General features: G+C 36.9%; 2 protein-coding genes and 1 long non-coding RNA gene across 3 annotated transcripts; 1 reads left to right on the top strand and 2 right to left on the bottom strand.

The window, feature by feature from the left end:
* The first annotated feature begins 215976 nt into the window (after positions 1–215976).
* EYS (eyes shut homolog) lies at positions 215977–1090018 on the top strand. Its single transcript, XM_037392524.1, is given in 50 exon segments — positions 215977–216828; positions 218932–219045; positions 280324–280517; positions 282894–283021; positions 288709–288823; positions 301890–302049; positions 318453–318557; positions 319400–319539; positions 326789–326955; positions 336399–336583; positions 336586–336638; positions 336640–336652; positions 348015–348119; positions 445242–445355; positions 447246–447368; positions 460801–460905; positions 483393–483515; positions 485339–485452; positions 486617–486730; positions 487178–487291; positions 505691–505888; positions 508291–508412; positions 537971–538092; positions 564459–564718; positions 576979–577075; positions 577982–578089; positions 578763–578908; positions 604510–604681; positions 605208–605286; positions 619309–619508; positions 686218–686342; positions 690619–690743; positions 697682–697934; positions 782035–782225; positions 783959–784050; positions 800638–800788; positions 832269–832381; positions 856383–856612; positions 903205–903369; positions 918174–918327; positions 958017–958125; positions 961639–961859; positions 1021821–1021993; positions 1036136–1036318; positions 1043637–1043803; positions 1043985–1044129; positions 1051752–1051926; positions 1059139–1059311; positions 1075820–1075981; positions 1085770–1090018. Coding segments are annotated over 50 exon segments (8850 nt in total). The 5' UTR covers positions 215977–216074; the 3' UTR covers positions 1086969–1090018.
* On the bottom strand, positions 1076397–1085759 carry LOC119150197. Its single transcript, XR_005104960.1, has 2 exons — positions 1082201–1085759; positions 1076397–1081901 (listed from the first exon to the last, which is right to left on the bottom strand). It is a non-coding gene; the product is annotated as an uncharacterized LOC119150197 (long non-coding RNA).
* Positions 1090019–1090072: 54 nt separating the features above from the next.
* Positions 1090073–1143724, bottom strand: PHF3 (PHD finger protein 3). Its single transcript, XM_037392965.1, is given in 20 exon segments — positions 1090073–1092315; positions 1092317–1093215; positions 1094437–1094508; positions 1094511–1094631; positions 1095862–1095951; positions 1096035–1096056; positions 1097336–1097366; positions 1097369–1097463; positions 1099088–1099283; positions 1099787–1099919; positions 1100789–1100920; positions 1103147–1103263; positions 1104297–1104453; positions 1104577–1104727; positions 1107217–1107394; positions 1108404–1108725; positions 1119429–1121244; positions 1122512–1122673; positions 1133416–1133684; positions 1143513–1143724. Coding segments are annotated over 19 exon segments (6222 nt in total). The 5' UTR covers positions 1133660–1133684; positions 1143513–1143724; the 3' UTR covers positions 1090073–1091031.
* Between the last annotated feature and the right edge of the window lie 9709 nt (positions 1143725–1153433).

The raw sequence follows: 1153433 nt of genomic DNA, 5'->3' as shown, positions 1-1153433 counted from the left end.
GCCAGCTCTTGAGCTGTGCATATAGAGAACCTAATACACATTGCATAAAGTCCAGGAAAAATAAAACCACAACCAGACAAACAAGTAAATTCAGAGACCAGACCTTTGTCAGTACATTAAAGATTTACACATGGCATGTCAAACCATTTCACAAGGGACAGGCAATGGCAAAATTTTGAAAATTAGAGAAAAAAATCCTTCCTTTCTCCGAGCCCAGCATTCTCATAAGAGACATTCTCTTGCTCTCAGTTTTGGTAGTAAATGTACTGAGCTGCCCACATCTGCCTGACAACCAACAACTTGTTCTAAAATCTTCATGTTTCTAAAAGTCATCATACAGATAGTGTAAACTAGTTGTCCAGTCACTTTCTGTAGTCAATACAGAAATAACTTAATCTTAACTTTATTAGATGCTTATTCTGTGTAGAAGTGCCTCTCTTTCTTTACTGTTTAAATTAACTTAAATTACCTATCTAAATTTCAGATTGATCGTTTACTGCAGCAAAACCTCCTTACCTACCCAATGTAGCTGTAGCAGTACACCTCCCATCTCCCCAATTATAAACAAGAAAAAAAATATTACAGAAGTTCCTAAAATGCCATTGTAAAATACAGAGAAAATCTGGATGACTCACAGAAGAATATTGATCAATTTTGACTGTGGTTTCATGTTGTTGTTTTTGTTGGGGTTTTTTTAACTCTCATAATGGAATTTTTCAAATTTAATTGAATTCAATATTTGTTTCAGTTGTTTGTTTAAAAAAATACATTGCACGGGGCTTTATGAAATTGCCTCAGTGCCTATACAGTGTGTATGTTGAAGTGTGACTACGAGGCACAAGTTAAAGGCGACTGCGAGGGGATCTGATCAATGTCTACAAATATCTTAAAAGTGAGTGCCAAAAGGATGGGGCCAGGCTCTTTTTAGTATTGCCCAGTGACAGGACAAGAGGCGACAGGCACAAACTGCAGCACCAGAAGTTCCATCTGCATTTGAGGAAAAACTTCTTTACTTTGAGGGTGACAGAGCACTGGAACAGGCTGACCAGAGAGGCTGTGGAGTCTCCTTCCCTGGGGATACTCAAAACCAACCTGGATGTGTTCCTGGGCAACCTGGTCTAGGAGAACCTGCTTTATCAGGGGATTGGACTAGATGATCTCCAGAGGTCCCTTCCAACCCTGACCATTCTGTGATTCTGTGATACTGTCAGTTAGAAAGCTTAAAAATTCCTGGGTAAAGAAGATACAAAATACTTATCAATGTACACATCTCTGTTTTCTTATAAGACGGTTGCAAAATTGATGTGAATGTAACATCCTTTATTATTGCTGTTCCCATAAATCAGTTGTGGTCAACAGGTCTCAGTCTTAAAGCCATTGTGGCATTGGCATTCTCTGTGAATAAGAATGACAATAATTACTATTTGAGATAAAACAATTGGTTTCTTGTAGAATATAATCAACAATTTTAGGCTGGATTTTTAATTTTTCTCATAAAATATTCCTTGAAATACTCAGTGTGGTGGTGCTACTCTTGTACTGTTGTATATGATCTTGTTCATTCCCTCAGGCTGCTGTGTTTTGTTAGACTAAGATTTAAAATGTTAAATTATCTCACTCATGGCAAGTAAAAACATTCATCTATACACCTCAGTTTCATTTCTCTATTGGCATGCATTGCCACTTCATGAACAAATTCTTACATCTGGGGTTTATCTGTATTCTGAAGTTGATAATAAAAATTCCTATTGTATATTTTATTGCTAACATTATGCTCAGAATTTAGAAATAAATTATCATCAAGGGTAATAGAACATTTTTAAGATGCCACGCTGTTTAAAAAGTGGTAGCATCATTTCACTCCTGTACTTTCTGGAAATTGTCTGTCATCTAGAAAGCACCAGATTGTAAGTGAAATCTGTATAGGGAGCTGTATTAGAGAGCTGCATCTAGTTACAGAGCTAGTCCCAGGACTGCTTGCCTTCGTGCTTTTGTGAGACATTTTGTGCCAGTAAAGAGCAAAGCATATTACAGGAGGTATAACTTTTATGGTTCTTATTATGCTGGACTTGGGGAGGAAGCATGGCTATTCCACCCTAGCAAATAGGTTCCTCCAACATAGCAGCAGCCAGGGATGTAATATTTATGGATAACACTTTAGGGAACATAACCTACATCTCTGACAATCAGCTGACATTTTCAAGACTATGTCCCCAACAAAGAGGGTTGGTAACATTGTCTGGTTCAAAATGTGTGAAAGGTGAGATTAGCATTGACATTTAGAAAGCTTGCTGAGTCAATGGGAAAGTTATGACCCTAGTTTTATGGACCCTAAAATTTAACTTTGCTTGCTAGTGGTCTTGTTTTGTATTTCCAGACAAAATTCAGGTTCTAAATTTTGTTATATTATTAATTAAAAAAAATAAATCTTAAGATAATATATTTACTTTTGGTTGTTTGGGCTCAAAATATTCTTCTTTTAAAGGGAAAAATAATTATACCCATTCTTGTCTTTTCTACTTTTATCACTGTGTAAAAAAGAGGAAGTAATGAATCAGAAAGTCAGTAAATAAAGTATTCCTTGGAAATGATGGGAACAAATGATAATAGAACTTTTATATATTTATTGAAATAAAACACTATTGCCCTTAATTTTGTGAAAGAATCACATGTATTCTGTTTTTACTTTAGCAACAAGCAGGCTGCACCTCCAAGATTAAAGTCATCACATTTAAGGACTATACTACGCGTTTATCTCTCTGTTGTGGTTTAAGCCCAGCCAGCAACTAAGTATCATGTATCCACTTGCTCACTCAACCCCCACCTCAGAGGGCTGGGAAGGAGAATAGGGAGAAAGGTGAATCTTGAGGGTTGAAATAAGAACAATTTGATATTTGAAATAATAAAAAAAAATAATAACAAAACCAACAGTAATAGTAATGAGAACGGGAGAGAGGAATAAAATCCAAAAGGGAAAAAAACCCAAGTGATGCACAATACAATTGGTCACCACCTGGTGACCTATGCCCAGCCTCTCCCTGAACAGCGATTGGTGGGCCTCAGCCAACTCCCCCCGTTTTATATACTGAGCATGATGTTCTATGGTATAGAATATCCCTTTGGCTAGTTTTGGTCAGCTGTCCTGGCTGTGTCCCCTCCCACTTTCTTGTGCCACTCCAGCTCTCTCACTGGCAGTGCCTGAGACACTGACAAGTCCTTGACTTTGTGTAAACATAACCTAGCAACAACTATTATTCTCATACTAAGTCCAAAACACAGCATTGTACCGGCTACTGAGAAGAAAATAAAGAACTTTATCTCAGCTGAAACCAGGACATTCATTCAGTTTTCTAATAGTTTAAATAGATGTTTCCTTTGTTTTCAGTAAAGATCTCTCTGAAGATATTTCAGAGGGTGTTTTATCTGTCATCTTTACTTATGGCCCTATTCAAGTCATTTTTAGTTTTCAAGTAATTTTCAACAATTTGCTACAATTTTTCCTGTGACCCCTTGTTTCTCCTTTCTTATCCTATCAAGCATCAAATTCTGTAGCAGACATAGTCTCATTCCTTTATTGATGATGCCATAATTCACATGCTCTGTGGTTGAATGAAATATAGGTAAACCCCTGTAACATGCATCAGTTCCATTTTTGCTGAACCATGTGTGTTCTATATGCCTAGATTCTTGAATGCCTGATAAGGAAAGAGGTGAATGCACTCAATATCTTCTTAGAAGATACTCTTATTGTGGCACATAATATTCCTGACCATCTGCAGGAAATACAATATTTTCCCTTCCGCAATAAAAAAGTATGATGTCTGTTCAACCCTGCTGCTTGATGCTTCCAAGAGGCAAATTCAAATATCTTCAGTTTATTTTAAAATTTAATTACCATTACCAGACAATTCCCAAAAATATTTTTTCATGGGTACTTATCATAAACATTCCTGTAAACATCAAATCAGTATATAAAACACTTCACTAAGAAGGAAAGGAAACATTAAACCATGGAAATCAATAACAAACCAACAGAATATTTATAAAAATTCCGAACAAAACTAGTATTTCTAGAGCATCTTTGTTATATCAGCCTCTTCATTAGTTAACACTGGACAAATTTTCAGACTACAGCAGAAGCATGGAGAAACAGAAAACAGAAGAACAGGAAAGAAGTAATTTTAGACCATTCATATAGGTTTGAGTTGAATATAAATGATAAAATTATTTTCCTGTGTCCAGCCCAGAAAAAATTACTAAATGAAAGAAAACCAAGAAAAAAAAACAAAACCAAAACACCAAAACCACCACCAGCAAGTATTTAGTTGGAAAAACAAGAAGTCATTGATGATAAATTACCAGAAGAAAAAAATAAAAATAGAAAAAAGAAAAAAGCCTTTAAACAAAATTATTATGTAATTTAAAAGGAATTAAGGAATAAAATGTTGTGAGAAACTGTGGACAGCTACTCTAAGCAAAAATGGATGATGAAGATATTGTCAGGAATTGTAAACCCTTATTTGTCTCAAACATAGGTAGGAATTTAGCTTTAGAATGTAAAATTATTTTATGTCAGTGTGAAATGCTACTGAACTAAGTAAGATAAATGTGATGTATTAAAGACAAGAAAAGAGAAAACCAGAACTGTTTAAAAACCTCAGGTTTAAAGGGCATCAGTGGCCCTTTTCAAGCTCTTACCAGTTCTTTATTAGGTACTTAGGTTTTGAAACACTTAAGAAGGTAACTAAAGTGCTCAAAGGCAAGGTGGTTTCACCAAAGCCCATTACTTCTCAGAGACCTTATCCAAAATGTGGGAGACTCAGGAAGCCAAGTCCCAGGTCTCAGAAGAGTAATAACTTCACTGGCTTACCCTGTCCAGTTTAAGGAAGAATCTTTAAGTGGCTCCTACAAGAGCTGATCTGTTTCTTAAAAGTAATTGATTGCTTCCTGGATCCAAACCCAGAATTTAAATTTACCTCATGAAAGAACACAGGAGAATGAAAGAGATGGCACTGTTAAACAGTGTAATTATCGTGTCTTCAGCACCAGTTCTTTTATTTTACTGATTTGCTGCTACTGACCTGAACTTCTTGTTATTGCAAATGTAACCAGTATCGGGAATTTGTTGTTAGCAGTTGATTCTGTGCCTCAATGCTGTTTGCTGGCATAGATGTAGTGTGAAAAATTAATTACCCTTTCTCACAGCAGGACCAGTAAAAAAGACTGGGGAAAACCCAGCAGAGAATATCACAGTGCCAAATATCAGGATGCATCCTGTTAGTATTCCCCACTTTCAAGCAAGCAAAAAGAGAGATTAAAGCAGAGCTCCCACATTGATATACAGTTTCTAAGCTGGAACATGCTCCTCTGCCATCCTTTTAGAAGTCAGGGAAGAACACATGCAATGTGCCTACTGAAGGTATGTGAGGCAGAAAGGAAACTGAACATTCAGTTTATCCACAAAACATGACAAATTCTGCATATGCTCAATAGCAAAAATTGAGGTGTTCACTTTGTTTTAGAAATCTGTACAAAAAATAAAACACAGGATTCTCTAGGGCTGGAAATGAGGTTTGAGGATTTAGGCAGCTAAATTGTTGTTGCATGCCAGAGGTGGTCCTGTGTTAATCAAAGTCTTCATTTGCAATGTTGTTAAATGCTGAATACACTCAGAAATATTCTTTGAAAACAGCTACCTCCATAGACCTAGAAAAGACACATAATAGTTCTTTTTGGTCTAAAAATATTTGTACTTAAATGATTCATACGATTGTTTCAATTACATTTTAAAAAATTTATGAAGATTGTATCACAGAGATAGTGTTAGCTTGTCTTGCTACCAGGGAACATATTCTAATGAGGGATAAAATGTTTTAGAAGCAAAGTTTCAGGTCATGACTGGAGATGAGCTTAGCCTATCAATAAGTCAAGCAAATTATAAATTGACTTTAAGAGCTGAATTTTTATGTTGTTAACTAAGAATAGTTGTATTATGGGAAAAGAACAAGGCTCAGTACAGCTATGTATGTGTTACCAGTTAGGGAGCGTAACCTTCAATGCAAATTGCTTCAGATTAATATTTGTCAATGGGACAACTTCATTCAATTCATTAAGACAAGTATAACTTCCTTTGGCTTTCTGAAAGCATGAAAGACCTAAGAAAAAAATACATTCATCTTAAGCATCTTCATTTCTTCGACCAAAACTATAAATGAGGAATTCAGATACCAAGAAGTGATACTCCTACTGTGATTTTTCCTTCTAAGACAAAAGTTGTGTCTTAAAAATTAGTAAGATTCCAGGCACTACTGAATTATCTTTGCTTAAATTTGCATAAATATAATGGGGTCAGTGCTATTCTCATTTATTTCCCATGAAATTCTATTATAGTAAATGGATTGATACTGAATAAGATCTTGCAGAATTAAGCTCATTGATAGAGAACTAAAGGTCTAAATGACAGTATTCTTCCTTTGTATGGTAGATTATATCAGATTCTTTCTACATTTCATGAGTGAAACAGATTACTGTATTTTTTAATATCTGTATAAAACAATATAAATTGTGTATGCCTGAGGTAAAGAAACAATGCCAAAAGAAAATTAACTCCTTTGCAAGTATAGAAGAAAATTTCTTACTTATTATCTAACTGTAATCTATAACCTAACACTCAATAATAAGAATGGCAGCCCAGTCATAGCCCACGAGAAGGAAATAAGTGTTAGATATTCTTTGTGCTTATGACTGTTGCACAGAGCAGTCTAAAAATTTTAATCTCTAAAGGACAGTCATTGTGTCACCATCTCAAAATATCCATGTCTCCTTCCACTTTAGATGCCTAGTTTTAAATCTCTCCTGAAGTTAAGCAGCTATAATGTTATTATTTTTAAGGACCTCAAATGGCAATCATTACTTCTGAAACAAAACAGAAGAATTGGCCTCCCCTCCTGCTCTACGGTGTTCAACAGTTCTGTAGTTAAGGCATTCACTCATGATGTGAAACAGGCAGTTTTAATTGCCCTTCCAGCATGACTGGGCTCAAATTCACACACATCACATCTTTATGTGTTTATTATTGTTTATTATTCAGTGGTTGCTTACTGTATGCACCTTACAGTAAACAGCCTTGTAGGAGAAGGATTTATACATCACCCTCATTCATGTGCCCTCATGCCCAGATTAGCTAAATTCAGCAGATTTGGCTAAAGTATTTGTTTGGAAGAGAGAACATAAGACTTTAAGTCTTCCCCAGACACAAGGATTTAAAGCAAATTCATCTATTCTTGAGTCATTTAATCTTCAGTAGTAAAGTAAACACTACAGGTTTCCTTAGTTGACATCTTAAATTTTTAAGTCTTGCCAACATATTTGGCTTCCACCATTTGACATCCTATTAAAAATGCAATAGTACAATCTCCTTTGGTAAAAGAATGCCTTGATTCCAAAGCACCGTTAAACTTTCAATATTGCCAAGAACAGGAGCCTTTGATCATAAACAGAAGCTGAATGTTATATATCTGGAGAAATTACTTGTGGAAAATGAGGCATCTTAAATGTTTAGGCATTTCTTCTAAGAACTTTTGAGGAGTGGGGTCAAAGTTGAAATTTCTAAGCTTCACTTTGGGTTCCTAAAGTATGTTTTTATAGATGGTCCTTCAAAAGTTTCAGTGCTTACAATTCAATGAAAACAACATTTTCATTATCTTGCAGGGTTTCTTGAGGAATCACATATTGTGCAAGCAAGTGACCAAATTTTAATTATGTGCCAACTGAGATCAGTCTAGCAAGTGGTTCATTAAGTAATGCTTTAGCCTATGAAGCACTCCACTGAAATAAATAAAGACCCACTTAGGAGAAGAGAGTACTTCTACTGGCCAATATGCAAGTTTAGGAACTTTGTGTGGCAATTCAAATTTATATTACATTAAGTAATGAGACCAGAAAACCTGATTTATTTACATTAAAGTCAGAAAAAATGACAGAACTGAGTCATGTGGAATTATTTTGGATAAACTGGGTAGGATTCAGACTGCAATATAATCCCTGAAAGCCAGAGGCATACCACATCCATCTCTGAGAGAAGAAAATTATATTAAGGAACAGCCAGCAAGATTGCACAGATAAGTGTATATGTGAAGGAGATTAAAAACCAAGATTTGGAGACTTAAGAAGACTATCACAAATGGAAATGTCACGAACATCTGGTGAGAGGTCATTACAGCATTTCTAGCTGTTAATCATTCAGCAGTACCTTATTTTGGATATGAAACAGAAAATAGTGTTTTCTTCAGCTAAAAATAGGAAAATTACATTAAAGAAAGACAAGATTGTTTTTCGTTTAGAGAATTAAGGAAACAACATTACTAGTTTTAAATTATTGTCAGTACCAAAAGCAGAAACATCAAAGCACATACGTTATTCTGAATAGCTGACTACAGAGTGAGTGATGCAAGACATTTAGAAGGTTGCAATTTTGCCAGTGTCGCTGGCCTTCAGTAAGTGAAGTTCAAATTGAGTTAGAAACAAGCAGTAATTGAGAAGAAAATGCTGACATGTTCTATCATTTGATTTAAACAGTAGCCCATGGATAGATTGTTTTTTCTTTACTTCTCTATCAGTACTGACTTTCCTAATGAGTCACATATTTATGAACAGTCTAAAACATTTGACCAAAACAGACACAATTAGGCCAGCCACAACCCTTCATGGTAGGTTAGACTGTAGTGTCATGGATAATTGGAGAAGACAGTATATGTATTAGAGTTATGAACACATACAATTTTTTGATTCAGCTGTTAAACTGAAAAAATCCCCCCAAACCCAAACAAAACCAAAACAAAAAACACCACCAAAAGGAAACCCCAGCAACAACCCAGAAACCAGCAGGGTTTTTTAGGGGTTGTTTTCCCCTTTTGCTCATCAAAATGAAAACCAAAATATGTTTCTACTTCAGCACGAAACTAAATTTGACCCAGAAATACATTGTTCCTTTTTGGATAATTTGCAAGAAAAATTAAAAGTATGATTTTAGGCGTGCCTGTCTCTTTTTCTACTGTAAATGCTTGTCATAGTAATCCAGATTCTATGCCCTCATCTATCTGAAATTACTGAAATACATTTCTTATGTGCCTGTGAAAGCTGAAAGTAGTATGATATTACTCTTTCTTGTTGATATTGTTCTGTTTTGTGTAACCAGTTAAATATTCAGCAGCAAAAGAACAAGAATCTACATGTCTTGCCTGCTAGTCAAAAGTCCTAATCACAGTCAGCAAACTCTTTTTCTCTCAATGTTCTGTTAAATATTTTAGGAATGAAATATTTCTAATCTAGGGATTTGAGGATTTTTTTTCTTTAATCCCCTGTATCTGACTACAGGGAAGAGAAGACCCAAATCTAAATCTCTACAACTATCCTAAGGGAAATTTGAACCACCTTTCACAAATGAGTATCATAAGATTTAGAACATGCATAGGAGTGTGCAAATACCTCTCTTTGCCCCTAGAAAAGCTGTTTTAGTTTGTATATAATATTATCAAAAGTCATTGTCAAAAATATCAAGAGGATGATTCACTAGACTATGTGTTCAGTCACTCACCTTCTGTGACATCAGACAGTTCACTGAATATCTGTGTATATATTTAAAGTAAATAGTCTCAATAAGACTGATAGAGAGTTCCCTTATGTAGTAATTTGGTGTTTTGTCCACACTCCTGGGAGGAATAAATTCTAAGTTTGATTCCTAAACAAGCAGAGAAACCCAAATCTTCCAGTTATAGGTGAGTATTCCAATATTTGAATTTCTGGGTAGATGTTTATCATTTTTTATGTTTTCTATGAAAAGAACAGCAGGGTCAAAAGATTTTCTAGATATATATCTCTCTCTTCTACAACCATATTCAGACTGTGGAAGAACTGATATATCTGCTTATGCTACAGGTTTTGATCCTTTAAAGTATGTACTATATATTTACGTATCATTAGGAAATTAACTAAATCATGGTCATGCCTTTATGTGACTACTGCATTAAAGAATGCTCAATGTTGGAATTCCCAATCCACCTCATCACTTTCCCTTCTTTTTCCTCATGGTAATAGTAGCTCAGGCATTACAACTGTTTTCAGTGAAAAAAAAAAAACCAATATGAAAATCAGTATGCTGTAATTTCTAGAACTGCAGTGCACTGAAGTTACAAAGAGGGCAGATCAGCAACATCCATCAGCTACAATCTCATAATATGGACAACTGGCATTGGCTTGGCAACTTCATCTGGTACTGCAGCTGTCACACCTGCCTGGGATTATCAAAGACAGCTGGCAGATGCTCAAAACAGCCCTAATGTTGAAGGGGATCATGAAGTGAATGTCTTTGTCACTGTGCTGGATCCGGCTGGGATGAAGTTTACTTTCTTCATAGCAGCCTGTATGCTGCTGTGTTCCGGATTTGTGATTAAAACAGATTTGTTAACACATTGATATTTTGGCTGTTGCTGAAGACTGCTTGCTCAGCATCAAGGATTTATCTTTTTCTCCTTTGCCTCCCACCACCCCCACCCAAAGAGTACACTGGAGGTGTGCGAGAAGCTGGGAGGGGACGCAACTGGGACAGTTGACCCCAAATGGCCAAAGGGATATCACATACCAGATGTCTTCACACGACATTTGTCTTCCAAGGTAGCCAATTCTTGCAGAATGCTGGGCATTAGTTCTGCCTGTGGGAAGTGGTGGGTAACTGCCTTTGCATCACTTTCTTGTTCCACTGCTTCACGTACTAAACTGTTGTTGTCTCAGCCTACGAGTCTTTTTGCTTTTGTTCTTCCTACTCTTTCCCCTGTCTAACCGGGAGTGTGAGTGAGCAAATGGCTATGTGGCTGCTTAGCTGCTGGCCAGGACTAACACACAGTAGGTACATAAGACCAACCACAGTGTTTCAAACAATTAATTCATCTATCACAGTTTTCTGCCTTCATCAGTGACCATAAGCAGGCTGCAGGGAAACAAAGAGCAGGTTGATGTGGTGTGGTGTGGTGTGGTGCGGTGCAGTGCAGATGTCCCTCCTAAGACTCTATCAGACTTCTTTTAGTGAATTTTCTGAGGGAGATGAGATTTTCCTGTGAAGTGAGACCTGATGGGACTTACCTCATCCCCCAGTCCCGTCTGCCCTCAGACTTACATAAACTCCTTGGATGCACAACCTACACCTGGAAGAAGTTTTGCAGTTATATTACCTATAACATCAAGACTCATCTTTTGCTCTATCTAGACCCAGCTGTTACCAGATTTATTTTATGCTCTTCATCTACAAGGAGGACAATAATTCCAGGACATCTCTTTATCCTGTCATGATTTTGCTGACTTCTGCACCAGGATCCACCACCACACCGCAACTTGTTTCTTTTCCACAAACTTTCCTTATTACTTAATAATTAACTAATTTTTTAATAATAATAATAATAATAACTTAATAATTAACTAATCATACATAATAATTAATAACACTCCATAGAGTCATAGAATTATAGAAAAACCCTGCTTGAAAGAGACTTCAAAACATAACCCAGTCCAAGTTGTCATGGGAAGGGAGCCTAGGTGAGATTGTCTAACACCCTGTCCAATCACATTTTGAAAGCTTCCAGCAGCAATGGGGACTCTACCTGTGCCCCTCGGGAGACTGTTCCTACAAATGATTGTTCTCACAGTATAAACTAACTTTCTTAAATTGAGATTAAGCCTTTCCCAGTGAAACTTGTACCCATTTTCCCTTGTCTTTTCCATGTGGCTTCTTGTGAAGAAAGAGCCTCTCGTCCTCTTTGTAGCTGCCCTTTAAGTACTAGCATAAAGTGTGGAGGTCCCTCCGTGAGCTTTCTCTTCTTCAGAAAAAATAAGATCTAACTCCTTCAGTCTTTGTTCACAGGGCAGGTTCTCCATTGCTTTCATTGTCTTCATGGCCCTCCTTTGAGCCTTCTCCAGTCCGTTCATGTCTTTCTTGAATTTTGGGGAACGGAACTGGGCACAATATCCCAGGTGCAGCCTGACTAGCACAGAGTAGAGTGGGATGATCACGACTCTCACCTCTGCTAGTGATGCCCCTGTGGATGCAGCCTAGGATCTGATTTACCTTTGTTGCTGCAGCACTGCACTGATGACTCATGATTAGTTTGTTGTCCACCAGGACCCTCATGTCCCTTTCAGCAAGGCTGCTCCCCAGCCACGCAGATTCTAGCCTGTGCTGGCATCTTTGTTACGTCATCTCACGCACAAGACTTTGCACTTGTCTGTCTTAAACATCATACAGCTCTTACTAGCTCACTTTTCCAGGCTGATCAGGTCTCTCTGTAACAGCTTTCCTTTCTGTCCATCTTATCAACCCAGTTTAGTGTCATCAGCAAATGTGGTGAGGGGGCTTTCAATCCCATCATCCAGATCATTTACGAAGATGGTGAACAACATGGGACCCAGTATCAATCCCCGGGGTACCACACTTGTGACAGGCTGCCAGCCTGAGTAAAAACCATTGGTTACCACCCTCTCATGCTCATTGCGTAGACCACCCAACCAGTCTGTATCTTGCTAGCTTGTCCAGGAGGAAGCTATGGAAAACAGTGTTGAATGCTTTGCTGAAGTCCAGGTAAACAACATCCACCACTATCCATGTCAACAGAAGATACTATTCTGTTGTAGAGGGTAATCAGGTTAGTCTGGCATGATTTGTCTTTGGTAAATCCATGTTGACTTTTCCCAGTCACCTGGGAAATTTAGTTAATAGTGATTTCTAGGAAGACTTGTTCCATTACTTTTTCCAGGGACTGAAGTAAGACTAATGGGCCAGTAGTTTCCTGCATCCTTTTTTGGGCCCTTCTTGTAGGTGGGTATGACATTTACCCTCTTCCCATCATCAGGATTATGTGCTGATCTTCACAACCTTTTAAAGATTATAGACAGTGGCCTAGAAACAATGTCAATCACTTAAAACCCTGGGGTGGATGTCGCAGCACTCTCTAAACTAGCTGGCTGCAACAAGGTCTTTTACCATCACATACCAACACACTCTTCATGCCAGTCCCTCTTCCGCCTTCTCCTTCTCTCCTCATCTCAGGGCACACATGCTCTCTCTTCTCTCTGCTTCTTCCTCTTCTCTCTGCTTCTTCCTCCTCTCTCTTCCTCTGCTGCTCCCTCTTCCTTGCCTGCCCAACCCCTTAACAGAACCAGCCACAGCTGCACCTTATCTACACCAGCCAACCCACCGCCCCTGAAGCCAGCCCACAGCTGTATGTTATCAATGCTAATTAACCCAGCTTCATTCCTCTACAGGTGGATAGCATCCAGAACCATAGATACATGTTGCCTGAGCCCTTGCATAGGGCCACAGACCAGCCTTCCCTCTACTGCTGGGGGGGGTGACCCGTGCATTGTTATAGATACTTAATCCTGTGATCTGGGGTCTAGGTACTCTGGTAAAGACAGAGGCAAAGTGAGTATTGGGAACCTTTGCTTTGTCAGTATTATTAATAACTAATTTCCCTGTCATGTTTAGCAACTGATCTATATCTTCCCTCTCATTACTGCTTACGTATCTGAAGAACCTTTTCTTGTTGTTTTTGACATCTTTGGCCAATTTTGTTTCTAAATGAGCTTTATCCTTCCCAACTACAACTCTCATGCCTTAGCAAGGTTATTGTAGCCTTTGATGGGTATCTGGCTGCCTTTTTGTAACCAGCATGGTGCTTTTTTGTTTTTAAGGACACCCAACAGCCCATTGTTAAGCCAGAGTGATGTCTTGTTCTGCCATCTTCCTTTCCCTTTGTAAGGGTTGGGCTGTTCTTGTGCTTCCAGGAAGCTGTTCTTGAACAAGTACCAGCACTCACAAGCTCCTTTGCCCTTCATGGATGCGCCCCATGGAATCCCTCACAGATGGACTCAGCTTTTCAAAGTTAGCTGTTCTAAAATCATAGAATTACAGAATCATAGAATGGTTTAGGCCAGAAGAGACTTTTAAAGATCTAGTCCAACACCTCACCACCCTGCCATGAGCATGGCCATTTTTCTCTAGATCAGGTTGTTCAAAGTCCCATCCAACCTGATCCTGAACACTTCCAGTGCTGGGACATCCAACAATAGCATATCAACCGCACCACTTAATCCACAAAATTGCTCATGGTGCACTCAATCCCACTATGTCATTAATGAAGATATTAAATAGTATTGGTCCCAGAATGGACCCTTAAGGGACACCACTTGCTATTGATTTCCACTTGGACATTAAGCTATTGACTGTAACACTCTGGATGCAGCTAACCAGCCAGTTTCCTTATCCATCTAACAGCGGATCCACCAAATCTACATCTCTTCAATATATGGACAGAATATTGTGTGGAACTGTATCAAAGGTCTTACAGAAGTCTAGATAGATGACATCCGTAGCTCTTCACTTGTCCATTGATGCAATTACTCCATTGTGGAAAGCCACTAGATTAGTCAGGCCAAAGATCCAGGGTCTTTGTTCTACTACTGGTCTTCAGCGTGCTTAGACCTTAAACTCCACAATGTTATCATCTCTGTATCCAAGGCTACCACTGGTATGTTGTCAAGTAATTCTTCTCAGTTTGTGAGCAGTAATCTAGCAACACACAGTTCCTAGACAGCATGTCTAGCATCTGCAGCAGGAATCAGTCCTCAATGCAGTCCATAAACCTTATGGATGGCTTGTGTACCACTGTGTTGTTTCACCACCAAATGTCTGGATAATTGCAGTCACCCATGAGGATCAGGGCTTAACTTGTTATTTCGACTGGCACCAAGCACTAAGATTGATGTTTTCAAGGATGTATCATAAACTAAAGTTTCACTCAGAATTATAATGGTCAGTCAGAGGCGCTCACTTTATATGTGAAACAAGAGGTTTATTTTGTCATCTAAATTACTATTTTTATTATTTATAATATTAAAATTTTATTTAAATTATTTAAATTTAATTATTTTTCATTTCATCTACTGGTTTGGGGTTTCTTGGTTGGTTTTGTTGTTGTTGGGTTTTGTTGTTAGTTTCTTCACTTAATAACTAATTTTTTAAATTTTTTTTCTGTTCTTTTCAGCATGTCCTTGGACATACTTTTTAAAATAAGTTTGTACCAGTAGCAGACTGTGTCCCTGTTTACTCCCTTCCCCAGATCATTTATAAATAATGTAAATAGAAAAAGTTCCAAGATGGAAAACTGCAGAACCCAAATGACAATTTCCCTTTTTGCCATAACTGAATCATTATTTAAAATATTGTTAAAGCTTTCTATTCATCCTGCTGAATAAGAAAAAGATACGTGCATGTGTTTACTTGGAGAACCTTTTCTTGATAACAAAAAATGTGTTACAGAGAATGAAAGGGAGAATATTCATTTCATGTAAATCATGCCACAAGAAACCAAACAAGTTGTGATTTACCAAGCTTACAAAAACTCATGTTATTATAGTTTTATTACAATAAACCCAATCTTACTCTAATTAGATGAAGTCCATATGAAGAACATCTAACTGCATTAGTCAAACTTTAAATGAATCAGCTATATTTCATACTCAGTGTTGCTCCTCTTCTATTTTTTTCACTATGAAGGATGGTATTAATTTTCCAACTAATTAGGATGCATCATAATTCTGTAGTCTAGCATCAAATTTTATTTTCTTTCTACAATTTTTAATTAAACAAGCATCTCAAAGCAGATTACAGATTTGTGCAGAAAAGCATTAAAAAGGGGTTGGAATAAATTCTCACACAATGTGCTTACCAAAGAATTCTGAATGCCTTAAGTCATAATGAATCGGAAAAACATCAAGTATTTTCATCTTAGAAGTATTCACATAATGAGGAAAATATATTAAAAAAAGAACATATTCAATGATTGATAGGAAAAAACACCCCTAACATTATTTATGAATAGTTTTAGTGAGCTCTATTCCTAATGCAATTCAGGATATTTAGCAGATGCATTATCTGCTTAAACTCTACAGAACTTTTGCAAAAGTAATCATGAAAACATCCTTACAATGTTACTGCCACTGAAGTAACAATGCCTTGGTCTCCATTGCACAGACTATTACTTTGGTAGAACAGAAATTGAATGCTTTCCTTAATGTAGACTTCTGTTAGAACAATTATTTTCAAGTAAGTAAAACTTATTCCCTCCCTGATTTTAAGCATCCCATTTAGATGCCCAAGTCAAAATGTTAGGTATCGTACACTCCATGCTGCCAGTGAAAACAGACCGGGGGGGTGGTGGGAAGAGGAGGACGACTGGAGAGAGGCATTTACATGTGATTTAGAAACCCTAAGCTCAATGCCTAAAATAGAGAATGTGAATTTTGTCAAAGTTTTGCTCTTTTCTTCAAAAGAAATATCACTGTAGTGAGATCAGTTGTAGGTCTCTACGAATAGAGTGGAACCAAAAGCTATCTTTGTTATAAAATAAAAGTTATCTTAATTTCAGCCAGAGTTCTCCCAAGTTATATGGGGATCTGTTTTGCCCCAGAAATACCCCCACCAACAGAAGCATATGAAAGGCTATGAAATGGAAAACAACATCTGACATTTCAGAAACTATGAAGTTATTTGCTTTTTTTAACTGTTTAAAGGATAAAGAACAATGCTGTCCTGGTTTTTGCTGAGATAGAGTTAACTTCTTAGAAGCTGGTGCAGTGCTGTGTTTTGGCTATGATTTGAGAACAATGTTGATAGTGCACAGATGTTCTTAGTTGTTGCTTGGGAATATTTATCTTAAGTCAAGGACTTACAAGTTTCTTGGACCTTGCCAACAAGGGGGCTAGAGAGGCACAGGAAATTGGGAGGGAACACACCCAGGACAAACGATCAGATCTAGCCAAGGAGGTATTGCATACCACATGACATCATGCTGAGTATATAAACTGGAGGAAGAAGGAGGAAGGTGGGGTCATCTGGCATTATGGCGTTTGTCTTCCCAAGTAACTGTTAACGTGTGATGGAGCCCTGCTTTCCTGGGGATGGCCAAACACCTGCCTGCCCGTGGGAAGTGGTGAATGAATTCCTTGCTTTGCTTGTGTGTGTGGCTTTTGCTTTACCTATTAAATTGTTCTTACCTCAACCCTTGAGTTTTACATTCCTTTCTGATCCTCCTTCCCCTGCCTCTGGGTGAGGGGCAGTGAGCAAGAAGCTGTGTGGCACTTGGTTGCCAGCTGGGGTTAAACCACAATAAATGCTATTGCTGAAAATAAAATAGAATACAGAGAATAAGGGAAGCTGTCTATTCCATCATTTCTTTGCTAACTGCATTACAAAAATAAACTATGATACTCCCTATTCACAATTTGTTGTGATCTTGATAAGAGCCACTATTCAGTAAGCACTAAGTGGAATAACTACTAATGAACATTTATGTATGTTTATGTTGGGAAGAATGCACCAGTCTTAATAAATGCTATAATCTGTCTAAATTATGTAACTCTTTAAATGACAGGCTGGAAAACACAATGCAAGTGAGAAAATGAAACTGTGTTACCCACAGAGATGAAACTCTGTTACCCACAGAGATGAAACTGAAACTGGAAAAGCTAGACATTAGGGGCTTAAAGTTTAGTAGGCAAAGGTTTTTAAATGTGGATTTTTCACATTCAGTACAGGACTATATTCCTCTTTCATACATGAAAGGATAAGTTAAGGGCATTGAGCTCAATGATTTTGTTTTAATCTATGCCTTTCATTTTACCGAAAGAGATACTTAAACTTCGTTTTAAAATATGTATTAAAACACCTCACACAAGCACTACTATGAATAAGCATTGCAAGAATATATATGAATCACAAGAAATGGGACCTGCAATAATTCAGGCATAACATTTTGCCCTAGTCTGAAACTGCCTGGGCAAGACCTAAATGCAAATGCTTGACACAAGTATAGTGAGCTATTATTATAGTCAATGTTTTCATCTTCTGAAGTGCATGTACCTGTGTACACACCATGCTAAGACAGTCTTAGATACGCGTGCAGAAGTCTAACACAAGGTAATTTACACTTTACATTTTTTTTTCTTTATAGGTAAATGTAAATAAATCTTAAGAGAGGGGAAAAAAAGTCTATCAGACTCAGTGGATTAGTTCCAATATTGTAGGAGTCCTTTCGATTGCAGAAGCAGTGTTACAGTCTCGTTTATTGCAAAACTTCAAATTTTCCACTATAACCTGAGACTTCCCATCCAGCAGGGCCAATTTTACTGGATTTTTTTTACATTAGCACTAGTAAGATAATGAATACTAAATAGTACTACTACTATACTGACACAAAAATTACTGTTTGTATAGCATTACATTTTTTATGGCACTTTTTCTTGTTGCCAAAGGAGAATTTCCTATGTGTTCATACAGATGAGAAATAATTGAGTTGTAAGTCTTCTAATCAAATATCTCTCGCAGTTGCATACTTTCTGTGAGGTCAGTTTTTATTTAGAAACCTTGATCAAACATCAAGTCTGGTGTGTATATATATAACACATCATCAACTCCACTGAGAAGTAATATTTTCTGAGGGTCTTTTACAATGTAGATCTTACAGCAATCATATTTGTTGTCCATTCTTTGTTTACTGCTCTTTTATGTTGATAATTATATTATTAAAAACCTGAAGATAGATTTAACTTTTGGGTGAAGCAGGTTATGGGCTTTCCCTCATCTCCCAGTAGTTTTTTTTCTATTTCTCCAAGTCACATGTTCTCTGACATATATTTGCCTCCTGTCCAGAAGACACCAGGGTACACCTTAAATACACAGGGTACACCTTAAATACACAGGGTACACCGTTTGATCATTTTGTTTTAAGCTTGAATATCTACATTAAATTTGTTGTGTGCATTACAATATCAGTCACTCCTTTATCATATATTTTAGATTTATTTACATTTTAATAAAGGTACATGCATTAAACTCACAGGAATTAACTCTTTTGAAAGCCTTGTGCTGTCTTTTGACTTTTCTCCTGTGTTCCACCATTTGACATGACATATGCCTTTTGGGTTTTTATCATTCAGAAGAAAGCTATTTTGTCTTTGGCACCAGGCTGCCACCATATGTCACAGCCCACTCAGTGATCTCAAAGCACAAAGAATCAAGGCGACCACGCCAAGGGGTTATGCTTTGATCAAACAGCGCAACTTTATTGTTTGCCTGTAAAGTGGCATGTGATAGATAGTGACAGCAAGGGAAGAAAAGGTAAAGTAAAAAGAAAAGGAAAGAGGATTATAGCTACCACCACAGGTCCAAGGCGTCCCTATGTTCCCAGGTCCAGGCAGCAGCCCGCAGGTCCTTCCAATCGACGTGATCCTTGGTGGGGAAGATCTCCAAAGTTCGGTTGCTAAGGCCCCATCTTTTATGCCAAGCAACACACCTTGCTCCTCCTCTGGCCCATGGATTGTTGCCAGTCTCTGCCTTCTTGAGCAAGGTTACCACGCATGTCCAAAGAGGAGTGCCTGAGGCATGGTTTCCCTTAGAGGCGGGTAGCTTCAGACCAGGAGGTGTGTTTTTGTATTATAAAGATATTATAATGAAGAAAAGTTCACCTGAAGTTCAAGTTTTCTGGTTCGTTGTTACGACAGTGGTTGTGATCCATCTTCTGGACAGTGGTTATGCAGCTTTATTGTAGTTGTTCCTTTCAATCCCAGGGAGCAGCACAGTACTCCTCATACCATGCAGTTCTCTTTCCCAGGGTCTTGGTGTCCATGAGGACTGCATTCCATCTCCATTGTCTCTGTTGGCAATGTTGAAACAATATTGTTCTCTTTGGACCAACTCTTATACCATATAGTGCCATATATATATGTATGTATATGTATCTCATTTTGGTTAACACCAGCCATTTCAGAAAAGATTAAGAAAACCATTGCACGCAATAGATTCTGTGCTTGCCATTTGTCATACGGACTGCAAAAATAACCCTTTGTCAATTCCATTTCTGAACTTATTAACAAATAGCAGTCAACAATTTCAGTGTATATGGCTTGTTTAAAATCTAATCCTCCTCTTACTGTCTTCAGAAGGTCCAGGCTGAGTTTTATAATACATGTTTTCTATTATCAATAAAATTGTGCTTTTCTTACTAGTATAGTAATTATTGAGGAAATACAATTGAGTCTGTTCAAACTTCATAGTTTAAACCTCATTTACAAAAAAGTGTTCAGCTCACCAGTTATAAATTAGGGTTAAATAGTTCCATTATAAAAGACATCGACCAAAAATGCTATTTAAAAGGACTATTTTTACAGGTGATCTATGATTTCTTTTATTTTGTTATTATTATTTGAAAAATTCTATAATAGGGAAGTCTTGTTCTGGAACAGCCTGCCATTTCATTTTTCAGAGGTGTATTGATAAAATCAGCAGCAATATTTGTTTCTAGAAGGAGAGACCTCACTTCATGACCCAGTAGCATCCTATCAATTTTCTCTGAAGGTTACATAGATGCAAAGAGGAAAACAGTGTGTAAATGATAGCATAAACCAAGAAAATTATATAGGTCTAGAAAAGACTGTTAGTGGTTATCTGGTCCATTCCCACACTAAGAGCAGGATCAGGTTAGATCAGACTGCTCAGGACTTTGTCCAGCTGTGTTTTGAAGCATGCCTCTGAAGGATTTATCTAAAGCATTTTCCTTCTGGTGTACATACCTAATTTAAAAGTTACAGATTTATCTATGAGACTCGATCTTTGCCCAGTTTTCTTTCAAAATTCCTAATTTCTTTATAGCTTGAACATGGCAACAGACTTCAATTAATTTCACATCTTCAACAGGATTTCATGGCAATCTATGAAATTATTTTTTTACAGTGTTGTAAACCTAGCATTCCTTATTTTCATATGTGGTGATTAATATAGCTTTCTGAGGAGGGACTTGAATAATAACAGAACTATGAAGCCAATAGAAATTGTTTCCTGTATGTATTGCTTCCACATTAAAAGCGGATTTCCTTAGAGTGGACGTAGTTTTTCCTGTGTAAAGCAACCATCCCATAACAAACATTGATACTTATATCAGTGTTGAAGCCACACCATTCATAGAGATATTTTTATAGATATAATCAACCTCTTACATTTACACTACAAGGTATCATCAGGCTGTCCTCCCCACTCCTCAATCTGCACCGACCTTCCTTTCCCTGACATCAGATCCCACATCCAAGTGAAGCAAAGGCAGAGCAGGCTAGGGTAGAGAGTTTGTTACACTCAGTACCTAGTTACAGGCAAAAGATAACAGCTGTTTGTTGGTCCTGTCAGCATTTTCACAGCTGAAGAGTTCCAAACATCTAACACAGGAAAACCTCAGTAACAAAAGGTGAGGAACTGTCGCACAGAACAGCTGCTACATCCTGAGGCCTTTCTCAGGGGCATGAGGTGTTGGTGGTGGGGGTCTCCCCCAGTCTACAGTCCACCTGTCACAGCACTCTCAAAACTATCAAGCTGCAACAAGGTCTTTCATCATCTCATACCAAGATAATCTTTATGCCAGTCCCTCTGCCGCCTTCTCCTAATCTCTACTCATCCAGGGCTCAGGCTCTCCCTCCATCCCATTCTTACTGGTATTTCTTCATTGGCTGCTCCCTCTTCATTGGCTGCCCAACCCCCTAACAGAACCAGCCACAGCTGCACCTTAACTACACCAGCCAACCCACCGCCCCTGAAGCCAGCCCACAGCCGCATGTTATCAATGTTAATTAACCCAGCTTCACTCCTCTACATCCATCCACCTCTGTATTTGCACATTTCCCTGTCACAGTGCCCTTCCTTCTCTCCGGCTGCCAGCTGCAGCCTGGCCATGGCCTTTAGCCCTCCCAGCCCCCCCACCTCCCAATGGCTACGGTTCACCAGGCAGTGACTGCGTGGGGGGCTGTGATCCCCTCCCCAGCCAGACCACCCCCAGACCTGGAGCAGGGGAGCAGCAGTCACTGGCCCTGGCACAGGGGTTAAACCAGTGACACCCAGCTCAGACCATGGAGGGGTCAGTACATGGCCAGGGCATCCCTCTGCTAAGGGCAGACATCATATTTGCAGGGCTACAGCCTCCACTAGCTGTCCTGCCCTGTCAGAGGTCATTGAAAGTGGAGAGACAGATTTCTGTTGGCTGCACGTTTTAGAGTAAGATAGCAGTCCAGGGATGAAAGTCTTGACCGTAGAATGAGGGGACTGAATATTACTTACTTCAGCATTCATCTTTCATCAGCCTCCACTTTTCCCTTCACCTTGCCATAATCTTTAAGAAGGAGGCAAGTTGTAAGAAGCCAGTAAGAAAGCATTAAGAGGGTTTTACCATGTCTCCACTGAATATGGCTTGAAGAAGGTGCCTTTAGCAGTCACCTAGCAAGGGCTTTGTGAAAAAGGCATCCTAAATTATTTCTCCTATTCAGACAAGGATCCTGAGAGGTCAAACTTACCTACAGTTATATCCACAAAGTTTTTTCATCAACAACAGTATTTATCCTACTTTGCTCTACAGTTGTTGACATCCACTCAGTAAAGGTTATAAAATGATATCTTCACTATTTCATAGTCTTTTACCCTCCTTGGAAGGATGTGATTACACTAAATGAGAAGTCATTGAGAAGGTACCACAGGTATTCTGCTGAGTAACATCAAAATTGCTCTGCACCTTTTCCACAGCGTACACTTCACAGTGCGCTAGCATGTATATCAGTATATATAATAAAACTTTATGCAGCACGTAAAAAGGCAGAAGATACCTGACACTGGAAGTGTTTGAATAAGGAATGAAGGGAGCAATTAGAGAGGATGGTAAAATAGAAGAGGAGTTAAATTAATTTTTTGCATCTGTCTTTACTATCAAGGTCTAAAGGGAAGTCACTCTTCCAAGGACATTTTCCATGGGAAATTATACTATGCCCTTAACAAAATGATAGCCTCCAAGGAGGAAGTTATAGAGCAACTTAAAAAACTTAAGTGTAGTAAATCACTAAAGCTGAATAATATTCATCTGAGGGTTGTGAAAGAAATTAAGTGTGAAATAGAGAAGTTATTGGCAAAGATAGGCAGTGTATCATTTAAAAAAAAGAACTAATCCACAGGCTAAAAAGTTGCTATGATGGTTCTTGGCTTTGTAAAAACCTACACTTTGTAGAGTTTTTACATCATAATGCCTAGGGGGAATGCCTGAGTAGCATAAGTACTTGGGACTGAGAATAGTCTTCTACTAAAGCAGTTCTTTACCACATGCTGTACACCGCATTCAACTTAATCAAGTTCATGCTGTAGATACTGAAAATATAACCCTAAAATCAGAAAGTCATCCAATAAAAAAATCTTTTGAAGGCTTCTGACTGTGTAACACTTAGTATTGGAATACACCAAATTTTGAAAAATTACACCGTCATCTTTATATCATATTAATAAAAATATCATGTATCTATCAGTATAAAAGAGAAGTAATAATAAAACAAAACAAAAAGCTTGTTTAAAATAAGTCACTAGTTAAAAAATCAAAAGTACTTATCCACAGTTGAAGATGAATAGCAATGAGACATCTTTTGGAAAAACAAGCAGTTTACTGGAAAAGGAATTTCCATAGTCTTTGAAATATTCAAAAGTTCAGTCTGTATCTCCTGTATGGTTATAGCACATACATGTTTGCTTTTTCTTTGGGTTTTTTTTTTTCTTAGTCTCCAAATCCAGTAGAATTAGCCCTTTAATCTAATAATTTAAGAAACTGGATAATTTTCCAGGGCTTGGAAAGAGATTTAGGTTTCCTCTTTTGCCACCCACTTCTGTGGATTCAGCACTGTCATGGTTTAACCCCAGCCAGCAACTAAGTATGACTCAGCTGCTTACTCCTGCCCTGCTCCAACCTCCAGTGGGATAAAAAGGAGAACCAGAAAAAATGTAAAACCCAAAGAGTGAGACAAGAACATTTTAATAACTGAAATAAAGTAAATAATAAATACACCAACAGTGATAATTGTAATGAAGAAGAGAGGGATAGAGAGGAATAAAACCCAAGGCCAAAACCAGGACAAAATCCCACCTTTGACCAAGGTTTTCCTATGAAATCACCAACATGGTATTTTAGCATGGATCTTCCACAGTCTGAGAACTATTGTTGTGCTTTCTATATACTAGTTCTGTTTTCATACCCTAAACACAGATATTATGGACATATTCTGTCCCCTTTTTGGTCTCATGGAGCATTAAAAAATTTCCTAAACTTTAGTGTATTCACACAAATTATTTTAAGTCTTATTAATATATTATACTGTAGTAGCTAAACCACTGTCCTGGCAAGTCCTACTTCACGTTCCTTCAACCAGAAAAGGGATTTGAGGACAAAAGCAGGTTTCAGTTTGAGATTAAGTCATTTTTATATGGTTGACTAAAAGTGTATGTTTTATAGTCCTCTTAAAGGCAGTACAGACCAAAGACAAAGACAGTAAAATTAAGACTGAATTGCCTAAACAGTGTCACCAGGTGCCCTTTGAACTTGACTGGGGGCCCCACATGATTTCCATCCCTTTGTCTACCACATTCTTTTTTTCTTACAGAGAGATGGGCCTGTAAGAACCTCATGAAGTTCAATAAGGCTAAATGCAAGGTTCTTCACAGGCGTCAGGGCAGTTTCAAGCACAAATACAGGCTGGGAGGAGAATGATTTGGGAGTAGCCCTGTCAAGAAGGACTTGGGGGTGTTGGTTGATGGGAAGCTCAGCACGACCCAGCAATGTGCATTTGTAGCCCAGAAAGCCAGCCATATCCTGAGCTGCATCAAAAGAAGCATTGTCAGCAGGCTGAGGGAGGTGGTTCTCCCACTCAACTCTCATGAGACTACACTTGGAGTACTGCAATCAGCTTGGAAGTCCTCGATACAGGAATGACATGGATCTGTTGGATAGAGTCCAGAGGAGTGCCACAAAAATGATCAGAGGGATGGAACACCTTTCCTATGAAGAAAGGCTGAGAAAGCTGGGGTTGTTCGTGTTGCCTCTTCCCTGCGTGCAGGTTCAATACATAGTGAAGATGCACACATGTCCCAGAGGCACACACACACAGAGACACACACAGAGGGTACTGACATGGCTGGTTACACAGATTGTCACAAACTAGGTACTTCACCTACATACATAAACTCAGACAGCCAAGTGCCCTCCTCATGGAATGGTCACACAACACTCCAGGTTTGCAAGCACATACACATTCATGGATCCCTTGAGCACCTATGTCTACCTGGCACCCCTGCCTAGCCCCCACCCCAACCCCTTTTACCTGGCCCACACATCCCCCTACTTACTGACCAGTCCATCTCAGTGCTTGCTAGCAAACACAGCATTCAAGTCTCCCTGAGCAAACCAGCATGAACCCTTGCCTGTTACCACAGCTTGACCAGAGTCAAAGTTGATCTTCCTGGAGGTGACACCTTTAGTTTCTTGGTAGCCCATTAATTAGTGTAACTGGCAAGGTTTACTTCCTGTCTTTGTTTCCATGTTTGTTTTGTCAAGCCTGTGTCTGTATATCTTGTTTCTGTTTTCCTCCTTTTTCCCTTAGTTCCCCAACCAACAGGAACCCTGATCAGATAACCTATGTGGTTATTCTCTGTCTCTCTTTCAGACACCCACATCAATCAGTCTGGTTCTCATTACCACCTCCCTTTCCACTTGTTGGTCAGGCTTGTGTCTGTATGTTCCTGTCTATGGGTTTGCGTCTTTCATATTTTCCCTTTGTACATGGAAAAAGGTCCTTGACCAGATAGCCTTAAAAGAGTAGACACTCCTCTTCCACATACCCTTAGAAACAACAAAACCAAACCATAAACTCCAGAATGCTTAGTGGCTGGCCATTAGGCAGGCCAACACAGGCAAACATATCAAAGCAGGGACCATGCAGGATTGTTAGCAGGCCTAATAAAGATTCAAAGCTGTACAGGTTTTGAATAGGAGAATTATTTTGCTTCATAGGAGTTTGTATCATGCTGTGTTTTGGAATTGTGATGAAAAGGGTGTTGATAACACAGGCATGTTTTAGCTGTTGCTGAGCAATGCTTAGACAGCATCAAGGCATTTTCTGCTTCTCACACTGCCCCACCAGTGAGCAGATGGACAAAAGTCTGGGAGGGGACACAGCTGGGACAGCTGACCCCAGCCAGAGAAATATCCCATACTATATGACAATGTGTTCAGCAATAAAAGCTCAGGGAAAGAAGGAGAAAGGGTGGACAACATTTGGAGTTACGGTGTTTTCTTCCTGTCACCATTATACATGACGAAGCTTTCTTGGAAATGGCTAGATGTCTACATGCTGATGGGCAGTAGTGAATTCCTTATTTTGCTTTGTTTGCATGTGCAGCTTTTGTTTTCCCTATTAAACTGTCTTTACCTCAACTCACAAGTTTTCTCACTTTTACCCTTCTGATACTCCCCCCCATCCCTCTGGAGAAGAGAGAAAGACCAGCTGTGTGCTTAGCTGTGAGCTGGGGTTAAACCTTGACACGGACCTAGCAGGAATATGTTGAGAACATAAGGCTATTTCAGAACACAGTAATTTTATTCTTGACAGTATTGCTAACTTAGCCAGAGAAAATTCCAGACCAAGACTTTTTTTTTTTTTTTTTTTTTTTTTTGGTGGATAAATGGTGCAATGGTCTCAGGTTGAACTGTCAAGAGAAGAGGTTTTAGGACAAATGACTATGACAAACAGTAATAAGTCAGTCAGTTGGTACATATGATATACATTCAGGAGTAGCAAAGAAACTCAGTTATAAAATTGCTAAAATATTAACTATGGTTTATAACTTGTGGCCTAAATCAGTCTTGTGCTGAAAGAATGTAAGCTGACAATGTAAATTAACATCAGTTTTTAGAAAGACCTCTAGCAATGATTCTAGGAAGTGCAGGTGGATAAATGTAACTCTACTACAAGGCACCATAGTAGATGCTATAATAAAGAATAGTATCAGTAGATGCATGAATAAACATGATATAATGTGAAGATCAATACAGCTTTGGTGAAGGAAAGTCATGTTTCACAAATCTATTAATGTTCTTAAAGAAGTAAATTATAGTATTGATCAATCAATATTGAATAAATAAATTTTTAAAATTGCTTCATTAAAGGGGATTACCAGCAATAAACAATTATTATTGAGTAGATTCATAGTTGAATTCCTATTAGATTCCATAGTAGATTCCTCATAAGAGGAATACTAGAGGGCTGAATAGACCGATAGTTGCACAATGGTGAGAAGTTACCGTTCACTCATGAATGATTTGAAAATCATGTAAAGGATGTAAAGTTTGAAACCGTTACTTCAGTATAGAAAACCTAAAGGTACCTATGAAGAGCTGTAGAATGATCCCATGACACCTCAGTAACTGTGTTATAAAATGTCTGATGGCATTTGGAGTTGGCATAAAGTCATTTATATGAGGATAAACCAATTCCCGTTATACATACATGATGAACTGAAAATGAGCTAAAGGACTTAGTAACATTCAGACATGAAGTTTTCTATCTGCAATGCATAGATCTCTTAGGGTCAAAATTCACAAGTAATCCAAAAAGCAGGCAGAAGTTTAGAAATTACTGCAAAGGGAATGGGAATAAAAACTTAGCATGTCATTATATCACTGGGTAGTTTGATGCTGTGGTAGTCCACATCTTTGGTACGGGGTATAATTTATGTTACAACCTCTCAGAAAGGATGTAATAGAAACAGAAGAGGTAAGGAGAAAAACACAAGGATGGTGAAAAAAGAAAAAGCTCCTATATGACAAAATAGACTATAGCCCAGTTAAATATGGTTTCTACTCTTAGCAGGGAGAGACCTGGCTGTGCATTGACCCAGCAGTACAGGGGCTCAGACTCGCTGTGATCTGAGTTAGTTGTTGCTGGTTTAACCCCTGCACCAAGGGCCAGTAACTGCTGCCTCCCCTGCTCAAGCTTCAGCTCTGGGGATGGCCCCTCTGGGGAGGGGGTGACACCCCCCATCATAGTCAATGCCTGACAAACCATAGCCCCTTTGAGGGGGGAGGCGGGGCTGGGGGGGGGTGCGGGGTGGGAGCCACTGCCAGACCACAGCTGGGAGAATGAAGGAGGCTGTCCCCTTGGTCTTCTTGTTGAGATATGGTGAGTGTTGTGGATGGAGTGTCATACTTCACTGGTAAAAGAGAAGCAGCAATATGTTTTTTGTTATAAAAACAGTGATTTAACAAAGTTTGATAGTAAGCGGGACAATGGTTTAACAAGGTTCGATGGCAGGGTACACTTGGTTACTTATTACACAGAGGACAGGGTCAGAAAAAATTGACAGGGAACCCCATTGAGTCATGAGGTTCAGAAAGGACTCCCTTGCATTCTAAACTCCTTCTCAGAAGGAAGTTTAACTGCAGCTGGATCCAGACTTAGTCTCAGAGTTGGTCAACAATTAATATCCAAAGGATTCTATGCTCACTATCGATCCCTTATACCACTTAGCTGTTCTCAAACTTTAGCATGCTATTAATCACTGAGAATCTGTTGGGACAAGGAATCTCTCTACCTCGAAGAATAACCTTGAGAGGCATCCTTGCTCAAGGGAAGATCTTGTCTTGCAGCCCCCTGCCCTGCAGGAAAGCTCAATGGGCTTTGGCCTGTCCACTATTCATGGAGTAAGATGACTCAGTCATATTTGCAATAGCAACCACAGGAGATAGTTTCTTTCAAACTTGGCTTGAGTCACTAGCACTGTTAAGTGGGCACTTGGCTATCATGTCATTATAAGGTTCTCCCAAATCCAGTTTGAGTGGGAAAGAGCCATAAGAATTAGATCCATCAATTACAACTGCCATTGGTGGTTATCACTTGAGCATTATTATGGAAATAAAGGTCAGGACTAGCAGGGGTGGGGGTGGGGATGGGCACACAGCCACAGTGGGTTGATTTTGGTTGCCTGCCAGACTTCCACCCAGGCACTCCCTTGCTTTTGCTCCTTAAGGGGACACTTTAAGAAGATAAGATGGAAAAGCTCCTGGGTCAAGATGAAGGCAGGGAGATCACTTACCAGCGACCATCACAGACAAACCTGACTTAACTTCGGGAAATTGATTTAATTTGTGACCTATTAACCGTATGTGTGTAAGATGTTAGGTCACATTCTTCTGAAACTAAAACTGAGTTATATGAAAATATTTTAGAAGGAAGTTTCATCCAGAGAAGCAAAAAGTTACTTTCAGTTGGATGCAGATTCAGTGGTTAGTCAGTGATTACCAGAAAGGCAGGTGGTCCCACAATCTTCCATAAAAGGAAACCCCACTATTTTTTAACAAAACTATATATATGGAAATAATGTTTTGTCTAACAGGAAAGAGCATGCATCATCAGTCCTGTGAATTACATATGTTAGGTTCCAATTAAAAAAAAATAAATATATAAATTACTATTAACTTATAAGAATAGAAGTCCTGACAGATTTTTATGGACTACAAAATTACATTCTGGTGTCTTGTTAACATGTCTTCCAACATTAAGTAGTTACAAAAAATTAGGTTTGGGGAGAAAACAAGATAATATAAAAGTCCCTAACTTTATGGTATGTCACACATTCCAGATCTCTATCCAATTTACCTTCAAAATTAACATAGAATTGTTTTCCTGTTTAAAGCTCATTTCTAAGAATGAAAATATGTACTGTGTATTACCCACAGTCATATTTCATAGAATCAGATTCATGTTAATATATACAAAACTAGGTGGTACATTTTATGTCTTGCCTTGAAATTTGCTTCCACTTGCATATACCATGTCATAGCCTCCTGTTTATACATATAGATGAGATATCTTGTTGCCATTCTCTCTATATTATATAATCCCTTGCTGGGATTCCTCTGACCTCTATAAGGTAGGTCTCTAAGACAGGTTGAATGAATTGGCCCTTAGAGATATCTATTTCTTTGTAAGGGGTACATAGAAATACTTGCTCTATGTAAATGGCTACACTGTAGAAATCAAAGCTATGGTGTTATGAAAGAGTGTACGAGTCCTGTCACGTGTACCATAATGGCAATGGCTATACAGGGCTAGGAAGAAGACTTACTGTTGCTACAAAAAGATGGACTCTCATCTCGTTTTAAATGCCATCAGGAATGTTTTATATTCCTCAGTGAACAATGAGAAGCTTCCATCCACTTTTCTTTTTAGGTAGTTTTTTTGTTTCTTTGGGTTTTTTTTACAGCAGTGTAAAAATATTGAAAGGATGGCTAGATTCCATTTGTTGCTTGTTGTTTAACTGAGAAAATAAAGCTTTAAATTGGTATGTAAGAGGGAAACAGACCTGGACTTATGCCTATACACAAACCATATGTGTGTGTCATGAACTAAGTGTCTTTGTTATAACCACTTTATTGAGATTCAGGCTAGATATGGCAAATTCATTTAACCTGGGAAAGAAACGGTTTTGATGGTATCAGGAAGACAGTCAGAATCTTCACAGTGGTACCTGATAGGAAGATGGCAGACAATGGGCATAAATCAAAAAGAGGGGTTCAGACTGTTTTTTCCCTATGAAGACAGCTCAGCAGTGGAGCAGGTTGCCCATAGAGGATGTACAGTCCCTGGTTTTCAAGACTCAACGGTATAAAGCCTTGAGCAACCTGGTCTGACCCCATAGTTGACCCTGTTTTAAACAGGAGATTGGAGTAGATACCCATCCATCCTGAAATATTCTGTGATCCAATCCTATGATTATACTTAAAGGTAACATTACTTTCTGTGTATTTAATTTGTTTAGCTTTAATTGAAATGGCTGGAGATGGAGCTTTAGATGCAAAAGGTTCTAGACCAAATGTCTAAATATAGTTTTGCTTCTACAAACGCATTTTTCCCCACATGTATATCTTCATGTGCCTGCCAAGATTATATACAGATAGGTGTTCACATTAACTGTAGTTGTTAACGAGCCTCTTCTGATAAATCTTACTAATAAAATGAGAAAACAATTCGCCTGTCCCACCTGGAAATGATGTTGAAACAGAAGTGGAAAGTTGTTGGAAGATCAGTGATATTTAATGTAAATGGTACAGCTGCTCAGAATTCTTATATTACTTTCAAGTATGTAATGTGTAGGTAAATAAAAAATAATAATAAATTTAAAAATTATTTCTGATGTGTGTGAATTTTTAAAATAATTCTCAGCTCAATTCATTATGATTATTAACTCTGAGCTACGTTTTATCATGTTTTTCTGTTAAATTATTTTCCTTTATTTATTTCAAAAGGTATTAATTGCATTTTTAATTATTTGTGAAAGCATAAAAACCCATAATGTTGTCTGGCTATTTTTTTCTGTTATTGTTTTAGATAAGTTCTCTTCAACAAATGGAAAATTTTGGTGTTTTTCAATGAACACATCTTGGCATTCATATGAATCCATTGATTCATAAGATATGTTAAAAGCTGTCAAAGTGAAATTTGAAAAGTCATATTTTTCATTGGATAATTCCAGTCATACCAACCATTCTACATGATTTTGCAAATACATGCCCTCAAAAATCAATGCTGTTGTATAAAAGTCTTGGTGTAGTAGTATAAGAAGATACCAGAAAATAACCTAGGCATTTAGAACTAAAATCTGTATTTCATAATGTTATTTTTCTTTGCATTTTTTGTATACTTTGTAATTCTCTCTTTAACAACCCCATTGTGTACACTCATGTCTAAATAGATTTCCCACTTATTTTATACACACATATGTATTTGGTGTTCTACTGATTTATCTCCTATATCTTTTGCATTTAATAGAAACCAGTGCTTACCATTTTCCTGAATGCTATATATTTTATATTCTTGCATTAAATGTATTACACTTTTAGAAAGTTCCAAAGAGTGTGTGTGAGATAGGAGAACTGAAAGTGATGTTATAATTCCACAATTTTGAGCTGAATTGTCTATTGCTTGATAATTCCTTCATAAAAGCACAAAAAAACGATAAGCCCATCCCCTCCAAAGAAAAAAATGTTTTAGGAACTGTACAAAACACAGGAAATTGAGGACATGAATTTCTGTTTCCTCCATTTTATAAAGGCATTTCCATAGGCTCAAAGTAAAAGTGAAAGACTGCCAAAATCAGTACAGTAGTATTTTCTATTTACTTATCCCTTCTTTGAGATGTTCAGACATGCAGTAGACTAGAGAATCAGACCAAAAGTCCCTAACCTGTAAAGTTAATAGTTTAATGTGGCAGTTTTACAAAGAATTAAAGATCCATGAAAAGCTACATTTTTTTTTTTTTTTTTTTTACTTTGGAATTAGTTTTTGGAGTGCTAACAGGCATTTTTACACTGTAATTTCTTTAAACAAGAATTTTCGTGCAACATGGACATAAATTGAACAGGTCAATATTATATTCCTCATACCCAACCAAATAAACACTACAGAAATGATCCGTAGCTGGTGGTGATCTATACTTTATAGAGATTTGTCCCATAGTGTCAGCTGTCATACTGTAAGTCCTGTTTCAAAGATATCCAGGGAATATAAGCTGTGTCCCAGGGAAAGGGGCTGAAGAGTTTTTTTCTGCTTCTTTGATTTGTCGGCTGAGAGATTTCATTCATTAAATTTGCATCAGTACTTTTTATTGCTGGTTGACTATCATTTGCAAATTAAGAGATCACTGTTGAAAGTATTAGGGAGACCAGAGCTTTTTGAAAGGGATTTTGAAATTAAATAATACCTAAAAATATGTAAATGGAAATGTTTCATATTTCCTTCTCTCATACTATTCTTTCCTTTCTGGTGTACCTCACAATGCAACAGATGTTTTGCATAATCGTGCTACGCAGAATAAATACATGAAAAAAAAAACCAAAACCAAAACCCCAGCTTTGCTATGTTTTTCCCCAGAAGGCATTCTAATTGCTTTCATGAGGCACTAATTAAAAATGAGCCTTTTTCCAGCATCGCTTATGTGGGTTTTGTTGATATTCTTAACTCAGTAATGGATAGCTATGCTTTTCTAAGGCCCGTTTCAGCTGACATTTAAAGTAGAGGCAATTCCTGTTTATGTCAACTAACATTGCCAACCATGTGGGAATAAATGAGAGACACTTGTTATTAGGCAGAATGAGTATGCTTTTGCTAATACTTGTAAGCTGCAGTGCAGAAGACTGTTAGCCTCAGTGAATGCAGAAAGCAATTTCTTGTCAGCATTTAATATAGCACCATAGGAAAGAAGGTATTATGGGAAGTAGCTGCATTGAGTTTCAATGCTAAAGACAGCTGAGTCCATTGGCTTTGGGGATACCAGTAAAGTAGTCACTAAGATACTTATGATGTTTTAAAATATTTCTCATCTTCAGGCATTTATATTAATGAATTGTGGAGAGTATCTGTTTAGTTTGTACATCATGCATAGCAATGATACAGTATAGCGACCTAAAATACAGATGGTTTTGAACCCTAGAATATTGATGAGATAAAGAGGGGTTTATCTAATTAGAAAATCAGAAAAGAGTTATAATTATCTTTTTTTTTTCTTTTTTTTTTGTAGATCAGTCAAACAAGAGTGGAGCCATGCATTGACTTGTAAGAAAGGGCTAGTCTTTTCTGTACAAAGGAGTAAGAATTTTCAGGGGTTTTTTTTGCTATTATCTTTCATGTCTAGGTCCAGTAACAATGTAGAGGTAACTAGCACTCACTTTCACCACACTAATGTAAAGCCTTTTTCATAAACCACAATAAGCATTAACAGGTTGAATGCCAATGACCTATGTTTAATGGGGGTGATCCCATACAGCTTACACAAGCTATTGGTGCCATGAGCAGCACCGGAAGAGAAGGTGACATATGTCCTGTCCTAACTGTCAGAACTGGGCAAAGCTGATTTATTCCCAAAGTTTTTCATGAGATCTGCAACCTGTAAAAAAGCAGGTCACACCAAAAAGACCTTATGGCTTCTCCACAACCTCTGTTTCTGGCTGTGTGAGCCGGGATCCATGCACAATGCTTAGTGGCCGTACAGCCTTCTCCAGTTTTCCACTATCTCCTGTGGGTCCCGTCCCACAGGAAATGAAACCTGGAAAGAAATTTGTGTGAAAAGCTTTCCTAGGAACATTATGAGAACATGGCAGGTGTTTTTTTTTAAAAAACTCACCTTTTTTCCTACTTGCTTTTAACTAGAGCTAGAGAAAATCATGAACAAGAATACACAAATTGTCACTAGATAATTATCAAATTAATTCAACTAGTAAAAGTTACAGTTTATCATGTTTATTTTATGCCTGCGTGATGGGTATGTTTACAGATTAATGTATTGATAGACAGATAATGTATCACCGACTGATGGAGAGTTGGCAGAAAGCAAGACTAGGAGAAAATGAAATCGCAATTGTATTAAGTATTAGAGGTACTGATTTTATTTTGCAGAAGGGAGGCAGATTAATGTTACTATTGAAATCAGATAAGAGTTTATTGCCTTCATTTCATATTTCATAACAAAACAATGCAGTACTTTTTTTTTTTTTTTTTTTTTTTCCCCCAAGTAAATACGATTTTGCTGTTAGGAGGCCCTCAGCTGACTGTTGACCCACAGAGCACGGGGTCAGCCTTGCCATGGCCTGAGCTGGGTGTTGCTGGTTTAACCTCCCTGTGCTGCAGCCAGTGACTGCTGCTCCCCTGCTCCAGCTCCAGCTCTGGGGGTAACAGAGGCGTCAAACCTCCTCCCACTGCAGTCACTGTGTGACATGTTGTAGCCCACTGTGTGCATGAAGCTGAGGGGGCTGAGGGGTTTAATCTCTGTGAAAATTAGTAGGTGCTAGGAATAGATTTTTTTTGTTTGGTTTGGTCTGGTTTTGGTGTAACAGTTTTAACCCTTGTATTCTTGAGACTTGTTTGCACTAATTTTGACCATGAGTGTTATCGTTACTAAACAGACCAGCAATATTCATTTACTGTACTTTGATGACACTACTAAAACATTAATTAGATTAATAAAAAATTCTTTGCTCTCTCTATATGTATGATTTGTTCCCTTTTTTCCATAGCAAGTTTCTGAGTGTGATACTTCCAAATAATACTGAAAGCTATGAAAGAAAAAAGGAACTATTAAGAAATGCATTTTGCCCATTATTATGTTGTTGGTATCATTCTAGCTATTGTCAATATATGTTTAGAGGAAATAAGAAACTTCAGGGTAGAACTGTTAAAATTCTTCATAGTTGCAATATTCCCCAGATGAAGTTTGTTAGCATGAGGTTAATGCTGGAGTGCAAATTATCCTTCATCTATCTAGTATATAATATTTACTTATGGTCAGATCAAATGTTTAATCCAACATGGGCTTCGTATTTATACCTTGTATATAAATCAATTCTTGTTTTCCTTCTGCCTGAGGATCTTCACACTTTTTCCACTTTCAGTGAAACAAAAAACAACTGAAAGCAGCCAGCATCTGCAAATACACGATGGTATTGCCTAGTATGGGCAGGAGGCTTTAAGCAGTGGGACATCACCTGTATTAGTAAGAGCTGACACAAACTACTGACTCTCACTCATTTTATAGTCCCTGCTGAAAGGCTCTTATGTAACTTCCTACATCAGCAGCTCTCAATAAATCATAAAAAATATATTTAGCTTCCTATGACAACTATAACTACAAGGACCGTGGCAACTTTTTTATTTAAAAAATTTTGTAGGTCTGTCTTAAAATAAATGTAGACTGTTTTTCATTAACATTCTGTAGCCTGGATCTCTTGAAGCATCCCTTTTGCAGGTTACAGTATGCCTTATAGAAGATGAAAAATTATAATAAACAGAAAAACATAAGAAAATATGCTTTACTTCTGATTCAGCAAAATAGATGAAGAAACTACACTGATATTACTGGATACTGCTTGGAAAATACATTGTGCAAAGACATTAGAATCTGACCAGGGTCTTAGTCATCATGTTCACATTGCATGTGTGTTCTAGTTCAGATCGAAGTTTTACAAAGGAGGCGGTCATTTATGCACTAAATTATACCCAATTGTGTAACAGTGGCATACTCAATTCTGAGATGAAGGAGTATGGTGCATACTGCTACTGGAATTGAAACAAACATCTGTTTAATGACCGTTTGTTTTGCAGCACCTGTTTCTGAATCATCAAAGTAAATGGAAAAATGGGACTAATGATTTTGTTTATCAGCCACTTTCCAGTTGTTTCTGTCTATTCTGAAGATAATAAACTTCTAAGGGACTGATAGGACTGTAAGCATGATAGCACAGCTACAAAGCATGTATTTAAAAAAATAAGGGGGAAAGTGTCTCGTTTTGAGATTTCTTTTGGTTTAGATCACCTCCCACATTAAGTATTTTACTTGAAAATTATTCACCTTTTCAGAATTAATATACTTTGATAGAAGATAATAGTTGTTTGCAAATAACTCCACCAAATACACTACCATATATTAGGTACAACAACAACAATAAAGTAATTACTGGCTTTGTTTTAAAGCATCAAAAGCAGTTTGAAACTTTCTCCCAGGTTATATAATCCTATTTTGCCTGTTAAAGAACACATGATGTCCCTCAGCTACCCCAATTCACACTGTAAAGCCATAATAATAATTTTACCCAGACATGTTTTGGAGTCTTCTTCTCTGGAGACATTCAAAACTTGCCTGGATGTGACTTCGTGTAACCTGATGTAAGTGAACCTGCTTTAGCAGGGGGTTGGACTAGATGATCTCCAGAGGTCCTTTCCAACCCTGACCAGTCTGTGATTCTGTAATAAAGTAGCTAATGAAAAATAACTTTGCAGCAAGATCACAACAGTCTGAGTGTGGATCTCATTTACTTCTGCCTGTGAACAAGCAGAGTCACTGCAGGTCTGCAAAAGTGGATCTAATAAATCATCCAGCAGTCACCTGACTCTGACATGTTTGTAAGCAGATCAGAGACATTGCTGTCTTCTCGGCTGGAGTGAAGGAAGGTCAATGCTACCTCTTCTGCATGTCATAATGATCCTGCCAAAAGTCTTTTCCACTAAAGTGCTTCTCTTCCAGACATGAACTTTGTGGAAAGATCCAATAAATGTCACAAATCCAGAAATATAGGCAGATATGTACAATTATTTTACTTTTTTTCATTCCCTAATGTGGAAAAGCTGTTGAGATTAAAAAACCCATGTCAACTGTTCCAGTTTCATTAATCCGGAGAGCAATTGTTCAACTCCCAGTAAGTTTACTTTTAGTAGAATATAACCTGTGTTGGGAGCATCACATATTATGTAGACTGTTTCCTTGATTAACACCAGTGTTTTTCTAAGGAAGCATTGCAATTATTGCTGTTTGTTTGCTTTTATTGTATATCTTTTATGCCTAGAGTGCAAATACAAAGTTGATGCAACTAGTGCAAACTGTGTGTGACCTGCTTTAAAGAAGCATTGATGTCCAGGAATTTTCCATTTTCCATTACCTTGAATCAGGCCCCAAGTGGACAGAGAATAAGATTTCAGGTGTTGACTATTTGCTACTGTCATAACTATTTTCCCTTTAACCTTGACAGTCTCATAGCATTTAGCTTGATATGAATATACGTGGGTCAAAAATCTCAGTCTATAATTACTCATTTTGAACTCTTAAATAGTTTTGAAAACATTTCACAATTATTAAAATTGCTTTAAAATTTATGGTCTTTCAAATTCCTGTTCTCGCAGCAGATATGTCTGATTCCTTTTATAATTTCAAAGAATATAGTAGCAAGAATTAATTTCTGCACAAAACTATCTGACTTAATGATGGGTGACTCATATCTAATCCAGAATAACATAATAAATGTAGATAAGAGTTAATGTTTCTTTGAGATCCTGCAGGTAGTTACAGATTATCCACTGATGAATTTATAAATAAATCAAAACTAATTTTTTTTCCCTTTTGAATCAGATGTTATATAATAATCTGGGATTCAAGAATATACACATATGCTGATTTTCAGCACAATTAGGAATATTAGCATGAGAGGTATTCCTCAGGGGTCCATTCTCGAGGTATTCCTCAGGGGCCCATTCTTGAACCACTGCTGTTCAACATCTTTGTTGGGACATGGACAGTGGGATTGAGAGCACCCTCAGCAAGTTTGTCAATGACATCAAGCTGTGTGGTGTGGTTGACACACTGGAGGGAAGGGTTGCCATCCAGAGGGGCCTTGACAGGCTTGAGAGGGGGCCTGTGTTATCTTCATGAAGTTCAACAAAGCCAAGTGCAAGGTCCTGCAGCTGGGTTGGGGCAGTCCCAAGCACAAATACAGGCTGGGTGAAGAATGAATTGGGATCAGTTGTGAGGAGAAGGACTTGGGAGTGTTGGTGGACAGGAAGCTCAATATGACCTGGAAATGGGTGCTTGCATCCCAGAAAACTAGCTGTATCCTGGGCTGCATCAAAGAAACATAGCCAGCAGGTCAAGGGGGGTGGTACTGCCCCTCTACACTGCTCTCATGAGACCCCACCTGGAGTACTGCATTCAGCTTTGGAGCCCCCAACATAAGAAGGACATGAACCTCTTGGAGAGAGTCCAGAGGAGGGCCATGAAGATGATCAGAGGGCTGGAGCACCTCTCTGATGAAGACAGGCTGAGAGAGTTGGCGTTGTTCAGCCTGCAGAAGAGAAGGCTCCAGGGACAACCCACAGCAGCCTTCCAGTACCTCAAGGGGGCCTACAAGGAAGTTGGAGAGGGACTTTTTACAAGGACATGCAGTGCTGGGACAAGGAGGAATAGCTTTAAACTGAAAGAGGGTAGATTTAGGTTAAATAGTATGAAAAAGCTCTTTACTATGAGGATGGTAAGACACTGGAATAGAGAAATTGTGGATGCTCCATCCCTGGAAGTGTTCAAGACCAGGTTGGAAATGGCATTGAGCAACCTGGTCTAGTGTAAGGTGTCCCTGCCCATGGCAAGGGGATTGGAACTAGATGGTCTTTAAGGTCCCTTCCAACTCAAACTATTTGGTTATTATATGATTAGATGATTATTTGCAGTTTATTTACTGAAACAGTCTTACTATAAGTATGTTAAGTTATTGAGCTTTTCTGTTTAAATGGAATCATTCACTATAGGGCTGTTAGGGGAAAAAAAAGAAAAAATAAATAACCATTTAAAAAGGAAAATAGCAAACAAAAAAATTATAGAATTTGCCTGTTTTCTATCCTATATTCCTATTATACTTCAATTTTTTAATTTTTTTTCATAGAAGATCATAAGACTTTATAAAAAATATAAGAAAATCTAAAAATATCACTTTAAAAAATTATGTTAGTTTACATTTCCATTTGCTAACTTCCTGTTAATTTTTTTCCTGTTCTTTTTCTCTTGAATCTCTGACATCTTCTGGAAAAGTAATTAAAAGTTATCATGCAGCTTAATTTAGAATCTTTCATGTTTACACTCTTAATAAAGAAAAAGCAGCACAATTGAGACAAATATTTTCCATGAAAAATTATGTTTAAAAGATATATGAAATCATAAGAACCTGTGCATTATTTACCATTTGAGTGACATAACTCAGGAAGTATAGTGCCTATACTATACTACAGCATAGTTGCAGAATAGTAAACTCTATATACAAAATATGCGACTAAGAAAACTATATTTACAGTTTCTTTCTCTTTTATAATTTTCTTCTTGCTATTTACATGTATTTTTTGGTGTATAACACAGCATTATAATAAACCAAAGGACAAACCAGCTGTAAAAATGCAGGTGAACATAAGTGTAGACCAACTATCCTTTTTTTATCACTGGAATGCCAGTAGGTTTTTGAAAAAAATATTCTTCCAGTGTAAAACTTTAATCGGTACATTTAGAACATGGTGGTGGTGGTGGTGGTATGGAGCTGGGGCTGCAGGAAGCATTTCTATCAGGGTCCTCTTGAAATAATATATTTTTCCAATAACAAGTTGCTGTTCAATAACCTCTCTCTAAGGGAAAAACAGTCTTCACAGTGTTCTGGGAATGTCATCCTATGCAGTTCTGATTGATTGACCTTTTCCCTCCTTGGTGAGTTCAAAAGTTTGATAACATTAATTATTTATAACTCTGAAGTCCTCAGTGAACTATTACCATCCTTTGCCGTTATATTAAACGTACAGAATGAATGACAGTGCAAGTAATTGGAAAATCTGAGGCTCAGAAAGGTTAAGTGACTTTCCTGAGGTCACAATGAAGATTTTTTTGGCCTCTTGACTTGAAGAACCATATTTAGTTCCTTCTCTAGTTTAATCCAATTAATAACTTGATCATCAGTTCAGCCCAAAGAAGAATTATTATCAGCAATCTGTTTTTATCATGTAATAGTTGAACATGCCTTATATGTTCTGTGGGAGAAGGACATGAGGTTAGATGCATGTTTCCTTTTGCGTGGCCCAGAATTTAAGAGAATGATAGTGCATCCCCTCAGAAGAATGAAGGAAGCTGATGCACTTGTGTTTTACTGTGCTCATCCTAGGCAAGTGTGTCAGCTTCTATATGATCTTTAGAAAGAATCCTGAGTACCTGGATAATTTTTCTCTTCTGCCTCAGCAGCTATAGCTGTGGACATTAAAATAAACTGCTTTGTGTTGGCCCTAAAATAAACGTGCTGTAGCAGTTGGCAGATCCTTGCCTTAAATATACATTCACGAAAGCTAGTCAGAATGTGGTGCTTCAATCAATATTCATTAAATCCAACAATAAAGTGGGTAGTTCTAGGAATACATTTACTCCACGATTCAGCATATTGCCTACTGAGATTTTTTTGCGTTTTCCAAACCCTATCAAGAGATTAAAATTGGGCTGGTACAGGGAAACTTTGCTGTTAGTAAGGATCGCAGTACTACTTTGTTGCACTACTGTTTTCAGTTTATATTCAAGTCATACTTCTGTCTCCAGTCCCGAGTTTATTAAAAACATTTCATCAGTAACACAGTTTTCTTTCTGACTGAGGATACTGCAATATTGGAGTATCATAAGGAAGAAGAAAAAGAACGTGAAAAAGTATTGAGCTGAGCTCACCAAGGAGAAAAACTGCTTTTGAAGATGAACCTAACCATTGAAAGAAAGAATTATATGGCCGTATGAAAATTCCTGGGGAAATATGCAGGTATTAGAGAGTCCTTAATATCCAAAGCATGTTAAAATCCTAGAATCATGAATGGTTTGAATTGGACGGGACCTTTAAGGATCATCTGGTCCAGCCTCCCTGCTGTGGGCAGGGACATTGTTCCTTTTTTAAATCACCTTTATTAATTGTTGGTAATTTGCATGTTCACAATGCAAGCAAGGAATTTTCAAGTCTCAGAGCAAGAGAAAATGGGACATACTAAAAACATAGCATTCCTGGCTATGGATTCAGTAACAGCTGGAACATGGCCAACCACCATCTGAAGAAAGTAACTGAATGGTGCTGTTGTGTGCAACTGCAGTCAGTTGCTAGATGGCTAACACAACACTATGGCATCGGAGGGCAGCAATTAGTATGTGCCTTTGCAAAGCAAAATTGCATTGTAATATCCATTTTCCCCAATGTTTCTCAACGTAAAACCTAGCAGTTCTATGAGTTTGATGTTTGTCTGCAGTCACTTGTAATTGCTGAAGTTAGTTTTAAGTAAAAAAGATACACTACTGACTGATCATTAGTAATTTCACTTAGGCTGCTTAATCAACGGCTTCATCTATCTTATGGGCAAAAATTTCTTTTAAAAGCATAGCTTAATGAACATCCAAACACTTGAGCAATTTTGTTTTGTTATTCAATAAACATGGATTATTACATAGGGGAGAGGAAAGCATGATAAAATAACATGACAAGTAATGAACAATTAATATCAGTGAAAGTCAGCATTGTCTTGTCACTGCATAAAATGCTCCAGATTTTTTCCATTTTCTTTATGTCACATGGCACTCCAAATGATCTGATACTGTGCTAGTGTGACTTCAGGATGATTACAGTGTAGGGGAATGGCTTGAAATACATACACTGGCTGAGATATCAGTCCCTCTGCAGTTGGATCTTTGTCTTGATTTCCAGGCACAAAGAGATTTCTCCCGAAATTTTGAAATGACTGCCTGCTTCCTGGCTGCTAAGGTCATTGCAAGCCAGATTAAAATAAGTATATTATGTTATAGTTTAGACTGCAACCAGTGCAACAAACAAGGCTGAAAGAAGAAACTTCCCACACCCATACCGCAAATGTCCAAAAAATTTTACACTGTTTCAGAAAAACTTCTTGTACATCAAGAGCAACATTACTACTAAAACACACTGAGGTATTACATGTTCTACTTCAGTTAAGCAAGATCCAACAGTACAAATAATTCACTGTATTCCAAGTACAACTTTTATTCCTTCCATAAATAAATTATTAGAACTATCACTTCATGAGAAAAAATATTTTGCACTATGCCTAGTTCCAAAGCCTGAAGGAAGAAATCTTTTTGTAAAATCCTTTTCCACATATGTTTCAAAATTAGATAGTATTTAAAAATTTACTATCCTAATTACTGAGAAAAAGCTCAATAGTTTTATTTTAGAATTTGTCTGGCCTCTTTCATCACATCATGTATGAACTATTCGATACTGAAAAGCTAATAACATTTGCAATGAGGGGAAAATTCAAAAACTGGAGCTGGCATATTTATTAGGCTTTGTGTATGTATTCTGAAATAGAATACCTGTGAGACATGCTTTAAAGTAATAGTACCTAATCAATGCTTGGAATCACACATATAAACATTAAGACCTCACCAAACTAATAATTTAATACATTGGTTGAAATTTGCATTTCACCTCACAGTGATAAATGTTTTAGTATTTTACCTTGTAAAAGTCATATATAGTTCGACATTTACAACTTCCATTAGACAGATTTGTAAAGACTGTCAAATAATAACCATAAAATACAGTTAATATGTTAGTAGATTTTTCTTCAGTTAAATAGCTATTTTTTATCACTGCAATTGCACAAAAAATTATACAAAGGACTGAAAAGGTGACAGATTATGTGGATGTATGTAGCAATATATAGGGGACAATTTCTTTTTTTTCATTAAGTTTATATTGATGGATTTCACCTTTCTAGGAAAAGTAATGAACATTAAAGAACCATTGCTGTTATTGGCTTTGCAACAATACATTGACTATATAGTGCAAGCCTGGAATGAACATCACTGTTAGAAAATGCATCCTAACAATAATGAGCTCAATTGCTGCCAAAGGCAAGCACTTCAAATAAATTTAAACATACAATTGTATGTGTTTGTGAGTGTCTGTTTTCATTCATCTGGTAGTCTGCATTAAGTGTATGTGCTGTACAGAGCAACTTTGTAGATTTTATTTGGCACCGCTTGATTAAAAGCAAAGGACAAGTGTATTGCGACCAATGGAACCGAATAATCTTCCTATTTAAGATTTTATTATTAATATCTTCACAGATACGTTGTTTCTATTAGATACCTAAGGGTCAGCTATCAGATCTAAAATTGGAAAATTATATAGGTCAAACTCACCTAAATTTCAAGGATTCCACACATCTACATATAAGTTGTGGTTTAATGTGCAATTTCTAATTGTTATTCTTACCTAACCAATATCTTTCTATCTGTATAGCTTTCCATTTTGTATCTTTTCATAAACTTTTTTTCATTCATCAGGTGATTAGATATACTAAACAATCCTTAAATAATCTTCACTTAAACAGATTAGCAAAATAATATACAATTATTTTATAATAAATACCAGATTGTTTATGATTGTATCCCTAGCAGTAGACCTCAAAAGATGGCCCATAGTGTTATGTTCAAACTTTTGTGTATGGGCAAAGAGGAAGCACACCTTATATATATATATATAAAAAGAAAATAATTTATCCTTAGTATAACTGAAATTTTAGTACTAATCTAATCATTATTAATCTAGATCTAACTATTACAAAAAAGAAAGGTTAGCAATGCAGTTAAAACTGTTATACACATACTTCTTATTTTCTACCCCTTTCCTGGTGTTATTTTCACCCTTCCCTTTCATCTCCTACCCTAAAGTTGTTGCTTTCATCCTGGTGTTGTCAGCAGGGGTGTTACAGTGAGTTTTCAGCATCTGGAATCATTCACTGTGGGGAATATGATGTTCAGGCTGATGGTGTTATCTTCTTTGCTCTAGGGTCTACTTGTGGTCATTTTCATATGTTTACTATCATTATGCATGATTGTACCATACAAAGGTAACAAAAGTAAAATAAATTAGCGGAAGATACCTGGCCAGTTAGAAAAATTGCTTACAGCTAAAACAAGTATAATAAAACTGCAGACAGACCAAGAAAAGTTCAGACAGAACAAGCCTGATGAACCTCAGTCCTGATGTAAATTCAGTTTAAAGCTTATGGCCTGTTTCTGGGAATGGAAATGCTATTTGACAGAACTACATGATTACAATAGCTTCCTATAGTAGATGCCAAGGCTTAATAAAAGGAATTAGGGGGAAAAAAAAACCCGGAAAAACAAAACACACAACTAAAATCATGAAACTTGGAAAAAAAATTATTATGTCATTTTGTGAAAATCGAAAGTAATTTACAAAATAAATTTGTTATTTTGAATAGCTGTTGAAAATTAAGTTCCAGAAAATGCATTAAATAATTTGTGAGAACTTACTTTCATCTAAAGTTATTTGTAGCTGGAAAGTTTAGATTTGCCTAATCAGGTAATGGCATTCGGATTCACGGAAACTGTTTCATAATTAGTGTACTTTGTCATTTTCAAAAGAAATGTTCAGTATTAGAGAGACTATGTTAGTGAATATATTAGTGTATATCATTGTCAAGGTCCAACAAGCTCTGTTTTGGATACAGTTCTTTTTCAGGGGTGTGGTTTGTTTGGTTGGTTGGTTTGGTTTGGTTTCCCTTGCAAAATCTGGAAAGTTCCTCAGATTAATCAGATTACTTTCCCAGTGTATAATATACCTATTTTTTTAAACTCCATTCCATACTGTCTGTCTTTGTTACGGTCACTGATAAACTATATTTGAAGTTAAAAAAAATAAAAACAAAAAAGGAGAAATAATGCATTAAATATTACCAGAATACATAGAAATATTTGGGTAATGTCACAGAGTTTTACAGGAGTTTAATTTAAAATATTTTTTAATACCTTTTTGAAAATCCTTAACTTGATTTTGATTTTTTTGTGCCATAGTTTGTCCAGTAAAATATTGTCATGCATACAAGATGTTTTTCCAAAACTGATCTTTAAAACTACATTCCTGTTTTTGGTAAGCTTTCTTAGAATACTGTTTTTGCAGTCTGGATAGCTTCTATGCATGTCAAATTATTAGAGGTGACTGTATAAAATGAAATGGATTATATACATTTCATTCTTGCTCTGGCAGTGGTACATGGTTTGCTTGTGTCAATGCCTGTTTAAAAAGTAAATTGCTAGCTAAAGTCTCCTCAACATGTGAAGATTAATAAAACTAGGTAAGAGTATATACAGTTCAATAATAGTATTCAGTTTATTGCACCATAGATTGTATTCACTGGAGGAAGAAACATATATATTTAACACATGCCTTCAGGTAGAAATGTTCATCTGAGAACTGGCAGGTTTAAAAGTTTTGAGTATAGAAGTATTTACCACTACATAAATCATAATGTGTTTGTTGCATACACATAGCTTTCATGGCTGTTATAATCCAAGATGAAAGTATACTTCTGATGTATATGTCATACATTTCCTCCCTATTAATCGCCCAAATATTTTTTTTTTTTTATTTTAAGCAATATTATTCCTACAGCCATTATTCATGATTGACTCCAGCTTCCATGAGATTATTTTACATGCTGCTTATCCTTTCCTTGTTTTGGAAGAAGTTTAGTGCTACTCTGTGCAAAACTTCTAAATCTAAGGTATTGTTCTTTCATATTTATCCTTTCACCGGCTGCATCAAAATACAGAGGTTTTCTCAAACTAAAGCATCAAGCCCTATTAAATACACTCTTTGACTAGATTATGTCATTTTCTCTACCAAGTCTCTGACACCATGTACCTGATCCTGCCACCCTCTTACCCTGAGAAAAGGAGAATGAAAGTAAAGAGGAATCTCTTTCAGCAAACTCCATTCCCTCATGGTGTGGAGTACCAAGTGTGAATACCCACTCCCCCATAAAACTCCATCAAGAATAAACATGAACATCTTTTCCCATTGTGTTTTCCCACAGAACTATATCTAACATCTGAGAGAGGTTGTAAATTGCATTTAATGAGTAACTGAAGAGAAAAAAACAAGGTGAGAAGAGAAAGTAAAAAAAACCCACAATAACAACAACAAAAAAGCAACCACAAAACCAATAACCAAAGAAAAGATCCAAACACTGAATCTTTAAAGTTTTCAATTTAAACATACCAAAGTGTGTACATGTGTTTAAGAACATGGAGGTAGGCATAGCTTTTTCTTTTTGAGGCTGTCTGCTGGTTGCCTCATACACTATAAGTGCCTGATTCTCTTTCTTGTCCATTCATCATAGTACGCTGCTGAAAAGGATAGCTAAATGTTCACTTTCAAAAGCATCTCTTTTTTTTCTTTTTCTTTCTATTTTATATATATATATATATATAAAATCTTTTAGAAATATTTTCTTCTTAAGCCACTTGGTATCTCTTCTGATGAAGAAAGTACCTTCAGGCAAATAATACACAAACTCTGAGATGCTAACCTCCCCCAGAGCCTTGTGCTTCGATTTTGACATCAGCAGACATGGTTTGTATACAAGACCTTTGAGCTGTCTGTGGCCTTAAAGAAAACAAAGCACACTTTCTTCTTGCACACCTTCTTTCTTACCTTTCACTAAACACAAAATGTAGAATCTTGTCCCTCTCATTCTGTACTTATCAATAATTTACCAGAGAAAAACTATGAAGGCAATAACAACTGTAGTGGTACTGAATGTATCAGGAGCAGGTAGTGGGTGGGCCCAGGTGATGAAGAGCAATGGTGATTTGAAAGGGAGGGAATGGTTGGGAAAAATTTTGAGATCATGTTTACTGTTATTTCTAGAGCTCTGTTTTCTTACTAGAAATGAAAAAAGGAGGTGCGATGATTTTGCACAATTTTTTTTTTTATTTTTTTGTGATTTACACACATATCAGAGCGACTTTTCTAGCATGCCACCTCTCTCACCATACTCATTCTCTCTCAAAAAATGTTACATGGGATGGAAAATAATATCAGTTTAAATGCCTTCCTGCCCATGCAAGACATCAGCTCTGGGTGCATCAGTCAACATCAAGCATCCAGTCAAAAGGCATCCTGGCAGATCATAATAAAGCAGTTCAGAATAAGGGGACATAAAAGTGCAGGACACAAAGAGTCCATGCCCATCCTTCCACTACTGGTAGATACACCAAAGCTTTAATGGGTTTCTATGATCTACTAGAGCAAAATCCTAAACATATGCCAGCAGAAGTGTGTTCTGTCCCTTCAAGGAATGATGCCAGAGGAAGAAATCCTAGGTTTTAGTATTCAGGATAAAAGTTCCTCCAAAAGTACCAAGTAGCCCTTTAAAATCCTTGGATGTGTTAACAGTACCATCAGATTCAGTGGGACTACTAATATATGATAGGTGTTCTGAACATTTACTAACATTTAAGTAAAGAGCAATTCCATTTTTTAAGGGAGGTAAAGGTTAGTCTTTATGGTTGTTGTTATAGGTTAGGCTATTTTCTGTCAGCAAAACATATCCTGCAAAATAATTTAATGACTTGTGACACCAATGTTTTGTATTGTCTACAAAAAATCATGAATGAAACACAACTATCAATGTGCTAAATCATTGATAGCCTGATTTTATTGTTATTAGAGAGTAAGAAAGTAAAAATATATTTTGCTATTAGTCAAAAAGATTAGAACCCCAGAAAGATGCTGAATTGGTCTTGTTAAGATGCTTTAATGGGAAGTTCAGAAACTTCCAAGATGTTTTTTATTAGGTTTTGAAAAACTTCAAAAACCTGAACATTTTGAAAAGAGAAGTATATAATTTACCCTCACAGGTGGAGAAAGGGTGAGAATATTAGAGAAATGGAAAGTGTGAAGCTAATAAAAAGAATTAATTTAGCTAATTAAGACTATAGCACAGTACTATGTTATTTGCTTCAAAGATGGCACTGGAACTTAAATACTTTAACTTCTGGCCATTCTTCATTTATCATTACATGTTTTATCCAAGAAATTCATGTTGACACCTTTCTAAGAGCCATAGAGACTGCTAAGCAAATCTAATTTCTAATGAAGTGGAAAAGTACGATTTATAAGCGAAGTGGTATATAGTGTTCAATAAAATGTAATTAAACCTTTTCTGTGTAATGTGACAAAGCTTTGCTGGTGAATAATTATTATTTTACAAAAGTATGTCTTGGAGGTGTAGGTCCTGTTATCTCAAAATACATTGTGCATATATGGTTTACTGTAAAATGTTTGAAACAACAATAATGCTGTTCTGGATTTCACGTTAGTTCTATGGGCTTGCTCTACTGCTATACATTGTATCAGATTATTGATACGTATATATTTGTAGATATCGCTTATCCTTCCTAAGGGATCTTTAAACATGGGAGTTGCTGCTTTTTCTGAGGGTATAGTGCTTAGTACTAGGATTTCTAATTTCTACCACACTGCAAATTATGATGTCGACATTAAGTATAGAAAAAAAGTTATTCAAAATTGTTCCAGAATAATTTTTATTTCATTCCTTCTAAAACTAATTGAAATTGTATTGCTCCAGACTGTTCATTTATACCCAGAATGCAGTCTGGAACTCTCGCCAAAAACTTGCGTGTCTACTTTTCCACATTGCATTTATGTCCTCTTAGATCTAAGACACCATGAAAAGACTAGATAAACCGTGTTATTGCTGATATGGTATTTCTGACTCAGGGGATAAAAGACTTAAACACAGTGACCTCACACCTAGCCACACCAGAATTATAACTGTAGGCATAATATATGTATGCTTAGATGTGTTAATATCTTGGGTGGAGAAACTGGTTTGTCTAAAGATCCAAGCAGTTTCTACTGAACTGACCTAGATGAGCACAGGTAATACACTTGGAAATACTCAATAGAAACCACTGCTGCAGACACAGAAATGGTCACATAGCTCAGACTTTTTTTTCAGTTGAGATGTTTTGCATATAATTTTAAGACAATCAGTAACGATGGATCATGTATATTGCAGACAGTCAAATGGGACCACAGGCCAGTTGGGTATGGGAATTCATACTCTCTCCTGGATCAGCTGGAGGTGATGCAAACATCCAGACTCCTGTCATCATCCAAACAGGGACTGACCATCCTGTTCTAAAGATTTGATTCCACATGTGAACATCCCTGTGCAAAGAATCACAAAAAAATGTATTTTTTAAGGACTGTTTCAGTGAGTATCTAAGCAACCCAGTACTAAAAGGCTTAGATTGCTCCAGGGCTAATGATGCAAAATTGGTTTTCTTTGCTGATGGTCAAAATTTATGCAATACATTGTATCTTGCATTATCCATGTAGCACTGTTTAGGAAATTTATCACTGTGTGTAAGCTTTATACACCTTTTTCCTTTTTCTTTACGAAGTTTCGCCACAGCTTTTCCCATTACATTTTCTTGGCTCATACATGATATTGCTGCTTCTGATGCTTTAACCGTGTTTAGATGTATTGTTTTACAAAATGCTTGGTATTGTTTCTGTAGCTGTTGAGTGTTCTCCTGTTATGTTTTTATGTCCTATTGAAATTATATCCCTCAAACTTCAAACTGTATGATCTTAAGAATAAAAAACTTCTTTGGCTCCAAGGGACCAAAGGCTTGTCTAACTAAGCATGAACCTAAATCTGTGTCTTCAGTAATAATCTCATCTTCTTACAGTCAGCAGATATGTGATGCAATCAAACTAATATCTCCGGGTTTTATTCTAAGTATTCTTTCATCACTGTTGATAAGTTATTAGATTTGTGTGTTCAGTAATCACTCTGGGCATAAGGTAAATGAGACAGATGATGCAGTGAGCAACTATTTTAGTTTAATAAAATCACAAGCATTTGCAGATACTTTGCAGACTTCCTGTATTCATAGCTATCACAATAATAAGGTACAGTTAAAGGTATAGCTCTGAATAATTCAGGCTGCAACTTTCTAACGGTTTCTGCTTTCCCTTCTTTTTATTTTGTCTCTGCATCATCTCATGACTACTCTATTTTTTCTCCTTTTCCCATTATCTTTCTCTTCTTCCCTATGATTACTTTCATTCCTGTTGCTCTCCCTCACTGCCTCAGACTATTGAAAAAAGTGGGCATATTTTAATATATTTTTAAATTCACTGTGGTTTTACATACTCAATATTTATCATGCAAAACAGGATATAGACCTAACATTTTTTTTGCAGTACCAAAAGCTCATGCTGTATAAGTGTTGTTAAGATTTGACTATCATTTCTCAACTAGCCTTCCCTAGTTCTAAACGGATTTATTTATTTATTTATTTATTTATGTACTATTCTTCTTTAATCTTCTCTGTTTCTTTTAGAGTCATAATCATGGACAGATACTTGAGACGTTTCTCTGTTCTTTTCATCATTTATCAATAGTCCTGGCAAACTGACACCCATTTACAAGAAGGGCAGAAAGGGAGCTTTGGGAGTAGATCTGTCAGACTGAACTTAATGCCGACGAACGTTATGGAGCAGATCATTTTAACTGCCACCACGTGGCAGGTGCAGAACACAACACAGGGATCAGGCCCAACCAGCGTGGGTTTATGAAAGGCAGGTCTTGCTTGACTAACCTGATCTCCTTCTACAGCAACATGACCCACTAGTGGATGAGGGAAAGGCTGTGGATGTTGTCTACCTGGACCTTAGGAAAGTGTTCGACACTGTTTCCCCCAGCAGACTCCTGGAGAAACTTGCTGCTCATGGATTGGATGGGTGTACTTTATGCTGGATAAATATCTGCCTGGGTGGCTGAGCCCAAAGAGTGGTAGTAAATGAAGTTCCTTCCAGCTGGCAGCCAGTCACAAGTGGTGTTTCCCAAGGCTCAGTACTGGGGCCAGTTCTGTTCAATATCTTTATCAATGATCTGGAAGAGGAGAATGAGTGCACTCTCACTAAGTCTGCAGATGGTACCAAGCTGGGCATTGCTCGAGGGTATGTAGGCTCTGCAGAGGGATCTGGACAGGCTGGACTGATGGGCTAATTTTATGAAGTTCAACAAAGAGCAGTGATGGGTCCTGCACTTGGATTGCAACAACCCCATGCAGTGCTACAGGCTTGGGGAAGAGTGTCAGGAAAGGTGCCTGTTGGAAAAGGACTGAGGGTGCAGGCTGATGGTTGGCTGAACATGAGCCAGCAGCGTGCCCAGGTGGCCAGGAAGGCCAGTAGGGCTTGTATCAGAAACAGTGTGGCCAGCAGGACAAGGGAAATTATTGTCCCCATGTACTCAGCACTGGTGAGGCTACACCTCAAATCCTGTGTTCAGTTTTGGGCTCCTCACTACAAGAAAGACATTGAGGTGCTGGAGTGTGTCCAAAGAAAGGTGAAAAAGCTGGTGAAGGGTCTAGAGCACAAGGCTTATGAGGTGTGGCTGAGATAACTGGGGTTGTTTAATCTGGAGAAGAAAAGACTTAGAGGGAACGTTATTGCTCTCTACAGCTACCTGAAAGGAGGTTGTAGACAGGTGGGGTAGGTCTCTTCTCCCAGATAACAAGTGACAGGACAAAAGGAAACAGCCTCAAGTTGCACCAGGGGAGGTTCAGATTAGATATTAGGGAAAATTCTTCACTGAAAGCGTGGTCAATCATTGGAGCAGGCTGCCTAGGGAGGTGGTGGAATCACCATCTCTGGAGGTATTTAAAAACCATGTAGATGCGGTATTTAGAGACATAGTTTAGTGGTGGACTTGGTAGTCCTGGGTTAATGGTTGGACTTGATCTCAGAGGTCTTTTCCAACATAAATGGTTCTACGATTCTATGAAAAGTAAATAATAAACTCTACTTAACAAGCTTGTCATGAATAAGTGGTTTAGGTCAAGTTGCTTAAAGAATCGCTGTTAAAAGTATGAGTGAAATAGTTTTAACAGGAATCCGTGACAGTGTGACTTCACAAAGTTTGATGGCAATGTTTACACAGAGACTAAAGATGTAAAAAGGTAAGGGAGACCCTCCTGTTGAGTCACAAGGTTCAGAGTGGACTCCTTTGCTTTCTGAACTCTTAATACAGCTTCAGCGAGACTAGATCCAGTCCTACTCTCAGTCTTCAACGGTTTATGTCTAAAGGATACAAAGAATATTCACAGATCAAGACTGATCATAGCATTTTAGCAACACTTAATCATTTAAAAAGTGAATCAAACATGATTTTCTTAATTTATAAAAGTGGTTTAATTATGGATACAAAATACTACACTTATTATGAGGTACCTATATCAATTCACACGCACGTGCAGCCAGACATAAAGGAATACGTTTACAGGTATATATGTTCAAATATATACCTGTTAAAATCTCCCCTCAAGTTCAGTGAAACACTCATGTTGAATGCCTTTGCATTTCTCAGCAGGTGAAGGGCTGAGTCCCAAGAAACAGGAAAATCAGCCCAGGCCCTGTCATCAGCTTTTAGTGACAGTCCTCTTAGCATTGCAAACTTGGGTGTCTGTGAGCTCTGAGAAGCATCCTCCTGAGAGGGACATGCTGTTCACAGCCTGCTGCTATCCAGAAGAGCTCAAAGGGCTTCACTTAGGACCCCTGTTTATAGGTTTGGAGGTGATTGGCTTTTAGTCATCAGTAATTTTCCATCCTGGCTTCAATCCCAATCCATAGTTAAAGGATTTGTGTCCAGCTAAACAGCAAGTTTATCTGGACACAAAATAAGCAAAAGAAAAAAAAACTTTCTGCAGAAAAAAAAAATCTAACTCTTCTTTTAAGTGTTGTGGAATCTCAGACATTCAATGGAAATCTCACTGTCAGTTTATATTTGATAAAAAACCCTTTGAGCATCTACATTTGGCATTTTCATTTAGAAAAAAGTTAATGTCTTGTATGTTAAAGCTTGACAGTGTTACTAAAAATTGCTTTTTATTAATATTCTTTTCAATCTTCAGTAACTTAGAGACACTTGTGACTTGGAAGTGGTGTCTACTTTCTATTACATATCTTGTACTACCACTTTTAGATTCTGCCCTTGCAGATATTCAGTCAGTTTCTCTAGCTCTCTTAGAACTTTATCAAGACTTCAGGTCTGAAAAATGGAAACATCCAAACTAGAACTGGTAGAATTGCATAGCAAAATATAACTGCCTTCAAAACTTATCAGCACAACCTTTACTATAGGATTATCAATTTATTCTCTACTGGAAATAAAATGAGAGAAGAAAGGAATGTTTCTCATCAAATTCCTCAAGTTTCCACTGATAACACTGTAGGAGTAAAATGCTATGAAAATATCATCATGAATGTTGTGATAAACATGCTTTTTTATAGATAACAGTTTGACAGAAAATAACTGCATTCTTCATTATACTGCACACCCTAGCCTACACCACAGCTGTATATGAAAAGACATACAAAAAGAAAGCAAATGTTTAGTATTACAGTGTAAAATTTTTCTCTAAGCGACTAGTCTTTCAACTGAGTAAACACACAGCTTTACTAAACTATTAAATTAATGCACAAACAAACCAGTATGAGCTTTTCATTATTTTAGTCATTTCAAAGACTGAAATTATTACCACAGAGACAGAAAGATTATAATAGAAAGTTATGGCTATTTCTATACATTCCAGATATATCTTCCGTGGGATTTTCATACTTCATTCATTCTTCTATCTTTAATGATCATTCCTAGTCTGTGCAATGGACAAGTAGAAGACTAACATGGATGAGTAGTTCGTACTTCTTTCAAGTGGATTTAATAACAGCCTATAAATACTTGATATGCAAATCACAGACCTTAAATCTCATATTGATGTAATTAATGAACATAATTGTACTGCAATCGTGACTGTGTTTCTAGGGAAATGGTTTGCCAGAAAGATAAATCAGACTCACACAGCTACCACCCCCCATGACTCTGAACCCATCTGATAGCATAAAACAGTAGGTTGTCATTTGTCTTTACCTTTTTTAGACTTGCTCTTTTTAGTGTCTGCAGTATTAGAGCTAACTTATGCTTTGCTTGTAACTGAGGGATAAAATGGATAAATTCAGTTCTAACTGACCACAATTCAGCTAGTTCAGTTAGATTTTTGAGATGTCTGACCGGATTTTCCATTTTACCTTACTTGGTTGTCAAAACTTTTCTTGCTCCACTTGGCTAAAAAAAATTAAAAATGCCTATTGCCCTAGCATAGCCAAGGATTTTGTTATATTGGTAAACTGTGTTCCATTTCTGGTGAAACTTTTTCCACCTGACACAAAACAAAGCAGAGAGATACAATCATTTAAAGATAAAGAATATACTCTGTCTCAGCTCTGAGTCACCCGGCTTATACATGTAACCATTTCAAGTTTATGAAGGGATTGAAGTCAGACTATCAAATGCAGTGTCACCACTGATGTCATTTTACACACTGGCTGTAGACCTTTCATTCTCAGCAAGAAAAAGTCACACTCATGAGTGTATGCCACTTCTCACCCTGAAAGCTGCTAGACCAAAAAAGTGCAGAGATGCCTCTACTTTTGCGGAATGTAGAAGTGGCCTCAAAATTCATTTCTCAAAGTATCTAAGCAAATGCTTAACTTTAAGTCTGTAACAAGCCCCAGTAACTTGTACAGTATACTTACAGTATATATATATACTATTAAACTACTTAAAAGATTGACTAATCTTAATGAGCTCATGAATCAGGCCTGTAAATTGTATGAAGGGCTTATGGTACTCACAAAATAATTACAAAAATGTGGCATCATTTTATTGCTGAAAAATAAGTAAATTTGAAACTGCTTTGGTCGGTGTAGGAGGGGGTTTTTTGGTTGTTTTTTTGGTTGTTTTTTTCTTTGTTTGGTTTTTTAGGTAAGAGAGTTTGTAGCCAAAAGAAAGGCCTATGAATTATAAATACAGGATATAATTGAATATAAGCAGAGTGAAGCTTTATAAAGGAGTGTAAACAGCAATAGTATATAAGAATTCTGTAACACTTATGGCATAGCTAAAGACAATGTATGAACATTTTCCATAAGTATCTGATCTGTGTGACTACCAAAAGGGCAAAGAAAGTCATGTAGTTGCATATACAAAGCATTCAAGCAACAAAAGTTAGTGTAAGGACCTAAGATTTCAAATAGGCAAGGCATTCATACAGAAGAAATATAACTGGCAAAATCAAAACCAGTGAAAGTGGTATCAGGAGCAGATAAGACCCCCTCACAGTCCCTTTGTGAGGGCCACAGCACTACAGAAACATCAGATATAAGCAAGGAAAATCAGAGAAGGAAGAGGACAGGCTCACTTCAGTTCTGACTTCTTTCAGCAATGAGCTCCCTAGACTGATCTCCTGGGCCTCAGCAACTAAAAGTCACCAAAGACTATAGATACCAATGATAAATAAACAGCTTCAGCTGCACGGTGTTGTATGTTCAGAGCTAATTTAAGTTATAGGCACTAAAGACAAAGTTTTGAAAATGCAGTAATAATTTTTAACATTGTGTAAAAACTAGCCAATATTGTGTTGTTACAGATATAAGTTAAATTTAAGTAAATATTAATTTTTTTAAGTTTGAAACTTCTCATCACAGTCCTGTCAAGACACCTGACATTCATATATACTCATATACATATGCATAAAAGCTTATAAAGTTGCAACAATGCTTACTACTTCACCAAACAGAATATACATTACGTACTAGTTGTACAACTGCTGCTGCTGACCTATTCAGCTAACTTTAAAAATACATAAAAATAGGAGGGAAGGCAAAGACAAAAAAGTTATAATTAATTTAAATCTGATAGGTTTCAAAGGGCTTGTTCAAGGTAACAAAGCATTACTAAAAATGATAATGAGAACAAAACTGGAAACAAAAAGGCTAACACAGCATATTTGAATAATGTCTACTCTACCTTCTCATGAGAATTACCATTATCTGTAATTTGAAGCTCTCACAATTTTATTCCTACTTCAGATTTAATCACTACTGTTTAAATTGCTCTACTAGAATTTTTTAAAGTTTGGTTTTGTTTTTCTTCAGGTGTGCAACATCACAAAAGAAAGTACTTAATAATTATGACTAGTTAGGCTGTTACTCCTTTATTTTACAGTAACAATGAAATGTTCCATACATTATGTTAAGACCTATTTAAATAATACATTTTTTCAGGATGTCATGTGCTATCACTAAAAATGCTATTCACAGAGATCAATGAAAAAATACTTCTATTTAACACAGAGCTAAGTACACTGTCAAACCATTGTGAGTTTTCCCACAGATAGACATATACTTTCTTTACTAGAATATGGAGCAGCAACTTATATCGAGCTTTTTATCAAAGGTAGAAAATAAATGTACCTTGTCAGGATTTTACAGCATAAATACATATCTTCTTATGAATGCCACAAATGTAATTAAAGACATTAGTCTTGACTGCTATTGATGACTGCTGTTTACCTGGAATTTACCACTCCCACAGTAAAGGCAACAAGAAAACATTTTAGTATTCCTAATCCATTTCAGTGCAGCATCAAATCATTTTGTGTTAGAGTAGTGCTGGAGATGGTTCATGGCAACCTGGCTGACTTTGTCTAAAATGGATTCTATCCCAAGTATTCTATAACTGCTGCTGAACCGTTGAGATACAGTAGTATCTCAGACAGTTCTCTTTTCCAGTGTGACGATATTGTTATGTTATCATTCTTTCGGTACTTTCTAGCAGCTGCAATTTGACTCCCCAGTCTTTCCAAAACTCTCCTTTTCTTTTTTTTTTCTGGTTGTTACTGGAAACAAAAAAGATAACTGCACAATGTGGACTAACTACATTTACAGTAGCATTACTACTAGAGAAGGGGTTACTAAAAGAGATTTAGTTAGCAATATTTTGAATGTAATTAAAGTTGTATCCTGCTCTTCTGTATTTCTTAAACTTAGAAGCACTTAATTCTGTCCACTGTTAGACATAATCTTAGAAAGATTGTGTTAAATACCTCTTCTGTAGACTGTAAAAAAAAATATTGATTTTAGCTTTAGGTTCAGCAGCTGGAAAATACGCTTTTCTGAATCAAAGATCAGTGAACTAATCTTTGCTATAGGGCAAATGTTCATAACATCACTAATCTCAGTTTCAGATTCCCATGGCTAGAGTTTTCTTTCAAAATTTAAAAATATAGACTACCTTTATAGTCATGGAGAGAAATAAGCAATTTTGGAATGTGTTTCATCTTACCCTAAGCAGGTCTCTGAAACAGATGAACTGAATCCAAATAGTGCATGTTTATATCTAAAATAAAGGAAGCCTTGAATATGTAGAATGGTTGTAGACATCTACATTAATTTTCTGTTGTTCTGACATTGTATTCTAAGTTGGACATTTGTCATAGGGACCAATATGGGTTTCTTAATTACTTTTTTTTTTTAAATCTATAAACATCTGTGTAAAAATCTGCACTATGATCCAGATGTCTTAAAAATCAACTATTTAAATTATCATAACATGGAATAAATTACCTATAGATGCTGTCATACTAATTTCATGTAATTTTGTCTTTGGAGTCCATTTAATGTCATATATCCTACACACACACCCCCCTTCCCCCCATATGTCTGCTTTTTCTCTTACAAACAATAACTACCAATTGTTAACCAAATATGGCAATGTTTAAGAGAGAATTAATGTATATAAAGTGGAAAATAAGAAGGAATATTGTTACATTTAAAATTTCTAAGCCATTGACATGAATCTATTCTTTAAACAAACATTTCTAAATTGAAAAGGAGAAAAATGCTGTAAAGGTTACAAATTCAGTCATTTAGGAGTCAGAATGTATTAAATTCTTGTCCAGTTGTCCGTACACTATCAGTTCATAATTTTTTGTGTTTATTTCTTTCAATTCAGGAGTTACTAATTCAATACTTTGGGATTTTATCTCTTCGTTACTCAGGCCTCTCCCCAGTCAACAGTGTTCATGTGTTCATCTCTCCACATTTAATAGCTCTATTGACTTCAAAATCTGAATACCTATGTTAAGATCAGTATCTCAAGCCAGAAAATGTTTACAGAATGAGGTAAACTCTCAGTATTGTTTTTTGCCTGCACAGTTCAGCATGACATCTCTACTTATCTGTTGTACTTTGTTCAGGTATTGCACTGTGTAGAAAATCTTATGTTTTACTGAAAACATTTTACTGAAAACTGTTTACAATTTCAGTCATCACCCACTTATCCTTACAAAGCATTCATAGTCATACTATTGTTTTGTCAGATAAGGAAGATATTATCATCTCTATTTTACAAATGAGATCAAAAGGATAAGGAAATTAAAGATTTGCTGATAGAATCACTTATTAAAAACATTGTTACTTTTATGAATTCATGGAACCTGTGCCAGTGAAACAAAGATGTATTTTCTGAGATAGCATACTACTAACAAAATGGTCATTTAAAAGCTCATAAATAACTACAATGGTCTCTATTTTACAAATTGAATTATAACTTTTAAAGTAAAATGCTTTTCTGAGCTGCAGCCATTCAAATCCAGAGTGGCTTCAGGTTTGTGTTGTTAGTATTTTATGCAAACAGCTTTCGTTTATTTGCAAACTGGAGGAAGGATTTCAGAATGCACCCTAGAGTTTTATTAAATTTGGTTAGTGGAATATTATTCCAGAGGTCTTTTATTAAAGAGCACACATTACAGTATTTTAGGAAAGAGCAATAACAGTTATCAGAAGTCTTCAATTTTTATTAAAAAAGCAAAAAGACTCAACATTCAAAATTAATGTAGGAAATTATTTTGCTACTGAGGTTACTTCCTGAAAACACTTTGGAAACTCAATATCTAACTTTCTTTTGGGTTTTTTTTTGGTTGGTTCGTTGTTCTCAGGGTTTTTGTTTGTTTGGGTTTCTGTCTCCTTTCTTATGTACTGGTAATGGATTTTAACCAAGTCTGAATTCTGTTCACTTTGTGCAGGTACCTACATCAGTTCTGTATGATGGAAATTTGAAAATATTTATCTCATTATTTACTGTAATTACAAGAAAAGAAGAAGATATGCTCAAAAATGTGTAAAAGCAATGTGAATAATACAGATATGTAAATACAAGCACATTTATCAAGTGTTAGCCATATGGTCAGTCTTAGAAAGGACTTTACGGACTTTCACTTTAAGGAAGAAGAGAAAAACTCTCTGTGTACAAAGTTCTTTAATGTCTACCCTTACCGACCAAGAACTCAGGTCCCACACTGTCTGAGTGTTGCTTTTTATCTGTCCTACACTTTAAATAGAACTGATTTCCAAGTAGGACATTACACTTCAAGAATTTAAACCAAAAAATTACTTGTTCTAAAAGGCCCTCTCTGAAATACTACCCTTCCCAAAGCAGACTTCCCTAGTTATCCATGAAGTAGGTAATGCTTCTTCTTTTTAAGATGACCATCATCTTAAACTCTAGGCATATTAAAACTCTAGGCATATTTTAATTTAACAGTGCTCTTCAGAGATGTGAGATCTAGAAACAAAAAGTCTTACGACTTTTACTCCCATCCAAATTTATACTGCTGTTTCTTTGGACAATAATTGACTTTGCTTAGTTGCAAAATGCACTGAAAGTGTTTTATGGGTACAGATGCTCAACAGTATTAGGTATCTTGGGTAATCTTTTTAATGCCTAATTTCAAATTGCTACATTACCTTTTCAGAAATTAAAATAATTTTAAATGAAAAATTATCCTAGTATCAATACAGTGGATTTAAACAGGTCCAAAATTATTTCTAAATTGTTTGAAGTTCAGCTGTAGTAATTTAAGCTTGTATACACCTGAACTATAAAATAACAAAGATGTCTAAAGGACTCAAAATGCTTTTCCCTTCAGGCACTTCCAGGAACACCAAATGTTAAAAAACCTCTACTTCCAGACAGAATGTTGTGAATGGCACTGTTTAAAGCCACTTAAGTTCTGATTCTCTGCCACTGCTTACCTATATGTATCTTAAGTATTTCCTTTTTCATCCTCCAAAATGAAATCAAATGTCTGCTCACAGCTAGCAAGAAACAATGGATAGTTTTAGTGAATATTCTTGAGAAGGGGCCCTCAAACTATGGCCCGCGGGCTAGATGCGGCCCCCCAGGTCCTCAATCTGCCCCCCGGTATTTACAGACACACCCCCACCCCCACCCCACCCCGCCGGGGGTTGGGGGGGGAAACCAAGCAGCCGCAGATGACTGCCTGCCACTTCATCTGTGCACCGTCCCCCTGTTTAAAAAGTTTGAGGATCCCTGTCATGAGAGTCTCAGTGCCCAAACCTCTGCATTAAGGTCAGTTGGTAATGTAAATTGGGTGTCATATTCAGCTTCAGAAAATTATTCAGTTTTTATTCTTCATACAAGCATTTGGCCCAGAGGCCACTTTACTATTCTGGATTTATAGAAATAACTGCTAGTGGTAAGAAAAGTGACAGTACTTGAGATGTTACTTTTAGCTCATTTAGACAAAAAAGATTGTACATATAGTCAGACTCACTGTCACTTCCAATCTATTCCTATATTCATCTTCCAGCTGTCATTCCCATACTTGTTGAGCATCACTGCCACACAATACCTTGCTCACAGCCACTAAGGGCCGAATATCCCCTTTCCATACACAAAAGGATTCCTACTGACTTTAGTGACAGTTGTACTTACGTAAGGAACAGTTTAGTTCACTGTCTCTTATATTCAGCAGTGCCATTGAAGAAAGTTTAGGTTCTTTTGTTCATTTTTTTCACATACAGAAACCCAGTACTATCAAGAAAAAGCACTGTATTTCTCCTTTTATTTATGCTTGTTGCATTTAACAAAACTTAACACATACTCTGCTACAATTCTTTTTTCTTCAGTGATCAGAAACATCTGATATTAACTGTTTGAAATATGAAATCTGAAATATTTCTGTAAGCAATATTTATAAGTACTGAGTTATTTGTGTCTTCACAAGAAGTTGGGTATTTTTCAAAAATTCTGACCTTCTTATTTTTAAAAATGTTACTGGATTGAAAGCCATATAAGCTTTGTCACACTTACCTAAAAAGTCAATGGTCAAGTTGTCAGTGTTGGTAGGAAATGGTTAAATCATATGAGTGTGAAATTAAATAAGAATGGATTATATTTTATTAGATCAAATTTTTGTAAAGATACGATTTTATCATAATTTTGTAAACTTGGTAATAATTTTATCCTTTTCATGATGAAACTAGGTAAAATCAGAAGAAAAAGGACTGTGAAAGACATAGGTAAAATATTTCAACAATGAATTCTGAAACATCTTAGAGAAAAAAAGAAATATAATGTCTATGGATTATACCAAGACTTTCTTCTGGGAGCTTTTCACAACAGATGACAGTGGAGCAGTCTCTAAAATATCCTACTTTTTGCTAGAATTATAGTTAGAATAAGGGAAAGTAATTATGCAGAACTAGATACCTACTTAAGAGTCCAATTACTATTCTGCAGTCACTGTAACCTGAAGAGAATAGAAAAGCAGACCCAATACTATTATTGCTTACAAATGTGAACTAAACAAAATAATTCTATGAAAAACATTAATAGATTAAGATTAAATTTTGATTGAAATATCCATAGTTCTGGTTTTGTATTCTTTGCAAATCATATAAATTAGTGAAGAAGCTCTATATTGTAAACCAATATAAATTTGGACTATAAAATATTGGAAGTTTTTTCCCTGTTATTTTAGTATGGTTTTCCCCCACATTTTCAGGCTTCCTAAATTAAGGTGGGCGACATCTTAAGCACTTTAAAGAAAGCCCAGAAAATTTAAAAAAATCTTTGACTACTTCGGCTAATTATTTCAAGGTTAATTGTCTTGGAGCAATAGGGCCACATTTGTGGAACTCTGCATGCTTAGATCTTGGATACCTGTACAGTAGAAAGTTTTGTTCAGGCACCTGTAGAAGCACGTCTCAGTAAAGTTTCTTTTTTCTTTTAACATTTTTTTTTCTTTCCTTGGGATTAATTTGTGTTCATCCTTGTTGAGAAGATGTTCTAAACATCCTTTTCTTAGCCTTTCTTTCTGGCTTTCATGTATTTGCATAAAGGCCTTCTCTTTTCTTTATACTGAGATAATATTAGTTGTGCCCGTTTTGTCTCTTCAAATTGTTTTCACTATAACTTGCAAGAAACAGCACTTTCAGAAAGTATTTTAAGATTTGGGATGATGTGAAGCACCACAGAGGAGTCTATTTTTCTACATTGACTTTGTACAGATCCTTAGGCATGTAAGTTCTTAACTTTGTACATTATTTATGCACCCAAAATTAGATAGGATGAATATGGGCTTCCCTATTCATTTTCATTATCTTTCCTGTCTTGCACTACTTATCTATGTCAATTGTTTGGCTGGAAACTTTAAAATAAATTATAATTCTTCAGTGATTTTTTTTTTCCAGGTGTGATTCTTATCATCCTCCCCCCCCCCCCTCAATTCATCAAATACAGCATTAAACTTTATTCAATGTGAAAGTGTGTATTTACTTTGCTCTTAAAAGCAATTGTTTCTTGGCTTTGTCAGCTATCTTTTGGACTTTATTTGCTCTGTTTTCTTGAAAAAATGTTTAGGACAGATCAACTGAAAAAAAAAAATGTGTTTTTTTTAAATCAAAATCCAGCTATTTAATAAATGTCATATACAATTCAATGTTTTGAAAAGAGTGACGCATTAGTCCCTTAATTTTTTAACTTGCTGTTATTGCTTAATTTGAATTGAACCTTGACTGAAACTCTGACCAAAACCAAAGCTTTCTTTTTTAGGTTTTCTACACAGACAGCTTGAAATACAGAGAATTCCTAGTAGGAAAACCACACTTCAGATGGTTTATTCCATGTCACTGAAACATAACTATGATCCAGTGCAGAACCATGCTGTTTTAGACCTAGAAAAGTACAAGCTATTCTTCCATTTAGTTTTATTTCCTTCTAATGAGAGAGATCAAGCATAATAGTAAGAACTGATGAGCTCTTTTCTTATTTTATACATTTCTGTTAAGGTGTAGCAAAATAAATAGCAAAACAGACTTATTTGAAGTTAAGTTATTTTTCTTCCTCTAAACGTTTTGAACAATAACATTTAGAATTTTGTTCTGAAGTAAATATTGTTTGTTATTTGCTGTTTTTTATTATTCTCATTTTAAAGGAAAAGTGTATGGTAGGGAAATTTCCCTTCCCTTCAGCCTATTTTCCCATTTTGTTTCCCCATTAAGCTTAGCTTGTTTCTTCTGTATTTCTCTTTATAGCACTGTCTCCTTTATACCTTGAAGTTATTGTAAAGCTCTTCAATCCATTTTTCAGCAAGTTTACTGTTTGGAAAGACCTAGGCTTTCATTCATGGCATGGAGGCTTTATATCACAAAGGAAATGAAACTGTTTGATAGCACCTGTTCTATCTATTTTATATATCAAATAAACTCTACCTCAGTGCTGAAGTATTTGAAAAGCATCTGAAAGTTACTGTTGTTTAGGTCCTAACTTCTGCTTAGACTGTTATAACCATGAGCTAGGAAAGATTTATATGTATTTGCAGATTGGGCCAAATCCTCAAAGGCATAAAGCAAAAGGGAAATGCAGTTGTCTAGCACTTTTCTATGGAAAAATAAAGAATCTTTCAAATTCAGATGTGATACCGTGTTTTTAAAAATTATGGGAATGTAAAAACATGAAACATCTAACAAAGAAATAAGTATTTTATCACTACTTCCTTCGCTAATGGAAGTGGTCTTTTCAAATTGGTTTTATTCTGCTGTAGCTCCTGAAGGTACAGGTTTTTTCTTATTTTATCATCATATGCATAGTGTATAAATATAAACATACTTACATTTCAAAACAGATTCAAACAAGTCACCAAGAGTTTGCACTAGCAGAAATGCAACAATTTGATAATGAAATGTGAACCGTAACATATAGTATATGTCAATACATCTGCTAGGGTTAGTTTTTCCCCTTCTGGCTGTCTCAAATATATTTAGGCAAACTTCTGTTCTTTTGTGTAGGTTTCTATATGGCTCACACAGAATGACAGAGGACTGGAATTTCACCTAGTCAGCCTTCCAGATCTAAGGCAATAATTTGCTCTGGCTATGAATCTCCCAATAGATGTTTACTCAACCTCTTTTTAGACATCCAGTCTCCCCATAATAAATCATTCCAGCTGGATTATTGTTACCATCAGAAAGCTATTTTTATAGTGTAGCCTGAATCTCCCTTGCTCTGATTGAAACTCTCTTAATATGGACACAAAGAACAGATTATTCCCTTCCCCCTAGCAGCAGCCTTTGATGAATTTGGAGAGCATTAACATTTCTGTACTCAGTCTTAAGTTTTAGAAATGAAATAAGTCCCTTTCTAAACCTGCCCTCATGCTTTCTGTTTTCTGTACAACTGCTAATTTACATTACTCTCCTTTTGATCTATGAGCTGAACTTTTTCAGTAAGTGTGATGCCAGACCTGGATGTCATCCACAAAATTTTTCCAACATCATCCCTTCCCATGGGCTGCAGTTCTTCAGTAATTGCTCCAGTATGGGTCCTTTCCACAGGATGCAGTCTTTCAAGAAGAGACTGCTCCTGCATGGGTCCCCCCCAGGGACAGCAAACCTGTTGCAGTGTGGGCTCCTCTCTCCACAGATTCACAGGTCCAAACAGAAGCCTGCTCTAGTGTAGGCTTCCCATGGGCTCACAGCCTCCTTCAGACATCTAGTACTTTGGTGTAGGGTCCTCCACAGGCTGCAAGTGGGTATCTGCTCCACTGTTAACCTCCATGGACTGCAAGGGAACAGCCTGCCTCATCATAGTCTTCTCCATGGTGCCTGTAGCACCTCTTCCTCCTCCTTCTTCACTGGCCTTGGTGTGTGCAGAGTTGTTGCTTTCACATATTCTCACTCCACTCTCTGGCTACAGTTGCCCTTGCACAGCTTTTTTGTCCCCTTCTTAAATATGTTATCACAGCGGCAATACCGAGCTTGGCCCTGGCCAGCAGTGGGTCTGACTTGGAGCCAGGTGGCATGGGCTGTATCAGACATGGGGGAAGCTTGTGACATCTTCTCACAGAAGCCACCCATGTAGCGCCCCGCTACCAAAATCTTGCCATACAAACCCAATACAACAGGCCTTTTAGGAATCTTGCTGGTACTTCATTTTAATAATGATTCTTTAAAAGTTAACAGATAACTTCAATAGCTAAAATCATTAACTATGATTTTCACACATACCTTGTAGCAGTCTCCTGAAAATATGATTTCTAACACTACTGACATAAATCACTGTATTAAAAGAAAATCACAGGCAAGAAAAACAAATTGCCACATTTGTTAGAACAATTCAGCCTTACGTCATTTTACCACACCTTTACATCTCTATAATATCTACTATCTGAATACAAAGCTGATCAAAATAATTTATATGCAAACAAAGATGAACTCCAAAGAAGAAACACTCAAGTAGCTTGAAGTAGTGAGATATTCTGGAAATCCTGTAGCAGTCATCTTTCTGAAATATCAAGCATAAATATATGTGAAGAGTAGAATTAAGATTGCAGAATTAAGTTAATCATACAGACAGTTATTGTTTATATCAGAATTTAAAACAATCTGCAATTCACGTGATCAATATGTTTCTTTATTCAGACATTCAGAAAAGTAATTTATTTTAAAATGATAAAACCAATTTACCTTTCAGATATTCAACCCAGGTCACTGCCCTGTTATTGCAAACTGGAAAAAAAGCAAAATCCTTATCAACAACTGTATCTCCTTCAAGACATTTAGTACAGATGTCTGCTGTTTCAGCCCCAAATCTCTGCCAGGCATGCATACTAGGGAAGTGGGGTTTCAGCTGTTCTTCAGTAAAGACTTTAAAAAATAACTTTCTATTTTATATTTTAAAGTGTTGATATTTTTCAGTCATATACTAGTATTAAAAAGCAAGTTATTATCCCTCCTGAAAACTTACTGCAAATGGAGCAAACTTGTTTTCTAAGATCAAAACTTATTACCAATGTAAATCAACAGCACTGTGTGTATGATTTTTTTTTCCCAGAGGGTTTTTTCAAGGTTATTTCTCAGAGTTACTGCTTTAACAGCAAGAGCTGGAAAAGAGGAAAATATAAACACATAAGCCCATGTGGATCTGACCTTCCAGCATCATCCACCTTAAGTCTTGTCAATCATTGATCCATGAAGTTGGTTGAGAATTTAATCATTTATAAAGTAAACACCCCTCTACTACATTCTTCTTTTTGTTCATAAGATAGAGACTGACTCAATATGATCTACATAAAATAAGAAAAGGTGCTGAGCCCCAGGAATCGCTGATGTCAGTTGCAAAGCTGCACATTTTATTGCACAAATGAGTGACTAGAGTTCGTCTTTACAGAGTTCAGATCAGGATCAAAGTCACAGTTATGCAACTAATCACAACTACTTGTGCACCAGTCTCCCAGCTAATCACTGTATCTGTTTATCTCTGAGTGACAAAGACATAGGTGGAATTATTTCTTCTTGGTTACATCAGTCACCGTTTTGACTCCTGTTCTAATAAGATATGACATTCTTCTGATCAGAAGAAATTTTCTACCTTGTTTGTGATCAGATGAAACAGATTTAATTCAGGTAGGAAGGCAACAGAAAATAGTAAAAGTAAATCAGAATGAGGAAACAAGAACTCTGTGTGCAAGAATCAGAACGGTTTAATTCTTACATGACCACCAGGAAAGGGATGTCACAAAATCACAGGAACTGCAAGCTAATCAAGGGAATATTTCTGTTTATTGAAAACACTTGCATCATATTCTGTGCAATAATTAATTAAAACAAACCAGATTTAATAATTGCCACCAAAGTAATCTTTAGAATTGATATCCAACAAGTGATCTTGGTGAGAAAAGTATGTGCATAGCAACTGGGCCTGAATAAAGGATTCACACAGTACTAATTTAACCTTCATTTCCTCCTCCACTAATGTGTTTCTCTTTTGACTAAAATTAAGAGAGCTTTATTTTGAAAATAGAAAATGGGTATATTTAATTTTTGGGATATAACATTCTGCTAAGGATCATTCATACTGTATGTATTTTCCTATTAAGATTCATTCTCTAACTTTCTTTTCAGGGGTTTGATGACTTTAGTATTATTTTCTTCTGTCAGCTGTGAGCTGATGGCTATGAGTTACACTGAGAACCCAGTTATACCGAATACCTTGCTAAAAAGTGTTACTGATTTATTTTGTATTGTACTGCAGTATGTTCTTTTAGAATAAATGTCTGATCTTTATAGATACTAGTTTAATACTAGTTTAATAGTGGTTGAATATATTTTAAACTTTATACCTTTCTATTTTTAAGTAAAAAGTTAAAATATTCATCAATTACTATATCATATAAGATTAATGAGGTTCTTTGTGTATTGCTTTGTACTACAAGTAAGGTTGTTATTAAAGAAATTTAATCAGAATATCAATACTTTTCAGTATTAAAAGCCAAATAATCATCTGCTATATTTTATTTTCTTATTTTATTTTGGTTTGTAATCCACTAAAGTAAAATCTAAGACAATTTCATAACACCATAATAGTATGGAAAATGAATTTACTAGTGGAAGTATTAAAGGCTTAATGGCTGGCAGGTATATTGATCAAGAGCATACTGCATTAATTCAGTTCTTTGTTTGGCTTTTAGCTACTTTTAAGGGGTACATCAATGGGCACTGTTTTTGTTAATCACCATGAAAGTTCAATAGTATTCTGACCTTGTAAATTCTGTTAATGTCCTGAAAGTGTTTCACAATATTCACATCCTTCAGGAAATGATACCACAAACTGAATCTGGTGTATGGTGTGAATTCATCCAGTACTTCTAAGAGACTTATATAAGTAACTTAAAAGATCTCTAAACTTAAGATTCATGGAAAAAATGCAGAACTCCTAAAACTCACACAGGAATCTATTTGAAATGGCAGTTACAATTATAATCTCTAGTATTTAAGATGGTGGGCATTTAAATGCTTAGCTTATAAAACAATGAAGTACAATTAAATTTACTATGTTTCTTATGCACATATAGTACCATATAGTCAAATCCCCTTGGGATTCATGCTTTAAATTTGCTGTGTAGAGGAAAAGAAAGAAAAGATGTAGAAGATTTTCAACTTTTTCCTGTTTTTCAAACGAAAGTAATCAATTAATTATATTTTAATTTGTATTTTTAAAGGTTATGCTCAAGTACTTGTTAGTTGTTTCTCCCTAGAAAATATTTGCCTTATGTTAATAACAAAGACAGAGATTCTCAAGTGATTTAAATAAGCTTACTAACCTGAAATCAGCAAAGCCAGTGTACAACTAAGTTGTACTAGTGACAGCAAAGACTGTAAGAACAAAACCGATTTGTATAAAACAGCTGCTGCATAAGCAATGTCAATGGAGGAGACATAATGGTCCATAGATAAGGCTATCAAGATTAAGTGATGGAGTGACAGCTCCAGTGGGGAGAAGTACAGATGAAAAATTATCTTAAGAAAGGCTTTAGGTGATAACTGATTAACATTTGTTAATGCTGGAATGTATCAAAAATAGGCATTCAGGAACATATGAGAACAAGGGCACCCACGGAAGATGCACTGTGAGATAAAGAGCTTCCAAAAGCTAAAATGGGATTGAGAGACCAGGAATGTCTTTAGTTAGTAGACTGATATTTCCCCCTTTCTATTCAGATTCTAATCATTTTGGGTAAAAGATCAGGCATTTGCAAAGTGTCCTGCTCAATATAATCTCAATCTTGTCAGCGTGCTATTTTATTTCCACTAATTGTACTATTTATTACAGTTCAGTTGGTTCACAGCTGACAACATAAAGAAATCCTCCAGTAACGGGCATGTTGAATAGTTCCCCATGCTTCCTTTACTGCCTATATCAGACATTAATAGAGAAACACTACTACTAAGATGTGCTGACATCGTTGATTAGGCTTTTGAATACACTAGAAAGTAAACAGAAACATTAATTTTAATTTTAAACTCCATTAGGAATTGGAGAGTAAAACAAAACTGATGCCTGCAGAATACAAGTGGAGCTTTCTTAATAGAGCAGCTGAAACAGAACAAGGTCTTTAAAAAAAAAAAGATTAGTCAAGTTGAGTTTGGTACAATGCTCTGGGTGATGCTCTGTTTGTGTTGAGAAAGGAGTGTACTCTGAATAATTAGAAAAGATCAGGCGGGCACCTGAAGGAGATAAGGAGACTATCAAGTCAGGAAATCGTTGAACAAAGAAAACCGAAAGGTCTCCTCCACCTAGATCCCACCTATTATGAACGGAATGATTGGCTGTCAAAATCAAATCAGTATGTATGTAAAGATGTTGTAACCTCTCAGGAGAACTGTATAAATTACCTAAATTTTCACTGAAAACTTTGGAGCTAGTTTGTCTGGTGCAAATCGGCTAGCTCCCCAGCATTGCACGAATACCTTTGCTGCTTAAAGACAAAATTGGTCTCTGAGCAGTTACTCTGTGCCGTTTTGGCATCACAGCAGCCATTTATTTTGTGGTTTCTAAGTTAAACTTCCAGAACAGATAGTAAAAGCATTTTAATTTTCCCAAAAAATTGCCTATGTAATTCAAAGAGACTTACTTTTTATTTGCTACAAATTATAGGAAAGGAGAGAGAAAAAATATCCTTACTGTAATCCATTATTGTAAGGTGTCATTGACAGGTATTGTTATGTCACACTATAGTTATTTTTATACACAGAAATAATGTTGATAAGGCAAACTTTAAGAACTGTGATGACACCCCTGGCTCTGTTAAAATCAGTGACAGTTTTGCTATTTTCTGAAAACAAGAAAAGTTTCTCCATCTTACAGTATTCACCTGTGCTGGTTATATGCCAGCTGTAAAATGTTCAGGTCCAGATCCTTGGATAATGTATGTCTCAGCATAACTGAGCTGAAATCAATGAAGTCAAAGAAAGAGGAAAGAAATACAGAACATGCAATAAAAATAAAATAGTGGATGTGGACAAATTCTTCTGTGGCTTGTCTAGCAGGGCTTTTTTAAGGTTTAAAATTTCTGCAGCATCAGGAGGTTCCTTGGTTATAGATATTGACAATGCCCAATATTGATGCAATTCTGTTGTTTGTGGGGTTCTGATAATGATCTTGCACACTGCTTTGTCCAAGGAGTTCTGCTGGATATGTCTTTTGTCATGTAATGTGGTTATGGCAATGTCTCTCCATTTTACAGTATGTTCTGGTTTTTCTCTTATACTGTTTTCAATCCATGTTAACTGATTAATTTTTGAATTTGACAATACAAGTCATATTTGGAACAAGCTTCTTCTCTTTTTCTCATTTTCTCATTTTTGTTTACATTGTCCTTAATTCCTCTTTTCGCCTTTTGTTTATTTCTATCACTGCCCACCCCCACCTGCAGCTTATGATTCCTTCTGTTATACAAGGATCAATTTGCAGAAATATTTTGATTTCCTCTCCTCCTCTAAAGCTTCTAAAACTGCTCACCTTTTTTTTCCCCTCAGTGTTGTAGAAATTACATGAAGTAAAGGTAATCACATAGGATATTTTAGATCTTCACATACTACATATTCTAATTCTCTATTCCAGCTACTCTGTGTATTTTCAGATACATATGGCATTCTGGCTAGAGTTCCAAATAATTTATTAATTTCATTAATCTCAGTTAATTAGCCAAAAAAGATAAAGGGGGTTTCACACCTGTAAAGAAACAGATGATGTGGCAATTGAGAACAATAATGAAATTTGTGTTATAACGTGTGTCTTTATACAAAGCAGCAATATGAAACTAACAATTTGGCAGGAAATGAGATTGTGGACAATTATGATATGCCATAAAGATAATCTATACTGATGCCTTTTTCATTTAAAATATTTTTGCATTTTAGTCTAGACTGTCAGATTTTGATTCTCTTTTGAGGAGCAGGACTAAGAGATCAGAGATTGAATGCTTGAAAGTGACTGTAATTTACTTTTTCTGCCATTTTTGACATAGTTTTTTTCTGAGAAATCATTGAGAATAACTAGGAACTGTAGTGAATAGAATGTATTGAATGCTGGAATTATGATCTACTAATTGTTATGTATGACACTTATTTTGGCAGCCACGGGAGATGTGAATGTAGGTAGCCTTCTAGCTTTATGTGAATGGTATGATCTCATGACTACCAGTCTCATTCTTCTCTCCTGTTCATCTCCGAAATGTAAGTTTTGTCATAATGAATGTGCTTTGTATATTTTCTCAGGTTGTCTTTGTATGTTCTCTTTGGAGTACTTACTACATTAGGGGTATTTGACAGACATAGCATAGTATGTTTTATCATACTAGGACTAGAAGGCATTACTCATAGGGTGGGATTGAGGATACAAATTTGTTCAACTTTGAGAAAAAAAGACTGAGGGGTGAAGATTAATGCCGACAATTTAGGCATGAGGGGGAGCGGAGAGGGAGGTACTTATTTCTTCTCTCTGATGTCAGGTGAAAGGAAGTAAGGGAATGGCTTAAAGCTGCATCAGAGGAAGTTCAGATTGGATATCAGAAAAAAGCTCTTAACTGAGAGGGTGGGTAAACACTGGAACAAGCTCCTCAGGGAAGTGGTAACAGCCCCAAACCTGTCAGTGTTCAAGAAGTGTTCAGACAACACTCTTAGATATATTGTTTAACTTTTAGGTTGCCCTATGTGGAGTCTGGAGGTGGCCTCTATGATCCTTGTGCAACTCTTTTAACTCTGGATAATCTGATTTTGTGATAGCTGTAGAGAAACCTTGCTTGAACCTGAAAAATTACCACTTCACAAAACTAGGTACTCTAAGAGTATTTTCTCCTACCCCATCTTAAAGTAAATGTTTATGCTGAAATATTGTCTGACATTTCATGAAGCTGTAGTACAGGGCTGTATATCTCTGATTAACTGATAATGTCAGAGAGTCCATTGCTCAGATAAAAAAAAGTGAATTGTTCATTAGGATTCAGAAGAACTCTGATGGTTCAAAACAAGTTTCATGACTTAGGCAATGAAAAGCAAAATATTAGAATTCCAGTTATATCTCTGGACCTTAAAGCTGCATGGTACATAAATGCTGTCAGTGAACTTAATGCTTATGTCAAAGTATACACTACTTTCTTAAAGAAATATGCCACCTTCTCACAGAAGCCACCCCTGTAGCCTCCCTGCTAACAAAACCTTGCCATGCAAACCCATTACACTGGAACGTGATCGTGGTGAACAGCTAGCGCTTTGCCTGTGTGGATAAAGGGCATTAGCTCTTTCTGCTAGTTTATTAACTCTGTAAAGGGAAAAAGAAAGCAGAATTATTTCCTTAAATAAGTGATTAAATGTATATTAATATAAAAGTTCTATTGGATAGGAAAAAAGAACTAGTGCAATCCCTCAATGAACTCTTTTTCTCCAAGATGGCAGTAGGAAGGGATTCCATTTGAGTATATTTAGAAAACTGAAGCATTTTTCAGCAGACATTATCTTTATAGGTCATGTACTGCCACAGTTGATTTAAAAGTAGGTGAAGATTAAACTATTTTTACTTATCAAAGAGCTTGCATATTTCTTGTGACTTAATTCCCATTTCATGAAAACTGAATTAGTCAGAAGGAGAGTCAAACCCATTACTGTGCTGGCCTGTTAGGGTAATTTCCCACCTCCTCCTCTTGGCACTTATGTAGCTTGTCTCATAATAATTAGCATTGTTGGTTGGTTTGTTTGTTTTTAGTTTTGTTTTTGTCTTTTTAAAGAAAAAGCTCACAAAGCTAGACTCAACTGCTAGACGTAGACAAGAATCACTACTGAGTAATAATTGAAAGCTGAGAAAGATAGTCTGTAAGATCCTTGACTGTGAAGATAAGTCTATTTATATGCTGCTGTCAGAGAGGCAGCCAATAGAACAGTGCAGAAGGGTTTTAAACTTGAAGTGACAGACTAGGAAAAAAGCTTTGCATTAACTTTTTGGCTGCCTATCAGAAAGGCATGATTGCATGTCATGAAGGTAAGTAGAAAGCATGTTTCAGATAATCATGATGAGAAATGATGCACAGGGTTACTAGTGATGTGGACCCATACAAAAGAAATCTTTGAGCTGTTATGCAAAAGAATCTGCTGAACTTTGAATAGCCTGGATATGAGAATCTAGAGAAGAGCCCAAGCCTGAACTGATACTCAGTTAAAAACTTACAATAATGCTGTGTAAAATGATTAATTAAAAAAGCAAGCAGCTTTTAGGGTGATATCTGGTTAAAAAAAAAAAAAAAAGATGAACAAAAACATTCATGATAAAACTGATTTCAAAATGAAGTGCATGGAAGAGAGCAGGAAATTTAATTGAAAAAAAAAATGGAAGTCTTTACTTACTGTTGTATTAATTTCTTCATAGCTTCTTTACAGAATGTGATTAGTAACATCTGTAGTATTTTGGAAGACTTCTTTTTCCTTTAATACACAGCAGTTTCCTCTAGTAATGGATTTTTTGTTGTTGTTCAGTTAATAAGAAATAATTAAGAAATATTATAATTACATTCTAGAATTTAAACCTTGTCTAGTCAAAAAGTGTTTGTGTTCTGCAGAATACTTGTTTCCATCATGTGCGTATCCTTATGACAATAAATGCAATGAAATAATGTCAAGTTCTCATTTGCTTTTACAACCACTTCAAAGTATCTTTTTTTTTTGCTTTACTAGCACCTATGATTACAGCTAGAGCTGTGCCAAACTTTGGACTTAAGTACATCCACAGTCAACATAAATTCAATTTAAATTGAACAAGTGATAACTTTTCTGAATTTGTTCATCATAGTAAATATTGGCTCAGGAATAAAAGATATCATCTTTCTAGTAGGAAAGAAGCAAACATTTGAATTATCCAAACTGAAGTAATATTTGCTAAGAAGATATCACACAAGTGAGGTGATATTTCTCATGTGGACTTTAATGCCATGAACCTAGACTAACTAATCTACACTATCTCTAAAAAACTTTAAAAATAATATTTATCTTGTTTCTTAGATACAACACTTGTGTTTTCCTCTATTGGTTCTAATAAAACTTAAATATATTATTCCTGTTTGTAGTAGTATTTGTAAAACCGTTCTGCTGATTTACGGCACATAGCCTGGGTCTAACATTCTGATTTTTCCTTAACTATATATAGAGCATGTATAAATACATATAGATATATATAAATATTTACACTCAAATTAGTTTATTTCCTTGGCCTTGCTACATGTCTGCACTATACACAGATGCTGAGTTTGCACTTGTGGTGGATAAACCTTGACTAACAGCCAAACTCCCAACCAGCTGCTTGTTTACTCCCCCTCTTCAATGAGATGAGGGAGAAAACAGGAAAAACAGGGATGAGACAGCTTGTGGCTTGAGATAAAAACAGTGAATAAAGACAGGAGACAAGTACCGGCTACTGTCATGAACAAAACAGACTTGACTTGGGGAAATTGGCTTCATTTATTATTTAATATTCAATTAATATAAATGTTTAATTACTGGTTCAGGTATTGGTAAAGAAATAAACATTCCACACTTAGGGAGAGTACCTTTCCTCCCACTTTCCCAGGCTCTTCATCACTCCAGATACCTTTTTCCGATATTGTTCTATCTATATGTTATATCTACAACGTTCTATATCACTGAAAGTTACACTTGGACCTTTCATGAGGCGTCCAGTGGCACAAGGGTGTTGTGGTCAGGAGGCAGCAGTTTCTCTCTGCATCTCCGTCCTTCTCCCTCCCTCTGCTGCAGCACACTTCAGCACTGAGTTGTTGTTCCTCTTCCTCCTTTCATCACCTTGGCGTTCACTCTTTTCTCTCTTTTTTGCTCCTTGTCCAACCCTAATCTCTCCCTGTGGCATTTTCTGTCCTTTCTTACACACCATCCCCCGAGGCCCCATCACCCGGGCCGCTGGCCAGCTGTGCCCTGCAGGGCTGGGGTGGATAATAAAGATTCTCAGCCATTTGTGAATGACATCTCATGTGCATAACTTGTGCCCCTTTTGCCTCCATCTGCTCTGACGGACCCTTCTGCAGGACATTGAGGTCACTGCAGTACAATGCAATTCTACTAAACAAAAAAGGCAGAGTTCACCTGACTTAATATTTCCAAACTTTGTGGCCCACATACCTTTGCCTGGTTCCAATAAACCTATGGGTGAAACAGAAGCTGAATTAGCTTAAAAGTTGTAAAATCACTGTGTAAATCTGGCATGTTTTTCATTATGTTCTGTACTCCTGTGTTTGTTTGGCTTCTGCCAGTCTTCAAGCACTAGATTAAAACAATTTATTTCCTATACTATAGGACAAAATAAAGGTTTTGAGTAGTTGCACCACAATTTATGTGACAAGACAGATTTTTTCTAAGGGCAGCACTTCAGACCAAGACATACATGGAAAAGGAAGTGGGTCCTTTCCTAGCACATCTTCCACTCAGCTGCCAACCTTGTGCAGGTTAAGAATGAAATAAAACAAAGGTGAAATTCCAAGTTAGGAACACAGGCTCAGCAGTTAAGCTCTTCAAACAGAAGTAAATTTGATAGGGATGCCATTGAGGGTAAGCCAGTGTGAAGTACCACATAGTGTTTTCACAGTTCCCTGTCTGATTACAATCACACCTTGATGATTTCTGTCCCTGATTGATGTACCATGCTCACTGATGTATGCATTAACTCTGGAAAAAGCACAATAAATAAATGCTTGGCATGTGTTATTTTCTCACTTCTTACTGGATATTGGCACCAGGAGTACATATATACCCTTGTATATATTTCCCTGATGACCATGATGTGGTACTCCTTCCTGTCCTCACTGACTTATAACCATCAATTCCCCCGACTATAGAAAAATTAAGCCTCTTGGGAGAAGCAAACATCTTTTGCTTAGATCTTGGTTTAGAGAAAGGCCCAATAATATTACATTATCCTGTGGTTTTCATCCTACTATTTCCCCTTCTCTAGAACAGAGGCTTTTAAGCTTGCCATAGTGCCATGGGATTCATATGCAGAATTCTTTTGAATTGCAGTTTCTTAACACCTACCTCACACATAGCTTTTCTTTGTTAGGATAGGGAGCCCTTACAGCCTGTGACTCAAATGAAGGTGCAGCAGCAGCAGAGGCAGATTTTATGGATGAAAAGCCCTGAGGTCAAACTCGGATGTGATTAAGCAAGGAGAAACTTGTGTGTCCTTAGCAGAAGTTCATCTGTTTAGAAGGTCCATCATTTTTATCTCAGAAACACTCATTGTTTCTACATTCATAGCTAGTCACTGAGTTACTTGTCAGGAAACACTGAAGTTCTGCTAAATAGACAAAAAGATAAATAAACTGGAAAAGGACAATTTAAATACCACCAGCTGTAGTTCAACCATGCTTTCTGCTGCACACAATAAGCCCAAGAATACTCCCACCATGATGATCTTTTATGGTCTTTGAGCTATTTTTTCTACTATATAATAAGATTAAAGGCTTTTTCTCATTAGTGTTTTGTCTGTATCTTTTTCAATAATGACACCTACTAAACTTTCTAATGACCATTCAACAAAGGTAAGAATTACTAAAGTAATGAGACCTTACTTTGATTGATTTTTAGTGAGTGTTTTTTCTTGAATAAGACCTACATGATCAACTCCGTATGGAAATTCTCAAAGACAGTAGTGAGAAGAAAGAAATAGAAAGGAAAAAATGATTAAAATACAGTGAATATCATAGAGGTTTTACATTTACAAGGTAAAAGCACAATTTCAGGGATAGAAAAAAAGAGTTTTATGTGATATATTAATGACATGGTGAGTGTACCAATCCTTGTTTTTTGTAATTTTAGGAAGAGAAAACATAATCAAATTAAATCATTCTCTGTCAGGTTATTAAAACACAACTTTGTCTATGTTATCAATGCTACTTCTAGCTACATTGTGTTCTTTATTTTTCATTATAATTGAGAAAAAAAAATATTATGACTCTTCTACCTCACTTTAGATATGGTTAGCTGGTTGTTTTTATTAATTTACTTGGGATGTTACATTTTCCTTTATTTTTTTGGATCAAGGTTACTGTCTTAGCTTTTCTGATATGATTTTAGTAAGATTTGAAAGTTTTTGCTTGAATATTTTTTTTCTATGTTCAGGGATATACAGAATAAGGAAGTAAACAATATTGCAAATACACATTATTTCAAAGCTAAGATAAAACAAATTTTGAGAACTGTTTTCTGAATTGTTTTCTGAAGAGCCAGTTAATATTTTTATTTTTACTTTTTAAAATATTCTAAACATTTAAAGATATTCCTTATAAACAGAGAATGATTTTTACTCAGGTGAATTGTTTTTAGAAACAGAATGTTCGTGATCATATATTTTAGTGTATCAAATCTTGCATACTGCTGGCTACAGATGAGCTAACTGGGATCCTATTCCTTTTCACAGAATGTATTCATTTAATTATTCTAGAATATTTTCATTTCACTGTCCTGGAAAATTGAAACCTACCTCTATATGTGTTCTAAGAATTATTCCTTTCTTAAATATTTTTATTTTTATTATATTCTTTCTTTCTACATGTCTTACTACATTAACATTCATAGATTCCCTTATATGAAATACTACTAATAATGCAACTATAATAAAATAACCCAATATATCCTTTTATCACCCCAGATTAGCTTAATCTGATAGATTTCTACAGAGAGGATGGACTTCCTATAATATATTCAGTATTTTAGCAAAACAACTTGATCTGCCTTGACATATACATGTAATGTATGTACATGATTTTTGATCTCCTAACCCTTTATACCAAGAAACTATGCAGTCAAGCACAGTGAATCCATAGCAAATTTACTTCTTACTCCAAAATACCTTCACCAATTGCTCAACAATTTACTTCTGAATGCGGCCCATAGCTCTGTCTTTTTATATCACTTCTGTGTTCAGGAAAATTTAAAGACCATGAGACAAAATAACAGCCTTCCCATAAATAAGAAGCAATTGGAAAGAGGAAGACAATTAAGTGTACTTTATTCCATTGGTCCAAAAGTAATGGGATTAATTTGCAAGAAGGGATATTTAAATTATATGTAAAAAAAGGTAAGGATCTATCTATGGGTAAGGGTACTTAAGCTTTGTACCACATTGTCCGGGGAGCTTTTAGAATCCATATCATTGACATTTTTTAAAAAATAGGAAAAGCAAATGTGTTAGGAATACCTCAACTGCAGCAGATTCTGATCTAGAGCAGAAAATTCGATTATATGATACCGCAAGTTCCTATCTAGGTCTATGTTCTGTGTTTTGTAACACTCCAAATACTGAGGTAATCATATCCACTTTTTCAAAACAATACTGGAAAACAATTGGAAGGGATCGATGTACAGTAGGACACATAACAGTATCAATTACAGTGTCTGGCCTTCAGTTTCGTACATGCTAACATGGATTTCTGAAGAGGCTTGGCCTTCTCATTAACCTGTTACAACCCTGCTGTGTGACAGAGCCATGTGGCTGTGGGTCTGAGACAATACCAATAACAACAACCAGAGAAAAGATAAGACTTTTAGCTGTTTGTTGTAATTTGAGGGAGCTTTAGCAAAAAAATAATCATTATAAAGTTCCTGTCTTTTGTTAATTGTGCCAACCATGCCATTATTCGGTCAGTCTCCCTGAGAAGCAAAGCAGGTTTGGGTTGTTTGGGCTTTTTGTCCAGCCCAAGCACATACGTGGTTAATCAGACAAAGTTTCTAATATTACAGCCTAAATGCTATGAATCCTGGACAGTTTGAGAGTTCATCATTACTTAAGCTGGACTTGAAGCTACTTTGACAAAAATTATGTCTGCATAAGACCCACTTTTAATGAGTTATACTACCATAAATCTTCATATTCTACCACATTTCAGATATCATCAGGGGACTCCAGTTTGAAGCAGTAAATGTGGTTTCAAAATACTCCAAAATCAAGTGAAAAGAGCATTTCAGAATGCTCTTTCAAGGGTCTCACGAACATCTAGCCTATATAACAAAATAAAACTCATTGTAGGATTTTATTGACATTGTAGTAGCCTACACCAGAGAAAAACTGTTAGCATTGCTAACAATATTTCCAGAAGTAATTCTTCATAGATAAAATTTTTCATATATAGTAACCTTAACAATCAAAACTTTTGGTTGTAGTTACGCAAATCTACACCAACTAACTCAAGGATGCTGCTAAATGTTGCATATTGTTTAACTAGCATAATTATTCACGTATTAAAAAAATACTTCTCTCAGAGTTTCAGTGGGATAACATACGCTCAACTGCTGACTGACAGGGATGCTTCCACATAGTTTTAATTAAGAAATTTGAGTTTGCAAGGGAGTATCACTTCCAATTTATTTTTCAGTCTACACATACTTTGAGCTCTTTTAGTAAAAAATCTGAGTGCTTAGTCTTAAGGAAGAAGTGGATATAGCATCAGATATCCAAAATTCTTTGAGTAGGGATGTCCTTATAGTTTTCTTATAATTCATGCCATATGAGATAACTTCCCCACAGAAAACACTACACTCAAGATGCTACAGTATCTTTGTAACAAAATCAATAGTTCAGAAGAGTCTTTATACCCTTCCTTTTCCTCACTGGGGAGCAAAGATCCTCCACATTAAGAATTTTTGGCATAATTTTAAAATAAAAAGAACAAGTTGTTGAAAGGGATGGTTTCTAAATATACATGCAATTCTACATCTAAATCTACATACCTGTTACCTGTGTACTACTCACATTGATTTGGTCATACCTTAACTGATCTGGACTGTAGTATTACAAAGTTGTTCAAACTGGCTTTTCATGAATAATGGCATACAAATGTATAAGCTTCTTGGCATCAGTAGGGCAATTCATGAGAAAGGTAGTTGGTGGAGGTTTTTTTGACATTAACAGGCAATACTCGTATTTGATTCCTCCTTTTTACTGTATTATACATGCCTCTGAGATACACTTTGACTACAGACCCTTTTTTACACAGGCACAAGCAAAATCCACACTAGCACTGGGGGTATAGTTTGCCTTTTTTCTTCAGAAAGGGGAATGATTGTTGGATAGGTCACTGAATAGCTGCTGGTTCCAGCAGTGTATACCATCCATACTTCATCTACGCAGAAAGTTGCATTTCCTAACATATTTCTCAGGCTTTCAAGTCCCAGTTGCGGTCCTCAGAATAGCCATGCACCTGATCTATCCCTTTCCTGCAGGCTGATGAGGCAGCTGTTCAACTAGCTGACTTTTGGACTTTGCTTCTTAGCCCTTGACAGCACCCACCCCACCCCATCAGAGAGAGGTGAAAGATCCAGTGTCAAATTTTGCTGCAAGGAAATGGATGAAGAACAGAGCAGCTCCCCATATAAAAAGTACATCAAAGCTCAATGAGAGATCAGAGTGTGTGTGTGTGTGTGTCTCAAAATTAAAAATCTGACATTTGTAATTGCTCTATTTACCACAGTCTAATATTTGTGGTCACCACAAAGGCTATTTAGTGTAGGCTTGTAAAATTCCTTTTGCTTCAGATAAGACTAAAAAGAATGACCCAAGGTCTCTATGAGAAAATATTTACATTTTAGTTTCCACAGAAAGATTTTTCCCCTTGGGTTTGCCATACATAGTGACAAAAAAATACAACAGCTTTGCTATTAGAAGTATTTTTCTCTTTATAGCAACCTATGCATAGATTTTTTTATGTCTGTATCTTTTGGTTATGGAATTTTTGAATTTGTAACAAATGCTTCAGTGAATCACCCAAAGTTCCAGCCTGCTATTGTTTTACAATGCTGTAATAATGATTCATTGCCTGTGATGCAGCAATCCCCTGGAGTATCTTCCTGACCTTCTGTCACTCTTATTATCATTTTCTTTTTGTAAAGAGAGTGATCAAAGCTCAACAATTTGAAAACCCAGTCCAACATTTAGCTTTGTAATTGGTAGCATTCTCACCATGCCCACAGGTTTCCAGAACATTTTGCTTAGAAATATGTTAATTGATTTCTTAGTTTCTGGTGCATAGTTCAACTGCATGCCATAAACATAATATTCATAATTCACTTTAAGGTATGCTGAAAAAGTTATTTACGTATACTACTCTATTTTAAGAGTCATCCTGGAATGCATCTCTTCTGATATGGCCATCCATGGTATGAATAATAGACTAGAAAGATAAAATATAAATTAATTGGGCAAATAATTTTGGAAAATGTGAGTATTAAACTATTAATGACCTTATTCACAAGGTAAGACAAGTTATTTTCCTAAATGTTTGAACTAAATTAAATTCAATTCCAATTCATTTTTCTGAAGTACAGATGAAAAGAAAATGCTCTAAATGATAAATGTTTCCCACTGCTAAATTAAACACATTGATAATTCTTTTTAAAGAGAGTTTTAAATTGTGGCAAAGTTTGTTTCTCATCAAAAGATATTTATCTACTCATATTTTCAAGCGTATGTTTTAACAGGTACATAAACCACATTTTAAAACAGCCAGGATTTAAAAAAAAAAAAAAAAAAAGAGGAAGAAAAAAAAGCACTTAAGAGAATTACATCATTTGAATATGCAATGAAAAAAAAATACTAAGGTCAAAGTACAAGACATTCAAAATACAGTCATTTTGAGCACATCAACAGTAATAAAAACAGTATAAAATGTACACAAAGTACTTAAGTTATATTTGAGTACCTCATTGTTCTTTCAAATAATTTCTAGTTAATTCTACAGTTATGTTAAATACCTACTTATATTCTACTCTGCTATTTTTGCTTACTTGGAACTCTTTCAAACTTCACTATGAAAATTTCTAAGTTTTCAGAACTGAAGCTGATCTAACTTGGCATAATCTTATTTAAATTCATAAGCTACACTCCTCTAGCTTCATAAACTGGCTTTTGTATCCAGGTCCATACTGGAGATGCTCCTGCCCCATTTTGGTTTCTGTAGTCTAGGCTACATGTACAAAAGCTTCTAAGAAAATTATGGTTTATGTGTAAGCAAAGAGTTCCTCTAAGTGCAAAAAATTAGGCAGCATAACCATACACTGCAACAAAATGGTAGGAAACTTTTTTGCTTGACTTCTGTGATAATGTTTGTCAGAAACTGAATGGACCCTTCTATTGAATTTCACTTGTTGGAAGGTCTTTAATTCCACTTTGTCAGTGGAATATTCTTTAAAAGAGGACATTACATCAAACAACAGATTTAAATATGGGGGACGTTACATCAAACAATAGATTTAAATATGGGGAACACTTGCCTTGTGTTGTATAGAAGAAATAAAAAAGTTGCACCCATGTTTATGCTTGGCATAAACTTTATTGATTAATATGAACATTTTTGATTAATAGCTCCTCAATTTAATTTTTAGAAATTATGACTTCATTTTCATAGTTCATAAAATAAGCCTTTCTTTTTTATATTATTTTTTTACTGTTAGCTTTACAGATTTAATAATAATATTTAATACATTATTTAATAATAATAAATTACTGAATTTTGACAATCATTAATTTTAGTTAACCTCTGCAGCTGATCACAAGTAGTCCTGTATGTTCATATTTCGAACTTTAAGTGCTTGTATGTACACAGCCTGGTTGTCTGATGTGGACTTTTTTGCCCAGTATAGGTGAACTAAGAGACTGCAGAATGAAAATAAATAAGAAATGAAAAGCACCTGGAATTATTTATCATTTTACAGGTATGCACTACTCCATGATACTAAATTATTTAATCTTGCTTTGCATTTTAATACATCAGGTCTATTTGGTACTAATAGCAGCTGTAATAATAATAGTAATAACAATATTCTTAGTAGTAGTAGTTATACTAAAATGCTTAATAGCATGTGGCTCAGAATACAGCTGGGCTTGTACGAATGTACCTCAAGTCAAACACACAGAGAATCCATTTTCCAGCATCATATTTCTCGAGCATATGGTGAAAGGAGTGGGGTAAACTGCACCATCATGTGAAACAGATTAAACAAGGCACTAACCATGCGATATTTGCTGCAGGCATTCTGCCTGCAGGATGCTGATGCAGAGAGAATGCCTTCAGGAGTATTAGACAAGTGTGGTCAGGAACAACTAATACTTTACACTTTTAAATGGAAGCAGCATTTACACAGGCTTCACAGTATAAAAAGGGCAAAAGAGAAGCTGTGCACCAGTTAACTATTTAAAACCACAAAACATCTGTGAAAATGTTTCCTAATGACTATGGTTAAAGATTATTGTTAATCAAAATAAAATTCAAATTAGCTTAGAGGTTACTTCAAGCTTAATAATGTAGCTCTGTGAGATACTCCAAAAATAATTCACAAAACCAATTCCTATATGGGGCAAGTAAGAAGGCTTGAAGTACACTAATACCTATTTTACATGAAAAAATGCAAAACTGTGTTTCATTTGCAAGACACCAAAATGTTCCTAGAACTACTTCACTGCTAAGACCTCTCCTTCCCTGTCACCTGCCTCCCCCTATACCAGAATATTAGGAAGTTCAAAATGCATAAGAATTTATCTTTAACTGGTCATAGAATTTATAATGTAGCTGGGATTAAGTCCCATCAGTGTCCTGTGTAGGCAGCCAGTGAGCAGGAATCTCCAAGAATCAGTTCACTAAACAGCCAGGGTCATAAATCTGGAAATGGAGGTCCAAGTTTTGGGACTTGAAGACATCCAAGAAGGCAAGAATTTCAGAGGTGCCAAAGGGAGAGACAGGGATGGAACCAGTTCCTTAGCCCAGTTAAGCACACAGTTTACAAACTAGAAATGCTTCATCATTGTCAAAGAGTTTCCCTGAAAATGCTATTTTTCATAATTCTCTGAAATTCTAGCTTACTGTCACTTCACCCTGAAAACAAGCAAAGATGATCTGTATAAATTTCTGAAAGTATCTACACCTTACTTAAACTATTTTTATCAAAGTCCTCTTAGTGAAATTTATAGCTGAATTTTTATACAATTGGTAGTCTAGATTTATGCTTTTCTGAGTGAATGAAATGCCATGATTTGAAGACTTTTGACATGGTGAAATGCATTTGGGAAGAAATTTTGTAAATCATACAAACTTTCATGTTCTTGCCCAATATTATAAAGCTGCTACAGAAGATGTGACCATGGGTCATACTGTAAAGCATTTCTTATCTCTGCAGTGGACTGTGTCCTAAGTAATAAAGCCTAGGATTTAGAAAGTATTTTATATATTCAAAGCTCTGTACAAACAGTAATTATTCACAGAATTTAAGAAGTTCCTTTGTTGCATCAACACAAGCTTGGACAAAGTCAGATTTGTTTTGTTAACATTGCAGAAGTTATAAAACACCCCTGAATAATTAGCACAGGTAAATACTTTCAGTATTGAGAATAAAACTGTTTACAGAAAAAAAAATTATAACCCCCCGTATGTGTAGACTTTGGCCTTTTTTTCCCCTAAAGGCTTTTTGTTTGGAAAATTTCAACCCAGAGTTGAGTAACTAATACCCAGAACTCAAATAACTAAGCAGCTTGTCTTAAGAGATGCAGTGAGAGAAGAGATTAAGCCCTTATTCTAGTTCAAAATAAACAGGAAGCTGAGTGCCAGTCTCTGGGATGAGAAAGCAGTGAGCTCCTCTGCAAGCTACTAGCTGTTCTATGATGTAAGCACTCATTTTCTATGAGTAAAATGATGAAGTATCTTTATTATACTATGAAAGAGGGATATTGTTGAAGTCCAGAGAAGTTATACATAGGAAAAAAAATAGCCTAATGTTATTTAAAATTAATGAAAGAACTTTTGAAGAACAGTTTAGTGCACTCTACTTGCAGTTGCTTAAGATTCGCATGTTTCTTTAGCACTCATCTGCATGAATCTAATAATAAAATCAGTAAAAAGTTATGTCATACAATTCTTGCTATCCAGAGGGTACCAACATGCATTCCAAATCGATCTATGAAACCTCCACTGCATCTTGTACAGATCACTTCATACATCCTTGAAATGCAGCCACTTTAGGTAAAATTCAGCACCTGTTTAACAATGCAAAGCAAACCTCACATAATGTTTTACTAGAAGAAAAAGAAACGCAGTGTCCAAATAAAATGCAGGGGGATTTACTGGCACAGTATAATTACTTGTGTTGGAATTTGTCCAGGACACTGGGGTTAATGCTTCTACTGTTACGGAAAATCCCACTAGTTATTTAATGGCTTCAAATGGCAAAGGCTGGAGCAGATTTGATGTCTGATATAAAGTAGGTGATGAGAATCTTTCAGGGGTCTTTGTGTTTGAGTCTGATCTCACTCTACTTTGAATGAAGCATAGTACTTACTGTTCTGTGTAGTTACCAATGATCTATACTAGCAAGAGAGAAGATATGTCTGGTCACAAGAATTTGTGATCCACTGAAGTCTGTATTTTTTCTTTGATATTAGATATGCATAATATTGCAAATACAGGCTATTAAAGGTCATGACTCAAAGAACCACTATCAGCATAAGATGTAAAATCATCAGAAAGTAAGCAAGTTATTCAGGGCTATATTTCTAAAATAGTCACAGCTCCTGCATTATTCTGAGCTGAAGTGATAGCTCTCTAAATAGGATCTCTCTACTTAAAATACAATCCTAAGATCTTATTAGGGAAGAACCACATTATATACTGGAAAGAAAAGCTGGTAAGCAACATATGAAAAATATATCAATCTGCAGTGAGAACCTTTCCTCTATCTGTGAGAGAACTCACAAGTACTTAGGTCCAGAAAAAAATATATCCCAAACTCTGACAATTCTGCTGCAGTAGTTTAGAAAATGACTATATTAATGTACATTTTTTTTTAGAAATTAATCTGCTTTATATATTGAAAATTGGTTGTAAGTTAGTATTGTTGTATCATGGAATATAATTTATATAAAGGCTGCTTCCACTGAATGGAGGAACTGGCAGTACAAAAGCTCATATGCCAATATACAGGTATGTTTTACCAGGTGTTGAACAGAAGTAGCCATAAGACTTCCATGTGTATGTGTGTGCATGAGTTTTTTTATGGGATTTGAAAGGATTATTCATTTTTTTGCAAGGCCTGTGAATGTCACAACACATTCTACTCTGTTACTGTTAAAAAACCCACATAATTTGACAGACCGTAATAACGTTGAAAATAAATTCTTATTGAATTTTTCATATAAATCCTTCATTGTTCTTAAAAAAATAATTTTAAAGTTACTTTTTTCCTCTATTTTATAGTTTATGTTATATGCAAGTCAGAATGAGAAACAAAAGCCTGGCATATAGCCTTTGTTTTAAATGATTCCTACCTAGCTCAGCATTGCCTCTATCTTGGCTGTTTCAAGGCTTCTAATCTAATTGTTACTATTTTCAAAGTAAAGAAATGGACATAAATTCCATAATTTATATTCAAGATAAATAGGTGTAACTGCCCTCTCTTTTCTATTGACTAAGGAAAGAGCCAGACAGCTAGTTTAGGAGAGACAAAATGTTTCAAAAATGTGGATCTTACAATCTCCACATTGCAACAAATAAGTGTCACTGGAAATTAAAGCGTCCTTGAAAATCTATCTTAAAAACTCATTGAATGGTAATGATATTTGTACTTTTAAGAAATGTGCTTTTAAATTTATATTCTAAACTGTGCCTTTAAAATACACTTAAAATATGTCATGACAACACTTTTGGAAATGGAAACGTACTCCTAATTCAGTCTCATCCTTTTCTAAGTTTTACCCTGTATTCTTGGCTATAGGGTGAACAAAAATTGCAGCTCTAGCACTTCAGCTATTACAAGACTGAGTTTTAAACATTATGTATATCTTTATAACCCAAGGTTCTTTTCTTCCTTTGGTTAATGATAGGAAAGATAAGAGACAGAACTCACAAGTCTTTGTTGCAATTTGATGTTATTGTTTTCCTTCATCTTTTTTTTTTTTTTATAGCATTAGAATCAATTCTACACAATTGCTCTTCTCTGACAAGCACTTCATTTTATAGAAGTCAATCACTTCGACCAAATAACTTATAATCCAGTTTCATAACAGTTCTCAAATTATTATAAATAACAGCTGTAAATGTAAAAGAGCTTTAAGACTATATGTAGCTTCCTGATTAAAACATTTTTTAAGTTTAAACCCCACAGTTAGGCACAATAAAACACTACACTATAGAAAAAGACTCTTCACAGTTGCTTGAAAAAGAAGTCAGAAGTTGACTTTTTTATATTTTCTTCTTCTAAAGAATGAAATGTAACTAGTTGTTATCTAAATATCTGGAAAATCTTTTACTACATTCACGGTGATGAGGTATATGGGGAGAAAGGTAGTGCAGTCATTAAAAAATAAAGAATAAGTCAAAACGAATGTTGCAGGCATTGTTTCCTATAGGTTTATGAAAAAGAAGAGAAAGATTCAGTCACAGGCTTGTATTTTTCTTTCTAAGAAAAAATCAAGTGTTATTACATTGATTTTAAAGAGTTATTAAACTTCTTGCTGGGAACATGTCTATGTACAGTTTACAAATTATGTGTCATACTGAGGACTCATTAATTGTGTCATAGTGACAAATTCTACTTGTAGACCTGTCTCTTCCACTTGCAGTTTAAATTTAAATTCCACCACTCTATAAAGCAGGAATTAATGTAAGCAAAGTTCTTGAGATATTATAGTTCTTTATTTTAATTGAAATATTTTGTAGGAAAATGCTGCTTTATTTTTCTTTCCCACCTTTCCCCCAAGTCTGAATGACCAAAGTGACATTCTTCTCTGTCTACCTAACACATTCGCTCACTATGTTTTTCTTTTTTTAAGTGATTCTCCCAAGATGATAACAATCTTTTGTCGGTGCCTTATGCTCAGCCCATCACAATCCCTTTAGTGAGGTGATGGGCAGCACGGGAGGTTGGAGTCTGTGCCTTGTGGTATCATTCTACTGTTCAGTCCTTACGTATTTTCCTCCTGTCATGGGTTAACCCTGGCTGGATGCCAGGTGCCCACCAAAGACGCTCTATCACTCCCCCTCCTCAACCAGACAGGAGGGAGAAAATATAATGAAATGCTTATGGTTTGAGATAAGAACAGGGAGAGATCACTCACCAATTACTGTCTTGGGCAAAACAGACTTGACTTGGGGAAATCAATTTTATTGCCAATCACATTAAAGTAGCTTAATAAGAAAAGAAAAACTAAGTCTTGAACCACCTTTCTGTCACCCCTCCCTTCTTCCCAGGCTTAACTTCACTCCCAGCTTTCCCTGCTTCCTCCCCGTGAGCAGCACAGGGGTATGGAGAATGGGAGTTGCAGCCAGTTCATCACACAGGTTCCTCCTCAGAGGGAGGATTCCTCACTCTTCCCCTGCTCCAGCGTGGGGTCCATCCCACAGAAGACAGTCCATAAACTTCTCCAGTGTGAATCCTTCCCATGGGCTGCAGTTCTTCATGAACTGCTCCAGCATAGGTCTTTTCCATGGAGTGCAGTCCTTCAGGCACAGACTGCTTCAGCATGGGTCCCTCACAAAATCAGAAGTCCTGCCAGCAAACCTGCTCCAGCGCGGGCTCCTGTCTCCACAGATTCACAGGTCCTGCCAGGAGCTCCACTGTGGGCTTCCCACAGGGTCACAGCCTCCTTTGGGTGCATCCACCTGCTCCAGCGTTCTCCTCCATGGGCTGCAGGTGGAGATCTGCTCCACTGTTAACCTCCAAGGGCTGCAGGGGCACATCCTGCCTCACCATGGTCTTCACCATGGGCTGCAGGGGAATCTCTGCTCTGGCACCTGGAGCAAGGCCTCCCCTCCTTCACTGACCTTGGTGTCTGCATAGTGGTTTCTCACATACTCTCACTCCTTTCTCCACTGCTGTGGTTTGCACCGCAGATTTTTTTTCTCCCTTCTTAATATGCTATCACAGCAGTGCTAACACTGTCACTGATAAACACAGCCTTGGCCAGTCTTGGAGCCAGCTGGCATTTGTACTGTTTGAATTAGGGGAACCATCTAGCAGCTTCTCACAGAAACCATCCCTGTAGCCCCGCCAGCTACTAAAAACTTGCTACGCAAACCCACTATCACCTCTACTGTTTCTTGCTTTCTACTGCTTTTCTGTGCTGACATGGGTTCCTCTATGGCCTGCAGTCCCCTCAGAGGTGTCCCTGCTCTGGCATGGATAATCCATGGCTGCAGATGATCGGGGGTGTCTCTGTTGCAGCACAGGTCACCCCATGACTGCAGTCCTCTTAGAAGCATTAGCCCTTATGGTATGGAGCTGCTTCTTCCTTGAGTGTGACTCCAGCTGTGTCCCCAACAATGTTCTTTTCCACATGTCTCCTGCTTCCTCCTCCATTTTCTCCAAACCGTGCCTCTTCACACAGCTCTCCTCTGGTGTCCGCTTTTGTGTGTCTGCCCATGCCTCCTCTCACGTAACTTTTTCTTGTACCTCCTCACTTCTTTCCTTTTGTGGAGACACAGATCTCCTCAGGTGTTCCCACACATCCTGCTCCTTGCAGCTTCCACACTTTCTTAACTATGTCTGAGTAGTGGTGCTGTGTGTTCTTCTCACCAGCTCCAGCTTTGGGACACAGTGGCATGCTTTCAACCACTGCTGAGCCAAGAGCTTGTGGCCTTCTCCCACACAGGTGTAGTTTGAGGGGCAAGAGCAGAGAGATCTCATGGTCTCCTTTCTGAAAAGGGCTGACAGGCAGAAAGGTGACAGGAATGAGCGGTGGTCCTGTCCAGGAAGCACAGGAGTACAGAGACCTAAAATGCTGAGATCTAAAAACAGTGATGCGTGAGAGCACAGGCTGAGCTTCACCAGAGCTGCCTGACATCTTCCAATTATTATTGCTTATGAGAAAAAACAGATACAGATAAACATATAGTACTTGATGTAATTTTTAGGAAAGGAAGAGTATGAAAATAGATGCCATTAAGATCATAAATCACATTATGAAGCAGACACACATAAAGAAGTTATACACACTGTAATGAAACCCATTTGTTAAGGCGTGAAATACTTGTATTTTACAGAGAAACCACAACACATACATTTTAGAATGCATGCTAAAATACATCTCTTTACAATATAACAGATCCACCAAGTGGACAATTCTCAGATAAAATATGACATTAGGCTCCAAGCATATTCTATTAAAATTAATAGAGATATGCCAATTTCAATATTTTTCACATAAAAATGGTCAATACCAGAAATTAGGAAGTTTATTTGATTTTATTGCTTAGGCTTGCACTTCTTACATCGTAACCTCAGCTTACAGGTCAGCAATACTTGTTTTGTCACAGGTGTTAGTGCAGAGCTGTGTTTGATCCTGACTTGCTAACAACAGCACACTATTAATTCTTCGGATACATCTAAGCTACAAGATGCACTCCAGGTTGTGCTGAAAGATAGCTTGCATTTTGGAGGGAAGAAGTTCAACAGATATGTGGAAAATATAAATTAGGAAGGAAATTATATAAAGTGAATATATAAAGTTACATAAAGCCCTATCGTTATTTAACTACTGAAGGGGAAAAAGGGAAATTACACTTCTTATGTTTGTTACATGCAAATGTGTTTTTGAAACAGAGTTTTCACGTATGTTATCTCCTCAACTGTGTCTCAGCATTGTCTGGGATACTGTTATTTGGCCTGAGGCAAAGCCACACCCAGAGCTGTGTTAACAAAAGAAATGGACACCCCTTGAGCAAGAGCTCAACCTCATGCCCCGGTTTATTAACTAGTATAAATGTCGCAATAAACTTTATGGCCAAAAAACCTGTTATGATAATTCACTCTGTCATTTTGCTTAATGCTGGTCTTTAGGTAACAAGCAATTAATTCACTACTCTCTGTTTGTGCTAGTAGATTGTTTTTTTCCTAGATTAATTCTGCATATCTTGTATCTTGCTATTGCTTATATATTCTACACTGTGAAGCCCTCTTTCAGGTGCATTCTCCTTTTTACATATTTTTAGATAGATTATGACTCTTTCATCTTCTCTCCTAAATGACCAAGCAGACTGTAGGTGAAATCCAGCCCTAGACTCACACATTTGCATTTAACTATCTGTAACACAGGTATCTACATGTAAACTAGTTAGATATCTAAGCTTTCATCACAGTCCACGGAGATCTAATCAACATAGTTAAAGGCTCATAGCAAAGTCTTCAGGTGCAGGTGCATGTGTCTGCTTTAGAATGAGCTAAACGTGTCCCTGCATGCCATCAATTATATTGATCAAAGTCACAGTCCAGTTGCACAATTGTAAGTACTTTGTGCCATTATAGGCACCCTAGAGCATCTGAGATATCTAGGCTGCACTGGTAAATGTGACACAGGACAAGCAGGAGAGACATGACCACCTAGAGTGATACCTAGAGGACAAACATCTCAAATTCACAAGACACCTAGCTAATTTAGTCAGGCCTAAGATATATACTGAATATAAAGGAGGTTAATCATTTAGGGCACTTGTACATATCTACACTACAGATACATCAATGTACATGTCTGTATTCAACATAGCCCAGCTTGCATGGGCTAAATCCAAAGTTTTGTGAAACTCACAGTTCTTGTACCACTTTTGCAAATCATCCCCAAACACAATATTCCAGCTGGGATCTTATCATTGCTGAGTATACATGTAATGCCTCCTTTTTGTTTCTGCTTAACAATTTTCTGTTCACACTTGTATGGATGGCTTTAGCCCTTTTTTGCTGATGCACCACGTTTTGTGTAGTTGGTCTTTCATGATGATCCCCTAAATCCTTTTTCAGAATTATGTCTTTTCACAGTCTATTTTGGCTATATTGAAATGAAAAGTGGTTGCAGAAGTTAAACTTGATTATTTTGTTTTTACCAAAGTTTTGTGACACACTTCTTCACATATCAAGAGGAAGAGTCTCCAATAAACTAAGAATTAAAAGTGGTCTAATGTTTAGAATCTAAACCTTCTGCTTCCAAGATCTTTACTAACTGGGATAACCTGCAGTAGAAATTACTCTAACACATAAGATTTTTCAAATTCTTAATACTTTTAGAATTTTTCTTCAAAGCATGTTACCACTAGAGATTTTTACATCAAAAATGAACCAACAAGAAACCTAGCAGAACTTCACAGGGCCAAAGGAAGCAGAGACAGAGGTTTTGTTGGATAGATTTAAATGAACGTGTATATTCTAACAGTATTTTAAATCCTCCAGGCAACAATTCTACCACACAAGAGCATGCTAGCAGATTTTGCTCTTTTGAGCTTAAGGGTAAACCTCACTGTTTCAGTAGACTTCAAGAGACGGCCAAGTTATTTATATGAGGAAAAAGACAGTCAATAAAACACAGTTGTAAAGCATCTTGTAAGAATGGAAGATAATTTAAAAATCAATGAATTGTTCAGCTTCCAATGAATAGAAACAAAATGCTCTCTTTTCATTGGTGCCTTTGTGGGACTCTCTTGCCATTTTATAAATGTAACATGCAAGCAACCCTTTCTTCAAATCTGTCTTTGCCTTTTGTTGCAACCATTATACATCACAGTACTGCAGTCAGCCTAGAAGGACCATAAGACTATCAGCTGCCTTGATGGCTGGAGATGTATGTCCCTACTAGAACATGAAATTAAACATTTCAGCTACCATTACTGTTCTTTAATCTGGGTTGAGCAAAACTTGATGGCTTCAGATTTTCTGTTTGCGATTTAAAAATATTATAGCTGACGGGGGGTGGGGGGTGGGGGGGTGGGGGGTGTGTGGGGAGGGGGGCGGGAAGGGAAAGGAGGCTAATGTGTTGCAGCCTACAACTGCAAAGCAAATGTATGCTTCTCAGAAAACAAAGATGAGAAACATGTCAGTAATGATGTGATACTTCTGGTCGTTTGCCAGACTTTGAGCACTAGAGTTCTTGAATGTGCCAAAATATTTTTCAATAAAAGTTTTTTTAAAAAATATTATGTTCCAGTATCATTATTTTTTTTTGGGTGGGGAAAAAAAAAAAAAAAAAAAAAGATGATAGAGTACTTAAATCGCTGATTCATTAGATGTTAGCCTTTAATTTCAGAGGTTGTAAATCACCTCTTTTCAGACAGTGCCAGCAAGGTTTTATGTATCACGTAATCCCATTTAAAATCTGCAATAGGAAGCTAATTGAGACTTAAGTGATGTGTCATCCCTGCGCAGGCCATCTGCACAAGCTGAATTGCATTCAGAGGCAGCCTATGAGAAACTACAGAGTACCTAGTTGCTGCTTGCTGGAAAAATAAAGTACAAATTTATCTCTGCCTCAAATAATGTGGTAAAATGAATTACAGGCAGTTATAAAATAGTCCAGACCTGTATTTCTACATTGGTTCATCAAGTTCAAATCAGAACCTGTTTTCACCATCTGCAAAAAAGCTCTAATCTGACCGATTTTGGCTTTGTATTTCCTGGCACTGTAAGAAACTCAGCAACTGGACCAGTGTTCTTGTCCTCAGTGTTTTGCATATGCAGGAACAAATAAAACAATGTTCCTTAGGTTTTTCAATATATTGCATAGAGAAGCCTCATCTCCCAGTCTGCTGCCCCCGCCACAAATCTATTTTTCTAAAGCTGTCATAGTCAAAGTGAAAGTGACAGTGGCAAAGGAGAGGGAAAGTAGAATTATAAAGCACTGTAAACTTAAGGTCAGATTAATGGAATTTTCAGGTAACAGGGCCATTATAGTTTCTGGGCAACAAAATTAATATAATTTCTTTTCAAATCTGTAGGATTCTTTCTTTGATACATACATCTATATTTTTATAATATTTTTCTTTTGCCCATCTAAAGGCATATAAATTATGTCTTAAGTAAATAAGCATTCAGTCCAGTCTGTATTTTGGACAGTAAATGATACTTCTGATCTCAGTCTCTTTCTCTTCCATTTCCTAACTGTGCTGGAATGCATAAAAAGAGGCAAAATAGCCTGTGGGTGGCCTCTTATCTTGACTTGGAATATTAAAGTAAGCAACTTGCTCTGGTGGTCACAGTCATGACTAAGTATGCAAGTATTGCTGCAAACAGACTACTTGGATAAGCATTGTATATTTGCATAGAGACTGAGTAATAAAATTAGTAATTATCAAGTGAGAGAAATCTTTTCTAAAAGGGGGTGTATATGAAATTTTAACCAATGGCATTGTACTTTTTCTCATTAGAGATATATATATCTATGTATTTACAGAATGGGATGGACAAAGAACATGGTCAAATAAACAAGCAACAAAACATGACAACAGTAGAGTTGCATTGACTGATAACAGACTGTGGGTGTGTAAACAAATGCCTGCAGCACACCCAGGGCATTTATTAATCACATCTACTATACATTCTGCTTTGCAGGGCTATGATTTTAAAATATGCCTGGAAAAGTAAACCTATTGAAGGTGAAAGTGATTTTAAACACTTGATTGTGGCAGATGAGATTCCTATGGAGTATATTCGTGTTTTTATTATTAGAGACAACTTCTTACCTTTGCATTTTTTCAAATCATTTGCAAGTTGACGAATTTCAACAAACCTCCCTTCCCTACCTGAAAGTGGAAGCAGCTGTCAAACTGAATGAGAGATGGCCAGGTCCTAGGATGACGAGTAAGAGCTAGTATACAAAACTCCATGTATTTGTGCTAAACTCCCCTTGTACCTACTATAATTTTATCCTTTAAGGTAAAGGCAGGCATGTACATGGAGCTCAGAAAGGGCTTCTGGTTTAGGAACTTTAATTGACTCTTTCAAAATTGTTTAAATCTATTCCTTCCCCTCACAGGAAAAGTGCAAGAGGATCAAATATGGGCTGAATTCTGGGAGGTTGTATAGGAGTAACAAAGCCTAAATTGTTAGCTATGTCAGTTGGGGATATTTCATCTCACACTAAGCTAAATATTTATATGGTAAAAGGGAATGAGAGATGGAGAAGCAGTCCTTGTTAAGCAAATGCACAGTTAACTAGCTTCATCTTTAACTATATTTGCTATTGGGCCTATTAAAGGAGTAGATTATTGAGCCCTCCAAGTAGTCTGTAGGTTGTTTCCTTTCAGGTAACAATGCCTCTTGAAATAGCAGGGGTGGGGAGTGGGGGGAGGAGGAAGGATGACAGCTAATGATAAATTCACACAACACCATTTTTTTTCCAGCTGAACATATTGCACCTTTCATAGCTTCATAAAAGGGTGATTTCTTTTGACTTACACGGGCAGTGAATCAGATGATGTTAAATAGCAACTCTCAAAACACTTCCATCAACAAAATCTGTACACAAATAGGGTTTAAATAGGTTTTTCATGGTGGGAAAGAATTACAAAATGTGTGGAGGAAAGCTGCAATAGATTTCTCTACCAAAACAAAAAAAAACTTTCTGAAAAATGAAACTTCTCTGTCTTAAATCAAGTTGGTAATAATATAATAGCTAGGCTGGAGAACTTCATCCATGGAGGAGAATGACAATCTGAGGCACAGAATTTAGAATTCTGCTGTGGTAGGACAGCAATACTACCAAATGGAGATATCTAAGGATTGCATAAAAAAAGATTTCATTCTCAGGTTTCATTTCAATTATTCCTGAAATAATTCTTTCTTCTTTTATGAAATATTTTATCAAAACAGACTTCTAACAAAAAAACAATTCTGAAGGAACATTTTTCAAAATGTTCCATTCTTTTTCCATGTCAAAATTGTCTCTGTGGTAACATGCATGGAAGCAGATCCTGAGATTTTGAGATCTTGAGGTTCAACATGATTCAGTATTCACAGAGGAATATCTCTGTGAGTTGTTACTTACTACTTCAGATATACACACAGGGAAAACTTGAAGGATATTTTCTGATATCATGTAGTATCTACTCAGCTGATGCTTCTAAAAAAATTGAGAGATATAGCAATGATAACAAACTAGGCACTTACATTCCGTTCTTTCACAGTGATCAAAACCAGATATGAGGATTAAGAGGAACTGGCTCCAGAAAATGTTTACAAGAACATGACCAAGCTTGCATATTTAGATTTTTTCTGTCATAGGCAGTTTTCCTTCATCTGTCACTAAAACTATGACAACTTTCCAAGTTTTCTTTAGTTATGTATCAATGTTCAATACCAAATTTAAGAACTACAACAAATATAATAATTTAGGGGCTTTTCTGGTAGAATTTCTAAATCAACTGAAAACCAGACTCCCTTTCCAGGAGCTGTGTGTGCATGTATGAGAACCAGCAGGCAGAAGAACAGAAAGGAAGTAGCTCCCACTAGCTAGCAAAGACCTTGGAAAATAATTTCAGTCTCCTGACACTTATATGGATGTCTCAAACCCATGCTATAGCATGAGTTAACTTACATTTCAGATCAATAAGTCATGAACCAGACATTTGTACGCTCTGAATTTACAGAAATGTATTCTAGAGAAAGAAATAAAAGATTTAACTTATTCTCTGCTTGTTGCATGGATGCATTTACTATTAATGTTAATGGGACCAATGTGGACATATAAAGAGACTCTTCATTTACAGGATCTGATATGAAAGCAGAATAATTATGAGGTATTGGGAAAGGGATTGAAGTCAAGTTAAAAGAGATATAAATCTCATATGCCTATTGCATTTAAATATAGTAAGACTAATCAGAGGACAATTAAAACTGCAACATGAGAGAATATCTTATGAACCTGAACTTTCAAAATCACAGATCATGGTTTTTACAAGTGCTTTTTTTATAGTAAAAATTAAAGTATGGACAGAAGTAATGTCAGGAAAATTTTAAAATAATGTATTTTGTACAAGCGGTTATATCAGAAAGCACATATAAAAGTTTTTTATTACTTTATTTTTTAGTGTTCTACTAGCAGATTTGGAGGTTACTTTATAAAAAAGCCCTAGAGTCTGATATTGTGGTCTACAGTAACCTAATATATCTTTATAAATAAATGTCCTTAGGGTGAAATACTCTCCCCTGGGTTAAAAGCTAAATTGAAAACTGTAACTATTTGTATCAGTGCATGAATTGTATCTTTTGGTTTTGAAGCTTTAAATATGCCTGAATTTTCTGACATTTTGTTACATTTCACCATTCTTGGCATGTAGCTCAAGACCAGTGGCCAGAGTAATGGTTCTAAGCGGTAAAGATGAGAAAGAGAAAATGAGGTAGAGATATACCTGTCCTTCCAAAACAATAGGGAACTGTTCAAGGTTGAATCATTAATGGCAGTCACTCAAGTCCCCTCACAGTGGCAATAGGATCCAGAGGTTTGATTTGAAAAGAGAAAATAACCTCCTAGACATCAGGATGTTCCTGGACTCTTTTTAAGTGCTATATGAAACATTGTCTTATGTTGTTACCCTCATAATTTCAAGTTGTTACTCAAGCATATATTGCCTTAAATTATATTGCTAATATTGTACTTGAATAATGGCAATGGTCAAATTCCAGAATTTATTTGATTTCACATCTTTCTTTTATCCAACAAATACAGCATTTGCATTTCTTCTTTTATTCTATGCAAAGTCATAAATTAACTCTTTATAAAGTCATAAATAAACTAGCAATAAAAAAAAAAAAAGTTTCTTTCTTAATATGAAAGCTTAACACACAAAATATAACTCTAAGCAGAGGAAGTTCCATTATATGGCTATATTTTATATTGTAGAACTACAGAAAGAGCAAAGCAATAAAGAAGCCACTTAGAAAATAACATTTTCTCTTCTAGTGTTTTTTACTGTTTTGAAATTACTGTGGCTGAAGAAATAATCATCTGAATTCATCCCAAGTGAAGCTGAGCTTAGATGAAAGATAGTGGCACTGGAATGTAAATTTGAAGTTCAGCCAAGTTCAGTTGAACAGCCTGAAACCTGCATGAATTCTGCTGTGGACCACTAGCCCACTAGCACTGGATAAAATGCAAACCTACATCTGTACGATTACCCCACTCCAGAGGAGACTACCAACCTCTTCTCTGTGCTAAGCCATATAGAATAAGCTGAGTTTATCCATCACCTAGAACAGATAAACACTTGTTCTTTCTCAAAAAGAAAGAGGAGCAGTTCCTATGCACAACATTGCTACATGAGAAGAGCATTCAAGATATTTGAGGAGACCATTCTCAAGCCTCTTAAAAATCTTGTTGAAGTATACATTTGAACCTCTGCTCTTTGCAGACGAACAGTCTATGTACAGCACATTCTAAAGTGCTAGGTGACTATGATGGGAAAGTAAAAAAGGGAATAGCATTTTTTCTGTTGGTATCATGCTATAATTTTATAATAGTCAAATGATCACTAAGCAACAGAACAAATGATAATGATAACTTCAGTATTTCATACTGAATAGAAGTTGTCAGCAAGAGTTTTTTTGTATCAGAATAGTCCAAATTTCAGTGAAACATTTGGAAGATGGAGGAGCCAAAATCAACTAGTTCCACATTGTGGAGCTGAATTCTTGGCTACTGAATGAGAGGAGACACAATTGATAGAAGTGTTTGTTGTGTTTTGAATGAGAGAATACATATTCTAAGCATACTCATCAGACAGAATCATGTAGGTGGAATAAGTAGGGCAATTTTAGTTTTGTAAATTATGTTGGATCTTATGTGTAGTAAAGGCACAAACTGGTGATTGGTGTTTTTGACATAGCTGGTTTTGACCTTCTAACAGAAGAGATGAAAGAGGCACAGAGAACAAAAACATAAGTCCTCAGGGTTAAACTGGTGGTATTCACACTTTTTGGTGTGTCTGTTATGTTCTGTGCCACACCTTAAAAACATTCTGAATCTATGTGAAGACAAGAGCCAGATATGCATCATCTCTCTATACAACCTTGTTTCCTTGGAAAGGCGGAAATCATAATGTGGTTCAAAAGGTCTATTCTGGAGAACAAGGGTGCTTGAGATTCACTATCCTGCAGTTCCAACCTAGCATATAATATGCCCAGGAGTCTAGGCCTAGGTGGTTTTGGGGTTTCTTTTTTTTGTTTTGTTTGGTGGGGTTTTTAATTTTATTTTATTTTCTGTGCTGTTATTTAGAAAACGTTCACTGGCATCCCACAGAGGAAAAGAAACTATCCTGAGGTCTTATAGATGAAATAAGGGAAGAGATAATGCATAGTCCCTTTCATTATGACAATAGATTTTTTTTTTAATATTGAAACACACCAAACAAAAAAATATAAATCTGTGACAGCATTTAGCATAAGAATCTATTTCCTAAAAGGCATGTGAAACTGCGAAGAAAATAAATCTGACAACATAAATTCATGACAGGAATGTAAATGATGTTCATTTACTTTTCCAACATCATGCAAGGACTTTTGGAGAGTCACATTAGTATCTCTCTAAATACCTTGACATAACATAATTGATACCTTAATATCAAAGACTTAACTGCTTATTATTCAGTAGAAAGAATCCAAAATGAACAAATTTATCTATGTTGTGGATAATGGTTCACATATTTTATTAAAAAAATATAAAATTAAAACTACATTCATGTTTTTACAACAAGCTGATAAAGATTATTCATTAATAGCTATAGTACTCCACTTCCCAGAAAGCTACAAGATGGCTTCAGAGAGATCTACTTTCCTTTGAGTGACATATAAGGTTTCTTCCCTATTAGTTAGCTGAACAATGGCAGATCCTGTTCTCTGGTCCTGAGGTCACACATCCAGGCATGATGTGGCCACACCTGTAATACTGAAATATGTCACCCTATAAAAACAAAATCCAGACTATATAATGGAAAAGGTAAATATGACAATGATATAAGGAGGTAAATGTAGATGGAACACATGCTTTGGTGAAAATCTATAAACCTCACCAGTTTAGTGACAATATTTCATACCCAATTTCTCTAGCTTTTGCTCGTGTAGCCAAGTAGAGGTGTAAGAAATAGCAACAATAAACCAGTTCTGTGTGATGCTGCATGTTCAAATAAGAATAATTCTCTTATTTTTCATGCTTATCCTCAGTCCTACAAACTGAGATTGCAACAAAAAGCCCTACGCTTTCATTAGTTTTCTACTCTGTATCTGGAAGTCAGTAATACATTCCCTATTTCCTTACACATCACTGTCATGGTGTATTCTTCTCTTTCCCATTCTCCTGCTCACTGCTTTAGCCAGGATTCCAATCTAATCTCATGACATCTTGTTTTATACTTCTTGTATGAAACTATATGCCGCCTTGTCATTGTTCCATGGATTCAGGGCCAGGGTGCAGTTGAGGGAACCGATCAGGTTCCTGAAGGACATTGTGGGAATGTAGATCAGAAAATCTGGACCTTCTGCCTAAACCAATATTTGCTACTCATTCTAGGAATGTAGGTCAGAAAATCTGGACCTGCTTCTTCACAAACCAATATTTGCCACTGATCTGCACATCAGCTTTAACTATTTGGATAGTGTGACATGGTTAAGGCACATATTTAGGTAGTTCCTTTCAAATAATAGCCGTTGAAGTTGAAATACTTGGATAAAAGCTATGATAAAAAACGTCAGGAAATGGAAAATAAATGTATAATTTAAATGATAGTAAATGTGTTCTTGTAAAAATCTAATAGAAACTGTAGTCCAGTAATGAAACAGCCTGTCCAGTGACAAAATATTTTTGCTCTTTACATAAAAAGTACAACTCTGTTTACTGTAAAATGACTAAACTAATACCTAATTATCAGATGTTCAGATTCATAACAAATAGAGTACAAAAATGCTAATCACTATGCCATATATATGAAATATTCTATCACTAGGATATGTATATATTATACAATGTCTGAGTTATAGGTATGACAATATGGAATATAACAACATGAACCACAGTGCTTTGAAGTGCTTATTTTATTTATTAGGTTTCATATATATGTATATATACTGAAGGGATGAGATGAAGTAATATCTATATAGATACAGAGCTGTATGCTCTAAGCTGCTACCAAACATAAATCTATAGGTAGTTCACTGATGGCTGTTCCTACTTTGCTTCCAATAATGTTTCCTTGAAATCTTGCCAGATTTAGGTTCTGGTAAGAGAGAGTTCTGAATTACTTTATATTGTTCATTACTTAACATTTTTATGTAGCTTCAAATGTATGTGTTTAATAGTGAAGTGACAAAATATATGGTCTTTGCCCAAAAAAGAATAGCTCTCACAAGGGAACAGAAAGAAATGATGCACACAGATAAAGTGAGACTAGAATTACTTACAGGTAATTTCCTATGTAGTCTATTTGTGTGTGGGGGGGTTGAGCAGTTAGAAAGTTTAAAGGGAGAGGGGAGTATGGGCAAAGGAATTAATCTCTTGCAAACCACAGGACTGGCAACATGGACTGCAATATTGGTGGGCAGGGAGAACTTTCAATTTTTCTTGACATGATATCTACATTGATATGCCTCTCCACATTGATGTGCTATTAAATCTGAGCCCAGAACAAAAAAAATTGCTGTTCCCTTAATAAATACTTGCATTAAACATAAATTTTTGAATTATAGTAATTCATGAAGTGATACACCTTAGAATTAATAGTCAAGCAATTTACTAAGAGGACATGGTAGGATCCCCATACAGCTTGAAATGCTAACTATCTTGGTAAATTGAGCTACCTGTAAAGATAATTTGTTACAACTCTGGTTTTCCAAGATATGATTTTGATATTTCACATATATTTTCCTTCATATTGTATTTGGGTAGTGCATTTTCACATAGTATTATATAATACTTTTAAGAGAGAATAATTCTGTCATACAGATATGTAAACAAGTGGCTTAAATTCATTAAAGTATTATTCATTGCTGGTAAATTACCTGAATATAAGGATTTTCATTTCATCTAACAGTCACTTCAGGTTCCTTCAGGCTTCGCTAACCATTTTGAACTGCTAAAATAAATTTTAGAATAAAAGAGGATTAAAAAGCGTATCATCAACATGTTTCCAAGGTACATGTCATCTCCATTGCCTGATTAAATTCATCCTACACATTGTTAGGAAAAAGTGAGTAGCTGCCAATGCCATCAGGCCTGGAAGGATCACCAGAATTGTGATACCAGGATGCTGGATCCACCTGTCTAGATCAAGCTGGCCAGCCAGGGAAATCATCCTTCTTCGAATCCCACCTAGATCCTTTTGATAATGAACTTGTACGGTCAGAAGGTCAGAACAATGTGTCAGGTTTATTGTCCTGCTCCAGCTGTAGTGATCAAGTGGCCTAGTCATTTGCTAGCTGCCCTAACACAGTCTTCTAAAGAAAGCATTTTATCAGAATGAAATTATTTTATACTTACCTGAAGAAAACACATACTATTATCATTATATCTTATGTCTAATATGTTGCAATGTAATTCTTTATCTCCTCACTGTTGCTAGCATTCTGGAGGTGTTCAAGACTGAAAAGCCTTTGTTTAACTCACAACACGGATGTGTTTCTTTTTCCTTTAGGAGTTCCATAAAAAAAAATATAAAATAAAATATTGTTTTTCAGATAAAAAGAGCAAAACATTATTGAAAAGCCACTGATACAGTGAAGATTTTGAATAAGAAACAAACTCAGAATAAATAGCACAAAGAGAATAGAAATTAATTTATAAGCAGCTCTGCCCCTTCTTATGCCTGTCATCACTGGGAGTTCCTCTCCCACACTCCCAAACTTGGTTTCAGCTGCTCAGTGACTTTTTGTGTTATAATAGCAACTCCATGATCTTCTTTTGGCCCACTTATGGCCTATGAAAGCCTTAGTGCTTCTCAATCTTCTTAGCAGTCTGTCAGTCTCTGCATAGAATTCAGACTTCCACTTTTCACTGTCATTCTCTTAGTTCATGTTCTTTTTGCAAAATCCTGTAGCTTTTGGGACTTTGTCCAAGTATGGCCAGTTCCTTCTCAGGAGTGAGGGCTTTCTCCCTTTTCAGAGATGATAAAGTCATTCTTAACAACTTTTTATAACACACACACTCTGCAAATCAGAAGGCGGGGGGGGGGATTGGGGGTGGGGGGGTGGGGGTGGGAAGAGAGAGACCATACGTCACAGTGATTAAAAACAGAAATTCATCTAAAATATTTTCAGCTTCTGTGTGAGTTGTATTTTGCACATGATGCACTGAAGTAGGTTTCAAAAATAAAATTTTTACTTTTAATGAATTTACTCTAAAATTATTATATTTAGATTTTAACATAGTCTTAATTACTGTCATGTCAATTTTTTTCCCCATTTTTTTGGCCAGGTAACCTCCATTAATAATTTACCTTAATTCAAAAAACTTTGGAATAATTTTTCCCTTATGTTTCCCTAAAAGCCATTGTTGGAGCCTCTTCAAGGCTCTCATTTCTAACTCTAAGATAAGAAAGATGAATGCACATGCAATGCTTTCTGTTCAAATATTGTCTATTATTTTTCATATTGTATTCTGTAGTGGTACATTTTGGAAATGCTCCTTCTAGGAGGTTGTCAAAGCTATTGCACAACATATACTGTGTGGGTTTTTTATTGGTTTTGACAAGTATTACATTTGCCCAAAGAGAAACTGGGGACAAGTTGTCCAGAACAAGAAATTCAGAGTGAAACTGGTGAGCAGCTTGGGCTAAAATATGAGGAAATTTTACACAAAGTTAGAATATAGTAAATTTGTCAATTGCTAACACATTTTGACTATTCAAAAAGAAGCTCTTTTCTATTCAAAACAATCTTAATTTGAATATAAATCTAAATTTTTCTGAAGATACCGTTAACTAAATCAAAGGGTAACAGAATATTTAACCCAAGATTACCTATACCGACTCTAAAGTAGTATTATTTTGTTGTTGCTGTTGTTGCTGAAGAAAAACCTACTCTTTATCTTAAACCTCCTAACTCTTACTCAGAATTAAATAGGGAAAATTTATTGTTCAAACTGAACCATTTTTTCATGAAGTTTTACTCTTACTACGGAGCAACAATGAATAGTATTATTTAAGATCCAAAGAACAAATATTATAGGGAACTTCTAGTGCTTGCCGCTGCTTTTTGTTGTTTGTTTTCCTTTTCTTCTTTTTTTCTTTTCTCTTTAAGGACAGTAGGCAAGTTATTGCTTGGACCTACCGCTGACATAATCAGAAATTCCCTTTGATGCTAATGGTGAGGTCTATTGATGGTGTTATCTTCAGGTTTAAAACACTGAAGTATCGTGAAGGTACAGACTTAAATCCCAGCATGCCTAAATCAATCTTTAACCTTCAAAGGCAGATAGAACAATTGCTCTTGTGTGATGTTTGGTTTCAACCTTTGAAATGGCAGACCTTTCTGCTCTGTTCTGGAGAGTGAAGTTGCAGGGGCCTTCTTCTTGAAGGAAGGGAGTTGTTTTTGTGAATACAGTCAACAGGCTTCCCAGAATTATGTAGTGGGCGAGGACACATGTTTGTAAAATACCTTGGAATGAAAGACTCAATCAAATAAAAAATGTGATTTCTGCATATTACTATAAATGTCATAATTATCTAACATCCTGGAGCTCAGATATAAAAAAAAAAAAGAGATATTTGATATTTAAATCATGGCTTTATTTCCAGAAAATATTGTTATGAAATTTATACATTTGATAGCAATCAAGTAATCAGCAGAGGGAAATGAAACTCCAATGATTTGTGAAGTAGAAAAAGACTTTATTAAAGAAAGACACATATCAGCCTAGGTTCTGACAGATGATATTTTGCAGTTCATGCAAGCTGTGTTCAGAAATACTATTATTTTAATTATAATAGTACTTTAAACTTCATGTCACAATAAAAATATTTACAAATTTAAATTAATGAGTATGAAATAAATCCCTGAGTTTAGTAGTTTCAGGCTTTTATGAATCTGAAATTTGTTGGAAATTTCCCCACTCTGGATCCTTTTCTCGCAATAATTAATTAACTTAAAAGCAAAAACATAAAAGAATTTTCCTTTTTATAAGTTGCCAGTTTAAAAAGTTTTGAGGAAGCAAAATATATCTTCTTCAGACTAAGAACTTGAAATACAGTATTAATTTTATACACCTTATGTATTGACTAAACATTTTAAGAAGATTGGTTAGCTGTCTAGAGAGCTTCCAGACAGATTGTGTTTCACTGGTATACGTTTTTCTAACATAAAAATAAATTCTTTTTCTCTATTATCAAATTAATTTATTTGAGGCAACGGAAGAATTCTTCTGGTAAAGCAAATTGAAAGCATTTGGAATTCATTCTTAATTCTTATCAGCAGGATTGCTGTCTAGTCCCTCAAGCAGACAATCTCCAGTACAATACCATCTGATGCTGTCATTAAATCCGGAGCGTCAGGTTTCCGTAGCAACAGAAGAGCTCTCCCCGCTTCACAGTCTGCATCTGAAATCTGGAACAAAACCGGTTAATCTTATGCTGGTTTTCTACATTTTTTTAAGCAGATTTAATCTGAGACCTTCTGTATCTGGAAAGAAGTGGTAAGTAGCAGTTAAAGTTTGTGATTATTGAATTGTAGGGGCTGTATTTTGGTTGTTGGTGTACACGCACACCAGATGGTGGCCTGCTGTATTCATCACCAGATTAGAAAGATAAAGTCTGCTATATGTAGGCCTACACATGCGCTTATGAATTTACTTTGTAAAGCATAAGATGTTACAAGGCTTTTAGTGCTTATTTAGATAACTTTTGAAAAGCTTTACTTTTGATTATCATTTGGTGGGATGAACATATTCCAAAGTTGTTTAAAGGTAGTTTTGATGTTACTGTGTTCACACTGTTTTCCCTCTCAAAGCTGACAAAATGCCAGTATGCAAGTTATGCAGTACCTGGTTTGGGAGTTATTGTGCACAGAATAGACTATATTTGACTCAAAATATATAATAATAAATAAAAACTGTGACCAGAACTCATGTATAATTTTCATACAGAAAAAACTACAAAACATTTTTTTAATATGATTTAAAGACTGACTGTTTGTACTTACTAACATATTCTAAATAAAAGCTTTTCTACTAAAAACAAAGAAACCATTTCTGAAATTAGCTTTTCTCATTCCTAAGGCAGGCAATTTTTCCCAAAGCCAGTAGAAAGCTCACCTAGCTAGCATGGACAGCTCCCAGATCCGTGGAGTTTTGAGTTTCATTTTCTTAACTATCAATTCTTTCTCATTATATTTTTTACCTTATTTTGGTGTGGCGGTTGATAACATGCATTATGTTTTTAAGGGATTTTACTTGGATACAGTAGTTGATTTTGCAAGCAATATTTATACAAAATGTGGTTGATACAGTTTTAAAAACATCTTCAGAAATAAGTCTGAATTACTGTCATTTCTGGGTGTAGAAAATTTGGGTTAGTTAATCATGAAAGCTATGATACATGTTGAACAAAACAGTTGTGACTATGGCTTTATTACTCAAATTAAACCAAGATATTGTCGCTTTTTACTTATGAAGATTTGAAGAAAACCCATTTTTATATAATAAACATTTTTGTTTATATATTTTTGAGAATAAGTTTTGTTATTTTTTAATCAGATAGGACATCACTAGGAGGAAGATACACTGCAGCAAGTATCAAGAACTTTCACTGAATCAGTATTTTTGCATTTTTGTGAGGCAACTCCAGAGATCATTTTGAGATATATTTGTTTTGTACTAAAATCATGCCATTGTGTGCTGTACTAATCTTTATATCACTGTAAAAGTTATTTGAATTATAACTATAATTTCATGTTACATTTGTAAGTAATTTGCTAAATAAATCTAGTGATTAGTATGACATCTTTAAGCAATTTCATTAAAATACAATGGTCATCTAATTAAAGGTTAAACCTCTTTGGTGAAGTAGCCAGGACAATGACAGTCATTGTCCAAGGGCTGTTTCCAAGTAACATCAGTGGTTGCTGGCCTTTGCTAATGAATGATGTGATATGAGAAAGAGAGAGCATAATCATGTGAAAGACATGTAAATATTTACTGAAAATATGTTACAATGATAGAATATCATTTTAACATGTAAATTAAAATGTTTTAAACATAAGACGACGTATATACCTTCTTTACAAATAGCGTTTTAAGTTCATAACATTTCACAACAAAAATGGCACTTGTTAAGAGGAGTTAAATGAACCCACCAGAAGAGTTTGTGCATTTAAGGTATCTAATTAGTACATTTTCCAACAAGACAGGAAGTAAAACATCAGCAGAATTTTGACTACACAGTATTATGCTAGCAGCAGCATTGGACTGGTATAAGGATGAACAGGGAATGAAAAAAACCCACACTTGCCAGACCTTTGGCACAGATCTTTCTCTCACAAGGATATGAATATAGTAATGGGAGAGTAGCAAAAAACCCCACACATCCTGCCACACATAGGTCTTTACTAATGGCTTACAGTGTACCTCAACTTAGTAAAGAATCCTGTATGTCGTCACCGTGCAGGGCAGCACTCTAGACTCACCAGTCTAAGCAGAACCAGCTGTAGAACTCAGGACACACTTGTACTGATTTTCAGCAAGTTTCTTAATCAAAGCTTGCTTATTAAATAAATTTTTCTTTCCTCAAAATGAAGTTGTTAGTTTTTTACTATACCAGTGATATTTCAATAAAATAATCCATATTTTGATAATAACATTTTGAGATATTTTGATAATATGATTACTGGAGCTGTAAAAGTGCCTAGCCAGACCTTGGATTATTTTACTGTAAACACAAAGCAACCCATCCTGTTCAGAGAAGTATTTCTGGAGAAACAGTTTTGCTCATGGGAACATAGTTGGGTCTTTAAGCTACATGGAGGCAAAATTTATTAATTTACTTATTAGCAAACTGCTTGGCCTGGAGAACAAAAAAAAAAAAAAAAAAAAGGTTTATCTGTATCTTAGTGTTCGCTCTCGTTGATATTCACACTAATTTAACTGTCATAATCTTTTCTTTAGATTATAGAAAAGTAATACATCTCAAAAAATTGTGAGCAAATTTTAACAAATCATAAACACATTCGTCAAATTTGGGATACATTTTTTACTTTTTGTATTCACTTCTGTTGCAGAAATTCTGTGGATGTTGACACACAGGTTCATTCATGTTTTCCTCCAGTTCTTATTATTTATACACATTCTCAATATTACCAGTGAGTTTTTACATGAATAGTGAAAAAATATGTAGGTTTTAATATTTATGTGTTTGGGTTTTTTAAAGACTCTCCCACCATGAAAATTTATGTAATGAATATTAAATATTAGATAATATGATATTTGGCAAAAATAAACCTAGCCTATTTGTGTTCCCAAAACCTTTTGGGAGAGTTTATTTTCTTTCTGGTGTCATGTCTTGATTTTTGTTTTCTGATTTTTTATTTTGTTTTTCATAAATACTTGGTAGATAGAGAGAAGGAGATTTATAAGAAAATAAGATTTAGTATAGAGTGTACATGCTGACAGGAACTGACTGTGATAGATGCAGGCACATGATGATTTCATGTCCATAATGACACATTTTGTTACTGTCTCCCCATTCTGTCAGTCTAGCATCCATACTTTTGTGCCATTATCTGAGCTCCAAAGTCCTGAGACTTAATTAGTTATGGATAGTTGATAACGTTATTGGTTTCACCAATCAAAACCATTTCTCTGAAAAATACGCTTACTATGAAGTAAGATATAAAACCTCTGCATTTTCTATACTAAATTGCAAGCCTTTATTAATTTTTTTAGAAAAAACAACTTTTTTATAAAGTTAACAAATAAGATGGACAGATGATCAGTGTCAAATCTACTGAAAAACTGCCTGTGCAAATGGAATGCCAGATTAGATCATAATCTGTCATTCAAAGTGCTGATGACCATGTGTCTATTGCTACGTATGCCTTGGACAAGAGTTGTAGTAAAAGTCACCTTCATCCTAAAATGCATTTAATGTAAATTTCATATTGAAATGTGAAAGATACTTAAGGTTAATAAGGATTTCCAAGGTATATGATGAAAAATCTGTTACTAGCTATTAATATATCTTGAACATTGACTTTCTGGATCAGTCCAATTATTGCAGCAATTATAAATCATAATAATTATTTATTATTACATCAAAATAGATTAAGACTCATTTTTCTATTAAAAAGTGTTAATTGTTTAAGGCTGTAAAATATCTTTGTGTGCTTTACATTGTCAAGCTGCTGCTGTGTCTGTAGGTGTCTTCTGATCCCCCAATTTTTTACTAGCTTTTCTAACCCTGTATGACTCCCAGGCAGTGTGTTCCTTTGGAAATCTTCCTTTTGAAGACATTAGTTGCCATTGTTCCATGCATCAATACTGCAAAACTTAAATAGGGTAAATATGCTATGCATCAGGGAAGGAGTGGTTAGGTAAAGCTGCTCGCATAAGTGGTTGTAAGGTAGGCACTCTATGGCCTCTTTTTTTCATTAGATGCTCATAGACTTTGTTCTCTTTTTATCTGCAAGGACCTACAATTGTTGAACACCAGCTGTTTCACAGATGGAGTGAATGCTTCTTGCGTGGCTAATAACATATACATAGGTCATTGATGGGGTATACGCATTAAAATTTCCTAGGCAGGGGAATGAGTTACACACAGGTCTTTCCCTTCTTGGGTCTGTGCACAGAGCACTCACTGTTCAATAAAAAACAAGAAAGAAATTAGGTGGGAAATAAGAGTTATGAAGCTCACCCTTCATAGGAAGAGGGAATTTAAGGTGCCTGGAAGATTTTAATGTGACAAAAGGAAGGAGATTAGGTTCCTCCAGGATAGGTGACAACTTTGAAATAGGTAACAATTTTGAAAACGTGGAGTTGTTTATCTTCTATAGTGAAGAGATTACCATGGATTTCCCTGGGAGTCTCCTGCTTCTTGCAAGATTTAAGCTACTTCTTGCATTTTCTTGAGGAGGCCTTAGCCTGTAATTTATCTACTTATACTTTTCTCTGCTTGCTCACTGAATTGTTAGGTATTTTATACAATTTGGGTTAGCTTCAGTGAGATACTGAGGAAAACTCAAATACTGGTATTTAAAGAACTTTACAAGGATGCAGAACATTTAGAAAAATACAGGAGCTACTTAGACTAGAAGGTTGTTTTTCTTCCTAAATGCCAGCTTTTGAAATAGCATCTACCTTGCAACTGTTGAAGTAGAAATTATATGTTCAGTCTTAAGATGGGCACAATTTGGGAGTTGTCTTGGGAAGAAAAAAAAGGATTTCTTTTTGCATTCATATAAATGAATAAAGCCAAATAAATTGTCAGTGATTTATTTTCTTTTGATCTATGCAAAATGATTTCTCCACTTCCTCCACTCTTATGTTAAGCTATTGAACCAAATGTCTAGTGCTCCTCCAGTCCTATTTAACTACATATGTTACCAAGGAATTTTAATTCTTCATTAATACAATGTTTGTGAAATGCTTAAATCTCTGAGTAATTTTACTTTTGCAGACTGTCAGTGAAATTGGTGTTGATGTTTATACATCTATATGTGCAACGTTCTATTGCCATATAATACTGAACAAAAGTGCAAACATAACATCAATGTTAGTATTATCAAAATATTGTATATTTCATTTTGATATTTTTTCACATAGTCCAACTTTGTAAGTGCTTTTGATTGTTTTACAATATGTTAAAATAAATATATGTGATCATCAATTAAATGTTATATAAAATTGAGAAATTTAAAAAGATATATTTTCAAAAGCAAATAACATTTATTCTAAAAAAACCTTTCCAACGTGCAATTTAAATAGAAGCAGATTAACTCCATAATTAACAATAAAATAAAATAGATTAAAGGGATGATTAAGCTCCCACATATGCTTGTGGTGAGACCAGTGATGTAACATCATTTATGCTGAAAATTGGAAACAGATTTGCAAAAGACTTAGTGCTGTTGAACATAACTTCTTATGATAGAATTCAAGAATGTAACTTCTCAAATTAAACACTGAAAGGTTCCCTTAAAATATCTTAACAGGGACATTTCATATTAGTGAAATGTTTTTTCAAATAATATAAGCATAACTTAGAAACTGGTATATAGAAACTAAACCTAGAAGATTGAAACTGGGAAAAAATAAATTTAAGCAATGGAGTTTCCGCTACCTGATATCCACCACAAGACTGAATGTTTATCTATAAAGTGTGACTGTCAAATCTAAGTACACAGTGAAATGTAAGGGCAAGTAACATTTAGGAGTTCAGATATGAAAATGTATCCCCGAAAAAAAAATATTACAGAAAACATGAATTATTTCTGTGGGTAGGAAAGGAACAAATCAATGTAATTTTTAATATATTCTGAATTTTTGTATATTTGGAGTCTTTTTGAATATGAAAGTATTATTTTAGCCCACTATGAGTTCCCCAAGTAAGGTCAACTTTACGTTAAAAGAGGAAATAAAAGTACTGATCAGGCACAAAAAGAAGGAGCATTTGTAGAAGTGCCACTGATAAAGCTTGCCTGAAGTAGACAGATGAGTGTAGATACCCAAATTCTGTCTGGTTTTCCTCATAGCTCTTAAATAGGAAACATATGTGGTTACAGTGAATATTTATTTCTCAGATTACAACACAGCAGTTGTTCAAAGGAAATCTGGAAGAGTACTGGACATGGTGTGCAAAATCCCAGACATTATGCCTTTTTGTGTCTCTGGTAGCATTGGCCAACAAGCTTCAGTCCAACACAGCAAGTAGCATGGCCCAGTTGGAGTGGATCTTGATAGCAAAACCATTCATGCATGAGGCTTGGTATCCACATTATGCATTTCAGAACCTTTATTTTGGATTATCTTTGGTTTCTACCTGGGGACTTGAATGCCTGTTAGCAGCTGGATTTATTAGTTACACATCAGGAGTGCATGTTCTAGTTTAATTTCTTTTGAAAGGAATCTTATTCATGTGCTATGTGATGTTATCTGAAGCGCTGTACATGGGGACAATCAGGATATTCACATAAAAATGCATTCCTGATCCAGATGAAAATGTTATGTAGCACAGCTCCTCCTTCAGCTATAGATTTAGCCCTGTACTTTCCCATTTCTTTATGCACTACTGTATGTTTGAAGTAAAGTGTTTAGAAAACCAAAATAAAGAGCTGAGCAGCCTTTTCTACTGACTAGTGTGTCCTCCTGTTTAATCTATGTTCCTTTTCTTGTGAAATTCCATTTGCAGAGCTGCAGGTAGATGGAGACGTTCTGGAGCCTATTAGTTGTTCTGCTGCTTCCCTTATTCTTGAGCTTCTTAACCCCACTGCCATGAACTTGTGACCAGGTAACAGCTGCAGGCAGCAGGAGTCACATATTTGTCCTTATTTGGTACATCACTCTTACCCTGTATTTGTTGTAGCTTTGTCCATAGGGATAAAGGTTTGGGAAAACTGTAAAAACTGAGATAAATGAAAACTAGGAAGAGTAGATATATTACCACACCTTTGCAATTTCCTTCTTTTGGCAACTCATCCTTTGCTGTTCAGTTGCATTTTATGCAATACAGCATCCCTGGGAAAGGGTATGAAACCTGTGGAGTCAAGTGCCTGCACATCTTTGCAAATTTTGAGGACAAAATTTCCTAGAAAAATATTTATTGTAAAAGGAATGTACCTTGTCATTGTGTAAGGACATCAACTTTACCTTCTATAATGCTCTCAGTATTGGTCAGACTAATCTCAGTATATTATTTGTTGTCCATGGGAGGGGAATTAAACTCAGTGCAAAGGTAGTTTTTGATGAGAGAAACTGCTCTTATTAACTTTCTCTCTGTGGTGAGCAGTGCTACCCTATGTTCACTTTAGGTAAAAACCTAACTGGACAGTTTCCTGACATTTTGCAAGTCATACAGTAGCTCAGATGTAATGATGTTATTGATCAGAATTTCCATCCTGTTGCTGCTGCCTTCAGTACATGTTTGCCCTCTTACAGATAGATGATTCATTGCTGAAAGCACAGTAGATAGTTATAATCACATACATGTAAAAAAGACACCTTCAGGACATTTCATCATTAAAAAGTGTATGTTCTTATCATTGTACAACTACATGGATGAATCAATTTCTGTTACAATGTCTCCATATTTTCCCCACTTGTTACCTAGGAAATAATTTACTTTCATTCATTGTCAGACGTTGCATCTGTACAGGCTGGATCTATGTAGTGAAAATTAAATGGTGATTTATAACATAAAGGGAAGAAGTATTAGGACATTATGACCTTGACACAGTCAGTCTTGAATTGTTCTCTTGTTTTTAAAATAGATGATATTACTTTTTATCCTAAGAGACAGTTGATACTTCTGGGGCAAGACCTTGAAACACTGAGGTGCTTATCATGCTTCATTTGTGTTTAATACCCTTAAAGTAAACAAAATGCGATAAAACTCTATCTTCTTATTTTGCTCTTGAATGTTATCTCCCCTTTTATAACCACAAGTGCACATAACAACATCTCACAATCTTGAATGTATTGATTTTTCAGATTATCTTAGCTGAAGTATTATGAACTCTGTTTAAAAAACATAGTTATATGTAAAGATGAAGAACTTACATGCTGCTTACACAAAGGTTGTAATGTAATGAAGCATTGATCTAGCTTTCCTTAGTCCTGGGGGATGTGCATTTGTCTAAACAGGAAAAAATGGATTTTCAGATTCAATTTTTCAAGCAATACTTTGATGATCCTATATATATGGAGATATTTATCTCCCCTTCTCCCTAAAATAATGGTGTATTTTGTCTTCTTCTTCAGTTCTGCATTACATTTGCTTTACTGCAAGCTAATGTTAGGCTATCTCAGTTGCGAACCACTGCCAACAAGTTCTGTAAATTTAGCCCATTGTTGTTAATGCATCCCAAATAGCATAGCAACTGGACTAAACTAGTTAACAGTTTAGTTAACAGTTATGGCCATTAATGAATATTACACATTCTAAAAGCCCATGACTACAACATAAAGGATGCTTGATATGCCAATTAGTTTGTCTAAATTGCAGAACTTTTATCTTCCAGGTTGACAAAAGACTATGGTACATTATTCACATAATCTCTGTAACAGGAATAATTTAAGATATTCTTTATTTTTATTATTTTTATTTTTATTTTTAGGAAATACCAATGTCTATTACTCTAATTGACAAAACATCTAGTTAAACAAAAATTATTTTCGGGCTCACTTTGTTACATAGTACAGGTAGCAACCTTAATAACAAGTGAGAGAAGAGGGTGAAAAACGGCGATGTAGAAAAAAATAAAGCTTTTTCAAAAATGAGACTGGTAGAATGGACTGATTCTTTTGATCTATTACACTAATTTTCATCTCTACATGAAAAAAGAGGAATTTTGCCAAACGTCAATTTGGCCAAGCTCTGCCTTTCATCCTTACGCCCCTTCTTGTTTAGCTAAATTAAAAGACTTGATTTCTCTCCTGGTTATTAATTTGCATAAGTAGCAGCCTTTATCACTTACAATACAGTCTCTGCATGATGATTCACTGTGTTGAAGGAAGCACAGACCTGCCTTCTATTTTTGTGACTGTGACTGATAATGTCCAAGCAGTCACCTCCCTTATGGCATTTGAAGGGGACAGCAGATGAGAGTTTCAAGATTATTGAAAGGATAGGTTTAATTTCGTACCCTGTCAAATCCTGGCAATAATCTTTATCACAAGGAGAGATTCATGTTGTAAAATTTCCTTTGCTCATTAAAATCATTGTTGGAAGAATGAGAATCAGTATGCAATTGACCAGAGTAGTTATGCAACGTAAAGGATTGCCAAACCACTGTATACTTAAGAGCATTATTTGCTGAAACCTGCCATTAATCCACCCCTTTCTAGGAGCAGAGGTTGTGACTGACTAGCAGACCAAGCTGCACACCATTGAAAGGGTTGAGATAACACTTTTGGCTATTTCCCACCACAACCCCCCAAAGTCATAATGTACAATTGAAAGTGTTATGTGTTCTTAGCTTCCTGCCAAGAACAAATCAGTTTGACCAAGTGCTGGCCCGCAGCTGGAGGGCTGCCTGAAGTAAAAAAACAATCATGCTATACTAAAGTGCCTCACACAGTAAGTCAGACACAGTGTGATGTGAAGATTGCACATTAAATATTTCTTATTAAAAACAAAGACACAAGAAAGTCCTGTAATCAAGGCAGGACACTGAATCGCATACTTAATCTTTTATAGGATTTTCATTTGTGTAGAAAGTCCTTTTACACTATGTTTTAGTGGCATATTTATATGGCACATTAGCGGCAGGATCTCACATTAACGTGAAAGTTGAAAAAAATGTGTCGATGGCAATCCGTTCCTATATCGGGTGCAAATTCTTCACTGTGAATCAGAGATGTTCCTGCTGTCCACACATGCCACTTGGTGTAGTCTTCATTTCGTATCTCCCCACTTTTATGAAATCAACTTGTTGCTGTGTGCATCTTTTATAAGACTGATTCAAAGATCTGTGTGCTTCTGGCCCTCTAAGTATAGTAGTACTTGAGCTCAAGGTCTAAACTGTTTATACCTGGCTTATCTGCAGAATGGCAATCATTTTCTATACCTGCACAAACCATATTCTTATACAGACACTACTTTAGACACTGTATTGTACTAGAAACTGCAAAGCAATGCTGCTTTTTATCATCAGAAGGTCTGTTTTCTTTCTAACACTACTACAGCTAAACGTAAAACGATTGTGAGATCCAGAAACAAAAACCAGAGATCTCCAAGATATTATTACCAGTGAAACAGGACATCATTTGCCTGCTATTTTTACAAACTGCATTTTTAGTAGTTGTTAAACAGACACAAAATTTAGTTTTTTTCCTGTGGCAGACAGACTCTGAAACAATAACCTACCATATCCCAAATTGAAAGAATTACCCTAATTGCGCTGTAGGAAAGACACATGCGTTACTATTCTTCCTGTTACTATGGAATATTGTTTTACCCTTTCAGGAAGGACATATTGCAACACTATTATGTAGACAGACTTTGGCAGAGGACTTTCTGAAATTTATATGTATCTGTATGTATATATACACACACATATAAACTCATAGACAATTCAAGAAACTTACAGATGTATCAAAATGGTCAAGTGTATGTGCAGGTCACTATCACCTCAGTTTCCTTGGAATCCAGAAATGTTTACACTGTTTGGAAATTCAAGATTCAAGCACAGAAACTGCTCTGGCTTCCCTTTGAGCAATATCTTCTTTTTTTTTTTTTTTTTTTTTTACCGTGACCAGTTTCCATCGCTTTTAGCAAGAATTAAAATGAAAAGTATTGCTTTTGCTCAAAAAGCAGCAAGTCCTTTTTTCCTCTGTTCTTGTATTTTTGATGTGCCTTTTTACATGTGTTTAATGTTAACTCACAGCTACTCCCTTCTCATTGCTGCAGACCAGTGGCTTTGCCTGTGTTGTACTTGCTGCATTGTTCCACTGAGGCAAAGTTTATTCAGTCTGATTCAGTCAGATACAAAACTAGCAGTTCTTCTCTTTCTAATAGAAAAATATATAATCTAAGAAAACATGGATGACCAAAGTACAGGAAAACAATACAGAGAACTCATTACACAGAGAGCATTAATCACATGCACACATGCACAGATTAATTCCCCAAATTGTCAAAAGAAATGTGTGATGTACAAATTATTTTTTAATATCTACTAAGGAAAAAACGTTGCTGTGAGAGGCAATTAATGTACTTTGTAATTTTGTTTCAATGAAGCATAGTACCTTGTCTTTCATATTCTGTACAGAATATTGTTTTCCTAATTAGGATTAAGAGAGTTGTGCTCCTGAAGTTAATCCAGTTTCTAGGGTGTTTTTTTTCAATCTTGTATATATTTTTATATATGATTTGTTCTTTTTTTTTTTTTTTTTGAAGGATCAGAACTCAATCCATCTATTGCTAAATACCTTACATTTTTAAATACCTTAGCTATTTTTAATTTTCTCTTCCAATCATACCATCACAGGACTTGTAAGCCTGTATTTTTTTCCTGGTGAATTCTTTAGCCAGGAGCCATCGTGTCTCCTGGCTACCAGCTGAGTGCTAAAATGCACAGTGAGCATAGAAGAATGGTACTTTGTCAAGTAGTTGACACAGCAACCTTGTGAAGGGCACTACAACTTAATATAACATCTGTCCTTAGAAAAATCATTGAACCAACACAAAGAAGTTCAGACAGACAATCTGGGTGTTCAGGACCAATTTTCAGATGGTCCAGACCACTCAGCTTTTGCTTGGTTCAAGTAGTTCTATTTTAACTATACTGAGATTTAAGTGCTGTGATTCCCTGCTGTCTACACTGGCACAGCTCTCTTCAAAAACTGCCCTAGATATGACATTCAAGAAACTATATATGTACTTTTATAACACTAACTCTTCATAAGAGCTTGGATCACCTTGAAGACAGCGTCTGATGTCACTGCCTGGAGAGATCGTTTTGTTCATTAGGAGAACTGTATCAGCTAGCTCCTATGAGGCAGCATCCTGACATCATTAAGCAGATAGATAGCTAGACATGGCACAAAGACTCCGTGGGTAAGAAAAGAGAGACAAAAGCCAACTTAGCTAATATTTCAAAGGTTTTTTTGAATAAAAGTTTGAAATGGGCTTTATATAATCTACATAGAATTTTAGTCTTGCCTGATAAAGTCACTGCAATTGAATGTGTAAACTACTTTTCAAGTGAAGACGGAGCAACTTAACTTTCTGTTAAAAAATAGATAATTGCTCAGATGATATAAAGCACTGAGAAGAGTTGTTGCTTAATACCATTCTGAATCAATATACTTTATCTGCTTTCTTTTACTTCAAAACTGTAGTGGGGAAAAACTATGTGGGTGACTATGCTTTGCAGATAACAGGTCAGTTCTGAATGTTATTAGGATTCCAGGACCAAAGACAGATTTAGTGTTGTAGGATAAGGCATACAGGACAAGGGAATACTGTAAGATTGATTCAAAATTGCACTATGTTAATCTTTCTAAAATTTTTTACCCTTATTATATATCTCAGAAATTAGTAGATTAACGACCTAGGTTTTATTATCCTTAAATTCTTTGTCATGAGAATTCTGAAGAATTGTATAACCCACAAATTATGTGAAATCAGGTTGAGTTCTGTGTTTCTCCTGTTTTTCCATATATTTTTTGATGCAAATGTATCACTGCTTCCAACTGCAGGAGAAAGCAAAAAGCAATCAAGTTAAAAAAAATCTGAGTGATACATTGATCTATAACCCTCAGAAATTATAATAAACTAAATAAATTCAGATACATGAAAAGACATGGATATACAATGCAACAAATTATACTGTTGTTACTTTTTAAGAATGTGAATTCCATACAGTATTTTTTATAAAATGGAAACAGACATTAAGAAAAGCTTATGGATCCAGACTGCAACTACCCAAGTAAATATCTTTTTCATAGAATAAATTTTATTCTAAAGCTTTAAGGTGTGTTTTTAGGAACTTAGCAATGGAAAGCTTATGATCAAAAATCTTCCACGTGGGTCTTTGGCTGAATTGTACTGTCCTGCTTTTTAAGTCAATTTTTCTGTTGGTCAGTTTGCAGTCAGCAGGCCATACAGAACAAAGGTGCTGGCCAGCTTCTGTAGATGTCCACATTGCAACAGCACTGCCTCATCTTTGTGTCTCCTGGTCTCATGAAGGAATGTGATACACCAGAATAGCAGGAAGTTCTTGTTATCACTATCAAGAGGTTTTAGGCCACCAAATTTCTTGATGTTATGGTCAGAATTGTGGAAAGAGAGTATCATAAGTCTCTACCCTGTGTTTGCATGGCATTTAGTGTAATTTAGTCATAATCGCAAACAAGACTTTTATTTGTTGAGGTAGTTTGATAGTCAGCACTTTGTCCTCTCTGTTTACAAAATGTCAGAGAAAGAATTTGAAAATCCTGGATTTATCATTTACAAAGATTGCCTTGCAGTAATCTTATTAAGAAGGTAGGCAGAAGGGGAATTCTTAGAGATCATGGACAAAAAGGAAGCCCATGCAAAAAGCTAATGTGGAAGTTCCTGCTGGAATACTCAAATTAATAGTGCATTTGTTAGGCTCCTCAGTTATTCATGTTGAAACACTGAGCTGCATTTAGGGAGTATGGGTAAAGTGGTGCATCAGGATTTGTGGTGCTTGGGAAATAAAAGCACAGGGAGTTGTTTAAGATTTGCAAAATGCAAGCATGGGACTGTAGAGCTAAAAATATGTTACGTGTAAGTATATTAAAGTGGGGCATACATGCAAATTAATAATTAACTTTTGTTGAAATTGTTCCTTTAAAAATAATGATTACATGGTTATTGCAATTATATTCTAAAATCAAATGCTGCCATAAGTTTAAAACTATTCATACAACCAAAGCAATCTCACTATAGGAACCAAGGCGGTGAAAAAAATAGTTAATATATATTATAGTTAAAATAAGGATGTGATTCTTTAGAAACTTATTTTGAGTGGTTTTTTTTAGATATTAAGCTGAAAATATTTAAAATTGCTCCGTGTTAACACATAAACATTTAGCCTTGAGTTTATTTTTAGCAGTCGTATATTGACTTATTTCTTCCTAATCCACACCAAGAAAGATAAGTATTAAAGTAATGAGAAGAAATGTCTATGCTTAGTCAGAAAAAAAATGCAAAAATAATTCCATGTAATAAAATTGGAAATTTGACAGTGAGAAACTCATCTTTTAACTTATATCACAGTTCTTTTAAATGTGGTAGAATTTCTACTGTTACTAAAAATGTCAACCATTTGAGTATCTTAAAACACTTGCAATACAAAAAATGCATTTCATTTCAGTAGAATATTTTTAGGACTTCTTTTAAACTGAAAATATTTTTTTTAACTGAAAATAAATTTGATCTGGGCACTTACTGGTTTATACTACGCTTCTATGTTTTTACATAACTTTATTACAAACATGAGGGGTTCTGCATTTTCACTAATCAGGTCATTCAATGCCATTTTTTTCAGAGCTCCATGGCTTTGCTTTCTATCGACCACTTTTAAGGATCATTAATAAATATGCTGTCAAGTTTAGATACCAGGAACCAATTTAAAAGCTTTTTAAAACAAGAATTCAGTGTATAGCATGAAATGATGTATAATGATGAGATGCTCATCAAAGGCATTAAAAATGTGGCTAAAATATAATCTCTTCATTCAGCACACCATGAGAGCTACAAGATTGCAAACATAACAGAGAAATGAAAATGGATTTAGCTGATGCCATTTCTCATTTTCATTACCATCATTTTCATGAGAATAGGTTAATATTGTGCTATTTTGTATTTTCATGGCTTTTTTTGTCATAAAAGGGATTCATGCCAAGCCATCTTCCATTCCTGTTAATCTCTGTCAAGAGGGCAGGACACCAGATCTTTCACAAACCATTGAGTTCACAGGAATATGTAAAACTTTCAAAGCCCTGCAGACTTCAAACTTTTTTGGTGGTTTTCATAGTCTAACCCTTTGTGATCACTGAAGCAATACCAGTAGAGAACAAAAAGCACAAGAAACAAGAAAATATATTAAGATATTTTTTTCTTAGTATCATTTGTAGAAAGAATAGTAGAAAGTACATAGTATCAGTGGAGACTACTGAATAGGTTATAAGTCACTTAGGTAACTATTTTGGAAATGTAGGGATATATAGCCAAAAAAAAAATAAAATAATAGCATAGATAAGTGTTAAACACTTAAATTATGACAGTAAGTCAGAAGGTATTGATTATAAACAGAATTAATATCCAGCATGTTTTCAATATAGTGAAATATATAGGGTGGAATTTTTTTTTTTTAAAAAAAAACTAACAGAGAACTACTTAAAGGAATACAATATTGAGAAAGACTGAATGTGATAGTTAAATAGGCTGATATACTGGGTGTCCATAGCAAGGTGGTGAACCCACCTTAGCTGAAATCTTTACACCAAAACCCAAATCTGTAAAAAAAGTCCATTGAGTTCCATAGAAGTTTAGTGTAGAGGAATGAAGGCAGTGCATTGATTAGCTAGCATTGATAACATGCAGCTGTGGCCTTGCCTGGATGGGAGTGGGTTGATTGACATGGACGATGTGAGCTGTAGCTCATTCTGCTAAGTGGTTAAATAGCACTGGAGTATGGGAGAAGAGTCTGGCTGGAGGAGGAGGAGTAGTGTGGCCTGGCCTTCTGGTAGGGAGAAACAGCATGGACAGTAGAATCTGTCTGAAAGTAAAAGCTGTGTTGCAGCTTGCTAGTTTTGTTTGTGCTATGACAATTGGTGCCTTGTGTGAGGAAAAGTGATTTAGACTCAAATTGTGACAGTTTAGCAGCCAGGTTGTTTTGAGGGACATAGCAGGCATGTTTTAGAAATGTAAGTACCCTTAAAAATCTGTTGAATCCTTTATCCTTGCCCCCCACCTTTGTCCCTACTTCAGTCTCCTTTGTTTGAGCTGCATTTAAAAACTGGTATCACAAACAGTAATCAGAAAAAGGAATTTTCCTTTTATTGGGAGCCTTTTTCAAGTTGTGTCTGATCAGCAGATGAACTAAGGAAGTTTTAAGCCGTATAGGATGGAGTGTAACAAAGCCATATTTAATATAATTCAATAGAAATTTTTAAATGAAAACTGAAATAGTTGTGGTATCAATATTATCTTTATTTAATGATAATCAGCTTGTAAGAACACTTTTGAGCCCTCTACTTTATTTAGATCTTTCCACTTCATAGTACCTTATCTCTTTGCATCTATCTGTTAAATGAAAGATAGGTAACTGAGAGAGTGTCTTCTTACTACTGCCTGAAGCAAAACAGCATATCATCTTTGGATGGGAACTCAGTAGTTTCTTATTGTCTGAAATGATGGGCTAAAATGATCTCTTATTTCTAGAAGTGACCTTTTTTTCCCATCAAACTGAAAAAAAAAAATAAAAAATTCTAACACTAATGTTAAAGGCAAATCCTTATTATTCAATGAAAGTATCTAAGCATTTAGAAAGGAAAATTTTTAAGATTTTCAAATTCTTACTGTGTAATCCTCTTCTGAATGCTTTTCAAGATTAAGAAACCCCAAGCTCTTTTCAAAGATGCTGAACAAAAAGTGGCATGTATACTTTAATTACCCTGACTACATACCTTGGAGAATCTGCTTGCCTTGTGCTTGGCTGTTTTGAGGGTATTTGGAGTCTTTTTAGGCTAGTTTTCAGCGTGCAAACCTTCCACCAGAATGTCTGAAATATTCCTCGGATATTTTCCTATACATGGCCTTCTAGATGTTACTTTTTTCTCTGTGTTCTAGTTTGTGAGTATTATATTACATAATTCCCAAGGAACTGGGTAGCTTTCAGTTGACTACTGCTGGGCCTCTGTTTTTTAATGTAAGATTGATATTACAGTATGGGCTTCCCTTTGTTACATGGCATAGATTTCAGCTGTTTATTTTGCATATAAAGAATTTAAAAAGAAGAAATACTGCTTGCGCAATATCAAAGAAGCGGGAAATAAACAGTCTTGGATCTTTTACCTTGCTGATAAATCTTTCTGAGTATAGCTGCTTGTATATATGCTTTTTAATTAATAGGAGCAAGATTTTATTCAGAATATCTGCTTATATTGGCATCTTTCATTGTTTTCAGACTTAGCTGCAAAAATGTTACTATTAAATATCTATAGCTCCTTGGATGCTGGACTGTTTCACGATCACTATTTGAGTATTTTAATAAGACTACTTTGACGATTAGTCTTTCCTTTTCATGGGAATAGTTTGTAGACCAATGATTTCAGAATTTGGCTTCAAAACCCTACAGCTCCTTTTCTTCGTCTCTAGGACATGAGGCTGATATATTTTGATAGATTTTTAAAGGAAAAGGAACCAACACTTTAATTATAAAGTACCATCTTGTAAACTCATTGTCTACTTGTGCTCTTTGTTTGAAATTACTTACCTGGTAATAGGTATTCACCACTCTTACAAAATTTGAAAAATGTTCCCGATTGATTAGATCTGTAGTCAATACCTTCAGGTTCATTTTTTGGCCAAAAATGTCACATAGAAAACAATGCTACATTCAGAATGAAAAAAAAAAGGGGGTATTAAGATAATATTAAATTTCTTCTCTATTATCCCCAGAGCTGATGATTAAGCAGTTTCAATTTAAAAGCCAGATTTGCAGATGAAACAGAAGTTCTTGCTCAAGGGACTGTTTATTAATTGGGCATCAGACATAAAATTCATATAATAGGTTTGAGAGCAAGAACCAGAACTTGGAGCTGCTTTGCTGACTTTACAGGGCCCCACTTTCACAAAGGAGAAAATCAAATTTCCCATCTTCACAGTAGCCATCATCTACTTACGCAAAGTAATCCCTAGGAACATATATATTTGAATGCCCTTAAAAACTGGAAGGTACTGAACCTTGTTCTCACACTTGTTGCATGAATACTTTAGTAAGAAGACTCTTACATCATGAGTGGATGAAAGCATTGTTCCTTAACATCGCATGACTCATGTGAGACATGGTTTTTTGAAGTCTCCACTGGCCTCGGTGTTCCTGTTTTCCTACCTATCACCTCACTAAGGCAATCTACTTCGATGCAGGTGCATTCCTATGGAGGAATCAGGGATCATGGCAGACAGCAGGTGTTCTTGAGCCAAGGAAAACCCAGGGGAGCACAGAGCCACCAGGATCTGGCATCTCACCATCCGCAACCTCCCACAAAGGGCATCCCTAAGGGGGAACTGCTGCCAGGAGCACTGTGACCATGGTGGGTAGCCAGGGCATGGTGTGGCTCTTCAGGTGATACTGTGTGCAGAAGGGCATGCAAGGAGGGAGCTTTTTCAAAGGAGGTGTATTCCACTGACTGAGTGGGGGGGGGGGGGTGAGGCTTAAGTCCACATAACCTGGCATCCAGGCATTGTTGTGTGACCTTCAGGGCAGAATGATGGGCACTCATCTGAGAGCAAAGGCTGCAGCTCCTGCTGGGGAGTCTGCACCATCTATCCCAGGGGTGGCCAATGACTCCACCCAGGGGGAACTGCTGAAGGAAGAGGCTGCAGTGCAGACTTCAGACTGCAGGAATCACCCAGACCTTTCTTCTGGGGCAGGGACAGGCAGCAGACCTGCCTGCAAAAGGTATGCTCAGGTGGAGGACCACCTGTAGCAGATGGCTGAGCTGCAGGAGGCAGTGAGAAGGCTGCATAACATGAGGGAGGCTGAGAAGGCCTTAGACTGCTGGTTCCAAGAGGTCTGCAGTGGACCCACAACCAAACAGCTGAAAATTCCATCACTGGCACACATAGAAGGGAGAAGGGTCAACAATACAGAAGAATGGGAGCTTGCAACAGCAAGGGCCTTCAGGAGGAAAAGACTTCCGCTGAAGCCTGAGGTGCCCTTGTAGGACTGCTTTGCCACTCTGCAGACTAAAGAGAGGAAAGACCCACCACATCAGGGGAGATGCTAGAGATGAATAAGGCAACCCATGTAACAACCAGCACAACTAAGAAAAGGCTACAGGCCATAGCAGTAGGCAACTCTCTTCCGAGAGGTACCAAGGCACCCATTTGCTGACCTGATGCACTCTCTACAGGTATGATGCTTAGCAGGGGCTTATACCAGGGATGTCACAGAGAGACTACCAAGACTTGTATGGTCCACTGTTATCTGCTGCTGTTTTTTTTCACGTAGGCATCAGTGATAAAGCCATGAGGAGTCTGAGAAGTATTGAGAAGGATTACAGAGCCCTGGGATTGGTGGTAAAGGATTCTAAGGTGCAGGCAGTGTTTTCATCAATTCTCCCAGTCAAACAGAAGCATTTGAAAGGGCCAGCTGAATCTGGCAAATCAATAAATGGTTACAGGACTGGTGCCACAGCCATGGGTTTGGTTACTGAAAGGGACTCAACCCTGGTCTACTGGGGGCTGATGTGTTCCATTTGTCAGAAAAGGGCAAGAACATGTTTTGTCATAGGCTTGCCAAGCTGGTGAAGAGAGCTTTAAACTATTGTTTCCAGCACAGAGGAACCTCAGTTCGTCCCATTGCTACTGGTTTGATGCCCGTGCCAGCAACAGATGCCCAGAGCCTGAAGAAAGATCACAGGTCAGTAGGAGAGCACCTGAAGAGGAACACAAAGGAATTCCAGCTGCTGCAGCCAGTAAGTCAGCCTCACTGGGGGCCCGGCTTAAATGCCCCAATGCAAACATGCAGCATGGGCAATAAACAAGTTAGACACACATGCAGCCTGCAGGGCTGTTAACATTGGCATCACTGAGATGTGGTGGGATGGCTGCTATGACTGTAGTGCTGGAATGGAAGGATACAGCCTTTTTGGGAAGGACAGGCAGGGTAGACAAGGAGGGGATGTCACCCTCTATGTCAATGACCAGCTGTAGTGCATGGAACTCTGTTTGGGGATGGCTGAGGAGCTAACCATGAGTTTATGGATCAGGATCAAAGGGAGTTCAGGGACATGTGACATTATAGTGGGGGTCTGCTAAAGGCTGCCCAACCACAAAGGCTGAGGGGATGAGGACCTCTATAGGCAGATAGGAGGTGAGTCGCATTCACAAGCCCTAGTCTTCACTGGGGACTTCAAACACCCCAATATCTGCTGGACTGAGAACACAGCAGGGCATAAGCAATCCAGGAGGTTCCTGGAATATATAGATTATAACTTTCTTCTTCAAGTGATAGCAAAGCCAATGAGGAGAGGTGCTATAAAGTGAGCTCAAGGACAGCCTTAGCTGTGGTGATCATGAATGAAGTGGTGGAGTTCAAAATCTTTAGGCCAGCAAGGAGGGTGCACAGCAAGCTTGCTATCCTGGCCTTCACAAGAGCAGACTCTGGCCTCTTCAGGGATCTTCTTGGTAGAGTACCATGGGACAAAGCCCTGGAGGGAAGAGGGAGACAAGAAAGCTGGTTAATATTCAAGGATCACCTCCTTCAAGCTCAAGAGCAATGCATTCTAAAAAAGAAGTCAAACAAAAACACCAGGAGGCCTGCATGGATAAATAAGGAGCTCCTGAACAAACTCAAAACACAGAAAGGAAGCTTAAAGAGGGTGGAAACAAGGACAAGTAGCCTGGGAGGAACAGAGAAATTGTCCAGGCAGCCAGGGATCAAGTCATGAGAGCTAAATCAATCATAGAATTCATAGATATCATAGATATCAATCATAGAATCAAAACTGGCTAGGGATGTCAAGGGTAACAAAGAAAGCTTCTATAGGCATGTCAGTGATAAAAGAAAGACTAGGGAAAACGTAGACCTCCTCTGGAAGGAAATGGGATATCTGGTTATCTGGGACATGGAAAAGGCTGAGATACTCAATGACTTTTTGGTCTCAGTCTTCACTGGCAAGTGTTCCAGCTACACTGCCCAAGTTGCAGAATGCAAAGTCAGGGACTGGGAGAATGAAGAACCACACACTGCAGGAAATCAGGTTCAAGACCAACTAAGGAACCTGAAGATGCACAAATCCTTGGGACCTGATGAAATAAATCCATGGGTCCTGAGGGAACTGGAGGATGAAGTGGCGAAGCCACGATCCATCATATTTGAGCAGTTGTGGCGTTCTGGTGAAGACCCTACTGACTGGAAGAAGGGAAACGTAACCCCTATTTTTAAAAAGGGGGAAGAGGAAGATTCAGGGAACTACAGGCTGGTCAGTTTGTCCTCTGTGACTGGCAAGACCATGGAGCATATCATCCTGGAAACTATGCGGAGCCATATAGAAAATAAGGATGTGATTGGTGACAGCCAACACAGCTTCATTAAGGGCAAAACATGCCTGACAAATTTGGTGGCTTTCTATGACTAGTTTACAGAATTTGCGGATCAGGGAAGACCAATGATTCATCTACCTGGACATGTGCAAAGCATTTGACGCTGTCCTGCACAACATCTTTTTCTCTAAATTGGAGAGGCATGGATTTGAAAAATCAACCACACAATGGATAAGAAATTAGCTGGATGGTTGCACTCAAAGAGTTGTGGTCAAGGATTTGTTGTCCAAGTGGAGACCAGTGATGGGTGGCATTCCTCGGGGGTCAGTATTTGGACCCGTGTCGTTCAACACCTTTGTCACTGACAGAGACAGTAAGATTGAGTGCATCCACACAAGTTTGTCGATGATATCAAGCTGTGTGGTGTGGTTAACACACTGGAGGGAAGGGATGCCATCCAGAGGGGCCTTGAGAGGTGGGCCCATGTTATCCTCGTGAAGTTCAACAAAGCCAAGTGCCAGGTCCTGCAGCTGGTTTGGGGCAATCCCAAGCACAAATACAGGCTGGGTGAAGAATGGATTTGGAACAGTTGTGAGGAGAGGAACTTGGGAGTGTTGGTGGACAGGAAGCTCAACATGTTCTGGGAATAGGGGCTTGCATCCCAGAAAGCAAGCTGAAACCTGGTCTGTATCAAAAGAAGCATTGCCAGCAGGTCAAGGGAAATGATACTGCCCCTCTACTCCACTTTCATGAGACCCCACCTAGAGCTGAATGCAGTACTCCGGGGCCCCCAGCATAAGAAGGAGATGGACCTGTTGGTATGGGTCAGGAGGAGAACCAAAACAGTGATCAGAGGGTTGGAGCACCTCTCTGATGAAGACAGGCTGAGAGGAGTTGGTGTTGTTCAGCCTGCAGAAGAGAAGGCTCCAGGAAGACTTCACAGCAGCCTCCCAGTACCTCAAGGGGGCCTACAAGGAAGTTGGAGAAGGACTTTTCACAAGGCCATATAGTGCTAGGACAAGGGGGAATGGCTTTAGTCTGAAAAATTGATAGATTTAGATTAGACATTGGGGGAAAATGTTTTACTTTGAGGGTGGTGAGACACTGGAACAGGTGGCCTAGAGGAGCTGTGGATGTCCCATCTCTGGAAGTGTTGAAGGCCAGGTTGGATGGGGCTTTGAGCAACCTGGTCTAGTGGAAGGTTTCCTTTCTCATGGCAGGGGCATTGGAACTAGATTCTTTTCAAGGTCCCTTCCAAATCAAGCCATTCTATGATAATGATTCTATTATATTCTTTCCCTAATAATATGTAGTACTACTGAGAATTATAATCTTGTATAACATTAAGACAATTTTGAAAATATTTTTTTCCTTTTGGAATACATAAAGCTTACATGTTTGTTTCTATGTTAATAAACAATTTCATCAGGTTTAGAGATATTTTTTTTGCAATATCATTTAATATAGTCTTATGGTACAGGTCTACTTATGACTTTTGATTAACATTGACTGGTTACTTAAGTGATAAACCCTGTAATGTTAAGACATCTAAAATGTTGCATAAAAATACTGCAAAAAAAGCTAAAAAGCTTCCAAACCCACTAATGAGATAAGGTGTTGTCACACAGGCAAGTAAATAAGACACAGATAGTGTAATCACTGTATATTTGAGAGTGATATCAACATTTTAATAACTAGGTTTATTTCTTTCTCTCAGTCTTGTGGCTTTCTTCTTTCAAATATTACAGAGAAAATGAATGTCAAAGCTTCATTTACAAGAGTTATGTGAATTGAGGCATTTATGTACAGAATATTTATTTGTACATTAGATACTTCATCAAGAAGAAAGATTTCACTTGCGTGTAGATGAGGTTTAATTAGGTAACATTTGTAAAGCAGATGGAGGTGTTAAGATCGGAGCTATTGAATAACAGTGCATTGTTTTATATATCTTAAAACGTAAGCTATTACAATGGTACATTAATATATCATTACTTTAAAAATCAAACAATTAGTAACTCAGGTGACAATGAACTACACAACCCACTTTTAAGAGTTGTGTTGATTAAATAGAATTAGAATGTCTAGCATGGACTTTAGGAGTCAGTATCTGTAGTTGTTACTCTCCACCTTTGCCTCATCGGAGCTCTTGCACAGTTGCAGCTTTCTTGATGTTCTTACTTTCTTGCCTAGCTCTTCCACCTTGACTTCATACCCCAAGATATCATAGATCAACATGTCACATCTGTAAAAGTGTGAAAAAATTCCCCTTTTCTGGAATTTGTGAAGCACAGTTCAGCAGGAGAGATCCAACTTCAAAACCCACTGAAAAATTTCCTCTCTGCAGCATGCACAGATTTCCTCTTTGCTGTGTTGTCAGACTCCTTTTCAGTTCTCTTCATGAGAAGTGTTAATGGGTTTCAGTCTGAGAAAAAATTCAAAGGTAGTAGAAGTGGAAAGTTACGGTAGTTTTATAGTAATCAACAAAGACATTAATGTCATTGTGAATATCAGAAAAAAATATTTGAAAATTAGAAGTTTGTGCTAATTATTTGTATAAGTAATAACTTTTAACAAAATTCTAGGTCTAATTAGTGTACTAAATTACAGATTGACCAATGTGTTATGTTTTGTTGTGAAGATCCTCTTTAACAAATCACAGTACTATTTCAAAGTTTCATTGGGAGGTGAGAAAGCAGAAAGGGACATAGTTAAATGAAATGAATGAAATGTGTGCTTCCTTTTTCTTTTTTAATGCTAGGAAGAAGTGGTTTGAAGAAGCATAGGAACATCATTAATCTTGCATGCATTATAAACTGAAAGATGAGAAAAAAAACCACCCTCAGATTAAGGACCTTATCAGTGTGATTTCTATGTATCAGAGCTTGTGCAGTGAAATTCAAATCTATTATTTATGATATTTTGAGGTTGACAATACAAGTAGTTCTTCATAAAGCATCTGAAAGTACCTCATAGGTGTCATTCAATGCAGAATTAGGAAGGATGGAGTGGTACCTTCCCATGTCTTTATTATTAGCGTTAATTATAGTGGTATAATAAGTGCAATAGGACACTGTGATATCCCTTTCCTTATCACTGGTTGATATGGACCTGAAAGGAATCTTCCCAATTGTTTTTTATTTTGTTTTGGGTTTTTTTGCTTGCCTTTTAAATGAGTAATCATAAAGCTGAAATTAGTGGTCCTCAAGTTAGGCCTTTTTTTCATCTTTGTGACTTCTCCAAATGTTCACTTGGTAACTTTGTAGAAAGGCCTATCTGTTTTTTGGTTTTCTTTTCATTTCATCTAGTATGATGGAACCTTGGTTAATGACTGGAAGCTTCAAGGCACTATTGTGATGTAAACACAAAGCAATATTTTTCCTGTGAATTGTGACTTCCTGCATGAGACTGGATCACTGAGAGAACTCAACATAAACAGGCAGACTCTTGACTGTGTGACTACCATTGCTTAAGAATTGAACTAATAGCTCGGAACACAACAATTATTTCTGGTGCCATGTCTGTAGACTGGAATAAGAATAGAGACATTTCATGCTCAGTTATGCAAGGAGTGGCTGCCTCATTGTCTTATAATCTGTCTGGGATGAGGCTGATTTGAAAAGGAAGTTCAATGGTTGCTTCTATTGCATTGAGGATGTTCTTCTTCCAAGGACTATAGAGGTGCACCTGCTCCCAAGATAAATCATTGTATGGAAAGGGCCATTCTATTTCTATCTCAGACGGTAGAATTTAGTTTTAATATGAAACAAATTCATTCTCTAGAAACTACATCTGTTGAATATATTGTATTCACAATGTCTGTTAATTAAAAAGCATTCCATACACATAAAAATAGAAATGGAGAAGTATTCTAATGACTTTTCATTTAGGGTAAAAGATAGCTTCATAAAATGTTTTCTTTTTTCTGTTGCAATTGGAGTACTATTGTCAGTAGTAATTACATTTTTTCCCATTTTTTCAAACCCTCTGGTTTCTTAATATAAAATAATATTTTCATAACAAATACTTAGACTTTCAGGCATGTTCCTTAAGTGTTAACTGGCATAGTGCAAAAGGAAACTGATGCCAACTTTTCCTTTATTAATGTTCCCAGGTTTTGATTTATATAGTGACTAAATGATATGTTTCTTGACTACAGTGGCTTTCATTTTCACAAAGATCTAACTTCTAAACAGGTAAGAATGACTCTGATATAACATGCAACAATATGATTTCACTGTAAATAATTATTTCAAAGTAGATTTGATCACTTCTTTGAAATTGGCCTTAGATGTTATAGTAACCTCTCATGTTTCTAAATTTAAACTCCCTGGAGTCTAGAATTATAGATGTTGTGCTAATTAATAGTATATTGTCACTATTAATGTCACTATTGTTTGTGGAATATTAAACTCACAGCTGTCAAATAAGGGTGTTGGCATTACAACTATGACTATTTAATCTGACATACATGCATATTCAGACCATAATATAAGGGATAATGTGTTTTTGTAATGTAGGTGGTCTATATTAAAAAAATCAAGAAACAGCTTCACTATCTGAGGCAGTCTTGAAGAAAATGTTCTATATTATTCATATTTTGATACTATACCATGAAAACCTGTGAAACAAACACAAAATGAAGGGCTTTCTCCTTTTGTTACCTTCGTTAACATTGTCATGCTTTCCAGAAAACAGTGCTACCATACAAGACGAGAGAATGGAAATTATTATAATTTCTGATCATCTGAAAAAGAAGAGTTTTACTAATTTTAAAGAAATAAAATGGGAGTGGCTCATGCAATTTTGTTTCCAACCTATTTCTAGATATACCGTATTATTTTGCTAGAAACAGTACAATATACACAGGTATGTTATATTACTAATACAACACATCCACTGTTGTTGAGACCTGAGTTTTCAAAGAGCTTTTAAAAAGGTTGTCATCATTATTTCTTTTCTACAAATAATGATGAAACTTGGAAACTATTCATTTTTATAATAGTGAAATAATATGATTCAAGGACTTAAAAGCAGATAAGACAAGATGAAACTAGACAACAAACAATATAAATCCAATGCCTTCAGCTTATTAGAAGTGACAGGGAAATTTTACAGTCACTTATAAATAAATAATCTAAGGACCGGTTAGAAAAGTTTAGCACATAAAATTATATTTTCTACTACTGCATTGGTAAACAGTTGTATTTACATTTATCTAAAGCACTCTGAAGAACAACATCCAAAGCTTTAAGTGTTTCAGAAAAATTCTAGTTTCTTACATTTAACCAAGGTGGAGAATATTGCATGTGAAATTCCAAATCACTTCTAATATCTATGCACATTTGTATTATCTGGTATGAATATAGTGTTCATAAGCTTTCAGCGTTTGTGTTAAATAACCAAAGATCAATGCATCATTTAATTACTTATGTTGTATGTTTAAGATGTCAACAAAGAAGTTGGACAGTTCAATATTTGTAGATGAACAGGTATACATATAGTAACATGTTTGGCCGGGTGTCATTTTTTTGTGTACACTTTTAATTTTTTTTCTTTTTTCCCCTTAGAATTTAATTTCTATTAAAAAAAATAGATATACTGGAAAATAATAATTGAGGGAAAAAAAGTGAATTATGGAGGATGGCATTTTGTGAAATAAAATCAATTTGTTTCAACTTTTCTATATAATCAAACCATACAAAAAATTTTGCCTAATCAATATTAATCATGATTACAGAATTTACTTTAGGTTATTGAAAGTAATTACATAAGTGCATGAATTATTGTACTCATTTTTATTGCCAATTTTATTCCTCATAAAACATGTAATCCAATAAAACTACTAAAAATCATGGGACATACACAGGAAGCATTGCAATGTAATATCTGATTAAGGTCTCGTAAGCAAAGAACTTTGACATAAGTGAAGTGTACTCTGTAATTATACATGGTTATGTTTATTTTCTTTGCACTTACTAAAGGCATAAATTTTCCATCCTTCCTATAAATTGGAACCATCCTGTATTAATGCCAAATATAAAATACTATTATCAGAAAACACAGCATGCTATTGAAAGTAGTGTTCATTTAAGTATAAAAAGTTTTAATCTTTCAGTATCTTCAAATAGTGAAATTTCTTCCGTATCACAGTTCTTAATGTTCCATTCATAAACATAAAATTTTTAACGAGGTCTATGGCCCAGATGAAGTTATCTGTACTCATAAATGAGATAAAGATCTTATTCAATTTTTTTTCTTCTGCAAGATGAGGCCTCTTTGTGGGTCTTCACTGTAGTTCCTAGCTTGACTTAAAATAGTTTAAGGTGTGTGGAAACAATGCGGAAGCAAAAATTCTAAAACTATCTATCTCCCCACAAAGAACTGTCTCATTATCCTTCAATGTTGTTAATAATTTTCTCCTGTTTTGAGAGCATTGCTAGGATTCTTAATAACCAAATATACATTAAAGTCTGGAAGGAGCATACAAAGTGGGGAAATTGTGATGGAAAACATTATTTTTTAGACTGTCTAAACAAATGTGTTATTTTAAGCAACTGGTGTTTTTTTAATATAAAAGGTATACATTCTTTATAATATTGCTTAAGGTAAGCATTAACTCCTTTTTCTCCTTTAACCACTGTGTGTTTGTGTTTTGTATACCTTTTTAATAATAAAAAGAAAGATAACTCAGTAATGTTAAATATTCCCAAGGTTGCCTATTTATATAAGATTAACATTAAATATTACTGGAATCACTGAGTTGAATAGTTTTATGTCTTAGTAATTGCCTTGTAAAAAATCTACTTGATAACTTTTACTAAAGGATTGAATATGCTGCATAACTTAAAGGACACTGTTAGTTACCTGGTGTGTACTATATTACTATGACAGAAAATATTTTGTAGTTCCAAAACAAAAATTCAAAAAGTTTAAAGTTGCTAAACAATTAGCAAAATTCATTCTGTTAGCCTTTTAAGTCTTGTTCAAAAATATTAGAGTTTGCAGCAGGCTTTTGATATTTTTCAGGAAAGAGGCTTTTAAGCCAAACTGGTGTCTACTTATTCTCACAGAACTCCATTTTTTTGCTGAGCTAGAAAATTGCCATTCCTTTTTTAGGATATAGTAGAATAGAATGGTTCAGTTGGAAAGGACTTGCAACAATCATCTAGTCCAGCAGCCTGGCTACTTCAGGGCTGACCAAATTTAAAGCATGTTTTAAGGCCGTTGTCCAAATACCTCTTAAATACTGAGGCTTGGGGCATTGACCGCATCTTTAAGAAGCCTGTTCCAGTATTTGACCACCCTTTTGGTAAAGAAATCTTTCCTAATGTCCAGTCTGAACCTCCTCTCCACTTCTTCTCTTCAGGAAGCTGCAGAGAGCAACCTGCAGAGTCCCTCATCCTCCTTTTCTCTAAACTAGACAAATCCAGGGTCCTTAGCTGTTTCTCACGAGACATCCCTCCAAGCCTTTCACCGCTTTTGTTGTCTTCCTCAGGAGACATTTGCATACCTGAACATCCTTAAGTTGTGGGGCCCAGAACTGCACACAGTGCTCAAGGTGGGGCCGCACCCAGGCTGAACACAGCAGGATGGTCACCTCTGCTGACCAGCTGGTTATACTGGCTTTGATGCACCCCAGGTTGTGGTTTGCCCTCTTGGCTGCCTGGGCACACTGCTGACTCACGTGGAGCCTGCTGTCAGCCAGCAGCCCCAGGTCCTGTTCTGTAGGGCTGCTCTCCAGCCACTTGTCTCCCAGTTCATACCTGTGCCCAGCATTACTCCATCCTAAGTGCAGAATTTGGCATCTGATCTTGTTAAATGTTATCCCATTAATCACTTCCTAGTGCCTCAATCTATCTACATTCCTCTGCAAGGCCTTCTGTCCCTAAAGACAGTCAACAGCTCCTCCAAGTCTGGTGTCATCAGCAAGCTTGTTAATGGTACTCATTCAACTCCTGCATCTAGATCACCAATAAATATCTTGAACAGAACTGGCCCTAGAATTGAACCCTGAGAAACACTGCTGATGACTGGTCACAAGCCAGATTAGCGCCATTCACTACAACACTTTGAGCTCTGCCGTTCAGCCCGTTCTTCATGCAGAGCACTGTGAACTCATCCCACAGTTGAACACCTTGTCCAGAAGGAAGCTGTGAGGGACAGCATAAAAAGCCTTACTAAAATCCAGAAAAACTACATCCACTGCCTTCCCTTCATCCACTAGGTGGTGATCTTATCATAGAGAGGTTATCAATTAGTTAAATAGAACTTTCTCTTTGTGAACCCATGTTGACTGTGCCTGATGATTGCATTGTTCTTTAAATGCCTTTCAATAGTACCCGGTATAATCTTGTCCAAGATTTTTCAAAGAACTGAGGTTAGGCTGACAGGTCTGTAGTTTTTCTGGGTCTTCCTTCACATCCTTTTTGTGGATTGAAATAACATTGGTTAGCTCCTAGTCAGCAGGAATCTCCTCAGACTCCCAAGACCTTTGGTAGGTGATCAAGAAGGTCCTGCCATAATATCCACTAGCTCCTTCAGTACCCTGGGATGAATCCAATCAGGCCCCATGGACTTGTGAACATTCATCTGATCCAAGTGGTCCTTACAATTTCAGTGTCCGCAAATGGAAAGTCACTGTTCCCAGACTTCTGGTAGTCCAAGGTCTGATTGAGGCAAAAAAGCATTGAATGCCTCTGCTTCTTCTTCATCCCTATTAGTCAGATGACCATCTTCAACAAGTAGCAGTCTAATGTTTTCTTTATCTTCCTCTTGCTATAGCATACTTAAAAAAGTATTTCTTGTTGTCTAACACAACACAAGCCAGTTTCAATTCTAACTGAGCTTTGGCCTTTTGTGTCTTCTCCCTGCATATGCAAACCACAGATCTGTAATCTTACTGTAAAGCCTCACCTTCTGTCCAGAGATCATACTGTTACTTCAAATGTTTTGCTGAAAATACTTTTTTTGTGTAAATCAATTAAATTATTTCCTAATTTTTAAGTGTTTTAAAGTCTTAAAAAAACTTCAACATTAGTAGTGAATACAGACAATATTTTTTAATTAAAATTTTCTCCTAAAGTGGAAGCAAAGTAGTATAAAATATGCTAAACTGGTAAAATTTTCTCTAGCAAGGGGTAAGGAAGAGGGAGAAACTTACCTATCATTCTCAATACATATGTTCTCTAGAAAGCTATATGAGGCAAGATAAAAGACAGAAAGACATGTTTTTCTTTGCTAGTCTTCATATATGCAAATTAGTTAGACCAGATGGTGCTGAATGAGTGCCTTTATCTAATATGCCTGCAGAATTTGATTTACTCCTCATTCATCACTTTGGTCTGCATCATCCATGTTCTGTGCCCTTCTGCTTCAGGACCAGTGCTTTTGGACCCAGTTCTAGAGATAGCATAGAAAGCCTTCCTGTGTTTTGAGATTCAATGTGTCCAAAAGCTCAGTGCTATCTCATAGTTGTATGCCAGCTATTGCATCTTTCCAGGGCCTCTAGTTTATTCAATTGCCTAACAGACTGTCAGCTGTATGGAAGAAAAAACAATCACAATCTGTTTTAATACATCCATCTAAGGCAGGCTAGACATTAATGGAGGTTCTTGTCTTTCCAGGTGTACAAGTGTTCTATTACAGATCATTACATGACCTCAAAATAGGATGTTTCTGTATAATCTTCCCACTTTCTAGATGCAAAGAGTATTACACAGTCACCACTGTATATACTTGACTAACTCTATGAATCACAGTATATTTTTTTCCCTCTTCTCTTTACCAAATTGCTTTTACAGCCAAGGGAGTTATGCAATTTTTCAGTTGTCAACATGTAGACTTTTGGTGTCCTTTGAGATGTCCTAGGGTTGCCTGGATGGCCTCTAGCTCTCAGTCCAGAAGGGTTAATAGGTCTGTGACCTACCCATGAATACTCTATAGACATCTCTGATATAACAGGTTTTTTCAAAGGGCACTAATGCCTACATGTGGGCACCTGAATTCAGCCCTTGATCTCCTCAGTTCTTGTGAATCAGAAGCAAACCTCAGATATGCTCAATATTCTGCAGACTTTTATTTTGCAGAATGTTTTATAACATTATAAAATTAGTTATAGCTAATTTGAAGCAAAGGACAGCTTAGAGAATGTCATATTCCACTATTATATGCAATGTTTTAAATTGTAAAATTTAATTTAATGGCATTTCATATTTTTAATACTAATGGCTTATGTTTTTGTAAAAGGTATCTAGTTTTATTTATACTAATATATGAACAGTGAATCAAAACAGATACATAAATGCTGTAATTGCAGTTGCTTGTATCAAAAATACTATGGTTGATGAAGTTGGTATAAGATGTGCTTGAACATTGAGTCTAACAGTTGGACTTGATAGGCTTAAAGGTCTTTTCCAACCTAAATGGTTCTATGATTCTATGATCTATTGATCAGAAGGTAAATCTGCAGTCAAAATATTACTTTGGGCTTAATTTCTTTAAAGAAATGAAACACTGAGATTTATCCACTGTTATACTAACTAAATTTAGGAACCCAAAGAGTTTTTAAAATATGTTCCTGTTTCTTAAATGTTAAAAATGGAAGCCTGTTTTGTCTGTATCTACTTCGTTGTTTTCATAATCTTACTTGTCTATAGAAGTTATAATAAACCTGCTATGGAACACGTATTTTCTATGTGAGACTTTAAAAGTAGTTGAACTGTAGTAGCATTAAACGTTTCAAATAAGGTTATTGTATCAAAATTCATTTTATTTTTATACTGCATCCTAATTCTTTATAAGAACCATGTAATGTATTCCAAATAACAATAACTAGAAAAAACAAGTATCTGAAAAATAAGCTATTATTAGTTCAAGTGCCCTAGATGTTAGAATTTGTCATAGAAGAGACATATACTTGTCAGTAAACATTCTATAAAGCTTATGTACTTTGACATACATGATACAAGGAGGTACATATAAACTTATGGAAAACAAATACAGGGTATGAAGTATCTACTTTTAAAAATAATGTGTGGAAGTCATTGTTAACTATTGTAGTAGAAAATATCACAGCGAACAGTTCTGTCCAAAGAAATCATGTGGTAGCTTTAAAGAAACAAACATTTTAGATTCAGTTCTTGAAGTTGTGAGACATATATTTCCTTTGAGGAAATGAGAAATAACACGCTGTATTAATAAAGAAGAGCTTGGCCCTCCAATAATCTGCTTCACATTATAAGAAGAACTAGGGTACTTGTGCTTCTGCTGCAGTTTATATCATGTAAGTGCTTCAGACATCCTTTCTTCCTTCTGAAGAACTCTTACTTCTATATTTTTAGACATATTCAGCTTCTCTTCATCATCTTTAAGCCCTAGTTTCCCACTACCTGCCATATGGGTCCTGACACTCTTCATCTGAATTTTCTAGAAGTATTAAGTAGTTTGCCATAAGAAGGCCACCTTCGTTTATATGTAAAGTATGGTTTTTGCTCTTCATTAGCATTTCTCATGTTCAAAGTACTTTAGATGTACTTCCTGTATGATTATTTCTCCCATTAGCTGAAAATGCCACTTTGTTTCCAAAAAGAGAGAGAAGCTGAGCGTCTTCCCTGGAGACCAAAAAACTTTTGTAAAAACAGATGTTTGACAACCAATCCATCTTTTCCATCCCATACATACCACCATGGGAATACATTCCTTGACCATTTTCAGTATGTAAGAATTAGAATGTGACTTAACATGAAAAATAATTGTACAAGTTCTAGACAAAATTCCAAATGTGATTGTCTTTTTTTTGTTTTTTTAATGGATGAGTTTGCAAAAGTGAAGAGTTTGCTAGACTTGCTTTTATTTATATGAGCTATTACAGTGAATACATAAAATACCATAATGTTTTAGGCTTATTAAAAAGATTTACATGAAGAAATGTTATTATATGACATAAATGACTAACCTCTTCCTGAGGAAGCACAAGGAAACTTTTTTTTTCCAGTCTAGCTATATTTCAAATAAACTGATTTTTTTAATCTGTTTAACATATTTAATGCCTTTTAAAAGAAGCCAAGTATTAAATGGTTTTTAGCATTGCTCAAAAGTAAATGAGTTGTTTGAAAATGTTGATTATTACCTTATTTATTTATAAACCAGGTACTACATCTACAATGAATAGACAAATCAATTACATTATGTCCTTGCTTAATAAATTATTATGCTGATTCTACCACAAACTGGACATAATATAATTTCAAATAATACATTATCTTAATGTTTATAGATTTTTCATTATTGTATTGACTGCCTATGTAGTGCTATATCATGAACGCCACATTGTCAAAAACAACATTGTTATTTTTCCTACTGGATAATGAACACTAAATTACTTTTGTATACTCACACTACTGAGGAAAAGACCAGTAGAAACCTGAGTATAATTTTGATTCTTCACTTTTCACTGGCCATTGTAAAATAAAGACTATTTCGTGTTAATAAAATAGAGGTACCCTATGTTCCTTTTTGTGCACACTATTTTTTTTAATTGTGTATCATTAATAAACAAAACTTTCAGATTTTTTTCTTACCTACATGTTCAAGTAATAGATTAGTATATTAAGCTGTCCTTTCACAAAGATAATATTTATTGGCTAGGACAGTTATGGCTTTGATTTGTACCTAGATTTCCTAAAGAACTTTATGCACAAGAATGGTACCATGGAATCAATGTCAACATCTTTCCCATTTTTTTCTTTGACTGCTGCAATTAAATATGTGGATTGAATACTTCTGTATCATGCCTCTAAGTAGAGACAAAATAACCTAGACTTTTCTAAATGCAAAAGCTTTACTGTTTTCCAAAGTCCGTCCACTAATGTCAGTTTTGTTGTTTTCTTTAAAATCAGAATAGATATTTGCAAATTTTAAAGAAATTTCATTCTAAAGAATGAGATTCTTATAATGTTCTAAAGATGCCAGTCACCATCCACAAAAAAAAAAAAAAAACCAAACAAAACAGCCCCCTCAACAACAGCAAAAAACAAAGCACAAACCCCAAACCAACCCATATCCAAATGGAAGAGAAAGTAATCTTCATGAGAAAGGTAACAGGTAACAGTATTTATAGATAAAACTAAAAATATTTTGGAATTCCCTAAATTAAATGCAGTTAATGACTATGGTATCTAAACAAATAACAGCAAGTGGGTTTTGACTGAAAAATCTTCTATTTATCTGCAACATAGTTCTTGGGTTTGTGTTCATATTTAAGGCAAGAACTGTGAGTACCGAGTAGCTTTCTACTGTTTACTTTTGCTCAAGTGTATTTTCTTTAACTTTCAAAATTATATCCAGATGATGAAAAATAAGCCAGAATAAAACAATTTCTGTTTTAATGATTTCCATATTAACCCTACTGCTGTTATTTTTGGTATTAAAACAGATAGACATTTTATATGTGAATCTCAGAGGTTTCATACATAAAATGTACCCAAGTAAATCTTTATGTTAGTACTTTACTGTGTAATGACTGATTTTGTAAATAAAGGTTTTAAGATAGTTTGTAAGTTGCAGCAAGAGCTTTAACTAGGTTTGCTTTCATAATTAAAAAGGCTACCTATTCATGACAAGAATCTTTTAACTATTCCTAAGGTAATTCAGAAAGCCCTGTAATCTAAGAAATAATATGGAGTTTAATAGAGACAATACCAGTTGACTGAGGCACTAGATTCCTTAGCAGGTTGATGACCAAGGCTTTTAGTTATAAGGCTAAGTTTTAATCTTGTGCTACTTGTGTCTGTATAAACTAATGCAGTATAGAAATGATTTATTTTCATAGGGCATTTGTGACTTATCAGCCAAAATAATTGTCAAGCAACAACTATCTGAAAAAGAGAAAAAGAAAAAAGAAACCACCAAAACCCACCTGAACTTGCAATCAAAATCTTTGTATTATATCATTTGGTTTAGGATCATGTCCCATTCTCCAATATCATAAAATCAGGCTTCAAAAACTCATTTGCAACCTCACATTCAGTATGGAAACGTAACTATAATCATGTCAGCCTGCTTATACAAGAATAGATAGATTCAATAATGACTTTCAAGTGAAATTCCTCTCAACTTCTGTGTCAAAGCACACTTAAAGTATTTCAGATTTGTGAGGGAAAAGTATAAGTGATAGCTTCCAGTCTTAGTCTACAGCCTTTTCAGTTTGTCTTTCTTCTGAGAATAAATAAAAAAATATTCTAAAACACCAACTCACATATAATACTGCCACAAATAAATATTTATATAAGAAATGTTAACATCAGGTTTCTGTATAAACTAAGCCAATTAGTGTGTCTTCAGTATAATGGAAAAGAAGACAAAGCTTGAAAGAGTGCTTAAAGCTGCCTAACAGACAGTGGCCCATTTCAGAGGAGAATGATTCTCATTTTTCCCTGACTCTCAGAAATTCTATGTAACACAGTTCATCTTAATTCTGAAAAGGAAAGCTTAGAAAGCTCAGAAATGACACCAGTCCTGAGCCCTTATCTTTGCTTGGCTTGACCACCTTGCACTAAAAAATAGCCTGACAATAAGAATAAAAATGCTTTCAATTACCCAGACAAACCTAAAAGGACCATTTTCAAATAATTCTGTCACAAAAGTATTTTAGTGCTCACAATGAAACACCCTTGGTTTCTGAAATTTTTTACTGCAGGTTTTCCTACAGTAGCTGCATAGGTTTAACCTGTCAGCAGACTCTTATTTAGAAATTATTATTTAGAAATAGTATCATTTGAGTGACCACTAAATATCCAGGGCTACATAATTTATTCCAATCCAAAATATGAAATGGAATTTTAGATGCATATATATACATTTGCAAAGTTAATTAATCAGTGTAATAATGGATTGACATTTGTGAGTGTTTATATATATGCACATTTTATTTATACATGTGAACAAGCTGGGGAGAATACATGGTTTACAGCACACTGACTTCTACAATTTTTCTGTTAGCTTTTCAGTTATCGTATAAACTACAGTGAAATATTTTCTTATGCCTTCAAAGCCCCTTAAAAATTTTCCTTAAATAACAGTGTTCATAAGGGTAAGACTGATCTATTCCTTGTCCTTAAATTACTGCTACCATTCTTTGTTCTTACTTTATAATGCAAGCTCTGGGCCCCCCAGCATAACAAGGACATGGACCTGTTGAAATGGGTCAGGAGGAGAACCAGAACAGTGATCAGAGGGATGGAGCACCTCTCTGATGAAGACAGGCTGAGAGAGTTGGCGTTGTTCAGCCTGCAGAAGAGAAGGCTCCAGGGAGACTTCACAGCAGCCTCCCAGTACCTCAAGGGGGCCTACAAGGAAGTTGGAGAGGGATCTTTTACAAGGTCATATAGTGCTAGGACAAGGGGGAATGGCTTTAATTTGAAAAAAAGATAGATTTAGATTAGACATTGGGGGAAAATGCTTCACTTTGAGGGTGGTGAGACACTGGAACAGGTGGCCTAGAGGAGCTGTGGATGCCCCATCTCTGAAAGTGTTGAAGGCCAGGTTGGATGGGGCTTTGAGCAACCTGGTTTAGTGGAAGGTGTCCCTTCCCATGGCAGGGGTTTTGGAATTTACTGATCTTTAAGCCATTCTATGATTCTTTGAGAAGCAAGCAGATGCCAGAATCCTACGCCTCAGACACAGAAATGAATGGGTTTATACCTAGGGTCCCAACAAGGACAAAGTATTGAATGCAGGTGATTTTACAAGGTATTGCCCACCAGCTGAGCTTTTGCAAATATGCATATGCATTCTATTAGCATGGCCCATATAGCTGAAACCCCTGCCACTGGGGTTAGTTTTGGTGAATAGTTAGTTCTGTAAATTTTATAGGAAAGGTCCAAGAATATAGAAAAAGACCACTATTGCCAATGAAGAGACAAAAAATGAGACTGTTTTAGTCAGCATAACTTGCAGCACTCATAATTTAGAAGCTTGTCAAGTATTTTTAGATGACCCAGAGAAAATGGCTCTTCTTCAGAATAATAAAGTAGATAACAATATAAAATATAATTTGTTTTATCATTGCAGTTCCTTTTTTAAGGAGTAAGTCAAGGTATTTTTCTCCAGAAACTTGTTAACTAATAAAAGTATTGTTGTGGGTTACACTGTACAACTGGATGAATAACCTGTGAAATGAATAAATCCACCAGATTAAGGATATATGGTCTACCAAAGCTGTGACAGGAACTAGAGATACCTTCCTCAATTTGTTGTCAATAGTTAAAGCTACTGAATTTTGCATATTTTTTTCCCAAGAGACATTTTTCTGGTAAGGTACTTCTCTGCCAGAATTACAAGCTCATACAATAGTGCAATTATTTATTATCAAAGCATAAAAACCACTAATGGTTTGCTTTAAAAAATAGATTCTTTTGAAATTACTGTAATATCCTACTCTTGTTTCTGTTGTTTTCCTGTGAAACGTTGGGCAAAAGTGTGATATCAGAAAAAAGAACTCAATTCCAAATATGAAGTATTTTATAGCCTATTCTTTTGCATTTTAAACTAAAATAAATAGGTTTATAAATATTGCTACCATCCAAAAAATAGTGGCTCTAAATGTTTCAGTCAGTTCATAAAGATAATGTATTTAAACATTTTCTTTATTCTCAAAGGGAGAATAAGTCAGAGAAATCCTCACATACAGTATAAAGGAAAGTATATATGCATATTAAATATTAATTGTTACCCTTTTACTCATAAATTGCTCTGTATTAAATGAGATATTCTAAGACAGTTTTTGCTGAGATTTTCAAAGAAGGAAAGAATTAGTCATACTATGTATAGTTAATTCAGCAGCTATAACTTGTTCAGCACCATATTTTCTTATTTTTACGGAAGATTTTATTCATGCTTTGAAATAATTTTTAATTAGAAAACGAAACAACCTGAACCCCACAAGAACCCCACAAGTTTGTTTAGATTTTCTTCAGTACTTTCTTTTGCTCTGGCTATTTTCAGGGGGTCTCTTGCTGTGTATTAATTTATAAATATTTACAGCTTTACTGTAACAGCACAAATATCTGAAACCAGGAAGTACTTACATTTCTGCTTTTATAGTATATTTAAAAAAATCTTTGTTAGTCATCTGTATAGCTCATAGGAATTCACAAGAAATTATAAAAGGATAATAGTAACTTATAAATAAGTTTCTTCCTGTCTAATTCTTTTTTTTTTTTTTCCAAAAGAAAATAGAACATAGGACTATGGATAGAAAAAAAAAAATTTGCATTTGTTTCAGACAGAGTACAACACTTGTCTCATCAAAACGTCTTTTACATCAATGTGACTAGAATTGCAACCATCTGCATACCATTTTGTTGTTATTCTTATTTGTTACTCATATATTTTGTTTGCCTTTACAGAATTGTAGCAAATTATTCCATCTATATATAAATCAATGATAATTCCAGCACATTTCCATTATGAATCTGCTACTTGCTTTCTGTAACATCACAACTATATCACTTTACTGTCTTCCACTATAAAGTATTGACACATATTTTTAGAATGTAAATCTTAACTTCAGCATGAATTGGGTAGGGTAAAAATGGTGGTCAATAGACAGCAAAGGCAGATTTTTCAAACATGTTATTTGCCAGTACAAGACACTGCACTGCAGTCTGTCACATGAAGATGAATAACTGGTTATTTACAGGTGCTACGTTCATGTAGCACGTGAATGAATGGCAGAGAATTCAACCACCAAATGGGCACAAGGCAGGAATTAATTGCATGTGTCTTGTGTCCAGGGCTTCACAAGTGTACATAAATTGAAAAGTAAGATAAATTTTTTAGGCCTCTGTTTCTCAATTCCTTGATGACTATATTGTGATTAGCACTAATGCATTAGTTGAATTTCTTTTCCAAGCACACTTTCAGCTAACTTTGAATTGTCATGTTAATTCTTTGCATTCAGTACTTGAAACTGAAAAGTCTGTTGTTGGCTTTGATGTTTCAATGATCAGGAGATCCAAATGACTGCATATTTTAAAGTAGGAGAAAATAAATTTATATTTTGGAATGGGCTCCTCCATATTCCACTATTGTATTAAAACTCTTAAAAATTAACAACACTTTGTAATATTAAATAAAAAATTTGTAAAATCATTCACTTACATTACCATGGCGTTCATTCTTCTGTATTGCCAATGAATTAGAAAAGTGAGTAGGATTCTCTGGCTACAAAAACCCAAAAATTTACCCCAAATTGCCATGAAAACAAACTTTTTTTGCATTACTTGCACCTCAGGAGTACAAATACCTGTGCTAAAGCCTCTTCCAAACTACTTGGCAGCAAGGGATGGAAATGATAAGTACTTCAAGTCACATAGAAACAAAAGGTGTCTTGAGGAACTAGCTGAAAGACAGTTTTCTTCTGTCTTGAATAAGCCTTATATAATTAGGAAATACAGACTAAAATTCATACTCGAATTTTGACTTTGAAACCAACATTTTAAATACAAAGGGAAGGGGGGGTGGGGGTGGGGGGGCGAACTGAGGAATAAAAACAGCTGATAAAAATCTTTGAAATGCTTCCACACCCTTGAGTAAGCCACTCTTACCAGGGAATTGGCATCATCATTTTCAAAACTAATTGTAGTTGTGGACCTCTCAAAACTACCAGCTCATTGAACATTTGCCAGAACTCTCAAATCATTGCACATGCAAACTCACAGAGCCAATACTTCCTCTTGCAGCGCATGACAACAGGCAGTCCTGAAGACAGCAAAGCTTTTCCAGCTGCTTGGACTCAGCTTCATGGTAAAAAAAAGATGCCTTAACAAATTACAGCTATAATACTTGGTTTTGTTGATTTATTTTCATGTTCTGGGTTAAAGAAAATGGGACTTCTAAAATAGCAATGTTATTTTAATTAGTCACAGAAAAATGTCCTTTTTGAAAAAAAGCAACACAATATTTTATCAATAGGTGATACTTCACGGGGGCGAAAGAAAAAAGAATGGTATGACGATGGATTTTAGCAGCTTTACCTACTAAAAGCTAAAGAAAAAAAGCTCACAAAAGATGCCAAACAAACCCTTCAAAAATATGTTGTTGGAATAACAGTAGTTTCTGGCAAAAGGGTGAACATATCAATGCATACAAACAGACTAAAAAAAAATAAAATTGGGGTGACTGCAAACTTGCCTGGCTTTCTAAAGAACACAATGTATTTTGCAATAGGAAGTAACTGCTAAAATGAAACCAGATGTTTCATTTAGGCTTTTATGCACAGCTGTCCAATAGATATGGGAGATGCAAAGTCCATAAACGATTTTGAAGAACAGAAGGAAAAATGTCCTAGATCATTATGTATTAATGTCGCAAGCAAAAGTCTGCTAATCCTTTAGGCAAGGAATTCTGCCTTGGCCAAATGATGGATTTAATCTTTGTCTGATAATGTTGCTGATATTTGCCCAGAAAGACCTACTAAACATATAAATAACTAATAAAACATTTCTAAATAAAGTGAGCTATTACTTTTTGTAATGGTTTGGTTGGAAGTACTCAAAAATTACTTTGTATGTTATCTCAGCTTTGGTCATGGAGTCACTAAGAAATGATGCTACAGTGAACTGTCTATTAAGGCAGAGTAAAGCCCCTGGTATAAGCTTATATTCGCTGCAGTGTTGAACTCTTAGTATGGATTTGTATCACTATCCTTGTTCATGTTACTTAGCCCTTATTGTCATCATGGTATAGAGATCTTTTTAGTCTAGCCTTTAAACAGCTAGACTGACGTCAATACATATAGTTAGTATAGGTTTGTCTATTTCATAGTATTTTCCTTAGATTCTTGAAAAGTGATCTCACACCAGGTCTTTTCATTTTCCTAACACTGTTCCCACTCATTACCTTTTGACAAAAGCTTTTTTCTGAACTTCAGCCATATACTTCTGCTTTGGCCTTGCTCCGGCCAGTGAGTTGAACTAAATGACTTCCTGAGGTTGGCCTTCATCATAAATTATTCTGTGATTCTATGGGATTTTCAAATAGCTAATCAAGCAGGAAGCAGAATATCTCTGAGAAGTTCTGAATATTTTATTTAATGTGCACATAGTACTTATCAAGTAATAGAACATTAGTATCTTGGCTAGACCAAGACCAAGAAAAGTAATTTGTCAAAGGTTTACAGCAGCGCACAATTAATAGCCATTAAAAAAGCCCAAACATTAGCCATAAAAAAACAAACAAAAAAACCCACCCACCCCCAAAGAAACACTAACCAGTTAAATAAATGTGCTTTTTTGAATTGTACATAGCAATACAAGACTTTGCTGCAGAACGCTTACTGAGCAACACAGATACAAACCCTATGTGTTCTCCTAAAACAAACAGAGGGAGCTGATCTGATCTGAAGATCTGAAGATCTGAAGATCAGATGTGAAGATCCTTGCAAGAGAGATCTTATCTGAATGCCTTTTTGGCACCACTGATCCCCTTGGATCCTGGGACTCTCAGATTCAGGCAGGGAACAGGACTCATTAATACAAACAGGAACCCTTCAGGAGTTCCTGGTCTTTAGAAACCCATGAGTGAACCTTGAAATGCCAGCATAGCATAGGCAATGCTTTTTGTTCTTCAGCAGGCTAGTGAGAATACTACAAAACAAATTATCTGAAATTCTAAAAGATCACTCACTCAATATGAAATATTTCATTATGATAGCACGAAAAGCCACTTTTCCATCAAAAAGTTCGGGACTAGCTCAAATCTGCCGTTCAGGGTGACTTAGATATGACAGGCACACAGGAAAGTCTTAGGTACCACTTACATAACATTTCTACAGCATTGACCATGGGTCAGATCTTACTAAACAAATGTAAGCCCCTCTGAGCAAGTTCAGCTTTGAACTCAGTCGTTTCTTTCTAGCAATATAATATACCTGCGGCATAGGGCAAAATGATGAAGAATCTGTGCCACTCTTTAAATGCAGACAATGGAAATATTTTAAAGTTTTAAACCAGTTTTGTTGCCTTTTCTCCTACATCTGTACAGTATTTAGCTGTAAAAAGTTGTTTTGTAGAACTCAGAGAGGAAAAAAGATTATCAAGAGAAAATCACTTGCACTACCTAAAACATATCTCTTGGGGCTTACTTAGCTATTATTCTCTCATTTCCTTACAGATTAATGCTTATGAGGGTAAGTTATGTTGCTTTTCTTTTTCAAAATCTACTGGTTAGCATCTCCTTTGCCAAAAAAGGTGTTATCTCCTAAGTAATTCTTGTATATCATCAGAAAAGTTTGAATTTCACTGCCTGAAAGGTATCCCTAACTACCAGTATATCAGTAGTTAGTAACTATTCTGCTGACGCAAACTGAAACGTTAAGGTCGTAATTATTTTTTGTTTTAAAAAACTGTTTTAAAACATGCACTCAAAATATTAGGCAGTCATTATAGTCCATAGAATATAGTATATGGAAAACATGGAAAGTGTTGTCCTGAAGTTTGTTTTGTTTTGTTTTGTTTTAATGGACTGAGTACTTTGAAATATCATCTTAGTAGAGTTGAGTTTACATCACAGTATGAAAAAAATCCAAAAAACTGTTTTAGGAAAAGTTATTTCAGAAGTTTCTTTTACCTGAAAGGGATTATTAGCAAAATTGGTAACTGACAGACTGAAATCCTAACAGACCTGGATGTTCTGGGCTGTAGCTCCCAAAAGCACTTCAGCAGGTAAAGCTACACTCTGTTGTGTCCCTTGAATTCCTACCTTTAAGTGGCCAAAAAGTTATTAAATGTAACAAGTTTTCAACTTAATGTTTCAGAATCAAGCAATTAGCATTTTTTAATAGCACACCATTTTCAAGAAATTTTCTGACTAGCTCTATACATAGACAGCTCTGGGTTCAAACATAATTATTTACATAGGTAACATGCTTGACTTGTACCACGGTTATAACAGTTTTATTTTGTTTTTTAAATAACTGATGAAAAGACTTTGCTTACATTTTATTCTTCATTTGAATAAATATTTCAGCTATTTGTTTAGGTACCAGTTTAATAGATTTTTTCATTTCAGAGATATTTTGGACCCATTTGTCTCCTGTGTGATTTTTCTTATATAGTGAAATTTTTTTTGTGTATTAATAAACACATCATTCCAAAGCCCTCTTGTTCACTCTTGCATCCAAATATGTGAGTTCCTATTCTGCGTGTACATGTATTTAGATTAATCATTTTATCCTTTCATTGACTATTATAGTAAGCAATTGATCAAGAAAACTGAAGATTTGGTCAACAATAAAATTACAAAAAAGAAAGGGCTTTTATTATTATATTTGCACACTCTTTCACTTTGAGTAGGTTTTTTAAGTTATATTTTAGTAATATTTGAATTATTCAGATACTATTTTAATGTGGAGAATAACATATATCTACTACACTTGAAAGCTTTTCTGGTTTTCCAGTCATTTGGTAGCATCTGCTAAAGGTTACTACCACTTTCTACAAAGCTTGGCTTGTGTTCGTTAACATTGGGTGGTTTTGCTGACAAATGTAAGTACAACTGCTAAACAAAACAGGACTGATCAAGTAAACAATGACTATCCTAATGATGTGTATTCTGGTGGATATAAGCTAAAGTTATATGAGGAACCTTTTTCTACTTTTTAACTTTCTAATGACTAATGTTAGAACATTGTCAGTTTCTAATGTAACTAGGTTTGGGGTTTGCATTGGGGTTTGTCTGGGGCTTTTTCCACGTAAAACAGACTGAAACTGAAACCATACAAACATAACAACTTTTCTTAACTTCTGATTCAAAAAGGATTGTTGTTATGAAACCAGTCAAAGAAAATGAATCAGTTAGGAGTTGTAGTATGGGGACAATATTAAAGACTGTTAAAATTACCACTGTTGTATTTTTATAAGACTTTGCTTTTTGAGAAATTTAAATATGGAAAAAATAAGAGATCCATGGACAACAGATGAAGCTCAATAATCTTATTTCATCTTGTTCAGCTATCTCACATCTCATTCTTCTGTAAAATGCCTATGCATAAAGATAACTTTCTTACTTGTGACTACAAGGATAAAGTTATAATTAAAATATATTTTTTTTAAGTTACTTGGCATGAATGACAAAACTTGATAATTAAGAAATGACAATATAAGGCACTATTTAACTCATAGCTCCAACTGTTTGCAGAAAAACCCTCAACCCTCTTGCTGCACTGTCTTATCAACCTGTTTGTGCACTAAGAATGTTGACTTAAAGCAGCTGGAAATGTGTGGCACAGCTTTTGTTAATAGGACTATTTAATTTTTACTGTCAACGATAAACTGTTCTTTTTTTTTTTTTTTTTTTTTTTTTTTTTTTCCCCTCCATATATATTTGACATGTTAAAGATTGCTACTAATATGATTCAGGAATCATTTACATCATGCCATCAAAGTCAAAGAATAGCATTTCTAGTATAACTGGAAAACAACTTGATTTTTTTTTTCTGAAACCAACAGAGGCCCTGATACAACAAGATAGTGTTTTCAGCAAGTGTTTAGAAACATAACTCTGAAAGGGAGCTCTCAGGTGTCGAACTAAAGCCTATGTGATGGCAGTGATCATAAGTCAAAATCTCTGCATTTTGAAATAGTCGGATTTCCTTTACATTGATTTAATTTTTATGCTTCTTTCTTCTTCTTGCCAGCTCTATTTCTATTAGAGCACTGCTTAAGACACATTTAGTAACTATTAGATATTTTTCTGATTTTTGGTTTAAATGTTTCCACAGCAAACGTATATCTATCCACCACTATGCTAGTACTGACTTCTAACTTTAATAGTTTTTTTTTCTTTGCTTGATATTTATATCCTTGATGTGTTTGTAAAAAGGTATCATACTCCTCTGTTTTACTTTTGCTAGATTAAATCTGATACAGAGAATTTCACTGCCTAGTTTCTAGCAAAATAATACTTATTTGGCTAATGTAACCATTTATGGCAAGCTCAAATATTTCACATCTATAGTGAGCTGTTTCTTACACTGCAGTTCTAAATCCTAGCAGTATATTAGAAATACTATGCTAGACTGAACAAGCCATGTATTTTCCATTTCCTCTCCTAAGATCAGCTCCCTACTCACTTTATCATTGTCATTGCTCTTGTCAGCATCTTTTGTAGTTTGATGCTATCAGTCTTGAACATGAGGAAAAAGAATCTTATTCAGCATTTCAGAATATATTGAAAGCTGTTTCCCTGTTTTTTACAGAGAAAGTTTTAGCTGAAGTACCTTGGAATTTATTTTGATTCCACTGATCCATACTGATAGCTCATAATCATTCCATGATCAGCCTGTATGTTCAGGCTTTTCTCTTCCTCAGCTGCTTTCAGTCAGCAAGCTTGTGGAAAAGTTGTCTAGCCAGAAGACATCTCCGGAGAGCAACTCATTCTAATGTAAATATCCAAGACAGAAATTAAGCATCTTCTTGAGGTATATCTTTCTTTCTTTCTTTTTTTCCCATTAATGAGAAAGACCCAGCAGGACTAGCTTCACCTGGAGAGCTAATTTTAAGATGGTTTAAGTGAAATGTAGTGCAGGATCTTGCTCTTGTACTTTCCTTAAATTAAACATGCAACTAATAGAGAATTTTATAATAAATTACTTCTATGCTACAGTTGGAGACATGTTTTTAGATCAATTACATTAGTTGTCTTACTGGACAGTATGTCCATTTAGGACTCTGATAATTTTGTAAATAAAATTTGTATTTCCCAAATAAATAATAAAAAACCCCAGTTTCACATCCTGTATCTGGGTTATTTAAGAAAATTTTCCTTTTCTTTTCTCAGTCATACAGTCATTATTTGAAACTCTCTTGCATTCTACTAAATTTCCGCGAACATCTTGGAATAGAAACATTGAAAAAGTAGTATTTTACTTGCGCTCGCGATCTCAAGAATGGATACTAATAGAAGTGGTAAAGCTAACTGACAAGTTGAAATCACTATATTACAGGTAAAATGCTTAGTTTTCATTTTAGTTATTTGGTGCATTAACCAGAATAAATTTAAATTTCTCACAAAACCATAGATCAATATAAACACTACATAAAACTTTATTAACATAGCCCATCAGTATTTTTAAATTAGTTATATCACTATACAAGTGTTTTGCTGATAAAACGTCATTGGCACTTAATGTAGAAAGGAAGTGTTGAGGTCCAGTGTGTGAGCGTTTATTTTGAATATGACAGTCTGCTGATTATTAGCACATTATCAAGAAACAGCTGGAACCCTTACAACTTTGATAATCTCTCCAGATGTTCCTAAAATTGTTAAATCAGAACTGTGACACAGGATAATCTAATGATTAGAATTTGTTCAATCAGAATTCAGAGAAACCATGCTAATATTTTAGATCTGAGATGGGTTCTCAGAGATCAGTTGAGTTCTTGTTGCTTGCTTCTCTCTGTTTAAAACAGAGACAAGAGTGGTTCAATGTCCAGTATTGATGTGAAAGTAGACACAAAAGTTAAGAGTGTTCTTGTAATACAAATAGGAGGACAAATAATTATCATCTTTCAGTTAGGAGTTTGACAAATAAGCCCCATTCAAATTAATGAAATTTCCAGACCCAGTGCATTCTTTCAGGCTCTTCGGAAATCAGCCATTAAGGTTTTGCCCATAGAGTGTCATCTATTTATCTCTTTCTCACAGTTTTGGTATCCACCAGTTTCAGTTCTTTGACAGCATTTACCTTTCAGTCTATGATGCTGATGTTGACTTTGCAGCTTTCCTCCCAAAATATCCTGATAATGTTATCTCTTAATGGATCTTACAAACGCTCAGTTATTTATCCACTATTTTAATCCACCTTGTTCAATTAATTTAATTTATACATGATCAGTAGATCCTCACAACTAGGATTCTAACTTATATCGCCAGCCTTCATGATCTATTTTCTAGTCTATACTAAATTACTACTTTTCAAACACCTGTCATATTAAACTTAATGAAGTGTTCTGTGGCAGGTGGATACTCTACAGCAGGAATCGGCATGATCATTTTACACAAAGGTGTGTATTGACTTTGTCCTATAATACTATTAAAAAGGGACCACAGAAATACAAAAGAAAGAAAAGCAAAACTTTTGTTACAACTTTTTAAGAGAAATGCCAAAGCAATGAGAAATGCCAAAGCAATGATGTAACAAGAGAATTGCTTGACATGCAAGACAATGTAGCTCAAGGCTCACATCTCTCTGTGCAAAGTATCACCTGAGGCATCTCTGTTTTGTTGTGTTGCATTCTGTTTTACTCTACTTGATAGAGAATAGATAGCTTGACACGTACATATTGTCACTTTCATTATTTCAAATTCCATTCTCCAAAACCAATTATTCAGGGAGATGTATTATTTTAATTATATGGACACACAGAGACTAAGACAACCTCAAGAAAAAATCTAACTTGTGAACTAATGAGGATCTGAATTAAGCTCCAGGGACAAAAGAAATATTTCTGGCATCCCATATTATTCTGTATGTTGGATAGCAGTATCCCATAAGTAACAAGTTGTTATGTGACCCATGTGATATTTGCAATATTGACTATAATATATATCCAAAACCTGAAAATATGAGAGTTCAAGTTTCAAGTTGTTGGAAAATTATTAATGTGCTAAATGGATTTAACAATCACAATTAAAATATAAATGCTCCTACAGATCAATGATATAATTTTGAGGTTGTCACTGTTATTAACTACATCATCCTTATCACCTACTAGATTCATTATTCCATTTCTTTTTTTCTGCAGCATCTCTTGACAGTGACACCAATAGCACAGTAGCATAACACTGTCATTCATAGGTGCAAATGTTTCAGAGCAGGAGGTCATGTCATAGTGATAAACAAAGTCAAACATATAAAGTCAAGCATATAAGTGGGTTTTTTTGTTTTTGGGTTGTTTTTTTTTTTTTTTTTTTTTTTTTTAAATAGCAAACTAAGTTAATAGATCTCCTTATATAATTTTATCCTTACTGAAAAGTTCAAATTACCTTCTAGCTTCTGGAAAGAAAAAAGGCTTTTCCAAGGACTAAAAGTGATACAATTTATTTCTTCACATTTTTCTTTTTCCCCTTGAGACTGCTTCCTTGTTTATTTAATGCTGTAAAATCCTTAGTCAGACAGCACCTAAAAAGCAGAAACGTGTCACAAGGAGCAAGAGACACTGGAATACAAGTCTCTTTCTTTGTAATAGATTTTTCAGATTTTGTGTTTTCTATAATCCAGTGTCATTTATTCTGACTTTATTGCTTTTTGATCATATATTACATTCAAATATGGCAGGAAACCTGTTAAGTCATTTTATATTGCTTTTATGTCAATAGCATATTTTGATAGTAGAATGAGTGACTGCATATTAAGATTATTCCCCATTAAAAGCTGACTTATTTGATATCAGAAGTTTCAACCAAATACAAAATTCTTTCTTTCTTGCCTTTGACCATTGTCTAATGCTGTCTGAGCACTGCAAAAACTTTTGTTGTCAGTGACTGAGATCATTCATGTTCATGGCAGGACTGGCTCATTCACTGGATATTTTTCAAGAATGTGTATGTCAGATATAGTATTATCAGTTATTAGTTCTTTTCATGTTTATCTATCTTATGCATTATGTTATCAATGAAACTTATCTTCTGATACTTTGAGGCAACAGTTGTCTAAAATGCTTTCATTTCATTTGAGGTTTTGATATTATACCTCCAAATCTGGCAACCATGTATTATCTGCTTTCTCTTATCATTCGCATTTTACTGGAGAAGTCAGAATAATATAAGCATATGGAATGACAGACAATTAAATTGCAAAAATATACTTGTGATCTTGACAAGGTCATAATGGTCTTTGCATCTGTTATGTATTACAAAGTGAGCGTAATAACTGATTTTCTACTGACTTTATGCAAAATTTACTGTAGTTGGAAAAAATTCTCTCTCTCAACATTATATGCTTGACTGATAGATTTAACTTGGCAAAGTGCTGTTATCTTTATCATAAAACATTACAGTTATGAAGAAATTAGAACTCTTTGACAGATACAGACCAGAAGCAATTAGAGAATAATTTCAGGAGTGCTTTTTAAAAGGGAATTATAGTCTTGAAAGACAGATTACTGCTTTAGCTTTATTTATTTATTTACCACATCAGTACAGATATCATACCATAGATTTTTAGATTAGAATAGTAATTAGAAGATCAAGCCTGATGATTTTGTCTGAAAATCTGCCTTACTGTGTAAGATTATATTCACATAATACCCACCTTTTTTTTTTTTTCCTTTTTTTTTTTTTTTTTTTTTTTTTTTTTACTGGAGCAAATGTATTTCCAGTAATGCTTATAATTTTGATTAAGACCAAAAGTGCATAGAATTTATCTCCTTGTTTCTAAAGGGTCAGTTACCTATTAGACATATGTTTCCTTCAATAAATTTGTCTAAATTTCGTTCTAATAATTCGTTCTTATTGTGTCTTTCAGTACACTAAAAAGTCCTTTAGAATTTGCTTGGGTTTATTTTCTTTTCCTAGTGAAAGGAATTAAAAAACTGTGATCAGTTGGAAATGTTTTCTTACTGAAATAGACTACTCATTTAAGTCTTTTGGATCTATGTTTTCTTCAGTGTTTTTTATATCAGTTATGTGTTTTTATTTGCACTCTTCCCTGTATTTTTATCTGAACGTGTAGTCATAATAATTCAAGTAGAACATCTACAAATGGAAAATCACTTCTATTCTCTGTCCCACACTATGTTTATAAATCATTCTGAATTACTTCTCTATTCTGACTTAAAGACTACCCAAAGTCACGACATTTATGATGCAATTATGTCGATACGGTTTTCATTTCTTGCTCCAAACCCTATTTATTTACTTTGGTCTTCTGTTTGATTGGCCCCAGCTATTCAGAATTTATGGACACTTAAAGATTGACCTATCTTTCCAATTCCTAAACATTCTGATAGTCTTTGTATGATCTATTTATTTTATCCACAGTGATTAATTAAATACACTTAAATTGCATAGTATAAGCTCACTGTTTGTAGTGTTATTTACCTGTTACACTAGCTTACTAGATGACCCTCTTATATTACATAATTACAATTTGTGAGGAAATAAAACACATTTTCTTGCTCCAAATGTAACTGAAATCCATCTGGGAGAAAAACAAAGGTGAAAAACAGAAAAACCTTTAGTCTCCATAGACAGAAGTCAGTTGTTCCATGAGTTTCTTCAGGTTCTTTTGAGCAGTGGAGAATACAGTGGAATAAATTTGCATAAGGCACAGTGATACACTATTAAAAACTTCCCAAATAAATCAATATCTTTATTGCTGCATATTATTATTTAGTTTATCAGCAACTTCATCTTCCACATGGTTCATGTTACCATTTAATGTATATTAGCAGAATTCTCCATTGCATTTTAGGTCAATTTATGTAATGTTACCATTTGAAATATTTGTGTGGATACATTTTTAGTTAATGGACTCTGTGGAGAGTAATCTACATTTACTCCTTACAGACTAAAACCTGGCTTCATCTTTAAACATACACATACCAGCAGAATTGGAAGCTTCCCCATGATGCTGTACAAACGTATGCTTAACCTCACCTGGAAGGCAAATTGGGTGTCACTGCAATGACTAAAGCTGAGCAGGTAGACAGAGGCAGATAACACTGTTTCCCTTTTGATGAGCAAATAAAACACTGTCATGGTGAAACAATGTTTTTAGCTTTGGGGGGGAAATAATGTATAATGTTGCACCAATAAGTGTGTAGTCTCGGTGATTGTTGTATCCATCTGTAATGGGTTTTGGAAAAGTTGGAAAAAAGCTATTTTGTTTTGGAAATAGAGTGCAGAGGCCACGGTTTCCTCTTCATGGCCAAGGTATATCAGTCCTGATAGTGTGACAGTGGGTCACGATAAGGAGCTAATAGTGTATTGATTTTGCATTGTACAAATTCTATCTGTTTTCTCAGATGTTTAAGGGGACATGTATAGGTCACTGGTACGAGCAGAAGCTGATGTTGCTCTTGTATAGAACTGTCTGGCTGAGACTTGTGTTTATGTGACTTTATTAGTATTTTTTTTAAACTATGTTTAAAGTATGTTGCGGCACCTCAAACATTGGAACTGTCATTTTGTAGTGGAAATACAATTAAGAAGGCAAATATCCAAGGAATTATCTGAGGCTTTAAAGTCAATTAAAACCTATTGGATCTGTAATGTATCTACATTTGATTTGTTCAGAAATTTGGTTGATATGGTTTCAGACTGTTAAGGATATCGTGCCTTATTCTATTGCATTGCAATAAGTTTGTGCTAGTAATAAATATGCTTTTCTTTCAATATATTATCGAAGATGTTTTGATTCTTACTTAATTGTACTCATAGACTAAAAAAAGTTAAAATACTCCCCCCCAAAATACTAGTGATTTAAGCAAATATATAGAGCTAATACCATCTTGTCAATCCAGTACAAAAAATATTCATATGTCTATGTCATTTCCAGTGACAGGGTAAAAGCTTGATGTTCTCCAGACTGCTTCTGTTTGCAGTAAATCTGGTTTTCATAAATATAGTGTTCCTGAAAACTTCTTCAGCAATGACATTCTCTTATTTTATTTTCTTGTTTATAATGAAATGAAACAGTACTTCATTGCCACATATTGTGATTAATGACATGCATAATTAAAAAAGTTAAAATAACATTGATCTCCAAACTAAAAAATATGTTATTGGTATTTGAGTATTTAACTGAATATATAGACAGATATTTTCAAGTCTGGCATGTTAGATATAAATTTTCAGAAAGACTATTAATAGTTTCATTTATTTATTTGTAAATTTGATACTTGTTATCCATTTATTTTCACATTGGTATGTTTTGTTACAATTCATCTTAAGTAGTCATCACAATTGTAGAAACCAATATTCAAATGTAAAAAAAAATCTCCTTTTTTCCGAGGAGTTGCCTATCTGATCTAAATCAAGAATCAAGAACATTTTATCAAAATCTACTACCTTGCTGTTTTAGTGCTGATCAAACTTTTATTCAAGCTTCCAATCTTTTATGTGTGTACCTGTAATTCAAGGATTCTGTAGAATTCAGTAAGGATTACTTAATGAAAAGAAATCCAGTTTTTTTCAAAGAAAAAATAAAGGTATTTATCATCTTCTTTTTGCAAGAAATAAGTAACTAATTTTTGGTCACTCTCTAGCTACTCCATATTAACCATATAATCTGGATCACTAATGTTCTCCACGTGCTTTAGAAAACCAGCTAGTATGTTTTGTTTAAATGTGTTAATGATCTAAAACTTGTAGAAGACACAAGCTGAATTTTACAGTGTAAACAATACAGTAGTGTGTTGGCAGGGATTAGGAGACAAACATTCAGGAAATTTTTATGTGGAAATCCTCATTCACTTATCTATATATACTATGGATTCTGTTTTCCAAACAGAAAAAAACAATATATCCTTATTTAGCAAGGTGTGGTGAAAGGTTAAAATTATCATAAAATATTATACATATGTGCATAGTTATGGTTATATAGTCTAAATTTACAGTTAAGTATGCCTATATGTAACTATGGCATATAGTTGCTTATGACAAAAAACTCATTTAAATAACAGATCTAAGGCACAAAAATAACATGACAATATGGGCCTGAAAAGTATGGCAGAGCACCACACACTTTTAAAATAACTTCTATTGACACAAAAAATTAAAGCATTTTATTATTTCTCATATCCTGTTCTATGTGCATAAGCTTTAATTACATCATTCATTGAGATTTCAATTTAAAATCATTTAACAGTCTTCCTTTAAAAGTATCGCAGCAATCCAAAACAATTATTCGTGCAGAACTCCATATAATTCTGTTGTGTTGTGTTATCTTATTGTCATAAGCCTCATCAACAGATATTTTTATGCACAAGTATTGAAATATTAATTCCTTCCTATATAGCCTATAATTCAAAGTAATTTGTCTGACAAATAGGATCTAATATTTCAGTGAGAGGGATGAAAAAAAACCTTTCTTTTCCAAGAAACATATTATATACAAAACATTCCCTCTTTTATACAACACTACCGTTTTCTCCTTTTGAAATATAAACTGGACACAGTGAAGAAAATATTCTCTTTCTTCTTTAAAGTGATGTTTTACAGTGATCAAATACAAAGCACTTTTACTATTTCTTGTCTAGCCATCCTCCTCTGTTATCCCCCTAAGAGATGAGCAGCTCTGGTGCCAGCACTGTCGTCAGCGGAGTGTTCTAGCATGGTGCACAGGGGGCTTCCTGAACCAGAGGAACCTCAAGGAGACCTGAGAGACTGGCCAGGAGCCCGCAGCTTGGGAGACGGTGGCTGAGAAGGACCTGGGTGGGCTCAAGAGCATCCACCTCCCATATGTAAAAGAAGCCCTTAGGGAGCGCGAGCAGCCAGGAGGGCTGCCAACAGGGCGGGCAAACAGGGGGTGGCATGTCAGCAAGGGTGTGGTGTGGCATATTGCACAGCAGTTTATGGAGAAGGCCATGCAGGAAGGACACTGAAGCCCTGCCAGCTCAGCCATGGAGCAATGGTGCCTACCCAGCAGAAAACCGCAGCCTCTTTGAGCTCTGCACCCACCATGACTGATGCAGCTGCCCAGGCAGGGCCCTGGTGGGAACACGCTGCTGGCTGTGCCCTGCTCTTATGCCAGCAGGGGATGGCAGCTGTGAGTGCTCCTGCGGGAGTGCGCCCGGGGAAAGGAGCTCCTCTGCTCTGACAGAGCTCCGGGAGGGGGTGAGTAGGTGAAGGAGTAACAGGGAGAGCAAGAGAGAGACAGACTGCAGGAATCACACCCTACCTTCCTTGAGACAGGCCCGACAGGCAGACAGGACGCATGATATGGAGGATTCACTATCCTCTCTCCACCTGGCTGAACACAGTGACTTGAGGGACAGGGGGCAATGAGGACAAGTTCTTGCCCAGCGCAGCAGACATGTCTCTTCTGTAACTACCTCACCTTCTCAGGTGCCCTTACATAATAGGTGTGAGGCGCAGCAAGTGCAACCAAACAATAACGAGGACAATGATTCATTTAGCTTGGTAGTGTTGCCCAGTTTAAGGCAGCCTACGTCCTACATCAAAACTGTTTCCATAAAGAAAAAAAGATGGATCACTGTCATAGGAGACTCCCCCCTGAAGGAAACATAAGGCTCACTGTGCAGAACGGCACCCCTTCTTAGGGAAGTCTGCTGCCTCTCTGAGGCCTGGGTTAACGATATGAAGAGAAAGCTTCCTACCCTGGTACAGCCCTCAGATCATTATCCATTATTTATTTTTCATGTAGGCAGTGATTAAGTTGCAACAGAAACTCTAAGAGAGAGTTCAGGGCCTTGGGAAAACTGGTTAAGGGACCAGGAGCACAAGTAGTGTTCTCTTCTGTCTTTCCATTCACAGGGAATGATGAGAGATGAAACAGGAAGAGACAGTATATCAATACCTGACTCTGAGCCTGGTGTCATGGGCAGAATGTTGGGTTTTTTGATCATGGGCCTGTCTACAAGATACCAGGCCTGCTGGTAACAGAAGGGAGGCACAGCTGCCTCAAAGAGGGGAAAAAAGATCTTTGCACAGGAGTTACCAGGGCTCATTGAAAGAGCTTTGAACTAGATTTGAAAGGGGAAAAGGAGAAAACCAGGCTCACTAGGTATAAACCTGGGAGCAGCATGCCAATGTTTGAGACACAATGTTCTAGCAAGGTCCTTCATACAGCACATACAGGACAACCAGGAGATCAGGCCCAGTCAGCATGGCTTTATAAATGACAAGTTCTGCTTGACTAACCAGTTATCATTCTATGAAAAAGTGACCCAACTAGTGGATGAAGGAAAGACTGTGGGTCTTGTCTAAGCTAGATGCCGCTAAAGCCTTTGACAACATTTCCCACAGCATTCTCCTGGAGAAACTGGCTACTCATGGCTTGAACAGATGTACCAGATAAAAAAACCTGGCTGGATGGCCAAGCCCAAAGAGTGGTGGTGAATGGAGTTAAATCCAGTTGGAAGCCAGTCACAAGTGGTGTTACCCAGAGCTAAGTATTGGGGCCAATTCTGTTTAATCATCGACGATCTGGATGAGTAGATTGAGTGCACTCTCAGTAATTGCAGCTGACACTAAGCTGGTGGAAACTGTTCATCTGCTTGAGGGCAGGCAGGCTCTGCAGAGGGATCTGGACAGGCTGGATTGATGGGCTGAGGCCAATTGTAGGATGTTGAACAAGAACGTTCAACAAGTGTTGGGTCCCACACTTGGGTCACAACAACCCCAAGCAACGCTTGGGGAGGAGTGGCTGGAAAGCTGCTGGCAGAAAAGGACTTAGGGGTGTTGGTCAGCAGCTGTCTGAATATGTGGCCAAGAAGGCCAACAGCACTGTGGCTTATATCAGAAGCAGTGTGGCAAACAGGACAAGGGAAGCTATTGTGCCCCTGTACTCAGCACTGGTAAGACTGCACCTCTAATACTGTGTTCAGTTTGGGGCCTCTGTACAAGAAAGACTTTGAGGGTGCTGAAACAGGTCTAAAGAAGGGCAATGAAGCTGGTGAAGGGTCTAGAGAAGAAGTCATATGCAGAGTGGCTGAGGGAACAGAGGTCGGTTAGCCTGAAGAAGGGGATGCTCAGGAGGAATCTCATTGCTCTCTACATCTACCTGAAAGGAAGTTGTAGGCAGGTGGGTGTCGGTCTCTTCTCCCAAGTAACAAGCAATAGGACAAGAGGAAACGGCCTCAAGTTGTGTCAGTGCAGGTTTAGATGGATATTAGGAAAAACCTCTTAATCAAAAGGGTTGTCAAGCATTGGAACAAGCCACCCATGGAAGTGATTGAGTCACCGTCCCTGGAGGTAATTAAAAGATGTGTAGATGTGGTGCTTGGGGACATAGTTTAGTGGTAAACTTGGCAGTGTTAGGTTCATCGTTGGACCTGATGATCTTAAAGCCCTTTTCAAGCCTAAACAATTCTGTGATTCTAAGAAGCATTTTTGCTTGATAAAATTAATCGGATATCAGAATTACTGAGGGTACCAGACTTCCGATAGCTTGTAATTCATGCATTTTCCTAGCACCATGTACTGGTTTTGAAGCACCTTCAGCCTGACTCGAAGAGGTCAGTCCAAACATATATCAGTCTCTGAATTATGTAATTTTAAAATACTTCATTCACCTTATTTTCAGTAATATGATCAGTCCCTAAATATTCTAAAAATATGTCATACTTTTTTTATTTGTCAGTCTACCTAGTTATGTTTCATATTTACTTTGAACAATAAATTAAAAAATCATAGGATATTCAAACATCTTTAACCCTAGAAGTTACAGGCATCTTCAATTTACTACCTACAGCTTTTCTTCTTATTCCTTATATTATCTACAACATGAAATACAAATATCTTTTAGTTTAGAAGTATGTACCTGCTATGTAACCTGATTGAGTAATAGTTATCAATAGTCTAAGGCTGACTGTAATGGTCCTTTCCATTGGTATAACATCTGCCTACTGCCATAGTTTCACCCCAGTAGGCTTTCTCAGCCCCACACAGCCACTTGCTCATTGGTTCACAGGGTGATGGGGGAGAGATTTGGAAGGATAAAAGTGAGAAAACTTATGGGTTGAGATAAACACAGTTTAATAGGGAAAGGGAAAGCTGTGCATGCAAATAAAGCAAATTAAGGAATTCTTTCACTGCTTCCTATGAACAGGCAGGTATTTAGAGCCATTTCCAGGAAAGGGGGGCTTCATCATGCATAACAGCAACTTGGGAAGACAAACACCATAACTCCAAATGTGTCCCCTTCATGATCCTTCCTCTCAACTTTTATAGCTGAGCATGACATCATATGGTCTGGGATATCCCTTTGGTCAGTCAGGGTCAGCTATCCCAGCCACGTCCCAAGTTCTTGTGCACTCCTAGTCTGCTGGCTGGTGGGAGAGAGTGATATGCAGGAAAGGCCTTAACTTTGTGCAAGTACTGGTCAGCCATAACTAAACCATTTCCATGCTATCAACACTGCTTTCATCACAAATCCAATACATAGTGCCCTATAAGCTACCATGAAGAAAATTACCTCTATCCCAGCCAGCCAAAACCAGTACAAATGGACAATATACAGTCTTAACAGTCCAAGTATTCATTATGTCTTAGATAAATCTTCACGTATTTTATTGTTTTACAGTGCTTTTTTTCCTCCCTAATTATGCATGGTAGATCATGCCTGAAAACTATTTCATTTGCAAAGAGAAATAAGGAAAGTTTGCTTTAAGATTCAATGTCATTTTAAAGAGAAACTAAAAATTTTGGCCAACAACTGTCAATTGAAGGACAATGATTTAAAGATGAAAGGAGAGCTAAATTTTGATCATGAATGCTTAGAATATATTTAAATGAAGAGATAGTTTTAATAGCTTGTGCTTCAGAAACAAGACTTTTTCTAGCACAAAAGATTCTCACATAGTGCCTCAAGGAAGTAATCTATTCTGTTTATTTTCATGCTATTTCTGTTCTTTCAGAAACTTGGCACATGTCTTAAGATAAAAGAGCTAATGTGAACACCAGACTGGAGATAGAGGCTTTCACCATATACCTGGCATTTACGTTTTAAATAATTAATCATTCTAAATTGCAATGAATTAAAATTTACAGTTAGATATAGGAAGAAGATCCCAACTTCTTGGAGATAAAAAGGGTCTACCGAATCAAGAGGCTGTATTGGACCTGTGACAGGATTTTTAATTCAGGGATGGTCAAAACTTACTTTGCTTCTCTGAAAGATTGTTATAGCTTAGGGCTATTGCACCCTCATCGACCTTCTTTCTGGTTACAAAAATTCTCCTCCCAGCAGCTGGACTCATTTTCCTGAGTATTTAAATACTACATTATTGATTGGCTTAGCATGGAGACAGTTTAAAACATTGCAATTAATGTGAAATGAGGTCTTTTCTTAGTATTGGCTGCAATGCAGTCCTCCATGGACGTAGCTTTTCCTTTTTCAGACTTCCCCTCTTCATCCTCGGATTAATCTCTATTAAAACAGTCATTTTTGTTTAATCGTGTTTTTGGTATTGTGCATAGGTTCAAAGTTGATAGACAATATCAAACACAGAAAAGATTCACCTTTAATAATAGATTTTGAAATAGATTTTTTGATAAATATATAGACATATTTTTGAAAGAAAAAAATGGGGGCAATCAGTACATACAGAAAACTGGCGAATTTTCCCTGTGTTTTTAGAATCTAATCTAAAGCTTTAATGTTGTTGAAATAATAAGAAATCTTTCCCTTTGTCTGTGATGGAGTGCCATCTTTCTCAATGAATACTTAGCAAACTCTATAGGGTCTTGAATTTACAGGAAATTCAATTCAAACTGTCAGATACAAAAGACTAGATAAGATTCCTTCAAAACGTTTTAATAAAGATGATGTATTATTGACTCATTCTGAATATTTTAAAGTTTTTTTATTTTCAAAAAGAATTGTACACAAAGTGACCTAAAAGGCTATAGTGGGACCACTCTTTACACATCAGAAACTAAGGATCAAAGACGCCATCATCATGTTTCCACTTATACCTCTGACACAGCTCCAATGTTAATGAATAGTTGTATAAAAGATGTAATGCACGAGTCCTAATGCACCTGGAAAATGTAATAACAATACTGAAAAGCATAAAACTAGGAGAAACCTGGTCCAGATTTGTGCTGTTTTATGCATCTTTTAATCTAATGAATCCATCTAATGAGCTCCATCATACAGCTATTGAGTTTTCTACTACTGTGCTGCTAAGGTTGTCCCCTATTATTAGTTATATTTTTTTTTTAAATTGCTCTAGTATTTTCATGGTGCTTGTATACCCTTTTCCAACATTAGCTTTTTCCTATCTAATATTTACCTTATGTACCTAATGTATTATAAACATCCATCATACCCCTTTCAGTGTTTATTTTCCTAAGTTAAACAAGCTAGCACAAGCTAACCTCTATTTCCCAGCCATAGTTCAATTTTCAGTTTCCTTGATCACAGCTGTGAATTCTACATTAACTTTTCCTGTCTTATTTCTTCATTATTGAGGATATATGCCAGCTGAGGCTGTGCACAATGGCATCATTTTGTACCCATTACTTCTGGAGATGCTACTCTGCACATCCGAAAACTAGACTTTTTTTTTTTTTTTTTTTTTTCCCCAGTCACATTGCATAGTTGGCTCTTAAACAACCTATGAGACACTAATCTACCTATATTGTCGTCTCCTTCTGACAGTTCATTTTTAAGAACCCCTGGTTTATAATAGAAATTCATAGTAATAAATTTTCTAAGTTAATTACACTTAACATCCCATCCAAGGTAGAAGCTCAGTCATTAAATGTAGAAAAGATAGATAGAAGGGGTGATTTTGCTCACTTTTAGAAGTGCTTCTCTCTGTTAACGCTAGAAAGGTTCTAGGCAGACCAAGGTCCCAGCTGTCTTCACATAAGTAGCTGAAGTGTGTACTGATTCTAGACCACTTCTGCATGGATTGTACATGGCAACTGAATTAATTGTCCCAGAAATAAACTGTTGGGGTCCAGGTCAACAAAAGCTTTAAAAAAAATGATGAGGCAAGTGTATCATATATGCTAGTGTATTGTCTAAGTTGTACATTTAGAAGCAATGGCTCCAGGAGACAGCTGTAGAATAGAGGAGCTCCCTACCGAACAGTGACTTTTGTGGAAAAAAAAAATAATTACAGAAATTACCTCCCCAAAAACTACTGCTGCACAGAAAAAATGCAAAATTATTAGGTCTTTTGATTTCAGAAGCCATAAAACTAATCCCAGAATACTTCTTATCACTTTCATACCTGTTATTGCAGAAAAAGCATGATAAAAAGCTGAAAAAGTGAAAAGCTACAGGCTACAGGCACTTCCCTGCCAATGGGAAGAAACAAAAGAATCAATTATTTTGCTTTGCTTGTATGGACAACTTTAGCTTTACCTGTTAAATATCAGCCCATTAGTTTTTGCATTTTTACCCTTCCATTTCTCTTCCCCATCACAACCAGGGGGACTGAGTGAGTGGCTGCATGAGGTTTAGCTGCCTGCTGGGATTAAACCATGATACTACTTTGAAGTTTTTGTATTTCAGTTTGGTGATCAGCGAAATTGATTTGCCATACTAGTGTAATGGTCACAGAATATTTTCAACATTTTTATCACCTGATAAATATAGTCATTTACTTACTTTATAATACTTCCTATTTATTGGTCAACATTTGAAAATGAAGTCTGCAAGTTGGTTATACATGTATTTACCCTTGCTGAGTGACTACAATACTGCCAACTACAGTTGGGTCCTAGTAGATCCTGAGGTAGAATACTAATGCTTAGTGCAAAATGATGTATCAAATGTTAAGAGACTTAGTCTAGAACTGAGGAAAGGACATCTATACTTTACTTACACGACAAAATAAAACTTTACAATATTATTTGCTGATAATTTTCTTATCTTCTGGGTTTTGTTTATATATATATATATATATATATATATTCTATTCTCTTTTCATCATTCCAAGCTTTTGGAAAACCTTGATATTAAAGAAAAATGGTTGCATCTGTAGTTTAGCTACTGAGACACCTAGTGGCAAAGGGTAAATGACCATCACAGGGTTTGTAAAAAAAAATAAAAATAATTGCATCATTATTTGGAATACAGAAACTGCTTCAGGGATAAGGAAGATCACAAGAAGGGAACTGGGTAATGCTGTGATTGTAACCGATTTTCTAGTCTCGATAAAAGATATTGGATTGGAATAATGTTTCACAGAAATCAAACTTAATCCCTTTAAATATAGAAACCAAGGCTTAAAAGTGTGAAGATATGGACTGCAAAACTAAAAACTGAGGTCACTAAGCCACAAACCTAAGCAAAATTGAACAATACACAGTTCATCATGACAAAATCCTGACTAAAACCTCCACAATTGGAAGGCACTAACAGCCTTGAGGATTATGAACTTTCCAACAAATATTTCAGATGGTGGATTATCCTGTTTGCCCATAGCTTAAGTGGCTTTTTCTCAGATATTGGTCCTTTTTTTTTTTTTTGTATCTATTCCTACAATCTGTAACAGTGGCAAAATGTAATCTTTAGGGTAAAGTAAGTTTTTCACCCTTGGATCAATAATGAACATATTGACCTGGCTACATTAAGGAATAATGAGAAATATTGGGTCAGGGAAACTTTTGCACCTGTGATAAGCTAGAAATATAGTTAGCACTGCTATTGGAGGCCTGATATACTGCAGTTTAAAGTGTAATATAGGGGAAAATTAACCTGACTTTGAGATTTGACTTACTCTGGCATAAGAAAGCTTAATCTGGTTCCTGGTGGGTCTTATTTTAATTTTTTATTCAGGAGTCTTAATAACTGATCTGAATGACGTTGTTGCCATTTCATTTGCTTTAGCATTAGCATTAGAATCACTGACAATGATGACTTGTGTAGCTCATCTGCTCTGTCAGTTTCTTCTCTTGGACTCTACAGGTTGACACTTTTTATTATTTTCAGTTCTGTCCACATTTTAAGTAGAGGTCAGTAAAAAGCTTCTTATATGAGCCTAAAGGAAAAAAGTAGAATTGGAACATTTGAGACAGGGTTTTTTTCACTCCGTACTGGCTGACCTATGAGGAAAGGAGAAATTTTATGAAGCTCAGAGGACAAAGCTGAGAGGTTTTTGAAGATGAAAAGATGAAATTTTGTGTTTCTGCTTCAAGAACAGTTACTGTTGTCTACAATGTACACATTTATTACCGTATCTCTAGGGAAGTAATAATTTTAGGCTTTGCTGACATCAGACATTTGAATTGCTGTACATTCTTTACAATTCATATTACCTGTGCTAAAGTAACAAGTGTTATTTCCCTCACTAAATCATACAATATAGAATCACCTTAAGAGACTTGTGCAGGAGTTGAAAAGACTACTAAGAGACGTTACAAGAGTCTCCCTTATATCCACTCAACCATATCTACTTAGCTGAAGGCTCCTATTGTTTTCTACCTTTTATGTCTCTCCTTTGCTCCAGCCTCTAATTCCCTCCCATCTTTTTTCATCCAGGAAATATAATGGTTTATCAGTAACTTGTCAAGAATACGTAAGTTGTTATGATTAAAGGTGAGGAAGCTGTTACTACATGCTAGCTACCCTCCTAATTTCATCTCCAGGACAGTAAAGGAAGTAGGGAAGCAATTGGTGGGTTATTGTTAAAAAAAATGCCTACTATTTTAAAGTATGGCATCTATCAAGCTAACAGTGCATAACTGTGGCTGATTGCCATGGTGCAAAAACATGGCTTAAAAAACATATTGAGTATTTTTAATATCTAAACAATACATAAATGCACATAGCATTCTAGAGTGGGAGATAGTGAGCCGTGCAAGCAGATGCAGACAAAGAAAGAGGGAAAGGGGAATGGAGGAGCTTTTTCCTGTTACGAAGATTTCATGTCTTTTTTCTTCATCTTCCCATAGTTTCAGTGTAAAGAATTAATAGCCTTAAATATAAGGGGGAACATGTTTCACAAGAAGCCTCATACTTTCAGACTTTTTTTGCCCAACCTTTCTCTGTACTTTTATGTTTCTAGCCCACTCTTTCTTCCTCAGCCAGATAACATTTCCTAGAAATATTTCAGATGGAAGCATGTCAGAAACTGGAAGCATATAAGAATGCAAATATCTGTATCAATGCAAATTTCCTTCCTTTTGAAGCTACAGCTTTCCACTGTCATCCAAAAGCCTTGTTTGCTTTTACTCATCGATCTCATAATCTGAATGCATTAAAAAAAAAAAAAAAAAAGAGGAACTAACCACATGATATCTTCTACTAGCAATGACAGTGGAATTGCTAATACTGTTTTGTGGGTAACAAGAAGACACTTAAGTGCTCTAGTTAAATGCAGAAGACATTTTTCAGTGTTATGAGTTTCAAAGATTTTACTTAACTATGTCATTTTGTCTCTGAACAACAGCACTGCCTCTACCACTTACCTATTTTTTACATTGTGCATTCAAATGCACAATTCACATTTCATAGGAAATAGCTTTTGAGGTTTTCATAAACTCCCTTTGCAGTAATATTCTGCATCTTTCACATCAAGAATTAGATAAGCTCAGCCTGTTGCATAATAGCTTGAGATAAGATAAAAGATAAGGTAAGGTAAGATAAAGGTTGTAAAGATGAAAGGCTGAGTTTTGGCAAGGCTATAGTCATAATAAAATCTTATAACACTGTAACTTTAAAAAGTAACAGAAAAAGAATAAATCTCAACCACTCCACATTTCATGTTGAAAAAGTAAACAGACAGTCTTATTGAAATCAAGTATTCTTAAATTCTGCATGTTTAAATAGTGACTGATATGGAGGTTCCGTTACACCTCTTTTAAACTGCTTCACAGGTAAAGCTGAGCCTCAAAGCGATACTCCCTCTAAAGGTATGCAGCACTGTGTACATAGAAGCCATGCAGGAGGTTTAGGTCAGCCTTCTTGCTGAAGAAGTGTTGATGTCAGTCTCAGAATAAAAGATTCACAGGAGTGAATTAATTATCAGTTCCCAAGCTGGTTAGCAATAAGCAACCATGTTATTTCCCACCTTCCCCCAAAAACATATAAAATCTAAAATGTAGCAACTGATTGGTGTTGAAAGGTTAACTATGAACTATAAAGATTTGGAGTGCTGACAGCGATTTATTGATTCAAAACGTTCAACCGCAGCCAAAGAAATTATAAATCATCTCCTTTGGTGTAACTGAAGCTTGTTCTAATTTGCATGTCTCTTATGGTTCCAATTAAGAAGAATTGTTAAGATACATATGACTATATTATGAAATTTAACCTCTCTCATAATTACCTACATCAAGTGTATGGACTGAAATAATATTGTAAAATTTATGCATAATAATAAAACCATGGTAACTAATAAACTTCTGCATCTTCTATCATGGTAAAAAGATTTAAAATTTATAAAAAGGTATTAAGGATAGTTAGCATATATGATTCAAATAAAAAAGAAGACAAGATTAAGGACACCATAAGATAATAAAAGAAAAAACAAGCTGGGTAGGATGGATGTAGAAATATATCTTGTTGATCTAAGAATAATTTTTTTAGGAACAGTAAGTTGTTTCACTAATTTGAAGGAGACGTGCAACATTTTTAAAGGACAAAATTACAGTGATTTTTAGCACAGTAGGTGATGAAATTATTCATCAGATTCACTTATCTTATGCGCACAAATCAAGAGATTCCTTTGTATGCATCTTTTCTAAAAACACAGTGAGGGGAGCTGTATGACCTAAGAATGTGAGTGAATATTCGACCCTGTCACTTCTTTCCCTTCACCTTTGTAATAGTGAGCCTTATCATGTGTAAACAATTTGTGGCTAACAAGAATTAGATTTAATTTGGGGAACTTTTGGATGGTCACAGGGCTTTAAATTGTGGTGTTACACAATTTGAAAATCCCCAAATTAACCTAATTTCTTTCTTGGATTCCAAAGTTTGGCAAATCCATTTAAAATTATCTTAATAAAATGAACTATAAATCTTGGAATGCAAGATGGATTCAGGAAATTTAAATATTCTTTTTGTAAAACAATTTGGTTCCTGCTTCTAGCTCTACAAAATGGACAAAATTTGAAGCTGAAGTTGGGACAATGGTAATTATTAAAGGATGTAATGTTCATTTGAAGCAAAATCTGTCACAATTTTTCATGTTCAGAAAAGAATTACCTCTCAGCTGTAATGGGACTATTTGTAAATAGCACTGGACAGCACAAGTAGTAGTACTAAAATTGTACACTCCTGTAAAGTCAAGGACAATTTCTCTAATTATATTTACATCATTTCCTAGCCAGTAATATATCTGAACAACTTCTACTTGCTTTTCTGATAGTTGCACTAAGTGAGTAACTATTTACATCACAGTTTCAAGTATAGATCAGTGCCTTCATGAATAAGATTTTTTAAAATACTAAAAAATAGATACATTCTATATCAAATACTTCCAGAACCTTGTAAAAGAACAATAAGTACAATTTCACATAACTTCTACACAAGCCTCACTAATCTGTTGGTCAGTCTAACAGAATCACTCTCTGGAAGGGACAGTTTTGTTCCACTGACTGTAGAGTATAGTTCAGAAATTGAGGATTGTAATTTAGACACTTCAGGCAAGTAATTTCAATTACCTGGGCTGAAACAAGGCTTTAATAACCAATTACAAAATTCCTTTGAATGTTAAAAATGGGGAAGAATAAACAATCAAGCCCACTACAGTGTACTTCTAGTATAACAGAAACACTGAAAAAAAAAAATCTGCTATAGATTATATGCAGATGAGAGATTCAGTGAAGATCTTGCCATTTGGTATTCAAATAGTGGCATACAGATTACTTCACTGAAGTAAACTGGGACCTTTTCATAGATTATATTATTATACCATATATTACATAGTATAGTATTGGGCCCTAAAAATATAACAAACATAATTTCTCCAACATTCTCCATCTAGTGGCAGGATTAATAATGATATCCAGTTTCAGAAAAGGTGTATGGTGGTTACAACAAGAAGGCACACAGAACAACTCAATGAGAGTTTGAAAAATATCTGCAAATGCAACACTGAGAAGTGATCTTGAGAAAGATTCCTCATTTCAATAAAATAAGGTTTACTGGATGTGGGGAAAAAAATCCATTACCTTTTGAAATGCGGCAGAACAATGTGCCATACTGCCTCTTAGCCATAACAAATACCTACCTTGATAAAGTAGAGCTACCCTATCTATTTAGATAGATGCCATGAAATTCTAATATAATCCCCCTTTCTCAGTTAACCAGAAGGAATGTTCATCAGTGCAATTCAGTTACTTGGAACTGAGTTTTTCACTATGCTCCCTTGGTTTCACTTTGATTACTCAATACAAACTCTATCAAAATGGATTAACTTTTAGAACCATGGAAGAAGGATACATTTTTTTTTAAAAAAAGAAAAGTTAAACGAAATTAATTTTTCAGACTCCAGTTTATGCAACCACTACACTCCTAGTCTTTAGGCACAAATAAGTTAGACTAAGAAGCACAGAGTACCAGTAAATACATGAAAATATCACCTACTTCCTTAGCCTTACCTACCACATCTGCTGTAAAAAATAAAAAAATTATTACGCTAAGTGGTCAATAACAACCAGAAAGAGATTCAAAGTACAAAGTAGTAATATATAAATGACATTTACTTCAAAGGCACGTGGGCTTTGTTTCACCTGTCTAAGAAAAAAACACAAACAAACAAAAATCTAAAAACAAACTCTAAAAGATAGAAAAAGTCTCTAAGGTCTTAGCAATACACTTTTTTTTTTTGGCTATTCTAAAATGAAAAAAAAATATTTTAACTGATCAGATTTCTAATAAGAGTCTTTTTACCTTAAAATATACATAACTAGTGATTTACAGTACAATTGATCCCTTTGCTCCCAAAAAATTAGACAACATGAAAATAGGTACTGAAGTGAGTAGCAAGGCATCCTTGCATGACAATAGGAGACACTACCACTAGGCAAACTTAAAACACTTACTGTGAAACTTTATGTCTTATTATTATGAGAAACAGGAAAATGTATGTTTATGTACAGAGAGCTCAGGTATGACCTCTTCCTGAGTGCATGGGGATAGCTTCTAAGACAGCAGGTGCAAAAAATTCATTAAAATATAAAATAGAGACAGTATAAGCCAACTGTTGCTAGCTTTTGAGGCTATATCACAGGTTTGGTGGGGTTTGGGTTTTTTTTACCTTAAAGACTTCAGCTACAAGAAACAAGTTATTCCAGAGAATCCCTTCTTTCTAAGTGTGTGGTTTAATCCATCTGTTCACAGAGGAAAAAAACAGAATTGTTAATATTTGGGAAAAAATAAAAAACTGTCATTGTATTCCACACACCCCCCACCCCCCCACCCCCAATCTTCTTTCTAATGTTTCCATTTGGCAGGACTTGTCTTACTTATGTAATTTTTGTATAATTAATATTTTGTTAATTCACTATTAATTAGGGTTTAGGTTTATATTAATTAATTTAATTCTTGCAAGTGTGCTATGCAGACTTCATGCAACAATTTTCACAATTTAATATTACTGCTAGTCTGATCATTCTTGACTGGCCTGCATTTATTTATTACTAACATTTTATCATACCTGAATTTCAGTCCTTGTTATAAAACATGACCCGTATGGGTAAACTCAATACACAACAAAATACAAACTTCTAAGTATTTGTATCTCCATGAAAATCCAGCCATCCTAAATCAAATCACAAAACTGAGGTCTTAGTTAACTTTTTTTCTAGGTGGTAGATGTTGGACAGTGAATTCTTGATCTTAACAAGAATTCTGAGTTTACAAATCCTGGAAATTATTATAAAACAACCTTTTAAATTATATTGCTATATAGAAGACCCTGATAAAATATTTAGTTTGTTGTTTGTTGCTTTTTTTCTGAAGCCTATTCATTTTCATATTTCACTTTGTATGTTTCTGACTTGTGCATAGGATTTTTGTGGGGTTTTTTTCCCCACTGTAATTTATATAGTTTTCTATGATCACAGGAAGCATTGAAAATATACTTAGAGACTTTTTTTAGGCTTATAAGACTATTTGGTTAGGTTTCGATTGTATTTTTAAAAGTCAAACCTTTCGTACAAATCTGCACCATCGTAGACAAAGCAGAAAATATTCAAGAAGAAACATACATACTGGTACCAAAATATACGTATTAATAATTCAGTCTGTAACTAAAAGTCATATCTAAAGAGGCTGAGAAACCCCAACTCATGCAGTAAATAATTTGAGTCAGGTTTTCTGAAATTTTATTTATTACTGCAGGTTTGAGATTGCTTCAGGATTCCTGACCTCTTGAAATACATTTGTAGCTAAAATTGCTCTGACAGTGAAAGGGCAAAATCCTTGGATGAATACAATAAAGGTTTTACTAATGGTAGACATAACTGAACTCTACAGCTCTTCTCAAAAAATCCTGGGTCAATGCCATGCATCTTTATAACTGCTCTGCTTCAGTAAAGTTTATTGCAGTTTTCACATAGGCAAAAATTCTTGCAAGCTTATTTAGAAAAAAAATCAAGTGTAACTATAAATCAGCTATAAACAGATGCACCTTGATAGGAGGGAGCACTAGACTTTCTTGAAAAGAAAGTTCTTGGGAAGATATCTAGATCAAGGATTTTCAATATAACTTCTTAAAGATACATCTCATAATTTAGCATATATCAAGCTTAATCTACTTCCACTGTTTCTCCAAGAAACTATGTTTTTCTACTTTATTAGTCAGAGATATTTTGTTTTTTCCTTATATTGCTCTGTTCCATAATTCACAGTTCAAGGATGAGAAGGTAGTAGTTGTCTATGATATATGTTGGTATGCAGTCTTGTAAAAAAAATGTATGTCATGTTTGAATTCTATCTTTTTTCATTAAAAAGCAAAAATTTATCAGAAAAGGTTAAAAATAACACAAAACAATAAAAGAAATTTTGAGTGTGAGAGGTCTTGTATTAGTTCAGTATGGTAAAGAACCTGGTACAGATTACCTTATAGTTCTACTTTAATTCTGTTCAAATAGAAAAGAAAGACCAGTTGCAAGTTCTAATTCTATGAGGAAATTAAGTTTTGTACAGAATGAACTGAGCTTTACAATGTATGCAAAGAATATATCCAGATAAGAAGAATTTTCCAAGTTCTTTGCAGATAATTTGTTTTTACTGCCATATTTGGGTTTTTTCTGAAGTAAAAGGACTGAGGGTTTAATATTTGTGAAATAAAATCTGAAATTCCAAAATGTAATTAAGATTATTTTTTTCACTTTAAAGCCTAGATCAATTCTCAGTGCAAAGCACTTTTTACAACCTGGAGTGCACCACAGTGGGGACATAAAAAACAGAGAGCAGATAACTTCCAACTAATACTTCTCTCAATCTGTGAATCAGTAACTAGTTATTTGAAATCTCTTCCAATTTATAATAGATAAGAATCTGGCCCTTATATAGGACGACTAATAGAACAGATAAAGATAAAATATGACCCAAAATCAAGCTTTATATTCTTTTCTCTCCTTATGATGGTAAGGCCATAATCTGGATTATTAAACAGAGTTATAGAGAATAAATACCAATGTACAAGGATGGAAACTGATCTTCATTGTACAAATTTTAATGGAATATTTACAATCAGTGTTGAAGTCATTACAAAGACATTTTCATTAAATTTTTTAAACTGAGTGGGAATGAAGAATCTGAAGCAACAGCAAACCTTTGGAAAGTTCTCTATGTAGCTGAGAAAGATACTGACATCCACTACACCTACTGGAAGAGTGGCTTTGATTCAGGAGTGTTTAATAACTCTGTTTTGATATCTTTTTTTGCATAATTTAATACATTTTTTAAATTTTGAATGTAGGATTCAAGCTATGTATCTTCAGTCAAAGACAATTGAAGTTGTATGACAGAAACCTAAACCATGCTCAAAAATGTAAAGAATAAAATGTTGCTTTTTCTTATTAGTTATATAGAAGCATCAATATTACAACCCAGAAAATATAAATTGGGGGTTTTATTTATTTTTAATTTTTGGTCATAAAAGAGCAGCACTTGTTCTTTCTTCTTCTTCTTTCCTTTTAAAAAATATATTATTAAATTGAAACTTTTCAAGTTTTAATCCTACGCCAATGCTAGAAGCCAAAAAACGTACAAACCGAAACACTCTTGTGCCTCACTTACCACTGAAATCTTTTGAACAGAGGTTTTCTGAAACCTCTGTCCTGTGTGGGTGGTTCATTTAGGATACACTCAGGCAAAATATGGCTGCTATTTATTAAGTTTGATGGGGCATCACTGATCTGCATCATCCTCAACCACCACTGCTGCTTTAATTGCTTTGGCAGGACTGTTAAGCCAATTAACATCGTCTACAAAATTAGTCTTCTGACTCTATTCCATATATTTACTGTTAGATCCATATCAAAATTTATGGTTTACTGCTACCAAATGAAAAAAATTCAGATTGAAGATGAATAATGAAATTTACTATTATTATTCAATGTTCTTCTCTCTTAGTTATATTCAGCTAGTTAATAACATAATTTTAATATGGATTATTATGCACTTTTAACATACATTCGTTAGTGAGCATGTTTTAGGAAGCCAAGATTAGCTGCATATTTTAAGAGTGAGGGCTATCATGCATCCTACAGAGAATGCTAAGAGAAAATTACAGCCTAGCTATTAATTTGTATTGTTGACAAATGTGGGGGAAAGCCAGCTGAGAACTTTCATGTTCACCTGAACTAATGAAAATACTATATGCTTTTATTAGATGCTTGCTTAATATGTTTGGCTGTCATTGGAATGTTGGGTTTTTTGTGAAGGCCTGTCTCAGGTTCTTTAGGTGATACCATGCATCAGTCACCATGTGTTTAGTCACCATACAGAGTGAAAAGTGGGTAATAATTTATGAAGAAACTTTGGCTTTTGAATTTTAAAACATTTTCCTTTCATGAAAAGTTAGTTTAGATGTATAACAAATTATACTGAGAGTTAGAAACTACATTTTACCAATATTTTGTATTTTTAGAGTCATTTATATTGTTAGGGTCAAAAGCTGTTCCTTAATATTAACATTAAATTCAACTGAATCGTTGGATCAAAAAAGTAAAAAGGCTTCTGTTCCTTTTGTTTTCCACACTATTTTTGACCACAGTTCTGGCACGTGTCATTTTTATTGCAGCATTTACTTCATGCTCCAGCTATGCTTTCTGTCCTTGATAATTCCTCACAGAAGCAGTAAGTTTATAAGCAGTATTTTGGTTTTGTTTTCAGTAATTGTTGGTGCTTTTCTCTTTTCACATTACATCTCCCTCATCATGATCAGGTAAATAATAGAGGTTGATACTTCAGAACCTAGGAAATTAACCCACTCCAGAATGAACATCCCGTAAAAATTAAACAAAGCCCCTTCAAGTTCACTACAAGAATAATTTACATCTCCAACATCTTGTTTTTCCTTCCTATAGTAACAAATGCACTGTACAGTCTATAATTGGATAGGTGAGGCAACAGGTTTTGTCTGGATGTTCAATTCATAGAATATTTCTATAGGACAAGTAAGATCTTCAGCTCTTACTTGTCTTCACTGAACATCACTTGCCATCTGCTGGCTGAATCACAGTTCAAGTGCTTTTGGATACAATTTCATTATTCTTTTATCTGTCTAACTTCACTGTAATTAATTTAAAGAATCTGCATATCTTACCAGTATCTATTTCTGAATTTTGCTTTCATTTATATCCTAACCAACCATCAGGACTTTGACTACTAATTTCATAGTCACTGAAGAGGCAAACATTTCACACATTCCAGATATTATCAAGCTGAGTCGTGCTTCACTGTCTCTGATATGAAGGAAGAAATTGTCATAAATTAGAAGTCATAAATTAGACAAAACAGTCTTCAAGGAAAAAGGAACAACAACAACAAAAAAAGCTGAAATGAGAAAATGGGCTGAAATTAAATATCTGTATAAACTGCAGAGGAAAACAGTTTATCAAGGTGTAGTGGATACAATTAGTGTAAAATTTGATTACAGTAACACAAAAAATTGGAAAGTAAATTCAAACCTTATGGAAAAGTAAACATTGACAAAGAACATGTAAGGAAATGTACATTAATTGTCAGGGTAAAGAAAATTCAAATGGGAACCATTAAATAGAACAGTAGGCTGGGTTATTTCATGTATTTATGAAATGGTGGGTTCCACCTTGTTCTTTGACTAAACCTTGCCCTATCAACTATGCAGGTACTTTACCATCTGTAACTGATTTGTAACATAGCTCCCCTTAAAAACTGGACTTTATTTTGCAGAACAGAAGTGATTCGCTGGTCATTTACAGAAGAGCAATCTCCTTGTCCACATGTCTTTTCTAAACTCCTTCTTACTGATGTCAACAGGCTAAATTCAAACTGTAATCAAGGTGACTCAAGAATATGCAAATTAAGTAGACTCAGTCTATAAGAGAGATCCGACACATTTAAACTGGATCTCAGGAAAGGAAAGATAGTTAATGATGAATTGACCAGTGAGAGATACTATGTCTGAAATATTGGTAAATACAAAATTTTGTCCAATATAAACATTAGAAAAATAAGTACAGCACTATGTATGTTAGTATATACATATTGGTATCTTTGGCACAAGATCATTAACAACATGTTACTGATGCAGATATGCCCAGTAATAGTAATCAATCTAATGAAGAACTTGTTCTTCTTTAACCCATTCTTATACTTTGAAAATTAGTTATTACTTGAAAGTCAAGACACTGACAAATGATAACAAGACAGACCTAAATGGTATACTTAGAAAAGCAGAATACAGATTTTAAGGTTACATTCATACATTTTAAGAAATAGCAATGAGGTAAAGCAGTACACTTATTTATAACAGTCAATATGACTGCTGTTTCATAGGGTACATAAAAAGCTTCAACAACAACAAAAGACTAGATTCAGGAATGTATTGGTGATTCATCTGCCATTCAGTTATAATATCTAAAGTACTCAGCAGAAAGTTTGGCAGGTTTTTTTTTTTTTTGCTTTTTTTTTTTTTTTTTTTTATCTGAGATTTTTAAGTCACCTTCCTTCTCAAGAGTATTTTACACCCATTTTGGATTACCTGGGGGGTAAAGGCTGGTGGCTTTAATTGCGTATAAACATATGCATATATATGCATATATGACATACAAGTCATTCAAAACCCTGATTTTTTTTCTAGTTCAGTGGTTATTTAAAAATTACCTGTATAACTGAATACTCAATCAGCACCCCCAACAAATGCATGAACCACACACACACTAAATGTAAGTTTAGTAGTTTATAAGCTATATATAATCTTAATAGTCAAATAATATTGGACTACTGAGCTGCACACAATTCTCAAGCAGTTCAAACACAACTCGTGCTGGGGCAACATGTAATCAGCACTGAAGCTTCTTTTGGCTTGTTTGAGTACTCTAGTTGTGGAAAAGAGAAAATTAACAGGGACTGTTGAGGCTGATACAGCTTTGTTGCAGTAGGGCTGAGCTGTGTATCCACTTTGGCTGATGTTTTATTGTCTGAAAACTATTCTTGTTTTCTTTATTCTTAATTCTCCAATGCTAGTTTCAGCTAGGTAGAGATTTATACCTAATGTACAGAGAAAGGTTAGGCATGTCAGATAACATCAAAAACTATGTTCTCCTTTCCTGGAAAATTTTCTTATGTGTATCTTTTGCCTATCATGGCTGTATATCTAATGCCTAGTTAACAGTAACACATGAATTTGATGAATGTTGATAATATGGGAAAACACAGTGACAATGCTATTTCAGATTTTTATTTTAAAATTTTGAAATTAATGGGCAATTACACTATTATAAAATGAGATCTGTACCTTGTCAGTCTTCCGTTTAACTTTGAGTTCTCCTAGGCTTTCCTAAGTAGACATTTCCTGTAGTATATGTAAAAAAATATATTTTAAAAAAAGTATATTTTCAGTGCTTTCGTCTGAGTAGCTGAAGTTTGCAGTCTTTGATACAGAGCAGTGGTCAAACTTTCAAACAACATAACATTTATGTATATGATTAAACACCTTAAAAATAGACGCTGGTCATCTCAGAATGAGAAAACTAGTGATTTATGATGTCATAAAACAGTGAGATGGCATGTCAAGTTGTTGGGCCCTTATTTTTTGCATATATATCTCTGGTTTGACTAAAAGAATGAGGTTGTTTCTGTCAACAGGTAGTAGTGATTGACTCCTAATACCTGTAAAGGTATTTACTAACTATGTTTGGACATGAAGATTCCCCTGATTACTGTTTGAAATAAGAGGAGCAAGTGATCCAAATTCCTAACACCATTTTTACACATCTGAAGCATTTAGAAGGGAAGTACTTCCATTTCACCTCCTTGGAATGATGAAGATTATCATGGAGGTATATATATAAGTATATCACTAGGAAAGAAAATCAGCCCTGTTCAAATACATTTATCTTGAAATTCTAGAAATGGGAAATCATAAGAAATATATTAGCTAAAACACTTTCATGAAATTACAAAAGAGAATTCCCCTCAATTCTTAATAAAATAAATGTGAAAACCATTCTGAGTCTTATGGGTTAAGTTTGCCTGGTTCTGGAAGGACTTGAATGTTTCTCCATGTCACTGAACCCAATCCCCTGATAATGTAAGCAACCATTTGGTAAATTGATTCATCTTTCTAAACAACTAGCAAGATATTTTTCCCCCACATTCCACGGCTTACTACTCCACAACACATGTAGTTTGAAGGTTAGAAATATCTGGGTTTTCTCCTAAATTTACTTCTGGTACCTTGTATATTATTTGTTCTTGTGCAACATTGCACTTCAGTTGTATGATGTATTTTATGAGAAATTATAGAACCATAGAATTGTTTAGGTTGGAAAAGGGCTGTAAGATCATTAAGTCTAGCGTTGACCTAGCACTGCCAAGTTCACCACTAAACCATATGAACATAACTAGGTGGTGCTAACAAACTAATGACATTTATTTTTAGAATATTTAGGGACGATCATATTACTGAAAATAAGGGAATGAGTATTTACAATTACATCATTCAGAGACGGAATATGTTGGACTGACCTCTTCGAGTCAGGCTGAAGGTGCTTCAAAACCAGTACTGGTGCTAGGAAAATGCATGAATTACAAGCTATCGAAGGTCTGGTACCCTCAGTAATTCTGATATCCGATTAATTTTATCAAGCAAAAATGCTTCTTAGAATCACAGAATTGTTTAGGCTGAAAAGGGCTTAAGATCATCAGGTCCAAACGATGAACCTACACTGCCAAGTTTACCACTAAACTATGTCCCCAAGCACCACATCTACACATCTTTTAATTACCTCCAGGGACGGTGACTCAATCACTTCCATAGGTGGCTGTTCCAATGCTTGACAACCCTTTTTGATAAGAGGTTTTCCTAATATCCATCTAAACCTGCACTGACACAACTTGAGGCCGTTTCCTCTTGTCCTATTGCTTGGTATTGGGAGAAGAGACCGACACCCACCTGCCTACAACTCCTTTCAGTAGATGTAGAGAGCAATGAGATTCCTCCTGAGCATCCCCTTCTTCAGGCTAACCGACCTCTGTTCCTCAGCCACTCTGCATATGACTTCTTCTCTAGACCCTTCACCAGCTTCATTGCCCTTCTTTAGACCTGTTTCAGCACCTCAAAGTCTTTCTTGTACAGAGGACCCCAAACTGAACACAGTATTAGAGGTGCAGTCTCACCATGCTGGTGAGCAGCACCAGGGGCACAATCACTTCCTTTCATTTCACTAGGATAAGTAATTAATCTGGTTTAGTACTTTTGTCTAATCAGTCTAATGATCATTCTTTTTCTTCATCTGAATAAAGCTATTAGAAAACAACGACCTGTAGTGTATTCAACAAAGATTTGCCCATATAACTTTTCTGTGGAATTCTATACAGATTCCTCTTATGACCAAACTGTAAAGCAGGCCATTCAGAATGATAATTCAGAATATTGTCACTTATTCTGAACTTATTTATTTCTATTAATTGCATAGATAGCCTTTTCTTTAAAGTGAAGATGTGGCTGTTCAGACCTGAGGAGAGAAGGCTCCTGGAAGACTTTTTGGAGCCTTCCAGTACCTAAAGCGGACCTACAAGAAAACTGGAGAGGGACTTGTTACAAGGGCAATGTAATGGTAGCACAAGGTGGTAATGACCCATCGTTGGAAGTGTTCAAGGCCAGGCTGGATGGCACTTTGAGCAATGTGATCTAATGGGAAGGTGTCCCTGCATATGGTGGGGGCAGTGCAACTAGATGATCTTTAAAGTCCTTTCCAAGCCAAACCATTCTAACAATTCTGTAATTCACTTATAAACCCAAATTAGGTCATATCAATTCTTCTCAATGAAGAATTCTAAATGAAATCTCCCACATGTTTTGCACATTGGCCCAACCCCTTACATACTGCAAGTACATGGTCTGATCAGCCCTAAAAAACTCATTAACTTTTTCATGTCTCCATTACACTGCCAGTTGATGAATTAATACAGACAGAATTTTAGTCCTCTTTTGCCCTTTCTAGCTCAGAATCTCCATGCATACAGAGTTCAATTATTAGCAGCCATGCACTTTATACTAATATTTTCCATTTCCATTTCTGTTCCCACAGACTTCAGTTCATCCTGTTCTGATCCTCTTTATCAGTGATGCTTTCCATATCTTTGGGTTAGACAAATGTTATTAACACTTTGTTACCTTTTTGTTCTTATTACTGAAATTGATAGGATAAAAATTTGCTTTTCAGCCTGGTGGTTTCCCTTTGAATACTATTATTCTCAATCTGCACTAAAACCCTTATAACTGCAGACCTCATTCTTCAATTCATAATATTCCCTGTGTGGTTCTGCAATTAAATACTTGGCATCACATCTCCACAGTTTAAGAAAAAATAGACCAGTGCATTACAACTTTTGTCAGAAAAGCAACATTAGAGAACTAAGCAGTACATTCAGAAGCAGGGTGAGCACATAATTGATCAGAATGTTATGGGTCATGTATGTGAATTAGCTCCACAAATTACTTCTGATATATATATGCATGTTTATTCTTTGACTTGGGGTTTTTTTTGTGAACATGAATTAAAATATCATGTCCCATATAGTACTTTCTTCATATCAATTTCACATAAATAGCATTAGTTAAATGTAATTCTTGATTAAACATGATTTGTTGAAAAATCAGTGCAGACACAAAGAATTTTTCAGGTTTCACTACAGAATATCTCCCAAATATAGAGTAACTAAATTGTGCTAGGTACTGTTTTTGCATTTGAGATAGATTATCCATGAAAATGTTCATACAAATATTACACTAGAGCCCATTCATCACTTTTATGACCTGATCCACACTAATCTCACTGCAGAACAGTTAATCCATTTACTTGCCTTTGAGGATTTTAAAATGCCAGAGCTGGTTACTTATTACTTAATTTAGGACATGATAAAGGTTCTCCTCCATATGATAAAAGCTACTTTTATATTATTGACTCAGAGAATATTGTGTAATTGCAAAGAGGCTTGAAAAAACAACCTCTCAGTTGTGCAACAGTGCCAGTTTCACTGAGCTGCATATAGTGTTCAAGGTAACAGCCTGTTATCTGAAGTAATCTATGAGTGACAGTTCTACAACAAATGTAGGTCAAATTATTTTTCAAAAAGAAAAAAGAAAATTTTACTTTTTTCTGTGCTGTCCTGCTATTTCTAACTCCTTTAATAAATGTTCTGATATCTTTATTTACAGTTTTAGTTTGAATATATATGCTTTATTTCAAATATTTTTACTTTACTTCTACCTTTTTTAATAATAAAATATTATTTTTTTAAGATATATTAAAAATTAGATGTTATAAACATTGGTTTTATTTATTATTTTTTAATTGGGAGGAAAAAAACCAATTTTTACCTCCTAAAGTCTCATTCCCAACACACACTCTGTTGTCCTATTATCAGAAAACGTAAGCTATTTTTTTTTCATAAATGCACAGCAAGTATACTTTTGGTATGACATCTAACAATGTGATGTAATTTAGCAGAGGTAGCAAAACCATCACAGAGAACTGATTTTACATGCTCTTTATCATAGACACCTCTTTTTTGCTTCTGTAGCTACAGATATTTTTCATGGAGAGAAAGAGCCAAACATGTAACCATTAGCTACAATGTTGCTTTCATGCAAACACTGAGAATAATATGAATCTCAATGAGAAAGTAACAGTGAAGAAATAAAGTGTTTTAAAGATCTGAAGATCAGACTTCTAAAGATTTGAGAATGTATTTGTTCTATTCTTGATAATACTAAATCTCAGGTTTATTTTGTAATATTCCTGACACCCTCTGTCAGAGTATCCTGAACAAAAATTTGTAAAATAGTTCTGTAGACAATTTATTATTGTTTGTTATTACATTTGCAATCCTGCACAGACCTGAGACCTCACTTTTGAGGTTATAAGTACTAATTGATTATGATACAAATGCATAGTATAGAAACATAAGTAATCCCCTTAGAGATGTTTTTGAGTTAGCAATACTGGGTGCTTTTTTCCCTCTTCCTGTTTATATCTATCGTCCTTTTGATGTTTCTATGGTACACATACCTCTGATTTTATTTACTTCCAGAAAACAGATCTAATCCTCTGAAGTTATGTTTACATTTTGTTCTTGGCTTGAACTGTGATTTAGCTTGGTGAATCTCTTGTCCTGATTTTTTGAAGTGCAAATTGGTATCATTATGTTCAGTATCTCCCTCTTCAAGGACCAGATGAAGCCCACTGTAGTTATGGAAGGGAGATGTCCCTCGAGCACGTGCAGAGTAAATGTGAGGATTTGGAAGAGGATTACACTAGTAAGTAATCCTATATAATCCTAAGTAAATCTGCTCCAAAATCTTCATTCTAGTGCAGAACCTACATCAGCAGCTGGGCCATGCCTTGAACCTTAGCTGTTAGTACATCCAGCTGAGATAGTGGCTAATTGAGACTGGATTCTGGGTGTCATGATGTTTCTTACAATCTTTAAACATATTGCAACAAGCTTCTGATTTCTAAGATCAATACATGGGGAAAAAGTGGCACTTTAAATAGTGAAGTACTCAGATCTATGGATGAAATGGATTAAATACAGTTCTGAAAATAAATTTCCTCTTAACCAGACTGACCTTCCAGCCTTTCCCCGGTCTTGCTTTCCAGACAGTACTTTAGTGGTTTAGAGGATCTACATGTTAAAACTGCATGGTTATGGATCCTCATGAAGGCTGCCTTCTTTTCACCGTTTTTGAGGCTTAGCTTTGAACTTGTTTCCAGTTGTAAATGTGCCCTCATCCTTCCTACTCTAGGCTCTCCCCTTAACCCTGTTCCATTCATAGAAGGTTTTCCAAAACTGAGTACACGCCTGAGATCAGTCTACTCTCTGGAAGGTTTTCATGCAGGATGTGAAGGCCAGGGGCAGAGGGATGGACAGCCTTCTTTCCTGTCTTCACACTTTCTTTAGCTGAAGATTATACCTAGTAGTGGCATACGGCATTGATTAATTAAATAGTTATGCCACTGTCAACAGTGCCCAGTTAATTTTGATGTGAATTCAGTCAAGTCTAAAATGCAGCAGATGTTACATATTTGATTTTGAACTGGGACAGTCTAACTGTACTTGTGCACTTATTTATAGGGGAGAAATTTATCTGGTTGGTTGGTGTATGGACTGTGTATGTACCAAGATTACTCTGTAACCTGGTTGTCAAGGCATTATCCTTTGAAATGGAAGAGATGGAATTTAAATCCTGAATAGTTAAGGTGGAAACTAAAATTATACATTTAATTTCTTGACTAGGTACCTGAAATAAATAGTTACTTAAGCAAAAGATTATTTTTACCAAAGGCATTATATAATCCAAAATGTATAATCTCAAAAAAGGGACAAATAGTGTGTTTAAAATCATATAAGAATAGAGAACTCTTAGCCACTACATTCTACAATTCATAACTAATGGAGTTAAAACAAACAAAATAACCTACTATTTAACAGTTGTGGGATACTTTGCCACAGCATATTTCTGGAAGTAGAAAAAGAATGAGATTAATCTAATGACAGATCAATCTGTAACCACTACTGTAATCAATAATCAGTACTGTATAGCGTGACTAAACGCAATTTACTCACACTTGCTCCATTTCTTACTCTCTTTTCCTAAATGTCTATTACTGGCTACTGTTAGAGACAGAATATCACAAAATGCAGCTGCTCCTGTTGAAATATAAGCTAGGGAGGCTTTTGTTTATGAGCCCTCATGTAAATGCGGGAACATTAGCTGATACTTAAGTACAGTAGATGGTAAAGTTTCTGATACAGACCTTTTCTCAGTATTTTGTATTAGTAAGTTAACATCCTTCTCACCTACTTACTCATTTTGTCTGTTGTGCACTCGATTTCTAGATTTAAATTTAAAATTAATTTCTTTTCCAGAACAGAAACTTATATGCTTAGTTATTTAGTTACATGTTTGAAATGCAGTGTATAAAGCCTGTAGATGACATAGAAGAAAACAAAACATTTATGTCCTGTCATTTCTTCAGAAAATACTCTTTCTTTAAATCAGGCTTATGAATCTTGTAACTGGAACTGGGCATCTAAAATGTGTGGTGTTTCTGAGTGTGTTTGTGCCTTTCTGCTTCGGTAAAAAGACACAATATTAAGTCGTTTTTCACAGCTCTTTATATTGGAATGAAATTGTTCTGAACCCAAAAAACTACTATTTGATTTACACATTGATAGACTTCTTTCTGATGTTTTCCTGAGATGTTTGGTATAGAAACAGTTATATTTGAATCTGCAAAATAATAGCCTAGGAGTATTAGTAAAAATATAGATTCATGTATATACAAATCTGCCTATCTTTTTAGGAAGAACTTGAAAACGATAAAAATTATTTTCATGAAACAAGATATCCATTGAAAGCTGTGAAATACGAAGTTTATCACCATAAAGAACACTCAGGATTTTCCTTGGCTGCATGTCTCTGAAAGCTGGAATAACAAAAAGAACCCTATATCTGGGCTTTTTCCTAAATACTTACAATTGGCCACTGCAAGAGACAAGTTATACAGTTATTTGTTATACCCAAGGGCATCTCATTGCTATACTCTTAAGTGAAGAGAATAATCATATAGCCATGTGGTATGGTAAAAATGAAGTTATTATTGGTGATCCAGCAATGATTTCCTTTGTTTATCACAATTAGCTTGTGATAGGTATCACCTTTGTTCGTCTTCACTTATTCCAAGATTTAAATCATCAGGTTGGCATTGTTAGCATATATTCATCTTTATATCCAGTCCACTACCCACACAGAAGCCATAACACCTTGCTGACAAGATGACACAAGCCAAAGCTCTCATTTGCATGATAACTTTATCAAGAGTCAGTTAATAGCTGGGCACTAATATGAAAAGTGCAATAGTCTTAGCCATGTTATCGACTATGAGGAAATTTTATTTTGTCATTTCAAAGACTGGTAGTAGATGTCTCAGAGTAATAATTACAACCCAGTTCATCAACTCTTTTCTGTACACTGTGGAAAAAGGAAAATAGCCTGTACATTTAGTGGACTTTCCCATCCACCATCTCCAGTGAGTATGGAGTGAATGTATCTGCCCGCTATGAAATTGTCTCCTAAACTACATGAAAACCTAATGCAGAAGGTTCATGGCCAACAAACACTGAACTTGTATAACTTCCCAGCACTTGCTTGCTGCATCACTTTTATGAATTAACATAGAATAGTTCTATAGTTCTGAAAAGTCAAGTTCAGAACCAGAACACAGCTGGAGTATTTTCAAGGAAAAAGTTCAAATCAACAGATGTGTTTCATGAAGGCAATCAAATAAAATTAAACTTCAAACATAACATGTGCCTCAAAGCAGATCTAGTTAAATACAGTTCACATCTATTGTGTAACTATGACTTTCAGGTCATGAAGTATATTTAAGATATTGTTTTTCTGATTAAAAATAGACATATTTAAACTATTATGACTGTAGCCTTAATCCTGAGTTGCCACTGTTTGTAGGGAGATTATTAGCAATAGAACAAAGCAAAATGAATGGTATTGTTACTTCAATAACACTGATCAAATGCTGCAAGCTAGGCTTTCCACAGACATCCAGATAATGGTAAGTTTGATTTGTTTCTCTTAATACTTGAATTAACATAAATCTTTGGTGTAGACAGATGTATATTTATTTTACAGTGAACTGCTGGATCTGGACAAGGGAAAGAGGTTATGTTTTGCTTAACTGTTAACATTAAGGGAGTAATGTAACAATGCACAGAATTTCATATTCATTTTTTGCCGCCTTTGTTGATCACAATTCAGTGAATGTTTTGGTCATATAGGGTCACATGTCTTTCCTTAATCAAATTTCTCCTAGGGAAACTACTATCCTTGAGCATCTGCTGTACCTGCCCGATGGAGTAGAGAGAATGTCTATTCTGAGGTGCAGAAGCAGCTGAGTTTCCTTAGCAGGGGCTAAAGGCAATCTCAGTCAATACCAAATGAGTTACACCAAGTTCTGGTCCCTTGTGTCATTATTATTTAATCAACCCCTTTTTCAATCATAGTCTTTGTCAAAATGAGCACTATTAACACACTAATTTTCAAATATTTCATCTGGTTTATCTATCTGTGTGGAAAAGCTGTGACAGTAATTCTCACTGCTCACTTGGGGATTGTTCTCTAAGGACTTTTCATATTCATCTAGCTACAAATAAAACAGATCAGCACACTTCCTCTAAAATTAAAAAAAAAGAAAAGGAATGGAGGGAAGCTATAGAGCAAACCAAATAAACTTACCTGCAAAGCAGCAGCAAGGAAAATTATCCTAACATTAAAATGCACGGGTTTATTATTTACCTTTTTTGTTGAAAAAAATGTAATACCATTTTCCATTCCTATGTGATAGAGATAAATTACCAATAATTCTAAATATATATATATATAAATTATCAATTTTAAAATAAAATCATGGAATCATTGAATTATTTATGTTGAAAAAGACCTATAAGATCATAAATTCCAACCATAAACATAACACTTGCAAGTCTACCACTAAACCATGTCCCTACACACTACATCTACTCTTCTAAATACCTCCAGGGACGGTGACTCAACCACTGCCCTGGGGAGCCTGTTCCAGTGCTTGATAACCCTTTTAGTGAATATTTTTTTCTTAATATCCAATGTAAACCTTTCCTGGCCCATCTTAAGGCCCTGTTGTCTTGCCCTATCACCTCTTATTTGGGAAAAGATACTGACAAACACAGTGTAATCAACATCAGTTAACTGATGAATTTATGTTCCTCAGCAGACATGTGACAAAATTAGAAATTCTCTATGCTATATAAAACAGGTCTTCTGATCTCCCTTCATACACCCCTTCATCCCAAGTCACAGTAAGCTGTGTGACCTATACCTCTTTTTGACTGGAAAGCCTTTATATTAGGAAGAACACCATGCAATGTATTTTCACTTTCAGTCTCCAAGAGATTCAGAATTTGAGCTTAAAACTTTTTTTTAGGGGTCAGTAGGATTGCAGAAAATTCAGGAAGAACATTGTCTTATTTTTTTTCCTGTATTTGCTACATATATAAAAGACTTGATTTCCGCAAAGACTATATATATATTTATATAATAAAAGCATCTTATTTCAATGAGTACTGAATTATCTACCAATTTCAAAAGAGAAAAAGTTCTACCCTAGAATAAATATTTATATCTAAGGTAAAATCAGGAGGCAATAGTGAAAATACTTGGGTTTATTTGACATTTATGGTAGGTTGGCCCTGGCTAGCAGCCAAGAACCCACACAGCTAATGATGGGGAAGCCTTGGTGGGATAGAGGAAAAAAATAGAAAGAAAAAGAATGAGGAAACTCATCAGCTGAAATAAAGACAAAAATATCACTCACCACTTACTGTCAGGCAAAACAGACTTTACTTGGGGAATTTAACAATATATTGTTAATTAACAGAACCTAAATATTTAATTATTGTATGAAATATAGGGAAATAAAGAAACCTAACAGCTAAACACTTAGGAAAATACCCTCCCTTTCCCTTTCCTAGTCTCAGCTTCACTCTGGACACCTCTCTTCTCCCCCTTCTGGTGTCAACTCCCCTTGTTATTACCACAGGTTTCATGCATTCCCTTTGGTGAGGGTGGCACAGGAGCATGATCAGGTTAACAGTTTCTGTCTGCTGTTTTTTCCTTCCCACTTGTCTCTTCTTCTCCAGCGTAGGTTCCCCAGGAGCTGCAGTTCTTTCAAGGTGTTCCTATGCCAGCATGAGCTTGTCCATGGCCCTCAATCCCTTCAGGGATGTTACCAGCTCTGCCATGGACCACTTTGTACTACCCCGACTTTGTTTCCTTGTTCACTTTGTTCTTTTCCTGTCCTCCCTCCTTCTTGATGTTTGCTCATCTTTCCTAAATGTGTTTTCAGTGATGAGGCACCAGCTTGGTAGATGGCTCAGATGTGTCCTGTAGTGGGTCTGCTGTGGAGGCAACTGGAACAAGCTGTGCCTAGCATCGGGGCAGACTCAACATCCTCCTACAAAAGCCACCCTTGTAGCCCCTCTCCTCTGCCCTTGCTACCAAAAACTTGCCATTTATGTCAATTAGCACTTACATTGATTTTTTTTTTTTAGGAAACTGTCAGTAGTTTAACCCAGTATCTTGTGTGAAAATCACAATTTTTATCTTGAATGGCTGGTCCTTCATTATAGTTTATTTCAGCCAAGTTAGAAAAAAGTGATGTGGCTGCTGGGTGTGTCTATTTTTAGATCAATCAAATAAAACAAGCAGTTCAGTATGATTTGGTTCAGGCATATCAATGTAAGACACAAGTGGTTTTTTTTACTGTTCCTCCAGTGGCTGAGAGACAGCTCATATGAGATAGCTAGCCTTCTGCAAATCAGATGCTTAATTTATTTCTGTAGGCAGAAATACAGAGCTTAAGAGACTAGAACAGTAAAAAGAGATAACTTTTGTTATAAATTAATTCATTACTGTATGCCTTTAAACTGTGCACCCTCCAGCCAAGTACTGTAAAAACATGAAGAAGCAGATTCTACCTCGAGAGACTTCAGCAGGTCCTTTTGGAATGAAATCCACAAACCACCTAAAATCTGTAATGTACCATTACCCGATAATGACTTCTTATTCTTACCTTTGGCTAGAATTCAGTACAGGCAAATTAAGATAACAAGATTATAAAATATTTAATATATAAGCTATCCTGATGGTGCTGCAGTTCTATGTCAACATGGACAGGGAGTCTAGTCAAATAGTTATATGATAAAATAACTTTTAAAATTAAAATTATATATTAGAAAAAGGGAATCTCAAAATGACAGTATGTGCCAAGTCTGTACATATGAGGCTTACCTGTCAAATTAATAAGATGATATGAGGATGTGAATATGAATTTTCAAGCCTTGGCACTTAGACCCGAACACTAAACCAAATCTGTTTCAATCTTGCAAAAAATAACTAATTCAAATTTTCATCTCAATATTGAAAGCAGAGTCTCTGATTGCAGGTTTATTTTCAAATGTGTAATATATGCTTAAATTGTGACAGATGCTTATCGAATGGCATGCTTTATTTTAAATCCTGTGGCTTCCTTCTCACAGGTATATAAAAAACCCAATAAAATTAGTATAGAGAAGTATTAGCAAGTCAGATAAACAATGTTGCTATTGATAAAATAACACAATTTCCTACCGCTTTCCAGTTCCAGTGGGTAAAAGCTGTGAAAAAGAAAAATACACTTACATCCCTCATATTTTTTCCCAGTTTATTTAATTATATATTTTCTCATAGCGGTATTATTTATGAAAAACAGGTATAAAAACTTTTAGACCTTGTCGGTTTATTTACTGTTGTTTCATAGCAAAGTTTATTCTTGTTCAGCCACCTGTAAAGAGTTCTCACCTTCAGTTCTAAGATTTCCACCCTTGACTGCCTGTTTGTCAGTTTCTCACGGGATTGCCCCATGCCTGCACTCACATGGCTCCTTATGTGTTGCATCTGATCCTGCAGCTTCTATGCAAGGCTCCTACTCTGATCATATTTCAGGCCCTCTAAGGACTGCTTCTTTGATTCCATAAGCTTGTAGACGTTATATTTCTTTCTAATCCCATTTTTTCTTTGTGTCTTTTCTTTTTTTAATTTTTTCCCCTTCATTTCTCCTTCTCCATTCTTAGAATGTACATGCCTTCATGACAGGGACCATCTTACAAGTGCAAAGATATCTTGCATACTGAGAATACAACTGTAAGAAATGTTATTGATACATAATAGAACATGTGTATGAATTGAATATGCAACATTTTGAGGATGCTGCAGCTTCTCATTTTGGAGCAAACTATAATTACTTTAGGTTACCTGGCATCCTGTAAAAGTGAGTAATTTAGAAATAGGGAAAAAAATAGAAGTATTTTCTGGACAACACATAATTAAAATACATCCAATGTTAATCAGGCACTCCAGCTCAGCATAATAGGAAAAGGGAATTTGACCAGTAAATGAGGAAATCAGTAACTTCTGGATTCTAAACGACATGGAACAAAAGATACCACATCTCTCAAGCTCCTTTGAGCTGCTTTGTATATTAAGCAAGCCTAGAATAGGATTGTTCGTTGCCACGTTGCTTAGATTAAGTGAGCCATTTTCCTTTCCATACATGGACTCAAAGAACTCTTCTTTGGCAGACAATCTCTTCGGCATCTGCACACAGCTGCCTTGCTCCTTACCTCAGCTTTGTCAAATAAAGTCTTGAGCACATCCTCAGGTTCTGGCTTTCCTTTTGCAGCAGTTTGCCAATTAAACTCTCTGAAGCAGTTACGTAGGAGGTGATGGTAGATAGTTCTTTGCTATCGTTCTTTTAATATAGATATTTTCTTTCGTGGTTGAGCCACATCTTCATGGAAGTCATCCTAGGAGAGACAGGAATGTAGGCCTCTACAGAGTGTTGAGGCAGCAGAGGCTACTCTGTGAAGAGCTGCATTTTATTTTACAGGAATGATGCTGATATGCCTTTGAAGCATGGTATTTCTTCTATAAATGGAAAAGACTGTGTAGTGCTGCCATCTGTTAGTTATTTGATGACATAGATTTTTTCCATATTCCTTAATTTGATTATATCTTAAATTACTGGTGACAAAGCAATTCCTAAAAATGCTGAGTATACATTTTTGTTTCAAATTTGAACAGTCATTGATGAAATCAAGATAGGGTTTTAATTTTTTTTTCTTTTACCTTTTCATAAACTTTTAATTAGTGTGGGTTTTTTTGTTCTTCTTGCAAGCTTCATTCCTCTTTGCATATTAAACAAATTATTTTAAAATATTCAGACTCTGCGGATCTTGCACCATCTGCATAAGACCCGGACACTAGCTCTAATTTACCAAGCTGAATATAGCTTTCTGAAGTTAGAACTTGTCACTATATACAGGATTAACTGCAGCAAATTATATGCATGCTTTGTAATGGACTTACTCCAGTGAAGATTTCCATGTTTTTTGCTTTTGAGGTTTGGAGCAGAAGGGCAGAGAGTTATGCATGAATGCTGTAGAACAATTTGCTTTATAGTTACCATATCTTGCATTCCTATTTTCAACATTAGATTTCAACATTAGCTGCATAGTTATAGAGGTCAGGAAGCGTGTGACTGAAGAGTAATAAAGTGTTTGTTGAAGAGACTCTTTATTTAATTTAAGTCCATAAATGTAGACTACAAATGAGCAGAATTATTTTAAATCTGAATTAACTGTAAGTAATCAAAAGGATGTGAGAACATGTTGAAGTACTCTCAGTGATTTTGGAATGAAGCTCTTCCTTTTTAATGAAATATTGTTCTCTTCAAACTAATATATATACACCTCTTAGTTGCATTATTAAAAAGCAAAAATTATTTTAGACAAAAACACTTTCCAAAAGAGCTTTGGAAATGATGTTGCCAAATAATATGTGAATAATTTGATTTCAGTTTTGGGACACTGCATTTACTTTTGTCAGGTTACTATATTTGTGGCTAACTATCCTTTTATAACAAATGAAAAAAAATTAAACACTTGCAATGCAAGTGCATTTGCTTTATCCTTTTCAAGTATATCATACCAAATTTGTAGATAAAGGATAATTGAGATTAAAGCCTCTATAACAAATATAAAACTGAAATAATTGTGCATCAGGGTGCTGCCTCTTACCAATGGTAGTGTTTCTAACACTTCCCAATTTTTCTATTCTCTGAGAATCCAGAGAAAATCAAGTTCAGTGGATTTTAATTTTTTTCCAGTGATGTCTACTCTACTTGTGCTATTTTATGCAAGATACAGATGGTGCTGTAAACTGACTAAAATGTTGGATATTGTATGTTATGGCTTACCTGGACTGTTACTTTCAACAACACACTTGTTCTGAACTTGACATTATATAGATTATTTTTTCTGGAGTACATTATTTTTATTTTTTAAAATGAGAATTTGATGCCTAACAGGATTCTGATAAAGGGTTATTTTGAATTCCTGTTAAAATTTGTGACATTTTTGGACAGTCACAAAAGTCTTCAAAAAAAACCTGAGAGTTCAGCATTGTTCCTGAAATCACAATACTTTGAAATCTGTGTTCTATTAACAGAAATAATTAACCTCCTGCAATGATTGTTTGCTTGGATGGGAAAGGTTGAAGGGCATTATTTTTCAGACTAGAAAATCTAAAACGTACATATTGGGGTTTATTTTGTTTGTTTGTTTGTTTGTTTTAATTTAAGTAATAGATTTTTTTTTGTATTTATGATACAGCTTATAATACAGATATAAATACAGATATAATAACACTTCTGATAATTAGTTCAATTGATTCTCCTTTTGCTATATCTTAACACAATTACTTCTGCATATATGTAATATCACATTTCAGCCACTAGGAAATTGTCTCAGGATAGCTGACAACTGTTTTCAAGTTCATTAACTGTTCTCATGATCATCACCTGAAATGGTTGAATGATCTAATATCATTTTCCTAAAGCCTATAACTTACCTCTATAAACTCACCCTTTACAGTGATCTCCTATATGTATGAAGCATCATTAGAACTCCTTCATACATTTGTATGAAAGTGACTTCTACCCTAAAGACTCAGTTTTCTACCACAGGAGAGGTCATTTAGTTAAAGGCTGGAATAGACAGTCTTGAAAAAGAGCATAAATCTTTCTCTCTCTTTTTTTCCAGTTACGTGCTCTGGACTTAAGTGATACTGTAGGGAAGACAGATATACACTGGTGGTACTAGATTTGTAAATGGGATACATGAGCACTAAATACATAGTCCTAAATACTATACACTACAAAATGTATTAGGCTGAGCAAGATTTTTCTTTAAGTTAAAAGATGTTCTTTCTTCCTGCTACACAGCTCTCCTCCACACACCAAAATCTCCTGTATTGCAAATCTCCATGTTTACTTTGAGAGAGTTTAATTCACATAAGGTTCATTTGCTGCCCTCTTTAGCAAATGAAGGAAAATCTAGCACACAACTGATACATTTCTCCAGAAGGTTAGTTACTAGACATACATGAAGTTTCTAACTTGTCATTTCGTTTTAAGCTCAAGTACAGGGGCAACAGGGATTCTAAATGCTAGCAAAACCCTCTTAGTAGCTATTGTGATTGTGTTTATGCAGTGCCTGCTCCATGCTATAAGGAAATAAATGAGAATTTTAAAATAGGTCATAAGTTTATGTTTGACTATTTCAGTCATAAAGGCAATCTGTCAGTTATAAGATAATATCCTGGCCTGCTCTGTAAGAACAATTACTGTCAATTAGTTGAACAGCTGTTAAGCCTAACTACTTTATGAGGAAATATGACCATTTTAAAACATTTTAGTCTGAGGATTAGCTAGCAGCGCATTTGTATACAGTTGCCTTCCTCTTTTTTCTGTTATATTTTCAAATGATCCATTGATCACCAATTACAATTCTAAAACTATTTATACATTCGTTAGAGATAAATAGAAATTTCTGGGGTTTTTTTTCCCCTAGTAACATTGAAGAGTGTGTTGTCTATATTACTTAAAAAGCATATTCTTTTTAGAAAAAAAAAATAGAATTTTAATAATCAGAAAAACCAAAATTGTATACATTTGTATTGTCAAAATGGGAACTGCTACAAACATAACCCAGTTCTATACTGTTATGACTCAAATCTTCTGCCTAGTATGACAGTATAGTATTACATCTGTTCAGTAATCTCAAATGAAAAGGTTACAGGCCTATCTGAGTGCATTAAACATTCAGTATGAAATAACTAGCATCAGTTTAAGATTATTTCCAAATGTAACATATGCCTACATATAATAGTACAACAAAGATTTATTTTAGAGAAGCTGTGTAGTTTAGCTAACGTGCTTCATAGATATCAAGCTCTATGTCACATCTTGGCATGATACTTCAAAGAAAAATTGAAAAACAATTGAATATAAGAAGAGCAGTATGACTTGTACTCAATTAATGACTTGACTTTATAGATACGTGTGGGTTTGCTTATGGTAAGTAGGTTTGAAAACAAAGACCAGTGTTTGAAGGTATCAATTGGGGCTGCTTTTATGCAGTCTTACAGATCTGTTTACTCATTCAGATTACAAAAGATGAATAAGTAAAACTATCTAGTAAAGAAAAAAGTCAGTTTGAGGAATTTGTTGTACCCCTTCATAAGACTTTTCAAAAGTATGTGTTTATTGCTAAAATGGAGGAAAGAAAAAATAACAGGGAGAGGGAGAATCCACTAATTACTAGAGAAGTCATGAAGATATTTATGATCTAGGAGATTTAGGAGATCTGGGGTCTATTTACTATACAGTAAATTGAATTATTTCAGGGGACTGTTGGGTTTGTTAGGGTTTTTTTGTTTGTTTGTTTGTTTGTTTGTTTTTGGGGAGGGGGTTGCTTGGTTTGGTTTGGTTTGGGATTCTTTTTGTCATTTGAATATTATATTACCTTACATCTATTTCAAAGTAAGGATGGCTTATTTACTTCTGGAACAGATAGCTGTTCTTTAATGTACAGAGACAGCATATTGTGCCAAGGCAAAGTATAGTAAACTCTTTGGCAAAAAGGAAATGGGAAGCCATATGAATTGCTTTTATAGCCATATATAAAGAAAGCAGAAAAATGAATAAGCATTTGTAGATAACAAAACAATGTAAAAAAATTGCAACACAAAAGCTTTTGCAAAAATGTCACATGACACAAAGAAAAATGTAGAAATACAGCACTTCTCAGTTAATTTGGATTCACATTGGTTCTGTGGAGGTAAGGTGACGACTAAAACCCAATGACAAATGTGAGAATGCACTAGTAAAAAAGAGAAGTATGTAGGGTACTAGCAGAAGTATTTAATAATTTGAAATTTTTAAAAAGGGAGTTGTTTGGGTGGGGGGGTTTATTTGATGAATAGATGAAAATAAAATATATATAATTTTCAAAATTTTTGGGTGTTTTTTCAGATACTTTCCTGCTTTCTCTCCTTTTAAACCAACAAGAGGAGAAAGAGACAAAGAAATAATGAAAAAAATATTTGAAAATGGAAAATAGTGGTGGATTTATGATTTTTTTACACTTTTTATGAAAGGTTTCCTTTACTATGCAAAAAACTAATATATTATCAACATTTATTAAAGAAGATTCTTCCCCAAGTGTCTTAAAATAATCAAAACAAGTTACCGTTTGATCAGCCCAGCTTATAAATCAGGGGAAAGTATATTACTAACCATAACTTACAAAAAATTATTAGAATTTTTTCTCTAAGTCACCTACCTATTTCCATTTCATTCTAGACACTGCCGGTTTGCTGCTTTAAGTATTCTATACTGCAGTCAACCTATGATAAATAACTTGAGGTAGCTCTGCAGTACATATTCAGGTGGTTTCTCTTGCCTCTCCTTTCCTGTGTCTGTCTGCATAATTTCACTATAAATTTGAAAGAATTGAATTTAATGTACTGCTTAAAGGATTATAATAATTTTCTATTTGAACTACAAGTATGATCATGGAAAAGGGAACTAGTTAAGAGGATTACTTGTGAGACTGGATTTATATTGAGGCCAATGTCAGGTCAGAGTTTCAGCATTAATTCTGACAGGTCTTGGTTTCATGGCTTAGAGAAGTCAAACCTTTGACAGTTTTAAATGTATCCTTTTGTAATGATACAGTATATCCATAAAATAAATTTGAAAGTTGTATTCACAAGGCAAGGCCTGGGAACAGAGTAATAGCAAATGTACAACTTAAAAAAAATCCCACTCAGAAAGGCTATTACAGCTATAAATAAGGGAAATGAGTAAGATATAGTAAGGAAATTAAAAGAGACTTTCAACCACTATATGGTGAGAATACAAAAATCTTTTGAGAAGTAAGATGTGCCAAATGGAATAGTATAAAGGAATGAAGTTCTGCAGATAAATGCATTTCTAATGACTTTTCTAGAAAAAGTCAGTACCATTCTGACCCTACAATAAACTTTTTCTCTAACATTTTGTAATTTGCAGACAGTCTGTGAAGATACATGGAACCAGGGTGGATTTTTTGGTGGTTTTTGTTGGGGTTTTTTTTTGGAGGGGTGGGGGGGTGGATTTCTTTTTTTTAAAAAAAACCCAACTTTTCTGCAAGCCAACAAGGTAGAATCTTGGTATATGATTAGCTATAAGAATAATATTTATCACAATCAGAGTACTGATTAGTACTGGTAATGACACCAAGAAGACACATACTAAGTCATAATAAAATAAACATGTAAGAATGAAAAGACAACACTGTATGATAGTTTTATTGCAAGTATTTTGCTGTCCTAAATTAAAATCCTAATTTAGTTATTTAAAAACATTTTAGTGAAATCCATAGCATGCTTTCAAATGACAGAACAAAATGAGAAGTCTGTATTTAAATCATATCGAATGATATCGATGAGTAGTTCCTCATGGAAGTCACTGTCAGAGTCCAGTACTCCCTGACCAGGTTCTTTTAGGTAGCCCACACATGGAAAGTATGAAGTTTGATACCAAATTTATTTATTTGAAGATAGTTGGTGTTACATGGGAGTTTTGATTTGGCAGTTATACAAAATATACTGTATAACACTGTCGTGATTTAATCCTAGCTGGCAACTAAAGCACCACACAACCGTTCACTCACTCCCCACTGGTGGGATGGGGAAGAGAACTGGAATGGTAAATGTGAAAAAATTTATGAATCAAGATAAAGACAGTTTAATAAGTAAAGCAAAAGCCTCACATGCAAGCAAAGCAAAACAAGGAAATAATTCACTACTTCCCATCAGCAGGCAGGTGTTCAGCCATCCCTAGGAGAGCAGGACTCCATCATGTGTAACAGTTAGTTTGGGAAGACAAAAGCCATAACTTTGGATGTTGCCTCTCTTCCTTCTTCTTCCCCCAGTTTTATATACTGAGCATGACATCATATGGTATGAAAGATCCCTTTGGTCAGTTGGGGTCAGCTCTTCAGCTATGTCCCCTCCCAACTTCTTGTACGTCATCAGCCTACTCTCTGGTGGGGTACAGTGATGAGCAGAAAAGGCCTTGGCTCTGTGCAAGCACTGCTCCACAACGACTAAAACATCCCTGTGTTGCCAACACTGTTTTCAGCACAAATCCAGAATGTAGCCCCATGCTAACTACTATGAAGAAAACTAACTTTATTCCAGCCCAAATCAGCACAACATAATACAAATGTAAGTTAGGCTTAGGGAAATATAGCAAAAATTGCAATATGCCATTCAATCAGTACCAGTATGATCCCTGTTACTGGTCTCTGTAATATGCTCACTGCCACAATGCTGGGTGACCCCAGTCACCACAAAGGAAATTGTGGGTTGAAACTGCGTCAAGCCCCTTGCTCTCTTCAAAATTATTTTGCTAGTTTTCTGGGGTTTATACTCTCTGTTAGGTTTAGCCATGTATTCAAACCCCCCATGCTGATCTGGCTGACCCAGAGAGAGCTTTCATACTTCTAGTGAACTCAGAGAGAAACATTTACACCACCAGTTGTTCCACTCAGTTGTTGATAACTGTTCATCTAAACCAAAGGCCATCGTCTGGTTCCCTTTGTGTTGAGATAAAGTCAGCTTTGTATCAGATATGGTCAGTCACTTCCCACATTATTCACTGACCTTTATGGGCACATCACCTTTTTTCATCTCCTCTGAGCCTTCTCCCATTGTATGTGTTTATTGATCAGTCACAGTCACCCTCATATGAAAACATTTCTTATGATTAGTATTGTCTTCTTTTTAGATTTTTTTTTGGGGGGGTGGGGAAGGGGGTTGGAGGGAGGGTATTAGATATAAATCCAATCATCATGAAATGTACAGTTTATGAGAAAAAAACACTATGAACAAATTACCATACTTTTTGAAGGTTTTTTTACAGTTATACATAAATACTAAGAATTTATATAACTGTCAATATACTATTACTCTTTCTTGAGGCTGTTAACTAGCTTGTTTATATCCACAGCTGACAATTGTCCATGACTTTTCTGGTAGCTATTCATTTAACATTTGATGACACTCACTGAAACCTGAAAACTTTTAGGAAATGTATCAAGATTTGTATAAGGTATTTATAAGCTGGAAAGAGTTGTGTGTAACTTTTCTGGCCAAATATTTTCAACCCTGCATCCTCTTAACATTCTATCTAGATATCAGAAATCAGATTTGAGGAATTGAACTTTCTTTGTTTATGGCCTAGGCTGGCCAGTCATAAACTACTTCATACTTGAAAGCTACATAAGCAAGTTTGACAGACCCACCAGCTTTAGCACAGAAGATGATGAAGTTAATATACAGCTCTTGGTTCAGATTCTGTTAGAACATTGCCAGATCTTGCCCAAATCTTAACTTTAAGAAAGCTTGTTGTGTCAACTTTTGCTGTGGGGATCAATTGTTCAGAGAAAAAAAATTCCTAATTTTAGATAAGTGAGTAAAAACCATGGCAGCTAAGACAGCTCAGAGCTTCTGTCCACTGCTTTTGAATATTCTAAGTGTTGTAACCCTAGCTGTAAGGAGTTGCAGTTTCAAATCTTACCAAGGATATCATGAGAGCAGCAGCAAGAGTAATTTATGATTTATTAAGTTGGACGGCTTTTAGAATCTGAAATAAACACCTAGGACTAGCATATTGCTGCTTTAACAGTTATGCTTTAAATGTGAGCAGTGTCTGTTAACATATCTGTTTGCCACTCTTACTGAACTAGAATAAAGCTACATCAGGGGGAGTTCAGATTGGACATTAGGAAAAGTTTCTTCACTGAGAGGGTGTTTGGTCACTGGAACAGGCTGCCCAGGGAAATGGTCATGGTACCAAGCCTGTCAGAGTTCAAGGAGTGTCTGGATGATGCTGTGAGTTGTATGGTTTAGTTTTAAGTAGTCCTGAAAGGAGCAGGGAGTTGGACTCTGATCCTTATGGGCCCCTTCCAACTTGACATACTCTATGATTCTAAACCCATGAAGAAAAAGAATTTTAAAAGATCACAGAGATCCAGAGGAACTTTTTGACAAACCAATATCCTCTTACCCGTTGTTCCAATTGGGATCAAAAATAGAATTTGTGAAGAAATAATTCTTAGTGGAAGCACGGTATGAATTTTGAAATGTTTGGGTCACAGCCATGCAGCTAATCTTCACTTTCTTCACTCCCTTCTGGTAAGTTTGTACCATTTTTGTACTTTTTTGCAGGAGGTTTGAACAAGATGACATCCAGAGTCTACTTCCAACCATTCTGTGATTCTGTGAAAGTCAAAGATAAAACTAAATTCAAATGTCACTTCTATATGTAGAACTGGGTATTCTATTGGCAATAACCTACAACTGTAGATTGACATTAATATCACATCCTTGACTGTAATAGTTTAGCTTTGATCTCTGATCCCTTATTTCAGATATCATTCTTATAGATTTTTTTTACACAAGAGACAAGACCCAGTGTTACAGATCCTGATTTCCAATGAAATAATTTGTCTCTTCTAACATTCCAGTCTTCCAGGTGACCTAAAAGCCAATAAAAATTCAGCTATCATTCCACAAAAAAAAAAAAAAAAGTAAATATTATATGAGGTTATGTCATAATTAAAAATCTAAGGTTACTTCAGAATTTTTTATTCTTTATTTCTACATGACACAATACACTAGACTATGTAAAGAATGATTAATAAAAATAATAAGCAACTTCTAGACTAGGAGTACTGAAATGTCACACTTTATAGATTATAGAAATGTATCTGCATTATTTGTGTAATGCAGAAAAACAACTTTATTTTGCACAAAAAACCTTGTGAAATTAATGCATTTTCTAGAGAACAGATTAGAAACATTGTTCAGATGTGCAGATTTTAAGTGCCAGTGGTGCTTAATTCTGATAAAGGACCCTAGGAAGTAAAACCAATTTGTGACAATTGAATTTCACAGATGGAAAAGTGGAGTAATACTATTGCAAAATGCAAGATCATGAATTAAATCATACTTCAAATAAAAGTAATTGCAAATGTCTCAAACGGATATTGAAATCCCCAAGTATAGCTCATGTATTGCAATGTGTTAAGGAAGTCAACAGATGAAACGTTCTAAAATGCTACTGCTTTTGAATAAGAATGCTTATGTACAAAATAAGCTGACAAAATGCTAGAAAATTTACAAGGCCCAAAAGTGAGAATAAAGCCTAATTGGTTTGTAAATCTCAATTATGTTAAATGAATTGTCTGATAAGTAAGTCAATATATTTAAAACAAATTCTTTTTTCTTTTAATACTTTTTTTTGGGGGTGGGAGGGGGGTGTGTGTGTGGGGAGAAACTCAACAAAATATCCTGTGAACAGCTAAGTAGGATTTTCTAAAATTAAATGGCTGCATTTTTATCAACATATGTACATTCCTTCAGAAAAGAAATTGCTTACAAACTAAAAATATTTTTTAGCTTCTACAATGTTGATACAGCTTTCAGAAAAGCTTCAGAAACCATTTTACAAACAGTAAAAATTTCAAGTTTGAAATTCAAACAGAATAAGTCTCCTTAATATTGAAGACTTTTTTCTTGTGACTGATGCTACTTGTATCCCAGGCTAAAAAAATCTATAATTTAGATAAAAATGTCCAGTGTCTTAATATCAAATGTTGCATAACATTTATAATGCCAAAATAAGAATAATGAAACTCGGCAACCCAGAAACTCATTCCTTAATTCTTAAATAATCAAGTTTTTGCATTTCAGTTCAGGATTTTGCTTTGTCTGATTGCAGCTAAGTCAGCTTTTGAGGAAGCTCTTGCAATGCAGGTGGTGAGCAAGAACTTCAGTGAGCAAGGCCTTTCAAACATGAACAGGGCCAGAGAGATCTTGGAAAGCAGGGAGGAGGCTTCAGAAACTGCAGGCAATACAGAGGTTTTTTTTACCTTCATAGTCAGAACAGTATAGTTCTTTCAATCCAACAGACTTCTGAAAATTGCTGAACCACAGGAAATGTTATACAATTACACAATGGGTATTGGTAATGCTATCTAAAAAATCCTCTTCTTGTCTGATCACTCTAACTTATAAGTATCTTGTTCTAATAAGCCTAGAAATCTAAAACAAATTTCATTCCTGAAAAAAATAAAATGAAAAGGGGGGTATCTATTTCAAAGCTGTAGGTCAGCAGCTATCAATCTGTTTCTAGGTTTAGAAGTTCTGGAGAGATTTCACTATTTTTTACTATTCTTTTAATCTTTGTCAGATGTTCTAAGGGTTTTGGTTTGCTTGGGTTGGGGTTTTTATTTGTTTTTCTGTTTGTTTTAAATTCCGCTCCAGCCAACCCCACCCACCCCCCCACTGCCCCAAACTCTGCTGAGTTTTGCCAAAACCTACTGGGAAAAATGAAGTGCTCTCAGCAGGAAGCATTGAACCAGTTTCTGCTGTGCTCTGACAATTAGTCTGCATGCTTCCCTCAGAGATGAAAGCTACTCTGGCACATGCACCTCTTTCATGAATGATCAGGAGAACAGCAAGGAATCTCTTACAATTGTGTGAGAAATTAATTTCCTAAGATCATTATGAGAGTCTGAGTAAAACTTACGCATTTTACCCATCCAAAATCTACCATTAGAGCAATGTTGTTTTACGGAAAGAAAACCAAAGTTCAGATACCAATGTAAATTAATTTTGAAGCACCAATAACCTTTTTCCTCTGAGCCAAGAAGTGTTGCTGCTTTGACTAGTAACACAAGTATAGTTGAATGAAATTTGAATAAAAGCAGCATGAGGTCCAAACCAGATCTTTTCGGGAAATTAAATAAAAGCACAATCTTAGCAGAGTTTTACAAACCTTTCTGTCCTATAGTGTGTTTCTGCAATTGAAACAGGTGACAAGATACCTGCTTCCTCACAAGTAGAGTTTGAATACTGTTCTGGGAACCCTAAGACCATTATGTCAGCAAAAGGTAACTCATTGTGATCATTATTTGTGATGAGAATCTGGAGAATAATGTTGATACACTTCTTTTTTTTTTTGCTATCCACAGGGTTTTTTTCCCATCATCAGCTAAAATCTGCTTTTGAGGATTATTTGTAGAGTCTTGATTAATCCCTGAGTGTCCATTTCAGCTGAGGTTTTAGGAGAACTGCAAATTCCTTTCTAACATTATACTTCTTAGCTCTTCATATAATTTTGACATCAAGACTGAAATTCTTTTGTATAATCCACATGATACCTTCTTCAAAATTTAGATTAAGATTTTATTTGTCTCATCTTGACTAGTGGAAATGTTGGCTTTTGAAACTATCTTATTTTTCCGTGCTATATGTGAAAAAGATTTTCCCTGTGCACCTTCTGCAGCTTAACTCAGATAGATAGAACTCAGGTTATGTACAGTGACTTGTAAAGGCTTGGCTGATATTCAGAGTGTTAATAGTGATTTATAAAGACCTAGGAGGATTTAATCATCTGCCTATTTACTAGGTTTTTTTCAAAATAAATATGGTGAGAATCATAAGCTTTCTCATTTTTCATTCTTATCCCTAAAATATACATACCCTATATTCTTCATTCTATGAATTCATATAAGAATTATGATGGAAGCAACAAAAACATAGACAATGGTACATAACTGTCATAGGTGGCATTAATTACTTTTTTTTTTATTCTTCAAATTATTCAACAATACAGCTAACAAGCTAGATAAAAAGCCTAAACTAAATTCCCCATGATTAGAAACAAGATCTTCAAGTAAGTCTAGATGACAGTGTAGCTGGACAAGCAGTAGGAAGGTGGTTTCATTCTTGTTGTCTTCATAAAGGAGCAATTTTCAAATTCTAGCAAAGATAAACCTGTTATTCAATTTCTCTGGTTGGCTAGATATACCATTGTACACTTGGTATTGAATATATTAAATCCTAATATTTTAAGTAGAATAACCCTGTTACTTCTATCATTAAACAGAAGGTTTTGTCACATCTATTAGGAATTTTCAAATAAGGCCTATCAGGAATATACATTATAAACATTATTACTTATAGTGACTATGCATTCCTTGAGTGTATGCACTTCCCCCCAAGGGAAGTGGTTGAGTCACCATCCCCAAAGGTATTTAAAAGATATACAGACAATGTGCTTAGGGACACAGTTTAGTGGTGTACTTGGCAGTGTTAGGTTTACCGTTGGACTTGATCTTAGTCTTTTGCATAGAATCCATCAGATTCCATGATTCTACAGTTCTATTTACACTATTTACACCTTAAGAATGAGATATCATTACTACGTTAACCTAAATGTTTATATGTGATTACATATTGCATATGCTGTTAGTGCATGTTTGGCAGCTATGGAATATTAAAAAAAAAAAAAAAAAAAAAAAAAAAAAAGTAGTTGTTGAATCTGAGTTCATAATGCCTAGGATTAACTAAAACATAACTACTGAACTAATAATTATCACTCAGGCCCTTTAATAATGTAAGTCATCATATTTAATTTATTGTCATTATTCACAAGTCCAATTATGTTGCTTTTATTTATAATACATTTCAAATACTAGTAAAACAGCAGCCATATATTCTGGACATGCATTCTGGGTCATATATTTTTGGAAATTATTTTTGCAGGTAGACATAGACATTGTCTTTTGCTTTGTGTTTCCCAACTCCTTGAAACAGTGTAATCATATTCTACATTACAAGCCTGAATACCTTCTTCTAGTAATTGAATATTTCTAGAGCTTGTTGTCTGGTTTTGATGCTTAATGGATTTGTCTGACCTATCCAAACTATCATTTTTATCTAGCCTCCAGAACATGTGTCTGCAGTCTGACTGCCTGTTCAGAATGATCCTTGGCCTGACATCACACAAATTGTGCTTGAGAGCTAACTGCTAAAGTATGAGTTGGTAATGGCCACAATTGTTCCAAAACCCAACCTAACAGTTTAATGGTATAGAGGATCAATGTCTTTCTCCCACTTCCAGAACTGATAAAATAAACTGATACTTGATCATTACTATAGACATAGCTATTGTATCTTACATTTTTTACTTGCTACCATATTACTGTATTTTAGTGTTTAACAAGCTCCTAAATAACGCTGATTAATTCTTAAATATTGATAACTCCAGGTTCTTTACAAAAGTGAAACCATAGTCTTGTGATACTTTCTGAATACTTTTATACAAATTCAAAAGAGAACTGAACATTCATTTAACATCTGGCTTGCTCCCATGCTGATTCATTTTTCAGTTAAGTAGGATACTTAGGTGTCACCAGCAATCTTGACTGCAATATCAAGCAATCCTTGACTAATATGGTTCGTTAGGAATGAACAAATCAGGCTAAAACTTTCTCTAACATATCATTGAGGCCAATTCACTGGACCTAAATTAGCTGGAGTTTACAAAAATTAGTTTTCTTTTCAAGATTTATGCTAGTTTTCAGGCAGATTGGACTTAAGTCCTTTGCTTTAATTAGGGAGCAATTCTGTTGAATGCAACAGAGTTTAACTCCTTGAATAGTTTAGGAAATCAGTTCTATTTTAGTTCACATTTAGTTCACAGGTATGTCTGTTTTCAAGCAATGTGGAGCAATAAGAAAGGATGTTTAAAGCGAAGCAGTGGAGCTACCTGATACCGCTACCTGATATTCATTCTATCCTTCTTTCGGGGTTTTTACTGCAGACTAGCCCTACACATGGATCAGCCATCCATTAGTTGCTGGAGTGCACCAAGTACAGCGCACATTCTTGCAGTGTTCATTTCAGGTTTGTTTCATGTGAAGGTTCAGTTGTTCTGAGATTGCTACATTATGGGAACTAAAGTATGGTACGTGGTGATGATGTGGAGTTGGCTTCAGAAATATCTTTCTGATCTTAATGAAAAGATTACTGTAAATGCACCTATAAAATATCTGCTATCGGAACTTGATAAATGCCAAAGAAATAGAAACAAGGTGATAATCAACTTAAAATTGATTTGTGGATCTGGGTGTCTACTGCAATAAAGATCAATTTGCTCTGCACCAGAGACTTATGTTCTTAATATGGTTCTCGATTTTGAATACTAAAAGTGTAAAACATATAGAAGAATGAGATTCTCAAGAATACACCCACATGGTATTTAATATAAAGTTGATATAATTTAGTGTAAGTTGTCTTAGTGACTACTTTCTAAATTTAGAAATATGCCACTTCTCCTAGTAGAAAAAAAAAAAAAAGAAAGAAAAATCCTAGAAACAGGATCAAAAGAGAGAATTTTTGGTGAAATCTCTTATTATTTTTTATCTGTAAGAAACTCTATGTCTGAAACTGAACTTTTCCAAGTCTAGCAATTTCAATATCTATTAATTTGTGTTGTAACATATTCATTAAAGTTTTAGGCTTTTAAAGACAAGCTATAATCAACTATCCAACTGGATCTAAATATTCCAGTCAGATTTTAATTAGAGTTGAAGAATGAAAAACATACCGAAAATATTTAGTCATAATAGAACATTTGTTTAACTTTGAAAATGAGTTCATTGCAATATATAAACCAAAAAGCTAAAAATACACGAAGAGTCAGATTAAGTGTAAAATCAGGCATTACTGGACACATATACGTAGTTTTACATATGGAATTTTTCATGGTATAGTAATCTATTCAATTGAGAAACACTAACATTCAAGGTCTAACTGTACTTATGGTAGAGCGCTCATTACTGCACAACCTATTAACTTTTTCTTTTTTTGTATAGTTTTAGCTATCATTCACAGAGGTCTCAATTCAAATTCAATGAAACTAGTCTAAATATTCCAGTCAACTGATTGTTAGGTACTTCACATATGTTGTGATTTGTTATATTATAAAATGGGTTGATATCACCATAAGTGATTTAATTACTTTAGTAGTACTTTTATCTGAAAATATTTCATTGTTCATCCTTTTACAGAAAAAGAGTGCTGTTTTCCTAAGGAAAATCAGGTAAATTTTCTAAAAAGCAACATTAGCATATAATATTCAATTATTTTGGATAAGCAACTTCTTCAATTGAAGGAAAAGAAATTAAGAACTATCAGCTGACCTCACCTCTCTGATGAGGATTTACAAATTATATTCTAATATTTGTATTTTTTTTATATGAAGAAACAGTAATAAAAAAAAAATCTCTAAAGTCCATGTCTGATATTTCAAAGCAGTAATACCTCATTCATGAATCAAAATGTATTAACATTAAACACATCAAACAATGTTTTAGAACAGTTCAGTATTCAACATGAAAGAAGTAATAGGGAACACAGAAGGTAAACCTAGTGTGCTTTCCTAAGTACTGTTTAATACAACAAACTGCATTGAATGATAAAATCAGCAACACAAATGATACTATCTGGATAGCAGTGGAAATTATTAACATAGGAACTGCAGAGAAGCAGAAACCACAAGGCAAATCCAGGAGTAAACACAGTAGTAGTACAATTACCTAAATATGACTTAAGTAAATTAGTATGTAGATTAAGGAATATTAGAAAGGAATTTTATCACAAGAACACATTGTGTTCCTTAGAATTTCCATTGTTAATATTTATAGCAATGTTTTTTTCCATCAGGCACCGTAAGCATCATCAGTGATTGCAACAAACCTGTGAAATTCAGCAGAATGAAGTTAGTGGAACTAGAGGGAATACCATTTTCAGTAGCTTCTGAAATCATGTTCAGGTTTGGCTGAGATATAAACTTCTGAATATTTCCTCTTCTCCTCTAGTTTGTATTGTGACCACAGATTTCACCAAATGTGAATATGATCCATGGTGCCACAGCACCAGTACCACAACAGTGTGTAGATCCTGGGACAATGCAAGTTCAGAGAATATAAGAAAAGGTGCTGTTTAGACCTTATTGACACACAAGCCTATGGACATACCCTCCATCAACTGGAGAAGGAGATTTAGTTTTTACAGGCATGCTTTGCATAGACCACCTATTCAAGCAAGCTCCCCCAAAGTTTTTAAGCTAAGAAATTTTAATGCATACAGCATGATTGATTATAAGCTTTTTAACAGAGAAAATCAAGGAAGGCAGAACATAACCAGAAAGGCTTTATTAACAGCTCTTACCTATTGCACTATTCAAATCACTGATTCCAGTCATCTCAATGACTTTCTGGGTTGCCTCAGACTCTATGTGCTTCAGTCCTTAGAAATTATTGTCATCACTTTGGAGACTTATGACTATTCATTAAGAGCTGCAAGCAGCCAGATCCCTATTGTCCCTGCCTCACCAGTGTCTTGAACCTTCTTCCCTAAACATGAAGCTTTCCTTCATCCTTCTATTATGTCCTTCCATCACTAATGAGAAGATAAACTAGATTCACAGAAATCCACTTTTCAACCCTCCTCCAAAAGATGTAATAAAACAAGTGTAAACATGAAGTAACACAAGTTTCACTGGGGATTAAGAAAGAGAGTAGTAGGGCACTCAAATGGGAGTAATGTTTTTTTTATTCTTCTGTAGATGGTTCTTGCATTTATATTACATAAAATACTTTAATTTCTTCTTACCCTGGAGCAAGTATACTCTAACAAAGACACAGTCCCAAAAATTTTAGAGTGATTTTGTAATATTGTGTTTATGAAGAATCATCACAGAAGTCTAACAAGTCTCTTGAGGCCTGACTTTGCTTTAGAGAAGTCATATTAACTCTTCCTCAATGTTTCATACCAAGGTAGTTTTAAGAGGTTATACACAAAAATAACATAATCTATTTAATTCTTGAGCTGCCGTAAAACTAGGTATTCCATGGTTCTCTGCTGCAGTAGACCCTGTTTACTTTGTTTTAGACACCTTCTATCAACACTTCAAACCCTAACAAATCCTTTGTACTAGCCTCATCAAACTCTTTCATAGTTACTATAAAGACATGTAATTTAGTTTTTCTAAATATCTCCCTGGATATTTCTTTTGTACCCAGAATGTCTGTTGGTCATTGAGGTTCTGTTAGGCTTTCTATTACTTCCGTGTTTCTAGAGATTTGTTGTTGGTTTTGATACTGTTACTTGCTTTTTGAATTCTTTTCTTCCCTCTAGTGTTTTTATATGGATCTGTGTTTCCACATTCAACATACCAGAGTCTGTGATATTTTCATTTCATTTATTTATAGGCAATTGCAGCTTGTAAGGTCTACTTCTTGCTTTCCTTCCCACAGCCTCTAGTTTAGCCATGCCAGCTCCCTTTTATCTATTTTCAAGCCCTGATTAATGGCACACATTATTTCTGTCTCAAATACAGTATTTTTATATAGCCTCCACTTTTTCTATGAGAATTTAACACCATTAACCTCTTCTAAGCCTTCTTTTAACCAATTAAATGGATTAATATTTTCTTTTTTACAAACTGAGGACAACTGTGGACATTTTTTAACTTTTGTTCCTTATGAAAGCATTTTAAATCTAAGTACATGATGGCTGCTGTTAGATACTCTTCAATTCTGAATCAGGACATATAACTAGAATCATGGCAAAGGTTGTTTTGCCTTTTGTGTTTTTTAACTTACTGCTCCATGTAACAGTCACTGATCCTATGTAAAAAATTAATCTTTAACTATGCTGTACTGAGGTATTTGCCCAACGTACATGGTAGCTGTAATCTCCTATTAGTCTTTAGTGTCCTGTACTCACAGCCCCTCTGACCTCAGCAGGTCACAGCCATGGTCACATTACAATCAGGGGCTTCATCATGATCTTTAGAAAGAGAACTACAATAAAGAAAACAACTGAAACATTTTTTTTTATTATTATTATTTAGGTGAAACCATGGCATTTGAGACAAAACACACTTTTTCTAGCATCTTTTTCACTCCTGTGACTCTTTGGACTACCTTTTCGGCACATTTCTAGTCCTTACACTGGTATGTGTTCATGTTGAGCACACAAAACTGTGAGTGAAGTAAATGAGAGCTGTATAGGATTTAATAGGCACACAAGACTGGGTTTCAGTAGCAGGGCTGTAGTGTGATCAGCACATGAGCCACCTTCTGTTCCTCATGGATGGCTCCTGAGAGCTCTGGAACCAACCTAAAGAGTGGTGGGAAAACCTACCTTTACGAAAATCAAGACATCAAGCCAGAGGAGCTCATGACACTGCTCAGGTATATGTACAAGAGGCACTGGTAACTGCTTGGGGGTGGAGACGTGTTGCGGGGGGCATGCCATGCCACAGGAGTATATCCTCATAGGGCATATTGTGACATAGGGCATATCCTCAGAGACTGTGGCCATTGGCAACCCATATCAGGGCCGTAACATCAAGGAACTGAGCATCAGGAATTCATTAAGCACAGAGCAGCAGAAAAAATTGTGCTACATACAACACCCCAACCCCCTACAACCACCCTGAAAGAATTGGGACAGACTTCAAACAGACATTTGGGTGTGGAAGTAATAGGTGTTTATGTACATTTGTTTCATCATTTGTGTGATTCCTTTTCTCAATAACATCACTGAACAGAATTTTATGTTGACTGGTGTACTGCTTTTGTCTGGGATAGAGTTAGTTTTCTTCATAGTAGCTAGTATGGGGTTATGTTTTGGATTTGTGCTGGAAACAGTGTTGATATTGCAGGGATGTTTTAGTCACTGCTGAGCAGTGCTTACATACAGTCAGGCCTTTTCCACTTCTCACAACACGCCACCACCAAGTAGACTGGAGTGGTGCAAAAAGTTGGGAGGGGACACATCCAGGAAAGCTGACCCCAACCGACCAAAAGAATCTTCCATACCATATAATGTCATGATGAGCAATAAAAAGCTGGGGGAAGAAGAAGGAGACAGGGGGATGTTCAGAGTTATGGTGTTTGTCTTCCTGAGTAACCACTGCACATGATGAAGCCCTGCTTTCCTGGAGATGGCTGAACATCTGCCTTCCAGTGGAAGCAGTGAATTAATTCCTTATTTTGCTTGCGTGCATGGCTTTTGCTTTTCCTATTAAACTGTCTTTATCTTGGCCCGTGAGTTTTCCACATTTGCCCTTCCAGTTCTCACCTCCGTCCCACCAGGGCAGAGTAAGCAAGAAGCTGTGTGGGTCAGTTGTCAGCCAGGGTTATACCATGACAGCTAGCAATAAATTAGTCATGTAAAATTCCCTGGCTTGATACCGTTATGCCTACAAAGATACATTATGGATTGGTAAGTAAAGTACTAGCGATCAGAAAGCCCTGATAACTTCAGCTCTGGCTGTGTCACCACACTTCCTGTCTATAGATTATAGTATAACTATAAGGTATAAATAAGGATTCTGTATTTTGAGGTGCAGATAAATTCGCTGGCTAGCATGTTCAAAATTCCAGACAATCATATTAGCAAATTAAGAATTCAAAAATCTCTATGTTTTGAATAGTGTATTGTAAATAAGGAAAGGATTGTTTGCAAAGAATAAGGATTTGCCTAAATAATGCATCATTTCCGAAGAACTATGAATTTTGTGATGAAAAATGTAAAGGTACAAAAGACAACTTTGTATGTCAACAAGACAATTAGTGCATACTGTAAAACACACAGAGGGTGGAAGTCAAATTGCACAAGACTGATTTGTAGCATTTCCTATACTATGTGTACATGTTAAGTAATACTTAAATATGATGGGTTTAAATATGCATTCAAAAATAAAGTGAGCATGATATCACAATCCCAGGGAGCAGCAAGTGTCAACTGTCCTGCAAGGGAGAGGTGCTGAGAGCAGGGAGTGATAGTGACCTCGGTGCCAAGGGACACCACCCTACAGCACCCATACAAGAAGCATAGGGTGGGTCTGGGGATGGCACTCAGACCCAGCCAACAGTCCAGTCCCCAGGCAGGTCCACAGTGAGGAGACAGGTCCTGGGATCAGGCCAGTAAGTCAAATATTTGGGTCATGGTTGAGGCCCAGGTAAACAAGTTATAAGGTCAGGCACCAGCCTACTTACAGCACAGCCCAGGTGAGGACCAAGGACGAGAGCCTGAGCCTAAATTCAGCTCCTGAGCAAGGTGGGGAACCCCCAGAACACCACACTCCACCCACCCACCCCCATCTCCCTCAGCACTTTTCACGGCAGTTAGAACCAAGGTCTCAGCCTCATCGTACCAGGCCTGGCCTTTACATACAGGCAGGCAGACCACAAAATGTGCACGTAACGTGTGGGGACATGGCAGCAGGAGGTTCATTCCTGGCCCCAACATGGTGACATGATGTTCTTAAACATCTACTGGTTTATTATCTTCTTTGGTAGATACTTTTTCTTCTAAGAGGTTTTTAAAGTCTGATATCTTTTGTGGAGATGTACTTTATTTTTGTCATTAGTATTTAATAACTCTTATTAATGAAAAGAAAATAATCTTTAAGATACTGGACTAGAATGCAAATAACTTGGGATTCATTTTTGCTTTTAAGACAGTATTAACTGTTATAATGTTACTGATTACTTATTTTAAAATACAAATATTGTGAAAGAACACATTTTACCAGTGAAACCGAAGCCTGTATATGATACCAGAACTATGCACAACCACATGAATGAAGGGAAAAATATATTACAAGTGGGCAAGAATTCTTCTGCATTAGACATGCAATAGCTTTCTTTGTGAAGTGTCTAAAAAGAAAAATAACATTTTATAAATATCTGTTTTAGTAACCCCTGAGAAAATCTCATTATGAAAAGGTGTGTCAAGAGGTTGCTGAATGTAGGGTTTCTAAATATACAGTAATACAGAGCGTAGACTTCCACTCCTGAAAATAGTGACAGGTGTAACGGTACCTATAATGGATATAAGAGTTTGACACTGATAACTTAAAAGAAAAAATGCTAAACGATCCAAAACTGCACATTTGATGGCATATTATTTGCCGAGTATCATCAAACATCATGAGATTCTGAAGATAATGGAATGGTATCAAAATTCAGAGACTATAAGTATTCTTTAAGAAGGCTAGTAGTTTTCTTGCAGATCCATGTTCTTGCTTTTTTTTCTATGGGGAATTAGCTCCTGGGGTGGAAATACAAAGACAGAGGAATTAAAAATTAGTATATGTGCCTGGATGGGGCATTAGGTGGTTAGAGTACTTCAACTGTTTGAAGGCAAAATCAGGATTCAGTAATTAAATTAAAGTAAAAATTATTCTGCGTGGAGGATCAGAATGTAGTTTTTACACTTTCTGAGTTTAATAATTTAAGCCTCAAGTTTGTTACTCTTACTACTATTTAGTCGTACTCCACACCTTTCTGGTGTCTTCAGAGGCTTAAACAGTGCTGGTCACTCTGCTGCACAAAGGTCATTGGGACAGGTTCATATGCAGAGTGATTTACTAATCTAAACTTTAGATGTTTCCATCCCAATTTAGGTGACAATAGGAGAGACTGAATTAAACCCTTTGATATTATTCTATAATTTTCAACAGTTCACTGAGTCATTTAATATTCTCCAGCTCATGGTTTCCAACAACAGTACCTTTCTTGTCCTACTTTGATCTTTCAGCATAGCCCAAAATATGCCTCAAAATATTTTTGAAGTACACGGGGGAAGAGGAGGACATTGAAAGAAATGATGTAATTAAAGCAGTATCATAATCCATGTGCACTTTAGAGACAGACCAGGTATATGTAGGTATAGAAATATACACATCCACATCATTCCATATGCTGTGTAAAAATGAAAACAATGTAAATAAACCTCAAAATATAAATGCTATTGTTTATTTTTAGTAAATGGCTTCCTTTGTAAGATACTGTTTACTCTTTACAATAATTTTCTCATCTGTAAATGTCAGATTAGAGGCCACTATTTTAAAGTGTAAGGGAAATATAGTGACAAAAAAAAAAAAATATAGAAGTGAGAAAAAACATTGTATTTAAGGCAAGTTAAACTGTCACTAACAAATCTACTGACAATTTCTAAGGTATTAAACATCATGTTATATTTTCATCATTTTCAGTGTGACTCCAAGAATAAGCTTCATAATCTTATTTTGTTATTCCTTCTATTCTGTAATCACATATCTCCATGCAATTAAAAATTGCCTTATATACTGATAGGTCAAAAGAGGCTTTTCTATAAAATAAATAGTCCTGTAGGACTCTGTATTTTGCTGGCTTTGACTGTGACACATCAAAACCTCCAAGCACATGATTAAGGACCTTTGGTTTTCAGCTATATATTTTGAAAACTAAGGTTTTAATTAAGTGTTTTGCTGACTGCATGGGAACATAAAAGAGGTGATGACGCATCTGTACGTTTTCTTCATTGAAGCCATAATTCATATGCTTACATCTTCAGAATATCTACTTTTATCATAAATTAATGATAATTCAGTATCAGGAAAACATCTACGGAAGAGCTTAGGACTAGAGCTTAGATGTTCTGGTTTATTTCTCAGTTTTGTCATAGGTGTTGTACCTTAACTTGGTTATTATTCATTTTTGTGAACAGAGGGAGGGAATATGGAAACTCTGCTTTTAAGCTTGTTTTCTTTCATAAGCAAGTACAATGAAATGTACTAAATGAAAATAAAATCTTTAGCAGGAATGGAAATAGGAAAAATCTGACTTCAGTTACAGTGGTGTAGTTCTGATCAGTTAATTGGACTTATTCTAGTTTCACATAGTGTAATTAGATGTAGACCTTGCTTTGTTGTATATTTTCTAGTTTTGTAATGAGGCTTTACTATGAAACTGTATTTGATGTGAAAACAGACATAATTTTCTTTCTTTGAATTCCTAGGCTTTCATGGAAAATACAGATGAACCTTGAGAAACAAGTGTTCCGAAGCTATCCTCAGTACTAAAGCAGATGTGAAACACAACTCCTATTTGCCAGGTGAAACAATGACTACAAAATCAGCAGTTTGCATGTTAGCATGCTTTCTTCAACTATGCACCGTAAATGCGCAGGTAATATGTGAGAGGCAAATGACTGCTGAATGGCGAGTTGAACCAAAACCTAGTGTAATAAAATGGACACCAAGGGAAAACTTCTGCTCAGACTTTTACACTGAATGCTGGAATATGAATAAAAGTATTACTGGGAAAATCTCAGAAGAACAAGAGCTCAGTATCCCTCAGATATGCCCCTTACAGCTTCAATTAGGTGACAGTCTTTTCATCTCCTCTGAGCCATCCTTTCAGTCCTATGGAATGAATTTGGTAAATGTTTCCAAGGAAGAATTTATTAAGTGCCCGAAAGCTGATTTTCTTCAAGAGCAGTTGATTTTTGTTTGTCAAGTAAGAGGACTGCACCAAGTTGACCCTAAATGGCTTGGTGTTGGAACTCATTACTTTGCAGAGCTTCCTAAGAGAGGTCCGCTATTGTGCAACATAGGCCTTCGTCTGAATGTAACTGTGAAGCAGCAGTTTTGCCAACAGTCTCCAAACGCACCATTATGCTCTGGGCATGGAAAATGTCTAAGCCATGTTTGGGAAAAAGCATATAATTGCCATTGTTTCTCACAGTATTCTGGAAGATTCTGCCAGAAGTTTGATATGTGTTCCAGTAAACCTTGCCACAACAATGCCTCCTGCAGTGAGAAATCAGAACTTTCTGGAGAGTCTTACCAATGCACATGTCCTCCAAAATTTTCAGGTATTTCTTTTCCCCTCTAGGAATCAATGTTACATAGATAATACATTTTCTTTAATGGATAATGATACAGTGAGTACATTGTTAACAAGTTTTTTGTATAATTTGATTGTCCATTGTCACTACCACACCTGCACTGAGTCTTTTTTACATGTAGTCATTTATAGGAGACCATACAGTCATTTCAAGACAGTTTGTACGTGCTTACATCCATGTATGTATTGTGAGGAAAAATAGAACAAGTTCTTATCATGCTTCTTTCCCACTTAAGCATGAGCCATAGCTAAGTACTTGTGAACTCACAAAAGTAACTGATGTTTTTGTTTGTTCAGCATTTCAAGTTCTTACACCAAATAACATGTCATTTGGAGTAAGGTCCCCCGAAATAGCTAAACAAACTGCTGAAAAACAACAAAGGGTTTGGTTGAAATTAACATTTCATTCAACCAGCCACAAAATCTTTCATTTCAGTTTAAAGAACTTTTAAATTACATAAGAGAATTTTTTTATCAAAATTTGTTTCTAATTGAAAAGTCAAACATTTAATTAGAAGAGCAAGCAAAACAAAATATTCTTTTCTTCCAGATTGTTTTGTACTGTAAAGGAGTTTGCTAAACACACCGTTATCATCAAATTAAATATTTTCCAAATGAGAAAAAAATCACCTAATTCTGTCTAGAAAATATTGCAGTCCTTACCCAAAACCTATTGGAGAAACCAAATCTGGGTTTCAGATTGGACTACTAGAGAGCACAGCATGATTAGATACATTCTTATCTAACTGTTATGTCTATTTCATGGAGGAAGATAAAAGGGATGAAGGAAATGCTGGGTATATTGTTCCTACAATCAGATCAATGGAGTTTGGGAATCCTTAAGAAAGTACCAGAAATATTCATTCACATCACATAAAGGATTATTGGTGCTCTTTCTGTACTTGTGGAGCAGAATTCTAGCAATGTTCCTTTGATAAACTGCACTTCTGTGTTCTCACAATAGTGATGCTATGCTGTTAAACAAAACCGATGAGTCAGGAACGAGTGAGGTTCACAGAACGTAGAAATAGTTATATTGCCTAAAGTTTACTGTAGCTTAGTTTTAATTGCTTTTTAAACTGCATAATAATTTGGTTACTGATGCATTTGCAAATAGAAGATTATGCAGTTATAAACAAGTCAATGTTATCAGAAAAATATTTTTATAATTATTCAAATCTTAGTAAAATTTAAAATATTGATGATATGCAGTATGTTTTCTACTCCTTTTATGATCTCTGTGGGCTATGTAAAAAGCTTTGAAAATAATATCAAAAAGTCTCTGGTACTATTATAATTTAAGTTAATGGCGAGATTCACAAGCAATTATGTTAAAAGCTATCATCATGCTTAACATTATCAACAAACAATGCTTAAAATATTCTGTTAGCCTATATGGAGCAATGATGGATAATGCTATAATTTTGTACTGGCAATACAGGTCCAGTAAATAAGCTGTGTGTATACAAAAAGGACTATGAGATTAAACCATCATATGTTACAGACATGGCTACACAAAAGCAAGGGAGGAAAAAAGTGCCTCACATAATGTAAGTTCTATTAGAGATTTGAAAAATTGTTGAAGTGTGAATAATGTCATAGCAACAATTCAAGTGGCAAGCATAATTATATGGTATTTAGACCCATATGCTGTAATAACATAAACAATGTATTCCAGAAAGCTGCATATTAAGAAAAATTCAGTCAAATCAGACTACACATGAGTACATCTTTTGTTTGCAGTGCTGGAAGAAACTGTAAGCTAGATTAATGCCAAAAAGAAACAAACACTACTTATAGCGTTTCTGCCTTTTAAGCTCTATGTGAATTTGTAACTTTATGACGGATGAGGTTCAGCACAGTAGCTTGTATTACAGCAGCTGAAAATCTTTCTGCCTTGCTTTAGAACTTCAGTAATTTTGGTGAAAATTAGTGACCAACATTAGCACAAATACCTATCTATCAATCCACCTACCTATTAAATATAATGTTATACTTCAATGTAAGTTTGACATTTCAGGAAAAAAAAAAATTACTAAAGTTCAATCTTCCTATTATCCCTTTTAAATAGGTAAAAACTGTACAGAAATAGTTGGACAGTGCCAGCCACATACATGTTTCAATGGTAACTGCAGCAATGTTACTCCAAACACTTTTCTTTGTGAATGTGACAATGGCTTTACAGGTAAGAAAAGCCTTTGTTTCCTGTCTTATAGTAGTTGTTTCTGGTGTTTTAATAGTAGTGCAAATATTTGCTTTATTAAAACCGTTATTTCAGATGATTGTGGCACAGTCTGTAATTTCCTCAGATTTTTTTTTTAATTAGGATTTGTAAAATAAAGAAATCAGACTTCCATGTGACCATTCCAAAATACTCATGTACTGAAGTAAAACTGTATAAATGATAGAGTCTTTTCATGACTAGATCCCATCCATGAGTTCCTTTGTCCTATTGGCAGTATGACAAAGGAAGTCTCATAATCAATAACTGAGAGTTCCTAATAGAGAGCTCTTGCTGGATGATTTAGAATGATCATGACACCTGTATTCATAAGTTCAGCATCCTCTTAATAGATGTGCTAGGAAAAATATAGAAGTAACTTAAAGAATCAATAATCTCATGATTTATTGGTGTGTCTTGATAAAAACAAATAAACAAAACCAACCAAACAAGAAAACCCACCACACAGCCAAAAAACCCAACTCTCAGAAGCTAATCTGTTTACTTAGGATATACTGGACAAATAAGATGCTTTCATGAGAAAAGCTTGAATCATAAACTGTAAAGGCATCCTACTGTAAACACTTTTTCTTGGGACTTAGAATAGCATCCAAACTTAAAACAGTATTAATCCTTGTACTTCACAGCAGAGATTTACTGTGTTAATATAAGAAAAGTAGCAATACACAGAAGATTTTTTTTAACAATGTTAAAAAGTTAAATGTAAAAAAAAGTTAAAATACTTTTAATTAAGTATAAAGCTAGCACTTGAATATCCAAGGACAGTAACATTTTTTAATATGTCTCTTTCTTGGAGGTATCAGTTATACCTGCCAATCATAAACAAATAATTGCATTGAAATGCAGAGTTAAAAGAAAAAAAAAAGAAAAGAAGAAAACAAAAGAAAGAAAAAAAAAAAAAAGAAAAAAACCCCAAAACCACACCAAAACACAAACCAAAACAAAACCATAAGGGGGTTAGAGGGATCCAAGAGCCAATCTTTCTTTTCATAGTGAAAGACTGAACATTCTTGTTGACATTTTAGTTAAGTCTGTGTAGAAACATAGCTTTAAAAATGGGATAGACATACTTAATTCTAAATTCCTAGTAGATCCGTTTTATATTACTCTCCTTTTTCTCCCTTCACTGTAGAGGGCATCATGGTCAACGTCATTCTGAGAAAACTGAAAAACCCCTTTCTTCAAAGGAGAAATGTCTATTAGTAAAGTTTTCTACAACTATCTTTTCCCCCACACATGGTTTATATCTTTTTAGAACCCTTATTCTTGTCCCTCTCATTGAAATGGTGCAGGTACATTGTTTTTGAAAATTTCCCCACAAAAATCTTTTGTTTCCTTGCAATTTTGACCTAATGAAGGAGGGGAGGAGACAGGAGAAACGCCCTCCCAGATACAGTAAAGCCCAACCCCTAATGACATGAAAAGAGTTCAATACACTCAACTCTAGTGGATGGCAGCAACCATTGCAATCTACTCTCCAGGTAGCTGGTAAGGATGGCAAAGAAGAAAAAGAGACTATGAGTGTGAGTTAGCTCCCTTTTTATTCCTTAGTTAACCAAAAGAAAATGAAGAATACTGTCTTGTTTCTGAGCCTAAGTGTCATGGGACAAGGCAGACTTTCATTAATTTCACTCTTTTTACTTGCTATGATATAAATATCCTCAGGTCCTGTTGTAACAGGAAGTATATAGCATGTCAGCATACCTTGCAGTAGGAGTGGCTGACTAATCTACAGTATAATTTTGCAATTATTTTCTTACTAAATGTGGTTAGATTATATCTACATTTCTTTCTGTGATCCTGTGTTTGCTAACACTATAGCAATTCCAATAAAAGTTACCTAAAATATCCCACTTGAAAACAGACATTTTTCTATGAAAACAGACATTTTTCTACTGTTTTTACATTGCAGCTGAATTGTGTTCTCAGGTAAGATAAGTTGTGCAATTATGAATTTTGTATCTTAAATGCTATTTTAAGTGTGTGATGCTGGCAGCAAATTCAAAACATCCTTCTGCACAGAAAACACAAACATAATACCGAGATTGTGCAAGTTATGTTTAGGATTTAATAAACTTTGACATACCTTTTTCCAAAATGAGGTATGACACTGCAGTAACTAGTTCACATAATCTGAATGAAAGTATGAAATATTCTTGTTACTGTAAATTTGAGATGCAAGTAAAAATATATTTTAATTATTTTATATTAGATTTATTATTATTTACAAGCATTTATTAAAAATAAGTAAAGATTGTGTTGTTTAAATTGTGTTCACTATGGTAGAATGAATCTATTGTACTAACAAAGTATATGTTGGTCAGTTATGTATTTTCATTTTTTATTAGTTGTATAGTTCACTCATAGAGCTCTAAAAACTCTCTTTACTCTTTCCTGAAAGAACATTTTTAACATGTGAATAACAAACCACTAACGTTAGGCATGCCATTATTGTTATAATTACATACTCCAATTCGTACCAGAATTTGCATCATTAGACTTATTAAAGAATGCTTAGAGGAAGGGGATCTGAGAAAAACAATGGTGGAGTGGGTGTACAGAGGAAGTGTAAAATTGATTGTGAGAAGTTGCTGGTCAGCCCACTTCTGTAACTGAGCCCTGCACTGAATCACTGTAGTCTATTCAATTCTTATTATTAAATCCTTTCTAAACTCTTTTACCATGTAATCTCACCCCCCTCCCATCTGTGAGTGCTGAGAATTCAGATGCCAGAAACTGGAGAGACAAAGTGACTGATTTTGAGGTTCGCGACTGGAGTTAGACCACGGGTGATAGTGGCCCAAATGTCTGTGGTGCCAGAAGCTGGAGTGAGAGGGTCTCAGCATCACCAGCTGAAGGGAGATTGCGGGAATCTGTGTCTACAACGAGTGAAGTTAGTGCCAGCAACTGGTATCAGACCGAGTGATGGTGTTTCTCACGCCTAGTGCCAGTTGCAGCAGATGAGAGTCCCAGCATCAAGAAGTAGAGAGGGTACCAAGACTGACAGGGCCTGTGTGCCTGGGCACGAGCCACCGGGAAGAGCAGAACATTTGTATTTTCCCTTAACCTGGTGTGTGGGTGCATCTGTGTGTGTGCATGTGTAATTCATTAGCAGACTTCATGATAGTCTATCCAGTGTTTAGGGATCCTGGGAATTGGGCATTAATATTGGGTGAGCTGAGTTCCCATGCTACTATTCGAAGGGTCCACAAATGTGTCTGTCCTTTTGAACTAGAGAGTAAGGGGCTGTGTGTTTTCACTAGCAAGATTCAACTCTTATCAGTCAGAGGAAGACTGGGTTTTGTCTGTTTGTACATATGTTTTATGTGAGTTCTGGTGGTGGTATATGCGGTTGTTGTTAAAGGCAGTGCCCTGTCTGTGGGCAGTCTATGTATCTGCAGGTGTTAGTATCCTTTGTGTGTGTACATCTCTGGCATGTTCATCTTTGCTACTCATTGAGCCTGCAAAGCAGAAAGCAACAGCTACATCCATTGGTCTAGGACAGAGGGACTCCCAGATCCCTGGATGTACTGGGCTCCAGCAGCTGGGAAGGAGGCTCCTCAGGCTCCAGGGTTCACTAGAAGAGGTGCTTTTTATACACCCCCTAATAAAAAAGATGTCTTAGAAATTCTGATGGATGTTGTGGTCCTGATCTGAATATGCACAGAAAATCAGTGTGGCTCATTCACAGCCTACAGGAAATGGCAGTATTTTAATTATCTCTGTAATAGTAATGCTTAGTGTGCTTACCCTAGATTGTGTTTGGTGGATTAAGAGCAGTAGTTTTCTATTTGAATGTATTTTGTCGAATCGGGGGGACGGGGGACAGAGGGGGGTCGGGGGTGGGATGGGGATGACTTGTTACTACTTAAGTGGGAAGATGGGAGGTAAGAGAAGTGATTAAAACCCAAACCTCTGTAGAGCACTTGGGATTATTGGGTTTTTTCCACATATTCCTGTAAAGGAGACCTCCATTTTCTGCCTTACCCAATGGTCCAATTAGCCTCTTTACAGGCCATAATGATTTCCCTTCCCACTTGTGGGACAGGAGATGCTATAAGAATGAGGTGGTTTTGCTTGGAGCCACTTATTAGAGCTTCCAACATCCAGGTGCTTCAGTTTAAAATGGTTGGTTTGCTTAATCAGTGAATTACAGCCATTTTACTTTGAAAAAGATCATAAATGTTAAAGGACTTGACTATACATACATATGGACAGAAGAATTTATTGTTTGTGCAGTTACTGTTTTAACAGCCTAATGGTTCTATTTTTCTAATAATAACATAGCCCAAAATAATACTTAAAGCTTTATTAATAATACCGCTAAAATATGATACAAAAAATCCTTACTGCTATCTATTTTTTTTTACTTTGGCATTATACTCAGTTTTCCAGTGCTCCTCTTGGTCCCAAGAGCAATATATCATTCTCCGTCAAGAAAAGGAGGCAGGATTTGCAGTAAGTCAGTCATCAGCACCCTGAGGTCTTCATCAGGGGAAGCGTGACATTCATACTGGAAGTTTCTCCCCTGTCAGTCAAGGGTCTATCTCAGCCTACTTTTACATGTTTTCAAGTCATTATCTGCTTCCTTCTCCCAGTCTCCCAGCTGCAGCCTGGCAGCGGGCCTCAGCCACTTCTCACGAAGGGCAAATGTTTGTCAGACCATGTCTATGGTGGGGTGGAGGTCACCTCCTCCCCACAGGTGCCATTCCCAGAGCTGGAGCAGGGGAGCCAGCAGTCACTGGACTCAAGCACAGGGATTAAAACAAACCAGACAAGTCTTGAGCCCTTGCACTGTCAAGGCAGCACAAAGCTCAGCCTGAGGAGATATTCCTGCTGAGGAATTTGGTTTTGAGCGTTTCTCTAAGGGGCAGGGATGATAGCAACAGGGATGTGGGAATGGGGAAGAGGACAATTACAGATTATGTTTTCCCCTGTTACTTTATTCTCATTTGTGATTTGTTTTGTTTGAATTTTTTTTTTTGTTTGGTTTGTTGTTTTTTTTTAACTGACTGACTATGACTTAATAAAAGTTTTTCAAGGATGACAGTTTCCTCACACAAAGCTGTAGACTGTGGGGATTATGATCCTGAGTTGTAAAAACATCCTGTGAAATATTCCCTGATCGTTTCTCAATGTCACTAGAATAAAGAAAGCATTTTGGCCGTTTTTATGAGTGACAGTGAAATGGCCATAGTTCTTTTAGTGTCAAGGAAGAAAATGCATGTTGTATAAGGGGGTTTTAATGAAGTTAATGTGAATTTTCTAATTGCATAATTTAATGTGTATTTCATGCTTGTTTCAAAAGTATCATAAAATCTGTGACAGCATGTCCTGAATAAGAATTTTTCTCTCTCCCATGATTTAAGTTTCATAAAAAATATATATTTTTTACTGTAAAATACATTCTGTAGGAGAAATCCAGCTGATTTTTTTCTTTGCCCTTTCTACAGCTTATTTTTAACCTACTTTTAAAACAATTTCAAGTAGAAATTTCAAAGTTATAATTTTAATCTGCCTCAGCATCCTTTGTTACATTTAACCTCTGCCATAAACTACTGCTTACTAACACTTTGTTCTATTGTAGTTTCACCATGGTCCACAGGCAGTACTTGTCCTCACTTTTTGTGTAACCAAGTGAAGTGACTTAATGACAGATGAAACTGATCTGATGATTAAGAGCTCTTCTTCAGACTACATACCTATCCTCTGCCAGAGACCATAATATCTGTCAGTCACAAAGGACCCAGATTTTTAACATTTAACTCACAAAGGACCCAGATTTCTAACATTTATCAAAATGTTAAGCCCATCTCCCTGTTCTCTGATCCAGCTACTATGCATGCTTCTTTAGCAATTGTTTTAAATTCAGAGACCGTGAGTTCACGTTGCATTCACATCATGTTTGATTAGGGTACCTTAATGAAGACAATGTTATCTAGGGACTTGTGTTTCCAGGGAGTGATTCAGGGAACTGAGGCTCCAGAGACACTACTGATACTACTTCAGCAATGAAGGAATATTCTAGTTTGAAAGTTAAGGCAAATGCCCTTAAGTTAGGTGATGAGAGTATGTGACAGGACTTTTCATATGTCCTTTGAGGCTAAAGCAGTTTAGGCAATTGTCACTTGACTGCCAAATAACTTTAATACAAATAGCTATAACTTACTCTTACAAATACAATACAGGTCAATCTATCTTAGCTAGTAATAAAGATACATACACAAGAAAGACTTGTCGAAACTACATGGAATGACATGAATTAGTTTGTCTGATCTATTTAAGTTGTCTTAAATATACTCTTCTGGCATGGTTTCATAACACACTTCAGTAGGCTATTTTTCAAAACTTCCTATAAGTCTTTATAATATCACACAATATATTTTTCCTTTTTTAATAGAAACACATAATTGATTTATAAATAATTTTCATATTCATTTCAGAATATCAACTCAGCTCTAACTATACTCAATCAATATAATGATTGACTATACCTCTGATACCATATTACAATAGACAATTTAGTTACTCTAGGACTACACCAGACATGTAAGCTTCTGGGATTTAATGTTAAATACTAAATAGAGTAGCTTCAATTACTAAGCAGCTCACTCATCCTTTCAAAGTTAGCTAACTTGCACAAAAGTTTCCCTATTATTAATGTTAGGTCAAGGCAAATTCCAGTGACCATTCCCAAGGTCATTTTACATTTACATTTACATTTAAATTCACATTTAAATGTAAATCAAGACCTTGGAAAGTAAATTGTACATTTTGCTGACACCTAATCTAATATGCCAACTAGTAAGTCTTTAACAAAGTGAATGGTAACAAATTATTAGAAAAAACTAGGGAATATTGCTGACCATGAGATGAATAACAATACTTGGTTCTACAGCAAAAAGTGGAAATTGCCTTATTATAAGAGAAGAAAGACTGTCAGCTCTAAAATAATTTGGAAATACACAGCAATGAGCAAACATTAGTGGGTGCTGTACCTATATCAAGTATATTGCTTATAAGATGCTTTGGAGATGAGTGCTTGAGCTGTGATGGAGTGAAAAAGTTCGATGAAATGCAGGGCAGAATACTAAAAGATGACTTAGTTCAGGAAATGTTTTTTTCCTTGACTTTTCAGTTTTGTGAAAGTATATTGTTTGTTCAATATTGGCAACACTATCGTCTTAAAAATTGGGATGAAAGAAGTATATTTATAACTTTCAGTTTCTATTTAATTATCTGGGCTTGACAAAAGATATTTATCCTGGTATCATTATTTGAAACTTTATTTTCTATATTTTTACGAATTAAATGCTCCCTACAAAATAAAACCCAGACAGTTGGTTTAATAGCTGCTTGGTTTTAAAGCAAAATAATGGAGAATTTTTTTTACTGTCTCAAAATTCATTAAACACTATGTACTAACCATATTTTGGCTTTATGTTAGTGTCCATAGAACATATTGATCTGTAGAAGATACTTTTTATGAAGGCAGATATATGACCACTCATGTTATTTATAATAACCGATGTGACAGTTTGGTTCAAGGTAAAGTAAATTCCTGGTACTCTGTTATCTTCCTGCCCCAACCAATTCCCGCCCACCCCCCATCCCCAGTGAATAATTTTCCAACATGTTCCTCTTCAGGGAAGGGCTTTCCCTACAAGTTTATTAATATAATACTACACAATTAATTTCTAACTTTTTTTTATTACTCCTATTAAATCTATTTAGTTTTTTAATAAGTGATTGTGGGTTTTTTAGTAGTCGGAGAAACAATGTTAAGTAAATTAAATCACTAAAGCAATGGCACTATACACTTCATCTGAATGAGTTTGTTGTGAGATTACAGAGCTTCCATTATTTTAAGTAATACAATTCTTTATTCTAACCCATTAGATCCCTTTTTTTCCTTTCTACATTATCACCCTGTGCAGAAATGAGGTGATTGAATATAACAAATTATTATCAGGCTGGAAATCAGACTAAATTATTCTTCTTACAAACAGAAAATCTCTTTATCCTTTGGATACCTGTCCTTCACTAGACATGTTCACTAGTAATTCTTAAATTACTGTCCCTTACTGTAATTTCTGTAATTTTGTAAGGGTTTTTTTTTTCAGTTCTGCAAGGAAAACAAAATAATTCCTATACATGGCCTTACAAAACGTAGTGAAAAAAAATATATTTATAGATTTTATCATCTAAGAAATACTGATAGCACTGGACATGGAATTAGAAATAATCAGTAAAAGATATTAGAAAGCAAAGTGACTGAAACTGTAGTGTATGAATGCCCATGGCAGTGAAATACTCAAATTATTCTATTCCCTTTATGACCTCTAAGTTTACCGGTTTTCTCCAAACTCCTTCTGCTAACTGAAAACTCACAAACTTTTTCTACTTTAGTAGTCTGTTAGTACTATGCTTATTTGAATCACAGAACACAATGAGTGCAAGTAGTTGTGAGATAAAAACAACTCCTTGTTATACACAGTTGCACCTCTTCTCCTCCTTACACATCTCAGATGGCTTATGTTTGAAAGAACATGATATTTCATCCTCTAATGACAGCTGGGAGAAGACACACTTGAGTCAGCAGACAGAACAACTCATGACCAAGGCTCTGATGTCAAATACTCATTTATATGGCATCAGCTGACTTAGTCTTAGGTAAGTAGGGGTGGAAAGAGTTTATCCTCTGAGAGCAGCTGGTATTTTTAGTCAGATCCTCAGTGAGCAAAAGTAAGCCTCTTCAAAGATACTATGCAGTCATCATTAACATGTACTTTTAACAGAATGGTTAAGCCCATAAACCTATATATTTATATATCATGGTCTTCCATGCAAAATATTGTCATCAATACCAAGGCTGAACTTGCAGTCCAAGTTCGTAATGCATTCAGTGAATGTCTAGTCAACACAAAATGGAACTAAAAGATTTAATCAACCCAGTGCCCAATGTTTAGAATTAACTGAATCACTCTCCAGGCGCCACTGACTCATATTATCTACTTCACAACTGAAAATAGTGGGAACATGAAGACCACATGCATGCATGCATGCATCATATAAATGTAGGTGTCTTAACCTGAAAAATGAGCTTACCTGTGGCATTCCTCCACAGGCTAAAAATATTATTTCCTCAGAGCAACTGGTCTTAACCTAGATCTTACCCCTAATTATAATAAGTTTCCAGACATTTAGCTCACATATATTTCTTTCTGTCATAGATATCTAAACTTATGCAATACTCTTCAGTGTATCAATGAAAACAAGAACAATGCTGTCATGTTTGCTCTCTTCGTAAATATTATACTTAAAACACCTAGAATTTTAAAAGGAAATTAGCATCCATTTCCACCTTTTCCACATTGTGATGTGGACATGATTAACATTCTTTATTTTAAAAAACCCACCATGCATACATTGCATTTTCATGTTTTTTGTTCGACTGTCTGTGTAGAAGCATTGCAATATTCTGACATTACTGCAACTGTGGCTGAAATGCTTCATAGTTGAATTTTATAGAAGCATGAATATTTAATATTTCACTTTTTAAAGATTAAAATCTTGGGAAAGGAAATATAAACTTAAAAAAAATGTCATTCTAAGAATCCATTATAATGATGAATTAACTGTTTTACTTTATAAGAATGTGTGTGCTTTGTGCAAAGTCTTACAAAATTCTCCATACTAACCTGAAATATATTTTTAGCTAAAAGCATTTTTAGGATTATAGGTTTAAATTTTCATTTTGAGTTTCCCAGCTGTAAATCACAATATATAGGAAAAAAACCCAACCAAAACCTTTATATGCAGAATTAGAAAAGATATTTTTTACAGAATTTCTGTAAACCCCTCTGCCTCAAGGGAGGTAAATTTAAAATGCCAATAATGAGATGAGATGAGATATAATATGCCCTCAAATATGAATGGTCTTATATTAGCCTTTCCTCAATAGAGATATCAGAAGTAGAATGCAGGTGAGGAGCAGAAGGATCAGATTTATCTGTGGATCCAGCAGCTTCCTCCCTTTCTGCTAGGCCTAAGATGGGTGATCATGAATAGCTTACAGCAGAAGTCACTGAGAAGTAGATTGTTATGGGCCTGCAGAACTAGGGAAAGAGCAGGTTTGTTTCATGCCACATGTCTAAAAGTAAGTTTCCAGTAAATGAAGATTAGTAGGAAATAAAGTATGGAGTAGCAGATTGCAGAAGAGATGAAAACCTATGGTCAGTGCTGACATACAAGATATAGGGATAACATGAAAGACTGGTAAGAGATAGATGTAATGATCAGGGAAGTGGTCAGTAGTATAGATTAGAAAGAAAACACAGAAAAGTTTGTGTTGTTACTGAGTAGTGAAGAAAAGTAGAGCTGGTAAAAAAAAAAAAAAAAAGAAAAGAAAAGAAAAAGAAGCTTTCACTTGTTATGAGGAGTAACTGGTTTAAGGTTGCCCATAGGGTAAATGTTTGGAAATAATTCCAACAAACTAGATTAATATCAGAGCCTTAAATTGTTGCTGTAGTATCAAAAATATCAGTTTTAATAGTTCTGTGAAAACAATTAGACCACTGAGCACACAATAAACATGGAAGTTATTAGAGTCAGGATGGCTTCTGTAAAAGGAAATGCTGCCTCACTTGTCTGCTGAAATTCTCATCCTTAAACATATGGGAAAAGGAAATCCAGTGGATGTTATACATCTGAATTAAAAAAAAAAAAAAAAAAAAAGGAATGTTTAATGGTGTTCCACTCAAACATTTAAAACCAAAAAAAAACCCCACAAACCAAAAACCCCCAAACAAACAAACAAAAAAAAACCACAACAAAAAAGCCAAAGAACAACAACAAAGTTATGTGCAACTGGAGGAAAGGATTAAAATCCAGTTATTTTAAAGAAATCAAAAGGTAGGAGTTAAAGTCCATTATTTCAGGATAAAGGCAGGTCAGTTATGCCTTACCTAAACACTAACACTGTGTCTGATTTTATTCAGCATCTTCAATAATGATCTGGAGAAGGGAATGAACAGTGATATTTCCAAATTTGCAGATATAATCATGCTCTTTCAGGTAGCCATCTGGCATGCCAAAACTTAAGAACCCCAGGAGGACTACACAAAACTGAGCAGAAAAAATGACTGATGAGCTTCACTGTAGATAAGTAAAGGATAATAATTCTAGGTGAAAATGATTTAAAACAGCTCCAAATTAAGCTGATTTTTCAGAAACAACTCGGGAAAGAAGTCAAAGAGACACAGAAATATTGAGGTTGAAACAGACCTCTTGAGATAATCTACTTCAAACCCCCTGCTCAAGCAGGGTCAGCTACGGAAGGTTGCCCAGGACCGTGCCCATTCAGGTTTTGAGTATGTCCACAGATGGGAACTTCACAATGCCTCTGGGCAACCTGCTCTCGAGTTTGACCTAACTTATAGTAAAAAAGTGTTTTCTTGTGTTCAAATGGAGTTTTGTGTGTCAGTCTGTGCCCGTTCTGTCAGCGTGGACTACTGAGAAGAGTCTGGCTCCCTCTTCTTCATTGTGTCCCATCAAGTATTTATACACACTGATAAGATCCTTCTTGAGCCTTCCCTTTTTCCGGCTGAACAGTCCCAGCTCTCTCAGCCTTCTCTCATATGAAATATGTTTCAGTCCCTTTATCAACTTGGTGATCTTTGAGTTATAGTTTAAAATTTTCTGGAATTATTGTCTCAGCATTGTGTGGCAGCCAGAAAAGCCAACAAATTATTGGCCTTCATCAAGAATGGCATTAAGAACAGGATGGAGGGCACGTGCTGTCACAGGTAAAACCCTGATGTAGTCATATCTTGATTATTGCTGTTTGTTTTTTTCATATATCAAGAAGAATACAGAGAAGTTTGATGAAAATTCTTGCTACTTAAATTTATGGAGGGAGGCAATACCAATGGGCTTAAGAAAGGTTTAGTTAGATTTGCGACCAATGAAAGTATCCTGTAACATCCTTAAGAAGACAGCTGAGGTGATGAGGGAGCATGAAGAGACTGGACCACAAGCAGTGGCCATGTTCACATTTCTCCATGAATTCCAGTTGCTGTGGCCTTTATTGATTTTTCTTTAGAGTTGGGCTGGTACCCAAGTATAACAAAGGCTCAAAACCCTACCTTTCACGGAAAGTTAAAGTAATAGAACAGTGTGATATATTAATTGTTGCACGGAACAACAAATGAAATAAAGGGAGAAAGCGCAAAGATCAAAGGCAAAAATGGAAAAATGGAATAGCAGGGAAAAAGCAGAGCACTCCAGCAGCACCCACTGTTCCACAGAGGTGTCAAAGGAGACAATAGACTCTGCTTAATTGTACTTTGCTCTGGCACTATACATTTGCCACTTTGCCCCAGAGAGGAGTTTTCAGCCCTCCTCATGGATGTCTCCAGAGGACACACTAGCAGGGATCAGCATGGGAAGAAGCACAATCAGTTTATGTATTCATATCGCATGAGACCTCCCCATCTTCCTCATTCTCCAAGAACCTTGCCTGCTACCAATAATCAATATCTTACGCTCCCTCCCCATTCTCCAAGGTCTCTGCATGCCACCCTTGGCAGCTTTGACAGTCTGCCTACTGAGCTGTAAGTGCTTCTGCCACCAAGCAGATCATTCAGCAGTGGCACAGAAGGAGGTGGGTGCTATGGATCACAGTGAATGGTGTGGCTGGGACCTTCTTTTGATATTTGAGGGGCTAGTATCCTTCCTTCCTTCCTTGAGTGAAGGATAGTCTTGTGACTGTGCTCTGAAGAGAAAGTGCAACATATTCCTAGGTGAGTATTGTACCCTGCAGAGTTCTCTGATATGGAATTACAAAAGACCTCTCTATCCTCCAGCTCAATGTGTGTGCAACCATCAGTATTTAGAATACTGCTTGAATGTGGAGCTAGAGCACATGGCAGGGGTCTTGGTCATTGCAGCTCAGTTGGAGAAGGCTAACAGGGCAGGCCAAACTCCCAAGGACAGACAAAAGGGAGACATGAACAGAACTCAGGAAGTGCCACATGGAAATGAGTACCATGCATATGATGAAGACTTCTCGGGATCTAGGGGGAATGGAGAACTCTTCCACTTAGATGCTCTTGCACACCTCCCAGGCCATACCTTCTGTCATAAACCATCTCTGATTATCTCAGAGGCCACCAGCACAGCCACACCACACCACCCACACCACCCCCAGCCATGTTATGATGCACCATGAGTCTCTGCATGGGGTCAGGGAGTAACTGAGAGATAACAAATGCTGCAGTTAAGGTAAGAAAGGAGCTCTAAAAACTGCTGATGTTAGTCAAAGAGAGAGGAGCTCATGCTTCTACTGGTTGAGTCATGCCCACAGAGCAGTTACATGGATAGTCAAATGGAGCTATGTCCTTGAAGGTGGCTGGGCCACAGCTGCTGCCTGACTTTCAGTTTTTGAGCAGTCATCTCACCTTTTTTTTACTCCCCAGTGATTATGAAATTGATTCTGCAAATAATCATCAGAATTCATAATTTTAATGTTATCTATTTTTCTCCTAGAAAGAATATAAATCCAAGTACTATTTATCCCTAGTTGTCATAGCAATTGAGGAGAAAAGCTGAAATCTGACATCAATTTAATAAATTTGCCTTTCATGTGATATATGTGTGTGAAAATACTTCAAACCTATGTATAGATTTTAATTTACTGAAGAAAAAAACTTTGACTAGAATTTAGGAAATATTTTTGTAAAATAAAGTTCTTCAATAAATCCACAGATTTCTTACTAATTAAAAAATAATAATTGTACAACACAACAGTAATCTTTAATTTCGCTTTGAAGAATCTTTTGTCTAGATATTTATTGAAAAAAAATCATTGCCTGATTTCAGACATGTGATTCATTATATTTCTTTCAACATTTCTATCTGCATCCTCTCAGTTTTTAATACAATTTGAGATGGTGAAAGGTAAAAACAAAAGTCCATTAGCAACTGGGATGTCATCTAAAATGAAGGTCTGGAGAACTAAGTAAAGACATGCAATGAAGAAGTCATTACGTCTCTCTGATTTGTTTTATCTGAAGTCTTCCTTGCCTAAAAATAGTTTTCTGTAGCCATTTTACCCAGAGAATTAATAAGTCTTTGCTGTGATTTTATGTGATCCTAGTCTTTAGCTGGCATGGCCCTGCTTAATTACCTTTTACCATATTTAAGTAGACTTCAAAGATGATTATTTATCCTCACCATGATGAATACACATCAAGGATGTTTGTATTCCTGCTCTTCATCTTACAAATGAAAAGATACCAAGATAAAAGACAATTTATATACCTCTCCTTTGAACAAATGAGATGATGAAAATCCAAATCATTTTGCTCTAGGGTATCTTTATCGCTTGAATGAGAAAGAAAGTCACAGTTATTTTTTTCCATGCTCCATCTAGAAGGAAGAAAGAAAGAAAAGGTCCTGGAAAAATCTTGGATCTCTCTGAAATCAAACAAAATTCCACTTTTATTGTGGACAGGATTTTCTTCATTCTGCTTCATCATGGTTTTTTTGCTGAATTACTGATTTTTTTATTTTTATTATTATTCAAGGATTAGGAATAATTAGAATAACAATCTGTGATCATTTTTAAAATGGTTAATTTTTCAGAGTTTTCAATGAAGGTATTGTTCATTTTTTCTCCATGGACAAAACCTGAGTCCTAGCTTTCTTTAGTTAATTAGTACAGACACAAAATGTGGTTCTCAGTAACAGTGTGTTATTTGTCTTGTTGACTGAAGCTCACATAGACTTCAAGAAAAGAAAAGAGCTTCATACAAGTGTTATAAGTTCATATGGATATGCAAGTGTAAAACTAGACTCAATTACATATCTTCCTATGTGCTGTGCTGTATCAGGGCCATAGGCTGTTTCTTTCACACTTCCTTTACATTCCAATCTTAAAATTTTGTGTTTGATGTTACACTTGGGAGAGTCAAAATTCTATTAAAAAGAAAAAAAAAACCAAACAACCAAACCCAGAGCAATAATAACTTTGTGATATAAAAAGAAAAGTAATTACATGTATTACTGTGTGGCCTGCAGTGATTTTTGCTGTGAGTTTCAGTCAATAGTTTATATTGCCAACTTGTTCTAAAATGATACGTTGCAACTGGATTTGAATGAAGTTTCAAGCTGAGATTTCTTATTAGATCAGCCTTCAAAAAAATAAAACTTCCTATGTATGATCCAAATGCTGCATTTTAAAAATACATTAAATATTACGGTAGTAATTGCCTTTTATATAAATGTATACACAATATTGATATTTTAACAAAGCCTTGGAAGTTTTAAGCACATCTAAATGTTCATGATCTACAAGAAAGAAAAATAAATTCTGCCTCTAGGTGCAGGTAGCTTTTCTGGTTGCCTGCATACAAGACAATAGCTTTTTCTAGAAGTTAAACATTACATTTTCATGTATAGAAAGTAATAGAAAAAGAACTACAAAATATTTTTTCATTGAGATTCAGTTCAAATATATTTTACAACAAGTTTAATTTTACTAGGAATACAATTTAAGTTCATTTATGTCAGGTTCATGTTCCTTTTCTTTTAGACATTTGTTTGTAAAGATAATTGGTCTCTTTCATAATCAGTCTTTACCTGCTTTGCGTGTCTTTTAAATTAATACAAGGTAAAGTCTGTGGCTTTACAGCTGTACTTCTGCATTAGAAATGCATTAAGAAAACCCCAACAAACAAGCAAAAAACCCCCAAACATCATAACTGAACAAGTATATGATGATTATCACAGAATCTATTTTTAGTTAGCCTTTTATTTGATAGGGCAAGATCCTAAGTCTTGTGAAATTTTTTTTTAAGACAGAAGTTCCAGTTTACCTCATCTTAACGTTACTCATTTAACCAAATATTTAGCACATTCAAACATCCTGTAGAAAGATCTGTCTTAATGTTGCCTCTGGATGAAATAAAGACAGCAAAATGAAAATTCTGGAGAAAAATACAGACTTTCACAGGGGTTTGAGTTTTAAACCACATAAACTATGTTGCTAGATTTTATTCCACAGTAATTTAAAATTTAAAAGAGATTTTCACAGCCTCAGTGTTGCAGGATTTATGTACTAATATTCAAAATTAGTATGCATACAAAGGCACAGTAAGGTTTGGGGTTTTTTCCTTTCACTTTCTTAGTCCTATTGTTTTCTTCAGTTACCTAATATAGCTGTTCATAAAAATTTTCTCTTTACAAATCTGTCTGCTCATTTTAATCTGAATGCAATTGTAGTTCACTTTCTGTTTAAAAAAGTTATGGTAGGATACAATTGTTAAGGGTACATGTTAAGAATAAAAAAAATATATTTAAAGAAGCTTGGACATCAGCACAGAGGTGGGTTGTATAGGATGAAATTAGAATTTCTGCTTGCATTTTCCTCAAGTACTTCATATAATTGCTCTGAATAGAAGGAAAAATGAACCTCATATTGTAGAGGCCAGTGCCTACAGAAGTTTTTATTTAAGCAAAACAAGCATAGTATTGAGACAATGGGGAAAATGATAGAAGCTCTAAGGTACAGTTAGAGTATGCTACAGTCTACAAAATTCATGAGAAAACACAAGTGAAAGTTTTATCCAAGAGCCATCATACCTTGGTCTTACACAGCAGGAAAATTTACACTGGGGGATGAACACAGTGTTTTATAACATCTGGAAAATGTAGGCAGGCATCAGGACTACAAGGCAAGACTCATTGACTCTCGTCTGTATTTGGTGGAATAACAGGCTGAAAAATCTCATTACTTAGAAAGCAGCATAAGGAAATACTGATACCAAAAATATTTTACAATTTTTTTCTTTTCCTGAAAATTTATTTATAATTGGTAGACTAAAACAAATTTAAAAGAATGGACTGCCACATTAATGACATATTCACTGTCCTACAAGTCCTAGGACTTAAACTGCAGTGATGTATATTATCTTGAAATAAATAGAGATTGTGACCCTTGCAATACAACAGCCATTACAACTGAACAGCCGTTTGATGTTTCAGGAGAGCATAATCATGTCTAGACAAGTCAAATCCATGCGTATCAGCAGGAGATATTATGAGGGTACACTACCTTGTGGTCAATAAGAACAACAGCAGCCTAAACTCTAAGAGTTCCCAGACAAACAGTCATCACAGCTTTAAAGCAGTCAAATCATATGCCTTGAGAACGGACTTCGTTTAATACAGTTAAGGGATGAGCGACCTGCTACGACCTACTAACACCTACCACATGATGCACGTGTTAAAAAAGGTGCCAGCATGTATGTATATGCCACACAGGAACAGTTGTCTGGTTTTATAGACCATATATCTGTGAGGTAAAATTCAGTACATATGTCTTGGATGTTATCAGCTGAATGAAAAGTGGGAGAGGACGGAAATAAGGGAAGGAGGGGGAGAAAGGAAGTGGGAAGGAAGAAGGAGAAAGAAAAGTGAAAGAGAAAGGAAAAGGAAGGAGGGAAGGAAGGAAGGAAGGGGGGGAGGGAAGAAAAATTAGGCAGTTTTTCAGAGGCTTCACTATGGTATCAAAGGTGACTGCAAAATTATGGTACCCATATGCTCATCAGAACATTTTCTTGTTCACTTTTTCATGCTGTAACATCTCAAAATTTGTATAATGTAGTACCTTTTGCAATCCTCAATACTCCTGGGAAGAAGCTGTGCTCCTAAAAAAGCCACAGAACCAGTCAGAAAAGCAGCTGAAGAATCTCAGCACATGTGACAGCTGGTGACGATTGCAGTATTAGTTTCATTATGGCTTCATAGAGTTATACATCTGATTAATTAATTTCCCATCTTTATATTTCCCTTGCGAATTACTCTGTAGCAAGTGCATTCAAGTGTGAAAAATATCTTTTTTTAATGAAAGGGGTAAAATAGATTTAATATACCTAATAAGGTCAGGCACAGTTACTATTTTGTGCTTTAAATCATTTAAAAATCTTATGTCATTTTTCTTCTGCCTTCTTTTACATCCTGATAGTACATTTTTTTTTCAACATAGAAAATAAAGTTACACTGAAAGAGCTATTTTGTTTGACATTAATGATGTGCTTTGTACTAAACTACATATTTAAATGATATTTTTTGACAACTGGTTGTAAATAGTTTTATTCATGTGATTTAAAAGAGGTACATGTTGATAGAGTCCTTACTATACAAAACATTACCATGACTTCTCAAAAGCCAGAAGTGGAATAATATGTTTAATATCTCAAAATTCTTGATGACTATACAATTAACACTTGTCAAAATGGTCTTCTGGAAAACAGATCTTCTCGAAGAAACCCTCATTATGTTTCTGTACTAAATTTGAATTTTGGAAAATAACATCATCTGTAAAGTGCTAAAATATATAGCACTACGTAAAAGGTACAAACAAAACTGACTAACTTTTCAGTTGTAGGTGTAAAACTTTAACTTGTGGTATTATTGTTCCTCACCTGATCAGTATCAGTTTTCATGTATGATAGAAAACATTAGGTGAAAATTTATGAACCTTTTTAAAACTAGAAGAATGTGAATAATGGTGCTGCAGATGATGCAACTGCAGCTTTATATATATATATGTGTATGAGAGAAAATATATAAGTAGGGGAAAAGAAAACAACATCTTTACAAAGAGCTTTCATACTTAGAAAAGAAGGGACTGTTGCTTTATACCATCATCATTGAAAACCATGTAAAATTACCACAGAAAAGCAGAAGAGGCCGAGACACCAAAAAGCAACATAGAACCCATCCCATTCCTTCAGGGGTTTTAGCTACATTTAGCATCATAGGGGGTGTCTGTTGCAAGCTGTTGGCGGCAGGGGCTGCAGGCCCCTGTGAGGAGCAGCCGGGTCTGCCCCGGGCTGGCCACAGCTGGTTCCAGCTGGCTCCAACTGGCCCCACAGGGCACAGCTGGACCAGTGGCCCAGGTGGTGGGGGCTAAGGGAAAGGGCAAAATGCTACCCATGCATAGAGGAGTGAAGGAAAAAAAGACTGTGTGAGAAATAGGTCTAAAAATGCCAAGGTCAAAGAAAGAGGGGAGGAGGTGCTCTGGGCACTGGGGCAGTGATCACCCTGCAGCCCATGGAAAGACCGTGGTGGAGTAGGTATTTCCCTGCAGGGTGTATAGGAGCCTGGAGTGAAGACAAGTTGGGCCTGGGCAAGGCAGGAGGAAAGCTGTATTTTAATGTTTGTCTTTGTTTCTTATGACCTAAATCTATTTTAATTACCAATAAATTAAGTTAATTTTCCCCAAGTTGAGTCTGGTTTGCCCATAGCAATGGGGGGTAAGCAACCTGTCTGTCCTTACCTCAACCCACAATCTTTCTCGTTCCTGTTTTTATTCCTATTTTCTGGCTCCGTACTACTGAGGAAGAGCGGTAAGCCAGCAACGGGGTGGGCATTTGCTCTTTGCCAAGGTTAAACCACTACCATCATTCATACCAATTATTTTTCTCACATGTTCTTAAAGATGTCCAAAGATAGAGACCTCATAATCTGTGAAGCCATTCTATTCTATCCACATAATTAAAAGTTTTCTTAAGAACAGACTGAAATCTTTTCTGCAAAGTTATGTTCAGTGCTATGACTTCGGCATAGCAAACAGAACCATCTTCCCTATTTGCAACAGTTCTTTGATGTACCTGAAGATGGTTATAGCTCTATTCAGTCTTATCTTCCTTAGTCTAGAGTACCCCAAATATATTAATTTCTTTGCTATTTTCTAAGTACTTTGTTCCAGACTTTTTTCTGGGACCTGATAGTAAATGGACTCATCTGTAATTCTTTGTTTTCTCTCTTGTCTTCTTTCCTTTCCTTTCTGAAGTTAGGCATTACACTTAAATCTATTATTTCAGTGAAATGAGCTCAAGCTAGGCAGGAACCTGAAGACAGTTACATGTTTTTTGCAAAGTGTATTTACTCTAGTGTAACAGACTACCTACTTAAACATTATTTCAAATTAAAATGCAAAACAAATCAAGCAAAAAACACCTTGTATGTTTCCTTGTTCTGTCCAAAATGAAGACACAAAACATAAACAGAAAGGCTACCTTTGAATGTAACAGTTTCCTTCTAACCCAAGGGGTTGTAAAGTCTCTGCCTATTGCACCATGAACGCACCATACTCAGAAGGGCACTGAGTACAGGTGTATTAATATTTTTGGTATACTGAGAAAAGACAATGACAGATTAAATAATTCCCAGATGATTGTACTTCTATTGAAGCAAGTAGAATTAGCTGCATAATTCTAAGACTACTTAGCTTAAATGTTCTGTCTAGTCTAAATAGTCATTACATATGGGTAACCAGACCAATCAAACACAGTCAGAAAGGCTCCAGACCAAATACTAAATGGAATTTCCTTTAATGACAATAGAACAATATTTAGATATGTAACATTACATTGCAGGATACAAGAATGACCAGCTTCGCATACACAATTCTGAAGCACAGCATGTGCAGAATCAGTTCCTTTTCATGTATCTTGTGTACACTATAAAGGCACTTCCAGCCATGCTATGAGTTATGGGTAGCTTCATTAGCTTGTTAGAAAATTTTACATCAGTAATTGGCCATTTGTGTGCATTGCACTGCAGTCTTTGATTTGTTTCTGTACTTTCAAAGCCTCTGATCTGAACTCTCAGGGACCCCTACTACAGTCTTGTGATTATTCACTTTTATGTACCTGTCTACTGTGCACACCACCAGTGTTTAAAAGCATATCACTGTATATATTTCACTTTCTCAACTAATTATTATTAATATCTGACTAACTACTGCAATTTTTGTTACTGTTTTAAATGTCTTCTTTTCAGATTATAGCCCAATCACAATATAAAGTCAGTGGAGAAATACAACTTGATCTTACTTGGTCTGCCCTAGAATTGTTTGTGTCTCCACTGACAACAAAGACATCCACAGAAAGCAAGCGTCTAATGTGCATGTCTCAGTTAAATGCATAAAATCTGATGGAAAAATTCTGTGGGTTTTATTTCATTAGCAAAGAAAAAGATGATGAGTCAAACAGTATAAACAAATGGGGAAATAAGGAATGAGAAAATGTTTGGACATTAAATCTAGTTATTTGTTAATTTTAGTTCATTGTTTCAACAGCTGCTAGATGCATTATGAAAGGGAATATCATCAATAGTATTCATTTATGAAGTAGCTCTGTACAATTTATTTTTTTCTGAGGGAAACATACCTGCCGTTTCTCTTACAGCTGCAATGACCACTGTAATAATCTTTTTTCACGTATAATAAATATATGTGAAGTATGACAAGTGGTAAAAAACAGCAAGAACATTTGCACTTCATTCCATAGGACCAGGAGAGAAGAGAGCATGTATTTTCTTTTCTTAGTAGCCCTGTACAGCTATGTTATCCAGAACAATGCTCAGTTTCATATTATAAGTATAATCAGTGAAGAACTAGAAGGATTTAGAACCAAGACTTAATAATGTTTTGTATAACTTAAGATGAAAGGGTGACACCACAGGGGAGAATATAGTGCAAGAATGAAAACAAACAAACAAACAAACAAACAAAAAACAAACAAACAAAAAAACCCATGAAAAACAGATTTGTTTCTATAAAACTCAGTTGACTGACTGTGAGACTTCGTGGAAGATAGACTTAGAAGGTAGTATCAGCTAAGAGAATGAACAGAAATGAGGAACCAGAGAAAGAAGTTTTAAATTTAGTGATTAATACTTAAGCAAAAAATAACTGGAAACAAAAGAAGAGATAGAATAATGAAAAATAAGAGGAATGGAAATAGTTGAAATAAAAACAGAACCATGCTTTGCAAAAAGCCAAATGTGCGTGTAAAGGAATACCAGCTATGCATGGGAGTCTAGGGTAGCCAACGAGGCTGATGAATGAGTGGTAGCTCAAATGTGACATTCTTTGTTAAACATAAACCACAGCAAACACCAGGAACAAAAGAACTCTACCCCAGCACAATGCCGGACATGAATTGGGAGACATGCCCAAGGCTCCATTAAGTCCACAAAATATATCACTATTCATTTTTGTGGAAGTGATTGGATACTGGGGTGATGGATGAATAGAAAGATAGGTAGATAATAAAACAGATTGCTCACGGTTTGACTGCCATTATTCATATTTAGCAATCACAGTTGGATTGGTGAAGACAAAGCAGACATTGCAATATATTGGGTTAATACTGATGAAAACAAAGAGGTGTAATATTTCTTTTTAGTTCTGCTTGTGCTGCCATTTCACGTAGAGTTATAAATTGCACTTATTGAGAGAAAAAAACACAGGGTGATATGAAAACTTCAGTATAGACAGCATACTGAAGCCTCACAACTTCTGACAAAGCAAAGATTAAAAATAATAGTAATTCTAGAAAGAGGGCAAATACTGTAGGAAATAATAAAAGTGACACAGTCAATAAAGTTACTGACAGTCTGAACAGCAGACTGTTTAAAATTCTCAACATTAAGCAGGTAATTAAAAAATAGTTTGAAATAAAATCCATGGTTTGTGAGCAAAAATAAAAGGCATATGTTACTATGTTACTCTTTCACAGTGGTGTGATAATAATGGCTTATGAAATTCATACAGAGGAGGGAAAAAATAAAGAGAATAAGACACAATGCCATGAAATTGGAAAAAAAAAAAAAGATATTGTTTCTTTTCCCCCTCCTTCTTTTTTTTTTTTCCCCAGTTCAGTACCTTAAATTAATTCTACCTGTAATTCCAGTTATTATTGTACTAAGGATTGTGGAAGTGAAAATACCTCTTCTTCAAAGACTTTTGGACTGAAATAACATGTCTGCTGAATTCTAGGAAACAATGGGTGAAGCTCCAAAGTCACTCATCAGGGCACTATAGGAGACAAGAATACAGTTCAGGTGCCATACATAAATCCCTGCTAATTTACTGGATAGCTGTAACTACAGTGGTATTCTGTAAGCGTAAATGACTTGCATAGCATGTATTGCATTGATATGTCATAGTATAATATGCAGGATATATCCACAGACAGTGACTGATTAACCAAACCCCGATTTTATGAAAAGGGAGGTTTGATGGCACCTATAATAGCAAAAATTATGCACAACAAGAGATAACACAGTACCTGACTGCCTACCTTTTCATAAAAATGGCTGTTACTGTGATTAATTATTTTATATCCACAGGTATTCACTGCATCTTCCTATGGGAAAATGTATAATCTCCACGTTGCTTAATATTACAATTACGATATCTGGTGAGAAAGGTACAGCAATGAAATAACGTATCTGTCTATAAATGTTAAAAAGCATTGTGGTTTGCAACTCTGTATCAGACAACCATGTAGAAAGGTGATTACATTTGGAAATGTAAACCTACAAAGACTCGTTCTTAGGGAAGTAAGGTGTACAACCACGTGTCAGAGATGATCAGCAATGACTTAACAACAACCCATTAATGACTTGAGTATAGAAGGAAAAACCACTGTAAAGAAATTTGCTAAATATACCAGTTAGGATGAAGGAGAATTGGAAAAGTTTTACAGGAAGATATGGGTGACCTGGAAGATTGGAGTAATAAAAGCATTAAATGTTATACTTTAAAAAAAAAAAAAAGGTTTTTTTAAAAAAAAAACACCAACAGCAAAGGAAAATCTGGGAGGTTTAGATTGGGTATTAGAAAAAATTTCTTCACTGAAAGGGTGGTCAAGCATTGGAACAGGCTGCAGGGAGGTGCTGGAGTCACCATCCCTGCAGGTGTTCAAAAAACATGTAGATTCTGTGTTTACTGATACGGTTTAGTGATAGATTTGACAGTTCTGGCTTAATGGCTGAGCTCGATAATCTCAAAAGTCTTTTCCAATGTAAATGGTTCTGTGATTCTGTGATATGTTAAAACTATTCTATGATCTGTTAAAACAATAAACTCATAAATAGATGGAGAGGAAACCCTGTGTATTTTGACTGATCTCAATGAAACCCACACAGAGCTACCAACATCGTGAATAAAGCAATTGTGATCTTGTGACATTCTTTCCAAGGTATTTTCAACTGACAAAAGGAGATATTCACACCTTTACAAAATACAGTAATGAAGTAAGAAACTCTTTTGATGTATATTCTGCTTATCCTCATGGAAGGAAAATGAGATCAGGCAATTAAAGCACAAAGGAATGAAGACAAGACTATATAAAACTTTTTTTTTTCTTTTCTGTAGTCTAGCAAAATACAGTGCGAGAATAAATATGATATTTTGTTTTCTAAGTGGAGATTGAAAGGGTTCTATAATTGTGCTGCTGTAAATGCCCTGTAGAACGAAAAGCCTAGCTTGTGAAACAACCTAATTGTAAAATGAATCACGGAATGGTTTAGGTTGAAAGTGATCTCTGGAGATCATCAGGTCGAAAGCCCCTGCTCAAGCAGGTTCACCTAAAGCCGGTTTCCCAGGATCACATCCAGATGGATTTTTATTATCTCCAAAGATAAAGACTCTGTAACTTCTCTGGACAACTTGTGTCAGTGCTGTTACACTCACAGTGAAAAAATTTCTCCTGATATTCAGATAGAACCTCCTTCACTTTGTGCCCACTGCCTCTGGTCCTGTCACTGGGCACAGCGGACAGCTCGGTCGTCTCTCAGGTATATATATACAATGAATGAGATTCTCACACACACACACCCTCCCCCAAGCCTTCTCTTCTCTAGGCTCAGCTTTCTTAGTCTTTCCTCATAGGAGAGATGATCCAGTCTGTTAAAGATTTTAGTGGATTTTGGCTGGACTCTCCCCAGTATGTCCAAGTCCCTCTCGTACTGGGAAGCCCAGAACTATACACAGTACTCCAGGTGTGGCCTTAGTACCAGTGCTGAGTGGAGGGGAAGGATCACTTCCCTCAGCCTGCTGGCAACACTCCTCTTAACATAGCCCAGGATAACATTATACTTTGTGGCAAGAGGAACATTGCTGGTGCATGTTCAACTTGGTATCCACCAGGATGCCTAGGTTCCTCTCCGCAAAGCTGCTTCCCAGTTGGTCATCCTCCAGCATGTACTGGTGCTTGGGGTTATTCCTCCTCAGATGCAGGATTTGGCACTTCCCCTTGCTGAACTTCATGAGCTTCATGTCAGCCCATTTCTCAACCATGTTGAGGTCCCTCTGGGTGGCACCACAACTCCCTGCTGTGTCAGCCACTCTTCCCATTTTTGTCTTTTGTGAACTAGCTGATGGTACACTCCATCCCATCAGTTAGATCATTAATGAATACATTAAACAGGACTGAAGGCACTATTGACTCCCTGGCCTACACTGTTGCTTACTGGCCTCCAAGTAGACTTCATGCTAGGAATCATCTCCTTCTGGGTGTGGTCATTCATCCAGCTTTCAGTTCACCTCACTGTCTGCTCCTCCAGCCTATACTTCATCAGCTTTTTCATGAGGAGGTTGTGGGACATCATGCCAAAAGCCTTGCTGATGTCAAGGTAGACAATATACATTGCTCTCCTGTTACCTACCAACACAGTCATTACATTGTAGAAGGTTAGCAGGTGGGTCAAGCATGACTTCCCCTTTGTGAATGCATGCTGGTTACCGATAACTTTCTTGTCCTTCATGTGCCTTAAAATGGTTTTCAGGACATAGTTGCTCCATCACCTTTATAGGGATTGAGGTGAGGCTGCCCAGCCTGTAGTTTCCCAGGCCTTCCTTCTTATTTTTCTTGAAGATCACAGAATCACAGAATAGTCATGGTTGGAAGGAAGCTCTGGAGATCATCTAGTCCAATCCCCTGATAAAGCACATACTCCTAGAGCAGATTGCACAGGAAGGCATCCAGGTGAGTTTTGAATGTCTCCAGAGAAGGAGACTCTACAACCTCTCTGGTCAGCCTGTTCCAGTGCTCTGTCACCCTCAGAGGAAAGAAGTTTTTCCTCAAATGCAGTTGGAACTTCTGGTGCTGCAGTTTGTGCCCATTGCCCCATGTCCTGTGACTGGGCACTACTAAAAAGAGCCTGGCCCCATCCTCTTGACACTTACCCTTAAGATATTTGCAGACATTGATTAGATCCCCTCTCAATCTGCTCCAGGCTAAACAGGCCCAGCTCTCTCAGCCTTTCCTCAGAAGGGAGGTGCTCCACTTCCCTAACCATCTTTGTAGTCCTTTGCTGGGCCCTCTCCAGTAGTTCCCTGTCTCTCTTGAATGAAGGAGCCCATGTGGCTTCACCAGGGCAGTGTAGGGGGTGAGAATAACCTCTCTCCACCTGCTGACCACACTCCTCCTGATGCACCCCAGGATCCCATTGGCCTTCTTGACCACCAGGGCACACTGCTGGCTCATGGTCACCTTGCTGTCCACCAGAACTCCCAGGTCGTTCTCTGGCATATTTGACCTGGCATTTTTGACCTTCCAGCAGGTCAAACCCCAGCCTGTACTGATGAGTGGGGTTATTCCTCCCCAGGTGCAGGACCCTACACTTGTGTTTGTTGAACTTCATTAGGTTCCTTTGCACCCAACTCTCCAGCCTGTCCAGGTCTCGCTGAATGGCAGTGCAGCCTTCTGGGGTATGAGCCACTCCCAGTTCTGTATCACCAGCAACATGCTGAGGGGACACTCTGTCCCTTCATCCAGGGCATTGATGAATAAGTTGAACAAGACTGGACCCAGTACTGACCCCTGGGGAACATTGCTAGCTACAGGCTTCCAGCTAGATTCTGTCACTGATCATGACCTTCTGAGCTCTGCCATTAAGCCAGTTCTCAGTTCCACTTCACTGGCCTTTTATCTAACCCACACTTCTAGAGTCTACCTATGAGGATGTTATGGGAGATGGTGTCAAAACCTTGCTGAGGTCAAGGTAGACAACATCCACTGCTCTCTCCTCATCTACCCAGCCATTCATTCCATCTTAGGAGGCTATCAGGTTGGTCTGGCATAAGCATATCTTATATCTTTATTACTAACATTTTCTTTCCTTCAGTCTTCAGGCACCTCTCACAATTGCCGTGACTGAAATGGTATCAGCCAGAAACCACAGTACTTACAGGTACATATAATCAGGACCTGTGTGCTTTTCTTTGTTCAGTTTGCTTAAGTATTCTCTGATTCTTTCATCTTGCTTCTTATTTTGCCCTGGTTTCTGGAGCCTGGGGTTCCTGAAAGACGTTCTTTTTAGTAAACATGGAGGAAAAGAGAACATTCAGTACCTCAGACTTTTCCATGTCCACTGTTACCGTCTCACCTGCTCCATTTAGCAGTGGGCCCACATTTGCACTACTCTTCTTTTTTTCACCTATGTACTCATAGAAACCCTTCTTGCTGCCTTTGACATCCCTGGCTAGATTAAATTACATTTGGGTTTTGGCTTTCCTAACTGTGTGTCTGTGTGCTCAGACAGATTCTCTGTATTCCTCCCAGGTTACCTGTCCTTGCTTCTACACATCCCTTTTATGTTAGAGTTTTGCCAGGAGCTTCTTGTTCACCCATGCAGGCCTCCTGGCATTTTTGCCTGACTTCCTGCTGATTGGGATGGACCGTTCCTGAATGTGGAAAAAGCGATGTTTGAATATTAACCAACTTTCCTGGGCCTTTCTTCTCTGCAGGGCCTTATCCCATGGGTCTCCTCCAAGCAGATCCTTGAAGAGGCCAGATTCTGCTTTCAGGTTCAGTGTTTTGATTTTGCTTTTTTCCCTCTCCTCTCAGGATCCTGAACTAGATCATTTCATGATCACTGCAGAAAACCCTGCCTTCAGCTTTCAAATTCCCAATAAGCCTCTCCTTGTTTGTGAGTATGAGGTCCAGCAGAACACCTCCCGTCTATATTAACCCCTCTGTGACTTGGGTCAGGAAGTTGCCATTAATGCTCCCCAAGAATCTCTTGGGTTGCTCCTGCCTTGCTATGTTGTTCCTCTAGCAGATATCAGGCTGGTTGAAGTTCCTCATGAGGACAAGGTCCTGTGAATAAGACTGCTTCTAGCCATCTGGAGAAGACACCATCCAATTGCTCTTCCTGATCAGGCAGTCTATAGCATACATACACTATAGTCACCCATACCACTTTGCTCTATCATTCTCACCCATAAGCTCTGACTCAGCTCATCATCCGTGCCCAGATGGAGCTCCATGCATTCCAGCTGTTTTCTCACACAAAAGCAACTCATCCTTTTCTTCCCTGTGCTTCCTAAAAAGCCTATTTTCTTCCATTGAAGCACTTGTTATATGAGCCACCCCACCAAGTCTCTGTGATGCCAAAAAGATCATGGCCTTACAACAGCACACAGATCTCCAGTTCCTCATGTTATTCCCCATGCTGTGTGCATTCATCCACAGGAACTTCAGAGAAACCCACCACCATGCTGATTTCCCCCAAAAGATCTGTTGGTTTTTTTCCATAGTAGCGCTTTTTAGGCACTTCCCAGATTTGGTGCAAATGCTGGAGGTGATCCTTCTTAGGCCATGTTTTGCTGGTTTTGTGTACCCTTCCAGGCACATCATTTCAGGCACTTGTCAACCTTGTCCATCACTCCCTCACAGGGCTGCTAGGGACTTTTTACCTCCCCCATTTGTTTCTAGTTTAAAGCCCTCCTTACCAAGTCAGCCATCCATTCAAATGGATCCCATCTCTCCCAAAATGTAGCTTGATTATTGTTATAAAAGTGAAGACACAACACAGTGTTTTCAAGAAGGTGTGGGACTGCAGTTCAAGAAGTCCTTTTAGTTTGTGTATACCTGTGAAGGAACTCTAACCTGTACATATCAACAGAAGGTGATTAGCTGGCTGCATGTGTGGCAACTAAACAACTAGAAAAAGAACTGCTCATTGTGCCTTGATTTTTTATTTAGTTTAGAACCTCCAGTGCAAATTTGTGCCACCAAATATCATTACTTTTTCATTATAATGTGCTCCTGTTAAATACCATGTAGTGTTATCAGTTCAGCTCATTCAATATCATTCTCATACGAGTCCTCAATGAAAACTAATTGAAAAAAGTAAGCCTGGAAGGGTAATTAAAATGATTGGAAAGAAAAATACTGAAAAAGAAGACTAAATTATACAACAAAGAAAACTGTTATAGATACTGCTGTAGAGGAAACCAAGGATTATCTAAGAACTTCTTGATGTAGAATAAACTGATTATTTAAGAGTTTATTAGTTTTTAATAAAGAAGCAAAATATAAATACAGAACCTCAGTTAAAATATAAAAGAAAGAAATTAATAGTAACAGAAGGTTAACATGATAATCTAGTTGCTATGGTAACCATAGGAAGTAAAAGACAATGGTGTCACTGTTGGATTGTACACAGTAGTAAAATAAATAAGTATTCCCTGGCAGGAGAGACTCCGTATCATATCCATAAGTTGTAATGAGGTTAGTTATCTCTTTAAAAGCCTTCACTGAAAACTACCTATTATCTACTATATGTCAAAGAAAGTAAGATACCAGCAGCACAGATGATAACAGGGTAAATATTTTCTTAAAGTGAACATGTGTTACTACAATTGGCTTCATCCCCACAAATTAATTTTGAGCTGGCTTTCTTAACATAGTATGTCAGACTTACAAAGCTGACCTTAAATCACACCATCAACGTTCAAGTGGTAGTAGTCATATCTGCTTTGTTAATTTTATGGCAGCATATATGTTACTACACTTTTCCAGAAGAATTAAAAATAAAACAACCACAACAAACTTTAAAAAGAAAACTGGTACTAGTCCCCCAGTAGTTTGTTCCACAAAAATTACAGTTTGGTTTACATTTTGCTGCTACAACTCATGTAAATTTTACTTATTCTGAATAAAATAAGCCTTTTTCTTCCCTTCCATGCTCCACACCCCTGCCCCCCGCCCCCCCCCCCCCCAAGTTCTGCAGTGACAGACTTCCAGACTTCCATCAGAATATTCTAAATCTCAAACTGTTTCCTGCATTTCTTTAGACAGATGGGCTTTCCAGGAGTGTTTTTACAGAGCCACTACTAATTCAAAATGGGAAGAAATTGTTTTGTGGCTTCTTCATGAGACATTAGTCTCATTTATTTAGCCATTGTAATTTGTAGCCATAGTAATGTATGTTACTACTTTGTAGCCAGTTACTGTGATAAAGGACATAAAAATATTTTGTAATTTTCACTGCAGTCAGTTTGAGTGGTGTATTTTGTCCATACAGTTTGAATTAGCTTTTGCTTGGAGGTCTTGGTAATATCAGTATGGGTTCTCTGACTCAGCAGGTCACCCTTAGCCTTTAGTGTTCGATATTGTGAAGGTACTGCTACCACTCCACTGCAGGTTTATCTTGAGCATATCCATGTAATGTTTCATCAGCCTTTTTTTTCAGGCATTTATGCATATATTATCTGGCCAGTGAGAACAGGTTTGAGCAATCTATTATCTGATATATAGATGCCTCGACCAGCACATTGGTGCTTAAAGAAGCATACAGCTGTGCTGCTGATCTCAGTATTCAAAACTACATTCTATCACTTCATATCAGCAAAACCATTCATATGGCCTCATGTGGAAAGTATTGAGATGTTTCCTTTGATGACTGCAAGTTTCTTAACTTTGGCATGTTACATAATACTGGTTATGAAAAATGAACAGAATATATTTCTATTCAAAGTAATTTTTTTCTCTTTAATACAGAGATGAGGTTTTAATCTCCCAAAACAGAACCTGAATTCATCTGTATTGTCATCCATGTATATTTTATCAGCTATATTGTCAACCTGGATAAATTCTCCCCCAGATTTTTCAATTATACACTGGGAGCACAAAGATCTAATTGACTTTTCAGCATCTTCTAGCTTTTCAGTGTTGTCAAACTGGATGAGGACCTTAATTTCCTTTATGTTGATGTGCAGTCTTTATCACTTGTTCTTGTGATAAGAAGAGTTGATGATCCTAATATGTGCATAATCATTAGCAAACAACAGCCTACAGTACAGCATTTATATAAATATTTATTTAGCACAAAATCTTTCTCATGTACATGCTGGTAAATACAGATTCCTTTACACCAACTAACTACCTACAGTTTATACTACGGAGCAAGCTATTGTAACTTTTTTGTCACTGAAAAACTTAAGCAGTACACTTTAAACAAGGACACGTGCCCTTACCCATTCTAAAGTAAAATAAATATATTTGAAAACTTGTCTGAATAATGAATTTTTTCCTGAAGCCTTGGGTGAATGTGAGAGCTGATAGCTCGATAGTACTAAAAATTTTGGATTGACTACACAACATTTTTGTTAAATGTCCCTTATTATACAAGTCGTATCAGCTTGATCAGTATCATGGTTTAATCCCAGTAGGCAGCAAAGCACCACATAGCAGCTAGCTCACTCCAAACTCGTGGATAAGGGGAGAGAATCAGAACAGTAAAAGTAAGAAAACTCATGGGTAAAGGTAAAGACAGTTAAACAGGCAAAACCAAAAGCTATCCACACAAGCAAAGCAAAATAAGGAATTAATTCACCACTTCTCACCAGCAGCAGGTGTTCAGCCATCTCCAGGCAAGCAGGGCTCCATCATAGATAATAGTTACGTGGTGTCCTGGTTTTGGCTGGGATAGAGTTAATTTTCTTATTAGTACCTAGTGCAGTTCTGCATTTTGACTTTGGTGTGAGAACAATGTTGACAGTGCACCGATGGTTTTAGTTGGTGCTGGGTAATGTTTATATAAAGTCAAGGTTTTTTCAGTTTCTTGGGCCCTGCCAGCGAGAGGCTGGAGGGGCACGGGAAACTGGGAGGGGACACAGCCAGGACAGGTGACACAAATTAGCCAAAGAGGTATTCCATATCATGGGATGTCATGCTGAGTATATAAACTGGGGCAGGTTGGGGAGTTGGCCAGGGCCTGCCAGTCGCTGCTCAGGGACTGGCTGGGCATTGCTCAGTGGGCGGTGAGCAGCTGTATTGTGTGTCACTTGTTTTCTTTCCTCCTTACCCTTTGGATTTTTTTTCTCTTCCCTTCTCCCTCCTTTTCATTATAACTGTTATTATTTTTATTGTTCTTTAATATTTATTTCATTTCAATTATTAAATTGTTCTTATCTCAACCTTCAAATTTTACATTCCTTCAAATTCTCCTTCCCATCCCTCTGAGGAGGACATGAGTGAGTAGCTGTGAGGCACTTGATTACCAGCCAGGGTTAAATCATGACAAGGACCTAGATGAGCATAGTTTTAGAGAGGAACATAAAGAGTACCCTTCTGATTTTCAGGTAGTCATCATTAATGTAGTACTTTAACAAGCTGAGAAGCAAAAATTCTAGATTCATACATAGTCTAGGCATAGCAATTTGCTAGTGTTACCACTATAAGGCAATTTAGAATTTTCAGATGTCAGACTTATTTATGTATCATGCTGTTTGCTTGCTGGATGATCCAGCTTATGGGGTGCTATATGTCACAAAATGCCTGATGACTGCAATTTAAATACCAATTGTAACACATTAAAGGATTCAGATTCAATTACTCAGAAGAGCAGAGAAGAAGAAATTAATGGAAGTCATTCTTAATGCTGTTTAGCTTTTTAAAAGATCAAGTGGAAAATGTCAAATAATCAAGCTATTTGCAAGCACCTGGAATACACTAAACATAACATATAACAAACATAAAAGACAGCATGGAGTTGTAAGCTACAAATCTTGTCACACCAGTCTAGATTTTTAAAGGAAAAGCCCTATAATGCTATTTGTGTTGAATTTAATAGTGCTTTTGACATTGTTTTCCATGAATAGTTGAAGAAAACTTAATCTGATTCTATATCAGATTACTGGCTTAGTTTAAAAAAACAGTGGAAAAAAGGAAGTGAATCATTAGGAAAGTCCTGCTTAAAGAACAAGAAGTGTCAAATGTTTAATGAACATGGTTTACAAAGAGAATTTGAATGAACATGATTTCAGCATAAGGAAAAAAAAAAAAAGTCTTAGGGATAATGTGGTGGCAATGTTCAAGTACAAGAAAGATTTCAAGATTTTCCTTCTAAGAAGATCCTATGATAGCCTGAATCACCAAGATGGAGTAAGCCTTTCTATGGACCAGTTCAGCATGGAATGTTGCACTCTGCTTGGAGGACCATTCCATGTTGCACAGTTCAGGGTTACTGGAATCTCTGGGGGTATAAGATTATCTATACTATTTTCTATTTATTCTGTTAGTTCTCATAGTTTTAAAGTATCATTTAACATGAGACTTTACAAAATCTGAATGCCTTTCTTGCTGGTGTCATAACAGACCAGCACCTCCCAGTAAAAAAATACTTTTTTTGATAGGAAGTGTTAAAAAACCCCACGCTAAATCAAGAGGGACACTGAATAGGAATTATATGGTAGTTATCTTGTGGTAGAGAGAGAAATATGTATATATTAAGGAATGTTAAATTTATAGCTGATCCTGCATTGGAGAAGAAGAACGGAATAGGTGATACTGGGATGAATTTATTATTTTATTTCCTTGATTTTTGTCAGTCAAGATGCAAGTCAGGCAGCATGCACTACCTCAGAGGAGGTTCTTTCCTTTGTCAAAGGCAAATGTGGGATGTGTTGGTTTTGGGGTTTTAAAAATAATTTAATCAGAGCACTCTTAAAGTATAAATATGGCACAAAACTTGAGTAAAATGTGAAAACTGGTAAACAAGGAAGGTGCCTACCATAAATGAAAGATTTAAAATGCTAATGAAGATAAAAATAAATGACAACAAAATGCAAAATGGTATCACATCAAAAATCTCTATAGTGGCTTTAAATTATTTATGCCCCTATGATGGTGCTATTGCACAACATTTCAATGGGAATGATCAAACTCTGTCAACTGAGGGAAGAAAAATCCTGAATCACTGGTGCAAAGTGAACAATTCAATAGCATTAAATCATTCATCTATCATTTCTGACAAAATGCTAAATGAAACTTAAGCTACCCATCAAGAAACAGACAGTAGCAGTAACACCATTGTGATACACTTAGAACTACTGAACAGCTGCAATAGAACCATTCAACGGAAACTTATGGTATTCCCACTAAAATACAGAGATATAGTGGTTCCGAAAGACTGTATTTTTGAAAAACTTCATTTAAAGAAGATTTTTTCACATGAAAAAGTAATAAACATTGACCTCTCAGGCATGATAAAAACCATATGGATTGTCTTAGTGATAAAAATATTGTAAGGAGAATTACTGTTGACAGTGTTGATGCTAATAAACATCTAGCAAATCTGTTCAGTTTCTGACTGTACTGGCTTTGGCTGGGTTAGCATTAATTTTCTTTGTAGTAGTTGGTATGGTGCTGAGTTCTGGATTTGTGATGAAAACAGTGTTGATAATCCAAGGATATTTTAATTATTGCTAAGCAGTGCTTACATAGGCTCAAGATCTTTTCCGCTTCTCACAACACCCCACCAGTGAGTAGGCTAGGGGTGCACAAAATGCTGTGAGGGAACACAGACAGGACAGCTGATCCCAACTGACCAAAGGGATATCCCATACCATATGATGTCATGCTCAGCTACAAAAATGTGGGAGAAGAAGGGGAAAAGTGGGACATTCAGAGTTATGGAATTCATCTTCCAGGTGTTGTGGTTTAACCCCAGATGGTAACTAAGTATCACACCGCCCCTCATTTACTCCCCCACCCCCAAGGGATAGGGAAGTGAATTAGAAAGGAATATAAAATTCAAGGATTAAGAACAATTTAATAATTGAAATAAATTAAAAAACAATAATGCTATTAATAGTAGTGAACTTATAATGAAAAGGAGGGAGAGAGGAATGAAATCCAAAGGGTAAGGAGGAAAGAAAACAAGTGACACACAATACAGCTGCTCACCGCCCACTGAGCAATGCCCAGCCAGTCCCTGAGCAGCGACTGGCAGGCCCTGGCCAACTCCCCAACCTGCCCCAGTTTATATACTCAGCATGACATCCCATGATATGGAATACCTCTTTGGCTAATTTGTGTCACCTGTCCTGGCTGTGTCCCCTCCCAGTTTCCCGTGCCCCTCCAGCCTCTCGCTGGCAGGGCCCAAGAAACTGAAAAAACCTTGACTTTATATAAACATTACCCAGCACCAACTAAAACCATCGGTGCACTGTCAACATTGTTCTCACACCAAAGTCAAAATGCAGAACTGCACTAGGTACTAATAAGAAAATTAACTCTATCCCAGCCAAAACCAGGACAGTCCTTTCTTTAAATGGGTAGTCAAGGGTTTGTCATTTCATGCCATCAATTTCATGACATTACAAAGGTATAGTTTTCTGACCTCCTATATTATTCCATCATAGTGAGTGTACTGCCTCAATAACAGCAAAATAATCAGCTGGGTCCTTGTACCACTAACAGCTGCTTTACCAGTTCATTAGGCAGAGAACTCATTTGTCACGTTCTGTTTTCTTCCTCCAGGCTGCCTACCCAGGCAGCTTCAGTGTCTTCCAGTTGAGATTTGGTGGCCAAACATTTCTAAATTCCAGCTGTGACATCTGCATACACCTTTTTTTTTTTTTTTTTTCTTCCCCCCCCCCCCCCGTGAGTTTAAAAAATCAAGAATAAAAGGAATAATGCAGTAGTGGTTTAGAAAATATATTCAAATTATATGATCATAGCAAGAAAATATTGCATAATTCTGTTCCAGTTTTCTAGTCTGTGGCTGTTAATTATCTATTGACATAGCTAATTGAAAAAAGTGGGTAGTAAAGTGCAGATTGTTTGTCTCAATATGATCAATTAGCTTAATTTTCTTATGGCTGATAGTATAAATTGCATGAACTTTTATAAATCTGTGTTTAAAACCTTTCATGTGTGTCCATTGTTCAGAACTGCAACAGTGCCACATAAAGATAGGGGCAGTTTCTGAGCCTTTAGGACATTAAGTATCACTGTTGCCTTAATTTCTATCCAAAACATGGCAGGCACCTAGGACCTGCTAGAGTGGGTCCAGAGGAGGGCTACAAAAATGACCAAAGTGATGGAACACCTCTCCTGTGAAGAAAGGCTGAGAACGTTGGTGGTGTTCAGCCTGGAGAAGAGAAGACTCCAGAGAGACCTTACTGCAGCCTTTCAATACTTGAAGAGGGCTTATAAGAAAGATGGAGACAGACTTCATACCTGGGCCTATAGTGACGTGACAAGGGATAATAGTTTTAAAATAAAAGAGGGCAGATTCAGACTAGATATAGGGAAGACATTTTTTATGATGAGGGTGGTGAAACACTGAACAGGTTGCCCAGAGAGGTGGTAGGTGCCCCGTCCCTGGAAACATTCAAAATGAGGTTGGACAGGGCTTTGAGCAGCCTGACTGAGTTGAAGATGTCCCTGCTCATTGCAGGGAGCTCATACTAGATGACCTGTAAAAGTCCATTTCCAACCCAAACTATTATATGATTTTACGACTGCAAACTACAAACTATGCAACTATGCCTTAAGAGAAAAGCAGAGGAGAAAACATTTCATAGGTTATAGAAAATACTTTTTTATTTATACAGAAGATATTTCCACTTATGCAAGTAATTTTTGCAACAGTAAGAAATTACTGATTCACATTTTGGTTGTGGTTCTCTAAAAGGATGAAACTCTTTTCTGAGTATTGTTATTTGGCCAGTTATTGCATAGATGAGTATTCTTATATAATTGTAGACTGCACATATTTCCCTGTATTACATTCTATTTTTCTGAAGTATTTTGAAATACGTATTTCATAGCAGAAAGCTGTCCCAAACACATTTTAATAATTTGATTATAGACTCACATTTGTATCATACTCATTTGTCAGTTTGACCAACATGATTTTATGGATTTATTTTAGCATTCATGTACAAAAAAATTGAAAACCCTAAGTCAAACAGCACTCTGTAAATGAATACACATTTGGAACTGCAAGAAATATGTTTTGAATGGACTGAATTGCAGCTGCAAGATAACCATGGCTTTAATGGGTAAGAGGAACAAATGGCTTAAGCTTACATTTATTTTTATACATAAAAAGGTAGCTAAACCACATCTATTTCTGTACTTCTGTACTAAGGCCATTTCTGTACATTGTTAAAGCGTAACTTACAACAAATTAAACTTGATTTAATTATATCCATTTAGTAATCATTATCGTTTTAAAACAACTAAGTTCCTCAGTGCGGTGGTCTCTTATGTCCAGTGATAGTATTAGATCATTGTTATTGTATTTCTGTATGAAGACATTTTCTGAATATTTGTGTTTTAATCACAAGACAAAATTTTGTGAACCAAACATACAAGCATTCTGCAGTGAGTTTTGTCAAAGTGGTATGATCTTCTCCAGAAATAGTGGGCATAGCTTGGATTTATTAATATTAACTGTGATTGCCCATAACTGTTGCTTCTTATGGCATGGAGTGAATTCTTTCTGACTGATATGCAAGAATTTCTCTAATCATGTATATAGCATGCTGAATTTTTGGGTGAATTTAGAGAAGATCCTAATTCTTGTATCTTCACTAAACATGGGTATAGTAGCATTATGGTGGCAAAAATTAGGTAAACTGATGTCCCTGGTGTATGTTACTTCAGTTAGAAATGAATAAACGTTATTTAGTTCTGTTATCTCAGCTAGCCCACTGAAGACAGGCAGTGAGCACATCAGACTGGGGTAGCTTGAGCCTAAATATGTCATCTGCATGTTATACAAATACAGAATACCAAAATTATGATGCCTATAGCATGGGGCTTCCTTGATGATTAAAGTGGTAGCTATTTAGAGGGCATTTTTTCAACATTTGGATAAAGAGGGAACTCAGTTGCCAAAATCCTGCCACCAACATAGTAGCTTTCATGAGCTCTAGGCTGCAGCCTCTGGTTCCTCTCTATATCCACAAACTGTGTGTTCCATGATTAGACTTGTCACTCCTTTGCGTTGCCCATGAAATATCTGATCACTTTGCTTTGAGGTGTTCCTTTACTGTATTTTGATATAGAATGGAGGTGTACAATCATCATTTGATTTGTCCAAAATAAATCTATTTCACTGAAGGAATAAATAGCTTAATAAGTACTCAATACAAAAAACCCTACATTTTCACAGTTTCTTACTGTTATTATTGTCCTTTAAACCAGCAAGTACTCTTTACTCAATTAATTTTGTAGAAGATCACTTTCTAGGCACCATTTTATCAGCACTTGACAACTAAAGAATGCTTTGCTTATATCAGTAGTATTTTCTGTTGCTATTGCTTTACAAAAAGAAAACATAATCAGAACTGTTCCTGAAACCAGTTTTGTTCAAAATACAGAAAGCCTTAATATACTGTGTTAAACTGTTATACAATATAGAAGCTTGTGTGGATGGCTGTTATTCATCCCTGTAGAGAAATGCTGTGCTGTGTGTGGAATATAGGTGTTTTTTTAAAAAAAATAATTATGGAAATCACTTCAAACACAGAGAAGTTAGAACTGTAAAGCAAATTGTATATATTTGTTGTTGAGATTGATTCCTTCTAAATATTTTCCTTTTGTTCAATGAATGTTTTTGCAGAAGATAAACTTGTAATAGTTTTATTCTCACAGTATGTTTAGAGTCTGAAAAAAAAAGCAATTCTGTACACATTTTTTTTTAATATATTCTACATAAGCAATTTTATGCAATACAGTTAAGTTCCTCTTTTTTTAAACAGTGTTAAGGGAGGGAGCGATGGGGAATGCTCCTCTTAGTTTTCCTATATTTGATCTTTTCTTGTTGTTTTTATGAACTCACTCCAGGGAATAATTTCTTTAGTTTGCTGCTGGCATCTGTTATTTTTCTCTTGCTTAAGCCCTTGGTGCTTAGTGGTCAACTTGTGGTAGTTTGTTCAAATGTAAAGCCACAGTGTACACGAGCAGTAATTTGAAATTCCTTTTGACACTAAGCATGGCTACAGGAGCATATCAAACTATAGTCAAGAGAATTGCATTGCTTCTTCACCTCCTTTTGTTGCTATGACTTATTTCTTCCCTCTGGCTTTCAACTTTCTCCCAAGTTAATGGGTTCTCAACTCTGAGACACCTGATGTCTTGTCATTAATCATGGTGAAGTTAACAGATAGTACAACTTTCAGCTCTGTCTTGACTTTAACTTTTTCCAAATAGTAATGAATCAAGGTCATGAAAATACAGGATAGTGTATTTGAAAGCAAATACTCTTTTCTATTTATATCAGATGGTGTTTAAGAAAATATTTTTACATTGTGTTAAAAGAACATTAGCCTGATTTAAGCTTATGTGTTAAAAAAACTAATCGCACATACAGTTTGGAAGATCAGCATTTCCTATAAGTAAATTTGAATGAAAGTGATTAAGTTTATTATTTCTAGAAATGTAGGGTGTTAAAAAAGCACTGTATAATTTAAAAATATAATAAATTCAGGTCTTTTACCACGCCATTTCAATTTAGAATTCTCATGTTTTGTTCCATTGTTATGTGGACTACTTATGGGTCTCTATATTCATAATTATACATTTCATTTATGTACAGTAGTTCAGAACAGGAGATCCAAATAAATAAGTTTAAATAGTTTGCACATTACTTTTAACCTATGGTTCATTCGGAATCTATCCTGGATGTTAGTGGTCTTGCCTTTAAAACAGGCAGAAAGCTTAATGCAGAGCAGAGAATGATTGTTGATTGATCGTTTAGTTTACTTTCCAGAATAACTCTTCTAATTCTGAACAAGTCATTAACACAAGAGATCTCTCATCATTCTTCACAGAGAGGTAGTTGGACCCTGGGAGTTTTGACATTTTTCGAAGAGCTCAGTTCTTGTTTTCATTTTGACTCACAATGATTTATAAATACAATACACCAGTGTTCTAAGAATGCAAATCCCTTGAAAACCTTCCAGTACGCTCACTATAATCACACAAACGCAACTATAGCTTATGTGCATTGAAACTAGAGTCCAATAACTAAAAGATATAAAGTATATTTGCGTTAGAAGAAATGTTTCAAAATTGTATATACCTAATAAAAAAGTCAAAAGATCACCATATTTTAAATATTCGTAAGTATAGTCCTCCAATCACAATTATATGCCTCCAAATGCATAAATAGACTGTAGCATTCTCTATACTTCATAGCTGGACTGCATCAGTAACTATACCACTTTTACAGCTTTGCTTAATGGAATCTCTTAAATTCTGCCTCTGTATACAAATGCACACACACATCTCTTACAGGCCTAAGAGATTTAGTGACATTAAGATTGAAAAACATTTTCCATATGCTAGTTAATAGTAATAGTAACAGTAAACATATATCATCATTCAAATTTAGCAGTATTTTAAGAACTTTTCCAGGAATATTCAAAATGTTTCATGATACTATGCAATAAGACAATAAATGAAGAAGAATGTAAGACTGTACAGCCACAGACCAGGTGGAAGAGAGAGAGGACTACAAATGAGTCAGAGTTACTGACACCAGCATCATCATTTTAAAATAACAAAAATAAGAAGTATGGAAAAATGGCACCCATCCATCAGAGCACTTAAAAATGTAGGTTCTGAAAAGAATCACTATTGTTTGTTGTTTTCAGATGATATGTTCCTTTTAAAAAAAGAAAACACAAAAGCAGATTGCTTCTTCCCTAGTGCACAACGGAGCAGACCTAGGGGAGAGGCCTCCATATGGTAGTGTAGCAAACAGGAGAAAAAAGAGACTGCAGCTTATGTAGAAGACTACTTGGAGAGGAAGAAACATCAGACAGACAGGAGTCAGTGGTGTTGGAAAGAATTTCCTTCTGTTTAAAAAACTAATTGTTCTATCTCATACTCTAATAAAATCTAGCCATTTCCATTTTTTTTAAAAAAAAAAAGTAAACACCTTTCCAGTATTATTTAGAAACTCACAGTAAAGCAGATATCCTCCTCAAAGTTGTGACTGACTTGGTGACCTGTTCCAGTATATTTATATCCCACTCAGTAAAATAGAACTTAAATACGTGTCTGTGTACTTTGAATAAAATTTAATCCCTTGCTAAATCAATTCCAAAGGCAATTTTAAAAAAAATTCCAACTGACTAATATCTCCTTCAACTTACAATTTAATTCAAGCAGATGGTTTTTCATTTCTTTGAGGAAATCTGAAGGAAATATAGATTTAAGCAAAGCCAAAACCAGCTACACCAAAACCAGAACAAATTTGGTAGGAAAAAACCAAAACAAACCAAATCAAAACAAACCGAAAAAACCCCACAAAACTGTCAATTGTAGTATTTTAAAAACTCAATTTACTTCAAGAGGCAATCATGTGATTTTGTTCTTGAGGTCAAATTACCCCAAAAAGTTACTGACACATTCTAGTATTACTTAAAACCAAATAAATTTGTAGATGTGCAGTGTGACTGAACTTGGCAAAATTTGAACAGTATAACAATAACTACTGGAAAAAGTACTTAGTGGAACAGTGAAAAAAGAATATGGGAAGTAAGCTTTCAGTCACATTACAGCACAGTTCTACATAATACTTCACATGGTTGTTGTGGGTTAAACCCAGTTGGGCAACTAAGCACCACACCGCCACTTGCTCACTCCCCCCTGGAGAGATGGGGGACAGAATTGGAAAAAATAAAAGTGAAAAAACTCATGGATTGAGATAAAGACATTTTAATAGGGAAAGCAAAAGCCACGCACACAAGCAAAGCAAAACAAGGGATTCATTCACCACTTTCCATGGGCAGGCAGGTGTTCAGCCATCTCCAGGAAAGCAGGGCTTCATCACGCATAACAGTTACTCGGGAAGACAAACACCATAACTTTGAATGTCCCACCTTCCTCCTTCTTCTCCCACCTTTTTGTTGCTGAGCATGACATCATATGACATGAGATATCCTTTGGTCAGTTGGGGTCAGCTGTCCTGGTTCTGTTAACTCCCAACTTTTTGTGCCCCCTCAGTCTACTCACCGGCAGGCCATTGTGAGAAACAGAAAAGGCAGTTGACACTGTGAGAGCGCTGCTCAGCAATAACTCAAACATTCATGTGTTATCAACATTGTTTCCAGTACAGATCCAAATCATAGCCTCATACAAGTTACTATGAAGAAAATTAACTCTATCTCAGCCAAAACCAGTATAAAAAATGATCAGTATATTTATAAGTGTGTAAATATCAAGGATATGAAGAGGGAACAGAAGGCAGAATGTGAATATAGGGCAGAATGAAGGGAAAGGATTGAAACCCCTAACTTTAGGGTTTATTGAATCAGGTGGGCTTTGAGGATTCATGAAACTTTGCAAGGTTCTTTACCTTTTATTTTGTAAATCAGTGCTCTGAATAAAATGACCACAGAACATTTTTCCATAGCAGAATGAGTAAAGTCAACAAGATACATATTTGGATAGCAAGGCAATAGGCTGATGTGTAATCTGAAGTGCTTTCTAAAGTGGGTCTCAGAAGTCCTTCAGTATATATATATATGTATATGAATATATATACATACACCAGATTGCCTTTTCCTTTGCCTGTTAGAGGGTAAATATGCTCCTGATTAGCTGGCTGGCAGTATTTTGCACCTGCGAGAGAGTGTAATGCTTGTGTAGTACACTGAATATGTGATTTTTGCTATTAACAGTAGAAGGCTTCAGGCTGTGGAAGGCTTCAGGCTGTGGACTGATGCAGCAATGCAGGGGCTCAGCCTCAACTTGGCCTGAGCTTGGTTTCGCAACTGCTGCTTTCCCTGCTCCAGCTTTAGCTTTGGCAATGGCCCCTCTGAGGACAGGGGAATACCATCCATCCTATCTCCTGCAGTCAGTGCAAGACAAAAAATAGCATTTCATGTGTGTGGGCCTGGGGAGCCTGGGGACCAAGGCTTCAGCCACCAGCTTGGGAGAAGGAAGTGGTCTGTGATTAGACAATATATTAAAAAAACCTCCAAAAACATACACAAACAAACCCCCTAGACTTTAGACAGAGGAGAAAGAAACCCCTTCCGTGAAGATCATACTTTTCAACAGGAAGATATCAAGATGTCTATAAATCTCATACCTAAGTCTTGAACATTCACCCCCTTCTCATTAAGAAAGACAGAAACTATGAACATTGTGCTCCAGAGAGATACTGGAAGGGTGAAAATAGCACCAAAGAAAGGGCATATTAGTAAACTTTATTCTATAGTATTTAGGGCTTTTATGTGGTTCTATATTAAGTAGAGAGTAGGGACTATTAAACGGTTAAATCATTAGTTGAATTAAAGTTTCTTTTTGCCCATAATATTTTGTACATAGTATGTAGCTCTCAGTTTCTACCAAATTCATAACACAGGTAAGCAGAAGTGATTTTTCTCCAGTCAAAACTGGCACTGTATTGATTTCTGTGCCCCCTATGCCATTTTATCATGTCCTGTAGTTCTTGATCTAGTTAAATCCATCCTACCGTTCCCATTTAATATCATCACAATCCAGCCTCAGACTAAAGACCAACAGAAGGGTAACACTGGTTGTTAAATAGCAAGTGAGACAAGAAGGTAATTGCTGAGCAGTGCTTACTTATAGAATCAAGAGCTTTTCCGATCCTTCTCCCCAGCAAGTAGGCTGGGGGTGCGCAAAAAGCTGGGAGGAGACACAGGCAGGACAGCTGATCATGACTGAAAAAAGTGTTATTCCATACCATATGACATCACACTCAACAGTAAAACTGGGTGAAGGTTGGCCAGGGGGATGCATGATCAGGGACTGGCTGCGCATCAGTGGGTTGGTGGTCAGCAATTGTTTTCATTTGTATTGCTTGTCTTTCTTGGGTTTTATGTATCTCTGTTATTTTATTTTCATTAAAAATTATTATTATTATTATTATTATTACTACTACTACTACTACTACTGTTATTATTTTTATTATTAGTGGTGGTGGTGCTGGTGGGAGTAGGAGTAGGAGTAGGAGTATTTTATTTCATTTATTGAACGGTTCTTATCTCAACCCATGAGTTTTCTCACTTTTACCCTTCCAATTCTTTTCCTCCCATGCAGCTGCAAGGGGAAGTGAGCAAACAGCTGTGCGGTAATTAGTTGCTGGCTGAGGTTAAACCATTACCATGGGTCATTGAGAAGATGGAGTCAGGCTTGCTACAGTGGTGCTTAGTGGGAGAATGAGAGACAACAGATCGAAACAAGAGACAGTCAGACTGGGTATTAGGAAAATCTTTTTCACTGTGTGGGCAGTCAAGGACTGGAACAGGTTTCCCAAAGAGATTTGAGTCTCCATCTTTGCTGGTTTAGAAGACTAAACTAGATAAAACCCTAACTAGCCTGGTCTGACCACATTGCTTTGAGCAGGAGGTTGAACTACAGACTTCCTGATGTCCCTACCCTTACTCCCTGTGGTAACATCTGTGAAATAATCTTAAACTAAGTGTGAATAACAGTATTTAGAACCGCTTCTAATTTCAAATTAGAAATAACCCCAGAAGTAAAATACATACCAAGTCTATGTCATTAAAAGCAACCTGTAGTTTATATAAGGTGACAGTGTTTTTACAGGGATTTTTTTTTTTTTTTTTTTTTTTTATTTTCCATGTAATTTATTAGTCCAGAGAAAGAAAGAGCGAAGTCTGACTCTGGACAATGGACACCAGGACAGGATCCTCATCCTTACCTGTGAAAGAGATACGAATCTTGAACATATGTATTTCATTGTTGCTTTATGACTTCCCTAACCTCTGGACAACAAAGGCATATTAACTCACATCTTATGCTTATTTTCTCTTGCTCAGAAATATGTAAATAGGGAATCTATACTTTTTCCTAATAGAGTTCTAAAAGTAAACACACTTACAGGGTTAGGTACTTTAAATAATAACAGATAACAGGGTTTTTACATTTGCATATAAATAAATTATGTCTTTTCACAGTTTGGGAGCTTTTATTGAGAAAACACAGCCCATGCATTATAGTGGAGTATGGTCCTGAAAGCAGGTGAAAGCTTCAGGTACCTGTGCTGTTGGTCCTGTAATGCCTCTACACTGTTCTCAAAGCAAAATTTGTCATCCTATCAAAGATCTGCTATTTAATATTTCAGTACTTTCCAGAAAGCAGCCTTCACTTGACTTGTGTTCACACTCTAAGGGGCAGCTCAACTACAAATCTCTCCTCCATACTTCATAATGCCTTCAGATCCATACCTACCCAAAGGCAATATTCAAGCAATTTGGTCACTAGGTGACTAATGTTTGAGTTCAGGTATGAGGTTATATTCTGGTAACACAGTGTACCCTTCACTCACTGTTACCTTTGTTCCAGTCTTCCACTGCTTGACTCGAATCAGTAGAAAGAAAGAAAATAGCTTTAGCATCTACATGCAAGAAGGTAAGAGAAGAGCTTTCTAAAACTATTTAATAAGCATGTCTGACAAAAGAATATCTCTGTGTCAGGCAATCAATTCAAAATTGTGCGAATAGTAATTATATTTTTATAATTAATTACAATGCAAAGGACTATAGGACTTACAGACTGTAAGATTATCATATTATTTATTTCAGGGTCTGGAAATCAATGGCGTGACACAATGTGTCTTGAAAGTAGCTGGCTGTTTATTGACATCATACCAAGTGTCAACAGAACAAAATACCTAACCAACTTAATTAATGAATGGAAGTCAAACACTAGAAAACATGAAAAATGTGTGCTGTTACTTTTTTCCTTTGCATAGGTGATGACTATACACATTTCAGATTTAGTAAGACTCATTTACTTGTTTTAGGGAATTTGCAACAAAGCAGAATTTTACAAATGACATCACTAGTTCCAGGAGGATTACAAACCAGTGTATAGAATCAATACTGCTGCAAACACTTCAGAAAAATAATGCCTGTCTTCTTTTAAAGGGAAATCCACTCTGCAAAACCATGATATAAGACTTTAAAAAAACAAGACAAAAGCCAAATTTATCTTACAAGGAGATGATGACAACCTGTGATTTATGATGAAAAGTCACTATTTCAAAAGCTTTTCAAAGCTTTCAGAAAGCTTTGAGAATTCCTTTGTTCATTTTGCTAATAGATTTAAATCCTTTTAAAATGAATTTATGTCCAAAAACTTCTTATTTGGTTAACTGTTCAAAAAAAATACCAATAAAAGCAAACTTAGATCTTTTAAGTTTAGAGTATTTTCAAAATGAATAGAGATTACAAAAGAGAATGTAAATACTGTATAGGAAAAATGAAAAGTTTACTTCAACCACTGTCTATTTTCTATTTTCATTTATTAGTTAGTGTATGTGCAAATGAAATCCCTAAATGTGTAGGTACGAATATATCATATTTGAAGCTGCTTTTCTTCCAAGATGCAGGACAGCATTTCATTGCCTTTTTTCCACACAGTAATCAGTCATTTCCAAACATGTTGTACCATCTTGGCAGTAAAACTAACAGAGTAAAAAAGATTATTTTGTCACCCAGCTTTTGCTGCTTGCTGCAAAGTGAATGCTTCTGAAGATAAATCTGTGGTAAAACTATATTTTCTGATTAGCTTTAATCCATTAATTTGGCAAACTTTCAGATATTTTTTGCTGACAGGTTGCATGTTAATCAACATCATCTGCCTAAAGTTTGGTATCTAACCTGAAATACTTGTTTAGTTTGCCCTGCATAGTTAGAAGAAAAAATACTATCTCAGGAACAATTCATTACATCTATCCCAGACACCTTTCTCGGAATGAAACACCTAGAGGTGTCCAGTTTAAACTGGTCATTCTAACATGGGTTGGAGTGAACACCTAGTTTATATATGGCCCAAATTAGGTTGTATGAACTTGCATTTTATATAGTACAGAGCACAGTCATCCCAAATTGTGAGAGAAAACACCATCTTCTGATGCTGTAGAGTTCTCACTTACTACTGAAGGGGTATTTTTATTAACCCAGAAAGTATCTTCAATATTAAATTAATAATGTTTTCTTTTTTCACTTTCCTTGGCTTTCATTTAAGTTGGTTTTGTTATCTTGCTGCCATTATATGTGTCAGTATGTATTGATATTTAAATACAGCATTCTGCGAAAACCAGTGCATATATAAAGCCAAAAAATTACAGTATAATTAACATCTTAAGAATCACCTGTGCAGAAAAATATTTCAATAATAATTCAGTTAAATTTCCTACATACACTTTTTGCTTTCTGACCGATTTCCAGATACCTTTCCCTGTTCCTTTTACTGCTATTGGGAGCAGGGTTGTTATGGTGAGTGTTATTGTGAGCATCTGGAGTCCTTCACCAGGAGGAATATAATGTTTGTGCTCATGGTTTAGTCTTACCTTGCTCTAGAGTATACTTAGGATCATGTTTATATGTTTGCTAACATGCTTATGTACTTTTTTTTCTTCATTGGGCTGCAGTTCCACATCACATCTGAATTTAATATATGGTGTGTTTTATGTAAGATTGATACTATATTTTTTGTTGCTGTTGTTGCTCTTAAGACCAGTTTTGTCCAGCTCTGGGTCTGCATTTCTTTAACTGTTGACTGGTGAGTTGTTTACACTTGTGGGGTCTCCAGTGTGAAGCTTGTGCCTCACCTCTTAGTATTTCATATGTGTACTGCCCTGTGCTGCATGCTGTGTCTACGATTTTCAAGGTCTTTTTTACCATAACAGGCTTTATTTCTTTATATTAAATTACTGTGTTAGAGCCATAAACCCATGGTGGTAGTATCAGCTTTTGAGGATGACTACCCTTTTTATGAGAGACCCCTCAGAACTTAATCTTCTTTCAATATTAGTGCCCTGGCATGTAGTCAGACACTGAGTACATTTTATGTCTACAGTGCTTTCAGAATTGCCAGGTACTGCAGTATTCTGCCTAATATCCAAGGAATTGAATATTCCCAGTTTATCCCATTAAATAATGCTGATGAATGTCAAATTCACTCTCAGGAAATGGAAACACGCCCAAAGGTCATTGGAGACTAAAAGTTACAGTTCTAAGAAACTGAATGTTCAAAAGCTGATTTTCTTGCAAAGTGTATAACACATTGTTGTTTCTTAAAGTCTAATAATGTTATGAATCACTAAAATACGCAGACCTTTTCCTTCTCACCACAATTCTGACAGAATATGCAGACGTACAAAATTTAGTTATCTAATTTTAGTTAATATTTACTTCAGTTTTCCAGTTTTCTTCTATAGATACTCCTAGGGATATTTTTTTTTTATATAAGACTAATCCATCACAATAAATTAGTGTATAATCTAGAAGATGAGAAGATGAAGCTGGATTATGAGATGATGTGGTGTGGTCACTTGACAACATATCAGACATTATCTATATGAACAGCTTTCATTTTAGACATTAACACAGCTGAACCCTCTTGGGATTTTTCAGGATAATCAATATTCTTAAAAATTAATAGCTAGAATAAAAAAAATTAAAAATATGGAAATAATTAAAGCCATCACCTTTTTCTCACCAACAACATAAATGTTACAAACTGTTTTTTGAACAGCTATTTTCAACCTCCTTTCTTTCTTCCTCTGCCCCCTAGGACACAGGAGGTGTCAAAGCAGGGCTACTCAGCCCATCCTACTGTTTCTGTGTTACTATGATGGACTGCTTCTTCCTGAGATTCAAGGGCTTTTTTTGCTCTCATTTTCTATACCACACACTCCTCCTCCATCTTCTCCTCCTCCTCAATACACTCAAACCCTACTGCTGCCTCAGGCTTCCCCTTATTAAGCACAAATCTCTGGTCTCTGCAGTTGCCTAGGGGCACACCTTCCCAGAATATATTACTGTAATTTACATCTCTTCCTCAACCCTTCCCTTACTTGCTGAATTTCAAGTGGGTATGTCTCCTGAAGATCTGTTTCCCAGGTCTTTAATAGGTCCCTCAAATCTACAGTCATGTTTCCAAACATTGTTAAGTAATTTAGTAGTCATTCATCTCAGCCAAAATCCTCTTTCACATGTGATAGAAGGACTCTGCCATTTGGACTTGTGATTCCTGAGGGCCATGGGGAAAAAAAAAAGATATATCTTCATTAGTCTCCTTTGTCAAAAGACTTGAACAATTGTCTTTAAATAAGATTATTCCCCATGTCAGTTTCTTCTTGATCAATTGTAAACTTGCTTCTACACTACTACAGATTAGAAAACAAAGATAAATAATCTTTAATAATAATTAACATTTAGCTGCAATACTATAGAGACAAATAAATCACTGGCTTTAGTCATTCACATCTGTCAAATTAATTTTGAAAATAATTTTGATAATGGATTCATAAGAATTAGTGAGCTCTAATGGTTCAAGCTGTTTGAAGGAATTAAAGGGTTTAAACAACTTTATATCACTGAGGACTCCATGTGAAAACTTGACAATAGTGAAAATATATCAACATTTTTGTCAAGCTCAATATCCAGAAGTGTGTATAATATACTAATGTTGTGAGCTGCATTTGACTGCAGGCATATTTTGTTGATTTAGAGTTGATGTACAAAGATGTAAGTGGCTTGGTACCTGTTTACCCAAGCTTTTTTGCCTTCTCACACAATACAGTTTTGACTATATACAAGACACAAGGCCAAGCTACACATGATAGAATTTGTTATGGAGTAAAGTACTCAAGTGCTCTTATGAATCCATTTGATTTTTCAGCCCATACATATCTTCCATCATCAGCTGTCATAACTGAGGAGAGAGGAAAAAGTTAATCACATCACATGCTTCTGGAAAGTCTGTATATCAGCAGAGAAATACCAAAATGCCAACTTTCTAGCTGCCATTTTATTTAAGGCTGTTCTTCCTGGATTTGTATAACTAACTGAACTGCTTACTATTAATACTTAAACTACTGCATCTTAAAGTTATCCTAGTGTCAGAGGAATTCTTGAAAATATTACTGATGAAAGAATGGATAAAAACAATAACAATAACAGAAAACAACTAAAAATACCCCTGAACAGTTTTACAGTTCTTAGTTTTACATTTATTATGTTGTAGTCATGACTGAAAATTGGTGTACATAGTACAAAGCAGGTCAGAGCCAATTGTTAAAAGTTTTTAGGGAACTTCCAGTTATAGGTCAATTTCTTTATTTGGCTCTTAATAGGTATTAACCTAAAGTTTTTGATGTCCAAATATCTAAAATCTACTATTGATGTGATGACTTCTACTCTGTAGGAAAGAAATCTGGGAAGTTCCCTGAATCTACTCATTGTACTTACTGATGCATTTTACCAATATCAGTTCATCAGGTTTTATAGGATTTCTTCTGGTTTACGAGAGATTATATGAGGTGACACTGAGGTAAGTTAGCAAATAATTATAACTGCACAAAACCTGGGAGGTGTGTAATTTTCCATGTTTGCATAAGCGAATTAAAAATGACCCAACAAATCTAACCTATATCACTTTGCCAAAGAAAAGTGGGTCAAGAGAGGGTCAGAATAAATTATTATGTAGAGAAAAGTAAGCTTGTTAGCACAAATTTAACAATTAATTTTCAAAAATATGATTGACTATGATTTCAGCTTCTGATGTTGTCATTTATCAGTGTATTTTACAGTGCCAGCAATAGAATTACCATTCTAAAGGTGCCTAGATAATTTTTGAAAATAGGACTTCATAGGATATCAAAGTATCTAAGTCACCTCAAAAAAGAAATCTAAAATTGCCAACACTATTTCATACAAGATATTTTAAGATATTAAATAGAGTAGCTATTCTAGAAGAGACTTCTAAATGAGTCATCTCACATAGCACATTTATTTTGTGTGTCATATTATTTAAATGTTTTAAAAAAATGTCACCCAGGCTCTTCATATGTTCTTTAAAATCTCTTCTAGTTTTATGGTGCTAGAAAGGTAAGTGCTAACAATCATAAATAACCAGATTGTACATAATGTGGCTGAAGTTGTTATTTGTGTTGTAAACTTATCAAATAGGATGTCCCAAAGTGTTTTGAGTGGTTCGGAGTTATTCTGGTCCATATATATTTATCTAACTTTATGCATCTCATCAAAATCTCTGTGCATTCAATTCATTCTGAAGGGGTTTTACACTTTCTAGCTCTTTGTTGGTCTGCACTATAAAGAAAAATAAAAATTCTAGAATAAAATTAATTTATTGTTTTAATTTAATTTTAAAAATACTGATTTTCCACATTGTAGTCATAGGGAGTTTAACTGTGAGGAATAAAATCTACAAGTAAATCAAGAGTGATGGAAACAAAAGTACTTATAATTTGACAGAAACAGTTGAGACAAAATAAAACAATAAAACTTCAAATAAATAAAAGCCTAGTTTGAGTCTACAAAAGCTGGTTTGTCCCTACAAAACTTCCTTTGCTTAATAATGTAGAGAGGATTTTTAATATTCCTAAAAAGTCTATTGAACAGGTAACTTCACCAATATATTACCAGAAATCTCAAACTGCTTTAATTTTATTTAGCTTACATTACTGTAATATCTAAAGTTTAAAGTAATCTTTGCAAGTAAGATGGAGTGCTCAAGATCTGAGAAAATTATTTGTTCAATTGTGTCATACATGGTATTTATCAGAGTTGTACTGATCTCATAAAATTAAACCATTACATGATTTTGTGAATCTCAAGCAGTAGTACAGAGATTAAATAAAAATGTAGGAAATCTGTACATTGCCCCAGATAGAAGCAGACGAGCTCTGTCTGTCATTTACTCTGCTGACCTCAGATGTTCAATACAGAAATGATTATGATGATGAAAAATGCAAACACATTTTCTTTTCTACTTTTTACCAAGGAGAAGGTCAAGCCAAATTTGCCACCGTCTTTTATTACATTTATCTCATCCATGAAGTTTTTGCTTTTCAAGATAGTTGATAGCAAATTAAAAAAAATAATAATAATAAATTGAACATGAGTGTAAAAGTCCAAGTTACACTTTAAGTTAGGGGAAAAGCACTACTCAGTCATTTAACATAGTTCAAAACATATAGCAGAGCGACTCTGCATGCTGTTGAAGGTATGGTCTTTCTACAACTTTTATACAAATTTCAAATGTTGCTACTAAAATTTTTCTACTACAGATATCAAAGATGTGAACCATACCTTTACAACCTTAATCTGACCTCATAAAAAACCCCAAATCATGTTCAAATTGTTAGAATCTCATGTTAAATTAAATCACATCTATTTCTAGGTTTCATGCTTCATAATACATCTTTTGATTGTTTTACCTATGGTGCAAGTAGGCTGGCTGTTTTAACAAAATAGGTAAAGCTGTAATTATTTAGAGACAAGTTTCTACTGTGTTTACCTTTTTTTTGGTTTGTTGTTCTTTTTTTTTTTTTCCTTCCCCTGCAATAATGTCTCCATCATTTTTTCTTGTTTTTAAATACATCCTTTTATTAATCACAACATTTCCCCTTCTTTTTCTACTCAGTACATTTGCAAAAGACTTTAAAAAGTAGATTTCTCCATTTGGGGATCCTACTGTTGTATGTACATTGGCTTTCCCACTAAATTGTAGTTTCTTTCTTTCTCATTATATCCCATTTCACACTTTGTGTACGGTTTATAGAGAAAAAATCCAAATATTTATGTAATTTTTTCAGTAATGAGATGTTAAAATAAATAAAACATTCATGTTGTTACTGTGATTATATTAAAATATGTACAAGCTTTGCTCATTTTTTTAACTGCTATTGTATTATTTTTATTGATCTACATTGAGTCCTTTCAGTTAATAAAATGGTTAACTTCTTTGTAATCCTGCATTGGCTGGCAAGTGGGCAAATATGAACGGAAGGTATATAAAAAGATAAATCTTTTTTGCTTATAATATTGTCTAAATATGCCTATGTGAAGACAAATAATCTTCTTTGATATATATATAAAACAGAAAATTAAAATATATTAATATCTGGACCTTTCAATAAGTTTTTAGTGTATCAGTTGTGAAATAAATTGAGCATATATTTATTTCACAGTCAATAATTTTGATATATTCTATAAACTGAAAGCCTTTAAAATACCCTGAATTACAGATCAGACTGCTTACTGCTTTGACATCTAATTCTTTTTTTTAGTCTATGCAGATGCCTATCATGCTTACTCTGGAGATTAGAGAGCACAGCTGCCCCACTAGCAAATCCTTATCTCCCATCCTTCCTCCTTCCCTTCCTCTGTTAAGTGAGTGAAATATCAGGAAAATAGTGCAAACTTTCATTCTTTTTTCCAGAGCAAAGAGTTAAGAACATTTAACCCTTGTTATGCATAATGATCAAGTTATGTCTGTTTCAGAAAAATATTTATTCTAAGTTTCTGCTAAAAATTGCTGTTCAAATATTCAAGAGACAAGGCCGAAGTTCCAAGCATATCCATGGGACATGGAACAACCTTATTTTAGTGTTTCCTTTGATACAAAACAGATATGCAAGCTAAAGAACTTCTAAAGGTTTGACCTTTGGAAAAGAGGCAAGTTTAGAAAGCAACTGAACAACTCAGAACTTAAGGTGAAACAGAAGCCCTAAGGTGTTATCCACCACCAAAATAATAAAAGCAGTGGGCTTTCAACAGGCTGCTAATCATTGCCCCTAAGAGGTATTGAAGCTACCACTCATTACTCCACTAAACAAAAGAGAAGAAAATATATTTTGCTTGTTTCACAAAGAACAGAAAGGTTCAAGACCTTTCAGTATCCAATGAGATTTGTATAGACATCCATCGAAGTGTTAAGTAACACCTTGCCCATTGAGAATTTAATAGATTTACAGTGTTGCTTGAGGCATGTTCCCTTTCCCATATTATTAAGCTCTTCAGGAGGGATGTTGCTTTTCAATTCTAGCTGGCTGTAAACACAGGAAATAAAGCAGAAAAGGCTGGATCATATTTGTTCTGAATATAAGCTTATTTTCTACCTGTTTCTACAAGAAACTTCTCAAACATCTCTAAATAACTTTTTCTGCTGAATTACTATACCTCGTTTCCCATCCATACTAGATTAATCAACCATTGCCTGTACTTTGCAAACCCAGGGAGAACTTGCATCTCTTGGATTCTCTGTTCTTCCTCCTCTATTCCAGCTGCATCACTAGGTTTATCCCAGCCCAGCATGGCATGCCATTGCCCAGTCTGCCTACCTTCACTTGGGAGACACATCCTGGTATTAAATTTCCTTGAATTGTCTGTCATTTACTCAGAATGGTATGAAGTATTTCATTTTAGTCTCACTAGTGATGTATATAAAAAAGCACCTTAAAATCTCTCACCAATGATTATCAACTTTTGCTTCCTGTGAACGAGAAAGTATTTTGTTCTTCACTGAAAAGTGAGCAAATAAAGCCTATTTTTGCAGTCCAATAGACTTCTTTCTCATTTTGTTCACAAAGCTTTTGTCACTTTGTTATTGTTTAGTATCCATTTATATAGTTATATACTTAATATTTTTTGGGGGGGTTATTTTCATATTTTGTACTTTCACAGTTTGAAATCAGAGACTTTTGTATTTTGTTGAAGAACATTTCTGTCCCACGCAGTGTATTGACTTGATCTATTATCATTTAGGATTTTAATAAAAAATGTACCTCCTATTCGTATCTTTATAAACCATATTGAATAATGTCAGGCACAATGCTAGTCCACGAATGCCAGGAGAGACCTCCTCATCTCTAAGAGGTGGAATACTTCAGAACTCAGAAGCATTGAGCCTCTCACAGAAGTACGTGTGCCATCAGGAACATACCTTCCACTTGAGCATAGGAAAACGTCTTGTCATTTGAGGGGCAGCTGAACTGTACTAATACTATCTGGAGAAAATGTTGCCTTCTTAGAGAAAGCAGTAACTATTGCAATTTTTAAAACCACCTTCTCAAAAGATTGTTAAGTAATCATATAATTTTACTGTAGTAAAAAACATGGAGTATTAGTGCATTCACTATTAATGGACCAGCAGATTTTCTTCTATACCTGGTGTGCGATAAACACCAGCAGCTGGCTGCAAGGGGAAAGACAATTTTAAAGCTGGACTTGTTGTGAGTGGGCAGCATTGGTGTTCTTGATAAAAGTCATAGCTGTCAATTTGAACATTATGGCTATTCTTCCTGCTGCCCATAGCAGTGATTTGAACACCCCATCTGCAACAAACGGAGACACTAGAAAGTTATTTTAGGCCAGAAATCGTATATTGATCTGTTATGACTAGGGTGATGCCCTGCTCTTGCCCCAGGGAATAATAGGTTTCCAGAAACAGTGACAGCCCCATGCACACTACCTTAGCAGTGGACAGGGTGGCATCAGCTCAGAATCAGCCCAGTACTATTTGTTTTGACTATTTTAGAATTTCTGAACGCAGTGGTTAGTCAAGATAAGAAGTAAAACTAGAAGTTTACAAGGACTCTTGAACTCTTGATGAGTTTTTCCAGCAGTACTGTAATTTACTCTCTAATAGGCCTTCCTCTGGTGGAAGCTAACGTTCCTGTCATTCATTTACTTCCAAAATGTCTATTTTCAAGTCTGCTGATTGGAGCTTTTGTATAAAGCACATCAGTGAGCTTTGATACTGCCTATTTGGTCTAAAATTAAGATTAGTAGATGAAGTTTAAGTAGATTTAATTTTGATTCAAACTTTATTGAAATTTTATATTCAGGAAAGTATCATTCATTGGTTTTGGTTATAAATTTATATGAACATGCAAATACTGTATTTGTATTTCAAAGATTAATGCTTTAGTGTACCAATAGTAATACTGGCAAATTTCAGGGTCCAGATGTATAAGACAAGAGCTTGTGATTTATTGATGCTTTTAAACAGAAAAAAAATAAATAATTCTTTCAAAAAAGAGAAAATTTAAGACTCAGTTTTACATCTAAAAGGAAGGGCAGCTGATGAAACCGGAAAGTAAAAACAAGTAGTGAACTGGATTGGACTAACTATAAGTTGTTAACTGAGCTATGAAGGCAGGCATTCATTTAATTGCAGAAGTATTTTCACTTGTTTCCTGAAATATTTTACTGTTCCTTATGCATAACTGTTCCAGAAAATATTGATTTTTCATTAGAGGAATAACAAAACAAAAGTAATGAACATACATATTAAAGCATAGTATACTAATATTGTTCTTCACATATTTTACTCCTTGTAAAGAGAAATTGGTGTATAAATATGAAACTCAGAAAGATTTCTATGAAAAATAAAAACTATTTATTTTAATCAGTAACCCCAGATATTTATGTAAATAGTTCTATGTGGTATATTAATGAATGGACTGATGCGCATCAGTGGTGTCAGTAATGTCCTTTGACTTTTAATGGATTAGCATTATAACATGGTATAACTAATGAAGACTAACAGGGATACAGTTAAATCAAACAAGGAAGGCCTGGAGGGGTTCATAACTTTTTTTGTTTTGGTGAGGGATTTCATCCTTTTCACATGTAAAAGCAATAGAAAATGCTGGAAAAAAGGTTCAGTTCCTTAAACTGAAGCTTTTATATTGGTCTATAGGATAATCTTTACTCACTCATACCTGCATTTTAATGTTACGCAATTTTTATTTTATTGAAGTAAACCTAACAACAATTCACTGTGTTGAACAACCATGGTGAACTAATCCTACTGATTATGTCTTTAATTTCTTGAATTTTCCTCTTTAATCAAGATATTCAACCAAGCTGATAACTAGGGTTTTTTAATGCTGAAGTTTCCTGAATCAGATATCTCCCATTAGACCATGGTTTCTGAATTTATTTTCTTGAGAATTTGAGCTATCTATCACAACTTTGAGTAGTTAATTATTCATCAGTGAACACTAAAGGGACTTCAGTATTTTCAGCAAATGCCTTTTTGGGTCTGATTGAGAGAAGAATTATTTCTGCTGAATTTGTTGGCAACAGAAAACCATCACCTACATCAAATTCTATGCATATATTATGTTGTTATTGATATCAGTGTAGAATAGAAGGTTATGCATCAGATCTATCCAGTTAAAAGAATTTTTCTTGCACTTTTTTCTAATTTAAGTCTCAGGTCTCCTAAATGTGTACAAAAATTTTCAATATGCATGTGCAATTTGGACTAATCTGTTGTTCCCAGTTGCATTGTTCATTGGTAAAATATTGTCCTCCTTCAGGGGTTTGCATTTGACTTCATCTTATAGAGATCTATTTTTATCCTGTTCCCTGTTTACCTTGCTTCTAACAACAGCACTCAAGAGGTCAGTCAACATCAGCATGCTATGAAGTTAGGTTTTACCTAAACAAGAGACACTAATGATGACAAAAATATGTAAATTTTAAAAATGGAAATTTGGAATGAATTCCTAAATTTGCACAACTATCAGGAGGTTTTGTATAGATTTTGAGTCAAAGTAGATAGATTTGCAAGTTTAGAGCACCAGTTGTTCATCTATTCTATCCAAAGATTGTTACATTGCTTACCTATTTATTAAGGTGTCTCGTATTTAAGTAGTATCTTTCAAAAAGCATTGATGTGAAGACATCAGCAACTGTAGAATCCAGTCCTTTCATGGTAGTCTGGTACAGAGACCTCACTGGTAAAAATATGTGAGGTGTTTCTAACTTTATTTGGTTTTGCTTCTCTTTTCAGTCAGTTGCTTTTGTTACGCTTTTCTCCACTGAATTAACAATCTGTTTAGTGCTTGATATTTTCTCCATCCAAGCATTGTAATCAAGTCAACTTTCAATCTTCTTTAGAAAATAGTTTTCTTCTTTAGAAAATAGTTTGAGTGTGATAGAATAAAAAGCTGAAAACACCAATTGTCCAGAATTCCATTTATTGACTTGATTTGTCAAATTCATCATGCATGCATGTTCAGGTGAAGAGCACTGCTCCTGTTTTGCACATAAGATGCTGAATAAGAGAAATTCTAAAGCAGAGGAACGTCAAACACATAAGTAGTTTCAATGATTAAAGAAACATTCCTGCTCAAGACTGACTTATTCCTAAAAGACATTAGGCAGTTGATAGTTTTTTATTGCATTCCCTCTAGATAGACCTGTGAAAGATATGACTCATGTTTTAGACCATGAGTGCAGTTGCTACCTCAGTATCTTCATTTAAATTGATCCTCCTTGACCTGGTTAGGTAATTGGCTCCCTATTCAGACTAAATGCACTGTTTTTTCCAAATTAACAAAAAGAAGAATTTTTTTTTTTTGACCTTTACAAGGAGATACCAAGGAGAAAAGAAAATAAACACCTTTTTTGAGATCCTTGAACCATACATTTTTTTTCCTGTATACGTGTCTCATCCTGTGCTTAACAATATTTCCTATCTCCTCTCAGGCTTTTCTCTATTCCTCTTCTAGCTACTTTTAGTGTTCCCTAAAAGAAAGTTGCACTATCTCTTTTTTTAGCAGAACAATGCCCTTTTCCTAGTTTACCATTTCCTACACATGAACATAGCATTACCAAAAAGACACTTCTTTAATCTGGTTTCCCCAGCTGGCCTTCATTGTTCTGTGTTATGTTGTTCATTTAGTATTGTCCTGTTCTAATAATTCCATCCAGTGTCATTGTTTAACAAAAGGCCAAAAAAATCTTGGTAATGGTGGCAGAAAAGGTGGGGAGGATTGAATGATTTGAATGGTAGAAACAATGGCAGGAACAAATTAATCAATTTGGCTTGTGGAACTACACTTTCTGGATTTCTGTTGGGTAGAGCAGTTGGGACCACTTGCTAGTTTGCCTTCTGTTTAGCAATGTGGGTGGGAACAGGAGCACTCATTCTTGTCACATGCGCCCAGTAAGAGGAAAAAAAAAGTAGGATAAGCATTGATATCTAACTTCATCTATGAGTACTGCCAGGGTGCAATATTGTGCTAAAGTAAAACAGGACAGCAAAATAATAAATGAATAATAAGAAACAATTGACCAATCCACATCATGTTGCAAATGTTCTCTTATATATGCACTAATACCATCCATGGCCTTGTTCTGAGCAATGGTCGCCTTAGATTTTCCTATTAACAACCCCTAACATCTGCAAGTTGCAATATACTTTTAGTGTAATTTGGTTACTGTGGTGATGAGCGATAGCAAGAGCTTCACAAAAGATTCTTTGAAAGTCCCCTCATGCTAAAGAGAAGTGAATAATACATCCTAAAAGAAAGATCCAATTCATTTTGCCTTATTGGAACAACTATTTCCAATTCACTGAGTGATAGAAATTATTTTGATCCTTTTTCTGCTAATGTATAGTGTTTGTAGCATTAGCTGTTCTGGTATATAATAGAGCTAGATCTATTGGTAATCTAAGATTTACTGCATCTTCTGGTAAATGTTCCACATAATTACTGTTGTTCTACATAGCTAGTCTGTTAAGAAAACTGTTAGAGGCTCACATACTTATCTATTAATTGGTTTAGGATAAATTAGCTATGTTTACCTTGCAGTTTACAATTCTGAGTTTAAAGTATTCCAGCTGTGATTTCAAAAGTCTACATATTTTTGTAAAGTATAATTTATTCTTTTATGACTATTTTTAATTCGGTTGATTCAAATTACTAACAAAATGCAGAATCAATACATACTACTACTTCAGAATACAGAATAGATTTATTATCAAGTTAACATTATTGCTACAGCAAATTATAAAAAAGGAGACTGATTGGTAAGTATGTGTGAGGAAGGTGGTTTAAATTAGAATACCAAAGCACGAGATATGTAAAAAGCATATTTGCTACATAGTGTTCCAGAAGTAAATAGAAGTAAATTCCTAGCTGCTATAATTCCATTGTATCCTTGACATTGCAGAACTACAGAGTTAATTGTCTAAAATACTTAGGTAGCTCATAACTGTTGAGATATGCATGCAGATTAGTAAGCCCCTGCCTGGGGTTACAATAACTGAACAGAAAGAACATGGGAAACTACTGAACATAGTGAGAAGTTGCTGAGCTTAAGGAGTAACTGAGTGGCTGACAAATGTTACAGATAACACCAAGAGGGAAGACTAGATTTCACAGATAGTTAAGGGAGAATTTTGTGAGAGACAGGAGAACTTTACAAATAATTAAAGGGGGGAACTGGACACATTTTGTCAATTATTTTCTTTCAAGTCCAACAGAGACTGGGTAACCATTACCCAAAGCCAAGATTACCTAGGAAACCATATCAGAAATACTGAATTTGTGTATAAAGGCAACAAAACTGGGGCCAATGGGGACAAACAGTTAGGTAAGAGTTGTTTATCTGGGAGAAAAAAAGGATGAAGAAGGTAGGGATCAAGGTGGACAGGAGAAGTACAAATATGGGAAAATGCAGAGAAAAGGTGATAAAAGGGCTGGATGAATGTAAGCAGGCTGCAGCTCATTATGCTTCTCTGGATGAGCCTGTGTCTGATCACTGCAGTCCCTTTTCTTTACTACTTCTTTACTGTTTTTTACCACCCTTCCTGGTGGGCAGGGGTGGGCTTTTAAGATGGACTAGCCAGCAACTAGAATGATACCTAGATCTGGAATGACTCAAGGTCTGAGCCAGCAAGTTGGCAAGAGGTTCCGGATCCAAGTATAGATATCAGACAGTCTTAAAGCCTATGCAGATATTTGAGGGATCCATTAATATGGGTGTATTTATGCATTTAGAAAAAGAGGCGGGGGGTGTTTGCTATTGAACTTCAGTACTGACTAGCCAGAAAGAAGGAAAATGTTTGAGCCATTGTTGCTGTTCTTTCTTGTTGAGTGGTGTTTATGTTTTTGTGCAGAGAAAGGCACTGCTCTTCATGTTGATCCATGTGGGCACTGTGTCTGTAGTGTGTGCGTACGTGTGATTGCATGTGCACCTACTGAGAGTACATTCAACTCCACTACTGGCTGGATCTATAAACAGGAATGTGAAGAATCTCCTTGGTCTGAAAGTCCACTGGATCCAGGTTCCCTTAATAATAATCACTGCAAGGGAGATGTTCAGTGACTATTCAGTGTCTCCTGGGACTATGGTTCCCCTTCTCCTCCTCCCTTTGCTAACAGATTAGTTTAGTCACTCTCACACATTTCTAACATGTTTATTCAGCAAAACAAACAAAACGTACAGGAATATTTTAAGTCCTTTGCTTTTTAAATGATGATAGTTTAAGGTGTCCCAGTCAGTTACTAGAACTTCACAGTGTAAACAATTTAAGAAAAACACAGCCTCTCAATCCCTCCTAAAATTTAAAGAAAAAGGAAGGAAAAAAAAGGAAATCATAGGGAAATACAAATTAGTGACAAATTATTGTTTATGGGCAGCATATTAAGAAGCATCATTCATTCAAAGACTCCCTAATTTTTTTTTGCGTTTATTTCTTCTAGGTCCATTTTGTGAGGAACCTGGTGATCCTTGTGCATCTCAGCCGTGCCTGAACAGGGGCATATGCCAATATAATCAGCCAGGATATATTTGTGATTGTCCTGCTGGTTTTCTTGGTCAAAATTGTGAAATTGATATCAACGAATGTTCTTCAAGGCCATGTCAGAACAGAGGTACATGTATAGATTTGCCAAATGTAAGTATAAACTTCAGAGATCCCTATTTGAACATAATATAGAATCACTGAATAATAGAATGGTTTGGATTGGAAGGGACCTTTAAAGATCATCTAGTTCCAACCCTCCTGCTGTGGGCAGGAACATTTTCCGCTAGACCAGGTTACTCAAAGCCCTATCCAACCTGATCCTGAACACTTCCAGGTATGGGGCATCCTCAGCTTCTCTGGGAAATCTGTTCCAGTGTCTCACCGCCCTCACTGTAAAAAGTTTATTCCTTCACCTAACCTAAATCTATAATTTTTCAGTTTAATATTATTATTCTTTCTGGTATCACTATAGATCCTTTTAAAAAATCTCTCTCCATCTTTCTTATAAGCCCCCTATAAGTACTGAAAGATCTACTCAAGATCTACTAGAGCATTCTCTTTTCAGGGTTGAACAACCCCACTTGTCTCAGCTTTTCTCTATAGCCATTTTCGTGGCACACTTCTGGACTTACTCTAACAAGTACATGTCTGTCTTATGCTGGGATTCCCAGATCTGAAGATAGTACTCCAGGTAGCATCTCATGAAAGCAGAGTGGGAAAATCAGCTCCCTCAGCCTGTTGGCCACACTTCTTTTCATGCAGCCCAGGATACAATTGGCTTTCTGGGCTGCAAGCTCACATTGTTAGCTCATATCCATTTTTTTTATCCACCAGTATCCCCACGTCCTTCTCCACAGGGCTGCTCTTAATACATTCATCATCATCTGTCCTGATACTGGTGATTGCCCTGACCCAGGTACAGGACCTTAGACTTGACCTTGTTGAACTCCTGAGGTTCACATGGGCCTACTCCTCAAGCCTGTCAAGGTCCCTCTGTATGGGACCACTTCCCTTTAGTGAATAAACTGTATCACTCATCTTGGTGAAAACTTGCTCAGGGTGCACTCAGTCCCACTGTCTGTGTCATTAATCAAGATGTTGAACAGTACCAGACCCAGTACAGGTCCATGTACTACTTGTTACTGATCTCCATTTGGACATTGAACTGTTGATTGCAAGTCTTTGGAAATGGCCATCCAGCCAATTCCTTATCCATTGAATCCGTATCTCTCCAATTTAGCAGCAATGATGTGTGCAATGATGTCAAAGGCCTTACAGAAGTAGATGGCATCGTTTCCTCTTCCCTTATCCATCAGTAAAGTCACTCTGCCACAGAAAGCCACCTAAGAAGTCAGGCATGATTCTCCCTTTGTGAAACCATGTTGGTGGTTTCTAATCACCTCCCTGTCATCCACATGTCTTGAACACAGCTTCCAAGAGGATCTGTTCCATGAAAGCGGTTGTTTCCTCTTCTTGCTTTTCCTATGGTATCTGGTTCTATTTTTTTTTTTTTTAATTAGAATGAATTCATGTAGACTCACAAAGGTTTGATAATAGACTCATATCTGGTTATATTTAAAACTTCATTGTCAACCTTCTTTTATTAGCATGACTATTGCAAATAGCAGTGATTACACAGAACCAAAATAGTGAAAGAAGAGTTCAAAAGATCATTATCACATACCAGTGATACATACTCACCCACAGAGAAAAAAAAAAAAGAGACATCTAAATTGCTGAACAAATTGATAGATTTCTAAATGATGCAATCTATCTAAGTATTTTGCCTATTAGATAAACTATCACATACTATTTTGTACAATCATTTCTGTAGAGAAACAGATCGGGTAGTTTGATTCACATGTATAGAAATATCTCAGTAGGTGTAAAAATGAAGTATTCTGATCATGCCTTTAAGACCAATTCTAAAGAAACACCTGAACATTTTCAGCTGTTTGTTTGGGTTTTTCTTAATAACTTGCTGTTCTTACTGTGTAAATTAAAGATTGCGGTGACTGAGAGATATGTTTCTCTATCACAGAGAAGCACAGTCTCTGTTCTTCATATTGAAGGGGAAAAATGATACTACACCATTTTCTTTCCTACTCTAGCTAGTGAATATCCTTTGGTATATGATGTACCTGGTGCACTGTCACTATTCAACAGATGCAAATGTTACATTGGAACAAATTCAGAAATTAGGAAAAAAACCCAAATGAATTAAAAAAAACCTCCTTCTTGATTCAGTTAGGAAATCACAAAGCCAGCCAAATTTAGAGCTGGTATATTTCCAGACAGCAAACCCAACTATGGTATAATCTGTGCTGGAAGGCCTATTCCACTTGCCCTAAATTATGTTTGTAACCTATCTGGGGCTAAAACTGCTTTTTGTTCTGTCTTTGTAGACTGTTTAATATGATGAAACCCTGTCCTAGTTAGGTCTTTATAGTAATGGAAGTAAACACTGATTTTTTTATTGCCTTGGGTACAACAAATAATTGTTTCTTATTTCCTTCTTTTTTATAGGACGTGGCATGTATTTGTCTGTCAGTATTCACTGGCAAGTTCTGTGAGAGAATACTGAATCCATGTGAATTATTGCCTTGCTTAAATAATGCTACTTGTGTATCTGATCAGCAGAACTATAAGTGCCGGTAAGATTAGAAATTAATTTATTTCAGTATTCCATTGGATGACTTGATGCTATCCCACTGATTGCAGAAAGAAAATACACTATCAGCCACAGAGAACACAGAAAAATATAAATTCTTAACATTTTTTTTTAATTTAGTTTTGGTGCTGTATTGTGTTAGCCTTTTTGACAACTCTAGAAGTGCTACAAAAAAGAAGGTGTTTAAGAAGTTATAAATTGTTTCATCTTTAATACTGTAACATAAAATATATAAAACGGCACATTGATGGCATGTATACTACAGGTACTACTTTCAGTGTGCATGATGTTTATGTTGTTTGTGAAAGGTCAAGACAACTGATTTAATTTCTAATTCACAGACATGCATTAATAGGTCTTAGATTGATCCTTCAAGCAGCATATTAGGAAGTGTTTTATTCAGAAAGATCATGCTAAAATTTATCCACTTGAAAATAACAGAAGTAACCTGGTATATAATTTCATCTCACTTTAAATAGTTTTTAGATATTTTCTTACACCATTAAGAGTACAATTTTTCTTCTTCCTATTTTCTTGGCTTTTATCTGGCTGCCTGAAGTAAGTTCTGGTAAACATTACTGAAGTGCAGTAAACAACTTTCAAATATTAGGATATTCATAAAAGCAGAAAATTGAAAGCTGTTGTACACAGAATTCTGAAAACACATTCTAACTGAACTTACAAACTGCAAATACGTAACAGAAGTACAGAGCATAAAGTTACAGTCCATCATAAGAAATTCAGCTGAGAAGTCTGGAAAGTAAACTATAAGTAGAACTAAGTTTACAATTTTCCCAAAGAAGGAAAAAAGCCTTATAATTGTATTTACATTTATATCTAACTACATACACACAAACATGTACACACACACACTCAGTTAGATCTTTCCATATAGATATGTATATCTATATATGCACAGAACAATAGTGTTATCATTTATTTTCCAATATTTTAAACCAAGATATAAGCTACTAATAATTTACTGTTATATAGTCAGTCTTTTACACACTATGTTGTTGCATGAATTAGTATGAAACGATGCCTGAAGTTTACATTTTAAAATATGCATAATATGAACAATTAATGTCAAGATATAGATTATCTTTCTTTTAAAAAAACTTATTTAAAAAAAATTCCGTGTACAATGCAGCTTGAATAATCTATAATTTCACAAAGCACTGGTAGAAATGGTTTGTACCATGAAAGTCATTGTACAGTAGAAATTGGTTAATGAAAATAGCTATGGAAAGGCATGGTGATTTAACAGTCTTTCCATTGATATACCTTGTGACAATAAAAGTGGAAGGCATGATTTAGATCAAATTAACAGAAAGCAAAAATGGGCAATTAAGAATCCATTTGTATTGATTATCAAAATAATCACTTAAGTTACGTGGTAAAGCTAGGTGCTAGAGATTTTAGTTTGAGGCTCAGATGGTACAATACTGTTTTCTTCTAATATCAGGTATTAAGATCCTATTAATATCATTGCTGCTTAGTTTTTACTTTTAATATTTATGTATTATTCATGCATTCAGTTTTGCTATCTGTAAAATACACATTTGACAAGACAGGCAAGACACATTTGTGGAGAGCTAGTTTGAGAAATGGGACGGGTTATACACTTACTTTTTTTGACACTAAGAACTTGGTAAAAAGGGCAAATAACATTCTAAAGAGAACACTGTGGATAGAGTAATGGAGAGTGCCTCTGTCAGCTTTGTACAAAGTCAAGTGCTTGGCCCTGTGCATACCATTTAAGAAAAGACTTTGGATGGTGTTCAATCCACATGGTTTTCCCTAGCATCCAAGCTGCACACCAAACTTCCTTAGTGAAGGAAGAACTCCAGAAAATGACTCATCTCTTCCAAAAAGACATACCCAGGACAGGTGGGATGAAGCATCCTCTGGATGTTTCCAATTTTCTCTGTACAGAGGGACACAGAAAGCCTTGACTGCTGTCCTAAACCTGATACTAAAACTGCAGACTTTTATCATTTGTAAAATATGGCAGCATTGGAATTTAGGTTCAGTAGAATTATAGAACAGCCCAGCTTGGAAGAAACCTCAAAAGACCATTTGGTTCAACCTTTTGTGGGAAAGGGAGCTTAGATGAGATTATCGATCACCCTGTTGAAAAGCATATTGAAAACCTCCGGTACTCAGCCTTAGTTTTGCCATTCAGTCCATGAAGGCTCCTATTAGTGATTGCAATATTTTTTACTGTTTGTTGTTAATAAATTGAAAATTATTCCCTCATTTGTTGTTAAATTAAAATCAGGTTTATACCACTTAATCCAAAATATTTAATAAGTGTAAATTCTGTGTATATTTTGCCTGTATACTTTGGAACGAGACATTTAGGTGAGACAAAGCATTTTGAGGGAATATGAATAATGTACTTTTCACAAGGAGATCAGATTGTTTGTGAGAGCTGAAGTCTTGCCAAAGTCAGAGTCCTGAAATGTAGAGGAGGTGCCAACTTCTAGAGAGGGCCAAGAGTCAGCAGGGTTTTCTATTTTTAGGATGCAAAATTCTCCTTGTAAATTACATCTTACTTACCTACTTAAATAACAGAATTTAAGAGGAGTTATAGGAACAGTGGTTTAACAGTTTCAGTTTTAGGTCACAAAGTTGGGAGTTTTCTGGCTATGAGTCATGTTTTAATTTGCTTTACCCAAAGGAAACCTACCATGAAGTATGTTGCTTTATTTGGGAGATTTGAGGCCACTCATTCAAAGTTTCAAGTGGCAGTTTTGTTTAATTTTTAGTAATCATTGTCAAAGACTGTAGGTTATGACTATGTCTATTTACTCCACAAAAACCTGCATGTGTTTCATTCAGTTTAATACTACTACCTGATCCACTTTTAGGAATTTAACATTTTAAATAAATGTAATTTTTTAGCTCACATGCATATACAAATTCAAATAATAGCTGAATTGACCTTTTTATTCCCTTATGTTTTGTTTTACTTTATGTGCTTCTCATGCCTAAGCTGCATTCTACTTATAACCATCACCATCTCAGCTTCTACCTGCTTGTCTTTTCTTCTTTGAGAAAGCAGTAGTTATATGTTTAGAATGGAAAACCAAACAGACTCAATTTAATTTTCCCCACTTCAGTTATGATGTATGACTATCTTGTATTCTAATTCCATCCCTTCAGTCTTGATATCATATACAGCTTTGTGCTAAGAATGTAATAGTAACATATTTTTTTCCTTAAATGTCAAAATTTAAGGTGAATTCAAGTAGGCAGTGAACAAGGATATCCATCACAATAAATTGTGATTGTTTACCTTGTATCTTCTTCTATTATCCATTTTTTTTAGGACAATAAAAAGTCACAGAAAATGGATTCTGAGAATATTCGTTCTGTTAGTGTAATCTTTGGAACTTTACTGTCAACTTTCTTGCTATTAATTTACTGTTATGGTCTCTGGCATTGGTATGTGTATTGCCAAACAATGATAAAAACAAAAACAGGAAAAATGAGCAAATATAAAAATTAGGAAAAGTAGTTTCTAGAATTGGCTTACTAAATTACGTATTTTTAGAAAGTCATAGATTACCTAGATAAATTGAACCAAGAAAGTTAGGAGCATTTTCACCTGATTGCCGATCATAGGTAAAAACAAATCAGTAAAACAAATGTTATAATTTAGTTGCCCTGGTTCGGGTTTCAGTGTTATTTAAAAATCAAATTATAACAAAATATACATTTTTATTTTATTTTACATTTTATTTTTACATTTATTTTATATTTTATATTCCTTTTATATATAAATATAATATATGGATGAATAGTGCTATAATATAAAAGAAACCAATACTCTGTTGATGAGTACTTCTGTTCAGAGGGGAAAATAAATATGCAACTAACTGATATCTTCGACCATGCTAAAATAAAAGCAACTAAGTATTATAAAAAACTCCCTTTAGCTACAATATGTGAACTGGAAATTTTTTAAGAATAGACTTTGCAAGAACTTTGACTCCAAGTAATTGAAATGGCAGCAATATAATTATAGAATTTACATACAGCAATTTTTTTCAAGAGGGGAGTGAGGATTATGTAGTCCATTGTCACTTTCATAGAGTGTCTTCCTGTGGTTGTTTCTATACTGGCCTCAAATCATATAACTATTTAGAGAAGGTTTGGCCGTACCCATCTACCTCTGTCCAAATGGTTCTACGTATGGATTATGTGGATGGTCTCTAGGGGTTTCTGGTGAAATGCAGCCTGTTTAACACTTCAGCAATGGTTAATAAATGACTTAAGCTTCCAGACATTGCAAATGCCTCTGTGCATCTTTAACTGATTTAGAAAACAGGGTTAACTCAGATACTTTCTATTGAATATTGTTGCCTGACTATTTGCTATTGAAAACATATAATTTACTTTTGTATGTTACGTAACTGTGAGAAGTTTCATACTTTCTGAAACCAGAGATTGCATTATTTACAAAAAGGGGAAACACAGGCAACATGACTGAACCTCATATCCATTAGGAGCAAGAGTACAGAAAAACCAGAAGCAATTCTGTGTCACCTTCATGACTGCCAGCTTCTGGGCTGAGTCATTAAATAAAATACCTCTCAGAAAAAGCTAAAGAAACTTTTAGGTTCTTTCACAAAAACAAACTTTCAGCTAACCAGCCATTTCCTTTCTCTTCAACTTAAATCTTTTATTTCCATGCTACCAGAAAGAGCCTTTAAACAGAGGAAGATGTTAAGTATTTCTGTAAGAATGTATGGAGTGAATTTGACCAAAATTTTATATCTATCAAAACACAGAAGAGAGTTGTGGTCCGGATTTCACTTTTTGCACATTTTGAGAAAGATATAAATACTTAAATATTTTTCTATGCTGTTCCATTATTTCTTTTGGGTAAGACTTGTTTACTATCCATTTGAATCTCATATTTTTTCTTTGTGTACAGGAGATTTTTTGAACACTGGAGTGCTAAATAAGAAAAGGGTCTTCTCATATTAATGACAAGTGCTGACTTGAAGCAGAAGAAATATCTGCAGTTCCTTTTACCATAGAAGAGTTTTCCACAGCTCCATTGGCATCACACAGAAATAATAGTCACACAAGCAGAATGCTAGGGTTTGTCTTTAAAAAAAACAAAACTGAATTGTAATTAAGAAACAGAAAAACAACTGTGCACTGTTCTCTCCACAGATTCCCTACGTTGTTGTTCCTTTACATACCTAAGCACGTCATTATTGACTGCTCTTTGTTAATCATTAGTAATGATTGATGCTAACTGCTTTAAACCTCATTTATCATCGTATTTCTAATTTTTCTCTCTGGTGGTTTAACTGACCCACCCTTTCTAATAGATTTCCAAAACCTCTTTTTATAGCTTTTTACTAAATATTGCCTCATTCTAGGTTGTTTTTTGTTTCCAGAAGATTATATGAAGTATTGGTGTGAACAGGCTTCAATTAATGAAAAAAAAATACTTTATGGAGAAACAAAAATATCCAGAATCATGCAACTGATTTTTAATTGCTTGAAAACATATTTTTTTTAATTTATAATAACACATGAGATCTGTTTTGTTACTGCAAAATATTATTTAATAGAATTATGGAACATAATTAAATACAATTACTTTTTAAAATGCAAGTCCTCTAAAATACACTGGTGTATTTGCAGCTGCATGCCAGGATTCACTGGAAAGAACTGTGAGGAAGTAATTGACTACTGCAGGCTGCTCAGCATCAACTGTCTGAATGAAGGATTGTGTCTTAACATAATTGGAGGATTCACTGTAAGTAATTTAATACATGTTAAACTAATTCTGTGCTCCAAATTATAAAAGCTTCAGACAAGCAGAACTTGAAATTCATTCATTACTCTGAGAGACAAGAGGGACATACATTTATGTGTTTTGTTTATTTAAATCAATAACACAAGGACAATTCAGTTCGATAATATGGAATTTTTTAAAACTTTTCTACTAAGACCATGTTTAGTACTATATCAAGTAAGAGAAATGAAGAGTATTTTTATTGTAAATAGAATATATAACTAATTGTGGTTCTGTGTTATAATCCACAGAAATTATAATCACAGCTGTGTTGCAGCCTTTAAAAATACGTTGTTTGAATTGAGAACATCTGTTGCCGTTCTTTTAATGGAAGTCAAACTAGTATTCTAAACATAAGCAAGTTTAAACATAATACAAAGTAGAAATTTGATGAAGAAACTGCAGTGCGGTGAGGTTGATTCCAACTGACAATTTGAAAAAAACTACTTCTGCTTTACTCTCAAAATAGCCCCTGAAAATGTTGAGCAAGATCCATCATGTACCAAGATTCTGCTGGCCATAGCTTGTCAAAAGAGAGGAAATAATAACTTCTCCAAGAGCAGTAACTGGGAACAACTTAAAGGTTACTCTAAAAAACCACTCACAGAATCACAGCTGGTTGAGTTTGGAAAGGACCTTTAGAGGTCATCTTGTCCACCACTCTGCACAAGCAGGGCCACCTAAAGCCATTTATACAGTTCTAGTCCACTTATCTGTTTGGGTGTTCAGACAAAATGTATTAGTATTATTGTTACTCCTTGCTTCAAGGAGTAGGAAGAGTAGTCTACTCTGTAAGGGAAGGAAAGCTGGAACAAAGGGTGACAGCAAGGCTGGCAGGGACAGTGTCCTTACCAACAAAGTGCACAGTCCTTCAATACCCACAAGAACACAGCAAATCCACAGATTCACCTGGAAGTCCAGTGATAACTAGACAAGTCTGTAGCGATGAAACAGGTTTGCAGTCAAGCTGGGTAGTCAAGCCAACAGATCAGAATCAGCAGGATACAAAGCTGGATGCAGGTGTACTGTCTGGAAAGGGTCTAGTGCAAAGGCCTGAGCTTATACAGCTCACGAGTAGATGAATGAAAGCGTAGACATCTCAGAGGTGAGCTCTGTTTTCACAGTAGGGTGATCCAAGGTGACAGTGCTGCGCTGCATCAGAGCTGACCTTGAACACAGGCAGTTAAAGCTGTGAGAGAGGGGAAAGAGGTCACCAAAGAAGAGAGCAGAGAAAGATGACTATAGCCAGGTCAGGCCAATTACAGCCTCTTGATGCATTCAAGGTCCTGACAGTTTCTGTGAAAATTCCTTGCATGTAATTATTCACTCAGTCCAAATATCTTTGCCTTTCTTTTAGTCACAAAAGCTAGAGGTTTCAAAGATTAGGAAATACTTAGAATTAAAATAGTATAGTTTTATTTTTTCAATATTGCTGTAATGGTTATTGGCATAAGTCCTTGATCACTAATTAGTATTAATTATAAGTAACTAATGCTAATAGTTACTCTGCTTACATTGATTATATTCAGTAATTTTCTATATGTTTCTAAAATTATTTCCACCTTTATTAAGAAATCCCTCTGACTAATGTATGTTAACTTTAAGCTAGATAATAATGCTGTTGCAGGAAGCATTTGCTGATGTTGCTGTTGAGTCAGACAAACATGGAAAATGTTACTTCTCAGGAAATGGAGCTTCTCTTGCATTTCATATTTTACTATTTCATATTTTTCCATCTCAGTTCTTATATTTCTTAATTTAGGGTACAGCTGTGGCAGTAACAAATAATTCCCTCTGTCCTTTCTGTTGTTGCTCATTATCTTAGCAACTACAGTCCTAATGTTTATATTGAGATAAGATTTATCAATAGAAAAATAGTGTGTAGTTGCATAATCAATTCCAGTTTTCATTAAGCTATGTTAACAGATCACATTAGACAAAGTGGATTTAATGAGATGACCTGACAGGTAGTGATGGAAAAATATTTTCTGCTGCAATTCACTCATTAAGAAAAATAAATCATTTAATGAAGCCAGTACAATTCTAATGGATTAAAAAAAAAAAAAAAAAAAAAAAGAAATCTAGACCTTGATGACACTTCCATGGGTATAGCCAATCAGATGTATTGACACAGGAAAGATGTGTTGTTTACAAATAGTTGTGTGTTCTGCTTTTTGTAGCACACACCACATATTCCCTGTCTCATCCAGATGAAGCAGAAGATACCACGGTTTGTGTAGCTGATATGAATGGTATGAACAACTGCCAACAGGACTGTAAAAGATCTAGAATTCTGGCTAAGATAATTTTGGATTTTCTTTTTCCAAAATTAGAAAAAATACAAACTGATTAAAATATTAATACAGTATTTGGCTTATAGGTTTGAAAGTCTGTGAAGTAGTTATACTCGTTTTTAGATTTTACTTAGATATTTTTGTAAACCATATTAAATTAAGTAAAACCTGAGTCAAAGAGGAAAATGATTTTCAAATAGGAGTTATTGTCCCCTGTGAGTGTTTTTAACGGAAATCATGGCAATTTGGTTTTGGACTAGTTATTTGTAGCATTTTGACATAGCAGAAAATACAAAACTCTGTTGAAATGTGCAGATGACCACAGAAGATTATAGTATAGTTAATAATAAGCAAATCTGATCAGGATTTCTTGGTAGGCTAAACCACTTTAGAAAAAAAAAAATTCTAAGAGAGGCAAATGCAGTGCTGTATGCATTGGAAAAAGTGTGAGTTACATGATAGTGACTGTTTCCTGACAATGACAAAGACAACTTTGTGCTCAAGGTGGATATTAAATTTGAATGACACTGTTGATAAGGACAGAAAGACAATCCTTGTAGTTAACAGAGCACTTGTATACAGAAGCATTTGTAAGTGGTTATACTTCTGTGACTGTCAGTGAAGGTTATATAATCTAAATCTTTTTAACAAGGTTGAAAAACTAGGAAACTATTAACACTGAGTTTTATGGGAAAATAACATTTTAAAACTATATTCTCAAAAGTACATGAAGGTTCCCAAAGTTAAGACAGTCCATAGGCTATCAGCTTTCCCCAGAAGAAAAACTGTAGAACAGTTGTATTTAAAATATTTAACTCTAGGTACCAAAATATATTGAAGCCACATTAGCCAGGAAGTGCTAACAGCATTGTGCATAGTTCTGTACAGCTGCTTCTTCTATTCACTACTGATTATACCAGGAGCATTTTCCAAAATGGTTAGGTAATAAAGTATGGTGTAATACAGTGTATTAGCAGTTTTCCATCAGATCAATGCCAGGTGACACCTGTCCTGTTCTTGTGAATAACTCCACCAGACATTAAATTTCATGAGCATCTATTACTGTGTGATACAAAACCCAAAACTCCCACAGAAGGCTGAAAAACTTATTGTGCATTGCTTCTAGTAGTCAATGCATCAGACTCATTCAACTGATATTAAAAGGCTGGGAAAAGGATTATACTTCCCAGAGTTGCCATGAATAGCCAAAACATTAAAAAAAACCCCACTTTATTTGGCCTCTGTAGACGGCCAAAGATATGATGTTTACTTCATTAGATGTTGCTAAAACACAGAAAGACAAGATTGCAGCCTTGCCTCAATTTAAGAAATCTGGATATAATTTCTACATATCATTTTAACAGGTGACAAACACTCTGTTTAAACTTTACAGATCTTCCTCTTTCAAAAAATATTGTTATGTAAAATTCTATTATTTACTACTGATTTTTCAATGATTGCAAACCACCCCCCTACTGAATTTTTCCTGTTTTGTAGGTGCAATGGTGGAATATTTTTTTTTAAGATTTATTTAATCCCTGTTAAACTTCTGAAGAAAATATAATAAAGCTTATTTTTCTTTGGTATCCATCACATGGGAAATGTTTTAATTAATACTATCCAGATTTGGCAGCTTTATCCTAAACACCTTGCCCTACTCTGTATTAGAAGACATGTGCCACTGTTTTAAAGAAAAATTTAAATTAAAACATTTTTAACATAAACCATATTTTTACAGTTACCCAAGTATGTACCAATTGCAGTTCCCAGCAAGCATTTCAATAAAAATAATCTTCTGCATTATTTTGACAATATAATAACCTGCTTCTTAAAAAATATTTTTTCAAAAGTGTACCCACATGAAAACATTTAAATAGATATTTCTATTCTCGTGGCAACATTTATGTTTCTTAAATGGATTTTATAAATTAAAAGTCAGTGTTCCTAATTTGCAGTTGAAAGTATTTCCTCAGCATTTTTAATCTGAGCGTCTAAAACAATTTATGGCTATAGGTATCTGTTACTCTTACGTTTATGTGAAGGCAGGGAAAAGATGAAGAATTCTCAAAGGACAGCTGATGGAAGAAAGAGCTGTTGTTTCTTTTGTGCTAATCATACTGCTGCCACATGCTAACTGCCTGGAGGCATGTAGTTGTTTGGGTAGAGTTCTCCCAGTGAATTAGAATGGCATCAGCAAAGCCTCTGGCACAAGGACACTGGGCAGTAAAAGCAGGTGAAGAGTGTATACAATCAAGGAATCACGTGGGGATATAAAGCTTTCTTCTAGGTCCCAAGAGGGAATCAGATATCTATTTATCCATAGCAAGTGTCTTAGATTGAGGTGAAAAGAATTATCTCTGCCTAAGATCCCATGTTTTCTCCTGAATCATTAGTATTAAAAAAAAAATAAAATCAAAGATACTGAAAAAACATGTTAAACTAATCTAGTGAAATATGAGGATAACAAAACTGTCAATTATTGAATTTTGGAAGCCAAGAAAAAAGTGCGGTTTCTGGAAAACTGTAGGGGGAAAGTCAAGGATATGAAGGCTGTGAAGTTTCTGGCATACCAGCTGTCCTTACATTCTAGGGAGAAACCACTGAATTGCGTAAGATTTACAGAATTCACATACAGAAAACCGCATATGGTTTTCTACAGAAGTGCATTTGAGGGAGAAGAAGGTGCAGCCCTACAACATTTGCAAGCAGGAGGTTAGGAATAGCTGCACACTCTCCTATTTCTGCTCTGCCATACACTTCTTATGGAAAGGCATGCAGATTAAAAAGGTATTCCACCTCTTGCAGGGTGTAAAAATGCTCATTAATAGTTGTTTTTTGGTTTTTGTTTTTTTTCCTGACAGCCCTTTACTATGTTATGATCAACTACCTTTCAACTTATATGGTCTGCATTATGTATCTAACTCTATTTTGTCAATACAGCTTTCTCCCATTACCCTGACAAACCACTGATTCATGTAAGGTTATGTGCTTACAGCTAACAAAGGAATTCAGTTATATAGACACAAAAACTGAAGGTAAAAGATGAAGTGAAAGCAATGCCATTGTAAGGTCCATTTCCATTTGCCTGCACTACAGTTGAGACAAGAACTACACAAATTATAGATATTGCCTGAATAGCAGGGCTGTCTTGGCAAGCAGCATTAAAGAAAGAGGCAATAATCTGTGTTACCATTTTGGGTTTTACAATTACACCTACTGCTGGTCATTCAAAGCAAATATTTAAATTTCCTTTGAGAAGCTGTACTGACACATGCATGTGAAATTTTATATTGGAATTGTTGTCAATGGATGTCCTGGTGCCTTCCAAAAGAGCAGCAGGAATTCCTGCCAGTTTCTGGCTAGTGTTCATACAGTGCAGTGGAAGTAGATTGTGTTGTTAAGGGGGAGTGAAGCTAAGCAAAAAGCAGTAACGGTTTTAACTTCTGAAAGTAATTTTCAGACTATGTGTTCTGTAAACATCAGATGTTTACATGTGTTTGGGGAACACTGATTGATAAAAGCATGTACCAACATGCAGACCTTTCAGAGAATTGTTCCCCAGTCACTTAATTTTTCCTTTCTTACATGGACACATATATAATAGTATATATCAAATAGTATGATCCACAGTAACAGGGTAGAAAAAATAATATATGTCCTGGTTTCAGCTATGATAGAGTTAATCTTCTTAGTAGCTGGTGCAGTGCTGTGTATTGGATTTAGTGTGAGAAAAATGTTGACAGCACACAGATGATTTTTATTGTTTCTAAGTCAAGGACTTTTCAGTTTCTTGGACCCTGCCAGAGAGAGTGCTGGAGGGGCACAAGAAATTTGGAGGGAACACAGCCAGGACAGCTTACCAGAAGCAGCCAAAGGCATATTCCATACTGTATGACATCATGCTGAGTATATAAGCTGGGGGAAGAAGAAAGAAGTGGGGGGACATTCAGTATTATGGCATTTGTCTTCCCAAGCAATGTGTGCCGGAGCCCTGCTTTCCTGGAGATGGCTGAACACCTGCCTGCCCGTGGGAAGTGGTGAATTAATTCCTTTTTTTGCTTTGCTTGCGTGCGTGGCTTTTGCTTTCCCTATAAAACTGTCTTGGTCTCAACCCATGAGTTTTCTCACTTTAAATTTTCCGATGCTCTCCCCCATCACACTGTGGGGCGGAGTGAGCGAGCGGCTGTGTGGGGTTTAGTTGCCATCTGGGGTTAAACCACAACAATATAACAGAAAAGACTGGTGTCCAAAATCTTGCCCTGCAGATGTTCATATTATATTCTTTTGAACCTTTTCCTCATAACCATCTTTCAAAGCCATAGCTGTTATATTTGGAGTTTTATGGTGCACCTGAGATATTTCAACAACAAAGTGTGAACCAACAGGATATATGCAGGATGAAGTAAACTTGTGGGTACAAATGAATAATCAGTAACACCATGGATCACACCATTGTCATTTAAGATTAAAAAAACCCAACAGTACATAAGGGCTGCTCAAAGATTATCATGTTCTCTGGCAAAGCAGAAGAGGCTTGTATACTATCAACAACAACAAAAAAAATTGTCTTCACCAAAGCCACTATGTTCCTTCTGGGGAGATGAGGGAGGGAGGAGAGAGGAGGGAACTTCTCCTCCCCTAGTGTTTTTACCCTATTTCTGAAAGCTGGTATGTGGCATGTATTCAACAAAACTTGTGCAGAAATTACAATCAGACAGACAAGGCTCCAAGTTTTGTCCCTAACCAGATGAGGTTTACTCTTGTGGGTGCAGAAACAAACCCGTCAGCCAGCTGTCAGGCAGGGAATCAATCTGCTGCTTCTGAGAACAGTGGCAAGCCGTGCCAAGCCCCGCAGGCCAGTGGTACACCCTATGCCAGCCTGAACAGCCTTTGTGGAAACTCTGCTGCCACTGCTTCCATTTGTCACTTTCTAAGTTCTTCCCTGAGGAGCCACTCTCAGTCCTAATGCTCTTTGATAATACTTTATCCCCAGAAGTCTGGCTGAATTTATAGCCCAGAAGTAAAGCATCTCTACACAGAATTAGCAATAATCTCCAGAATTGAGCTACATCAGTCACACTACTTAGATCTCATAGCCCTAAGAAGGCCTTAGAAGATACTTGTATTTATTGAATGAGAGGAGAAATAAGTTCTAGATAACATATCCAAAATTAAGAGGAAATATAGCTGAAAGAAAACATTACTTTGTTTAGCAAAAGCAGTTCTTTAAAAAACAGCCACTAGGGCTCTTTTAAAACTCTCTATGCTATATCAATCAACATTTGTTTTCTGAGTATAAAAAAGCCATAAGGAAACAAATATTTAATATATTTGCCATACAATATATTAAAGCAGTTGGTTGGAGTGATAAAATTTTTATGAATATTTATAACAGCTCTACTAGCAATGCTAGAAGCAATTAAAATTGGTACTGCAAATTCTACTGCTCTCAGATGCAACTTATGTACAACATATAAAATAAATTATTGTCTTTTCCAGAAAAAAATAAAATAAGAGTCTCCCCTAACGTTCCAGCTGATTGTTCAAACAACAGTAGTTCAAAGTCAAATAACTCAATTACAGGCCAGTTTTGCACAAGTTAATTAGTTCATTTTCTTCCACACAGTAGCAGTATTCCTACGGAAGAGTTCATGTAAATTTTAAAATGTCCTATACAGTTTTCTGCTTCTTCGATATTTAATTTGAACTTTATTGAAACAACCTTTTCCTGCTTTTCTTATTCTATTGAAAAAAAACAGCACCAAAGCACCCTAGGTACATTTTATATGCGCTGTTAAGGTTCTCTGAACAGTACAGAAGTTAATGAACAGTAGAAATCTTCATGTAATAAACTAAATATCCTGCTTTACATTAATAATTAAAACAAAAAATATTTAGTTAAAGCTCTGATCATGTAATACCTTTACATATCTTTGTACAATGTGTCTTAATTGATCTACTACAATAGCATATTAACAAATGTGACAGTAAAATACACCAGAAATAACCAATAAGAATGGGCTTTTAAAATCAAAGCTTCTGGGAAGATGACATAGTCATTTTAACACATTAAAAAAGCATAAGCCAGCAAAAATTATGAAAAATAAAATACACAAACCTGATAAATATTTCAGTGAAAGACATGCTATATGATCAGTATGAAGTATTGTTTTTTATTGATCAAATACGATGCAATTCTATGAATTGTTTGCAGAGAAAAAACAGATGATTTTGAGATGTGAAAGAAACAAACAATATTAGTTTTAGACAACAGAAATGGAAAGAGAATAATCTAGATTTTCACTATAAATACAAGAGGTACCTTTCCTATCAGCTGAATCATAATGGTTAATAGTAGAAAAGGTGAGCTCCCCCTGCCACCAGTCCCCATATTTTATAATTTTTTAACAACTCAGTACTGCGTAAGACCATTGCACCTTTACACATTTGCACTGTGTATGTAAAAGCTGGTTCCTCAGCCCTACACCTTTTATGGGAAAATATGTATTTAGTAATATGGAACCGACAACTTTGTGTAACATTGAAATAAGTTCTTTTCCCATGTCTCATGAAAAAATTCAAGGAATGGGCATGTGTCATGGTTTAACCCCAGCTGGCAACTAGGCACCACACAGCTGCTTGCTCACCCCCCTCCAGTGGAATGGGGGAAAGAATAAGATCAGTAAATGTGAGAAAACTCCTGGGTCAAAATAAAGATAGTTTAATACAGAAAGCGAAAACCACATGCACAAGCAAAGCAAAGTAAAACAAGGAATTCATTCACTACTTCCCATCAGCACAGGTGTTCATCCATCTCCAGGAAAGCAGGGCTCCATACCACATAACAGTTACTTGGGAAGACAAATGTGGTAACTCTGAACATCCCCATGACCTCCTCCTTCCCTGCAGCTCTTCTTGTTGAGTACAGCATCATATAGTATGGGATATCCCTTTGGTCAGTTGGGGTCAGCTGTCCTGGATGTGTCCCCTCCCAGCTTTTTGTGCCACTCCAGCCTACTTGGTGGTGGGGTGAGGTGAGAAGTGGAAAATTCCTTGACTCTATGCAAGCACTGCTCAGCAGTGACTAAAACATCCCTGTATTATTAACACTGTTTCCAGCACAAATCTAAACCATAGCCCTATACAAGCTACTCAGTATGCTGTTGGGTTGATTTCAGTTCAGCTTAAAAATATGACTAAATGTTGGTGGAAAGTGCTGGCTTAAACATCCCAAAGACTTGTCCTTTAATTATCCTCAAAACAATTCAGGTGTACTCTGGAAATAGTGATTTAATTCCTGAATGCTGTCTTGCCAGTAATATGTTTCACCCCAGGTGCAGAAAAGCCACTTTGCTCAATGAAAAGTAAATGTAGTTTTCAGAACAGTTCAGTCTCTGAGGACAGATTTTTTAAGTGAACACATATCCACTAGGAAGAGGGTTAAACTTAAGTGAACTTAGCTGAAGAAACTCTTTCTTGCAGAATGGACTCAATAAGATATTTAAAGAAAGAAAATACAGTAAATAGCAACGTTTAGCTCCTGAGTAGATAAAGGGTTGAGTGTAGACAGTGAGAATTTCCAAATAAATACTGTACTCTTGAAAAGCAATCATAAAGGAGAAGCTACCTTATAAATCCCATTTTTTATAGGTATAGCAGCAGAAAAAAATGAGACCAAGTGTAATGTAAGCCCACTGCTGCGTAAGGTGGCTGGCATTCAGTGCCTTTGCTCTGGTTTTTGCTTGCATCTTCTGCTTTCAAGTTTCCCAAGTCCCTGTGCTGAGTGGCAAAATTTAGAAGAAAGAAGCACTATCAATGATAAAGAAATGCCAAACTAGGAACTACTTAGGCAAAGAGAGTATTTATGTATGCCCAAAGGGCTCAACAGGATGTATCTAGAGAAGATGAGGGAGTGGATCAATGCAATCAGGTGACAAAGGCTAGCTTAATCTAATACTGGCTTGAATTAGCGAAAGCATAGCCAGCAGATAAAGTGAAGTCATTAGTCCCTTCTGCTCAGCACCTGCGAGGCCACACCTAGAGTACTGTGTGTGGGGTTGGGCTTCAATGTACAAAAAAACCCCAAAAACAACCAAAAACAAAAACAAAACTTTGACAGAATTGGATCAAGTCTGGCAGAAAGTCATTAACATTGTGAAAGGATTGCAGCAGATGATGTATGAGTAAAGGCTGAGGATCTGGGTTTGTTTAGCCTTGAAAACAAAGCTGAATGGAGATGCAGTTCTTTTCTTCTGGTCTCTACTGGGTGATCATAAACAAGAGAGAGCCAAACTTTTCTCAGAAGTGCACAGAAATGGCGTGTGAGACAACTGGCAAAAAGTTGCAACAAGTGAAATTCTGACCAGGTATTAAGAAGAAATTGTTCACACTGTAGTGTGAATGTAATTAAGCACTGCAACAAGTTGCCTAGAAAGACTGTGAAATTACCATTCTTTTAGATATTTAGACCTCAACGAGACAAGATCCTGAGTGACCAGCCTGGACTTTAAAATTGACCTGCTCTGAGCAAGGAGTAGGACTGTATGACCTTCAAAGGTCTCTCTCAACCTAAATTATTCTAGTATTCTATGAATGTAATATATAGTGACATCCAGAATAAATTTTATTTTTATAGGTTTATTGGTTTATGGTTTTGTTGGGGGGAAGCTTTGTATGCTAAATGACAGGATAGATACAGTTACTAAAACATGCCACCTTGTTTTTACATTTTTATAATGGTGTCAAATTTAACCGAACAATGCCAAGGAAAAGGACAGTACACAGGTAATAGCAGGTGTTTCTGCAGACTAAGGGGAAAGACATCAGGAAACAGCAGAGTTGTGTATGGGGATTGTCACAACAGAGGGATGCAGGGACAAGAATTCAGAAAATAGGGACTAAATTATATACAGCTCCTGGAGAGCATTATGTTCTTCCAGGCCCTGGGAAGGTAAGTCACATTAACTCTGTTGCATATCATACTCCTCTCACATTTGGTCGCTCAGGAGAGGACAGTCTGATTTAGCTAGCTGCTGTTTATTAGTTCATCTCAGAGATTTGCAATGTGGGATTCCCATCACTGCAGTTCTCTTAAAGGCTTCGCTTGGCCACCTGAATACTGTTCATCTTTACAACATGTATATCAGGTAGGGAATCAAAGATCACTGTAATGGGAATGTTTAGAATACTGATAGATCAGGCCAGTTATAAACTGTAAAACAAAATTTTACTGAATTAATTCATAAACAGCAGAATTCATGCTAATAGTTTTTACATATTATTAGTCATTTTCACTATGTCTACATACTGTTATGCTGTAACACATTCTTTATTATCTGTGAATCATACAATACTGTGGAGCTGACACTATATAGTTAGTGCTGATAGCTATGGTCCCTGGTGGTTCTTAGTTCCCAAGGTCAAGGTAATCTGTCTCATGAGCTCTTTGATGAGAGAAGTCATTACTGAAGTGAAGCTTGTCTTCCTTTTTCTCCATCCTTCCTCTTAATATTCGATGGTTTATGCTATTTTACACCCACACACACACCCCTAAAAAAGGAGAGTGTCCTCCTCATATTACTTGACTTGGGGCTTTTTGGTGTTTTGCCAGTCATTCTTCTTCTGTATTCAGCAATATGTCCTACCTGTATGACATACCTTACCACTAATCTTGTCCTTAGGCAACTTTTTGTCACTTGTATGGTGTGCAGCTACACCAGATCTGTCCCTTTTGTGGTCACATTGTACACATACTCATGCAAAATGCTTATACTTTGTGTCTGGCTATACACTCACAGTGTTCTAAATTACTTTTATGCTACTGTTGGCTATATTGTTTTATTGACCTTATAATTGGATTCAAGGCAAGCTACTATTAATAATATCCTGATCATAGTACTTGGAATTTATAGGTTTCACAGAACTCTTTTGAGAAGTGAATGTAAGCTTGTATTCCAATAGAGTATTTTCAGTGTTATTTATTTTTTCGTTTATGGTTAAAACTAATTTCTTCCAATTTTTTAAATGGTTTTAAAAAATGGTTTCTAATGTCCTTGAAAGACATTGAAGTAAAAAGGCTTTGCCAACATGTTTCTGTCATAATAATGTAATAATAATAATTCTATTATAACAGAATAATAATGTTACGTTTGATGTTTCAGTTCTATTTTTTTGTAAATGAAACTCTTTGCTTAATGAGTTACGATTGTATTGTCATTGTCCCAACCCAAACAACACATAACGTGTGAAGATTACCAAAGATATCTCCATTGCTCCAGAAGTATATTTTTTTTAAGCAGCTCTAGCCTTTACTCAAAAACTTAACTAAATAGCTTCAAAACTTCCCCTTTCCTCTGAAGAAGTTATTTTTATTTATTTTAGTTAACAGTAGGGTCAGAATGTATAACAGAAACTCCATATTATGTTTTCTCATTATGGGTTAGCAGCTGTGTTTGTTTCCTCCTACTCATGCGTCCTATTTTCCCACATTTTTTCAACAGACATTGTAGATAAGTTCTGCCTCTCTCAACCATTTTATCATGCCAATACAGGTATGAAGAAGTGTCTTAGCTGGATGTAACACTCTACATTTTACTGTACTTTTACTCAGTACTAAAATACAAGATCCAAAGACATTTCTACAAACTTTCACATTTAATTTTCTTTTTATGTTTTCTCTCTGATAAATATTTTTCTAAAAAAAAGTTGTTTCTTTGTGTGTTTTTTATATCTAGTGCCTCTGTGCACCTGGATGGACAGGAGAATTTTGCCAACTTGTTGAAAATGCATGCTTAATTTACCCAAATAGTTGTTCTAATGGAGCAACTTGCATTGATGTGAGCCAGCTGAGAAAGCAACCTTTGTTTCAGTGTTTGTGCCCTCGTGATTTCACAGGTAAGGCATATACAAATTATGTAAAGATAGTGGTTTCATTTTCTTTTAAATATTCAAGTACAGGAAGGCTGACTTTTCAAAAATAAGGAATAGGGAAGTATTCAGAGGAGTAATCACATCTCTGCATTTTCTGCTCTCTGCTGTGATACCTACAAAATCTAAATCAAACTTAATAGGTTACTTTTGAAGCTTCCAATTAAGCTTATAGCAAGAATAGACCTAGAGCAGGCTTCAGCTTCAGTTTAAGGGATTACGTGTATGTCTACATGTGGAAGTTCTGCATGTGAGCTAGATATCTGCCTTCTCATTATAGTTCCTGAAGATCTGACTAATGAAAGCAAGGGTGACCAGAGAGTTTGCTAGTATGTATCAGCCTGTATTAGCTCAGATAACTTTAGTTATCTTTCTGAGCTGAATCCCACCTCCTCTTTTAATTTCTTGGTGGGCCACCAATAATTTATGCAACTTAATTTGAAGTGGGATTATCTGTTTCACTTTACCTGACTTTAGAAGTCTGAAGTACAAAGTCCTAGTAAACAAGTCTTCAAGGCTCTATGTATTGTCAGTGAGTGTTTTCAGGGGGGAATGAAGACTACCTGTGCTAGATTTTTGTTAGTGGTTGACACTTACTTCAGGAGTCGTTCTGTTTCAATTGGCTACAAAAGAAGCCTGGTAAAATAGTTTTGATTAACCACATTGAGTTTTAGCTGACAACAAAAACAATTTCTATTTTGTCCCCCATCCTTACCCTTTTTAATAGAAGCCTATGTAAGCTGGACTCTACAATCTTTCAGTAATCTTTGGTTAGAGGGGGCATTGAAAAAGAAGTATTGAATATGATTCACTGCCGTTTTAGGTAACATTAAGGAAACATATATTAGCCATATGCATATCAATTTGAAGATAAGTACCAAAAAGATTAAAGGATTTTTAAAAATAACCAATTCAAAGACAGAAAATTAATATCTATTGCCTGAAGTACAAAAATTAAATTAGTCTAAAGAAATGCTTGTAATACACAAGCAGGAAACAGACTGTAAATCTACTAACCCTGAAAAAGAAATCATAGAGTCATATCCCAGAGAGCTGTAACTATCAATCTCTCTTTTCACTTGCACCTTACCACCTGTACAGTTTTCTTTTTTCAGTCTAATCTTGGGTTATTTTTATTGGTGTGAAAACTAAAAATATGGGTTTGTTAATAAAAGTAACATTTGACCACAGTACTTAAAGTTTTTTGATATAATAGTAAGGTCTCTACTGTACAACATAATCATGAAACAAAAGCCTGACAGGCCATAGTAAATGGCAATAAATGTATGTATTTAATAAAATCTAACCTTTCTAAACACTGAGTTATGACTGAGTTTAAGTGGAATTGACTTCAGTGTTCAGGGACATCTTATGATAAGGTCTAGATTCTTTCCTTAGTGGGATCTCATTGTAAGAGCTTCTTCATATTGTAATAGATTATTTTTTTTAATTCTTTCTAATTTTAGATTCAGTTACTTCATGCTTGTTCCACAGCATTTTTAATTTATACCTGTTTATTGTTTCATTTATGTGTTTGGGAAGGGAGAGAGGGAAGGACAATGCAGTGGCAATTTTGGCATGTTTACTTGACTCTGAATTAAATAGCATCTGCAACCAGAAAGGCTATTACAGTTTCACATCTAATTGTTATTAATTATGTTTATAAATTATAAACACTACAGCTGCAGCCTTTGCATTAACATTTAAATCATATTTGGAGTAGACTTATCTTGGGGAAAACAAAGTATGACATAATGGAACACTCTCAGCTATGAAAAGCAGAACTTTGTTTTAAAAAGTAAGAAAAACATTTAATTTTGTTTTCATACTTTTTAATGAAACCTTGTAGAAGCTTAACATATATACGTACATGTAATTTTAAACTATATTTCTTATTTCTGCTTATACATTTTGGATAGCTGACTCAAAAAATATGCATTTGGTTTAAATGCATAAAGGAGAGAGTAAAAAGGTTATAAAATATGGTTACGTTTGTAAATCAATGGCATGACTTTTGAGCCTTCAGTTTCCTTCTACAGTTAGTTCTTCATTTTCCTCTTGCTTTTTCTCTTGTCTGAAAGTGGATAAAAACCTTTGCATCTACAACAGTGCATGTAAGTAATATGGCTTATGACATTGAAATGAAATAGTCCATGCCAGCCGTTTCTCAGGTTTTGCACAGTAGAGCAACTGTCCTTGAAGAAGCTTCCTCTAATTAATTACTATCTTTCCTTGTGTGTAGAGCAATCATATTGGCAAGAATTGATTGGCCATGTTAGACACCTTATTTAGATCATAGAAAAGTCCTTTAATTAAAATCATGTTACTGATGCCAAAATTAAATGCACCCCAAGCAAACTCACCAACCAGAACTTAAAGTAGTACTTCAATTGCATATTTTTTCCTCATCTTCAGACTCCTTTCTCTTTCTTTTACTGTTTTATTGAGTTGAGACAGGGCTGCTAGTTTTTACAGGTACATGCAAAATGAATGTAAACAGACTTGGATGAAGATTGCACTATTGAACTATGTAGGTGATTTGAAACAGTGTTCTGTAGAAAGTATTCTGGTGACGTAATAGCTAATGTCCAAGAGAAGATATAGGGTACAAGAGTTCCTATATCTTTCACAATCTAGTTAAGACAACATTTATACTAGTGAACAAAACAATGACATGGCCTAATTTAAGCCCTCTCTCTGGTCAAATCCACATTTAAATTTTTTTTGTACTCCAGAATACAGTGGTGACATGTTTTAACCCTGGTGGGCAGCTAAGCCCCACACAGCTTGTCGATTACTCTCTCATAGTGGGATGGGGGAGAGAACTGGAACAGCAAAAGTATGAAAAATTACAAAGGTTGAGATAAAAACAATGTAATAGGTAAAGCAAAAGCTGTGCACATATGGAAATCAAAATGAGGAATTAATTCACTACTTCCTCTTAGCAGACAGGTGTTCAGCCATCCCCAGAATATTTAGGGAAGGTCTCTATTTTGTGTTGAAGTACAGTGGAAGTCTTATAAGTCTCAAAACTCAAACAGGTAAAAAGAGCAATAAAATTTCTTCCACTGCTCTATTCACTGCACTAAAGGTGAGCTGATAAAGGAATTTTTATAGCATCATGGGAGGTCCCTATATCACGGGAGTGGCACTGGAATTACACAGCAGTTTATGTCTCTGCTGTCATTTTAAGCTTTGTTCATTGCACTTAATGTGTTATTATTTTTTGTCACCTTTGAAAGTATTAGTGCACACAGATTCCAAACATCAATGGCAATGGACTGAAATAATGGAATAAAAGAAGTCACCTGTTAAGTATTACTAGAGGAATTTGGAATAGTTATCTTTATTAAAAAAAGAAAAAAGGACCAGCTAGCTGCTTTGCAGAGGATTAAATTTTCTGTTAAAGAACTTTCAGTGATAACTGTCAGAAAGCAAAAGTAACAACCAAAGTAATTCAATCACTAATACTCTCCAGCAGATGTCTGGAAATCTTTCCTGCTGTTTAAGGTGCCTTTTAGAAGGTGTGGCTAAATAGCATTAGTTAAGGGGAAAGACAAATGGTTCTAGCTAGGGCAAGGATCCTTACAAAGACCTCTCACCTAAAAACCTAGCAAGCTGAATTACACAAAAACACAACAGTTTCACTTCATCCTGGGCATTCTACTGTAGTATTCGAGACAAAAGGATAGAGAAGTAAGCATCAAAAAATAAAAACACATGAAACCATATTAGCATAATATTTAATTTGAAACAGATAAAATCTAGAACACTGAGCAAGGGCTGATGTCTGATGTAGTATCATTATTGTGGGAACTCCAAGCAGACTGCCACCTTTTAAGTCAACAATTTTTCTTAGGTCTCTATTTCCACCAGAAATATTAAGACTGCTGAAACTTTCATGCTGGAAATACTTTTTTTTTTTTTTCTTATTTTTTTTGGCATGCAGCAACTGCATGGAAAGACAAAAGACTGTTAAATTTTTTTACCTAATATTTCAAAGAGAAATGTAATATCAGTATTTAAGTTTTGGCTACTTTTAAAATGGAACAAAATGTTCCCAATGCATGGGGATATTTATTAACATATTCATATTTCTTAGTATTTGAGATTCTGGTTTAAGTCACTGTACAGTGAATATATATGGCCCATATGAATAAGAAAGAATTTTGATAGCATTTTTGTCCATCAAGAATAGTTCTATATTACATGGTTAACTTAAAGATGCTGTAGTTAAGAAGCATATATAGTGTCAATGTCTATGGATTGCTAATAATTAATAAAGTTCTCAACAGAAATACAGGCTTAAAACTTGGTATATGAAATACGGTAGTTGGCTACATCTGCTCTTGAACTCCAAAAATTACTTTCCCCACCTCTGTCAAAGTTTTGGTGTTTTTTTTTGTTTGGTTGGTATTGTTGTTGGTTTTGTTTTGGGTTTTGTTGTTGTTGTTGTTGTTGTTGTTTGGTTGGTTTTGTTTTTTTTTTTTTTTTAATGCAAAATACAAAGCCCTTGATGTTTTACTTTCTGGAACTTTTAGACCAGCACTCCGACCAGAGTTCTACATCACTGACTGATATTTTAAAAGTATCAGTTTCTGAGACATAGTGGGAGTGTTTCCTAATCACAATGTGTTTACATGGAAGTCTGTCCTCAAAGTCAGGTGTATACAAAATAAACATCTCTACCACTTTCTTCTGCTTTCCACTTTCTAGCAGCCTACCATGGCTCATTTAATTAAGTCAATTAACTCCCAAATTTAAGGTCATGGAGTTTCCAAAACTGCTGATTCGCTTTAGGTTGTCTGTCGCTTCTGGCTTTACAGCTATCATTGTCTATATTTTCCTTTTTACTCATTCAGAGTAAAATCTATAAAGAATCTAAGGTCTTTTTTCCATGGATAGTTTCATAAGCCTCTCATGGAGAACACCAGTGCATTATTCATTCTCGTTACCCAATGTATAAATCTGCTGCAAGTGACAAGAGAAACTAGGAATTAGCAGCTTTCTTTAAGCATTCTGAGAGGCAGCTGAGAGATAGCATACATTCAAATATTATATATTACCTCCAAAAAATATCATCAAATCATCAATAAGAGACAGAAGGTAAGTATGCCTTTTATGTAAATTCAGTCAAAAAGCCTTCAGAACAAGTTGTTTGAAATGGTTTAAAAAGTTAATGATCCATAGTAACTTGAGACATTTCTGCTTCTCAGCTGAGCCTGTGTTGATTAGCTCAGCCAAGTACAGCATTCCAGATCTTACCTAAGCACAGAAATTGTCTACAGCACTATAAAATCACCTATCACACCAACGCATTTAAAACATAATAAAATACGTAGCATAGATGTAAATATAGTGTAGATGTTTAAAAATAGAAAATGCATTGAAGAGGTGAACACTATCAGGTAGACTTCGTAGCTGTTTCGCAGCTGACCTTTGTAGCTCTCTTTCTTTAGAAGGCTTTAGTCTTACATCTTTTACCTCCTGAAGTCTTTCTGTATAGTGCAAGCATTCAAGTTAAGATTTAGTGTTTCTGAAGAAGTTATCATGAATGGAACTGTGTAGAAAACATGACTAAGAAAAACAATTGCTTGTTTTACTACGTTCAACTAAACCAATCCACCACAGTTTTATATAGCAACCTGAATATTAACTTTCCTCTTTAAAGTATGGATAATTATGTTTAACCATGTATTGCTTACTTTTTCTGACACAATATACCACACAATTAGCTAACACAGTCCACTGTATCTCCACTGAAGCTAGAATTATGCTAACACATGAACTAAATCTTCAAGACTTTCTTACGCTGTTCCTCAACCTTTATGTTCAGTAGTTGTTCCTGCTAAAAAAGATATCACAAAAAAAAAGAAAAATACATTCTGTTGAAATACTGTATACAATACTATTATGTGACAGACTTAAAGCATAGATTCACCTATGTTACTGATATCTGTTACTGATTTATGTTTTTCCTGTGGCATAAACCATCTTCATATGCACCTATCTGCTTGCTTTTTAACGTGTATTACATTGGAAACTTACATTCAGCAACAACTTCTATACTTTGGTCTTCATTCTGGGACTCTTTCTCTGAATAGCTCAGGTTTAATTCTCTTTTTCTGAAATATACTTGCTTCAATTTCCATTTCCTGAGACATATCTCACTTCTAAAACATGTTCCTTCAAACTATTTGACTTCTTTATATCTCTTTGTATTATACCTTTCTCCTCCGTATTTGCCAACAATTTAGTATAAACTCTATATGTGATTAAATTTTTGTTTACTTTATTTGCCAGATCATTAATAACATTAAAACTAATATCAGTTCGAGTATTGCATCTATCTCTGGAGCCCTCATCACAGGAAAGACATAGACCTGTTAGAGCAGGTCCAGAGGAGGGCCACAAAAATTATTAGAGAGATGGAACACCTCTCCTATGAAGACTGGCTGAGTGAGTTGCAGTTGTTCAGCCTAGAGAAGAGAAGGCTCTGGGCACACCTCATTGAAGTCTTTCAGTACTTAAAGGGGGTATATAAGAAAGATGGGAAGAGACTTTTTAGCAGGACTCATAGCAATAGGACAAGGGATAATGGGTTCAAACTAAAAGAGGGTAGATTTAGACTAGATATAAGGGAGGTATTTTTTATTATTAGAGTTGCGAAACACTGGAACAGGTTGCCCAGAGAGGTGGTAGATACCCCATCCTTGGAAACATTCAAGCTTTCAAACTCAGCAGGGCTCTTAGCAACCTGATCTAGGTGACCTTTAAAGGTTCATTCCAGCCCAAACTATTCTATGATTGTATGATCAGTCTTTGTGGCACCCCCCACATTTTGGCTACCATCCCAGTACACTGACATTCATCTTTACTCCAAGTTTATAGCCCATCTCATCCTGTTAATCCTTGTATATCAATTCTTGTATCTAATTAATTAGAGTCAATTTGTCAAGGATTTTTTTTTGTAAAATTATTAAAAACCCATCACTTTTCTGGAACTCCATGTCTGTCATTGATGCCTCTTCCAAAGGCCAGAGGAACCTGCAAGGATGGTGGTGTTTACCCAGGCCAGGTATCATGCACATTCTCAAAGGTTCCCTCTCTCTTTGAGTGGCTCTGTGAGTGGTTTTGCTGGATTTCTTCATATTTCACATGTGATGATTGACTGATACTCTTCAGACAAGGAATAGTTCTAAAGAGTGAAAGGGTATAATTCTAGAGGAAATTTCTCTCTTCAGGCATGAAAAATGTTTTGAATATTCTTCTAGTATCCTGGGGTGTTTTTATGAACCATATTTATTTTTTTTTAGTGAGACATATGAAGGGCATGTTGACTGGCAACAAAACAAACAAACAATCCCCGGACAACAAAGTAAGAGACTATTTGAAAGAGATGTCTACAAAAGACATTGCCAAGGGCTGAATCTTTAAGGTCAGGTTTCTAGCTAAATCCTGGAGGAACCTAAGAGAAAGGACAGATAATCTATTAGATGGTAAAAAGTCAGATTGTATGTTCCAGAATAATGAGTTCATTTAAGAGCCAAGGTTAATAAAATACATCTCAAACAAATTTAAAGACATTCTGTAAAAAAAGTAGCTCAGCTAAAAGACTCTGTGCTAAAACAACAGTCAGAGATAAACTTTCAGCGAGGACTATTCCTAAAAGTCCTTGAATGATTCCTTTCATTCTAAACCAGGAGAAGGAGAAACTTCAACTGCATATTTAACATTTGAGACTATGTGTCCGTGTCTGTAATTCATGGCAGCCGTTGACAATGGGGTTAAGTCATAAGCTGATCGTGACAATGGAAGTTGTTTTGATCTTTTCAGAGTTTTATATCCACTTCCATGTAAATGAAAAAATGTTAGCTGTGAAATTTGAGAATAAGCATACTCATGTTCACTTGAACTGGAAAATGTTTGTATTAAAGTTTGGATCCCCTTAGTCTATGAAGCTGGGACAGTATTTAGTGAACTTAAGTGTTTTACTTTGGCTAGTCTCACTTACTGGGACATGTACCACTATGTTAAAAAGGTTATGTTGCTTTTTTCAGAAGAGAAATAGCTGTCTAGAACATTGGTCCACTGTGTGGTGTAAATGTGCCTATCTTTCACCCAATCAAATTTAGTAAATGATGAGTTCTAATCTCAGAACTGTTATCTCCAACCCCAATAAATTCTTGTTTTTCAGGAATTAATGGAAATTATTCCCTTTAGATCTTAATTAGAAAAGCTGTGTCATTAGAAAATTATGAATATCACATTTGTGAGGAGGGTTTACCTGGAGTTTACCTTCTAGAATCCCTTCCTCTCAGAAGAATTAGTCATCTTTACAGGGATTTGTGAAACACCATACTAAAATGGAGATATAAAAAATTTTGGAATTACGTGAGAAATTATCATTAAACCTGCAAATTTTGATAAAAATAATATTCCTAGGTTTTTTTCTAACTACTACTATAGATAAATATGGGCATTCTGAAGCCAACTGCCATTTCAGATAACTGTAGGATTCTTTTTATTTTATTATTATTTTTATTAAATATTGGGATAGAGGAAGTGATAGTCAATGAATGAACTGATTTGGTATGATGTATCTTTAGCAATCTAAAACGTAAAAATTTAGACTAAACAGGTTCCATCAACAGTGGAGTTTATCCAGTTGTAAGCATCTCAACCCACCTATAGAAAAAATCTCTCCACCAACAGGATGAATTATCTGTTCCTGTTTTTTAAGTTTAGTTTTAGAGTCAAGATGATATTTTTTTATCCATATACAATTAAATTTTATTTTAAAAGGACTGAAAAACTATGTATGTTAATCTTAAATAATTCTTCATTTTACTATTTCTGATAACTACTTTATTAAAGACAGATTTTTCACGTAGGCTATAATAAGGATATATTAACTGCACAGTTCTACACAACTCCAAATAAAAATGAGGAAATATTCAGAAAACCTATTTTCCAAATTCTGGTGGGTCCAATAAAGATTGCTGTAAGTGGATTTATTTTCTTTTGAAATAATTAAATGTAAAGTTCCTGGAAGTGGATAAATCATGGCTACTGCCTACAATGTAAAAGTTCATACAAGGCTTGTCACTCTGTGCTCTGCAGGTTCTGTGGAAATAATTGAGAATTTTAAAGACTCCAATAATCTGACCTATTTTGGACATAGAGTTCAAGATGAAACAAACCACACTTCAAAATTAAGAGGTTTTAATGGCCTGTAAATGCAATATCATGGATGTAAAGGGCCACATTTCAGGAGCTGAATCTTAACTGCCCATGCCTTGCCAAAGAATATTTTTTTTTATTTTCCTCCTAGCTTCTTGGTTTAAAGGGTCAAAGAGTAATGGGTCTGTGTGTATGTTTGTGTATGCATATGTGTGCATATATGCATTAAATCTAATTGGGTGTCATAACCACATTCAAAAACGGAAAATAGAAAAATATACTCTTAAGTCGTAATTTGCTGTAATTACTTTCATTTTAGAGAAAGAAAAAAAAAACAACAAGCAAAACAAAACCAGAATTATGATGTAGTTCCAGTACTTGTGCACTGAAGAAAAGTGTTAGGCCATGTAATATACTTTGTTTGATAACCTTGTTGCCATATAAAATAAGGAATTAGAAATGCTTAGTGTAGATTTTCTTTATGTACTCTTTATTAGCACACTGGTTGCTCTTACATAGTTTCTGCAAAAAGAAGTGATAATATTAAATTGAGAGCAGAAGTGCAAAAATAGACCAAAGCAGTTCACATAAAACTAAAAATATCTCTACTAACTACAAGCACAGCTACAGTCCTAAAGAATGCAAATTCTGATTTCAGGGCTTAAAATGTTTGGGTCAATTAAAAATGAAACACTCTTATTAGAAGTGTTTACTTTTCTGCACTCTGCAATATGAAAGGCAACATGGTGTTATATTCTTTATAACAACCTTCAGAAAGTAATTTGGTAAAATCAGACTTACTGGTACATACATCTCTGATTCTGTTATGCTCAAAATCTTGGTTATGGGCAAGGGAGAAGCACACCTTATATACAGGTAAAGCCACGAATGTACCGGTAATATAACATAGAAGTTAAATATATACTAATTATTAGGTCTGATCTAATCACTACAGAAAATGAATAGAAATGCAATTTAAATTGGGACTCCCACAATTTTTAGTTTCTGTCTTTTTTATGACATTATACTCACCCTTTTCCCTCCTCCTCTGGGTCTTAAGGTCAGTGGTTTCACGGTGGTGTTGTTGGGGGCAGTATTACAGAATCCACAGCCCTTCACAGGGAGGAATATGATGTTCATATTTGTGGTTTCTTCTTCATCCCTCTAGGATTTGCTTGGAGTAATTTCTCTACGTCTGCTAAAATGCTTTTACACCTTTTCTTCATTGGGCTGCACTTTTGTATCTGAATTTACTTTTTATGGTAGCTCTAACATATATTAAATACCATTTATTTTTTCTTTTTCTTACCCTTAAGATGATTTTTTTTCCAGCGCCAGGTCTGCATTCTTTAACTGACCACTGGTGAGTTGTTTATAACTATGGGGTCTCCAGTGCTAAAACTAAACCCCATCTCTTATCATCACATGCCTGTGCTCCTCACATCACATCCTGTGTCTCCACTTCTCAAGGCCTCTGCTATTGTACAAGCCCTGTCTTTCTTTGCAGCATTGCACTAGAGTTGAAAATGTCATCCTACACAGAATAACTACTTGTTACTGCTATCTACATAAAACTATGGTTGTAGCATACAAAGATAAACAAAAGTAAAGCAAGAAGAAAAAACTGCAGTCACACTTGTCACAGCAAAGTAAAACATCACTGCAGGAAGAACAGACCAAGCCTGATGAGCCTTAGTCCTAAGTCCTCATGAATTCAGTGCAAAGCTCATGGCCTAAAGCCAGCAGTGGCAATATTGCACTGCAGGGCTACATGGTAAAACTCATCATGCTTCCTATTAGAATTTGTATTGTATTTGCCACCTTTCCTTCTGGTCCCAAAGTCAATTTAAATGATTGGTCACACGCCACTGATGGTACTTCAGCAGTGTCGTATTTTAGTCCCTTTCAAATCCTTAGATGACTATCACCTGGATTTGTTTATCTTGTATCACTTGTTTAAATGCACTGGCAAGTTTATAATCAGGTAGTCATAAGTATGCTAGTTTCTCTGTTTCTTAGCTGGCTGGTACCAAACCCAGAACTATGTAGCTGCTTTAGAGCATCATGGATTACAAGCTAACAAACACACATGAAAAGCACAGTACATTCTTTAGTGTTTGGTATGCTAATGTAAATACCTCATGCCATAGTACATGGAATATGGAAGTGGGATGACCTGCTTGAGAAGAATATAGAGACCTTACCTGAGTGAGCATGGATGGAGTTAGAAAAGCTAAAGCTCAGATGGAGATAAAACTAGCAAGAAAATAAGGGCCCTCTCCTCAATGGGGCATTATGTACAATGTAAAGTAAATTCTTTTTTATGCCTCAGTATTCACAGGTGTGTGCTCAGGTGATTTCCAGTTCCTTGAGCCTAGCAGAAGACAAAGTCTGGGAATGTAGCATTACCCACAGTAGAGGAAGACACTATTAGGAGTAATGTCCATGGGACCAGAAAAGGCGTGCCAAAGGGTGCTGAACAATCCCATTTTCAGGTCACTATCATCTTTGAAATGTCATAGTAAGCTGGTGAGGTCCTTAGCGAGAAAAAACTTAAATGACAACTATATCTTCAAGAACAGAAATGTACAGAATTCCCAAATTCTCCTCCTGGGACAAGGCAGTGATGGTTATATGTACAAACTAAGGGACAAGAGACTGCAGAGAAGCCCTTTGGAAAGAGATCTGGGGGTCTGGGTTGATTGCAAGTTGAATATGATTTAACAGTGTGCCCTGGTGACAAAAAGGGCCAGCTGTGTCATGGGGTGCATCGAGCACAACACAGCTGGCTGGTTGACAACAGTGATTGTCCCACTCTGCATTGGACTGGTACAACTCCACCTCTAGTATCGTGTGCAATATTGGGCACCTCAGTATAAGAAGACATCAGACTATTAGAGTGTGTCCATAAGAGGGCAGCCAAGGTGGTGAAAGACCTGAAGGGCAAGACTTACAAGCAGCAGCTGAGGTCATTTGGTTTGTTCAGATTGGAGAAGGCTGAGGGGTGACCTCATCACAGTTTACAATTTCTTCAAGAGAGGGCAGTGGAATGGCAAGTGTTGATCTCCTCTTCCTGATAACCAACAATAGGACACGAGGAAATAAAATGAAGCTGCGTCAGCGGAAGTTCAGACTGGACATTAGGAAAAGATTATTCACTGAGAGGGTGATTGGTCACTGGAACAGGCTGCCCAGGGAAATGGTCGGAGTACCAAGCCTGTCAGAGTTCGAGAACTGTCTGGACAATGCTATTAGTCATATGGTTTATTTTTAGGTAGTCCTGTGAGAAGCAAGGAGTTGGACTTGATGGTCTTTATGGGTCCCTTCCAACTTGAGATATTCTATGATTTTATGAATCATAGAACCATAGTATCACAGAATAGTTGAGGTTGAAAGGACCTCTAGAGGTCACTTTGTCTGACTCCCTTGCTCAAGCAGAGTGCCCTAGAGCTGGTTGCCCAGGAGCATGTCCAGACGGCTTTTCAATACCTCCAAGGATGGAGACTCCACCACCTCTCTGGGCAACCTGTTCTAGTGCTTGGTCACACCTGCAGTAAAAAAATATTTTGTGATGTTCATGCATAAACTCAGTTTGTACCTGCTCGTGGTGAAACTTTATTTCACTGACATCTTGGGCATAGAATTTGTAATTGAACAATTTAACTTGTAAGAATACGTTTTTAGGTAAAAAATGCATAAGGTCACAATAAAAAAGAAACAGTACAACAGTAAACTCTTTAATCAAATTATTTCCCCTCACTCTAATGTTGTATAATTTATTTTTTCCTTTGTTCCTGTACCTGTTGAATTTATTCCTGATAGAAGAATAACATGCTTAATTGCACACAGAAATCTTGCTTGAGTTCTCTAAGTATTGCTTTTCTCAATTATTCAACCCTCACTCACTATGAAGTCATAATTACTCATTAAAAGCTAAAGTGGATTACTATGGAGATCTCTCCTGACATCCATTTAACACTTAATCAGACCTTAATATCATAAATTATGCATTTCTCAGCAGTATTCAGATTCTAATAATTTTTATAACAGTTCGGAGTTACTAGATTCTCTTCACCCCATTGTTGCAGGGAAAAGTTTTAGAATTTGCTTAAAGGATACAGCCACTATAAGAATTTCAGATTTATAGCAAAATAATTCTTGAAGCCTGTTTGATTGCACTAATATTTTCTCTTAAGGGTTTCTTGGACAAGACAATTCCACTCTTATGAATAAATATAAAAAAATGGACCCAAAATACATACTAAGATGAAGTTTATTTCCAGCTTCACCCCCCACCCCTACCCCCCACCATTTTCTTTCCAGAACTCATTAAGAAAAAAAGGAGAAAACCCTCTCATTTTCTAGGAGATAGCAACTTCTTCATTACATTCATAGAATCATATAATCCTTTAGGTTGGAAAAGACCTTTGAGATCATCAAGTCCAACCATTAAACCAGGACTGCCGAGTCCATCACTAAACCATGACTCTAAAAAACACTTCTACGTATTTTTTAAACATTTTCAGGGATGGTGATTCCACCACCTCCATGGGCAGCCTGTTCCAATGCCTCAGTGAATAATTTTTTCCTAATACCCAACCTAAAGCTCCCCTGGTGCAACTTGAGGCCATTTCCTCTCCTATGTCACTTGTTACCTGGGAGAAGAGACCTACCCCCACCTGCCTACAGCCTCCTTTCAGGTAGTTGTAGAGAGCAATTAGGTCCTTCCTGAGACTCCTTTTCTCCAGGCTAAACAACTCCAGTTCCCTCAGCTGCTCCTCATAAGTCTTGTGCTCCAGAGCCTTCACCAGCTTCACTGCCCTTCTCTGGACACACTCCAGCACCTCAGTGTCTTTTTTGTAGTGAGGGGCCCAAACCTGAACACAGGATTTGAGGTGCGGCCTCACCAGTGCTGAGTACAGGAGGACTATCGCCTCCCATATCCTGCTGGCCACACTGTTTCGGATACCAGCCAGGATGCCGTTGGCCTTCTTGGCCACCTGGGCACACTGCTGGCTCATATCAGCCAGCTGTCAGCCAGCACCCCCAGGTCCTTTTCTCTTCCCCAAGCCTGTAGCATTGCGTAGGGTTGTGTAGCAAAACAGTTCAGTTGATTTTACAAATGAAATATGTATTTTTTTTTTAGGTTTTTTTTTTGTCAACAAACATTATAGAAAGCTACAGTTAATAACTCTTGTCCTGGTTCATGGCATGCCTTTCTAAAAGTATTAATTATGATGGTAACTCCCCAGAGATACAAATATATATAGTTACCTTTAGTATCAATACAAAGTGAGTCTTGTAAATGGAAGGTCAAATTCTCCATAGTTGCACGTGTAACATTACATATTATATTAGAATAATAAACAGAAGTATCAAATTTCCTATTTTCTGTATTATTTAAATTTTACAGTAATAATATAGTTTAAACAAGTATTTATAACTCAGTAAGCTTCATAACTTACAGTAAAATATATTCGTGGCTTTTGAAAAATTGATATGTTAATACTGTGCTATTTTTGGCTGAGGAATAAAGGAGCAAAATCAACACTGAAAGGCTGTACAGTATGCTGGCCAACCTCTCTCTAAATACATGAGACTGTACATGTGGTTCAGCACCTGTTGGCACAACACAGACATATCCGGCCAACAAATCACAGCATTAAGGCCTTACTAAGTATATTCCTCTTCACATTTATAGAAGTCCATAAAAAGCAGGTTTTAGGTCTCAGTTTGACACTCCTTTCCAGCATATTAAAAAGAATCAGTATACATTTGTCAAAGCTTAAGTGTTTTGTATTAGGAATGGACTAAAGTGAAGGAAATTGGAAGAAATGTTTTGCTGAAACAAATTTTATGCTATTAGCTCTTGTTGTTCTGATGCCTCTGGCTTTAGATCAAAAGGAGAGCTCATTAAAAATTTTAAAATAATTTCATTATTTGAAGCAAAATTATACCTTTTTTTTTTTTTTCCATATGAAGAATTTCAAATAGAATACTAGCTTTTGGCACATTTCATAGAACATATTGTTTGATTAAAGAAATTTTCCCAATTTCTTTTGTATCCCTCCCAAACATTTTTCTCCTGTACAGTTTTTCAGTTTTTTCCCACTAAGCCACTGACTGAAGTAACACTGATTACTAGCAAGTCCATGGTAAAGACATCAGTAATCTACCTTTATTTTCTTTTCTGAAATTTTCCTCTTCAAAACTTGTCAAAACTTCTTCACCTTCTTCTAGATTTCTCAGCAGTAAAGACTGCTTTACTTTTCATTTGTCTATTCTTTATCTTTTCTAAAATTGGAAAACAAAAACTACTCAACTCCTGCTGTAGAAATAATAAATTAAAAACAAACAAAAAATGATAATGGAAAAAGGAACAACAGCAAGCCAATAACAAGAAAGAAAATCTCTAGAACCTTTACATGAATTCATTATATTTTCAGTACCAAAAAGAAGGAGAAAACTTTAATGTGTTTTCTTTTTTGTCAAATCACCGTGTTTTCCAAGACTAACGGTAAAGCTGAAGTCTTCCTTATTGACACTTATGACATTGCCAGAGATACATTTCTCTTCAGTTCGTCCTTTTTAGAACTGTCCGGTTATCTGGTTACAAGTTCAATTGTTTCTTTCTGTTGGGGTAAAAAAACAGTCTTCAGCTAAATGAGCAAGAAATTGTTCAGTGGAATGACACTAAAGGTTACCTCAGACAAATGTGGACTAGCTTTTTCCTAGCCAAAATGGAGCCAGAAACGACATAACGAAATATATACATAATAGAATCAGAAGTCTTGAGTAGAAATCAGGGTTGACTCATGCAGCAGTAAAAAAATAGAGGAAAATGCAAAGGTATTACCTCCATTTCAGGTAATTATTTCTAGTGAAAATCTTCTCTCTTAAGCTCTGTATCCCTATTTTGATCTCATCTAAAATTGTTTTTTAATGCCTAAAGGGTTCATTTTGACCTTTTTTTAAAGACCCTGAGTTATTTTTATTTTTTTTTAATAACAGAGAGAAAGGAGTCTGGAAACTTACACAAGGTCTTTAAATTATAACCATTATTTCAGAAAGATTATTTAAAGCAATAGTTTTTTTTAACAATATTGCTAATACGGTTCATGGTGGTTTTTTAAAAACATGATATTAGTTCTTAGATTTTTTAGGATTATTTATTTTCTTAAATCCAGGGGAATTCTGCGAGGTGAAAATTAATAATTGTGGTTCCAATTCATGTGAAAATGGAGGAACATGTGTTGACTATGAAAATCATTTTAAGTGCATTTGCCCTATAGGTGAGTCATTGGAAGTTTATTCTATTTTCTAAACAGAACAAAGAAAAAGTCATCCAAATATTTAGGTTTTGACCTTGGATGGATGCCAGGTGCCCAGCAAGCTGCTGTATCACTCTCCTCCTCAGCAGAACAAGGAGGGGAGAAAACTAGATTAAAAAACCCTTGTAGGTCAGGGTAAAGGCAGTTTAATGAAGCAATAGCAAAAGTCACACACATGGAAGCAAAGCAAAACAAAAGACATTCTCTCCTTCTCATCGGCAGGTGATGTTTGACTGCTTCCTGGGAAGCAGGGCTTCAGTACGTGTAGTGGTTGCTCTGGAAGACAAACATTGTAAATAACGAATAACCCCCATTCCTCCTGTTTATCTTAGCTTTCATATCTGAGCAGACATCATACGCTATGGAATATCCCGTTGGTCACTTCAGGTCAGCTGTCCTGGCTGTGTCCCCTCCCAAGATCTTGCCACCCCCAGCCTACTGGTGAGAGGGGGGAGGTTGGAGAGACAGAGACAGCCTTGGTGCTGTGTGAGCGCTGCTCAGCAGCAGCCAAACACCCGGTGTGTTATCACCACCTTTCTTGATACCAACACAAGCACAGCGCTATGGGGGCTGCTGTGGGGCTCAGCCAGACCCAGTACAGTAAGAAATAGCAACATAAAAATAGAAATATGCCTCAATATATGCAGTGAACATTTTTATGAAGATTTCCACTTTCTCACTTTGTTTAGCAAATAAAACTGGCAAATTACTCTGGTGGAATAGTGTTAACAGCTAACACCCTGAACAGAAGTAATGTCAATATTCTGAATGAACTGTGATTAAACATTCTCTTTGTGGTGCAGGTTTTGAAGGTGAAAGATGTGAACTGGATATTGATGCCTGCCTATTCTACAATATAAGCTGTGCCCCAGGAGCACTGTGTATGGATAAATCTCATGGATTTAATTACACATGTTTATCACCATGTATTGGAAACACAGAGGTAGGATAAAGTTATATATTCCCCCCAGTGTTTTTGAGAAATCAAACAAGTTATTCTAAGAGCAGTGAGCTGATGATGAAGGAACCCATTTCCCATGGGTTTCCTAAACACAGTACACACTTTTGATATATTCTCTTATTAACCTTTCTCTTTCCTGTGTAACATGCACACCCGAAAGTGCATGATGTGAGTAGTAATGTCAGTGTCTGACAAAGTGTAATGTCTGATCTCTTCCTTTCTTGTTCTTTGTAGGTTTACTCACTGAGGTCTCCTTCTGTCCCCTATTTGGTGCTGCTATGGTGTGAAACTTGTAGGAACTTAAATCAAAAGTTCCTTGAAAAGTCTGATTTGTTTAAAATATACTAGAGAGAAGGCTGATGGTACTACACCAATACACAGAAAGAATGACAAAGGCTTTATTCCCATTAAAAACAAAAATGAAGATCATAATGAAAACAAAAAAAACTAAAGCAAAATTAACTACAATTTAATGAGAGCTGACAATACAGTCAGAAAAAATAAAAATTCTCCTTGCAAGTTGTTCTTAAATGCTCACGGAATATAGTAATGAATTTGATTTTTGTACATACAAAGTAATCTAGAAATCTTTAAGTTAGACATTAACAATACTTAGGCCAGAATAACATCCATTGTGTACCCAGATGTCTTTAAGTAATGTATTTGCTGTGTCCTTCTCACTTCCCTTTAGTGACTTTTTCAATTAAATTACTTGTTTAGGTAGGATTAATTCACATCAGGGTGGACAACAAAACCAGGCCCTTGACTTACTGTGATTTGGGATATGGGATAAAGTAAAATCTCATTGCACTTTTTATTACGATAGATATTTTAAAAGCTATGTACACAATGTTATATAGCCCTTTCAAACAGCTACTCAAACTGATCACCAGTGTTTCAAAGACTTAATCAATTCTTTTATTGAAATATATTCACCATAAAAATATAATATGCAGAGCAGACAATGTGTTTACAAAGAAACAATCAACATTTATGTCACTTTGAAGTCCATGGGTACACACTCACCAATGAATATGAAATGTAACACTGAAATTCTCACTGGCTCAAAGGTTTGTATTTAAATTGTTCAGCATCTGGTAAATTTTAACATTTTTATGATTTAAAGTGTCATTCCGAGTGCAAATTTATTGTACATGGCATAACACCATAATGATGCAATAATCATTATAGCTAGTTAGGATGGGAAGTGATGGTGTGCCAAGGATGCTGATGGGAGCTAGTAAAACATTTTACGGTAATATTTGCTTAAAACCCCTCAGACACATTTAATTTATTGATACAAACGTTTCATAGACCATCATAAATGTTGTCATGTGGGGAAAAAATAATATATATATGAGTCTATATACACTCACTGTATGAGAAACAATTTGGTCATAATGTGAATAATCAGATTTTCTAATGGGAAAGGGAATACAAACTAAAATAAAGGACTGATATATTTGGGCTTAACTTGTTTTCTTAGCCTACAGATCATTAAAGTAATATCATTTTCTTACTGGAAAAAAATAAAAGCTTTATTCAAACAAATTAATATCTTAATACATTTTAAAGTACTGTAAGTAATAACTTGAAAATAAAGTTTTATATTATTCAGTAAACTTCATAATTATGCATTTATTCTTATTTATTCTTTGTGGGTGGAAAGTTAGTATGTATTTTTGTATTCTTTCATTTATTTTCCATTTCCAATGGTGCCTTAGTTATGCTGAACTGCTTTACCTATGTGTATTCAGCAGAATAGACTGGAATTAATATTAATATTTTAAATATTTTCTTAATAAACAGAAAGTAAGTTTATATCATTAGGGTTCTTTTATCTCTACATAAACGTATAATGAAATTAATGTGTTGGCGTTTTGGTTGTGTATTTTTTTATTTTCCAAGAGCAACACTTTGAAAGATATATATTTTTATATTTTTTTATACATAAAGCACCTATCACCATATTGATAAACATTGTTTGGAACCACTCATTAAGGTTGTTTTTAATATTATTTTAACTATTATTTATTTTAAAATAAATATAAAAAGGAAATGTGAACATTTTAAAACAGGACATACCTTTCTTCAGATTTCAAAATCTAATCTTAACCTTCTATACAGGATAAAGCTTGCCTGCCCTGTACCTGGAATTATGAAGGGCCTCCAAATAAATCAAAATTTTGGCATCTTTAAATTAATGACTTCCAACAAGACCAAATTTAATCACTTCATACTATAATATCTTTTCTTCTCTCATCTATTCAGGAAGATATCCAAAGAAATTCAGAAAATATCCCAGTACATTTGAATACAGTATGTATGTTACAAACCCCATTACTTTTATTAACAGGACTTCATAGGGAATTGATACAAGTATTGGTAATAGCAAATAACCTTAGTGGAACCATAGAATCACAGAACAACTTGCGTTGGAAAGGATCTTGAAAGACCATCTAGTCCAACATCTTGTGGGAAAGGGAGCCTAGGTGAGCCTAGGGGGAGTCTAGCACCCTGTTCAATCACATCTTGAAGGCTTCCAGAGATGGGAATTCCACAACATCCCTGAAGAGACTATTAATTTCAAAAGCCCACATGTGACCCAATCAATCACAAATGTGGAGGTATCCTAAGTAGTGTGATTATTTTTAGTGGCTGTGACTAAGCCCTATTGAGCAGTTTTATTGCTTCCCTCAAAAAAAATAGTATTTCAAAATTCTGTCAGCAAGCTCACAAAATCATAGGTTCCTTTAGCATTTCATAGGAAAATATTTGAAATTGTAGCAGTAAGTATGGGAACTTCAAGATGTGAGCCAATAGTTATTCTTTTATAAAAGGAGTCATAGGTATTTAAAAGTACTTTTCAAAATTTTTTTAATTCTATTTTCAGTTTTAAAATATAAACAGACATACTTAGTGGACATCAGTTTGGTTTGTTAAAAATAATTTCCATACAACTTAGGAACAGAACCATCTCTCAAAAGTCTTATCAGTGTCTATCTACACCTTTATGGTACTGAAGTTGTGTCCAACGGGATTATTGAGCTCTACTTGCATAATTTACTTGGAAGTTATTTCCTCTTTCTATGAGCCAAATGATCCCAAGCTACCCTGTTACATTTGCAGTGAGGGTCATAATTCCAACCTTTTGAATTAAAGTATCCATGTGCCTAATGCACACTTAGTGTTTAAAGCAGCTGCCACTTTTATGTTTGTCCTCATCCTTTACACACTGTGCAAGTTTATACAGTAAAAGTAAGGCAATTAGATAAATCATGTAAGACTGATATAAATAAAGTATGGACACTCATATTGTTTTCTTTGAGCTTGATGTATTAGGAGTTTGAAAAAACACTTAAAAGATCTTAAAAGCTAGAAAAAATTCAGTATGGCTTTCCCGGTTAACTTTACAGTTTTATGGGCAAATAGCTCTCTCGTGAGCAAATCTCTGTTGCTTGTGATGCATTTGACATGATGTGATGCTTGACTTTCAGATTAGAGGCTGACTTTGCAGTTCTGACATATTCCAAATACTGCATTGATCATTTGATTTAAACAGATTTTAAAATGCCTTCATGAAAACAGTTTGTGTGTGTGTATTTTTGTCTATCTGTTTAATGAGTTTACACATAAAAAGAGGCTTGTGGGCCTCATATCTTGGTGGTGTTTTGAAGTTATGCGTTCATGGTTTAAACTTTTTAATATTCAGACAAGAAAGAAAATACTTAATGCTTTAATAGAAGATTGTTCTGGGGAACTTCACAAAAAATTTGGAGGTGGCTGGTCACTGGGTATTTATCTCTGAGGACCTGTGCAGGATAGTGAAGACAGGAAAAGTAAGAAAGGGAGACATTATATTATATTTTATATAATTATATACATTCAGAAATTCAGAAATAACTTTTTTATTTATCTGAAGGAAACTAATTATAATTAATTTCAAATCAATTTATTTTCTTTCTGTAACAAGAAGTGGCAAAAGTAAAAAGCTTTTACAAAAGCTGAAATAAACCAGCTTCTTACGCAGTAATCTCATAAGAAATCTAGTGAAACAGTAGACCTGCTCCAGCTTGATGTAAAGCAGATAAGATAATTACACTCAACTGGCAGTAGTTTCCTGGACAAATGTCCAAGAGAAATAGTAAGTAGTATTCTGCATGAGTCTGACCCCGTTCCATTCAGCATTTTCTTTCTGAATGGAGGAATATATTAAACATGGAAAAAACTGAACCTGACACCACCTTGGGAAAAGGTCTGGCAAAGTAGAATGTAAATTACATTTGCAAAATACAAATATCTGTGAACTTCATAATTGTTTTGTGAAGTTAATCTCCAAAATAAGAAATTGAATGACTTTTCAATTAGTACTGCTAGTAGACACTGCAAGTGGTGTTTTGGATGCTGAGCAATATAGCCATCTGTAGAAAGATATTTTCCATATAGTTCTCTACAAAGTTTATTTCTTAGAAACTGCTTTAACAATACTTGTTACACTTATGGAATGGAAAAATAATGCTTAATTGTCAGGAGTCAAAGTAGCAAAATTAAATAAAAGGAAATATACTGCAAAAAAACCCCAAAAACTGAGTCTGCATAAATTATAAGAACTATCTCATATTCTGGAGACCAAGAAAGACATCAGGTTCTTATATGCAGTCTAAGGATTTTAAGCATTTGCTGCACAAGGAATAGTTCAATAGCATCTACAATGTAGGTAAAACTTAATTCTACAAGCAGTTAAATTATGCAGACTGTTTCATATTAATTATTCTTTTTAATCTTTAACTTCCATAATTTTTTCTGGAACTTTTAGCAAATATTGCTTGAAATGCCAACAGCTTTGTTTTGAGGAGATAGGGGGTTTTTTTGTTTAATAATTGTTTTTTATTCTACTTATTTAATGTACCAGAAGTCCATGAAAGGACATAGGGCAGATTAACTGAAGTTACACTTTGGGAGAATTTTTGATATCCAGGCACAATTGATTTTGCAGTAATAAAGCCTGAAGTCTGTAGTAAAAAGATATGCCAGGGGGTGGGGGGTTGGGGGTGGTGGAGAGAGAGAGAGAGAGAAAGAGAGAGAGAGAGAGTATTTGTGTGTGTGTGTGAATATAAAAATAACTATTTCATTCAAACTACAGAGAATTCCAGGAAAGATAACATCGAAGAAGTGTTAGGAAATAATGATTGCACTAAGTGAGATGCTTCTAGCTCAGTGTCCTATCTCTAGCAATGGACAACAGGTGATACATAGAAAAGAGACAGGTTTACTTCCCTCAATTACTGCAGAGTGAAGAATGGAAAAGATAAAACATATTAATCTAGGGATTAATTATCTTTCTTTGCTGTAATAACATTTCCTGGTTGATACTGAAAGGAAATTATTCTTACATACTTATCAAGGTGGCACAATAAAGCAGATTTATTTTAAAGCAGTTGCTATAGACAGAACTGTGATGATAAGACCAACCAGAAGAGCCCTTGTTTATGATCTGTTAAATCATAAGAATTGTGTTTAATCGTAACTAGGAAGAAAATTTACTTTGGGGAAAGCGAAAAGCTGATTGATAGGAGAGGGATGCTCTTTCCAAAAGTCCATTTGTTTATTTATATTAATTTAAAAGTATCTCTTATATAAGAAAAAATAACAAACAAATCTTTGTAGTAACTTTAGAAAACGACAATGCAGGTTTGAAGTTTAGAAAACCACAATAAAGAGGTATGTAGTTTGACTTCAGTAATAGAATACTAAATTTATTTAGCATTAATTTCTTACAAATTTCTTAAACATTCTAACTCAAAGTTTTAAATATTTAAACCAACATGGAATTAATTTTGCAGTAAAGAGGAAAAATATATCTGATAGAGAAAACTACTAACTAGATTTCATAGTAAAAATAATTTCCATAGCTTTAATTTTAATTTAAAGCTGCTTTAGATTGCATTAACATCTTAAAGGGTAACACGTATAAAGTAGCAAAACAACATACGAATATAATGTATATAATATTGTGACAATCTTGAAATGTAATTTTTGTCTTAATGTCTAAGATTATTCTAAGTGGTTTTCTTGAGTGTAAGCTTATTTGACCTATTTGAGCTTTGAGAATATAGTGAATCTCAGGACAAATCCTGCAGAAGTGTTTAAATTAAAAGGTAAGAGACATATGGAAATCATATAAGAGAATATTCCCAAAACTACACACACATGAGTTTTCTTTGCACTTATGGTGAGCAGTGTTTTTGTTTAAGTTTTCTCATTAGAAAAGGTTTCCAAGTTGTCTAAAATTCAGTACTGATAGCATAGCAAAAAGTATCTTAGTTTTAAGCTCAATTTAAAACTTAATCAAAGACAAATGAATATGAGAGGATTTCTGCCAAGAACTGTTATTATTACAAATCTTAGTGACATTATAAAGAGATTCAGACTCATCAAAATGAAATAGTAGTGCATTAGCTCATATTCTAGACACCATTTGCTTTAAAAACCAATTGATTAGAAGGAGGGTTCTTAATTACTTTGAAATGAAAATGTAGTTATCCATTTCTACACTAGCAAAATTTTTCCTGGAATTTAAATGGGACCCTAAAAGTAAAATAAAGAAAGGAACATTCCTTCTGATCTAGAACTTTCTGTAATTTTTGAAGAATACAGGAAGAACTTTTATTAAGTAATATTAACAAATAAAAGCTAGAAGAAAAAAGAATGGTGTTCCCATTTAGGTATATTAATTTTTCAATATATACAGGTTGAAAAGAACGAATCTTCTGTTCTTCCCAGAACCTAGACACACACATATATATATATAAAAGATTCAAGGTTAGTTTGTGAATCAAAATTATGACTAAAATTAAAGTCATATTCAGTCTTTTTTTCCCCAATAGTCACAAATTCAATTAAACAATACATAGAACAGTTATTCTACTCTTTCAATGGAACAATAACAGACTGGTTCACTATCATCCATCCAAAAACAAGCACATTTTAAGGTCAGTTATTAAAATGGCACTGTTAAATCATAAATGCCTCTTTCAACTAAACAATGAATTGATATATTGTTTTAATCACATTCAGTATCTTAGGTTCTTGGAGATCTTTTTGTAATACTACAACATAAAAACATTAAATAACCATATTTATTATCAACAGCTTATTTGGTTAAACTCTGGGGAAACCCCTCAACATATAGAGAAAAGCCTCTTTATGTATTTGCACTTCTCACCTTCAGATATGTGCAAATGGTGGTAGCTGCTTCTGCGATGAAGAAAACCAGAGATGCCACTGTGTCTGTGCTCTTGGATGGACAGGACAAACATGTCTGGAGAATATTAATGACTGTGAGGTAAACCAGTGCCAACATGGAGCCACATGTGAAGATGGAATTAATAAATACAGGTACTAACATGATGCTTTCCATACAATCCTCCATAAAAAAGTTTATGCCATATAAGGATATTTTTCACTTCAACACGAATTACAAAGGGAGTTGCTATTGGAGTAACATTTTTCTTAGATTATAAAATGCCATGAATACTAACTTTCAATAAGCACATGCATCCAGTAAGACTGTGTAGTCTGAAGTATTGCATAGGAAAACCTCACAAGTATTCCTCTTTGATGGATCAAGAAGTTAAATCAACTATGCAACACCTCAGATAAACAATCTCTTTTAGTAAATAGTAAACACTTTATGAGCCTAGAGCATTACATGGAGTGACTTTTCTTATTAGAACTTGATTTATCATTTTCAAGTGAATAGTTGAAATGCTGAGTTATTTGTGTATTTTTTTTTATGTGGGGTTTTTTTTTTTTTTTAGGTATTGACAAAACTGTCCAGTATATGTTTTCCTTAGTGAGCTGTAGAATTATGGCAAAAAATTACATGGAAAAGAATATCTTCTATAAGCAGAGCTCAGTTGTTATTATCAGACTTGAATTACTTATTTTTCCTCCACAAAAACCAGAATAACTAAAATCTTTCTATAATGTCTGTGAATTTATTTTGAAAGGCTTTAATTTTATGCTATGTCCTGTACTTAGAATCACTGTAATTAATATGCTTTAGTGTTGCTATTTAGAAAAAGTTGCAACAGTGGACAAAATTAAAATAGAACTCATTAAAAATTTCTTCCACTCCACCTCTGCGTTCATAGGATCTTCTGTAATAATAACTGAAATCCCCAAAGAAGCACAAAAATACAGATAAGTAGGATTCTCAATATACCAGAGTTAAAAGGAAATTTTGCCAGAGTCCTTACAAAAGTATACAATCTTCCTTTTTGCCAGCTTGCAATCAACTTGTATCAAATTAATGGACCATTTCTTGACATTTTATTTGACTGATAAATAAGTGGTTTTCCTGTCTATATCAGAAAAAAAGATTCCTGACAGAAGAGCAAAGCCATGTTTGCCTTTCAAAATCCACTAGCATTTACCAAGAAATGAGTAGGTCTGAAGACCTCTGGTAAAACAAGAACTTTTGAATTTAGCTCAGTAATCCAGACTCAGGCTACTGACAGAAAAGGTTTCCTATTTTTTCAGTCTTTGAAAGATAAACTAAGTTGACAGATCAGTCTGCATTTATTTAAGGAACAAGAAAACATACCATCAAAATCCCTGTCCTAAATGTGTTAGTGGACAATTTTGTTATCAGAGAACTTCACCCCACAGAAACACAACTGGTTATTTTGCAAAGACAATGTGCAGAGTATTTACTGCATAATACCTGCTCTGTCGACAGAAGATTGCTGTTTCTCAATGACAGTGAAGCATTTCCTAAAGGAACTGAACTATTCCTTCCTTAAAAATAATGGCATTTCCCAAGAAGTTTTTATTGTCAACAAGTGAAACAATTGTAATTTCTCCTTTCTAATGCATCATTAAAACTAAAAGAATAGAAGAAATGCTGAACATAACTACTATAGTCACCCAACTTTTTTTAAAGCCTCTTACAACTTGCATTTTTATCTTAAAATTAGTAACATCTTTTATAATGCATTTTTTAAGAGCTGTATTTAATGCAAAGTAGTTTCAGGAAGACATGAGAAACTGTCAGCATAATATATGGAAAATTAGATATGTAAATACCATTAACAACCATACTGAGATCCATATTTAAAGCTATTCTAGTCATTCAAAACATCACTTACCTTTACCTTCTCCACTTATTATGTAAGCCAAACTGTTATGTATTAGTTCTTAATTTATGGAACTTAGCATAAAACTCTAGACTTTTCTCCCAGTTAAGAAATCTTAAATTCTGAACTAATTGTTAAACTTTGGTCATAGTGTATTGTTGCAGTGGTGGCTTGTTATAGCAATGTTAAGACCACAAAAGCATGGAAAGTATCTAGCTTAGATTCAAGAACAGCCCCCCTCTCTTTTAAGCTCTCACGTTCCACAAGCTGTCTTTTTTTCCAGATTGAAAATAATCATTCAACTATATGTAACTTTTATAACTTTCTATCTCCTTACCATGGCATATTCTGTTGCTTCTCCTGCTTTGAAATTACTGTTCCAGACAGTAGTGTTATGTAGGTTTATATTTAATATATGCAGAGAATTTCCTTTGAGTTCAGGATGGGGAAGAAGGGGGACTTTAAAACTGTGATACAGTGTAACACTCAGTAAGGTTACTTAATAAAAGCAACATAATCAGGATAGTAAGTCTTAGGAGTTTTACTCCTCTGGTTTAGTGAGCCTTCTCTTACAACTAAAGTGGCCTCAATCGCACTGACGCAAAGCCTCTTATTAATTCAAATGAATTATTGTGCTTCCAGCTGAGTCTGTGCTATTTGAGATATTATAACATAAGTTAATCAGCATGTATTTAAAGTGATAACTTCTCCAAAGAATTACTGCTCCTACTACCGGGTTGATGGTGTAGCTGTTGATGAATCTGGCTGATGAATCTGGCAGATACCATGCGATAGACAAATCACATCCACACACCAAAAGACTCTCTTGACCTTTGGTCACTACACCTGAGAGAAAAACCAGAGATTCATTGCCTTGTTAAATAGTATTGCTACATAAAAAAAGGTATTTGAATTTTCCTTTGAAAAAGAACCTGTATCTCTTCATTGTGTTTTCTGTAGAAGACAGAGAAAAACTGACTTAGCATGGGTCAATGAGAAGCATTTAATGAATAATTAAAGTGAAAGAACACTTCAAGGTGTTCATCCTCCTGTTTTGAAATCCAAGGGATGGTGGGAGGTGGTTGTTGGTCTGTTTTCTTCACCCTCGTAAATACGTGCCTTGACAATGTTACATTTCAGACAACTAAGGTACTAATTGAAATAAGTCCTAATAGATTACTATAGTCTATTCAGCAAAGGGGAGCAACAGAGTGAAAACACTCAATGTAGTTTCCATTGCCTCTCCTCTTTCTTGTGTTTCTTCAGTCCAGTCTATTCAGAAGAAGTTCTACACTTACTGTAGCCCTAGGAAAGGCTAGCAAAAAGGGCTAAGAACTCAGATTAAACATTTGAAGAAGCTGTGTTGTAGGATTTACTGCTGTTTAAAAGGTCATGATAAATTAATATGTTTTAAAAATGTATTTTAGTCTATAGATATAGCTGTGAGGTAAGCATTTCATGTGGTTTTATGCAGGAAAACTTCCTATTAAGAAATTAGATTTGGTGAACAGTAAAGCTTGAATCACCAATTCATTTATCAATATTCAGTATATAAATTTCAGTGTGTATAATTTAATCTTGAATTAATCTGTCTAGGAAGGAGTAAAGCCTTACCTAGTGGCAAATTGTTAAATAAAATGCTTTAGAATATGAAACATTTCTTTGCACGATGCCAGCAAGATTATGAAAAGTAAACATAATTTAGATTAAATTTTGTGATACTCAGAAGTTAAGCTTCTATTACTTTATTCATCTTTTACTTTTTCCATTTGCTGCCAGCTGATTAAATTAAGCTGTTTGATTAGGTCTTTTTTTGTATATATATATATATATATATAATATATATTTATATATATATATAATTTTCCATTTTAAAGTTTATTCATCCTATACTATATATGCAATTTTACTGCAGGACCTAGCTTGCAGTGCTATATAAAGTTAGTACTATGATATACATAGTTTTCTGTAGCAATAATAGGCTTCTTCCACTACAGAAGGAGGAAAAATACTTTTCCTTGCCTTGCTACAACTCCAGAAGGTAGTTGAATATATGTTGCTATTTCTTAGGGAATATCTCTGTAATAAATTATACAACAGCTTTTCTGCAGAGAAAACAGATGCTTACAAAAAGCCAAAATAAAAGTAAATAACCTTTTAGTCCATTTATGAATGTGTGTGCAGTTAGTATTTCAACTAGAAAACAAAACAATTAATTCTGAGTAAATGCAGTTAATCTGCTTGGACTACTGTAATGATAAAAAACATTTATTAAAAAAACAAAGTAGAGACATACTGGGAAGTTTTTGCTAACATGAAGCTTCTGTGCTTCTATGTGACTTTTGTCTCAAGAACAAGAATATCCTGGTCATCCCCTAGCACAGATCACCATAACCACATCTTCAGTCTGGTCTTTGGCTTTTTCCAGTTGTTTTAAAGGTTCGTCCATCATACACAGTTCTTTACTCAATGGCACAAGTGGTACTACATCTCTTTAGTGCAAGCAGTTTGTGGTGATGCAGAGACAGGTACCCTGTCTGGACTAACTAGTACCAACTTGCTTACCTGCACATCTGCTGTTCTAGACCTTTAGTGATAAAAACTTACATCCTACTGTGTATTGGCAGGAACACATTGCAGCTATGCCATAACCATCTGCATTTGAGTAACATGTTACTTCTTAGACCAAATTCCATGCCTGAGTTATCTGCATCTCTATGTAACATTAATTTCACAGGCATATCAAATTATTGTGCAATGTTAGCTGGATTTAGGCAGCAGAGTAGCGACGTTGTCTGCATACGTGTGGGAGCAAAGCAATCCACAATAGGATAACTGTGGCTTATGTTCGGTATCGACTACTAAAATCCATGTTTGTAGCAAAAGCATTTAGGTATTAGTTTTACTTCCTAGGATGTTACACTCAAAATCTCGCTATGGACAAAAAAGGACATATGTGATATAAGGAATTACTGTTATTCCTATTAATGTTAATACAGATCTTCTTCATACTTATGTTTTTATTGGTGCCATGTTCATCGTTTCAATGTTCCCCCAGTTTATAAGATTGACATTTTAGTCTTCTTTAAGTAGTTGTGGGATGTCACTAGTATTTCCTGGTCTTTTCTGGGAGGTGTCCCCACCTTCCCAGAGGGGCCATCCCCAAAGCTGAAGCTGGGGCAGGAGAGGAAGCAGTCACTGGGTCCCACAGCAGTGGTTATACTATTGAAATCCAGCTCATGCCCCTGCAAGGCTGAGCCCCCGAACTAATGTGCCAGGACACAGCCAGGGCTTCTCTGATAAGGGCAAAAAAACATGTTTCCTGAGCTAGAGATCACAAACAGAAATTCTGATTTCATATATATCTGTATACAAATTCTTTTTGAATTTATTTTAGAGAAGCATTTCAGCTTTGCAACAAATGAAAACTGCAAATCAATCTATGATTCAAAGCTTTTGATATCATGTTCAGTATTTTAGTGCTGCTGAAGTATTAATGCAAGGTCATATTCATTATAATCTAATGTGGTGATGATGTTTTTCACACGACAAGTTTAAAAGACTTAATTACTTAGAGATCATTGGTCTTGATATTATTTCCAAGACAGACAGGAAAAGATATTTGAAGTTCAGCTATGTCAGCATTATACCAGCACAGTGTTTAACAAAACTGTGTGCAAAAGCCATTTCCTAGATTGACTTAGAAATGAAATGATAACATCTATTAAACATCTTGTATCATTTAGAATCTTATAAAAATGTTAAAGCTAAAAATAAATGCAATCAGATGATGTTATGCAAAGCCCACAGAACTACACTTACAATACTATGCATGAAATTTAAGAAATATGCACAGTGCAATTCATACTTTTGTATAAAATATGTGCTACGTATATAATACTGTTGAATATATAATACATTAATGTAAATGGTAAGTATTGTATGTTAATGCTGTTAAACAAAGAAAAAATACACTAAATGTAAGGACCTGACAAGTTTAGACTTATACTGCATAAATATGGCCTTTTTTATTGAGACACACTATAAAGTACAGATTTTAAATAAAGACTATTACTAACTTATTAATTTAAATATATTATAGCCTCCCTTTGTACATTTTCCATATACAATGTTAAATACCAACGTTATTTGTAAACATGCAGTTACAATTTGATGTAAATTATTATAAATTATGTTTAAAAGGAATTTATTGAACTTTTAGGTCGTTCTATCACCTCTAAACCTCACTCTGGATTCTAAACAATAAATGAATGATTCTTAGATGTTTTAATGCTCAGCACACCATAAGAAAATAGCTTGTTATTAAGAGGACTAGAATGCTTCTGTTTGCATTAATATATGCATTTGGCAAACACTAATAGAACAAAACCTCCTCCCGCACCATTAGTTTGTAGTTTTACATTGTTCTAGGCCACTGCCACAGATTTGGACTTGAATAGCTGCATAAGTCAGCCACTTTGTTTCACATGACATGCAGATCCAGTTTTGAAGTTATTTTCTAATCATGTTTACACTGAAGAAAAAAAGACACAACAGCTTCTGTATATCCAAGAAAGCAGTAACCTATGCTTAACAGCTAAACCAAACAAACTTTTCATGCTGAAGTGACAAAGGAAAACGTCATGATTTTGTTTTATTTTTCCTGGGCAATAATATGAAATGAAGAATCTAAAAAAAAAAATGAGTGCTTAATTTATCCACTGTAGAAGATGAGCCATATTAAAATGAAAGTCATCCAGTTATAATTCCACCATGAAAAACAAAAGACTTTCCATCCTTACTTGTTTGAGATTTCTTCAGACACTGAAGCACTGAAAAATACAATGCTCATAACATCATTGCTTGTAATATGGAAGTATGAAACTGAATTTAGAAGATTCTCCATTAAATCTGTTTCTGTGTAGTTCTGTGGTCTCTGAAGATAAGCTACACAACTCATAATAATAGGGAAATTATAGAAAATTTCTTCTCTTTTTCCTCTCATTCTTGTTAAGAACTGTTAGTTAAATATTCTATTCAGTATCAATGATAAGAACGTTTTTAAAGAATGATTGAACAGTTGCATTTTCACAATGCACACGCTAATCATTAGAGTAAAAAAAATATTTTTTACTACATAATAATTAACCAAGGAAATAAAGTGATTAACTGCACCAGAAAAAAAATACATGGCTAAGTGTTTATTGTTTCCATACTGAATTTTTACTGTTGGATTCAGAAACTGTGTAGTTAAAGGTAAGTAAGAATGCACATGTTTTGCATGTTTATGCATAATTAAATTTTATGTAAATCATCATTTACATTTAGCTGTTAAGCAACTGTATGAGATTATTTGTTTGAACTTCATTCCTTAAAAAGGATCAGATGGAGCTCTCAAGAGAAGGGGAATATTTTTCCTTTGCTGAGGAGTGACTGAGGTTGGAAGAGAGAACACAGTAGCTATACCTACTTGAGTAGGTACTGCAGTGAAGTAGAAATGGATCTGTAAAGCAAAAATGGTGGTGCTGAAGAACTCGCAACCACACTATACAAGATATGGAGCACTTATTTCAAGCAAACTATTTCGGTCCATGGGCTAAAAGCCCATTAGCAGTTGGTGTACATTGTCTGTACTCCAAGGAGCACTTTACTGATTTAGTTTCAACTGAAATAAATCAGTTTTACATGCTCCAATACTGCTCTGCAATGTTATACAAAATACTGCTGTTTGGAACAGCCAGGAATTTCATCATAAAAGTTTTCTCATCATCTGATCTGAAATGGTTATACAGACGCACCTTGAGATATGAGCGAGCACAAAGCCAGGCCTCAGGTATTATTAAAATAATTTCCTAGGGATCAAGAAGACACAACGTTGACAAGAGTCTCACTGGCAAGCTTGGACCTTCCTTCAAGGAGCCAGAGGATATGAAAGCAGCTGGTATTTGTTTATATACATAAAAAAATAATAATTCTGGCTCAAACATTTGGTGACTTTATTGTTTAATAAATTAACCATTTTATTATTTAATTGTACCTGGCTTTTCCATAGATCAAAAGCCTTTGCATTAGAAGAAAATCATGAAACCATCTTTAAACTCAGTCCACTGTGGAGTTCGACATTAACAACCAACCATAGCTCCTTTTAAAAGATACTTGCTTTACTCTAGGCTTCTAGTCACAACATGAAAAGGAAAACCCACCTAATTTTCTGTGTGCTCTGAAGCTACTATTGAACTCACAGAACTGCACAAATGTCCACAGATTACCTTGTGAGGAAAAAAAAAATTCAAAAGATTTAATTGGATTGAACACTAGGAGCTATTCATTTTATACATATCCCTTTTTTCCTCTTCCTTTTTCCTCAGATTTATTTAATTAGTATTACAATAGGAGTTCTTATAGTATTCTGCCCATCTTAATCTCTAGTTTGTACATAGACAAAGTTCTTTCATCTTTCCAATTCTCTCTTGCCAAGAACTGCAAGTAAAATTAGAGCCTATCTGAACAAGAGAATAAAGTATACCATTGGTGGATATGGTTATAACTTCCTTAGTCCAAAATTTATATTGCAAAAAAACTTTTGTGAAATGACATTCAAAATAGCTACCATCATGCTGGCTTTTATAGGTTCCTTTCTGTGCACAGATTCTTACATGGAGTCTTTTCCCTACTGAATTTACAATTATCCTATTGGAAATGTGGTAGGGATATAAGGATATCTAAGTGGAAATTTCCAGAAGTCTAACATAAAAATGCAGGAATAATAAGCAATTACTGAAGCAAACAATAACATAAACGTTCACTTCTGCTAAAAATAAGTAAAAAAGTATATATTCTGCAAGACAGATCAGTAGGGAGAATTACTCTAATCAAGACTTCCTTAACGTGTTCTTTCCAGCTTATAGATAGTATCTTTATGGGTCAAGAACATCTAAGATTACGGTAAAATTATCTCCTCCTGTGTAAGGAGATCTCTGGACATGGTAAGAAGAGGATCAATCAAAGAAAATATTGCCAAATACAAGGGATTTTCTAATTTTATGAGATGTGGATAAGCTATGAGATAATATAGCTTTGTTTTCATTCACACATGAGAAAAATATAAAATGGGACAAAGGGAAGCAAGAAAAAGTCATCTTCAGTTTTATACAATTCATATGTCATCCTCCATTGTGGGGAAAAAATACCCTGCTCAATTTCTATAAATTGTTTAGATTGTTTTTTTCAGTTACAGACAGAAATTGCAGCCTTTGTTTCTAATAATAAAGCTTTTTTATACTGATTTTATGTTCAGAGCAAGCAGAATGTAATATTGTTTTTTCTCTTAATAATATTGTAGCAAGGAACTAATAATTTTCAGAACAGGCATTCTTAAAATGCATAATTACTCTAGTTCATACCAGTTTTCTATTTGAGTGTGTCATTGGGAGACTGCTATTAAAAGCTATATAGCTACTAGTTTGGTCCCATCTAAAAATAGCTAAGATTTTTAATATTGTGCAGTGTCTATTTAATTATTGTGAGCAGTCCTTAGTGAAACAAAGTTACTTAGTGATCAATAAAAGGTAGATGCTGGAAAAAATTGCAATTCATTTGTGATTAACTCAGTGAAAATATTGTTACATTTTAGTCATTATTGACGATATATTTGAGACTGGTGGTTCTGTTATGTTTTTTCTCCTCTCATTTCAATAACAGATGCCTATGTCCCCTTGGTTACACTGGCACATTTTGTGAACTTGATATAGACAACTGCATTGGAAACCAGTGTTCTGAATATGGTTTCTGTCAAGACCACTTGCATAATTACAGCTGTAACTGTGTGCCTGGATATCAAGGACCCTTCTGTGAAGTTGAAATTACTGAATGCTTAAGTTCACCTTGCAAAATGGAGCTACCTGTATGGATTTAATTGGCCACTTTTCATGTAATTGTGCCTGCTGGGTTCAAAGGTAAGTTTTTGCTTTGAAGTGACTTGTACTACAATTGTGATTGTCCAATTACATGTAAATGATGTTTTATAGTTTTATTTAATAGCAACTATATACAGATATATGTATATATTTATGCGTTTGTATGACTTACGAGAGTTTAAACTGAATTAGCATGGACATTCTTAGATTGTGTCGCTTAATTGCTCCTCAGCTAACCTTTGCTCCACTAAATGTATAATTCTGAGCATGAGATCTGATGCTGTTGGCAAAAAAATTGATCAGTTCAGGAGCACAGTTTTAATTTTATTGTTTTAAAATTTCACTGTTATGCAGTCCCTAAGTGCATAGATTTAGTAATACACAGGCTGATGAGAACAAATGTTTTGGTACAGACCAGGAAAATCTAAGCGTGAGAAGGAATGAGATCAGCAGTATCATCTCTCTGCATGTATGGAATATAAACAGCTATATTTGAGTGTGTTGTTGACTCCCTCTCTACTCAGTGGAGACATGGCATCTGTCTATCTTAGACATCTGTTTAGGATGAGGTGGGCCTGTAGATTTCTGCACTGAGTTAGATTAATCCCACACCGGCTGATAAAATGATTCCTTTTGTCCTAATTTTCTGTTTTGAGTGAGTATCCTGATATTCAGGCTATATGTGGGAAGGCAGAAAATAATTTTTAATTCAGCAATACTGCAGTGTTGCATTATCAGCCTTTAGTCTATATAATGAGCACAAGCATTAATGCTGTGAATGCACCCCTATCTTTATTGACAGTCCTGTGGTATACCTACCACAAAGAAAGAACAAAAACTAAATAGTACAGTATGCACAGTGTTATCTTTACTAACTAATCATAATTTACAGTTTATTCTTCCAACTTGCTGAGGTCTTTTGCTCCAGTTCAGGGAACGTGTTGTACTAGATTCGTAATTTTCCAGTTAAACCACTGAGATAACACATGTATTTGGGTTTTTCTGGGTGACTGCCAAAGTCCTGAGCTATTAAGTAATTATAACTTCAGTGCTAATTTTTCATTATAAATTCTGGCTAGCTATACTTACTACTAACATTTCGGCACTAATATTTGTAATTTCAAATACTTTTATATTCATTTACATATATAAGCACATTTATGTATGTGTTATACATTTGCAGATTTGTTGTCCTCAATTTAAGTATATAATTTCTTGATCATTTGAATAGACATTTAATAAAAGATATTTCCTCTTCATAGTCATTTATTAATGAATATGTAACCAACAGAAAACTGTCCCCGAGGTGGCCTAAATTCCATTAAGATAGCACAACTAAATGTCTGACTACAAGCAAAGAGAAAAAAATACTTGGCTTACTTGTACAAAATCTAAAATATTTCCATTTTGCTGCTGAAACTTCAACCCTTATTTTGTACTTTGCTGGTGTTAGATCTTCTTGGAAGAGTCCCATGAGTAAAGCCCTGGAGGGATGGGATGTCCAAGAAAGCCTATCACCTCCTCCAAGGACAAGAGTGATTCATCTCAAAGAGCACAAGTCAGGCAAAAGTGTCAGGAGGCCTCCATGGATGATGAAGGAGCTCCTGGCCAAATTCAAACCCAAAAAAAGAAATATACAGAGGTGAAAGCAAGGACAGGTAACCTGGGAAGAAATAGAGAGACATTATCTGAGCATGCAGTGATAAGGTTAGGAAAGCCAGAGCCCAAATTCTGTTGAATCTGACAAGTATGTGAAAGACAACAAGAAGGACTTCTACAAGTAGGTAAATGACAAAGGAAAGAGTAGGGAAAATGTGGGCCCATTGCTCAATGAGGTGGGACCTTGATAACACTAGAAATGGAAAATTCACAGGTACTAAATGCCACCTTTGTCTCAGTCTGTACTTTTAAGGCTGTCCTTCAGAAATACAATGACCTGGAGAGTGGAGGGTAAGTCTGGAGCATGGAAGGTGTACCCTTGGTGGAAAAAAGCTCAGGTCAGAAAATACTTAGGCAAACTGTATATACATAAGTCCATGGGCTTTGGTGGGATGCACCCACAAATGCTGCAGGAGATAGCAGATGTCATTGCAAGGTCACTGTCAATAAAGTTTAATTGATCATGGTGGTTAGGAGAAGTGCCTAAAGACGAGGAAAGCAAATGTCACTTCTGTCTTCAAGAAGGGCAAAAAGACCTAGAAAATTACAGGCAAGTCAGCCTTGCCTCAGCCTCTATGAAGGTGATAAGCAGCTAATCCTGGAAACCATGAATCACAAGAAAATCATGTGCAATAATGAACATGGATTCACCAAGGGTTAGTCACATTTGATTAACTTGATAAACTTCTACAATGAAATAACTGGCTTGGTATATGAGGGGAGAGCAGTATATATTGTCAACCTTGACATTAGCAAGGCTTTTGGAACTGTTTCCAACAATATCTTAATGAAAAAGCTGATGAAGTGTGGATTAGAGGAGCAGACAGAGAGACAAACTGAAAAATGTATGAACAGCCAGGTCCAGAGGGTAGTGATCAGTGGCATGAGGTCAAGCTGCAGGCCACTAACTAGCTGTGTACCCTAGGGAATCAATAGTGGTCCAGTCCTGTTTAACATCTTACAACATGATCTGGCTGATGGGGCAGAGTGTACCCTTAGCAAGTTTGCTGATGACACAAAACTGGGAGGAGTGGCTGATACATCAGAAGGTCATGCGCCATCCAGCAGGGACCTTGACTGCTGAGAAAAAGGCTGAAATTAATCTTATAAGTTCTAGAAACAGAAGTGCTGAGTCCTACATCAGAGGAGGAGTAACATCAAGCACGCAGTACATGCTGGAGGCGGACTAGCTGGAAAGCAGCTTTGGCAAGAGAAACCTGGGGATCTTGGTGGCCATTAAGTTGAATGGGAGTCAGCAATGTGCCTTTATGACAAAGAAAGCAAGTGTCTGGGCTGCATTAGGTGTTTTGCCAGTCGGTCAAAGGAAGTGATGGTTCTGCTCTACTTAGCACTGTTACTGAGGCCACATCTGGAGTACTGTGTCCAGTTCTGGGCTCCCCAGTACAAGAGAAACATGGAACTACTGCAGAGAGTGCAATAAAGGGCCACAAAGACAACTACAGGACTGGTGCATCTCTCCCATAAGGAAAGGCTAGGGAGCTAGGGTCAGCCTGTAGAAGAGAATACTCAGGGAGGTATCTCATCAATGAATGTAAATACCTGAAGGGAGGGTGCCAAGAATGTGAAGCTGGATTCTTTTCAGTGGTGCCCAGTGACAGGATCAGAGGCAATGGGCACACACTGAAACACAAGAAGTGCTGTCTGAACATTAGGAAATACCTTTTAATGTGAGGTTAACTCATATGGCATAAGTTGGTCATGGAGGTTGTGGAGTCTCCATCTGCAGAGACATTCAAAAGCCATCTGGACATGGTCCTGGGAAAATAGCTCTAGGTGTTCCTGCTTGAGCAGGGGGATTGGACAAGATGACATTCAGATGTCACTTCCAACCTCAACCATTCTGTGACTCTGTGAATATGAAGACTTACTTATATAAACGATATAATGATATATTAGTGGAAAATACTCTTTTTAAAAAAATAGGTTTTTATTATCCAGTGTAGTATTATATAATAACATTTTCATAGAAGCAAACTCAAAGAAAAAGGAAATTTCACAATATTACTTATTTAATGTAACTTATTATCACATGTACTGAATATATTGAATTCTGAATGATTTTTAAGAAAGTATAAACCACAAACAATTAATAAAAAGCTTTTTAACTTACAAAAATCTTATCACTACCCTAGCAATTCCATTTCATATAGTCTCCAAGGGTTTATGATCCTGGCATATTTTCAGCACAGAACAAATTTGATGTTCAGTCATAACTGCATGTTATGAATCAATGAAGAGTATCTCAGTGTAATATTAAAAAAAAACCCCACATTTCTTAACTAATTTATTTTTTGTGTGTGTGTTAGTTATGTTGTTTATATCTGTAATTCACTTTCTTACAACTCCAGATGTACTTCATTTTTCTTCATAAATAAAAAAATCACTTTCAGATCAAATATCAAAGACAATAATAAAGTAAAGAGTAAAACAGAAGTTATTGTTGTTCAGGGCACTGTGTCTTTGGGGAACTATCATACTTTGTGTACTAGGATTCATAGATTTACAAATAAGCCATGAGTTCACAGTCACTAACTTGATTTCTTTCCTGCTAATAAACGAATCCCTGGGTAGTCTTTGATATAACATTAGAACCAGTTTTTATTTCAGAAGCAAAGTTTTACATAGGCAACTCATAGCTGTCTCTGTCTAGATGACTGATCGATCTGATGTGTATCAGCATTTCTCAAATGCGTTACATTCTATTAGCTAGGGACCCCTTAGGCACTGTAATGAGATTTGTCAACATGAAAAGTGTGATCTGATTTGGTAAAAAGTTCATAAAAACTCCAGGGCTTGGGTATTTGCACAGTAAAAACAAATACTTTAAAACGTCACTTACCACAGGTTTTCCTTTTGAACTGTAAACTGTACTTGTGATGGAAGCTTTAATAGGAAGACATTTTTTAGATGTCTGGAGCACTCCCCACCCCCTACAAGAGAATTTGGCCTATGTCAAACCTGGAGGTTGCATTATGACCTTTAAAATTGCCTAAATACATTTTTCAACAAAATTATCCCATCCTTTTGATCATGCGATGATCCTCTATATTACCCTCCCCTGGCTCAGTTCTTCAAATATCATCATTCTGTTCACCTTCAAAGTAATTTGCAGTCTAACCCTTCTTCCATACCCTTATGTTAACTCTGTCTCAAAACTTCGTTGTTCAGCATCAAATTATTCCAGCTTTCATGATGACTGGTATTTCCAAATACCACTGTGCTTCATTTCTGGTTTAAAAGAAGCTCTCGTTGGAAGTATTTGAAAAAAGGCCATCCTTGCCAAAAACATCCTTCATTAAAACTTGTTTGTTTAGAAGTCTGCACAATTGTGGAGACAACTGCTGACAACTCTAAGTAGATCAACCGTATAGCATCACTGGTTTCTCTTGAGGGTTTGTATTAGTAGTTTATTGATTGTATAGTTAAGATTTGGAATTTTTTTTTTATTTTGAATATATGCTGTATCTCACATAGCAGGATACTGATCCATCATTGCTTTACCCATGTGTAAGTAACAAATAACACTATTAGAGCTCATCACCAATGTAGCCCTTAGACTGACTTTTTGAGTTTGACATTAGTATGTTCTATATATGATGCTCTTCACTATTCTCTCTTCAGTACTCCTCTTTTTGTCCAAAAGAGAAAAATGTCATGTGGGCATGTTTGATATCGTTTTATTACTTTGAATTTCTATGCTTTGTTTTTACTTTTTTATTCCCCAAATACATCTAGACAAGTCCATGTAATGTTTGAAGTCTATCTAAGGAAGTATTTAGGTGTTCGTAATTCCAGTAAGCTATTCACTGGTTTTAAAATGTTTGGATGATTTTAAAGAATTTCACCCTTCTGTGATAGATGTAAATATAATATCCCTGATGCCACTAAGAAAAACAAACCTTGAAGGAAAATAGTTGAAGTTGTGTGAAAACTAATCCTATTTGACACAAGTAAGTTTAGGAACGCTTAACCCCTTGTATAAATAAAGTCTAGAACAGCTGATGGACACTCTAATGCATAATGAAGATTCACCCTACCAACAGGGAGCAGCGAGAGCAAGACTGCTTCATGAGGGGAGCCACAAGCCAGGTTCCAAGCGTAGCCCCAGTGAAGGCAGTGCCATCACTAAGCAAGGCACAGTCATGCAGCACCTAAACAGGGCAGGCAGAGCCAAAGGCTGGTAACTGTGTCCCTGATGAGCCCAAGGCATCGCAAACAGTGGACCAGGTCTGGGATCCACCCACGGAAGCAAGTTAAAAGCGTCAGGAGACAGGACCAGAGACAAAGCTATAATGCAGATACAAGGGGCCTATCCAAAGAGAAAAATTCCATAAAGTGTGGGCTGTCTCAAGTCCATTCTTGAGACAGGGCCAGAGGCAGGGAGGCAGGACAACAATATTACACCATTTGTTCTCAGGTACATGGCTTGAATGCTTTATATTTATATATTTTTTACAGAATAGGGTACAGTAAAGCAGGAGTGTTGTTAAGACAACCTTCGAATATATTGTTACTCTTTCAGATCATAGTTGAATTAAAAACAAAAAAACAAACAAACAAAACACATCCTGTTTTTTTCAGCAGTATTTCATTAAGACTACATTAGGTGGAATTTAAAATATTTTTCTTTTCATCTGATCTGGGAATAGAAAGATTCAGCATATATCTTGAAGTATTTCCTCAAGTAAGGATTTACAGCTAAAAAACTAATTTTAAACAACCTTTTATTAATTGTGGTTATTGTGTCTGCCTTTGAATTGTCAAACTTTATATTCCATTTGCCTATAAAACAAAAGTTGGTATAAACTGTATGTAAATGAGACTTTGTATTTTGACATTTTTGCATGTGTTTTGTAATTCAGAGATGTTAATGGTGGCAACTAATAAGAGCTACAGATATATATATATATAATGTGTTCTACACTGGGAAAATAAGCTCTCAAATAAATTCCAGTTTTATTCTAATGTATGAATATTATATTTGGGAATTATAGGAAGTTTAAATTATTCTGGTATTTAAAAAATCAGTGTTATGGATATTCTGAAAAAATCTAAAAATAATTCATTAGTATCAGATAAAGTGTGAAGTTAAGCTCTTTTAGTTAAGCAGAAATAAAACATTTAAAGTTTGAACTATTGAAAGGTGCAAATTTTCAGTCTAGTGATCTTATAGAATTGCTCTTACTTTTGAAATGAAAGTATATTCAACGAGACTTCATCTATTATATTCATTCTTTGCTATCTTTGATCCCAGTCATACTTATCTGAGAACTTCAGAACATCTCCATTTTCTAAAAAAAGCATGATTTTTTAAACAGAGGAAGTTACGTTAGTAATGCTGGTGGAAGACTAAATAACTTAGCCAAATATTTTAGCATGAACCTACTCAGGTCCTTAGGGTATTCTCAAGACTTTTGCGCTCTTGCAGAGTAATCTCGCTCTTGTGTATCTATCATCAATATGCCTGTAGAAAATGTTGCTGCTAAACATCAGGCTATGCAATTTGCAAAAGTGACAGACTTTCCTAAGTAGCTGTAATTATTCATTATGTATTTTAAGAACACTGCAGTTTTATACAGGATAACACATACAAATAAAGAGTTAATAGAAGTAAAGTTGACTCATGGTAATTTTTAACATTCCCTTTATACTTCAGAATTTGGTGACATGATCCTCATAAACTGTTTAGGAATTCAGCCCCTAAGCTATGATTTCTTAAAGATCTAATTAAATATTATGTTTTACTAGTAATTATTTTTGGATGTGATATAATATTAACCTTAAAAGTATAAACACAGGAAAATATATATTAACATACTTTGATGTTGAAATTAATTTGTAGCCAAATAGTGATTTTTATCTGATATTCAAAGAAGGTTTTCATCATCCATCTCAAATGCATAGTTGGGATTAGCTGTGTACTGGAAAAAAACTGGCTTCTCTGTACGCGTCCAGCTTTTTTCATGTCTCAAATACTCAGAAAATGTGGTCTCAGAGTAGTTTCATAGATTCTTTTATGCTTTCTGAAATATTTAAAAAACCCTGTCCATATATTGCCTTTGTACTCTGAGGATATGAATTGTTAAATTTCTGTTTGCAAGTAGTTTTGGAATATGCCTATTTTCAGGTGCAACTAAAAGTTTAATGGCACTCTGTGTTATGGCACATAACCAGAAGAGCTAGGTATTGTCTGCAGTACACAAAAAGCAATTACCTTTATTTTCACTACATGTACATTTGATTGACAGAAATTGCACTGAAATATGAAAGCTTTTCCAAGTTTTAACATGATTCATAGGAAGAAATGCATTTCTCCTAGCATTTTCAGAGATGTACAGAATTGCTAAAATGGCACTGTTAACTTTTGGATGAAAAATAGTATCAGGTTTTCATATCTGTAAGTAGTGTATATTTCAGTGGCTAGACAGCAAAATTAGAAGGAAAACAAAAATGATCTTTAAGGAATGGCGATACAGATGCATAGAAACTGAAGTCATAGCTGTGTATGTCAACAATATTGCAAGTTTGTCAGGAAAAAAACAGTGAACTATCTGTATTTAATATGTTAACAGCATTTTCAACTGAAATATTTCAGAAAGTTAGATATCTTTCTAAGTAATTCTGCAAGTACCCTTAGCTAGCACAACTTGTAAATCAGTGGTTTGGGCAAACATTTTCATCAGTTGCGAGAAAAGTATTCTAAGTGCTTGATAATTCAGATGAGACTGAGTGACATGTAATTGCTTCTTTGTCAGCTGAAGTAATTTAGCTCTGATAACAGCCTCCAGCATAAAATTAGCACCTTTGTTATCAGAGCAGGGATTTTTTTCCCCCTATTTTCTTCTCCTAAGTGAAGAATGGAATTCATACACATCTAACATGGCTATAGGTAAATCAAAGCAAAATACCTGAAACAGTTTTCTGCTAAACAAGTATAACATTTATCTCTTTACTGTACAGTATTAGTTTGGGCATTTGGGATTAGAAATCTACATTGGAACTAAATCTTTTAATCTATGGAGTGTCGCAGTATAGATTAATACATTAAGAAAAAACTGTACTCATTGAAGTCTTAAAATAATTGAGGTTAGTGGCATGATATGAAATTCAGTTTCTGATGCCACTGGTGAGATTTTTTTTTAGCTATACATTATAGCAGATATTTATTTATTTCCAAACGAAGATGCAAAATAAGTTATCTTTGTTCTGTATCCTTTCTCATACTGACAGAATCATTATGCTTCCTGTCAGACTTGGAATGGGCGAATGAATGGCTTTGACTCCTTTCTCACCTTTTCTACACACAATCAGGTTTTGTTCACTACTCCCTAACACAGCTAAAGCTCCAATGTTCATCTCATGTTCCAAATTCCTCTAGCCTTCATTAATTCATCATCCTCTCAGGACTCCCCAGGTGTTGTATCATTTCATATAGTTCAGCCAAAACATGGCCACAGAATTAACCTTTTTATCAGGTGTCATTTTGCTCTTGAATTCTGCAAAGGGTTCACCTTGACCAATACATGTTACTTTTTGTTCATTTTTGAAAATACTCCTCAGTTGACAGCTGACCTTTGTGTCCTTGTTCTTTTCTTTTATTTCTTACCATCCCATCAGGATTTCCAGCCTGAATGACCAATTTATGCTACTGTGATAGAACTGTTGCAACTGCCTCTGTTTATTGTCCATTCATCCCTAAGGACTATTTTCTTGAGACTGAACACAGCACATCCTATGTAGCATTAGATACTGACATTTAGGGAACTGATTTTCATCCTAAACGTTCAGTTTAAAGTATAGGTCTGTGATTAGAAACCTACATGTAGTTGACTCATTTTCCTGCTGAATGCCACATCCACCTTCCTATCCCCAAAAGAAAAGAAAATCAAGGAAAATGGTTAAGAACAGTTCACAAGCAATTGCAGTTATACCTGTTACAGCCATGTCTTAACATAATGATGCTATCCAGTTCATTAAACATTTGCTGCCTTAGATTCAAGAGGGAAGAAGAGCCATCTTCACAAAAAGGCAGTAAGGAGTTCTCAAATATTGAATATCATGAGTAAACAAGGATGATATCATTTCATTATTTCCCTTTGAATTGCATTGGCTTTATTTTAACCTTTTCTCTATTGGGACTACACAACAATTCAAAGGAGGTGAAAGAATCTGTTTCCAGGAGTTTTTCTTGTACATGATGCAACTTACCCATGGCTTCTGACCAGATGATTTACTTCTAGAGGAAACTGCACCGCTTTTCACTTGTGATGCAGAAGAAGAGAACAGATACCAATGCATTTCCATTTATCTTCCTCAGAAGAAGCCTACCATAATCAGGGAAATAACCATGGAAATGGATCTGAACTAGAAAGGATCTGAACTAAAAAACTTACAGAAAGCAAAATATCAGAATTAGATTGGAAAGGTTGCACATAGTGCTGTTGCCTTATCAGTACTTCAAAGAAAACTTTAAAAAAAATGAAAGAACTTAAAAAAGGATTTATATTTTTACCAGTTCTGACTGTCTGTATTCCTCACCGGTGCCACAGCACACTCTAAGCAGCACTCAGCAGCTGCTCCTAACAGATAGCTTTTTAGTTTACTGAGTTACCTGAACTCTCCCTGGTCTCTCTTGTATCTCACCCATTTCATCCAGATATCTTGAAGTCTTATAGAAAATGCGGAGCATATTTAGAGGTAGGAAAAAAACCCACCTAATAGGAGCCACTCTGTCATAAGTTTATGCGTGGAAGAGTACCTTGGTGCTACTATGGGCTTCTTCAGTGAAGGCCTTTTATGTATAGCAGGATCACAAAATACAGATTTTGAGAGCTGTCGGTCTTGTTTCATACAATTGTGTGAGTGGTCATGTATGTGTGCTGCAGATAAGAGACCAAATATTTTCCCCAGTGCAAAGAATTCAGAGGAATTTTAGCATTCATTTTGGTTTTATCTTCTGTGAGGTTCGCAGAAAGCCCAGCAGGCATCATAGACTGCTAGCCTGTGATAAGTACTGAACATACAGTTTGCCTCCATATTCCTGTGGCTGGAAATAGCTTTTCCCATTGCAAATCAAAGCAACTGCTATTGTAGATTACAAATCTACATATTTCACTATACTGACTACCTTTGTTTTTAATTATTTAATTTTCTCTCACCTGTATTCTGCCTCATTAAACATTATTCAATGACTTCTTTATATTACATGGAGAAAGAGAAATATCCAGTATCATAGTACTGACAACTTTCTGTAGAACAAAGGCTGAACTCTACTGTTACATATAACTGTCTATAAATTAGCATTGGCCTCATTTTCAGATGCAATGATACTTGCTATTCTTTTTCAAAGGAGACAGTAAGTGAAATGAAAGAAAATGATTGACACAACTGAACAAAACTTGCCTGAATATAGTAATTTTGTATAATGGAAAAAAGCTCCAGGATTATGCATGATCTCAGTAGGAAAGCTTTCTGTTTTCCTGATTGTCATACTTCAAACATTGACTGTCAAAATGGACTGTCCTGTAAACAATGAAGCAGAAAAATTAATGATACACAGGATGTCTATCAATATCCCTGTGTACTCACTAAATGCAACTTGACCAATGGCGTCAGCATTTAGACTGTGACAATCCCATAGTCTTTTTTCATTACAAATATGTCTCTATGATTTCAACACGTCAGCACATTTGTCTTTTATTTTTTTTATCTAAAATTTTAGGACAGACATGTTCTGTTCACGTGAATGAGTGTCTAGACAGACCCTGTTTGAATGGAGGAACCTGTGAAGAGAGCATAAATGGCTTCAAATGTAATTGCCCCTTCGGTAAGCATTTATAGCTTTTATACAATTGCTAGTTTGGAATAGTGTGTGTGTTCTATATTTGTTACTCGGGTGCTATAAAGTCTTACATGGTGAAAGCATTTTGCTTATATTTTTAAAGGTACAGAGCTAATTATTTAGACTAATAGAAAGGAAAATTTTATCAATAAGTATGCATGACAATTTGCTTATGACTGGTTTTTATAAGCAATAGATCACTTACATTAAAAATTTCTTGTAGCACTGGAACATAATGGTAAAGAAATATGATGGAACTGGAGATTACCAATTATTTAGTGTCTGTTTGTATAGACACATTACAGCAACACTTTCTTTCAAAAAAACTGTAGGGTTTTGGCAGCAAAATGTTTTGAAAGTGAGCAAAAATGCAAAATCCAGTCTTTGGAATCCTGTTCTGCTGGCCAGATTACTCACACCTAAAAGAACTGAACACTGCTCTAAATTATGTGTGACCACAGCCTGGTTGCCTGAGCATGTGCACTTTGTCCCACCTGAGGTGCCATTAAGTATCCAAGATACTGTACGATGCTGGAAGATCGTATACAGGTATACGTACAGGTATATGGTACAGGGTATAAAGGACATCCAAGATGGATCAGGCCAAGCGGTAACTGAACTAAGTACCCAGTGTAAAAAGACCCAGCAAAATAAAGGGAGAAAGAAATATAATGTTGAAGGTTTTGCTTTGTTAGTTATATGTACACTCTATAATTTGGGATTTTGCATGTTAGTGCATGTTGACTAAGAAAACCTAGAAAAGGGTGGCTTAGAAATTCATGACCCTAGAAATCCTTTGACCAGGATCAGCACCTTTCTCCATTTTCTATATCCATTGTGAGCAAAGGAAGCTGGGGTAGCAACTGGTAAGTTCATTCATAAATATGGATAAGAAATCACTGATAAATTCTAAAGTGGTTTTTGGTTTTGACGTGCATTTATAAGCTTACTGTTAGTATGGAAAAAAAGGTCAGAAAAACTTATTCTATATAGTCGTGGGCTAAGAAGACTAACTACTGGGGTGTTTAGAAGAGAAAATAACAGTGATCAGAAAATCTTGGAAATGTCAGAGTACTGAAACACAAGTCTCCGAACAACCCCCTCAAGCAAAGCAACTGATTTTTAACTTACTTAATATCAAGAGATCCTTAAATGCTTTAAGAGTGGTATACTGCTGAGTTGGGAACTGAAGACAATACAGAGCTATGTCTTCAAAGGTAAGATGATGCCTTTGTGTTTTTTGCTTCATTGGGACAAATGTAGGCATGTGTTCAAGTTTTACTGATCAAGGGCTGTAGCTAAACATTAAACATCATCTTCTTTGTTGTTCTGAGATGGAGATTCTCACATTCAATGCGCTGCTTTCCTATCCCATGTTTAACTCTCACTGATGTTCACTAACACTCTTACATAGAGTGGGTTTTAGACGGAAGCATCCTGCACCTCCTTCCACAGGTCTGAAAGGATATCTTTTTCACACGGCAGAATGTGTCAGTGATGATGGGAAAGGAAAATGTTCTGGTGTTGTCTTAGTAGGTCATTTGTACTTCTTTTGTTAAAGAAAATTCAGTCACTCTGTAGACAGTCATTATCCAATTAATTTTTATTACCATTCACCGTGTGTGTGCATGTGTGGTTTGAGTGTCTGTAAATATTCATTCCTTTGAGTTGTGCCTCTGAGGTTAATCCATGTATTCATCTGGAACAACGAGGTTTATGTAAGGAACTCATATACACTAGAAACTCCAAGTTTCATTTTTTTGACTCTACTAAAACACTGCCCATAGTAGCAGTTCTTCATCACCATCAAAGGATCAAGTAACTCACAGTGAACCAGAGGTTATTTGTAGAAATGATCAGTTATTTTTCAAAACAGTTAAAATGTTTTACTATTTGCAGCTACGTCATTAATATAATGGCAAGCTGAATTAGAGAGAGGGAAAATTGTGTAGTGATGTGCATACCTAACAAAGAGCTGAAAAAGGCATAATTTTGATCTAAATGTGATAGATTCCCTTTGTGCCCTTGGGTAAATTAATTATCCCAGTTTATATTCTCTAGTTGAAGGTATAGATAAACAAATGTAACCATATCACAAAAATACTGCAATGATTAAATAGATAATGTCTGTCAATTGCCTGAAAACAAAAGTCACTACATTACTGGATATTTTAACTGCTAGCTTGTTCTACAACAAGTATCACTTCAATAGATAAGACAGATAACTTCAGCTGATCCTTAAGTGAAAAAAGACAATTTATGCCTCCATGCTTTCACTGACAACCAATCTTATATTGCATTTCTGAAAAAAATTATGTTTTGCTTATCAGAGGATCTGTAGTTGCTGGCTTTTAGCAGGTAAGTAACAGTAAATAAATAAATAAATAATGAAAATTTCGGACAGATCACACATATTCAGTAACAAAACACAAGGGAGCACAGGGAATTTGGATATGCCCTAATGATCAATTTCTTTTAAATGAAAATACTTGTACCTGCAACTGGCTGCTTGACTAGACAACCAATAACTTTTTATTTCACTTCCTGTTTTTTTCTTTGGAATACATTTTTATTAATTAGGTAGATGGCTGTTATCTTTCCACTTTTCTGCTTTGGCCACTTTTGTCTGACAGTCTCTGGCTACATCTTATTTTTTTGGTGCATGGTGATGTCTTCCAAATTAGACCTCTCAATATTATCAAATACACTACAATGTATATACATTAGAATTTAATAAGTGTCTTTCTTCAAATTGTACCATAACAGCAATGCCATTTATTCAGGGATATGAAAGCATAAGTTATCTTGATGTACAATTTGGAATGAAAAGGATGAATTTCCTTTTAATTTTCCCTTCAGAAGCTCTTCTAAACTAAGATAAATCTGGAAGGACTCTTGAAGGGTTTTGTATTAGCAGTGGGTGAAAAAATAGCTTAATGAATGATCTTGGCTTGGCTTAATAGTGAAGACATGCTGCATAAATAGCAAACCTGTATGTTTTGAAAGGAAAGAGGTTTTGTACGTTCTTTTATCCTACAGTTTCTTTATGCAAAGTGGATGTAATACTAGGAATTTTGATTATTAAGAGATACGTGTATTTTCAAAAACTTATGTGGTTATACATGATACATAATGTATCTGGAAATGCCTAGCTGCCCCAATGGGAATGAGAACGTGATGGAAGAAAGGCTCGATTCTTCACTGTACTGTGTGGTGCAGACATTTGGTTTGATCTAAGAAAGCAAGCTAATTAGCCAGATTAAAAAGCAAGGTTCATTAACCCAACAAGAAAGCTATGATAATAGTTACACTGCTTATGATATTGAAATAAGCTTTTTCAGATATTGTGTCTTTATGAAATGCTATGTTTAAGAAGTGCAGAGCTACTAATACATTACCATTGGCTGGAGTTAAGAAAATTCCATTGTTAGAGAAGATGTATAGACTGATCAAACTGCTTTTGGATGATATTTGTGGTCTTCTACTTTAAATTTATTAGGGTTTTAAGTGGAAATGCATGTAAAATGAGCAATGGGACCTCTGTTTTACCAGGTCAATCCTCCAACAGACCAGGTTCCAGTCTGCCATATTTATGTCTGTATGAACTTTCCAAGACAGTCTATATTTTTAGAAATTGTCATAAATGCAAGTGTGAAGACCTCAGTATTTTCATCACTGGAAACTCAAAAGTTGGTTTGTTGTTGTTTTTTCCATCAATAGTCTGTGTGTTAATAGAAACTAAGGCACAGTAACATTGCACGCTTTTGTAATTAGTAAAGAGGAACTACTGAATGAATACTGTTGGATGCCTCCAAAACGAGAATTTTCTTACAACACTGATGTTCTTCACTGTGTAGGTACATTTATATTATGTTTTAAAAGACAGAAGTATTTGAATTTAGCACAGCACCTTCAATTTTCCATGAGTGCAAGTATTTTTTTTCTTTTGAGAAAAAATTTAAAGTTTTTTAAAAATTTATTCAAGTTTTTACTAAGCATGTGAAATATATTTTCTATTTCTGAATTATTTATGATATGTCTATCTCATTTTAATGACTCTATAGAATATTAGTGAAAAAACTTATTTACATCAATCATAAAAATAAGAGAACTTGATGCCATTCAAAAATCGCAAGCATTTTCTTCATTTCTTTCACTATTAAATAAAGCATAAATCAATAGGAAACCTCAATAGGAACGTTAAAAATAAAAACTAATTGCTGAGATGTTTATGCTCGACATGGTCATTAAAACAACAGTGAATAATTCCAGAATAATTTTTATTTATCTGTAACAAAATAATTATTTTTAATAGCCTTAAAATAGTAAGATAAGCATCACAAAAATCTAAATGCAGCTGTGGAAAATAATTTATTGCATAAAAATATTTAAGTAAAGAAGATAAATCGACAGATTTAAAGCATGACAGTAATTAATAAATTAAAATTGTTAAAATATGCTTCTGATTTTTGAAGATACAATTCTGCCCTCTTTATGGCAATAATTTCCTGTTACTGAAATTTGAAATTTTTACCATTTTTACTGAATTTTGTTTTACTGATTCACATTTCATATCTCATATGTGCAGAAAACGTTCTCTCTAAAATATGATTAGGTGTGTCTTTTCCATCTAAATGCCAGGAAACTAGATTAACTCTGAAAACTTTGCTACTGTTAGCTGAACGTCAGTATTAATAATTCTGATGGCTCAAGAGATTAGCCTAGCTTGTATTCACTGATGCACTAGAAAGTTCTACAGTCACAACAGTAGCACAAATATGGAAGTACTGATTTAATTTATTGCCTGTTCATACAGTACATCTTTTGTCAAATCATGTTTTAAGCTTCATACAAAAATACAAAATTATTTTAATTCCCAATCCTTTCTAAAAAAAAGATATATATATATCTTTGAAGAAATTCACAAAGTTTTTCAAAAGGTATTTATAAGGAAGGACATGTGTTTTCTTCAGCTAAATGAATTCAACCTCACTCTTTAAATGTAAGAAATAATAAAGTGCAAAGATAAAGAAAAGTTAGCACATCAATCTTCGTATCTGTTGTGTCTCAATTGAAATCAGGTAAACTGGTAAGCCTGTGCATGTTAACATAAACTAGTAAAGTATGATGAACACCCCTAGTGATAAGTTTTAGCTATTTATGATGCCAAAATGACAAGTATTAGTAATTTGAAATTTTTAGTAAGGCAAGGCATGCAGCAGTGGCAACAGCAGTAAGTTCTGTGGCTGAGCGCTCGATCAAGGTGTACAGGAGGTTCCTGGAGCCAGAGAAACCCCAGCAAGAGCTGGGACCCCGCCAGGAGCCGGCAGCTCCCATGGGAGAGGCTGGGGAGGCTTGGGCGCTGCCAGGTGCAACCGCAGGAGAGTGAAACGGCCCCAGGGAGCGCTGCGACTGGCGTGGTGCGGCGGTTGGCACAGATGTGCGGGAGGGCCAAGCACCCTGCTTGTAGGCCCGCAGCCCAGGGAAGGTCTCTGCCAGGGTGGTGGGCACTCACCTCAGAGTTAAAGCCAGTGTATACACAAAGGAAGCCCCTGTGATGTCTGATGCTTCCACTCAGACAGAAGCAGTAAGGAAGGAGACTTCAGTACAGGGGATAGATTGTAATGAGTACCCAGACGCTTCCCCTGGAGAGAAGGTAAGTACCTGCAGGTTGATCTGTTATGACAGGTGGTTGGGTTGCAGGAAACAGATACAAGTTTGCATGGTATTAGAGGGACAGAGATGGAGACAGACAGGTGGTTTCAGAACCATGCTCCTGTAGCAGACACCACAGAGAATGTGGCATCTCAAACCCTAGTGACCCACAAAAGCAGGACTCTGCTTCAGTCTCCAACCTCCTGCATCACAACCAGGAACAGATATGAACCTTTAGCTACCCACAAGCAATGTCTGCACAGGGAAACTACATTAGCAGCACACTGTGGTTACCACAGAAAGAAATATCCCTGTTAAGGGGCACTGAGGCACCCATCTGCTGGCCTGACAGGTGTACTGAGGTGTACATGAGGTGTACTGCCTTCCAGGAGCTCAGATCTGAGATGTTGGCAAGAGACTGCCACAACCTGTCAAGAGCGCAGACTACTATACACTGCTACTCTTCCATGTCAGCATGAATGACACGACAAGCCAGAACCTGGGCAGAATCAATGAAGACTATAAAGCCTAGGTGGTGCAAGTGAAAAATTTAGTGCCCAAGTTATTTTTCCTTCCATTTTACCAGAAAGAGGAAAGGGTGCAGCCAGAATTATAATGCACATCAACTCCTGGCTTTTTGGCTTGTGCCATTGTGAGGGTTTTGGCTTCTATGACAACGGGACACTCTTTGACTATAGCCTGTTTAAGGAGGGATGGAATCCATCTGTCTAAAAGAGGTGAGGGAATCTTTGGCAGCAGGCTGGCCAGCTTGGTGAGGTGGCCTTTAAACTGAAATTCTCAGGGGGCACAGTCCAAAGTGGCAGTGCTCACACCATCACATCCAACTGGGGAATAAGCAAGGCTAACCAGAGCAGCAATATTTGTTCTTTAGCTAGCTTCCAAGATGAGTACCAGAAGTCAGCCTTTGCAAGAATATGTGTGGCTATGATGGATCCTTTTGCACCCCTCCTGGGAAACCTGCATGCTTGATTACCTTTTGGAAATGTCTGTACACCAATGCATGCAGCATGGGGAATGAACAGGAAGAATTAGAGTTCTGGGTGCAGTTGTAGGGCCATGATCTCATTGCAATTACAGAGACATGGTGGGATAGCTAATGTGACTGGAATGCTGTCATGGGTGGCTATCTAATTCTTAGGAAAGTCAGGCCAGCAAGGAGAGGTGGTAGAGTTGCACTTTCTGTGGGGGAGCAACTGGAATGTATCAAGCTTTCCCTAGGGGTGGATGAAGAATGAGTCAAGAACTTATGGGTAAAGATTAAGGGGCAAGCTAACACTGGAGACATTGTTGTGGGTGTTTATTACAGGCCACCTGATCAGGAAGAGGAAGTCGGTGAGGCCTTCTACAGGTAATTAGAGATAGCGTCATGATCACAGGCCCTGGTTTTCATGGGGCACTTCAACAACCCTGATATCTGCTGCAAAGACAACACAGCTAGGCACACACAGTCCAGGAGGTTCCTGAAGAGTATTAATGATAACATTTTGGAGCAGGTGGTGTAGGAGCCAACAAGGCGAGTTGTGCTCATGGATTTTGTACTCACAAACAGAGAAGGACTGGTTGGGGATGTAAAGGTTGGTGTAGCCTTGTCAGCGGTGACCATGAGATGGTGGAGTTCAGGATCCTGCATGGAGGAAGCAGGAAAACAAGTGGGATTGCAACCCTGGACTACAGGAGAGCTAAATTTGTGCTCTTCAAGGACCTACTTGGAGGAACCCCATGGGTTAGGGCTCTAGAAGGTAGTAGGCTCCAAAAGAGCTAGCTAGTATTCAAGCATCACTACCTCCAAGCTCAAGATCAGTGCATCCCTATGAGTAAGAAATCAAGCAAAGGGGGAAGGAGGCCTGCACGGATGAGCAAGGAGCTTCTGGCAAAACTCCAACAGAATAAGGAAGTATACAGGATGTAGGAAAAGGGACAGAAAGTGTGGATTAAATGAGTGGACAGTGAGGTAGACTGAGAGCTGGATGAATGGCAGAGCTCAGAGGGTTATGATCAGTGGCGCGTAATCTAGTTGGAAGCCTGTAGCTAGCAGTGTTCCTCTGGGGTCAGTACTGGGTCCAGTCTTGTTCAACTTACTCATCAATGCCCTGGATGAAGGGGCAGAGTGTGCCCTCAGCATGTTGCTGGTGATACAGAACTGGGAGGAGTGGCTCATACCCCAGAAGGCTGCGCTGCCACTCAGTGAGACCCGGACAGGCTGGAGAGTTAGGTGGAGAAGAACCTAATGAAGTTCAACAAAGGCAAGTGTAAGGTCCTGCACCTAGGAAGGAATAACCCCATGCACCAGTACAGGCTACAGGTTGACCTGCTGGAAGGCAGTTCTGTCAAAAAAGTCAAGACATTTCAAAAAAATGTGTATTTTTTAAACTATATGTATATTTGTATTTCTCTCTGTCTTCAGAGTATGCTTAGGACTGTAACAAACCAAAATTTAAAGAACAAATGTCATGGCGTAGACATTCCTAGCCCAAGACCTCCAATAATTTGTAATAAATATTTACATAATTTTTAAAGCAGGATGTAGCTGGAATAAATACACACTTACTGCACAGTGATGAAATATTTAAATATAATGGACTATAACTCAATACTGAGTAATAGAGAAGCGCATACAATCTTAAATAGAACTCTTATATTTGGAAAACTTTAATTTTGGGAAGAGTATGCTGGATTCCTTTTTCATCCACCTATCCGGTGTCAAAAATGCAACTGACTTGATAGAGTTAAATATGACAGCAAATTTTATTTTTTTATTATTATTATTCCAGAAAGAAAACCCACATTTTAGAAGCTAAGGGAACACAAATAAGAAAAATCTTCATCTATAAAAGCTGAAAGGAAGGATGGCCTGAGGGCTAAAGCAATGAACTTTGATTTAGGAAATCTGTTGCAAGTTCTACATTGCTCCAGAGTGATTTTTATCCAATATATTTAATACCACAAGTTAGTCAGAGAATTGTTTCTGCTAAAATAAACTGCAGAACACTGATGATGGCAGAAAGTTTTGAGCTGAGGTTTCTGAGTTGTGGCTTCTGCTCTTCCAAATCTGAATTCTAGCACTTATCTTCACCTGCATCCTTGGTGCCAGATTAGGTGTGCCTTCTCTCTCTAGACAGTTACCCAGACCTACTATGAATACTTCTGTATTCTACAGTCAATTAAAATTACCAAAAAATGGCCCTTTTTAGTTCTAGTTTTCAAACTTATGTATACAGTTCTTCCATCCTTGAGAAGCAGGATTATCATAGAATCCTTTAGGTTACAAAAGAGCTTTGAGATCATCAAGTCCAACCATTAAACCAGGACTGCTGAGTCCATCACTAAACCACGACTCTAAAAAACACTTCTAAGTATTTTTTAAACACTTTCAGGGATGGTGATTCCACCACCTCCATGGGCAGCCTGTTCCAATGCTTGATCACCCTTTCAGTGAAGAATTTTTTTCTAATATCCAGCCTAAATCTCCCCTGGTACAACTTGAGGCTGTTTCCTCTTATCCTGTTGCTTGTTCTCTGGGAGAAGAGACCGACTCCCACCTGCCTACAACCTCCTTCCAGGCAGCTGTAGAGGGCAATAAGGTCCCTCCTGAGACTCCTTTTCTCCAGGCTAAACAAATACAGTTTTTTCAGCCACTCCTCATAAGTCTTGTGCTCCAGACCCTTCACCAGCTTCATTGCTCTTCTTTGGACACACTCCAGCACCTCAGTGTCTTTTTTGTAGTGAGGGGCCCAAACCTCAACACAGGATTTGAGGTGCTGCCTCACCAGTGCCGAGTCCAGGGGGACAAATACTTCCCTTGTCCTGCTGGCCACAGTGTTTTGGATACCAGCCAGGATGCCGTTGGCCTTCTTGGTCACCTGGGCACACTGCTGGCTCATGTTCAGCCGGCTGTCAACCAGCACCCCAGCTCCTTTTCTGCCAGGCACTTACCAGACACTCTTCCCCAACCCCTGTAGCATTGTAAGGGATTGTTGTGACCCAGTGTAGGACCCAGAACTTCTAGTTGAACTTCCTACAACTGGTCTTGACCCATCAGTCCAGCCTGTCCAGATCCCTCTGCAGAGCCTTCCCTGAGGCAGATCAACACTCCACCCCAACTTGGTGTCAACTGCAAACTTACTGAGGGTTCACTCAATCCTCTTGTCCAGATCATTGATAAAGATATTAAACAGGACTGACCCCTATATTGAGTCATGTGGAACACCACTTGTGACTGGCTGCCAGCTGGATGTAACTCCATTTACTACCACTCCTTGGGGTCAGCTGTCCAGCCAGCTTTTTACCCAGTGTAAAGTACACCTGTCCAAGCCATGATTGTCCAGGAGAATGCTGTGGGAGACAATTCAAAGGCTTTACTAAGGTCCAGGTAGACACCATCCACAGCCTTTCCGTCATCCATTAGTCCTCCAGGGCTGCACTGCTCACCAGGAGAGGGAGTTCATAGAATCATAGTATCACAGAATCATGGAATCATAGAATTTAGAATGATAAAATCATAGATTGTTCTTCCTTGCTCAGAAATCAGAATAACTATACATATTTAGCAAATCTAAATTATACTCTCTAAACTTGTATGTGCTAATATTATGAAAATATACCTTATGATTTATTAGTCACTGTCAAGCAGTTAATTGTCTTAATATGTTTTCAACTTTAACACTAAAACTGTTATTTTCATATGAAAAATCTCCTTTCAGCAGCTTTAAAAATAATTCATTAAAATTCTGTATGGTACAGCTGAGATATATTTCTTAGAAATTATTCCAATACTCCATCCTGCTGTTGATAAGATATTGCCATTAAATAGGATGAAATGAGGTCATTTAATCATATAGTTCATTATTTCAGATAAATATATCTCAGCATTGCTGGAAACCTGACATAAATAGAGTCTTAACTTTTAAAAATACATAACTAGAGAAAACTCTTGCCTTTTAAGCACTTGGGTTTGGTTGTTATCAGATTTGTCTGGGGGTGTGTGTTAAATTTCTATAATCTAATTTTGTATGACAACATACGAACCCCAACCATCAAAAGCTATAGGTTACATATAGTAATGGACCCTTGCGACTCTGCTTTTGTGATAAAGTACAAATTATTTTTGCATCTCAAGATAAGAAATAGGACAAAGAGTAACATTAAATGGATAAAATGGATTGGACAATGTCTTTAGATATTGTATATCATCATTACGCAGTTTCTTTTCTCTCTCTGTAGAAGATATGCATGGCTTTCAGGTGAATACTGTAACCATCTTTTGAAAGTGTTTAACTGACAAGTAATTTCATAATAAGATAATCTGGGTGACTGGTTACTGCTCGTATGGCTTTTGGTATACTCTGATGACCTTAAACAAGAGATTTTACAAGCATTATATTTGAACTTTAGCATTTTAGATAACAGTATTTCCATTTAGCTGAAGAACATTATTGCTGGATAATGCCATATGATTACCACTAGTGAATTTATTCAAGGGAATATATATATATATATTTATATATAATGCCAAGGCTGCATCCTTTTATAGGGCTTTCTCTTAAGGGGTATAGAATATACCATCTGAACACCATCTGTCTATCTATATACCTTTATATAGGTATACCTCTCTAAAAGGTATATACTTCTATATCAATACCTTTCTAAAAGAGTAACTTCTGGAAAAGTGATCTCTGCCTCCCACTTGATATATGGACTGTTGTGGACAGAGTGGATGACATGGGCACTGTGTGACCAGCATCTTCCAGGCACATGAGTTTCTTGTGGACAGGCAAATCCCCAGTCTCATGGAGGAAGGGTCATGACTTTGGAACTTATCATTATACACACACTGAAAAAGCTAAACTAAATGAGGCACACCAAATTCAGTGGTCATGTTTTAGATATCTAGGACAGAGTGATTTAAAGAATTTGGTTGTGCAAAGTGTATTGAGCGTCCACAGCAAGGTGTTAGTAGCGGGAGCTGCATGGCCCCTGTGAGGGGTGGCCAGGGCTGCCCCGGGCAAGGCATAGCCAGTTCCAGCTGGTTCCAACCGGCTCCCACAGGGCACGGCTGGCCCCACAGCTCAGGGGTGTGTGGGGGGGTGTGTGCCTGTGTGTGTGTGTGCCTCAGGGAAAACGTATTCAAGAAAGTATAAAATGGTACACAGAAGAGTAAGAGTGGAGAAAAAATATGTGGGAAACAACTCTGCAGACACTGATATCAGAGAAGAAAGAGGGACAGGAGGTGCTTCAGGCACCAGAGTAGAGATTCCTGTGCAACTCCACAGTGAAGACCATGGTGAAGCAGGTTGTCCCTCTGCAGCCCATGCGGGAGCACAGTGGAGCAGATACCCACACTGCAGCCTGTGGGGGACTCCATGTCAGAGCAGATGAATGTGCCCTGAAGGAAGCTGCAGCCTGTAGATACCCCATGTTGCAGGAGGCTCCTGACAGGATCTGAGGCCTGTGGAGAGGAAATCCATGTACAAGCAGTCTTTTCCTGAAGGACTTCAGCCTGGAGGGGACCCATGCTGGAGCACGTTTATCCTGAAGGACTGCAGCCTGTGGGAAAGACCCACACTGGTGCAGAGAAAGTGTGAGAGGGAAGGAGCAGCAGAGAGGAGCTGTTATGGACTGACAGTCCCCCATTCCCCATTTCCCTGTGCCGTTTAGTGGGAGAAGGTAGACAAGTCAGGAATAAAAAAGTGAAGCTGAGACTGGAAAAAAGAATGGCAAGGATGGAGTTTAGGTGGAAAGTGTTTTATTTTTTCACCTTTGTTTCTCACCACTCCATTTTTATTTGGCAAAAAAAAAAAAATTACTTTTCTTCAAGTTTGTCATGGTTTAACCCCAGCTGGCAACCAAGAACCACACAGCCGCTTGCTCACCCCAACCAAAACCAAGACAAAGTTGAATCTGTTCTGCCCATGATGCCACTGGTAAGTGATCTCCTTCATGTCTTTACCTCAGCTTATGAGGTTTTTCATCTTATTTTTTCCCTCTGTTCTGTTCAGGAAGGGGAGTGAGAAAGAAGCTGGGTGGGGGTCTGGCAGCTATCCAAAGTAAACCCACCACACAGCCACAAGCACCAGTCTTGGGGATCAGGAGATTTAATGAAAAGTGAAAATAGAAACCTTCAGTACTTTAACCTCCCCGAGTATATCTTGCACCTAAGGACAAAGTTTGTAGCAAGAAGTTTTAAAATATTTAAATCCAGGTTAGCCAGTGATATAATTAACATGAGGAATTCTGTTCAAGATTCCTGAAACATGGTGAAATCACTGTAACAATAAGCCCTATAAGCAGGGTGGAAAGGCCCTAGGCAAACTTTCTACTCAGTACTTTGATAGAGGCAAGGGCTACACCTACAGTAGATGTGCTTGGAAGATAGCACTGGAAAAGCAAGGAATTCTGAGGAGTCTGAAATCCATGTTCCAACACAACAAGAAGTCTTGCCTTGTTAAATAATACCTTATGGAAAGATGTTTTCCATCAATTCTATAGGAGGAAACTTTAGCTTCTTTCACTGAAGCAGAGAAAATCTCCATCCAGAATGAAAAGTACTAAGGGACAAGCAGTATGTCTCTTTCCATCACTCAGTGTCCCCATGTGATCTTTTTCATTAGAAACATATAGACTGATAGTACTGATTAATTTGTATTCCAAATTCAGTGTAATGGAAGTGAAACATAATGCTGTCTTCATCAATGGAAGAAATGGCAGAGGAAATTTCAGTGATGATATATACACAGCTAATACATGATATTCAATTTAATAGTGATATTGGAGCTAGTATGATGGTGTCTCAATACAGACTGCATGTAATTCTTCACACTGTCTGTTAAGAAAACTGAAGGGCAGATAACTGACAAGGAAGCCCTAAAGGACAGCATTAGAACCTATGTTGTGCTCCAAGGTTTGTTAAGTATGTGTCCACAAAACCTTTTAGTTATCAGTTGATCAGCACTTGTAGCAGGAAAAAAAGTGTCAGTGGAGAGTGTTAGATCTGCTTTTGTTCCAAAAAATAACATGCATGCTTTCAAAACCCATGGATTCATTGCCTGTGTATTTTACTGCCTTGTAGCTTCATGGTACATTCTCTTTCTTTCATGCAGCTAAGTCTTCAGGTTGTTCTTATTTGTCCCTCATGTTTTTTGTCATTTTGACTATTTATGTAGCTTATTGAAACACTATTATTTTTTTTTGTTTGTTTTTAAGTTTGTTTTATATCGTTGCTTCCGGTTGTTTCCTGAAGATGTGCTACCTCTTGCCCTTTCCATTTTTCTCCCAATGGTATTTAACACTTCTTTTGTTTGATATTAATTAACATCTAGAAAATCTTGTGTGTTTCATGTATCATGTATGCTCATGCAGACTAATTAAAAGTCTGTTCCCTGCAAGCAGGCTCATTAGCAAGGTGGGGGGGGGTTGGGTATTTTTTTTTTATTCTGTTAGCTGATCTTTCCACCTGTTTTATTCATATAGGACAAATAATTTAAGGATTTCAAATTTTGGGGAACCTTTTATACATGTTTTCTTCCTTTAGTTCACTGTAGATAAAACATTGTCTAGAATGCTATGATAGCCTTTTATGGAAAGAGTGACTAACTTTTACTCACCTTTCTCTTTTAATCTTTTAGCTAGATGAGTGTAGGAGTAAAATGGAAGTTTTCATTTTTTTATATTTCACTATAGATGAATATGTCATTAATCATTGTCTTGCATCTGAAAAGTTCTTAATGTAGCACCTTATTGTGAGAAAAATAAATCATTAATGACTTGAGGAAGATTAATTTATTAAAACAACATCAAGACTAAGCAGTAGCTAAATAAAATTGTAGCAACAAAAAGATTTCTAACCTGACTGTTTCCATGACAACCTCCTTTCTTGGAGTTTCAGAAACCAGTTCTGCATTACTCCCCTGCCACTCATCACTTTCATTGTATGTTATTTCAATGTATAGATATTTCTATTTTATCCATATAGAAAGGTGAAATACATGACAGGAGGTTTTTCTTTATTTGTATTATAATAGTGTCTGTGATGGCTGATTTGTATTAGGCATAATTATACAACATGCTTTATCTGTGTCTTTTCATTCTACAGTAGCATAGGCACTAAACTGATCCAAAAAGTTCAATAGGTTTTGTTTGGGTTTTTGTTTGTTTTTTAAGTGCAATCATCATTGTTGTGAACAAAGTAGGAAATGGTTAGATAAATTAAGTATTGCTTTCCCTGTTTTGTAGTTGTAGAGACAACATGAATATAGCTGGGATGAACATTTTCCTAGAGGTACCAGTCTCCTGTACCAGAGCTTAAACTGAGAAAGCTTAGATTTAGAAAACTAAGTTTTAGACAGCTGAAGGTAGATGAGATGAGTCCCAGCTGAACTGATTTTCTCTGTGACTAGAGACAATGCAGTAAAAGTGGAGAGATGCCTGCTTAGCCTTGTTCTGATGTCTTTCTTCCATATTTACAACTGAATTTTTGGGGATTTCTTTTCATTATTATTCATACAGTTTTATTCTCTGTTATTCTCATTATAACTTTAAGGTTCCAAAAAGGTTCATCTACTTTAATAAAGCACAATTTCACAAATTTTTGCTTTAATCCACTGACTGGATCTGAAAAGGACAAGTGGAAAACGTGTATGTATTATAACTAAATGTGAATCATCAAAGAAACAACATGAGGGAAGTTATGTGTAGCAGGACAATAAGGGTATAATTGTAGTCCCTATACGACTGTGAAAATACACTGTAATAAGGCACCATTAAAAAGTTCAGTAAAATGAAACCTCACAAAATCTATCATACAATTTTATGAAGTTCAACATAATTGGCAGTCCTTTTTAAAGAATAACTCAGGACTGAAATAATAAAGCTACTGCCTGAATTGTTGAAGTACAATTGACAGTGTTTGAGGCAAACTGCACACTATCTGCATATGTTATTCCTCCCACAACTCAAAATAAAAATTGAAACTAATTAATATCATGGGTTCGCTGCATCCAAATCATAGTCTAGGCTTCCCACGTTATTCATCAATTGTTGCATCCAGCCTTAATAGGCAGGCAGGCCTTAGACCAGATTCACGCAGTTCACTTTAAAGACAATAAAACAATGTTTATGTAATTAGCAATAAATAAAGGTTATCACTGATCAGTTTGGCATAGCTCTTAAGAAAAGAGCACCTGCACAACTCACTAGGGTTTACTGCAGCATTATGTGCCTAAACTAGGGGCAGCTCTATCCATCCTACTTGTTATTCTCAACTTTAATGATTATCTACATGATTAAACTGGGATCCCTTTACAAGGTTAAATGATTTTTCCACAAAAGATTTCACTTTAATTTGAGAACCAGTTATGTCAGCTACCCTTCATTATGTATTTCCTTAAATAGCCTGTATGTCTCAGACAACCGGTTCATCTATGCCTCATCTACCTGGGTATATTTTTCTTTGGTTGCAAACTGACTTTGTTAAAGCCATAGTATCTTACTGATGGTTTTCCTAGATAAGGTTTAATAAAGCCTTAAAAAACTCTTGGTCACATGGATAGTTTCAGTTTGGAGTTTGTAGATTTCTTATGATCCCTAGAGATTCAAGTTGCATATCAATAATAAAAACATATTTGTATAAACACAAACTTATTTCTAAAATATACATATAATATCTCTCTAATGACCTGTTATTAGTATCCATTTATGACTGTTAACATAAGTAATCAAACTTGCTTCTGGAAATTCATTTGACTTCACAAACAAAACCATTGACTGGTAAAAAAGATCTGTATGTACTTTCTCAGGGAAATATTTAAAAAGAAAACACACTGACTTTTTTCTATAGGTGATGAATTTTTCTCTTTAGAAGCAACGTTATGAGATGTTTCTTTCATTAAATTCAATATAAACTACTTACCCTGACCATAGTGTTCCTCTATCTTCCTTAATATTTTTTTAATTGAATGAAAAATTATTTTCATTCAATTTTCATTCACAAAAAAAGGGTTTTATTGGCTTGAGCCTGAATGATAAGTCATGCTGTAATTCATGGGAATATGTCATCACTGCATTGTTTCTGTTCCTTCCTTTTATTACAATGCTTCCACTCCTGTATGACAATGCAGCCCTGCCACATTTTTTGACTTTTCAACTGACTATGACTTAAAATTGGTAACAGGGCTGGGAAAAGATACTGCATATCCTTGCAGACCAACTTTGAATGGCAAATTTATTCTTGGATAACTGTCACATGATGAAAAAAATTAATCTGTTGCAGTTAGCAGTGCAGAAGATCTGTTTGGACCTCTAGTATGTCATCATAACTAGGCATGGTCATATTGTTCAGCTTATTTTGGATAAACTGTGGTTAAATAGGAAATTGGCTATCTCGTTATTCTTTCTACTTACCAGGCAGGAATCCAGTGCACACCCCCATCTGCAAGTAGTGCCTGAGAGACTTAGCAGCTTCCTTGCTCAAGCTTGTAACTCAGCCTGGGCCAGCTGTGTCAGCTGGACTTCCAGAAAATAAAAAGCATGCTTCTGACAGCTGGATGGGGAGTCTGTATATCAACCAACAGAAAAACAGAGCACAGTACAGATTGTGTACAATCCCAAGAGAATTATTCAGCTTTGCTAACTGGGATTTAGTTAAAAAGTACTGTTTGGACTTCTTGGTCCACTTCAAGTTTCTTTGTTACAAGCCAGTCCATTTAACTTTCTTCTCATGGAATTAACTTCCCTGTCACCCAAAACAAGCCTTAACATTGGGTTTTATCTATATTAGTTTTGACTGGGATGAAGTTAATGTTCTTCATAGCACCCAATACGGTGTATGTTTTGGATTTGTGACTAAAACGGTGTTGGTAACATACCAATGTCTCTTGCTAAGCAGCGACTGCAAAGCATGAAGACCTTTTCTGTTTCCCCACACTGCCCTGCCAGCAAGTAGCCTGGGGTGCACAAGAAGCTGGGAGGGAACACGGCCAGGACAGATGACCCCAACTGGCAAAAGGGTTATCCCATACCATATGACACCATGCTCAGCAATAAAAGCTGCAGGAAAGGAAGAGGAATGAGGGCACCTTTGAGTTACGGCATTTGTTTTCCCAAGTAAACTGTTACATATGATGGAGCCCTGCTTTCCTGGAGATGGCTGAATGTGGTGACGCAAGTCAAGGCGGACTGAAAAGAAACACTATGTCTGCGTGGCTGGGTTTGGACAAAATGGCCTTTATTGTTTATAGAAACTATTTATATATCTTAGACAGTACAGGTGTCAGACCCTGATAGGTTTTTGTGTCCTTCTTCTTGCTTGCTATTTGCTGTTGCTGTAGGTGCCTGTATGCTGCGGTTCTAAGTTCCAATTCTTCACACCCTCTCTACATACCTGACAATTTGTGGCTCTCTTAAAGGTACACAACTAAGTGTTTGAAGTCAACTAACTTGTCTGCAGACCCACTGCAGACCCCAACAGCTGAACACCTGCCTGCTGATAGGAAGCAGTGAATGAATTCCTTATTTTACTTTGTTTGTATGCACAGCTTTGCTTTCCCTATTAAACTGTCTTTATCTCAACCCACAATTTTTTCCCACTTTTGCCCTTACAACTGACTCCTTCATCCCACCGTGGGGAAATAAGCGAGTGGATGTGTTGGGCTCAGCTTTAACCAGCAACATAACCATACCTTTTCCTCCCTGTTTTTATTCATTAAAATGAAATGCAATAATATATTGAAGATTACTAACAGCATTAAAATAGTATCATTGATCAATGTATATTTTAGTTAAACAGATCATACGTATTGTATACTTCAAGATAAAATTAGCTCTGCTGTAGCCTGTCTCCAATAGCACAGCAAACAGTTAATCCCACCAGTCATTTACATTCTTCAGGTATATCTAGGAAGTCACCAGTGATTAATTCTTTCTTTCACCTACCCACATCTTTCTATTAACCTTTTTTTTTTTCTTCTTTAACTGCAAATACTCAGTCTTTTAACACAGATTATCTTCTCAAGCCTTTAAATCAACACCTTCTTTGGCGCTAAGGTACATGCAACAGACTGGCAGGTTTGCGTACGATACCCCATGAGCTGTATAGAATGACAACTCTATTCATCTCCATGACTTATTCCCTTTGCTGAATTGCATTAATTTTGCTTCTGTCATATTAGATTGCAAACTCATATCTAATTGGCCACCCATGGTCACCCACAGTCTCCACTGAGAGAGTCTCTCTTGAAGTTATTCCTGTCTGCAAGATTTTAAACTCATTTTATTTTTGTCGACTATTGCTGTAATACTAGGAGTCTAAGTATTCTTCAGTCTGAAAGGATGATTACCTTTATCTATTGCTGTGGTAAAGGTACATAGTCATAGCTTCTGAGGAAGGCTGAAGGAAAAGAATGAATTAAACAAGTTTATTAAAAGTCTTGCTTCTTTTTTACAGAATAAGAAGCCCAGACAGAACTATATTCTGTCTTCAGAAAGGAAATTAGTCTAGGATAAAAATAAGGTACAAATAATACTTTAAAGTTCAATTGTTATGTCGGTATTTTGTCACAGTATCTCAGTTAGAATGTAAAGATCCTTTTTCAAACCAAAGCTATAAAAAATGCAAACCAGAGAAAAACATGGTCAATGTGTTTCATACTGATTTTTTTCTTTTAGTATTAAGTGATATTAAGTTTTGGGGTTTTTTTTATTGTGCCTGTTTTGCCAAGTATTAAATCTGGGTTCACAAAGACTGGCAATTTAGTGTGAATGTTATCTTTCCTACCTTTCTTTGTGAGCAGAGACCTTCCCAGTGGGCAGTTCAGATCACGAGCTAAAATTCAGATTCACAGAGCTAAAAAAAAGCTCTGAATAACTGTCTAGAGTGTTTTCTAATCATATCAGCTATGAACTGAACACTGGGAGATTGCTAGTTACTTTATTAGAAACTTTTTTTCCCCTTATTCTCATGTAACTGAGAAAACTGAACACACCAACATAAACTTGTTTGCCTTCTTTTAATGTAGTGCTAAAATCTGCAAGAATTTTCTATCTATAATCTAAAATGTATTGAATAGCTCTGAAGTCCTGTGACTAAGAGCTTCATCCTTTGGGGCATGTAGAATTTAAAGCAATAGTTGTGTAATCTGATACAAGTGTTTTAACTAAATGAGATTTTAAGGTATTTTCTTTTGTAAAGTTCCTTATAGCCTTAGATTTGGCAAATTATTTGTGAACAATAATGCAAAAATAGCTATTTATAAATAATAGTTGTAGCCTTATTAGGTGTTCACTCTGGCTAAGCCAAGTCTTACAAAAGACTTTGCCTAGGGGCTTCACATTGATCAGTTTGCCATGGGATAACCGAACATAGACTTCTGTCACAAACATCCCTGTATTTACTTAATTCTTTAAACATCGGGGGGGCGGGGGGGGGCGGGGGAGCAGAATCCTGCCTATTAACTTCAGTAGTTGCTGTATGCATAGAGTTGCAGGTATGAATTAAAACAGTTCCAGTAAGGTGACTAATGTAAACAGGCTGAAAATATGTTTATTTTTAATATTAAGCATTCTTACTTAATATTTTACTTCCCTTTTTTTTCAGACATGAAACACAATATATATGAAAGCATGTTTGTAATAAGTTTTCCTGTTAAATAAGCCAAAAATTATGTAGGGTATTATGCAATCGCATATACTTCCAACTGACAACAAAATGAGTTACATTGGTTCTCTAGTCTTTACATTCAGAAGCAATTTTTTTCTCTTTTTGTGTCAGTATTAACCCGATACAACTCTTATTTGGGGTCTGGGGACAGAGGAGCTCATACTAGTTCAGTAGCTGAGTATGGAATACCAAATGGGGGTGACTGTTTTTACAATACTTGAAAGAATATGACATCTGTAATTCCAAAATCTAACACATATATTTTTTTGAATTAGCATAGTGGCAAATCTCCCCCTGTTTTTCAGTGGTATTCAGTTCAAAATCTATTGTGGCTTTCTCCTGGTAAATGAGCTATAACTTACGAGTTACATTTATTACTGTGTCTTTGAGATTTTTTAAAAAAATTATAATAATTTAAGCATGGCCTGGCTTAAGCAAATTGGGCCTTAAGGAATGCTCAAAATACATAGATTATCTTTAAACTCAAGCCTTTATATGCCTGAATTTTCTTCTCTAAAATTTGTGTTAGATTTTGCCCAAATCTTCCTGAATTTATATCAAACATAACATCTATCTCATTTCCTCATCCTTTCTCACAAGTTTTAATAATGTATCAAATACAGTGAAACATTAACTAAAGTAACTTTAACTCTTTTTTTTCCTTTTTTCTTTTTTTTTTCTTTTTTTTAACATCTAGGTACACTAAAAGCCACCTTTTCAACCAGTGCCAGTTCTTTTATGCAGTCCTGGAATAAAGCTCAGTAGTGATAGAAATACAAAAAAACTGCTAAAATCCCCGCCTTTCCTTGCTAGGTTAATTGTAGAAGTAGATACCAACTTGGTAAAATCCAAAGTGTCAATAAGAATGTTTCAAATGAAGTTACCACAAAAAATATTGTAGCAACACATGACCATAATCATGTTCATTCAGCTCCTAGACATGTATGTTAGTGACAGCTTCTTCTGATGTTTTGGGGTTGGTTTTTTATCTCCTACTGCTCATTACCAACAGCTCCTTTCTAGGATCTGCAATCACGGTACCAAAAAAATTAAAAATAAATCCAAACACACACACCTGAATTCATTTACAACTGTTTATCTACCGTGAATAAAAGAAGATATTAGACTGGGAGGGAGGGGGATGGTGGCACTTTCATTGGCTATTTACAATCTGTGTTCTTCCTGAGAGCTTAGTTCTGCACACACAGACATTATTGAAGTCATCCAGGAACTGAAGCTCTCTGCCTAAAAGCAAAATTCTCAAAATTCTATTCTGGTCTCTTTAATCAGGTAGTACATTCATAGTTAGCACTAGGATTTGTTTATCCTAGCAAAATATGGAAATCTAAACTGTCCTTGCTGTAACTGGCACATTATTTGGAGAAGGTATTATTTATAAAATCTTTAATACTTGACCTTGTTGTATATTATATCTTTTAGAATTCTCCATTAGTGGAGGCTTAAGTCTTCAAAATACATCAGTATTTCTCATTCTTATGCTTATGTTATTTCATTCCAAGAGATTTTTCAATTTCTTCTTCAAAAACATCCTAATCATTTGCCATTGCATACTCAGTTATCTTAGTCTGCCACATGCATTAGTCAGCTGTTAACAAAAAGCAGTTCTTGTATTTTAGAAATTCTTTCTGGGAAAAGACATGCTTAGATTTCATAAGCAATTTCCTTTGGCTCATATATAGCCCAATCAAAAAGTAAATCTCAAACAAAAGATTTGCTTATTCCTTCCTCCATCCGTTCCACTCTGGCTCAAAACTTTTACAATACAGCATCTACATTCTTAGCCACTGTAATCAAAGGATTAAAGACGTGACTTGATGAGGACTGTGGCAGAAGTTTAATTCTTCATGCCATAACTTCCAACAAAAGTTTAGCCATACAGCTTTTTTTAAGCTAGTCCAGAAATTTCTAGCTCTACGTTAAACATGATAAAAAAGATACTTGCCAGCAACTTGTTGGGCTGTTCTACCTGGGACAGACAAAGTTTCAGGAGTCCAAACTGTATATTCACAACACACCTTAAAATTTTATCTTACCAATGGAAAGAAAAAATAGCTCTAGGACTCATTCCACATAAGATTTTAAATGTCTACCAAGTGATGATTCACAATCCAGAAATGCTTGGTTTTTTACCACTGACATAAAAGTCATTAGGAAGACTAGATCAGCTGTATGATGTAAATTTGCATTGTACATATTTATGATTAGTAACACAAATCTCATTCTTGATTGTTAATTATTCAAATTTTGCTCTTCTCTCATAACTCTGAATTAGTTGTCTTTGAGTTTTTTACAGAACACGTGTTGGAAAGGTATATTTATGAAATTGCTTTCTCTTTCCACCCTTTTTGCTTTGAATTAAGCAACATATGTAAGATAGAGAAGCATAGGACATAACATTCTACATCACCGAGAGCTGAAAGACTGATCGCAGTATTTGCATATGTGGATATTATGACATCTTCATCATAAACTGTAATTTTCTGACATTTAAGATAACATGCCTAATTTTAGCCACATGAAGACCAAAATCCCTCACAAATTCTGTATTGTGTTAAAAAAGGAGAGCTAATGGTGAGTTTTTTCACTCATCAGAAGCATCAGAACCCAGCTTTCACTTTCATGGAATATATAGAAATAGCACTTTTAGACTTGTGACTTTTTGGAATTTGAAATTAGTCAGTGAATTTAATCACCTTTTTTTCATGCATACATGCAAAAAGCATAATTACATAAAGTTTACTTTATAAAGAACATTATATAAAATTTATTTTATAAAGTTATAAGGATAAACATAATAAACTGTTTAAATGCTTAAGATGTTATTTCTTATTCTTCATTTTCTAGTTTTAATTATCTGACAAATTTATAAGAAAGATAGAACTTTTTAACAAGTTAAAAAATGCAGATTTCTGCATACATTACAGCATACAAAATACTGTCTTGCTTGGAACAAGAAATTAATAGCCAAGACATTCAAGAAATAATGAGACTTGACATTTCATAAAAAGCTTTATCAGAATTTAGAGAAAAAAGTAGAATAATCTTACATTTCAGGGAGATGTATACCTAATACAAAAGATAGGCTGTCTGGACGTGTATCAAGTTGAATGCACTAAATATCTTGTTGCCTTTTATAAAGGCAGCTGTTTTTCATGACATCTGAAGGAATATCAGCAAAAAAGGGCCTATGTCTATATAATGTTGCTGTCATTTATGCAAGTGTATTGATCAGATAGTCACAGTTACTAGTTATGCATGTGATGAATCAAAAAATTATTTATCCTAATTAATGAAATCAACAGAAATCATTAGTTATACTAGATGTCTTCTAATTATCCATTTACTATGGAAGAATTAATGTATTTCAAATAACCAAAAGACCAGTTGTTGACAACCAAAATTGACTTCTCAGGTAAATGCATGTGAGATGCCTCTAGAACAGCCCTAAAACCAGTGTAAGGAATAATTTGACTGAGTTATTTAGGTTTCATAAGGAAGTACCTGCTGTCATGTTGAAACTGGTGTTCAGGCTTTTTATTCTGAAATACCATGTGGTTTAGCTGATTTTCAAACTAATATGACAAAAGTCAGAAAGGTCTTACCAGCTTTTCATTTGTATACTCTGAAACACTTGAAACCTATTTAAAAGTCTACTTTTATCAAAGTATTGATCTAAAACAATAACCCATAGAAAATAATGAAGATTATCACTATACTGTTATACATGCTTCTCTCCTCCTTCCTGGCACCCAAAAATGCCACTAGCCCTAGTAAGATGGTGAAGGATCTAGAGAACAAGTCTTACAAATAGTGGCTGAGGGAACCTGTGTGGTTTAGTCTGGAGAAGAGGAGGCTCAGGCACGACCTCATTGCAACTACAACTACCTGAAGGGAGGTATTAGGCAGATGGGGGTAGGTCTCTTCTCCCAGGTAACAAGTGACATAGGAGAGGAAATGGCCTCAAGCTGCACCAGGGGAGCTTTAGGTTGGGTATTAGGAAAAATTTATTCACTGAGGCATTGGAACAGGCTGCCCATGGAGGTGGTGGAATCACCATCCCTGAAAGTGTTTAAAAAATATGTAGAAGTGTTTTTTAGAGTCATGGTTTAGTGATGGACTCGGCAGTCCTGGTTTAATGGTTGGACTTGATGATCTTAAAGGTCTTTTCCAACCTAAATGATTCTACAGTTCTATGATTTTTTTGGTATTGTAGGTAACTTGGTTTGTTGCAGTATGTAATTACATGGGAAAAAATGGAGTAACAGTATTCAACACGTGGGTGTAGCTACACAAGTGGGATCTTACTAGAAATACTTCAGACAACCGAGGTAAAATCTTCACTCTGTTGAAATGATATGGACTTTGCTGGTTGTTTACAGTGATTCATGTATCTTCCAAGGTGATATAGTTTTGAAAAAGACCATACTTTATGAACTTCTGGCTTTGGAAACACTGGAAAAATATCTGTATGTTAAAATGTTGCCTTGGCTGTCAAACTGCATTCGGTTTCTGCCTATTTTGTGTTCTGGAGGAAAAAGTCATTTTAATAGAAAAAAATTGGTTTAGAAGAAAAATGCCTTTTAGTCAGAACTAAACAAACAAAAAAAGTGGTGTTGCCATGGTGCTTCTTTTTTTTTTTTTTCTTTCATAACCTACAATTTCTGATTATTTTCGTAATAAATCATAGTCTTCATGTTTTGGGAGATACGTATTACATCTTCTAAGTCTGTCTTGGAAGCTGAAGTCAAGCTTTCTCAACTGTCTTAGGCTGTTTTGATAAAATTTTGGCTGTTTTGATAAAATGATTGAAAGTTAAAATTTAAATGCTAGCCCTGATGAAATGACAGAAGTAAATGGGAATCATGTGTCATTAAAAGGTGAGCACTTGTCTGGACAAACAGTACAGAACAATTGAGAAAAAAGGTCTGGGAAAAATGAAGAAGAGGATGAATACTACCTGTAAGGCCTGGGGTGTAGATCTGACTGAAGTGGCATTACCTCTAAAGACAGCAGAGCTGAATCAGAGAAAGGATGGGAGAGTGTGCAGCCATCTGGAGAGATGTGGCATAGCTGAAGTGTACTAACCATGGAAACACGTTCAGCTGGAAAAGGTACTAGACCCAGGGAACCAGTACAATAACTTTCCTCCTCAGTTAACAAACAAGAGAAGAAATACCTTTGGCAACAAATCTGGTGCACAGAGTACTGAAACTACAAAAAATAACAGCTTGTCAAATGCATCGTCTTAGTAGTCACCTGTGGGTGTTACAGCTTGGTTAGAGTTTCTACCTCAATCTAACACATCTAATTGGATCCCTTTTACTGAGATCCTGTTCCCCCCTCTTTGCCAGTAATCTCCTCTTTCCTTTAAATGTGTAAACTGTTTCTTAAAAAATAAAATAAAATTGGGAAATGATTGTCATTTAAGATCAAATTGTCATTCAAGCCCCAAATTCCTTATTTGGCACATCTCTAGACACATGCAATATGTTCTTTCACATAACTAGGTCTATATGTCACTCAGGTTTCTGCCACTCTATTTTCTTCATTTGTTACTATTATTTTATTTAATAATTGTAATAACAACTGAGTGCAAAATATTTTTGTAAAGAAACATAAGACCATAAGCCAGATAACATTCCTGTACTAAGGTTTCTCTGTGTTAAAGGGAATGTAACAGGCTTGGTAGATGAGTACACAAACCAGATGCAGGTCAGAAGTTTCCATGTATTAACAGGAAAAATCAACTCACCTTATAACATTTATAATCAGTTGAATTCCAGATCATTTGCAGCTTGCAGACAGAACTGTTTCTATTTCTGAAGTCTTGTTGCCCTAGAACACCCTCTCTCATTTCCCTAGATGGCTCTGTCTTGTCATTCAGTTTTACTGGTAAATATACTGGAGGTTGTTTATTTTTTTCTAAATGGCACACAGAAGATCCTGACTATAAAAGCTTTATTTTAATTCAAGAGATTGTTCCTCATATCTATATCAATTAAATATACTTTAAAAATATAACTAGCTAATAAACATAGGAAATATATTTATAATGAGTTATAATATAGGTGCATGCTCTCTGCAAAAATAAAATACCTGAAAATAGGAGTACAATGAGGAAGACCATGAAACTCCCCCCAAATTCTATTTTTTTTATTTTTTAATTGTGTATTTTGCTGCTTGTCCTTATTAAGAACAGATTACAATAAACTTATTTCCATTCTTCTTTATGGTGTCCTGCATGTTAACAGATTAATCAAGCTGTTAACTAGCCATGATGAAAAAGCTAAAATAACGTAGTGCTCCAGTATTTCCTAACAACTGGGTGCTACATACATTTTTGAAAGGACATTTCATGTATTCTTAATGTTAAGGGCATTCATCAAAATGGATTTTATGCTATTACTGAATTTTGCTCTTTTAGTTGAATTTCAATCATTTCTTAATCACAGTGTATAATTACCAGCCTGTTTAGTAATACATCACTCTTGAATTATATTAATATTCACAGAATTCAACTGCTATTTGAAAATATGGAAAGTAACCTCAAGATTTTGTTGCCTGGCACACAGATAGGGACTGTAGGATCAATGCTCCAACCCTTAATTACTATGGAAGATACCTTTATTTGAACACAATTAATTTTATTTCAACGACATTAAAGATCTAAGGACATATGCATAAGAATAAAGACCTGAATTCCCAAGGAAGATGCAGGCCTGGACATGGAGTGAGATAGGATTGTACTAAAATACTATGCAAAATATTGCATGACATTGCTTTAATAACCACTTTATAACTAAGTGAATCCTATCTTTGCTCTCTGTGTTTAAACTTCTAAGTTTATAGTAACTGGAATTATAGTAACTATTAAATTAAGACAAAATCATGATCATAGTGTTCAGTCATATTTGGAAAGGAAAGATAAATCCTTGATTTCTGCCTCAAAAATGAGTGTTAATATCACAAGGCAAGAAACTTCTGTAAAGCCCCAAGATGACTTTCAGAAATATGAGAGAAATTGAGGAACAGGATAGGGCTAAATTATTTTCCCACTACAGTGAAAGTGAAGAGCTGTAATTTAGAGGTTTTTTTTTAATAAAAAGTCATACTGTGTATATGATTATATGGTGTTTTGAAAGAATCCCTGATGCCATTTCCAACACTGAGAACCACAGCCTTTCATCTTGATGGAAGCATCACTGTTGTTTGTAGGCATACTGACTGTTGGTCAGTATGGTTTTGCATTCTTATGTGGCAGATTCATTGGCAAAAGCTGATACAGATTTACCAAAGGTAAATTGGGTTTAACCAACCTGATTTGATCACTGGATGAGGTGAGAGCTGTGGATGTTATCTACCTTGATTTCAGTAAAGTGTTTGACACAGTCTCCCACAACATCCTTGTTGACAAGCTGGTTAAGAAATGCACTGGACAGATGGACTACAATTGGTGGAAAACAACCTATACAACTGAGCTCAAAGGATGGTGGATAATGGCTTGAAGTCAAACTGGCACCCATTCATGAGTGGGTTTGCTCAGGGTTTGATACAGTTCAATATCTTTCTAGACTATATGGATAATGGGACTGAATGCATCATCGCCAAGTTTATGGATGGCACCAAACTGGGTGGAGAAGTAGATATAGTCAGAAAGAAGAGCACCCATACAAAGAGACCTCAACAGGCTAGAAAACTGGGCCAATAGGAATCACATGAATTTCAACAAGGTTAAATTTAAACTCATGTAACTGAAATAATTCCAAACAGCAACACAAACTGGGATCTTTACCCCTATAAGCAGGTAGGGGTGCATCTCTGCCAGGAAGGCCCTGGGGTCACGGTGCATAGCAAGATGAACTTGAGACAGTGGTATGTACCTCAGCAACAAGAAAAGCAAACCACATCCTGGGCTGCAACATCTAGCTTGTAGTGAGTAGATTAAGGAAGGTGTTTACTCAGCTCTACTTGGCACTTTTTTAGGTAACACCTGAAATGCTTTGTCCAATTATGTTCCTCCCAGTTGGAGAGAGACACACGGAAGTTGGCAAGTGTCCCACAGAGGGCCCCAAAATTATCAGAGTGTTGGAGCACTGGACATATGAAGAAAGGCTGAAGAAATTGGGTTCATTCAGCTTAAAGAAGAGACAGCTTACGGGGAACTTGGTCACAGTTTTCCAATACCTAAAATGTAGTTACAGAGAACATCAAGGTACTCTCTTCACAAGGATGTCCAGTGACAGAAGAAGCAATGGGCATAAGTAGCTTCAGGGCAAACTCTGTCTGGTTTCAAGTAGAACAATTCAACATTGGAATAAATTGTCCGGAGAAGTGGAGAAATGTCCCTTGCTGGAAAATTCCAAGACTTGGCTTGTCAAAGCCCTTGATAACCTAATTTAAAACCCTGCTTTCAACAGAAAGTTGGACCAGGTGGTCTCCAGAGGTGTCTTCTAGACTTTTCTATTATTCTATACCACTAGTTGCATTTAGACATGCTGGTTGTAGGTTGCTTACATGTAGGATGTGGTCTACTTCTGCATATCAAGGCCTTACAGAAGTGAACTGATCTGTGAGTATGCATTACTTCCAACTTCCCTACAACTGGGTTTTAAAAAGTAGTATAGACATCCAATTATATCAGTATCATTAACTGTATAAATAAGGAATTTCTTTCAAGACCAATTGGGTGAGGAGATCCTCAAAGGAAGACATAGCGTTCTTTATCAGCTCTGGTAGCTGTTGCCTGATATGAAAGTAATGTGACACAGCACATCAGTTCTGACATCTGTGGTACGCTATACCTTTTCAAATTTGCTAAGTCATATGGACTTTGTATCTTACATCTAATTTGATGTGTCTGATATGACATTACTGCATTTATTTTGTCTGAAATTAATAGCAAGTGTTTGTCATGTCAGAATAGAAGCAGAACAGACACAAGGGAATGTTGGAATTGTACAAAACTGGCAACTTGCTCAACTTTGGTCAGAATGACAGGAGTGTTCACAGATAGTATTTTCGTGATTATCGTTACACAAAGCAGATGGTTGTTTGGTAATATTTCACTAACAGGTTTGGAGGTTTTTTCTTTCCAAAAATAGTTGTTCAGAATGGATTGAATAGCAGTTATCTTTTTAAATATGACCCTTTGTTTCCTGGAGCTGCAGTACTATTCATTATTCATAACCAATCCTGCAGTCTAAGTACTTTCTGATTATCTTCTGAGAAGTCAGAGCTCGTATAGAGGTGGACTGACACTGGTATGCACAGCTTCTCCTATGCTAGTTCTTAAAAGATGCCTTGTCTGAGCATATCAACATATACAGATACCACTATGTCCAGTTATGTTCTAAAACATGTACTTGGATAGAGTTCATTATTGAAAACAGACCAATATAAAAGTAATGAGAGACATTCCTTGCAAGAGGTCAATAAGCCTTGCAACATCTGTAGTGGCATATTTTGTAGTACTTCATATAACGCACTTGATTGCATTTTTATTCACTTAGTAAATAAGTATCTAGGGCTCTATTTCCATTAAAGCATTAATAAAATGTTGCAGTTACTTTGAAAAATCATATATATACTTAAGACTTACAAAATACATAAAAATAACTTTTTTCAGTGTGCTGTAACAATTACAAAAAACATGCTAGAAAGTCATTATAGATGTAAAAATATTATATAGAAATACAATAAATTATTTCATGTGAATATTTTATAATGCTGGATACCATATCCATTGACAATATAGTGTTTGCTCTGATCATCTAATTGGAATCATTACATGTTTTAGAATACATGGGCTGGGTCCTTGTCTAATTGATGCTCTAAATATAAAAAAATGTTATTAATTTGCACTTCACCACACAGAATCAATTACTCTGGTCTCCATCCAGTCTCACTGTAAAAATGTCCTCCTGTTGTGGGGAAGCTTGTATATAGACAGTCGGAAGGTGTTATCTTGGCCTTTTAAGTATGATATTAAATATTTTGTGAACAAAGAGGATGATTAGAATATTTGGTTAGTCTGATAGCACTATTGTCTTGCATATATACATATAAATTTTGTAATTTGGTCAGTCAGTATACATGACCTAAAAATAATAATTCCATGGCCTTATCAAACTGTATTGTATTTAAAGTCTTCCAGAATAATCCTAAGTTGAAAATACAAGAGTTCATCTTATAATAGGGACAATGAAAGTCAACACAGCTGTTCAGTTTCCTTCTCTGAAAAAAAATCTCTGTTTGGAGAAGATAAAAGGTAGAAAAGGTATTTTTGGAAGTCAGTTACTGAAATTCAATCTATTAACTAAAACTTTTATCTATTTAAAATAAAATTCCAAACATTTTGCCAAACAGTGTGAAAAAAAATCTAAATACAAGGTGTAATTTCGTACAGAATACCCTATAGGATATATTTTAATATCAATTTTATTTAAGTTCATTGTTTTTTTTAATAGTGAGCATGTTAAGAATAGTACAAATACTACACAATAATTTGATGCTACAAATAAAGGATGGAAGAGAAGGACCAGGGATAAAGGGCAAGAATCATCAATGTGAATAAATCATTTGGTGCATTCTACACCAAGCCATTGCTTAGTGAGGATCTGGTGATCTGACTGTACATCTTATAAAGTATGTGTGTGAGCATGCACATTTCATACAAGTATGAATGAAGAAATAAGGCCAATAAATGAGCTAATAGAGCAGCAATATTTTCCATCGCATTAGCTGGGAAATACGTTCCATATAAAAATAAAGGGTTGGTTTGCAGCAGGTTTTCTCTTTTAATCTTCCAGAAAAAAAGACGTTTCCCGCTCCCCTTTCCCTGGGCCCCAGCCCTCCTTTTCCAAAGTGTTAATAAAGGAAGGGTCTGAAATAACCCCTCAGTTCAAAAGGCAAGGCAAAGTAGGTGCAATAGTTATGCTGAAGTTGTGTTAAAAACAAACAAACAAAAACAACAAAAGAAAACAGAATGGAATGCTACAACTGGTCTGAAAAAAACAAGTGAGTATTTGTTCCATGTACAAGATTGGCTTTTGTAATAGTTTCCCAGACAAGTTACATTTGTTATTACTATTTATATTGCAACCTCTGCCCCAGGGCTGTCACTCAGCAGAAATGCGTTGTGTACTTGCCAGGAATTCTCTGTGCAAGTAACAGTCAGGTGTAGCCAGGCCAGTATGCACTCACAGTTCTCTCTACACTTGGTCTCTCATCCCAGCATCTCAGCTCTGACCAGTGCCCCTTCTGACCAAAAGAAGGTCATTTTCAGCCCTCATAGGGAAACAGAAAACCAGCTGAAGACCACAAACCAGACCCAATCCCCTCTCTTATTCATAGATTTCCAATAAATGTATAGCACAGAGGGGTGTTTTTTGAGGTTGAGGGGGCGTATTTTGTTTTCTGGTTGTTTGTTTTGTTGGGTTTTTTTCATTGCATCTTGTACTTCTAAGCTTTTATTCCATAGGCTTCAGTCTTGGGAGTGTAAGAAAAGAATAGAAACCAATGCATCCAGACTTGTTCACTATCAACATAGGTACAAGACGTTACAGTAATATTAGTGCACATGGCTTTATTAATCTTGCCAAGACAAACATAAGATATGTGCATAAATCTCGCGGTGTTTGGGCTTTTGCTTTTAATTTTAGTGATAATTAATTATGCCAGAGCAATTCAGACATAAGTCACAGTACTTGAACTGCTTACTGCAAATTTTCTTCTCAAGCAACTTGACTGTAGAATATATTTTTTTTTGAGTCGGAGAAAGATACTTAGATGTTTCAAGTACTACACTGAAGAGAAAGAAGGTGATCAAATACTTAGCTATGTCATGTTAACTTCAGTGTATTAAATGTATGCATGAACTGTACTCTTTCACTGTCCTTTTACATTATATATAAATAGGATTTTTTTAATATATTTTTTTTTACATTAAGTGTTAAAAAGTTCTTGGTTTTTTGACCAGATTCTGGAGAAGCATGTGGTTAAGCAACAGTGACACCTGTGACTATCAAGCTCCATGACAACTTTTTTCTTTACAATATACTAGAAATAAGATTGTATTCCAGATTCATTCAAGGAACAACAGGTGTATTAGCTGCTTCTGGAATTCCATGACATGGCAATAATACTGCAGATACCTTCAGTAAGATGAGGTGAATCCTATGCTGAAGTTTTCACGCCAGTAATACTATCCCAAACAACACCAGACCTTGTAAATAAAATCTCACAAACTGGAAGCACATGGTGAGTCCCTAATAGCAATCTTGTCAGTTCCCAATATGAAGTCCTTAGCCAGAGATGGTATTAATTTCATTCAGCTTGAGCTGTCTTTTTCTGAAATAGTCATGGATAAATAACATAGATGCATAATAATCAGACAGTGGTACTTTTAGTGAATTATTCATTTCTTCATTTTTAGATGTGGATTTTGGATGAAATCAATCACATTCAAAATCTTCCTGAACAGGTTACTCTCAGAAAATGCAGATGTCTGCAAGCAAATAATTTCATCTCTCCGTATCTATCTGAATTGTCTCCTAAGGCTTCATGTGTGCATGTGTGCCTGTACATAGATATGAAATTACACTTCAGCTTGGACTGCTCTGAGTTTCTAGTGCACTGTAACAGGACTGTAAAGATAAGAGTGTGCAATTTAGCCAATTAATTCAGAGTTACAAGGATTGAGAATGGGTATTCTAAGGATTTTCAAAGGATACCCTTTGAGCTATAAGTAACTTTTCTTCATGAATATAACTGTAACTCTAACATCTTTGAATACTGGGAGAGGAATAAGAATTTATACACATGCCTTCAGGTATGGTTTTAAACTATTCTGTAAAGGAAAGTTTGAATTTAAAAGGCTGTTTCACAATGAGAATACATGGAAAGGCTTAAAAACTTCTGGTATACCAGTGACAGTTATGTCCAGTATATATTAAACTTTTGGATCAACTCAGAAAGAAATTGTAGGAGTGAAAGTCTTCTGACAGCAACATGTAAATAACACCATTGGATTTACTGTGTGGTCATTACCATATAATGGAATTTCAGTAGCATTTGAAATATCTGGTGTTTCTCAAATGACTATGGAGTCTTACTTCTATCTTCCTATTAGAAAGCACTTACATTTTTTTTCCTGCAGAATAACAGGGATTTGCCAACTATACAACCAATCTGAGATGTGATCAAAGCATTCTCAGAATGGGAAGAGTTGATTATTCTTTCTGGAAATAGTTAAATATTCCTTCTCTAAGTAGTTCTGTGATATGACTTAATAAATTGAGAAAATGTAGGCTTCCTCCTGTATTTTCTGTTTGTATCAATAATTTAGGTTATAAGGACCTTGTGAGATCATCTATGTCAGCCTCCTGCTCAAAGCCCATCTAACTTGGAAATTAAAACATATTGCTGAGGGGCTTGTCCAGTCAAGATCTGAAAATCTCCACTGACAGAGATGCCACAGCTTCTCTGAGTGACATGTTGCAGTAACTCGGGGATCAATAGTGTATCTGACTAGCTCAGCAGGTTCATGCATGAACACAAATTTGGGGAAACAGCTGATATGCTGGAGGGAAGGGCTGCCAGTCAGGGTGAGCTAACCAAGCTGAAGAAATAAGACAGTGGAGCTTCGTGAAGTTCAACAAAGACAAATGGCAAGTTCAGTCTCTGGGACAGAACAACCTCACGCATCAGTGCTGGGACTGATGTGGTGGGGAAGAGTGCTGCAGAAGAGGTCCCGGGTGGGTGCTGATAAACAGTTTAACATGAACCAGGACTGCACTCTTGTGGTGGTAAGGGCTAAACACACAGAAGGCTGCTGTGGTGGCTTGACCCCAGCTGGCAGGCAAGTCCCCACACATCTGCTGGCTCAGTCCCCTGCAGGGAGATGAGGGAGAGAATAAGGGCAAAAGTGAGAATTTGCTTTGTGCAAGCAAAGCAAAATAAAGTATTTGCTCACTACATCCCATCAACAGGCAGATGTTCAGCCACTTCTGGGAAAGCAAGGCCTCAGCACACGTTATGTGACCACAAATGTCCCTCCCCTTCCTCCTTCTTTTCATGAGTTTTTGTTACTGACCGTGATGTCATATGTTATGAAATATCCCTTTAGTTCAGTTGGGGTCAGCAGTCCCAGCTGTGTTCCCTCCTTGCCTCTTGTATATCCCCAGCCTACTCTCTGCGGGGGCAGACTGGGAAAAAGAAAAGGTCTTGACACTGTGAAAGCACTGCTCAGTAAAGGCTAAACCACTGGTGAGTTATCAACACTATTTCGGTCAGAAATTCAAAACAGCATCATACCAGATGCTATGAAGAAAATTACCTTCATCCTAGCCAGACCCAGTATGGCTGTACTAGTAGATCATTGCCAGCTGGCTGGGGGAAGCCATTATGGCACCGGGGAGGTCACATCTGAAGTAGTATGTCTTGTTCTGGGCCCTAGTACAGTAAATATGTTGATAAAGTAAAACAAATACAGCAGAGGATCATTAAGGCAGAGAGCTGGAATACATACCTTGGGAGGATGCTCACAGGGGCTCTGTTTAGCCCAGGAAAGAGAAGTCAGAGGAGGCTTTAATTCCATTCTAATGGTAGGTCATAGAGAAGATGGATCAGACTTTTCTCTGAATACACAACAAAAGGTCAGGGGGTGATGGTCAAAAGTTGTATCAGAGCTTCCAGGGAGGTTGTGGAATCACCATCCCTGGAGATTTTTAAAACATAAGGACACAGTTCTGAGCAATCTCATCTGCCTTTGAAGGCAGACCTGCTTTGAGCAGAAGACTGAAGCAGATGGCCCCTCTCCTTCCAACCTAAATTACTTGACAATCCAACAGACTGGACTGTCTATTTTATTTCTCTATTGACTACTAGACCAATTTGGAAAAAAATACATTTTTTATTTCTGTGTGATATTTTTTCTTCTTATTTTAAAGAGTGTCTCCTCAATTATGTAGAATATGTAAATGTAAATACATGAACTCAGAGCCTTTGGTGAAGCTTTCTGAACTGTTTCTGACACTATGTCCATAATGGAATTGCTTTTTAATATTAGTGCGAAACTCAGGGCGTTTGTGCGATTTTCCCAGATAAAGCTAACAACCAGTTGTTTTCTATCTGATACAGAATTCATTTACCTGCACTTATTTCTCTTCAGGGAACATGTTTTTGTTAGTAGTTTTCTGCTGTTACATTTAAAGATACTTCCCCACCCTCAAAAAAAAATGTTGAAAGAGAGCTATAAGAATAAAAGAACACTCCATGTCATTTTCTCTTTGAAGTGAAACCTTTGTGTAAGTAGATATGAGTCATTTGGATTTAATGCCTGCTGAATTAAAGCACTTGCATGCTGTAATACTGTAGACGTATAAATTACATTTTCTGTAAAACTGAAATTCTGTAAAAGTTTGAACCAGTGAGAGGAATTGAAGATGTTTTAATGTGTCCTTTCCTAAGGCACCTTCTAAATGATGACAAATAGTGATAGGATGAAGCCACTATGAGATGGCACTTCATAGGGTATGAAGCTGTAGTCCAAGGATAGTGCAAATGAGTAATGAAAAATCTTTACAAACTTTAAAAGACAATACATTTACTTTTGTATATCAAGAAGTCATTATGCACTATTGCTGTGTTCAAGTGTCTTTCCATGGTTCCATTATTGACCTACATTTTCAAGAACTTTATAATTCAGCCATTTAAAATCATATTACAAATGCACCTTATCTGTCCAGATGCATACATGCTAATTTTGTTTAAAAAAATCAATTATACTTAGTCTAAATCAAAGTTCGTGTGCTGAACTGGTGATGTTAACTCAGCTAAGGTCAACTTTGAACAAAGTGCAGTTAAAAATAATGGATTGGACTCTCCTGTCAGCCAATTTGGTCTGTAAAATAACCGGGAGTTCAAAAAACAACCTAGACAGAAGAGATAATGAGAAGAAAAACTCTGAGAAAAATGAAATGTCAAGGCCTGAAAATGCAAAGAAAGGTAGCTGTGAGCTCTGTAAGTATCCCAGAGACTGAAGTCAATTATGGCTTCACTTAAAATTGTGCTCAGTAATTCAGGCCACCGATTAAGTTAAAATTGGACTACCATTGAGCTTGATCATTGCATATATAGGTCTATTTTTTCAGAATTTACGTATTTTTCCAAATCTTACTTGAAATCATTTTATTTTTGCCTACATACAACGTGAAGTGGGGAACTTGTTTCATTGCCCCCATTTTATCATTTCATGAGTTAATCGCAAACCAATGTTCCCTTGAAAACCAATGATGTAGAGAAAAGGTACACAAAAAATGCGTAAAATTGTTTGATATTTTAAAATATATTTTAATATAGATTTTTTTAAAAAAAAACCTAGAGAAACAATCAACATTACAGTAGAACTCACTGTATATTTTCCTTCCCTTTTCATCCATCCAGTATCATCATTCACACCTAGACAAAAAAGTTGACTGTAGAATTAAGTGTTCTTTCAGTTGCTGATTAGAAAATTTGACCTCAAGATACTGTTAAAGCTCATTGCATGAATCACTAAATGATGAGTTACTGCACTAAGAATCCTTTAATAGCATTTACTAGAAACCTAGCAAGGAAAAATTAGTTTGTATACTTATTTATAGATATGCTGGGTTACTGAAAAAAATTTGAGAGTAATCAGTTGTCAGACTCTGCAGGTACCTTCTCACTTCACGTGCAATTTGACTGGCTACTCAGTAACTATCTGTCTTAAACATTCTGTAAAAAAAATTCCTATGAAGTAAAACAAGTTCCTATGAATTAATACAGTATCAGAAAGTGCCTTCCAGGTCTGAACTTGATTTCCTGCTATTGCAGATCAGTAATTTTATACTACTTTTCACAAACCAATGAAGTTCCATTTAAAAGTAGTAAGGTGGTTTTTTTCCATGGCTTGTGTAAAGTTATTCTAGAAACTCAATCACTTTGATGGCTTGCAACCTTATTTCTATTCAATCACAACCTGTTTATACCAGTTTATTTAGCTGTCAATATTATTCTTTTCATGGAAATATATTTTAAGAAGAAAAGATAAGCATATTTATTTATGCCTGTTTTTCACTACAAAGTTAATATTAAAAAATAACTACATAGTTAGATCCTTCCAAACCCTGTTAAAAAAACTAATCATTTTGTTGTCCTGTTGTACTGATATGCATCGTCTTTTCATATATATATAAATGTTTTCATATATATATATGAAAAGATCATGTATATCAATACAACAGGATAGAAAAATGATTAATTTTATATAATTTTTTTATGTCCTGGTGTGTGTGTTTGTGTGTGTGTAGATATATATATACACACACAACAGAACAGAAAAAAAAATATAAATATATACATAATTTGTGTGGGTCATAAAGCATCATATGAAGAGGAGAATTGTTTGTAAAACAGTTGTGAATAAAAACATAATTCATAGGTGACGAAGGGATAATGTGTGCTGATTTGGGCTCCTAAGTAAAAACCTAGTATGTAACATTTGTAAAAGACAACTGTCCTCACCGCAACAATAGCTGTGCACCCTGACCAAATCCTATCCAATTGTTCTGCTGATGTATAGAATCAGCCCTGGGCTTGTCAGATCTCTAGGAGATGACCAGTTTCACAGGACAGTACCAGGCTAATGCATTCCTGATTTTACTAGGCAGCTTTTATTCATTCTGTAATCTAATCACTGTAAATTAATTTGAGTTCCCCTGAATTCTTGTCTAATCATGATCTACATATTCTTTGCATATGTTTAATATGTTAATTACTTGTTTATGCAACTGCATAATTCTATAGCTTACCAAATTCTTGGAAGGAAATAAGTATCATAGTTCATGAAGCTTCTGTTTTATTTATTTGCCATCAAATACTTAATTTCAAATTCTTATGAGATAAAAAGGGTTTTTTTCTTTCAAGAAACTTGTTAAAAGCATCTTACATGTTTTTTCCATACAGTGCTGCCACTTACATATTTTATAAATCTGTTATTCTGCATCTGATAAACACCACTAACTGAGTTGTACTTCACAACTCTCAAAACATTTATTTTACTGTATGTCAGAATAACTGCATATTGGGTGCTCAAAACATTTCATTTACAGTTTCCATTGACTTTGCATTTCAGCATGACGTCTACTGTTGTGAGGTTTATCAGCATATTCTGAAATGAAAGTTTGGCTTTTTAGTCAGAGTAAGAAAGTGGTATCTTGTAATATAAGTTGCATTGAAATACATTCCTATATTCATAAAAATATATTTTATCATCTTTTTCCACCTGTCTGCTTTGATAAATTTCACACAAATGACTATTTTTCTCATAATCAATTTCAAAGAGAATGTAAATATTCATGAATTCATCTCACCAATATTAATTTTCTGGGGTTTTTAGTCACATAATAGGGAGACTGATGCATCTATTATAATCTCACATACCTTTTCAACTTGACAGTGGTAAATGAGATCCAGGAAACACATATTTCTTCCATTCATAGAATCTAGAGACTGATAATAAATCATTACAATTAGTCATAATAAGTTTGTAACTATAGAAAACAATCCACACAGGAAGGGGTCACAAATATATCCCTCTTTAATTCCTCTTTCTTGTGTGTTCAGAATACGTGTATTAAAACAACTGTGTATTCAGTTCTGAGGGGTCAAGAATTCTTGTAATTTTAATATTATTTGTTTCATTCTCAACATTGTGTATATGCCCATATATAGTAAAACTTGAGGTTAGACCTTTAAGAAGAGGGGGTGAGGGCAGGGGAAAGGTAGGGGAAGGGAAGGGAAGGGAAGGGAAGGGAAGGGAAGGGAAGGGAAGGGAAGGGAAGGGAAGGGAAGGGAAGGGAAGGGAAGGGAAGGGAAGGGAAGGGAAGGGAAGGGAAGGGAAGGGAAGGGAAGGGAAGGGAAGGGAAGGGAAGGGAAGGGAAGGGAAGGGAAGGGAAGGGAAGGGAAGGGAAGGGAAGGGAAGGGAAGGGAAGGGAAGGGAAGGGAAGGGAAGGGAAGGGAAGGGAAGGGAAGGGAAGGGAAGGGAAGGGAAGGGAAGGGAAGGGAAGGGAAGGGAAGGGAAGGGAAGGGAAGGGAAGGGAAGGGAAAATCTTATATTTCTCTTACATTCCAAATCAGCAGCCTGGTTGGATTTTACCTCTACAGACAGTGCTACCAAATAAAGTTTGTGGGCATGAGGTAGGAAATGACAGTCCAGCAACATTATGCAAGGTGATTGTGTAATCTGGGGAAAAAAATCTGTACAGAAGAACAAGGCTTAGTGGAAAATGTTCCTCATAGGAAATGCTGTATATCTGTCTATAATACCTGTCCATGTTCAGATGTTATTATAATATTAACGTGGATTTATTTGCTAGTAATCTATTTTATTTCACTAAAGTTATTTCAATCAACACACAGATAGAAGGCTTAGTAAAACCAGGCATAAAACTCCAATATTTATGTTCTAAAGTGAATGAATACCCCACTTAAAAGTGCCCCAAACCTTGTTTCTTACCAAATTCACAAATATATGAGTCTTCTCAGGATCTGGGAAGCAGAAGGTAAACATTGAGCAAAGCCCAGTATGGATTCATAGAGTTCTCATTCTTAAGTCTATTTCTCAAGATGAATGTTGGCTTGTATGTATTCTTACAAGGTCCCTATCACATGGAATTGTACATTTAAAAAAAAAAGTGGGTTTTTCTTTCTTTATATTTGTTCTAATATTATCAACTTAATCTTTATTAATAGTGTTTTTGTCATGATAGTTGCCAGATTTTCTCATCCTTCACTGACATCCAAGCACTGGAGAAGTATCTTTCCATTGTCATTATGCTTTTTTTTTGATGTTCCATATCAAGATGTCTGGCAAAGGGAGGGCACAGACTTAACATTATAAAATAATGAGTTGCTCAGCTGGTATTAGACAATAAAATCAACTTTTTTTTTTTTTTTACTAGCAGTCAGAGTTCTACATTGCTGTTGTTTCAATCAATATAGAGCCCCCAGTGGTCTTAATACATTTTCATTATGTCCATGCATGACTAAACCCAGAAAACTTCTCTTTAAAGAATAATCCCAAAACAAGGAAATAGAAATTGAGACAAGGATATGCATGAAACCAGGTAAAAGAAAAAAAGTGCTGTGTGATGATCTACCAGTCTTGCTTCATTTGTCACGTAAGATAGTACTGTTTCATAGGTATCCAGAGCAGGTAGACTTGGATTCATCTCACGGGTGCTCTCCCTAGATGATCAGAGTTGACTGTAGTTGACACATGTGGCTGAGTGGGGGCTGTCATGGGTCATGCACAGCCTGCCTGCTCCTCTTCTAGAACAAAATTTAGCAGACTCCTGTGCAAATACATGAGATTGCATTGTATTAGTGACTTGTTGGATCCTAACATTTCAGACCATACTTAGCTCATGGATTTCTTCATTTCTTCCTTGTGCTCCAACATGTATTATAGATATGTCCTTGCATTTATTTCTTTTTAGCATGCACATATATTCTTTTTTCAGAATTACTTCTACTGTTTTTTATTTGGGTGTGCTGCAGCAATAAAATGCTGAGTATCCTTTAACCTTGCTACATACAGTAAATGTTCAGGAACTATATAATAGTGTTTGTATTTAGATTTCAGCAAGAGAAGCTTGTCTATTCTACAGCATACCTATGCGTCTCCTTATGTATCCATGTAAATGTAAATAAACAAGTTACATTAAAGACGTATGCAGGTGATACCTCACAGACTACTCATTCCAGCAGAAACTAGTTTATAGGGTCCTTATTTTAATTACCATTCAGCAGAAGAGCAGTAAGAAATGAAACTAAGAAATGTTCATTCTCATAGTGCCTATTCTATATACAGGAAAATCAAACTACAAATCATTATTTCTTAGGGCTACACATGTTTTTTCAGAGAATGTACCGCCCCTGTGTTTAGTCTTCAAAAGGCATTCACTCCTGGGCACAGAATGAGACAAGTGGCTCTCCCATCACACAGCCCCTTCAGCCTATATGTTATTCAGTCATATGATACCCAGCTGATTTCTTGAAGCATGCATAAAGCTAACCATAGTATGCCAGGTCTTTTCCTAGTACTAAGTTCTATACACTGCTTTATATGGACTTGAGAAGCTGGACCAATATGTCCTGAATGAAGCTACCATTATGTAACAACCTTTGATTTGAAAACTCAGTATAGCAAACTAGGTCAGGATGCATTCATAAATGCTGAATCCTGCAATAAGGAGTAAAGTAATTTTGTAAGCAGCCTCCATGAACCTATTAGTAATTTTCTTTACATTCAAATTGCAAACAATTATATGAGTGTCTCTCTAGGCTCCCTGCAGAGAACCATTTCAAATTAGACCTATGAGGGTGTTAGTAGAGAACAATGTAAGTACAAAGCTATTCTGCTTCTGTGTGTCTGGTGATAAGAAGACATACTCTATAACTGGGCATTTTCTGGGTATAATTAAGACATAGTTAGGTAACAGAAACTGAAAATGCAGTACTAGAGGAATCACTGCAATTTAACACATTCTGCAGCAGAAAACTAGCACAATACATCAGGTGAAGCAAAGGTAGTTTCTCTCTGGTACAAAATGTCTCTGACAGGAATGTGACACACATAGAAGCAAAGCCTATAACCAAAGGTAAAAAGAATACAGAAACAACTGCTGCCAGTTTTGGAATAGGATATGTCTAGTGATTTGAGTGAATCACTGCACTATATTTCTCAGTATTAACTGTATAAAATCATAGCTGTGGGTCGTGGAAATGTTTTCCTTTCACGGTTTTTTATGTGTTTGTGTATCTGGTATTGGTTGCAAGTTGATGCAGAAATTAATGGCAAGGAAGAAATTAGTAAGAAACATGTTTCAGCTGTGCAGTCTTTATATTAGTAAAAATATTCTCGTACAAATAGCCTTCTTATTGTCCTATTAAGCAGATATATGTTCCACCAAATATTCTTGTCCTATCAGAAAGACTAAGATACAGATTTCTAAGCAAAGTCCCTGCTTAGCTTTTCAGTTGCTTTAATGTTCATAGGCATTTATTAATTAGACAGTAGAGTTGGGGACATGCACAGAAAGGATATAGTTTTGATGGACAGGGACTGAAAGCCTACATCAATCAAAGAAAACTGGTATATTCCACTGATGTTTAACAAAGAATAGAGCAATGCTGGGTTTTTTGATTTGGATTTTTTTGTTGGGTTTTTTTTTTTTTTTTTTTTCTGTAACAACACTGTTTGCTAGAACTATGGTACATGAAGAAGGGTGCAAAGTTTTGGTTCCCTACTCAACTTACATCTCCCATCACTGAGAAAAATGCCAAGCCTTACTTATTGGACTAGTATATAACTTGGGCAAGACCCTTTCTGTAGTATAAACCCTTTCTGTAGTAGCACAGTGAGGGATTCAGGGTTCACAGATGTGAGGAAAAGCATGCAAGAGAGTTTGTGCTGCTCAGCAGCCTAACACTGATATATTCCCATTGAGAGTATGACCTTGCCTTCAGCCTTTGTTCCCAGGAATGTTTTTGTACTCTACTTGAAACAGGTCTAAGCTAGAACAGTCAAAACCATATGTGAACTGCCAGCCACAAGGCTGTACTTTGCATTTTTCTTTCCCAAATACAACATTTATTGCTGCTTATTCCCAGAATGAAGCCAGGTACAGGGATCTGTACAAGCCTTCACCCTGTTGTACACAGCTTACTACTGCAACAGTCAAGCTTAAACATCTTTAGTTGAGAAGAGACATTATGCTGTATCTCTGACTTGCCTCATGAGTGCTCTGTTACAGAAATTTATAGTGTGTACACATAATATATGCTTCATTTTAAAGGAGGGGATGACTTCAGTACTTGTTTTACACATTCTGCTATGCACATCCCAATTCAGCAGAGGCACCTTTAAATCCAAAGAGAAATTACTTTCCTGTTTCCTACTGACTTATTTTCATAGCTTGCTGCCTGGTGCTGTGATAGCTACAGGCTGTCTGCTTCCCACCTATAGAGAGTGACACAGCTTTGAGCAGTGGATTTCATTGTGTCACCCAGGCAGATCAGATATCCAACAACTAGGCCTAGTAAAACTAAAATATAACATAATTTTATGGTTGTATCAGGGAGAGAGAGAGAATAATCATTGAACATAATCCTCTGAAGAAAACAGAACGCAGAGATAAATGACATTCAGTTCGCATGTGCAGGCTTACTTTTGTGGAAATTATAACCTTATAACCTGTGGTTATTGAAAGCTCTGATAAATATACTGAACACTGTAAATAATGAACTATGCTTACTGTAAAGCATATATATATTTGTGACCACAGATAAGTGGGACACAAATTGAGGAGACTTCTGTGAGTGAGTGAGAGTATGTGTGTGTGTTTGTATGCGCATATGTGTGGGTGTGAGAAAAACAGAGCAGTTATACTCATTTGGTTTGAAACAGTATTGATGTTCTGGTTTCAGCTGGGATAGAGTTAATTTTCTTCTTAGTAACTGGTGCAGTGCTGTGGTTTGGGTTTGGTGTAAGAACGATGTTGACAGCACACGGATGGTTTTGGTTGTTGCTACATAATGCTTAAACTAAGTCAAGGACTTTTCACTTTCTCAGGCCCTGCCACTGAAAGGCCTGGAGGGGCACAGGAAACTGGGAGGGGACACAGCCAGGACAGCTGACCTGAACTAGCTACAGGGATATTCCGTTCCATTGAATGTCATGCTGGGTATATGAGCTGGGGGAAGAAAAGGGAAGGGGGTGACGTTCAGAGTTATGGCATTTGCCTTCTCAAGTAATGTTTTGTGTGCTGGAGCCCGGCTTTCCTGAGGATGGCTGAACACCTGCTTGCTGATGGGAAATAGTGAATGAATTCCTTGCTTTGCTTTGCCTCTTTGTGTGGCTTTTGCTTTCCCTATTAAACTGTCTTGATCTCAACCCACGAGTTTTCTTACTTCTACTCTTCTGATTCTCTCCCCCATCCCACTGTGGGGGGAGTGAGCGAGAGGCTACATAGTGCTTGGCTGCCAGCCAGGGTTAAACCACGACATTTTATTTATTGGAATTATGTCATTTTTACACTGTTTGATGCCAGATTTTACAATAAAGTCTACCAGAAAAAAGATATTGAAGCCATAGGAATTGGAAGTCAAATGGAAGGATCTTAATTGTTGTTATATTTCATAAGGACATCATGAAACTGTACTGTTTATTTGACCTTTTCAGTTCTGACATCACTAATACAGGATTATAAATGTCTCAATCACCTGTAACTCACACAGTTCCTGCCTTTGTTATAAACTGAAATATGTGTAAGGCAAATGAGAAAAGTGAGAGACTGTCTTACAAGCATGAATTTATGGGTCTGTCCACTACAGTCTTTTCTTCAAACTTTATGTAGTCTTTTTTGTAAATGAGTTTCATAGCTGTCATTCTGATATATTGATTTGTGCAAAATATACCTCAGGGCTCTGTGGCACTCTTCCTCACCAAAAATAACAACACCGTGGGAGTTAAAAATTGCAGTAAATTGACATTAAGGATAGCAAAAATGTGTCAGTAGAATGACAAATTTAGTTTGATTGGGTTTCTCATGCAGTCTGTATAGGAAATTATGCATCTAATTATCTTTCAAAATGGCTTGTATTATACTATGCAGTATTCAATGTAGCTTGAAATGATGTCCTTACCACTGCATCTTAGGTGGATGATTTGCTAGCTGATGTTGCTTAAAGCTAGTGTCTGTGTTTGGTAATTTTTATTCCACACTTCTCTATCTGCAGTTATTAATATTGCATGATTTATAATTTCATAGGGGATTTTATGAGAAAAGGAGCACCTTTGTCCATAAATCTTTAATTTTACCTATGCATTAAAAAAAGAAAAGATTGCACCTATATGGCTGTATATGCCTGAGTAACAGATACAGATGTATTTTGCTCTGTTCCTTGACTCATGAATGCCTTATGCTTATCAGCATATCAGCAAACACTAATACATCCTGAAGCAAGTGCTTCATAAAAGCAGTGGCATTAGCTCTCTTTCTCCCTTTCACTCTTTCTGGCTCTTTAATGTATGTCTTTTCAACTTCCTGTGAGTTTACTGATACAGTGCTCTTAGACCATTATAGTTCACATATAAGTGCACAGAAAAAAATATCAAAATTATAATACGGTATTAAGAACCTCTTTCTTTATGCAAAAATGACTTGATACAACTATACTCTGTGCTGTTTTGAACTTGCTATATCACATAGATGCAATGGCTGATCTGTTAGCAGAGGTGGTAATTTATACTGCATATTAAAACCAGTATGTTTTTATTAACCTCTTACATTGAAATACGCTTTGGTAGGTAGAGTTTGTAACGCTTCTTGTAGGTGCAAACTGGCAAGAGGCTTACCTGAAAGATTTCAGATGTCTTTAGGTAAGAGAAAACCTTCAAGCTTGGTCTTAAAATTGCTCTACCTTGAGTATTCAGTTAGTTTGCAAAACAATCTTTTGCATTTATTATGATTCCATTCCTTTAATACTCAAAATTTGTCACTGGGATATCACTGGGAGATAGGTGCCAAATATTGTCCATAGAAGGAACCAGCTCAAAGATTAAATTCTGTAACAATCTTAATGCAAGACTTAGTTAGAATAGGGGCACATCATCCCCAAAATATGATTCCAAAGAGACCGCATAACCTGAGAAACAGCGAAGACTGCTTTTGTAGCTTTGTGGCTCACACTAGTGAAGTCCTCTTTCATAGATTTCCTGCAAAGATGCAAATCTTGTGAAAGCTATAAGAGAGTTCTCTCTCTAACGAATTTTGTAGCCATTAGGCTAGAAAGTAATTAATTTTTCTCTTTATCTCAACATTTTCTTCGCTCATTTTATGTAACTTTTCTTCACTGAGGAAAAGAAAAAGGTGAAGGTTCCATCTTCTGCAAGATATCTGATGACCCTGAGGCTAGGACATTATCCTGGTAATAGAAGATGTCAGTGCAAATAATTTCAGGATCAGAAACTCTCTGAATCAAGTTTTTTCATGTCATTGGTTAGGATTCAAGTCATAAAGCTATAAAGTAATAAGAACACTCAGTCAAAGAGCAGTGATGGTGACCTCAGCACAGACAGTGTTTGACAAACAGGGGCTGAATATTCTGGGCAGAGCAAGGGGCTTGTAGCAGGGGACAACCCAGACACAATGAGGAATGAACCAGGTCAGGGATCTGTCAGCAAAGTTCAGCCAGTATCAAATGGGGCCAGAGGCAAGACTGGAGACAAAGCTACAGGGTGGGTCTGAAGGGTCCACCTACCTACAGTGTAGGGCTGAAGTCCATCCAAGAAAAAGCAAAGACAGAGCTGGAGACTGACTCTTCTACTGCATAACTGCAACAGGGATTGGGATGAAATGGGGCTCCTGGGCCCACAGGAACAGGCCAGAGGAAGGAGCAGGGAGGCTGGGCAGGGCCACAGAGCCCTAATGGTGTCTTCAGGGCCCTGACATATGCCTGTCAATCCTTTGTGTCTTATCAATTAAAACCCTGAAAGAAGATGAGTAGAGGTGTTGATTTCACTTAAGAATTCCAGGCTTTACTCTTGAAGTAAATGGGATGGAGGCAGATTGCTAGAGGTGAAATAGATTCAAGGCATGGTCATCTGGAGATATTTCCTATCAGCCACCTCCAAGTGGTTCCCCACTTGGCATATGATTTTTGCCTTTTCACAGTACCAGTGTCACCCCAAGTCCTGCTGTGGGAACCTCAGTGTTTCACTTCAGAAGTTTAACATCAAGGTTATCTGTTGGACTGTGTGACAGATGACTTCCCAGACATCTGTAGTTCTAGGAAGAAAGCATGAACATTTTTAAGATAAGCATAAATTGTCACATTGAATCAAGGACAGAACACAGGCAGTCAGCAGCATTTTGCAGTACCTATTTCACAGTAATCTTTGCTTAAATATAGAACAGTATATTTAAAAGCTATAGTTTTAAGAATAAATATTCTAATTTCATTTGGGGAAGAAATATACTAGTCTTTTGATTATGTTTGACTTTTTCAACTTCCAATAAGCCAGCGTCGTCTCCAGATATTAATAAAGTTCTTATGCACTGATGTATTGCAATTTGTAAGTTCAACTAGAATTCAGTATCTTGCAAATTTACAAATGTGACCATTGTCCTCTCATAGCATTCACTCAGCTGTAAAGTGTGTAAAGCATTTTATAGTTTCAAATACATAGGGTAAAAAGAAAAAAAGACTAAGATTGCCATTCACTTCAACAAAACAGTGTTACTTTAGTTGATAAAGTAAGTGTGCAATATTAGTGACAGAAGCAAACATTTCACTGAATTCTGCATAGTTTGAAATTAGTTTGAATTTCAATGTTGGAAATGTTTCACAAAGCTAAGTACATAAAACGTGTGTTAAAAATGCATTCACAGCAACCTACAAAAATTAAAAAGTTGTCTTACAGCCAGTATTCAGAGGTATTTGCTTTTTAATTAGTAAGCTCATCTGATTGCATATGAATTGTGTAAGAATTGAGTTATGATATAAAACAACAGATCATAAAAGGTTTTTAATTAACATGCCTCAAAATCAGGAATTTAGATGATTTTTTTCATATTCTGTGCCAAACAAAAATGTATTAAATGGCTATTACATTTAGGTCTGTTTCATTCCTACGGAGTCAAGAGAAGATATCTGGTAAAGAAAAGGCTGTGATCAGATAAAATGTCAGTGTTATGTGCAAAACAACCAAAGTCTGCTTGAGATACAAAACTATCAAGCTTTTATAAATGCCAAATGTTTTTTTCAATATAATCTCTCCAGTACTGCTTTGTCTCTGTTGCTTTCTCTGATCAGTAGACTTTTTTCTTTTCAATATGAACCCATTATGTTGTTGTCGTTATTAATCTTGGTTATGAGCTACCCCCACAATTAGCTGCCTTTGTTTTGGCAAAATGATTTATTTAATGAAGAATTTTTTGAATATGAGTAAAGTGTTATTAACAACACCTCTTGGGATTTTTGCCTATAAGCATAATTCTTTATAATAAAACTCTTAATTTTCTTTGCTGGCATGATCTCACTGCACCTTTGGATATTAAAATCTAGACGTTTCAGATCAAGGTCAAATATCTCAGGCTAAAAGTAATAAAATTACCGTGGTTATGCCAAACAGCAGTAAATACCCAAAGGGCTATATCAACCTTTTATAGAAATGAAAGAAGTTCTTCCAAGATTTGTAAGAGACTGCATTACCTATCTCTAAACATTTTCATCTCTTGTAGTGCCAAATCTATACACTAGATTTGATCTCGCTATATAATTTCCTGGAAAATGCCTTAAGCCTCAAAGCCTCTGTTCAATCATGCCAAGGAGCTAAAATGAGTACAATGGCCTCCATTATTTTGATTGTTACTAAATGAAATGAAATTTGGCTTGCCTTCCTTTTGTTCTAATGAAAGAGCTATATTTTCAGAGGGGTCTAGATCAAGCCACAACTCATTTAAAAAAGTACATGTTTCAAGAAAAGAAAATTCTACTGTACACCAAACAATGAAAAAGAAGAATGGGAATTTAAGCTACCTTTTAATGCCTTATTCTATTATATGTTCATTAACCAAAAAAATTATTTTAGTAAAAAATCAATTATCCAAAGTCAACAGCAAGCTAGTCTGAACTCCTAGCCCTCAAGAGAGTTGGATGTCTTAAATATAATGCAAAGACTCATTAGTTTCAATATATGTAACAATGGTAATTGAAAACAGAGAATAAATACATTTGAAGTGATATTTACTGACATATAAGGCTGACCTCCCTGTCACAATAGCCTTTTTCCTCTATTCTTTCCTACAGAGCCAAAACTAATTTAAAAGAAAGCTGACTTGATATGGTTTATTGGTTTTTTGTTTGCTTTATTTTAGATGCAATGTAGCTTTCTCCTTATACAGTTTAACAATGTTGTCCTAGAAAAAACAGTAAGACTGGGAAGAAAAAAAAATTATGGAAGGACCCTGATCTCAACCATCAGTGATCTCATAATCTGTAGAGGTGGTGGTTAGAGATGGAGGGCTGGTCTTATCTGTGAGAACACATAACCAGCCAAATATATCTCTGAAGGAAACATCACAAACACTTTAAAGTATTCATGATAACTACTAGGCAGGATAGTCCAAAGAACAGAAAGTTGTACATTTACATTTCCAATACTCTAGTTTTGTTTTATGAATTTTAATTTACTTGAGAAGTATTGCTTACTTTTTCTGTCAGAAACTAAACTGTAGAGGTATATGTTTGATATAAAATCTCCATTTTGGGACCTCAGGAGGGGCAGTTTTTCTCCTTTCTGTTTCTATTGTTACATGCCTTTTTGGGGAGTCCCCCAGTCTTTAAAACTTTAATAGAAAGGATCAAAAATGATCATCTCATCACATTAAAAATCTGCATAGTCTAGTTGGAGTCAGAAGAGGGTGTGTCTGGAATTTTGTATAGGGGTACACAATAATTTAGTCATTGGAGCATGGTCCCCTGCCAGTGACCCTTCTAAAAATAAAATCATAAAAAATAAAAACTTTAGATATTAGATACCTGAAAGAAAATTGAAGCTTTGTTGACTACCAAATGTTCCTAGTCATTACGTGCACAACCCAGTTTGACCTGTACCTGAGGAAAATTGTAAGAAAATTAACTTACATTGAAGGAAGTGAGGGCAAGAATATTACTTCATTTAAGTGACCATTTTAAAGTGTGACACTTGAAAATATTTTTCTTTACGTTTCCAAGAGAGCTTTTACCTTATTTATGAAGTCTCTGACTTCTAATTTACGTGTGATTGAATGCTCTATTTTATCTCAGTTTTTAAAAGAAACTATTACTCATGTTATCATTAAAAAAGTTGATCCATCTGCTTCAATACTTCAAGTTTACAGCAATGATAACTTCTTTCCCCTTATTTATTTTCTGTAATGAAAGGGGACAGGCTAAAATGATGACATCACATCAAAAGTCACACAATGCCAGTAGCCAATGCTGAAGATGGATTTAGTATGGTTAAAAGAAGTTATTTGGATTGTGTCTGTGTTACATAGACATATTTTTATGAAGTTCTCCAGTCTACTACAAATATGTCTATTAGCCCAGACAAGATAGGTAAGCAAATTCCTGTTTAGTATGGACACTCAGGTTCCCTCACCCTTGAGACATTGACAGGATAGCACACTATCTACTAATTTTAAAAAGTCTGATGAAAAATTGGGGTAGATGATACTGAATCTCTAAAATTGATTGAACAGTTCATAGTAAAAGATAAAAGTTCAGTTTATCAGGAAGAAATAAATAATGGAGGATTGTGTGATAGCTCATAAGAAAAATTCCATGATATAGAAAACAGGCAGCAATGGTATCTTCAGTGATAAAGATATAAGAAAGTCCTTAATGAACCTGTGTATTCACTAGATCTGTAGCTGTAAATCAGGCTACATGTCTTTCTAGAAGGACCAAGTGAACTGTAATGCCCTTTTGTCTGCAGAAAGTCAGACCAAGTTGAAGTCCCTTCTCTCATTAAATTCTACACATAGTATTATTCATCTATATCCTTGCAAACATTCCAACCTAACAATAACTAAACTGTTCACGGCACATACATATTTTTGTATCAGTAGCAAATAGAAGGAAGGTCTAAGTGTTGCAAAGTGGACACTGAATGTTTGCCAAATGGAAAATGACACAATTAGCAGGGAATTATTTTCATTCTTCTGCTCCTCTGATTGTTGAGGAAGAAAAAAGGAAAATTAAAATTTTGAGAGATTCATAGCAATTTTCCCGGTTACACATACCATCTGAGAGCTGTCATCATATTTTATGACATTTGATAAGCTAATTAACATTTTTATTGTGGGGAAAAGTTTACATTGTAAAAGTTCTAAGTATAAAATTTTATATGTTTAAAATATGTTACATGTGCCTTTACAGTAAGTAAGTTAAAAAGCTATATAAATAAATAAATCTAAGCCTAAATTTAATGTTTTACATTATTAGACATGTTTTCTAAGTGATATAGTTAGGAAAATCATTACATTACCTGGCTGAATTGTAATGGTCTCTACTGAGTTACCAAAATTCAGTTAAAATAGAAAGAAGATAGTTCTGCAGATGTGTGAATAAGAGTTAATATTTCATACATCTGTGGTTTTCTGTTTGTGTTTGTTTACTTTGGCTTTTTACAACATCATCTGTTCACTTTGGAAATAAATTAATAGCATGATTTCAATGGACTTAAAAAAAAATATCTGTGATTTATTTTCTCCTCCGAGTGAAAATTCTGATAGGTCATTTCTTTAACAGTGTGGTTTGTAAATGCCCATGATGGACAATTTTTATTAAAAAATGTTATGTAGTTGAAAGTAAAGTAACTGAAGTGTAATAATGATTATTTTAAAAGTCACAGAAAGATTTGGTCTGAAATAAACTTCTGGAGATCATTTGTCTAACCTCAAAACAGAGCTACATGCAAGTTGTTCAGAATCTTGTGTGGTAGATTTTTGAAAATATGTAAAAAAAAAAAGAACATCCCTAACTTCTCAAAGCAACCTTTTCTCTGTCTTTGCCTTCTTAAACGGTCCTTCAAAAGTGCTATTTTAAGTTATTAAATTTCAATCTGTGCTTTTATTGAAGGTCTGTCCTCTTTTTAGAAGAATAGCTTTAATCATTGCTTTATTTGTTTCTGCGCTTTATTTGTTTCTGCTCTTCCTGAATAGGCAAAATCATGGCATTTGCTTTTTAACTGCTGTGGCAATAAGGGCTAATATTGCTACTGAGCTTCCGTGTTTTCTTCCTAACTGAATACCTCAGTTTACTCATCTGTAAAATATCTATAATAAAGCACTTTCCTCCCTCACAGGGGTGTTGTAAGGTTTAATGAGATAATAATGTTCAGTGCTCAAGATCTTCAGATAACAGATCACATATAAGTGCAGAGCATTAATTATTATTATTCCTGTCCCTCAGAGCATACTTTAAATTCAAAATCTATTGGCATGAGGATGTTTAGATTATTTTTGAGGAACTTTGGTTTGCTATGACTTTTGCTCAGCAGTGTACTATGGGTCTCATATTTCTCACCTAGATTAACTTAGTTTTCTAAAGTTCATACTTCTGTAATCCACGGTTTATAATAAATTAGAAAAGAAATAAATGACAAAATTATCATTATTAATTTACCACATTTAGTTGAAGTATTCCGTTTAGAAGGTAGGAGAATTTCCGTTCAATAAAGATTGAAAAATCATTTCTTTCTACTTTAAAAGTGTAGGGATTGGTTCAGAAAAAGGCTATGAAAACAAGCCTGTCTTTATTAATTTGATGTTCTACTACCATAACAAAAGCCCAGAACTAGACTCCTAAGCTTATTTGTAGGCAACTTTAACATATTCCAGAAAGATGACCATCTTGTAATAACCAGAATTCTATTTATGCAGATAAATTGAATGAAATTTCACCTGTCAGTTGGTGCCAGGACACAGCTTGTAGCCCAGTAAATATGGTTTCTACCCTCAGCAGGGGGAGGCCCCAGCTGTGAGATGGCCTGGCAGTGCCAGGGCTCAGCCCCTCCATGGCCTGAGCTGGGTGTCACTGGTTTTACCCCAGCCAGTAACTGCTGCTCCCCAGCTCCAGCTTCAGTTCTGGGGGTGATTGTATACACCAGAGATCAGCCTGTATTCACTCTGCGTGGGCCTAGATCCATGTGGGACAGACTGGCTGCTTCTACAGCAGTTGGACATGTTTTCCTGAACTCTGTACAGGAGCTATTTTTCAGTTCAAAGTGTCTAAAAGGCATGAAAGCTGAACTGTAGCCCAACAAAACTTTGTAGCCTAAATGCAGCACGATACCTTGAAATCAGAAATATGTATTATGTGCCTTAGAATATGTGTGGCAGTGTTTGAGACCGCAGTCTTCTGGTATAGTCACAGAGGATTATGTAGGGCTGAAAAAGCCAAAACTACCTCAGGCTTATGAGTTTTCCTTCTTGGGAGCATTCTCTGGAATGAACCACACCAAGAATCAGGCCTGAGCCTTGGTTTGGAGAGATCCTGCTGGAGACAGCCAGGCAACAAACCAAGGGTCTGCAGGCGCTGAACTCTAGACATCTTGTAAAACTCTCCTACTTTCTGAAGAACATGTCCTAGCCACCAGAGAAACTGGAATGGGAACCTCCTCAGCCTCAGCTGTTACTGGGAAGAAGAGCTCAAGGAAAGGGAGTAAAATGAGATTGGTGGGAATATGACTGCTAGTATGAAGATGAGGACTTTTTATAGATATTTTGGGGTCTTGTGCCCCTGTTTATCATTAAATACTTTTCAGGTGAAAAAGAAAGAAGCAAAAGGCAGGATAATTAAAATCATAGTAACAATAACAATTACGTTCATCAGAATAATACCCAAAAGTGCGTTGGCTTTGAAGGCTGCTAAAGATGTTGAGTATGAAGGCACTGCTGGCTTTTTAGTTTATATTCCTAATGTAGCTGAAAGATGGCAGACTTTTCAAAAGTTTTGTACAATTTACTTCTGAAAAAAGACTGGAAGAGATTCAGGAATATTCTGGAAGGGAAGGAGCTCAGGAAGTGAGAGCAGCTTCATGTTGAAGTGTTCAGTCAGTAGTAACTCACATGTCCTGATCAGGAGACATGCATAGACAGCCAGGGCAGCAGGAAAGGTGTTTATTCACCTTGTTGAAACTCAGCTTGTGGGTAATCAATTGTAAAAATATGGAGAATGGTGTGTCTTAAACTATATTGGATTTTTTTTTCTAAATTACTTTTTTATCTTGGCTTTACCTTTTCCTTTATTTTTTTTAATTAGCATAGAATTATATTTTTAAAACAATATCAAATGCACTCCTACCTATTAATAAATTAAATAAGTACCTGAAAGTAAATATAAAGGCATTAAAAAAAGGAAACGTTGTTGTCAAAGTGTCTTTATTGTTGTTATACATTGTAGCCATTAAGAATCCTATTCTTGTGCTTGATTACTTTTTTTCTCTCTCCGTCCCCCTCCCCAGCCCTTGTCAACCAAAGTGTTAATAATACTGTATGACATACAGGGTCCTGTTGTCAAATGCAACTGAAGAATTGTTACTTAAAATAATTCTATCTATTAAAAATAGTATTTGTTCCATTAAGAATGTTGCATGCCTATTATCAATCCCCAGTATTTCATTGCTGCTGAAGTTGCTTATAGATATTTTTGTATTAAATAATATTCAATTAATTTAATATATGCAAAACTATTTCTAACTCTTAAGGAATACATACCAGTGTGTAGCAATGCATAATATTTATGAGCAGAGCTTGTAGAAGACAATGCTATTCTTATGGGATTTTTGTCCATTCTTCCTTTACTTTTTGTAATTGTTTAAAGGTTGTTTTGGGGTGGGGGGTTTGGTAATGAAGCAGTGAAAAGTATTTCCATCATTTTCATTAGCTTTCATATTTTCAAAGCAAAATGAGAGACATTTAGAAAATGGATCTTCTGAAGCAATGAAAATTACAAGAATATTATACGGAACAAAAACCAAAATACACATTATAAGCAATACCACATTTGGAGACTTGTTCACATGTTCACAGCATGAACCAGCCATGATAATGAAGGCAGTTAACCATCCTTCCCTTTTTCTCAGAACCCACAGCTGAAATATATTTTTAAGAGTTTTGAGCAGTTCTCCTGAACTGCCTGTCAACATTATTATTAGAATATTAGAAGTTCACCAGCCATTTTATAGTATATAAATATCATGAAAACACACATATTTTTACACATATTATTGCATATATTTTGTACTGAAATGCTAAATTCCAAAACCTTTTCAGTTTTTCTCTTTTTAAAAAACTCTACTCAAGAATTTTTGCTTTCAATCCTAGCTTTCCTAAGTCTTTCTATCCACAAAAAAACAACCACCAAGCATCTCCACCTACTCATATTTGTCACTCCAAACACTTCAGAACAGTCTGATTAATTACACATATTGCCACGCAGCCCAGAATTGTGCACTCCTTCAGTAAGATGCTGCCTTTACTTTTAGGTATTTTACAGGGATTGAGCATTTTACCAATACTTTATATAGCAATGTGCGTCAGTCAAACAGGACTCTGCCAAAGTGAAAAAAGCATCACTTTCATGGAAGCAGGTCTTTATTTTATACCTTAGCCCTACCTACAGATTAAACCAAAAGACTATCAGATTAGCACTATAACAAATTAATTGATAACAAATAAATTGATTTTGCATGAGGAGAGAAAGGACTGTTCTTTATCCTTATCATACCCTAATCACATAGAACTTTTAAATTAAAAAGAATTTTCTTCATTTTTTAAGAGAAAAACAACTGTAAGTCATGTAAATGGAACATATTTTATTTTGTATGTATTCCTTGTGTAGCTGTTTTCAGCTACCAAGAAGATTCAGTGTATTTCTACTGAAGATTATTCGCAACCCACAAGTAAAGTGTTCATTGAACTATTAAAATGCCTGTTTTCTGGAGCCTTCCTGAAGTGGATATAAAGTCCAAATAGCAGCTGGAAGATACACAGGGCAACTAACTTTGAAACAAAACTAGCTGCTCCTTCTCTAAACATCTGATCATGTTTACAGTAAAGTGTGAAAGTAGACCTGAGAGCAAAATGAAATTGTTCATAGTTTTCAAGTGGCCTTTCTCTCATTCATTCTATTGGATATCTATAAGGAAAACCCCTCTCAGTCATGAGAGTCTCAGCTTTTCTACAGAGGTGAAGCTGCTTGAGGATGATCCCTGTGCTTTCTGGAATGTTTGCAGCTTTCTTAGCTTTCCATATCTTGAGATAAATCATAAGTATTTCAGATGTTGAATTAATTTTCTGCTTAAAACTACTGTAGAAGCATGTAATGAATGAAATTTCAGAGTAATATATTGCAAGAAAATGTAGGACTAATTTTACCTGACCTGCTGTGAATCAGAGACAACTTTTATTTTGTCTTGAATTGTAGACATAGTTGGCTAGATTCTCCTGCCTTTATGCATAGATGTGTATATTTTCTGCAGCATCCATTTATTTTCACGTGGCACTTAAAATAAGTTTTTTACTGGAGGTGTAATAAAGTGTATAAGATATGAGCAAAAATGTAATGACTAATTTTCCTTTTAAAAAAAAAATTAAACACAAAAAACCCACAAAAAAAAAGCTTGCAGTGCTACTTTATAAACTCTTTTTCTAATTATGTATCTCACATGCTAAAGCTTCTAATATTTCATCAGTGGACCAAACATGAAGGCCATTCAAAGCAAAAGCATAGATTTCTAAAGTTATTAACTGGTATCATCTACTTATTTCTTTGACGAAACAGTATTTTCCTCTGACCCTGAAAAATGACTGTGATTCATCATTCTCTGGTATTCAGACAGAGCTTCAGAATATGTACCTGTTTTTCTCTTATGAATGAATGGCTTTCAGATTAATCATAGAAAAAATAGGAAACCTCATTAACAGAAATCTGCTTTGATTGATTTAGTATTATCCTGAGATAAGTTGATATATATTTATCTGCTTGTACCATTGTACAAGAGAATATTTTTTGTTTCTTTGTTTGCATGGGGGTCATTTAAATGACTCTTCATGTCAGTGATAAAATTTCTAAAATATTCATATTGACCTTAATTTTTCTGCTTGTAATTAAATTCTTACTTTGCAGTAGTTTTAATGTTTACAGATAATCATACTAAATTAGATCTATGCTGCTTTATGCTCTGTGTTATCTCCCAGAGGAAAAACTTAGTGATAAATTCTGACTTACATATGTTCCAGTAAAAAAAATGTATCAGATCAAGGCTTAAAAATATTTTCAGAGGCTCAAATTGTGGTTTTTACATCTCAATTAGTAAATGGTCAAGATTATAGTTTATCTTTTTTTGGAATCTTCAGCTGAATTGTGAAGTGAGAAATACCATTTATCAGCAGTATAGGTCCTCTCCAGGAAGTTCAATAATACCACTTAAAATGAAAAGGTTAATTTCAAACACAATTTGCAGCATATGATGGCAAGGAGTACTTCTCACTGTGTGAGCTTTCAGAATGATGCACCTTGCAAATTGGATTAATTTTTTTCTATAACTGTTTCACAGTAAGCCCCAGAACAGTTCGTAAGATAAAAACATTTAACACAAAACCAGAGTTTTGCTTATAAAGTAATGGTTAGTGTTGATTCCTACCAGATAGAATGCATATATGGAACTATATCCAAGGAATGCTGAACTTCTGTAGCATTTTCTTTCTTTCAGTTTAATTCAAAGACATTGGAATTGGACAATGGAGTGCTCTCAAGTTGTGAGCCTAATTACCTTAAGAATTTCTTGGAAATTTCCTGGCAAAAGTCTATTTATGAATTCTGTTCTGGTTTGTAGAAGCCTAACATTTCATGGAAACATCTTTATTTCAACAAACTTCTGCCTGATCATTGTGAAACTCAACTGAGTTTCTCAATACTCTGCTGGGTTCCAAATCTTTCAAAGTCTGTGAACTGAACTTTTAAGGCGTCCAGGAGCCCCAACAAAGATTCCACGGTCTGGTAGCCCCAGGTACCCTTGGAAAACCCCATCTGTCACTCAGTATCCAGGCTCCTTTGGCTTTGCAGTGGAGTGGAAAGCTGCATTCTCTAATAATTGTTAATAATAAATGAAAAATAATATAAACTTCATTTGAAAACATTCAGAGAGCAGGAGTGGCTATAATCTTGTGAATGTCATGGGAAGTTATTTCCCAAATTATTTTTTTTCAGGCTTTGTATTCCATAGGAGATTCTAAAATTGGTTCATTTTCTAAGATGGTCTATAGATATAGTGTGACCTAACTCAGCTTATCAGCTCTCAACCTGCTGCCTGCTCAGGTCTTCTGACCACCCCCCAAATGATGCCTGTAACTTCAGCTACTTGTCCAGAACACAGCAGGTTTGCACAGGCAAATGGCCCCATTCAATGACTAAGATCCTGATTATTATTTTCTAATAGCACATAAATAATCCCTGCGACTGCTGTTGTATCATTAAAAATGTTTTCCTTATGGCTAGATGTCTCAGATGTATTTGGGAACCCACTGACTTCTATGTGAAGGCAAGTAAAAGTAAGGGAGAAAAAGAATGAAAAGGGTTTTGCCGAGTCAGGCAACAACTCAGAAGTATCTGTACAGTACTTAGCCCTGCTCTGTGGTCCATTTTAGCTTTGTGTGACTGTGCTTTCTGTAGTTTTTCTCATGTGAAAGTCCAGGTTTGTAATTCTCCTGAACTAGAAATTGGAGGTTAAACTAGCTAACCTACAGATTTCAGAGAATTCACCAGAAAAAAAGGCATCTACCTTGGGATTTTCAGTGTTGCTGAGTTTTCACAACTATTACTAACTTGGCAAGCCTTGTGACTGTAACTACTGAAGTTGATAGCTGACATTTGTTCTCAGCATGAATGAGAAAGGCTTTCTCTGGCATATTATTAACAAATTGTTCTTCTTGAACTTTTTCTTTTTTTGGCAAACTTAAAAATTGAGCTTACTTAGTACCCACTAGGTAAATTACAATGAGTTAATGCATATTAAATAAAAAAGAATAGCCTACATACCTGCAGCAGTAGTGGGACAGTTAATATTCAAGTTTAATGAGATGTATTAATTTTAAGAAAAAAAAGAATATTATCTTTTCATGGAATGTGACCTGTATTATGTTCACATTTTGTCATGTGTAGGTTTGTTGAAATTTTTATAGGCAAGCATAAATAATTCTACAAATATCTGCAAGCATAAAGAATACTGTGTTTCCTTTTAAAGAACAAATTATTATATTTTTTTTATTGTGGAAATGGTTATAAAACTATAGATGCTGTTAGTTTATTACAATTTTCACTAAAGCAATTATAAAGGTAGCATTATAAGATTATGTTAATGAATAACCTATTCTCATATTCTTTCCTGATACAAAACTAATTCTTTATGGAAGTTCTGACCTATAATTTGTTCTTGGCTATAGACTAAATCAGTGGAATAATTTTATTAAAATCATTGGAGTACCTGTTGAAATTGATTGAAAATGTTTTTGCATGAAATATTTAAATTGAAGACATTTGATCCAAAGATTCGGTGTAGCTTCCCATATCACTTAGGTAAAACAATGTAGCATTAATTAATAAAGGAGAAAATTTCACATTTAACTTCTCAACAGTGAAAAGGAACAGCATACATTATAAAAAGAAGGAACCGATAAAAAAAAATCAATGCCCTTTTGCCTAAGTAAAGACTAAGGAAGCAAATCAGGTTTAAAGTGCATACCTACAAAATTATTTCAAAATCTGTGTTGTAATCTTTCATCATGAAAATAATATGCTAAGGAAAGAGTTTCAGCTTTTATGCTCAAAGGTGGAAATGGTCTGTGCCTTCTTTGCATATAGCAACATACTACAGTGGACATTGAATGAGCATGTTCAGGAATTTGAAGTATGGACACCATAATCATTACGTTTGTTACAGCTTAATTTAATCTTCCTAGAAATCTCTCTATGGGTTTTTGTGCAGTGTGTGTTTATGTGTATGCGTAAGTGTATATATGTGTGAGTGAGTATGCATGCATACTAATGATACATATATATTTGCACATTCTTCATGTTTGTCACAAACAGAAAATCAGAAAAATTAGTGTGTTATGAGTTACAGCTCAATATCAATATTTCCTTTATCCCTGCAGGGAGTTGGTCCTCCTCAGTCCTTTGCAAAGGAAGTTTTCTGATTTTTTCCTTAGTTATATTAAAAACCTGCATGGAAATAATTTTTGGGTTTTTTTTTTAAATCTTTCTATTAAATTATATAGAGTACAAAAAAATAATCATTTTGATCTTTGCAATGCACAAGGGCAAGATTAAAATGCTTTTGATTCTAAAGAAGATTCTATTATTTTCACTAGAAGTAGTACAGCAGAGAAACCAGTGAGTAATAAAGTATCTTGTTCAAGGTCAAGTATCTACTAGTAAAAATATTTTTCAAATACGTAGATTTCTTTAGAGACATAGATTATAGTATTAGATCTGTATCAGTACAGTCTGGAAGATGAATGGATTGAAAGCAGCCCTGCAGAGGAGGACCTGAGGATACTGGTGGATGAAAAATTCGACATTCCTACTAGCTTGCAGAGTAATCTGTATCAGATAGGAAGGCCAGTAACACTTCCTGAAACAAAGTCCAGGGAAAACAGAATTATCACAGCACGTTCCCTGACTCACTAAGCAAAAACTTAAAACACTTCAGTAAAGGAGCAGTCAGATATTAAATTTCTTCAGAGGACAGAGTGGAATGGTGTTGGAGGAACTTGTCAGATTGTTTCACTACAAAAATCCCACTTAGATGAGTACAAGGAGTGAAGGTTATGTAGCAGTAAGTTTTAGCTTTAGTTCTGACACTGCATCTTCCTAGAGGCCTGGGTCACTTCCTCTCGATTTTGATTTCCCTAGCAGTAAAACAGAGACAGTATGATTTCAAGACAGTGTCTGCAAATTCTTAGTTCTGCCAAAAACACATAGGAAGGATTCAATCCAGAAACTTCTACAAGACAACAAGGCATCCCCTCAAACAAAAATTCTGAGAATCTAAAGAAAATCTCATGCTAGTCAATCCTTTTGACAGCTTATTATGTGTAATCAACTGCTTCTTTATTCTTTTTATCATTTCATCTCCCAGTTTATAATTAACCTAAGTGAATCTGAAGAATATCTGACTCATAGGAATGTGTTTTCTATCCAGTGAGTAAAATGGTAAGGAGGAGGTCAGACCATCTCCATCTATGGCTGAGATTTCAAACATTAAGGGTGATGACTGTCAGTGATCGTTTGTGTAAGAAAATTATACACACATAGCTCTTGGTGTTACTCTGGATTTCATGTTTTCAATGAGTTTGGCATGGCTGGCCTTTACTAACCTGGACCTTATTTTCAGAAATGTTTTTTTGATTTAATATTTTAAAAATACCATGAAGTGGATTTCTCTTGCAAGTCAATGCTAATATAACCAAACACCAATTACCATGCCTTTAACTCATTATCCATGGATTTATAGAAAATTCAGTAAACTTAGGGAGTAACAGCCTGTAAATAAATATTGTTTCGCTTTTGAAAATAATCTAACTCTGTTGAACTAATTTTATAAGTGGGTTTTATCTATCAGAACATGCTTCAAGAGAAAATTGGTTCACAGATACTTTCCTCACTAGGACAGTTTTAACTGATTTGGCTTGCAATTTCAATATATTTTTTCCTTAATATGTTATAAATCAGTAAGAAGAACCATTTCTCTATAAAGGAAAAAAGTCCAAGGTTCCTATCTGTCCTTGCTTCTGATTGTGTTCAGTCACTCCCTGCTTTGAAGTATTCAGTAGAAACAACCAGATGTTGGCTCCAAGGCATCAGCTTTTCTCCCTTGGGTTTCTGTTCAAGATTCCTTATGCTCAGTTCGTTCAGTGGTGGTGTGGATCTTGTTCTGATGACATGGAGGACTTTCTGCTTGGTCCTGCAGACACTATCATTCTCTGCAGTTCTGAGGCATGAACAAATCCTGGAAAAATCTCAAAAAGAAATTATATAAATATGCTGCAGTTTTTAAAAGGTAAACAGAAGATTACAATTCAGTTGAAAATGAAAATTCACACTTAACTGAATAAACCTACATAAGAGACTTGATGTATCTTCTACTGTCCTTGACGATATCGTGCTTTTTACATTTCCTTTATTCTTTATAGTAATAAAGTGGCCGAAGTCAAACAATCTGTACGTTAACAATCCATATTAACCATATGTTATTAACATCTGTATGTTAACAATCCATATACTACTTTCCTTTATATGTTTAAACTCCTCAAGACTGTGGTGGGCCGACATTAAAGGTGTCTAGTTCAAACCTCCTCCTTTCCTTCCAGAATTCTAGCAGATATTCCCTGCACTGCCTCACTGACTACAATGCATCTCGTGTGCCTCATTTGAACATTTCCAGAGTGTTTGCTTTGTAGGTGTAATCCTCCCCAATGCCAGACTGTGCCCACAGTATCTTCAACAATCCTTAAAAAAAAATCTCTTCTTATGTTCAGAAGGAAGGATACTTGCTGCCTTAATCAGCACTGCGTTACTGTGATCTAGAACCTGCCTGTTATGTTTCCTTTGAAGCAAGTTTTTCACCACCCTCTTCGGTTCATCTCCTGGTACAAAGGAGAAAAGCAGAGGAGGAAGTGCAGATAGCCCTGTTTAATAGGGTTGGACTGCTGAACCAGAGATTGTCTCAGCCCAAGCCATCATTTTCGGTGTGGTCTGACCTCAGTGGCTGGAACAGGATTGAGAAAAGGACTGAAGGACCATTTTTCATAGTTCCTCATTTTTTCATGATGTTTTTCTATACTTCTCACCATTAAGGCAAAAGGAGGGGGGAGGAATGTGAAGGGTCTGCCTTTCCAGCCCCCTCCTTGACAGCTCTTGGTGATGATACAGTATGCTTCCTACTAGTCCTTTGTTCTGATCAATAAGGTAGAACTTAACTTTACCTTATGCATATTTTCTTTATGTAGTAATGAACAGATCTGGATTATCTGCAGAGAGATAACCTGTAAACAGGAGACTTAACATTTCTTATTCACAATTGTACATTAACGTCAGTGAAATTTCATATAATTTATCTCAGCATAAGTGAGTAACAAACCTCTTTTTTCAGCCCATCGTGTCTGAAGCCATCTGTTCCAGTCAGATGATGACAAGTTAATGACCACTGCAGGTCTTGATTAGTCCTGATGCTGTTTGTTTAGGGAAAGTGCATCTGACAGCATTGCAGACTCATTCCCATCTTGTGACCTAGGCACAAATTCATGTCAGCAGGGACAGAGGGACACTGTACCACTGTAAATTGCTTAGTCAGCCTAATAAATCTAACTTGCATAATTTGTAGCGTGTCAAATTAATTTATGCCACAGTACCTACTTATCACAATTTTGGCAAAGTTGCAATCAACTCTCTTCCTGATTGCAGCAGATTAGTTCCCATTTACACCAGGATGACCTTCGACAGCCCTTTGCCCCAAATCAGTGATGTTCCACACGTGCTCTTGGGATTTGTTCATGACTGATCTGTGTTGTTAGACTGTCTTCTGTTTCACAGCCTGCCTAGATGTATAAAGACATCTGAAATTACATGAAAGCCCCCAGCTAAGTTTAAAATCAGATCAGGTCTGCTAATCAAATGCAGATTTTCTTTTTCAAACCAGTGAAAGGCATATAACATATATACCTATTTCTCTAGGTGCCAGTTATAACAACAGTATCAAGATAAAATACATGCTGGTAATAGTAGAATGCTAAATATTTAGTTAACATGTGATGAAAATTTAACGAGATAAAAATGTAATGAAAATTAAAGAAAAAAATTATGTTTGAAATGGACAGAAGAACATTATCTACCAAAAAATAATACAGATATCCATTGACTTTAAGCAATGGATGTGCTTTTAGAATAGTTATGTTCTTCATGGATTTATAATAATGTTTGCTTTGATTGCCTATTAAACAAAGACCCTCAACTCTAAACATTAAAAGTTTGAAAGCTTGGTATCTGATGTGTTAAATGATTGCAGTAGACAAGTCTTTAGTCATATTTCACACAAATTTTAAAGTGCAGCATACTAGAAACATTTAGTGTATTGTAACTCCTGATGTTAGACCAACAAAATTCATAAATACTGCATTTATGATTATACGTATTTTGCTGGAGGCAAATCTGACAGCCTACATATCCATGCTACAGTCATCTATTGTCTCTCCTCAAATAAAAAATTAAATGAAGATACATGCTCCTAGCACCCAGTGAAGGAGAAGAGTCACAGGTTATTTTCTTTGTTTTCTTTCCTTTTTGTCCTAGCATGCACATACTTTAACTGTCAGGTTTATACTCTCGCTGGTACATGATGCAGCCCACTTTTTAGTTAATTTGCTGGATATTTTTTATTTTCTAATATAAAACTCTTCCTGTAATGTTTTTCACCCTTGATTAAGCACATTCAGTGTAGAAATAAAATTAAATGAGAAAAAAAAGAAATCCTAGCAAAGTATTTAATTAACTGTTTTTACAGTCATTATACAATGGGGACTTAAACTGACTTGAATGTGAACAGGGAATGCAGAACAATGCCCTAAAACACAAAAAGCTATGATTATTCTAGATACTTATCTGATACTGAGCTGTCAGAAGGAATTAAGATGAATTCCTATAGTCTTAAAATGTTGATACCAGTACAGAAGAGACTAAAATAATTGAACTACTGTAACTGAAGGAATTACTGGCTTAAATATAAAATATCAGATAAGATATATCATGATACAAAGCCCTATGTTGTTGATATTTTAATTTTTAAGGCAATTATCTTACAAAAGAAGTAATAAATAGAGTGTTGAAGTATCATTTTCTTCATATAATATTCTAAAAAATACCAGTGAATTTATTCCTGCAGAAGTATTCTTGAGTATAACTTGTGCAAATAGAAGCAAAACTATATGCAACAGAAAATATTGATCTTCCCAACAAATTTTATGAATTAAGAAGAGACCAGTTTGGTTTTTTTCTTTTACAAATCCTCTTACTTTAATGTCACTATTAATTTATTTGCTTACTTTTCTATATCTTCCATATGTAGTCTTCACTACATTCTGCCTAATGGGTCATGGGAAGTTATCACAGAAAGTGTTGTAAATATGAAAATGTGCAGAAAACATTAAAAGTGTAACAGATGTGGTTGGATAAGTGATCTTCTAACATTTAATTATGGAAACATCTGACTGTCTGCCAGATGATTTTATGCACATTTATAGCAATTCTGATTAATATTGCAGAGCAATTAAAATTGAAAGATGTCTTTATTACCTAAAGTTGAACAAATACCTCCCAACAAAGCAGTGTCATATTCCTGACGTTTGGCTATGTATTGGACAAGCAGGTGAAATCCTCACTGTGGAGGTCTTGGCTTGTGGAAGTTAAGACTGAGCCAGAGACAATTTAAATCAACACAGAGAATCCTATTAACTTCAGAGGGATCAAGCTTTTGGAAAGCAGCCTGGAGGACCCCAAAGCCATCTAGCTTACCAACAGTTAGCCATTTCTCTCCAGGCTGGAGGTGTTGTTTTCCTGAAGAACTATCTAGCTGGTGCTCATGAACCAGCTGGCAGTGGAATTCCCTGACATTCTTGCATGAGGAATAAAAAGAAATATATGAAAAACCTGCTGGATTTCTTGTCTGACTTTTCATACCTCAAGTTACAAAGGTTTTCCAGTTATCTGAAACCTTCAGATAGTTGGACCTTACTGCTTTTTGTCTTTAAGAGATTTGTTCTGTTCATGTCAAATTGCTTAATTCTTAGGCATAATATATAGATTAAAATGACTTAGCAACACACCTGGAAAAAGGTATGTTAGCCACAGTTAAAATATGTGGTAGCATAAATAATGTATTTGGGAATGTTCCTGGAATCAGGCCAAGATTAAGATTTCTTCCTTATAAAATATGTTATCAAATAACAATAATCTTAATTTTATAGTTGTTCTGACGAGTATAAGAAAAATGCCCTAAATCCAACATTACAGGGTAAGTAGCTTATGTCAGCTATTGCTGTGTGACCAGAACAAAAGTACAGAGGGCAAGTCTCCCTTGTAGACACTGCAAATTATCCTGTTAGAATAATTATCTCAAATTGTACAGTACTATAGCAAGATAAAAGTATAAATCTTCCTTCTATAAAGTGTTTAATGTCTTTAAGCATTTTAAAATAAATTCTTGTCTTTGCTATAGCCTGCACCTCCTGTCTATACTCTGATTTTTAGCATAATAAAATATAGTTACATGGAAAGCTAAAAGCATATTTACAGATGGAAAGGGAGTAAACATAGTGACAGATCTGACAAAAGCAATACCTATCTTCAGAATTGGCAATATAAAACATGTTGAGAGTTAATGCTTCAGTAGACTCAGTAAGGCTCCATTGTAAAGCAATCTACAAAAAAATATATGCCATAGAAGTCCTTGTAAGTTTTCAGAAACCCCAAATATGCCACTCATTTACAACATAAAAAGTAAAATGAAGAAAGCTAATTGCATTTTAGTTAGCCAGCACTAAGCAAGGAAGTAGGGTAGGAGAGAAAGCACTGTAAAATAAAGCTGTGAAAATCCTAGAATGCAGTAAATCACATACAGGTCAATGAACTAAAGCAAGCTATCTTACATGTTTACTTCCATAATGTTTATAATTTTAAGCTTTTTCTTCCTGTGCAATGGTTCAGCTATGCTACAGCTGCAGCTGTACACGCTGTAAACACTATGAAAAAATCTGGCCTTTTACTCAGTGCACCCCTTGTTTAATAGCATATAGCCAAAGTTCAGATACAACATAGGTCCTACAGGTTATATGTCTGGGTGTGTTATCTGTTGATAAATGTTGATTTTTGCTTGACACTGTTTAAATTGGCACTTGCATGAAGCTGTGAGCCACAATCCAGCTAAACTACAGTCCAGCTGCAAATGGCTAGGTATTAAATACTGCCTATCTGAACAACTCCGACATGGAAAACAATATTTGAATTATTTCTCATTCATCTTCAGGATATAGCAATTGCAAACCATTTCTGTTTCATCTTTATTTATACATCTTGCAGAGATTCAGCTGCATCATTTTCATCAGTGGTTAATGAACTGCCATGCAGTCTACCAGCTTTTAGATTCCTCTTTTCTCTCTGAAGGCATTGTACTGCATTTCTCATTTTCTTTTCTTATTTTTAAAAACAAGAACTATCACAGCCAGAACTAAGAATTATATAGGTGAAATCTGGATTTCTTTTTCAAATCTGCTCAAGATATGAGAAATTAATTTTCTTTTTTATGTGCCTGTTTCCATTTCTTTACTTTGTCTGTCTTGTCTATGGGGGTTCTAAGCTACTAGAACAGCCATACTCCTACAGGTCATACGTATACCAGCATTTAGACCAATAAATTTAAACATCTGAATTGAAAACACAATTAACGAATAGTGAAAAAGCTATAAGTGTAAGAGGAAGAAATGTTAAATATGGACACAACTTAGGAATCTCTTATCAAAGAGCTTATTTAATTTTAGCTGAAGGCCTATTTTCATTAAATTTATTTACTGTTGTTAAGCTGATATGAAAACTGCCTAGAAGAGTTTTAAAAATACTTCTTCAGTTTTGACAGTTGTAAGACAAAACCAATAGAAATAAAAGAGTCACGGTACAAAACTGAGAAAAAAGAAAAAGGAAAAGTACATGGACTGTAGTCAATCCTTGAGTGATAACTGTACTTTGAGTAGAACTTAATGAAAAGTATTTTAGATTACTATTCTAACACCAAAATATTCAATATAAAGATCTAAAAATTCAGGCATTAAATGGCTAAACTCCAAAAGTAAGTATAGATAATTATGTCCTGCAGTGACCAAGTGGTTGTAGACTCATAAGAGGAAATACATCTTGACAAGATGAAAGTAATTACACCCTAGTGCTGGTGTAGTTGATATGTCTGCATTCGAAAGCCATAGATATTTTAAATACCACTTTAAAGGAGTAGTGCTGAGTAATTTTCTCATATAATTAATTATGTAGTTATGTAAATTAGTTGTAATAACAGGAATAAAAAATATCAGAACAATTTAATTACTACATGGTGAAGCATATCTTAACTTTAAATGAGTCTCATCAAACTTTCAGCAATTGTTTGGCTTTGTAAAGCAGTGTTTCTGCAAAAAGAAAAAAAGGCAGAGGCATTTGAGGTTGAATCAGATTGGAGAAAACCCCAATGCTTTAGATTTTCTGGTAATCTCAGAGAGAAGCTGTTGGATAAATTTCAAACACATATGCTGAAGTCCTTTGCTTATAAGTCCTATAAGCAGGCATGTGATAAAACTCCAAAGCATTCTAAATTAATGCCACTAATAATGTCTATATAAACCCCTTGATCTGTTTTTTAGCACACACTTTTGACACAGAGCTTTAGAGACTTAAGACCCAGATGATGTCTTGCCCGTTTTCGCTAATTTCAAGTAACAGTACAACGCTATAATGAACCAGCACAAAGAATATTACATGAGAAATGGTGAACTGATTATGGTGACCGACACTAGGATGGAGCTAGGCCCACACAGCACGAGGAGGTTTGAGTAACCAGCTCCTGCCTCAGACAGCCACTAGTCCTGTGCCTTGTTCTTATGCACAGTGTTATGCCACATCCTCCCTTCCACTCTGTGATGCCACATAAAGATTTCTGGCCCCATTTCTGAGTGGTGTACTCTCTCTGTTCAGTAGGGGTCTACAGCACTGTGCTGCAGCCTAACTGAAATTCAGAGAAGCCCCATTAGCACCCTCCTAGAAATAAGTGGGTGCACCCAAGGGCACCCATCTGTGGACAGATTTCTGGACTGCAACCTACCCACTCACCCACTGACAGCCTCTTCCCAGCACACAACCCACAAAGTCTCCCACTTCAGAAGATAAAAAATCAGTTTCCCACACTCATTTGGTGTCTTCTGCAAGTCCAGTGGCAGATATTCCTTGGGTTACATTGGGAGTAGCCTGCTCCACTTTGAAAACTTACTGTAGAGGAAACAGTTCTTTTAGAAGAAAAATGAGATGCTGCTTAGCCACAATATTCTTTGGCCGTGTGATTTGTTTCATAGCTGGGTTGGTGTTCCATTTTCCCAAAATGAAAAGTTTGCGTGTAAGCCCACATTAGAGTACCTGTTTTGAAAGTTTTATGAGATTTTTTTCATTCTGCTGACTCTACATTTATGCCATGCCAATGGGGTCCGAGTCCAGTAAGGTATTTAATCACCTGAATCACTAATTACATAAGTGCCTCTACTGAAATCAATACCATTCCTCAAACATTTAATGTGTACCCCTCCTTAAGTGCTTTCTTGGATTAGGGCCTAAAATACTGTCATTAGAAAATGTGTTTCTTTGTATTTCAGAGAAATGTAATAATAAAGAGGTATTTCTGGAAAACTTTTATATCTCAGATTCATGCTCATTTCATAGGGCCAGACTGAGTCAACAGATAACATTAATAAAAATTATAAACAAACAACATGTAATTGGATATGTCTACCGATTCCCTTTAAATAATTTGCAAAGCCTGTTTTCATTACAAATGTGGACATATTTAATATTTTTTCTACATATTCTTGTATGAATTAAGACTAATTAGAATAGAGTTTTATACAGATTTCATGCAGACTTGAACCAAATGATACAGTTTACTGTTATTGCCAGTTTTGTGAGAAGAACTGTTTGGCTGAAAGACAGCATTACAAATACTTATGTCACAGCTAATTTTAATTTCAGTAAATCTGAGGACCCCTTATTTTGCATAGCATTGATGTGTTATAACAAATATTTTGTGATACTAAGCTAAAAAATATGTAGAAATATAATTTGTGTGTGTCAGCATGCTTTCTCTTAATTGTACTTGTGATCAATATTATATGATATTGCCTATTTTCCCAAAAGAGCGGTCATCAATGTCAGTTACATTGCTGTCTTTCAATTTGTCTCTAAGTGCTATCCAAATCTTACTATAATTGTTTTCTGGAAGTAATGTCAAGCTAACAAATCTAAATCTCTAAGACTCCTCTTATTGGGACTTTTAATGTAACAGTAAAATGTGTGCCTCTCCCCTCCAACTTTCCGAAGTTTTTTTGTAATTCCAAGTTTTTATATAATAATAATAATTATTATTATTATTAGACATGACTCAATTCTTTTAATAATCTTGAATGAGAATTCTCATCTTTTAGTGTTATCTGTAACACTGATGAAATAGAAAATATTTCATGGTTACTGTAAAAACAGGAATAGTTCCTAAGTTAAAAGGAAAAATTGGTCTTGAAGTTTAGCTTCTCAGTATTTTTAAGAAATGCTTTAACAATGATAGGGAAAAAATAAGTTTGTATGCATTCATGAAAATTTTTTAATATATCCATATGTAAAACACTTTTCAGTATTTTAGTAATTTAATGAAGTAGCTTTCTTATTACAAATTTAAATCTTAATCTTAGTTGTTGTTCTTCATAATTGCATTTAAGCTAGACAATATAAAATTGATATATCAGTAAATTCTAAATGAAGGGAATTCCTTCTATTTCCAGTGTCATAAGTAGTACTGTTTTGTTTATGCTTTCAAGGTATGACCTATAGGGAAGAACGACCTTAAGTACTTATAGTAATATATTCAGGTATGTTATGACATAAACATCTAATGAGGAAGGATTATGCTGAGATTTTAACAGATTGACAAAATCGTATTTTATAGCTGCACACACGCTTCTTGAAAGCAGGAAAGGCAATTTACCCTCCACTGTGACTATTTATTAACTTTTTAATTGTCTTGGACTAGTTTTGTACAAGAAACCATTAAATCATTGTTGAAAAGAAAGGATGCGCGTGGTGGGCAAGAGCATCTGTGTTGTTAATTTCTAAGTAAATAAATTGCACTTATTCAAACACTATTTCTAACACTTGTTCAAAAACTATTTAAGTTAATACATTCTTGGGCAGTTAATTTTACTTTTTAAGCAGCCCTTGTTGGAATGGATTACTGAGGTGAACAAAGCAGCGATCCTATTATCACAACTGTCCTCAAGTTTGTGATAGGAATACTCAGAGACAGGTGTTTAGATTTGATTTCCTAGAAATAAGTTTTGTCTTTGAATGAAAAAATAAAGCTTTTGAGGAAAAGTTCATTAAAATAGTAGGTTCTTATGTTTTAACAGGTGTAAAAAGACTTCATAATAAACCTGATATAACAAGAAAAAGTTATTGAATTGTATGTGCTAAAAGTAGTTTAAAGTATATACTCTTTGAATAAAAATTTAAGAACAGAAATATAAACTTTATGCCTGAACCAATGCTCATGGAAATCAGCTCCCTGTAAAGGAATTTAAGTCCTTATACAACAAAGCTGAATTCCTAAATCTTATTAGACTACAAAAGTACAAAGGAACCATAGCTGATTTCAGTATCTTATAGTGTTTTTCCATTTTCCACGTTTCAATACTTAAAAGGGGCTTATAAGAAAGATAGGGACAGATGTTTTAACAGGGCCTGTAGTGACAGGACTAGAGGTAAGGGTTTTAAACCAAAAGAGCATGGGTTTAGATCAGGTATTAGGGAGAAAATTTTTACTGTAAGGGTGGCAAGGCACTGTACCAGGTTGCCTAGAGGAGCTGTGGATGCCCCACCCCTGGAAGTGCACAAGGCCAGGTTGTGTGGGGCCCTGAGCAACTTGGTCTAGTGGAAGGTGTCCTTGCCCATCGCAGGGGGCTTGGAACTCAGTGATCTTTAAAGGTCCCTTCCGACCCAAACTATTCTATGAGTTACCTTTCATGCCTATATGACTGACACGGGGTTTTGAGAAGAACAGTGACAGTAAGTGAAATTTAACATGGACCAAACCCTGTGTGAAAGATGGAATATATGTAAATTGCCTGCCCGGGCATCTTTTGAATTTGCATTTGGATGGGTTCTAGCTCCTGATATTACCTCAAGCTTCATTTGCCAAACTTCATTTCCTTTTTTAGCATGTTGTTTATTGTCAAATACACTGCAGTGGACATTCTCAAGATAAAAATCTGTGATGTTAAAAATATGTGTATAATAGACATATAGCTATATCCTAGCAGCTGACCCTTGCTGCTTCTCACAGTCTTAATATTAACTATGTGAATTTACCTTATCAAAAATGCTTTAATGAAATCTCAAGTATGAGAAAGTGCAGAACTGCTCTTCTCTCATGTTCTGTCTTCAGGAAGACAGTTTCCAAAACACCTTAAAGACTGGTGCCTGATTTCCACTGACTGCTAATTCCAGTTAAACAAATGACTACCCCTGACAAAGTAGGTGGGGGATAACTCCCACAGGTACTTTTTGTTTAGTCTTACTGAAAGTAACACCACAGGTCACGTATCTAAGTACCTTTGTTTATTAATTGCACTCAAGATTCCTTCCCTGTCAGGTTCTTTTATAAATACTAAATATTTTCAGCCTCCTCTGTAGCACAGGCCATTCTCAGATCCTAAGATAATCAGGAATTTTTATCTAACAATTTGTCTGCTGTTGATGTATCTAAGATTTTAGTCCATCTCTTGATCTTTGTATGCATTCATTGGGGAGTATGGGGATGTATGGGGAGATTTTTCTCCCCATATAATTGATCCTTTTTTGCACAGCTCAATTTCATGACAGTGTACTGAAAAGATTTCTGAAGGAGATGTGAAGAAAATATTAATTTCTGAAAGAAACATTTGTTTCATAATCAGCAGCTTTCAGGATTGAGAAAGGAGATGACTGATTCAAGGACTTCAGTAGTTCCTGTCAGTTCTATGTTCCTGTGACTTATGCTGCTTCTGAAATTAGCTGATTCCCACATTTCCCTGGTGAAATACCCACTGTCTTTCTAAGATCTGTTATCACCTTTTATCTGTTTGGTTTTGTTGTGTTGTGTTTTTCTTTTGTTGTTGGTGGTTTTGTTTGGGTTTTTTTGGTTGTTGGGGTTTTTTTGGGGTTTTTTTGTTTGTTTTTTTTTTAAATCAAAGAATACCATTAGTGTAATCAGATTAATAACCCATAGAGCATATGCTCAAAAATCTTTAAGGAACTGACAGGAATCCATGTTTGCTATGTAAAGGCCACAATTCATTACGATCTGTAGACTTTTTTATTATTATTTCCAATATGGATTATCTATTTTATGAAGATTTAACTTAGAATGTTAAACCAAAAGTGAAAGTTAGTTGTAGGATGTGCATGGACAGTAATATGCTAAGTTTCATCTGTCATATCCCAGACTTATATTAACATTTAAGTGATCCTTTTCTCCCTGATGCTCCCTAACCATAGAACTATTTCTTTTGGTTTGCTTCGCTTCGTAATTTATCATGTCATGCTTTCCCACTAGGTAGTTTCAATAATAAAATTCATTTTAACTCTCAAAGGAGTTGCCTGAAAAGCCTGAATGAGTCATACTGTTTAGGATACCAGTGAGATGTCTTTATACTTGTTTTAAGTGCCTGTTTTTAATGACAATGCTTGTTCAATATTTTCACAAGCACTACACTCACTTTTTAAATGAAACATTTCTAACCACATAGCTAAGAGAATACAGAAGTCTTGGCTTTTCAAACTCCAATGCTTTGTGCCATAGAACAACACACTTGAGACACTCTTTAACTAGTCCCATATCTATCAGGGAAACAAACATCCTTGCAGACAATATCAGAAACTTCTTTTGTTACCTGGCACAAGAGATACAAAACAATGTTGAATAAGTTTTTTTACTCTGTGTAAATTTATCTTGAACAGACAGACTTCTTACTGTTTGCTTCTTAGCTGTTCAGTAAATAAGGAAGTTCAGGTTAGTGTTTCTTTAAAAAAATAAAATAGAAATAAATTTGGCTAAATATGAACCATGCAGAGAGGTGAAATCTAATAAAATCTCTAGGAAAATGGAGAAGGACAGAGGAGTGAACAAGAAAATTCACAATTTAGAAATAGCATGAAATGTATTATTTAATTGTAAGTCCTAGAAAAAGTGGATCTATTAATAAATTGAATAACTATGATATTGACTAAAAAAATACTTCAGGTAAGTAAGGCTTTTATGAGACAAAATAAACCAGCCTTTGATCAGTGAGTAAGGAAATACCATGTCCATAAAGAAAATCACTGATCATGAAGGGCATATATGAAATATTGGGAAATATGGGCATAAATGGATATGTTAGAACACCTGAAACAGCAAGCTTAACACTATTTTGTTAACAAAAGAACTCCAGGTTGGCAGGCACATAAGAATAATTGGGTCAGAGAAAGCAAATGAGAATTTGAGCGAGCAGCAGATATTCTTTATTTTTTAAATTATGGGGGCACAGGTAATTGATTTCTAGTTATGTGGTTTTGTTTGTGTATTTTATCTGTACAAGGTGAATTTCAGTTGAGGGTAAGTTTGCAAACAAATATTTATTTAGCCTAAAGGCAGAATTCTTCACTAAATAAAGAAAAATACATGATTAACTGAATGTAATTCTGATATTTTATTTTTATATCAAGTTCTCTTACACTACATGTGAATCAAAACCTTGTGGTTAGGTAAAGTTCTATTCAGAATACAAAGTGGGGAGAGGAAAAAGCTTGCATTTCAGTTGCTATATATATCATTTACTCATGCTGGAACAACATTGTCATGCGGTACAAATTTGAATGATTTTTTCCCCCCACCATAATTTCACACTGTAATGCCACAATCAGACTCATAATGGGCTCCCTATAGACACATACAGAAATCATTTTGTCATGGTTATCTCACCTTGTAACAGCACTGAAAGCAGTTGGTCTCCATGGTCTTGCATTAAACTGTCACATCATTGTTAAAATTCTGTTTCAGGAAACAGTGATGGTACATCTTGAGCGCTGTGAAAAATAACTACTTCACTGTCTGTACTCAGTAGCTCTGTAAAACCAGATTACTTTCTTATTCATGGATGGGAGGGGAAAACATTTTTCAATAGTGATGATAGAGATTAACCATTTTCTTTACTGGTTTAGCTGTCTCAAAATGATTACACCAACATTTTACCACCCCAGTGCTAAATCTTGTGGCAAAATTTGTGTTTCTAGGTACGTGTACTTTGGCTTGCCTGCCCTGATTTTCAAGCCATTTTAAATGTACTCCAAACGTGCACTTTTTTCTTATGCTTATTTAATTTCTTATACTAAATATAGCTCAGCTACTCCACTCAGAGGACAGTTACTTGATATTTTAAATTCCTAGATATTAATTTCTTGGTAATTTTTCTGCTTGTATCCTGACCATAGTTTCACATCAGTTCACTAAGATCCTAGATGGAAGAAAAATTTATTATCCTGTTGCTGCAAGAGAAGAAATTAGACTGACTCAAATTGTTTAGCTCTAATGTCAAATTCTTTTTATTTAATAAAACCTCCCGTTTTTATAATACAACTAGAAAGTACTATCTCTAGCTGTACCAGCAAGGTATGTTAATGAGATGGACTACTGTGAGTGCTTCACAGACAAAATATATCTGGAATACCAAGAGCACAGCTAAGAGTATTCAAGCAGTTTTCATAGCAGGGGTGCAAAGTGGGCCAGGAGAAGCCTCTGCCAAAGCCTATGCAGCAATGGTGGGGAGGCATCATGTGGCACATGCTCCAATCTAGGATGGAGCACAGTGCCCAGAACACCAGGGGCCTCAACTTCAGAGCTCCAGGGCAAGATGCAGCCAGCCAGCCAGGTCTTGGGTGTCAGGCAGTGGCCTGTGGCTCTCCGGCATTAGAGTACGGGACAGCAGCAGGGAGCTGCCTCCATCCTGCAAGGGATGAAGGCACCTATTTGCTCACCTGGTTTGGTTTGATGTCCATGGAGGTGTATTTCTGTCCAGACACTTGGATCTAGAATGTTGTGAAGAGACTGCTGAGGCAGGACTAGGCCTCAGAACATTGCACCTTCTGCTCTTCTATATGGGCACCAGCAATGTCAGGAGACCTTGAGAGTACTAAAAGCAACTATGTGGCTCTGGAGGAGAGCATCTGGTGCATAGGGACATGAGTGGCTGTCTCCTTGATCTTGCTGATGAAGAAGTCTTGAGAAGGAGAAGATGGAACTAAGAGATGTTCTGTCAGGGATAAGGAAAACCTTTTCAACATGACAGTCAAGAAGTGGAACATGCTACCCAAAGAGGTCACACTCTCCATCCTTGGAAGTTTTCAAGACTGGTTGAAGCCCTGAGCAACCTTATCTGATTTCATAGTTGACCGTGATCCGAATAGGCAGTTGGACTAGGAGATTGCCTGAAATCCACTCCCTCCTGATTTATTCTAGGATTCTGTGATTCTATAAAAATTCTATAAAAATTGACAGATGACAATTGTTTTCCTATTCTATTTCAATACAATTACTTTGTTTCCAAAATACAGAAAAATGTCTGAACTATCATCTTCATATTTCTATATAACTAAATTTGTAGTACTTAAAATATTTCTGCCATTTATTTATTGGATTTTGAAACATCACAGTATATGCTATCTTTTTTTATTTTTGATACCTCACACTCTCACCTTAGACTTAGACTATAAATTATTGGGGTGCCGATAGCATCTTTGGCTTGTAAGTCTTTAGGGCAGTTAGTTGCAGGACTGTATATGAACTGGCATATAACGAGCAGAAGAAATTAAAACATAATAATCTACGTTCCTTTCTGATAAATCCATTTCTAACACGTCAAAACCACTCAACAAAAATGCCTTTCAACTACCTCCTTAATTCTTCTGGAAAAGCACAACGAATCATTGAGTTTACTCAAACTGTTAGCCAGTTTGATTTCTTAAGTACCCAAAAGAGAACAAATTATGAATTCAGTATTAGAGTACCCTCTAAAATAAAATAGCTAATATATTATTATGTTTCTTAGAATTACTTCATCACCACTCAAGTTTAATTAGAACTAGTAGTACAGCTGGAAATAGAACGGTGGTTCTTAGACAACTTGTAAAACTCTTATTTAATTGTTGTGGTTGGCAAAATTCTAGTCACAGTAAAAGTAGTAGGAATTCCTTAGAAAATATGTAAGGAATATGTTTGTGATTATTGTTTTTTTAATCTCATTTTTTATATCTCTTCTGCTACACTATTTATTTGGGAATTTAATGAAATTCCCAAATATAAAGCTGAACTTCCTGATGTCAACAACTTATTCAGTGATGGAAAAACAAAACAGACCACAAGAAATGGGTTCAAAAAACAGATCTACCAACTACAGTGAAATGTAGCAAAACTTACCCTGTTTAGTACACAGTAGTCAATATCTATCACAAGGGTCTGCCTCTGTGGGTCCATCACCACTAACGAGTATAACTCTTTACTTCTGTTCTGAAGTAATAGTGAAAGATAAGAATTTCAAGAAGACCTTATTATTGTCACATGGTCAGGAGGACAATAAAAGAAACACATCCATCAGAGACCTTATTTCCACCTTTCCATATTTAAAGGGGATTTATAAATTATGAAGATAGTTTTTCCCTGTAGTGACATGACAAGGGACAACAGTTTTTAACTGGAAGAGGGTAGATTAGATTGGACAAAAGGATATTTTTTTTATGATGAGGGTGGTGAGACACTGGAGCAGTTCACCCAGAGAAGTTGTGGATGCTCCATCAATGGAAGTGTTCAAGGTCAGATTGGATGGGCCTTTGAGCAATCTAATCTGGTGAAAGATGTCTGCCCAGGGCAGAGGGATTTGACTAGATGATCTTTAGGAGTCCTTTCCAACCCAAGTCATTCTAGGATTCTGTGATTCTTTGACTCTATGATCCAAACATGGGGTAACACCCATCAAGACCCATGATGACAGCCAAGCAGTTTATGATCAGTTCATCACCAGCTATATTCCAGTTGGTCTGTTTCATCAGTATGGAAATAAGTGTCTCATGCAACACAATCCCCAAAACCTTGCAGATAAGAGTACTTCTTAGTACTTAATAGTACTTCTCTAGCCAGCTGGATACAGCCTTTTAGATATAAATTTGCTATCTATTATACTCCTTGCTTATAAATAAAGTGACATTCTCTGTCAATGGAAGTCACATATTTTCAGTCTCTTCAAAATTACATCTTTGGTGCCAATCAAGGGAATGTCATGGGCAACAGCATAAATGAGAGCCCTTAGTAGTTCTGGATAATGGGGTTATTTAAGGACAAACCAGATTAGAGCTCTGACTATCCCACACATTCACCCACTTGCACCCTTTCAGCACTACATTTAGCATGTTTTGCTTTTGTGGAAAGCTCAAGTAGAAAGTCATTCTTTCAAAGTTATCAGTCTTGGATATTACCAGTCACAGTCCCTGTGCACCCCCTTGCATTGGTTTCCACACATCTCTCTTATCTCCAGGCTCTTCCTGCACTTCCAGGATCTTTTCCTCAGCAAAGATCTTCACATCTTCCTTTACCAATCCCACCTCTACAACAGTACTTCTTGTATTCAGGAGCTTACATTTTTTAGCACCAGCTTTTCCTCTCTGAAAGCCCAGCCTCTCAATTCTCCCAATTTAAATACTCTTTCTGCAAAAGGACAACAGGTGATTAGATGGGTGATGCTCTCTCATGTCTCTCCATTAATTGGAAGATTCAAGACATGCAACTTTTATTTGGTCCAGGTGTTACCAAAATTTACAAGAAGGCCACACAGTGACTGCAGCTAACGAGTTGCAGGATTCTGCTTGAGATGTTTACCCACACCCACAATTATCTGCTGTCTGCTAGCATTTACAATTTAACTTTTGTTTTTCTTCCTCAGACAATCACTTTAAGGATTTCTATTGTGATCAATGGATATCAGATTTCAAGGATGAAAATTCAACCAGTTTCATTGTGACTCAGATTCAGCATTGTAAATTATGGGAAATTAGGGAGTTTTCATTAATTCCTTATATGATAGAATTCGTGAAGAATTTACCAGCAAAAGGCAAAAAATAACAATCAAGTCCTAGTTCAAATGCTAAATTAGCTTAGCTTTTTGTCATTTAGATTTAAGGTTAGTATCCAGACTATTTCTAAACTTATGTTTGAGTTTTTCCTAGGGTAAAATTGTGTCCTGAATACTTTGCTTATAAGGACAGTTAATTTAAACATACTTATGAATCTGAGGAGTTATAGAAATATTAATATTGTTGAATTATTTAAAATAAATTAACAATGCTCCATGTCCCCTGAGATATTTATCTGGAAAAATGGCATCGGTGTTGTGCATCTGCTGGGCAATGAGCATATCAGTTATATGCATGAGAATTTTAGTGTCTTGGATAGAAAAGTTCCCATCTGATTATTACAGTCCAGATGTACAATTATTATTTCTAATGCCATTTTTCCATTCTATTTCTTGTATCATTAACTAATCCAGAATATTTTTGTTTGATTTCCGTTGAAAAGCTGTCAGAAAAATAAATATAGAATAAGACATTACTACAAAAACCAGAACAGCCACAGTAAGAAAGGAAAGCAGAAACCCAAACAAAAGAATGCCAAGCAAAAACTGTTCTTGAAATCCTTGTAAATATATTGCCTTTACATTTACATTTACACCAGGGAAAATTTTGGCTACATAGATGTGTTTTATTTTGTTACAACTTCCTGCACACAACTTTCTAAGCTATTCTTTTTATTCAAGCTATAAATCTTGTTATTCTTTTCAGTCAGACTGTAAATCCTGAAAATCAAAAATGCAGGAAGAGGTTCCTCAGGCTTAGAGATATAACTGAAACAATAGCTGTCCCTGTGCTGACTGGTATCAGGTATGTTCAGCATCTTGCTTGGAACAGCGTTCTTTGTGCTGACATCTGTAGCTTTTTTTCTGTGGGAAGTGCCCAGGTACTGTACATGAGTCCTTAGTTTTGATGTGGCTTTATAAATTTGTCTTCAGTAATGACATCATCTCAAAAAGACAGATAGTAAAGTTAAAAAGAAAAAAAATGCTGTTCTGAACAGGAATAGATGAAACCACTCTGACGCTTTTCATCTTTAAACAAAAATTCCACAGGGCATTTGAAAATTAGAATAGGTTGAAAGAAAAACCTGGAAGTTCTCCTGCTGTAGCACAAGTAAAATCAGTAAGCCTCAGCTTGCACAGTCTTTGTACAATCATCCTGTCAGGGGGTATGGTTTTCTGTTCAGGCCCATGTTATGGTTTGTGTGACTAGTATCTCCCACATGCAAGTTTGTCTTTATTTTTCTCTGCAAGGGCAAATCATACAGGGATTTTTAAAAATAATTGAATACTTGTACTCTCTGCTACATGTTTGTTCTTAATTCCTACTGAATTTTGTTCAGCAGTCTTGAACTGGCTGTCAAGAAAGCTTTATCTCCTGTACAAATAATTTTAACCCATGTAACTAGACAATTCTAATGTCTGTTCTCTCCTTTTTCCGAAGTTTCCTGATACTTTGGTATCCTAGACTCAGACTGCTAAGTGCTTAAAAAATAATAAAAAAAAAATACATGAAATCCTATAGGGATGCAGGGTGGTTTGCAGAAGACAAGATAACCGAATTATGGATATCCTCCTTCCCCTCTTAACACCATGGAGTTAGTAATGGCTTAACCCTGAATACCCAGAGATGTAAAACAAATCATCTGGACACAAATTTAGAAAACTGAAACATCTGGGAGATAAGATTCTGTTCTTTAATGCTTCTAGATTAATCTCCAGTATTACATTCATTTGATTTTAGATTAGTACTGTAACCAGAAAGTTAAGTATGTTTGGTGGGGACACCCTCAGGTGGAATAATCCATCCTATGAAGGTCAGTGCAATTTTGTAAAGGAGAATAGTTTGCCTATATTGTATCTCTTATACGACTGGGAAATTTATTATTTCCTTGTTAAGAGTTGAATGTGCCTATTATATATATACCCACAAACTGTATTAAAAGAATGATTAAGGTTTCAAAATCTGAAAAAGCCAGAATTAATGCTGTCAGTATGATTTCCTGTACCCTTTCTCTTCCTCTCTGTGCAAATCCATTATAACTTGAAGTTGCATAATTTCTTTCTGCTTCAGTATGCACAATATATTTAACCCAAGAGTAGATATTCCCTCATATATATTCCAGTATTTTTAGGTGTCAGTTAAATTCCAGGATACTACAGATGTCTTCTGTTTACAGGATTATTTAAAATTTTAGATTAGGAGGTAATAGCTACTTGCTTTTTTTTTTTTTTTTTCCCCTGATTCTAACAGTTAAGGAGACTTCTTTATTATGAAAAATATTTGGTGCAGTGCTAATTCTATCATCAGTGTAATCTTGATTTTTGGAAAAATATTTTCTGTTATCACATTCAGGATGTTGATATATGCTAATACAAAGCCAGAATGTTATCATGTAAAAATTGTCATGTGAGCGACTACTAATCTTCTCATTAATACCCAGTACTATCACAATTCATTTATGCAGATTCAAGAAGCTCATAAGAGATGATGAGTACTTCTGTGAAAATATCTAATGAATACATGTATGCAGCAAGTAGCAGTAGCAAGTCTTAACTTTTGCATTCATATAATATTTTGGATGCATTTTCATCTGAATCTATTGGTAATATTAATTTAAGTAATTTAGTAAGATTTATGAATAATGAAATAAGTTTTATTTCCCTCACTGTGTTGTTATATTTGGTATCCAGTACAAGTAAAGCAGTGACATAGTAGAGTTAGTCCAACAGAGGGACGGCGAGATGGTTAAGGGCATGGTGCAGGTTGTACTTGGAGAGACCAGAGAGACCGGGAGAACTGGGTCTGTTCAATGTAAAAAGGAAAAGAGAAAGCGGGATTTTACTGCTGTCTACAAGCACCTAATAGGAGGCTGTAGAGAAGGCAGAGTCAGTCTTTTCAGAAGTGTTGTTAAAAATAAAACTGGGGGGGAAGAGGGGAGAAATCTCAAGTATGCAGGACCAAAAGAGACTTTCTGAACTAATAATTCCAGTCTCTGGTGATGATAACCAAACTTCTCACAATCTGTATTCCTACAGTAATCAAGTTCTGACTTTATGCAACTATTACTGTAAAAATTACTTTTCAGAGTCAGTGAGCTTTCTTCCTAACAATTCCAACTGGAAGATTATTCCAGAATCTCACCACCCTCTGCTGATTAAGGTTTTCTACTATGCAATTTCAATTTGTTTGTGAAAAAATCAGTATCAATTTGTACCTGTGATACTTATCCTTTAACTTAAATAGCTGTTACTTTTTTATTTTTTTTTTTATTTATTTTTGTTGGTGCTTGATTCTTACGATAGATTTAGGAGAAACATTCATATGTCCTTTCAGCCTACATTTTGCTACACTAGACAACCTAAACTTTCCGAGTCTTCTTTTGTGTGACAGGCTCTCTCTTTCCTGGTCATTCTACTAGTCCTTTTCACATGCTTTTTTATTATAGAATCACAGAACAGCCCAGGTTGGAAGGACATCAAAAGATCATTTAGTCCATCTTTTTCATGGGAAATAGAGCCCAGATGAGATTATCTAACACCCTGTTCAGTTACATCTTGAAAACCTCCAGTGGTAGGGATTCTACCATGTCCCTGGGGAGGTTGTTCCAGTGAATGTTCTTACTGTAAAAGTTTTTCTTACATCTTCTTGAAAAGCACTGATTTCTTCTATATGAGATCCTTCCTTTATTTTGCCAATAAAGATTTGAAGTAGAAAATACTGTGCCATTCCTCTGGCTTTCTATCCAACCATTTCTGTGGGTTGGTTGAATTAATATTCCTTTGTTCTCAGAGGAAGCTTTTGATAGTAATGATCTTGCTTTGGAATGAAGATGTAAAAAAAAAAAAAAAAAAGTGATCTCAACAAGGACAGATCACACATGATTGCTGGAGGTGTAGACAGTTCAGTTTTCAAATGCACCTTATTTTTCAGTACATAGCCTGTGTGCAAGATAAAGTTATTCACATATAACCTACTTTAGTATCTGACTTAGTTTGACATTTTAAGAGTTGAGACTTTAAAGACTGTAACATAAAATGTTTTTCAGTTTTATGCTTTCATCCTTGGAAAATGTCTAGGAGCCTTACCAATTTAGAAGACTATTACTTTGATGCTAAGTGTCTGAATTCAAACTCCCATTAAGTTGATCCTAGACCATGTTTGTGTTAGTGTAATTTAGTAGAAATTTATGGAGTTAGACAAAAGATAGATAGATATATTTCCTTTTTCAAATAGGTGCATTATTAAACATAAAATTTAATAACAAAGATTTCTTGCTTTTAGTAAGTAAGGATGTGATCTAATAGATTTAACCATCCAAGCAGGTCTTGTTAAGCAGGATACCCATAGGGCTCAGGAAGTGTCTCTCATTTATCTGATGTATTCATATAGCAGATTACTTTTTCTGTGGTCGTGACTTCTCTGCTAAGAATGAGAAAGAATCATTTAGACCTGTTTTTTAGGTGGAATCATAATTCTTAAGTATCAAATATTAGAAACATATTTTCATTCCATATTTTCTATTGAAACAACAGCATTTTTTAGATTTGACCCAGAGTTTCTTTGATTATTTATGGCAAATGGAAAATATTTTTTTCCTTTTATGATTTATTTTATAACATTAGTCTCTGAAGAACAAAATAATTCTGAGGTTTTGACATATGCAACATGGTTATGAGTCAGTTCACTGCTTATATGTCTTCACAGAATATCTCCTATTCCACAAAAATGACTATTTTTAAAACAACTTCATATATGTAAAAGACACTTGCAAGCAACACTGCTTTCACAAAATTGCTCCCAGTGAATCTAATTCCTTTTCTTGACTACTTATGCTTTATTTTACCTTTCCATTAGCTGAGAAAAATATGGCTAGTACCAGTGGAAACAGAGACCTCATCCCCTTCTTAAGGATGAAGTTTAAATAAAGAATTATAAAGCCTGAGAGCTGAACCTAATTACTTTGGCGTGAGAGTGTGTTGGCAAAAAATATATGAAACTATATCCTTAGTAAATAATTATCCTATATTTTTCCATGCCTACAGCCCCAGAAATTGTCAGTTACCAATCCTTCCCTTGTAATAATTTAAGCTAATGTAATATTTTTAATTCATCTTTCACATGTACTTTAACCTTGAATTTACAGTGTAGAGAAAAGTTGTGTAGCAGCTGCATCATCTGTTACGTGCTCTGATGATAGCTATTCGCCACTCAGTGAAGGCCATGTCAAAATATTTATACAGCTCATAATTTCTTTAACCACTTGATGCTAATATAACACACACACACACGTTTTATGATCAAGCGCTGGATTACAGTGTGTATTATACTATGCCACACTATACTATATTATATTATATTATATTACAATATATTTATCATATTTATTATATTATATATTTATTTATTATATTATACCGGGGGTATTATAAATTAGCCGATTTATTATTGGCTATAAATTATTATTGGCCAAATAAATTAAAAAAGCCACATATTACAATACATTTTTAGATAGAAGATTCCCATAAATGTGCTCTCAATAACATGAAAGTATTTATGGGACGCGTGTCTTTTCACTGGACTGCATGGAAATATTTATCCATGGCAGAGGTGTCTTCTTGATAGCACTTATCTTTGGCTGATGGAGAGAGTAGTTGAATGGATGAAGGAACAGAATTCTTTGCTGGTTCATAGAGCATAGGGTTGGGGCTGCTAAAGTCATCATATGGGATAAGAGGGTTGAGGATGAAGGTTTGGAGCACTCACACAGAGGAAAGGCAAACGTTGTTATAGCAGCATGTGTGAGGAGGGGAACAAAATATTCTGCATCTTCATGTGAGCCAAAAAACAGCTGGTACTTACTGCCAGTGCCACTAGTACATGTGATCTTAGAATAAACAAAGTTGTATTTTATAACTTCCTTAATACAACATGGTCATTGCTACTGCAGTATTGATGTTTGATAACGTTAAAAAGCCTTCTTTAAAATACATCAGTAAACTATAACCACTGCAAGAATGAAAACTATGTTTAATTCCCTAAAGCCGGTTAATCTGAATACAAAGTTACTGTGGTTTTGTGCTTGTAAATTCTGCCTTCTTCATATCATGAATTATGGTTTTGAGGGGTTTTTTGGTAAAGAAACATCATGTTGACTACTCAGCCCTGGTAATGCCACTCCTGGAGTACTGTGTCCAGTTCTGGGCTCCTCAGTACAAGACAAACATGGAACTACTGCAGAGAGCGCAATAAAGGGCCACAAAGATGACTAAGGGACTAGAGCATCTTGCCTATAAGGAAATGTTGAAAGAGCTGGGGTTGTTCAGTCTGGAGAAGAGAAGGCTCAGGGTTCTTATCAGTGTGTATAAGTACCTGAAGGGAGGGTGTAAAGAAAGAGCCAGGCTCTTTTCAGAGGTGTCTAGTGACAGGACCAGAGGCAATGGGCACACACTGAAACACAGGATGTCCCATCTGAATATCAGAAAACACTATTTTAGTGTGAGGGTGACTGAGTACTAGCACAGGCTGCCCAGTTTTGGAGTCTCCATCCTTGGAGTTATTCAAAAGCTGTCTGGACATGATCCTGGGCAACCATATCTAGGTGATGCTATTTGAGCAGAGGCTTTGGACCAGATGATTTCCAGAGGTCCCTTACAACATCAACCTTTCTGTAATTCTGAGATTTTGACTGTGAAATCACAGGCTATGCATAGTCTTGATTTTGCTGACATAGTTGTACAGCAAAGCACTGGCATGAATGCATTCATATCAGAAAACTGCATGTTTCATTCCCATGGCCTTTACAGGTGGGAAGAAAAGGGGGTTATCTCCACTGTCTCAAGTTTGATTCTTAATGTTCCTTGCATTTTGCATAGAGTCATTTTGTCTTTTCACATTTCTTCTTGTAGTAGTCTTACGTCCATTATCAAGTTACATTAGTTTTCCAAATCTCAATTGTTTGGTGATACTCATAAAATGTAAAATAGGAATATTTTCTACACACTATCATCTTTGAATTATCATTCATATTCTTACACCTACAAGCTTTAACTAGATATTTTGTTGTACAGTTTCATTACTATAAACTAATTAAATGCAAATATATTTCCCCTTACACAGCGTTTCATGTACTATCCCACTAGCAATAGTTTTATGTTCTATGTTAACAGTCATGTACATTTCTTTTCATATTATCATGTCTATGGAACTTATGAAATTGTATGGTATCCTAATTAAACCATATCAAGCCAGTACAATTTCAAGTATGCAGATATATTTATATTTTAGTTGACTAATTTATTCTTTTTTCTTCTCTACTTAACTATACCAAAATAGGTAATAAATGTGAATACATGGATATAATGTAATTAAAAACATCCCTCAACTCATTCTTGATTTAAAAATAATGGAGTTGAAGCTTCGTCTTCTTCATGTTCTTCCAGCACATTAAGATAGCTAATTGATGTTTGTGAAAGAGGCATGATTTGTCGGCATTCTGATCAGCGAGAAATAAACATAATCAAAGTACATTATATCATATTGAAGATTAATCATCTGCTTCAATGGAAACAAATTAGGATAAATACAAATTACATTTAAAATGTTTTCTGTCTGCAGAACAAATTCTTTTAAAAATGTGACAAGGAAGAGACAAAGAAAAAAAAATTCCCCTTTTTCAATAGTTTTCCCTTTCAAATCATTCAGAGTACATAATTCACACTGCATACAGCAAACAATTCTATTAAAAACAGATTGAACTTATGCATTTAATTTCTTCCCTCCCAATCCTTAGGTCTGTAGTATACCAAGGGCAGCTCTGAACAGCTCCATGAAGTGAACTATATAACAAAACCTTTTAAAAAATAGGGTTTATTATCTGCAGCTCTGTATTTGCCCATATGATATGCCCCCTTGCCTACTAGTCATCCTGTAAAAAATATCCTCAGAATGTCAGGAACAGATGCTGGACATTTACATCTCACTTGAGAAAGGGTGTCCCTGCCATGACATCACAGGGAGTTGTGGCAACATCCCAACCAGACATGTTGAGTGCCAAGAGCTCTTGAGTCAATATTTCTCAGATTTCAGACTGTCTCCAATGGTAGGACTGTTGCCCATGGTAGGATCAAAATGTAGGGTGTGGTTTTTTTTCCTGATTCTGAAAGGACATCAGTAGTTCCTAAAATATTTTACAATATTAGCAAAACCTATTCATTTTAAAAATTACCTAAAACACTTGTCAGTAGCTCTGTTAAGAAGCTCTCTACAAAGTGTTGTTTTCTGGAGTTAATTTCTAAAATAAGGAATGCTGATAAAGACAAAAGTAGCACTGAAAACTATTTTTTATGTTTTTAATAATGAGGTGCTTTCCACTGTGCTTGTTAATTTTATGTCCTTTAAAACAAAACAAAACAAAACTTGTTTGGGCCAGACCGGATTACAGATAACTAGGTCTTCAATCCAAACTAGTTTCCACCTGGTTAGCTAATTCTCAGTTAAATTTAAGGAGTGTCAGAAGATAACATTTTCAAAAGGATGGAACTGCTAGAAAAAAATAATTCTAACTAGTTAAAACTCTAAAAAGTGGCCTGTAGCAACTACATTAAGGTAGGCTGGCAGCTATGCCTAACTACCTTTGTTTCCCTAAATGTCAAAATTTTAAAAAGCACAGGCAAAAGAAATTTGTCCCATAGTTTTTTAACACATTTAAATGCAAAACAGATTTTCAATTATAATTTCTTCTGCTCTTATTTCCCATTTTAAATGTATAGAGTATCAGCTCATTTCAGTGGTTTTAGTATTTTGCAGTTTTTTCATGTTTCTTCAGTATTATCAATAAAAAAATTAAAATATATAGGACTTAGTTCACACTATAGGCCCTTTAGAACACTTCTTTATTATACTTCAGATTAAATCTTGCATGTTTAGTTGCTATTTATGAGAATACTAATTTATCTTCTCTTCATCTGGCATATGTAAGTTAGGAGCAAGTGGGTTAGCTCTGTCTTGTTTTCCCACAATGAAAGCTAAATGAGATTTTTTGTTGTTTTGTAGATCTGCCAAATCAAATTTCTGGCTCCGTGTTCCTAGGCTGAACAGTAAGGCTGTTTAATGCCTTCCACTGGTCCCAGCTGTAGCCATGCAGCCATATACTTAAAATTGTCACAACGTGGAATATGAGCTAAGTTGAATCTTGAGCGTCTCAAAGCTTATGCAATAATATCCATGGTTTAAATTTGTATTTCTATGTCCAAGAACACAGATCTGTGCTGTGGTGGTTTTCTGAAGAGTTCTAAAGTTTAGAACAAATTGTTGTTTCCTAAAAAGATAGGTCTGGTCTGTTATGAGCTGCTGAAACCAGTAGCCCAACAGTGGTGACATTTCCACAGTCCCATGCTCCCAGGTCCAAGCTGTAGCGAGATTGGGAGAGATTTCCCAACCAGCACACACACACACACACAAATACAGTAAGTATATATGTATACTCATGGCCAGCCACACAGACCAACACAGACAAGAAACACAGCACTTGCACAAGCACAAACTGTGCAAACAGCCTCACCCTATTCCCTTCTCTGGCCAACCAGGATTAAAGGTAATTAGGGGAAAATATATATTCATATCTGTACACACAAACAACATGGATCCCTCTAGCTGCTGTGCTCAGTCTATCAAGTAGGTGTCCTTGGATCCCACTCTCCCCTGCTGCTTGTAGCTGGGCATAAGAGCAGAAGGCTACATGCCACAGCAGCTGCTCATGCTCACACCTATACACACACAGAGACAAATGCTCAGACATATATGTGCACGTGTGCACATGCGCATGCACGTGCACACACACCCCCATGATTGCCTTTACTAACTGGCTTTAGATTACGCAGCAGCTTGCCCCAGGATCCCCTGGTCTCAGTTGCACAGACACATGCAAACGCATCTCTCCAGTAGCAGGCCCAGACCTATGGCCTCGTCAGGACCCAGCCCCCAGATCTCATGGTCTCCTCACTCACTCACTTGGGATCTCTTGGTCCCTCCAGTAGCCAACTCATAGACACCACCCCCCACCCTCACCCCCACCATGGGCAAAAAAGAGAGAGTCCCTCATCCAGGGAATTAGAAATTGAGTTTAATAAGAAGAAAAGACAGATTGGACAGGCACAGGACATGGTCAGACACACACACACACCCCAACACCTGTTTACAGGTCACCAATATTTTTTTTACCCTTGTCTCACTGTTTTCCTGCATTTTTTCCCCTTTCTGAACATCCCATAACTAGTCTTGTACAATCTCCAAATGCTCTTCCCCTGCACTCCACAGTGAGACCCAGACCCCTGAGCTCTGACCCCCTGAAGTCTGTGAGGTGCCAGAGATGCCTTCCCTGCTGACCTCTGGTGTGGGATGTCCCCTGGCCCATGGGGATGAGGCTCCCCTGGACCAGCCTGGGGGGATCTGTAGTGGGCGTTGGTGTCCCTGACTTGGGCACTGAGGTGCCCCCGCCTACCATCATGCCTCTGTGCTCCTTCACATGTGTGGAGACAAGTGTTTAATCATAAAACATAATCCATGAAACAATTTCATGTGTTCAATAATTTCACCTGAAATCAAAATATATTTTTTTTACATTGTGATATATTCCCACAAATTTATTTCCTTCTACTCTCCTTTTCAAGACAATCTTTTGAGGAAAGCTGTTACCAGCATAGACTTCAGTTATTTACTGGTTATGAACAACTTTTAAAGAATTATGTAAAGAATCCTTGGAGATGGATTAAAGGGAAGTTAGTTAGAGGGAAAAAGCCATTGAACAAGTCATCTGAAAGTAACAGCTTAGTAAAAAAGTAAAACAGAAAGAGAAATAAGGCAGAAGCTAGTAAGGAGGCTGATTGTCAAGGTAAGGAACCAGAGGAACCAGGTGTGGAATACAGTAAACAGGGCAGGAGACCTGACTTGAAAGAATCTGTCCTCATTTCTGTCTTCTTTAAACATTGCATCATAGCCATCTCTTTACTGCCTTCTTTCCTCAAATTTCCTTGATGATTTGGCATGTGTCTGCTGGTCAGCTGTACAGGTGCAGGTCTGAAAGAACAGGGACTTGGAAGGCAGTAGTCATGGCAAGTGGGAGAACTTTCTTGTTTTCTCTCAATTTATAGCTCATCCTTAATGGAGAGGAGGCAAGGAAGAAAGTAACACTTGAAAGAAAAGGAGTGCGCAAACCCAGTTTTCTCTCCTGCCCCACTATTTCTCTGCCACTTAATCCCCACCATAAAAAAATACCCTTTAAGAAGATGTTATCACTGCTTGCAGCCATTTTGTACTCTGAACACAGGCTGTTCAAACTCAGATCCTATGCCTTAAAAGGATGGTGTTTCGGGATGTCCTGGGTGATGATGTTTCCATATTTGTCCCTTGATGTCTGGACAAAATTACATCATTGATACAAGAACAGACAGCTACAGACTTACAGACTCAGTTACTATGGAGTTAACCTTGGGAAAATGGGAATCAAGCCTGTGAGGCAGTGGCCAGGAAAGGTAGGTATATAGGGAAGGGGGGAAAAAAATACATATATATATATATATAAAACATATTTGATTTTTGGAAGGGTCTTTTCCCTGAAGGATTAATACACTAGACTACTACTAAGAAATCTTCTAAAAATACAAATTGTATTTAAAACATTTTTTTATATATTAGACATACGTTGATATGAGCAAATTAGCTATTAAAATCCTTCCATCACATTCCAATGCACTTATTATTTGTATAGGTTCAAAGGACAGCAGAATTTGAAGACTTTGTAAGAAAGAAGATATTGCCAAACTCTTGAATTTTTTTAACGTTGTGTTTGGCTCAGAAATACCATGCTGTCTGAAGAAATATAGTGCATAGTTTAACACATTCACACCGGTTTTACAGCAGTATTAGGAAACCACTGAATTTCAGCTGTGTTGCTCTGATTTGCAACGGTGTGAGGGCAGAATCAACCATGAGTTTTTTAATTGGTTCAATTTTTAGCGATGTAAACTATCCTATGATTCTTTATATCATCAAAGTACTATGGTCTATGCACAATAAACCCATCACATCCCATTATAGATATGTAGTGAATTCATGACCTATTACCCTATACAAGACACTTTTAACGGTGCAGCAATACAAAGATTAACTGAGATAAATGCAGATTTAATCAAACGGATCATCTAGGAGGCTGCAAGACCACATACTGCAACCAGCTACTGTTTGTGGAGATGACAATAAGTAAGATCCATACCTTTCCTTCTTTGTTGTCCCAATACTTTCTAGGGAAATCCATACCAAAAGTAATATTTCTAATAGAAATAAAGAAGTTTGACTTTGAGTTGATACGCTTTAACACTTTCATGCAAGCAAAATCTTAGAAACAGTTTTGAACAGAGAATATGAAATTTCAAGTGTGTGGAGAATGAGTTTTGACCTTTACAATTGATGTGATCAGTGCAACCCTATTATTTATTCAAAATTAAAAATTAAAGATCCACATTTTTGGTTTTGTGGTTTGGTCATTTGACTAATACCCATTATACAGGTAAGGATACAGACCCAGAAATACAGTAGTATATAAAGAAATGAACAAAATAAAGGATTTAAATAGTGAACTAAAAGATAAGAGAAGTAAATGAGGAGAAGAATTATGTGAGAAGAATTATCTTCTTGTCACAAATAATCTTCTCCATCTTAAATTCACAGGACTGAAAAAGTACACTTCTATAAATGCAATACTACACATTCGGTCAATATAGCAGTTGTACATTGGATTGAAATGTGCTGAAGATTGTTTGCTCCTGTCGGCTTGGAACGGTGGCTAAAAACAGACAGTCCTAATGCATTATTATTCTGACTCCTGACAAATTAGAAACATGGACAGACACACTTCACTTTATGTTCTCAGCAGCTCCAAGTTAAATCTTGGCTAACATGCTGGTTTTGGCTGGGATAGAGTTAGCTTTTTTCATAGCAGCTCTTATGGGGCTATATTTTGGATTTGTGCCGGAAACAGTGTTGATAACACAGGGATGATTTAGTTACAGCTGAGCAGGGCTTGCACAGAGCCAGGGCCTTTGCTGCTCCTCACCCCACCCCAGCAGCGAGGAGTCTGGGGGTGCATGGGAATTTGGGAGGGGGCACAGCTGGGACAGGTGACCCCAGCTGGCCAAAGGGATATTCCAGACCATATGACATCATTCTCAGCAATAAAAGGCTGGGAAAAGAAGAAGGAAGTGGGGGGACCGGACGTTTGGAGTTGCAGTGTTTTTCTTCCCAAGTCACCGTTATGCGTGCTGGAGCCCTGCTTTCCTGGAGGTGGCCGAACACCTGCCTGCTGGTGGGAAGTGGTGAATTAATTCCTTGCTTTGTTTTGCTTGCATGTGTGGCTTTTGCTTTACCTATTAAGCTGTCTTTATCTCAATCCAGGAGTTTTCTAACATTTACCCTTCCCATTCTCTCCCTGCATCCTGCCAGGGGGGAGGGAGTGAGTGGCTGTGTGGGGCTTAGTTGCTGGCTGGGGTTAAGCCATGACAGCTAGGTCTTCTAGTTTATTGATCTGATTCCCTTGATGATGCAGAATTTTTGTTCTGTTTCTTTACTTTTTTAATGCTTGTCTAATCCAAGTACATAGAGGCCTTTTATAAAATCATGGTATTTCCATTTCATGTCTTCATAATTAAGTACACTTTCTAAATCTTTTCCCTTCTCTTGCAACCTCCTCCCCCTTGAAAGTCTGAATATATTTTCTATTTTACTTCTAACTGCAGATTCCTATTTCGTTGTTATTATTATTATTCCTTTAAATATAACTACTATTATGATTAGGATAATGTCATCCTGGTCATGACTTAGATCAACTTAAATGTAAGATATGAACACATTCTACCTTCTTTTAGGGAATTCTTTTAACTGTCTCCCATACTTCAACTTTACTTGCCTTGTGCTCCTCTGAATTCTTAGAAATTTCCTGTCACTCTGAAAATAAAACAAAAAGCATAGCAACTTCTCTTGCCATAAGTTTTGCTAATACCTATCCAATATCTAATTTAATTCCAAGACATTTTCTGTTTACACTGGGATGATATTCCAGAGATGGCAATCTATGGATTGCATTGCTAAGAAAAATCTTACTTTGTTTTTCTGACTGGTATTTTTAATTCTTCCTTTGTCTTTGGCATTTTCTCCATTCTGAGGGATGCAGACAGTCTTCAGTCTTTATTTAAAGAAATCTAATAAGAGATCTCAACCACGTAATCTTTGGAGGCAAACTGAGCTTTGCATCTTTTGAGCTATATGGAAGTGATGGTACAGAATACCTTTGCAGGGAGGAAAATTTTCAACCACAGTTTAACAGGATTGCTTTCCAAATTAGGGCTTCTCAGAAAGTGAGACATTTTTTCCCTGTGTTTTGGTAGGTCCCTTGTTAGTCTGAAAAAACTCTTTTCCTTTTCTGATGTGGCATACTATGTTGTAGAAAAAAGTGAGATCTTCAATACCTTCTCTTTTTTCTTCCTTTATTGAGCATTTCTAATAAGTTGGTATATCTATTTCTTTTTCTTTTAGTTGGGTGACCCCCTTTTGTTGGACACAGGATAAAAGATGGCTACTGCTACTGTGAAAGATGAGAAATTATCAGAGCAGTAGTGTTCTCTCATCTTTTCCATGCAGAATTGTTCAAAGAGGACAAATCGTGAAGATTTATTATAAGAAGTAAAAATGACAGTAACTTGACATTTTGGTGGCTGACACCAGGAACATACTGAAGAATTTTCTTTCTGTCTCACCGTGTTTAAGGAATATCTCTTTTCATTACAGCTTTGTTTCCAGTCCCTCCTCTTTCACTCGATGACATCAGGAAATTCTTATCTTTTTCCTAGCAGGAAAGAAAAGCAACAAGAACTTTTTATAATAACAATTGTTAGTTAATAATTCATGATATTTAACTTAAAGGGAATAAGTGGCAAAAGTTTCATTGCTCCTCATTTCAAGCATACCATATGGAAAATTGCTGAAGTTTAGTCCAAACTTCATAGAAAATGCAGAACAAAATGCAATAGATACTAAAACACCAACCTGCTAAAGAAATAGTGCTTTATTCTACTTATCAATTAATACAACAAAACAAGAAAGACTTGAGAAATCAGCTATTGGATATCTGTCTGTTCTCTACCAGTCCCCTGAGAAAAGATTTTTGAAATGGTTTCTGAGACAACTGTATATGTATAAAAGGAGTGAATAAAGGTTCCCATTTGCCTTTAACAGTCTAACATCTTAAACATTTATTCTATCATCTGAAGCTGGCAGGACTTATCTTGTTAGAACTCCTCCCGAATGTCTGATTGTGCATCTGTAGACCAATCAGATACAAATAACAAAACCTTGAAGTTACAGATTTGCTGCATAAGAAAGAAACAACTTTCTCATTATTACTTTGAGAAAGGCTCTGGTCTCGGTTTTGCAGTTTCTGCAGTGCCAACCTGACGTTTTAGCAAAGCTTAAAATATTAAATTTTAGCATGTCATGATTGGCACTTTGTGTTCTTCCAGAAGTCTTCTGGACTTTTAAATTAGAAATGTTGATGAGTCCTGTGAAACAACGAGTAACGTCCCCAGGAATCTGATGTTCTTGAAAGCTCGCAGTTTACAATACATTCAAGAAATAAATCTGTATTAATTAAAGAAAAACTAAAATTGTGATAATTCATGTGTGTAGTCTGCTAGAATGTATAATAAAAGATTTATATTAATTAATTTTGCCTCAGCTTTTCATTTTCATGACGTTTAATCTTATAATACAATGGTAAATTACTGGTTTTGTTTAAAATATGAAGAATCATTTTACATGTCTTCACTTATTAGGAAGTGAGATAGGTCATATGAAACAGGTATTGAACCTAATGTATTTTGTCACATTTTCCACTGGAAGTTAGAAACACAGCACCCATCTAGTGGGTTGTGAATTGATTCTAATTTTACAGCTATTTTTGGTTTAATTTTTTTTATTGCAAAATTCTTTGTATACAGAACTGCATATAAGATATGCAGGCTGAGTACTTCAGCACCTTCCCATCATTGCTGTCAGCTACCACTTTACATCTTGAGGGGTTTGTTGACATTCTCACTATAAAGCTAGTCCCAAAGTACTATTCTGATGATAAAATCGTAAGGAATAAATGAATACGCGATTCTACATTTGGATATGCTGTGGAACAATTTAAAAATTTTAGAAAAATAAAAAAAATGGGAATTTTTTTCTTTGCATAAATAAATATCTGTTTAACAGTGTGGCATGCTTTCACTATACATCTTTCACAACTGATGTTCTGGGAACCTAGTATAAAAGCAAATGCTTTTTCTCCATTTGAATAATTACACTAAAGTATGTGTAAAGAAACTGAACAGAAAAAAACAAAAACTTTCAACAGGAAAACTTTCATTTTATATATGGATTTTTTTATATATTTCAGTGACAATGAAGTGTGATCTATTTTGTTCTTCCAATCAAAATGAATGCTCTAATGGTTGTGCAAAGATTAGTGGTGACATTTGGAATTAACATAGAACAAAGCTATAGATGTGTGGTGAGTTGACCTTGGATGGCTGTCAGATCCCCACCCAAGCATTCACTCACTCTGTCTTCTCACCAGCTTGAGGGGAGAAGAAAAGATGAAAAAGCTTATGGGTCAAGACAAAAAACAGAGAGATCATTTACCACTTACTTTCATAGGTAAAACAGAATTAAATTAGGAAAAATTGGTTTAATTTATTGCCAATTAATGTAGGTTAGCATAGTGAGAAACAAATTAAAACAACATCTGCCCCATCCCTGGTTTTTTCCCAAGGCTCAACTTCACTCTTTCATTCCCTAGTCCTCTACTTCCTCCCCCCCGCCAAGCAGCACAGGGGGATGGGGGATGGCGGTTGTGGTCAGTGGGTGACAGCTCTTCTCTGCTGCTCCTTGCTCCTCACAAATCTCGCGAGCCCCCCCCTCCCCCGCCCCCCACCTTCCTGTGTGGGTCTCCATGGGCCACAGTTCCTTCAGGGCACATCTATCTGCTCCAGCCTGGGGTCCTCCATGGGCAGCAGTGTGGTTATTGTCTCTGGTGTGGTCCTCTCCACAGGCACCTGGAGCACATCCTCCCCTCCTTCTTCTCTTTGATGCTCACAGTATTGTTTCCCACCCTTCCCTACCCGCCCTGCCCCCTCCACCCCTTACTCTACACTCTACCTGTGCAGCATTTTGCCTTTTCCTAAAAACATTTTCCCAGAGACATGGAACAGCCCCAGTCTCTCCTCACAGAGGCCACCCTGCAGCCCCCACTGCCAGCACCTGGACACCTGCACCCCATACAGTGTGACAAAGTACCTGTAAGAAATAAGAAAACTGAGTTACCCTTTCCTTTTTTAAGTTTCATCAGTCTTTGGATTTTTCTTTTAAGGATCTACTTTCATTCTTTCTTTTTAGTAACACATACAGCATCCCCATCTATTGTAATTAAGCTGTGCACTTTACATGTGCTGAAGACCTGACTCACATGGACATGTGTTTGTTACACCTCAATATATTTGCACTCTGTATTTTTTTACTGCTCTTCTCCACAGTAGAAAGCACTAGACAATGGATGACAGATAACTGATGTACTGTCTCTCATATTAACATGGCGAAGTTCAAAAAAGGTCTCATAAAAATACTAAAGTGAATCTAATACAAGCAAAACATTTGAAGATCTATATATCATTTGCATACTGCTATGAATGTCATCTTGCTTTCTAGAAGTACTGCCTACTTCATTTATTGCTTTATTCCTGCAATAAAAACATGTATTTGTAATATCAAGTAAGAAATGAGTGAAATTTCATTCTTTGTAAATAAAATACAGAAGCTCTGACTTCCAGTTTAATTTTTCAGCGGAATATGGATTGTAACACATCTTGGTTTAAATTACAGAACAACATTTGGAATAAAAGTTTCATGTTAATAGAACTCATAAAGATGAAGAAAATCATTGTTAATAGAACTCATAAAGATGAAGAAAATCAAAGCTCATCTTGCTTCCTTTGCAGGTTTTTCAGGCCAGTACTGTGAAATAAAAGTGAATGCATGTGATTCAGCTCCCTGCTTGAATGGTGCTGTCTGTCAGAATTATGTCAACGGCTATGATTGTTTTTGCCCTGAAGGTAAGTTGTTCAAAATAATTTATTTTTATTATCTTTGACAATTTTCAAAATTGCCTGCAGTCTGCAAAACATCTTCTTGACAGATTTCAAACCCATTGTTAAGATTTTATTTCTATGTAGGTTATTCATTCTTTTCTGGTCTCATTTGCATCTTTGTCCACCAAGGCACCCAATAAAACAAGCATCTCATTAGAATACACACAGATATACTTGCAAGCGCTACTTTTTTTCAGACAGAAGCTCATGATTTTAGCAAAGTCTGAAGGAGTGGAGAAAACACAAATGAGCAGGATGGGAAATCCACAGAAAATGTAATCAATAAACCTACAAAGATATTTTATCCTGATGTACTAACTTGCAGCTTTATGACTGAACATAGTAAGAAAATTACAATGGCCATAATAATGACTGTAATATATCTTCCATACAAAAATCTATTAGAACTTTTGCAGACAAAAATAATGTGATTTTCAGCACTTTTGGTCTGTTTCTTTAAAAAATGCGCATTGCTCAGTGTTATCTGAAGTGAATGAATGAATGAGTGGTTTCAAGAAAAAAAGTACTTAAAGTAAAATGCTTTAAAAGATTTAAAATTACAGTGTCTTTCTGAAATACTTTCACAAATGGGTTTCTTCTGAATATTTGTATGCTTTTTTTTAAGTTAGATTTTTAGTTAAAAATAAAGTCAAGGTTGTGATTTATAACCTGGTATTTTTTCTCTGCATTTTAAATGATCTTATATTTGTTTGATTTTAATCTTCACATAAAACTGGTTTTTAAGTATGGAGTAATGGTCAGGTGATTTCATAGCTTACAATATTTTAGGTATTTATACATTAATACAAGCATTCTAGTAATAAGTTCAGAAACTCATCAAAAATATGAAATTGCTACAAATAATTCTCATAAGTACAGCCTCTGCCATTAGCAAGCTCAAATTAGAAGCCAAAACAGATATTAGATGGCAGTTGAAAATTAAGCTTGGAAAAGATCATTCTGCTGTTTAGTCTGCCTGACCACCTTATAGAAAAATAATTCTTGGCATCCACATTGGTGATTTTGTGGCTTACTTGTTACCTGTCAGACATGGGTCTGATTAAACTCTAAATGCAAATGAGAACTGTTACTGTATATATTATTAATGAACTAAGGGTAATTCCAAAGTTTAATGACTTAGGGATCAGTGGAAATTGGTTCCATGGTCAGTTTGAGAAATTATGGGAATATGCCTTGCACTGAGGGTGCTGATAGCTTAGCATTAGTCATGGTCTTCCTGCAGCCATGGCCTGTGACAGCACTAATGATAGTCATTTTGTAGCATGACCGTGAATTAGAATACATTTACAAGAGCATAAAATGTCAGATATTGGAATGGACATTCTCCAGCAATTTCAAGTACAAAAAAACACTGTTGGACTTCTGAATTTGCTAAAGGTCACTATGACACAAGAAACAAATACAGAAAAAGTAGAGAAGTAACTATGAGAATTAAAGAGAGATTTTTAAAGCTATAGTCAAATGTCCAAATCCCAGCATCACTTGCCTTTGCCTGCAATGTTCTCAAAATGGCAGAAGATATATAGATTCTTAAGTCTCTGCTAAACAAAAAGTTCAACTAGATTAATGAAAATATTGAATCTTAAATTTGTTCTTTCAATTATTAGCTGCTTTTAAAGTATATTTGATGGTCAAATGTGTTTTCATATTAATAACAATGCAGAAAAAGCTTTTAGAAGGATCCTCCAACAAGACTTCAAGACAATTTTATTACAAGACTAAATTGCAAACAATCCATCTTTTTTTAGAAAAAGAGACCCAAAGATATGCTTTAGAAAAGAAGGCACATATACAGCAGACTAATACATAGCTCTCTGTTTTTTTCCAACCAAGGTTTTGAAGGTCTGAACTGTGAAATCAACTTTGATGAGTGCACTTATGGCTTCTGTAAAAGCAATTCAACTTGTTTAGACTTGGTTGCAGACTACAGCTGTGTTTGTCCTCCAGGATTCACTGGTAAGATTTATTTTAAATCTGGAAAAGACAGTAAATAGTTAAACTTTTTATTTCCTTTTCTGAAACTAAAACAGACTTTTTAACTGCATTTTGTTCAGTGTTTTAGCATTAATAAAACTAAATTCAACTCAGTGTTCTGTTCTATTGATTATCTGCTTTAATTTCCTTATTAATATGATAAAAATTGAAAGCAGCATGTGTGCAGTTTGATTAATTGAAGGAAAGTAAACTGCATTTTGCCTAGAAAAAAAAAGTGTTCAGAAACACCTAGTCTATGAAAAAAAAGGTGAGTAATGATAGCTATAGCTGGTGCTGTTGTCTTCAGAAAACCATATCACAGCCATACTTGATTGAGATAGAAATGAGAATACAGTTTTAGCAGGAGGACACTTTGTTCTTTTTAAGAAAGATGCCATCAGATCCTTATCTTAAATAGCTTGTAAATTGCTTAAGTATTTGTGTGTCTAACAGGTTTAAGAAAATAGCTCTTGCATCAGGAGCAGTCTTCATGGCCCTACTTTCTGCCAGAAGCAGCTAACAGGATCATGGGGAAATCAATAAAACTGTCTTGAAAAATATGCCATCTTAACAACTAATATACTGAGATGTCAGGGACTGGAACACGCTGCCTTTCAGCTGCTGATTTCAGAGAGGCAAATGGAACAGCATTAGTCATAAGCAGTTAACAGGTAGACAAGCAGTGGCAGTCTCAGAACTTATGCACAGTTTAGTGGGTGTTGTAATAAAAAGATAAACAGATATATACAGAGAGCTCAAAATCCGTGGTTACCAATGGAGAGGAAAGAAAAAATGATAGAGATCTACTATAGAGAAATGAAAGGCTGCACATAAAGCAACGAAGGATGAGGAGACAAAATGAAGTTGGAAGTAAGCAGGGTATTTCAGGTTAATAGTAACACCAGTGACATCCTGTTAAGGAGCACTTCATACATGTTTTGTTGATGGTTAAAAACAGGCAGATGGGACATAAGGAATGTAAGATGATACACAGAGATTTAGAATCTGTCAAAGTGATAATAGGTACAGTTCCCACAGACGTCTGTGATTTTGCTTGGTTTGTGCCAACCTATTCTAATATTATTCAGCATTGCAAAACTGAAATGTGCTCTATATCCTACAAGATCACATTCTCCTTTATCTTTGATAACTGGCTTTGCCGTCATAAGCTTGCATAGTAGATGCCTACTATGTGTCAATCATGAAAATAATGGAGGTAATTACAAAGTATTTGTGCACGTAAATAGAAGCATTTTTATTTTAACTTCTAAACATAATTTTAAAAGAAGGAACTTTAAAAACATACTGCTATACTGCAAGGGTCAAAATGGAAAACATTTACCTTTTCTGTAGTAGGTTGTAGTCAGTTTGACCTAGGGAACGGAGAAAAAGCTGCTCTTTTGAAAATACAGCTACACTACTTTGGGATATGATGGAAGCCACATTAAAGAACCAGAACTATAAACTAATGTGTGGTTGTCACCAAGGCAGCCTGGAACAGGGCATGTTCTCCTTAGAAGGAACACTTTATCCTAGATTTATACTGATGTAAACAGTTTGCCACTAATGTATCTGTTCATTCCAAGATAAGAAGGAGTCAAGATCTGTCAACAGTAAGACAGTTACCAGTGGGTTGTGGGCAGCTTTTAAGGGATACTTCTAGGTCTATGTTGAAGTCATAGAAGTTCACATGACACCATAACAGGCCATTATGAAAAGGCTCTATTTTCACCTGCCTTTCCTGTGTGAAAGACTTTTCTTCCTGAATGTGCTATTGTTCTCACTTCATACTGGCTTTTCTGTGAGACAGGACAGCTCACACAAGGAAACAAATCAGCCAGTCTACTGACTGGAATTGGAAGTGAGGATCCTCCTGATTTCACTGAATAATATGCTCTGTGCTCACGCTGTTTGTATAGAAAATGCATAGTCAGCCATTGTGGATGTCATTAGGTCTGCTGTCTCCAGGCCTTCCAACAACTGCTTCAACCTCCCTAAAAAGAATCCTTAATGCAAAATGCTGAATATGTGAGCTTCTATCTTCTAAAAAAAGCAAACAGTGATAAAAGAATATTTGATGTCCTTCTGAGTTCTAGATGTAAATGGCCCAAGAAGATCTTGTCGTAGTAACAGTGATACACTCAAAACCTTTTTAAGTGCAAAAGGAAACATAGCGTATATATAGGAATTTTCTGTTTATCCAGTTAATATTTAAGCAGTGTAGAAACCCATATTATATAATGAAGTAGCAAAGCACCATTAACAGCACAGTCAAAACTGTTATACCAGAAAACTTACTAATATATACCCATTTTCTTTGGTGTTATGTTCAACTTTCCAATGTTCTTCTGGGTCCTACAGTTGGCAGTTTCAGTCTTTTCAAGTAGGATTTCAAGTAGGATTGGGGGAGTTTAAGCCTTAACCATTAGTATCTTGAGCCCTTTCCCAAGAGAAAGGTGATATTCCTGGTGGGGGTTTCTTCCTCCTTAGTGAGGGTTCCAGCTGGAGTAATTTTCATACATTTTCTCATCCAGCCTGTCTCCTTCTTCTGCACCCCCACCCTAGCCCCATGCACGCAAAGGGCTATGGTTTGTCAGTCAGTGACAGTGACACCTCCACCCCAGAGGAGCCACCCCCAGAGCTGGAGCTGGAGCAGAGGAGCAGTGGTCACTGGCCTCAGTGCAGGGGTTAAACCAGTGACACCCAGCTCAGGCCATGGTGGGGCTGAGCCCTGCACTGCCAGGTCAGGACACAACCAGGAATCCCCCTGCTGAGGGCAAAAATCGTATTTACTTGGCTACAGCTGTAAGACCTGACTACATGGAGGCACAAGTTGGAAAGTTCATCAGCAGATCTTCTAACTCCCTGTTGATCACATCTTGTATTTTCCTGATAAGACTTGATCAAGGAAGTGAAATTTGAAAAAAATCCTGTAAATATACAGGGCTGATTTCTTCTTTGCAGTTTTTTTTTCCAACACATTTTTGTTTTCCTAGCATGTTAAAAGGCATTTCCAAATAAAGTTTAGCTTTAGCATCCAAGCTTCTCGGGTACGTAAACTTTCTCCGGTCTAGTTGTTTGCTTGCCTTGCTGTTTGCTATCTCTGTGCCTGGCAGCATCACTCTATTTTGGTGTTGCACACCTTGTGCATGAATGCTTTCTTGGAAGGACAGTGTTGGACAGGAGGGAGACAGCTGTCTGTTTGAATGGCCTTGGCTGTGGTGCTCCACAGGCAGTGGAACTTGTTCCTTCCCTGGGAGCAAAGCTGGGAAGAGGTGATACCATGCATCCAGCAGGGAGCAGGCCTGGATGGAGGGAGCATGACAGGCACACCCAAAACACCTGACAGAGTCCTGAGAGGAGCAGGGAGTCTTGCTGGCAGCTTTGCAACTTGATGCATGGAGGTGCCTTTACACTGAGCAAGCTAGGCATGCAGAGAGAAGCAGCTCCTGAGAAAGAGAAGGCTTTCTCTCTCTATGTCACATAAATCGAAGCTCGGTCTCAGATGCCCTCCTCTGGGAGCTGGCATACAGAGGACCACTGTAATTATCCCACAGTAAAGAGCTACCGCACAAGTGGACAGATGGCGGCACTGCCACTTCCTTCCCTCACGATATTTTGTTCAATTTTGCCAGTTAGAGGGTTTCAAGAGTGTCTGGCAGTTGAGATAAAGGCAGCCCAGGTCTGTTAACCTGGCAGGCTTCAAAAATTAGAAAAAGACTTGCTAATTCTGGGCTTTATCAGAACCTGAAGATAGGTGAAGTAGGGAAATTTAATATCGAACTGTAGGACACCCTTAGTACCTTAAGTAGTAGATACCATCAATCAAAGCATCAATCTGGTGGTCTGGTATTGAATTCACCAGTGATACAGAAGGATGAGGCAATTTTATGAATGGTCGGTTACTGACCATTTTCATTATTTGGTTGGATTTTCCCTAGTAATGTAAGTAACTGGAACCCAAGAATTTTCTAAGTGGATGTTCAGGGATGAGAAGGCATGATTGTTTTAATTAATTTAATTAATTTAACACTCAAATACGTGACAGGATTACATTTTGTCCATTGTAAATCCTTTGCCTATTTTGAATTTTAGAAGATATTATTGATCAAATGTACTTCAAAACTGTGCACGTGTGCTCAAGTGTAGAAGTGATTCCTATACTAATAAGGTGACACCAGTGAACACTGTGTAGAAAAAACATGATTCCAAAGTGATTTTTATTTTAGCACTTAACACTGAATTTTGTTGTAATTTATATGCATGAGATCCTTAATCTGACTTTCTCATACCATGGTCCTTATGAATTCTTCATGTGTAACATGGTCCTTGTTTTAGGTTTTGCCTGTGTCTCATTCATGTTTATCATTATCATGAGTCAGTATGAATCAACAGGCAAAATCTGCTATCAGTTACCTGTTGACTTAATAAGTAGGATTTACACAGCACACTAAATAAATTTGCAAGTTCTTTAATATGCTTTCTGAAGATCTTTTTATATAATTTCCTTTGGCATGTCTAACCCTATGTGCTTTAAAATCCTGTAGTAGCTATTGTGGCTAAACAAGTGGTCCCCGCAACACTGAACATCTGAGACCCAAAATTATAAATGGATGTGCAGTGTCTTCTAGATCAACTCACTCCATCATGAGGCAAAAGGTGACACCTTTTACTGTGCTTTCAAAAATATTTACCATGCATTCTTTTTCTACAGTTTTCTAAGCTTTGTTTTCAGTCAGTCTGCAAAGCTGTTCTATTTAGGCAGCTTTTGGCTGACCCAGATGTTTTTAGTTAGTATCAGGACCACTGCACAGTTTAAAATCATCAAGTTACAGCATCCTCTGTTCTCCACTAATCATCTTCAGTCCTGTCCTCAACGATTCAAAGGCAAGAACTGGCCTGAGAAATCTATTGATACTTACCCATCTTCAGAGTCAGTAGCAGATACTCAGTCTCTCTTGCATCTCATGCATCAGATTATTGTTCCATGTCAATGGCCCTTACCGAGCAGCCCAGAAGCCAGGTATTCTCTTCTCTTGTGTCCCCTAAGGACCCAGTTTATGTAAACATGACTGTGCCTGATGTCTAGTCAAAGCCTAAGGTTTTTCAAACCAACCCAAAACCTGGAAGCTGCAGACTGAAGCTGGGGGATGGTTCCCCTGGCTTCTGGCCAGCAGAAACTCTGACTCACAGTGGGGCCATGGTGGCATGACAGCAAAAGGCTGCTGGCCTTTCCCCCTGCTCAGCTGGGGCAGTGCCGATGGGATGCTGGTTTTCAGAAATGCTCCAGAAAGCGGGCTGCCAAGGGCAAGCTTCCTACCGCTGGGCATGCAGACTTAATGTACTGGAAAATAAACACTATTTATGCATACATGGAAATGTATTCAATAAGTATTTCTGTGGTTATTAGAGAATGTTTATTGTCACGTCATGTGTAAGTGTACCTGCTTCCCCTGGAAGGAATTCAGGTTAGAACGCTAAGTGGAAAAAAAAAAAAAAAAAGATCAGTAGAGTGCAGAAAATTCCTGCTTAAGTTTCAATCATGCTGCAAATTACATTACATAGGATTTTTATAAACTAATACATAAAAACTATTGATTGCATGAAAGAAAAAACAAATCAATTATAATTCGCGTAGCAATGTTTTTCCAGTCATCTAAAAATAAAGCAAAGTCTCCTCTGCTTTTTTTTTTTTTTTTTTTTGGGGGGGGGGGGGGGGATGGAGATGGGGTGAGAAATCAAACGGTACATTTCTTCATTCTCAGTAGTTTTCTTGTCTGCAAATACGGAACATGATTTTTTTCCTGTAGAAGGTGAATAGTACATTTGAAACATCTGAAAAAGATAAGCTAAATCTTCAAACAAAAATTTAATTAACTTATATGGGATTACTTTATCATTGTTCTACTGGTGGAGTAATGAGATTATTTTTGTACCTAACTTTTTCCCCTCTTTATTTTAGATATAATGTTTTCCGTTTTTTTTCAATAGTTACGTTACTTGTCATGCATAATATAGTGTATATAGAACATACAGGAATATATTTCTGGGTGTGACTGTGTATTTAATTAATTTTAGATAAATTGGAACACAATCATTTAATATGAATAGGTTTGGTTTTTAATAAAAAAATGTTGTCAGTTGCTGGAAGATCCTAATCAAATAAAAAATGAAAAGCATGAAAAGCAATCATGTCTAGAAAAGCTCATACAGTGATTAAAGTACACACAGAAGACTCTGGAAAAAATGTTTGAAATTCTTAGTCTTCCTAAGTTACTGTGGGAAATCAACCACATTTTTCCTTAACTCAATATTTTTCCCACAAACTATTTCTTTTCTCTTGTTCTTTGCATGTGTCTTCTATTCATGTTCTAAGCAGTTAAGATCATGGATGCCATCATGCTATGAACAGTAATATGCCAGAACAGTGAGCACAATTTTTACTTTTTACATCTGAGTGCACCTGTAAACATAACATATGGATATCAAGACAGAATTTCCAACTGCATCAAGATATTTATTATAACTGCCTCAATTAACTTGTTAGGACTAAACTTTCTTTTATGACAAGAGCAATCGGTGAATTAACGCTGACAAAAGAAAATCTGCCTCCAGCCAGCTTCTCCAGTGCATATTTTCCATCCCTCCCAGATAGTTTGTTAATGAAGTTGAGAAACAGAAGTGGCATCTTACATAAGAATGGTTTTTTCTAGGTTTTTTTTTATAGCAGCCAGTTCCTCTTCTGAAAAAAAATCCACTGAATCATTGATGTTGGAGAAAGTCTGTCGTTCAACACTGCCTTTGCAATACTAGCTAGCATTGTACCAGGGGTTTTGTTACTAAATTATATCTAGTGAAACAATTTACCTTTGGGTACCCTTTTCTTTGACTAAGTCATACTACAAAAGGCATGAGACTATTAGTTTTAGTATGACTGCACTAAGTAGTACCCATATTTGATGCCATCTTCAGTATGTTGTTGACTACACTCTTTGGCCTTTTCCTTTCTCCTGATTTTTTTTTTTTTTACACCTTTCTTTTCCTCAGTTCTGTAATTCCTTATAACTGACTTTTCTGTATTTGAGACATTTTACGTATGTTAGGCATTTGTTCTTTGTCCATTTTTTATCCTTAAAACTGTTTTTGCCCAGATTCTGTGTTTGCTTCACTACCAGTAACCGGCCGCAGGTGAGCTATTAATAACCTTGGAGTCCCCAGTACCATCCTACAAATGCAGCTCCAAGCCCTCTGCTCCTGCCCCTGTACCCTTTTGCGCTGCAACGTGGCTCTAGGGTCATAATTAGTTCATTCTATACAGCGTAACTGCTTATTCCTGTCCACGTCTTATTAACAATAAGCATAACGTGACACAATTTACAAAATTAAGGAAGACTAAAACAAATGAAGCGAGATCTACCTGGCCACTAGACAAGTCCTGAGGCCTCTGCTGTTAGCTTGACAGCAGCTCTGCAGCCTGACACTAGCAATGGCAATGCTGTAGCTACTGGGCTGCAGGGCTACAGTGTGATAGCAGGGACATTACCCCACAGCTTAACTCACTTCACTGAAACAGTAAGTTGACCAGATAATACTGCTTGCCCGGATCTGAGGAGTCTTGAGGAACAAGGGGGGAAAGTGCTAAATGCAAAGTGATGTTTTTAAAGCTGTTTATACACTTTTTATAAGATTTTTTTTTTCCTTGGCACTTTTGTAGTCAGGCAAGAGACAGAACTGCATAGCAGCAAAGCAGCACCTGACAGCCAGTTTTCCTAGGAACCTCCAGAACCTCCAAGGACAGCACATTCACATTTCATATGATGACAATGATTCTACAGAGCCCAGCTGCCTTGGGGTGGGCTACTGCTGTCACAGAAATATCTGGCTCACAAAATTGTCTTGATGGTTTCCCCAGAAAGCCCCATAGAAGGCTACAGGATAAGCAAATTTATTCTGGAAGTCTTGTAACAACCCATAGATTGCTGGATGTATGCTCTACATTAGGTCTGTATACCAGAAGGCAGTTAATTGCCCATTAACCACCTTGTACTGAACCTAATTACTTAGTTTTGATTAAAGCACACAATGAATCCAAAAGCATTCAATCCTGATTTGAATGCATGAAAAGAAGTCAGAATTTCACTGGCATTTTTTTCTAGTGGTAATCACCATCATTTAGAAGTTTATATTAAATATTTTATTTAAATTTTTGTCTTCAACTTGGAGCTATTGCATCTCATTACCTTTTCTACACAAAATGAAAGTGTCTTTTGCTAACCAAGTATTTTCTCTTTGTAAAGACACTTATACACTGTAATCAAGTCACTTCTTGTTTTTGTTTGTTCTAAATGAAACAGATGGAGCTCTTTAAGCCTTTGCCGACAGCGTGCTTTCTTCAGTTGTTGAGTAAATAGTGTAGCTTTTCCTGCATCCTTCCCACTTATTTTTAAATATGGAACATTGTAGTCAATGTTTAATGTAGAGGTGTTTTACACATCAATATTCTTTCTTGGGTTTTTTTTAAATACATCTGAGAATATTTTTTTTTCTCACAGCACTGCAATAGGGCTTACATGCTGAGGTGTTCAACAGTCCTTTTCAGATCCCTTTTGTTGTCCCTTCACATACGGTTCAGCTGCAGTTAGTAGCTATGACCTATGTATCTTTTCCTTTGCTTGTATCTGGCAGCTGCAAGTGACCAGAAATGACCTGCAGGACATTGAAAAATGTGCTTTTTAACTAAACAAAAGTTATCACAACATTTCAGTTAGTGCATGTGCTGGCTCTCCTGCAGAAGGGAGATACAGGAATGGAAGCCAGTGGAAATGCAGAGTCTGTTTAAAAGTCAGTGTTGAAATAATAGAGTAAGGGCTTTTCACATTCACCTACCAAAAAAGAGGCTCAGGGAAGTATGAAATGGCTCATTTGTCTCATTATGATTTTCTCATGAGAAAGGCTAGAGGGGTGAATATAGGTTGAATGTGCCAAAAGCTGTACTGCTCTCTTTGTAAGAGTAGGACTTTCCATCTATCCCTCTGTATTTTTAACCATGTTCATTTATGGTGCACATGAAGAATGTGTTTGCCTCTGCCTTCTAGTGATAATATTTTTATCCTCTGCTTTTCTTGCCTACCACATGCTTGGACTCACCTCTGTCTTACCTAATACAGGAATGTGTTTTGATGGAGAGACAAAGTGAAGACAGGTTTGGATAGAAGCAGTAGGTTCCAAAGTGGGAGCTCTGATACCACACACCAAGTAACTTAAGACCTTTAGTCTGCCAGGAGGCAAACTCACTACATGAACATAAAACCCTTTGGACCTTCTTCAGTGTTATAAGTGGTGTGTATGCCCTGTAAATAATCATAACACTACAGCAAAACACTAAAGATCATCTAGTCCACCTTCATCACAGCAGAAAACATATACTATACTATGTCATTTTCTCACTTGTATTTGTCTTACCTTAAAGAAATCCAACACCATTCCCTGTTTTCCTCAGGCAATCTTTCCAGTGTGATATTATGCTAATCATTAGGAGTTCCTTACCATTTAATCCGACTTTCACTGCAGTTTAAATGCATTACTTTTTACCCTGTCTGCTATGAACACAGAGAACTAAAGATATTTGCAAAAGCTTGTTCTTATTTTATGATGGTCATCACATTTCTATTCAAATCTTCCTTGTTTACACTTTACAGACCCATTCCTTTTCTTTATCCTAAGATAAACGTATCAGGTTTTCAAGTACTTTCATTCCTATCATGCTTGTCTGGACTGTCTCCATGTGGCCCACATTTTTCTTGAATGCAGCTCACAGCACTGTGCAAAGCACTCCAAATGCAGCTTTACTCCAGCTAGATGAGAATGGAAGCATTATTTTATGCTTCTGACGGGCTATGTTCCTTTTTATTTATCCCAGCACATCAACTGACTTAACAAAATTCTGGAATTTGTTCCTACTTAAGTTGTGATTGATTTGCTGTATTATGATATCTTCTACTTGTTCCGATTGCGTAACATTTGTCATTTCAAACTCCAATTTGTACAAATTTATGAAGAACTCTAATCCTGTCCTCCAATGTATCTTTTTGTGTTGCCACCAGTAATCTTACTCTGTTGTCTGCCTTCCAGGCTGTTTTCGAAAAACTTTAGTAGAAATAGACAGACAGTAGACTTCTTTCAAAATCTGTGCAATTCATTCATCCAGTTTGGTAGTAAAACCACTGCTAACCCAATGTATGAATATGGCTTTCCAACATTTTTTACTCATTTGATAATATTTTCTTGTAGTTTGTATCTAGTCCAATTATCAGGATTTCACATGATAGCAGCAGAAATATTAGTGAAATCAGGGAGTATGACATGCTACTGTTTTTTTTTTTACTTTTTTTTTAATCCACAAGGCCTGTAACTCTAGTGCAGAAGGGAACTGGTTTGCTTATATATGGATCAGTTTTTTATAAATAATTTTATATTTATAGGCTCTTACAAGTTATCAGTGTAGTAACTTTTTCCTATAATTTCTCCAGGAAATGAAATTACACAAATGGATCTATAATTTCACTGCTCTGTCTTTTACTCCTTTTTAAAGGCTGAGTTTATTGGTCTTTTACTCCTTTTTAAAGGCTGAGTTTATTGAGTCTTCAGGTACTTTACCTACCTTCCACAAGTTCACAAAGAAAACTACTGAGTTTTTAAACAGCTAGTACCCAAGGCTGAAGATCATCAGACTAGCATATCTGAACATCTAACTCATCTGATAATTCTCCAGCCTGCCTTCTCTGTTCAGCACTGAAGTTTTGCTCTTTAATCACAGGTATCAATTATGATAATGATCTGCTTGCTGCTGGCCTTTCTACTGATGATTGTAGCAAAAGAAACATTGAATAATTTGGCATGATTACCATTATCAGAAGCCATCCTTCTCCATTAAATAGCAAACCATACCTTTCCTTCATGTTTAATACAGTGTGATTTCTTGTTACCCTGACCATCCCATGATAGCTCCATCTTATTCAGTGCCTTTGCTGGTCTGATTTCCTGCCTACACACTTACACTGTACTTAGGTTATTCTTAGCAACTCGACCCATTTTTTGTTAGTTGGGCATTTTCATCCTTTGAAAACCAGGAAGTGGCCAGTTTGTCTCCTAATACTCAATGTCTTTCTCCCCAAAAAAGAAGATAATTTGTCCTGGTGTGTTGCAGAATGGCTGTGTGATCATGGCCATGACTCCCTTAAAGATCTTTGTGAAACAAAGTTAGCGTAAGTTAGCTGAAGCAGGCCTTGCAGCTATGCTGAGGCATGCTGATAAGGAAGCTGAGAAAAACACTGACCTTGCACAGAGCAGAAAAACAACTTTAAGGAAGCAAGTATGAAGAAACAAGGCGTAACCCGGACCCGCTGAAACCGCAAGTAGGAGGACGTATGAAAATGTAACCTTTAGAGCTTAGCCAATCAACAAATGACTAGTAGGCATAATTAACTGGAACTGTATATAAGACATAATCGCGCTGTAATAAATCGAAGCTTGCTTTATCACTCATATTGAGTCGGCCGCGTGCTTCCCCTCGCTCGTCGCACTGGTGTACTTAAAGCAAGCAGCAACTTTCTTAATTACCTTTTTACTTTAGTTCAGCCTCTCATCAGGTTTTACATTAAAAAAAATTCTGCATTCTTTACAATTTTTCTGAATTCCTTTGTTATTATTTTGTTCAATCCCGTCATCTCCTTTCTCATGGATCTTGATTGCTCTCACCCAAGTTACTGACATTCCTTTCTTCATATTCAGAGACCACTTTTCCCTTTTGCTTAGAATCAAATCCCAGAAAACCTGTTTGTAGTTGCCTTTTCCACTATTGCATGAAAAATTTTCCAACAGCACATTCAAAAATCTTTGTGTTTTTTAATAATGATTTCTTTCCAAAATGACAATTTGGGAGGTAAAAGGACTCAAAGTCCTGTGTGTTCAAGGATTCTGGTAGTTGTTTATTTATTTAGATAAGTTAAAAAAAAAAAAAGGCAAAACAAAACAAAAACACAACAAAACCCAAAGTAAAAAAATCTCAGCTTTCATTCAACTGGTTTTACTAGATTTTTGATCTGTAGTGAATCATAAAATACAGGAAATTACCTATGAGTGTGCAACACTTCCCACTTACTTTTTAAGTCTTACCTGGATTCTATGATTATCCTTTTCTAGAAGCTTCATCTTCCTTCCCCTTAAAGCCTCTTCTAAATAATTATTTTAGAGAAACAGTACAAAGAAGGGGTTTTTATCCTTCCCCTATCTTTTCGCCACTTTCTCTCCTACCCATTGGATTTGATTTTTACACAGATTCTATTTTTACCTGTGTAGCTCAAAGAACATCATACAGTTAAGGAAGACATAACTGCTGGGTGACACCATCTGCCAGCCATGCATATATTGCTGGAATTAATCTACAATTGTCTGAGCTCTGGTCATCCAAGAGGGAACCAAAGAAAGCCCACATGATCCTTTAATTCAGGAGCCCCTTAGACTGAAATTCCTGGGAGCCATCACCTACCTGGTATATCTGATTTGAGTGATACAAGGATCCTTCCTTTGCTTTCTGCGTAGAATACCAGCAACCATTCTGCTCGCTCACATCAGTGTCAGCTAGAGTTTTCCCTCTCTATTACTGGATTAGCTTATGGTATTCATGGGAGCTCTTAATTGCTATAGGTGTTCCTCGATTTTGGGTCCATTTTGGATCAAAAAGAACTCAGTATAATTTATACCAGACTAATGCTTACTATAAATGAATGCAGCACACAGTAGAAAGATGAGGGACTGTTGATTTTCTGTTGATTGGGATACCCAAGGAGTTAGTTGTTTGCACAAAGCACCTATTATATTGTCTTGTAAATGTTCTCCACTATAGGTCTTCTATATGTTCTCCTATATTTTGTTGTTTCAGATTTGAATTAAATTGAATTACAGCTCAACTAAATCTCTTTAATAGCAGAAAAAAAATGAAGAAATAGTTGAATGAATCTGTGGTTTTCTGTTGGGATCTGATAAATGGCTTCATCTTAATATGGAAGAAACTTTGAGAAATGTTTTTCCTTTATTGTTACTAAGGTTATTAGATCTCTAAAATAGTTTATAAAATGTGGCATATAATTCTAGTAATTATGATGTTGAGATGTAATGCTAGAATACACAAAGAATGTATTTGCAACTGTATCTCATATGTATTTAAAATTTAATTTGTAAACTATCAGCTATGATCTGTGAATAACTCTAGTTTTAAAGCTGTCAAACAGAAATAGTGTTTCCAACCTGGAAAAGTTAAATTATGCAGTTGTCAGCTGCACTATAAAGTCGCTTTTCTAGTTTCCCAAACCCAGTATGATTTATAGTTTTAATGTTTAATTTTCTTTTCTTTCAGACAAAAACTGTTCCACGGATATTGATGAATGTTCTTTCAAGCCCTGCAAAAATGGAGGCCGTTGTCATGATTTGATTGGTGAATTTTACTGTAGCTGTTTACCAGGTAAGAAGTCAGGTGATACTTAGGTGAAAAGTGGGATTCAAGAAAGAAATATAGTTTTTATAAGCACACAGCTAACTAGTCATTTATTTTTGCTTGAAAAGTGAGAAGGATCAAGCAGGTATTCTTTAAGCATTTCCTACAATTGCTATATGGCCAGCATCAGCAGAACTTGTTTTCAAAATCTAACTTGTGTACCAGAAGTCCTGCCTTGCAAAGTGATGCATGAAGATTCTTACAAATCAGTCAACACTGTCAGTAGTATTCACCCCAGAATCTTTGAGGAATTCTGAATTTCTAACTCTTCACAAAAAATAATTTTCTTCCTTTCATGAACATAAAGGATTTTGTTCCCATCTTTTCTATTAGCAAAAGTTGTTTTTTAAGTTTCTTATGACATGCTGAAGAGAAAGAAAGAAAAAAAAAAAAAAAAAACCAGGAAGAATTTATACAATAGTTACCGTAAGGGTTGCTGTGGTGGGTTGACCCTGCCTAAATGCCAGGTGTCCACCAAATCCATTCTATCTCTCCTCTCCTTAGCTGGGCAGGGGAGAGAAAATATAACAAAAGGCTCCTGGGTCAAGATGAGGACAGGGAGAGATCACTCACCAATTACTGTCATGGGCAAAACAGACCCAACTTAGAAAAATTAGTTTAATATTACCAATCAGAATCAGTGTAGGTTTATGAGAAATAAAAAACAAATCTTAAAACACCTTCCTCCCATCACTTTTTTCTTCCTGGGCTCAATTTTACTGTCAAATTCTATACCTTGTGTCATCTCCCCACAGCAGTGCAGGGGGACAGGGAGTGGGGGCTGCCATCAGTCTATCACACGCTGTCTCTGCTGCTCCTTCCTCCTCAGGGGAAGCTCCTCACACTCTGCCCTGGTTCCACTGTGGGGTCCTTCCCACAGCAGACCGTCCTCCACCAACTTCCCCAACATGAGCCCTTTCCATGGGGTGCAGATCTTAATGAATTTCCTTCCCATTTCCCATGGGGTCAACTAGTCTGGCCAGAAAATCTGCTCCAATGTGAACTGGCAGCTGCGTGATAATTAGTTGCTGGCTGGGGTTAAACCACGACAATAGTATGACTACATGTAGATGTTTTTTCCCTGCTTTCTTTATTGTGGGTCAACTAGTCGTCATCTGATTGGAAAGTAGCAAGTAAAATATGAAATGATAGTACTTAGTTGCATTTTTTCATACTCTTACATCACTTACATTGCACTAAACCTTGTTCTAGCATGTCAAATAAGCGTGTTCCTTTTACCATTATATAGCTAGTATTTGGACAGAAATAATTGCTTATAATGGATAAGAAAAAGAAGTGGTTAAAATTATTGTCCCTATAAGAACTATATATGTTTTTAAGCAAGAAATTTAAGAAGATATACAAGTTATTTCAAATCCAATGCATAAATAGTTTGAACATTAAGATTGGATTCTTATGTTGATGTAATAGGATAGTTTTACTTTTTAAATTACAAAGCCTGTGAGTAAATTTCATTACTCTTTCAATTGTCAATAAGCTCAATTTTACACTTCATTTTGGAAGAATATCTTGCTTTGTGCAATCACAAACACAACAATGAGTATGGAAATATCTGCCTACTTTACAGAACTGAAAAAAGTGCAATCATATGTATGAAATGATTATTGAAATGCTGTAAGAAGTACATATATGAATGAAAAAATGTATATAGTCTGAGAATTAATATTTTTAAACATTTGTTAGATAAAGAAATAACACATCTACTAAACACATGATGAAAATAAATTATTTAAATGATATTTATTCTAGGAAATAAACTAAGCATACTGGATTTGAAAGTAGAAAGCAAGAAGTTTCATAAATAAAAGTGGTATATAGTAATTATGTATCATAAGGACTACAAGCACAGAAAGCAGAAGAGCTAACACAGAAATACCAGTTGTCATAGCAGTTTCCAGGCTTTTCAAATGAACTGTAGGAAGTATCTCCTAGTATCCTCCTTTTTTTGAGCAACATCTTCTGGCAGGCTGCTGTACTGAGTGAAGAACAGCTTCTAGAGGCTTTTGCTTGTTTCCTGTTTGGAGAGTGCCCTTACACCATGTCTTCACCTGACTGCTAATAAGGGAGAGCCAAGCAACTACTCAGCTGAAGCTGCTTGGGGAGCAGATATAAATCTGGTAGATGGAAGCACAGGTTTTAAAGGGCAGGGAGTGGAGGCTTGCTGGTTGTTGAGGGTAATTCTTAGAACTATGTTCACAACTAATGTCCATGTAATGATTGTGGTCATGTGCTACAGTGTGGTCTCCAGCATCAGCTGAAGAAAATACCCAAAGCAAAACTGAAGCCTTGATGTAGGCAGTACTCCTGAAGCATGGTGTTGCCATGCAGGCTTTGGTCTGCAGACATTACTTCTTTCTGGGGTGGGAGTGATGGTGACCTTGTCTGTGAAAAAGGTGAGTAGACTGCACACCATCACAGAGGATAAATGCAGGACATCAATAAGGTCTTCCACACAGCCTGTAGAGGAAAAATTCTGAGCCACATAATGCAAGGAAGGATTGACAGCTGTAGATTGTGCTGAGAAGTGTAGCAGATAGTGACTCTCAGGGTGGGGGATGCTGGAAACATATGACTCCAGCAACAGAAGGAATATTCCTTTTTTGCCTGCACACCTGTGATTACTGAAGAGGTACAATGACCCAAGAGTAGATGAGGACAAAGTATAGGTATCAGAGAAGGCACTGAGGATTCACACAACTATTGGCATATCAGCCTAACCTCAGTCCCTGAGAAGGTTATAGAATAAATGTTCCTGGAAGCTGTGTGCAAGAACATGAAGGACTAGAAGGTGACTGGAAACAGTCACTGTGGATTTACCAAGGGTGAATCATGCCTAACCAATCTGGTAGCCTTCTATCACGAATTAACCAGCTCTGTGGATAAATTGACAGCAGTGGATGCAACTAACTTTAGCAAGGCTTTTAACATGACCTCCCAGAGTCATGCTGTTGTCAAGATGAGGTGTACAGACTGGAAAAGTAGACAGTAGGATGGGCTCAAAATTGGCTGGACCATTAAAGGATTTGTGATAAAAGGCACAAAGCCTAGTTGGTAGGTAGTGGCATTCATCATTATTTAATACTGGAATCAAATCTGTCTAGTGTTTTTATTAGTGAACATTGGGTTACATTCTCAGGAAATTCACAGGTGAGATAAAACTGGGGCAAATGGTTGATATGCTGAAGGCTAGGATTTCTCTTCAGAGGGACTTTGACAGGCTGGAGAAACAGGTCAACAGTAATCTCAGAATTCAACAAATGCAAGTCCCACAGCTTTAAGAATAATCCCCTGCACCAGTAGAGCCTAGTGGCCAACTGGCTGGAAAGCAAAGCAGCTTTGCAAAGAATGACCTTGGGTCCTGGGGGTGTTGGTGTTCAAGCAGAACATGAGCCAGCTCATGTGTCCGTAGCAAAGAAGCATCCTGGGCTGCATTAGGAAGAGTGTAGCTAGCAAGTCTAGGGATAATTATTTTTCTTCTCATGACTTGTCAAAGTGCATCTGAAAGACTGTGCCTAAGTTTTGCATTCTCCACTAAAAGAAGGACATTGCCATATTGGGGCAAGTCCAACAAAGAGCCATGAAGACGGCCAGGGTCCCGGAGAACCTGAGGTACAAAGAATGGCTGAGGTAATTGGACCTGTTCAGCCTGAAAAAAAGGCTAAGGAAATATTTTATTGATGTTTACAACTACCTCATAAGAGGATACAGGGAAGACAGAGCAAAGCTGTTCTCTAGAAATGAAAATTGTGGCAGAGCAAGAGGCAATGGACCCAAATTGGAATGCAGAACAATTCTGATTAGATATTAGGAAAAAAAAACCCAAACACATTTTGAAGGTGGTTAGCCATTGGAACAAATTGTCTGGAAAGCTTGTGGAATCCACATCCTTGGAGGCATGTTCAGATCTTGACAGGACAGTTCCCTGAACTAGCTGATCTAGCTGGTCTTGCTCTTAATGAGGATTAGACTAGATTGCCTGAAGAAGTCATTTCCCAAATAAATTATCTTGTGATTCTATTACTAAATAAGGAATCTTTGCCCAATTTTACGTATACTTTACAAATATAATACTTTAAGTTGAATTTGAACTACTTGTCCCTACACACAGTCTTTAAGACTGCAAGTATTTCAACCATACCTAAAAGTTTTCCATAATCTTAATTAGGGTGTTACCTTTTATCAATCATCTTTTTAGCTAAAAAAAAAAAAAAAAAAGTGTTTGTTTATATGCAATGCTTTTCCAAAATCAGAATTTGTATGAATATTTTAAAACTTCCCAAATATAATGTTTTATCCTGTGTGTTACTTTAGCCTAAATACAATGGTTTTGCCATGCATAAATTTAGCCTTCCACTAGGAAATGGCTTCATATCTATACTGAATTTCACAAAGGATAAAACAAAATGAAAAACAAGTGTTATAGTGGTGTACTAAAAGGTTTATTACAACAGTAGTCTGTCATCTGGAAGCCTTGCCTTGAAATGGTGAAGTAGAGAAGCACAGTTTCAGAAAGAGGTGAGGAACCACTCTTCAAAGTTTAACTTCTCCCCAGGTAATCTGATATTTAAGGAAATATTAATGTAGAAGATGTTGGATTTGCGGCATATATTCAGAAAGGCAACAAAAATGAACCGTTAACTACAGCAACTGCCTTATGAAAAAGCAAGGACCCTTTAAGTTTGTAGAAGAAAACGATGAGAGGAGAGAAGGCTTAGAAAGAAATTAATGAAAGCAGGGGCTAAGCTGAAAGCAGAAGGCTGTTCATAAGAAGTAAGAAGGCACTTGAATAACTTAGTGGGATTTTGGACTAAAACACATAAAAGAACTTTTAACAGATAACATTACACTTCTTAACTTGTTGCCACAGAATGCGATGTAGATAGAGAATTTATTTAGGTTTGGTAAGGGATTAGATAAATTCACAACCAAAAAGGCTTTAAGTGGATACTAATGAATCCTTGGACTTTTTTACTACACCTGAATGTTTGGAGGTTTCAAAGGGAGCAGACCGCTGGAAGATGCTAAGCTAATGTGCTTTTCCTAAGTAGCCTCTCTTTTTCTGCTCTCAGACAGTTCTAGGCCACACACACTGCTGCACCGACCGTACAGCGGGTTTCTTAGGTTCTTACAGGATATTCTCATGTTTTCATCTCTTACAAAACCTTGTATCTAGTACACAGCTTCTTTCCCATTCCCATTCATGCCTCACTGATGTATTATCCCTGCTACACCTAACTGAATACATAAATATTTTAGTTTTCAGTGGGATTAGCGGATGATTAGCATGTGCTCAAGTAGACTGATTTTGAAGCAGAAAATCCTGTCAGCTAAGATGCTTGGATTGATAGATGCAACCTAGAATCAATTTTTGTTCAACTTAATACACTGAATCAAAGGAGCAGTACTTCGGATTAAGCGTAAACTCACACACAGAAAAATTGTAAATCAAATTCTTCCTTTTTGGGAGGTTCACTGTTATTAAAGTTTACTGTACCATGAAATAAGACTGTACTTTCAAACCTTTCTGGCACCTTTATTATGAAGTAGAAGCTTATACGTGGAAGTTTTTGCTCCAGGAAGAGGTCCTAGGAAAAGTGTTGCATCAAAAAATAAAGCAAATCATCAAGATTACAGATGGGAAATGTTTAGGAAATCATTCAGTCCTTCACGCTGCTGCTGCACAATCCCTCTTAACATAGAATTTGTAATGATTTTTTTTTTTTTGCTTTGATTTTGAAGTTGCCTGATAAGAAAGTCTAGCATTTTTTATGTGAAACTGTTGCTCAGCTTACCAAAAACATTACCTGATGCATAGTTCAAAATTTGTATTACCAATTTTTTGTTTCAAGTTAGAATTCATTTATATAACTTGTAAGTCATACATTTTTTTCATACCTCTAACATCCTAACTTGTACTGGGATACCATTCTTTCTAAACCAGACCATGTAACCAGCTGTAGAAATGCTGTTCAGCAGTCTGCCACTTACAGAAGATGCTTTGAGTATTCATATAGCAAAACAGTACAGAACTGCTTGAAGGCAGTTGTTAGTGGACCCAATATTTTAGGGAAATAGAGGCTAATACACTCATACGATGTTAGCTGTTTTGCAAAGTCTTTACAGTGAAACTTCTGTGGGCAGTCACATCCATGAGATATCAGTGCTGACTCTTTGTCCAGGAGGAGGGCTGAGGCCACTGATAGAGGTGTTGGAGAACCACAGGTTATGCGGCTGGCTCCCCAGGACCTGCCACATACCTGACTCTTGCAAAAGTGGTACTTGGAAGCAATAAATGACAGGGAATATCATTAGGGGTCTCCATACGTTAGCATTGATTTTTCTCTGATATTTGTGAAACGCTAAATATATTTTTAGTAACTCTAATAATTCTGTGGGTTTGAGAATCTTGCTATATTTAGATGTTTCTTCTAATAGTGAGATTCCTGAGAATGTCCAGCCATTTGCTACCACAGAAGGTCTCATAGTTCATTTAACTTTTTTATGGAAGCCTTTACAAAATTAGTTCAAAGCTTCAATTGTTTGTTACATGATATTACTAGTTTAGTCATAAAAGGCCTAGCAGAAAAAGGTGACAATTCTAAAATTTACATGAGTTATGAGAGCCCTCTTTTATGAAGAAAGAAATTCAGAACTATTCTACAGTATTTGCAAAATAAGGAAGTAGAAAACCTAATAAAATAAGGAAGTAGAAAACCTAATCTTCCTAGACCATTCTTTGCTTTCCCACTCTGCAGTGTAACGGTTAACTTGTCCTTCCTCTCTCCTCCCCAGTAACTTTTACATCACGACATTTAAGCCTGGTACAGGAAAGGGTGCCATTTAGTTTAGGTTTCTAAGATGTAAGAAATAACATACTGAATAAATCGTTATGTCCTTATGAAACTCATACATTATAGGGATGTTGTTACTAGAATTTTGTGTATGTATCAGCAAAAATGTCAGACAAAATTAAGTATGGTAATACAACAGAAGAATGCTAATCAGTCCTAGCCTCAGCCTAAGAGAATTTCAGAGGGAAGATGATAACAAGGCTAAGCAAAAAATGCCCCATTTGGGGACCTGTGACAGAATCTAGATAGCAAATTTATAACCTGTCTTTTCTGTACAGAATATCACCCATACCATCCAGCAGGTTTGGATCCTGAAAACATGGAAAGCTGTCTACCTTTACCTTCAGTATGTTTTTTCTTCTGTCACTGTTTCATTGCAGGGAGGATGAGATGGACAGGGACACGAAACCAAAACCAAAACCCCAAACGAAAACAACCTACTATTATTCAATATTTGGAACTGATATTAAAAAGAGTCCCTGACCTGCTCATCAACAGAACCGAAAGACTCAAAACTACCAAAAAAATATGAGTCATTAATGGGTATTCCTCCCAAACAAATAATTGATTAGCTCTGTGTACTGGGTATCGTTGAGATGGAATTAATTTTCTTCGTAGCAGCCCATACAGTGCTGTGTTTAAATTTGTGACAAAGCAGTGTTGTTAGCACAGGGGTGTTTTAGCTGTTGCTGAGCAGTACTTGCACAGCATCAAGGCCGTTCCTCACTCTGCCCTGCTAGCAAGTAGGGTGGGGGTGGGCAAGAAGTTGGGAGGAGACACAACCGGGACAAGAGTTTCCAACTCAGGAAAGGGACATCCCGTAGTATATGATGTCATGGTCACCAATAAAAACTGGGGAAGAGTTTTTCTAAAGTAGCTGTTGCAGGGAGACTGGCTGGGCATCGGTCTGCTGGTGAGAGCTGAACAGTCACTGCCTTTGCATCACTTGGTTTTTTCTTCTACTTTTTTTTTTTTTCTCTCTCACTCTGTTTTTGTTTGTTTGTTTGTTTGTTTGTTTGTCATTTACTAAACTGTCTTTATCATGACCCACCAGTTTTCTCACTTTTGACCTACCAGTTCTCTCCCCCATCCCACTGGACAAGGGTGAGCAAGTGACTGGGTGAAGACTTACCTGTCAGCCGGGGTCAACCCACCCCACTCTGGTTTTATACTTTAAAACTTCCTTATGTCTCTGTTTCCCCCCACACACTGATTTCTACTTTTACTTCCAGGCTCTTTTATTATTATTCTGTATCTCCCAGTTCCTTGCTGATACTAATTTTTATGAACTTTTATACTTGTTCTCTATTTGTTTTTTAAGACTATTTTATCTAAACATATGCTTTAATTGTAGGTTTGATGTTCTTAATTATCTAACATTTAGATTTAAATAACTACAATTTCTTGAAAAATTCCTTATGTCGTATTTTTCAGTTTAAATTCTCTCAGCTGATATTTTCTTCTCATTCTGTTTAACTTTGTAAGATCTGTCTTTTGAAACAGTTATACCAGAGTGGTTCCAAAAAAGCTAGATATGCTTGATGGACATATTAATTACAGTTAAATTTCTGATCTGTACAAAAAATCAATAACTCACAATAAATGTAAAATAATCCTGGAAAAGAACATGAGTTTGCTGGCTTTCTTGCTTAATTTAAATCCTACATTTAGACAGGAATAATAAATAAATACATCCAAAATTATATTTACATCTAGGCAGTGCCATCCATCATATTTGCAAGCAATCTGTAAGCTGGACAATGTCTTCATTGTCTCTTTTTCTTCTGACTTTTGTGTATGTATGGATAGCTATAGATATGAACACCAATCTATATGCATTTATGTACATGTACATATACAGAATCTCTACATACATGCTTTCAGAATATTTTGTTATCGAGTTCGATTATCCTGATATTTATTATACTAGCTAAATAACTCTATTGTTTATAAACTTAATGGAGGACACATACTAATAGGCAATACAGCTCCTCAAAGACAATTCTAGGTACTGAGTAACAGGTTGTACAGTTGCTAACAACCTCTAGACAGGCTCAACAAACTTTTTTTAATGCAGGCTGTACTTTTCCCTTTTAAGAACACAGATAAAGTTATACAAATAAATCCTGCCAAACACTTCAGTTTTTCTTATTTATCTATTTAGTTCAGTCATTCGGTTGTAGGCAATTGCAGTGACATGGCTGCTTGTTGCATACAAAATGCAAACCTGTAAATGTCAAGGCAGCAGAAAGACAGTATCAGTTTGTCTGTTTTATTAAGTTCATTAAAAAGTCTCTTACAAGGCTGATGTTAAGGGAAGCTATGATGAAGAAAGAAAAAGTAAACTTATGATTAAAAGAGCACATGGCTAATTTCTCACTGTTGTGAAAGGGTCTGAACTTATTAGGTATAACAGCTTTACTAAGTTGCTTTCTCTTTTATAATTCTGATTTTCCTCCCACATTCCTGTCTTTATCAGTATAGTGATTCATGCCAGTTGTAAGTGAAATTTTCCTGCAATAGAACAAGAAAAAATTGCTGGCAGCTTCTAATTTTTTCCAAAAATGTGCTGTCATTTAATAAGGCTAAAAATATATTGGGGAAAAAAAATATTCCATTGATTGACAGCTCATTCGTAACGTCAATTCAATCCTCCAACCCTAACAGATGACTTAAATTTTTGACATTTTTCTAATACAAACAACACTATTTATTTCAAAATGGATAATGAGACATTCAGTTATTGTTAACAAAGGCAAACACAAAACAGTGATGTCTGTCTTGAGAAATACTGTAATAACCCATTACAAATCCCCCAGGTGAAAAAATACCTCTATGACAGCTTTTAGCTTGAATCTATTCATTCCTAAACCACTGTAACAGCAGTAACAGAATGGAATGGAATCATCTATTGTCTCAATATTAAACAGCTATTTTAAAGACCTGTTAACATCATCATAGCTGTATTTTACAATTCACTGAAGTTATACTCTTCTATAAAGATTGCAACTCACCAACTGTTGACTAATTTTTCATTTGTTGCTTCTTATATTTGGCATCTCTACATTTTTGTCTGATACATTAATGGAATATATTACCATATGTAAGTACCTCTGGCTGATAGAATGAGCCCATTCATATAAAATAAATCAATAAAATTACCCCAACCAAATAAACAAAAAAAAACCCCTAAAGTTTTATTACATAGGTAAGCAAATTAATTAGATCTAGAAAGCTACTTTATTCCCTTTCACATGTGAGAAACCTCAAGTATTGTTTGTATCCATATAATTTCCTACATTCCTTGGTATGCATGATTCTTTTGTCAATGACATGCACAGATGTCATTACAACTATATCTTTATGTAGAAAATAAGTACCTTTCTTTGTCATATGTATATTTAGAACAGGCCATCACGGACAAAATGTAAATAATGCAAACTGAAGCATACAAGATTAGCTGCATAGACAACTGACACATGTAGAATGGTATCTGGGCTTATTTAAGGTACTGTCATTGGTGAGAAAGGATTAAGGTAAGGTAAGATACTGATGGATGTCTCAGAAAAGAGCACTCAAGCTGTTTATTAGCACCTTCACTGTGAAGAACTATCCCAAAAGTATTGCATGCTACAGAAAACTTACAGCAGTGTAGATAATTAAGGTTCTGTAGTTTAAAAAAAAAAAACAAAACATATTTCACTACTCTCATTATGATACCAATACGTTTTTCTAAGAATGCAGAGAGTAGCTACTTGTGTATCTTGATTGTTTGGCCATGGATATTTTAAAATTACATTTTCAAGAAATCACAAAACTTTTAATCTTTACTTTTAGTTTGTTTTCAAAGCATACCCTTGAGATAATGAAACTTTGTTCCCCATTTCAGAGAACAAGAAACAAACACAAAGTTACTGAGTTAACAAAAAGCCTAAACTGAATGCACTATTAACTGTAAGTCTGCCTATTTATAGTTACCATATGGAGGCAAGTAGATTAAGGCTTTTACTTCTGTCACATAAGCCAGCTCTAAGCATGCAGGGACTAGAAGAATAATGAGTAACTACTCCTCATTTACCTTCTACATTGTCAGACGTAGGTGGCCAGAAGGCAGCAGATATGATCAGAGAGAATGTTACAAGTATTTTTATATTATAATGCTTTGTTTCAATGTACTTCACCAAACCTACCTTGGACAATGCTTCACAAAACAGCTATGCAAGATAGTTCCTTAAAGCAAAATTAAGCCAGTAATATTTGCATCCCACTTAGAGATTCCATATTGTAGAGAAATTAAGCATTTGTTAGTAAGCAGGAGGAACACTCATACTTTTGCCTTACAAAAAAAAAAAAAATGTATATACATGTATGGTGTGAGGTATGTGTGTGTATAAGCACACACACCAACACCCATATACATAGTTCATCATGTTTTCTGATTGAGTTTTAGTCTACTGCTTGCTCTGCTCAGTCCTTCACATTAGTGCAACCTCTGGCTTCCCTCTATTTTCATCTCTTTCTGATGTTAGAAATGCAATTCTTTTCACTCATCCTGTTCCAGAAAACTGCTATAGACACCTAAAATTTTGGTCAACATGCTTAAAATTGTACTATTTTTAAAGCAGTTAAAGTGATAATCCAACTATGGACTTTTTCCAAAGTAAGTATGCTGTGTCTACTAAACAGAAATTTTATGTTTGTTTTATATGTTTAACAATTTTTTGGCCCAAAACTTCTATTTCTGGAAATAAATGATCTGTCCAATATATGTATAAATATATTCAAATTTCTAATCAAGGATCTAAAGTTTTTTGAATTATGATCTGCTATGTTTTTTGGCAATCTCTTATTTAAAAAAAAAACAACTAAAAAACCAACAACAACAACAAAAAAACCCCCACCAAAATCTAGAGTATACTTATATGGACAAAATCAAAACAGTCTTTATTCTACTGCCAATTTTTAAGCAATAATAGCATTCCTTGTTTTAGACGGTATTCTTTTCCTTTTATATTTCTTATTTATACATTCATATATATATGTATATAAATATACACATATATATTCTCATATATACACTCATTTCATTTTTCTTCTATGTTTTTATCCTATCTTTATGCTTTCCTACCCTCCTCTAAAATAACTTCCTTCTTCAGCAATTCACTGTGAGACTGATCTCCTTCTGGTCCTGTAACGTACTATAAAATAATTAACATTTTCTGTGGCTCTGTCTGCATTAGTAAGGAGTAAAAATATTGTATAAAATTATTGACACTGTCAGCTAACAGAATTGCCTTGCCAGATCTTCAGCAAAGTCTGTAAGTCTATAGCTGTAGCTTTACTGGTTTTAGTCACCCACTTTTTTTTTTTTTTTTTTTTTTCTCTCTACTTATCTGTTACTAGAAACAATCTTGGTTTTTTTTTCAGTTTTTCTGGTATCATAGGGTGTTCTAATCTGAAAAGAAATGAAGGATCATATATGGATTTTATAATTACATTATCTTTGAAAATTACAAAAGAATCTAGAAAGTACATGATGGATGAAAAAGAATGTCTATGTGCTTTGTCTCTATTCAACAGTTTACTTATCAGCAAATTCTAATAAATAGTTCAACCCCAAAATTTTGGTTATGTATTATTTGCCATACCATGGCTTAATACTATGAATGACATAATAGCAGCCTAATGTATGTTTATTTTTATTTGCTTATTTGTCTTCCTGGATTTTACTCTAAAAATTTTCTACAGTCCTGAGGAAATGCATGCCCAAGCTCACGTTGCACTTCAGAAACCATTCACTTTTAAATAAAGAGAACTTTAAATAAAGTTCAATAAATTGTACTTTCTGTAATAATTTAATTTATCTCTAAAATAAGAATATTGCACTGAAGACCTCTTTATTTAATCCAGTATCAGATCACACTATGGGGAGCAGCTCATGCTCTTATCTCCTTATTCTTGTCACAGGAATTCTGAAAGGCAGGCAATGCCTCTAGGTACAATGGCAATATTGCCCACGGCTTGTTCTGATTTTACTGGGAGCTTCATATTTCACTGGCCATTTTTTCAGAGATATTAAGCTGAGTTAAATTTTGTGTAATTATCAGAAGTTAGAAAATACATATTAATTATTACTTTTGCTCTTTATACTGTTATCGTTTTTGTATAAAAACATAGTTCGTCGCATATATTTGGTTTTTATTGAAATTCAAGAGTATTTCTTTCTAAGAAATACTAAATGTTTTGAAATTATATAAAGACCTGCCAAATAAAAAAAAATATGTAATTTTTCTCCATCAGTTTCCATTACTGTTTTTGAGGAGATGCTGTTTTGAATAAACGGTGTACTTTATTGAGGGAAAGAAAGAGCTATTTCTCTTCATTAAATCTTAATTCTTTCCACTAGAAACTCTTCCTACTCTTTTTCAGAAAAAAAGCAGATTAGCACAATAGACACAATAGGGAGAGGTTTTGATGATTATACGCATTAAGGTAAGGCTATATCAATAATGAAAGGGTTTTGTATATACAAGATACATCACTAAAAGTAAGTAATAAAATCAAGCAATCATAAAACTACATTAAAAGGAAGCATCAAAGAACACTATTAAGGCAGAAAAACACCTTTAAAACATAAGGCATCCCCTATATATTCTATGAAAGCATGATTTTTGCATATATCAGCATTGCAAAAAAAAGGATGCACGGAGAAGGTGATTGGTTTTTGTTTTAATTATAGACAGGCAGAAATATTCCTGTGTAATCTACCTATAAGCTATCAGTGAAAGGAAAAAAAACCGCAACAAACAAAACAAAAGACCCACAAAAAATACAGAAAGTCCTCTAAGAAATATCCTTTTACAAAACAGGCATTCTGAAAAAAACGTACAGAATTTTTTCTTCCCTCATTTTTCTCTTTTTTAAGAAGAAGTGGTTCCACTTTCGCTTTCTCACTGATGGGGCACCATCATTTTAATTCAGGTTAGTCTTGCTACTGGTGCTCTAAATCAGGTGAGAATCAAGGGATGTTATTTATTTTCTAACTAAACTAGCAAAATTTGAGTAGTAAGATCTTTTTTACTTCTAGATTATTAATTTATTCCTATGAACTATCATTATTTTTTATTTTTAAAAAATGCCACTGCCCTAGAAGCTGAATGCAGCTGTTACACAGTGACCTACTAGCAGCCTTGCTAGTAGGTCTAACTGGTTTTGCCTGCTTTGGAAACAAGCATCTGAAATATTTATTTTGGTCTTGTTACACAGAATTTGTTTTAAATAATATCAAAGTAGTAAATAGAGTGTCATGGTAATTACGTACCACACAGCTGCTCGCTCAGTCTCTCCTCACCCAGAGGAATGGGGAGAAGAGTTGGAAAGGAATGTAAAACTTGAGGGTTGAGATAAGAACAATTTAATAAATGAAATAGAATAAAAATGAAAGAAAAATAATAAGAATGATGCCAATAACAGTTACAATGAAAAGGGGGAGGGAAAGAATAAAATCCAGAGGGAAAGGAAGAAAGAAACGCAGGGTGCACAATGCAACTGCTCACCACCCGCTGACCAACACCCAGCCAGTCCCCCAGCAATGATCCACCTCCCCCGGCCAGCTCCCCGGATATATATACCAGGCATGACATCCCACATCCCACGGTATGGAATACCTCTTTGGCTAGTTTTGGTCAGCTGACTTGGCTGCGTCCCCTCCTGATTCCTTGTGCCCCTCCAGCCTTTTTGCTAACAAGGTCTGAGGAACCGAAAAGTCCTTGACTTATATAGATATTACTCAGCTGCAACTGAAACTATCAGTGCATTATCAGCATTGTTCTCACATCGAAGCCAAACCACAGCGCCATACTAGCTCCCAAGAAGATAATGAACTCCATCCCAGCTGAAACCAAGACAACAGTCAATCCCTGGTAGAAGGAGCAGAGGAGCATATCTCTGGAACCTAGCTTTAATTACCTGTTGAAGTTTTATCATTTTTCAACTCCTGTAGTTATGCTTCATTAAGTAATACCATATAAGACTGATCTATGAGATGGTGCAACAAAAAATAATATGGAAAAATCAAAACTATCTCCATTAGCCAATTTCTTACTCTCATTTTTTCATTATGCATAAGGAATTTATAAATGCCATAGGTTTTGTGTATAAATTACAAGAACAGGTTATATAGGAAAGAATAATAAATTACTTATTGGTAGTAAGAAACATGGGATGTACTGTGATACACATCACCTTCTCAGTATGTCTTAAAATCCTGCCAGAAAGAAGCCACAAACACTCACCCCTTTGCAGTCCTTCTGGTAAAATGAAAATGTATAACTGTTATTATTTCATAACACTTTTCTTTTTTCTTTCTGCTTTTGTGTCTGTATTAGTCTGTAGTTGTAAACCAGCATTAGGTCCTGTTCTAATGCATCATACCACAAAATGATAAGATAGTGAGTGTGACACACTCCAAGGCAGCAAGCACAGTCAGAATAAAAACTTATTCTATGGCTTCTTAGTGTAAACGATAGAGAAACGGAAGTTGCCTGCTGTGGTACAGTAATAAAACTTCTGTTGTAATAGCTGTAAGTCTTCTGGTGTATTTCTGTAAGATGTGCAGAGTATGCCTCTGTTCTTATTTAACCCTTTTTCTCCAGGTCTAATTCATCTTTTGGTCAAACTGACAGAAATGTTCTTACATTATGGAAAGACATATTTGGCCTTTAGGCTTTTTCCTGTTTGAGGGATTTTTTGAAAGAAAAACATAGTAAAGCAATAGTTGTCTTACATCTTCTTGTTAAATTGTATGACTTAAGGTCCAGCTTGCCCAAAGGAGTAGCAATAGTCATCAAGTCAGACTAAGAGGAAAGTGATGCACTTATTAGCCCTCACTGGCAGAACAAAATTCTAGACAGGGGGAGAATGAAGAGAAAGTGACAGAAAGGTCAGAGCTCTTACAGAGAAATTTGAAGATGACTAGCAGAAAAGTTTATTAAGTCAATACTTTTGAAATAACTTTCTAGATAATTAATTTCTATTCTGCTGGTTTGCTCTATATTCAAGAACAGAAGAAGTACTTTTAAAAAAGAAAAGAAATAAAAAAGGTGGGAGGAAATGTGGAGTTGATATTTGGGTAACTCTTTACAAGAGAGAAAGGAAAGTTTCAATCTGCTTCTCCACAAAGAAAATTGTTGACATATGATGCCAAGAAGTTTTCAACATCCTTTCTGCTTGACATCAAGCAAAAAAAGTCAACTACATCAAACTGCCTAAAAGGAAGGTCTTTTACCATTAAAAAAAAAAAAAAAAATTATAATCTAGAAAACACTTAGATGAAAATATATACTTTAAGGTTTGTTTGGCCACAACTTCAGCTGTGGTATTTATAAATTATTCAGAGCAATTTCAGAGCTATTGGCTTGTGGATAGGTCAAATAACAGAAAGGTAGGAAAAAGCAGATGAAGTACAGAACTGTCAGATCGAACTTGAATTCTTGAAAAAATACTAGAAAAAATGTAAAGATGAAGTATTTATAAACATCTGAAACCAACAGAAAGATGACACTCACTAGGTAACATGGATTTCTCAGGAACAAAATGTGTGAAACCATTGCAATATCTGTTGTCAGGTGGTAATAAACCTCTGGACAAAGGAAGGAGTAGGTGATACATATCTTGAGTGCATCAGCATTCGTGTAAGGAAACCAAAGGAACACTGTCTCATTGGAACTAGCTCTAAACTACATGTACCTCACTGGAAAAAATAGTAAAATATGATAGTGATTCAGAGTGGAAAAGAATGTCACTGAAAGTGTTTTGGGTCCACTAATGCTCTTCATCAGTGTTCTTCATCAATGACCTGGATGACTTAATTGGGAATATTATGACAGAACTTGCAGATGGCACCAATCTGGGAGAGAGACAGGGAAAAACTCTACTAATGGTCTGGAAAAGAAAGGAAATTCAATTCGGTGAAGACGCATCCTTTTTGGCAGTTATAAACAAATACATACAAATTGGGAACAACCAGGCAGTTAATCTGCAAAGAGATCCAGATAATTCAACCTGAATGGGATTCAGCAGTGTATCAATGTTGTGGAAAAAGAAATCTCCAAGTCAAGATATTTGGTCAAGAGTTCTACTTGTGCAAGAAGTGATGTAGTTCCCTGCCATGTATCAGAGCATACCAGCAGGCTCCTGCCAATCTTACCTTGCCTGGCTGACTGACTTCCCAGCTTCATCTCAGACCTGCCATGTCACTGCAGGCTGTCTGGTCATCACTGGTCCGTGGCAGACCCTGGTTACCAGCACTGGACCTGCTCAAGTCTTCTCATTTGTGTACCATGGGACTGTATTGCTTGTCAGTGAGGTTTACCCTGCCTGTCTGGCCATCATATTCTCTATATAAATAATAGAAGTTTATTAAAATTATTAAACTAAACCTAGCTGAACACAATACTTTAAAATATGGTGTTAAGATTTAAATCTGCCATACAGAGTCCCCACGTGCCATGGTTGGAATGTGTGTGTTACCAACTACTACTTATCTCCCAAAGCCTATTAATATTTATTGAACTAAAGAACTAAAGAATTTGTGCCTCTGTATGGAGCTGTAGGCATTCAGGCTTTGATCATGAAACATGGAAAAAAGTTGGGTTTATCCATAATGCTAGAGCTCATTAGTGAATGAAATTATCAGGAAATCACTGGTGTTCAGTAGATAGTGATCAAACTGTTGGAGAAGAGCTTTTTACTATTAGATAACTCAGTTTAATCTGACAACTTTTTGATCTGTAAATATGCCACGTAACTTACATTCAGGTCCACACAGTTTATACAAACCTGTAACTTTGGTCTGATCCCTCAATGTGCTGCATTCATGAAATAGATATAATAACGCCCTTTAACTCTCTTGTGTATGCGCACAGCAGAAGCATGTGTAGGTAAAAATGAATTTTCAGGTTTGAGCAGCACCTGCAAATACATGAGCGAAGGGGAGTTGCTCTGCCTGTGTCAAGAATTTCTGCCCTAGCACAGAGGTGACTAGGACCAATTGGACAACAGTAACTGCTTAGTAAAACACTAGAAGAGGGCCAGAAAGGTATGTGGACTCAGGCTTATATATGGTATGCTGCTAGCTCTGCAAGGTCTACCTGTGAGGTCTGTCCACTGGGAATATCTGAATCAGAACTGATCTTAGAGTAAATCCATCTTGGAGGAAAGATATTACCTGTAGCCTGGATGCAATCTCCATTTGTTGCCTGTCACGGGTACATCAGCTTGCCATCATTGTCACATTAGTGTTTCCAGTAAACAACCTGACATTACTGAGACAGAACTTCAGTGGTGTCAAGAATATTTTAAAATGTACATGTTTGTTGATACTAAAGTGAGTGAGTAGTAAGCAGAAGGTGGACTGACTGCTATTTAAGATTCCTCTCTAGACTAAATTGAGTTTAAACAATGTACACAAGTTTTTGCTGAAAAGACTTTTTTTCAGTCTTCTTGTCAGAAAATGATAATATAAAATTCAAAGCGAGTTGTGGTTATGACTTTTCAAATGCCAGCAGAACTTTCTGAGGAATAGCCAATGAAATATTATTTCATTAAAAAAATGCTGACATGATGGGATAAAAACTGAATTTTGGCCTAGGAGCTTTATTTTTTTCAATTACTACTTAGTTGAGAAGACTTGGTAAAAGGTTCAAAACTGTTGAAATGTTTCACTTTAAACCTAAATGACAGAAAATTTTAAATCTGTTGAAAATATGTTGCCTAGAATATTTACTGATTTGTTTCAGGAATGGAATATGTAGGTAAGAAACAGAAGTGCAAACACCCTAAATACTCATAATAGCACATTTTACAATATGTTTTAACTCTCTTTCAGATTATGTGTACATAAACACAAGTTTTGACTTGTCCCCAAGCTACATGGGGAAATAAAATGACAGCTGAATTTCTCATAGGAACAGAATAACATTTTTCAGATTGTGGCTGTTGTTAGATCACGAGGTCTGCTTGTGAAAATAAGCAGTCTTCAGAGAACACAAAAGCTTTCTTAAAGTCGCATATGCATAATTTCTCAGTCTCTTCAATTTTGGAACATGAAGGTTTTAAAACTTTTAATTAATAATTCTGTTATCCTAATCTAATTGCTGAAGTTCCAGTTGTCTTTACTGATAATTGGTGGGTTTTGATCTCTGAGTTCCAGAAACCGTATACGCAAGGATACAACAAAGAAAATTGCATCTTCCATTGTTTCTTTTATAGTTTGCCTGGTTACTTCAACACAACAATCACATGTATTTATTAGAGCAGATGGTTACAATAAAACACTTTTCTTTTGTATCATCTGAGGCAACAGCAGCATTTTTTATCCCTGGTCTGTCACCCAAAGGTGATTTTTCCTCTATTACCCCCTCTCTATTTTGTTCAATTATGCTATTATAAGTTGCATATTTTTATACATTTTACATTTTGTATAATGTTTGCAATAAGTACAATTTTTATATTTGAAATTAGAGGGCCCAAACAAATGTAGGATTTCATTATGATAGGTATTGAATGAAAGAAACAGTTAACAATCACTGTCTCAAAACCCAAATTAATAAAATAGCTTGTATGTTATTATTATCACATCCAGTGCAAATAAGGAGAAATTAGTAATCCATTGGTATGTAAGAAACTTAACAACTGTGAAAATATTGTCCAGGTTTTAAATTAATTTATTAAATCCTGACATGTTTTTCTCAGTCTGTTTAAGCTTCTCCCACTGTAATTTTAACAGGAACCATATAACTTTATCCCCAGAAGCAATATTTGTTCAATAAGAGTGAATGAATGCACATCAAATCCTGCTGGCCTTGACAATTACCCTTAATGTGAGGTTTCAGTTAATAGCTTCAGATGTACCTGCCATCCAGAATATAAGGAGCCATGTAGTGAAATTGCCATAAATCACTGTGTGGCTGGACTGTGTCAGAATGGATCACAATGCAATGATCTCCCTGGAGAGTTTAAGTGTCACAGCCTGACTAGTAGAAATCACTTTTGTCATGAGGCATTTAGGTTGTTCAGAAAGAAACATCTGAAGAATGTAAATGCAGCATTTCTGAGGAAAAAAAAAAATACTCTGCTGCTAAATTTTCATTATCTAAATTCACGAAGTATCTTTTGAGTGTCTGTAGCAGAAAAATAAACCGACACTCATTTCTTTTTATAGGAAATAGTACATTCTTAAGTACTGCTGCTGAAACTATTTTGATAAGAAACTTTATACAAACCCAGATGTTGAATATTGAAATTGGGCCCTGAAACCACCACCCTTTGTTCCTCAACTTAGTATAGTAAATTCAGATATATTTCTCTATGCTGCAACAATTTGATAATTAATTCAAAACATAAAAAGAAAAGCACACATAGGTTAACATCTTTATTTCCAATCTATAAAGTTATCATGAATAATTACTTTTAGTTTGTCAAACAAAAAAAATATCATGTTGGCTTTTCTATATTCAGTATCTGTACTTGGATGACAGTCACATAACCACATATATATATCTGTATATAACTGTTACTATCAGTGATTAATGTTTCCCTTTTACTTCTTTATCATAATTTTTTATATTAGTTTTATGTAATACTTCAGTAAGCAGATGTTAACAGCTATTTACAAAGGCAAAAATGAGAGAGATGCTTAAATTTTTAATAGCAATCAAGAGGGAGGAAAACTTCAGCTGTGTGAGAATGTTGCACAGCTGGTGTTTGGGATGGAATAGAAACATAGCTTCAAGACACCCTTCTGCATCCACTGATTTAGAAACCAAAGTGACTGCTTGTGTAGGGCAGTTTTAATATGCATTGTCTTGTATTTATGCCTCAAAGAGCTGTTACACAAGCCAGGATTTCTAAAGTGCAGCATGTTTCAACATTTTACCCTGATGGTCAGAAGTTGCTCTCTTACCTCATTGAACCAGCTGCTCAAAACCTAAAAAATCTTCCAGATCAGGAGCTCTTCAGTCATGCCCTAAGGACATGATTTATAGTTCCTGTAATTTAAAGACTGTGCTAAACTAGGCTCAAGCAGGACTGAACTTTTAAAATTTTGTTTTAAAAATTTAATTTATTACTCTGGATTTGCACTTAATAAATGCTATAAATACAGGGCTATGTTTAGTTTTTAGACCTGTCACAGTATGCTGTACGAATACAGATTTGTTTGGACATCTTTGACCAAAGATTCTTCCTTTTTCTCCTTGTGTAAAACATTGATGAACACAAGGTCAGATATGGGGCAACTCGATGGCACACTAGAACCTGTTCTGGCACTACCTTTGCTACTAAAGCACAGCATTCCTTTGTAAATCTTTTTCACAATGAAATGTGAAGTTCAAATCTTCAGCCAGACTTGGTATCCAAGTTTGTAAGATGTTGGAACTAATTCTATTTAGCTCACTGAACCAAATCTCTGGTTTAAGTCTTTAGTGGCTTTTCATGCTGTTGTTAAATTATAATAAATTGGTTCAGTCTCTTTTGATCTTTTCTGTAACATTATTTTTGCAAGAATCTAAAAACTTTTAGAAACTTTTAAAGTGCTCAGTTAATGAGAGAACAGAAAACTATACCTTTTGTACTTTAACTCATTGGCTTTTTATGACAAAAGTTACAAGAAAAATTCTAAAGTTTGAAACCTGGCATTTATATTCAACACTTAGGTCCTAGGTACATACACACTGATTGATTTTTTAATTGCTTTATATCAATTAATTTTAAAATATTTATTGGGTTTTAAAACAAATTTTTCAGTGAAACAAAGAACATTTACTTGCAACTATTTATTGTGTGTTCTAAAATAAAGGTGCTGTCATCAATGAACCATGCGATTTTCTTGCTAGATGATGGTATCAGAAACTATAATACCATGGCAAATATACCCTAAGTGTAAAATGTAGATTTCTATTTTATCTTTGAATTTGCTTCTTAAATTTTGTGTATATGTCGTCCTCAACAAGAAACACAGATGCTCAAATGTTTCACAAGATTAGATTTCATATGAACTATAAATTAATTGGTTCAAAAAATCAACATCAATAAGCTGCCAAACCTGTCAGGTATTATAATACCTGCTTTATAATGGAATGTAATGGAACAATTTTCTCTTCTGGCTTGGAAACACAGGATGTTTTTTTAGTGTGGTGTAAGAACACCACACTAAAATTGAGAAGGCTTTTATCAACTGTGTGCTTACTGAAATATCAATAAAGATAGCAATATCTGCATAAAACCACTTGAAGAAATTTATATTCTATCAAATTCTCTTGAAGACCTGTTGTATCTTGAATCTTTTTTATTATTATAGCAATTATGGCTTTATCATACAGTTCTTTTGTCCATTTAGAATTGCTTTGTAATGAAATGGAAACTTTCAAAGAAACTGTAGTATTTTACTCTATCCTAAATAAAAATTTTAAATATAAATAAAGAACACAAAAGTACTTAGCAAAATTGGTCTTTCACTTGTCTGTTTTCTCAGTCTAAATATAATAATTTTTTTATGTCTTCTGTTACTCCATTTTTCATCAGGTTTTACTGGTCAGTTTTGCGAAGCGGATGTCGCTGCCTGCCTGTCACATCCATGTGGCACTTCTAGCATCTGTAAAGACGTATTGGGTGGCTATCTTTGTTTCTGTGCACCTGGTTTTATAGGTGGGTTCAAAGGCGTGTTGTTCAACATGTTTAAGCAAGTCCTAAACCAGAGAAAACAAGGTTATTCAAAGTAGCAACAGATGTAATTCAGCAGTGTGCCTCTGATTAAGGCAAAAGCAACTTTTGCTCCCTGTCAAATAGAAATACTTGCCTGTGTAAGAGTATTCAGCTGTAAAAAATACTGACTACAAGGGACTATTTCCACTCCAATAACTTTTAGTTTATACTATTTTAGACAGGGTGTCTGTCTTACACTGATGTTATTGCAACTCCCAGCCATATGCAAGTTGGCCTTAATTTATCTGCTTTGTGCTTCCTGTAACAATAAGGCTGGGGTAACAAGCGCCTCAACTGCCAAATATACATCCACGATTTGGGGCAGGTTTACCTACTCATACTTAAATCTACCCTCCGAGTCATTGTCATTAGTACAGAGTCTGACTGGATTAAAATTAGTTTGGTTATGTTAGCATACTGTCATGATAATTCCAGATTACAGTGTAAAAAAAAAAATAATAATACCCAGAACCCCCCAAAACAACAACAACAAAAAAACCTGTTTTCCAGATACAGATTCAGACCTTTTTTGATCACCTCTGTGATGAAATAATCAAGTGTAGAAGGAATTCCCTGAGTGGCAGGTCAGCTCCGCAGCCCAGATCCATCCTGTCTAACTGCAGGGACTTTGACAGGGCTCCTAAAGCAAGAATAGGATGACTCCTGAATGTGTCTCGATAGTCAAGGAGGAAATAGGAATTCAGATCTTGGGTAGACTCATTATGTAAACTGTTCCTCTATGACCTAATGTAGGCATCCATTTAAATGAAGTCATCTGTAATTTAATAGCTGTAGTATTTGTGTCTATAATATAATTAAATGCTATTTCTTGTTTCTATGGTTGTATTATTTTATTATTATTATAATTATTATTATTATTATCAAAATAAAAAGTAAAATTGTTTGATGTTACTTGTAATAATTCTTGGTGAAATCTTATTTTATTGAAATTTGGTTTAATTCTTATATTCATGTCTACATAATAGTAGATGTTTACTTTTAGTTTATACATTTTCTGTGGCCAAATTAAGCAGAGCTTCTCTGAAACAATCAGGAACTTTTTACCTACCCTTTGGGCATAACTAATAATAAATTTGAGGCCATTCTCATCTGTTTGGATAATTGATATACAAAATACAAAGAAATACTTTCTGAGATTTGTTCTACCTCAAAGGCAAGAAAAAAATAAAAGGTACATCATTCTCAACTAGAAATCAGCATCTATATTTTTCCCTCTGCATATTTAGAAATATATATGGCAGTATCTAACTTTTTGATTATTATTTCCAAAAAAAATATTAAAATATTTGGTCATATTGGAAACTTTTCCCAGTATTTGCCATAAAGATCTTCACAACAAATCCAAAAATTGATACATGAATGAAAAATAATTTTACAGGAAAAGACTATGATATTTTAATATTCGGTCTTAGAAACCATACTTACACTTTCATGATGTTTCAGGAAAACTCAAGACTTAATTTTCTTTACAAGATTAAAAGATGAAACCTTTTGAGTACATCTGTAAATGAATCTATAAAATTCCCATTAGATCTTTGTTGAACATTGTATATTATATATACATTTCACTTTTGCCTTTAATTGACAAGAAATTAATTCCCCAAAGACAGTTTATGGCTCATTGGTGTAAGTTCCCCGTTAGTTATAATAACTAACCTCAGTTATTTCATTTTGTTGTTGCCACTTGTACTGTTGACTTACCAGTGGCTTGTTCCCAATGAACTGAATCTTTCACTTGTTTCCAGGTAATAACTGTGAGATTGAGGTGGACGAGTGTCTTAGTGATCCTTGTCACAATGGAGCTACTTGTGTTGATCATCTGAATGCCTTCAGTTGTGTGTGTCAGGATGGGTTTCAAGGTATTAAAAAATCCATAGAACTGTAACTTCATAAATTTAGTTTGAGTCTTACACCAATTTCTTAACATATCAGATGAGATGCATGTATACTTATTTTAGTGTCATCTGAAGTTCTAAGCATTTAAATTCAGCGTAAGTGCATCTTGACAAAAGTTGTCTACTTTGTTTTCATGACAGCATGGAACTAGGTGTTTTCTGCTGGCTAGTGACTTAGCTGTTGAAAATGCATAAGTGGAGTTTAGTGAAATTTTGCAAATAGCATATACAGTTTTCTGTAAAATTTCTAAACAGTTGGCAAATTTAATATAATAGAATCAGAGAGAAAAAACCTTTGTGGGAAAGGTTTTGTTTTGGCATATTTGTAAAATTTAAGTGAAAAATGTAATGACTTAGATAAGTGGATGCATTAATTTTTGCAGCTAGTCTTTGCTTTCAGCTCAGATTAGGAATTCACAGTGCATACATTTTCTTTTTAGTGAATCATTTTTTAAATATGGATTTTTAATCATTGAAATACAAAGGAATCTATAATTCAGATGTCATAGGGCAAAATATTACATTTCTACTGCTAGCTATATTCAGAACAACTATCACTTGCATTTTTATTTACTAAAATTCTTTGCACTTTTCAAAACTCACAGCTGATGTTATTTTTAATTTATTCTTCAAATGATAAAAAATTAGGTTCACTCAGAAATATTACAAAAAGTATTTTTATGCTTTAGGTAACTATGTTGCTATGTTAGCTACAGTCTAGTCTGGAACAAATTGTGTTCTTGCCTACATCAGATTTTTTTTCCATTTTCTGGGAGTACATCTGTTGCCTTATCATGAACACAAGGACTATTTCCTCTCATGTAATTGCAATGCAGTCTATTATATTTGCTGTATTTTTTTTTCTATTTGTCTATATTTATATAATAAGGAAATTGTCTGGTTTAAGCTTTAGGAATCTGTTCAACAACTGTACTTTTAATCTATTGATAAAATTAGTGAATAGTTTAAACATTAAATATATCAATGTACTGTCATAGATGCCCAAATTTGAATATAAAAAGATATATTCCACTATGTGAGCTATATTCTGTTAAAGTAAGTCTTGATGTTTAACTATATATTCTGTGCAGTAACTTCTCTCCCCTTTGCCTGGTTGTATATTTTTAGGCACAACTTGTGAAGCAAATACAAATGAATGTTACTCTTCTCCATGTCTTCATAATGCATCATGTGAAGACCTTATTGGTGGCTATGAATGCATCTGTCTACCTGGCTTTACTGGTGAGTTGTATCATAGTAAACCTTGTTTTCCACAGTAAGGTGGTCCACAAAGCATCCATTAAGACATCATGGACTAATTTGCTTGTGTTTCCTTCTCATTTCTCTTTATCTGCCCTGGTATGTTTCATTTGCATTCCAACAAACTGGAACACTGACTCCATCTGTAAACTAAATAGCACAAGATAAATTAGTCTGCATCTAAAAAGGCCTTCAAAGCTTACTTACACAGGGAAGATTAGTTACCATTTAGCAACTCAGAAATAAGTTGTTATGTATTCGTGATGATAAGAATTAAATGGATGCTAACATTATTATGTGTGGCTCTTTATTTGGTTGATTTATATTAGTTTCTCCTCACAAGTTGTTTGACATTCTTGTCGTGAAAATGAATTAGAAATTGGCACCTGATTGTCTCACTAAATGTTCAAATCTCTCATCTTTTCCAAGGTGCAAGATGTGAAACAGATATAGATGAGTGTGCTTCATTTCCCTGCAAGAATGGAGCCACCTGCATTGACCAACCTGGTAATTACTTCTGCCAATGTGTGGCTCCCTTTAAAGGTAATGAACACCAAGGGAGGGGGGAAAGCAAACATAATTAACTTTAGAAAGCAATTCTGTCAATTGTCTGAACTCCTTTCACTCTTACTACAGCATTATTAGTCCTTTGTTTTCTCAAGCAAAGCTTTTAAAGTGACCAGGCAATTATGCCTTAGGCTGCAAGTAATTTGAAGTAAACTTTGTTTATACATTTATTAGGAGTGTTTATTTATTAATCAAAATGGATACTTTGAAATTAGTTTGTTAACAGAATAAGATTATTTACAAAATGAGAGCCATCTGCTCATCAAGCTGCCATCACAAAGCTTTTCTACACATTTTTCTCTCTAATTTCATTGGTTATGGCATTCTCTAAATTATTTTTTTCATTCTCAGAAAACAATTTATAGTTATCTTGAAATGCATGAAGTGTGTTTGATTATTTCTGTTGATGCTTTTAAAGGAAATACACTTAAAATGCAAGCTTTATTGTGATGTTTTTCATAGAAATTGTGGGTGTTTGATTTTAAACATTCACTGCTAAAATAATTCAAAATAACAAATTGTGCAGTGTTCTAGAGCAAATCTAGTTCAAGTGATAGTCTCAATTAAAGGCGCTTGTTGATTTATAAATTAAATATAAGTACATTTTTTCTCCTTCAGTTCAGTATAATGATATATAATTAGGATTCCAGAATACTTTAGAAGGCAACTTTCTTGATATGTTGAGACAGCAGGGCTTTTCCCCTTCAGGGAATATGGATGCATTAAATTCATCATTCATGAGAAAAGTGTGAGCTCTAATATTTGTTCTTATTATTTTAGTTAATGGTCAAAAATGTAGTCGGTAATTTTTATTAGTTTTAATTTATGTTCCGCTGAATAAAGTTTAGTATAATAACAAGTAAATGAGTACTGCAGTATCAGAATCGCATCTGCTCAGAAAGATGTGAAATCATTTTCAGTACAAGCTTAGAAACACTTAAGTACTTTTTTCACAAGTACCAGATTCTCAGAAGACTTTGATATTCATTTAGATATTTAACTAAGTGATTTTAAAATTTCAGAAAGTCAACATTTCTGTAGTCCTTCAAGAAGCTAACAGTGTCTAATAGTCTCAATGGAAAAGTTAAATAATCCCTGATGGCAAGATTCATAAATGACATCTTAGATCTTCTGAAAACAATATTCTTGGTAGAAGATGTCTAGTATCCATAGAATTTTTGTTAGAAGGAAAAGATTACTCAGCACTTTTCAAGATCAAATTCTTATACTGATGTTACCTAAATTTATGATGGTATAAGAAAAAGCAGAATGAATTTCATAAGAAAACTTTGCCTCAGTCTCATGCCATCTGTTTGTTTAAACTGCTGTAAATGTAGTCTTTGACAGATTCACAGTAAGCCAACATAATGGGTAGTTAAACTAGATTTTCTAATTGTGTGGAAATATTCAAGCTACCGCAATGAATACCTTTGTGTGCACTAATTACAGACTACAGAACTGCTTTATTAAGAAAGTAAATACATGATATTGATCATAGAAGTTGTATAGGAATACCTGTTTTATTTTTTTTTCAATATATTCACAGATGTTCTTGCTTCTGTTATTCTCAGTGGAAAAGCATAAATGTTATATTATGTATTCTGTCATTTACTTGGAAAGCAATCTGAAGTTGTATTTCCATAATACATTGTAATGGTTTGATTCTCCCATCACAGAGTCTGACTTGAAGGGTATGCACCACTATTAGGAACGTATAATTTACCAGTTGATCAAAATGTGTACAGCAGACCTCTATTGTACAGCACATAGAATTAAGAAAATCAGAGCATGATTTGGACTTTCAGGTGCATGCATACAATAGGTAGCCTGTCAGATTAAGCTAGAAATTGATTCTATCTACAGGAAGTGGTTTGCATGTATTCCTCTTTCTTTCTTCCTGATTTCCTTGACTATTCTCATTGGTTTGACAAGGAGACTATGCAAGATTATGACCAGAAAGTTTTGATTTTTCTATTTTCCTCTTCTTTCCCCTTCATTTCCTCTTCTTTCAAAAAAGAAAATAGAAAAATTTGCATATTTTTGCTTTTTCCATTTCACTTCTTTCAAGAACAAGTACAGCTACTTCTTATTTTTACATGCTGCAAGTTCTTTGATATCCTATGTCCTTCTGTATTTTAACAAACTTTTACATTATTCCTACATGAACATGAAAAGTCATGAGAATTTTAATAAAGTATTATTCTATATTCATAGTTTCTTGTATTTTTCTTGTGTGGGGATTTGTTTCTTTTTTAAAAAAACAAGGATTTGTCTACTTTGACAAAACATTTTGATTCATTTCATTGGCTTCCATAGAATACTGGAAGTCACCCAAAGCTTTTAAGAACAATGATGCTTGGGTAATGGTGTAAATCTGGATTCTCCTTCAAATGTCCAACAGTCCAGACTGTGCAAATTAACTGTACAAGCCTGATCTAGTTTTTGTGTAGACACAGACCTTCTTAGAAAATCCAATTTCCATGGTAAAGTCAATGTACGGAGAGCATTGGAGAAGAAGTTAGTCTTCTGACGCTGTTGCTATAACTCTAACAGTGAAAAAAACTAATGTATTCCTCTCCATCAGTGTTCCCCTGGCAGAGGATTTCCCCACAGCTAGTGTAGATCACTGGTCTTTCTTCAATGGAATTATTGCCACTGAAATTTCTACCTTTGACTTTTCCCAAACGTTCAGTTGAACAGCTTGAGGGTACTAATAGTGCATCCATGCATAATTCAGAAGAAAACTGAAGAAACTTATAAGACTTCCAGATACAAAATAACATTCTTGTCAACTTCTAATAATGCTCTAATTACTAAATATGATAATTGAAGTCTTTTAATCCTATTTCAGCCAAGTTCCTTGTCCTGTGGAGATGAAAATTGCATTTCAATTTTCCAAAATCATACAGCTTTCTTTACCTGTAATCCTGATAAGGTATAACACAATGAACTTAAAAGTCCACATACTTTTATATCACAACTCTTTAGACTTTGGATTGGAGGAAGTTTAAGATTTGATTAAAGAAAAAAATACATCTATACCAGATTATGTTATTACTGAAGAGATTCCTGTGCAAACCCACACAGAAGTTCTAGAATTTACTGAGCCGAATTGAGCATGCATTGTAACTAAGATCAAATGGAGAAAAAAATACTAGCATCTAGATTTATATAATATGCTTTTGTCATGTATAATAATTACCTATGCCACAAATAATGTATGTGCTTGTGAATATGTTCTAATTACCCCAATACAACAGTCCACTTTTTAAAGTCCAGTTCTCTGCTTCTGTCTGCTTTCACTGGTGTTCTAGCACTCACTTACATCGCACAAATTAGTATTACACCTCACACTAGAATGCTGAAATGCTATTTACCATGCTGCCACTTACACATACTGTAGCATAATGCTCTATTCATACAAGATTTAACCTAAGTACATACCTGGTACAGTTGCTGCTGCTTTGTTCCAGTGTATTAGTTCCTGTAAATATGCTACTATTTTAGACAGTCTGACTGATAGTCTTTGGCAGTAATTTATCTATTACAGTGTTAAGCAGGCCTCAGCCCTCATATAAGCTTGATTCCGTTATAGTATCCTAGCTGGGGAGTTATTATAATAACTTTTCTATTATGATATTGATTCTACAATTGTAGCCTTTCTATAATAGAATCACAGTTATTACGGAATTGATATCGAGTGTTTCAGAAGAGAGTAGAGTATGTGAGAAACGTACTGTGAGACTGTATCTCATTTAGGGGTCATAACATTTTCATGAAAGCTCTGATGTCTCTGTCAGGAAATACTGTTTTGTTCCATTAAAAATGTGCATACAATTCAAGAACAATGCAATTAGAAAATTTTATAGTTCCTAATGTTATATTTTATCTATAAATATATATATATTTATATCAATGCTGTTTCTGCCATGTGGAAGCACATTAAATACAGACCTGAAAGTATTTATTTACAGAGAATAATAGGAAGAAGTAGTTGATATTAATCATATTTTGACATAAACATGCACTTTAATTTTCAATGAAAGAAAGACTCCTCATTCTTTTATGCTAAGGAGTAAAAGAATATTTTCCCAAACCTGAGACCTACCATATTTTTCACTCCTGTGCTGGTGTCCATTACAGTTCAGCAAAGTACATTTTTTGTCTCAAGCTATATATTTTGTTATAAGGCTTAAACATACTCATTATATTCTTCACCCACACCAGCAAAATCAGAACTGTCTTTTTGGATTGTTACAGTTTTATTTGCTTTCCTTAGTTATAAGTCTTCGTATAACTTAAAGCTGGAGGAGTACATTGATTTACAGATTTTATCTGGCTCTTGCTCAGTTACTTGAAGGGAAGGGGAAGAATGCCTGCAGTTCAATTGTTCAAATATATCTTAGCAGGAGACATGCTCAAATGCTGATAAACACTGGTTTACTGTTTCTTAGTAAAGCTGGCCCACTTTTGAGTTGATTTAGTATTACATATTTACTTTCAAGGTGCTTCAGCTGAATTATTAGCTATTTCATGCCTATTTAGGTGTATTGTTGTTTTTGGTGTTTTGTAAGAACCTTGAAGTATATTCAAACATTCTGCTGATAGCCAGGTCTGTAGTAATAAATGCAAGTTTACTGTTCATAGCTTTGAAATGCCAGCATTTTTTATGTATCATACAGACACATCAATGAAGTTAGTCATAACTGTTAGACACCAGTCCTTGCTGAGCGTGTAGCAGGATTGTCCCTGTATCAGGCCTGCTGCTTTCAGCATTTTTAGCATGCAAAAGGAGAACGATCCCACTACAATTTCTAGACCAACTGATTTTTACAGAAAATAAAGTAGGACTTACAAGGTCACTTTATTCTTACTTGGGTTTGAAAGCTAAGAACAGATCTTGCACTCCCACACCAGAACTGGAAATTTGCCCCATTTTTCTGCACTGGTATTTAAGGAAAAGGCGAATCAAACTACTTCACCAACATTTCCATGACCCAAGGACCGAGCCAGTAATTCTGCTATTCCCAAAGAAACATCAGGAAGGAGGAAAGCTTTAAAATGTCCCTTTAAGGTAGAGATCATATATTTGATATGTGACAGCCATGTAAGAGCTGACATTAATTTTTTTTCTTAAAAAAAAAAAGGTTGTTAAATAACTTGTATTTAATAATTGGAGCAAAGAAATTTATTGTTCGCTCCAAATTATTACATGATTCATTTAAAACAATGCACTGTATGTGTTTGGTCTAGATGTTGCTAATAGGTATGACCTTTTTAATCAAAAATATGTAATTATAGAGGAAATTTGAAATTAAATTCTGAGAAAATGTCTACTTATTTGTTGCAGCCTTAATGACACATGTCTCCAAATGTGTTCCAATTAAGATTAAAGCAAAAATGGTAATTGTCCATTAAACATGTTGTGAAAGAAAGTAAACTAGTGAGAAAGGCAACTCAGCAGAAAAAAAAAATGCTTAAGTCTGTTGAAAAGCAAGAGTAATAATGAAGTTTTCAGCATAGGACTCTCTATTATGGGAACAGTTAATTACAAAACAGATAATAAGTAAGAAATGTAAGTGCTCATGAAAGCAAAAAACTAGAGTAGAGATAATGGAGCAATTACTTTTTCAGTGCTCATAGGCTAAATCTCAGTCATTCCTGTGCCAAGACCCATGAAAAAAAGGCAGTTTTGCATGACCTGTGGCTCTTCCTAGGATAACTCTGTGTTAGACCATAAAAGAATATCCCCTGTTCAATATCAGTTTATATCTGGTTTTGCCACTGTCTTGACACTGAACAGCCAAATAAAATTTTATTTAGGGGAAAAATGAAACTGGTGCATAGAGCTATGAAGGGCACTTTGCATCACACAGGGGCTTTTTCGTGGGCAGAGGAGCAACGTGGCCATGTTTGTGCTATATTACCTATAAAATATGCATTGCCTCTAAGCAATAAAGAAATTTGGTCTAAAAGGCTATGCATTGCTTAAGTGGGAATCAGTATGAACTGGGACTTGCCGTTGGCTTACACATGAAGTCCCTGCAGAACCTTGGAAATTTTTTTTGGTATTTCTACTAATTTTTCTATTGTTTCTAAAAGTTGTCATCTAGATACATTCAGGTGTTTCTGCCTCCAAAAATGAAATAATTCAGAGAGCGAGTGTTTTGCTCAGCCTTTTCTAGTGTCAGTTTAGACACTTTTAGGTAGAATAGATACCCACAAGTGTCTGGGAGATATGACAAAATCTGTAAGAGACCTATGGCCTTCCAGAACAGCACTAAGAACACAAAGGCATCTCTAAAAGCCCCAGTTGCTTAATTGTCTATACAAATTCGGTGAGGTATGTGTTGCAGTTTCACCTCTGCTTTCCATTTACAGCTTGGAACACGCTTTGATCCACAAGAAAACTTTTATAAGCCTTTACAGCCCTGAGTACTCTGGGAATACTCTGTGTGTAAATCTGATAAAAAAGCAGATAAGGGGGTTGAATTTCATTAGTCATTCTGTGAGAATGGTGTACAAGAACCTTGGTTGCCAGGAAGAGATTTAAGTTATGTAGATGATACAAGGTATATTCATTTCAAATGAGAATCTGTATGTATCTGGCCATTAATTTTCCAGAAACTATGTGCAAACGACAATTTTTCAAATACTTAAAACAAGATTTATATTTTCCTTGGTTGCCCCATAAATCATGAGGGCATTGCTGTTGCTCAAAGAAAGTTTACCAAATTTTAGGAGGGGTTTGGGCTGCTGAAAAAATATGTTAGCAGCTTTATTTTTCTACATGGTAGGCCTATTTATGATGTAGGGTCATCTGCCAATACACAAATAAAAGTAATAAAATAATTATCCTGGTATCAGCTGCTACAAATAATGCCTGGCCAACCTGTCAGTTTTTCAGAAAATGAAAACAGGATCTCAAAACACAGAAGGGTTTGGCCACCTGAACTGAACATGACCATTACTATACCTGAAAATGAAACCCACAGGTCCTAGGCCATAAGAAAAAAATGATTTTGATACCAGCTTTCTATAATTCTTACACATATATTAGTAATTTCATTTGAATTCTGATGCAATAAGCAAAGATAAGATAAAAGAATTAAAAGAAAAACATTCTCATATATTCCATTAGTGTAATAAACTTGTGGTAATTGTTTTTCTTAGTAACTTTCTTTTTTATTTTCTGAGAAAGAATGACGCATGCTTTTATGTGGAAATGTGAAACACAGATGTGGATACAAATATAATCTCATTGTTTAGTAGTCATAAACTTATATATTTAAAATGAAAAAACAAAATTCACCTAAATAATATATTCAACTTCTGGTTTTGTCTGTTTTTACAGAAATTTATACAGGTATGGAGCAATAACACATGCATCTCTGTGTGATTTTCATCTTAAAGTTTGTGATGTGGTTCTAAGTCATGCTTTATCCCAGCATGTTGCATGATCTGCATTATCATAAACAATTAAGGAAAAGGTTTTTTACTTGAAAAGGGCTAAGTATTGCTTTTCAAATAGCCTTCCTTTTAAAATCAAACAAAATTATTGATGCTCAATTCGTATGGATTTCATAGAAAAAATGCCTTTTCACAGGTTATATATAGAATCACAAAGCACTTCCTTTCATGGAAAGCAGAATTTGCATTCCAAAGAAAAGACTAGATTTCCTATAAATTGGAACTGAAAAAAAAGACTTGTTATATTTTTCAACTCTAGAGGAATACTTTGCTTAATTTCAAGTAATATCAACATGTGCATGTTTCTGAAGGTATTTTTTCTTCCTATCCACTTTCACGGTACTTCTGGGGTTTTTATTTACATTTACTAGCCTTTAAACTTCTCAGAGCTGGAGGCATTTTGCTTTCTTATGCCACGAAGTAGATCAAGCTAAGCAGCCAGTTTATAAAATAATGGCAATCTTAGAGGTACATATAAACTTTTCACAGTTATAGAAAATGACAAATTTGAACTTTGAATAGAGACAATTTCATATTTAACATTAAGATGCTTAACCTTCACAGTTGCAGCCATCTCAAATTTTAGGCATCTAACTTATTGCTCATGTTGCTGGGATTATACAATAAATTTATGAAAGCCTTTGGGGGTGGGAGGCATTGAGCTGTATAAAGTTGATGAAAAACAAACCAGAGGTTTCTCTGAAGTAATCAAATATTTTTTTTAAATTGCAACTACTGTATCCACTAGTTTCAAAAGAACAGTTCTGGGAAAACCAGAAAGTTGCATATAGGTTGGAGGCAGGGATTGGGGGTGGTGGTGGTGGGGTGGGGTGTGTATTTATTTATTTTATATAGCCTTATTGTGCCTTTGTACATTGGATTATCTCCCATAACTAAACACATTTTTACTTTTTTTGAATGGTATTCAATTTACATAATTTACCTTGAAGAACAGTGTTGATTTACTTTAATGTTAGAAGTGCCTTTTAGCTCTGCTGTCAAAAGGTGAGCTACAGAAAGACTGAAACTTAATGATGTTGCAGTGATGTTTTGAAGATAAAGGAATAAACCTAAAACCAGAAAGTATATAGGAAGACAAATTTATCATGGAAGATTCATATGAGTAATTAGCTTTTACTTCATATATGAAATTAGTTTAATGTCATTTTGAAAAAATGGTCTCTGTGTTCTGACCCTAAGCATATAAAATAAATAATTTAAATTTAAATAAAAGCATTCCTGAGTTAATATGAACTTCTGAAAATTTTCATGTATTCATGCAAGGCATATAAAATTAGTCTGTTGTAGATTTTCTCTCTATCCTTTCCTTGCTGGCATCCTTTAAGCTAGTGTAATTTTCTCATGATTGAGTTCATGTGATATACATTCTGTTTCGTTAAAATTAGAACAATGGTGAATCGACTGTAAGCAAGGCTACTGAAATCTAATGATACCAGCATCATATGGCTACTGGAGCTGGATCCCAATAAAATCAAATACATTTTAAAAAATATCTTTTAGTTAGCCACTATCTAAAGATCACATACAAAGATCAGACCAGCATCACAGTTCCCATCAGAGTAGCTAGCAGAACTTGGACTGTGACACTTACTTTGCAACCTCATTGTGCACCCGATTCCTCTGACCCCAGTCTGGTGTGCAAGGTGCTGCTATCGGGTTGGCTCTTCCTCTCTTGTCCAAAACCCCCACATGGACCACTTGGCAACGATAGCACTTGGTCTGTCTTGAGAGCTTTGTGTCCTCATGAGCACATATTAAATACCAGTGCCAGACTACTTGGTATTATTTAGGAAATTGTCATCCAAATGACACACTTCTTGTTCTAGTACGAGCCACAGATAGTTTATTTTCACCATATTATCATAATCATGCCAGGATTTTGCAATAAGATATATTTTGTCATTGATTCAGTCCTTACTTTTACAGCAAAACACTGACTTTGAAAGCTGTTGTCAGATTTAATTCCTTAAAATGTTAGTAACAAATGGCTTTTTTATTAACTTATTTTCCAAAAAGAGTAACAATATTGAAGAGATGCCATTTCTGATTATAAAATAATTCTGTACTACACATCAAAACATTTAACATACGCATTTATGCTGAGCAAATAAAACAAATAAACGTCAATAGTTTTGCATAAAGAAATGAAAATTTATCTCAGGTAATTAATTTACTTTCTATGTAATTTTTATAAATTTTGCTTTTGACTTTTAATAATAGCCTTAACAGAACAATCTTCTTTAGGAAAAAAAAAAAAAAAAGTATGTATTTTCAGTGTTTATATAAGATATTTAGATTCTACTGTAGAAGTATTATAAGCAAATACAGTAGAAAAGATAATTTACTAATATTAGGAGAATAAAATTTCTAAATAGGTAATCTGCTTCTCATTCCTAAACAAATAAAAAGAAGACTTTCCAAATAAATTATTCATTATTTGGTATGTATTGTATGCTAATAGAGAAGCATAGTACATGCAATGAATATATGCTTCTATATATAGAGAGAAAGAAGTATATTTAATCCAATATATTGTGCAAGTGAAAAGAAAATAGTCCTTCAACTGAGTGTGCAATTTAACCATTTGTGCATATTCTTTTGAAGGTTGTTCAGATTTATTCTAATAGAGAGCCCTTTAATTGTCTAGTAAAGTCAAGACAATCTAGTCTTGTAATCAATAAAATATAGCCAAGAATTAAACAGGCAAAAAGTTTAAACTCATCTAATGAAAATAAGCACAGTTGGAAAGACGTGTTGAACTTATTAATTCATTAATGAACATCCGTGTTTCATTCTTTCACATGCGATATTGGGCATACTTTCTGTCACTTCTTGTCAGCTAACTACATTTTGTGAACATTACCATTTTATTCTGTGATGGCCAGTTTAAAAGTCCTGATATGTCAGTGGGAGAAGACAGTTTTTAAACTGTTTTCCTGCACAGCATTCCTTTCTGTCAACAATCACAGAGTTACTATTTCGGAAACTTACCAGATCAAGTGACAACTTTCCTATATTAAGTAAAAAATAGGTGCAGTCATACTAATCAGCTACATTTAAACATTTAGTATTTATAGATCTGCACAAAAATTATCTAACAAATATTTTACAAGAGAAAATGCAGAAGACATGAATTCTGAATTCTGATTAATCTACTTTATTAAAGAAATTTTTCACCTATAACTTGTTTGCAGATTGATTTACCCAAATAGCTTTAATCATACATTTACAACTGTAAAAAAACACTGATATGATACCAACAGCAGCAGTGCATTCATTGTATTAACATGTAACCACCACTGCCTATTACTATCCAACCTTAATATTTGTGTGGATATACATTTTTCAAAAACATTCTGCTGTAAATCAGCCAACTTTCTTTTGTTTCCTTGCTACTTATATTGATGAGCATTAATAATCAATTATTTAATAATGAATTATTTTCAGAATTATATTAAAATAATATAAACAGTTGTGAACCTCTAAGTGAGGAAATGGTCTTTAAATTATTAATTCTCAACACTTATGGTTAATAATTAATAGATTCAGGGAAAGTGACTGAGTAGGTGGGAGACAGTCTTATTATTTTCTTGTCTTTATGTTTTCCCAATCTTCCAGTGTGAATATGAATGAAATTTCTGCCAGTAGCAGCAAAAGATTTTTCATGCAGTGATATGCAGAAAAGCTGGGAGGGAGGAAAAAGAGGCTTAATTTCTAATTAAAGAGTGGTGAAGGTTGATTGAAAGAAGGCACTGAAAAAACTTCAGAATACTACTAGAAATTAATATTATAACCAAATGTTTTGTCCTTGTTTGTTAAATAGGATTGTTAACCAGATCATCAACTTTATGACCAGATTTTTATTTACCATTCTTTGTAAATGTGAGGATAATGCATATATATATTATTTTTTTTTTTGCTTTGTGCTGTTTCGCTTTACTGTAGCTAAAACAAAAGAAGTAATTTATGTTTCCCCTAATTCCTTAAATTCCTTAAAGAGGGGGAAGAAGTCTGTCAGGGAACAATTTTGGTGTAATTTCCAATCAGTACAAACTTCACTGAAATTCATACTCTTCTGGGGAGTTACTTTGAGTAAGAATCTGAAGAAGCAGTATAAACCCATGCTCCTGCTGGCAGAACTGCATAGGAGGAAGGTGCATGAGCTCCTTATCAGCTAGACATGCATACTGGTTGAGTTGCCATGCTGCCAGGGGAAGGAGCTGCAGGTGAAGAACAGGCTACACAAACATCAGTGATGACAAAATGGAAGATAAAGAGTTTTTTCTTAGAGACCCTGAAGGGACAAAAGCCTGATACCCACAGGAGCAGGACCAGACAGGGGGGAAAGGATAGGTAGAGGACACAGTGAGGCACAGGGGGACAGACTATACAACACTGGAGGCTGGAAGATGACCACTTCTGACAACCTGAAGGAGACTTTCTCTTCACCTACAGAGGTTCACTTATGGAATAAGTATTAAGTTGTAACAACAGGTGACAAAAAGTAGGTTTCATTTGGATGGTCACGTTAGTTGTCTGAGTCCGATGCATACACACTCACCAGTACCACTAAAATGAAGCAATGGTTGAAAACAGGTAAAAGACTTCCTTCTCTGAAGGAAAGTGTCACCCATCTCTTGACCAGATCTAATGTCTTAGAAGGTTTATTTGTATATCAGAGGGCTGGATTCAGGATGCAGAAAAGAAATTGCCAAGGCTTTATCTGATGCTCAGATATCTTCCTTTTGCTGCTTGTCCATGCAGGCACCAATGATGCTGGCAACAGAGACCCTGAGCATATCAGAAGTGACTAGTGGACTCTGGCAGCAAAGGTGAAGGTGGGGGGTGGCAGGCAGCCAGAGTTTTCCACAGGACTGCGGGTAGGAATAGAAACATCCTGGGTGTTAATATCTGATTAGTGGTACAGACAAGACTTCATCTTTATTACCATGGGCCCTCTTTGAGCAATGAGGTCTGATGGGGAAAGATGGAATCAGTCTAAAAAAAGAATGGAAAGCATCTTTGCCAACAGGATTGCTAACTCTGTGAAGATAGTTTTAAACTACATTAATTGGGGAATGCAGAGAAAAAACTAAAAGAAAGTGGAATTACATGGAGCTGGAAAGAATTGCCTGTTGGAAAACATGATCAGGGAAGCCATCACACTTCCTTGAGTACAACTGTGGGGCCCATCTTAAGTGCCTGCACATAACGTACACAGCATAAGCAAGACAGAATGTGTAAGAAGTCTATGTGTTTTCTCAGAACTACAGCCTCCTATCAGAAGAACAACACACCAAGTGAGATAGCTCGCGTTCCTGGCATACTGCAATGGATGGATGCAAGCTCTCTGGAAATATAGGCAGGGGAGATGAGGAGGCTGGGCTGAACTTCATGCAAAACAGTGCCTTGAATGTGTGGAGCTTTGCTATGGAATGGGTGATGGCGATGCACTGCTCAAGTGAATGGGGGCAGGATGAAAAGGGAACCATTTAAAGAAATATTGTGGCAGGTGTCTGCTACAGACAGCTTGATACAGAAAAGTTTATGAAGTGTCTTTAGGAAACTGGAAAAAGACTCATGAACACAGGCCTTGGTTCTCATTGAGGTATTACCATCCTGACTTTTGCTGGGAAAACAACATGGAAAGATACAAGTAATCCAGGAGATTTTGGTGTCATGTTTAGTACAGATTTTTGAAAAAATTGCGAGGTGAGACAACTAAAGGAGGTACTTGTCTGGATTCTCTATTAGTGAATAAGCAAGGGGTGGTTTGAGATGTAAAGGTCAAAACCAGCTTTGATGACAATGGCAGTGAGATGACGGAGTTTAAAATACTTAGAGAAATTAAGAATTCAAGTAGCAGAATAAGTCAGGACTTCAGTGAGCTGGCTTCGGTTTGCTCAGGGATCTGCTTGGCAAACTCCCATTAGACTGCACTGAAGGGAAAACTGATTTATCTCAGGCCCACTGACTTATCTTGAAGGAGAGTTTCCTCAAAGCACAGCTCTTTCCAGTGTGCAGAGACCCAAGCAGATGTGGCAGAAAAATGGACAAATGGAGAACTGTATGAGATTAAAGAGTAAAGGAAGTGCACAGAAGGTAGATGCAATGGTGAGCTAGCTATCCAGAAGGCACCCAGTCACAGAGGAACAGAATTAGGAAAGATCAAGGGCAACTGGAGCTAAAACTATTAAGGCAACTGAAGGGCAGCAAGAAAGATTTCTATAGGTCTACCAGTAACAAAGAAAGATGGAGAAAAATGAGATCACATTGGTGAACTGACAAAGCATGTGAAAAAGTCTGAGATTCTCAATGTCTCTTTCATGCTGTTTTTTTTTCACCAGTGGTGAAGCTGGGCTTGTTCAGCCTGGAGAAGTGAGTTTCAGAGAGACCTAACAGCAGCCTGATGCTTATTTAGCATGAGACAATAGAGAAGATAGATTAAGGTTCATTTTCTCAGAGCACACAGTGGAAGGCATCTATCCAAGCGTTCATTAAAAGAACTCACAAGCCTTATAATCACATTGGATTTGAGGTGACAAACATGTCAATATGTGTTAAAATTTATGAAAGCAACAAAAGAACCTAAACGTGCAGGTTACCCCTATACCTTCCTCTCTGAATCTGTTCAAACTTAACCTTTTACATTTTAAATATTTCCCAAAATCTCTGAAATTGTTTGAGATAGTAAGAATCATCATCAGCTGAAGCTTGAATCAAATTACAAATTATAAATTTCTGAATAAGAAAATTACATTTTTATCCATAGTTCTCTGAAAATCAGTGGTCTTTGGAGGAACTGAGACCAGACAAAAGTTGTTCAGTTACAATTTGGTCAATTATACAATTTTCTACACACAGTGTAGAAAGAAAATCCAGAAGCAACCCAATATGTTATTGAATCAGCAGAGCAAAATGTTTGAAATAAAAATCATACATAGAAGATAGGGGTCTGGGAGTATATTGAGCGTTTTAAAAATAAAGGTAATCCTTTTCTGAAATATATAGTTAATTCATGATACTTTGCCACAAGATACTGAGATTAAAAGCTTAAAAATCATTAACATTCCTATGAAAGAACTGTGCACAGTCCTATTTATACTGCAGAAATATTTGTAAATAATTTAAACCTCTGGCTTACAGGACATATTGCGTCTTTAGTTTCCAATTGTTCATGAAAACTCGGTTATACTCTCATGCAAAAATTGTAGTATCTATCATTGAAGACGAATATTAAAGTAGGGGAAAACTGATACGCTGTGGCAGGACTTTATCTACCAGAAATGTATTCCCCCCCAAACACCTGGCGTGTAAGAGGATGGGCAAATCTGTTCTTCTATCAGCGCAGAAAAAAACCAAGTACTGCATTACTGGATCATCTGACAGTTCCACTTACATTGTGAGTCGTGTTAAGCCTATTTGTGTGGGTGTGAACTTCACATTAGGTCCCAGTAGGGTTGTCACCCATGTCAAGCTGTTGTGATAGAAAGATAAAAACTTCAGGGTAAAATCTCAGTATGCCATATGGTTGCTTTGCTATGCAATTTCATGAATTCCAGATCTGAGAGTGTTGGCTGCCTATGGCAGGATTATCCTGTACCAGAGAGATCACTGGGGACATAAAGACAGGGAACAACTTGTGCCATTATTTTTCTCCTATGTCAGCATGAAAGTGGGGTCAAAGAGTTGTTGGGGTTTTTTCACCTCAGTTCTGTTCCTTCTTGTTGTTTTTGCTATTAGGCGTCTTTAGAATTCAGCCGTCAGATGATTGTCTTATAGTAAGGAGTCAGCTCATCTAAAATCCTGCTGGCATTTTGGCCAGTGTGTGTTTCATTATTACAAAGAAGGTCTGCTCATAGCTAGTGTGATACTATGTGAATAACAGTAAAGCAAAAGCAGCTAATGTGGCATAGGCCAATAAAATTTTGTCTATAATGACAATACAAGCAAAGGAGGAGATACGTGGGTTCAGCTGCCAGCAGCCAGTACTAAGGGTATAATAACTCTGTGCCTGACCATGCTCTTTTATAGCAGAGTCGAAATAATTTTACTGACAACGTATCTCAGTAAATATGAAAGTACATTTCCCAAGCTCATGGACATCCTAGTACTGAGGTTATCCAATGAGTGTTTTTCGCTCTGTCACCATATCCTACACATTTAAGGAATTTTAAGCTTTCAAACAAGTCACACAATGGCACTGAGTGGCACTGTAGCTTGATCTCAATCATGACGCTGTAGTTAAAGTCTTGCTTTTCTCAAACTGCAATAAAATATTCAATATATTCCTTTAGAATAAGTTAACCACTTAACTGATTCAGTTTCCCCAAAATCATATGCAAAAACCCAGTATGAATTGCCAGTTCTGTTAGTTAGCAACTGGTCTACAAACTTAAAGCTGCCATATGCCTTAGGTGACTTGTAACACTGGTTGATTCTTTGTCAGGAATTGTTGTCTGAAATTTTGATCCTGAAAAGAAGTTGAAAATTCTCAGTACTACTATCCATCTCACAAGCATGGCTTACCTCGTGTACCAGGTGCAGGCACCCAGCGCGGCGGGGGCTGCAGGGCCCTGTGAGGGGCGGCCGGGGCTGCCCCGGGCTGCACACAGCCGGTTCCAGCCGGCTCCAGCTGGGTGGTGGGGCCTCGGGGAAAACCTGTGTAAGAAAGGGAAAAATGCTGCACAGGCAGTGAGTGAGGGAAAAAGTGTGAGAAACAGCCCTGTGAGCACTGAGGTGAGAGAAGGATGAGGAGGAGTTGGTGCTTCAGGGGCCAGAGCAGGGATTCCTCTCTGGAGAAGGCTGTGGTGGAGCAGGCCTCTGCCAGGAACTGTGGCCCATGGGGTGTCCACACGGGAGCAGGGGAAAAGTGTGAGGAGGACAGAGAGGCAGAGGGGAGCTCTTATGGACTGATCACACCCCCCATTCCCCGTCCCCTGTGCTGCTCAGGGGTAGGGAGGAGGTAGAGTCGTCTGGAGTGAAGTTGAGCCTAGGAAGAAGAGGGGGATGGAGGAAGCTGGTTTTAGTTTTGTGTTTGTTCCTCATCATCCTATTCTATTTTTAATTGGCAATTAATTCAATCAGTTTTCCATGAGTCTGTTCTGCCTGTGACAGTAACTGGTAAGTGATGTCCCTATGTTTATCTTAACCCACAAGGTTTTCTATTTTGTTTTCTTCACTCACTCTGCTGAGGGGGAGTAAGAGAGCATCTGGGTGGGCATCTGGTAGCCAGCCACGGTCAACCCACCACAACATAACTGTATGGATTTGATTTTCCACATGACTACCCAGGTGCTTTATGTGGTAGTGTCACGTTGCCCATCACTGCATTAAGGTTACAGCCTGTGTAAGGAAAAGGGAGGCTGCTGGGGCAAGGAGAAGCTTCTCCAGGAAGGAATGGCTTGGCAGCCAGAGCTGGGGCAAGGGCATTGGGGAAGTGGGCAGAGGGCCTGGAGTACTGCAGACCCTGGACAGCTCTACCAGAAAGCATAGCACAGACGCAGCCCAGCCTCAGCAGTCACAGAAGGGCAAATGGGCTTCAAAGTGGCTCAGAGGGGCTTGCGCAGTTTGTTGTAGCCCCAAAAACCACTGAGCTCTGTCTGAAAGAACAACCTTGCCTTCAGCAACACTGAGGGAAAAGGGAGGCAGCTTTACAAACCCAAACCCATTTGATCTCTTTTCTCTCTGCCCTCATCTGTGTAGGGGCCCTTTCTGAGAAAAGGCTTTGTTCATTGTCTGGGTGCCAGGTTGCAGAGTGATTATGCCTTAAAATGTAGTGAAGAAACAACTGACACTAAATGTGGCTCTCTGAGCTTATGTGCAAATCTATTCTGTGCTCATCTGTCTGCAATGAGGGGCTGCCCAAAGCCTCCCACAGCTTAATCCTGATGTGGGAAGAAGAGATGCTGTCAGATGAGCTTGGAAAGAGTAAACAGCTTGGTGGAGTGCGAACTGGCTGCAAAGGTGCTTTGCTGTATGTAGGCATATTCCAGGGCAGAACTTGGGTAGATAAGCAATTGTATATAACCAGCACTGATGCATGCAATAAAGGATCTCACCTGGGGTCCGTGCCTTCATGTGCCACATTCATCATTTTGAGTTTTGCTACTAGAAAACATGAATTAGTATTGCTTAGGATCTAATAAACTAAGGCTCTCTTTAAAGGGACATTTAATATTTTTTGATCTATTTCTTGCAAATTAAAGATTTAGATGAAGGCATCTGTGACCCAAGATCAACATCACACAGTTCCTTGATTAGCCCAGATAAACATACATAATCTGTGATATACTGGAGTGTTTGTTGGAAAGAGTAGAAAGTGACTGTGTGAGATTTTCTATTGTACAGAAATTATATAAATGATGGAGACAATCATTATCAAACACATACATAATTTCAGTAAAATAACATGTTGCAAAATAACAAATTGCAAGCGGGATAATTACACATGGTTACTTGCATTTAATTCATTTTCAGGTTTGTGGGTTAATGTATAAACAATACATATGGTGCTGTGACAACAGAATATCAGGAAGATATAATAGGAAGCTTCAAAATTTTCATTAATTATTTTTGAATCTACTTTTTGAGCCATTTTAGAGGACAAGACTAAACAGAAAAACCAAAATATATTAATATACCTGTTATGATTTTAAAATGCAATGTCATATAAACAAAACAGATAACATTGTCTTTTTTTTTCTTTGTAATTCTACAGCACAAATAAATATTTCTGCATGGTAATATACATATATGTACCTCTGAGACCCTCCAACTCAGTTTTAACCAAGGATATAAAGAAAATACAGCTCATAATAGGCAGCAGCTGCAGGGATATGTTCATTAGTTAAACACTGACAGCTTTGCCATTTTCCTTTTCAGGTTTGAACTGTGAGTTTAGGCCTTGTGAGGCCAGCAATCCCTGTGAGAATGGAGCTGTGTGCATAGAAGAAATGAACTTGGATGTTTTTCCCCTTGGATTCCAGTGCCAGTGTATGAAGGGCTTTGCAGGTCCACGTTGTGAGATCAATGTCAATGAGTGCAGTTCTAACCCTTGCCTCCATGGATACTGCTATGACAGTGAGTTCAGACTGGTTACTCACTTTAATGTAGAGTAGTCTTTCTGTTGAAGCATCTGTAGTTACTGAGCTGCTCCGGGGAGAAGAGTGGATAATTTACTGAAATTTAGCTTGTCTGAAGCTCCAGAGCCAGTACCAGAAGGATTGTTTTTGCCAAAATGCCTCAACTCCTGGCACTGGGCTTTGTGTGTTCAGGGGGCCAGAAGTGCATCTAATGAGAAACTTTAATGAGATTTGTGCTGTCTTCTTTGATACCTAAATTAGCCAAACACATCTTACATTGTGCATTCAATGAGAGGGTACTCAGGTGCTGAAAAGGAGCTCATAGAGCAGTTAGGCAGCATATGTCATAATTCTAATGAGTCCAAAACCTACATTAAATATCAAACTCATGCAAAATGGAGTGTCTGTTTACTATTAAGTGCCTTCTAGCATGTAACTGTGTAATTTACACTTTCACTGATTGATAATATGTAAATTTTTTAGAAGAAACAATAATGAATTACTCTATTCTGACTGGATTGGCAGGGTATGTTTAGTAGCTCCCATTACATATGGAGGGCTTACTGGAAAGTTTTATGAGGCTATTACCACCTATCAGATACTTTCTATGCTTGATGAAAAGAAGTGAAAGTGGTAATTTTCAGAGAATCTCATAATGCTGGGTTTGGAAAGCAGAATGATATCTGGAGGTCATGTACCCAAAAGCAGAAGAAGCTGGACGATCAACAGTGCTAAAACAGGTCAGCCAGGGATTTTTCTAGCTGAGTTTTGAAAGCCTCTAAGGATAGACAGAAATTCCAAAACTCTTTGGGATAGCCTATTCCACTGATGCGCTACTCTTGTAGTGTTTCCTTCCCCCTCCCAATCCCACCTGAATCTCCTAAACTAACTTTTGGCAGTTGCCCTTATTATATCATCTAACACTACTAATTGATATTCTGTTCTGTCACTTGTGCAACTGCCCTTGTTATAAGACCCTCTAAACTATTAACCCTTCCCTGAAGGGACTAAACAAAACAAGCCTGGCTGACTCCACTTTTCCTCATAGGTCCCACACTTTAAGCATTGAGCAACCATGTTTGCCTTCCACTACATCTCTCTCCTGTTTCCCCACACCTTTTAAAAATGAGGTGATGACTCAAGAAGTTCCCTGAAATTCAAACTCTTTACACAAATTTGCAGATGTAATCAACTACTGGTTTCAAATGAGATCTCAAAGAACCAACCCCAAATTATTAAATATATAATGGCCTAAAACGATCTCAGTTTCTTATCAGTTTCAATAAGCTTTAAGAATTCTATCTCTCCGTGCACGGGAACAAGGTGAGTGGCTTCATATTTTACCTAGTAAAGACTATTTCCTAACAAGTTTGCAGATGTTTTCTATGCATTCTATATTGGTTCTGAGATACTTTTGAGCTGTAATTTATAATAACTGCAGTAAAGTTCTTCACATTCATGACGTGCCAGATCTTTTCGGGACAGCTTGTCTTTGTGATGCCTCTGGATAGATGATGTGGGCATCTCAGTTCCTCTAGGCTATGTGCACTGGCTGCAGAGAGCTGGAATCCTGTGGAAGCTAGGAAGCTCTTAGCAGATGAATAATGCTTCTGCTCTGAAGGACTTAAAGCATTTAGTGAATACAATAGCAGCTATGTTTACAGACACAATGGCAGAATAGATTCCATGGTAAATCTCAGTGATAATGAAGAATCCAGGGACCTCTGAGGTTAGAATAAATGCAAGCCTGCAAGAAATGCCATTATTGCTGTCATGCACTCCTTATGTGGATGTAGCACTCTAAATTAGATTCCACTCTGTTTGGATCATTAATGATGAAAAAGGGAAAGGATTCTTATCATTACCTTGTTAAGATTAAAATGAAGCATGGAAATACATCATAACTTGGGCTGTCAAATTCAACTCAAGCAAGTTCTCCTTTAATATATTTGTATAAAATGAGGCATCCTTTACCAAAAGAAAACAAAAAAAAAAAGCCAAACCAAACAATGTTTAACTGCTCCATCTCATTTAGGCACAATATCAGAGATAAAGTCTTATGCATGTACTTTGTATACAGTTTTGTGATGGAAAATTACTCATTAGCTTATAAGATGCCATCATTTTTTCAGAACCTAGTAAGGGGTCCTTGATTTATAATTCTTACCTCAAAATATTGGAATTGTTTAAGAAAAATGCAGTACATGAATCCGCTTTCATGTTAAAAAGGTTTTTTGAGATACTGCTTTTTTTAAAAAAAAAATTTCTTTTACATTTCCACACCCTTTAGGTAGCTAATCTAAATCTCTTCCAGATAGTAGTCATAATTGTAACTTACTTTACTATATTCAGTTGTTATTCTAAAAGACCCTTAGCACTAAGCCACTCTCTCTGTTACAGTTGTCAACGGCTTCTATTGTTTGTGCAACCCAGGATATGCAGGACTGAAATGTGACCAGGATATTGATGACTGCGTAATCAATGCTTGTGAACACAATTCTACATGTGTTGATCTACATCTGGTTAGTAGATTATATTTTTTAATCAAAATGATTACTAAGTTTTCTTCCTGAATTCTGAAGTAATACTATTGCAGTTTTAAACCTCCTCTTAATCCATACCCCTGAAAAAAGTTTTATAATCATGCTTTCCAGTCACTGTTTTTTTGTTTATTTGTAATGATATAGACAATGGGAATGTTTTTATCATTTAAAAGCAGTTATTGAGTCAATATGTTTCTTGGGGAATTCAAAAGGGGAGGAATATTTCCAACAGGTGTGTTTAAGGCCTCATTATAAGTCATAGGAATATTCATTTACACTAGTGACATTGGCTTCGAAGGGCTTAAAAAGTATCTTACCTCCAAATAGCTGTACTTTAAGTACTTCAGCATTTATTTTCAAAATTCTTCAGCTATACTATTTCCTGAAACATCGAAGTTTTAAAAATAATTCTGCTTCTCAGAAATAAAAACATTCTATCAGCTGATTCCTTCACAGGAGGAAAGGAGAAAACAGACATTCACATTGTGTAAACTTTGGCAGCAGAGGTGGACCATGTTCTCTGTCACTCCCTCCAGGAATCAATTTATTTTCAATGTACTCAGTAGGGACACTAAGACTATACAGTATGAGTATTGTCCTTAAGAAACATACAGATTGTCAGAGAAATTGGGGGTGGTTAAGACCGGTTGGCAATTTTTTCCCTTCTAGTTTCTACCAGCTTGTCTGTGAGAATGTTCAACTAATGAAATGTTAAAGCAAGGTGTAGACTTCAGATTAAAATAAAGATGCCTGAATGTAGGTGTCTATATATGGCATGAGCTAAGCATCTAAGTACCCACCAAAGATGCTAGAATCCTTGCTGATGCAGTCAGCACAATCCAGAATTGTCAGATGACCTTTTGATCATTGTCTTTGGTTGACTTTTTCAGAAATCATATCCAGGCTTTAGACGTAGTGTGCTCCATTTTCAGTGCAAGGTTAGCTCAAGATGATAGAAAATTTTATATTGAAAATTTTATATTCCAAAGCAAAGAACTGAGGTAGTAGTAAGAGGGAAAGTATCAAAATTACTGTACAGCAAGCTGTTTTTCCAGTTCCAAAGGATTGGCTTAGATAAGCAAGTCAAATGCAGCTCTGTTTGCAGAGTGAATTAAAAGAGACAAATGATAGTGTTTCAATAGTAGAAGAGAATAAAAATAATAATAAAAAAACATTCTTCATAAATGTCCTTTAGTGTATAAAAGTATTTACTTTGGAATATATATTTTAGGGATAATGTATTTATAAGCATAGGGCTGGACTGTCATATTTGAGAGTGCATGCTTCTAGAAATGCTCCACTTGACTTCAGAAGGTTTCCACAGGAAACAAGAACCAATATTATTTCTCAGATCCTGAAGACACTGAAGCCTTTGTGTTGCTACATTGGGCAGTTATGCCATAAAGACAAATTCCCCCTGAAGCTGTAGTCAAAGATCCTTTTCTGCTACATTATTTTCACTTCACAAAGCTTTGCAAGACTTACAGTATTTTCAGTCTGAAAATAAATCCTACATGGGTGAAACAAAACCATTTTTCCATGTAGTGGGAGGGGTTTTCTCTTTTGTTTAAAGAATATGAAATAGTTTTGTACCTGGCTCAAACTGTTTGCATTTCTAGAGAAAGTCTGAATGTTACTTCTACTCCATCAATTATAGGTTAGACTATGGTGTCTCTTCTGTAACAAAATAACTTCCAAAGGAATAAAAGCCTCTTCTTCCTGTTTGTATAATAAAACGTGAAAGAATTCACATGAAATATGTAGAACTGATAATTTATCTACTTTTTTTTGTCATCCACAGACTACCAGGTCATTTGCTAATTTTAGTAGGTCTCTAGCTGCTAACCTTTATTTAGAACTACCTTCAGGCTTGCAAAGAATACTTGGCACTTGGCATGGAAAATAGCCTAGAGAAAGAAAGGTTACCCCATTTTTTTAGTTACTTGCAAATTCTGTGATATGTCTTCCTTTAGATTTTAAAATTCTATTCCAAGGTTTCTGACTGAAAAACTGTGGGTGAAAGTAAGTGTGAGTGAAAGTTTCTGGCATCATTTCACCCTGAGTAAGTGGTTGTAAAGGTATACAAGAATGGGCGCTAACAGATGGTGCTGTACGTGACACTTGACATGAGACTTTTTTTCTACCTCAGTACATACCCAGTGTAGCATGTGTTTGGAAAGCACACCTGGAAGGAATATATTTCCTGGGGTACCATTCTTTTTTTTCACAAATTATATTTTTTGTATTGTTTAAAAGCTCAGTAAAAAAAAATCCAAACAAGTTCTAAGGATTATCACTAGATCTTTCTCAAATCGATTATATGGTTCTAATGTAATTAGTAAGGACAGTTTTTTGTAGCAAGACAAATATATTGTAATATATATGTTGAGGTTAAATAATTAGAAGCCTTATTTATCATTAATAATTAATAAACTTTAACTTATAGCTATTATTGTGGTACTGATTCATCTAACTTTAAGTCCTTACTAAGCTGTTTTCATATGCAGATGCCACTGTATCACTGTTTACTGACATTTCTAAACCATCATATCAAATGATTACTTTTTCTCCATGCTGAAAACCTTATTTCTGTTTGCATACCCAATTCAGATATACTGTATGCCATGTACCCAGTCAAAATCTGTGACAAACTTGGTTGCATTGACTGCCTCTGTCTTTCCCCTCAAATAAGATACTGTTTTACTGCACAGCACTTACATAAAAAGAGTATTCTCAGACCATGTGATAATCAGATGTTTTTACCAGACAAAATCTTTTTTCTCAATAAAATAAAATAAATGCCTACATATTTAACCAGATTCAACAGTGGAGAATGCAATAGCCTATTTATTAAGAGATGCTTTGTAGAATCCAGTTATACAAAATTTTCAGTCTGTGCATGTGGACTTAAATTAATATATATAAACTAGAAAGATCTTGTGGTGTTCAGTGTTGACAGCCAAGTAGATTAGATTCTCTCATTGTTACATATTCCTATATTTTCAGACTATTCACTCAGCGCTGGCTCTTTTTTTACAAAAAGCTATGCCACCAGATAGAAATTTATTTCTCGCAGTTTCAGGCTCCTTAAGTTCTCCTTAATTGGTGAAAAGTATCTAAAGTTGGCCATGCATCACACAGGTTATTAAAGGTGTCATTCTGGAGGGAGGGCTAAAGGCATGGGATAAGTTTGGGGTTTCATGTGAGGTTAGTTTCTCGTGTAGTCAGCTAACATTTTAATGTTACAAATATGTCAAGGTGCCTAGTGTAGTGATTAATGGACATGAAGAAAAAGGTTTTCTATCATATCAAAATAAAATATTCTGGAGTATTTCTCATAAGGAATACTTTCCACCTGCACACTAATCGCTAAGACACGCAACCATACCTCACTTTTAGAACAGAAAATGGCTTTAAAGTGTAGAAATCACTTTAATTAGACATAAAATTTCAAAGGTCTCAGGCTAAAGGTAACGTTTCTTCCTGAAAGGGTGGGGTCACAAGAGAGGTTCTGGAAATACAACTTCTCAGATTAGCTTAAAAGGCTTCTGAAATGGCTTTTTTAACATTGAACAAACTGTTTTAATAGTTCTCTGCTTTAGCTCAGTAGTTCAGAACAAATGCTAATCCATCTTATTTGCCTCACTGGGAAAAGTTCTTGCTCATAGTTAAGAATTTCATTCAGAAGTGGTGGATTCAGTCTTAGCTAATTTAAGACCAACTTGGTTTTCTTGTACCAAATTGCTCTCTGGAAAAATGTTTGCCCTGCCCATTTTTTTTTTCTTTTCCTTCTGTGCCATAGTCTTACTAAATGATTTTTTCTTTAAGACAAATGATTTCTACTTGTTTCCACTTTGTAAGTCAAGAGTAAAAATAACAAGAAAAAAAGCCCAAATCCTGTGAAGTGTCTTGTAGGGTATGTACATTAACATTTTAGTTTGTATTACAAGAACACTTCTGAAGCAAATCTCCCAGCTGTACCCCCTTACTACATATAATTTGCATTGCGGAGAAGACTTGAATGATGCAAACAGGATTTCTCTTGCATGAAACTAAACCAGAAAATGCTCTCCACACATGCATATAATGGGCTCCAATCACAGATTTCCAGTCCCTGGGTTTAGATAAAAACTATTTTAAAGTAAAACCCTCAGAATCCAAGTAGTGTGTATGTTGGGTCCCCAGTGCCAACAGTTTTCAGAGATTTGTTGCTATTGCTGATTGCTACTGTAAATGTACCCATAGTCACATGAAGTTTCATGAAAACAGAGCACAGTTCATACAGCCTGGTTACATTACATTACATATTATTTTCTTTTAAATGTATACAATTTACATGAATTGTATGCCATGGAGGTTTTAGGAGATATAAGTTCTGAAATATACATATATATATGTACCCCAATACATTAATTTTGCCACTGGTGTTGCTACAAAGTAAATTATTTCAGCCAGTCTAGCAAAACTGTTTTACTTCATACATGCACAGCATGTACCTTCAAACGTTCAAAATTATGTTTAGTCACGCAACTGCTGAAAAACCGCATGAGTCTGAAATTTACCTTATGAGTTCCCTTTCTATTAAAAGCTTTTTCTGAAACCAGCAGTGATGATATCTTGCATGGTAATGTAGAAAGTTACATCTATCTAACATCTTAGAATTTATTTCACTCAGGTAGATTGAGCAAAGAGTTTCCATGGGCTCTCAAGACTAACACTGAAAGGTATTTCCTTTGATTCACTAAATAATATTTTTCTTATTTTTGTAACATATTAGATTCAGCGATGATTCTATTCCATAGCAAGCTTGGCAATGAGTGGAAAAAGAAAGGCAATAAATGCACATGTATTTCTGATACATGACAGTAAACAAAAGCCAGTACCACAAAAATCAGGTGGAAGCCTTGAAGTATTATTTCTGCTACACTGCAGTATCACATAAGCAAAAATATCAATATGTAATACAGAAAAAGTGGAATTCCATTTAAAATTAACTAATAGGGGCCATAACCAAGTCCTGCCAGGCAAATTTTATATTTTGGCACATACAGTTCCAAAAAAAGTAAAGATGTCCCTATAAATATTTTTAAATTAGCACATATCTTGCAGTATTTTTTGTTTCTTTATTCATTATAATTTGTGACAGCCTATTTCTCTTATGACAATGGAAAAGAGAGAGCTGAATAAGGCCTCTGAAAAATTAACAGGTCCTATACTATATTTGGCACCATGTTACTTGTCATGAGAGCCAGTTGTTCTTATTTCTGTTACCTATCTTCATTCAGAGAGAACTTTTAAAACCAAACTATATTCATGTCATACTCTTGTTGCATATAGTCTTTCATTTGGATAACATAAAAACCTGAAACATGCTGAGATATTGCCCAGGAAAATAATTTTAAAGGATAATTTGTAATATCTTATTCTTTTACAAAAGAACTGACTCTGATAGCACTAGGTAAACATTAAATTCATTCAGTCAGTAATCATACTAATTGATTTCTATAGGTCTATTGGGAAATCGTAAAAATAGATTTGAACCCAAATCAGATTTGGGTTCAATTGAAATCAAAACTCTTACCTAAAATTTCTTTTCAACGTAATTCTTATAGCCTCTTATTATTTCCTCATTACTCTCCCTTATCACTTCAAGTTCCGCATTCATACTAGTTTTCAACTGCCATTTAGTGGTCCAGCGTAAGGGCTATTTGCAGCCCTATGCAGGGATGCATTCGCACATAGACCCAGTCAGAAGCTTTCTGAAGCAGTAATTATATATGTATTTGCTTCTTTGAGGCATACTACCAAGACTTTAAAAATAGTTACAGGCACCTGCATTGCCTTCTGGATCTGTTATAAAAAAGAAAGCTTTTTTAGAGTTCTCTACTAACAGTTTTAATTTCTGAATCTATTTATACTAAGGCAAAGAGTTGATATATTGCATAAATGCCACCTTATGTTTAGAATCATAGAATCATCCAGGTTGGAAAAGACCTTTAAGATCATCAAGTCCAACCGTTAATGCAGGACTGATAACTCATCACTAAACCATGCCTCTAAGCACCACATCTACACAATTTTTTTAACACTTCCAGGGATGCAGATTCCACTACTTCCCTGAGCAGCCTGTTCCAATGCTTCACTACCCTTTTTGTGAAAATGTTTTTCCTGATATGCAATCTGAACCTCCTCTAGTGCATCTTGAGGCCATTTCTTCTTGTCCTATCACTTGTTACCTGAGAGAAGAGACCTACCCCCACCTGCCTACAACCTCCTTTCAGGTAGTTGTAGAAAGCAGTAAGGTCCCCCTGAGACTCATTTTCTCCAGATTAAACAATTCCCATTCCCTCAGCTGCTCCTTATAAGACTTGTGCTTCAGACCTGTCACCACCTTCGTTGCCCTTCTCTGGACACACTTCAGCACCTCGATGTCCCTCTGGAAGTGAGGGGCCAAAAACTGAACACAGGATTTGAGGTGCAGCCCCACCAGTGCTGAGTACTGGGGGACAATCACTTCCCCCGTCGTGCTGCTCATACTATTTTGGATACCAGCCAGGATGCTCCTGGCCTTCTTGGCCACCTGGGCACACTGCTGGCTCATGTTCAGCCAGCTGTCAACCAGCACCTCCAGGTCCTTTTCCACCAGGCAGTTTTCCAGCCACTCTTCCTTTTCCACCAGGCAGTTTTCCAGCCACTCTTCCCCAAGCCTGTAGTGTGTGTGTGTGTGTGCGTGCGTGCGCGTGTGCATGTGTTGTTGTGACCCAAGTGCAGGACCCAGCACTGAGCCCTGTTGATCCTCCTACAACTGGTATCTGCCCATTGGTCCAGCCTGTCCAGATGCCTCTGCAGAGCTTTCCTGCCCTCCAGCAGATCAACATTCTGTCACTAAGCGTGGTGTCTTCTGCAAACTTAATGAGGGTACGCTCAATCCCCTCATTCAGATTGTCAATATTGAGCCCTGGGAAACACCACTTGTGACTGGCCACCGATTGGATGTAACTCCATTCACCACCATTCTTTGGGTTTGGCCACCCAGTCAGTTTTTTAGCCAGCATAGAGTACACCTGCCCAATACATGAGTAGCCAGTTTCTCCAGGAGAATGCTGTGGAAGACAGTTTCAAAGGCTTTACTACAGCCTTTTACTACTTTTACAGCTTTTTACTACAGCCTTTCCATCATACAGTAGGTGAGTCATCTTGCCATAGAAGGAGATCAGGTTTGTCAAGCAGGACCTGCTTTTCATAAACCCATGTTGACTGTGCACGATCCCCTAGTTGTCCTGCACATGCTGTGATGGCACTCAAGACAATCTGTTCCATTACTTCCCTGGCACTAAGGTCAGGCTGACAGGCCTGTAGTTTCCCAGATCCTCCGTCCTGTGCTTCTTGTAGGCGAGCAGTTTTTTCAGTACAGCTTCAACACCAGCCAGAGATTCCCTGAACTTCTCAATGAACTGTGTTCCCACCCAGATCAATTCTGTTCCAGTCAGACATCATATTACTTGTATTTCAGCCTAGTATTCATTTCCAGGTTCATTTGTACAGAAGTTTGTTTCTATTTATAGGCAAAATAGATTACTTGAAACAAAAACTTCACCATCTTAGTGTAGACTCATTGACTTGCTCTAAAGTAGTAAATTGAACAATGTCAGAGCTTGTTCCCTAGCTTTCAGAACAAATGGCCTGTGACATCTTGGTTTTTTAAGCATTTTTAGCAACCAAAACAGGGTGGCTGTGTTCTGGTCACGAATGAATGGGCATATAACTAGCTAATGGTTGATTCCTGGTTGCACTTCTCCCATTTTGTCCTTGGAAGCTCTCAGCACAAAAGGATACCATGCTTCTTCATTTGTTTTTCAGAAGCATAAATTCTGAGGCATAAAATTATAAAAATGCATCTAACTTTCCCCACTTGCTGTTATTGTCACAATAACAAATGGTATTTTATGTCAAAAGTAACACATCTGAATAGCTGTTATTAAGCTACTATTATTCAGGTAAATAATACTGGGAAGTATTTACTTTTCTATGAAAAAGTACTATTTTCATGGCAGGTTGTTAAAAGTAAAGAATTAGCACCAAGTAGTCAATTTTTAAAGACTTTGTTATAAATTATTATGGTTTTAATGTATTTTCACTTTTACAGCAGGATTAAGTTCTACCAACAGTATGATTCACTAATCCAATATAGTCAGCAGTTGGACAAAGAGCTTGCACCTGCAATTGATCCCGGGAGTTTGTAAAACAATCAGCTTCACTGAATTTCCTCAAGCTTAAAAAAAATCACCTTACTTGTTCATTTCAAGGTCTCATTGCTTGCTTTTCTTGTTACTAACAGGAGATGTTAAGATGCATGTTTGTGCTTTAAAATCATTTATGTTTTAAGAATTCTTTCTATATAGTTTACACTTGTGTTCTTTCATCTATAGTCCATGACTTGACTTTTAATTTTGCCAGTTACTTATTACTTACAAAATCTTTGTATCATGAACCTCATCCTTGTCTTTTGAGATAAGCACTACCTCACTGAAGTAACTACAGTAATTTTTAATTCAAAAAGCAACCATAAAATTTTATTTATCTCACTACTGCTCCATATATAACTTTGCTCTTACAATTTCTTGTCATCTGCTGAGTAACATCCTGCCAAGATGAGAACTTACCAATAGAGAAAGAAATCTCATAGGAATAATTCAGATGTCTCTATTCTGTCAATGATAACTTAAGCAAATCTGGAAAAGTTATGTAAAGTTTGCTGCTCAGTCTCTCCTCCAGTTAAATGGCAGAACTGCTTCATATGATGGTAAGATTTAAAGTCCCATAATTTTAAATTACAATTTTTATAATATATATATTTATAAAATATAGTCTAATATATAAATATTACTGCAATTTCCCTGGGTGTAATATTGAATTTTATGTTTGGTTTTCACTCGTTCACACATGCTAAATGGAACCATGGAGCGTCTAGACAGGAATGTGAATGACTGAGATACCAGAGGAGACACAAAGTACTTTGTATTCCAGCAATGTCTTCTCCCATTTCTTCAGATTGTTATTCTAATTGAAATACCAATTAATACTACTTTTTATTTAAAAAAAAGATAAAATCAGATACTTTCATCTGAACTCTCCTTGAGGTGAAAACAAGAAACAAGAAAACTTTGAAAGAATTTATGATTCTTATTGTATTTTTTTATTTAATGAATATACAGAACTGCCCTGGTAGCAGATGAGGGACCGGGAGTTATGCCAACAAAGCCTCTAAGCCAGCTGAGCCTGAGGCACTCAGCAGCACTACAAAGAAGCAGCAAGTGACAGTAGTGGGATACTCCCTGCTGATGGAAGCCCCCATCTGCCAGTGTTACCTGCTACCTAGGGAGGATTGCTGCTTTCCAAGGGCTTGGATCTGGGACATTTTACCAAGGCTTGTCCAGCCCTGGGATTGTCATCTCTTGCTGCTCTTCCATGGAGATACCAGTAACAGTAAGGAGATGGCCAGTGCAGACCTCGAACATGCCCCCAGTGACTGCATGTCTCCAGAAGCATGATAAAGGTTATGGGGGACCCAATGGTTTTCTCCCTGATCCTGCCCGTGAGAGAAAGCAAGGTGTGGATAAATCTTTAGTCAACAACTAGTCATATAGCTGTTGTTGATAATAGGGTTTCATCTTTTAGGACCATAAGACCCTCTTTCAGGATTAAGGCTAAGAAGAGATGGGATCCACTTGATAAGTGGGGCAAAATTATCTTTGTCAACAGGTTTACAAAAAAAAAAAAAAAAAAAAATCAAATGAAGAAGTGATGGACTTGGTTGTCAAGCAAAGGGCACGGGTAACGTATACAAAGAGACCTCCTGATCAACAGACTAGGGCTGCAGAGGACCCACCTCAGTCTATAAACAAGTGCCAAGAGGCCAGATTTATGAAGGAAATTATTGCATGCTTTCTGAGAAATAACCACTATTGGGTGCCCATCTGAAGTACCTGTTCATTGACACAACAGCAAGTAAAGACAGAGCCAGACTCTTCAGTACAGAGTGACTTCCAGTCAGAGGCAAAGGGCACAAACTGAAATACCAGCAAGTCAAAAAAACCCCAACAAAACAAAACAAAAGCCAACAAACTTTTTTTATTGTAAACTGTCACAGCACTTTCCAAACTAGCCTGCTGCAACAAGGTCTCAAGGTCTTTTACCATCACATACCAACACACTCTTCATGCCAGTCCCTCTGCTGCCTTCTCCTAGTCTCTCCTCATCCAGAGCACACACACTCTCTCTTCTCTCTGCTTCTTCCTCCTCTCTCTTCCCCAGCTGCTCCCTCTTCCTTGACTGCCCAACCCCTTAACAGAACCAGCCACAGCTGCACCTTAACTACACCAGCCAACCCACCGCCCCTGAAGCCAGCCCACAGCTGTATGTTATCAATGTTAATTAACCCAGCTTCATTCCTCTACAGTAAACGTGGTTGAATACTGGAACAGGCTGCCCAGATATGAAGTGTCCATCGTTGGATATACTGAATACCCAGGTTCTGAGCAGCCTGCTATAGTTTACCCTGCTGTGAGCAGGGTGGGTGAACTAGACAGTCTCCAGAGGTTCCTTCCAGTGTCTACAGTTTTATGATTCCGTAATAAAGTAGCTTGATTCCTGTATCTGATTCAACCACTTGCAGTTAATAGTGCATCTTCCACTACAGTGATACAAATTTATATGGGAATGGTGTAAAGCTATGGAAAAAACCAAATAATAGAGTCATAGAATTGTATTGCAGAAAACTATATATTATGAATTTATTAAAAGGTGGTTCACACCTGTAGAAACCACTTAGGTGGAGAAAATTATATTGACAAAAAGTGACATTAAAATATGCCCATACAAAAATGCAGCAGTAGTTTATTTAACAACCACTTCACTTGACTGTAAAGGAGTATGCAATGATAGGAAGCTCAGGTTCGTCTGGTCCAATCTTAGAGTAAAAATCATTTAAGATAGACTTGTGTCAGAACAGCATCAGACTTTTACTTAATAATGACAGATTACAGATTACTTTAGATCGCATTTCTATGCTTTTCGTACTTTAACAAAATTATTCTGTAAATGGACTTTCCTAAATCTGATTATATAGGTACTTTACAGGCAGTCTGTAGTAGTGACTGTAGGACTGACCCACATAACATGGGGACTCTCCATGTAAATAAAGTAAGTGTTGATCAGAGCAGCAGACTTCAGAAATGGAATCTAAGGAAAGAAAAAATATTTTTCACTCATGTTTCATAGCGCACCTGAATAAGGGTACTGCTACATTAGTAAGCGACACAGATCAACAGAAACAGTGAAACAGGTGGAGCTGAGGCCTGGCTTCAAAGAGTGTACATGTTTTGGGGCAGAGGCATGGAATTTTGTACTGGTTCTAGCATAGTGAACATAGTCCTGTGGACTAAATACTCATTAGTGCTCAGACAGCATTAGGTGTGCTCTTGAAGCATATCTTCTGGTTCAGTTTCTTTCAAAATTAATCTGGTTTATGTGCACTGAGACCACTGTGTGATGTGAGGCAAAGCACAGTTAACTGAGGGCAATTGAGAAATTCATGTCAAAAGCCAAGTCCTGATTTAAAATAAAACATTAATGAGTCTGAAACTTATGGACCCTAAGAAATGTATGAACATATGGTTGTTTTTAAATTACTTGTGTCAATAGATTCTTAAAGGACAAGTCTTCTGAAAGAGCAGTTTGTGATCTCAGTATCGACAACAGCTTGGAAATCTCTGGCTTTAAGTCTGTCCCTCATTAGTCAGCTGAGATACTCAAATTATGTATAAGTGTACTGATTGCCTAAAAATGTTCTCCATATGTTTGTCTGGTTTTGTGCCCACTAGAAAATCAGTGGTCCATTTAACATAGCCAGACAAAATGTGCCAAGTGATTGAAATAGTTTAACCCTTACTGGTTCATCACAGTGCTATCATACCAGATAAATGAAGCTCAGCATTCAGGCCCCAGTTTCTTGATTCTGAGTACTAAGGACAAAGATACTTTGTTTCTTGATAGATGGTTCTTGATGCACAAGGTGCTGAATAGTCTTCAAGAACCTTGCAGTTCTGGTTTCACTCAAATGCAAACACTGGGATAGAGAAATAATGAAAAAAAAAAAAAAAAGACCATTGATAAAGGATTCTAAAAGTTTTCAGCTGGTCTGGTTTCTTGTAGTTTAAGAATTCATACACTACTCTGTCTTAATTACAGCACAACTGTATGAGAAATTCCTAAAATAAATAGCTGTGATACCTACTGATGCTATATACTTCCCTTATCTCATGCAAGTCTTTGCTGTTTTATGTCTGAAATGCCCTTTGAAACAATTATCTGAAATCTGTGGTCTTTGTAACGATTTTGGGATCTGCAAGTTTGCAATTTGTCATGTAAGATTCATGTTATAATATGATTTCTGATTTTCATGTTTGAAAACACTAATAGAATATGCATGTATGTATGCATATGCAGTACTTTAAAAAATCAGCCAAAAATGTTAATCTTAAAATTAGCTTGGTCCTAAAATACATACATAATGTCAGAAAGTGGTAAAGTGACAGCTTAAAATACTAGCTTTTTTTTTTTTTTGGGGGGGGGGGGGGAGTGGCACGGTGCAGGAAGAAACAGCTGTGTATTTTGTACAGCATAGCAAAACGCAATACACTTTTTGGTTTACTCTGTTGTCACTTGCTGGTTAGCTATCCATCTGGGCTGACTGTCACTAAATAAGTACTGAAGAAGTCCAAGCCTGCAAAATATTTGCTGGGAAAAGTCCCAGTGCTATAGAGGACAATAATGTACATTCTGCATGTGTGCACATATATGAAAGACACAAAAGGCACATTTCAAGAGTAACATTTTGATTTTCCCAAAACTCAAGTGATTTTATTACCTAGGCAACACTCTTGGTCTACTCTGGCTGTGGACTTACAGTTTTTAGTTGTGTTTTAAAGGTTATTTCATGCTTGAGGAATGAACAGTAATTGAGATGCTGTTTTTCACATTTTGAATATGTCAGTTTCACTAATAAGAGTATTTATGAACAGTGGGCTAAATACACCTTCTCACAGTATATATGACTGTGTAGAAACTCAGTTTCTCTTTCTTCTAGGTCTTCTTTATGTACACCTGTAGCTTTCAAGTTCCCAGCTTTATATTGCTCTTGATGGTTTTGGCTGTATTCCCAAATGATTTACAATTTCTACTTTCCAGACTGTCAGGTTTTCTCTACTAAATCTCTGTCCATTAAAATATCCACATTATTTCTATTATTTTCTGCATGTATTTCATTAAGGGGGCTAAGTAATTCTTTGTTCTGTGAAATACTGACTTGTAGTTGACTGAAGGGAAGGCAAGGAACTGTGTGAAAGAAACAAGATTTTTAGTGTGATCTTTTAGCAATAAAAAAAACCATCCCTTTGGCAGAAAACACTGGGTAGAAATTATAAAAGTAACCAAAGCTTTCAGCATTATGAAGACAAATAAAAAATAAACTAAGACAACCTCCAGTTCAGGAGTAGTTTCTGGAGTCTCCATTCCCAGCTGTTCTGAATGATACAAGCAGCAGATGGAGAGTAATGTGGGTTTAGGGGGAAAAAAAATGCAGATCAGGAAAAAAAGTATTTTAAAACTGGGTAATTAATACACAAGAGCTACATTTGATATAATAGTAGCTTTGATCCAGTTCAAGTGTACTGAATCTCATGTATGCTAATCTAAGAAACCCAAACTTCTACAAAGTTTTAGACTTTTCTCCTCTGTCTTTACTGAATATATCTCCTCCTTGCAAGAGCTGTCTAAATCACCTGTAGGTGAGAGGAAAATGTACTGCAGGCTGAATTTCTGTGTATCATGGTTTAACCCCAGCCAGCAACTAAGCACTACCCAGCTGCTCCTTCATGCCCCTGGGTGCAATGGGGGTGAGAACTGGGAAGGTAAAAGTAAGAAAATTCATGGGTTGAGATAAGAACAATTTAATAATTGAAATAAAATATTATAATAATAGTAATAATAATAGTAATGAAAAGGAAAATAACAAAAAAAGAGAGAAATAAAGCTGAGAAAAACAAGTGATGCAAATGAAGTACAATTGCTCACCATCAACCAACCAATGCCCAGCCTGTTCCCAAGATGTGCCTCCCCCCCGACAGCTTTCCTCCTAGTTTATTGGCAGAGCACATCATCTGGAATATCCATTTGGCCAGCTGGGGTCAGCTGTCCTGGCTGTGTCCCCTCCCAAGTCCTTGTGCGCCCCCAGCCACCTTGCTGGCAAGGCAGCATGGGAATCTGAGAAGTCCATGACTCTGTGTAAGGGCTACTCAGCAACAACCAAGATATCTGTGTGTTATCAACACTATTCTCATATAAAAGCCAAAACACAGCACTGTACTATGAAGAAAATGAACTCTATGTCAGCAGAAACCAGAACACTCTTAAAATATCATTCCCCAGAAATATAAAAGTCACAGCAATACTTAGATGATTACAACTGAGAAATTTTGTATTGAGAATGTCCCCTGGCCATGGTTACTCCTGAACTGTGCCTCCAAAGTGTTTGAAAGCACACTAGCTGTCCCAGGCAGGAAGCATTCTAGGGACTGGATCATTCTAATGATTTAATGGTGGAAATTACCATGTTTCAGTGCTGGGACACTGTCCATGTCCTGGTACTGTTTAACACACCAGCATAGACACAGCTTCTACATCAGACTAGTTCAAAGTCTAGTTCAAAGTTGGGCAACAAAAAATACAACTTTGTCCCACTGCATTGCTCTTGTTTAAAAATTCAGTCAATAGAAGGACAGAGGAAAAAGAGGAAGCTTCTTCTTTTAGGAAGATGTTAAAACAATTACCTGTAATTATCAGTGAGATTGAAGATAGGATAATTTTCTTTTTTAATATAGTAATTATTAATTGTTACATTTGAATGCTTAGAGACACTCTTTCCCTTTTCTAGAATCACTATATTAAAACAGCAAAGCCTTATCATCCTGAGTCAGTATGTGACTGTCTTATTTGTAGCACTAAAAACACATATGTGCAGAGGTGAATTTAGCAGCAGATTATGAGCTTCTTTCCTGCCCCAAAACCCTGAACCCTATTCCTGTGAGATAACTTCAGCAGCTGCATCTCCTCCACCCTTGCATGTACTGCCCTTGGGTTACCAAATTTTGTTTACTATTTTACTACTAGAAACCCAGGTTTTCTCTGACTGAATCACGTGTTGAGGGAAGAAAAAGGAGGAAGCAATTAGTGCAATTTGCTCTTTTTTTGTTATCTGACACTATTCTTGCTTGGAATAATGACAGCCATCTCCTCTTTCATCCTGTCTCTGGCAATTTTCACACTTCTTGACCCTTGTTCTAGACTTGATTCTAGTTTTGGTCACATATCCCTAATGCATAGCACTGATTTATCCTTATCTATAGAATCTTTAAAATTCAGTTCTGGACTATCCTATATAATGTCACAATTTATTCATGCGAACCTAAAGTCCCTCCCGTTTGGCTTTTCAGGTATTTAGATGGCAAATGAGTTTCTTTCTTCCTTCTCCTAAATTTATCTGTATTTTTCATAAGGAAAGGAGTACACAGAAGGAAGTTTGATGTAGTTCTGAAAAAATTAAACATGAGCACAAAGTCATTGTCTCTTACAAAGATTGTGTGTATATGTATGTGTACATATACTTTTTCTTATTCTGCAATTGCTTACTAACAGAACGGTTATTCTGAAATATTTTTTTTTATTTAAGTTTTTTTTTTAAATTTTAGCTAAAGATCCCAATCTGCTTTTCCTCTTAATTTTTAAATGAAGAGACTATTAATTATGAATTAAGGGTTTGTATTCTAAATAAGCACCATCCTGTTTGCCTTATAAAATTGAGACCTCCTTCCTCATCTATTATTGAGTTCAATGGTGGCAACTAATCCAGAATAGTGCTTATGCTGGCTTTTTCCATACATATCAGTACACGAATAGTGTTTATTCTTCTTCGCAGTATGCATGTTTAATGAAATACCAAACCAGCAAGATGCTCTGGTACACTTCACTATCTTATGATTTGTCCATGTACAGAATGTTACAGAGCTCTGCTTTGTTTTCTTCTGCTGTATTATCTTTCAGAAGATTATGCACACATTATGCAAATGAAAATAAGAGCAGGAGCAATTCCTGAAACCGTTTTTATTTTTAAAATAACTTTCAACTTTCTGCATTTTTAAGCAGTGATATTTTCAAGCTCTTTATACACTATTCAGAAACAATCACTTAATTGGAGAAAATAACTTTTTTACATTTGTATTTTAAACAGTTCTGCAACTATCCACTTCCTTTTCTAAACATCTGACTCAAAGAAACTGTCCAATTTTTTCTCACCAAGTTTCATTCTTGAATTTCCACACCTCTATTCCTTACTTTTAGGTCTTGGTATAAAATTTTGCAACAGTAGCTCATTCATCTTATGAATACAACAGCAACTCATTCATCTTAGGACTACAATAGCCTGTTCCTACCTTCTTTAGGCCTATACTGGCCTGTGAGTTGTTACTAAAGGGAAAATAAGTCATACCCTTTCCATGCTGGAGTAAATTGACTACACTTTGATGGCAAGTGAAATCCAAGAATACATTCTTACACTCGTCTTCTACAGTGTCCCAGCTGTAGGCTTCCCTTTTTAGAGAGCTCAGCCTCAAGTCTGGGTCAGCTGTATAAAATAATGTCTTTAATGTATTTGGCTTCAGTCTCGGTAATGCAAGAATACAGTAAGGGACACAACTTACTCAGTTTTCACTTTATAACCAGAAAGTTGAGAGCTTTGGGCCTTTTAAGACATGCTTGTACACTGATTCTACACTTTTAAAAAGAAAATAATAATGTTTTCTGTTAAGGTTAAGTAAAGAGAAAGGAAAAAATAATTTAATATCAAAATTTATTATCAAAAGTCAAATTAAATCATATGCTGTTGCATCAAGTTACATTTTTACCTTCTTCTGGGTATATAATCAAAGTGAATATCCAAACATAGAATTTAGCCTGATATATAAAGTAAAAAGAATTTGAAATCTAATTTTTTTAGATGACACATGTCTGCTTTGTTATATCGCAATATTCTTAATAAAATATTTTAAGAAAAACTATGCTGTACATGCAAAAATACCCTCTCTGCCCCATTCCTCCTCTGGTTTAAAACATCATTCTGAAACTATATGGTTACAAATGAATGGAATGAGTTTCAGCAGGCAATATATACCAAATTTTTGTAGAAGGAGGACCCTGACATTGGTTACTATCTTTGGAAATGATGAAGCAGAAAATTTGAGGAAGTTCCTGAAACAAAAAAAAAGTAGTTTGTGAGAATAATATTTCATGGTGATACATTCTTTGTATAACTTCTGTTTGGGACTGCATTGAGAGAACTAACTTTCTGTTTTCTCTTTGTTTAACCAAATGGAGTTTTTGCATATGCATAAATGTTTATATTTCCCAAATATTAGCATCTTAGAATTATTTCACATAGCATTACTGTAGCTTAGGAACAAAAAAGGATGACACTGTAGATGAAAAAGGGAGAGCAGGGATCTTGCATGTGTTTCTTGACATACCATGGTCTTAAATTTTTATGTGCCTGAGATAGCTGGTGGGAAATACACTATAGCGATCTCCCAAGTCCAGAGTTGTCACAGTGCTCTCACAGCCTTTTTCTTCTAACCTGCAGAAAACCCATTTCTCCACAGCATCCCTCAATTCACAAAGTCAGAGGTTATGTCCTTTCATGCCTTCATTGCTCTGAATCTTCATTTCCCTGTCTGACTTTACTATCCTATTTTTCTACTGCTTTCCCCCATTTAAAGCTCCCTAAGTCAGTACAACCCTCTAGGGACTACCACTGTCTCTTCACATTACTATCAGTTTTGCACTTCAGGCTTTTTTTTTTTTTTCTTTTTTCCTGTTGGCTTATAGTATCCCTTGCTATTGTCCCATGAGCTGCAACGGTGGCAAAAAAACCCACATCTTCATCTAGTTTCTGCCAGGGCCGGGGTAGGATTCCATGAGTAGAAGAAAAGGATGCGTATTCAGTGGTGGGGAAAGAAGGAGGGAGGATAAAGAAAAAGAAAGAAGAGAGTCAGTGGCCTAATGATGAAACAACTGCAATTACACAGATAGGAAAAGAAGAAATGTAATTTATCACATTTGTAGACAAAGTTCAGACACAAATAATCTTCTTGTGGTTTGTTGAGGGAACTTTCTGTTCAATATGCTGCTGGAATGCCAAGAATGAAGAAAAGCCCTAGCCATGCACCAGCATAATAAATTGTCATAGGTTTAATAAATATGGGTAGCAGGTACCGTGTTTGCAATACCGTTAAAAGGTGTGGAGCCTCCTGAAGCCTGTTAGGCAAGCACTCTCAATATTCAGAAATAGAACTTCATTAGAGTAATAAGAGGCAAACTCCAGGAAGGCCTACAACATGCAAATTATGAAAGATTGCCCTTAATAAGATCAAGCTCTCCCAGGGAGTGGAAATGAGACAGAAAAAGTTATAGGTAAGATTAAATATTTTTACAGCCTTACAAGATCGGAATGAAAGTCTTTACATTTGCTGTTAGCAGAGGGAAAAGCTTTTTCTTTCTCACATGAAATATGAGTTAACAGGTAAAGAGTTGTTAACCTTTACCATACCAAATACAGACAGAAACATAAAATCTGAAGTCGTAATTTCTTACAGCATACTTTCCCTAAGTTCACAGTGTAGTCTAATTACAGACCAAATTATTGATGGTTTTATTACTTCATCCTAAATACTATTAAAATTCCTTTTAACTATGTGTTAGGAAAATGAAGAAAGAGGGGAAGACAGTTCTTAACATTTGAATGTAAAATGTTAAGTTAGGATTTTATTGTAAAAATACTATTCCCTTTTATCTGCATAAATGTTTCATAATGGCAATATCTTCTTAATAGTCCTTTAATACGCTAATAAATCTAGAATTAATTTGCATTTTTTCAGGAAAAAGAGTAACAGGTTATTAAATAAAGTCTGGAGCCTCTGCTGCTGTTAAAATCATATTCTGATTTTCAAGACAAAGACAGACGAACACACTCAGAAGAAGAAATGAAAAACCTGAGACTGGAAAAAGTTTCTAGAAATGGTGGGGGTTGCTCATGATGCTATTGCTCAGTTTTCCTAGTCTGTCTCAAATTTTACAGTTGCTTTTTCTATCTCTCTCTCTTCCTTCTAGGAAACTGTATCTTTAAAATGGTGACAACCCTTAGCTAACCAAAAACTAATCTCTGTATTAACTTTTGTGTCCTGTTCTACAGACTCTTTATTCATATTTTAATTGACATATGATTTCTAGAAGAAGCCTCAAAAGTAAACTCTCATTGATTTTTCGGTTAAATAATTTGGTTTTCAAAAGAATACTTGTATTTGACTTTTGATGACTTACAAATTGTGTTACGCTACAAGTGAATTAAGACTGCTGGACACATTTTGTGCTTTTCCCAGAAAGTATTAGTTTCTATAAGAAGCCACTCCGAGATCGTGTTAGTTACAGTTATTCTCTTGCAATCAGAAATTGGTATGAATTTTTTACTTGTGAATGCAGCTCACCAGGTGACTCTGCTAAGCAGACTCTTCCAAGTTCTTGGTGTATGAACCAACTTCATGTGTGCATTATCAGGTGGTCATGTACTCGTATTTTTGGTAATGCAAGACTGTGAGTGAAGAAACAGTGAAAAGATTGCCACGGTTTAGTTTCCAATGCAGAGGACACGTATTAATACAAACATCTGCACCGCTGTATTAGTTTTTGTCCTGGGATAAACTCTAGAAAATTGTGTTCCATTTATTGACTCAGAATCAGGGGATGCTGGAATTCCCCTTCGTGGGAATCTGACCCATCTGGCTCCAGGCACCCACTGGCCTTCCGGGAGCCGCAGCACTGGGCTCAGAATGACAAAACTCTTGGCAATAAAGATGCTGAACTTTATCGTAAAGGCATGCACAGTGCTACCTGGACATTAGTAGCTATCTAGCTGTATGAGCTAATATACATAGGGGAGTTTCCACCAGATTTCAAACTTCTGTGCATGTTATTCTAATCAAAAAAGCAAAGAATGATGACACAGGCCTGAAAACCAGTACAGTCCAAGCCCCAGGAGTTGCAAATTCAGTCCCAGGTGAAAGGGGATCCATGTTCTCATTCTTTCAAATACCTGACTTTCAATGCACGCAGTGCGTATCTCTGTGTTGGTACAGCTACATGATTTCCTACTGGTTTTATGCCCTGAACTTTGCATCTTCACTGGCATGCCCAGAGCCTAACACTAACACCACCCGTTTGATGTGACCTTGTACCCTGCAGACACCGCGGCACATCACCTGAGGGCGGCTCCAGGCACCGGCCCGCGCTGCTGGTGACAGGTGCTGTCATCCCTCAGACTTTGAGCCACACGATGCTCTCAGAGACCAACCTCACCGGGTGAGAACTAATTGGGCTCGCACGTGAAAGCACTTGTAGTCACAGACACGTATTTAACCTTAAGGAGCGACACCCCTTCTCGCCAGCGGCGGGTGAGGCGGCACGGCCCGGGAGAGTAACCGGGCGGGTCAGGGCAAGAGCTCCTCCGGCAGCGTGCCCGCCCTGCGGCGCTGGGGGCGGAGGAAGGCCGCGGGAGCGGGCGGAGGTGGGGCGAGTGAGGGCAGCGCTCCCGGCCACGGCGGCTGTCGTCTCCTCGTCACCGCCAGAGAGCCCCGAGGCGTGCCAGGCGCCCGCCGCCTCTGCCGGCCGCCCCCTCAGTCACCACCGCGCCCGGCCGCCACAGGCGTGCCCCGTCCCGGCTGGCCGGAGTCCCTGCGGCGCGCGGCCACGGGCTGTGCTGCGCGCCTGCGCCCCGCCCGGCCCGCCGCGGCGCCATTGGCCGCTGGTGGCGCGGGCCTCGCGTGAGGGTCGCCGAGGTTCGCGCAGCGCTCGCCCTGTGGCAGGCAGGCTGCCGTCGAGAAAAGCAAATGTGCTGGGTCCTTGGGGAGGAAGCAAGAGAGCAGATCCTTTCGATGAGCGAAAACCGCTATCCTGGATCACGGCGAGGTACTCAGATGCAGGGTCACCATGTGGCTAGCCTGTAAGCAAGGTTTTCGTTCCAGAGACAACGAGGTAAACTTAACGTCATAAGAAACTAATATTATTGTAGAAGGTTATGGTTGATTGAGGCTGATCGGGTCTTGTTATGTCACAAAACAGTTTGGGTTTCTATCTTCCTTCTGCCTTTTCTAGATGTTTGTCTTAAGTCGTTGGGTCAGATCACGCTTCCCTGCGCCTTCCAGCCCTGCCCCTTCCCCCCTGCCCGCACGCTCTGCCATTCTGGCGATCTGTGCCCCCTAGGCGCCTGCTCCCGGGGCTAAACCAGCGCCCTGTGTCCAGCGCAGAGGCTCTGGTGGCCATTTTATGTCTGTCACTGGGGCAGGTCCTTCTTTGTGGAGACTGATGTCTCTTTTACAGCTTGTGTGTGTGTTTGAAACCTTTTTACTTGACCCTACAGTAAGACCAGATTAGAGCGAATAAAATATCTTCAAGTATACATACTAATACCGGCCTAGATTGAATAAACTCTATTACAGCATCCACTTCCTTGATTATTGTCTTTCTATCTGGTTGGTTTAATGCCAACTGTACTTGGAGCAGGGCACAAGTGCCTAGGTTTGGCACTTTTTTTAAAAAACTCACCTTTTTGTATTAGGTATGGTAAAGGCAGCACATTAATTTGTAAAGTAATCTATTATACTGAAATGCTTTATAAATGTGAAGTAGGGATGAGTGAAAGTTTGAAAGAGGAAGCATGACATCGGGTAATTCTCTGAATGTATGGATGCTTCTAAGCATATCTAAGTAGAAGTGTTTTTAGAACATTGTGTTTCTTTAACTTTCCCTTACTTTTGAGCCTGTGGTTGACAAAGTGGCAGTTTGGTGTTTTAAGTGTAGTGATGTGATACTAGTTGAATGCTTAAGGTCTAAATTTGAATCAGCTATTATGTTACAGTACTGGATAGCTTTGTTTTATGGAAAACATTTTTTTTCTTACTCTATTTAAAAAGCTACCAGCAGCACCACCAGGTTGGAAATTCAGAAGGAAAATGGCATTACTGTCTGTCAGCACCTTGATTATTCCTTTGGAATATCACAGTTAGCTCCCATAGCTCTCCTGTTACCTGAGATCTAGGGGCAAACTGAAAGCTCTGGACAAGCTTTTAGGTGCTGTAAGGTTCCTGTCAGTACTTCTCTTAACAGCAATGTGCTTATGACCTTTCACTATTCATTGAGCAATTGAGCTAAACCTCAACCAGATATGCTGATCAAAGGCTGATCTCAAGTGTCTGTCAGTAGCTGAGCTAGTTATTTGGCTTATTTTGCACAAGCAACAGAAAGCTGTTGTTTTTCATTAGTTTTCCTGTGCTATTCAGTACCTGTCATGTTTGAGGTGATTTGACTGAAACATTTCCTAATAAACTCTCCAGGAGAGGAAGGAAGGAAGGGTATAAATAGCATATATGGCAGAGGTCAAGAAATAGGTGCAAAAAATAATCTATTACCAGTTATTAATTATTTAAAAGGGCTGAAACTGACTTTGCGTTGTTATCATAACATTACTTCTAGTCTGGTTAGATTAGGCCCGTACTTACAATTACATTTCTAAAAACAGTAACAAAAAATTCAAATAAAAACTTTTTTCCTCAGAAACCCTTCAGTCTTCCTAAGAAGAATCTGTCCCAATTTGAAGCAACAATTTTTAAACACTTTGACTGTGGCAGTTGTTTATTTTAATGATTGCTCTTAGATACTTTTTATGGTCTTCTAATGTTTATATTTCTTGTAGTGTCTCCTAGAATAAAATTTTAAAATAAGTAGAAAAATGAGATCACAGATGCATGAATTTGTTACTGAATATTTTTCCTTTTTCTGCAAACCTAACACATGATGTTTAATATTAGCAGTGCTGAAATGGAAAACCTGTGTCAATAATGAGAAAAAGCCATGTTGAATGTTTGCATGCCTCAGCATGTTATGGATGAATCTCCACAGAGAAAACTAATCCCAACAAGATTTCCTTTGGACTATGAGAACTGTCATATCTGAGCAGTTATGGAAATAATTAAATTCTAAAGGCACAGGTCAGCATTTGTTTGAAGTGGGAACATGAAATCTAAAATAATTTGAAAAGAAGTCTGTTGCTAGCATTAGTCATGATTTAATTTTGAGAGCACTAAACTTTCAGCAAAGTATTTTTAGAAATGTCATGGTAAAATGATCAATATCAAAAGCAGCAATGATTATGAATCTGCTAGCTACCATTTTATGAAATGATTGTCTATAAAGACATGCAGTGGAAATAATTAGTAATCCCATTTAATATCATTTTTCTTGTGGTCACAAATTACTGTCCAGTGCAGTTGGAATGGTAAATATGCAGCATGTCTTGATACCAGCCATATTTTAAGCTAGAGCCTGCACTGAGTGAAAATATAAGGTTGTCTTTACTCCTGGTGTGCTGTTGAAATAAGATGAAAATAGAAATTTTTGTATTTATTAAATGCATTTAGTATACACATACAGAAACACTACAATATAAGGCAAAACTTACTACAGCCCATCAAACTTTGCCTCTACCAGATGTTTTAGATATACTTCTTCTTGCTAATATAACTAATTGATTATTTAAAGGTTTGGAGGGATAAGAAAATGAAGACTGTTATTTCTCCTGTAAGCCTCGCTTAATATTTAAATAAAAGAGATTCTGTTATATCCTTGATACTAGAACATATCTGTAATAAATTAGGATGGTAAAGTTTGGAACTGGTCAGCATTTTTAACATACCAAACTCTTTAGAGAAAGATGCATGAATAAAGAGTAGATAAGCTTCTGAAAATCCATAATGCCACCTCAACTGCTACAGCTAGCTAGTACTTAATATCAAGTTATTTATCGTAGTATTTCACATTTTGCAGTACTTAATGCAAAAATCACATGGATTTTGTAACTTATATAACAGAAGCAAAATAGAAAGGTACTTTAGTTGTCATATTCTTATGTGTTAATTTTTTTTAATGATTCTAATGCAATTCAGTAACTGATTTTGGTGATTTTCAAATAGTGGTTTTATCAGAACCATTCAGTTGTAGCACTGTTTAGAAGTTAAACTTTGTTGTAATTTTTCTACACCTCCAAATTAATGTTTCATACATCTTTCACCTTAATATTTCATATAGTGTATAATAATTCTTCCTCCAATTAAGATCAGTATTAATAATCAGATTGCAAAACTCATGGCACTTGGCCACAAAAAGTGTTTCTTTGCCATGAGTTATGCAGTCTGACTATCACAGTTACTAATTGATAGTAGAAGAAGCCATGTATGTCTTTCAGACTAGGAAAAGCAGGGTCTAACTGCGGGTATTCTTCATGCCTCAGAAGTCAGTTTTTTCATTTGTGGAGCAACACTGTTTACATTCAGTGTTCCTATATCCTGTGAAGAACAGGTACATAATTAATTACCAGAAAACTAAAAGATAGTGTAGTTGCTGGGACTTTACTTTGTGTAGATCTTGTTTTAGCTAGGTTAAAGTAAGGGTGAAGTTAAACAGGTATCCTGCTTTGGATTTTTTGGGTTCTGGTTTGTGTATGTTTGTGGTGTGTTTTGGGTTTTGTTTTGTTGTTGGTTTTTTTTAATTAGCTTGCTTATTGAGGATATAAATGCAAACAGACATGCATAATGAAGGCAATGTCATAATGAAAAATGGAAATAATTAATTTTGTTAGTGAATATATATGGTTATGTAAATGGTTAAATCAATAATAACGTAGAAGTGAAGCCTTAAAGTAGCAACTCAGAAAAGATCCTTAAATTAGCAAAAAAGGCTGCATAAATAGTGTTAGGAACTCAATATGGTTTAGAGCAATTGCAAATACAATTTCACAGATGCTTACATTTTTTATGTTCACATTTATTTCACAAGGTTAAATGATCTGCTGTTAGCACTAACAAAATTAAGTTACATGAACATTTCCTCTAGGAAGAAGCCCTGCTTCCAACAGAATACAGTTTTGTGATTAAAAGTTTTCTGTAGCGGCAAAAAACCCTGTAATTTTTCAGGAGGTAAAAAAAAAAAATCTCAAAGGCAAACCTGAGGTTTCCTGCTGGAGTGTATCCTCTCCCATTATGTGCCCATGATAAGTAGTCTTATGATGTGCTCGTCCTGTTTGGTCTTAATGGAAAAAGAGCTCAACCACAAGAAGTGTAGTCTGGCAGAAGAGCTCGGAACACATGGAATAAAGGGACATTTCAATATTTCCCCTTGTTTGTTCCTGTTTTCAGGCAAGGTATGTTTTGTCCTTTCTGTAAATTAAAGCTGTAATACCCCCTCAAAATGTCCCAGTTCCATAGAACCTTTAAAAATTAAATTGCTTCCATTCAGATTTTGCATTAGACATGGAAAAAATACCTGAAGTATATATCTGCATGGTAAAAATTCTGCTCAACCTACACGTGCAGAGTACAGGATTGAAGCTCTGCTATGCTCATAATTCAGGTCGTTGTTATGTGATAAACCTTTCTCATTGTACTTTGTTTGCCAGATGTTTATCTGGTAAAAAGTAACATTGACTTAAGGAAACGATTAATTCTTAATTTACAGTGTTGGATAAGGGAAGATACACAAATGCTTTTAAGTAACACTTACATTACACTTACACAGTTAATGGGATAAAGACATGCTAGTGTGCATATATGGTTCTGGATATGTATGCAGGAGATGTAAAAAAAAAATACTGGTTTTGACCCTGTATATAGCTGGTAAGACCCACTCTTTTTATAAGTACTGTGCTATATGTTGTACAAGGGAAGGCTGTGCACAAGTAAGAACAGTGTTGTTATTTATGCATTTATTGTGTTCTTCAGAGGACAGGCGAAAGAGGAACTCAAAGGTACCATTTATTTTGATCTGTCTGCAATGGATGGTAATACATAATTACAATAAATAAAGGCAAAGAAATACATAAATAGGTGTCAAATCCTATTCCTCCAGTCTCTTGCTCGATTCACAGCACACTTTCCACTGTGCAGCTTCCTGTCTTTTTGTGGTGTTTGGTGTATACTGTGTCCTGACAGTCCCACCTCTCTCAGCCTTTACTCATCTGAGACATGCCAGTCTCTTAATCATATTCTTGGCCCTTCACTGCACCCTTTCCAATAGCTCCATGTCTCTGGTACTGGGGAGCCCAGAACTGACACAGCCCTCCAGCTGAGTAGAAGGGAAGGATCACCTCTCTGCCTGCTGGCAGCATTCCTCCTAATGCAGCCTGGGGGTACCATTAGCCTTCTCTGCTGCAAGGGCACGCTGCTGGCTCATGTCCAGCTTGGTGTCCACCAGGACACTCAGGTCCTTCTCGACAGTGTGTTGTGTCAGTACCTTTTTTATCTACTTATATATAATTTATTATAACATGGCACCTTCGGTTACTGTAAATCTACACAGAGATGAAATAATACATAGGATTTTTTAGATTATGTGTACTACACCTATGCATGATACACATATGTGAATAATGTTTTGTGCCTGATATGACAATCCTCATGTAATGAGGAATCTGCAAAGCATAGAATTTCAGTAGCTGACTGATAGATGTCTTTAGTGAAATCAGAAAAAGTACTGCCTGTTTCTAAACAAAATTTGGCAGCTTCCTTTCACTTACGATCCTGTAATCCATTTCTGGAAGAGTTTTTTTTTTTTTTGGAAGTCAGCCATTATCTCACATCCCTGGCTTATGTGAGAACCTAACCTGACAGCAGAACAGTGTTCAAGAAGTTTGTAGTAGTTACTTGTGGGTATGGATTGGTGGTCCCTGTTTTTGCTTTTTGTGTTTGTAGCATATTGTTTTTACATTCTAACACTTGTTTTTGTGGAACTGATAAATATGCAGAGAATTGAGGAAATGTCAGAAAACCTTTCAAAATAATTTAAGATATTAAATAACTAATTTAGGTGTGGCTATGACGTAATAGAAAAAATTAACATGTGGGCTAGTAATGTGTCTGAAATACATTTTCTTTTTTCTTTCCTTGGCACAGTTCCCAGAAAATTATTTTCAGCAATTCTGTCACTATTATATTTTTCAAATACAAAATATTTTAATGAAATCTTTCTCCTGTATTAAACTTTGATTTACTCTCACTTCAAATATTTCCCACTTCTTGGACTGGTACTGCCCATTTTCTTCTCTCTTCATGGAGAATATTTTGCAGGTCTTGAGCCTGAGTTCAGGAGTACAGATAACAGTAAACTATAAATTAAGCTTGTTTTTTGGTTGTGTTTTTTCCCTTCTTAACAGATGGTGTCCACAGGTTGCAGGTTGTATTTAGTTGCATGGAATACTCTTGCTTATGTAAAACACAGAGGAAAAAATGTTACTTTCTTCTTGTGACTAGAACATGTATTTAACTCATCAGTATATACTGAACTCATCTTGAGTATGCAGCCTGCTTTCACGCAGTTATTCTTCTGTTTTATTTTTCTCTGTAAGTAAGTTACATTTTGTATTTGTCAAAATGCCCTATCTTAACTTAGAAAGATACCCTTCAATTTTATTTTCTGACTTACCAAATTCATCTCAGTGGGTTGGGAAAAGCCATGTTACAGAAATCATGGGTGTGTCCAAAGCAGGTATAGCAGTGGTGGTAGTCACCATGAGCACAAAACACATAGAATGCAGTTGGGCAAGAACACAAATCACAAATACACCATGTACAAACTAGTTGGCACATAGATTTGATCAGCTATAGTAGAATATACATGCAAATAATTTTATTTTAAGTACTAGAATCAGTGGAGCACTATGACACTTCAGGACAAGCATACTGCACTTGACTTTAAACCATTAACTTTCTTTTTTATTTTGTTATCTTCTTTTCCAATAAAAAACTCAAAGCTTGTAATTTGGCAGGAGAGGGTGAGAGTATAATCATAGAAGGGTCTGGGACAATTGCCCAATATGCTTCTTTTTTTTTTTTTTTCCCCCAGAGTTCTCATGCTTAACTTACATTTTAAAGTGTATTAGGAAAACAATAATTCTCTCTACTATTAATGTAAAAGTTCATAGCCTTTATCACTTTGAAACACAGTTGTCTCTCTCTGTTTCCAAAGTGCAGATTCAGTAACAAAACACCTGTAGATGCCACAATGCTGGTATGCTACACATTTGACCATCATGCTGTGGTGGTTTATTTACTCACTCAGCTTTTAAGAGAACTCCTCAACTTTTTTTTCACTGTCTCTTACTGGCTTCCAATTCACATGTTTTAATAGGCTTTAAAATCGACCCTGAAGGCTGTTGCAATGTTTAGCAAGTAATGAAATAATTCACATTAGTCATGCTTACCCTTAAAGTGTTCCTAACTTCTGGTAGAAAGAAGCCTTGTTAGAAGCAAGCATGTCACAAAAGAAGCAATTAAAACTTCTGCTGAATGGAAGTGTTGGTATTGCAGCCCCTCCAGCCCCTCTCTAATTAATAATCAATTCAGGAAATGTTCACCTTGCTCTTTTTCTTTTTTTTTGTTTGTGTAGAACATAGGCAGGAAAAAGATGCTTTATGCTTTTCAGTTCTGGGAGACTATGTCAAACACCCCATTGCATGCAGGTACTGGATTATTTTGAAGCTGGAGATTATACTGGAGTGTGGTTACAATTCGCTGTAATAGCTTTGCAGTATGATGAAAAATGACCTATAATATATGTCATTTTGAGGTGGATAGACACGCTGCTGAAGTTTTGTTCAGTTAAATCAGTCAGAAATGTAGCCCTCGCAACACCTAATCATTAGTATGTTAAATACTATCACTGTAGAGCTAGAAGAGTTGTATTTATGCTATCTGAATTACCGCCTAATACACCCTGTATTCTGTCTAATACACTGTGTAGGAGACAGTATTTCTCATGTCATGGTTTGTCTAATACTGCTTAATTAAGACACTGCTGCACAATTTCATATTAAAGGTGTTAAAGAAATCTGATAGCAATGTAATCCTGAGAATTTCCATAATATTTTTTTTGTAGTGAACTCTGCTTGAGCTGCATGCTGAACAATACTTTGCTTAGATATTACACTGGCATGCCTAAAGCACAGGTATTTACGATAATCTGAGTTGTAGTTTCATAGAAGAGATAATATCATTTATTAGAAAAAGTTGGAGGGAGGAAGAAGTAGTAAAATATTCCAGGTACACAAATTGGTTAAACAAAAAAGGTAGGTAATAAGTAGTGTTACATACCTACCTCATGTCCTCTTTTTTCATTGTATTAGTAGGTGAAGTTATTGATATGAAATTTTCAGGTTTTGAAATGGTGAAGTACCTGATAGAAGACAACAAATGCAGAACAGTCAGTAATAATACCTGTTGTAAATATATTAAAAGTACCAAAAGTAACAGATTATTTTACTCAATACATTACAGAGATACCAGTGTGTTTGCTTGCCTGGATGGGAAGGAACATTTTGTGAAAATGAATCAAATGAATGTAATTCAGAGCCTTGTAAAAACAATGGCACCTGCATGGATCTTTTCAACAGCTATCAGTAAGTGTTGCGTCTTCTCACTGTATGATTATGTTCCAGGAATGACAGACTTATGCATCCAGTTATTAATTTATTTTTCAGCTTGGGGAATGGAATGTTATTACACAAATATGCGAACAACTTGTGTTGGGTATACTGCTTCACTACACATTCATTTTAAATCAGCAGACATAATTAATTGTAGATGGAAAATTAAAAAAAATGCATCAATTCATGACATGTAGCAAGTAATCTAATCTTGAACTGTATTTTGTCAGACAAGACATAGGGTCTCTTTTTCTGTCATTTACGCCCCGTAAGCACAGGAGATGCTTCAAGAGTAGAAGTAGTGGGAGTGGACATAGTTGTACAATCTTCAAAGGAAGAGATTATATCATTGCTGCCACCTTGTGGCTTAAAATTACAGAGTAGTCATTTACCTAAATTTTAACAGCCACACTGGGAGAAAGCCTGAGGATTTGGCACTAACTGTATTCTTTTTAACTTAAACCCCAATTTTCATTTAATGCTTAGATTCACGGTTTAAAAATGAACTTGTTTCAGTATAATGAGGACTCTTTTAAACAATGTAGCGATAAGTTTCTGTTGTTTGTAGCCAGGATTTACCTGTATTATGATGTCATTACTAGAACAGTCTGTATCTGAATTTAAATTCTTAATAGATACTGATACAGATGCATAAAGAACATGGTGTCATAACTGTACACAATACACAGTCTAGTTGTTATGCAGTGATTATATTCCTGGTAATACAGACAATCGGAAAGAAAATCTACCATAGCTGAAAATAGACAAATGGTTTCCCAAATAACCAAAGATAAATTTAACTTAAGTTAAACAATATATATGTAATAGAATTTTTTGCATTAGTTTATGTCCAGAATATAACTGAAGCACTTTGCGCTATCCTAGAACTGCATTTATATTAGATGGACTGAAATATTTTACCAAATTAGGACATTAACAGAAAGACAAGAATCTCATGAGGCTGAAAAAATCTGTGAAAATATTTTTAATTGCTTTTTTCACTTTAAGTCTTTTGGGATATAAAACAATGTGTTAAGTGTTTCTTTAATTTTTGTTGTTTTTATTTTTGTGAAGTTTGTAGCTCTTTGTAGTCTATAACAAATAATTTTATAACCATACAGTATGTCTGATTAGCTGTTATGGCAATTTGAATTATTATATAATATAATGGATTGTGTAGACAAATACAGTTTCACCATCTTAAAGGACAACTTTAGGTGCATGGATATTTGGCAATCATGTATGATTACCTGTACTTACATTTTACTTGTTTTTTCATCCTCTGGAAGCATTATATATATCTTGCAGAAGGTAACATGACTTCTCCTGATTTTATTTGTAGTTAGGTCAACAACATATGAGCAAATCCAAGGACTCGCTGTTGTTTAATGAGAAAAAAATATGCTCAAACGCTCTTGATTTGGCAAATACTGAACTGGTATAGAAAATGCTTACAAGGGAATTGGTTTGAACTGTTAGCACCACGCCATACTTTTTCTCAGAGCTGTTTGTCCTAGTTGACATCACGGAGCAGCAAAATTGGACATATAATTGATTCATCATATACAAGGGTCACGATAAGCCAAACAAAACCAGCTTCTTCAGAGATATCTGTAGTTGAGGAGTCATAAGAGTTGGCATCCACAAGGACAATGAATCTAGACCAATGTTTTTGTTGTACAATCTAAAACAACTTCATTTCAGTCATTAGAGTGGTCCTAGTTTATATTCAGATGTTAAAAGACATTCTGCTTTTTTTTCCACAATTACTCTTACTTGACATCAAAAACGTGTTGGTTTCTATTACCTTTTTTAACACTTTTCTCTTAAACTACAGCAGCAAGACAGAGTTGTCATCTTGTAGCTAAGCAGTGGCAGTCACTAGTATCTGATCCTAAGGACATCTAGCCATAGCTTTAAAATTAAATGTGGCCTTTAGAACAGGGTAACTGGATTCTAACTGCCTAACAGAAATGATCATTGTCATTCTTGCTGTGCGTAGGCATTGTTGGACAAGGAATAGTTGGTCTGGACCAAAGTCAGGCCAGGAACTGCTTTGAGAAGGCAACAGTGATAGACAATGCAGTTCCCTTGCCTGTGGCCATGTTCTGTCACTGTTTATTTATCTGGTGTAAATTTAGCTGCTGGATACCGTACACAGAATTTTCTGTATTTCTTTCATTTGGCTACACCACTACTGGTACTTGATACAATTCTAACAAATTAATATAAAGAAGAGATAACATATCATTCTTTTATGCCTTTGATAACACTCATTAGTTTACTTTCTCTCAAGTATTTGCAAATCTATCTGAAAACACCTGTCCTTGAAAAACCCAGTAATTCATTGTGCAAAAGCATAAAAATATATTTTATAGGAAAAAACCCAAGAAAATAATACAAAAAAATGTTTGTACCAAGTTTCAAATCTAATAATGATAATAATATAAACCATACTTAGTTAAAATTCTTTCTATTAAGTTATTTGTTTATCTGGTACTATTCATTTTTGAACCTTGATATGAAGACTTGCTGCCAAAACCGAAGGATAACAAGTATGCAAGAGCTAAATGCTTTTCTTTGTAGGTTCCATCATAGGAAAATAAATCACATCTCAACAGAAAAACAGAGAAAACCTTCTCAGTTGCATATTTGTATTTTAAAAAAGATTAGAGTAAGAAAAAACCTGAAACAATAGTTAAGGTTGAATTACTCAATGTGAATAATTTGTTATGTAATTCCTGTTTTATTCCAGGTAACTTTTGTTCAGCTGATAAACTAAGATATCTTTTTTTACCCTTCTCACTTTTCAGTTTGGCCCGTGGCATAGCAAAGAAATTGATGTAGTTTCATGCATGTATTTCCAGTACCCTGTGAATGTCACTCTAATTCTCACGATAGCATAATCTCTCAAACTATGTCTCTGAATGTTTATAGACAGATGCATCTATTGTCAGACAAATTCCCTATTTCTTCTCTATCCTATTGTACCATCTTTCCTAATACTTCTGAGTTTTTTTCTTAATAATATCAAATCATAATTAAAGCCCTTGTGTCTCCTTTGTTGTTACCAACTTACAGGGAAACTTTAAGTGACAATCTCTTCAACTTTTCTTGGAAAATAATAGGCAACATAGTTTTATGGATGAACAGGTGTGTGTAATGATGTACAATAGTTGAGAACTTGGCTGTAATCATTATGATGTTAAAACTTGGAGACTAGGCGTCTTCCCAAAGTACTCAGTTCTCTCTGTATATTCACATTGAATCCCACAGATTCATGCTGTTTACAATTTTGTCAGTATTTATTGTTGAAGTTGTTATAAAGAACAAAGATACTGTGGTGTTGCTGCTTTTCTTTTTTCAGCATGCCAATGGACTTCTGTACTAAACAGGAGATCAGACTTCCTTTAGTGGATATGCTTATTCTATCCATTGAGCCTACATTGTTTACAACAGTTTTAGGGTTTGCTTCAGTACTTAACCTTTGTCAGAAATTTAATTCATCCACTAGGATATCTTTTTTTGATGCCAAACCAGCACAGAGTAACTGCTCAGAGACCAATTTTGTCTTTAAGCAGCAAAGGTGTTTATTTTGTGCAACATTGGGGAGCTAGCCGATTTGCACCAGACAAACTAGCTCTGAACTTTTCAGTGAAAAGTCAGGTAGTTTATACAGTTTTCATGAGAGGTTACAACATCTTTACATACTCATTTTTGACACCTAATCATTCTATTTATAATAGATGGGATCTAGGTGGTGTAAACCTTTCAACTTTCTTCATTCAATGATTTCCTGACTCAAGGTCTCCTTATCTCCTTCAGGTGCCCACCTTATCTTTTCTAATTATTTAGAGTACATTCTTTAACGTTGTCAGTGGTACACTCCTTTAATATCATCAGTGGAACCTTTTCTTATTCAGAGTACTTTTCCTATTACTCAGAGTACATTCCTTTCTCAACACAAATGGAGCATCACCCAGAGCATTGTACCAAACTCATCCTGACTGATCTTTTTAAGACCTTGCTGTGTTTCATTTTATAATGTCTGTGTAGACTGAAGTCCAGTTCTATTTTTATACCTGTAGTTTATCCTTTTTCCTCTTTAAAACCAAAAATGTTAGAAGTAATAAAAACATTAAAAATAATACGGACTAGTTATCCTTGCAGTATCTTGGTTCACTGACTGGGGACTCATGCTGGCTCTGTTGGTCAGTCAAACAGTGCCAGTCTTCAGCACCAGAGCTCTGTCCAGCATCTCTACTCCCTGTGACTTGACTATAAACTATAAATTCCTTTCATTGTAACTTCATTAAGGATAAGTTTGTCTCAATGGATATATAGATGCATATATCAGTTAGGAAATTAGTGATCTCTTTGGATATATTTAAAAGGATCAATGAACTATGCAAGTTCCAAACTTCAGAATAAGTCTGCTGAATTGCTGATACTCATTAACATTACACATTGCCAAAGGTTAATTCTTAAGAGCTGTGTAATCATTACCATTGCATGTACAGCACCATTAGTCCTTACCATTAGTTACTTTACAAATTAATACTATTTAGATATTTGTATTTGTGTATTCATTTATCACTTATGCTTATATAATCATGCAACCCTATGGAGCTAATGCTGTTTGGTTAGCACTGCTGGCTGTGGCAGTTGATGGCTCTTAGTTGTTGAGGTCAAGGTAGTTGCTCCCTAGAACTCTTCATTGAGGAAAGCAGGAACCACAGTGACCTGTCTTTTTTCCCTGTCTTTCCTCACTTACCATCAATGTTTTGTATTTCCTGCCTTTCCTCCAAAATAAAAGTGTGATCTTATCTGCCTTTGATGTACTACTTTTGGAATCAGGACCCCTTCTTGTTTAGCTTATTTTTGCAAAGACAGTTATCTTTCCTGCCTCCTCATTCTTATCCTTTAGATTTTACTTCTGGCACATGTTTTCTTAAACCCTGTTTGTCCAACTATATCACAAGTCTCCATTTTTGCTTTTACAGTTATGGTTATTTTTTATACATTTATGCCAGCTGACAGTTTGGGTAACAATACTGTCTATGAGAGTCAGATGCCTTCTGTCTCCTTCCTGTTACTTTCTCAATCTATTCCCAAATACATCTTGCCCTGTAGTTCCCCTCTTTGCTTCTTAGCATTTGAAGCCACATTTTCAGAATTAAAAAATAGTTTTTCATTAGCGTAATTGCCATCTACCTGACTGAGATCTTTAAAAATGACTAGTATTGTGTCATTAGAATATATTCAGTGTTATGTATACCATGAACTTTAATTATAGTAGTTAAAGAAAAGCAGCATTCTATTTCATGCTTCCCCTCCCACCCCCACCTTCTGGAGAGCATTGATTTGGAAAAATAAAGTTAAAATCAGCCTCTGAATTTTCTCGGAACTATGCAAGAATTTTTCTGTGCTAAGTTGTGTAAGCAGGTGATGCCTAAATTTGGGGTGGATGAATATCTGAGAGATTCATAGTAAAAGAATATATATTTATGCAGAATATTTTGAAGATATGCTTATTTCTAAATTAATGGATTTTAAACTGTCATGGAATTCAAAAGTAAATCGTGATATGATTATAACTTAAATGCCAAGTTCAGTCTGCCTTCTGTTTTTACTGGCGCTCCTTTAAACTACTGCTATACTCTTTCTTACTTTTTTCTCCCCCAGAAGCAATAAACAGCTTTTCGCACAGATGGGGATCAGCTTGGCATTTAATGGTCCCAGACGCCAAACTCTGGAACATTTTTTTGTAAGCAGCATCTGGCTTCCTAGCTGGCATTTCTTCAGGGTTCTTTGGCCACTTTTCCTCTTTTGCTGCAGAGATGTTTGCCAAAACATTTGTCTGTTGTACTTCTGTCTTGTCTTTAGTTCTGACTTGTAGATTTTTATTTTTTTTTCCATCTTAGTGCCAAGTTATGTATGTGCCTCAAAGCCATCTTCAAAAGGTTTATATGGACAGTCAGGAGATTTACTAATGAATTAGCTGAAGAAATTTGTGAAAGTGCAAATAAGTGTTTCCTAAAAAGGTAGCAGGTGTTTTATAGTTTCATCTCTGGTAGTACTGCGAACAACTGGAAATGTGCAGTGTGCTACTTGTTATACTGCAGTGTGTGAAATCAGCTTTAGGGTTTTCGTTGCTTTAGGCAAAAAACAAAACATTGCTCTGCCATCTCAGTAGCATCTACTAAAAAGTCACTGACATTGTGCACCCCTTAGGGCATATTTTTGCCATTATTCAACAGTTTTCTGAAAAGGCAATGGCATTTTTATTCAAAATACCAAAGAAACATGAAATCTGAAACACCACACAGTAAGTACCTGGAAGATACCTCGCCCCACCGCCCAAACCATCTCTTCAAGTTTTTCTTCCTGAACAGTAGAACTGCGCCTCCTGGTATATTTAATCATTAGGTGATCTATTTTGAATAGAAGTTTTATTGTGTATTTTAGTTAGAGACACCCGAAGAGACATGAAATGATCATTTGATGAACTCACAGGTTAAATGGAGGGAGCACAAAACAGTTTCTAAAATAATGAGGTACCTGAGGCATAGCTTTGAGAGTGTGTGAAATGTGATACAGGAGTTATCCAAATCCAAATGGTTGCTGTAGGGCAGTTAAACACCTTCAGTGTAAATAATGTACAATACGTGAGCCCAGCTCACAGGGACAGCTAAGAGGTGAAGCAGTTTAGAGCAGTTTCTGGGCTCTGGCTTGAGATATAGTAGATTTTCTGGGAACTACTTCTGGGGTCGTCAGAGGACTGCTGTGAACTCTTTGAGGAACTTCAGGGTGCCTGTTGCTCCTGGGGAGGGATAGCTACAGGAGGCTGTGACTGTTAGCAAGCAGTTTCCCACAGGCTTTGTTGTCAGCTTTTCTTGGTTGATGGGAACTTTGAGCTTTTTGTTTCCAGCTGGTGCCTTGTTAGGGACATTCAGGCATACTTTCTGCAAATGTTGGAGAGAGTGTGTAACTACGAAGCCTAGAGCACAGCCAACAGAGGCAGTAGTGTAGGAGGAGGCCAGAAACTGTTGAGGACTACGTACTTTAGTAGTGAGGCACCACAGGGCAGTATGCCTGACCATCTTCAGGAGGAACTACCTCAGCACATTAGAGACCTGAAACCCTTTTCCTTTTCAAGGGGAAGTGCAGCATGATGGTGGTATCAAATCTCATACTGCCTGAAGAGGAAACTCCATCGAGTGCTCTGAGTTGAGATTTTAAACTCTTGAGGTCACATAGGCTTTTTTTTTTAAGCAAACATTTTTACCAATTTGCACACAACATGAGATGTTACAAGACTGGATGTGTGCTCCCCCTGAACCATTAGACAATTTTATCTTTTGAGTTTTGTTCCCTTTGAGATGGAGGGTATGAGCGAGGCAGTGTTGTCACTTATGCACAGTAGGATCAAGAGCCTCAGAAAGGAGAAACTACCCAGCCTGTGCCCAGTCCTGCTCCACTCCTATGGCTTCAATAGCAGTTTCCCTTCTTCAGCACGCTTCTGTTTTGATTTTTTTTTTGAACAGCCTGAACCTCACAGAAGGTGATGGAGCAAATAATCCTTGAAACTATTTCCACACAGGTGATGGAAAAGAAGGTGATTGGGAGCATGGATTTACAAAGGGGAAAGCATGCCTGATGATAGTATTCAATGAGATGACAGGCTTAACTGGTAATGGGAGAGCTGTGGATGTTTATTTTGACTTTAGCAAGACTGTAGTCATTCAGTGATGACGTGCCCACGAGGTCAGTAAGAAGGCCAACAACATCCTGGGCTGCATTAGGAAGAACATCAACATCAGGTTGAGGGAGGTGATCTTTCGCCTCTACTCAGTACTTGTAAGTTACATCTGGAGTGTTGTGTCCCTAGTTTATCCATATCTCTCTCTTACTGGGGATCCCAGAGAAGGACATTTCAGCAGGAGGCTGCTAAAGTGATCCAGGGATTGGAACACCTCCATATGAGGACACAGAGAAAGAGAAGACATAGCAGGCTCAGTGTGTGTCATATGGGGGGTGGGGTGAGAAAGGGAGCAGGCACAGGTAAAGAAGACAGTCAGATGCTTATCAGTGGTGCCCAGTCAAAGGACAAGAGGCATGAGGCACAAACTGAAACACAGGAAAGTCCATTTAAATATAGGAAAAACATATTTTTACTGTTGGGGTAATGGAACGCTGGAACAGGTTGCTCAGAAAGGTTGGGGAGTATGCATCCTTGGAGACAGACAGAACTCAACTGGACGAGATCCTGAGCAACCTTGTTGTGTAGTTGACCCTGCTGTGAGCAGCAAGGTTGAAATAAATAATTCCCAGAGGTCCCTTCCAGCCTCAATGATTTTGTGTATTTCTCTTTCTTTCTGTAATAATCCAGATTTTTTGTCTGTTTATATGCATAGATCTCTCAAAGTTTGGGCAAAGTTGGTGATTTTGATAGTAAAATTGGGCAATAGTATGCATAAACATATGTATCAGTTGCTCTGCAGTTCAGATATCTTAAATTTGGTCTACTGTGTTTAACTTATATGAAATATACACAATTTTATATGTGCAGGTCTCAGTTTTAGTATGTATTTTTGGATTCTGACATTTCTAGATAGCAAGTTTCATATATGCACATACGTATGGTATTGATCATATCTCTATATAGTCATATGCCCATATATAAGATGTCTATCATGCATGTAATTATTACAGTTAGGAATAATTAAAAAGTGGTGTTATTAACAATTTCTGGTCGTAAGATTTGTATGGGAACATTTAAGAGAAACATGAAAGAAAAGGCTAAAGAAGAAAGATTGAACTGTGCTTCTGTTGTGTTTCACATCTCTGGTGGCTGAAGTGAGAACTCAGAAAAAATACATGGATAAAACCTGCCGTTGCATTTTTTTTCCCTGCAGATGATGAGATGGGGTGAGGTGGAGGTGCCAGTTTCTGTAAGCGTAGGTTGGCATAATTTGTACCAGATTTGGAGAAGAAATGCTATGCTAACTCATACTGATTTTTATCATGCAGTAACGGTGTGGAGAATGAGCAGGCAGTATTCTTTCCCTTTTTAGGAAAAGCTTTAGGGTGAGTTAGAGCATACTGAGGTGCCTCTTGTCTTTCCTCAAACCTAAGATACTTGACTTCAAGGTCACTGCTGAAGAGTAAATGCTCAGAGAAACGGACCTGTGCAGCTGGAAGGGCACTAGGAGTGAAGGCCAAGGAAGAGATCTGTTGGTCAACTGCAAGGACCAGTTCTAAAAAACTGTGCAAGCACACACTGAGCGGCCTGAAGTGGGTATGAACAAGTGAATTCAGTACTCTGGTGTGTGGTAAAAGATACAGAAATTATTTGCATTTGAGGATGAAAAAAGATTAAAAATAATAGTTGTCAAATAGCTTTGCAGAGGTGAAAGAACTGATTCTCAGGAGTTTCCAAAAATGGATTAGAAAACTGCGTGGAGTTTCTTATCAAAAGAGAAAGTATTCAGCAAATCGGTTCAGAATTTGTTCAAAGGCCTTGAGGTGAAAGAAGCAGAGGTTTGGAGAAACAGTTTAGACCATATCAGAATATTCCTGTTCTTCAAGGTTTGAAGATAAGATGGTGGTGTGTTAGAAGGCGGGTGTATGAGCTAAAGTACTGGATGAAAGAGTCGATAAAGCTTAAGGAGAAATCAGAGAGATAGAAAGTTCAGTGCTTATGATGAGATTTGGTCTAATAAGTAAGAAAGAACAAAGAAATGCCCTATTGTCTTCTACACAAATAACAGGTAGCATAGTTTCTTTCATTATTTTTTTAAATTTATTTATTTTGCCATAACCTATTTATGGTTACCTTAAAGTGAGCATGTAACTTCATACTTGGCATTTTTCTGCCTGACAGCTCTTCAATGGAAGTCATCCCCCCCATCATGTTATATAGCAGTGATACTAAAATTAAAATTCAGTGGCTTGTCTTCTGTAGCTACAGTTCTGGGCAATAACAAAAATGCTGCCACCGCTAAGTATTCTTTGTGGGGAGGGGAATGAGAACTCGAACTAGAATGGATAGAAATAAGATAGGCAATGAACAGAAGAATAGCTGAAAAAGTTTTCAAGACAGACTTCACTACCTCATTTATGCACTACTTATTTTAATCCAAATCTGTTATGATGCTTCTGTTGCAGATGATTCATAATAGACTGTTTTGCTTGTTCTTTTGCCCTTCACTGAACAGTTCCCTAAAAGCACATGGACTTTCTTAGTTTCAGAAACCTTAGTAAAATAGGAAGTTTAAACAAACAAATAAAAAATGGTGGTGACACTTCAAAAATGGCTCATTAGAAATTAATGGGAAAACCATCTGTCATTGTTAGCTACAGATTAGATATTTCATGCATCACCAGTGTCTAATACATGCACAAAGGAACAGAATTTAAAAAGGATTATGGGCATTGCTGCTGACGTTATATCCTGTTGAACCATGGAGAATAGGTAATAAACAGTTCCACATAAAAAACCAGGCTGTAGATCCCCATTCTCTTGACTATACAGTCTGTATTTTTTTCGTCTTTGATTTGAGCAGTCATTAGTAAAACCCACATGTTGCACTTGTTAGAACAAATTTCATCGGTTCCATAGGTATTGTTCCTTTTACCTACCTTCTTCAAGCAATTCTAAAGTGGTTAAAAGACACAATTTTTGTAAATTGTCAGTTTTAATGTGAAGGTGTTTACCTGTGTTTATTTTGTGCTGAAATAACTTTCCAGCCAAAAAAAAAGCAATGTTTCATGTCCAACTATGAGGCTTTTTCTTTTTGAAAGTAGAGAAGGCTTTTTAGAGAACAGCAGTCACTATTTCGTTATTGCTAATGATGTGCAAGACTACTTTGAAGGCAGCATTTTTTCTGTTTCGGGAGATAAGAGGGAGAAAATGAAGCCTGAGTATGTATTTAGTTGTAGTGTAGGTGAATACGTTTTAGTTATGTCAAGCAGTTCAGTAGTGAAGTACTATCCAGCCCAGACTGCATTGATTTCCATCAGCGGTGCTCAGGTATCTTAGATCAATAGATTATATTACCGTTGTTGGGTCACTGGGGTGATGAAGTTAACATATGTGAAGAAGAATTCTGAAAGGCTATTAATAGTACAGAGTAACATCTAGCATTTGTGGAACTGGCAGTATGTGATCTATAGGTAATGAAAGTAAAAAAGAGTTCTGGGTGTTTTGTTTTGGTTTTCCATTTAAGACATAGTAAAGGAAATTAATGTAAGACTTTATTTTGTAATTTTTTTTTTAAGAAGAGATTGTGCAAAAAGCTACAAAACTGGTTTTGGAGAAGAGTATGATTGTGTGCATACAAAATATGTTTGAAAAAAGATGAGTTATTCAGCTACAGTACTTGAATCTTGAAATGATTGCTTATGTGTGATAGTGCAAGATGAAATACATATTTCACATCTACAAATTGGGTGAAATGGTTCAAGTGTAAGTAAACCATACACTATATATAATTAGAACATCAACATTGTCTTCCCTGCCAGTAGTTTCTATGGGTAATTAAATTTAAGTTAGTTGTATTTTTGGGTTTGTCTGGGATTTAAATTTTTGTTCTGTTAGATCAATAGAAGTATTATAGGAAAGTATATTTAGACTGCAATTACAGATAGTACACTATTTGAGATCCTCTGTAAACAGTGCTTGCTCTTCACCAGTATTAAGCAGACTAATGCAGGATTTGTAATTATCACACTTACTTCCACTAAATGCCAGTTTTGATGTGTGAAAAAAAAAATAATCAGTTACACTAGGAAGCCTTTATCTTTGAAGGTCACAAGTAGAGAAAGGGGAGCACAAATACAAAAGCTGCACCTCTCTGTGAGCATCCATAAGTATTGTTATGTGTGTCCCTTTGGCTTGTTCCTTCTCTGTCTGGAAGGGGCAGTCATAAAACTTACATAGGTTTGCTCTATTGAAATGACTCAGCGAGATAGCTATAGTAGAAAGTTGGATTGTTTATATTACAATAGATATCAAAGGTAGATAAAGACATAACTGACTCTTGGAGAGCAATTGAAAGTAATTTTTGTTGTTTGCTTTTATAGTTTTATAGCAGAACAGTAATCTTTTTAAGGACAAAGCTATTTTTGAAATCTGGTTGCTAGGACATAACAAGTCAATTTTGTTTTGTAACAGAATCTGTAGTAGGGAAATACCTACCTCATCTTGTGATGTAGTATTTGAGCAGCATATACATATATCTATACATGTATATAGATACTGGGTTTTTTTTAACATTGAGAAGCTGTCTGAGTTGAACTTAAAAATGCTTACTTTTGCTCTTTTCCTGTTGTTTGTACGCTTGGAGATTGTGGCACTCCTTTATGAAATATTGCATGGCTTTAGTTGAATAATTCTTCTTAGGCAAACTTGAGCAAGGCCTATGTTAATGTGGTCTTTGGTACATTTAACTGTGGCAAGACGAAATGTTACTGCCTCATTTATTTGTTGGAAGTTACAATCCTCATACATGATTAGGTGAATGGTAAGAGATTATAATTTGGATATAGTTTGAATCATTAATGAAGGTCAGTTTCTGCAAAACCTGTCTTCTGTTATTCTAATAACAAATGTGAGAATAGAGACATCCTTGCTTCTTAATCTTTCTCTGAAATATTTTCTGGACTGCCAGTATTGAAGACAAACTCTTTAGCCTTTCCAAATGTTTTATTTTATGTAGTCTCCTTTGAAAATCTGAGTTTATAATGTTGAAATTAGCATTGTGAGAGTTCACATGCTAAATGATTCACCAGCTAAACTTTTATGAATAATTGGCTACTGGTGAGTGTTGAAAATATGTGAACAGTGCTCTTAGAATGTATAAATGTTGATATTATATGATTGTTATCCTGATGACCCAATGTATTCTGCTATACTAAATATTACAGCTATCCTTCATTATTGGTTTACAGGGACCTGATTGGTTCTGGGCATAAGGTATTCAATGTGTTCTATATTTGGTGTGAAAAAAAGCCCCATTGTTTAATATGGAATATTAATCCATTTGTTCAAAGACACATTTTTTAATGCCATTGCTTCCATTCCTGGATTTGATAGTTCTTTGTCAGACTGAGCCAAAGGCATACAGTTTCTTTTGTGATACACCTCCTTGGAGCTTCAGTAGGTCTAAGGTAAATATTAAGGGACAATATTGAAAGCAGCTTAAAAAAATAGGCATAGAACATCAGAAAAAAAGACCTGATAAAGACATCTTGCTTAAATGACAGAAGTGCTTGCAGAGAGGGAAAGAAATGTTTTTGTCTCATCCATTCAAATAATTATGCAGAGGTCATTTGCATAGACTTCTGAATTGGTGTGTATTCAATTATTTTTCATGTCAGATTTTCTAAATGTGGCAGTAATCTATCTTCAGGGTTCAATTCATATTGCTCACGCTTCATAAAATCTCAGAGTTGCCATCTACCACTTCATGTTGCTGTGCTACTTACTGCTAATAAGGATTGGCAATTGTTATTACCTTTACCTGGTCTTCCTTTGTTGCCTGTGGTGGAAGGAACAGACCAGAAAAGATCTCTCCTCTACTCCCCTAGATGAAAAGTACCTTCTGTGCTTAGCACTCTTCCTAAGACTTCAGTGTCATCTCCATATACTAGGTAAAGAACTTTGAGGTCAAGTGACAGAACTACTGTTGCATTGCTAAACTTCCCAAATTTAACAAATGTCTTTCCTGCAGGGGCTGTTACCTGCTTGCAGGTGGTAGCTTTTATTTTTTCAGTGCTGCATTCTTCTTTCTTTCAGGTTTGTCAGGTCAAAGAAGACTTGTCTCAAAATCAGTGTACTAAACCACAGTAAGTTACATGTAACTCTCAAAGTATCAGAGTGATACAAACAAAACAGGTGTGGAGTGAATTTCCACAGACCCTTCACACTGAAATCTGGTAGAAAGGAAGAGACTTCCAAGGTGAAGTAATGCTGGAGGTACCGGTTTGCGTAGCTACAGCAATAAACTCAGTACTGCCAGATTTGCCGTCAAAGACAGGCATTAAATTAACATGGAGGAGCACAAGCAAACAAGCAACTAGGGAGATGGAAGCCTTTTGTTCAGGAATCCTTCAAAGGTGGAGAATCTTCCAGATAGCTGATTTATGCAACATCAGAGCTCTAACATATAATCTTTATGTAACATCGGTTTCTTGGGTGCTGCGTGACAACTGATTCCTTCCGATTCTTGAAGGAATGAAATCATATTTTTTTCTCTACCAAACTGAATCAGTACCATTCAAGATATTGGAGGTAGATTCTTTACTTACTACTGTTCACCATAGCTAATTTATCATCATCATTTACTGATTCTGTGTTTTCACAAATGAAGGTTTTTCTCTCTGGCAGACTCAATCTCTGGAGAAGCATTGCCTGTTAAAAAGCATGCAGATTACAGAGTTTCCCTCAGATTGCTGGGTGGAGTCTTGAGGTACCTTGTTGCACTTGTACTGATTGTTGCTGTTCCAGGGTGGCATGGACACATAGGCAAAGAATGCAGTTCTTGATGTTAGTGACAACAGATGGTAGGGTGAAAATTAATCCATGTCCTTTTTCCATTGCATTTTTTCAGGAATAGAAGGAAGTCTAAAGCAAGTTTGCTTCATAGGTAATGTTACTCAAAAGAGCAGCTTTACATGCCAGAATGCATAAACACCCTGTATGGGGGTCTGCAGTAATTAAGAAATGACTCTGATACCCTTCTGATATAACTTGGGGAATTTCAGACAAGGAAGTTCCAGGTTTTTTTCAGGGATGATTTGATATTTTTTAATCTTTTTATAATCTGTTTTAAAAATCTTGAACATGGTTTTTCCTAGCACCCTAGATAATAACCAAAACTGTAAAGCAAAAGTAAAAGAAAATACTCCCAAAACATGAAAACCTTGTTTACTCTTTAATGAATCCCTGCTGCATCTAAAACAGAAGTTTCAGGAGCTGATGGGAAGGCATTTTACTACTGGTTTTCTACATGGTTGTGGTCTATGAACAAGACTGATACCAAACTGTATCGTATTTTCTGGTTCCAAGCCATATAACCAGAGTGATAGTAATAATGCTCAGTTTTACTTGTTTTGTTGTCTGTCTTAATGAAAAATAATGAAAGTATTCAGTGTGCTGTTTTAAGCCCAAACATCCCTCCTAATGAGACTGCCCTCTGGTGACTGGTGATTTTTAATTATTTTAATGTTTCCCAGCTGAAACAGAAAGCAATGTAATTTCATCTGGCTTTGTAGATAGGAGGATTTGCTGCAAAATCCTTACTGAGATAAATATGCAAATAATTTCATGGATCTAATGGAAAAGGAACTAGATGTCTCACCTCTGTGGTCCAGTAGTCTGAAAGTTGTATCCAGTCTGATGTAAGATGTATTTTGATTTAGGAAAATGGAAAAAGAAGAAAAGCTTCATTAAAAAAATGGGAGTTGAAATGCCCTTTGTAGGATATAAAGTTCTGTTTCCTAAAAGAGAAGTGTGTGCATTGCAGCTGAACCAGAGCTTAAAATAAAAGCTGAAATATAGTTCGCTCGCTCATTGAGCTGAATGTTACCTTGTGATTGTGCGAAACTCATTGCTTTAAACAGGATTAAGGAAGAAATATCTGGAAAACAAGTAAATACAACTTTGTCTATTTGTACCTCTAAATTTAATGTTTTCTTCTTTGTCATGTCCCTGAACAGACAGAATATTAGGAGATAATTTTAGTTGGTGTTACTAAAAGTAAGGATGTGGGCAGAGTATTATGTAAGCAGAAGTATACAGAATAAAGAAAATATATCTTTAAAAATGAGGAAAAGGACAAGGATAAAAAAGTGAAGCAGTTAAACTAGAATAAAAACTACCTAAGCCTCCTGAAGTTCTGTATGCATCAAATGTGCAAAAGGCACACTTACACACTATTATGGTAGCAGAAACTGTATCTTTTTAACCCTTTTTCTGGCAGTGTGCCTCCCAAATCCTTTTTCTCTAGTTTGGGGTCAATATCCACTTATATTTCCAGGTTTAAGAACAAGCTGAAGGGGTTCAGCCTATTCTATCTGCAGTTTTTATTTAGTTGTTTGTATTGTACTTCAATCATTTTCAAATTCAGAAATCCAAAAGCAGAAAAAGATGTATCAATCTGTCTTCAGAACAAGAAAATACAAATAAATTTTTAATGTGCATCAGGAATATGTTCTGTAAGTATAGGTCTAGCTTCTGAAAATGTAAAACCTAAGAAATGAAGCAATTGCTGTGGAGCTTTATGTTTATGGTGAAAATTAACAGTTCTATATCTGATACACTTCTATGCCTGCTTTTCTAAAGACAATTATAATTTTGTTTCAGTGCTCAGGAATCCATAAAGCTAGAAGGGAATAAGTATTATTATGGTTATAATTATTAAAATTACATAAGTTCTGCCAAGATTCACATACCTAAAAATTCTTAAAACCATTTCTTCAGTTCTATGAAGAATTTTATGTGAAACTATTCACTACCTATTTAGTAAAGGAATACAGCTGCCTCTGAAATATCAGGGATTCATAGCATGTCAGATTAGAGAAAATAGCATAGTTTCAGAAAATGCCAACCCACAGAACTGAATTTTCAAAAGTACCTGAATTATTTAGACTGTTAGATATGTTTTGAAATTTGAGGAAAGTGGTTTGGTCCATAGATCTTAGTGCAGGTAGGCTTATGAACTTAGCAGTCTCTATCAGATACACAATTTCCTTTATAGCCAATGAAGATAAGTAGATGGAGAGATTCCTTACAAAAATCATTCAACTCATCTGAGATATGAACTTCTAAGTAACTTACTTCTATCCACTGTTTTGAAAATGGCTTAACTCATGAAGTAAAGACTTTCAGTAATTAGAATTCCATGTTTGGAAGACAAGTTTGTTCCTAGCTGGTGTGCTCTGCAGTGTTTCTGAAGACCAGATCCCTCAGCTGTCTAGATGAAACAGCTTACTCTAAAGGTGAGTTTTAGTTCAGACTGAGTAGGTTTTTTAATTAAATCTCCAAGACATCCCCAGTTACCATGCTTTGGTTGGCTTGCAATGATGAATGATCATATATGTGTAATCTGGAATTTTTTTGGATGTAACTTTAATGTATCCCATGTGATACAAATGAATGTTTGCAACAGGGCTTGCTGTTTCATTATGAACCCACTAAGAAGGGCTTTCAGACTCTACAGTATCACTTAGAATGCCATATACTGGAGGTAACACTTTAAAGAAAAGATAGTATATAATCTGTCCCTTCAGGGAATGCCAGGCTGTGCAGCATCAAGTGGGCCTCCTGTCAGGACCAGTATGCCATGGAGAGCCTGTCTTTGGAAAGATTACCCCATTCTGGTTACTCAAGCTCTTACAGGATTCTCTTACAGGAAAACAACTATATTCATCATTTCTACTGTTAAATAGAAAGGATGTTCACATGAGAACTTGTTGCTGCAGCTTTAGATAAAGGCAAGAACACACAGCTGGTGCAGTCATACGTACTGAGTGAGACTCCTCTGTTAAAATTAGCCAGTGAGGTATCCAGTGGTCAAGGGATGAATGCAACACCACACAGACCACAGGGTCAAGCTCTACGTGCTATGTATCACAGCAAGTATATGCCTGCTCAGGTTAAACTATTACATGGATCATTAACCCCTTGATACCCTGTGGTATTCCAGTCTGGATCACTACAGATGCCTTTGCAATTATGTGCTATGTGTCTTTTGCAGAAGTTCTTGATACTTTCTTTAATTAGGAGAACATGAATTGCTGAAGTGTGAGATTTGGGTTAGTATTTTACTGCTGAAATAACTTCCAGTACTCAACAATACTCATGTTCCTACTGAACAAAGAGTAGCAATATATATGGTTCTCTTTATGTGTATTGGGATTGAAATCTATGTTACATCCATCCAGTGCTTTTGCTTTGCAATTATTGAATAGGTAATACAGAAAGCATCAATTGGTCAGTTTGAAAAGTAACATATACAAAATAAGTAATAGGTTGGTTTACAGATAAGTATGTTAACTTAGGAAACGTATTGACTTGCATAATATTCAACAGCCTTCATGATCAGCATGTGATCAGAGGAGAAGAGTGAAAGTTGTTTCAGTCAGTTTAAGTATCTTAGGACATAGTGTACATTTTACTGTAGTGTTCTTTTATTTTTATTTCTGATGTGCAATGGCAGCAAGGTCCATTGCATTCACAGTTCATGCACTATATTATTAGTCATCTTAACACTAGATGTATTTTGCATTCCATGATGCAAACTTCTCAGACACTTACAATGATTAGGCATGCAATAAAGAGCTCATCCGTGCATGTCTCTTATTATCTGGTACCATTCCCAAAGTATTTTATCTCTGCTTTCCTACCTACCACTTCAGACTCATCTTGAAGACTGCAGGTGGTGCATCTGCTTTCCATAAGCCAGCATCTACCTCTATTAAAACAACAAATTGGAGGTATATGTTTGACAAAGGTAACAAATTTGTTTTCCTTAATTTCAGCTTCCCATCACTATTCTAACAGCTGATAAAGGCAGGTGGAATTTCTTTTATAATTTAATAGTGAAATTGATATTCACCTTTCAATTTACTCTGTAAAAGAAATTGCACTTTACTCACTGATTAATCCTAAGGAGAGAGGGGAAGAGGTAATATTTCTTCCTGTGTGGCCACTTCTTGCTATAAACATTTACACAGTTTGGAAAGATTTATCACTTGGTCATGGCAGACATGAGTGTATTGAGAAATCAAAGTACTGGATAATGGATGAGCTTCTTGACTATTTCTTCCTTTGTTTAATCTTTTCATCTGAACTTTGTACCTGAACTTCCTCATTGAAATCAAACCAAGCTATTGTGTGTTTCACTGCTAAGGAAACTTCCCATTGTCAGATTGACAGCCCAAGGAACTGAATGTCCTTAGTGACTAACTGCAGCAGTGGTAGATAAATACCACTTACTTGCACTGAATTGAGAAGATGAGAGGATAGTTCAGTCTCTGTGTTCAAATTGATAACTGTTTACAAAAAGTGGTGATGACTATTGTAGTAATTGTAATAATGAAGGATGATACTCTCATCATAGAATAATAGAATGATTTAGGTTGGAAAGAACCTTTAAGATCGAGTCCAACTGTAGCGAACCATAATAATGAAGGGTGTCCTAGTATTTCTCAAAGGCAAAGCTACTGACATGCCATTGTTGACTGGGACAGCAACTAAACACATCTAGGAATTTGTCTCAACCACAAATATATGTATTCCTACTTAGGAGTTTCAGTGTAATAACTTGGGAGTTGCTTAGGACAAATCCAAGCAACAAGACATGCCTTTAATAAAAAGTCAATGGTCCACTAACCTGAGATACTGTGGTACTTTCACAGTGCCCAGGACTTCTTACAGCGGTCAGGTGGGCCTTGGGGACTGGTTGTACACCTGCACTGAACTCTACGATTCAGTTCAGGAGCCTGAATTAGAATGCAGTGGTGTGGAAAAGGTCTTCCTGTTATTCACATTAACCAAAAGTTTTCTGGCACACTTCGGAAAAGGGCAATGAACGAACAAGTTTGTAACACAGCGTTTTTATTTCAGGAGTTAATTGGTCATGCCTTCTTAACCACAGTAATAAAAGAAATAGGAATTTTAGTCTTTGCCATTATTATCCTTTATGACTTTGCCTCAGCCATTGAAAAATTCTACCCTATTTCTTCTATTCATAAAGATTGCTATATATGTATCCTGTGTTAAGAGTATGTTAAAAAAAAAAAAGGCAGAGTAAAAACTAATACTACTTTTGCAATCCGGAACATATTGAGCAACTAGTTTCATCCTCAGTCTTGGGCATTTCCCTGTCCTGCAGCCTGGCTGTGGCCTCCAGCCCTCCCAATGCAAAGGGCTGTGGTTTGTCAGGCAGTGACTGCCGGTGGCGGGGGGGGTGGTGTCACCCCCTACTAGAAAGGCAACCCCCAGAACTGAAGCTGGAGCAGGGGAGCAGCAGTTGCTGGCCCTGGCATAGGGGTTAAACCAGTGACACCCAGCTCAGGCCTGGTGAGGCTGAGCCCCTGTGCAGCTAGGTCAGTGCGCAGCTGAGGGCCTTATGCTGGCAGTGGCAGAAGTCATAGAATGATAAAATGGTTTGGATTGGAAGGCACCTTTAATGATCATCTAGTCCAACCCCCCATGATGGGGCATGGAGATGTTTCATCAGATCAAGATGCTTGAAGTTTCATCCAGCCTGACTTGGGAACACTTGCGGTGATAGGGCATCCACAACTTCTTTGGGCAAACTGTTGCAGTGTCTCACCACCCTTACTGTAAAAAATGTCTTCCTTATGTCCAATCTGAATCTACCCATTTTCAATTAAAAACTGTTGTCCCTCATCTTGTCACTACAGTCCATGTTAAGAAGTCTCTCTCCATCTTTCTTATAGGCTTCTTTTAATTATTGAAAGACACAATTAAGTCAGCCTTCTCTTCTCCAGACTGAGCAACCCCAACTCTGTCAGCCTTTCTCCACAGGTTATTATTGTGACTGTCCCCTGGACTTGCTCTAACAGGTCCCTGCCTTTCTTATACTGGGGAACCCAGAGCTGAGTGTAGTGCTCGAGTTGGTGTCTCATGAGAGCCTGGTAGAGGCTCCTGTGGGCTTTGCTGCTTTTTATGCAGCCCAGGACACAATTGGCTTTCTGGGCTGCAAGTGCACATTGATGGCTTATGTCCAGTTTTTCCACCACCATCCTCAAGTCCTTCTCCACAAGGCTGCTGTCAGTCCATTTATCCCTCAGCTGATATTAGTACTGTTGATTGTGCTGATCTAGGAGTCAGACTTTGTACTTGGCCTTCTTGGACATAATGAGGTTCACATGGGCCCAGTTCTGGAGCCTGTCAAGGTCTCTGTGGATGGCATCCCTTCCTTCAAGTGTATCAGCTGCAACACTGAGCTTAGCGTCATGTGTAAACTTGCTGAGGGTGCACTCATTTCCACTGTTCATGTGATTGATGAAGATACTAAGTAGTGTTGTTCCCAGTGCAGACCCCTGAGGGACACGCTTGTTACTGATCTCCGTTTGAACGTTGAGCCATTGAATTGAGCCTCTTTGGACACAGCCATCCAGCCAGTTCCTTATCCATCTAATAGTCCTTCCATGAAACCAGTGTCTCTCCAATTTAGCAGCAAGCATGTTGTGTGGGACTTTATCCGAGGCCTTACAGAATTCAAAGTAGATGACATATGTAGCTCTTCTCTTGTCCACTCATGCATTTATTCCATTGTAGAGGGCCACTGGTTTAGTCAGGCATGATTTGCCTTTTGTGAAGCCATACTGGCTGTCTTTGATCGCCTCCCTGTCTTCCATATGTTTTAACATAGCTTACAGGAAGGTATATTCCATGATCTTCCCAGGCACAGAGGTGAAGCTGACTGGATGGTAACTCCCAGGGTCCTCCCTTCTACCCTTTCTAAAAATGGGCATGCTGTTTCCCTTTTTCCAGTCACCGGGGTCTTTGCCTGACTGCCATGACTTTTCAGCTATGGATGGTGCCTTGGAAACTGCATCAGCCAATTGCCTCAGGACCCTGGAGTGTATCTCATTGAGCCCCATGGACTTAGGTATGTTCAGGTTCCTCAGGTCGTCTCAGATCTGACCTCCTCCTAGATCTGGAAGGACTTAATTCCCCCAGTCCCTACCATGAGGTCCAGGGGCTTGAGAAATGTGGGAGGAGAGATGAGCAATGAAAACTGAGGCTAAAATTTGTTTACTACCTCAACCTTTGAGTTGGTTTGTCACTAGTTCTCCTGTCTTACTTAATTGCAGAGGTAAATTTTCATTAATCTCCTGTTCTGGCCAACATACCTGTAAAAGCCCTTGTTATTCACTGCATCCCTTGCCAAACTGAGCTCTGTGCCTTAGCTTTCCTAATCCCATTGCTACACATCCAGGCAGCATCCTGTATAATTCCTAGGATACATGGTCCTTGTTCCGTTGCCTGTGAATTTCTTACAGTTCAGTTTGTCCAGGAGGTCCCTACTGTGCCATGCTGATCTCTGCTCCTTGCCTGATTGCTTACATGTGGAAATTTTGCTCTAAGAAAAATGGCCTTAAGAGCTGCTAGCTCTGTTCAATTCCTCTGAATCCTGAGGGCTATTTTCTAGGGCAGAGGTCCTCAAACTACAGCCCATGGGCCAGATACGGCGCCCCAGGGTCCTCAATCTGGCCCCCGGTATTTACAGAACCACCCGTGTGTCCGTCCCCCCCCCACCAGGGGTTGGGGGGGGGAAACCAAGCAGCCGCAGATGACTGCCTGCCACTTTATCCGTGAGCCGGCCCCCTGGTTAAAAAGTTTGAGGACCCCTGGCCTAGGGGGTCCCATCTGCTAATTCCTTAAAAACTGAAAGTTGACTCTCCTGAAATTCAGGGTCCTGACTCTGCTTGTCAGCTGGCCCATATCCTTCAAGTTGTGAATTGTATCAGGGCATGAACACTGCAGCCCAGGCTGCCACCAGTCTTGACCTCTCTAATTAGTTAATTGGTGTCACATTTGATTGGTTACAAATGGAGAGTTCTAGGAAGAAAGTAGAGAAGGAATAATGGAAGATGGTAATGAGGCTCAGGTGAATTAGAGGAGTGATATGGGTAGAAATTTGAGGTGAACATCTAGAAGTGACATATAAGACTAATGAACTAGTAGCACCAGAAGAACACCAGAGATAAACTTATAGCATAGCTTTTGCAGGTAAAAGCTGGTGGAGTATGTAAAATGGGTCAGATAGCTTTTTGAGGAGCAAAGAATGCGTTAAGATTTCAGAGAGTAAAAGAAGAAAGATATTTGTGGTAGGAAAGAGGAAAGTGAGTACTTGAAGCCTCTGTGGTGACTGGAAGTGTATGTCTTTGGAGCTTTGTGGTTTGTATTACTCTAAATTTAAAGCTCTGTGTGTATTGAAAGTGACTTCGTTTGACTGCTTCAGATAGTCCAATAGCATCTAGCTTACAAGGAATTAATTCATCACTGAGCACTGCAATTTTTCAGGCTGTTAGTTGATTTGACTGAATGCACTAGACAGCACAAACTCTTACCGTTGAATGGGCCGTCATTGTGTGTATTTTATACCTGACAAGCTGACCTAAACTTCACTGGACATCTTGCCATTTCTCATCAGGATCCTGTTTGGGAGTCAGGTGAATGATGGGCACACTATATGTGAGGGTTCAGTTGTGGTTTCCTGTTGCTTTGACCAAACCACCAAGGAAAAAACAGTTCTATTGCATCCTGAATAATGCATTTTTTCCTGTAGAAACACCTGTATTTGTGGCAAAGGCAAGTGCTTTGAGTGATGTTTTATGAAACCTTGGTACAAAATACAGAGGACTGAAAAGATTTCTTCTATTTTTCTGATGTAAGATGTCTGAAAGCAAAAAATGTCACCTGAATTTTGTTCTGTTCTGGTATAATCATCTGACTTACTGCTTTTGTCAATCTTTGGCATTTTTCCAGAGCTAGCTGAGTTTTGTTGGAATGAGCCCACCAATAGGATTCTTTTTAATTGATAGAAAGTCACTTTAGAATTCTTTAAGATTCAGAGTAGGCTGCTGTCCCAGTTAGCATGCTGGAAAACTGGCTTTGGCTGAGAGTAGCGCTTGCCAATGTGTGTAAGTAACTGATGGAAGGGAGTGAAAAAGATGGGGCAGACTCTTCTCAATGGTGTCTAGTCACAGGACAAGAGGTGGTGGGCAAAACCTGAAAATACATGAAATTCCCCTTTAAGATAAGAAAATGTTGTTTGGTTTTTTTGTTTTGTTTTTTTAAACTGTGGGGATGGCCAGGTGCTGGAGCAGGTTGCTCAGAGAGGTTGTGGAGTCTCCATCTTTGGAGATATTCAAAAGCAGGCTAAATGCTGTTCTGAGAAAACTCTGGCTGATCCTGTTTTGAGCAGGGGGAACTAGATGAGCCTCAGAGGCTTTTTCCAACATCATCCATTCATGGATTCTTAAGACTCTTCCCTGTTACTTGATTCCTTAAAACTTGTGAAAGTAGAATGTAAGGCAGGTGATACCGATATATTTCACTGCAATGTGAGAAATAAACAGTTTTCAAGCGGGTGAGAACCAAATAATTTAATACTTGTATTCAGATAGAACTTACAGCATTAATATTGGGTTTTCTGGGTACCATTCATGACTGTAGCTTGCAATTTTTAACTTTGGTTTTAATGTTTAAACAGATAGTAAAATACAAAACTATGGATATAATTTATATTGTATATTTTAATTATCCTCTAATTATCCTCTACTTTTGTTTGCGTGTGTATGGGAAGCTCTGAAATCTATGGAGAGCTCTACGGAAAGTCAGCAGTTAATACTTACGGAAGTTGATCTATATGTGTTGGAGTTCTACACATGTCACAATCAAAGCATGGGGCTTATATTATTCAAATGAATAGAGAAGAGAGTCATGCATTAATTTGTATTATCAATGAAAATACTTGGATTTGGTTATTTAAAAGAAAATATTTCTATGGATTCTAGAAGGGAAATATTAAGAATTCTTTTATCAGCTTAAATCTTGTTTCTCTCATTACATGTGGCAATGCATGGTTCCTTGCTAGAGTATTCTTCTTCTTTTTGAAGATGTTATGAATTATTCTACTCTATAATACAAGCTTTTATTATGTAAAATTAAAGTGTCATTTCAACAGCCAGTCAGATTATTTTCAACAAAAGATAATATTTTTAGCTTTCCCCCTGCCCCCCAAAGTTTTTCTCGCAACTGATTGTCCAGTGTCAGTGATTCAGAGATACTTCATTTGTAACAGAGGCTCATACTTTCATACAGTGACTACTTAGGAGAAAATTAAACGAAGTGCTGAGCTGTGGGTACCCTGTAATTCAGTGTTATTCAGTGGATGTTCCCTCTAGGTATCAAATTGATGCTACCATGTATAGCAAAAGCAGGTTACTCTGTTACTCACAACAAACAAAACATTTATGTGTAACCATGTTTCCAAAAATGTGGTTTGGGTGCTATAACTGAGTCCTGAAATAGGTTGTGAGGTTTTTTCCATAGTTAAAGAATGCCTTTTGACAGTTACAACTATTTTTCTTCCCATGAAAAACAAACAGTAACCTGATTTTTTTAATCCTTATTGCTAAAATACTCAGGACTTTCAAATTATAAAGGTAGTAATTCCTATTTAATTTCATGTGACATGGAAATTATACCCCACAAACCAATCACGCAGAACATTAAAAATTCCACAGAAAATGCTGTTTGTTTTAAAGGGGCCTAGTTTGCCACACAAAAGGCAAGCAATACCCATGCCTTATAGAACTGCCTAATTGATTCTCCATTGAATGACCTGTTTATTATCTAAGAACACTTCCTTTTATCAATTTAGAACTATGAAACTATATATGAATAGTTTAATACCTGAAATCAATATCAGTCAAAACAGGTAAGAGCTGGAATATTTAATCTTTTATATTTTCTGGTGTCCTGAAAATTAGTTGCAAATATTTTCAATGAGGACAGAATTAAATAAAACATGTAACAAGAATGTATGCCTTTTAAAGCACGTATAGCCTTCTTGTATTGCAGCTAATGAGGTATTTTTTCTCTGCAAACTTTGATATAATTAGCAAATATTTATTTGCATTTTTTGAACCTTACTGTATTCATGTTGTAAATAAAAATATTTATCTAATTCATGAAGACAGATTTCTTTACAACCAGATGTAATGTAGGTTATGGTCCAAGGTTTTTTTTCTGTGAGATCAATAACAGGTCTTCACAAAAGCATCCAAAGAAGAGACAGAACATAAAGAAAAGAGGATTCCTCTATCAAATGATAGTGCCTTTGACCACCTACCCTCTTTTCCTAAGAGTGTACTGAATGCTACATGGTGCTTTTCATTCCAAACACTGAAGTACCTACTTAGTACTTTCATACATATGAGAAGACATATTTTTAATCCTAAAGCGTAAAGAAATTTACATTCAATGTTTGATAACTTTTGATGCTGTTTCAGCTTAGAGAAGTTCCGTAGATGATTTTGCCAGCATTAACTAGGTGGTTCTCCCAGTGGGTAAATCCTGTGTTTTAAAATAAGTAATTTTACATTTGCTCAAACAAACTGGGGGAGAAGAACCTGAATATAACTTTTATTCCTAGTGCAGTCTGATTACAATTGGCAGAAAAAATATTTTGACTTTTTTTTTTAATAGAAATAGTGCAACTGACTTGGCTAGTTTGTTGATTTTCATTCTGCCACCATGTCAGCTTGCTTTCTTTTTTTCTTTTCAGATGCACTTGTACAGCAGGGTGGACAGGGCCCGACTGCAGTGAAGATATTAATGAATGTGATTCTGAACCATGCTTGAATGGAGCCACCTGTTATGAATCTGTTAAGCAGGGACAGTTTGTATGCATTTGTCCTCCATTTTATACTGGTGACTTCTGCCATCAGCGCTTCAGTCCGTGTGAGCTGCCTTACAATCCATGCATAAACAATTCAACCTGCTTAGCACAAGCTGATGGAAATCCAATGTGTGTTTGCAAAACAGGTAAGAACTGGTATAATTAATCTTTTCTGTTGTGCCGCAGAAAAGTTGCAAATGTGTATTGAATTTAATGCTGTCTTCAGTGAAAGTAACAATATATACCTTTCAAAGCACATAAAACCTTCATGAATTATAGAAGGTCTATCAGTTATGTTAAAAGACTGGTAAGATAGCTGTCAGCTTGCCTACTATTAATTTCTTATATTAAATATATGGCTGTTTTGATTCCAGCACTCAGAATTACTATTTCTGAGTCGATTGTTAAAACAACATAGAGGTAGGCATGCACTTGGGCAGCAGAGCTGACAAACTAAATTGACAAAACAGGCAGAAATAGACAAAGTATATGCAAATTGTTAAAAGTACAAAAATTGAAGCAAGTTGGAAACAGTTTCTTTGCCGCTGAGCTGTTGGGAAGGCCTGACACACCAGGGGAGTAATCTTCCCCTGCCTAATGGATTGAGTGGATTGCTCTCCATATGCAGAACAAGCAAAATCACAACAGGTGCTGACAGCTTTCCTGGGCTATGGCTTAAAAGACATGATCTCTCCCTTGATGTACAAGAACTGCTAAGGTGGAACGGAGCAAAGGTTTTAAATGTGCAGAACATCGCTATGTAATTCTGCATAGGAGCTGAAGAATACATTAACTAATTACAACTGCAGTGAAAATTTAAGTAGGGAGAGTACAATTACTGAATTTGGAATTTTGGCAGGATTTTGAAGTCATCACTCTTATACCTATTAATGGTAGGGATGTCCTAGGAGCCAAGGATAGCAGATATATATTAATTGCAATGTTACACCACAATAGTATTATTTGCTGTTTACGGAGCTGCAAAGATATGGAGATAATATTTAGAAGTTAGCAATATTTTTAGCTTGGGGGTTTTACTATCAAGTTAAAGATTACCACAAGTTGCTGAGTTTAAAAAAAAAAAAAAAAAAAAAAAATCACTGGGGGGTATGCAAGTTGCTTATTGAAGCAGCTTTTCTAAATCTGCTTTTTGAAAACAGCTTTTAATACAATATACTGATTCTGAAACATTTTTCAGAAATGATTTGTAGAGAGATGTTTTCCTGGTTTAGGCTGGGACAGAGTTAATTTTCTTAGTAGCTGGTGCAGTGCTATGTTTTGGATTTGGTGTGAGAATGATGCTGATAACATACAGATTTTTTTTAATTGTTGCTAGGTAATGTTTATACCAAGTCAAGGACTCTAGTTTCTCAGGCCCTGCCAGCAAGAAGGCTGGAGGGGCACAAGAAATTGGGAGGGCACACAGCCAGGACAGCTGACCCAGACTAGCCAAAGGGATGTTCCATACCCAGGATGTCACACTGAGCATATAAACTGGGGGCAGTTGGCTGGGGTCTGCTGATCACTGCTTGGGGGTTGGCTGGGCATCAGTCAGTGGGTGGTGAGCAACTGTATTGTCACTTGTGTTGGTTTTTTTTCCTTTTGGATTTCATTCCCTTCTCTCCTTCCCATTACAGTTGTTGTTGTTATATTTTATTTTCATTATTAAACTGTTCTTATCTCAACCCTTGAGTTTTACCTTTTCCCCAGTTCTCCTCCCCATCTCTCTGGGGCTTGGAGTGGGGAGTGAGCGAGCTGCTGTGTGGTTTTTAGTGCTGGCTGGGGTTAAACCACGACAGATGTGTAGTTCAAGACTTTTCTTAACGTTCCTCAGAAAAGTTGTCTTTTGAAAGCATGTAATGCACAGTTTCTCAAGAATCCAGGAAACTTGCAGGCAGGATTCTCACAGAGCTTTGATGGAATCTTCAAGGATTCTTGAAGCTTGCAGCTAGGAGTCTTCAGGGAAATAGCAGGGAAGTTATGTGAATCAGTAACGTGTATTGCTAATAAATCTTGGAAAGTGGAAAATATCTTGGTATTGAAAAGGGGTGAAAAGTGTAATGTTTAACATTTAATGCTAGGAAAAATGCAATCATTTATTCAGGACATCAGAAAATGAGACAGTAAAATACAGATATTTAATTGAAAACAGTTTATGGAAGTCTATTTCTGCAGTTGTTGTCTTTTTTCTTATTCTCTTATTTTTGTCTGCTGTGTGCCTCCCTTTCTCTCCCAATAAACCTGTGATAATTGTAGATTTGATCACAAAGGACCATCACAGTGACATAGTTAGATTACTCCAAGATACCTGATTAGTACCAAATGGCATGTTGATTAAACAACTTGCCAATAGTTAACAGTCCAGTCATTAGAAGGTGTGAATCTGGTTTAGCAAGAGTCACAAAATGTAACTGTGCTTACCAAATTCTAAAGGTTATCTTTATAAAACCGTACCTGAGATGGGTACAACAGGACCACAAATCATGTTACTGGCTGTGGTACTTATTTAGAAGAGAATATCCACTGACTATAGGGATGTGGGATTGGGATGCTATACCAGGACAGAGAAGACAAAAGCTGATGAGTATAGATTGGGCACAATCAAAGTTTACGTAAGATGTTAGCCTAGGACAGAATTAGCAAATTGATAGGGAAATAATGAAGTCATGATTAGTAGTAATATAGAGCAAGGCTATGCATCTTTGTTCTTGTATGTATGTTAGGGAGTTACAGTTGTCCAGTTTTGCTTTGAAGATTTTTAAATTTTTGTAAATACTGTAAATGCAAAACTTCCTTCTGAGGTGTCCTCCCTAGTTGCAGAGGAGTGTTTCATTCAAGGAGCTAGATCCTAACATTCATAAAACAAAGCTGGGCTCTCTTATAATAGGTTATGGAACAGTGTTGGATCACGAGCTCAAGTTAAGTAGTCCACTCAAGCAGGTTAAATGCTTTAAAAAGTTGTGATCTCTACAATTGTCTGATGTATTTATGATTGTAAGAGTGTCATAGGGTATGCTGTTACTTCAGAAGTTTAGGAATCACTGCAGTTGACAGTTTCCCAAGAAGTGTACAGAAAGCACCTTTTCTTATATAGTTTGCCAATATTTGAGAAGCAACAGTTTGATGAAGGCAATTGGGAGGATATAGCTTTATGAGCTATTATGCATACACCCAGCATACAATCCTGCCATTAGTTTCTCCTGAAATGCTACATACTAAATGCGAACAAAACAGAGGAAAGAAGAACTTAGGGCAAGTAGTAGAATGTTTTATTGCTTCATTTATCACCATGATTCTCTGTTCTTAAAGAATTTCATTCTTGGAATTAATATTAATAGAAAAGAAAATCTAGTGTAACAGAAGAGAAAGGTAGGAAACATAAGCAAAGCTATAGAATGTAAATAAGGCTGAAATATTTGTAGCTGAACCTGGACAACTGTTCATAAATTCCCCAAAAGGTCTACATGCAAAAGATCCAAGGAGCAATTCAACTGCATTCGTAAGTAAACTAGAAGGTAAATAAACTAGAGGATCAATATTAGACCATGCTGTTCTAGACAATGACAAGCACAAAAATGTTAGTTTGTTAAAGGAACCCAAAGGGAAGACAGGACAGTTTGGTAAAAATAGCGCAGTTTTCTGAGAACAGTCATGTTTCAAGGAAGAACAAATCACTGAAAAAGCTGTAATCAAGATGAAGGAAAACTATGAGAGGGCACGCAACTGTATAGTGCAAGATGAGCTCTCTGGCCAGGATTGTTGAACAATAACAGGCCTACTTAATGATGAAATGGGAGGCACAAGGTAATGGTTATGACCGAGAAATGTGAAACCTGGGGATATATAAGCATATAAATATTATAGACAATTAGCAAGACAAAAAATAAATTGCCAACATAAACTATGGGCCAGAAAACATCTAGTGTTTTCTAATAAACTTTTTTAACAGTCACTTATTCTTCTGTGAGAATTATTAGTAGAAGTATCTAGGAGCTAAACCAAGGCAAGGTTAGTAGGAACAGCATATACAGTTTTTGCTGACAAAAAATGGGAAGAACAAGGTGGTTGAATTCAAAAGTTTTTTAGAATTCCTTCATAATAATAGAAGGTAGAAATTAATATCTTCCTTTGAAATTAGATGTAGATCTTCCTTTACTACTCCAGGTAATATTCTTTGCTCAGAGTGCTTATGCAGTCTCCTTATTACAATAGAAGCAATATTCTGTTTACCTTTAGTTTTTGATAGGAGAATTCTCAGGAAACATATATGTAAATACATTATATATTGTGTATATACATATAGAGAGTGTGTTCATACCAAAGCTTTACCTACCATGTTCAAAGCTGTAGGTTATTTGATCAGCATTTCTGTTAGTTCAACAGCATTTTAATGAGATAGGAAACTCAGAAGATAAATCAAATCAATGAAATACTGTATTTATTATGGAAACAAGTACACCATAAAATCTGGATTCATTTGACCAGATGTAGTAAATCAAGGAGATATACATAAAGGTATGCACAGTATACATTGAGGAGGTCTCCCTGTGCTCCATTTATAGTCAATGAAGAGGAAGAGGCAGTTTCTTAGGTAATTCATTTCACCCAAAAGACAAAGTCAGATGTCAAATGCTACGGGACTATTTGTCACTCTGCTGACTATATAAACAGCTTAGGACAATTTGTTCGGACAGTAGATGGGCTGAATTCCTTACCAGTTCCCTGGATTGTTCTATGTAGTTCTGGGAAGCACACAGTTATAGAGAGGAGTGAAACAAAAGAATGGAGAGCAGCGATTTGTGTCATAAATGCACACAAGTAGTCAGAAGCTTTGTCGTCTTATTTGTGCTCATTGTATCTTTAAAAATAAAAAGTGAGAAACTGAAGAACTGGTTTATGCAAGAAGAATTGCATGGGTAATAAGGTTACAACCATTTGGTTTAGAGTGTAGGGAAATTTTGTCTTGTTCCAGGGGAAGGTGCCAGTGAGGTCTAAGGAGAGTACTGTGTCATCTCTAAGGAGAAACAACAGCCACACTCTGTAGTGGAATTAGTCTTCTTGTATTTTTTTTCCTTATCCTCCAAGTCTTATTTCCAAAAGCAAGACTGCTTGGTTATTTTCCTGATACTTCAAGGTAATTTCTGAAGTCTTTGTTTTAAACAGTTCTTTTCAGGAGTTTCTCACCCCTTTTATCAGACTACCGTCAATAAATCTTTCCTGTGACACCTGCTTTTTTTTTTTTTAATACCCTTTGTCCTAGCATTCCAACAATTATTTTTAATTGGTCTATAGCATCTTACAACTGCAAGTGTGAACAACTGAGACAAAATATTTTTCAGCTCATGTCTCCAAATAAGACTAAGTGAAAATTATCATAATGCACAAAATTCATAATATCAAGTAGAACTAGTAAGTAGATTGCCATTGTCAGATTTCTGAGCGCTTCAGTGCCAGTTTGTTTTTTTTTTTCCAGGCACATGGGTACATAATTCAGAAAGGGAAATAGCCTGTTTACCATGTCTAACATTTCACACACCTTTGATTTTGATATGTGTACCTACCTATGTTACACTGAATAACCTAAATACCTATACTAATGGTTATGGGGCTATTGTGGTATCTCTGCTGCTTGCAAACATTGGTTCATAAATGGTTCACAGTAAGGAGACAAATATAATCCATGATACTGTGCTGATGAGTAAAACAGTAGAAAGCTTATGGGGAAGAATCCTATTAGTCCTTTGCGTTACCTGCAGAGGTAAATTCTGTAATGTTGCTCTGCAACAGAATAAGGAGATGAAAATGACCGTAACTGTAACAGCAGATGTGTAGCTTCTATGCTCTGCATATTCTTGCAATTTGCAGATCGCAGAATTCCCATAGACAGAGCTGAGACATACAGTAAGTAGCTATTTCCCATATGCCACATGAAGGGGGAGGTTTTCTACTCAATCCTTTATGTTCAAGTAGTCTGTCAACGTCCCAGAAAAGATGAGCCCCTTGTGCCAGAACCAGCATGTCAGAGCTCGCTGCAGACTGCTGCAGAGCACACTGTGATTCAGCCTGTCCTATTCAGGCTTTCATGGTGACAGCTTCACTAGTAAAATCAATTATGCAAGTTTCTGGAAACTCGCACAAAACAGATCTTGCCTGATAATTTATTACACACATTTGTGACTGATTAAGGTTTAAGATTGCCATAGATAGTACACTGACTGAAGGAACAAGCATGAAATAGTATACACACAAAATCTAATCACTAATAAAAGCCAGCTGGGGTTAAGCATTCATAGAGTATAGTTCTTTAACAGATAGGTGTCCCTATGGGGGATAAGACCGGTTCGGCCCATTGACTGATCCCAGTAGTTATGATGGAGTCTTCCCTAACTTCTCCCCTTCCTAACTTTATTTATTATTTCTTTACTGCTACATGGAGCTTAAGTGACTCTAGTCATACATACTTCTGTTATGGCTTTACTTTTAAAGGTATAGCCAACAAAAAATGTAAACAACGCGGTCAGTGAGGGGTGGTCATATCTTGGAGGTGAGTAGCTTTGAGATAGAGGCGTGCTTAGGTATTACAGTAAGCAAAGTTCATCTGAGGAAAGTGATTTCACCACAGTTGCCAGCTCAGCAGACATTATCTGTTCTTTATCTTGCTTGCTTGGCAGCTACTATGTGATTTGATCAGCACATGGCACCATCAAGTTCCCCTTCCTGCAGGGAGAACAGAGGCTGGATGGGTGTCTTCACTCCCTGCCATCCTTGTTTAGTTCTACTTGGCATGTGCTGAGGTTGTAGGTTGTGTTGCCTGGGGAACTACTGGGGGTAGATTCCATGTATACCAACCGCATTCCACCCTGGAAATAGCAGCTGCAGTTTTACCCTAAAAGTTCTTTAATGTTACAATGAACTTTGGTCATTTTTCCACACCCCTATTTCAGATAAACAGAAGGAATAGTAGGATCTTTCAAGTAATATCATTTAATGTTTCACCCATTAACAGCAGAACTACCACAGGATGTTGGAATTTCTGTCAGCTAAAATAAGTCACTCTGCCTGCACATAAGTTGCAAACAAATTTGAGCATACTGTCACACCCGCTAGCGCTAATGTTGAAAACTAGGGCTTGAGGTTAGATTAACTGCTTTTGTGATATTCTCCATAGAATGAGATTCTGGTTACATCTTCAGTTTCTCTATTGTGGCAGGAAAAATACTGTAAAATGTATTTCACAAATAAAAATAATTTGTTAGTTTTCAACAATGCCATTTTTATATTGGCCACCTAGAAAAAGAAAAACCACTTGTTTCTTGAATTCAATATTTAATTTTTGAACAGGTATCTAATGGAATTCTGTATTCACAAGTGACAGTGTGCACTGTTTGTTCCTCCCCATTAACTGGATGCATCTTTTCATTTAGACGTTCAGAGCTGTTTGAATTGAGTTAAGAAAACTTTCGGGTTTTCCACATAAAAAGCACTGAGTTAAAAAATTGTGTTTTCAGCGTCTTAGGTTTGACATGCAGAAAAGCTACTATGTAAAGTATATGGCTAGAGAGCTACATCAAGTCTTTTACGTGTTCTATTGATTTACAGTTTGGATCTTAAGTTTGGCAGTAGCAAAGGAAGCACGTAGCTGCATTTAAATGCGCATATTATTTTCCTATGCATAGTGCTAAATATTGCTACAGTAACTATATTTCAGCACTGTGCATATTTTCAGGTTTTCCAGTAATGTATCACTTCACAAAATTTTTTGATTAAAATAAAAAAATACTGTGTTTTATGATTCAAATAAATTAATTGTGTTCGCAGTGTAAACTACAAGTTCTGTTGGCTGTGTTAAGTGAATGATGTTTTTATATACTGCGAATTTCTTTGCAACTGAAAAATGTTTGTTTTGGTAGTATATCTGACATGTTAAACATTTTAAGTCAGTTTCCTCCCATTGTCCTATTCTTTCTTCTTGCAGCACATTAAAAAATTTGGAAACGTGTCTACGTTACTGTAAAAATTGCATCCATACATTAATTTTTGTTTTAAGTATCCCAGAAGCAGTTGTAGTTTACACAAATTAACCTGATGTGTTACATTACCCTTGAAATTATGTTTGACTATCATGTAAAATACAGGAACAGGGTGAGTCTGTGCATGTTAGACCCATGAGGCATGTCATAGCTTCAAAAGCACCACATAATTAATTACTTTGGTAATTCTTTTCTTAAACCAATTCAGTTTAGGTATGAACACTTTAAGTATGCTTTTGGATCTGAAAGTCATATGATTTGTGTCTGTCCAAGTATATTAGTCAAACATTATACAGATATTTTAATCCTAATATTGCAGTATATATTTTGAGGTTTGGCCACTCCTGTTTGTATGAGTGATGTGCACAGTGTTACACTTCCTTATTTTCATAATGTACTCTGAGAATATATCAGGAGTGAATTAAAAATGGCTTATCAACATGTGCTTTTATTGAAACATACTTTTTACAAGCTTCATAAATTATCAATATACTAAAGCACAGACATACAGAAATTATGAACGAAATAAATAACACTGCTAATATTTTTCAGGTCCTTCTAAGTAGATTTGAGTGCTTCTAATTAACCATTTTAGTTGAAAGTAGGAGTTTCTGCCAAATTCTTCTGTAAAAAGTGCTATAAAGGCTAAAAATCTCAGAAAAAATCACTGCATGAGTTCAGAAGGTTTTTTTGTGAACCAAATCATCTAAATAGTTCTATGTAATTTTTAACAGGATATGTCATTAAGAAAAAAATGTACTTTTTTAATGAAAGGACTGAGCTAATTTGTCAGTTAAAAAATACGGTATTCATCAGTAAATCGAACATATAGATTGCTTATTCCATAGTGTAGGAGGTAGTCAGTAAAATTTTATGATGGAAACTGTTTTTCTCCATTTGTAGGAATAATAAAGTAGCATGCCTACTGTATGTTTACTTATTTTATGTCTTTTCAAGGTAGCTATAATTTGCTATGCTCTGGAAAAATGTGTACAACTGCAATCAAAAATGTGTCTAAATGGTGCTTTATGTATTCACTTTGATACTATTTGCTTCAAAAATACTATGAAACATCCGTAACCAAGTGGGGGCGATAGAAGCAGAATGATGAATGCCCTCAGTTTTCCTTTTTACATTTTTTTTTTTTAATTTGAGAACTGTGGTTGGTTTTTGTTTTGTTTTTTTTTTTTTTTAAATGCTTTCTCTTAATGATATATAGTATTACATAATAATAAGAAGCTATTCCATGTAAGTTCTTTTAGTATTTTAAGTTTTAATTTGTTAGCTTCACACCCTTTTCTGATTACCATATAAAACTAAAAACTGTCTGTATAACTTTTGAGTTATTTATGTTACACAGGTTTACGTTTTCAGTGATGTCCCATTTCCCCTGCCCATTGACATAGCCTTCTACTCTGCAACAAAACTTAGTTTCAGAAAGGTCAAACATCACAAATAAATGAAAAGTCACAGATGAGGAAGCTGGCTAACAGTTTTCTTGTTGGTCCTGGTTTCTCACATTTGCTGTGCCCTCCAATTTCATAATCAAACCAGAATTAGAGAAACATGTTACCATTTTCTCTGGTTTTAGTCAGTAGCACTGGAGTGGCATGTGTCCAAAGAAGAATTCCTGGTTGTTTGTGATGTTATGATTTTGTGTGTCAGTGACTGCTGCCTACTTGATGTAACCAGGTCTAGTACTAAACGATGAACTAGAATGCTACAGCACAAGTTATAGTCCTTTTACCTTTCTTTTTTCTTTAATCACATTTCAGGCAAATGCAGATGAAGGCTGAAGTTGTACTATTGGGATGCAGATTACACATGCTACAGATTAAGAAAAGTATTTGGATTGTTCATTCTGGTTTATTTGCAAATAATAAACTAAACGATTCAGAATATAACAAGGTTGTCTGTGCTGAGGGATCTTCCTCAAAGCAGTACACTGTGATAGATAACTTTTGTCCTCTATTATGGCAATTATTTTATAAAGTTTTTGTGAAATGTCATACAAATCACAAATAAATGAGGGTATCACTTTGCACTCAAGATATCTCTGAAGAAAAGAATCACATCATAAGAGTGTAAGTGGCTGTAATTGAAGAATTAGTTTGAGATACATTCCAGGCTTTATTTTCCAGCTTTGTAGTAGACCCTGCTGTGAAACCTTCAGCAAATACTTAGGACTCATTTCAGTCAGGTTTTTGTAGTTTAACTCTGGCTGGTGACTAAGCACCACAGAGCCGTTTGCTCACCACTCTGTCCCACTGCGACAAGGGAAAGAATTGGAAGGTTCAAAGTGTGAAAACTTGTGGGTTGCGATAAAGACAGTGTAGTAGGCAAAGCAAAAGCTGCATGCGCAAGCAGAGCAAAGCAAGCAATTCGTTCAGTTACTTCCATGGGCAGAGAGGTGTTCAGCCATCCCCAGGAAGGCCAGGCTCCATCACATATAATGGTGACTTGGGAAGACAAGAGCCATAACTCTGAATGTCCCCTCCTTCCCCACAGCTTTATATGCTGAGTATGAGCCTTTGGTCTGTTGTGGTCAGCTGTCCTGGTTGTGTCACCTCCCAATATCTTGTGCACCCCCAGCCTACTTACTGGTATGGTGGGGTGAGAAGCAGAAAAGGCCTTGGCTCTGTGTAAGCACTGTTCAGCGATAACAAGAACATCCCAGTATTACCAACACTTTCAAGCATAAGTCCAAAACATAGCCCCATATCAGTACTATGAAGAAAATTAATGCTATCCTAGCCAAAACCAGCACACAGGTCTATCCAGGAAAATTGTCGAACAGGAAATATCCTGGTAAGAAAATAACAACTGCTTTGATGTGAGCTGATGTTTAGATCATACATTGGAGTGCCAGCAGAGATTCCTCTCCAGCTTTCTTTACAACTGACCTAAGCCACTTAATTTTTCCAGTAATGATTTTCTCTCCATAAAAATACTATTCTGTCATCTTTCATGATTTCCCCACTTCTGTGAAGTATTTTGAAAACTACAAATGCGTAATATAACAATAAAAGTCATTACTATCCTTATTTTACTATCTAAAAATGTACCGATAACAGTTTTTGCTGGTTGTTTTAATAGAGGCTCCAATAAAGTCTTCATCATATTTATAATAATACAGACTTAATTTCAGTGGTTCTTTTAATAGTTGTTTTAAATTGAATTTTGTTATGTAAATGGTGTTCAAGAGCACTTTGGTGAACACCATAAATGCTCTTCAGTCAGACTGCTATCAGGGGTCAGGTATTATAGTCACTACAGTGCAAGCAGTTTTTTTTATTGTAATGGTTGCTTTACTACATCAGTTGAAACGCACATATTCCATTTGTGCAAGATTCAACTAAGTAGCTATAGTTTATCCAAGATGCAATATTTTGTAAGAGCAAAAGAAGTATTCTTGTATTACTGAAAAATTTCTTATTTTTATTTAGCATATATTCTGGGATGTTTTGTAATTTAATGTATTATACGCGTAATGTACTGTGCAGATAAGATCTTAATCACATTTTTTTCTTCATTTAAATATTAAAACCATTTAAATATTTTTTCTCATCTACTGACTGCTTTTGAATGTGGTCTCTCTAACTTGCATTATGTTTGTAATAATATTACTTATTGAATTAGCTTTTAGTATTAGCACACTCCCTAAGAAAGCCTTTTCAGTCCTTTAAAATCAGTTACATTTCCCGCGTATATTTAGCCAGATGCTCCATCCATATATCTGTTCTCACTCGTTCATTGAAGTATGTTAAGACTTACACTCTCTGGAAATTAACTTGTTGAAGCTAAGTTAATTGGAGAAAGTTCTTTTAGGAATGCATCCACTTGCTGCCTCTGGCCTTAGAGAGCAGTGAGGTCTGGCTACTCCAGCAGCAAAGGTAACAGGAGTCTTAGCAAGGCTGCCAGGGCAGGGACCTCAGTGTCAAGGCCAGTATCTGAATGAGGTGAGCAAAGCAGGACCAATGATGGTGTCCAGGATCAGCATAGTATGCCAGCTCATCAGTCAAGGCTACAGGGAATGGGGCAGGTCCAAGGTGAAGCCAGGGAGCTACTCTGAAGGCCAGAGTCAGTATCCAGATAAACAGGTACGTGGCTAGGCAGAATCATGGCTGCAACGCGGGTCAGTCAGGTACTGAGCGTGAAAAGCCTCAGCTTAGATGCTCCCAAGAGAAGGGGTAGTTCACCAGCGATGCTCCTGTTCACTCAGCTCTTTCTTGAACAGCTTCAAGGGCAGCTGAGGTTTCTCAGGCCTGCCACTTCCATTGTCTGAGATAGCCCTGAACCTCCAAAAGGATCTGTGGCCCTTATATTCACGTTATGTAGCAGAATTCACTCATTCACAGTCAATATCTGTGTTTCAGGATTTGAGGGTACTTACTGTGAAGTTAACAGCGATGAGTGTGTCTCCCATCCATGTCAGAATCAAGGTCTCTGTGTGGACGGGGTTAACAGTTACAGGTGAGGAGAATTATTTTAATGACAGGTATTCAGTATGATACATGGATATTTGTCACCTTTTTGGTACTTTGTCTTGTATTATACTTGCTGTTCTTCAGTGATGTGATATATCTTTTCTTGTGATGCATTTGACACCGTTACATTACACTCTAAATCTTCTTGTGGGCAAAAACGTACATGTATACCATACATGTGGACCTAAGAATCTATTGTAGGGCTAAGAAAAATCTTAAGAATTTAACCAAATACAACAAACAGTTGTTGTTAGTCCAGTTACAATAATACTAATAGTTTAAGTTGAAATTAATAGAAAACAGTTTCACGAACAATGAAGCCAATACCAGAAGAACTGGCAGTTAGTGTATATCACCAGCATCTTGAAGTCTTTGCCAGAAGTGTGATGTTTTTTCTAATCTTCAGTCTCAGGCCTGCTTGGAGCTAGTTTTTGTATGTTTCCTTATCACAATTTATTTCCTTTGCACTGTTTACCAGATTCCCCTCTCCACATGGACACAAAAGGCTATTGTTTGTTACACCATAATTACCCCAGTGTGTGGCACCCTTACTGTAGGTGCTGGTGCTGGAGCTGAAGCTAAAGGATGAGGCAGCAGCCAGTTGGCTCCAGGGCAGGTGTCAGAACAAGTGAAAACTAGTTCAGGCCAAGGCAAGTTCTGAGCCCTTGCACAGTGGGGTCAGCACAAAGCCTGTGGCCTTCAACTAATAATGACAAAAATCTTATTTTGTGAACTGCAGTTACTTGTGAAGCTTGTTAAAGTACAACACCTTGTAACGATTAGAAGATAACAATTTTGGAACCACCTAGTTGTACCCCTCAAAATCTGCCACATTTTTCAAGAATCTTTTATATGAAACTAAAAAGTAATACAGTGACATCCTTTTTGCTAGATGCTCCTGCCAGCATGGCTTTACTGGGACACTCTGTGAAGTGGAGATTAATGAATGCTTATCAAGACCCTGCAAGAACAATGGAACTTGCCTGGATCTTGTAAACAGGTTAGTTATTACTAAACGAGAAACAATTCCCTGATTTCTTTATGTGTAAAGTCTGCTTTCTGCCTTGAGGTTTGTATGGGGCCTTCAGCACCTGACAAGGGTTCTGTGTTAAAATGAGGCAGGCAAATGCTGCTCACTCAGATATTTGTTTCTTTTGTTACCTTCGAGAAAAAAAGAAGGGAAACTGTTTTCAGCAGAACTTGTTCTTTCCATCCTTACTTTTTTTTTTCCTTTTTAAATTTGGTATGAGAGTGAAATAGAGGAAAACTGATCTTCAGTTAGATTGCTACATCTCTCTTTTCAGCTTCCAACAATGACCTTTTCTAATGTAAATGTTTACAAAAAGTTAAGTTTAAGCAATAGAGAAATTTGTACTTTGTTCCACAGCACTGTACAGTTATTCAGAGACTTGTGTCCAAAAAAAATTGCCTTTGAGTCATTCCTTTTTCCTTCAGATAAAATTATTGTGCACAATTTTTCTAGTAATTTAAAAAGACTGAATTTCTTTGCTTGCTTCAGAAACACGGAAAAGAGAGAAGTTGGTTAATTATTTTAATATGGTTGAGGATTAGGGAAACCAGCTTGACATCGGGATATGCATATAGCTTCAGAATATTGGAATAGAACATGTTGTTTACTTTTGTTGACTTACTTGATTTTCCCTTTTCTGAAGATTTGTCTGTAGTTGTGCACCTGGCTACTATGGGTCTCTGTGTGAGATGGATGTAAATGAGTGCGAAACTTTGCCTTGCTTGCATGGAGGAAGCTGCATCAACCGCCTTGGAGGCTATCGGTGTTTCTGTCCCCCTGGATTCACAGGTATGGTCCACTCTACCACAGTGGAGAAGGCTATTTCACAGGTTTTACATGTCTTAATTTTATAGCAATGGCCTTGACCCCATCAAGGAAAAGTACACAGGATCATCTTCTTATTTGGAGGATAACTCAGTATTATTTTAAATCGAACTTTGATCCAGTTCTTTGTGAGTAGCTCAAGACATCACTTATATTAAAGCTTGATTTATGATTTCTTTAGTCACCCATACATTCAGCTGAAACACATTAAGAGAGATTATATAGTGCAAAGAAAAATACTTTCTGAATTCACCTAAGAAAAAAAGTATTACCATAGATACTGAGTAAATTATACAAATATAATAGAATGCTACCTTGTCATTTGAATTTGCACAGAACCATAGTTAACACTTTGACATTGCTGACCTGTTGGACTGACACTGTTGCCTTTACTGTTAAACTTTACATTTTTGAAGAACTAATGACAAAATATTTAATGGGTAGAGGTGTAGTAATTTTTTTCTAAAATGAAGTTGACTTTTATTTAAATGCTCTGCATGCTGCAGTAATTCATACGTAATGTTTTGATATACCCAGCTTAAGCAACCTTAAAACACATGGGGTCATATGACTACAGAAGTGTTTGTTACAACTGCCTCAAGTTGTATCATTTCTGCATTCTTCTTGCATAAAATGTTTTCTCTTACCCCTTCTAGCCTGTGATGAATACCACATAATTCATAAGATTAGAAAGGATGCAATTGGCATTCACTTAGAAGGAATCTAATTTCTCCACAGATCAAAGAACAAGTACAGATTTGAGAATACCTGTATTTCTATGTATTCGTCTTCCATTCACTGCAAACTTTAGTCCACATGCCACTTGTGCAGCGTTCTTCAAATTTATCCTTGACATTTCAGTAAAAATGGAAAAATCTTTATAATTCTCTTGCTTAAATCTTTAAAAGCTCCCTCTCCTCCTGCCCCCCTTCTTCAGAAGGGCTGCGTTCTGAATAGTACTTCCTGGGTATCACAGAAATTTTGATTCGTTGGGCAGTGGTACTGCAGATTTACGATTTTAACTAAGAGATGTTAAAAAAGCTGTCTTCACCTTTATGTATATGTTTCTGTAAGAATTCCCATTTATAATCATAAAAGACAGGACACCTAAACCTGAAAGGCAATCTGCAGGTTTGCTTTCCTTTTCTGATTCTTCATTATTGACTAAGCAGTTTGACTTGAGTTCTTTTCCCTAAGAGATTTGACCAACAAGATAGGATGATGTGATTTGTTAGGGGTTTTTTTTGTGATTTTTTTTTTAATCACCTGTAGTAGTTGTTTGCTATTACAAGTAGTTATTTACTGGTACAAATTATTTTAGTATATTTAAAAGAATATTTGTTTACTACTTAGTGTTAGTTATTTGTGTTAGTTATTTACTAACAAGAGTGATGTGATATCCAGGTGTCTATCAGATACTGAAACCTTACTCAAAAATTAGTGATAGATTGCCCATAACTTAATTATAACCTGTGATTTCCCACGACCACCATGTTAAAGTGACATCCACAAAATTTGGACATCCACTGTGCAGTGTACCAGTTAGATAAGGAATAATTCATCCAATACAAAGTGTTTGGTGTAGCAGTTGAACTAAGGTTGTAAAATAAAGTTGCAGTGTTAGTAGGCCCAGAGGTGAGTGAAAGTAATTTGATTTCAAAGCAAGGTCTTTTCAGAGCAAGACATTGCTTTTCTGGATAACGAAGCAAAAAGAGCATGTGTCAAGTGTATTTTCCCTTGGCAAACATACAGAATTATAAAACAGTTCTCTGATAGTTTGAGGGTTGAAAACTTTTCCTAGCAATTACAATTCAAATAGCTGATAGCTGATTTTTCATATTTAGTTTGCTTTTATGTTACCTATGTTACAGAAAAGGTAATTATACTATTTGAGAGTACGGACCTTTGGAATTACAAATAATGAAAGAAAATACTATAAAACTACAAAATAATAGTATCTAAGGTACTGAATCTATAACAGTATAACAAAAGTGTTTAACACTGAGTCATAGGTGTATTTCCACTTTTGTCTTTAGTAATTGCATACATTTAGGAACAGCTTTTTTTTTTTGTCTGTCACAGTTAAAAGTGCCTTTAAAGTTACATAAGTGTGTATTGCTTTCAATAATCATTTGCATTTCAAAAATGTTTTAATATACTTGTACAGAGAAAACTGTAATCATTGTCTATAATTATTAAAATGTTACAAATTTATAAATTCGTATGGGAACTGGAACAATTTACAGTACATTAAATGGATTTGGCCACATTATGTTACTATATTTAATTTTATTTATAAAAACTTACTTAAAAGTATTAACTTTCATCAGAAATTTTGAATGGCATTTTTGGTCATCATGTAATTGAATGTCTTTAGACACTGATCTCTGCTCTGTACGCTCTAAAAATCTGGCAGCTCTCTTAAATTTTAAGCTTTCCATAAATTTATCTTATTTTGGATTTATTTTACATTGTTCATAGTTTTATTTCACTTTAAATAGCTGTTTAACAAAAGCATGTTAAAATAATTTATTAACTATTAAAATACAGCTTTTGCTCAACACTGCTAACAAAAAAATCTAATGGCTTGCATCTCAAGTACACTCCTACAAAAAGTTACCGCAGTTCAGATGATGAATGCACAGATGTATCCTTTCTGTCAGGATGTAATTGGCAGTAATCGTGGTCTTAAAACCTAGGTATCACTAATAAACCCTGGTTAAAGTCCTCAACCCAGATACTTCACAAAATAAGTGATCTGGGCATTCAAGAAAGTGGTTTTTGCCTGGCTTAAAATGAGAAGTGACTTAATAAAGCAGTGCTATATTAGAAATAGGGGAAAATTAACAAAAGGATTAAACCAAATAATCAAGTAATCCTTTCAAAAGTACATTGTTCCTTTCCTTTCCTTTTTTTTTTTTTTAATTTGGCAGTATACCTTGTAGAAATGAGTGCATCGCCTCTTCAGCAGTAGCCTTCTGCATAGGTTTAGTTGTCCTCAATCACACTGGCTAGCAAGGTCACATCAAAGGTGCAGATGACACAGTGACATGAACTTTCCATCCCCAGCTTGGCCCCTCTTGTTTTTATTCTTGCTTTGGCGTGCCAGCGTTGCTCCATGAAACAATACTGCTCATTTCTACTAGATCCTTTTGATAACACAAGATCTAATTATTCCAGCTCTACCAGCTATTGCTATCCTTTCACTTGTATTGGCTCTTTAGCAATTCTATATAACGGTATACATCATCCTCGTTGCCCAAAACGATCTTTGTAAACAGATATATGTTGTTTCTGCAGATCTATGACTTCAGCATACTAAAGCTACAGACTGTCTCCTTGCATTAGTTTAACTACTCTCTTCTAAGTACACAGAAACATCGTTAGTTTTTCTTAGTTTTACACTCCATTGCAAAAAATATTGATTTATTTGAAATAGCATTAAACTTTCATGTTGAAAGACTCAGCCCTGGAAAACTATTTTTTGTGTTTAATGCTGAGGTACTACAAAGGAGCTTAGCAGTAGCATAGCATAAAGTCTCTAGGTAACCAGTTCGCTACAAAATTCTGTGAACTCTTTAATTCCCCATTCTTATTATTCTTGTTCCATCCCTCCTATCTTCACATGAGAAAAATGTGGCCTGGTTTATGGAACTAACTCAAAAAATCAGTGGCTCAAACTCCTAAGTAGAATAGCTTTTTACTCACGATCAGAGTTATTACTGCTTATTGTTAGTGTCTTGGTGGTGCCCGAGTGTTAGATAGAACAACATAAAACTGAAAGATACCTTCTGAATAACTGAACCTGAAGCCTGTTTTGTCTAGATGGTCAGCCATTCGTTGCATGGAGTGATGAATCTTGGTGGCTGTAACTGAACTGTTGAATTTGTATTGCAAATGTTGTACTCTAAATGTTATGCTTTGTAATATACCATAAAAGATTTAATGTACATGCAGGATAGATCTTTTGGGCAAGAAAACACCAGGCTTACATAGTTGCCTTTTAGCACTAAGATAGCCTTTTAAATATGTCTTGTTCAGGGACTGTTTTCTTCTTTTCCTTTATATGATTCCAGAATCCTTTGATTTCATAAATGTTACAGTAAATACAGGAACTTTTTACATAATCTAAGGAAATCAAAGGAGAAACAGAGGCTATGTCAGATTTAATTATGACTTGGTAGGTTAGTAAACCTCTGTTAGAGAATCTGAAGATATGGTGCAATCAAGTAGAATTCTTGTGGCTGTTTGTGAAATTATAAATTAAATGGAATATAATCAGCAATTTAAAAATAAAAGCAAAATAAGGAAATATAATAAATGAGTATAGCAATATCTACCTATTTGCAAATCAATATCATGTTGCATCCTTAATGTACACTGCTACATAATTATATAAAAAAACCAACAAAAAATACATGTATATATTCCACTCAGTTTAATATTAAAAACCTGTTAATTAAAACACTAATATTACTTTCAGCTGTGTAATATAACATCTTAAAAGGAAAAAGTAATTAAACATAATGTATTATGATCATTTATCCTGAAGGTCATTTTCATGACTGAGGTGTTAATCACTTCTTTATAAATCTTACCATCTGAACAACCTTATGGCAAAGTGTAGTCCGGATGATTCAGAAATGCCTCAGGTGAAATATTTTTCATGTTCATGAAAAAATGTATTTTATATTCAAGTATAAGCCATAAGTGTCTGGGTCACCAAGTCTGCTGCAAAATGGGTTTAATAAGAATACAAGTTTTTGGCTGTAGCATTTCGTTTGATAATTCCCTGTTGGCTAATTTCAAAGGATTCTCAGATTACCGAGTCATTACTACCCTCCTTGACAGAGTTGGTAATTCCTATGTCTTCATTTTCTGATTTTCTTTGTTCGAAGTTAACTAAATAATTTTAAGATCTCTGCAAAGACTAAAGGTTTTTTCCTAAAATGTGTTGGGTTGACCTTGGCCAGCTGTCAGATGCTCACTCAGCTGCTTTCTCAGTCCCCCTTATCATCAGGACAGGCAAAAATAAAGAAAAAAACCTGATGGGTTGGGATAAAGACAGGGAGATCACTTCCCAGTTATCATCACGGCCAAAACAGACTTCACTTGAGGAAAATGAATATATTTTATTGCCAATTAAAATAGATTTTTGGATGGTAAGAAAGAAAGACAAAATAAAGCAACACTTTCCCCCTTGCCCCCCTTCACTGGCTCAACTTCATTCCCAACTCCTCTACCTCCCTGCCGCAGAGCGGCCCAGGGAGATGTGGAATGGGAGGTTGCGTTCAGTCCGTAACAGTTCCTCTCTGTTGCTCCCTCGTCCTCGCACTTTTCCCCTGCTCCTGCATGGGTCCTCTCTCTCTAGGCTGTAGTCCTTCAAGGTACGCATGCTTCAGCATGGGCTTTCCAATCGCCACAGTTCCTTCAGGAATTAATCCACCTGCTCCATCGCTGAGTCCTCCATGGGTTGCAGTGTGGATATCTGCTTGTGTCAGGAGTGCTTTCCACAGGCTGCAGGGGAATACCTGCTCCACAGTGATCTCCTCCACGGGCTGCTGGGAGATCTCTGCTCCTGCACCTGGAGCACCTCCTCTCCCTTCGTCTCTGACCTTGCCACTCACAGGATTGTTACTCACTTTTCCCCTCCTCACTCAGCCTGTGCAGTGTTTTCCCCTTTCTGAAATAGGTTTTCACAGAAGTGCCACCATCCGGGATGAGGGGCTCACCTGTGTCTTACTGGCACCAGCTGGAACTGTCTGTGTCTGGCATGAGGCAGCTCCTGGTCTCTTCTCACAGAAGCTGCCTTGCAGATTCTGCCTCCCCCCAGCATCTTGACACCTCCATCCAATACTCAGAATAAGATTTCAGTGGCTAAAATAGGATGTGTATTAAACGGATGTATATAAATTCAGAATTCTGATTCAGACTGCCAGTTATTGGATATCTGATCCAAAAGATGCCTAAAGATGACTCGGGTACCATGAACTCACTTTTTGCTGTGAAGGTTCAGTCATCATTTCTACAGACCAGTAATTATACCTTAATTCTAAATAGCTATTCTCTTAATCTCAGATCTACCCTTATAATCTTATCTTTATGAGATCAGTACAAACTGACACTTGGAAGTGACTAAGGGTGCACTTAAATTTTATGTTAAACCAAATGAAAACCTTGGCTTAAATAACTCATCTTTTATTTTGTCTTTAATGCCAGCTCTGGGCCTCCACCTTCCTTATGCTGGGCCTCAGAACCTGCTATTCATCTTGTCTACGTGACAATGAAAAGTCTGCTCTGCTTTTTATACAACAGGCTGACCTAGCAAGAAAGTCCCACAAGATCTAATCAATGAAAAGGGAGAGAAGTTTTCTTTATCTTTTTGACCTTCCCATCTACTTCTGCAGCTTTGTAGTGCCAGCCAGCTCTGGCAGTGATTACACTCCTCAAGCCTCTGTCTGTCTGCCTTGCTATTGGTATCTGGAGGGAGAGCAACTACACTACTAACTGAAGGGATTATTTATTTCGACTCAGAGGGGAGGAATCTCCTGGTATGCTCCCTGAAACATCAAATCAGGGTGCATCTTGCATATCACAGGAGGCCAAAATTTGCCATGCCAAGAACAAATCTAATGTGTGCTGACAGAACTGTGTTTCTGTATTAACTGTGGAGGTGGTGGTGTCTGTCTTTTAGTTTAATGATTTGACCATTCGCGTAAGTTTGTAGAATTTTAAGTTCAGGGAACACACCATCATGAAAGGCAAATTTATGTGTTTTGCTGAGAAGTCCTGTAATGTCTGTGCTATGAGTTAGCCTGATTTGTAAGGAAATGAGAGGGCACTTTTGCTGTACTTGCTGAGCTTCAACACTATTCAGCAAAGATTTCCTGGGCCAGAGAGGACATAGAACAGTAAGGTGTAATCTCATTGAGTATTTGGTTTGAAATGCCAAGTCTAGGCTGCTCGTTTACTTTCCTGAGAGCTGAGGTCAGGACGTAAACACCCCTTGAGAGTTTCCTCTCAGAGTGACTTACCATCTACTAACTAAAGCCTTAAGTCACACTTCCATTAATTAAATCTTAGTCTGGTAGCAGCTTTGTTCTAAATACTGCTTATCCTTGTTCAAGGAAGACAGTGGTCAAGAAGGTATGGCAGATGGCCAGCAAGGATAAATAGGCAACACCTGACTGAGCTCACATGCAGAAAAGAAGCACGCAGTTGGTGGAAGGAGAGGGATAGGCTACTTCGGAGGAATATGAAGCTATTACCCTGGGTGTGCAGAGTTGAAATTAGGAAACGAAAAGCTCGGCTAGACTTGAGAACAGAGAATGATGTGCAAAGCCACTAGAAGGCCTTCTATATATACATTGTCAGGAAAAGGAAAGCCAGTAAAAAAGCAGGCCTGATTTGCAGTGGAGAGAGGGACCTAGTGACAAAAGGCATGGAAGAGTCTGAGGTACCCAAAGTTGTCTTTTTTTCAGGGTTTACTACTGAAGTCTGGTCTCACGCCTCCCAGATTTCTGAGACTTGTGGCAGAGTTGAGGGTACTCCTCTCTTAACAAGCCTCCTGGAACAGTATGATCTATTAACCACAACCCTCTGAGCCCAGCCAGGTAGGCAGCTTTTTAGCCATCAAGTTGTCCACCCTTCCAGACTTCCAGGCTCTTAGTGCCCTAATTTGGGTACAGGAGTACTGTGGGAGACAGTGTGGAAGCCTTGCTAAAATCAAGATAAGTGACATCCACTGCTGTCTACTCTTTCACAAACCTAGTCATTTCATCATAAAAGGCAATCACATTGCTCCAGCATGATTTTCCCTTGATAAACCTGTACAATCAAGAATAGTTCAGGTTCAAAGGGACCTTTGAAAGTCATCGTAGCCCAACCCCGCTGCAGTGACCAAGGACATCTTCAATTCACTCAGGTTGCTCAGAGCCCCGTCCAGCCTGACCTTGAATATTTCTGGGTATGGGGCATCTACCACCTCTCTGGCCAACCTGTGCCAGTGTTTCACCACCCTCATCATAAAAAATTTCTTCCTTATATATATCTAGTTTGAATCTGCCCTCTTTTAGTGTAAAACCATTACCTCTTAGCTTTTTGTGACAGGCCCTGCTAAAAAGTCTTTCCCCATCTTTCTCCTAAGTCCCCTTTAAGTACTGACAGGCTGCAAAAAAATCTCCCTGGAGCCTTCCCTTCTTGAGGCTGAGCAACCCCAACCCTCTCAGCTGGTCTTCATAGGAGAGGTGTTCCATCTCTTATAATTTTTGTGGCCCTCCTCTGGACCTGTTCTAACAGGTCCATGTCTTCTCTGTGCTGAGGGCTCCAGAGCTGGACACAGCACTTCAGGTGGGTGCGGCGAATGAAGAGATGGGACGCAGCTTGATGCAAGCAAATGTCAATTTATTGTACAGAAACACGAGTTTATATACACTTTCAGAAGCTGCGCGTTTTAAACAGATTGGTTCTTGAAGCTAAGCATTGCATACTAGGCAGTCCCCGATTGGTGGTTAACTACCAGCATTTAACAGCAAGGTGTTACCTTTCCTTGGCACCATCCTTGGCACCATCCGTCCCCCACTCCCCTGTGCTCTGTAAACACGTCTCATCATGTTAATTGTTGTCCAGACAAGCTCGAGCACATTCCCCTCAGCTGATTGCCATGCATAGTCCTAGTTTCCAGCCTGCTCCTGCAGGTGGGGTGTCGCCAGAGCAGAGGAGAGGGGCAGAATCACCTCTTTTGACCTGCTGACCGCGCTTCTTTTGATGCAGCCCAGGATGCAGTTGGCCTTCTGGGCTGTGAGCACACATTGCTGGCTCATGTCCAGCTTTTCATCCGTGAGTACCCCAAGTCCTTCTCCACAAGTTTGCTCTCAATGTGTGTAATGTTGTTCTTGGTCACCTTGTTCTCCGTCTATTGCTTAGAAATGGTCTCTAAGAGAATTCACTCCATGATCTTCCCAGGGAATAAAGTGAGCCTTAATGGCCTGTAGTTCCTCAGCTTTTTTTGGGAGATAAGTACAATCTAGTCCCTGGGGACCTTCCCCAGTTCCCATGGTCTTCCAAACATGATAGAAAGCAACTTTGCGAGGACGCAAGCCAACTGTCTCTGCACTCAGATGCAGCCCATAAGGTGCTGAATTACAGGAAACGAGTACAAGAACTGAATACAAGAATTTATGTTTGGCCCAGTGTTCTGTATGACACAACAGAAATCAAGTTAGATTATTGTGTGTAATCTTTATTACCCAAGTTCTCTATTTGGATGTGACCTTTTGATAATTTCATTTCAAATCTTGTACTTACAGCTTCAGCAACAGAAGGTAGTCTAGTACATATTTTCTTCTTTGAGAAAACATTTATTTTATGTGGTCCGTAAAGGTTACTATACCATGTAGCAGTGACCTCCAACTAGAAAGCTAGAAAAATGTGTTTGTAATTTCGAGGCAGTGAAGTTACTGAACAGCTAAGAACCCCATTTGTAAGAAAGAAAAGTCTCTATAGTGCATGCAAATCTATGGTCCTTAAGGAGACAAAGACAGTAACTACCTAATTTTTTGTACAGATTATGCTCAAAATATGCAATGCTACAGTCCATTCATAATGAGTGTTTGGCTACAGCAACTCTCACTGTGTATACAAATTATATCTGATGATTAGGAACTTGGATGACAGTACACTCCCCTTGTTTAGTAAAATGTAATTGTTTTGGGTTACAGATCTGCGCCTTTAGGGAGAAAAATCCTTGTATTTTGGCAAAGAATATCTAAATGTGAAGTGTTTGTTCTTCGTGCTCATTACTGTCTTGATTTGAAGGTAGTTAGTATAGTAATTCTAAGGTGATTCCACCAATGTGTTGTACAGTTAATTCCTATGTATCTTCAAACAGAACCAGCTTCTTTTTCTGGGTTCATAGGATTCAGTAAAAAAGGAATAGAACTAGCTTTGCTTCTCTTTTTTTGACTGCTGAAAAGAAACTGTTATTTATGAATTGTGGTTATTTACAAATACCATCAATGTAAATACACTGCTTCACAATGATAAAAAGGGCACTGTTCATGCAGTCATGTAGATGTTAGGATTTGCACCCATTTCATATTGTACCCGTTGCCTAAAGTGGCATCATGGATTGGGAGAAAGTCTCAGTTTGATTCTCACAGGCTTTCTTCCAAGATTCCTGCACCTTCATAGAGGTTACTAAATGCAACAGCATTAATAGAGAGTTTCAAATAACTTCTGCTTCTTTTTGCATACATCACTCCAGACTGACCAGAACAAAGTCTTGAATCTGATTCTTGCCTGTAACGTAAGATCTCTCCTACATTCTCTCTCTTTCTGTAGCTGATCTGTTTAATATTTATCGTGTATACTAAGTGAGGAAAAAAAAGGAAGAAATATTTTCAATATAAAATACCCAGTAGGTGAGCCATCTTTCAGTTGTGCATTCTGTCTGTTTCTGTCAAGCATTCTTGCTCTGTATCAAGCATATCTGGAAATGTTTGAGAACAGTTTTTTAATTCATTAGTGAACATGGAGGAATATGATCTCTTAGACTCATGAAACTGACAGCAGTAAGCATATTCTACATCACAGATCAAAATTTGCAAGCTAGATTGAATGGTAAAAGAAAAAAATGAGCTGCATCAGAATGGTGTCAGCCACAGGCTGTTAGTTCTTCATAGAGGCATGGCAGTAAAGCCAGATACAATGCCATACTAACATGGCTAAAGTCCTTTGGGCTTCCAGAGCTTCTGCTTTGTGTATCTTTCTTAGGGACTCTAACACACTTCTGCGTTATGCTACCTAGACATCTGCTAATAGTTCTTTCCTCAGTTTTCTAGTTTCTAAAGTCCTTTGGTACCTGATTTGCCTTATGGATTTCATAGAAAGACAGGTTGCCTCTGTAAAAGTAACAGATTTTGATGAGGCCTCCAAGAATATTGGCACCATTCTTGTTATTTATGTGTTCTTGCAACAAAGTGGCAAAACAATCATGATAATAATAATAAATCATCATCATAATCCCTTCCTCCAGGAAAGCATGCCTCACAAGAATAGAATTGCTGTTAAACATTATATCCTAATTATGGAAGTGCTGCTGTGAATTCTGTGGTTTGCCTTATGTTTTTTATCATGATACTATATATACCACGTAAGTATCTTTCTGAAGATGTGCACATACTATTTAACAGAATAAATAAATAATAAAACTTGGACAATCCCCAGCTAAACAGGTAGTAACCAAAACTGATAACATAAATATAATCTATCAGATCAGTCTTTCAGGGTAAAGCAAATGCAGAATCCTTCCCTGAAGATTTTTTGAGCTGCTTGAAATGCAGAAATCAGGGGATAGGACTGTCCCGTGAGAACATTTGAGAACTTGTGCTCAAGTAATTATATCTGAATCTTACCTATTATGGTAAGCTATTAGGTGAGAATTTAAATTATCTAGGGCTTCTAGAGCCAAAATCAGTGCTTCACATTATACTTACAACAGATTTGAGAAAGCACTAATGCAACTGTGAGAGCTGGTGCAAGCTAGCAAAGTCTCCGTACTTAGCAGCAAGTGTAACTTTAGTGGGGACTTTGAATATATTCAAGTATGCCACTGAGCATGCTAAGGCCAGCAAATTGATTTTCCACGCAAATTGCTCTGCTACAGATACTGTGACAATGGAACTTTTAAGCAGCTTTAATGTGAGACCACCACAGAGGAACATTACGCATCATAATGCTCATCTGCTCTGTGATTACGTGATATTTCTTTGAGCAACTTGTAAATGTACTTAATGTCTAAATTGTTACAAATGAAATAAGAATATTTTCATAGCTATTTCTGATGCTGTGGGGTTTTTTTTTGTTTTGCACTCAAAAATTAATGACTGGGAACTAGTTAGATAAAAACATGCAGTTCATCACTAAAAACCTGAGAATGTTTCAATCAGCACAGTAATAAATAAAGCAATGACTGCTGAGTGACGGTTTCACTTCACAGAACTCAACATGCTATATGTTAGAATAAATTTGTGCTGCTTCTTTCTGAAAATTATGGCCATGGTAGTAGCATCATGGGTTTTCTTTGGTTCTCTGTAGCTATGTTTGCCAGCAGTCTCTTGTCTTTTATCCTCAACAGGATTCAAAGTAGATGACTTCATGAAGAGTATTTTGTTCACTAAGGTAGCATGGGTTGACCTTTCATGCTAAGATTCTATTCACTTTCATAGCAATTGCATTGGGTTTTTTTCCTAGTTTGTAATGGAAAAATGTATGGGGCAGCTCTCTGGGTCTCACTGATTATATGACTTGGATTGGTTTTCTTTCCCCACAGCGAGTCTAAAATACTAAGTTGCCAAGTTCTCACTGGAAACAAATAATGAAGGTGTGCTATAGTAATTAAATGAACCAAACATTAGTGCCTAAATGTAATACCCAAGGCATACCTGTATTATAAATAATACATTTTCTCATCAGTAATTAAGGTTATTTCCAGTTATTAAGGCTGCTCAAGGCTTTGTAGTTTAGTCTGGAAAACCTCCAATGACAGTATTGTTCTCATTTCTGATATGATATTTAAATTTTAATATGAATAATACATTATTAATATCATTGTGTCTTAAGAAGAGAAAGACAAGTTGAATTTTTAGCTATACAGTAGACTTTGACTTTCATTATCATTTGACTGTAAAAATGTGCAAGTGCTTCATTTTTAAGTAAGACTATTACAGACTACATAAAACATACCTAATCAAGAAGAAAATCAAAAGCTATAATAATAATTATTATTATAATAGTATATTCTGGAGGCATTCAGGGTATAGAGTGATAATGAAGTAAATTTGAATATATACTTTTTTGCACAAAGCTAAACTTACATTACTTTGGAGTGGTGCTAGAACATCTTTTTCTTGATGCCTTTACCACATAGTAGAGCTCTCCAGTTTTCCCATATTTTACTTTTACACTCTATTTTATATTGCAATCTTAACATTAAAATGGCTAACACACAGCAAATACACTGAATAAAACATGGGTATTTCTCCGTAGGGCTATGTGTGTTTTTTTTAACAGATCTATGCAATACATGAAAAATATATGTTACGTATGATATAACATACCAATACAATTCTTTTCTCCCTATTGAACTGTGTTAGTTCAAATAAGAGATACTTTGCTTCTTAACGGTTTGTTTCAGCTACAAGTTTTCAGTTATCTTTTAGTCTAAAATATTTTTCTCAGTTTTAATAAATGCTAATAATAAAACCTATGTTTGTAAAATCAAATTTAAAATGTTGTAAATATTGAATTTATATTTGCATCTTGCTCAACTACAATGTGACCTCCTCTGGCATTAGTGACAACTATGACAATTTTGTCATGGTGTTTCCAATATTCAGACATGAATTAATAGGTTTTACTTGCACTGTCTTCAGATTTATCTTGTTCTCCATCTCTTTTTGTAAGTTTATTCATCTGTAAACTGAATCATATTTTAAACTGTGGTATCTTTAGGTATGGTTTGATTTTATCATTTTGTAATCCCATAAACACAATTTCTGCCCGTAGAAGAGGGAGGCACAGCTGTGCGCAGAGCCAGCAGTGCAGGGGCTCAGCCCCTCCATGGCCTGAGCTGGGTGTTGCTGGTTTAACCCCTGCACTGGCAAGTGGCTGCTGCTCCCCTGCTCCAGCTCCAGCTCTGGGGTGGCCTCTCTGGGGAGGAGGTGACATGCCCCTTCAGTCACTGTCTGACAAACCATCACCTTTTGTGTGCATGGGGCTGGAAAGGCTGGGGGCCACTGCCACGCTGCAGCTGGCAGCCTGGGAGAAGGAAGGGGGCTGTGTCAGGTAAAGGTATAAAGGGAAACACAAGCAGAGTCCAAAACTAGGGTAGGAAGAAAGTATCGACATGTTCCTTGAGACAAAGAGAAGTCGTCCCCCACCAGGCATATCACAGTCCTCCTGGCAAAGATACCATGATGCTGGGAAATGCTTGCAATGTCCTCCACCCCCATCTACAATTTTCAGGAGAAAACTGTAGTGTCAGACTTAAAACCCACAGGGACATTTGAAGGTTTGGGGGGATTTTTAGTATAACCAGTTTAATATTGATGCTTTTCAGTACTGATAATTTTGACTATGAGGCTGTTAAAACATTAAGAGGAGTGTCATTAAATTCTAGACTCTTTTTATGGTATGTTCCCTTTCATCTGTCACAAGATCGTGAATTTTTGAATTTCTGGGTTTTTTTGGTAGAAAATGTTCAGATCACTAAGATCTGATGTTTGATCTGATGCTCTTTATAACTAAAGCACACCAATAAGCCAAGAAGCAATTTGCTTAGGTAGATTGCTGCTTCTGATGGTTTCATCATACTCCAGTCTGGAGTTCAAATATCTAAATAACAGACAGTGCAAGCTATAGGTGATGTTGTTTGTGTTTGATCCCTCTGGTTCTTGCATTCACTTTTAAATTAACAGGCAGATACAGTTCTCAAAAGCCATGCATACATATCGAAGATCTCAATTTGATATTTAATGAAAAGAATTGTTTTCAAAATTTTAGACCAATCAAATTAATCTGTATTTGTCTTAATTACCTTGTTTCCTGTGGTCTAATCTTATTTTATAAAGCTTTCTTTGCTTTCCCATCCAGAGTGGAAATCAAAACTTTGTCTAAAGAAAAGAATATTTACTTCAAAACAGTTTGCAATGACTCAAATTTTCTGTAGTCTGATCAGCACCAATTTAACTTGACTTAATATAAGGAAAATGAAATAACTGCCTGAAATAAATCTATCACTGATGCAAAATACAATAGAAACAGAAAATCTAAATCTCTGGTATTAGTCACTACACTATATAATAAATCTTTCTTAAGATGAAATCAACAAAAACAAGCTCAGCAACCCTATCAGCCCTAGTTTTTCATGCAGCGTACTTAGAAAAAATTTATTACAGCTTGTTTACTCATACCAGGCTGAATGAGGCAATACTAAAATGATGTAAAAAGGACCTTACGCTGTTCATGACATTAATGTCACTGTGACAAAATAAGTGCTAGTTCTTTGCAGTCAGTTGCTAATTTTAAGAGAGAACATATTTCTAGATGTGTAAGAGGGTTGTTTTAGAATATGATGATTGGGGCATATTGTATCAGTTAATTTATCAGGATGAAAGACAAATTCTGCAGAAAGATGTAGTCTTAGGAGGCTAAAACATTTATTTAAAATGTGGTTTTGTACATCTGTGTATTCAGACAATGCATTTATTATAGAAATTATTTGAAAAGCTGTGGAAACAAATTTGTAGCCAGTAGGATTTATTACGTATCATATTTTTTCAAGCTGTGTCTTCCACATTTTCCTGTAATAGTTATAATACATGAATTTTACCTAGTACACATCCCAGCTTGTTTTTGCTTTAATTATGAGGTGCTATTACATTATTTTTCCATAGGCCAGTTTATGTTGTTTTTGATCCCAAATGACTCTGCTGATAAAATTTTTGCTCTGTATTGTTTTCATGTTTTTTTTCTCTTGTGCAAAATGTCAGCTAAGAATGATCAATTACCATTCTTGATGAAGATCAGGATGGAACGCAATTGAATACATACTTTCTATCTGTCCAAATTAAGATTTTCAAGCTGTAAATAAATACCAGTGTTAAATATAATATTTTAGTGTTTTCCAAATTTTTCTGTTGATAATTTATAATTGTTTATGGTTATATTTTCCTGGGTTTTATAACAGTAATGAGGACAACTGCTAGATGAACAATGATTTTTAAAATAACTTCTAAGTTTAAAAAAAGTAAAATTAATTAAACCTCTGTAAGTTCATAGAAGTGTGGTAATAGGACCTGAAATTCATCTACAAATGTAGAGATTTTTCATAATCATTATCATTATTATTCACAATTTCTATGATACATAGACATGTTAGAAGATATTGTTGCTCTTCATTTTTTACTTCTTTTGGGGTATAACACTCTTATGCTGAAATTGTTTAACAAATAATTAATTTTTTTCTGTAACTCAAATATACTGTGCAATATGGTTTGTAGTATTTCTGCTCATGTTTAAGTTGAGCAATATTTTTATTCATTAGAATTATGCTGTACAATCTTTTTATATACATATATACATATACATATAATTGGCTTCATTATTGGCTATATATTAATGTCCGTCTTATACATCAATATGATAAATTATTAATTGATCTTTTGATTACCCTCATCTATGCTATTTCATGGCATGGTGGCAAGTAGTTTTCAGTAGTCATCATAATATTTGATACTAAAATTGACTTCAGCAAGATAAGAACTAGGTGTTGCTGAGTAATTCTGAAAGGACATCTCTCCTTTTCTATCAGTTCTCTCTCTTTTCAACTGTATATTAAATTTTCAGTTACCATAGAAGGCTCTACTTTTTTTTTCTGTATCATATATAAATTAATATACCATGTTAATTTGCTGCTCTTTTCCATTTTCAGCTACACCCTCAGGAACTGATTGGTTTTTATCATGCATTTGTTTTTCTTTTCAAGTTAGTACGTCTTTGACTTCAGTCTTACACAAAATTGTATGTTTCTTTCTTTTCCTTTCTTTTCATACTAGCCACTTACCATAATTTAGTATTGTGAACTTCCGATCTCTTGAAACAGCCCTCAAATCTCGTTATCAATCTCCTAGAAATGAAAGAACCAAAAAGGTCTATAAATGATCATTGTCCTCAGTCTTTAGTCTGAACAAATTAATTTTATATTTGATATATAAATGTTGTATTATTTTATAATATATATATCTAAAAGTTAGAATATGACTTCTTTTAAATCCACTAAGTAGTAAACAAACCAGAATATATACTGTATTTTCAAAAATGGAAGTATTTTTACTCTCAGAAATGTAACACAATCACAAAACATCTGAATACAAAACGTCATGAAAATCTCAGGTTTACTTAACAAGAAGGGAGGATCTGGAGATTATGACAGAAATTTTCTTGTAAAAAAAAATAAAGTTATTTTCTGTGTTAAGTCAATTGCCTCAAAGTTATGTGCATGCAGTGTAAAGAAACCAACTCAAAAATTGCCTTAAAGTAATGAAGTTGAATAGATGGATAATTTTAAGATAAATAAATAATTGTGTACATTGCATAGACTACAGGACTTGGCATGAATACATCAGTCATAGGCAAAATACAAAAACATGTAGAAAAACCTCAGAGCTGTTCCTGTTAGTAGTAGGATGAAAGCTTAAAGAGAGCATAGCCAAGAGTGCATGTGCATTTCAGAGATCACACCTCAGAAGTGTTTGTTACATGGTCCGTTCTTATGCTCACAGTGTCTGCTTTCAGCCCTGTTCTGTTGCAAGGAGAAAGCTCCTGGAGAGCTTAAGGTTTTGACTAGGAGAGTTTGCCAAAAAAGCAATATAATTTCTAGGACCTGCTGCCATTCCAAACTTCCTCCTTTCCTGTGCCGAAATGCTTACAGGATGAAGTCTAATAACTCATTTTTCAGCTTGTAAGGTACACTACAGCTTATTAAAACTCAGTTGGATATTGGGGGGATACGTTTCTGAGGGAAGAAGGCCAAAACCACAATTATTTTTGTAACAGAAGGCTGAGAAGAAATGCTCCGTGATCAGAAGAGGGAGGGATTCTGGGTTAGATCTGACATTGGTGAGAAAAGTCCTTGAAGGCAGAGAAGAGTAGTTTCTGATTTGGGTTTACAGTTTAAAAGATGAAAGTCTTGATGGAGGATGTGCCAATCTCTAGATTAGGGTGTAGGCGTGGAATTGTGAAGAAGCCCTCCAAGAAAGGCGAAGGCATCCCCAATTAGTGAAGGAACTTGAACTGAAAAAGGGCATTGGAAAAGGCTGCTGAGTTTTCTTTATTAAGGTGCGAGACAGACTGATCCTTCCCATGAATGGATGATTTGAAGGAGTGGGAGAATACATCTTGGTGTTACTGTTATTACTCCATCCTCTTGTCTTCTCCCATTGCCGACATTTCCTTGCCTTCCGCAGCACTGTGACACACAGGGGAGCCCCTGGGTGGCCAGTCTCAGTAATCCCCCAAATACAGTAGATGTGAGGTACTTTTCCCTGTTCTTTGTTGCATGGAGGCGTTATTTCTAGCATGGTAAATACAAATCTGCAAAGCAGAGCTCCAAGAGGTGTCTTCAGGCCCGTAATGCATCTGACTCAGAGCTATGAAACAATTTACAGGTGATGTTTTTAAGTAATGTGCTAGTTCTGTGGTATTATAGTCTGCCTCTCAAACCAGCTTCGCAGAATGTTTGGTTTTATTATAATTATTATAATACAGCAAGATTGTTTTTATTAAAAGTTTTCATACTTTCAAGAAGGGTTGAAAAAGAAGGCAGGTTTCAAATTAAATGACAGTCACACTGGAAGAGAATGACAGGCTGTCTAGGTTACTGTCATGAACAATTGCTAGTCTTTTTCTGTCTACAGTATGACAAATTACAAATTTAGTACATTTTTCTCTTGGAAATAATTTAAATGAAAATGTTTATTCATATCAGAATGGATTAATCCAGTGATGCTGAGAGATTAATGCTGGGGATGTATTTGACCTGATTTGTTCAGAGAGTATTAGAATATGGGTGTTGCATTTAAAGACAAAACTTTAGCATCTGAATGTAAATTATTTTTTATAAAAATACTATCAAAAATATTTTGAGTTAGTGCATTTTAGCAAGAACATTTGAACTAGCTCCTACTATCAAGCAAGTTATTTTCTTTGATAGAACTAATACTTCAAAATTACATTCTTTTTATTAAATTATTTTGTATTATTTTTCCTGTTACATGTGTTCATTTTCATCTTTAAGCCTATTGGACCAGTAATTACTGTCATGGTTATATGTATTCACAGCGAATCTCCTGAATTCATTTTAGTGTGGGAATGACAAAATGGACTTTTTCTCTCTACATGTATCTGAAACATTTAACACTGGAAGGACTAAAAAAGTCCATTTTGCCTACTAATATTGCTAAAGCTTTCGTAGTAAGGGCAGAATATGGAGATACCACCACAAGGCATTTCTGGTTTCCCCATCAGATTCAGTCTTGGCAGAATCAATCTTAATTGGATCTCATGATACCTGTTTTTTAAAGAAGCTAAGCACAAAGTTGCATTTCTCTAGCTTCTGATGTTACTCCCTACCTGAACATTATTTAATGAATTTTGGTCCCCGTGTTTCAGGTACACCTAGAGATTAGAGGTCCTTTGTGACATTAAGCATTCTCTTAAGTAAAGATTGTCTGTAAAAGGTGTTGTACAGGTTTTTACAGTTTTTGGACAGAAATAAAGGGAGACTACTGTGATATGCTCTCTCTGAACTCTTAAGGAGTGGGAGAACTGAGGCTGAGAAGGAAAATTTTATTTAAGGAAATATTATTTCACGATTTATGCTGGTATTGCAAAAACCCCTATACACACCACCACCACAACAACAACAAAGTGTAGATTTAGAAAATGTGGAGCAAGTTCCATTACATGGATGATGATTTTTACAGCTGATTCTATGAATAGGCTTAATACCCCCAATTTTAGTCCTTGAAAAACTAGGCAGCTAGTGCAAATTACTCATTTCATTTCCTTCTGCAGTCATCGCCACTACTAGGACATTCAAGGTAGGTGGTGTCCAAGACATGATGTAGACCACTCTGAAGGTGCTTCTCTTCTTGTCCGTTTTAAAGTGAGTTTAGACTCCTATCTTACACTGACTGCTTAATTTTACAATTGTTAAGATTAATTCAGATGTATTACATTCTGACTTCCCTAACACAATATTATCTGAATTCTGCTCTCTTCACTGCCACATAGAAGCTGAGGAATGGGTAGATACATTCCACCCACTGTCATTTCCACAAAACTAGATATTTGTAGAAAAATAATTTTACAAATGTTAAATCTTATATAAGCATACACAGTCTAGAATATAAAAAATAGTTACTTTCTTAAATCTATGTAATTTTTCTGAGAATTTATTTTTTCATTAATTTGTTATGAATATTTTGCTGGATTGTCCAAGAGAAGGTATGTAGGCCATTACAAAAAACATGAGACCATACAAGAGAGAACTATTTCTTTGCATTAACAATATGTACGTCTAGTTCTAATTTGCACTTTGATCAAAATTGTACCAAATTAGGGTTTTTTTCCAAATCAGTGCAGTAAGTATTTGGGCACTTCAGTGGAAGTAACCTTTTAATTTTGTTTTCTTTTAAGTGCTTTTGCAAATGGGATTGCACTTCTATGGCAGTTTACTGAGATGTTCTCTTTTATTGTGACTATTAAATATATTAAGTCTTATCTAGTTTAAGTTTTCAAGTTACAGGAAAGGACAATCTCTTTATATAATGTAAATTTTGAATACTTAGCCACAATTTGGTAATTCTGAGTCCTTTGTTTTTAAAAAAGAAATACCACAATGATTCCTGTTTTTATAACTCCCTGAAGTTAGAATTGTAAGGTTTTTTCTAGGGATGAAGTGAAGATATAAAATATGGTTTTCTCAATATATCTTGTGTTTTGAAATGTGATTTTTGTAATCATTTATTGACACACTAAATTTATGCACTGAGTCTTCTTTTCCCATAATCAAATAATGGATTTTCACTGCATTGCAATTGCATTCATTGAGCTGTCCAGGCAAAAACTTGTTCAGTGGCATTGAGGTAGCTGATCAATGTAGCATAAGTAAGAGTAGGTCAGGAGTGTAAAACAGAATCTATTTAATTACAAGATGTTAATCATCTAAAGGAACTATATTTTTTCTTTCTCAATAGATTATGTAGTAGTGGAAGCACATGTGAATATGGAATAATTATCAATGATTACTTTAACTCTTAATCTGTTTTTTCAAATCAATATATCAATATGTGTCAAGCTCTTTAAGTGAAAGGCTGTAGCCATTGAGGTATCTCAGCCAAGCTTCTAATGGGTTGATTACAGTCAAATCAAATTTCATTAGATGAACATGGGGTCTGCTGCTGATATATTGATAACTAATACTTAAATATCTTACTAGAAATATACTGTCTTTTAAAATACACTGTACTTTGAGGTTTATTTCATTTAGTGGATGTATTACACCTATACAGAGGATAGAAGACAGCAGCAGTGAAAGGCAGCAGTAGGAATGAATTGCATTGGATTATTTATAAAGCAAACTATTAGAAATAATAATAAAAGATCAGAGCTGTTCTAGGGTTTGCTTTTTTCAAGATCAGAAATATCTGCCTTAAAAAGTCATAAAACGCTAAAATTTTTTAAATTGTTATTGCTTTCAGATATATAATTATCAAAAGCAAATTACTAATTTGAGTTGAGAACCCTTCACTCTTAAAATAGAGATTTGCACCTCCTAAGTAATATGTGTGATTTAACTATGAAAGTGAGTTTTTATAAGTGAATTTAATTGTAAGTAAGAGTACATAGTACAAAACCCAGCAGCAGTCTGTGTGCATTAATGCTACCCATTTCATTCGTATGTCCTCTCGCTAATTTGGTAAGTTTAAATTAGTAAGACTTCAAGGGAAAACAGACTTTTTTGTTTGCATTGTGTCGCATTATGGGTATGAGTCTGATGCATGACCAGGGAAAAAGAGCCCTCCCACTGAGTCACAAGGTTCAGAAGGGATCCACTTGCTTTTTAAACGAGGAGTCTCAGTGTGGTTAGATCCGGTCCGAGCCTCCAGCTTGGTCAGCAGTTTAGGTCTGAAGGCTTATATGTGCACAGCCACTCATCAGAGTCAATGTTTGCCTGTCAGAGCACTCTTAAGAACTTCCACTGAAAGAGTTTTGCAGAGCTGAAAAGGTAGATGATTTCTTAAGGTGACAGATAGAATGAATTCAGAGTTGCTGTTGATAAATGCACTTACTGCAAAAACTGAGCTGGAGCTGAGTTCAGTGCTTTTTGTCAACAATGCTTTCCCAGGTAACATCCAACGTAGTCGGAGGTGCAAGTCTTATGATAAGAGGAGATAAGCTTATGGTAAGCATTATGAGGAAGAGGGAGGTCCAGGCCTGTTGATCCATCCAGTAGTTGGAGTTCTCATCCTCACAACAGAGGATTCTAAATTCCAGATTTATACTCATGGCAAGGTGGGACTAAGTCAGTTACTGTGTACTGACTGGCCCTTAGCAAGGATTGTCAACTCTGAAAGGCCAGTGGGGCCCGACAGTTCAGCACAGGGCGGGGAATTCGATACAGATGTCTAGGGGTCTCTCTGGATTTTACTGAAGCAACATGGAGCTGTGAGGCCCCCACCTCACCCTGGGTGTCACACAGTCAATTTGAATATTAGACGCCATCTGTCCTGTCTGTTTTGTGAGATAAGCATGTCGCTTAAGTCAAACCCCACTGCTCCCTGGTGACTCACGGTAAATACTGTAATCTGCACCAATAACTCTGCTGTCCTGCACATGGGAAGCTAATTCAATTTCTGAACAGCAGTGTTGAAAAGGTAGGAATGAAAGCACGTTTGAGTGAAAATACAGCTGGTTATGAAAGCAAAGGTTGGAATTACTCATCTATCAAAAAATCCTTAACCTTGGGACTATCCCATTTTAAAACTCACAGTCTTTGATAAATGGTCCAGGAAAATAAAAAAATTCTACAATCATGAAATGACCTTGTTTTTTATAACGGTGTAGAATAGGAGTACAGTGCTATAGAGATGCCCTTACCATTTAGATACAAGAAAAATAATCACTTTAGAGTTGCAAGTAGGGCGAACTTGAAGTATATTACTGTGTAGTACTACCATCCTGCCAATGTTTTTGAAGCATTCCTTGATAAGAGCAGATTAAGAATTTTCTTTCCTAATGCTGACTTACAAGGAGAATTGCCTCTTTGATAGTTAGATCTTCTATAACAGGACAGATTATCTTAGCTTTCTCTGTTCCTGAATTTAGATTTTGGCAATATGTTCACAAAATACCTGTTTCTGAAAGTTTTAAGTTCTTACATATAGTGATATCAAATAAGGCACCAGTGGTAAAGAGAGTGTGACACTGAGCAAGAGTATCCAAGGAACATGAATGATCAGAGATTTTTGCTGAACGCTTGCATGGGGTGGGGGTTAAACAGGTTTCAGAACTGCCTTCTAATTTGTACCAATATATGGCTTTGTATAGAATAAGTACCAGCGCACCAGTATCTGGTCGGGTGCAGAATTGCATAGGACCTTCCCCCCCCCAGCTCATTGTCGTGGGGGTACCTGCCAAGTCCAGTCTGTCATGCATTTCTGCCTAGAGCCTGACACCAGTGCTCTAGGGCTGCTGGGGCTCAGGCCACACACTTGAAAATGGAATCTGGAATGTTGTTTTATTCTCTTTGACTCAATTAGGAGACCAAGCGTATATTGTGAAAAAGCAATTTCCTCATGCGTGTACAATATATTTACATACCTAATGTTCCTATTAATGTGAATATTACGCTATTGAGCTTCACTGGGTGAAAACATTCAACATGATCTTAAAAGTAACTCTTTTTGTAGCATGTTAATAGATTTATTACAAATGCCTGATTTTGATCTCTGGCTGTTGTCACATGCCAGTCCGAGACCGGAGCGTGGTTTTGTTTGTATTCTCGGGAACAGAATTAAGACTCAAAACAGAGTCAAGAGCCAAGATTATTTGTCCAATATTATTGCCCAACAATAAATCTGTGAATGCAAAGGGAGAGAGAGCAAGAGGTAAAGAGAGAAAGGAAGGAAAGAAAGAAAGAAGGAAAGAGTTCACAGCAATAGCTACCACCCCGGAGATGCTGTGTCCCAACAGTCCGATTCGTTTCCAAGTCTGGTGGGGAAACGATCCGTCCGGTGTTAGTTGGTTCCGGTCTTTTATACAGTTGTTACAATCTGTTCTGCTTAACCACACCTTCCACCCCATGATGGTGTACATGCCCAATGTTACCAGGTGGTCCTCAGGGGCTTCCAGGCACCTCGATCCCCCCAACCCCAGGTCTGGGCACATGAGCAGAGGTTTGGTTAAGTTTACAGGACCAGCCTCCCCCATTGCTCCATGGCATCAGTCAGTTTCTGCCTTTAACAATGTGTAGATAAATCTCTGCGGTGGCAGTGGTGTTATCTTCCTGCCTTAACAATGTTGAGACAACACATCTGCTGTGGTGATGGCTAGTCTCACGGGTGCTGTCTTTTAGAGCCGTTTATTCACACATGGACTAGACAAAGGTTAGGGTATCGCTGTGCTTCTTCCTCGCTCTGAATTCCTTCCTTTAAAATGCTGCCAGCATTTGCGTTCATAGTAGTGATAAAAGGCTCTAGGAACTTTTCATTTACTCTTCACATTTTTGTATAAAATAGCTGGGTTTGAGTTGAAATGGTGATACTTAAGTAAATACCTAATTACAGAAAGGCAAGACATGCCTTTTATTTTTGTTGTTAAATGCATAGCCAGAGGAACTGGTGTAACTTCTGACTTGTAGACACTTTCTCTGCTCCAGAGGAGGATCTTTTGTCTTAAGCATTCTTTTTTTCTCCTTCACACCTCCCCTGGATCACACACCTGAAAAATCAGGAGAACATTCTTGCATTATTCCTAATGTACTGGTTTTGGCTGGGATAGAACTAAATTTGTAGATAGTAGCTTGTATGGTGCTATGTTTTGGATTTGTGCTGCAAACGTTGTTGATAACACATGGAGTTTTAGTATCTTCCCAAGTAACTGTTACACGTGATGGGCCCTGCTTTCCTGGAGATGGCTGGACACCTGCCTGCCCATGGGAAGTGATTAATGAATTCCTTATTATACTTAGCTTGCATGCACAGATTTTGCTTTACCTGTTAAACAGTCTTGATCTCAACCCATGCGTTTTTGCACTTCTGCCCTTTTGTTTCTCTCCCCTGATCCCACTGCAGTGGTGAGCAACCTGCTGTGTGGAGCTTAGCTGCCTACAGAGAGTCCTACATCAATTAGTATTTTGTAAAGTACTTTGAGATGCTTAGGTGGAAGATGTGTGGCACTAATTTGCAGGAAAATTACAAGCAGAAAAGTGCACCACTATATCTCTCATAATGAAGGTCTTCAGAAAGATTTCAGAGAATTTTATGTATTTTATCAGTTATTGAAAGCTCCTGCATTTTAATTCCATTTTGACAAAACAGAGTTAGATCACCACCAAGATGTATCCTTTTCATTCTGCATTCCTCTTAAAGGAAAGCTGTGCTATTCATCTTTCTAATAATTGTTTAAAAAAAAAAAGTCTTGAAATTTCAGTTTCTCCATTTAACTGTTTTGCTTGCAAGTTGACCCTCAAAGCCTTTTTTGCTTTGCCACCATTACAGTTGTTATCATTGTAATATATTGCAATATAACCATTCTTTTCGGCATTTGCACCTACAGGTAATTCCAGTGGGATATTGTTTATTGATGAGTATAATGAAATATATAAAGAATGTATGTAAATAAAAGCAGTTTATCTGGAATTATTAATATTAATAAATAAACTGTTCATTGGTTTGAGTTTAGAATTTAAAGCTTAGTCATATCTTCTGTTTTTTACGCAGGTGATAGATGTGAAGTAGATATAGATGAATGTATGTCTGCTCCCTGCCTCAACAGTGGAAGCTGCATTGATGACATCGGTTCCTATAACTGTCATTGTAGGAGAGGCTTTATTGGAACAAACTGTGAGATAAATGTTAATGAATGCTTGCCAGATCCTTGTCTTCATGGAAGGTGGCTATTTTTATTTAACTATTATTATCTCCAATATAATGTATGTAACTAGTAATATTTAAGATTTAATGATACAGGATGGTTGATAAATATACTTTTAATTATGCTCTTCCATAAAGTAAGAGTACAAGCACACTTGAAGATGACAGATGTTGCCTGCTTAAGCTAATGTAATATACTGTTACATTATCTTAGTTTCTCTTTCATTTTTATTCATTAGCATAAACCAGTTTTCAGTGCATGTGGATTAATTAGAGTTTAATATAGTTAAAAGCGAATCTTTAGCTGTTACATGCCAACATATTTAAATGGGAAGACGTCTTTTAATATGACAATCAGTGTCCTTATAAAACCCCTCAGCACCCATAATATACACATTTGAAACCCATTATTAAAACTAATTGAAACTGCCATGGGTTTCAGTAGGTTACACCAGACCATTGTTTTGAAATATACGGAATGATACTACTAGTGCTGAATCTAGAATTACGTAGCTTCATCTGAATAACCCTATTCTATATTTCAGGTGTATAGATCTCATTGATGGATATCAATGCTTTTGTGAATCAGGATGGACCAGCTCAAGATGTGAGATAAATATTAATGTATGTCTTCAAATTTTATTTTAATTACAGTAGAAAGGGTAATATGCTGCTTGAAAGTAATTTTTATTTAAGTAACTTCTGAATGGGTCACTTTACTGAAAATGCATCACAGAAATTTGGTTGTTTCAAATCCATTCTGGAAATCTCATTATTTGTTAATTACATGAAACTGCATTAAAAAAAGACCACTGAGAAAGCATCTGAAGAACTTTAGATGTGAAGTGTGAGTGCTAAATATGAAAAGCCACAGTGAGCTAAAACAACATTACCTGAAAATCATTTAATCCTTAGTTCAGTGTGGATGACATAACTACCTGATTTGCACTGTGAGTCCCATTTGCTGTAGCTTAGCTGTATATTTGAATACCAAAACTCCAGGTGCAGCGTTATACACTGAAAGTAGACATGATTCATGTTTAAAGTTTCAAAATCCAGGTAATGTTAGAATTCTATTATATAAAACCACGATGTAAAAAATACACTGCCTACTTCCTCTTTTTAAGTTCAAGAATATTTTTGTGTTATCATGAGGAATGGCTGTCAATAAGGAGGTGTCTGTGTATGCGAGTCTGTGCTGTGAAGATTCCCGTGGTCAGCAAACCAACTTGTAGAAGGTTGTGGCATAACAAGCCCTTACAATGTCGGTCACACTTTGGGGAAAGTATTGAAGTAGCGTAGAGTTTTTCAGGTTTTGTGCCAAGTAGAGTTTAAACTGATCTCGGGATATGATCCTTTTAAATGTGTTTGGTCTTATTAAAAAGTCTGCTATCAGATATCTGCCTCCCTGGCTTCTAATATTGTGCTTCGGAATTCTCAAAAACACATTCCAAAATGTTATCCAAACTTCTTTTTAACTTAAGTATTCATGTAGGGACTTTTCATGATTTTTTTATATATAGCTAAAAGTACTAGATAACTAAAAATACCTCATATTACGTAAAGGAAGTATGGTCTATAACTTTTCTGTTGAAAATGCATGACAGTCTCACACAAGACGTAAATCTAGCTGGGATATTATCTTCCAGCTTCCTTTACAGAAAAAAGTCAGAAAATAAGTAATCCAGCTCAACAGAGTGTGCATCATGGTACGATATTGCAAATCTTTATGATTATCAGCTGTTGCCAATGCTAATACAGAGTACCCTTGGGTAATATTTTCTCTAGCAGCATCCATGATTTACACATTCCTCCATTTTAAGAGAATGAGAGATTAAATGACCTGTAGACAACTGTATAAAATTGTGTTCAAAAGATAACCATATTTCATATGGAAGTGTTTGAAAATGCATAGATTAGAAATTCACAGAAAGAAACAATATACATGCACATTTGACAGGTAAGTCTGTCAGAGTGATGGCTTCATTTTTTAATATTCATTCTATTTGCATGCAGTGTGATTCCCAGATTAGAGTGTGCTGCAAGTGTCATATTTTTAAAGGCTCTATCACTGCATTCATCCTGCTCAGACATATATCGTGCCTCTGCAAGCCTTGCAGTGCTCAACAAGGCTTTGTGACTCTGTAGGGGTGGGCACATCTGGGTAATCTATATGGATATGCTCTGTAATTGTTTTGCTCTAGATTAACATCAGCCATTCCTTTGTTTAAAAAAATAATCAGGAAGTAATCCAGGTAAATATACTTGAGTATTTTCTTCACTTGAAGGTACATTTTTTTGTATTACGGTTTATGCAGCTGCACTGAGCGTAGGTGCCAAGGTTTTGTTTAGAGGGGGGTCTGCAGGGGTGGCCTCTGAGAGAAGGGGCCGGGGGCTGCCCCGTGCTGGACACAGCCTGTTCGAGTCAGCTCCAGCAGACCAGCCGCAGGACACAACTGAGCCCTGCAGCCAAGGTGGTGGCGCCTCTGTGGAAACATACTTTAAAAAGGGTAAAAAATGCTACCTAGCAGAGAGAGGAGGGAGGAAAAAATGTGAGAAATAACCTAGCAGACACCAAGGTCAGTGCAGAAGGAGGGGGGCAGTTGGTGCTTCAGGTGCCAGAGCAGAGGTTCCCCTGCAGTTGCTGGAGAGAATAGCAGGTAGAGCAGGGGTTTCCCTGTAGTCCATGGAGAGGGCCATGGCCCTGCAGATACCTGCCCTGCAGCCCGTGGAGGGCCCCGCCGCCCCATGTGGGTATGCCCTGAAAGACCTGCAGCCCATGGAGAGTCCACACAGGTGCAGGCTCTGGGCAGGACCTGTGGAGGGAAGCCCATGCAGGAGCAGTCTCACCCTGCAAGACTGCAGCCTGTGGAGAGCACCCACGCTGGAGCAGTTGAAAAGCAGGTGAGGAGGAAGGAGCAGCAGAGAGGAGCTGTTACAAAGTGATCACGCTCCCCATTCCCCACCCACCCTGCACTGCTCAGAGTGAAAGAAGGAGGTAGAAGAGTTGGAGTGAGGTTGAGCCTGGGAAGAAGGGGGAAAGCGGTGGTGGTTTTAGGTTTTGTCTTTGTTTCTCACAAATCTGTTTCTAATTAGCAATAACTTAAATTAATTTTCTGCAAGTCAAGTCTGTTTTGCATGTGACAGTGTCCTTATCAACCCATGAGCTTTGTCATCTTATTTTCTTCCCTTGTCCTGTTGAGGAGGGGGAGCAAGAGAGTGGCTGGGTCGGCATTGCACAGACAGGGAAGGTCAGCAACTAAGTTGATTCAAATAACCTATTTAAAAATAAAATGTATTTATGTGTATATGTATATATCTCCTTAGACGTACTTGGATTTTTTTTATTTTTTGTCTTAGATTTTTATCATTCTCTACATGTGTTGCAGTATAGTTTGCGAGAAAATACACTTAAAGGCTTTATCAGGTTGTCTAATACTTTCAGAAAAAAAATAAGCACTTTATATCTTTATAGATATAGATTATAACTTTTGTTTATCTAATGCGGAGGATGGATATTGGAACGTCCCTGTGTACTACATTTTCATTGCTTTTTCATTTAAGGATTTCTTTTAGGAAAGAGTAAGAGAAAAAATACACGCACTATATGAATTAGTTGCAATACACAGGAATTCCTTTGACATTTGCATAATTTTGAAATTGTAAGATGAATTTATATAACTGAAAATTGATCTTTTGTCTCTGATATAGGTAGACACAGATAGATAAATATGGGCAGTGATCGTAATTATGGTTAGTAACAGACATTATTTCCTACTTTGGCTTTTTTTTTTGTTATGACTCATGAGTCATTGGCAGCTGTGCTTCTATGCTCAGCTAAGATTTTCTCGTGCTGTCAAAAAGGGAGCAAAAAGCATTTTGAGTCTTTACACAGGAGGATATTCAGCTTGTTGGTGCTTCTGCTTGTATCTGATAGAAAGCTGTGATCAGACTGAATCCTAGAATGACTTTATTTTGTCTGGTTTTACTGATCTTTTATCTCTGTTTTCATAGAAGACAGGAACAAGGGGGAAATTGGGAAAAACAGCTGATTTTCTATACAAAGACACCACAGCTGTTTCACATGTGAAGTCAACAATATTCTGCTAGTCCAAGCAAATAAGCAGTTATTCACCAGGACTTGCCAGATTGTACAAAAGACGAGACTTGACAGGAATATAATTGTGTGATTTGACTGGGAAGAACAGTAGGATTCAGCTTGCTTAACTTGAGGTGTCTTTGAGAAAGCTCATTGTCTATGCACTTACTATAGTCAGTGAAAATGTGGTGAATATTCAGTGAGATCTGGATAGCTTTTCAGCTAACTGTGAACTGGACATCTGCATTTCATTAGTGAGTCTAGACGCTACTGACTGTGGTGACTGGGTCTTAACAGATTATTATAGGTAAGCCAGAGAGTAGAATCCTCTCCCCAGAATTCTCTCTGTGTATGTGTAATATATATATGTATGAAAAACTTTGGTGAACATTCAAGGGCCTCAGATGAGCTGGATGCTCTTGGTTTTGCCTGTCTGGAACTTCTTCACACTTTGGAGTGTTTTTACTTATTGCTAGCTAAAGTGGGTTGAGTAAGGTAAGTAGTTTCTTGAAAGAAACTAAACTAGTGTAGGCTTGCAAAAAATAATGTGGCTTATGCTGAAGATGCAGATAGGTAAATCTAAGAGGAGGAGAGGGAGATACCTGCTTTATTCTGCAAAGCACAACATCATCTGTGTTTACCCATGCATAGGAAAATTTCTGTGTGCGTAATACTTCGGACCTTCTGGCTCTGACGTAGTAAGTTTAAGTAAGAGTGACTGAATCAGAGATTTTATTAAATGGAGAAGTAATAGAAAAATAGAGACTAGATATTGGAGAAGTAGAGAAATGGATGAGATCTACAAGAACGTTGCAGAGAAGTTTCACCTCCAAAGTGGTAAGCCCTCAAGACATTCCACCGATAGGCATATTTCTGATCTTTTACATAAGAAAAGCCTGTCAAGTGATACCACAATATGCTCTTGTATCAGTGATGCTGTAGCAACAGAAAGTATCTTAAAAACTGGGACTATTCAATTATTAGGTACATAGGTAACTGCATTTCTGACATCAAAGAAGCCTTGGATACAAGGTAACATCTGGAAAGGTTGTGGATCTCACAATATTTCTAGACCCGTTACTTCAGTATACTGGAATGGAGCCCATAATTGTGACCTGTGTTGGTAACCAGTAATAAAGGAAAGTGTAGGAGGGATGTTCCTGAGTTTATATATTCAGGCTGGGCAGGAAACTGAAGTCTAGGATAGGCATTTAGCTTTCTTTGAAAGTCTGCCAGTTCCACATGAGACCTGAGAGGCAGGCAGAGATTCAGTGCTAGCACTTGAGTAATATGGGGGTATAGACAAGAGCAATTCAAATGCATTTGAAAGTGGAAAAGCTTTTGGAATTGGAGGAACCTGTACAAGAATGGATTGCTCCTTTATCATCATGGTACTGAGCTATTGAATGGAGATTAAAATGGTTGTAGAGGAATCTTTAAACTAGATGCTTGGGAAATGCTGGCAAGTGTAGAAAAGCACTATTTAAGAATGGCAGATCTTAAAATCTGGACATGACTGATGTCCAGTGTGGCTCTGAAAAGACCAGCATCTGGTTCAAGAGGTGTTAATGACAGAGATGATGTCTATTAGTGACTATAATACAGCTGGTTTTATGACTGTAGCGTGAGAGAACGTGCCAAATAAATCCAGCAGATAGACATTCAATTTCAGTAAACTGTGTAAGAATGAGGTGCATTGTCAAATAACTTAAAAGGAGTAAGTTAAAACCACAAGGAACTTACAAGAAGACTAGGGGCTAATAAATAATATGTTAAAAGCCCAGGTAAAATGTGTGCTACAAGTCAAGAACACAAAGTGTTCCAAAGCCCCTGAATGACTTGAGAAGGAAACTAAAGGCTGCCACAGGGAAAATTTGGCTTTTTAACAAATGGAAAGAACAGAAGAGTCCATAAAACACATTAGTTCAAGTTTTGGCAAGAAGTTCAAAAAGCTAAAACACAAATTGAAAAGTGCCTGGTAAAGGATACTCTAAGGTATATAAAGCTCTTCACATCTATCAAAACCAGGAAGCCAAGTAGGGAACTGGTGGAATTCCTTGATGACAAAGGTGTAAAATAGGCACTCAGACAGGGCAAGGTCATAGCAAGAGAAGCTCAGTGAATTGTTCGCATTTGAGGAATGCCAGAAGGACCTCACAGAACGGAGACGTGAAAAGGTGGTGGATAAACTGCAGTGTGAGATAATAATCTAGGGAAAAATAGCCCAGGACTTACCTACAGCTGAATTCTGAACTGTCAGTTACAATTCAGGAAAGAAGATTTGGTGCAATCATTGACAGTTTTCTGAAACTGTGGTCTTAATGTGCCATCACAGTGCAGAACAGGAGAAAAAAAATGCTGGGCATGATCAGGAAGAATACAGGTAACAAGACAGAGGGCATGTATTCAGTGGTGTGTAAAACACGAATGGGCTCACGTGTTGGGTACCGTACACAGCTCTAGAACTTGCATCTCAGGGATAATGTAGTAGAGTTAGAGAATCTACAAAGGGCAACAAGAAAGATATTAATTAGTTGCCTTGTAAGGAGAGATTTAAATGGCTGAAACTATTCTGTTTGAAAAGGAGAAAGCTGAGGGGAATGTAATTAAGGCTTAAAAAACTATGGCAGTGGTAGCTAAATGGAAAATTTCTTCATCAAATTCTGTAGTTAAAGAGTTGAGGGACATTATGAAAATAATCTGAGAAACATTTTTAAGAATTAAAAGTATTTGCTTTCGCAGGAAGCAAAGAACCTCTGCAGCTTGCTGCCACAGAAGGCTGGAGGCAGATGATCCCTTAGTAGGTTGAGAAAAATTAGGCAAGTCATGGACAACAGGTCCATAAATGAATGATAAATTAAACAGTCAGGGGAGTACTGTTTGTCATGTCTGGTTAGACAGTTCTACTTGCTGGAAGGATACATGGGACAAAGACTGTAGAAAATGTCAATGTTCACGTGATTTTCCTAAAGTGGCTTTCTCTCCCCCACTATTATAGACAGAATACCGGGCCAGATGGAGCACGGTTCTGATTCAGTATGTTCCTGCTCTGGTGTTGTGGTCTAAACAATAGATTTATTTTTATTATTTTTCTCTTCTCCTTTTGTTCGTAATCCAAAATTTAAAAGTTAAATATCCTGGTCTTGTTGAACTCACTTTGAATTGAATGACACAGGATAAAACCAACATTCTAAAATATGGAAATAAGTTTTCTCAGTTCATTCCACACAATGTTGCATGTATATTTAATCCAACAAATGAAAAAGCTTTGGGAAGTTACTAATTAAACAGTATAAATATGTGATAATATTAAAAAAATTACAGAAAAAAAGAGTAATCATTTTACTGGTTAGAAGGATACACTTTTTTATAGATTTGCTAAATATAAAATAGAATTAGACATCTGGAACATTCATATCAATTCTTAATTTAAATCTCTGACTTTTATACATGGTAGCAATACTATTGAGATTTATCCCAAAGTAAGAATGCACATCGAACTCCCATGACAATGGAAAAGTCCATAAAATCAAACCACACAGTTTAAACTTAAGTGCTTTTTTAAACTTAGCAAAGGAAACCTGGGCCTTTTGGTCTCTTAAAAAGCAGTTGTAATTACATCAGATGGTTGCACTCATGATAAATTAAAGAAATTAAACTGTAGTAAAGTATTTTTGAAAGGAACTGAAATGCATATACATAGTTTCCAACTAATGCACTGAACCATGTCTGTTTTGCATAACTATGGAATCTTATCAGAATGTTGAATTGTACTTTTCCTATGAAGTAATACTGCAAATTTAGACGTTTATTTACAACATTGATTTCCTTTCTGCCTGCTTTTTTTATTCTAATCCTGTGAACACATGGTTCTTGTTTGTCACAAAAAACTACACTTTTGACCTGAGAATAATTTTTCCCTTAGTCCTATCATTAAATGACTGGAAGCATGACTCTTGAAAGTATCTCTCTTCTTTGGTGCAGTATCTGTCTTTGAATTCCTTTCCTAACTCTTTCTTTTCAACTCCATATAATTCAAGTTTTAAATCTCTGTTTGGTTTTGCCTTCTGCAAGTCAGTGACTTTCACATGGAATCCAGTTTTCTCACAAATACCAGGATGCTTGCTTCTGCTCTCTGAATTGATGGTTAAGGCCACTATCTTTTTCTGCATCAAGTCTTCCCTTACAATTAATCACTTCATAGTTGCCTACAAAGAAATTAAATAGGGCTTTATATTGTAAGTATTCACAGGAGATTAGACTGTATAATGCACCACATACATAAAGTATGTCAAAAGATAGATTTGTAAATAGCTGATGCATATTTCTGGTGGATTTTTTTCCCCCTCATAGTGGATTTGCTTGAGTTATTTATGTTCAGAATTAGTCTACTTTTTAATTACCTTTTTTGATATAAAACAAAAATTGACTTAAAGTACATCTACAAACACATTTTTTTCCCTTGAATCTGTTTTATAGAAATATATTTTGAAGTGTTGTTAGAATTACATTTATGGTGGTTTTTATCTTAATAAGATTTTCCAAGGAGGACTAATGAAAAATAGTCCTTTGTGTAGAAAAAGGAAAACAAAATCCTACCTTCTAAAAGGCACTTCTAGATTTTGGTTAAAGGAACAGTGTTGAACTGACATTTTTTTTTAAATAGTGTATTTTCACTATTTGTATTAACTTTCTAAAACATGTCCTTTCATAATTATTTCGAGCTGTGGATTGTGACTTTGGAAATGATACAGTGCAATGAGTAGAAAGTTCAGATTTCTTGGGCAGATTGACCTCATTTCCAAAGACAGATGTCAGTATGGACCCACAGACTTGGATAAGGGAGCAGTATTGCCATGAGCAAAGTGCTGTGCCTTTCTAGGTCATTGCTAGGGTCCAGAACTTGGAGTGATTCCCTGCCAGAGGAACCAGTGGACTGTGTTGTGCCAGGTGGGCTCTCTTAAGGGATAGTCATCCCCTTCCTAGTACAAACAAGATTTACTACGCCGTGACATTCAGAGAACAAGAAATAACAAGTTATTGCACTCAAGTAAATGTAGTGGATCTTGTTTTGCATTTTTTGAACCAAGGATTCTTAACAAAGTCTACCCTTAAAACAGCTGTATAACTAGAAATCTTAATATTCTTTCACTTTTTTTTACTTTACTTTTAAATTGTCTTGCTATGCTAAGAAAATCTATGAGGACTTACATATACCATAACACTAATTTAGTAAAAATGAAGCCAGAAATTCACCATTCTGTACTTCTGACAGAAGCCTGTATATTCGTTTCAGTTACAGCCCAATGGAAGCTAATACTCACATTGAACTTATGTTTGCCTAAAGCATATTGAGTGTTCTGGAACTTCTTGTAGCAAATAGCTCACAGTGATTATTGCTTTTAATAGCTAGGAACAGTCCTGTACTCCCTGAATATGTCTAATAATCTTTAACCCACATATATTATTTGGTTTTGGCAGTATCATGTGAAAATGAGATACATGATGTAATAATGTATTTGAAATAAGAATCTATCCTAAAAATTCTGTTGGTTTTTTTTTTAGATTTATCTTACTGTGAAGCATTTGATCTAATACCTAAATCTTTGTGTATTCCCAGTTTTTCAACATCCTTTATAATAAACAGATTCTAGAACTTAGTAGAATATATCAGTTTCCCCTAGCCATAAAAAGAGGAATGATCACCTGGTAAGTGTAAGTCATGGTTCCCCTCTCTGAAAACTTAAGGGTAGCATTAGCAATTTTTTCCATAGCATTGCAATGGGAGTTCATGTTCATAGCTTGTCCTGTAACTTTCAGATCTTTTTCCAAGGTCATTCCCTGTTAACAACACATTGCAAGCTCAAAGGATTCCTTGTTAGATCAAAATGGGAAAAGTATGCGCTTCACAGAAAAAAGCACTCAGGAAATAAAAGCCTGCTGAAAGGGAGCCCTCCTACTTTAAGGAGGTCAGATATAAGAAAAGTCATAGATATTTGGATGAGGATAAAGTGTGTCAGACTGGTGAAGTTGATAAAAACTCTATACAAATAATCAGAATTGTATACTTTCTGTTTTCTTAAGTAATTTATATCTAAGTGAGCTTACTGAAGCTGTTTGTGTTTTAAAACATGAGCTGGGGAGTATTGGTATGCTGTAAAGTGTGAGTGCTGGGTATCGTTTACAGACGTGACGATGTGCGAGGAATGAGCAGAGCACCCCAACGGAAGTTAATAAAAGGCACTTACCTTTTTTTTTGTTTGTTGGTTTTTGTTTTTTTTTGGTGACAGTAGAATGAACAAACCCTTTTAGCGCAGGAAGAATCTGGCAACATGAGGCCTGAGTAGCAGCTCTTCTGGCCTGTTTTCCTTGGAGATGGATCACTATAGCCCTGATTTGTCTGAAGCTGCCTGGGAAGGGAACGAACTAGAAAACAGAAAGGGGAGAGAGGTCAATGATGGCCACAGAGAAATCTAGGCAATACAGCTCAGTTTGGACAGGTTACTTGCTCTGGTAACAGAAAAGAAAGTTTTACAGGCTATGAATAAAACAGGTGTGGTGAGATAAATTTGTCTGGCTGCCAGGCACCCACCCAGCTGCTCTTGCACTCCCCATGGTCAAGATCGGGGGAGGAAATAAGAAAAGCTTGTGAGTCAAGATAAGGACAGGGAGATTAGTCATGGTTGCCATTTATTGTCACAGGCCAAACAGACTCAGCTTGGGAATGATTAATTTACTGTCAACGAGAAACACACTTTTCTCCCAGCCTGCTGGGAAACGTGCTGCTGTGCAGGCTTGTCTTCACGGGCTGCAGGTCATGCCAGGAGCCTGGTCCAGCATGGGTCTGCATGGGCTGCAGCTTCCTTCAGGGCACATCCACCTCCTCTGGCATGGTGTTCACATACGGCAGTGTGGGTATCTGCTCTCCTGTGGTCCTCCATAGGCTGGGAGGAGCCAACCAGCTTCACAATAGTTATCACCAGGGGCTTCAGGGGAATCTCTGGTAGATGTTGCCTGGAGCACCACCTCCCCCTCCTTTTTTGACATTTGTGTCTGCAGGGGTGTTTTTCTACACTTTTTCATCACTCCTCCCTCTTAATGTTCTGCTGCACAATCTTTTTTACTCTTTCTTAAATACACTTTCCCAGAGGTGCCACCTTCTTGGCTGCTGGGGTCAGCTGTGCCCTTTGGTGGGTCCACTGAAGCCAACTGGAACTGTCCGTGTCCAGCACAGGGCACCTCCAGCCCCTCCTCACAGAGGCTGCCCCTGCAGCCCCCACCCCCGGCAACAAAACCTTGCCATGTAAAGCTATTTTAACAGGATTGCACCAGAAAGATATCTGAATTATCTCAATTTATTTTCTTAAAGGAAGCAATCTGCAAGGCTTGAATAGTGTGTTACTGCTTGGGTGAGAGTGCGGGAGGCCTGTGAGGTCAGGCTGATGCTGAGCTGGGAGAAGCTCACACATAGAGCCTGTACAGGGCTGCAGGAGCAGGAAAGCCTTGTGTCTCCTGCGCACACCCCGAGTGAGCCAGAGAGGCCACAGTCAAAGGGCAAGATTTTCTGTGTTCTCAGAGGAGACTAAAAATGAAAGTATTGCTGGAAAGAAATAAAGAAATCTGAGGGGATAATAAAACAAGTGACGGAATAATAAAAAAAAGAGTACTCACTGTTTCTAGAAGGTCCTGAGAAATCAGAAAAAATGTCAGAGACAAAAGCTGTCACTGCCCCTCAGTCTTTCAGTGTCACGACTGCTCAGTGGTATGTGGAGATCTCGGCACTTCCTCTGCTTTCTAAATTAATATTTTGCCGAGAACCCCAACAAGGAACCAAAAGTAACTTTGTGCTTTTTGGAGGGAGTTTCATTTTGTTATTTTGTTCTTTGTGTGTGTTTTTGTGTTTTTTTAAGCATTCATTGCGAGCAAATTGTTAGTAGAAGTTACACAAAGTTGTTATGGGAATAAATGTTGTAATGTAATGAAGTACTTGCTCTATGCACATAGATTTCATCTTCGAGTAGGTGACGCTGTGCATAGGTGTATTGGCAGTTTTGTTTAGGAGCCACTAGCTGCGTTAGCTACTCCTGATCCTAGTACATTCATACTTACTTCTTCACCTTCCATTGAAGCTTTTTAATTTATTTCTTGTCAGATGTGAATATTAAAATGATAGAAGTCCCACCTATAAGGTCCTTTTGTGCTGCCAGCGCGTTCAGTCAACTTGCAAATACCCTGTCTGCCAAAATGGAATACTGATCTCTGCCTACTTTGGTTGAATACACTGGTGTCCACTGTGGCATTTGGAATCTTAAGGCCGTGCATCATGGGTACCTTCTTCTCTCTATTACTGCAAAAGGCTATTCAAAAGAAGTGATGTCACACTAATGAAGGACAAATTTCTGAAGACAATTGCTCCTGCTTCCACAAGCATTCATTATTAGTTCAAGCTAAATATATTTAGAAAACAACATTCTAAAAAGCCTTATCAAAAGGGCTTGTGCAGAAAGGCGATGCATTCTTACTTCTTAAATACAGATTACTTTTCAACCTATCCTGTTTTGTGTTTTTTTTCTATATAGATAGATTTTAAAACTTTCAGTCAGACTTCGATGATTTCTGTTCCTCCTAATTATCAATGCTGACTTAAGAATTTCCCATGTTGTCATATTCAGATAGTTCTCCCCTCCATAATAGTTTCCAGGTTACACCTGAATAACTGATGTTGGGTCATGCGCTGAGAAACAAATTAGCAAACTGGCTTTCCAAAAATATTTTCAAGAGGGGTTTTGGTCTGTTTTTGATGATGTTGTTTTGGTTTTTTTAACAAGTATTTTAATCTATTATTTTGACACAACTAAGATGACAATGCAGCATGATTTTAGGTGAGGAAATAGCAGAGAATAGAGGAAGGAATTAAGAATGTCATAAGCCAGTGCCTGAAACATTCATAATCTAAAACGACTGGCAATTCTTAAGGAAGTTTGTTCCCCTTTGATTTCACTAGGAAGTGGAAGTCACTTACCTTTGGCTTCAGGTCTGGATTGCTGATCAAGGTCAGAGTGTACATTGCTGCTCTGTAACATGATCTACAGATTTTTAGTTGCCATAAAGGTTCCAACTTCAGGAATCGTGTGAGTGTATTGTATAGTGACTGTAACAGAGCTTCCCTTTTGCTCACAGCACTGTATACCTCCTTTCTCCCAGAAACGGGACTGAGGAGAAGAGAGGAAAGAGAAAAATTAAACAGACAAACTGACAAACTGGCCTCATAATCAGTGAGGTACTGCAAAATACGTTACTTTTCTGCTGCTGGCAAACATCTGATTCTAATGACAAAAAATAGCAGTGACCCATATGTATCTGCAGATGAACAGCATTCAGTCTTCTAGCTTGGATTATTTGTCACCATTTAAACTTGGTATTTATTCTCAGTAACTGCCAAGCAAATATTGTGGATTTCTGTGAACAGAGCAAAGGACAGTTTCTAGAACCTAGACACAGATTTTTTGGCAGTCTGCGGAACTATCCCTATCTTCCTCTGGGATGTATAATTCAATTAGTTTATGTAATGCTCACTAATAAATCATCCTATATACACCCAGCTGGAGAGCTTATAGGAAAATAAGTTGTTTTCTTACAATTCCCCATTGATATCTGAATTTACATTCTGTCAAAGCAACTGTAGTACCTGCAGGAAATCTGAGTGCCCTTGGATAGCCTTAAAGAATTAAACCTTCTAAAGTTACAGGAGTGTGAGAGTAAATTTAAAATACTGGATTTAGCTAGACTGTTTTAGTGGCAGCAGCAAAATAAAACTCCTTTGGGATACAGGCAAAAACTAGGTTTCTGTGCTCAAGGGCAAAACCACATTTTTGGCACTGGCAATTGCACTAAATAAACTCTCCTGTAATTCTGGAGAAACATTCATTTGCTGCTACTTTGCATGGTTTGAATTTGATGACTTTCACATTAGCTTTATTGGAGGTAATTGTTAGGTGAACACAAACATTTCTACATGTTTTTATTTGCAATATTATGTAGTAATTGGTAATAAGAAAGCATTTATCAGGAAGTACCGATAAAAGGCTTGTGTGCGTTGGTTAATAGAAGCGATTTTTTATTCTGTCCAAAATTGTCTTACTAATGTGGCTTTTTTCACTGCAATAGGCCCTACTATAAAAACTTAAAAGGAATAATAGTATAAACTGTGGCCCAAAAATATGCTTCAGAATTTTAATAAAAGAACCACGAGTGAGAAGCACATACTTATGGCTGTAAGACTGCTTATAAAAAATTATACTTGCATTTCTTCAAGACTGATTAGTAAGAACAAGCATAGTTTCAAGAGTGAATATGAATTGTTAACAAAGGATCTCTGTATAAACAAAAAATGCCCCAAATTAGAGACTGTTGTTTATCAGACAATAAAAAAAAAGTCCAAGATACTTTTTCTAACATCCATATTCATTCTCTTGCACTTGCTGTTGAAATGAGTAAGTAATGCGTTTTAAGCTGTGTAGCCCATGTATTATTATTTCTCTCCTCAGGAATGTGAATCTGCTCCCTGCATTAATGGAGGTTCTTGTCAAGACGCAGTGAATGCATTTGTGTGTACTTGCCTGAGTGGCTACACTGGAAGGTTTTGTGAAGTTGATGTTGATGTTTGCAGTGAGCCTACGCTTAACTCAGTTCTCTGTTACAATGGAGGTGTATGCGTTGATGGACCTGGAAGATCTTTTCATTGCAGGTTAGTGTGAATACTGTCATATAACTGCTTTACTTAATACACATTGATTTGCTAAGATTTTAGGGCCATGTTGTTGCTAATGTGCAGTATGTGAACTCAATTGGATTTGATGCTCAATCTAGTGCTCAAAACTATTGTTGCCTTAAACCGTTTGCTGTTTAACTTCAGGACTTTTTATCTAGAAACTTACCTTCTAGTGCTTTTCAGAATTATATGTGGAAACTTCTAACGTAAACTGACCCTAAAAAGTTTAAAATCATTATGTTTATGGATATGCATGTACTCCTGTGTTGTGTACTCAAACAGAACATTAATAGGCAATCAAATTTAGATGACAGTTTTTACAATATGTGTGTACAGACATATCTCCAAAGAAATTTCCTATGATCCATCATCATCATCATTCTCTGACTGTTTAAAACTTCTGACTAAATACCTGTGGTATTATAGCTTACGTACTTGTAATGTAGTGAAACTCTTAAAATTAAGCTACTTTATACATTGTACACATTGTGCTCTACTACATCTAATAAACATATCAACTCACAATTATTATCTAAGTCCCTATTTGATTGCTACATTTGTAGAATTACTGAATGCTAAGAGAATATTTTATAAGCATACTTAAGAATGAATAATATTTAAGAATGTCTTCCCTATACAGTCATGTGTTGAATATCTAGATTTTAATTGATGGCCAAAATTGAAGCTCAAGCATAATAATTTTGCTTAACGAAACCCACCTGCTAATCTTAAGGCAAGAATGGTCATTCTTAGTTGTTTGTAATGATTCAATAGCTTTATAATGTATTATAAGAAGTGAAACTAATTTCATTTCTTACAAAATGAAGATTAAGAAACAAATGTATTACTTCCAATCTGTGGCTCAGTTTCCACCTGCTGATCCTTTGTGTCCTTCTGTTAATAGTTAGGGAATTTCATTACTGAACAGTATTGAACAGGATTAAGAAGGCAAACATCCCATGGACATCCAGGAAATACTGTTGTAATTTAAGCAAACGTTTGCATTGATTGCTGGCATTGTTTTCCAGAATCTGAAATGATCGTCATATGTGATCAGTTTCTCTCCTGCAACTAAATGGTGAAGTTACAATAACTCTTGAGGCATACAAACATGTTAACACATAAAATCTCCAAATGAGATACAATAATTAGAGTCATGATCACAGAAACACAGAATATTTTGAGTTTGGAAGGGACCTTTAAAGATCATCTACTCCAACCCTGTGCCATGGGCCAGGGACATCTTTCACTGTATTATGTGCTCAAACCACCATCCAGCCGCGCCTTGAACACTTCCAGGGATGGGGTATCCATAACTTCCTGGGCAACCTGCTCCAGTGTCTCACCACTCTCACAGTAAAGAATTTCTTCCTAAAATCTAATGTAAATCTACACTCTTTCAGTTTAAAAACATTGCCCTTGTCACTACAAGCCCTGGTAAAAAGTCTTTCTCCTTCTTTCTTATAAGCCACCTTTATATATTGAAAGGCCACTATAAGGTCTTCCCGGAGCCCTCTCTTCTCCAGGCTAATCACCCCCAACTCTCTCAGCCTTTCCTCATAGGAGAGGTGTTCCAGTCCTGTGATCGTACTCAGTACCCTTTCCTGGACCTGGCTGAACTGGTTCATGCCTTTCTTGTGCTGGGGACCTTAGATCTGGATGCAGTACTCCAGGTGGATTCTCACAAGAGCAGAGTAGAAGGGGAGAATCACTCCTTGACCTTTGACCTGCTGTGGCCACACTTCTTGTTATGCATCCCAGGAAACAATTGACTTCATGGGCTGCGAAAGCACATTTTTGGCTCACATCATGCTTTTTTATCTACCAATATCCCCAAGTCTTTTTCTCCTCAGGGCTGCTTCCAATCCCTTTGTCCGCAGCCTGTATTGATACCAAGAGTTTCTCCAAGCCAGGGGCAGGACCTTCCACTTGGCCTTGTTGAACTTAATGAGATTTGCATGGACCCACTCTGAGCCTGCTGGGGTGCCTCTGGATGATATCCCTTCTCTCAAGCAAATCAGCTGCAGCACTCAGCTTGGTATGATCTGCAAACTTGCTGAGGGTGCACTCATCCCACTATCTGTGTCAGTGATGAAGATATGAAAGAGTATTGGTCCCATGAGAGCTCAAATATATTACGGTTTAGATTAAACCTTTCATTGAATGCTAAAATAATTCACATCAGCTTACTTCTGCAGTGGGCTGCTACCTGCACAAAGACTGTTTCTGTGGCTCACATGTTTGGTAATTTGTTTAGGCCCTGTTGTTTTATCAGCAGTCTGAAAAATCCAATTTTCTGCATTATCCACTTCTTCTTTCCCAGCTTGTGTTCACTCTAGCCTCCTTTTTTCAAGTTTTAGGTGCTGCAGCATCCTTTCTTTTTTCACAAATTAATCTTCTGAATTAAATTAAATTACTTTCCCCCTTCTTCTCGGGAACTTATTCCAAACAGTGTGAGGGTAGCTACCTTGCACTTGCTTCTGATTCCAGCATTGGCCATCAGGAGGAGCTGTTGATGGAATCAGTGTCAGGAAAATTGCAAACAGTTAAAATCAGGATTTTTAGTGTTGCCAAGATCACAAAGGTTTCCATGCGTCATGTAAGACTACAGTAAAGCAAGCTGATGTCGGATATAGTTGTGATCCTGCAAAAAGAAGTGCCATATTTGAAACAAATTTCTTCTGAGGGTGTCCAGGGAAAGGACTTTTTTTCAGCTGATTACCTCTTTTACATTGAAGTGCTTCAAAAGACAGACATAACTCCCTTTCTTACCCTTCAGCAGCTGTTTCCATTCCAAGTAATGTGTACAAGTGCAAGTAAGAAACATAAAAAGATCATGAAGTTGTGTTTACTCCTGTACTGTGAACATTATGATGTGAACCCTACTCCTCTACCATTCCCTCCGCTTGCTTTAAGCAGTCTGAACAAAACTCATGTACAGACTGGAGAATAGGACTGATATGGAGGAAGAAAAAGCAGAATAACTGAAGAATAAGGAAGGAAAAAATAGCTCCTACTATAGCAAAATGCCACAAACATCAAAAACAATAAGGAGTTTTAATGCCTGTTGCACACTTGCTGTGGAATGGGTGGGAGGAAAGACAAAAATCCAGTACCGTTTGGAGTGTTCTTGTTTTAGGGATCTGGCGTAGGATGTTTGAATTATTGTGGTGGTGAAACTGGAAATAGCAAGTAACAAAAAGTGTCCAGTAATCGGTGTCAGGCTTGCTTAACTGTGGGCAGCACTGCCAGCTTCAGCTATGATGTGTGTGATATTTTACCCAGTAGTATAGTGGATGGTTTAACTTTTCTTGAATTATGTGTGAATCAATTACATGAACAACCCTGCAGGCTTCTTCCTGAAATTAGTATGAAAAATACCCTTTGGGATAGCCCTTGAATTGTGTGTTATCTGCGGTACCTTTCTGTCTTCAAACCCTTGGTTTAAAATTAAAACAACTCATTGGAAATGAGAGGGGTGCTGGGAGTTGTAATTCAGTTCTATCCTGGGCAGACTGCCACAGGAATCAGGGCTTCAGGAAACAGTTTACTATCTGAAAGGATGCCCACCTACCTTCCTTTGTATTTCAGTCTTCTTAATTGAAGTAACTGGCTGCTGCAACAACAAACACTATATAAATTAGCAAATTATTAATAAAGCTATCATTGGGCTCAGGGGGACTTTCAAAAGACCGTTCAACCCAACCTACATATGGTTGATACAATGAGTATGTAATAGGAATTCTGAAGCCCTTTCATAGTATTTTCCAAGTATTTTGAGGAAGATAAACGGGTCCACATAAAATGCTCAGATTTTTTTCTTTCTATTTGATCCACAGTTGGTTCATTGTCACTTTTGCATCTCTTGGTCCCAGACCATTCAGTATGTTTGTCTTGGGATTTAAAAAAATAAAAATAAAAAGATAATTTTAAAAACCCTTTCCTCCCCGCTCAGGTTTGTATTGAACCTTTTTCAAACGTACATTTCAGGTACTTCCTGCTGATTAGGTTCAGAAGTCATACTATCTTGAGAGAGATTATCTGTGCAGTACTTTCAGTCTGATCAGGTGAAAACAATGTCAATAATCTTATGACAGGCCTTGACTTAGATTAAGTTCTTGAATATTATAGCTTCATTGTATTTTTTCAGCACATGATAGCATATCTGGGTTTTAAAATGTTTTTGTTAGAGAAAACAGAGGTAATTTTGGTGTTATTTTGTCTGTCATTATCTACTCCAAGTAATCTTTTTTTCAGAATTTAAATGCATTTAGTGGTATAAGATAATGTTGTTGGTTTTGGAAATGTGTAGGGTCACAAGAAAGTTTAATCCTAACCTTGATTCATGAAGGGAGACTGGTGCTTTTTAAATCTGCTTTTTTGATTATATTTGACTACATTATTTGGTTGAGAACTGAAGCTTGTTTCAGAGCACCTTCCAGAGATTAATTTATACTCACAAGACAATTCCATGGGCTTGATTTTTGTATTCCAAGGGCAGGTAAGAGTGTTTTATCTACAAAGTACCTGATCAACAGAATGCCTGGGGTTTTCTTCTAGCTCATGATACTTCAGTAAGAAAGAATTCTAAAATAAGAATCTGTTGTTCTACATTTCCTCCAAATAAAGTGTAGTTATTTTAAAATGTTTTTTATGATATCTACCACTTCTTCTTATTTGTGACTCTGAACTGATTGTAATTAATGCAGTAAGTAGTGAAAGGCTGGATACTGCGCTTCATAATCCCACATGTACATGAGAAGAGGTCGAAGGGCCTTTGACTCATATTTTACTAAGAATTCACTAGCATTTCTAAAATAATATAACCTAAATAATTACTTGAATACTAAGTTAAAGGGCCAAACAATGTTATCAAAAGCAATCATAGTAGTAGTACATGTACACATCAGCTAGTATCCTTGGAACATCTTGTTGAAATGTTTAAAATATACCACTTTTGGACATCTTCAAGTAGTAGAAATTATGCTGGAAAAAACATATAATTTAGTCTCACTTTCATAAGAATAAAGGACTAGAATTATGATGGAGTATATCATATTAAATTGAATTCAAGTATCAATGAAAAGATATCCACAAAACCTCTAAGCAACTGAGAATTTTTGCTTCCTTGGGATTCTTCATGTGCCATTTGGCACTCAGAAAAGCCTTTTGCTTATATATTTTCATTATTTAACACTTTTCTTGCCACAGTTGGAGTGCATGTAGAACATATAATTAAAAACAAGTCACTCCTACAGTCTTGTTCTTGTGCTGCTCTAGGAACAGCTGGTAAAAATAAACTAAGATCAGTACATTCATATTCTGGTATTCTGCTGCTAAGGAAGCAAAGTTTAGATTTTAAAATATCTTGTTCCCAGTTCCCTTCTATTTTAATTTGCTTAGTATGTGTGAGCAAGTTGTCCCACTGGAGCCACCAGCACTCGTAATTAGGTAGGGCCTCTGCAGGAACCCAGGAAAATGATTAAAACAATTTGAGAGTGGAGATGCTTTAGGAGCAGAAAACTGGACTTGGAATGTAGCTCTGGCATGCAGACTGCACATAAGAAACTATAAAGTAGAATGGTTTGTCTTCAAGCATGTATAAGGTAAGCGATATATTGGTAGCATGAAGCAGGTAGTTATGGGGGGAACACAGAGGTGCGGTCTTGTAGGGCGGCCTAGGCAACTGTATCCAAAAAAGCTGCTATTTAATTCTGTCATGTTATGCAAAAGGAGATGATCTGTATGATTTTGAAGAATCAAAGTTGTTTAGGGTTTGATAAGTGACAGTCATGTATTTAAATTGAAAGCTATTGCAGATTACAAATCAAACAAAATATAGTTTGTTCTTGAAGAAATGCCACTTAACATGGGTGCAGCCATATTTTTGGGCTTTTTAATTTATTTTGGTTCCATAAGAAATTGTCCTTAGCAAATTGTAATAATCTAGTGTGAAGCTGACAAATGCATCAGTTGCTGTGATGATGGAGTCCACCTTGAAAAAATAAGATGGAAATTTGGCTAGCATCATTGGTAGAAAATGCTATGAATGCTTCCAGCTGTTGCTGCCAAGAATATATATTGCATTATCATTTTCCCTGTGACTTCCTAGTCAATTAGATGACAAAACAAAACGTGATGCCACCATATATAAGAAACTGTCTTTTTGAAATGTCATTTATTAATACTGTACTGTACATTCAGTCATTCATCCCAAAGGAAACAGAACTATTCTTTGAAGCAGTTCAAGTCAACTGTACCTCCAGGCAATACTCAAAAGGTTTGGTATTTCAGCAGGCTTAAAGAGTGGAGTATTTGCACAGCTATGTACCCCCATCAACCCAAAGAATGATTTAATGGTAAAGCATTCTCTTCTGAGAATCACTCAGGTCTTATGTGCCAAGTAACAGAAAACACATGCTTTTGTTGAAGATTCTTAACTGAAAAGCTTAATTTCATTAGCTGTTCATAGACCACTTGCAAGGTCTGACCAAAGTTACAGAGTACACATTACACGGAACTATGTATCTAAATTTCTCAGAGCACTGAGATAAATGTAAGAAGGTAATTTTATCTTACAATAACGAGTGACTCTAATTTGCTGTAATTTCAGAATCTCTTAAAACAAGCAAGTTACAAAACAGTAAGTTCTCACTTTCGTATGTGCTATGAAAATGTATTCAGTGCTCTCTCTATCTCCTCTGTGTGAAAAGGGATGCCCCTCTATTTATATGTAGAAAAACACACTGGTTCTGCATAACTTGCTGATTTCATAATTTACTGCTTAGTTGATTACATTTGGTGAAGCATGAACATTTTAGGGTTTGTACTGTGCGTATGTAGGTTACATGAAAATACAAGAACGGATGTACAGGTTAGAGCCATCTAACCCTGTATGCCATTTCCAACAGCAGCCATAAGTGGATTTCCAGGAAACAATATGAAAAGTGCATGCATAGTATTTGTCCTCCAGTACTGTCCCACGCTCCCTCAAACAAGGGTGTTCTGAGCATGTTGTGGTTTGTTCAGTGGAGATCAGTAAGTCTCAGAGTACTTACACACTCTTCCCTTTAACCTATATAAACTTCTCTGAGGAGGGGGCTTTGACTAGGCTGTCTGCAGAGGTCCCTGCCAGCATCAGCTGTTCTGTGACTACCCTTCAGCAGGCAGACCCACAGGTCTAGCCTATTGCATGAAAAAATGCCTCCCTTAAGCACTGTTCCTGCTAGCTTTATTTCATGTTCCCTAATACTGCTGTGGAAAAGGAGAATGAGAAGCTGATTCCAAGCCTTCCTTTCCTTGCTTTTGTGGGCTGCTGCCATATTGGCCCATGCTCCTTCCTTTCCAGGCTAAAGATTTCTGGCTTTCCCTGTCCTTCCTCCTTCAAAAGCCATCCCAAACTTCTGGTCATGCTTGTTGCCCTTTTCCAGTGCTTTTTATTTTGTCTTTCCTGACATGAGGGGACAAGAAATACACACAGTATCCAAGTTATGGGCCACTCTGTGATTTATACAGTGGCATAATGTTTTCTTTCTCTTCTGATCCTCCCGTAATAACAACAAACAGAATTTCATTGATGCTGGGAGGAGAGGAAACACAGGTGTTTCAGTTTTATTAAGTTGGCTGATCACTGAACCATGGAGAATAATTAGATAACGGTGGCATACTAATATGTTCCTATATCACTCCATGTATAATAGTTTATCTATAAATATACATATACGCATGATTTTTTAATTACATTGCACTTCTTTATTTGTCAAAATCCCATTCTTCCTTTTAGAGAAGTAAGAATAGGTTGTTCTGTTAATGACAAGTTCTAACCATTTATTCTATTTTATAATGACAAATGCTTTTCTCCGTGTGAAAAATACCAACTGTAATACTATCAAAAGAAATAGTATAATATAAACGCATATGATGTCCTGTATTTTTCTTACTTTCTAGATATATAGTAAAATTTTTAATTATATGTGTTACAAGCTTATAAGGGAAAAAAGAACAAGTACATAATAGTCTTTATTTGCTACATGGTAATATACAGTAAATTAATTTAAACTGCATATGCTGTAACTCTTAACATATCTCTACACTTTCAACCAAGAACTGTGATCATAAAAATGCTAATAATGTAGTTTAAAAAAGTAGTTCTCCAAGTTAATTATAATTCTGAACCACTTTATAAATATTTTTTAGAGATCTTTTTGAGAAAAAAGCTTTGGTACTTACAGATTGCATACTTTCTAATAAGTTTTGATTAATATATTGCTTATTAGTCCCTTGGTTCTTCAGATTGGATCAAATTGATGTGTTGTTCTCTTTATATGATATTGCATGACTGGTAAAGGAGCATATCCTAGCTGTGAAGAGGCAACATATCCATTTTAGAGGGGTTTCTCCTATACTAGCAAATTTACCAGAAAGTCAAGATCACAAATATGGAATGAGTATTTGAAACAAACAAATAATGTATCTAAAGATGTTTAACGTATGCAATATGCCTGATGGAACAGCTGTGTCCCCTCGTGCTTCTGGGCAGAAGTAGAGAAAAGTTATTATTCTGTCATTCAATTGGATATCTACATTGATACTCAAATATCATATCAAATAATTTTGAACACCTACAGAGGCATTTTGCCATTTAAATATCAATGTAGAAATAGGAAACACTGAAAATGGTAAGTGGCTGCAAAAGAAGTGCATGAAGAAAGGCAAGGCGTAACAAGAAATGCATCCCAAACATGGCTACTTTTTTTCTTTTTTTCTAATAGATGCATATTCTGTCTTGTCACATTTTTCTTTAGTGATATTTACAACGGTAGTACTGCATCTAGTGAAAATTACCCACTCTCCTTACCATTTTCAAGTTCTAAAATTCAACAGTAAAGTGCAATCTGCTATAGAATTAGCATTGTCTACAAAAATACAGACAACAGTGTCTGGAAATGAGGCACTAAAAACTAGTAGGAAAAAAACACACCCAAAAGCAAAACACAAATCTAGTACAAATCACCCAGCTGCCCAGTCTCAGAATAAAACATTTTAAAGCTCATATCTGAATGGCTATTGCCAATTGTTATATTCTGTTTTTTTAAGCAAACATTTTAAAAATTCATTGCCTGAAAAGACACAGGATGCCTCTACCCTATGTATGTATTGTTTTGGGGTTTTGTTTTTCTAGCCAAGTTGTTTTCTGACTTCATGAAACAGAAGCCAAACGAGAATACCTACTGGGAATCATGTTCACATCCCCATTATACAAGATGCAGTGACTGAACAGTTGGGAATGTGTCTGTAACAGAAAATTTCTTCTAGCCACGCACAGAGAATATTTAATTCAATGTTACCCAAAACATGCATACCCAAATAAAATCCAGCACCTGGAATAAGATTTAAAATTTCACAGTGCTTTAAAGTGTAATGTGCTGCTTATCTATTCAGAATTCCATATCGAATACCAAAGCATACCATACAAGTGATTCAAACATGCATCACCTTTGATATTTTTGCTGTTACTGTCTTCAAAACTCTGTGATTTTTTTTGATTTTTTCCTTTTTTCTTTCTAAAAAAGTGGTGCTTTTAGGCATGGTGTAGTGGTGGGCTTGGCAGTCCTGGATTAACGGTTGGACTTGATGATCTTAAAGGTCTTTTCCAACCTGAATGATTCTGTGATAAAATATTCTGAGTGCATGTATACAAACAGCACACATTGCTAACAGTGACTTTGCCTTTTTATAGTGATTGTTGACGAAACCAGCAATAAATCAAATCTATCATAGATGTTAAATCATTTTAAAAAGATTTCTCTATTTGGTTGTATTAAATTAACAAGTCATATAATGTGGTAGTTGAGACTGTTTAATATGTTATTGTTTAAAATCCTTTCTTCATGGTTTTGCAGAGTTCCAGCCTACTGGCATTTTGCAAACGTAAGAAATGTTACGAACTTGTATCTTGAGTGACAATCCACAAGTTAAAAAAAAAGGGCTATGTTTCATTTGAAAACTTCTAGCTCAGGCAGGAAGACATAGTTTCCTAGAAATGCTTGAGGGTATTTTTTGAATAATTAAATGGATGTGCTCAATTTTTTACAGTACAAAATAGTCACAGGAAGTATAAAAAACCAAGGGGAAATATTATTTCTTTCTTTAAAATAAATGTAGAAGTATTAGCATTTCAGCTTGTCTATATAAGAAAGGCTTTTTCAAAACTGCATTCACTTGTCCATAAACTTTGGTCAAACAGAGAATTTGAAGGACAGTATCTTTCAAGTCATTGTATGAAACAACAGAATTTCCACACGGTTTGTTTGATTGTTTGATTGATAGTATTTAAAGGGCATTTATTGGAAAAGTTGCAGTGTAGCTTATGGCTGTTTGATGTTATACCCTGCATGTAAAAAGTGAGGAAATAAAGTAGGTCTCGAAAAAATGAGACTTCACTGTAACTATTTTTAGCACAAACTGTTTCATGTTGTCATTCAGATGTACAGATTGTTACTTTTTAGAGAATGGCATGAGAAAGGGCAAGGGCAGGGAAAGGGAAAAGAAAGGGAAAGGAAGGCATTATTCAGGTAAATGGTCATTTTTGAAGCCCATAATAATATTTTTTTTTTCCATCTAAGTTCAGCATTGAAAATAGGCATTTCAGAATTAGTCTCCAGGGGAGCCATACAATTTCTGACAAGTGCATGTGTGTGCCAGCATGCATGAATGTGGTTAGTTGCTACCTTTGAATTTGACTCTGTATTTATAAATAAGCATAAATAAGTAAATCTTACAGAGTAATAGTGCCAGGAAGATATTTTTTTTACCATAACAACCTTCTGTAATTTCAACTACTAGTTATATTTACTCATATTTAAAACTGTATATAAAGTATTCTCTTCTATGCCTGGATGAGACGTACAGTGTAATATATTAGAATTTCTCTAAAGTGTCATGAACTGTGTATATTAATGCAAATAGAATTAAATATTCTTTTGGTACATGGTTTTACCTTAAATACTTCATTATTTTCTGAAGGTTTCACGCTGAAATTCTAAATTTCAGTTGTGTAGGACATAGCTAAAGAATGAAAACTCCACCAAGTTTTCATTCATCTGCATTGGAGAATTGGTGCTTTTTCCTAGGAGCTAATCCCAGTGGGATAACTTTTTCCCTTCACAAGCTACTGCAGTGTAGTACCAGGTAATGACTGCCATGGTCCCATAAACAGACTCTTTTTTTTTTTCCAACTGTGTACACTTGATTTACTTCATAAAGAAGTAACCTTATCTTAGGAAGTACTAATGCTAGAAACAAGTCAAATAGGTATTGTAAAATAATCTTCCTCACCTGTTAAGCATTGCTGTAAAACTTTTGTTTGCATTTTTGGTGTAATTTTCAATAACTGTTTGTCTAATGTTGACACATAGTTCTTTGTTCTCATTATTAATGTTAGAGAATTGAGGCAGAGAAAATGGAACATAGGAACTGCTGTTTAATGTCAGACCTCAGCTTTGTCTTGTCCTCTGTCTGGCCTTGCACTGTAACCAGACTTCAGAGGCATGCCTGAAGAACTCGACAGAAAGACATCTTTTTTTTCCCCACCTCTTCATCTGCTACCACATGTAGATCTCAGCTTAATTGGTCAGAGGCAATGATTGCCCTGAAACATATGTTTAAGATCCTTCCCAAAGGTTGTTTTTAAACACTTTTTTCATTAAACGTCTGTACTTCAGTATCCCATAACATTTCCAAGCCCTTCCAAGCTTTCCTTCACATGTCTACCATTAAAAATTGCTCATCTGTCAAAAATATGATCTGTAATAGTGTTGTTTAAGTCATGTATATTGCTGTATATTTCTCCATTTTTTGATTTCTTCCAGAACCCAGTTTTCCTAAAACAAGTATTTGTCATTCTGGTAAGTGGCTCCTGAGACACTGTTTCCTGCAAGATTGTAGGTGCTCTGAAAAAGCGGACGTCTGAAAGGTCCACTTCTGAAAATTTCTGCTTCCTGTTTTGTAAATAGTCACTGGCATTTACTAGAAGAGTAAAATCTATTATTTGACTATATTTGATATTTTTTTTTCATCAGCAGAGAGGTGCTTCCTATTTTTATCTCTTCCAGCTATTTAGTAATGTTTGATGGAAGGCTTAGAAAGGGTTAAGGACTTTTTTTATTTAAGTTTAAGCCAGTTTTCTGTCCCACTTTTGCTTGTATACTAGTAACAACTTCATTTTCTGTTAATGTTTTGTAAAACTCAACAGTTTTCAATATCTGCAGCTGGCTAGATTCAGAAATTAAGATGGGACTCTAGGTACTACATTGGCAATGCAAACACTAAAGTCATCTTAGTATGATAAACTTTTTAAAACCCAGGATGATAATGAAGCTTGTGCAATGCCTTAATTGTATCAGTTGAAGTAGCTTCTCTAGGGAGGTGGCATGCACTGGGGAAAAAATGAGCAGCATCTGTTTTTCACTCTAGGTCTTGCCAGGTTTGGAAAACTGAATCAGTTTTAACGGAAAAGTTAAATTTATAGATTATTGATGTGCAGTCCCAGCAATCTACAGGATTGTTTCCTGGAACTCTTTCCAATGGCATGTCTACCTGACATGATACATTAGACACTGTTTAGGATTTTTCTGGTACAAGCTGGCTCAATGATAAAATAAGAATTGGATGGTGTGGAAAATTAGACAGTGGTAGAAATTCAGTGTTCTATGAAAAGCAGTATAGTTTTGCAACTATTTTTCTTTTCACTTGTTTTGAAGAAGGGCAAATTTTCCATTTTTATTCATAATCTTAGCAAAATGAATAGACTATCTCATACTGTCCCTGTGTGCTGACAGATGAGCCAGCAGAGAAGATGACCAGCTTGGCTGAACAGAGGGTATTGGCTGGAACTAAGAAAAAAAAAAAAAAAGAGTATTTACGACCCTTGGAAGAAGGGGCAGGCAACTCTGGAGGACTACAATGATGTCATGAGGTTATGCAGGGAGAAAATTGGAAGGGCCAAAGCCTAACTAGAACTGAAGCTGGCTACTGCCATAAAAAAGCCATAAAAAATGTTTCTATAAAGACATGAAGTTGCTGCAAGGCAGCTCTTCCAGAAGCACGCACTTAGTCTTGATGTCTCCTTGTCCACCTTTTGAGTCTTCTCCCGGCTGCCTCCAACAGCTAGCATGCATAACATTACAGACCTTGTAGAACCTAGAAAGGTTTCATTTCCCACAGGATAAGACTGAGTTGGATCACCATTAAGAATCTGTAGGTGTTTTGTCTGGATGGAGTGGTAACATCAGCAACATTAACTTTAGCAGTTCAGGCCCAAACAGCCACACCTACAGTGGACTGCCAATCAGTAGGAGAGATCAGATAATAGCACCATACCACCTTAGCCGATTACTGCTGTAATTGTTATACAACCAAACTGAGAGAAATGGAATAGGCTATGTAGTGTTTTAGTGGTCCCCAATTTATATTCTTCTCACTGAACTTGTTGTTTAATTAGAGCTGTGTGAATAGAGTACAGTATACCAAGCATAAGTAGCTAAATTACCATTTGCTGCTGCTATGTCTTCTCTTTTTCCTCTTTTTCTGATGTACAGTACAGAAACAAAAGGCCTAAAAGTAAAAAACCAATGCTTTCTAATTTTGAGGGCTTTTGGGGTAGTAAGTTGAGTATGTGACTGACTGATATAGAACAATAGCCACCTTTGGGGACAGGATCTAAATACCTTTCCAGGTTGTATCCTCAGTAATGGAAGTTATGTCGAAGATGACAATACCCAGTTAAATCTGTTGTTCTGAGTATTATGCTGACAGTTCATTTGGTTTTGTTTCCTGTCTGTGGAAACTTTCTGAGAAACAATGACAGAATTTGCAGTGATTATACTGTTTTTTCACTTTGTTTTGAGGGAGAAGCTTGAGTGTTTCTACCTGAAAAAAAAGTCATTCTTAACGACACAGGCAGACTTCTTTGTTGCCTCATTGTAGCAGGTGTGCAAAATTAGAAACTGAAGTAAAAAAAAGACAAGCCCAGACCACTAATAAGATAAGTGTGTTAAGGGATGCTTCCAGTATGAGTCCTTTCAGAGGCCTGAAGCAGCATGTGTTGCACGTTGCTGAGATTATTCGGAAATTGAGAGCAAAGCTGAATGCATGACCTGTTTTCAAATGAGAGTGAATGCTGCTCCTGGTAGCTCAGCATGATATTTTCTTTACACTCAGAGCCAACTGCTTCAAAACAATAAAGCAAATCCTCTCCAGGCCGCATCTGTCCTTCAAATAGGAGAGCAACAATAGCTGGCTGTGAGTGGAAGAATACTGCCTTTTCTTTTAGTATATAATTTCAGACATCTCCTTTTCTTATGATTCATACAGTAAAATCCTATTCCATGATGAAAACTAGCATCAGCAGTATTTATATATATATGTATTTCTAAACACATACATATATATGTATATACACTCTTTTATTATGAAATAAGGTCTTATCTGGAGAAATAAAAAAAATCAAAATCCAAATTAACAGTACTAAATACTGCATATACTGAGTTTAAGATGTATACTTTAAATTATTATCTTAAACTTTATCACTGTACATAAAAAAAACAACAGAGTGCCTTTGCCTGCCAAAAAAACCACCCTAGTTTCTGAAGCAAATGGTGACTAATGACTTCTGTACGTTGCTATGAATACGTGGGCACAAAACTTCAGATACAACAGGGTTTGATGTTCAGAAATTATGTCTAGTCTTTTCAGTTCAGGGCTCCTGAATTTTACTTTTGAAAATGTAGGCATTGAAAATGTTACATTAAAAATAACACTGTAAACTGGATGCAGTGGTTTTTGAATGTTGCTATTTACATGTAAAATAAATTTGAAATAGCATGACGTATATGTGGTATGAGAGAGGCTGTTAAATATTTAACATTTACCATATGAGCACATTAAATGTATTCAATATTTAGTTTTTAAACAATACCTAATTAATTTTAGAGATTGTAAATTTCTGTTGTAATTTTGTGTTTCCAGTTCAGATTGGCATTTTCCCTGAAGCAAAGTGGATCTGTGTGATTCTTTCAGAAGTCCCCATTAGTTTGACCTCATACCTTCCAAGCAATAAACTGAATAACGAAGGGGGAGGGGGAAAAAAGCACCAATCAAGAGGACAGAGGCTCTTCAATATACTTTTTGAAGGCTTACAAGCGCTGATCACTCATATTATTGTAAATGGTATCAGAGTGAATTTCAGCCAACATAAGATTACTAAATACTGAGTACTTCTCAGGAAACATTTAGCATCTCGATGATTAGATCCATTCTGCACTCATGACCTTCCCAGTTTTCTGATTTGTTACCTTACCATTTACTACTTAGACGTTTCATTAACTTAGATCCTTTACTCACCGAGTTCTCTAGAGGCAGCTCTTAGAAGATATTAAGCATACGCCACACTCTGAACCTTACTCTTGTTCAGACACACCATAAACTGGAAGTGAAAGCACAGTAATCAGTAAGACTATGGTACGTACAATGTACTGCTCAGTTTAAAATGTAGTAGGATCAGTCTTTTGAGACTTGCATGATAAATACAGACAAACCAAGCCTTGCAGCTAATCCAAACTTGTAAAAATAGTACAAAAATGCTGCAGGAAAAATGTCTCACAGCCATGGTCTGAGTTTGGAAGCTAGCAAAAGAAAGAGCAGTACTATATCGGGATGGTGCTAGAATGCCATTTTTTCCCCCTGCATACAGGGAAGCATCCTGAATCCCGTGGTGAGCCAGCCCTTTCCTAGGTGTGAAGTGCATCCTTTCACCTCCTTGGCTCAGAAATATAGCTGATACATTGTCAAAGCATCCACCTCCTTCCTGCTTAGCCCTTCCTCACTCATCATCATGGGGGTTAGAATAGCAATCGGGAGGTAAATATTGCTCCCTCTCCCAGTCTGAGTGTACAGATGTGCAGGGAAGAAAGGAAGGGAGCTCCGTCCAACCTCATAGCCCTCTGCACGAAAACACAGAACTGGAACTGTTGAGATAAGCAGATACAGCGGTATGGTCAGACTTTTCAACATTTACTTTTCTTAATATCACTAAGTGATAAAACATATTCTATTACATCCTTTCCATTCTCCCTCTGTTTTTCAGAAATGAACATTAAGTACAGTGTAATGTTTATTTTGATCTTGAAATTTTAATAAAATATTACCAGCAGCAAAAATAATCTTCATAAAGAAACTTTCTTATTTAATTCCCATTGCAATACGTCATAGAAAGTTCACTTATGTTTCAGTCACCTCTTTAAGTCTTTATTTTAGTCACAAAGGAGCCGGCATTGTGCTCTTCAAAAAAACAGATAGCTGTACCTGAACTTCCTTATAGATGTAGAAGAGTGGACTCTGTGTATATATTCATATGTATATATGGTAAAGTCTTCACAGAAATCAAAATATCAGTTTAAACTGATACTTTTTTGTATTAAAGATTATTCTTGCCTTCTTTCTTTCTGCTCTAACACACTTATTTGGAGTAGCCTTTGAAACTGAGCAAGAACAAAACTCTGTTGTCTTTTCTTGTCTTATGAAATACTGTATCATGGCTGAACTTCAGGAGTAGTGAGACTGCAGCAAGTTCACTAGGACAGTCATGCCAATAAAGCCCTCTGCTGGAGGGATACCTACTTGCAAAAGAAACTCTTCGCTATAATTAAACTGCCTTCTTGAATGACACAAGCCATAGCAGTACCAGGAATCTTCTTCTTGATGAATTACGGCTATCCAGAGTTTTTTGTCCCCCTAGTTGTGGTGGATGGAAATGCGATTTCACACCCCGCCCCCCCCCCGCCCCCCATGTTCATTGCATCTATGCTAGCAAAACATTTGAAGTTCAGCCTCAACCATTTTGAATTCCTCCTCAAGAAAAATGTTGACCATCTGACAAATTGATAACTGAACATGAACATTTTTAAGAGCTTACGCTGCTGCCGAAGTGACACCTGCAGCAGCAGCATATGCTGCATTGGGAGTGCTTGGGAGTTGCCAGAGCAATTTTACTAGCTGTGAGGAGGAGACGCCTGGCTCTAACCATCTGCAGACCTGGCACAGGCCGTGCAAGAGTTTCTTCGGAATGGAGGAAGTTACGACTGCAAGAGAGGCGTCTGCAACAGTCACTTGGGTGTAGTCTGAGCAGTGCACCTCAGTGTCAAAATGAACTTTCTCCAGGTGCCACCTATTGTACCTAATATGTAAGTAAACATGCATAAATATATGCAGGTAATATGGAAGACTGGAGATTTGAGTCGTGCACCTGCATAGGGTGTATATCTGTGTGTATCTTTCCCTGTTGAACTGAATGCTCGGAAAGCTTATACAAAATATACTAAATGACAGTTGTATAGGTTACAAAGTCAAGGGTTAAAGTATAGAAAATGCCAAATCTGTCATTATGCAAATCATGTATATTCACAACAATAGTCTGTGTAGCCACATTATATTTTTAATAGTGCTTCATCTGCACTAAGTGTTTCAGATGTACATGAGGACAGATGAGGCTAATCAAGAAACTAAATCTGGCTGTTCTAGCAATTGAATTTGTATACAAATAGAAGAGCCTTTCTTTTCCTGCTTCACTACATACTAACTTTTTCATTGAAAACCTTTTCTTGCAGATTTTGTTTTGTGGTTAACAAATGAAGCTTGGGTTTGTTTTGTTGTTTGTGTTGGTTTTTTTTGTAAGAAATAGTCTTACATCCTTTAAGAAGCTATAGCTTCTCCATTTGCATGTTTCACCTACCATTTTCACATGTATTACAGATTATTTTATACAAGCATAGCATTATCCCATAGGAAGAAATTCATAGGTAGGATGTATGATACAGATGTGAATGACACTCTGAAGTACAAATTCTGTCATAACATTAGACATGTGGCTGGCAGGATTTCAACAGATGGAATTAAATGATTAGCATAAAGAAATAGCTTTAACTACACAAGGTGGTGCAAAGCACAAATCCTGCTGTGTGATTAGTCCTTTATGTTTATTCATTCACGTTTAAGTAGTTCCTTTCTGTGTGAAGTAGCCAGCAGTGCAGTAAGAACGTTCCCACTAGAATACGTACTTGTTACTGCACTATGGCATCTTCTGTGACAAGAATCATTACTAGCAATAGTGTGTAAAAAAAATTGAAGAAAATGGAAACAACAGAAAAAATATCAAATACTGAAGTATTGCTGAAATTTCCATATTTTCTTCAAAGCATACGGTCAATTTATTAAAAAATCATGTGAGATGATTTGCATTATCTATGTGAACTCACCTAGAGTTTTGTCCGTCTTCATTTTATCTTTTATCCACTTCTAGAGATTCCGCAGTTCAAATTATGTACTTGGTTATCCCCATCTTTTTGATGCTACTGTCTAGCATTGCTTTCAGGACTCTCAGCAACACTTTAACTGCCCTCTGTTTTAATTTACATGGTGAACAAGTAAACCTGGAACCACAAAACTTAAGTATTGCTTCAGTATCCGGTAGTCACAGTGCAAGATGGAAGAGCATTACCACATGCTTGACAGAATGTTTTGGCGCTGAAGTACTCATGAAGAACTCTTTGGAGGACCATTCATTTGTGTCAGTTTCTCAGGCTATATAATCATCAGTGTTTTGTTCAAATGTTTAATATGTCTCCTAGAAGTAAAGTGAATGACAATTTTGAGCATAAATCAGTTACAGTAAATACGTGACTGTTCTTACCTCCTATGTTGATGCTAACCCAAATCCTGAGCCTAGCTGCTTGTTTGAGAAGTATTAAAATGGATTTTTACCTGACCAAACATTTATTTCTCATTGATAAAACATTAATTTTCTCTGAAAATTAGCAGGTGTGTAGCAAAATCCAAATAATAGCGGGAAAAAAATAAATTGAAGGCAGCTGTGGGGTTAAGATTGCTGTGTTTCAATACACTTTGCTTTACCCATAAATAACAGTATGTTTATTGTGGGAGCCAAAAAAGATCCATTATATCATTAATTATATTAATATATATATATCCTGAGAAACTGATATAAATAAAAATAAATGCATGTTCTTGATTGGTTTGAAAATGCTGTGATACAGGTAGGTGCATTGTTATTAACTTTAGCTGGTCTTTGAAGTAGATTTTCTTCTTTGTTTTCTGGTAATTAATTTCATAGTCACACAGGATGGATTTTAACAGAAGCACTTGGTGTCAACAATTCTATTTACGGCCCTCCATATGAAACAGGTTTGTACTCTAGTTTCTTTCCAGCTCCTTGAAGTATTAGACAAAACAGTAGAAAATACAGTGTATTTGTAGGAGAGAGAAACAGGAAGAAATGTTCTGTTCATTTTCTAAAAGTATAGGTGTATGTGTTACTATGTGTCTTTTTAAAATTAAATAAATATTTCTTTTATTTATAAATAGCCCTGAGAAGCAATATTACCCTAAATGAAGGTGAGGGATTTTTTTGATGTAAAGTGAGACAGCTGTAGTTCTCATGTTTTGCTGACTAAACAAGAACAGGTACTTCAGTCTCAATCCCTTTCCAGTGTAGGCCCTCACTTCTCAAAGTTATTTGATTCTGTAACAATGTAAAAGCCAGAGAAGTTAGTAGTTTTTAAGGGTAACATTCATGGGTAGGAAGGAGCTTTTGAGACACTAGGTGTTGTTCCTGGATTGAGCTGTAGGGCCAGAAAAGCAGTTGAAGTATCTGGGGTGTTTTCTTAGCATTTATGTACTTTACAAATACTGCGTTGAGACAAATACGATACCACAGTGCACCACTGATGCTGCCTCCTTGTCACTAAAACAAATTATAAAGGTAGTAATGAGGAAAACCACAGCTTGCTTTTGTCCTGCTAGCTTCCAGTTCTGGAAAACAGGAATCATGGGAAAGGGGACAGATGCACGTGATTTCAGGTTTTGTCCTAAAGTTCCTACTTTCAACTTTCCTTAGTGAATTATCTCTCTGTATCAGGTAAGAGCTTTTGAAATAACAGCTTAGCATCAAGCATTAAGAGTGAAAGCATCCTGGCCCTAATATATTGAAAGCAGGTTTTCTTTAGGAGAAGAGAGTGTAAAATGTTACATTCATATTCAAAGTTCAATAAAGCATAAAATTAATATATATTTAATATTACTTTCTATTTAATATTTATTGTATCTTTTGCATAAATCTAGATGTATTTATTATCTTCATATATTTGAAGAAAAATTAACCCTGTTTAATCAGTCACTTGCTTATGTACATCTGCCAAATTTACATTTTATTAATTACAGGAACAATAATATTTTCAGTCACGACTCTTTGAAATTAGCATAATTTTTTACTTGAAATTAGTGTGGACTATCTGCTTGCTGTTAAGTTAGGTTGATATTCCTGCATTTAAACCAATTTGCTAGGTCTGAACACATGTACATGGTCTGCAACTGAGTGACAACCCTTTTTTTTACAGTTGACCTAAGCATTTGAATATAGGAGAATTGGCTCCTTACAATTTTTCTCCTGAATTACTGTAGAAATTCTGGATGCTTAGTCTGCAGTGTGTTTGTATGTATAGGAGTGGTTTTCGCAGCCTTTCCTCCTTTAATGTAAGTCAGGCAGATAGTTATTTTGTTGTCTTTACTGCGATTTTTAAACAGATGTGCATTCTAAGCTGAAACTTTTTGCAAAACTATCAATGATGCAAACATCTGCAAATGTTAAAAGCTTGCTTGATTTGCCATATTTCAGGATACCGTGAAAATGCCACCATAGCAGTTTAAGCCAGCTCCTTTCTGTTTTCTCCTATCCTTTTTCTATTTTCTCTAAACAGATTTTAATTTGTAATTCTTTTTAATCTTTCACTCACATATGTAGTACCATTACTTTCCATGTTGAGGCCACCTTACTAGATAAGTTTGGAGTATCTGTCTCTCAGAATTGTTCATTGTCTATAGAATTTTTCAGTGCATTAACTGCTAACTGCCCATCTGAGTACCTTTCCTGACCCTTTAAAGAACTATGTTCCACACTATCATCCTTAAATTTACCACAGAACAATGTGGGCATATGTGGTGGAAAGTGGAGGCTGGCTTGCAAGTGCTTGCTTGTGATTTTTTTTGTGGTGAGAGCAGAAAACTCACCTTAAGTGTATATTTACAACTACAATAAAAATTTTGAATCAGTTGCTGAAGAAATTAAATTATCTAGAAATATAGAAATAGTGATGTTGGGAGCATCTTTCCTACAGAATTCTGGGTTTAAGGCTTGTAAGTTGCAATGCTGGATATAACTTTCTCATTCATACTGTCTTCATGTAGCTGGTTCCTTAGCCCAAGTACATAATAGCTGCCAAAGATGTCAAATAGAAATTTTAAGGCTTATCTAAAAGTAGAGTCTAATTCAGTTTCTTCATTGAAGTTCAGGATGCACAGAGTTCAAATGACATATGTTACAGTGTTTGATATTTAAGCTTACAACTTGCCACATAGGACTATACAAAACTAACTTCCATTTAGGAGAGAAAATGCTCTGCTGCACAGACCAACCAGTTCTTCAGAAATGTGTCATTTTATGGTTCTAATGGTTCGGTTTTCTCAGTTTAATTCCTCTTTTTAATGTTTGATTTGTTTCTCCGGCAAAAAAGTTCCTCTCTTTCACTGTGTGAATTCCTCTGTGCTAATGCTGTTTCCCACTGACTGACATGCCTCAGTGTCCTGAAAGATTATTTCATACATTGTAAGATTATTTCCGGATCATTGTATTCTTGATAATACAGGATGCTGGGATCAGCTGTACTAAATCCTGAACAAAGCAATGTAGCCTGGTCACTTTATATTTGAAATATCATAAAAAATATAATCAAAAGACAGTTCTGTTCTAAAAATGGGAAGAAATAGTAATGATAAAGGCTGTTTCTCTAGAAAAAGTAACCAGCAATAGGCAAATGTGTAGTCACAGAACTAGCTAATAGCATACTGCATGTGAAATCTGGTGATTGAAAAATTCAGTGAGCTGACTAGTTAGATTTATATCTGATACCTGACTGATTTTGACAGGCTAGAGTTTACCCATTAGTAAAAAAAAATAAATAAGCATGATATACTGGGTGTAAATTACTAAAGGCTTATGAAATCATTTTAAAGGGCAGTTTTTCTGCTATTTATTTTACGTGTATCTATGTGTCATAGTAAATTTAAATGAGAAAGCAGTCCATTGTAATGTCATCAATACTTCATGGAGAAGAATACTTTTTTGCAACTGCTGTGTGTTAACCCTGGCAGACAGCTCAGCCCCACACAGCCACTCACTCACTGCCCCTCAGTGGGATGTGGGAGAGGATCAGAAGAGTAAAAGTGAGAAAACTCGTGGGTTGAGATAAAAGACAGTTTAACAGGCAAAGCAAAAGCCACACAGGCAAGCAAAGCAAAACAAGGGATTCATTCACCACTTCCCACCGGCAAGCAGGCGTTCAGCCATCCCCAGGAAAGCCGGGCTCCAGCACGCATAATGGTTCTTGGGAAGACAAACACAGTCACTCCAAATGTTCCCCCTTCCTCTTTCTTCCCCTCAGTTTTTATTGATGCCATATCATATGGGATATCCCTTTGTAGCTGGGTTTAGCTGTCCCAGCTGTGTCCCCCTCCCAACTTCTTGTGCACCCCCAGCCTATTCCCTGGGGGGGCGGGAAGCAGAAAAGACTTGGAATCTGTGTAAGCACTGCTCAGTAATAATGAAAACATCTCTGTATTATCAACACTGTTTTCAACACAGATCCAAAACATAGCAGCTACTATGAAGAAAATTAACTCTATCCAAGCCAAAACCAGTACAGCAACGCTCTGTACAACATCCAGTGAAGTTTTAAACGTAACTGCATGTAGCCTTTGTTACTGCACTTCTGACTTACCAGAGTATTAATTTCTAGCTCTGAAAAGTCAGATGTCATGTGGGACTCAGTAGTAAAACTTTCTTCAATTGACATGAACAAAATTTTAAGCTAGTAATCATAAGGGCAGAACATAAGAAGCGAAGACTGTTGGAAATAGGTGCCTGAAATTAGATTACTTGAAGAAATTAAAATTATGGAATTCTACCAAGCTTCTACATGCAGTCAAATCTAAGTGGCAGGGTCTTGATTTAAATTGTCTTTTTGTTGTATCTTTACATTACCTGTCTCATGAGACTAACCTCTAAACTTACGCACTCAATTTATTAGTGTGTACCTTCTCTAAATTATATACGGTAGTATCATCCATTCTTCTCTGTGTTCCTCAGGATACCTGAGGCAAAACTGTTAGTCTTTGCAAAAAAAATCCGTGGGCCACCTCTTCCTCATTCTGATGTTACAGCTGGAATAGGAGTATAAAGATAACATACTAATAGTTTGTTTATTATTTTTTTACAAAAATATTATATATTTTAGCTTTTATTACTTCTAGCATCTTTATAAATACTTCAGCAATTCAAATAATTAATTAGGGAGAAGATGTCTGTGCTTATAGGCAGGAGCCAGGAAGCAGATTGTGATTGTACTACCACAAGGTACTTTTAAGATAAAAGTATAGATTAAAATTTGTAGTTTATATGCAATTTTTCTTTTTACCATTTTGGTGGGTTACTTGGGTGAGAAGGTATCTATATGTGCACCGATCAGTGCGTTACAGGACCTGGATAGGTGTGTTAAGCTTTGAAAGACCTGGATATGGGAGACTTAAGTTACTAACTTGGTGTATGTTACCTGGTGACACACTGTAAATTAAAGAGACCTAGCTTCAACTACATGTTTCTTGAAATCTTGACTTGAATTATTTTGCAAAGGGAAGAGATACACCATCTCTACCTTTGTGTCAGGCTTGATAGAGCAACACTTCATAATGTTCATCTTAGAAGTTACTTAAATGTAGCTACAAGTTTACTGCCTAACAATTGCCATTAGTTTGTAATCATAAAATGGTCAAGTAAGCAGTAATTCTCAGAGCATCGTTATCACATATCCTTATGATACATGAAATGCCTTTAGCAGGACTCATACATTTTTATGGAGAGTAAATGAGAGCTGTGTCCCTATGTCCAACCCTAATGGAAATTTGCAGTCTCAAATGTCAGTATAAATCTTTCTGAGAGCTGTACGCAGCATGTAGAAATTCAGTAACAGCTGTTACTGTCTTCTGAGAAGGTTATGCATTTTGTTTCCTCTGTACTGTTGTACCACTGCTGCCAGCAGTTACTGTGGTTTTTTTAATACATGTGTATACACACACTTTAAAAAAAAAACAAACTTTAAAAGCTTCATTGAACTTCTCTGATCCATTTTGTCCTCTTTTGTCAGGATAAAAGCCAAATCCATTGATGTGATCATTTTTCATCATGCTTGTCCATGGCAGATGTTCATAGTGAGATATGTGTAGAACTCTACTGACAAACTGTATAGATATTGGCAGAAATGCGAAGAGAATGTTAGTCATTACTGCTGGTTTCTCTTGAGTCTCAGTAATTAATCTGAAAAGAATTCTGTTAAGCAAAATTCAGCTAAATTTACTAAACAATACTACAAATTTATCTCTTTAGGAAATACATCACATGTTTTTTTCTCAGTCTGCTAGTGGAAGAAGAATGGAGTGGAAATAAGGAAATATATTTAGTAATGGCAAGTAATTAAATTTGAACTATATAATACATTGGTTTGGGAATATATATGAATTAGTAAAGTTCAAAACAAAAAAAGCAAAAAAAAAAAACCCGCTATGACTTTTCTGATAAGACACATATAAGAAGAAATAACGGACATATTTAGCAAAAACATGAATTTAAAGGTGAGATTCCTGGTTACCAAAACTGCCCATGATATGCCTTTTTCAGTTGAGCATCTTAGAATGTTTTGGGATTCATGTTTTCATGCAAAGTTGTCTATTTGAGGTAAATTTAGCCAAAAGTCAAGACAAAGTATTTTGTACACAGCTTTTTTTGTTGTTTTGGTTTTTTTTTTTCCCTTAAAAAGCTCACTGGTTAATGGATATTTTGAAGGAATAAACCCTGAAATTTGGCATTGGAGATAGAAGACCACTCTTTCCAGATTTATCTTAGTTCATTTTTAAAAATCTGTATAAATATAAACAAGTGATAAGTCTCAAAGTTGATTTAGCCTATTAACTGAAAGCTTTTAAATTCCACATTCACTGTGAATATTATATCCAGCTTCATCTGAACAGGTACTTTGTGGATCACTAAGTATCCTCCTTCTAAATCGAGTTTATTGTAGTCCAAGGTGAGGTTTGTAACTGCTGCTGCAGGCAGCGGTGGGGCCAAACACTTGTGAATAAGAGTAAGTTCCTTTTTCTGAAGTTTAAATTCATAAGGATACTGTAAAATGTGGTAGAAATGAGCAGCTGAAAGTCAGAAGAAGGTAGAAGCTAGGCAAGATGTGTAAGGCATTTGAATAAATCATCTTCTAAAAAGCACAAAAATTTGGTGCATCTTGTTGTTACCACAAGGACAAAAGAAAACGGCTTGACTAGGAGAGGAAGTGTTGGTTCTGCATGTGCCTTTCCCTGAAACCTCCACAGACAGAGTGGGGTTCTGGTGTGTGAAAAGGCATTCAGGTGAGGAGGTTGTCATATCTTTCCGAGATCTTGATGAATATTTGGCCTATTTATTTGTGAACTTTGATGTTAAAAGTAAATATAATTCTGAACATTTCAGCCATCATCCAGAGCCAAGTTTTTATTTCTCAATATTATATATATATTCATGTTGTGGATACATACTATACAACTTTAACACTTCCTAGCTGTCTGAAAACAGAATTTATAATTTAAGTCTGTTTGATACTTTGGAGGAAAAGATCTCTTTGGAGGAAATACTCTGATTAAAAATCCCGGGCAACTCAGTATGCGTTTAAATTAGAACAACAGTGCTGGAAGCAGAGATTCTTGTAATTAAGCATGTTTTTAATTTGCTAGTGGCTAGATTGGAAACTTTGACATTTTAAATATGTCAACTCTAAAGGTGGTTTTAAAAAATTAGGTTATTCATTAAAGTAGTTAAAGTTATGTATATATACCCCCATACAGCTAATATGGACCTCTTTAGAAATGTAGTATTACTTTGTAAAGCCAAAAGCTGGTCTAGTGTATGAATGTGAGCAGCAGATAAACATACCGTTTTTTCCCTTTCAGTTCTCCAGGTACTTGTATTCACCTCCATTCCTTTATTGCCTTGAAATGTGAAGCATTAAAGATGTGCCAGCATAACTTGCACTCAGTTATCTTTCCTTTGCTGTGCTGCCAGGATTCTGATTTGTAAATTATCAGATACATCTTCTTTCTCCTCAAAATGTCTTTTACTTTATTATGTACTGCACAACCATCTGTCACACTGACAGTATTAATATATGCTGTTTCTGTTAGATAGTCTCCATTGTTTAAAGTGAGTGATTTTTCTGCTTAAACTAAATTTTTGTAGCGGGACTGGAGTGCTCTGGAGTGTGGAGATGTGTGCCTTTTTGTTCCGTTATATTTTTCTTCTTGTTGCTCGTTGTTTACAACTCACATGACAAACATTTTAGCTTCATTCTGCTTACTTGGGGAACATAGATTATAAAAGCTGGTGTTGCGCTACATTTAAATGAACCAGGCAGGCCTACAGCAAAGCTCAGTGAAGAATTTGGTTTCCCCCTGCTATAATACTCTGTGACTTGAGTCATCCCTACAGAAATGGTACATACTGCCTCAAGTGCTACAGTTTAATCCTGCTTCTATATGAGTCAGTGCCTACTTTTCCATTCACTTAGCAGGGCATAGTCAAGCCTTCCATTGTAAATGTGACTATAAAAAGTTTCCTGTTTGACAGGCTAATCTTCAGATATAAATTTATTTATGTATCGTATAAAAAGTTTATAATAGGACAATCTTTACAATCAGGATTATTTTACATACGGAAATAAATCAGTGGTTTACTGCAAGCCTGTCCTTTCAGTTACTGTCGTTCTTACCTGATTTTTTTTTTTCTTTCCTATAAACAGAACTCAAACTTCTTTTTTAAGAAAGTGTAATATTAAACCCCCTTGGTTTACCTTTATGAAATAGATAGCTTATAACTGCTACACGTTTTGGAGATACTTAATTTTTTAACCTTAAGTATTTTGAAATGTTTTTCAGTCTTTCCATAATATCTCTGTGATTGATTCTCTCCATAGGTATGTAATAGCTATTCTCAACTTGCTATTTATTCAGATCATTCTCTTAAATTATTCTCTGAAGAGATTAAGGCCAGATTTTGGACCTAATTGCAGGTGCAAGAGTAATTCTCTGCGATTACTACTTGTTGGCATTAAGCCTCATGAGAATTGTTTTAACTTTGTGGCATTTCCCTAAAAAATCCGCAGCTTTCATCAGACAGCTAGCAATCTATGTGGATATTGATGCCTAATTATTTAACATAATTTTGTTACAGGCAGTCTCTGTTTTCCTTCTCCTTACTGCAACTGAAACAAAAAAAAACAAATGGAAAGAAAAAAAAATAAAGAAAAAATAAATTACAAGATGTCATGGGGGTAAAGTCCATAAGGGACAGATAGACTATTTTTGGTATAAATCCTTTGGCTTCACAAAAATCAGTGGCAGTATGACACTTTACACTTCTGATAGTCTATCCCACGATCATTTTTGTTCCTGGTGATGTCTGCAATATGCTCTCAGTGGTGTACCTGGAAGGAATAAACTCAGTGCATGCTGTCTTTTAGAAAATCCTGATCTTATTGGGTGGCTTTTTCTAGAAACTTTACAATATTTTCTGTAGAATTTCTAGTGAGTATTTTAAATTATTGAAGAAAACTGATCATTGGGTTATTGCCCTCAACAGCACCACTGCATGTTTCGTGGTAAAGATAAGGTTGAGCGTCTGAATGATAACCTTTACAATTTTCATTCTTTGTATGACCAGTTTATAGAGAAAAAGTGATGTATCTTCTGTTTTTTAATCTTTATTTGCCAGCTTCCAATCTGTGGTCGAATAACTCAGTTTTCATTAAAGAAACCAATTACAACAACTGTTTGGCACTATCATCGATTTCCAGTGAAGCTTTATACTCCATAGTGTTAATCTTGGTTGAATCGATTTCAGCTTCAGACTTTAAACTCAGCCTTTCCTATCTGCATGACAAACATGAATCACATCAGTGCCCTATTGCTTTGAATCTTTTTCTTGTAGATTGTCTAAGAAAAAATCTTTTAAAATTATAAATTACTGTGTGGATTTGAGAATTGCATGGATTCATGCTGATTAAGTTTCTGAGTAATAGCACTTCAAACCATGGAGCCTTCAAAGTGTAAGAGTCATCTTTTTACAGTGCATTTACCTCCCTGGATTAAATTTGGAATTATAGCAGTTGTATTTTATCTGTAACTTGGTTTTCATTAGCTACACTGATTTGGTTTGGGGTTTTTTGGGGGTTTTGTTTGTTTTTTGTTTTGTTTGTTTTGTTGTTGTTTTTTTTTTAGCTGTAATAGCTCAAGTAATTGTATTGTTTCTTGTAGACTGGGATGGTATTTTTTACCATATAGAACACCAGTTTCTTTTAGTGGTTTCACAGAATTACAGAACAGTTGAGGTCATAAGGGACCTGTGGAGGTCATCTTGTTCAATGCTTCTGCTTTAGCAGTGTCACCTAGAGCTGGTTGCCAGAACTGTGTCCAGATGGCTTTGGAATAACTGCATGGATGGAGTCTCTACAGCTTCTCTGAGCAACCTGTTCTAGTGCTCAGTCACCTTCATAATGAGAAAGTGTTTCCTGATGTTCAGTCAGAACCTTCTGTGTACAGCTTGTGCCCATTGCCTCTGGTCCTGTCATTGGGCGCCACTGAAAAGAGCCTGGCTCTGTCCTCTGTGCACCCTCCCTTCAGGTATTTATAAACATTGATAAGATCCTCCCTGAGCCTTCTCTTCTCCAGGCTGAACAGCCGCAGCTCTCTCAGGTTTTCCTCATAGGAGATGTGTTCCAGTCCCTTAATCATCTTTGTGGCTGTTATTGCACTCTCTCGGTAGCTCTGTGTCTCTGCCATACTGGGGAGCCCAGAACTGGACACAGACTCCATGTGTGGCCTCAGCAGTGCTGAGCAGAGGGTAAGGATCACCTTTCTTGATCTGCTGGCAAAGATTCTCCTGATGCAACCTGGGGTACTGTTAGTCATCTTTGTCGCAAGGGCACATTTGCTGGCTCATGGTTTCAAGACTGTATTTTAAAGAACAAAATTAGAGTAGATTTTGGTACAATTTCTATGTATAAATAAAAGTAGAGTAGGTTTGTGGTTTTGTTTCTCAAAGGAGGCTTTTATCAAAAGGTTAAGTAACTGGATCTTTAGAAAGTGAGCTGTACTTGTCAGCTATGTATTCTATAAGTTAGAAGGGATTCAGTTCTTTACACTGGAATTGCTTTTCAGTCTCTGGGCTTCAGTGGCACTTGTCACAAACCAATAGAAAAAGTGGTCTCAAATACTGAGTATGCACGATCAAACCAGTAGGAGTAATTTGCATGAGCACTGGTGTGAGAAGGATTTATTTTTCTTTCATGGGAATTCAAATAGCCAATGTAACTGTATAGTGACCTGACTGCATTGCAGTGGGATCAAAAGCAATGTTCTTTTATTTTTCAATACTACTTTCCACAATTTTAATTCACTGCCTTTTCTTTTTTTAAATCTTTCTGTTTTGGTTTGTTTTTTTAATCAAAAGTCACCTTCTTTTACTGGTCTTCGTGATGCTGAAATAATTTACTGATAGCTGTATTCCAAGTAAAAATGGCAGTGAGTTGTTAGTCCTTGTTGTTTTTTTCTTTCTGAAAAACAAGGATCTTCCATTTTCTGTTCTATGCCATTTAGAATGTGCATACAGACCTCCAGATACAACATACTCATGAACTGTAAAATTTAACTTCTCAGACACTGGATGCCAGTGCATCCTGGAGAACATCCAAGAGAGCAACCTTTCACAAAGCTCATCCTGAGGTGGCCAAACACCAGGAACGTATGGGATGATACATATAACCTCAACTGCAGTTCCATTACCTGCAGCTGTTTTTGAAAAATCTAGTTTATGTCTGACTGATCTCATGTTACAAGATTCTTTTCTAAGCTCTGGCAAGCATTGTACAGAAGTGCAGAGAGAAAAAGATGCTGCTCAATCTCTACTTCTCTCAGACTCGTAAAACTGTAAGCTGGGTGAGAGTTGTCTTTGTGCTTGTGCTCATTTGGCTCTCCATTAAGTTCTTTTGCATCTCCTTGGTTCAATACTGCTGGCAGGTGAGACATGTTGGAATACTTTATTTGAAAGGGAAGAGCAGTTTTGAGAACTGGTGTTGAATGTCCTGAAGTGAGTCACCTCACCAACTCCCTTCATCCCATCACAGAGTCATAGAATGGGTTGGGTTGGAAGGGACTTTAAATATCATCTAGTTCCAAGTTCCCTGCCATGGGCAGGGTCACCTTCCACTGGACAAGGTTGCTCACAGCTCCATCCAGCCTGGCCTTGAGCACTTCCAGGAATGCTTCTCTGGGCAACCTGTGCCAGTGCCTCGTCACCCTCATAGTGAAGAAACAATACGGTTCTTGTGGTAAAGATATTAAGAATAGTAGACCCATATCCACCTGGACTTTGCTGCCTTTCCCAGGGACAACTCAGACTAAAAGCAACAATAAAACAGGGGTTCTGACTTCAAGAGAAAAAACTATCTACATAGTGCTTTCTCATTTATGTACACAGTTCCTCTTCTAAAACAGCCATCTGCATGTCTGACTCTCCAAATCCCTGACATTAATCTCACATACAGCAAATAATTCTCTAATGAAGTTGCAGCTAAACCAAAGTAGAGAATCTGTACAGAAGATTGTTTTTCAGTGTAATGGAATTACTACAATTAGATGATTTAGCTTATGCATTCAACTGTTCCAGACTAGTTAGTAGGGCATTCTGTTTGCATTTTCTTTAACTAGAGCAATTGTTAACAATACAATCATAAAATTAAAACCCAAGAATTACCAAAATGCAGACTAATAATACTGATTTTTCTTTCCTTGTAAGGTACTTTCAAATCTGTTATGGTAATACATTGTGCATGTGTACGTGTAGATACGTGTCTGTGTGTATAAACACTGTTGTTTACTGGAATAAAATCAGATTAGCTGATACCACCTTTCCTTGGTTATTACATACCTGAATAGGTTCATAAGTATTTGTATTTTACTACTTTGTGACAAAAGTACAATATGGTCATAGTGCAGTATATTTTCAATTGCGCTGTATAAACAAAAATGGCTTAGTTACAAGTTGCCTGAAGGTAAAAAAAAAAAAAAATGCCAGGAGAAATATCTTATCCCAAAAGTTCATAATTTTGAAGTGCTGTAATGAGAAATTACAGTAAGTTTGAAATAAATATGAAAACCCAGAGGTTTTATGAAGAATTATCAGCTGATGTGAACAACCACTTCAGTGCAATTTTTCATTTTTGCCACCATGCCAGATCATGCTAGACAGATTGTGGCTGCCTTCTCTGTGTTACAGATTAGAAAGAATTAAAACCAAGTCAATTCAAGCAGAAAACTGATAACCTACTTTTGCTAATCATACATTGTATAGATATTTTTTTCCTTAAGTAATTATTTCAAAGAGCTGTGATGATTTGCATGTGTAGAATTAGGGTTGGGATTAAGCGAAATAGAAAGCCTAGGGGTGCTGTTGTAGTGGGGCTGGAGTTGGGTAGCCAAAGACAAACCAGGGTAGCAAAGAGATCTGTGCTGAGAGGAACATTGTGGTGGGGGTCTTAGTCCCAACTGGAAGTGGAAATTAGAGTTAGGGTTGGGCAAAAGAGAAAGCCTAGAAGCACTGTTGGAGTGGGACTGGAACTTGTCAGGGGCAGGGGGGCAGGAAATGAGGAAAGCAAATGTCATTTCTGCTTTCTATCACACCTGTCTTCTAGAAGGAATAGAAGGAGGAGCCAGGGAACTGCAGGTCAGGCAGCCTCACCTGAATCTCTGGGAAGGTGATTTAGCAACAAGCCCTCGTGAAGATGTGAAAATCATTCAGAAGTAGTCAGCATGGATTCACCAAGGGGAATCATTCTTGACCAACTCGATAAACTTCTGTGACGGAATGAGTGACTTGGTAGATAGGGAGAGAGATACTCAAAAGCGGTCTGGACATAGTTCTGGGCAACCTACTGCAGGTGACCCAGCTTGAGCAGGGGGATTGGGCCAGATGACCTCCAGAGGTCCCCTCCAACCTCAGCCATTCTGTGATTTATAATAAATGGACTTTTTTTTTCCTAAATATAGGAAGAATTTGAAATATATGTGATAGAATAATGATTTTGTTTTTAAAAAGAGTTCTTATGAGTAAGCATGTTTTTTTACCTTCACATAATCTTTAGATATCAAGATTATATGCTTCTTTAGCAATCTTAAAATTTATACTGATCATTTCAAAAAAAACCCACCCTTTGTCTAAAAATAGATTGTGAAAACTTAGAAGTGTTCATATTTAAAGTCAGTGTAGGATTGTTAGTTTTCATTTACCTCAAATTCTCATGTGTCTGGTTCTCATGTGAATGGGGTTGAACTAAGAAAAACACTGTTGTATAATTGCAGAAACATAGTTTTTCTCAAACATATATTGTGCAGATTTTGCAGTACAGAAGAACCTTTCAATATGCTGCTATTATTTCAATGCCATAGGGATGTACCTAGAGGGATATCGATAGGTAATAAATTTCTGCAGCCTTCAACTAACCTGTGCTTCTTGAAGAAAACTTCCAGATGTATAAATGCATATAGGATAGTACGCTGAATATAAAATGTTGGATTACTGGTTTTAGTATACAAAATGTAAAAATAGGAAGTTTTAAACAGGGAAGAAGGGAGAGTGGTCATCACAAATGAGTTAATTATTTAGCTATTGACTTGAAATACTTTGGAGAAGACATTACAGAAAAAATAACTTGTTTTTAATGTTATATATAACAAAAATGTAACTATATGAAGAAGGTGATAGGTTATATATTTGCATTTATTCTGTTTTCCTGTAGACTGGACTCTAGAAAAAAAGCATGTCTTCTAAAAATGTAAATAAATGTAAAACCACTTACTTTTGAGTGTCTGGTTAGGCTAGGTCTCATAAAATTATGTATGACAGGACACAATATATTGTGTTAGAAAATAGATTTTATAGAGACTTTTCAAAGTAATACATATTTATTTCAACACAATTTTTAACTCGTTTATTGTTTTATTTTTATTTGTCTTTCTGTGCAAAATGCCCAGTCCTGGATTATGGGCTACCTGGCAAATGAGGTCTGCTATCTGTCTCTTCCTGTCAGGATTTTCTACAGTGTTTTATTACTGCTAAATCTTATTACTCATATAGGAAGCCAAGGAATAAAACCTAACCTATTTTTAAAATTCTATTTAAGACCAATATAATTGAAACTAATGGATAAAATATGTATTACATTGGTGAGATGCTGAGAAATGGCTCTAGACATTGCTCATTCTGTCTGTCCTAGCTGTATTTCACGAATCCTTCTCAACTGGTTGAGTGAGGTAGGAGGAATGATGTTTAAATTTGCATAGGCAGGTGCCAGTTATAGTCAAATAAGGAAAATAAATAGATTTTATTTTAAAATATTACCTTTGCTCAAGTCAACCTGTTGAAGAAGCTTTTAAATATTTCTGCTGACTTTTTATGCAGTTTCTTGTAGGATTGATAAAGATAAGACAATCTTTTGTAGCTTATCTTTGAGGGTTTTTTCTGTGATGATGCAACAAAATTAAATATGGATACCATGTGGAAGTTTTCTGGCATGTAAAAATGATGGGTCTTTAAGCAAAGTGAGACAGTGAGCCTTTCACACTACAAGGTTCTTTAGTTCACAAAGTGAACTATATGCTTCCTGAAGGTGGCTCAGAGCACTGGATGTGGTAACACTGGATTGCCCCCTAAACCCCATTTGGTATGTGCACTTTCACGGAAAGATTCTAAAGGCATCAGCCCTTTAAAAGCCAGAAGAAAGGAAAATAGAATATATAGAGGCTGTTGACCAAAATACAAAAAACAAAGCAGCGGCATGAAAGTCTACAAAAAAGTAGATGTAAAGTGATTTGGATGGAAATTGAGAAAATTCCACTTTCAAGCTATCACAAAAATAAGCCTATGTCAGCCTGTTACGGTTATTTTTAGGCTTCCAAGATTTTGATGTTAATTCTCTGAGAGCAGACTGTCACTGGTACAGACTTAGAGCTAGCGTTTACCAGGTTATGAGTACATTTTATGTCAAAGTCAGGCAGGTGGCATGTTAGAGCTGCTGGTACTCTAGTCAAAAGACCTTGTTTGAGGAAAACCCCTTAGGATGATTCTTCGGGTATAGACCCGCTTTGCAAAAGTAGAGTGACAAAAGGTAGGTACAGGCAGCCTTAAAACTGGGTCTTGACTGTATTATTTGGTGATTCAAATGCAAGTTCATCTATGAAGATTTTAGCTTCAGTCTGCGGTCAGTTTCTCAGATCACGCGCTGGAAGACAGTACTATTGTGTAACCTGGGGCCTGGGAAGCAGCTGGGCATAAGGGCCACACTGACAAGTTTCCTTTTCCTTCCTACTTGTTCTCCCTTCACATCCGTGTCAAATTACAAAAGGAACCAAGACCTCCATTGTTTTGCCCAGCCGTTAAATGTAAGTTAAAATGTAGCAAATTTAGGTCACTGATTGTTGTTCTCACGGTCTTGTTCTTTATTGATGCACTCAAGAGTACCAGTCCTTAATTACGTCAGCAAATATTTGTACTGATTTTGATTTTTCAGGATTAAAATACTTCAGGAGGTGTTTTTGTTGGGTTTGGGGTGGGTTTTTGGTGGATTTTGTTTTCTTTTGGTTTGTTTTTAATTTAAGAACCTGTATTCTATACTGCTTTTCCTTGTACAATACAGACCTCTATTTAAGGGTCAGTTTTCTGGGAAGTAATTTAAATGTTTAGGCACATATCTTTAATAACACATTCATCTACAAGCAGCATCTTTGGTTTCAGAAAAATGATGGGTGAGGGAAGATGCAAGGCAACTATGCAGAGCAACCTATTGTCTTTTGCTAAGCATCATGCATCTGGCATGACAGCCCTGACAATGAAATTATTAGTAGCCAAATCCTAGAGACAAGATATGTCACCTGAAATTTGTCTGTTTTACTATTTAGATATCACTGCTCACCAGCAGAGGTTTCCACTGATAGAAAAAGAAAAATAACAGGAAACACTCAAAACAATTCTTCACACTAAAATGGCAAGTTTCTTAAATGTTCTGTTCAGTCAATCCCAAACCCACTTTTTTTCTCATATTTTGGTCTTTACATTAGAAAGGAGATTTAACAGAGAGGATTATGGCATCCGTTAAAATATCTGCACACAGAAACACAGTTACAGCAGGATGAATAATTTAAAAATCAGACCTCGGAAGTTTCTTTTTTGCCAGGGAGACAATTCACTCTTGTGTAGAAGAGTTACCTTATACAGTGTCCTGCTGAGAACAAGAAGAAAGGGATAATGAATAAAGGAAGTAGAAGTCACAGAAAGAATAATCCAGATTAATGTAAAATTAGAAGGAAAGTATATTGACAACAAAGAAATAAAGAATTTAGAACATATATTGAGGTAGAAAGATGTGAAGCAAAACAAAGCTACTGTCAGGGTAGCATTGTGACCTTGCCTTAATTAGGAGTTGAGTAAATGACTGTGATGAGTGATGGGCAAGGTGAACAAGAACTGAGAACGATAAGCCTTGGTACAAGCAGGGGATCAACAAGTGACAGGAGACCTGAAACTGCTGGAAGGGTGTAGCATGATAAGAATGTGGGCTGATTTGATTGTGGCCTGTGCCAACATCTGGTTGTAAAATGCCACTGTAATAAGGATGCCACTGTAATAAGGACTGGGGGGAGAATGTTACAGAGACATCCAACACTGCATAAAAGTGAAGGACTGAGGTGGAACTGAGCCTCCCCTGAGAGCCAGAGAGAGGTTGTGTCAGTGACGGGTTTACACCCAACAGCACACACACACACATGCACACACTGTTGCAGTTAACTGCAGCCTGCTCCAATTACCACTCCAGTGTGTTGGCACAGCCCAGCCTAAGGAAAACTTTTATCCAGCCACTCTCAGTGTTGGATTGATAATTGGAAGAGGGGGGGAAAAAAAAAAAAGTGTGTGTCAAGATAAACACAATTTACTTGCTGCGAGGGCTGAGTGGGAAAAAGAGAAACCCTTGTTACTGTGCAAACACTGTTCAGCAATGGCTAAAAAGTTGGTGTGTTATCAACACTGTTATAGTCACAGATCTAAAACATAGCGTGGTTTGAGATACTATAAAAAAAATTAATTCCACCCCAGCCAGAGCCAGTAAATTCCCCCATGCTGTGATGGGTACTAGATAAGGCAGACATGTTCCTAGTTAAACACAAGAAACACTTAAAAGGCATTTTAGTTGTACCTACAGGCACATCATCAGGAAAAGACAAGTGAAAATGTGGCCTAGTACTAAATAGGACAGGATAGCTCTGGTGACTACAAAAATAACATTATTATGCTTGTATTTGAAGGACACAGAGAAGTACACTAAGTTTTCATGTAACCTATTTCCAGACACAAAAGAGGGTAACTGGCAACAGTCAGTTTGCACTTAGCACAGACAAATCATCTTTAACCAAGCTGATTGTCATCTGTGACCAGTGCCATCCCTGGGGAAGACCAAGTGATGTATTTTACTTTGATATTAACAAGGTATTCAAAAGAATTTCCCATGGCATCTGCATAGCTAAATGAAGGGGACATGAAATGGGTGAGTAGGCTGTGAGATGTCTGGAAAACTGTCCTGACATCACCTCAGAAAGTAGCATACAGTAGTTTGAATTCTCACTGGCAGCTCTTACAAATGGTGTTCCTCGGGATTTGACACCGGCGCCGATATTATTTAACACTGATCAAAGGGACCTGGAAGATGAGAGAGAATTCATCCTCAGTACATTTGCCAGTGGTAACAACCAAAGCTGAGCACAGCTCATAAGCTGAAGGACAACATTTGCTGCCAGGGGGACCTCAGCAAGCTGGAGGGATGAATGTATGGCATGAGTTACAACAGAGACGAATGCAAAGTCCTGCTTGAGGGACTGACTCCTGCATGAGTGCAGGCAAAGGACACAGTGGCTGAAGTGCAGCTCTGCCACGAGACTTGGGTGCCCTAAGCAAGTTGGATCAGTTTTGATTATCCCTGTTTTGAGCAAGAGGCTGGGCTAGATGACCTCCAGGGGACCGTCTAGCCTAAGACTTTGTCTGATTCTCTTCAATAATTTACAAGCTTTGAACAAGCTTATACCAAATCTTTTCTTACTGCATTCTGAGGATAGCTTAGAGGGGAACTATATAGCATTCGGTTAAAAATTAAACACGTCAAATGCAAAGATCAGAAGAAAAATTTTATACAGTTCAGAAATCTTCAAAAGATAGCAGTGTATCAAAATTTGTTTGGCTGTGGGTGGATGCTTTAAAAAAATATAGGCCCATAATCATACAGAAATTGCCTTCCATCAGAAATTACAATAAATGTACAAGTATCTTCAGGTACAGGAGGAAATACTTGTTTTATAGGTGGCTACATTTTAGTGGGCAACCTAGACACAGGCCTCTGACTCCTGAGTCACAACTAGCTGCCATAGATTTAAAGGCTGATAGAGCTGAGATGTATCAACGTACCATGTTGTTTTGAAAATTACTGTGATTGGGATAGAAGTTCACAGCGTACCACCAAGTTCTTTATGGCTTGTTCCTTCTGTAGAGAGATGAAGGAGGTGGACAGATGCATTTTATATTATGCCAGCTCTGGCCCAAACATCTTCCGTTTATATATATGTGTATTATTTTTTTTTTAAGTCCCACTCCACTGATATCAATGGATGCATGGCTTTTTAAATATCTGAATAACTAGTTAAACATGTCTATCAGGCTAAGAACAAATTCTGAAGGCGGCTATTTTATCAGAAGTTCATATATGAATGAACATGTGGGTTACATCTGGTAGGTAGATGAGATTTAAGGATCATGCTCGTTACCAAATATTTATCAGTACATGCTAAATCATTGATGCTTCTTTCAAATAAGCCAGCGAGCAGTTCAGCACCATGGAAAATCAGGCGTTAAAATTAATTACAGATTATATGAATTTAGAATAACTACATAACACTATCAGTATCTTTAAATCTCCATCACTGCCATGTTAATCATCCTTATAACATTATAATGAAATCCAGCCAATCCTGAGGTAGCGTAGCCTTGAAATAGTTGCACTAATGTCCAGTATTACACAAGCAGATTAATGGAAATTGTTGATGTTTCTTTATTTACAGTACTTTGCCTCCCACTGCATCTATGTACACTAAGGCAAACATGTAACCATCATTTTAATCAAGAAAATAAAATGCCATAAAATATTAGCTGAGTTTTAAAATGGAGGCAGTAGTTATAATAGCTATTTGAAAAAATGAGGCTACATATACGTAATCAGTGTAAACAGAAGTTGACAGGCTTAATGAATAAATTTCTGGAAGCAGTTTTATGATGGGTGTTTTGCCAGAAATCTAAATAATTGAGAGTAACAATTGCTCTGAATTTAGAATATATTAGCCTGCAGGGCTAAAGCAAGGGTTGTATAGAAAGGAAAACAGTTGAATGTTAATGGTATTAGGGATTATGATCCATGTTGAAATTAATTTTTAATATCTATTGTAATATAGAACCCGATATACTTGACTTCTACTATGATTATAATTTCATTAATGTCAAAATATTAATAAGGAATGCTAAACTGACTTTCTTCCTTGGACATCAATACTTCATGCTTGGATCATGGTTCTGCATTTTTAGTTTTTCTTACATGCATGTTCTCTAATTTTTTAGGTCCAATAGCTACTCTTTCCTCATCCAGCCCTCCCTTTTAACAAAAGATGCATGGAAACAGCATCCTGTAAGGAAATACTTCTAACTGCAAAATTCTTACTATTTTGCCAGTGTCACCTATTTCCAAAATTTAATGGGATATTGATGCTGGAAAAAGAAAAAAATACTAGGTGAACTACTAAGTGAAACCATACCTTCTTTTTTTCTTTTTTGATGTCTTAGATATATATTTATTATATAAAACCACTTTAATTACTGTTACCTAGCTGGTCATACAATCAGAGCTCTTGCATAGTGTAACGCTGGAATAATAATTTCTAATAAATACTAGATATGTATGTTTTAATCTTCCATCTAAAAAAGAAAAATACTTAAGTATTTATGTTTTATACTAGGCACTGCTTAGTAGAAAACTTCAGAGCCACATCAAACACTTTGTTTTCCCAGAACAAGCACCTGCTGGATTATGAGATTATATGTCATACCCAGGCAATTTGCCAGCACTTTTTATTTATACAGATCTACACGCTGTGCCTTCTAGCAAATCTCTAAGCACACTTGAAATCAATGGCCTAAAACCAAAAGGACTCAGTCAGCCCTGATCAGAATTTGAAACATCTGCAACTTTATAATTGACAACTGCTAGGTTTAACACAACTGCCTGTGGAAGATGCTTTTTTGTAAAACCAAAGCAATGTCTCTTCTGTGTGTATGCCAAGGTCCTTGAGACTGGTATCTTCCCTGATTTACATCTCAGCTGTATTCTGCATAGTCTTCTTAGATAACTTCTGCCTGGTTTTCTGCAACTTCTTCATTCAGAAGCAAATGAACATCCAGCATTCATTTTACATAAAAGCATCTGGTCACAGCAACAATACATGTGCTTAGACATGCACATGCATTTTTGAAAAGTTGCAGACATCTGCATGCACAAATCAAGTACCTACCCTAGAAATGGGTTTCATGTGTAAGGGTTCTGTCTGAAATCTGTGCAGGCTTTTCCTGCTTGTTCCCGAGCCCTGGATGTGGAGATTAAGAGAAGGCTTTGTTCATTGTCTAAGTGCCAGGTTGCAGACTGATTATGCCTTAAAATGTAGTGGGGAAACAACTGACACTAAATGTGGCTCTCTGAACTCACCTTCAAATCAATTCTCTGCACACCTGTCTGCAATGAAGGGCATCTCCAAAGCCTCCCACAGCTTAATCCTGATCTGGGAAGAAGAGACTCCTCAGATGAGCATGGAGGGAGTAAAGAGCCTGGTGGGGTGTAAACTGGCTCCAAAGGTGCTTTGCTGCATGTAGGCATATTCCAGGGCAGAACTTGGGTCAGTAAGTGATTGTATATAACCAGCACTGATGTATGCAATAAAGGATCTCACCTGGGGTCTGTGCCTTCCTGTGCCACATTCATGAATTTACAAGATTTAATGTCTGGATGTGTCCAGGTATTAAATTTTTTGAGGTGCTTTCTTTTCCATTTCTGGAGATACTCATAGAATGTAAACTTGTGTTTCATTCAAAAGTCAACACTAGGAATAGAAAATAAGCTCTTTCAAATGTTCTTTTGACACCTAAGGCTAAAATTGTAATAGATATCTGCAAATGTTAGCATTTCTAACAGCAAAACAGTTCTCTTGTATAGAGGCAGTTTAAATATGCACACAGGTGTTTATATGGACGTAAGTGTATACATGTATTTCAAAATGAAAAAGAATAATTACACAAATATATATACCTTCTCAATATGCTTGTTTATTAATATTTAAATGTGATTAGACTCAAAAGATTGCATTATATTCCTGTTCTAGAATGCTTACCCAAATAAGCTTATATATCATCAGGAGCTTATTCTAGCGCAAAAATCTGTGTGTATCTGTAGGTGTATACACTTGCAAGATGTTTTTTATTTGCTCAAAGACAAAAAGAACACTGAAAAGTATGAAACTTTTTTCTTTTTTTTGCCAGGTCCTTCCGTTTCTGTCCTTAACATAACAGGATTGATTACTGACTGTAGAATTCTTCTGTAGCAAGAAAAGTATTTTGTCCCCATATTATGTGTACTTATATTCTTGTTGACTTGTTCTAGATGTAGTAATATAGAACTATACCTGTATTTAGAAAAAATAATTTTGTGTCTTCCTTAACTGAGACATTTTAGGGCATGGAAGAGCCAAAGATGTAAAACAGTGACTGCAGAGGTATTTGACAAGCCAGACCCCGAATTTCAGTTAATTCCTCGATCCAAAAATTTAGTTTGTATAGTCTACCTTTAGACTTGTATAAGACCTAAGCTACTTTCAACACTGCCCTTGATGAACAGATACACAAATACAAGCAGGAGTTAGAGCAGTTACAGGTATTTTTTCTTGAGGAATAGGAAATGTAAGCTTTCACACAGGTGAACCACGCAGGACTGAATGAAGATACGTGGAAAACTTGAAGTGTGATGAATAGAGCCCGAACAAAAAAGGAGGCACTGTGTGCATGCAGCGTACCTATTGAACAGTTCTCTACAAGATATGTGAACTGCCCTGTGTTCAAAAAGGCATACCTCCTAAGGAAACCTTTGTTGCTGCTATTTTCTACTATTGACATAGAGTATTTCCTTCTGCCAGTGAAATATTAACTGGGCTTCATAAGCCTTTGTGCAACTTCTATAAAATATTACTGCACAGCACTCGTCAAAAATGCCATCTGTGGAACAGTTTTTAAGAAAGGCTGCCTGAAAAAACAAGAGGTGGTTTACATTTTTCCTGTTAATTAGTATGAGAAAAGGAGTTGTAAACATCTCAAATGATTACATAGCTTAATAAACATACTACAGTTCTGAATTAGTTGAGTGTTAATTGTATTCTATACATACATGTAAATACAAAATGTGTATTTGAGAAAAAGCAGGAGTCTGTTTCTACAAATGCATCTCCTAATGTTGATTAATCGTTTGTATTGCTGCTGAATATGAAATACTATATTAAGCATCATAACCAACATCAGGATTAATGAGTTACAGATTATTATTTCTGATTGTTCTGTATTTATGTCAGACAGGATTAGCAAGTCACTATAGATTCATTGAAAAATCCTGTTAGAAGGTATTACATTATGCAGAATAACATCCTAAATTTAGATCACTGCAGTTTGGCAAGTTGTTTCTTTTACTTTCGAAACGGCTACCATATGGAATGCTTCAGGAATTTTTACTGGGATAAAATCTCAATTCTTTCTCACTGATACTTCACATGACCTTGAGTATCTCGCTTCTCTTCAACTGCCCTCCCATCTGTCTGGCTTTGTCTATTTATATGGCTAGCACTTTCTCTTGTCATGTGTACATACTCACAGATCTTGATCTGGTTATTTTGACGTTACATTCATACAAATGGTAATAACAATGACAACAATAAATGTATTAGTGATGTGATTCTGAGTCTATAGGAAAAAAGTAACAATTCAATAGCAGTTTCTTTGCTAGAGAGAAGTCATCAGGAAGTAAATTGTGAAGTCCCTTAAATATATGTATCCTTTTCAGAATTGAACAGGGTCAAGCAGACTTAATGTGCATAAAGCTGAACTAGTATTTTTGTATGGCTTAGCAGATTGTAACTGAAATTATTCTCTCCTGTGAAAGTCACTGTAACTGAGTTCTAGAATCCCTGCAGTACTTCATTTCTCTTTGAGGATTGCAGAGCAACAGCAGCAAAGTATATAAGTCACTCATCTTTTTAGGCTTGAGTTCACATTCAGCCAAAGAAGTCAAATTAATGTTTTTCTTGTTGTCAGTAAGAGGCACAAAGAGAAATACATTACTTATAACTTCTACCTAGTGAGCAGTTATTGACTTCAAAAAAATGAGCAGATCAGGCTTATAAAACCACTTTGTTCAGTTGTGCAAGGTCTCATGTCTTAAATTGGCTGGAGTGAGAGAACAGTGGTGTAAGGGAAGCATAAAAATTGTAGGGGTTTGAGCAATTTGTTCCTTTCTGTATGTGCTTGGCACAATGTCAGAGTCAGTAAGAGCAACAAAATGTCACAGAGTGTCTTTGGCCTCTTTTTACACAACTGCAAAATGTATTTAGAAACTGTAGAGGGACTGGGGAGGCTGAAGTTTTGTGCGTGGTTTAAATGGCAGTAAAGGATTTGAGTGCAGAGCTGGACATTCCTCATTTTTAGTTATTTGGTTTACTGACAAAATCCACGAGGAGGAAGGATGGGGCTAATGTCATCTTCTGACAAAACCTCTCCCCAAAGGGGTTACCTCTGTGGTAGTCCCAGTTTCTGTAGTTCAATAAAGGTGACAGAGGAACCTTTACAGCATCTGACCCTCACTTGGCCAAATTTAAAGTCAGAAGTCTGTTAGGTCCTAGATAAAAGAGGATGTTCTCCAGAGCATGCCAGAGTGTTTTATAATATGTCGTTAGGTTGTGTCATATTTTTTGTTTGCTGCTGTTTGGATCTGACAGCTGTAGCATGCAGGAAAGACTACGTTCAGTGTCATCCCTGCTTCCTCCTTTGCGTTCAGTAGCAACCAGCTGAGCAACAAGATGTAAGGGCTGAAAAATGGGGAGGCAAGAAACCAGCAGGGCTGCATGCAGCCAGAGGGAGACTCTAGCACATCTGCGAGGAGCCCTATCCTCCCCCATGTAGTGAGGAGCTGCCCTGCGGGTCATGCCATAAGCTGGCCAGGTTGCCTGTTGGAAAATGTCACCCTTCTGTGCCCTGCAGAGGTCTCCATGAGGGCAGTGACCTAGCTCAGCTTCAGTACAGGGTGAGGGAAAAGCAGGAGGTTTCTGGTCACCGTCTGGGGTGGCCTGAGTGAGGTGTCCCCTGGGGATGCACCCAAGCGTGGACTGGCAGCATGCATGCCTTGTCTGCAGTGCTGCCGTAAGAAGGCTTTGTTCCTTCATCAGCCCCCTCTCATGTGAGCACATGGCATGAAGCGTCTAGATGGTGCAGCCCCGTGTAGCAGAAAGGCAGATGGTAAAGCTTTTCTGGCAAGTTTTTACTGAGACTTACCCTTGTTTTCAGCAAGTTTTGGGGTGGAGATCCCATTCTTAGGCAGTTTGTGGAGACTTTTATTTGGACAGTGTTTGCTGTGGGGAGCTTTTTGCTTGCCTTTGTTGTTTTTTGTTCCCCCCTTCCAATAGTTGGGTGGGGGTTATTTATTTTCTTTTTTTGTCGGTTTTTTGTGTTTTTTGTTTTCAGAAGTGAGTTTGGGGGTCAGGTTTATTGGTTTGGGGTTTGTTTCTTTCAGCAGCCTTTCCTCACCGTGGCAGCTGGTGGCACAGGGTGTTTATTTCTTGTTCAGCTTTACCTTTGCCCTGGATCCAGCCTGTGGCTTTCAGTGCCTTCTGGCAGCTTCTAGGGGCTTCCACAGCTAATGGCTTCTGCCAGCTGCTCCCTGATTGGTGGGACCCTGTTTGTTAGCTTTTTCCTGATAGGCTCTGTGTTTGTGTGTTGCGGGGGGAGGCTTGCGCTTTTTTTTTTTTTTTTTTTAAATCCTCCATCTTCCCCCCTTCAACTTGCCTGCAGCCAGATTTCATAGTATGGAAGACACAGGTCAAATTTTGTACTCATAGAATAAGATAATTTTCAGTACAAGGCCATGACATGTTTAAAGGGCGTTTTCCTGAGCTTTAGTAAGGAAGTTTGAGTTATCTCTGTGTTTTTTTCTCCCTCCTGTGGAGCCCTGGCATGTCTGAGGAGTGGCTCGCTTTGGTGAGCTGCTGTGTGATGAAGCGCTGCAGGCCCATTCACAGGATTAAGATCTGAAGAAATTTCAAAAGGAGTTAAAGCAGTGGCTTGCAAAATGTCAGGTAAATTTTTTAATGGATATTTATGAAAGCTCTGTGAATAGCAGGAAAGAATGAATAAAAGTAGAGGAAATCAGTTAAATCAAGCCTTCAGGTGTAAATGGTGACTGTTGTTCCTGAATAGTTAATCTTGAGATCTTCACTTTAAATATCACTTTTGGTGGAAAGGGTATTGCAGTAGCTTAATGGCCAAGCTTTTTACCTCATCAGATAAAGTTAGGCATAGCACTATGCATTTTGTATGGCAATATGAGCTGTAGAGTGCAATGCAAATGACTGAAGGCATAAGAACTGGCCCCTGGTGCAATGTGTGGATCTCGTTGTCTAGACAGGGTTGCAATCAGTGTTGTTATGGGCAAAGGGGAAGCTCAAAATAAGTCGTGGAGCCATGAGCTAGGTTTATCAGCCCAGTGCTCTGAGCTACCTAATTAGTACAGGAAAACACATTAGCAAATGCAGTTAAAGTTGTTACATAATTACTTTTTTTTTTTTTTTTAGTAGCTGCCCTTTTTTGGTGTTATGCTGACACTTCCAATGTCCTTCAGTGTCCTGAAGGTTGATGTTTCAAGTCTGCAAAATTTGGGATAGACTGTGATTAGCATTTCAGTGTTTTCTCTGTGAGGAGGAGCATGATGCTGATGGTGGGGGCTTCTTCCTCCTCCCTCATTTTTGAGGTCCACTTATTTTCTTTCATGTGTTTCCATCTCACAGTGTACTTTCTTCTCCCAGGCTGCTAACTGCAGCCTGCCACCCACGAAGGGCTGTGGTTTGTCTGGCACTGACTTAGGAGTGGGGGGTGGGATGACAACTTGCCCAGAGAGGGCACCCCCAGAGCTGAAGCTGGAGCAGGGGATGCAGCGGTCACTGAGCTCAGTATAGATGCTATGGCAAAGCAAGTTCAGGCCAAGATGAGCTCAGACAAATCCTTGGACCATGCAGCATCAGGTAAGTGTGGAGGCTGTGTCCTTCTGCTGTTGATGACACAAATCAAATTTAATGGAGTGCAACAGGTGTTAAGTGCAATTGTATTTTCCCTTCTAATCTGAGACACAGGCAGGGTAGTAAATATGATATTGTTACTGCAAATTGTAACCAGGAAAACTCGTCAAACCAAATGATAATTTAGAAAGCCGACATTGGTTTACTGCAGTGCTGGGTGCATGGGGGGATGTTTTCTTCTGTTATAAATGAAAACAAATTTTATTTGGGTTCAGACAATTTAGGCTGAGAAACAATAAGCAAAAAACAGTGCTGGGTGCGCGGAGAGCTCCATTAGCTCCACCACATGCACACCCGAGTCCTAAAAGCAGCGTCTTTTATACCAGCATCTTGACCAATCTCCCTTCGCCGGACAATCGTCCTGCTCTTCCTCCATTGGGTCGCCTGTGTTACTAGGGTACACCACCTCCTCCTACTGGGTCTTCTTTGGCGCGCTTTTGAGAGTCTCAGGGTCTTTGTCTCTTTGGTACGCTTACCTTGGCGCGCTTGCTTTGGCACGCTTTCCTTGTCTCCTTGGCTTTTCTAAGTAGCGATTGCCTCAGCTCTAGGGGGAGTTTCGAAGAAGTGGTTACATTGTCTTAAAGGAGAAGCACATGCACCTATTCATTACAATTGTGATACAGGTTATAGTGGTCACAAATTATTTTAGATTTACACAGGGTACAACAACTTATCACACTATATTCTATTTTGACATGAAGCATGCCTATGTTTATCACACTTCTAACATGTACACCAGGCTATTCAAAGGTACATATTATATACAGTAGAGCAGGGGTCCTCAAACTATGGCCTGCAGGCCGGATACGGCCCCCCAGGGTCCTCAATCCGGCCCCGGTATTTACAGACACCCACACCCCCCTGCCGGGGGTTCGGGGGGGGGGGAACTAAGCAGCCGCAGATGACCTCCTGCCATTTCATCCACGCCGGCCCCCTGTTTAAAAAGTTTGAGGACCCCTGCAGTAGAGTACTTGTATATTCATAGTACATTACATATGCATTTTCTTTCACACACAGGTTTGGTTACAAGTTTCTTGCTTCCAATGCAAATGAATGTGCATCCTTATATATCACTACCAAAGTTTTTGCATGTTCCCCAAGTGGGGTTTTGCCCTCTTTTGTGGCGGGGGCAGCTATTTCAGTTGGAGGTCGTGATCTCCCATTACCGCAATTACCTTTGTCCTACTTTCAACTAATTTTCTGTGCATTTGTAACACCTCAACAGCTTGTCTCCTCTTGTGGTCAGAACTTTCTCACTTGGAGGCAACTTTCTGCATAATTTAGATAACCGTGGTTCTTATCTTTATCTGTTCTTCATTTCCCAAGGTTCACTCCCCTTGATTAGAAGTCCTTTCATTCATCAGTTTTGACAACTTCAGAGGGTGGTGTGGGTCATTGGACAAGAGGGTCAGTCAGCTTGACCTAAATTTGTGCAAGCACTTGTTTAACATATAGTTAAACACTAAATCAGAGTTCAGTAATTTGGGAGTTTAGGTGTTGATATGGGACCTCTGGGAAAGCTAAGCACTTCCTGGAGAAGTAGCAGGAAGTCTGGTGGAGTAAGTTAGTTTGCCTAAATTGTTACTTGGTATCTCTGTGTAGGTGGTAAGTGACTGAATCACACTTACAACCCTGTAGCCAGCAACCAAAGGCTTGGAAACAAAAATAAGCAGAAGGCGCTACGGGCTGCAAATAGCAAGAATTAAACTTTTAGTCCCAGAGTATCAAGGAAGTTCTAAACAGAGCCCAACAAATAGAGTACACAAAACTGAGTAGATAGTAGAGGTGTTCAAGGTTGGAGATGCAGTCTTAGGCAGATACAGATTTGAACATAACTTATTCCTAAAAGATGGGAAAGTAGTTGCATTGTAACAGAAGTGTTTTGAGTGGATGCGAGGTGATTAATGGCAAAGGTGCTGAAGTGATGGGTTAAGGTGGGTAATATATTATTTCCAGTAGTAAATATTGAAAATATAGTTTATGGCTGAGTACTACGTAACACCATCTTTATAGTAATACTCATCCATTCTGGGGTGGGAGAGTCGGAAGCGGGAGAGGAATCGAGTTTTTAGCTTAAATCAGGAACTGGAGATGATCTGTTGGTAGCAGCCTTGGTAGCTTAGCACAGATAGTCATCAGTATTTGTAAGATAGCAGACAATATAAGACAGGCATAAGGTTTTCCTTCTTACACACAATAGGTATGCTTGCCCAGAAGGGGAATATTCAGTGCTAAGGAAAAAGAAAAGGTGTGAAGTCATGGAGGGAGAAGAAGTTACTTTTTGCATTCAGTCTCAGTTAGAAAGTGCAAATACAGATTTCTGTAAACTTTGTTTATCCTTAATATCTATTTTAGTTTTCTGCTTTTACCAGTTGCTTTAGTGTCTGTGCATGTTTTACAGAAGGCATGTACTATTAGCAAAGTCTAGAGAATTTTTGACTGTATACAGGATCTTGCAATTACACAGTATAAAATGGAAATCAACTAATGTTCTAGTTGGTGTGAGGAGCATTTATTTACAATTCAGTTCTTGCTTCATCCCCATTGACACCTATACAATCTTTCCAAGAAGGTGGTATGTAGTACTGTTCTACATTATTCTTCCACAGGCATCTCGAATAAAGCAATACCACAGTAAGTACTATGTTTGCACTCAAATGGTTCTTCACAACTTCTTTTTCCGCTATTTTATTTTGTCAAAATTGTTTTTAGCTCTCAAAGAATTAATATAGCTTTGTCTAGCCTTTCAAAGAGGTGCTCTGATTTTTAATGTGGGAGTGCTGTTTGTAAGTATTTTGACTACATTGATGGCAGCCAGATATATCCCTTGATAAATAAACTGACTTAAAAGTGTTCTCTACTACTATTAAATGGAGCTATATGCTCTCCTAAAATCTCTGGTGTGCAGAAATTGCTGTGGATGCTATAATCTGGACAGACTGCAATGTTATCTGTTCATGCGTTTGGGGAATCTGAAGTAACAGTCTTGATCTTAAATTGTTGTCCCATAGGTGGGTTTGTTACCCACCGCACAATGCCAATTCACACACTGAGTCAAGGTATTTGTTATTTCTTTATTCTGGTTTGCACAAAGTAGGGAGCTAGGTGGTAACCCGTAAATGCCCGGCTCCCCAACTGTCAAAACACTATTTATAGTTCAGCATATAAAGACCTCAGCCTTCACTGGTTACAAGTTACCAAACTTCGGCATTATGTAGTACTCCTCTTCCCATTTCTCAAATAATTCTCTTGTTTCTCATGTTAATTAGTTCGCATGCTCAATCTCAATCTCTTTTGGGTCTGGAAGATTCCCAGAGCCAGTTGTCTCCATCTCCCCATGCCGGAATTACCTTTCCCCTAGTTTTGCTGAGCTCATTGCTTGTAATGAGCTTCGTATCAGCTCATCTATCTTTCGGACGTGCTTCATTTGTGAGGCTCCTTTTCTGGTGCTAAACGAAGCACTTGGCAGAATGTACAAAGTGCTTGTAACCTGAATTTACACTTAATAACTCATTTGTTCTAGCTGTCTCAAAGTCAAACCACCGACACGTTCAACTCCATCAGCCACCCGATATCAAGATTAGTTGTTCCTAGCCTAATAGAGGCATTTTTATTTGTAACAGTTTCTTCTTGCTTTGGTAGTTCACCAGCCTTCTCCCCTGACCACCACCCTGGGAAAACTTTTAGTTAGTTCTCTCTTCAGCCAAAGAAACAGTTGCAGTGGCTAGTCATGAAGAAGTGTTATTTATTGCAGGTGACAATATTGGTTTACTTTTTTTAAGTTGGTGTGAAGTTTGGAAGGCACTGGGTTTGGTCAGAGTTTCCAAATTTCACAGTGCTTAATATTGTAAGCACCCAGCAGAGCCAGTGGGTAGAGAGTGCACTAGAGGTAAGAGAAAAAGCTGGAGAAAAAACGTTCAGCTAAATTTTAAGTCTGGTTGCCTCTCCCAGTATGTCTCATTAAAACTTTGGTGTCCAAACTGCACAAGAAGTGTGCTTTATATGCAAAGCCAACAATTTACTGTAGGTCTAATTACAGTCTTTAATGTCTTGCCAAAGAAGTGTTATTAGTGTTACCATGTAATATAGCCTGGTTTAGCTTTGCAACTATATTGTTTGTTTCAGTGTAATCACTATGGAGAGACACTTACCAATCCTGGGTTGCGTAATTTTATGCCAAGAGGGAAAGAGTCGTTTAAAACTTACAGTCTTGAAGAGACTGTATGGTAGCAGAGGAGACCATTGTATAGGTAACTAATGAAACAAACTTGGGCTTTCTTTGGACTCTCCATATAAAGGAAGTAAATGAAGGTTCTGTGTTCGGTCAGCTGTAACTGTAGCGTCGACTATTGCTTGACACCCCCTAGAAGACTCTGAGATACCTCTAAGGAGCATACTAGCTCAAACTGTAAAAAGCATAAGGCTCATACTAGGGGATACTTTTAAGCATTTGCTAACACATTCTACACCTTCCTTGCTTATTCTGCATTTCTGTGTTACATGTGCATTTGTTTATGTAAGTTGTGTTTTATTTATGTTGGAAGCTTGTCTTTTGTTACTTCTAAAGCCAGTTTCACCCAGCTCCAAATATATCATCTCTTTAATGATCGTTAGTTAGCCACTGATGACAAACTGAATCACTAGAATAGTACTTGTTGTCACTCTCTGTTACTCACAGAGCTGTATCAGAATTATTATAACGAAAGACATAGAACCACGCAATTGTACAAAGATAAGCAAAACTCAAACAAATTAGATAAGTCTGCTAGAGCTAAAAAAGCTAAAACAAAGCTCCAGGTAACTGTAGGACAAGTCCAGATAAATCTTGCCTGGTAAGCCCCAGTCTGGAGGCCTTGCTGTGTTAGAACAAACCCTGTGGTTTCTCCTTCAGCAATACCATATCTACTGAGCTAAAGGACTACAAAAGTGAGACACAGGGGACAAACCCTGTTGATATTTGTGAAAATGAGAATATATTCTCAAATGGAACTTATTACAGTTCACTTGTTTCTGAACTATGCAAAGTCAAAATGACTAACACTGGTAATTAGGTGAGACAGCCGCTGTCAATTGGTCCCCAGGGATTCAATAATACTATATAATATATATAATGACTAATAGAATTTAATAATTATATATTTAATACAGTTAATATAATTAACAATAAGCTAAGGGGAGTAGGGAGGTTGGTCTTGACTGTAAATAACAGCCTGCTAATGAGGTGCTCACAGTTCCGTATTACAACTGTATTTTCAGAGTTAGGAAGTACAGAGCTGTTAAATAGTACTTGCAAAACTAGTCTAACTAAAGTAGTGCAGAATGTTTTATAACAAAGCGTTATCTCTCTGCGAAACATTACTCCTTTAGCATTTTGTGAGCTCTTCACTTGTATTACAAGCTAATATACATGGAGGAGTTTTAAGTCAAGCACTTAATGTGAAGGAGCATGAAATACTGGCAGTGATCTCTCACATTAGATCGTATAGTGGTTCACAAAGGAGAAGGAACAGCGTGACAAAAAAAATTACAAAAAGTTCACTGGCAAGGGTCACACATAAAATAGTTAGCAGTGGAATTTAGTAAAAAGATAGCACAAACTATGGGGATTGAGTGGAGAGGTCAGCTAGAGAAGCATACTGATGAGAAACTTGTTTATACGTGACTGCTACTTTCTATTGCTATTCCCATCACATGCATGATAGTTGTTTCCTTTCTTGCTAGTTACAGGGTTCTGGTTGAACCGCTACACTGTTGTGCTTGACAGGTTCCTTCAATGTCGCATCACTTAGTGACCTAAAAGGTCTCCTGTTTGTTGTCATATCAGTTATCTATTGTTCCTTAAGGTTTGTGCCATTCTGTTTTGATTATTACTTATGTTTTCACCTTTTCCCTTATGATAAACAAGCATCCCAATAAACAGGTGTCCTTACATTCCAGACGTCATTAAGGAAGTGTGTGACTGGATTTAGATTTGAGACATGCTCTATCTCAGAAATCCTCCTAAGTCTAAAACAACATCTTTGATAGTGTAAATATAACCAAAAAGTCAACTTCAAAGACCATTTCTTTTCAGTGAGAATTTTATAAACCAGTGCATACTCCTGTAGATTTCCAGCTTGGGACATCTTTCAGCTTGGAACAATTAGCGTTTTGCATGTTCTTTAGGAAACAGAAAAACCTGGCTGCAGTCACTTGTCCATAATTTTTAACTTTTCAAAATGAAATACGTCTCACGAGCAATATTTGATTCTGGCTATTTATAAGCAGGAAAGAATTTTAAGAGTAATGAGAAACTAGATAGCAAACAAGTAAATAAGGTTTTTTAGCTAATTGGCTTTACAGGTACAAAATTCCTAATAATATAACACTAATAATGAGATCTTTGCAAAAATCTGGCACCTCTGTAAATAAATTGCATGAGTTCTGCTAATATTGAATGGAGCAACAGGCACCATCAAACTACAAATTGTCCCTTCCTGAAATAAACAGTTGAATCACTTTCTGGAGATTACAGGCTAGGATAGATATGTAAAGTGGTATGTATTGCTGTCTGTTAGCACCATCCTTCCCACACCGAAAATGGGGAGATCTTAGATAACTGGGGGTGGGGGGCAGAACAAATAAAAATTGCTTTACTTAATTTTCTGTCTTGGTTGGAATAGGCTGAAGACCATTTTGGCTACTTCTATCATGATTTGGTGGCTGTTGCGGCGCAAACAGATCACTAAAACATTAAGAAGCAATCCCTTTAAGTGGGTCTTTGTAACATCTGCTAACTCAAAAGTACCATTTTCATATGCATGGTTCTCAACACAGTCATATAAGTAGCTGATTTGAACCAAGGAAATTGGACCAATGAATGAAGAATAAGAAAATGGTGTCTGATATTAATCTGATTTGTTGTATCCGGGATTGTGAATGAGTGTCTGGATAGCACAGAAACGTGTCAAGATGGATATTGTAAGAGTTTACATCACCCAAGGACTTGTCTTAAAATACTCATTTGTGTACGGGAACTATTAGTAAAAAGCTTAGGGAGACTTATAAATGAGCAGGGATTGACCAGACGATAGCTTTCGTGTATGTGAAATTTAAGTACAAATCTGGGTTATTTTAGGAAACAGCTGAATGGTGACTTTTCATCAGTCCTGCAAGGACACATCGCACATACACATGCCAGTTCCTTCTTTAATTCTGCCCACACTACTGGTTTGTGAAGAAACGCATCTAGTTTCCAATTGGGTAGAATAATAAAGGAGTGTGTTAACTCTAATACACTTTCATCAAGTGTTAGCCATTCTCATTATTTTACTGTATTCGTTCTAGCCTGATCTTCCACAGATTAACCTTTCTTATAACACTGTCACACCCCACCAACTGTGATTTAGCAAGTATGTAATTTATCACTTAGTAAGAATGTCCATGTTAACCACAGTGGGGATTTTACTGGCAGTAAAATCTGCTTTTTCTCTTAGGGAAAATAAAGGCTGTATCCAAGTGGACTGAGAAAGTTTAAGGCCTCTTATAATGAGAATGACCTTAGAAAGAATGGAACTTTTTATTACCAAATGTTTAGTATGTTCTGTGGTTGTCCTGAGACATTCTGTGAGAACAAAGACTCTGATTGGACAGGTATTTTTATAAATAAAAGTGTAGACAATGTTCCAAGTAGTTTTGTGTGTCCTACACAGTGAAAAAGTAGTTTTATTTAGCCTACATTGGCACTTCTTGTAGTCAGGAATAAAGCTGTAAATATGGTCCTTACTGTCCTACTGCTGCATGGATTTTTTTCCCCTCTAAAGGTGAAAATGTCTCTATTAACTCTTTTTCAAGCACAGAAGAAAGCTGAAAAATTGTGGAGCTTCCAGCTCCAATCTTGTCCAAACTACCTGAAGATGCAACCTTCCTCTGGGAAGAAGGTTGCCTTGCACTAGAATATATAGCATAGCATGGTGACAAGGTTCCTCTTCTAAGAGGACTAAGAGTAAGCCAGTTCTGTTTTCTTTATTCCTTGCAGAGTGTTGATGTATCAGTTCATCAACCTATTACATTTACCCCTGTGAATATAAATCTCAGGTAATAATATGTAGTAGAGATGGGGCCAAACCCCAGTGATAAATGTCTGATGTTTTTAAACCGGTCAGAGATTTCTGTAAGCCTATGGTAAACACTGATAATGAAAATCTGGGGCTGTTAAAAGTGAATGTATGGGTAAGGTCCCAACCTCGTGGCTTGTAGTTTCTGTATTAAAATCAGTTCTCCAAAAGAATGACACTATTAATTACCCCTATCAAATTAATTTTACCTTTGCAAAGCTGTGTTCTGTAGAAATTGATGATCAATATGGAAAGGTTCCTGACTATAAGAATCACAAGATCTGAAGCTAGATCTCTTGGACTATGTATGTGACTCCCCTTTTCAACTTAATTTTTTTTTTCAATATTTTTTTTTCATATAACTCTAAAATATTTTAGTCATTGAATGACTTCTTCCATAAACTAAGAAAGCAGAAAGGGAAAAGACAGCTCTTGTTACTTCAGGTTATAAGTATCTAGGAGGGACTCTGATGCTAACGTGATAGGAACATAACTGTAGATGAATAAATGGAAGAAAGCTCTCTAAAATCAAATATACACTCAAGTGTATTTCCTTTTTGATTCACATTCACTATTCTTTAAAATAGAACTAACATTTCCTGACCACCACAGCGAGCTGTAATTTATTTTTACTTCATTCCAAGCAAAGTTTTACTTCAGAGATAATAAACTTGCTTCGTTCTTGACAGTACCTCCGAGGAGAATTCAGAGGAGGTAAGGGAAAGAAAAAAAGTAACATGATATGCTAGACCTGTAGCTTGGGGAAAGCTTAATTGTCAGTGTTCTAAAATTAACAATCGTGGTATCACCCTTGGGCAGGGTTTTAGAGAAAATAATCTGGGAAGAGCTCTCTCCTGAGACTTCTCTAAGTTCCCTAGTGTCTGCTTTCTCAAATCCTCTCCATAGAAACATGCTTCAAAGTACATCAGGAGAAGCAATTTTCAGTAGTATTAGTGATAAGGCAGCTGACTCATATTACTTTGAACTCAAGAGTCATTGGGCTTATGGAGACAATCAGTTTAACCCGCTAGTGAAAACACAGTATCAACAAAGATCTATACTGATCCAGCATAGGATCCCAGAAATCACAAAGAGTTCACATGCAATGCACACAAAAGTCAGTGTTTTCTTTCCCCCTATCAGTTTTTCAGAATCTAAAAGCAATAGAACACTTTAAAAAACGTTGTATGTAGCATACACATTGGTTGGGTCATCTGCTGCATCATCATCAGCATCCACAATCTTTAGACCAGCTGGATGACCAGACAGCAGATTATTTGCTTTGGTGAAATAACCTTCATTTTTCAATTTTCCATAAGGAATTAGTGCATCTGAGCTTAATGTGATAAAAGTTCAAAATCTGTAGCTGGTAAAACATGCCTGGGACATGTTTCCACCAAGATGAGCTCATGTGACCTGTCCAGCATTTTTAGTGTTACTTGAAGGCCCTGATGAAGCTGGCCATGAAAGTTCTATGAAACACATGATGCAAAGCTTAGAACAGTGAAATATCTGGAAGAAAGGTTTCTCTGCTGAAGTGATTTGCCTATAGAAGTTACTGCTAAAACAATGAGATGCTTGGTCATTTTTAGATAATTATAAAAGCTTCCTGTCTGTATTCTCTATTGGTTTCACAGTAACATCCCCATAGTTATTAATCTCACTTTCAGAAAAGAAATATATCAAAAATTTCTGTAACTTCATAAGTGAAATAAGTGTGCTATAAAAGATTCCACTGCCAATAGTTGTTTTATTTGAATCAAATTAATGTCATAGACATGTATGGTCAAAGGATGCAGGAAAGGCAAGGCTATGGAGTGAGACAACTAAAACAGTATCAGTTGATTAAAGATACAAACTTTCTTTGCAAATATTGCCCTTTTCAGATGGGCTGTGATGTGTTAATGGGCAGGAGCATACAGATCCAATGGTTCATAAAATTTTTGTGACCATTCCTTTTAACATCGACTGGCATTGGGAGATATTGAAGGGAAAAAGCCCACACCAAAAACATTGTCACTGGAGGATACTATTTTGAATTGTTTCTTAAAAGTGTCTGTCTTCCCCCCTCTCCCTCCCCCCCCAATATGTTTAGAGTACAGATCAGTTCGTGAAGACATGCACGTTATTACTGAGATGAGTTCCTTAGCAAGGTTCTGGGAAGCCATGAAGAGGACTGGTCTCTGTCTTGATTACTGTAAATAGAATTAATTTTTGAGGTAGGGAAATAAATCAAAATGTCAGTAGTTATATAGAAATCTTTGTTAAAGTACAGAGCTTTGTGGTGGGCTGGACTTGGCTGGTTGTCAGAAGGCCACCCAATTGCTCTCTCATTCCCTCTTCTCAGAATGGGGGGACAAAAGAAGATGGAAAAATTCAGGTCTAAATAAACACAGGGAGATCACTGGCAGACAGACTTGACTTGGGGAAAATTAAATTTATTGCCAATTAAAAATAGAAAAGGATGGTGAGAAACAAAGACAAAAACTATTAACACCCCCACCCCACACTCCCTTTTTCCCAGGATTAACTTCACTCCTTCGTTCCCAGCTCCTCAACCTCCTTTCTCTCCAGTCTCCCCAGTGATGCAGGGGGGAATTAGGAATAGGGGGTTGCGGTCCTTGATTGTATAACCTGATGACATTATTCATGTATACATTCATTTATGAAGCAACATTATTTTGGGCATGTGTATTCAGGTAATACAGATGTGTAGATAGATGGGAAAAGTATGAAAAAAACCCCATACAGAAATTAGAGCAGTTAATTTTGAAAGAAATAAAGATATCTGAACATTCAGAGCTTTATAAACATCACACTAACTTGCAAATAAAATAGATTTCACTTTTCAAAGTAATATTTGTAGGGCCAGGATTTTGGCTTGCTCTTGTATGTCTTGAGAAATAATAATTTCAGTTGAATAAAATAATGTTTGGCTTTTTTATTTTGTCTGTGGATAATCCTACTTAAAAGGGCAAAAATGATGCATTGGCTTCCAGTAAATTGGAACTTATGATCCAAAAGGTTGGCTGTTAGAGAGTGAAGTATGATAATGACTGTAAATTTATTTGGCACTGCAGATGAATTTTCTCAATAAATTTTTAAAGCTTTAAGAAATCATGTTGTAATGATATGTATATTTAAAATGAATCAGTGCTTTTCCTCATTTTTTCTTTGAATTTAAAAAGGTTCTGCAAAAGTTTGTAGTGTTAATACTGCTCAGGAAGGTCATGCCTCAGTAGTGCTAAGGTAAGGGTCACGTATTTCACAGGAAACCTCTCTAATAATCCTGAAGGCAGTTGAATTACATAGTTTTCCTTTTTTCTTTTTCAAGCTGGCATGTAAGCGTTGGTTAAATGAATGATAAGGTCCATGTTTGATCGATTTTTCACTTTTTTAATTTAGAAGTTAAAACTTTCTATCACATTTGAAGTTGAATTATGGTTGAGATAATAGAGGTCTGATTCCAGTAGAAGTTAAAGAGGAAAAAGTTGCCTCGCAAATGTCAAGGCACCTTGTGGTCCAAGATGATTAAAACTAAACTGTTTGCTATATGAATCCCAAGGTGCTGCTCTATCTCAGCTTCCATGACATTTAGCTAGTGACTTCTCATAGTTTGTTAATAATGTATAGCAAACGCAGTGTAAATTTGCAGTGACAGAGCTGGCCTGTTACAGTAGAGCAGTTAACTAGATTTATTTCGGACAGAAAATGCAGATTTGAAAAAGAAAATAATGACTAATGTCAAAAGAGATTACACATTTACAGGACTATTTTAGCCAAGACAGTTGCTTAGGAGAGGTGTTTTTCACATTGATCTATTATTCTGTCCAAAGCCCTAATCACCTAACAGAGGGGTATTAACAAAACTTAACCCCACTCATCAAGGTTAAGGCTCATGAAGAAAAACTGATGTTCCAAACAAATTTTATAGTGTGGACTGGTCCATAAAATTCATTGATTTTACCATGTTGAATAAGTCACATAGGCAGGTAAAGGTTACAGCATAAATGCTCTCTTGTAAGTACAATTCCTGTTAATTATTGCTCCCAGATAAACCTAATAAATGTCTGTGTTGTAGAAACCATGGGTTTTGTCTGAACCTTATATCTCACAGATTTAAAAATTATTCATAAGCTGTAAAAGGCCACAAGGTAGATAAAGAGGGAGAGGAGGAAGAGGGTACAGATAAAAAATAAGACTCAAAACATGAGTTACAAGACAGACTCAAAGAGCAAAAGATAGCAACAGGATATGAATTGGAGTTGTAGGGAAAACTTCGGGTGACATTTGGGTTCTTATAGTTTCTCTCTGAGGCTGAAAGTTTACTTACATAGAAGAAAGTTTACTATGACTGCAGATGTAATTGTCAAAGATCAGAATCCTTCATTGAATTATCTTAATAAATCATTAATCAATCACTTTGGAATTGCTTTAAGTGTAGTATTTGGTGTAGCAGAAATACATGCATGCCAGTAGCCGTCAGAATGCAGAATTAACATGAAGTAGAACTTTGACAACAGTTGTTATTGCTGCTTTTTGCAGGAGTTTTACATAGGTCATCTTGGGGTTTTATTGAAAACTTCATCTAGGAGTTGAAGTCTTTTATTGATTTACTCTTTATATAGAAATGTGTCAACAAAAAATACAAATATTTTGTCAACCCCAGATTTGTTATTGCAAAATTCTGTTTAGGCTTGAATAACTCCATTTCTGCATAAAACACTAGAGCAAGTTTGTGAAGTTTCTTTATCCTTTCTCTGATAACTCTTTCCAATACTGATATAAAAATGGAATTTCTGATTTGTGTAGAAGCATTTGTTTATTTTTTATTTGTTTAAATAACTACATTTAAAAAAACCCAGACAACTTATTATAACAAGCTGTCGTGACCCAAAGGGAGTTGTTTAGGGCAGCTTCCCTCCCTTTAGGACCAACGACCAAGTTCATGATTCCTTTGGATTGAATTAAGGTGAAACAACACCAACCAACCAGATTTGTCATTTATTAACACAAAATACAAGACAAGTGGTTAGATACGATAACTCAATGGCAATTACTTCAACTGGATAATCAAGTCCTGTGCCACCTGTTTTTACATAGATCACTGTGCCACCTGTTGTTACATCCATTACAGGAAAACAGTCCTGTAATGGATACAGTATAAAATCTGTTTGCAACCTTCAACATGGCCTGGCCACGTAGTTATAGATCTGGTCACTATTCAATAAAAAGAAAGAAGGGGAGAGAGGGAGAGTGGGAGGAAAGCGATACCACCACCCATGGATCCAGCAGCATTCCGTTGGTCCTCTTCACCCTAGGTGTCTTTGTGGTGGGGGCTGCACCTGAGCTTTTGTCGATTGGACTTTTATGCTCTTGAGAGAATGCCTCATTTACATACAAAGTGAGGGGTGTGCGGTCTAAGTCTGCACAAACTCAACATGTGAGCAGTGGTCGCAGGGGGTCCTTACTGGTGGTTGTGAGGAGTCACGTGCACTGCTGTGCACATGAGCAGTTGTCTTCTGTTACCACAGAAGTTTCTTTCAGGAAGGGCTAGCTAGACCTCGCCTTCGCAAGACCTGAAGCCATTCCATCCTGTACCACCCTGTGGTTGCCAAGTTAGGAAAACTGCGGCTCGTTGTGCAGCAACAGCTCATCTCCAGTCCTCACCTTGTGATTATCAAGTTAGGCGACAGTGTCTCATGTCAGTTCCTCTCCAATCTGAGCAGAACAGTTTTGCAGTAAGCAATGTTTGAGGCAATTGTCAATATATCGGTTCCTTACACAAGCCAGTAAAATAACTTATCTTCTTATTTAGCATAATTTCCAGGAGAGGGCAATTGTGGGGGTGTTTCAGATTTTTCTGCAGTTAATGTTTTGATCAATAATCATTAATGCAAGGACTATAGACAGTTGAGTTTATGCTGAAGTGTGAGGAGCTCAGGAAATAAGCAGACATTCAGAAAAATCTTTCCTTGGCTGTGTTCAGATTCATTAATCGATTCCTCTGCTGCCCTTTTAGTTTTAATCTCAAAAAAAAAGATCGTTGCTTTGATGTGGCAACATTGATGTTCTTGGGTTTGATCTGACAAGCTTTGGACTAATGGAAAAATAACTACTTCATTCTCCCAATGTAAGTTCTTTGAATTCGTTACAAGTGTGTGTTTCTACCTTATTATTGATGGATAAATCATAATGGCCAACTTAAAACATTTAAGGTCTCCACTTTTTTTTTTTTTTTTAATTTGGTAATTTTCCCTGCTGCATTTGCTATTTTACTTACTTTGATATAATGAAAAGCAGGAGTGCAGACTTGGGATCAGTCTCATATGTGCAACAGCTGCTGCATTAGATTGTTAAATGTTATATATAAAGCAAGGATGCTTCTTATTACTAACAGCTAGCACAGTTCTGATCCACTGTATAGCTAGCCTTAGGGTAGGATGTCTGCAACACTGAGAGCCAGAGCTACGTAAATTAAGTGGATGGCATTTTCTCTGACCTTTGATTGATAAAATATCAATAATGTTACAGTTTCCTGTAGTTCTGTAAATCTATCAATATTATAGTAGTAAATGTTTAAATTGTGGTTTAAGGTTGCTAAATCTGTGAACGTTTCTTAACATCTGATTCATCTTTCCCAAATAGGTCAGCCAAGTGCCTATAGACAACATCCTATTTAACTCCACTCTTTTTCTGTATCTGTACAACTTTCTTAGGTTTAAAGATCAGTTCTTCGTTACATTAATGGGCAGCCCCTTAGTCAGCTAAGCGCTCATCCTGAATGAGTCATCTTTCTTTTAGCCTGAACTGTGTGGCCAGGCCATGTTGAAGGTTGCAAATTGATTTTATACTGCGTCCATTACAGGACTGTTTTCCATCCCCTTTCCTGCCTGTTCCCTGATTCTCTATATTGCCTCACTCAGTGTAAATGTCCTGGGTGCTTTTTGCAAGAAAGGCCTTTATTGCATAACTATTCCCTCTACTGTTACAGAAACAAAGCCCCACAAAGCCCTGTAAGGCAGGAAAGATGAGAGCAGCTTCTGTCAACCCAGAGTGAATCACAATGAAAACCATGGTGAAAATCATCTTAATAAAGCTAGAATTATAGAATCATTTAGGTTAGAAAAGAATTTTTAAGATCATTATCAATGATCATTATCAATACAGCCATTAATGTTGTATCTGACAATATAAATTTTCCAAACGGTACGGGGTTTGCAGTCAAGGTTTTGGTAGCAAGGGGGGCTACAGAGGTGGCTTCTGTCAGAAGATGTCAGAAGCTTCCCCTGTGTCCAGTTGAGCCCATGCCAGCCAGCTCCAAGGCAGACCTGCCGCTGGCCAAGGCTGAGCCCATCGGTGATGGTGATAATGCCTCTGGGATAATGTATTTAAGGGGGAAAAACCTGCTGCATAACAGCAGTGGGAGACAGGAATGACAATATGTGAGAGAAAAAACTGTGCAGACATGACAACGTAACCCTGCTGTTCAGGATCCAGGCAGCAGAGATTTCTTACTGTTCTCCAACGACTGTATCTTCCCAGGTATTAGCAACCACTTGTGATATCAAGTATGAGTGAAAGGTACAAACCCTTGAATATTTTTGCCAAATAGCTGTATGAGCAAAACAATCTTATTGGGGCATAACATGACAATGTCTGTTATCTCAGTATTTTTGGGGATGGTGTGAGTGCAACGGTCATGTTATGGAATCATCTAGTGATAACTAATGAACGGTCTCAAACTGAACATCTCGCTGGAGGCCAGATTTGAAAACTCAACTGTGATAGAAGCATGACTGCTTAAAGGGCTGGAAACATCTCTGCTTTATCACTCCAAACACCCTCCAGGGGTGTAGGCGTACAGGCAAGGAAGAGGAAGCCTAAGGTGGACTAGCACTAGTTGCTGGAAAGACTGGAGGCTGACGCTGAGGAAATTGCTCTTCTACAAGCACAGACAGTCTTTGTCCCAGAGCTGTTGCTTTTGAGACTTTCAGATGAAAGGGGCACATAAATAGTCATGTCCCTAACGCAGTAGCGCTTTCTACCTCCAGGTGAGCAGTACCTTGGCAACTTCATCAAAGGGCAGGGCCTGACTCTTCCATTCTTTCTGTTTCTTGGTAGCTTTTTCTTTTTGTCCCCAAAATAGGACTTTAAAACTCATGCTTTACTTTTTAAACTTTGTCTTTTCTGTTTATTGAGTGACTTGCATTCTAAGGCCACTGGTGTTTAGATCTTTCTTCAGCCTGTATTTCCCTACCCTGAGTGTTCCCAGCCTCCTGTTCTGTTAGTATTCCTGCTCTCAGGTGTCCTATCTGATCTCTCTCAAGACTTGTATTCATTAAAATAATTATTGATGAGCAAACTCATGTCTTATTATCTTTTCTGTTTCATATCAGCCAACAGCCCAAATGACAAGTGTAAAGAGCCACCTTTAAAATGATCAGTGGACTTGGCTCCTGATTTAGGAATTCCAGCTCAGAAAGGCCTAAGATGTTATACTTCAGGTTCATTTTAACTCACAGGTTTCCTAGATGGCTTGTGATTAATTTATATATAAAATAGGTCTTACCAGATGGGTGGTGAAACTGGCCACTTATTCTAAACCTGTGAATGTATTCAAGAGGCTGTTCAGACCCTTGAAAGGCATGTATGCCTCTTCCTTTCTATTCTGTTGTTCATTGTGCTACTTAATACAGGTGCTATTGAAACAGTGGTTGTCATTACCTATTAGCTTCCTGCAGGACCTTCAAGGTCATCTTAATAAACTCCTGCTTTCATTGTAGAAGGTAGAGTTTCCATTCCAGGTGAGATTAATGAGGAGTGAGGAAAGATTGCAAAATTGAAAGTTTGTAAATAACATTTCATCACAATTTGCAGTTAATGTCAGGTGCAGGTTGAAAACTGCGAAGAAATGGCTTCTACAGATAAGTAGGAGATTTAATGCTTACTATTGGCCCTGTTTTTCTGGAAGACGGAAAAGAACTATTGTCTTTTACACCACACTAATCCTCAGCTATGCATTTTGCTGAGATGCATATTACCATCTCTGTTCTTTACTGCAGTGTAACTACTAGTTATATTCTTCTGTTTCAGATCCATCCAGTACAATAGAATCTTTTCAGTCCTCTGTTCAGCAATTGCATTGACGTATGCCCAGATTAAGATGATCACTCCCGATAATGATTGATGTAAAGTTAAAACAGAAAAGGGGCTATATTTGAAACATGTTATATCAACATTTTATATGAGAGAAAAAAAGCTGTAGAGAATGATAGAAAAGGGAAAGATCTTTGCTGTCATCCCTATAAACTGGCCGTAATGAGATTGTGAATGCATTATTCTTACAGCAAATCAGCAGTGGTTTTTTGCTGCCTTTCAGTACTGAACTATTGATCTTATGTTGATACCTTTGTAAGTTTAAAAGCTTAGCCTTTGCAGTATATTAACTTTCTTTATCAAATAAGCTTTAAGAATACTTTGCTGCTAAACTTACATATGCATTTACTTATAAAGGCAAAAGTGTTTGTTGTTTTTTTAAAATGGTAATCAACGTGTAAGATTTGCAGTGGCCATACCTTTATATGAGAACTGTCTAAAAGCCCCTGTTTTTCCTTTGCAGAATAGTCATATCCCAAGCACCTCATACAAATGTATTCCTAAGAATTTGAGTCAGGTTTAATGTCATTTATAGCACAAGAACTGTCTTCTGTATCTACGTACACATTCTAATGTCAGTTGTATTTAAATTCTATTGTTTCTGTCCCTTCCGATGCTCTAAAAGAAATGACAGAAGGGAGGTTTAAGAATGTGAAGAGACAGAGCAGAAATACTTTTTTTTTTTTTTTTTTTTTAAATGAAGTAAGAATGAAGGAAGGTGAGAGCAAACAAAACTTTTAAGAAATTATTGAAGTGCTTGTCATATCCTAAGAAGTGTTATCTTCATTAACACTCTTAATAAAGCATACAATTTATTGCACTTTTGGGAAATTTGCAAAAGCTGCTGACATTAACATGTTGTTTTATGAGTTGCAGATACTAGTAACATGCTTACTGCTAGTTGTTTCATAATTGCTCAGAATCATGTAGTACCTGCCTCTGCAGTCATGAAGCTTCATTTATATCGAATTACGCAATCTGAATACAAGCAAACTGAATGCTGTGGTACTGCACCATTTACAAAAAGTAAAACACATCAGTATGTGAAATACTTGCAGTATTCCTCAATATTATTTAAGTTGAATGATTGTCAGACTTGGGAAAAAGGGTATCTTGTGCAAATTGGTGTATGTGGGATTTGATTTACTGAATAGCTAAGTGCTCTCATGGGTTTATATTTCTACCTAAATTTCAATTTGAAGGCAAAGTCAGATGTTTTTATAACTTTCCTCTTTTGGTGGTGCCACCATCTCTCTCTAGGTATTGCACACTTAATAAGTATTTGGAAAGTTTTCAGTACAAAATAGATTATTTTACCAAACACTTATACATATAAATGTATCCATTTTTCTACTTCAGCATCTATGAAGTTAGGCCCATGACTATATATTTTCTGTCTCTGAAGTCTCGAGGCTTTGTAGAGCCTTGAGTCTCTGAAGTCTCAAGCCTTGCTGAGTAGAAAATCATCCAAAGCTCATCCAGGCTGTATCTTGTGATAAGAAGCTGAATCCATTCTATTGATTCTCTCTACTGGAGTAGTGTCAACCTGCTCCACTAGTCATTCTTGTTTCACCTAGTTATGACCACAGTGACTCTGTAAACTGTTCTTGTCTACTCTTCAGCAAGTATACACATCACATATAAAGATTTGCCCACTTGAAGCTGTCAACAGGAGAGTTTTTAAACAGACCTTCAAGCTTTTCTTCAGTGTTTGAGTGTTACAGAGTAAAAGATCAAGCCCACTCACCTTAGATACACATAGATATAGTTATTATGGCCAGAATTTTTACATAACAAATGTATATTTCTTCCATTTTACATTTTAACCACTTTAAGTGAAATGCCTATAAGCACACCAAAGTAAAAAGTTGTATTGATTCTAAACTGTCCAAGTATTGCCTGTGTCTAGTTGTCTTTTTTTCCCAGTAGAATATTATTTCCATTATTTTATAGGTGTTCATCCTTCTGGTCTTCCTTCCCTTATCTGGGAGAAGTCGCTCCCTTAATTTTTTGTTTGTTTGTTTGTTTGTTTGTTTTAGCGTGCTGTGTAGCCAGTGGAAAGACAAAGATATCTGCAGAAAATTATGTAAACTTTCAGTGAACAGGATCATCCTCTGCACCCCTTATTTCACTGAGCATAAGAGAATCCTAGGGTTATTACAGTTAGGTATCTGAAGTTAGGTGGGATCAATTCAGTTCTAAACGCTAGGCTTTGACTTTTGCCAGTAGGATGAAAGGCCAAACTGTACCTTCTCAGTATATTTTGCTTAATGTTTTGTGGCCAAAGAGGTATACAGGTGGCCTTACAGCTTGTTTATTAAGCCTTATCCATGGTTTTTTTGTCACACTTTATAATTAGTTATTTGAAAAGTAGTAGTGTGTGCTTCACTTTGTACATTTTCCAAGCAGTATGCCATCGCTGTCATCCGTAGTTGATGTAGACTGGCAAATCTGTTGTGCTGGCATTGTCTTGGTAGATTCCAAATTCCCATTACCTAGAGTGTGTTCCATATATAATGAGACAAATATCTTCTAATCATCAAGGCAGAAATAAAGCAAAACATCATTACTGATACATAGTTTAATGATCCTTCAGGAAGTGTTACACATACCTGTTCCATGGTCCATCCTCCTTCTCTTTTGCTTCAGGATCTGGAAAACTAAGGTAGACATTGCAGATACTTCATTCTAATTATGTGTTTTGTATTGCCACAATGTAGCACCCTGAGGAGTAGGTGACATGACTATTCTAATTGACTCAAAGGTGATTGTTAATGTACTCATCATCTTCTAAGTGGGGCATAAAGTTTTATGCTTTTCATTAGAGCCAAGGCAACATGCAAACCGTGCACCACCCCATTGCTAACAAGAGTTTTTGAATACATTGTCTCATGTGAAGTACATCAGCGTACAACACAACTCAAAAGAGTAAATATAAATACCATTATGGGGCCCTGTTTTGCAGAATATATTCTGGGTATATCTGTAAAGCTGTGTGTATGTATTCAAGGGTGTGCCTCAATAATGAGATTAGTAAGATTTCTGATCTTCATTAGAGGTCTTGTGAGTCTGTTTGGGTCAGCTGTACAGTTACATGTTGAAATCATACAGAACTGTTTTGGTATTAGTGATCACATAGGATTTACAACCAGAAAAATACAGACTATTTTTTTCAAGATGAATAATATTTGAAAACTAGAATGAGAATGAAACTATGGTACCTGAAAGTTAGCTTTTATGCTGTAGTTACATTTATTGGTGCAACATTTCTCAACAAGAAGTTTTCCAAACATAGATTGCAAGTAGTTAGCTAAGTAAACTATTTTAGTAGACAGTCTCCCAAGAGTACATTAAGAAAAGTTTTTACTGACCCTCATAGAACCAGTAAACTGTAACTGAGACTGTTATGCTCGATTATGATCCAGATGTGAAATCTGGGTGGTTTTTGCTATCATAAATCCCCTAAAAGATTGCCATGAATTAGAATTTGAAACTTGGAAGAGTTCTAGTAAAATACTCCTTGAAAGAGAAAGGAATATATGAGATTGTGTCTTGTTAACCGGCATATTTTATACAGTTTTTTTCCACACAAAATAGGTAATAGTTATGCATAGTATAACACTTTGGAATGTTGTTTGCTTCAGGTGTCTTGCTGGATTTTCTGGACAGTTTTGTGAAATAGAAGTTAATGAGTGTAATTCATCACCTTGTCTACATGGCTCAACCTGTGAAGATGATATCAATGGATACACTTGTAAATGTCAAAAAGGTAACTGACATCGAACAGAACAATCTTAAAAAATGATATTTTGAATTATCAGTGTTACTACTGAGAAAACTGGTAAATTATATCAAGCACTTTATTTGGATATAACCTCTAAGGTACAAAAAGATTAATTATCTCTTTAAGAAGCTTCTTGAATGAAATTTACAGAGAATTAACTAGTCTAATAAGCATGTTAGAAAGACTTAAAACTAAAACCAGCTCATTGAGTTGAAGAATTATCTAGAACTAAAGGTTTATTATGTACAATCTTTACTAATGTAACACTGACCAAAGCAGTCAAGTGGGCACTGTATAGCGACTACATAATTTAATTAGCTGCAAAATAAGATTGACTGAAAAGAAATTCTGAACATTTTAACTAACATTTATTATTGTTATTATTGTTGTCACACATACACATGCTTATGTCTGCTGGCTGGGATGAAAAGAAATTTTCTGAACAATTATAAACAGAATGAAAACAAGCACTTTCTTAAAAAAGTGGGAGCTGTTTCCTTATGCTGACATAGATCAACTTAAAGAGGTCTTGTGACTTAGGAAAGTATAAGGGGTTTAGTATTTATCCAAAAGCAAAGGTCACAATCAGACTGCATTTTCATGCAATCACAAATTTAAACTGTTTAGGACTACTCACTGTCTCCTGTCATATCTATTAACAAAGAGCCTTTTGTCAACATAAGTAAGTATAAATAACTGCCTTGGAGCGTACTGTTTTATAGTTCAGTTCCCTTAAGAACTGTACTAGTACCTACCACTTGAAACTTTAATTTTTCAGTTTGTCTGTTGTTTCCTGTTGTAATACACACCTGCACTGCTGAATGCTTTCTTTGGTTGTACTGATCCAAGTTTTATTAGTGATTGTTTTAGAGATTATTTAGATATATTCTGGAGGATAAATATTCTGTTCATCTATGATATCTTCATACATCTGATCTGCTTATTCTCTTTGTATTGAGTTATGTTTACCTTGTTGGTTTTGATTTACAAGCAGTAAGATCTTGCTAAACTCTAAAGGCAAGTGACCATATATGTCACAAAAAATGCACAAAACTTTTCTGCAGTCTTTTTAGCAAACTGTTCATATACTTTTGGCATATATTTATGTGGTTATTATTCATAAAAAAGAAAAAAATAATGAATTAAATATTAATAAAATCATACTTTATTTTACATATTTTTTTTCATTCTGAGATGTCCCTAGTGCCGTTAACAACTGTATGTAAGAGTTTTACAATAAAAGTATGCAAGACACTGAAGCAAGAGAGAGCGTGTGCACGTGTGCACATGTACATGCACTTAATCAGAGTCAATATGAACAGTTAATTCATTCATTTAAGCAGTACGGATGAATGATATTCTAATGTGTAAGACTTGGAGTATCTTTGACTTACTAGGGCCTAGTTAATTTTAGGACTAAGTGGCTTACAGATTAGTATTTTTATAGCAACTTTGCTTTTTATGTCAAAGAGACTCAGTAATCTAGAGAGATGCTATACTCCTGATGTATGAACCATTGGATGCTATACTCCTGATGTATGAACCATTGAGTGAAAAATTTCTGGACTTTACTATACAGAAGGTCAGAATTCATTCATGATAATAAAGGTCCCTTCTGATCTTGAAAGTCTGAGTCATGACCTACCTCGAGTACGATATATCTTTTTCCTCTCAGCACAGTTACACAATGGAAATTGAACATGGATAAAAATGTATGTCCCCTGACTCTTATCTGGTACTGCATATGGCCATATACCACTTCACAATACAGATGACTTAAGAATGTAAAAATACATACTTTTTAATAATTAAAGTGCCTTCTTATACTTTAATAATTACTCACACAGAATATCTTTCGAGTTCACAATTTTTCTTCTTTTTCTTAAAGCTATCAATATTTTAAAATTATTTAATAATAATTTGAATATAGACATTTAAAAATTCCTTGCCAGCCAAGGAGCGTAACTGCTCTCTCTATGCAACTGCACACGGAAATGGTTGGTGTAAGTAGAATAAGCTTCTGTGGGGCCTTGGAACTCACTTTTGCTAACATGTTCTAAACACCTTTCAACCCAAGTATAAGCTGCCTTTGGTTTAAGTTTATTCTAATAATAGCATTCATTAGTAGGGGTGAAAGATCTCTACATTATTTCTCCACCAGGAAAAGACACAGTGAAGGAACCACATGCATTAGATGTATGCATGATGGTGACATATCTTCATTTTTTAAATTAATATGACATTTTCAAATGTTACTTGAGTCTTTGAAACAGCTGAAGAGTTGAGAAGCTACACCTGAGAAAAGGAGTGAATTTGGAGAGGCAGGGGAGGGGGAACGTCTGGGAGCAATAAGCTTTTTGGAAATTTACACAACTGAAGAAGGGGATTAGAAGATAAATAAAAAATATCCTCCAGAGACAGAAAGTAGAAATGCTTGGAACAAATCTGCTTTTGTTGCAGGCTACTACTATTCGCATATGATAGGTCTTGGATTTCTCTGCTAAGCTTCACCTGTATAGAAATACGGAGATGGGATTGAATATTTTTGGACCTGTAAAGGCAACTACAGGAAAGAACTTCCCAAAAGGCAGAAAGACAGAGATATCCAGCAATGGATCCACAGTTGTAACGTAATGAAATGAGAAAGGGATAGTAGCAAGACAGAACAAACAAGGCAGATGATTTCAGCTTTCCAAAAAACTCCAGAGAATAAAATAAAGCATGTGATGACAGCATGTGATACCAGAAAAGGGAATTGATTTAGCTGTGACAGATCCATTCTGCAATGGATCATGAATTTTGTCAGCTATTGTCCCGGTAGCAGGCCCCATGCCCTTAGAATAGATGCACGTTCAGGATCTGTGGATGCAGCTGCAGGCTGTTCAGGTGCAGAAGCAGCACAGAGAGATGTAAACTGTATTCTAACAGCATCTCAGACAGCTCAAAAGCAACAACAGCAGTCATTGGAACTAATAGCAGCCTCACAGCTGAAGTCTTCAGCTGGGGCAGGCTGCACTTCTACCAGGGCAGCTAAATCGGGACCCAAATTACCCTGGTGGGTCCATTTGATGCATGCTCTGAGGCAAATGCAGGACAGAGCCAACTAGATTTATATCAGCTGAGGAATGCTGGAGTTTTTGGGCGCTGTGGGGTTTTGTCTGTTTGTTTGTTTAGAAATGGGAAAAATTATTTGAATAAATAACAAATCTGTAATGGTAATGGACGTATCATGGCAGAAGATATGCTGTTCTTCAATAACTAGCCATGTTTTACAAAATCCTGGGTTTGTATTTACAAAGCAAATGGTCTACTTCCAGTCCTGCTTAACCTCCAATGTGCAAGTTCAAGACGGGCTCCAATTACATGCTCTAAGAACCTGGTCCAGATCAGGTTTTGGCTTCTAATTTATGGGTGTGCTTAGTTGTAAAGGGTATTTTGCTAAGACACATGTATTAACAAAAATGTCAGTAATCTGACTATTGAAGTATAAGAAGGTAGTATTCTGATGGTATTCAAACACAAAACTGTATTTGCTTAGAAATTCTCCTCCTCATTGATCTGGTACAGTAATCTGTTTCAGAGTTTCTCATTTAAACTTTATCCCTTTACTTCATTTGTGTAACTGTAAACTATTTTCATCTATCTAAACCTCCAGTTTTCCTTCCCCCAGTGTGGCAATACTGCACAAGTTTAATGAATGGGATAAAAAGGTCAAAAATTAATATAGACAATGCCATGCTTTTTCAGTTTAAATTTTGGAAAAAAAATACGGCCTTGCATGTTGCACTATATAGATCTGGAATGAGATAAGAGTTTTTAGGGAGTGTTTTACCCTTGCTAATTCTTGGCCACAAGAGAGAACACAATACAGATAATTCTGTAGGTGAAGGGCAGCCTATCAAGTCACCTAATTCAGTAATGAGAGAACATATTCAGGTTTTACTGTTGTTTGCTTTCTTACGTCTCTACAGAAATAGAAGTTGGCAAATACTAACTTCCCTAACAGATGTTCAGTAAAGTATAATTGTAAAGTCCATATAGTTTCAATTGTGTTTGTTTATTGCTAAACTATTTTCTTTTTTCTACTTTGAAAAAGCATAGCCCAAACTAGATCATAACCAGTCTGTATTATATATTTATATATACAGGTGAGGACTGAATATAGTTACCCATAGGCTGGGTTTTTTTGATTGACACTCAATAGATGTATTTAGATTTTAATTGGTCTTCAGTTTTTGTTGGTTTGGTTTTTTCCTATCAGGATGGGAAGGCCTCCATTGTGAGCTGGATGTTGATGAGTGCATATCCAACCCCTGCATACATGGCATCTGTGTTCAGAAGGACCCCAGCCTTGGTTATTCCTGCTTCTGCAAGCCAGGATTTGTGGTGAGATGCTGCTGCCATTCTTTCTTCTCTTTCCTGTAACCTGAGTATTTGTTGTTGCACAGAAAATACTGTATGTAATCCCTTTTCTTTTTAATCTTACTTGGATAAAATCTGACCTTTCTGAAAAATTCAGTATTTTAATAACCTTTATTTGAGTTGTGGGGTTTTTTTCTTTGGTTGGTTTTGGTTTTGTTTTACTAACAGAAGCTCTAACATTCCAAAGAAATAGTTACCTAATATCCACAAAAGTGGAAAAGTGTAAGTGTATAATGGCTTTGTCAGTTGTCAGAGTAGGTTTTGTTGGTTTTTTTTTACATAACCAATTAATATTTCTATTTCACATGCCAGTTAATATTTTTACATACTAAGGTAACTCAAACTTGAAAGTATTGCATACAGACGGATATTTTGAAAACCAGTTCCCTGAAACTAAATCATTTGATTCCTTTGAATGCTTGACCCTATGGGCTTTGGTCCTATGTTTTGTGGTCTCTGCTTAATTTACCAAAAGAGTCTTTCGAGGGTGGCTAAATGCCAGTGCTGTATTTGTCTAAGGTTGACGTTTCCATGCAGCCACCACCTTTTCATGACAGTTCTTTCTGTAGTTGAAGACATGCAGTTGGCACCTACAAATCGGACTTGTGCTTTACCTTGTTACACTTCAGGTTTAACTTAATAGTATCAAAGAATGGTTTGGGGTAAGTAACAAGGAGAGAAAGGAGTACATGATTTACAGATATTTTTTTTTCTTATTTCAGTAATTCTTATTTCTACATCTCCAAGCTTGACATTATTTGAATACTTTTTCTTTATAAATTATGACAGTGTTGCTTATTTTAGTATCTATGCACCACTTCTTTGGCGTATTTACATCTGTAAAATAGAAGGAACAGATAACTGCAAGTAAGATTCAGATTTACCTTCTTTGATTCTCTGCAACCAAGTCAAAAAAATTAGTACCTTTTCAGATGTTAGCTAGTTCAGGGCTTCTTTCTATAGCAGAAGATTCTAATTTATGTTCAATGAGGGAAAAACTAATGAAATAAAATTTCCAATAAAATGGAAAAATAAGTTTTTCTAAAGTGAAAAAGCCCTTCTGTCTTCAGTTCTTCTTAGTTGCTGTATTAATCTCTGACCCATACTGATACTCTCAAGGAGATCCCCAGTACATACTAGCACAAGTTAAGGAGCACAAGTGTCAAGTGGGCTGCTCCACAAGGGAAAGCAGGCCAGGAGCCGAGGATAGCAGCAGGGTAGGCAGGGGCAATGACCTTGCAGGCAGGGGGTGGAGCCCTACAGTACCCAAACAAGGATAGTAAAGCAAGACCAGTGATGATGGTAACCATCCAAAAGGTTCTTCCAGAAGTCCAGGTACTGCCAGGCAAGTCCATGACCACAAAGCAGGTCTAACGTTAAGCCAGGAAGTCAAGGCAGCAAGGCAAGCGTGAGATCAACAAAGTGTTGGGCTTACTATAGCAGGCTTTAGCTTTATTGTAAGCCCAGTCAAGGACCAAAGGCAGGGCCTGATCTTAAATGCAGCTTCTGAGCTCAGGTGTGAGGATCCCACGAGACATCTCTCACATCTTTTCCACAGCTTGGCTCTTTTCACCACAGGTGGATCCAAGGTTGCACAGCTGCCACCATATCAAGGCTGACCTTGAGCACAGGGAGCTGAACCTGTGGATGTGAAGGAAGAAGTTGCAGAGGTGGACTGCAGAAAATTAGGAGGCTGATGAGCGCTTTGACAAAAACATTTTCAAGTCTGAAATACCAGAGGACTGTTGTGTTAATGCTTTTATCCCAGGACATTTCTAAGTCCTTCTTCACACACATGCTCCTAAACATTCAGAGTAGAACTTCCAGTTCTAACCAAACTTCATAGCAAGTCGTCCATCATTAGTAGTAAATGAGGAAAGAGTTGTCTTCTATGTGTGGTACAAACATGGCACTAAATAATAAAAGACTTTATAGGTTACCTTTACAGGTAACTGAAACTGCAATATTTTCAGGAAGTTTACACCCATTTCCAGAATAAAAGGTTATAAGTTCCTTGAGTCTGAATCCATATCTGCCACAATCCAAAAATGAAAAAAGTATTCAAAGTAACCTTGTTAACCTCAATGTAACCGTAAGTCTTTCCCAGGCTCAGAGGACTCATTATATATGAACCCAGCAGTGGGAAGGCATCCCTGGGTTGTTAGGGGTTTTTTTGGCTAGGACTCATGGTGTTAATGAGAATGAGAAAAAGTGAATACCCCTGCATTCTAGATTAGAGACTAACAGTTCCACCAACTTCCCCATTGTTCCTTCCCTATGTGCTTACAATGCAGAATCACTGTTCTAGGACCAGTAGGTTCTTTATTTATGTAAGATTTCCCTATATAAATTGACACAGAAAGGATTGTGTGGAGGCAGGGATTTTCTCCAGATGAAGTGAACTTTTCTCAAATTCCTCGGGGGAATAATAGAGGGAGGATAAAGGTGGGTTTGAATGTGACAGTGGATTCATATCTCTCTTGTGCTGGGAAGCCCAGAACTAAATGCAGTATTCCAGGTGTGACATCAGCAGTGCTGATTAGATGTGAGCAATCACCTCCCTCAACCTGTTGACAGTGGTTTTCCTAATGCAGGCCAGGATTCTGTTGGTCTTCTTTGCTACAAGTGCACATTGCTGGTTTGTGCAATTTGTCATCCACCCAGACCCCTAGGTCCTTCTTCAAAATTGCTTTCCAGTGTGTCAGGCCTGGGCATGTACTGGTGAATGGGATTATTCCACCCCAGGTGCAAGACTGTGCGGCAAATGAAGAGACGGGACGCAGCTTGATGCAAGCAAATGTCAATTTATTGTACAGAAGCACGAGTTTATATACACTTTCAGAAGCTGCGCGTTTTAAACAGATTGGTTCTTGAAGCTAAGCATTGCATACTAGGCAGTCCCTGATTGGTGGTTAACTACCAGCAATTAACAGCAAGGTGTTACCTTTCCTTGGTGCCATCCTTGGCACCATCCGTCCCCCACTCCCCTGTGCTCTGTAAACACGTCTCATCATGTTAATTGTTGTCTAGACAAGCTCGAGCACATTCCCCTCAGCTGATTGCCATGCATGGTCCTAGTTTCCAGCCCGCTCCTGCAAGACTGCACTTCCCTTTACTGAATTTCTTGAGGTTTCTGTTACCACACTTCTCCAGTCTCTTGAGGTCAGTATAAATGGCAGCAAACTCATCTAGCATATCAGTAGCTCCTCCCAGTTTTGTATCATGTGAAAACTTGCTGAGAGTGCACTCTGTTCCATCATCCTTTACTGAAGAACTTAGTATTGGACCTAGTATGAGCCCTTGAGGTACATCATTAATGACTGGCCTCTAGAAGGGCTTCATACTGCTGATCATTGAACACAGCTCTTTGAGCCTGGCAGTTCAGCCAGTTTTCAGTCCATCTCACTGTCTACTCATCTCGTCCATACTTTTCAGCTTATCTGTGAGGGTGTTATGGCAGGAAGAGTTGAAAATGTCACTAAGATGAGACAGTTAACATCCACTGCTCTACCCTCATCCAATAACCAGTCATCTCTTCATAGAGGGCTATCTGACTGGTAAAGCACTGTTTCCCCTTCATAGCTCCATGCCAACTATTCTTAATCAACCTCTTGTCCTTCCTGTGCCAAGAAATAGTTTCCAGGTGCCATTGCTTCATCAGCTTCCCAGGAACTGAGGTGAAGCTGACTGGCCTGTAGTTCCCTGGATCTTCATTCTTGCCCTTCCTGAAGACAGGAGCAACATATGCTTTCTTCCAGTCACCAGGAATTCCTCCCAGTTGCAGTGACTACTTGCCTACAATTTTGTAAAATCTGTATTTTACCATAAGGGCTTGGTAGGTTGAAAATGGATTTTAATATTGCATATAATCTGACTAAATTTACTCACAGACTACTCTAAGAAGGAACAGACTAGCCCATAAGAATGAATACAATTTTTTTGTAGGGTGCTTTTTACAGAGTACAGTGGGTACCATTGATACTTCCCCACAGTCCATAGCAACTGCTCTCTTGTCTTCAGAAGCAGGCTGGCATTCGAAACAAGGTCAGGTGATGACAAAGGTTATATCAGTTGAGGGACACAGTCTTTTTATATGGAAAACAGTCAGACCCTCATGTTAAAATGATCTCATTTTGTTCATTAAATATTTATATTTATCCTGCATGAACAACTGTAATGGAGAAGATCAATTACACTGTTTTTTTTTAATTAATTCCTCACAAAAAAAAAAAAAAGTCTTCTGAATACCAAATAAAGCCATCAGAGAGGAAGCTTAAAATTTGTATAAAGAAATTATTTCAGTGTAAAATTAATTGGTATAAGTCAGTGTTGCGTGATACAGTAGATACCAAAAGTACAAGTAAGTCCAAAAATGGGTTAAAAGGAGGACGGTTTCATTGTTATTCAGATTGATCTTCTGAATGTTACCCTGGCTTAGGGAGTCTTTGAATTACTTATTGCCAGAAGTTGGAATGGTATGTTTGGTGAATTATCAGATGCAAAGTCTGCTTGTTTTCTTCCTGTATTCTTCCCCAAGTACTCATTAATAGCTCACTGATTATGGAATTAGATTGACCCATGGTGGCAGCTGTTCTATTAGTACATAGCTTGGGTGTTAACTGTACAGTATGTTGCAGAAGAAGTCCTTACAGAAGAAAATGTGTCAAACCTTTGATGTAGCTGGCATTTAAGATGTTTTGTCTTTGCTTTTATTCCATTAATCACTGTTCCATCTTCAGTCACTCATATTTCACTATGATTTGGGAAGTCCATAGCAGAGAAGGAAAACATGGGGAAAAACCCAGAACAGTGTTCAACATACCTGTCTTCAGTATGGAAGATACGGAGTTAGGGTCTAAACAACTCGGGATGTGTATTTGGTAGGCCCCGGAAGGGTTCTGGTTCCTAACAGTGAGTCAGTGTGGGCAGGAAACAGTGAAACTCAGAAAAATAAGTATTCAAGAACTCCCATCTACAGTGTGTGTAAAGCAAACTTTCTATATTCTATGTATGCTATGCTAGCTGAAAGATGGATCATGAAGTTTCCCATAAATTTTCAGAAGAAAAGCATAGCCAGTGGTATATGCAATAAATGTTTACTTTTTAAATGGAAACATCTATAGACACAAACCTACTTCTAAATAAAAATCTGCACAACCTAAACGATTCTATGAGTCTATGATCTCCCTGCATGGAAACTGTTTTCAGACACTTTCAAGGCTATCAAATTTATCTATAACTGTTTCGTGTACCCTTCATGCTCAGTGGAGGTTATCCACATCTGCTTTGTTTCTGTGAGTGATAAAATCACAATCAAATGCTCTTCACCATTACACGTAGTGGTAATAAAAATGCACTGATTTGTCACAGGGAAAGTCAGAATGAAATACAAGCTTTATAGGGTTAAGAAAGCTTATTAGACAGAAATCTTACTCAAACTGATAATTTGTGCTATGTATGGAATCAGAAAGCAAGGAGGAAATTTTTTATCACTGTATGGAAATCTGACATATTAATTGTTCTGCTGGTCCTTCATCCTTTCGAATACCAATAGAGTGAGTAATGTTGTAAGATGCCATGAATTTACCAGATAGCTCATCTGCTTGCTAAAACAAATTAAGAACTTGATTGAAACAATCACTGGTGTATCTAAATCATTCAACCCCCTCCCCCAATTTAACCTTTTCCATTTTAAACACTGAATGACTTAAACTACTTTTAAGAAAAGTAATTTTGGTTTCTATGTCAGCATTTCTGCCTCTTTCTCTCTTGCACCTCCTATGGTTTCCTAATATCATAAATGGATTTAATAGAGTTGATAGACATCTCAGAAAATGTAAGTTGCTTCAAGTTCTGTGTAAGTAGCTAGCCAGGTAGACCAGAGACACTAAGCATCTCAGAAGATGGAAACATAAGAGGGAAAGTGTGCAATGAGCACATACTTACTGAGCACTAGAGAATTTACTTGGGTTTTCTTACATGTGTCACGGTTGCAGAAGATTCAGTTGGAAGTTGTATCATGATGATTTGTTGTCAGAGATGCATGTCTTTCAGGGTGGGCATATTTTAATATACATGTTAAACACAGTGCATATTCTCTATGCATATTTTAAATAGCTATCCAGATGTGTAGGATCCTTCTAGATTATTCAAGTTAGCTGTATCTCTTCGCATAGCCCATTAGTTCATTACAACAGCAGTGAAAATAAAATGAACCCAGGCCTGGCTTCAGCTTTTATTTATTTCACACTTCAAGAATGCATTTAATTCACGTAATTATTGCTTATTGTTAAAGAATTGCATTATTTCTTGACTTTTTTACAGACCACTGAACGTGAAAATTTTTAATTTATTACTAGGAAGAATATTTCAGGCTTCCCAAGAATTGTTAGTCCTGTTAAAAAATAAAAAGGGAGTGCCAGGTCTAATTTAAGACTGCCACTGCATTTTTTTCTTCCTAAGAGTTTTCTATGAACTTAATGTATTAACAAGGTACTGTGTGAAGATTTGGTAGCAACAGATAATAAATACTGAGTTTCAGTGTATGAAAAGAAAGAACATTAACTTAACAATCAGAACAAACCATAGGATTTCAGAGCTAAGACCACATACTAACTGAAGATTATCATTTAAACCAGTTTTTATTACTGGTATCAATACTCTGATACACTGTAGTTACAAATCTGTGGGGAAATTATTGATGATTTTTAATACTAATAGTCAAAATAACAGTTAAAATTTAAAATGTACAACTATTACTATTAAAGTAGTTAAGCAATGTGTGGACAGCTTAATTTAAGCAAACAACATTTTAGAAACAAAAGAAAGCACTAATTTGAACTAATGTGGCTATGAAATGCAAATTGCCTTTAATAAATGGCTTTTTAAAAATTCTCTTTCAGGGAGGAAGCTGTGAGCTTAATTACAATGATTGCCTTATACAGTCCTGCTCCACTGGATTTCTTTGTGTTGATGGAATAAACAATATCACCTGTTTACCTACTATCCCCCAAAGCAAGAAAACTGTCACTGAAGTGGCTGAAGTGATTCCTGCTGAGATTTTAGACAATGACCTTCCATCAGCCCTGGCTGTGTCTATGGAACTTTGGTCGAAACATGCTTCTCCTGACTTTCATACAAGAGAAGTGTTCCAAGGTATGTAGAAAAAGCAGCTTGAGTGACACATATATCAAACTTCTTTCCACATTAGTGCTTTTCAAATGGTAAGACTACTATGTATTACTTTTCTTCTTAATGTTGTTTTCTACTTCCTGTGCTACCTTCTATTTGATTTAATCCATCCTCCTTTCTGAATTGCATTTATATATAACTTGAAAATTGCTCTTTTCTCTCAAAAGATTTTTTTCCCAGCATCTGACACATCCAGTAACAAAACCTGCACTTTTGTCTTAGCTGGTTTTGTTTGCTTTGCTGGACTGTACAATTTCATATGCCTCATATTGTGTTCAGCAATCTCTGACCCTAATGCCAATCTTCCCTTCTTGACTAGTCAGCAGCAGAAAGAAAGGTAATTTGCCTTGCTGAATGGGGAATTTGGTTTTCCTTTCCTAGTTCACATGCTTTTTGAGTGCTTCCTTTTCTGTGCATCCAGATGATTTTTCACTAAAAATATCTGGAACAAGCCTCTCAACACCTCTGCCATTCTAACAGTTCATAGTGATGTTTTTGGGAAGCCAAAAATTGCCTATCCTGTTATTTTTAAAATATATCAAGAAAAGTCTACACTAGCAGAAATACAACATTTTATTTTGAAGATTGTACCTTCATTGTGGCCTTTTCATTTTACTAAAGCTAGTATTATACAGATAGCATGTGCATATGGCATCCTCTTCACAGTTAGTTTCAGGATTTTTTGCTTATATACTCTTTCAAAGTAATTACTGGTATAAGAAATAAGCCAGGAGTACTGTTTTTTAATTTGGGTAAATGAGTTTTACTGAATTTTTGATTTCTTTACTGGCTAGTATTTGGGGATATACCTAAGCTTTTGTTGCATTCTTAATAGATAATATTCCTTCATGATGTAAGCAATGACACTGAGTGAAATGCAGTTAGTAAATGCAGTTACCTCTGTATATCTTTCACAGTGTTATGTCAGCTAGTTTGTTGATGTTCTCAGTGGGTGACATCTGTAATACATTCATTTTGTATTGATTCACAGAAGCAGTTTGATTTAGAAAATTTAATAATTCTGTTCCGAGCAGTGCCACTTGTTCTGATGCTAACCCTCATAGAGAATATGAGTAATGGGAGGTTTGCATTTATTCAACTTTTGAGGTCGCTAAAACTGTTTGTACACTTTCATTAAGAGTATGATTTGCAGTTTTATTTGTCTGCTGTATAATACACTGGTAAGACTAAATGAAGTTTTGGTGGCCATGTGATTTGCTGCACACTCAGACCAGGGCCAAAGCTGGTTGGTTTTTTTTTTTCTTTTCTCTTATGTAGTGTTTTTTTTTGTTTTGTTTTGTTTTCTGGGGTTTGTTTTGTTTGTTTTAGGGTTTTTGTGGCGGCAGGGTTGTGGTGGTGGTTTTGTTGTTGTTGGATATTTTTTTTTGTGTTCTACACGTTTGTCCTTAAAGGTCTGAAAAAGGCAGGTATTTTCAGCTGTGGGATACCTCTAACCACTGATTTGGCTAAACTGAACTATGGACTGGGAAGACTAATTGCCGCTGGAGAGTCTTCAACAATATTCAGGGTAGCAACCTCAACAGATGTTCCCTCTTCACACTTTCTTAGTTCTGATGTTCAGGTCTCAGTAAAATTAAAGTCTAATATCACACCTGTACCATATGTGGCCACTGATGCTTCCACAGATTACTTCCATAGATTTAAGGTCAGTACCTTTTCCCCAGCCCAATTATGATACAAGCTCATTTATCACTAGTATCTTAATGACACTTTCTGTTTTCCCAGCATAAGTCTCATCATTACAGCAGCACCAGACTGTTGCTTTATCTGCCACAGACATGAGTTCAGTAATTAGTAACATAACAAGAGCTGAAATAGAATTAAAATAGCGAGTCATTACTCTCCTGTGGATTACAGTTTACAACTGATTCTGCAAACGCAACTTCAGTTCTCTCCTGGTTGCCTTGAAAGAGTCCTGAAGAACTGTCTAGTGTCTTTTCAGCATAAGAAGATCAGTGAAGATTACAAAGTCATTCAATAATTTCCCATTTCCCTACTAAGGTATATATTTAAAAACAGATACATTTCCTTATTTTGTTAGTTGGTCATGAAACTCAAATGCAAACATCTCTTCCTAGTGAATAACTGGCTATTACTGTTTCATCCATCAGCAAGAGACTCACAAACATCAAATCACAGTCTGCTGATTCTTAAGTGAGTTAAGCCAAATATGTGCACCATGTTCTATGACTGGAATAAAACTGATGAATTCTCAGACCAAGTTCTGCGTAGCAAACAGTCCCCAATTTTATGAGATGTTTTGGATGAACTCAGTGATACTAACCAGCTGGTACACACTAATAGGAGCTACTGCTATTACTTCTGGATATTTATCTTTTTTCATCTAGTGAAATAACATCATCAGTGGAATTCACAGAACTGTCATACTCGCATCCCATTACAGGAAATACACACACATCTCTGATAGAACTGTCTGCTCTGCCTTTTTCTTCACAAGAATCAGATATTCATGTTCCATGTTTTGATTCATATTGTCTGACTATTTTTCCTTCAGAGACCATGTCTTTATAATCATATCATAGAATGGTTTGGATTGGAAAGGACCTTAAAGATCATCTACTTTCAACACCTCTGCCATGGGCAGGGACACTTTCCACTAGATCAGGTTGCTCAAAGCCCCATCCAACCTGGCCTCAAACACTTCCTGGAATGGGGCTTCCATAACTTCCTGGGCAACCTGTTCCAGAGCGTCATCACCCTCACAGTAAAGACTTTTTTCCTGATATCTAATCTAAATCTACTCATTTAATTTAAAACCAGTACCCCACATCCTATCACAACAGGCCCTAGTAAAAGTTTGTCCCCGTCTTTCTGAGAAGTACCCTTTAAGCAATGAAAGGCTGCTATAAAGTCTCCCCAAAGCCTTCTCTTCTTGAGGCTGAACAACCCCAACTCTCTCAGCCTTTCTTCATAGGAGAGGTGTTCCAGCCCTCTGATAATCTTCATGCCCCTCCTCTGCTGTCACTTCAACAGATCCAGGCCCTTCTGATGTTGGGGGACTCTAGAGCAGAATGCAGTTCTCCAGGTATGGTCTCACAAGAGTGGAGTAGAGAGGAAGAATCACTGCTTTTGACTTGCTGGTCATGCTTCTTTTGATGCAGCCCAGGATTTGGTTGACTTTATGCGCTGCAAGCACACATTGCTGGGTCACGTTGACCTTCTTGTCCACCAGCCCCGCCCCAAGTTCCTTTTCGTCAGGGCTGCTCTCAATCCATTCTCCACCCAGCCTGTACTTGTTCTTGGAATTGCCCCGACCCACATGCAGGACCTTGCACTTGGCCTTGTTGAACTTCACGAGGTTCGCACAAGCCCACATCTCAAGCCTGTCAGGGTTCCACTGGATAATATACCTTTCCTCCAGCATGTCAACCACACCACTCAGCTTGATGTCAGCAAACATGCTGAGGGTGTACTCAATCCTACTGTCCATATTGGCAGCAAAGATGTTTAACAGCACTGGTCCCAGTACAGACCCCTGAGGAACATCACTAGTCATCAGTCTTTACTTGGACATTGAGCTGTTGAGCACAATTCTTTGAGTGTGACCATCCAGCCAATTCCTTATCCACCAAGTGATCCCACCCTCAAATCCATGTCTCTCCAGTTTAGAGACAAGGATTTTGTGTGGGACAGTGTCAGAAGCTTTGCACAAGTCTAAGTAGATGATGTCAGTCACTCTTCCCTGATATGTCACCACTGTAACCGTACCATAGAAGGTCACCAAATCTGTCAGGCACGATTTGTCCTTAGTGAAGCCATATTGGCTGTCACCAATCACCTTCTATTTTCCATGTGCCGTAACATAGTTTTCACGAGTATCTGCTCTGTGATCTTTCTGGGCATAAAGGTGAGACTGACTGGCCTCGAATTCTCTAGGTCTTCCTTATTTCCCTTTAAAAAAAATCTTATGTTTCCCCTTTTCCAGTCAGTGGGAGCTTCGCTGGAGTGCCATGACTTCCCAAATATGATGGATAGTGGTTTAGCCACTTCATCCACATAACCATCATTTTCATCACTTACATCCTTTAAAGAGACAAATATAGACTTGAGAAAATGTTTAACTACTGTTGAGCAGCCGACAACAGAGGAAATTCAACAATCAGAGGTAAAACTGGATGATGCATTATGGAGACCGAACATTCTTTAGGTCAGGGTCTTTCTTAAATGTTCAGCTAAGTAGTGTATCTCAAGAAGTAGTTTTAACCCACATAATAAGTAGTAGTTGTGAGTTCAAAACACAACTACAATAAATGCAGGTGAGACGTAAAATATTTTCAAAAACAATCTGATATATGTCTTTGTACAAAACTTCAGGTATGGACTTATTGATGGATACCCTGGAAAGTTGTTGTTGTTTGAATCTTCTAGTGACGAGTTATCTTGGTTTTATCTGCACAAGCCTCATCTGTGCAAACTGAAGTGTTAGTGACAAAGATTTATCTTTACACACCTTTTACGCTCTTTAAGTTCTGCCTTACGAGAACATTAACAATATTGTACCGAAACACAGGAGATGAGCAGGCACTACCACTGTGCGTGATAAGGAACTCCTCATGAATCTAAACACTGTCTTACCTAGACTTCGCAGTATATCTGCAGTGGATTCAGTTTCTGGCCTTTATCAGCTGATGTTATCTGTTGAGCTTCTCATTTCTATTCAAACAACTTTTTGAGGTGGTGGGGTGTTTTTATACAAAGATAAAAGTGTCTGTCAAGGTTGCCAGGTGCTTGAAAGAGATTTATTGTAATGAGGCAGCAGCCTGTTCAATGGATATTGGCACCTGCTGCTGTACCTGACACAGATGGTTATTCTTCATGTTCTGCCACATAGGCTACCGGATCGATACAGAAGCAGGCTGGAGGCTGCTCTAATGCTGGCAGGCAATCATCAACTGAACAGTTTCACTTCATTACAGTGAAGTTTTTAAGGATTGTGAGTGTAGCTTTCATCATACTTACATATAAATTCAGGAGATTTCTCTATGTTTACCATATATGAGTATGATTAGTAACATTTTTGAATGTAAAATAGGTATAGAGAAAAATGTATTTTTATCTCTTAAGAGAATAATTTTTATATATGATGTAATTAACTTGCCACTTCTCATTCCAAAATGAGACAGATTATTACATTTTTTAAAAACAGTACTTTTGTAAGAACATTACAACCCTGAGAAATAAAGTCAGGGTGTTAAAAGAACACAGAAAATCCTGTGACTTCTAGAATTAAATATTAGGGAAGATTGATTGGTTTGGACTACATTTTTACACTGTACTTTTATAAAAATACTTCCTACAAAATGAATAACCATCAAACCAAGGAGAGGTTTTTTACTTTTATTGCTTTCCATTCTTTGCTTGGGGGGTTGTGTAGGAAAAAATGGTTTTATTTCATTTATCTTAAATCTTATGACTTAAATCACATAGAAAATTTTAAAAGGGTTCTAGACTATGAAAGATAAGTATAAAGGCACCAAAAGACAAGTAAAACTTTTTTTTTTTGTTTTTCTGTGGATGCTTGTCTATGTAGATTTCATTCTCATTATGCATACATAAGTACACAGATCAAATTCTTTCTGCCAGAAGTGCCTCCTGATACTGTGCCTGCACTCATGAGGTCAAGTTGTCTGAGCATACTATTGTGGATTCCCAACTGATCAAGATACAAATCTACATGGAAATAAATCTCAGGCTCCACATCTAGTCAATAATTACTGGCTTTAAAAGGTTCCCTCAGAACTAGCAAAGAAAAGCATGTCTTCTGTTTTTAACAAAATCTGTTAAGCTCTTATTTTCCTTTTTTCCTCCTCCTTATTCTTTGATTCTTTGATACCTTCAGTGTGAGCTATATTTACATGGATTATGCAAAACACTTTCTAAGTGTTTCTTTCAATGTCTGTGACTTGTCTGGCATCGAGTGAACTCTTGGTGGTCCATATTGATCCTGCTGATTGGCTTATACAATATGAAGACACCCTAAAGTCACCAAGATCAATCATATCATTGCATACCACAGTTTAGTTGATCACCATCTGTTTCCACGTTGTAAGCATGAGGCCCAAATATACCAAAAAGAATAGAGTTAAAACATACTTTTCTTTTACCTGTCCTGTAAAAGCATCAGAGAGATTAATCTCCTAGTCCTTCTTCTTAAAGAGACTGCCTTAGAAAGCAAAAAAGGGCTTTAGAGCTCGCTCCTTGAACAGGACATTGCCTGGGAGTTAAAGGAAACAGGTATTGCTGCCATGGTTCCAGTGTCCATATGTTCAAAGTACATGAACACACATAGGTTATGAGGTACACAGAAAGACCTAAAAGGCAGTATCTTTCATGATCTTACTTTCTATGGCTGGATCTTTTTTCTTTTTCTTTTTGTAGTGGAAAGAATAGATGAGGAAGAACAGTGCATCCCCATAAGTAATATTTGCCATTGTGTTGATGCATAAGAAAATCTGTGCCTCATTTAATGGAAGAAATAGGACTATTAAAAAGCCAAATGAGAAATGCTCTTGGATGAGTAAGATCCTTATTACACTGGGGTATCCCTAGTAGAAAAAAATGTATCAAGCTGTTAAACATATTCTACACTTCTGTGCTTACCAGATTTAGTGTATTAATAATCCGTATTATTTAAATTGGGAAAAAAAGACTGATGATGGGGGAAGGTGGGTACTGCATACGGGGGAAGGTGGGTACTGCATACTTCTCATAGGTTTTAGTATTATTTTCATCTGACAATGAGTTCATACATTACAGCGATTTCTAAGAGAGTTTAAAGTAGCAGGAGCCTCTAGAAAAGGGCTATGAGAGATGGCATCTGTTTGGCAGAAAAGCATATTTTTGGTCCAGTCTCTAGGTATGCATTTCAACTACCATACCATTGAGTGTGGCAAATAATGTTTTGTGAATAAATGTGTTCTGAGAAAAATACATGTTTATAGAAAAGCTTTTATGGGACCAGAAGGAGTGATCTAGAGTTCTTCATCATGTAGAAACGTCTGTGAGCACTCTGCAAAGTTCTGCATAATTAATATCCTTATCCATAATATGACCATGCTCATGTTGATGTGCATATTCTCCTGATCACAATTATAATAGCAGAAGAGCTTCCATGTGAGTTTTGAAAGCTCTTCAACATGAAGATAGTCAAAGAAATTTTCTTTAAAAGTAGTTTCCACATGTATCCAGAGATCTATGAAAACACGTAAAGATTTGTTCAGTTGGTGCCTATGCTCTAGATTATGGAGCTCAAACATATTCTACTACCAGCTTGAAAAATAAGCTTTTTTAAGAACACAGGGCTATGTGGGAAAACATCATCTGCACGCTCACAGACCACTTCTGTATGGAAGTAGTAATGACTTCCATACAGGCTATCCATCAGCAGAATTAAGACTAGGGAAAATGGAGGCCCTCTGCTGAATGAGGTAGGGAACCTAATGACAAAAGACACAGAAAAGGCCAAAGTACTCAGTGCCTTCTCTGGCTCAGGTTTTGCAGAGTCATGTGCAGGTGGGCTTTGAATGTTTCCAGAGACACTTTCTGTCATAACGACCTCACAGACAAGCTGACGAAGTGTGGAATAGATGACAGTGAGATGGACTGAAAACTGCCTGAAACTGCCAGGCTGAAAGGGCTTGTGTTCAGCAAGACAGCATCTTTAGCTACGTGAAGGGAAGTTTTGAGACCAGAAAAAAGGGAGCTGATCCTTCCCCTTTGTAAAGCACTGATGAGACTATATCTGGAGTCCTGTATCCATTTCTGGCCCCAGTACAGGAGAGACATGAACTTACTCAAGTAAGTCCAGGAAAAGGCAATGAAGATGAAGGAATTGTAGCATTTCACATATGAAGAGAGTCTGAGGGAGCTGAGTTTCTTAGCCTTAAAAACAGAAGACTCAGGAGGTGATTTTACCTTATCCAGAGGGACCTTACAAACACAAAGCCTTCTCAGTCATGTCCACTGACAGGACAAGTGGAAATTGACACAAATTGAAATGCAGGAAATTCTTACAATTTTTTTTTTCTTCTTCTTTTTTTTCTTTTTATAATATTACGGCAGTTAAGCATTGTAACAGGTTATCCAGAGAGATCGTGGAGTTTCCATACTTGGAGGTATTTAGAAATGAACTGGACAATATCTTAAGTTATTGTAGCTGACCCTACTTTGAGCAGGTGGGGTTGGATTAGATGATCTCCAGAGGTCCCTTCCAGCCTCAGTTGTTCTGTGATCCCCTGTAATTGTCAGGAAAGAATGGCCTTACAGGCATTGTTTAAGAAGACTCAGTATTTACTTCTATGCAAGTATCTAGTTAAGTCACCAAGAGTGGGATTCATTTTACCTGTAGCTATCCATTAGTTAATCAGTGTAAGATAAATCACTTTGTAGTAAATGAAGAGAAATGGCACCACCTGTTGTAGACATTTATTCTGAAATAGGTTGTAAACTGTTTTCCTCCATACATAGTATTTTGCTGCTTTGTACTTTTCTTTTTGACAAAGGAACTGAATATTAGGTTGACTTTTCTATTCATTTTATGTATATGGATGGTAGAGCTCACAAAGACATCTGGGAGAGCAGAGGCAGTAGAACCAGATATCAATGTTAACAACACATCTCAGAGAAACAGAGCTACTACACAGCAACTAACTGACTTGAGTTCTATTATTTCTGGAGAATAACACACATTAGTCAAATACTTTACTGAAGTGGATTTTCATTCCTCAATTTTGCCACCTACTCCCACTGCTTAAACTGTTCATGTTCAATAGATATAATTTACATTTGGCCTGGCTAACATATGAAGTGGGATCTGAAAATATGATTAATAATAGACAAATTGACACATGCTACAAAGGTCCTCATATGCAGTATTCTTTTGTTTAAAATCTTGCTCTGCCAAATTTCAAATTTTGATATCTTACTTGCTCACATTCAGTTGTTACTAGTTAAATAGGAGAAAGGAAAATTCAGAGCTTGCTTTTTTTTTTTTTTTACACACTGCTTTCCATAATAATGTAATGCTCTTCCATCTTGCTCCTTAATCAAGTTCTTTTCAATTATATGAAACAGTGTATGCCAAAGTTTTGGAAAAATGTTGAAATTACATGACACCTTTGCCTTCTAATTCTGTTTCATAATATTGATTTGTGTCTTACATTCACTAGATCTGCCATCACTCTCATGATTTCTTTAAATTTTGTCTTTTATTGTTTCTGCCAGACATACAATTATTATTCAGCCCATTTTAGTTTCCCTGTTCTCAATAGCTGTAATCATATGTCGATTTTAAACGCATCCTCTTGTATCTGCTGTATCAAGGAAGTAAATACTTTTAACATAGTTAATATGCTAACTATGTGGGTTAGTGTGGAATTTCATGTGAAGTGAGTGTACTGAACCCTGATCCAGTATTTGCACTATATCTGTAACTGCTAGAAGGTTGAACCTGGTAACTTTCCAGACCTCTTTCACAAGCAGTCATTCTCCCCAGTGATCTGACAAAGAACACGTAGAAGTGTCAATGCAAGCCTGGCCTGCTTCTGCTTTTATTTAGATGAAACTTTCTGCCATGCAAGCAAAAGTGTTTTCAGAGCCTGTAACTTTGAAGTGTGCTTTTAACTCTGACAGCTTCGTACTCAGACTTCCAGGCAAGCAATATCTATAAGCAAATCTGTGGGAATTCTATTTCCATGAGTGTCACAAGACGAAAAAGGTAAACAAATTAAAGTTAACCTTTCTTTAAAACTAGATACGTGATTTGTTACTTTCTAAGATTCTGTATTGTAATGAAAATGAGTATATGGGAGATGGTTAGGGACCTGCTTGGCAACTTAGACACAAAGAAGTCTATGGAGCTGGATGGGATCCATCCAAGGGTACTGAGGAAGAAGCAGAAGTGTTCACTGAGCCTCTTTCAGTCATTTAGCAGCCGTCCTGGCTAGCTGGGGAGGTCCCAGTTGACTGGAAGTTAGCAAATCTGGTGCCCATTGACAAGAAGGGCCTGAAAGAGGATCCAGGGAACTACAGGCCTGTCGGTCTGACCTTGGTGCCCAAGAAGGTTATGGAGCAGATCATCTTGAGTGCCATCAAACAGCACCTGCAGGACAACCAGGGGATCAGGCCCAGCCACTGCGGCCTTAGGAAAGGCAGCCCCTGCTTGACAAAACTGATCTCCTTCTACAAGGTGACCCACCTGGTGGATGAGGGAAGGGCTGTGGATGGTGTCTACGTAGACCTTAGTAAAGCCTTTGACACGGTCTCTCACAGCATTCTCCTAGAGAAACTGGCTGCTCATGGCTTGAGTAGGTGCACTCTGCACTGCGTAAGAAACCGGCTGGATGGCCGAGCCCAAAGAGTGGTGGTGAATGGTTGTTAAATCCAGTTGGAGGCTGGTCACCAGTGGTGTTCCCCAGGGCTCAGTACTGGGCCCACTTCTGTTTAATATCTTTATCCATGATCTGGATGAGGGGATCGAGTGCACCCTCAGTAAGTTTGCAGATGCCACATAGTTGGAAGGGGGAGCGTTGATCTCCTTGAGCGTAGGAAGGCTCTGCTGAGGGATCTGGCCAGGCTGCATCAATGGGCTGAGGTTTACAAACTGCATGAGGTTTAACAAGGCTCAGTGCTGGATCCTGCACTTCGGTCACAATAACCTCATATAACACTACTGGCTTGGGAAGGAGTATCTTGAAAGCTTCCCAGTGGAGAAGGACCTGGGTATGTTGGTTGACAGCCAGCTGAACATGAGCCAGCAGTGTGCCCAGGTGGCCAAGAAGGCCAACAGCATCCTGGCTTGTATCTGAAACAGTGTGGCCAGCAGGACAAGGGAAGTGTTTGTCCCCCTGTATTCGGCACTGGTGAGGCCACACCTCAAATACTGTGTTCAGTTTTGGGCCCCTCGCTACTAGAAAAGACATTTTGGTGCTGGAGAATGTCCAGAGAAGGGCAACAAAACGGGTGAAGGCTCTGGAGCACAAGGCTTATGAAGAGCAGCTGAGGGAGGAAAGGAGGCTCAGTGGACACCTTATTGCTCTCTACAACTACCTGAAAGAGGCTCTAGCAAGGTTGAGTGGCAGTCTCTTCTCCCAGGTAATGAGCAATAGGACAAGAGGGGACAGCTTCACGTTGTGCCAGGGGACCTTTAGATCGGATATTAGGAAAAAAATTCTTCCCCAAAAGGGTTGTCAGGCATTAGAACAGGCTGCCCAGGGAGGTGATTGAGCCACCGTCCCTGGAGGTACTTAAGAGATGTGTAGATGTGGTTCTTAGGAACACGGTTTAGTGGTGGACTTGGCTGTGTTAGGTTAATGGTTGGACTTGATGATCTTACAGGTCTTTTTCCACTGAAGTGATTTTATTATTCAAATTAGCATATTAACGTAAAATTTACATATGCAGATTATATATATTGTGTATAACATACCATGTTGTCCATGAAGTTTGTAAAATACACTCACACACACTGAGAAATGTCCATACGCATACACATTCTATACTCTGGTAACAGACAGACGTGTTCCATACTACCAATATGAACAGTTCTTAGTTCAGTTACACTGAAAAAAAATGTTTCCATTTTGAAAATACTTTTGCCTGCACTTCATCAGACACTTAGCTCTCAGGTCAATAATCCTTAGTATTTATCCCACTAAAATGCTGTATCTGTGTAGTAAGCAATGGTTGGGTTTTTTTGGTTTAAACCATATGTAGTTATATAAAAAAGCCTATCAAAATTTTTAATGTCATACTTTAAAATCTGTCATCTAGTGTGTCATAACAATGCAGTATGTTCAGAAATTTTGAAAAGATCATAATGTGAATCTCTTTTGATGTAAGTAAAATGGTGATAATGGAGGAAAAATGATACCTCAGGTGTACTCTTATTCATGGTGAAATCTGGAAGAGATATTTCAGAAGGAGTAGGTTTTACTCATCTGCAAAAAATATCACAATCTAATATGTGAAAAGTCCACAATATAACAGCATCCATGTCTCATTTATAAAGAAAATGGGATTGATGAAGTGTGAAATAGTGGTTTATATGTCATAATGTGCAAAAAGTTTAAACAAGTAAATGAATGACATCACAAACTGAAAGGGTTAAGTCCACCCTAATGTGTGTAACATCTAGTAAGCCTCTTAGTATTGTAGCACACATGACATTAAAAATATTTGCACTGTATCTGAAAAACATAGAAGTAGTGTTGATCAGGTGATGGAACATTTCGGCGTTCATAGAAAGTGAAGTTAAAGAAAGTTCCCTAATTTAATAATTTAATGTTCCTGACTAAGTAGAAGTCCTTCACATCTTCAGTCATTTTATTATGCACTCTTAGTCAAATGAAACTAAGATCAATTAAGCCAGTCTGTTAAATTAAGTCACCTCATTTTAATTTCAGAAATATTTTACCTTGGCTTTTTTCACTTGGTACTTTCTATGCTATCAGCAGACATAAAAATGGAAAGTTCAAAAAATGTAACAAATTCATAATGACTTCAGAGAATATGTTTGCTAACCTTTTTAAAAAACTACCGTGAGGAACTAATTCATAGTATTCTGTATTGTCTGATCTGAGAGTAGAATATATGACTAACTTCTTTCCATAAAATTTAACATGCAGACTTTTCAAGCAGATTGTATACAAGGATGTATCTATACTGAAAGCCTTTTTACTGATGATTGTGATTTACAGCAATAAGAAATACTTCACACATATGACAAAATAAACTCTTTGGTGATAACTGTATTTCCCAAACATGTAATTAGATTTAGTTTTTAAAAATAATGTTAGCAATTTAGGTATGATATTGTTGTCCTGGGAGTTATATACAACAGATTCTTACCTGTGATGGGTTAAATTTCCCTTTTGAGTTGACAGCTAAGTTCTGCCTTCTAACCATCAAAACTGTACCAGTAATATCTAAACATTTTCTAGAGGTTGTGTTGTCCAGATGCACAGAGGTTCATTTTGCCTGATCTTCCTAGGACTGTGCTAGTTTCCAGCAGAAAGTATCATGATGCTAGGAATAAAACTTGTGGCATACATACCACTGCTAGCAGATTTTGAGTGGCCGGTATATAGAAGCCATCCTTAGAATAGTATCCATGTCAGTAGCTCCTGTCATTCAGAGTTTCAAAGCCATTGGGATCTATGAGCAGCACCTACTCCTGGCACTGATAGTGGATCACCAACAGTGTCTTGGAAGACAGTACTCTAAGGAATTTTCTATAGGCATAGTTAACTTCCATACAATTAAAGAAAAAAAAAAAAAAAAGAGGCAGTTAAGATTGTGTATGTGTTGGTTTCATATGTAGATTTTTGGACTAATTTAACTTTATAGCATTTGTACTAACATTCATTAGCATAGCCAAGAGTACTGTTTTGGTATCTTAGAATGTCATTTGTTCTGTAGGCTTGGAGGAGCCTTAAAAAGATTAGGTTTAATTTTCTTTGAATAACTGCAGGTAAAAGGTATGAGGACTTACATGGAGCTTGCATTTTGCATTTACATTGTAGACTAGTTAGTGCAATTACTGAATTTACTTATGCTTTTCTCTTAAACCCATCTGTTGAATATATTAAATAGCGATGATCAACTTCTGTACTTTAAATTTGCAAAGGTTTTTAGAGTCATCAGAACCTCCTACTAAGACTTTCTTTTGTTACTTATTTGAAAAAACTATTACTTAGTATAATACGAGGTGCATCCCAAATGAACAGTTTGCTTTTCAAAGATATTGTTACATGCCCTGAAGTGAAGTAATCCTTATGGATGATTTAGGAGCATTTAGGATGTGTGAACACTGCCACTTCAACACTGCCACAATAAGTGGAGGAAGTAAAGAGATCCCTGTATGATTCTTTTGAGTGAGTAACTGCTCACCAGCAGTGATAACTTCTGATAATAGTCACTGGGATCTAGACCAAAGAAAGGAGTACAATAAGTGGGATGCACTGTTGCATTCTAGTGCAAGGTCTCTAGTCCCATAGTTGATAAAAACTGTTCAAACAAAAGCATCTGCATTTTAAATTCTATTACACAATTAATACAAAGTATGACAGCTATGACCCATCTAAGACTGGAGGAAAGAAACATTAAAGGTGGATGATGTATAATTTTCCTTGCAAATAATTATCATAATATTTCTGAGTAACTTTGAGCAAACTTGACCTGTATTTAAGGTTAAATAATGTGAATTCTCAGACTTCCTCCTGCAGAGAAAAGATACTTGATATTTAAGGGAAAATAATTCTTTCTTGATTTTGTGCATCTCAAACTTTTTACTTTGATTGTGATCGCTGCTTGCATGGACATTACGGTAAGATAGAGGAACTGTTGACTAAACATTGTAAGTCTCAGTTTTGTTCTCAAATCAGTCATATCTGTACAAATTTAAAGAGGGTAGTGTCCTTTTGAAACTAAAAGGAGAAAAAAATATTCTAAAATGCTGTGATATGTATTTGCAAGTGAAGGAAGTTTTAGGATGGGAAGGGTGAAAAGGAAAGAAATATGTGAGGTAGAGGGGGGGGGGGACATTGTCAGGTCAGGACAGGATAGGCAGAAGTGGGTTCACAGTGAGGTAACATAAGAATCAAGCAGGAAACTTGATCAGGAATGTTAGAGCATTCAGGATGACATGTTGAGGAACAAGACCTGAAATAGTACGACAGGTTATTCATCCTGAAGAAAATTGGAGCATCTGTACTCTTCCCAGATTCCCTTCAGTTTCTGCCAATGATTTAATCCTAAAAGTCTCCATATTTATCCTGATGGAAACAAGAGGCAATACCTGCTCATGAGTAAAGCAGTAGTCTTCCTAATATGTTTCATCTAGGATCACTGTTATACCCTTTGAATACCTCTAATTTTAACAGGATTGTAGAGTTCTGAGCAAGAGTGGGTTATGCACCTCTGACCTATGACCAGTGGGGTTGTCTTGTTTCAGGTAGCCAGTAAATCTTTGTGTGCGGTTATGGGAAACATAAAATGACTTCATAATCCAATCCAATTTTTTCCTTTGATGTCACATGGGTCACTTTGTCATAAAGACTGAACTGATTACTCAATACTCTTGAGATAATTATGCCTGATTAACAGTAAGCTGCCCTGTGGCTTGACTTGGCCTGGCTAGTGATTTGTCATACACAGCTATTCTTCTTTTTCTTGAAAAGAAAGATGCAGCCATCTTTCTGTGTTAGTAAGTACACAGTGTATAGCTGGAGCAAATTCTCTCAAGTATTTGTTTTCTCAGCTCTGCTTCAGAAGAGCTTTATATATCTCCTTCTTAGACCTCCCAGCGTGTGCGTAACTATAAACAGTAGATGATGAATTCCTGTTAGTACAAGAGTACAAACAGGATAACCAAAGAGGTGTTGGAGCTATGTCTTTTCTGCATACCTGAATAGGTCAAGAATATACCAGAGGAAAAATGTTTTACCCTTCTTACTGGCTGGAGATAGCTACTCCCCAGCTTTGTTATAACCTATATTTTTTTGGCACTGTTGTCTATACTGAGGGGAAAAATAGTGGTTTAGCCTCTCTTGGCATAATTTATTGTAGAGGCTTGTTTTTTCTTCCAAGCTAGGCAGGTGCAGGGCTGTTAATCTTTACTTACATCATGATTTGCATTGTAGCAAACTGTCATATATTCCAAATACTGAGGAAACTCTGCGTTGTAAAGTATTCAAAACATTTAATCTTAAACCAATTCATAGTGTATATCACAAGCAGTTTTTGTACTCATAACTCTAAAAAAATAATATAAGAATGACTGTGTTTAGAACTGTTCATTTTTCAGAATTTGTAGGGAATAAAGCATACTGAAGATACTCAATTTGATAGAGGTAGGAATGAAAGAATCAGAATATTATTCCTTACACAAACAAGCAGTTCTTGTCCAACTTAGTGCTTTTACCATGGGTAGCATTGTGTCGTTAAATGCTTGAACATTTGTATACACTTTTTGGACCAAGTATTCAGAGTTTCTCCTGATTTCCTAGCTTTCAGTCTGAATATTGAAATGTTGATGTTTTATCCTAATTTGGAGAATTCACTGAATATTGGCAAATATCCTAGTATATAACATTTCCCCTTAATTGTTGGAAACTACTGGATGTTCCTAGAACAATACCTATAATCATGTCATAGGTTTTTTCAGTCTTCTTAATGATCTCTTAAAACTTCAACAAAAGGGTAGTGTTTAAAGGTGTACAGTGAAAAAGCACATTTAACAACATATGGAATTTGTACTAAGTATACTTAACTTCAATGAAATAACTGGGATAGAATACTATCTTAGAGGAAAAATTAAAACAGTGATTATCTAAACTATCTTCTGTGGATCTGGTTTTAAAGATCACATCTTAAAAATTGCAAGACATGGAACAGTTTAATGAATTTTCCTTTTTCCTTTTTTCTTCTTTTTATGTACAAATACCATCATTTACATCCTTGCTTTTCTCTAACATCTTTAGAGATAGTTTCCTCAGGATTTTTTTTTTTTTTTTTAATGCATGTAACTTCTTAGTATTTCCAAAAGCATGGGGATACAGAAAAAAGTTTGAAGATCATTGTACTTCAAGTTAGGATTATGAAGTATGAGATATCTGCCTCCAATACTGTGCATATATCACATGTATTTCTGGAAAGGATGGAATTTTACTTAATCAAGACTTATAATTAATTACTTTGAATACGTTTATATTTGTGAATATTAGTAAAAATAAGAGTTCCTTTGTTGGTGAGAGGAATTCAATTGCTTTTATATTTTAATATAAAAACACTCTAAGGCAAGTGGACTTTGAAACAAGAGATAGCCAGAATTACTGATGGTAGGGAAGAAAATCTATAGATTTTTTTTCTGGGTGTACGGCAAATTTTAAGTTCTACCCACATGTAAAGACACGTGGGTAACAGTCATTTCTGAAAATACAGCATTAGGACTTGAAACTAGGAAAGCTTCCTTTTTCCCTTCCCCTCCCTTCCTTTCTCCTCCCTTCCCTTCTCACATTCCCTGAGAAAGAAGTGTTCTTTTCCTATAGGACTTTTCATCTCTGATTCTTTCAAAGTTCTCTCTGTGTCAGTGATAACAATTTTTCAGCAAAGCCTAGAGGTTGAAATCTGTTTCCATTTTTACTGAGATTTGTAGGGAACCACTGACCTTACTGCTAATCTTTTCTGAATTTAGGTACATAATAAAAGCTTAATAAAACAATAAGAGTTCAGTGATGTAACCTCAAATGAGATTTTTTTTACATTTCAGTATAGAAAAAGAAAAATTGATTTTAAACATTCTTTTAAGAATTAACCTCAGCATGACTGCTTATATCTGTATTTGATTTAAGGGGTAAGAACTATGCAGTTAACTATTATTTTTTTTGTCTATTGAAGAGAGAAAAAACTTGATATGATACTGGACAATTTGCTACATGGTTTTGATTCCGAAGGGCATGTTTCAAACTTTGTATTATGTAGTGCTTTAGTAGTTCCTCTGAAAGTTAACCTTGGAACCAGGTTTTTCAGTTCTGGAGTTTGTGACTTCTGCAAGCCCTTTTCATATAGGTAGAGATATTTCAGAACTCTGTAGCAAATTCAACTTCCAAGTCTTACAGGCCTTCTCTGACACTATACACCTCTTTTGTATGTTGGGCGTTCCCCAGATTAGCACACCTATCTCTGCATGAGTCCTCACAATATTTGCAAGAGGAAGAAGCAGTGCTAGTTTAGCGACCCTTACTGCTGTTTTTAGCTATGTCCATATGACATCTGGTAAACAAGCTTCACATGCTGACTTGATTTCTGTGAATGTGGTTATAACAGAGGTTCTTTTAGGCAATAAGACTATTTTTTTCTAAATGTATTTTAGTATTTTTGAATTTAAAATTCAAAACCTTGAGGTTTGCAATTAAAAAAAGACATTAAGAACTTAATTATTAGGATCTTTAAGTGTGCTGCATTTGCTATGTTTATGTTTTCATTAGTGTATGTTAAAAAGAGGTAGGGGGGAAGACGTGAAGGAATTTAATTTTTTTTCCCCACATCATGCTTTGAAGTTGATATATCTATTATAATGCATATGTCTTAAGTTAATTCTGTCTAAAGTATGGATTAATTTTTTACTTCTAGTAATAGTTTGCCTTTTTTATTCCTCCTTTTTTCTCAACCTCAACGTATCGTACATTGGAAATAGAGTGCCTATCAGCAATACTGTGGTGTTGAGTTATAAACCTGACCACCTATAAAATGGTGAACTATTAATTCTTACAGTTTTTATTTAAGACTGCTGTAGAACCATCATGTTAAAAGATGGTTTCCTGTTGAATGCTGAAATCCGTAATACTGACTCATCCAAATTTCCTCAGTTATGTGAGATTTTTTTCACTGTAGCCTCACTGGATTTTTTTCCTTCAGTGAATAGACTGTCTCAAGATCAAGTAAAGAACTATTAAATTCTGTTATTTATCTTCTTTTCATTTAAAGACAGTAGCTTCAGGAATTATATAAAATAATGTAATGACAAGGACCTGGCAAAACCTCAGAATTTATACTCCTATGTGATCAATAGTCAAGGTGATGAACCTCAATAGCTCACATAAATAAGAATGTACGAATGACTTGGTTACCAATTCATCATTCACATTTTTCTTTCATTTGTTTTAATGTCTATGGCATTAAGACAATTATGATTCAGCTCAAGAAGTTACTCACATTAACAGCATGCTATATGTATTAAAATTGCCAACTTCCTGTTCAGGAACAAAACCACCCGAATCCGTCAACCACAGTATACAGTGAGAGCTGTATCTGTCTTGCAAATAAATGGAGCGCTTCAGTACAGAAAGTTGTCTTTAGGCCACCTCTTGCTGATACTGAATTTACTTGAAAAAATACATCTCCAACAAATAGAAAAGGAAAATTAGAATTTATTTTGGCCACTGGCCTTCCTTAGGCAAAGGAAAGTATGCATGCACCAAGTTCATATGATGCAGCAGAAGAAACCTCTGGAGCTCTGTCTTTTGCTGGAATACACTTTGTTTGGGTTTCTGGTATTTGTTTATGTTACTACAGTATGTAAACTTGCTTCCTAGTATTCTTAAAATATTTAAAATACTACTCACTAATGTAGTTAAATAAGTATACGCAATGATTAACTTCCTTTCAAGGTAAAGTGGAAGCTTTTCAAAGTAATGTATTCAAATATTATTTTTCTCCATCCTTTCTTCTTCTTCTTGCTCTCCTTAATGCATCTTTTCAGTTTACAGTTTCTAACACTTTCATTGTCCACATTATATTTAGGTAAGCACACATGGGTGGATGAATGAATTCTATATGAGTTGAATCTTCCTTTGCTTTACTTATATTTTGGTTGCCTCCATGCGTATGATCAGTTTGCAGCATGTCTAGACTGTTAATCTCAGTAACAATCTTCTGGGAGAATGAAGTTCTGCATTTTCCATCATACTGTTTTGTGGAATATGAGAACTTGAAAGCATGTATGATCCGTCTTGGAGTTTTTCCACATCTTCCTCCTTCCTTTTCCCCGTCTTGCTAGAAAAGGGAAAATTACCAGTGCTGCCACAAACTGTAATCTTAATAAAATTAGTTAGGAATGTGAGGAAAAAAATGTGTCTTTGAATAGCTTTGTTGAAATCAAGAAGAGAGGAGACCCCAAAATGTGTCAAGAGCTTAAGAACTTAGCTTACATTACTGTCCAGTAGGACATAAATGCTGTGTAGAGACCCTAGCTTAACAAAAAGCAGAACTGAAAAAGCATGTGTTGAGTGTCTTTTATGTAAGTGCTTTCTGAGGTTTTGTATATAAACTCCTTAAAATCGGAGACTGATTTAGAAAACCATCAAGATCAACTCTCTAACTTGGATTCACTTGTAAAAGCATCCTAAGGTTTACATTAAAAAAAGTTCAGTGTGTTATGATTCAGTGTATTTTTCTTTAGCTGTTCCTGCAGGTACAGTGTATGCTAGATCATCAATTAGACCATTTGTTTCAGTTATTCTCCCATAAACTAGTATGGTTGGTCAGGAATTGGCACTGCTGGCATAGAAACTGTATGCACTGAATTTTGTTTTAGAATGAAACAAATTCTCTTCTATGTCTGCTTTATTATCTTCGGGGTTATGCTTGTCTGCCTACTCCAGGCTACATCCCCAACTTCCTGCCAGGGTCACAGGTGATATCTTTGTATCCACAGGACAGAAATGGCTGGGGACTCCCTTTTGAATGTCTGCCCGTTCTGTCTCTCCTTCTCTTCAAGTGTGTACTAACATATCTGACACAGTACCACAGTGAAGAAGTTGAACAATAAATTTTTGGACACCATGGGACTGATTGGAATTACTGAGTTTTCATGAAGTGGAATGCTGCTGCTTTCCATCATTTGAAATGGAATTTGTGCTTTGTGGCATCCTAACACATTTATGAATCTTGAAGTCCTGGAAAATACTAGTATATCCAGCTTCCCAGCTTCTGAAAACAGAGATCTTTTTGTCCTTGAAGTTTTTATAATTCATAGACTGATAGAATCGTGAAATCATTTAGGCTGGAAAAGACCTTTAAGATCATCAAGTCCAACCATTAACCCAGGACTGCCAAGTCCAACATAAACCATATCCCTAAACACCACATCTACATGTATTTTAAACACCTTCGGGGATGGTGAATTCACCATCTCTCTGGGCAGCCTGTTCCAATGCTTCACCACCCTTTGAGTGAAAATTGTTTTCCTAATATCCAATCTAAACCTCCCCGGGTGTAACTTCAGGCCATTTCCTCTTGTCCCGTTGCTTGATATCTGGGAGAAGGGACCTACCCCCACCTGCCTAAAACCTCCTTTCAGGTAGCTGTAGAGAGCAGTAAGGTACCCCTGAGCCTCCTTTCCTAGACAAAACAACCCCGGTTCCCTCAGCTGCTCCTCATAAGCCTTGTGTTCTAGAATCTTCACCAGTTTTGTTGCCCTTCTCTGGACATGCTCCAGCACCTCTACATCCCTCTTGAAATGAGGAGCCAAAATGGATATTCTAGGTACAGCCTCACCAGTGCCGAATACAGGGGGACAATCACTTCCCTTGTCCTGCTGGCCACACTGTTTCAGATACAAGCCAGGATGCTGTTGGCCTTCTTGGCCACCTGGGCACACTGCTGGCTCATGTTCAGCTGGCCCTTTTCTGCCAGGCACCTTTCCAGCCGCTCTTTCCCAAGCCAGTAGTGTTATATGAGGTTATTGTGACCGAAGTGCAGGATCCAGCACTGAGCCTTGTTAAACCTCATGCAGTTTGTAAACCTCAGCCCATTGATGCAGCCTGGCCAGATCCCTCAGCAGAGCCTTCCTACGCTCAAGGAGATCAACACTCCCCCTTCCAACTATGTGGCATCTGCAAACTTACTGAGGGTGCACTCGATCCCCTCATCCAGATCATGGATAAAGATATTAAACAGAAGTGGGCCCAGTACTGAGCCCTGGGGAACACCACTGGTGACCAGCCTCCAACTGGATTTAACACCATTCACCACCACTCTTTGGGCTCGACCATCCAGCCGGTTTCTTACGCAGCGCAGAGTGCACCTACTCAAGCCATGAGCAGCCAGTTTCTCTAGGAGAATGCTGTGAGAGACCGTGTCAAAGGCTTTACTAAGGTCTACGTAGACACCATCCACAGCCCTTCCCTCATCCACCAGGTGGGTCACCTTGTAGAAGGAGATCAGTTTTGTCAAGCAGGGGCTGCCTTTCCTAAGGCCGCAGTGGCTGGGCCTGATCCCCTGGTTGTCCTGCAGGTGCTGTTTGATGGCACTCAAGATGATCTGCTCCATAACCTTCTTGGGCACCAAGGTCAGACCGACAGGCCTGTAGTTCCCTGGATCCTCTTTCAGGCCCTTCTTGTAGATGTAGGTAGATTTTTTACAGTATTTCTCCTGGGTTTTGGAGATCTTTCTTTTTTAGTTCTTAAATTAGTGAGTGACTTAATAGTGTTGTATATGTATAGCTGTGTAATGTTGGTGCTGGAAACACACAGCAGGCAGGTGTAGATGGGGCCATGCCTTTAGTGCAGTGACTATTCTTTCCCTTTGCATGTTTTCCTAAGTTAAGATAGCTAGAAACTCATTCCTCTGTCAAAGGTGTAAGGATACCTATATTAGATGAAGACGCATTTTCTAATAGAAATACAAATCAAATGTTTGAAGGTATCTGAAAAAAATGGGAGTAAAATACACATTTCTAAATTAACATCAGTAACTTCTAGCTTGAATTTATTCCATCAGCAGTCATAATTCAGTAAACACACAGGAGTGAAAAATGCATACATACTGTGATCTGCTGTTTCCCAGCTATGGATGGTGTTCCAGTCAGGTCTCTTATTTTTTAGAATTATTTTTATTTGTAGCAAGTTGAGTTCACTGACCTAGAGTTGAAGGTAAATGATACAAGTGTGTGCACAAATGTGGCTTCCGTTTAATAGATGATGAAAACATTTTTCTGAGGTACAGATACAAAACCCAGGATTTATTTTAATTGTTGCAATTATTTATGATATACTTTTAAACTTGCCAGTACCCATTTGGTAGGTAAATAATATTCTGAGAGTGACACTTCTTTCCTGGAAGTCTTCCTTGTAGTAAGCATCAAAAGGTTATTGGTGCTTTGACTTAAGGCTGCTGTTGTGATAATGACTTTGCTGTATTTTTTAATTTTATATTTACCTCTCTTGTTTTGTTTTCTGACCCTGTTTTAATCTGGAACATATCTGTAACACCAGATACAGGCAATGTTCAGATGAGCTAATAATGCTGACAGTAAGATACGACTTTCAGTTCATTAGCAGAATTCTTAAGTGAAAGGCGGAGATTCTCTTTTTTTTCTCCTCAATGTTATGATAAGATTGATTTTAAATAAATCATACATACATATATATACACACATGTTTTTTGTATGTATACGTTTCATAGGAAAGCAAATTCTGTGTATAATCCAACAAGTATTTACTGATCTAAACCTCAGCTAGCTGTATATGTTTTATTATACCAATTTTAAAGTCTTTGTAGGCTCTGTGAACTTACCTGCTTTAAATGTAGATCACTTTTTTTACTTTTATCATATTTTAGTCATATACTTTTTTTTCAAGACTTCAGAGTGGGCAGCTGAAGGTTGCTTTTATCAAAAGTATTTTTAAAAAAAATTAGGAAAAAAGCCACCAAACCAACCAGTTGAAGCTTCAGTTGGATGTAGTTAGATGAGGATATTCTAAATTATTTTTACTGAAGCACCATTTTTGCTATTTAAAAGTAATTACTAAGTTATTGCTGTAGTAACTGCTGAAAGTTATCATGCCCTGTTTGCAGGATAAGGAAGTGTGGGTCATACAAATGATACAGAAGTTCTTGGACTTAAAAGCTGTTAAAACACCCATTTCACTGAACTTCAGCGTTATAAGCATTGTTCTGTATATTTTGGGATATTAAAGCTTAATCCATCACATTTGTAATGGATGGTTAATCATTGCTCTTTAATAATTTCAAATTAAAACATTTCAATACCAACACTTACTGCAGTAAAATAACTTCAGTTATACTAATAAAGCATTAACTCAATGAGATTGTGAAGTATTGACTCATAATCAACAGGATCATTATAAGATTTCTGAATACTTTCTTTCCAAATCTTTGCTTTTAGATAATGCCCTACTTTAAGCATTGCTTCAGTTTTGTAGCAGTACAGGCTGCTTCTATATGCAGCTGTCATTTACCCAACACTTAAAACACCTTTATTAAGCAAACATGATACAAACCTGATTAGGTTATTCCTCATAACCATTTCGTTGAGATTTGTGTTAGAAAAAATTCTGGTAAGAGTGGCAAGAAAAACAGTAACAATTCTTCAGGTACTGAAGTATTTGCCTAATGCATAGTGTAATCTCTTGAAATGGCCATAATACAGCATTGGTCTACAAGATGTTAGCAACTGCTTACACAGATGTGTTGCATCCATGGAAATGAAGTGAATAAATGATTCATCCTTCTAAACAGTGGGAGGTCATTTTATTTATTTTGTAAGTCAACATGCTTTTCTTTCCCAAGAGCAGGCAGATGATGAGGTGAGATATGATTTCATAGTTGAAAGTCCCAGCAGGCTCAAGGGAACAACAATGCAGTGTTTCAAGGAAAAAAAATATTCTGATGTACCCTACTACTGCTCAGTTCTTCATTCCTTTACATTCAGATGCATAACTGTATAGTTCAAAGTTAAAAATAAATAAATAAAATCACTAGCTGAACTTTGAAATAATATTTTCCATTTAGGAAAAGCTATTAACTTTATATTTACAGTCACTGTAGCACAACTGTTACATAAATGCTATTTTTAAGTTTGGATTTTGCATTAAATTACATTTCTGCTCTGACTGTAAAGGACATTCATTTCTGCTAGTATAACTGGACAGGCTGTATGCCGTTCTGCACATCAACACGGAAGGCTGATGCACGGCTACAGCCATTCCCACTGCCTTAGTTCTGCAGTAATGCCTTTAGAAGTCTTGGAAGTGGCAGATTGTTAAACAATCCATGAGAACTGAACTTTTTAATGTTTTTTCCCTCACCCTGTCCTTCAGGTCCTAGTCAGAATTTCCTAGACTTAGAAACTAAAATTTTGAAATGAGCTGGGGGAAACCAAGGAGTTACATTGAGTGGGTTTTCAGGAGAGACTGCCTTTGAAAAGTATGGGGCTTCTCCTGTTCCTTTTGCTGTTTATTGATTTTTTTCTGAACAGGCTTTAGGTTGGCAGAAAAAGCATGCTTCAGAATTTAAAAATAAAATCAAAGAAAAAAGAAACCCCACTGATTAATTTAAGTACCATTATAACTTTCTGAGGAAGGGAAGGAAGGTTTCCATCTGGTTAGTACAATCACATTGGCTTTTATTTTATTTAAGAGTAAAATTTTTTTTCAATAGAAACACCATTTCAATTACACTTCAAATATACAACCTGAATCTGCAACTGAATAAAACTTCCAATCTTTCAGATTACTGCAGTAAGCCTGTATGACATCCTACCATGTGATCTAAAATTTTCTGTGACTAACACGAGGGGTATGATTGATTGGAGTAGTAAATAGGGGATTTTGCATGTTAACTTTTGGTCTCCTAAGATTTCCATTTTAAAGACTAAAGAGATCCAAAAAAAGTATGTGCATAGGTGTAGACCCATCAAGGAAATACTTAATGTTAGCATCTTAAACTCTGTTCTTTGCTGGACTTTATACTAGATTTCATACATTGCAATAGCTAGGAAGAATATTGTAACCTGGGGATCAGGAGGAGTTGTTTCTGAAATATTGATGAGTCTTTAGCATTATTTGTTGAAACAAATTTCTGTAGATGGATTGATATCAAATACACACACACCTTTTGTCTAGCTGTTCCTAGAATTGTCTGCTTTCCACTGAACAGGGATTTACCTGTCAGCTAGCAACATTTATTGGCAATGTCACCATCTTTCTTGATATAAAACCAGGAAATTCAGGTTTTTTCCACTTTAATCAATATAGGATATTTGCAGATATTTTTGATACAGTTTTCTTTAGGTTCTTTTGAGCTTAGGTCTCAAATTAGGATGGTCTAGTTCTTCTATGGTTTCTTGGATTCCTTACTTGATACTCTCATCTTTCATATCACTCTTCTGAGTATACTAACCATAATTTCAGAAAGTTAGGCTCTTTCCTGTTATTGTATGAAACAGAAGAGGAATTGCCTCTGAAAATGTCATTATTTGCTGATTATGAAGTTGATTATAAAAATACACTACATAACCAAAATACAATTCATTCTAAACTGTTTTCTCTTTGAGTTTAAGAAAGAATATCCAGATGTGAATCATCACTAGTTTTTTTGTTCATAGGCAAGATACCAGACCTCACTGCTGAACTTACTTCTCTTTCTTCGTGTTCCAACACTTAACTTTAACTTAGAAAGAGCTAACAGTAGCAGTGTATAGGTTTTCTTAATTGCTGAAGCCCCAGGCTATGACCTACACAAAAGTGCGTGGTTTACTAATACTGTAAAAACTTCTAAGTGTTTACAGTTTCCTGAATTGTTACTGAATCCAAAAATGTTTGCATATAAGTTTGTACAATATCTGACTTGGAAAGTGCAACACTACCCAGGGCATTTGCAATGGTAATAACAGTTGCTTGAGAGTTAGTGTTGTCTTCAGGATAGCTTTCTGTTTTAGTATACTTTCTGTTTTCTAATATAGGAAATAATTATGGTTTAAGAAACACTAAGCATACCATAAGGTGTATTTATTGAATAGTCTAAACAAGACAGGTAAACATAAAATTGAAACAAAACAAACACACCTTCCAAGTATTTGCATATCAAGGGAATTAATGAGAGACTGCTTTTTACTGCCAGGATTCATAACTTACTTGTCAAGTTACATACAGCTTTCTTAGTGTGATCAAAGCTCAGTCTCCAAATTAGCTAAAGTCTGCCTGGTGTTTTATTGTTTATAAAGCATATCAACCATGGTGCCTCACAGTGTTGATTTAATCTCCTGTCATTTTCTATTGAGCAGGTATCAAGTATGTCAGACTGTTGAGGTACAAATTTTCACCTAAAAAGAATAAAAGCGTTTAGCATTTCCTATTCAGTACAACATGATGGAATACATCAGGGAAGGAAGAACAGAACCTAATCAGCTATGGCTCACCTGGCCCTGTTTTTTAACTGTCACGTTTTCATGTAAAATCCATTGATAATTTGTGGAAAAAGTCCTGGAAGCTGGGATGGAAACCAGTAGTCTGTTCTGGCTGTTCTAATTGCAGAACTAGAAATCTGGATGGTTTCCTCTCTGAGTATTTAGTGCTCTTTTCTACAAATCTAAGTCTGTGACGATAAGAGATTTTCTATCATTGCAGAGTACTTAGAAACAGCCTACAGCAAGTGCTAGAGGAGACTGGTGTGGCTAAATATTGTCCAAATGAAGATAATTAAAGACAACAAATTCTGAAACTCTGGCAGGCTAAACATAAAAAGTAAGGCAGGTCACAAAGGCTTTGAAGAAAACCTGGCCAAATGTGACTAGTCTAATGATACATTTTTCTTCTGCATTTCAAGAGTAGGATGTCAGTGAGCAAGCCCATAAGGTTAATAGATAAAGGTAAAAAAGGAGTAATGGAGAAGCCAGGGCCACTACAGAGAAACCGAAATCAGTCTTTACATCTTTACACTCTTTATGCTGTCTTCACTTAGAAGAAACTGAGGAAGCATTTAGGCTGGATCCCTTCTTTGAGCCTGAGTCTTCAAAATATCTTTTGGAAAAGAAACTACATCAATGATAGTTGAATAAACTGAGAAAATGAACAATAGAAATTTTCTTTGTCTTCAAAGTCAGTTTTAGGCAAGACATTAACTGTGATGCCAGAAAAGGTTTTAGGAGAGCTCCAGGAAACTACAAGCCATAAGACTGATGTCCTGCTGTATCAGCTAAGGTAATAGAAATAATATTTAAGAGTAGAATTGGTGAATATCTAGCTAAATATGACCTAGTTAAGAACACTCAACATGTCTGGTCTTTTTGAAAAAGAAATTGTACCCTAAAACCTGTTGGAAGACTTAGAAAATTTAGCTGTCACGTGGATAAGGGATTGATAGAAGCTAAGTTTCTAAAAGGCTACTGCTGAATCCCATAAAACAGACTTCTAAGGAAAGTGAGCAGCTAAAGGGTAAACACTTACAGTAAAACAGTAAATGTTTATTGCAGCTGGAGATCAGCAGTGAAATTCTACAAGCTGGTAAGTTCTTTAATGCCCTGAAAATTAAATAAACAGTGCAATGAAAAACAGTTCACTGATGAAATCAAATTAGTCAGCTGAAGAACTGTTGAAGAAGGAGCCTTATGACACTATGGGAGTGTATTGTGAAATGGCATAATGAAATTCAGCATATATCTGAAGGGGTGCACAGGCACAGAAGGAAAATAGAAAAGGTGACTCAGTTTACAGTGACAGACTAAGGAGCAGTATTTGGGGTTCATGCCTGATATTGTATGAGTGTCAGCTCAGTGCTGAGTAATTATAAAAAAAAACATCCCAAATCAAGTGTTAAGAATTATTAAGAAAATAAATGGGGGATTCTACAGCATCACAAATACAGCATAGATGTTCATATCTTGAATACTGTGTGCAGTTTTGATTTTCTATCTCTTTTTAAAGAGCTATAATGGAATTGGGCATGATCAGCAAAGAATATTGAAGTTACTAGTGTGAAAACCATCAAAGCAACATTTGAGCTGAAGAATAACAGGAGACTAGCAGAGACATTTGTATTTGATCTGTTCTTGCCTTTCCAGAATCACTCATTTTAAATACTTCTGGAGAATGGGGACTTCTGAAATCAAACAATAAGGCTATTGTTGTGTTTCCTGTGACAGAATTTGGACTTCCATCCTCATTTGGACAGAATTCTTGATTAGTTGTCATAAACCAATATTAAACAAAAACACAAGAATAAACCCTTTTTGGCTTATCTTCTTAGTGCAATTCAGTAGTTGATTTATTTTACATTGAAATGCCAACATAGCCTGGTGCTTTTATAGTAACGCTTTTTTAATAGTTTTTTATAGTTTTTCTTCTACTTTAAAGAAGCTTAGAAGCTTTTCAAACTGTTAATCTTTATTTCTAATACTTAGTCACTTCCTTTAAGATCCTTGCAACACTGCTCTGAACAACGGTTATATTATCCTTCTCCATCCCTCTCCTAACATTTTTTTTTTCATGTGTAGTGCAAAGAAGCTGTTAAATCAGTTGAATTCCATTTCTAGGGACAACTTCTGAAATGAGGAATTTACAGAGAAGGGCATATGGCTTCTTTGTCTCACATGTTGATTTTTGTTTTCTTGCAGCCCCTGGAGTAGAAGTTTCCAGGCTAGACATATGTTTTGCAAGAACTTGGAATAAGTGTTGCAGGAGACGTGCTCTTAACCAATGCGATCATAAACTGAGAATTGTGTCATGGAACCTGGGAGTTATATAACCTTTGTTTTCTAAAAGCTCAGTCTTGAGAAACAGGGCTTAAAATTTTTGCCTTCTTGTTAGAGCAAGACTGCAATAATTGTCCCAAATCTTGAAAGTTGTTGAAATACAATTAATGCCAAAAAAACCTCACTTTGTCTTTCTCTGCAGAAAATCCTATAGAATAAGTTTGTTCAGTGAAAGAGGAATACACAAAGTTAACTAAGGCAGAGCTAATGAAACAGTTGTACTACACTGGAATTTTCAATGCAAGTTTGGTCAGTTACAGTCACAAATTAAATATGCCAATTAAGTTTTCTTTTTAAATCAGCAACAAGATACAACTGTCAGTGTCAAGTTGGAAAGTTGCAGTAGCTACGCTGATTTAATGATTTGTTCTGAAATTGCACTTGACAGTTGAGGTGAGTAAACCTTGTTACATTAATCATAATGAGCATTTTGTACTCCCTCAGGCTGATTAGAGAACTATAGATGAAAAGGGCTGAATCTGTTCTTCAGGGTTTGGGGATTTCTACCAGATTCACTTGGAAAATGAGGAGCAAACATAACTTTTAAAAGGGATTTTTATAATACATTTCTTCATTTTAGTATTGAGAGGGGAGGCTTCCTCTGCCATGTGTTTTGCTTTTAACGTCATCTAAAATAATATGCATTTCCTTAGGCTGCAATATTTAGACTGAGATCTGAAGTGTATGCTTATATTCATAGTTAGGAATGTAAGCAGTACAAGTGTCTACACCTAAAAAGACAGAGTCCTGTATGCCCACTCTTACAGGATTTTTGTGTGTATCTTGTATTGAAAAGCTAATGACTTCCAGCTTGCCCCTTGTGTTTATTTCATATGTTTCTGCTTGCCGCCAGACTATAGTGCCAAGCTCTTTACTCTTTCTTTGTAAGCCTTAAAACTCCTTTACTCTGAAATCTTTAGTGTTTGCTTGCTTGATCAGAGTCCATTAATTGCGTATGATGGGTTACAGTAGTTTCACATCTTTCATAGGATGGGTAGGAAGTATCCTTGTAGTCTAATCGTTGACAGGCAGAAGACACATATTTCAGCTCTTTTAGGTTGTAAATCACCTAAAATCCAGGGATTCTAATTAGCTGAATGCATGAGCAATTGAAGCCAAGACATCTGCACAGTAATGAGTCTTGTTTCACCCCTCAAATAGGTCTGAATTCAAAAGTGCTCAGGATGTCAGTAGTTCTAGGGCCACACAGTAGCAGAACACGATTACTAAATCTCTTGGGTTGGGGAAAAGGTATCAGTACTTTGTGACACTGGCTTTATGTGTGGTGGGGAAAAGTGTAGGAAGCCCTAATCATCTTGTTCATCACTATGACATATTTCTTGAGGTACCACTAAAGTTTGATGCCTATCAGAAAAGTACAAATTAACTTGAATTTGGCTTCAATTCAGTGTTGCGTTGAAATAGCACTTTAAGTAGAATGGTTTATTTCACTTAACATAGAATACTGCTTTAGGCTTGGAAAATACAGGACTTTTATAAGCATTGAATATCTGCTATATAGACTTACATTTGAAGACAAAATTCTTCTTTTGCTAGGGATCATTGAGAGATTTGTAAGTACCTCTGTGTTGGTATGCAATACAGCTTTGGTCTGTATTTGTCATTTCTTTAATGTTTCATGAATGCTCAAATTCTTAATAACTTATTTTCATAGGAGTTTCTTTTATTTTTCTTTATTCATGGAAAAACTATTTACAGGTAAACTAGAACTATCTGGGAAACCTAACTATCTTAGCAGAAAACATGGAGATGCCTCCATAACCCCAAGAAAGCATTCAGCAACAGCTCTTGTCTTTCTGGATCCAGAAGGCATTGTTTTAACATGGAAACTGCTACTTCTGAAGACCTACTTCGCAAAAAACTCTAAAACCTGGAGCAAATTTCCGGCAAAGATTGTTCCTGCTGTATGTCCACGCAGCCTTGAGAGGATTCAGCAGGGAGCAGTAGAGGGAAGGTGAAAAATGCAAAGAATGAAACGGAGGTTATGCAGGATTCTAGGCGGAGAAGAGAATAAGAAAGCTGGATCATGGAACGAAGTGTAGAAACAGGAACTGGCTTTGTGGTGGAAGAAAATGCAGGGACTGAAAGGCAGAGAATAGGTGCATGAGGGATGGAATGGGGACAGGGAAGCAGGGGCTTGTAGTGGAGTGCTGAGCTGCGAATACTCCTGAGTTGCAATAATCATAGGAAATGGCAGGACAGAAAAGACTCATTTGAACAGGAAGCATGAAAGACAAGGTAGGAGATCCAGATAGGACCATTTGTACAACATGGCTCGTGTGATATATTTTGACTTTTATTTCTTTTCATATACCTTTGTTCAATTTTTCTCTTCTCTGTGATCATGGCCAGATTAACTTTTACTTAATAGAACCAATGCTAAATGCATGGCCTTGTATGGATATGTAATTTTATAGAATAATACTATTTATGAGGTTATGCAATCTATTTTTTTAGTCCCTTTCCCTGAATTTTCTTCAAAAATGTAATGTCTACTGGAGTCTACTGATAGCTTGGAACAGTAAGTAGAGTATAGTCATTTCTGCAAATACAAATAGAACACTTACTCCATGACATATTTTCTAGTGAGAATATATTAACATGCCTATTGTTTTGCCAGGAGGGTGAGCAAGTACTGTTCTGCTGGTATTAATTAGAAGGTGAGCAAGAGGCTGAGGATGGGGACAGAGTCTCAGTGTAGGAAAGAAAGTTGACACTGCTTTTTTTTCTAGACTGGCGAATAAAGACTTCCATCATACCATGAGGTAAAATAAGGACACAGTAAACCTAGAGATTCTGTTGCTTTAACATGGATGGAGGACTTTGTGTCTTTTTATGTGAAGTAGAATTATGGCTGGAGAAATGAAGGACAGGCTACTTGAAAACATAGTTGTATAATGCTTGGTCTTATAATACCAGAGTCTCTCTGGAACTAAGTTTTATAATTATGTAAAGGACTATGAATTTTTACATCCTCTACATCTGACAGCAAAAATCTTTGTGTAGTCTCTACTGAGTCCCTTCAAGAATACCTTACTGTCAACACTAAAGTGCAGCTGTGTCCCTGCTCCCTGCTTTTCTCAGATACCTCTCTCTTTTACTGTGATGAACTCCTTGCTTGCAGTGTACCTCATGCTCAGTTTATCCCAATGAGTAGGTTTGCTTTTGAGGAAGGACCATTCTACTTCCCCAGCCTGCATTTTTTCTGCTCACCAGCGGTGCAGTAGTCAGGCAAAAGCAAATGGGTATTTCCTCTTTTCTGCTGAGAGTCATCCTTCTAAAAGTAAACTGTGATCAAACAAAAATAATAAAGCCTCTGTCATCACTAAGTTAATCTCTGTGTTTCAAAGAGTCTGTCCTTGAACACAGTAAACTTAGGTTAGACTCTTTTGGAGGTGGAGAGGGAAGGGAGAGAAAGTGAATGTCAAGGAAATAGGATAGATGTTCACTGACTTAAAAGAGCTGGTCATGTAAGCAATCTCCAGGGAAAATACTGCAAAATACAGGACCTGGAACTTAAAATAACTCTGGGGATCTTACAGAGCTGAATGTATGAAAAAAATTGCATAGTGTTTTGACTTACAACAAGCTGTGGGTTGAACCAATATATTTCTCAAGACAATGTCCTCAGTGCTATGTATTCCTGAAGTCAGTGAGGATTAGCAAGTGCTTTATCAGCTCACAAACTTACTAACTAGATCTAGTGAGTGTGTGGGTTTTGGGGGCAGATAGGGTGGGAATAAAATGACAGGGAAAAAGAAGGTAGCCTGGGCTTCGTAGACTCCCTTTTCTCACTGGTTTACTCAGCATTTCTATCCCTTCTCTCTTTTTATAAAAAAAAAAAAACATGAATCTCTTTGTTTTCTGCATCTCTTTGTCTTCTGCTGCAACATTTTTGATTAAAAGTTAATAAATTTATTCATAGTGGTGTGCCTTAAAATCCCATCATTTCTGATATTGATGAAACAGTGGCCCTGTGGCAAATAAACAAGTGATCCTACTTCAGGAGTCAGCTGAACTGGTTTTTGCTTTGAAGTACATTTTAACATCAGGGCATGAGTGTATGCCATCCTTTGTGTGACAATGCTTCAAAATGTAACTGTTTGTGAAATACCACAAAAACCTATTCTCCCCCAAGATGGAAACGTTGCTGTCAACAACTTAAAAAAAAAAAAAAAAAAGCCCTGCCACGTTGAAATTGTTGTAAGAGAGACAGCAGTTAATTTCAGAGCTATGAAATATTGATATCTATCCTCTAAGCTTGAGATCCGGCAGAAAGTGTGATCGTATTCTGCTTTGTTAATATCCATTGACTTTATGGAAAGTCAGTGAATATAACAGTAGAACTTGATCAGAGAAGAATTGTCTAAGTGGTCAGATTCTGTTTGTACTGGCATATGGCTCTATAAAGGATAAACTGCCATTTGAGCAAAAAAAATCCACTCACATGCTGATTGAAAAAAGCACAGTGACTGCACCTGAATAGAGCTTTTAACTATTCATTTTTTTTAATATAATATTTTGAGTGTGCTACTTGTATAACATTCAGTTTGAAGAGACAATAAGATTGCTTGTAAGTGGTCAGCCAACCAGTCACTAATACCTATTTTACATTGCTCAAGAAGTGATACAATTTGTTTTGTTTTGCATTTCAAACGTTTGTGCATTTCCAAGGAGATTTAATTATTCATGTGTCAAACTGACTGGCTGAAATATGGTACATAAATGAGAAAGAATTAAGAAGATGTCAGTCTTAGTTGACAAGTAAGTTATATTGTTTGACAAACACAATAAAATTCTATTAAAAAGAACGCGAAGCTGCAAGGGCTTTTTTTTTGTTCTTTGTGACTTTATAACGACCGAATTTGCAGGCAGCATCTCCTTTTTAATAGAATCCAAAGAACACAAAAAAACCTTTAATATATGCTGACTTTATTTTTAACCTATTTTTTACAAGGGAAGAAGAAACAAACTTATCTTCTTATAGTTGCAATATCACATTCTCTGAACGCTCTAATTTGCTGATTGCTTAAAGCAGGAATTGTAATTGCAAGCAGTAGTGATCTTTCACAATAGCAGTATGAATTAGAAAATGAATACTCAAGCATATGTAGTTCTTACTATTCTTTTAATCTATATGAGGTGATATTCTTGAGTCTAGTAGATCTCAGAATCTTTATAATATAAATGGGCATCAACTAATATGTGATAACTTATGGCATGTGATGTCAAAAGTATTTTCAAACATAGGTAAACTTGCTAGTATGCCTGTGTAAGAGTGCTTTGCAGATTTAAAGTTCTGAAAACTAAGCCATTCTGTATCTATATCATATCTGTAGTTGCATAGGTTTTAAAAAACAACAGTATTAGCAAAGGAATAAAGTTGAAATGTATTTAGGAGAATTTTTCAAACCTTTTAAAATCTACTTCATATAAGGCGTGTAGCAACTCTGTTAATCTAAGTGACAGATTTCAGTTCACCATTCTTTTTCTCAGAGTACATCCTATCATATTTTTAAAAAATATATTTTAAAGCTTAATGTATTTGAGAATAGCCATGCAATTGCTTAGTAACAGAAAGAGGTGAGGTTAACAGGGAAGTCTGGGGGATTTTCACCTTTGATTCCTTCTAGAAAATTAAACATGGTTCCATGCAGCCAGTGGACATAATGTCACATACTGCCCTGAATATTCTGTACTTCTCTGTTGCACTCAGCTAGCTTACACTTCCTACAATAGAGAAGAATATTCGTAGAGAAAGATGTGTCATAATGATACTGAGCAGCATCTGAAATACTGCAATTGCAGTACTCAAGCAACAGTTTTCTGGTTGCAAAGATACAGTGTAGAAATGGAGCTGATGAACACAAATTGTTAAAATTCCTTATGCCCCTTGCCTGTGGCAGACAGACCATTATTCTGACTGTAGTATGAAATATTTAAACAGTCAACTAATGAGTCACCCATCTTGGAGGGTAAGTTTCTAAACACAAGACTGGCATAAACTATATTAAAATAGGCTGCTAAGCTCTGCTGATTTTGTAAGTGAGGTGAGAGTATTACCAGATTGGAAAACATGGTTTTAACCTGTGTGGTTACAGCTAGAAAGAACAGTAATTATGCTTAATTAATAGTGGAAGCAGTCAGTCTGCCTCTTACTTGAGTTGCAGGATTAAGTTCTTACATATCCAGGAATGCTTCAGAAGAAGTGACATTTTTGGAAATCCTTCTTCTTTGAAAAGGGCATAAAGTTGTGAGAAGTAAACTTAACCATACAAGTAATTTCAAATTAAGACTTGAAGTTGAAGGGTTTTTCATAAAAATGGTGAGAAATTACACAGGGAGCCAGGGCTGTGTAAATGAGGCTGACTGTGTTTCATGGAAAGGTAGCTAGAGTAGTCGGGAGGGATTTGGAATACAAGGTTGTGGGGAATCCAAAACCAGCACAAAATTGGGCAGAAGTAGTGCTGCCAAGGGGCTTAATGTGCTGGTGTATATTGAGCAGGGACAGTGGAATTAAATTATTGTTAGAGCCTCTAACAGGAAAATATGGGGGACTGACGGGCTGGGTAGCAGCTCAGTTGAGAAGAACCTGGGGGTATGCAAGCTGAACATGAGCCAGCAGCGTGCAGAGGCACAGTGCTGGTGTGTTTCCCTTGTTCTTATGCCGTCACTCTCATGGCCATGCTCCTGCAAATCCTGATGGTGTCATTAAAGTGGACTTTCACAGGAAGCAAATGCCAGTGGAATGCAAATGACCTCTTCTTTCCCCCTTTTCCTCCTGTTGGTTGTATCTTCTGGTTTACATTAGGGAACCCAATAAAATGCATATGCAAAGTTTAACCACTTAGTGTGCAGCACCTCTCCATGTCCAAAGCATGTTTCGTTCAATACTAAGAGTATCATAAGAGTGAACAACTAATAGGGAGTTTGAGCATGTCCCGATGAGAACTGCATGGCTATTGTGGTAAAGCTTATGCACCAGAGAGGATGTCCAGGGAAAGAAGTTTGTCTGGGCTAAGTCTGCAGTCTTGGAGATAAAATTTTCAGATATGTACCTAATGCTCTGGATTCTGTCCATCACTCTGCAGAGTCCAAGTATTTGTGCAGTGTTTCCCCCTACCTTTGGAGCTGTGGCTTCTTAGTGCAGTGGTGGTTATATGAGAGCATTCCTTCAGCTTGGGGAGTACACAGGTGCTATTTCAAGAAAACAACTGGAATACAAATGCAATACTGCTTTCAAAGAAAGACCAGCAACTGCAACTTCTTCATTGCACAAGTGAGGAAAAAATGTTGATTTGTTAATTATCTTTTCCTCTGTACCATTGTTAAAGGCATTTCATAAACTTTATGCTGCAAGGTAGCAGTTGCAAGCATATTTTTCAAATAGTGAGTATACGTTTTTTATGGGCTCAGGGCAGTTAATTAAGCATAAAGCACTGCTGAATCACTTTGGTTGCACACTGAACTTAATGTTTGGTTTTCATCTTCCCAAAGACAACTTTTAATAGTTAACCGTAACAAATCCTAGGAGAGCAGAACAATACAGGTTGACTTAAAAAATTAAAAATTGTGGGAATAATAAGAACCTAGTGCATTTGCTGCTAGTTTGCCTTGATTGGCCAAGATATATTTAAGATAATGCCTCTTGGGTTTTTTTCTGTTGGAAGATGGTGGAATGCCTCATCAACCTTTCTCCTGTCACCCATAGCTTTCTCAACCTTTCTCATTTTTCCATTCTTCCTACTCTATTTAGTAAGAAGGCAATCATCCTTCTTTGTTATTTTTCCAGTTCTACTCTGCCAGTCTATGAGACTGGGGGCCAGACCACTCAGTATTCATGGTATGGGGACATCACCAGTACATAAGCCTTTTCTGTTTACTTGTCTGTACATTCTTACTGTCTAACATCACTTCATACTTATCTTCATTGACTTCCATTTACCATGTTACTGCTGTGTAATATTGCAAAACCCTTATACATTATTTCCAGATCACGTGGTATAACAAGCATCAGCTCAGGAACATAAGCCATCACGACCTGCTAGAACCGAAGGTGGAAATGTAGCTCTTGTGATTTGAGGGAGTTGTTTCAGCTTTTACCTGGAAGGCTGAAGAGTCACAGTGGACATCTGATCTTAAAAACAGAATGCGGTGGAAGCGCATGTTTTTTCTTTTGTCAGGGGACCTTTAATGCACTGTATAAATTGGTTTTCACTGTAGCAGTAAGTTTAGCAACTGTTTTATGCTGGATATCTCACTGTTAAATTTCTCCTTAACCATTGTTCCTATGTGCACATGTGTACACAAATTATTTTTTTAGTTCTTGCCTCCAGAAAGGTGGGATATAATTCATGGAGGCTGACACTTTATCAGCCACTCTTTGTCAGAATCAGGCTCTTCTCAGCCTAGACTTCTGATCCTTTGCTGTCATGATCAGAGTGTTGCTTTCAGTCACTCTTTTCATCATTGCCAAGTCTTCATTAGAGGCACGAGAGGCATGAGATTCTTTACTTTGAGCTAAACAGTGTCCCAGGAAGAGTAGAGTTTAAATTTAAGCTCTCAGAATACCATGAAAAGCAGGAGTAATCATTGATGTAGGTATTTATAAGTATAGTTGTAATTAAAAGCAACCTTTCTACAGGATAACTGTTAGCACGTGACTTCTTGCTCTGAAAAATAACACCAAGTAAGAAGTTTGTGCCTCCTTTCCCCTTCCTGCCCCCCCCACCCCAAATGAAAGTTCCAAAAGTAAAGGTTCAAACCAGAACTTTGTGAAGCTGAGGAAAGGAGTGGTAACATTTCTAGCTTCTTTAAAAGAAGAGAGAAATACAGCTAGTGTTGAACAATGTCTAGCCACTAAAAGTTAGTAGGAACATACTAAATCACAGCTCTGTTGTGGGTTTTTAAAGTATGTCCTCCGGTATGAATCAGTCTGATCATCCTTAGAAGTGTTTTGAGTAGGCTCTTCCAGACTGGTCTGCTTCTCAGTACTCCTGTTTTTCAGATTGATCAAAACCTAGAGTAGATTTCTTTTTGTACCGGGGCTGTAGCAGCACTGAGCACTGCTGCGGTGCATGGCTAGTCCTCATCACACTGCAGAAAAGTAATGATTACTCTTCCTCTGCTTTCTTGGGTACAGTCAGGTTTGCATTCACAGCTTACCATGCTGTGTGTAAGACGATTCCTCACTAATGTTGGGCTACTCTCTGGTTCTGGGTGAGAACTTCAAGCTTCTGAATTTATTCTTAGTTCACAAAGATGAAAATACATAAACTGAGCAAATGTATGAAAAGTAAGTGTTGGCTACAGTACCACTGGGACTGCCCTTCTTAAAAAGAAAACCAAAATTCCTGCCAATTACATTGACAGAGACCCTGACCCCTTTTTTGAGGAAGGAATCTGGCAGATAGAGTCCACTTTCAGCAGCAGTACATCGAAAGTACCTGTATATTCTGGTCATCCTACCAATTATCTCTTAATAAAGTTTTCTGAACATATTTTGGTGCCTGACCTCATACAAGTTTTGTGGAATTAACCTGAGTGCAAACATAGACCTTTTACTGTTCAGGGGCAGTAAGGTCCAGTAAAGTACTTAAAACCAGTAAAGCAGCATCACTCACTGGATAAACCCCTTAGACTATAAATCTGTTCAACAAGAAGGGCACGGAGGAAAATTTCAGAAGTGTGGTGAGGGCCAGGAGACAATGATTATTAGAGAGGAATTTAAAGAAAAGAAGTCTGACATATCATTAGATAAGGGAAAGGGAAGGCAAAATTTGATCAGTAAAAATGTTTTAAAAACATGCATTAGTAAAAGAGATAAACGGTTGATCATAGTAAAAAGTAAAGATAGGGCTGTAAGCAAGGTACATAACTTTTACGGGTTTTGTGAAGCTTGGCTTGTAGACAGTTTTATACCCTGTTGTGACAATAAAATGTGTTTCCCTCTTTGTTTTAGGAGAGAAAAGCACTCTCAGAATGTGGTGTTTATTAATAAATGTGTTGGCCATTTCTTTTTAGGTTTCCTAATGCACACTGTAGCTTAAAAAGAAAACCACAAACACTCTTCTAAAACTGTAATGGCTTATATTATTTGGAAATTCTGAAATTGTAGTGGCTAGCAGCTTGTACCTACCAAAGGCTTTCTGTTTTAATGATATGATCCTGATAGCTGCTTATATGAGAAACAGCACCAAGTTCAGAATACAGACGCTGTCATTGCTAGTTTCTGCAGTCTGCTGGTCTCTGAATGGCTGTAGCTTCTCTGGTCTACCACAGCTGCGAAATCATTTCAGGTAGCTGCAAAAAGCAACCTAATTGCTGTATCAGCCTTTTCCTCAAAAATTGCTGATTAACTGATTGTTTCAACTGGATTCTTGGGGTAAGGGATAGATAATGGAGCAAAACCGGATCTGCGCAAGCTACATGTAAAGCTGCCACAGAAAGTAATGTTTCCAGTTTGAATCTGCAGTAAGAGCAAAACATGCTACAAATTAGCATGAATAAAAAAATTAATCGTTTGGAACCAGAGAGAGCTCATTTTGAGGGAGATGGCTGGCAGACCAGGATTCCTTCAAGACAGGTAGTCCTGGTAGAATCCCCCTCAGTACAGCCACATGCAGGCAGTTGCTTCTATGCTCTCACAAGGCCTTGTATTTCTCTTGTGGTTTATTTTACCATTTGAAAGAATATTAAGTAATATTAATTTAATAATAAAATAAAAAGAGAGCAAGCAAATAGCTGTTCAGTGTCTGATCTCAGTGGGTTGTATTGGAGAGTTTTAAAACCAGCACCTTTTCTGTCAGTTAAGACAAATTCTATTTTGAATTTGTTACCAAGAACTGTTTTTCTTTACAGATTAAAACACTGATGTTTTAATGTATAAAAATACCTGAGTTAAGGGTAACAGTGCTGAACGCAAAATGAATCAAAATGGCTTTCCAGTGTTCAGTCTCAGACCACTGCTTCATTGTTTAGACAACATGAGACAGGAGATGAAGTTCACACTGATCCTCCTCAATGGCAGCAGTTATTCTTCAGCTAGTTGACTTGGGGCATTCACAAAGTATTTATTTACCTGCAAAGAGACCTGGGGTTCTGTGCCAGGAACCAGAACAGTAAACATTAAGTAGTATCATGTCAAATCATTAGTTGATTACATCCTTTTGTGAATCTTGTCCTTTGACATAAGGTTAATAAAAGGAATCTAAGAAACAAATCTAAAGAATACTTTTGTACAACTCTGAGAAGCTTGTACAGCTATATGAAACATTTATCTTGATGCATAACAAAAAATAACCATAGACATAAAGTCTTGAGTAGAGCAAATGACTGGTACTGAACCCTCTTCAGTCATCAGCAGCTGCCTGTATTTGGAACAGGACTGGAGAAAATCCTCTCTAGAGTAAGATTAACTGTACGACCTCCCAGAGGTCTGTATCTATATATATCTGCCAAGAAACTCCAGTGAATCACTACAGCCTGATGAAATTGAAAATTGTGCTGGTTTGGATCCTTCTGTACTGTTCTGGTAAACGAGATAAATACTTAACTCTCTGTAAAACAGGATGGCTGCCTCTCTGTCTGTTACTGAAGAATTAACTCCTGGCCTCGTTAAAATGACACTAAAATTTATAGCACTTTTAGGTTTGATATTTCATGGTACTGAGGTGGTATTACCTTGTATCCCTTGCTCTTGTTCTTGCTTTAATGTGCTATCACCTGAGTCACTAGCACTGAATCTGGATTAATTTATAGTCTACAGCTATGAGCATGGTACTGTGATCCCTGTATTCTAACTCTTAACATCTCTAACTTGTCTTTGAGTAATTTCAAGTTTCATTATAAGATACACTGAAACCAAGGCAGTGTCCCAAATCTAGCAGGATCATTTAAAACTAAGCTTACACAGAAACAGGTGGTTGTCTCTTTCAGCCTAGCATGCATTTCTGAATATTAATGTATTTGGCTTCATGTGTTGTTAGCTTTCTGAGATTCATACACATATACACCAATTTCTCATAAGATGATTGGAAAACTATTTTGGAAAATATTAACTATACAGCGTATTTTCAGAAGGGAGAGAACAGACTGAAATGAGACATGTATTAAGTGTGAAGACAGAATCGTAATCAAAACTCTCACAAAAAGATAAAGAGAGGAAAAGATATAATCTTATCCCTTGCTGAAACTAGTAGTGATGTTACTGCATAAATATAGAAGAAAAAAATATTTCATAAACCAGGATAAATCACACTGGAAGTCTGGGCTGGCACAAGATGGAGGAAAGGTCTCTGCATGTGTTAGAAGGCTTTACTTACCCCTTCTCTCACCTGAATCTTAAGAGAATTTCAGCTTCATTAGAAGTAAACGTACAGAAACATCCAAGGAAGCTCTTCGTACTTAATCTGGGTGTATTTTTTAAACCTTATATTCCTTTTTCTCTGTAAATAGTATGTATTGGTAATCCTTTTTCAGTTATCTTCATCTTGCATGCAAGTTTACTTAACTGGGGAAAACCTTTAAAAGAAAGGTTTTGGCATTCTCCAGCGGTTGCCCTTCATCATCAAAGTGCATATCTGCAGAGGCTGTGTTTTGCTGGTTTGAGAGCTGGTATGGGTGAGGTCAACCTTGCAGTGATTAAAGATTACCAAACGAGCTCATTAACATCAGGAAAAGCTGTAGAGACAATGCCTGATCCTCAAAGCTTGAAAAGAAATATATGAGAACCAGAGTTTTGTTGTTGCTGTCTTTTGAGTTGACAGAAGTTTGGTGCTTATTGCAGGCTTTATTCATGCTGTTGCCATTGCATTATGAGCAGTGATATAAAAGGGTTATGTCAAATATTGAGGAATAAAAATTTTAGTGAAAACTTTTAATAGAAAAGGTCCAACTTAGTCTTACATTATTAGCCTTTCTACAGTCATACTAGAGATCAGAATTCGTTAATGGGATTTCAGTGCCGCTCAGTGATGTGTGATCTAGTTTCTTACTAAACAGATTCAAGTTCCCAGCTGTAGCTGGTTCTGGCCAGAGGAGGTTAGGCAGGTCTCACTGCCAACCTGCAAAGGTAGCTAAGGCAGTTCAGAAGCCAGACTGGTCCGCAACACAAACAGTGCTGCGCTTGAGCTCCGGTCAGGTGGCCTTCTCATCCATCCATGTAGAGGAATGAAGCTGGGTTAATTAGCATTGATAACATACAGCTGTGGGCTGGCTTCAGGGGCGGTGGGTTGGCTGGTGTAGTTAAGGTGCAGCTGTGGCTGGTTCTGTTAAGGGGTTGGGCAGCCAAGGAAGAGGGAGCAGCTGAGGAAGAGAGGAAAAAGGAGAAGAGAGGAGTGCTGTGGTTGAGGAGAGACCAGGAAAAGGCAGCAGAGGGACTGGCATGAAGAGTGTGTTGGTATGAGATGGTAAAAGACCTTGTTGCAGCTTGATAGTTTTGCGAGTGCTGCGACACATCACAAAGTGCGTATCCATCTTTCAATCACAAAATCGATTGTATGTTCCCAGCATATTGTTTCCATGCAATCTTAATACCTGATTCTCCATCTAAGTGTTGGTTTTGAAGATGTTTATGTGTAACAGCAAAGAACATTTTCCAAATAGGTGCAGAAATCCTTAATTCATTCAGGGATTTTTAGACAGTTATTTTAAAATATGTCCGCTGTGGTACACATTGTAAAAGCTATTTGACTTTATAACAGAAACTGGAAAATCAAGTGCTAAACTTGTAATTTCTTCATAACAATTGAAAAGTACTAAAGCTGTCAAGATTTGTGAATCCTTTATGATATTGCTACACAAGACAAACATCAAATAATTACCAATGAAATCTAAGAATAAAGTACATTGATATACAAGAAATCAAGATCTAGAAAAGCTATAATTTTGCAGTTCTTTATAATTTTTTTATTTATCAAATAGCCATTTTACAGCATGCTGCTTAATTTTCTAAATTCTGAGTATATTTGGTTTTCCTTTTGAAATCCAGCCTGTTGTTACTAAACCGTTGCTGCTTTTCAAACCTCTCCAGGATCCTAGTAGTCTTAAAAGTTCTAGTAGTTTGTTAAAAGTATTATCTCCTTCAACTCCCTTTGAAATTTTAGTGAACTGATAAGTAGTTAAAGGGTGCTTCTTGGTTTTTGATGTTCAGATTATTTCCTTGCCATAGTTTTGTCTTTCCTGTTTTTAATTTGGAGGGGTCAGGAAAGTCTATAAAGCATAGTGTGCTGTTTGAACATCTTGCTTTCCCCATGGTCTGCATGAAGAATCCTTCCCTTTAGACTGCTAGGGAAGATACTGTGTCCTCAGGTACTTACTGGTGGTTTCAAGCTTGACTGGCAATACCAGTAGGATAGCCAGAGTAGAATTTTAATGCTGCCTTTCTCCTTAAAGGTAAATGGAAGAGATTTTATCTTTAAAAAGTCTTGGGAAAAACTTGTTTGTTTTAATACACTGTTTTCATTCATATTTTTGGATTTAGGATGTATCAAGAAGTAGTTATTTTATAAGTTGTAGTATGTGGTAATGAGGCTGAGCTTGTTGCCAAGAGTGGTTGACTTCATGTTATTTTCTTAATTGGGAACTAATAATGGTCATTCTGAATCCCAAAGAGTCAGTGAGGAAAGCTTACCCCAGTGTAATGAGGGATCAAGTCTGAACTCTGAGGCATTTTAGAAAGGAAAATTTTACTTCCTTTGAAGTATGGCCTAATGTGTTGAGAAGCCTTTTGCATTTCCTTATATGATGCCTCTAGTGAGAGGTTAGCTTTGCATGATCTATGACAAAGTAGTCTCAAAAGTATGAAAATGTTCACAGTATCTAAATAGTCATCAATACTATGTTACTCCCAGTTTCCTCTTTTCAGTTCTCTGTTGAGTGGAATCTGTATTTTAGGGAGCTGATTTTTTTTTTTCCTTCTGTTTGTTGCATTTGTAGTAGATCATTAAGGAATTGACGTAGATCTGAATTGTAGATGGAGTAACTTTTAATGAAGCCAGGAAAAAAATCTCTACTGGAAGAAGATTGACTGAAATTGAATAATTATTTGATATTTCAAATTTTATGGGGAGATATATTTATGTTCAATGTCTGCCTCTGGGTTATTTTGTTTATCCAGAAAGTTTGAATATATCAAGTAACTTCATCCATGTACTAGTATGATTTGAGAGACATATATATAAACATTTTTTTAGCTTGGATAGAAAAAAAAAATGTACTGAGAAAACAGTGATTTCACTTGACTGCATAGTTTTACTTCTATAAGCAAAGTAATAACTTAGTAAGTCTATTTTAACTATTTTACTATGCAACAGCAAAAAGTTTTAGAATAATACTGTCAAACAAGTCCCTAAAACCACCCATGGTTATCGGGAAAAATTGGGGGAAAAAATAATTTACATGCTAACATTAACTTACCTTTTGCAATTTTTGATTTTGTTAAGATGTTCACAACAAACTCTCAATGAGAACGAAAACTTCATTCTGAGACAGTAATAGCAAAAAAAATATACTGATTTCTTTTTCAATGAACTTAGAGATATCAGAAATATTTCTTAAAGGATGCATAGCATGTTCTGCCAGAGAATTGCAAGACAGAGAACAAATGCTACCAAATTACCACTTGCCCTAGAAAATTTCTTTGACACATTTTATTTACCATTGCATTATTAATGTTGTCAGCTAAACATTTTTTTCCAGACATGTAATATTTTTTTCTTTTTTCCCCCCTGTCACTGGCCTCATTTTCTTTTTATATTAATTGGGAGAAATTTTGTCTGTCATTCTTGGACATCAGTTTTTAGTTTTCACACACCTTGTTCTTTTCTTCTAACTTAGCTATGGTTTAGGGTTTCTTTGTTTTCTACTAATTCTTTCTTTCTTCATGTTAAGCTACGTCTATAGGTACATGAAATCAAAAAATGACATTCAGAATTCTTTCATTTTGTTGGTTCAGACCTCCTTATCTGGACTAGGCTTCTTTTTTCATCATACTTATATTATCATTAAAATATGCTGATGATTAAAAAAATCACACATTGTAACCCCCGTGTTAATGCCTTCCTGTACCTTATGGCTCTTGTTCAGAAGACTGTCCTTTATTAACAGTGTCTAGTCTGCCACTGATGAGTACTCAACAATATCTTTGAGCAATCTTTGACTAGTACTCAAGGCAAAGGACATACAACAAGGGAAAATATAAAGCTCTTCTTTCCCCTCAATATGTAGTTCAATCCTGAAATGACTATATTGAAAAAAAGTCATTGAATTTGCTTTTATGCTTACTTGTTTATATGCTCCTACATACTTGACTGGTATATTTTTAACACATTTTCTTCTGATGTTTTGTAATCAACATGAATCTAAAATTGCCTTAGATTATATTTTATTTTGTATGTAGTCATCAGAACCCAGTTCTGATGGGTTCTGATTTGCAACGTCCTTTATCAACTGATTTCTCTTCAAATTACACCCTCAGATCTTACTATACTAAAGATAATAGAATTTTAAAGATGTAATTTAAAGTCTGTTTTGGGAATGATCAGCTTCCATAGAAATAGCCTAAGGAAACACTTGACCTGCAGAAACTTTATTACTAGTGATTTTGTTCTTTTTCTTCATTAGGTATCAAGTTGACTTTCAGATCCTGACCTCTTTCTTTCCACTGAGGAGATAATTTTCTTATGTACTTTTGAACAATTGTGCACCACCAGGCACAGAATTTACAAGATAATTTTCCCATCTGTTTTTGAAGTGTCTGTCTCCTTTTGCTTGTTTTTTATAGCAGCCTTAAGGAAATGGCAAGTAAAACTTGCATGAGGCTGCAGGTGGGAGTAGAATAATAATGTATGTTATGGAGTAATACAAGCAAAACAACGTGGCCAGTGATTTTCAACATTTTGTAAAGGTTCTTCTTAGTGATAAAAACACTTGATAACACAAAATGGAGTAGATATGAGTAGAGCTGGTGTATTGCTTCTCCATCTGATCATACTGGTTTCTTGGCAAGACAAGGATACTTGGTCACCTCAGCATTTTCAAAAGGAGATTTTGTAAATACTTGACAAAATAAGATGTTCTTCATATTGATAATACTTTGAGCAGATGTACTACCTCAATAATAATGTGCTATATATTTTTGAAAAAATCTTGAACTTTACTATTCTGGAGTCTTCATTTTTTCTCATGTTACATCCAAGCCCATATGTTATAGTGGGCCAAGCTGATCTTTCAGCCGAATATTTAATGCAATGCTATAGTACTTAATTCTACTTACAGGTCTCAGCTGATCAGACTGCTGTTGGAGAATTTGAATTTTTCGTTTAAAATTTCCATGACGTTCTGAACAGCTTTCAGGATTTCATCTCCATATTTTGTGTACTGCTGACCATGTTTTGAGGATGAGCACGGAACCGGGATTGATGCATCCCATTACTCCAGCCACTCTCAGTGACTCAGGCCAGAGTTATTCTATGGGCCTGGACTGGCTGCTGAGGTGGCAGATACTGCAAAGCTCTTTCGAGTTTAATGTTGCCAATGGACTGCAAAAAGGAAGAGAAAGCCAAAGGAGAATTTTGTATTTTCTCACTAACTGCTTCCTGGAGCTGCACAGTAACTTACACCAAATTTCCGTGTCGTGATTGAGAGGGTTATTTTTTGTGTAGAAGTAAAGCATGGTGACTGTATGGCTTGCACGACTACAGATTTAGTATTGCCATTCCTGAGATGGTGTTGCTGGCCCCTGTCATGTGGGCTGCAGTCACTAGGTGACCACTAGCTACCTACCCAGGGAACTTCTGCCTTTGCAAGATAAGAGTTTACGTATCCTTAGTTGTTGCCCTGTTATTCCATGGTTTCATTTTGTTATTTTTGTTTGTTTGTTTGTTTTCTTTTTTTTTTTTTTTTGGGGGGGGGGGGTATATTTAAGTGGTCTATTTATGTATAGAGTCGGTAGACAAAAGTTTGAGTCCTAGTCTTCCTATGAAGTGATCAAATCATGCTGTTAGCATTGAATAGATGTCAAGAAAAGGTATTGTAAAGTTCCCCTCTAGACTTTCTGATCATCCAGTGGAAAACACATGTTTTTATATTCACACTTAAAAACTGGAAGAGTCCCAAGTGCAACTTTTCAGTGACAAGTTTGAATCTTAATGGCCTCCTACCTTGTAGAAAGAAGGCGGGTGGTTCTGTTGCTTGCTGAAACAATTCCTTGTTTCTAATGGGAATTTAATGGTTTTGAAGGAATTTGGTGCAGTTTACTTCTAGTGTGACTTAGACCTTCAAAGTTTTATTTTCCTTTTAATAACTACTGGATGTGATTTGTGTGTGTGCTGTTAAACTTAATCTGCAGATATTTTTCAGGACAAAAGGTGGGAGATTTTTGTTTTGTTTTTCAGAATTGCTTCGATCTTAATATAAAGCAGTAGTAGGGGAGAGAAAGTAGCACGTTTGATTTTTCCCATGTTACAATTCACACAAACATTTTTATTTCTGCAGTTGAGTAATAAACATTCAGTTCACTTTGCACTGGAAGTGAGGAACTTGAAGCAAAATGCATACGCTGCTAAAGGAACACACAGAAGCATACAAGGGTGAAGACCTTTGCCATGGTATGCTGTGACCTTTAATGTTTCTTGCTTCTAAGTGAGGCCTGGGAATTTTTTCATGCACAGTCTAGCAAATAGTTCACATATGAGACTTGATTCCTGTGTGACCTTGGATAAGATACTTTATTCTCTTTGGCCATGTGGCTTTAGTGGATTATCCCCTGAAAAGTGCTGCAGAGTCAAAACTGCTTTCTTTGTCTCAGTACAGTCTTATGTAATGAGGGTTTACCAGAAATACTGCAAATAATTCATTCTTTGAAATAAAGAAGTTAGTTAAAATTACGCTGAAATAATAGTTAATACTCATTTTTTTTACTTGTGTATTTTCATTTGAAGGCATCTGTTGTAACTAGATATTTCTTGTTAAATAGAGAATTCGTGTGTGCTTCACAGACTGGTACAATGGGCAATAACAAGTCAAGAAAAGACTTGGCTGAAATTGCTTGATCTGATATTTTTTTCTAATGCAAAGATATAAAATGGTTAATAATAACAACACCCCCCCCAAAACTAATAAAACCAAGGTCAGTTAATTATTTTATTTTACCAGATTGAATTTATCACTTGGCTGCTTAAAAAAAAAAAAAGATCTTAAAATCTTACATATAACAGTTTTCTCAAATGGTTTTACACGTTTTCATCAGCTGTTAGTATCATTTTCTCGTTTGTGTGCATATAATGAGTACAGTTAGATCATTTTGTACACAGGTGTTTCCAGGCAGTTCAATAAATTCCTGCTGTGAGAAAAAATGTCAGCATCCTTGGATTCTCATGAGGCGGCCACATGGATGGCGAGTGATTACGCTGTGTCAAGAAGTGTTCAACTTGGAGTAGGCACCAAATTGCAGTGTTGTACCTCGCTCTGTTTGTGACACAGACGTCTTTCCTGTGACATCGATTCTAGACCGACCGCAATGCAACATCCTTCATTACACTGCGGCTAATGTAGCAGTTCTAGCTTTAATATTCCCACCAGTGTAATGGCTGCACAGAGTTTAATTCTTGATAGCTTTCCCTGAATGTGAGAAAGAGACAAATGCCTGGTGAGTGGCTGTATATCATTTAGTCATCTCCCTGCAGAAAGCAGTCATTTGAGCTAGATTTAAAATTAGAGAAGTCACAGACTTGGGCACTTACAGAGCTTCCCCTTTGCCCATAATGGAGAAGAATAATGAGTTTCAGTACAAATTGTAAGGGCTAAAAATATTGCTTTGTGCAATGAAAATTGTGCTGTTATATATCACTTCCCCTTTCCTCTGACACTTTCAATCAGCTTGTCAGCTTTCACTGGTAGATAATTTGATGAAAGCTTTGCACTTCGTAAGGCTTTTTTCTCAGTTGTGTACAGCAAAAATAGTGCTGCTGTCAGGACCAATTAATAATGCTGAGCATGTTTTCATACATGGGAACACTTACTATAAATCTTTTTTCCATGAAACACCAGGATCCATAAGAATAACGTTAGCAGTAGGTACTAATGGCATACTTTGTGGCAGGTCTAAAGATGTTACAGTAACCAGCTGATAAATTTGATGACAGCTGACAAATTTCTCCTATGTTAAGATGCCTGTGGAATCCTGGTAGCGTATTTTAAATCTTCATTTGTTGTTGTTACTTTTAACTGTCCTTAAAGGCTGGAAAGCTATATATGGGTGTTGGTCCATGCTAACATTTTTCTCCTTCGAGCCTTCAAGAAAAAGGGGTGGGGGGTGGGGGGGGGGGGTGTGGGCACCGCATGCCGGCAGTTGAGACATTTGGCATTTAGAATGTCATCTAATTTGGCATTTAGAATGGCATCTATGTTCTCTTTCTCTCTCTCTTTTTTTTACTTGTCTTAAAGCTATAAATGCCTAGGGTTTTCATTTCATTTAAAGTCCAAATTATCTGATATCTGATAAGGAGAATATAAAATGCATACCAATATTTCTTTATAGTAATATCTGTATTGCAAAATATTTGTTTATGAGGCTGTTGTTATTGGACGCTCACAGGATCTTCCTATCTTTTGCTCACTGGAAATAATATGCCAAGAGCTGGGTAATGCAAGTACAGCTACAGAGCCCACTGGAACTACAGGATCTGAGCAGCTGAAATTTAAAGTAATTGAAAAAATCAATGTCTGAGACACTTGACTATTTTGAGGAAGGTGTTTGGTTTTTTTCAGCTGCTTCCATTCTCTCCAGCGGTTTTTCATTTGAGATACCAGCATTTGCTCGTATGTTACAGAAAACTTCATTGTTGCTGTGTTAAATAATTTAATACTATTAACCAACTTTTTTTTTCCTTCAAGGATTTACAAATCTATTGTTACCCCAGAAGAGTGTAGCTTAGCCATTATATTTGTCAGGGAAAAATCCCTCCTGTGAGCACGTTACCTTTATTTTTAACTTTGTGGTACCAGTAACGCATCAGACCTACCTTAGGAACAGTCAGTTATTTCTTGGTTACTTTATAGTTCAGTGCTATAACTGTCATTCTTTTTTCAGCTGCAGTCTATATGGAGAACAAATTAAAAAGGCAGATACATTAAAGTTAGTATGTTGGTCAATTCTGTTTTCTAGCTGTTTAGTAAATAATTACTAATTTAGAAGATTTCTCATGATCCCTGAACTGTAATCAACAGATTTATTAGTAAGACCTAGTACACAGACCTAGACCACTCTATTCTTAATTCTTTTCACTAACTCCTGATTAATGTGCATAACTTTAAAGGCAAACCTAGCAGTAAGTACTATTTATGGACTAGCTGTGTATTTTTCATGCTTGCACTCATCTAATTCTGGCCAAAAAAACTTCTTATTAACATATATTTCTACTTCTACTGATATTTCATGCATATTCAATATTAAAATTGGGAAAATGACTGTCACGCTATTTTTGATATTTTTTTTAAAAGGTAGGACCTTTATAAAAACTAAAAAGGAAAAAAAAATAGGTTTTGATTTTTGCTTGTTTTTTTAATAAAAAAAATTACATTTCAACAATTGATAGTTTTTTTCTTAGAGTTTAACAACCCATAGAGAAATTAATTTCCTTAAAGATTTTTATTTTTTAAAAAAAGTAAAGCTAGAATATAAGTCTATTCCACAAGTATTGCACAGGTAACAAATATAAACCTGTTATCTGGCAATGCACTCAGTTTTTTATTTGACAAAATTTTGGTTTGAGTCTCGAGTTGTATGGGTGGCTGGGGTAGGGGTGTGATTGAACGCAGTCATAGGTATGTTGAGTTTCTTAGGGAGAAGAGGAGTAGATGAGTGGATCCAGATACAAATGATGATATCTGTAGATATCATCTGTCAAGTGAAATCCTAAAATGTACAAGACAATAATTCAGCTGCCCTAAGATTCTCAGAAATGACCATATGAATCATTTTTCATTGAAAGCATCGATTGTTTCCATCTTGGTTTTGTTTTCACTCCCTGCTTCTGATGTGCTGACTTCATAAAAGTCATTCCAGCATGCCTCTCTCTCCCCATCGCTACAAGGGGTGATTAATATATTAGATCTTGCCAATGAAGGGCTTTGAGATCCCGTAGTACAAACATACTATACAAGAACTTACTATTGCATATCTTTTTATCAAAGGGAAGTGGCTTGGAAGGAAAGCAGCAATATCTATAAAAATCCCTTCTGACTTTTTCAGTGCAGTTGATCAGTCTGTGACTTTCTTGTGCATACAATTACAAAGGAAATATAAAGAAATCCAGTATTTCTTGTACGTGTGTCTGTGGTCCATACCTGGTTCCATTATTGAAGTCAGAGTGCTGGGTTTAGAACAGCATAGAATCTTAGAATCACAGAATCAATCATAGAATAGTTTGGGTTGGAAGGGAGCTTTAAAGGTCATCTAGTCCAAGCCCCCTGCAGTGAGCAGGGACATCTTCCTCTCACTCAGGTTGCTCAGAGCCCCATACAGCCTGACCTTGATTGTTTCCAGGGATGGGGCATCTACCACCTCTCTGGATAACCTGTTCCAGTGTTTCACTACCCTCATCATAAAAAATTTCTTCCTTATATCTTGTCTAAATCTGCCTTCTCTCAGTTTAAAACCATTACTTCTTGTCCTCCCACTATGTGCCCCACTAAAAAGCCCGTTCCCATCTTTCTTATAAGCCCGCTGTAAGTATTGAAAGGCTACAATAAGATCTCCCTGGAGCCTTCTTTTCTCCAGGCTGAGAATACAAATGTTTTTCTGTCTCCAATTTGCAGGATGTCCAGAAGTCCTCAGAACGTTATATTTGTAATGGTTCTTGCTGTGTGGGAACTTAGTTGTGATACAGCACAAGAAGGTTGGAGTAAAGCATCTTGTGTGCTTAATATTCCCTTAGATTTCCTATATATACATAGTTATTTTTCTCCTACTTTTGAAAAAAAATAAATATTACAGAATAGAAAACATGGAATGCCTTTGTCATAGGAGAAGAGAAAGGTACACCACACAGTGTGCCACTGATTTATTTGATTTAATAAGGTGACTAAAGAAGGCTTATGTTGTGCACATGCACACAAACAGTTAACTGAGACCCGCCCCTGCTGAAGTGATGAGCAGGCACCATGGAGCTCAGGAGAAGACAGCTCTTGCCAGTGTCAGCACTGGGATCTAGCCAGCAGCTCGGCACAAACACAGAACTGTTACATCTCAGGTCCTCTGCATTTACATAAAAATGTCTGCGCCGCCCCCTCCCCCCCTACCTTTATCATTTATTATAACTAATCGCTGTAATCACTAGGATGGGGAGAGGTGTGTGTGGCGTGCTCATAGCCAGATTTCAGCACAGGCTGCCAATCAAATCACTGTGTGATGCTGTCATGGTGTATTTTTCCAGCAGTTTCAGGTACTGTTTTCTTGTCGGTTGTCAATCCATGGCACATGCCAAAGCTCATTGTATTCAGGTCCTCTTCCTAGTGTCCTTTTGAACAGGGTCCCAAACCTTGGGCCCTGTTTGCATCATACTCATAATCAAGGCAAGGTCATGATGATGTTTTGTCTCCTTTTAAACATCTCTGAGGAGATTTTATATATATATTTTATAATAAGTATATTTGAGACAAAGTAAAAACCATTAAGAGGAGGAGGAATGACATTTTCTATGTATTTGAGTACTAAATTGAGCAGCACTCGCATTCCCAAGCTGATAATGCTGCACATAATACTGTATCTTAAAGTTAAAAAAAATTATTTTGCTTGGAAATATGGCTGAAATTGATATATCTGCCTTTTTTTTTTAACTTTTACAGATGACACATTAGTAACTATTCAGAGCCTTTAATAAACCCTCACAATTAAATTATTTCTGTTCTGTTATAAAAGCATTATAAGATTGTCAGGCTCCAGGAGAGGCAGTGTGTACTGGCATGCTTTACATCGTGATACTCCCAGCCAGCTTTTCTTTGTGAACAGTATGTCCTCTGCATAGATCATTCAGAGCTGCACTGGTGTAAAGAAAGCATTTATTATACATCCAATATGTTTTGTAATGCCAAAATTAAAAGACATGCCTTTGTGTTTGAAACAACCAGTACAACATACTCCAGAATTCTGACTTTTTAGGTAAAATCAGCTGCTTGTTACACGAGATGTACATGCATGTGTCAGCTCTGGACAAACCCTGTGATCTGATGTAGTAGATCATGTAATATAGTCTGTATAAAGAGGTAGTATGGACAAAAGTAGAAAACATGGCAGTACTTCAAAGATACTTTTTACAAATTAGTGTAGAATTAACAAATTATGCTTTTTCAGACTAGTGAAATTTAACATGTATATTGTTTCAACAATCTGTATGTATAGCATGTACTTTTAGGTTTTGCATCCATGATATGTTTCTTATACAAGAAGGATTATTTTATACTGGTCTAGCTATAATAGCTTAGGTTTAAAGCTAAATGATATTAAATTGTTAAGCTTTTAGGTTAGATACCTAAAACTATATTAAAGAGTACACTTTCTTTACATGTAGCTTTACAAGTGCATTTACTTCCCCGTCCTTTGCAGGTGACCTGTGAAAGCCTGAAAGACTGCTTTCAGAATAGCCATGTATTGCCTATAGTCTGAAATACTATTTCTTTGCAATACTGTGTTGTGTTTTTATGACCTGTTTTCCTTCATCCTCAGCTATGTTTACCATCCATTCATCACTCTTTTTATTTATGTGCATTTGTTACTTTTAATTACGTAAGTTCTCTTTCATAGTCTGATTATTATATTCATTTTGAACCATTATGCAAATATTTTAGTTTCTTTGCTGATACTTATTTCATCTCCAGATAAGTTAGCTGTAAAATACTCATTTTACATTACAAAGCATTAGACCTTATTTATTTATTCACATAAACCCAATGTTTTTTAAAGGTAAATAGATTTCAGTGACATCAGTGCCCTTAAATAAATTTAGCTTGTAAGATGTAATTGGCTATGTCTTATCCTACCCAGAGACAATTGTTCCCCGTCAGATCTTCCTTTTAAAATTAGGGATTCTAAGAAAAAAGAAATCTAGAACTTTTCCAAAGAACTCTTAATAATTATCTGTGTATTTCTCTTGACAAAAGCATGTAATATATACCCATGATGATTTGTTAAGTTTTCTGACCACAGTTAAAAAGGAAATGTTGTCTTTACTGCAGATTTTTCAAATTCTAGTCTGATTTTTCTGATACTTGGTCTTTTCCTGTGCTTTCTTTAACCATTAGTGGGTTACAACGATTAGTTACCAGTCAGGCAGAATAGATTCTCCCACTAGTCAGTCTTTGTCACATTACAAAAACAGGAGACAAATGGTCTGACTCTGTGCCATGAAAAAGATGTAAAACATGGAATGCTGAGGTGGACATCAGTTCACATGGCTTGTCTTTCAAGATACAGGTGTGCCTAACTCCTTGCATGTTTGTGTAAAAGATAGTTTTGGGGGATACAAAGCTTTTTTGATGTTATGATCATCACAAGGATTTCTATAACCATACAGCATTCCCTCCGAATGACATACTACTGTTTTCAGAGTTATTTCAGTTGAAAGTGAGATGTAGGAGACAAAATTAGTAAGAGAAAAGAGTTAGACTGGAATTAGAGGTATCATAATGAAGAGATTAATAAAAGATAAATTATGACCCTGATCTCTTTAGAAACTTATTCTGTTGTTTAGGCGTTTGGGGTTTTGTTTGCTTAGTTGAGTTATTTTTAAAAAATAAATGAATAAAATTTGGAACCAGGATTCACTGTAGGAGAGGGCACATTTTATCCTTTTTCCAGATCCCTTTCCCATATATTTTGGCTTCTTTAGCACTGTCTATAAAAATGTAATACCGGTGGAGGCCAGGAAAGTGGAGAGAAGCACCTGCTGTTCTGCTGCTTGCTTTAGATTCCAGCTGCAGCTGTCTAAAATGTGAAACCCTGAAGATACAACTCAGTTAACTGAAATGACACAGTGGTGGTTTTGGTTTTGTTTTTTTCTTTATGCTATTACTCATGCAATTTCTTAAGCGAGTTTGACATTTTACAGACACATGGAAACAGGGTCCCTTCCCCCACAGAGCTGGCAGTAAATGTGTCAAAGCATGCAAGAGATCAGCAAAATTAGGACAGGAAAAGGAAAACAAGAATTCCAAGAATGATCAGTATGGTTTTGTTGGTTCCTCGCTCTGTGTCCCGGTCATGACAATAATCTGACAGTTGTTGATACGGCTTTAAAGCATACTGTTATTGAGAAAAAGGTACTGCTCAGCTGGACCATCACACTAAATTAAAACCATCACACTAAATTAAAGTGGATTTTTTCCCCCTCTTGTGGATGTGGGCATCATTCTACACAGAAATCCTTCAGGTTCAGCAAAAAATGATGTTCGTCTCAATGGCAGAATTGGATTTCCTGCTCTTCCCTCATTCTAGAAACTACCCTTTTCCTCGCCGTCTGTGGTCATGATAATAACCGTGTTTACAGCATTAATTATGTTCCATAGGAAGATCATATTTGTCTAATAAAAATCAAGTTTGTGTACATGAAAGGATCCTTTAGATGTATATTCTCCTTTCAGGGCATTAACACTGTGTGAGATAGCTGATATTTTATTCCTTCGCTCAACTGCAAATTATGTCTCATTTTTCTAGTTCTTCTGATGCACGTAGGTGAGTGATCATCAGAAGACAAGCATTCAGCATGCAGACTTTGATGGGTAAAGGAAGGCTGCTGCTATTACAATTATAAACCACTCTGTGGCTTCTAAGCATTTCAATTTACTGACAAATATGATTATTGAAACAAATGATGGTTTAAGCAATGGAAGAGAGTTTAGATTTCATTCTCTCTCCAGCAGTAGGGCTGGGGTAGGGAAATATTAGACACTTCACAACTGTGACCTCTACATCTCTATGTTTCTCATGACACATAAAAGGTGTGTAGACTACTTTACACTGATAGCAGTGCTTTACTGGTGTTTTCCACACTGTATCCTGATGCAGTTCTAAGTGCTTGCTGTTGCACCCTATTTCCATCAACCTTCCAGTCCACGCTTGAAGCGATATATTCTGTAACATTAGTATTAATTAATTATCTCAGAGACTTTCGACAAGCTCAGTCAATATAGTGAAGAAATATTTGCCTTATTAAACAGAAAAGAAAAAAAAAAAGAATCAAGGAAACAATGGCAAAATTGAGAGGGATAGCGCAAGCCTATGGGATGTGGACTGCCTTGTAATTATCAGTTAACTTTTTTCCTGCTATGCATTCTTGGAGTATCCCTTTTTACAGGTGGACAAACAGTGGTGTCTCTGACTCTCTAAGGGAGTCCTGTTTGAGCTTACTTAATGTTGAGAACAGAATGCAAAATTCCTCAACTATTGTCAGCTTTAGGAGATTCATTTTTCTTCTGTGCCTGTGTTCAGCTTGGGTTGCAGTTTCATCTCCCTGACGTTGTTTTGCACGTGATCTTCCATGAAGTCACATTTATTTACCCCGGAGTATTTATCACATAATTACTGAGGCTGACGGTTTGTGCTGTCAAATGAAAGCAGGAGAAAACTCTATGAAATTCTGCTGTTCCACGTGATTCAGACAGAAATTGTGATTGTTAGGTTTGTATACCATTCCCATCTACTTGTGAGTAGTTCAGATAGGTTCACAAAGGTCCATATTCTTCTATCTGAAAAGGCATGCGTTTCTCTTAAACTTAATGGAGCTTAGTTATTCAGTTCTTATAAGTTCTATTTAGTTATATTTTCATGCAAATTGTACTCATCTATATACTTAGCTACTACAGTGGCCTAACAACTCAAGTAGATGGGCTGGATAGATTTGCTTACTATTGAATGCTTTCAGAGGTCTAGTAAAACCACGTGTTGAGACTGTGACATCTTAGGACACTGCTGAGGTTCTTTGATGTAAATGGAAAATTCTGAACATATTCTGGGTTAAACTGTATGGACGTACAGCTTGCTGAAATGAATGCTGTCACTGACAAACACTGGGGGGAACAGCGATAACCTTAGATGTCCGTTATTACAAATGCTGAATTTTTGTTACGTCATCTCTGAGATGAGCTAAGTGCAGATACTAAACAAAGATTTCAAAATAAAGTTCAGTTTTGCAGAATTATGTCTGAATCTGAAAAACCTTTCTCATTAGAAAGGTTCAGAAATGAGGGAACAGAAATGGAAACTTTGGAAACTTTGCTACTATGAATATCGGTTTGAATTTGGATGTCCCAGAAATTGAATACCTTCTCTTCATTTTCTGTTACCCAGACCTGAGTGTTCTTACACTTTGCAAGATGTAAAATTTTAGCTGGCAAGTCATAAGCAGAGACGATGATTCAGTGCTCTGTGTAGCCACAAAGCATCAGTGACATTCTTCAGAATGAGCATGAACTTGCTGCTACAGTCATCATCATGCATTGTGCAGAGCTAATCCATATGCATGAGAATTGTATAGCTCCTATATTGAGATTTAGTCTGTTTTCTATTTCAGTATGAAAAGATACTTTAATTTAGTCAGAGAATACCCAGAAAGGGTGACAGCTCTTGAATGTGGTTTTCATAGATTTCTCTCCACTGAGATGCTTGTGGTTTTCATTTCTCTGTTCTAAAGAATCTGTTTATGGGGTAGCTTTATGTATACAAAGATCACATTTTGTGCCATCAACATTTAATTAAGGTTCATTCCAAATATAAAACAGTTTTCTGTCTAAAGGATTTCCAGGTTTGTATGTTATAATATTTAAGGTCTAATCTAAATGGCCTCTGCAATTTTGCTTAGGACGTCCAGGAATAAATGGATAGAATCTCAGAGAATAAGATTCATAGACTGAGATTCAGTTCAGTTTTAAAAGTAAATGTCAGTGTTTCTAAGTGCTTCACGTGAGTGAGTTGTGATTAGTACTGTCAGTGAATCTTAGAGAGCTATTCAGCTGACCAAGACTTCAATTCAGTTGACTAAACGGGTGTCAAGTGAAACACTAGATTATCCTATGCATACTAGAAGCCCTAAATTACCCTATGCGTACTGAAGGGCTAGAATATAGGATTCAACCATCCTTACTAAGCAAGGTATCGTATGGAATCTAAAATAGTACCAAATATCTGTGTTCAGGCAGCTAAATGCACTACAAACCTCCACTGATTGTAGTGGGAATTTGATATCGTTTTATATATTTATCAAAACACTTCTATTTAGGCATTTACATCTTGAACTGCGTCCCCTCCCTAATACATTTTTTGGCTCCTGTGAAAAAGCTCTCAGAGCTTGTGAAATCGGTCAACAGCATTTTTTTTGTAGGGAAGTCAAAGATACAACTACAGCGTTTGGTACAGGAGACCAAGCTTTAAAATAGTTCGCTGTGGTGAAATATCAGAGTAGCTTTACCAGCAGAGTTCAGCCCTGTGAAAGCTGCTGAAGAACCTGAGCAATTAGCTTATACTGTCTGCTGCTCTTCTGAGATTTATTTACACTGCTAGGGTAAGTCTTTTGGTAACCATGGAGGTCCACTGCACTAGGTGCAAGCAACAGCTTTTGCATGTTGCAGTTTTCATAGTTCTGAAATCAGTGTTAGGAATCTATTGACGGACCATCTCAAGCACAATGCTTTGAATTTTGTTGGACGAGCAGTTGAGTAGCTTGAGAAATGTAAAGTCTCACTCTTGTTTATCATAAAGCACATGTTTAATTGCACATTGTGGGAGCTGTATGACTAGTCAAGTAGAGTGAAAACCAGGCCAACATGGACTTAGTAAAGACAGGTAGCTCACTCAGGTGTGACACATATCTTTTATGATGTTATAGATACAATGGATCCCAAGCATGCCCTACTCACGTCAGCTGATAACTGTAAGTCACAACTGTGCAGAGAGGATTCAGTCTTCTTTATTTGTATCTTCTCATGAAAAAATATAAGGAGACAGAGGTCACCTCAAGGCCCCAGTGGACACTGCCATTTTAAAGAATATTTCAATATGTTTCCAATGAGTGTAAGAGCCAAAAGTGGAACTTCCACCAACTGCAGTGCCTTGAAGAAACTTGGCAATTGTAGGACAAGCAGCAGCTCTTACAGAACTATCAATAGATATCTGATACTCTCACCTGCTAAGTTAACAATGAATTATTCGTTTTGTGCTGTCTACACTGTCTACACTTTAAAAAATTGTATGCAGGGAGCTATCACCTTTTAAAAATACGTATTTGGTGAATTTTACTGTGAATTTTGGAGGCAGTGTGTAGAAATAAAGTGCCAAGTGGCCTTTTAGTTACTATGTTATGCCATTTACATCTACAATTGTATTAAAAAGTGCTATGGATGTGGAAAAAGACTTTTTAATCTCATTTGTCACATGAGATATAGCTTACACTACTGGCAATGAGTAAAAATGGGGTCACAGCCTTGTAAGCCTCTCCTTATCCAGTTGATCTGCTCTTGCTGTTCTGGCCAGATGCAGCCTCCTTGATTCCAAACTTAGCCAATGTCCTCTGGAACAGTTTCTCACCATTTTGTGTGCATGTCTGTTTTTCTTGGATATTTCCTGAGATTTAATCTTGATTATTTGCATTTGTTTAGATGTGCTTTATTCATTTTTTTTTACTGCACCTCTCAACTCAACTGAAGAGAACACAATTATTAAGTTTACAAAAAATTGAACACCAAAAATTTACCTCTGTGTTTGCATAAGTTAGAAACACTAGTCACCGTTGTAAAATCTAAGCTAGAGAAGTCTAGCCTTGCTGATAGTTCTGTGCCTTTTTGATACTTTAACTCAAAAACAAACAAAAAAAATATTGTGAAAACCTTCATAGTTGTGAAGAGGTGGAGCACTACCTGTTTAGGTACATCTTTATTAAATCTGTTAACAACTTTATAAAGTATATCAAAGGCTCTACACAGAAAACTCTTCCCTAGTAAGGAACAGGTGTTGACTGAATTAAAAAATTGATTCTGTAAGTAGTGGGCAATACTTTAGCTGAGCTTGTTTTGAGGAAGTGTGAGGTATACTGATTGATGGAAGGTTTACTGCCATTTAAAAATAATAAATAAAGTTCACATCCAGATTTTTCTATGCTTGTTTTCTTTCTTTGTCTTTTTTTTTCTTGCTTCCATGCATTGTAATATTTTAACTAATACATCATTTAAATATGATGTTTTCAAATGACAGCGTGTGGTAGCTGTTGTATATTTTGTTCTGTTTTCTGCTAAGTCCTCCAATGTCATTTTCATTAACCCTTGGTGCAGCCTATGAAGCAACAGAATTATTAGATGATGCTTGTCACCTTCTTAAGCTCAGGTGTTATGTTGGACTTAATACATGTATAAAAAACTTCTAAATAGTGATTCACACCATTAAATGCTTCTCAAATTGCCATAAAAGTTTTGCCTGCTTATCTCCTTTTGAGCAGAAAGTGTTCACTGGTATAATACATTTTCTGTGATCTACAATGACAGGTTTATAGGTGTTAAGCATCAAAAGGCTTTTTCTAGTTCTGCATTACAGGTGCGATCACTTTAAGACCACTAAAAACAGTTAAATTGCTGAAGCTCTCATATGTGAAGCAGTATCACAGCTCAGTGATATTATGTTAAATGAGGAACCAAAGATAGAGTGAACTCCAGGGAGATAATGAAAGCCTAAGTGTATGATTTGGAATTAGTACATACAAACTAATTCTGTACCTCCCTTTGCAGTCCCATCAATAGTTGTATTCTTGTAAACAACCGTAAGAAATTTATATGAAATCACAATCTATATGGGCCCATTAATGGAAAACACTTTATTATGATTCTTTGAAGCAATACTATTAAATGGAAAAGAAAGGTTTTAGCTGCAGCATATCCACCAATATCCTCCTTTTCATGCACTAGTGAAATGTGGGGCATCTGGGTATGTGTCAGAATAACTAGAAACACTTAGAATCTTTGCTTTCTTTTTTTTTATGGTTTACTTTAGTTTCATGCTGTTCTCCACAGATGGTTAAATCAAATGGAGTTACCTTAGATATACTCATCCACTGTAGTCAGATGGAAGAAAAAGATAATAAAACACTTTCTTGTTTGTTCTGCAGTGTTTTATACTTTTGTGTCTGGTTTTAATCCCTTTGAAGCATATTTAGTCTTGTAAGTTATTTGGTTTTCTCTTAGTGCCTAAGAGAAAAAAAAATGTGTTATTTAAACTCTTGTCCACTGCCTGTCGACAGGATGGGAACATTAACCTACTGAGGAAATCATTTTAAAGGAAGTCTATATAGCTGTAGGTTGTAAATGAATTCTCCTCTTTTCATAACTGTAGTGCCATATTCTCACTTATTTTTAAAGACCTTTCCTGACATCAGCAGTAATCTGAAGCCTGAGACAGTAGCTTAAAGGTGAAAATTGAAAGGGAAGACTGTGAAAGGACACATGCATTTATATAAACAAAAGTTTGCTATAACCAAAGAAAAAACAAAGTTGGGCTTTACCTAGTGGTACCAGAGTGCCATGGTACCTTTATCATTCTTACTGGCTCTGAATAACCAACTCTTTTTCTGTGATAAAATAGGATGAAGTCTTTGTGATAGACACTGGCTCTGAGTAGGCTACACTTGATAACAGAAATTAATCTCAGCCAGGAAAAAAAAAAAACCAAAAAACAAAAAACAACTTACACCACAATTCCTTTTTTTCTCCTCTTGTATGTTGAGCTTCCATTGCACTGATGATGAGAACTAAGTCCAAAGGGACTTAAGTTCTCTTTAAAGGGAATCCCTCCATGTGTTCAGTGAAGTTCACATCTCTAATGTAAGCACAGTTACATCATACATGACAAAACAGTTAGTAAAGATGAGGTTACTCTATAACTAAATGATCTACTGCAACTTCAGGGTGAAGGTTATTTTACCAGTGCATTACCAGAACATAGGCAATGGAGCACCCATATAGCAAGCAGTTATTCCAAGTTAATATATTTTTTGCTGAGAACATTTTTTTTTCCTTCTTCAAAACTCTGAAATAGTTTGCCTTACAGTAAAGGCTATGTTTATGCTCATTACCAGTGGAGCGCAAGGTCAGGTAAAAGGCTCAGGTCACAGTCTCCTTGACTCAGCTATTTAAGGGCATGCTGCTGTTCTTGGAGAACAGCTATAGATGTTGCATAAGTAGCCCAGGTTTACATTGTCTACAAATCCCATTGACTTTTGCAGCAGACAGCCTTGGGGCTCTTTCGTACTGGGGATGGCAGGAGCTACAAAAACGTTTGCCACATAGGCCAGGCACAAAATATTTCAGCCGTTCATACTGCAGGTGGGTTCATATCTTGGTTTGAGCTTAATAGTGATGCAGGTCTTCAGTTCCCTGCAGATCTCCAAGTCTGGACCTAGTCATGGCCTTTGGTCCTCACAGCACAGAAACCGGAAGTTTGGAATTGGGCATATTGTACACACTGATGACTGAAATGTGTTGTAAAAGCAAACACAACTCTTTATAGTGCCCTTAGGAGATACTGTTCTGAAGAAGTCTCCCCAGCATCCAAGGCTTAAAGTTAGTCACTTCTAGAATGAGCAAATGTAGGTACTCCAAGAAACCTTCAGTGTCATATTTGAAGCCAGACAGAGGATCCATTCAGCAAATTCACCTCCTGGCTGCTAGTTTGTCAGTATATAGGTCAAGGCAAAAAAATAAAGTGAATATACCATTGACAGTTGTGGTTTAACCCCAGCTGGTAATTCAGTGCTATGCAGCTGCTTGCTCGCTCCTCCACTGTAGAGGAAGGCAGGCAGTGGGTTGATTAGCATTGATAACATACAGCTGTGGCCTTGCCTCAGAGGCAGTGGGTTGATTGACATGGATGATGTGCAGCTGTAGCTCCTTCTGCTAAGTAGTTAAATAGCCCTGAGGAGTGTAGGAGAGAGGGTCAGATAGAGGAGGAGCAGTGTCATTTGGCCATTGGAGGAAGGTGAAACAGCATGGACAGTAGAATCTGACCAACAGTAAAAGCCTTGTTGCAGCTTGCTCGTTTGTTTGTGCTGCAACAGTTGGTGCCCCTGTGAGGCCGAGTTGGACTCTGACTACAACAACTGGTGCCCAACATAGCTGAGACAAGCGGGAGAACCTGCAACCCATAACAGACACAGTGAAAGGTGAGCTGTTGACAACTAATTGATATGGGTGTATTGCAATGTTTGTTGTCTATCTTAAATTGCAACAATTGGTGCCCTGTGTGAGGCTAACTGAGCTGGACTCCAACTACAACACCCCATCACCCAGAGGGATGGGGAGGAGCATCAGATAGGAATGTAGAATTTGAGGGTTGAGATAACAGCAATTTAATAAGTAAAGCAAAAGCCACACGTGCAGGCAAAGCAAGAAATTCATTCACCACTTCCCACCGGCAGGCAGGTGTTCAGCCATCTCCAGGAAAGCAGGGCTCCAGCATGCTTAACGTTTGCTCAGGAAAACAAATGCCATAGTGCCAGATGTCCCCCCCTTCCTTCTCCCAGCTTATATACTCAGCATGATGTCCCATGGTATGAAATATCCCTTTGGCCAGTTTGGGTCACCTGTCCTGGCTGTGTCCCCTCCCCATTCCCGTGCCCCTCCAGCCTTCTGACTGGCAGGGCCTGAGAAACTGAAAAATCCTTGACTTAGTATAAACATTACTGAGCGGCAACTAAAACCATCAGTGTGTTATCAACATAGTTTTCATATCAAATCCAAAGCGCAGCACTGCACCAGCTACTAAGAACAATATTAACTCTACCCCAGCTGAAACCAGGCCAGCAATCTAAAGAGAGAAATTCAAACTCTTAATCACAAAAAGACGCCCAGACAGAATTCATGTTGTGGGTAAGCCAGCCTGCCAACGATTATCAGTTCTCTCTTTGTGCTATAGGTAAATCCCTATAGAGATCACTGTAGGTATTTATTCTCTAAAACGTCTGATCCTGGTTGCCAAGCAACTACAGCAGTTCTGTTACGTGTGTTTGATATGAACTACTACTGCATTTTCTCTTGCCTTAAAATTAGTTGTGTAAATTTATCTTAAATTTAATAAGACAATGTGATCTTAAATTTATTTGTTCTTCATTATTGATCTCCTCAGCAGTACAGGTCATCTGTACTGAACAAGCTGTGTGAATTGTTACCAAATTATTCCAGAGGCAGCCGCCTTAGAAAAAGTTCTAAGAGCAGCAGAAGACATAAATGATAGCAGGCTTGTGTGACAAAGTTTAATTTTGTTAAAGTATCATATACATGGAATTTTTAATACCCTGCCTTTCTGTCAGGTACTAAGCAATAGATAAGGATAGAAAAAAATTCTATACAATTAGTTTGATATGTACACTTCCCCTTTATATGATATAAAATGTATAGAGTCAACGCTAAACGGTTATAGAATGCTGCTATTTTTTGTTATAAAAGCAGATCTGTTAACATACACAAAGTAATGAGAGACTGATTAATCAGACTGTGTTTTGATTTAGGTTAGGTCTCTACTTGGAATCATATCGGAGATCAAGACACAGCCAGAGTTTGGGACTCACCACACTGAAATCTCTGAGCCGTTCTTGCGAGAGATTTGGCCCAGCTGAAAGGCATTTTGCAATGTTAAACCCAATACAGCTAAAATATATAATAGGTGGTTTTGTTGAGGTTTTTTGAATGCTTGGAATTAACATTAATAGCTATTTTTCCTTACTAATCTATAGGTGATATAGATGAATCTGAACATGTGTTGGAATTCCTTCCAGTAGAGAATGTAATAATTAAAAGAATGGATGTGGCTTGTGATTTACATAGGATTTCTAATATACAACAACTTGAATTCAAAGAAACCTGGCTTCAGAGTAAGAACCGAGACCAGTTCTTATTACAGCATTTCTAGTAATTAGAAATAGAAATTTGTTTTTGAATGTGTCTTAAAACTTCATGATTAATCAGCACATGTGGAAACAGAAGACATAAAAAAACCCACCAAACGTCACGGTAACCGAATACAGTGGTAATTAAAGATACATCTGCTACTGTTATTGTGACCATTTTTGTTACCTTTGCCTTACCAGCAATTTAAAAATTCATATATTTAATGGCGTGCAGGCTCTAGACACACTCCATTTGGTTCTAATGACTGAAAAGCAAACACTTAATCTCTCAAGGCTTTAAAAAAAAGGTTGTGTTATTCCTTAAAATTTTAAGGAGTTACTCAGCAAAGGAGAGAGTGCAAGGAACTTTCCTAAAACAGGTTGTTTTACATAGACTATGAGATATCTTCCCTTTTATTCTGGTTCAGTAATGTCAGACACATTTGTTTGGAGTCACCAAAGGATAAAGTTTTACCATATTGTTACTTTCTATGTTAACAGAAAAATTAGGACCAGAAACAACTCAATGATCAGTAAAATCCTGTTGTGATATCCCTCTCTCTGTCCTTTCAGTTTAGCAGAAAAACCAGGATTTTTCTTAACCAAGTTCAAGTACTCAATTCAGTGCTTCAATTGACTTTTAAATAAAGAGCAGAAAAGAAAGGAGTGGAGGGGTCAGTGCAGTCACATCAATAGGAATGTATTGAGTGAATACACGGGACAAATAGGGTATTGCATTCTTTAGTGCTTTTGTGGACACTGAATTAATACAACTTACTTCTTTATTTTATCTGGAAAACCATAGTGTTTAATTTTTAAGTTCATTGAATTTGGATTTATCTCACATTCCTTGAATTTGAAGCTTCCTTCTCTGAGAGATTTGGGAATTTGGGAGAACTGTGAGGGAAGACAAAAGTAAAGTTTCATTTGATTAATTGAACTTCTCTTACTTCTGCACACAAGTGAATAGATACTTCTCAGAACCCTGCAGGTGTACGGTTGTTCTTACCAGCTAACAATTTTGGTGCCAACATTACCCATTCTGCTCCTTTTCTTTTTCTTCTCTGCTCTCAAGGGCATGTAAGCTAACTTCTAATCACATCAGAAAAGTTAGCTTGCCTGACTTAATTTGCAGTAGATACTGTTCGTCTTACACTTTATCATTAATAGTCCATAGTTTGTCCTTAGCGAGTGTCCTTCAAATGCTAAAGACACGCTTCATCATGCCTGACCTTGGAGATTATGACGGTATCCATGTGGGGGCTGGGTAAGTAGTGCAGCCCAGTAATCTGATGCATGCCCTCGCAGGGGGATGCCCCAGCTGTGTGCTGACCCTGCAGCGCAGGAGCTAAGCCTTGCCATGGCCCGAGCTGGGTGTTGATGGTTAAATCCCTGCTCCAGGGCCAGTGACTGCAGCTCCAGCTCTGGGGGTGGCATTCTCGGGAAGGGGTGACACACCTCACCCGGACTGTCACTGTCTGGGGCCTGGGGACAACTGCCAGACTGCAGCTAGTAGCCCGGGAGGAGGAAACAGGCTGTGACAGGGAAATGTATAAAAAGAACCCAAAGCAAAGCCCAAACCCAAGAAGAAAGAAATGTGACGCTTCTGGTGAAAACCTGAGGATGCTGACAGCTCACTGTGACCCTCCTACAACCTTCCACCCCCATCACTCTTGAGGAAAACCAAAGAGTCAACCTTAGGACCCAGCAGGACACAGGAAGGATGAGCGTAACAGCTAAGAAAAGGGATAGGTACTAGGAAGACTTTATTATATAACAATTTTTACTATAATAATTAGTGAGGAATTTCAGTATTAATTAGTTATTTTGTACTATGAGGCCTTTAAAACACTGATTCTTGGTGTCATATAAACAGTGTTCTCTCTCTTGCCTATGGCAGGATTTGGAGTCTGACACTAGACTACCTTTATGCAGGGAAATCGATGGTTTTAGGGGGTGATTCATCTCAAGGAATGCATCTAAAATTATTCAGGTAAATCATGTTTTAGAAGTTCCGTTCTCCATCCACCATAAAGCAAAACTGAATCATCCTTTGTCTCCCTGCTCTCAGATAAGTGCCCTCATCTAAGGCTACAAAATCTATACGTTCCTCCTCACTTATGTTTTCATGAATTTTGTGACTCTGAGTGACAAAATGCCCTCTGAGCTAGCTTTCTATTTAGTAGCTAGAACGTTTGTTACTACACAGAAGATACAGCTACTGAGTCCTAGACAGAGAAAGAAATTAACCTGGCTTTTCCAATGTCTGAATATTATAATAATTGCTTTGTAGCATAAAAGTTGAGTGGTGGCACTACCATCACCTCTGTGGCATTACTGTAAAGGAAAATAATGATCCCTGTTTAGTTTTTTCAAAGTGCAATTGTACATGTCCATGCACAGCAGAAAATTCTGGCCTTTAGCTTCCAGGTGGACAGATCTGCATGCAATCCTTAATCAGACATGAGGCAGCTGAGGATAGGTCAGAGTCCCAGCCACTGTCTTCCCTTGGTTCTGCTATCTAGTGTTAGATAGGTTCCTGCTTCATATACAGGTTTTGGATTGTTTGAAAATGCTTAATTTCTGAAGTACTGCATAGTTCTTGATCCCAGTTTAGGGGGGACAGAAAGCCACAGTATAAGGATTTGGTCATGATCGCTGCAGTGGAGATGGTACTCTGTCGCTAGTTCCCTGAATAATGTAAAAAAACAAAAGCAGAATAGTCTTTATTTAGCAACCTGAATTTTTAGATAGCTATTTTTACATTAGTTTTGATTATTTCAAGCCCAGTATATCCGATTATGCCTTTTTCAGACTAAATAAGAGGTTTAACCCATTAAAGCTGTGTTATCTTTTTTCTTCTTGCTTTTCTAGTCATACAAAACACCATGTTTGCATAACCTTTCCCAGACTTAATTTGAAAATATATTTCCTCTTCTTTATTCTTACAAATGTTTCCTCAGTCCCCATCGAAAAATGATGCATTCTTTTAAAAACATAGAATTTCTTGGTGTGAAAAGATGACCTAAATTCCATTCTCTGTATCTGTGGTACAACTGAAGTCATACAGTCAAAATCCTGTTACAATACACGAGTCCTCTGAGGTTTGTAGCCAGATGACAGCATTGTTCACTAGGCTACGGTTAGAAGTCTTGAACATCTCCCCCCTGCTCCCCGCCCCGCCCCCCCCCCCCCCCATTATCTGTCCCAGTGGATTTTGCATTGACTTCTGCAGAATGGCATTATTAAGGTGTGAATATGATCCATAACACTCCTAAGGAAGATGGGACCTGTAGGTCAAACCTCTTCAGGCAGAGGGTTTTCATAATATATGTCTCTTCTTTGGTTGTAATCTGTGTGTGTGTGAGTTGTTGTCGTGTATTAAATATACCTACTGTCCGTATAAGTGAAAAAAAAAATGCCGCTCGTTCCTTCAGAGGGCTTAGCACTATGCTCCTTATGGATGGAGAAGCCTGCTTTGTACCATAAATAAGGGAGCTGGGTTTAAGTCCTTAGCACATAAAGCTGTGCGCAAAGCTCAATGTGCTGATTTATTTAATATTGTTTTAACTCATTTCCTGTACAGTAAGAAGCTGATCTGATCCTCATTAGACCTTTACAATAACCAATTTTTAAACATCAGGCCATTTTTTATTATGTCCTTAGCAAGTTTATAAAACCTATGCAGAAGGAAAAGCTTTATAATGAAGAAATTATAATGAAAACATAAGCCACGGAGTTTTCTTATTCTTGAGAATGTAGTTTTTAGTACTAACAATTAGTAATGTCAGGATTTTACTTTCATATAATACCTTGAATTTGAACGTTTGAAAGACACAAGATTGATTTCTCTTGGTTTGGATCAATTACCATGAAATTATTCTAATATATTCAATTGAAAAATAATAATTTGGGGGTGGGCTGTAGAAGACACTGGCTAGATCTTTTATAGGTCCTTAATTGTGGGATGGTCTTTGTGGTGGTTGTGTTTTTTTAGAATTTCCTCAACATTTATTTATATTAGATAGAAAGAAATTCACTTGGGGATGTGAAGCATAGTCGTTATTTGCTAGCCTGACATTTTATTTAATGTAAACAAATTGACTCTAAATTTCCCATCCCATGAAGAGGAACAAGCATAGGATCTTTACAGACTAATTAAAGAAGACACAGTGAGTGGCATCAACAACAGTTATAATCAGTGCTTTCACTATTTCTTTAATGTTGGAAGGACCACCGTAAGTAATGCTGAGCTAACAACAGTTTTCAGGGGAAAGCCTTCGTATTCCAGGCCCTTCAGGGTTTTCATTATTGACTTGTCCCCCAAAAGTGTGCACACCACATAGTCCTGTTACAAAATGCACAGCAACTATTTTTTGTTACTTTTGGCATGCTAATTGAAAACAATAAATCTTAAATCCTATAGTGTTTCTCTTTAAACAAGTGATTTTCATATGAATGTTTTTGCTGAAAATTGTATTTATCATACAAGTGTCTATAGCAGGCAGCTATTCTGTGGGTTTGTGTTTTTCATGTCTGAAAATACTTCTTTCAAATTGCTTGCATTTCATGCCTAACATTTCTAATAAATCAAACTAGGATTCTGGAAATAACTTTAAGCAGAGTTGGGTAAATGAAACATCATCATGTCCAAGATCATAATGAATTTTTTTTTTAGATTTTGTTCGGTGTAAATAAGGGGTTTTTTCCATCTTTGTCTATATCTGCTGACAATTCCTGTCTCACTTTCTAAAGAAAGGAAATATAATGTACTCTAGCTCCCAAATAGTAATCTATTTTTGTGATTATTTTTTTTCCTCTTTGTTTTGGTCAAAACAGAATCCAGTGTTTGTCAGGAATTTCTCAGTGACTTCTGGTATGTGGTATTTAAGCATAAGTCAGTATTTGTAGTTTGATTTTACTGAGTAATCTCTACTTGGAGGCATATGGAACATACTGTTTTTCTTAAATGGTATTTTATATAGGACAGATAAACACTGGGCTTTCCAGAGGTGAATTTTAGATTTCTGTGAGAGTTAACAAGAACGTTTAGATGGAAGTGCTTGGCACGTTGCCAGATTGGGCAGAAAATTGAATAGCAGAACAACAACTAAAAATTCTGCATGGGCTTGGCTGTGAAATGAGACTGTTTCCAGCTCCTGTACAAACTATAATTTTGTACCTCAGTCCTTCTTCGAATTTCTCAAATATTTCTATCTTGGTTGTTTACATTTTGTGGAGATTGGAGTTAACAGAAGCAGGTAGATGGTGTTTTACATTCACCCTGTTTAAAAATATTTTTTTTAGTAGGACATAAATATACAGAGTGTTTTTAAATATTCGTGGTATGCACAGGCAGAACATACACTGGATTGACTCCTACTTCATGTAATATCAGCAATATAAACAATCGTGGTCATAAAAATATGTAAAGGCTACCAAGTGTAAAGTTGAAAATGATTGTTCTGTTACCAGCTTACCGATATCCAATTTTTATCTTAGAAGAGGGAAGGCGTATTAGGAAGTTACAGACATCTGGTCCATTCAAACTTACAACAGTAAGGAGCCCTTCCTAAAGCAGACTGCAAATGCAGTAGCCTTCCTGCTTGGATGCACAGATTTGTAAAAACAAACAAAAACTCCTGCTGTCTTCTTGGGTAAGACACTTTCCATATAGATGTTAGTAATTCTCCAAGTGACTAACATTGGAAATGTTTCAGTAGTGGAAAAAGAAGCCTTTGCAGAGTTTTCTTTCTGTTCTTCTAGAAAGCTGGCTGGGGGTGGTGTGAACTTCCCGCTCGGCATCCCTCTCCACCACCAAACAGGAGGACGATGTAATGTAGATCTGCTTTCCAGCTTTTGTATGGATAAATTAGATAACCCAGCCATTGACCAAGTGATCCTTTTAATTGACACTATCTCTGAACCTTCACTGTCCTTCAGAATGTGTCTCAAACATATATAACTGAATATTTTCTTTTTATTTTCTCCTTGGCTTTTGGTGTGCTAGCAACATTTTTGAGTGGAATAAACTTTCATACCCATAGGAAATTTGTTGATAAAGTAGTAAAAGTAATAGATTATTTTGTTGAAGTTTGAAGTTGAGTACATTTGCTTTGTGTGTGAATTGCTAAACGGCAGTTGTAAGAGCACTGTCTCTATGGTAGCTCCTCAGTAGAGGAAAACTTGGTGTTACTGTGACACAGGGAGTGTGATCATTTGTATAGCTAAAAACGGTATAAAGCTGTCATGATTGCTGTGTCAGCTCATGACGCTGTGCAGCCATTTCTGTGGTCTAGAGCCATATACTAGAACAGAGGAGGAGAATGACTGAATAATATGGACATCAACAGAGTATTGCTGTACTTCTGGCAAAAGTGGGTGCAAAGTCTAAACAGAAACAGGGGCTTTTTCATGTTTTAAGTTGGTTTTTGTTTTATAATGAAATGTGTATGAGAAAAAACAGTGAGGAACTTGGAATAGCATTCTCATGGTAGAATATTCAGCAGAAATGGTGTACATCACAAAAGTAACTATGACTGTAGATTTCTAATGTGTGAACTTAGGCAATTCACTTGATATAAAGGAGACATTTTGCTTATGGTAAGAACTGGAATATGTAACAAATACCTTTTTCTTACACTGACCTAAAAATAATTTTATTCCCAGAAAAATAAGAGTTGAGGTTTCTTTTCATTTTTACTGTAGCGATAAACAGTATCAAGTGTAGATACTGCTTTTACTGATCTTCTTCCTAAATCTCTCTTGCTTCCAAGATGTAACTGTTGCATTTCAAAGATTAGAGAGGTGGTAAGTAATTCCAGACCAAGTGTAATTAATTGTAAAATTACTATGGCATTTTCTGTTATGAGCCATCACTTTATGACCATTATGAATTAAATCTGAGTAAGGTATCTGAAGGCATCCATCTGAACAATAGTACCAGGGAGATTGTTTGGCGAACTTCAGGTACCTTTGCAGAGAAAGAGCCTTTTAAATACTAGGCCTCTCACTTATCTCCTTGAATTCCTAGAGCAGACTTTGGTTTCCCCTTAGCTGTGGAAGAGTCAACACTGTGCCCTTAATGCAAGAAGAGCTATTGCTGTTTAGTTTGTGACATGAAATCCAAATCCGCCTTACTTCAGTGCAAACATAAACATAAAGCTGACAAGGATCTCTACATACTAAGTTAATTCTCCTGCTGTTGCATATTGCCAGATAGTGTAACCACTCTGCAAAGCTTCCACTTTGTTCTGATCACAGATAATCCTACCTATTCATTTTCATTTTCAGAAATGCCATCCATATTCCTCTTTAGACTGAAGGTCTTAACACTTGCCTTCCTCTGAGCTTGCACTGGCGTCTTTGCTCCCATTACTTCTTATTCCTGGTTTCTCCTCTCTACTGTCTCTCTTAGTAGCTAGGATCCTTTCCTGTCTTTTCCTCATTGTTGCTCGCTTAACTGAATCACACTATATTCTTACTTGCTCATCTGGTGCATATATGTGTGGGGCTGTTATCTTCTACCACGATCTTCTTTGTTCCATACATGTGTCCAGATCCATTTGAAATTTGACCAATGTTTCTAGCTTTTGTTTGCTTCTCTTCATTTATGAGATCTGTTGGAAAACCTTCATATATAAATACATGCCTTTAACATAGTCAAATATTATGTATTTTGCATTGTCTCTGCGGAATAAAAAAATCTTATTGCCACCTTAATTGACTGTCATCTTGATAGCCGACATCCTTACCTATTTGCTTCCATTTTTTTCCTTCACAGGAAAAGGTGTATGGGTAACATTTATTTTTCAGCTCTGACCGCTAGCTAACTACCATTTTTATGCCGTTTATCTTTCAGCCATGCCTCCTCAGTTAGGTTTGCAGTTAGCTTTCTGTTTAATTTGATACCACCATCAAAAGTGGGAAACTTTCCACAACTTCTTGTTTAAAAAGCCTCTATCCCAACCACAATGTAGTTTCTTCAGAGCCCAATCTGCATTTAAACCAAAGACAGTGCATTCAAGCACCACACAAACACATATATTTATCCTGAAGCAACAAGAAGTTTCTCATTTTTCATTACCACAGACAAATTCCATACACATAGTTATTTTGGAAGATGTCCTGTGTTTGCACACTTTAATCTTATCTTCATGATTCATACAAAGTCTGTGCTACCAAAAAATGGTGTGAAGGCTTTCTTTTGCACTCTAAGTTCTTCTGCACAAGGGAAATGATTTTTGCAGTGCTTGCATTAGAATTCTAAATGTAAACTGATTTTTTCAGCATATAAAGTACTTCAAATGTATATTTTGAAATAAATTACCTAAGCAGCACTATTGCTTTGAATTTTCCCCATACTTTGAGCTGCTATTTCTTGTATTAAAAGGCTACCAAATAAGAGTTTTGCATTTATATGTTGCAAATGACTAGATCACATACAAAACAGAAGAGGAAGTAGCTGGAACTATGTATTATAATATATGTATCTCTATATATTAACCATCTATTTTGGGGTTAGAGTTTTGGTTTTCTTCAATAGGTTATGTGTCATAAATGATATCTACTAAATTTCCTGATCCTGTTTTTAATCACAGTTTCATTTGTGTGACCTTCAAAACATTCCCTGAATTTTATGTGGTGTAATGTTGGTCTGCTGTGTTATTAATGATTCATTTCTTATTTATATTCTTAAGTATTTATGGCAGCATTTGTTTTCCATAGTACTTGCTCGCATTAGCAGCCACTAGGCCACTGTAGCTCAGAAAGTGAAACAGAAAATTGTATATCATATGCATCTATCTTAGGCTTCCTTTATTGGACATCATTGAGGAAGTTAATACGGTGAATGATGAGTGTCTTTTACTTCATGTAGTGCTTTTTTTCTGGATGCTCTGCATGCATGCAGGTCCTTTTTAGAGCTCAGGAGTTAAGTGGGAATAAAATGTGTACCAGCACACAAGACAGCCTGCAGGCTTCTAATACTTGACGTAAGATGAAGGAAATAGAAATAAGGTAAGGTTCACAATGTTCTTGATTGAGTGCTTTACTGTTTCTTTCATAAGACACCCACATATTTGTGCTGCACAGTACTTTGGGGGAAAGGAAACCAAAGAGGTATAGACAGACTGAACACAGCACTATAAATAAAACATTAGATGAAAGATGCTCAACTTCACCAGACGAGGTGAATGAAGTAGTATTTCAGAGCACTATGGCGTCACTGTTAGGATCAAAAGCATCAGCCCTATTTGTAAAAGACAGCTTGATAGGGCACTACTGTGAGTACTGTCCAGTGTAGTATCCAGTCTGAGGGTACAGCTTCACTTGGGACTATTTTCAGGTTCCATATGTCCAAGATAAAGACAGATTCTGCAGCTGACATAATCTGCCCATAACAGTTTTGGCACCACTCTGAGAGCTGGCATACCTACGTAGCTGTGACCAAACCCAGGCATACTGAAGACAGAGACATGCATTTGGCCGATTTAACTGCAACTCGTTGGGCAAATATGGGCTTATGCAAAGTTGCAACTGCAGTAAATACAACATATTTACTTATAAATACAGAACAGATAAAAATCAGCTGTCAATTTAATGAGGTGTGTGCCATTAACAGCTTAAAGTGATTACTGTAAATTATGAGGAAGAAGCATAGCTACCATGCAAGCCTGATAATGTCATCTTGCCACAGTATTTCATCAGTGACTGGAGAGAGGTGGTTTTCAGGACAAGCATGGTTTTAATCTTGGGACTCCATGAGAATTTCTCCCATAACCTTCAACAGGAAGAAGCACACTCCTGAGAATACTTGTCAGCAAATCACCTGGATACCACTGCTCCCATAACGCCACAGTGCTAAGCAAATTCAAACTGAATTGCTAAATCAAAATGTTGGATCTTTGAAGATTTGGATGTTGAACAAGAACAAATTATTCACAGAGAGTTCTGTTATCCTTCTGCTAAGACAGATATCATACACGCATCCTCAGTAGAACGCATAGAATGCACAATGTTGTTGTAAGTGCCACTTTCAAGCAATGCCCATAGTCAGATGGCCCATGCCCCTTCTTCCTGGTGATTTCTTGATTGCATTAGAAAAAACAAAACACCGTGAAACAAATTTAAAAAATCCATCCCTTCTAACTAGTGGATTTGGCCAGATAGAAATATTGTTTCGTTCTGGATTTCTGTTCTGTGGTTTTTTTGTTCTTTTTTAGTCAGAAAATAATCTTAAGTGATTTGGTATTGGGGCATAGGGGGGAAGGATGATTACTGACTCATTTTGTCTTGTATTATAGACTTAAATCCTTGTGCTTTCAGTGTGCAGTTCTTGCAATGCATTGCAAGACTTTTACTAAGTTGTTCTCATCTATATTATTAATTCTGAATAATAGGGGATAACTGCCTTCTAGAGTAACCTACAATACTATAAAGGACATTTAAAAGCCATATTATGTATGTTACATGCTGTGACCATTGGTAGTGGTTGTAATCTTTAAAATAGTTGATAAGATGTTAAAATTCAGTTCTTTTTGTTCAAGGTGTATTTGTTAGAGACTGAAAATAGCAAGCTGGCTTATAAGTAGTAGTGAAAATGCAGGGTTTCTTTTAGATACATCTGCTTCTCTCCCAGTGGTGGCCTTAGTGCTTTCTAGCTGTGTGGGTTATCAGCATGCAGGCAGTGGCACTGAGCTTGGTGCTGGATGTGTGCCAGCTGTCAGCACTTCGTAGAAAGGGCAGCAGAAGGGAAAGATTTTAGCGAGGCTTGTGAAGTTTTAGTGAGAGCAGGCCAAATTATCCCCAAGGTAAGAGCTGCTCCTGATTTCTGCTGTAATGATCTTCTCTGTGTCTCTTACAGTACATTTAAAAAGGAAAGAAACAACACAGGCTTTAGCTGGAATAGAACCACATACAGCTGAGACTTTTCCTGATTTCTTATGTACATATGTTTTTGTACCTTCAGTGAAAGAATCTCTTCTACTCACCTGCTGCTTGTAGTAAAACTTAACACCTCTCTCCATTATCTGTATATTGAACTAGCCCTTATGTTGAAAAAACTCTTGTGCAACTGCTAGACAGCAGTCACACAAGTCTCAGTACATCTAACTAAGCTACTATTTTAATTAATAGATATAGTCGTGCAGTTTATTTCATGTTAATATGTTTTATACATAAGGAAATTTGATACATATTACCTATATATATCTAATATATAATAAATGGAAATTATTACTCTGAATATAATCTACTATTATCCTTGGTTTTAAACACTTTCATGCCCATTTTTCCCACAGTATTCAAATACTGTAAATAATAAAGACATTACTTCCCCTTCTCACAAAATAAGTCTCTGTTGCAGAGTGTTGCTACTTGTATGATTAGAAATCTCTGAATTTCAATCTCTGTTGTAGCTTTGGCTTCTTTATACCTCTCTGCTTTCTAAGGATCTGTGCTGTTTGTGCATATATACCTTTTTTGAAAAATGATTTGAAAAAAAATTACTGTGTAAGATCTCGTACGTATAGATTTTTATGTTGTATCCAACTGTATTTTACAACTCTTGACCAGAACGTAGGGGAGAACTGAAAATTAATAAAAACATAGTTGTCCCCTTCATGGAGTGAGCAAGAAGGGTAAGTGCAGATCTCACTACCGACAGCACTGCAGACTGACTTTTGAACACGAAGGAGTTAAGAATCAAAACATGGATCAACAGGCAATACTGACGCATTTGTGAGGAAAGGAAAGATATACAATAATTGCAGGAAAAGGGAAGGAGCTTCCTGGGGTTTAGAATCTGATTTTCTATCCCTTTAAGGCAGCTGAATTCTATGTATGTGTTTCTCCATTTGTTCTATGTATATGTTTGTGCATTTGTGTATGTGTAGGTTTGAAGTGTAGACATTGTGAATTACAGGAGCTCTAAAACAGCTGTGTCTTTCTTTCAGAAGAATTTTGTAGTCTACTCAGATCTGTAGCTCCGTATAGCATGGCAAAGGAACAGTAAAGAGTTTATTCATAACTGTTGTTTTTCTTTGCTTGAAAGCTGCTTGTGGGCTGCACTGGCAATGGTTCTGGATGTTAACCACGTTTTATTGTTGTCTAGCACGCCGCATTAGAGAACATCTCAACTTTGAGAGAAAAACATAACTATAATTCTCTGCTAGTCATGCAGCACAGAGTTCTTTGACAGCATGAAAGATGGGTTCACTGTAACTGTGGGTACGTTATGTGGAACCAAAGGGGAGGCATATCACAGTGAAATGGCCTTGCATCTGCAAATAGAGATAATGGTTGAAATCATTGTTCTGGTCTAAGGTGTTTCAGCTGAAAAAACTAAATAAAACATATGCAAGAACATGAGACTCATTTGAAAATAAGCTAAAATCTTTTAAATGCTGGTTGCAAATATAAAGTAGGTTATTGTATGCAAGGGAATAAAGGATAAAACTTAGGAATTATTTTGCTGTAGCTGCCCTCCAGGACTCGTTGGAATGATTGACCTTATTTTAAGAATGCAAAAGAGAGTGACTGACATGACTCAGGAAATGTGTAACCTCAAAGAAATGCAGTTTTTGTAGATAAAACATAGAAATGTAAAGAAAATGAAAGCTGGGGTACTTTCAGCATATTGAGAGTAAAGAAAAATCACTGCTACATGGGTAGGCCACCTGAGACAGGAGTCCTTAAGTAGTAAAAAAAAAAAAAGGGGGGGGGGGGAAGGGCATCATATGACTAATTATCAATTAACCCTGCTTTATATTCTGTCAAGAGTTCATAGAACTAGGGAGGCATGAATTCTTTTTTGTTAGAAGAGGAAGTATGTTGCTACTGTGGTAAGTTACATATATCGATTTAAGAGCATTTTCTCTGATCTTCCTGTCATTCCTCTCTACAAGGAGCCTGACTATCTTAATGACCTTCCTGTAAGTGCTGAAATGCTGCTGTTAGGTCCCACTCAAACCTTCCCTGAAGGCTTCTCATCTTCAGCGTGAACATCATGCTGGACCCTTGCTCTGTCATCGCAATTGTTGTTTGTCATGTGAAGCTTTTTCTGCATGTGGGAACCTTTGGCAGTGGTTGAAATGCAATCAAGTCGCGTCATTAGCTCTGTGTGTACTTATTAGTAGCGTGGAGAAGGTAGTACCTGGAAAAAGTGAAAACTCACTGCCAGCTGTGATCTACGTACACAACTGTACGGTAAAAACAGTGAATGAAGGAAGTGTAAACAGCACTTCAGTGTTTGAAATCATTTATTGGTATTAAGTGCAAAGGTTGGATACATTGTAGTTTTGACAAAATATTTAACTATAATTGACAGTAGTTAAGAGTCACTTTTTGAAAATCTTCTCCAGAGTGCAGAAAAGTTAATTTTTTTCTGAAGACATAAATTCCAGCTGGAAATGGAATTCCCATTAAGCAGCTTTACCACTAAGAAAGACTGGTTTTAAAAATCTCTTTCCTTTTCTTCAATAATCAAAATTCAAGATAAAAGTAATACTAATACAGTTCACTTCTTGTCCATGTATTTCCTATGTTCCTGAAGAAGTGAAGAAATAAGCCAAGAGATAGTGTTTCACGGCAGAGTATCAGAGCTGAATTTGCTTTGTGCCATGCTAATTAGAGGACTGAAGGCCTGTTTACAAAGTAAGAATGAAATTATTGGCTTCAACACCACTGAAGAATGGTTGCCAACAATAATCTCCCCAAGAATGTATTCACAAAAATATTTGTTAAGTTTCAGCTTTTTGTATGTGTTCATGTAATTTAAAGGGATGCTGTGTATGAATACTCATAGGAGAATGAAATGGTGGGGAGGGCTTACTGACTGTAATGACACTTTACTTGTCTGCAGTTATTTGCAGTGCTTGTACTGTTCTTTTCTTCAAGTGCTACTGGTTGAGGCGCTTGTCCATCCTATACCAGCACAAAATGAGTTACTTTAATCTTACTTGTGAGAGCTTCCTGACATGGTGTTCGTTGTCCAGACACACTTGATCCTTCCTCACTTCTCTTCCAGTTATGGTAACTGTCCCCCCAGTCTGAAGTCCTCCTCATTAGGTTAACAAGCAAAACCACTGTTGTTCCATCTTGCTAGATGTGTCACAGAACATCTAAGCATTTTGCTGAATAAGTCGGTTGCAGGTCAGGACTTTCCCCCTTGCAGGTGGGAGGCTTAGGGCCCCCTTGCCTTCCTCCCTCATGCCCAGAGTTCTGCAGTCACTCTTGATTCATCAGATTACCCTGGCAGCATTTTTGGTGCCCTGATGGAAGACTGACAAGGATTAACCATGTGTGGGCTGTGCAAGCCTTGCTGGTCCATGCGCAAAATCACGGATCCCAGCCTTACTAGGCAGCAAGCCTCCAGAGAAAGCAGGTTTGACTAGCAGATTGGCATTTCAGTGCCCCACAGAAGGTAGTCTTCATAATGGTCTCACTTGCCTTTGCCCCCTTCTGCAGGCACAAGCTCTGGGGTGAGATGGTTCAGAGGGGTCTCTTAAAGCATCTTCTGTGCCTTTACTGGTGCCCTGGGCAGTTGCCGATCTGCTAGTCAATCAAAAATGGACCTCCCGTTGCCAGAGGTCACAAGCTTCCAGTCTCCTCCACCTCAGCAGCCCACCTCCCCTTACCTGTGGGGCCATGGCCTCTAGCTGTGCCTGTTCCCTTTCTTTTTGTGGCTCAGCTTCTTTCCCCCTGCATTTCTGAAAAAAAAAAAAAACAAACCAAAAAACCAACCAACCTCATTTCCCCTGACGGTGGGCAGCTGTCTCATCTCTCCCCATGGCTCCCTCGCCTGACAACACCGCTGCTGCCAGAGACTGCTGAGGCCTGGCCAGGACGCAGCTGCGGTGGCACAGGCGTTTGAAAGGCAGGGTGCTGGGCGCTGCTCGTGTTTCTGGCCTGCCTGCCAGCCAGGCTCGTAGAGAGTGGTAAGCAGGGGTGGGTGCCCGGTGTGCTGGGCCATGAGAATGCCCTGGCTGAGGAAGCCACAGCACTGTGTGTGGCGGGAGCTAACAGGCTGTCCCAGAAGCATTGCTCCTTGCATGCTCTCTGCATAAGCCTGGGCTGTGGGCAGCTGCTGGAAGTCAGCTGTTGGGCTGTGAGGGGTCTGTAGCCAGCCCAGTGCAAGAGTCCTTGCTCTGACCTTTTCATTTTGCTTTTCTAAAACTGTTTTTCACATGGGATTCCCCAGTTTTAAACAAACATAACTTTTTTACGATTGTAGTTTTATATTGTTGTAAGAGATCTGTTCCTTCTTTATGAAAAGTAAATTTCTAAATAGCAAATTAATTGTTCATATTATTCGTGAGAGAGTCCTTCCCACAGGCAAGGATGCCTTCTTTCTGAATATTGTAAGGTATTTCTAATTAAAAGTATAGTAAATGATGTAAAAGATGTGCCTGTGAAAGAGGAAGAAATGATAGCATGAATAGCTGTGTTTTATTCCAAGGTGTAACATAACAGGGAAAAGTAGCAGTAGAAAGAAGAAAAGTGTTATTATAATCCTCTCTGTGCCTGAATCCATGCAAACTGCAAGGTATGCATTAGACAGAAATTTCCAGAGACAGAAGCTCCATTGTTCACAGGAGTGTATGCTCATGAGCATATTAAAAGTTTATTACCGCTACCTGCCTTTAAAAAACAACACTTACAGTTGTCTTGGTCTCAAGAAGTTTTAAATTGGAAGGCCTCTGAAGCTTGCCAGTGTGGGTTGCAGACCTGCCTGCATACGTGCTTACCATTACAGCTAGGTCTCAAAACTTTCACCATTCCAACATTAATGTGAATTCCTGTAAACAGAAAAATGCAGAGAGCTGTACATACACAGGGGAATGAGGTACAGCTAAAAGGAAGGATTTTATAGGCCAAAGGGCTTTTCTGTTTGGTAGGAAAGCAAGTGTTAGATATTCCGAGTGAAAGATAAAATACAGGTTCAATTTTTCTTTTTCTTTTTTCCTCTTTGCCCGCCCCACCCCCCCAAAGGCTTGGTTGATGAGCACTCTGCTTTAGGACAAATAGCAATCTAGGAAGCCAACTCCAGAGGTCAAATGGAAAAGCTGCATGTAAGTGTAGTAGAAGGTCTATCACCAAAGTTTATGTTCTATAAAAAGAGATCATGTTCTGTTCCAAGCAATGTGAGAATATTTATAGGTAAAGCTACAGCAGTGGATTTGGAGAGTACCTATTTGTGATTCAAGTAGCATGTTTTTAAGGGTTTCACAAAAGACCTGGAGCCTGCTAAAGATTGTTCAGTGCTTTTTCTCATTAACTCTTTCCATATTTATGGACATAGAGCAATTGCAGCAATTCTACTGCAGCTGATATCTTTAAAAATCTTTCTGGTTAGCAGCATGAATATATTTCCTGTAAGAAGCCAAACTGGCCTCAAATCCATGGAATAATGGAGTATATTGTCTTGCAAGGCAGCAACGTTTTTTGCCATAAGAAGTTAAAAAGACAGGGATGGCAGTAAGAGCAGAGTACTGTTTTTGTCTGCAGTGCTCTCTGTACTTAGTACAGTTACACAAAGAATGTTAAAGGTAGATGCCACTAGCTCTTGCTTGTTTGGTCTTTGTCTGTCTTGAAATTTGCTAGACAATCCAGTATGGCTTTAGTTACCAGAGTTATTATTCAGGAATCATGAATAAATGCTTTGTTCCCCCACCCATGTTTCTTTTTCTCTCACAGATTTTACTCTCTTGTAGTGATAGCTAGGGGCTCAGATGCCTTATGTTAGCAAAGGACTGAACAACTTTGGCCTGTTCTCACGTTTATTTAATTATATGCTGAACAATAAAAAAAAAAGACAAAGAAAAAAAAAAACAAAACAAGCCTCAAAAGAACTGGGAAGGTACAGAAGGAAATAGGACTGCAGGAAATAGATGTTCCTTGCAACTTTTCTGTCTTTCAGCCAAGCTGATCTCCTAAGTGGAATCAAGTAAAAGAGCTGGTCAGATAACAGTATCTCAGGAGTGTGCGGATAACTGAGCGGTTCCATGAGAGGAGAAAAACCATGTGAAGGGGCAGTCCGGGGCAAATGGAATGAGGGAACGATTTAGTGCTCAGAGGCAGGCTCAGGAAGGAAAACAAACAAGGGTTAGGGATTGAAGGTAATCCTCTAAAGCGGTGTCTACCCTCCCTTAGAGAAATTGTCCTGTCTATAAAATGGAAGTTTTCAGTGCAATTTTGTATCTTTTTTTTTTAATTGAGTTTTCTGAAATTTACACATGCAGGCTTATATTTCAAAACAGAATTTTTAAAGGTTAAATACATTTAAAATTATAATGTCATCTTTTTTGCATCACTGATCATTGATTGGTATTGCTTGAAATTTTTATTTCTTTTACTGCATCTTTTATGTGTGCATGTATTGCTTATTTGTTGCTGTTTCTCTTTTCACCTCTTCCCAAGAATTTGTTAAGAAAAGCTTTGTTCAGAATTTGACCACAGTGGCTCTGACTTTGTAAATACGTTTCTGAAAAGTCATGAAAGAATAAAATTCAACACAGTCTTACAGTGATATACAGGAGTGCAACATTAATAGTTTGTAATTTATCAGAGTATCACAGATGTTCAGAATTTAAGCGTAGTAGTAATATATTTTCTACTGGAGTTAGTGTCAAAACATATTAAAATTCTGTTTGTTTTGGAAAATAGAAACAGGTCTGTGACCTAGAAAGATACTTAGAATCCCTCTATTGATGATTCAGTGAAGTTTGAGCCAAGCAAAATGAAATTATTTATTTATTATGTGTTATGCATTGTATCTCGGCTCATACTGTTGCACTGACTTTTTTTAAAAAGATGTGTGAGTTGTTAATATTCTTTTAAATGTATATCAGTCTCATAAAGTTGATCAAGTAATTGTATGCTGTGTGATTCTTTCAAGTGAGACTAAAGCATATTTCTGCTTGTGCAAAAATCAGAATAGTATAGCGGTGCTAAAATGAAACAACTAACTCCTTGTGTTGCATGTGTGGAAGAGGACATATTTTTAAATTCCTTGTTAAGTAGATAAATATACTGATATGAGGTGCAGTTTAAATATTGGCAGGTAAAAAATGAAGACGTGCATGACTGCATTTGTGTACGAATGGGTACTCAGGTGCATGTTGAATACTCTTCTCTTGTAAAAAGACAACGTGTGAAAGGGAAAGGAAAGGATGGAAAGGGAACGAAAAGGAAGGAAGAAATGAAGGGAAGGGAAAATAAAACATAAGAGAGGAAGCAGGAAAGGAAGGGAGGGAATGAGAAACAAAGACGAGAAAGGAAGAAAAGAGAGAAAAGAGAAATTAAGAAAAAAACCAGTGAGAAATAGGAAGAAAGAAAAAAGGGAGAGAGGGAAGGGAAGGAAGGAAGAGAAGAGGGAGGAGGGGGGAAGTCCCTTTTAAGTGTACTCTTCTGTTATCTGATGGGTTTACAGCCATGTATTCACATACCTTTTCCATTTAAGTAAGAGCTGCATCTGCCCTTGCCAGGTATGAAATGGGGAGCTGGAGGTTAAGAAGGATCTAGAAAGTCAGACAGGATAGATGTGATCAGAAGAGAATTTTTCAGGTTTCACCCTACCAACATCCCATTGTTTGTTTTAGACAGAAATATTTGACATATTTGATTAAAATGACAATTTCATAATTAGAAACCATGGAATGCTTTCTGCAAAGACTTCAAACTCATTCATTCTTGCATCAAAAACTATGTGAATACCTAACTGAAAAGTCTGTTCTTGACTTACGGAGAGCCAAAACTGCTAGATATGTACCAAGTGCTATTGTCTTCAATAGCCTTTTCTTTCAGGCATTGATCCTAATTGTCTGCTTAATATAATTTTACCTAAACCTTTATGTTTAGTTTTAGAAACTCAGTCTTTGACCCAAGAAAACTAACATCAATTTTCAGATTCATGTCTGCCCCCTTGACAGATGTCAAAAGAGTATCCTGTATCTTTGCTACCATTAGCAAAATAAGAAAGCAGTGAGTGAAGTAGAAAAATGTCTTCGTATCCTTATATATCTCAAAATTCTATTTACAGATTTTAGTTATGCTCGCTATTACGGTGATTCTTACCTGCAGTTTCAAGGCTTGCATTTGAACATGCAAAACTTCATCCACTTGGAATTTAAGACCTATAATCCTCATGGACTCCTCCTGTATATTGAACAGACACCAGAAACGACAGGACATTTTTTAATTCAGCTTTTCATCAACCATGGCACCTTACAGGTAAGACATCGAAATCTCCCACTGAAGGAGAAATAAGTAAAAGTTAGGATCTGGAGGGGGGGGGTGTCTGTTTTTTACTGTAGAAGATAGTAGATAGAGCTACAGAGAGTCTTGACATACTTCAGTATTTAAGGAAAATAGCTGTCAAACCTGCTATCCATTAGGGCAAATTCATGGCTAATATGATTAATATGTCTCACAAGAGGTGGTACTTGAGGAAAATTGAATAGTGATTATAAATGGGATGTCTCATATGAAAAGCACATATTAAAAGACAAAAATAAAGAATGTAGGTTTTGTCTTTATGACTGATGTGTATTAAGGTATTCTATTTTATATACAGAGCTTAAACTAACCGAACCTCCTCATGTGCAAGTTCATTAAAATTGTTATAAGGAAGGCTGTGGAACTGAGTTAATCGTAATAGGAAATTTACTGTGTAACAGAATAGAGTGTATCTGTTACCATGTGGCTCTGAGCAGAAACCTTTTACTTGGTCCATCATGTTAATTATCAGTTCCGCAGGATCACAAAAAGCATTTATTTGGCTTTCATGGACAAACTAAATAGGATTACATTTGTTTCTATAAACTTCAGGAGTAGAGTGTGTATCCCATTATATCTTTACCTTTGGCAAATTATTCCTTCTTTTCTGAGGAAGAGGTAAAGTTTGAGGTTTATGAAGACATGGGCATATACTAAAGAGGCTCTAAAAAGATATTAAAAGAGAAGTTACTTTTCCTATAATGGATCTTCCATTTTCCTGTTAAAAATTTCCAAAAGTTTGCCTGTCATTATATTCTTCTGTGACAATTGTGAAATGACTTAGGAACAACGTATTTGAGTTATATTTGCCTTCATGTTTAAAAAGCATGATCATATAAAAAAGATACATAAATTGCAGATAAACAGAAGAAGAAAATAACCTTTTACTTTAATTTGTTATATTATGTTTTATTATATTGTGACTATCTTTATCCAGAGCAAATGAGATTAGTCAGGGTCAGGAAGTTATCCAAGGTTTACAAAATGTTGATGACTTTAAGTCTATCTTACTTGTATTCATGTTACAGTAATGATGCAGAAAAACATTTTTCTAACATATAAGCACCATAAAATATGAAAGTACTTTAATTGACAAAAATCTATTCCTAGGTCCCAGTGTGCCATGTTAAAACTAATTGAATTCACTTAATCATTCACAAAGCTGGTCAATTAAATGTAGATTTAAAGCCCAATGAACAAATGGTTCTAAGCTTACAATCAAGCTACAATTACAAGTAGACAAACCATGAAATCAAGTGCTTGTTCACATTAGTATAGGAAATTAAATGGTGTTCCAGAATACTCAAGCCTGCATGCTACATTACGTGTTTGGAAGTGTAAGGAGGCCATAAAATGGTAAGTAAAATTCACCCGTGGCCAATGTTAATTTTAGCTGGGTTGCAGATGGTCAACTTCCTTGCAAATCACGCCCATAATATCTGATTGTACAATACACAAAGATTAAAGCATTTTCATGCATGGTAGGAAGCATATATGTATGCCTGTATATTTCTGGTACAATCGACCTCCTGATCTAGATCTTTAATTAAACACTAGTTTTCCTTGATACACATGACATCTTTCAGGGCTTTATGAAACCATTTGTTATTTTGAAATTCAAGTTCCTAAGCCTTTAACTGTTTAATTATTAGAACTTACGTAATAAAAGCATTTTTCCCACTTTGTAGTATCAGTTTTTATGCGATGAAACTGCAGAAGTCAAAAACATCACTACTACTGCTAGAGTGGATGATGGACACTGGTATAAAGTGCAAATTAGGTAAGTTTCATAACTTACTGTTCTCTGTGTTTACAATTGCTTTAAAGATGATTTAGGTTGGATAGTTAGTAAATGCCAGTGATATCATATCTCATTAGCTATGGGTGATACCTGAACGTGTGCGGTAAAATCATGTTATGGCAGTGTGGACTACAACAAATGCTTGGAAAGAGTGTTTAAAACTATAGTACAGTTGGGAACAGTGCTCATCACATCACTGTTGTGCTTAATGGAAATGAGTTTATTCTCATCAAAATCTTAGCAAACATAAACATTCAGGCAGGGAAGCTGCTGTTCAGTAACTTCAAGCTACTTAGTCCAGGAAATAGTTGGATTTCCAATGAGAATGTGACCCATAGAAAGATCTTGGAAAATAGGTAGTCAAAAGCAGCAGCATGACTTTAGTTGCTGTCACTTACTTGCAACTCATAGTAGCATGTATTACTCCTGTAAAAGTAACAGTCCTTGCGACTGAAGGAGGATAAAATGAAAGGAAAATCAGGTAGGTAGTATGTTTTCCACGCTCTTTGTACATAGATGTATTTAATGATCAAATGTCTATGCTGTTAGAATCTGCCACCTTTTAAGAACTTGGAAGAAAAAATTTGGTTTCACTTTATAGAAAAATTAGGCATGAGTCTCCTCTCCAGGTGCCTAGTTCTATCAGACAGTTTAAAATAGGTCCAAGTCCTCTAGTCCAGCAAGAAGAGAGCTACCTGTCTGCTTGTCTCTCAGGGGTAAATGACTCCCTAAAAAGTTTGTGAACGTGTACAGAAGGAACAAAAGCCTTTTACTGGAATAAGCCTTTTAGTTATATCTGTCCAAAAGCAGCCAAATGAAACACTTTTGCAGGGCAGCTGCAGCTGGACACTTTGCTTCTATAGGAAACCATAGTGATGATTGTATCCATTATATTGTGCCTTGCTGCTTCAAGTGTGGCAGTGAGTAGTGAGTGAGAAGGACCACAGTTTCTTGCTGCATTTCAGCAATCATTGCTATCATATTATTTTCCAGCATGGTAAACCAGGCTCAAGCTCCAGACCACACAGTACAACAATGCAGACTAATGCAGGGAGCAAAAGCCAGTAATTCACTGCAGTTGTGTTTATCACGCAAAAAGGGAATAACATCAAACCAAACCATGGAACATAAAGTAAAAGCAACTGGAAGCTCCCCTCTGACCAGAAGGGAATGGAAGACATCTCTATGACACTGATAAAAGTGGGATTCTGTAAACTCTTGAATTACATATGCAGTTCTGCTAATTTCTATGGTTTGACTCCCTTTCATTCTCAAAATAGAGAAAGTAGGATTGGAAATTTTTTGGAGATTTAAAGATAAGGGCATTAAGCAGCTTCTGTATGAATGGTGACTAAAAGTCCATTGAAGACAACTAGGAAGTTAGACAACAAAGAAGTCTAAGAAATCTAAAGTGACACAGAGAAAGTGGGTAAGGACTGGAGACACAGAATTTTTAGTCTGATAGCTCATTTACTCCATTAGAATTCTATTGTTACTCCTTTTAATTGTTCATTTTAAGAAAGATTTAGGATCCTAAAGATAACAAACTTAAGAATACCTGGACCCTCAGTACTATTGGGAGACTTGAAGAAAAAAACCATCCCTTCCCCTGCCACCAGAGCATTAGGACTGCCATGTCACTGACATTACCTAGGGATGCGATAACTGCCATGATGTGAGTGTGCCTATTTTATGCATCTTCCCCCAGCTCCATCGAGCAGCAAATAAAGTGAATCTATAAATCAGCCTAAGGTAGTAGCAGAAAAAAAAAAACCCAACCCAGTTTGTATTTCCAGCCTTCCTTTTGACCCTAAAAAGGAAGGAAGAAAGAGTTATCTTCCTTCATTTGCACACAATGGTAATCATTTCAGGACAGCTCGGGTAAGATGGGACGCACTGATTTTTGCTGTTAAAAGAGAAGGAGTGCATACCATATATGGGAGTCAAGCTAATTATTAAGCAATTATTAATTACTCGTAGACTGGAAATGGCTTTGGACATTGTTTTAAGATGGTGTTGTGCAGCCACCACCAAGTTGGAGGGGGGAGTGTTGATTTGTTAGAGGATAGGAAAGCTCTACAGAAGGATCTGGACAGGCTGGATCAATGGGCCAAGGCCAATTATAGGAGATTCAACAAGAAGAAGTACCAGGTCCTGCACTTGGATCACAACAACCCCATGCAGTACTACAGGCTTGGGGAAGAGTAGCTGGAAAGCTGCCCAGTGGAAAAGAACCTGGGGGTGCTGGTCAACAGCTGACTGAACATGAGCGATCAGTGTGCCCAGGTGGCCAAGAGCATCCTGGCTGGTATCCAAAATAGTGTGGCCAGCAGGACAAGGGAAGTGATTGTCCCCCTGTACTCGGCACTGGTGAGGCTGCGTCTCAAATGCAGTGTTCAGTTTTGGGTCAATGAAGCTGGTGAAGGGTCTAGAGAACAAATCTTATGAGGAGCAGCTGAAGGAACTGGGGTCATTTAGCCTGGAGAAAAGGAGGCTCAGGGGAGACCTTATCACTTTCTACAACTACCTGAAAGAGGTTGTAGTGAGGTGGGTGTCAGTCTCTTCTCCCAAGTAAGAAGTGACAGGACAAGAGGGAACAGCCTCAAGTTGTGCCAGGGGAAGTTTAGATTGGATATTAGGAATAATTTCTTCAGTGAAATGGTGGTCAAGCATTGGAACAGGCTGCCCAGGGAAGTGGTTGAGTAACCATCCCTGGAGGTATTTAGGAGACTGTAGATGTGGTGTTTAGGGACATGGTTTAGTGGTGGACTTGGCAGTGCTAGGTTAATGGTTGGACTCTATGATCTTAGAGGTCTTTTCAAACCTAAATGATTCTATGATTCTAAGATTTAAAATCTTAATGGCACAGAAGTCAGAAAGATTTGGTTAGAAATGGGTTATTTTCATCTAGTGCATCTTGACATGTGCTTGATTTAATGAAGAAAATTTATGTGCTGTATAGAAAAGTATAATAACCACTACCTTACATACTTACTTCTGTGTTAACAATTAAATATATATTTCTTACAATTCGATTTGATAGATTCAGTCTTGAAATATGTTACTTGTAATCAACTTTAGTATAATACAACATAGTAAAATAACTTTGGTGAAAAATTGCCATAGCATATTCAGCAGTTGTCTAGACCTCTACAACTATTCTTTAGTCTTCTCATAACTGATTTGCAGTGAGATAAGTAAGTTAAGTTTTGAACAACAGTATCTGGGAAGTCAGTGAAGTCAGGATGGGAATGTAGTTGACACTGAATACTACAACATAGTGGCTATGCACAATGTGGGATTTTCTTTGTTCTGCAGATGTTAAGTATTATGAAGAGACATCACAGGCAATAAAAAAAAAAATATTTTGTACCAATTTGTTGAAATAAAATTGCTCATTCTCATTACTTAATGTATTCTGAACTGTTTGGAACCTTTTTGATGTGGCCCTGTGATGGAAAGGTTTGTGTCTTTCAGATTCACTAAAAGCAATGCATTTCAGCTACTGAAGATAAGCCATCTGCAAATGATATACTGCCTCTACAATATCATGTTAAATTAAAGAAATAGTCTTAAAGGTAGTGTGTTGTGTAATACAAGTTGAAATACAGTGGAAATTAGATAGTGACATCTTCCTTTTCTGCTTACAGAGGAAATGTTACTGCTTCCTTTGTCCCACAAAATTATTCCTGGTGTGACTGAAAGAAATACCACACCTTTTAATGCTTTAATAAATATGCATGTTACTGTCAGACACTGTGCTATATCCAGTTCTCATAGTTCACCAGAATATTCATGCTGGAAGTAAAATGGAAACATTGCTGAAGTAAATTTTTCATGATGATGGACTATTGTGGCTACATTTACAACAGTTTAATAAAATTGGATATAATAGGACGACCATATTAGATAAAAAATCTGGGATAGCTTGAATAATTTGTGACAGGATATAAGTTTTTGCCTCAGATTAGTCTTACTTTATGGCACTAGCTGCTAAAACCAACACGTTGACAAGGTTTGCCTCAGAGCAGTGCCTGAGAGTTCCATTTTATGTGTAAGTTTACTAAGCCCAGCTGTTAATGGAAATCATCGCAGCTATTTCACTCACATTTCTGACTGTACTGTTTTGGCTTTCTTAAGGTTACCAGGGAAGTGAAAGAGATACAGTGAAAAATTGATATAGACAATATCCCACGGTGTTTAGATTTCTGCAGGGTATTATGAATGGAAGGAAAATTTAAGACTCAAGCATTGGGAAGTTTACATGTTTGGTTTTGTTATGAAGATACAGTTACCTTACTGGTAATGCAGGGGATGCTCTACCACAGTCTTCTCATTCCAACCCTTATAAAACTGCCTCATTAACTGCTGTAACATTATCTTCTTCAGTCTTCATCACCAAAACAACTTGATAAAAAATTTGTATTGCAGGAACAGGCTGAACTGCAGCAGCATTATTCGAAATTCGTCCTTTTCTTGGTCTGCTATGCTCCATTTCAACAACTATTATTTCAGTACTGATAATAATAGTTTCCTTGATTAAATAAAAAACATTTTTTATTTTATTTTAAATGTCAGATCACAGTTGTCAATTGCTTTAGCAAATCTATCAGTTTATAAATTGATTATGCAGTAGATATCACAAATACAACTTCTTTGTTAAAATTAGTCTATCCACTTTGAACTTGTTTTTTAAGTGACCGTGACCATTAGGATTAGAAAATGGGTGTAGGTGCTCCATCTGTCTAGAAATCAGCTTCAAAATGTGACAGTTCACTTCTTTTAAAAGTGCATCATTCTTCTTTAGCTCCTAATGTTTGTAATTTGAGGTTTGCACTAGTTAACTGTAGGACATTTGGTGATTGATTGTCTTGGTTTTGAGATGTAGATGTTTTCTGATTCCTCTAGTCAGAAAGAAATTCTTCTAATCATGCCATAATGCAACATATGCTCACTCTGGAGCTTGTATATTGTTGGTTTTGATGGCTTTTTATGAAGGCCTTAGATAATCCATATGGTGCAAAATATGCTGTATTTATTATCCTTCAGAATGTGCTACAAAGCTCATATTTTCCCTAGGGCTTTCAGGCAGGTAAGATAGGCAGATGTCAGATAAAATGGTTAGAAAAAACTTCAGCTGCTTCTCTGTATTGGTTTTCGGGGTTTTATTTCATTTTTATTGTAAATTCCTATTTTTATCTTATCAGAAAGTTACCAAACGTTGGCCTTCATTTTTAACATAACAGCGTATAGGTGAAGAGGCCATCCATCTGTTGTTTCATGTACGATTTAAATGCCATATACTCTACTTCATGAAAACACGCTTAATGAGTCATCTCCTCCAAAACTAGTATAAGCCAGAAGATATTAATAGCAATGGCTACTGTTTAATTACAGAAGTGAATTCAGTATTTATAAAACGTGGTAAGAAGTGTGTTCCTGATACAGAATAGCTTCATTCTCTTTTCATTTTCTTGTCCGCTCCCAAGGAAGGTATCAATGGTTTTGCATCAGCTGCAAGACATTTCTTGAAGTACTCGGACACATGCATGGTTAAGCTTGACATATTTATTACCAATACAAATGATTTAGGGAGTTGTTGCACCTCTAAACTGGCCACTGAATAAGTCCTCACAAACATACTTTCATAGCTGTGGCTGTGTTGATCTATTTTTTTTAGTCCCTCCTAAAGAGCCTAGTGCAAAACTAGGAGTGATGAAATGCAACACAAGTGCAGACTTATCTCATAATTTCTACTTTTTGTATAGTCTGAAACTTTACCCAGCTCAGTGGCCTTACTTGGAAGAAGTCAAGTTTATTACATTTTGTTCAATTTATTTATGATTTATTAACACTGGTAATAAAAAGACATTTCTTGTTTCCTAAATTCCACTGTATCTTTATTCCTAATGAGGTTATATCTGCTACTTACTGTCTCGTATCCGCTGCAGAGGCTAAGTCAATGACAACAAACTGATTTGAGAATACAGTTTAGGTGCAGAGGCATTTATATTTACAATGGAATAAAAATTATGTAAACTTTTGAAATAATGATACTAATGTCAAGACCTGCATTTTAAAGGTGGAAAATAGGAATGACTTGATAATGAAGTGTGAAGAAAATTGGAAGGATTCTTTTTTTTTCTTTTGGTTTGGGTTTTTTTGGACCAAAAGAGAAAGAAATTCAACGTAAAATACTTATGGTGACTATCGCACAGATGAACAGGAAGAGGTGAAGAATATCCCCCCCCCCCCCTCCCCCCGGACATTCTGGAATACATCTGAAAGGAAAAAGATACTGACTTCGCAACAGCAAAGAGCAGCTGTTGGCACAAGAAAGTCAGAAATTGGAAGACTAATTTCTAGGTGCTCAAGATTTTTGTTACACAGTGACACTATTACTCCTCACTAGCTAAGCATGCCAGTGCCACAGAAATGGTGAGGCTGGATTGAAGCTAGAGAATCAAAGGAGATTCTTATTTATGAACTGTGAGATTATAACCAAATACAAATCAGAAAACACTAAATAGAGGAAAAGTTTTGAAATCTTGCTAGATAGAATATATCTTATGTGTTTTCCAGCTCACTCTGCTAACCTGTGCAGTGCATTTAGAAAAAATTAATTTGATTTTAATCCTTTCACAGATAAGTAGAAGGGGAGCCGAGCAAATAATGTTCCCTCCTGTGACTAATTTTATTCATTACTTTATCTCATAAATGCTTGATAATTTCAATGTAACTTAATGGATCTTTCTATTTGGAGGTCAAGTGTTCAAAATAAATGGTGGTGCTTCTTAAGAATAAATGTTCGATCAATAATGATTTTCAGATTATACTATTTTTTTTGTCCAGGAACCTAACCATCCCTTTTTAATTACTTAAAGCACTATAGAAGTGACTTTGTAGGTGCTAGAGAGGAATAGCAATGTAAATACAAATACAGCATCTCACTCAAAATCATCACAACAGTTAAACAATAATAAACTCAGATAAGCGAACTGGTCTATACATAGGTTGATCTGAGAACGCATTGATGATATCTACTGCTGAAGAAATACTAAGGAAAGTGATAAGGTGATAGCCAATCAATGAAATTATACTTCCCCGGTTTGCTTTGTGAGTAAGCATAGATTTCTGTAGCTGAAGAGTTTCATGTACAGTGTATCAATGCGCATATCTTCTATTAATCTTAGGAATTTTCAAAGTACCGGTTTATTTAAAAAAAAAAATCATCTTTAACTTCAGTAGTAGAACTACTTTACCTAAACTATTATCTATTGTATGAAGTGTCATTATTGTGAAAGAATTATAATTTTATTTCTAGTTTCACAAACTATTCATTTTTTTTCTTATAATTCCTTTTTTCCTCTGCCTTCAGTAGAAAAAGCAAAGAAACAACAAGCCCTCTCTTACTGGCTGTTGCACATCACTAAATTCCATATCTTTTAGAGGTACCATCTCAAAAATTTATGTATTTGCTGGAGGCTTTTCCTCAGGCCACTGTGTCCTTAGCTGGTTCTCTGTTTAAGCATATTTAGATCCTGTTCTGTCCTATGGGATCTGTACAGTAACTCTTTACTTCATTCTTCACATTATTTAACTCCAGACTGTTCATACTTTTATTCTTAGAATTACCCAAATTGCTAGTTTTTAAAACAAGGTAGTAACAACATGACTGACATCTTTTATACATTTGAAATATTTTTTTCCTTATAAAAAGTAGTAGAACATAACAGTGTCCTATTTCTGAATGGCTTTTGCAATTCGGAGAGCAGACATAATATGTATATATACAACAATCCAGTAGTTTCCCGTACATTAAATGTGCTGAGCCCTTTGACTTCCTAAACAAAGGGATTTAAAATTCCCGTGTTTTCACCTGTTATGTCAAGATATTTTATACAATATATGCATACTAATTAAGAGTAAATACAATGTTATCACAAAGGAAGCTTAGGGAAAAAACAATGTAGAATTTTAAAAATATTTTATAGAACTTCTTTTCCCCTCTATGGATGAGCATGTTATGTCATTTGAACACTACAGAATAAGGTACCATCGGCTATCGTTTTCATCTGAGAGAACCTCAAGAAATTTTAGAAATTTATAACTTCAGGCCAGAAGGGACCACTTATTTGACCACCAAGGGACCACTGGGTTGACCTGCTCTATGACACAAATGATGAATATTTTGTTCAGAAAGCCATAGACTTCAGTTAAATCAAACCCTTCAGTTTCTTAAATATTTTCCTAAGATGCATTCTACTGTGTTCACCTCTTCCTAAATCCACAGCACTGGTGAGGAATTTATATATCAAAATTATTCTGGCTGGCAAACCCCAGCCAGTACTTCAGTGAAAAGCTGAAAATAAAAGCTGGGTGAAGATTCCTTTCTGACCCTGCTAGCCCCATGTCACAGGTATGTGACCCTGACTATATGAACGAGCAGTGGCAGACATGAGAGGTGTAATTCACTCTCACCTCAAAGATATTTTTTTTACCTACTAGATATCTTTTCACCACAAAACTCAAGCTCTGCTATTTGAGAGATGGCTCAGTGAAAGGAGAAACAAAAATAATTAGCCAGTTCTGTACTGGGAGAAAAGTGCTGTTAGTCACTGCACATTGCATCCGGAAGCCTGAAGGCGTAAGTTTTATTAAAGTCATTGTACTGAGGCAGATAGGAGGCAGAATATTTGAAAGATGATGCAAACTGTACTTTTCTTGCTGAAGAAAGAGGGATATGCAGAGAGCAGGACAAGCGGTGTAGCTGCTTTGTTTATTCAGACAGTGCTGTGTGGGTACTGTACGCTGTAGCTCCTACTTGGTAAGAAGGAAGGTGTCTTTCTACTGCATCCTGCATGGTTCCCTTTCAGAGGCACCTGGAGGCAGGGAGATTGCAAATAAGCTTTCTCTCCCTGAAGGACAGGATGGAGCTTGCAGAGAGTCTGCAGCAACAGTGCAGACTGGGAAAATCCTGGGGGAAAAAAAAAAAAAGCAGAGTTTGCCTGCTGTAGGAAGCTAGCACTAAGGTGAGCCTTGTATGACCATGGAAGGAAGGAGATTTTCTTCTAGGGCCAACAGTGTATAGTGAAGAATTTATTCTAGTTGCAGACTAAATTTGCTTTCAGGCCTTTTATGTAATCTATCACACTTATTTCTACTTTTTTTTTTATTTAAACATTTACCTTTTAAAAATATGTCTGTCTTGTGCTCTAAGTAAAGTCTGTCTTTAAAGAGAGGGCTTTTTCTGTCTTTTTGGAGAAGTTACTTCAGCAAAAGGGGGACAATTGAGAATCCCTTCTAAGTGAGACTTTGCTTCAGTAAGACTTGATTGTTTTTTCCATGTTCAAGCTGCTTTGTTCTTCTTCATTTCTTTCTTCTTGTTTTTTGGGGTTTTTTTGTTGTGTGGTTGGTTGTTTGGTTGGGGTTTTTTTTTTGGGGGGGTGGGTTGTGTGTGTTGATTTTTTTGTTGGTTTGTTGTTGTTGGTTATCTTTAATCTGGTTACTGACTCCTGTGGGCAGAGTTTATCGAGAGAACTGATCCAGTTAAAAATACATACTTTTCTTCGTTTTCAGCTGAATTATTTCCTTAATGCATATTGCTGCACAAAAAGGGGGAAGAACATACGAATGCCTGTGGAATAAAAGCTGGAACTCAGTCCTTTGCCTGAATTGCCAGTCAAACCACGCCTACAGATATATAAGAGATGCCAGTGAGATGATCCAGGCTCCACCACATCTACTGTACATATTCACAGTCCTTCATTCACTTTCAGAATTCTTCCAAAATGTTGGCTTAAAGCTTGTCTTCTTAAAATGAGCAATTTAACTTTCTTTCAGAAGCAAGCTTTTGTTCAGAAAAAAACCCATGCTGTTATACTGCTGATGTTACGTGACCATACTCCTTTCAAACAAACACTGTAGTGAACATCTCAGTTCTGCATTGCTAGACCTGTCAGAATACCCTTTACAATTCTGAAATATCTACAAGCGCTTGATTCCCTCAACAAGAACTAAGGTTTCACAGAGATAGAAGGAATACTTGAAATGGACAAAATCTAGAAATGATGATAGAGAAACTTGGCATTAATATTTTCATAACTGTAGTTAGTTTCCAGAAATTGAGGATAATGAAAGTAGCCTTTCTTCTTGCATATCTGTCTCAGTATACAAAAAACCTGCACTGATCAGATCTCCTAATAAAACAATAGATTAAGGCTAAGTGCATTTGTTTGCAGCTAAATAATACTTTATTTTGCATCAATGCAGTGTAAAAAACCTTTAATTGGAATGAAAAACTGTCATGAAATCAAATCTCAGTATGTGCATGTTATATTCCGGAAAGTGACTGTTTTTTCATAAATTTCAGGTGAGTCAACAGAGAATAAGCAACTGCCTTTTTCTAACAGTGAATAACAGTTGAATGTAGTGGATTTAATTATACTAAATTGATCATAGTAACAGTTAATAGCAACTTAATACCATCAATTAGTTTGATACAAACTGTTGTTTTACATCTTCTGTAAGATAAAAGCTTATTTAGTTAGTCATGCCACATCTTGGGTACAAATCATCTTCTATACCTTCTCAGAGCTCTGCCATCAAAGGAGAAACCCACACATTAAAATTTAGAATCATCAAAGAGACAAATCTGTGGTGTATAGTGATCTATTCTTGTGCAGATTATTTAACTAATTAAATACTAAAAATATTTCTGTCATTGCTACTTACTTTTAGTTTAGATCTTAAAAGAGCTTGTTAGTTTCACTTCTAAGACTAAAAATCTACTTTAACTTCTTATTGCAGGAATAGAAACAAAAACAGTAGAGTAAGACTTCAATAACAGACAACATGCCTAAATCTTTGTTCTATGTTATTTTCTGAGGAACATCAAAGGATCCTTATGGATACTAAAAGTGTGTTCGGTCTTCTGTGGCTGCCTTGGCCCCGTGTCACAAGCATAAAAATTATATTAAGGAAAACACAGGCAGGATATAGAGACCAGAAATAATGTTGGCCTGCAGAGTTGATAGAAATACAAATTTCCACTGTGTAACTATCTTCTTATTCAGTACAGTCTTTCAGTGTCAGTTGAAATAAAATGTCAGTGTTGCAAGTCAGATCCGACTCTGAACTTGACACTGTCTTAATGCTTGAAACAGCACTCTAACTTGGGCCAAACTTTTCACAAAATGACACTTCATATATATCTACATCAACTTGAAATAAGTGTGTATTATTTTCTAAGTTTAATTTCTGTAAGTGGTATTTAAGTTTGTTAGAATGTCAGCAGCAGGAAACCTGAAGCTCTCCAAACAGCAAAGACAGAAATGGCCAGAGGCGTAGATCATTGGGTTTTTTCTCTAGCTAAATCCATAGTAGTAAATGAAACTAAAATCTGAATACTGTTCTCTGGACCTGAGGCCAACTGGCAGGTCCAGATCACATCTATAAAAATACTTACTGCGAAATGGATGGCAACATTTAAACTGGAAATGATTCCTGAATTGCACCAACCGGTGAACTTTTTCAGTTTTCAGAATTGAAGGGATAGCTAGCCTGGGTGGCAACTGTAACAGGAACTGTGGTAACTTCATAAAAATGTGTATGATTATGTGTCAGGACTTCAAACTCATGTTGTGGACCTCTTCAGCTTAGTAATGTCAGTGTAACCTCTGAGAAAAAAGTAACAGGGTGCCATATTTATTCATTCCTTAGAATATTAAACAAATACTATTTTTTCCCCTCTGTATTCTTAGAGGAATTTACATCATGCCTTGTCATTAGCTTCATTGTTCTTATTTATTTAGTTAAATCACTCTCTAAGAATAGACTAACAAGTCAGCTCCAGGTCCAGGAAATATGAGTCTGCTGTCAGAGGGAACGAGAAAAAATATGTTGTTGACTCATTAGTTCATCTGCAACATGAAAGAGTCTGTCAACTGGTGTCTTAGTAGGGCACAGTCAACACCAACAGATGTGAGCAGTCGAAAATGATACATCTTACTGCAGACTGAAAATTTAATGACTGCGCGTGTAACTGGGATATTTTCTGAGATTAATATGAGATTCTGTCTTATTGCTTAAATATTATTAGCACAGGGTTGAGGGTTTTTTGCTGAATAAAAATGTCACAGGACTGTAGAATCGTAGGACGATTCAAGCTAGAAGAGACCTCAGGAGGTCTGTAGTCCAACCTCCTGCTGAAAGCAGGGCCAGCCATGGGGTCAGACCAGGTTGCTCAGGGCTGTATGCAGTTACGTTTTGAAAACCTCAAAAGGTGAAACCTACACAACCTCTCTGAGCAGAGGTCCAGATTTTTCATTCTTAAAGTTGTCTCAAACACCCTTACAAAGCCTTAAGGGTTTCAAAACCAGTGCTGAGTCAAAATTGATCCCACCTTTTAAATGTGCATTAAGAAAATGTAACTCTTAATTGTCTGTGAAAATAGGTCTATTGTTGTGTTGCAAGTTTACAAAAAAAAAAAAGCATTCTATTGCAGGGAGCAGTTGGAGTATGAAACCAGAAAATGAAAACTACTAGGTACTGAGTGGAAAGAGTGAAGTGTTGCTTTGGATGTTTTGAGCTATGAAATCTGTAAAATAATAATCAGACACAGCAAATATGCAGTGTGTTTCTCAGCTTTAATTAATCAGTTGTCTTCAATAAAATCAGGGAACTTTGATGTTTGTTTTTTAGAATATATGATAGTAAAACCTATTTAATTATTATAGTTCACAACTCATATTTGATACAACTGTTTGCAAACCTGCAGTTGTTTTTGTTTAGTAGATTGAATGCTAACATTACATCTGCAATAGTTCAGACGTAATTAGGTAATTGTTTATTGTCATTTAGCATGACCACGTTTGAAGTGAAATTGCTAGACATGGGTGAAAGTTTCAATCTTGTTTCTAGAATAAGAGATTTCCTTTTCTTATCAGGAAAACCAGATTAAAGGAGCTTTATTCCCAGCAAGACTTGTCCATGCTGGGAATGCTGGTCCAAGACTGGAGCAAGGTTCTGCTTTTATTCTGGGCAATACAATTAAGAGTCAAAACAGAGTCAAGAGCCAAGGAACTTTATTTGCCTGACAATAGGTTTGCAAATGCAAAGGAGAGGGAGCCAGAGATAAAGAGAGAAAGGAAGGAAGGAAAGAAAGAAACAAAGAAAGAAAAAATGAATGAATGAATGAATGAAAGAGATCACAGCAATAGCTGCCACCCTGGAGCTGCAGTGTCCCAACAGTCTGATTAGTTTCCAAGTCCAGTGTGGGAACGTTCTGTCTGATATTGGTTGGTTCCGTTCTTTTATAGGGTTGTCATGAGCTGTTCTGCTTTACCACAGCTTCCACCCGGTGGTGGTGTGCGTGCCCAATACCATCAGGGGGTCCTCAGAGTTCTCCAGGCTCCTCGATGCCCCTGACGCCGGGTCTGGGGGCACGCAGAGGGGTTTGGTTAGGTTTCTCAGGATTAGCTCCCCCCATTGCTCCATGGTGTCAGTCGCTGGGTTTCCTGCCTTGACAATGTTGAGAAACATTTGCTGTGGTGATGCTGTGAGTTTCCTGCCATAGCAATTTTGAGACAAACTTCTGTGGTGATGGTGGTTCTCACTAACACAAGACTGCATGGCAGGACTGGCACTTAATACTTTATCTAGACATCCTCCTTTCCCTCCTCCTCTTCCCCCATTTGTTTTATTACCTTTTTACCATTTTATCATAATCCCAAACATGTCATTTAATCATCACTAACAAATGTCAGTGAGCAAGAACATTATGTGAAAGGATTTGGATTTCATGCAGACATTGTCATGTTTAGGTACTGTTATCCCAACAGTTATCAAATTATTATCTGACCTTTCCATCCTTCCAACCTGCGAGGCATTGGGCAATGGATTTAATACTGTTTAGACAGCATGCATCTTCAGGTTATAATTAATAAGCCAGTATTTAATCATTACATTTGTGTGAATGCAAATGAGAAAACTGTGAACTATTACTGCTGGGTTGGACTGAGGCACAATTACTGGTAGCTTACCCAGCAAAAGTGCTTGAGAGTTGCTGTATGCATTTCCACATTTATAATTATGCAAAAAAGTTTGTCTTCTTACTTGACCTTTAAAGCACCCAATGTGCTGATTGTAGAAAACCCGTTTTAAAAGCTTGATGGAAATTTCATAGAGTGTATATATGACCTGATGATAGTATCATCAGCAAATGCTAAACAATAATGGTTTAAGGTTGTTATTCTGATTTGGCCAGACCCTGCTAGATTCAATCAAGCACAATCAGAGGTGCAAGGCTGACATTTTAACAAGCTGATGGTGAAGGCAGCTCATGCTATTGAATTGCATTAACTTGTTTTCTGATATGTAGTACTTGGAATGAATTTCAAATTATATTTTTATATGCACACAAAAATATATCTGCATATCCATCATATAAGCTATTAAGGACGAACTAAAAAGCATGTCTAAAGTTATCATCAAAAGAGCTAAATCTGTAAATCGGGTGCTTGTGTAATAGAAGTATATACATGGTCACATAACCAGTTACAGCATTAGCATTGCAAACTGTGTAGAAGAAACTGTACTTAAAAACAAAACAAAACAAAGCAGTTGTTTGGGCAGCTTTCCTTCATTTAACACATCTGTTACATGAATTTAAAAAAATTAAAAATGCCTATCAGTTCCCTTCCTGACCCTATTGCACTCTGATCTCAAGAATTATGTTGCGTTAAAACAAGTCTGATTTAAAATATTTCAGAAAGATTGCTGTCTTATCATTATGATTTTATTCATAAAGATTATATCCTTTTATAAGAAAGAAAAGTTTAGATATTTAAACATCAATAATTTTTTCCTTAGAACTCTTACTGCAGCTTTCTGTTGTAGCATGAATATATCCAAGATGTCACGCAGGGTTTAAACCTTAGGAAAAACTGCTTGATCATTGCAAACAGAGCTACTGAGAATGTATGTATGGGTCACCCACATTATCACCAAACTTCCTTTTTAAGCAAATAATCAAAATGGTGTGCTGCAGAACTTTGTGTATGTGCTTAGACATACAACCATTGCATAATATCTATAAAATGTGATAGGAAAACATTGCTTTTTCTCATTCGTTTTCGCTATTAATTAGTGAGTTTAGAGAAAACTTTGTAAAAATTGAGGAGGAATAAAAAAATCCCCTGAACTGATCCCTTAAGAAGTTTATTTTTAGTCTACAGAATTAAACCCCCTATTTATTTCTCTTTAATATTGATTTTAACAACAGAATGAAACTTTATGAAGTTGTTTATCATAGGATGGACAGGCCATTTTGCTTACAAAAACATTTATAATCCTTTATGTTAAAAGACTGATACTATGCTTGCATATTTTTCTGAAAGTATCACCAAAACAGAATTATATGGAAAACAAATATAGAGAATTTTTTGCAAAGGTTGCTGATGTTAAGTCTCAATCCTCTCAATTAAAATATGATAGAAGACCTTATCAAACAGCGTGAGAAATCCTTTATGTATCATTATCTGACAGAAGATGGTGAAGAAAACTTTCCATGTTCTTTTTGTAACTAATAACTTGCAGAAGCTAACTTTGCATTATCAAAGATAAACTGAATTCACATGTTACTACAGCATCCTAGTTAAATTATAGACTGTTGCTTTTATAGGGTTTTCTTGGTATATGCTGTTTCCATACAGATTGTTTTTCTAGCACCTGTATTACAAAGGCACTTCAATATTTTTAAACATACAGCTGATTAAACTCCAGTTTGGTTTGTGTGCAGAGAAATTCCTACCTGAGAGACTCCTGTTTAGTTCTGACGTTTCTCCACTGTGCTTTCTTTCATGAAGAGACAGTGGTTGCTGCCAGTTGGTTATTGGAATGTGAATGAGCTTTGCTTTATTAAAAATAATCATAAATTGAACAAAACTAAATTGTTTACCTTGCCTCTTCTGTTTATTTTTAACAATTTATGCCTGCTGTTAAGAGCAACGCTTTTTAAAGAGAGTGTGTGGATGGGGGGAAGTAAAAGCGACTGTATGTATTAATTTCAGGACCTAATGTTACTGCCTTCAGTTTTAGGAATGATGCTTTTGAAGGTAAGTATTACAGATAATAGTATGTCTACACTCTAAAATGCAGTTTATTTTAAATTGCTTTTCTGGATTATATTTTTTGTGATGAAAAAGAGGGATATTTAAAATATTTGAGGTCAATAGATGTCTTTTTTTTTTCAAATTACAAAGCCTTCTTGTAATTGTTAAAAATTGTCTAACTTTTTTATTCAGCCATTACTATGTGCTTTGGGTTTTTAGCAATTACACTGCTCAGATTTACAATGTGGCTTGATTTTAATGAAGTCAAACCCCAAAGACATACCAATTTACCGCTTGTTATACAGCTTCTTTTGTGTTCATAGTGTTTAATATAAAACCAGCTATTTACTTAATTTTCTTTCCTCATTGGTTTAGTAACAGCCTAATTAATTTGTCAGATAGTGGTGTAAACTATATATGGTGGTAAAACGTGCCTGTTTCTAAATTTATGCAGGCAAGGCATAGTATCATGTGAAGCAGAAATGTCGGTCCTGGAAACATCTGCAAAGACAAGTAAACCTAGAAATTTCTGGTCCAGTTCATATTGGCTTGAAACAGGATCCATATTTGTTGGTGGTTTGCCTCATCATTATGCAATAAAACAGGTATTTATTTCCTTATTATTTTTATTTAAGATGTTTGTTATTTTGGGAGTGGTATATTGAATAGACTATAAGAGACTTTATGCAAAAAGTAAAAATTACAGTTTTTTGAGGATTACATCTAAGGGATGATTATGGTCCCTTGCAGAGTTCTGCTGGTGCATGGGACTTTGGTAAGTTAACAGAAACAGCATTCTTGCCTGAAGATACAATCTACAATCCTGTTTGACTTGAGTAGGCAGAGTTAAGGAGCAAGTACAATTAAATTTAGAGGACGTACCTGTTATCTCAGGTGCTGGTTCTGTGGAAATGTGAAAAGTGTGACTGCACTGGGTTTTGTAAAGAAAGAGGCTCTCTGCTTGCATTGTGGGCTGGCACAGAGAGGTGTGTGTGAAAATGGGCCAAGCCAGTGAGAGTTAACCTGTGGAACTGCATTAATGAATGAGAGGTATGGTACAGGAGCTTGAACTTGAGGCCCTGTATGCAGCTAGGGAAACAGCATGTGCAGGGGTGAGAAGTAATATGCACTAGGGCTTTCACAGTGCTAGGGAAGAACAGTACATACAGGGGTCATGCAGAGCGTTGGAGAGAAGTGGATCATTCCTGAATTGCTGTTATGGAGGAATTTGGGGTAGAGAGTTAAGCAACTTACAATGTACAATTTTTTTTCAAAGCAGGTTGAGTATAGGTAGTGATTTCTCTTTTAGTCTGTGACACTCAAACTCCTCACACGCACACAGATCAAAGTCCCAGCCCCTGTAATTTCAGACTGGCACCATACACCCAGGGGGCACTCAGTCCAGCTCCTGGCAGCATGGCCCCTATACAAAGCACATCCCAGCTGGCTCAGCCTTCTACATTTTGTCAGGTGTCTGAGTATGGAGTCCCCTTCTGCACTCAAGGGGCTATTGTCATAACTATGTATACATTTTTAAACCTAAATTGTTGCCTTAATGTGCCAGTGGCCTTGCCAGTCACATAGTCCCAAATCTGTCTCTGACTTCCCCCTTATCTAAAGCCAGCCTGGATTATTTCAGCCTCTGGTTTCATGTCTCAAATATGTTATCAGAGTGTAAAGGTATTGCATAACAAAGATTATCTGTCTTCAGTGGGTTTCTACACATTATGAAATAAACTACACTTTGCGCTGGGCCGCTGTAGTCCAGGTCTCACTTATCTGATCACTGATCTTTGGGTAGCTGTCATCACTGTAACAAAGTTAATCTGTGGGTTTTTTGTTTTCCCAGTGTACAGCAGAATCATGTAGTCAGAGCAGGACATATGTAGTCCAGGTTTCATTTCTTAAGCCATACTTTTGGGTGGACTTCACCCTGTGACAATTGTTTTAACGTTTTTATTTCTGTTCTGTTCTTCAGTAGGTGAAAGTCATCTTATAATGAGCAAATAGAGTAATTTCAAGCACAGATGTGGTTTTGATGCTGTTATTATAATGCAGCATTTCTAGATTGCTTTCACCGTATGGTAAATTGTACAGTAACTGATGAAGTGACAATATTGTGAAATCCAACTTAAAAGTCCTTGTGAGTAGGTGCTTTTAAGGTTGTAAAATACTCAGCCAAAAGTGTACTTCTAAATACCACATATTGGCATTAAAAGAACATGTCAAATAGTATTTGTATTTATATAATTTTCCCCTTAATTCAAATGTTCATACACAAACTATACATTCATCTGGAATAATTTATCCTATTACTTGCATAAATGTATCTTAAAGAAAAGTTCTATATTAATAAGATATCAGAAAATTATAATTTAGATGTTTAAATGACCTGTCTTCTAGAAGCTAAGAGAAATATTTTTGGGGATCCCCCAAAGACTTTATAGTGAAGGCTTAGAAAAGCTCAGTCCATGGAATGTATTTAAGAGCAGGTAAAAAAGCGATTTGTTTGAGGGTTATACGCAGTAATGTGTATGTGAGAGGGAACTTTGAGATGGTAAATAGCTCTTCACTAAGGCAAAATAAAATCCAGAAAAATACGTTTACCTTAGATGAGTCAAAATAGAGATAAAACACAATGGTCTAAGGGTAATTTACTGCTAAAACATTTTTGTCTATATGTGTTTTTGATTGTCATATCAAGATGAGCTTTCTTTTTTTAAGGATGTTGCAGTTTTATTCTTAATGCAGGATTAGTAAATGAAATGTTATGGCCCATGATTGTTATTTAGATTAAGTAATAGATGTGGGAAGTGTGCAAGTGCTCAAGCTGGTGACACTTAAGCTCTATTTAGTACTTGGAAAGCATATGTTCATATAACTTCCCCAAAAAGTAAAAATACATGCTCAACCCCCAGTTGCATCTCTAGTTTTCCATGAAGGTTTTTTGCAGTGCATTGCTTTCTGTTTGAGATTACCTCAGCCTTTTATTTCTTTATTTTATAACTTGATTTTCTTTGCTCATTTGTGATTTTTGTCTTCATTTTGATCTTAGTGTCTCGTTTTGCTTTATTTTTACTTTTTTATAGCTTTGGGCAAGTTTAATTTTCCTTGGCTTGTCTATCAAAGTCTGTTGGCTACAGGCCACATACAGTCTATAAAGGCTATATTTTTCCTTTTTGTCAGAGAATGGAGAACCGTCTGTCAAAGTTCTCTTTATGTGGGCTTTTCAATCCCAGCAGTAGGAAACCACTCCAGGAAGTTTCCTTCTCATCAGCTTTGACCCAGGCAGTCAGGCTTCTATTGTAACACCATCATCATCCCTGAAACGGAAAAGGTCTGTTTCTGACCTTCATCCCGCAGTTCGCTTCAAGAGAGATTTCTGCTCCAGCTGAGACTCAGCTTTTTCTGACAAACGCTGTGATCGCTCTTGGAGTCAAGTCTGATAATGACCCTTGTAATACCTGTAGTATCTGCCTAATAATACATTGTCTTGTTTTAGATGAGCTCTTTCTCTCACTGGAGTAGTTCACTCTGCTGTTGGCTCTCCTACCTTTCAATATTGTGGAAACTGTAGAGAGCAGTGTGACTTCAGACCCTAGACTGCTTCAGCTGCTGTCTAACGAGAACTTCTAGTTGTTAGTGCCAGAAGCTGTTGACACAGGAGTTTTGTATTACTAGAACTGGCTAATACTACACTATTAATTTCCAGGCTCTATTCCTCTTTCTTTCTTTATGAGTGAAGTTTGATACGATCTGTGAAGCCCTCAGGATAAAATAGTGTGTCCTCTGAGGATTTCCTATTCTGTGCTTTTCTGATCAGCTTTCAAGTGTCCATGCATTTTTTCCACATATTTATTTTTTTGTCTGTATGTTTATTTTTCGTTATTGCTTAGAGTCAGAGTGCCCTCAACATGTAAGGCAAAGTGCAACAATTACTCAGCCTTTCAGTCTCAAAAAGTTGAAGCTTTCTTCTCCAAATATGAGGGGGGAATTACCTCCAGATATATTGACTGCTTTTCCTTTATTTCTTTAATACTATTCTGTACAAAGGGTACCATAAGGGGTAGCATTTTACTCTGTGTTTAAGGGAGAAAATACTTTTAGTCTTCTTAAGGATTGGTCAGGAAACCATGGGATCTTTCAGGTATTACTGAAAGAAGTTACTGTTCCCCTGAATGTACTCATTGAGGTGGTTTGAGTCTGTTCTGAACCTGATTGGTATTCTGCCTATTATACACTATTTTGATAGAAATATCAGTTAAAAATATCATAATAGTTCTAGACTGGAAGGCTTGATAAGCACCAACTATATATGTTTCCGCTGCCCATGGTAGTAACAGACTTAGCACACCATCAACAGAAGTTTGAATCTCCTTCTTAGTTGCTGCCAAAGCTTGTGAAGGTACTTCAGGAGAACAGATTACCCTCAAGGCAGTGATATATTTAAAAGAACATCTGTGACATCTCGGGAAGCAATGCCATAATACCCAATAGATTTCTTCACTCATCAGAAGCTCTCAGACCACCCAGATCTCTGTACCTAGTGGCAGTGGTTGGTGGGGAGAAACACTACGAACAGCAGAGGGAGATAAAGTTATGGACTGCTTAAGTGAACTGGACATAAAAAGTGTCATGGGTCCATACAACGGGATGCATACAAGCATGCACCACTGGCTGATGTTATCACAAGGCCACTCTCTATCACCTCTGAAAGACTAGAGAAATCAGAGGAGGTCCCTGATGACTGGAACAAGATAAATGTGATGTCATGTTCATCTTTAAAAAGACCAAGGAGGAAGGGCTGTGTAACCATGAGCTGGTCAGGCCAATAGCACAACTCAGTTCCGAGACAACTGTAGAAGCAAATGAAGGACAAGCAGGCCCTTGGGAACAACCAGCATGGATTTACCAAGGGAAAACTGCCTGACCAGTATGATTACCTTCCATGTTGAGATGACTGGCTCTGTGGACAAAGGAAGGGTTTTCCCAGAATCAACTTCACTCCCAGGCCCTTTGTTTTCTCCTCCTGTATGGCAGCAGAGGGATGGGGAGTGGAGGTTGTGGTCAGTCCATAACAGCATATCTCTGCCACTTCCTCCTCATACACGTCTACAGTTATCTGATGTTACATACCCACAGGCCAAAGATAGAAAAAAATACTTGTCTGGCTATGAATTCTGAAGGTTCTGAAGATGTGGGTAACAAACGACGTAGCAGGTACACACACTGAAACACCTTGGACAAATTCATCCAGGTTGAAGCATTGCAAACTGTTTCAGACACAGCAAGAAATTGTTTTTATGACTGTCTGTAAACTGTCCTTTGCAAAGTTTAGTGGATTCATCTGACAGCGTAGGAAGGCAAAGCTGAACAGTCAGGAGGAAAACTGAGCTATAAATAGCTGGCTGGCAAACATCTCGTCCTGCTGTCTCTACAAGTGAAAAAACTCCCATTCAGTTCTGTGACAGCTTTGTTTATTACTTGTTTTTAAATCACGTCCTATTTCTTTGTTAAAGAGTGTGATGGGCATACTTCAGTCTTGTCACATCTAGGAGACAGGTAAATGGCAAAATCAATTACAGTTAAATAGCATCATCTTTTTAAAACATTGTTTTTTTAAAGCTGTTAATGGTAGCTGTTTTCTAAGACTTAAAAATCAACAACAGGGGAATAGAAACCAAATTGCACACAGAAAAAGACACGTTAAACCAGAAATTTAAAAAACCAACGAATTTATAATTTCTGAAATCTCAATAGGTGTTTCAGAATAGTTAATTTCATGCTAGCTTTAGTATCATTAGTTGTTTACAATAGCTTGTTCTGCTGCAGAGAAGATTGGTACACTCAAAGGTAAATTAAAGATTGCTTTTAAATACCTACAGCAACAGTTGATTGCAGTACTAGTGTTATTTCTGCTGCTATAATTGCTCCAATAATTTATATTTCTAGACAATAGTATTTTAGTATTGAGAATGTGAAATGTCATTATATCTTCATATTACTTTTCAGCATAAGCAGTTCTCTATAATTAAACTTTGCGAGTATTCAAAACAGGGAATTTTCAGAAGGAAAGGAAGCTTCTGTACCAGGAGAACAATCTTCTAAATAAAGATAAAGCATTAGGTAGAAAGTATGCAAAAATATATGTGGGCACTGGTATCCCCATGTTACCAATGGGAAAATGGCAACAGGTAATTAATTGAGTGATATGCTCAGGATCATAGTGTGTTAGTGTTGTAGCTAACATGAGGTGGAAATCATTATACATGTAAAGTCTCTTAGTTGGACTACTAGCACATACTCGAGTGAACTTTTTTTTTGGTGGCACATTTTAAATACATAGGTATAAAATATGCTGTGCATATATAAAAAACCGTAGTTTTTCTTATGAAAAGGAGATAGTGTGATATCACAATCGTATGATGCTATGAAACTGCCCATGTAGTCTCAGAGCATTTTCAGGTATTGACCATATGTAGATAAAAATGTTTTAAACTTTTTAAGAAATGATTGCTGAGACATAAAATAGCATTCTTTCTGTCACAGTTACTCATCCACTGAATTCAGTGGCATCGAAAGAAAAAATAGACAATGTAAAACAGGTGTTACAAAATACAGAATCAGGCCCTTAACGTGGAATAATCTGAAAGTAGTTTGCTGTATGTTACAGCTGCTGTGCTTCCATAGGCCAAAGCAACAGTAATCCCTCTGTAACTGTCTAGTTAGACACAGTTTATGATCCATTTCCTTTGCTGAAGCATTGCAAAGCAGTGGGAGAATTTAGTAATATCTGTGCACAGTATTCAAGTTTGATTATTTGGCATTCACTTTATCTGATAAAGCTACAGAATGGGGCTCTGACAGTAACTTTCACATAAAAATTTATAATAATATTATATTTACATGATGCTTTAACATCCTACTCCAGTAGTCATCAGATGTGAGCAAATTGCAGTGGTCCTAACCCAGTTAATGCCCCCTGGGCTGCAGTGTTCAGCTTGAGAAGATTCCTGGAGAAGCCAACAAGGGAAAGGACATCCAATCTTTTGTAGGATTACAAGGCATACTAGACTGTTACATGACTGCAACTGCTTGCTATAGTGGTATGAGCAAGAGTGAGTAGTTTGAAACCTCAGAGGGGCCAGTTCTTGAACCTCCACAAATTTCCTGTTGGTCCACAGCGTATGCAAAATTGTGATACTCAGTTATTAAAGATTTTATGGTTTGTAAAACCATTTTATTTTGACAGAATTCTGACATATTGATTGCTAGTAAAATTGCCAGATCTGTTCATAAGTCCTCTTTAAGTTTTAAAAAACCCTGCTTCAATTACCTTATATTTTTTAATCACTGTATACAATGAAACCTGCAGACTGGTTATAGTTTTTTTACATGAGATCATAAATCTGCTTGGCAGTTTTTTAAAGGATATTTCATATCTGCTATAATTTAATGCAATGTCTGCTCTGTGTGTTTAAACTGTAGCTCAAAAAAGTGGGAGCTAGTTGCCGGGCAACTTTGCTTAAGTCTTTGCTTAAAGGTATAGTGGAATATAGGTGCTTAGCTTGTAGTAGCTATGCACTTGAGTTTGAGGTTCTACTGTGATACATAAAATAAAAGCGAATGCCACAGTGAACAGTGTTGACTCGTTGACTCTTCTGTCCAACATCTTCATGTGGTTTCAGTGCTACACTGCGGAGACTGTGAGCTGTTCCTGTTTGTATCAATTCCAGCGCCTGTATTTTTTAAAAAAAAAGGATTAAAATATTTGTCCTTGTATTTATGCCACTCCATTTAATTTGACTTCCCTTACACACATTATAGGTCTTCTGAGTCTTCTCTGTTGTCAGGTTTGTGATTACAGTATTCAGAAATGCTTTTTCAGAGTGTTGGTTTGAAATGCATTGTACATCCTGAAGAGTGTCTGATTTATTCTTGGATCTTGACATGACAGCCTTAGATCCTGACAGGTATTTTCTTTCTAATGTCCTATTTGGGATATGTTCTGATTCTGTCTTTGCATCACTTGAATGCTTATTCTAATTGAGAGCTCTGCTTATTCTTCCTTAAGCTATTGTATGTATTTATGTGCTTTTTATATAAATACACAGACTGAGACTAAATAGGTATTTGTCACATCACCAAAAATGCATCTTCTATGTGTCATTCATTGTTTTATTGACTGCTGTCACATCCATTGCTACTCATTCGTCTTTAGATTGAGGAGCCATGGTCTACATGCTCTTTCTTATATGTTTAATCATTTCACTGCAATCAGGGATCCTGTCTCTTGAATGAAGAGACAATTCTGCATTCTGCAGGGAGCTACTGTTTTGACTGTTCTGAATACTTTAATGAGCAAGCTTTTTCACCTCAGTACTTCATACATTCTCAGATAATTTGTGAGTGTGTGTAACAGCACGGGACTCAGTTGGCGATACTTGTGACAGCTTACCAATGTGAGAACTGACCTAGTATTTGTAATTTATGTTCACTTTCTTTTAACCAGTTTATTAACCTGAAAGAAGACCTTCCTGTATTTCCCATGACTATTAATTTTCTTCAAAAACTTACGGTGGGGAACAATGTCACAATATTTTTGGAAATTAAATAGCTATGTTGTTTGATGACCCTTTTATGTAGGATCATTAATATGTTCAAGGAATTCTCATAACTGGGGAAACATAACTTCATTTTATAAAAGTTTACACTGATTATTTATGGCATATTGTTCCATGGTTTTGCTACTTACATTCTTTATTACAACTTTCAGGGAGTTTGCCTCTGAATATAGATTTGCTGGGTATTATTTTGCTTCAATCGTTTCAGCCTTTCATAGTCCCTTTGAAAAAAACTAGTATCATATTTGCCACTTTCCTGTATTTTGGTACCAAATGGGATTTAAGTGAGAAGTTCTATACTGCCTTTGAACTATTCCAGGCTTCCCACTTCTCATGTTTTGATGAGTTTTGGAACATCATCAAGTTTTGATGAGTACTGGAACAACCTTCCCGGGGGCATGGTAGACTCCCCATCACTAGATGTTTTCAATATGCAATAGGACAGAGTGCTTAATTTCATCAGCTCCCTTTCCCATGAAAGGTTGGACAATTGATCTTTCGAGGTCCCTTTCAACCTGGGCTGTTCTATGATTCTATGGTTCTATGATTCTACAAGTATTTTTTTTCTGCTTAAAATAAATTACGTCCCAGAACCTTTTTGAATAATCATAGTTGTAGACTTAAATTTACCAGAAATTTCCCTTTATACCCTTCACCTTTGTTTTGGCCTGAAAGATGCTGACTAATAGTCTTCTTTATTCTGCTACTTTGTCGTTCAAGCTCCTTTTTTCAAAAAAAAGTTGTGCTTGACATTTTTTTTTTTTTTTTTTCCTGCTAGAGCATATAGTTATCTGGACTGTATGGAAGTGTTCTTCTGTAACCTGCAAACACTTTACCCATTAGTTTTTCCATTTATTTTTATCCTTACTAACCTTGTTCTGTTGCAGTTAAACTATTTTTGGTGGATTTTTAAAGTCTGTTTTGCTCCCAGAAGAACACTGAAATTGAGTACATTATAGTCAGTGTTATTAAATGTTTGGTTTTTTTTTAAATTTTTCTATATTGAAACAAATCCTATGCCTAGCTTAATGCAAAATCAAGAATTATTTCTCTTGTGGTTTCTCTAATGCTTCCAAGCAACCATTATTTACAGCATCTAAAAATGTAGTCCCTGCATCATATATTGTCATGATTTTTTACCAGACTGCTTGAGAGTAATTAAAGTCTCCTATTACTGTGTTTTGTGTCTCAACCTTTCTAATCTCCTTTACTATATAACAAGCACTATCACCATCTTGGTTAGTGATATATAGTACAGCCCTAATATAGTTTTTTTCTTTCTGTATGAAATTTCAGTGAAGAAGGATTTGTGCTAGTTTGGATATATTTATTTGATTACATTCTTAAGATTGCCTTTTTTCTGGTGCAGCCTACACCTTACATGATTTGATATCCCAGTGTTTATTTTCTACCATCAGGATGCTTGTCATATTCTTACTGTTTGACTGCTTCCTTTTCTTTTTAGAATTCAGGTATTTTTCCAGAGGCAGTTTCTTGTCTTTTGAAAAGAAATAATGGTTTGGTGGTTTGACAGAAAGGGATATGTATTTAAAAGCACACAAGTGGTTCGTATTACATTTTATTATTTTTTTTAACATATTTACCTAGCTTAGTTGTATCATGTATATTTTGAATGTGAATTTTTTATTTTTTAAAAAAAGATTTTCCAGGTAAAGAGAGAAATGTAATGGAATTGAATTGGTAAATCAGTTTTAATGTAATTCTGATATGCTGTAGTAAGGCTACTGTATAATGGCAATATACTGTCTTGTGTAATCCCATTGATCCAAAGAGAAATATATTAGAGATGTAAGATATTTTTCTGCAAGTTCTGGATGTATACAAAGCTCTACTGTTGGGATTCTTCGTTCCTAGTGTGCCAGTAGCTGTTACCATCAAAGGGTGTGATCTTGCTAGTTCTTCAGGGCTAAACAATGCAGGGAAGTGATACCATCAAGGAAAACCCAAAATGTTCTTGTAATACTCTATTACTTGCCTGTGTTCTTCCTTTCAAATCAGTCTGTGTTGTAAAGTCTGATCTTGGACATGGCAGTATTTGACGTACCAACTTAAAGAGGTAGGCGCAGAGAGCGTTGTAGCGAATGGCATAACAATCTGGTTTTATTTTTTTCTAATTTAATTAAGCAGTATGCTTATAGCCACATTATTGATTAGTTAATGCTTTTTCTTATATCTGATTATGTTCATGAAAGTGTTTTGGAGAATTTATTACTGATTTATCTGCTTGAAACAAGTTTGAATTCTTGCTGAAGATCAGTATTAGTACTGTGGGACGCTTAAAGCTAAAAAAAAAAAAAAAATCCCAGCTTATACAGACTGCAGAAGTCTTGAATTCTGCTAGTTATAATAAAATCTAAACCTAGACTATATTACTCAAAATTTACAATAAATCTTTCTTGTATGTCTAATAAATTCAAGATTTATAATATTGAAAATGCAGAATGCATTATAATGCATACATAAAAGTAAGTATAAAGACCCCTCAGTTCTTTTTATTCAGTTACTACTTCTTAATAAAGCTCTATTGAAAAATTCATATTAGTGTGGATGATTTTACTAGCTACAGATTGCACTTCATATTTTATTAGAAAGATAGTTGAGAGAAGTATTTTTGACATTTATTTCAGACTTATTATTCATTGTGAACATGTATATTAGAAGCAGTCATCTTTTTTCTGCTTCTCCAGTGATATTCTCTAATATTTTTACTGCTTTTTTGAATCATATTAGAGTTGGTTTAGAGAACTGATAATTAAATGCTTATATATGTATGTATGCATGTATTTAGTCTTATATAAATGGTAATATTAGTAGTGCAAATACCAATACTATATTAATTAACGATACTAATATTAATATAATTAGTATATTGTATTATTACTATATTATTAACATTGTCCATAACATTTACCACAACTATAACAAATAATTTCAAAACAGAAAGCAAAATATATCCTTCACTGTGTTAAGTACAGAGACCAGAAAGTATTCCTGATGAGGATCTTTTCTCAGTGATCATCTTCTGCATCAAATTAGGCACTTAAGGTGTACATATCAAGTGATGTATAAATGTAAACAGTGATACATTTTCACATGGCTATGCTTCACAAATCTGCAAAAATCTCATTAATATCAACCAGTCTACACACAAAAAAAAAAAAAAAAAAAAAAAAGCATTTGCATTCCACATACATAATGTCAGCAGGCCACAGTATAAACTGATTACTATAAGCAAGATTACAAATGTAATTCAGTCTCATTAGATAATGTAAGAATGCCAAGTTCATTACACTTATTACAGAGCTACAGATCACCTGAACCAGTGACATTATAGTTGCACTATATTTTTGCAGAAAAGCCAGTGAACTTCAAGAAGTTCACAGCCCTGGGCCATCTGTGCAGCAGGCCTTGGCTAGGAGCAGCAACACTAAATCCGAACATCAAAAACAATGGGTTTGCACTCCACAGCTCTGGGCAGAATCAGGATGCTGAGCCAAATGGATTATTCCTGTTTCTTATTTTTATGAGAGTCTTGATATGCATGGCTTTAACCAAGTCCCCTTAAAGCTCTTTTATGCAGTTAGAAATAACCAGATCTCTCTGTTTGTGCATGGGGAAATCAAACTGCTGAAGCTTCTGAATCTGAAATTAAAGGAGTGTGGGGAGAAATGGAAAAGAAAAGAAAACTAGCTAAGTCTTCTGCTAATCCTGAATGATGGTAATTGCCACTGTCTCATTGAAATCCCCTCAGAATTTGACTTCATGGAAGTATTTTTCTCAAAAGTGTTTTAATTGTGTAAAACCTACAGTGCCTGAACTCAGATTTTTGTGTTCTAAATACTTGAATCTATACCAGATAGCATTCTTAGTAAATTAAAAGACTGATACAAAGGCATCACTGAAACTTTCTCTGCCTTGATCTCTTGAGATCATTTTCAAAAAAAAACTAAGGGGGAAGAGGATGTAAACAAACTGTATTTGGAGAATTTAATAAAAGATTTTAGTTCAGATTTCTGTTTAGTGTGGAAGAAACTTTTTTTTTATTAATTAATAATACTTCCTATATAGGGAAATAAAGGTTTGGGAAATAAAAGATAAATTAAAAAAAAATCATATCGTATCATTCAATTTCTAAAGGCAACAGTGGGCGCGCTCAGATGAATTGATATACCACTGTAAAAATTCATATCTATTTGAAAGAAAGTACATGTTGTGTATTCCTTTGTGACACCAGAATGTTTTTCTTGTGACACCAGAATGTTTTTCTGTTGCAGTACTTCTAGAAGATCTGCTCAAGCTCTTTTTATCCTCTTAGTCAACATGTAAAATACAAGAATATCTGCAACTATTTCACAGTGTACTGAGTTGAAATGCTTTTCTACTGGGTATTTCTTGCTCTGAAGTTGTCTTTGAGTTTTGATTTTAGGAACTCAGCTTTGAGTCCCTTTCAGCTTTGTGCCAGCTTTGGGTTTGTACATCATTCCCTGAGACACATTAGATTTTTTTCTACTGACACCAGTGATTCAAGACTTATCTGGCAAGACAAGTCCATTTCGGGCATTCAGCTTTTCATCTGTTAAGGAAACAGTGGGTCCAGTATGGAATGGGGCAGAGCAACTGGTTACAAATGGCTTACAGAAGGTCAAGGTACTTGATACCTTCTTTGCTTTGGTCTTTACCCATATAACCAGCCTTCAGGAATAGCAGGCCCCTAAGACCAGAGGGAAAATCTAGAGCACGAAGACTGTCTACTGGTGGAGAAAGACCAGGTTAGGGAGCACTTAAACAAATTGGGAATATGTAAGTCACCAAGCTTGATGACACCAAGCTGTGTGGTGCAGTGAACGCTCTGGAGGGAAGGGATGCCATCCGGAGGTTTGAGCCTGGCTTGAGAGCTGGGCCCATGTGAACCTCATGAAGTTCAACAAGGCCAAGTGCAAGGTCCTGCCTTTGGGTCAGGGCAATCCCAAGAACAAGTACAGGCTGGCCAGATAATGAATAGAGGGCAGCCCTGAGGAGAAAGACTTGGGGGTGCTGGTGGACTAGAAGCTCAGCGTGACCCAGCAATGTGTGCTTGCAGCGCATAAAGTCAACCAAATCCTGGGCTGCATCAAAAGAAGTATCTCCAGCAGGTCAATGGAGGTGATACTGCCCCTCTACTCTGCTCTCATGAGACTTCACATGGAATACTGTCTTCAGCTCTGGGGCTCCCAGCATAAGAAGGACCTGAACCTGTTGGAGTGAATCAAGAGGAGGGCCACAAAGATGATCAGAGGGCTGGAGCACCTCTCCAGCGAAGACAGGCCGAGAGAGTTGGGGTTGTTCAGCCTGGAGAAGAGAAGGCCCCAGTGAGACCTTACAGCAGCCTTCCAGTACCTCAAGGGGGCCTACAAGAAAGCTGGAGAGGGAATTTTTACAAGGGCATGCGGTGATAGGACAAGGGCCAGTGGCTTTAAACTGAGAGTAGATTTAGTTAGATACAAGGAAGATAGTCTTCACTGTGAGAGTGGTGAGGCACTGGAATAGGTTGCCCAGAGAAGTTTGTGGATGCCCCATCTCTGGAAGTATTCAGGGCCAGGTTGGATGGAGCTTTGAGCAACCTGGTCTATTGGAAGGTGTCCCTGCCCATGGCAGGGATCTTGGAACTAGGTGATCTTTACAGTCCCTTCAAACCCATTCTGTGAAGGCCATGAGGGCCAACAGGTTGAACCTGTGAGTGCTGAAGAAACTATCTGATGTCATCATGAGGTCACTGTTAATGATCTTTGAATGGTCATGGCATTTAGGGGAGGTTCCTGAAGACTGAGAGTGAGCAAATGTCACTGTCTTTAAGAAGGGCGAGAAGGAAGATACAGGGAAACTATATAGGTTGGAGAGTCTCACTTCAGTCCCTGGGAATGTGATGCAGAAAATCCTGGAAACCATTTCCAAACACATGGAGGACAAGAAGGTCACTGGGTGTCATCAACATGGATTTACAAAGGGGAAATCATACTTGACCAGCCTCACAGCTTTCTGTAATTAGGTGACTGGCCTGATGGACAAGGGAGAGCAGTGGATGTTGTTTGCCTTGACTTCAGTAAAGTCTTTGACACTGTCTCCTATGACATCATCATAGATAAGCTGACAAAGTACAGGTACAGATAAGTCCACAGTGGGGTGGATTAAAAGCTGGCTGAATGACCAGGCCTGAAGTGTTATGATCAGCGGCCCAAAGTCTAGTTGGAGGCCAGCAGCTAGCAGTATACCCCAGGATTCAGTAGTGGGTCCAGTACTGTTCACCGCCTTCATTAGTGACCTGGATGATGGAACAGAGTGAACCCTCAACAAGTTTGCAGATGATACAAAACTGTGAGGGTTGTGCTGCCATCCAGAGGGACATCAACAGACTGGAGAAATGGACTGACAGGAATCTCATGAGGTTCAACAACAGAATTGCAAAGTCCTGTGTCTGAGGAGGAATAACTGCATGCACAAATACATGGTGGGACCAACCGGCTGGACAACAGCTTGGCAAAGGAGGACCTTGGAGTTCTGGTGGACAACAAGCTGATCATGAGCCAGCAATGCACCCTCACAGCAAATGATGGCCAACAATATCCTGCAGCTGCATTAGGAAGAGCGTTTCTAGCAGGTCGGGGAGGGGATTCATCCTTGCTACTCAGTACGGGTGAGGCCACATGTGAATGAATGTGACCGGTTTTGGACTTCCCCAGTGCAAGAAAGATACAGATTTACTTGAGCATCTCCAACACAGTGCCACAAAGATAATTAAGGGACTGGAGCATCTTTCATATGAAGAAAGGCTGAAAGACTGTTCTTTTGGTTTTATGATCCCTTCCTGTCACACCACCCCAAGCCCTTTGCTCATCAACCCTCAAAGTCTTCTGCTCATCAGTCCATCTCAGAACTGCTGGTAACTGTCCCTCTCCTGTCATTCCTAGTTTAAGGACCTCCAGTGGTTCCTTCAAACATAAGCAGTTCTGTGATTCTGTGATCCATATCTGCTCTAATCACCAGTGCGAGTGCTGATACTGATACTGGGGGTCAATGCCAAAGCATACATCCAAACCCTGGTTTTTGCACCTCTCCTTGGTAATTCACTCTGCTGAGTCTTTTTCTCTGAACCCACAAGCTGGAACTTCCCTTCAGGGTGTCTTTTGTGCATTTTCATATTATGGCAATGTGGCCAGTCAGGAGACGGATGCACCTGTTTCCTCACTGGCATACATGCCTTGAGATGTGTTGTTCTTGGGCTTTGGAGGGTTTCAAGTTCAGCCTGCCTTCTTATGCTAATGCAGTGTGCTGTTTGATCCTGGAAACTTCTATCCAGCATTCAAAGAGTTAGGTCAGACACGGTGTAATGGAAATTTTCTTCTGTATTAACACAGGGAAGATTATTTTCCATCTGTAAGGTCTTGCTGGAGCCTGACCAGGCAATTTGGCAACTGTTACCCTCTTACTGTCATCCGTAAAATGAATGAACTATAACTGCTAAACCCCCAGGAATACTGAGTACTTATATGTATTCTGCTGTCCTTTTCCTTTACTTCCGTGGCTGCATCAGAGGAGTATAGAGGCATGTGTCTCACAGGAAAGAGGGATGTTAAGAGCCTGACTGCTAGAAGAAAAAGTTTCTTCTCCTGTATCCCTCAGATTTCACTAGTGAGCTCTTTGGGCTTTGTTCACCAGTAAGAACTCATCAATAAAATATCTGAAACTGTAGAACCTGTCTTGAATGGTACCTTAGAGGACTTTTCAGCCATTGCCACCAATTATTCCATAATGCTGAAAATTGTTCATGATCTATCAGGTACCTCCTCCTGTTGGTACCCTTCATACTTTAATTTTTGCACAGGGCTCCCAAAAGAAACGGAGGAATTGACAGGAGAGAACTGATTTAAGTTCTTTACTCCTTTAAAGTCCTGGATTGAGGTGCATCCTCTGTTGAGGTGCTCCTCAAGGTCAACCTAACAGTTGTTTAACCAGCCTTACAGATGGCAGCTGTTTATCTGTCATGGATTGTCTGCATTGTTCCCACCAGCTCATTCCTGTGTATCAGCAGCCATGTGTTGGAAGACTTGATAGTATTCATCTACCATCTTAAGGTCCTCTTACATTCAGTGCTTGACCTTAGGTACTAACGGTCATTTGATTAACTTCACCATACTGCTGCCTTCTAAGCCTCTGTCAGTTTGGGGGAATGCAGTGGGTTAACATTGGCTAAGATGCCCACCCAGCTGCTCACCTACTCCCCCTCCTCAATTTGAAAGGGGAAGAAAATAAGATGAAAAAGCTTGTGGGTTAGGATAAACACAGGGAGATTGCTTACCAATTAACACCATGGCCAGAATGGACTTTGACTTGGGGCAATTAAAACAGACTTGGGTAGTGAGAAACAAAGACAACAATATCCTCCCTCTCCCCACACTGCTGCTTCCCAGGCTCAATTTGATTCCCAACTCCTTCCACTCTGACACTAAGTGGCATAAGGGGAAAGGAGGGTTGTGCTTAGTCCATCATAGCTCCTCTGTGCTGTTCCTTCCTCCTCACGCATTTGCCCTGCTCCTGCCTGGGTCCTCTCCACAGGCCACAGTTCTTTCACAAAAAATCCATTTGCTCTGGCATGATCCTCTGCATGGCCTGCAGGGGAATACCTGCTCTGGCACCATGAAGCATATCAGATATTGACCTTGATGTTTGCACTTTGTTGCACTTTGTTTCTTTTTTTCCTCCATGCCTCCTCTGCCTTTGTGGCATTTTCACAGAAGCACCACTGTCTTGGCTGCTGGGCTCAGCTGTGAACTGTGGTGGGTCTGTTGGATCTGGCTGGAATCGGCTGTCCCTGGCATCTGGCTACCCTGGCCCCTCCTCACACAGGTCATCTCTCCAACCTTGTTACTTCTAAAACATTGACACCTACACCCTATACAAAAAGACACTAATTTTATCAGAGGGAATATGCTGTTTTGGTGATATCCAAAGACACAATTTGATGCCATGCAAAGATACGATTTCATTTCTGTAGAGATTATTTCCTTATTTTGAAGAACATTTTGAAGGGTGATACTGTTTTGAATTTGCATGCAAGTTGCTTTTATGAATTTGCAAGTTCAAATCCAGGTAATCATTTCTCTTTGAACATACTGGCAAGGATGCAAGATTGCTTTTTGTCTTTCAAATCTGAGGGCACTTACTTTCCCATAGCTGCCAGGCTGACCTGCTGTTATGATCTTCAGTTTGTAGTTGGTGTTGCTGCTTAATTAGTCCACAGCTCCTGCATCTTCCAACAGGATCCTGGCAACAGCTACAGCCCATTTTTGTTGGCAGGACATCTCATTGACACCTTCTCTTGATGTGTGGGCTGATGTGGGAATTGTCCTGGGAAAAAATGTTCAGTGCATGTGTGATGCTTTCATTCTTTGACAACCCTGCTTATCTTAGTAACATTAACCATTTCTGTTTTCTTCCTGTTCTGTGTGCAAAAATCAGAACAGTTACAGGTATTTGGGATGAGTTATCTTCTGCTGAGCGCATTCAGCCCTTTTTATCCAATAGCCTTCCATGTTCCCAAATTGACTGACTTACCTGGAAACGTGACAGTGTATGTGCATAAGACCTTCTCAGGTACCTTGTCAGGTACTTCACTTTTGTTTGCTTATTGTTCATGATCCAGTTTGGAAGCTGCTCTTTAAAAAGTGATTGTTACCTTGGAAGTGGCAGCACACAGCATTATGGGATGGAGAGCACATTCAAGCAGTCTGCTAGCAGGATCTGTAGTGTTTGATGGAGCTATCCCTTTACGTTGACATCTTGGGAGTGGATGCAATTCATAACGTATATATGTCTGAGAAGTGTAGGTATAGGTTTGCCACCATGTGTTACACAAACAACAAAAAGAAATAATTATTTCCTTTGTCTGGAAGCAATGGAGCTCAACAGATGATGCCGTTCCAGTTCCTCTGTGTGACTCTTTGAGATCCTTTTTGGAAAACTTCAACAGGTCTGGTTGATGATGTGAGAAGTAAGGCTTGAGTTAGCAGATAACTTTCATGAGCCCTTAGAGGGTGTGTTTTGTATGAGTCCCTTCCAGCATAGCTTAAAGCTTAAAGACTACAGTTAAGTGACTTAATCAGCAGTGCTCTTCAGTGCCTGCATCCCAGACATCTGTCGTCTAATCACTTTGAGTTCTGTCCAGACACCAACTGAACATTATACTGTTTCCAAGCAGCCTCCCAAAGCTTGGGAGGGTAGGCTGTAATCATTCATTGAGTAAGCGTACTCTGGGATCTCCTGTAAGAAACTTGATGGCAGACTATCTGCTTGGCCTGAAAAGCTATACAGGCACCCTTTTCTCGGGGGGGGGGGGGGGGGGGGGGGGAGAAGGTTTCACACAGAAAATGCGCATGCAGTCTGTAACTACATTTGTATGGCTCTGTCTTACCCCTCCCTTTCAGCCTCTTTTTCAAGGCAGAATTGTATTTAAGAGTCTTGAATAGTGACTACTACACTCTTCTTTTAACAATGAAGCAGAGCAGAGAAAAGCTAGGGTTTACCACTCAGGAAAGGGAGTGTGTTGACCATGCATACCAGCAGATACCAGTTAGTGGCCTGTAATTGTTCTTTGTAGTTCTTGTGGTGATACAGCCTGATGGTGTAAACCTAAAAGGGAACTGTGCAACAAGAGAAACCAGGCTACAGCACATTCGACAAGGTGGAAATATATTTTACAGAATGTATGTACCAGTAGGCAACTAATGCAATAATTACCCAAATGATCCTAAAAATCAGCAGTTCCCTAGATTAGTCACCCTCTCTTTCCTTGTGTGTTCAGGAACTGTAGGTTCATCTCTTGCAGACCAGTCTGTCTGCACCTGAGGAGAATGCACAAATATTACCTTGTTTCTTCATGCATTCCCTGCAACACAGCTGAAATCAAGAGTTGATCTCCTTTAGCTATCAATTTACTCATCTGTTAACTTGTTTTTGGTAATGATAAATATCTAGGCATAAATTGCAGCAATCTAGCCGCAAAACTCAAGCTGCATGAGAAAAAGCACGTTATGCAAACTTCTTATCACAGGAAAACAATAGTCACCTGTTCCTGTTTAATGTATATGTGATTTTTCTCCAAGTTTTTTCAACAGCAGAGAGGTTTATGCCACAAATGAAGTTTTGGGCGTATACCTCCAATCCTATTAAAATGCAAATCCATGAGCTTCTCTTCAGGAAAAACGAAAACAATTTGCTGCTAAATCCCCAAAAATCCCATTGAAAATTACTTTTACTGATTAAACTTGTATGCTTTGGATGGCAAGTGGAGCGAATTGTTGCCATTTCTGATAAATACAAGCTTATTAACCAATAGCATGCATGTAGCTAGAAAGTGTATCAAGGTAGTACTTTTATTATTCCATAACCATATAGTGCCACTCTTTAAAGTATTCTGGAACAGAAGATTTTGGGTTTTATTTCTCACCTCTGTCACCATTATCACTAAAGTAGTGTTTATATCACTTTGCGTTTCTCTAACATCTTTAGTAGCGGTTGTTTGTATTTCCATGCGCTGATGCACAGCAAGCATTCCATCAACTGCTCTTGCCATGTGTCTGAGAAATTCTGTTTTCATGTTGATTCCCTATACTGGGTCTGGCTGGGATGCAGCTAATTTACTTCACAGCAGCCCATACGGTGCTGTGTTTGAGACTGGTGACCAAAGCAGTGTTGCTAACACAGGGATGGTTTTGCTGTTGCTGAACAGTGCTTGCACAGCATTGGGGCCTTCTCTGTTTTTTTCTCTCACCCCTTATGGAGTAGGCTGGGGTGGGCAAGAGGCTGGGAGAGGACATAGCTGGGATAGTTGATACCAACTGACCAAAAGGATATCCTGTAACATATAACATCATGCTCAGCAATAAAACTGGGGGGGTGAGTGGGGTGGGGGGTGGGGTGGTGTTTTTTTCAAAGCAGCCATTGTTTGGGGACTGGCTAGGCACTTGTCTGCTGCTTGGTGAGTGATTGCTTTTGCATCACTTGGGGTTTTTCCTCTTTTTTTTTCCTTTCACTTTTTAAACTGTCTTTATGTCAGCCTATGAGTTTGCTCACTTTTGCCCTTCTCTCCACCATCCTGCTAGGGGGAAGTGAGCAAAAGACTGCAGGGGTCTTACCTGCCAGCTGGGGTCAACCCACAACATTCCCTCAACCTCACTGTCACCCCGGAGGGACCGCTGTGGCTAACTTCTGTCCTGTGCTCGCAATGAATCACACACAGTATTCTCTCTTACGCTTCCATTACGTGTCATTGCTGATTTGTAGGTCTATCTGTGGTAGAATCTCAGTGTGTTAAAGGTGTGTCCAGGGGTGAGAGCCCTGCCTTACTAGCTGGTAACTGTTTCCTTCACAAGGAACTAACAATAAAGAAATACTAGGACAGCCACTAAGAAGTTCTTTTTACTGTCTAGATATAATATGGTTTAGCCTAGCAATACTCAGTAAACATCAGCATTTCTGAAATTAAAATAACATTAACAATTCTTAGGAAGAAGTGTGATATCTTGCCATGAAGTATCTGGTAGTAGAAGTGTGTGCTTTTTAAATTGCCAGAAACTACATTAAAAGGTACTCCAACAAGAGAACAGTCATAGGAGGTTATGTACTTTCCCTAGTCTCTCAGTGAAGGGAGTGTTGAAGAATGGGTTTCCTTGTGGAATCCTAACACAGGGCTGCATAAATACTCTCACAGTTGATAGCCTCCTTATCTGACCCAAATTACAGGAAGCTACCAGCATGATATTCTGCATGGTTTTATTTAACCAAAGAAGACCAAAAGTCTTCAAAATAAGAAACACAAAATTTTAGTAGAACAAAAACCTGGAATATTTAACCTCTTTATAATAAAAAAACGTGGTCTGATATCAGACAAGACAGGAGAAGAATGGCTAGATGCAACCCTTTCCCACCCACCATGATCTTGCAGGTGGCTTTTAGTCTCTCACTGCCTTTCTGAAGTTTAGTGAATCTGCATCTCCTTTGATTCTGTTTTCCTCTCCATTATCTCTGAGCCCAGGTTCTCTGCTGTGTTCTCCTAAGTCATTTCAGCTTCTCCGCTTAAGCTCCAGTCTGCTTCTTCCTTCCTATGCCTATTGCCTGCCATCTGAGTTGTTCTCTGGAACTTTTTTTTAACCGGAACCCACTTGGTAGCTTTTGGAAATAAATCATATTTTTCCTTTCTATAGGAGTAACATATTCTTAAAAGAACATAATAGTAAGTTAAAATAGAAGCAAATATAAAGTGAAGCCTGTTAGAGCAGCACACTGATACAAGACACTCTAGGAGAACCCTAGAAGTGCTTCTCCATTGTTAGTAAGACAAAAGCTTTGGTGACAGCTGCAGTATTTGTAACTTGGCCCTTCTTCTCACTTGTAATCAGTCATTCTTTTTTCAATGTGTATAAATTTTGTGTAAGGTCCATCTCAGTTTGAATTTTGGCAAGCTTTATTTCATCTTTCTGCTTTCTACTTCATGCTTAGGGAAGTGATTTAGTGATGGACTTGTCAGACCTAGGTTAGTGGTTGGACCTCGTGTTTTCCAAGGTCTTTTCCAACCGAAGTGATTCTATGATAATCTGATTCTGCTTCCAATACACGTCATGCTTTGCTGTTTCTTTGTGTATGTTTGTGTGTCCATTATTCCCAGTACCCTCTTCCATCTGGTGATTGCCAGACATTGCTGCCACTTAAAGTAAGGAAATTTCACATCTCTCATCTTTGATGTTTTTAGTGCTTTAACAGATTCCTTTCATTTTGTGTTTTTTTCCTTGCAAAAGAGAAAATCTTCTTTGAAGATGTAGTTTTGTTTGTCAAGGCTCTGTTTGAATTACAGTGATTCTTGTTTGCTCCTTCCGGAGTTAATCTGGGTGACTAGTGTTTCTACAGTGTCCTTGACATTTATCAAAGTAAAATATAAGGTATTATCTTCTTTAGGCTGAATGTGTATTTGATGAACTAAAAAAAAAAAAAAAAATGAGATGTTTTGCTATAGAATAAAGACTATCAAAATCAAAAGCATTTGGTTTCCTGTTACACGTGCGATGTTAGCCTCATAGTTGTGTGATTTCCTCTAGAACCTACTTTTCTAGTAGTGTTAGCAGTCTCTCTCTGGATTCATTCTCATTACCAGGTTCCCCCATTCTCACTGATCTTCTACATACAAGTTTCCATTATTTCTGTAACAATAAATTGGCTTTGTGTATCTTGGCAGCTTTGACATTTTGCTGTGTGGTTTCATTTCTTTTCCCAACTGCAAGCAATGTAGCAGAGGCGGTTTTTATAGAAGACTGTAGTAAATGGAGGCCATTCCTGATCCCTGGCAAATAAGCCCTTCAGTGCTGTTTGCTTAATGGCTTCGCTTTAAACTAAGTATCTGAATGTGCTTATTGGGCATGCAGTGAATAGCTGAGCCTGAAAAATAGCCAAATAACACATTTGCCAAGCCAGCAGGAAGTGTGCTCCGCTCTAAAGGTAGAAGCCAACTAAGCTGTTGTAATATAAAGAAAGAGTCAGTATTAAGAGAGGAACATGGTGATCACATTGTTTGTAAATTTGTGATTTTTGGTGTGCATCATAAAAACAAGAAAAGAATGAAGGAACTGGCAGCTGCTATACATGAAACGATTGGAAATGCAACTCTTATTTTGTGCTCTTTCTAAATGCAGTGAGATCTGGAAATGAAAGAAAGAGGAAGAAACATATAATAAATGGGAACTTTGTGGAACATTAGCATAAAATCATTACTTTCTTACTTTGTTAATATTAATGCTGTGCTTTTTGAAGGCAAAAAGGAGTGAAGATAAGTAACTGTGTCAGTGCTTTAGCTCTCCTCTGTGGTTTAAACCTCCTTATTTACTTACCTAGTTTCTACCTACTTTACTGTGCTGGTGGTTACTAAATTCCTGGAATTATATATACGGCTACTGAAAGCTGATTTTTCTGTGTGTAATAGTAAACAGAAAAAATGTTCTTTGATTGTGTCACTGGCTTATTATACAGATTCTCATTCCAGGTTACAGAATGTTGTTTTACAGACTATTGTTCACAGTACAGGCAGAAGAGTCTGGAAAAAATTAAGAAATAGAATGTCTTTCAAAATTAGCACAAGTTAATTATAAGATAAAATGTTAATGCAAACCTGAAATGATAGGAATAGTCTGAGTTTTCACGTGAGTCTATATTGTCTGTCATTTGTGAGCTCATGGGTACTCAAAACCTGAATAAAAAAAAGCTATTAATTTTGCCTTGTAATCTAGTTTGTGAAAATGGTGAAAACTGTTCATCCATGCTGCAAACCTGCTGTCTATCTTCTGGAAGCTTTCTTGCATGCAGCAGGGTACTTTTGAACTCTTTTAATGTGTTGGAGGAGAGAGATTTGAATGAATCAGGTTTATTTAGTTAAAAAAGATTCCTGGTCAACAGTGTCAATGAGTGCATAAATGCAAACCTCTGTGTGTGTATGTGTGTGTGTACGTGTTTGGTTTTATATACAAAAGTTTATTCCTTTGGCTTTTGAAATTCTGATAGCTGAATTATCATATGAAACATGGCAAAAATTCCCTGCTTGAAGAAATGCCTGAGTTCATCAGGCATCCTGTGATTTGTAGAGTTTTTATAGGACAGAGTTTATAGACTTCTTGTGGAGAAGGACCTGGGGCTCCTGGTGGACACCAAGTTGAATGTGAGCCAGTGCAGCATTTTGCCCTTGCAGCAAAGGAGGGTGATGGTGTCCTGGGCTGCATTAGGAGGAGTGCTGCCAGCATGTCAAGGAGGTGAGCCTTACACTATGCTCAGCCCTGGTGAAGCCGCACCTGGAATGCTCTGACCAGTTCTGGATACCTAGCGTGAGTGACAACCATACTGGAGAGGGTCCAGCTGAAAGGCATAGTGTGCCCGCTGACATTCCTTACAACCTGTGTGAGGAATACTGTGTTGCCTTGAAACCCCTCTTTTTTAAAGAGACTGAGCTAGAAAAACAAATGTTATGTATTTGCAATATACAAAAACAGACATTCCAGTTGCAGATGTTTATAAAAGAGGTACAGGTGTGATGTAAGAAAGCATAAAACTTTAAAAATGTATGAAGACATTTTCTTGTCTCTCCCTCCTTCAGCTGAGAATCTTTAACTTTCTTAGAACTGACAAAATGAACCCCTTCTGAATACTATATCCTCAGGTTACAGTCACTAAAGAAAAGACTATTTTGTTGGAACATTTTAACTTTTATAGTCCTTTTTTCCTTCTGAAAGACCTCCAGGTGTTCCAGATAAATACAGTCTTTCTCCCTGAAATATATGTATTTCCTCCTTATGCTAGGGATAGCCTGACCATCATATGAGTATGCTTCTTTTTATACACAGATGTCTTTGTTTTAGGTAAGACATTACCTATTCTAGTTCAGACAGCTGTACAACTACTTGCTTTAACCCCTCCCTTTTTCTGTAACTCAACGTTTATGATTCAGTAAGAAGTGTTTCACACTGAATCTTATTTTAGATATCAGGATATTTGGAGTTGAGACTGACCCATAAGGATCAACAAATCCATCAGTATGTAAACACATATACTTCATACAAACATCTCTTGGGTTAAATGTTTGTAGGTCTGAGCTGTTGGTTATTGATTGGACAAGAAGCAGAACTACAGAAGTTGACAGGCTTGTACTGAAAACTAGTTCATGGTGATGGCCTCCAAACACCTTTCCTCTAATGTGTTGCAATACTGTGTTACATTAAGTTCAGCATCACTCTGAAAAGGTGAAGCGCAGGGAGATGAATTGATTTCCACAGTTAGTTGATAGAGTCTGTACTAGATAAGAAACAGAAGTCTGACTCTCCCTGTTCTAGTACTCTCAGGCCAATGTGTTTTTGAGCTTGTTCATGGGCAAGGTATTATACCGCATTAACAAGAGAGAATTAAAAAGATAAATTACAGTAGTTGAACTGTTTAAAAACTGCAATAGCAAACAAAGCAAGTGAATCATGCTTTATGCTTGTAAGTGTAAATACTGAAGTTGTTTACTAAAAGGCCAAACATTGCTAGCCATAAAACTTAGAGAGGTCCTTTCTTACTTCAGAGTCTTCATATCACTTCTGAAATGCAACATTGCACTTGCTTAACTGCAAGGCAAGAGCAAGTTTAAAAGTTAAGGATCTTGGCCATGGACAAACTTCCATATAAATGGTAAGGGAATTTCTCAGTACCCTTGAATCTTTCAGACTTACTGGTTTTAATTAATCCTCTGTGGCTTAATAACCATTCTCAGCCAGAACAAACTGGCAGAATAATGGGAAATTGACAGTGAAATACTTATGCTCAAGTTTTACACTGCCAGTCAATTTAGATGAGAAAATTATGCAAGAGGAATATGAATGTCTGTTACATGGTGAAGTGGCTCCATCAGAGTCTGGGACAAGGCAGATGACCAGTCTGGATCCCACTGTAAAGCACTGTAATCTGGGAGGTGTTTTACCAGTACTGGTCTGCTCACAGACCCAGTGCGAGACGGTAAGTCTCAGTACCTTGCCCTGCAGCACAGGAGACTGGAAGAACTCCTGACTTGTTGATAATCCAATAGCAGGAGAACTACCAGGCTTGCTAGGGCAAATGAAAAATGAGGAGCAGAAATGTAAACCTGTATCACCCTAGGCCGCTTGGAGATCTCCCCCCCTATTCTGTCTATTTTATTATGCTTTACCTTTCTTGTTTCAGTAAGGTTTTGTGATAGGGTTCAATATCCATGGCAGGTACAATAAATGCAGATTTCTGATAACGGCAATAGTTTTAACATTTCAGTACAAGCAGCTGCTACATGGAAAAATAATCTTGATTTAACTTACTTCTTATCCCTTTTTAGTTGTGTTAATATAACTGAATTAAAGTATTTTGGGGGAATGTTTGGCTCAGAATTACAATTTTGATGTAAAATCATCTATTATATTAATGTTATCAGGTAAATGAAACCTTGATATTATGCATAGGTTTAGACAGTGTTGCATCTCACGATCAAAACTGGTCAGGATGTAGGAGACATTTAAGTTCCTTTGTGTTTCATGCACTTTATTTTATATATGGTGGCATGTAGGCAATTTCACGGGTACACCTTCCCATTTCTGTACTAGTATAGTAGAGAAACTGAAACAATATTCCTTCTCCCATATTTTAAGTGCTTTCTTTAATTATTTTTGCTTTCAGAACCAATACCACTTTTCCTACACATTTTGAAATGTCATTAAACTCAAATAAAATTGGTAAATACTTCAAAGTGCAGTAACAAACAGCATAGATACTTCACCCACCCCCTATCCGCACCACTGTCTACTTCAGCAACACTTCTCAAAGGAAATTGCATTTCTGTGTGATTAATGGCTATATAAATTAACCAGAGTAGCATTGCCCATTTTGCTTGAACTACCTGATTTAAAATGTTCAAGGTTTAATTTTTATTAACAGATGTTTAAAAGTTTAAATCAGCATGAACAAAAACCGGTAACATTTTTTGGTCAAGGTGATGTCTGAGTGACTGTTGTTGAATTTTAACAAAACCTTGAAAATTTGGTGCCATGAAAAGACTGGAAAAAATACATACCCTATCTATAGCATGTTGACCTGAACGCAGGCAGGTTTCAGTGCTCACTAAATGGAATACAAAGGCAGAAGGTGCTGTTGAATTAAGCATGTTCTGTTTGCCTTGGTGCTAATTTTGTAGGCTATGTATAGTTTTACTTTGTCCTGTATTTATTTAATTCAGTATCTAACCCAGGAACATGGGTTGTAAAATTACATTTCTTAAAGAACAACCCCACCACGACACCCCCACACACCGCCACCTTCCTCCGTCGAATTTAGACTTTTTTTGAAAAAAGGTATTATTTTTGAATTTATGATTATTTTTTTAAAGTGGGTTTGATATTGAATTTCAGTTGCAGTAGATTTTGAGCAGGTTAGAACTGAGATAGTTAGTCACATTTGTTGTTGTTCGGCCAATCTGAAGAGAACACAGAGTTGAGGGTAGAACTTGCTTAATTTCAGAGTTCATTATGACCATTTCGTATGATTCGAATCTCTAGCAAGAACCCGAACTGGAGCAGAGAAACTGTTATCTCAAGGTTATGCATTCATTTCCAAACTGTTCATCATGTTGTTAGTAAATATAGATGGAATAGTTAGTAGAGTATTCAAAAATGTGTCCCTAGGCCATTTTGTTGATGTTTAAAATACTGCAGTTTGAAAAGTTTAACTGTCTTTTGCAGAGTTGTACAAATTTGGCTCTAAAATCAGACATATTTCACAGGAATATCAAAGATGTGAAAGATTACTGAATAGTGCATGCTGGTAGACTGTAATATCTATAGTGAGAATTTTTAAGATACATAAAATTTATCTTAAGTGGAGTCAAATGAGGAAAGACTACTTTTTTTGGGGTGAATTATATTTTTTTTTTGTAAGTGCTCTGATCATAAGCCAACAACTCATTATATTATTTATGAATCTGTAATGAAAAGACAGCATGCAAGCTCATTTCGCTAGGAACTCAATTCTAGATTAATTGTACCTAACAGCAGCTCAGATTTGGGCTAGTCAGTAAGGGATGTTAATAAATGGTTTGGCATATATGTGTGAACTTTTCCTACCAGGTAAGTATCTGTACTCATTTTTGTCAAGTATAAAGGGCATTTAAAGAGCATGGTTACTATATGTCAAACATATCTGCATAGTTTCTGAATAGTGAATTGTATTAAATTAAATTTCTGGTGTTGCTATGACCCTGACATTTTCAGGCAATCTAAGTATTATGGTCGGTCAGCATATTAATATATTTTTTTAAATGGAAGGAAACCCAGCTACATGTGAAGTCTGTATTTTAATACTCTGCTAATCACAAATAATAATCTACTCTCAAGAATAGCAGAATAAAAGCTGATTGCTTATGATTATTTGTATCAATAGCCTTTATTCCTAAATATTTCTAGGAAGACATTAGTTATCTGTATAGATAGCATAGCAGTGCAAAGGCAAGTAATTGACGAAAGTTTTTATGATGGAGTTATAATTACAAAAAGTAAGTATTTTATGATTAGAGGAATGCATTACATTCAAAATATACACATATCAATGTAAGAGAAATTGTTAGGATCCCAATCGGTATGTTTGTTTTGGGGGAAAGGAAACCACGTTGTTAAAATATTCACTGATAATAGCGCTTGGGGGAAATATGCAAATAAATGTTTATTCACAAACCAAGTGTTTAATTTGCTGTTCAGTGTGCAGAATGTGTCATAGGTTACCATAGTGAATTTCCCCTATACCAACCTGACACTCAGAATGTTGAATGAACTCAACTAAGCACAGTAGCTGTCATAAATGTTAAAATGATACTGTATCTGACCTTTGCATTTATTGGTTCCTTTTACTTTTTTTTTTTGTTGGTTTTTATTTTGTGTGGTTTTATAATCCCAAGAATGAGGGCTTTTGTTGAAAAAGATACATGGTGTGACTGGAACAATCATAATTAAGCTTTAGTGAAACTGCATAAGAGGGTAAGGGAGAGAAGCAGCAGCAGAGCTCCAAGTTGATTTATGCAGTCATATTAAAACACTGTTCAATTTTTCATTTTTTTAGGCAATGTTATGGGTCCCATGTCATTTCCAACTAAGAATTGTGTAACTGTTTCTGTCTGTGTTCATGTTAAATTTGCAACAGATCCTACACCAATTTGAAAATTGTTTCATTTACTATTTATAAAAGGCAGGAAAAATAGTGAGAAACATCTCTTATCAAAGGTAAAATGTGAAACTTCATAGGACAATACATCTTCAAAGGTTACCTGGTATAATGTGTCATGACAACAGCAGCAAAAGCAGACTGCTGAGTATAACACGTGGCAGTCCAACAAAAGTACTGACTTGCCAAAGTGACTCGCAAAGGATGAAGAGAGGCAGTCAGTCTGCTATTGTCCATAATCCATATCAATAGTCGCTGTCAGCCCTCGTGGTATATCAAATAATATTGTTCTCTTAATATCCAAAGCATAACTTTGAGGAGGGGAAGGTTCACATCCAGTCCTTGAATGAGGGTTTATTTACTAAGCTCCAGGAAGCCTCAGTGCAGTCCTCCAGAATGTGTTAGCGACACAGAGAGACGATCTTCCCCATTCCAGCACTTGAACTTCGCTGTCTTCAAATGCAGAGTTCCACAGCTTAATTTTGAGTTGTATTAAAAGTACATTGTTTACCTTGCTTTCATCTTCACGCTGATTTATGTGATTTCATGTCCTTTTGATCCTCTATTGTGAGAAACTGAAAATTCTCAGCAAACTATGTTCTAATTCTCCTTGATGGTGGGTTTTCCTGAGTAAAGATTCCTAGGCTATATAGTCACTCTCTGTTCAGAAATTCTCATATGTGTCATCGTCCTTACACACCTTATAGTTTTTGCATATTGTGAAATCATCTTGGGATTTTGGTTTTGCTATCCTGAATAGCACAAGAAACACTGAGCCACTTGTGGATATGCGGAAGACCACAGACCCTAATAGAGATGCTGAGGGAATTTCTAGGGGCTCTCCATATTGAAAAAAGCTCACTATTTATTCCCAAATTTTCTGCTTCTGTTTTAATCATACTCTTCATTTATTGAAGGCCTTCCATGTTATCCCAGGGTGACCAAAGTACTTTAGAATCTTTTAGTACAGAAACTTGTTAAAAGCCTTTTGGAAATCAAAGGCTGTGTGCCAAGGCATCCTTTTTCACATATTCAGTATTCCTTCTGTGAGTTACAATTTCCATTTTCAGAAACCATCTCAACTATTCCCCAGTACATTACGTTCATCTATGTATCTATTAATTCTGTCATGTATTAATTCTGTAATGTAGTTCCTAATGATTTGTCTGGAATGGAACTGGGCTTACTAATCTGTAGTTTGGAGTGTGCCCTTGCATTCCCTAGTCTTGTGCCCCTTTCCCAAATTTAGAAAAAAAAAACAAAAGAACCCAAACCAACCCAAACCCAACCCAAACAAACAAAAAAACCCCCAAAATCCACATCTACCATTTCTATGGTGGGATGCCATTTTAAGTGATGACCACAGTAATTTCCTTTAGGACTTCTGGACAAACACTATTTTGTCTTTCTTTTTTTTTGCTACTGTTTGCTATGTTGATTTATTTTAAAATATTTCCGAGTAATAATTTGAAACATATCTCTGATGAATCCCTACTAAGAAGGAGTTCTCGCATAGGAATCTCCCAGAGCTCCTCTGCATTAAATTTTGATTTGGTGAGTTCATTTGCATTTCCTGCTAGAGCCTTACCTCTTTGAACACTCCTTTTACACTTTGATGGTCTGTTGGCCCTACAGACTTTCTGGCAGGCTTACTGCTCCTCTTCAGTTTTAAAAAACATTTAATGCTCACCATTATGCTTTTAGCAAATTGATCCTCAAGATCTTTTTATTTTTCTTTCTGCAAGTATCTAAACCTGACATCACGGTCAGTATTAGGAACGGGTCATCTGCAGTGTGAAGGACTATGGCAAGATCGCTTCCCCTCCTGTGGGCTTATGAACGGCATTCGTTTAGGTGCCTCAGGTCACACCCTCTTCCACTCTTACTGTCTTTTCTTCCCGAGTAGTTTCCCAAGGCCCCATTTGAATATGTTGATGACTTCCATCATCATGGACAGTCCTAGCAGTACTTTTTTTCTCAATTTGGCATGAAATTTATTATATAAACTATGGAGACCTATCTATTATGTGGTCCCAAGGACAGGTACACATGATCTGGTGTGACCAGGAATTGTCCAAGTCCAGTGGTCCAGTCAGTTGCAACATTTTGAGTGGCTTGTTTGTATATTATAACACCTGTCAACACACTGTGTTAGTGTTATTTGTTTAGATGGTGAGGTACACATAACAATGTATTGTTCTGTGGTTTTTTCAGTACCCCTACAGTGATTCCCAGTTTACTATGTCCTTAGGCATCTTTGAAACATGATTAATGATACTAGATATCTTTTGAGCAGCGAAGTAGTAAATTTAAAAGTAGAATTTTCAAAGCTTCCTTGTTTACTATTCCCCATGACCTGTGTTCATATATAAACAATACATACCTGATTAAAGTTAAAGTCCTCTTTTTACTGGTGTCTCATTATACCTGCAGTTCTGTCTGCATGTCCAAAACTCTGTTTAATTTTTAAGTCAGTACTGCTTATCTTGATGTAATTTCTTTTCATATTCAGTTTTTTAAAATAAAATTTCATTAAGGAAGAAATGGAGACCAGTGGGGCAGTAGTAGAATTAAAGTATGTTACAAATAATTTGCAGAAACTAAATTATTTTAAAACTAATCACAATGACAACAAGCAAAAGAACTATGTACATTTTCTCCTTTGTAGATACCTGGACCTGTCTACAATTTCACTGGCTGTATACAAGTTACAGAAATCAATAACGTGGGACCTTTCAACTTCTCTAGTGCTGTGGGAAGAAACAATATTGACAATTGCAGGTAAACTACCCTCTGTGCCTTTTAAATTGGAAGAAACTGTTTTCCTTGATTTTGCTTTCTTCCTTAAATAGGGTGACCATTTTATATAATTTCAGCAATGGTTACAGAACAAAAATACACTATATAGAGATACTGTGCTTTCTTCTATGCTTCTGAAGCATTTCCTTTATGGAAGGTGCTTTTTGCGGAGTAGTTCAGTTAAGCTTGTAATCTTACTTGGAGTGAGTTTTCACCCACTGAATGCTGAAACATGGCGTATTAAGCAAGATAATCTGCAACAAAATACAGGAGTGGGAAGTGGGGTGATGTGCTGGTTGTGTTTCTACTCATGGTTTTGAAATTTTCATTAATCTTGTAACAAATGCTGATGATTTGCTGCTGCACTTACTCTATTTGAGATTGTGAAAATAGCTGGGAAGGATTGTTTCTGAATACATGAAAAAAAACCAAACTTGGTTTCATTTTTGCATATTCATATGGCTGTTGGTCTTGCATTGGTTGAAATAAAAGGCTATACATAGGCTGTGGTGTCAATTAGGATTCAATTCTGTCATATAAAATGTGTGAACATGGAAAAGTGGAAAACAAAAGGAAGAGGTGAGTTGCGTTTGTACTTCATCAAGTCTTTCAGAACAAGGTACAATTTTACTCATAGGATGTACTATCACTGGAGGATTTTGTATAAGCCTTTTTACATATGGCTTTATTTTTTTTTTCCCTAAAATTTATGGAACAGTTTAATCAATGTTTGTGTGCTTGTTTCAACAGTAAGTCACAAAGCTAGTGGTAATGGACTAAATCATTATTTAAAGATCCATGAGATCTGGACTCTGCATTCACTTCTGTCTCTAGCCCCGTAATGCACTTACACACATCACACTCAAAGTTATGAAAGGAGTGGAAATAGCAAACCCAGGTAATCAACAACCTGCTTCAAGTACCATGCTTCTAAGCTTTTGCAAGTAAAACTAGGTCTGAACAAAAGTTCAGCTTGTTACATCTGCACACACCTGCCAACATCTCTATTTAGAACAGCAGCTCAGTGTCATCTCCTTGTTCAAACTTCGCAAAGAAATAAATCTTTGCACTGCACAAAGAAATAAAACTTTTGAGTTCCCCAACGCTTTTTATTTGGAAGATGTTCTCTAAGTACATTAAACAAACAGTTGAGGGTATAAATCCTGCACAGAATAGAGCTCTGACCTCTGTTGTGACAAACCCCAGATGAGAAGTGATGGCTCCACTCCTGACTTCCTGCATAGAGCTTCTTCCTAGCCAGAACCGTTGTCTCCTCCAAAATGAGGGCACATGCTCTTGTCTGAGGAACTATGCCTCTGTGCAGAACAGAAGTTCATAGAGATGAAAGCAAGTGAAGAAGCTACTTCACGTCTTTAATTCAGGTATTAGGGGGAAAAAAACTTGACCTGAAGATTTAATTTATTTATATATTAGAAAATAAACAGTCATTGGAAAAAAAAAAATCATAACCCATCCCTGACGTCACATCTGGTTACTATATTAGGAAATTGTTCTCCATTTTGCACAGTCATTAGAGCTTTGGTGTCCCAAATCCTAGACAAGATGTAGCTCTGTTCTTTAAACTACTGGAAAAAAGAGGAATCACTTAAAAATCAAGACTGTCATCATCTTTTGTGCTTTCTTTCATTCTCCAAAACAATACTTTATCTGAGAAGCATGTCTACATAGTCAGCCTTTTTGACACCTTTTTTTACAAAAAAAAAATAATTTCCTATTGAGTAGTTTACATAACCATTCATTTGACAACTGATAGCCTTCAAGAACCAAAACACGAATGAGAACTGCTTTGTCCAGTCTGTGTATGCAACAAATAGAGGGATATAGACAGGAAGGAAAAGGCATATAAGGAAATCTGGCTTTGTTCCTTTTAAAATTTGTTTAGTTTAGATGCTATAGTATCTGTTACATGGTAACCTGTAGAGTTATTTCCCACATTCTATTGCATTTTGTATTAATTATTCTTCCCTTCATAGTTAGTCAATTAGCATAGAAACATGACTGATACAGTATAATATAGATATTAAAGATGACTTTATTTGAATCATAGCTCAGTGATTATAGTCTAGGGCTGTTTCTTGCAGATACTTACTGTGTATATCTAACTGATTAGGTGAGTAAAATGACATGATAGTTTGTATAGATGGAAATAGTTTTGTACATAAAAGGATGCTGGAAGGATGTTGGGCCTCGTCAATCCTCTGTCCTGTACAACATCTCCCTTTTACCTCCCTGCTTGTTCCAGCACTGTACCTGAGCCTAACAGTGTCCAACCTCATGCAGTCCACACCGAGCTGGCTTCATCCTGATCCAAATCACAGTTATTTCTGTCTGTGAAAAGCTGGGAAACAGAATTGAAATTAGTCTGAATTTCCCTTGGTGGTATGGTTGTCCCATAGGAGTGGACTGCAGGGAAGCCTAGGAAGCATTCGCCATGCACATTCCCTGCCCTGTGACACATGAATTTCATATCTGCCCACACGTGGCAGCTTACATCATCCTTGCTTTTCACTTTAGGTATAACCCCCATGCATCAGTCCTTACATGCAAATTCTGCTTCCCAGAAAGCATCTAGGAGGCCCAACTACCATTCTTTTTTTTTGCAAGACAGGCTTCGTAGGAGGAGAGCTTTGTTTTGAGAAGGAAGGAGAAAGTAATTGAAGAAAGTTGCTTAAAGAGGGCAATAATGGATTATATATGCTGCAAATACAAGTAGCTGAATAGTAGAAAGCCTGGTGTACTTGGTGGTGTATTTTCAGAATTCCCATGGTCCTGTTGATGCAATATTGCTACAGTTGGAGGTGCCTGGAAGTAACAGAGTACTTTACAATGTGGCAGACAAAGTAACCCAGTTTCTTCCTGTAAGAACATCCCTGTATTGATCAACGAGTGACACTTAAGTATTTCTGTTCCCTGCTGTTGTAATTTTGCTTCAATTGACTTCTACCTATCATCACCTGTTTGTAGACTTCTCATCCTTTTGAAAGCCCCTACTTTTGCATATTTAGCCATACTCTAGTGGCAGTCACTTACTCTGCTGGGGTTTTTACATCTTGGTTCCCCAGAAGCACGGATTACTTCGTTATTATGGTGTAGGTCAGCCAAAGGGAGACAAGCAGAAACTTCTTAATGTGTATGGGCTTGTGAGTAAATTTTAAGCTTATGAATTTTTAATAGGCTTGAAATTTACTCAAATGTCTTCTGCCATTTTTTTAACTAGATCTATTTGAATTTTAAAACACCAAAAGGAGGATCTAATATGTGCAAGGAATATAGAGAGCTTTCAAAAATAAATTTTAGATACAGTTCATTAACCTTTTCAAAACTACTGGCATCACAAGTCAGTACCTTTCATATTATATTATGTACTCCATGTTGCTTATCTCAGAGATTCATGCAATTTAGGTCACTGTTTAAAATTTTTTGAGAATAAGAAATGTAAAAAATGAAGCGATAACATTAATTTCACTGGCATACATATCTGACTGTTTGCTGTCTAAAATGCTATATATAGGGCAAGAATGCCTTTTGTTCCTTTAGCATTCATTTTTTGTCATGCAAATATCATATGCTGCAAAGCAGGGAGAATTATTTTAACTTGGTAGAACTAAATAGGAGATAGGGACAACATTCAAATTGCCTTTCATGTCATTTTGGAAGCAGATGCTAAATTCTGCTTAAATTCAAGAGGATGATTGATAAAGCAAGCACTGGGCAAGGTAAGATCAAAGACCTTAAAACTTGAAATAATCCTGATGATTCTGAAAGATGCAGGATTTCTGTGCGTGCTCAGAAGCACTGATGTTTCAAGCCTGAGGCTTTAACTCAGTTAATCTGTGAGGTCATGGCTCAGGTCCTTCTGATAATCACATGCATCACTGTTCAAGCCTGGAGTTCATAGATAGGCTGTAACCCGTGATACCACAGGGAGGAGGGAATAGCTAGGAGGGATGTATTGCACTGAGGACTCATTAGAGCTTCCTGCCATAAGATGTAACCAAGGTAGAACAGAAAATGGTGGAAAAATGGTAAGGGCAGGAGACTGAATTTAAGTTTGACTCTCTGAGAGCAGGTTTACAGCTATAAAGGTCCTCTGAGTTATGTGGGTTTTGCTTTCAGAAAAGGTTATAACAGAACCATATCAATTAATAAAGGTCAGCCTCCAGTAGGTAGTTTTCCAGAATTATGCCAGACTGTATACTCAAGTAAATCTTGTCAAAGTTTATTTTAAGATTCTGTTTAAACTATTGCTGCCCCAGAGTTATGAATATATAGACAATTTTGGAAAAGATTATATGATGGCCAACAGTAGTAGAAGAGACAATTGGAAATAAAGGATCTCTGATGGGATCTGTTAAGAAAGGAATTTTTTTTTTTCCTTCTTCTGAAGCAAGTAAGGTACTCGTGATGCGTTAATGCAATATAAAGCTCCTGTAAGTGTTTCAGAAAATGTTACTGGAATAGATTTGCAGGATAAATGACTATCACTTTCGGGTAGAGTTCAGATGACAGATATAAATGAAGCTTTGAGTCACAGCATTAAAAGCTGGTGTTTACTGCGGCTCACTTCTATTTTAATGTCTGGGAGCTAGGACTGTTGTATATTCCTGTAAGAGTTTACTGCATGTAGTAAATTCAAAGGTTCCAAACACACACACATATGTAAAATATATACATATACATATATCTATCCAAGCCATGATTTGTTCTTCTTTTAAAAAATACCTAACTAGGAAACATAAAATTACTGTTGCTGTTTCCTAAGAAGAGTCTTACTGGTGAATGCAAATGTACAGGGCTGATTTCCACTCAGAGACAGGAGCTAATAAGCTGAGTTCTTCGTTACTGCCCATTGGACAGATTTTCAGTTGATTTTTTTAAAGTTCTTATTTTGCTGTTAATTTATCTTAAAGTGTTTTTTTCCAGGCTGAAACTGAGTTTCATCTCAGCAAAGGCTCTGACTGCTATTTGCAGTTAGGAAAGAGGCTCTTGAATGTGCATTACCCAAGTTCCATTCCATCATGAGGACTGATGGGTTTCCTAATGCATGGCAATTTTCTCAGGAGCTATGCAATACATTTCAGAGAACTCTACATGTTTTCAGGAAGCCTTCAGTTCCACTTCCCCTCACTTATCCACTTTTGCAGAAGCTCTAAATCCTCTTCCTTATGTGAGTACTCCCCTTTCCATTCTGTAGTTTACTGTGGTATTTTCACAAACACACCAGCAGACCACAAACACCTTTGTGAAGTTCACTCTCCTGCGCGATTTCTCAGCATGTCTCTTCCTCTGTAGAACTTCCTGCTTTTTCAGAATATTATAAAACATCACAACTTAAGGAATCTGACACCACGTATTTAAAGTGTTTGATTTCTGTCTTTGGATTGAACTGCATACCTTGTAGTAGGGAAAGCTGGCTCAAATGAAAGGGAAATCGCACGTTTCCAGACTTAAGCTCTTCTCTCTACTTACATCTTAGTTTATGAAAAAATGCAAGATCCTATGGGAAGCATTGAGCTTCTGTTATACGTAAAAGAGATTATTCAGACTTCATCTCAGTTTAGGTAGTTATGTTCACATTTTTTCATTAACAGTTTGGAGTTATGTGCTTAAATATGAAACAGCAAAGAGAAAGAATATATAGGGCTCCTCAACACTGTAGAAGAAAATGATTAAATGAACAATACTGACACTACTTAGTTTTAATTATTTAACAGGGTTTCTGTTTTTTCTGTCGTTAACATAGAGATTGCACTAAATGTTTCTGAAGTACAATTGAAAATAAAGCTTCAGAAAGATCATTCATTTATATTCACCACATAAGATGCTCGATATTATGTTAATAACTATTCTGTCCAATTTTAACATAGAGAATGATAACAAGCTTTTGTTCTTTATGTATTTATTTTGTTAGTTTTTTCTTTCTCATCTATTGCTTTTGCAGTCTGATTACCTTTTCTGTATGTTTCTAATTTTCCCTTTTTCCTTTCCCAGTGCCTGAGTTGCTTACATATAGTTTAATCCTCTGTGCTTGAGTTGCCCTTCTTGATTTCCCTCATCTTTTACAACATGTCTTTGCAATTTTTTCTTTCCCTTTGTGAGTTTTGCCATCCTGTGCAATTTCCTTTGTGCTCTCTGTGTGTACATGAATTTGGGATATTTTTCTGTTACCTTTTCTTCCTCCTTTGACATTTCCGTTCAGATGATTTTTTCAGTGATAAAGGCTTCAATATTGAAAAAGAAAAAGAAAGAAGTGACAGATCTAATATTTCCTACTATTATAAATCCTCAAAACCACAGTAAATTGCTGTGTAAGGCTTTAGCTCCATCTTTTGCAGTATTCTGTGGAAATTGTGGGGGATATTAAGACAAATCCCTGTGTCATATAAGCAGGTGAGTTAATGAGTCTTTGCAAATATTTACATTTCTCTCCCTATTTCTGGAAAAGGTTGCCTCTCATCAGCATACTACAAAACTAACACCAATTTTTCTTGGGGCAACTCTGTTTCTAAAGGAATAATAATAATTTTTGGTGATTATCTTAGAGTCATAGAATCATAGAATCATTTAGGTTGGAAAAGACTTGTAAGATCATCAAGTCCCTGTTAACAGAGGACTGCCAAGTCCATCACTAAGCCGTGTCACCAAGCACTGCATTTACACGGTTTTAAACAGCTCCAGGGACTGTGATTTTACCACGTCCCTGGTCAGCCTGTTCCAATGCTTCACCGACTTTTCAGTGAAGAAATTTTTCCTAGTATTCAACCTGAACTACTCCTGGCACAACTTGAGGCTCTTTCCTCTTGTCATCTGGGAGAAGAGACCAGCCCCCACCTGCCTACAACTTCCTTTCAGGCAGCTGTAGAGAGCGGTAAGATCCCCCCTGAGCCTCCTTTTCTCCAGACGAAACAACCCCGGTTCCCTCAGCCACCCCTCATAAGCCTTGTGCTCCAGACCCTTCACCAGCTTCGTTGCCCTTCTCTGGACACACTCCAGCACCTCTACATCCCTCTTGAAGTGAGGGGCCCAAAGCTGAACCATGTTTTGAGGTGCGGCCTCACTAGTGCCAAGTACAGGGGGACAATCACTTCCCTTGTCCTGCTGGCCACACTGTTTCAGATACAAGTCCAGATGCTGTTGGCCTTGGTCACTGGGCACACTGCTGCCTCATGTTCAGCCGTCTGTCAGCCAGCACCACCAGGTCCTTTTCCACTGGGCAGCTTTCCAGACACTCTTCCCCGAACCTGTAAGTATTGCTTGGGGTTGTTGTGACCCCAGGGCAGGACCCAGCACTGAGCCTTGTTGAACTTCATACAACTGTCCTCAGCCCATCAGTCCAGCCTGTCCAGATCCCTCTGCAAAGCCTTCCTGCCCTCAAGCAGGTAACTCTCCCTTTAACTCGGTGGTGTCTGTAAACTTACTGAGGGTGCACTCAATCCCCTCATCCAGATCATCAATAAAGATACTAACCAGGACAGGCCCCAGTACTGAGCCCTGGGGAACACCACTTGTGACCTGTCACCAGCTGGATGTAACTCCATTCACCACCGCTCTTCGGGCCTGGCCATCCAGCCAGCTTTTTACCCAGTGTAGAGTACACCCGTCCAAGCCACAAGCAGCCAAGTTCTCCAGGAGAATGCTGTGGGAGACTCTGTCAAAGGCTTTACTAAGGTCCATGTAGACACCATCCAAAGCCTTTCCCTCATCCACTAGGTGGTTCAAGTTGTCATAGAATGAGATCAGGTTTGTCAAGCAGGAGCGGCCTTTCGTAAACTCCTGCTAGCTGAGCCTGATCCCCTGGTTCTCCTGCACATACTGTATGATGGAGCTCAGGATGATCTCTGTAACCTTCCCTGGCTTCGAGGTCAGGCTGACAGGCTGACATCTTGACCTTACTCACCCTTCTGTAACTTCAGGCATGTGCATTATACCAACAGAGAATTGTTTCGTAATTCTATCAATAGAATTCAGTGGCAGTCATTGTCTGTTAGTGTGTCTGAAATGAACAATTGTAATGAGAACTTGGTTTCTGCTTGAATTGCCAGGCACCTGCATGGAAGCATGGAAGACAAGTCTTAAAGGGTAACATGCATTTATTTTCTTCTGTTTTTATCAAGGAGCTATTTGCAGGTATATATGTCAATGTATGCATGCTAATGGAGCCAACGGATAAGTCTGAGGCAGTGTGTTATTGCAAATAAATAATATTTCAATTAAATGTTTTGGAAAACACTCTGACACAGTTGCACAGAAATGAAATTTTTTTATGAATAAGACTTAGAGGTTTTTTAATGGAATTGTCTTTTTACTACTGTTCATGTGTACTTCATTATTTTATATTGCATTCTTTTTCATGTGCTACGGAAGAGGTTCCAGTGCTTGAGAAATTCTGTTTTCCTGTTATGTCACACCTTTGTATCTATTTTAGTACAGTCATATAGTACTGAATAGCTCCTGTTACTTGATATTCTTATTCTGTATGATTACTAAATTTATTAGTGTAATTTATAGTTTCTTTCACCCCAAATACTTAACCATTGCATATAAGTTGATCCCTTTAAACATTAGTACAATAAAGTGCTAAACTTTAGTAAGAACACTCATAGTACAGAACTGATTTTCTTACATAAATACTTTACGAAGTAGAAATATGTGATGAAGATTTCCATTACAACAAAAAAATCTGTATCTGATTTGGACTCTTCTTTGGCTTATCAAGAAAATATTTTTTTAAGATTTACGAGAAAGACTCATTTTCCCATTAATGAATGTAACTTTTTCATTTCATATTTCAGCACAGCTTCCCTTACATAATAAAATAATTTCATAAACATGAAAATCTAAGGTTTTTGCTAGAAGTAAAAAAAAAAAAAAAGGATTGGGTTGAGATCCCAATTTTCCTACAAAACCGGAGCAGATTCACAAAAATGAAACTAAATATAAAGCCATTTTTCAAAGTTCTAAAAACTTCACTACACATACTTTTTCACAGCATTAATAATATCATGTGTCATAGCCATTGCAATACTCTTTGGAAACTTTATCTTAATGCTTAAGAAAAATTATCTTAGTGACACAAGACATCAAGTAGTATGGTTCAATAGCTTCCTGAAATAATCACTTGGGCTTCTAGCCAGACAGGTATATGAATAATGAAAGGCTCTTCTTCTACCCTCTTGAACAGAAAAAATAATCTCCATTTGTTCTGCCAGTCTAAAACTTGCAGATGGGTGCAGGGATTGTTTGACAGAATTCAGCTTTAAGAATATTCAGAAAAGCCAAGTATAGAACAGGAGGAATTGTCTAAATCAATTGAATAGTAAAAGAAATTATCTTGTATGTTTTCCTTATTGGACTACAGTCACACAGCTTTAGTGCTAGCATTTGATGTCATTCCAATTACAGAAATCTAGAAATACAGAAAAAATGTTTTGTATATACTCACAAATAATTAAACTTTGGAGCAGGTTTCCACGACTTCCAAGTTATGGGCAGCGAGTGCCTCATAAAGGAGATGTAGTTGCTTTTGTTATTATACCAGACTGTATTGTGAAGAGAGGCATATTAGATAGAATAAGTAAGAATGAGTTATACTGAAAGGAATGGTTTGCCTACTGGAAGCTTAAATCAGTATAATACTCTCTTTGACTTTTGTAATCTTTGAGATTCACTTCCGAATTTGATACAGAAGTAATAAGAAATCATAAGAGTTGCCTTTAACTGCTAGAATGTCAAGAGAAAAGTTTAGAAGTTCAGTTTTATTCTGTGTAGTAGCTCTCTGCTGGCATCCATTCTGTGTCCTTCACTGTGTCCGTGAATAGACCACAGGGCTTCATGACTTTTGAAGTATTTGTGGGTTTATAAAAATCTCATTTAACAAAATTAAAAGTGGAACAATCCACATCACAAAACCTTGTGTGTTTTTATACAAAATAAAATCCATCACAAATAATATTTCACTTTTGGAAAAGATTTTACAATTAAAAAAAAAAAATATTTGAGCTTCTCTTTGGCAGAGCAGTTTTAATAACAACTGTCCATTTCAGATCTCAAGATTTTTAAAGAATCCAAGTTTTAAAACCAGATTTTTTTTTAATTGCCTTGTATTATTGATATCCAAAAGATGTCCATTGTAGTGATATGTATTGTGAACCTATAAATCAAAATTTGCTATGTTAATATGTATTTGACTTCATGAAAGGTATTTGCAATAAAATAAAATTCCTCTAAAGTTGGTCAAACATGGCAGGTTTAATTATTACTAAAAGACAAAAGCCTGAAAAAAGGAAATATTTTTGAAATTAATTTTGTACAAAACTTCATATTTGAAGTTCTTTTTTAAACAGGCCAAACCCCAAAAGATGAACGATGTCTTGACTAGATACTTTTGGTTAATGTAGACAGCAACTCAATGTAAGCTTCTTGAGCAAAATGATAAATGTGGTTTCTGTGTGTCTGCACAAGAAAGTAGGAAGACGATTTCATTTCTGTGTACACTATTGATTGTGATGTTGGTTCTACTGTATTTCATTGTGTACTGGTGTGCACTGGAGCAGTACCTAGAAAGTACAAATGATGAAAGGCTTAATTAAAAAATCCTCAAAGAAATCTGTGATTATTTTTTTTTTAAGGGTATGCAGAAAGATACTTTAGTAATGTAGTATCTTTGTTTTTTTCTAAAATATGACTGAGGGTGATTATAGTGTATACGAAGATAGCACATATGTTTGATGATGAGAAACACTGGACACAGAGGAGGTTTCTTTAGCTCAGCAGAGACAAGCATGTTAGAACCAATGGCTGAAGGCTGTAACCAGAATATCTGAATTGGTAATAAACCAAAAATGCTGTAACAGTAATGATGATTACAATTGGTACAAACTGCCAATTGAAGTGGTGGCTTCTTCATGTGTTGCTGTGTTAAAATTAGACTGTGTGTCTTTCTAGAAGGGACTTAATAGGCTTAATACAGTTATAAGTGCAGCAGATATGAAGATCTGGGACAAGCAGAAGAGGTGAAACTGGTATAAGCTGCATTAAAAAACAAACAAACAAACACCAGAGCAATTATGTGCATAAAGGAATTAAAAGAATAAATAATTAGTACGGAATGTAAAATAGATGATGCATGCATGGTTGCATGTCTATAATATATTGCTGAGTGTTAAATTGTCATACATTCTTATGTTCAGGAAATCTCTGCATCTTAGATACCATCATTCTTAGGTTCTAAACCAGAAAATACTGAATGAACTGATAAAATATATAATTATTTCTTACTTTAATACATTCTTACTTAAATGAGCCTGTGAATCAGATAGTATCTGTATTGGCTGATTAATATATAAGCAAATTATTATCAACAGCCAATAAATGGTCTTCTGTGGGGAGCTGCTAAGCAAAATTTTATTTTCTACAGGGAGTGGGGATTGTTTCTTTAAGGCCGTAATATTAAGTAATGCGATACTAGAAAGTTATATCATCCTTCAAGGGACCTTGGTTATAAAGTGAAGAAAACAAACTTATCCCTACTACTTGATTGCAGCAGAAAAACAAATATATTTACCAGTAAAAGAAACATAAATTTCCTTCCAAAATTCATATAAATATTTTACAATTACCTAATTTCTTGAATCCTTAATTGATTATAAATAGTTTATGTGTTTTTCCTGTATCTGTAACCTGCAAGGCTGTTTAATCATGTCCTGACTCTTGCTCTGCAGTACTGTAGATACACAGTGCATCACTGCCCCCTGCAGCCTTGAAACACTAGTATAACATTTTAAAAAATATGGTCTTGATCTTTGTTGAACCATTCAGAAAAAAAAAACAGGTTTATATCCTGTTGTATCCTTTCCTTTTTTCTCCTTCCTTCTTTAAAAGTGAAATCACAGTTCTTGGGTAAAGAGAAAATGCTTCAGAAAATTAACCTAAAAATCAAGACAGATATTGATATATTTGTGAGAATAATTATTCTTTTCCTTCAAAAAAACTGACATATAAAAAGCAGTAACCAGAAGCATAAGCATTTCAGAATATATGTGTAAACTTTAGGATGAATAGTTACAAAAAGAAATTCTGGCTTTTGAAAGATCATATTCTGTAATGTGTAGAATATTCAGAGTATACAGAAATCACTGCCTTATCTGTGCAAACCTGCAGTAGGTATTAATGTGTATTTTTGATGATTCACTCAAAGTCACACATATAATATAAAGGTAAGTTTGGGGTTTCTGTCCTCTCCTTCAACTCCTACTCATATCTTTCTCAAGTCATTGTTAAATTTCTACAAACTATTAGTTATGGGTTTATAGATTTCTTTTGAAGCTCTGAAGTTTAAAGGAACCAACGGTTTAAAATCTTAAGTAATTTATCTATGTATGGGGAAAAGGAAGGATTTCAACTGATAAACTCCTGAGCTGTTAAAATTACAAGCAGTGTCAAAAAGAGAACATGAACATAAATGAACTGAACTTCAAAGAAACACATGTCTCTATGCTGTTCGAGAACTTGTTGAGGTATATATGCTTCAGACCAGCTTTCTGAAAATGGATTTCCCCATTTTTCCTCTCTCCACCTGCTCTACAATTAAGAAGTAGGTAGGAGAAGATGCTGCACTACTAGTACTCATACAAGGTCCTAGCTGACATAAAAGTGTGAGTTGGCTTTTCTTAACCATCAACATTTTTGTATTTAAATACCAACATGTAGTATGAATTTTTTACATCTGTAAGGAAGCTGAAGACCAAATAACATTATCCAACTGAAAATGCAGTAATTTCTTAGAACTAACTGCCTAACATATTTCACTGATGTTATGAAATTGAGTAAGTATTGTATGAAAATGAAAGTGATTAGATTTCTTCGGTTTCTGGGCACTATAAAAATAAGTGTGACATCTATAATTGGCTTCAAGCATTTAACAAATAAAATCCATTTCATAAACCAGAAGATATAAAATATTCTTGACTGAATTGAGGTATATGAAAGAAATTCACCAGAGTTCAGAACTCTTAAGTGGCAAGGTGATTTTACTTGCAAGTGAGGTGATTAATTTTATTTACAGTAAATATTTTTTTTCTTCAGAATATATTTCTAATATACACGGAGTAAGATAAGTTATCTAATTTGGGAATATGACCATGTATTAAGCTCTTGTCAGCTTTTCATCAAAGTTGACTACATGAAAGAACTTACTATTTTTTACTAAAAAAAGGTTTATTTGTACATCCTAAGCCATGCTAAGCCCTTTGCAAATGGCAGTGCACAGCCCACTCGCCATGGTGGGTTTTATTTTCATCATTTAAATCAAAAGGTTAGATATTAAGAATACTGAATTCTAAGTGAGTTGTCATTATTTTTCACAAGGAAACCAAGAAAGTAAATAAGAAAGAAGGTAAGCACAACAAAGTAATCTCATATTGTTTAACCTCCTGATTGTGTTCAGATGATAGCTTTCATAAAAAGCTTGTTTCATAGAAATCATGATCAGGATTTGGCTGATGTTCTTAAATATAACCTGCTTTGAGATAATGACCCTGGTAAATCGCTAATATCAATGCTTTAATCATAGATGCTCTTCATGACTTAAAGTTACTGAAAAACAAATAGCAGAAAAATGTAGTGCAATTTGAAGGTATCAAAGTATTCACTTTGACATCAGGAATATTCTCCAGTTGTGCCTCAGGTTTCTCTTTTTCTCTTGCTTTGAAACTTGTTTTGTACTTGGAAAGATCAATTACTTTTGGCAACTGGTATTGCCTAGTCCCAAATCATAACCAGGTACTTAACACGTCCAATGACATAGCATTTGGGTTCAGGTAGTGTTTAAGATAACCAAAAACTGTTAGGATCAATAGATGCAAAATATCAACTTGCTTAAACATTACCCTGGAACAGCCTGACCACTTGATAATTTCAATCCAACATACTTTTAGTTTGGTATGTTCTCTGCCTCCTTATGATCTTGCCGTGTCACAGCCTTTGGGCTGGTAAGAAGATGGGAGGGTTTGAATAATCGATTTTTAGCATTTTGCTGTGAAGTAGTCCATGTTGAGAAAAGGCAGCTCCTTAGTTATTCCTAGTCTTTAACCAGAACTGAATAGTTTAGAGCAGCACAGTGGCGTGTTGTTCTGCTGCATTTGATCTTGATTCCTCTGTGCACAGTTTTGAGTACAGTTCTGCAAGCTGAAAGGACAGAAACCTGCTGCCAAGGCATCTGGAGTTTCCTCTCTGTATTTCTTGTTTGTGAACTATATGCTTTTTGTCCAGTTGTTCACACTAATAATAGAACTTCTCAGTCATGATAATGCTGCCTGTTACTATCCACATTTTAAGATTTTGCTAAGCCACATGGTCTCTTAGTAATGCTAAGTCATCAGGCTCTTCATTGTGAACTTAAATTGCTTAAAGCTTTAGCAAGTTCACTTTGGGTTGTAACAAGGTAAAGTAAGCTCTGTTCTTTGCTGTAAAGGTACACAATTCATAAGGAATGATTTTAGTAAATGTTTTGTATACCTGAAAATGTTTTGGGATGTTTTTCAGTTATATAATCAAAACATGCATAATTTTAAGTGTGACATAGTGAGTAGAGAAGTAGGAATTTGTCCTCATTCATCAGAGTTAATTTGTTCAGTTACATCTCTAGTCAATGGAGAAAGGTGAGCACTTTTCTTAGAAGAGGATGAACTGGAGATGCCTTTCTCTGTATGTAGAGTGTCTACAGGAAGAACCAAGGTGGTCAGTTCAGGCAGGTTTCCAAGCTCTTAGGCAGATAATGTTTGACAAAGTGAATTCTCTCCTAGAGTTTTGTTGGCAGATGAAATTTCATCAAATATTTAGGAGCGAGAAGGCTAGTTTGGGTGGCATTTTGAAATTGGAATTGATAAAAGATTGAACATGAGGTCACACGTACTGAACATATTAATTACTTTGTTATTGATTGTTCTTGTTTCTTCTGTCATTGTCATCGTTACAGTATTTATTCACTCTCAAGTGAAGTGAGAGTGCTCACTAAAAAAAAACCACATTGTGGCCAAAGTTCAAATGATTTTCCATTTGCATGAAAGTAAAATATTCCATACTCCAGCATTTAACAACCTTCCTCTAGGAAAATTCCATTAGCAAGAAAATAACTTAGTTTAGTGTACCCTTAGAGTCATTCCATGATAGTATAAGAAAGAGGGAAAAGACACCTACCAGCATTGCCTCTTATACTAGGACACTCTGAAATATGATACTGCTGTAGGGAAAAAAAATAAAATATTAAATTGTAAACAATAGCAGGAGTCAATAATGGGATGTACTCACATACAGAAACAGAGGAATATCCAAAACTGAACTTCTGAATTCTCAAACAGAAGCCTCCTACCTGGTAGCTGCTATCAGTATGAGGTGGTTGTAAATTTTAGTAATGTCTGGAGCAAACGATAGTAGCACATGCTGAAGCCTCCAACTAAGAAAGAAACATGAGATAAAAGCACCATTTAGGAGACTGATCTCACATTGTACTTCTGCACAGAGACTATTTTGATTGGGGAAAATGAGTGCTTGGGGTTCTAGAGAGAAAAGTGAGTGTTGAAAAATAAGAGCTCCTGAAAAGAAGATGTGGTCTTGAACAAAAGAAGGGGGCCAGGAAAGAAGGAGGTAACCATCCTGGCTGGAGGAGAGATCCTGGAAGTGGGGGATGGTACAGAAGATAAGAAAGATGCATGGAGATGAATACCAGGGGACACACAGGAACCATGGCTGGGAATAGTCAAAACAAGTTACTACGAGCAGCAGCTCAGCGTGAATCAACATGACTTTCTACTCGAGCTTCCCCGGCCAGTAGCAGCCTCCCTGCTGGGAAGAAAAGTGGAAACCTTCTGAGTGCAACAGAGCATGGGGTGGAGTAAGGGTGTGAGGGAGTGTGTGAGATAAACAAGCAGGGTAAAAACTCTAATCTTGTAGGTTCTTAAGCAAACCCCAGCACCCAGATCCACTATGGGTTGTTGATTACTCTGTCATCTGTGACACATGCTTTATTGAATCTAAAATTATTTAAATTAAAAAATAAATTAAAAATTACATTAAAAATTACATTTAAATTAAATTTAAAAATGTACATAAAGGCCTATTATTTTAGTTTCTTATCTACTACCTTATAAAATACTATTTAGGAAATTTTCAGTAGTATAAATTTTGTTCTATTTGTTAATATCATGGAGATATTTTGACTTATCATATTCACGACATTCTTCCTCATGCACTCAGTAAGAATGCAGTAATATTTCAATTAAATGCCAGATTACTGATGAATAAATGATGTTTGTGTTTATGCATACCAGCCGTTCTCCAGCATTAAGATATAATTACAAATTAAGTCTGGAAGAAAGACTAGATAATACATAACAGTACTCTGCATTTTTAACTCATTCTGTATTAATAATTTCTACATGTCTATCTCCTCTTGTTTGCAGGCCAGCACTCATGGTAGTTTTAATAGCATGTGATACAAAATGACTTTTTATACTCCCATCTTTCTCCTATCACACAGTCTTTGAATTGCAAAATGCTTTCTATCAGGCAATCTTAATTAGTATCTGTAAAGCAGTGTAGGCCTTCCCTACTTGTATTATGTAGGCAAGAACTATTTTCAGCACATGAGGAAACAAATGCAAAAGGAGATTAAGGACTCTTTCTGTGAAAAATTTTTAGATGCCTAAACTATTCTTATGTGAGACACCTAAAAACAAATTATGTACTCTTAAGACTGCATGTTATCTATAATGTAATCAGGGTGCATTGAAGTTCTAGCCTGCCAAAGTGTGTGTTTCGGGAAGAACACTTCCCAAAGTGTTTTGGGAAGCACCTTCATTCTCTCGAAAGTCCCTCTCACTCATTAGGGTCTGAGAATGTCTCTACTCATCCTTCATAAGTGTATGTCACACAGGGCAAGAGCTACTAGGCATGCCCAGAACAAATTGCGATGAGACTGTACAAGACGTATCCAGTGGTGGTACATATCCGCTTTCCAGTTTTATCCTTCAGATCAGTGGTAAAACCACTGTTCTGGTTTATCAGATACTTGACTTCAGCTGCGTCCTCAGGAATTACAAACTTGCCGGTCTGATACCAGAAGTGTTGCAAGAACTCCCCAGACCAGTCCCTTGGTCTGTTCTGTCTGCCGTGGAACAGGTATTCACTGGATTGAGTGGAGAAAGGAAAAGTATTCACATACGGTTCCCCATCCCTTGGGTTAGAATATTCATCTGATTACTGACTTGGATTTTTCCACTGTATCATATTTATTTTTTTTAATATACCTCTCAAAGCATTTTTTTTTATTCCTTCTTGGTGAAGCAGGGCTCTAGCCATCTGGAGAATCTTCACTGTGGGCAAAGACCAAAGGTTTTGCTACCACAGTCCTGAGAAATACAATGCAGAAGTCTTGCCTGAGATTAAATATTACATAGGAAATCAACTGCATATTCAGCATCTAGAAGTAATTCTCCTTTATCCCTCACAGACACATTGTGCAATAATACTCCATAGGTAGATCTTCCATTTTGGAGTCTAAATTATAGATGGCATCATTGAGGTGGAAGAACACCTTTAGCTCTCGAAACTATATAGTAGCTTTGGTTGGCAGTAGTGACTTCATTTGGATCATGATGTTTTAGATAGCTCTCACAGCATCTCTGTCACAGGAACTCAATTTACCCAGTACAATTTATTCAGCCATTTGGGACTGGACAGAATGGTTATATTCTAATCTTGCAGAGGCTTTTCAGAACGACAAGTACAGTGCCATGTTAAAAAATAACATTTCTGATCTGCTGAGAGAATCTTCAAGGAGGGAATGTGAAAATATTTTTCCCATTCAAAACCACTAGTTTCAAGTAACAAAAGTAGTTGATAAATCAACAAAAAGACATAGTACTCAGGAATTTCAAGTGCTGTTTTTCTAAACAGCAGCTAAGATGAAACTAGGAAGAGGTTTTCTGACTGTGACTATTGACTAAATGTAAAATAAAAGGCTGAAATCTGGACAGATTTGAGATTTGCTTAAACTTCAGAAAGTTGTAAGATTTGCACATTGGTCCACTCAGTGCTCAGTAATTTTGATTGCTCTCCTTTTTAAAAGTTTAATGTTTGGATGATAGAAAGTCAAGAGGGGCTTAAAAGGGAGGAAGGGGAAGGCTATAAAACAGCAAAACCAAACCAAACCAAAGATCGGTGTGAACAATTGAAAGATTCAATGCTCTCTTCTGCCAGCAACCCACGTAAAAAAAAAGGAGTGGATTTGGTATAGAAATTCAGTCCTAGCAAAACCATTATTTTTCATGTCCTAAACTTAGGGACCGTGAGGGTTTTTTTTCAAATATCATCTGAAAAATGCACTTTAATGTCCTGTTTAGGAAGACTTCTACTATTCAGATTTCAACATAAAGTATTGTTGCTGCAAATTCTGTGTCATAATTTATTTATCTGTTGTAAAGTCTATGCGAGCTACATGCTTTAAAGCAAACAGGACAGGAATATGTCTCTTAGTACATGAGTTTATTTTTCTTCTTCCCCCTTTCACCTGTCTTTCCGTACCTGACATGTCTTCCCATGTCTGGCACTGCTACGCATCCTGGAGTTCATAATTTTTACTTTGGATTTGTAAACCAAGCTTTCATAAACATCATTATGTCTGTTAATTGCATTCTCACATCCTCGGCTGCATTGTATATCAAATATACTATTTGCATTGCTAAGAGTTTGCACCATTAAATGAGATGCTGTGTGTGCAAAAGCAGCTGCAAATGATGTTATACCAACTGCGAATTTTTAAATGGAAAGCTACAGCTACAGTATCACTGAGTTCTGCTACCAAAATGCTGTGCCTAGTAGGAGGGAGAAGCTGGGTCCATAGCCTGGAACATATATTGAGAATTGAATTTTTTAAAGAGATATGCCTGATCGTAAGTCATCTCTGCTGGAAAAACAGACATCTGATGTTTCCAAATCAAACAAAGACTGGAATGGGTGAGGAAATAAGAGTCAGATATAAACTGCTGAACAAAAATAATCCCTCTCTGGTAATCTCTTAAATTGTTTTCTCAATTAGTGTGTTGAGTGATTTAGGTGGTTTCTCCAGTAGGGTAACTGTGCAGATACACTGTTCTGTGGATTCATTGAAATCAGTGAAATGCCACTTAAAGCATTCTTCTTGACATGGTTGTGAACAGTAAAATAAAAAGCCTGTAAAAGACTTTGTTCATTCTTGCCAAATTACATGCAAGGTACTAGGTTTTTATTCCTGTTTAAACCAACATTTCCATGTAGTGCACTTGTGTTCAGTTTCATAAGGTTTTGAAATTATATTCTACCATGCATACTAATGCCCTTGAAAAATCTTTCTTTTGGCTCCAAAATCTAAACCATTTGCTTAAAAATAATATTCTGCCACAACCTAAGGAAAATGGAATGTACATACTTCTCCACCAAAGAAAACTGCAAATAAAAGCAGTTGCTTCCCAGCACAAATTACTTTATTGACAAGCTAAAAATACAAACTTCCTTATCGCACTCATATCAGATAAGACTAAATCCATTACTTCAGTAATAAAATGTTAAGTGTGTAAGTACCATAAGATATAGGCAGTGGAGATGTTATCATTGGGACTCCCATGCCACTGTATGTCTCATCAGCTGCTTCATGGAAAAATGTCAGTGCTTCTGTAGACATGGCTGCCATCAGCCTGATAGCAAATTACTTTGGGGACAAGTCTGCTCTCTTTGCAGGTCTCAGCTTGAAGTCCATTATACAGATAGATCACCCTATGTAAAAAGCTTTTTTGCTTGTATTTAGATGGAATTTCTTACATTTCAGTTTGTGTCCGTTGCCCCATGTCCTTTAACTGGCCACCAGCAAGAAAAGTCTGGTTCCATCTTTTCCCCTCCCCTCCTCTCAGGTATTTATATAAAATGAAAAGATCCCCCTGAGCCTTCTCTTCTCCAGGCTGAACAGTCCCAGCTCTTTCGTCCCTGGTCACTTGTCCCGGCACAGGGGTTAAACCAGTGACACACAGCTCAGCCAGTGGTGAACCTGAGCCCCTACACTGCCCAGTCAGGGCACAGCCGGGACCTCCCAGGTGGTTTGTTAACTTTTTAATCCACAGTGCCTCTTAACTCCACACACTGATAGTTTAAGGCTCTATTTGAAAAGAGGAGAATAAGGGTATGGGAAGCACAGTTGGTTAGGGTATGTGTGCTTTTGGTTTAACGGCATAATGTCAAGCATGATCCCTAAGTGCTATGTTCCTGCCATTTGGTTGACCATACATCTCCTTGAGCAGTGAAGAATATAATATAAATCAGACTTCAGATTGAACTAACATCTATATTTAGGCAAGGATTTAAAACTTACATGCACTCAGCTATGAAACACAAGGTTACAGGCCTTTGAAACTCAGCTGTTTGAGCTCATTGTAACATTAAAAACAATGTGTTGATGCTTGCAGCAAGCTAGAAGGTCTTCATGTGCATTATTGACCTGAGAGGCAGTGACAGGCTGGGAAATTGAAAAAAACAAACAAACAAACAACAAAAAAATAGAAAATTGTGGCCTTGTTGTATACTATGAGTGAGTCAAGTTTTGCCTGATTTGTTTTTATTACACTTTTTCAAAACTTCTAACACTTCAATTACTGTATTATTTTAAAGGCTTCCTGGCTCTTTATTTAAATAAATGTTTTAGTTAAACTGCAATGAGCCAAGGTCGTTGCTTATTCACAGCAGCAGCCTGAGTGTCTTGTGAGTCCAGCTGATGTTTGCCCCACTAACTAGCCCAAGCAAATTTTTCTCCACTTTTGCAGTAAGGCAGCAGGCCACGGGGTGCCTGGAAGCAGTGCAGGACCATAACCATCTAGAAGCAAAGCACCAGAACAACACTGCAAAGGCTGACACCCTGCGAAAGACTATCAAATGAAGCAGGGAGAAATCCACCTACCAAGAAGCTTTCCTTTCTTCCTCCTCCGTGGATTGCAATGTCAACAAAAAAAAAAAATGAAATGAGGCTGCATTACTTATGCTCATGAAATTTTATTTGAAGCACACACCTATAATTATATCCTAGAGAAAAACAATAGCTCCCTGTCAGAAGAGGGATGTGAAACTTGCACAGCTGGAAATCAGTGCTTCCAGTGGACACAAGAATGCCTGCCAGTCAGGCAGATAGCCCTCTCATTCAGTATTTTACCCCTGATGGCAGCTCTGACCAAGTTCAGAGGAGTAAATTTTACTATAGTCCTCTTTGGGATTATCTGTCATTGGAAAAATGGTCTTTCTAATATCTAGAAGTGAGACCTTAGTTTATGTCCTCATTTTTTTCCCCCAAGTTTTATTCAGTTTTTGTTGATTGGTTTGATTTTTTTAGGAGGAACAGAAAGATCAACCCCAAATCCCAGTAACAGTTCCCAATAAATTTCTCCTGTAGATGTCTGATTTGTTATATAAGCCTACTATTAATTCAGAATTTCTCAAACATTTAGGTTATGTTTTGGGGGAAAATAATTATTTATTATTTATTATGTTAATGGTTGTAATCGCAGCAGCAGGTGACTAAGCATTTTTTATTTGCTGTGCTAGCCTGGTAGAAGATAACACACATGTTAGTGCATTCTAATGCTGCTCTGAATGGAACAGCCTTAAGATCATGTTAGTTATTTCCCTTAGGAGAAAAGGAGGTTCTAAACCCAGCAATTTCTTTGTTGTAATTCTATTCACATAAATGGAAATGTCGTTAGTCTGTTCATGTAAGTGGAAATAAACAGGAAGTCACTTATTTTCTTAAAATGCCAATCCTCTTATCAGGATGTCCTCAGTCTCCAAAATCTTTTAGGGATTTGTTTTCAGCCTTCTTGTCTGCCATCTTTCTGGATACTTTTCTCTCATATGAAGTGGATGGATTTTAACTGCCTTGAAATCCCTGTATTCTCATTTCTAAGCACCATAGCGTGTGTGTTTTGGCTGTCTTGTGGTTTGGATACAGCCTGTGTCCCTGCTTCAGTATCCCTTTCTAATGCTTCCCTTACCATTATTGCTTTGCATGTCTCATTTTTGCTGTCACATAAGCCCTGTGTCCCTTCTGTTCTTTCTGAGGTTCTGCTCCTTTCTGAATTACTATGCATTTCTCTGGTTCCTCTTAGATATTAACTTTTTCTTGAATTATTTCAGTCCTTCCCCTGTCCAGCTTCTTTTCCTTCCTACCTGCCTCTCAGCATGTAACATTGTCTTTGTACAGGTGCTATATTCATAATTCAGACAACTCATTTTTCAATAGTCAGATTTACAGACAGCATACTTATTTGGCATGTGTTATATTGTTTTCTTTCAGAATATTTGAAGTTTGTAAGTACTTTCACAAAGTAAATTATTAAAATCAGTTTTCATGTTGTCATGATCAAATGGGATATGTAAAAAAATTTGGAAGCTAGATTTAAGAAGACAGATGTTCAGAGTGGTAAATGCAAGATCACACTGAAGCTGTCCCATCACACTGCTATGTCCCCATCTACCTTACTTCTGCAGTCCCACTCAGTTCTCATGATGAATCATCCCTTTCAGATCTTTATTTTTAAGACATACTCCAACCTCTGCAATATGTTGAAGCAGAAATTTTAGCTGATACTAGAGCAGGTAACAAGGAGAGAGGGGAGGGTGCAGCAGGGGCCAATACATTGGTTTTTTTTCATTTTATTTCTTATAATCAGGTTAATACTATCATTTTCACCAAAAGTAAGAATTTGGCTGTTGATGTTCAACACATTGCCAACATGTTGACTTTCACTACTTTTGAAACCTATAAACCATTATATCCCGTATTTAATTTCTGTGTTCTGGTTCAGCCAAAATGTCAGTGCAATTTCAGTTCAGCCTAGTCTCCCTTTCTCTTTAATGCATAACATTAAGAGATAAGAGAAATATGAGAAAGTTTAAAATTACCAATGGAGTAAAAATAGTAAGGCATTTTATTAGAGTACTGTTGCCAGATTTCAGAATTAGAAGTTGCTTTCTGGAAAGAAGTAGAACCTCCTGAACTTCATAAAATGAAAGAAGGATGTCTATCTCTTATGTAAAATTCAGTGAAAACTATTTTTTTAATTGAGCAAGTTTATTAAACGGTCATGAATCTTCTTGTGACTTTTGATTCTTTTTGCCCTCATCATAAGTTGTTCTGGTTGGTAAATCAGTAACCTTAAATTTGTAGAGTTTTAGTGAGTGACAAGTCTGGCTCTCTGGATACAACAAAAAGCAGTAATAGATAGAGTTGATAATTAGGACAAACAGGTGGCATTGCTAAGTAATTTCTAGCAACTTTGAGATAGGAAATAATTAAAAAGGAGGCAACTGATTAACATATCAGTCTAGTATTTAATGTGAGACCTCAAAATCTGAGAAGAGAATGTCATTCTAAACAAAATTTATGGGGAAAACTTAAAACAAAACCATCTCCCTTTCTCTTCCCTCCCTCTCCCCCCAGTTATTTCTATGAATTAAAAGATACTGTATTGCTGTACTACAGCATTTTCCTTTTGCATGTGCATGCTTAATATACTTGTATGGAAGTCACATCTAGAACAGCCTTACGAGATTTGCTAACTTCAGACAATTCAATCATTAATAATACAAGCCTGTAATTATTTATCACTCCATTGTTGACATCCACTGAAAAGGAATTAACGACGGCATGTACAAACTGTGCTACATGCGTGGAAGTTATTTCTTGCACCCTCACAGGGGAAAATACCTTTGGTTTTTTGCTGGATTGCAGGATGGGGACTTGACTTGGGAATTACTGATGTACTTACATTTTCTTAAATATAACCTGAATTTCCAAACAAAAATCCCTACTGTTTTTAAATGAAGCTGAAATGTTATGGCAAAATTGGGACTTATGATTTTTTTGTTTTGATATGTTGCTCTCTCCTTTCAGTATTCCTGTACCCACACATCTGTCAACAGCATTCCCTGTGGTTTCTTCTGATGTGCCTGAGTTGCCTGAGCCTGTTGTGCCCTCTCAGGTTTCCCTCGAATTGCCATCTGTATGCCAGGAAGGACTGTGCCATAATGGAGGGACTTGTCATCCTCTCTCTCTGCCTTCTGGGGCCACCTCATTTCAGTGCGACTGCCCACTACACTTCACTGGCCGATTCTGCGAAAAAGGTAGTTGTGGTTCATTCTTTCTCTGTTAGTTGTGAAATGTAAGTTTTATGCTTCTTTGGAGATGGGAAAGGGGAAGATGTAATAATCATCATGTTTCTCTGTTTTTCATCCCAGCTACTGTTAGTAACTCAGGAGTAGATTCATTGAGGTATTTAGAGTAATACTTATTTGCAGTGTAAGATAGGTGTATCAGTCAGGCACACTATAAGCATTGCAGGCTTGAGTTCAGGAAAAAAAAATGTATTATTTGTGCAAATTGTTGGCCACGGTATAATGCAAGATTGTATTTCTGGATGGAAGAAAGTTAATGAATGAAAATAAGAAGATTTCCTCAATAGATTGTATGTTTTCCATTTCTACTAACTGGGTTGTTTTTTGCCACTGTGCCTGGTCCTTTTTTGAAAAAAGCTTTTTTTACTCTGTAGCTCATTTATACTTCTATTGTACTACTGTTGCTCATAAAGCACAGATTAGTCAAATGAACATAATTTAAATACAGTTTGAATAAAAAATAATTATTTGAATAATTTTGGGGGTTTTGTAAAAAGAATCAAGGCTATATGACAAACTTTAATATTACTGTTTTGTAATTGTAATTATTTTGCTTTACTGCTTTTCAGAAAGTTCTTTTTTATAACAGATTTTGTAGCTGGCTTCAAAAACTTTTTATCTTTTAAGGTACAGTGGATTATAAATGGCAATGGATAATTGTCATAGTATTGAACAGCATTACCGGTACACAGGAAAGGAACCAAAAATTGTCTACACAATGGTTATATAACTATAACATCCTCCTAGTTAACTTCCCATGGTATGAAATACAAGCAACTAGAGTAAAAAACACCCTTGCCAGACTGCCAGTATATCTAACATCCCCTTGTATTACTGTCTGAAAGTAGGTCATTACACTCACTATATGTGAAAGCAATCAACTGTAAACTCAAACCCCCCCCCATCAATTGTCCTGTGTTGCTCAGATATCAGAGAATATTTTACCTTTCAGCCTTGCACAAGTTTACAATCAATTAAATCACATATTTTCGAATTCTCAGTGTTAAAATTGAATTCTCTGAATATCTTCTACACATTTGCTATGTGGGCATACTCCTTGCACTTGTTTTCAATACATGACAGCTGTGCAAACTGCAGCATAAAATAATGGAACCAAAAAAGTGGGTTTCCTTCAAAAATAACAGATTTAGTTACCATCCAGTGTGCGTTTCAATTAATATTTTCAATATTTCAGTAAAGTGTTCTATTTATTTACATACATGTTATGTACTGGAATTCCCTTCTGTGTTCCAAAGAATGCAGTTGGAACACAGAAGTATTACAACAATTACACAGTTGTATTAGTATCATCTGCAGTATTTTAGGTGGGAGCAGGTTTTGGCTTTTCCCAAGGGTTATGCCAGAAGTGAGCAATGTTAAATTTAAGCAGGAGTTTGATTTAAATCCTGTGGTAATAGGCCATATCAGTGTATATGCACAACCGTTCTGTTGGGTGACATCTTGTCTGGACTCCACTGGCACCTTCTACCGGTGTCTGATTGCTGCCTTCTTCTGACCTAGTCTTACCTTCAGTTTGGTCTGACAGTGCTCCAGGAGTCTCCTGTGGTTTAGTGTTTTTAATTAAAACTGACATAATTTATATATGAATCTTGTTATCTGGGCTGACTACTTACCTCCCTGTGCCATGGACTTTGGTGGTACCTTCCAGTCCATTGACTGAAACAGATATTTTTGAGTTGCTCATTCAAAAATACATCCCAAGGCATTCTCTCCTTTGAATCTTAACCTGTACAGGCCTGCTGAGTTCATACAATGGGATGAGTTGACTGTCTTCCAACTACATTTCCAAGGGAATTTCACATTTATTTAACCTGTGTAAATGAAGGGGTCCCCTTCTCTCTCTTTCTGTGTCTTCGTTTCAAAAATCATGCATGAAAATATGACTGAATTATGACTACCTGAAGAGAAAATTAAAAGGAAGGGACTGTTAAAATAAGTTGCAGTTGTAACAAAATCTCTTACAATTAGGACGGAAGCATTTTATGTTAGACACACTGGTAACTATTCCATTCAATAAAATAAGTATACAAGCTTAAAAAGAAACCTGAAACAAGCAGCTCCTTTTGAGACTATAACCTCAGCCATGTAATCATATCATCCTTTTAATGGTTGAATGTCTAGTTTCCATAAGATATCTTTTTTCTAAAACTGGAAGAGATGTCATTTGCTTTGCTGAAGCTTGCAGTCATGCCTGATGATGAGGTTTTAACAGTGATCCATTTTTCTGTGTAGGATATCTTTTAATAGTCCTGGCACTGGAGGAATAATATTTCTCTTCTTTTTCCATTCGTGTGGAGAAGATGAATTAAGGAGCTCCTCTTTTCACAGAGGTCTGCTTTTACCCTCTACAACCCCTCCATCAATATAGGGAACAGCTTCCTCTGTGCTTAGCGCTCCTGGGTCAGCCAGGGCTGTGGTATGTGACAGGCTCATTGGCAGCTCACTGGGGCAGCTACAGCCCAGGGGGGGTGCTGTCACATTGCATGTTTGTGTAGATTAGCATCAGATTTGATGTATCCTGTATTTAATGGCTGAAAGGTAACTAAAGCATAATGCGATTTTATTTAATCCTGAAGTTTCAACGAGGCTGATAATTTAGTGTAATTCCAGAAATTGCCCAACTGAACTATCATTGTAAACGTTTTATATTCAGACCCGTTCTTCAAGAAGTCAGGAGAGAACTCGTAATTACAGGGGATAGGGGCATCTGTAATAATTTTATAATTATTCAGTATTGAATTTTTAAGGGAGAAAGTAAATTATCATGTATGCAATCCAAAAACTTTGTTCCAGTCAAGGAAGTTGTCTCTTGACTCCTTAAGGATAGCTGTGATCTGTTTTAATCATGCTGTAATGTATAACTGTACATTTCAGTAATATATACTCATTAATCATCTTAGTGATCTACCTGGTACCTACCATTAACTACATTTCAACAAGAAAATGTATCATTGCTTAACTGATGTAGTAGCAGTCAACATGGCATACCATTTTATGTACAAGCCCTGTGTAGAATCTTGGCTTTATTGGAATGTGTGCATTTGCTTATTTCATGTCTAGGTTAAGATACACGACTTCAGTTTCTTAGTAACAACTATATATTTCTTACAGTGTATAAGACCATTTTCTAGAGTGAAAGCAAGCGAATGTCATTATCTCAGTTATGTGGTTTAACTTGATAGTGTGTTATTATATGCCGTATTGCATTTCTCTATTTGATTGCTCCTTAACTAATAAACTCCAGAAGTATGTTCAAGTTGATATCGGGTGGGTGATGAAATTGAATATGGTGTTGGTGGTTTGACTTTGAGATGGTTAGAGCAGTGAGTTGTTAAGGGTTAATTCAGATTACAAAGACTTTGTAGTTTCTGCTAAGTGCTTTGTTAAGCACCGGCAAATCCCTTTGTTCAGAAAAGGAACTTTACAAGGGGAGTGCCGCCAAGGGACAGGTAGGCTGGTAGGAAGCTCACCATGGGCGATGAGCTCAGCAAAACTAGGGGAAAGGCAATTCCAGCACGGGGAGATGGCGACCACCGACTCTGGCAATCCCCCAGACCCAAAAGAAGTTGAGTTTGAGCATGCGAACTAATTAACATCAGAAGAGAGAGAATTATTTGACAAATGGGAAACAGAGTACTAAGTAATGAAGGATTTGGGTGACTTGTAACCAATGAGGGCCAATGTCTTTGTATGTTGGACTGTATAAATAGCGTAACGTTTTGGCCATTAGAGAGCCAGGCATTTGTGGGTTACCACCTAGCTCGCTGCTCTGTGCAAACTAGAGTAAAGAAATAAGAAATAACTTGACTCGGTGTATGAATAGGTGCTGCACGCCGGGTAATGAACCCGCTTATAGGACATTACATAAAGTCATAGTTGTCATTATGGATATATTAGGGCCAAGCGGGTTTATATCAATACATACTGTATTTACTCTAAACAATCAGATACCACTGAAATCTGAAATGTCTCTAAATGACAGTTTTGAAAAGTGGAAATCCATCTCCATTTTTCTAAGGAAATAGAAAATTATGGATACAAATCAATGTATTTGCCAAACTGAAGCTATCAGCACTGGATATATGCCACAGCATACAAAGCAAGGATGTAGTCTAAAGCATATATGTGCCTTATATGAGGCCTCAGTTCCCTTTAATAGTGCTTTCAATATGTGACTTTCTTTGTTTTACTAAAAATGACCAAAATTATCTGGAAATAAGTAGTTGCTACAAGCTTTATTTTAAAAACTAACTTTAAATTCAGCATAGAAAATTTGCTGCTAGTGTAAATTTAATTTTTTTTTCCTGAGTAGTGAGTGCTAGGTCATACAATAGAAAGGGAGGATTGTGTACACATAGAATACGGTGAATGGTAGATAGTGTACTCTGAGCTACATTTTTTTCTTTTCCCTTTCCAGGTAATTAAGCTTTTTTACTTTAATGTGAAATGTATTGTTCCTTTCCCCATGAAACAATCCTTTATTAGCTTAGCTTTTGTATCTGCTTCATTGTGAAATCCCTACACGAGTGGAAAAATGTAGTGTGTCTGCTTTAGCATGAAGGCAGATGGTTGTCTATTACTGTAAAGTTCATAGCAATAGGTTTGGAATATCACTGTCTTGCATATGCAAAGAAAGTATGTCCCTGACTGTTAATTATAAGATTAACATTTTTAAAGTCTCCAAATTTTTTAATATTTTGTAAAAGTTTTATAAATAGTTCAATAAATCGAATATTTAAATGTCATGTGTTAAAAACAGGAAATCTGTTTAATTTCACATGTTGCCGGTGTATATTCTGTACACGACTTAAAGGTCAGCTCCTTTGACAAAGCTGCAAAACTAGGAGTAAAATGGGAGGCTGTGACAGGCATTTGTCTTGTTACATTCCCACCTGAAGACTGCTATATTTGTTCCCTGGGATCCAGGTTGTTGAATTTCTGTTCTGTTGAGCAACATTTGATAATATCACCCTGAAAATTAGAGGTTTCTTTTACCAGCAGCTTTTCTAGACATTGTTCCTAAATTAACATTTCTAACTTATGTCATTATTATCAAACATCTCAGACAAGTGGGGTTTTTTTTGTCTTTATATGATTGGCTTCAAAAATAAATGTATTTTGTCCGGTTTCTGTGATTTCAGCCATATTTAGAACAATCTCATGTCTCTAGAGGTCATAGATCTATTTATCTCCCTGATAGTGTTTATACTGTGTGATTGAAAACAAGTCTGTGACAATTTCCATCAAAAAGAGGGATGAGAAAGTGGGAATCATATAAAGAGGTGTGGGTGAGGAAAGACAATTATGCTTTCATCTTCACATTCAAATATCGATTTGAGGTACCTAGAAAGAAAAACAGGATACTGTACCCCATATTCCCTGGTTTTCCAGAGTTCAAGTGTTCTTTCACCCTTTTTGTCATTTCTTAAAATTATTCATAACCTTGTAGGACTCTGTGAGCAGAAAAAAAAAGTCTTTAGACATATGTATATACATCAGTAATTAATTTGATGTCATAAACCACAGCCAATGTCTAAACTCATGACATAACTATCGATTTCCCACAAGATGCATTTATTTGTGTATGTAAAACTTTCATGTGACCTCTCTACCTTTTGGGCTAGATTTGAAAAATGTAGCAATTTTCCCCTTCATATTTGGAATATTATTTTAGAGGATGTCCTGGTTTCAGCTCGGATAGAGTTGATTTTCTTCTTAGTAGCTGGTGCAGTGCTGTGGTTTGGATTTGGTGGGAGAACAATGTTGACAGCATACGGGTGGTTTTGGTTGTTGCTGGGTTTATACTGGGTTTATAATGTTTATACTAAGTCAAGGACTTTTCGGTTTTTCAGGCCCTGCCAGTGAGAGGGCTGGAGGGGCACAAGAAACTGGGAGGGGACACAGCCAGGACAGCTGACCCAAATGAGCCAAAGGGATATTCCATACCAAATGATGTCCTGCTGAGTATATAAACTGGAGGAAAAAGAAGGAAGGGGAAAACATTTGGAGTGATGTCATTTGTCTTCCTGAGTCACCGTTACACATGCTGGAGCCCGGCTTTCCTGGGGATGGCTGAACACCTGCCTGCCCATGGGAAGTGGTGAATGAATCCCTTGTTTTGCTTTGCTCTCCTGCACGGCTTTTGCTTTACTTACTGAATTGTTCTTATCTCAACCCTCAAGTTTCACATTCCTTTCCGATTCTCCTCCCCATCCCTCTGGGTGAGGGGGAGTGAGAGACTGGATGCGTGGTGCTTAGTGACCAGGTGGGGCTGAACCACAGCAGAGGATGACTTTAAAAATTAAGAATACAGTAGGCTAGTTAAGAATCAACAAGGATTTAGCCAGAAGTTAAATAACTTCGTATGTTAGCTTTGATACACTAGTTGCCATTATAGCAACTTTGAAGTTGTGTGAAGGAAATAGCTAGCCATTCCCATACAGTTTACTGGATACAATAAAATTCAACAGAAGTACTATTTTGGTGAGCAATGCAAAAAGGAATTATCTAAATTAATTTTAATGTTCTCTTGCTCTTTCACTCGTGGATATAATCTTGCACTTTGATATGAGACTAGGGAAATCTTGTGAAGTTTAACTTCTTAACACTTCATAATATCCTGTGTCAGTAAGTGATCACATCAGCTGCACAGTCACCTGAGCTTAGCGTATTATGGTCCCTATTTTTTTCCTTCTTTTTACAAAATTATGGAGTTCTTGCAAATATCTAAAATATCTCCAATCCGATGCCATCTTTTTCTATCAGTTACTGCGTATCAGGTTTATATTTCAGTGTGCGTTTGTTTGCTGAAGTGTTTTTGAAATCTAGGTAAAACAGGATTTTGAGGGAAGAACAGCTGGTTTCACAAGGTAGTGGTGAAGCAATTTTCAGCTAATCCTTCTTCCACCCTCCTGAACAGTTTCATAGAATTTTACCACCTCAAGTGTCAATTCAACTGAACTTTAATACAACTTAATATTACATTTTCACCTAATTTAGAAATTATGTCCTAGATCCAGTGGAACATGTAAGCTCTACATGTATTTAACTGAAAGAGTGTAAGATGCCTGTGTGATTTGTGTGGTTAATGTTAAGGATGCGGGTATTCTGCTATACCAGATCCTGAATTAGGATCCATCCATTCTGTTTCTCCTTTGGTAGCTTATCAGTTAAAAACAACCTACATCTAAAACCCTTCCCAGGACTTCATGAAATTGTAAAGGAATGTGGCAGTTTTCTATGATTATGAACACTAGATTAAAAACATGATTAAATTAGAGCTTAAGATAGACCTTAGTTAGATCTAGAGGGAAGATAATGAGAAAGAAGCAGCTTGCTGAAATAGGGAAAGAGCTCTTCAAAGCACCAACCAACTCTTAACTGGCATTCCAGTCTCTGTAAAGCTACTTACCACAACTGCCACCTACTCTAAACCACGAGTTTTAGAACAACTATAGGGTCCTTGCTATAGGGTATACTTTAGAGCTATAGGGCTCTCTTACTGAACAGAGAGTTGGTATATATTTCACAAGTCTGTTCTGGGGAAGAACATTATGGAGCCTGTTGGGCATTAGTTGCTTTGAAAGATTACGATGAAAATGGTTAATAATGGTAGAAAACTTTTAAATAGTTGTCAATATGCTATTACATTCTTCGTTTTGTGTACACATCCAGTCACCTCCAGTCATGAGCCATTTAACATAATTAGTGTTTTTAAGTATTGTTTAAAGATGATTTTTTTTTTTCATTTGGATGTTTTTAAAAATGAGATAGCTATAGCATTTTGTTATAAAGGCTTGCACAATAAGCACTTTTCAAAATTACCCTTTTATTTCTGAGAATTTATAAAAGCAGTAGAAACCTCTTTATCTCCTCATGTAGATCAGACCTATGAAATTTTGGCATTTCTAGCATTAGGCATCTGAATCGCTATTTCTTCAATGTAAATGAAAGTTTTCTTGTCGGAGTAATCTTTAGGAGAATTGAAACAATTTGATAATAAAGACTGTTTTGGACAAGAACAGATAACAGAAATAATGGTAAGTTTAGAATCTGTGTGGAACAAGCTTGCTTCATTTTGCACTGGAGCAGATGTGGCAGCACCTCTCCCCCGTCATGTACTGCATGATCATGGGGTACCCGGTGCTAAACCATTCGTCGACAACCTGATTCTGGGTCAGGGTTTCATACATAGCAGAGCAGAATTACTATTGCAACAACACATCATCAGTAGGGTAAAACTAATCTGTCTCACGATGGTCTAATCCTGGCTCACGTTCCCTATTAGTGGGTGAACAATCCAACACTTGGTGAATTCTGCTTCACAATGATAGGACAATGCAACATCAAAGGATCAAAATGTGACGACGCTATGAACGCTTGGCCGCCAGGCTGGAGCACTGCAGGAAAATGTTGGTATAAAAATTGATTGTTTCTAAAGCTTGTAACCTATTCAGCTGCTAATCTCCCAGCTCCTTTGAGTCATTTTTCATTCAAAGGCAACTATCATTGCACAGGTGACAGATATTTGCTTCTTTTCTTCCTTTACTTTTCCATTTCTGGCATTTTCTGGAAATACCTCCTTTCAGTAATGCATCAGTTGCTGCTGTTTTTTTCTGTTGGTGCTAATTTGCTAATAATCAAGTCATCTGTGGAAATGTTATGTGTCTCCCTAGGCAGTATGGCAGTGCTTATTTTCTGAGCCGGAGTCATTTGCATTCTTCCACAGGAAATACCATGTGATAAAGCAGGTGAGGTATTAAATAACGTCTTTGAGCTTTATTACATAGCCTGTGAGAAAGAGACATAGAAGACTGGGTTTGCTTTTATAGTACAGAATAAATAGTAGGTTTTTACCAGTTAAATTACCTGTGTTACTCAGTCAGGATAATGGTATATTGTGCTACGTTGACATTTGGATTTCAAGACAACAGAGGGGATTTTTAATTCCTGGATACAAAGGTGTGCAGCTGCTGGTCTGCTCCCATACCACTCTCATGACCTTCACCTAGCTGAGAATGTGAAGCAAACATCTAGATTCTCTAGGGATCTCACTAAAGTGTCCTGTTCAGGGCCATGCTAACTGGCAGATCCTTTCGTGCCACCTCCTACAGTGAATGGCTATTTTGGGAGGACACTGGCTACTTACATGACGTGGTTACAGAGGAAATGTCTTTGCTTGTTCTGGCCTTAAGCATAAAAATCTGACTTAAGTTTGAAACCTCTATTTCTGTGGTGGTTTGACCCTGGCTGAATGCCAGGTGCCCACCAAAGCCGCTCTGTCACTCCCCTCCTCAGTCAGACAGGGGAGAGAAAATATAACAAAAGGCTCCTGGGTTGAGGTAAGGACAGGGAAATTACTTGCCAGGTATCACCGTGGGCAAAACAGACTCAGCTTGGAGAAATTAGTTTAATTTATTACTATTCACATCAGAAAAAAAAAAAAAAACCACTTTCCCATCACCCCTCCCTTCTTCCTATGCTTAAATTAATTCCTGATGTCTCTACATCCTCCCGAGTGGCATAGGGGAACACATAATGGGAAGTGCAGTCTGTTCATTACATGTTTCTGCCACTCCTTCCTCCTCAGTGCTCCAGAATGAGTCCCTTCCATGGGGTGCAGCCCTTCAGGAACAGGCTGCTCCAGCATGGGTCCCCCACAGGGTCACAAGTCCTGCCAGAAAACCTTCTCCAGTGTGGGCTTCACATGAGTCACAGCCTCCTTCAGGCATCCACCTGCTCCAGCGTGGGGTCCTCCATGGGCTGCAGGTGGAGATCTGCTCCAGCGTTAACCTCCATGGCTGCAGGGCACAGCCTGCCTCACCGTGGGTCTTCACCACGGGCTGCAGGGGAATCTCTGCTCGGGTGCATGAAACACCTCCTCCCCCTCCTTTTTCACTGACCTTCGTGTCTGCAGAGCTGTTGCTTTCACATGGTCTCACTCCTCTCTGGCACAGATCCTCCCCCACCTCTGCCACCCTGTTCTTAATACGCTGTCACAGAGGTGCTGACACTGTCACTGATCAGCTCGGCCTTGGCCTTGGGGAGCGGTGGGTCCATTCTTGGAATGGCTGGTATTGGCTCCATTGGACATAGGGGGTAACTTCTAGCATCTTCTCACAGAGGCCACCCCTGTAGTTCCCCTGCTACCAAAACCTTGCCAGCAAAGCCAATACAATTTTTAATTCAGTGCCTAACATGTTCTTTTTCATGCATCTTCATGGAACATCAGTGCTTGTGTTTACAGAAAACCTCAAACTGTTTTTGTTTAAAGTAGAGGAAAATTTATGATATAAATGTTGGGAAGTCACTGTTTTAAGGTTCCTCAAGACAGCAAACCTTGCTTTGAGGAAAAGAAGGGAGCTTCTTTTATATAAAAAGCTAGTTTTTCTTCCCACCGTTGTAGTTTCTTTACATAATTGTAATAAAAGTTTGTGGTTATAAAATATGCAAGTAATTATATAGGAAAAAAATTTTAGGTATTTAGCTATTTTAGTTACCCAGGAAATGCAGAATTTGAAAGGTGAATTACTTAGTAGCATAATATATGTGTATATTTACCTTCTACATGCATGTAGATCAGTTCTGTGCAGAATCTATGGGAGATTCGAAAGCTTGGGAGCATGTAGAGTCCCTCTGTGTTTCCATGGAATTAGTGAAAATAGTGAATACATAATCAAACAGAGCAGAGTTGAGGCACTGATCGAACAGAAATTTAAATTATTGTCAAATTCCTACTTTCTATTAGATTCATATTTAAAACAGGGAGTTCCATAAATCAAAACAGTTTTCATACGTGAATTGTATTACCCAGTATGAAGAATTTTCCTTAATCACAGAATGGTCAGGGTTGGAAGGGACCTCTGGAGATCATCTAGTTCAACACCTTGCTAAAGGATATTCTCCTAGAACAGGTTGCACAGAATCACATCCAGGTGGGTTTTGAATGTCTCCAGAGAAGGAGACTCCACAACTCTCCAGTTCTCCCTCACCCTCAAAGTAAAGAAATTCTTCCTTATATTCAGAAGGAACTTCGTATGTTTCAGTTAGTGCCCATTGCCCCATGTCCTCTCACTGGCCACCACTGAAAAGAGCCTGGCCCCATCCTCTTGACACTCACCCATAAGATATTTGTAGACATTGATAAGATCCCTTCTCAGTCTTCTCCCAGCTAAGCAGGCCCGGCTCTCTCAGCCTTTCCTCATAAGGGAGGTGCTCCAGTCCCCTCATCATCTTCGCAGCACTCTGCTGGCCCCTCTCCAGCAGTTCCCTGTCTCTCTTGAACTGGGCAGCCCAGCACTGGACACAGCACTCCAGATGCTGCCTCACCAGGGCAGAGTGGGAGGATCACCTCCCTCCACCTGCTGGCCACGCTGTCCCTAATGTACCCCAGGATCCCACTGGCCTTCTTGGCCACCAGGGCACACTGCCGGCTCATGGCCACCTTGCTGTCCACCAGAACTCCCAGGTCCTTCTCTGCAGAGCTGCCTTCCAGCAGGCCGGCCCCAGCCTGTACTGGTGCGTGGGGTTATTCCTGCCCAGGGGCAGGACCCTACAGTTGCCTTTGTTGAACTTCATGAGGTCCCTCTCTGCCCAATGCTGTGCTTGTCCAGGTCTCGCTGAATGGCAGCGCAGCCTTCTGGGGTCTCAGCCACTGCTCCCAGTTCTGTATCACCAGCAACATGCTGAGGGCACACTCTGTCCCTTCATCCAGGGCACTGATGAATAAGTTGAACAAGACTGGACCCAGTACTGACCCCTGGGGAACATCACTAGCTACAGGCCTCCAGCTAGACTTAATCTTTACCCGTGAGTTCTTGACTCATTCTTCATCCACCCCTAGGGAGAGCTTGATACATTCCAGTTGCTCCCTCACAGAAAGAGCAACTCCACCACCTCTCCTTGATGGCCTGCCTTTCCTAAGAAGTATGTATCCATCCGTGACAGCATTCCAGGCATGTGAGCTATCCCACAATGTCTGTGTAACTTCAATGAGATCGGGGCCCTGTGATTGCACCCAGAACTCTTAATTCTTCCTGCTCATTCCCCATGCTGCATGCGTGGAAGTACAGGCGTTTCCGAGGTAATCAAGCATGCAGGTTTCCCAGGAGGGGTGCAGGAGGCACCCTGGAGGTGGCTGGCCTTCTGGTACTCATCTTGGGAGGCAGCGAAGGAACATATGGCACTGTTCTGGTTGGCCTGGCTTATTCCCCAGTTGGATGCGATGGTGTGAGCATTGCCACTTTGGACCCCTCCCCCAGAGTCCTTCAGTTTCAAGCCCACCTCACAAAGTTGGCCAGCAATTAATTAATTCTTTAGCCCTATAAAACACAAGATAAAACCACTGTATTAAAAATAAACAATAAAAAACCCTTGCATGTTGTATACAATGGAAAATATGCAAATATGGGAAGTGAAACCAAGAAAATAAAGGCAAGCATCCTATTAGCCTCTACCAATCATGATGGAAAACTATCTGACTTCCAAAAAAATTTTCCAGCACGTGGCATTATTCTTAATACTATCTTATGGAAATAATCATAGCTGTAGTGACTGTTTCTTTTTACTCATATGAGCAATCTCTTTCAGCAATGCATGAACTTCATCAAAATAAAAAGCAGAAATGAACCAACAATTTCTATGAGTGAAATATGTATGATGTGGCAAAGTACGGCATTTAAAGTTTCTTTTAGAGTTTAACAGCAGAAGTCTCGTCCCTGTTGAACGCCTGTCTCTTCACATACATTTTCTCATATAACAGATAGTATGCTACTGGGGGGGGGGCGGGGAAAGAGTTGTAGCACAGTTGCAAATTGAAAGAGTTTTATTACTGCAGATTTGCCTGAGGTTTACATTATGGAGTTGTTATTTTAATAGCAACCCAACACCCCCTGTAAGATGGTGGTGTTAAGATATATTCCTACTAAATACACGAGAGAGATTAGTTTCCAGTGTTTGATTTGAAAGAGATATGTTTTGGAGAAAGATGATGTCACATAGCATTGCAGAATTAGCTTCCTAGAGCCAATTGTTCAGTTGTTTCATGGTAACAGTAGAAGAGGTACTTGCACAGACAACATTCAGTGTAAGGGAAGAAATAACAAAGCCAAATATACTGAAAGAAAAGTAAAACAGACTGTCACAAATCAAAGAATGTGTATGTTTCTTAGTCAAAACAGAGTGTATTTGAGAAAAAAAAAAGACAATCAGATAAGGAAATGAAAAGATCATCCCCACCTCCACCCCCAAGTAAACCTAGAATAATTTACTAGAGCAAAAAGCCTTTTCTTGGGAGTAGCTTGGGGAGAGTACTTCAGGACACTAGAAGCAGCTCCAGGTGTGCCCTGCAAAAAACTGATTTTCCAGTTACTGATGTATTTTTTTCTATTGTAGTCTTGACAAGTTCACTGCTTGATAGGGAAACTGTTACTATTAAATAGCATAGGAGACTAAAAATCATGCTCTCCTATATTCTTGAATTACCCTCAGATTCACTGTATGACCTCGGACTTCTGTTCTTTCACTGCATATTCTTGCTGCATGTTCTTCTGTAGTTTTAGTGAGATCATAATTATGTGATTCCACTTGCCAAGTGATAATTCGCACTTCCATTCTTTATCTAGATGTTTTTAAAGATTTCCAGGGATGCCTCAAGGAGGTCCTTATTTACATCCTCTTCTAATCATGGGATATCTGGTAATTCAGATCAGCTGCCTTTGAAAGCTAACCCAGTATCATAAAGAGCAGAAGGGTCAAAGAATTAGAAGGTACTGTAATATGTCAGGTTTCACACATTAAATGAAATATATCTCACAGCAGTCATGTCCCACAAAGGTAAATTCCAAACCAATATCTTTTTTGCCAAAGATTAGCAGATAACCCAGAGGGGCTGTGCTTTCATAGGCTGAACCAAATGTCATTGACTCTGTACAGGACAATCAGCACAGGCAAACTCATTTTCATGAGTATGCTTGGGAATAGAAACCTTAGATTGTGGATGCAGGCATTTCTGATCGATGATTTTAAATCCACTGCCCAGTATTAAGACCAACCACAAATACACCATGTGTTTTCAGTGATCTTATTCATTATATGTTTTCATAGAAACACAAAAAAGCTTTGATTTTGTTTTTCTGAAACAGGCATGTGTACATTATCGGTATTTTTTCTTTCTTTCTTTTACCAGAAGAAAATTTCTTTCTCAAGGGAAAGCTTATTTGGATTTGAAAACTCAATACATTAATGTGCAAAAGAAATTTGAGGATTCATTAGCACTGAACAGTTTTAAAATATGTATTTTACTATATCAGTATTATTGATGTACATCAAGCACTGTCCATAATTCATTCTTGGCAACAAATTCTATTTGTTATTAATAAAAAATGTGCCTGTCAGTCTAGTAATTGCATAAAGGCAATGGAATCAGTTGCACACATAATTAAAAAAATTTATCTCGGTGCATTTTTCCTTGGTGGTTGGCTGATACAAGAGAAAATGTAGTCTTATTAGTTGGATACTCAGCATATATTCAACATGTTAAGAAACCTATAGTAGCTCTGACATGATTTCTCTTGAGAAAAATCTAATTTCTGATCTTACCTAGTTTGCTACAGATTTGAGAATCTTCATAATCTGAAGAAAATCCAGGCCCCATAGTATAATTGTTACTTGCCTTGATAGAATATACATCTGTTTCATGATATGATAACTTTTATCATATCATATTTCAGATTATGTATCCATTATTGACTTTTTGAATTATATTTTGACCAGATGCTGCGTGATTGCCCCACGCTATGCATGTCCTTATGATCAGAGACAGATCTTCATCTGAAAGATCACTGGTCTTGAAGTAGTGTGTGAAAAAATCATAAATAATGTGATTTTATTAGCAAGGGAATTCACACATTTGGGAAAATTACTACCATCTGTGTGCATTAGTGCAGCATCATGGCTTGTACGCCACATCTGATTCATGCCCTGCCAACTTCAAATAGAAATCAAATTAGTATTTTTCAGCACAAGATCGTGCAGACAGGCCTCTGTATGTCCATCCTGTTGTCCCTGGAATACCGAAAAGACATTATTGCCAACATTTTCCTATATGGCTATATGTCAGAGGGTTCTGATTGACAGAAAACAGATAAATGTGGTAATTTTATTTTATGCCATATTCTCCATCTACAAGAAGAGACTTTGTCTGGAAGCTGGCCACCCAACACCAGATCATATTTGTCGTGACTCACTCATCAGGTCTGCAGAACACCATAATAGAAAACCTTAACAGACATACTTTCCTCATACCATAAGGGGGAAAGCAAATGACAAAATGTCTTTTAAAGACTTGGACTTGGCTTTAGGTGTGTATACATTAAAGCTTTGAGTAGTTCCTAAAATACAGATGTCAAGCAGGAATCAAACCATTGGTTTCTAGAGTTGAAATCTTTTCAAGCTCCCCTCCTCAGTATCCTACTATTTCACCTGAATCTTTTTGTCACAAAAAAAGAAGTTCTATAAATAAACAAACAACATTTTACAGTCTTCACAAACAGACTAGCTTGTCTTCATCAGAAAGCCATAGGACCTGCAGTTTAAGGGATACTTTTCATGTTACTTCTGGAAATACCTCAGGAGTTTTCTTATACCAATGACACCTTGGTACCTTTCATCCTAGAGAGTTTATTAAAACTGAAATAGAGCAATTTGGCATTACATTTGGTCAAAGGTTATTTGGCTGCTATCACTTCACTTTTTGTGTCGAACAACTTTCTCCCACCCTCCTTTAAATTCAAATTATCGAGGGTTTTGATTAAAAAGGATGTGTTTAAACCCATTAAAGACCCAGTCACACCTAGGACCTTAATTTAACATTTTTAACCTATAGAACTGTCTTAAATCAGTGGCAAGGTGATCCCTCATAGACAGAATATTAAAAGTCATATTATGGTTTTTTATTATCAAAATTGCATTTTGGCAAGAGAATAAAATTCTGAGCTGTGATGGCGCTTCCCTTGTCTTCTGTCTTTACAAGCAATTATTTCCAGCTAAGTTGCTGAAAGTAGTAACAGAAATACATTTTAATGTGAAGTCTTAACATAACAGTACTATTTCCTAAATTTCATCCTTTGTATGCTTTAAGAACTGGTAACAGCTCTCAGGTCTTCAGTGTTCAGTGTGTTCTAGTCTTCTGTCTTCAAAACCTGAAATCATCCAGATATTTGCCAATACTTTCTGCAGATGTCTCAAAAAGGAATGAAAGGCAAAGCTGTCTGTACCCAGCCTGTTAAGATGATTTTCATCTGAATGAAAACTTGCTATTGAGTAGTCTATCACTTAGAATTCACTTAGCCAGCACTCCCTGGTATCACTGGAGTATGTGTGCAATTTGAATATTGATGCAACATCTGCAGGCATCCATTTATAATTTCATGAAAGCTGTCATTAGATCTTCAACAGGTCTAGATAATACTTTCTGTTATTTGTGCTCTTAGCACAGAGTGTAAGAATTCTCATGGTGCCTTTTGCAGGGAAGAAAGGTTCAAATAAATCTTCAACACAAAACACACACAGTGCATTTGTGTCATTAGTGGAATATGAGAGCAGGCAACAAATTTTGAAGAAGTTCCTAATGAAGGTGATTAAGTTTATATTTTCTATTGCATACTCCAGAAATTATGTTATCTAATATATAATTGAAGTTATGCAGATATTTTAGCAGTAATTTATAGAACTTGGTATTGACTTATGAATGTCAGTTCTAGATGAAGTGCTGTGTAATGCACTAATTTTTACTGCATTTAGTAGAAGGAGGCTGTTCAGTATTATGTATACAAATTAAACACTTGATGAAGAATTTGTTATATTATATATGCAAATAGAACTTAAGGAAGACATATAACTGAATTAGCACTGAGAAGTCCTTGGTATTCTGTGACTTATTTGGAGAGAGCTTCAGAAAAATTTAATAGTGCAGAGTTAGCGAAGCCCTGAAAACTTCTGCCCATGAGAGCAAGTCTTTAACTGAAGTTTCATGAGAAAAGTATTAATAATTGTCACCAAACTAGGGTAAAGTAGAAAAGGAAACTTGCTGTGCTTTGGTACTATTGATTATGGCCTCCTAGAATGCTTCATTATCAGCCAACTATGTGTTGCTTATAAATGCATTAGAGTTCTGGGACAGATCACTCATTGTTAAAATTAGCAGTTTAATCCCTAAAGGCAGATAGGGTGCAGAGCCTAGATGTGTGTGGTCCCTCAATAACATCCCTCTTGTACTTCTAACTTCTTTCCAGATAATTTTGTTACAGACTATAAAGTATCCTATTGATTGAGCTCTGAAAGTTGTAAATGTGATTTATGAGCTATATTTGATTAAAAGTGTGGCTCCTCTGGGGGACACAGAGATTTCTTCCCCCTTTGTCTAACACTTGGTAAATCACTTAAATCCATTGCCTGAGAGAGTACGCCCTTATAAAAGACTAGTAAAAGTGGAAAGTTGCATTGGAAAACCAGGTGGGAGAGCTCTATTTCAACCAGAGTGCTAAGCAAAAAAAGATCCATGGGCACAGGAGAACTAAAACACTGCAAACATTATTCACTGCTAGATAAAGTAATACAGTTTTCCCAGCAATTTTGTAACTACAGCAGTTTGAAGACAGTAAAGTAAAACTTGACAGCAGGTTAAGTAGCTAAGCTGTCAGTCCTGCCATTGTCTTTTTAATTATAGTTTTATTTGATATACAGTGCTATGTATCCAGTTTTCCCTCAACAGGAAGGAAGACTTATCTTCTAAAAAAACCATGCAGAATGTGAGAAGAATAGTTTTCAATCAGACAGCACATTTTCCCAGCTTTCTAAAAACAAGTATTTGGCTTTCAGATTGTTTACATATAAAATAAAAGGTGTTAAGGTGTTTACAGACTTTGGAATTGCATTGCTTTTAAGTTAGAACCAAGTGAACATAGATATGTGATATGTGTTGGTGTTGTCACTACTAATTAAGATGAGGCATTTGTGAGTGCCCACATGACTTATCTCTTGTGGCTGATATCCAGTGAGGCTATACTGTGTAATTTTAAAAGAAAAATGTCTCACTCTTTATCATCAACCTATAAAATTGGCTAGGAGACCATGCTTGCTCTACCAATTGATCAAACTAACCTTGCAATGTACTGCAACTTTTTTTTCCTATATTAATCATATTCCTAATGAGACTCATTTAGCAAGAAGAATATTTCAAGTCGTTATATTTCAGGACGTGAAGGATTCAGGAAATTAATATTTAAAAAGAGTTGAAAAAGCGTGTTTAAAAACTGATTGGGTAACTTTTCTCTGGTATGCATCAACCTTTTAATATTTTTATCCTAACACTGATATTAGTTGCATCTTTCTTGGACACAATAGCTGTACTGCTGCACCAAATAGTAACAGAAACCATGTGATGAAATTTTAAAGCATGTGACAAATTATTTATGAATCTTTAAGCATACATTCCTATACATTCTCCTCACAAACATGCTTTCATCATATCATTAGTAACTTTACATACTGCTGACTTTAAACAATGCAAAAAGTAAGTGCTTCCTTCTTTTGGCTCAAATGTATAATTTACCGTAAAAATACTTAGCCTGAAATGGATGGAAAATATTTAGTCAAACACTAGTGCTAAGTTGCAGACAATACTTTCTTACTTACTTTTCTTAGATCTATGAACTTTCTAGTATGACAAAAATGTACATTAAGATGATAGTGTAACTCTTGAGCATGTTCTTTTGTTTTCTTCAGAAAGTTCTGCATGCAAAGTAGACTTGTAAAATGTTGCATTGAGCTTTCTTGACAGAGAAGTCTAGAAAATAGCAACAGTAACATTTTAAGACACTTCTAGTTCTAATTAGTTCACCTATAAATTGTGTGATTACTCAAGATACACGTATGTTGCAGTCATAGTTACCAGCTACTGGTATCAAGCTAGCTATGGTAGCACTGAATACAAGCTGTGATAACTTACTTTTGGGCATGACTATATATGAATATTAACCGTATGAAGTTACTTGAATTAAACCCTTCGTACAAAGGTGTAGTTCTGTGAAAGTGAGCTCCAGAGATTGGAAAATTCTCTTCTTTGCTCAAACCTACCAGCAGCTTTAACCAATGTCAAATTTCTCGCAATAGTTTCAAAAAAATGAGGTCTCATGGAGTTAGTTTCCTAGGCTTGAATGTCTTCTGCTTTTCTGATATTTAGGGTTGTATTTGTGATATTAAACTAAAAGTAAGTCTTCGCACAAGCAAACAGAAGCCTGAAAGCCTGCCACCCTAATTAAAAGAAAACTACTTAACTGGAGCTCTAGAGGGGGCTTCAGTTTGCTTTATGGTTAATGACCTTAATTTTGGTACATCACTGCTTACTAGTGGAGTTTGCCTCATGTAACTATATTTACAATATAAATAGCTGTATCTTAGCTAGGTGTCCTAGATTCCTTTAGTTAGAGAAGCAGATTTCTTTGGCATTAGCTCATCCATCTAAAACAGCTCAAAGGAATCAGGCACTCAATGTGCCTGTTTCCACTCACTGACTAGAAACAGTCTGCATGAGTAACTCATACTGGGTCAGGTGAACATGATTTTATAAAGATAGTCAGCTAATGCCAACAGTTAGACCAGAAATCAAAATCAGCATATTTTTTTTCTGTTGTAGGCACTGGTTATTTTTTCTTTTATTCTCATGATAATTAATGATGTGTTTTATGTTAGCTCTTAGCAGGTTTCAAGAGAAGAGAAACTTTTTACAACAATGGCTTGAGTTTTCCAGTGTTTTCTGCTCTTCTGATATATGAACACTATGCTTTTCACTGAGTGATAGTTTGCATAGATTTTACTCCTACTGCTCATATATAGCCAAAAGTCAGATTTTAATTGATTAAGAATGTACATTGTGGGTCTGTGTATCCATCATACCTCAACATAGGTACTTTTTCCACCATACTGAGCTCCAAGCCAGCTGTAGTCAATTATATGCCTGTCAGGTCACTGTCTTACCTGCTAATAAGAACATTGAGTGATTGATCTCCTGGATTATGCGCTTTCTATTTCACTGCAGCACCTTCTGGAGCCTTTGTAAACTCTTAGTGGTTCTGACTTCACTTAACACAGCACTGTGCAGAGCCAACTTTCTGAACAGATCAGTGGCCATCAGAAACTGGACAGCAGTTAGTACAATTCTTTTCTTCTCTCCCTTGTTCTTTCTTTCTGCATGCAGTGGAACTCCAAAAAGTAATACAATTTTAGAATCCTTAAAACTGAGCGGGTTTTAGAAGTAACTGTCCTAGTATCTTCATACTTGCTTGCTTGCCTGCTTGGATACCCTTGTCATCGCTGGCCACTGGTGGAAAGTATTCATCAGCTGTATGTATCCTAAAGGCATACAAAAGAAGAAAGAGGAAGTATTTTTTGTGAGTATTAAGACACTAAATAAATTCAGGAAATATGAAGGTATTCAGTCTTAAATCACCATGAGCCTATTATTCATAGGCATTATAACTCAAAAAAAGTGGGATTAAAGATATGTATTTACCTGTCTGTAAATACTTCGTTTTCAAATCCAAAAACACAGAAACTGTAACTTTAACTTAACTGTAACAGTGCAGGGCATTGAACAAGTGATGGAAATCTCTCTTCTGTTGAACAATCTGAGGGAAGACAATCATGAGACAGCTGTACAGAAAATTATAGAAAGAGAACAGGAGACAAGTTCGATTCAAAATTTAAAACCCAGACTGAAACGCTGAAAATATTGAAATAAGTTCTAAATTGTTACTCCTTAAATAAAACTAATTCCTTTGGCAATAGATTACATACAGCACGTGTCTGTGCAGTCCTTCAAATCTGGAGTCAAGCTTGTACTGTGTGTTCTTGGAGACAGCTGGACATGAATCTGTTTTTTCCCCAAAGCATCTGTATTGATGCCATGCTGTTCATGAACGTTGTTGAAAGGATACTCTGCAATGAGCTCAATTTTGTTAAAATTTAATATTGTGAGTGCAGTATAAGCAATCACTTTATAATTGTCAGTAAGTCCTTTTCTAGCAGCCTTTCACTGGGAACACCGTAAACAATCAGTGTTTAAATCAGGATATAAAAATGTCTGAGACTGAACTGACAGTGTGGAGACTAAACAGACTCAGACACTGAAGCACTTTTAGTGGTGATATGTATTTAATGCTAATGAATGACAGGCCTCCCTGCCCTTGGCAGGGGAGATGGAACAGCCTGGGAGAGAAGCCAGGTGCATCAGGGTAAACGTTCCTCACACAATGTCCCCTGCCCCTTGGCAGCAGCGGTGGGGAGACATGGTGCTGAAGGAGGTCAGGCAGACAGAGCAGCGCTCGAAGGCCGGGCAGGGCCAGAGGCCCAGGGAGCCCCAGGCCGCACCAGCTGCCTCCTGCAGCTCTGCCAGTGCTCTCCCTCAGCTACCGCCCTCCCGTCAGTCACCGGAGCAGGCAGGGAATACCTGGTTCTGATTGGCTTGAGTCCCTGTTGGGGCATGGCGATTGGCTGCTGCTGTGCAAGTGTCTGCACCTGTTGCTCTGGAAGGTTCTCCACACCCAGGTGAGGACCGCCATTAGCGCTGAGTGACTGTGGAGCCACCTGAAGATCAACAAGCTTTCCCCAGCCCTATGCCACAGTAAATGGAGAGTTAAACTCAAAGCCTGAAGCCAAGAACTGCATTTTGATTGCCGTCAGACAGTAGTCTGCTGTGTTTGAGCCTGCTGGGCCATTGCTGAAGGTGCAGGTTTCCTGACTGCCTTAATGTGTGTGACCGACTGTGAGTAAAAATGCTTGAATAGGAATGCTGCTTTTCTCGTATAAAATGAAGGTAATTTTTTATATAAGAGGATTATTAGGCAATTGGTTATTATTTTATGGCGCTGAAATGGTAAACTCATATGTAAGTGTTGTTGTATTTCATTGGATTTTGTTTAGCTACCATCTGCATATAATCCATATTGACAGGAAATTTGATAATGAGCCTTCATTTTGTTGGGGCTGCAACATCACCCTAAGGCAACAACAACAGTATTTTTTCATTATTACTTTAATCTAACAATCTGAATTCTGAATAGAAGCAGAGATACAGGAAAAAAAAGAATTTTTTGCTCAGATGTTCTTTTAAGACATAAGATGTACAGAACCATTAAAAGGCAAAAAAAGATTGTGAACATGTCTGAGGGTCATGTAAGGACAGCTCTGACATTTCTGATTGTTTGCTTAAACATCAAAGTTTTTAATTTATGGCAAAAAACCGAGGACAATCTACAGGCAACTTATAACCACTTTATATAACCAGTCTTAAGTATTGCCTGACTTTTAAAATCACTTTTCCCAGTTGCTCTGACCTTTCTTTTTGTTAGCACTCTAACCCAGGCTGCCAAATGCAGCAGGCTTAGTTTATCCCATGGTGATGCAGCTGCTGCTGCATTTTCACTTCTGGGAAATTCTAATTGTGAGCGCCAATCTTCACATGGTAGTAAAGCCCAAATAAAACAGTAGTCTTTGATCCCTGTGGACCACTGTGTTCTTTCCAGTGGTTGTGCCATTTTTCCCTCCTTGGGCATAGGAGACTCTCACATCTTCTCTTGCTTTTTCATAGACAACAGAGATTTTGCTAGTTTTTTTCATTTTCATGCTCAAAGCATGCTGCATGCTGCCATTATATATGGTCAGAAGTAGTTACGGTGTAATCATCTTGTGTTTGATCTAAAAGATAATAATAAAGATTAAATCACTTGTGAGAAGCTGCTCCATTGAGGCCACCCATACTTCATATACTCCAGAACACAGTCTTTTTAAGGTGAAAGTGATTTAATGGACCTAACCCTTGTTTCAGCTCATTTTCCAGTCTGCCTTACTGGAGGCTCAGTGTATGATTTCCTCAAGACAAGGTACATGCTTCAGAAGTACCGCAGATATCTGAACACACTAGAAGCAATTCTAGCAGACCTAGATACTTTTAAAGTGAAAAAAAAAAAAATCTGTCATTTTCTCCACAATAATATCCATTAATAACAATATCTCAGATTCCAGATACCCTAAACTATTCGCTTAAGCAGCTGTGCCTGTCACTGGTATATTTAGCTACTACCTCAGCCATGTATCACCTATGGCAGGGCTTTTTCAGCATTTTGTCAGCAAATTACAACCTTTCCAAAGGATTTAAATAAATTTGTCATTAAGTGGATGTAGTATACCGAGTTTATATTTGCATTTGGCTTTATCAAACCATATGATCCTGTATTTCAAACTTACAGTTATTTAATATGTCATTACTAGTGGCAACACCTCCATGAAAGAAGTGGATAACAGACATTGATAATTTAATCTCTTGCCATATTTCATAAAGTTTCTGTGAAATTGCATCTTACACATATGCCAGTGTTAGCTGTGTGTCACTTCATAAATGAACCTATCCCCTCACCAGCTTTTCCAAATTACTTTCAGTTAAAGAGAACACAGACTATAATATTGTGCGTTTGCAGAGAATTTTCACTCTATCTAGACATTGTAGAGAATGTCCTGGACAGTTGGAAATATATGATTGAAGAATAAAATACAGGTCCATCACTGATGAAGGAATCTCCAGTGGAACATGTGGATGTGTATCAGGTTATATCATCACATGGCTGAAAGACTTGCTGGTTCTGACAAAATTGCAGCTTGTTTAAGGACTCGAGCCCATCAAATGAACATTGGGCACAGGCAGTTATTTAGCTTGGATAATTTCTGGAATGCAACATAGTCATCTTTTCTAATGTCTGCTCATGAAATGCATTCCTGTTCCCTTGTTTTGATACAAAATTTGGTACACTTTTGCTTTGGTCACTGTATAGACAATTTTGTCAGAGTTTCTGATAAAAAACTCTACTGCAGTAGGTCGTCATCAGTAGAATATGTACACACAGCCACTCAAGGAGGATACTGCCTCTTATCTCCCAGTAAATGTTGAACTTTGAAATATGTTTTAGCTCTGTTTTGTGATGTGCCTTCTGTTCCCACTACTTAGCCGTGAAAACTGCAGAAAAGAAACTGCCCGAGCTGCTGTTGGTAATTAGAACAGTCTCTGGATTGAATGCTTTGACTCTTGAACAGGAGAAAAATACTATCATGCACAGTACATCTCAAAACCCACTGGTTGTCAGAAGGCACTTCAGTGTTTGTCGTATATTTCATATATAAATTGCCATATCATTTATTTATGTATTTTGCCTATGATATTCTTACGAACTACTTATAAACTGATAAAAGTAACTATACGTGAAGTATCCATTAAATAAGTCCTTTAAATGAGTGACAGAATGACAGAATCAGTTGCTGTCTTTGGCTTTTGCATATTATTTTATACTATTTCCACTTGTTTTCAGTGTTCTCTATCATCAATTCTGACTGGTAATGTAATTTTTATTTATTTGGGGGGATAAAATACATTTTATCTATTACAATGATGAATACTTTGGAAAAGTAGAATTTCTGTCGACACAGATTCTACTGCTTACGTATTTAGGTGTTAAGTTCCATTTCAGGGAATCTGTTCATAATTTGAAAACAGTAACAATGCAATAATATAAACTCTTCATGACCAAATGCAGGTCTTGTTCTGTTGATGAGAGTGAAGTTCATATATTTGTAACCAGCTGATTTTGCAGACACAGTGCAGCTTAATAAAACTGTCATGTAAGGTGATCCCAAACATCTTGGTTAAAAAAGCTGAAAAATTAAAGAGAAAATCTATTACGAATGTTGTAGCAGAGTCTTAAACATGCCTTCACTAGCCTTTAGCAGTGTCTGTTTGCAAGATAAACAGCCATTCCAGTCCTAACAGCTACTTCTTTGGCACCATCATATACTTAAATGATGGTAGTATGTTCTTCACTCTTGATTATAAAATTAGAGTACTAAGTGGGTTTCTTTAAAAATGGAGAAAAAAGAGCATTCCTTAGAAGTTATTTATCCTTTGCAATGGCAGGCTGTTGTTCAGGACTGAAAAGTCTCAGCAACAGAACTGTTTAAGATCCCTGCTTCTTTCCTCCAAATAAGCAGAGCACTTACAACAGATGCACCATCACTAGCATCCTCACAGAACTACTGACGGTAACATTTAGAGCATTTATCTCTAGGACATGACAAAACTGTCTCCATGCTAACTGATGGGTTTAAAATTCCTCATAGTACAATTTTTTTGTTGGTGTGGTACTGTCATTGAATCAGAAATGGAATAGCACCACCAAGTCTTTTTATGTAGGTCGTTGAAAGCTCACAATCTCACAGTGATCTCGCCTCCATAGAAAGACCCCAGTACCACATTTTACATGGTGAATTGGTGTGCAGAAGCAGCTTGAGACTGGGCAGCTCTTGGTGCTGTGAGTGTGGTAACTAGAGCTCTACCTCCCTGCAGCATGTGTGACGTTTTCCAGGCTACTTTCCAGCTGCCTCATATACAGCATGGAAATATCCACTGCCTGTGCATCCCTTAGCAGTTTTCTGTTGGACTAGATGATCATTAAAGGTCCCTTCCAACCTCAGCCATTCTGTGATTCTAGGTGTGAATGATGGGCTTTTTTTCTGAGGCATAAAGGTCAATTAAGTTTAGCCAAACAGTCTGTGAATGTTAATTTTCTTCTCTTCCTTTCAATTTGTAGAATTACATTCTAGCATTTTAGTAATATATTTTGGACAAGTCAGACTTTATGCAGTCAAAATTTCAGAGTGTTTCATTTAACCAAGGGCTGAACAAATGAAACTGTGTTCCAAGGAAATGTGAAGTAATGCCCCACTGATGCCATGATACCATATCTGTCCTTACTCTGTGTAGTAGAGCTAAAGAAATAGAAATTTTCTGTTACAAACTTTATTATATCAAATTTCAGTGGTCATTTTACATGAATATTCAATGTCATACCTATAGAGGCTGGAGCACACAAGGTGATGTTAAAAATTCTCTACAAAACACAAAATCCTGAACAAAAAGTTTTGCAGTTGACTCCTGTTATTTTATGGAACAGGTAGTACCATTTTGGTTATCTGAAATAACCACTGCAAATCTCTAGTCATACCTGAGAGTTATTTATGTTTGTATGAAAAATTCTGAACAGGATCATGCCAAAATACCATATGCGGCAGAAAGGTGTAGCTCTGGCAAAAATGAGTTTAGCAATGATAGTCATTATATTATACTAACATAAAATATAATCTCATGCAGAACACGAGTTAAATTAGAACAAAAACCATAGAAGCTTCTGCCGAGTGTATGTTGAGGCTTTATTATTACTATTTTGGGCTAATTAAGCTATCAAAGGTGTTCTGCTTCTTTAGAAAGCTGTATTTTCTACATGACTGCACTGGGGCAGTAGTCATTTCATGATTTCTGCAAGAGCTAACAAAATTTTAAAACTAAAGTGTTCTGTTTTCTAAAAAACTGAATATTTGTTCAGCTTTTGGAAGCACAAAGTTTAATGCACAAAGCAAAAGGCTTATTTTTAGAGATTTTTCAGGGGCTTGGTAAAGTATGAGTCTACTGTCTAATTTTTCACCTAATTTAAGATATTATTGTAATCCATGGTGATAAAAATTGATTTTGTAATGCTCTCATTTGTAAGATGATTTAAGCTACTGTGTTTTACTGTGCACTGAAATGTACTGAAAGGATTCATGATTCATATGATTAGAAGATCTTATCTGAGGGCACGGTAATGAGCAGCTGAAGAACAGTAACGTTTTAAGCTACTGCATCTAATTCATAAATGAACATGAGTATCGTGTCAGCATTTCCACTATTTCCAAAATTGTAGCTCATTTAGAGAAAGATTTTCCTGCTTTCATTTTCAAATTAGCAAGTCCTTCTTGCTCTTTGCTGTATGCCCTTTGATACTCTTTTTCAGATTAGTTAGTTAAACTTCAGTTCTTTCATCAGACGGTAGTACTTGTGAGAAGAAAAAAAAAATCCAACAAGTTGAGGCATGAATTAAATTTACTTTTACAGATAAAGAGACAAAGGGTAGACATGTCTGTATGAGCATGAGTGTTTTGAACAGGAATTTCTCCCACAACATCAGAATGCATGCTGTGTGGAGAAATAATTGAGGGCTAAGGGCTTCTTGAGTTCTTCCTGTAAGTTTATGCTGGTATAAACTACTTTCTTCACAGAAGGTACCCTTTTTTATTCCTTTTGACACTAGGAATCAAAGTTTGTTATATTTTTGTTGTGCCTATATACTCTTTAGTCATCAAGACTTTTTGTAATCTGCAATAGTAGAATCAGTTGCTTTCTGTCATTATTTTCGACAAATGTGCTGAAACCTTAAAGAGATTTTCTTAGTTTTCAGATTCTGAAGATAAATATGAATTTCTTCAGAAAAAAATAATGCATCTGAAAATAATTTCTTAGGGTGTAATGCCGAACTGCTAGCAGAATGTCCAAAGAACTGTTTCATGGAATTCATATTTTCCCACAGCTTTTACGTGCTTTGTCTTTTTAAAGGCACTGCGCATTCTAAGGAGAAAGAAACCCTCAACCTGGTTGAAATCATCGGATGTTCTTCTGCATATATTCTTCGTGTAATGTACTTGAGCAGTGGGACTCTTTTTGTAGGATATTGTGGGTAGTAGAAGTTATATGGGTTAAAAAAGTGACATGTATAAATTGATGAGATAAAGAGTCATTGAAAGATATTATATGCAAAGAGAAAATCTTTGGCCCATTAAGTCCACAAGGTGCAAACTGTTGGTGGCTGGAAGAGTATTTTTCAGAAGCATCACTACATACTTGCCATGTTTCTATCCCCTTTTGTGGCATCTTCCATAAGATGCTACCATAAAGAGAATCCTGGACTAGGCTGTGGTTCGACTACCTGCTCTTCCAACACCAGGGTTTTACTTGTATAACAGCTCAGAGCTTGTACGCATGTTTCATCTGCGTTACAGCTTGGCTATGTCTAGCAGCAAAAATGAATGGGACACTTATAAGAGTCTCTTTGTGTGTGTATCTGCCTTAGATGCAAGTCCTAGTTGGAGGGGTCAGCACTTTGAGAGCAGACTCACCACATTCACATTTCTGACTCCAGATCTCTCTTATCTGAAGATACGGTATCTCAGATCCCTCCTTCATATTTCCCTGTTTGGAAATCTCCTTTCTGATGTTTCTCTAAGTAGAGCTTTAATCCATGACCTGCACCAGCTGCTGCTCCGGCCCCTTCCCAGTCCCCCCTAGAAAAACAGAAGAATTGCTACTCTAATTGAAGAGAAAAAAATATTTATTTTGTTGATCCATCAGGACTTTGATTTTTGTCTCCTTTATACATAAACATAGGCAAAGAAGAATCAACATGTTTTGGTTCCAGATACCTCCTTATGCAAATGTGTGAATCTAATTAAAAACCAGGCAGTACATTTTTACAGCAGTGGTAACAGTTCAGTTGCCACACTTTCTGTTTGATGGCCGAGCTGTATGCCACAGAAGCAGATATATTCATTTATTGCCAAAGAATAAGAAAGGTCATACAGTTCTTATTACAAATAAAAATTTCCCATAGATTAAGAAGCAAATATGTTAGTTTGTAAGACTTTAGGTGGTTGGGGAAGATACCAGTCTATGCTTGTGTTATTATTTTATATCTCTTGTTCCTCTACTACATTTTTAAACAAGTCTAACAAAGCCAACACGGTAACTGAGCCAGACCACTACTGTGTGTGCTTAGTAATGCCAGCATGATTTAGAAATTCATTTCATGTTTGGCTATAATTTTTAAAATGTTTTCCTGTTGAAATATTTGCTTTATTTCACACAATTTTTTCTTTAAAGTTAGTATAAATCTTGTTTCAAAACAGTTGCTGCTCAGGAAGGAAAGAACACACACTATATAATGAGGTTTTAAACATCTATTGTTTATTTACATGCTGTACATAAAAGAAAAAAAAATTAACTAGTTTTCATTCTGTTGGCCAAAGATAGGAAAAGATATTAAGTATAGTTTTATGATGATTTATATTGTTAATAATAGCTGCCCACACTTTTTGATAGCAGTCACAGGTTTACAGACTCCTTATTTTGGCTTTATACTACTGTATGTGACACCATTAAGCAATGTAGAAAAACAAACCAAATGGCAAATTTCAATTTTTATAGGCATGCATTAAAATAAATGTGATTTTCAATCAGTCTAAACAAGACTGCTCAATGTCTAATGTCTGACTTTGCTAGACATTAGATAATAAAGGTAAAAAGCACTTTTCAAGATGACAGATGTTAGTTATTTTCCGTCTTATCATCCAAGTTATAAACTGGACGTGTTATACTAATGACATGGGGGTTTTTTTTCTCTATTTGTTTTTTAATTTGTGGGAGGTTATTTGACTTGAGGAAAAGTGTGTAGCAGTCTTTTTTTTCAAATCAGAGGTTTTGTTCTTTTTTGGTTTAAAAATCTAGAAGTAACAGCTGGCAGTCCAAAACTAATTAAAGTGATTTAGTAGATAAATTAGATTAAATTTGTCTGGGATCATTTACCTGCAGTTCATCCATTGTGATACTTTTTACTAGGTTTGTTACCAAATGAATGCAGTAAAAACCCAGAAAAGCAATAACATTTTCCAGTCTGAAATCCATCAGCACTGAGAGTGTTAGGAAGAAAATATCTGATGTGTGACTCAGGGTAAAATATGGTTCAAAGAGGAAAAATCAGTCAGTACTAAAATGCAGAATGTACCTTTGTTAATAATTAGGTATCACAGGCTAAAAGAGCAGGTGTTCCTTATCCTGGGACATGTTCTTGTGAACATATTTTATCTGCCTTTCAGTGTGTTTTGAGATTGTGTTTCTTTCAAAAGAATAATTAGCACTGCTGCTGCTCTAAGCTGAATCTGTGCTATGCTGAATGATAGTTTATTTCAGCCTTGTTTTTTCCTCCCATGTTCACTTTTCATCTATAATTTGAAAAAGAAGTAATTTCACAGATGACTATTTATAACAAGCAGATATTAGTAAGGCAGACAGGGAACATGTATTTAAAACTAGCAGTAAATGTGATGTCAGTATTATTTTGAGAACCATAATATTATGTGGTGTTAGTGGCAGAGCTGTGACATTGCTGTAAGGCTATTTTACAATTGCAGTTCCTCATCAGACTAGGAAAAAAATATAAAAACTTAATACTACAGTAGTGCAACTGGTTGTCAAAATGAAACTTAACTCAGCCCTACCAATGACTTTAAATAAAATTTCCCATCCTAAAGTACCGTGCCATATTACGAAGGAATTGGTGGTAACTGTGTTTTGTTATATAAGAACATATCTTGGGAGATGCTCCACTCTACACAGTTCAGGCCTATAGTCTCTGGAGGCAAAGAATTAATAGTGTTACTTGAGCTGTGGTTGTGCACCAAAAACTGAATATAGGAAATTCATGCTGCAACCTTTTCCTGTTCTTCTTGGATTGCACCAGTAATGTGGTTAAAATGGTGTGATTTATTTTGGTTTTACAATGACTCTTAGAGATATTATTTATCTCCTCTATTTCTCCTTTTCTATCCCCTGCATTGCATTTGGCCAAGCCTGTCATTCTGAAATGACCTTTCAGAGTTTGCTGGAAGAATAGCTGGTATACACACAGGCCTGTAAAAGGAGCAGTACCTCCTTTTTTCTAATCTAGCAATTACTGTTCTGAATTCTGTTACTTCAGAAATTTCAGATATTTTTTAGAAATTCTTGCAGTTGCCAATCAATGAGGATCTTACTATGTATTCTTTTAAAGTTCTTAGGATTCTAGGTGGATGCATACTTCCCAGCTAATTATTTCCAGCATCCGAGACTAAGCAAGGAGCTTTGCTTGTTTTTCAGACTATTAATAACCGGTTCCTAAAAATGACAGAAAACTCCATTACAATGCTTTCTAGACAGCCTGGAAGTATTTTTCTAGAACAGTGTCGTGGTTTAACCCCAGTAAGCAGTTCAGCCCTATACAGCTGCTCGCTCCCTCCCTCCCAGTGGGTGGAAGAAGAGAATCAGAAGGGTAAATGTGGGAAACACTCTTTTCATCACAAGTCCAAAACAGCACCGTACAGTTACTGTGAAAAAAAATTACCCCTCTCAGCCAAAACCAGTACAGTCATGCCATTGAAATTTACTGTGGAACATCAGGTTTTAAACTGAAAGAATAACCTTATAAACAGTAACAACAACAAAAGTACTGAACTTTATGAAGTAGCTCTTGAAATTCTAATTAACATGGTAAAAGACTGGCACTTTGAACAAGTAATACTCTTCTAGGTTATTGGTTAATTTTAGCTATATAAAAGCAAATTTAAGCTTTTAGTATTTTAATAGTATCCTCCAATATGTTAGGTAATAGAATTAGGTTAGTGCAAAATGGTAGATAATCTGTTACTTAATATGTATCAGTCACAGATCAATGATAAATAGAACAAAGGAGAAAATAGCATCCTATAAAAGTTGGGTTGTTCCACTATCAGTATATCAGACTGTAGGTTTATTTTGCTACATGCCAGTAATATATTATAAATTTATACTCAGAATTATTTGAGTTTTGAACCTGATCTGCAAGTTAGCTGCTGTTGCAGCACAGACATCAATTGTTTTGGTTAAAAGAAATGCTGCCCAGCTGTGTTTGATATAACAAGTGCTTTGTGAGCAATTCTAAGGTCAAAAATAGAAATACACCAGTGGAAAAGCTGGAAGCTCTTTTTAGCTTTCCGTTGGTGAGGGCAGCAGACTTTCTAGCTCTGATGGTTTTGGGATTTCTGAAATCAGGTAATCTTGATTATCATCTTGTCTCATTCATTCCTGTCTGTCTTAGTGCAGTTTTGATTTTAGCAGCTGCTCACTGAAAGACTGTTAAAGCTAAATCTAAAAGGAATATCAAACATGAGGTGAAGTTTTAATTTCTAAATCGTGGAGTTGATGAGAACATATGTTCTGAAATAATGACGGACAGAGGGAAGAGAAGCTAACCAAAATGTTTACTTTTAAAGGCAAGGCATTACTTAATTCATTTCTTCTTATCCTGATACTGAATCAAATTGAAGCTTCAATAGTCTCACAAAATGTAATGAAAATTTAGTATTTGTCTCTCAGGTGTATTCACCTCTCCAATCTGAGAAACTGCTTGTATTTTAACTCACTGTATTAAGTCTTACTGGTTTCCGAGCTTCATGTGTATTCATAAGTAACATTCCCATGGAATATATAGGTGGGTTTATTTCAGCTTGAAAGAAATATCTAACATAATAATGGGATTTGTTTACTAAGTTGACTATGATTTTTTTAAAAATGGGCAAAACAGACTATCTGTCATAGCAACATCAGCAGCTTCCTTTTGAAATGACCCTTGGGAGTTTGCTGGGAGAAAAGAACAACTGATGTACAGATATTAAGCCTCTAATTGAGATGTAATAAATGGCATAAAATTATTATTTGTGACTTCCCAAGGAAGATGTAGGAATTGGTAGACATGCAAATGTCAAGCACAAAATAAGGTTACTTGTCCTGAGACTTTGGGTTCTGGTGTGCCATAGTATTTTGTTTGTACAAAGCATTGTTCTAAATCGGAAAGGTTGAGAAAAGAACACTCTTAGTGAGTCCAGGCTCTGTAGTTTTCAACAGCTTCAAGCAGACAATTGTTGCACTCACTGTAACCAGAAATTAATTCTCCAAGTCCTTGAATTGATGTGGATTCTTGAACAGTATCCTGATAACCAATCTGTTCTGCACTGGCGTTCTGTAGGGTCATATGAAGTGAGGAGTAAGTTTGTACAACATGATTTGTACTTCTAACATAGTCACTTGGCTATGATCTAAGCAGTTCACTCAAGTGAAACAATTTTCTTCTTCCCCCTGGCCCCACTCAGACTTGAGAGATAGATTCTGTCTGCCTTTTATACCCATGAGTGAAAAATGTTTCTCTTATGGACTGGGTTTTCTCCCATTATCTTCATCCCTTTTCTTTCTCTGGATCACATCTACAAAATGCTTCCAAACTCAAAACTCCTTGCAATGATTACAATGTAATTTTTCTTATGTTACTTGTTACTAAATTTTAAGATTGGCTTTGAAGATGTCCCATAGGACACATATGCACTAGGTTGACAAAAACTCCCTGTATATCTTTGAGAAGCTGCTATTCAGAAAGATTTCCTGGTAAAATAATTCATAGCTAGGAGCTGCTAAAATATTTATGTCTAAATATGGAAATTAAATTAATATATTGTATACAAATGCATATGTTCCCACTCTGTCTTTAACACTGGAATTTACCGGATGCGTATGCCTGTATTTCCTATCTAAACTTTTGGCTTGAAAATTTCTCATGTAAGACAAGTATGAAAAAAAGGTAGATTATTTCAGATATCTTCTCCTGGTTGCTGGAAGCAGTGTATTAAAAATGTGCAGTGTCACAAAGTAATAAATAATGCAGAATAACATAACTACAAGCATGAAAGTTAAGTGTTTGCACAGCATGTTTCATCAATAGTTTTTAACCTTTGCTTGGGAAATGGGTTTTGCAGCTGTTGAGAAATCAGGAGTTTGATTTTTTTCTTTTAATTTTAATTTGGAACATTAAAAAGAAGGTGTGATGGCTGCTGGGACCTAGTATTTTGAGATTGCTGCCATTAGAAACTCATCATGGCTTTTCCAAACTTAAGCCAGCTGGTTCTTCAGTCTTGCAGAAATTTGTCGTTCTCCAGACCCAGTACTCCGTAATCTGGAACCCCCTGGATGATCTGAGACATGTCCTGAAGTGTAGGATTTCCTTCCCCAGAGGTGGAGACCAGGGGATCTGAAGACTTCTAGATCCTAAGTAAGGAAGTGGGAACTCTGATCTGACCCAGTTGACAGCACAGACTCCCAAAATTTCCAGTACTGTGCTGGGTTCCTGGGGAAACTGAGTTTGACAGGCCAATGTAGGGCACTTTTTAGGACAGGTGTTGAAGGATGAAAGCCCAAGAAGCCCGTCTCAGGACATACTGTATTTTTACAAGGTCATGTTCTATTTGTAATTAGTATTATTTCTCTCTTTTTTTTTTTTTTTTTTTTTTTGGTAGTTCATTTGTCTGTCTAGCTGGGAGCACAGCTCCTTCCAGTGGTGTAAATCAGTACTTAAGCGTCTCCTACCTAAAACATATTTCTGTTTTATGAGTTCAGCTGTGATCTTTACATACAGGAAAGTGTGCGTATTATAGTGTGCTTTTTTTCTCAGACCGTTCACAGACATTGTACTTTTGGCAATGTAGTGGAAAGTGGAATCTACATTTCAAATGTATCCATTTCTCACATACCCTCTCCGTTTACTTTGGCCTTACTTTCAAAATATGTACTATTTCCTAAAATGTATAAAAGAAGAATTGCTTCCCTCCCATCTTTTTCATTGCTGACTTGAAGGGAAGGCTCTCCTGATTTTACATTACATTAAAGTCTTAAATGGAGCAGTTTAAATTCACCATGCCACAGAGCCCTGTGTCAGCCTCCCAAGTGCTGACTTTCTGTAATTACTACTTAGCTGTAAAACAGGTCTTACAATGGAAAACTGCTAGAATTATCACAATTACCCCCTAAGAATATGATGAAAGTCTCACTACATGAGAAAATCATTGACATCAATGAAAGAAATAGGTAATTTGAAAATCTATGAGACAATAGAATGCACTGTTTAAAAGTAGATAATTCATTGAAAATAAGATACCATGAGATGGATTCCCTAGCTCAACAATTACTAAAACAAAACTATTACAAATACTAAAATTAAATTTACTTCTTTTGAAGACAGATTGATATCACTAATGAGATGCATCCTGCATGTGTGATAAGTAATTTAGGTGGGGTTTTTTTCCATTGCACTTGCTTAGACCGTTGAAACACAATAATAAAAATGAAGAACAGAAGATATTTTTAAACAGCTCAACAGCACAGTGCAGGGAAACTGGATGTGGTTTCTAAGACAAAGCTTTTTGGTTTTTGTCTTCATCCTCTGGACACAGTACTTAAAAGCTGTGCAGTGTAGTGAGGCCTGTAGCACTGGAAAAACTGACAGAATCTTCAAGTAAGTTCTGCTTGCTTCACCGTAGCAGCACCAAATATTGAGGTCAAAAGAAGAACTGTTTCCTTGGAGATTTAAATGTGAGTGGGCATCAACTTAATTCAGAAAAAGATTAAATGAAAGTTTTCTGTTAAATATATCATTTGTATTTCACTGTTTGTTGATGCCCTAAAACAGCTTTGGCTTTTTTGCTTTGCTTTGTACAGTGCAGTCTCCAAGGAGATCTACCTCGGTGTGTGGGTAGACAGAATAGGTGCTTATAGTGTGAGAACAGACGGGTGCTTGGTGGCTTACAAACTGTTTGTTTCTTCTGCTTCCACAGTGGTGTCCTGCTTTTTTCTTTAGAACAGACCAGCTTCCAGTAGCAAAAATGCAATTACCTTCTGAACTGAGCAATAAAAATCATACTGAAATGTTAAAATTTTAGGGGCTTGTTGTCCTCGTTCAGTGAGAAACTCTCTAATGGTGACGGGTTTTATGCTTGTATTGCCAAATAACCTTCATACATCTTCTAGTTTGTGTTCCATGCATCGGAGAGCATCCAAGTAGTTTTTAATAGTTCCTGTGGGTTTTTTCATAACCAGGCTAGGTGTACTTGAGATCTGCTGCTGCTTACATACCCTGCTTTAGAAATTCTCTTTTGCATTATTTTGAGGCACAAGGATTACTTTAGTCCATGACAAATGTTGCCATATTTGTTTCATTGCTTGGGAGGGAAGATCATTTTCCTCCTGGGATCCTTTGTAGAGATACCCATATATAAGCAAGTGTTTCTTAAATGTTGGCAAATGCTGTAAAATAATTTGTCATTTGCTCTCCAGCAGTTCTGTCATTTCACTTAGTGTATTTTCCAAACCGTATTCTGGTGGTGTATCTTGGCCACCTGGACTTGAATTATTATCAAGCTGAAATTTTGCTTATCTTGAAACTGATGTGTTTGAATTCTGCAGTAGAACTAGGGTTTCCTATTCCTATAAATATGGCTTAGATATCCTGCAAAGTCCGAGGAAGCAGACTGAAATTAATTTTAAAACAGTCATTTAAAAAGGTCAAATCAGTATTTTCTATATTAAAAGCACTGGTAGAAGGATGCCAATTGACTGATTAACCAGTTGACACCCTACCAAATTAATTTCTCAGTTTTATGCAATATCAGTTAAAAAACTAGGAAATCATTAATAAAAAGCTCAAATTTACTTCAGTAGTGTATTACCAAAAGTTTAGGAGGAAGATAAAGGAACTTCTTGGTTCTTGGAGGAATGTTACTGATAGCCAGAAAATGAGAAATTTCAGGAACTACCTTTGCACCCTAAACCTGTGAAAACAAACTCAGGTTGGAATTCAGATTAGATTAAACAATTCTGTAAATTATGCATCCATACGTCTAAGTAATAATAGGGAAGTCTAATTAAAACCTCCTAGGAAAGTCATAAAATTTGGTGCATACACAATATATACTATGTATATAAAATTATATATAATATATAATAACAATACATAAACTGTGTTATTTATTTGAGCACATTAAATGTAGTGTTCTTAAAACTACAGCTTGCATTTCACATATAACATTGATCATTTATTATCTGGTGCCAACCATATGATAAATTAGTCTACAGCGTTATCCAGATGGAAGATTCCTCTTGATCTGACTAAATATGACACACACTGGAAAAGCTTAATATTTGTCCAAATTAAACCGTTATAGCCAATTACTCGTCAAGTATTTCTCTGATCCTTTGGCATAGGAATGTTAGTTTATGTGTTCAAGACCGTTGCAGAGAATAAAATTAAACTTAGCTGGCAGAAATAAAATTAAAGTGATGGAAAATACATTGGTATCTCATAAAGCAAAAACTTGGCCTTAGAACTTCGATAAACGTAAGAATTACAAATATACTAATAAAATATTTAAATTTAGCTGTGACTCACTGTAAAATAACAGTAAATGAAGCTATTGGACCACATTCATTTGTGTAACCAGACAGTTCTCATTTCAATGAGTAATACATGATCTCTAGTGTATCAACATGTTGCGAAAAGTCTGAGTTTCCAAACATATTCCAACAGCTGCCTTTTTCCCCCTGAAAACCAATACTTTATTTCATTCACTCCTTTTACCACTTTATTGGACTTGAATCAAAAATACGAAAACTCATGTTTAAGTAGACTTTCTGTGATACTTTACAGAGCAAATAATGAGTGAGCTTCAAAAGATTTTTAAAAGTCCTTGCTTCGTTAAAATTTGCCATACTCTGTCACAATGATCTTAAAAGCAACCAGCTTTTCAGTATCAATTATAGCAGTGCATTATGACAACTCCAGTGTAAATTATGGTTTGATATTCAAACTCTACCTTAGATTTTCTCCTGTAATTGGGAGAGTTAGAAAAATATATATGAAGATATAAGAACCTTCATTTCCCTCCTAGATAGATTTTTTTTTTTTTTTTAATAGATAAAACACTGGTGGTTTGGCAAGAAGATCATATTTCCTGTCAAATATGTTGAGCTTGAAGAAAATATTAGATAATAGTTTCCCAATTTCCTCTATGTCAAATTCAGGAAAACAGTTAAGCACTTGTGCATCATTTTGAATGCAGGTGATAAAATACATCTGATTAGCTACTAGTATCAATGAGGACCATTCTCTTCACTTCAAAATCCAATACATTTAGGAGTAAAGTAATAAATTTTGTAGTTGAAACTAATCAAGCAGGAAAAGATGAATTACTGAGTTGTTTTCAAAACTACTAAAAACAGGTAGTAAATTGCTAATTTTTCGTGTGGGTTTGGATTAACAACTAAATTGTTTGGGATTTTTTTAACACCCAATTTCTTGGCTATTTTTTATGCATTCTATCAAGGTGCTACTGTCATACCTGTTTTCACAAAATCTTGAACTCAATATGAATGAATAATTTTCCTTTCTCCTTTCTCATGTCAGTCTGTTCCACTTATACATCTCGTCTTACTTTACATGTCTATGCAATATCCAAAAAAGATAAAAAATTTAATATTTACACATCTCTTAGATGGATAGTTTAGCATGCTTCATGGCTATTAACTGAATAAGCTTCATCTTATACTGTGAGCCAGGTCATTTTCTTCCTTTTACAGTTACACAGGCTTTGGCCAGAAATACTGAATTCGCATCTGCTGTGAACTGACGCAGTTACAAATCTGCTGATGTAAAGCAACTGAGGGTCCAGGGGGAGGGGGAAAAAAAAAAAAAAAGTGATCCTTGTCTCCTAAAATGTGAGGTCAGACGAGGAATGATGAGGGGTACAAAACAGGAATATGAAAATAATTTATTTTTCTTGTGGCTCCCTGTTTCCTAAAGCATATGAACATCAAACTGCTTTACTACGCTTTTGTATTGTCAGACATGCAGCCAACTTGAACTTCTCAGTATTTAAAAGAATGCTAAAACTTTCAACAGAACAATTCTTTTTCCTGAAATAAAACTGCTAACATATCTACATTGGGTTGATCTACTTTTTGCAGTGGAGCTGCCAAAAGAGAGTAACTTGATCTGTAGACACTAGGTAATGACAATTGCTCTTTGTTTCAGATAACTATGGAATCATTTATTTTCTTTATGTTAAATGGTCTGCGTATCTCTTATCTTCTGTCATGCAATCTTAGCAGTGATACAGAAAGCAGAACAAGTCACATAAAAATTACCAGCTGTGTCATACCAGTAGGTCACCTAGCTCAATATCCGCAAGACCAGTCACAATTACTTTGACAGGGATATAAAAAACAGGGCAACTGTGATTTTTCCCAAAGTGCATTACTTGAGCCTCCTCCAATCAGTGAGATTAGGATTTTCTGAGCTGTGGTTCCATTATACTTGCTAGTCTGGTGGATTGATTTTCCTGTATTTTTCTTTCTTTTTCATGGTTTGTTTTTGTGGGGTTTTTTTTAATACTTCTGACCCCCATCATGTCTTGTGGCAATAAATTGCCCCGAACAAATATGCATTCTGTGAAAAGTTATTAATCATTTTCTTTTGTTTTTCAAGCCTGTGACCTGATAGTATCGAGTGTCCTTAGTTTTTGTGTTACAAGACACGGAGTGGTCATTTCTTCCATTTTCCTCTGCACGTTGAATAAGCCTGTTCTGTTTATCAATCTGGAAGCCGTACCATCCCTTTGATCATCCCTGCTTCTGTTCTGTGTGTCATTGTACCTTTGCAGATGCATGTTACCAGGCTTGTTCGAAAATTCAGAAGAGACTTTAATGGCATCATGTGGTTTATTTTCCTAGAATTTTTTAAACTCTTTTAATCTAATACTGCCTCACTCATATGGCAGTTCCCTTCAATGAAAATGAAATGATGTCCTGCTCTTAAGGAATGCTTATGTGACCCATTGCCTCTCAGTGCTTCCCCTGAGTCTTGATGATAAAACATAGTATCTTTCTGCCAGTCAAAGCCCCTAGCAATCTGCAAAGTAAGAAATTAAGTCAGTGATCTGAATTCAGATCTCTCTGTTGACAGCAGAGAGCATTATCAACAAGGCACCAGGCTGGCCTGACAAAGAAAAACTTGCACATTTTATTATGTAAGGATCTTTGCCTCATGATGTAGAAGTTCAGTTACAGCAAGGAGAAGGTTTTTGTGCATTGAAACGAATGAAAGCAGCAAGGATGAGATTTATTTTGTTTCATATTTTATTGTCTGGAAACAGCTGAACTCACCTAATCAATTATTTCATAGCTCTAAAGTTATAGTCATTGAGGAAATGGTTATTGTATTTCTGTACTATTGTAGGTGTGTGATGCTTTATGAAATATCCAGGTCAGATTTTGTATGTACCAGACATAATCCCTAGAAATTTTCTGAATCATATTTATTTCATTTTGATTTTCTTAACACCATGAACATAAGATAAAAGAATGCATTTCTCTCGGGTAGTTAAATTTGGTTCCCTGGGATATATGGTGAGCATGAGATGGATAGAGCAAGTTGTGTATTCATCAGTCCCTTGATATTGCTGCTAAACTGACTTTGTGCCTACTGGGAACACCTTTATTCAAAGATTTGCTGCACTGGTCAGCAGAGATTTTTATCATCTATTTCTACTATATTCTTTTAGTGATGGAAAAGAACAAGCACAGAATTTCTCTAAGTTTCGGATCTCTGTCGTAGGATGTTTACTACTGTAATTGAAAAATGCAAATGGCAAGTTCAGAGTTTGAGCCCCTAACTATTCTAACATCCTGTTTCGTTCACATCTCTAACATTTCAACTCAGAACTACTGTATTAACTCGGTTTTGCCTAAAGAAAGTCCTCCAGCAGGCCATTTAGTTCTGATACACAGACATCAAGAGAGAGAATTGTTCATCTTACTTCAGATACTGCCAGTCTACAGCTAAACTAGTGACCTTCATGACCTTTTATAGCAAGTGGAGAGAAATAGGTGGGTTTAGGTCATGATTCATCTGCACTTTTAAGATGTTTATCATAAGATGAGGAGAATGATATCTTAGGATTACCCATTTGTTTTCATTAAAAAGAACCAAAGACTTTCAATGCAGCTGTAGACAGTTTGGCCAGATGTTTGGTTGGATCTCTCCTACCAGAAGATGAATGCATTACTTCCCTTTCCAGGGTTTTGTGGTGGGTTTTTTTCTGATACTCAACTATTAAAAGTGTTACATATTTCTTATTTGACTTTATTTAGCAATGGCTTGTGCAGTTGAAGGGTCTTACTATCTTCAAGACTGAAAAGTCTGTTTTTGATAGAACTCTATAGAATTTAATAGAATTCAGGACTAAGCAAGCTTGTCACAAAAAGCAAACAATGCAAATGGAAAATTAGAGATAGGAGTGGAAACAGATTGATTCAAATTTACTAGCAGTGGAAAACTCTGTTCTTCCCCTTACTGCTGTTTATTTTCTAAGACAAAGTCAAATAGGATCATAATAGAAATTTGTTAATGTATTCTCAACATTTTCTTGTTATAGTTATTTTGAAAATTGTAGTTGATAGTATCCCAGATAACTTATTTATTTCAGTAGAAAATTTGAGCCTTCAGTTAAACTATTTAAGTATAATTCTTAGCAATATGTGCTGTTCAGGGAATTCAAGACCAAACTCTGTAGTCTGTGTTATGAATTTTTGCAGGTATTGTATTTTGAATTACTTGTAGTCTCCTATTTTACCCTTAAAATGTCAGAAATGTTTTATTTCTTCCAGTATAATTGAGACATGTAAAGCTGTTACATGTAGTTGATTGTGCCTTGTACTTATAGAGTTTTTTGTATATCAATTTTGTTTATCATTGTATTATGATGCTTCCTAATAAGTATCCAAAGATGAAGCTTATATGCAGACAGGGTCCTAAGTTTGACCAGTGTAGGTTTTAGACACCTGTATATTCTATAAAATACAGTTTGGGACTCAAATTCATTAAGCCATTTTGCTTATTTGAAGCAGGGACATTCTCTGAGTCTAAAAGAACTTTATGGCTTTGCAAAGTTGTACTGTATTCATTTTCTCACTAACCTCTGTTGGTATAGTGTCACATTGTCACTTTTTAATTGTAGCAAGAGCTAGTATCTCAAAAAATTGTGTTCTGCTCGAAGACTTTAAATATAGGTCAAAGAATCACAACACAATCCCTTTGTAGAAATTCTCCATACTGCAGAACTGCTATGCTGGTACTCCATTATCTTCCCTTGCCTTGTGGGGGACACAGTTGGTAAGTCCCTATTGCCCTTCAGTTTTTCCTTAGTGCAGTGGTCTCCACACTATTTTGATTGCATGCCCCAATGGTAAAAAATTTGTGAAGCCACCCCACCAATGTATGTAGATGTATTTTTTTACAAATTATATTTATATACTACTGCAGTTCTAATTTATTTCTTCTTGCACCCCAGTGAATTGTCTTGCGTATGCCCTGGGGTGCAGGCATCACTTTGGAGACCACTGCCCTAGTGGAACAGTCCCCTGGGCTCATGGACATAGCTGACAGTGTTAGATGGTAGCCCCAGGAGAGAATAAAGTAACTATTTCTTCTGTCAGCCTGTCCAGTGAAACAAATGAAGTACAAAATCACTTCTTGCCAGCAACCATCTTAAAATATGAAGATCCGTAAATGTTACTAGGAAATGGTGTAAAATACTGTCATACTGTGATACAGCCCTTTATGCACATTCTAGCTGGCATTGATAGTATTTCAGTTATCGGCTTATTGTAGTTCAGCATATGCCCTCTTTGGCTGCGATTCATGGGACCTACCAGTGTGCAGCCATGCTCAGTGCTGTGTGGGACTTTAATTCCTGCTAATTTCAAGTTTAGTAGAACAAGGGAAGTGGAAAAACAGAATCCAGACAAGCAACTTTGCCTGTACTATTATTGTACCTGTGTATTTCATCGCATAGATTTTAGGCTCTTAATACACAGACACAATCAACCACATCCAAGAGGCAATAACTGCTTTTTCAGAACCATGGTTCTATCTTAGTATAATTTCTTGGTGTAGATACATGCATCCTGAGAGTTACTTTATATTCAAAGTTTTTTCACAGTGTATGAGTGTTTGCTTCAAGGCTACTATTTTGTGAATTTTTAGAAAGCATTTACAGTAACCATCTTTGTGTACTATGTATGCATGCTAAACATAATTTGTCTTTTCACTGACTGCCATTAACAATTATATGTATAATTTGAAAATATCAGTACAAGACACTTTACTGATTTCTTATGGTCTATAGAATGTCACCTTTTTTTAGAATCCTATGACAAGGAATTTTGTATTGCTATTTAACATAGCCTTATGGAATGGATCTATAGTTATCTGTATAAGGTAGCAGCAACTTGACAAGACCTTCACTTCAAATGGTGGTGTTTCTTTTGTTTACAGATTTCTTACAATTTTGATAACAACATTCCACTATCAGAGATCTCCTAACACTCATAGCTTTATGAAATCTCTCAAAGGTTATTACTTATTTCTTCGAAAAATACTGTGATTGTCATTAGGCTGATCTTTATAAGCTTTAGGAAGAATAATGCTGTGTGTGAGGTTGCAGTTTGCTGCAAACAACTGTTTGCATCCCATCAAACATCCCTATCAAACTCTTTGCTACTATTACTGAATTAATTTCAAATGCTGGGTCTAAAATTAGCCATATGTATGAAATCTGTTAAAGATAAAACATGAGATATGAGAAATTATTCAAAAGTGGGGTTTAGATTTTGTTACTTTTTCCAAATCCATAAATACTGAAAATTATTTGCTTGTTGCTTGACAAATATTAAGGGTATTTGAAATGTGCTTCCACTGTATGCAAGATAATACAAGGATACGTAGATTTAGTGGATATTGCTACAGGTGCACTTGGGATGCTGCGGTTCCTACATGCTTCACTGTCTTGCTGTATGTTGGGCTACTTGCATGACTGATACTTCCCACTGAATCACAACTTCCTCTTCAGACTTTCCTTTGGAATTGAGTTCTCATGTGTGTATTAATGTATTCTGAATTAGCTTTATTATTTGTCAAGATGTAAGGAACAAGAGAATATGCATACTTAAAAACAATTTTGTAGTTACACAGCAAAGTTAGTATGATTAACAGTAAAGTTTTTCCTCTGATATTCAAGCACCTAAGCCAACCTTTGAGGCTTGCAAGTTAGCTTTTATGCCAAACAGAGGAGAGTGCTCTATAGAGTTTTCATGGGTCTGTTTGCCTGTAGAGAGGATGTTCTGTCAGAGCACGCTTCTTGAGGCTGGGAAGTTCTTCGCTGCACAATCACTCCCCTGAAGTATCAGTCATAGAAAGCACAGATGACCATGTACTTTTTCAGTACTTTTCAACTGTTGAATTGCAATGCTTCACAGTTGATTCCTCTTGCTGGGTAGGAGCTTTTCTTGGTATCTGGTGCTTAATAAGTCTTTGGTGGCTTCTCTGCTTCGTTGTGCTACCTGTGGAGGTTGTATGCCTTCTTCTGACCTACACTGGAGATAATCTATCTCAGTTTGTGTGAAGATGAAAGCTCAAGGAGGCATCTGCTGTTCGGTTTTCTCCCACCTAGGCCCTTCATCCAAGGAGAGTACTAACCCCTGTGCTATCCGTGACCTCATTACTGATGTACAGTTGTGACAGATGGCAGCTGTTGCACAGCTTTAGGGCAGAGGATGACTTTTGAGGATCAGCAGGCTAATAGCCCGCACACTGTGGAGAAGAGGGTGTACTCTGCATCTTTGCAGTTCTGGATGACTTTGGAGGCCTAGGCTGTTTTGGGTGTAGCACTGCAGGTGTAGTCACTACAGCTGAAGTAGCATTTTGGCTATCCATTAGTGCAGAGACTTCTACGCTGGACTCCCTGAAAAGTTACAGGTCTTTATGGAAGATCTCCCCTTTTGAAGGGAGCTATCCCAGCTGAACAACTGATGAGGTTATCCTTCCTTTCAAGATTTTCCAGATATCCTACGCTTCTTTCCCCTTCTCTCTCTCCTCCCCCTTCTCCCTCCAGCTAGCTGAAAGAAACTTCACAAAATATTATTTTTAATGTAGAAACTAAGTTGTGGACAGATAATCTTGAAGTCAAGTATTTTTTGAAAATTGCCTAATAAAAGACTTTTTAATAGCTTTAGCTGCAAGGTGTATTATGGGTACTGTGCTAAACTGAGGTTTCTGAAGGCACTACATTTGAACAATAAGAATTAATGTTGTCCACACAAAGCCTCTCTGTGAAAGATCGCAGAATCACCACATCATTGTGATTGGAAGGGACCTCTTGAGATCATCTAGTCCAACAGCCTGTTCAAGCAGAGCAGGGTCACCTAGAGCAGGTTTCTTACAGCCACATCCAATCAGATCTTGAAAATCTCCAAGGACTGAGACTTGACAAATGTCTCTGCTCAACCTGTGCCAGTGTTTGACCACCCTCACAGTGAGAAAGCATTTTCATCTGTTCAGGTGAAATTTACTGGTTTTTGGATTTGTGCCCATTGCCTGTCAGGGGGCACTGCTGCAAAAAGTTTGGCTCACTCTTCTCCATCCCCTCCAATCAGGTATTTATAAACATTGATAAGATTCACCCAAGCCTGCTCATCTCCAGCCTTAGGAATCCTAGCTCTCTCAGCCTTTCCTCATATGAAAGAGGCCCAAGTCCCTTAATCATGTTTGTGGCCCTGCACTAGACTAGGTAGATCTGCTAACAGTGTTTCCCTTGAAAGTATGAATTTAATTAGACAAATGGCATTCTCATAATTGTGAAGGTCTGTCTCTGATTAGCAATGTCTTTGCCCTTTACCTCACCCTGCAAAAGACTCTTTTCATGCCATAATTTTTCACTTTCTCCAACAACCTTGATTTTTCCAGACATACTGTTAAGAAATGTAACTACTTCTGGCTTTCCATTTTCGCTGTCAGGTTGTGGTGGCTTATTTTTAATTAATGCCCTTCAACATATGTTTGTTTCACTAGGTGTTTCATTTTGTTCCTGCTTCTTAAGTCCAGTAAAAATGGCAGAGAATAAGCCATGGGCAGATTACACAAACAAAAAATGAATAAAGTGAATAAAAATTTTGAGAAAAAATTTCCACATACTAGTCATGCCTAGGTGTAATCATCAGTCACAATTCCACTGTATAGTTTTAGTTCACTAAATAAAAAATTTCTTTGCAAAAATATTACCTGCACTCAGAATGCTTTTCTCATTGCTCATTCTTCATTCATATCCTTGGTGATGAATTTGGACAGTTTTCAAGGAGCATTGCTTAACCAGGATGCTTAAGGCATTAGGAAGACATTCTGCCTAACCTCAATTACTTTTTTCCTGTTTTTTCTTGCTTGAGTGGTATTATTATCACAGCTACAGGGGGGAAAACTCAAAAATGTAATGACAAAGTTAATTAATGCAATAAATGTTGCAAATGTTAAGCCTTCATGGTTAAATTTTTTTCTCTTGTGATTACTCATTTTCAGGACAGGAGTAGTGAGTGGGAAAATGCATATATTGCCCAATGGCGTCCTCATAATAATTTCAAACCCAGAATATTTGAGTATCCTCAAAATTAGGAAAACCTCTGTTTCTTACCTACAACTATAAACCAAAAGTACTTCACAGGGATGTCATAGGACAAAAGTTCTGCATGGACACATTTTGTAAAGATGAAAATTTATGACAATCTTTTGAACTTCATTGCATCTTCCAGCAGCAGTCCCTCCTATAATAGTCTTTTCACTTCTGGTAATATGCAGATGCTAGAACATTTTCTGCATATTTTAGTTAAATTATTGAAATTAAGCAAATTTATATGCATGCTCTGCAAATAATATAGTTGATTACACTATTCACAGGTATGCAGAAGAACGGATGTTTTTAACTGTGCTTTGCTGATTATATTGTATTTTATGACTTTATTTTGTAATAAATTAATAAAATTAGCTTTTGGTTATTCGTTTTAGATACAGCACTGTTTTTTCCATCCTTCACTGGAAATTCTTATTTGGAACTACCTTCTCTAACATCTGTATCTAAGACCAGGACTGCATCTGGGCAGGAAACAAGCAATCTGACGACGCTGTACTTGACAGTGAAAACAACTGCTCTAAATGGCACAATTCTTTACAGTGAGTACCAATGATACTTGAAGCTAAGTATCAGTTTTAGCTCCTTCAGGTCCTTATTAACTTTAGTGTACATCAGCTGGCATTTTCTGTTCAGCAGTGAAATGAATCATTAAAATGCAGTAGAAGCCTTTTGGTATTCTAATGCATGATGCATTATAAAATTTGAACCATAGTTCCTTGTGTTCCTCTGGAAAGTTCTTTAATTTATGACTTATTGAGCAAAACAGAACTAAAGATGCTACTTCCTGACAAGGGAGAACATAGTAAGCCTATGGCTCCAGTAATAAGTGTTACAGCTCTAAAATACAGATGTTGAAGAAGTTTTAAACAATTTATTATAGAGAAACAGCTTCTCCTTAGCTAGGTTGAGACTCGCTTTTTATTATAACGTTGATATTGGTTCCAAAGATTTTTTGATTTGCAGAAGTATCTTAAGTTCTGCAAATTTGCCGTATTTCAGGAGTACTTACTGTGATTTCACACTTCAGAGGATTCTTTTGCAGTCTCCAGAGAATATACCTGCAGAGTTGGATGTATGATTATTAATACTACAAAAGAATTGCTTCTTGCCTTCATATTTCATTCATCAGTATATAGCATGAACTTCTGAGACAGTATGCTTTTCACTAGTCAGCAAGACAAATAGGCTTCTCTGCTAGTCGGATATTTCCTTATATATTTTAGCTTGTAATTTCTATCCAAATGAAAAACCTGGAAAGTAGGGTGATTTCCTCATGAACTCAGGAAGAGGTAGAAAAATATGTTTGTGCAATCTATGTGATAGATTTACTCCACAAAGACAAAATCATTTGGAGCATTCTCTGTTCACTGCAGCTTCTGAGGGTTTGTCTACACAGAAAAATCTTGTTGATTTAATATAAATTATTTTGATTATTTTTTGTTATTTTTATATTAATCTGGAAGTAATATATGTGAATTCACCTGCACAATGTAAATATTTATAAGCCAGGGTTAAAAGTAGTAGAAGTTTCATGGCATTATTTAATTATGCCTTTAATTATTATCTGTATAACTCTTTAGATGTAAAACATTGTAGCTCCAAATTGAACATTTATATTTACTGCTTTCCAAAATGCCACATCAAATTCTTGTATGTTATAGCTGGGCTGTTGCTGCAGCTGCCTAAGCTACATAGCTGCAGAATTTGCTAAGGATCATGGGTAAGTGGTGATGTGGCAGCTCTTTATGTTGAAGTGTTTTATACTTGTTAGTTATTTCAATTGCAAAAGGAGTTATTTGTACTACAGGAAGAATTCAAGGAAGGTCACTGGAAGTAGTCTGAATATATTCAGCATTTAATGATTTTGTTTGCCTCATCACTGCAAAGTAGTTGGCTTCCAGCCATAGTTAAAGCTTGCATCTACCCATAAGCCCTGAATAAGCTTGTCTGTAAAAAAAAAGAAAAGGAAGAAAATCCAACATGGAAGTTTCTTTTGCTGTTCTCTGGAGGAACTGCTGTTTTCTGAAAACCTGGATAAGTGTACTGTACTTTACAACCAGAGCCAGATTTTTTTCTATCACTACTTGTTGGAAAAGGGTTTGATCTGAAAGTAGCAAATTTACGAAGCTGTGGAGGGATGGTGGTTGGAGTAGCTTTGAATCAATTTGCAATGCTGGATGCTGTTTGCCTGGTTTACAACTCAAGTATTTTACACATAGTGAATTTGCTTATCTTTGTAAACATTAAATGTGCAAAATTTGTAACTGAAAACCAAATTCCAATTCCTTCACTATCTATGCTTTCCAGTAATTACATATATGTGGATGCCTTCTGTGTGTACTGATGTAGAACACCACAACAGGCATAACTGATAGTTATATTTTACTCCTTAATTTCATTCTCTGTATCCCAATGAATCTGCTTCTACCACTGTTTTTATTATATAAAAAAGAAGTACTGATTTAACAAAAATATAGTGCATAATTCAGTTATATGCATTCAAATAATAGATAATTCTAGAGGCATTTTGATGTTATGTTGTATTTAATCAATGCCAAATAAAGCCCACCAAATTAGGTGGAGGGACTAGCAATGTAAAACATTCAGAATCATGCCAAATATATTCAAGATGCTGCTGCCTCAAAATAAATTCTGTAGTCTGTCTCACATTATGTCCTTAAGATTGAACGTTTCTTCTTTTGAATAGTATAGAGAATATTAATGTTCCTAAATTGTGTTTGATCGGAGAAGTTATTTTCATGTGTACAAGTACATAAAATCCAGAAGTAGAAATGAATGCTTTTTTCTCCTAACAGATATGAAATTTAAAAGCTAGTAGTCCATCATGAAACTTAGAGCAAATCATACATTGCATAAAATCTGTAAATTAGTATTGTCAGTAAGAAAAAAGTATTTTTAAGCTGCTAACCAAAGTGATTCTGTGGTTTTTCTGTCTTCCAGCTCTGCAGGAGTAGCAGGTGTATATTTGGGACAAAAGTCTTTTATTTAAAAATTAATGAAAAATAATACCAGGAAGAAGACTAGGATTTAGAGAATTTTGTTGCACAAGGGTGTGTTCCATAAATCCAAGCTAGTACGACCATTTAACCAGTTTAATTTTATCATATTAAAAGCATTCCATGTGATTTTAGAGGGAAAAGTAACATATAATGTACACTTCATAATTTTTATCTCTTTCTTTGTCAATACAATGAAAGGCTGCAGGGAAACTGAGGAAGTGGCAGTGGTTGAAGGCCTTCAGTTCCTGCTTACCACACTTCCACAAGTCCTCCCACAGGTTTCCATGGAAATTGCTCTTTTGAGTTAGAGTTTAAAATGAAAGTGGGTTTGATGTTATAATTTCCTTTGCTTAGTGAAACACAGAATTTTAAGTATTCTATGAGAAAGACTTTGAAGCAGTGTCAGAAGGCTTAGCATGGAATGCTCCCACCATAGTTATTCTAAAAGTTGGATTTTTTTCTGTATGCTAGCCTTAGTTTTTTTATCTTCCTTATGCAGTTCCGGAGAAGGTAAATTGTGGTTAGCCTGTGTAAATTTCTTTTACTAGTCTTTATTCAATTTATTGTTCTTTACTTCCATTCTAACTTCTCCCATAATGTATGTTACTGTAAAAAAAATGTTTATGACTCTGTATGGAAATATAATTTCATATCAATGGTAGATGGAGTGATTTTCACAAGTTCCATCAAGTGGTAAGTGTTTTGTTATCCTTTTGTTAGAAATTATATAAATAGTAGGCATACAGTGGAAGGATAAAATAGAAATTGGGCTTCCTAGCAGGCCCTTGTCTCTTGGGTTCTTGTGAGTGCAAGGATTAAGATTTTCATTGTAAGATTTTTGTGATGGATACTTTAAAAGTCTCTGAGGTGTGCCGCTCTGGCAGAGGTGCTCCAAAGTGGAGGATCGCGCCAAGGAACCGTGGGGTTGCTTTCTGTCAACCAGAAAAACTGAGGAATGAGGGCAGGAGGCACTGAGACCCTGACATGCAGCCGAACCCTCCCGCTACAAAAGCAGCCCCCAGCAGCACGGCGAACTGAGCTGGCAAACAGGGCGCAGCATGGCAGCAGGCACGGGGAGGGCTGTGCAGGGAGGGTGCTGTCCCCCTAACAGCTCAAACAGATGAGGTTCTGTAGTGGTAATTGCCCTTCCCCTCCACAGCCCAGAAGAAAGCCTTGGTTTTTACTGGGCCACAAGCCAGTGCCAGAAGGCATGAGATGACCCAGGTAACCATGCAGCTGTGCAGCTCAGGGACTGCAGGGAGTGCCTGAGCCTGTCACTGCTACTGGAGAGCAGCAGAGATAACACCTGTGTAAGGTGCAACCAGGTGGATGATCTGCTCAGCCTGGTGGTAGAGCTGAAAGAGGAAATAGAAAGGTTAAGGAATATCAGGGAGTGTGAGAGGGAGACAGACTGTTGGAGCCACTCTGCCATCACTAAGACAAATGCACCAGGATGGACAGATCACCAGAAATGGAGGATACCCTACCTACTTGCCACCAGGGCTACTTGCACCTACTTGCTACCAGGGGTAGCAGGCAAATCACCCGCCAACCTACTTTCACCTTCCCAGGTATCACTACACAATGTATGTGGCTCTGGAACCTGAAAGCCAGGAAAATGATGATGTGGATGAAAGCCCATCCAGGCTGGAGGAGTTGCTTAGGGAAAGTCTGTCAATGCCATGCATCAAGACCAACTCTGCTAAGAAGAAAAGAAAGGTGGTTGTCACCAGCGACTCCACCCTGAGAGGAATGAATGGCCCAATAAACCAACCAGACCCAACACACAGGGAAGTCTGCTACTTCCCTGGTGCCTGGGTAAGGGATGCTACTAGAAAACTTCTTTTTCTGGTATAACCCTCTGATTGCTACCCATTACTGGTCTTCCAAGTAGGCATTGATGAAGTCCAAATGACCAGGAGTCTGAGGGCAATCAAGAGAGACCTCAGGGCCTTGGGATGACTGGTTGAGGGATCAGGAGCACAAGTAGTATATTCTTCTTTCCTGCCAGTTGCAGTGAATGATGGGGTGTGTAATCAGAAGATCACCTGGCTCTGGACCTGATGTCAACAGCTAAATTTTGGGGGTTTTGAACATGGGTCAGTTTATGTGGCACCAGAGCAACTGGCAATAGGTAGGGTTCACCTGTCTCAAAAGGGGAAAAGGATCCTAGGTCAGGAGTTAGCAGGGCTCATCAAGAGAGCTTTAAACTAGATTTGAAAGGGAATAAACCTAAGCTTGTTAGAGGTGAGCCTGGGTGTGTCATGCCCAGGGTAGGAGGTGAGCACAGCTGAAGTGCATCTGTACCAATGCCCAGAGCATGGGCCACAAACAGGAGGAGCTAGAAGACATCATGCAGCACAAAAACTATGACATAATCGCCATCATGGAAACATGGTGAGATGACTTGCATGGAGTGCTGCAGTGGATGGCTACAAACTCTTCAGAATGGATAGACAAGGAAGGAGAGGCGGTGGGGTAGCTCTGTATGTCAGGGAGTGTTTTGACGGCCTAGAGCTGAAGGATGGTGACAGTGGGGTTGAGTGTTTATGGGTAAGAATCAGGGGGAGGGCAAATAAGGCAAATATCCTAGTGGGAGTCTGTTATAGACCACACAGTCAGGATGAAGAGACAGGTGAAGCATTTTAGAATCAACTGAGAGAAGTCTCAAGATTGCTACCTTTGTTCTCCTGGGGGACTTCAACCTACCAGATGTCCACTGGAAATACAAGGCAGCAGAGAGGAAACAGTCAAGGAGGTTCCTGGAGTGTGTGAAAGATAACTTTCTGACACAGCTGGTCAGTAGGCCAACCAGGGGAGATACCTCACTGGACCTGCTGTTTACAAACAGGAAAGGCCTGGTGGGTGATGTGGTGGTCAGAGGATGTCTTGGGCATAGCAATTATGAGATGATAGTTTTCAATTCTCAGAGACGTAAGGAGGGGGGATCAGCAGAATCACTACCTTGGACTTCCAGAGGGCCTGTTTTAAGAGCCTGGTTGAAGAGTCGTTTGGGAGATAGTTCTGAAGGGCCAAGGCATCCAGGAAGGCTGGACATTCAAGAAGATAGTCTTAAAGGCGCAGGAGGGGTGTCCCCATGTGCCAAAAGACAAGACAGGGAAAGAAGACCAGCCTGGCTGAACAGAGAGCTTTGGCTGGAACTCAGGGGGGAAAAAAGGAGAGTTCACCACCTTTGGAAGAAGAGGCAGGCAACTCTGGACGACTATAAGGATGCCATGAGGTTATTCGGGGAGAAGACTAGAGAGGCAAAAGCCCAGCAAGAATTCAGGCTGGCTACTGACATAAAAGATAACAAAAAATGTTTTTACAAATGCATTAGAAACAAAAGGAGAGCCAAGAAGAATCTCCATCCTTTATGATGCAGCAGGGAACGTTGCCACAAAGGCCGAGGAAAAGGCTGAGGTACTCAGTGCTGTCCTTGCCTCAGTCTTTAATAGTAAGACTAGCTTCCCTCTAGGTACACATCTGTATGAGCTGGAAGAGAATGATGAGGAGGAGCAGAATGACGTCCCCACAGTCCAGGAAGGAGTGGTTAGTGACCTGCTGCTCCACTTGGACATGCACAAGTCTATGGGGCTTGATAGGATCCATCCCGGGTTACTAAGGAAACTGGTGGAGGAGCTCACCAAGTCTGATCTCCTGATCTCCTTCTATGACAAGATGGGCCACTTAGTGGATGAGGGAAAGGCTGTGAATGGTGTCTACCTGGACCTTAGTAAAGCCTTTGACACTGTCTCCCACAGCATTCTTCTGGAGAAACTGGCTACTTATGGCTTGGACAGGTGTACTCTACACTGGGTAAAAAGCTGGCTGGATTGCCAAGCTTGAAGAGCAGTAGTAAATGGAGTTACATCTGGCTGGCATCCAGTCACAAGTGGTGTTCCCCAGGGCTCAGTACTGGGGCCAGTTCTGGTTAGTATCTTATCAATGATCTGGATGAGGGGATTGAGTGCACCCTCAGTAAGTTTGCATACAACACCACATTAAAGGGGGAGTGTTGATCTCCTTGAGGGCAGGAAGGCTCTGCAGAGGCATCTGGACAGGCTGGACTGATGGGCTGAGGCCAACGGTAGGAGACTCAACAAGAAGTGCTGGGTCCTGCACCTGGGTCACAACAATCCCATGCAGTGCTACAGGACTGGGGAAGAATGTCGGGAAAGCTGCCTGGAAAAAGAACCTGGGGGTGCTGGTCGATAGCCAGCTGAAGATGAGCCAGCAGTGTGCCCAGGTGGCCAAGAAGGCCAACAGCATCCTGGCTGGTATCCAAAACAGTGTGGCCAGCAGGACAAGGGAAGTGATTGTCCCCCTGTACTTGGCACTGGTGAGGCTGCACCTCAAATACTTTGTTCAGTTTTTGGCCCCTCACTTGAAGAGGGATGTAGAGGTGCTGGAGCGTGTCCGGAGAAGGGCAACGAAGCTGGTGAAGGCTCTGGAGCACAAGGCTTATGAGGAGCAGCTGAGGGAACTGGGGTTGTGTAGCCTGGAAAAAAGGAGTCTCTGGGGTACCGTATTGCGCTCTACTGCTACTTGAAAGGAGGTTGTAGGCAGGTGGGGCTCCGTCTCTTCTCCCAGGTGGCAAGCAACAGGAAAACAGGAAACAGCCTCAAGTTGTGCCAGGGGATATTTAGATTGAGCTTGATGATCTTAAAGGTCTTTTCTGACCTAAATATTCTATGATTCTATGAAAATCAAGTTTTCAATTCTGCTGTTCTATTTTGCTTGAACTTACACCTAAGAAACTGTTGATGTTCCCAAGAATATTTCAGTTCCAATAATTAAGTTAAAAATCAAAAGATACATTTTCATAATATACAGAAATTATGTACAATTTTTTCTTTTGTATATTAGGAATTAGTGCAATTTTCACTTATTTTCCCACATAGCTTTGCAAAGATATTCACTTTTTAGACCAGAAAATATATACACAGGTGTATAAATTTTATTCTCTGGTGTGGGTAGAACAATTACCTGTGAAGCTAAAGACTAAAAAAAAAAATTTCCAAGGAGAAAATGTATTTATGTCTTAACTTCATTTTACTGGACTCACAGGTATTTATACTTACTGTGTATAGTTGTGTTGTTTGTCGAGCTCTTTCAAGCTGGGATAATTTTTACATAATTTCTAGCAGTTATTTTTAATTCATCAGTTTCCAGTAACACATCATACTTGCATTCCCCTTGTCACCCCTAAAATGGGGTTTTACCTGACTTGCAAGATTCCACTCTTTTAGTAACCAGTAGGTTTTCTTCTAAGGTGAGATTTCTAAGATAAAAACAAATAATAATAATTTGGATGTCTTCCTGGTTCTTGAACACAGACACAGAAAGTAGTGGACTGCATATCTTGTAGAACTCTTAATACAGCATATCAAATACTACCTGATATCTAATACAGTTCATAATAAAGCCCATCTAATACTTTCTACAGCACCAGTTTCTTTTCCTTATTTTTTTTTCTTTTTTGTTCTGTGTCTCTCTGCTAATTAGGTTCCATTTCAATTAATACAAATATTTGCTATGATTGTCCATATCAATATCCTTAATTAGTTTTACATGAATGTAACATACATTATTATATAGATTTGTAAAACAAAAATCTCTCCAGTGTTTTGTGAATGAATACTATGTGCACATACAGATTATCCAGAATTTTGTAATTCATTATTTCTGTCTGCAGGCACCAAGCTCTTCTGTCACATAAGCATCCTTCATGAGTTCGTATGTTCCCTCTGTTCTTTCTTCATCCCTGTTTTTCACTCCTTCCTTTGTCTTTCATTTTCCCTTCTAACTTCAAAAGAGAAGCTACTGTTGCCAGCTGTGCTCCTTTTAGTAGTAGTAGTAGATTTTTTGTTAAAAACAAAACAATGGGGAAAGAGATAGGGGTAGAAGTGATTTATAGAAAATTACTATATGTGTCAGAGGCAAAGAAACTAATTCAAGAAGAACTGGTGTGCACATCATTTTTAATAGATTATAAACCATCATCTATTTTAATACAAAGACAAGTGTACTTACTTCTTAATAATTATTTTTTCCCTCATTATTTTCAATATGTATTTAAGAAGCGTACCAATGGTAACAGTCAGTGGACTAAAAATATCTGGACTTCTTGCAGGTACCTTATCTTTAAATTGTTGGTATAATGAGATTTCTCTTTAATCTCAGGAGAATGTCAGGAGAATATATATACAATTTGAATATATATACAATTATTATGTTTGCGCCAATAAAGATTAGCTGTCATCGGAGAAGTATTTCTTTCTTGAATACAGTATGCATTCTTACAATTTTTTTATTCTAGTCCTTATAGATTTTACTTGTTTGCATGATTTAATTTCATCAACGCGTCAAAGCAAATTGTGATATTTAGCCACAAAGCAAAATAAATTGCTACTGGCCATAAAAACCGGATACAATTATAAAGTTTTACTTCATTTTCACTTTTAACCGAGTCAGCATAATGCTGTTCACAATCCCTTTAAAGACAGATTGTTTAACTTATATATATGGTAGTCTATAACTTCTGACAATCGGATTTCAGATACCACAGCCCATGTTTATAGCATTCCTTAAGGACACCAGCTCCTTTTTCATAAGTTGTGCTCATAAATTTTCCTGTGCTCTCAGCTGTTCCCCAGATCTACCAATATTCTACTTACACTATGACCATCCTTAGTTTTAAGAAGGTATTTGTCTATTACTTCAGCTGGCATTCTCAAGCAGGGCATTTCACAGTATCCTTTCTCTGTGTCAAAATATGTTTCTGCTTAATAAAGCTTTATCCCATAGCTTAATGGGAATTTAAATCTGACTTTTCTAGATAGACAACATTTGTGTTCAGTGGCCACTTACTTGCCATCATACTGATGTACAAAAATAGCTTTCCAGCTTCAGCTTCCTCTGAAAGAGCAATTGCTGAGATCTGGTTTCTTTGACCGGGTCCCCTCACATATGGTCAAGATAAGTTACCCCTAATATCCAACCAGATATTTTTATTCAGATCATTCCTGATCTTTGTCTGTTACTGGAACCTGTCAGTTTTGCTTAAGACTCAGGCTTTTCCTATGAAGGTAACTTCCTACCATTTACACTAGGTAGCGTGTGTTCTTTTAAATTGCCAGAACAAAATTCTTCAGAGGGACACTGCCTCCTCATGTTCACCATAGAAAGATTTAAAGGACTGTCCTTTCAAAGGATCTCATACCACCTAGCAGATAATAGGAAGAATGCTATTAGTCGCCTGTAAGTGTGACTTATAAGTGCTCCCTAGACTGAAGTTCAAGCAGGAACCTCCCTGAGGTTTCAAGGAGTAATGCTACCTTTAGGAGAGCTGTCCCAATTTTTTTTTACTTTACTAGTAGTAACAAGGACCTTCTTCCAAGTTTTCACTAGTGGGCAATGTGAATGGACAGACAAGAGGCACTGGCAGAAGAGAAATAAGCTATTCATCCATAACTTAGCTTCTTCAAGCTTCTTCAGTATACACATTTACAGCCTCCCCAACTTCACTTCAATGTAACTTACAGATTTACTCATTGACAGAGATTGGAAATGCCTGGAACAGCATGTGCAGAGAAGGGAGAAGAAGATAAGGAAACAAGTGAATGCAGTACATGCACTTATCAGTTATGCTAGGGTTAAAAAGCAGTGACTTTCTAACAGTGATAGTGCAATACATTTTGAAAGAGAATTAGCAGGTTATTGTAGAAGGATATCGTAAAAGCCAAGGGCATAAAATCCAGTCAGATTAAGTAGCTTTGGAGTTAATTGGGTATTCAGAATACAAAATATGTCTAAGCCTAAAAGACTTTTAGGTCATCAGGATTCATAACAGTCGGAAGAAACACTGTGCTGACTAGAAAGCTGCTTTTGAGGAGGAAGTTTACATTGTGAACTGTTTCAGCTAAGAACTGTACCAAAGCAAGTTATCAGGAAGTTGCAAGCATCTGCTGCTTCTGTCTGCTAAAGTGTATTATCTTTCTGTTTTGTTCTCCAGATCAAAGTTGATCATTTTCTCTTTACAAATTAGTAAGTTTTCTAGCAGGGAGCTGTTCCAAGAACAGCCACCTTCTTTTTACCTTTCTGACTAAAGATGTTAAGGGGTGTTCTAAGCTGTGGCCACCTCCAGCAGCTCCAGGCCTGGGACTCCCTCCTGGCCAGCCACTGGAACCCAGCCCAGAGACTCAGGTGTCTCCATCCCAGGCTGGTGGGCATGGCTAGTGCTTTCCCATTTGCAGGTTAAATTGTACAGAGTTCAGCATGTATCCCAGAGACACACACACATGGGCACACACAGAGAACATGACATGGCTGGCTGCACAGGCTGCCACAGGCAAGGCACTGCCTTCAACAGCACCTGACTAGGGGACTCACATAAAACATGACTGTAGAAAGCCTTCTTCCTGCTAGAAGGACTTCTCCCCTCCTCTCTGGCTGGTAGAGGTAGAAATTCACTAGTGAAGGCACACGCATGACACTTGCAAGCACGTGCGCATTTGTGGATCCCCCAAATACCAGCATGGCCTCCTCTGCCCATCTGATACCCCTGCCAAGATCCCAGGCCTTCTGTCATGTGCAGGGGTGGGGCACACGGGGAGGGGACATCCTCGACGCCAAGTGTTTGATCTGTCTATTAGTGCCCTAGGAAGGCCAGGACCCTTGTTCCTGACCAGTCTGTCAGCATCCCGTTACAGGGACCCTTCACTGAACAGTCCCACTGGATCGGAGGGCAATTTGACTGCCTTGTTCAGGGTAACACGCCAACATTAGGGGGACAGCTCAGCGGGTCTTCCCGCTTCGTTTAAATGTGTTACCCACTGCCAGCAACTGCTAGCACCCACAAAGGACTCGCACTAACAGTTTGCAGAATAACACTCTTTAATATAAAATTGTGACGAGTTAAGATTCGTGATTACCAGTGGTAGGGACCGTCTGCAAAAACAAGCTTGAAGTGATATACAACCAAACTATACACAACCAAAACCTTAATTACTAATGACAGCTATAATTAGTTAGTTATTCAGTGTGCGTAAGTCAAACTTCTGACCCAATAGGCATCCCTACAGGGAGAAGACAGGTTCAGCCCGTTGACTGATCCCAGAAGTTACGATGGAGTCTTCCCTAGCTTCTCCCCTCATTCATTCACTTTTTATACTTTTCTTTACTCTCAGGTGGAACTTGAGTGACTCTAGTCATACATTCTTTCATTATTGACTGGTGTAAAATCCTCTCGCTTTCATTTAAAGACATAGTTGATAAGAAATAGAAAGCGCATGCTTGGTGAGGGGTGGTTGCGCGTTGGAGGTGGGTAACTTTGGGGTGGAGGTGTGTGTTAGTATTATAATGAGATTATAATGAGCAACGTTCATCTAAGGAGAATAGTTTCACCACAGTTGTTGGCCCAGCAATGGACATCATCTCATATATTTTCCATTTGACAACCGCTGTGCAGCTTATTGGCTGTATGGTACCATCAAGTTCCCAGTCCTGCGGGGAGTACAGCAGCGCCTGGCCACAGTATCTCCACTCCACTCCACCCTCCACTGCTCCTCTAGCATAGCAGGTTGTGTTGCTTAGGGAACCATGGTGGAGCAGATTCCATGCATGCCAACTGTCCGAAAGTGGCAACTGTGTTTTTCCCTAAAAAGGTTGTTATAATACTACAGCTTCTATTAGGTCGCAATTTTTTATGATTTCCCCCCTTCAGATGATTTTCCTACACCTTCCTACCGCACCACATGGGTCTCATGCTCACTAGTTCACAGACAGAATCATGCACTCACACACCTCTCTACCAGGCACTCCACACTCGGGGGTCCCCCAAATACTGGCATGAGTCCTCTACCTATCTGATACCTATAGCTGGACCTGGGGCCTCCTACTTGCAGGTAGTAAGTACATCTTGAAGTTTGCTAGCAAATACACTCACCTACACACAGAAGGTGGCGTGAGGCACACAGGCTGGGACCTGTGGTCCCACTCCAGCCACTGGCACTGAGTCCCTTGCTCACTTCACTTGCACTGGTGGCTCCCAGTGACTGGCAGCTGAGACCCTCGCCCACACCGCTAGCTGATACTGAGATCCTCAATGGCTGCAATTGCTGGCAACCCAGCCCGGGGGTGCCTACACCCTTGGTCTGACTCCAGGTGCTGGCCCCAGACCCACTGACGCCTCTCTCATCAATTGCTGACACCTAGTTCATGCAGACCCCTGCACACAGACCCACACACAAACACATTTATACTGATCTCTTCTAGCAGCTGGTTTTTGGGACACAGAACATTAGTACCCCAGTGGCTGGTGGCTGAGAACCCCCATATGGTCCAGTCCTTGGCCCTGAGACTCCCAGTGGTTCCATTAGCTGACACCACGGGCCAGGGTGCCTGCACCCTTGGTCTGACTCCAGTAGCTGGCACCAAACCCATTCATGCTGGTCCTCCCAGTAGCTGGCACTTAGTCCTTGCAGCGTTCTAACATGTGGGATAAATTCTGAGATTACACAGAGAGAGGGTTAAGAAAGGATTTAATAAGAAGACAGGATGGACTATGGTGGTCAGGCGCAGGGCTCAGTCAGACAAGCATGTTGACCAGCCCCATTTTACATGCAACCCTCCTCTTTTACACCACTTCAGGTCTGTTTTTGTTCCTCTCCAGTTCCCTGTTTGTACACATTGCCTCATTGGTTTGTATTGTTCCACCAACACAACCCTCCTCCAGTATCCCAGACCCCCAGGTTTGCACCCATTGTAGTTGCAATTCCAGGTTGGCACTCTTTGAAGTGATACCTGAAGTTTCTTGATAGCCCATTCCTTAGTGTGACTGATAAGATTAGTTTCTTGTCATTATTTCTGTTACTGTTTCTTTATCATGTGTGTGTTCTGCTTATTGCCTTCCCTTTTCCCTTATCCCATTTTGACAGGGTCCTCAATCAGCTAATCTTACTGAAATAAGCATTCCCACGCTCTGCATGCCCATACCAGTTAGTGTAACTGGCCAGATTTGGTTCTTGTTACTACCTCCCTTTGTTTATCATTTCTACCTCTGCCTGTTTTGGTTTCCCCCTTCTCTTTTATCATCCCATTTGACAAGGCTGTTGCTTAGGTAACCTTAAGGAAGCAAATGCTCTCTCCTACTACATACCCTCATAGAAAGTTTTATTTGTACAGTGTATGTGTCTTGCGTTTTTTCTCAGCTCAACTACAGACAATGGATAGGAGATGTGCTCCAGACAAGCTGGAGAATTGGACACAGATATGACTCTGAAACTCAAGATTCCAGGTTTCCAAACTTTATGATTCTGGAAGTTAAGAAGAATATTATGCTCAAATACTTGTGCTCAAATACTGCTGAGCAAATGTATGCAGTGAATTAAATTTCATCACCTTGCTATTTAGTCTTTTTTACTTTTGTTAAATATAGTGAAATATAGTGCAAAAAAACAGATTAACATTTTAACCGTGAGCCTTAAAGGTGAATAAAAGCCCTAAACAGCAACTCTGTCTTACTTTATATGAGAAGTAAATACCGTTACATTCAAAGGGCAAATTCATAAAAAGATACCCATCCAAAATCATTTGCAATTTTAGTTGTCAGGGGGTTTTTGTTTGTTTGTTTGTTTGTTTTTGTAGATGAACCATGTGCCAGCCATCACTTAAATAGAAATATTTTGCTGTCTTATTTACAATATACTACTTAGTGGAAGTGAACAAAGATAGAAAGGGGTTTTTTTAAAATATCTTTTTATTTTCTCTGAACTGTCCAAGTCACACAGTATGTCTGATGTTTTGTAGATAACAACTATACTTCTCATCAAGTCTGAAATGTATCATTATTTGGGAAAGATGAATTGTTCATAACCTTTACAGAGATTACAAGAAAGAGGAGATTTTATCTTTTTTTTTTCTATTATATGGTTGAAAAGCTGAATTAAATAGCAAATCATGATATTATAGTATTTTTGTGATGTTGTTAGGGTTTTTTATTATCACCTTTGTCACCTTAATGATACTGCTGGTTACAGAGAAAAGTTCGTCTTCAGTGTAAAGATCTCTGTAAGGTTTATGCAACTGCAGTGATATAAAAGTAAAATTTTGTCTTTCAGTTATTTTACTTTGGCCTGTTATCAGCGGTTGATAGAGAATTTAATTTTATTCTTCCAGTCACTCAAGCAGAGTCCTGTGTATGGATAGAAGAATCCTCAGCATAGACTTTATGACTGGTGATGGCACTCCAGTAGTGTGGAATATTTTTGCAAGGTCCTACACTTTCAGAAGCATGACTGTATCCTTTTTTGTTTTCAAAGCTGGTGAAAGGAATTTTGGAGAACAGTTTCTTCACTTGTATCTTGTGGAGGGAAGACCAACAGTTCGATTCAGCTGTGGAAACTCTCAGAACATTCTGACTATATCCATCAATCAATCCATTAGCAAGGGTATTCTCATCCCTATCACAATAAGGTAAGAACTTACCACTGTGTTACACTAAGAGTTTAAGTTGTATATATTGAGCTGTGAAGTGTGACTTCACTTTTTTTTGCAGTACAAAAAAAAGTTGTATTGGAAAGCAAAATTGTATGCACATTTGGAAATCTTTTTCATACAATGTCCTTGATTGAAAATACATTTTTTCACAGAGATTATTTCAGTCCTTTGGAGAACTTAGTAATCATTCAGACTCCAGACACTTACAGATACAGATGAAATTGGTTTGAGAACTGAAAAAATTAAAGCATAATGTTGGAGGTTACAAATGGATAGCTCATAATTTATGCTTATTAGTTTACACAATGAATAAATCGATTTGTCATCAGAATTCTAGTGCTAAATATAGAACTAATTTATTGTTTAAGATGCAAAATTTTAAATGGGCATGCTAACATCTCGCTAACAACAAAATTCAGGTTGGACTCCATGATCTTTAAGGTCTTTTCCAACCTAAATGATTTTGTGATTCTATGATTCTATAATCTGTCATATCTACACATGCAACTGTACTGTCAGCAGTATACAATGGTGGCTGACCAGTGCTGTCATTTTTCATTTGGTGCAAAAAATACTTCACAGAATGGTTAACTTATAATTTTGGAAAAGGTATTAGTATTATGTCTTGGTAATGGATTAACTGTTTTCCACTCATCGGATATCATATGTGTGAATTAGGAAACAGGTAAGAATGAAATAATGTAGATGTTGTGCCGGCCAGCAACAAAGGCCACGCAGCCACTCACTCACTCCCCCCCCCCAGTGGGATGGGAGAGAGGATCAGAAGATAAAAGAAAACTCCTGGGTTGAGATAAAGACAGTTATATGGGGAAAGCAAAAGCCACGCACTCAAGGAAAGCAAAACAAGGAATTCATTCACCACTTCCCATGGGCAGGCAGGTGTTCAGCCAGCCCCAGCAGAGCAGGGCTCCAGCACGCGTAATGGTTACTTGGAAAGACAAACACCATAATGCTGAATATCATCCCCTCCCCCACTTCCTTCTTATTCCCCCATTTTATATACTCAGCATGATGTCATATGGTATGGAATACCTCTTTGACTCGTTTGGGTCATCTGTCCTGGCTGTGTCCCCTCCCAGTTTCCCGTGCCCCTCCAGCCCTTTCCTGCTGGCAGGGCCTGAGAAACTGAAAAGTCCTTGACTTAGTATAAACATCACCCAGCACCAACTAAAACCAGCCTGGTTTTAAAACATGTGCTGTCAACATTGTTCTCACACCAAAGTCAAAATGCAGAACCGCACTAGGTACTAAGAAGAAAATTAACTCTATCCCAGCTGAAACCAGGATGTTATATTAGTAACATTAAAATAATGCTAAAGTATTTAAATTTTGCTTTAAAAAAATATTTTAGAAATAATTCTGATGCCCATATAGAATTTCAAGTTACTGTGATTAAGATACTATTTAATACATAGTTAAATTATCAGAGCTAATTTCTGCACCTGAACTGTAAGCATTTGTTATGTGAGGGAACTTACTGCACAGATTATTAAATTAAAGGTAGTTGTAGCTAGGACCATTTCTGCTGTTAGAGGATGGTATATGAAGGAGACTGCAAAAGTTACCCTGAAACATGCACATCAGAGTTCTCAAAATTACCTTCTTACTACCAAAAAAGGAAAATAACAGCATCATCTGAAGATTTTGGTATTTGTTTTCTGAGCTCTTTCTATATAGTGTAAATGTTTTGAAATTCTAAAATGCTGCCTATGTCAGGAGGTTTGACGATCTCGGTATAGATAAATTGATATGTGGAGAAGAGATTCTTTAGGGGGTTTTTTGGTTAGATTTTATGCTCACCCATAAGCCTTACCATATTTTTTTAGAAACAAACTTGGTAGAATATAAATATAAAACTTTTTTTCAATATATGGAAGGGTCTACCATTTAAGAAACTGTGTCATTTCCATCTTACATTTCTTCTCAGCCACAGGTCTGTACATTGGTCTTATGTTCCATTTTAAACAGATTTTTTCCCTTTTGTTCTATATTAGTATTAATGTGTAGTATTAATGAAGCAAAGTCACATAGCTTACATTAAAACTGAATTACTTCTTAGCTGACAGTGTATTAATCTATTTTAGGATTTTTGTACAAATTGTAAGTGTATATAAAATTTACAAAGAAAATTCTACCCCTTTCTCTCCATATGAGTCAGCAGATAAAGAACATTTTTTTGTCTTAGAGGATACTTGATAGAAATATAGAGCACAATACTAACAAACAATTCTCATTTTAAATCTCAGAGACTACTCTTGTGTGAGACATTGTTCAGCTAATTGTCTGAACTGTATTAGCTGTGGTAGCACTGTCTCTACTTCATAAGATTAAGACATTAAAATGCTGTACAGATTTGAAAGCCTAATAACATCTTAACAAATGCAGCTACATAGCATTGAAAAGATTAATACTAGTTACAGAGTTCAAGTTCACACTGACAAATAGTTGTATTTCCCCCTTTTTTACCTTAAAATTAACACCTGTATATTTATGGCTTCATTTTCCATGTTGTTACACTGAAAAGTAATGTCAGTTCAATTAACATATTACCTTAGTTTACTGGAATTTATACTGCTATCTTTAAAACTGGCATAGGTGTGATAACTTGCTAGGTGTGATTGTAGACTGGGACTGGTGGGGATTTACATGCATCTGAGTTTATGGGCTTGGCCTTCAAAATGACTAGTGATTATTCTTGTGAGTCCCTCTAAAATGTAGAGAGAGCAGTATATCCTTCACCAAGCAGCAATAAAATTGTAATCCTTCAGCAATCATCCTTAACCTCTGCCAAAGAAAAAAGCAAACTTGACAAGGCATTTGTGGCCCCCCAGGATCTTGTATAATAGGCTATAAAATATGAATCCATGACAAAACTGTTGATTTGTGTTCTCTTAGTGGCTGTTGAAGATAGATAACTCTATCTGTATGTTTTACCTGCAAAATTAATGAGGTGGTTTTTTTCCTGTAATGCAGGAAAAGAGACACAGACTGGAATAAATAATAATTTTTGTTACTGTTTGAAAACACTGCAATTGAGGGACAATACTTCTGTTTAATTTGACTTTGAATAAATCTATAAGATCATATTTGATGGATGTTCCAGTTATGGATGCAACTATGGCTCCAGTGGATAAACAGTGTAATTAATGTAACCAATAACATCTATAGAAGCAGATTTTCACCTTCTCAAACTTCTTTCTAAATCCACCATGTACAGGAAGCTAAGATATCCCCATAGATTACAGCTATTACTTTCTCTTAACTATATGATTAGTTTCCTTAGATATGGCCATTTCTTTCAAACCTGATAAAGATTAAATGAGTTTTAAATGTTCCTTGTCTTTATGGTCCTTGTGAAATGACAGCTTTATAGAGAAAAACAATAAAACTCTGATTGCTTACTTTTTTTGCCTTGCTTAAAGAGACTAGAGACCTGTTTCAATGTAGTTTTATTCATTGTTTCCGTTTCTGTTTATTTTAGAACGATTTGATGGCAGGTTTTGAAAAGTGCATTTGTCTGGGTTTTTTTTGATTCACAACTGAGATTGTATTGATCATTTCAGTTAAAGCTTTGAGCACATACTTGAGATGTAGTTTAGATTGGTTTTATGGATTTGTTCTTTAAAGTTATTCAAAGCACATTAATTCAAACACATTTAATTCCATGTGTGGGTTCTGAAATGCATTTGCGTGATGCAGAATTTGCTGTACGTTATTTGTGGTTAAAGTGATGTGACTGTGACTGGGGCCAGGTGGTGTTTCTTCAATTCAGAAGGAAAGCAACTTTAACAAGCAAGAGACTGAGATAATCAAGACACCAGGATTATGATTTTTCTTGATAGTGGAGTGGATTTTAGCTTTTAGAGTAGGAATACTGATATTTTTTTTAGACATCTTACTCTTTTCTTCTCCAAATGATAATTCTGTAGATTATATTTACTTAAAAAATTTAGATTATCTCTTCTAGACAGTGATGGAGGACACTAGATTTTCTTTTTGGAAGATTCTAGGTGAGCATTCATTAAAATCTTGCCTGTATAGGATAGTGTCACTCATTTCCATCTTATTTACCTGCAGAATTGTCAGAATTTTGTTCTGGAATTTAATGAGCATACTGCCTATCCCCACAGAGCTTTATCATTGTATTATGTGCATTAATATTTCATGTATCTTTCAAGTGAACATACTGAATGTAGCTGTTTCCAGTTTTCTGTCACACGTTAATTAGTTGTATGGATGTAAGCATTTACTCATGGCTGAGAAGGACACCTTTAGCTGTCCATAAAAGGGTTTATTTGTTAAATAAATTATTCAGTCAATGTTGTTTTGCCAGCTCTAGCCTAGAGCATGCAGTGATAGAGAAGCTGCTGAAGTTTATTATTATTTGGTCTTCATGCTTCAAAAACAGATGGCACCACCTGAACTGTGGAAGTCCTCAGCATGTTTTTGTACCTCCACATGGAAACTTTGGCAAGGTGTAATGCACTGAGTCAAACTGCATGATTATATTATCAGTGTCCCTGTTTTTACCTACACTTCCACTTGATCCTTTTCAACAGAAGCGACAGTTGTTTGAACTGATCTTGCAAAGTTTTTTATTGCATGTGCGTTCTGATTTTTTTAAAAAGAATATGTAAATCATCATCCATACAATCTGTTGACTCATTTTCAGTCATGGGATTTACTTATTTCATCATTCCAGAGATATGTATGTTTTCATATTTGTGCATTCTTTTAAGTCATGATTTTATTCATATGTATAGGTGCTCTGCATAGTGCACAAGTATTACTGAACATTACGTTAAATCAGTAAAACAAAAAATCACTAGTTTTCTGATGTTTTAATATTGTTTCCAACATTACCAGTTACGTAGGAATACAGGAATTTTTTGTCTGATGAACTGGACACATCTGAGCATTTCTGTAAATGTCAGTGGCTTTGTATGTGAACAGGTATATCATGTAGCCTATATTCATGATGTGTGGAGGGCATTCTGCTATCTTCAAATGCTTCTAATCTTCATACTTGCAATACTGAGTTCCAACATGATCAATTATGTGATGAATGAGAAATAGAAAGGTGTTTTGGTAGATAACTTGAGACAACTTGATGCAATAACACCATCAACTTATCACATGCCTCTTTTCAAAAATTCTTTGAAGATTAAAGTGAAAGCAGTCTGGGAGAGATATAAGAATTGTTATTCTATCATATGTATATATAAATTGATATAAAAAACATGTAAATGTGATTTTGAAATGGAATATCTTGCATACTGTATATTTTAATTTTTAAGTCTGCACATACATGAATCAGACCTATGTGGATGTTGTGTTGCATGAAAGTGGATATGCTCTAGGACATTAAGTAGATGTAATAAAAGTTGACTTAAATGTGGAGCTGCTTTTAGGACTGTATACACAACTATAGACATTTATATTTGCTGCAATTTCTACAGAAATTGCAAATCATGATAACTCAGTATAAGCCTTAGTGGGACAAAACCTAAAAATTACTTTCACAGAGATGATTTTCCACTGGAATTATCTGCAGGTGATGACAGTTTATGAGGCCTTGTAAAACCAGTACTTTTTACACTCAGTTCGCTTTGTGATGTATATCTGTTTCATAAAATAATCATTGCATTTGCCACAATAAGGTAGGAGGGCATGTGCCATGCATGCTTGTATAATGTTTGTTCTCTGAAAACTTTAATCCAAGTTCCACCAATCCAGCTGCTAAAGTAAATCACTACATCTGTTACTCACTCTCAAAAATAGTCCCATAATACATGCATTACATCAAACTAATGCATATAAATTCTTGTATATGCAATTAAAATTGGCCATTTGATGGAAAATTAGAATCAATCAGTTATTTTTTTCTGTGTGGCCTGCTAGCTGAAATAATTCAGAAAAGAGAATGAATTCTCAAGAAGAGTATAGAAAAGATTACTTTTTGGTTTTGTTTCAATTTCAATTTTTTTGCTTGTTTGAACAGAATGTTCACATGTCAACTTTCTAAAACAATTCTTTTGCTTACATTGGGCAACAGTATTCAGTATTTCATCAGTCATCTGTCAAAGCCGATAAACCAGCTGCTATGACTATTGAAGCTCATTAGGTACCGACTTGAAGAGCAGATGTTTGAATTCCTGTACCCTTCATGCTCTGGCTTAGACTAGGTCTTAAATTAACTGACCTACAGGAATATCTCAAGAACACAGAAACACAAAATCACATGATTGTTAGGTTGGCATGGACCTCTTGAGATCCTATCAAGACTGCTGTGACTCCTGATCAAGCAGGGTCACATAGAGCAGGTAGGACCATGTGCAGTCAGGTTTTGAATATCTGAAAGAGGCTCCAGTCCCCTGCTCATCTTCGTGGCCTTTTGCTGAACTCACTCCTGTACATTCATAACTTTGTTGTACCAAGGACCCCAGAACTAACTAGATACAGCACTGCAGATGTGGTCTTACTGGTGCAGAAGAGAAGGAAAATAATTACCTCCTTTGACCTGAAGGGCAGTCTTGCCAGTAAAGACTGAGATAAAGAAAGCCCTAAGTATCTCAGCCTTTTCAAGCCTCTTTGTCAGCAGATCCCTTCCCCATTCAGCAGTGAGCCCACATCTTCCTAAGTCTTCCTTTTGCTACTGATGTTCTTGTAGAATCCTTTCTTATTGCCCTGCATGTCATTTGCTGTAGTCAAGTACAGGTCAGCCTTAGCTTTCATGGCCCTACCCCTGCAAGATCAAACAGCAATTCCCACAAACGGCAGCCCTAGGGAGCACTAGTGACCAGGGGTGCTGCAACCAGGATGGGCTGACAGGGCATGGTGCGTCAGCCAGGGCATGGAACGGCAGTTTGTGCAGCAGTTGGCACAGGAGGGCACACAGGGAGGGCACCTCTTTGAAGAAGAGACATTCCACGGGCCAAATGGAAAGACTGAAGTCCAGAGTCATAACCCAGCAACTGGGTACTAGTCAGTGGTGATCTATCTGCACAGGTCAGGGGCACTCATCCTACCTGATCCTCAGGGCAGAATGATGGGCACTTGTCTGAGAGCAAAGGCTGCAGCTCCTGCTGGGGAGTCTGCACCATCTACCCCAGGGGTGGCCAATGACTCCACTCAGATGGAGCTGCTGAAGGAAGAGGCTGCAGTGCAGACTTCAGACTGCAGGAAGCACCCAGACCTTTCTTCTGGGGCAGGGACAGGCAGCAGACCTGCCTGCAAAAGCTGCGCCCATGTAAAGGACCTCCTGCAGCAGGTGGCTGAGCTGCAGGTGGTGGTGGGAAGGCTGTGTAACATTAAGGAGGCTGAGAAGAAGTTAGCTGGTTCCAAGTGCAGTTTGCAGTGAACCCACAGTCCATCGTTAAACAGCCAAAAACTCCCCCACCAGCATATGCAGAAGGGAGAGGGGGCAATAATGCAGAAGAATGGAAGCTTGCGGTGGCAAAGACCAGCAGAAGGAAGAGACTTCCCCCACAGCCTGAGGTGGGTGCCCTTGCAAAGAGGAAGGACCCATCACATCACGAGATTTTGGAGCTGAGTAAGGCAGCATGATCTACTCCTCATATAACAACCAGCACCTACCAGTTTGATGCAAGTGCCAACAATAGATGCCAAGAGCGTGGAGAGGGAACACGGGTCAGCAGGAGAACACCTGAAGAGCAGCACAAAGGCATTACGGCCACTTGAGCCAGTAAGTCAGTCACTCTTCCCCAAGCCTGTGGTGTTGCATGGGGTTGTTGTCATCCAGGTGCAGGACCCTGCACATCTTGTTGAATTTCACACAGCTGGCCTTGGCCCATCAGTCCATCCTCTTCAGATCCTTCTGCAGAGCCTTCCTGTCCTCAAGCAAATCAACACTCCCAACTTGGGGGCATCTGCCGACTTACTGAGGGTGCATTCAATCCCCTCATCCAGAAGGCTGATAAAGATATTAACCAGAACTGGCCCCAGTACTGCGCCCTAGGGAATACCACTTGTGACCAGATGCCAACTGGGTTCAACTCCATTCACACAATCTTTAGGCTGGCCATCCAGCCAATTTTTTACCCAGTGAAGAGGACACTTGTCCAAGCCATGAGCAGACAGTTTCTCTGGGAGAATGCTGTGGGAAACAGTGTCAAAGGCTGTACTAAAGTCCAGGTAAAGAATATCCAGAGCCTTTCTCTCATCCACTAGTAGTAGTTCTATGGCAAATGCTTGCAGACTGCTGTCTCACTAGTTCGGTGCAGTACATACTGACTTAAGAACTCTCTTCTTTCACCTTCTTTTCTTTAATGCCAATAACCTCAACATAGGTAACTCACTGAGCTTTTTATGGCAGCTGTGCTAAGGGGAGAGCAGAAATTTCATGTGCTTTGGCCATGATTTTTTTCTTCTTTTCCCTTGAACAATGTGATTTTTAAGAGTGCAATTATGATTTTATTTTGATTTTTATAATTTCTAGCTGGGTCGATTTATGCTCATATGAAACTGATTAACTGATTTTGGATGGTTTATTCCAAACTAGCTCAGCACAGACCAGTTCCTAGTGTATGAAGCCACAATACTTTCATCTTCCCATTCATAGTATCACAGATAAAAGAGCTATGTCACTATAGAAGTGACATGTGCTGTGTTTTCTTATTTGCAAGTTAGGGAGCTGCTTTAGTTGTCATCTGAGTACCTGCAAGGTACTGGTGGGAAACAATGCATTAAAGAAGGTTTAATCACTTCTGTTGCTAGGTGTGAATTTCCTTCAGTCTTCTTCAGATAAATTCATATCAATATAAATTTTGAGATGTGAACTGTAGCAACAGTTCAGTAATAATCATTAGCATAGTACAGTGCTGTCAGCTGCCTTTCCTGACGTGGCAGGCATCCAGACCTCACAGTTGGGGTGATCGGCACCCTTCATCATACTGAACTGGACTTTGAGTCACAGATTGAATACTATGACCTACCTGAAACCACAGGGGCAACGTAAGAAAGCAAAGTGTATTTACCATTTTTCAAAGATAAAGGTATTGAAAAAATATGAGGCTGTTGATTATTTATGTTTTTTAAGAAATATTCTAACGAGTCATATTCACTCCATCTAAACTTACCTGCTTTCAATTTAGGTATCTAGTCTAAAGGACTTGGTCTGTATAACTGTGTGGATGTATGGCAAAAATTGAAAATTCATACAGTACTCAGGCTATTATTGTTCACTAGGCTTTTTGCCATTCAGGTAAAAGTTGGCAGCTTCTTTAGATTACCTACATCCATTGAAATAGAGGTCAGTGTTAAATGGTGAACATTCTCAAAAGATAAAAGAATGGGCTTGCAAAAGAAAATTTCTTTCTCACAATATTTTTCCCCATTAATAACCTCTTGTTTCTGTTGCAATTGCTGCAACTTCAAATCTGTTTGAAAGTTCAAGGTTCTGATGTTGTGAGCCTTAATTATAAAAGGAATACATTTTATAAATTTCTTTAGTACCATAAAAAATAATAGTGTAAACAGGGACCAAGTTATTTGAATTTTAAATTTCTTTTTCTTAAGTCCTGTTTGTATAGTGCACCTTCTAATCTCCTGTTGAACACAGAATTCAAAAAATTAGATTTTGTTGGTAATTTTATGTAATCAAATTTTATCAAATCTGTCATTCTGTTAAATCAAATTCTGTCTGGGGGCTAACGCTGACTTTTAACTCAAAACGGTGCTCTGAACTTGAGCTTGAAATTGATGTAGTAAATTCTTGATGCCCTTCAGTGTCCTGAAAAAAAGAGGGCATAATTTAGCATCTATTCCTCAATGTATCACCCACCAGAATTTAAACTTTTACTTGATAGAATAGGAGATACTACAGGTGACTGTATTCCCTATAAGCAACAAGGATAGTTTTTATTTTTACCTATATTGTGTTTTGTTTTAAGAATCATAGAATATATAATTCTATATTATTATCTGTTTTAAGAATGTAACATGCTTCGTTTGTATTACCAATGCTGCTAGAGGGTATTTATAATCATAAGCATGTTCAAGTTGACATAATAAAGCAAAATCGGGTAATGCACAAAAATCACAGTAACTTTTGCAGTAGTTTATTTTGGATTGCATTTACCGTTGTAGGAAGAACGAACTCATCCTAAAAGAAGAGAAGACTGGTAAATCCTGTCTCGTTTAGAGACTTTTAGTGTAACAACATATCATTTGATGATCAGCACAAGAAATAAATTCTACCAATCTGTGGTTCTGCTTGCACAAGTGTAGTACCCTACGAATAGATTTATTTTTAGTGTACATATATACATATTTTAATGTGAATAAAGACTGTTGTGAACTCCTTTCTTGAAGCCTGTGACAGCTGATGAACTTTGACTTCAATAAAATTGTTCCACTTCCTAAACAACATTCATATTGAAAATAGAGATATATTTTTGTTTCTCATTTTGCAATGTTATTTTGTTTGCCTGCAGGCATAACTGTCTCATAACTACATAAAACAATTATTCATTCACCACAAAGAATTGAAGCTTTAACTATTTACTAATGTACAAGACACACAAAGAAACATTTGGTGATGGTGAGCAAAAAAAAGAAGTGCTTCTGAAGCCATTTCTGTCTTGTCAGTGGTCATTTTGACATGAGTCGAGTCAAGCTTTGTATTTTATCTACTGCCTGTCCCAGTGAGAGTACCTGTATAGCGTAGTGGTAGAATGGAAGTTTTTTTCAGTCTTTCCAGTGGTTAAGCTACATTCCTGGACAATAATTTTGTTACGTTTCCACCATTCTCCATCTCTAAAATAGAAGAGCATCCTTGAAAATAATAATGAAGGTTGATATTCTCAGTTTTGACCAATATTTTTATTATGTTCTTTTTTCCTCAGATAAGTCAAACATTTCAGTAATATCCCTCATACCCTGAAATTCATTGCTGTCAATTATTGATTTTAAAGAAATACCATGTAGTTCAACACATGTTTTCTTTGTGTTATTCCTAGTAGAATTGAAATGGTAAAATGAACAGGACTAATGAAGGATACTTACAAACTTTGTTACATGAATATTCACATGTTTAACAGGATGAGATGTTTAATTACCATGGTAATCTGTAAGGTATGTTTAGTATTTCATTGCTATGCATATTACAAATATGTTGGTAAGTAGATATGTGAACAGCTTGTTGTTTTTCATGCTATAACCTTCACAAAGCATGAGTAAACTATTGTATAATTTAGAACATTCTAACACCTTCCAGTTTAGCAGTCCCTCTTATCAAAAGTGGCATAAATTTTCAGAATCAAGAATAACCAGACTATCTCATCTTCCAGAGAAAACTCTAGGATTAATAATCACATTAAAGAAACAGTTTCAATGCACCATTGAAAAGCATAATAATTATTTATTACTTTCTTAGTGACTGATGTTGCTAATAGCAGTTACGTGATTCTACTGAAGCTTTATGTCACAGTTTACTGGGTCTTCTAAAGACAATAAGCTGCGAATTCACCAGAATTAAGGTGTACATTATAAATGGTAATGAATGCACATTTCATTACCTTTTATTTTTAGATTTGGCTTTGTGCTATAACTTTAAAATTCCAAGTTTCAAAGCACCTCTGTGTTTCTGCAAAGAAAATAGCAAGATTAAAGTTCTAATAGTCTGTATAACCCAATTCCCATTTTCTGGATACATGTGCTTTGAAAATGTTATGATTTGCCTTTCAACTATGTTACAGCTAAAGCATTTGTAAGTGTTTCTTTTATCATGGAAATTCTAAACTGCATTTAACCTAAATTTCCAAAATGTTGCTAAGCTCTTTAAAGCTCTCCCTTCATGTATTAAAGGAGACTCTGCTTTAATGGTGCATACTGATCCTTTCAAGTGTGCTATAGTCCTTTTTTACTGTGTGCTGCATAAAGCATTGTATTCCAAGTACTGTTAATGTGATTGCTTACTCACTGCAGTTTCTCTAGATAGCTCCATGACCTCATGTGATTCGCTTTTTTGTCTTCTTGTGGATGAGTAAGACTGTGTGAAACAGATAGTAAAGGTTTCAGAATACTTGGCTGTTCCCTCTGTTCCGGGGAAGAAGCAGGATGCAAACCCCTTCTGATCTGCTTGGAAGGGAGAACAGTTCTTTCATATAACATGATAGTACAAAGTGATTTCAGTACTACTGAAGAGACACTAGGTATTCTACATGAAACAATGCACATATCTGACTTGAAAGAAAAAGTAGTCACTGAATTACAGAGGGAATAATGAACTGCTAAAATTCAAGATAATTAGTATATTACAAATATTTTTTTCAATGTTGTTCAATATTTTGACAGTTTCAGTATTTATTTATTTTGAAAGTATATAGAATTCTGTAAAATTCATTGGCTCATTATCTGGTCACCCAGTGCTTCACACAAAGGACTTTTGAGACAACTGGTGACTGTTAGTTTGGCACAGTACATGCAACTACAGCAATAGAGTATATTGCCAAATATTTTATGAAGGTGCTATGTTGTCTTCTTTCTAAGTGAGATGATAGTAACACTATTTTATTTGTGAGTTGTGAAGAGCTAAACAAACAAACGAGAAAATCTGTGAAAGCAAAGCAATTTTTAAAATTCTCTTCCTCAAGCCTTTTGTTGCCTAAGTGGGAAATCAGTATAGAAATAAAACTGGTTCAGTCTGCTTGTAACAGTTTGCAATTCTCTACAGGTTTGCTTTAACTGAAAACAATAGGAAGAGCTGTTTACTCTGTAGATACTGATAATTGGTACAAATTAATAAACAGTAGGCAGCTAGCCTTTGCATGAGCATCCAAAAAAAGGAATGGTGAAGGGAAGGGGAAGAAAATGTATCTTGTGACAAGCCAGTTTCGCTCTCTGATACACCTCATGGGCACCAGTAATTGCAGAAGAATCAGAGGGCAGGTCACCCCAAACAAGGAAGCAGGCAGTGAAGCCACGCGGTCCTGACTGCTGCAGGGTTAGCTGGATTTTCTCCATTCTGCTGAGGAGAAGGGAGCAGTTCTTTTTGGTCTAGGTGATCAGCTCCTAGATCAGCAGCAAACTTCCTATGTGGTTTTAAAGAGTTTGGTTAATATTAGCCTGTTACTTAGTTTGCACACCTCTAAAGTGGAAGTAAGTACTTGTCTATCTCAGAAAGATGTTCAAAAGATTAAATGACTGAGACCAAGTTAAGTATTTTGTACTATACTCGGTCCAACCCTGTAACCCAAAATCATCACAGGACCACATGTATAATAACTTGGGATCTCTGTTTCATAGAGTTCATTGAAAAACTTTTTATCATGGGGGATGAGGGAAAGAAGGAAGAAACAGCAGTGGCTATTCTGTATTTTATTTTTTTTTATTTTAATTGCTATACTTTATTTTTCTAACTTCTTGTTTCCTATATAAATTTCAGGCAGATATCTAATATATAGTTTGCATATATGCAGAGAAGGAAAAAAAACCAGGATATCAGACAGCTGGTTCTTTCAAGACTAGCCATTTTTGGTCTAGTTTTACATACTGGAAGTAAGAAAATTTGGTGCTGCAAATTGATTCACTTGATTAAAGAGAGCATTGAGTAAAATTTACCCATGTATTTGTTAAATAGTCCTCTTTAGTAGTCAGGTTAGAGAGATAGACATGTAAGCTGCATCTTTCTGGAAGTCTGAAAGAAACTCATTTAAGGAACACAAATGAAGAAGGAAGGTATTTCTCTCCCTTTGACTGAAGTACATAAATTATGTGATGAATTTCTATTCTGGAATGTAGTTAGGTCAGGTGGGAGAAGCTTCTTTATTCATCTCTCCACCACCTTGTCTGTCATTATTATCCTTTACTGGTTCTTTGAAGCACACATTGACCTGGCTTATTTGTTAGACCATAAACTGTCCATGAAGTTTTCTTCTCTGCTTGCTCACTGCCGTGTGCCACTTGCCTTTTGTCCCACTCTCTTTAGCTTTGTTGATCTATTTTTTATGGACTTACGCTGCTGTTACATCTTGTTATCACCTCCATCCAAAGATGCTTTGTCAGTTTGTGGCCATTGCTTGATCTTGTCCTTGACATGGCTGGAAATACAGAATTAAATAAAACTGTACTTCACTGGAGGCTGATTATGGGTGGAAGTCTAAGCTGTGGGTAAATGTAGCAGAAACTAGAGGGCAGAGACCTTCACCAGAAACAGGTTAGGTGTGCAGATTTGTGCTATTATTACATCGTGCCGTTCAAAACCAATAAAGAGATTTTAAAACACCTGGGGCTAGTTTTCAAAAGCATTGCTTTCATACCATACTGGTACTGACAAGGTTGTACAATAAGATACTTAGGTTTTCATCTAATAAATTTAGTCTGTATATCAATAGCTTAATCTTTTAGCAAAGTGCGTGCAGAGTTCATAGAAAGAAGGTGCACAGGGTGCAGGTGCCCCGGGGGCTGCAGGGCCCTGTGAGGGGCAACCGGGGCTGCCCTGGGCCGGGCACAGCCGGTTCCAGCCGGCTCCAGCTGGCCCTGCAGGGTAGGCTTGGGCCCGTGGCCCTGGTGGTGGGGGCTCAGGGAAATGTCTGTAAAAAAGGGCAAAACGCCCAACAGGCAAAGTGAGGAGTGAGTCGGGGGGGTGGGTAAGAAACAATCAGTCCTGTGAGCGCCAGGGTCAGGGAAGGAGCGAGGAGGGGCTCCAGGCACCGGAGCAGAGATACCCCCGGCGGGCTGTGAGAGACCATGCCAGAGCAGGTACCCACACTGCAGCCTGTGGGCTGCAACAGGTGGTATTTCATGAAGGAACTGTGGTCTGTGGGAAGCCTACACTGAAGCAGGGGAAAGGGAGAGAGGGAAGGAGCAGCAGAGACGAGTTGTTATGGGCTCACCACAACCCCCCATTGCCCATCCTCCTGCTGCTTGGGGTGGGTAGATACAGGGGTTGGGAATGGAGCAGAGTTGACCCTAGAAGAAAGAGGATTAGGGAGAAGGTGTTGTAATTTTTGTCTTTGTTACTTACCACCTAAATCTGTTAAATAGGCGATAAAATAATTTTCCCACACCAATCTGTTTTGCCTTTGATGGTAATTGGTAAGTGATCTCCCTGTCTTTATCTCAGCCCAAGAGCTCTGAGATCTTACTCCCCACCCCACTGTCATGTTGAGGAGGGAGAGTGAAAGAGCAGCTGGGTGGGCATCTGAAATCTGCCCAAGGTCAACCCCCCACAGAAGGAATTGTGAAGAGATACAGAAAATGATTTTTCTACATTCCTTGCATATGTTGTTGTATGGGAAAAATTTGGTAATAAATTTAGGACCTCTGTAGGGCAAATTATAGCTACTGCTGCCTTGTGTTGGATAAGGTTTTATTCTTCTGTCATTCAACAGAAGGGAAAAGTGAATATGTTGTAGAATTCTTGTCACATTATAAGTGTTAGCAGATAGTGAACATAGAAAAGTAATTAATGTCTAGCACTACTGGTGCTATTGTCTTTCCGGAGGCATGAAAAACATCTGTTGCATTACAGAGCATTTAAGGATACAGTAACTGTTGTAACATAGTTTGCAAATAGCTTCTCTGACTCTGTGGAACCCCTGTGCTTTTGTATGAAATGACAAATTAAACAGACATGTAATGTAGAAGTTTGGAGTACATTAAAATAAAATTCTTCTCCAGGCTATGAACTGCATTTTCTGGAGGCTTTGCTCAACTGCAATATCATATTTGCTGTATATTTCCCGATTTGAGGTAACACTGCTTATGTAGCAACAATTCACGTCTGTGCCTTGGGATATGTGTCCCTGTGGTTTTTCTTCCACAGCTTCTATACAGTTTGCAGTGCTGGTCAGCTTTTTGCATTTATAGTAGATATGACTTCCTACTGAACTGGTGGGTTTTAGTGAGAACAGCAGGAACTAAGGATCTATACGTTGTCACAGAAAACTTTCTGTCCCCCCTACAGTTCACATTGCCTTGTCAGAGCTGCCAGCACCTAGGGGACTAGTAGTGAAAGATGTGAATGTGGGAGCTATACTGTAGCATGCTGTGTTGCTGCTAAATTACTCAGCAGCTGTTCAAAACACCTTCAGAAAATACTTTTTCTCTTGTATTTGAATAAATTTTATGTAAATCTGATAGGTGGTGTGGCCCCTGGGTTTTGTTCCCAGCACTATCAGAAACAATCTTCTGCAACCTCTTTTGTTCACCCATCTGGAAAGTAACAGGATTATACGTGCCTGCCTTCTGGTGGAAGGTGTAAGTTTTGCTCAATGGCAAATGTGAAAAATACAAAAACTAAACAGCAGTTGGTGGCTGACATAAGACAAGGCATGATCTGACCATTTCTTTCCTTCACGGAGGTAAATTAAAAACACTCTTTCAGAACCAGTGAAAAAGGAAGATGTTTATTATTAAGACTGTGAGTTCTTCCTTCACTTTTAACAGAAGTACATATTGCTTTGTTCTAGTGAATTTATTTAGACCAAATCCTTACCCCTATAATCTTTCTGTAGAGTCTTTCTTACCCTAGATTCCTAACTGTATTTCATATAGGTAGTGAATCTAGCTCTCCTGTCATACCACTTTGTAAATGTGGTAAATTTCTTCAGTTCCCATGTAGAACAACATTAATACAAGCGGGTTTACTGAAGACACAAGGTGAAGATATGTAAGATAGAACAGGCTCACAATGAGACATGAGTACAGTTTGCTGGCTACTTGATGCAGACAATAATCTCAGAAGTAGCCTGTGCTAAATGTATATACATGTTTTTCAATTTTAGAGCTCAGTGTGGTGGTGCACTGATGTTCTCCCAGCCAATTATGTGATATTGCTGGCCTTGCTAAATATCCAGTTCCTGCTCCAAGGGCTAGGAATGCTTTCTAAAGCCTATATTTCATCTGTTTCCTTTTAATCTCTTTAGGCCTCAAATTTAAGCCAGAAAGTGTTGTTTACTTTTAGGTTGGTTTGTTATTATTATTATTTTCCCAAAACACAGAGCACATTTAATAATATGGAAGTTTTCTATTTAGTAATAGAGAAAAGTGGTAAGCATCACCATTTGCTTTGTCTAATTAAAATTACAAAAAGTCTCAGAATGCTAAAAAGTAATCCTATGGCGTTCAAGTGTTCACACGTTCCAAGACATACAACATTCATTCATACTGAATGGCAAATGGCTCTATATTATTGCATATGCTACATTTCAGCAGAAAGTATTTTGAGCCAATATAATGCCTGCAACATTTTATTTTCTTGTGAGTTTTACACTGATCAGATTTTGGAATTACGTATCTCTTACTAAAGTCCTCTTCTCAGGAAGGTAGTGTCAGTCTTACTGGGCAGGCAATTGAAGAGAAGGCTGATTAACTTAGTCTGATTAACTGTGAAGTGCTGCAGAAATTCTGCTGATCATCTTTGGGGTGATTTGTTAATTTGGGTTTTAGTTGGATCACACTCCCTGAACAGCTGCATCAAGGTGCTATTGAGCACCATTCTTTTTGGCATCAGCACAGTCTCAGATTGACTACAATTGCTCCTTATTAACAGTAGATTAAACGAGATATTTTACCACTCAAGCAAGTATGGCAGTCAGACCCAAAATGAGGCCTCAATCTTGGAAAGCCCTCTCTTGTTCTTTAAAACAGATTCTGTTTGTTCTTATTTTGACGAGTTAACGTGTAGAAGATAAACCTTATCCAAAGACAGTGGGTTAAACACTGTCCAAATTAGTTCATTTCATACCACTGCTTTGTGATGTAAAGTTATGTGTCCAAATAATTTTAATTAGAGCTGATCATGTTTTCTGACAGGTTTGCAGCAAGGATGTGGGATTATTTTGGTAGCTTTTATCTTCTTGTTCATGTAGTACTAAATCAGTGATTAAATACAGAACTCATATTTTTGCTCTCCTTTGAACTCTATGATATTTATTTTATTTTATTTTATTTTGACTACTCAAAATCTGCTTTAAGAAGACAGAGAAAGGATAAGATGTCACTTTTCTCAGTTATGAGTAGGAAGACTGTTAAGTACACCAAAGGTTGCACACTGAATACAGAAGACCAAAGGGCCACAACATTTACAGCTACATTAAGTAGGAAATGAAGCAGCACAGAATTGTTCAGTTTAAATTCGAGCTGAGCTGCAAGAAGCTAGTATAACTCATCTCACCTTGCACAAGTTCTTGAACTAAACAAGAGCTAACATTTTGCCACCTGTGACTTTCGTGGCATAATGCTGCTGCATCATCAGATGATGAAATAAATTAAATTGCCCAATAACTGGGAAAAGTCCAAGTATACATTCTATACTTTTCAAATCTAATTGCATAACTTTAAACAAAAGGTAGATGAAAATTCAGAGATTGTATTCCTCCAAAGCACATATTAAATCATTTCAGATCTTTTAGATGCCAGCAATTGAGAGTATCCCTGCTCATTTTTATCCCAGATAATTGAGAATAGTTTTCTATGGGCTCCAAAGAACTTCTATAAAATTCATGTGCTTTGAATCATTATCATGGATGAAGGACAAGTAGATTCCAAAATGTTGATTTGATTTAAGATGGGTATTAAAAACATTGCTTAATAAGCTTCTTACTCTCTCCTTTGCAGCTTTCCCTTTGAAAATAACATGTCTAAATAATGATGTCTATTTACATCAGCATAGAGTTGGTTTCTGATTCAAGCCAAAGAAGGGCTGCTTCTTCGCTGCCTAACCAAACTGTTAAATCAACATTCAGCAGTGACATAGAAGACACAGAACTTCCTTTGCTTCCCCAATACTTCCTGAATAAGAAAAGGGTGATAAAAGGAATTGAAAGGAAAATAAAGCTAATTAATCATGCAGTAGGTTTTCCATAATAGATTCACTACACAACTAATTCTTCTTATCTAGTTATATGCAGTACACATTACAGTTGAATAATCATCAGCATGCACCAAGCTGTTCATATGCCAGGCACAGGTGTTTGGGTTTATTTTCCTTACTGACCAGACAGCAGCCTATTTTTGTTATTATTTTTTTAATGTGAAAATCAATCCAGTAGCTGTTTACTAAAAGCAGTGGTAGAATTAGCTGATCTAATCCTGCTCACCCTATCACCACAATCTGGATGAGGGGATTGAGTGCACCCTCAGTTAAGTTTGCAGATGACACTAAATTGGAGGAGAGTGTTGATCTCCTTGAGGGCAGGAAGGCTCTGCAGAGGCATCTGGACAGGCTGGACTGATGGGCTGAGGCCAACGGTAGGAGACTCAACAAGAAGTGCTGGGTCCTGCACCTGGGTCACAACAATCCCATGCAGTGCTACAGGACTGGGGAAGAATGTCTGGAAAGCTGCCTGGAAAAAGAACCTGGGGGTGCTGGTCGATAGCCAGCTGAAGATGAGCCAGCAGTGTGCCCAGGTGGCCAAGAAGGCCAACAGCATCCTGGCTGGTATCCAAAACAGTGTGGCCAGCAGGACAAGGGAAGTGATTGTCCCCCTGTACTCGGCACTGGTGAGGCTGCACCTCAAATACTTTGTTCAGTTTTTGGCCCCTCACTTGAAGAGGGATGTAGAGGTGCTGGAGCGTGTCCAGAGAAGGGCAACGAAGCTGGTGAAGGCTCTGGAGCACAAGGCTTATGAGGAGCAGCTGAGGGAACTGGGGTTGTGTAGCCTGGAAAAAAGGAGTCTCTGGGGGACCATATTGCTCTCTACTGCTACTTGAAAGGAGGTTGTAGGCAGGTGGGGCTCCGTCTCTTCTCCCAGGTGGCAAGCAACAGGAAAACAGGAAACAGCCTCAAGTTGTGCCAGGGGAGGTTTAGATTGGATATTGGGGAAAAATTCCTCACTGAAAATGTGGTGAAGCCTTGGAACAGGCTGCCCAGGGACATGGTAGAATTACCATCCCCGGAATTATTTAGAAAGCACGTAGATGTCGTGCTTAATGATATGGTTTAGTGATGGACTTGGCAGTCCTGGGTTAACGGTTGGACTTGATGATCTTCAAGGTCTTTTCCAGCCTAAATGATTCTTTGATTCTATGATCTTCCTGCCCACTCTCTTCCTCTATCTCACAAATAAGAGGCAGATGCATGACAGAGGAAGTTTTCCAGATTCATCATTAAGTAAAGCACTTAATCTTGACTGAAGGCAAGCAAGTATTTAACTGCTGCAGTTTTACCAATACAGTGCATACATTCTTTAAAAGCAAGTTGGGTTTAGATTAATTCTTCTTAATTTCTAGTAACTTAATATAGGAGCAATTAATTAGAGTGACAATCACAGAACTTGCACTTACTACCTACCATATTTGGCATTCTTGGGACATGATCTTGGGCAAGTCTTTTCACCTGTCTTTGCTTCAGCTTCTTCTCTGATACAAGATTTGCAGAGATCTTGTTACTATGAAATTCAAAGTCACAAAGTGCTGATATGCATAGCTGAAAACTAAAATATTCTAAATAAATAGCTTATGTCCGGTAGGTAAAGCTGTTTCCTAAAATTCACTGCTGTTCAGTTAAAACATTTAAAAACAGTTCAACTTAGCTTTAACCTACAGCTGTCCTTTCAACAAGGCTTTCATCACTGTGTCAAATAATACCCTTACATCCAGATCAGCTAAGTGGGCGGAAAATTTGATGGTCAGCAGTGCATAGTCTAGCTGGCAGTCAGTTACTATTGGCATTCCCTAGTGCTCAATTCCCTAGTGACCTAAAGAAATAATGAGGTAGTGTAGTGCACTGGGTCCTTCAGAGGCCTCCTAGGGATTGCTTCATGAACTTCATGGGCATGTCAGAACTATACTGCTATGAGTGCTCTTCTGACCGGGTTAGAAATGTTTTTACTAAACTACATTCTTCGAAATTACACTTTTTTTACTTCCCTATTTAAATTTGAAGGCCAACATTTCCTCTCCAAACCTTGCAATTATACAGTATGTAGACTGGAATATGTTGATACCTTTAGTTTGATCTTTTTTTATTAAGTGTTTTGTTCTTGCTATTTTGGTGTTTAAACCTTGAGAGAGTGACTTGAAATGAAAGACAACGGTCTTCTGTTTTTGCATTCTAAAGCAAAACTTTTTTTTCAGCTATTTGATGAAACTCAGCTACTGATTGATCATCATTGAATCGTCTGAGTAAAATCACATCAACAGTGTGATCATGTTACCATCCATTTTTCTGTAGTGCCCAGTATTATTTTACCTATTGCAGTAAAAACAACCAACCAACCAAACAAAAAACAACAACAAAATAAAACCCCAACAACATAAAATAACCTTTGGAGAGGGAATGCTGTAATGGGACCAGCTAGAATCATGAATACAAACATACAGAAAAGAGCAGTGAAATGTAAAAATCAGTTTATACCAGGGCTCCTCAAACTGTTTAAACAAGTGGCAGGAGGTCATCTGCGGCTGCTTGGTTTTCCCCCCCAACCCCTGGCTGGGGGGGGGGGGGGGGGGGGGGGCGGGGGGGGGTCTGTAAATACTGGGGGGTGGATTGAGGACCCTGGGGGGCCGTATCCAGCCCGCAGGCTGTAGTTTGAGGACCCCTGGTTTGGCTTTATGGTGGGCGATATTAAAAGTGTCTACTTTTAGGCCCCTGTTAGGACACTTAGGTGTCAGAATGACTAAAAATTGTCTGACCTTCAGGCTCATTCAGACGACTCCAGTGGGTTTATTTTTTCTGTTGACTGCAGAGGTAGCCAGGCACCTCTGTGACTATGTGTCACTCCAATGTGTTGAGTTGCAGCATTTAGTATCAATTGGTAAGGAGAAGGACTGTGTATGGGACAGGCCTGACTCACACCCATACTTTATGAGGTTCCCTCCCCTTTGGGATACTGCAAAGTCACTCTCCTAATACAGAAAAGAAGTTTAATAAAACCAGAGAGAAGCAGCTTGACTTCAGGCTAGTGAGGTAGAATAGTTCTGTTATGTTTTCACCAGACATCATGTATATTTTTCAGTGACCTTAATGACTTCAAAGTTTGTAAGAATTTCTTGGGCCAGGTGAGTCCCTTTCATGGTGGTGCTAAAGTTCATTCTCGTATTTCTTCCTGTGACCTGGCAAGTGATACATTCCTTTCTGTGTAGTGGCCTGCCTTCAGTGAGAAGGCTGGAAATTGATCCTACTCCATCTCAGCCCATTCTAGTTTCCACCTGGATGATTAGGCTGTTCTCTTGGAGTGTGCACTCTGGTGCTTTATGGTTGAAGAAGACTAGACAGAAGGTCTCCTAATAACCAAGTTCCTTAACCACAAGACCTTTTTTTATGGAAAATGGGCACCTGCCTTTTTTCACTATGTTGTATGCTTAACATGTATATGCTTATTATGCATATTTCACAGGTCATGCTCATTAAAGGAATGAGGAAAGGGTTTGGGCACCTTACCATCTATCTTAAGCCATAGAAGACCCAAGGAAGAAATTAAACCATGAGGTGCTCAGGGTAGGAGCATCTGGAGCATGTGTGATTATTACATTCTGAAGGACCCTTCTGAGGTACCATCTTGAGCAACCTTCCTTAGCTGACCTTCCTGTGAGCTTCCGACCAAGGGGCTTCCAACCCAAAGCATTTTGTGATTCTGTGATGCTATGAGACCATCTCCAGAGGTTCTTCAAAATGTTAGTTCTGTGATTATGTGATTGTGAGGCAGAAAGGAGGGAATTTTGTGATTTCACATTGTTTAAGGACAGTTAAACTGTCTCTGATTCAATTTGTGCCTATAATCTAAACTGCTGCAAATTGTAGACAGCTTAATCTGGAATTAATTTTTGTCTGTTACAATTGTCTATTCTGATAAATTGAAACTTTATTCAGTGCTTGAATTTTTACCTAAAGTATCTTCATGGTAAATAGCACTGGGCATCCCTTTAAAATGAAATAGTTAATCTCGGGTTCTTTCTTGTAGTGAAATGTTTTCTAATATTTCCAAATTCAATATATGTATATTTGTATTCATAATATTTAAGTGGAAAAGTGAACAACAAAATGAAAAAAGAAAGCACCTCATCTGTAAGGAAAAACAGATTGTACATACACAGCAACAGCCATTGTGCTGTTTGTTTACACTTGCAGAATTTCCTTAACAACTTAGATTCATAAGATATAGTCTTGTTGAAAGGCTACTGTCCTACGTAAGATTTTGTCTACCTGTGAAGAGATGTAGCCATTTCACATTGTACAAGATTGTCCTTTTCCATGAACACCTCATACTTTCTATTTCTAACATCTGATGAAAGTAATCTATCTTGTTTAAAAAACAGAAAACTTAATAAAGGGTAGCCTGTGAACTCATACAAGCTAAATCTGTTACATTTACCATACTTTTTTTTCCCCGGTTAATATTCATGAATCTTGTGCGGTATTTATTTTCCAAGTAATACACTTCAGCTCAAATATACATCACTAATAAAAGTGATTGAAAAAAATAGGTGAAGCATTTGTAATCCATTATAAAATGTACACCTGACTATTTAAGTACTCTCTCTCAAAGCACTTCCAAATGACTTTATAATCTATAATTTACCTTTTTATATTCAAATAGGGAGTAAGCATTATGTTCCTCTACTTTCATGTATGTTTAAGAGCAGCTTTAAAAAAGATTGCAGCTAAAATATGTATGAACATATCACCATAAAGCAATCTTTTTTCTTTCTTTTTTTTTTTAATAGTTGGTTATAGTTTAGCAAAATGTTCTTAGCTGTTCATGTTGGATGCTGTGATTTAGACAGCTTCAAGTACAAAGGACATATAAAAATATTATGATAATTTAATTTCTTTGACACAGCAGTTCTAAAGCTCATACATTTTTGATGATAGGGAAAAACACAGCTTGTGTGTTATCATAAGCAGACTGCAACAAAATACCTAATGACTCCGGTGCAGATAAAGGTGAGTTGACCCCTTCAATCAGTTTAGATGACAACAGTAAACTTCAAGTTCTGTTCAGTTCTGTATTTATGTTTGTATTCTGAAAGTACAGATCTGTGCCATTCTGCTCCTTTGTGTGTTCAAAGAAATAAGTATTAGTCAAGAAACAGTTACTAAAAAACACAATTAACTGGTTACATTGCCTAGCAATTAGGCTTCACAAATCAATAAAAAGTCTGGTAAGTGCATGTGTCATTAAACATTTCTAGCTTGTGTCATTGAGTTGCTCATGCTTTGTGAATGTAGACTTTTAATATGCCCAGCACTCTTTGTAGCACTGCTCTCTCTCATTTATCCAAAATGAGTGATTCTTACATGTGTTGGTGAGGGCCTGAAGGTATTATGATGACAAGGACTTACCTTCTTTCTTACTGATGGTGTCAAAATGAGAGGCAAAATGTTGGTGAGCACTAGAGGCACAAAGATTACTTTCCTAACTGGTGTTTCCGCTTGCTAAGAAAGCTCAGTTACTCATTCCCAATTTCATCTGGGCTACAAATTATTATGCTTCTGCAGTATACTGTGCAGGTGTGCTTGCCTCTTTGTTTGTGACAGCACAAGAAGTAATGCCTACCACAAATAAAATGTTAGTGATAATTATTTTCATACATTGAAAACTATTCCTTAGCAATAACATATATTTGCACCTTCAATGACACTAAAATAATAATTTGCTAAACTAAGCAGTACGGTGGAGAACTCGGTATCTTATTTTAAGAGGCTGTCCTGGACTCTATGCCCTGACTTACATTCTCTTGCCATATTTTCAGCTGATCTTAATGTAATTCCACTGAATTAGGCATTCTTAGACCTTTATAGAAGAGTTAGGAGTATAAAATGGTAGATGATACAGGTGCTTCAGCAGTTGTTCCTGAATTATAAGAGAGATTAGGTGTCTGCCTGTTCTTTTTTCCAACAAGGATGCTTCTGAGAATGTGAAGAAGAAAATTACTTGAATGTCATCAGCAGAGTCCAAGAAGAGGTTATCTGAATATCACTATGAGAAGCAAGCACATAATTGCCTAAGTCTCAATTAGGGCAATGTGAGAGTAGCTCCAAGGTCCAAAGACTTAAGGTTACAGAGGATTAGAAGACATGAGCATTAAAGACTCTGAAACCAAAATACCAATACTTTTTTTTAATTGATACTTAAATGTGTAAAACTGAGATGCCAGCAGGATGTCTCTTAGTCATGAGTATTAGCAAAGATGCCACCTTCGATGTCAAGGTTTCCACTAGTTGACAACAGAAGGATTTTATTCTTTAGAGTCTCCTCAGAATTTCCAGTATAAGTATACAGATTGTTTCTTCTCTTGGCATTCAGGTTAAAAAGTCGGTTTCCCATTAACCATATTGCTTAACCTATTTTTCTCTTAGTTTTCCCATGTAGAGGGGAGGTAGCGGTTCATTTTAGACCAGCAGAGTATGCGAAGGAAAATTAATTAGTTCTGCCTGGTAGTAGCAATGTATGTTACTCATTATTGTATTTCTTCTGTCAGTAATAGGTAAAAAAATAGAAGATTCTCAATCAGAGATCAGTGCAATATTGCACTGTTATCTGTACAACATTGCATTGATACAGCTTTATTCATGTGTCAGGTAGCTTTCTAATTTTCATTCATAGGATTAGATTTATTTGAGACAGTAAATGGAAGACTATATCTAAAGATGGCTCAACATAATAATTCATTCCTGCACTGTAGTGCAATACTAAACTCTTCGCTAACTCCATCCGGAAGGGTTGCTCTGCTGCTGGGAGTGATGGCCTTCCTCAGGGGAGGACAGACATAATTGGTAGGACGTTACCTACTACGTCTTTTTGTGAGCATATTTCCAACACATATTTGAGGCATTTTGTTGATGAGGCGTTAGGACAATTGAACCATCAACATTTGTTTGAAATTACCTTTCTCAATATTGTCTTGAGTGGAATTTCCCACACTCAAAATATGGTATTTTGGATATTTCATTAATTTCTTTTATTCTTTCCTTTGTTCTGTTTTAACCATTCTCACAAGCACAATTTATGTATATATAGAAAAATTCTTAACCACTGTAGGCAAATTGTTATATAACCATGCTGTAGGTAAACGTTGTTTTCAGAAATGTGTGTATTCATCTGTTTTCTTCAAACTTAGTATGTCATAGCCATTCCACATGAGACCGTTGCTTCTATACATGCATACACTGATTTATTTGTCTTTATTTTCACCAGTACTTTCATATGCATGAGAATCAGTTAGTAGATACATGTTTTAACAAGGAGTTTTAAGAGGTGATATTACAGTCTGCAATGCAACAATGTAGGCCAAATAGTTTTTGAAATTTGAGGTTTACCAACTCTCTGTTTCATTTTTCGCCAGGCTTACAAGAATGTTAATTTCTTCACTGGGAGATAATACTGAACGTTACTTATATGAAGTTATACTCAGCTTCTACTGAAATTAATGTTTTTTTTAAATGGAAACATGATCCAACACTCTTTCTCAGTGTGTTCAAAATCACTGTAACAAGTGATATTGTACTTAAAGAGAATGATACGGCTGATAATGGACAGATTGTCATGTTTCTTTTGAAAACGAAAGATCTCTGAGTTGGTAAAATCTTATACTTTTGCAGAGTATTCTTCTAAAGATAGTGCTCTGCTGCAATCAAATTTAGGCTTCAGTTTATTCATTGTTTAGCAGAACTCTCCAAACTCACCCTTCATCAATATATTGCATTGTTGTGTTTGGTGTTTGTTCTGACTTTTTCTAATTTAACACAATCACCTTATTTTGTTCCCCTAGAATAAAGCATATGACTTTTGAGATCAATGTTAGGGAGGTTGTTTGCCATTTTGTTTGCTGAAATTATTTCATCTGGACTTAAGGGAAGAACAAGTTAAAACCTATTGTGTAAGGTTTTCACTTTTTTCATGCCAGAATATTCTTTCTGTGAAGATTAGAGTTTAATTTCCCTATGTTTTCCACACATTTTATTAGGTGTTGCATACACTTTAACTGGAGGTGTTTAGCTAAAGGAGGAACCAAACTTTCCTTTTTGACATCATACAATTTCTAGTAAAAATACTTGAATGCAATTACATCTATGTTAAAAATGAGTGAATTAGAGAAGCCAGATTAGAGGGTAAGAACAAACTGTGCAAAAGGCTGCAAGCACTTTCCCTGAAGACTGTTCATTTCTGGAGGCCCAAAGAGTAGAATAGTAGAAGTCTTTCACTTTGGTATACTGCAGGCTCAAAGAAGGGTTAAAGGTAGCTATAGGGAAAATTAAGGCAGCCTTGTTCAGGTGCAGCAAGTACCCAGTTGTTACATGAATCTGAGGCAACGCTGCCAGAAACAGGAGAAAGCAACAGTATTCAGTCTTGATGGTGGATTAACTGGCTTTAAAAAGTTTCTTATCAACAGTAAAACCAGTGGCTCCATGAATTCATCTGATAGAAAATAGCTCACAAAATACACAGAGAAGCCTATTACGATCCAACAGCGAGTAGTCAGTTCATAAGCACAAGTGCGATACATATTCTCCATTCTTCCAAGAGCATGTTGTCCTAAAACTCAGATTAGAACGCAGGTTTTTGTAGGAGTTGGTGCCTACTGTCAAGATCAATTTTGTAACAATCTGGTCTTCCAATACTGTCATGATCATGAATAATGATAACAATAACTATCATAATGATGATAACTATTAAATTTATTGTAGCTTCAAAACTCTGCAAAAAACTTTGTGTTATTCCCATTTTTGCATGTGTGAAATGGAGATCTTGCAGTCTATCAGTTGGTTGTCACAGTGCACTGATGTATTATTGTGTTTACACCAGTGCAGTCCCTGTGAAGTCAGTGAGATTGCAGGGATATGATTAAGAGCAGAATTTTTTCCTTGAAGGATCCAGTTGAGAGCAGATCTCTTTAAAGTCATGATTCATAATATATATGTGTTGAAGAAAAGTATTCCATTGAAGTAAATGATCCTTGGATGCACGCTGCCTGTAGTATGCTCGGTGATATATGCAATAGGAAGAGTCCCATTAACCAATCTACTAAAGCATCATATACTTGACTGCTGGACTGGCAGAGCTTGAGTAAGTGAGGCATAAAGCAAGCTCAGTAGAACCTAACATAAACAGTATCTGTTTCACCTAAAGTAGATATTACCATTTTCAGCTAGTAATGTGCATATACAGAAACATGAATTTCGGGGGGTGGGGTGGGGTGGGGTGGTGTTAGATTCTATATAATGCATGAAAAACTGTACGCCAACTTTAAGTAAAGAAATTGCATCTTCAGTGCAAGGTAGATAATATTAGGTGAGATAAAGTGTATTTGTTCTCCTTATGCTATCCAGTTTTGCTAGTATCTCCCCAGCAAAAGAGAGAAGATAAGTTTGAAGGTGAACAAAAGCATTTTCCTTTCTTCTTTTTTTATTCATCACTCTCTAGAAAAACATTTTGTAAGCATTTTCCTTTCTTCCCTTTCATTCATCACTCTCTGGGAAAATGTTTTTTAAGTAACATTAGATTTGTGTATAACAGAATCTTGTTCTATACAGATTCAGAAACACTGATAGCTGCAGTCACTTCTATTATAGTCTTGTTGTTTGTCTATTATGAGACCTGTTCACTCTTTCTTTACTTTATAGTGGGCTCAATTATATGAAAGACTGGAAATGTCATATTAATTTTAATACCACTTTTTACCAAATCTGAGTCAAGTTTTTCACTGTTAACATTCCTTCACTAAATCATATGTAATTCTTCTGATAGAAATGTTATAGAGTTGTAAGGTGCAAGACAGCTTAGGTGATCATCTAGTCTACACCACTGCCTTAGTAGGACACACATTTAAGTCATATTTGCTGTACTTGTAAATTAAATGCTTATGCCATTTCTGACAGATCTTTGTGTAACCTGTCCTGAAAACCTCCAGTGAGGGAGCCTGTACAAAGCAATGCAATCTATCTCAATATCCGTACTATTAGTGAGACATTTTTCTAAAATGTCTGACATGGAGACAATGGAAAGATTACTTATTTCTTGATTGTAGCAGCCTTCTACATGCTTAGAGATTATACTCTGCATTTAATTTGACTTGCGTTGTTCAACTCCTTTGATTCTGCCTAAGTGATGTATGGTTTTATCAAAATCAGATATCCACTGACAACTACAGGATGTATTTGGGATTCAGTGAAGCCTGGATTTAAACTTACCTTGCAGGTCACTGTTCCAGATCTCCAGTGGTTCTTGAAGCATTTTTCTAGTCTTTATTCTCTTGGCTCACCTATTCTTCAATGCAATGCACCATTTCAAGCCTATTAGTATGCCTTATGTAGCAGCAACAATATAAGCGAGGGAATGCAGATATCAACAATGCTGATGATAATAAAGGAACTTGATCAGAGTTTAGTGAAAACTGATTGAGCAAAACTCCTGCTGATTAATAAAGTGGGTCGTTAAGAAATATGAAATTCAGTGTCTTTACCTTGCAAGAAAGCAGAAAAATGCTTTACATGTCCTGTCTTTATACCTGTCTATATATCCCATTATTGTGCTTACCTTTTTTGTAACAGGATGACATTGTTGACTGATTTTCAGCTTGTCATCTACTCTTAAGGATTTTTACTATGGGACTGTTATCAGCTGGGTAACTGTTTCCAAGTCCTAGGAGCTTTCAAAATCCACTGAGAAGTATGTTTTGCTTATAATTATTATGCCATATTAAGCACTGTATTCATTAAGTTAATAATAGATTATTACTACATTATATGAAGGGACATAACAACAAGCCTAGCAAAACACTTCCTTAAAAGCTAACTGGAAAAAAGCTGATGATTTGCATCAGGCTAATTTCTGGTGAGTCTTTATTATATTACTTTATCTCGAAATCAAATAAAATGTCATGGGAATGGAAGAGTAGAATAAATAAACTTATTTTTTTTAATACCTTTCAACATAAAAAATAAGGTTCTGTCCAACAAAATAATGGCAAAAAGTCAGTGTCAGACTGACTAATCTTTTTGTATTAAAACTGGGTAATATGGAAGCACACATGGTAAAGAAGTTTTAAATTTAACAGGTTACTTTGATAATATTTAAAGTATATTCTCACATCACGTTAATAATGGAAAGCCAAGAAGTGTTGTTCTCTTATGGATACTTCATTTCTTATAGCCTGATATATGTATGACTGGAGGAGACTCAGCAACTTTAATATGAGCCATGTAAGGATGCTATTATTCTTCCTGGATTAATCAGAACTGAGGAAGAGCTGGCCATATTTTTCTCTCTTGTGTTACTACGAGTCTGTTGACATGTGTTACACTCTGTTAGAATCTGGCCTGTTCTCAGAAGGCCCAGCAAGTACTGTGATGGTAATTTCAAAGTCAGAATTTTGACAAATGGCATTCTCCAAATGTACAACAAATTATGCTAATTGGAAGTCTGCTAAGAAACAAAAGGCAAATAATAGGGTTTTTTTAAGTCAAACTGTATTATTTTTATAGGAAAGTATATAAAATATCTCTAAGAAAGATTTAAAATGGTAACATAATACCAGTTTTATTTATGTGGTCAGATTTTATTAAGAAAATTATGACCTCCTGGAGGATGCAAAATCGCATGGGGAAGAGCTATAATGTTTTTCTATTTCTTGTTGCTTTTCTCATTCAGACATGTAAATTTGAAGATTTTTTAAAAGACCTATGTGGAAAAATGGGGGGGAAGGAGGCATTTAGTACAAAAATTATGATATTACATAACAAATCTCTCTGTGTATTACACAGCGAGTTCTAGTGTAAGTATCATATGAACAGTTCAGTTCAAACTTCCTCATACATTTTGAAGTGTTGACTGAAATGTTTGTTATTTCCCACAGACAAATTCAAATCTGGCAGAAAATCAAGTGTGTTCTGTGGATAAAACAACCCAGTCAATAAATCTATAATCAATTGCAAATAAGAAATATTTAATGTAAAAGGAAAATGATGTTGAAAGTGACTGGGACTGATATACTCATAAAACTGTGTATCTGTGTTCAACCAACAGCTAGACAGTTCCTTTTTATGTTTCCTTGGTTCCACAATGAGGAGAGAATGGAGTATTTGGAAGACTTTCAAAGTCAAAGTACAATGTAACTGAGTAGGTGCTCTAAAAACTCAGATTTCAGGATTTTTTAGGCAGTCCTTTTTGCAACTCTTCATTGAAAACAGTAAGTAGTATTTTGCATCAATGCAATATGGAGCACCTAGGAACAAACCAAGCTGAAGATCAATAATGTATAATAGTAGGAAAATACTCCATTTCACTTTGAAATATTTTTCATTTTCTGCAGTAGCCAGTAACAGGACCTCTAATTTCCTTTTGAATGAAGAATCAGTGCAGTATGCAGGACCCACTATGCCATACAATCACACCTTAGCTATATAAGACATAGAGACAGACAAGAAATAACATTTTTATCTGAGCTATGGTACACTTATTATTGGGTACAAACATATCAGAGCAACTGCTTAGATTCATAAGGCAGGCTAAACCTCAAAAAATATTCACGTGCATTACTGTGTCCACTCTTATGTATGCTAATTGGCTGTCCTTAATGGATCACTCTCTCAAATTTGTTCACCTTTGTGTATTTTTCTAAGTTCTTTTCCTACATATTCTAGTAAAACTGATCAAGGAATAAGGAAGGAATTTAAGTACAAATAGGAGAATTATTTTTTGTCATCATTAGGAAGAACAGCCTTTCATGTGTGGCTATGAGGAAGGTGTCAGCAGTAGTGGGGAATGTAATGTTCAGCGTAATGCTGCCAAGGACTGTTAACTGGTTTTCTTCACATAGTGAGGAACTTTTGAATCTTACACAAATACCAGACATTCTAAAGCCCAATTAAGAAAACACTGAAAATAAACTATCAGCAAAACTGTCAGATTTTCTGCTCCATCAGAAGAGCTTTTAATAGCTAATGTTTCTTTTCTTCTCCAAACCCAGAGCTCTGACAACTAATCATAGAATCATAGAATATCTCAAGTTGGAAGGGACCCGTAAGGATCATTAAGTCCAGCACCCTGTTCCTCATGGACTACCTAAAACTAAACCATGTGACTAATAGCATTTTCCAGATGGTCCTTGAACTCCAACAGCCTTGGTGCCATGACCACTTCCCTGTGAGTCTGTTCCAGTGACCAGCCATCCTCTCAGTGAAGAACCTTTTCCTAATGTCCAATATGAACTTCCCCTGAGGCAGCTTCATTCCGTTTGCTTGTGTCCTGTCACTGGTCACCGGAGGGAAGAGACCAGCACCTCCTGCTCCACTGTCACCCTTGAGGAAGTTGTAGACTGCAATGAGGTCACCCCTCAGCCTTCTGTTCTCCAAGCTGAACAAGCCAGGTGACCCTAGCCGCTCCTCAGAAGTCTTGCCCTTGAGACCTTTAACCATCTTGGTCGCTTTCCTCCGGACACACTCTACGAGTTCCATGTCCTTCTTATACTGAGGTGCCCAAAACTGCACACAATATTCCTGGTGGGGCCACACCAGTGCAGTGTAGAGTAGGACAGCCACCTCCCTTGACTTGCTACCTATACTGTGCTTGATGCACCCCAGGACATGGTTGGCCCTTTTGGCTGCCAGGGCACACTGCTGACTCATATTCAACTTGTCATCAACCCAGACCCCCAGATCTCTTTCCACAGGGCTGTTCTCCAGCTTCTCATCCACTAATTTGTACATATAACCATGATGGCCCCATCCCAGGTTGAGAATCTAGCACTTTCTCTTGCTAAATTCCATACAGTTGGTGATTCCCCAGCTCTCTAGACTTTCCAGATCTCTTTGTAAGACCTCTCTACCTCAAGGGAGTCCACAGCTCCTCCTGGTTTAGTATCATCAGCAAACTTAATTAATGTATATTCAATTCCTGCATCCAGATCATTTATAAAAACATTGAATAGAACTGGTCCTAAAATTCAGCCCTGGGGAACCCCACTGGTGACTGGCCACCAGGCTGATGTAACCCTATTTACTCTTTATCACCCATTTACCCACCCATCAGCCATTTGCTCACCCAATGTGTTATGGACTTGTCTGTCTACGTGCTGGACATTTTATCCAGAAGGATACTGTGAGAGATGGTGTCAAAAGCTTTGCTGAAATCCAAACCCATCACATCTGCTGGCTTCCCTTGGTCAGCTAGATGGGTGACCTTGTCCTACAAGGAAATTAAGATGCTTAAGCAGGACTTTCCCCTCATGAACCCATGCTGGCTATGACAAATGACTGCATTGTCTCTCAAGTGTTTTTCAATAACTCCCAGAATAACCTTCTCTATAATTTTACCAGACACTGAAGTGAGACTGACAGGCCTGTAATTACCAGGGTCTTCCTTCTTTCCCTTCTTGAAAACTGGGACAACATTTGCCAGCTTCCAGTCAACTGGGACCTCTCCAAACTCCCCAAACCACTGAAAAATAATGAAGAGAGGTCCTGCAATGACATTGGCCAGATCTTTCAGTACCTTGGGATTAATCCCATTGGGTCCCATAGATCTATGCACATCAAGCTGGAGGTGCAAGTCTTGAGCAAGTTCAGGGTTGGCCAGGAGTTTATCATCCTCTAATGCATTCCAAATGTTCACTCACATCTTGGTGGGTTTTTTTGGCTTGTTTTGTTTTTGTTGTTTGTTGGGTTTTTTTAATCTTAAAGAAAAGGGCATCAAAAGATAACTGCAAAACACTATTGGGGTCAAAGTCATTTGGGATTTTTCAACTTCCGTGCTTTTGTCTACCTCCTTCACCTGTCTCTCTCCCTCCCCCTCTCCCCTACCAGTATGCTTTTACAGTTCGGTCAGCTCATAGCAACTAGAAAATTTGAAATTTGGTGCTGAATGGCTGGAGGTTATGACAGATGTTTCATTGATTTAAAATAAAATGTCAGACATGAAACGAAACATTCATTTTTATAATTGTCACTTCTTAGTGTTGTAATTGAAAGTGGTAAGAAATAACAAAACTTGACCTCGTTGAAATAGAAGAGGGTAAAGAAATATATGAACATTTCCATGGAAGCAGTATGTTGAAGTTAATTTTGGGAACAGAAGTAGGTTTTTAATTATTAAATCCTTTAAATACATATATTTTTAAGAAAAAAAAAGTGCTAAGTGCAAGAATTTTGGAAATAAGTGCCAAGAGATTATTAAAACTATAAGACACAGTACAGATATTCACACTTGTGAATTGAATATGCTCAGTCAAAAGTAAAATCACTGTTCTTGAACAATCTCCTGTATTGCTTGACAGATGGTTAGATGTTCCCTTGACAACAGCTCTGGTTCATCAAGGGTGTAAAAGAAGCCACTGTTTCAGTGTTCTGTGGGACTTATTCTATACTGTGTGTTTAATATTGACACTTCTTCAGTAAAAAGGATTTTATTGGGGAATTTTTCCTATGTTGAGTTGTTATGTTGGACTAGTGTTTGTCAGCTTATAAGGAGAAAAAGAGCAAATAATCTAAAATGTAATTGTCCGATTGTGTCATTAGAAAATGGACAGTAGTATAACTACTTTGTAATCATTTTTCAGAAGATCAGAAACCTTGGTCTTCTAGCAGTGTGAGATCTTTGTTCAGAAAAAAACTTTCCATGATACTTTAGCTTGGACAAGAACAGAGGCTGGTTCTCTTTCTAATGCTTGGGGATTTTTTATACCTGATGATCTGACATTTTAATTTTGTTATGCCTTTCCTTAATCTGTTAGAAATATGGCTGTACCTTCAGCACTATATAGAAAACATAATTGCTATAAACTAAATTTTCTTAAGTATGTTTACACAAGCATGAATGCACCATTTTTACATGATTACATTAGATAACTATAATGCATGAATGCAGTTCAAAATCTTCCAGAAGTTCCAGTCTCCAGACCTATTCTCATCCATATTGTCAAATATATAATTAGTTTAAGATACTTTACTGTGTTTCCCTTGATATAAACTGGAAGCTGAAGCAATCATGCTATCAATTAGAGCTTAAGTCAGTCTTTCCAATGTTTAGAAGAGACATTAGTATAAATTTTGTATTCATGCTTTCTACTATGCTTCTTTAGTGCCACCTGGTGACTAGCTTAAAAGAAAAAAAATATGTATGCTTGCACTTCCACATGGAGAAGTAGCTGTGATAATTTAAGCTAAAACATTTGCTTGAGCACAATTATACCAGGTAATGTTTGATTTGGAAATGCCTCAATCTTAGCTAGTGTAAGAGGATTTCTTTCAATATCTTTTCCAGGCCTAAACTAATCCATTACTTCATATCCACAAATCTGCCACAGGTATGAGTGTGTTTGGTAATCATTGCACTTTGTTAGAAATTCAGTGTTCATGCACAGAATTAATCATGATTTAACTAGTAATAGCATTAATCACTGTGTATAACTTCTGGTTTGCATCTATTGAGGTCCATGAGTCCTTTGTAAAGAAACAGCCCCTGTAGTAAATCCTTTGTTAATTCTTGTTCTTAACAAGTTTATATAAAATCCACAGCAGCTATCAAAAAATCATGTTATTCTAAGCCAAGTGCAGAAAAGAAGGCTGAACCTCTTCTTATTTCAAATTTATGGAAACAAACATTTGACTAGATCAGGCATGTACCTTAGTGTCTACAGGAACAGGCTGAGCTCCACATGGTTCCAGACCTATTTAGATTATTGTGTATATAACATTCCCATATGTCCTCCACACACACCCGTTTCCCGTAACTACTCCACACACACACAATTCTCTTCTGCGTTGTGAATCCCTTTTATATCATAACAAGCGTGATGTGCATAAATCACAATTTTGGTGCCTGAGAAAATAATCCTGCAATAGGAATCATATTGCATTCTCTCCTGTCACTGTCTCTGGAGGGAAAAGTACACTGGCTTTGAATGCAACTAAAATGCCACTGAGATGTGAGGTAGATGGACTGAAACACCTTCAGCATCTAAACAAGTGAAAAAGCACAACTGAACTAAAAATACTTCAAAATTTAAAGATGTCAGTGATTAGCCACTTTCATCTCAGGTGTTCTTTATGTGAGGTCAGTACCTCATAATAGAAGGTTAATTAGAAAAATAAAGAAAAAATGTCAAGAGAATAAATCATCAGTTCCATTTTATCTTTTCTAATGTGGGTAAGGAATTTCAGTCTTCTAGGAGATGCATGAAATAATACAACTGTATTTATCCATTAGCAAGATTATGAAAGATTTAATCTTAGATTATAAAAAAATATTATCAAGTTATAATGCTACATGAAGTGGTATTTTAGTTCAGGTCATTTCTGCTGCACAGTATTTCAAGCACATTCTTTCTTCTGTCCTTGTTTTTAAAAACTAGTATAATTATGTCTTGCATAAGAAAGAGACAGCATTTCTGTTTTAATTGCCATTTTTCATTATTTTCATAATTTTCCTCAGAAAACTGTCTTTTGGACTATAATTTTCCATGCTCTGTCTCTTTCTAAAAGCTATTCTAAGCATATTTGAGTAATATAGCAAATTCAAACAGTCCTAATTTTTTGGTAAAGTAAGCATGAAAAATATTCATTTTGTTCACATTTCAAATGAGTTTTTCCTTTCTTTGGCATAAGACAGAGAGAAATTTCAACTATTACTTGCTTGGAAATGCTTGCAGAGAAAGGAGCAAATGATGAAGAAAATAGTGGTAGCATTCCTAATGTGTGCTCCAGAATATAGGGCAGTAGGTTGTTGCTTACAGCCTGTGGTTTTTTTTTCTCACAACTCAGTCACTAATCTACTGGCTAACATCAAACAAATCAGTTCTTTTCTTTGAAATTTCATTGCTGCATCTTTAAAAAAAAAATCTTTGTCCTTTGTGAAGCTGAGACTCATGATCAAAATCACTGTATAATACCTGCTGTTTATAGATACTGGAGTTTTTTCTTTGGAATTTATTTATTCTTTTTCCTTTTGTTTCTTTTTTTTTCTTTTTCTTTTTTTTTTTTTTTTTCTTCATTTGTTTAAAGGTAGAATGGATCACCAGGTATGCCTGCATTGGGACGACTGTGTTATTATCTATATGCATTTAGGATACTTGGACTTGCCTAGATAAAGATAGTGCAGTAAAGACCATGTCAGTATCAAGTAATCTTTAAGGCTTATTTTGGATGCTTTTTTATTTAAAGATGATCAAACTGACATAGACCATAGTGTTCTTTTCCATTACATGAATTTTATTCTTAATTAACTTTGCCACATCAGTTAGACTTTTGTTCTTTGTGGGCTGGACTGTTATAATATGTGATATACTTCAGAAACCTTCCTGAGAAGTAGAAACAAGGCAGTGGCAAAGGGTAGGTTTTGCTATGAGTATGTTAGGTCTATACTACAATATTCACTCAGAGTAGAAAAGTATTAAGGAAAGGTTGAGTTTGGTTTTCCCAAGAATGTCCTAAATAGTTGATTTTCTTTTACCTGAGAAAGTTATCCTTATACACTGTGATTTACCTGGACAATTCCCAGCAGCTGAAATATGAGAAGGAATAATAAATAACATTCAAAATATAATTTACATATGGTTGGAAATCAGTAAGTGGAAGTACTTTCTCCAAAATTTTCTTTATTCCAAGAATGTAAAAAGATGATCACAAAACTATCTGTCAGTACACCCATTATTTATTAAGGAGGAACTTCTGTTTACACAATTAATTTATAATGAAATTGTGAAAAGAGTGATCTTCAGAACAGCAGACATTGCTTCTGGCTGCCTACATTCAAAATCAAAATATTATGCTAACTTTAGACTACATAAGAAGGAACTTAACCTAACATACACTTTAAAACATGACCTCTTTTAACCTAAAATAAAAAAGAAAAATGAACATTTTTCAAACTCATTTGTATAGTCTAGAGGTCTAGAACTCATTTCAAAAGATGGTAATAGAAAATGCCATTCAAATATCTCAGTCTTTTTAAAAAAATTAATTATTGTTGCTTCTGGTTCAAAAATAGGAAAAGTGTTGCATGCTTACAAAGGTGAAATAATTTAGCAAATTTCAACCCCATGCAGCAAAGCACAGTGAAAAGTCAATGAGTTAGTATTGACTGAATTAACTCTGGAACAAGAAGCAATATAATCACTGGAAAGGTAGGATTTATTAATATGCTTGCATCACCTGCTGATACAGATACACTGCCTGTGAGACTTGTGTTAGTAGATGCACTTTGTTTTGCTGCTCACTCAGAAATCACTGCACTGCAGTGAACGTTACAAATATTCATTAGGGGGGGCCTAATACTTTATCCATTTATGTCAATACAATGTTCCCAGTGACTTCAGAGGTGAAAACTGAGGCTCTAAATTTCATACTGAATCTACAGACAGGAGGATAAAACAGTAAGACTGTAAACATAGGGGTAGAAAAGCAATGCTCAAGGCATAGCATGGGATAAATCATACCATGGCACAAAAGCTGCACACAAACCAGATCATGACATATGAAAAGGGAGGCATTTGAGGGCATAGTAGGTGTTGATGTGGTTCATCCAGGAGTAAATTTGTCCTTGGCAGTGCTGAGGTCATTTCTCTGATTAGTAATATATGCTTCTCATGCTCAGGATGTAATAGGTTTTAAAATAGTTTAACTCTTTCATATGTCTATGGCCTAACATAAAAATTCATCTATCCCAACACAAAATAGTTTATGATGTTCCTGTCATTGTCCTTTACCATTTGTTCAGCTAAAAAAATGGAAAATTTGGCAGCCCGTATGAATGTATAATTTTTTGAGAACCTTCCATAAAATCTGTTGTGCAACATTTGCGAAATATTACACAAAAATATAACGTTGTTCTTGTAATGCCTTTAACAAGAACATTGTTATATTTTTATGTAATAATCTGGGAACTTAATTATATGGATTTGACTGAACAGAGTTTCATGTGCAGGCTGCATGTTGTCAGTAAACCTCAGTCAGATTTAAAGAATCTATTGACTACCATTCTTCTGTTCTTCCATTGCTGCAATAATGTTTATGCAAATTTTCTTTCTAAATACGAAACAAGTATATTTGAAAATCATCGTTGGACTGAATTTTTATTGCTGATACCATTAATAGCATTTCATCAGATCTCATAATAGAAATAACCTGAAGAATTCACAGTGTTTTATTGAATGTTCGCTAGTATTTATTTTACAAATTCCCTTAACCTTATATTATTCTTTATCTCTGAAGCTCAGACCAGAGTTTACTTAAACAGCATGCTTTCCAAGTAGCGATAACTATATCACAGTGTAATCTTGCTGCTCAGAGCTATGCAGCCTTTCATTTCCTATTCCATTTCTGTTTCCCCTGTAGGGCAGGAAAAGGAAATTTCCACCTAGGGAGTTCAGCATCATTCAACATTGATGTTCCTTGTCCAACAATCCTCTATACTAGGGAGACTGTATGTCAGCAACAGTTAGCCTTTAAAATTTATCAATACCCACTTATGTATGTAAAGATCTCTTTCTTTTTTGTATCTGTATACATTTCAAACCTAGAGTCAAGAACAGTAGGAAAGAAAACAGAGAGACATTAGTAAAAAAAACTTACATATTTTGTCTCCTGGCTAGTCCAAGTAGTCGTGAAACTGGAACTATTAGTGTCCAAAGACTGTCATCCTTTGTGGAGGCAGAAGCATCTTTTTCACCTTGCCTTTGCTGTGTGTTTGAATACTCTGCTGTCAACAGCATAAACAGTAATGAGATCTTCTGTTTCCTTCCAGCTATATATTGCCTGTGAGCAGTCCTGAAGGTTACTGCATGATTGAAATGGCTGCAGATGGAAATCCTCCTGTACAACACAGACTTTCTCTCTCATATCGGGCATCTCAGGTGAGTCTGCAAAACATAAAAAAATGCTATTTGCTTTGAACATTTCATCAGCGTATGCACTTTAGTTATTCTCAAAGGAGAACAGGCATTCTAACTTTTTCTAAAGAAGGAAATTTGATTCCTCCTTGGTTATCATAATATGTACTTAATTTGTTTTAAGTATGTCTTTTCACATCAAGCATCCTTGGTATTTCCATTAATTTCTTTAGTTTACCTGGCTCTGAAACTTCTATTTCAACTGGCTGAAGTCCATGAAAAGGACACTAATACTACAAGACGAAAAATAATACATTAGCAATGCCGTTATACTAGGCCATGGTGTTATTAGAAACAATTCAGGTATTTTTAAGCAGTAATTCTGGTTGGTTTTTATTTGCAAGCCACACTGTTTAGTGGAGGATAGTTATGAATCATCAGTGACTTAACCTGGTGTCAGTATTGTTGCTAGAATTCACTTCTGAATAGTACTGTAGAAACTACAGTCTCCATTTTGAAACTAGTATCAGAAGACTCATTCTAAATAGGCAATAGGCCAACTTTCCCAGATCTTGAGGTTTTCTGTTACACTTTGTCTCCATGTTATCACCATCATTCCCTCATCACAGGATTATTTCTGCATGATACATTTTAAATGTTTTTAGACTTGAGAATTTGAACTGTGATTGACAGCTCACTTTATAAGTTTGTTCACTAGAAGTCAGGACAGTTAGCTGTAGACATGCTGATTGTTATGTGCATCTCACGTTATGCACTGCCAGGTAGTAACAGAATTTCTTCCCTGTTTCTTCCCTGAGTCAGAATCTAGGTGTTTGTTCAGTCTGATACAAATAATTAACTTGCATTAGATATTGCTATTAGCCCAATCAGTTGTCTGTTTATAGCTGCCAGATGATCAGCCTGATATTCTGCTGGAGAAGGTTCTTTTTTCTTTCCTTTTATGTTCAGGTTCATAACTCTGGCAGAACCTAAAGCTAACGCTGTTGGCAGCTTCTGCATAAAGAATCTGGGGAAAGCACTTACCCATAAGTACCTAGTTATACAGAGGAGCCAGCAGTACCTTACTCACAGAAAAACTTACAGTTGGCCACCTTTGATGTCATGCACCAAGACCATACATCAGAATATTTCTGCCCCTCATCAGGAAATTTCTTTGATTCCTAAGAAAGTCCACAACTCTTCTCTGTTTCTTTTTGTGAGGGTCCACATTTAAGTTCCAGTTTGTATCATGAGTGGGTTTTTGAAGTGAATGTTCTGGTCATCCCCACTCACCACACTTTGGTTCATCTTGCAGAGTAATCCTGGAGCATGCCAGCTGAATACTTTTAGGGTAAAACAATACAAAGCGTGAGAGCACTTAATGTGCTGTAGCGAATGGGTATATTCATTCATGGCACCAAATTATACTTAATCCAGAATAACTCCTTGTGTATGCATGTAGCATGAATCTCATATCCTCATTACTATTACACTTCATAGATCTGCTCCTAATCTTCCGGAGCCACTATTTTCTTTACAAAGTACACAAGCAAAGAAAAAAAGAAAAGAAGAAATTTCTTACTTCTAGGAGGTCTAATTAATTTATTCCCATTGCTAGCCAAGCCAATTCTTTTTACCACTCATATTCCAAGTGAAGAAGGATATTTTAAAATCAGTATTTGAAAAGTTAAGCATGAGTATTACAAAAGTTAATATAATGTTAATGTAACATTATATTAAGCCTGTTATGTTATTAACAAGACTTACAGGAATTCTTCCTATGTGCTTCCTTAAAATATATTCTGGTTAAACCAGTTCCATCCAGAACAGGATCTTTATAGAAAGAATGTGTATTATTGTGTACTAGCATGAGTTTGAACTTCTAACATGATAAAATCCACTGAAGAGAGAAACTGAGCAGAGCCTACTGAAGGTGTTCTGTGCTACTCTGATCTGCCCCCAAGGTCAGTGCTTTTGTAAAATAAGTCAAATAATAAAAGGATTTTGTTGCAAGAGGAGTGTTAAAAACACTTTTTTTAATCATAGTCCCTTTACATTCCAGTCCAATACTTTGCTTAATTCTTGTAACAGGTTCAGAAGCAGAGAGAAAATTTCTGTCTGCGAACACTGCTTAAAAATCATGGTTGTAACTATGCTGGTTTATAGCTTTGTTAGAAAGGGGATAAAGTCAAGAGATATGAAATGCATTCAACAAGTGCTGAGCCACTATCTTTGAATTCCTTCCAAATGAAAAGTCTGATTTGATTTTATCTGTGCTCTAAAAGAAGTAGGGTGGGGGTTTTTCTTTCCCTTCTACATAAAAGACGTTGTAAGTAGAAGAATATCTGACAGTATTCATGTTCATTGCATCTCCAGATTTCACTTGAAATCATCAGCAACATAGCTGCAGGACTGATAAAAGCAATACAGGAAACAGCAAAGCAAGATCATAAGAGATGTGTGAATTCCAGATAAATCAATAGGATGTTTTCCTCCTGTTCCTAGTTCTTTAGAGTTGATGTGTGAATATGATAGTGAAGGGCCCCTTCACTATAAATTATGTCTTCACATGTTTTACACATACTGTGATATATTTTTTATTCCATTGGTTTTTTCCTACTCAATTTGAATTGGCTAGGTTTCACCCTTTTTCTGGATTGATGGTGTCATACAAATAAATGCAAGACAGTGTGATATGCTTATTATTATTTTTTCAATTCTTAGTGACAGACAAACTTCCTTAGTAATGGAATGTACGAATAGTGAAACCCCATGTAAGAACTCCAGGAAGTCAGGCATCAGCTTGAGGAGTAGAATTCACGTTGCTAAATGAGTCACAGATCCTTTATATGTAATGGTCAAGAGTTTGACTCCTAGGTCAGATAACATAGGAAATACCATAGTGAGCACTAATCTGATTTGGTCAGTCCCAGTATGAAATAATTGTGGGTGTTTATGTGACACCATTATAAGAATGGTCTAGGCATTTGTGGCTCTAGAATTTGCTGCCAAAAAAATTCCTTTTATCTCTGGGCTTCAGTATAGTGGTCTGTTTTCCATCACTCATCCAAAAAAAATTAAGATCTTTTTTCTGTATTCCCCTTACCTTGGGGTTCTGTACGTCCCAGATCCTATAGAAAAGCTTTATTTTCAAGTCTACAGCTTCTCCTGTGTTCCTGCACCAACTCTCAACCATGATTGTAAAACTCATAGTATAGAATGAGGAAAGCAATGAGGAAACCTTACCATGTTCATTGTGGTTAAGGCTGGGAATTCCAATTTGTGTTTCATGGGATGTATGTTGCTTTACACAACTGAAGATATGCAAGCACATTAAACCACTCTCTTTGAATGGATTAAAAAAAAATAAAATAGAGAACCACATTTTTAAAAAAGAATCCTTTCACCAAGTATCATAGTTTTTGGCCAGCTTCAGGTAATGGCTGTTTCCTTTATCTCTAATTATTATTCATTCATTGCTTACAGTAACATCACAAATCACATTATTTTCTGATGATTCTTTTTTTGTTTCTGCAGATCACCTTTGGATCAATCTTCCTTGGAAATGTTCCTGTTCATGAAGAAGTTCATCAATGTGCTGGGCAGATACATGGCTATAAAGGATGTGTTAGGGATTTTCAAGTAAACAACAAAGAGTTGTTCATCATAGATGAGGCTCTTGGAGGGAGGAATGTTGAGAACTGCAATGTTCCGATATGTGATTATCATCCATGTCGCAATGGTGGGACCTGCACTAGGTAAGAGTTACTTCTTTAATCATTTTATCATCTATTTATACTCTGTGGCTGGTAGGTTCATCCTTAATGAGAAATAATTTTCTGTGGAATGGAGTAATCATTTTGTGAGTCTTTTGCCTTGATAATGTTAAGTAAGAAATATGACATCTTCATGCCTAACCAGAGAGGTTTTATACTTTACTTTATTTGCTTACATGAAGAGTTATAAAATGTAATTCTATTGCCCTCATGGCATATATATTGGGTTGCTGCCAGAATTTCTTTGCGATCAACTGGATCAGTTCCACTGCAAGGCTCGGTGACTAAATCAGACTCTTTGTATAGATAGTTCGGACAGAAACACATAAGATCTCATTCTTCTGTCTAACAACTTTTCATCTTACTAGGCCTTGTACTCTCACATATCTTCATAGTGTGCTCCTGGTTACACAGCATAGGCCTTCATCGTCATGCTGTGAAAACAGTAACAAGTAGTCAGCACCTTCAGCATGTGCGAAGAAGTATTGTCAAAGAACCTTTGAAAGTTAAAGTGCATCATGCTGAAAGAGGAAACGGGGTCCAAAAGAGACATAAGCTAAAAGCACAGAGGATGATGGTTCAGTTCAGTGATGGTTCAATTGGAGCACAGTAGCTTTTTAAGTCATAGTATCTTGATCATTGTCTAAGGCACTCAGCATTTAGTAACCACATTTCTATTTAAAACTGATAGAATTTGTGAAGTAGTTGCCATGTCTATTGTAAAAGTTGTACTTCAGCTTTAAGGCAAATGCTGAACAGAATATATTCTAAAGGTTTTTTTAAATTCTGGACCACCGTATATTTCTTAGGTTGAGGAGACCTTGAATTTGGGGTGCTTCTGTGCCTCTCTTGATTGATGTGAGCACACAAAGAATACCAAACAAGTTTTTGATCATTAAGTCTTGTTTGACTAGAGCACAAATACAAGCAAGGCAACTTTATGAAAACATACACAGTTTGCTGGTGAAACTGAGTGCGTACTTGGGAGTAATGAGTCTATATTGCCTCTGCTGTTCCTTGCTATATCTCTGTCATTCTACTGATTGGTCTGTATTCTACCATTATGGAATACTTTTTCATTTAAAGTTTTGCTCTTGTGTAATGCATGACCATTGGATTTGTTTCCTGCATTTCTGCTTTCCAACTGCTGGCCTCAGTCATTTACAGAAACACTTTTGTTCTGAAATGGGTCACTGCTCTTCAGTCCAGAGGAGTCGGGGAAGATTGTGCATGTGCAAACCAGGGATAAGCAGCTCTATAGAAGCATGTTTTTCTATAGCAGCTAAGTGATTCTCAGAGATCACCTCCTCCAAGCCCAAGAATGATCCATTCCAATGAGCAGGAAATAAAGTGCCAGGAAACCTGCATGGATGAACAAGATGCTCCTGACAAAATATCAAAAGGAACCATACAAGAGGTAGAAGCATGGCCACATGGTGTGGGAGGAATATAGAGAAAATATCCAAATACACAGATACAGGGTTAGGAAAGCCAAAGTCCACCTGGAGATTTCTCTGTCAGGGGGCATGCAGAGCAAAGCCAAGTGCTTCTACAAGTATACCAGCAGCAAAAAGACTTGGGAAAATGCTGGATTGCTGCTGAATGGGGCAGGTGTTCTGGTGACAAGGGATCTGGAAAAGACTGAAATACTTAGTGCCGCCTTATGCCTCAGGCTTTATTGATAAGGCTTCAATTGATTAGGCTTCAGGAATCCTATTCCTCTCAGATCTGTAGGATAAAGTCTGGAGCAAGGAAGACTTACACTTGGTGGAGGAGGATCAAATTAGAGAACATGTACGCCAACTGGACATGTATAAATCCACGGAATCTAATGTGATTCACACGAGTGCTGAGGGAGCTATCTGATGTCATAGCAAGGTCAACCCTGATAATCTCTGCAAGATCAAAATGATTGCAAGAGGTTCCTGAAGACTGCCTTCAGGAAGGGGAAGTATGAGGATCTGAGGAACTACAGGATGGTTAGCCTCACCTTGATCTGTGGGAAGTTGGTGGAGAAAATTATTCCCGGAAACTGTTTCCATACACATGAAGGACAACAAAGTTGTTGGGAGTGATCACCGTGGATTTATGGAAGGGAAATTGTGCTTAACCAACCTGATAGCCTTCCACAATGAGGTGACTGGCTTGATGGATGGGGGAGAATACTGGATGTTGTTTACTAAGCTTTAGGAAGGCTTTAGCACTGCCTCCCATAAGATCTTTGGTGACAAACTTATTACATACTGGCTAGATAAGTGCACAGTGAGGTGAACTGAAAACTGGCTAAAGGGCAGGTTCAAAAAAGTCAAAGGATCAGCAACACAAATTCTACCTGGAGGCTGGTCACTAGCAGAGTACCCCAAGTCTCAATATGAGATCCAATACCGTTTAGCTTCATTAATGATCTACAAGATGGGACAGGATATGCCCCAGAAACAAGGGTTAATTATGAAGCAAGGAGGAGTGCTTGGTGCACCAGGTGGGTCTGCTGCCATTCAGAGAGACATCAACAGGCTGGAGAAATGAACCACAGGAATCTTGTATGGTTTAACAAATGGAAATGTGACATTGAAAATTTAAAAAAGGGCGTTCAATAACCCCAGGCACCATTATAAACTGAGGACTGACTGGCTGGAAGGCAGCTGTGCAGCAAAAGATTTACCAGTTCTGGTGGACAGCTAGTTGACAGTGAGTCAGGGGGGTACCCTAGTGGACAAGAAGGCAAAACAGCATGCTGGGCTGCATTAGAGAGAATGGGTTAAGGGAAGTTGTTTTTTCCCTCTCTTCTCACCTGGCTTTCTGGTGTTCATATGAATGCACATACATTATTATGTCAGTTCAGAAACTGTCTCTATTTAGTAAACATCACCTTTCTAGAAAGATCTAGATGCTGTGTTTCACATCCAAGTTCTGCATCTCTGATTTCAAATGGTTCACTTAGAATCCAGTATGCTTTTTCAGAGGTTATTCATCTTAGCTGTCAAGACTGCAAACAAAAACTATTACAACAGATTACCTCTTGGGATTTGGAGGTCTAACTTGGATACGTTACTAGGTAGTGGTCTTTAGAGAAGCAATTTCTGCATCCAAAAATCATAGAATCGTAACTTCATAGATTCCTAGAATGGTTTGGGTTGGAAGAGACCTTAAAGATCATTTAGTTCCAACCCCCTGCCGTGGGCAGGGACACCTTCCACTAGACCAGGTGGCTCAAACACCCATCCAAACTTCCACGGATGGGGCATCCACACCCTCTCTGGGAAACCTATTCGAGTGTCTCACCACCCTCACAGTAAAGAATTTCTTTCTAATATCTACTCAAAACGTACCCTCGTTCCGGTTAAAGCCATTGCCCCTTGTCCTATCACTGCAAGCCCGTGTAAAAAGTCCCTCTCCAGCTTCCTTGTAGGCCCCCTTGAGGTACTGGAAGGCTGCTGTGAGGTCTTCCCAGAGCCTTCTCTTCTCCAGGCTGAACAACCCCAACTCTCAGCCTGCCTTCAGAGGAGAGGTGCTCCAACCCTCCCATCATCTTTGTATCCCTCCTCTGGACTCACTCCAGAGGTCCACATCCTTCTTACGTTGGGGGCTGCAGAGCTGAATGCAGTACTGCAGGTGTGGTCTCACGAGAGCTGAGTACAGCAGCAGTATCACCTCCCTCTACCTGCTGGCCACGCAGCCCAGGATTCAGTTGGCTTCCTGGGCTGCAAGCACACATTGTCAGGCCATGCTGAGCTTCTCATGCACCAGCACCCCCAAGCCTTTCTCCTCAGGGCTGCCCTCTATTCATTATCTGCCCAGCCTGTATTTTTGCTTGAGATTGCCCTGACCCGCATGCAGGACCTTGCACTTGGCCTTGTTGAACGTCATGAGGTTCATACGCACTCACCTCTCAAGCCTGTCAAGACCTCTCTGGATGGCATCCCTTCCCTCCCGAGAGTCAACCGTATCACACAGCTTGGTGTCATTTGCAAACTTGCTATGGGTGCACTCAATCCCACTGTACGTGTTGCTAACAAAGGTGTTGAACAGCATTAGTCCCAGCACCGACTCCTGAGGAATGCCACTCATCACTGGTCTCCACTTGGACATTGAGCTCTTAAGCAGCTATCAAATGCAACCATTCAGCCAATTTCTTATCCACTGAGTGGTCCCTACCTTGAGTCCAGTTTTCTGCAGTTCAGAGACCAGGATGTCATGGGGGACAGTGTTAAATACTTTTCACAAATCCAGGTAGATGACATCAGTTGCTCTTCCCTTATCCACCAACGCTGTAACCCCATCATAGAAGGCCACCAAATTTGCCAGGCACAATTTTCCCTTAGTGAAGCTGTCCTGGCTGTCACCAATCACCTCCTTTTTTGATGTGCCTTAGCACAGTTTCCAGGAGGATCTGCTCCATGATCTTGCCAGGTACAGAGGTGAGACTCACCAGGCTGTAGGTTCCCAGGCTTTCCTTTTTTCCCTTTTTAAAAATGGGAGTTATGTTTCCCCTTTCTCAATCAGTGGGAACTTCACTGGACTGCCACAGCTTCTCAAATATGATGGATAGTGGCTTAGCAAATTCATCCATCAGTTCCCTCAGGACCCATGGATACAGGTCAGGTCCCATGGACTTGTGCACTGTCAGGTTCCTTAGATGGTCTTGAACCTGATCTTCTACAGTGGGTGGTTCTTCATCTCCCAATCTCTGCCTTTGCCTTCTGCAACTTGGGCAGTGTGGCTGGAGAAGCCAAAGAAGACTGAGGCAAAAAAAGTCCTTGAGTACCTCAGCCTTCTCCATATCCCTTTTTCCCTAGTCTTCCTTTTATTGCCAACATACCTATAGAAGATTTTCTTCTTGCCCTTAATGTCTCTGACCATCTTTAACTCTGTCGGGGCTTTGCTTTCCTAACTTGATCCCTGGCTGCTTGGACAATTTCTCTGTATTCCTCCCAGGCTACCTTGCCTTGGTGTCCTGAAGGTTTATTTTGTCCATAATGTGTGCAGTATTCCCTTTCCTGGAGAATTAAACATACATGAGAACAGACTGCTCCATCTCTGTATAACACATTATCAACCAAATCACTTCTGCTTTGCTGAGAAGTATGATAGATCTAAAAGATTCCCTTCTTGTTAAGTTGTCTACCTATCTGCACCAATTCCTTTTTTGTATTTGCAGAGGATGTAAACAGGGTGGGAAGCTGGGATGCAAATTTGCCTCTGCTAGCAGCCATTTTTCAGAAGTACTGGCAGACATTTTACACAGACTCAACCTGACAGAATGCCAGGGTCAGAAACCTCTTTGGGGAATGCTTTGGTTTGCTGCATACCAATTCCATTTTCCACAGGTTTGAGCAGGTTGAAGATATATGGGAAAACAATCACTTGTATACCTCCTGATCAGCCTTGGTAGGTCTGGCTCCAGAACCTCTTTTATCTGGACCTGACCAATCCTTCAGGTTTGTTCCTCTGAGTCTGTTGTCTTAAGAGCTAAGTCCAGTGCTTCAGTGGGTGAAGCATTTCCTGAAAGGAACAGTGAGAGATTCTGTGCTATAGAATCTCCCTGTACTTCTTTCCAAGCAGTGCCTGCTAATACTAGGAATCTGTTTACTAATTGTGGGTACTGTTTAGTAAATGGACCAATTTTAAGTGTGTTTGGCTTGTTGTCACCTTCCTTCTTCAGTGCTTTGGTTACAAACATCCTTTGGTACCTCTTGTAGCTGAAAGATAGGAGTAATCTCCCCCCGCTCCACTCTAATTTCTTACTTGATTACTTACTTGATCATCAGCCTGTCACATCAACTTGGTTCATACCATGTCGTGTGTGGAGCAGGAGAATTGAAGAGCCAAAGGAGGGCATTTTGTGTGTAGGTTATGGGGAAAAATTTCCAGGCTCCAGTTCCAGTGTTCAAGTGGTGCATGTGGACTATACAACTGTTTTATCTTCAGATGAGTTTATATTCATGAGACTGCAGCCAATGAGAGCCATAACTATAGTGTTAAACATATGCCCATCCACACCATTAACTGCCCATTTGCATATTTATTACTATAAAAAAACTAAGTTGGTTTTTAAAAAAATAATCAGATTAAATAATCAACAATTAGACAATTCATATAAAACTATTACTGACTTGTTTAAGACTTCTGCCACTTGTTTCGATTACACTGTTCAGTGGTAAAAAAAAAATTTCATCGCATGTTATTCTTCAGGTTCTTGGCAACTAATTAGACCTTTTGCTTCTGAAGGGACTTGAAGTATTACATGGTGAATATCTTAGCCATGTTTTATAATGAATGATGAGCTTTACAACACATACTGCTGGGCATAGACAGGTGTGTTTCATTAAGAAACATTTTTTACAGTCATTCTTAAAAGAAAGTTGCTTGCCTTTTCTCATCATCAGAGTACAAAAATACTATTGTATTGTTCATATTATTAATTACAATAGTTATGCAGAAGAAATTTATTTGACAGAAAGAATTTTTTTCTTTGTGTTTTTTGTAGCAAGAGAGAAGGATTAGTAGGCACCTAGGTTTCAGATACAAAATTTCAGGATGCAGCAGGGGCCACCAGCTCCCTGTCATCTGGTCGCGCTGCATCAGGTGCTCCCCAGGGGTCCATCAGGGCAGGGCCTGTCAGCCAGGGCTTGTCCCACCACCCAAGCCAGGAACAGGGCAGCCAAGGGCATCGATCCACTAGTGAAGGATCAGGATCAAGATCAAGCCCAGTGAGGGGAACCAGAGTCAGATACAGCCCTGAGATGGCCAGGCAGAGCTGTGGTGATGGGACAGGCTACACAATTACCATTTTGCTGTGAAACTACTGAATGTATCATATTGTGGAACTGGAAATCTCTAATTATTTTCATTCTTTTTAAGTTAAGATCTGCTCCAACTTAATATGAGAAAAAGTGTGTTATCTAGCTTCCATTTATTTGACTAAATATCTGTCTGTGTATATGACTGCCATGGTTTAACCCCAGCTGGTGACTAAGCCCCACACAGCTGCTCACTCACTGCCACCAGTGGGATGGGGGAGAGAATCAGAAGGGTAAAAGTGAGAAAACTCCTGGGTTGAGGTAAAGACAGTTTAATAGGGAATGCAAAAGCCACACATGCAAGCAAAGCAGAGAAAAGTATTCATTCACCGCTTCCCATGGGCAGGCAGGTGTTCAGCCATCCCCAGGAAAGCAGGGCTCCAGCACGCATAGCAGCGACTTGGGAAGGCAAACGCCATAACTCTGAATGTCCCCCCTTCCTCTTTCTTCCCCTCAGCTTTTATTGCTGAGCATGTTGTGATATGATATGGGATATTCCTATGGTCTGTTGGGGTCAGCTGTCGTGGCTGTGTCCCCTCCCAGCTTCTTGTGCACCCCCAGCCTCCTCACTGGTGGGGTGAGGTTGAGAAGCAGCAAAGGCCCTGGCTCTGTAAGCCCTGCTCGGCGGTAACAAAAACATCCCTGTGGTAACAACACAGTTTCCAGCAGAAATCCAAATCATAGCCCCATACTAGCTACTGTGAATAAAATTAACTCTATCCCAACCAAAACCAGTGCAATAGGGCAAAAGCCATGCTGTTTCAAGAGTATTTAAATATATGCTGTATCTGATGAGTGGTTCAGTAGAAATCTATATTCTTTACAGAGCCATTGTTTTACTAGTTTTTAAAAACAAAGTACTCTCCTATGTAAATGCTCTACTGCTTTTAGACGCAGAATTGCAAGTTCTCTAGCTCTTTTACTGCACTTTAAATCCATGCTAATGTAGAATTCCAGAGACTAGTTAATTTCAGAGGAAAAAAATGACAACTATTCAGTAAACTTAGAGTTTGAGTGTCACATCGTTCTATGACAAATTTTGTGATTTCAGTGCTCACTGGATTTGAAAGTATGTGTTTGAAAAGGACATGGAAAGATTAACCTAGGGAACTCTTAGTCTGTGTGGTCCCCTGATCATATGAGCCAGATGTTGCAAACCAAGCTTAGTGTTAATTAAGAAGACACATCTGTGTGTGGGAAATAAACTCATAAAATTACTTCACTAATGATTTGACAATTATGTCAGCCACTACACTAGTACTGGTTGATTAATACATTTGTTTAAAATTGTATAAAGACTCAAGAAGATGTAAACATAGACAAGTTTAGCTTTTATAGTGCAGAGTACAATTTCAGAGTTAATTGCTCCTACAAACAATCATGTTTCCAGTGTCTCAAACTATTCTCACAATATTTATTCTTACTGTTGTTGTTCTCCATGTATTGGCGCAGCAGATGGGTCCATTAATGTTAATCAATTAACCAAGACCGAAAAATCAAACTCAATTAGCACTAGATTTCAATAGGCACACTTATCTTCAGATTTCAACCACCACGAATGCTGTAATAACCAAAAATACACAAGGAATGTAATTTTTTAATTTTCATCCCTCGATAATGTAAGAAATACCTTCCTGGACATGTAGGTCACATTCAGATGGTACACTTTCAGCTATAAATAGGAAAAGCCACAACTGAAATCATATTTCAGAAACAGTTTTCTGCATGCTGGGGCATCACATATTTCTTCTTAAGCCTTAAAGAACTGATCACCAAATGAAAAATTCCATCCAAACTCCTAATTCCTAAATCCACATACAAATTCCTAAAGTTCATTTGCTAAGGTTTTGAATGCCTTTTCTTTAAGTTATAAAATGAGTTCTAGCTTAGCTTTCCTGTAAGTTAAGTAAATTTTATAGCTGAACTTGGTTAAGTGATAGAATGCCGTATATTATAGGTACTGAGAAGACCAGGTGAAGTGACTTAACAAAATTTGTGGTCTTTTCTTAGTATATATCCTCAATATTAATTAAAATAAAAAGTAGAAAAAGCCATTACAAATATGACTGGTTTTAGAAAAAAAGAAGGAGCTCAGACTGGAGACTTTGGAAACACTAAAAGGTTCCTTTCAACTTTCTTTTTACATCTCATTTTCCTGTTCAAAGGGCAGTCATCCTGAACCTCTCCCAGATCACATGCCAGAAATACTTCTTGTGCTTCCTTGTGCCCATAAACCAAAATGCATGTTGTGTCAGGTTTTGGCTGAAAGTATTCGTCGAAGGGTGGGCTTTTATGCCCTTATTGATGCTTTTCTCACATTTCTAGCACAAACCTGCAGCTTGCTTCCAGCTTGATTTGTGTGTTGAATTAAAGATAAAATTGTTACATGAGAATAAGTGCCCATTTTCAAACCAAGGAGTACTGAAGCACCTCCCAGAACTGCTAACAGCATTGCAGGCCAAATTTTTAGAATTGTTCATGGATTTTCTATCTGCTTTAGATGTAGGTGTTTCTGGGTAAGAAGGGAACTAGATAGTCAGAAATAGCAGAACTGATCATATTTCAAGAACTTTTTTATAGATCTGTTTTCTAGACTGAGACTCAGGCCAACATATTGTCTAGAACATCTCTTTGTTGGGATTTTTACAAATCCAAATCCGTTAGCTTCACTAAGATCCATATTAAGTCCAGAATTGATGTTTTAAGTTCCACTGTATTCAACTCTTGCAGAAAGATAAACCAAACAAAGGGATTAAATTTCTTTTTAGTTGATTTCAAAGGAAGATGATTTCCAGGTGAGGGTTGTGTATTTTCAGAGCTTTTCAGAATTTGTAGCATATGTAATTCTGTAGTACTGACTTGTATGAAGAATACAATCTGCTTCCTTTTAAAGTGCTGGGTTTTGGGCAGATCTGCCAATACAAAGGATGCTTAGATGTTTTAAAACTCCAGAAAATGCTGGTATTATTATAGTGATTCATGCTTGCACACAGCATTATTTAGGAAGATTAATTTCGGGGCTTGAATTTTTTGTATCCTGTACTTTTACTGAGATTATTTATCTAGTACAGATGGAATTTGGTACTTATGAAAGAGATTCACATTTGGAAATCCATTGTTTATTCTAATGTTTACTTCAAATTGGTCTGTGGTGAAGAAAAATGTTCATTTGAACTTATTTCCAAACTGTTTCATTTTTCTGGCAGAGAGATTGTTCAGCATTTCAGATTCCACACAATCTTAGGAAAAAACAATGCCATTCTTAAGAAAAATTTTTCACGTAATTTTTGAGAGGTAGGAAAGATAATGCCATTGAGCTTCTCAGAATGAACAAAATCCTGTTGGACATGCGGTTGTTACATCATATATTCACAGGAAAGTGAAGTAAGCAGAAGAGAAAATTTCATCTCAAATTTTCCTAACACTAAGTATTAACAAATAAAGAATTCATTTACCCATGTTGATCTCTGTGGTAAAAGGAATTACATTTCAATTAAACCCCATATAAAAACTCTGCATACTTTTTTTCTGAACTAAATACATTTCTCCCACTTACTGAAATTTTAACCCCACTTCTTGCCCTTGAAGTTTAGATGATAGCTAATTGCTCTAATCCACAATTGTGTTAGGATATCTATTTCAAGACTAGATTAAATTAACTAGGTGTGTCTCACTCTTGACATCAGAAAGAGATTCCCATTTTAACAAACTTTATTTTTAGACACTTTATCCCTCTGAGTATAGTAGTATGGAGAAGAGATTTGACTAAGATATCAAAACCATGGTCCATTAAGCTGGCAGTGTTAAGAGCTGATATTTCAGATTTTGGGCAAAACATCTGTATATCCCCTGGAAAATGTGCGATGATGCTGTATGAGGAAATAGCAAAATATGAACTCATAAATACTAATGGATAGACTAGTATCCAACGTTGTTCTTTTTATTTAAACTTTTAAAATATGCAACTTCTTTATTAATGATTAAAATATAGTACGCTCTTCAGAATTTGTTTCAGAAAATCATTTATTATAGAAGTATTGTTGAAATAACAAATTCTGGCAATTGAAAAATAATCCAAGCAAACAGAAAAAAATAATGTTCAAAGAATAAACCTTTCTCTGTTTTTAATTTAGAATCATAGAATAGTTTGGGTTGGAAGAGACCTTAAAGATCATTTAGTTCCAACCCCCTGCCGTGGGCAGGGACACCTTCCACTAGACCAGGTGGCTCAAACACCCATCCAAACTTCCACGGATGGGGCATCCACACCCTCTCTGGGAAACCTATTCGAGCGCCTCACCACCCTCACAGTAAAGAATTTCTTTCTAATATCTACTCAAAACGTACCCTCGTTCCGGTTAAAGCCATTGCCCCTTGTCCTATCACTGCAAGCCCGTGTAAAAAGTCCCTCTCCAGCTTCCTTGTAGGCCCCCTTGAGGTACTGGAAGGCTGCTGTGAGGTCTTCCCAGAGCCTTCTCTTCTCCAGGCTGAACAACCCCAACTCTCAGCCTGCCTTCAGAGGAGAGGTGCTTCAACCCTCCCATCATCTTTGTATCCCTCCTCTGGACTCACTCCAGAGGTCCACATCCTTCTTACGTTGGGGGCTGCAGAGCTGAATGCAGTACTGCAGGTGTGGTCTCACGAGAGCTGAGTACAGCAGCAGTATCACCTCCCTCTACCTGCTGGCCACGCAGCCCAGGATTCAGTTGGCTTCCTGGGCTGCAAGCACACATTGTCAGGCCATGCTGAGCTTCTCATGCACCAGCACCCCCAAGCCTTTCTCCTCAGGGCTGCCCTCTATTCATTATCTGCCCAGCCTGTATTTTTGCTTGAGATTGCCCAGACCCGCATGCAGGACCTTGCACTTGGCCTTGTTGAACGTCATGAAGTTCATACGCACTCACCTCTCAAGCCTGTCAAGACCTCCCTGAATGACATCCTTTCCCTGTCATTTAGGCAGTATAGTGGTTGTTGTATTAAAAATGTCTTTGGAAAAATCGATGTTTTATGTTCTCAGGTCCGCAGATTCAGTATTATCTTTAGTGTGAAAAGTAACATGCTGAAAACAATGTGCAAGCTGTGCACAAAATTTGTTAAGCATGATGAATCAATTCCTTTGTACTTAAACCAGAGAAGCTGCCATAGCTAAAATTTTAGTCTGGGTATTGAAATACTGCCGTTTTAATACCAGTCATCTTAGAATGTTTTGACTCAATTCTCAGAAATACTATGTAACATGATTTTTGAGAATTACAGCAGAACCAAATCAGCATTTCTAATAGCGTTGATTCCAGAAGAGGTATCTTATTTGGAGAAGCTTTAAAACACAACGTATCAGCAAAATTAATTGAATAATGTCCTTTTCCGAGGCCTTTGGGATGTTTATGTGTATATAGAATACTCAAAACACTACTCATACCTATTTGTATGTAGTATTAGTATGTAGAAGTAGTGCACAGATTCTTAGAATTTCTCTTCTTTCCAAATCCTGACAAATATTATAGCTGGTACTGTTTGTTATATGTTTTATCATGTAGTACGTGTATGAAGAATGACAAATGCGCCATATTCTTTGTACTAATGGTTTTCAAAAATTCCTCAGAGATAATCCTTCCAGTGAAATGCATATGTTTTCCATAAGTACCCCCTTATATCCTCTAGCTGTTTACTGTAAGTTATCACAATAAAATTACAAGGCTGATACTGGAGAAGATGAATAACGCACTATCTGTAATATATGTTAGAACATTTATTCCTTTGCTGCTAACCTAACATATGCACCTACCTACTAGTGATAGATTTCTACACTTCAAGCGATGAAAATTACATAAGAAAGACAAAAATTGTGAAAGTTCAGTGCTGACTAGCATAGTTGACTGGAGATTGAATGGCTGAGAATATCACTGTTCTGAATCCCTGTTTGGGGGAGCTTATCATTGAAAGGAACAGTGAAGTTTATCTGAGGCCACATAACTGAACTGATTTTGATTATGGTTTAAAGAAGCCTTCTTCACCTTTGGGATCTTGTTGAATTCGAGAACATGCTTAATATTTAAACAGAATTTGGGAAGTCTGGATGAGATACCACCTTGATACAGAAGGTTGCTGTGTCACCAAATTTGGTTTTGTTACTTTATTTCTTTTTCAGTAACAGCATTTATTTAAATTTGCTTTTTAGAGAGGTAAGAAATGGTGTTTTTTTTACAAGTAGCCTATGTTTTTTTGGATTTAGAAGAACCAGCGAGCTTTGTGATTATGTGTACAAATAAATACAAAAAGTGGTACCCACATAGTCATGGGAATTTCGTGCTGTGTGTGCATGCATATAATGCATTTAGATTAGTCTTCTTCCAGCTAGCCAAACCTAGCTAAAAGAGCTTTTTGGGAGGAGAAAGACAGATATAGAGGAGGCATTCAACCTGTACCCAGAGTATCCACAGGTATCCAGCTGACTCTTCAAAGGCAAAGGTAACCTTGCTAGTACCCCACTTTTTCTCACTGTCTGTTGACGTGCATCAATATGTGCATGCTTGTGCAGACTTCCCCACAACTGGTTCCAGTTATTTCAGAATAAATATCAGTCCTAATTTTTTGAAGGTTGGAATGTTTTGGGGTTTTTTGACTAGGTAAGAATTACTGAAGTTGTTTATTACTCTTAAGTGGAGGGGAGCACAGAAGATCAATATGTTATTCCTAAAGAATCCAGAGATTTAAGAATTATCGGGTGTCCTGCTAGAGAATTAGTGCATCCCTCTTCAGAAAAGACTGTCTTGGACAAAAAAGTTTAAGAAACACTGCTCTTGAAGACTGATTGTCTGAAACCTATAATAACTTAGGAGATATGAACATAAAAGAACCCTAGAACCACAAAAATTTGAGGTTCACCAGGTTCACATATGTCCTTCACCAGGACCTTCCTTGGGTTACCTCAAATCATAGTAGAAGGGGTCAGCACAATGCCTAATATGGGTCCATTGGCATCTTCCATAACACATGGAGCCATCTAGCATTGCTGTAGACTAGTTGTGGGAAAATAAAAATCATTTCACAACAACCTTGAAAGCTAATGACATTATTTTCAATAGTAGTTATCTGTTGTCTATCTTGTTTATCTATTGTTATCAATACTGCTCAATTACCTATCTAGAGCTAGAATACTATATTACTAAATAAAAAGTTCTGCATAGCTCTAAAAGTCTTAATGTTTCCTTTAGGGACATACTACTCTTTTTAGTAGTTGTGTTTGTATTATTACTAGACTTATTAGTCATACCCAGTTAAAGTATGTTCTTTGTGTGCTTGTAAGAGTAGGGCTGGTATTGCTTCTTCTCTGCTTCAAAATCTGAGAGTGCTTAGGAGTTAGGAGTTGGCGGATCAGGGCAGTCAAGGCATGATCTGTATTACTCCACAAGGCATGAGAGTTCAGTAAGGGGTGTTGTGTTCTCTTGTATTCAGGTCACCTTCTCAGCATGCCCATCAATTTAACCTTACTTCATGCTCTGGAAATTTTATCTGGCTTGGAGGTCAGCGTGTGAACTAGATTTTTTCTGACATTGCCTCAGCAAGGAGTCTTATGGACGGCTAAGACCACATTTCATTGCTTTGAAGATAAGCTACATAAAAGACTGACCATGCTGGTTCTGGTATTTCTTATCATCTTCTAATGTGGTTGTGACATTTGACCTGGGCCGTATGAAATAGTCATAAGTTCTTGGACAACCTACTCATTTATATATATTAGCATATAAAGTACTTTAACGGATAGTTTACTTTGGTGTGTACATAAAAGAGTACAGAAGTGCTAGCAGTTTCACATCATGTCTCAATAGGCTGTAATATAAATGAGACTTGAGTTCTGAAAAAGCCCAGTGAGAGGGAACACGTCAGGAATCCCGCAAGGTGAAATGGCCCAGACAGAAAACAGTTGCTTATCATATGGAGTATTTTTTTAAAGTTATTGAAACTGCCAGTTATAAGGGCTCCTCTGTGCAGCACTGTTATTTACATTAGAGATCTCTCTCTACATTACCCTGCAAATTTTCTCAAGATTAAAGAGGGGTATGTAAGCCTTCGGTTCCAGAAGTTCTGGTCATGACATCTCTCTTCATAGCCTTTGAAGCTGCTAATAGAATGTAAAGTTTCATAACTTAGTTACCATGTCATCACCTTTGCTGCAATCATCAACTATGTGGGAACACAGATACAAACAGATGTGGATGTATATGCACTCAAACAATTTAATTATATGGTGGCTATAGTTGTGCTGTATGTATTATTCCTTTGTTCATAATTGCCTTCTCTTTATTATATTAAGGAGTTTTATAATATATTGTTGGTGAGGGTGCTAAGGGCAGTTAGGTTTATTTTGAATCTCCCCCAGCTGTACAGATGAGGACACCAAGAAAATAGGTAAATCCCCTACAGACATGCAAACTGGAGTACATTGGGAGTGAATACTATTAATGAAATATAAATGAACAGCATTTGTTCAAGATGCAGTTGTCCTGTAAATAACTTCTTTTTTTTCTATTTTTTCTTGAAGACAATCTTAGCCCTGCTTTAATTCACAGTGTTAATTTAATTTAGTTTCTTCTGAATTATTTATATCAAGGGTCTGGAAAAACCAGAGTCACTGTAAAATACACAGAAATATGCTAGAAAATGGTATGGCATCAATAACACAGATGTTCAACCTAAAAATATTCTTCTCAACAACAAGGGTTTTTGAGTTATTAACAGCATTTTGAACACAAATCTTCAAGTAAAGCATGAAGACTGCTACTATCTGTAGGCGGAAGAATAGTAGGATATAATATGATAGTATAGCATCATTATATTTCAGTTGTCAGACTCGCCCAATTATTCATCCACTTTCCATTCTGTAAACCATTTTCAGAAACAGTGCAGTGTATTTCCAGGCTGGAAACCAAGCACGGTAGTTCATTAACCCAAAAATAAGCTCTTTCCTGGATACCTTCAGGGATTAATTATGGACTTCACATCTTACCAAAATATTCAGAGATTGATTTAAATCCCAAAATTCAAGCTAAGGCTGTTTTCGTTATGTTATTTTATGTAATCCAGATTTTTTTTCTTGGCATTCATTAGTATTCATGATATTACTACATGGATCTGAGTCACTGCTGGGATAAATACACTAATGTAATGGAGAGAATAAACTATTTAGAAAAGTCTAGGGTAAATTGGACTGAAAATCATTTGGAGTTAAGAACCATTAACAAATAAAATGCGTATTGAAAGGTGGCTAGCTTTCTTAACCTTTTCTTAGCTTTCCCCCAAAGCAGATTTCATGGAGAAGTTAAGGTGAATGTTTGCCAAAGGGTTGGAATCTCCCCTTCTGCTTAAGTCTATACACAGTCTGTAAGACACTTTAACTCCAAATTATATGATACACTTACACTTGATAATTTTATTAAATTTCTTTTCCCTCAGTTCGTGCCTGATACAACCCTGTTCTTCTTTTATCCAAAAGACAGTATCCTAAAAAATTCTTGCTGGTGACTAATACCAAACTTGTCAATTAGGCAGGAGGCCTAAACCTACCCCCCAACCTGGCAACTACACAGAAACAATTATGAACCAATTCTTTTTGCTGGTGCTTTCTCTCAATTTCTAATTCTGTCAGTACAATTCTTATACCCTCGCCTTCCCCAGGGTGAAATTTGCCTACTTAAGATTCACTTTAACCTTGGAAGCAGAGCTGAAATGGGACACAGGCTTTGTGACACAAGCTGCCCCTTGGAATAGAGCTCCTTCACATGATGGAGGAGGGATTGCAGGGATGATGGAGCAAGAATGGAATGTATAAACATGCATCTGGTTTCACCATAAGTTAAATGTAGCTATTCACATTTTAGAAAATGATGCAGTCTTGGAGTATCCTTACTATTTTCCCTAATTTGAAAAACACTAAAGTAGACAAACTGTATTTATTACACTTTTGGCAGATACCTTTAATTGTTAGGCATTTACATTCTTCGAGTGGACAAATGTAAGATGTTTATAACATTGAAATCAAGCTTTAGTATGTATGTTTAAACTGCAATGAAAAAGACAAAGCAATCAGGAATTTATTTTATTTGCTTTACAAGTGTTGAGACTCAGCATCCAGATTTATAATGTGATAGTTATGCCAGCTCAAGATTCAAGGCTAAATTATAACGTTGGTTTTTGGCTTCAGCAAATGCTGTCTGGGTCCTACTGTGTTTCACTTAATAGCAAGGACAAGTGGATTCCATCTGTAGGAGAGCATGTTTTGCATATGAACTAATGCAAGGCAATAGCCAATACTGAGATGGAGCAGGATTCCATATCAGGATGCTCTTTTTATTTATGGACAGTTGCTTGCTTATTTTCAAGCAGGTCTTTAAAGCTGGGTTGCTGATTTAGGAGCAGATGTGGGGTTATAATACTTAGTTTTAAAATGAGAGGATGTTTGTCCTGTACTTAGACGGCAAAATGCTGTGATTTAATATGAACAAGATGGCATTTGTGGGTATAAACTAATCTTGCTACGTGCAGAATGTGTACAAAATTATAATTTATGTTAACATATCTTTTTTTTCTGCCTAGAAATATTTGATCCATTTTTTATGGATAAATATTTGTGTACTAGCAGAAACAGTTGTTTATTATTATATAAGTGTATGCATGGATAAATTGGTATGTATGTATATATGATTTTTGTTTATAAATATGGGTTTATCCATATTTTGGGGTGGGGTGGGGTTTTTTTAATATGAATTGGGTAGTTCCTAGCTCCTGGATTTTAAAATTTTTAACTGATTTCTGTAGACTGGTCTTAATAATACACATTTTTAGTAACTTTGTCAATGTACATTGTCAGCGTTTAACCCCAGCCAGCAACTAAGTACCACACAGCCGTTCACTTACTCCCCCTGCCTCAGTAGGATGGGGGAGATAATCAGAAGAGTGAAAGTGTTAAAACTTGTGCACTGAGATAAAGATAGTTTAATGAGATGAAAAAGGAAGATAATAATAATAATAACAATGATAGTGGCAATATTAATAATGATAATAATAATTAGAGTTAGAATATACAAAACAAGTGATGCACAATGCAATTGCTCACCACTCACCAACTGATGTCCATCCAGTTCCCAAGCAGCAGCCACCAGCCAGCTTTCCCCCCACTTTATATTTTGAGGATGACATCATATGGTATGGAATATTCCTTTGGTCAGTTTGGGTCAGCTGTTCTAGCTGTGTCCCCTTCCAGCTTCTTGTGCCACTTCAGCCCTCTTGCTGGTTAGGGCATGAGAAGCTGAAAAGTCCTTGACTTAGTATACACACTACGTAGCCACAACTAGCAACTAAAAACATTAGTGTTTTATGAACATTATTCTCATACTAAATCCAAAACACAACACTATATGAGCTATTAGGAAGAAAAATTAACTCTATCCCATCCAAAACCAGAACAAGTATTTCTCAAGTCCTTAACACAGATCACATGTTCTATCATCATACATCTTACACTAAAAAGCTAGGTACATGTACAATTAACTTTCCTTAGACAAGAACACTACAACCTTAGCCACAAACCCAAAAGAATAACCAGGGCATCCTGAGTTCACCCAGTGCAATTACACCAATTTACAACAATAAAATTGAGGACAAAATGAGAAAGGTTGCTTTTATGTCAAATTTTTTCGTTTGAGTCTTCCAACGTTTGATTTATACACTAACCGAGAGCCCATGTATGCAAAATAGCTGTTGTCTTGGTAAAGAAAAATACTTGGTTTGTTCACTTAGAGATCATAATTTAAGTAAATGGGTGCTTTAAAAACTCCTTTTTTTTACAAGGAAAACCATGGGATCCTTGGCTGGGAAAAATCCTTATTAACCATATTTTGTTCTGCTGCATCTGAGTGAAACACTGTTCTGGGTGTCTGGGCTGGTTTTAATCTTCCACTAGGTTCAGAAACAGAAGAGCTGTGGGTTACTGCTGCCTACAGCTGGAATGCCACCCACTCCCAGCTGGAGAAATGGATCTTGCACTAAAGCCTCTCTGGAAAAGAAGTATATCTTAGAGGTGAGCTAAAGGAGGACTTTACAGAGCTGGTAGTAATGGGGTTTTTCCCAGCTTTTTATGACATTTAAAACTAGGACTACAGAGAAAGTAAATCCCCCAGTAGCATATTCACGCAATTTTCTTCTCATAAAAGCACCTTCCTACCGGCAGTAGCTTGGCAGAAATGTTGCAGAGTTTAAATTTCATATAGAGGAGAAAAAAACTCAGCTTCTGACAATCCTTATGTCAGCTAACATGTGAAACACTCTGAGATTTACCAGAAAGACCAAAGAAAAAGAAGGTTGTACTGTGTTGGTTAGTCATTGTGGTTTTGTGTATTGCAACTATTTCAAGATGTTTAGAATGTTCTTTGTCTCTTATAATCTCAGTCCCTCCTCCCCACCACATTTTTATCTCTGCAGTTGTTAAAAAGTAAAGCAAAAACAAGCACACTCTAAATTAAGACCTCAGGAGAATAGAAATAATGATGCCCAGCAGTGGTGTGCCATTTTCTGTGACTGCTCCCACCTTTTTTGTTCTATGCTTTATTGCAGTACCTTTTCCAATAAGGAAAATTCAGGGTTCCTTACTTCTAATAATTGTTCTGTACTGCTTAACCTAGTAAATATTGGCATGAAAAATTCCATGTGCATGGAAAGGAAGGGAAATTATTTGTTTCCCTTCAAGTGTATCCTCTTTTATCACTACTGCTGTGGTATCTGGGGGGTTTTTTCCTATTCTCTTCCTGATTTCATTTCACTTTCTATGCTACACTGAATAAGAGTGCTTTATGTGGGCCGATCAAGCTACTTCACTCCCAAAAGGATTTCTTATGTAAGTAGTTCCAGTGAGATTTAGTGAATTATGTATTTCAGTAGAAATGCTATGTTCATTACAGTATCCTTGTGCAGTGAAGTGTGTAAGCACATAGGCAAAAGCCTGCATGGCACTGCTAGCTCATTTCCATTCACAGTACAGGAAACATTGGTTTTTATCCTGCATTTATAATATAGGAATTAAAAACTTTTTTTTCTCATTTCTGAAAGCAGAATGAGTATAAGGAAAAACACAGGAACACATTATGCTATTAAAGAAATAAAATCAACATATTACAGCCATCCATCAGAACTGCCTTTTGTTTGAGCTAACTTATACCTGTAACCAGCATTTCTTCAAAACACTTGCCTTTCTTCAAACAGGAGTTATGCGCTGACATCTGAGTCATAGAGGCAGAAGTACATATTCTTTCAGACTGCATCACCAATTATCTTTCTTGCCAGCAGATGTTAGGGGCATATTCCTCTCTGCCCAAATATTGTAATCATTAATAATTAGTAATTGTACAGTTCAGTGCTTACATGTAATGGAGGGTCATCCTGTGGTGCAGGATTTGGAACTAACACTGCCAGCAGAAGATGAAAGAAAATGGAGCTTAGTTGCTGTTTTACGTCTGAGAATACACCATTTTAGAGTGCTGAGATTCCCTTGCCTTATGTGGAGTTACTCTGATTTATACCAATGAAGTGAAAATCTAATCAAGCCCACAGCTGGATACATTCAACAACTTTTTGTTCATCCAGGATAACTCTGGATTGTATTGATCTGCATTATAGAACCGAACAGAAAACAACAGGAGGGAAATCTGAGAAACAGTGTCTCATTCAGAACCTAATGGAAGTTCTTAAGGTGCTTGTTTCATTGCCATACTCAGATGGATCATCCTTAGAAATCAATGAAGGACCTGCAGTCTGAAGCATGCATAAAAATGTCTTGAACTTATTAAGTGGTTTCTGTGGGTAGAAGGTAAAGACTAGGGGCAGGGGGGATACCACCAAAACCACCGCAGTCCTACTGATTAAAAGTTTGTCCAATTGTATTACTCTTTTCAGAGAGTGTACCCAGCTAGTAGGGCAGAAACAGGGCGGTATAACGAGAGATGGAAAACAGAGTAATAAAGCCCTATTTGAGTAATTTCAGACTGCTGCATGAATGGCTCTGTAGGAGAGAAATTGCTGTGGTGTCACTGGCTTGCTGCTACCGTGTGTCACTATGGATGTCAATGTAAAGTGAAACTGGGGAAGAGAAACCCACTTGCTTCTAGCTTCTGGGACAAAGGAAAGGGCAAAACCTGTTCTATCTCTAGCAATAGCAGTCACACATAAGCGTATGTGTTGCTGAGAAGTCTGAGAATTCATCCTTTGAAAAAAATGTCTTTTTCATCTTGGGATGACATTGCAACCCTTACCACAAAGTGACTAAGTGATCCACACAGGCCTGACGAATAACAGCAGAGATAGATCGTAAACTCTGCACTAACATAAAGTCAATTCTGTCACATTTGTCTTTCAATATTTTAGGCATTAATATGTATTTCATGTTACTGAAATACAATGACTTGATGTGTTCCTTAGAGCCCACTGTTAGCTGAATGCATACTAGTTTATGATTAAGCAGTACAGCATTTTTGTACTCCAGCTTAAAAATGTCTTCTGAGTAAGTGCAGTGCAAACAGAGAGGACAACTGCAAGTAATTTTAGATCTCTCTCTTTTGGAATGAACATGTGGAGGAGTATAAACCTGACCTGTTTTCTCAATACTGATTTAGTACAAAAGGATCATCAAATCAATATTGTGTCCCAGAACCACATCAACGTGAACAAGAATCCAGCATCTCAAGGATGTGTTACACATAGAAGACTTACTTGATTCAATTTTTAATGATAGTGTGGCAATAATCCTGACTATTGCATTGAACTATTAACATTTTCCCTCCTTGCTGTCATCCTGCTTTCTGTAAGGAGTTAATTATTACAAAGCTGTCAGCTATTAACAGAGCTCTTTAGCACAGAAAGATGATATAATGATACTGCACAGCATTCCTAAAGTGTTAATGACATTCTTCCTAGAACAATTTTCCAATTAATGCATTGAACTGTAGGAAGTTAAGTTTCCTTGCCACTGTGCTTCCTTGGGTAAAGAAACAACACATATTAACAAGTGAACTGGTTTGGTATGGCTTGGTTTTACTCTAAAGAGGAGACAGTGAGGGTTTTTTCTTTCCTCTGTGAACATATTACCTCTTCCTACAAGCACTCACCATAGCTACTGGTAAACAGCATTATGTTTGCCTTATTATTTCTGTTTTGACTATAATTCTTTTTCAAGAAAAAAGGAAAGTGGGCTGATTCTTTTCAGAGTACAGAAATTTAAGTAATAACCAATTAGTTCTGTCTGAAAAGTGGGAGTCTAATTCAGGGCTCTGCTTTATTCTATGGAGAACATGACTATGAACCTTTGCATCAGGTTTTAGCCAGCTGAATGCTTCAAAGATTTTGTCCCATTAAGTGCTTTCATCTGTATTTGATACAGCTGGAAATAGATCTGCCACAGTGAAATATGGATAATTATTTGGATGCCCACATTTGCAATTTATTCTGTCGACACCTATTTTCTCAATTTAGACAAACTTTAGGTTGTCTCAGACAGTAATTCAGGTTGTTTGCTTTCAAGCACTTCCTAGCTCCAAGCAGTGCGTAAAATTAGCTGGTACTTTCATTCTGACTTACAGAGTTTCCTAAATACATGAGCACAACCACCTCTGTACATTCAGAATTACATAGTATAAGAAGCTAGATGCAGCCTATACTGGCAGTTCTTTTCCTATCTTAAAATTTTTATAGATGTTTGTCACAGGGAAAAGCTGTTTAATTTATATAGTTTAAATTGGGACCAAAGTAATTTATTGATTTGTTAATGATGTATAATTATTGGTTTATTAATTACATTGCAATAAGTGAACAAAACGTTCAGGATCATGATCAGCAATGCCACAGATACACCACAGTATTAGACACTACAGAATATTAACAAACATCTACAAATTTTTAAGCACCCCTCTGTGACTACACACACACATGCACAGCTGGCTGTGCACACCCAGCCCCTCACAGGCAGTGTGGATTTTGCAAGCAATGAAAAGCGTGGGTGCCTCACATGCAGACACTCCTGTGGAGATGTGGGTGCTCCAGCTGAGTGTCCATCCCTGCCTCTGCTGTCATGCCACTGAGGCACCAGCATGCTCAGGAACCTCATGCAGCCCCATGTGCACCCTGAGGACAGGTTCTCCTGTGCCAGCCCCGCGCTGTAGGTCCTTGGATGGGTGCAGGCTGTTCCTGAGCCCCACAGGGAGCTGCTTGGGCTCATCCAGGCAAGGCTGGGGATACCACCACACCATGCCTGGCAGCGCTAAACCAGCTTCACTGCTCCTGACTCCATCTCTCCCAGCACCTTTTACAAATTTCTGTGCTTCTACACTGCATTTCAAGCTGACTCCTTTGTTTCAAAAGTCTCTTTGTGATTCCCTGCTTACTCCATCTGGCTCGTGGTGTCATGGAGTTCCTCCTTAGTATTACGAGTTTCGAAGAAACACTTCGGTGATTTTGGGTGTCCCATCATACACACTCCTACGCATTTACGTCTCTACATTATCAGCTGTTGTTTTCAAGGACATTTTCTGAATGTTGGCCAGGCAGACACCCCCCACCCAATATTATTGTACAGTTTAGCAATTTTGAGCATATTATCAAGTAAACTATCTACTGAGTTCCAGATATGTTACATTTAGTTTTCATTACGGGAGCACTCCACTTAATTTTTTCCGGAGAATAGAGGAGAGGGAGAGGGAGAGGGAGAGGAGAGGAGAGGAGAGGAGAGGAGAGGAGAGGAGAGGAGAGGAGAGGAGAGGCGAGGAGAGGAGAGGAGAGGAGAGGAGAGGAGAGGAGAGGAGAGGAGAGGAGAGGAGAGGAGAGGAGAGGACAGAGGGATGACTAGACTATTTCAGCTGGAAGGGACCTACAACGACCATCTAGTCCCAACTGCCTGACTAATTCAGGGCTGACCGAAAGCTAAAGCACGCATTAAGGGCATTGTCCAAATGCCTCTTAAACACTGACAGGCTTGGGGCATCAACCACCTCTCTAGGAAGCCTGTTCCAATGTTTGACCACCCTCTCAATCAAAAAATGCTTCCTAATGTCCAGTCTAAACCTCCCCTGGCACAGCTTTGAACCATTCCCATGTGTTCCATCACTGAATGGCAGGCAGAAGAGATTGGCACCTCCCTCTCCACTTCCCCTGCTCAGGAAGCTGCAGAGAGCAAAGAGGTCGCCCCTCAGCCTGTTCTCCAAACTAGACAAGCCCGAAGTCCTTAGCAGCTCCTCCTAGGACATTCCTTCCAGCCCTTTCACAAGCTTTGGTGCCCTCCTTAGGAGACATTTGCATACCTGAACATCCTTAAGTTGTGGGGCCCAGAACTGCACACAGTGCTCAAGGTGGGGCCGCACCCAGGCTGAACACAGCAGGATGGTCACCTCTGCTGACCAGCTGGTTATACTGGCTTTGATGCACCCCAGGTTGTGGTTTGCCCTCTTGGCTGCCTGGGCACACTGCTGACTCACGTGGAGCCTGCTGTCAGCCAGCAGCCCCAGGTCCTGTTCTGTAGGGCTGCTCTCCAGCCACTTGTCTCCCAGTTCATACCTGTGCCCAGCATTACTCCATCCTAAGTGCAGAATTTGGCATTTTGACTTGTTATATTTCATCCCATTAATCGTACCCTAATGCTGCAATCGGTCTAGATCCCTTTGCAAGGCCTCTTTTCCTCAAGATGAGTTAACACCACCTCCCAGTTTGGTATCATCAGCAAACTTGCTAATGGTGCATTCAACTCCTGTATCCAGATCATTAATAAATATATTGAACAGGACTGGCCCTAGAGTTGAACCCTGAGCAATACCACTGGTGACCAGTCACCAGACAGGATACTGTGAGGGACAGTATCAAAAGCTTTACCAAAATCCAGAAAAAATATATCCACCACACTCCCTTCATCCACTAAGCAGGTGACCTTATATAGAAGGATATCAAATTAGTTAAACCGGACTTCTACCATTTTTCTATTATTTCTGTTACATCAGATTTTATGGTCTGCTTATGCTGTTTATTTTTTTCCTCTGCAATGCTTAAATAATTCACATTTTAATACTAAAATATCTAGGGGCTATTGTTTTCCCCACTGCCACTATCTACTCTCCTAGCTCAAATGCAATCATTTTGCTAACTGAATTGTTATATTATTGTTCTTGTTAATAATTATATTTTCTTCTTGCTGTTTGTCCCCTTATTGCTGGTATTAGTTTATGATTGGAGTATCTTTGCTTACCTACTTCTGCTTTCTTTGTATGCAACTAGGATATAAACAGTCTATCTGTTGTTTATTTATTAGTTTGCAGTTTGCCAGATGCAGCAAAAAAATCCATTGTTCCACATACTCAGGTGTAATCACCTAAGAAAATTCTTTCTGCAGGTATTTCCCAATAACCACATCCCCAAACCTTTGCTGAAACCACACAATTCTAGTCACTACTTCACACCTTTAAAATCCTTCTCTGGAAGCTGGAAGGTTTTCATTGCATTTTGTACCTGTTCTCTGCAATTAGATTTAAATGGACTATTTTGGCTATTATGATACCTAGAGCCAAATCCACTGCTGATAGAACAGTGTTCACTTCAGTGGAGTGGCACCTGCTCATGTCAGCAATGAATTGGCTCAGACTTCCTAAATGTCTGTGGAAACAATCAGTACCAATGCAGAATGTATGCTTTGGTTTCTTGTAAGGCCAAGGAGGGGAAGCTTCCTGTAAGCATTCCCTTGCATTCCCGTAGGAACAAGGCTACCTTCTGTGAGATCTTCAGGGGTGGTTACTGAAACTTTGTTTTAATGGTCTGGCATAGCACATTGTTAAAATATACAAAATCATATCCAGCAGGAATTTGCTGGTGTTAACCAAAATGTGACAGTTGTGACAAATTTCAAGTGTTCTTCTTTGACTGTGTAATTCTGACAGTCGTATGAAACAGCTCATATAATGTATTTTATATAGCAGAAGTCATAGTTTATCCAAATGCAAATTATAACAGTATTGAATGTCATATTATGAAAGATAGTTGAACCTATCAAGATGTCAACTTTTTTGGTCTGCAGCTGTACCTACATGTAATTTGCTATCTTTATCAGAATTAAGTAGCAGCTAATTTATTAAATCACCTCACACACACTTTCTTCTTTCTTAAGGTGTTTTATTTAATCAGTAGAATTTGTATTTAAAACTATTGCAATGATTTTTAAATCTCTGATTTTAAAAAATGGAAAAAATAAACCCTAAAATTGTAATTTTAAAAATCAGTACGGAACTAGCTAGTATTACTAGCCTATGCATGATGTCAAATCTTGAATTTCAGGTGACAGTTGTTTTCTTAAACCTTCAGGTGAGCCACTAGGATGGGATTTACCATACCAATATAGGCCCCCAGCAAGTAGGATGTCTGATCTGTGTGTGCTCCCTGGTCAGTGCAGACTTGCAGGCACTTTTGGCAGAATATGCCACCTTTCTTAGGCATATATCTTAGAACCTGATATATCCTTCTCTGGAATTACTTTTCTGCCTATTTGACTGTCAAGGATATGTGGATAATTAGCTTGGTCTAGCTGTCAGACTTTCAGACCACTCAAGTTAAAAAGAGAATCCCCACCCTGTATGACAATGTAGTGAATCAATGTCTCAGCAGTTAATACGCATCGTTCAAAAACATTGTACTGTAAGCAAGGCATCTTGATAACATTGGTTTCAATTTTGAAGTGATATCTTGCTGATTTGAGGATTATTGAAAAACAAAAAGAATTGCACCTTAAAATCAATAGAGGAACTTGAAGAATTGTTTTTAGTGCATAAAAATTAGCATGTACACTGTTGAGCGGCTGCATGGGGGTTAGTCACCGGCCAGGGTTAAGCCCTAGCAGGTACTAAGCTGTGAAGTGGAGCAACTGAATCATGGTTACACATTTTGTCCTCTGATTGTCTTGCAGTGGTGTTGACTCCAACAGGAGAGGTAGTGACAGGTGAGGGGTTGAGACTCAGCCAATGTGGCTGCTTATGAAGTGTGCCAAAGCCAGAGTTTAGAGAGTCCTATGCATAGGCCAGTAATTGACTTCTCCCTCTTTACCACCCCACACACACCCAGGTTTTGTGTGGTTTTTTGCCCCCCCCCCCTTTTTTTTTAAGATCACAAATTATTAATTAGGTTAACCTAGATTTTATTCCCTTTGTATGCTGAATAACTGAAGTACTTTATCATATTTGTAAGTCTACTGAAACCATAGATTTAATGGCAAGTGGATCATTTGACTGTCTAGCTTGAGACGCTCCATAACACAGGAAACAGTGTTTCATTGTGATCTCTTGATACACCTGTTATTTTTGCTTTAGCTGTAGCAAACCCCATGAAATACATTCAGTACTTTTTACGTTGCCAACTTCATTTGCGCTTTCTGCCATTTTAGCAGCAAAAATTATTTACTGGTAATATTTTTAGTCAATGGGACTCATTAATGTATCTCTTATCTTTCCTGAGATAAAGCAGTGCTGCTCTTCACTGAAGGCAGATGGCATAGTCAAGGGTTTAGTTTTATGATGATACATCACATCTAATTCTTCTTTCAAACTCTCTTCAGTAAATACAATTCAGCATTGTATTTGAAAGCTGAGGGTTTATTCTCTACTAAAAATGATTGCATCTGCCTTGTATTTCCTCCTTTCTGACAACCATTTTTAATCATTTTCCATATGGAATGTGAAGAAGGGTGCCATAGGGATGTAGTCAGGTATTGTTTCATATAATATGAAATACGGAGAGTAGCTGATTTGAAATTAAATACTGTTCTAATCTACATGTCATGACTTTGATGTCACATTCAGACTTTCATTACAGTTAAAACTCTTAGTCTGAAGGCCAAAGAGTATTCAATTTCAGCTTTAATTTATGTTCTTACATATAAAACCTAAATACAAATATTTTTATTTCTATTTCTATATTTAGTTATAAAATATCTGGGTATATAGTTCTATATATGGATTTCTAATTAAGTACTAGTTCACCCATACGTGTCTCCACTAAAAGCTTTGGAAGATTTGGTGAAGAGACGCCAGATAAGACAAGATCTCTACTCCGTGGGTTTAATGAGTTTATTATCAGGATATATATATATATATAAATATATATATTTTTTTAAGAGGTTGAAAAGACTGGCTATTTTTTAGATTTTAGATTTACCTACCAGTAAAGATTAACTTAAGTTCAGTTAATGTAGTTAAAGCTGTAATACTTGATCTCTCCATTAACTGTATTTTATTATTCATTGGTGATATTTTATTAAAAGACTTACTAAGTTCGCTAATAAGAAGTTAATGTGTCACAGATTAAAAATACGGGGAAGACTACAGAGCTCCCTTTTTTCTTGGATGTTCAAAAAACCCATGTAAGACAAATCTATAATCAGTAGGAAATGTTTCTTTGCTATATATTTGACTGAAGAAAAATTCTCATTTTGTGCTGAAGAATGAGTGTCAAAACCATACTGGCAATGTTGTGTTTGTTAGTTACTGACTCTTACTTTTCTGGCTCATAAATTAAAATTATTGAGACTTCCACATTGGATTTCAGAGGTCGGTGTGTAACTGGAGAGGCCTTTTTCTTAATCGTGTTGAAGTCCCATCTTTATATATTTTAAAAAATTCTGAAGAATTTCTGTTCTTTTCCTTGAAATTGCTAAATTGTCATGCTGAGTTGCTAGTGCTAAAAGTTGGGCAAATTCATGACCCAGCAAGTGCTCACAAATTTCTTAGAATGTGGCAGAGTCATTCTTCTGTCTTCATTGCTAAGCCTTACTGTTTCATAAGACCCAAATTTACCTTCATGGATTGTGCATTTTGCACTTTGCTCTTAAATTTTTAAACTTCATAATGGTAACACTTCTCTATAACTAGACACTTCTATGTAACTTCTCACAAACTGGAAGAATTTATTCCTGCATTCCTGACCATCAATTAATATTTGTACCTCAATGGAATAGATTTACTGTATGAAATCCATGAAAATTTGCGTAATTATTACTTTTTTTAATTTTCATTAGTACATGCTGAGCTTCTGTTAGTGGTTTGTTCCCTTCCTTGATCATCAAAACCCCAGCTAATTATCATGGAGGATTTCTGACTTAGTTTCAGTTGGTTTTAATCCAAGTACACATGTACAGTGGCTCTCCAAGACACCCAAATATGTTGGCATATTTTAGAAATAATTTGCTGAATCTTAACTGTTGAAAGTCTGCATGCAAATGGAAATGTAGAGCCTGGAAACACTGTTCTTAAATCTCACTTAGTATTCTTGGAAGCTATGGATACGAGATATATGGCTGAATAATTGCTGACATTGTTGTCACGGACAATTTTTTTTTTCTTCTTTAAATAGTCATCAAGGATTCATGGTACTGCATCTGGTATGCATCTATAAATGTGTAGAACAAGGTCAAAATTAAGCTTGTGACCCAAAAATAAAATTAATAAAATAAAAATGAAGTTGGGCATTCAAGTTTTAACTGGCATGTCTGACTTTATAGAAAGAAGTGTCATACCCTGTTTGTAGAAGAAGCAGTATGGTAGGAATAGTAATTTCTTGGCAGTTGTAGCTATGCAGTAAATGTCTTCCTGAGCTCCTTGTGGAGAATATTTTTCCTTAAAGAAGCCCAGGGGGAAAGACATATCATATAGCAGAAATATGTCAAGGTGGAATTATCTGCAAACTATTAGAAAGACTGGGCTGCAGTGCTGGAATAAGAGCAATGTTACAGAAAACATTTTTTTTTTCAAGCATGGTACAGAGTTAAAAGGGCTGAAAATACCTTTCGAAACTTAGACTCTGATTAGTGAGAGGTAAGATAGACAGGGGTTTTCATATCCATTTGCATAAAAATAATTGAAACCGAGTGTTACAAGCTGCAACATTTAAAGAGTGTAGTGCTAACATTTGAAGGTCTGAATCAGCCTCTCTGAGGCTGATGGGAGAAGATGCTAAAATATGACAAGCCAGCATAATAGATAAGAACCAAAAGTTAGAGACAGATTGTGATTAATCAGTGCAAAATATAGACTGAAATGCTAGGGAAACTGAGAGAAGATTTTGTTTCCTTCATAATTTAGAAACAGTCTGAGTATAGTTCCTAAGACTAGACAAGGCATTAGGATTGGGAAATGCCCATACCATTCACTCTTACCTTGCCTTTGCCAACTTCAGTAAGACAAATTTCAAATTTTAGAATTGATAAATGAAACATTGCAAGGAAAGAAGCCACCAGTATATATTTCTTACCAAAGTCAGTGATCAATTCAACCAAAATCTTTCTAAGTTGGTCAGTTTGTGAAGTCACTAGGTCAAATAAAGTCAAAGCGTTCCTCTATCTTGGCTGAAATGAGCCAAATACTAACCTAAATTTAGAAACTTAACTGTTTCATTATGTAAGTGCCAGTTTATCAGTCCCTGCTGTAATTGCATTCTAAAGACTATTTTTCCTCCATAGCAACTTGCTTGAAATGGCTACAGAAGTACTAACAGACCATAGGAAAAAAGGATTTTGAGTAGGAATATTGATGTGGTTTTCAGAATTAGCTAGCTGCTACAAAAAAATTCGATGTTATTCATGCACGGTCTCCCAGAGACCCAGAGGAGTGTGTTCTAGGAGAGAAGCAGGAATAGAGTCTAAGATGGTCTGTAGAGGTTTATATAGGACAGTCTTTCACATCATTGTGTGCACAACTCAGAATTGTGGCACATTACCTTACGTTCTGTTTGTTAATTACAGACTAGAAGTGCCAGTTTTGAGGGAGTATTTGATGGTGAGGAGAAGAAGCTAATAATGTGTATTTTGCTTGAGAAATCCTAACTAGGGGTTTTAATTCTTGACAGTCCTTGGTAGAGAAAAGAGGTGTTTTTTAATCTATGGCTAATTTCTCTTGAAAGTGCAAGTTGGGAATCAACTCATAACAGAAAGTTGGTGCTTGACTCTCAGCCCTGCAGACTGAAGTTTTTTTGCACTCTGCTGATCACTGCTTATTTATTTTTCTTTAGATTTCATGGGCTTTATTATCACAGCGTAGGGCTTAGCTTTATACAATGAAAAGCAGATTAGAAACAGTTCACTTAGTGTGATTCAGTTTTCATTAAAATCCTTTAAATAATACATTAGTACACATTACTTCTGACATACCTAAAGGTATGACACTGATCCTGTTCTGACCTGCTCAACTTATCTGCACACTTGGTGATTCCAAGTCATGCATTCACTTTAGCTCAATGTAAATTGGACTTCTGCTGCAACAATCACATTTTTTTCAAATGCTTTCTCGAGTTTGTATGAAGTCTGCATGCTACTAGTGTTGCTCTAAATGGTTCCTACCTCAAGGATGATTATAAAATGATTCGTAACAGATTCCTTTCAATTTATTTTATGTAGTAGAAGAATACATTTTTTCAATGCATATTTATGTACTTACCTACCAAGGAAACTTCTGAAATATGCCAAAAATTTGACACAGCATTTTAAAGCTGCATGTGTAAATGTGTTTACCCAAGCAGACTTTGTGGTTTACAGTACTATATCAGTAAAGGATCTCCATAAGGTCCACCTGACCCAAAAGAGGAAGCAGAGGAACAAATAAGTAATTGCCTTTCAGAAAGAAAGATCATAGAATAGTATGAAAGCTGCAGATATCCTGTAAGCCTATTGTATTTTGCAGTAAAACTGTCAGAACTGTTAAGCTGTGTGATGCTGGTTCAGTGCTCAGATAGGAAACCTCTGCAGAACACCCAGGTGGCAGAGAATCATTGTTGATTCAGTGAGGGGGACATCCCTTTACATCAGTTCCCGTTAAATGTCTTAGTTTGATGTTAAAGAACACAGTAATTCTCTTTCAGATAAGTCTTCAGGCATGAGTCTTGCTTTCAGTTGTGAAAAGTTTTCCGATACTTCAAGAATGCATATGGCAAATTTACCCAGGAGTAACCTAGCAGCTGGAAAACAAGAATGATTCTTGCAGTTCTGCTTGCACACCCAAAAAAATGATCATTTCTTGCCCAGATGTTCAGTTCTCATTAAGCCACTATTTTTTTTGCTTCCTAAAGAAGGCAGGACTTAGATGGTACAGAAAGGCATCCTTTAACTGTATCTTTCAATTTTATTTATTAACTTCAGAAATTGTGGTTTGGTGTTCCATAGCTGAAGACATGAGGATCTTCACACATTAGTAAGGCATTCAGTCACTTTATTACACAGAATATGATCATATTACAATTTATGACCAAAGTTATATCCCTACCTTGATTAAAAAGTGAAAGTTGGGGGTGGGTGGGTGGTGAGGGTGGTTATGTAAACATGTTAATTAAAGTGATTTTAAAACAGACCCTTTGAGAAGTGTAAGTTGTTGTATTGGAACATTTTTTCCAACTACAGCAATACCTCTTAGCTAAATAAAACTTGCAGACATCTTCTGCATTGACTGTAATTGAACAGTTCTTTCTCTTTAAAGGTGGTAGTAAAACAATTTTTAATGAATTATTTGTAACTGGAATTCTATTCCATTTAACAGCAGCTGAACAAAATATTCTTTTGCAAAAATCCACAAAGAATTTCTGTACCATCATCCACTGTGTTTAGTAGTTCTGAATTAATGGCAGCCTTTGGCAGGAAAGGTAATCCTCATCCCTCCAGAGGATAGCATAACTTCATCCAAATAGACATAACAAGCATTTCAAAATAGGAAAACTTCCCATGGAACTCTCTGTAAAAATTTCTTTAGTTTTTAGCTCTCATTGATAAACTAGATTTCCAGAATGAAAAATTAAACAATGCTGCTTTGATTTCCAGAATGAAAAATTAAACAATGCTGCTTTGTATTGCACAAAATTCATTAGAATCAATCTTAATTAAAAGCCATTTAGAAATAATATGGCTATGTGTTTGTGTGTGTGGTGTGCTTCTTTCAACTAGTTGAACTCGGTGAAAACTGCATCAGCAAGAAGCTCAGGGAAATGGAGAAGAGCAAGCTCTGTACATGGTGAAAGGTATAGAAACTTCAGGAAAGGAACAGGGAACATAGGTCTGTGTCCACATGCACAGAAAGAGGGATGTTGGAAGCCATCTGATTCTGTTCAGATTAGGACAGGTATTATACTGTTGGAAAATTTTATCAGCCTTTCTGAAAACAAAAGCAGACAACCACTGTATTAAGGGTAGGAATATTTTGATGAAAACCGCTTTTGACTACAATAAAGTAATAAACATTACAGGTCAAATTCCTCTTTGGATATCAAAGATGATGTTTAAGATCAGTTACCAATTTACACACTTGGACTGAAATTTCTTTCTTACAGTGTTATTACTTTCTGCCACAATACTCATCAGGCTCTGCAGTTTAAATTTACAGTCCATACATTATTTGGGATTTCAACTGGTGGCCAAAAAGCACATTTTGACACAGTTGCTGTGTTCTTGTGCATGATGAATTTGCCAAATAATACAAGTTTGCAACAAAGTTCTATCATGTCTGATCCTGAGTTATTCAATAAATTATTTGATTTCTGTTACAGTATATACTAAAGCAACTGAAATTCAGGAAGTCACATTTGTGATCTTTAAACAAAGTCTTCTGGTCTGTTTTACTTTTCCCTCTCTCCTAGACAAAGCAATCTCTGTGGCAGATGGATATGCAGGAGTATGTTGGGATGTGAAGTGTGAGCTACTGAAAATAGTTCATTGTCTGTAGTACTTTAATAGAAGGGAAGCTAGGAAGAGATAAAAATAGAAAAAGTATTATAAATAGCAAGTTCTGTGCATTACATGTTTGCATTTATATTTCTTGCCTCTTATCTTTTGATCTATTTACAGGTTCCCTGCTTCTTTTAATAGAGTGACATTTATAAGGGATTCCTTCTCATGAGATAATAAAAATTATATTAATTTTTTCTTAGTCGTAAATTTTTGTGTCTCTTGTATAGGCAAACCAAGAGTTAGATGTATGTAATTAACTTAATGGGAGCCATGGTAAGTACAATATGACAGCTTCCACATGATTTTCAGAGTATGTCATTACAGCTGTCGTCTGTATTATACCTAATATTCTGGCAGCCATTTTAGATAAGATTTAAATGGTACAGATGTATATTGCCTTTTTTTTTTTTTTTTTCTGAGAAAAACTCCACTTTTAATCAGACTGTACTGGTCAATCCATAAATCTTCTGGGAATCTTCTGCATGACTGCAGTCTGAAATGCTAATTACAGAAGCTAAAATACATTGAAGAGGAGGCAGCAGTACAAATAATTTAGAAAACAGAGCCTGTTTTTTGCATATATTATCAGTATTTTCATATATTTGAGTATGGCATATAATTTTAACTATTTGACCCAAAGTATTCAGAGCATGGCATAGTCATTTGTGCACCTATTGGGTTTGTTACTGACTGTCTTTGCGCTGAGCCATGTATTCATTCTGCATTTCATTCTCCTTGAAAGACCTTTGTGAACATCTCAGCTTTGCAATAGAATAATAAATAGTGCAATGGACAACTTGCTTAGTCATTGCCCTACTTAATGGAAAATACCTAAGCAAAAGAAAACTAGAATTTCTTTCCTTTCACCTTCGTTCCCTTGTTGAAAACATGCAGATTTTTCTGTACTAAGTCTCGATATGCACCTTTATGTTATGGATTTGATAGCTTACTTCTTGGTGCCACCTAGTGTATTTTATAGCATATAGCAGAGCTAAATTTGAAATTTTTGTAAAAGGGGCGGTCACTGAAAGTGATTAATTCGTATTAATCATATAAAAGGGAGAAAAAGACAGACTATAATTAAGTCTATTATTTACTGTTTTTTTACTAAACAGTAAAGATTTTCTCCCCCTGTAACATAAGGCTCTCTACGTACTATATATTCTCTTAGGCATTGTTCAGCTCTTTTGACCCTGCATCTTCATTCAGCATCATTTGTCTCATCTAAAGAAAGTCTTTTAATTCTTTACATCCATTTGATTCATCTGGGATCTATGCAAACTTTTGAGTTTTAGGTATACATTTATTAATACCTTTTTAATAATCCAAATATGAAATGTTATAACTTGAACTATTTGATAAACATAAAACGCTGGCAAAATTGAATATTCTGAAATTACAAGCATTCAGTTCAATAGCTGGGTGTTGCAGTTTCCAAAAAATATGTCTTACTTGGCATTTGTTTGCAAGGCACAGTGAGTCTGATATTTTGATTATAAATACAAGCTAGCCAACTGACAAGTAAGCATTTTCAGCATTGAAAATGTTCAAAAATCCAGTGAACGTCCTTCACTGTCTATTTGGAGTGCTCTAATGATATTTCACCTGTGTAAGCAACTTCCGTTTGACTGACTGCTGTAATTATTAATAGCTAAAATCTATCTTGAAATTAAAGTGAGTGATTATCAGGTTGCCAGTGGCTGTATTTCTTGTGTTTTCCTTATAACTATCTTGATAAGGAATTAAATAAGCAATGAAATATATTCTGAAGTTGTTATAATTTGCTTTTTACTACATTAATAGCTAAACATATGCTGATACACATTGCCCAGGGAGGTTGTGGAGTCCTTATCCTTGGAGATACTCAAAAGCCATCTGGACATGGTCGTGGGCAACTGGCTGTAGGTGACCCTACCTGAGCAGGTGACCTCCAGAGGTCCCTTCCAATCTTAACCATTCTCTGATTCTGTGATCTTCAAACAAGAAATTCAGCTTCTGGCACAATATTATTTCCCCTGTCTTTTAAAGAATCTGAATGTGACAGCTGCTTTTGTTTGCCACAGATATCAATGTTCTGTATTGTTCTGGTTTAGTGGCAGTCTAATAATTTTAAACATTCAGTAGTAATGTCTGGTACTTCCGTTAAAGGATTTCATAAAAGTGCCTTTTCATATTGTAAAAATTATAGGCTATCATACTGGGTATAAGCTTAGTATGGCTTAGTCACAAATGCCTGTGGATATTTCAGAAAAGGAACAAGTGCAGGGCAGAGGAAAATAGGATGAAGAGAAATGTTTTTAATCTTGTTTGCTTGATATTTCTAAGCGACAGGATTGTACTGCTTTAGGGTCGCCTCGTGACAGAAATGCATTGCATGCTTAAGACAGTGCCTACCTACTTCAGGTGTTGAAGAGGCAAGGGTATTCCTGGTAGGCTCTGCAATCACTGAGTACCATACTATCTTCATGTTGACTGAAAAAGAGACTCCTAGACTGGCAGATCTGTGAACATAGCTTGCTACATCTGCAGGTGTCCGAAGGACAGTAAAAAGATGTATAAGATTAGCATGACCCCTGAATCTCTCCCTTGATTTTGTAAGGTCTGCAATAACATTCAGCAAGGTAAACGTGGTGGTTCCTTCAGCTTTTTCTGAATGCGTGCAAATGAAGCAAAGAAAGTAGAGAAGCAGGGGCAAAAGGAACTCCTTTATTCTTTAACCACTTCTTATAATGTGTTACAGATTGGTAGGAAATATACAACAGTAGTGTGCTGTAAAATGATATGTCTTTGCATTGAGATCAGTACAGGAGGGTGAATAGCACAGTGTTAAAGAGAACACCCGAGACACTAAGGTGAAGAAAAAAAGGCCAATTTGCAATACAAAAGTGGCATAATTTTAACATCTCATGCATTATTAAATAGCCTGTGATTTTTGGGTTACATTATGTCTCTGCTATTTTAAGAAATGCGTAAAAATGCTGTGCAGTATTATTTCAATAAAGCTTTTATGTAACTGTATAAAATTGCAGTATATTACTGCAAATGTACAGAGCCTTATTGCAGGGGAGTACATTAAGATAATGCTAAACCAAGGACGTTGTAATATATGTAATAAATCCTATATAGTAGTTTTGATTTATCATATTAGTATAAGAGCATTATTTTATCCAGATGACCACAGAGTTTACATTACAGACAGTTGCCAGAATTATAAACATTGCAAATTGTCATAAAGCAATTCTGAAACCCGACTGATGAAGGCTTTCAATTGTGCTGCCTAGTGCTTAAAGCCTACTGCTGTGGATACCAAAGCTAGAAGCAGCCAGTTACACTCCGATAACAAATTGCAAATACACAAAACATTTGTAACATGCTGGGTAGACTTTCATTTGCTAAAATGGTTCATTCCCCAATTGTACATACAATGAAATTACCAGAGTGTTGTTTAACATTTCAAGCATTTAAGCATAATGAAATCATCTTGGAAATCATGATCTTGTGGTATAAACTTTGTTAACAGGCTTTTGGGACACGGAGAACCCCTAGCATACACAAAAAATGCTCAGCAGTATGAACTGTATCAAGGTATGTGTGGGTGAGGTCTATCACTCCTGATTACAGATAGATTTGAGGAGTGGAGCAGCAGCGAGATATGAACCCCCTTATCTTTCCAGCCTACAGAGAAAGAAGCACAGGAAGTAAAAGCTACTGAGCTATTGACATCTTCAGGCTTTCTGTTTGTATCATTGTCATCTCCATAGTATTGGAGCAACTGCATGAACAGATCCATTACCATGGTGTTCAAATATTATATTGCTAGTTCGAACTCTTTCTCTGTGTTAAATACGTGTTATAATAGGACCCAATCCTCAATGGTTTCACAAAGTATTGCCTGAGTTAACATACAGTGTTAATTCACTTTCATTGACACATCACTTCAGGTGGGGGGTGCGGGGGCAGTGTTTTGTTAAGTATGAAAGGAGAAAGGACGCAAAGGCATAAAAGAATAATATTTAACAATGTTAAGATGATATTACAAGGGAGATTTGCTATTATGATGCATACAATCTCACATTGTTTTCAAAAGGAATTAAATGTATATGGTTCCAATAGTCTTCATGTAAATTCAGCAGAGAACCTGGAGTAAAGTAAAAAGAAGTCTGACATTTCCATAAGCCATTGCAACGACTTCTGTTGACTCTACAGTCTTTCAGATCTATTTTAATTTCAGTTTTGAAAGTCTGAAAACAGACTTTTTAAGCAAATTGCTTCTAGCAGCATTTTTACTTTTAATTTCCCCAACTATAACTTTCGAAAGATGAACTCCAGTATTTTTTCAGAGGGTGAGCTTTTTTCTTCTACTTACTGTCAGTCTTTACTGCAAGTTATTTTTATAGAGGTTTTGCTATCATTTGCATTCAGGATTTATGGCATTTTTCAAACAGCTACTCTTTTTTTTTTTTTTTTTAATGACTGACAGCTACTAAAAAAAAAAGCAGTGGAAGGGAAACTTTTTTTGTATATGATCATGTATAGTCTTAGGTTTATCTATTTGGGGTTTTGATAAGTTTGCCTGTCTGCTTATGATAGTGATACTTGCCTACTAGTTATTGTCACTTTTGTCCCTTCTGATCTCTATTAGATACCAGCAGTGGCTTGGAGTTAAGTGTCTCAGACTATTGGGGGTTTCTTTTTGATTGCTTGTAAGCAGAATTATGTTGTCCTATATTAGCTTATTTTTAAAAAAATATAATAACTCAAGTGCCTATTCTTTTAGGAAAAAAAATATTTCTTCTAAAACAACAGTTAAAGGTGGTGAAACATGATTAGACACATCAGAGCTAGGCAGATTGTGTATGAACTTCAGTGAAAGGAATATAGTTTTACAGAAAAGATTTTGAGGAATGTACTAAGGGCTCAGGCAGGCTCATAGAGAATATCCCGAAGCCCTTATTACGTGAGTGATGTCTGGCTAGCACAAAAGCCATTTTCAGCATGTTAATGCAGAGGAAGTGATACAACCATTTGCCTGTAAGTATCTTTAGTAATTTTACCTAATGAAACTTTAGGAATGCTATGATGTTATTGGGTTTGCTTCTGAAACATTGCGTTTATGAGCCTGACTTCAAATACAAATCCAAAAATAACCACAGTAATTTCCTTAATTCAGAATAAAATAGGTAATTTTGCATTCAGCAATTTTCAGCTTTCCTTTCCAAACAAAAATCTTTCAGTGTTGAAAGAAAGTAAAGTTTCTAATGGAATTAAAATGGGAAAAAAAAAAGGGGGGGGGGGGGCGGCAGAAAAGAAAATGAAAGTAAAAAAAGCTAAATGGAAGTAAGAATATTAGTTAATTCCATTGAATCACTAATGCTGGATGAGTCTATGAGCAGACTACTTATGTTGTTCTAACACAACTTGTTTTAAATATCCATTAAGGACTTGTTTGGATCATAGTTCCACAGTGCTTCACGCTGATCTTTTTAACCCACTCAGAAAAATGAAATTATACTAACGTTACAGATGATGAACCTTAGCAATGAAAAAAACCTTGTCTTCCTTTAGGTGAAAAATTATTCAGATTCAAAGTTGAGTCTTGCCTCTAACTTGAATTCCTTTACTGTCAAAAATTAATGTGTTGTGGTCTTTTTAACTCTCAAATTGGTTGTGATAGCCGAAGGATTTCGTCAGGCCACTTTGTAGGTGATACATTGTAGTGAAGCTATCTCTGCCTTAAGTATGCTCTTCAACATCTAAGAGATTTGCCGAAGGTCTGAAAATCTGTGGAAGAGCAAGGACTTTTCCCATACTACAGTTCTTAGCACATTCTAATCCTACCTTATCTTCTGCATAAATACAGCAAGACTCATCAGAAACAGAACAGTAATGAGCCGTGGACTACCAGAGGCTTTTAGTCAAAATGCAGATGACTGTTTGGCAGTCATCTGTTTGATGGGTTTTGTGCTTTGATTTCTAGATATTTAACAGGTTTAAAACTTAATTTTCAATGGCAACTGCTCTTCCTGAGAAATGAGACATTCCACAATCATCATACAGCAGACACTTGTGCCTTCGGGACATTCATAACACTGAATGTATTGCTACTGACACTTGGAGACTAGACAGCAGAAAGTCTACTTTAGATTTTATCAATTTTGTCTGCCTTAGCAGCTCTATTAGCTGATTCCTAGAAAAATTGACATGATAGATGAAAATGTAAATTTACAAAAGTCCAGGTAAACGTCACGTTTTCTTATCACCATTTTCAACCTTAACTCGTAATAGTGTTTTCCTTTATGTTCCAGAAATGGCCGATGGCCCTTAACAGTTAGGAAGTGTTTGTAAACTTATCATCTCTGCACAACAACTCTTTGAGATAAATTGCCTTAATCTGCCTTGAATCAAAACACATTTAGAAACAAATGTAGTGTTATTTTACTTCAGAGCATCTTAGAATACAATTAACAACGTTCTAAAACGGGCATTTCAATGGTTTAAGGCCAGCAGGGTGTGACATAATAAACAAGACATCATTTTCACTGCTTTCACTATACAGAATGTGGCCTTTTCCTAACTTCCTTTACTTCAGTATTTTTAACTGGATATTAAATTTAATGATTGTGGAATTGCTTTTAAACAGTAACTGAAATACAGACATAAAAGGTGGCTTGAAATTGAAAAGGAAAGTTGCAACTGTGTTATAACAGGCACATCTTTTAATCACACACATAAGCATGTGTCTGGTGCTTTGATATTATTTACCTGTTCTCATATTCTGGAATTTGAAATACTAAAAAAAAAGCTTTATTCCACTGAGGGCAAAGAATTAGGGCATGTGGTTCACTAGATACAGAGGTTTTGCTGTCTTTCCTAAAGCTCATGGTTAAGTAAGCCATCCTTACAATATTCTCCGCTGCAAGTTGGTTAGCGGACCCTGCTCGAGGTCCACTATTACATTTTGCTCATATTACCTTACCCTTTACCTTTAAAGGCTGATCCATACCCATCCAAGACAACTGTGAAGAATTGTATGTCAGTTCTCACAATACTGAGTAAGTGATAAATAAATGTGGATGGAAATTCAATATAAAAGAAGTTAATACATCTGAGAAGTAAAACACATTAAAGGAGGGGAAGATCTTAACTCTGTGAATAGAATAGTTGGCTCTGAATCAGCAGCTGCTTCTCAGGAAAGGTTTTGGAACTTTATAGGCTCTAATATTCTGAGAAACAATTTCTGAACAATCTATGAAATACGCCACGTCAGTGCTCAGTAGCAATTAAGAAAGCAAAGAATAAATCCTTATGAAGTAAGAATGGGGAACAACAAAAAAAACCCAAACAAACAACAACAACAACAACAAAAAAAAACCCACAACCCCAAAAACACCAAAAACCGAACAAACCACCATGATGCACAGATCTGAACTGATAGGGCTGCATTATCCCGCCTTGTTTTTGTCATTTTGTTGTCTCGTGTCAAAAAGGAGAGTGCTGAAGTTAAAGGAAAAAAGACAAGAAGGATGATCTAAGAAAGGGAATGTTTCCATTCAACAGATTACCTTGAGACTTTCTAGTGTGAAAAGAAATGTTCAAAAGTGTTACAAAAGATATCTACAACATCAGGAGTGACATGAGAAAAGCAAACAGGCAATAATTTTTCATTTTCTAATAGAAGAACTTGTTTGTGCATACATGAGAAAAGGAGACAAATTCAAACAAAGCGAAGTAGATGCTTAAGTAATGCTTTCATACATAAGCAGTGGAACAGTGCCACACTGTGTACATGTTCAAAGTTGGCATGGGTTTAGAAAGGGATCAGACAGGTTCGTGGAGAAAAAATATCTCTTAAGGACTCTGAAACGTGTGATTTAAGACATCCTTTGCTGCAGGTCACGAGAATATGAATGTCACTTAATGCTGCATTATAACTATCCTTTCTTGTAAGATGACAGTTTTGTCCATTGTCAGAGATAGAATAATGGTACACATACACGCACATTGGTCTGACCTGGTGTAACTGTTTTAACATTCCTGCCACCTTATATGATTGCACCAGATATAGCAGTCCTGTATGTTTCTCCCTGCAAGTCACTAATTTGCTGGTTGGCCTGCTTAAAAATCTTGAGACAATACTGAATTGCTTTTGGATGCTGTTGGTCCTAGACACGCCTAGCATCCAGTGTAGATCAACAAGTCCAGAACTCTGCCTGACCATCTTTTGCCAATAGCGGAAGGAATTTTCTAATCCTGAATACTCTGAAATATTCTTTACAAGTCACGTATGAAGCAACACTGCCTCATTCTCAAAGCTAGTGGCTATAAGTATTACAAAATGCCCCACAGATTCAAGTTCCTGGTATGCTTTGGTCCATCCTTTTTGGATCTCACCCTCCAGTATTTCTTTGTACAAACCCACAATTATTCTGAGATCATCAGTGTTACACAGAGGTAAGAGTTGCTGAACAGCTTAATAATGATATACGTTCCCCATCTTACACGGTTCCCTTGACAGCATGCAACCCGCCACCCCTACAGTCTTTTTTGTTCCTGGATTTCAAGGACTACACTAGGCCAGACCAAAAAGTCTCTCCATATTTCAGTGTGCTGCTCAGCCCCCCTTAGTGCCAAGTCCAAGGAAGTATTCATAGCTCCGTGGGTATGCTACTGGGATTTGTACTGACTTCAGGGGAGTGGGTTTTCTCTGTTTTGGAGTCTGCTGTGATCAGTGGGCCAGCAGGAACTGAGATAAAAATGAAGTATGAAAGCCTTTAAGGATATGCAGGATTTCTAGTCTCTATTTCTTGATTAAATGTGTTGCAGCCTGGTTGTCACACAAAGCCTGACCTGCTCATGAGCTCACTCTGACAAATGCTTGTTGTTATCAAAATGTAGAAGAATTGCAGGAAGTTAATGTCCCTTGCAAAGTCCAGACTTTCCAGGTTTTGGGCCACATTATTTGTCCTTGAAGAACATGCCAAACGCAAACTCCTCCAGAGCAACTGCGTTGCAATTCCTGCTACAGGAGCTCCCAGGCCCATTTGGAATGTGTCAGGTACTCAGTGGGGTGGGTTGACCCGGGCCGGCAGGTAAGCGTCCCCAGGCTGGATCGCTCAGTCACCTCCAGCAGGGTGGGGGGCATTTGGAAGGACAGAAGCAAGAAAACTGGTGGGTTAAGATAAAGACAGTTTAATAAGTGAAGGAAAACAAAGAAAAAAAGCCAAATGATGCAAAAGCAATGATTTACCCCCGGCAGACCAATGCCCAGCCACTCTCCAAGCAACAGCTACTTTGGAAAGATGATCTCCCAGTTTTCATTGCCAAGCATGACCTCATACGGTATGGGATATCCCTTTGGCTAATTCAGGTCAGCTGTCCTGCCTCTGTCCCCTCCTAACTGCCTGCACGCTCCCAGCCTATTCAGAGTGAGAAACAGAAAAAACCTTGATGCTGTGCAAGCACTGTTCAGCAACAGCTAAAAAACATTGATGTCTTAACACTGCTTTGGTCACAAACCCAGAACACAGCACCATACGGGTTGCTATAGAAATTAACTCTTTCCCAACCATACCCAATGAAGTGCTTGCAGTATTAGAAGTGTCATGGTAATAATAATAGGATAGTGATAGTAAAAGCTTTAATATATCAGCATTTTTAATTGAAAGCATATTCTGGGGGGAAAAAAAAATTTTATTTTGCCGCTGAATGTGATACAGTGTAACAATTAGGCTTTTCACTGTTCACCTCTTTTCTCTTTGCCATGCATAATATTTCAAAATCCTTAATTTTTGAAACATTACCAGAGTAACAAAAGAAAAAAATGGCATGTATCTTTGTTTCAGGTGAGGAGGCATTGTCTGGTGTTGGCATGTCCTGGCCACAGGACAGGTCTTAGAAGCAAAAAGTTTCCATATGAAGAATGCATGTCACATAAGCTAAAAGGGAGTATGGCTTTGTCTTCCTGGAGGAAGAAAGGGTCCTGACATTCTCCCATGAGTTAATAAGACATGTCAAAATGAGTAAGATAGATCACTAGTACTTTTTCATATCTCAAAAGAGTGTGTGATATTGCCTCATCAGCCACAACTCTTTTTCTGGGAGATCACTTGTTTTCATTCATAGGTCAGAACCCAGCTGTGAATCCTGAGAGCCACTGTGAACATTGCACTAACTTCTTCTGGGGCAGTGGGAAGGAAATTTTTTTTCTTGTCATCAGATTGGCTGGAATAAATTGTGTTTTGGGGATTTCTCACAGGGTCTCTGGCGTGCATTTGAAAAAACTGCTGTTGCAATATGACAGGTGGTAGGAACATGCTGCAGGTTGTGCTTTTCAGAGGTCTGTGTTCTCTGGCAGGCAGGAGTGCAGTGGCTACAGAGCAATGTATTTGTTGAAATGATGATGAATGGGCAATGAGGTTTTTTAATAGCTTGGGTAGTAAGAGGATGATGCCTTTTCTCCAGGATACTTAACCTTCATAAAATAGGACATAATACTATTTCAGGCACTGCCTGCAACTGTTTTAGAATGAGAGAGGGTCCATTACTGGCCATCCCCTGGCAGGTGATGATATATGAGGAAGGAGTGATTAATGTACGTTTTGTGATCCTCTATGATTTATGCTCATGATTCTTAGATGAATTCATAGTTCTAGTGCTCCTTGCATCTTACTGTATCACATCACATAAGCAGCACAGCTTAGCTATGTATGCAAAAATATATTTGATAATAACAAATAGAGTACTAAAGGGGCTCCACAAAAGCTATGTTTTTCTTGTCTTCCCTAAAATTTGAGATTTATGGAGTCCTCTGTGAAACAGAGTAGCTTGCCTGTTTGGGGCATAACTGCACCACTTTGGAGATAAAGGTGACCCTTAGATAAAATGGAAAAATATATCCAAAAACCTAGTTACAGTTGCATATATTATAGACTTTCTTTAAAGCCATGTCAACCACTTTTTATGTGTCTTCTACTTATAACTTTCACATGTACAACTCCAGATATTCTTTATTTACTAAGTCATTCCATAATATCTTTTTTTTTTTCTATTTTTGGCATTTATTACAGATACTGTCACTGTGCATGACTTAGTCTTTAATAGTAACAGTGTAATTACTGCCATATATAAGTATTGTGCTGTATAGGACTGATTTTAGCAATAAAAAATTTAACCCTCCTTAAAACATCAGAAGCTGCATAGTATTTTCTCTGCACAAGTGATGCTGCCATAGCTACCACCTGTGGAGTTGAACAATTACAGCACTGGAAAAGCTTACCATAGAAACACCCTAGCAATGAATCACTCCATTCTTCCAGTACTGCAATTTCCAGTCTAGCATAAATCCAATTGCTGGAACACAGGAAACAGATAAATGATACCTTGGCATAAACACTGCTTTAGATTATACTAGAAGACATAGAATTATATTACACACAGAAAATGCATTTAAGGGTAGTCATCCGAGGTACAGAAATTTCTGCGAGAAAAGATTTTGTGCGCTGCAAAATCTTGGAGGACTCAAGCCAGCAACTGTAACACAAACTGCTCTTACTCTGCTTTCTTTACAATCACGGTGCAGATTCAATCCCAGCGAAGATATTCCATGTTCAGTTACATTAGCAAAAATTTCTGCCAGAGGTCCCCTTCCCACAAATGCCACTGTGACACAAATTTTATTGCTGTTTGACAGTTTCAAAGATTATGAATATTAACATATTTTAAACCAGTTCATTTACTCACCTCTTTGAGTTCTTTAAAAAGAAATGGTAGGTACAAAAGGGAAGTGAGATGTTAAAGGAGTTTGCTCATCATATAACAGAAGATACTATTTAACTCTAATTGTTGAATTTACATTTTAAATAGTTCAGTAGAAAAATTATTAATAAAAGTTTATAATAAACTATGTTTTATATCATATGCAGTTAAAGATCTGTTAAAGCCCTTATCTCATAGGTGATACAAAGTTAAACTGACCTAACAATTCATGCTATTGATAATGACATTCCATATTTACATAGGTCACGTATAAAATAGTTTCACAAGACAAATTTAAAAAAATGAAATGAAAGCAAATGGAAAACTATACCTGTTTTTGACAACAACATATCATTTATTATTTTTCTACCCCTGAGTGCACATCAATTTAGCACAGAGTTTATATATCACAGAGAACACAATTCAATCACAGCTGTGCATCAGTAGGACTTCCCACCTTCTTGCACCCTTTCCTTCTATATCCAATATTAAAAGAAATTAATTACCAACTCTGCATACAAATCCAATATTTTTTTTTTATTTTGGAGGCATTTGATTTGTATCACATCCTCATTTGTCATACAACAGCATATTTTTGAGTATTAACTTTTCAGGATTACATGACCTTGAGTAAAGCAAAAACTTTTTTTTTTCTTTTTTTTTCCTTCTTTGTAATGAAGAGAAGACTGTGCATCAAAGAATTCAGGTGTTTTACCAGCTTCTGTAATTGCTAAGTGGTTTCATGGAGATCTTTGTCTGCATTAAGGTATCTGCCACTGCGCTGAAGATCATGATCCTCTTGAAAACACTCATCTGCTTCAGACACAAGCTGAACACTCACACCATGGTCTGACTCTTCAACACATTAAAAGCTATTATGCTGGAAATTCAGTCACAAGTAGGAGTTTCAAGAGAAACATGTTCTTTGATGTGAAAGCTATTTAGTTGTGGGGGAACCTCAACTCCAGGGCACTGCCTTCCAGTCCTGAATCTCTCAAAAAGGTTTTACAAAGCACATCACAAAAAGGAATCAGTTAGCAAAGAAATTGTTCTCCTTTGACGAATAGTTGTATAATTCATTTGGCTAGCACAGATGACATTCCGACTTTTAATTTTTGCACCTGTAAAATAAAAAAATGCTACATAACCTCAGGTTCTGCCAAGTTCTCATGATCATAGGGCAATTTATGGTACAGGTGTCAAATAACATTTGGGCTCCAAGCCCTGTTCTAGCTTAGTCTTTAAGTACCCAAGTCTCTCAGAAGCTTTCTGGGACCATTTTTCACTTCTTTAGAAGTTAAGAACTTTGCAGCTAGCAATGCAAGAGTGAAAGAGTCTGTTACTCTGGACCAGCAGTAACCAGTAGGGGACCTGCCCCTACCTTTGACCAAGCTTATAACAGAAACTGAGAGAACTGAGGTTCTGCTCTGTATTCTGGGGTTAGTTTTTCTTTTTGTCAATAAACTTCTAATATTAATGCATAATCAGGCCAGAAGTAGAGAATGGGATTCCATTCTTCCTTCTTCCATCTATGCACCCCAAAATTAAATTTCTGATTCCAATTATGCCTAATTGTGTTACAGTGTGTGAAAAGCTGTGACTTTTCAAGAGCACCACAGATATCAATAGAGCTGTCCTGATTTGGCTGTCCTGAACCTAGAAGCCTGGGATAACTCCAGGCACCTACTGTCATTACCAAATCACTATGTACACACAAGCAGGATGTTTAACTTCCTTCTCCAAATTATTAACCGAGCTGTTGGAATAGTCAGTCGTGCTTACTGGCTCTAATGTGCATTTCACTTATAGGAGCATTGATATCAAAGGAAGACATTTCTGCAATAATATTGCAGCTGATATGGATCTGGTAACTACTTTTGTTATAATTTGATTGAAGGAGTTAAAGAGGAAGGGTTAAAACATATTCTTTCCTCTGGCTACATTAGACCTCTGTCTTTAGATTACATGCCTTTTTTTTTTTTTTTTTTTTTCTCTTAAGTCACACTCACTTCCATTATGTGGTAACTTCAGAAGAAACATGTGACCACAAGACATCACAGTTCATTCTGTGCTTGTTTCTATGGATACACAAAAGGCATGCCTTTAAAGTAAAATAAAGAGATAATGGTTGTAGAAAGGCACAACTAAGTTAGTTTTCATGAAGATAGAATGAGTAGTAATATCAATATATGCTATTAAACTGAATAAAAGCCCTGTTTTCCTTGAGCGATTAGCAGTCAGGATGAAACATCCCACAGTGTTTTCACTGCAGTTGGTAACAGTGCTAAGTAGATTAAAGCTAAGTCAAATAACGTCTGATTCTGCTTCCATGATCTCCTCATTCTGCTGTGTAGACATAGCCTCAAAACTTTATGGAAAAAAACCAATAGACCTTTGGAATCACCATTCTTACTACTGAATCAGTGGGGTAGAAGTGTTTCTGTCAGAAGAGTACACCTTATGTCAGAGACTGAAGCATTCCATCCAGCAGCAAACAGGTGTTTCAGTAAAATATTAAGACATTAGAATGATAGTGTATTATTAGATTTTATTAGGAATTGTTCCAGTACTTTCATTTTGCATGGGTAGACATCATAGTGATGTACACTGGAAAATAAATTGTTCAGAAGACATGAAGAAGCTTATTTACATTCAAAGGTTAATATTGTCGCAGACACTAACTTGCTAAATGTTGGTTATAGACACCCTATATCCAGAAAACAATGTAAAATAGTATGTCTGCTTTTTCCACAAAACCACTCTAAACACTGCTATGATTAAATGTAATTGATCACATATGTATTTCCAGTCTGAATTCAGGTTTCTTTAGTCATTCATTAGTAAGTTCAAGTGTCTTATTTAAAAGAATGGCCTATTTCCACTCCCCTTAAGTTTGCAAGATAAGATAGCCTGTAGAGCCAGACTGACAGAATAGCTTCCTTTTATTCTTCTGCATAAATGTAAAGAAATGAATTGGCATCATGATATCAAGGAAGAGGAACTGACTTGCTTCTCTGAAGGAAGTCTGAAAGCAAATGTCAGTACTGCTAATAATGCTGTGATGCAACGGTTTTCCTCTAACATAAATTCTCTTCTATTTTAGTTTTTCGTGATAGTCATTTACCTTTTGATTCAAATATGTCAGACTACCTGGCTTATCTGACCTCTTGAGTGCAAGCTAGAGAGAGACTAATGTCATAGCATTTAAATTAGGTCTGTTTGAGAAAATGATACACAAATGGCCTTTTCTACCAATTAGAAAGGTCAGCTGCAAAACAGACTTTTTCTGTTGCATTTTGCATTAGTTTAGCCTGGTGTGTCACCCAGCTATGCTAATTTTTTACAATGGAACAACTCTAACAAGTTACACTTCTTGCACATTTGAAAAATGCCAACACTCAGTTTTATACCATTTGATTTCACAGTTTTTAGGGCACCTTATATCCTTCATAAGTCATAGCCATCATCCAGGAATGTGTGAAATTCAGAGCTGAGGCAGCAATCAAAGTAAAAGGTCAACCTACAAGACAGAACAACGCAAGCTACTGATAGACTACATTGTAAAAAAAAAAATGAAAGCACATAATGATTGCTAACTTTTGACTTCAGTCAATGTTGTCAGTGGTTCTAGTATTCATCACTTCTCTCGCCCTTCTCATGTTCAAATAGTTGTGCAAACTTAGGCAATTAGTTTTTATAAAAGCTTTGTGCAGTCTCCTATACGTCATCTTTAATTTGTAGTAGGAAAAAAGTGTGGTAGGCAGGTCAGTATTTGGTTCTTCAAACACACTTAGGTTCCTAACTGCTTTTTGTTTTCAGGTTTTGTGACCTACCTTTGATGGCATTTAAGGAAACAGCTTAGTCTGAGTTGGTTGTCAGTATTCAGATAGACCCATGGGCAAAGGGAATCTATGAAGTTTTCCTTAACCTCCTACAGTTCAGGTAACACATGAACAGAAATTATGTGCTGCAGGGATTTCTTGCTCCTTCTGAGAGCTGGTGGCATCCCAGAGAAAAGATGCACAGGAAGATAGTGCTGTGGCTTTTTTCTCCTCTCTTATTCCTGACAGTAGAGGAAGATACCCAGACATTGGGGAAGTAGGTGAATCTCAAAGAGATGGGAAGAAAGAGACAGAGGATAGACAGCCACAAGCTTTAAGAGACTGTTTTAGAAGTTTAAAAAATGGTATTTTGTTGTTGTGGGACATCTTTATACTACATTCAACATGGGAGTGCAATGCCTGATGGAGGCCCATTTTATTATTCTTGTTCTAAGAGCCACAAAGATCTAGGGTTCTTAGATATTATTTTTTTTCCCTGGATTTCAGCACCACACATTCCATGCTTACAGTGTAATTTGATATATCTCCAGTGTTTCATCGTCTTAGCCCCAACAGTGGGCTAAGAATTAGCTCTATACTTTATCTCCCAGTGTGTGTGAGGTGACTCCTGAAAATCAGTGTTCCTCAAACATGACCTACCAATTCAGTTACATCTTGTGACTGATGATGTGCTAGTCTAAGGGCTGCACAAAGCTCTTTGAGAACTTCCCAGAGTCTTATTTAAATTCTCTAGGAGTTCTTTATGTTAGAGTTAAAGCTCATCAAAGAAACCACAGACTGAAAAGGCACATAGGTGTGAATTACATTCTGAGGCAGAGACCTTGGTCATTGGTAAGGAAACTTCCATTATCTAGTTTGTGCCAAACAGAGAATTTCAGCTAATCTACTACCTTTTGTAAGCACTAGATTTGTAGAAAATACGGTAAGTGGAATTGCTTGTGTCATTCCTATATCACCTCAAACTTCATAATAGGTTTAGATTAAAGTTTCAATATAAATGAACTCAGCCAAGTTAGAAATGAACTGGAGCCAAGAAGACAGTTTCTCCACAGTTGGTGTATCCACATTCAGGCAATACATCACTGCCAAACTGTTAGAATATGATGTTGGGGCACTTTGAGTCACCTTCCTCCACATGGCCGATGTGCACAGGACATCCTCTGGATCTTTGGAGACCTCATCATTGTCTAAATCACTGTAGCTGACTTCCAGTACTGCTAGTTGTCTCAGGTACTGATGCCTTCATCTGTGGCAGTCCACTTTCCTGGGGAGTTCACAAGATCTTCCTTGGATGGGTATCTTGCCCTCGTACTTGAGAGGAGCAGTCTCCAGAGACTGCAGATTGCTGCCTCATTTCCAATTCTTCTCTCAATTCCCCAGCTTCTAGCAAAGGGTCCCAGCTGCTGGGCTTCCTTGCCTTCCAGTTGCTGACTGTGGCCCCATTTCCCAGCATCAGAGCAGCCAGGGAGCAATCCACTCACCTGGCTGGTGGCTGTAATCATTCTGCATATCTTGAAGTTCGGATGAGGTCAGGGACCAGGTAGTTTCTGCTTCCTTTCTAAATTCTCTCACTCCTTCCTCCAATTTCTGTGTCGCAGGACCGGCCTGTTGATCAAATCCTTCCTCTTCTTCCTCCTCTCTTGCTGATCAATGATACGGGCCTGTTGTTCTTTTTGTCCACTGTTCCTTTTTCACTACTGAGGTAATTACTCTCGATATTATTGTTGTTCATGTCCCTACCTCAACCGTGGTGTCCCTAGATGTAGTTTGGGTCCCTACCTCAAACACAGTCCTCTGAGAGTACTGAACTCTGGCTTGATGGGCGCAGGCCAGGCCCCAGTACAGTGCTAGAAGCTGTTGGTTTTCACTGGGGTAGGCAAGGCACCCTTCTATCAGGTGTGCCAGGGTGTCTTGCCTGTTCAGGTTTAAAGTCCCATGTTATGGGAAGTGATAACTGTCCTAAGAATCTGCCCAAATCCTTCCACACACCCTGCACCCTGGGACCAGCCACCTCAGGGCACACTTCAGTATTGCCTCAGCCAGAAGCTGGGGAGCATGCGCACTACTTGTGTTCTTAGATAACTTTGGTTGTTCTCTGCACTATACGGTTTTGACCGCAGTGCTCCTTTACCCCATTTCCCTTGTCTATTGTTATATCCCAGGTGTCTGAGAAAGCTTGCTACATCTTAGTGAGCTTATTTAATAGATTGTTTAATAGGTCAAGTTAATCATTGCTTTAGTTTCAGCCTCTGTTAGTGATTCCTCTATTTCTTAATTATATCAGTACCGATGGTCAACTCCTTATGATTAAGACTGTTTTTAAAATAGGAAGGGTAATGGGTGCTATATAGATAAAAAGGAAATGCTGAGCCACTGGTTAGTAAGAGTTGGAAGTTGATAGAACTAGTGACAATGCAATGAAGAAGTGGTTATGGAAACTTCTTTCTGTAAGTTGAATTCAGAATGGAATAGGAAGAGTTTGCATCTATGAAAGTTTAAAATAATACATGCATAAATAAAAAATCTGGTTTAGAGACAGAAAAAAAATATTAGGAAGAAACTGAGAAAGAGGGGGAAGTATAATGAACACCTAGATTTAGACCAACTTTGTTTCTCTTTCCACAGTCAATAGTTCTGGATTTAGATTATAGTCATTATAGTTCAAAATGATTATCTTGTGAGTTTAGAGTAAATACTGTTATTTTACAAACTATTCAAGATTTTGTTCTTCAATTTTGTTTTTATCCATGTCCTCATGATCAGTGTGGCAAACTGTAGCTGCACTGTGAGGAGACTTTGAAATTTTGGAAATGACTAAGTTACATAGCTCTGCAACCTATAAATTCATGTAACAGTGAAGGAATTAATATTTTTTGTGCTAAAAGATTGGTTTAAAATTCTAACATAAATGAGTAATAGTATACAATGCATGTTTCAGGAAAACAGTGCAAGAAGCAGTATGCTGCACAGCAGTGTTCAGAGTCACTGCTTTGAATATGGTGCTCACAAGTCCTGCTGCAAACAGTAGATACACTGAAGCAAAGGCTGTTTAGGGCCCGAAGGACTGCTGTGAGCAATTGGAAACTTCGTGTCATAAGGAATTATGAGGTATTTTCAAAGGACAAACAAACGCTAGGCAGCACGTGGCTTCAGTGAGAGGTGGAGGTCTGGCTTTTACCTTGTGCTGTTGAAAACATTTGTGTGCTTCCCTAGCCACGTTTCATATAGTGATAATTTTTATTAACAAAATCATGGCCTTTCAACTTTTTTTTAATTAATTTCGTTTTTATAAATACATTTTAGCAGATGATAAGATCTACGTACTATATTTTTGCACACAAGGAAAGAGAGAATGTAGATTTAACTGAAAAGACTGAGGAGACTGGGGAAAGTAGTGGTGTCAGAGATAATTACAACCCTTGCCATAGACCCAGCCTGACAGACCATTATTCCTCATTGCAGACATGGCCAGGGAATGGATTGCTGCCCACATAAATTGTTCTCACCAACCATTACTTGCTGTACTTTTTCCTGAGGGATCCTTAACCATCCACCATTAAGTGTTATGTGTCCAGAAGTGCTTGATACCATATTTGTGTATCCCCTTGTGTGACAGGAATGGTCATAAGTGTCATACGACAGGACAGGATTTTTTATGTGTCACACTTTTTAATGGATGGGTACCCTTCATGCGCTGGGGAATCACAGGTATATTCTCCATCTGAGTGGAAAATGGAGATTAAAGAGGGCTTATGTAAGAATCCAGAAAATGCTTCATGATCCTGAAAAATTAGATAGTACTCTGTTAGATATTTGAATGAGTAAATTTTAAAATATATTTTAAGACTCCTAAATTCCTGAAAATGACATTTTTGAAGGTCTGAAATAAGATACTCTGCCAATAAGTGAGAATTCTTCCTTCTTCATCATTTCCATAAAACAAATTCTGTCCTTAACAAGTCATACCTAACTCAAACACAACTCCAGTAAATTTTATAAGGTTTAGGTATTGTTTCAGGAGTATATTCTTGTTCAAGGAAACTCATATACGCATGCTTAATGATAAGATTGAGCAGATGCTCATTGCTATCTAATTGGGATGGATTCAGAATTTACTGAATTCTTACTTGGGTCCTATAAATTAATTTTCTTCTTGAGCTGAGACATTTTATACATAATGGTCACTTTCTTGTAGCAGCCTGGCAGCAGGCAAGGGAGGTGCTAGAACCTTTTTGTCACTCCTGTTCTCCTTTTTGAAGTGGAGTTGGAACTTCCCACTCCAATACTTTTAACCTGGATCAAAGAATTTGGAAGTATTGTTTAAATGTAAGCTCCTATTGAGTCCATGCTAGAACCAGTATAACTCTGAGTATAACCCTGCCTCAAAGAAAATGTAAAGCAAAAGTGTTTTTCCATGAATGCACCCAACCAGTCTGGAAATATTTTCCCTAGGAGTTTTCAAAACCAATTCAGTTAAAAGTGATTTAAACTTGGTTTAAAGAGACGCTGACAGTAGTTATTTATATAAAGAGAAACAGTTTAGAAAGTCACGATGGCTTGACCCTGGCCAAAGGCCAGGTGCCCACCAAATCTGCTCTGTTACTCCCCCTCCTCGACTGGACAGGGTTAGATAAGGGTTGAGATAAGGACAGGGAGAGATCAGTCACTAATTACTGTCACAGGTAAAACAGCATCGACATGGGAAGAAAATTAATTTAATTTACTACCAATCAAATCAGCGTAGGGTAATGAGAAATAAAACCAAATCTTGAAAACACCTTCCCCCCACTCCTCCCTTCTCTCCAGGCTCAGCTTTCCTCCCTCATGGACTGTCTGCAACGGGAGGGACCCCACGTTGGGGCAGGGAATGGGGCTTGCAGTCAGTCCATCACACATTGTTTCCTTCTCAGGGGGAGGGCTCCTCACACTCTTTCCCTGCCCCAACGTGGGGTCCCTCCTATTGGAGACAGTCCATGAACTTCTCCAACATGAGCCCTTCCCATGGGCTGCAGTTCTTCACAAACTGCTCCAGCAGTTTCCAACATGGGCTGCAGCCCTTCAGGCACAGGCTGCTCCAGTGTGGGTCCCCCACAGAGTCACAAGTGCTACCAGCAAACCTGCTCCAGCATGGGCTCCTCTCTCCATGGGTCCACAGGTCCCACCAAGAGCTTGCTCCAGCACGGGCTTCCCACAGAGTCACAGCCTGCCTTTGGGCACCCACCTGCTCCAGCATGGGGTCCTCCACGGGCTGCAGGTGGAGATCTGCTTCAGCGTTAACCTCCATGGCTGCAGGGCACAGCCTGCCTCACCGTGGGTCTTCACCACGGGCTGCAGGGGAATCTCTGCTCCGGCACCTGCAGCCCCTCCTGCCCCTCCTTCTGCACCGACCTGGGGGGCTGCAGAGTTGTTTCTCTCATGTATTTTCACTCCTCTCTCTCCTCTGCTATTGTTCTGCCCAGGGCTTTTTTGCCCCTTCTTAAACATGCTGTCCCAGAGGTTCTGCCACCGTCACTGATGGGCTTGGCCTTGGCCAGCAGTGGGTCCTGAGGCCGGCTGGTATTGGCTCTATTGGACATGGGGGAAGCTTCTGGCAGCTTTTCACAGAAGCCACTTCAGTGTCTGGTCCCACTCAGTGGGAGGAGGGAGAGGTGGTTTTTAATTCTCCGTGCGGCAACTAGGAATAATTGCAGTTACTCAGAGACTTAATGTATCGCAGCGATATTCACGGGTTCATTTGCTTATTGCAATGGGTACACAGCAAAGGGAAGAGTTTTGTAAACTTGAATTCTTAAACACATGGTACAAGAAAGCAGAGTAATCAATAAACTTGAATTCTCAAACTTCAGACATAGGGCTATTGTACAAGAAAATAGAGAGGGAAAGAAGGAAAAAAAGAAAGAGAGAGAGTATTCACCACCCTCAGATGCCATGTTGTCTTGATCCACAGTCTTCTACGGGCTGCAGCTAGTCCTCATTTTTTATGGATCACAGCTAGTCCTGAGGTAGTGGGCGCATGCCTGTGCCTCCGTGGAATGCATTTTTATGTCCTCAATCTCTGCCCAGTTCCTCCCTTGAGGCAGGCCTTTGACCATCAATGCACATGCACATTAGGCCTTGTGGAAAGTTCTCAAAATGACTCTGGGGATGGTACCTGGGTCTGGGGTCTCTTCCAACCCCTGCTAGAATCCTGTGTGATTGACCTTGCCTTCTGCGTGCAGGTGTTTTGCCTCTTAACCTACACGACTGGGCACAGAAAAGGGCCACCCCGCTAATACAAAATGTGTCTCATAATTTTTCAATTCTCGGTATGCTCAGGCAGGGCCAATGCTTAAGACATTCCAAGACTATGGACAATTCTGAATAGTCCCTCATACCCTGTAGCCCCCCCACTACCAAAACCTTGCTACACAAACCCAGCACAAAGTGCTTCCAGTGAAAAGAAAGGAAATTTAAATGAATCACCAGAGCTTGCAGAATAATAAATCCTGATAGGGGAAAAAGGATTCAAAACAGTAAAGCTAACAAAAGCACTCAGAACTAGAGAAGATACCATAATTGAGGAAACCTGGGTGAAAGTACTAAAGCAGCAGGAAAGCTGAATTGATTTCCAGGAGCTGTATAATACAAGGAAAGATTGGCAGATACATCACATACTAGAAAAACACCTGCTGTGCACAAGTAAGAAATGCCTCCTTTATATACTGTCCTTTAATATTTTTAACATTATTGACAATAAGGTTATCCTTCTGGCTGCAATGATTTTCTGTGGATTTGGCTATTGCACAAAGGTTTCAATGGATGATCCCAATCACCTTTGCATTATCCTGGTGTTTTCTAGAAAGAGATTTAATGAATCTTTGCATGAAGGGTAATTCAACTTAAAGTCTAAACTGATAGAGTATGATGCTCCTTAGGATTTTCCAGTAATTTAAAACATAATGGCAATAGGAATAAATAATAGTAACGACTTTAAAATAAAGTGATTTACATCTACTATTTATTAACTGAAGAAGCTTGGGAAGCTGTCCCCTCCAACTTCCATAGCTTTGCCCTAGATAATACAGTGAAAGCACTAAAAGAACTTGTGTCTTTAAGTATTGAGCCCACTGTGGCATATATTTTTTGACATTCTCAGCTTAGCACTGTCATTATTAAAGGGTGTTGGGTGTCCTTCCTTTCAAGGAAGACCTTTAGCATACGCTGTGAAAATGGCATGTACAGGGCTTTCAGTGTGAATCTCAGAGCATAGTACTCCTACTATACAGGTGGAAAAAGCACAGGCATATAGAAAATTATACTCTGCTGTGGAGAGCCACAACACTGTATCACTAGAGTAAAAATTATGTCTATGGCACATTGTACAGAGGGTTTATAATCTTTTCCTTTAAAAACAGGATTAGTTTAAAAGTCAAAAACTGGTTAAATACAGCTGTGTCTGTGTTATTAATGTGTAACAAGCCAGTCTCCTCTGCATTGTGCAATATCTAAAAAAAAAGAAGTTATCAAAATCTGTGTTGGCATCCCAAAGCTCAATCTTATACAAAATTTTTATTTCATTAAATCAGTTCACTGATGTAGTACTGATTCAAGGAGAAGAATTTGAATTACCAATGTCATGTCATACCATGCAAATGCTTCTTGATGATTTTCCTTCTAATCTAATGTCTTGACCAAAGATCAAAGGAATATTTTAACATGGGAAATTATAATACAAATTGTGTCCCTTGCCATTTCAGAAGAGGATTATAAGAATGTCAGAGAACAGTTCATCTTCCCTACACTTTTTTCTTCATATGTCATAAGGCTGGTGACATGAGGTGATGGTGCTCTGATATTGTTCTGGTCTCTTCTCCTCCTTTTCTACAATATTTCTGTCTCTTCTCCCATTTTCTCTCACAGTTTGTGACATTCTTCCTTCATATGATTCTGGAAGGTTAGGGTTTTTTTCTCTTTATACTTCTGGAGTTGTCAGTACTCCAGTTTAAAATCTGGAGCTTTTGCTAGTATGCAATAGACACCATGGCTGCCTGATTTTCTTTTGATGACCTATAAATCTGCATCCATATTAGTAGATAATGTAGTTCAATAGGAGTAGATTTACAGGGCAAATCGATTAGTGCTGAGGACCCAACATCCCCATTATTCTTGCTTCAGGGAGCTTTAACTCACACTAGACCCGGTCTGGCCCCAGGGACTGAATGCCCATTAGCAGCTGGAGAACCTGAGGTGTGAGACAATCTTCTGGTGCAGATTCATCTGAAAGAAATTGAGTTCATGGACTCTTGAGACCACTCCACAATGTGAACCAAGGTGTTTCAGCTGGGGACAAGAAGGTTTCATTCAAAACCATGCTCCGGATCTGAACTCAAACACTAATATAAACATGTAATACATTTCAGCAAAGCACTCCAAATTTGTTTCAAGATTTGCAGCCTCAAAATTCCAATATTTTCCTTGTTTCTTTCATGCATTATTCACTTTCTTCATCTCATGTATGTAATTATCCAATGATTTTTTTCATGGAGCCAAGCACAGGTGTACAGCATATAGGCAAAAGATTCTGACTTGCTGTCCCCTTTCATTTGCTTCTTGTATTTTTAAAGGATAGCAGGACAGCATGAAATTGTGAAATCCACTTGGGAGAAGTCCCTGGCCCTTGAAGCATTTATGTGTTTCTTGCAGCTGAGATTAATTCAGCAGAATATGGGAGACCTTGTCATCTTCTTAACCAAGTACAGTGACAGACTGCTTTTGAGAGAGAATAAGTCATTCAGGACGTCATATTTCAGTATACTAACTCTTGTAAATTGGCTGTGATTTTCTTTCTATGTAGTTAGCTGTTATATTTTCAAGCTTTGTATTATTTTGTGGAACTTCTAAAAAACTCTTTTCTTTGCCTCATTTGAAATCACTCTTCTTTGTATTAGGGTGTTATGGCATCAACAGTGAAATGTTAGAACATTGCTTATTTTAATAACAATAAACTTACAATTTGTTATGACACCTGCTATTTTTAATCTTCTCCACAACAGCAAAGTAAGACTATAAAAAGAAATAGCCAATGTTGATATATACAGCTCAATAGAAGAATGTATGAAAATTGGGGTTTTTTTTGAAGTGAAGACTAAAGTCTTATGTATTTTGGCAGTCAGCAATGATGATCTGCCTTTTCTATAAAGAAACAGAAACACATTTGAAAACTTGTTTTAGAGATCATCACCATCAATTATAGATTTCCAGGGAGAATTCAGTTTATTGTTTCTCTTTTAATCAGCTGAACTGTGTAATGCTGATATTAAAACAGTTGAAAGCAGGCTTCTTGATGCTGCACAAACGAAAGCAATCCAGTATCTCATTTACATTCCTCTAGTGGTGTCTGCAGCAGATCTATAAATAGAATAGGCTACACAGAGAAATTTATTATTGCAGCTGATAGCAATTTTCTTTTGCAAAGGTGTCTGGAGGCATTATTCATGAGATTCATTCTGGTAGACTCTCCAGCTGAGATCCTTGCTCCCCAGAACTGCAGGTGGTCAGTTTAGAAACACACTAATCAACTGCTATGCACAAAGACTGTCAAAAGACTTACTTATTTCCCTCTTTTAAAAAATACAGGAGTTCTCTCAGCTCCATATTATTTTCTCTAACCTGATTGCACGGATATTATAAGCAGTGAACAGATTTTTAGAAATCACATGTATTTGACATTTTATCACTGAACATCCTAATGATTATGCTGTTATCTGGAAAAAATGTAATGGCTGTGGTTTGATACAGCTGACATCATGTCTTCTGCATTCATACCCACAGGCACATGTGACCTTATCAAGTATAAGGCAGACATGTTTGTATTAAATACTAAGGATATATAGGAATCACAGGAACTGACCTATCTAGCTGTCATGTAATTTCAGTCATAAAACAAGGGGAAAATTGAATAAGACCTTTCATGAAATTGTATTTATAATAAGTGATAGATGGGGATGTCTTAGACTCCTGCTTTCCCTATCTGATTTTGGGTTTCTTACCATATCTGCCATTGTGCTGCATCTATATACTAAAAAAAAGTTTAATATATACAAGCAGAATATGTACATTTCTCAACATTTGTTTCTATAATCCCTCAAGTCTGATTACAACTTATTTTTCCCTTGTCTATTCTAATATTCTTTCTATGATTGAGAACATAAGATAAATGAAAGCAGAGATATTACCTGTTTATTCTGATTCTATTTCAGTATAATCACTACTTCAAGTATTCATATTTCAGTTTTTATTTATGACCCTACTGTGTTGTCACAAGCTGTAAGTAACACTTGAATGTACAAATGATGTTTCCATTTGCAAAGTAAACTACAACTTTTACATTTTCTGTTTTCACTTTCTTTCCTTTTTTTCAGACGTAATAGAAGAGCTGGTTTTCTGTAGCAGTTACTTCAATTACATTATGAAAGCAGCAGCACAAATAACTAGTGAGACATTAGAAAAGTCACATATCTTACCATGAAAGGAAAGCTAAATTAAAATATAAAATTAAACCCAAAAGAACCTGTCAACTCAAATTACCCATAAAGCATTCTGGCATCTCTAATGCCAGATACACAAGCAACACTAAAAAAAAAAAAAAAAAAAGGTTGAGAATTAAGAGCAGCAAAACAAAGGAATGTGTTAACCATGTCAAATGTCACTGATTTTCTGTGAGTTTAAAACCCATCCTGTTTTTCTAAGTGTGTTGTTGTACTTATACTTTTTAACTAATTATTTTTTTATTTAAATTTTCCAGTGATGCAGAAAATTGGTTTTGTGAATGCCCTAAACTCTACTCTGGAAAACTTTGCCAGTTTGTGACTTGTGATGAAAATCCATGTGGAAATGGTGCTACATGTTTTCCAAAGTCCAGGCAGGATGCTGTTTGCCTTTGTCCATATGGAAGATCTGGCATCCTCTGCAGTGATGGTAAGAACTGTACTTTTCATGCATCAGTCATAGTTTCTGTCCTTTATAAAAGCTGTGGTGAGAAATAAGTCAAGTACTTTGAAGGCAAAACAGTGAAAGAGACCACCTCTCCACCTTCAAACACAGCCCAAAATCCAGTCACAAGCAAAGAATGTATGAGCTGGGCATCCTCCCTATGTGCTGTTTCATAAAAGTGCCAGCCAGAGAAAGGGAGACAGAGGGATCAAAGAAGCTGAAAGTAGACAAGCTACGAAATACCAAGTAATGTCTGATGTTTTAGTAATTTCCCCGGAAAAAAACTGAGAGTGAGATTTGACTGAGAGCTCCTTTGGAGAAAATATCTACTGTAGATTGATTTTTCCTCTGCGTAGGGAAGCATTACTTCGTACATTTCGTAAATAAAAGGAGTATATAAACAATATTTTCTGGATTGTAAAAATACCACTGGGTCTAAAATGTGATTCATTTCTCAGGTCAAAAAGAGAAACAAATTAAAATTTACCAAGTGCTTTGCTATGAAACAGGAGACAGGAGGAAGGGAAATTAATAAAGCTAAGTAAATAGGTCATTTTTACTAATATTATAAAGTGAAGGGCTTTTATTCCTTAAAGCATTGATTATAAGGATTGTTCTAGGTCATAAATTCCTGTCTGTGAACATCCAAGGTATTCTTTTCCCCTAACACTGAATGTAGCGGGAAGTATGACTGAAAAATCTGCATATAGAAAATAATCACTGGTTCTGAGCTGATTTAGCAGTGTAAATGAAGTGCACTTTAAAATAAAGATTAACCAATGTTCAGGTCGGATAAAAGCCAGTATTGTCTTTTTCTTCATAACAGACACATCTTTACCTCTTATTTAAAATTTTAATTTCCAGAATTTTCAGTAGAGGAACATTTATGTTTTATCCATGTTTTCATCTAACCCTGATAATTGATAGTCAATAGCAAAGATGTAGGCAAGTGTATGAAACATGTATGATATTTTTTTTATAATCTTTCTTAACTTGCAGTAGCCCAAAATATTGGGGCTTCATGTGGTGTGTTTGGTGTCTGGGTTGGCCCTTGAGATTTCTTTTCTTCCGTACACTTCTCTAATTAGTTTTTGTGGCCATTTAAACTTGATATGTAAAAACCTGTGCCAAAGAGCTCCAGAGCTTAAGCATATTGCTTGTGCAGAAGTACTTCCATTTGTTTGCTTAACTGTGCCAATTGCTAATGACATTAAATGCCTCAAGCTTCTTTGTTAGAACGGATGTTTCAGAGTTGTTCCCTGTTTTATGAATGTTTCCCTGTTCACCTTCTCCATGTCTTTCCTGATTTTACATATATCCTTACTATAACCCTCCCAAAATTATTTCTGAAGTCCAAATTGATTCATTCATTTTTAGGGCACCAGCCATGCTGTATCTTGAGTCATACAGGCTGCCTTTCTTTGTTTCTTCTCAATTCCACTGCATCCCCTTTGAAATGAGGGGCCACAGCTGACTGCAATATTCAAGGTGTGATAAGGCCAGTGCTTTATACAATGGTGGTTGACATTTTTCTGTTTTACTCTCCTTTTCTTAACCATTTCTTCCATTCTGTTTCCTTTTCTGAGTACACTGACGTTTTCATGAAACTGCTTGTTAGAACTCATAACACCTCTTTCAATGCACATGTCAAGTTCAGAGCCCACCATTCAGTATCTAATGCTAGGATTGTTTCTGTAATCTACCTCAATTTACATCTGTCAACACTGAGTATCATCTAATGCTTTTTCCCTGTAGTTGCTCAATGAGGCTCTTCTGCAACTCTTTGTAGTTAGTTGTCTCTAAATTGAGAGTCTGAATAAAAATTGAGAGGCTAAATTGAGAGAAAGTGCACAAATTCAGTCATTTATTAGACTTCAGAGCTGAAGGCTTTGATAGCACAGAAAGAATGACATTTTATTGAGTGGAAAGCAAAGCCTCTGTCTGGACCATCACTGTAAGCAAACAAAATGAGGAAAAACACTTAGTTTCATAGGACAGAGTATAAATCTAGGCTCAATAAGCCTGCAGCATAAAAAGTTATTGAAATAAAAAAGATTATTTTACTGAACTGTGTTTTGAAAGTTTAGAAGGAATAGAAATAAGCTGAGCACAGACAGAAGTCTTGTTAAGCTTGACTTTGCATTGAATCTTAAAATGAGCTACAAAAGGCCTTTGTATCATATATGCTAAAACTGAACAAATAGGGGAGAAACAGAGCCACAATGCAGTGAAGGCTGTGTGCAGCCTTAGGGATAGTCCTAGCAGCATCAAAGCCGTACGTTTGGTGAGATATTTGAAGATAATGATAGGCTGCCTAATTACAATGGTAAAACAATGTAAATTATAGTAGAAACAGAAGACAAATGTAATTGTTTACTATAACAAAATCAGTAGCCTAGATACTAAAGTTATTAGAAAGAAATGGTCCATAAAATTCAAAGTCTAGGCGCATGCATTTTTAATGAATCATCTCCCTTTTAAGATACTCAATAATATTGTCTCTACTATTAAGATTAGTAAACAAGTGCATGCTACTTTTGGTCTGAAACACTGAAGAAAATCTAGTTTCTTCTAAATGCTCATCAAACAACAGTTGGTCTTCACCAACAAGACATGTACAAGATGTTACAGTGATTATTTGATAAAATGAATATAGCAAATGTACCAAATAGAACTGCAGATTTCATGCCAGCATTGCTGTTCCTACCAACAGAGATTATTTACAAAAGACAAAGTAAGGATAAATAGAGATGGAGACAGAGCCACAAAGGAGCCCACTGCTACAGGTCTTGTCTGTATCAGAGCTCCAGCTGCCATCTGTTAGAGAGCTGGAAGTCATGCTAAGAACAACATCAATATCTAAAAATATGTAAGAAAAAGTGATAATAAAACTATTGTCACTATTTAAAAAAAAATGTTTGGTACAACAAGTTTAAAATAGATCATTTTATGAGGAATGCACAGCATTCTAAAGTGAGAGAACTACAGGGATACTGTCAATGTGACAAGGCAAAAATTTGACAGGTAGTGACTTCTATTAGACAGACCTATGTAAATACGGGAAAACAGACAGGCTCCTGGGACTAACAAGGACTTCAGTTTCTGAAGCAGATGGAGCATACTGCAGTCTAAGCAGGCTGGAAACAATTGCTCTGAGTTTATCTTAGTTACGTTATGCTTGGTTCAGACATCAAGAAAAGCTTCCTAGAAGGATGACCATTTCTCCAAATATACAGTAAAATGCATTATATCTCAATACACATCTTTTCTTGTTTTTATTATTAGATGACCATGTCATTATAACTGCAAGGTGACCATCATATATTGAAATCTCTCTCAAGAAGCTACATAGCTAAGTCATAATGGGCCAAAAGGGACGTGCGATGATAATATAAGTTAGAAGAGAGAACAGACTGCATTGATTAGACAAAGGACCTGGCCAGAGAAGCATACTGACCAGCCAACTATTTACACGTGACTCGTCCTTTTTGTCCCTGTATCCTTCTATTTTTCCAGCACTTGTTCCTCCCCAAATCACCTAATTCCCTCCTTTTCCCCACCTTTGGTTCTTCCCTTAAACATCCCTAAGTCCTGTGCTATTCAAAAATATTCTTCACTTGCATCCCATAATGTGTCCCATACCCTCTGGCAGTTACACCCCTCTGTCCAAAACACCGACTGCTCCAGCAGTGACTCATTGTGCTGGGTGTCACACCTGGACACTAGGGTTGAGGGTCTCCTGGGTCAGCCCTGGGAAGGCCCTGACAGGGTGTCCCTTCCTCTGAATCCTTCATTTGGGTTCCCCCCTGACTTTGGCCTCTGTGCTCCTCTGGGATTATGGAGATGGGCCTGTGGTGGGCTGATGGCTCCTGGAACAGGGCTAGGAGTAGTTGTAGCAGGTATTAATTGAGTTCCCCCACCTGCCATTCTCTCTCTCTCTGTGCTGCTTTGTGGGTGTGCGAGTGAACATTTATCACAGAACAAAATACTGTGGATCTGAGGGGTTAAACGCCCTCATGACTTTCAACTCAGGGGGGTGGAGTTGCCTGAAACAAGAATTTAGTCAGTTACTAAAATAGAAAACAGGAAATACATAGCAATGCCCATGGTCAATATGTAGCAATTTGGAACAGAAACTATGCCTACATAGGTAGCTGAACTCAATCTCCCAAGTGACTTTGTTTTTTTAACCTGTACATAAAGGGATCTATATCATTTAAACTAAGTCCAGTTATTGAGCTCTGGCTTTTCAGTAGTTTGGTGTGAAAGCAGCCAAAATTCAAGCCCTAGTCTGATAAATCCCCTTTCACATGTAATTTAGTAACAAGTTGTTTGCATTCTGTTTCTTGCAGATTGTAAATCCCCTCCAGTATTTAGGATCACACTGGTGAACAAAAGTGTTTACAAATAGCTGCATTTCATACCAAATGAATACATATTCTCCAACAGCGCTATGAACTTTTGTTTTCTGTAAAATGCTTTTTACAATACTTCCTACATGTTTGATTTTTCTACTTTTAAAAGTTGGTCAGGAAGACATATCAACAACTCAATATAGAAACAAGTAAGGATTAGGTTAGCGCTAGAACTGCCTGTCATCCAGGGACATTTGTCGTTTCATAGGATCTAAGACTTCAATGAAAATCTGTGGTGCTTGCTCAACCCAGAGAAAGCTTGAGCTCAGACAGATATGTGGCTTTAAGGATTTTTTATGTATAAGACAGAAGTGTTAAAGAGGAAATATCAGGGTATCATTGTACTGTGGAGTTGTGATGGCCTGCTAAATATAAATGAAGCAGAAATAGTTCATTCACTTGGGATGTAAATGAACACCTGGACTTCTTAACACTTGATGTTGTCGTTAATTACGTGTTACACAAGAAACTGGGCCCTTCTGGGAAGCTGTTGGTCATAATATGAAGCATTTTATTAAGCCAGAAATCAAAGGCAAGGGCTTTGTAAGCACAAAGGAAAATTTAAGAGAAGCATTTCAAAGGAATGTGCATTGCTAAGATGAGTAATTGTGTCAAGTGCAGTGTTTTAGACCAAACTTCATTGTTTTAGTTTCAGTGTTTCACATATGTACACGTGTGAGGACATAGAACAGAGTCCTAACTGTGACATTGTATTTAAGAAACACACACCAAAAAGGGCCATCCACAGGGTGCATTCACAGCAATCTGTAACTGTGTTCCTTGCAACATTTCTGAGCAACACTTATGGTAATGCCTCACAGTCGAAAGGATTCCAGCAGGTTTTCTGTAAGATGTATTCCCTCTATGTATAAAGTTCATTTCAAAGAGCTGGAGTGGGGGATAGTCACTTGCTCCAAGCTCTGTAGAGTGAAAATCATCCTGCAAGTGAATTGCTTCTGTGCAGCTACGCTTGCACACAATGTCACCTTCAGAGCTGTTTGGATCTGCAAACTAAATTGTGCAGTTCAGTGACAGCAGATGCCCAAAGGGAATTTCCTCAGATAAAAAAAAATACTGCATTGCATGTTTCTGGTCAGTGGTAAGAGACTTTGGGGAATGCTGATCAGAGTTGCTATGCTTCCTGTTCAAGAGAATTTATTTTCTGAGTCATTTGGTTATAGCTGGGCCTTAATCTCCCCCTCTCCTCCAATGTGAGGAATGTCATAAATATTGTGAGACGCACTCACACACTATTAATGTCAGTGCCATATTATCAGTTTTTCAGATTCATATTTTCATCCTTGAGCAGTGAAATCACTTTTATTATTTCAAATCTTAGCTTCCAATCAGAAGTGCGAGTTACTAGTCCATATGATTACAGAAAAAAGTTAAGGTAATAGGGCCCATGATCTCCATGACTACTGATGCCACAAGACAAATAAAAGGAATACCTAAGTATTTACTGGGGTGGGGAGGGGAAGGAATACACCTGAATTACCCGTTACATGGATCACTAACTCCTCATACAATAATCTTCCAGATGTCAGGAGTCTTCTACCTTGAATCCTCAGCTGGCAATGCACCACCCTGCAGCTCCAGCACCACTTATCTTTTCCTCCTTGCACTTTCCACAATTTCTAGTGAGGAAAGTGGGTTGCCTATTAGAAAAAACAGCTTTAAAAACAGCTGAGCAAAGAGCTTTGGCTGGAACTCAGGGCAAAAAAGGAGTTTACTACCTCTGGAAGAAGGGGCAGGCAACTCAGGAGGACTATAACGATGTGGTGAGGTTATGCAGGGTGAAGACTGGAGAGGCAAAAGCCCAGCAAGAACTCGGGCTGGCTACTGACATAAAACATAACAAAAAATGCTTTTACAAACACTTTAGAAACAGAAGGAGGACCAAGAAGAATCTCCATCCTTTATAGGATGCAGCAGGGAACATTGCCAGAAAGGCTGAGGAAAAGGCTGAGGTACTCAGGGCTGACTTTGCCTCGGTCTTCAGTAGTAACACCAGTTACCCTCTGGGTACTCAGCCCCCTGAGCTCGAAGACAGAGATGAGGAGCAGAAGAAGTCCCAACAGTTCAGGAGGGAATGGTTAGTGACCTGCTGTACCCCTTGGGCATGCACAAGCCTACAGGGCAGGATGGGTTCCACCCAAGGGTACTGAAGGAGTTGGTGAAAGAGCTTGCTAAGCCATCATTTATCAAAAGTCCTGGCTAACCAGGGAGGTCCCAGAAGACTAGTGGTTAACCATGTGACACTCACCTACAAGAAGGGCAGGAAGATCAGGGAAACCACAGGTCTGTCAGCCTGACCTTGGTGCCAGGGAAGTTTATGGAGCAGATCATCCTGAGCTCCATCAGATGGCATGAGCAGGACAATCAGGAGATCAGGCCCAGCCAGCGTGGGTTTGTGAAAGGCAGGTCCTGCTTGACAAACCTGATCTCCTTCTACAAGATGACCCACCTAGTGGATGAGGAAGAGGTTGTGTATGGTGTCTACATGGACCTCAGTAAAGCCTTTGACACAGTTTCCCACAGCATTCTCCTGGAGAAACTGGCTGCTTGTGGCTTGGACAGGTGTACTCTGTGCTGGGTTAAAAGCTGGCTGGATGGCCAGGCCCGAAGAGCGGTGGTGAATGGAGTTACATCCAGCTGGTCACAAGTGGTGTTCCCCAGGGCTCAGTACTGGGGCCAGTTCTGATTAATATCTTTATTGGCAATCTGGACAATGGGATTGAGTACAGCCTCAGAAAGTTTGCAAACACCAAGCTGAGGAAAGAGTGTTGATATCTGCTTGAGGTCAGGAAGGCTCTGCAGAGGGAGACAGACAGCCTGGACTGATGGGCCAAGGCCAAGTGTATGAGGTTCAGCAAGGAGAAATGCTGGGTCCTGCACTTGGGTGACAGCAACCCCACACAACACTACAGACTTGGAGAAGATTGGAAAGCTGCCTGGTGAAAAAGGAGCTGGGACCTGATTGATAGCCAGCTGAACACGAGCCAGCAGTGTGCCCAGGTGGCCAAGAAGGCCAACAGCATCCTGGCTGGTATCCAAAACAGTGTGGCCAGCAGGACAAGGGAAGTGATTGTCCCCCTGTACTCGGCACTGGTGAGGCTGCACCTCAACTACTGTATTCAGTTTGGGGGCCCTCATTTCAGGAGGGATGTAGAGGTGCTGGAGCGTGTCCAGAGAAGGGCCACAAGGCTGGTGAAGGGTCTGGAGCACAAGGCTTATGAGGGGTGGCTGAGGGAACCGGGGTTGTTTAGTCTGGAGAAAAAGAGAGTCAGAGGGGACCTTATTGCTCTCTACAGCTGCCTGAAAGGAGGTTGTAGCGAGGTGAGTGTAGGTCCTTCTACCTTAAGGAGGCTGTGACCCTGTGGGAACCCCATGCTGGAGCAAGCTCCTGGTGGGACCTGCGAACCCATGGAGAGAGAAGCCCACGCTGGAGCAGGTTTGCTGGCAAGACTTGTGACTCCACAGGGGACCCACACCGGGGCAGCGTGTGCCTGAAGGGCTGCACCCCATGGAAGGGACCCACACTGAAGCAGTTTATGAAGAACTGCAGCCCATGGGAAAGGCTCACACTGAGGAGTTCATGGAGACTGTCTGCCATGAGAGGGACCCCATGCTTGGAGCAGGGGAAGAGTGTGAGGAGTCCTCCTCTGAGGAGGAAGAAGCAGCAGAGGCAACGTGTGATGAACTGACCACAACCCCCATTCCCTGTCCCCCTGCGCCATCGGTAGAGAGGAGATGGAGAATTTGGGAGTAAAGTTAAGCCCAGGAAGCAGGGAGGGGTAGGGGGAAGGTGTTTAAAGATTTGGTTTTATTTCTCATTACCCTGCTCTGGTTTGATTGGTAATACTTTTTTTCCTCAAGTGGAGTCTGTCTTGCCCCCATAATTATAATTGGTGACTGATCTCTCCCTGTCCTTATCTCAACCAAGGAGCCTTTTGTTATATTTTCTTTCCCCTGTCCAGTTGAGGAGGGAAGTGATAGAGCAGCTTTGGTGGGCACCTGGCCTCCAGCCAGGGTCAACCCACCACAGCTTAGAAGACTGGAAAGAAAATACAGTGCTTAGCAGTAATTTCCATTCTTTTTTTTCAGTGTTGTCTTTGCAAATATGTGAGCCGACATTTAGAACTGAATAATACTCATCCCACAGTGTATATGGCTGCTGATCCTGGAGCCAGACACTGAGCTGATAACTGTTCACAGTTAATCAATAATAATATAAAGAAGTGGATTATCAGATTGTAATTCTGTAGCCTGAAGTCTTCATCTCTTTCTGTCCCTTTCATCTGTCTTGGTTTTTGCAATGTATTGTAACGTTGTGGTTCAAGATGCATTGACAGTGAACACTGAAAGGAACATTAATTTTAACTCATAACAGAAAACTCAAAGATAATGAAACCATTATTCTCTTTCTCCTTTGTCACTTTATTGTCTCCTCTTTGTTAAGATTTTTTTCAAACTGTAGTTGATTTTTTTTACCTCTAACTGTTATGCTCACCTCTGATATGATGTACAATGTTAGCGAAGTAGGTAACCAACCATATTAATATATTTATATAATGGGATAATTTGTCATTATTTGTTTGTGAGGCAATGGGACAAATCATACCTTATTACTTGTTCAATACTGGGAATGCAAGAGAGGACAGTGATGAATGGCGTAGGACTGACAGAGAGACACAGGACAAGATCAAGGACAGAAAGTTGATAAAAGGCCTCAGTACTCTGTCAGAGATGTGTGTGGTTTAGACACAGTGTTAACTTTGTGGTTTTTCGTGGCTTATAATCAGACCCATTGGGATGCATATCTGTTCTTTAACACTTCAGACTATGCACTGCAAAAGCAGGAGTGTAAACCAGCTTAGATGGTTTCTAGGCAGGAACAGGGAGATAACCCAGTGTCGTTAGCTGTGCCCTCTGCTATTTCAACCAGCCCCAAACATTTTGTAATGTTTTGAAGGACTGTGTTTCAAGGAAAAGAAGACTATTAAGGTTATACAATTTTCTGCGCAGTTCTGGCCCCATAGCTTTATAAAGAAAAGAAAGCGAATAAAAGGAATAGGTGGAGTTTTCTTGCTTGACACAATTCTGCCAATTACTGTATCCTTCATACAGGGTTATCAATTTTTTCAATTCTAAAACGCTTTTTTTTAAAATTTTTAAAATACAACATGTTAAAGATATGTTAAAGTATGGCAAAGTTATCTGCATTAAAATCAAACTAATGAAGGTCACTGTATGAAAGATATCTCAAAGATTGAATGTTTTATACTGATGTACATTTACTGATAACCTTTAACTTTATGATGTGATTGGATAAAGATCTCTTGATAAATAGTATTTAGTGTAGAGAAGAAACATTATCAAAAATGTGGCATAAAATCTATAAGCAGCAGTCATGAAAAAGATAAAATATGGAATAGCCGTCAAGCTAGATATATTGAATTAGCCAGAAATAGAAACCTTTGACTCAGGATTAGTTCACATTCCCAAATACATTGGACTTTCCAGAGACCAGCATGCAGAGGACTACTTACAAACACTTACTGCATATACCTGCCTGCTAAGGATAGGGTAGTTAATTAGATACTGCATCTGACTTTTACTAAGTGTAAGAAACTGCTTCAACACTGTGGAGAAAACTGTGAATAAGTAAACCAAAGTAATGTATAATTGTTTTCATAAAACATGCCTGAGGGGCTCCTAATATGTTATTATATATACTTATATATAATATACTTAAACAGTATTTCTCCATTTGGTGGCCACATGCCTTACATAGGTCTAGCTCCATATGGTGGTCACACACCATTTCATGTAACATCCAAGCACCGTGCACACACAGGGGAGGACCAGCACAGAGGGGAGCAGAGGTGGGGTATGATGGAGGTTAGCAAGTGCAGGCAGTGCTTCTGCAAGTCAACAATAAAAAAGGACAGTCCAATCTGGGAATTTGAAACTCCCTAAACCCATCGATGGGTCTGAGTTGCTCATCTGAGGAAGACGTGCCCTGCTTCCTGCTGGCCTCCTGATAACCACTGTTACATAAATCTTTCTGTGCTCAGATATTAAGTTTAGCCCACTATTAGTGCTATACTGGATTTTACCGTTGTTTTGACTTGGGTAATTGTACTACTGATTTATACTGTGCTGTAATTCTGAGATAAATTGTTTATCCCAAAAACTGTTGGCTGGTGGTGCCTGTTAATATCTGGAACCTATCTCACAGCAGGGATGTCTTAAGCCTCTACAGTGCTGGATGAGTTATTGAATGTACTTCATGGCCCCAGCAAAATGCAATCAAAACTGGGTAAAAAGACCATAAAGAGCTGAAAGGAGATGCTCAAGTAGTCAAAGATGGGCATTATTTATGAAAATTCTTTTTATCAGATGACATTCTCCATTATACCTTCTTCAGGACTTCACACAATATTCTTCAGAACGTGTCACTTCTGTCTAAGATGTTCCAATCTCAGGCTATCGCTGAGGTGTGTCTAAGAAGCATTTTAAACCTGCTTGACGTTGTCAAAATGTTGACATCTGACAGTTGACCAAATATAGCATGCAGAACCTGTCTGCAGATGTTGAGTATTGCTGTCTATATTTACTGGTATTAACAATTGTAATAAAATCGCTTATCTTTCTGTACCATTTTCTGTTAATTTATTGCTATAAAACTTCATGATCAATTTGCCCTGGTAGCTTTTTCTCTCAAGCCTGTATTCTTAGATTTAGCCTAAAAGCAGGAGGAAACAATAGGCGAAACCACAATTTAGAGACACAATGACCAACCTTTTCAGTACTGTGGGTAGCCCAGACCATATGTAGTATCACAGGCCATATATAAATGGTGATGCTAGTCTCTGGAATCAAATGATAGCAACTTCCTATGACAGCGAACTTACGAAACTAGATTTTGGATAACATGTTTAATTTAGTAAGGCCAGTTCCCACTTCTGACTTCTTAAAATACTAGCCACGTGTCCCTCATTTTAGGTAAAGTTATTTAAAGATTTATATTTTTTTAGTAACCTTGAATAGGAACAGTTCTGTTATCAACACAGTTTTATTATGACTCCAACAAAACCTTCACCCAGTAAATCTATCTATCACTTTGTTACATAAGAAAATGCATAAAGAAAAGCTGAGTCTGGTCTTAGTAGCCCTGAATTTTCTGCCCCCCAGCTCATGAGCTAAAACTGATCTTGCTTAAATGACATATAAGTTATATATATTTTAGGTTTTTTAACTAAATTTTAGTTATAAGTACAAATTGAGATCTTTGAGCCTTCTGTTACAGGACGTGTCCAAATTGCAGTGAAATTGAAACTGGCATGTACTAATAATCTAAGAATATGGGTATATGTAACAATATTCTGTATGTTGTGCAGTACCTGGTCAGTGGGAGTAGCAGCCTTCTACGTCCAGGTCCCGCTGTTGTAGATCACTTTGCAGGACCTTCCTTTGTCAATGTTCAGTCCATCTTTATAGAGAATGCTGAAAGGAGCAAATAGAAAGGCAAAAAAATAACTCACCAGTTAGAAATCTTCAAGGAAACAGCTGAGACAATGGCATACTTCATCCTGGGAATACAGTGTTTTACCCTGCTGGGAATAACTTGTCAAGAATAGACTCTTCAGTGGTCTCTGTCAGTGAAATAAATTACCTGGCTCTGTGGAGGTACATGGTAGAATTTGCCTTTTGCCTTATAAAGGGCAGCAGTAAAAGACAATAAATACAAAGGCCTCCTTTATTTTAAATCTTCTTGTGTCTTAAATATTTTGTATTTCATTAAATAAAAGAAAAACAAACAAAGGGGGGGGGGGACCAAACAAGAATACTTCACATTAAAGGAGCTGCCTGTTTGTCATAGCTTCCTGAGCAGCACAATAAGAACTTGAGCCTCCCTCAGGCATGGTCAGGTAATTTGAGGGAATACTAATGAACTGCAGCCAACAGCAAGTTTAAATATGGCAGAGTTGTATTTTTCGTCCATTGCAGCACATGACTCACAAAGGTCTGAGACTTGAGGTTACGTTCAGTCAGACTAGGCCGAGAACAAACTCATTGCCAGTTTTCTTCTAATTAGGACAAAATCACTGTTTCATATGGAAATTTCCTGGCTCCCATTTAAGATCCCAGAACAAGGCATAATGTGCCACATGTGTGAAGTAGTGCTTAATAAATGGGACAGTACACTCTGTATTGCTGCAGATTCCAAGTCTGTGCTAGAAAAGGTTTGTGAGAGCCTACGTCTACACCTTTTGCCAGATGCAGATACTCCAGCAACGTCTGACACTTCAGTGCCAATATGGCAAGTTTCCCAGGCTACAAATATAGAAACAAATTCCACAAACTGGAGATGGTGGTATAATTTTTAAAATTATGTGTGATTGTGTCTCCTGCACGGTAAGTATTTAGGGCCAGATGCTTAAAGGTACTTAGGCTAACGTAGATTTACTTGGGGAATATTATAATTCTTTAATAGCACTTCCCAATCTGGTTTGTACATGGAGCAGCTACATATTCCTTCCCCTTCCAGTGCCTCCTACTGCCTTCATTAGTAAAGCAGGATCCAGTCACATTTGGTTCTCAGGTTAGAGATAGCTGCTTGAATTTTTTAAATCAAGCCCCATACCCAGTGTTTCAGGATTAAGCGTTACTCAGCTATTCTTCCTCTCCTGTTTTTCACTAAATCATACTGTCAGTATAAGCATTACATTATCTCTGCTCTGAGCATCAACTGCAACAATTGACTACAGCAGCCTGGCTACTTGGCTCCAGCAAGAAGTCCTTTGGGGCCATGTGGGTGCTTAGTACCAGTGCTCTATGGACTGTTTATCAGTACAAGTACATGTATAGATTTGATTTTATTTAGCTTTTATTTGCTTTTCTAATCCCACGGTTTTTCTCAGCATAAAATTCTGTGTCACAAAACCAGTAGGTGTTTGAATGAACCTGCAGCCTTCACAGCTTTGGAGGAAGCAGGAGTATGTAATTGGCAAAGGTATTTTTAGAAAAACCTACATACTTTGCTTGGTCAGTGCCCAGCATAAAGGAAATTTTCATTAAATTGAACCTAAATGACGGGGGGGGAGGGAAGGGTAAATAATTTGTCAGTGCTGTAAATTATACGTTTTTAGATACCCAATTCCTGAATATTCAGACAGTTCCAATAATGGAGCAAGTAATATGAACAATATACTTCATGTAGGTCATATTCACTGTGCTGCAAATTCATCCTTTTGTGATGTTGCTTTTTATTATTTCTCTACCTGTGAAGAATTATTATTCCTTAACCTCTTCAGCACATCCTTGTGGTCACTTTCACGTAGATGCATGTCAGAGATGGCATTTCCTTTAACAGGAGAATTTCTGTGTATGTTTTCTTTTGTCTGAGTTTTGAGTAAATCTTGCAGTGTGCTTCTATTTGTAACAATGTTACTAGAATCCAGAAGATGGCACTAGTTGCCAATAATTCATTTGTAAAATACGCCTATTTACAAAAGCTGAAAACTAAAGAGATTACACTCAGAGGAAAGCCAAACTATATCTATGTGTGTAAAATATTACAATATATCAAATTATTAGTATTTTTCTATTAACTTTTAAGTTCTACAACAGGCTATTAAACAGAACTTGCAAATATATATGTTAAAGAATTTGCCCTAACACTGATTTTTTTTTTTCCATCTAGCTATTAATATTAGTCAACCAAGTTTCAGTGGCACAGATGTCTTTGGCTATACCTCATTTCTGGCTTATTCTACAATCCCAAATATCACCTTCTACTATGAATTCCACTTGAAATTTCAGTTGGCAAACCACTACTCAGCTTTACAAGATAACCTGATTTTTTTCACTGGACAGAAGGGCCAAGGTAAGCTTTACTTTTATTACCTCTCCTTACAGGCTTTCAAATATTCATTAACCAAGTAGGATAAAAATATATACAGCTTTTTCTTGATTCTTTTTAGGATACAATTTCATTAGGAAGAAAATAATCTCTTTAATACTTTATTGCTTTGTAAACACACAGTAAGCAATCAAGTTCTATAGATGCTTCTTTTCATTAAGGAGAAGTATAACTGCTTCCAGTAATTAAAGTCAAAAGTTAATCTAACACTTGAGGTAGCGTATTTCTGAACAAAATAAATGGAAACCAGAAGATTAAGGTTCTCTTTTCAGTCATAAACATAAATTTCGTTATTGATTGATACAGTTTTGAGAGATGTTGCCGCAAATCTTCTTCCACTGATACTTACTTTATTGGAAAATCAATCCGTCTATCCAAGGTGCCACAGCCACCCTGCCATTTCTTCTTCCTGTGTCCTCAAATGACCTGTCACAGGAGCAGCCTTGACTTGCTGCTGTTGTCACAGTGGCTGCACTTTCATGGCCCACAGGACTGTCAATACTGAAATCCAACTCTCCTGCAGCCAGAATTGGACTCTGTGCTATTTATGTAAAATAAGACCCTAACCTCTGAGATCACTCAATGCAAGTTAACACAAACTAGCTATGAGTAAGTTGTGCTGCAATGTCTGTAGTGAAGTATTCAGCTTGGTCTGATTAACATAGCTGAGAAGCCGGTTATATATATCTGCTTATGATATTTGTAATAAGATTTTAGCAATAATTTAGGTATCTCTTCACAGCACCCCACTGTGGCAGGCTGGCATGACCTCAGCATTGAAATGGGTTAAAATAGTACTACTTGTGTTCTGTCCAGCTTAGCGTTACTGTCCACACAGCACCCATGATATTGATGGAAATTGAGAAAAATTGAATGAAATGTTAATGCTGATTAAAGCAGTCAGGTTAGAAACTACTTTACACTTAACAGATCATAGGAAATGTTTTACTTATTTTTACCTTAATTGTTTCTGCAATTGGAGCGTGAGCTAACTTTCAGGCTTGGAGCTGTTCTGTGGGGTGGTTAAAGCATAGGAGGGAGATTTGGTGATGTACCTTTAGATCTAAACCCATCACAGCAGGACAGTGATTTAGGTATGTAACATCTCTATTTCCACAGTAGGTGATATACCATATCTAAAACATCAGGAATTTGGTAGATACGGCCCATGACGTATGGGAACCCTATGCTTATGCTGAACAGTATCAGAAAATTAATACTTGAGGAAGATGAAAGAGGGGAGAAATTATTATTAGCATTTTTTAGATCTGAGGTCCCAAACTACTTTATCAAAAATCAGTTTTGGGGAGGCATTATGCTGTTACATGTATACCACACAAAACAACTGCCGTGCATCACATCTCTATTTGCTTTGTTAAGACATTTGATATTTTCTTACGTCTTGTTTTCTATGAAGTTACTTAAGTTCCTGTACCCTCTGGGAACTTCTCCCCCTTTCTCCCTGTGGTAGACTTCGGGAGTCAGATATTTAGTCTATCGCAATGCAAACTAAAACATGTTAACTCAGAACAGCCTGGCAGGTTATGTATCTGTGAATTGTATCTGTGAATGTATCTATAATTCAGCCTGTTACTTTTCATTTGCAAAGATCTTGTTAAATTTAGCTAGTGCAGCTCGGCTGATCAACTGTACTTCAGTGTGCCATGAGACCCTGGCACAGTACATGGACAAACATCCACAAACTCATTTAATTGATTGATCAAGTTGATTATACAAATCAGCCTGACACAAATAAGTATTAAACTACTGTGAGTATATTTAAACTCAGAACTTTGCTCTGCCTCTGTGTGTGAATCAGACTTTGCTAAGTTTTTTTCCAGACCTCAGCAAAATACGGTCAGGTCTGGGTGACCCTGTTAACCGAACTATGTTCAACACTATTTTAACTGCTTCCAGGTCTTAACACCCCTCATGCCACATTTTACTCCTGCAACAGTCAACATTCACTCCCAGGCAGCTTTTCCTTTCTCTTGCTATCACATTTCGCTCCCAGGCAGTTTTTCCTTTCATTTACTAATTATTTATTGTTGTGGGTGAAGTAAATATTGTGTTTCTTTTTTGCATAGCCAAGTAGAAATGATGCATGCATTTGACATTACATAAAACATTTCCATCTAGTCATTCAGAAAGCAGCTTTCAGAAGCCAGTGGCCCCATCAATAATTTTTTATAACATTAATACATAACACTTTTATAGTACAAACACAAATAATTGTTAGAACATTCTTTACAATTACAAGAACGAACCATCACATTCAGACATGTTTCTGCAACCTTGGGAACTAAATTTCAAACTCTCACTACAGAAATTGTAGGAAATGTGATCAACCAAATCCATACCAATTTGTCCAATGTCTTTACTCAGGATAGAAAAAATGCAAATATAAAATGTAGAGCACCAATGGTGCAAAATAACTTGAATATTTTTTCAGTTACAATAATCAAAAGAAAATATAGCAAAAATTGCTTAAAAATAAAAGAAACATTGCACTAAAGTTTGTTTCAAAAAAGTCTGCCTGGAGGGTGTACCCTGTAATGTCAAAGTCATTTTAAATCGTAGGTCTTGCAACTGTATTTAGCTGAACTGAACAAAAAAAAATCCTTATTGCTGTCATTTTTATTAACCACAACACTGGCATTCTGGGCTTATTATGTGGTTGTCAGGCAGAAACCTGGCTTTTTATTATTTTGCATATCATTTTTGTCATGCACACTGCTGTACAGTAGTAATGCATTTCTGCAGCCCTATGTCAAATGATGGATGGGCAGCAGAGCACCAGCTGTGGGCAAGGCTAAGAAACAATGAGGTGTTGGTAAATTACTTTGTAGCAGTTTTATTTATTTTCCCCTTATTTAAAATGGATGAGGAGACTGAGTAACCCTCGTTTTAATTATCAGAAAGCAGTATTTCTTCCCAAGTGAACTTTGCTTATCTCAGCGAGAGGAGATGCTGTTGTTCTAAGAATTTACTGAGTATCAAGCAACAATGCCCTCGCCATGAGGAACGTGAGGTTTTTCAGAGCCTGCAATCTGGCTGTAAAAAAGTATCTTTAATATTCTGTTTACATGTTCCCCTTTCTCCATTTCATCCCATTTCTCACAGTTAGCATTCTCTTGCAGTACCCTACCTAATTCCCCTCCCCCCGCCATCTCTGCCTAAACCATGGACACTGATGTCGCAGCTAACCTCTTGTGAGGTACTGCCAAACGTTGTCTAATGCAGGGATGTATAACATCTTTTTCCTCTTTCCCTCACAAAGCTTATCAATCAAAAGTCACCCTTGTTGTAGTATCTCACTTCCTACCAAACCTCTGACAGCACTCAGACTAACGGTATTCGCAATATCCCCTGGTCACAGGGGACACATCCTCTTCTTTGAGCCTGGGGGCTACGGCTGACCCCTGACTTGGCTTGGAATACTTGGAAAACATCTCCTGTTCCCACAGGCGAGGACAAAAGTTGCCACAGTCTGTACATGTACAGGGCACGTAAATGTTACTTGCAAGGTGGTGGCATTTCTGTGAAAATGTATTTCAGAAAGGGCAAAACACCCCAACAGAGAGAGCACAGGAGGGAACAAAAAAGAGTGAGAAGCAGCAGAGGGAACACAAGGTCAGAGGAGGAGGAGGAGAAGGGAAAGGAGGAAAAGGAGGACCCCCATGCCGCCTCCACAGGGGAGCAGATCATCAACACTGCAGCCCATGGAGAGCCCCATGCCAGAGCAGAGGAAAAGTGTGAGGAGGAAGAAGCAGCAGAGAGAAACCACCACATACTGATCACAGACCCCAGCCCACAGGCACTGCTTGTTGTTGGGGAAGGGAAGTCTGGAGTGAAGGAGCGAAGCTGGGCCGTAAGATATGTTAAGCTTATGTAAATAGTTGTTCGGTACTTACTTTATAACTAGGAGTAATAATGTAAAAACAAAAGCAAATCTACCTGTATCACTTGCCCTGTGAATATTTAGATAGCAGTACTGCAAAAGTGTGCAGCTTTTGTCTCCTGTTTCCAAAATAAGGTTTTTCTTTAATTTTAAATCAATTGAGGCTGAATACATGCTAACTACCATTGCTTTCACACTGGAATAAACAAATCTGTCCGTTCCAAGAACTTGCAAGTATAGTTCCTTACTTAAGAGAGAAGAGGAGGGAGGTATGTATATATATAAATATTGATGTCCTCATTTTTAGACAGAAAGAAAGGAAGTCTGAAAAAAGAAAGCCAGTATCATTCACTTGACTAGAATTAAATAATTTTCAGGACTTAGAAAAACAGTGAATATGAAGGTCTTCAAAATTAAAAGCACTGGTTGTTTCAAAAAGTACACATCTAAAAAGAGGAAAGTGCTGCTGAGTATGCTGTTTGCAGCTCAAGCATGAGATTATTTATACATATCAAACATCTGCACTCACAAATTATTTTTAAAGGGTGTTTACTGTAGTTCTGTATTGCAGGACACTGCAACGTAGGTGTATGTGGTATGTATAAAGGTCTGCTTTTTCAACAGCTGCAGTGTTTAAATATAAGACAGTAAAAAATAATTTAAAACAGATAATTTCAAGTTTCATTTTCTGCCCTCTTGTAATAAAAAGGTACTGTGCTTGCCCCCCCCCAAAAAAATACAATCTTATTTTGAAGGATTCCTGCCAATGATAGCATATGTAGTCCTAAATGTAAAGAAACTATTTACTTGCTCTTTTCAAAAAAGTAAGTTCTAAACTGAAAGTTTAAGAAGACTTCAGAGAATTAAAACTATTCTGACCAGAGAAACTTCAGTAACAAATACTCTAGAGCTAATAACAGATACAAAAGCAAAAAAAGCAGGAATTTTGTTTCCCCCAAATCCATCTATTAGTGTATACTCTACAAAATAACCACCATTGGTTTGCATAGTTAAGATATTTAAGTCACTTAACCTACGACCTCGGAAGTGTAATATGTTGAAACGTTTGGGATTTGATTCTATTTGCATTTATATTAGTCCAAGAAAAACTAAGTCGGTAAAATTATGTCATTGTAAGACTAATGCATAAGTAGAAATCAACCATTTTTTAATTCCTAAATATGTGGGTCAGAAATCAACAAAAAGAATGTGAATTTAAGATTGCCTTATTTCTTTGAATCATACTTGAGAGTCTGTTTTCTTTTCCATTCTTGGTATGGACAAGGAGTAAGACTGAAAAATCAAAACCAACAAAACAATTAAAAGCTGTCCTGTTTATGCAGGCTATTAATTAATATTATTTTCATCATTAGGTCGATTTTGTAGAATGCTGACACTGCTGCATTTGTTTTATGTACTTCATTTCCAAGAAAGCTTTTTAAAAATTCAGACAGCATTTTAAATAACACTTTATCTTTAAAGTGCCTCCCCTAGTTTTACAGGCCAAATCATGTAAGTACATTTTGACACTGCTGAAAATAGAAACTTTGGTAACCATTTAAAAAAAATTATATTTTCAGTTTGGAGGCCCTTCAGTTGTAATGTTCCAGTGTAACTGAAGGCAATGGGCTTTCATTCAGTAATGAACAAATCATTGTAATGAAAATGAACAGTGTGTGTGTTCTGTTGAACTGAATGCAACTGTACATTTTCTACCAAGGCTCTGTATCCAAATTCTTTGCAATAAGCTTTTATTTTTATATATATTCACATTGAATCAAAGTAGTAACTGTAGAGAAAAATCAAACTTCTGTAGAGAAAAATCAAAGTACTGTTCCCTGCCCCCCTTCCTGCATTGCTAATGCAGCATATTCATTTACAGCCTATGAGATAAGGGGAATATGGCAGGTTTGGTTGTGAAACACCAGTATGCAGAACTTCAGTGCAGGGATGAGATACGTATCATTGCTTCCTGTGAGGAAAAGCCCACTTTTATCTTCCGCAAGTGAAGCAAATTCCCCATGTACTTGGAGCAGGAGCATCAAGACACGCATTTGAAATGAGGGCTGCCATATGACCCTGCAAGGACTAGTAGGAAGAAACCTTCCCTAAAAGAAATACAAAATGAGATCGCCTTATTAAAACTTATTAAGAAAACATCAAATAAAACAGTTTACAGGCATGAGATTGAGCACTGAATTGCTTGAATTCACAGGAGAGTTGTAAAAAGACATTGATGGCTTTGATTTTCAATTCAGGACATCCTAATCCAAGACAGAACATTCTTCCTGTTTACCATTGTTTGTATCCCAGTTCTTTTACCATTCTATGAGCATGTGCAAAGGAAAGTGTGGGGTTTGTAAATAGAAACAAATTGGTTATGTTTTCTCTAACTAATGATAGTTCCAATCTTGTCTATATGAAAAGAGGGATTGAATTTGCTTCAAAGATACCAGTGTAAAAATCCGTTTACTTGGATGACCAGAAATGGGTCCAGGAATTGAATTCTTACTCACAGGCTTTATGTCAGTCTTCAAACCTTTCAAATGAGATTTTATAGTATAGTACCTGAAAAGCACAGACTACATTTATAGCATGTAGTTCTAAATATAAATAAATAAAACTATTTACTGCAAATTTGCAAATGAATGAACTGAAAGTCATTCCTAACCTGAAAGTTTAAGAAGACTTCAGAGAATTAAAGCGTACGGCTCTTCTGACCAGGGAAACTTCAATAACAAATACACTGTCCCTAATCGGGGCAGCTGCAATAAAGTCTCCAGGCACTCTTGGGTCAAGGGCAGCTTACTGAGCTTGACAGAAGCTGCTAGAACTTCTTCAGGCCCATATCCCTGTTGCTCCCCATACCTCACAGCAGCAGGTACCCTCAAGTTTTGAGGTTGTTAAAGTACCTACCATGAAAGCTGAAAGCATACTGGAATAGAATTAAGTCATAGGCTATTCTCCCATGCAACCTGGAATTTCAATTTTCCTTTTTTAGAGATTTTGGAGAAAGTTGAAAATTTATTCATGTGGGAGAGAGAAAGAACAGCAATGACTGCTAAATCCACCAGGCTCAACAGGTTTTGTGGATGTCACTAACCTACTCCAGTGTGAAAAAGAATTTTCTTCAAAAAGCCTATAAATATGTTCAAAATCTCTGCAGTTTCTGTTTTAAATTCACAAAAGTATTGAAAATAGTATTACAAGTCAAACAGAGAATATTAAAAATACACACAAAGATTAAAACCTTCCTCGCTAAAATTTTCCTAAACTGATATATTTTCAGTGGATTTGGAGAGTATTTTATGCTATTACTAAATAGCATATTAGTATTACTAAATCCTGGAATAAGTAGTTACTCTATTTTTGTCTTTTCAGGTTTGAATGGAGATGATTTCTTGGAGTTAGGCCTACGTAATGGCAGAGTAGTATATAGCTACAATCTAGGTTCTGGCGTGGCAACAATCATTAGTACACCACTTGATCTGACACTCAGTATTCATGTCATCCGTCTTGGCAGATATCTCCAAAAAGGCTGGCTGAAGGTAAAAAATTATTTCCTTTAGAAAGGATAGCTTTTAGATGAAAATTCTCTTTTTTTACATTTTATAAGGGAAGTTTAGAAATCACTTTTGTTTCTCTGCTAAGTTTGGATGATTTTCTCATTAGTAGTTCCTGAAGAAGTTAAATTCTTTGTTGTGACAAATAAAAATGTTTCATTGAAAGGTGGATGATCAGAAGAATAAAACTGTCACTTCCCCTGGGAGACTTGTTGGACTCAATGTCTTCAGTCAGTTTTACTTAGGAGGCTATCGTGAGTATACTCCAGAACTCCTACCAAAGGGATCCAGATTTAAGAACAGCTTTCAAGGTAAAGATTATACTATTTTCATTTCCTTTTAAAGTATGTGTTAGATTGTTTCAGTTGCCTATGAAATAACGATGTAAAATCTCTGTCTTACAAGAAAGCAAACTTGGATCTCCTTGGCTGAGCTTTCTGTGGCTTTTTCATTATGTCACTATGATAACTAAGAAATATGATACAAAGAAAGTCTTCGCTAAATATTTTTAATACTTTAAGTTTCCAATAAAAATAGATATTTGCCATGATACCATTTCTTCTTATCTGTCCCTGTTCTACAGCATTGCTTCAAAAGGACTTTCTTTCTATGCAGTGAAGTAGTTTATGTTCTTCTGCCAGATAGCTCTGATCATTGTCCCTGGCAGTGCTGGTTTGGGTAATAGTTTTCATGCTGAAAACATGCTGAAAAAATCACAATGGATTCCCAATTTTTTTTTCCTGATATCATGATCTTGGTCTCTAGACAGGACCTAAGTAATTCCTGTTAGGAGTATTTGAGCTATTTTTCTAACAGATAATAATTCCTACCTCAAAACTGGTTATTTGAAGCTCCGTGGAAATCTTAATTACACTCCTACCAGATCAACAGTGAAACAAAGAATTTGTTCATGATGCTTCTTTATTTGCATTCCTTACTTCCATAGAAGTAATGTGCTCAATATTTATGAGGTAGACTTCAATATGAGGTAAAACCAATGTTTTAAGCACTAGAAAGCCTTTCAAATGAAAAGAAAACATTTTGTCATAGCCAGCAAAGTTTGAGTTCTCAGTTATAAAATTGGGGGCACATTTAGAAAGGCAAGCATAGCAATAAAATTCATTTTCATACACTCCTACACTCGATTTCCACTAAGACCATGTAACTGCCTCTTTTCCAGCTGCTTCCTTACTTTTTCTTCTTACACAGAGGCTTCCTCAAAATCAATTTCTTATCCTATAATCAACTTTTCTCTCAGAAAGTCATATGAATTAACATTTCATCTCTCTCCACCTTTTCAGAAAGTATGGATTGTATAGTTAGACTTTCCATAGCTTCTTAACAGGTTCAAATTGGCCTATCATAAAACATAACATCTATGCCAGTGTTTTAATAGTGTCAATATTTATGAAGTACTTCTGGCTTTTTTTTATAGACATGTTAATATTAGGGGTGACCAACAGGAGTCTCTGGTGCTTCACTTTAACTACAAACCTTTTGCCAGTTTTACAGGTTCCTCATGTTGCAACTGTATTACAATGACCAAATTTCTACAAATGCAGGATTAATATTCTTCTTCCCCCCCAAAAAAGTCAAAGTTCATGTACTGTTATCATACTATTTCTTGATTTTTCTTACTGTTTAAAAAGAAGTCTCTACCTCAAAATTTTGTCAAATGTGTAGCACATGGACAGTTTTCTCTTTGTTCCTATCATTCACAGTTTTATGTCTACTGTATTTGCTAATTGATTCCATGCTCCAGTTCCCAGCATCAGCTTGTTTCTGTTCTCCAGAGCATACTGACTTTCAAGGAAGCTACGCTTCCCTATGACATTTTCTTATGTAGTCAGCATCTCATTTGTTCTTCTAGCTCAGAAATACCCCCAGTTTCAGCTCTCAGGGTCCTCGGGGTCAGAAATAAACCTCCATAGCCCTTCTCCAGAGTGGGAACTGCAATACCACCAATATAAAAGAAAGTTTTGAATCTTCTTACTACAGCCAAACTGCAGCTATAGGGACCTCACAGAAAAACTCTGGAAATGACAGTCAAGATAAATTTATTTAGCACATACTTAATTAAGATCCTCAGACTTTGGAAAGCTGCTGTTGGCTGCTTTTAAAGACATGGTTTATTAAAAGCATTTTACTTCTAATACCAGAGTGTACCCCTCATTTTATAAGCAATCACTATTGGATCGAGAAACACGGAAGTCAGCTTTGCTACTGAAGGTTGACTGTCCTCAGTGTCAGCGTGCAATCATTTAGGATTTTTACCCTTTTTCAGACCATTTCCTCCCTTACCTGCATGCCTTTAGCAGTTGTTCAAGTAATTTTCGGGGGGGGGGGGGGTGGGGGGAGGAAACTGGGAAATTTAAATTTAGGAAAATTGGGCATTAGCACCTACAGTTTCTTTCAATAGGCTGAGTAATGTTTGATGGTACCTTGAGCAATTTAGAAAACTTCCTTCAGACTTTGTGAGAAGCAGAAGAAACTAGTTAAGGTAGAGCTCACATGAAGCAGCCAAGTTCATGTGGACTCTGAGGCATCTGAACTTTGAGCTTCATCTGAATTTGTAGCTTATTGAGGGCTTAGAGCCTTTTGTGAATGGGAACATGGTAGGATATTTTACTGAAGTGTCTGGGGTTTCTTCATTGTCCTATAACAGTGTAATTAAGGAAGCTCTGAGAGTTTTCTGAGGTGTGTAGCAGAGCATACTGTAGCTGCTCTAAATAATCAATGTGGGGTTTAGGTAGCTGTAAGTCTTGTGGCCAAAGAGACTCAGTTTGCTCATTATGGATAATCTGAAGTGGAGTATAAAACCAACTCTCGTGCTCAGGTCTGCACAATGCAACACTATGACTCACCTACATAAAATGAGATAGAGAATTATTTGGAAAAAGCCAGAAGTTGCAGCTGAATTTCCAGACCTCACATCTCCTGAGACAGTGAGAGAAAAAACTGGTGTAAGGGGGAGGGAAAGAGGGAAAGTTCTTGCATTTCATGCCGTGTGCTACCATGATGGCAGGATGCAGTCTCTAGCCATAGAAGCAATTGATGGAGAGCCAGGGCTTGCATCTAGAAATAAATGAAGAGCAGAGAGGGAGGAGCAACTGATTCTTCCCGTGGCCCTGTTCATAAATAGGATGAAGAATGGCTATAGAAGCAATCTGTTGTTTGACAGCAAATAGTATTAAATGGAGGAATAAAAAGGCAAAAGAAGCTCTTACCATAAAGCTGAACTGTTGAGGAACCTCTTTCATGCTGAAAAAGTCACCTTTTCACATAAATAATTCTCACAGAATCACAGAATGGGCAGGGTTGAAAGGGACCTCTGGAGATCATCTAAACCATGCTAAAGCATGTTCACCTAAAGCAGGATGCACAGAGTTGCATCCAGGTGGGTTTTGAATGTCTCCAGAGAAGGAGACTCCACAGCCCCTCTGGGCAGCCTGTGCCAGTGCTCTGTCAGCCTCAAAGTAAAGAGGTTCTTCCTCATATTCAAAAGGAACTTCTTGTGTTTCACTTAGTGCCTGTTGCCCCTTCTCTGGTTGCTGTGCGCTACTGATAAAAGCCTGGTCCCATCCTCTTGACACCCTATTTGTAGACATTGATCAGATCCCCTCTCAGTCTTCTCCCAGCTAAGCAGGCCCAGCTCTCTCAGCCTTTCCTCATAAGGGAGATGCTCCAGTCCCCTCATCATCTTTGTAGCCCTCCACTGGGCCCTTTCCAGCAGCTCCCTGTCTCTCTTGAACTGGGGAGCCCAGCACTGGACACAGCACCCCAGATGTGGCCTCACCAGGGCAGAGTGGGAGGATCACCTCCCTCCACCTGCTGGCCACGCTGTCCCTAATGCCCCCCAGGATCCCACTGGCCTTCTTGGCCACCAGGGCACACTGCTGGCTCATGGCCACCTTGCTGTCCACCAGAACTCCCAGGTCCTCCTCGGCACAGCTGCCTCCCAGCAGGCCGGCCCCAGCCTGTACTGGTGCGTGGGGTTATTCCTGCCCAGGGGCAGGACCCTACAGTTGCCTTTGTTGAACTTCATGAGGTCCCTCTCCGCCCAGCTCCCCAGCTTGTCCAGGTCTCGCTGAATGGCAGCGCAGCCTTCTGGGGTCTCAGCCACTGTTCCCAGTTCTGTATCACCAGCAACATGCTGAGGGCACACTCTGCCCCTTCATCCAGGGCACTGAAGAATAAGTTGAACAGGACATGACCCAGTACTGACCCCTGGGGAACACCGTGAGCTACAGGCCTCCAGCTAGACTCTGTGCTGCTGATCACAGCCCTCTGAGCTCTGCCATTCAGCCAGTTCCCAATCCATCTCACTGTCCTCTCGTCTCACCCACACTTCCTGAGCTTACCTATGAGGGTGTTATGGGAGACAGTGTCAAAAGCCTTGCTGAGGTCAAGGTAGACAACATCCACTGCTCTCCCCTCACCTACCCAGGCAGTCATTCCATTATAGAAGGCTATCAGGATTTCACATTTTGCAAAGAAGTAAATAAAATTCCAGCTACTGCAGTCACTTTTTCAAATAAAGTAAACCCAGAACTCAGATGCATTCCAAATAGACACAAATATAGCCTTGTGATCTAAGTTTATGTTCATAACAAGATAGAATACATTGCAAGCTTGCCTGGGCAAAGACTACTTTTCTTTATGTTCCTGCATCACAGATGTCACAGAAGGAAAGTGACTTCTGAAGTCATTTTTAATCAGCGTTGCCTCTTGCATCACAATTTGATATGACTCATATCATACCACCTCTGGGTGTTTGCGTCAGAGCTCAGAGCAGCACTGGGTAGTCATTGTGGGAACCATCTCTTTTAGACAAACACCCCACTACTCACAGCAGTCAATCAAAACAAGGGAAAAGGAAAGCACTTTAGGAGAGGCAGCATTTTAGAAATGTTTAAATTCAGTTCCGCATTCAGGTAGACCACAGTTTATCTGTGTATTTATTTCTGTCAATACTCTTGCCTGCTTTTGTATTTTTCAGTCGTATTAGTACCAAGTGCTAACAAGCAGGTAAGGGAGAATAGTGGGAAATTTTGGAAAAAATTCTTTGTATAATAAGGATATATCAGGAAAAAAAAATAAAGCTGAGTAATGAAGTGATATTTTTTATCATAATCTCTGCAGTTTCCTTAATCCATTCTTGGTGGCTCTTTGGTGGTATGTGAACTTTGCTTGACTGGGGTGAAAGCTATAAATCAGATTGAGAGTAAGAAAAAGTCATTGACAGAAAGCTCTAAGTGTGGTCTAACGAGTCGCTAGAGAAAAGATTACCAACAAGAAGGTACTATATCCTCTGTAAATGCACGCTCTTGTTACATCTGATTTCAGCTTACATCAAACTGATTTTCAGGATCAAACCAAGTTAACTCACAAATTCAGAAACTTGTTTGAGTTCCTCTTGCACACTTGGCTGTGTCAAAACCTCTCCACTATTCAGAATAGTTGGCAGCCTTTCCTTAAGAGGCCCAGAACTGGCAGAGCAAAGGGAATTCAGGTCAGAAAGAAGGCGCATTCATCAGCCGATCCCTCTGCAGAAGGTTGTATAGTACTTGCTACAACAGGCTCAAATTGCTGTTCTGAGTCCTTCACCTGCATCCCACTAACTAAGAATTAGAAGAAATAAGAAAATTAAATGAAAAAATCAGTGGAACTCATCAATCTGGGCCAAAATACTCTTGTACTTACTATATGCTTTGTTTACAAGTGCTCAAGAACTGTTGCTAACCTAGATGTTCTACTGGTGCTGTTAAACTAGTCATCAACACAAATGTGAGTTTATTTTCCATGACGACCTTACCAATTCTTGGGTACTCACTGTGCTTTCCATTATTTACACAGAGCTCTGAGCTGCTTTTTTTAGCACTCCAGCAAGACTCAGGAGAACAGAACATGCTTTATCTGCTACTGATAAACAGATGAAATGTTAGTTAGGATTTATCGAGCATACATTGGCCTAAAACCAACTCTGTTAAAAGCAAAGAAGCATTAATATGAAGATTGCAAATAATCATCAAACTAGATTATCTTTAAATTGCTTAATATGAGTTTTTGACTTACCAGTTTTATGTCAATATAAACAGAACTACAAAATGTATAATATGGAAAAACCTGTCTATGAAAACTACTTTTACTATAATTTTTCTAACTGTAGGTAAAATAGTTATCTTGCTATAAATATTACTTACATTTTGTTCAAAATAAATTACATGACCGTAACAAAAATTCACAATTGGACATTCATTGTGTCTTTCAGATGGAAGGTTTTTTCTCCTGTGATTTCAGTGAATCATGCAAAACTCATATTAAGTGATTTTTTTAAAAACACTGTGATGACTGCTTGCAGCTTTCATAACATAGCCTTTTCTTGCCTTTAATATTAAGGAGAGAGCCCCTGGCATTCACTACTGAATACCTACTATTCTCATGATTTCAAGCATTACAGGTATTCACCATATCTCAGCTAAATTGTATAAATCAGGTTTGGAAAGGTATGAGCATTTCCAGATACTTTATTTATTGTACTGGTTTAAATAAAGTGGTTTAAAACCTGTTTTCTGCTTTAAAATTGTATATATTTATGTATAGATCTGGATGACATTTCAAAAGTGCTTAAGGCTACCTTTAAATGTGATTTTAAATCACTTGGATGTTCAGGTATATTTTGAAAAGTTACTTAGGGTTTGATCAAAAAAGATACGCTATATGGCACAATCTTCAGCTTTGCAGTACATAAATAAGCATGTGGATCTGGAAATGTGATTAAGAAATACTGATGAATTAAATTAGATGCATAAGATTAACTATTGTGTGCAGTCACTAGAAAGAACAGACTCTCCAAAGGGGCAATCCCCAGAAAGCCCACAGGCTAAATAAGAGTAGCTTGGAGGTAGCAAGTAGGGAATATCTCTGCTTCACTCTGAAGCTTTGGCTCCTCTCTTCACTTGGGATACCAACGTCTTAGCAAATTAAAAGAATGTCACGGCATAGATCCAGGCACTGGCACTCAATCATCTCTATAAATAAATTCTTACAATAGTCCCTGAAATATATTTGGTCTGTGACAACTATCATTTTTCCAAACAATTCTTTTCTGTATTTAAGGACTTAACATAAACTAGGGACCGTTTCCCATCAGTAATCTGGATGCAGCTGTACTGTTACTGGAAAGTAATAAAAGTTTGATAATAAAATCATGACTACACCAGGTCACTTGCCCACAGGACCAAGTAACAGACTCTAGAAGTGTTTACCTTTATTAGTATACATTAAATTTTTGAATTATTTTCTGACATTAAGGGCCTAAAAGAGCATCATACATCTACTTTAAAATGTGGTCATGTGTGACATGATCTGTGTGTACCAGGGACTGAAGCATTCACTTAGGAAGGGGAGAATCTGGGTCTTTCCCTGAAAGGGTCCTTTTCAGCCTAAGGAAATCCAAGCCCACATTCCCTGCCTGCATTATATTAGTCAGTGAACTCTGGATTCTTACAAATTTTACATTAAACAGACTTCTTGGTGTCTGTTCTTTTTTTCTAGGTTGTTTTTTTGTAGGGGTTTTTTTGACTGCTTTTATCTGATATAGGTGCATTCCTGTAAGATTATGTGTGTGTAAACACAAAATTGCACTTAGTCACTCCTCTGTCACTGACTTTGTATTCTATTCCTTGAGAAATTGTTTTTGTTATTTTACCTATTATTAAATGAATGAACTTAAAATCACCCACTCATTTGCCTGAACAGAAAATAGACAGCATACCTTTAGCTGATGTAGATGATACGATTGCCCATCCACTGAAGACATTGTGGTGGAACCCATTCATTGAGGTTTGACACTGCCCTTGGTTGGTTGGTTGGTTGGTTTGACTCCTGTATCTGTTTTAAATGTCATTTGTTTTTTCTTTCTACTTTTGAGGTTGCATTTTTGATGTTCAAGTTCGCACCAGCATGAGTCAGGAGTTTAAATCACCAGGCACTCCAGAAGGTCACCCTAATTCTGGTCGCAGTGTTGGACAATGTGAAGACTCCCCATGCAGTTTAATAAAATGCAGAAATGGTGGGAAGTGCAAAGAAAGTGGCTCTACTGTTTAGTAAGTATATTATTTTTTTTTTGTAGACTAGAGCATAGACTGATCTCTAGACTAATAACTATGGTAATTCAGTGGCTTGATAACCGAAGTCTTCAGGAGCTTTTATTTATGTTATTAGAAAGAAAGAAAACTGCTGAAAGGTTCATTCAGTTACACAGATAATTTTAATCTTACATTACTAAAATCAAAACTAAATTATTAACATTAAGTTAGGACACTTCCTGGGGAGCTTTTTAAAGAAATTCCATGGACTGGTTCTGCTCCACTGAAGTCACTGGTATCCAGACTTGCTACAAAATGCATGGGAAGAACTAGATGTGTAAGAAAGACACTTCTTAAAAACTAAGTGAGCAGCCTAGCTAGCAGACAACAAATAGCAAAGAGGAGAGCTTGGCTTCTTAATGTCCGAACATGGCTAATGGGGCAGAAATAGGTGACTTCTGTTTCCTGGAAATTAATATTTTCACCTAAGAACACATTTATGGAGTAAACCACTGAGTGCCCAACATCAGAAAGTTCTAAGCCAGTTTAAATCCTTAGGAGCTTCCTTACCTAGCAAATGTGCGTCCTTTTCTCCTGCTCAGTCTCTCCCTAATACACACAGTTCTCTGTGTCTCCAGTTGTGATTTCTGTGGATGCTTTCCTGACTCTCAAGTGCACCTACTCTGGTCACATTTCATGCCATTCTCAAGCGTTCATTTACATTGCCTCTCCAGATCTGCTGGCTGGTGGAAGATCTTCTTAATCCATTTCAATTAGAACAAGGTGTTAGTAAGGATCTCATGTTAAAATTGTTTGCATTATGTCAGTTCATCATATAAACTGTTCACCTGGCTGACCTATGGGATAATAAGTGATGGCAAGGACAGCTGGCTCAGAAGACAAGTCTATGGTCATTCATGCTTCATCGCTAAGTGTAGGTGGATCTTAGTGTCCAGGCTATAAGGCATACAAGAAGGAAGTATATTTGCATTTCCAAATTGCTGTTGTGTGTCAGCACTGCTATTATAATAAATCTTGCTGTTAAACACTTCGTAACTCAGCTGGAAAACCTTTGCTGAGGAGTTGCTGAGGAGCACTTCACATTTTAAAAGTATCTGCCAAGATTAATTATACTTTCTTCCCCTCATGTGCTTCCACATGTATTCATTCATTACATGTATTTGCATAATTTTTTTAAAAAAGCGAAAAGCGCTGATTTAAAACATCTGAAGACATTGACTGAAAACACTGCAAACAGCAAGACAGGTAAAAAGAAAAAAACAGGCTTTACACTGTGGAGCCTCTGTGTATGATTCTTCTTGAAAACAACAAGACCTGTCCTGTTGTGCTACAAAGAAAAGACTTTGCATACCTGTCAAGCTAAGAACAATCTGTGTGTTAGAAAGAGAATTATATGGTAATTGGTTTTGCTGCCGCAAGACAAATCTTCAAGAAAACCTGTACAAAACTAGTGCTTCTAAAGCTAGTAAGGCTGTACCAAAATTTGGAAAATTCACCCTTGAGATGCAGCATGCAGTTCCCTCACCATTACCCTTGCAAGCAGTAATGAAGGAAATGCTTTGAAAGACAGAAATTGGGATTGCTTTCCAGATGTTGCACTACAGTATGCCCCAACTATTGCACTTTGCAGGATCCTTCCAGAACTGTTAAACCTTTGACATTCATAGTGTTTGATCTTCTGAGGAATGAGAAAAAGAGAATGGCATTTTTTTTCACTTATGAGCATATTAGAGGAGAAAGAAAACCAAACCTGCAGGAAAACAAATACCAGAAATGTGGGCTGAAGCATGCCACTCTCATCTGCCCACTTACACAACCCTAAATCCTTGCTTCAGTAACTTACCCAGCTGTGCTAAGTCGTCTTAATGTCTACAAGGTACAGAGCCGCTAGAGAACATTTGAAAACATCTAGAGTGGCAGCTGGTGACATAGCTACATTGGAAGCTTGATGTTATAGGCAAAGGTCTTTTTCATCATTATAGTTTCATAATTTTTATTTCAGATTTGTTCAGGGATTGTTCTAAAATTGTGTGTATGTGTAATTTGGGTTTTTGGGGCGGGTTTTTTTTGTTTGTTTGTTTGTTTTTAATTTGTAGTGACCTACAACTGAATTATATTCCTCTCCTCATATTTCAGGACAGCTAGGTTTTCACAGACTATGCATATATGCATGCATGTACCTGTAATGGCCCCTTTTTTTCCTCTCATAAAAAAGTGAAATATTGCCAAAGACGTGTGGATGTAGCATGCATGTAATTTTTGTGAATGTATAGTAGCTGTCAATACCATCTCACATTTTCTCAGAGGGAACTTCTTTCTGTTTTCAAATCATCTTGTGTTCCTCTGAGAAGCAGAGTCCTTGAGGGAACTGGATCTGTGTTTAAGCATTTTTTCTCCTGAAATGAGATCTGTCCAGAGGGTTTTGTTGCTGTTTGGAGCTATTTTTATGTTTTGTTTTCACCATCCTGCAAGAAAGTGTTCAATACTCTTAAGCTGTAGATTCCTTTGCTGTATGGATAATGCTTTGATTTAAGTAGAAGCAGAAATAGACAGCATTAAACTTTACATTCTAGCCAGTAACAGAGCACAACTACTATGTTTTAACAAAGTAAAGAGGAAGTATTTGAATAAGAAATTAAGAAATTTATGTTCAAAGGACAATAATATCCTCCAATATTTTATTTATTGCACAGAATCATACAAAATAGAAAATTACATATAACAAGGTTGTCTATGATGTGTTATGGCTAGTGCTTCTTGGTGAAGTAAGAGAAAAAGTATGTCTTGTGTGCGCTTTGAAAAGAACATCAGACGTAATGGATAGGATTCAGTTTGCTAAATGTAAGCCTGGATAGACCGTTTGGCGTTCAGCTGCTGCTTCAGAAGACCTTAGGACTTGCTGAAGTGTTCTGTTACATCTCTAAGCTTCGTGTGGATTTCTCAGCACTCTATAGCTTTCAAATGGCAGTAGCCACTTAGGTTTAGGAAATTAAATATACCTCTATATGGTAGAGGGATGCCCCATAAAATGAGCTGCTGTAGTTTCATTATTAGGTTAGGTTAAATTAGAACCAATTTTCAGTGCAAAGACAGAACCAATATTCAATGCAAGGACATATTTTATAGTTTGTAAGGGATAAGGTATTTTTTACTTTAATTGTTATGGTTTAGATCAGTAAAAGTTTCTACTCTTGGGGAAACACCTAATTTGGCTTAATGGGACGCTTTTACGGCATTCCACTGTTCTCTTTGTTTAAATAATGTTAATTTCTTTCCAATCTTAATTTATTCAGACTCCATTTTTACCTTCTAGCCTTAAGATAGACTGTTTTCTGTTAATGCTCTAGTTTTCCACTGCCTGAATTTAAAGCCACTTTTATTTTGAGATCTTGTCCATTGCTCAGCATCTTTCAGTTTCAATACAATACAAATTTAAGAACTATATGCAGAAAACTCCAGTAGTTTAGGTAACCTGATGTGGCCAGTACAGGCCAATATGAATTTGAGATGTCCTGCATTATCTGAGAAACCCATACGATGTTGACAAATGTGACAGTTGCTCATGAAGTAGTAGTCGAAGGCCAAATGAGATACCCTAGGGAGTTTCACATGACACTAAACATCTCCCTGGTCTCAGGTGGACTAACTAATTAGGTAAATTCATTGAGCCTCTGATCTCCATTGAGTATATGCCCATCTTATATCTAAAGACCTAAATTCAAGTGTCTGAATTTGCAGACCTGAATCACTCCTTTACTGGCTTAAGATTACTTGATGACATTTTAAACATATTTTCTATGTTTAATGTAAGAATGCTCTTTGTTTAAGAAACCACATTAGATATAATCAAACTTTCCAATTCCTTCACAAAAATCCTTTAGGACCTTTAGTTATTTCTCTGTAAAGTTCAAGAAATACTTCTGGTTCGATTTGGATTTTGTGTAGTAACATACAGACATATTGTTTACATACTTTGTAAAATGAAACTTTTCATGTTTTTTTTAAAATGTTGCCTGAATCTTTATATAATAAATTTCAGGGTTTGGTCTATAATCAACAATGACATAAGCTTGTGGTCCTTACTTATGTAGAAATTGTGTTACTTATTTGAGAGCTCAGTTTGGCTTTGGTAAGGGACTTTGAACCTGGAAAGCCATCCTATGAACACTTCATGATACTGTTAAGCATTTGACAAGAAATGAACAAGAAAAAGAAAAAGACATTAAGTTAAATCATACTTCAACTTCCTAAATACAAAGATTACAGAACTTAAAGTGTTATCTGAAATTTTTAAAATCCAAAGTGATGTTTTGTTGTATTTCTCTGAATTTGAGAGTTCTTGCTTCCTGACTGGCTGACTTTGCCATGTATATGCTATGACATGCACCCTTTTAAGAGCCCTTGGCAAAACTAGGGGATTCAAGATCATGCAATTTCTTCTCAGACATGTGATCTTAGTTGTATATGAAAGCCTTACTCTCTTTTCTCCATCTAAAAATATGTCATAGAAAAAATAAGAGACATTTTGGCAGTTGCTCTTGAGAAACTCAAAAACTGGAATATAGAAGAATTGGTTTAATCCATGTTCTTCAAAAACCCTGAAAACAGGTAAGTATCTTGCAGTGAGATTTAACTCCTAAGACACATAAACTTGGAGTGGCTCCAGGTGAGCTAAATGTTTAAGATCCTGTCACAGTCAGTGGAGGTCCAGACCTTTCCATTTGTCTAAACATTGGCATTCTAATGGCACAGATCCTGGGATACCTTTTCTGGTCTTTACAGGGTGTCCAGAAGACCACTAGTCATCTGCAGTTCTTCTGTCTTACCTGTCAGTTGCACACAGATCTCTCAGATACACCTTGGCATGTCAGGTGGCACTAAACACCTGCGTTGAGGCAACTGAATGCAGCATCTCATCACTGGAGTCATGCATGTATTGGTTTGTCGGGTGGATAGCGCTCCAGTTCCCTGCCTGTTTCAGCTGAATCACCACTGATTAGCATATGAACTCGGGCACCTGCTCGAGAATCCCACCGCCTAAACTTGAGCATTCGGTGATCTCTGTCAGAATCCTGTCTCCCTGGTCTCAGGCTGCTTCTCTCGCATACTTCTAGGGAGGCAACTGGAGACCATCCGGGCGCCTAAAGTAACATAAAATTAGGTGTCTTGATCTCAGAATGAGTCTCACCTCTTATATCTAAAGAAATTCAAGGAGCATCTGGATGATGCTCTTAGTCATATGATTTAATTTTAGGTAGTCCTGTGAGGAACAGGGAGTTGGATTCAACAATCCTTATGGATCCCTTCCAACTTGAAATATTCTATGATTCTAAATGAGTCTTTAAATCCCTAAGAGTCAAGGCACTAATGATTTTGCAAACCATTGGATTCTCTTGGTCTGGAAAAACTGTAAGCAACCACAACTGAGAAAACTAGATCGGCACAGCGGGCCACACGATGGAAGGGATTTTAAATGCTGCCACTTCCCCTATCTCTCTAAAGATTAGGAGATTTTGGATCTAAACTTCTCAACCCCAGCCCAACTTGCTTGGAAGTGTTAAGTGGAAGAGGTTACATTTGTTCATAGACCTTTGCCACTGTAGGCCACACTAAACATGTTCAGCTCTGTGTAAATAATTTTCGAGTCATCTAAAAGTCTAACTTTTATTCAGTCCTAAAAGACAAGAATGAAAAGAAACTTAGACATATGCAGACACAAGGAAGGGGAAGGGGAAGAAACTAGGTGTATGTCCAACAGCAGTAGCTTCAGTTCCAAACACCCAGCTTCACAGTCTGAGAAACGGACATATTTTTTTTTTTTGGGGACTCTGGGAATTAAATTACTTCCCCTTCTCAGTATGTGTCAAAGCATAACATTTGTAGCTGAGACAGAAAGCATTGTGATGGTGACTTTGATGAATTGAGGTGCTTTTGCTTTTGCAAGGTCCTGTCCTCTTTTTCCCTTCATTCCAAATAGCTGTTTATCACTCTGAAGGGCTTGGGCTGTGCTTTGTTTAGATGTTGCTGTCTGATCTGAGAGTTTGGTGAAACAGCAGGGTTTCACAGACTCCTCATTTTGTTTTACCCAGAAACAGTGGGCTGATTAATAAAGTGTGAGTGACTGAAGAAAAATTCAAGATTTGCACATATACAAAAAGATGTGAGCTAAGAATTGATCAAAATATATGAGGTTTCATTCTTAGCCTTGAGAGTGAAAACTTCCAGGGAAAATCTGTAAGTGCTTTTATTCAGGGGAACGATGTTTTTATCATAAAGTGTCACTAAATTCTAAAATGCAAATAAGTTTAACATATTTTATTGTAACTATATTGAAACTTTCTTTTGAGTAAGGTGGACATTTTTAACATCAATGCCAAGTGTCTTCTGTATTTAACAACTTCTATAGAATTCGTACTAATTTTAAATTTATAGGTTAGTGTGAATTTTATAATTATATTCTCCTGGCCTAAATGAAAGAAAGGCATGAAGAGTAGTGGACACTAAGAAGTCCAATGATTCTATCAGTTTAGAGAATTTGCTTATGGCATAGGTTTACAGTCATAGATACATAACACTCAGGTTGCCACCTCTTTCATGGTCAAATCCACTGTACTCTTTTCCATCAAGTGCTTCACCAAACCTACCTCTGATGTGCCAGTTACAAGAATTTAGCAAATTAATAATGGCTAAGTGAAAGGCAGTTGCTGACATTAAAAAGCTAAAATTTGGAATTGTTAGCAGTTCCCTTATACTGGCATCTGGTTATATTTTTATGGCTGCTCTTCACGGCTCTCCTTTCCCTGTTAATGTCCACTTTGAATCCTCCTAGTTTAGGAAGCCAAGGCTTTTTTGAGTTATTTGTATTTCCCTGTTAATGTCCACTTTGAATCCTCCTAGTTTAGGAAGCCAAGGCTTTTTTGAGTTATTTGTAGAGCAAATTACTTTTTTTTTTTTTTACGGTTGCTAATACTGTAATGCTAAGATTCAAAATAAAATGTTTCCTATTAAGTACATTTTTCTTTCACAATAAAACAAATATATCAAAAAGTTAAAGGAGAGTATTTGTTACTACACTTTCTGTTAACTGTTTTGTATCACATGACTAAATACAGGTATACAGTCGTGATAATCTCGATTACATTGCTACTGACATGTTGATTTTGTTTTGGTAATGATGTTGCATTCTTTCCTTTCACTTACCCACCCTAGCTGTGACTGCCTCACTGGATGGAAAGGTGCATTTTGCACAGAAACAGTGTCAGTATGTGAACCTGAGCACAATCCTCCACATCTGTGTAAACAAGGCAGTACCTGTGTGCCGCTGCCTCACGGCTACGTATGTCACTGTCCTCTTGGAACAACCGGTACCTATTGTGAACAAGGTATGTCAGTCGGGTAGTATGTGGTACAGACAGTTATGCAATAATGCCTAGGTGGAAAACCACAGTATTTTGTACTGTATCAGTTAAATATGACATAAAGACACAAAGTACAAAATAGATTTTATTTAAGAAAGTGGTGTTCCTTTTTATTAGAAAAATCAGGTAATTTAAAGCTATGAGTTGTTAGATACTGTTTTCCAACAGCTTACTTCTAACACCATTTGTTCCTTCAATTTTTTCACATTGTTCAACCAAATTCACGGGCAGCATGGCATTATCAGATACAGAGGGGACAGGAAGCATTGCAGAGCAGCGTTGCAGTGCTTAGTTCAATTCCCAAGCTCACCATAATGAAAGATGTTGAGAAATACACATAAGAGCTCAGCAGTACACTTCTGAGTACGCTTCGGAAGTAGGAAGCATCTGAAACCTTATCCAATTTCTACCGACACTAACAGAGAGGTTCTTGTTGACTTCACCAGCTATTGGGTAGGGATGCACTGAGAATGATGATAGAAGACACAAACATCACCGTAATGATCTTCAAGTTACATTCTCCAGACAAATGACTATTCAAAATTATCCCTGGCTTTCTTCCAATGTGTCACCCTCAAAATATGTCCTCTGTCTGCCAGGTTTGCATTTCTTACCCTCGTATATAGGAATCCTTCATCTGTCTGTTTTCTCTCTGAGAGATTGCAGAAATGAATATTCAGCAGAGTGGATGCATGGGTGCTACAGGCATAGAGACTTTTCCTGCAAGTGTCTGAAGCACCTCTGTGTGCAAGGAGGCATAGTACAGCCCGCACTCTCTATTCTGCAGCTCTTAGATTCAAGTTAATGTTGTACAAGCTTATGTTTTTCCTTCAAGGAGGTCTCCATACATCTCTTGAAGAGCTCCAGTTACTGTTAAATAGCTCCCTTTTCAAACTGCCTGTCAGGGTTCAGCCTCCCCTGTGCCTGCACAGCAAGTTTCAAGCACAAAACTGACCAGATGAACTGCATTTGACCCGATTTGCAGTCCTCGCCCTACAGATGGGTACAGTTTTAAAATCCCGTTGCAGAAAGCACTTGCGGTTGGTAGGCTCAAATCAATGAGAATATAGCTTCTAGAAAGTCGTCGTTAAATTCTTTATTCCATGTAAGAATGTACTTGCTCTGTTGCCTCTGCTGCAACAGCTTTTCAGGGCTCTTCATATGAACTTTTCAAGTTTGAATTCTTATTTCAAGTGAGGTTTTCAAAAGTAATGCCATCTGGATTCAGAACACTGATCACCAGGGCATGTGCTATACATAAAGCAGGTAATTAATCAGGTGAACATTCCTCTTTCTGGTTTCAGAATAGATTTGGATCTTCTTGTGATGGCTGCTATTACCAGTACAAATAGTTTATATCTGAGCTACAGAAAATTGTATTTCTTGTAGATTGTCATCCTTTTAGTAATTCCTCCACCTGATAAACACATTTGAGGGTTCCTCTCTGTTTTATTTAAAAGCTTTCTTTTTATGAATATGGAGTATGGGTCCTGACCAAACTCTTTGCCCTGCATTTCACCTTACTCTGGCAGAATAATGAATTATCATGAGATTTTTCAAAGCGCAGTTTGCACTTTTAGTGGATGGCAAATTGCTAAAAAACTGCTGCTTATCAAGATTGAATACCTCATCTCTGGATTGATGGTGGGTATTGGAGCCAAAAGAGACAGAGAGCAATGAACAGCCCAAGGGACTAGGAGAGAACAAAGGGTAATTAAATGATGGAGACTAATGAATGTGCAAGAAAGAAAGAAAAAAGTGTGATAAAAAGACAGAAGAGATTTATGAGGCAAGAAAGCAGAGGAGAATAACAAAGAGTAAGAACAAATAGGGCTTTACCAAATAATAGCAACTGGTAAATACAGTACAACCGTACGGACCGCAGAGGAACAAGTCAGGTGAAGTGAGTAAATGGGGCAGTAGGGGTAGAGCCACAATCATAAGGAAAAGTACGCTGACCACAAATGTTAAGGGTACTTAAACATAAGCGGACAATAATCAAGCACTAACTTATCTAGCAAACGCTAAAAATTTGGTTCTTTGTGACCTATGTACATGAGAGATGAAGGTGTATGTGCAAATGAGGATATAACTGTTCTTAAAGACTAATGTGATGTGTCTTGCTCAGAGCAGCAACTCAAACCGCCAGAATTGCAATGACTGTCAGAACAGGGATATGGCAAATGATGGTTAAGCTTTAGAAGTTGGAACTGCACTAACAAGTGTTCAGTAGTTGGAAAAACTTAAGTTACAACAAGAGTAAACCCAGGGAGAGCAAGATCAATTAAAGAACACAGTTTTAATGGCTCATATGACCTGAAATTCATAGTTATTAGTTGGTCCACCTTAATGATGCTCGTTGCCAAAGTGTAAATGCTTCAGCAATATTCGCAGAAGGTTGCAATAAGATGTGTATTAAATCACGTATTCTAGAGGAACTGAGAAGAAATCCACCTACTTGATGAAGAGAGGGTAGCAGTTTCAATTACCCTCCATTTCCTATAGCCTGTACATGATCAATTAATATTCAGCAAGTAGTACACAGGTATTTGTTGGTCTGACACTCTGAGAACAAATATTTCATTGTGTATTTCAACCTGCCAAAGCAAGTGCCAGGGCTTGCTTTTCTAGAAGAAAGATCAAGAGGTTTGGCAGGTAGGCAGCACACTGGTGGCTGAAGTGCAGTAGGAGGATGCACACGAAATTGCAAGACCTACTTTGGAAAGACAAGCATCCATAAGGAGCACTAGGAAGAGAGGATTGGGTTGGAAATTGGATCCAACTGTGTCCAAGGAACAAAGCCTTTTCTGGCAAGGCAGAGTAAAGCATTAATTCTAGAATAATTTAAAGCTCCACTTCTTGCTTGTACTGTGTTGTCCAAGCCCCTTAATGCTCATAAGACAAGATGGTTCTTCAAGTGTGTTAGGTTTCTAAAGGTATCACTGATCAACAATAACAGATTAATTTATACTGCCAGAAATAGAAGTGGTTGTAATGAAATTGGAAGGAAGTTAAAAATGTATGTAGGAGTCTTTTTTTTACTTAGTGCTAACATTGCCAACCGGACTTAGACCACTTCTAAGACTGTCACTTCATGACACATGAAGCAACAGATCATTCTGTTCCACTGGTTTGAAAATCCAAATCCTGAAGTGCTTAGATGACAACTTAACCACAAAGATTAGGGGTTTTTAAAGTGGTTAAGTTTTCCAGGACACCAAAATATGATGTTATTAAAATCTTTGGTTCATTTGACTTAAAAGTTTGCAACTGAAGTACCAGACAACTCTAAATTGTCTTCTGATTAAGAAGTGAAGCTTCAGCCCAGAGCAGCATGTAATTTAGTCTAGTTATTTCATTAACACACAATGTTCAAAACCAACAAGAAGTTTCAGCTCCCAGCACTTTTTCTGGGGAGTCTACTGCATGGTTTTGAACACCAAATTCCAGCTTATTCCATTTGGCCCAATGAGTACCTTTGTAATTTGGTGTCTCAAAGGGTTTCTGAAGAGGGAGAAATCTCTTAAGGACCTGGTTGTTTCAACTCTCCTGCAAATATATAGTAGACCAATTGGCTTCTGTATCATTACTGCTCCGAGAAAAAGTGGCCAGGATCAACTGTCAAGGATGATTCTTCCTAGGGAAGAAGCAACAGTCTAAAACCCTTTTACTGAATATAGTTTGAGTTGTAGGACATCATTATATATGTGAACATAGTATCTTTTTAATAACTAGCAATTATTAAGAGAAGTAAACACTAAAAATACAGACTTCTTATCCATAATGAGCGTCTGCAATTATATTCTGCTCTCTGCTAAACTACATCTCTGCAGGTTATTCATCTTATAAGAACAGTGTCCCTGTGTGAGGCCGGTAATCCTGTCTGTAGCAGTGGCCAATAATGAAGGTGTAGAGAAAAGTTTAATAAAGCAACTATATATAACACCTCCCTGAAGTAGTCTTCTAGCATCCAAAAATTTGTGGCTTATCTTTTTTTTTTTCTCTTACCATTTTTAAAATGGATTAAATCAAATCCATCATCTAGACATAAACAGTATCACTTAAGGCAGTGGAAAACTTGAGAAAAAACAAATTTGGAGTCAATGAAGTTCTGATATTCTGTTAAGCACTGAGATATATTTACATATTAGCTAGAATTCCTCTAGATACTAAACATATTAAAATTATGTCCTAGATAATTTACTCAATTTTGCAGAGGAATGAAGAAGGACTACAAATTCAGAGTAGTTAATTGTGAGATTTCCCAGACCTGGTAATATTCTCACTTAAAGGGACAGCAATGTAATATTTGAAAGATCCTATAGATGGCAGTATTGGAGAGGAATTGCCAGTGGCTAAAACAGCTTTCACTACACTATTTCTATACGTTTAAAATTATTCAGCAGTTTTCTTTAGCAGGATAATTTTTTGCCACATGCTTTAGTAAAATCTATTAAACTAGTATCTTGACTTTAAGGCATCATAATGGAAAGCTACTGCCCTTTTTACGAAGAAATAAGTTAGTGAATAAATTTCTTCATCTAGGTAGTAGTCTCTGAATTCCATAGCTACAAATACTGCCTGTCCATGTACAGCTCTTGAAGAAATGAAAGCAAATGTAAAGAGATTTCCATTGTTCCATCCTCAATTTAATGAGATACTTGTTAAGCAATAAAGCCATTTCCTTGATGAACAAATGGCAAACAACTTCCTTTGGCCATGTTTGTTAGCTCAAGTTAACTTTCTAAATATTCTGATATCAAATTCCATTATTCTGATTTAAAACTACAGCAAATTTTTGAGAATACCTAATAAACTGACAGAAAAAAAAGTAACAAGAATTCTGTAGCTATTTAATCCATCTCCATAATCGTGATGAATTAATGAAAAATGGAAGAAACTAACTTGGAATAATTTTTACTATAAAGATCTCTTTCTTTCTGCATAGTCTAGGACATTACTTGACATATTTTGACTGCTATTGTAAGACAGATTAATTCACAGTACGATTTAGCTCAAGACTTTCACATGACAAGATATCGTCTATACAAATGCTTGAGCACATATCCATGCATGAGTGCATTTGGTGGATTTATCTGACGATGTAATTAGACTTGCTGGCTTAACGCACAAACTATTTCATAGTTATTATTTGGAAGTTTGTGTTTCTATGTCTAACCATTTAAAGGAGAACTGCAGGCAGTTATTAGTTTGTTGTTTTGAGTCACATTGACTATTGTGCTCTCATAGTCATTTAAGCAACACTGGTCCCATCAAGCATTCTATTTCCGCTATCATTTTCAGAAACCTTGTGGCAACAGTGAGAAAATTTTTAAATAGAAGCTTCAGCAGTCATGTCCCATAGGATAAAAGGTGCTGTTAACGTTTTACCTAAAAAGCAATCTAAGCTTTCAGATTTATCAGTAACAGTCCATTAAACTTAATATTCATGGTAGGCACAAGTAAGCATGCATTTGTAATATTCATTTGTATAATTTAAAATGTTGAGTAGAATGAAGTGAATTGCCTACTTAAATACATGGCATGAATTAATCCTATATAAACTCAGGTGGAAGTCATGCATGACAAAGTGAAGGAACTGATATGCAGTGCAACACTAATGCTGTCCACGCCAAGTCAGCCACGAGTGACGTCGTGTCCTAATAAAAATTCAGTCATGCATTTACTCAGCTGAGTAAGAACAACTAGCACTAGCAAGATGGCTCTGGAATTATTTTGAGACTTCCTCTATGAACATTAATGATTCATAAGTCATCTTAATTTGTGAAGGTGTTCAGAGTTAGAAACTGTGTCAAGGGTAGGAACTGGTTTTAAGGGCAAGGCACCTAGATTTAAGTGTCTACATGTGAGTTCAGTATGTAAGTTCCCATTATGAATGTCTAGTCAATAGAGTCGGTGAAGCTATTTAGCTAATAAGCTTTTCTAAATGTAGATGGTTAGTGCTGCTTGAGATGCTCTGGCATTCAAACTTCTATCCAAAAGATCCAGCACAGGACCTGTGCCTTTCTGGAATGGCCTATGAATAAGGCAATAGGGGTCGTGAGAAAACAACGGTAGGTACTTGCGTTTAGGAAACTGAGTGGAGCCTTGGAAGAGAGGCTATATCAGGATAAGATGAATCTCTTTCTAGATTTGTTGAATGTGTTGCATAGTGATGCTCTTCGGTTGCCTGAAAATAGGACCTGGTTACATGCTGCCATATATCCCTCACAGCTTCTGTAGAGGAATGAAGGCAGTGGGTTTGTTAACATTGATAACATGCAGCTGTGGCCTTGCTTTGAAGGCAGTGGGTTGATTGACATGGATGATGTGCAGCTGTAGCTCGTTCCTGCAAAGTGGTTAAATAGCCCTGAGGAGTGTGGGAGGAAGAGCCTGTAGAAGGAAGACTCTAAACGTTGCTGAGATAAGGAAGAGTGTGATCTGGTTGGGCCTCTGGAGGATGGAGAAACAGCGTGGACAGTAGAATCTGGCCCACGGTAAAGCCTTGTTGCAGCCTGATAGTTTGGGTTGTGCTGTGACAATTGGTGCTCCGGGTGAGGCAAAATGGTTTGGACTCAAACTGTGACAAATGGTGCCCAACATGGGGCAAACTGATTCGGACATTTGAAGCCTGTGTGAGACCATGGGTAAAAAAACCTGTGACAGTGGTGCCCAATGTAGCTGAGACAAGTGGGGAGAGCCTGCAGTCTGGATCACATAACAGACACTGTGAGAGGTGAGCCATTAAGGGCTACTTGATATGGTGTGTTGTAATATTTGTTGTCCACTGTAATCCAAATGGCAGCTATTGGTGCCTGACATAGCTGGGTACTAATTAATATGGGTGCATAGGTTTCATCAGAGGAAAACTTTGTTAACAATGTTTATAGATATATTTGGGGAAAAAAAGTCATAAAGTATGACAAGATGGCAATAAGAACTTTACTGGTGTGGTGCAAAATAAATGATACGCCAGTTATGCTGAAAAATGTCTCTAATGTTCAGACATGGTAAGGCACTGGAAAGTTACTTTTTGAGGGTGCCTTGAAGGGGAATAAAATTACAGTGGCATTGTTAACAACATGGAGACGGGTCCTAGATTCAATAGAACAATTAAAAGTGGACAGAGAGACAAACTCTCTATTAACAATGCTTATGGATAATTTTGAAAAGAGAGGCATAAAGTATGATAAGACTGCAATGAGAATTTGGCTGGTATGGTGTATAAAAAATGATTCGCCAGTTATGACTAAGAAGGTCTTCAACGTTCAGACATGGAAAAGCACTGGAACATTACTTTTTGAGGCTGCCTCAAGGGGGGACAAAGTTGCTACAGCCTCATTAACAATCTGGAGATCGATTATAGATTCACTAGAACAATTAAAAGTGGACAGGGAGACAAACCCTATATTGACAATGTTACTAGGTATATTTGAAAGTAGAGACATAAAGGATGATGAGACGGCAATAAGAACTGTGCTGGGGTGGTGTAAAAAGAATGATTTGCCAGTTACAGCAAAAAATACCTCCAGTGTTCAGACAGGCGAAGTGCTGGAACATTACTTTTTGAGGCTGACTCAAGGGGGGACAAAATTGCAACAGCATCACTAACAATGTGGAGATTGGTCTTAGATGTATTAGAACAATCAAAAGTGGACAGGGGCATTAAGGCTGCAGTTGAAGCAGCCACATCCCTGGTTGCAGGGATGATGCCTGATAAGGTACCTTCAGTGCCGCCAGATTCTCCACCATCACCTGATCCATGCAGTTGGGTATTGGTGGGAGGAGTGGAGCAGCACTGGGTTGAGGGGGCAAAGATGGTTCCCTTCCAGGCGGCAGGAGGATCGGGCCATTGCCTCGTTGCCCAGCTGTGGTCATAAGACACCTTTGATAGATTTATTGGAGGAGACCTTGGGTCATGTTCAACAACTGGTCCAAGTTACAGCATCGGGACCAGATCCTGCCAAATTTTGGAGAAGGATGTGAGAGCATGTGCTCGTGGAAGGGGATATCGATGCCACAACCACCATGGGGGCAGAGTGTTAACCTGCCTAGTGCTTCGAAGGGACGGTCATGCTCCCCCTGAGTGGGAGCCTTTCAACTGGGTGATAAAAGAGTTAAGAACAGCCTGTATGCAGCATGGAGTAGGCTAGCCTTATGCTCAATCATTGTTATGTAGTATTTTCACAGCAGAGCCTACTGCTCATAATTGCTGTGCAATTGCACAAATTATATTGACCCCTATGTAAATGTGAATTTTTGAGTCGGATTGGAGGCACTTGGCAAATGAGCAATCATTGATGAATTTAGAATACCCCCAGGATGACACATGTTTTGGGGCGGGGGTTGCCCAACTGATGGGGGAGGCTCCGGTTAACTCTCCTCAGTTACAAGCTTGCCTACATCCTTTAGTCCTGCAGCAGGGCAAAGAGTTAGCTCTCCAAGCTTTATTGCAGGTCCCCAATCATGGCGCTCTGCAATAATTGTGGACCACAGTAAAACAAGGTCCAAATGAGGGCTAAGTTTTGTTCCTGGCTAGATTGAGAGATGCCTTAGACAAGCAAATAGAGAATGGGGCAGCTAAGGAAGCATTGTTACTCCAGTTAGCTAAGGACAATGCGAATGAGGATTGTAGGGAGGTTATTGCAGGCATGGCGAATCGCGTTCCCACCTTGGTAGAATTAATGGATGTATGTGGGAAAGTAGGCCCCGCTGCCTTCCAGATGGAGCGTCTGGCAAAAACCTTTGCTGATGCAGTTAGGGTCATCTGTCACTGTTATGAATGTGGGCAGGAAGGTCAGTTAAAGAAGGACTGCCTAAAGCGATCAGAGCCAGGAAGAGCTGATGGTTCCGCTCTGGTATGCGGTCGGTGTAAGAGATCAGGGCATTTTGCCAAACAGTGTAGATCAAGGTGGCAACAGAGGGCAAGAAACGGGGGGAGAAATGGGGGGTGGGGGGGGTGGGGGGTGAATTCTCCACAACAACCCCAGGCTTATGCAGTGAACTCACAGCCCCAACAACACGAAGCACTGGATTGGATGTCACCACAGTAATAAATTGAGCACGCTGTGGCTTGGATATTCTAATGTGACTGCACAAGGGCCCTGCAACAGATGATAGACATGGGGGGGGTTGGTTAAAAACAAAAAGGGGAGAATTGTAGAGGAACGAAGGCAGTGGGTTGGTTAACATTGATAACATGCAGCTGTGGCCTTGCCTCAGTGGGCTGATTGACATGGATGATGCACAGCAGTAGCTTGTTCCTGCCAAGTGGTTAAATAGCCCGGAGGAGTGTGGGAGGAGGCCAGATGGAGGAGGAGCCTGGAGAAGGAAGAGCCCAACATAGCTGAGAGAAGGAGTGTGCTCTGGCCTCTGGAGGATGGAGGAACAGCATGGACAGTAGAATCTGACCCACAGAAAAGCCTTGTTGCAGCCTGCTAGTTTGGGTTGTGCTGTGACAAGCTTCCAGCTGCAGCAGGTCCTGTGCTGGCTGCTGTACCAGCCAGGCCCACATGGGTGGCCTGGATCTGCTAAAGCATCTCAGCAACAAGTAAAAAAAAAAAAAAAACTGTTTAAGCAACTGAATCCTGTATCATGTCATAGTTAACCATAATGGGTATTTTCATACCTATAAGTAATATATAGGCATTTAAATGTGTCTTAATGCCAAAAAAAAATCATCCAATTGTATAGTAATCTACTTCCCTCACTAAATTACTCTCTCAAACACTGTGCAGAGTACCAGCTTGCTTATACTCCAGTTCTCCTCAAAGCACACTTGTGCTGTTCTCAGAGTAAATAGTCGTATCTTGGACTGGAAGTGAAGATCTCAATTTGAAACTAATTAGCAAAGTTTGATATACTTAATTCTTTACCAATTGCTTTATCAGGCTGCACTGAGATACTCAGAGTCCCATCCAATGCCCTCATCTTCAGACAACTGGCTTCCAGTGCAGAAATGGTCCCACTGAGGGAATCTCAGACTGGGTGTTTCTTCTTCTTACAGTTTTCATCTTGAAAGCATCTTCAGAGCATTTCATTACCTAGAATAAACTTACTACCAAAGCTGGGCATGGATTAAATATTTGTAGATTTTTTGTATCACATTTTCCTAATCGCCTAGTGATTAATCATTCACTTTCACTATCATGATGCAAATACTTGGACCCATAGCTGTCATGTCCTTGAAGAATGTAATAAATGCTGAGCAGCTGGGTATGTAAGGTTTTTATTTTTTCTCTTGTCATCTAATGTCTTCTAGAAAATTCTTGTTTACTGAAATATTCATTGGACAGAATAAATGGAAATTATCCATATTCTGGCTATAATATCCATACCCTCAGATGCAAGAGAATAATGTTCAGATTTCTGGACCAGGTGATTTCCCAGTGCTGAGGCTTCACAGCTGCACCTGCTACAATTTGTTGGCTGACATGACTTACTCTTAGGCACTCATCTCTTAATATGTGTTGTACTGAAAGACTGAGATCTACTGTTTTGACTTTGGCTGCTAACAGCTATTTTAGGCTTTGGAAAACCAGAGATCTCTTTAGGGATTTAGCCATATGCTCCTAGATACTATTTCTTAGCTAATAAGCTCTCCTCTACTGTTAGCTACTTGATTACAACTGCACTGCAACAAAACCAAACAGAACTGTAGACTCCACTTACAAAACTGCAACCTTTTGTTCCAATATTGCTCTGAATAATTAATTGCCTTGGTCCCTTCTCTTCAGGGACAGCAAGGATTACTAATGGCTGAAGGTCTGGCAAAATTACAACTTTTATGAGTACATTGTTGTAACTGTTATATTCAAGTTGTGTTAATAATTGATACTTTTGTTTACATGCTCTAGTTGTTCCTGTACTAAAAATAGAAGTTGAACTAAGCTTTTCCTGCTGTACATGAATTGGTTTATAAGTTATGAAAAGTTAGCTCTTCAAAGATTAAATAAAAAGTGATAATTCAACAGAAAAACACATGTCTATTTAGATAAGGTGAAATGATTTTTTCAGTTTTTCCAAAGATTTACACAGAAAAAAGTGCATGTAATATTAGTAATCTTTGAGCTACAACCTTAAGCAAATTACATCTTAAGATGAAGATTTCCATAAAGCCATATTTGTCATGGTTTTCCAAAATGAAAAAAGCAATTGGTGGAGCTGCTCACTCTCTATGAACAAATGAAACCACTGAAAATTTCTGACTGCTTAAAATTGAGTTTAAAGCTTTCAGGCAGATGTTAATGAAATGTTAGAGTTGGATTGTAAGTGCCAGGGTCCTGAGCACATCCACCCATCACTTCCTGATGATTTCTGTGCTTAGACTCAGAGCCAGTAGAGAGATGGGGCTGGTGTCTGGTCTCAAAGACAGCTTTGCTGAGAAGCCTCAGCAGGAGCTTCCTCCTACATTGCTTCAGGAGCAGCTTTTAATAGAGGCTCCTGCCCTTGATCCCTTGCTGAACTACGCTGCAGCAGCATTGCATGCAATGTCCATGCCTTGGCTGGCTATGTTGATCCGGACCTGGACTCTGACTCACAGTGTGACTTAAAGGCTTGACCTTGTCACTGCCTTGTCACTGTGGAACTGCCTGGTGATCTGGTCTTTGGAGCTGACCTGGCTGCTCCCATTGGGCCTGTCCTGCTCACCTCACTCCAGACAGGGCTCTGGCTGGAGACACCTCTGTCCTGCAAGCCATGATACAGCGCTTTTTGCCCTTGGCTCCCAGTTCCCAGCCTTCACTGCTCCCTGACAGTAAGCCTAGCTTCTAACGCCACCAAAAAACTACATAGTGAGACAAAATTACGGCTTGTGGGCAGGAGAGTAGATAAGTGACAAAGTTCTGTGAAAAATCTTGTTTGATACATTTAGTTGCAAAAAAGATTTGAGAGAAGAAAAGCAGACTGATATAGCTAGTTAGTATCTCAGACGGACCCGTCCATCCAAACCAATTTGGCCATACGGTTACCATGAAAGGCTGTCAGAGGTCTTGTCAAACACAATGCAAACAAAATTCACTGCTCTCAACTTGGCACTGAGCCACTCATCACCTCAGAGAAAGCTATCGGGCTGATCACACACAATTTGACTTTGTCACCATCTTGTCCTTTCTGTGCTTGGATATTGTGTTGAGGGGGTTTTGCTCTGTTATAGTTGCCAAGTGAGGATGACTGGTCTATAGGTCTCTGCATCATCTGCCTTGCCTTTGTTAGAAAGCCCTGTGGTTTGCCTTCCTCCAGTTGTCAGGAGCTTGCTGTGATTGCCATGGCCTTCCAGAGCTTATTGATAGCAAGCAGCTTCATGGTGATATTGGCCACCTCCCTCAGCACTCAGGGATGCATCCTGGCTGGTGCCCTGTGTATGTCTGATTAGCCGATGTGTTCCCAGATTCTTACTCTGCCATAGATAATGTTTCACTTCCTCAAGCTCAGTTACCAAGCTCCAGGACCTGGGAGGCTTGATCAGGCTTCACCAAGTAAAAAATGTGTCCAATGAGGCTTTGAGTGTTTTGGCTTTTTCTGTGTCGGTTGTTGCTAGGTCTCCACTCCTTTGAGGAGTGGCCTCGTATTTTCCTTCATCTTCTTGTTGGAAACCCTTCTTGTTTCCCTTCACATCCCTTGCCGGTTTCAATGCCTACTGAGTTTTGACTCCTAACTCCATCCATGCTCAACTCGGGCACTAGCTCTGTATTGCTACCGGGCAGCCCAACCCTGCTTCCTCAGCCTCTGTGCTTCATCTTGGACTTTGAGCTCAGTTTTTTCATGTAGATCCACCGCACGTTTCCTTGACGTGCCGAACAGCAAAATAGCATGCTGAAAGTCTTGTGGTAACAAGCTGCTTGAAAAAACTATCAAAATGTGGACTGGGATGTGTACAAGCACTTCTGCTTCAATGGTGGGAATTGTCCTGCAAGAATAACCTAGAAAGTTTTGTTCATAACGGTTGAATAGGATGTGTGAGCACTACAGGGCTGATCAAATGAGGATAGCAGGAGGAACCTGAAAGGTATTAATGCTCAGTGGAGGGAAAGAAAAGCACACTTCAGCAACAGTACTTGCAGGAACTTTGTGTTCCCAGAGCTCTAACTGGCCTAAAGTGATTTAGTTTCTCTTGGTATCATTTAGAAATTTATACCTTCCTCAGATACTAGTAGTCAGCTTAGAAAAGTGAGTCATTAATCAGATACAGAACAAAAATGTTTGCTTAAATGCCTGTTGTGCTTACAATGCACCACACAGAGCTGAGCACCCTGGAGAGTAATGTAGTAGTTACACAGCACAAGTCCTACGAATTTAGCTTATAGGATTGGCAAAGACATCCATTCACCTCGTTTGTTTTAGCAAAGAGTTTTTCTGGACTAAGCATATGTAACACAGGAACTGTCTTGTGCAAGTTTAGCTGAGCTTCTTGCTTTCCTATCTTAGGGCTGAAAAAAAAGTTTGTTGCCAAGAAAACAACGGTGGAGTACCTCAGCATTTGACATGACATGTTAGTTTTTTGCATATGCCTGCCATAAAAGCAAATTGAAAAGCTTAAATTGTCTTATTCTTCACCTTAAAAGTTTGTCTATCTATAGCTAAGATTTTGCAAAAATGAAATTTTATACTGATCATTTCTGTGCAGTGCAGTAGAGTTAAAGCATTCTGTTTTGAGATATGGGTGCACATTTCATTGTACCTGTCAAGTTGGGGTTTTTCCTGCATATAATCAGTACTTACAGCTTCTAAAGATAATTTACAAGCTAATTGGAAGTCGTTCTAGTACTTCCTGTAATTAGTCCTGCTGCATTGTGGCAAAATATATTGCTTTCTGACATTGGTTAAGCTATATTTATTGGGAATAAAACCACATTTTTAGCAAAATAGGAATAAAATATTTGCATCTTGGAAGTTTCAGAATGAAGTATATTAAATAGAATATTTTATGTTGTATCTATAACTCGGGACAATGCCTCCTTTCTAAAGCATTCTGACATTTGCTGCTGAAGATGTGTCATTTTGTAATAGACTGTTTGTAATTTAAAGCCATAGATTTAATTTATTCTCTGAGTGATACTATAAACCCACCTTTTTTCATCCTTCTCTCTCTGCTCCAAGGCTTTTTATCATAACAATCTTCCTTTCATATACCTTCCAATGGTAAGCAATGTAGCATTTCAATTCTGCTGCAGCTGAACGTTTTGCTTTCACACTAGTCATTGTCCATGCTTCCTTCATAAGCAGAAAAGAATTAACTACATCGACAAAGTGAAACTGAATCTGACACAAAGACTTTCAGATGCCTCACTGCACACTTCACCTGGTATAACCTTTTAAGCAGCGGGATATTTTAATATAAGCTTGACCACTGTGGCACAGTTCCATCATATCTGTCTCACTTTGCAAAAATTTGCTGAAAGCAGCCTGGCTTTCAAATGATGCATAAAGCAAAAATCTCTATGTACAAAATAATAATTTCTGATTGATTTTTAAATTCGAAGACATCGGTATAGGGATTACATCTTTACTAATGGAGAACGTTGTCTCTTACCTACTTAAAAAAATACAAGCACTTAAAAATCCTTATGGAAATTATTATTTTTTTCTTTTGTACCTGATAATGTTTGTAAGTTTTAGTGATATAAATTAGGTCCACCTAATCTGTACAGCAAATTTTATTATTATTTATCTTCCAGGGTAATTGCTACTCTTAAAAGTATTTTTATTTCTGTCAGCTTTTAAATATAGATGCTGGAAACTTCACATATCTGACATGATGTAATATATTACTACAGACACTGCCTAGCCTTGATTTCATAACAGCTATTATGATGCTTAGGATAGGAGTGATTTGCTAATGTAATGTGTTTGCATAAGAATATATGCATAGGTTGAATAACAGATCATCAAAAGCCTGATTCTGATCATTCAAGCATTTCATAAATCCATTATAACTGATATTCCAGAGATTAAAACTTAAAAATTCTCAGTAAGTCTAAAAGTGATGTTAAATCTACGGACCATCCTCAGAAGTATTAACTGTAATCCAGTGGAGAAAACGAACAAAAAGGCCAGTTGTATTGTTCCTACCCATTCAAGAGGCATCCTCAAATCATGATGGTGGTAATAGGTGAGAGATCCAGATCCTGTATAATGGTGCGTCTGTCTGCTGGGAACAGTCCACCAGGAACACCTTGAATCCTGTTCTAAGAGAGGTGGTGTGACAAAGACAAATTACAAAATCTTGGACCGTGCTGACTGTATACCAATGTAATAACTAAGGCCCACCTGCGACAGGCAATACAAGGTGCAACTGGATGGCAAGTGGGTTAATGGGCAGATGCTGCGCAGAAGACTTGAGCATGGAAAGATAGCGTAAGGTTGCCTACGAATGCATGATGATAACAGCTTGAAGGTGTATTTCACTGCAAGCAAGTTACTGTAAAACCATGAGATCGGGAGCACCAAAATGAATAAAGATATTGGTCTCTTAGAAGATAAACAGCATAGCTTCAGCAGGAAAACGGTGAAAAGTGAGTGGCACAGAACTTACAGTTCAGGCAATTAGTACTGCTGTTAAATAAGTATTAGAAGGGGTTTATCACATCCAGGTCTAAAGACAACCTGCACATCTAAATAACTTGACTCATTCCACTGAACCCACAAATATAGCAAACAACTACATGATAATGAATTAGCTAATTACATAATTATACCTCTAATATGTAATGTCATTATAGTGGGAAAAACTGGAAACAGTTTCAAGTGACATAGCACAGAAAAGTATAATCGGTTATCACTCGGCTGAAGGAACTTTAATCAGCCCGATTTCTTAGGGGTATCTGAACAACCAGCACTGAGAGAAGTGGAAAGACAGAATGATGTTGTGTGTAGCTCAAAAGTGCTACATTTTAAAAACAAAGTGATACATTGTCATCTTTATTGGTAATTGTGTGAAAGTGCTCCGTTTCAGAATTCAAATTTTCTTATTTTATAATCAAGCATCTCAGTATGATTATCTTAAAAACAAATTTCATCAGCAATTAATGAACACATTACACTTAAATGTACATTCTTATGATACACAGAGCAGTTCATTAAAAATCCTCCACTAAGGTTTTTATCTGTATGCTGAAGAAAGAAATGTTTATTCTGACTCCTGCAAAAGTATTTTGCATTTGAATTTTTAAACAATGTAAAATTTACACTTATATTTACTTGAAAATGAACACTAACAAAACCACATTTATTTTGCATTACAACTACAAGCTGGATTGTTAATGAAAATAAGGCACAGAGAAGACAAAGTGTCATTGATCTGTTACTAAGTTCTGTTCCGTATCTAGGTTGTGTTTAGTCTTTGGAAAGGGAAAAATTGGAAGCATTACGTACAACATTTATGACTATACAAAATAACTGCAGACAACTGGTGCTGTAATAATGCAGTCCTCTCAAAATATCTTTCAGAAGACATTTCCTTTTGTATTTTTCAGGTATTTCCATTAGTGATCCATCTTTCAGAAGTAATGAATCATCGTGGATGTCATTTGCACCCTTCTATATCCGGCATAAGACCCATATCAAACTGCAGTTTCTGCCTCTGTCTCCAGATGGTATCCTGTTTTACACTGCACAGCATTTGGGTACTCAGTCAGGTAAGGATATTCCAGCTTGCTGGTATCTTACACCCAGGTACTTTTTTGGAAAAGAAAGGATTTCATTGAAATGATTCAGGCATTCAGTCTCTGTAATTTATTGTGCATGGTGGCTGGGTTTTGGACTCTGAATAATCAAGTTCATAAGAAAAAACATAACACAATTTTGGATTAGTCCAAAGCTAGCAAATATTTAGTGAAGTGGCTCAGGAAACCGTTGTCCCCTGAAAAGTAACTGTAGCCAGCTTTTCAACAGCCATTTACTGATACTGCTCTCAGTTTCAGTGCAGCTACACTAGGATTCACAGTCTGAGGTTTTGGCCTCAGTGTTACAAAATGACCGAAAATAAAGCAATATAAAAATGGATGAAACAAGTTAAGTGAAAGTGAACAGACTATGAGAGAGCTGATGAGGTTCATCAGAAGTTTACATTTTTATTATATAATGCTGAAAAGCTTGCTGGTGCAGCATGCAAAACGTACAAGTTCTGCATTTGCCAGATGTGCAGAGTGAAAAACAAATCTCAATAAAATATTTCTACTATTTATAAAAGTACTTTAAACTTTACTAATTTAACATTCCTAAAACTTCATGGCAAGAGAACATCATTTGCCAAACAGTGTAAATACATTTAAATTAATCTTTAAGGTGTAAATGTTTTGTAATTACTTTGTTGACATACTTAATCTTTATATTTCATTTATGTGGTGTGTTGCACATTTTTAAGCAGAAGCATTACATACCATTCATAACGTGATCTCAGAGCAGATTTTCCACTTGTGTTATGTAGTATGTTATGCAAAAATGGGCCTTTGTGTGACAAAAACCACTTAACTCTGTATCATGTATTTTTACATTCCTTTGTTCAAAGCCTAAAGCTTTGAGACATTTCAATAAACATACTCAGCCACACATTTGTGTAACACACACGTGCCTAATTTACCACCTCCTTATTCTGTATACAGATGGTTTAGCAGGCTGCTAGTTGGTAAGACTGATAATACGTTGTACGCTACTGGTAACTCCCGTTTGCCCTCTTCTAATGACAACCACACAGAGAAGCAGCTTCAAAGAAAAAATATATGGAACATCTGTAATACAAATACATCTATTTGCAAAGAACTCTGTCTTCTACAATGAATCTTTTATAATTCTATCACTTACAGGCCAAATTCTGAGATTCTCAGTGAATAGTTCTCTCCTGTATAAACTAAAGCATTACATGGACTGTGAAGAATAGAAGGAAAAAAAAAAGTCTCAAAAAAATAGCCAGAGGTCATAGAAGCAGCTAACATATAAAAAAATAAACATCTCTTTGAAAGAAACAAAGAGAGTGCTAAATCTATGTAACTTGGGCCAGAAGTGCTTTAGCAAGTACATGCCCTTGTTGTATTGACATTTATGAATGTTTAGTTCTCACAGGAAGGAATAGTTTTTACATCACTTCCTAGAATCATATCAATTTCATTTCAAAATAAAACCCATCTTCTATAGAGTAATTTAATTTCTTTACAAGTTTCCTACTTCTATTTGTACTGTCTTGAAGTTTTGAAAGATTTAGGAAAAGCTAATCATCTGGCTCTTTATATTTGCCTTCATATAATCCTGTCAAATCCAGACAGAATTAGACCGATGAAAGTCTCAGGAGTATTCTTAGCAGCCAGCAGATGTGAAAGAGCTTTCTGTTGGGGATTAGTTTAGAAAGCACTTTACATAAAGCCTTTTCTTCTACACAGTTATGTAAGATTTAATAAATAGATTGCCAAAATCACAGGATCTTTCTTCTAAAATTCCTTTTTAATAGGAAATAATTAGAACAATTTTTTCCCTCACTAGGCAATGCTGTTCTTTTAAAAGCAATGAGCTCTGACTATGCACCTAATTTAGCAATGACACTGAGTGGCACAGTTATACAATTGTCTTGGCTTGTCATCTATGTAAACACTACACTGGGACTTCCCCTTCAGAGGCATGCCCCTGCTAAATAATCCTCCCATCATTAAAAAAAAAAAACCAAAACTTTAGTAGGTGAAGAAAGAAACATGAGACTTCTGTTGAAACATTTCCTTCTTGCCTTGTTCTTTTCAAAGAACGTTACATGCCCTTCTAGAAAGGGTGGGGAGGTGGCTGGTCACCTTACTCGAAAGCTGGTATGCTGGGTCCAGGCTCTACTGCTCTGACAATTTGATGGCTTCAGTACACACATATAAACACCTGGCAAACTGGCATAAAATGGAAAACATCCTATGAATCTTTATCTGTTAGCAGAATTTCCTATAATTCTGTCAGGCATCTGTTTTCTTGCTTGTCTGCTGTCTGGTAGTATTGATTTCTGTGGGCCCTAAGAAAATAATTTCCAAATTGCCAAAATTTCTGTGGCTAGCTATATTAATAATAAGTTGGGGGGAAAAAACCAAGAAGCCCTGTTATACATATTTTAGTTTGAAAACTTGCAGACAAGAGTGACAAGAGGACATATTTCCCCCTCCTAGATTACTTTTATGCCAATGAGGTAAAAATGTGGGAGATGCAGACAGTTGTGTATACTGCTTTTGAGCAAGGTCTCTGCAAACAATACAGCATTCTTGTGGAGTTCAGCAGTGTTGCTGGAAGGCCAGACTACTTCACATTTTCCCAAGTGCAGTGTATCCTATTTCTACCAATGAAAGTGTGAGAGCCCCACTGAATTAACAACCTTTAATTCAGGGTTTGCTGAATGCTAATCAACTCCTTGAACAATGTATAATTCAGTCCATTTACGCAGCAACCACTCTATATACTTGAAGGCCTCGGCACTCTGGGTAAAAGGCAGTAAGGAGCGTTACTTTTTCATTGAGTCATAGCATTACTGAAGCTTTACATTTGTTCATGAAGGTGGAATATGCTGCAGACTGTCTGCACTATTCCAGAGTTCAGGTTAGGGTGATGGAAAGGTTTGCTCCCTGATGAGATGAGAAAGAATAGCTATGCTGGGTGACTAAGAAGGAAGTCAGGTTAATAAACAGAATTGGATGACTCACACTCAATTTAATACTCAACATTTGCACCACCAGTGTTCTGTCTCCCTTTAACCAGATCATGTTACCTACCTGGTCTGAAAACCCTCGAAACTATTAACTCTTTGTGTTTAAGGCATTTCAGTTTAAAAACCTGAAGCATGAAAATAAGAGGTAGCCAGTATGGGGGCGTGATGTCTGCATGGTTTTCTGAGATGTTGTTTATGGTGAAAACTGAATCATGGAATTGGGCTAAAATCTTTTGGAAATAGTCAGAATGTCTAGAATACCCACAAGGGAGGACTGCTGTTTTCCTAACCAGAAACAAACCGATTATCCACCCACTTTTAGAACAGAAACTTAGAGTGGTTAAGTCTTCTCTCTTGGCAGCCATGTTTCCTTAACTGACAGGGACATAATTTCTGCTTTGTTACTGGTTGTGGGATCATTTGTATGGACAAAATTAGCAGCATAGGAAGCAGAAATGCCAGTTGTCTGTGTGACAGAACAGACATGTTGCATATGAAATGTTGTTGCTACCTGTTTGCCACTGGCAAGCAAACCAAAACTGAGGCTGCCAAACTGAGGCTGCTCAAGGAAGGTGGCTCATTCTAGCTGCCTAAATATGCCAGGGTGACAGTGGTGACTAAAGGAAAACAGAAGTTTCTTCACTGAGGAAAGCAGCACTTCTGAAAGGTGAGGGTGAATGGTCTAACCTACAAATAGATAATCGCCCACCCCTTCTAGATGCATGAGCATCACTCTGGATGGATGGTTGTTCTGGATCCCAGCTACGCCCTTCGGCTCTGGGATGCTGCTCCAAATGGAAGCTGCAATCTACCTACTGCCACAGTGATTTTTTACATAGTTTGAGAGATTTACAGGCTTGGCTTGATACCTGTTCTCAGTCTTGCATCAGCTGTGAGATGCAGCTCCATACATAGAGTAGAATCTTTCTGTAATAACCCATAAAAGCATATCCATGGGTAGCTCCTGTAAGTGTGCGTTAAGGGCACTGGCTATGGTCATCATTAGATAAAGTTAAAGCAGCTGTAATGAGCCGCTATAACCTGTCAAGTGACGGATACCTAACTGTGTGCGTGCACCCAGACCACAGCAAAAACAGTCAAGGTTAACAAACCCCTAAAAACAAGGAAGGCAACAAGAGAAATAGATTAAGCTGAGAACAACGAATTTCAACCATGCCAACATATTATTGGCTAGCAGAGGCTGCAGAAGGGTGGGAATAAGGCTCATCTCTCTGTCTTTCTTTCCCTTGTTGTACCAATTTATAGCCCTCCCTCTTCTGCTTCGCTGTCTCTCCTTGGCCTTGGGCCTTATTCTGGCTCCTGGAAATGCCAGGACACAGCTGTGAAGGACAGCTACTGGTCAGTTAGGTTCCCTCTCACATGGAGACCACAGTGCACCACCTTCCTTGGCCCCAGAGTACAGCCGTTCAGCTGGAGGCTGACACGGCTATTTCAACCCCTAGTAGACAAGAAAAGTTCTGCTCCTGGAAGAATACATAAAGGGTCACAGCGTAAGAGGACATGATTGTGTCCATGGAAAATGATACAGGATAGCATGGTGAAAGCAAAACTGTGAAGAGGATGATGAAAAAAGGAAGAATGAAAGCAATGTGAACAGAGTTCAGCAAGGCAGGAAAGAGCAGTGAGCGAAGATACATCTGGAGCTGTGATAGTTACAGGATGTATCGTACCAACATGAGGTAATAATACTGTGGGGGACAAAGACACTTAATGATGGTGGCTTAAAGAGGTCAACTTAAGAGTGAAGATGAGCGCATACTGAAACCAAGCAACAGCAAGAGTTTTCATTAACTGGGAATGATTCCTGTGAATGTTACTGCTTATGTGAATATAAGGTTGAAATGTTCACTCCATCACGGAGATGGTGCCAATGATCAATAAATGTTTCTGAAAAAGAAGGTGGAAGGAGAGGGGGGGAAATGCTACTCGATACCACAGTAATAGAAACCAACATTGTGGACGCCTTGAGCTAGGGGACTGGTAAAAGCAACAGAAGGCATAGACTGAAGCCAGCAAACATAGATCCAGAGATGCCATCTCAGGGCTCTGAAACAGCTGAAGGAACTGAGACTACAGATGTTCTGTAACCAGGAAACCGCTGCCTACAGCTCTTGAAAACACCTACTCTGCAGAAGCCGCTGAAGCACTGCACTCTCTGTCCCCAGCATAGCATAGAGGCTTCTGCTTAGTAACGCTGGATGAGAAAAAGGACAAGCAGCAGGTATCTTATGTGTCTTCGTAGGGGAACCCAGACCTTCAGAGGTCCAGGAATTAATCGGTGAATCCTGAGCAGACAGGGAGCCGTCAAGAGACTTGCATCTCTGTACCGCTAGGGACGTGACAATGGCCTTAAAAAGGTGAAAGCCACTAACTAGCAGACTGCATCCACTGTTTCCATAGTTACTTAACAGGATGTTCTGGAAGCTCCTTTGGCCTTAAACACTAGTGGGAAATCCTTCTTATTGTTAATTTGCAGTGAAGCGTAGGACTAAATTCAGGTAGTCTAAGAGATAATAAAGGCTTTGCATACACACGGACCACAAGGGTAGGCTTTGAGTCACCGTGGGGAGGAAACCCTGAAAGAGAAATGTTACAAATAACATCCAAAATACCCTCCCTGCACGTGGTCTGTCAGCCTAAGATCCTCTGACATTGTCTTCGGTGCTCCTAGGAAATATGTTGGCATTAGGCAGATTAGATAGTGAAGGCGGTAACTGCAGAGATCTTTGCCCAACACAGCCATGTAAATTTAACACTATCACATTTGTTACACATGGGAATGCTTCTGGCACAAATCTCAAAATACTGTAGCATTCCTAGCGCGCATTTCCAACTGTACAGCGTTTTGACACGTTGCAATGTGGATGTATTTCCTGTGGTAGCATAAAAACATGGTGACATGATACTGGTTAAGCATGATTCCCTCTCAAAGACAGGGATATACAGACGCACCTGCATGTCTAGATAAAGGCTGAACATGCAAGAGCATTGTCACCATTTGGGAGAATCTAAAATTTGACTGTGTGACTGTAACCAATTTGCTTACAGACTTACACATCTATTCAGAGTAGCAACAAGCTGAAAATGTGATGCACTCAGAATTTATCATAAAGTCATCTAAGCAGGTATCATAGATACTCTAGATCTCACAGAAGTAGCTGGATGTACTTACAGGAGACTTCTCATAAACTCCCAGTTTTAGGGAGTGTTCTGACTGCTCAGGACACAGAGTTGACTTGGCTCTGAAAATGCTGACATTTGACATGGGAATAGGTGAGACTTGTGCACATAAGGGAAACCTGAAAATTAAAGTGATGAAGAAAAACTGGTAACTGTTTTGAGTGCTGGCTTCTACTATGGAATAGAGACCACCCTGAGGTGGAGCAACTTTGACCTTCAGCAATTTGGTGAAACACCTGAACTAGGGTTTGCAAGTGAAAGTGCTATTTTAACTCCAGAACAATTCCTTCCTTAAGGCAACACCTGCTACAAAATCCCCTTCCCCTAAGATGACAAGGAAACTATCTCTGAGCATTTGGGCTAAAAAAAACCCAAACCAACACCCAAACAAACAAAAAAACCCTCCACCTCTCTATTTTATTGAAACAGGGGATATGACAGGGGCAGGAAGATGCATCAGAACAGAACTGAATGCTGTAACCACTGAAGATGATGTTGAACACCCAGGTTCTTGACATGTTGCAGTTTCAAGCCACAGCTAAGCTATGTAAGACTCAACCTTACTCATACGGATTGCCTCACAGTTCCTTGCACACCATCCAACAGGTTGGGCAAAAGAATGACTGCCAGTACCTACCTCAGGAGTCTCTCTATTTTTGTGATACTACTGATGGGGAGAAACAGTCCGTATTAGATGAGATGCTAAACTAAAAAGCTGGAAGCAAAGTTGTGTGTCCTGTGTGTAGGTCACATTTTCTACAAAGTAGGGACTAGCTATGAAGTCTAGTCCTGGAAAAACTGAGGATGTCATCTCCTTCACACGTAACAAAACGAAACTTCCTCAGAAAGGTCTTTGGCCCCGGTTAGGGACATATGGGACAGGTTTGAGTAATGCTCATACTGAAACAGTGGAAACCACCTTGCTTCATCATCTCCCATACCAAGACCTGTTGAGAGGAGAAATTCAGTGCTAAGAATGCTCTTTGCTTACAACGGTGATACAGTTCCTATGATGGCGTAGGCCTGCACAGGCTTCAGCTGTGCGGCTTGTCCCTCACAGACAGGGCAGATTGAGGTCCTTTGTTGAAAATATCACTGGTTGCTAAAGTGAAGAGGAACAAAGACAAGCCCATAATTTGCCTTCGCTCTCAGAGGAATTTTCATGGACACACAGCACTTTACATTAGTCCTAAAATGTTTTCAGCCAGTTGCCCCTGAGCAGTACCTATGGCATGAGAATCTTCATGGAGAAACACTGAGCCGAACCCTGGGATCAACATCCACATCATAAAATGTATCTCAACACTCTGCTGTTCTTGCAAAGACTAAAATGGCAAGTTATCTGTGAAAAGAGGGTCTAACCAAGGGAGTAAGAAAATGCCTTGAGAGCCTCAGGTAGAGGTGAAACTAGAAAGTGCTGGTCTTGTTCAAACTAGCAGAAAAGGAAGTTACTCCAATTTGAAGAGAAGACAAGCATAGATTTGTGCTAGAATGTGATCCAGAGTGCTCAGCCATAACCCCTCTTCACACCGTAGACACCAGGTGCAGTAACACAGATTTGCTCTTATACTAAGACTAAATACAACTACAAAACTGACTGCAAGTACATTAGCAACAGGCATCATTAGGCTTGAGTCAGAAGCACTATGCCTAATTGCTGAACCTGTGTCATCGTTTGCCTAGACATCACTGAAGCACTACTGTCTAATGTCATCTCAGACAGATCACTGTCAAATGTGCAAAGCTATCAAAAAACTTGCAGGCCAGCAAGTCTCGGAGAACTTCCAGCTTCTCCAGCTCTTGGTTACAAGACAGATGAGGAAGCAACCCTGGTCAGATGTTTTCCTTCGTCCTAGACAGCAAAGAGTGAGTGCTCATGTCCTTATCCAAGTCTGTAAGTCTGGGTAGGAGAGGGGATTGAACACTGCCAAAGAGGTTGTTCAGAAACTTTTTCTGATGTTCCTTTCTTACCCTGGGACTGAGATCCTGATAAAAGAAATAGACAAGCAGGTTACGTACATTGCTCAAACAAACAAGCCAGATGACTGCATTCAAACTAAGCACAGAAGAATTAAGCAAACTGAAAGCCACATCACTGAACAAGCGAAACCATGAGTGAAGAAAAAATGTAGAAACAAAGTACTCAAAAAGAACGCTAAACAACGCAGGGAAGTAAAAGAAATCATCAGAACTGGAACTAGCGAGCTAGAAGGAAGTCCTCTGCCATCACTGGACCAGAGCTGAAAGAAGGAAGAGCCTGCTCATTCTTCCCATGGGTGTCTGCGGCAGGGAAGGCGAGGCACAAAGCATGTGGCTCTACAGCCACTAATACAACTGAAACATCTCCACCCTGCCTCAAAGGTAATCTGAACTATTGCTGGAAAGACAGCTATAATTTGAGTAATTTTCACAAGCCTCCAGGAAATTAAGCCATTCATTTTTAACTTCGCTAAAGGCAATGCAACTACAGGGTTAGAAATACTCAAAAAGTAAACCCCTGGGTAAGCAAACTTCATCATTCTACAAACAGGTCCACCCTTAAGAATGCTGAATCTTTAAGGAAATTGTACTTTCCAGATTTAAAAGTATTTCTTCATTAGTAAAATACTACATGAAACTTAAGGTTTATGGTAACTATTAAGAGAAAGCTTACATTCAAATTTAACAAGCATGTTTAATTGGTATTTCTAAAAAAAACTCAACCTGACGCCTACTATTTCCAAAAGCAATATAAACGTTGCAAACTTAAGTTGCCTGCAAACAGGCAAACAACAAAAACGTTTGAAAATGTCACTCTCATTTGCAGACTTGCCTGCTGTCCTCTTCCACCTCCCTGTGACCTACCCTTACTAGCCTCTATCTGTGCCCTTACATACCTTTCCTTCCAGTTCCCATGTCCTAAACCTTTCCCAGTTTTTCTTCTTCATGTTTTAAAGTATAGATCCAAGTGGTACTCTCTCTCCTTTCGTATGGCCTGCAAGGCCAGAAACACTGGTAGTACAAGAAAAGGTATCTCCCTCCTAATAGCTTCTGTCACAGACGCCTCCAGAAGAACAAGTCAATAAAAAGCTTATCTGTTCCTACAGCTGTCAGATTATTAAACCCAAAACATCCCCGTTACAAAAAGCAGCTCAGGGAACGCAGAGCATCTGTGGTGCAGACAAACCTTCAGTGCATTAAGCTGACAAATCCATCAAGCCTTTATTCAGCAATGGAAACTGAGAATATTCTGGCATTTGTAACATGGCCAAAACTGTGTTCTTTTTTGCAACATCAACCCACATTCCCTGGATGCCAAAGCACTCCTGTTTCCTTCTACCTTACATTTACCTAGTAACTGAAGCAAACGTGAGCTGTTTGCAATAATAATAAAAAAAAAATGGCCATGAGAAGCTCATCATGGAACATTTCACTTTGTGATTTAGATACGATGGTACAAGGCTACTGAAAGTAATTTACTGAATTGGGAAGCACAAGCATGGAAGCATCAGGATGATGAGTATGCTGTTCTTCGGTGTGCTGCCTCTAAAAACTGAAACTGTTTTGTACTGTTTTTTACAGGTGACTTTCTATGTATATCATTAATAAATGGATTTCTACAGTTACGTTACAATCTTGGAGACAAGACAGTCATCCTACAGACCTCTCAGAAGGTCCATGTAAACGGAAATACGTGGCATTCACTCAAAGCGGGAAGAGTTGGTAATGAAGCCTACCTGGACCTGGATGGCATCAACATGACTCAAAAAGCTAGTCCTGGAATGAACGCGCTCGACACGCACACAGATTTTTTTGTTGGAGGGGTGTCCTCCTTAAACCTTGTGAATTCAATGGCAGTAGAAAATGAACCCACCAGTTTCACTGGTTGTATACGAGAAATTGTTATAAACAACAGGGAACTGAAGCTTACCGTGACTGATGCCAAAGGCGGAGCCAACATTGGTGACTGTGACGGAACAGTTTGTGGGTACACAGTGTGCAAAAATAACGGAACGTGTCAACTTGAAAATTCAGGCTTTTCTTGTTCTTGCCCACAGGACTGGATAGGGAGGACATGTGAACAATCTATTCACTGTTCACAAAACAGATGTGGGTCTCAAGCTCTCTGTATTCCTCAACCTACTTTATTTTCATATATCTGTGTATGCGCGCTAGGCTGGTCAGGTAAGTACTGCGATAGCAAAATCAAATTTTTCATAGCAAAGTTCATTGGAAGCTCCTACATCAAATACACAGATCCTTATTATGGAAAAAGAGACCTCCAGCATAGCCGCATTTCTTTAAATTTCACTACCAATCAAACTGAAGGTTTAATAGTATGGATGGGAAAAGGTGAAGACGAAGATAATGATTTCCTTGCCATTGGTCTTGCCAATGGAAGATTAAAAGTTGTGATTAATCTTGGAGAAAGAATCTCTGTTCCTCTAATTCATAGCAAGTACTCCACCTGTTGTGATGAAAGATGGCACTTTGTTACTGTAGTTCAAAACCAAACTTGTATTAAAGTCTATCTTGATGAGGAGCTAATCCTTTTTGAAGATATTGATCCACACAGAAAATACACCGCTTTAAACTACGGTGGCATTTGTTATTTGGGTGGGTTTGAAATTGGCAGGAAAGTCAATACAGTCACTACAGGGCTTTTTCAGAAGGAATTCATTGGCAAAATTAAAGATGTTGTGCTCTTCCAAGATTCTACGAAGATTCAGCTAATGAAAGCAGAAGGGTATAATGTTTACAATGGAAATTCTGGAAATTAATTGAAAAACTGTTTAAGACTTTCAAAGTGATAAATTTCCTTTTCCTCCTGTTTATTCGGTTAGCTGTTAGTGCAAGACTCAGAAACCAACAGAAGAAAGCACTTAAAAAAATTGTCCCTACTTCCTTTTTCTTTTTTTTAAATGTGGAGTATTAATAGTATATATTAAATGTGATCAGATGTTTTACTCAAAGTACTAACACATATTCTTCAGTATTTACTTTAAAATAATGGGAAAGTCTGCAGTTCTTTCTTTTCTTGTGCTGTAAATAGTTTTGTAGACAAACCGGTAGTAATTAGCTTATAAAGCCAACCATCATTCCAGTATTGTCTGGAATTGTCTCACTTTATGAGAACAGACAACTTACCTGTTTTTCCAAAACTCTTGAAATTAGAATGCAGTTTCTCTTACAGTTTTGTAATATTAACATCAAGTGTGCAAACTGAAATGGGGGGGAGGGGGGGATGTATACTTGGGGCAAAAAGTACATGTTTATCATAATGAGATTTTTTTTTAAATTTAACAGCTGTGATCACTTAAGTGCACAAAGACTCTATTCTTGTAATGAAGCTGTTCTCCCTCCCTTCCGAGTTTCTATCCATTGTGTATACATCTGTGTAAAAAGGGCAAAACTTGAGCCTGTCTTGATGCTAAAACACTAAAGAACGACTTTAAGAGCAGAAGAGAGACTTCACTTAATTATTGAACAGATATAAAATATACCCGCTGTTTCTCTCCAGCAGAGATCTCCCCTATCTGACCACACGAAAACTTTATTTTAACCATTCGCATCTGGAATGTGGAAATGTGGCAGTCAGCCTACAAATAACTTCTATTCCTAACAACTTAAAAACTAGAAAGTCTAAGAACTGCTTTGTTTTAGCTATACTTTTCTGGCTTGCATGCCCCTGCATGAGATTTTGAAATTTCACTAGACAAAGTTTTTGGCCACAGTAAATTGAATTCCCATGCCTAGAGTTTCAATTAATTTATAAATACAGCTTTTCATATAAATGCAAGTACTCCTTCTGAAAAAGCTTAGTTATATTCTACTTCAGTGAGCAATAAAAACAAATCAAGTTCTATTTTACTGTGCTTAAATTATTTATGATGGTATCTAGATTTCTCATTTGACTGCTGGTTTACTGTATAACTAAACTACTTAAATAAAAATAGTAGCGATTGATTCCTGTCTTTTCTTTTTTTACTTTACTATTGCTCAAAAGCACATAATAAACCATCATGTCTCCGAATACAAGTCTTCAGTGGGTACCTATCAGAAATAAGTAACTATTTTGATTTTTTTTGGTCTTTCCATAAAGCAGCTACAAAGCAGAAACAGTAAGCACAGTAAAAACAGGTGACGCACATTTGTTTCCACAGAACCATAATCAGGATGTAGCAACAAACGCACTGCCAAGGCAGTTACAGATGACTTGAAGATAACTAAGGGATGGGTGGGTGACGGAACTACCCCAAGACGTTTCAATAAGCATCTGCAAACATCTTGGTATGGCTCTTTCTATCCTCTTCAGCTGCTCTGAGCCCTCAAGCAATGAGCCTGACGCAACAGAGCTTCTTCCCCTCTTCCCAACAGGCAGCTCACAAAGCCTGTTTGGTATGTGAGCTGGCCCCAGATTCTTCTCCTCTTCCAGTTTCTCTTAGGAGGGCCTTTTATGGCCATGTGATGCTGGGGAAGGGAGAGTATTTAGGGTTTATCCTGTTCTCTCTGGGGCTCCTGGTGTACTGCCAGTCCTCATCAGTGCACACCGCTTTTTGTGGTCTGAGTGGTGATGCAGTGTAGAACAAGTAACAAATAATCAAGAGTGCTTCCAGCTGACACGAGCGTTGGAAGGAGAGTGACTGAAGGCAATGGAGAAGACAAAATCCTTTATTCCTGTAGTAGTGGGATTTATTCCCATTACACTAACTCAGATTCTAGGACCAAATCCTGGAAATTGTTGCTGCTTGTTAATTTAAACTCTGAACAAAACCCTCCCTCAATTTTTTTGCTATTTTACTGCAGCTCTCTTCAGGTTCTACATACACGAGGCAGGTAGTAAAGCACTTGGCAAACCTGGAAAATGTTTACATATTCTTTCCAAACAAATTCTTTCTGGTAGTTCTAGCAGAAAGCATTCCCGTCCCTTCCGTACAGACAGTAGTAATTTTCACTGTTCCCAGTTCATTTTTAAAGCACAAATGGATGCAAATGTGATAGACATATCACCAGTGCACCAGGAGCAGGCTACTTTTGAACTCTTTTTGAAGTCAAAAGAAACTCTTCACAAACAGAGCTGCCCACTTAAAACTTACTCCAAAAACCAGAACAATGCTTTGGTGCACTTCTGTGTCTAAAGAACTCTGATGTCAATATTTAAACACCACAACACATGCATAATACTATCAGATATATTCAATGGCACTACTGCTATACAGACCATGGAATCAATCTGGAAAGGACTAATTTAATCATGTCATGTTATCATGCTATAAAAGTTGTTAGAAGTTCAAATACTGCTTCCCGTTACTAGCAGACCACGGGGGTTTTCCTTTATGAATCTTCTCAAGTCTAAGAAACATTACATAAAAGTCCACCACCCCCTTTATCCGGTGTAAGATTTTTAATTTTAGTCAATTTGACTATAAAGCTAACCGCAAGGTATCCATATGAAATTTTACCTTAAAATATATTCATAATTAAAACAATTAGTGTGCTGTTAAAACTGGAAAGAACTTTCTGGAAAGAAGAGACTCTTCTATAGCAAAGTGCAAAATCCTACCTACCTCAGCACATAAGGTCATGTTCTCAAAGTGAAAAACAAAATACTGAAAAAACCAGAATAAACCCAAGGTTTTCTTTATATGGTGGAATATTTTTGTTGTTGCTGACAGACTCGACAAAATAACCTGTGTATTTTAAGCAGTATAAGAGCAGGAGATTTTAGTTTGTTTTCAGGTTTGCTTTTTTTTTTGGCTTTTTGTTTTGCATCACTGGACGGTAGTCACTACAAAGTATCAATGTAATAGAAGTCCCAAGGGTACAAACACACTTCTGCCCTTCTCCCCACTTGTGCCCCTCAAAACTCAAAACAACCAAGCCATGAAGTGTACAAGAGATGTGCATTCCGTGACTGTCTGCTATATCCATTTAGCCTACAGTGTCACACCTATGAAATCAAACACACACAGTATGTGAGAAAGTTTTATCATTTTAGAATCAAAATATCCCTTAAAATATTTACATTTTACAGTAAAAAGGATAGCAAAACACAAAGTAATGTACAAGCTTAGGTATTCAAGTTTTTGAAGCATGGAAAGTGGTGGGAGAAATGAATTTACTACTACAAATAATATTTTCAAGAATTTAGGTTAAAAAGGCTTTCTTATTAAAATAAGTGCAGCTTAAAGCAGTAACATTCGAGCAGCTCAGCCTTCCAATTTCTGGTCACAAACTGCTTCAGATGCTTTAAGAAATACTTGAAAAACTAATGAAATACACTTGAATTATTTTATTGTACTACTGAATAATTTAAAAAAAAAAAAACTCTTCACACCACTGAGCATACTATATTTTGTTGTAATGCATGTGGATTCTGAGGCTTTGCTACAGTCTTTAAAAACAGTGCAATTTAAAAAGAAGGTTATTGTATGAAATTCACCTTTAAAATTATCAGAGCATCTTAAAACAGAAGAGAGCACAAATTACCAAAGGCAGCAACTATATTGCAGACTTGACTAAAGCCAACTTCATCAGCTAAGAAAATTTCTAAGCCTTTATTGCATATTAATAAAAGAAATCTGTAAAATTTTGAATATACAGCAATGTAAAATTTTTAAAAATATTAAATTCCTACTTCTAGCGAGAGTTGGTATAATGAAAAAAAGGATGAGTATCGGTACGTCAAGTGGTACCAAAACACAGACTTGTTTCTGCAAAACACCAACACTGAATAAAAAAGATGGCACAATCCTAGCAGGCTTTTGTTTTTTTATACAAAGTTTTACGACATTACTCTAACAGTTTATTTAAATAGGATTTTAAAAGACTGCCTGCATCTTTTTACCTTTTGCTTTTAGTTCTGTCACTGTGGTCCCTATGTCTCTCTCTGCTCTTTTCACTTTCTCGTTCTCTATGCTTCTCTTTGCTTTTCTCCTTCTCCTTATCTTTTTCATGAGCCTGTTCTTCACTTTTAGGCTTCTCTGTCCTTTTTATCTGGATTTCTAGTCTCTCTGGGGCTTTTCCATCAGCAGCCCTATCACTGTGTGGAGATCGCAATCTCTCTTTGTCTCTTTGTCCTTCCTCTCTACTCTTCCTCTCTCTCTCTTTTTCCTGGTTTCTGTCTCTGCGTCTATTTCTTTCAGAATCTTGCTCCCAGTATTTTTCATTGTTCCACTCTTTTTCATGTCTGTCTTTCTTTTGGTGGTGGGATTCACTGTAAAATCTTTGTCTATGTTGATCATTTTTTCCTCTACTGAACCCTCTCTCCAAATGCTGTTCTTGTCTGCCCCAAGGATCGCTGTGACGTCTTTCTGGTCTCCTACTGTCTTTACTCTGAAAAAAGTTTTCTGGCCCCAGAAATCTTGATTGTTTGTGAGCCACTGGTAGCCCTTGTGCAATGGGTCCAGCATAGTGTGGTGGCTGACCTGATAAATGAGCTACTGGTGGCCATGGCATCATTGGATTTTGAGGAAAGCCAAAGCCAGGAGGAGGAAGAAGTGGAGGTGGTAAATGAGGTGGAAATCCAAACATAGGGTTGTTTTGGGGAGGGAAGTTATGAGGTGCAGGAGCCTGAAACTGAAATCCAGGTGGATTAGATTTAGGATGCTGAAAATTCTGCTGTGGAGGTCTAACAGATGAGAAGCTGCCACTTGTAATAGGGCTTGGGACTTTGGAAATAAATTCAGAACGAGAAGAGTTTTCGGTTTCAAAATGAGATGAGGTTGCTGCTGGTCCTCTTCTAAATGAGTTCACCGTTTCGATGTTTTGCATCACTACATCTTCCTGTGACCGTGTGGTATCTTCCGCTTGTGATGCAACCGCGTTATCTGCTTTTGTTGCAGTTGAACTGTACTGTGTCTCATTGGTTTGCACATCACTTTGATACAGGGTTAAGCCCACTTCTCCAGAAGACTGTTTATTCTCTGGTTCCATTTGATCACTTCCTGAAGCATTCTGTCGGTCCTCATTTCTGCTAGCATCTCCTTCCTTGTTTTCTGAAGCATTAGTCTGCTGGCTTCGTCCGGCTGCCTGTCGTGGGTCTCTCTTAAGATTAATAAAGGGCGGTGATTTAGCGGTATTAGCAGTGGTACCTTCACCAGAGCCTACACTAACGCTGTTCTCATGGGTTTTTTTTCCCTGCATTTGATGAGGAAGAAGGAAAGCTGGAATTTGTGGTCCTTCTAACTTCCTGTGTAATGTTATCCTTGTCAGGTAACTGCCTCTTTGTATCATTTTCTTTACTTTCTTCAGTTTCTTTATTCTGTGACTGAGCAGATAAATTTGCTAAAAATGCTTCTGTGGAGACATCTGGAGGTTTTCCCTTCAGACTCAGCCCTACCAAAGATCCAGCACTTCTTGCAGAACTTGAAGTCCCTACAGCTGCTGCATCCACAGTTCCAGTAGCATTTGTGGACTCTTGTAGATTATCCAAACCAGTCTTTGCTTCAGTAACTTCAGCAGTTACATCAGCAACATCCATGTTTTCTTCTTTTAACGTTGCCTGTTCATTTAATAATGGTATGTCTTCACTGGGATTTGCTTCTGACCTGGTGTGCTCATACACCTGCCCTGTTGTACCCAACAGGCTTTGAAGAATATCATCCACTGGCAATGGTTTATTTGCTAGCTCCAGAGTGGAAGGCTGATTCTCCCACCCAACCAGGACACCAGGAAGAAATCTGAGAGGCTTTGGTGGTTCATGTTTGGTACTTTCCACCAATGGTTCAATAACTGCTGGAGCATCTTCTACATTAGATTGCTGAGGTTTATTTCTCTGCTTGTGTAGCACAGTCGTGAAGGAATTAAAAAAATCATTTTCCTCTTCTTCTTCTAGTGCCAACTCATGATGAGAGATTTCAGGTTTGTTTGGCTTGCTCTTCTTCTCTGGTGGCAAGTTACTGAATGTACTTTCAGAAGCTTCATCCACAAAACTACTAGCAACGCTTGCAACAGCAGTAATCTGCCTCTTCATTTTCTGGCGAATTATCAATCCCAGTAATAAATTCGGTCGATGTATTTCAATCCCTGTACAAAATTGTAACAGCAATTTATCATCTCCTTATGTTTTGGTTAAGGCAGTAATTTTAATAAAAATAACCCACATACTCTTACAATATATTACAGAAACTATTCGTTTTAGGATATTTGAAAAGTCCATCATTAACCACAACAAACAAAATAATCAAAAATGTATCTCCAACAATTTTTTTTACTTCATACCCTGCAAATTAAAACTGCTTTAAGTACTGTATCACCCACTACAACTTCCAAACGCAGAATATGAGACAGTTATATAGGACATCTATTCACATAAGAAGCAGCACTGAAGTTAAACATCATGTTAGTCTAACACAGCTACAGTCTGGTAACAATGGTAGCAAAGCACAAGGGGGGGGGGGGTGGTGGTGGTAAAAAAAGAGTAAACAGCACACTTGCAACCACAAAAATCTCCTCATCAATTTGTGTTAGACATACTTCTTCAAAGATTTACCAAGAGTGACTTTCCAAAATGCTTCCCTCATTCCAGGAAGGCACTGTGTTTCAAAGTATACTATTAGCTATCGCTTCACTATGTATTTTGTTCCATATAATTTATGTTCTTGCAAAAAAAGTTACGAGTTGTAGCTCACCCTCTCTTTGTTTCAGCCCTGCTAATCTCAAACGAAGAAATCATCCACAAATTTTTATAACCAAAATAAGCTGATGCAAAATAACTCATGTGTAAGCAGAATAACTAAGAGCCATTTCGGGACCTTTTCTTCTTTGCCCATGTGGGGGTTTTTTAACCTTCCATGAGTTTTTTTTTTTTACTTTTTTTTTTTTAAAGGAAGTTTGGAACACTTGAGCAAGAAGGAATTAGTGCATTTCAAATAATGAACAATACTATTTTAAAGCTACAGTATCAATTTTGAACTTACTATGACTACTATCATAGCTCACTTGGATCACTTAATTTACTGAGATTGTAATCTACAAAGCCCCCTGGGGTTAGAGGAAGAATGTAGTAAACATGATACAAAATTACACACAGTAACTTTTTTGGTCAATACTTTATAAAGTATCAGAATAATCTTACAGTGGGAAATTAACATCTTTTCAAGGAAGCGAACAATACTCTGGAAAACTCCTGACATGTTCAAACAGAATGGCTGCCATCTTTAAATTTAATTATCTCTTGTATTTCTGCTGTTAACTTCTTTAAGTGGTGTTATGACAATAATGTTCCACATTCCAAGCCGTACTTACCAGGCCCATCAAAAGGCACAAGATGATGTGGGACTTTATCTGAGGAACCTAAAGGGATGAGGTACAAATCTTCACCTGCTTCATGTTATTGGCAGCTACACCGTAACGTTTTCTACTGCTGAAATAGGCGAACAACAATGCATAGGATATCTGATCCTCTTCAGTTACTGGGGTAAAGCGAACTACACAGATCTCCTGTTTACAAAAGAGAAAGAGATGGGCAGTATTATTTTTCTATGAATATTTGATTTAGTGACTGTTCTCTATGTAAAAGCACAGTTCAGAGGAGAAAAAGCCTCCCCAAGGCGAGCAGAGAACAACCGAGCAGGCAAAAAGAGCAGACACAGGGCCAAAATAATTAAGGAAAACAGAGAAAAACAAATAAAAAGCATTTCATATAAAAATATAAAATTACAGTGCATGACAAAATCACCAACATTTATCAGCCAGCTAAACAAGTTTTAGGAAAGCATGCCAGCTTCAAGTACTATTCCCTTCCCGACACTTAACATTACTAGAAAGTTTTATTTTGCAGCCTATTCTGGTCTGAGATATCCATTAATACTAGGGGAAGACTAAGTACTCAGATCGCAGAACCATGGCCAAAGCCCAGCTCAGGAGTCAATGCTGGAATGATGCTGTTTAATGGCTTAACTAATGACCTAGAGTACGGGAAAGGAGACCCCCTGCAGAACTGAGATGGCACCTAATCAGGGGCAGTGGTCAACATGCTGAAGGGCTGGCTGCCACTCAGAGGGACATCAGCAGGTTGAAAAAACGGGCTGACCTTTGTGAAGGGAAGCAAAGGCAAATACAAAATCATGCACCTGGAGACGGAGTCACCCCATGCGCCAGGACGGGCTGGGGGACTGAGTGGCTGGAAAGTAGCTTGGCATAATAGGGCACGGGGGGCCTGCTGGACAAGCTGAATATGGAACAGCAATGCATCTGACTGCATGCTGGGTGTCAGAACTGAAGCAGCCAGCATGCCAAGGGAAATGATTATTCCTGTCTATCCAGCACTTGAGTCAGCATCTGGAGAACACTATGTAACTCTGAGCTCCCCAGCGCAAGGGCGACCTGCATAGGACCACCGAGACGGTTTTGGGTACCCTAACAGTACCAGAATGAAAGGGTAACACTTAAAACATGTGGTGTCCAAACATTCATTATGAATTACTGCCTCAAAGGAATACAAGTATTCTCAAACTGCAAATGACCGGTTAAGGTTAGATAGTAAGAAAATAAATGCCAACAAGCTGCCATCCATCACATTCAATGTAACTGTGAGTCATCCTTAAAGTGTCACGTATTTTGCAGATGTTCCAAAGGAAAGAGGGAAAAAAAAAAAAAAAAAAAAAAAAGATCTTTAGGGTGACTAAGATGTATGTTAAACAGCAAGCCTTCAATATGTAAACCTCTTACCTTGGTCCCTGAAGCTTTGATTTTTTCTACATACTCCCAGACAGTGTGAGGAGATATCCTGCCACCTACTTGAATACTATCAGGCAAATCCTATGAGAAAGGACAACAGAAATCTGAATCCAACATAAAAATTGTGGTACATCCTTCATCCAGTACCTCTTTCACATACTCACAACATACTTAGTTATTTTAGTTCTTAAATTACAGTAGAAACAAATTAATTTAAATTTTGGATATTTAAATTCAGATTTTCAGTGCCAAGTCTATGATCTGTACTAAATCAGGTATCATCCAATACTGTTCATCTATACTTCCCCAAAATTATTTATTTCAGTAACATTAACTGCAAACATAACTGTACTGTGCTCTGGAAACACTCAAGTTTTATCTGTTACATCAAACTGCTATGAGAGCCCCACACCTATTATATAATGAACTTTCAATATCTTAATCATGAGGGGAAAAAATAACCTACACAGGCGTTTATATATAGACATAAATTTGTTCTTGGATACTATTGAGTTCTCTATTGACAAGCAACAAAACAGACTTGCAGAATCCTTTAGGAACACGTAAGGAAAACTAGTTTTTGGAAATAAAGCAGAAATGGTGCATGCCCTGCACTTCACTGAAGATTTACAGCAAAGACAATCACATTAAGAGAAGACCCGAGTCCTTTTAATTAGAAAGCTGATGCACTCTGTGTCACTGGCAAGAAGCAGCACTGAGCTTTATGAGCTCTCTGGTTTTTATTTTATGACACAAAGACAACTATTATAAGCAGTTGCATCCTCTTCCTACCTCTCAGACACTAAAGAGAACACTACATAATCTATTTATTTTTTAAGGGCAATTTAGTCTTACAATGGAAGGTTAGGACCAGAATTGCCACCAGATAGGCAAAAAAATAAACCCTGTTTTGCAAGTTTCTGCTGTAGAAGATGAGAAGACTTCTCACACCATCAACAGAAGCCACCAGTAGACACTTCTCTTCCAAAAACAAAAATTCAAAACAGAGCTACAATTTTCTCACTACTAATTTAGAAAATGGATGTCACCAAGGTGGTTATTTCAGTAACAAATTTTGTCCTATTTTTTCCCTGCTGCTTTATACTACAGAAGATGCTCCATAATAAACAAAAAAGAGTTCAACCTTTATAAAACCAGCTCTGGAAATATGGCTGCTTATCCTCAAGAAACATTTTACACTGTGATGAAAGCAAAACATCTTAAAATATATCAAAGAACTTCCATCCTGATGAGCCATGGGTCCATGTGGAGAAACTGAAAAATACTCATAAAACTCATAGATTGCCTAACCTATGTCTTCTCATAAATACTTTACTCAGTACAACGATCGTGCTTCACTACCCTTCATCATTATACTATTATTAGCATACACATTAAACAAGTTGCTGAAGTTAATAAAGGAATTGTTCATTCTTACAGTAAATATAAATACCTCTGTTAATACTCAAAAGAGCCAGAGACTGGATAAGCCTTAATACAAACTTTGCCACTGAAGGCATATTGATAAAACCCTTCCAGATGAAATTCAGGCGTGCCAGAAAAAGACTTTCACATTCGACGGTACCAGGTTTTCTGACCTAAAAATGACAAACAGGAAAATCACTTTGTTTAGAACATGATACATCAACACAAGATAATGCAAATCATAATTTTTCTTTACAAAAGAAATGACATGTCAAGAATTTTCTTTTTCAGTTAGCTCAGGGTCAATGAAAAGAGATGGCCAGACAACCAAGTTTCTCATCTTCCAAGGGAGTACATACATGTTACAGGAAGGACAGTCAGATAAGCAGCACATTAGTTCACTGCTGTATCTTTTGAGAATGGAGAAGTTATTTAGTCCAAGAGTTATTAAATGCTGCTGAAGCAGACACACAAACACATATAGGTGCTGCAGACCCAGTAAGAACTTCCCCTGCCACGGGGAGGAGGGAGAAGACAACATACTATGGGCTGGCCTATCCTCACCTGCTTTCCTAGCTCCTAGCTTTGTTGCAACACTGTCTGTCCACCACCTAAATACCTGCATCCCCCTTCCCTTCCTCCCATGCCCCACGAGCTGGCTCCTCATCTCTTCTCACCCATGCATCACTTCCACAGCTTCTCTGAGCGCCTCCTCCCAATTCCTATATCATCACCTGTACAAAAAAGTGGTTTTCCCCCCTCTTAAAAAAGGCCCCCATTTTGTCAACAAAGCAGCTGCAAAAAATAAGCAGAAAGGCTTAAATAATTTCACAGGAGAGTATTCCTCAACTTGACTGTTTCCTCATGGAAAAGGTTACAGCTGCACTTCAACATTTCCCATCATACTGCCATCAAAACACTCCCAGCACACTATTAGCAGTTTTAAATTAGCTGCCCAGTAGTACCAGGTGTGGTGCTGTTACAGTAATGCAGTAACCTAACATCTACACCTCTGTCTACACTAGAAATTACTACTTTGAATCTTCAGCCAGCTATTCAAAAAAACTAAGTCCACTGTCCTCAGTAAAGGATCACACTGCCCTGATACGGGCAGAATTTCAGCACAAACTCTGGTCAATTTTAAGTAACATTTTTCTGGAAAACCCTTCCTCTAACCAGAAAAACACAGCCTCATAAATTGCAATTCCCTCTTTAGTGGGTAGCAGACTGTGGAAGATAATGGAGAGCTGACACCAAATATGGCAAAACATCAAACAAGGTGCAGTTAAACGTAATTTCTAGAGAAGTATTGCTTTGAGATTTGAAACTAGCCTGATTTGTAATGTAAATGCTCTGTTTAGAGCGATCTCAAATTCCCTAGCTTTATATATACACATATACAAAAACACAAGCATACTCATTCAACTAAAGCACTGTACATACTACATTCCTTAATAACAAAATACATGAAATCTATATCCTGACTTATTTAATACGAACTCACGTGGCTTTTTAGACCATGTTGCACCAGAAAACATAAGGTGGTTTACTCCTCCCCAAAAGAAAATGTGGTAATTAGAAGTTCGTAATCACAACAGCATATATAGTAATATTTATATAAAAGCATAGCATCATTTACTTCAGCAGAGAACCCCATTACTAAGAGGAGGTGTACAACTTCAAGTACACAAATGGATTAATAAAATACCATTAAAAAAATAGCTTTAGTTATAATCGCTTAAAAAGATTAATGTATTTCATTTAAAAATACCGCTTCTACAGTTTATATTACTTTGGGAGAGGTGTGAATGATGATTTTGATGAGTCTTGCTTATCATCTTCCAGTAATTCTGATGCTAAAATACTTGATGTTGAAGAAAGCGCGTCTGCAATGCTCTCTGCTTCATTGTCTGACTGCTTCCGTGCAACTCCAACAGACACTTTCACTTTTTTCGCAGAAAGATCATCAGTAGGTGGAGCCATTCGGCCTGCAAAGAATGAATTGCAATTGTTTTTATTTTTTATTAAAGAAACAAAAGAAGACTTCCTCTGAAGATATGGAAAACCCAACAAAAATACTACATATTGCCACTGAAGCAGGACAGGATAAAGAAATGATACATTTTATAAGTATGTATAAAATGTATAAATTCATATAATTATACAATATTATATCTAAATACTGCCACTGTAATGGGACAGGATAAAGAAATGAGGACTCAACAACAGCACGTGCACCCATTAAAGAGATTTCTTTTTCTGTGGTCTTTTTTTTCTTTTTTAAATAGGAGACAAGTTTATGCAAATAAGCCTATCATTTTACTATTCCCTCTTTTGAAAATTATGAAGTAAAACACTGCTTCTGCATCTTTGTCAGCAAACTAGGGAAAAACACCCATTTATTTATATTCTTGAGGTATACTGAGATTTATGACTGAAAAGCATTATATAAACGTGATTTATTTAATTTTGATGCACTTTTCAAAATTACCTATGCAGATTTTGCAGTTAAGATCGAAGAGATGATTTTTATGTTGACTTGTGGTGTCTGGAGATGCAGATTCATTTACTTCTTTATCTTTTTCAGCTTCCTCTGACTTCTCAAACAACTTCATATTAGGTTCCTAAGAAAAGTCAAACACATTTCAGTTAGCCTCTTTTTCCTCTATTAATATTCCTAATATTGCTATTCATACTGCTTATTTTATGATATTATCTTCCCTTCAGACACGAAACTCTCCCTTCAGCTGCAAACCCTAAAAGGCCATCACAAAGTCCTCACCTGCATTAGAAGAACGCACTGGTATTGCCAAATACTTTGTGTAGGTAAGATATACAGTATTTCTGCTATTGCCAGAATTCATCATACAGTCATGGACACAATGTGGAAAAACTACAAACACCAGCCCCAGAAGCGAAAGTCAGTAAAAATAAAAGTGAACTCAAAAGAGACTTAACTTATAATTATAGATCTGAACAAGAAAATCACAAACAAACCACTTTACAATCATATTATCTATGAACTAAATAGACTGTGTTCATAGAATCATAGAATGGTTTGGGTTGGAAAGGACCTTAAAGATCATCCAGTTGCAACCCCCCTGCCAGGGGCAGGGACACCTTCCACTAGACCAGGTTGCTCCAAACCCCATCCAGCCTGGCCTTGAACGCTGCCAGGGATGGGGCACCCACAGCTTCTCTGGGCAACCTGTTCCACTGACTCACCATCCTCACAGTAAATAATTTCTTCCCAATACCTAATCTAAATCTGTCTCCTTTTAGTTTAAAACCATTACCCCTTGTCCTATCCCTATACACCCTAATAACAAGTCTGTCCCCATCTTTCTTTACTTATTTTAAGTACTGGAAGGACACTATAAAATCTCCCTGGAGCCTTCTCTTCTTAAGGCTGAACCACCCCAGCCATCTCAGCCTGTCTTCACAGAAGAGGTGCTCCAGCATAGCTCCAGTGCTGCCATGTTTTCTTTTCTACCTGAATTTCCATGACTTCCTCTTGTTCTTTTATTGGTGTTTCACTTTCAATTTCTATTTCTCCTTTGTGAGTAATTTTTGTGATGGGTCTTCTTTCAGCTTCCCTCTGTTCCTTCTCAATCATTTCAATTGTCTGTAGAAACAGGAAGTTACATATGTTTACTTCTATACAATAAAATTTGGAAACCCACAAATACAGCAACAGAAAATAGGGTTGCAATTAGGAAATTCTCTGGGGAAAAAAAGAATACATTCTTATTTTGCAGATGTCAAGTAGTTTCATAGAGCAAACACACAAGCAGCCAGTCTAACTTCCCCTACAGTGCAGCAAGTACTTATCAGGCATGTATTTAAACAAGTTTAAAAAGAGCAGAGCCTCAACACTAAATTTAAGACAGGCACTTCTGATTTTCCAAGAGCTAAAGAAGAAAAATGCATCAACTCTGTTCCCGCAATAATAAGGACAATGTAGGACATAAATACATATAGATTTGTATCTTTTGCAATAGCTTGTTTTTTTAGTACATAAAACTAACACTCTACCTCCCAAAAAAATTTAAATGTATTCTTAAAGTAATGGATATGCTAATTCTGATCAGCACTGCGGCTTTGCTCTGTTGCAAAAGGTAAAACATAAACCATTCTCTAAAGATGCTTCTTAAACACACTTCAACTTCTTAACCCAAAAGAGTTTGTGTTGGCTGTCCCAAATACTTTACACGGTGTTTCATAAGGAAACAAGGATTCTATGACTGCTGTTATCTGTCTGCCAAATACTTAACAGTTACTTTTGAACACACTGGGGAAACTTAAAAAAAAGAGTTACTAAGTAGCAGTCTCAAAGACTTGCTTAAATAGGAAAATGAAAAATACAGTCAAGTGATACATTGCGATTTATTTTATATGTCGCATTCAATTTCAAATTCTAGAAATTTAGGACCCTTCAGTAATTCTTGAGCAGCGTAGGCTTTTTGTTTTGAAGCTGTTCCTCACAGCAGTGGAAATTGTTTTGTATGGCCTGTTTTCAGTATTTTATTGATGTTTACAAAAATAAATGTAATAAGGATGTACTACAAAAGATGGGCTTTGGATAGCTACAGAATAAATAAGCCTTCTAGGCCCTCAAAACAACTCTGAGGTAACAGAATAATTCAACAACTATTTTTGCATAAGTACTAGCAAAAAGTTGTCATGATTCATAAACAGGTCTAGTCACAACATGCAAAGAAAAGGAAAAAAAACCCAGGAATAATTACTGTTGCAATGCAAACAGCAGTCTCTACAACAGAATCCCACTGCACTGAATCAGTTATCACTGAACATTATTCCGTTCTGAGCACAGAGAATTCAAGAGAATGAATTTCCATCTATGCTATGTTACACTATCTACTCATTAGTTTTTTTATTGGAAGTCATCTGATATAACACAATTCCTAGTATCATAAAACCCAAATATAAAATGTGTATCAGTTAACACTTCCCAAATTTTGTGCCTTTCAGTTCTATGAAGTGGAATATAATTACCAAAGATTCTGCCAATGTAAATCCAGATTTTGCAAACTAGAAAACTCAATGCTGTAAACCAGTCATTTCTAAGCAGCTACAGTTAACTATCATTGGACTGTCTGCCCAATAAACAGGGTAATATCTATTAAAAAAAGACATTTTCTATAAAAATAATATAGCTGCTCATATTCCTGCTTCTCCCTCTAAACTGTCAACACAGCTATAAATACAATGTGACTTTCTGTTTTAAGAAAAGTAATGCTCAAACTAACCTAATAAATTTCCTACACTTTGTTGGGGTTTTGGTTTGGTTTTTTGGTTTTGGTTTGGATTGGGGTTTGGGTTTTTTTCTTTTTCCCCTTAGACTGCTTTTCAGACTGGCGCATCAGTTTTTCACCTTCAGGTTTACTTCTCGGTGGGTAAATTGTCATGCTCCATCAGTATGTAAGTTATAAATAACACCAATTCAGTTTGGTTTGTCCAAGGAGATCTCTCTTCCTTTTTAAAAAACTGTTGCCTATAAAGCTCCAGCTAGAGCTTTAAAATCTTGTTGGAAGTAAGGACAAAGAAGCCTTCAGCTCTTGAGACAGAAGAATAAAAAATCAAGCAGCAACAAAGTTGCCCAGCAAAGGAAAATGCATTGTTTCCCCCCGTTCAGGAATTTACTATACTACTTTCACTTCTGTCCTAACAACTCCTTTGGGTTTTGAATGCTAAATAAATTATAGAGATCCTCCTGATTAGTCCAAGTTGCTTTGTGCCACATGCATTCTATTCTTTCTACACACACTTAACCTGCAAACAGAAACTAAATATCATTAGGCACTAAACAATGTAAGTTCACAAATCTCACATGTCTATTTTCTCTCTGTCTCCAAGCAGCCAGTTCCTTGGAAGCCAGTTCTTCCGGGCTCATTTTTATTAGATGGTCTGGAGTAACCTCTCCTTTCAGCACTTTCTTAAATAATATCTAGAAGAAAGAAAGGTTAACTATTGCTATCAAGACAACAAAAGCTTGCAGCAGGAAATAAAGCAGAGAAGCAACATACAACATACTCTGTGCAGCTATATGGATCATGTGAGCTTGTAATTATCTCCCACTGCAAGAAGCGGTACTAGGTTTTAAAACGTAAAAAGCTTAATTCCAGAGCTCCATTTATTCTACATAACAAAATGTAACTACATACGCCCTTAATGATCAGATGTATAATTAACTGTTGTTCCAAAGGAGAAAGTGAATTTATGTCTGCTGCAGCAGTAATCACTGGTTGTTTGGTTTTTAAAAAAAAAAAAAATATCCCCTGTACTACAGAGCAGAAAAACTAGTATTAGAGGATGTCTATGCTTCTTGACTGAACTCCTAGGGTTAAAAAAAGCCCACGTAACTTAGCAGTATGAGCAAAGAGAAGGCAGTGACAGAAGTTCATCTGTTCATGTAATTTACCGTTGGCTAATTGTAATAGTAAAATACTACAGACAAAGCAACTTGATCAGAATAACTGATAAAAGGACAAAAGATAGAAGCTGAGGAGGTATGATGTTGAATAATGCGCTCAAAGAAATCAGAAAATAGTGTGAAGATCAAGCTTGAGAACTGTGGTATGAAAAGGCAGAGTGAGACAAGCTACTGGACAGAAACAAGAATGAGTCGAGTAAGCAGCAAAAAGTTATAGGGGGACACAGGGACACCCAACCAGATCAGTGGTAAAAACAAACTAAATGTTAAACTAGGCAAGCTATACCCACTACACTTTGAAACCTCACTATAAAAAGTACACTGGGAGCAAGGAGTTATAGAATTAATGATGGGAGCAAGCAAAAAAGAGAACACAGTGTGCAAGAGGACAAACAACATCAAAGAGATGAGGAAACCTACCCAACCCCCCCAAAAAAAACAAACACGATAAATTGTGAAAGGACTAATAATGTATCTACATAGAAGACTGTTCCTTTGATCTACAGCAAATTAAGGATTCCTGTAAAGCACAACAGACAATACATACATTATTTTTAGGATCTTTCAGATTGAACATTAAACTTCTGTATTTGTTCTTGTACTTCGAGTCAGTGTCCCGAAAAAAAGAAAACAGCTCTCTTTCAATCCTTGTGGCAACTTTTGCTGCTCTCTCCTCAGGAATCTTTAAACTTGAGTCTGTCAATCTGCAAGATAACACAAGAGCAAAAATTACCAAATGCTTCCAAATATTTTTTTTTTTCTCCGCCTCCTGAAACAAAATAATTACAAACACAAATTAATAACTTCATTTAAAAATATATCTTTACCTTTTCATCAGAATGTCCTTAAGAGATTGTTTGACACTTTGTCTTATCTGATCAGCAGAAGGTTTGGAAGCTGGCACAGCTGGCAGGTGTGCTGCACTAATGGATCCTTTCTCATTTTTCTTTTTCTTAATTTCTTGTTTCTCATGAACACCTATCAACACACACAGAGTTAAAAATTGTAAGCTACTCAAGCTACTGCTATAAACTTTTACTGGTGCCTGATGTCATGAAGTTTTATTCTTAAACTGCCAAGAACTGACCTTCAAGAAGGAATGGATTCACAGGGTCGTTGCATTTTCGGTTTTGGGGTTTTTTTCTTTATTTGGTCTGGATTTTATATTATATAGATTAATTCAGAAAAAACTTCCTTAGTACAAACAGGGCTTGTGCCCTTTGACTTAAGGTATTTTCTTCAACATCGAACCAAGATGACCAGTGCCTGCTGTTAGCTGATCTTGGTGTAGGATTTTTTACTATGAATTTTTGTCATAATTAATTTTGATTAATTTTCGATGAATTAACTGAGAAATATACTAGGAAGCATGTATTACAAGCATATTAAACTTTATTTTTAAATTGTTTTTTCATTAAACTTAGCATTTTTCTAACTGTTGGCAATCAAAATTATTTCTCAGCTTCCGATTCAGACAACAGACACCCTTAAACAAGGCTATTGTAAGATTTGTGTCATAAATAATACAATTAATGGAAACTTCTGATCAAATTAAAACCATTTAAGCAAAAAATCCAAATTCCTTCAAACTCATTTCCAGTGTCAAATGAAAGCTCATTTGTCTCAGCATGTGAACAGATCACTAATTTAGAGAACTATCCTTCTATTTATGAAAGCAATGGGAAATAAACAATATTAATTTATTAACTTTTGACTGAAAAAAGAAACAAATTTAAGACTGATAGAGAACTAATGGGTGTTTCACGGTAATAAGAACAATGTCTTTATTACTTTCACCAATAGAATGCAACTTAAAATGTCTTAATACCAGAAACAAAACTGATTACGTTTTCAAGTATCTATAAAAAGATTTTCTTTTCCATTGGGCAGCCTGTGTGGCTGGATCATCATCCTTCTCAGTGTGACTATGATCCCTATCAAAATTGCTGATTTCCCCTTCTTCACCAGCAAGGTGCTAGAGACCCAAGAGAGCAGTTTGCCATTTGCGCTGTGATCTGAAGTATTCATACGCTAGGATTGTTAGGTAAAGCAGCTCTAATAATGCTTCCATTTGCTACATACACATTTTGCTCAACTCCTCCCCAGAAGGATGAAGAACTGGACTAAAACCTTTCAAAAAACGTAGCCTGAGAGGGTCACAGGCAAGGGAAAACCTCCACGTGCCAGTAACATTTTGGCAAAGTTTCAACCATCTGAAAACACAGTCCTGTAACAGGGGAGTCACAGGCGAGATCAGCAATAAACAATGTCACTATGAGCATAACTCAAAACAGTTAACAGATAGACAAATGTGCTACTTAATAATTTGATGTTTATTGTTCTAAATGAGACTGCCAAGCTTCCAGTTTAAAAATTATTTTTAGATTAACTGCTACTCTGAAATCATCACTGTAAAAATCTTTTTTGTGTCTCCTAGCTCAATTAATATATTTTAAAACGATTCAATTACGTCATGGATGCCAAAGACTCATTTCACTCCATGCCATTAGCAAGGATGTCAATTATTTTGTGACTCAGAATTCCAAAGCTGAACAACAAGGCATTTGAAGTCCAAAAGATACCATTCAGTGTAAAATACTTACATTTAGATTTACATTTAACCCTGACATTTTCAATTGTTTTCTTCCACCAGTAAGTTTCTAGAATGCATCAGCATTGGCAAAAGACCAGAAGAGCAGATATATTTATTTTTTTAAGGCAAGAATTCAAACCTGCAGTTTAGGAGTTAAAGACACAGTTCTCACACAAAATCTCACTATCTTTACTGCTGAGGTTTCAGTACCAAATGACAACAATTTTGTATTACTATGATTCTAGAACAATAATGCTTCCAGAAAGGGAGCTGCAGAGCAGACAGAGGTTGCTGGGAGGGGAAATATATCCTGTCAAACTTCTGCATAAAAATCAGTTGAAAATCTGATGGCTCAACATGCAATGTAATGTTCCCCTTTGAAATAAGTTAATACAATTATTTGTCAATTTGTGCAAAAGACATCTGTAAGTCAAAGTGTCCAGGGACATGTTTTAGTGGCAGACTAGAACAGTTAATACTTGGACTTGATGATCTTGAAGGTCTTTTCCAACTCAAATCATTCTATGATTCTATAATTTATATAGCAATGAAAACACTTCTATGTACATTAAGTATTTCATAGTATTTTATGGACGATTATTTCAAAGTTTTCTGCAATGTGAAATAAAGTTTAATACAGAGATGCTGTTGTATACTTTTCCCCCATTCTTGATCATCCTCTACTATTCAAATCTGAAACAATAACACTTCTACACAGGAAATACTTAACTGCTAAATAAAATGTTAAAAAATGAGAAATAAAACTCATAAATATCATCAGAATGTAGTTTAAAAATCTGATACTATAAAGTATGATACTTCAACTGTACATATATGTGAACTGCAGTGTGGAGCACCTCAAAAACCTCACTACCTGATTTTGTAGACTTTTCAACCACACTAGGGGATTCTTTACTGATTTTTTCATTTTTATCTTCAGGGGACCGCCGAGGAATTACAGCAGTTTGTGATCCTTTTCGAGTGGGAACATGTTGCCCTTTTTTAGCATCCGAGTCTCTGGACTCTGACAAGTTCTTCCCATCACCAGATTCCTGAAATAAACATCTACAGGTTAACATGCAACTGAATACTACAATGGACCACTATGTAATTACCACGCATTTTTTCCATTTTTTTTTCAAGTATACTGTATAATGTATAATGAATTCCCTAGATGTATGCACCATTATACAGTATTTTCTAAAAAGTTACTAACAATATCCCAAATCACTGCCAAGTACTGCTTAACAATCTCTTTGAAATATCAGCAGAAAACGTATCACAGGCGATTTCCAGTTAAGCTCTATGTTGAAAACAACTATGTTTTCAGTTATTTTAGAAGGTCAGGGATACCAACAATCATCCCTTAACCAGTTTTAGCTAAGCATCCACAGGAAGTCACTTGCGTTTAGGAAGCACATGTAAACTAAAATTAAACAGAGTAGCTTACATGTCAGAATTATGCTACTACTATTCAGAAATAAGACAAAAAGTATTACTGGTTAAGTTATGATGAACATGATGCTATATACTAAAAGGCTATAAAGAATTGTAATAAAAATATCTCACTGCTCTTGTAAATTACCCTTTAGTTAGTAAACTGAGATACAAAGAGAGTAGAAAGGCCCCAATTAAAATGTTAGGCATCTTTTTCTATGTATGATCTTAAGTTAAAACAATCAAAACTAAAATATTGTTCTCATATTGTTTTACAGATATGTAAAAGATCTGTGGTTTATATCACACAGCAAATTGGCAGATGTCCTGTAAAAGCGTTTAGAAATCTGGAAGAAAAATGCAAGTTCTTCACCATTTCTATATACATCTATATATATAGGTGTATATACACACACGCATAACCCTGCTCAATGTAAGAGGAGTTTAGCAATATCATCTCAAAAGAGTCAAATGTTAGAAAATGAACAATGGAAATAATGGAGAAGTTTTAAATTGGATTCACAAAAATGTTTGAAACGTGGTATTTTAAATGGCAGGGAGTTCAGAGGAAACTCCTCCTACGCCCAGTAACTAACAGAACTTTAAGCATTACGCAAGACTCACCCGTCTGAAGATTTTGACTTTATGCTTCCCAGTGTCCTCTATTTGCTTTGTTTTTTCAGTTGTTACATTTAGATTACAAGTAGGTGCTTGCTTCAGCATCCCCTGTTTTTCACACTCAATTGCTTTTTCTTCTCTATGGATTTCAAGATGAGTATCTGGTACACTTTGATCAAAACACTCCATTTTTTTGTCTTCTTCAGCACAGCATTTCACACACACATATTCTTTGTCTTCTTCACCCATCTGCTGAGCTTGAGAAAGACTCAGTCCAACACAATCACCATGAAACCAATCATCACATCTACCACAGCCCACCATAAACCTGAAAACAAAACAGTCACAAGTCAGTGTACAGGCTACGAAAGAAGATGCAGCAACTTCAGCAGAATGTACCTTACTTGTACTGAGTTGTGCATCTCAAGTTGCTCTTACCTGGTGAGTAATTTTCTTTGTAGCTTTACATCCATCTCCAGCCTTACGACATGGTATGCTCTTCCTGAGAAATACTTTTTTGGGCATTTTTTGCCTTTTGCAGTAGTCCAAGAAACTATCATAACCTCATTATGTTTTTGCAACCTGTCCCCAGATCCTACCACAGGACTTTTTCAGACCACCATTAAAAAAAGAATTGATCGGAATGTAAAAAAAAAACCAACACAACAAGAAAAAAAAACAACCAGTAACATCAAAACTCTCAAAACCAGTAAACTTGTTTGAAAAGATTTGAAAATTTTCTTGCAAGATCATATTATACCCATTTTCCTTCAAATATGATCATCATCCCTAGAGCAGAAATGTATCAACTGGCATGTTCCACAGCAGTAAGAGATGTTTAAGAGTTCTGACAAATTTAGGCAGAGAAATATCAAGCTATTCTAAAGTATGTTATATACTATGTATTAAATATATTTTATATCACATTCCTTAGTCCATTATTACCAAATTATTTCCAGAGTGTTGTTTTATATTCTCTTTACTGGTGAATATGGGGTGCAAATCTAGCTTGCAGGGACTGGTTTGTTTGTTTTAAATCGGGGACATGCCACTTTTGTGTTGCTCAGCTATTTTAGTCAGAGCCAATATTATTTAACGAATGTTTCAAACACCAAAATGAGTATCATTTAAAGGACACCCTTCACCTGAGTCACTTCAACTACTTCATTAATTTAAAAGTAACTCAAGGTAGAGATATTATTTTCAAAGTATTGTAAAGATCATTGGTCTAAAATAAAACCATAATTTATGACTACTTTGTGGAAGCGTTTTGAAAACTTCGTTAGGTATCACTACGACCTAATTGCACTGATAGGTACAACTTCCAGTGGAACTATTTGGGAAAGATGTTGAATTTCAGTTACTCAGGTTAAACACCTCAATGAATCTACTTCAGGTGACTTACATGGTGGTAGTTATTTTCTACAAACCTTTCCTGTAACAATGAACCTGGCATCACTACTTAAGATCCGCCTTCAAATGATGTAGGAAGACCTCCTGCATCATCCACTTACATTCTCTTTCCCCTTTTACATACCTTGCATTTTGTTTTATACTTACATGAACTGTATTAAATATATGTACTATTATATATATTGTCTGGATGAAGAAAATTCAGGAAGAATGCAAGTGTATTATGGAAAGTATGAGTTCTTTGTGAATACAGAAAAATCATTTCCTGAATGATTAGTTTTTAAATTCCACAGAAGACAGACCTGATTTTGAAAGTAATTAATGAAATGCTGGTTGTTTCAGCAATATATCCAACAAGCTAAATACACTGACCTGCAAACCCTGGTTTTTTAACCTAATATTCTATAAATCTCTTTTGTAAACAATTCTAAGGAAAAATATTCCTTATGCATGTTCCTATTCAGGGTAGGATCTGCTATCTGCTGACTTATCTACATTGCAAAACCACATAAATAGTACAAAATGTGCTTATAGGAACTCTCAATTGTCCAGAACTGTAAATGAACACTCCGTATGTCTTGATTGGAGGTATTGTATTCAAGAACTACTGGTACCTCAAGAAATAGAAATTACTATTTATCAGCAGACCTTTGAAACAGAAGAAAATATTGTGGCTTTATGTTCTGCCCTTTCTTACCCCAAAAAATCAGGATTAAATTCTGCTGAAGTAAACAGTCTTCAGATGTAAAGTCCGAAAGTTTTAAAGCTCCAGCAGTTTGAAAAAAGGTAATTTCTAGCTTCACTTGCCTATGATGCTGTTTGCTAGATTTGAAGAAACCACTTTTTATTCTAGTTTGTGAATAAAACTATTTTCTCATTTTTCATTTTATTTTTTTCTGAGCAGCCAGTACATTTACTATATTACTTGGCACTAGCAAACAGTATCTGTCCATCTGTTTATAGTTTCAATTAGGAAGGCAAACGTTCCTTCCTGTTTTGTCAGTATCACAATCTTTTCAGATCCATGTTCCAGCAAAGTGAAGATACAAGAAAGGTAGTATCAAGGGACAACTGCTTCTGATGGCCCTATCAGGGTAATACCATAGCATTCATAAACACAACAGGGTAACACGAAAGAAGCCATGAGACTTCAACACAAAGATGATCGCTCCTTTCTGAGAACTTAGAGCTCCAAACACGTGATGACAGGGAACACAGCGTGAGTGCCTATTTCACAACTGCAAGGATCCACAAGGGGATGCCTTACGTCTCATAATTGCAAGAAAATATTAGGAAAACTTTGGGAACACTTGAAACTGGTTACAAAAATTCCAAACTAAAGATATTCTGCAGAGCTGAAATAAGATCAAAGCATACAGTGAAGTGTTTCTTGCTTAAAGGACATTTTGGTGTACTAATGAATGAATGCCTTTTAGTTGAAAACAGAAGGAAACCAAGAATATACCATATCGAAGCAACAACTGCAACTACTTCAATTTTTATTGAATATATATGAATTTTTGTTCCCAGTCTGTAAATTCAGGCATTGGAGACTGATTTGTTAAATGAGCAAGGCAGACTGCGACATTTAGCAATCAAAATAGAATTCTGATAAATATTTAGAAAATGGACTAAATTTGCAGAAAAAGAGAGGTTAACTCCCAAGACTAAAACACACAAGATGCTGCACATGTTCAACTTTAAATTGACAGCACGTAGAATTTTTCAACTTAGTTCACCCACAGTGTGGGCAACAGAGATGGTGTGTAAGTAAAGCACCAGGATAGGCATCCAGTCTTACATATTTATTTTCAGGTCTATTTAAAAAATAATTAAAAAAAAAAAAAAGGTAAAACCCCCTAAAACTAGTTCTGTTCAGAAAAGATCATTCTTCACTAAGAATATACACCAAGACAGACAGATATCATTCACGCCATCTTAAGCAAACTACCGAAGATGGAATAACCATCTGGCTTCATTCCAGTCTTCACAATAAGCTTTCAATTACACTATAAATACACACAGTAAAGCTTCAGAATTCAGCTCTCAAACTAAGACTACAAAGAGAATCTGGAAACATCCATGAAGCCTGTACTACAAAAGAGAAGGTAGTGTTTACAACTGTCCTGCTTAAAACTACTTATACAAAATGGTAATAAAAATACTGGTGCTGCCTGCCTAAAAAAAAAAATTCACTATTTCTACTAGTATTTTCACACTAGTCAACTGCAATGCTGCAACTTCTGAGGCTGGGAGAGAATATACTGATTTTGATACCAGTAACGTAAATAATCCTTTTACGTACAGCCACTTTTACATCTTTATCTGCTTCCCTCATCTGCACACATAATACAATTATGATTTGTAACAGCGATTATAATCAGTTAACGGGCAATGCTCAAAGGCTAAGAAGGGGAGCCAAGGGAAACTGAAGCCTGGTTTGAAGGATCAAGGATGTCCTCTTGCACAGCTGTCAGAGTTGTGACTGAAGAGGTTCTGATAACTTGGACTATTAAAACACCAAAGTTTCTCAATGTAGATTGCTTCAAGTTTGAAGTGCAGGAGTTTTACCCATGTTGTAAGGCTGGATTGGAAGATGTAAAGCTGAAAAAGAAAGAAAAATATGTTTTAAAATATTTCATGCCACATTAAATAACAGATTTGTTTTCACTGGACTTTAATATAAAACCAAAATTTTCTTTTAAGAAAATCCTAAGAAGAGCTGAGAGGTAACAGCAGACAATACTACAGTTCACTGGGACCTTTGCATAGAGTATGTTATTGTTTCATTCCTTTAAAGATTCCTTTTGGTAGTCCACACATTGGCATGAAAAGATGCACCTTAAAATCAGAAATTAATAGATGATACATAAAAAGAGAGAGATAATAATTAATGCAAACCTTCCACAATCGCTCTCAGGATTGGGAGATTTGCTTTGGTGTGTTACCTGTAGTAAACTATATTCATCTGTTAGATGAAAAACTCAGGGCTGGACTATTTCTTTTCAAATATACAGACCATGTTTTAAAATTAATTTAAATACATTCAACATATGCAACAAAAGCAATTTTCCAGAGAAATCCATTACTGTGAAGTAAGATTTTATAAGTAAAATAGGCAGAAACCATCTTATTCATAAAACAATTTACACTTATTTTACTTACAAGTACAGTTTTAAAAAGACAAAAAATTGGGAGCTGTCAGAGTAGTTCAGCATGGGCCAGTAATCAGCATTTTAAGTTTTACTAGTAATGTAAGGTGCCTTGCCACAGAAAATTAGCTACTTCAGAAATAACTGCCTCTCTCTCATCTTCTGCATTTCTGATATGTAGCATAGGGAAAACATTGCAACAGGATTCAAACCTTAACAAACAAAAAAAGCAAAACTTAAACCTATTCAAAATGACACACTAACCCTGAACTCACATAAGAGGAATGAACCCAGTGCTGAGGCACATTTTAAGGAGTTAAGTGTTTAAAGCATGTCCCGTATCTGCATTTCCCCACCTTTAACAGCACTGTTAAAAATAAACTCCCGTAAATTTGTATTAACTGTGTCTCAGCTGTATTGATGCTACAGTCCAGTCAATGTTAAAGCAGAGACACTGCATGGAGTCAGCTGATTTTCCTTCACCTAATAAAGATGTTACTAGTAGAGAAGGTACTCGCAGTAGCTTTAGCAGAGCCTGTGTTCCACATCAGTGAAGTAGTATGGGCTTGATTAAAAGCTCAAGCGAAACAAGTGTTTGTCAAGAAAAAATCTGCACTACCTTGTCAGAGCACATACACATCAGCAGTTTCTCACTTGGTTTTTGTACACAGGTGACATGATTTTCCAGGTTTTGATCTTCTACAAGTAAGAACAACCTATCATCAAAGAAACACTACCAAATCTCTTTACACAGAATTTGCAGCATGGGAAAAAAATACCGCAAACTTATTACTTAAGTATTAAATTTCAATAACCCATCTTTTATGTAATATAAGGGTCTTTTTTTCCCTAAAAGCATAATTTCCTTTGGTTTTCCATGTTACATGAACCTCTTGAAAAAGGAAACAAACAGGGAGACAAGCAACCCTATGCTCTTTGAACTAAAGGTGAACGCATGAAACATGCCCAACAACAAAACACAAAAACCAAAATCACTGAACTTCCCCAAACCCTGGAAAAACTGGGTACAATACATCTCCTAATATTAATCACATATCCATAAAAAAAGAAAAAAAAAAATCATTAAGGGAAGGGTCACTACCAGTGGATTCTACCCACATGTTGCATCTTGCAGTATCAGGATATTTTCTATAGACTCCATATATATACGCATCCTTTATAAAATTATGCATTTTAGACAACCCATGCTATCCATTTGTCTAATTTCTTAATGGTACTGGTGCTAATAATAATCCCCCAATACTGCAGCATAGTAATACAGTCCATATAAAAATCTACTAATAGAATGATACAGCTGTAAACATAAACCACAGTGGAGTCCTTCCATTCATTAATTATACATTATGAAGCTATTTTGTTTATACTGTCATTCAGTTTTTCTACAGCTGTGAGTGGACATACAGCTTTTACTGCTGTAAGGCTTTTCACAGTGGAAGAAAGAAGTAACAGAGGCAGAAAACTTAAACGCTTCATCCACAACTATAAATTGAAGACATCTTGCATAATCTGCAGTTTAACATACTCATACTATACAATGTAAGGCATCATGATTATTCTAATTACTGTTTCTTGTGAAGAATGTTGTCACAAAAATGATTCATTTGATGTATATGCATCCACCCTTAAAAAATATGCACATGTAACTTAAGAGTGTTTATAAATTTGGAGCCTTCATCTCCTTCCTCATTCTCTTTTGTTTTGGCCACGCAAATTAAATTATCACCTGGTTCCAAAATAGTTTTCTAAAATATGAGCACTATTTTCGAAAAAACAAATGTCCTAGTAATCATCTTTACTACAGGAAAACAGAGTTCACATTCTTTTCTAACTTCAACCATCATTCGAATTATTCTTCTGTATTACAGTGGTGCAGAAACCTTTTAGTGACTATGTGTATGCAAGAGATCAGGAATACTAGATCTTTGGTAAATCAACTCCTGCACTTTCCAATTAATTGCTTTTTACAATATTATTATCTTTTCCTCTATATTAAAGAAGAGTTGAAATGTGGAGAGGAAGATGACCTTAAGTAAAGCTCTGGTCCTGCATCACTTAGTTTTTCTGTGAGTTCTGAGAAGGCCAGTTTGTGTCTGACCACACAAATTGCATGACCACATCCCAAGCAACAACAACAAAAAACAAACATAGCAAAACTAAAACAAAACAACACAAGAGAATGCCGAAACTCCAACAGCCTATTAAAAAACCTTACTAGAAACGCAGAAATCAAAAGAAGTCACCAGCAACAAATTAAAACGACAAACTTCCCTCAAGATAAAATACCTTCTAGAAAATTTGCTTAGAAACAGAATATCTCAAGTTATGTACTATGAATTATTAATCAGAAATTGCTGGAACTTCTTCCATTAAAGAAGACAGAGTGAAGATAAGGGAGACAATCTGCACAACAGCAGTTAGGTTTTGTCTATCTGTACATGGAAGGAATGAGTTCAGTCCTCCAGCCTGCAACGAACTTGAAGATCTACAGTGAAAACTGGAGAAATGTGTAATATGAGCCCTTACATTAGAAGGATGCATATAGGAGGAAATCTTACATTAGCAGATTTCTCAATGTCTGCAGATACCATCTTCATCTAGCTCTACGCCAAGAAATTAAGGGTTTTTCTTCCTTCAACTATCTTTAAAGATCTCTGATCTGTCTGCCAGAAAAGTAAGTACTGTTTGTGACACAGCTTAGTATTTTCAACATCACTTGAACTCATTAAGAAGTTGAGGCAGTAACTTTAGTCTATAACATTTTTCTATGTGATATGCATATCCTTACACATACACACATTTCATCTATAGACAGATGAAAATTTATGTGTATATTAAATAATTTATTAGCTCATGAAAAAACACCTGACATCGCTACGGGAATACAATGACAAAGTCAAACAAGTTGAAAGCAATACTATGGTAAGTAGCAACAATAATTCAATCTTTGCACTAAAAACAACCCTGTTTCAGATGTGCTGAAAATTATCAAGTATAAAAAGTTACATCATAATTATATGACTTGCCCAGTAACATAGGGCTTAGTTTTCATATGAAAGAATAATTATTTTTTAAGTTATGTTGCAAATGTAAATCTCTGATTGGGAATCAACACAATAAATACATCAAGCAGACAGACTGAAAGATCTAGTCCTAACCACCTACTTTCTGGATAATGAAGATACAGAAAACAATTACATTGCTTCCAGCTTACAAGCATCAAGACAAGTGGAAAACAAAGTATGAACAGTCACTGTTCAAATCTCAGGTGCAAAAGAAAGACGATCTATTAACAGTAAAATACACGCAGGCCTCTTATAAAGCGAGACACCTTTAACTTTTAAACCTTTGGGATCATGCAAGTCACATGTTTGTGAACAGGATTCCTCCTTTCCCAGCCATGTATTAATTATTGCATATATTCCTAAAGATACAAGACAACATATAAGTACCATCCTTCTACTGGTCTTCTAGCAGGCACAGTAAGATTACTCTGGGGCTGTGAAGGGCCTATGTAAGCGTCCCCCTTTGGGGATTCTGTACACAAAGTTTGATGAAAGATCTCCACGTTACCTTCAAGCTGAATCAACTTCCTAAGCTTAGCATTACATTACCCACAAGTTAGTGGCTTTGTATTTATTATAGGAAATACAAAAAGGTTCAAGTGACTACTGTTCTGCAGCCTGAATTCCAGATGCATTACATAAACATGACATACTGCAAAGCTCTTATGCACATTATTTCCAATCTCAGGACTGCAACTTCAGTTCAAACTCTTTTCCTACAAGTGATTTGTACTACAGCATTCATAAAAATTTCCAAAGTTTAAATAACCATAAAACAGCGTATAAACACAAATGTTATTTCAGATCTTAGCATTGCCTCTGACATTTGTTGATCTTGCTGTCATTTGACAATAGTTGTCTCACACTTTTTCTCCTATACAGTGCACAGAGGAAAAAAAGGAAATCAGCAGACCAGCTAGGCTGTTTCAAAAGGCAAATGAAAAAAACCTTATCACTATAGTCAATTTTGATAATTTTGATGTTTTTCCAAATGATGTAAGTGAAATTTATCGTGTCAAGCTTTTTTTTTCTTTTGCACTGTACTGAAAATGTTTTCTTGCTCTTGTACCAATAATTAAATAAGTACAAAATGCCAAGGCCCTTGACAAATTTTCATTCCTCTTGTATCTTAATGACATCAAGTGAATCTGAAAGGTTTGAGTTGTTATTTGTAGCATACAATGTAGTATAAAAATAATTTGAACAAGCTGAAACTTCATTTTTAGAACGGTGATAATATGAAGTGCTGGACTGACAGTTTTAAGCCTTCTGTTACTAAGCACGGAGCTCAATAATGCAAGCTTTCTCACTCCACTGATGTGTCTCAGTCACATTCTATATAAAAAAAAAATCTGTTTATGCTCCAAGCATCTTCCTACATTTAGCAAATCTGATCATTTCCCACTGGAGCTGCTGGCTGTGTCAACAGTTTTCTATTGCAGACACAGGGGGGCAGAGGGAGGAACAACCAACTAATACACCTAAAACTTAACAAGACTGACATGAAATTCAAGATACCCGTAATAACCATCTGTGGCAACTCATGGGCTCTCTCAATCCAACCTCTGCTGGTGAATCAATGATCTTAAAGGTCTTTTCCAACCTGAATGATTCTATGATTATGATTATACAACTCTTCGAGCAGCAGTAAGAGCTACCAATGCAAAACTGGTTTGCTGCATTTAATCCTGTATCAATGCATAGTATGTATATCTTCTGTAGCTTTACTCTGACCTTATAAACTACAATAAGTCGATTTAGTTCTGCCTCACTGCTGTACCTTCCCAGTACTGCTAAGATCCATTTACTATTAAAAATCAAGACTTCTGGAACTCTAACAAGACATTCAGAACAAGAAGACTCATAGAATGTTTAAAATGTTCACAAAAATACAAAGAAAACAGGATGGGTTCAGTGCAAAGCTTCAATACCAAGCAGTTTAAACCCCAAATATGCATATTTTGCTTTAAAAATATCCACAGAAGCATTTCCGTATCATGAAACAGCCTTTACAAATTGAAACAATACACTGAAACACAGGCTACCCATGTACTTCTACAATTGTGATCATACGTGAAATGATAAAAACTAAGGAAATGCAAACTGCATAAAATGAAACACTATAATAGAGGCACAAACGGTAAAGGGGCAGTCTTAATAAAAGGATTTTTAAAAACAAAACCAAACATAACTAGGTTTTGAGTGCCCCTTCAAGCAGACAATTCTACAACCAGGCAAAGCAAACCTAGCATTAATTCTTTTAATAGCACACATTGATGCAGTTACTATAGCTGCACAGTAAATTAATTTTAAGTATTTTTTTTTCAAAAATGATATAATAAGTCATTAAAACTCACAAGGGTTCTTCTTAGATACAAATTAATGCTATAAAAATCTCAAGCTCCAAAGGTAATTGTTCCATATTTCACGCTGATAGATGAAGTTCTAAAGCACACTCACTGAAAATTAGTATTAAAAGTTTCTCACATAAGCACACTAATCAGAAATGTCTTCAATTTGAAATTGAAAAAAACAACAAAACAAAACACAAAAAAAGGCTTGCAGGTAGAACTGCAACTATGAAAAAATACTTCAATATTAAATCCAGAATAAGAAGTGGTAATAAAGGAATTCTTATTCTTGGCTTGACAGTACATTAGTGAATGGAGTGGCCTTTTCCAGTTCACTTACGGTGTAGAAGAACTTCTGTCACAGAGCAACAACATCAACTTCAGATGCAACCCCATTATTAGCTTTAGTTAAAGGCAATTTCAGATATGACCACACGGAAGTTTTATCTTTTCTTTTTTTTTTTTTTTTTTTTTTTTTTCAAAAATAATGTTCTTCCTACACCCCCCCCAATTTGTTAATCGGGTTACATGAAAGCCTCAAGCAATCATACAAATTGGAAAAAAGCTTGAATCTCTATGTATTAGAATCCCACTTCTATCAGATAAAAGTCACATGTAAACAACTATTTGATTTTTCTGGTTGATGGTGATCCTTCAATTTAAGAGGTCTCTGGAAAGAAGGAAATGACAATCTGGAACATGGACATCTTAGTCTTATTTCTGTTCTATGAAAAAAGTATACATTTAACACTATAACAGAATTACACATTCATCAAAAAAATGTACTCATAACACGTTTCTAGTAAAAAAATTTTGGCTGAACTAATTTCTAATTTCTAATGCCCAAGCTAAAAGACAAAAACCAGTGTATGAATGCAAAGGAAATTAATTGACAGTATAACACAAACGCTTCCATTATAAGGCTATGCCTTTTTGTTTTGGTACCAGCAGTATGAAACATTTGGCAAGAGAGGAAAAAAAAATATATCTTCTGAGACCAACAATAAATTCCTGAGACAAAGCTACACACACCTGTTGCCATGTGGCTTTTTGCAAAAGCCACACTGCTTGTTGGGCACCCAAACATATTTGCTTTCATTAGCAGAGCTATGTTCCAAGCCTTCACGTTTAACAGTTGAAATGTTATCTGGAATGAACAATGGAGGCTCATCAAGTGAAAGACTTTTGCTACTTCTTCTCTGGCGAGGTTGGAGGTTCTTATCAAATCTTTTTGATTTGTTTTTTTCTTTATCATCCTCCTTCAGATGTTCTACAACAGGAGGATCTTTTGTCTCTGCCTCTTCCTTTGTGGAGCTATTTGTTTTCAGCACAGCTGCAATTTGGTGTTTCTGACCCTGGGCTTGCTTCTGACTAAGATTTGAAACATGCCCTGATAACGAGTGCATGGAGTGGTGGGTATCTTTAGAACAGCTCTGATGAGTAGGAGATTTCTCACTTGCTCTTTGAACGGATGACTTCTGTACTTGCCCAGAAACCTGGCCTCGGGGTATTTTCTTCAGCGTTGTATTGGTCTGCTTTTTTATGGTCACCCCTGAAACACAGGTCTTTGCTTTTAAACCCAGATCGGACTGTTTCTTCCTAATTTTAACTGGGTTATTTGGATGCTGATGACTCTCTTGCTCATCTGCATTCCGCTTCAAACTTACTGAAGATGGACTGTGAAGACCTGAAACAGTAAGACCAGCTCTTGTTCTTGAACGCATTTCTTGCTGCAGTGTACCCGATTTCTGTCGAGTACTTGCAGTCAGATTTTGCTTATTCTGTATCATAGATTTACTATGCCCAGGCCTAACGTTCTTTTCACACTTTGATGAAATGCAAGCTTGTTTATCGTCATTCTGAAATTTTGATGTCTCAGGGCCTTCTACTTTAGTACTGCTGATCTGGTGCTGTACATCTTGGCTTGTTTGGCTAAGAACACTGCTTTCTAAAATGCTATTTCCTGGGTCAGCAGAAGTAAAATCTTTGTTTTTTAAGTCTTTATTATCAAACTCTGGACTGTCCAATAGTTTCTCAAAAGAAGTTACAGTTTTCTCCACTCCCTTATCACCATATACACATTCTGTTATGCATTCCTTTACTGACAATTTATTTTCATCAGAAACTTCCACACTGTGGGAACCTAAACCACTATCAACCCCTTCTACAGAGCTGGACAAATTTGAAAAGGTGTCACAAATTTCACTTGGATTCACGCAAGCACTAGATGGATCATCAGCTTTTCCAGCTACCCCACTCAGATCATGCTCTTCTGTTTTCTTCTCTAATTCTTCTGTTTTATTTTCAGTCTTTTCTGAAGAAGTTTCAGAGCCCGTTGAACCAATCACATCATTTGCCTCATTTTTAACTGCAGTAGTTTCACTAGCGGCAGATACCGAACAAACTGACTCAACATTCTCAGATTCAGTCTTTGTTGCAACCTCTGTTATTTCCTTTGTTTCTCCAGGAGAATTAGAACAGGCTCCTGCTAAATTAGCACAACTTAACTCTTGGGATGTTTCCTCAACTTTTGCTTGCTCAAGGGTTTCAGCCTTTATTTCATTCACCTCTTCAGGACCAGGAAGACTTTTTGTATTACTTTGGGATGCTGTTACTGCTGCTGACGTTCCTTCTGTCTGTCCCGATCGTCTTGTACTACGCCTAACTTCTTTAGGCTGCTCTGTTTTCAAGGGTGCAGCAACATCTGTCTCTTTAGCTGGACTTCTCTCTTGTTTCTGTCCTGATTTTGGAGCAGATCCACTTTTTACAGATGATTTCTTGGTATTAACAACAGGTGCAACATTTGAACGCTTGGCTAGTGTGCTCTGTCGCAAACTCCGCACTGGTTCTAGGAAGGGGGAAAAAAAAAGAAAAAGTCTTAGCTATACTGCATCCTCCTTTTTTGCAAATACAAGACTTACCTAGAACAGAACTGATTCAGGCTGATTTAGCTTACTGGACATGAAGACTTAAAACGTAGTTGTTTACTGAACTTAAGAGAAAAAAAAACCACAAAAAAACCCAACACACACACACACTCCCTCCAAAAACAAAACAAACAAACAAAAAAACCCAACAAATCCAGCTATCTACTTTAAAAGTTATAAACTACTTGCATTTCAATTTTACACTGCCACAGATGGGTTGTAAAAACTCATTATTCCAACGGCTATGAAAGTCCTGAATAGTATGTATAAAATAGAAGTGATAATAAAAAATACAATCAAAACCCACTTTACTTTTCTACCACTCAAATTTTCCTACCTCAGGTAAAAATTGCACAAGTTATATTGTCATTAGAAGTATAGCTATGAAGCTTACAAAGCTTTTAGAAAACACAGTATATAATCTGAGATCCAGTCACATTCTCACTTAATGACATTTCTTACATTTTTTAAACTAAAATTTGAAACCATTCCAGTGCCTTTTTAAAAAGCATATTCATCAGCTTCGTACCACAGGCCCTTATTTAAATTCTGACTGCCTTATTAAGTAATTTTATCTTTTTAACTCAGCTTACTCTAAAGGGGGAAAAAGCAGAGCTGTCAATGACACCCCCAGTTTAACAAGTTAGAAAAACCCTAACCATAATCAATTAGCTACCACACAGAATTTAAATATTTGACTAAAATACATATTAAGCATATTGAAATATTTTGATGAAAGACTTTAGGATGGCAATTACTATAACCTAATTTAAAACAAAAAGAAAATACACAAAAATAAATTGATTTCAAATTTTAATTTGAAATAAAGAGACATGCTAACTTAACATTCCAATGCTGTTTGCAAATCCACTATGTTTTTGTTGGTGAAGAACTAAGTGCTAATCCGATGCAGGTAAAGGGATCAAAATCTCAAAAATTAGTTTAAGGACCACAGCCTGTAAGGAAGCCATCAAACATTTATCAGAGAGGAATTAAAATTCAGTAGTCCCCTATGGATGCTGACTTCTAGCTGCAGTGTATAGAAAAGGAAGTGTCTGTACTTGAATTCACACAACCTAACAACAGAGCTTTACTTTCCGTTTATAAACTGGGGGTGAGGGGTGGGTGGAATTATAAAAATGTAATTTACTTCAAATGTGCAAACTACACCATCTATTGAATGATCACCTTGTGCCATTAAACGTGGTGATTTTCTTGGTGATGTGACTGATGTTTCTTCACAACGGCTCCTCAAATTCCTGTTAGGTAATACAAGTTCATCATCATCAATGGTGTCGTTTCCACTCTCTTTAACTCCTCCTTCATCCATAATATCATCAAGACCAACAACTGGAAAAAACAAACAAACAATACAGAGCCTAAAACTTAAAATGATCAAAAAATGTTGCAGCTGTAATGCTGAACAAGACAGGGGAAGAGACAGGGAAAAATAAATTGGCCATCTAAAAACAAACAAAAGGGGGGAAAAATGAAGAAAGGCAAGACAGAAAATTCCCATGTGAGGCAGTTTCAGTGTAGAAGAAGCTATCACCCAAAGCTTAAAATTTCTGTAGATAGTCCTTACAGCTTTTTGGTGGACTCACATTTTTATTGTTTTTTTGCCACAGGAAGGTCCCCAGTCTTAGAGGATCAGCTGTCCCTCACTGTCCCTTCCCACCTAAGAAAAAGTGAAGAAAGGTAAACAGCAGAAAGAGCTGATCCAGAAGTGCAGAGTTTAAAATCACAGTTTTCTCACAGGATACAATTTTAAAACTCTAAGTCCCACCCAACATCACATATTTGCATCTGCAGCCCCTTTTGGGAAGAACACTGAGCGCAGCATGCACTAGTCTCCCAGGAGAGTCAGAGAACATTGTTGAATTCCTATCCTCCACCAACCTGAGAAGGATCCCAGAGGTTGCTCCTGAAAATAGGTTTCCTAAAAGGCAGTCAGGCCACTGCACCAGCAATTCTCCTCACTTTCTCTAAGTTTGGTTCTGCAATGGTAGCCTCTCCTATCCCAAGACCCTACGTGTGATTAATGAATCCTGGTCCCTGTGGGATGCAAAATTTGTGAGATCAAGCCAAACACCCAACTGATTTTACAAAACATGTAGGAGGGTCTGACAAATACAACACAGACTCCAAACAAATGACTATGCCTATTTTTCACTATTCAGGCACCCACCTACCCACCTAGAAGTACTTTTAAAATAAACCAACTTACATGAAAGAATTAAGATATCTAAAAATTTCTAACAATTGCTTATTAAAATGTATTAATTTAAATAAGTTTTATCTTAGAAATCAAAATAAGAAGTTAATAGAAATCCAAAATTGTTAGAATTTTTAGACAGCCTCAGAAAACCTGTCAATTCCTGCTCCTTTTCAAGTCTGATGCTACTGCAACTTAAAAAAAAAAAAAAAAAAAATCAGGCTTTTGTAAAGACACTACAATAATGAGCATACTTTTAAAATTACAAAAAATGGAAGTTGTAAAACACTGCTAAAGCCAAAGAGTGAAGAATAATCAAGTCTATCAAGACAGTAATTCAATCCACAACCACCTGTCACGAAGAATTTAGAAAGAAAAAAACCACAAACATAACCAAGCAACCTGTTAATTTTGAAGTTCAAGTATTAGAAAGATTTTAAACAGCCTCTTAAGGAAGGCTGACCTTGGCACCAGGTAATCAGACACTGGACTTTCATACTTAGATTGCTACCAGAAGCTAAAAGCTAGGAGTTTCCTGAGCTGACAATTTATCTTTTTTTACTCATTTATTTTAACCATAATTTTAGTTACTGCATCGTATACATCAGTTCACAGGAAAGGTGTGTTTCCAGAAATTACTGGCCACTTTTGCTTTCCAGCCCACATGGCAACCTTTATGCCTGTGAGTGTGTACATATATACACAGACAGCAGACACAAGCTGCAAAAGACTGATAATGCTGGTCTTACTCCACTCATCCAAATGTTTCTTAATCACTTATTTGCTACAAGCTACACACTGGGGAAAACAACACAATAGCAAAAAGATGGCATTGTAACTGCCTTGTTATTTTCCCCTAAGTATCTAATACTGGTCACTGTCCAAGATGGAAAGCTGAACGAGATGGACCCTCACCCTTACTCTGGCTGCCCATTCTCATGTTCTCAAAGACTATGTCCTCCTGACAGCTCTGCACTTTGGTATTAGTGTTCTCACTGAAAAGTCTTCCTACAAACTGTGGAACTGGTATTCAGGAACAGGCTGTGACAAAAGAGACTCCTTTCAGACCCTCTCCCGCTTCTTCAGTGTAGATCTAAACTACCAAGCTACTGAAAAGATGACAAATAACAACTACTTGGACAACTTCTGAAACAGCTCTAGAGCAGATTTCAGGGCTGCCATTAGAGCCTTGGGTTTTACTATGTTTGTGCTCAAGTTATTGAATTTATACAGCCTCCTTTATTAATAACAAAAGGGACACATTCAGTCTACTATTGACAGACAGTTTGAAATATTAGAATTAAAGTATTTTCATACTTACAAGACTCTGTGCTGTAGCTTTAATTTTACAGAGGAATTTGAAGCACAGAATCTTGCTAATTTCAAACCACCTGAGCTATAACTCGGCTAGTACAGCCCCATGAGGCCCCTGGATGAGGACCATTCGACACAGACCCTGCTGGGAAGAGAAAAAGTGACAGAGAATAGTAATAGGTACAGAGGAGACTAGGAAATTAAATTATGAAAGAGAAGGGGAGGTAGAGAAACCGCATTGGGAAAAGTAAACCCAAAAAAGCAAAACCAGAAAGAACTAAAGAGATTAGGTGATCTTAATAACAAATATCTAAAGATTACATCAGTAATAAATATAAAACTCAAGGCTGAAGGATAAAGAAAAAAAAAAACAAAAATAAAGAAAAACACATATCAGAATAGATAAAGTTGTATACCAGTGTAAAACTGAACAAGCTGCAAATAAGGAAAATAAGAGTCACGTTCAACATATACTGGAAGAGGTACACTGGCCTTCAAATTAATATTTAGTCTCTCCACTACTTGTATTTAAATTTCCACACTACTGTGCTATGCTACCGACTTATTTTTATATATGTTATACAATAGTAGAATAACACACAGTAAAAATAGTTTAATTGTAAATGTAAAGTACAATATTCCATGTCTTTAAAAAAAGCATGACTTTCTTAATTCTTCAGCAATGTAAAACTGAGGAAAACAAGCCTTACTTGCTGGCGGAAGAGGAGGGAAGGAGAAGAAAATACTTCTAAAACATCATCAAAATCTTTGACATTTGTAAATCTTTATTAACATATGTCTTCCCTTGATTATCATCAGGCAAAATTAGACAGAAATATTCAGGGTTTTGACACACTGGGCAAGTTAAACCTCAAGTGCAGAGAAATTTATTTTCTGTAGGCATTAGCCCTGATTTTCTTTTTCTTTGCTAACCACACATTGTAAGTGCTATGTCCACATGAATCATACTAACAGCAGGACTGAGCAAGTCCATGGCAGATTCCATATTTTACTTCTACAAGCATCACAAATTACATGGGAATGGTTGAACATTTTAGAATTTCTGCTATGTTATAAGTGGATGATAACAAAGAAACCTAACATCATACTTCAATGAAAAGAACAGTAACAGTCTAAAGCAGTAACTAACATGTCAGTAAGCCTTAAGAAGAGCCAATAAACTCTAAGAAAGCAATTAAACTTACACATTGATACTGAAAAATATCATGAAGTCTCAAGACTGCAAATGAAGATAGTATAGTTTATATGAAAACCTTTTTCCTAGTAACATTTGTGATACATATGCTCAGGAAACAGAATTTAAAGTGTTCTTTGTTAGAAAAAATATTTTCAAGAGAAATTAGGTCACTGATGATATAACTTACATAAGAAAACACCAAATTCAAACTGTTTTACAGATGTTTTCCTGTAAGCCTGTAACCTGCTTAACTGCAAATTTGCCTGAGAGTACCTTGTAGTGACTGCCCAGTGCAAGAAAAGAATCATACTAAGTACCATGTGAAATACTAACTAAACATTTACTCCCATTCTCCACTAAACTCTTACACTGTAAAGCAGGAATTTTACTGTCTTTAGAGTAAAAACATATGAAAATCAATTAGGATTAACAAACAATACAGCATGTATCTTAACAGAGGACTGAATCCCCATTTTAAGAAAAGATGGATTTACATCACAGGCCCACTGATTTATGGTTCTTTAGTCGCAGGAGCCTGTTACTTTGGAAATCAAAGAGTAGTAGAGCACAAATTTCAAAAACAAAGTAAAACCACACCATCATCCCAAGCACATTAAATCAAATTGCTATTTTATTAAGAAAAGAGCCTTTACATGAGCTCTGTGATTTGTAAATATATAAACTGCCTTGCAAATCCTACTACAGATCCAGGTTCTCTCCATCTATAATACTGAGCCAAAGGAATAAATAACTAAAGTCTTCAGGAGGATCTAAAATGGGGAACTTTGGTTGCTTGTTACCTACAAACAGAAAAGCATGAAAAAAAGCATAAAAAAAAAGTCTAGGTTCACAATACATACATTTCATACACGGAAGTTACTATCTTTGTCACAAGACACTGTGCAACTGTTCACATGGACAGCTTGGAGGAAGGATGGCATGAAGTAGTAAGAAAACTGAGAGAAACAACTGTATACCCAATTTTGGGTTGCAGTCTGAAGGTTACAGTCAGAATTACTTCACATGCAGGAGGAAAAATACATGTACATTTGGCTTTATTGAAAAGAGCCTGAAATGGCTAACCCTGCCAAACAGAACACTATGTGTAGTCAGAACAATTGGTTTGACTCTAAAGCAGGGGTCCTCGAACTACGACCCACGGGCCAGATGCGGCCCCCCAGGGTCCTCAATCCGGCCCCCGGTATTTACAGAACCCCCCCACCACCACCACCAGGGTTTGGGGGGGGAAACCAAGCAGCCGCAGATGACCTCCTGCTACTTCATCCCAGCGCCGGCCCTCTGCTTAAAAAGTCTGAGAACCCCTGCTCTAAAGATTCAATAGGTGATCATCATTTCAGCAGAGGTAGTGCTGCTTTCAACAGTACTCATGAAAACACAGGCTGAAACTAGAAAGAACAGACTGCACTTGGGGGAAAACACTTTCCCAGCAGCAATCCAAAGGGACAGGAAAAAAGAGGGCAATTAAAGAGATGTCCCTAACAGCCTTTGTACACTCTCATTGGGTCAGTCTTCCTCATCATTTATGAAAAATATCTGATTTTGATAAACATATCCAATAAACTAAATAGGTTCAAAGTTTGATTTTATTATGAAATCCAGAAATATCTCCAGATGATATGAAATTCAAATTCCATTCCCTCTATTACTTGTATAATAAATCAAACTGCCCCAGCAAATGACATCCTGAAGAGCTACAGAATTCATGGTAGCTGAGAAATACCAATTTAGTATGAATGCTGGTTATTTCCTTCACTGGCATGTGACCAGTCTGACCTTCTATGCTCTAAAGCTTATAAAATTAGCTGATAAACTTCCAGCATGTCTTCCAGCAAGAAATAACAGAACAAAGTAGAAAACTTATCACTAGAGTACCATCCAAAGTGGAAAAAAGGTGTTGCTCTCAAGTGTTATGTCCTATCTTAAACTCCACCGTTTCCATTTCTGATCAAAGAATTGCTCACAAAGGGGGGAAGCAACCCCAAACCCACATATCCACACCCACCTACACCACCTAAACATTAAAGACACCCAAGAGCTGTTCTACATAAACTGCTCTCCTGTGTTGGTCACTCAGTTCTTGGAAGAATAGTCACCTGACCACACCAATGAACAGAAGCACGCAGACCCCTAAAACTTGATATGGGGCACTCCTAATGGTTTTAACAACTTGGGTTTCATTTAACTCTCGAAGGTCTCATTTTGTCAAATTCTGTCCTCTTAAATGGCAAAGCAAGCAGTTGTATCAATTTCCACTATCGACACTAGGTCTTTCTGCTAATACCTACCTCAGGACAGTAAAAGGCCTCCATTATTACCAAGCTCCTACGAGCTGCAGTGAATAATAAGACCTGTGCATGGCTTGTACTAATCCAAAACTTCCTAATTGTGCTATAAGAGCAGCAATTTGCTCAGACTCCACAAACCAGCAACTCAACTATCTTTACAGTTAGTAGTCACTCTTCACAAATGCATCCTAAAAGGATTTCAGCACAACATCTGTAATTTGACCCATACTCTTTTCAGCTTCCAAGCGGGTCATAAAAAGTTACTTCTACCTCTGCTCAAACCCATTATCAGGATCGCCTGAAGAATCCTGTCTTCTCTAAACATGTAACTGTTCAACCAAAGCTAAGCAAGACAACCCTATTCTATTACTCAGTGGCAATCACAGAGCAAGCTCAGAGTAGACAAAGACCAATCATGTCACCTAGCTGAAGAAACTATTTAGATTCAGCACAAACCAAACTCAGGCCGTGAGTGAGTCTGTGAACAAGACGTGAACATGAGACTGCTTCACTGGTACAGATACAGTTCTTCCTATGAACAGACAGCTATTCTCATGCTCCTTGCTATTTCTCATACACCAGTACCGCTGACAATAAGATGTTCAGCACAGGAAAGACATGGACCTGTTGCAGCAGGTCCAAAGGAGGGCCACTAAAGTTATCAAGAGGGATGGAACACCTCTCCTATGAGGAAAGGCTGAGAGGGTTGGAGTTGTTCGTCCCGGAGAAGAAAAGGCTCCAGGGAGATTTTTTTGCGGCCTTTCAACACTTAAACAAGGCTTATAAAAAAAGATGGGGACAGACTTTTTAGCAGGGTCTGTTGCAATAGGACAAGGGGTAATGGTTTTAAACTAAAAAAGTGTAGATTCAAACTAGACAGAAGGAAAAAAAATTTACAATGAGAACGGTGACACACTGGAACAAGTTTCCCAGAGAGGTGGTGGATGCTCCATCCCTGGAAACATTCAAAGTCAGGTTGGATGGGGCTCTGAGAAATCTGATTGAGCTGAAGATGTCCCTGCTCACTGCAGGGGGGTTGGACTACATGACCTTTAAAGGTCCCTTCCAAACCAAACAATTCTATGATTCTATGCTACCATCCTCCCCAAGAGAAGCATTTATAATCCAATTTACAAAGCTTGCATTTTCTGGATAGATGCCTCTAACAAGCAATGACTGGAAATCAAACTTCAACTCACAAAAATCTACGTGTTTCTGCCTTATAAACAAGTACTTGAACTGTTCAAAGGACATAAAACTGACTGCCTACCAGTATCCATCCCATACAGTCAAATTATTAGTAATACACCATAAAAAAGGCTTAGAATTAACAAAAAGCTTAGTTCATGTTGAATGATGTGCAATACAAACCTTAAAGCTGAGCAACACAGATGCAATGTCGATTAGTAATAACACTGGGTTGGGCGTTATTTACAGGCCTAGCAAGAACTAATGTCAATGCAGCAGTAAGAAAAAGAGCAGCAAACCCACACTCAAAACCAACTTAAGTGCAAGAAAGAATGGGTTCATAGATAAAAAGGCCTGATCTCCAAAGTAAGCAAGCGAAAATGTTGTCACAATCCTGAGAAATCTGGTATGTGAGTAAGCAGGCCTGAAAAAAGCCTTTCTCAAAGCTTCCGCCACTCACGTGTACTCAGGTTCACGCAATAAATTTCTTATTTAGAACAGGGTGCAAGTTCTTTAGGTTGAATACATATAAAGATAGTATCTTGATTTGTGCATAGGCTTACAAATACTCTTGAACTCTGCTCAGACCAGGCCTTCAAAGTAGTATCAGTGAGCCATGCCTTCTGCTCCTCCATTTTCTCTGAGACCTAATACCATTTTAGCCAAATCACCTCCTCAGTCCAACTATTTTCACTTGTATCTCTTCAGCTTGCTCACAACAATCAAATAAGCTGTAGCATGAAATCTTTACCACTTTGAAAACTGGACAGGACCTGGTTTCTGCTAGGACAGAGTTAATTTTCTTCTTAGTAGCTGGTGCAGTGCTGTGTTTTGGATTTGGTGTAATAACAATGCTGACAGCACACGGATGGTTTTGGTTGTTGCTGGGTGATGGTTATAAGTTAACAAGGACTTCTCGGTTTCTTGGGCCCTGCCAGCATGAGGGCTGGAGGGGCATGGGGAAACTGGGAGGAGACACAGCCAGAACAGCTGACCCCAACTAGCTACAGGGGTATTTCATACCATATGACATTGTGCTGAGCATATATAAGGTGGAAGAAGGAGGAGGAAGGGGGGACATTCGGACTTAAAGTGTTTGTCTTCCCGAGTAACCGTTACACATGCTGGAGCCCGGCTTTCCTGGGGATGGCTGAACACCTGCCTGCCCATGGGAAGTAGTGAATGCACTCCTTGCTTTGCTTCGCTTGCGTCTGTGGCTTTTGCTTTACCTATTAAACTGTCTTTATCTCAACCCAGGAGTTTTCATAGTTTTACTCTTTCAATCCTCTCTCCCATCCCACTGGGGGGGGAGTGACTGAGCAGCTGTGTGGGGCTTAGTCGCCAGCCAGGATTAAACCACAACCAATGTTCCAGTTATTCATGGAGCAGCAAACATGATAAATCTGTCCTTTGCTGACTCTCTGAACTAATTTTCACAAGCATTTTGCTCCTTTTCTTAAACTGTTATGTGGTCTAGGCATGGGTTATGCAAAATACTGTTTGAAGGTCTAAAATAAATTGTGCTAAATAAATTTGTGCCTCTGGAAAAAATGAACTCTTTTCCTCAGGAATGAAATCAAGAGTGTAAGAAAAATCACCGTCTACCATTTCAGTACTTCCTAGGTCTTGCCCTGCTCAACATAAATAGATAACAAGCGTACCTAAACCTAGTAAAACCTTACTGAAAATATATTTTCCTAGGTACACTTCTAACCCTAGTGAAAGTTTAAGTGAAGAGCCAATAACTACCCATTCTGTTACCATACTGCTTAATGCACTACAGAATAAATTCACAGTGAGATCCTACTCAGGATCAGAATACAGCAAACCATCATTCTATATGGCACACCAACAGTGTAACTCTAAGGATGTAATTACAGTAAGTTTTGTGGGGAGAGTTATGCTTTTTTCTCTTTTCTTAGACAAACTGATGTTGGGGTAGAGATGAGCTTTCACACATACTGTCTGGAAAAAACAGTATGGGTAATTCTTACCAAGGGTACTATCATCTTGCACGACTCACTACATTCTTACCAGCAGACTATGTAAACTGTGTTAGATCACCAACAGTCTCAGACAGATCAAATAAATCACAAGCTATATGAGTACTCAAGGAATAAAGACAAGCAAAGTAACTTTGCTTCTAATTGATAATTGTTTTTCTCAACTAAAAAACTATAAATACGTACTGCAGTCCTACCATCATCCAGGATAAGGACAGTTCTTATTAAGATCTATAAAGAACAAGCAACACCAAAAATATTTCATGTGCTTTTGGATACCTACTATATTAATTCCAAATTGCATGTTTTAATTTACTTACTGAAGCATGGCTCTGCTCTTGCTTTCTGATTTTAAAACAAAACATTAAACTCATGATCTCAGCATAAATACAATTAGTTTTTATTCCCTTAGTCTGCAGACAACCTGAAATAGTAGCCCCAAGTAAATGACTTAGCTCACTTATTTTAATAGACGTTAAAAATTAACTGTCATTTTTTAACTATCAATAGTACGAATTATTGCACTGCTGATCACTTTTCAGAAGAAGTATATGCCAAAAAGCCCCCAAAAGTCTCCCTGTAACTTTTAAAATATCCAGTTGTACCCTATGAGTTAATTCAAAAATTTCAGATGCAGTATAGGTTTACTGAATGATGCACAGGATGCAGTGTGAAACAAGAATCTGCACCACCGTTTTACTGGAAATATGGAGAAAATTTAGAGGAGGAATTTAGTTTAGCTGTGTACACTGTACAGCTTTACGCACATTAAGAGCAATGTTTTTTGTTTTGTGGGATCCAGACAAAAATGTGTAAGGATACAGACTAAAGCAAGAATAAAGAAAAACATTAAGGATGGCCTCAAATAATGTTTCACTAAAGCGGTAAAAAGATCAAATATCTTGTTTTGGCTTTGTAGTTCACATTTTTATCACGTCACTCAGTATCACCTTCGATTTATGATTTTCCATATTGTAAGACCACTTAATTTACTGAAGGTGAAAATTTAGTCTGTTAGTAGAAACAAAATACACATTGTATTAGGAAAGTGGTAGGATTTTCAATGTTCATAAAGTTCATTAAAAAAAATAATGATATAATCAAAGTTATTTGCATTACAACACTTTTTCAGTAATGAAGCTAAAAGATTTATTATTAACTTCAAGTGAAATAAAAAAAATATTAAGCACAGGGTATATCTTTGGCTCTTACATCAAATTCAGTGTAATTATTCCAACTACTCATCAATATAAATAATTTTAGGGACTGGATCACCTTTTTTGTTATCTTCCAAAACTATTCCACAACCCCTAAGATTATTTTTTATTTAAAACTCTGCTCTAAATTGGTTCCAAAGTAGGTGTTTCCAAACAGCAACAAAATTGTATTAAGATTCCAAGGTTTTGTTTGAAGCCAACCAAAGCAAAACGTCTAGAATCTGGTATCAGCTCAGTAGCAGGAAGGCCTAGCGCTAACAGAATAACCCTGAGGTCAGAGCAGTCATTTGTGCAACTCTCATGCTTCTGTTGCTATTGCAGAATACTACATTTCTTGAAGACAACTAGCAACTTCACTGATGAGGCACAGCACTTACACTAAACAAATCACACCTTCAATTGGGAATAATTTGCAAGTACTCAAGACAAAGTCTAAATTACTTCTGATCCAGATTAGAAGCCTTCCTCTACTGTTATGCAACAAAGTTAAAAAGAACTGCACAGTTTACATGCCAGGCATGCAAGCAGTGCAACAAAAAGGGCAGGAAGGAGACAGAAATCCCAAATTATTATTTCTACATTACAAAAAAGGGTTGGTACTAGAGTATAACTGTATTTTAAATTGTAATCTTAAAAAATCGTAAGATTTACCTGTTGAACAAGGCATCTGGAAATTGGGATCATTGCTATCCAAAACAGGCAAACAGAACTGGGCACTTGCAGATCCTAGCATAGGATCCTTATCGCTGAGCATGTTCTTCAGCGAATCCTCTAAGACATTTTGACTTGTACTAAAATCCTCACAGACTTCATTCTCCAGGTTGGATCCTAGAAATAGGGCATCATCTAAGTGTTCAGTAGGAATTAAATGGTTAAATGTATCAACTATATCCATGAAGACTCCTGTGTGTCTTTCAGCCCTATAGAAAGACAAGAAAAATACCATAAGAAAATAAGCTACAAATTGTAAAACACCTAAGAAACCAGCAAATTTTTGGCTGTTCTGTTTTATAAAGAATGCTCAAGGTATTTTAGAATTGTAACCAAAAAAAAAAAAAAACCCCACACCTGCTTAGGCCTCAGTATGGCCCACTGCATATCTAAAAATCAAATCTCTAACTTACTGTTTTTAAAAGAAATTCCATGCTAAGTTAATATAAACTCTGCTATCAGCATCAGCGTGATGCCACTTCTACAGAGTGTGTATAACACAGGTAAGTGAAACACCTCCTTTCTAAAACTTGTTTAAACCTTAACCAACCCAAGGGGCGGGATACCAGAGGGAGGGGGGAATGAAGAACAAGCAAACCTGGTTAGCAGCACTGCGAGCGCACATCTCTCTTCACCTTTAAATGTAAAAATGTGAGATCAGCTTCCACTAACATCAGTGAAAGGAGCCTGCCATACTAGGCCCAAACCTGAGAAGGGCTGTATTTCCGTTTACAGAGGAACTACCAAGTACTTCATAGCAAGTAACTATTTTTAGGCAGCAAGGCCTTATCCCTATTATTTTTCACCTATCATTACATTCAATAAAATTACAGACATTTTATATGAAAATCTGACTTCAATCAAGTATATGAGAATTCTAAGCTGGCTTCAAAATGGCCAGAAACCTTTTATAAACTTCAGTTTTGAAGTTTTACCTAAACTTAAGGAATTGTATTCGGAGATGGTACCAACATTTTACAAGAAGCGATTCCTTATTTTCTAGATCACTTCTTTGCAATACAGCAGAAGCGCAACTATTGCAGCAGAGATTCAACTCATAAGAACATATAACTCCACAAAAAAATGTAAAAAAAAAAAAAAGTCGACAAATTGTTTCTTCAGAAGTTTAGTCTAAGCGTATACTTAAGAGTGAAGAGAGATAATTATAATAAATATGGTCATGGAGGCAAGGAAAATGAAGTAGTGCAGTGTAGTGCCTGGCTTAATTTGGCATACAGGAAAACGTGGGAGACACCAGTTTTGGCACACGCAAAGCTGTTCACCTTTTTGGAAGCAGAAAAAGGACATACATTCTCTTGTGCTCCTTCCTTCATCATCATCCTCCCACACACTAGACAGGATTTTTTTTTAAGAAACACATTAATTAAAGGAAAAGGAGAAGTGAGACAGAGTTTGTAGTGCTTGAATTAGTTTCCAGATCCCTGTTCCAGCAACCTGACACTGAATAAATCCAGTACCTACTCATGCTTACTAGAACTGTAAGTATGCTCACGTTTACAGCACATTTCTGTTAGTAATCAATGGGGAAAATCCTAGCCATACGCATGTAAGAGTTCAGCTACAATTTCAAACCTATTTATGCAATTTATTCAATTTCACAAATTTACAAAAACTATAGGTGAGCATGTAAACTTTTTCATTTTGTTTTGCCTTTTTGAGAACATGGCAATCTTTCTCCCTTCTGCCATAGGGCAGCTCAGAAGAAAAGAAAACAAAAGCAGTGGTCAGGTATGGCACTATGCCTCTGCAGAACATGTCTACAGTATCTACAAGCTAACTGACGAAACAGTTCAATACTCAATGTCCTACTGAGCAAACAACCAGCAAGAAAGGCTAAATCAGGTGTATTTACTAAGTAAGTAACAAACTCACACAGCAGCAGGTGCTATAATTTGAAAGCTCCCTCACCAAAAATGGACTATTTTTATCAAGCAATGCAGTGCATCTACATACACACCATACTAACTAGCAACTATAGCAGTCCAAGTTCTTTTCAGAGTTGTCAACATTTCCAAATGTGGCAAAAGATAAAACAGCAAATTAATGGAGGAAGTGCTACGCTGCACTGTATAATTTATTTTTATTATGCCGTGTGGTTACAACAGTCTGATACTATACAGAATAAAATACAAGAGCTGCAGTGGCTCAAAGTAAGAAAATAATTATAACTGCCCCAATCCAGTAATTTAAACCTTCCTGTAATGGCAGGTTTTTTTGTATTGGCATCACACAAGCACTGGAGTAACAGACACAGGATAAAATAATGGTGGAGCCTGACACTAAAATGTGCCAATGACACTGCAATAGAACCCTCGTAAATTACTGTAAGAAACCTTCTATATTCAAAATTAAAGAGTGGCAGGGGCATTGAACACATTTACAATAATGTATCTCAGGATTTTTTATGGATATGAAGGGAACATTTAAATAATTGTTGCTCAAACATTGCTGTTACGAAAGCAATGCTGACCACTTCATTAAAAGCAGTGTTAAGTAGCAAAGCTTGAGCAAAATATTACCTCTTGCTACAAAAAATCACTGCTGAGAAATTAAAAAAAAAAATCTCTGTCTTCAGCAATGTCATGAAAAAAGAATGTCTCCAGTTTTGCAAGACTACCATGCAGCCACTCAGAACACTAAAAACACTGTAGAATAACTGTCAAAGCAACTATACATGCAATGGTCACAGCCACCTTCAACAACACCTAACTATCTAGCAGAGAAAATACAAGAGGAATTTCATCAAAAGTTTTATTTCTGGAGCATGAGCCTATGATCAAGTATAAGTTCTATCCAAATTTTGCATCAAAATGTCACTGCAAGAATATAAACAAGGTAGTTTTGCATAAAAATCCTACGACAACAAAATTTGTTCTACAATTTTTGAAACAGAGAGGTTATCCTAGTAAAGCACGTGAAATCAAAATTTTGGTTTAGCTGGTTCAAGAAACTACTGTTCAATTCTTTGCATAACTTGTACAGTACCAAGTTCAGGAAGTTTTTTCTAGCACTACTAATTTAACTGTGACATGAAGCGTAGAATCTGTGGGACTAACAATGGAAGATACACTTCTTGCTAGACAGCCAACTGTTAGAAACAGTTGCTACAAACAAAAAAATATTCTTCCCTTACACAATGCCTACAACGCATGAGTTTTCAACAGTTTATTTTACATTTGTAACACTCTGAACACCAGGAAAAATAGCCAGAGGTGTAGGTGAAACCACAGTTGAGTTTTTAATGGCCACTTATTTCGAAAGGCAACTCAAACTGGTCAGAGAAGGAATCTGGTGTTCCCCTGGAACACAGCTGTGTCCTCGACTTGAACTCTGAAGGCCAGTGGCTTGGCATCACTCACAGCAAAAGTGCACATACCAAGTGTACTCCCATAGTGCAGTAACTCAAGTGTTCCCACTGAGTAGTTAATCAGAAGCAACAGAATACAAAGTCTCATGTACAGAAAACCAGTGACAAGAGGAGCAGAGCATTCAGGAAGAAGGCAAAGAAGCAAATGACAGGAGGTAGTCTCAGACAGGTCCAGTCTGAACAGATGAAAACTCTCCCACCTGCTGGCTCCTGGAACATCAGGGTGTCAACTGAGACTGCTACAGGGCACAGCACAGCAAGATACAGGAGCGTGGGTGCAATGCAATCTGACCATCAAGAAAAGCTAAAGGAATAGAGAGTGTTCTCCTCAATTCCTTGAACAAAAGTACATTTATCCTACAGTTTTGAAACCGGTTTGTTCAAGTCAGCCCCTGCCCCCCCGCAAAAATAGGTACTCAGAGAAGAAACACACCAACCAAAAATATTTCATCAAGTGATCCATCACTAAAAATGACCCTGTTAAAGAAGCATGTCAGTTAAACATGACTTCCAGAATTTCTCCCACATTGTGTTTACCCATAAAATCTCCTCATGCTCTCAGCATCATTTTCCTTTTCAGTCCAAGTCCTCCAGCTTAAAAAACTCGTTTCTCCAGCTGTTGCATTAAGTTAGGTACGTCACAATATTGCCTCAAATCCCAACAAAGACTGGTATGAAATAAACATGCCATAGGATCTGATATGACAGATTTTTATCTTGTCCGCATTTGCTACATTATCAATACATCTCCAGCAGCTCTAAATGACTTTTCAAAATTAAAATGATAAATAGCGAGAATGATCACTTGCTAAGGAAAGAAACTGAAATCTCAAACAAGCATATCCTTTCAAACCAATCCTAGAGGGCAAGGAAGACTAACAGCTGGGCAAGAAATACTGTACATCTTTAAGGTTTCTCGCTGTTTAGTTTACCTGTAAAAGAGGCAAAAAATACTTCTGTCTGTGTTGTATTATTTTCTTATTGGAACAGAGCAAAACATTTTAGTGGAGATATTCAACTGCTTCAGCATGTCCCTACCATCTTATCTAAAATTTGCCTCAAGCAGAGACAATCACAAATTGTACATACCACTAGAAATCCTGAGTGCTTCTTAGCTGAGGTACAAGCCAAGCACGATCTGTCTTTGACTGCATTCTAAATTAAGACTCCCTTAAACACCAGGTATGGCAAGTGTTGATTTTTCCAACTACATATTTGAATTTTCATTAGATGTATTTGTCTTTATAAGTTATTATTTTCTATGTGTTTTATTCAGTTTTAACAGTATTCCTACACCATCTATTTTACTAAGCAAAAGTTAGGTTTCACACTTTTAAATAACATTCACTGCAATTACTTTGTCTCCTCCTCCTCTCTCTGCCCAGGGGGTGACTTTCATTCATTAGTTTACATTTTAACTTTGACTTTCATAAATTAGCTTGGATTTTAACTTAAGAATATAAAACAGCAGTTCCTGTATGTTTAATGATTGTCATTCAGAAGAAATCTGGTTTACTAAAGTCCTCAGAAGTTGGACTTCAGAAAAATAAAATATTTCTATAAAGAAATGTAACCAGAAAAAAGTTGCCTAAATTGGGAACAAAGCGGGGAAAAAACTGAAGGAACCTAACCACAGAAAGGAAAAAAGCTCAAGCTGCTTATTTAAGATACTCAAAACACTAGATGTTGAAGATCCTATCTACTTTATTGACCTACCTGAGCCAGTGAATCTGAAGCTAGTGAAGACAGAGTAACATCACTATTCTTTCCATCCCATTTATGTGCTTTCCTGAATAGTGTTTGTTGCTTCCAATTCACTGAATCTGTCTAGAGCTTTTAAAATCTTTTGTAAATCATTACTGACTGGACTGTGTTGGAAACATTGCAACACTCAAAACAGAAGATTTGGTCCGTTCTGTAAACACCTTCCTTCAGCTTGCACACACCAAAGGACTGAAAGCACGGACTAGTCATGACAGACTCCATAAATTGCATGACAGTAACAGACTCCATAAAAAACTGTATTACATTTATTTTGTCAAATAGTAATAAACACTGGTCAGAAAAGTACACTAAAGGAAGAGAGCTACTTGGATGAATAGCACTTTACATGTCAAAACAAATGGGGAAAGCTGACTCAGCACTTATTACTTGATTCCTCTGTGGCAGTAACAGTAACTGAAAAATTTTTTTCAGTTTTCGGATTGAGCCTGCACCTTAACTGACATGAAATCAACTAATGCCACAGGCAGTTAAAAAAAAAAAAATCCTTTGCTTGAGTCTTCTGGTAACTACTGTACTTAAAAAGAATGTTCAAGGTATCAAATGTCTATTTTTGTTCACTGGAGGTGTGATGTGGGATCATCCACGTGCTCACTGATACCTTGACACTTATCGCCCATCTACCAATCAATGCTGCTTGAAAGCACTGATGCTGAGCACAGGCAAGTTTTACTACCATCAACCCCCTTCAACGTACACAAAACCTTAAAGTTTAAGGTCACAAGGACCTAACTGAAACTTAATGCTAAGCTGTCATGTGTCTGTGTGTTTTAAGCACTAAAACCTGCATTCATTCTTACATTTATGAATATTACAGCACCAAAAGCCAGAACTGAGACCCGGGTCCTCTGTAGTAACAAATTTTGGCCAAATAAACACATCATGGGATAAAAAAGGAAATCAATACCAGGGAGTGCATCAGTGGCAGAGTTGGCAAGAAAACCTCAGCTTTACAACTTTCACATCAATGCACTTTTTTTGGTTCACATTAGCTCAAATCCCATCATCTAGGACAGTCTTCAAGATTAACTTAACTGACAAAACATTTTTGACAGGACAACCAATTCTATTTATGAGCACATGAATTGCAATGTGGCCACAAAAATGTGTTTGAAACTGTCAAAGAAAATGTCAGTGTCCTTTTTCAAAAAAAGGATACAACACTTGGATGGAATATGGTTTGCTGAACTTCGGCCTTAGGTCAAATTTAGTTACACTCATTCTTGTTCACCCACCTCCTATCAAACAGAACACTGTCAAAGACCTGTCTAACAGCAAAACACACTCAACAGGTTAATTTGATGCATCAATATTCCTGTAAAGGAGGCCCAGGTACACCAAACAAAGCTGTACGTCAGAAACATCAACCCATAAGAAACCATATGCCATCTGCTCCCTTACAAAAATCTCCTATTTATTATTTTAATCCCTCATTTAAGATTAAAGATCTAATGGCACCAAAACCAAAGCCCTGCCACAGAACAAAGAACAAGAAATGTAAATCTGAGCATTTCACATCTGAACATTCTTAACCATCTCTTCCGTACTATTTTTGTGTTTCCCTTACCATAAAGTCTTCAGACCTCAACCGACCCAAACCTTATCACCCTGCTACTGAAATCTCAATAGTCTGATATATTAACCGATAACCACATCCCAAAATCTATCTATAATCTGGAGGTATACGCTGCTCCCCTCACTGATACAGCAGATCCCTTACTATTTACTATCATGGTGTTTGAAGAAGGACAGGCAGCTCAAGCTATTTTCTTTATTAAACCTTCACTACTGAAAAGAATTATTCACCAGCCAAACCTGTACCTCATTTCAGTGAACAGGGAAAAAAAGTAAACTTCATATAAAGGATTTAATTAGAAGACCAAAGAAATGTAGAAGAAGTAAAAGAAACCTTTTCTTAATCACACAAGATCAAACTGTTGTATTACAGAAAGTCAACCTAACAGTTATCTTCTGAACCTCTTCTTTAAAAAAAAAAAAAAAGCAAACAAAAAACACCCGAAACATTCCTCACCGTCACTTCACAGCTAGAAGAGGCATATAGCGCTGCATTTGTAAATTGTGTTCTTTCATGAAATTTTCTTTACATTGTGAAATCTTACAAACGTTTTTTGTAAAGTACACTGTTTTCCTTTGCTGGACAGTCACATCAATGAATACCCTTAAATCCCACAAAAATTAAGCATAATCAAAGATTATACATAATTTTATTAATCTCTCCCTCCATTACTGCATGTATGTCTAGAATCTGTAAACTCACTACCAAGAGGCGCTTCCCTGAAAAGAAAAAAGGACAGATTATTTTTCCATCACTACTGCTATGCTCTTCAACTCATTTTCATCCTCAAGTTCCTCAAGAATTGTTTCAAGTATTTCCAACTTAAACACAGTATAAACGTTAAGCTGTGTAACTGGTTACATCGATTATTTGTGAGTCACCCCAGAAAGAATAATTTCATTTGTAATACCTTTTGAATTTGTCAGCATCTCTCTGATAATTATTCATCTGGAAACACATTAGAATTAGGGTGGGGCTGGTCTGGGGTTGGGTTTTTTTTCAGAAATAGTTAGAAGCTTAATGACTAAGCCTCGTGAAGTTTTCCACAGAAATATACCATCCATCATGTAGCTAATATTGGCACCATTCAGGCAGATGTCACAAGCTGTCCGTATTTTTCACTTTTTGCTGCTATATAATGAACACTAATATACCAATTTAGTGGGCTTTGCCACTGCTACTTCATAATATTACCTTTCAAAAGTATTCCCTTGCGATAAAAAAAAGTTTCTGACATAATATGACTGAATAATATTTATATAAAAAGAAAGTTTATTATTTCCTACAAATAAATTAGCACCCCTTAGTATTTTTAAGACTTGGATTTAACTGTATTTAAGTTGACCAGGGAAAATTAATTTTTTTAAAATACAAACTTCCCTTAAAAAAAAAAACTAAAAAAATGTTATGCAACATACATCAGCTCAGCTCTTTGCACAACATGAGTAGTATTTAATCCAAGAGGTAGAACAAAGCCTTCTAAAAAGAGGAGGTCACAGAAGTATGGCATATAAAAATTACAGGCTTTTTCGAGCTTTTGCTTTCTTAGCAACACATCACTGTGTTGAATTACTTTAGTTCACTGTATTGAATTAAATCTAGCCTACATGGTTGGTAGTTAGGTGCCCTTTCAGTTCTTTGAAATTCCTGAGGGTTTGCAAACGTAAAATGCACATAAAAACTGAATGACTGAGCAACAGGCAATGACAGCTGACAGGTGTGTTCAGAACTCCATATTTATATGTATGATCTTTAAAGCTAACTATAGAAATTAAAAGCAGAAGCTACTTGATAAAGCAAAAAGAGTGCTGACCAGCAGTTTCACTGTGGCCTACACACTAAATGTAAACACCACTCAAAGTTAAATTATTCCAAGAAATATAAAATCCAGGTTTTCAAGATCTCCCTTACTGTCTCTCAAACCTTACTACATTGATTTATTAAGTGAAACAAACCATGAAATAGTGGTGTTAAAGAGATGCTGTTATGTTTACCATCCTTACATTTAATGCTATAGTATTTCTACTGTTTGCTAGCATCAATTTTTATAAAAGCCATTGTATAGAAATTACATAATGGATTAACAGATACATAAAAGACACCACCACAGCTACAGTTTGCAGGGTACAGCTGTTGTCACCCCATGCTCCTGTCTTTCCTTCCTCACTTTTATGCTTCATTCTACAGGCTATTTCTCTAACTCAACCTACACTGCACAGAGCGCTCTTCTTCCAAACCCCCACCTCGTAACTGTAACTGGTCTCCATTGTGCAGACCATATAAAAAGCACACTCACAATCACATGAGTAATGGCTCTTCCAAAGTCTTATAGATATTAATTATTTGCATTCCAGTAGCAAACAAGAAGCGAGGACGCACTGCCTCAGAAAGAGCATCTCATCCAAGAACAGGACCTGGAGATACCACCAGGCCACTGAATCACCAGAGTACAGCCGATGACCACGTTTTCTCCTGGACTTCCTACAGTGGGTACTATACACAAGAGTTAAACACAGAAGTTGTTGATGATGCTAAGTTTGACAGACGGGAGGAGGAGCCCGAACAGGTCACACCAATAGCAGGAAGAACAGCAAGGTCTAAATTGGGGTTTGTTCCTCAGGTTTGTATGGGGCAAGAAGCCATCAGCGGCTCACGAGGTCGCAAGGGACAAGCACCGCTAAGAAGGGGCAAGACCCAGTAAACGCGCGGCAGGGAAGGCGGTGCGGTAAAGTCAGCAGCAGCACGGCTCCGGGCAGGGAGCCTGCGGCAAGATCGCGCACGGACGCCGCGGTGGGGGTACGGCAGAGGCCGCCGCAGCGGCCGTGGCCACAGCGCCATGTCAGGTGGCAGGGCGAGGAGCCCGCGACTCGGCCAGCCCTGGGTCTGCGGGGCGCACCCTCCGCAAGGTCAGCGCCGACGCCGCGGGGCCGCGCCCGGGCGAAGGGGAGCGGCGGGGGCTCGGCCGCGGAGCGCCCCTCGGGCCCGCAGCCAGACCGCGGGCCGTCTCCGCACAAGGGCCGCCGGCGGCACCGCCTCCGCGCCCAGCCCGTGCCGGCAGCGCCGCGGCGGAAGCAGGCCCCGTCCCACCCGGGCCGACCCGCCGCGCTGGGCCCCGCCGCCAGGCCAGGCCGACACAGGCCGCGGCCCCGCCACCGCCGCGGCAGGCCCGACCCGGCCCAGCCCGGCCGCCTGGCGAAGGCAGGGCGAAGCCGCGCAACGCGGCGGGCCCTTTCGCCCCCTCCCGTCCTCCCCCTTTACCTGCCGCAGCGCGGCCCGGTGGCGGTAACTCACCCCGCTCCGCTGCCCAGCGCTGCCCCGGAGCCGCGGAGGAAGGACGCGGCGGCCGCGCCGTGAGGGAGAGGGGGCGGCTCGCGCAGGCCCGCGGCCTGTGGGAGCGGGGGTGCGCGCGGGCTTCCCCTCCCCGGCCCCAGTGGTCCCGCCCGGCCCGGCCTGGCCTGGCTCGGCTCGAGTGCCGGCCGCGTGCCCGCTGCCCCGTAGGCGCGCCCCCGCGGCGTCAGGCGAGCGGCGCCGCGCCGGGCCCGGCCGCTCACGTGACGGCGCTGTTTACGGGGGGGGCGGGCGCGCCGCTGCGCAAGCGCCAGGCCGGGTTGGGCTGGGGGCGACCGGGGGCAAGTGCGCCGGGTTGCGGGGCGGTGGCCGGGCCGGGGCAGCGTTTCGGGTGTTTTGTGCCGCCTGCGGCCTCTTCCCGATGAGACCTGTCGCCCCATGACTTAGCCGCGCTCACGGGCCGCTGCCGCGCCAGGCCCCCGAAGGCGCTGGCACCGGAGCCGGCCTCTAGGCTTACCCGGGGTCCCGGCCACCCTCGCGGGGGCTGTGGGCGAAACTGCGGCCCCGCGGCCGCAGCTGCACGGGCCGGGCCGTGGCCTCTGCCAGGCCTGCGGAATGGCAAGTAGGGCCGGCGGGTGTGCCCTCGGCCCCGTGAGGCAGCAGGCGGCAGGGCGCCGGCCGCGGCCCCGGCTGAGGGCGGCCGGCACCGCTCCGGCGGGTGCGTGTGTGAGCCCGCGGCCTTCGCCTGCGGGGCGCTGCCGCCGGTGCAGCCCGTGTTACACAGCCTGATGGCTGCCAGCCCTTCCGTGCGCCGGCGGCCTTGTGTGGATGCCTTCAGCTCTCGGTGTGCCACTACAGGTTGAACAGGAACAGTGTCCGGAACCTGCCAGTCCTGGGGAGACACTCACGCTGGCTCTCGGCATGCGTCATGTCCCCTCGGCCTTTTCTTCTGGTGACACGTCCCCAGTGTGTAATGTAGATGTCCGTGGCATACGCTCACACACATCCCCACCAAAGGGGCTTGTACTGTGTGAGCTTGTCAGGTCACGGAACCTGAAGTGACTTGGTCTCTACGTAAAGTTGCCTAAGAAAAAGGCTCTTTCTACTTTGTGTTAACAGCATTGGTTAAATGCAACATGTTATGCTACTTTCAGCCTGATGGCTAAAGTGCAGCACTGAGGGTTTATTGCATATACCAAGTTTCAAATAGAATACACCCACAAAAGAGAAACAGATTATGAACATTACTTATGAAAATCAAATTTAGAATTATCTTCTGAATGACTGTATATTAACACCACCTTTACGTATTCCTCATATTTTGTAATGAAATGCAAATATTGAATGATGTCAGGACAAAAAGAATAGCAAAAAGATAAAGTTAAAATGGGTTGGGTTTCCTTTTTCTTTTTTTCGGTTTCGTTTTGAGTCTTTGTGATATGTGTTCTCTAGGGCTTTCTGTGGTGCTATAAAGGCTGAAATATATTACATATTTCCCTTGCTACCATCACAGTAAGAAAGGAAGCTTTAAACTGAAGGCATGGTAACACAGTGACATTTTCAGCCACTACACATGATCCTTGAAACAAGATAGGAACACCTTTGAAGCAGAGCAGGTTTTAACCCACTCAAAATTTTTCTCCCTGTCTTTCTTGAATCACCTTTATGCACATCACTACAAGTGGGGTTTTCCCAATTTTCTTCCTGTGCTCTCTGTTTCAGAAATTGTCTCTCCTTTTGAAGGCAAGCACCTTTAAAAATATACTGCCTTCTTTCGGTGGCACAGAACTGAACTATGGGGCTGGTTACAGTAATTTCTTCAAAGCCTTTTTAGACAGTCTTTCAACAAGGCACTAAACCTCTGATATATTGTCGAGATTATACTAAGAAATGAAATTGCTGTCTGAAGTGAAATTCAGTTAACGCATTTGCATTGCACAAATTTGCCAGCATGCAACCCTTCTGATCTCATTATTTTTGACAAGCAGCAGGCAAAGCACTGGTAGTAATCTGATCATTGTTCATTGTCCTATTCAATTCTTTCTTTACACTTTCAAAAGTCACATAACTCCAGTGACCCATCCAGTCTAATAGAGTTTGTATACCTCTCTTGCCATGAACCATGCTGTGCCAGTCCCTTTATAGTCACAATTGCCTGTCACATGTACAGTGAAATTGCCCACCTGTAGCACCTATGTTGTGGTTTAATTTAACATTTAGAAAAAGAAAAAAGAAAACACCACAATGGACAATTATATAGGTATCTTTGTGTCCAATGACAGATCAGCTATACACAATTACAGCTACACCATCTGCTATCTTTCCTAGCAATGTTTTTATCATGTTTTCTCTTTACACATGAGCTACTTGGAAATAGTCTAGATCTTCCAAGTTGCTTCCATATATATATTTTCAGGGAAGTTTACTAGTGCCCTCAACAAAAGAGAAAGCAGCAGCAGCAGCAGCAGAAGGCAGTTTCTTTGCTTATCGTTATGAGTCTCTTTTCAGCCACAGCTTTTTCAAAGAGGTTCCTGAATTATTTTCCTTACAGCCTTGCCCTGCCCTTCCATGTTTTTCCTAAATGGTATTTTTGAAAATATGTTGTACAGAGTCAGATATCATACTGGTCTTAAACATGGCTCACTTTTGAGTGTTAATTACTGGTTCTCCAGCTGTCAAAATGCAGAAAGGAGTTAGATTGTTCCATATGCTTAACTGGATAAAGAAGTTATCGGGTATGGTAGCAGACTAACAGGTTTTCTCCCATGCTGCAGGGTAGTGGTATTTGCTACTGTCAAAAGCTGAGATATGTTATAGCAGTAGGCCAATAACTATTCAAGCAGTGTCTCACAGGAACATCTCTTTTTGGCTGGGTATGTCTCTTTGAATTTTCTCAAGATATTTGATTTAAATGATTTTAAAACCCAAGTGTTGCATTTCTTTTGTAAATTATATAAGTTCTTAGAATGTCATACAAAGCAGAATTAGACCTCTGAAATAAATTATATATACTACAGTAGCAGTTGCATTTATCTGCTGAATTTACAACACTGAACAAGTTTACTTTTTCCTGCTGTCTGTTTTCTGAAAAATCATAAATATTACTTTTGCACCTCTTAATTAGGTAACTGCCTTTCATATCACATTTGCCGTGATTTTTCCCAGGATGAATAGCAGACTGACTGTTAATAATATCCAGGATTCACCAATATCAATACTTCAAGAAACTCCATAGTTAGCTCATTTGAAGCCTGTTGGATGTAAATTATTGTGCACTACTATCCTTAGCAAAATTTAAAGTTGTTAGTTCTTCAGATCTTTTCTAATTTTTGTTGTAATAAGAATTCTTTGACTTCTACAAATGCAGAGGAATAACAGCCAATAATCTAAAATTTTCTAGTTGCATAGTGAAAATGCACATCTTTTTATTAAGACTATCGAATTTTGACACTTTTTCCTTTCATTGCCCACCTTTCCTTGCTTTAGTTAGTACAGGAACTGTAACATGGTCCACTTTACCCACTTTCCACCAAGTTTAAGATAAGATCATTCTCTTTCCCCACATACAGACTAGCTAGCAGCTGCCAGTCATTGGATCAAACAGCAGTTGCATGTCATAATCTAGAAAGCAGCAGAAAACCATCCAGTTCCACAGGTGAAAAGGGACTGCGGCTTTTCAAACGAACAATACAGCTTGGTGAACAAAGACAAGGTTCTGAAGACAAAGGATGTTTAGCCATTGTTTGTATAACTGAGGGTAAATTTTAGTAGAGAGATGAAACATACAAAACCCACAAGCTATTTATCAAGAATTATTCAATGGAATATACAGATTCAAGCCTGAAAAAAGGCGAAGTTTCAATTACTTGCAGACGTTTCTGTAAACCAGGGAAAAAAAAAATCCTTGAATGAAGTTTTGGAGCACTAGAACAAACTGTGATAGCTAGCACAAAACAGGCCTGGGAGACTTACCTCCCAGACTAGCTTGGGCTGTTGCCTGTGGAACTGCTGCTAGAGTTACTAATCCCCTGAACACCTGAGATTTCACTCCTGTACTGTTTACCTTATTTTTTATGTTTCATGGAGAAAATCGTATGGCAGTAAATAATAGTAAAAAATAATTTTATTTTTAATAAATGCTCATTTGATATTTATCAAGGGTTTTTCCCCCCCTATTTGTAAGAAGAGATTTGAGAGACCATCAATTATTATTCTAAGAAAAGTTTATTCAGATAAGTAATTATATATATATTCCTATAGATTTATTTGTATACATTGTAGTGTGTACATGACATGTTTGGCATTAACAATCTATGCAAGTTTGCTGTAAGGCTGGTTTCTGACCTGTGAGGTTTCCTCTCTGCTTTTCCAGTAAGGTTGAGCATTCTACTTCCTTTGTGCACGTTCCCCATCTCTACACTCTATGCACGTTCAATAACGAGTTGTGATACTGCATCAAGTAGCAGGGGTGTGGGCATGGTACTGGAAGCAGACACTGGCGGTATGCCTTTTTGCTGGAATTGCTGGATTGTGGGACTGTTCTGTTGAATATCAGAGCACAGAACCAAGAGACCTTAAGGTGACCACTGCACAGAAATAAGCAAATTGTTTCTTAATCACATGATTCTAAATAAAGAAAAATGTAAATGAAGACTAAGGAAAAATGCAATAAAATAAATTAGTTTATGAATGAAGAATATATGATACATCACTCTAGAAAGCAAAAATCAAAGACCTTAAAAGACTCAGAGTTTGAATCTGATATTGCTAAAAGTCCTCCAGGCTGTTGCAGAAGAAATTTTATTAAATGCACATGCTTTAGTTTGAGTTCATCTGTCTTGGACAAATGTAACAAGGACTATGCATGCAATTCTTATCTTCCTCAATCAGCACAATTCTTGATCATATTCTAGGTTTTATGAAAATGCAGTTAAATGATTATATCTAAATAGATATAATATTATATATCATGTGGGTTTATGTAAGATGATATATTACTTATCATATATTTATTATAGTCATATATACACATACACAGAAGTGCATTTCCTGAATCAATTGTTGAGAAATTCTATTCACCCTCTTTCCAGACTTCTGTTATTATCTGTTATTGTCTCCCACCTTTTCTACCTGAAATCTATTCCACTAAATCTCCTTCTCCCATTTAACTAATAATTTCTAGTGTAGCTTAATAACCTCTGGGAAATCCATTCTGCATTTTATTCCATCTATTTTTTTCCCTCAGAATTCGTTATTACAGGCCCAAAGGTGGCCTACTCTTTTTTTTTTTTTTTTTTTTTTTTTTCCCCTTTCTTCTGTATAGATACTGAACTTGCTAACCTCCAGCTATACAGTACTGTGTTTGCAGTTTGAATGAGTGGGAACCTCCATAGCTCTGCATCACTGCATCACTTCATGATGTGATGTGCTCATAAGAATGCTGGCTGTGTACTGCTCAGCTCTGCAGTAAATCTGTTCCTAGCGTCGGTGTCCGGCCAACATAAACAGGCGTCTGTTCCCTGTGCTTCTCAGGGAGAGAAGTTGAGTATGTAGGGAGACAACGGCAGTTGCATGGTTCAGTCCCAGCCTTAGCTACAGCAGATCAAAAACTGCCCCTGGGTGCCTGCCTCTGACTGTCATGGTGCATAAATGGAAGAGAGGAGAGGAGCAACTATTTCAGTTGAAAGGCACCTGCAGTGATCATCTAGTCCAACTGCCTGACCGCTTCAGGGCCAATCAAAAGCTAAAGCATGTCATTAAAGGCATTGTCCAAATGCCTCTTAAACACTGACGGGCTTGGGGCATTGGTCACCTCTCTAGGAAGGCGGTTCCAGTGTTTGGCCACCCTTTCAGTAAAGAAACACTTTCAAATGTCCAGTCTAAACCTCTCCTGGTGCATCTTTGAACTATTCCTGTGCGTCCTATCACTGGATACAAGGGAGAAGAGATTGGTACCTCTTGCCTCTGAACTTGAAATGTGAAGAGTCCTTTCTGAATTTGGACGTTGACATTTTTTCAGTTTCTCCAACTAGAAGATATGAAGCTCTTTGGAATTGATTCCGTGTGAAGTATTCTCATTCTACATCCTTATTTCCATAAACTTTGTAGCCTTTGTCTTCTTATTCAACATGGAGGTACTGTAAAGAAAGATGGAGTTTAAGAGCAATTAAGCTAACTGGATCAGATGGTATGCATGCAAGGGTACTGTTTGAACTGGATGAAGTTGTTGAGGCTGCTCTCATCTTTGAAAGGTCATGGTGACTGGGGAGGTTTCTGATGACTGGAGGAAGGAAAACTTCATGCACACCTTCAAGAAAGAGGGTCCAGGGAAATACAGATCCATCAGCCTCAATTCCTTTCCCAGGAAGGTTATGGAGCAAATCCACCTGAAAGCCTGGAAGTGCATGAAAAAGAAAGGATTATGTACAAGCCAACCTGGATTTGCCAAGGTCGAGCTATGTGCAACCAGTCTGCTAGCATAGGATAAGATGGAGAGCAACAGATGCAGTTGATGTTAAGTCCCGCATCTGAGATGTAATAGCCCATGCACCAGTACAGGCTGGGGGTCAATTGGCAAGAAAGCAGCTTTGGAGAAAGGTCCTGGTGGACAAACTGAATAGAAAGACTGCATCATAAAGAGAGCAGGCAGCAGGTCAAGGGAAGTGATTATAGACTGTATCTGGAGTACTGGTTTTAAGCTCCCCAGTACAAGAAAAATATTGAAAAACTGGAGTGAGCCGTGGTTGAGGGTCACTGAGATGATTAGAGGCTTGGACCAAATCACATAGAATCATAGAAAGGTTGGGGTTGGAAGGGACCTTAAAGATCACCTAGTTCCAACCCCCCTGCCATGGGCAGGGACACCTTCCACTAGACCAGGTTGCTCCAAGCCCCATCCAGCCTGGCCTGGCACACTTGCAGGGACGGGGCACCCACAGCTTCTCTGGGCAACCTGCTCCAGTGTCTCACCACCCTCACAGTAAATAATTTCTTTCTGATATGTAATCTCAACCCCCCCTCTTCCAGTTTAAAGCCATCCCCCTTGTCCTATCACTCTGCCCTTCCCCTCTCCAGCTTTCTTATAGGCCAGCTTGAGAAGTAGGCCCGCTACTGGAAGGCTGCTGTGAGGTCTCCCTGGGGCCTTCTCTTCTTGAGGCTGAACGGCCCCAGCTCTCTCAACCTGTCTTCATACTGACAGATCTGTTTCTTCATCCTTAAATAAGGCTAAGGAAGGAAATTTAGTGCTGTCTCAGGTACCTAACAGAAGGATGTAGAGAGGAAGAGACAGACTCTTGGAGGTCTGTGAGTGTTGGGTCCACTGAGTGGACTGTGACAAGGTCACAGTGAAATAATGGGAGAAACAGGCAAGTTTCATCAGGAAAATTCTGACTAGCTACCAAGGGAAGAGGAAGAGTATCCACTGGGAGGGCAGTCAAACCAGAGGTCCGGAAGGGGCCGAGTTATCTCCATCCTTGGAGATATTCAAAACTTGACTAGACAGACTCCTGAATAACCTGATCTAATTGTGAAGTTAGCCCTGCTTTAAGCATGGCGTTGGACTAGATCACCTTCACCTCACCTTCACCTCACCACCACGATCGAAATTATTCTGTGTCTCTAAATGGGACAGTTAGGAGCCTTCCTTCAAAAACATCCTACTGCTTCAGTCCAAGAATATGTGATAATTCTTTCTTATTCTCTTCCTGCACATGGCTCAGAACCTCTGAATTTTCTCCTTTTACACTTCAAAGAGGGAAGGGCTCACTATTAAATACAACTTACCGAGACTCAAGTTTAAGGTAGCATAAATACTTGGTGGTGCTGGAAGACAAGAACGTAAACATCAAGTGCCATTAAATAGTGCTTAACTTTTTCCAGTGAAGAAAACTAAATACCAATTAAAGAGGTCCAGAAGGGAGTTTTGAGGACAAGTAAACAAGTAAAATAGAAATGACCAAGAATTTCTGGACAGAGAAAACAGGAACAAATCAAGGAATTCAAGAACTTGGGAGGTCAAGACTCAAGGTGTGAAACAGCAAAGAGCTAACTGACATCAGACATCCCAATGAAGCCTGAGAATGGGAGAAGTAAAAAACAGGTTTGTGATTAAACACAAATGTGGGGAACTTTTCACAATCTCCCTCAGGATAGCCTCCTTAAGAACACAAAGTGATGGGGTATTATAAAAACTGACTGACTGATTAGATTAAAATGGAAAATGGCCACAAAGTGTCTGCCTCAAAAAAGAGCCTGCCCATTACCCAAATTAATCCTGACTGGGTAAAGACACGAAGGCACGGTGCAGAGACACTCCATGTGGTGAGACCAGAGGCAGTGCCTGAGAGCATCAAGGCTACGTAGCTCCTGTCAGGTACCCATCCTCCATAGCATTCTACAAGGAAGTCCCTGTTAGAAGGAAGGGAGAAGTGAGAATCCTGCCGTACCAAACAGTGGACATTAAGGTAGCCCATCCCTTGGATAGGAGGGTGTGCATTACGTTAGAAAACCTTGTACAAGGTTTTCAAGCTTAAAGGGATGATTGTACTTGCAGTATAAGTTAATACCTTCACAGTTCTGCAGATGTGCTATGTCCCCATTACCTATTTATGTGCTTTTATTAGGATTAATTCAAAGTTATTGTAGAGTTGAATTGAAATGTTAAAGGTAAGTTCAGGGTTTGCATGCCCTACCTTGTGATGCACAGATTTACTGGGGAATTGAAGAAGGCAAACTGAGGAGTGTGCAGTCTCTTATTAGTACCAGCCAGTGAAATGTGTGACAGTGCTGAAGCAGCACTGTCCTGTTCAGATCAGTACGTAACTGTAGTCCTGTGGATTGGGAAGAAGAGTTTGTCTCCAATTATTTCACCTCCAAAGCCCCAAAATAATTAAAGTTCTGTCTTCTTCGGAACCAGCATCTGTGAAACTTGCTGACAAATTTCTATGAAGGATAAGGATCTGATACTACTGTTACTCCACCAATAAAGTGGAACTAAGACTTCAGCCCACTAGAAAATACCCTTTCCATATACTTCTTTAGGTTTTGTTACACTGACACAGGTTACATGTGGTGTTGGGACTGAATCTCTTTACTATTTGAGTATTTCTTTGTTGAGCATTCCCATGTACCTAACCACTGTGTTACCTGGTTTTCTTCAGCTATGCTTTGAGTGAATTCTCATTTGAATCAGAAACTGAAGCAGGCAACTTGATCTTCTGGTGCTGTCCTTATCGTTTCCTGTCAGACCACTGTTTAACCACTATTACCTCACAAAGATGTTTTCCACTGATAAGTAACTTGTGTTGTTATTGACATAATTAATTATCAATGTGTTGAGAACTTAATGCATTAGAACAGTATCAAAGTTAACAGCATTCATGCAGGCAATCATCAATGGGAAAATAATGCCAATAAGGCATGCTGTAGTTACCTGTAGCATAAATCATTATCTATAAAAATCAAATCAGGTTATAATTATCCACTTTTATTACACATTAAGTGCAAGGTATGTTAACAGAAATACCCAATACTTTACCTGATGCTTTGAACTATTGCACTGAGATAGGTTAGGTGAGATGTATTTAATCTACCTGTAGATGCCAACAACGCAAATGGAATTTGCTGTCCCATGCGCCCTTTACAGACTAAGCTTTCACCTTTAGAGCGCTCTTCATTTAACCTCTCTCTTAGCACATAATTAGTTGCCTGAGAATTGCAAAATCCCTTTCACTAAGTGTAACAAAAGCCTCTACTCACATGTAGAAGTCGACATTTGTCTAGATGAGTCCCTCCCAGCTATTAAAAAAACCCACCAAATTTCAGCCTGAATTTAAGTTCTGAATTCAGCTTGCAAAGTATAATTATTCTTTTTATTACAGTGGGTTTACACAAATATGTACAAAAAGATAACATTCCAAATAGATT

Source organism: Falco rusticolus, chromosome 6, assembly GCF_015220075.1.
Source record: "Falco rusticolus isolate bFalRus1 chromosome 6, bFalRus1.pri, whole genome shotgun sequence".
Classification (NCBI taxonomy): Eukaryota; Metazoa; Chordata; class Aves; order Falconiformes; family Falconidae; genus Falco; species Falco rusticolus.
This window is presented reverse-complemented; position numbering and strand designations above follow the sequence as displayed.